Consider the following 1,153,433-nt stretch of genomic DNA (forward strand, 5'->3'; position numbering starts at 1 on the left):
CCCCCTTTCATTGTAGCAGTTCTTTTAATGGGTGACACACAGGAGACCATTCTATTCTTGCATCTTTTCAATGGTTTCTTCCTTGTATTTGCCCTTTTCCTTGCCAACTTGGCGAGACTTTGCTTTGTAAGGCAGGTTCTCCATTCCTCTCATCCTTTCTCTGCACCTGTTCCATGTTTAACAAAGATGAATTCAAACTGGGAGACCAAAATTGCATGCCGTATTCCAGATGAAGTCTCACCAGTGCCTTGAATAAAGGTAATACTTCCCTATCTCTACTAAAAATACCTCACCTAATGAATCCTTTCCTACAGTCATTTCACATGGACCAATACACCTAGATCTTTCTCCTCCTCTGTTGCTTCTAGCTGCTAAGTCCCCAGCCCAGGTTATAGAAAAAATTCTTGTTGTTAGTCGCTAAGTGCATGACCTTGCACTCTGCACTATTAAATTTCATCCCTTTTCTATTACTCCAGTTTTCAAGGCTGCCCAAGTCTTCTATGATATTCCAGTCCCCCTTCATATCAGTAATATCTCCCAACTTTGTGTCACCTGCAGATTTTATTAGCACATTCCCACTTTGTGTGTGCCACGGTCATGAATGAAAATGTTAAATAAGATTGGTCCCAAGATTGATCCTGGAGAACTCCACTACTAACCTTCCTCCAACTAGACAGTACCTGTGGTAGTCTCCCCTTTAGCCAGTTCCCTACCCACCTTCAATTCTCATATTAATCCCCATCTTCTCCAATTTAACTAATAATTTCCCATGTGGAACTAGATCAAATGGTTTACAGAAATCCAGATTAGATCTACTGCTTTTCCTTGGTCTAGAAATTACTCTTCCCCCAGTTTGCAGATCACATGGACAGGTGGTAGGTACCTAGATACCTAGAGTGAGGGAGCAGTGTACATGCCTAGAGGCAAAAACTTAAGTGATGTGAATGTAGGGGCCAACAAAGTTAGGGCAGCAGCTGAGCGGAAGTTTTGCAGTTCTCAGTTGTTGCTAAACCCAGGATTTTGGCACCTCAGTTTAGGTGTTAGGCACCTAAGCACCTTTGTGGATCTAGGCCTAAAATACACTACCATCAATGCGGTCATAGATAACTAAAGCCTCTCTGGCTTGAGGTTTCTGTACATCTCACTGTTACACAACTCAGGCCTACTGCACTGCAGGGATCAGTAGGCCTGGTTACAGATCTGAGGTGCACAGAGTTGCAGAGTAATTTCTGCCAGTGCAGATTAATTTATGGCTCCTCCATATTAAACTTGTTAACAGCTCTGGGCTTGAGTCACTGCCCACGCACCAGCCATGGAAACCAAGCACCAGACTTGTGTGTCCTCCAATGGGTGTGATAGTTATACTTGGAGTCTCCCAAGATTGCACCCATTCCTGCAGTCCAACTGGAGTCTCGTGGACCCAACGAGAACACAGAGCCTAAACAGCTTTTCCTTGAAGCTATTCCTCCAGAGTCCAGTACCAGGGGCTGCTGGATGTGGAAGCAGTCAGGATGCTTCTGTGCCTCCTATCTAACGGTCTGCTCCTTTGGCTGGACATGTGCTAGCACAGAGCCTTTAGCAGCCAGGGGAAGGTAGTGATCAGAAACATCAGTGCTCAGCTGAGAGAGGGTTAGGGAGAAATGGTGAATGGCGAGAACAGAGCTAATGGGGAATAGGGCTATTGTGGGATGGAATGAGGGTCAGACGCTAATGAAGTGGTCAGACTGAAGAGTGGGACAGAATAAAGTCAGAGGCTGAACTGGATGGGCACAGTATGGCTAGCTAAATGGGATAGGATTCCCAAGTCATCCAATATGCTCAAGTTCTCTCCTATTCAAAAACCCCCCACCCTTGTCAACCTGCTGCAGGCTCCTTCTCCCAACAATGCTCAGGTCCTTCCCGCCACATAGCAGGTCCACAAGCTCTCCCACCCAGCAGCCCCCTTACCCAATGTCTCCTCTACTTATTCCTGACTCCTCCCCAATCTGCATCAGCTCTCCCCAACCCATCCTGTCACCAGTTCCAAAGGCTACTGAGCATGCCAACTCCATGGGTGCTCTGGGGCGCAAGCACCCACTGGGAAAAAAAAAAACCTGATGGGGGTGCTTAGTACCCCCAGGGCCAGATTAATCTTTAGTAGGCCCCAGCGCCCAGACTGTGGTCTCTGCTCCCTGCTATGCCCACACTCTGCCCTAAGGTCCTGCCCCAACTTGGCCTCTTCCCCCAGAGGCCCCACCCCTGCTCGGTCTCATCCCCACCACCTGCGGCCCCACTTGTCACTCACACAGCGGGGAGGGGATGGAGAGGAGCAAGCACCCACCAGCAAAAACAAAAGTCACCGCATATGCTACTGAGAATAAGGTTCATGTCTCCCCATTCTATCTGCTCCCATTATTCAGTAAGAGACTTGGTAATTTATCACCAGTGAGAAATGCCATACATGGGTGGGAATAACCGAGACACCAGGCTGCTGATAATCAGAGTGTAGGCTCACATTAAACATTACTTCCGCAGCTTTAAGCGGAGAAGTGAGTGCACATTAAAGAGAAGCCAACAGTTTGAAATTTTGGAAACGGGTTAGTTTTTGAAATATCCAGTTTCTGACTGAGCACCCTTGTCATAAATATAAAGGGAAGGGTAACCACCTTTCTGTATACAGAACTATAAAATCCCTCCTGGCCAGAGGCAAAACCCTTTCACCTGTAAAGGGTTAAGAAGCTAAGATAACCTCGCTGGCACCTGACCAAAATGACCAATGAAGAGACAAGGTACTTTCAAAGCTGGGGGTGGGAAACAAAGGGTCTGTCTGTCTGCTGTTTTTGCCGGGAACAGAACAGGAATGGAGTATTAGAACTTGTTAGTAAGCAATCTAGCTAGAAATGCGTTAGATTTCCTTTTGTTTAAACGGCTGGTAAATAAGCTGTGCTGAATGGAATGTATATTCCTGTTTTTGTGTCTTTTTGTAACTTAAGGTTTTGCCTAGAGGGATTCTCTGTGTTTTGAATTGGATTACCCTGTAAGGTATTTACCATCCTGATTTTACAGAGGTGATTCTTTTACTTTTTCTTTAATTAAAATTCTTCTTTTAAGAACCTGATTACTTTTTCATTGTTCTTAAGATCCAAGGGTTTGGGTCTGTGTTCACCTATGCAAATTGGTGAGGATTTTTATCAAGCCTTCCCCAGGAAAGGGGGTATAGGGCTTGGGGGGATTTTTAGGGGGGGTGGGTGGGGGGGGAGACATCTCCAAGTGGGCTCTTTCCCTGTTCTTTGTTTAACACGCTTGGTGGTGGCAGCATAGGGTTCAAGGACAAGGCAAAGTTTGTACCTTGAGGAAGTTTTTAACCTAAGCTGGTAAGAATAAGCTTAGGGGGTCTTTCATGCAGGTCCCCACATCTGTACTCTAGAATTCAGAGTGGGGAAGGAACCTTGACAACCCTTTAAAACAGTCTGACCAAAACTTTATACATGGATAAAGTATTTTTGTTTCTGTTAAAGGTCTTTACAAAAAGGTGGGGGGGGGGGGGGGAGAATTGGATTACAGTATGCAGAAGAAACAATGAAAATACAGTCTTTACAAAGAAAGGTTTGCTGAACCTGGACTTATATTTAAAGTGACAGTATGCTTTTGTTTCACCTACACAGTCCCTTAGTGTCTGTCTCAAGACTCTAGAAGTGTCCCAGTTTATCAGTCAAAATCTTTTTAACAACAAATGTTTGCTCAAGACATTTCTATGCTAAGTAGAATTTGTTCTGTCTTTACAGAGGACCAAACTCATGGCACACCAATGGAACAAATATTCAGTGTGGCAAACAGTGTTTGGACTGAAGGGAAAAGTCAAATGAGTACAGACACTATTAAAGTTGTTCAAAATGAACATTAATGACACTTATTCAGTGTTTCATTATAAACTCAAAAAGAAAAGGAGTACTTGTGGCACCTTAGAGACTAATAAATTTATTTGAGCATAAGTGAGCTACAGCTCACTTCAAAGCTTATGCTCAAATAAATTTGTTAGTCTCTAAGGTGCCACAAGTACTCCTTTTCTTTTTGAGAATACAGACTAACATGGCTGCTACTCTGAAACCTGTCATTATAAACTCAGACACTTAGTTACTGGAAATAAATGCTTCACTCTGAGTAACAAGTGAGTCACTGACTCAGAATTGGCAGAAGCAACTCCAGCACAAAAAGTATACCTTTGCCTTCTGTGTGAGTGTTTTGCAATTCAAGTAAGCATTCAAAATCAAAACAGAGACACTTGTGTGTAGTAAAGTGTGGTCACCTTTCATACTAGGCAATGTGATTTTAAAGTTGAACACATCTCTTTAAATGATACAATTCCAGTATTTGGCCATGTGTATTTAATCTCCTGAGCCACAGTTGTTAAGTAATAAAGACACTGGAGATGCCCTTTTTAAGGTAACTCGTGTTATATGTGGGAAACCTGAATTTCCAGAAAAAAGGGATAGATTAATAAAATATTCAGAGGCATTTTGGGAGTCAGGTAAACATTCCTCTCCAACATCCTTCATTTCAGGACATCACTTGTAGTCCAAAGTTCACTTACTTTCCACACAATTTTGTCTCCTTACTTTTATTGTTGAAATGACAATGGAAATCATCTTGAGCTGAGATTATAGAAAGTTATTTACCCTAAAGAAATTAATCCTACAGTATGTTAGGTTTTCTGTCTGAAAAATTCTTGCTTCTCTCTCTCATTTGGGTCTTGGTAGATTATGAATCTATAAAACCTCTCCCAGTTTAAGTCCAGAAGGGACTACTAGATGATCTAGTCTGACTTCCTGCATGAGAGTCCACAGAATTTCACTCAGTTGCCCATGTACTGAGCCCAGTAACTTATGCTTGACCAAAACATCTCACACAGAAAGGCATCCTGTCTTGATTTGAAGCCACTGAGAATACAGCTCTTGAGAGTGTGTTCCAATGGGTAATCACTCACACCGTTAAAAATGTGTACCTTATTTATGTGGGTAAATCATCCTGCCAGGTCACTATGTATAATTTCATTCAGCTATAACTGATATGAAGTCTTTTATATTGCTTTCCAATGTTTTATACAGTTTTTGGAATTACAGCCTGAACTTGGGTTTTACTTGTGTGAATACTTAATTATTTGTATTACCATAGCACCTAGAGGCTCCAACTGGGATTGGGACCATATGTGTGTGGTAAAACATGTCTGCCCTAGCACTAAATAGACAAGGCAAGAGGGAGGGAGAAAAATATATCCTCATTTTACAGATGGGGAACAGAGGGTATGTCTACACTTTAAAACGCTACAGTGGTACAAGTATAGAATTTGTTAGTCTCTAAGGTGCCACAAGTCCTCCTTTTCTTTTTGCGAATACAGACTAACATGGCTGCTACTCAAACTTCAGAGTAGACACTACCTATGCCGATGGCATAAGTAATACACATCCATCTCTTCCATCAACCTAGTACGGTTTACACTCGAGATTAGGTCGGCTTAACTAGGCTGCTCAGGGGCCTGGCTTTTTCACATCCCTGAGCTATGTAGTTAAGGTGACAATTTTCTACCATAGACCAAGCCTGAGGCACTGAAGGTGTGATTTTGATCTCACTTAAGGTAAGTTTGCATCAGTGCAAATCCATTGACTAGAACAGAATTACTCCTGATTTACTGCAGTGTAAGTGAATATCAGAATCAGACCCAGCCCGTTCAAGTGACTTGTCTAAAATGACACAGGAAGTCACTGAACCAAGAACGGAGAACATGTATATAGATAACACATTAAAGCTCCTGGTCTGATTGTGTTTGCAGATACACACGTGCTTACTACCACATATCCTGTCAACTCAGTCCCGAGCGAGGTATGCATCGCCAAACCCACATATCCGGGACCAGACCGATAACATTCTGTCTGTCGCGGTTTGAGTTGGCCAATACCTTTTTGGAAGATGTAAAATCATCAGCTCACTGGATAGTTTCACTGTCTTTAATGGACAGAGACTACAGATTGTTGTGCCTCATGATGTGTTTTCTTGCTTTGTTAGTAAAAGTTTTCCTGGGGCGAGAATCTTGGTGATTAGAGGGTGCACAGAGATGGCCTTCCTCAGTCACTTCACTGGCTTCCTGTTTGGCCACAGATTGACTTTAGAACTTTGGCTGGAAGTTTTAGGGCCATTAATAGACTGGATCACAGATCCTTTTCTGAGCTTCAGGCTTGTTCTACCGTCACTGCCTCTGTCTCAGGGGATTCAGCTGTTGGCTTGTCAGATGGCTGTTGGTTTGTCTAGCTAGATCTATGAAGCTCTGGGGTTATGGACTGTGGAATTAGCCACTTTGAAACCAGGCTTACAATTTTGACACATTATTAGCTGGAAGTGTCAATTTTTCGTATGTTTCATTGTAAAGTGCCCAGGGCATTTCCCTGGAGAGATGCTATTCTGGTCAAGGAATAGGAAGTCTATTATCCTCTTGTTGTGCAGTGGATTTGTATACATAATGCTTATCAACTCTAGTGGAAGTTACATGTGTCAAATCCCTAGCATCGGATTGTGATAAGGCAAATTTGATACACATCACTCAAGTATGAAACCCCTGTAGATAAGGACTCCAAGACTTCAACATTTGTGTTGAAATGCTTCAAGGAAGGAGTGTATGACATTGGTAACAGAACACAGATGGTTTAAACAAATTGGGTTACAAGAAGGGACCAACCTTAGAGCCAGGTAGCCTAGATGCTTCCTGGGAGGAAGGACAGAGATAGGAAGTTGTCAGTTTTTGTTCCTCCTTCCTTCCTTGAGAGTCAGTTCCAGTGGAAGTAGAAAGGGGAAAAACCGAAACAATGCCTAGTTTGAAGATTGGACTTCAGCATAAGTTTGGTTTCCCCCTTCTCCCTCTGCCCTTCAGCTTAGCAGACATATTTGACTATTTGAATAGAGCTGGTCAGGAATTGATTTAAACTTTAAAAAAAAAAAATAAAAAAAAAATAAAAAAATGTTGATGAGCTGAAACTGTTTTTCAGATTCAGGATGGAATTTCTGTAGGGGAGGGGGAAGAGAGAGGAGGCCAAAGACCCACCTCGGAGCAGCCCACTGCCTAATTGGTTAGGGTGCTCAGCTGCGATATGGGAGAACTGGGAACAAGTTTCTTTCTTGCCCAATTCAGAGCAAGCATTTGAACCTGGGTTGCCCACAATCCAAGTGAGTGCCCTATCCACCAGACCGTTGGGTATTCTGGGGTTGGTCTCTCACCCATATCTTTTCACAAAGATGTTGAAAGGTCTTGTTTTCGTTCTGATGGAGAACAAAAAAGTTTCAAGACCTTGAAATTGTTCATGAAACAGTTCTTATTTTTTGGCCAGCCCTATATTTGAGTACATTAAAAAGCTCCCTTTTGCTCACCACAATATGTGCATTTACCTGCAGACTTGGAAAGAAAACCAGCTCCCCCCCCCCCCCCCCCACCCAATGTGAAGGAGACCTTTAACTGAAAGAGAGACAGGACAGAATCTTTTAGTCCCTGCTACAGGGATGCAGGTTTCAGGGCTCTGCACGGAAAGGTAGGCTCTTCTGTTCAGTTAATCTGATGTCAAGAGCTTGACCCCTGCACAGAGGTACAGCATCATCACATAAGTCAAATCAAATGGCTGTTTGTTAGTGCCAATCCAGGATATTTGTAAGGGTCCAAATGGCCCTCTCAGAAGCAGAGGGAAATTGGGGGTGGGATGGACAGGCACCACAAGGAAACCTCTAGGAACAGCCAAGCTTAGGAGAAAGCTTTAGGGTCAGGTTTATCGGCTGTAAAATGACATTGAGGTGGTAAGTGCGGACTGTGTCCAGAGTATGTACCCTAGGGTAGAAACTCCTCCCACTTACAGTCCTCTTCAGTTTTTAAAAGGAGACGGCATCAAATGTCCTACTCCTTTACAAAGACACGGCTGTCTCTCTCCATACACTAAGCTCAGAGACATCCTTTGCAATAGAAGGGTTTCAGCATTTCAGAACCCACAGGCATTTCCTCATATAACTAAAAAAGCAGCACTGTTCAACCGTGCAGACTGAGTGAATTTAGCGAAGTCTCACATAGCTGGAGATGAAATGCACATTTTCTGAATAAAAAAAAATCTGAACACAGAGAAACTGCAGACTAAAAAAACTGAACTCTGAAAAAGTCCCTGAATCTAGCAAGAAACATCCCTGGAGTCATTTTTTATGGAAGTTGGTTTAAAGACCTCCACTGGACATCAAAAAGCCGGGGTAAAGGGACCTAACCTTAGAAGCCATGAATGAAAATTATGGCTAAGAAAAACTGTATGTTAGATCTACAGTATCCAGGTCAAAGATGAAATGTGTTTACAATGACCAGATATCACCATTTTATAGGGACCATCCTGATAATTTGGGACTGTGTGTTATATAGGGGCCTATGACCTCCCACCCCTGTCCCGATTTTTCGCACTTCCTGTCTGGTCACCCTAAATGCGTTAGCTAATGAACTAGGCAGGCAGGTACCATCCCAGTCTATACATTCACTTTGACTCTCATTTAGTCAGCACCTTTCATGTGCAAGTCAGAAGTAAGTCCTCAAACTTCATTTTTGCTTAGCCAAAATCATTTCTCTCCCCACACGCTATCCCAGAATATATTTCTTCCTAATCTGGCTTTATGCACTTCACTTTTTCCCCCCCTCATCCAATTTCTTTTTTTTTCCCCCAGAAGAGGGCAGCAATGTTGCATCATTTGCAACATTTATTTCATATTAAAAATGGCCTCACGGGAAAACCTAGTAAATGAGACATGAACCAAAGCAGCAAATTTCAGAGCTAGAGTTAAACTTCCCCGAAGTTTTAGAGTGTTTAGATCCTGGGTCTAAAGGACACAGGACCGCTTCCAGTGACAAACAAACACGGGCTCTGATAAGCGTTTGTAGTTTACTTAAAGGCACAGAACACTGAAAAACCAAGTGAGACAGATCACACAAACAGAGCACATTGCGAGCTGGAAAAAATCCTGGATCCTGAGCCAAACCACAGAGAGAGTTGAGAAATCCTGGACACAGAATATCTTTACAAAATTAAAACACAGAAGAGAGCTTATGGCCAATTCTTACTGACAAATTGGATAGAGGTGAGTGACAAGCAGCAAAAATAGCCAGGAGGCTGGGGAAATTAATTTATGAGGAAAGATGACAAAGATAGCTCAATGTGTATAGTCTGGCTAAGTGATATCGAAGGGTGGGACACGGTAACATCCTCTGCATATTCACTTACTGTTAATACCAAGGAAGGAAAAGGAGTCACTAAGAGCTTGCCTATGGGAATGCTACTGCAAAAGAGCTTCCACTTTGGAAGTGCACTAAGCTAAACCAGACAGAGGCCTTTTTAGTGCAGCCTAAGAGTGTCCACATGGAGAGCTAGTCTGGAGTGGCTATTTCGCCCAGTAGACAAGCCCTTACTGTGGTATAAGGAGCTATAGCTAGGAATATAGAGAGAATACCGAGAAAGGCAACAATTGAGGCTGAATACCAGGAAAGGCTTTCTGAGTGAGGAGAGGTATTCAGTTTGTGATTCCAGCCAAGTAACGTACCCCTTTAAAGCACTGATGTGATTCCTTACACCTGGGCCAACTGGGCCAGTCCTGCACGCTAAGATATGGCCATTGTCAGCTGGCAGGTTGCTTTAAAGGGACTATTACAGCAACTGGGGATCAGTGGGGTATAATGACGCCCCAGTGATGTGCTTTCCCTGCCCCTATAACTCCCAGCTGGCATCGGATGTGCTTCCACAAGAGCGACTGTGCTGGCTCTGTGCCACTGGAAGATCCCTCTAGGGGCTGATACACCATTTTTAAGGCAGCTTTGGTGCAGCACAAAGTGGCCACAACACAGCCCAGGATCTACACCAGTCTCCCAAGGGATGTGTCAGAAACCTACCTTGCTTGGGGCTGCTAGGGCCAGATTATCAAGTGGCCAGCAACCACAACTGGGGCCCCATTTTCTAAAAACGGCTCTAAAAATGGAGCTCTTTAGGCACCCAAATAAGTGATTAGATTTTTAGAAATGTGCGGCACCCAGCAGCTCCCACTGTGATTTATGGCCAGAATGTCAAAGAACTCCCAACGTACTGCGCTTTTAGGAAAACCCGGCCCCAAATGTGGGCACTGAGCTCTTGTGCCGTTAACTAGACCGAAGACAGAGAACATGAGCTAGCAGCTTCCTTTTAATTATCAATAATTTCCAGAAATGTACAGCAATGTGTATTAGGAGAAAGCCACTTGGACTATCCACATCTACCCAGCTGCACATAATGCCTGGGTACTTTAACGTGAGGTTTAAAGATTTAAATCAATTATACTTGTTTATGTCACAATGACGTTTTTACATTCTGGACAATTACTCATAGCCCTAGAATTTAAGGCCAGAAAGGACCACCTGATTGTCTCATCTGATCCCCCTGTGTAAATCACAGCTCCCCCCCCTCCCTGCCAACACCTGCCCACCAATCCCCAACTGAAATTAGACCAAAGGTAATACAGCCCTCAGGAGACTAGACTGTTATGTGCCACAGGCAGAGAATAGGAGGCACTGAGATGCACCACAGCCTGGGACCCCTGCAGTAGCATTAAGCGAGCTGTACCCAGATGATCCTGGCAAGCAACCTGCACCCATTCTGAAGAGGAAGGTACTAAAAACCCTAGGTCACTACCAATCACTCCTGGGGGAAATTCCTTCCTGATCCCACACAGGGCAATCAGTTAGACTGAGCAAGAACCAGCCAGCCAAGCCCCAGTTATCTGGCATTTCCTTGGTAGTTATGTGAGGACACTGGAAATTATTTAAAAATAGAGATGTCAGGGGCATGGGGAAGGGGAGAAGACTAGTACTGCAACACTAAACCACTTACATGTTACATATGTTAACAGAGTAAATGGTGCAGAAGGAAGATGGTCTAGTGGACTGAACACAAACTCACTGCCAGGAATCCTGGAGTTCTGATCATCGCTCCAGCTGCGTTAGAACTAGATTGACGAGATTATCCCAATAATCACACTTTACTACTAGAAAGCATCTATTAACTAAAACTGCATTTTATAAGTTCTTTCACAATTGATTCATCGTTTTACTACTATTATTTTCTTAATGGCTTGCTAAGCCATAACTCTTAAAACTTAAAGATGTTCAAAACGTAAAAGCCTGTTTCCCAATCTAGAGTTAAAAGCATCGATTCGCAGATTCCAAGGCCAGAAGGGACCATTTATGATCATCTAGTGAGTCTGACGCCCTGTAGAACACAGGCCAGAGAACTTCCTCAAAATAATTCCTAGAGCAGATCTTTTAGAAAAAAACCAGCCAATCTTGATTTAAAAATTGTCAGTGATGGAGAATCCCCCACAACCCGTGGCAACTTGTTCCAATGGTGAATTACTCTCACTGTTAAAATGTTTACTCCTTATTTATCAAGATACCTGGTGTTCAGGGTGGACAAAACACTTAATCCCTTGAATGCAAGTTTTACCTATCTAAGCACATTATACATTACTTTTGAGGATAGAGCTAAAATCCTACCAGGATACAGCATAAAATCTCCCACCTAATCCTAGTAGGAGTTTCCCCTTTTTTGTTTGTCTTGTTATGAAAATGGGATAATATTAGTGAGAGATCACAGATCAAAAGCCCCAAAGTCCACCCTGTTACACTCCAAATACCATGTCAAGAAACATTCCATGCCTCTCCCAGGCATTATTGTTGCCCTCTTGTCTAATAAAATAGCTGAATCCTGCTCCCAACCTCCTCTGTGCTCAGTCACCCCCCTTGAAATTCTCAGGGGCAATGCCCAGCTGTTGACATATGAACCCACAACTGGAATAGGGGAGGTAAAGCAACTAGTTTAACACGTGTAGAGAGCATGAGCAGCCTGGGTGTGATGCTGGTATTCGGTGCCCTCAACTCCCTTTGACTGAGGACCTCACAGAATAAGGCAACATACATTTGAAGCTGAAGCAATGGATAAATGGGAACATTAATATGGGTTAAAGTTAACAAAAAATAAGGAATGCTAAGAAATTATAGGAGCTGCTGAGACATGATAACTCAATATAAGATTGAAGAGGCATAATGAGGAATGATATAGGTGAGAACCAAAGGAATGAGGAAGATAATCAAGATTGATATGGAGTAATGTTAAATGACAAGACGGCAGGCTTGGTAATAAACTTGCTGCTAGAATACTGGCTCATCAGCAGAGATGAAGCTGCCCTGGATGACTTTGTGGAACCACAAGAGAAGGGGAGGTTTAGAATTGTATATTATCTACCCTGTGGTGTTAAGGGCTTGGCAAGGGCCTGCCATCACCTACAGTGGCTCATCAGGGTAGAGGAAGTAGGTGTAGTCAGCCAGCTATGAGCCTGGGATTAGCCCTTTACAGCTCTCGCCTCTGGGTAACCTCCAAATCCCCACTCCTAGGCAAGCTCACTGTTCCCTGCAGGAGCTGAGCTCACTCCCAGGGTCTTTTCTGGGTCTAATTACCTCCAGTCATTGGTGCTGCTCCTCAGGTCCAGCTACAGGGCACCCACAGAAAGCAGCCATCCAGAGCCCCTCTCAGGGCTGCAGTGCCTGTGTCCTAAGCAAAGCAGGGGGAAGGGATGGCTGATGACTGCCTTGGTCTAGGCCCTCCATCAGCCTCTCCCCTAAGGCAAACTTCCCCCCTGCTCTGTGGCTGGCTTCACCTCTTTAAACTACCCTCTCCTTGAAACGCATGCTCTGCAAGTGTGCCTAATTGTCACTGCCTGAGTGCAGGATGTTCGTTAGGCTTGCTGCCAGGGGGATGTGGGCTTGTCCCATCCCGGTAGGATAGAGGAGGACAGCTGAAGAGGTTTTTAAAAGAAAAGTGCTTGACCAGTTTCTCTTTACCTCAGGGAGAACTGCGTTGTTTGACCACTTAGTGAGTAGGAAGGACTGTCTGCAACATGTAGGCCCTGATCTTACCCGTGTGGGGTTCCTAGCAGGACCCTTCATTACCTCTGAGCATGGCAGGGATGTCCTTCCTGTGACAGGGCTGCCAGCTCTCTGAATGTGCTTCCTCCCTTTTAACTCCTGCCTTATCTCTGACTCTCAAGAGCTGATCCGGGGAATGCAGATTTTCTACTGGCCCTATTACCTGGGAGACTGGCTGTGATCTTTAAAGGCAGCCACCACCGACCCCCTAGATATGCTCCTACCTAATGGCAAATGCACTATTGAGAAACCTAACAGAGTTATATTTTGATCAGAGAAAACAACTCTTGCTCCAGTAGATAAAGATTTTCTAAAAACAATAGAATGTGAGGAAAGGGGACTCGTGCATTTCAGAGCAGAGTAAAATTCCACATAGTGAAGTCTCGAGGCAGTCGTTGAACAAGAGCTGGACGTACTACATACTTTATCTTGTAGAAGAAATCAAAACAGGGTGGTACTAAGCTTTTAACTAAAAGACTAAATACGTTATATTCTCTGCCTCCTTCCCATGAAGCTGGAATGCATTAATAGTCCCATTTAGAAAGGAGGTGACTGTTCTCCTTTCAGAGCCAATCTTCAATCCATCTTCACTTCCTGCCCACGTCAGTTTTTTGAGACATGGCTCTCACCACAGCCAAACAAATTTCCCCAACCCACTCGTGGTTTCGTTTAGCAGTCAATTTGGCATTAGGGCAGGTTTCAGTTCTTTGAGTTGTGGGAATTGCTTGTAGTCTTTTAATTACCCTGTTGGGTAAATTCTGACTCCAGCTATAAACCATGCACTGGGTTCATTCTCAGAGTTAATGGGAAATGATTTTTTAAAGAATATCTTTGGAAGATGGCGCCGGCAATTTTTGCTTTGTGTTCTGGTGTATTTTAAGAAGATATTTTGGAGCTTTTTAAAAACAAATAAAAAAGCTGGAGCCCCTGTAAGTGGCATTGGTCTGAGATGCACTTCCAATTAATATGACACACCCTTGTATTTAGATGCACTGGAATCTCAGAGTTCACAGGCATCACTTCATACCCCTGAATTATGAGCCCTGGGATCAGGGGCTGAGCTGCCACAGCAGGAGCTGAGAGCCAGCCCAGAGGCGAAAAGGGGTGGAAGGTAGCAGAGAGTCCCTGAAAAGGCTATAGTCACCGAAATCATTTCATGGGACTAGAGCCCCATAATTGAGATAGCTGCTTACTCGCTATGGGCTCTGAGTAAGGGGCAGCAGGTTGTTGCCCTGCCCTGAAAGCAGCTCAGTAGGGAGCTTGTGACTTTTATTGTCACAATTTGCCTCCTGGTTCTCCCGCTGCTCTGGAGAGGGAGTAAATTGCACTGGGTCTATCCCTGGGGCAGTGTACTTCACCCAGCACAGCGATGCTGCCCACCATGCCAGAGGGGTGGAGCCACAGCATCACCCATTCCCTGCCCCTTCTCACCCTCCTACATGGCAGGGGAGAAAATGCAGTGGCTCTGCAGAGAGTCTGCTTTCCCTCCTGCACTGAGAGCAGCAATGGGAGTAGCCAGCACCAGGGGAGGAAAGGGGCGTTATTGCAAATATGGTTCAAGTGAAATTCTACGGTTCCTGAAAAGGTGTGAAAGACAGCAAAGGCGACATGGAAAGTGCAACTCATTTCCCACGTGCAGCCTGGCCCCCAAGGCTATGTGTATGCTCATATTTTGGGGAGATCTCCCACCACTGCAATCATATTGTAGACAGAGCACAGAAATGTTTACCACTGGGCTGTCTAACACTGCCCAGAACCGATCCAGACAACAAAGTGGTAAGAATGCCCAGGCCCTGTCTAACTTACACTGTTGCAGCTGAAACAGTGAGAGATCTTCCCCAAAAGCCGTGTTTCCATGCAACACCCTCCCCACCCTGTCACGCACACCTCCCACACGGCAGAGGTCCTCAAAGCCCGGCAGCTGCTGTACAACATGCCAGCTAACTCAGCGCAATCCCTCAGAAATCCCTGCCTCCCTCCATCATGCAAGCTCTGGGATCTTCAGTCGTATAGGCATGACAGTAGCTGGTGCCTCTACAGCCACGACTTAGATGCCATCAGCAGGTGGTTTTTGCAGCTCTGGGCCTCCCTAGATACAGCCAAGTCTTGAGGACTGTAAAACAGGAAGAAGGGAGCTGGGTGACTGCTGGCGATGAAGAGACTACATGAAGGTATGGAGAGTAGTCGAGGAGAGTATGGATCCTGTGGGCTGGCATCTGAGGCCCAGATGTCCAGCAGGCTGATTGTACTGAAAGTGGGATAAATATTTTGTTTCAACATAGCCACTGGGATGGTTGGCCTGCAAAACTGGGACAATACAGGTAAATGTGCACCTCTGATGACCCCACATGCCATTTAAATAATATTTTTCAAATGAAAGCACACAGAGAGATTACAACATTGCAACACGCTGCAACGGGGGGTGGGGGGCAAGATCAGGTCCAAATTACATGAAGGCTTAGGCAGGCACAACAGACTATTGTATTTAAATGTAGATGGGGCCTAACGGACAGCTGTGCTGGAGGGAATATAACCATTTACAGCTATCCCTCGCTCTTCAGAAATAGCAATAGATTGGTACAAACGTGAAAAAAATATCTTAAGAGATTCTTGTTTATTCAGAGATTTCTAAATTGCTGAGAATAATCGCTGAATATAATTGTGTCACGAGTAGACTTCGGGCTGACATCTCATTTCCTCTCCCTTCTTTTGTGGTGAAGGTATAATCAGGGTTTATTACAAAGTCATCCTTCCGGTGGTAACAGATGGAAGTAACAAAAACAGCACAAATAAAGGATTATTAACATCTATGGCAAGCTCTTCAATACTCTGGCCTTTAATTTCGTGCACGGCAAGCTGGAAGTTATTAACACGTCTGAGGGAACCCGGTATTAAATGCAGGCAAAATAAATAATGTGATGAACTGACATATGTTTGGTAGAATATTGATGTAGAAAGAGGCATAAAATATCTGAAAATGTAAATAGCCATAAAAATGTTATTAGAAACAATAAAGTAAAAATAAGACTGACTTAACAATGGTTCATTTGACACACAAGTGCATGATTTTAACTACATTTTGGTTTTAGCTGTAAAAGGAATAGGTTCTAGTTGAACAATGGGTTTTTACATTAACTGCGACCTCCTGCAGATAAAGGCTGAAAGCCTGCTTTAGGATATAAAAGAAGAATTTGGTGATACCGGTCTTGTCCCCCCATTTGTGGAGCTTCTAAAACACACATACAAACAGGCTGTCCCATCTCACAATGAGGCCAGCAGGGTTCCAGATTGAGGTGTATTGGCCTAATTACAAGACAAAGCTTGTGCAGTGCCTACATTTTGTCTCGTTCAAGCCAGAGCAATAAACCATTCACTTTCATGAGTATTAAATGCACTCATGATTAAAATTAAAAAGTGTAAAGTCCATACCATTTTTTCAACTCTCAATTATGAGTAATAAGATTTAATTTTAAGTTTATTTTATCTATTAATTGAGGGTAAAGAGCTGTTATAAATCAGTCAAAGAGGAATGGCTATTGAAGAACTATTACTGAAGAACTGCTGTCGAAGTAAAACTAATTAATATCTGTCACTCAAAATGGTAACTACAGAAGGAGAGTTCCCTGTTCAACTACTAACATTACTAAAGCACCAGCGCTTACATCATCGAAAGGAAGGGTGAAAAAGAACATACTGTCTCTTTTGACAATGGCTTTTGTCAACTCCACTGCTGAGGTTCTGGAGTCTCTTTCATGAAAACTGGCCAGAACCTCTAGTCTGGCTACCCAATTAACCTCCAGCATAACTGACTGCCTGCTTACTGAATCACATCATCAAACAAGCCAGCCTTAACTGACAATGTGACACAGATAGAATAAAGATAAAACCTTTGAAAAGTTGTCACTGTAAATGTCTATGGACTAGATCCTCAGATGTGTCTGGCAGCACAGCTGTGATGGCTGGGGAGAAGGAGAGGGTGGTGGTGGTGGTGGCGACCAATTTGGCTCCAAACCAGCTTTGTGACTCCCTCATCCTGGAACCAGCTGAGTGGCTGCAGGACTGCTTTAAGTTCTGCCCAAATACTCATGACCCCAAGCAGCTGTTTGGGCAGCTCAGGAAGGCTGGAGCCCAGTGGTATTCTAGCCACACTCCTTTTCCCTAGGAATGTCTTCTATGCTGGGAGGGAGCCACAAGCGTTGACAGTGGTATAAAGCAACTATAGACCTTCCATTCCTCTGCCTGGGGGAATCTCCCAGGGGTCAGATCTGCCAGGGTTCTGGCTGCTTTGCACCACCAGAATGGAGTGAAACAGGCAGAATGAGGCCAAGATTCAGGCCATATACCTACCCAGTAATCTCTGTCCCTGCTGATATATGTTTATGCAGATGAAGGCACTTAGGCCTCTCGCTATAGAATAGTGCAGGAACAGCAGCAAGGACTTATGGTCAGTGCCTAGTTACTAATGTGACAGGTGATATTGAAAGGCACACAGAAACATGGTTTAAAACTGGTTTTGTTTGCTGTCTGACGCAGTATTACTGAGTTACTTCCCCAATTTGGGGACAGCTCCTTAAAATCAAGGCTATGAAGACTGGTCAGTGGTGTACACAGACTGTGCACTTGGTTGGTTTCATCTGCACAGAGCACTGATTGTCCTGTCCAAGCATGCACTTGAGTTCATTATAAAACTGGGCTGGATTGTTCAAGGATGGGCTCTTTAGTTGCTCCACCTCAGAGCTCTAGAAGGGATGTTTCGAACCTCATGCATGGACGTCCACTGCATATACATAACACAACATTTCTAATATGTAAAACCAGGATCAGGCCCTAATTATCCATTTACTTTTTAAAAATATAGCTTCCTTCTTCTGAGTGTACCATTCTCATATTAGCCACCCCTCGATATCTTATTTAAAAACTGTTCTTGTGGTTTTACTTGTGTATCATACATTCCAACTAGTTTTCTATCATAAATAATCTATTAACACAATTAAGGCTTCATCTCAGTTCACCACAAGACACTCCAATGGAAATTCTTCATCTCTCTTCCTGTCTCTTGTGCTTGATAACAATCATGTTTTCCATACACAAATTTACTCTAGCGCAGTCCTTCTCTATGTGATACCACTGAGAGAAGCAACCATTATACGACGTTCTGTTCTGGGCACTTTACCGCCAGACAGATGTCAACAAATTGGAGGGAATTCAAAGAACAGCAACAAAACTGATTAATGAGCTGGAGAGATTGATTTATGAGGAGAGATTAAAAGACCTCAGGATGAAAAATTTGGCTAAACAGTGATTAGGGGCAAGGAATGTTTAACCATGTGGGGGATGTTTTTTTAAGGACGTAGGGATGAAAGTAGCAGAGTAAGTAAAGACCCAAGAAAAGGTTCAAAGTGGTCTAAGGGGTTACAACTGGAAGTGAGAAAAAGACAAAAACGGGCAGAGTCTCTACTGGTGTAAATTGGTGTCATTCCATTGACTGTAATGGAGATACACTGCTTTACACCAACTGGGGATCTGGCCCTAGGTACTAATCAGGATAAATGCATAAGCAGGGAGATCTGTTAGAGTGGGTTACCCTGCACTACTCCTCCACTGAGCCTCAAACCCAACTTGGAGGGGTCACCTTTAGAGCGGACAGAGTAGTTCTGTCTCCCTGTCCCTTCACTCTTTGACCTCTCTGCTGAATTGTCTCATGGAGGGCAACAGTTAGGACCATTTGTAGTTGTGATTTTCTGAGAACGGCCAGCTTCTCCAATGGAAACAGGATGGAGGTCACCTAGGTGATTGCCAGGATCAACGCCTTAGCCAGGAGCTCTGTTAGACACTGTGCAATCACCTCCCCAGGGAAGTGGCAAAGGCCCCACCAATTGGACACTGCACTGGAGAATATTTTGTAGGAAACAATGTAGCACTGGCTCCAGACCTAAATTTCATGTATAGTTTCTTTTATTTCCCACATCCCAGCTCAGTGCCACCATCGCTAATCTCCAAATAAAATAATAAAATAATAGTAATAATAATAATAATAATAAAACCCCACTGATGAAAAACATTAAAATCCTTCCACTCTTCTGCCATTTTGCCTGCCTCTCCCTCATATTAAATTCATTTTTCTGCTTTAGCACGCAGGGGCTTAGACACCTGCTTCTGCCTGCTGGGAGCCACATGGTGCTGATTGACTTAGGGCAAGGGAGTGGCAATGACAAACGCAGGATAAATTGCTTGGATTTGTTCTTTTGACAGTTTTGGAGAAAGAAAATTGGCCAGGGAGGCAGGGGCTGGGAGAGACTATTTTTATGGAGCGTAAAGACTGTGAGAAACAACGGAGGGTTTTAAATCGGAGTGAATAGAGACCTTTCTTCTATTAGTGAGTTTAGTGCTGGGGAACGGTGCCAGGCAGACAACCCTGGAGACTAACATTCACTACATATACAAGGAACAGGTACTGTGTGAGCAGCTTCCCCGCACTGCCCCTGCTCTGCACTTCAAACCTGACTTGGAAGGATCACTTTTAGTGATGACAGAGTAGTTCCATCTCCATGTCCATTCACTCTTTGACCTCTCTGCTGAATCCTGCCCGCAAGGGGAACAGTTATTGCCAATTGTAGTAGTACTTTTATAATAGCCAGCTGTCCACTGGAAGGCAGGCTCTGCTGTCTTGTCAAACGGATCATCTCTTCTAGCTCGATTATGTACAAAGCCATGCCCTGTCATAAACCGTATTATAGTTGAATTGCTGCACCGTTTAGTTGGTCCGGTGTTTTGGATGAATGTTCCTAAATCCTTTATAAGAGAAAACAGAATATTTTGTTTTTTGGTTTTTAATAAAGGAAGGGGAAATGCTGTACTGTTAGCGGTAACCATTAGCTATTTATTTTTAAAGGGGGAAATGCTCATGTTCTCCTTCTTTAACTAATTTAGTTTTGTTTTCTTAATTTAAAATCCTATATTACACATAAACACGAACAGAAGACCATTGTAATGGCTAACTCCGTGATTCAAGATGATCTAGCAGCAGGGAGGGGGGAAACCAAAAGCAAAAAAAAGCATGAAAGAGCTACCTATATCTAGTTTAAACAGGAATTATCTTGGGGAAGTTCTATGGCCTGTATTATCCAGGAGGTCTATGATGAGATTACTGGTTCTGTGGATGAAGGGAAAGCAGTGGATGTATTGTTTCTTGACTTTAGCAAAGCTTTTGACACCGTCTCCCATAGTATTCTTGTCAGCAAGTTAAAAAAGTATGGGCTGGATGAATGCACTATAAGGTGGGTAGAAAGTTGGCTAGATTGTCGGGCTCAACGGGTAGTGATCAATGGCTCCATGTCTAGTTGGCAGCCGGTATCAAGTGGAGTGCCCCAAGGGTCGGTCCTGGGGCCGGTTTTGTTCAATATCTTCATAAATGATCTCGAGGATGGTGTGGATTGCGCTCTCAGCAAATTTGCGGATGATACTAAACTAGGAGGAGTGGTAGATACGCTGGAGGGCAGGGATAGGATACAGAGGGACCTAGACAAATTGGAGGATTGGGCCAAAAGAAATCTGATGAGGTTCAACAAGGATAAGTGCAGGGTCCTGCACTCAGGACGGAAGAACCCAATGCACCGCTACAGACTAGGGACCGAATGGCTAGGCAGCAGTTCTGCGGAAAAGGACCTAGGGGTGACAGTGGACGAGAAGCTGGATATGAGTCAACAGTGTGCCCTTGTTGCCAAGAAGGCCAATGGCATTTTGGGATGTATCAGTAGGGGCATAGCCAGCAGATCGAGGGACGTGATTGTTCCCCTCTATTCGACATTGGTGAGGCCTCATCTGGAGTACTGTGTCCAGTTTTGGGCCCCACACTACAAGAAGGATGTGGATAAATTGGAGAGAGTCCAGCGAAGGGCAACAAAAATGATTAGGGGTCTGGAACACATGACTTATGAGGAGAGGCTGAGGGAACTGGGATTGTTTAGTCTGCAGAAGAGAAGAATGAGGGGGGATTTGATAGCTGCTTTCAATTACCTGAGAGGTGGTTCCAAAGAGGATGGTTCTAGACTATTCTCAGTGGTAGAAGAGGACAGGACAAGGAGTAATGGTCTCAAGTTGCAGTAGGGGAGGTTTAGGTTGGATATTAGGAAAAACTTTTTCACTAGGAGGGTGGTGAAACTCTGGAATGCGTTACCTAGGGAGGTGGTAGAATCTCCTTCCTTAGAAGTTTTTAAGGTCAGGCTTGACAAAGCCCTGGCTGGGATGATTTAATTGGGGATTGGTCCTGCTTTGAGCAGGGGGTTGGACTAGATGACCTCCTGAGGTCCCTTCCAACCCTGATATTCTATGATTCTATGATTCTATGAGAGGATTTAGGTGTATTTAGATGTTGCTGTGCTCAGCATTGCAATGCCTAAATGATTTAGGAGTTTAAATCTCATTTTCAAAAGTGAATTAGGCATTTAGGAGCCAAAATCCCATTGATCTTTAAATATTTGGGCCCAGATGTCCCTTATTGTCCCTTCTAGCCTTAAAAAAATCTATGAATCTATGAAGTTGCACCTCAAGAAAATCAGTAGAATATAACATAGATTTACAGATTCTAAGGCCAACGGAGACCACTGTGATAATCTCATCTGACCTCTGAAGTAACACAGGCCATAGAATTTCAACCAGAATACAAGATCCCTCCAATTTTATTACCTTATGTAGTAAAATACCAATCTGTTTTACTATGAGAACATTTGGTAGCCATTAGCAGTGTAAATGGAGTATCAGAGACAGCCAGTGACAACAAGAACATGAGAGGCCACATAGAGAATCAAGACAAAGAAAAGATACAATGTAAAGTCTTAGTTAAAAAAAACCTACCAGGCAAGCATCTTCAAGAGATAATACATGGGAAATAATAGAAACAAGTTCATGAAAGTTCCATAGTTGTTCCTGGAAACCAGACTAAGAATACACAGCCTGGAAATGTACAAAGATAAGAACAATTTGACACTCCAATTCTATTCATAAAAACATTTCTGCTTTAATAAATCAGGCCATTTTAGGAAGTGCTGAGTTTATACATTTGGGCTTTATCAACAGTACTTCAATAATGTCTTGGAAATAAACTTCACAGGAAAACCTCGGGTGTTCAATTTAGTTTGAAATGTTTTAGGGTAGAAATGGAGAAAATGAAATTATAAAGATAATAGTGGCTTAATGTTTTGTGGCTCACAGGAGATTTATGGGCTCCAATATAACCTCAAGCCACACAGATGGCATTTAAAAAAAAACAGAGGGAGAAAATAATAGATTTGTGACTGGAGAAACAGCGTATGAGGGATATGAATGTACAAAAAACTGTATGAGTGCTTTGTCTGGATGGAGTGACTAAGACGTGTTGCTCTTTACAAATGTTATCCCTACCTCTGCGCACCTCTCCAAAACCATGAACGATGTTAAATGACTAGTGTCTAAATAGAGTAGGACTTATTTCATAAGACTCATTTCCTCTCTATGTAAATTATGCTTAGAGGGAATACTGTGCAAACTGCAAGTCTGAAAAAGCCTGTGAAAATGTCTGGCTCCCTCCCAAATTGTATGCACCTTAACAGAGCAGTTTAGTTTTTGTTGTACAAACTCTGGGTGTCAGGGGGAATGGAGGGGTGGGGGGAGAGAATGAGCACATGCTGTGGGGTTTGGAGCTTTGCTGCTCCAGTCTAGCAGCCAACAGTGGCCGTTTGTCCTTCTCGTTCTCCGGCTGGAATTCAGTCATGCACTTTTGCCTTGAGGAACGGGGCTTCTTCTTAGTGCACTCCCAGAATCCCACAGGAATGCTCCTGTGAGACACCCGTGGGCAGACTGGAAAGGCTGACTAAATTGTGATGGAACACTGGAATGGGATGTCTTGCCTAAGCGGGACGCAGAATAGAAAAACCACAGGATGAGAGAGGCAGGAGGTTTCAGGTCTGAATACTTTGTGGCAGGAGGATGGATTCGGAGGAGCCCTGCTGAGCTAACTGGACACATTGGCTTGCTGTTCCCTCTTAACAATGAGTCCAGTTCTGGGCCAGGCAGAATCCACAGTGCGGAGCCCTGGGCAGCAGCCCAGTTCGCCAGAGCCCGCCAGTTTACAAAGGCTTTCAGAGATCACTAGGCAGGAGCCTGCCTGCAGTTCACATGCCCAGCTCAGCTCTGCTGCCTTCCCAGGAGCAGTCTGAGAGGCTGGCAGGCAAACTGCATTCAGGCATTGGGGGTGATGTCAAGGGAGACCCTAAGCACACACAAGTAGATCTTCAAGCTGACAGCTCCAAAATGGACAGAGGATGGAGCCCTGCTGAACTAAAGTAACCTCAAATAGCCATCTGAGGGCAGAGACGCCACCCAGAGACAGCCACTCACCCTTTGCTGCAAAGCAAGTTTTATTGTTTAAATAAAAAGAATGAGACCCAGGGGTGCTGGAATAGAGGGTGGAGGGCAGGAGGCCACGGTCCCATCACTTTTAAAAGTGGGAGGGCTATGCTCTCCCACTTTTTACTAGCTGTAAGGGTGAGCAGAGGGGCGTAGGGGGCAGAGAGGAGCGAGCGGGGGGGGGGGCGGGCCTCAGGGGAAGAGGCGGTGCAGGAGGGTGGCCTTGGGGGAAGGGGCAGCATGAGGGCAGGAGCTCGGGGAGAAGAGGCAGTGTGTGGGGTGGGGCCCTGGTCCCCGCACTTTTAGAGAGCGTCCATCACTCCTGATGAGAACCTCCATCTGACTCTCTCCCTCCTCTCCCTGAAGCTTTACTAGAGCCCTAGAGGAAGCCAGCTAATCCATTAAAGTCAATGGGAACTGGATCAGGCCCCAAGTTATTAACTGGGGAGTGACTGTGCAAGTAAGATGAGATGATGTGATCTTAGTATGTAACGTCAGGATGCTCATACCTGTACTAAGCCTCTGATCATGCCCTTTGTGAACTCAGTGTTTCCACTGAGTAGACTCCGAGCAAGCTGAGTACTCACGCGGTAAATAAAGATTCCTCGCTGTCTCTCCTGACAAACCTGACACCTGCATTCTCATTAATCATCACCCTAATCTATGGCAGAATCCATAGTGTGAGATCCATCAAATTAACAGGGACTATAAAATATTCTCCTTCTCATGAGCTCAGGAGAAGGATGAAGGAGTCTTGCATGGGAAGGCGGCCTGCCTTGTGGCTAAGGTGCTGGAGTGGGTGTCAGGAGATGTAGGTTTCATTCCCAGCTCTGCTGCAGGCTTCTTGTGACACCTTGGGCAAATGACTTCTCTCTGTACGTTTCAGTTGCCCGTCTGTAAGACGGGCATAATACTACTTCCTTTCTCCCGCCCTTCGCATATCCTGTGTATTTACAGGGAAGAGACTCTCTCTTACTATGTATTTGTACAGTGGCCAGCTCAGTAAGCCCCCGATTTTGATTGGGCCTTCTAGACACCAAAATAAAATGAATACTAATACTTTAGCTCATTGGTTCAGATTCAGCCATGTCAGCAGTAAACAGTGACGGATGAACCTCAGAGCTTGTCTACACAGGGACACTCAGGAACGTTAGGCTGAATTAAGTAAAGGTGGAAAGTTAAAGTTTAATTAGTTAAAACCCATTAACCCACTGTGTGGATGCTCCCATTAAGAAGTAAAGTGGCCTCCGCTTGCTTTTGGCTTAAACCCCTTCAAGGAGAATTTTGCCGTTTCTATCGTGGGCCTTGCTAAAACAAAAAAGCACAGATGAGTGAAAAATATTCTAAAGAATTAAACAAACATTTTCAAGCCCAGTGATAAAGAGGTCTTGGTTGTGTTCACTACATTTTAGCTAAAAGATTTGGCTCAGTTCGTATTTTAATCTATGCTAGCTTGACTTTCTTTTGAGCTGGGAATCATTATTATTTGATGGGCTGTTTGATGGCCCATGTGAGATGAACTCTAGTTAAATTCCAAGTGTACCTGTGTTCACATCGACCACCCTAACTAAAATATTTATAAACATCTGTAAAAATTGGCATCCTTTATGGTAATTCTCAGCTGATTTTAACATTATAGGAATGAGCTATACTCCAGGTCGGGAGCAGATTTTAATTCCGATGGTACATGGCTGTTAGAGCCAGTCGGAAAGTGATTGCCTTGTATATTTGAAAATAATAGCATGACCCATACATTTTAATAGCTTTATCCCTTACACATGGAGAGCACTCAGCTGAAAATAATGTTATCCCACAACTAATTTCAGTGCTGATATCACCATTCCTGTCTTTTGAAGCATGCTCGTTGTCTCAGAAATTACAGGGCAGTGACTCCTCTTAAATCCATCTACATTCCTACTAGAGATACTCTACGTTTGGAATAGCAGGTGCAATGGACTAACCCTATTGCTGGTGCATAGGAGCTGTTCACTGGATCAAACCACGGCTACTTGAAGTTTAGGAAATACTTTTGAAGGGCATATTCATTACACTGGAGGCTACTGTACATGGCTGAGTACTAGAGGGGGCCTCCCTGCCCTGACTTAGGGGAATGAGTGATGTATAGGAGAGTCGCAGATTTCATTATATAAAGAGAGTGGCCATAGTGCTGCAAAGGGATCTGTGTAGCCAGATGCTTTTACCTATTCAGAGCCCCAGCGGAATCAATAGGATTCCATTTGAGAAGATTCTGGCATCCACATGGAGGTTATTGCAGCACCAGGGCATAAGCCTGTAGCCTTTTACCCTGTGGTGACAGCTTGGAAAACCAATCTCTAGCTTTGAGAAACTGTCATTGATTTTTCCTTAAAACCGTGGGTTATTTACAGGCTCCTTCCCGAGCCCCATGCTGGATGTGAAATATCCTTTTAGTGTTTTATTACACCCTTTCCCTGTAACTAAACCACTGAGCACAACCACCACCACCAATAATCCTAGTGCGACCAAGTTCAGGCTCCATCCAATGACATTGAATTGAGAGAGAGAGACTGTGAATCTGTGTTCTCTGGTGCATGAGTAATGCTGGGGGAAGGCTAATATTTTTTCAGGCTTATGAGTTAAAAATCAATAAAGTTGGAAAAGCTTGAAATGGTGAAGTTTTAAATGATCTAAACACTGTTTGTTATGAAAAATGCGTGCTTGAGATTTGGCAGAGTCCAACCAGCACTGCCGTGTGGAAGCTGTTAGTAATATTGATATTGTGATGTTCTCCCACTCCAAGATCATTTGAATTTCCAGAGGGTGCCACCGTATTCTTGTGAATTTCATTTTGTGGGTTACAGTATAATTGGTGAGATGCTGGAGCAGGTGCAAGTTTGACAGCCACCATTATGACTGACACAATGGGGACTGAAATGGGGAACCTCCAGAGCTAAAAGTATCTTACAGCTTGAGTTAAAGAGCTGAGTCTGTAACTTGTAACAGACTCACATCCTCTATGGAGCAGGCCTAGTGTAGAGACACACAACACACGCAACCATACCCAGAACCCTCCCAGCAACAATTTATACCCCACTGAAATAAGAACACACTCTTTGTTGTTATTTCAGTCAGTCTGATTCTCCTCTCCATCCACGTAACCCCACTGACGTCAGCAGAAATCCTCCCAATTTATATTGGTATAAGTGATCGAAGAATCATGCCCAAACAATGGAAGAGTCATAAACTGCCTAGGAAGGAGTCGTGTGGAAAGGGATCTGGGGGTCATAGTGGACCATAAGCTAAATACGAGTCAACTGCGTAACACTGTTGCAAAAAAAGCAAACATCATTCTGGGATGTATTAGCAGAAGTGTTGTACGCAAGACATGAGAGGTAACTCTTCCGCTCTACTCTGCACTGATTAGGCCTCAACTGGAGTATTGTGTCCAGTTCTGGGCGCTGCATTTCAAAAAAGATGTGGACAAATTGGAGAAAGTCCAGAGAAGAGCAACAAAAATGATTAACGGTCTAGAAAACATGACCTATGGGGGAAGATTGAAAAAATTGGGTTTTTTTAGTGTGGAAAAGAGGACACTGGGAGGGGACAAGAAACAGTTTTCAAGTACATAAAAGGTTGTTACAAGGAGGAGGGAGAAAAATTGTTCTTCTTAACCTCTGAGGATAGGACAAGAAGCAATGGGTTTAAATTGCAGCAAGGGAGGTTTAGGTTGGCCATTAGGAAAAACGTCCTAACTGTGAGCGTGGTTAAGCACTGGAATAAATTGCCTAGGGAGGTTGTGAAATCTCCATCATTGGCGATTTTTAAGAGCAGGTTAGACAAATACCTGTCAGGGATGGTCTAGATAATACTTAGTCCTGCCCTGAGTGCAGGGGACTGGACTAGATGACCTCTCAAGGTCCCTTCCAGGCCTATGATTCTGTGATTCTATGAAAGAGAGGTCTGATTCCATCCATCATCCAATGTAAATCAGGTGCACTGGTGTAAATCTAGCCTAAAAATGAGAATACAGGTAGGCCCAACATTTTCCCAGTTGTAGAAGTGAAGTGAAAAATCAGTAAATGGACAGAAGGGGCCAAATCCAGCCCTGTTGTAAACAAGTGCAATCCTACTGACTTCAGTGGGGTTGCACCTGTTTGTACCAGGTTTGAATTTGGCCCAAGGAATCAAACAGTGACCAGGAGGAAAGGACTACATATCATTGCAGTCAAGGGAAACATTGTGTAAACAACACACTGTATGAAGACAATGCACTTCAACCCGTAGATACGGGTGGATCTATAATCAACTGTCTTATGAAAAGGGATCCATATATGTAAGGGGATGTGCAAGAAGTCAAAATAGGAACAGATTCCAGACAAGGAAATACTAGGTTCCTCCCATATTATCAAATGCAATTTGCTCAATGTATCAAGGAGGTTCGGCTGGCAGAGTGAGCTATTAATACAGATATAGAGAAAATTAAACCTCTCACAGCAGCTGATGGTCCGGCATTAATTAGACAAGACCCAGCACAGGCTTAGGAATGATCACAGTATGAGAGGTAAGCTAACAATGATACCAGCTGCACGCAAGTGGAGCATACCTGCAGCAATTGTAGAGGCAGGCCTCATTCTTCTGAATTCTTGCATTGTTATGGTTTTGGAAGGTGTCAGATGGAGGCTCAGCAGGCTAATGATGTAGCACGTTCTGATGAATTAATTTCAAGTTCCCCACCCCTTGCAAAATAGTAAAAATAGTGAATGGTAGAACTTAATGGGATCATACTGCTCTTTCCTCACGTTGTCAGCTTCACTTAATTTCCTCCTTGCCATTAACATGCCTAATGCATATGTTGGTGGAAGCCCGACACACTAGTGGCAAACAGAATGTTGTATGAAGGCGGCAATGTGTTAAAGCAATCGAGCAGGCAAGCACTAAAGTTTGCTGCCCTGAGCATATGGTAGAGTGTTCAATTTCCCGTAGTGGAAGAACGTGGCTGTCATAGAAAAAGATGATGAATAAATTTACGGAGGGCAACTTATTATAATGAAGAATGACATTCCAGGGGAAGCAAACAGGGAAATTTAGACTCTGATGAGGAGCATATGGGAGGCATTAAGATACAAGCAACAGGAGCAGGGCTGTGTGCTTTAAAAATGATAGACATTTAATCGATGCTTGTTGCTGGTGTTGACATATGCAAGTGAGAAATGGTTTTGATTTGGAAGACAGGAAGAAGGTTAATAGCAGCAGAGGTGCTTGTGGAGTGATTGATACTTGGAATGACTCGGGCTGAAAGGGAGAGCACCTCTTGCAGTCGGGCAATACACTCAGGAGAACAATGTGAGTTAGACAATAAAGAACATGAAAAGATTGTGGGCAGGTCACTTGGCTACAAGGAGAGCTGACAGGCCAAACAAGCAATGATCAAGTGGTAGCCAAGAGAGAGCATGGGAGAGTGAGGCTGGCAGAGGGGAGGGAGACGCCAGTGTTTCAGGCTCGATCTGACAAAGGGACCTGTGGCTAGAGAATGGCAGAAAGAGATCGGGTGGAGGAAATGGTGTCAAGCAATGAGTCAAAAGCATCTGCCGCCGTTGCTGCTGTGTGTGTGTGGGTTTATAGTGCATGAGTTGGGGGGAAGTGATTGGTATTTTCCGTCTCCTAACATGCAGAACAGACACTGCAACAATGGCTGGAGAGAAGGTTTTCTGCTCATAAAAGTCATGCAGCTCGTGTGTGTTCTATAGAAAATAAACAATAAAGGCAAGATTGTGCCCAGGCCTGTGCAGATGTGAAGCGGTGGGTGGGAGAGAGGATGCCTCCCTTGTTCTTTTGCACATCAGTCTGGCACACTCAGAATCAGTCCTTCTGCTCCCCAAGGGGCTAAAGCCCATGGTGGCGGTAAGCTCCCCAAATGGACTGGGAAAGCAGAGCTGGTCTGTGCACAGAGGTGCCTGCTGCGTCCTGTCAAAGGGTGGGGAAGGAGCCCCACTCAGACACAGGGCCCCCAGGAGTTTCCACCAGGTGGTGGAACTTTGTATCCCCCCGTCCCAGGAGCTGTGCCCGGAAGGCACGTCAGCCTGCAACACTGTGTTTGGGGTTCCTGGAGGTCAGAAGGCACTAATATTTTAGGCTTGATAAAGAGCAGCATTATGCAAGCTGCAACACCTGCAAGAGCTTACCAATTCTTTTCAGCTGTGTCTCCCCCACTAAAGCAGACTGTCAATTGCCGGGAGGTGTGTGCAGAACTCCAAAGGGGGGGATTTAAGTCACATTTCCCACCCCACCCCCCATGGATTTCTATTAAAGCCAGGCTGCCAGAGGTGGAAGGTGAGCTCACGAGCTGCTGTATGATTTAGCATCTCATTCTGTTTCTGTTACTTTCTCTAGATGGCCGTCACCATTCTGACAAGCAGCCATCATTTTTATTTAGCATTTGTTAAGCGCTGGCAAGTTGTTTAGATAATGAACAACAGCTACTAGAAATACATGGCTAACTGCATCAGTGGTCTAGGTCCTAGAACTGGACAGATGATTAAATTAGACCAGCTCAAAGGCTGCTGTGACTTACACCGGAGGCCAGGCGGAGCTCTGAACAGCCCCAGAATATGGGGAATATCAATGTGATTGAGAATCACCTAACATCCTCCATTCTTGCCCCATGCGCAGGAGTAGAGTGATTGAGAATCATGGCCACTGTCTGCACAAAACAACTCCTTATAACAGGAAAAAGAAAGCAGATTCACTCACTGGGTCAACACAGCCTGCAGGCCTCTGGAGACAGAGCATCCATCCAAAGAGGTGCTACAGTGGCAAAGGCTGCCCATGACCCTTACTTCACCTGGGGGTGCAGTGCAGAGACTGCATAGGGCTGGCTATAGGTATGGTGAGACCAGGCCTATGGGGGCCTGATGCAATTCTGAAACTGCCTTGCCCTAGGGCTCTGACTACAGTGTCCCCTACCCCCGGGCACAGTGGTAGGTGTGTTTGTGAGGTTGCACTCCATATGTTTATGGAAATATGCTTATGCGTGTGAATATAATGTAACTGGAATATGCTTTAAGCAAAAGGTCTCTTGTAAGGTATCATTACAAAGCTTATAGTCTACTGAGTGTGTTCATCCTATTTGTATGAATGTATCATTCTTGTATCTGAAGCTAGAAATATGAAGTATTACTCTGAAGTCCTATTGTAATTATGCAAAGTGTGGGCCACTAATGGTGGCTTGGAATCTTGATGGCTCCCATTGACTAGGACAATTGGTTGTGAATGGGTCTATTTACCTGCAAGCTTTCCTGTGTACCCGATGTGCGTAATGAAGAACATGATACTAGAATCCATCTTAAACCTGGTGCTTTTCCATTTAGAAGGAGGGGTGGGGACCCAGAGAGATAAAAGATTCCTGCCTTGGGCCAAAGCTATAAAAGGGGATGGAACAGAACAAAAGAGGCTGCAGTCATGAGAACACCCCTGCTTTCCATCTAAGCTGTTTGCTGGAACTAACAAGGGCTGTACCTGGGGAAGGGATTGGGTCCAGACTAGGAAGGAGTCCAGTCTGTGAAAGAAGATTATTGGAACATCTCTGAGGGTGAGATATTACCTGTATCAGTTTCTTAATGTATTAGGCTTAGACTTGCGTGTTTTTGGTTTATTTTCCTTGGTGACTTACTTTGTTTTGCCTGTTATTACTTGAAACCACTTAAATCCTACTTTTTATACTTAATAAAATCACTTTTTTTATTAATTAACCCAGAGTAAGTGATTAATACTTGGGGGAGCAAACAGTTGTGCATATCTCTCTATCTGTGTTATCGGGGGCGGACAATTTATGAGTTTACACTGATTAAGCTTTATACAGACTAAAACAGATTTATTTGGGGTTTGGATCCCATTGGGAGCTGGGTGTCTGGATGCTGAAGACAGGAGTACTTGCTGAGCTGTTTTCAGTTAAGTCTGAAGCTTTGGGGGTGTTGCAGCAGGCTAGTATGTCTGGCTCAACAAGGCAAGGTTCTGGAGTCCCAAGCCATCAAAGAAAATGGGCTCAGAAGTAGTTTCAGCACATCAGGTGACAGTCCCAAGGGGGTCTCTGTGACCAAACCCATCACAGTGCTATTCACCTTCACCCCCATCATGCCCACAACAATAAAGCTAGGCTTGGAATTAGATTCAATATTTAATGAGCTTAGTAGTCAGAGAGATGAAATATTGTATTTAATTTTGAAATAGTACATTTACTTATTAGACTTTTAAAATACTGATTTGGTGCTAAAAAGATAATATTCCTTTAATTTCTCATGAAAACCAGAACTTTAATTAAAAAAAGCTATTTTAAGACTTGAATGAGAGCACTTACATAAAGGAGCTAAGAAATCACACAAAGCCATCCTCATGCAAGGCCGAAAGAGGTGAAAAGTAGAAGAAATGGAGGGTTTTAACTCTGTCACATTCTGCCTGATGACAGGATAGGGATCGGCCAAGCCGGTTTGGTAAATTCTGGGCTTTGCCAAATACAGGACACTCATGCACGATACCTACTAGTGAATTGTGAAGATATGTGAGGGGTGAACATCATAGTGTTCAAATACGGGCTAAAGAGAGAGACAGTGAGAGAAAAAGAGATGGAGAGAGAGGGCCCGATCCTCAGCTACGATAAAAGGGCTCAGCTCCACTGAACTGAAGTCAATTGAATTTTACAACTCTAATGCGTAAACTGAACTGAAATCAATGGAACCACAAGGACTGACACCAGCAAAGGAACTGGCCAAAGAAATCCAATGAACAGACTGGCTGGCAAACACTCCAGCCTGTGGGCAGGGTGAGCAATGAATACAGAGTGTGTGTGAAAAATAAGCAGAGAAGAGGGAAAAAGAGGAAAAAAGTCACAACAAAACAGAGTGATCCAAATCTTCAGCTGGTGCAAATCCATGTCATGCCTTCAACATAACTGGAGCTTTGCCAATATATTCCAGCTGAGGATCTGGCCCAGTATACAGGGCATCCACTTGCGCCAGCTTGGGGGTGAGTCTTCTATTCTCTGGTATACAGTCAGGGAGACTTGTTTCTAGCTCGAATCATCTTTGAACAAAACTCAAAAGCATGAGGCTAAATCACAGAAAGAGCAGTATGCAGCATTGTTGTAGCTGTGTTTGTCCCAGGATGTTAGAGAGACAAGGTGGTAAGGTACATAAGAAGATAAGAACGGCCCTACTGGGTCAGACCAAGGGTCCATCTAGCCCAGTATCCTGTCTTCCAACGGTGGCCCGTGCCAGGGGCCCCAGAGGGAATGAACAGAACACGTAATCATTGAGTGATCCATCCCCTGTCGCTCATTTCCAGCTTCTTTATTGGACTAACTTCTGTTGGTGAGAGGTTCACAAACTCAGCCTGCTTGTGCAAAGCCAAACAACCTTTCAAGAAGTTCACAAAGCATTGAACTGCATGAGGTTCACACTTTACTAGAAAGGACGGGTAAGTTGCATAGTCTCATGGCTAGGCCACTGGGACTGGGATTCAGAATGGGGTTCAATTGCTGGCTCAAAGATAGACATCTACTGTAACTTTAGATAGGTCATTTAATTTATCTGGTGCCTCAGTTCCCCAGATAATACAGCCTCGGTGAGGATAAAATCCATTAATGATCGTGAGGTGCTCAGATACTGTGGTGACATGGGACACCCGCGTAGATAGATAGAAGTATCTTGGACAGTAAGAAGTATATGATTCATTCACACCTTATCTTGCTACTGATATATTTGGGTGGCTTGGATTAATCATCTAAGTATAAGATCAACACAGCATTCCAAAGGAATTAATTACTGAGTGATCCTTACTGACTTTTGACTAGGGCCAGCTGACTTGTATACCCACACGTACAATGTCCACTATGCTATATCTTTGCCCATCCACCTCAACAATTGCCCATTGGGATGAAGCAATTATGGACCCAGAGCTGTGATCACACCACTCAGAATTGTATTTTCACCTGTATATGTGCTGTTGCTCTGTTGCAATGGCACAGACGGTATGAGAACAAAACCTTAATAGATCTGGAACCAGCCAGTCAGTGCGCTCTTTATAAGGCAGGAGACATACCTGTTACAGTGAATTACTCTGCGAGACAATCATAAGACTGTAGCAAGGCAATGCAAATTGCATTTACATATGTTATGTAACTTAGTGTGGGTAAGAATCAGAAAGGCTTATTATGTGCTCACAGACCCCCTTGCTTTGTAGGTAAATAGCACTCTGGATATGTCTGCACTGCAGTTAAAAACCCATAGCTGGCCTGTGCCAGCTGACTCAGGCTCACAGGGCTTGGGCTGCAGGGCTGTTTAATTGCACGTAGACATCTGGGCTTGGGCTGCAGCCTAGGCTCTAGGACCCTGTGAGGTGGCCCAAGTCAGCTGGCATGAGCCAGCTGCGGGTGTCTAACTGCAATATAGGCATACCCTCAGAGGCTAAAGTCTTCAGTCTAACTAAATGTGTGCAATAAACTTGAAGGAGATTCCCTTTATCCAGATTTCAGATTTGCCTTCAAGTCCCATGGTGCTATCAGCTCCTGATTTTGTACTTTAAAAGCTGGGAAGGGAATATTAATGGTTTGTAGATTCTGACTGTGTATTTTTAAAGCACCATTTTTTGAGGCTTTGAAGAAGGAAAGAGAGATTTGAAAAACTCCGATATATTTTCTAGCCAAAGAATGGACAAGAATTCCACACACACTCTTGGGAAAAGCATCATGCTTCAGTTTCCTTTCCAGATCAGCTACTAAACTCCTGAACAAATTCACTAAAATCTCACTCCTTTCCCTTACTGGATTGAACTGTTGATAACCCTGCAGTAAATTACTTCTCCATGGGCTGATCCAGCTTCCATCTGAAATCAGTGGGAGCTGGATCCAGTACTTCTGGAACAGTTACTAACAACTAATAACTCCAGCTACTAACCCAAAACCATCTTAGCTCACACTGTATATGTGTAGAATCAATGTGAGTGAAATTGACTTGACTGCAGATATGCAATGTAGGACTTTAGTCCCACTTAAAATCTTAACATTAGTTTTGATGTCCAAAACCTGACAGTTTTCACATGACACAATCAGTGATACATGTCTGAGAAGGGCCATTGGCCAGTCAATACAAAAGGATGAGAAGGGAATGTAATTCAGAATATCTTGCCTAGACTTGTATGAGGAGACAGTTGGTTTATCCAGTTCCATGTAGGGGAAGTAGGTAAATATGTGGGAGCTCCAAACTAGGGAGATGAAAACAAACAAACTAGGAAAAGGAATGCAACCTCTGTGCCCATGCACTGCAAAATCCTGGGAAACATTAATATAGAGGTATCAAATATAAGTCACAGGAAATTATTATAGCATTGGGTAAGTACTTGTGAGGCCACATTTGGCAGTCTCAATGCAGTTCTGGTCACTTATAAAAGAGAATACTAGAGACAGAACCAGAGGGCAATAAAAATGACTCAGACACCTGTCAATTTTTAGAAAGGTTAGGTAAACCAAATCTGTATTCTTTACAAAACCAGGAGATTAAGATGTTATTAAGGTACAGTGAAGCTTTTGAGAGAGGAAACGAAGTGGCTGTAACCCACTTGAGCTAGGGCTCATGAATGTTATCAGCAAGGGGCAGACAAACTAAAAGGATTTAGGAAGCATTTCAAGGAATAAATTAGCAGGAGCAGAAGAGAGAGCTGCTAAATAAAAAGTTGAAACAACGTGAAGGTGAGGAAATTATTTAGGGGGAGGGAAAAACACTATGTGACAGGATAAGATAGGCCGGTGCCATTCTTTTAAACTGAGAAATAGAATATTAATCTAGTGGGTTTTTTGTGAGTGGTGGAACAGAGAGACACATCCACCCAAGTGGGTTTTCCCACAGTTTGCGCATGTATGAGTCAGTGACCCAAGTAGCCTTAAACGCTGCATTGCAATAAGTTGACCAAAAGGTGGATCTCTCTCTAAATCATAAGGTCAGATCATGCCTGCAGCAGGAAAATTCTGCAAGAGGGTCTGGAAACTCCATGAATTTCCTATGAATTAGACATTCAGTCCCATGGAGAAGAAGAGGTATTAGCCCTCCATTTCCATGAATATGCCAATATGTGTTGGGGGAATCAGACGGATTTCAGAGCATGAGAGCTGGGGCACTGACTTGGTGGCCTAGTACATCCATACTACCATCCCAGGCACACCCCTGTGGCCTCTCAGGAGTCACACTCCCATTGGTTGCCTGGGGCGACAGGAGTTATGACCTCATAAGATAATACTGCAGGGAAATCCATGCAGGTCTGAAAGGGGACTGTGCCACTAAGAATGTCTCTTCCTAGGTCCATCTGCCTCCCAGCCACCAAAACCACACAGAGATCACATGTCAGGGCTTGCAGGGAGTCAGATGTGGGGGAGAAGGCCCCATTAGCTCCCTTCCAGCAAGAGCTGGTTTCCATGCCCTCCGCAGGACAACATATTGAAGGGAAGATCTGGCCCTCAGTGCCTTGATTAGAATCTGCTGATAGCTGGGACCAGGAACAGAATACATGAGGTACAGGGCCAGCTCCTCAGCTGTGGCCAAGGAACACTGAGTGCAGCTGAGAAATAGGGGATGCAAAGGTGGCTTTAAGTCACGTTAGTGCTTCACTGATCCTGGGGCTGTGTGCATGTCTGTCCCTTTGCCCTGGGCTCAGCAGCGACAGCGGATATACAATTTGAATTTAAAACAGTTACATCTGTTCAAATGAACAACATTTAGTGCAGCCTTGCCAAACCCTTTCTCCAATGACAGCATTTGGAGAGGCCCTTTTGTCCTTACTGGAGGCTAGTGAAATCAGTGGGAGCAGGATGCACCCATCTGAGTGCCAAGACTGGCTTTTTAATGTCCGAGCTATAGTGTGAGGAACTCAGCCGCTTAGATTCATGATGCAGCAATGACTTTACAACACTACAAGGGCAAAGGACCAGGAATATACTCTTTAATGGCAGTGTCTGAGCTGGCAATAATCAATTGGGAAACTTCTGAACTTCTCTTATTACTCTCCCAGGGCTTGTGTTCCTTGACATGCTCAAATATACCATGTGTTCTGCCACACTCTAATAACGTTAGTATGAAGTCCCTTGTTCATTGCAAGGGCCAGTTTCACGATGACATGATCAAAGATGGTGGAAGAACCTAAGGCTAGGAATAGTTATTTACATCATACTGGATAAAGACCCTCAAAGGAGCAATCTCAGAAGCACAGCTTGTGACACGGAAACAAGCAGAAGCCGACAAGCGGCAGGAGGTGTTGAGCTGCTTGGACGGTGTTCATTTTTAATGCAGATCTTGAAAATTGTTACCGCTTTAGGAAGAACATAACTAAAAAATGTCTGGGAGGCAAACATATTTGAGTTTAAACAATATGAATTTAAAATACGAATAACCATCTTGGTGGATTAATCAATTCAGTTTTTTTTTTCCTGTGCAGCTGCATTTCGCTAAGTAACACATTCTATTTCAAGGCTGTTAATGCGGGAGCAGCTGCAACACGCTCTGGGGATTTTTTAAAATCTTGACGAAATTAAAGGCAAAGACATAAAAACAAATTCTTCACAGCTACTCTGGCTGATGCCATTATAACACTAACAGTATTTTCAAGTACATCATATACTCGGGTAGTGCTACTTTTAACTAGTATAGTTCATAACAACACTGTATGTGTTGATAGCACTTTCCCTCTAGCAAGTTAAAGGTCATTTACAAATATGAAGGAATTAAGCCTCATGGCTCCCCTGTGAAACTGGGGAATATTATCTTTATTTTACACATGAGGAAACTGAGTCACAAAGTTTTTTTCCCACGTGCCTGGGGTCCAAAACGGAGCTCACATAGTTGCATAAATACCACAGCTGTGATTGCAAGCACAAATTAAGTGTTTGCATATGAAAATGGACAGTGATGGTGTTAGTGGCCATTTGTTTTTGGAAGCCTGATTGCAGAAACTGAGTCTGTGATTTAGGCACATAACATAAGAACGGCCATACTGGGTCAGACCAATGGTCCATTTAGTCCAGTATCCTGTCTTCCTATAGTGGCCACTGCCAGATGCTTCAAAGGGAATGAACGGAACAGGGCAATTATGATCCATCCCCGTCATCTAGTCCCAGCATCTGGCAGTCAGAGGCTTAGGGACACCAAGAGCATGGGAGTTGCATCCCTGACCATCTTGGCTATTAGTTATTGATGGACCTATCCTCCATGACTGCACGCATGTTTTTGCTCACATGCAATTTTTACCCTGAACGCCCGTGGCATGACTTGGAACAGAACTAAGGTCTCCTAACTCCCAGTACTTTGTCTTCTATATCACAATATTGACCTTCCTCCCTACAACAGCTCTAGCAAACTCCAGAGTTGTAGGGTCGATTGCTTCAAGGGTTCTTTGAGTGTAATTCAAGCCCCTTTCAAAACATATCAAGTCACATCTAGCCAGAGAGCAGAAGGAAAAAAGACAGTATCTTCTCTCCAGTGCCAAAAGCCTCACCTGACTTCCTGGGCACCAAAAGCCCCACCTGTCCCCTCGCCCATTTCCACAACGTCTGGCTCTAGGCTCTCTGCTAGCCTCTGCGCCGTGCAGCGCCTGGGAAGCAGCTGGCATGTCCAGCTCCTAGGCTTAGGGGCGGCCAGGGGGGTCCACGTGCTGCCCTGCCCCCTGCCCGCAGGCGCAGCTCCCATTGGCCGGGTCAGGGCAAAGACGACTTGTGAGCCCTCAGCAGGTAGCTGTGCCTCTCCCGCTGCTGCCGGCCCTCTTCTCCTCCTTGTGCTCCTCCTGTGGCTGGGCTCAAGCTGCGGCGCGTGCTCCTACGGCGACCCCGAGGTCTGCCACCCCATCGCCGGCACCCAGGAATTCGAGGTACGTATCCCTGTCTCCGAGCGCTGGGAATGGGGCTGCTGGAGGGGAGGGGAGGAGAACAAGACGAACCCAGTGCCCGGCCCGGCCACCTCAGGGAGTCGGGGGCAGGCCTGGCCCAGCAGCACCACCCCCCTCCCCGGCCCGGGACAGTTCTCCTGAGTCTGTCGCTGGCCCCAGCAGCCTGGACTCTGGACAACTCCTCCCCTCCCCCTGCCCTGCATCCCTCTCCCTGCATCCCTCCCCGTCCCAACTCCCCCCACACCCCCATCCCCCTCCCTGCATCCATCCCAAGCCCCATCACCATCATTGCATCCCTCCCCATTCCATGCCTCCCTGCACCCCACATGTACCCATCCCAGCCCTGTACCCCTCACAGTGCTCTCCCATCCATCCTCTCCACCTCCCAGAGCCACCACCCCCATATCCCTCACCCCCCACAGCCCTGCACCCCATTCATCTCCATACACTGCTGCATGCCCATTATGTCCCTATACACCCCTGTGCCCCCCACATCCTCATGCACCTGTAGCCTTCTGCCTCCCCCTGCATCCCCACATACCCCTCACATCCTCTCCTCTCTCCTTCACTGCCCCCTCTCACCCCACCCTGCTCTCATCCTTGGCCTCTTTCCCTCCCCATCCTCTCTCCTCCACTCCCCCTTCTTTTCCCCTCCGGCTTACCCTCTTCCCTTCCCGGCAGGGTGATTTAGACAGCCTCTGGAAGAGTGGAGTCCTCCTGGGCACCATCATAATCAGAGAGAGAAAATAAAAAAGCAATAAAACCAGACAATGAAACTCAGCCAGCGGCCCAGGGCCCAGGCAGAGCAGAGCCCCCTCAGTGCCAGGCGGCCAGTCTCTGGCCCCTTCGTTCTGGGGCCCAACCTTCATGCCGGGCACGGCAGCACCTACAGCCTGCGGGCTTGGGAAGTCTCCTGTAGCTATGATGACCAAGCAATGGACGGAGGGGGGACGGAGGGAGCGGGAGGCGGGGCCTCGAGGCAGGGGGCGGGGCAAGGGTGTTCGGTTTTCTGGAATTAGAAAGTTGGCAACCGGCTCTCAACTTTTCAGCTTCAACAGGGAAAATGGAACATCCAGCATTTGGGGGAGCCTAATACATTCAGTTCAACAGCCCATAGCAGCAAAAGGATGCTGCCCTGGACCGGACACACTAGTCATACCACGATGTCCTTTGATTCACTCGAAGGTGCCACAGAATCCGGACACCCTTGTCACACAGTTTAGGCCCAGTTTCCCACAGAGTACACAGGGCCTTGCCCATAGCACCCTGGGTTAAGGCAGAACCATCAACCAAGGTGTGGCCAGAAGCAAAAGGTTTGCTGAGTTAGGGAGAGTTTCCCTGCTCCTAGGGTGAGGGCTGAGAGGGCCTGCTCAGGCTTTCCCCTTAAGTCAGGGGACTATGGTTAGCATAGCACTGACCGAGAGTGCAGCACGACCAGGCAGGCCCAAATTAAAAAATTGTGGGCCCCATGGCCTATGAAAATTCTCTTCCCCCCCCCCCCCGACCTTCCTTGAACTAGACAGAGTATGTGATATACAAGACAAGCTGCCACCCTAGGTACACCGTCAGTGTGCTGCCCTCCTCCTACCACCCAGGGGAGAGGTCCTCAACCAGGGATGAAGAGGGATGTACCCCTTGGGGGGAGCAACAGACTCTTTTTCAGGGGGAGAGCGTGGTGAGCCTTCCGATGGTTCAGTGGTTATGGTAGAAGTGGGGGGGCCAAGCACCAGATCACAGCGCCACACACTCAGGTTTGGCCCGGCTGTCCTGCATCACAACAGAGGGTTGGCCACGCTAACACGTATGAGTGGCGCAGTGACCTGGCGTGCCAGGTTGCAGTGCCACTCATGGTTTTGTTGTTTGTTTGGTTATCTGCTGGTTGGGGGCAGACTCATGAGCTAGGGGCCCTGTGCAAATGCAGGGAGTGCACACTGGTTAATCCAGGCCTGCCAGCAGGCTGACAGGCACTGGTAAATCTCCACCTCCCAGAAGCACACAGGTCTCAGACAGGTTGAGCTCTTTGTCTAATCTCAAATCCACAGTGTGAGCGTACAGGCTAAACCTCTCAACTTGTCTCTACAGTCCATGAAACCATCTTGCTATGCTGGGGACCCTCCCAAACGGCACCCACCTTAGAACGTGCTGGAACCACTAAAAATTGTTCCTAGAGCCTGGAAAGAAATAAAGAGCCTACTAATTTCAAGTATTCATCTCGTCTTTTTTGTGAAATGCATTTTACCTACTTCCCTGCAAACGGTTCAAACCCTCAGGTTCCGATGACACAGGGGGAAAGTGTGCTGACCAAAAAACAGCCCTACCAAAGAATGGTAATGTTCTTGTGGCCTGCCTTTATCACACATCTAAGCTGTGTCAAGCACCTGAGATTTAAGCAAGAGGCAACACTAAAAACAGGCAGAACAATTGCTGCTCATTGGTTTGACTTGTAGGGATTTTTTATTACAAATTAAGTTAGCTTTGTATTTCATATATGTTGGGGAGCTTCTTGGATAGTTGGAAGCATTCAGCCCTTGCCTCGCAAGTGTAACACATCTGAGGCATACATCAGTTGCCTTCTAATGCATACCCTGCTGTAGCTTATGGCTTACCTGCCTTCCACACAGTCCTGCCACTAGATCCATGCGTGTGGATTGCTGCCCTTGTGCAGACTTCAGTACCTGGACAGATCCAAGCTGCAGGTCTGGAACCTTTGAAGTCACATCCGATTGACTCCAAGAGAGAGAAGGGTTCAGGCCCCTAATCTATCAGTGAACTAAATGACTTCTGATCCTGGGTGGTAAACTCCGAACACAACTAGTAACTGGTCAGATCACTCAATTTGCCACCCCGTCTTATGTAAGTGGCGAATGCTGACAGAGCAATGGTAGAATGGGTTAATAATAGGTAAAGGATTTTAAAAAACGGTGCTTGAAAAACATCAGTTGACTCCTTATTTCATCCACTCAGGAGCCCTGACTATATCTACTGTCCAGCTGGGGAGTGCTGAGCAAATGCTAACTTCCTCCATAAGATGTTCCCATGCATATAACAATTCACTGTCCCCAGCTAGCCCTGGTAAGGTTTTGTAACCTGAAAAACATCAGGTAATCCTAAACCTTTGTTCTTCAAGGAAAATCAGTTTTCAAGGGCACTTCCTTTGTTCCACCCAATCCTCCCACCTAATTGCGCCCTACACAGTCTTCTCCTGCTCTCCTTGTTGTGCTATTTCTTATGCCTTATCCCATCTCTGAGTGTGTTCAATGGGCACCTTCCTCATTCAAATCACACATTTCTTCTGTCAAGCCAACACAGAAGCAATAATCCACCATAAAACCAAATCCTAAAATCCCCTGCAGCATCTTCGACCAACTGGCATATTTATGTCTCTGCTGTGCTCTCTGAGTGAGCTCTTTGTAGCAATTGTGCAGAACCAGGCACACACTTGGTGCTCAATAGATACTAAATATTATCTAATAATGCGAACACCTACCTTCTTTCACATCAGTGGAGGGGTTAGCCCATACGTTTTAGGTTTTGTGATGCTGGCCATGTCTCTTCAAGATTATATGACTGAAAACGCCAAAAGTTTCTCCATTTATCTATGACCCCGATATATTTTTTCAGGCAATGCTTGCTTCTCTGTTTCACGCTGCCAAAGACCTCAGCCCTTATTTATTGCTGGTTGACCACTCTAACTTTGATTAATCATTCTCTGTGTTAATATCGAACAGCCCCTGGCTTCCTCAAACAGATTACAGCTTCTGTCAAATTATTCCCCCCCCCCAATACAGAACACGGATAAATGATAGCCACTCAGTCCAATGGGAATGAAACAGACGCATTGTAATTATAGCTTAAAAAACCCCACTAGTGAGTCAGTTTTCAAAATGAACTTGAAATGACTTGTGAAGTAGAGGATCAAGAACAGTAACTGCTAAAGGCAGAGAAAGCCAGAAAATGGTGATTTTTGTTGTTGTTACCTTTATGTTGCTTTAGAAACATGGGGCTGAATTTCTTGAGAAGTAAGGAAGAATGCGAAAGATTTTAACCCATTGTAAGTTTTGAGATGGAAAGAAGATCTGTTTTTATAGAATGAATACAAATTTTATCTTATAAGAAACTTGCTGCAGGAGATTAACTAAACTATTAACACTTTCAACACCCATAAATATCTTTTATTCAAAGGTCTCAAAGCATTGTGTACACATTCAGGAATCAATGAATTCTCATAACTACATGAGAGATGGGTAAGTTTTATTATCCCCACTGCATTGTCTGATCAACTAGGTCCAAATTGTCTCAGGGGCATAATTCTGAACCTCTTACTCTGATTATTCACAAGTAGGCCATTTAATTCAATGGGTCTACTGAAGTGATAGCTGCTCGGCAATAAGAGTATGAAAGACAGAGAGCTGGTAACAGAACCTAGGAGTCCTGCCTGCCAGTTCCTTAATCTACCAGTAACAGCTCCCTCCCTCCAATGATATACCACCTACTTCTGGTCTACTAACTTGTGATATTAAACGAGTTAAGGAAACAGAACACCAACAAAGGTTTTAGTGGGTTTCATAAGTAGCGTTTTAGACTTTCAAATTCTCCTGTTCATGAACCCAGAGCCAGAGGTGTTTGAATTGCACTGGGCAAGCTGGAGTCCTTTGTCTAACAGATTTGCAAGAGTGTGCAGTTATTGCCAAGCTCCTAAATCATTACCTTAGTGCTGCACCTGCTTCTGAGGTAATTGGCTCAGTTCTCCACTGCATCCAATAAGCACTGGGCACAGCTCGGTGGGGTCAGTAGCCACAAAGAGTTGGTTGAGCCTCCTTGATCCTGAGGCCAGTCCTATGCCAGCATTGAGCTCTCGGGCTGGGTGAACATTGTCCTTTTTGTGTGTGTGGAAAGTTGGGTTTTCAATTAAACTAACATTTTTGTGGAAATTGTCGGCTTGTCTCAAAAAAAAAACAACACAAAAAATATCTATTTTTCAATCAGAAAATTCAAAAACCTGAAAACCTAAAAGTTTTGGCCAAATTTCAGCTTGAAGTTTTTGAGAGTTAAATGTTTGGTTTGGGGGGCTTTTGTTTTTCCATGGAGAGGAAAAAATTCTGATCGGCTGGACTGGTCCCAGTGTTGTTGTTTTTTGTTTGCTTTTTAACAGAAGCCTCAGGGTTGCTCTAAACTACACCAGATGTCTGTGGCCCTAAAAGGCTTGTTCGGAGGCTGGGGATGACTGGCATGCAACAGTGCTTTGGCTATACAATGGATACACTCCAGTGCTGGACTTGTTTGTGGCATAGGAGCTGGGTGCCCAGCTCCATACCACATAAAGAATTCCCCTATGCCAGGGAAATCTAAAGTGTCTTGAGAGACATAGTCCATTTAATCTGGGTGCAGTCCAGGGATTTAGGAACTCTGTTATCAAATCTCACTTCTAATACTGACCCCATCCTGCCGCCAATGGCCTCGGTAGATATAACGCTTACCTATCTCACAGCAGTATTGTGAGGATCAAACAGTTACTGTCTGTAAAGTGCTTTGAAGGTGAAAAGTAAGGGCTAAGAATTGGTCAAATATGCAAATATTCCTTGCTTCAGTTTTAAAAGCTATTTGTTACAGTATTGTTGTGTACTACAGTAGCACTGACAAGCCCAAACCAAAGCTGAGCCCCCACTGTTTTAGGCACTGCACACCCACACAGTGACAGAGAGTTCCTGTCCCGAAGAGCTTACAGTCTAAATGGGTAAAAGGTGATGGAAGAAGGGAAGTACAATAAGCCCCATTTTACAGGTGGGAAACTGAGGCACTGAGAGATTAAATGATTCGCCCAAGCTCGTGCAGGGAGTCTTTGGCAGAGCCAGGTACTGGACCCAGATCTTCCAAGTCATAGTCCAGTGAACAACCCTTCCTCAACAGCACAGAACATGAGAAATGTGAAGCAAAGCAGGATATATGGGGTACTCCTTTGGAACCTGAACCTGCTTTCAATGAAGTCTGTGGGACTTTTGCCATTGACTTCAATGGAAACAGGATCAGACCCTGTTATATTAATATTCCACATACTCCTATTTCACAGCAGCCCCGCTGTCTGAACGGTGCATGCAGCTCAAAAGCTGTGGGAATGTTTGTGTGTGCACTGAGTTGTTTCTACAGCATAAAAGACTTTGCCCTCTAGATCTTTTAAGTAATGTACACAGACATGTCCTCCTATAATTTAAATAACTCAGTAAGGCAAACCGAGAAACTTCTTTGCTATGGTTCAGAGTCGGTAAACCCTCCACAAACATTGCACAGAGAGTTGTATATTCAACAAAAGGTTACACAATCAAAAATAATTATAAAGAACTAGTTGTGGTCTCCCCGAGTCGTTTTAAACCTAACCCATGCAAATAACTCGGTTTGAAAAGTAAAGGTTCACAGTGCAGATTGTATCAGTCTGAAATGCTTGCATGAGTTTATTTTGATTTCTGAAAGCACATTGCTTGAAGCTTTGTATAGAATTAGCGAGTCACTGATTGAGGTTTATGATCTGCCCCCAGATGCACAAAGCCATAAGAAACTCCCATTGGCTCCTAGTATTGTCTTGAAATCAATGGAAGCTGCTGGCACACAATAGATGGCAGAATTTGGCCCTTAGCCAGTAGACAAGTGTGAAAGGCAACAAATAACTGTACAAAGAAAAGGACCCAATGCAATCCAGCAGCAACTTATAAAGCACATTGTCATGCAAATATCCCAACATGCCTTATCAAAAAAACAAAAACGGGGGGAGGGAAACCCAGCTGTGGAATACTGCTCTGCTCTTGGCTGAATCTTTAAAAAAACCTGATCTCTAGACTCAGTGACAATAAAATTAGGGAAGGCGCAATGGGCTTGGGTAAAGTAAGAAGCAACCAGAGTCAAAACTTCCTCTGAGATTCGGAAATAGCAAGTACCCACCTTAGAAATCCAGCGAGAAAGCCTGCTCTTGAGAGCGTGCTACCCAGTTTTGCCAGAGCACGGGGGTTGGATCATTTGGATAAAGTTCAGATAAGCATCTGAACTACTGGGTGCTCATGCAACCTGAATCACTCAACCTTTAGGGGTTCAACCATGACTAACTAAAACATCTGTTACAAACCTGTCAACCGAACAGAAAGACGATTGGTGCTCAGGGCCTCATTTATGGACTTTTTTTTTTGAACCATTAAACTACTGTATGCACGACTGTGTGGTGGGTGAGAGAGGGAGAACTGAAGGAGATGGAAGAGAAGAGCAGAGGTTTTCTGTGTGTGAAGCTTCCTTAAAATCTAGAATGCAGGGCAAGGTATCAAGTGTAGATATATGAGTGGAATTTTCAAAAGCATCTAAGTGACTAGTCCCATTGACTTGACACTTGGGCACTTCTGAAAATTCCCCTGTCTCTTTTTTGGCTGGGATTTTCAAATGAGTTTAAGGAAGTTAGGTGCATTGAAATTCAATGGAAGTTGGACACCTAACTCCCTTGGCTGGTTTGACAAATCAAGTATGCACAGGAGCTTTTCCCAGAGCAACAAATCACAAAAGGTAAAAATATTTTAGATGTGTAACTAAACAAAACATTTATATACAGTCATACAGTTATATACAGTAGCCAAATAGATTTTGAATGAGTGGGGTTTTTATAAAAATGTACTGAAACCCAAACCAAAAACCTTATAACCTGAGACATAGATATAGGCTGAGATTTTCAGATGTGGGTGCCTAAACATAAGCTTCTAAATTCATATTTAAACGCCTAAATAATTGGCCTAGTTTTCAAATATGCTGAGGAAGGAGAATCTGCCAGACTTCAAAGTAAACTGTTCTGGGCAGTTTCAAACTCATGCCAGCTGTTTAGGTGCTTAAATATGGACACAGCTCCTAAATTTAAGCACCCTTTTTGTTCACGCAATTTATAAGCAATCCAAAGTGAGCATTCAGCAAACTGCTACAACTCATTCCTCTCTTTGATACCACTGAAAGTTAAATAAAAACACAGGGCAAACAAAAATAGCAAATTTGTTTAAATCAGGAAATGCATGTAAATAATAATACTTTTATGATTTTCATCTCAAAGAACCACTAATTATTGTTGACAACTGTATTTTGTGGCCAAGACTACATTCAGTCTGTTATGAAGCGGGCTTGATTTACTAAAATGTGTGCATGCAGTTGCGCATTTCCACCTCTAAAATGAATGCACGATTGCTGCATTTGTGCTGCACACTGGGAAACTGCACATGCAAATGAGACGTTTGTTGCTGTTTGCATGTACAATCATGGCTGTTAAGGTGAATTAGCCACTCAGTTACATATGTATTTGCATACATGCGATGACACACAGACACCTTAAAAATGTCACCATAGATGACCCAACACTGCAAGGTCCATTCGTTCTTCCTGGCGGCTAAGGCCAGGGAGAATCTGTGTGATCGGGTAGGTAAGGCATTGGACTAGGACTTGAGAGAGTGGGGTTCTGGCGCCTCGATCTGCCCCTTATCTGCTGGGTAGTGTAAGGCAAGTCACTTCCTCTCTGTAATGCTTTGCCCCCTCCCGCTGTGTGTCTTGTCTAGTTACATTATAAATTCCTCAGAGCAGGAATTCTCTTGTAGTAATTACCTAGCACAATGGTAACCCAATATTAGTTAGGTGCTTTTGTAATAAAACTAAATAATACTATGGGTGGGAGAAAATAAAGATTTAAATATGGTTTATGGGGCTGGGTTGTTGGATGACCAATAATTAATGTAAAGAGGATTAACTGGAGCAGTTCGTTTACATAATTGTATTTTTAAAGTGTCCCACAGAAGGGCTACAGCAAAGGAAAGGTGCTTCTTTTTTACCGAATTGGTGTAGAAATAACAACAAACAAAAACAGATTCACGTTAGACCCCGACCTCTCATTTTTCAAAGATGTGCCGTCTTTTTTCGTTACTTCCTACTGGGGCAAAAATATTTGTCCAAAACATTTTTTCTGCAAAAAAGGGCCAGCTTTCCATTGAAAACGTGGACTTCTTGTCCAAAAAGAGAAGCCGAGAAACTTTTCTGCCAAACGACAAAAGACTCGTTTCTCGTTGAAAATGTTCAGTTTTTCAATGGAAAAAAAAGTCAGATTTCTGACCAGTTCCCCTGCTTACCTCTGCCTGTGTTTGTTGGCCAGACTGAATGTGCCAGCAGGATAAGGCCAGGGGTGGGATCAATATTTCCCTCATCTCCCCCTTCCAGAATTCTAGGGAAGCTACTTCCACTGTGAATGAGTAAAATTCAAACACTAACACAGCAGAAAGAGCAGGGAGAAATCCCAGCAGGCAAAACCCATTCTCAGTGTAACTCTGCTGAAGTCAGTGGAGTTACATCAGAGATGGATTTAGCCCCATAGTCCCATCTCTCTCCTCCAGATGTCAGCACAGGACTATATAATATCTTCCCCTCCCCCCAGCACCCATTCGTAAAGTAGAAGCTGATTTGTGGCCTTTCTGTGATCGTGAGGAAGAGCAGGCATCTTTGCTTGTCTCTCTACTGGATTTGTTTTTGTAATTTCTTTTTACTTGAAGGTTTACCAGCTGCTTTATTACCAGACTGAGCTTCCCTCGCAGTCTCTCTCCCTTTCCCTCCTTTTTGTTCCTAGACACAATCAGTGTCTCTGGTCCCAGCTGCCACTGCTGATTTTTCATTACAGTTTAATTTAAAGCTGGGATTGGAATGGAAATGTCTTTTTGCCATTTGGGGTTTGTGAGGCCTGTGGTTTTATTGCCAAAAGCACAAATGTTAGTTACTACTGTTTTTCCAGTGTATAAGTGTTAGGTGCCTGTGGAGAGGGGTGTGTGGGAAAGTGGTGCGGATGCTTGTGAGGAGCAGGGGAAACGAAATAAATCCACCTCGCATAGAGAAGATAACCCAATTCTGTGCCTCATTTGAGTATTGATGCTGGTGTACATGTTGGTGTGTTTGTTGTTTTGAGGGATGGGGGATGTCGAAGAGCCTGGGGGGAGGTTAATATGTTCCAGGGCATCAGGTCTGTGCAGGTCACTCATCAGGTGGATGTAAAGATACACTAAAGGCCTGGTATTTTGCTTCCCCTGGAAAAAAACCGCTTTCATTTAATACCTACAACCGCTCTCGTTCCACACTGCAAATAGAACTTTAATGGGAGCCAAACAGTGCTTCTGAACCCCTGCTTGGTCATAGCGCTTCCGGGCAGATAAACAAATCAACAGCAAAGCTGGTCTCCCAGAGAGAGGAAACTCTGTAATCGGGCCTCCTGTCTCCCTCTTGTGTCTGCCCCAGTGTGCGGGAGGATTAAGAAGAGCCCACCAGGCATGCCTTACAGTGCAATGATGAACCCCCAAGGAGGGCAAATGAGTGAGCTTTCCACAGGCGTTCACTGCTGAATACTCCATATGGGGGGGTGTTGTTCTTCTTGGCCACTCTATATAGAAATGATCAGACGAAGAAGGCAAAATTGTCAATGTCTACATCTCTAATTTCAAAATTAAATTACGCTGAGAGGAAATTCAGGCCTTCCCCTGAGGGATGGACGGAGGAGAGAGGCTGGACAGTTACATTCTTCAATTTAAATATTTAGCATCAGCACAGGAAGCTACTGTTTCTAGCGTGGCAGATTGCAAAAGGGAGGCCTAATCTCTTATCTGTCATGCTAAAAACAATTACTGTCTCCCCTCCCAGCCAGACCCTTATCTTTTCCTGGCTACATCATTTCAGATGTCAGACGGAACTCTCCATTACTTCCTTGGATCATGCTGACTCTTCACACATCCTCCATGTCAACCTCTTCCCCAGCTGGCCTCAGGCTGCTCCGGAACTTGAGCTTGACTGGTACTGATTCATTGTCAGTGTGCCAGCCTGGGAGCACATGGGGCTTTGTTTTGAATAGAGCAGATTTTCTCCATTTCTCAAGCATCTCCACTGGTAAATAGACCCTCGGTTACACACAGGCAACACCACTGGCTTCATGGCGCTGACTGAATGGGGTTTTGTCTGTATTCTTAATTCCTAGCTTGATGCTGAGCACTTTCTTCAAAGCACTGACCTTCCTCAATTTCCATTGCATTGAATGGGAGTTGAGGCTCCTCAGCATCTTGAAGGATTGAGGCTTTTTAAATTAGCTATAATTCTACAGTTCCGAATGTAGGTCACGCTCATGGGAGTTGAAGATGAAATCCACTAATCGGTGTATCCAGGTGTTCATATCATGCTCAACATCATGCTAACTGAGCTGAGATGTAGACTGGGGCAGAGTTGGGTGAAGAGCCTTGAAGAGGAAGAGGAAGATTTTGGATTTGATGCAGAAGGACCCAGTGAAGGCTTTTGAGAAGCAGGAGAGATTGTTAGACTCAGCCAGGATGGAAGATGATACTAACTGTGGCATTTTGGATAGACTAGAAAGGAGAGGCCTTCTGGTAGTACTGAAGTGTAGTACTGAAGGCAAGACATCTACAGATGTGATGGAGGGAGCAATAGGAGAAGGATGAAGGGTAAGTTGACCGAGCCATGAACCAGGGCTTCCGCAGTCAGGATCAGGAAGGAAAGGATGTATTTTAGAGTTACTGTAAATGAGGAGGCAATACATTTGGCAAGAGCATAATGATGTAGTAAAAGCAGAATAAAGAAGGGTCAAAGATAGACAGTTGTACCCTCTCCTTTAGGGGTCTAGATGTCCCAGTTTACTGGCACTATTCTCTTAGAAGTGATGATCCTCGTGTGTTGGCCAATTATTGGGGAGCAGCACGTCTACCCAGTGTGGCTCTGGGCCTGTCCAGTGCCTCAGTTTCCCTCTCTATATCACACCACACTTTCCCTCTCTCCAGTCAGTCATTGGCATCCAGTGGCCTAGGTCACTGAGGTGACTTGGTCCTCTGACCAAGTCAACCTCCCCCCCCTTTAGAGTATAAACCAAATCCAAACAAACACAAGACAAGTTTTCTTTCCCAAGAGTCTGTCTGCTCTTCCACAATACACTCTTCCAAGACTGCCCCTCTTCTGGGCTCTTGTCAGCGCTTTCACCCTCCCCTTCTTCACAGGGGTTCCTGCATCACTTCACTAGCTAGCAGCCTAAACAGTCTCTGTTCTCCCCTTCACAGAAGAGCTGCAGGGTTTGCTGCACCCCCTGACTATGTGGCAATATAGAGGGATCCCACGCCCACCTTCTTCACTGGTTCACAGTCCTTGAAGCCCTGAAGCCCTGCCCTTATTACTCCCAGCCCTCCTGGCTGCCCAGGTCTCCTCTCCCTGAAGTCTCCCACCAGTCTCCCAGGTCTTCTCTTCCTCCTAGAACTCCTCTGTCCCTGTTCAGCTCCCCCTTACTGAATTACAGGCTGCTCTGATTCTTCCAGCAGCCTGCTCTTAGTCACCTGACCCTTTGTCACTCATTTCCTACACCTGGAGAGGTAAGCTAAGTCATTGTCTACACCAGCATTTAGTTCATGGCAGCTGCCGTGTGACTCTACGCCTCACTAGCTGCCTCGGATTAACTGTCTGTGTGGATCCTGCTGACACACTTTAAGATTTCATGAATGCACTTTTAAAGAGGACTCGATCAAAGCACATTGACGAACTGTTAATGTGCATCAGCAGGGTCCATGCAGACAGTCTGCAGCAGGTGTGGGTTAGAGTCACACCTCAGTTTCCTGCGACCTGTTCTGTTCGTGCAGCTAACCCCTTAGTCTGGCACAGACACAGCTGAGCCCCAGCATTCTTAAAGGGACAGCTCACCCTGTGACACAGGGAAACGGAGATTTTGTCCGTTTCAGCATAATTGGCTAGATAAATGGTTTGACAGTGTCATTCTGTTTCCCCACATATGCACCTGCAATGCTTTGTCCTCCCACCTTCCTCTGCTTCTTACCTGATTCCCATCCTCTCTGTTGTCCTTCTCTACCTTAATATTAATGATACTTTGCACTTCTATAGTGCTTCCATCTGAAGATTACCAAGTGCATTATAAACAATGAATTGAGCCTCCCAGTATCCTTGTAAGATAAGGGAAATTGAGTTAGTATGACTAAGTGACAAATTAGCTGTTAGTATTTCCAAAGTACCTATCCCTTATAGTATCTGGGTGCCACAAAAAGCTTAAAGAGGACAGTGGGATCTGTCCCAAAAGGAGAGCAATTATCTGTCCTGCTCTTTGATTTCATTGTTGGGTCCTACACTGGAGCGCACTGCTGGATTTTCTTGAGGAATGTTTTATTGAAGAGGTGAGTTTTGCAATGAGGTCTGAAGGTGGACAGGGCAGGACCCTTCCTAATCTCCTTTAGGACAGAGATCTCATTAGTGGGTATAACACTCTAATGAGACGGCTCTGTACTCCAGCTCCTTTGATTTCCCTTAGTGGTAGCTGCCTCGTGGATTCTGAAAGAGAGGTGGTCCTTCAGAGAGCTTGAGTCTATGCTACTGAATCCTCTATACTGCGTGTCCAGTGACATGAGAGCCAACTCAAATTCTCTAAATACTACCCCCACAAGGATAAGGGCCCCTAATCCTTTCTATCCAAGCTAGAAAAACCTGCCTTCACATCAGCACCCCAGAGAATCCATATGAAATGCATCCTTGGTTGGTTTTTTTTACTCTCTCCAGCAATGCTAACTAACATTCCAGTGGTTTGACCTTTCTCAGAGAAGCAATGCCAGAAAATGAAAATAGTGATGTTTCTTGTCTCTGGTGTTCAGAACACAGTTATAAAGAAAAAAACAGCTCTCTTCACTCTGTGTGTGGTTAGATGGTCAGATATCACATGTATCCACTGCCAGTAACCATTTTGAAATCCTAGTGCAGTGGTGAAACTGGAATGTCTGGTGACTGCATCACCAGTCAAGTTAATTGAGTTGATCTGAACAATTGATGAGCTGGAAACAAGGTATGAGAGATTATTTGAAAGGTACAATGTTTCTGGAATAGACAAATATCTCACCAGACAGTTAACATTTAGACCTCTCTCTAAGATGCACTCAAATTTAAGTAGTATCTAAAGCCATGGCCTAATCTTCCTCAGAGGAAACTGTTTAAATCTTCAAATAGATTATTGCTGAGGGGCACTAAATATCCAAGTTTTTCTCCAGTGTTTACAGACATAAATGCAGGAGAAAATGTGACCTGAATGTTAGTTGTCCTGGAATGTTAGTTGTCCTGTTTGACAGGAAAATGGGTTTTTGATCTCATTTGCTGCTACAGAAATCTTTTCAGAAATCTCTTGGAAAACCTCATAAAACCCAGGTTAGCTGCCACATATGGGACACATTAACTCCTCATTTCTGCTGGTTCTTAGCAAATTTTTGTCTGGTGACAACACATGAACTTTTGTGTGTTTTTGTTTTGCTTCATACTGCAGAGAAACCGGTGGTCTCGGTTTGGTTTTGGAAAGCACTTAATGTAAAGCGCAGCCCTGACATATCCAAAGAATCAGTTAGTTCTGTTAAATCATGTGGAACCACATTCAGGCTCTTTGGCAGGAACTGGAGGTTGGCCTACTTTCCTTTTCTTGAGTTTCTAGAGCAGCAACCATTATTCCAGTGAAGGCGCAGGTAGAGCAATGCAGAGGCACATCTGAGACATGTGCTCACTGGACACAAATCTTATGACATACTCCAGGGGCAAATGAGTTCGGCAAAATGTCATTAACAAATGTTAAAAGCCTCACACAGAACAAGCATCTGAGCATTTCAAACATGGCCTCTGAAATGGGAACATGACATGTGCGTGTTGAAAGGGGAAACTCACTGAGCTGCCTCATTAGAATTAGTAATATACTAGGCCAGATCCTCAGCTGGTGTAAATTGTCATAACTCCACTGACTTTGATCATTCATTGACACCAGCTGAGTAGCTGGCCACTGTCCTGACAAAAAGATACCACCAGATACTGCACGGACTACATCTTTCAGCATCTGAAACCCAGAACTTCTGGGGGCTGAGGCAGATCACACATTTGACTTCAGGCCTGGAGTCACCTTTCCTACTTTCATCTCTAAAAACCTGAGTCCAAACCAGAGCTGAGTTTGTTAGCCTCAACCTAGCAATTTGTGGACAATTGTCCACTTCACAAACCCTTACCTGCCCACCTTATAACACCCACCATACATTGTGTTGCAAGCCTCCGCTCGGGAGAGGACCAGCACTGGAATAGCAGGCCTGTTGTAGAAATGGACGGAGGGGGCTTAACTAAAAAGAATAGAGAAACTTGCACAGCTCTTGGCAGCCGTGAACTTATTTCTAGCTGGTGTTATTAGCACTTCACTTGCTTCATCCATTTTTCAAAAATGTGACTTATAAGAGTTTTGTGCCTTTGGGTGAAGGAAGGGGTTGGTGGATTGAACGTGCTCAGCATGCAGAGATATAACCTTGTATATATGTTTATGGTGCAGGTATGTTCAGCCGTCTACAGTTAGAAAAAGGGTTTGCGTACTAGCCTCACTCCCGAGAAACTGAACAGACAACTAGAAGGCAAGGCAAAACCTGCCAGATATTGAAGGTCTGTCCGTATTAACCCAGGGCTATTTTTAGTTTTCTAATGTAAAAAGTGGGTGAGATGAAGAGTGAAGTGATCCGTTTCCAGCAGAAAAACTAGCTGAATCTTCATTAATAATTCCTTATAGAAAGCTGTGTGCCTTTATCTGACAGCCTGACAAGCCATACTAAACAACAGTTACTGCAGGGATGTAAGAGATATAATCTCAACACCAAGCCTTGTGGAGGTGCCATTGTCATGTTACATTAAGATGAGAAAAGCCTCCCTCTTAGTAGAGAGAGATTGCAAGAGGGTTATTTTATCAGGATACTAGGAAAATGTGTCTGTGACATTCCACTTTGGTATTTTGATTTGGGGATGCATTGGAAATTAGATCTGATAACTGGTGTGATGGGAAGAAAGAAGAAGAAAACAAAAACAAAACAAAAAACCCCAAAACAAAACAAAACCCCCCCTGATCTTGTCCTGGATCTGCCAGTCACTGATAATGAGAAATAGCCCACATCAAAATCCTAGCTGTGAACAGCTCAGAGCTGTGGGAAAAGTAAGGTCCCCAGCTGAATGTCATGGCTGACTTCCCGGAGGCAGCGTGGTCTGGTGGATAGGTCATTGGACTGGGAATTGGGTAGTATGGGTTCCCATTCCTGGCTTTGCTATTGACCTATTGCATAATATGTGGCAAGTCACTTCTCTACTCTGTGCTTCAGTTTGCCCATCTATAGAAATAATGGAGATGCTTTGAAATCCGTGGCTGGAAAGAGCTTGGTATTATTATTTTCCGGACCAAGAACCTGAATCCAAACACCTTTGACAAATTCAGATCTGAATCTGAACTGAAGGGCTTGGGGTCTATGTCCGCTGCTAATGAAAATTATGTGATCCAGTGCCCATTTTGTGGACGTGACAATGGAGGGAAAGGGCAATTTTTAAAGCTGTGTGTCTAGGACAATTTCAAAATGGTCCGTATGCCCGGAGCTACTGGCTTGTTTGCTTTCCTCCCTCTTCCTGATCTTATCTGCATTTCCCAAACCCTGCCTGTCAGGCCGTGCCCTTGTTAATAACCCTCCAGTCCTCTCAGAGCAAAGGTTGCCCCACAGCTTTCTCTTCTTCCTGCCGCCTGTCAGGAGAGGAAATCACAACTGTCAGGAGACTCTGACACAGAGGGAACTGGGTAGCACACCGGGGTCAAGGGTAAGAATGTACGAAGAAGTGAGAAACCGCAGGCGCTGCAGCCGGTGCTGCACAGGAAAGGCCCTGGGCCTGCTTTTCCTTGTTTACTACCTTGGGATGTTCCAGGAAGAAATACAGCCGGTTTTAGATCTGATCCACACAGCAAAGCACAAATAACTGCTGATGAACAATTCACCACTATAGACTGAATTGACACCTAATAAACTTGGCCAATGGAAAAAGCCTTTGAAATGGCTCACTCCTTCCTCTCAGACAGAAACAAAAAAGGTGATATGGACAACCGTGCCTGCATTGACAGGTCAGTTCTCTCCCCTCCTCACTCAAGGTTTATATGGAGATGTTGGAAGCTCTGGTGAGACAGCAAGGGCTGAAGTGCCAGCAGTACGCAGGTGACGTTCAGCTAGACATCTCGTTTTCATCCTGCAATAGAAGTACCATTTCACAGCTTCTCTCATGCCTAGCTGAGATCAGTGCCTGAGGAAGCTGGACCTGGACAAGACTGAAGTGACGCTGGTAGGAAGAGGGAAGTGTTTTGAAGAAATCTCCTCCCTAAAAACCCCGTCTATTGGCAAGACCTGCCCTCAGATTGAGGACCCAAAGGCTTCTGACTAATTTAACAGACTCTGCAGTGCACGCGGACAAGTGTGCTTTAGTGGCAGAAAGAAAATGTCCATTCCCACCTGTGGCTAGCTAGAAGATTGCACTCAAACCTGTTGGACTCAGATCTGATCACAAAGGTCCATGCATTTGTAAAATCTAGGCTTGGCTACTGCAATTCTCTACATATATCTAGAAATGAAGCCCCATGCCCTGAAAAGGCTCCAGATAGTTCAGAATGCAGCAGCCCAGTAACACAGGTCACTAGGAACATGTCACCCCTATTCACTGCTCTCTGTATTATTGAGCACAGGGAGTTCAAGATCTCTGTCCTGATTTTCAAAGACCTGTATGGAATATGACCTGGCTACTGCAGAGAATGACTCTTCTCATGATCATGATCCTCCCCTACCAGCATTATTCCGCCAGAACAATGACAGTGTGGGACGACGGAGGTGGTGAGGATATTGTGGGAGACATAACGTCACAGGGGTTGGAGCCAGACAAAGTAAGAATGACCACTAGCCTTGCTGAAAGTTTTGGGGTTTTGGTTTTCTGAGGAAAAGTCACAAATTTTTGACCAAAGAAGCCACTTTCCTTGAAAACTGTCATTTAGTTGAAAACCCAATTTGTCATGGATAAAGTTTATGGCCCAAAATTTTCAACTAGCCCTACAAAATACAAAACCTTCCAGCTGTCACTAAGAAACAAATTAACAATGTAAAATGGTCTTTCTAGTTTGTGTAAAATTCTCCAATCACTGGATTGTAACCCATTCAGCATAATGATTATAATAAATAATAACACTACCTCACAGCGCTACAATAAGGCTTTTATCAGGAGCTCTCTGAGAGACTTCCAAAGGATGTCATTACCATTGTGCAGCTCAAGAAACTGAGGCACCGATTACTGAAATGATGTGTCACCAACAGGCCAATGGCAGAGCTGGGAATAGAAGCTAAGAGCACCAGATGCTATCAACTAGGCCACACTGCCTGCAAGTCAAATATAGAGCCACCGATCAATGACTATGAAAAAGAGAGTTGGAAGAAGGTGTGGAGTGTGTAAGAGGCAAATTCTGTCTTAAGTAAATTCTAAAAATTTATATGTCGATTTTGGAGTTAAATTAGTGTTGTTGTGGCAAAAACAGGCCTTTGTGGGACAGAGGGAAATTAGAATCCAGAGAAAGGGACCACTGGGAGGTAGCCAAATGCCAAACAGAACCCCTCTGGGATACTGAAAGTAGTGAGAACATTTCCTATTTTCCTGTTAATAGTTTCATATTTGTTTTTCAGATCACACAGAGAAGCCAAGTCAATACCCTGGGCTGTGGCTGGCAGCCATTCACAGATCTGTGTCTGGAATATCAGACAATGTTTTGCACAAGTGTCCTGGAAAAAGAAAAAAGAAGGTTACATAGGGAGAGGTCTATAGAGAAGCAAGCAACAAAAGAAAGAAAAAGAGAACTACGCTGAAAGACATACCAAGCATGTCTTCCAAGAACCATCCAAAAAACCTTTCCTTAACTGTTGAACTTATCTTTCCTATTCAAGGATGACTACTGCTAATAGAAGCCTGGTGGAAAAGCTGCCAGTTACACAAACCAAGACAATGCTATGAACATGCATGAGCAGATATCTACAGATCAAGACAAATATAAACAGTGCTTGAAAACTAATTAGAAATGTACATGGATAATCACAATGGGAAATGCAAGCCAAAAAAGCGATCAAGAGAGAGAAACAAATAAATACAAAATACAAAACCTTCCAGAAGAAGCGAATGCCATGAAAAAAGCAATTGACCGGGGCAGGAGAAAGAATTTCAAAATTATTTCAAATTACAGTGATTTGGGGGAAATACTTTTTCAGAAGGTACGATATTTGGATTAGAAAATTGTATTATGTTATAACTCAAGATGCTGAACTCAAGGAAAGAGTAAAATATTAGCATAATAGCATGTAATTCAGAGATAAAACTGACATGGTAAATAATAAAATACTAAACTGCTAGACTCTGCTGCCACTGAAGTTAACGGCAAAACTCCTGCTGATTGCAATGAGGCAGAATAGGCCCCATGAGAGATTAGTTTAATTCATAATTCCTGAAGGGTTCAATCACAAGTCCTGCTGCATCCTGTGCAGGGGAGCAAGGAGCCGAGAGGGTCTGGGATTGGGACAAGTGCAAAGGTGAGTTGCTTTCCTTGGCAGGGAGCTGAGAATCAGGGCCATAAATCTGCATTTTCCAATGGTGGAGATATTTAAGTGAGCCCAAAATTCCAGCTGATGTGTGGATAAGTGTAGCAGAAGGGCTTCACTGGGGGAGTTATTGGGTTCTCCCGGCAGTGGAGAAGATCACATAGTCTATCCCCAAGCCAAGAACCAGAGGGGAGAGAGAACTGTATCACCTACATCTACATGATAGGAAAGAGCTGCTAGCCTCCCCTGAGAAGAGAAGGGAGAGTTCTTGCAACAGGGTAGAGGGTGGCAGCACATGCTGCAGCAAGGGTATTTTGTGCAAGGATTTAGAAAGGTGATGAGACAAGGGAGCAGCTGTACTTTCTAAGAAGGGTTTGAGACCCTGGATACTTTACTGCATGTATACTACCTAGCAGCAGCAGCCCCAGCCCCTTGTTCTGTCTGCCACATGGAGTCTGGGCAATCACACTCCAAGTGAGTGGCCAGCACAAATTCTTCTTTTGGCTGGTCTCTCTCCAGCACCCTCCAAGGTACATGAAGGTTGACTCTGAACGCAGCTTATTCAAAAGTTTCCTGTACAATACTCCACTTGAAGGTGTTAAGTTAACTGGGTGGGGTGGCAAATCACAGATGCCCTGTTCTAGATGTTACCCACAACTATGAGCATAGATGGTCTTGCACAGGGCAAGGTACAAGCTGCTATAGCCATGTACAACACACACTTTGCTTCTCTACAGAGGAAAAAGGACACAAAACTATCTAAACTCCTACATGCCACAAGAGGCCACAGCAGTGGTTCCCTTAATTCACCCAACAATATTGTTAATCTATCCAGCTATATACTCTTAGCCCGGCAGAAGAGTCTGTCCTATCTCAGGACCTCTCCTTCTGCCCCACCACTCCCATGAACATGCTACAGTTCTGCGGTGACCTAGAATCCTACTTTCGCCATCTCCGACTCAAGGAATATTTTCAACACACAGAAACCTTCCTACCAACGCTACAAAAAGAAGGATTCTGTGTGGACTCCTCCTGAAGGTCGAAACAACAGACTGGACTTCTACATAGAGTGCTTCTGCCGATGTGCACAGGCTGAAATTGTGGAAAAGCAGCATCACTTGCCCCATAACCTCAGCCGTGCAGAACACAATGCCATCCACAGCCTCAGCAAAAACTCTGACATCATAATCAAAAAGGCTGACAAAGGAGGTGCTGTCGTCATCATGAATAGGTTGGAATATGAAGGAGAGGCTGCTAGACAACTCTCTGACTCCACATTCTACAGGCCATTACCCTCTGATCCCACTGAGGGTTACCAAAAGAAAATACATCATCTGCTCAAGAAACTCCCTGAAGAAGCACAGGAACAAATCTACATAGACAAACCCCTAGAGCCCCGACCAGGGGTATTCTATCTGCTACCCAAGATCCATAAACCTGGAAATCCTGGACGCCCCATCATCTGAGGCATTGGCACCCTGACAGCAGGACTGTCTGGCTATGTGGACTCTCTCCTCAGGCCTTACACTTAGGGTGACCGGACAGCAAGTGTGAAAAATTGGGACAGGGGGTGGGGGGTAATAGGAGCCTATATAAGAAAAAGCCCCAAATATCAGGACTGTCCCTATAAAATACAGACATCTGGTCACCCTACTTACACTGCCAGCACTCCCAGCTATCTTTGAGACACCACTGACTTCCTGAGGAAACTACAATTCATTGGTGATCTTCCAGAAAACACCATCCTGGCCACTATGGATGTAGACGCCCTCTACACCAACATTCCACACAAAGATGGACTACAAGCAGTCAGGAACACTATCCCCGATAATGTCACGGCAAACCTGGCGGCTGAACTTTGTGACTTTGTCCTCACCAACAACTATTTCAGATTTGGGGACAATTTATACCTTCAACTCAGCGGCACTGCTATGGATACCCTCATGACCCCACAGTATGCGAACATTTTTATGGCTGACTTAGAACAACGCTTCCTCGGTTCTCGTCCCTAGCACCCCTGCTCTACTTGCACTACATTGATGGCATCTTCATCATCTGGACCCATGGGAAGGAGGCACTTGAGGAATTCCACCATGATTTCAACAATTTCCACCCCACTATCAACCTCAGCCTAGACCAATCCACACAAGAGATCCACTTCCTGGACACTATGGTGCTAATAAGCGATGGTCACATAAACACCACCCTATACCAGAAACCTACTGACCCCTCTACTTACCTACATGCCATACTTACCTCCAGCTTTCATCCAGACCACATCACACGATCCATTGTCTACAGCCAAGCTCTAAGATACAACTGCATTTGCTCCAATCCCTCAGACAGAGACAAACACCTACAGGATCTCTATCAAGCATTCTTACAACTACAATACCCACCTGCTGAAGTGAAGAAACGGATTGACAAAACCAGAAGGGTACCCAGAAGCCACCTACTACAAGACAGGCCCAACAAAGAAAATAACAGTTATCTTTGTTATTAGTTATTGCCACTAGTTATCACCTACAGCCTCCAACTAAAACCTCTCCAGCGCATCATCAAAGATCTACAACCTATCCTGAAGGACGATCCCTCACTCTTACAAACCTTGGGAGACAGGCCAGTCCTCACTTACAGGCAGCCCCCCAACCTGAAGCAAATACTCACCAGAAACTACATACCACACAACAAAAACACTAACCCAGGAACCAATCCCTGCAACCAACCCCGTTGCCAACTCTGTCCGCATATCTATTCAAGGAACACCATCAGAGGACCCAACCACATCAGCCACACCATCAGGGCTGTGATATATGCCATCCAATATACCAATGTGATATATACAATATACCAATGTGATATATGCCATCATGTGCCAGCAATGCCCCTCTGCCATGTACATTGGCCAAACCAGACAGTCTCTACACAAAAGAATAAATGGACACAAATCAGACATCAAGAATTGTAACATTCAAAAACCAGTAGGAGAGCACTTCAATCTTAAAAGTGGCAATTCTTCAACCAAAAAAACTTCAAAAACAGACTTCAACGAGAAACTGCAGAACTGGAATTAATTTGCAAACTGGACACCATCAAATTAGGTCTGAATAAAGACTGGGAGTGGATGGGTCACTACAAAAAGTAATTTTCCCTCTGCTGATACTCACACCTTATTGTCAACTGATGGAAATGGGCAACGTCCATCTTGATTGCATTGGCCTCGTCAGCACTACAAAAGTAATTTTCCCACTCTTGATATTCACCCCTTCTTGTCAACTGTTGAGAATAGGCCACTTCCACCTTAATTGAATTGGCCTCATTAGCACTGACCCCACACTTGGTAAGGCAACTCCCATCTTTTCACATATATACTGCTTACTGTATTTTTCACTCCATGCATCTGATGAAGTGGGGTTTAGCCCATGAAAGCTTATGCCCAAATAAATTTGTTAGTCTCTAAGGTGCCACAAGGACTCCTCGTGGTTTTTGCTGACACAGACTAACACTGCTACCTCTCTGAAACCTGTAGCAATATGGAAGAATCAAAGTAAACTGTGGCTGCAGGGACTCCCCCTCTCCAATGATGGAAATAGCCCACTCTCAGAATGAAAGACAAAAGGGCCTAATTCCTTTCCTTCCTGGGGTCCAAATAAGAGTCCTGCCTTGCTGGGATATAAACAGGTTTCATAATAAAAGTTCTCACTGCTCGGCAGGCCATCAAAGTACCTTCCTGCATTGCATACAGCCTTTCCACCAGAGGCCCATGCCTTTCCTCTTCCTCTTTTTATACATGTCAGCTGGGCCTCATAGGTTAACAAACTCCAGCTGCATCCACTCCCCAGACACTTAACCCCTTGCTGTCTGCTTCCAAACCTGGCAGACCTGACCGGAAAATGGGGTTTTGGCCTTGGCTGGATGCTATGGTGCTAAGGGCTATGTAAATATTTTTACCAAAATAGACTAGAGTGGATCAGTTGTTCTCAGCCTTTCCCATACTGTGACCCCATGTTACCAAAGCTTCAGGACCCCTCTCCTCTCTAACCATAAATAAAGATGGGGGAGGGAGGGGTCAAACCCCCTGAAACCTGGTCACAACCAACCTGGGCAGTAGAATCTCCAGGTTGAGAATTGAAGGATTAGATACATTATTTCGATAGTGTGGCCACAAGCTAGCTGCCCCAAGGCCTCTTGGGACCCAGCAGGTATTATGTCTACATACACCCAAGAGCTTGCCTCTGTGTGTGTGTTTTTGGGGTACACAGATAGACTGTTGAGTTAGGACCGCATTCAGTTTACTCCCCAAGAGGACTCATTGTGGGTGTTAATACACATTTTAGGGGCTGTCATTTTAACAACCCAGGATACCCTTTGGGACTGCCCCTTAGTTAAGCAAAACATGTCCAGGCCGCAGTAGCAAGTATCGTACGATCTCATCATGTGCGCATATACCCAAGCTGCTCAGGAATCGCACTGATTTCTGCTTTCCTCTAAAGTGGTGAATGACAGTTGTGGACAGATGAAAGCAAAGGGAAACATGAAACACTCTGATTTCAAAACACTCTCTCCTCCCCCCCGTCTTGGAAAAAATGCACATCAGTGGGCAGTTTTTGTGATGTCCTCATCAACAGGACTGACAAAATCATTTGTCATTCTTTGGTCTGCTGGAAAACCAGAGTGTAGGGAACATGGCCCCCGCCGACCATGGTTTTCATTCCACCCGAGCTGTCAAGTTGCTTAACTGAAGTCAGCCAGGAGGTACACAGATCAGCACATAACAGTTTCTGCAGAAACCTACAGTAAACTCTCCTGTATGGCTCAGCGCATTGGGAGCAGTTTGGCTGTGTAACTTAGGATGTGTGTCATGTTCCCATGCAGACGGATGCAAATATATCATTTAAAATCTGCAACGAGGATAATGAAAGCTGATAAATATGTAAGTGCGTCTGGGTGGCCCTGTATTGACTCAAAACAAAATGCGTCTCCAGCCTAATCATACTAAATGAATCCCCTGAAAAGGGTGATACAGATTGCAATGGAAGAGAGGCACTGTTTTCACATTTACTAACATGATAGGGGCATTTTACACAGCCATTAGGGATGATTGAAAAAATTTAATTTGCTTCCAGCTTTGCTAAGGTTTCACCCTTTCTCAGCCGCTCGAGAGAGTGTCTCTCTTCTGGTAGCGTGTTTCCCCATGGAAAGGTGGGAACATACCACATTCGAGCAGCACATTGAGCAGTATGTAGCTGTCTGTCGAGCGTGCCTCATACCGTATGTTAATCAGTTAAGGGAGCATGGGCTCAAATCCTGCACCAGGAAAGTCAATAGGAGTTTTACCATTGTCTCCACTGGGAGCAGGACAAGGGCCCAAATAAACTGACCAGGTGCTCAATCTTGCAAACACTTAAAACATATGAGTAACTTTAGTCATGTGAGTAATCCCATAGAATGTTCACATGAGTAAAGTAACTTCAAAGGGTTGCAAGACTGGGACCTATAATGATGCCTGATTTCAGCCTCTTGGTCAGAAAAGAGGCTGGATGGCTCAGAGGTTTGGCAAGGGCTTAAAGAAGAACGACATTGATACGTGAACTCATGTTTGATGAGTCAATGTGAACTAATCTAAAACCTTCACTAAGTTATAAGTCACACTCACAGCTTTCACTAATTAGTGCTATAGAGGTGTAAGGTGCGGTAAATAAATCTCACAGTGATGTACAATGGTTGGGTGATTTTGGACAAACATTACATTTATTATTTTCACTATTTCTGGTGAATTGTCTATGCACAGGGAGTAAAGAGGCTCAGGGAATGGACACTCAATTCTAGAAAGGCAAAGGGTTTTCCTCCCTCCAATGTGAGCCTCCCCCATGAGATTTGCAAAGTACAAAGACAAGGTATGTTATTGTTACGCAAACAATCTCTGTTATTTTATTGCAATCTACTTTTGGCCTCCTGAGACTTCTAAGCAGCCCAACCATGTTCTGAGATTTATAAATACAACAAAGTTAAGGCCTACAACACACTTTTATTCCAAAGGCTAATCACTAGCATCTTGAAGCTTCAATGGGGCCCAATGGGCTCTGCTTCAGTCACTTTTCAGACCATGAGTATCTGTCTCACTTAGACATGGATTTAAGCCACAACATTTGGAAGCAGATGGTGAACCCCGAAGCTCTAGAACTGGAATTTTGGTTTAGCCCATGATAAAGTTAGGGGCCACTTGCAGATTACAGACCCAGTTTTGGAATTATGATGCATCTAATATAGGGATCAGAGTAGCAGCCGTGTCAGTCTGTATTCGCAAAAAGAAAAGGAGGACTTGTGGCACCTTAGAGACTAACAAATTTATTTGAGCATAAGCTTTCGTGAGCTACAGCGGAGATGTTTGAATCTGGAATTCTGCTTCAGGTTCAAACTTAATACTCTCCTTCCTAAGTACAGAGGCAGCTTTCTTTTTTATTTTATGTATGTATGTATGTATGTATTTATTTTTGGCCATTGATTCTCTGAGACTTGTTGGTGAGGTCTCTGCTTTGTCCTGGCTTCCACCTTCCTGGCACTTTCCTTGGGGAAGTTAACCATTATGACAGTCCCTGCTTTTATTCTGAAGGTTAATAGCAATTTTCTTAGGACTGCAGAAACTGTGTTGCCATTTTTTTGTGCTAATCCTAAATGTGATAAAGGGACGAGTTTTCAAACACTAGATTTCCAAAGAACTTTGAAGATTTAACTTCACAGAACAAGTAATTTTAGAGCTTCTGATAGACTGGGTTTATGCGGTCCAAGGAAGAAAGGGCAGACAGAAGGCAGCAAAGGGTATAGTAGATAGATGGATATCCAGCTGTGTTGATGAAATATATAAAGTAAGGGTGGGCCTGGGTACGGGGAGCGGTCTATCGGGGTTAAGGCTGAGAATGGATCAACATTGTGGGCAGAATGCCAAAAGGAACAATAAAGGATATATGTTTGGCTGCAAAATGGAGCTCAGTAAATACATTTTCTGAGCATTATCAAGTAGCTGTTTGTTCATCAAAGGCTGCTGTGTCAAAGGATACTACCTTTTGTCACAGTTTTAAAAGTGGCAGTAACTGGGGAATGTGCAGAGTCAACATTTCGGGGCCTCACCCTGCAGTCACTGCATGCTCAAAACTCTGAGTCCAGTGAGAGGTTTAAAAAATAACAATAATCTCAAGATCAGACCATTGTGGGTAAAATGATGACAAAGTATGGGTGGGACATAGTTTGTGCATTTATAATACATCCTGAACATCTGTTCCTCTATATGACAGACCTGCCTCATGATGTAAATGTAATCCAGATTGTTCAAGCAAGTCTAAAAGACACAGAGCCCTTTGTTATGAGAAAGAGGGTGTGACAACAAAAAGTGAACTGGTTTTCAAAACATAACTCCCAAAGTCCAGGGTGTTGGCGTCTAGAGGTTTGATTCAGCCCATTCTAAAGAAATGGACAAGCCATGAAATCCAGATCTGGGTTTGGACTCCAAGAACACCCCAAGTTCCCTCAGGTTTGGGCCAATATATGAATTGTTATTAAAATGTTTGCTTTGGTTTGGTTTACTGTATTTGTTTGTTACCTAAGCTTTCAGGTTTTTATTCAAATGAAGGGGATTGCCCTCTCCCCCACACCCTCTATCCTGAATTCTCCCTTAATTCAAGCCAGGCTGGATCCCATACACAAAGGACACACACATTGTTAGAGAAGATGCAGTGCTTTCCAGAAACAACACTGGTGCATAAGCCATCACTGAGTCGACTGCTGCTGCTCCTGTTGTTTTATTCCCTAGAATATTGTCTCAGAGAGGCAGCTCTTCTGGGAACAACGTAAGATGATGTGCCTCTCTCCTGCACCAGATGAGGTCATTAGTAAGCCAGGCAGTGGTGCGAGGAAGACCTGCAGACGCCTCAACAAGATCAGAGACACTGTTATTCTTTAAAGGGGGAAAAAAACCATATTGGGCTGCAGGCTTCCTTAGTGTAGTCCCAGTGGCGAGGGGACAATCTGTGCCAGCTGTCAGGAGCATTGAGGTGTCCAAAATCCATGGATGATAACAGTGCACAATGACACAAATATTGCGGTGATCAAGTATTGCATCAGATGATTATATGATGCCTTCCCAAACACAAGACTATATCCAGAATTTTCAGATCTACTGTAGTGGGCATTACCAGTCTCCGATTATAACAGTGCTTCAAACAGTATTTCTGCATTGATTTTTTTTTTTTTTGGTAAAGTTTTCTCACTTTCACCCACTGCCATTTGACTCTCCGCTGGTGGCGAAGGGCAAATGTTTGGTCATTCTGAAAATCCAGCTTCAAATTACAACTGGAAAGCAAAAGGAAAATATTACCTTCTTGGTCACCATAGAAGCATGACTTAAGGATCAAACCAGCAAAGAAGGGTGGAGGGGTGAGGGCTGACGGATGCAGAGAGAACCCTTTTCCCCTTTCAAAAATAAAGTAATTAGTTTAGTAAAAACAGAGCGAGGACGGGGAGGTTCTTTTGTTTGGCATTTATAATGGGATCCTCGCTCCCAGTCAGACTAGTGGCAAGATGGTACCAGATTGTACACACTGTTGAAAGCAGGGAGTTGGGCAACACTAAATTACTTTCAAAGGGCTCCATCTGGGGAATCGTAATTTTTGAAAGCAGGCAATATTTCCATTGTGCGCAGCACGCTTCTGCTAGCACGGTACCACATACTTATCAGGGACCATCAGAGATAATGGACATGAACAGATTCCCCACAGCAAACGTGTTTTTCCTCTGGTTTCAAGTATTGGATGGAAACTTTGGTTATAATGGACAGTTTCCCAGATATTTATGGGCATTGTGACTAGGGAGCGGGAGCTGGGCTGGGCAGCTGGCAAGCATTGGCATGAACTGAAAGAGCTACAGAGATTTCATTTCCTACAAAATAATTCTTTGCAAGCTGGATAATCTTTAGTTAAATAAATCCTCTATGAAAAGAAAGATTTTATATATTCTGTGAAATACTTGGAACAACAATTGCCTATGTTCTTACTGTCCAGGAGCATAAACAAAAAACAAGCAACTGATTTACATTTCCCCATATTACTTTCAGAAGAAACCTTTTCTAAAACTAAATCTCCTAGTCCATGATTGCAGACTGCATTTAAATATATAGGAGAGAGACAGACTATGGGAAAGGAGTTTTGAGTAACTATTTTATAAGCTCCTGTCCTTTGAACCCTGGCTCACACACCATTCACCATCCATATACCCCTACCCTTCTTTGTCTGAATATAATGGGCAGAAGATGGAAGCACAGCTCAGTTCATTGGAAGCAGTGTAAACCTTCAAGATAATTGAAATGATACATATTGCAGGAGTTGTTTGACTAAAACAACACCAGGAAGAGAAGCGCCAGCAGAAAGAAACGACTCTGGTAGCAAGGGTGAGTTTGCCATGATAAAGCCTTGAAATCTGAAAGGGGAAGAGATTCAGCTGGATGGGAAGTTTAAAAACCTTTTGAGAAACTGTCTTACTGGTCCCACACCACAGAGTTGGAGCAGATTGGGACGCCAGACACAAGAACTCATTGATAAGTATAATGTAGATGCACAGCGGCACCAGGAAATGTTTAAGCCAAAGACAGAGATTTTTGCAGTGGGAGGAAGGCCGAGAGGGAAAACAGGGATCAAATAGAAAAGGAGTACTTGTGGCACCTTAGAGACTAACAAATACGACTGCTACTCTGAAACCTCTCAGGGACCAAATAAGTTGTTATTTCTGGAAAGGGGAAGGACAGGGGCACAAGTGACTTCTGGTGATTGGGGGAGGATAGGAGCAATGAGAAGAAAGGGACAGGCTTCTGGGAGACAAGGGCTTCATCTTCCCCTTAGCCTCTTTCCACTCCTACAACTCTCTCCTCCTTCTCCCCTGTCACAGGTGCAGAAGGGACATCTTCTCTCCTCCTCTAACCTCTCCACTTTCCCCAGTGACCCCATCCCATCCTGTCTCTCTGGCACCCACCCTCATCACTTCCTGTAGTCTTCTGCTGAACCTCTCATTCTCCTCTTGCTCTTCCCCATCCGATTACAAACATGGTGTAGTCACTTCCATCCTAACAAAAATCCACCCTTGAACCCACTTGCCTCTCCAAATGCTGCCCCATCTCCCTTCTCCCTCTCATCTCTAAACTCATTACACCCGCTGGTTACAACTGCTGTCTGGAGTTCCACTCCTCCAACTCCATCCTAGACCCTTTCCAAAGCTCAGAAGCAGTACTTCATCCTCATCCTCCTTCACCTGTCAGCTGCTATTGACAGCATCGACCATACTCTTCTTTTTGAAATCTTGGCAACTAGAACTCTGTCCTCTTGTGGTTCTCCTCCTACCTCTCTAAATGCTCCTTCAGTGGGTCCTCTGGCGGATCCTGCTCATTCCCCCCTTCCAACTTTCTGTTGCGGGGGACGGGTTCCCACAGGGCTCTGTCCTTGGCCCCTTTCTCTTCTCCCTCTACACCTTATCTCTGGGCAATCTGATCCTCAAACACTAATTCAACTACCTTTTCTATGTTCGTGACTCACAGATCTACCTCAACAGACCTGCTGCCCAGACTAAAATCTCCGCCTTTCTTTCCGACATCTAGTCACGGATATCTACCCACCAGCTCAAGCTCAATGTGGCTAAAACACAAATCTTAATCTCCCCCTCCAACTGCTATCTCCTTTCTTGATCACTGTGGACTGAACTTCCTGTCAGTCAGGCCTGTAACTTGGGCATCATCTTTGACGCAGAGCTCATTGTGTGTATCCATACACTGCACACCAAGCTCGGGCCCAAGCCCCCCTCCCATGCACATACAAATCTGTCTGATTTGCATCAGTAATCACTCTGGACCCAGGTCCCAGGAGGTGGGTCAGAGCCTAAATCCCACTCTCATTTTGCAGTGTGGACGCAGCCAAAAACCTGCATTCAAACAACCTTGAATTCTGGATTCAAATTTTGCATCTTGTCTAAATGTCATGCATATAGGCTATCCAATGACAAGCAGAATTTCTCTCCATCCTGCACTTTGCTTTCATGAACACGTACCCATGCAATTATGCTCTTTCAGGAGGAAGTTAATGATTTGCCTCTAGGTTAACTTTACATGTTCGATGAACTTTAAATCAATTAAACATTTTCATTTCCCTTTAAAAGCATGGGGAAGGTATTTTTGCCATTTTGATTTTGGAGGTCAGCTGATCACACATTTACTTCATCAAAAATATATTGCATGTCTCCAGGTCAATGGCTCTCACATGATACCAACACATAAAACTCATGCAGTCTTTCTGGGAAATTAATTCAGACAGAGACTTAGGAAATAATAATACACATTTAACTTTAAAAGTACATAAAGTGTTCACGAAAGCTGCTGGGTTGACAGCCCTGGAGACAGATGTCCTCCACCCTCAGCATAGGTGTGGTATCCAAAGTGGCAGTGCAAGTCTCCTTCATGCTTCAATCCTTATACCGCTCGGGGGGCCACGGGTCATTCCATCTCCAACCCTATTCAGGGCTTGATCTTACAACATGCTGAGCATTCTGATCCCAGTCTAGCAATGCACTTAAATGTGTTTAGCTTTATGCAAGTGAGTCATTCCATTGAAGTCGATGGGACGACACACCTGCTTAAGTTTAAGCATGTGCTTAAGTGCTTTTCTGGATCGGGGCCAGCCTCTAGCCCAATCAAGCCCTTAGTCTCTGGCCTCTCTGCTGATGATATTTCGGATGTGGATGTTAGGAAATGGACCAAACCCACCATAAGTCCCCAAACTGCCTTCTTGTGGTAGTAATTACTTGGTTGCAACAAGAGGTGTGATGTTCCCTATTTCTAATTCCTTCAACCACTTGCTGTCTCTCATGCACCCTTTTGTCTTGACAGCCCTCAACATACATGAGTAACTACCCCCAGGCACTCTCCCCTGGTAGGGTAATGGCTAAACATTGTTCCCTACGCTTGGGGTGATTTCTCCAAACTGTTGTCGCCCCATATCCGTGTTGCATCCTTCCCTGTCGCTGCACTCCCCTCCCATGGCTCAGCTCTCAAGTTGTTAATAATGCATTGGCGGGTGCCCTTGTGTCGTTCTGGGAAGCCAAGCACAATGTCTTCAGAGCCTCAGCTAAATATTTTATGGGTTCCACTGCAATCTCTTCTCGAAACATTGCTTCCCAAAGTCCTTTGGACTGCAGCTGAGTCTCCGGTGGTGTTTTTAATGGCAAAACCCTTTAAGATTGCTATTTATGTCACACACTGCTTAAAAATAAATTCGGCTGCTGTGCTGTCTGCTTCGCATAACAGAAGTGACAAGCTTTCCTGTTAGCAGCGAGTAGATAATCACACTTCGTGCATTCGGTTTGAGCTCTAATGATTTCTTAAACATTTTAAAATGATCTAAATGAGAGTATTTGGGCATATTGACAGGCTTGTAATACTGTTTGTTCTCAATACATCACTGCTCCCTGGTATCTACAGGCCTAGCCTCCCAATTGCAATTATAGCCTATATAAGGCTATAATTGTCCAACAAAGGGAATCCATTCAGGTCAAAACAGTATTTGAAAACCATTAAGGCTAGGCTGGTCTGCTCGGGGGTGCTGCAGCAACTCACTGCTGTGTTAATTGGTAGTCACAGATGTGGGCATAGAAAAAGAAGCAACTGGAGGCTGGGTGAAAACCAAGCTAACATAATTAGTGTGAGTTGGTGGAGAGATGGACACAGCCTTCCATGCAAAAGAAGCTGCTTGCTTGCCAGCTAAAAAGCATCGCTGTTTCTGACTGCAGGGGCCGGAGACAGTGTCCCGCTTCCATCTGGTCGGAGGATGTAACTCCGAGGTGGCAGACCAAATCCCCAGACCAGACAAAACATGTCTTCCATAGCACGATAGGGAAGTGCTTAACAATCAGGGGGAGGAAATCACTGTGAAATCAAACCTAACTGAGCACAAACGCTTCATCCAGGAGAACCGTCTTAATTGAGGCACCCCCGTGGACAGCTCGTTAAAGCAACTTTGCTGATTAAGAGAAGAGTTGGTTCACTCTCATCGAGCTAAATCTGTTCCCTGGGAGACATCCCAATAAAGTTCCATCTCTGTAGTCCTTTCAGGCAGCCTGGCAAACTGGGCTTCCCTGCATATTAAACACAGTGGTGACCAGATCAAGTTCTGATGCAGTGTGCCTAGCTCGTGTGGATGGAGCCAAAGCATGAGATGGATCACTCTCTCTCCTGGGAAAATCCACAGCAGGGGGGTTCCTCACAGAGATTCCCACCCATCACTTCACCAGAGGGGGTTAGAGTCTGTCCCACTGCAGACCAGGCTACAGAACCTCCCTAGAACCACCACAGTATCACAGGGAACCCCTCGGAGGCTCTTATTCCTTTGCAGAGGATCTAGCCCCCAGAGACCTCCTTCCAGTGGAACTAAGCTACTTGAGATTCCCCTGGATCAGAGCTTGGCAAACTACGGCCCATGGGCCACATCCGGCCCATGGGACCGTCCTGCATGGCCCCTGAGCAACTCGCCCGGGAGGCTAGTCCCCCCTCCCCTGCAGCCTCAGTGTACTGCGCGACGCAATGCTCTGGGCAGTGGGGCTGCAGAGCCCAGCCTGACCTGGTGCTCCGTGCTGCATGGTAAGGGGGCAGGGGGGCGTTGGATAGTTCGGGGGGTGGTCAGGGGCATGGATGGGGGTCGGGGTGGTCAGAGGGCAGGGAACGGGGGGGTTGAATGGGGGCGGGGTCCCGGGGGGCAGTCAGGAAGGAGAGGAGAGGTTGGATGGGGCGGTGGGGGGCGGTCAGGGAACAGGGAGGGTGGATGGGGCAGGGGTCCCGGGGGGGCAGTCAGGAAGGAGGGAGGGTTGAATGGGGGAAGTGGGGGGCATTTAGGGGCAAGGGGCAGTTAGGGCCGACGGGTCTGGGGGCGGTCAGGGAGAAGGGGTGGTTGGATGGGGCAGGGGTCCCGGGGGGGGCAGTCAGGAAGGAGGGGAGGTTGGATGGGGCAGCAGGGGGCAGTTAGGGGCAGGGGTCTGGAGGCGGTCAGGGAACAGGGGGGTTGGATGGAGCAGGAGTCCCGGGGGGGCTATCAGGGGGGAGAAGCAGGGGGCGTCAGATTGGAGGCGGGGGGACAGGCTATTTCAGAAACCCGTTGCGGCCCTCAGGCCAAAAAGTTTGCCTGCCCCTGCCCTAGATGTTCCTGCGGTTCCCTCCCAAAGAGAACTTTGCAGAAAGGTTATAGACCTAAGCTGGATTCTTTTTTTCTTTGGCAGCTTTGTGGTGCCGTGTTCCCTCCACTCAGCCTGTCCATTTCTCCTCAGCCTGGTGCCTGCCTCACTAAGGTGGATCATCACAGCCAAGGAGAGGCCTTAGCTGGGTTCAGGGTAGTGCTGCAAGTGTAACCCACACACCTCTTGCGTGTGGTGTTCTGTCCCATCTAATGGCACCGAGACCACTTAGAGTTAAATGAGTGTGATAACAGCTAGTTGGCCTTTAGGTCATGCGGTAGAGGTTCATGCACTAAGCTCCAGAGGTCCCCGGTTTGATCCTGCCCACCAGCGTCTGTTGGTGTTACACAAGGGCAACTGACCCCGCTATTTCTGCACAGGACTGAGAGATCCCTGCACCAAAGGGCCTCTCCACGCGTGGAGCCCGGAGGTGCCAAGACACCAAAATGAGAGCTAGGGCTGGGTTGACCTTGTGGTGTTTGAGTGTTTGCGGACCTCTTAGCCTAATAGTCAAGACAAAGAGTTTGCTAAACTAACTGGAGTTTGTCCAATTTTATAATCTGTCATTAAGCAATGTGGTTCTTTTCAGTCAGATTCAATTTAAAAACACCTCCATCTTGTTAGTTAGAAGAAAGCCCTTATAATTCCTCAAGAGCTAAGGTGGCCCAATATAGTGCCCTCTATTCAGCATACACACACCATTTTTCAGTGAGTCTCTCTCTCCCCTTCTCAGAGCTCCATTTTTCACCTATGAATTTTTCTCTCTTCTTTTGCCAGCATCTCCCCTTGGAGAAAAGTAAACCCAATAACAGAGTCTGAGTCAAGCTTTCATACCTAGGAAGTTTGAGTGGGTGCACAATTAGACAAAATAAGGTCTTATTATCTGTATTGCAGAAGAGCCTAAGATCTCTAGTCGTGGACCAGGATCCCATTGTACTCAGAGCTGTACAAACACAGAACAAAAGGATGGTCCTTATCCAAAGAGCTTACAAGCAAAGTAACCATCCCTAGCTGCAACCTTAGTTTTATATGCTATTTTATACATACACACACACACACACACACACACCTATCTTCTTCTATGCTAGAAATCATTAATAGAGATCTGACATAGAATCCCATGGGCGTGCAAACCCTGTTTCCCATGCTGAGTTCCATTTACTTTGAAGGGGCCCCGCCTGCCAAATCAGGATAGAATCTCATTTGGCCCCATTCAGCAAATGTGTCAAACTTAATTAAAGGTCCCAATTAAGTGAAGTATACTCACTCTATACAGTTTGGTCTTTCTGAATGCTGAACTACATAAACTCCTAAACTATTTGGCGTTGAAGGTCACCATGTGATAGGTCATTGGAAAAGTATATTTCCCTTTATTTTACAGTACGGTGAGATCTTGGATTTCATCTGTGACCTAGATATCATAAAGAACTAATGATCTCCATACAGATTACATACAGACAAATAATTTATGTTGTGCATTTGGTAAAATTTTATCAATTTGCCGCAATCAAATTAATTAGCTGAATTAATTAATTCCTGTTAATTTATTTACACTGCATAGAAACATTCCTTGGATGGATAGCTTTGCTAATTGTTTCAAAAATGTGCCAAGGAGGCAGTGTTCAGATGCAGATCATGTTTAGGCCAGGATCTGAGGCCAAATCAGCACTGGCCAGCACAAAAATCCTGGGAGCTGCAATCTCACAAGTGAGTTGCTCTAACGAGATTTCTGCCATCTCAAGCAAATTGCTGTGCTTGAGAAATCTGGCCAAAATCAGATTTGAACAGGAAAACAGACCCCTTCTGTTCTTTGATCCAGCTTGGAACTCAAATGGTAGGAGCATATTCAGACCTGACGATTTTAACCTACCCCTTGAAATTTGAAGGGGGAGATTAAGGGTCCTAATTTTGGCTCTTCTCCGATTCATATATTTATAATTGGCTCCACCTGGTATGGTCCAGCAAAGCAAATACATGAAATAAACACTTTTACCAGCCCCAGACTGACATACTAGTTTTCCTTTTAACTGTAAGGGTCACAGAATGCCTCCTCCAATAAAGGGAAAATGGCTGAACATGCAGTCTTGGCTTTATAAAAGTGCTTCCTTCCCCTCCCTTCCTCTTATTTTCTTTGAGTGCTTCATGGCACCTTTTATAAATAACTGGGCATATTCATTCTAACAAGCATTTGGGCCGTTTAGTTCATTTCTGTATAACCCCTTGCAGTGCTATTCAATAAAACAGGAGTAATTACCATAGCAACTGCAGCATGTGATACACATGATGCCGCTGAGAAACAAAGCTTTTTTTTGTTGTTAAAAAAGCCACATACATTAGTTTGTAATTATGAAATGATCTTTTGCAGCGTTTATAAGAGGAAAAAATGTTTGCAAGTGAAGAGTCATCTCTCTCTCTCTCTCTCTCTCTGTGTTTTGAAGCTTGGACATTCAGTTCTTTCTACAGCAGCATCTCTTCTCTCATTTCCTCCCACCGGTTTGTTTATTATCAAAGTACACATTTCTGTACAATGAAACTTATAGATTTTAGAGGCTTTATTCAGACAGGAAGGTGCTAAGCGACATTGTGCACCCCCCATAGGTCAGCTGATTTTTTCTGCGCTGTTATTATTGGCTCGCAATTAAAAAAATCTACAAAGCAGGGCTTTTCTAGAAAACTGACATTATGGGGTTATTAAGGTATAGCACCAGGATGCAGGTATAATCCACTGGTTTAATGCTTGGGATCAGGTGACCCTCTAGTAGTTGGGCCTTGCAGCTCTAATTGCCAGTTTCTTACAGCCAGTTTTGCAGGTTCAAACCTTGCTGATGACCTATGATTTCTATAGGTAAGTAACCACAAGTTTTCCACTGGTCTGAAGTTCTGCAGGAGTTTTAAATGATGGGGCGTCCAATGGAGATAAGACAAACCAGAGCAATCGTGTGTGCTTACAGCTCAAAAGGTGGAGGTAGAATTGTGTTTTGGGGCTTGGAACTCATGGAAGGAGTGATAGAGTGAAGTTCTAGCATTCATCCATGTGATAGAAGGACAGATGGAGAAGGGGAGAGGGTTAGTGCTCAGTGCTGACATGGTATGGAGAAAATGAAGAGTTAATCTCTTTGCTCAAGCAGTTACTTAGACAAGGGTAAAAATGAAGCCACATTTTCCTAGAATACTAGTGGTTATTATTTCCAATTTATGTACATTGTTTCTTGTTTTCCTATTGAAATAGCGTTCCCAAATTTTAAATTGTTTCCCACTTTTTTTTAGCTTGCATATATAAATTGTTTCACCAGACCCTTGTGACAGGGCACATTTAGTTACAGTGAGATGGCACAGAGGGAACAACCAGCCTAACTTTGATCTCTCCTCAAAATGGTGGGACACTGGAAGGATCCATGAGAGATCGAGGTGTTTCCATTCTGCCCTGAGCAGCTTCACCCCTAGCAGTGTAATCTTCTATGATAGACCTCTGAGGAATCCCCTTGTCACATGCAGAGGGCTAAATTCTGCTCTTCGCTATAAGCATTGTGACCCAATTGACTTCAGTGGGGCTGAAGGACTTCACCCTAGATCGAGGAGATGCTGCAAACCAGATCATCCTCCATGCAGCAAAATCTGGGGGGATCCTCTTGCCCAGATCACAATACACAGTCCCATATGGGGTTGTCTCTTCCCACCCACAAAGAGGCCATGGGGGCAACCCTGAAGCCTGACAGATCCTAGGCGAGTTGCAGGATGCTAGGGCCATCCATGTAAAGGCCTTGTGCTTCTACATCAGCTCTGTCCAACAAAGCTCCTCATTCCCCCCGCCCCCCACACACATTGGTCCTGAAGGGCAGTGTGGCCGGGGAGGGGGGGGGTGAGGGGAGCAGGGGGAAACTCCCTGTACTGCCAGGGACTCACCCCCCTGGCCACACTGCCCTTCAGGACCAATGTGTGAGGAGGGGTTTCCACAGAAAAAGAGAATACATCCCCAGACTCTAGTCAGCCTCTTTGGACTAAGCTCTGTAAAGTGAGAAGGGGGCAATATGTATCCTCCCACCGTAGCTCTGCTCAATCTACTCACTCCTTCCTCCAGCAGGCCAGTTTCCCTCCCCTTGCCTAGCACAGGCCCTGGACCTGAAGTGAGGCCTACACTGGACCAGACACTGGCTGTCACGAACCTGGCTGAGTACTCTTGTTGTGTTGGAGGAGGGAGAACCATGCACAGAGCAGCTCTTCCTCCTCTCACCCACCGGGCTCAGATATTGTCTCATGACATTTACTATTAGATAACCCCAAGGATCAGTATTCAGATAGAGATCCTCATAAATCTGCACTGAACTATGGGCATGTCCATTGACAAATTCTGGCATAGAGGATACATTTGCTTAAATCGATAGGTGTGTGCGTGTGTGTGTGTACATGTTGATACAAACAGAGACATGGACATGTGGTGCTTGAATGTAGAGCGTGTTTACTGGTTTACTCCATGCAGTGTATTACAGTGCTTTGTTTTAGTTCATTATTCAATTTCAGCTGTTAAAGATCCAGTAGGCAACTGGCTACACAAATTAATTCTGCAATCTTCAAAGCATCAAGCCCTGCTGAAGAAAATGGGGCTCTAAAAGAATTGATGCTGCTACATGTTTATTTGAATCACTTGATGCAAGCGGAAGATTAAATGAATGTATCATTACCCCTCAGAAATGGAATTTCTGGCTAGTACTTTATCCCAGCTGGAATACAGCTGAAAACACCACAAACATCAGATCATATTTTAAGGTTAATAATGTATTAAATAAATAGGAGAGCTATTTAGCATGTGAGTCTCCTATTACTTAGATCAGTGTAAATCAGGAGTAACTTCATTGATCTCAATAGTATTACACACAGCTGGATTTAGGGGCAGGCGATCGAGGCAATGGCCTAGGGTACTGGGTTTGGGGGGGCTCTGGACTTGAGGTGCTGTTGTTTTTAGTGATAAAAGGGAAAACAGAAAATCTGAAGTAGCATGTTTCAGGTGTTCCATACGTGGATTCATTTTTCACTAACCTCCTAGAATGTTTTAGTCCTTTGTAGAATCTTGTGGAATCTTCCAGACTTTCTGAGAACTACATTTTGCTTATATATGGCATGAATAAATACAGATTTACAGATTCTAGTGTGTAAATTTATCATCTTATACGACAAGGATAAATCATGCATGCAAATCGTGCATCAAAGTCATGAAATAGGGCGCCGTTTGTTCTAGGGACAGCCCTAGTATAACATCAGTGTAAAACTGATGTGTCAGAAAAGTCAGACCCGGAGTTGTCTTCAGAGCACATGATGTTGCCTTTAACACAATAATAAGTCTAGGACTGAGGTAATATGACCCATCTGAACATGTCTTCCCTTCATAATACCCCACTCCTGTTTACATCTATCCATTTCTAGCTGTTCCTCCCCCACACCCAGCAGTTCTTTTGCAGATCATAGCCACTAGATAGCGCCTTTTCCACAGTGATAATGCCAGGACTGGAAACCTGTTTGTGGGAGAGAACGTTTTTCTGAGAAGCAGGGAAATCAGTGACACAGGGAATTATTATGCACCCTTCATTTCCTTGTAATTTAACTCTCAGTGTAACAAAAGCATAATGTATTGTCTGGTTTACTGGGCTGATTTACAATAGTTTAGACAAAAAGACCATTTCCTTCTCTTCCTTCAGTGCTGACATCAGCAGATAAGAATTGTTCATCTCATCTGATGTGACATCACCGTCAACAGAGCAATGCAGAATAAAATGCTAAGAGGCCTGCTACAAACAGCAGCAACTAGGGAACAGGCAAACTAGAGGAGAGGTGAATGCAGGAGAGTCAGCAGGCCCATGATTTTCATTTCCCACCCTATGCAGCCCCAGTAAAGGAGCAGAATGGCCTTTAACAGCACCTCAGCAGGAGCAATCGGCGAGAGAAGCAGGAAACCCACCCTCTGCTCACATTGTGCAGTTTGGCACCTTCCCACATGGGTGGGCAGCTACAGCTCTGTGGCCAGCATGTGAGAGCAAATCCCAGTTACCTGCTGAAACAACACCTCGGTGTATTTTTCTTGTGATATTTTTCGACCCACTTAGTGCTTGAAAGCTCATGGCAAAGCTCCTTTTCTATTCTGGGCAAGAAAGGGAGAACTGAGAAATACTGCACTTGTTTTGGTAGCAGAGGTCCTGCAACTGGAGGTGCTGGGCTAATCATGGTGCCTCATGCCCCTCCGAGGCCAGCTCTGAACAAAGGAGCAGCCAAAGGACTCCCTGGAGAATTCCCCACACATAGGGGGCCTATGCACAGTTGGCAAAACCAGCTCTTTGCTAACCCTTACAGGAGCACCAGTGCAAGAAGCAAAATTGGGGACATGCCAGGGACAACTCCTGGGTTCTGGAACAGACCAGAGGGGCCATGGACACTCAGGTTCAAGCTGGAGCAACCCAAGGGCTGCTCCAGGTCCAAACTGGCCCCGGCAGCACCTCCAATGCTTGGTGCACCAATGACTTTGGCCCGATCTATGCAAGCGGGAAAGATGAAGCCATAATGCTATTTCTATCTACACTTCAAGACTTGTGTCCTTACCCAACTTAGGGGCATCAGTGGCTTACTGCCATTTTTATTGCCACTGCAGAGAGAGAAACATGGTTATTACAGCCTAATTCAGAGGGGTCTCTTCCCTGCCTGCAAATGGAAAGCTGAAAGGCGCACACAGCTACAAATGGAGCTTGAAAGCTCATGAGAATGAGCTCTCTCTCCAGACTTTTGAGCATCCTTAACGGTTTTGGCCAAGTCAAAAATCCCACAAGGAACATACCAGAAGACCAGCGTTTCCCCCCAGTATTTCAGAGCGAGGCTGGAAACTCTGCTTCATAACTACTGTAAACGTGCACACTGATGACAAAGGAACTGTTCTAATGGAGATACTTTAACCCTGGCCAAAAGCTGTGATCTAGGGCTAGGGTCTGTTCATACTGTAGGTGGGTCGTAGGTGGGAAATAGAGACACTGTCATTTTCATCTGAGAGATATGGGCAGAGTAAGCATGATAAAAGGAGACAGAACACTTTGCTTAAAGGACAGCAGGCAGCAAAGCCTGTGGAAGGGGGAGAAATCACTGCTTATGCCCCAAGGCGGCCAGTTATTTATTAGCAGTAGTTTTTTGTGGGGCATGGGAGCAGGCAGGCAGAACTCCGTTTCTGAGCCAGTTCTGTTCAGAGCAATAAACAGGCTACTACCTGACAAAGATGGGGTGCCTATCGGCATCCAGGTGCCCATTGTCTTGGAGTGAGGGAGTGGAGAGTGACACACTGGTGACACTGTGAAACTCCACCAACTGGCCTGGCAAACAGAAGCAGTGGTAGCACTTGTAGTAGGGACCCTAAGTCACATGGGGAAATTCCCTCAGGTTGTTCTGGAGCAAGCACCCAGTCTCCTTCTACTTGCCTCCTGTGCACACACAAAACCACGCTCCTCCCCTGTCTCCACAGAGCCAGCAGTCTTTCTCTGAAGGAGGCACACTCGTGCCCTGGGATGATCTCTCTCATGTTCACTGCAATACACACACACATCCTGAAGGGAAAGGGGGTAACTCTGGGTAGTGCACAGCTATGAGGAGACACTCACATGATCCAGCCCAAAGTTTGGGGTCTGCTTCTTTACAAGCAATGCAGGCAACCCCGGTGATCAACAGAGGAGTAGCACCAGCGGCTAAGGAAAGAGGGCTGCCTTCGGCTTTGATTCAGGCCGCAACATCTATCTCTGCTATGCCACTGGTATCAGCATGCTGAGCCACGTTATTTCTTCCTTGACAGGAACATGCACTCGTTGGACAGAGACATGGCCCTGCCACTGAGCAGAGGTGGGAGGGGAAGCAATACAATTTAACCATTTCCAAGGTATACTCACTTATTGACTATAGCTAGGCTGTTCCATAAGGCTCAGTTGGATGATGGGGTGGCCATGGGCTTTCAAAATGTCATCCTTCTCTGCTGGGTAACCAGAAAAACTGGGGAAAGAAAGAAGGCAGGAGAAGGCTAGAATGAAGCCAGCTCTGGAGTAGATTTAGCTATGGTGCTGCCCTCTGACTGGCTGCCTGCAAGCCAGCCAATACTTTTACAGGGCTCTGAACAACAGCTGATTAGAGTGCAGGCTAAGCACGCTGAGAAGGACGCTGTTAAAAGAGATCCTAAAGTGAGGGCCAGATATTAAAAGTAACCTCTATCCAGAACCCACGTGGGTCTGCCAGCGGCGCACCAACCCATTTGGTGAACAAAACAGTGTGCTTTAAAGACTTTTAAACCCAGACTCCAGAGCCTGCCACCCCCTCCCTAGCAGAACCCTTGGCTCCATCGTCGCAGCCTTGTGCTTCTCGAACATATCAGCAATGTGCTAAAACAATGCCAAGGAGAAACGTACAAGGCTTCCAGCTGACTTGTGGAGAAGCCACCAACAATGAAACAGTCTCTCTCGAACGGCGCACGGGGCAAGTCTGAAACCGGTGGGAGAGATCGCTTTTTGGCAGAGCTCCTGCACCTGGTTTCAGCATTTGGGGCACCAGGGCCTCAGCAATCAGGCAAAGCTGTGCAAGCAGCGCTTTAGAGAAGATGGCTGCGTTTCAGAGTAACCCATTTACCGTAAATGAACATTATTGCGGCCATTCAAAAGCATCTGGAGCATCTGGCTCATGTTATGATTACCTCATTGGGGCCCCCATGTCGCTTCTTCCTTGCAGAGGAGGGCAGGTACATAACTAACAGACTCAGGGATTCCAGGTTTCCTAGCCTCTGCTGCTAGAGGCATGGGGTCAGATTCAGATCTGGTGAAAGCAGGTATGAACTTCATTGCTGTCGGTATTTTGCATACAAGAGTCAAAAAGGAGCTTCTTCACCGTGTTCTGCTGGTGCTCTCAGTATTGTTCTATTTAGGTTTTTATACTGTGCAAATCACTATGGTGCAGGCACAGCTGTTAGTCTATCTGAACCATGGGAAAATCGGAGTCTTTTTAAAATCCCGCTACCTGGTGGACAATTAATCTCCAGGAGGGCCATGCCAGGATAATTTCAAACTGCTGTGAGCCCACTGGGCTACAATGATGGACTATATGGCTACAGTGAGCAGTGGAATGCGAGTTTTAACACAGTTAGCTCCACAGTTTATGTTGCTGGTGCTCATAACTTCACTGAAGCCTCAGGTAGTATTCTGCTGACACTGAAGAGAGTGTGCAGTTTCTTTGAGAGCTACATTTGAGACTTCATGGAAGTTATAAACTCTTCCAGCACCACTGATGAAATATGCCCTTACTAAAGATACAAGCAAAATAAATTCTGCAATTTTTTAAGAGTTAGGAGCATGAACAAATATTACCACCCTACCAAACAGGAAGTTTAATGAATTCCTATTTGAAAAACATGATAAAGATAGAGCGGAAGTTGAGAATTGTTTTCCTTTGAAACCATTACTGTATGTGGTACTAAAGGGGGAAGGGTAGCTCAGTGGTTTGAGCATTGGCCTGCTAAACCCAGGGTTGTGAGTTCAATCCTTGAGGGGGGGCCATTTAGGGATCTGGGCCAAAAATCAGGGATTGGCCCTGCTTTGAGCAGGGGGTTGGACTAGATGACCTCCTGAGGTCCCTTCCAACCCTGAGATTCTATGATTCTAATGTTTTACCAAAACCGAGGTATGCAAGAAATTCCAGCACCATTTTACATTGTTATTACAAGCATTTATCTGGCAGTCATCATAGCCTCTAGGTATGTTTGGCATAGTTTAAATTGGGTCTTTAACATCCCAGTTAAAATCCACATGATAGCTGTGAGTTACATAAGTCATGGTGTTATATCTCAGATCCCTGACTGGGTGACTTATGAAACTAATATCCACTGCACAAAATGCAATTATTAAAATGGAGCATACAATTCAACTTTTTCATGATGTTGATTAGTTAAGTGTTACTATATCAGTTACTTTACAATGTGCATTGCAGTTGTAATATTCAGAGATCAAACAAGCTGAACTCGACGATTATCCCATGAACTAATTCAAAAGTAATTTTAATAATGAATCAATGTGAGAATTTTGTGATTATTTTTGATGCGAAAAAAGAGCAAAAATTGAATAAAATATTTGTTGAGCTCTATTTACTTTTCTCTCCCCCCAACCAAAAAAAGCATGCTAATGGTATTGTATTCATGAGGGGAGACTGTGAAAAGTGTTTGTAAAAAATGTCACATAGGTTCTGTGTTTGTTTGGTGGTGTTTTTTGTTTTTGTTTTTAAGCAATCAAATCTGTTCAGGTGATAAGTAGAGAGATTATTGTGTTCCTAACTACCAGCCTTGCAAATTTCACCTGAGATCTGTTCAGTATCAAAAGTAATAAAGGTTCTGCAGCCTAAATTATGGTCTCAGTAATGTGGGTGGCTGGATACTGGATTTGTACAAGTGCAAATGACTCAAAATTCACAAAATATTTTGTTGGCAATGCAGAAGCAGCAACAGAATCCAACTCACTCTCCAATAACTGTTCTGGCTCCTCATTGCTAACAGGGATACTTAGCATTAAAATTTGTTTTTGTCACTAAAGACAGCAGATACACACAGGGAACTAATCTACTAAGCAAGGCTTCAGATTCACTAAAACACTTTTCAGAGGAGGACCACATTTTAAGTTTTATGTGACATCTGGTAGGTTTAATCAATTTCATGTTTTAGGGTCTTTTAAATTATACATTTAATTTCATTAAAAGACAAAATATTCTTCACTCAGAAAAGTTTGCCTGTGAATCATTTAAAACACTTCTAGATCAAAGAATTCAAGTTTTACTTTATTTGTGACATACTAAGAATTTCTTCAGTAACTGACAACTTTAATGTCCCCACAGGGTGAAATTTATACCATGCAAATCTGTGGCTAGTAAAATCTATTTACCCAGGTTTTTATTAAAAGGGTAGACTGATTGGGACGAATCTTAGCACTAGCAGGTTTTAGATTCAATTTTGTCATCTGCGTTCAATATTGATTGTTCATGCACCTAAAATTTTATTATAGGTGTATTGTATAAATTGAAAAATAAATAAGTAAATAGGTATGAATAGGTACTGGAGTTAACACAGGGATCAGAAACCTGTGGGTGAACCAGAATTCAATACTAAACTCTTTAGAGGATAAAGAAGTCCTCCCACAGCTCAATTGCATAGTGGGCTTTTCAAAACCCTTACTGTACTGGGTCAAGGGTTTCCTGGTAAGACTGTTTAGAGAAGAAATGGGCAGAGCAGAACAAGCAGACTGGATTATTGTTCCATGTACTATGAGGGGTCTCTCTGTCTATGTTCTTATATTATTTCTATGAGCTTTACTTCAGCTAAAAAGAATTGGGCGGGGGGGGGGGGGGGGGGGGGGGGGGGGGGGAGGGAAGAACTGGAAGAGAAAATTAAAGGAATCCTCCAGAATTCATGAATGGTACTGGTTGTACACATTCCTCTCTTACTATTAGCTTGGAGTAGTTTGGCCACCCAAACCTCTTTGTTCCCACGTTTTTTCCTACTGAATACTTGTGTTTCAACACTTGTGTCTCAGTGTGTGCATCATAGGCACTTGTGTGCAGAGATATTTTCACCATCTTCCATACATTTGCTGGATCAGTGCTAAAAATGGATAAACACACCTGACTTGAGTGCCGGCTAGCTTCATTTGGTGCCATCCCTTTAACTGTTTAGCCAAATGCTGACATGTATGCTTTTCCACCACCTCATTCAGTATAGGTGACAATTTTTACTGGGATTATCCTAAATTACATACACTTATTCCTTTTGGCAGTGGCGGCCACAGAATGAAGAGACACTCAAAACTAGAAACCATTGGAAACATGAAAACACTGCTGAGTTTAGGGCTGAGTGAATTACAGTGCAGATCAAATAAGAGTATCCCCTACTCTAGCCTCACCGCAAATTTTCACCGTGATTTTGGACTCAATCTGAATTGAACTTTTGGAGGTTCACATTTTCTCACTGCGTTTTGTTTGTGAGCATCTCTGTGCTTCTGGTTCTGTCACGTTCTGGAGCAGAAAGTGCTCCTCCCCCACAAAAAAAACATTTCCATGAGGCTTCAGGTGCAGTTTTGCAGATCCCAGAGGTTCAGGCGTGGTTTGGATAAGCACCCAGAGTTTTGCAATGCTTTACTGGAACCAAACCTTTGAGGTTCATCTATCATCATTGTGCTTGGTACTTATACAGTTCTTTACATGTACAACACGTTTTATTATTATCTAATTAATCCTCACAACAGCCCTGTTTTAAACAGGGGGAAACTGAGGCAATGAAGTCATTTGTCTCACTACACAGGGGTCTGACTCTTGCATCCTTTACATCACCTTTGCATTCCCCTGATCCTGGGCCCACAGAAAGACAGACTATGCCTCAGGGCTGCTTTAAATTGTACCTAGCTACGCAAAACGCCAAGATGCTGTTCCAGCACCTGGAAATAGCTGATGTATATTGGGGCTCTGGCTACATCCCCCCTACAGAAGGGGTATGAGGGGTGATAGCACAGGATCTTTGGGAAGCCAATCAAGCCAGCCTCATGTCCCCTTTGTGCCAGTGGAGAGTACAGCACAGTGCCAAAGCCAGAATTGGACAACTGCTCTTCCTGATTTCTCGTCCCAGTCTTATACCACAAGCCCACTAGTCATTTGTTTATCTTTGGTGCAGGTAGCAGTTATACTGCGAATTCGAATCAAATGTGTGCACGCAAAAATGTGAGCAACCTGGTTCTTCTTTGCTTTGTTTTCAGAAGACATGATTTTTCTATCAGCATCCAAAGTTGAAACCTGCTGTTTTGGTTTATACATTCCATGTAATTACATAAGCACATAGCATCTTTACGCACTTGCATTTGGAGCTTTTGCTAATAAACATAACAAATAAATTCAAACCCAACTGTCCCCACCAATGCTCTCATTCCAGTTCCAATCTATCACTATCCTGACACATTCACAGAACACATCAGTGCCTTAGCCCTGTTCCTAAAGGTCACAAAAGCCACCACATAACCAGCACCTTTGTCAGCATATTGTCAATGAGGTCACAGGTTGGAAGGGCAGAATCACGCCTACAGGTAGTCCCTCCAGTCCCGGACAGATGTTACATGGAAAGAAGGATGATGGCCTTGTAGTTCAGACACTGGATTAGGACTTCACAGTAAGCACGTTAGTAGTCTAAAGACTCTGCACATGCTTAAAAGTTACTCAAGTGCTTCAGGAAAGAGGGCCTTAGACTGTCAGCTCTTTGGGGCAGGGACCGTCTCGTTGTGACAATGCAGAATACCTGAGACCAAGGTAGGCGCTACTGTAATAATAAGAGTGTGGAGAAGCTTGGTCCTGATGTATGGATAAACTCTTTCCCATGCTGCTAGTCTGGGAACATTCATGATCACTAAACAATTTAAAAAAAAAAAAAAAAAAACTCAGGCTGAATTCAGCTCAGTAAAACTGGGCTGGACTTATTCCATTGACTTTGGGGAGTAATCCAGTGCTCTACTGGTTGAACCGGGAGGATTTAGCCTGCAACCTTCTGAAAAGTGATCCCTTTCTACTTAAACAAATGAAAACTTTAGGGTTCCCCCCGCCCCAAAAAGTAAGTAAACAAAAAAAGGAGATGAGAACATTCAGGGTAAGAGAGCAGGAAAGGGATGAAAGAAAATGGAGGCTTGTGAAAAGACTTCCAACTGGATTAAAATGATGATAAATGGAGGTGCAGCGCAAGGGTCAGGCTCCTCTCGATAACAGGATCTGAGAGTTCTCAAACAGTTGGTGTCTGTCAGTCATGTGGGAGCCCCTTTGCTCTCTTGTGACTTGGGTTTTTCATCGTGGCTTTCTGACAGGATAAAGCAGAGCGGCTAAACAGGATAATTCCCACGTTCGGCTGGGTGAGTCATTTCCCTCATGCTTTTGAAACCCTTGCAGGCGAAGAGGAGCCGTGCTGACAAAGCAGAGGAAGTGCACATTTTCGAATTTCACAGGGCGCCTGGTTCAAACATGTGTCGTCGTCACGGCGAACACCTGCAGCACAGTTCAGCAGCAGTCTGGCAAACACAGCCGACTGGCTCTGCTGGCCTCTGCACACGTTGGCTATAGGGATTTCTAACCGTCCGGGCAGCGGGATGAAACCTTTGACTGCCTCCCAGCCCGGTGCATTCTTCTCTCTCTCATATTATACAGCAAGAAGTGGTGATTGAATTAATGAAGCTGTTAAATGCAGCAATGGTCGTTTACATGGTAAAAAGCCCCTCAGCGTGAAGGGGCAGAGATACAGAATAATACCGCTGAGCTGAGGCGGTAGCTGAAATGTTAATGCTCCTCAAAGCCAGGCTATCATTACCGCTGTAAAAGGGCTTGCATTAAGAGAGCAACCTGAGTGGCTGGCGAGGATTCTGAGCCTTGTGAGTAAGAGACTTAAACCCCCGCAGGTCACAACTTAATCAAGCATTACGATAGTCATTTACAAGTGTGAGGTCTCATTCTCAGGCACATGATGAGAACAAGACTGGGCTATTTGGCCCTTGGCGGTTCTGGGTGCTCTGCCCCATTGTGGTCCCCCATTTCCAAGGATGAACCTGGGGACCAGGTGAATTAGGGTTGCATTTCAGCAAGGCACAGTCCCTCTGAACTGTTGAGAGGCTGGCCCATAATTAAAGTCCATACAAAAGGCTCCAAACCCTGCTTCCATCTGATCTCGTCTCCTAACAAACACCCTCCCCTGATAGCCCCTCCCAGCCACCAAACCTTCCCACACAGCGCAGGGACAGTGATCCCAAATAGCTCCCCCAGCTGCCAAACTTCCCTGCCCTCATGACAAATGCCCCTTTACTTTGGCTGCCACCCTCCTGATTGCAAAACAGAGATCTGGGACCCAGTGTTCATCACCATATCCTGTAGTGCCAGCCGCCAACAGCAGCTGTATTGGAGTGCTGTATGGTCCTGAGCTCACACACTGCCAAAAGAGAACTCCTGTACATCTGCCCTTCACACGAGCTGCCTGGCATAGGTCCATCTAGGAACACCAAACCCTAAAGAGAAAAAAATGCCAAGTACCCCAACCCTGCCCTTCTTGAACTGACAGCCAATAGTACTGACGGCCAAAATTCCCCAGCAGTCCTCGGCTGTGGTGAAGGGAAGGAGACCATGGCAGGAGACTTATCCCATCTTACCTGTCAACTCATTTTACTGAGCCATAGACTCCCGGGCCCACTTTGTCCAGAATGCCAGCCTTTATCACCCTTTAGTCCAACTTTTCCTCAAAGGCCTGTGTGCGGTTACCCATGCGGCCCCTCTGCTTGGGAAGAGCTCCCTGTAAAAGTCAGCAGAGCCCAGCGTTGTCTTCTTTCAAAGCCCTCCTAAAAACTCACCTCTGCCAGGGTACTGACACACCACTTGACATAGGCGCTGACTCTGTGGGTATTGCAGGGTTAGAGCACCTCTGGGGAAAAAAAAAAGTGGGTGCTCAGCACTCACATTTGATTGGGGATGCCACCAAACAGTGGCTCAGGGAGAGGCTTGGGAGAGGGTTGAGAGCAGCAAATGGGTTGGGGCCTTGGGGGAGGGTTGGGCTGCGGGGGAGGAGCACACCCAGGAAAAAGTAAAAGTAAGAGTGAAAGTCAGTGCCTATGCCACTTGTTAACAGCCAGGCAGTGGGTGTGCTGACACTTCTAGCTGTTAAGTTAATAAGCTATGTTTCACGGTGTACCTTGACATCCCCATTAATTTGTCTTACCCACCTGTTGTCCCATTGTATGCGTGGTCAGTAAGCTCTTTGGGGCAGGGACTGTATTATGTGCACACAGTGCCTAGCAGAATGGGGTCCTGTTCCCGGAATGGGGCACTTCTATAACAATACCTGGTTGCTGCAAAGGGAAGGATGCGGTCTTTTAACTTGTCACCATACCATATTGTTGGTTGCTATGCTAACTTTTTGAATTGCCTGACAAGCTAAAGAGTCAGCCAGTGCAGCGGGAGAGGGAGGCACAGGTATTATGTGCTCACATCACTCCTCCCCATTCAAGACCAACCATTGGCTTTTTCACCAGCTGAAGCTTCCCGGTCTTCTCCAGGTTTACATGATAGTAAGCCGGGCTGGAGAAGACAGAGGGATCACATCTGCTGGTTAATTGTGGACAGAAACAAGCACTATGAGCTGCTGGTACTGTCTGCACGTCTAGAAGAAAGAAAGCATGGAAGAGGATAGGGACTGAAAATCATACTGGGAAAGAATGACTCTGTACCATCTGAAGGTGCAGACATTATTCTGTTCCATTCTTCTTGCTGCCTCTTCCATCTGCCAGTCTGCTGATGCTTGGGGACAAGAGTTATTTCATCTCACTCAACTATTAACGAGTAGTCCAGTGGTTACGTAACACAATTCCTCAATCTGGAATCCCTTGTAGGCCGTCAATCTGTGAGGGTGGATCATCAGAGCAGGTCCATCTCTGCAAAAGGAGTGGGGATAGGTTCTGCTGTCACAGTGGAGTTAATGACCTGCCCAGGGCAATGGTATATTGTTTAGCTCCTCAATCTCTAGACTACTTCCAAAGATAAGATCCAGAGTGTGCCTTTCTGAATGAGCTGAATCTGAAAATCCCTGGGATAATCCCCCGATTGCCATAAGATTCTGAGCCAGTGTATTTTTGGCATAAAGCGTGAAGCTCTTCAGGCCAGTGAGTCTGGAGGAGGCAGCCCATTGCCAAGGCCAACACTATCTCAGATATGTCAGGCAATAATCCTCCAGGAGAAGCAAAGTGATCTGTAAACTACAGAGATTCCCATCTCACTTCTTATCCTAAGATTAAAATATTGGATGATTTCATCTTTGGGAGAGAAATCTTCCTGACCTTGAGGTCCGATGCCAAGTGCACAGCTGGCTCCCTTCAGCTCACGCTTAACAGAACACTGGACAAACGCTGGCCAGAGCCGAACCAGCTGCATCATGCAGGCAGCTCTCAGTGACATGTGTGCTTATGCCTTCTAATCCATAAAACAATGAACGAGAGAGTTCTTCAGCTCTGCACCATGTGTAGCCTTCTACCCTTTTGAAAGTGAGAGCAAAGTGGATGTACAATGTGATCTTTCGAGTGTGCTGGCATTTTACATCCACTTTGCCCAGGTGTAAACAACCACACAAGGCAGGAGAGTCTTCAGTCTTGTATACAGCTTAGCCAGGCATTGAACAGCAAGAGATGAAGGTTGGGGTCATTCCAGAGTTAAAATGACAAAAGCAACATTCAGTTTTGCTTCAGCCACTACTGTTTAGCTCGTGTTTCTCATGAGAGAGGTGTGCACATCTGTACAGCCAAACTGCATTCCCTTTCCCATACGATTGCCTGCATATCCTCTTTTTACATTCTTCTGGTGTAGCTGCGGTTCTAAGTCACTACTGATAGGTACAGGCTAGAAACCTGACCTGCGATGTATGAGAGGATTGCTAAGTGTGACTTACATAGCAGTACACTTGGCTTTTTTCCGGGAGCCATTTCATCTCAAGATGTGATCTTGTCAGATCTTATGAGTAAAGTAGGGTTGAGCTTGGTTACTACTTAGATAGCAGACTTTAAAAGAAAACCCAGAGGTTTCAGGAAGCAGAGCTGGAGACTCAATCAAATTCTCAGCATGGTGACAGAAGCTCAGGTCACTCTGAAACAAAGCCATTTTTCCTCAGAAATATATGGCTGACTAGAGCTGGTTAGAATGATTTCCTGAAAAAAAGTACAGTTTCTGCAAAAAATCAAATATTTCTGTGGTAAAATTGCAATTTTGATTTTCCATTGGGAAAATCTAAAATAAATATTTTGTTTTAGATCTGATTTGGGTTTCATTTTTATTCAGAAGATTTCATTTTGCTTAACTGACCCAAAAAGTTTAGCATCAAATCAGTTCAACAAAACATTAAACAAAACAAACTGCATTCCCCTATCAGCACATTGCTTTATGGGAGTTGTTAGTCTCTTCTCTGGATTGGGCTCCCTGGAGGACTACTCCTATTACGCAATATGGATAACCTGCCTGACCAAGCTGTGTAGTGCATTATGGGAATCATCTCTGAGTGCACCATGGGAGATGCAGTCTTTGCCAGAGAGCCTGGTCCATAGGGTAGAAGGGAGCATCAGGACTGTACTTTCTGTCCCTTTTAAGTTTTATACACTTTGTGACCAATAGTGTATCTTTCAAGGTCAGCCACTATTTGAGCTGTGTGTGTGAGAGGGAGTGAAATAAAGAGAGGCTTCAGAAATGCCACAGGAGCATGCAGAGAAGGCAGCAAAGAAGCCCCACGTAAAAGACATCCAGGGAGGCCTTTGTAGTGTGGACCCTGAGGGGAAAAATGCTAAGAAAGAGCATTTCTTGGTAGAGTACTAGTGGGAAAGAGGCTTGGCAACGTGATCAAAGAAATTGTCTTCTCCTGTTTGATTCCTACTGTGATCAGGGAAACAAAAGCTTTAAATGAACGTGATTGCACCAAAGAAATACCTGACTCCATCAATTTCTCCCCCTAACAGAAACAGTCCACAAGACCCCAAATTTTGGCTAGTTGCTCAGCTCAAAAGAGGTAACAGTAACAAAGATGGAACTCCAGAACAGTCAAGATCCATATGACCTAAGAGTCCAGAAACTAGCAGACAAGTCATTTATATAAACAAGGTAGCCAAAGGCTTCACAAGCAATAGTCACATCATTCAGATCCAGGTTCAGATGGATGGATTTTCCGAATCCCCAACCTTAAGGATTGTTTGGGTTTGAGGTTCCAGTTTGGGCCCTTCTCTTCTTTACAAGCTGATTATTATTATTGCCACGAACCACCACCACAAACAGTACACTTAGAAGGAGCATGCACTTTCTGATGGCTCAATAAAACAGACACAGTCTGAAGCTCTCAAAGCCTAGCACCACAAGTGGATGGAGATAGGTATCAAGCTACTTGTATGGGAGTGACTATGCAAATGGGGCCATGCAGTGTTGCGATGGGATGGCTATGCGAATAACTAGGTTAAGTCCCCCAGTTTTGTCTCTTTGGAACTAGATGTTTTGAAAAGCCTGTGTGGACTCAGGCTGAGCCAAGTGCTTGTGCAGTTACTAAAAGCACCGACAAACCTGGCTCCTGAGTGCTTCTGGAACACTAGAGCTACGCTGCAATACAAGTCATTACAACACAAACAAGTGCCAAATAGGCATTCGCAGAGGGTTATGTGGTCACTGTAGCTGGAATGCTTCCCAGACTAGGTAGGTTTTCAGGAGCTTCTTAAACGAGCAGAGAAAGGGGGCTCCTCAGGTAAAGCTCCGCATTTTATTATTGATGCACTGATGAATTGGGAGTCAGTCCAGGGAATACGGTACAGGCGTCTAATCAATTTAATCCTCGCAGCAGGAAGTCTGGCTGATGCATTTTGGTTCTGCTGATGGGGAGGCAGAGCATTTGTAGAAACAGCACTGCAATAATCAAGCCTGCTTGCGATTACTGCATGAACAAGGGTGGCAGCATCAGCAGCGTGCGAGTGAAGGGAACACCTCATTCTGGCAATATTTTTAAGCTCATAAAAAGCTGGTGGAGTAATAGCTGCGGCATAGTGGGGTATGGGCTCAGGATCACACATAACCCTGAACGACTTTCCAGATGCATCCCACTGTCCTGGAAACTTGTAAAGCTCAACTAACTCATTCGGCACTTAGGATGGGCTCACAAATATATCATTGTCATTATATACTTTGCTGCATTCAGACTAGCCACACAGGGAGGAGGGGAGGGGGTGATGCTTCGCATGGCTGGGAAGGAGGGCCAGCTTCAAGAGCAGGCTGAGCATGCCAGCTGTGGGAGGAGGAGGATTGTGGCACAAAGGTGAAGCACTCAGCCCCCTGACTGGGGTGGCAATGCCAGCTGGACTGCAGCAGCAGCCTTCTAGCCTGCTCATTCTGCCCTCTTATCGAAAAGCAAAGTTGGCCTGGGGAGAAGAAGAGAGGTTAGAAGAAGTGTGTGGAGTGCATAACAACAGAGGCAGAGAAATAGCCAACCCTCCTCCCCCCCATGGGCCTTTGTTCCTGCTGAAGGGGAGACCTGGCCTACTGTTCCCACTGCACAGGATGGAAAGGGAAGGCAAGAAAACCCATGACAGGCTGTAGAGAATACTAATAAAGTTATACAACAGGTGCTCAAAGAAACTTCTCTTTTGCAGCACAGTCTAGAGTTTGCAAAGAGTTAAGTTTCATCACAGCCCATACTTGCCTTGACAGAAGTTATTTATCAAATCAGAATATCTAATCTAAGCCCTGGAGAGAGATTTTTTTTTAAAAGCATGTTGAAGAAGAAATTATTTGAAAGAATCTTGACCGTTTATAGGTCACTTCTCTTTTTCTAGCCAATGAGATTCCATCGTTCCCTGAGGTTCTAATCAATTACCAGCCCATTTATTTCATTTGATGAGGACAGTGCCCAATTAATTCAAAGATGCATTAAAGTTTTACAATTGAAATGAAAGTATTTTACTTTCAGTCATGTCTTGGTCTGGGAAATTAAATTTAAATAAATGTTAACGGAATTGTCAATAACGCATTGCATAAAGGTCAGAATGGTCAGGCTTTAATAAAAGGGATGTTTTTACTTTATTATTAGAATGTATTTTCTTTGTCTGTCTTGTGGAAAGGATCAAAGCAGAGCTCTTTCTCATTTAGCATGTCTGTGGCACTGGCTCAAATGACACATCATGGCATTGTATCACACGTTAATACCTTCGCAACCAGGACTGGGGTTTGATTTTCTGTCCCCAATCTGTGATCATAATTAATGTAAAGTTAAACAGACTCTCCATCTGACATTACATCACATAGGCTGAACTTTGTAGTGGTGGAGTAGCTCCTCAGAATGATTTGACTCTGCAGCACTGAGATTTCTGATCCTTCAACAAAAGTCTTTACCCATGCGAAAGTTGGATTGTGTCTAGGGGGTTATGCCCCATACCCCTAATAATCTTTAAACAGTATGGTATTTTTCCTGGTTTTGAAGCCTCTCTCTAATAGGCAGTTCTCTTGCTGTGCTTTGCACTGACGCAGTCTAGAAGGGATAGCACTCCTGTACATGGAGATCAGACTACAGAAGCATTCTGCATTGGCCTCGCTGTCTTCCCATTGAAGTCGGTGGTAAAACTCCAATATTCAGCGCTTTGGTGAAACCCATCTTGGATTGCAGAATAGCTTTTAAAATAACAACCTGTCCATTGTGCCCACCTTACCTATTGGGAATGTCCCTCAATTTTGTCTTGCATTCTTCACTTCCACCCTGGGCAGGTCGCTGTATGCTCTTGAAAAGTTGCAGTGTTTACACTACTAGTGGACAGATCCTATAGAAGCCCCAGTTCAGCAGCTGGATATGCATGGGGGCCCAAGGCTCTGCCCACGTAGATGGTAAAGCACTTTTTGTTCTCCTGGTGGATATTAAAAATAAATAGCAACGGGCAGTGGACAGCACTCCTACGAAGAGGCCACTTGATCAGGTGCCACTGGTGTTTGCACTGCTACTTACCTGTTTTCTAAGTTTCGGCAAGTCTCCCATCCTACCAGACACTGAGCCCTGCCACATGGCATTGGCCTATGCTATATCTATTTGCTGCACATTGGCCAAGAATGGCTGGAAGGACACCGTGAGAGGCTATATATTTTGGCAGAGCTAACAGATTTAGAAGGGCTTTACTGAGCAGAACCGTACTGTGTTCACACTCTACAGTAACATTCCCTCCTGAACAGCATACAGTCAGAGAAAGCAGAGTTACAAGACAGGGAGGGTTTAAAAAAACCTGGATGGAAATTAGTTCCACGCACAGGCGAGACACATGCTTTTTGTGTGAACTACCCTCCCCAGAAGAGAGCCTGAAAGTTTGTGTATTCAAAAAGTGCGAGTTGAGTCAATAGAAAGCATCATGTTCTCTGCCCTGACAGCTCAGTATAGGCTGACTGTCAAGCAGCATGCCAGCCAATTGCACAGTAAGTGACCTCAGTTTGAATTTTCTTTTCTGGAGTTACATGGTCGTGTTTCACAATGCAGCTGCAGTTATGGACTTCTCATTTTCAGTGCCTAGGATAAGAGTCCTGTCCGGTTTCAAAGAGTATGGGGCATGCAAACACAAGGTTCTGTGTGGTGGGTACAGAAAGGTAAACTGCAGCTTCGTAAGAAAACCTCTGATGCACAATTTAGTTCCCTTCTCTTATTTTAGTAGCAGCATTCTCCAACTATAAAACCCTTTATTGAATACGGGCTGCTGAAGTCAGAGGTCATCACTTTGAAGGGGAAGCAGTAGTGTGTTATCCCATATAAAAGAGGTTCTTAGGGCCTGGCTACACTTGCGAGTTAGAGCGCATTAAAGCAGCCCCGGGCGCCCTAACTCAACACCTGTCCACACTGGCAAGGCACTTAGAGTGCCTGGACTCCGCAGCTGGAGCGCTCCTGGTAATCCACCTCCATGATGCACCGCAGCTGAAACACCCAGGCATCAGTGTGGACGAGGTGCTGCATTACTGCGCTCTGATCGGCCTCCGGAAACATCCCATAATCCGCTTAAGTCAAGTGGTCACTCTTGCCATTGTTTTGAACTCGGCTGTAGGAATGCGGATATCAAAGCTCCGTTTCTGACAGCCGGCTGCTTATCTGCTCCAGGACCAAGCAACCATTAGTGTGGAATGTTGCCTGAGAGGTGGGGGGAGCGGGGTCGGCTGCTGTCTGAATTTACAAGACAGCATGCTGACATGCTCTCAGCCCCCCAAAAACCCACTCTCCCCCCACATACACACAACACACTCCCTGTCACACTCCACCCCACCCCCGCCCCCCCGCATTTGAAAAGCGTGTTGCAGCCACTTGAATGCTGGGATAGCTACCACAATGCACTGCTCTTTGTGGCATTGCAAGAGCTGCTAATGTGGCCACGCCAGTGCGCTTCCAGCTGAAAGTGTAAACACTTGGTAGCGTTTTCTTTGTTACGGTCTCCGAAGGCTGGTTTAACTCCCAGCGCTCGACATCTGCAAGTGTATCCATGCCCTTAATCATGGTCCCACTGAAATCAGAGAGAAAATTCCTATTGACTTCAATGGGAACCAGTAATTGGCTGTAAAACAATAAACCAGCCTTTCCTTAAGTGCGGGGCATGTCTCCTTTGGAGGGGTAGGAAGGATTAACCAGGCCTCTGAAACACTCCCTAGAACATCAGTTTCCATTTTTTAAAGTAAATCTCTAGCTGGTACGTTTGTGGAAAGAACTTTGAAAGCTTGCCCTGAATGTAACAATGCAATGTGAGGCTGAGCTCTGAGGTGTGAGCTGGCCATTCATTTTAATGGAACTCAGATACTTTACAAGCCAAAATTGTTAACCTTTTCAGAGCTCACTGAAGCATGAGGGAGGAGAGGAGGTGTTGTATTATGAAGATCTAAAATACAGATAGGCCTTTAATTGCATACGGCAGGGCTGAAGCAGCAATGTGAAGGATTTTCCTGAATTGGGGGAGGAGCTCAGCTTTCAAAAATTGGGGAAAAGGTGGTGCTGCTATAAGGTGCTGAGTATCTCAGTCCCTTTTGAACGCTGAGTACTCAGGTGATGGAAGCTATTTTGAATCTTGATCTGGCACACTTCTTGAGGCTTAGGCCAAAATACATCGGCCCCCCATTCCAAGCCGCTTCCCACTTCGCAGTACTCTGAAGCTGAATCATCATTTAGAACTAAACCTGCCTCAATCACATCAGCCACACTCTCAGAGGCTCGTTCACCTGCACATCCACCAATGTGATATATGCCATCATGTGCCAGCAATGCCCCTCTGCCATGTACATTGGCCAAACCGGACAGTCTCTACGTAAAAGAATAAATGGACACAAATCAGATGTCAAGAATTATAACATTCATAAACCAGTCGGAGAACACTTCAATCTCTCTGGTCACTCAATTACAGACCTAAAAGTTGCAATTCTTCAACAAAAAACTTCAAAAACAGACTCCAACGAGAGACTGCTGAATTGGAATTAATTTGCAAACTGGAGTGATCACTCTGGTTACAGTGTGTATGATAACACCCATTGTTTCATGTTCTCTATGTATATAAATCTCCCCACTGTATTTTCCACTGAATGCATCCGATGAAATGAGCTGTAGCTCATGAAAGCTTATGCTCACATAAATTTGTTAGTCTCTAAGGTGCCACAAGTACTCCTTTTCTTTTTGCGAATACAGACTAACACGGCTGCTACTCTGAAACCTGCCTCAAGTTTGTAACACCATGGCTAGTATCACACCAGGAACAAGAGCTGTAGGTTTATTAAAATTTATTTAGGAGTCCAGATAAAACTAGATTTGCTAAAGCCATCTGTATGCAAAAAAATCACTCATTACTCTAACTACATTTATTTTAAAATAAAATAAAATTACTGGAAGTTTGGGGAAATATGGTTTCAATCAGCAATCCTTGGCTATTTTTGCCCTGCTTCAGTTATGAAAGGAGATGAGGTGTTTCAATTACTAGCTTTCACATGTGGAAGGAATAAGTCTGAAGGAAACAGCATAGGATTCTTTCCAAGTTTGAATTACATGTTATTCCAGGAGCCAGCAGAAGAGCAGGGTAGAAAACAAGATTTCAGGATATTCTTTGTCAAGTCAGTCTCTCAGTCTTGAAAGGCACCTTGAGATTTCTTCCTTATGTTGCATTCACCAACTGGAGAAAGCTTAAGGACTCTAGTTGGTACCACTCGTGCTGACTGCTGATATGATGTGCTGAAGTATTTATCTGGTAATAATGCATGTTAATGTCAACTTTGTAAGAAGAATGAACTAACAGATGAACCATTTTCCCTGAAGATCTTATTCATTCGCATGAGCCCTGCAGATATACAGTACGTACTACTCACCTACAGGCCCAGAGGGTTTCTTTACAAAGCCTGATACATTTGATGTGTGGCTATTACTGATCAAATATCTAATCTATGGGAATTCACAGCTCTCTTATTTCAATCCTTTTCTGTAAAGGAAGTCTCTCCCTCTTCTTATTCTTCTGGTCTGAATTTTCATCTTTAGCTCGGAAATCAAACACACACACAGACACACACACACACAGATCTCTCAGGTATTTGGATTGCAGAAAACACAAGGCTGCTCATGCTACTGCTGTTAGCAGTGGTCCTACTACTGGCTGTGTTCCAGGAGGTAGCGGCCCTTCTCTGAACACCTACAAAGCAGGAGAGTGATCTCTGCCTGGAGATTACTTTCCCTCTGGCATCAAGATAGTTTCTCTCTGGTGCAATGCAGTTTCCGTGTCAATCCGTGCCAAGAGCAGCCTGCAGAGAAACAGCAGTAAAAGGAAAACTAGTGGCCAAGTTACTGTATCATTTTTTTCTTTTTACTAATTGACCTTGTCAGGATAATTACTGCAGATTGTGAGACACTGTCTCTGGCAGGTTGGATGGAAAATTTCACGGTTCTAGTGAAAAAAGTATTACAAAAGGGTTTGCTGCACACAGTGGAAAGAAAGCTAGGCTGACTTTAAAGGCAAATACTTCCTTTTCTGAGAGGTAAAAATCCAGTGGCATAGAAGCTTGCTTTGTAGAGGCTGCTGGGTGAAATTAACAAGAGTAGACTTTTCTAGGATATTATTGCTCTGTAGCACACCCTTTTATTGACATTGACAAGCATTGGATGATAATGCTCTGTCCTGCATTATTTAGTATACCGTTTGTAGTGTCTTAATCATGGAGGTTTGTTCCAGTTGTCTGGTTTTCTCCAGCTCTCAAGGTGGTTTGTTTACATTCTGCTCCCTTCCCCCCCTCAAATGCTCTTTAGGGACAATGCGGTAATCATTTCTGCAAGGCCTTCAGCAGCGGCCTGTTGCAAATTCAAGCCATTAACAGGACAGCACACCTGATCTCAACAGCACAAAACTGTTGCTGTTCACTGCTACCTCGTTCCCACATAGGAACAACTGCTTTCAACTGGCAACTACCAATGCCCAGCACATACAGATGCAAAAGCTCGGCGCGCCGTGCTCTGTGCAGTGGCTCCTGAAATTTAAACTGCCGCTTCATGAGGAAGATGCTGATGCACTATTTAGCTCCCTTTCTTATTTTAATGGCAGCACTGACCAAACTATAAAATCCTTAATATTGAATATGAGGCGCTGAAGTCACCATTTTACAGGGGAAGCAGCAGTATTTTATCCCATACAAAAGAAGCCCTAAATCATGGTCTCACTAAAATCAATGAGAAAAAACTCTTATTGGTCTCCTAGGATCAGAAATTTGGCTCTAGAACACTAAATCTGCATTTTCCAAATTGTGGGCATATTTGCTGGGGCAGGAGATGAAGAACTAATGGTCGAACGTTCTCCAGTTTCTGCTTCCGTTTTTTTAAAGTAAGCCTCTAGCTGTCCTGATTGTGAAGAGAACTTTGAAGCGTGTCTTGAGCATAACTCGTGCAATATATGCCTGAGCTTAACAGAAAGTCAAACAACAGCTGAGAGATGTGAACTACCCATTCATTTCAATAGGTGCTAACTCAGCTGCCAGTGATGATAGTTACAAGCTTTCAACCGCTCTTTTTCAGGGCTGGGAAAGGTACTCAGAGTGGCACAACGAAATGCAAGGTGGAACCCCTTGTTTAGCATCAGTAGTTAACACATATCCCAAGACACCATTCAAGGTGAAGTGTCTCGTCAACACCTCTCCAGGCCTAGGACCAAAAAGGGGGAGTGGGAGGGGAGGATTAGCGGGTTAGAGATTGTTGCAATGAGTGACAAAAACCAGTTTCTTTATTAAGACCAGTAAATGTATGAATTTAAGTTCCCACTACCCACACCATCAGGGGCTCGTTCATCTGCACAGCTACTAATGTGATATATGCCATCATGTGCCAGCAATGCCCCTCTGCCATGTCCATTGGCCAAACTGGACAGTCTCTACGCAAAAGAATAAATGGACGCAGACATGGAATGGTAACATACAAAAGCCAGCAGGATAACACTTCAATCTCCCTGGACATTCAACAACAGGTTTAAAAGTAGCCATCCTTCAACAAAAAAACTTCAAAACCAGACTTCAAAGAGAAACTGCAGAGCTACATTTGCAAACTTAACACCATTAATTTGGACTTGACTAGGGACTGGGAGTGGCTGGCTCACTAAAAAAGTAATTTTCCCTCTCTTGGTATTGACACCTCCTCATCAATTATTGGGAGTGGACCACATCCACCCTGACTGAATTGGCCCTCTCAACACTGGTTCTCCGCTTGTAAGGTAACTCCCTTCTCTTCATGTGCCAGTATATGCCTTCATCTGTAATTTTCACTCCCTGCATCTGAAGAAGCGGGTTTTTTTTAAACCCACGAAAGTTTATGCCCAAATAAATCTGTTAGTCTTTAAGGTGCCACCGGACTCCTCACTGTTTTTGTGGATACAGACTAACACGGCTACCCCTCTGATACTTCCCAGTCTAGTCTTTGGAAGGTCTTGTGCAGGTTTCCTTTGAGGATGAGGACTGAGAGGTCAGCTATGGGGGTGTTTGCTTCATGAAAAGTGTTTGCGCACAGATGACAGGGTGTTTTGGTCTTTATCATTTTTCTGTGAGACACAATAGTGCAGTTAATGTTGACATTTAAAGCAGTTCACTGCTCAAAATTTGTAAGAAAGGAGAGGAAGCATCATATTGTGAAGATATGCACAATCTACTCTAAATCACCACTTATTTTGGGTAAGCCACTAACATCACATGCTGGGGCTGGAGGGGAGGTCAGGATGTTTTCATTTTTGTGATGTGAGGGTCAACTTTCAAACATTAGGGAAACACTGCCCTAAAACAAACACCACATACATTTACAATGCGGCTGGGAGGTGTAATTTCCAGCTCAGGCAGACAAATGCTAGTTTTGATTGAGCTAGCATGCTAAAAATAGCAGTGTGGTGTGGTCTAGTCACCTGAGTACTTACCTAGGGCCTTGGACGGGAGTGTCCTTCGATGATTAGTCCATGCTGGTGCGGCTATACTGCTACGTTTAGCACATGGACTCTCGTAGAGCTAGGAGCTATATCTCTCTATGAACAGGAAATTACACTCCCAGCTGTATGCAGATGTACCCAAGATTGGCTAGCATTGGACTCATCCTTCCTTAGTTTAATCGCTAGCATAGAGCTGGGTAGGGATGTGCAAGATGGGAAGGATGGAGGGACAAATTGTTCCCTACACACGGCATCATCCATGCATTCTCCTAGAAGGTGGCATGCACGGGAGACTAAGACCAGCCTTTGACCGTTCAGAGGTGACCACGCCGGCGCAAGTGTCACATGTGAAATCACTGAGGAAGAAGGAAAATTTTGCCCGTTTGTAATAAAAACGTGTGGTAATAATACCACAGCTCTGCTAGGACTGATTTAGCATGATCAGAGACAAGAAAAGCCCCTTTGTCGTGACCCTGTAGATCACATTAAAGGAGTGAAGAAGAGTTCCGATGCTGGCTTGATTTCAGCTGTTCTCTATGTACTGTGTTCCTTTTGTGCACTGTCCCTTCTAACATCACATCCCAGCTCTTGCTGATACACTGTGCTAGAGGTTACTGGTAGCTGGTAAACTCTCCTGCTGGAGAGTGGTGCTTCACTGGTGCACAGCCCATTGACGCTTTGTCATACCTGTAATAAAGTTCTTCAGAACCCAAATTCCATTGCAGGTGGAATGGGAATTGATCTGTGCCCAGTCTCAATTATAATGTCAGATTTCCAGCACACTGAAAATTGCCGTGAGATGTTCCCAGCAGGAGCTGGTGACCAGAAATGACCAAACAGCAGTGACTGCCTTATTTGAGAAGCTATATAAATACAGAAGCACCACTTAACACTGGAAAAAATTGCTTTTCTCTTGCCTTTGCTTTTCACATAACCACTCAACATTAAAAAGGAGGCTCTTTATGAAGCTCTCATTCCTTTCTTTAGGAAGCACTGAATGATCAAGACCAAACATGACTGGAGGAGGCCAGCCTTGGGGACAAGTGCAGATGTTGAACCGGTAGGCAATTTACGCTCAAGAGTGCATTCATTGTTTAGGCAGGAAGACATCTAGGAGGCAAGGAGTGAGGCCAGAGGCTAGAGATACAGTTTCACATTCATTGTCCACAGCTCCTCACTTGGAGGTTTTAGGGATAAAAACCTGGCGACGGCCTTTTATTTCTGCAGGTCTTTTATATTTCACGTGCACAAAGGTTTATCTGGGTCTTTTGTATTGGAAGGTGAGGGATGGCGTGGGGGGTGTGGGGTTCAGAGGGAAGTTTCCACCTGCTGTCTGCTCAGGATTTGTTTCCCTGTTAAAATAAAACACTTAGACTGTAAACTGTTCAGGGCCGGGGCCATGGCTTCCTGTATATTTGTGCAGTGCCTAGCACAATCATTAATCATTATTAAGGCTTTTGGGCACTACCATGATACAATAACTTACATTGAGGCGCCAAGAATATTCATGTGCTTTAAAGTGAGTTAATTTCAGCCCCGTTGGAGATAGAGAAGTGTCCTCGCTCCTACAGTACGGGACAGGAAACGCAGGCAGGCAAAAGTTAAATGAGCTTGCCTGAAGTCACACAGCAAGACTGGAGCAGAAGTGAGAATAGAATCTGGTCTCCCGCCTTGTTCCTTTACCACATGACCAGCATTCCTTCCTCGAAATGTACTGAAGAGAACGTGATGTCACCAGAACTCTTGGATTGGCTGTCTATTTATGGGCAACAGATTACTGGAAGAATCAGTCTGAGGGCTGACTGGCTAAACTGGCAGCTAATTTAAAAATCAGACTTTCACCTGGGAAAGGAACGAGATGCCATCAGCTCCGTTACTCAGAACTTAAGAGGCCAGCTGATGTCATATCTTTCCCAGTTGCGCTATGACTTGGGTGCAGCAGAAGTCCCCCTTGTTACACCAATATGTCCCTACTGACAGATTCATTCCAGTGCGGGATGCTCCCTGCACTGGATTGCTTGGTAACAAAATTGGAATTCCAGTAGCAAAAAAAGCACCAGGCCTGCTGCTCTAACAAAAACGAGCCAGCCAGCTACATTAGTAAGCATGGGAGACCCATAAGTGCCATTTTATTGTGAATCATAGATGATGAAATAATATATTTGATGTGGAGAGGATGTTCCCCCCTTATTACCTTTGATTTATTTCTCCAGTCTCTGCTGTTTCATCGATAGTAAACATCTTCCTTGAGAGGCAAGCAGGTTCAGCTGTAGCCCCAGGCAGCCTGATGCGGGTTTTCCTTCTCTCCTAGAAAGCATCCAGCCCTCCTTATCTCTAAGGACAGGGTAATCCCCCATAAGAGCAGAGAGCTGGAAGCCTGCCATGGATGACTGGCGCATCAGTTTAATTTTACTGGTAACATTAAAGAGGGTCAGCTCCTAATTCTAGAGACAGCGGCACGCATGCTGAAACTGCTAATTTTCCCATCCCCCCATCTTCTAGTAGAGAGCTGAAGCAGTGCAGCCCTCTGCAATACATTTGCAGTCAGCTGTTTGCCAGAGAACCAAAGAGCAGACAAGCTCCTACAGCTTCTGGCTGGTTAGACTTGGGATGGGAAACCAGACTAAGCAGCACCCAGAATCGGATATTCAAGGTGTTGTTAAGTGCAGGAACCCTACATAACATTTAAATCCCCAGTGGATCTCCTTTGCCATAGGTGAAAATCAGAAGAAAGGTACTTTAAAAAAAAAACCCACACATATACCACTCCTATTTATGTAGAGACATGGGCGGTGTGTAATGGACGCTGGGGGAGGCTAAGCCTCCCATAACATCATGCCGCCAGGGGGCAGGGCGCAGTGGCAGATTACTGGCCCATGCCAAGGGGCCCCGGCCAATTTGGGGCCCCTAGAAAAATCTCCTCCTGCCACAGCCCCAGGGCTGGAGGAACAGAATGGGTGAAGGACTCCGGCCAGGGCCCAGAGGTCTGCTGTGTTCCTGGCTGGGGCCAAGCTCTCAACCCCCTTCCACCTACGTGGCCCCAACTGAGCTCTCAGGTCCGTCCTGCCCCCCCTCCCCGCGCACACACACACCCTGGCCAGAGCCACAGTGGGGCAGAGAGCAGTGAGAGGATGTGGGGCCTCAGTTGGAAGAGGCGGGGCAGGGAACTAGCCTCCCCAAGGGAAGCTTCACCCCCAGCCTATGTGTAGAGCGCACCTGTTTCTTTAGTAGTATATTTACCATGTTCCCATTCAATTTCCTGTCCCAAAGACTCTCCTAGTCCCATGTGTTTCAATTGAGTTAAAAGATGGATCTCTATTTTTCTCCCCAAACATCCCTGGTTAGTTTTGCAAGCACCCACAGGTCTACTGAAAACCAGGGGGGAAGACTTCACAGCAAATGTTCTCATTTACATAACCCCCTGGGTGTGCTTATGTCACACTCTGCATCCAAAGCCCCCCCATCAGACCCTTCAGAATCCTGCCAACACTCCAACAATGGCATAGATCTGTGCACTAACTGGGAGCTGATAGGGTATTCTGGGGATCATCAACATGCAAATGAGCACAAGTGTAAATAACTTCTCAACCACCAGGTTTTTTGCAAACATCACACAATTTTAGACATGTTATCTTCTTACCAGCCCCCAAAGAGCACTGCTTCTTCTAAGGTTTACTCCAACCCAGCCCTACAGGGGGAAAACTCAGCTTGAGTCCAGAACAGAAACGTGTATTTGTACCCGCTCATTCACTCCCCATCACCTCTCTGCTCTCTTTACTTGACTTTATTGGGGGGGCGGGGAGCCATGGTGATGGCATGTACATATCCCACACTAGCCCAACAACCCAAGGGTTAATAATAGGCACTGCCAGCTGGGAGGATAGAAGGACTGGAAAGCAGAAGGGCAGGATGGCTAACACAGGAGCGAGCAGGCCGCAGAAAGTCCTGTCAGCAGACTGCTCGAGGGCTGCCCAGAGACAACACCCAAGAAAGGGGCAAACAGGCCAGCAGACTGAAGAGCCTAAAGTGGAGCTCAGGGCAAGGTCAGAATCAACAAACCCTGACTCTCCTTGTCTAGCTTGAGGGCCCTGAACTGGAACCCAGTGGAGGAGGCAGGCAGGCCTGGGTTCCCCTATCAACCCCCTGACAGACCTGAGAACATAGGGTTTCCAGACTCCTGGATGCCAGGAGTGGACTGACAGCCCCACTGAGCTGAGCGAGCCGGAGCCAAACACACACCTTTGGCTTTGCACTGATGCTCCACCTCACGGGGGGTGGGGTGGGGGGGTGTTCAATAAGTCTGGTTTGTTATGAACACCCAAAACGGTATTTCTGAAGGCCCATTTCAGCTGAAAACGTGGATAGGCTTCTAAAGATGCACATGCCTTGAAAGGCAACAGATGCCACCTGCTTGACCTAGGCTGACAGATCCACGTGTAAGCATGGCCTACCAGAATAGCCAAGAAATCCCAATCTCTGTCTATTGGAGTAGAAGAGCTGCTGGAAAGAGAAGGACTCATTTATAGGAGCCTTGCCATCTGCTCTGCTTCTCCCATCATACTTTTCATGATGGCGATTTCCCTTTCTTGGGTCAAGCAACCCACAGGAGTTACAAATACCTTAGGGCTGGAGGAGTAATTCCCTTTGCATGGTCCCAAACAGAGGAGATAAACTGGCTTTAGCCCTGGTCTCCGATCAGCCAAGTTAACCTTATTTTTAATACGTTCATTACACAATGGAAGGAATCATTTGAACTACTCATACACATTTTGATCATCACATTTGGGTTTTGGCAGCTAGATTAACTATAACCGACAAGGGAAAGACAGTCATCCTTGAGGAGATCTCACTGGAAAACATCTAGTCAAAGAAGCAAACACAATTAATAGATGATGGCTAGGATAGAAAATATTGAAAATGTTAGTGTCCCCATGTAAATCACTGGCATGTTCCCATTCAGAACACTGTTCACTTCTCACTACCCCACCGCAAAGAGAGATCACATAAATAGAGGGTTCCAGTCCTGGGACATACACACACCTTCCCATGAGCATTCCCTTGTGTTTGACAGCACTGACATTCATCTGCCGTCATACGGTTCTTTTACCTGCCTTAAACACATATGACGTCTCATGAAGCCCTTCCCTAACTCTTTAGGGTCTTTTTGTCTAGTTTTCTCATTTCATGGCAGTCCTCCTTTCTAAAATGTAATGTCACTGTGCTAGTTTTTGGTACCCCTGGGACCTGAATGGAAATTATATTGAGATACTATTACAGAATGGCTTAAGTATCATTATATTTGAACCAACTCCTGTTGCAGCTCCTTAGGATTCATTTGAGTTACTTCACCACCTGGGTGCTCCAGAACTCAGTGGAGCTGGAACACTTTTAATAGTGGGGGTGCTGAAAGCCAGTCCCCTTACCCCTGTCTGCGTCTCGCCCCACCCCCCAGAGCTGGGGCCAGGAGCAGGGCCGTGTCTTCAGCAGTGGGGGACCCAGACAGGGGTAAGGGGGGCCAGCAGCTGGGGCCCTGGGCCAGCAGCCAGGACCCCACGTAAAACCTGGGGGTGCTGCAGCACCCCCTGCACCGCTAGTTCCCACACCTCTGCTAGAACCAGCTGTTCCAAGAAGCATTGTTTAATGTGTTGAGAAATTGCTGCTCTAGACCATGTTCCTTTGCAATACCTGAAATCCCCCATTATTATTACTATTTTATTGGACTTACAGTAGAACCTCAGAGTTATGAACACCAGAGTTACAAACTGACCAGTTAACACCCCCCCCCCCCCCACACCGACACCCCTCCCACCTCATTTGGAACCGAAAGTACACAATCAGGTAGCAGCAGTACAGTACTGTGTTAAAATACTAAAAAAAAAAGGGGGGGGTGGAGGGGGAGAAGCAGCATTTGTTTCTGCACAGTAAAGTTTCAAAGCTGCATTAAGTCAATGTTCAGTTGTGAACTTTTGAAAGAACAACCATGACATTTTGTTCAGAGCTATGAACATTACAGAGTTACAAACAACCTCCATTCCCGAGGTGTTCATATCGCAGGTTCTTCTGTAGTTCCCTGTGACCTCCCTTAATGTGCATACTGTATCCTTTTTCTGAACAGAAAGCTGTTACCATAATCCTGCGAGTATATTTATGATTTAGGATTTGTATCCATATAAAGACTTCGTTGTGTGAGCCTCTCTACTTAAATTTTACCTTATTAGAGTCTATGGAGTCTAACAGGTGTATTGCTACTTTCCCACCTCTGTGACCTAAGTTGTCTTATGGGCATAGTTTGTAGCCAAGAATTATAGTATCTTATTGATTTTTGTCATTCTACCATGTTTCAGTAATGCCTATTATACCAAGGTCCTCTCCCCCTACTAGGTAGGAGTTGCTAGGGCTGTCAATCTGACTGCCATTCACGAGCACTAAAGCCACACAAAAAATATTGGAACAAAAGGAATCTGACACTGAAAAGCTCTAATTTGAAGATATTAAAGACGGGTGCTTTCATCAAACGTGACTCATCTGGAATGTGTCGTATAACATGACCCAAACTGTTTGACAAGAACAAATTACCACCACCACATACCCCCCCCCCCATCAGAATAAACCAAGCCCTTTTAAAGGTACACAAATAAATCCCAGCTGAAGAAGAGGAACGGTGCACTGTATTACAGGAAATAATGTTCAATGGATAACAGTGGTGAATTACAAAAAGAGATGGAGCGAATCAGCTAATCAATAATTTATCAACTGCTCTTTATTTTTTCATAAAGGAGGAATTTTTTAAAGCCTTGATTTAAAAATCAGCCTGTATGGTAGATTCTGTAATTCCACAGGGCTAGTACCATAGATAACAAACCAGAGGCAGAACAGCGCAAAAACTCTGGCACAAACAAAGTGTAGATCAACTGAAGGAACAGACAAAAGGCCGCAGTAGCTGATCAAAGAGAGCAGCTTGGCTGAGTATGATGGAGCATTACCATAATGAATGTTGTGAGCAAGCAACATACTTTAAAATCATTCTTTCTGATCTCTTAAGAAGGCATTTGCTATAATCAAAAAAGAGTTTACTTAGCCAAAAATAAAATTAGACTATTTTTGGATTAATTTTAACCCATTTTCACCACCTCCCCAACAATTTTCATGGATTTTAAGCCCAGAAGAGACCATTATGAGCCTCTGGTATAACCTCCTGCATAACAGACCATGGACCCTCAACCAGCAATTCCAGCATCGTACCTTCCAACAGTAATTTCTGCTGTTTCTTAGTCCCCTTGGACACAACTAGGCAACGTCCTGTTCAACTAGATGCTCAGCTGAAATACCAGAACCATCATTTACAGAATAATTATATACCAATCCAGGCAAAAATCAAGTGGAGTCATGGATGTCCTGAGATCTAATGCAATGAAGATTTTGGGTGGGGTGCTGGTGTGATTATTTGGTGTGGGAATCCCTTGTTTTCAGAAGCTTTCAGGGCTCTGCTTATACACTAGGAAATTAAGCCAAAGGGTACATCTACGCTGCAATTAGAAACCCAGGTCTGGCCCGTGCCAGCTGACTTAGGCTCACAGCGCTTGGGCTAAGGAGCTGTTTAATTGCAGTGTAGACATTTGGTCTCGGGCTGGAGCCCAAATGCTAGGACCCTGTGTGATGGGAGGGTCCCAGAACTCTGGCTGCACCCCAAGCCCAGACATCTACACCACAATTAGACAGCCCCTTAGCCCAAGCCAGCTGGCACAGTCCAGCCACGGATGTCTAATTGTAATTAAAGATGCCCTGAGATGCCCAGGACTGCTAACAATTATTCTCTGTACTATTCTAGCCGCCTTTTCTCCCACTCTGCCCACCCCTGATTCTGCATCTGATTAGGCGACGCATGGCTAGTGGAGTGATCTGTGGAGTGAGAAGCCATTACACCCTATTACATTTGAGCGACTAAACCTTTTGTGTGTTAGCTGAACATAATTAAAGCACACTTTCACTGCAAGGCTCTTCAGAGACAGGTAGGGGAAAAAACCCAACATGACCAGAGCTGCTAAAAGTAGCAAGTTTGGGGAGGTGAAATTGATCCAGTAATTGGCAGTTGTCCACAAATGGCATCGAACAATGACTGCACGTTATTTAATGCAACTAGGCATCCCATGCAAGAGACAGGATGCATGGAAGGAGCGGAGCAAAGTGGCTCTCTTCTCACAAAAAGAGCAGACTTGCTTGATGCGTGGAGGCAGCCGTGCAGACAAGCTCTTTCACATGTAAGGCAGCTGTTGACTCTGAACGACTCCATGTTTGAGCCCTGCCCTGAGCTTCAGAAACTACCTGAGTCATCCCAAATTGTTTAAAAGAATCTGCAACAAGCTGGAAATCCCTTCCACCCTTGGGGGAATTCCTGCAAGGAATTGAGCAGACTGAAATAAGCCAAAAAACTAATGTTTGGCATGTGCAAGTGATTGGGACTGCTGCTGCAGCAGCAGTAATTTCGGACAGGCAGCAGCTGGGAAAGGCAGTTTCTCATGGTAACCTTTTCCATGTGTCTCCCCCAACCAGATGCAAAGTCAAAGACCCTCTTCTCAAAGGAGCTCCTTTGAAGTTCTTAAGTGATATTTAACCCCTAGAACTCAGCCCCTTTTCTTGTTATACAGCAACCAGTAAAACAAAACACCCGGTAGTCTCCAAGACTTTGAAGAGGAAAGTTAAAGGAAAGGAAAGAGATGCAACCTTGCCTTGCTCAGGAATCTTAAGAATTTTGCTCTGTTTTAATAGCATTGTTTGAAGTCAGAAAATGCAAAGCCACTTAATGAGATTGTTCTCTGTTAAATAAAAAAAAAAAACAAAAAACAAAAAACCCAGGAGTAATACAGCTCTGCTTCATGAGCCAGCCTGTGACCTGAGTTTTGGCTGCTGCTCTGAGATACAGTTTGGATTCATATGCTTTTAATTTTGAAAGAAAGTGTGTTTGGGAAAGGAAGCAGGTATGAAAAAAATCTCTCAGTATCCTGGGAGCTATACTTAAGAGAAGGGCACTGAATGGTTTTTACTCAGCTGATGGAGAAGTCTAGTCATAGGTCAGACTTAAGAACTTTCAGGTTGCAGCGCAAAAGGCAGCTCCCATGGGCTCATTTTAGGGCTTTCGTCAACTACAGATTGTCACTACATGGCATTCTTTAGCGAAAACTAGTCTGACAGACAGCAGAATGCTTTTGCTATGAGTGTCGGGTTTAATATTTACTTTAACTACATGAACATCGTATTTGGCAAGTATCACAATTTCCAACGTCTTGTACTCTTTAGTTGTGCATGCTGTGTCCCTGTACTTCATAAGTAGATTTGGGCCATGAAAAGAGATTTGCGCCAACAAAATCTGAGGAGCAACTAGCCAAAACACTCAAACTAACCACAAAAAATTTTAAGTACATCAGAAGCAGGAAGCCTACCAAACAATCAGTGGGACCACTAGACGATCAAGGTGCTAAAGGAGCACTCAAGGAAGATAAGGCCATCACGGAGAAACTAAATGAATTCTTTGCATCAGTCTTCACTGCAAAGGATGTGAAGGAGATTCCCACACAAGCCATTCTTTTTAGGTGACAAATCTGAGGAACTGTCCCAGACTAATGTGTCAATAGAGGAGGTTTTGAAACTAATTGATAAATTGAATAGTAATAAGTCACTAGGACCAGATGATATTCACCCAAGAGTTGTGCAATTTCATATTTAAGTTTCTTCAACACTACTAATTATGATATGTAACCTACCATTTATATCAGCTTCTGTACCAGATGACTGGAGGATAGCTAAATGTGACAAGTCTCCAGAGGTGATCCTGGCAATTACAGGCCAGTAAGCCTAACTTCAGTACCAGGCAAATTGATTAAAACTACAGTAAAGAACAGAATGATCGGACACAGATGAACACAATATGTTGGGTAGCAACAGAGTAGCAGCCATGTTAGTCTGTATTCGCAAAAATAAAAGGAGTACTTGTGGCACCTTAGAGACTAACCAATTTATTTGAGCATAAGCTTTCGTGAGCTACAGCTCACTTCATCAGATGCATTCAGTGGAAAATACAGTGGGGAGATTTATATACATAGAGAACATGAAACAATGGGTGTTACCATGCACACTGTAACCAGAGTGATCACTTAAGGTGAGTTATTACCAGCAAGAGAGCCAGGGGGGAGGGGTGTGAAAACCTTTTGTAGTGATAATCAAGGTGGGCCATTGCCAGCAGTTGACAAGAACGTCTGAGGAACAGTGGGGGGTAGGGGTGGGAGGGAATAAACATGGGGAAATAGTTTTACTTTGTGTAATGATCAATCCACTCCCAGTCTTTATTCAAGCCTAAATTAATTGTATCCAGTTTGCAAATTAAATTCCAATTCAGCAATCTCTCGTTGGAGTCTGTTTTTGAAGTTTTTTTGTTGAAGAATTGCAACTTTTAGGTCTGTAATCGAGTGACCAAAGAGATTGAAGTGTTCTCCAACTGGTTTTTGAATGTTATAATTCTTGACATCTGATTTGTGTCCATTTATTCTTTTACATAGCGACTGTCCAGTCTGACCAATGTACATGGCAGAGGGGCATTGCTGGCACATAATGGCATATATCACATTGGTAGATGTGCAGGTGAACGAGCCTCTGATAGTGTGGCTGATGTGATTAGGCCATATGATGGTCTCCCCTGAATAGAAATGTGGACACAGTTGGCAACGGGCTTTGTTGCAAGGATAGGTTCCTGGGTTAGTGGTTCTGTTGTGTGGTGTGTGGTTGCTGGTGATATTTGCTTCAGGTTGGGGGGCTGTCTGTAAGCAAGGACTGGCCTGTCTCCCAAGATCTGTGAGAGTGATGGGTCGTCCTTCAGGATAGGTTGTAGATCCTTGATGATGCGTTGGAGAGGTTTTAGTTGGGGGCTGAAGGTGATGGCTAGTGGCGTTCTGTTATTTCCTTTGTTGGGCCTGTCCTGTAGTAGGTGACTTCTGGGTACTCTTCTGGCTCTGTCAATCTGTTTCTTCACTTCAGCAGGTGGGTATTGTAGTTGTAAGAATGCTTGATAGAGATCTTGTAGGTGTTTGTCTCTGTCTGAGGGGTTGGAGTAAATGTGGTTTTATTGTAGAGCTTGGCTGTAGACAATGGATCGTGTGGTGTGGTCTGGATGAAAGCTGGAGGCATGTAGGTAGGAATAGCGGTCAGTAGGTTTCTGGTATAGGGTGGTGTTTATGTGACCATCGCTTATTAGCACCGTAGTGTCCAGGAAGTGGATCTCTTGTGTGGACTGGTCCAGGCTGAGGTTGATGGTGGGATGGAAATTGTTGAAACCATGGTGGAATTCCTCAAGGGCTTCTTTTCCATGGGTCCAGATGATGAAGATGTCATCAATGTAGCACAAGTAGAGTAGGGGCATTAGGGGATGAGAGCTGAGGAAGCGTTGTTCTAAAAGTCAGCCATAAAAATGTTGGCATACTGTGGGGCCATGCGGGTACCCATAGCAGTGCCGCTGATTTGAAGGCATACATTGTCCCCAAATGTGAAATAGTTATTGGTGAGGACAAAGTCACAAAGTTCAGCCACCAGGTTTGCCGTGACATTATCGGGGATACTGTTCCTGACGGCTTGTAGTCCATCTTTGTGTGGAATGTTGGTGTAGAGGGCTTCTACATCCATAGTGGCCAGGATAGTGTTTTCAGGAAGATCACCGATGGATTGTAGTTTCCTCAGGAAGCCAGTGGTGTCTCAAAGATAGCTGGGAGTGCTGGTAGCGTAGGGCCTGAGGAGGGAGTCTACATAGCCAGACAATCCTGCTGTCAGGGTGCCAATGCCTGAGATGATGGGGCGTCCAGGATTTCCAGGTTTATGGATCTTGGGTAGCGGACAGAATACCCCAGGTTGGGGTTCCAGGGGGGTGTCTGTGCGGATTTGTTCTTGTGTGTTGATATGTTGGGGAAGATATGTTACTCTGCTTTTGTAAAGGGAAATCATGTCTCAATCTATTAGAATTCTTTGAGGGGGTCAACAAGCATGTGGACAAGGGCGATCCAGTGGATAAAGTGTACTTGGACTTTCAGAAAGCCTTTTCAGCTTGGAAAACAGACAACTAAGAGGGGATATGATAAAGGTCTATACAATTTTGACTGGTGTGGAGAAAGTGAATAAGGAAGTGCTGTTTATTCCTTCTCATAACACAAGAACTAGGGGTCACCCAATGAAATTAATAGGCTGCAGCTTTAAAAACAAATCAAAGGAGATACTTTTTCCACACAATGCAGTCAACCCGTGGAACTTGTTGCCAGAGGATGTTCTGAAGGCCAAAACTATAACAGGGTTCATAAAAGAACTAGATAATAGCCACTGATGGACCTATACCGCATGAAATTAACTAAGATGGTCAGGGATGCAACCCCATGCTCTGAATGTTCCTAGCCATTGTTGCTTCAAGCTGGGAGTGGCCAACAGAGGATGGATCACTTCATGATTGCCTATTCTGTTCATTTCCTTCTGAAGCACATTGGCCACTGCTGGAAGACAGGCTATTGGGCTAGACGGACCATTGGCCTGATGCGGTATGGCTGTTCTTCTGTTCTAAGAATGGATTTGTTTTGTTAGTGGATGGTTGCTCTCTTTCAGTCACTTTATGCAAATACTCATAATTCATTTTTTAGCATGAGAGAAAAAGTTGCAAATACTCATGCAAATATTGAGCCACATGAGTATTTTTGTAGAAGTGTTCATGCTGCCATCTTGGAATTAATCCATTCAGGGTTCAGCAATGTGACTCAGGTGATCAATCACAGCACAAATAGCAAATTAAAACAGTGAATATTCAAAGTAGAAAGTAGCAGCTAATAATTAATGAGAAATCCATAGACTGATTAAATTAGTCAGTGACTAATTTCAAATATATTTGTTAAAATCTATGTAGGGTCAAGGACAGTTCGCAAAAAGAAAATGGGGCTCAGTTGGTGAAACAAATGGATTCCTTTCAATAATTTACCCACTTCTCATAAATCATGCTATGAAACGTCATCCCTAACTTCAGACATACTTCTCATATCACACCATCACCCGAGTTTTTTCATTTACTATATATTGAACATTCTATTTCAGGTAAATTGCAACAGCGCCAACACTTAATGGTCTCTTCTCTCAACAATTTCTGAAGGATTTACAACAACATTAAAAAGGGAGCCTTCCATCTGAATCCCCAGAAAAATCAATGAGCAAAAAGACACTCCCGTCTCTTGACACAGTTTATGTAAAAGATGTTATTTCTTTAAACCAGCTTTCTCCCCCTCTTCAAAACAAAAATGTATGTGTGTGAATTTAGGACTCATGAAAGATGCCAGACTGACTGCCCTGTAGAGTGAAGCTTTTTCTTTATATAGTCCACGCTCTGCTATTCCATAGTGCAACAGTCACCGTGACACCGCTTAGTTGGCCTTTCTAATCTCCTTTCTGCATTCAGTGTTTCCAGAGGCTACTTGCCTGTAAAAAGCAGCACTGTACATCCCATGGAGTTCATTTTATGTCCTGTTTTCCCAGTGATCAACTTCTTTAGCAGCAAATACATTCTGCATCAGTCACTAGAATGTTTTCCTATGCCTGGTGACCTTCCTATGAGCATGCTGCCAGATGGTCTGAGGCCAACATACAGACACCGGTGGCCATCTGGGGAGATGAGGAGGTCCAAGCACGGGTGTAGTTTGGGGAAAGGTCAGGGGGCATTGCCCCCAAACTGCAAGCCTCAGGCAGGTGCATAATTTGTTTCCCCCTCCCCCCTTACACAGAGCCCCATTGGCCTGACTGGAGCTGTCCCCACAAATATAAAAGTCAAACTATGTCTATGGGTCCAAGGCCAGCTGAAAGGAATCATAAAGAACATTGCTATTTATCACCATGTGTCCCTGCAACATGGGGTACCAGTGGGAGCAGTAAGCAGGGTTAGGAAGAGAAAGTGGCATAAGGTCCTATGAAGCAAGGCCTGAGATAATAGGTAGATCTGATTCAAGATGGAAACTTGCCCATTCTACAACGTGCTGAGTTAAATCTTCAATATCAGTCCTTACCCATCCATGCAGTTAAGTGTGATGTGGGATGACAAGGAGACTTCTGGTAATGCAGCAGTTGGACTAGCATGTTGGATAGTGAGAGGGATAACAACGAGTACTTCTGGCACCTTATAGACTGACAAATTTATTTGTTGTCTGTAAGGTCCACAAGGACTCCTTGTTGTTTTTGCTGATACAGGCTAACATGGCTACCACTCTGAAACCAGTGAGAGGAATGCCACTTTCATGAGCTGGGACCAGAGGGATGAGGAGCTGCACTGGGAGACACTGGCAGCAGCTCTACATCTGTACAGAAAAGATCCACAGAAGGCAGCAGAGATTATAGATGGTGGCATATTAAAAGCGGTATTAAAACGATCCCCCAGTCTCACTTGCAGGCCAGGAGACTCTGTAGGGACTTGTGTGATCTGGATCTTCAGTCAGTCTGCAAAGAGCCAGCCTAGAGAAAGGTGGGTTGAGCGTTCCCCTCGGCCTTAGGGAACAACCTGCTTTGTCTCACTTTGCTTTAGGGTTCTAGATTCTAAGAAAGAAAGCAGCATTGCATTGCAACTTTGCAGAAAGTATTTTATTTAGGTTTTTAATCCAACTTCTACTTGTGTATGTTGTGAACATAACACAGACAAGCAGATTCGTTGGGAAGAGGAGGAGGAATCAGGTCCCATGAGGACTTCTGTGTGAAGCGTTGATAGTGTAAGATATACCTATGGGAAATGGCTGTAGAGGCTTGGTAGTTGGGAGGGAGAGTTTCCTGGGTTATGAAGATCACCACCATTATTGTCTGCAAAAGGAAAAATGTAGCTTGATACAATTGCAGAAGTGTCCACCTTTCCCCTGCCCACCACATGACTAATAATGGGCTCCACAGAAAACCCAAAGCTGGACAGAAAGTCTCGGGGCTACGCCAATACATAAGGAATAGCTTCAGGTGCAATGGCATGTCTGTGTCCAGGCATGGGTTGTTGCAAGCCCTGATGCCTCCTCATTACACTCAGGGCACTGGAGAGATTACCTTTGCTTTTTCATGTATTAGGCGGGACACAGCAGACAGATATGATAATAGCTACCTCAGTCATTGATCTGCCATGGCAGGGGGGCAGAGAGAGGCCAGGGCCATTCAGCAACTTTGTATGCAGAGAAGTTCTGGCTCCAGTCTCTGGACCCTGTGCAGTGGGAGGCAGCTAATGTTGGAGGGTGGAATTTACAATACGGGGGATTCTGCAGGATAGATATTGCAGCCAGGCTGCATCACCCTTCCTTGGCAATCTCCAGAGAATGCAGGGAGGTGGACAGTGTGTTTCTGCCAATCTCTCTCTGGCCCTCACCTCCACCCCAATCTCTCAACTGGTGGTGAGGCCTCTACCAAGTCCAGGAGACAGGACACGATACCACAGAGGTTAGCTGAGCCCATCTTCCACGCAGGAGTGGAGAGCTCCTAGTGCAGAGGGAGCTCTTACAGCATGGATCTGCGAGGGGCATGATTTAGTATGTCTAATACTAAGGTAGAGCTGTGAGAAGTCCCATTAAAGAATGGTTATTGCTACTTGCAGTAGTAAGCACTATACACAGCAGCGTTTGCAGGAGCGGACCCTATGCCTTCGCCTTATTACACTAGACTGAGTTCCAGACAGAGGGCAGACTGCAACACCTGCAATAGCAGAACTGAAAGTCCCTGGCGTCTGCCAGCTCAAGCCAAACACTGATTATCTTTTCAGTGTATTACTTTAAAAATATAAAACCGATGTGTAATATTAAAGACCAGAAGCATTTGGCAAGAACATTGTGCTTAAGTTATCATAAAAACTATTCCTCTTTAGTTAATAAACTATTAAAGGCAAATCAAGCAATAAGTTTATATATGTGCACACACCCACACACCCTGGCCTCAGAGCTTGATGTTTATTATATTGAAGAGCTGCATGAGAAAAGAAAGTTAAAAGGATGAAAGCTATAGACAAGTCTATGCTGTTAGTTACCCTGGTGAAAAAGCAGGAGAGACTCCATTGATTTCACTGAATTTCAAGTTCCTTTGGATTTACATCAATGTAATGGAGGACAGAATTTGGCCTATTGGTTTTTGTTTTTTTTTAAATAGCCCTGCTGCTATAAATACCTTACAGTAAGATTACTAAAAGAAAGAATTGTAAACATCTAGTTTACTTTCACTATTTGTGCTGTTCATAGAATCATAGAATATCAGGGTTGGAAGGGACCTCAGGAGGTCGACTTTTCTGCATTTCATGCATCTTGGACTATGAAATGATCTCAGCTAGTTTTCATTATTAAATAAAAGTCAATTGTACTTTCCTGTTCTCATTCACTAACAGCAATGTTGCATTCAAGTTTCCACATTTTGGGGGAATATTTAAATTTTAATAAGAACCATCTTCACTGACATTAAAAATAAACCATGCAAATATTCTGTTCATGTTAGGATTTGAATTCTCCCTTCCCCCATTCTTTTTTGTTCTTTGAATCCCGCTCGCCCCCAAACTCCGGATTTGACACTGTCCTTTTTAATAACTACTCAGACTTGTGTTCAAGGTGAATATTTGCTGAATTCATGAGCTAATGGGAAATAGTTTAACTCAAAAATTATTTCTGGTGATGTGTGTTTGATCGCTGCTGTGTGCTGTCCATTGTGCTTTCCTATGCCATATAATCTCTGGGCTTCACAACCAATAAAAGATTGTGATAAAGTTATGATTCTCCTTCATGACCAATCAGGGTAAAAAGTTCTACTTTTTTAAAAATCGCCTCTAGATTTTACAGTAACTATTAGATACAAGGTATGGAACTTAATTTTTATATGTTCGAGAACTTTAAAAGCTATCATGAGGAACTTTGTAGTCAAGGGAACACATAGCAACTATAAGGAAGGGCATGATAAAACAGGCCTCAGGGTATCAATCATCAGTCACTACCTGTGAAATGTGACATGTGTCTTAGGACTGTTTTGTGCACTGTGTTTAGAGAGATTTGCTTTCTGCATTTGTCATTCATTTGCTTAATTTATCACTTTGTTCTCACTGTTAGGCGAAATCTACACAGACTGTACCGCTGTAGCTGCACCACTGTAAGGTCTCCTGCATAGCCACTCTATGTGGATGGGAGAGAGCTCTCCTGTTGACATAATTAAACCACCCCCAGTGAGCGGTGGGGACTATGTTGGCGGGAGACGCTCTCCTGCCAACATCGCCCTGTCCACACTGATACTTTTGTCAGTGAAACCCTTTGCTCAGGGGGTGTTTTTTGCTCCATACCCCTGACTGACAAAAGTGCTAGTGTAGAGACAGCCTTAGATAAAGCGACTTCACTACAAAGTGCTCCATGCTGTCCAGAAGTGCTTCTGAAATACTTAAAACATTGCTGTGCCAAAAGTAGCAAACAGCTAACAGATTTAGTTTCTTACCGTGTCTCTAGAGCAGAATTGTGACCTGAAAAGGAAGGGGAGGGGTGGGGTGTTTGTCTTTGCTTCATATGAGTATAAAGAGTTCCCGAAAGAGGGTGTCTTATTGTTTTTTAAAGGGTTGGGTGTTCTGCTGTCTGTAATATCAGGCACATCAACCTTTGTCATATTTGGTTTTGTGGGGAGGACCCTCCTCTAAAGACAAGAGAACACAGAAAGAGAAAAAATGGGGATTTGTCCTTCTCTTGGGATGTATAAACATGACCTGAAGTAGTGGTGGTTTTGTGTTTGGTTTTTTTACATTAGAATTTCAGGTCCTGTCTTTCCTGGAAAAAAATATGTAACGGGAGAACTAGTGAAATGGTGTTGTCACAAGAGTCAAGAGGGTGAAATTTCAATTGATGGGGGATGGGACTTGTTGTTAGGCTATTCGAAACTATTGGGGGTTTGTTTTTGTTAACACGCTTAACGTTAGTGATCAGTTAACACATTGGAGAAGGGAGGCTTTGGTCAAATTTGACTATACCTTCAATTAGCTATAAACATGCGCCAAGACCCCCAATAAGTCCATCGCTAAAACCAGAGAAGACCAGACTGCCCTTCCTGATATTCCTAAGGTTAAAAAAAAAAAAAAAAAAAGATAGAAAAATATCCCGCTCTTAAAACACAACCAACCTTTCAGGCCTTTTTATACATCAAAGAAGAACTCAAGTCCAGTCTTTTTAAAATCCTCTGTAGAGCTCCTTTCAAGTGTCTGACTAAACATCCTTCCCAGTGGGTTAAAGTTTTAGTCTGGTCGGTTGTGATGTCACAGTCCCACTACCGTAATTATTTAGACAAGCCTCCCAGCAAGAGACCTGATGCTTCTAATGTACATAACTGAACGACAACTTGTACAGAACCAGGCATTCCTTACAGACCATAAAGTGGAGGGGCAGGTTTACAACTTCTGCTGTTGTAGGTCACCGTTAAAATAGATGAATGAGTATTCCTTTATCATTCTCCCCGGTATCTGTCCCTTCTCTTCCAACTGAGAATGTGTGTAGTGGACTCCCCCAGTGATGAGTGGGAAGTTCCTACCCTCAGTGGTTATCAAGGCGAGGTTTGATTCTGGGCAAGCTGACCAAAATATACCATGGCAGCAGCATCTTCAAATTACAAAATCCTGTACTGTTTATCAACGTCAGTTTTGCCCGACTGCTACACTCTGAAAGCTTTAAAGAGCTGTACTCACAACTCAGTGCGTCAACATGAGTAAATCTTGTGCATCGCTGCACCAGGGATAGCAACATTTATATTTTATGTATAATATTTATATGCATGCTTGCTAGTGTAGACCAAGCCCAGGCCTTTGAAAGCCTGATGAGGTGCTGGAAATGCCTAAGCCAGTCCACGTGAATGCCAACACCACTCCTAGCACTGGTGGGGCTACACCACTGCTGGACAACAGGCACAAAATAGCCTAGATGGAAAAAATTAGGATAAGAGTAAAGTGATGAGCAATAGCTGGTGCCCAACGTGAGAAACCTTTAAGCAGCCTGATTTTTCAACTGAGCACCTGCTACAGCGTACAAGCAAACGGTAGTATCTCTTTAAGGAGTTTGGGAGCCCTCTAGGGGTGCACACTGAGTTCTAGAATTTCGAAGCCACTAGATCAGAGTGGGCAAACTACGGCCTGCGGGCCACATCTGGTCTGCGGGACCGTCCTGCCCGGCCCTTGAGCTCCCAGCTAGGGAGGCTAGCCCCTGGCCCCTCCCCTGCTGTCTCCCCTCCCCCGCAGCCACGCTGCCGGGCAGGGAGCGCCGCTTGCGCCCGCCCACCTCCCAGGCTTTCCAATAAGCCAGTCCTGCTGCTCTGAGCGGCATGGTAAGGTGGTGGGGAGCAGGGGTTGGTTAAGGGGCAGGATGTCCCAGGGGGCAGTCAGGGGATGGGGAGCAGAGGGGTTGGGTAGGGGGTAGGGTCCCGGGGGACAGTTAGGGGTGGGGGTCCTGGGAGGGGACAGTCAGGGGACGGGGAGCAGGGGGCGTTGGATGGGTCAGGGCTTTTCGGGGGGCGAGGGGCGATCAGGGCATGGGGAACAGGGGACGTTGGATAGCATGAGAGTCCTGGGGGGCATGTCAGGGGGTGGGGGATGTGGATAGGGGTCGGGGCAGTCAGGGGCAGAGAGAGGGGGGGTTGGATAAGGGGTGGGGTCCCCAGGGGGCGATTAGGGGCAGGACATCCAGGGAGGGGGAGGTCAGGGGACAAGGAGCGGGGGCGGGGGGGTTTGGATAGGTCAGGTGTTCTGAGGGGGGCAGTCAGGGGACGGAGAGTGGGGAGGGGGTGGATAGGGGGCGGGAGCCAGGCTGTTTGGGGAGGCACAGCCTTCCCTACCCCGCCCTCCATACATTTTTGCACTCCGATGCGGCCCTTGGGCCAAAACGTTTGCCCACCCCTGCACTAGATACTGCTGCTCTGGCTAGTATGTATGCAGCTAGGCCTTGCATTTTTGTACATAGTTAGTAAACAGTTATTTCAGACCCAACTGTACTGGTGTTGTTTCTTCATATTATTTTTGTTATGACAAGAGCAAAATTCACAACAGCCACCATCTCAAAAATCAGGCCCTTTTAAGGGGTCTCAGGTTGGCAACCCAAAAATAGACACACTGGGGTAAAAAAAGTCACTTTTGAAAATCTTGGACTAATTTGTTAATCTTTCACATCTCCAATCATGTCCCTCTCTTCTGAGCTCTCCCTAAAGCTGTTAGCCTTGTGGCATTGAGGTGATAAGACCAGAACCCTAAGCACTAAAAATGGATCCCTGGAAGAGCAGGAGGGCTATTTTGCATTGTATTGATCACCTGTGGTTGGTTGATAAATACAAAGTAATGCATGCTGGAAAACAATCCAACTATCCATACAAAATAATGGGGTTTAATTTAGCTGTTACCACTCAAGGAAGATCTCGGAGTCATCGTGGATAGTTCTCTGAAAACATCTGCTCAGTGTGCAGCTGCAGTCAAAAACAGCTAACAGAATGTGAGGAACCATTAGGAAAGAGATAGAAAATAAGACAGTAAATATCTTAAAGCCACTGTATAAATCCATGGTATGCCCACACCTTGAATACTCCATGCAGTTCTGGTCACCACATCTCAAAGATATATTAGAATTTGAAAAGGTACAGAGAAGGGTAACAAAAATGATCAAGGATATGAAAAGCTTCCATATGAGGAGAGATTAAAAAAAACTGACTGTTCATCTTGAAAATAAGACACAACTAAGGGGGGATATGATAGAGGTCTATGAAATCATGAATGGTGTGGAGAAAGTGAATAGGAAAGCATTATTTACCTCTTCACATAGCACAATAACAAAGGATCACCCCATGAAATTAATAGGCTGTAGGTTTAAAAAACAAAACAAGAGAAAGTACTTCTTCACAAAAACACACAGTCAACCATGAAACTTGTTGCCATGGGATGTTGCCAAGGCCAACAGTATAACTGGGTTCAAAAAAGAATTAGATAAGTTGATGGAGGATAGGTCCATCAATGGCTTTAGCCCCATGCTCTGGATGTCCCTAAGCTTCTGACTGCCAGGTGTTGAGACTGGACAACAGGGGATGGATCACTCAGTAATCGCCATGTTCTGTTCATTTCTCTCCAAAGCATCTGGCATTGACCACTGTCAGAAGAGAGACTACTGGGTTAGATGGACCATTGGTTTCATCCAATATGGCCATTCTTAAATGTCATGAGCACTACAGAAACAAGAAGTTTTAAGAGAGACACTTAGTTGAATTCTGCTGCAAGCTGCAGGGTTTATCTATCATTTTTCATTCTTATTTCTTTCAAACCTATTTGTAATAAAGCTACTGCCCTGGAGTGAAGAGCTCACCTGCACTGCAAAGCTTCATTGCAAGGCAGCAAATTGCACAGTATCAGAATACCAAACTTATCTAAGATTCATGGAATGGATTATACATATTGCATTGCTTTAAAAATGAAAGCTGGTGAAGAATTACTGTAATTTAAAACTCTAAGTGGGTTTGTACAGTGGAGAAGATTTAAAATTTAAACCTGTTTAAATATTGAACTGATTGGAGGGAAAAAATGCTTTTAGGAAATGGAATTCAATAGAAAAAAAAATCTCCATTCAAAGTAAAAATGCTCCTCCAAACAAATTTTGCCTTAGGAACAAACCATAAAGGAAGGTATTTGCTAGTTTAACACCAGCAGGGGAAACATTAAAATCATGGTCACCTGAATGTGTTAATGCCCCACAGCGGGGATTAGCTCTGAATTAGGAATTCAAGGCTATTTCTCCTGTAGGGCAATAGCTGAGTCATTGCAGGCCCTATGGACTGTGGTAACTACTTGTTCTGTATGTCTACTATGGGCATGTATCAGGTACCAGATGAGTTGCTTTTGTTGTTGTTGTTGAAACACAGAACTAAATCACCACTTAGCACTCGGCCTCAGATTCTGATACTTGTCCTCAGCAGGAGCAGGATCTTAGTCTGCAACCTTACCTATTGAAATTTCTAATGACTAATTGCAGAGGAAGGTACTACATCAGCGTATCAGGGTCTGTCCTTGAGCTGCGAATTAGCTGGCCCAATCTGGGACCATACCTGTGAGGTATTTGATCTCATTTACCACATTACCACGGGACTCATTTCACCTCCTTCACCATGTGTGAACATTATGGGGTTTTATTGGCACCATTTCCCTGCTTGATAGTGATGGAGAACACTCTTGCTATCCAAATACCCAGCTCCCTTGGCTCTTAGATAAACATTCCAGCAGGATGCATTTACTGACGGAACTGGAATATTTGCCTGACCCTGTGCACAGACATTCATATATTGGTGAGGTCTGTTTGAAATCTATCAGAGCTCAGCCATTGGTTTTTGTCTCAGCGTTACACAACGGGTTTTCTACACCGCGTGCGTTGAAAACAAATATGTAATAAAACAGTCTGGTAAAATTAGCCAGACAGATGGCGGAAATCATACATGTGAGATGTATTGGTAAATGGATAGGTAAGGAGATAGGCATTTCAAAAGGCAGAGGAAAGAATAGTTGATTACAAGGATAGATAGAAAATGGAAGGTATTTCTTTTTATAATATGGGATAATATAAACAAACCCCCTAATCCAGTTGACTGTAAATCCCGTTTCCTTAATTGGTTTAGAAACTGTGGGCTGTAATGTGAGACAGAGGGCTCTCAGCTGCTTTTCTTCTTGCTGCCTCGAATTACATTAAGTAGAAAACAATAGCAGAGCTGACAGCTCCCTGTCTGCAGGGGCACTTAAAACTAATCTGCTATTGAGACTAATAAAATTATATGGGATTATAGGATTGCCACTGATACATAGATTAGGGAACTCCCAGAGGAGGAGAGGGCAGGTTGGGGTCTTGCCAAGGCAGCGGGGAGGGGAAGTATACAAGGGTCCAGTTATTAAAAAACTGGAAACAAACCCCACAACATTCAAGTTGTGTGCATCTCAGTGTAAAACCCCAACTCCAAACCCAGCCTCCTTACTGCCCCCTGCCTTCCTAAGCCCACATTCAGGTAGCACTGAGGGAGTAAGGGGAGATTCTTGCAGTGACTACTTTGCCTATTCCATGCACAAAGTTCTGGTCGAACGGAGGTCACAAAGCGAGATGCTCATTTCAAGTTGTTCTCCCAAGGGGCTCCTATTTTGGTGCACTACTTTGAGATTGAGGTGAAACCTAGATCCATATTTCATACAGGAGCTAACTGGCCTTACTTTTCCCTAGTATTTGCACACACCTCACACAAGTGTACCAAGCCTTTAATAAACAGGGGGGAGGGGAATTCTCTTGGGTGAGTTTTGAATGCCCATATATACCACAGTTGCAAACACTGATCTTTTTTATAACATGCATATGAGCGTGTGTGTGTGCGCGCACACACACACACACACACACGTACGTGACTGGCTCTATACTCCAAGAAAAACAAACACAAAATTACATTAACAAAGCTGAACATTAGTTCTCACTGTGGACCTATCTATCCTGGGTACCAGTACGCCCCCAATTACCACAGTAGCTGAGCACCTCATGTATTTATCCTCTCAACACCCCTGTGATACAAGGAAGTGCATTTTACAGATTACTAAGCGACTTGACCAAGTTCATACAGGAAGTCTGTGGCCGAGCAAGGAATTGAACTCATCTCTCCTAAATCCCAGACTAGCACTATATAGGGTGACCATATTTCCCAATCCGAAAACAAGACGCTAAGTGGGGCTAGCCCGAGCCCTGCTCCCCATGCCCGGGGCTGGCCTGAGCCACTCACCCAAGCCCTGCCTGCTCCCAGCATGAGGCTGCCCTTGCCACTCACTCCCTGCCCCCCAAAAGTGGGCATTTGTCCCATTTACTGATTTTTCAAAAAAAAAAAAAAAAACAGAAACAAAAAAAAAACCCAACCAAACAAAAAAAAATTGGAACGGCCGGGATACAGGAAAAAAAGGACTGTCCCAGCCCAAAATGGGACGTAAGGTCACCCTAACTATAACTAATGGACCAACCTCTCTCTCCGCATTAGAACATACTGCCCTTCTACCTAAAATATTTCACTTTTTTTCCAATTGATAGTACAGTGGAGGTATTGTATTCCCATCCATTCTATTCCCAACCCCAGTTCAAACACTAGAAATGTTTATTGATAACATACTACTTATAATTAGTATTATAGCAGTGACTAGAGGCCCCAGGGTGCTGGGCACTGCATATACACCTAGTCGGAGACAGGTCATGCCCTACAGGCAAAGGGTGGAAGTGGAACCAGAAGCACAGAGAAAATGTGCCTTGCCCAAGGGCACAGCAGAGCTAGGACTAGAAGCCAGGTATCTGGACTCATAGTTCAACAGCCTAACCACTGGGCCATGCGGCCACTGTTCAGAGCTGCCATTATAATGAGTGGTGCTGGTTTCCTTCTTTAAACCTGAAATGATTTTCTAACCAAGTGATCATTGGCAGGGCCTCTGAACTGAGTACTAGACCTCATCATAGCAGCCAGTGAATTTTTCTCTTCTGATTCAGATGGTGTTTATTATAATGGAGAGTCAGTTAGCTGTAATATAACGTGTTCAAACCCAGAGTTGCATAACAGAGCCAATGATTTCAATAGGGCTAGTTGTGCGAATAAGAATTACTTATGGAGTCAGAGTTCATAAGATCTGCCTCTCTCATTCTCACCTTGAGACTGAGGTGAAACTTGGCCTACATTTCATAGAGTAGTAAATGAATTCCAGCTAGGGTATAAATTAGAGTAGCCATCAGTCTGCTCTAACTTGCAGCAGGCTTCATGCCAGTCCCCAGCTGGCCAAAAGATCAGGGAAGCATGAAGTTTGCTTAAAGCCACCTTTGGCCCCCAGCAGTACGCCAGTCTTACAGAAACCCGGCTTGGCTGGACTAGGGGATCCGGTCCTATGAAACCAGCTACAGCTTGACAGGTTTCTAGAGGGTGGCCTCCCTTTGGCTAGTGCAATACACTCACAACTAGGGAGAAGCTGGGCTGGCTGACAGTATATCCCTTAGAGCACATAAAACATGAAAGGAGCGCTGGAGACCAGGTGGCCTGGGCTTTAGAAACATTAAACACACTTGGCCCAGTTCGACTGTCATTTATACCCAGGCTATACCCCAAGTGAAGTCAACGGGGCTAACAAAAGTGTAACTGAGCAGAGCTTTGTCCTGTGCCCTCATCTCTCTCTACCAGCTTACTGCAAAACTGAATGTGTGTTCAGTGACCTGAAACCCCTACAACACCGAGCACAAGTTAACTGAGTGACAGATTTGAATTTCCTTTGTTCTTAGAACATTTTGTTCCACAAACTTAACAGTATTCTGAGAAACAACCCAGCTACAATAAGCATCCAGGAATTAAGGTAGGAGAGTGCAAAGCAGGGACTATGCCAGGCCACCCCCACAGAAAAGGTTACACTGGAGAGAGTGCGGAAGGCTGTCCAAGGAGGATCCTGAGAAGGAGCTTCATTAGGGGAAGGAGTGCAAGACACATTCTGTGCAGCAGCTTGAATTCCATTTCTAATTATGGTCCCTGGGTCGGCGTAGAAATTCAAGACTGTCCACTCCCCCAGAACTCACCCTGGATCTCCCACTGATGTCAAAGGGAGGTTTGCACCACAGTCAAGAGTAGAATCTGGCCTTGCTGTAAAAACCAAGCATTGTTATTTATCAGTAAGTCAGTATCTTATTGTTGCATTCAACCTCCCTCATTCGGAAAATAATCCTTTAGGACCATTGCCCTGTGGTCTGACCCTGTTCTGACCGGTGCTTCTCCTCCCTCCCCATCCTCCTTTCTCGGTTTCTTTCCCTCTTGCCCATTTTGTATGGGCTTTTTCACCCTGCACTTCCTTCCTTGCAGCAGGTCCCAATTCCCAGCCATTTCATCCTTTAGAGTGATCAGCAACTAAAGCAGTTGGGCCAGGATATTAAAAAGGTATATAGGCATTGCTATGCTCAGCATTGTAACACCTAACTGATTTAGGTGCCCCAATCTCATTTTCAAAAGGGATTTAAGTGCATAGGAACCTAAATCCAAATGGGGCTAGAGGAAGTGGAGATGAACATCTCTTCATACTCGACTTTGAGAATTTTCTCTTTTTAAATACTGAATTAAAAGAGGTGAGAAATGGAGAGCATCAGGCTGGAACAGCTTGCTGGGGGTCTAATTCTATTGCAGATAAACGAAGATGGGCATAATGGAACTGACCGATGGTGTGCTCAGAATCTAGCGTGTCTGTGTGTCATGGAGATCGTTCACCATCTGGTGAGGGTGAGGTGCAGGTGTGACGCAGCTTGCCAGAGGCAGTAAACAGACAGAATGGAGTAGTGCTGAGAGTGCAGTGGAATACATTTGAAAGTGGGACAAGTGATAAAGTGACTCCTTTTAATAAGCGGAAAGTATTGTATTAGGGATGAAGTAGGTAATGAGAGAGCTTTGCGGACTGAAGAATTCAGTGAGTGAGATGAAAGTTGCAGTCTAGAGAAAGGACAGGATTTGGGGGGAGTGTGGGCAAGAAGAAATCCAAAGAAACCAAGGTACATATTGAGAAAACAGGACTATAAATGGGGAAGGAGTATGGCAGCAGACCCTGGGAAGGGCATGGCCCAGCAATAGAGGATGGACTATCCCATCCCTTTATCCCATGGTCATACCCAAGGCAAGATGCTGCATCAGTTACAGCCAATGGCAAAGCCCCAGTGACTGGAGAGAGAAGAGGATCAGACCTTACGTGGGTAATTTGTCAGTGCCACAAGCATACTAACCTAACGCTCCACAATCTGCACAAGCTCCCTGGAGATTTCGAGGTGAAGTTTAAGGTGTTGGCATTGGCCTTTAAAGCCCTATAGATGTTAGAGCCTACCTGACACACCATCTTTCCCCCAGGGCCGAGTCTGAGGTCAGCAGAGGTGCTCAGGCTGGAGCCCCACTGGCATAAATGAGAGGGGAATTCTGGCCGGCAGAGTGTTCTCTAGGAGGGCCCCATGGCACTGGAATTCACTCCTCTTCCTTAGTCTGAAATAGCTCAAATTCAATGACCTGTGGGTACAGCTAGTCAAAATTGTTTCCACAGACTAGTTTTCCATCGGAAAAATGCGGTTTTGTCAAAACCGACACATTTCACGATAGGGCATAGATGTCAACAGGAAAAAACCCTCCAAATAATTTTGACTCATTTCAGTATCAAAACGTTTCATTTCAACTTTATTGAAATAAAATTTGCTTATTTTGATTAATATACAAGTCAGAACTAAATTAAAATTACATTGTATCAATTATATAAATAGTAATACCATACATTATTAAATACCATTTTATATGATCAAAATGGTTTGATAATTCCAAAGATAAATTTTTCAGACTTTCCATTTCGTGGCTATTTCAAAATTTTGGCTTTTCGTTTGGATTTGAAATGTTGGGAATTCCTACCTAATGGAAATTCTGGTTTCTTGCCAGCTCTACCGTCTGGGCTTATTGCACAGCAGAACCTTTCCCCCTCAGATATTTGAAAACATGGTAGGGAGAAAATCGCAATTGCAGAGATGGGATTTTATTCAACAGGGATGGGGATTTGTGGTGGGTTTTCATCCATTCTTGCATGCGTATTTTTGTCATGCCAAGGGTGACCAGAGCACTTGGGTGGACATCCATTGGCACATTTATGCATCACATGAATAAATATATAACTAAAAATATCCAGGTACCAGTACAGAGCAGCAGGATTCACAGTGGAATAGAATACAACTATATGTGTGGGATCCAGAAAATAAGTGACAAGTTATAAGTAGCATTGGACCGTCTGGATTAATTATATAGCTAAGCAAGAGACCACAAAAGAGGGAAGGTAGCTTGTTGGCAAAGTGATATATTATAGAATTGCTAATACCACAATATTAAAGGTAAATGTGTTTCCCATGCATTGGAAGGAAGCAGCAGCTAAATTTGTTGACAGATACTATCTAGCTTTCTGGTTTTAAGTATGATTAATAGAAAAGGATTGGTTATGGGTTTGTTTTGTGTATGTATATGTGGGAGATTCAAAAATCTGTGGGGATCTAAAAAGTAAAAATGATGAATTATTGTTGTTCAGTAATTAGTAAGGAAATGCATTTAAAATCCAATAATAGGAAAAAACACAGTATTGGAGCCCGATTTATATACATAGCTTTAGTCTTGGTTCTATACAGAGTGGCTGAGTATGTTTGTGGTTATGAAACCAAGGGACTATCAACTGGAAGAGCAGAGGAGAATATGTATGAAGAGAATGTAATTCAAATGGATATGGAGGGACAGAATTAGGGAAGGAGGAGGACAAATTGATTTAATTTAGGCAATATTATGGGCTAGATATTACATGTCCAATGCATGACTAAACACTGGGTTTTAGACATGCAAGATTGTTTTCCAGCTATCACAGAATGAAGATATGCACAGAACAACACTGTTAATATACGAAGGACAAGATTTTCAAGCGTGCATAGTCATTTTGAGGTGCCCCAGTTTTTGGGTGCTCCACTTGACATGCCCTCAAGGGCCCTGATTTTCAGAAAGTGCTGAGCACCTGCCCTCTGAAAATCAGGCCCTTGTTAAGTGTCTCAAAAGTTGGACATTCAAAAACTGAGGCACTCAGAATGGCTAGTTGTGTCTGAAAGTCTCGTCCTGTAACTCTATTGCATTTATCACTTTGTAAAATTCTGTGGGATCACTTTTCATCCTCAAAGATCCCATAGCATTTTACAAAATGCTCCATTTGCATGGAATTGCAAATGCAGTTTTGAAGGTAGAACTCATCAGCTGCATCGATGTGTACAGCAACGCTACACATTAGGGTAAGACAGGAAGTGAAGAATATTGTAACCAAGCCAACATGCCGGGGAAATTGGGGACACAGAATATAGATTTCCCAAAGTGGAAATTTACTCGAACAAACTCTGGTTACTTGCAAAAAGTGCAACAGGATTTTTAATGACCATAAATGGACTTCTGGACTTGTGTTGTACGACTTACATCTCCAGCAGCCCAGCCCCTGCTTAACACCACATTGAGGCATATGGGAGTGTTCACAGTGTGTCATCTGTATGAACAGTCAGGTTGGTATCTTGTCAAAGAGGTGTAAACTGGAGAGTGGGTGGAACTACAATTCTAGGCAAAACAAACAAACATTTATCCTAGCCTGAGCCATTGCAGGAAGGCACTTTGGCATAAACTCGTGTAGCAGATAACATTAGCTGGAACAACCGGATTCACTGATGTAACACCTCTACTGGGTTGGACTGGAAGATGGAATAGCTGAAGAACTCAGGAGGGCAGATCCCAAAGGGGGAGACTGGACCACAGGCATACAGTGGTTTTGGACACTACAGAGAAATAAGTGAATGATGCAGCATTCATGTTGGATCTCAGAAAGCAGAATTCAAAACACATGGGAGCCAAACTTTCCATACTGGAAAAAATAAATCCACACCAACTCTACTTTCCAGGCAAAAGGCTTATTGAATGCAAACACATATCAAACACCTTCCACTATATTTTAGTCTTGGAATCAACTAATTAACTGTTCTCCTGAGTTGGTTAGCTGAATGGGGCAGCATACTCTTAAATGCATCTCTGTTCCTAGGTGAGGCCAGATGGATTAGTTTCATTAAAGTGAGACTGTCCTCAAATTCGCCCCAATCCCAAAATGAAATTTGTTGATGTTTCAACCATGTTCCTTTAAGGATACTGCCTCATCACCCAGAAAGAAGGTGATGGAGCAGTCCTAGCATGTCCCTCCTTCCTTTCCACCATCCAATAACCTGTGAATAGGGCCCACTCTCCTCTCTCTTCTCTGTCAACTTGTCCTCCCACTTTAACTTAGGAAGTTTCCAGGTTAGACTCTGAGCCTCTGATCACCTCGCGGTTGATGTTCTGCACTTCTGGAGACCAACAAGTCCCACTGAAGTGAATGGAAGCTGCAGGTGCTCAGCACCTCTGAAAGTTAGGCCGCAAGCACAATTTGACTCACATCTTGTATGCTCAGGATGTACAATATTTAGGGCCTAGCAGTATGGATACCAGAGATACTGGGCCTCATTGTTGCTACAACAACGGGGAGTAGAAAAGTCTTGAGACTCTAGCAAAAGAAAATTTCACATCCAAAATAAGGGGTGACGTTTCTACTGGAAAGTTATACTCTGGGCCCTGGCTATGTCATGGGCAGCCTGTGTCTTGCTGATCATCTTCCCTGACCATAGCAGTCATGGACCTGACAGTCCAAGAGTAAGACTTATTGAAGCGAAGGAGTAAGCTCTCAATGGCTCAGCAGCTGTGGACCCCCCGCCATCATCAGACATCAGAATGAGGACACATCTCACTGTGTTCCAAGTGAGAAGCAAGACCATTTCTTTTACAACACCTTGCGTGCACACACACACACACACACACACTGGTCTGAAGAGAGAAGAAAAGACAAGAAGGATCAAAAAAGTTTTCTTAGCACACCCTACAGAGGATGCAAGGATGGTGCGGACAATATTCTCTCTGAATGGTTGTTTGATGTATAATATTTTCTAGTACTGAGATAGCTTTCTATTATGCACTCGTTATCGTGGTATCAAAGCCATCTAGTCCAATAACAAAGCACATCAATACCTCCTCCCTCTTACACACACACACACTTTTAAGTAATATTAAAGCTGTTAAGTAATATTAAATCAGTCATTACAGTGTGCATCATGTAAAACAGTATTTCAAAACTTTTACAATCACACGGTGAGCTGTAATTGTTCTGTTAAATTATAGTTTTGCAAGCTAATAGAATAGATTTTAAGGTCAGAGGGGACCATTATGACCACTAATCTGACCTCCTGCATAACAAAGGTCATAGAATTTTATCCAGTGATTCCTGCATCTCTTCCAACAAGTTACAGTGAGCTAGAGCGCATCTTTTAGAATGACATCCAATCCTGATTTAAAGACTCCAGCTGATGAGTTTACCACACCCCTTTGGCTACATCTACACCATGAGCTGGGGTGCGATTCCCTTGCTTGTCTATACAGATTCTTGTTAACTCTCATTAAGCTAGCTGTAACACGCTGCCGGGAATACCCAGAATTATTAGCCATTGTTGCCTCTCTGCCTCAGTAAGAGCGAGCTCTGCTGGCCACTAGACTGCATCAGCTCATTACCACACCAGCAAACTCCTCAAGGTTCCCCCGATCCATACCTTGCCTAATGTGAACTTCAGCCCCCAAGCTACTCAGAGAGGTTTCTCTGCCATGCACTGCCCCTACCAGAGTGCATCTACAGAAGATATTATGTTCACTGCTCTGTTAAAGAGTCAGTACATCACATCTTCTGCACCTGGGGTAAATACACCCTTCCCATCAAACACAGAACTGAGTTACCTTTACAGTAAAAACAAAACAAAGTTTATTAACAAAAGAGCCTCGATTAAGTGATACCTAGGGAAAGGTGATAAAGGCAGTGATGGTTAAAAGCAAATAAAAGTGAAAAAAAAACCACACACAGAAGTCTAAAATTTAATCCAGCAAGATACAGTCTTTGTTCAAGATGGTTCATTTCATCCCCAGTTCCTTTCCCAGGTCTTTATTGGCCAGGACCCATCACAGAGATCAAATCACTTGGTTTCCTTGTCTCCATAAGGTAAAGGATCAAGATGGGGTCTTTTTGTTCTGCATATCCCCCAAAGGGATGTCTTTGTCTTACAAGTCCAGAAGGTCTCCCAGGATTCAGTCTCCTTTCTAAGGTGCAGGCGTCATGTTAATTCGCTGTCTCTCAAGTTCAAGCTCAAGATAACCCGTGCTGGTTTAGCTTGATAGCTTTGTTTAGGGCTAATACGTCAATTGAGGTAAACCTACATTCTCTTGTCTAGCACAGACCTGTTCATCACCTTTACCTAGGCTAGGCTGTCTTTGTCTTGAAGATGTTCTAGTGACATTAGACAGAGAAAGAGTTCCTCACTTCACATCTAATGTTAACACATGCACTTGCCAATGATTAATAATCCGTGTTTTATTAGCTTTCATATACCCTCCCACGAGGCATATTTTGTGCCAATATTATTGCAGTAATGTGTGGGGTGTGGCTATAAGGGCTCCTAGGGTCACACTACCTCACTATAAATAGCAGTGTGGATTCAGTAGTCGCAGCAGTGGAGGCATGGCTCAGCCACGCCAAGCGTGGGTTTCTAATCAGCACAGCCGTACTTCCGCTGCCACGACCCATGCTACTGCAGCTACACTGTTATGAATACTCCTGCTCGCTTGATGAGCGCTAGCATGAGTATGCGAATGCAAGCAGGGGAAATCACACCCACAGGACGCAGCCTTGGTAATAAGTTCCCATGGTTTATTACCCTCACTTAAAAAATTGCCTCTGATTTCCATTTTGAACTTTGTGGACTTCAGGTTCCAGCCATCAATGCTGCTTACATGCATGAACACTACATCACGTATTCCCCCACAGAAAGCTACTCGCAGACATGATGTATCACAATAGATTTATATTCCTTCTACATTAAATCTGGAACGCTATTGACTGGGGGTTTTGTGTGTGAGAGCGTGCTTGTTACAACCTTAGTACGAAGACTTAAAGCATTGGCACAACACAGTATAATGTTTCATTTGGAGCAATTTCAAATGACTCAATGTAAATGGCATATAGTATTCCAGATTTTGAGGAGTAAAAATATTATGTGCACTTCATCTGTTTGTTTAAAGAGGTTTTCTAATGAAGGCTGCACTCTGCTGAAGTGTGAAGAGGGAGCCTGATCTAGGGGTGAGCGGAGTGTATTAATTGTTTGCTCCCAATCCCGGCTCTGCCATTGCAACTTGCTGTGTAACTGGGTGGCAGACATTTAACCCGTCTGTAAATGGCTATGTATTAAAAAGGGCTTTGAGACTCTGTGTTCTGACTGCATCTCTCCTCAGAGTGTTAGGATTCTCTCACTAGATTGACCAATGAGAAGCCAGCAACTCCTAGCAACAAAAGTGGGCGCCATGCACATTTGCTGGGTGCCATGCACATTTGAAAATCTGGCAACTTCCTTTTGGTGCTGAGTTCTTTTTCAACCCAGATTTTAAATTACGTAGGGCAGGGAGTGTCCTACTTGCCTGTAAATCACCAGGCCCACATATGGTGTAATATATAAAAATATACATAATGTATTTGTGCTCTGTACAGGCCACGTACAGACCTACAACCTAATTTGTGTTTGTATAATTTACACCCAGTGTTTACCATATCCCATTTATTACTTGCATTCCACTGTATTTCAATAACCCCGATTTGGCCTCAGGCCTCTTCCACTATCAGCTAGCCTATTTTTGCTCTTAAGCATTCTGCTATTGCAATATAGACATGTAGAGTTTTCATTATTGGCAGGGTGCCTATTTGAAGTTACTCTATTATCTGAAATCTTGCTGACTTTTTGGATTGAACCTTGATGACTTAGCCAGTCTTTCCTCCAATGCAGAATTCCCCTAACAGTTATTTTGCTCTGTCATGTTGCTGTAGGGTGACCAGATGTCCCAATTTTATAGGGACAGTCTCGATTTTTGGGTCTTTTTCTTATATAGGCTCCTATTACCCCCCACCGCCGTCCCGATTTTTCACACTTGCTGTGTGGTCACCCTACGTTACTGACACTTCTAGCAGATATCACTGTCTCAGGAGATGGCTCCTCAGACCCTGCTGAATTTTCTTTACCTTCCATTTTAAAATAGTCCTCCGCACCACCACAAAAAAAAGAATTCTTCTTTACCAGTGGTCAGGTTCTACTTTGGTCAAGGAGGAAACCATCCCTTTGGAATATGCCGTGTTCTCCAGTAGGTTTCTTAGGGCTAGTCTATACTAGACTCACTACAGTGGCACAGCTGTACCACTGTAGCGCTGCTAGTGTGGACGCTCTATGCTGCCAAGAGAGAGGTCTCCTGTCAGCATAACTGCTCCAGCTCCCCAAGCCGTGGCACATTTGTCAGCGGGAGAGCTTCTCCTGCAGATATAGCACTGTCCAGACTGGCGCTTAGGCCGGTGTAACTTATGTCGCTGGGGGAGGGGGGAAATAGGGCTTTTCCACATCCTTGAGCGACTTAAGTTATAATGAAGTAAGTGCTAGTGTGTACAAGCCCTTAGTGCCAAAAACATTTAAACACCACCTCTCTGCTCCATTTTCTCAACCATATATTGGAACCCAGTAGTTTCCTTAACAGGCCTCTGTGAGGAAGAAAATCTAGAGTTCCTTCACTAAAAACTTCTTCCTACATTCATTTAAATGTAGCTTCCACAACATCTCAAATTTCTTTACCTCATTGGTGTGGATCACAAGAGCAGGCTCCTCCCTGCACGGATTAGATTTTGTCCAGATGGCTCATGAGGGATGGTTCATGAGCATCTGGAATTCAATCCGCCAGATGAGCTCTCATGCTGGTCCCACACCCAGCCATCAACATGTACAGCGACAGAACCCTTTGGTACCACAGTTTAGCTGCATCTCACAACTGTGGCCCAATCACCGGAAGGGACCTCCGCAGTAAACAGGCAATGATCAGCCTCGGTCTGCTTCTGTCAGCAGGCAGTTCGGACAAATGCCCTCAATCGACCTCCCACCCCTAAGATATTTATGAGTGGATTCTGGCATGGCACAGAGGCCCACACAAAAACCAGCGTTCAGGGAATTAATGCCTTGCTAATCTTCTTTCCTTCAACACTTGAGTATGTGGGAGTGCTTACAGATCTCCTTCAAGCAGGAGCCCTAATTAAGCAAGCCCAGGCAAGGACCCTTCTAAGTCCTAACAACCTGAGCCCAATCAGGTAGCTATATAAATACACTCCCAACCAGCCAGCCAGCCAAAGTTCACTGACGGCAAGAATGCTTCAAATCAAAAGGCCAAATTCTTACAACAGTGTAAATCCAGAAGGTGAGCGCCCAGTGGAGTCCATGGGGTAACTGAATTTACACCACTTCAATAGAGAGCACAATTTAGTCTCCACTTTGTGACATTGTTGTCATTTAGCCTACCTGAGCCCCTCAAACTCAGTGATTGGGGAGAGGTGGAGCCAAGCAGTAAGGAGGGGAGGCATTTGGGGGGTGACAGCCCTGTTAGAATAAATCAAGGCTGCACAGTCAGATGTAACATTTTATGTATCATCAGTGTGGCAGACTTGTTTAATTCATAAGTGATACAACTGAATATTTTCCTGTCCCCCTTTCCTTTGATTCTTTATGGATAATGTGCTCCCAAGATACTCTAGATATTGTGACCCTCAGCAATATTTCTGCTTACAGACAAAAAACCAACGGTGAAAAAAAAGTCTTGTTTGCCCCGATGTCTAAAGACCATCACAGGAAAGCTCTCCTCCTGAAAGACCTGGTTACTCATCTGAGACTGGCAAATCCTAACGTGAATGCACTGGAGAGTACTAGATGCATAAGGAGAGGAGAGCACATTGAGAGTCTGAAGAGGGGTAATGTTCCCAAGCAGGATTTTCTTTAGGCAGAAATGAATCAAGAACAAAGCGCTTCTGTAATAGCAAACTATACACACCGAGCAGTGCCAGGCTGTTCATTAAAGGGTCAGTCCTGCAGGACACTGAGCACTCGGGCTTCATCCAGCAAGTACTTAGTTTTAAGCACATAAGGCCCTGTTGAATAATCTACATATGGCACTTATAGAGCCACTATTATCTAAAGCCCTTCAAAGTCTTAATGTATTTATCTTCACCACACCCCTGAGAGATCAAGTACCACACTACGGAGGGGGAACGCAAGGCACAGAGGGACTATAGTGACTTACCAAGGAGTCTGTAGCAGAATAGAGAAAGTCTCCCAGTTCCCAGGCTAGCACTCAAACCATCATACCTCTGTAGCTCCTGATGCACCCTGACAGCAGAACTGACCTGTAAGCTGCATTGCAATATGTTGGGGTAGCAGCCCAGCAATGACAGCCCCAGTACCGAAGGAGGGCAAAACTGCACCAGGCACCCAAAGGCCAGAACAGGCTACCTTGCCCTATATATTGCATTAAAAAAAAAAGAAAGTATTTCCTTTGACCTGATTTAAGTCTGTGCCTTCCTGTTTCATCAAGAACTACCTTTCACTTTAGGACAGGATGAAATTCGTTATCTCCTGTCTTCCCTATTAGTTTGCTGCTTTCAGTCCAAGTCATCCTAGTCCTTGGAATCCTATCCAGTATGGAATCTCTCCCTTCCCCCCCTCCCTCTATGCTTTTAATAATTTTGTTTGCTCCTCTCTGGATCTCTCTCTGCGATGGCCATTTAGAAATGAAGCAATCAGAAATGAACTCAGTACTTAAGCTGTGACATCAGTTGATGTAATCCCATTTTAATATATGCCACATTCTTCTCTCTCCCACTCTTTAATACAGACTAACATTTTAGTTGCCTTTTTTTTTTAAACAAACACACCAGTGCTTCACACTGAGTTGACATCTTCATTGGAAACTTTTTTCCAGGGAAGTTACAACTCCATCAAAACCCATCAGCGTATGAGAGTCATTTAAGCTGTTCCTTCCAAAGTGCATTTCTCAACACTGAATTTCATCTGCCATCATGTTGCCCAATTTGTTTGCTTTGGGAGGTCCTTTGAGTCCCTTGCCATCTTTTTTGTCTGGCTTTTTTGCTGTTGTTGTTGCAGTTCTTGACTTCACTGGATGTCTCTATACTAGTTTTTTTCTCCTAAAGTTTCCCAGCAGTGTACATCAGGGACCACAGGGCTTGTACCCTGGTCCACAGGGCTCTTAAGAGCTAGGCAGTCCCAAGCTGCCAACCACTGATGTGCTAACAGCTGTTAGACTAGCAGCTGAAGGCTAACAGAAGACTCTAGTCCTGGGCTATGACTGGTGGAGCCCTGGGGGTCCTGCCTAGTCCTCAGCCTCTACTTAACAAAGCACAGGAACAGGAAATTGTCCATGCAACAGGGTTCTCCCTGTTCAGGGCTGCTTCCCCTGCAATACCTGCTCCTACTGCCTGCCGCTGATCTCCTGGGAACCTGACCCTGCCTGCCTCCCGACTCTCGGTTTACCTTTTAGCTTGTCTTGGACTCTGACCTCCCGATATCTGACCCAGCTGGACTCCCAACTCCTGCTCTGAACACTAGGTCAGACTGCCCACGTCCTGGTCGTGACACAGGGATAGGTGCTGTAGTGTAGATAGGGCTCCAGGAGGTTTAGGTGCTGTGTCATCTAACCGTGCTCAGAGTAGATCTGGATGATACAGTGCTTAAAATGCCATTCCTTGTCTGAAGACCTGTCTGCACTAGGACTTCGACTACTGCGGAAGCAAACCAGTGGCAGCAACTATGGGAAATATTAAGGGAAAAAAATCCTAATATAGATACGTCCTCTGTGTCTAATCATTAGCCACAGGGAGACACGCTTAATAAACGATGGGAAAGGAAACATTCTTGTAGAAAGCCAGTGTTAGTCTAAAACTACAGCAAAGGGCTGCATGAGCCAGTGGATAGGACAGTGAGTTCTATTTCTGACTCTACTGGGTGACCTCAGGCCACTCACTTCCCTCCCCTGTGCTTGTTTCCTCCTCCCACACCCTTTGTCCATCTGTCTGTCTAAACTGTAAACTCTTCAGGGCCTAGCATAATAAGACCTCAATCTTGGCTTGGCCCTCTAGGTGCTACTGTAACACAATTCATAGATAATATAAAGTATTAACACTGAATTCATAGATACCAACAGAATAGGAACCCAGGAGACATTCGTGTTTGTGTAGTAATTCTTAATTAAAATGGAAGAGCTACACTGTCTTTGAACTACAGCAATAAAGCCGTTGTATACCTTCCCTACCACAAAGTGGCTCGTGCTTTAGGGAACATTCATTGCTAGTTTTTCAACTGGGTACCCCCCAAAAATGTCCAAGCCCACACACTAGAGGAAAAGTTGCATCAGTGAACCAGATAGAGAGAGGCTAGAATTAATGGTTTGGTCCTTGGATATCAGCAATAACCCCAAACCAAAGCCTAGAAACCAGACTTTCCTGAACTCCTACCCTATTTAATACAACCATGTCTCTAATTCTAATGAAGGCCCTGTTCCCCCAGTAGCAGGTTAATATCAGGAGAGACATTCAACTAGTAGGGATATTGTAGCAGAGGAAAAACCTCCCTCAAAACTGCTAACACCAGACTAAGCCTGTATCCACCACCAATACCTCTGATGTGCATGGATGCTGTGCCAAGCAGGCTAGTATGAAAAGCAGCAGAAAAGTTGTTAATGAAAAAAAGCATCTAAGCTCAAAAGCTTTCTAAGATCCATTATACCTCTGAACTGTTAATAAAAGGATTGTAGATCCTGATTACAGTCCCCACTTATGGACCCAGCCATAGCTTCTTGCTGAAAGGTGAGAAAACAGATTTAATGGAACAAAGGAAGTGTGCAATCCCCCATGCAAAGATTCTGTTCTAATAATTCAAGTCTACTGCATAGCCCTAACAAAATCCCATTAATTCTGAGTCTGGAGGTGCTGGCTGTAATATACTCAAACAAGAAAGATAAAACTACTTACACAGTGTGTTTCAGGGGTTAGTGGATTAGGATGTGTGTATGTTCTTTTTCCCCCTAACAAACTGCAAACTGGCAAAACTGCCCCACAATACAAGATTTTGCTTCATGTCCCACCAAAGGTGTCACACTCGGGGATGTGAAGCAACTCCTGGATTGCTGGATGCAATAAAAAACAAACATGGCTTTTGCAGTGTGAAAGCCCTCCCCCAGTATATGGATTTCAGGGCTTCCCTGGTGGACAAACCACATACATTTTATATAGTATGTAGCCTGTCACTCAGCTTTGCTATTTTGCTCATAATGGAGGCCACCTTATGGTTATTCAAAGTGGCTCTGCAATATACTCTTTGATCTATGAGGACCTACTCGATGGAAGGAGGGCAGTTTCCATATAGGATAACTAGGTCAGTTATGACCTTGAAAGTTACACTTTAGTGCTTAATCCACCCAGACTGGCTATGAGACCCTGGGAAACTGGACACCGCTTACAAAAAGATTCACTTCAAAAGCAGCGGCCCTCAACCTGGCAGAGCTAGGAGCTGCTTCATCAGGGAACTAGACTCCCAGAGAGACAGTCTCACACATTGAGGCAACACCAAAACCCAAATATTGTATTGCTTGTTTTAAGGTGCTGAGGATCCACAAACCACATTCTCTCCCAGAAGGAATGAGAGGGCGGATGTTTCTCCTCTCTTCTCAGCTACTTGGACAAATAAGAGCTGTAAACCAGCATTACACTGCACAGCAGCGACATTTGCTGCCTGCAAGAGCCACTATTATTTTTAGAATATTTGTATTGCAGTAGAACCCAGAGGTCCCAGATGAGACTGGGGCCTTCTGCGCCATGTACAGTACAAGCATACGTTCAGACAGAGTCCTTGCCCCCAGTGGCCTGAGGCTGCTGACAGCAGTTGCTTGCACATGCTATCGAGATAATGAATTTCCCCTCCAGCACTCCTGTGAGATAGGGAAGCATTAGCTCCATTTTACAGATGGAAAAACTGAGGAAGGAAGTTTTCAGAGGGTCTGAGTACCGAAGTTCAGAAGGATTGCAGCTGAAACTCTGGGTATTTATCCCTTCTTAAGCATTCAATCCTTAAGTGGATTTGCCCCAGGTCACCCTAGACGACGGAGGCAAGGCTGGGAACTGAACTCTGGTTTCCTGTATTCCATTCTAGGGCCTTAACCACAAGATCATCCTTCTTCTCTAAGGAAGAGATTGATATGAATAAGTGGTAATGATTTGTGCATGCAAACCCACCACTCAACCTCACCAGTCTGAAAAATTGCTTGGTAGCAGATCTAAAGTGATAGTGTGAGAATCAGTAATTCAGCCGCAGGATTGCTGGAGCTGTAATGATAAAGGCTTCTTGCTTGACATGATATACCACCCTTTCACAGAGGGTCAACTAAATACCAGCTTACATTATAGACCTCACGAAGCATCTCAACTCCACTAGGAGCAACCAACTCCCCACCTACAAAGGGGTTAGAGGTCACAGTATTAAAGTGAACAAGGTCAGTGTTAATTAACAATTTAACTAATCACAGGGTAAGTGCTTCCAGCCTCAGACACTGTACAACACCATCTTAATTGGCCAAAGATACAGCTCACAGTTATTGTGACAGTAATTAACAATTATATATATGTGAACCAAAGGCTGAACTTCCAGAAAAGCCAAAGTTTTCACAAGTGGCATCTGATTTTGGCATCTGATTCAGTTTAACTTGATTTAAACAGATTTGGGTCTGATTGTTACCGGAGATGAGTCTCTGCAGCTCTGATTGACGTCAGCTGCTTTTTTAAGTGCATGGCCCCTGTGAAAGTCTGGCTCAAGCTGGGCATCTAGAAATCAGTGACCGCCTGCGAAAGTATTTGGCACACAGTGTCTAGTGTATGCTCTACCCAAATGCCCATTCTTATCCTTCCAGCGCTCTGACACACAGCTGGCAGGACCAGCACAGATCTAGGAGTTGTAGAAACTCCTTGTTGGGCTAAAAACCTAAGGAGAACCCAAAACCTTGTGGGGGGAAAAGAAAATGTAGGTCTTCAACCTCCCAACAGCAAGTAGCTCCTTTGATCTCTGCATCTCCTGCTTCTGATCTGACAAGTATTAAAAATGCCAAGCCCACACCCCCTCCATCAGTGATTAATGTGCTATGGTCTTTCTGAAAGCTTATAGAGCTCTCCCTCCAGGCCACAACATTTGATAAAGAAATGAATCTTTGCGATTAATAATTCCCTGGGCTGAGTTTTTGTTTAATAACTATTCTGTCAGTGATCGATCTGAAGGGCTAGGGCGTGTGTATGCGTGTACATATGGGGAGGAGGGAGGGTAGTAATTTGATTGTGGCCAGGAGATTTGGCAGGCTGGCATTACAAAGCAGCTCTTTAGCAGTGGCTGGAAAACCAGCGTGACAAATCGCTCCCTTCTTTACTTCCCGCATCCCCTCTTCACAACTGAGCTATCTGATTAGGCTCAAACCAGCCAATCAGAGAATATGATTTGGAAAATATTTCCTCCTTGACATTCAAGAGAACAATTCCTTACCCGGGGAAAATTACATTTAAAAATAAATGGAAAAGCATCAATCAGCTAGGAAAATATATTCTGGTTTTTGGATCTCTTGAGGCAAAGTGATTTTTTTTATTATTTTTATTTAAATAAGATTGAAGGCTGTGGCTTGATTTTTTTTTCCTGAGATACTAAAAGATAGCACTGTAACATTTGCATATAAACCATTACCTTTCCTCTCTATAGATACAGTATTTTTCATTAAAGCCAAACCTTGAATATTTACAGACACATTGAGATGCACTGGCAGATATCTGTTAGTGGAGACAGATACACCAGATAGTAACAGAAATTACAAGGTCTATTCTGGGGTGATTTGTATGTGTGTGTGTATGTATATATATATATATATATATATAAAAATACAGTCAGTTTCATTTTCAGCTGAAATTTTTTAAAGCTGAGAAGCTTCCTCAAATGTTAAGAAAGCTACACATTAAACTATCTTTTTTAAAAAGTTCTCTCTCTCGCACTGCATCAGATTCACTCCTCTGCTTGCTTGGGCCAGATTTATAAGGAGAATTAGCAGCCACAGGGTAATTTTCTCCCACAAAATAGTTGTAAACATGCCCGTATGTAGAGGTGGTGCTAGCTCATTGGTGACTCTTTACAGGGATATTTTGGCCCCCCTTCTGTACCCCTCACCCACCCCCTAAAATAATAGTTGCATTATTTCCACAAACCAAAACATACACCAACACAACACATACTTATTCCCTTGTTAAAAAGCCCATGTTAAATATGGTTGTTAGTAGTTGGGAGGTATTACTAAAGTGGGCCCCCCCCCCCGAGCCTCTTGGGGCCATAAGCAATTGCTTTGTCTTATGCCTAGGACCATCAGCCCGATAAGACTGGTTTGCAAACTGCTGAACAACATGCAGAGAGATCAGGAAGTGACTGCATTAGAGACAGTTGTGTTACTGTAGCATCTACAGGCCACCACTAAGACCAGGACCCCATTTTTCCGGGTTCTGTACGTGTATAGTTAGAGACAATCCCTGCCCCAAAGAACTTAGACAAGGGTTGGGGAAGAAAGACTTGCTCAGCCTCACACAGCAGAACCAGGTTTTCTGACTCCTAGTCCTGCACTCTGTCCACTAAAGCGCGCTGCCTTTGCCAATCTGAAATACTGGGACAAAGACACATTCAGCAAAACATTTAAATGAGATCCCACAAATGGATGTCAAAGATGCTTTCATATTCTTCAGCAGACCATGAATCTAAAGCACGGGTAAATAACCTACTGAATGAAACGTGCCATTTCTAGACTATCACAGAATTCCTTATAGCACTTTTTCCTAATGGGACATCATAGCCCATAGTGTTTTATTTCTGCACAAAGCTGCTGTAGTCCTACAAGCACTACCCTGCCCCATAATTCACTGCAGAGTGCTGGAATACAGGCTTTGCCATATCATTATATGAAGATAAAGTACAGGAGCTGCTCTGAATTACATTTCCTTTTACTGATTTTTTTTTTTAAAGTATTTGCTTCCCATACATAAATTGTTGCTATCGTATAAAAGATTCACTAAAGCACCTCGCTGACAATTTTCCCTTTTTTCCCTCATTTCTCTGAATTAATAACAAAATGCAAATCAGCTGCAGTGTTTCTTCCTCCACTTAACACAATACTTGACTAGCAGAACATTTAAAGATATGCAGAACGTATTAATGGAACTTAAGCGAATAGGTTTTTGTTTTCCTGCTACCCTCACCCTAGATGGGTCACGTTGGAACCGTGCAGGAAAGTGCTACCTCACACTTTAAAGGCGGCCATCTGATCACGATATTTCCCTTCCCCCACCCCCTTTCCTTCATCTTTGGCAGGCAAGAACAAAACCTATTCCACAACATGAAGAAAAATGACCAGCCATCTCTTTCCCTACCCACTTGTTAAAGATCCACAGTTCAATATATCTGATTGCCTAGATAAATCCAGGTGCTATTGTCAAGGCTGAATGTCAAGCCTCTCAGTAACAAAGGCTACGGGGCTATTAAATTCTCCAGCCAACAAGACACTTGTGCAGCAGCTTTAGCCCATGTGCACTACCAACTAGTGACCATTGCTTATTAAGTCAGGACTTAATGTGATTTTCAAGAGCATGCTAATTTTTCCTAGTTTGCCTAATTAAAATGATCATCTACAACTGGATTTCTAGTTTGTCTGTTGAACTGCTCAATTAGCCCATTTTATCTTTCGTTAGATGACAGTTAAGTTGTGTTTGAAAAAACCCAAAGTTCTCTTTGGCACTTTTAATCTTGTCGCAGGGAAGGTGGTTTTGTGGAAATGGAAGCTCTGGGGTCCTGGGAAGAAAAGTGATTATCTGAGCCATTGAAACATTCCTGCTGCTCCCAGGGATGTCTGAAACCCACAGGCACACTACTCCAAAAGTTGCTTTCCCAAGCAAAATGCTCCTACTTGCCCCTCAGCTTTTGGATCCAAGCATATTTGTGATAACTGGTAGCCACAAAGGGGAGGAGGGGAAGAGCTCTGAAATCGCTCCATTGATATCTTCCTGCTCCTGGGGAAGACTGATATTTTCTCCCAAACATGTTGTCTGAGGTTTATCATCATCCCTGCCTAGCCTCCGAAGCATCTCTCATTGGAGGACATTCAGATCCTCTAGTTCTTTCATTTGAGAACTGTGGCCAATTTCAGCAGCACTTTGTGACTGTCCTTGATTTGAATCCATTGCTAAGTTCCTCCAGCTGCAAAACTGGGGATGGTCTGATTGTTGCTGGGGTGTCCCAGCAAGACCAGACAAGTAGTAATAGCTTTCCTTGCTTGCTCAGGATGTGCAAAAACTAGAAGCCAGTGCAGAATCTTCAGTACTGACTACTCAATAGCTGGTTTCCTGTTGGAGTCCAAAGTGCCCAACAAGAAAGAAATAGCAAAGAAAGAGCGAGACATTCTTCCCCAGTACACCCCATTTTAAAACATGTTTACTTTGGGCAGGGTCTGAATCCTTTTTCCCGTAATTAGGGAAGGAATATTGCAACAAGCTCCAGGAAATTCAGCATTGCCAAGTAGTAGCTGCCAAGATACATCATATTAGCACCTGCGAGTGCCAAAAGCCATCACTGGGTGGCAGGAGAGTACAGTTCAAGAAGTGGCTTGCATCCCAGGCTCCTAACTTGCTCCTGCCTCAACTCACAATTGTCCATTTACTAGCAAGCAAACACCATGGAAACTTTAGACTTTCCCCCTGATTTGGTGGGGCAGAAGGGCAAGCTGAAAGATGCCATTGGGTGTCACTTTGCAGCCTCAAGGGAACATTAAAAAAAAAAAATTTATGCATGGTCTTGTCCGCAGCAGCACACAGGAGAGGTGCCAGGTCACTTTTAATTTGGGGGGGGGTTAAAATTAAAGTAAAAACAAAAAAAGTCTGAATGGACTATTTCCAGGCAGCTAATCTTGTGTGTAATTTTAGAACAGAACAGACGGTTATGCACACACATTGGCAGGCACATCTTGCGCAGAGTCTCCCTACCGCAACACAAAAACAACCGTGGAGTTAGGAGTCCTTCTACCCTTCAAGAAACAACAGCAAAGCTCCCGTTAGGGATCAGCCCACAGCCCTAAGGGCAGAGCACCCCCCAGCCAGCCATCCTCCGTCCCCAGGGAAAAAAGTTAGTCTTTCCATCCTATATGTAAATGTTTGTGACACAAAGGAGGCAGATGGGGAAGGGGCTGTCCTTCTCCTCGGAGTCTGCTAATACTCCTGCACAGCAGAGCAGGTCTGCCCTTCTTTGCCCAGGTGAGGTGCTGCAGTCTGGTCACCTCATTCCCTTCCCAGCCCACATCAATTCAGACCAAGTGCCAGCAGACCATTCAAAGGCCTGTCTGAATGCATGAAATCCTAATTTCATTAGATTTCTCATTTGCAGGGTAACACTGTCACACTGCTATGCACCACTGCCACAGATTAGCAGGTTTGCCAGAACGCTGCTCCACTAATGAGTTAATCCAAATAACGCTCAAATCCCAAATCAGATTTAAAGCAATCCAGACAGAGGACCCACTGAGGATGAGGGCAGAGGGGACTGGGACTGTTCTGACTAAAGTAGCTGTCAATTCAGTGTGGGGGCTGGGGGTATTAAGAAGGCTCAAGCATACAATTCCTTTGTTTCTCAACAAGATAGGCTCAGTTGAACTCAGAGTTTTTCCTGTTTCCATGTGTGGCCCATCTCTCTCACGGGCACATTTGGGAATAATATGAAACAACATATACATCTGTATATAGTGTCAGCCTTTTCCTTATGAGAAAACCATTTCTGTAGCTATAATCAGCAGCTATTACTGCTTCTGTCTCCATCATTTAATCTTCAGTACTCAGAGAGTCTCAGCACTTCGGAGCTGAGAACTGGATTCCACTGAGGAAGCTGGAGATGATGGGATGATTGTGGTTTGTTAGTTTGCCACTGATCCAACATGCTAAAAAAAAAAAAAAAAAAGAGGTGTGAATGCTTGATATACTGGGGTAGGGGGTGAAGGAGAGCCATGGGTTTATGATTAAGTCTACAGAGCCAGCATCCCAGCAGAGTGAGCTGTATTTTATTCCACCTCATGCATAGTCAACAAATTTGCCAGTCAGCTAAGTTTTAATTCCTAACTATTTCCTTTTGCTGTTGATGGATGCAGCAGAAAGAACAGTTTGATTTTCAGATACTGGATTCACCTAAGCAGCACTGTTGCCAAACTCTGATTGCGACTTGCGCAGAGAGCCAATCTGATACAGAAGTCATCCTGGGGGGAAGTGTCTATGGAGTAAGAAGGGTCCTGTTTACAGAAGGATTTCTGATATTCTTTCTTGGCTTCTCATTCACTCCTTGGCCTTCCAACTGTGACCAAATGTGGTATCGGCTGAATATCTCATCCTGTAGGTCTACCAGGGGACTAAAGGCCTGAGCCAAAGCTGAGCAAAGTCGCGAGGGTGGTCTTGCTATAGATTTGAATCAGGACCTAAATATCATCCCTGCACAGAGATGGATTAGGTCTTTCTCCAGCTCCACGGTCCAAAGCAAACCTCTTAACTAACAGTAATAAGCAAAACGCAGAATGTCAGAAGCTTCACATTTGTTTACTGCATATTTGACTCAGTTAACTTGTCTTGCTGCAATTTTTCTTTAAAGGAAACTAATATGCTGTCACTTTTTGCACACCGAATAAGCCTTCCAGGGCACTCCCTCTTTTCTACAGATTACAAATGGATCCCAACCGAGGAAGAGCGAAACATTAAACTTCCCTCCTTACCAACTTTCTAAATCGGTGTTTGCCAGTCAGCCTGCAATGTATTTTTGTACAACCCCCCCACCCTCTCTCGGAGACAGCCACCAGCAGTCCTCTCCCTCCTCCGTGCTAACAAGGTACTAATAACAATAGTAATCACAGTCTGCCGGCTCAGCCCACTCCAGGAGCATGGCAGCAAAGGGATGATCATTTCTCATTGTGAATTATGACAGAGGCACATCACCTCACCCCTGGAATAAAGCAGCACCTGCCAATCCTGCTAAAATGGCAAGGAGAGAAATGAAAGCCCTGCCGGAGCTGATCCAATTCCCCGCTGACTCTAATTACCCAGACAGGGAATTTTACAATTGCTCCCCCCCTCCCCAACTCCTCTGTCTAACGACTGCTCCTGCAGGCTGCAGACTTTGGCTGGTTCTTTCTTTGTGTGCCTACTGCCACTGAGTGGATTGGCTTCCTAATGAGTCCTGACACTAATGGTACAGTGAGACAGTGCAATTACATATCCCCTCCCATTCGGAACAAACCTGGCAGGAAGTGACCCCAGACCTCACACCCTTCCACCCCCAAAGAATTCAGTTATAGTGCTGCAGCAGCAGGGCCAGCTGGTGCACGCTTCCCCCGGCACCCCCGCTTCACTTCCTCTTCCCATTGCACAGGTGGCTGGAAATAAAGCTTTCTGGCCTCACCCATGGCTGGTTGGTGAGGATATTCCCATTCCTCTTGAATCCAGAGGAGCCTGGGCACGCCCTGCAGGTTTGGAAACGTGCACTGGCAGCCATCAAAAAAAGGCATTTTAATTCCTGCGTTTGAGGGTTCTAACGTGCAGTTGTTTTCTATTAGGTGCTTAACAATGTGTGTAACTGAAGCCGCTTTCAGGGGGGAGAAGCATGCACTTCTGTAATTTCCACATTGATTGTAGTACAGGTGTAAGAAACTGGAGCTATCTATTGAACTGTGAGCTAATTATAGTAAGAAACAGATGTAGCCTGTTAATGAGGAGGCAGCATCTATGAGAAACAGTTAGTGAGGAGTAATTGGGCCCTTTATTTCCTGAGATAGATGGCTTACAAAAGATGTGCTCACAGCCAGGACCCCCACTGCTACAACATCTGAGCATTCGTCAATTTGCCTTTACAAGACCCCTGTGAAATAGGGACGTATTAGTCCCATTTTAGAGATAGGAAATGGAGGCACAGGCAGATGAAGTGACCTGCCCAAGGGAATTGGTAGCAGAGCTGGGAAATTGACCTAGATCCCCTGATTGCCAGTCCAGTGCCTCAACCACAAGGCTATTCTGCAGCCCATGCAAGTGGCTCAGAACCCAGCCTCTCATGTATCATTTAATGTCTCACTCCTATACTATAGCACAACAGGTAGAATCTCCTGGTTCTATTAACCTTACTGTTCCTTCGGTTTCCCTGCAGGAGTCTTTGAATCTCCTGCTTCACAGCTGTTTGTCATCAGGCCAGCAGTTTCCTCCCCTTCCCTTCCCTCTCTCCAGATAATAAGAAATCCCTGCTGCTCTCAGCTGTTTATCAGGTAGAGTACCCCCTGCCTCCTCTGCCCACATTCTGCGATTCTCTCCAGGACAGCATTGTCCGTATGCTACTCTGGGGGTGCCGGGTGCATGAGTGAGCTCTCTAATTGGAATGTTTATGAATTATAAAGCTACAAGGGCTGTTCACAATAAAAAAAAAAAAAAGAAGAAGAAGATTAAGTTTCTCCCAGGTGTCACCAACTGGTGTGAGTAGTCGTGTTACAGTAGAGGTCATTTCAGTCCAGTATGTCCTATTTTCCTGCTAAATATGGTTAAAAAACCCACAAAGGGTTTAAAATGAAAACAAGGGTTTTTTTTTAAACGAAATGAGTCGTTCTTTTACTTGTTTACCAAAGAGCTCAGATGCACATTACACGTCTTGTGGCATTTTTAGAGACAAAGCAGCATCATAACAAAATAAACAGGTGTTCCCATTCTATGCCCAACAGCACAAAATGTACAATTCTGGCAAAAAAAAAAATATAGTAATTTAAAGTGGCTCAGGGCACTTCTAGCCGGTGTTCTAGCCCACTCCCCCCTCCCCCCAAGCTTATAAAGTATTATTTACTGTGGCATTCAATTAAGAACAAGAGCTTGCTATAGCAACCATAGCAATAAGAGGTACCATTCAAACACTGCTTCTGAGACACAGGCTTTTAAGCACCTGTTCAAAAACACTTGTTGATAAGCCTGTGGCACGTGAGCATTTTATCTGGATTATAAAAGAGGAAGTTGTGCACTAAATGAATTCCATATCACTTGATTGCTTGGTGTCTTTCCCCTGGCTTTAATTTTTCAAAATTAGCACATTTTTATTGGAAAGCACAAAAACCAAGGCAATTTCTTTGGCCAAGGACGACAAGGGAGAACATAAAATTTGCAAGTTCTCCTTTCTGCCACCATGTGGCAGCAAAAGTTCCTTTCTTCACTGCATCAATGTCTTCATCGAGATTCCAGCTGTGACTTAGTGATTAGTCATTCTGGGGACCCTCTCTCATTCTACATCTGCCAGCTGTCAATAAGGAACTCCAGGGAGAATTACAGATGATTTCTGTAAAATTACAAGGGGCAGCAGAAGGGAGGATTTGATTTGTTTTTCTTTTCCTTTTTCTAGAAGAGTTATGGGTGCCTACTATTTGCCTGCTCCCCAACTGTTCTTTCTCCAATCTCCTTTGGCCTCCCAAAAATCACTAGTCCCCTTGTCTTCATACTTACTCTTACACTCCCTTCCCTTTCTCCTGCACCGCTCGTCATAGCTACCGAACCATGTCATTTTTCAAAAGGAAGAGTTTTTCTTCTTGTTCTTGTTCCAGAGCCAGAACTCTCTTGAGCCTGCTTCACAGACATGGGCAAGAGGAAGAACGTAAAGAAAATCATTTCCATCTTGAGGCAGACGGGTGTTATCAGGCCCCCTGTGGGAGAGTCTCCTGCATCTTTTCATTACAAGCCAACAGTTTTCCTCCACATGTTCCAACTTCTCTTCCCTATGCAACTCCCACAGGTATGTTACAATAATCTCATGGTGGAGAGAATCTTCTAGGACTCTGTGCCGCTCTGAATGGATGTTTCCAAACTAGGAACACCCTGGAACTAGCAGCTGTGATTAACCACAACCAGCTAACACAGATTTAAACTAGTGCTGTCAAGCGATTAAAAAAAATTAATTGTGATTAATCACACTGTTAAACAATAATAGAATCCCATTTATGTAAATATTTTGGATGTTTTCTACATTTTCAAATATATTGATTTCAATTACAACACAGAATACAAAGTGTACAGTGTTCACTTTATATTTATTACAAATATTTGCACTGTAAAAAGAGAAATAGTATTTTTCAATTCACCTAATACAAGTACTGTAGTGCAATCGCTTTATCATGAAAGTTGAACTTACAAATGTAGAATTATGTACAAAAAAATAACTGCATTCAAAAATAAAACAATGTAAAACTTTAGAGCCTACACGTCCACTCAGTCCTACTTCAGCCAATCACTCAAACAAGTGTCACGATCAATATATTTACGTGCCAGATGCACTAAAGATTCATATGTCCCTTTATGCTTCAACCACCATTCCAGAGGACATGCTTCCATGCTGATGATAGGTTCTGCTCAATAATAATCCAAAGCAAAGCGGACTGACGCATGTTCATTTTCATCATCTGAGTCAGATACCACAAGTAGAAGGTTGATTTTATTTTTTGGTGGTTCCGGTTCTGTAGTTTCTGCATTTGAGTGTTGCTCTTTTAAGACTTCTGAAAGCATGCTCCACACCTCGTCCCTCTCAGATTTTGGACAGCACTTCAGATTCTTAAACCTTGGGTCGAGTGCTGTAGCTATTTTTAGAAATCTCACACTGGTACCTTCTTTGCGTTTTGTCAAATCTGCGGTGGAAGTGGTCTTAAAATGAACAAGATGTGCAGAGTCATCATCCAAAACTGCTATAACATGAAAGATATGGCAGAATGCAGGTAAAACAGAACAGGAGACGTACAATTCTCTCCCAAGGGGTTCAGTCACAAATTTAATTAATGCATTTTTTTGTAAACGAGCATCATCATGGAAGCATGTCCTCTGGAATGGTGGCTGAAGCATGAGATGGGGCATACGAATGTTTAGTATATCTGGCACATAAATACCTTGCAACGCTAGCTACAAAAATGCCATGTGAATGCCTGTTCTCACTTTCAGGTGACATTGTAAATAAGAAGCAGGCAGCAGTATCTCCTGTAAATGTAAACAAACTTGTTTGTCTTAGGAATTGGCTGAACAAGAAGTAGGACTGAGTGGACTTGTAGACTCTAAAATTTTACACTGTTTTATTACTTTCACGATAAAGAAATTGCACTTCAGTACTTGTATGAGGTGAATTGAAAAAATTGTATTTCTGTTTATCATTTTACAGTGCAAATATTTGTAATAAAAATAATATAAAGTGAGCACTGTACACTTTGTATTCTGTGTTGTAATAGAAATCAATATATTTGAAAATGTAGAAAAACATCCAAAAATATTTAATAAATTTCAATTGGTATTCTATTGTTTAACAGCACAATTAATCATGATTAATTTTTTTGAGTTAGTCACATGAGTTAACTGCGATTAATCGACAGCCCTAATTTAAACATTCTTGTCTTTGGTTAGACTAGATGCTAAATGATGCTAAAACGTGTATTAAAACATTTTACCGAGCATTTTCAAATGCTCATTTTAGACAAACCCACTAGAAGGTTTATGAGTCGTCATTTCCCCACCTACTTCCCCTAGTGGTTGAGTGTATCGCCTCAGTTGTATATTTGGCCCCTGCTAATCCAATATTCAAGTTCCTCAGTATTCAAGTTCCTCAGTCTTTCATCTACTGCGTAGTCACTGAATTCAGGTTGGCAGAGTTCAACGAAGGATTAGAAATGGTGGTCATTGCATCCTAATTACTTATATCCTTCGCTTGCAATGTTCTTCATTTCCTGTGTCAAATTGTGTTGATGTCAGAAAACTGCAGCATTGCCCTGCAGAGGTGGCTGCATTTCAATCATAGAAGATTAGGGTTGGAAGAGACCTCAGGCGGTCACCTAGTCCAACCCCCTGCTCAAAGCAGGACCAACCCCAACTAAATCATCCCAGCCAAGGCTTTGTCAAGCTGGGCCTTAAAACCTTCTAAGGACGGAGATTCCACCACCTCCCTAGGTGACCCATTCCAGTGCTGGGTGTCCTTTGTATAGGCCATTTGTATAGCAGCATTAATTCCAAAGCGATTTACAAGCCTATGACATCATTCTTGTCTTCTTAAGGCTGCCAGCAGACAAACTAAATTCCACGTATGTTTAGTAAGGTGGACTCAATGCAATGCTTTAGTTTTAGCTCTGTGAAAGATCATAGAATATCAGGGTTGGAAGGGACCTCAGGAGGTCATCTAGTCCAACCCCCTGCTCAAAAAGCAGATATGCTTTTTGCTAGGAGATCTAGTTCTTATCAACACCTTCTGCAGTCATGGCCCATGACACTTTTAACAACAAGAGAGTTTCTGCTCTTGGGATGTTGTCGTTTTGAGGTATTGTTTAGGAAACACCAGCAGACCCACCCACCGCCCTCTCTAAAGGAGATACAGTAGACTGGCCAATCTCACCCCTGGCCAGCCATTGACTTCAGCAACCAGTAGAAATACCTACAAAAAGCAAATTTCGGGCCCTCACCCCCACTTAGTGCTCCCACTAACCCCAGACTTCTCTCATTCTGCCTGGAGAGCTCAAACGACAGTCCTGCTTGGACTGATTTCAATCTTCTTTAAAAAGCCCTGGATGACTAAGTAAAATGATGTTGCACCAATTGTTTTAATTAAAAGAACCCCATTTTCTCCTCAAATAGAATTACACCCCAGGTAGCCACAACACCAGCTCTCAGTGCTGACAAGTAAACCAACAGGTAGCCTGTTTGCCAATTACCCAAGTATTACATCCAGCTTCTTCAGCACATTTTCAGCTGGAGTCCTTGCATTCACCCAGGCGTTTGTAGCCCAATTTATTAATGATTCTCTTAATGCAACAGCTACAAATGTCACTATATCACTTCAAAAGATGTGAAGCTTATACATTTTGGCAGAACATACCCCCCCCCACCCCCCCCAATGCAGCACAGGGCTCATCAATAAGCAGGAAAAGCAGTTTCGCTCAGCTCCAAGATGTGCGTTGGTTTTCTAGGAGGGTGACTCCTGCAGCTTTGCACTGCATATTTTAAAGCTTACGTTTTAAAAAGTCCCACATTGCTACATATTTTAAATACTTTGTCCCAACATGGTCTGATTATTGTTAAGTAGGGAGTTGTTGCCAATAAAGTTTCTACACGCTGTACTTCATAAAGGTCTGGAGAATGAACAGGGGAAAAGCCTCTTGCTGTTCCAACTCACAGCTAAGAAACCACAAAGCCACAAGCAAGGCCCAGTGTCAGCATAGATGCTGGAGGTGCTGCAGCACCCCCTGGCTTGAAGTGGTTTCCATTAGATACAGGGTTTACAGTTTGGGTCAATGCCTCTCAGCACCCCCACTATAAAAATGGTTCCAGCGCCCCTGAGTGTCAGTGCACTAAGCTCCCTTCTGGTCATCTGTCTAAAAGGGCCCTATTTAGCAGAGATTTAGGGCCTTATTTCTGAGCCAGAGAACCTGCAGCTCCCATTGACTTCAATGACTAGTGAGTTCTCAGTCCCCGTGAAAGATAAGCCCTGAATTTCCGCAGGAGTTGGCCATTAAAGTCTGCAGGATTCTCCAAGCTAGGAACCGATGGTGAGAAACACTAAATTCCCTTTTGCTCCTCAGTCAGATCTTTTTCTGTACCGTGAAGTGCTATGGCTTATGAAGACACTTCCCACCCACATGCTCAAGCCTGGAAGGTAGCTCTGGTAGGGGGTGTGCTAATATCTGGGCTGCGTATTCCTGGATATATGTAGACTCTCAAAAGCTGACTGACAACTGCCCATCCTGACTCCTCTGCTTGTCAGTTCTCAGCTGTCTGAGCACGGAAAACAAAAAATCCCCGTCTCCTCATAATATTCTCACACTGACTGAGCTGAAACACAAACATGCCTTGGTCAGGGGTCTGAACTTTCCTCATCTCCATTATCTGTTCCCACCCTTACCTACCCTACTAACACTGCTCACATCAGCTCTCTAGGGCCAAGAGCAAGGTAGAGGGAAAAACCTATAAATACAACAACAGGGCCAACAGAGATGTGACACTGAAGGCTACCTATAAGGAAAGTGAATTGGAGTGGCTACTCTGGACACCAAAATGAGTGGGGAAGGCCACAAGCTTTAGACTCCTGAGCACTTTTGCTCAATATTTTAATCTTTATCAGAAGCCCACAGCAGACTCTGCAGCAAGCCAAGCGTGAATGAAACGAGAAGTTCAAGACTGATTTTGGAGGCTAGCTGTGTAAGTGTCAGAGATGGGCACTATCTAGCCAGAGGCAGCAGCAAGCAGAGCCAAGTGGCCCCGCTTTAAAGCTCAGACCAGAGCAGCCCCACCACAGGAAGTAACTATTGGGTGGCTGGAGGAAACTTAAGGAACACAAGCTACTCCCTCAAAGTAGTTCTGTTTGAAATTTTATACCAGGCTCAGCCTGGGTTTGTTAGAGGCAGCATGTCCCACCCAGTGATCCTCTGGCTTTGGGAAGAAGTGTGTGTTAAAGTGTCTGGATAAGAGGCAAGATATCAGTTTCACCAGTTTAACTTTGCCCATCTCTAACTATGATGCTGTCACAAGCATTCATTTTTGGGGTGCAAAGGTCAGTCCAGTAATTCTGATGCTTATTCCCCCCCACCACCATAGTTTCTCCTCTTGGAAGTCTTCCTGGGGAAAGCCAGCTCTAATGCTGGATTTAGAGATAATGCTATGCCTCTATGGATTGTCATGTTCTGCAGCAAACTTTGCCTTCAAACAGCCACAACAAAACAACAAATCCACCCCTTAATTTTCTACACTCTATTTTTCTAATTAGGTGGGTGGGAGAACAAATGTCCACATGCATAAAGTAGGTGGGCACATGCTAGATAAATCCCATACTCCAATACTTGGCATGGAAACATGCAGCCATTATGCCTTCTAAATGTCAGGGAACTAGCTCCAACTCTGAGAGGTGCCAGACACCTGCTCCCATTACTCCCAGCTTTGCCTTCTGCTGTTGTATCTTTCACTCACAGGCCTTGCTGTAATTCCACTCTGCACAATCTGAGCCTTAAAATTAGGGTTCTGAGTGGTGTTCAGAACCCTGCCTCCTATCTTCTGTACATTATGAAAAAACACAAACCTGGAGTGGCAGAACCCAAAGTAGGAATCACACCCACTGGTATGTTTGTGCCATCGTGGGCACTAACACCCCTCAGTACTGACTCTGCATACCAGGAAGCCGCATGGTTTAAGATCTGGAGCCATCTGAAAAGCCTTAGCTGTAGCACACGGAGTAAGCAACTAACGCTTAAATGGAAGTGTGACACTGGTAAACCAAGTGCCAGCTCTGGCCAAGGTGGAAGGCATTAGTTAAGAACTGACAAACTCATAGCGTAAACCAAACCAGCTCACATACATGTTACCTATTTTGAACAAAACTGTAAGTCTTGTAAGAATGTATGTAGTGTTTAGACTCTATGGAATGCTTGTAAGTTGATGCATGCATTAATCTCGCTTGTAATGTCTGTATTCTGTGCTACACATTTCCTTATAAGTTTTACTTTATAACTTTGAAAATATGTTTGCTCTGAACTTGTGAACCCAGACACGGGAATTGTCTCCCCCTTGCCCAGGAGGACTATCAAAAATGAAGTGGGCCATCATAAGGCAAAAGCTTTGTTAATTGCCCCATCCACCCAGGGATAAATACAGGCAGAAGACCTCATCCCATTGGTTTGAATGCTAGAGAGGGAAATAAAAATAGTGGACATGAATATTTATCATCTGTTTGCTGTTTAAACTCTCCCATGGCAAGAAACACTAAACTAAAGCAGAGATCCTCGGGGTCAACCAGGTTTGCCCTGAAAGACATTTTGAATGGCCAGATCATGACAACTCTTATCACTTTTAGGATTTAGATTGTAGCTCATTTGTATGTACATGCTTGCTTGAACATATAAATAACTCTTATTTATTTTCTCTAGTTAAAGCAACTTAATAGTTGATTACAGGATTGGCTACAGGCACTCTGTTTGGTGTAAGATCTAGGGTACCAACTGACCTGGGATAAGTGACAAGTCTCTTAGGACAGGAAGCAACCTGAATATTGTGTGATTTTTGGTGTAAGTGACCATTTATCAAAGTCCAGCTTGCCTAGGAGCCAAGGTAGACTGGAGAGTCTATGGGGACTGTGTGTAACTCCATGGTAAGACTGTTATAATGATTCAGGAGTTCACATTTGCTAATGAGTTGGTGAAATCTAATTATAGAACATACCAGTTTGGGGTCTCCGCCTTGTTTCCGACAGTCTGCCCTGAGATAGGTACTCATGGTCAGGAGCCACTCTAGACTGCATGACAGGAAGCTTCTCTAGAACACATCTAGAGATTTTTGTCAACTGCAAGACTATATCAGAGAGGTAGAGGCACCCAAATCATCCTTTGAATACAGGGGATGAAATCTCCCCTCTGACATGTCAACACATCAGGGATGAGCAAAGAATCAGGGCTGTCAAGGGGAAAGAGGGACCTGATGGAAGACCATAGGCTGGCTCCGCACAAGTGAGCAAATCCTGTCCCAGCTGCCTGAGTGCTGTGGTCCCCAGCTAAGGCAGGTGCCGGATGGTTTCCTGCACAGGAGAGGCGTGCTTTCTCCTGCCCACCATGAAGGGGTCTCTGCACACATTGCCACACAGACCATGTGACAAGGCAGAGCCAGAAGATCTACCAGTCATTGCTCCCCTTCAAATGGGGCAGCAGGAGCCACTGCTGCAGTTCACACATGCTCCGGTGAGCCCACCAGACTGATTATCTCAATACAACCCTGTTACAGAGCCACTATTTCCACAATGGCTGCTTTTCCGCATCAGTGTCCTTTGGCTCAGACCATAACCATGCCATCTCAATGCAGAGTTTTAGTGCTTGTGTTAGAAGAAAATCTGCCATTGTGTGAACCTTGGGCACTGGTGCACCTTGGTCCCTGCTATTCTCTGACTGTGGCACATAACAGTCCAGTCTCCTGTGGGCTGTAATAACTTGATCTCATTTCATTTACTGGGTTTAGCGTGCACTGCTGCGTGGTGTTGATGGGCTGTGATATCCAGGAAGTCAGACTACGTGATCTGGTGGTCCCTTCTGGCCTCAAATTTTACGGCTCCATGCCTTACCTTCACGCTGTTTCAAAACTCACAATATTTCTTCCAGGCTGCCTGTAAGTTTCAGGTCCCTTGGCAACCTCAGCTGTCACTTTTCTGTGGGCTGGTCTCTCAAACATCTGATTCTGTCACTTAACTTAATAACAACTTAAAAGTAAGTTATTATGTTGTTAAGTTGTTAAGTTTCCTCCGGGAACCACACAAATTGATCAAACCACCCACTGTTTCTTTATTTCTTATTTGCATCACAGCTAGCACACCCACCAGAATCCCAGGGTGCTAGGGACTGTACAAACATAGCAAAGACCTGATCCCTGCCCTCTTGGCTTTATAAGACGAGAGACAACAGGTGGACAGCGACAGGCAGACAAGAGGGCAGAAGGACCCAGTGAGACACCACCAGTCATATTGAGAACCATGCTATGTTGATGTAAATAGTCATTTTATATAGAAAGAGGATAGATTATTATCCGCTTCAGAGCATATCCCAGCCACATCTTCTTCTAACTGATTTCCCTTGTACAACCCTTCAGCACATGCTGCAGCTGGTATGGGCTAGTGTCACTGAAAGAAACTCTTTCATACATTCACTACCAAGTACATTATGGTTTTTATTCAGTATATAGAAACACATATAAACATTAAGTAATAATAGATGGAAAAGAGAGAAGAGGGAGACCTTAGTAGTCAGATGTGTATAGGCCAGATTTAATCTCTGCTACCAGTATAAATCAGGAATAAATTGATTACATGCCGACAAACACCAAATGGTTTTCAGAATCTTTTAGTCTGGCAGCGAGGAAGCTCAGACCCTTGTATTCTCAGGAGCCATGTGGATTTCCACTTCTGGAGTATTAGCTTCTTTTCAACCAGTGCAGTCCACAGGGTCTGTTTGTCTTGGAACCAGAAAAAGCTGGCTGTCTATTTCACCCCGTGTGAATAAGGGCAGATTTATACTTTCAAACAGAACTGTAAAGAATACCTGTTGCCTGATGCCAGAAACAACCATGCCTCCCCTTGATATCGCCAGGCAGTCTACAGATTTACTTTCCTTTGAAGATACCAGCAGTCTAAAACTTGACGGCCCTTTAGAGATGACCTGTCACAAAGGAAGCGAAAGGGATTCTGGTAGGGACTTTCAAAAAGATTCAAGATTATGACTGCGTAACGTATGGTCTTGGAGAGCTGCCCGACCTCAGCTTATACAGGAAACATTAGCACAGCCAATTGTGCTATAAGCCACAGAAACAAAACAGGATCCTTCCTGAGTCTGTTGAACAACATCTAGTTTCAGGGGGAGGGAAAGAAAAGGGAAGTCAGTATAATGGAGAAGGAAGGGGCAGATCCAGTGAGTAATAATGGAAGGAAAGGAGATGAGTACTTAGGATTCCAGGGATGATGTAAAACTGAAATGAGAGCGTCTAGATTCCACTCATCTTATCTATTTCCTCTTCCACAGCTGCAGCCAGTCCAGCACCCTGAAATTCACGTGACTAGCAGGCCCATCTCACTTGGAGCGTAAGCACAAAAACAACACCTGCTTTTGTTGTAGCAGAAGAAAAATAAATATATGATGGCAGGGGAGGAAGAATGCAGCGTATTTTAGATGGTTTTACCTTGTGCCTGAATGCAATCCAAAGCTTCATGAGAATGGCAGCATAGGTTCGCTGTCCCTAATACATCTAGAATACAGACAGGCCAACAGCACAGCCACAAATCCCAACCCCTTTAAATGTCACGAAGGGAGAAAAGATTAAGGGGGGGTGGGTGGGAATGTGTTTGGATTTGAGCCCCTGGATATGAATACAATTTTGGATCTGGGTTGGATACACAACTGGAATGGATCTAGTTTTCTGGTCCCAACACAGAGAGCCAGAATCTTTTAACAGACTTTCATGGGAGATTTCAGATAAAGATTTCCACCATTCAGGATGGCAGAAGTCTCATGAAATTAGCAGATCATGAAATTTCCATGAAATCTTCATGTGACTTTGGTGCTGTCAGATGCAAACCCACACCACAGCCCTGATTTGGCTTTGAACCCACACCACAGAAAATATGGATCCACACCCAAATACAAATGCTACTTCCTTGTCTCACTCTATGGATGGGCTGCTGAGGAGTCCCTGTAGATGAGGAGACTCCATATTTTCAAAGGACTCAAACTAGTCTTACTATCTAACAGGTGTCATAATTTTTTCATTCCCTTTGATATATGTGTAGCATTTCTGTAATATTTTCTTTTTTGTTTAGCTTAATTTCACGGTCAAAGATGCTGTCTCTCTTCATTATCAGCTTTTTATAGAATAGCTTCTCTTCTCTCTAACGTCTGTATCTTAATACTTTACTCAACCAGCATGTACTCACTCATTTTCCTTTCAAACTGTAGCGCAGCCATGCACGGGTAATTCACCAGATGAGACAGCTACAAAAAACAGCTTAATTGTGAATTTAGGTGGTCCAACTATGCCAGAAGTTTTTCACTACGAGTCAGCTCTACTTTGTCTATAGTATGTTGTGCATAGCATTTAGTCTGTACTCTTTGGGGAGTATTTTCTCATAGGAAAGCTGGTTGAAATCATTCAAGTTTCAAAATTGCAGCAAAATTTAAAGTTTACAAAATAAAATAGGAAAAATCTTGACAAAGTTTTCATGAATTTTCAGGATGCCATTCATGTGTCTTACACGTCTATGGGGAAAACTGGTTATATTTTTATTGGGATATTTGAGAAAGCATGTAGTCTATGGGGTTATCATAAGGCAGGTCTCTGGCAGATAACTTAACTCTCACATGTGAGACATCTCATCCTACTTGACAATGCTGATTAAAGAGGTGCTAAAGAGAGTACAGAAAGGCAACCCTTTCATATGGCAGCACCATTCCTTCCTCATCCTCTACTACAAAAAACAACCCATGTATTCTGAAAGAAAACAAACAAGTTCATTGAACGCCAATGCTGGAAAGACAGGTGCAATCAGAGGTCCACAGATACAGTGGGCCCCAGATCCTATCCACCAGCTTGGGGGGAAACAGTCAGCCATACAGAACTCAGTTTGAGCCTTCTACATAGGCTCTTTCAGCTTTCTGCTGCACAAAAACCAAAACATATGGAAAAGTAATAGTCCTGACCTGACACTCCATGGTCATAGTGCACACTTGCTTGCTCTCCCCACCCCCTCTGTGGGATTACAGGGCCAGCCAGGGCTGAGGGAAGCATTTGTCTTTATACAGCTCCTATCTCACAGAGCTGGGGCCTCTTCTGTTTTCCAGCTGTAGCTCAGAGCCAGTCACTAGCTGCTGTTTAGCTGGATCAGCTGGCTCCCAACACCTGCCTGATGGACTTCTCCTTGGGCTGGGGCTTGCTCCTCCCTGGCGCCACAGGCCCTTAAAGGGGCAGACTGCCCTGCTACAGGCCCAGTTCTGTCCCACTACAAGTCTATTATATCTATGTTATGCTGAAGTCAATGGAGTTATATCTGCTTACACCAAGACTAAATTTGGCTCTGTAGGTATGATATTTTAGCTCCTGAGCCTTCATCTAAACTAGTGGACATCATCATGTGCATAAGAAAGGTCCCTGACAGCTATATTGCCTGGAATGACACTGCAGTGTTGGACAATGTTGGTAATTCCAGAAAGACCAAACCATAGAGATGACATATGTTCAGGAACAATATAACCAGGGCGGTTTGGAGGGCAGGGGTCTGTACTTGGAGGACAACCAATATTCACCTGAGACAGGGATGCAAGGTTGTGAAATGAGGGAGAAGAACTTCAAAAGCAAGGAGAGACATGGTTGTGGGGATATTCTGTGTGGACCTAACTTTTCCTTTTCCTTGGCAGCATGGAAGAAGATTGAAAAAGAGATGGACTAAAACCATGCCATAGACATGACACACAAAGTTCTGAAGCATTGAAGGGGAGCCTCTCAGCTCAGGTACCCTTTATTAGAAGGGCTTATTTGCAGTGTTGGTGAAGCCGGGTTGTTCCCAGGATATCAGAGCAACCAGAGGGGTGAGGGAGTACTTTTTATTAGACCAGCTTCTGTTGGTGAAAGGTACATGCCTTCAAGCTACACAGAGCTCCTCTTCAGGTCTGGGAAAGGTACTCAGAGCGTCACAGTTAAATACAAGGGTGAACAGAAAACAATTTGGTCCCCCTTGTATTTAGCTGAAACAGTTTGAGTCCCTTTCCCAGGCCAGAAGAAGAGCTCTGTGTAGCTTGAAAACTCATCTCTCTCCCCATCAGAAGTTGGTTCAATAAAAGATATTCCCTCACCCAACTTGTCTCTTTAGAAGAGTGATTTCTCCCCTTAAATCCTTTTACTTGACATGTGAAAAGCTTTAGGCACACCAATCTCTGGTAATAGAGCATGTGGTCTAATCTGGCACTTTGTCCACCAGCAGGAAGCTCTGCTGCCGGCTATTCTCAATCCAATTTAGGTTGGCATCTATGCTGGGTTGCAATTGACATACTGTGCCACATTATGAGTGGGAACAGTACCACCCTAACAGATTAGCAGGAAAGATGGCATGCCGGAATACCAATATCTGGATAAAGCTTAAGTGTTATGCGTGGGATCCCTGTCCAAAAATGTTGAAATGACAGCCTGGCTCCAGCTTGCCCATCTACAGAAATTACGTCATACATGCGCCAGCTGGGCTTTGTAAACCCCGAAGTCGCTTCCAGAGTCATATGGAAGTGGAGTTTTGCTCCAGTGAATCAGGTTCCACAAAGAATAGGAGAAGTATAAGCAGATCTCCATGGGAAACCCTCATGAACCTCAGCTAATTGGGTTTGTGTCTCTTCTGTTTTTCTTGCTGAATGCCTCGTTTAGGTGGGAAACCAAATCTGAGCCCTTCTATGGCTTCTATGCCACAGAAAATGTTGACTGCTTACTGTATGGGGAATTTTGTAATGGAAAAAGGTTAGGATCTGATTGTGACTGACCCTGTGCAGAGGCACAAAGGGATGGGAGAAGAGGCCCCCACCCCAATTCCACATCAGCTACTGGAGTTGGGCTGGCTTGGGAGGATAATGCATGGCATGGTGCACACTGCATTGTGTTAAAGGGTGTGCCAGGCACCCCACACAGACACTATTGCTGGGTCACCAGAATGCCTTCATGGATTCCAGAGGCTGCAGAGCTCCTCTGCTCACATATCCTCAACAAAGCCTGGAACTTGGCCACCACAGTATAGACCTGACCATCCCAAAGACCATGTGTCTAGTCCTGAGAGATGCTGAGTGCCCTCCGCTCTCACAGAATAGGGCTCTCTGGTTCCAGCGCAGAGGCTCCTGCATCTTTTGCACGATGCTCATTGCACCCAATAAAGCGCTATTATTTGTCATGCAGCAGGGGTCACACTTTGTGATCAGCGCCGGAGCAATTTGATTGGCATCCCATTTAGATCTAATTCTCACTAAATTAGGCTTTTCTTCTTAATTGAAAGATATACCTGACATCTGGCTTGTGCAAATGACTTGTGATAAAGGAGTATATTTTTAGCATCCTTTCAAATACTGTTAGTATCCCTAATGAATGAATACTTCTTTGGAAGGGGGGGGGGGAGGTTTAGTCTAAATTTGCAGAGTCCATCTGAAGTGTTTTGAGAAATTCTTCAAAGGTACATGGTACACTTTAAAACTTGGAAATATTTTCAAGACAAGATAATATCTCAAGGAAACGTTTAATGGGCCTTTGAAAAAAATGTAAATTAAATCCGCAAAAAGTGTGTCAGTCATTTTCGTTACCGTTAATGTATTTGATCCAAAAGAGAAAGCAAGCACAGATCTGCAAGAGTTTGTATTTCTGCAGTTTGCGTTCATTTCTATGTGTATACTTATATATTTATAGTGTTTGGGGGATGACAGATGCAACTTGCTGAATTCCAAGTGTCCTTCAGTAGCTGGAACATTGCACTCTAATGCATTCTGATTAGTCAAGATTACTTATTTGTCACATATGTTGGTAATGCAAGGAAATGTATTCAGTCCAAAATGTATCCAGGCAGCCAGCCATGGACAGATGAATGAAAGTGACCAAAAGCAGACTGGAACAGAAAGCAATGGGAGGGAAGGACCTTTAAGGCGGTTTAGGCTCCAAATATATCAGATAAAAGGCTTAAGGGGGCAAAAATCAACATTTCCCAATAACGAATGCAGAAATCCTTCTCCTTCTGGTCTTGTGCAGCGATCCTGGCTTGAGAGACCACTGCGTAATTTCCCTTTCTCTATGTTCGTACGTTTCACTTCCGTGACCCATCTATCTACCACTGACCCAAGGATGGAGGAGAAAAAGCAGCTAGAGTGCTGGCAAGCTGTTCACCAGAGATATGGACTCTCTGGCACAGCCTGTTGAGGATGCTTGTTTTGGGAGGAACAGGAAGGCTGAAAGCATTGCCAACTTTGTGCTGAGCGGCCACTCTCTGGAGCTCAGCAAGGTTGGGAATGCAGAGAACTACACCTGGGCTGCTGACACCAGCTAAAATCAAGTCCAGAATGAGATCACTGGATCATAATCTCATTCTCAGCCAAATCTTCTGGGGAGAATCAGGACAGCGTGTGAACTGCACCTTGCCAGTTTAGCTGTGCTGAACCATCTTCACAGCTCTTCGAAGGAAAGGATAAAATTCTACAGTGAAAGTGCAAAATACTGTGAGCCAGAATCCTGACCTTAACCAAAGGTCAGGACTCCATGTGGCCATGTAAACTGGCTCTGTGCCAGCGTGACCAGGCCCAACACCATGAGTGGCGCATGGACCGCCGGCTGAGGGAGGCTAGCCACCAGCCCCACCCATTCCATGCCCCTCCCACCCTGCCGCAGCCCAGAGCCCGCCCACTGCGGCCACTGGCACCCACCCCAACCCCAGAGTGCCAGGCAGGCAGGTGACGCAGTCCCAGCCCCGGAGTGCCGGGAGGGCTGGCGGCATGCACGGCCCCAGTGCAATCCCCAGTCTGAGCCTGAGCCGGGGCCACTGCACAGGGGAACTGGGAAGAGTGGGCCAGAGCAGGAAGCAGCATGCCCAAGGCACGGCCTTCCCCAGCCTATGATACCCACCATCCGTGTCCAACACTATCTGGACCAACGTGCAAAGTGAAAGGAGGGGGTGCCGTGTTTGTTCCACTGTCTGGTAGTGGTGGGTGGTGGCGTTAAACTGCTTGGGAGGGGGTGGTTCTTCAGTTCAATAGGGGAGGGTTCAGAGCTGTCAATCAGACGCTATTTTTAGCATAGGCCGCTGGTTCAGCCTGTCCTCATCCAGAGAAGACATTCACCTGCTGGGACATCGGGGAAGCTGCAGAATCCCCGGCACAGCTCCAGTAGAGGCAAATAAGCAGGACTGGGCCCTTTAGATACATGTGTCCTTAGGAGCAAACTTTTCCCAAGCCATCCCCATCCTGGCTGGGTGTGGATATCTCGCTGTAACCTGGGAGATGCCTTCAGGCCACACAGCTGACTCAGACTCTCCCTTTTCTGGGATTTAGCCAGGGAGGTGAGGCCTCACCATGTTGGGATAGCTGGCAGGTACTGGGCATGCTCATGATGTCATTCCCAGAGCTCAGCTTCCCTGCAGGATAGTCAGGCAGGGTGGAGGTGCAGAGGGGGGATGGACTCTGCATTAAGTTTTATTGTTTTGCCTCAAGGAAATGGTGTATTCCTCCTCAGAATCAACTTAGCCATCCCTAGCTGTGCAACACGCCACAGCTGGGGCCTAGACTGGCTCTTGTAAGGTGTATTTGGGGCCATTACTATAGAGTGTGGTGGTGTTTTTTAAATAAGGGAAATCAAATATTTCATTATTGGATCACTTTTGTTGATTTTATTTCTTTCCTCTGAGAAGGGAAGCTGAAATCCCTGAGGCCAGGAAGGCGTCAAAGGAATTTCAAATCCTAGGCTAATACATTTTGGTCTTACTTGTACCGTAGTAAATCCAAAATAACTCCATTGACTTCATAGGATTTACTCTTACGTTTACACTGGTGTTTCAAAGCTCAGAATTGGAACATAATACTGTATTGTCTTAGACCTCCAGCTATTCTTGTAGAAAGGGTTTTATGTAATACAGTCTTTCCTCTCTCTCCTCTTATGGCCTCACATACACTTTGAATAAAAAGGGTAACAGAATAGAATCCCATATGAGAGGTCCCTCACAATCCCAAGAGATTTCATTGTCCCAGCTTGCTTTCTAACCCTTCGTTACAAGACTTGAGTAAAAAAAATATATATATTCCTCTCCCCCATTCCTTGCTACAGTAATACTGTCAGCGCCTAAGAGTCCTCTGAGCTGAAATATTGTAAGTTTAACTTAGGGACTCTAGTAAAACTCATTTGTATTAATTTAAGTGACTCCTAGACAATGTTGCTTTTCACGTCCCAGGGCTTTAACAAGGCAGCTTGGTGATTCCCCTACTTTACACCTACTCCATCGAAGCCTTTCATCACATCCACGCCCCTTTCGAAGGACGGGATAGAACCCATTTCAGAGTGCATCAATCCCCTTCCTTGATTGCTCAGATAGGATTGTTCTGAGGATGTGTGTCACTCTACTGTTTGCCACATTTCCACAGCTCTCCCAGACCCTGCTGACCCAGGGACCACAACCCAGATCCAGAATCACAACCTCCTTTCACACAGACCCATGCACACCACTACTGCAACCCCGCCAGGGGTTCTCACTTACTTTTATGAGTGATCATTTATCTGCAGACCCCACAAACCACCTGTACCCCAGAAAATCGGTTTGTATAAATTCAACACACAGGCTTGTCTCCCAGATCTTTGTGTTGTCATAGCAACCTGTTCCACAGGCAGTCACGTTGGACTTCTCTCCACCTACCATTCCATAGAGTTACAAGCAGACGACACAAAGCTGGGAAAGGGTTAGTCCAACTAGCTTTGTCTTCGGTCTGACATAGAACTCCAGGCTAAGGGAGTTTTACACAAACACACACATTTTAAAGGGACAGGCAGTTACTTTAGAAATACCTTTCATAATCTCCAGCCAGTCCTTCCTGATACCTACTCCACTTCTCGATGGTAGCCTCTCCCTGAGGCACACTTCACCCAGGAGACAGCCTCTGGAAAGCTGTGTGCACTTTAGAGGGTTTCCATCTTCTAGACTCTTAGGTCTTCTGACACTGGAAAGGATCAGCCAAGGACTCCAACCTTGGATTAAGCTGTTTAGGCGCCTTCAAATTTTGTCTCTTCTTACCAGCCACCACACAAATGGGCCAATTTTGCTATTGGCCTAAGCAGGCTCAGCTGTACGGTCTTCAGTGGATTTGCAATCACTCCTGCCAGCAGAGACTGGTTTGATATGTCTTAGCAACCACAACCCTTTCAATGTGGCTCCCAACTCTAGACTTCCAACTAAATTACCCACTTTTCTTTTGTGATTTCCAGCTCCAGAATTCTCTCCAAGCCATTCAGCTCCAGACAAAGAGACCTACCACATGTATTCCTAGGGTGCCTTAGAGATAGACAGCCAAATTCAGCTCTGGCTGCAGCCACCAACTCCCTAGCAAGTCAACAGGAATTTCTTCTGCTTAAACCAGAGCTGAGTTTGGTTCCCCATGATAGAGATCTCTTCCCGTTTCGGTGCAACTGGCAGAACATTCTTACATTCCAGCCTCATTCTGCCCATTTATTTCAAAGTTCAAAAACTAATATTCCCCATTTGTAAGTATTTCACAATGAGTTATTTGTTTAGTGGCAAAAGAAAATGATTAAAATACATAACACAGCTAAAATCATATTCTCATCTTCAGCACTTCTATATAATTCACCATGAAGAACAATGAGATTACAGTTCTGGGACTGCATCCAGAGTAAGTTACATTTGTCCTCTTTCCCATTCTTGTTATGCTCTTAGTCAAGACAGTTGAATGATATGTCCCATTTGCAGCCCCTCTCACAACATTTGTCAGGTTGGTGCATTAATAGAGTTGCCTGACACCATATACATGATATGAATTATTTTTTAATGTTAGGGGAGGTTGTTTGCATAGAAAGCATTCTGTTTGACTAATTCAGCTCTTCCCATTAAAGCTGTAAGCAGGTACAGGTCACCATTATTCCTTTTTACTGCCGTTAAGATCACATTTTCTGTTCAGAGTCTTTTCTTTAGCAGGGGCAAGGGGTGGAATGACAGATGCAGTGTATCATTTTGCTAATTGCAAAGAGAGATGCAGGTGTTAATGAAAACCAGAAAGACTAATATAATATCACCACCCCTGAAGGACAAATAATTACAGCACATAAACAGCACAGTGTTCAATAAACTTGCCATTAAAACAGCCGCCTATCCCCAAGCAAACAGCTTTGAGAAAACTTATCTTCTTATGCAAGCACTTGTGTAGGATTGATAATCAACTAACAGCATTTATTTAAGCTTACTTCAAAAGTGGATAAGCTCTAGTAGCTCCTAAGTAAATGCAAATAGAGAAAGCAATGGAAAAAAATGAAAAATGCTGGCGAGGCTTCCAAATATATTGTAAAGTCGGGGGGATAGTTATTTACCTACCTTGCTCTCACCAAGAGGAATCTCTTACATAAATATTGAGATGGTCAAGTTATTACTAGTAGTGGACCAGTTTGGCTGGTCATACCACTGAGTCTTCTTTTGAGAATCCCTTATTACATGTCATCCGCATATCGTAGAGTCTCACCTTTTCCCATTGAGATCTTCCCCGTGACACAGGCTATCAACATGATAAACAGCTGCAGACTTAGGGCTAACATTGGTGCAGTCTAACTTTCACTTCAAAGGGACTTGTCCCAAAACATGTTCAGATCACTGTTGTGGGTGATCTCTGTAGGGCAGTACCACAGTTATTAAATCCTCAGACACTTATTTCCACAGCGGTTATGTTTGTGCAAAAACAAAAAAGAAAGAACCCCAAGAACCAGGGGGTTTCCCAATGTACCACACCTTGCTTCAGGAACGCTAACAGCCGGTATAATTATTCCAGCATGACATGTGTGTGCATAAAAGTAGGCCGCTCTAAATACGGGCAGTCAATAAACCCTGTAAGTCAATAAAAGAGCTGTTCAGAACACATTCAATTTTACCTATCGGTATGATGTCCAATAACTTGGGAAAGGGGCAAGGACTTTAATGCCACATTCAGACATGACCTTTAAGTACTGGCAAATGCCAAGCAGTTACTGGCGGTGCGAAATCTGACCATGTGTGTTTTCCTTTGTTCACCATTTTAGCTTTTTATGCAAATCATGAAGAATTTTTTAAAATGTCCATTATCTCACCTCTTGGTGACTGGGAGGAAATTTGAGACCACCAGGGAGTCCTAACCTTCACTCCTGCCCTCAGCACCATGCAGTGTTTGTTCCTTCAGCAGGGACCAGAGACATCAGCTCCCTGCCCCTGGATGTAACACACACAAGCATTCAACAGGTTTCAGTGTGGTAGCCATGTTAGTCTGTATCAGCAAAAACAACGAGGAGTCCTTGTGGCACCTTAGAGACTAAAAAATTTATTTACTCAAAGAATAAGTCACCCATCACCAAGCCCCACGTTAAAGAAAATTTCAGTGACTAATTTCAGAAACTTGCCAAAACTCTCTCCTCACCCCCCATCTGCTAGCAGGGTGCGCTCTCAACAGAACAGCTCTCACTGAAACACCTCTCCCCATCTCTTTGGGAAGAGGAGAGAACTGCTCTGCTGCTCATGTGTGTCTGGCAGGGGCAGAGCCAGGAGAAGGTTGTTTGCCAGGGTCTTCCCACCTCTCTCCTCTCCCAAGTCTTTTGGTCACATAAATTCTGAATAATAAGAGGGGAGATGCAAGAGCCGCCAGTCACCCAGCCTGCAGGAACCTGGCAAGAGGGAAGAAGGGCTGCAGCAGCTCCAGGGTAAGGAAACCCTCCTCTGCTGCTCACCCAGAAACCCTAGCTTACTGCCAGCCCCAGTGACAGGAGGAGAGGACCCAATAAGGGAGCCAAACCTGCTGGGGGTGAGGTGGGGGAGGGAAGTGGAGACCTGAAGCAATGGAAGTTATTGATGAGGGTTAACCAATGTAATTATGAGTGGACCTTCAGAGCTTCCATTTTGAGAGGCAGTATGTGGGGGAGAGAGCTTTCTTCTGAACTAGTGCAAACTGTCAAAGAGAAGGAAACCTTTTAACTGTGGTTTACCAAATAGAGAAAGTACTGCAGGCACGTAGGTAACCTGATCTAAGGCAAAACTAAAAGATTTTAAAAAGTGTGACCACTGTGTTGTGGGGGAGGACATATATGGGTATAAGGGATGTTTAAAATGCTCCATAGCCTTAAAAAATAAAACTGCCATACCACTCAATTTAAAGCAGGGGTGGGCAAACTTTTTGGCCTGAGGGTCGCATCGGGTTTCAGAAATTGTATGGAGGGCAGGTTAGGGGAGGCTGTGCCTCTCCAAACAGCCAGGCGTGGGCTGGCTCCCACCCTATAACCCACCGCCCCAAACACACACATGCTTCTCACCCCCTGACGGCCCCCTCCCCGGGACTCCTGCCCCATCCAACCCCCCCTTCCCTGACAGCCCCCCCAGGACCCCTGCCCCATCCATCCCCTCCCCTGCTCTCTGTCCCCTGACTGCCCCTGGAACTTCCACCCCCTCCTCTCCTTCCTGACTGCCCCCCTCAGGACCCCTGCCCCATCCAACCACCCCTTCTCCCTGACTGCCCCCAGAACCCCTGCCCCTGACTGCCCCCCCCCCCGCTGCCCCATCCAACCCCCCGCCCTTCCTGACTGCTCCCCCAGGACCCCTGCCCCCATTCAACCCCCCTGTTCCCCACCCTCTGACCGCCCCGACCCCTATCAACACCCCCTCGAACTTCCCTGCCTTTTATCCAACCTCCCCACTCCCTGCCCCTTGCCCTCTTACCATGCTGCCTGGAGCACCGGTGGCTGGTGGTGCTACAACCGCGCCGCCCAGCTGGAGCCAACCACGCACCGCTCAGCACAGAGCGCCGGGTCAGGCCGGGCTCTGCAGCTGCCCCAGGAGCTCACAGCCCTGCCGCCCAGAGCATTGCACCGGTGGCACGGTGCACTGAGGCTGCGAGGGGGGGGCGGGGGCTAGCCTGCTGGGCCAGGAGCTCAGGGGCTGGGCCGGAGGGTCCTGCGGGCCATAGTTTGCCCACCTCTGATCTAAAGAGAAGTGGGGCCTAATCATAGAACCAAAAAATGTTTTATGTATTTAAAAAGTTGCCTTCACATAAATCATTGATCTGCTTAGCGAAATAAGATACTGTTACTTTTCCTCTGTTCAACTTGTGCAGTCGGCAGGTCGGGCTTCTTATACCTGGGAAGCTGTTGTGACCCTTGACTGGAACCCTATGCCTCTTGGGAAATGTAGTTTAATAACTGTGTGGCCATTTTGTTTTGTGAAAACAGGTCATTGTTACTTATATTTCAATGATCTGATTTTGCTATTGGTTCTTTGTTATTGGAGTGTGTGGTGATGAGTTAGGTGGTCTGTTCACAGTATGCGTGATTTAGCTGGAAGGTTTGGGGTTTTTTTTTTAAAGCAACAGGAAGATTTTAATTAATTCAGTGATGGAATCATAAGCAATTTACTGGTAGCAGGATTTTCCTGAAAACCTTACCTTGTTAGCAGATTATAATTAATCTGGAAAGCATTACACAGGTTTTGCTAACTCACTGGCATAGCTGGCTCATTACCCCACCTGGCTATAAGGGAAGGGGGAGCAGTGTTCACACAGAGAGTGAGTGGGGATTTAGAGAGCCCCAGTTCTGAGAGATGATAAAATTCAGCCACACTGGGGGAGCAACTTTAGGCCGAGATACAGGAACTCCAGGGACAGACTAGCCTGGCGAAGCCCAGGCTGGGTTTTCACATGGTGTTGTTTTAGAAGTGCCTTTTCATTAATAAATCATAACCCAGACAGATGACTCTAGAAGGGCATAGTTCTGTTAGGAGCAGGATGTATACACTGACAGGCCCCTATAAGAGCCTGTGCGGTCCGTGGACAAGTGGTTGGGAATTGGAGCATTTTGGTTCAGTTCCCAGCTCTCTACTGCTAATTTACAATGTGGTGTTGGACAAATTACTTCGCTTCTTATTGCCTCCTTTTTCCCCATCTGTAAAATGGGCAGAAAGATACCCCACCCACCTTTGTGAAATGCTGTGAGACCTGGGAATCAGACATGTTTATACAATATACTGTGAGGGGAAGCTTCTCTTAGTAGAGATTTAGGATCTGCTAGAGGCAACATTGGAAGAGGCAAGAAACAGGGCTTGGGCGGACAGGCGTTGAGTTAAAATGCTTCTATGTGCTGCTAATTATCAAACTTGGGTAGTAACAGTGTTTGTATATGGGCTGTCTTGTACTTTTTAAAACAAAAGAAACTTTCATGTAATCCTTCCCTGATTCTTTCATGAAATTTCCCTGCCTAGCACAGTCAAAAGAGATGCATCAGAACTTGATCTGCAGGCTGAATTTCGGGGGGGGGGGGGGGGGGGGGGAGAGTCCATTTTAACCCTCAGATTGATACCTGGCCCCATGTGTTTTGGTTCCAGGTTAACTCTAAAACCAGAAGGGGCGTATTTTTTGTTTGTGAATTTGAGTGGGGCTTAAATTGCCTGGGACCAGCTGTTCTCTTGGCCCAAAAGAATGAAAATATCAGAGCAACAGCTAATCTGGTGAGGTTTCCATTTTCCTAACTTTGATTTTCAGAGAGGAATCTTGTGGCAATAAGGAGTGGGAAGCTGAATCCCTACTGTATCCTTTACAGAGCAAAACGGGTCCTGACTTAGGACCTGCTCCAGTTCAAGTCATTAGGAGCTGGATCAGGACCTCAGTGTCCAAAACTCAGCTCCATCTTGAGACATGGTTTTGTTGGTGATGCAGAATCAATAACACAGCATGAACCACCGCCTTAGCTTCCTGGCTGAGTTTGGGTGATGTTAGGCTTTCTCTCCAGAACCACATGTGTCCTAATTTTCTCTGGCCCAAAGAAACAATCCCATCCCCTTTATTTACATCCTGATTGGAACTAATGATCCAGCAGCAATTTCTCTAAATCTTAATGGAGGATTTTCACACCTAAAACTAAGTAGTCTTAGGAGAAGAACTAGAATGCAGCATTCATTGGCCATGTCCCATTACCTGTGCCAAGTATTAAGAGTCTGCCACCCTGGGGCAAACAGTGTGAGATTTCAATACCATCAAATCTGCACCCAAACCTTAGCCCTGATCAGCCTTGAACCTAAACCCCAAATTTGGGATTAACTTAATCCATATAAAACACTGCCTCCTTGGCCTAAATCTAGTCCTATTTTGAAAGAGAGGCTCTTCTTCTATTGATGATAGTTGTGTGAGAGAAATAAAAATTCAAGAAGTCTAATGGCCCGTCCCTGTCCTCAGCCTCTGTAACCAATAGCCATTGGTGGTGAAAAGATTCTTCATGGACATTACAAGCTGGATCCTCTCATTTAGCCAAGCTACACTGTGGCTCAAGACCAGGGATGAGGCAAAGACAAAAAGTAGCTGAGTCACATTAGTGATCACCAATCCTGAGTCAATTCAGCATCTGGTGCAAATCATAGCAGCCTAGGGGGTTGTTGCAGCACTGGGGACACATTGGACTGCAGCATTCTTTGGTCATGTCCCATTTCCCTGACTATGCCCTTTACATCAAGGCTCTCTGGTATCCTACATGCGGGGGGGGGGGGGGGGGGTCCTTCAGGTAGCCAGTCAAAATGAGTCTCTAGCCCTAGGGGTGAACCAGCTTTCATGAAAAATTAAGGCAGTGTCAACATTCACCCCCATCATCTCTTCAGTCCTGCTACAGGAAACTGGTGGACATTTGGGCTGAGATTTTTCAGAGGTCTGAGGGAGTCAAACCAGTGGGAACTGAGTCGCTAATGCCCTTAGGCAGCTTTGAAAATCCCTGCCTAGATCATTTTAGTAGCACACTTTCGTCAGTGCGTACGTATGCTGTAAGTTCCCTTTTTGAGGCTCATCCTTGTGTCATCTAAACAGTGAAGAATTAAAAAGTAAGAGGATCCTTTTCTTAACCATTGGCAATATTTCTTCCTCTGTTTGGGTTTGGAAGGAAGTGTCTTTGAATCAGCTGGATTTTCATCGCTCTGACTCACCAAAGCTGAATTCATCAGTGATCACCAACCTGGGACGGAGAGGGTGCTTGATCGTCTGGTCTCTGTTTTCAAGCATAAATTGTTAGCGCTTTGAGGCCTGGTCTGTCTCTTCTCTCTATTTCTACAATGCTTAGTACAGTGGGAATCCTAACTGGGGTCTGTGGGCACCACAACAATATCAATAATGAATCAATTAAGATGATTAATTGTTGTGATTGCCTTAATAAGAAGTACAACTCTTCCACTTGGACATTCATGTTGGCAGCTAAATACATACAACGGCATGTACCATATGTGTAAATACGTGATCTGATCACCCAAACAGAGCATTTAGGTCTCCTGATAAGAGGCCTAGGTTTGAAAATTCAGCCCTACTGGCATCTAGCTGAGAGGTTCAGCATCTGATGAATGTGGATTTTAGGTCCTAAAGCATGGAGAGCTCTCACACCAATGGCAGGGACTGACCGCTTTTGACTAGGAATGGCCTGAAAAAAAATTGTTCAGCCAGCACCTGCAATTTTTCAGCAAACAGACACCTGACTTGCTGAGCTGCTGTCATATGACAGCTGTAAAATGAGGGTGGAAGAGGGAGAACGACTCAACCACTCACGGTTTTTATCATCAGGAGAACTGGATTTGGGGAAAGGATGTGCAGGTCACTGTTCATTGAACCTTAACCTGATGTGGGCTTGGTGAATGGAAGGGAGAGAATGGAAAGACTCCATTGTGTACTGTAACTGGAATATCCCTCTATGACACTCTGCACCCTGGAGGAGCTCCCTGTAACCCCCATAGTCATCATTTGTATATAGTTCTGATAATTCATATAAAGTGGGCCATGTGAGGTATCCTGGGAAAGGCTATGATCTGCTGAAACCCACTGTTCCATCTAAATATGTATATCATTAATGCATATGAAGTTATGAGATTGTGTTGTATGGTTGTCACTAAAATATGCTGTCAGTTAGGGAATCGCCCAGATATTAGATCCCCAGAGACAAGTGTAACTCCAACAGACCCCAGTCATTGGTGGGCAGGATCAAACCTGGGACCTTTAGAGCTAAATATATGAGCCTCTACTGCATGAGCTAAAAGCCACATGCCTCTTAGCTAAGGCTATAACAGACTCATTAATCTCTAAGTGGTCTCGGTGCCACTACGTGGTACAGAGCACCACACCCAGGTGGTGTGTGGGTTACACAAGGACAAGGGAGCTAACCAATGCCTGGGTGGGTGTCAAACAACAATCAACAGCCATTGTCCAGCAAGGGAGTTACAATTCAATGACTCACTTGCACAAAGCCACACCAGGGGAATTGTTCAATCTTGCCTGGTGACTCAACAATGCCCACAAGACATGCCTGGATTTATGTTCTCCAACCACATGGATTATGGGTATAAAACAGAACATCATGGCCCCATGCTTTGCCTTTTCTCCTCCCCCACCTACACTGCAAGCAACAAGGATGCTCAGAAAACTCCAACAGAGGAGAGTTGCCCAGGTTTCAAGGGTGAAACCTGTGTATTATGAACTGCAGCATCCAGTGGGGTGAGAAAATTGTGCCTAGTATTTTACAGATTTAAGATTTAGATTGTGCTCTTATTTTGTTTTCTTTGGTAACAGTCTCTGACCTTTTGCCAATCACTTAAAACGAACTTTTATAATCAATAAACTTGTTTTAACTGTTTATCTTTACCAGTGAGTTTCCCTGAAGTGCTTGGTAAATCTGCTAAGGTTTACAATGGCTGGTGTATATCCACTTTCCATTGACAAAGTGGTGAACCAATTAATAAACTTGCATTGCTCAAGAAAGGGTCTTGAGCAGTGCAAGACAGTATATTCCTAGGGTACAAGGCTGGGAGCTGGGGGAGATTTGGCTGGTGCCTTTCTCCGTGATTCGTGAGTGGCTCTGGGAGCATTCATGCACTCTAGCTGGGTGTGGGGCTCCACATGTGGCTGTACAGAGTGGTAACAGCACCTGGAGGGGTTTGCTGCTTGCCACTGGTAAGGCATTGTGAGAAACCACCCAAAATAGTGAGTAAAGGGGGCACAGCAGTCCAATAGTCCCAGGTTGCACCCCGGGGATCCTGTCACACCTTCTTTGTTCTATAATGAGGCTGAAGAGTGCCTTAGACTAGGCATGATTCATGTTTACAGTGTTAGACAACTGGGAGGTTTCATGCTAAAATTATTTGCATTTGTTACTGTAAATCTTATGCTGAGTTTTTGTTTTTTTTTATTTCTCACTAGCACAAGAGCTGGGCAAATCCACCCAGACCGCCCTCTGAAGAACAGCTTTCTTGATTTCTTCCTCCTTAAAATGAAACAAACAAACTAGCAAATCCCCCAATGTTTTGCATTGCCCCTCACCCAAGGCCCACTCTCTCCTATAATCACCACAATGGTAGTGCCCAACCGATGAATATTATCACCCTGACTACTTACATTTTTCTAAGCACTCAAACTTGTGCCACAACATTACATTTAAAAAGCCAAACCAACAAGCAAGGCAACTACAGGCGGTCTTTGTTCTATCGCTGCATCATGGCGTCAGTCCAGAGTCAATTATGTAAAACAACAGCACCTCAACACCATTACCAACAGTCTCGTCAAGGGAAGAGTTGCACCTAGTCAGAGCTGGAAACATCTTGAAGAAATTTAATTATTTTTTTTTAGTTTATTGCTTTGGGCGTTCTTCTTACCTTATTTCACTCTAAAGTGCCTGGGGGTATTATTCATGTAGAACATATGGAGTGCTATATAAATCCAAGTTGTTGCTGATTTTACTTAAAAGTCAGTTTTTATTTTCTTTTTTACTCTTGCCTGTTTACGCTTCCTTGAAACATCTTTTGCATTGCCACAGATGTCGCCTTCTCAGAGTGCTTTATCTTTTGTACACATTAATCTTGCTTCCTAAGTATATGTGACTTTGCCTTGCACAGTGATGGAGAGAAATGCAATGCCAAAAACTAATTTTCAAAGAAAATGGCAAAATGATTTAAGTTCCTTTCTTTTAATTCAGTATCAATTAAGTTTAACGGTCAAAATTCCTTCATCGATTTATGGAACTAAGTAGATCATGATTTTTAAAGGAAGGAGTAACTCCAGGACAGCTCTTTTTAATTGAGAAAAGATTTTTTAAGAGCCTCATTTCTTAACTTTACTATACTATAGAGATAATTTGTAGCCTTTTGTTCTTGTGTGGGGCTTTCAGTGATCCTGGTCCAGGATTCCAAGCAGACACCAGGTTTCTGCAGGTTCCTATAGCAGCTGCAGACAAAGTATTTTCCCTGTACAGCAGTTGGCTATAAGAGAAACCAGTTTGAGAAAGGTTTACTCTCAGACCCTCCATATAGCATATCTTAAGGTAGCTAGTCATGGGCTTTATGTCCTGGGGGCATAGCAAGTCACCAAATAATGACCAAAGCTGTAGCGCTCTCCTGTACTGAGACTACAGTGGTTCCTGATTTCTTACCTGGCACCCACACAGAAGGAATATCTTGCAGCTTGTGGCCACCTCTGGAAGGAGGTCCTGTGATCACCTTTTGGTGTGGCCTTTCTGGGATCTCAGCTTCTCCTGATTGCAAATGAACGGAGGGCCAGTTAGATCAGATCATAGCTTCTCACTTTAAATTGAGTCGTCAGCCCTTCAACTGTAGGGCTTGCAATCCCCTTCTGTCTCTTGGTTGCTTTCTCAGAGGCAGCCTCATACGGGGCTGTAGCCCCTTTACTATCTCTGGCCTTTCTGTTTCCCTCTCCCACACTGTTCTCTCCCCTCTGTAAGGGGTCTTGTTTTCTCTGTTGGTCACAGCTGTGGGCAGCTGTCTACACGGGAATAAACAGGGTCGGCAGGTTTGTATAATTTGTGGTGGTGCCCAGAGTGGGTCCAAGTCCCACCGCCACCCCCCACACCTGCCTAAGGCTCTGGGAGGGAGTTTGGGTGTGGGAGGGGGTTTGGGGTGCAGGATCTGGGAGGAAGTTTGGGTGTCGAAGGGGGGCAGGCTCTGGGATTGAGTTTGGGTGCTGGGTGCAGGCTCTGGGTTGGGACAGGGGGTTCGGGTGCAGGCTCTGGGAGAGAATTTGCGTAGGGGAGGGCTGCGGGCTTTGGGACGGAGTTTAGGTGCTGGGTGCGGGCTCTGGGCTGGGATGGGGGTTGGGGTGCAGGAGGGGGTTTGGGGTACTGGGTGCAGGAGGGGGTTTGGGTGCTGGGTAAGGGCTCTGGGCTGCGACAGAGGGTTGGGGTGCGCGGGGGGGTGCAGGCTCTGGGAAGGAGTTTGGGTGCAGGAGGGGTTTTGGGGTGCAGGCTCTGGGAGAGAATTTGGGTGCTGGGTGCGGGCTCTGGGTCAGAGTTTAGGTGCTGGGTGCAGGCTCTGGGCTGGGACAGAGAGTTGGGGTGCAGGAGGGGGTTTGGCTGCTGGGTGTGGGCTCTGGGCTGGGACAGAGGGTTGGGGTGTAGGAGGGGTGTGGGGCTGGGCCGGGGATGAGGAGTTTGGGGTGCAACAGGCAGGCTGCCTCGGGGCTGGGACAGGGGGCCAGAGAAGAGGACTCCCCCAAGCCCTCTCCCCATCGGCAGCAGCGAGCTCCAGGGGAGGAGGGGCCCAAGCCCATCCCCCCTGAGGCTGCTGCTCAGGATGTCCAGCCAGGATCCCCCCCCCCCGCCGCCACCCCTCTTGGAGTCGACTCGGAGTTGCCTGACGGGGGCGGAGGGCCGCCATGTGCCTCCTCCCCTCCTCAGGTGCAGCAGCTGCCTCAGCCTGCCCCCAACGCTGCTCCCTTGTAGCCGGCAGCAGCCGGCGAGGGAGCGCCGCACAGAGCTGCAGGGGGCAGCCACCCACTGCCCAGGGCAGGCAGGGACGCTCAGGGGAGGCGCGCGGGGGCAGCAGGCGGGGCCGGGGGATGCTCCGCGGGAGGCGCACGGGGTGGCAGATGGGGCTGAGGGAGAGACCCAGCCCCTAACATTGGTGGAGCCAGGCCCCCCGGGCCCTGAATTTGCTGGAGCCCGGGCACCACAGGCCCATACAACCCACTGCCCCTGGGCATAAAAACCCAGCCGCTGGCTTGGGTCAGCTGACTGGGGCTCAGGCTCTGGGGCTAAAAAGTTGCTGTGTGGACATTCGGGCTCGGGCTCCAGCCTGAACCCAAATGTCTACACAACCATTTTTAGCCCCACAGCCTGAGCCAGCTGCGGCCCTGCTGCAGGCTTTCATCTCCGTGTAGACATACCCCACGATTGGCAGTTCTAGCAGCTCTGTGGGGGTGTGATCAAGCAGTTTGCCTTTAAGCCAGAGCAGCTTTCCTCTCCCTTCTGCCTGGGCTCGGTAAGAGGTTTGTAAGCCCTATTTCAAGGCCCTTTTTGTGGAAATAGTCTTGACTGACAGAGGGTTGTCTCTGTTTATCGCTGTATAATAGTTCACTGCCCAAAAAAAGCAACATGTTTCTTTGTGTAACTATTAGTGTTGCATTTTTGATGCATATGTGGCTTGCTTATACTTCCTAAATAAACAGTTCCAAAAAAGGAAAGGGACGGATCATTGTATCACCATTGTAAAAGGATAATACAGTGTTAAAGGTCTTCACAGCCCATGGTTCATGGTATGAAATGACTACATGCAAGGGTGAGAGGAAATATTTTTCCTTCATGCACAGCACTAGACAACTGGCCAGGTTGATGCATTACCAGCCTCTTCTCCACCTGGTTCTCAATTGTCTTGGATATTGGGCATTCCTGGAAGCAGGATACCAAGCTGTTTGGTGTTGATCCAACATGCAAATCTTATTACTTTAGGTTTTTAAGACAGTGGCTACAGGTCATCGTATTCCAACTAACATTATTTTATGCACAGCCCGCCTCTGATATGAACTGGTAACCTGGATCCTGAGAATAAAAGCCCCCGTTTGAATATAGTCTGGATATGCTCAGTTACTCATGCGACCATATAGCCATAAAGCCTGTCATTTCAAATGTACATGGCCCGCCTAGGGGAAACTAGATTGCATGCCCAGTGAACCTAAAAGTAGAGGTAGCACATATGCACAATTGATATACAGTACCAGCCAACAGCCAGGGTGTCTCTTGGTATTGTAGAAGAGGAAGAATTAATAGAAGTATGAAAAATTGGAAGAAGGAAATGTGGATTCCATAATTAGATACATACATTTCCGGGACCATTATCTAACTTTTTTAGGGGGGGTAAATAGGAGGGGTCTTACATGGCAGACTTTCATCTTGGTCCTCACTGGAAGACTCCACCCTCAGCCAGCCATGGTGGCCCTGCATCTCTGAAACCTTCCTTGGTCATTAAAGGCCTTCTTCTGCTTCCACTTAAGTCAGTGGGAACACTGACTTAATTTCTTACACAATCAGGCCATACAAAGCCTATCTGCACTGGGCCGGATCCTCAGCTGGCCTCAGTCTGCATAGACATCAATAGAGCCGTGCCGATTCATACCAGCTGAGGATCAGGCCCATAGTCTGTAGGTCAGGCGCAGGGGTTGCTGCAAGGGATTTCTAGCCCCTGTTCGCCTGGAGAACAAGAGATTGGGCCTGGGAACTGACGGGTTTCTCACACAGCGGCGGGACGCTAACAATTGCACCACAGCCAGCCCTCTTGCTATTTCACTTTCGGTAATGAAGAAGTGTGGTGTGACTCTGGCAGGGAACCACTGCAGGCTTCCTCACTCCATTATTAAGTCCAGTGTTCCTAGGTACTGCCGCTGATATATTGTTCCCTCCCCGTCCCCATTTCGAGATCTACTGTTCACACTGTTATAAGGGGGCCCCGGAGAGCGCCATCAAAGGAAGGAGTTGTTTAACGGCTCAGTGAATGGGTTTCCTGAAGCCAGCAAATTGCACTAACAGACATTAAGAAAGTTGTGTTGGTTCTGCACAACTGCAGAAGCGTTTCACTGGGATCCCTGGAGCTCAGCAAGCACAAGCTGGAGCCTGCCGAAGGATGTGCTTTTCAAACAGCTAGGGGAGGCATGGCTTTCACTAACTTAAACAAATAATCAGCCTGTTTCCCGGAGTAACAGTGTATTGGACACCCGAAGTCAGATTGTCCCACCCGAAGTCAGTTTGTCCCACTGATTGGGCTACTGCCTGCATTTGCGGCCGTCCAGAGAGGCACCACCCGGCACGGAACTGCGGGAGGCACAATGTCTCTAGGCGATCCCCTGTATGCAGCGCGTTCTTCGCCGACAATCTGGCCAGCGCACACGGCATCTCCTCCCCACGCTCATTGGGGTGTTGTTTGCACCACAGGGGATGCTAGCAGAGAGTAGTCCCTGCACGCAGGCGAATGAAGGGACCGCACAGAGGGAGAGGGAAGCACACAGGCAGGGAAAGTTTCTTGTACTTTCCCTCCAATGCCATCTCGAACACATACCCCCAGAGGGGCCAGGTGCAGTCTGACCACATATGGGTAAGCTATACTGATGTTACTCTCCTGTTTTTCCACTGACAAATCCAAGCTGTTCTGTCTGATGTTTTAAATGGCCTGAATTTAGATGCCTAGTTCCAAACTACTAATGCACTCTGTACCAGGACTCCTGAATACAGGGATTATAATCCTCTGCACTAACAGAAATCCAGAAGGCATTCCAGCATTGGGACCCGATCCAGCCCCATCTAACAACAGTGGAACGATTCCCATTGACTTAATCTGGGGTGAAATCCTGGCCCCATTGAAGTCCATGGGAAAACTCCCATTGATTTCAATGGGACCAGGATTTCACCCTTGATCCAGCTCTTTGGGCTTGTATTCTGCATAAGTCCATTGGGCACTACAGAGATAGAGCCTGCATTTTGCATAATCTAGAGTTTTTATTTTAAAAAAATAGTGTCTAACATCTGTAAGCGAAGCCAGCATTGAAAACCCAAACCACTGCATGCCTCTCTTGTTAAGTCTCCAGCCAGGCAAGAGTGAAGCAACAGTGTCAAGAACATTATAAACTTCCCCGTTCACTTTAAAGCAATGGTGGGCAACCTGCGGCTCGCGGGCCGCACGCAGCCCATCAGGGTAATCCACCTGCGGGCCACGAGACAGTTTGTTTACATTGACCGTCCACAGGCACGGCCGCCCACAGCTCCCAGTGGCCGCAGTTCGCCGTTCCCGGCCAGTGGAAGCTGTGGGAAGCGGCGCAGGCTAAAGTAGTCTAAAGTAGTCATCGTGAGAAAAGCCTGCAGAAAATGAAGGGAACTGGACAGTGTCAAGCAAGAGTCTACTGTTAAATTAACCGACCTGCCCTCCCCCCCAATCTTTTATTAAAAGATAACATATAATAGAACTTACCTAACAATAACTTAGAAAATCTGATTTCCCATCCTTTCCACTAGCGAGAGCCATTTCCTTTGTCTCAATCTACTTCTCAGCAGGAGAGCCATGCTGATGAAGTATCATCAAATTGTCAGCTCCCACTGAGACAGACCCAAGCACCGCTCACTGATTGGAGAGATGGAAGCAGTGACAGGTGTTGCTAAAACCTGTTGGGTTTTAAAATTAACAAACAACTTTTTTTTCCTCTCTCAAAGGATATTTCTGAAACAGAAAAGGTCCCCCAGAAGGGCAAAGTAAATGATATCAGAAGAGATTAAAGCAAAAACAGGACTATTTAGCAAAGCAAGGAGCTGAATGGCAAGGGACATGATGGAAGTATACGGGAATAATAATTGTTATAGAGAAAGTCCATGAGGTGCTGCTACTCATTATACTACTGATAATGCTGGAACGAGAGGGTCACACAATAAAATGGAGAGGTTTCAGATTTAAAGGTATAGGACTGACCGAACACTCCACACGTTCCTAGTGTAACAACACAAGGCATTATTAACTGGTAGAATCCACTGCCACAAGATACTATTGAGTCAATGAAGATAGTGGGATTTTAAGAAGAGTTAGACATGAATAACATAGGTGTCTATATTTTTGAGCATTTTGACACAAAAGCATATTATTGGAGGGACTAGTAGCACAACTTATCATTAAGGTCACCTGACACTTCTCATTCGAAGACCCTGTTTTCAGTTGCTTATTACTTTGCCAGCTGTTAACTATTTGGGCTGAAATTTTTCATGCTAGGTGTCTGCCTCGGGCTGATTATTATTATTAATTATTATTTCAGCCAATATGGTTCAGCTGTTTCCAAGAACAAGGATAGAGAAAAATACGTTGTATTGTGTGAGTTACAATAATATGTTGACCTTTGCTTTGAACTGCCCTAGTGCTCCCATGCTTTAAAGCAGGGACTTGAAATTTGGCGGGAAAGTCTCTGTATGTGGGATGCACCTTTCTCTGTCCCTGTGAAAATCTGCTGATATTTTTCCACGTTATAAGCCTCTGAAAAATTGCAGTTTGCACATGCTTAGTAGAGACTTGGTTGAACGCAGCTTAATTCACCAGAGACTCTAGCCACATTGAGCATGCTCCAGCCCAGGGGTTGAGCAGGACTTCCCTGCATTTGCAGGCCATGCTGAGTCCAAGTCCTGGCACCAGTGCTGAAAGCAGGGGGGTGTCTCTCCTTTGCTCTCAATTTCCCATCCCCTGGCTTGATCGATGGGGGAGGAAGCCACTGGAATCAAATACAGAGGGGACAAGAGCTGGACCTGGGGGGCCAGGAATAGTAGACTGGGAAAAGAAGCCTGTGACCCAACTGGCAGAGGGCACCCCAGACCATAATGCTCATCAGGCCTGGCACACTCATTGCCCCAACTCACTGTTGTCCTAGTCTGTATCTAAAAGGTGTTGTGTTAGGTGTCCTAGGCAAACTGGGAACACGCTGGTTGTTACTATTATTGCATGGTGTATGTATGGGTGATGTATGTAAAACTATAGGTGTGTGCTGGAAATATATTTCTAGAATGTGTTTGGCAGGCAGTGTCTGAGCCCAGCCAGTCGTAGACAAAGAAATCTAGTTTTCGTGGCTTGACTGTGTCTCCCGTGTAAATAAAGCAAGGTGAGACCAAAGACAATGAAAAGCACGTTTACAAATAAGGTAGTCAAAGCCATCAGGTGAGCAAGCAGGGGACAATGACCACTTAACTATCTCAATAGGGGAGGGAGGCTGCAAACTTTCTGCCTCTGGAAACAGAGTCAATGAAGTCTGGGAAGATATAAGCAGAGGCAAAAAGCCATTTTTGTCATCCATCACTTAATGGATACAAGAGACTAGAGCTCTTGTATTCAGAGAAAGTTGGATCCTTCAACAAAGGGGTTTGAAGCTCTGGGAATTGACCGTAGGTCAGAAACCTGCTTAGACAAAGATTGTAACTTGCTGAGGTTAGTTTTATTCATTAGAAAGTGTGTTTTGTTTTCCACATAACCATATCTGTGTCTTCTGTTCTTACTTATTATCACTTCACTCTCTGATCTTTGTTAATAAACTTATTCTTGTTTGATTACAAACCATCTCAGTACTACGTGTTAGGACAGTAAAATCTTCAGCCAAACTAACAGGCTGGTGTGTGTTCTCTCTCTTTGGGGGCAGCAAACCTGATAACTTCTGTGAGGGTCTAGTGAGAGGGAGTGGATGCTGCAGTGGAGATGGTTTGGGGGAGACTCAGAGCTGTTGGCATCACCCTGCAAGGAGTAACCAAGCCGGTGGAAGCCAGGGTCAGGGCCATTGTGCTGTGAGCCGGCTGCTGGTGGCAGGGCTCTGAGACAAAGCTGCCCATCACAGAAGTACCTGGGTTTACAGTGCAGGCGGTGACACAACCCCTTACTGGTCTGGGTTACAAGGCATTACAGAGCCTCAGTGGGGAAGACGAGGAGTGGAGGCTGGTGGAGGCGGGGGGGCAGATTAGATGAGGAGGCAGGACGGGACTGGGACTGGCTGCTGGGCAAGGACTAGAACTGAGATGAGAAACTGGAAGAGTGGACACAGGGACTGGCTAGGTAAGAATGAGGTGGAGATGAAGAGATGGGTGGAAGAGACAGGACTGGGACAGAATGGAGGGGATGGGGCAGAAAGGCTCAAGCTTGAGGGACAACAGGCAGAAGGGCCTGTGTCCACTACAGTGGATTCCTCTCCAGAGCCTGGATGGAATCTAAGATTCCTTAGTCTCACCATGCCAAGGTATCAGCAAATATCTGTGAAACCTTCTGGCAAAGTGTCCAATCCCCCTCTGGGGCTGGGCCGCAGAAGATTACAACCTCCTCCTGCTATCGTTTACTCTGTTATCTCAAGCGACAGAGGTCTCTGAGGTGGAGCTAAAGATTCCAACCCTGCAGATGAGCCATGCGGATGCCAATATGATGCCACCTCTTGGGATTTTTGGTCAATTTTTCATTTTAGTTTTTTAAAAATTAGGAAATTACATAAACACAAAAACTACATTGCATTACATTACACATATGCATTATGCTACAGTCTTTAATTTCTTGATGACATATTGTTTTCCACAGGGCCCCTGCCTCATTCAGTGCACAGGATGGATTTTTTTGGGATGACCCAGGATTGTGTAGTGAAGGAGGTGGTGGTCTCTAGGACCCCTTCCTTCATTTGTTGCAAAAGTTGGAAGGTGGGTAATGAATGAGGCTCCCCCGCTGAGCCCCAACCTCCTTCATCTGGAACTCCCTGCAGAGTCACATCACAGTTACACCCAGAACCCCCCAACAAGCCCCTGTTGCTCCCAGATCCCCCACACCTGGATCTTCCACTGAGCCACCCACACTCAGATTGCTCCACACAGAATCCTCTCAACCTACACCTGGATCCCCCCACACTAAGCCCCTCCACTCTTGGATCCTGCCTTGCTGAACCTGCCTGCCCACACCTGGTGCACCTGGCATGGAGGGGAAGGGCCCTGGGGTGTTTCTGGGGCAGGCCCAGTCCTTGCTCTATGTCAGGGTTGGGTGCAGCCTCACCGCTGAGTCCGTGTCCCAGGTGGGAGCTGCCCAGTGATCTCCCACCTCTGTGCAGCCAGTGGCCTGTGCTCCCCAATGCCATGCTGGAGCCTCTACATTTATTTGACAAATAAAATTTGCAGAATTTTTAATGTTTTGGTGCAGAATTTTTTTGGGGGGGCACAGAATGCCCTCAGGAGTATTGTTAAGTGAGCACCATGTAAGGGTGCATATCCTGGCCACTCTCCTGCTCCACCCCTGTCTTTGCCCCCTGCCAACCTTCTTCTGCACTGATGTTGATAGATGCACCTCCCCCCCACTCACTTGCACCCCTGTATAATGGAGCTGCAGTGGTCTCACTATACTCAGGGTTCTCAGAAAAGGGGACTGCAGTTGGGGCTAAATTCAGGTCAGAAATGATTTTCCCTCTTTAATGTGATTTTTTCCTCATGCCCCCCCGCCCCTTTTCTCTTCACATATCCAGCCCCTTCTTATGAGGAAAGTCTAATGGCATTTAATAGGGATGGAACTGGTAGGTTCTATACAAAGTAACCGAGTTCTATAGAAATCACACTTGAATTTAAATAGAGAATAGTATCCTTTCTATTGTCTTTCTGAACCATTCCACAGGATTCTGTTCTACAGCGGAGATTTTAATTCTCTCATTTCTATAGGTTGTTTCAAAAAATGTATAGAAAGGTTATTATTTCCTATTAAATCCTCTGGAGCTTTATAATAGGAGACAACATCACAGAGCATGTAAAGCAGGCTCCACATGAAGTATGTCATTGTCTCTTTTGTTAGATGTTTTTTATTTTTGTATGAATTATTTTTTAATCATTAATACTATTATATACAAGGGGGGGAGGAGTAAATTGTGCTCATGAATGTGACCAATAGGTGACAGAGGCCATGCGGTGATAATTACTGGAGTTTATGAGCTCTCTAAAGCCTGTACAAGTTAAAAAAACATGCCTTTGTCCTAGGAGAGGGGAAAACATAAGATTGTCTGGAATATTTAATATTTAATTTTGTAAGATGCTCAGATACCGTGGTAATGAATGCAATATACCTAGAAAAAACAGATGTAATCCATTTATTCACCTGTAATTCTCATCCCAGACACTCCTCAAAGTGAAAGACAATACTAAAACACAGTACCAACAACACGCTGCACTTATATAGAGGTTCCACCCACCCACCCACGCACCCCCGCCACCATTGAGCTTAAAGCACTTTACAAAGGTGGAAAAAGAGAATCAATTGCTTTTACAAATGGGGAAACCGAGGCACAGAGACATGACAAGCTCATGGCCGCTCAGTAACTCTGCTACAGAGTCAGGAACAGAACTCGGCTATGACCAGAACATTTTGCTGCTTCCTCTGAATAACTGAGCATCATTCTTATGTTATATAGAGCCACATATTCGCTTCCATTGTTATGGTCTTCACAGTGTTTCTATCTCATCTGTTTTAATATGTCTAAGCCACTACTAGAATACCTTCGATATAACTGATCCGGAGACCCCCTGGCATGAACACATAAGGGATACAGTACAATCACTACACCCCTCATAATTGCATTTTGATCTTCTCAGGCAAGTTACCCCGGTGGCTGATCACCAATGCATTTAGCTGTAGACTCTCCTGCTCACACAGAGCCTTGTGCCTTGGTTCCCCTTGTGAAAGCTGCTTTACATTTTTGGCCCACTCCCTGCATGGCTGTTAGATAATTAGTTGCTAAAATAAGTACTTAATATAAATGCAGGAGCAAAAACACAGCTCTACAAAATAGGTGCATTTTATGGAGCTGTCATTTAGGGCAGTATTTGGCTGATGATTTGAGCGATGCTTGCATACAGATGTTATTGGGGCTGGGGGGGGGGGGGGTCCATAGTCAAAGACCAAATGTACTCTCTGCCTAGGTGGCTTAGTTTAGACTAAATGAAACAGAGAAACTTAACTATAAAAAGACTTTAATCCTACAACCAGATCTCAGAAGGTGCACATGCACAGAGAGCCCCACTGACTTCATTGGAGCTACAGACAGGGGTCCTCGCATGTGGATTGTGTTGTCTGTTTGGGGACATGGAGAGCAAGATTTGTCAATGGAAATATACCAGCGTAAAACTGGAGTAATGTGTATTACTTGCTCTGTGACAGCACCAACCTTGGGACTCAGCTCACAGGGAGCACCCCCTGTAGACAGGCTACAGGGATCACCTCAGCCTTAAAGGTACAGTACAGAGAAAATAACCTTACAGTCACATAGCTGCATAGAATCAGAGAATATTAGGGTTGGAAGAGACCTCAGGAGGTCATCCAGTCCAACCCCCTGCTCAAAGCAGGACCAACACCAACTAAAACATCCCAGCCAGGGTTTGTCAAGCTGGGCCTTAAAAACCTCTAAGGATGGAGATTCTACCACCTCTCTAGGTAACCCATTCCAGTGCTTCACTACCCTCCTCGTGAAATAGTGTTTCCTAATATCCAACCTAGACCTCCCCCACTGCAACTTGAGACCATTGCTTCTTGTTCTGTCATCTGCCACCACTGAGAACAGCCGAGCTCCATCCTCTTTGGAACCCCCCTTCAGGTAGTTGAAGGCTGCTATCAACTCCCCCCTCACTCTTCTCTTCTGCAGACTAAACAAGCCCAGTTCCCTCAGCCTCTCCTCATAAGTCATGTGCCCCAGCCCCCTAATCATTTTCGTTGCCCTCCGCTGGACTCTCTCCCATTTGTCCACATCCCTTCTGTAGTGGGGGGACCAAAACTGGACGCAGTATTCCAGATGTGGCCTCACCAGTGCTGAATAAAGGGGAATAATCACTTTCCTCGATCTGCTGGCAATGCTCCTACTAATACAGCCCAATATGCCAGTGGCCTTCTTGGCAACAAGGGCACACTGCTGACTCATATCCAGCTTCTCGTCCACTGTCCTTTTCTGCAGGTCCTTTTCTGCAGAACTGCTGCTAAGCCAGTTGGTCCCCAGCCTGTAGCAGTTCATGGGATTCTTCCGTCCTAAGCGCAGGACTCTGCACTTGTCTTTGTTGAACCTCATCAGATTTCTTTTGGCCCAATCCTCCAATTTGTCTAGGTCACTCTGGACCCTCTCCCTACCCTCCAGCGTATCTACCTCTCCCCCAAGCTTAGTGTCATCTGCGAACTTGCTGAGGGTGCAATTCATCCCATCATCCAGATCATTAATAAAGATGTGGAACAAAGCCAGCCCCAGGACAGACCCCATGCATATGCCATGAGAAGCTATTTTCTTGTGCCAGTAATCATGGCTTCCTTCCTTTTAGAAGAGGGGGACTGACTGGGCTATAAACCGCCAAAGAAGTTATAGTCAAACAGTACAAAGATCTTGCTCCTCAACCCCCTGTTCAGCCCCAAGCCCACTGGGGGTTGACCAATCTCCTTGATTTATTTTTAGCTTCTCATTTTATTTAATGTGTAAGCACATTATCAGATTTGATTATGTAGTTTTATTTGGTGACCAATTCCCAGCAGCCTCAGCAAAAAAACAAATTAACATTGTATATATTTTCTACAGATCAGCAAACCAATTCAGAAAAAAAATCAAGTACAATAAATTCTCTGAACCGCTGGTAAATACTGCAACCTCTCTGGGGTTTAAAAAAATCTGGTTGATACTTTTCATTTCTGGACTCCTTTCACAGTCCATCCAGCATTCACGGATTCATAGAGTCTAAGGCCAGAAGGGATCATTGTAATCTAGTCTGACCTCCTGCGTAGCACAGGCCAAAAACCTTTCCCAAAATAATTCCTAGAGCAAATCTTTCAGTAAAACATCCAACCTTGACTCAAGATTTGCCAGTGATGGAGAATCTACCACGACTCTTGGTAAATTGTTCCAATAGTTAATTACTATCACCATTAAAAATGTATGCTTTATTGCCAGTCTGTATTTGTCTCACTTCAACTTCCAGCCATTGAATTGTGTTGTACCTTTCTCTGCTAGATTGAAGAGCCCATTATTAAATATTTGTTCCCCAGATAGGGACTTATAGACTGTAATCAAGTTACCCCTTAACCTTCTCTTTGTTAAGCTCCTGGAGTCTATCGCTGCAAGGCAGGTTTTCTAATCCTTTAATTATTCTCAGGGCTCTTCTCTGAACCCTCTCCAATTTATCCACATCCTTATTGAATCGTGGACCCCAGAACTGGACACAGTATTCCAGCAGCGGTTGCACCAGAGCCAAATACAAAGATGAAATAACCTCTCTACTTCTACTTGAGAGTCCCCTGTTTATGCATCTCAAGAGCAAATTAGCCATTTTGGCCACAGCATTGCACTGAGAACTCATGTTCAAATGATTATCTTCCATGACCTCCAAATTTTTTCAGAGTCACTGCTTCCCAGTATAAAGTCCCCCATCCAGTAAGCATGGCCTGCGTTCTTTGTTCCCAGAAAAGCAGAAAGCAGAAGGGTAGTTATACCATTTTTGTTGCCCATAAGCCAGTAAAGCATCCCTATTCAGGAAACTGCTAGAACATGTGCTTAACTTCAAGCATGTACATATGTCACAATGGTCCTTACAAACATGCTTACATTAAAGTATGTGCTTAAGTATTTTAGGCATGGGCTTAAGTATTTCCCTGAACAGGAATGGACTTAAAAGCCTGTTCTTAAGTGCTTTCCTGAATTGTGTCCTTGGTACGTTAGCCCAGCTGGAAGCAGGAAACATTAGGAAGTCTCACAAGAAAGCTTACTCTTATATCAGCTGCAATCTAATTCTTCAGACACAAGAAGACTGAAAAGTTTTTTTGAGAGCTTAGCTCAACCCAAACTACAAACATCACCAGCACTACCAACCCTAAACATTCAAAAATCATTAGTCAGGCCACAACAAATAATGAGATTTCAAAAAAAAAAAATCTTGATTTTTAAGCCAAAAATACAAATTTAAGGTTCCTTTTATTTTCCTTCTGGGTTTCTTAAGCCTTTTGGGTTCAGGTTTTCAAGCTTTTCTCCACAATCTCTAGGGACAGAATTTTTTTTTTCTTTTTTTTTTTTTGTTAAATGAAAAGCTGAGATTCTCACAGCTCCAGGACCTGGGGATTTAAGAAAATAATTCACCAAATATGACAAGACTCATGATAAAGTCATGATTAGGCAACCCTGCAATCAATACAATCATGTACTCCCATCACAGTTTTCCCTACGGGCTTCGTATCAAACAAAGAACACAGGGAATGTTCTCACCTACAGGAGTGTGACTCCGTGCCTTACAGTCTGGCTTCATTTTCAGAGGTTTAACACTCACAGCTCCGCTGATGTCATTGGAAGATGCAGGTGCTCAGCACCTCTGAAAATCAGACACTGTGTGCAAATCTTTTTTCATTCCATTCTTACTGCTGACCAGACAGTTTTTGCTTTTCTGATGGACACATTCTATGAGCTTGTCTGTGCAATGAGCAGAAAAATGGCTAAGTGGTGAGGGTGCTGGCCAGGGTGGCATGAGTTCAATTCCCTCCTCTGCAAACAAAGAGTGAGGTGAACAAAACCTCTCTCTTTTCAAAAGCCACCCTCCTAATATGTATTCAGTACTTTCATAAGTTGCAAACACCTGGGAACTAGCATAAGCTGGAGGGAAACATGGATTTCTCTCCCTGCTGGTTCCGCGTTGATTACAATTAAAAAGGAGGAATTGAAAGGAAAGCGTATTTGAGTGCATATCCCCCCACCAAGATGAGCTCTTGTTATTTGACTCTTTTCTGTATTTTTTTCTGTTCATTAAAAGTGCGAATTCTATAACTTTGCACAATGATGTGATAGCACCGTTCACACATGGTAACAAATGTTACAATTCATTGGGATACACAGCTTTTAATTTCAAGTTAATAAAGTATAGAGGTTTTTATGTCCAACATTTCAAATGCCACAGCATGTTGATGAAAAGAAATTACACTGATGAAACGGTCTGGCAGTGACTAATATCATCCATAACTCATAGTGATGTAACAGCTTCAGTATACTCTCTTTCACAGAGTGATGTCCAATTACTTGCTATTGATCAGATATTGCATTGCACCAAATGGAATGCCAGCATCAATTCATTCCGTCCTATTGAATTTCAGCCAATATCAATGGATAGTTGGCACATGTTTCCCTGAAACATTTGTCTGCCATCAGGGAGTTGATTAACAGGTTGGCAGATTTTGTTTGTGAAAGGGGTGAGGGGAAGAAAAGGAATGTGCAAATTCTGTTTGTGAATTTGTTCTTATAATTGTCACAGAGAGAATGGGAATGTTTTTCCCTACGTCTAAATTTGTTTTATGCAAGCAGCTGTGTGTGCCTTGCAGACATGTTAACGTTCTATGCTGCTCTTCACTTCTTTTTTATTGATAATCAGGTGAAAAATTAAAGTCCAATAGCTACATGAAAACCACACAAATCATCTTCCGTATCCAGTCACATGGTCAGACGTAACTCACATTAGAAATGAAACCCTAGAAATCCATGATTCATACAAACGTGTATCACTTCCTCACGCAAAGCTCATCAGAGCAAGCTTGTGTGCCAGTCAAAGCTCATTCCCACAAAAGGAAATGGAGACGAAGTGCATGGGTTGTCTTAGGACACCAGTTTTGACTCCCCACCGCATAAAACGGTGCTTTGGGCTTTACATCTCTTCAGCTCAGCTGTTAATGTGTTATGTGTCACTGATGTGTCACTAACTCTCATATTGCCCTCCCTTCATTTTTATGGATTTATTTATTTTTTTCATCCTGCTGTTATTGGTACACTTGTAACATTATTTTCATACTCGCTTGACAAAAAAAAATCCCAACAAGTAACGTCCGTGCCCATTAACCTCCCTTGGGAATGTCATCAGCCATGTGACTGACACAGGAGAGGATTACTAGACAAAATGTAACAACATCTGCCATGCATGCTACAACTTCCCTTAGATTCCTCGCACCTTATTTTCACTTTCAGCTCTGAACAGGAGTGAGATTTGTTCTGCTGTCTCTCAGCTGCCAGGGTGCTGGTAGTATGCCAATCTTCTACAGCGAACTGAGAAGATTAAGAAAACAGCCTCATTAAAACTGGGCATTAAAATAAGAGTTGTCATGAGCTGTCCACAATGCTTTGCTGCTGATCCCTGAGGGCCTGTGCTTGGCACATGTTACCAAAGAGCATGCTTGCACTTCCTTGAACAATAAATATTGCAGCTGAGAAATTACAAATTTAGGAGCCCCAGTCCTGCAAATACGTACACACGCTTACCTTTGTGCACTTGAGTCATCCCAGAGGGGTGCAAAATTAAACACATGTGCAAGTCTTTGTGGAATCAGGCACTGTACCTTAGAGATCAGATGGTATGTCTTGGAAAGCTTTGCAAAATATTTTATTAAGAAACAATTCTGCTTATTATTCTAATTGTGCATTTATTTAGTGATCAACAAAGGTGTCCTTGGCACAATGCACACACTGAGAAACAGTCCCTTCCCCGAGGAGCTTGCAATGTAACTAAATATAACCACATGGATAGAAGGTGACTCATTACCTGATCTTTGTTTCTTAAGAGTTCATCTGTCTCCATCTGAAGCCATAATTTTCTGTATGTGACAGCCTAATCATTTCTACAATAGCCAACTGCAATGTCTCAAACAGGAGTAGGATTTATGGTGAGGAAGATGGTGAGTTTCGTAGGGCAGGACCAGCTTGCTTGTATGATTGAGTGCACAACTCTGCTATGAGCAAAGTGCAATATAGCACTAGTTTGGAAGGACAAATGTTCTCCTTTCCTAGTATGGTAGAGAGAAGATTTAAGAAATAATCCCAACGGCATTGGCTTGTTTTTCTATGGACAACAATCTGAGTATGATGAATTAATCTGGTCCTCACTCTTGCATTACATCAACCATGTTCCCTTAAGGAACAATATCCCACGCTCTAGATCAGATCTTCTAATGTAGCAGGCCCTACATTTTCAAAAGTGACTAGTGATTTGGGGTACCCAATTTGAGAAGTCCTAAACCGGCCTGATTTTCAGAGAGCAAGTGCTCAGCACTTCCTGAAAATCAACCCCTTTAAAGGTGTTTCAAATTGAGTACTCTAGTATTGAGGCGCTCAGAATCAGTAGTGACATTTGAAAATGTAAGCCCATATACCTGCACAATGGAACGAATTCCCTTCTTTTTGAATTAACAGTATTCCCAATGCTCATGATTTTGTCACGAATCTTGCAATGGCTGATGGTTTTGTTCTGAAGACGCCCATTTCTCGAGTCATGCGATGAGGTGAGATTCTCCACTTTCAGTTTGTTTTTCAAAAAAGGTAATTTCAAGACTTCACGGTTGTGCAGAAAAGTTTGAAAACATGAATCCTAATGGCTCAAAAACTGGATGGCAAATAAATAGAACCCCAACATTATTTTTTAAATCTCATGATTTTTGGACATGTGGGATTGGCAATACTGTGGGGGGGGGGAAAATGATCAAATACAATTACGTGGGATTTAATAATTCTAAGACATTTTATGTGAACCTGTGTTTTCTATAACAAGAGATAATATTTCTTCTTACTCCCTTTTCTGATTATAAGAATAATACATTGCACTTATGGATGGACTTCCACTCAGGGATCTCAAAGAGTTTTACAAACCTTAATGAATTTAGTCTTACAACATCCTGTGTGGCAGGAAAATACTATTAACCCCATTTCACAGCTAAGGACATTGATACAAAGGCAGAAATTCAGCGTAGTGTGCAATGCTTTTTGTACCGCCTATACCCCTTGGGACTTGAATGGTGCAGGGGGGCATGAATTCCTCCCAGAAGGATGAAATAATTTGCACCCAGATCTCCTGATTCTCAGTCTTGTAGTTTAACCATAAGACCACCCTGTTTACGCACTTTTCTCAACAAAACTTGTTTGGAATATGCAATGGGAGATGGATGGTGTCTTTGTCTAGTTTGTTTTTGTCCTCTGACATGTTTGTCAAGAAGCCAGGGGAAGACAGCTTTAGTTTTTGTGCAACGTTTGCATTTATTATGATATTGATTAATATGTATGCTATGCTATGGACATTTTTATACAAGCTCTGTTTGCTGCAAACTTCACTAGAAGTAGAGAATAAAGGAAGAGAAAATACAGAGACTGATTTCTATCAGCAGACTTTTTTTTTTCCAAATGGAAAGTGTTTAAAACAGAGATGAGCCTCAGCCAAACGCCTCGATTCAAATGTCCATCAAACTTTTCACAAATTCAGATCCAGTTTGTGGCGGGTTTTGTACCTCATCAACCCCTTTGATTTGGGGGGAGCAAGGGGTAACCCCACCCCTCTGCATCTACGCTGGTTCTACTACCCCTCCGATAGTCAGTATTGTGTGGCCTAATGGCCAGAGTCCATATACCTCCTCTTCCCCTAGTGGGATAGCACGGCCTAGCAGCCAGAGTCCATATACTCTGCACCTACAGCAGTGTGGCCCAATGGCCAGAGTCCCTCTGTCTCCTTTGGGATAAGAGAGGGGTCGAGTGACTATGTCATCGAAAAGGGGCGGGGGGGAGTAGTGACCGTCGGTGAGGGAGCCTGGGGCCCACCTGCTTTCACCAGGCTCCAACCCGGGGCCCTGCCAGTGAGGGGGTGATCCGCCACGGGGTCAGTGGGGAAACCTACCAAAACACACTGACCTCACAGTGGCATGAGGTACCACTCCCTTACTTTCCCTGGGTCACTTCCCACCAGTTTTCCAACAGCAGTAATACCTGTGGCATCAGGGCCTCCAGGTTCCTCAGCACCCGACAGTCCCTGGGGTTCCAATAGCTGCGAGCCATTGGCCCCAGTTCCTGGTTCCTCAACTCTCCCTGGTAAGGGTTGTAACTGATCCTGGGCTGGAGCCTCCACTGAGCATCCTTCCTCCTCGGCCACCAGCCCTGACTAAGCAGCTCTGCAGGCATTTATACCTGACTTCTGGTTGGAGCATGCCCAGCAGAGCCTCAGGGGCGTGGCTTTCTCTGCTAGAAGGGAAGGGTTAACCCTCTCAGTCCCAGTGCGGGGCCGGTCCGCCCCGTCACACAGTTCTAGAACCAAAACACTCTGCAGTTCTGGTCTATCTCCAGCTTAATTTTTCGGAAACACATCAGTGGCTCTTTAAATGGTCAAAAAAAACAAGAACAGAGAAAGAGAAATATTCACACTTTGTATATTGTAGTATATATATTAACCTCACCCTGAGTTTGCTAAACTTCAGCTCAGATCATGCCCCCTCCAGCCTCACACATGGCTTTCCTCCACTCTGTACAGAAGGAAGGGAACAGTTCTGTCTCAGACACTCCTCCAGGCCCTGCAGAGGACTCTCGGTGCACCTCAGTGCCCAATCAGGAGGAAGGGGTAGAGATTCTGTAGGTCCAGAGAACCCATCACAGTACTGGCAACCCCAACCCTTTAAAAGTCATGAGTCAGGTCCCAGAAAAATCACAAATTGCTAAAACAAATAAGATTTTCTAAGAAAATAATAATTTGGGGGTTCTTTTAATTTTTAGGGTTTTCTCCATTCATATTTTCGAGCTTTTGTCTGCAGCCATGAGGCCTAGATAGAAATGTACTCTTGTTCCCCCCGGCCTTTTTAAGTGAGCGGAGATCTCGTCATCTCCAGGGCTGGGGATTTGAGAAAAAACAGAATATCACAAGACTTGTGATAACATCATGAGCGTTGTCACCGCTGACATGGCCTTAGGTTGCATTAAGTCTTCCATGGAGACCTTACTGAGATTTCTGGGAAGCTGCATCCCAAATACCTTGGGGCCTAGTATATCTCCTTCCCAGTCTGCACTCCAAGCTCTCCATCATACCAGAGGAAATCCAGAGTTACTTCCTTGGATGTTCTGGTATTTAACTCCATTGCAGTTACTCTAGACTTACACTGGGGGATCTGAGAAGAGATTCTGGTCTTAAATTGTAAGGGGAGGAAAGGGAGGGTAGACTTCTCATTCCCACTGAGATCATACACATTCTGCAAAATTAGGGTTCAGATACAGTATTACTGCAGTATTCAGGTGAATAAAGAGAGGTGAGGTGGGGGAGAGAATTGAGGAGATAACATGATTTAGCCAACATTCCATCCATGGCAAGAAGCGTCACAATTCCAGAAGGCCCTCAAATATTTAATAAAAATACAGCAATAGGCTTAAGTGAAGAAGGCAGTGGGATAGGCATCATCTGATGCCTATGATAAGAGAGCCCTGTAATTGAGCTGGAGTGAAGGAGCAGTCTCTCCCCTCACATATGGTGATATTACATTTTTTTCCACTTGGATGCTCTCTCCAAGCCCACTAATCTATGGGTCTCAGAAGGGATAATCCACTGACATCCAATTTTCTGGGAGGGTTTTTTTTTTTTTCACTCCTGAATGAAGCAATATGTTCACTGAGTGGTGAACGTGTTAACTCTTCCCCAGCTAAACGGTCTTCACAAAGCAAAGATTAGCATGTTCACAGGAGATTAGCGAACCAGTGCATCCAGTTGCCTCTCTGATGTCCTGAATGTGATGGGCAGCCACATCTTTCGTCTGAAAGTACATCCAAAGGGAAAACTCTGGATCACCCACCTGCGAGTAAAGTACAGGCAAAGCCACCAGCCCAATTTAAGGATCTCAAAAATTACAGACACCTAGATTAAGAGATGGGTTCAGACGGCACAGTTTGGGATCCATGTTCAGATTTAGATCCCTCCATAGTTTTCTGGTGGTTGGATATGGGAGCTGAGTCAAGCCCATTTCTAAGATTGATATTCCTCTTTATTACAGCACTAATGTGTCTCTCTTCCCAATCATGACAGCCTTGAAGATGGGAGAAAGACGCTATTGAATCAGGATAGCACTTGATTCTTCTCCTGTTGAGGAAACTCCCCTTGACTTCACTGGAAGAACGATAAGAAGGAACCAGTATAGAGCACTTCCAGACCAGGGTGCGATAGATACTAGCCAAACACTATGAAAGGGCATTGGATCAAGACACGGCCCTGTGAGATAACTGGGACATCATACACAGCAACTGGGCAACTGAAAAGATATCCACAATTAAAATACTTTGATCATGCTCTAGCTAGTGGAGGATGAATGTGGTTAATGCATCCGTACACACACTGTGCCCAGAGGGAAACACTCTGGGACTCTTTCCTTTGAGGTAAAAGTACTGTTAGAAGACCTCACAATCTATTTATTGGAGGGCTCGCACACGCAGGCACAAACCATAATGTCAAATGAGAGCCTGGCGTTCTCTTTGATGAGAGGTCACTTGGATGCAAATAACCTGTCCTCCAGCCAAAAGATCTGTGCTGTTCATAGGCGCAGCTAGGGGCATAAAACAGGAAGCATCCCCACTGCTCTGCCCAGTTTGAGGAACGATTTCTCAGACTCAAAATGCGGAAGCCTGGGGTGTTTCACATGACATCAGTCTACTTACCTCCATCGGATGACTCAAATCCTGGCTGCAAGGATGTGCAAGTGTGTGTGTGAGATTGGGGGTGGGGAAGACAGTTCCTAATGCTATCAATTAATCCCTTCACAGGAAGAAAGCAAGTAAAAAAAAAAAGGCAGAGGAAGTGGGAAAAAAATAGCTGTCAGAGACTTTCACTACCAATCCAGAGGGCGTCGTTCTGGAAAAAGCTGACCTGCAGTGCTCCAGCCTCAGGAAATCCTGAGCAAAACTGCATGCCGCAGTCTGCTCCCTGCACGGTATAAATTCCTTCCTCAGTGGAGCAGGCCCCTTGTGGGGATGAGCTCTAGGCTGACCTCGGTGGCTCTCAAGGGTTAATGGCAAGAAGAGCTACAGTCTCCCACAACCTATTGCTAATTAGAGTCTTAGCTAATAACTAATAAATAATGGGCTCCCTGAGGGATACGTAGCATTTTACAACTAAGTCTCCCTCTTTCTTTTACAAACACCCCTCATGTTTCATTAACTTCTCCCAGGGCCTGTTACCCCCAGACCCTGACACTGGCCAGTAGCTGGCAGATTAGATGGCCAGGACTTCTCGGCACCTAGCTGTTCCTTGGCTGCGAATTCAGCACCCCTCCCCAAGTTGCACTGTACTCTCCTCAGCCAGAGCTGGGGATCTGGGCCAACATTATTTAGTAGCCCCTAAGCTGTTAGATCCTATCTTTCAGGCTATGATTTGCTGGTATCGTTGCTTTCCCAGCAGCGAGATCTCCCATTTTTCTTCATGCTACTTCTACCCATTGGCTTCACCCTACGCCACCTTCTGGCATGAGGAGTTTGCAGCAATGCTCCTGAATTGGCAAGAGGGAGGCTGCAGTGGGAACAGCCCCCTCCGTCCCCTCTGTCTACACTTACTCCCAGAGCAGAGCTGGGCAGATATGCATGGAAATGTTTCTGCACTATTAATTCACATTTTCACATTATTCACAGAAATTATTTGGCCAATAATTTGGGATGAGTAACAGATTCAAGAGAACTGGGGCCAGAAAAGGGGGGGCGGGAAATGGTTGAATAATTTAAGCACTGCAAATTATGGCCTCAGATCCACTTATTCTACAGCACTCCCAGTCTCTGCTGGCATGAGAGCAAAAGGCCAAGCTGGGATCTCAGAGTCTATCACGTGACTTAATGTTACACTAGTTCTAGACAGATGAGCAGCTCACAATTCTTTCAAATCCAGGCGCTCCTCTGTGCTCCTAGCTCTTCTCTCTGTAAATTAAATGACTCAGTTCCCTATGTGTTTACATGATGGCTTTGCCTCTCATACCATTTCCTGCTCACTCCCCACTTGGAAATGTGCACATTGGTTTGTTTAATGTAAAGCCTTAGCCAGGGAAATTGCCAAATAAGACAGACATACGGGGGAAAGTTTTTTCTTGTCCTCAATTACTCTCTCTCTGTCTGTCTGTTACTGCTTCTAGCTGGTGAGGTCTGAGACAGCTGGCTGATGAAGACAATGAGACGGGGAAGGAGGGGTTATATTCCATCGGGGCAAGAGACAGAGACTAGCTTGACATGAGATCACCTCCCTTGGGGTGACCGAGGTCTGGCTGGGCTGTCATTGTCTTACATTCTGTGAGGATGCCCATCGTTTTGCAGAGGCAGAGTCCCCAGTGAGCAGCAAAGCAGAGTAGTAATGGGCTTGTTGGTTGTTATAGCAGTTGATGAAGTAATAGCGTTAGCCTGCTGTTTCCTTTCTCATCATTTCCATACTCATTTGTTACAGAGGATGGCAACGTGTCAATTCGACTCAAGTCGACATGGGAGTTCTTGTATTCCAACCGTGGTGATGTCCAGCGGCACCTGGAAATCTGTTGCAGTTCTAGCTGTGATTCTTAAATCTTTACATGACAGCGTTTTCAGGACACAAACCTAAGGCAAGATTCTCACATCAGCTACACCACTGTAAACACGGTGTACCTCTGTTGAAATCAGTAGTGTTACCTCATATTTACACTGGTGTTTCTGAGATCAGAATATGGGCCCTCTGAAGTACAGAATAGACCCTATTCTAATAAACCACCCAGATGGTCAAAATGGCATGAACACATTGTAATCAAAGTATATTGTAATAGCTTTGATTTTTCCAGTGGTCATGGCAGGATGTCACCTCTAAGGGGCAGTATGCGTGTGTGTTACAAGAAAGGTAGCAGAGCTCACATTCAGTTGAGATAAAGCTGCAACTTGTTTTCCTGGCTGGGAAATAAGACACAATATATAAAGTTGCTTTAAGGACAAGTATAATAAACATGGCCCATAAATAATGTACGGCATGAGGAAAGTCCAGCACTGTTTAGAATATTTTATGAGAAATGTATTGCAGTTAATTGAAGGGGAGAGATTGATCACCGAGAGATCTAGCTCATTACTTTACAAAACCTGGATAAATGGCATGTCACTTCTCCGTCTGCTTAGCGTTCTCCCTTTAAAACCTCTCTCTTTAAAAAAAATGTATTACAAACCACATCCAGAATGACGTCCCAAACCAGCGTTTCTCCTTCCCCCACCACTTAAATACGCAGGAAAATAAAAGGAGACAGGCAGTATCATAATTCCAGTTCATTTCCTTTTTCTCTTCCCCGACATTTTGAAATGTCTTTTAATCCGAGCAGTGTTATAAGAGGGGAGGCCAGGAAAAATGCTCCTTCATCTTGCCCCTTCTTCCCCTCCCTCTGTGGTTCCTTCGGTTGAGCTCACACAGTGAACTAGTGAGGTCGAGTAGTGGCCTAGCTAACAGTAGTGGCCTGCAATGCTGCTATAAGCGTCTTTGCAGTGGAGCCCTGCCAGTCATTGATCCAAGCGTGGGAGTCCTCTCAGCAGTGCAACTGCACTGAGGGCCTGATTCTAGCTTGTGGAATATTTCTGATAATACAAGTGCCTAAATGAAGCATCCTTTAAAAGGTCTTCACTGTCAATTTGGCAGAGGGGAAAAGCCAGTACATTATGCTCGATTTTTCCAACCACTTTGGCTGTACACACCAGCCTCTGAATAGATGCCTGAAATTAGAGGGCTCAAAACAGAACTATTACCTGATGTAGAATTAGACTAGGCTAACTAGACGTGTGTCGGGATGCTGATTAGACCCAATTCTCTGCTACCACCCTCGCTGACTGTGTGAGTATTATTCACTTCACAATTATAAGTCACGGGAAGGGAAATTGAAGGGTACTAGAAAGCTCTTAGAGTAGAACCCGGCTATTTCATACTAAAGAGTGAGAATTACGGAACCTTGCAGATTGGTGAGTGAGTGGTAAGAAAGCACGGGTACTCCATCACAAAATGGACTGTCCCTACTGCTCACCTTAATAACTCACCTTAATTGATCACTCTCATTATAGTGTGTATGGCAACACCCATTTTTTCATGTTCTCTGTGTGTATATATCTTCCTACTGTATTTTCCACTGCATGCATCCAATGAAGTGGGTTTTAGCCCATGAAAGCTTATGCTCAAATAAATTTGTTAGTCTCTAAGGTGCCACAAGTACTCCTCATTCTTTTTGTCCCTACTTGGTTTGTCTGTAAACCTGGGCCATAGCAGCTGTGAAGGAGCCACCCACCTAGTGCACAAGGGGCTGAGGGCTGGAGAAGCAGCACCTGATAGAGGCTCTGGGGGATAGCTTTGCCCGTGTGGCAACATCACAGCTCTAGACTGCAGGGATATCGGAGGGTACGTTCCCATGAGTAATCAATGACGTCTCTCATCTCCTACACCTGACAGTAGCACAGAAAACCTCCGAGGAGCCTGTAGACCTTTAGGCAGGTACCCCAGCGGAATGGGTCCACGGTCCACCACTTAGTGATTGTGGGGATGATCTCTATGCAGTTCTTGGTGGTCACTGGGCCAAGTGGGTGCAGTAGGAGGGGTTGGGGAACCAGGGCTCATCCGGTCCACCAAGTTCCAAACCCAGGGCCCATCCTGCATCTTCCACCTGGGCACCTCAAGTAAGCCTTCCAGGTCACTTCCTATCCCCTCTTTCCTACAGCATGCTGCAGTTTGTCCCTGTAAGTGCTATCTCGCGGGCTGCCTACCGGGCTCTGGCCCACAAGGACTGCTGCTCACTGACTTTCCTTCTCCCACTCTAGATCCGGCTAAGTCCTTCTCCTTGTCCTGTCCACCCCCAACTGAGCCAGCTGGCTCCCTTTTAAACCACACCTCCAACTGGAGCATGCTCAGCAAGGGCAGAGAGGTGGGACCTCCTCAACCCAGACCTGCTCTTTAACCCTTTGCTGTCCAGTGAGTGGTTTGTACACCCTGTCACAAGTCTAGCAATATGGCCCTTTTTTATTCTCTTACAATTGCATACAGTGACATGAAGCAAAGACATTCCCTTCATCCACATGGTGAACACTGAAAACATACATAGTGGTTTCCAGCTGGGAACTGGGAGTCAGATTATGTTGTGTTTCGTGAGCAATAGACGACACACTCACGTGTACTCACACACACACACACTGAGTATCACTCTCAAGGATTTATCAGGGACACTATATCAAACAATAAGTAGAATTGTTCTGTACTTGCTGTGAGCATGGGAGGTAACTGGGGTGTAGGTCCCTGGAGTAACAGCGGGAGACAGACACTTGTGCACAGAGAGAAAATGGAGCTTATAAAAAGTGCTCTTACTTTGCTGACCCCCTCCACTCAGATGTTAGACCAAAGCGTAGCCAGTACTTGGTCTAGGTCAGTGAATAGTCTCAGCGTACCATGTACTGTGGTCCTATACTGCATGTAGTTGCTCCTTCCGTATAAATGGAGGGCCTGATTCTCCAGGACTTACTCACTATAAATAGCAGTTATAGGGGCAAGTAGTCTTGCTGAAACCAAATCTCCTATATTGCCTTGTTGTCCTGAACTGCCATTGATCGAAGGGTACATGATGGGGGCTGAAAGGAAAACACAGATGGTCACTAATGCACTTGCCCGGAAGGAAGGTCAGAGATGTAAAAGATGTTCGGATTTCTTTTTTAAAACTGCTGCCCTCAGGGCCTTAGGCCTGGCCTAGACCTGCTACCTGGAAGTTCTTCCAGAACAACGTATGCCTGGTCTACACTGGTTGGGGGGAGCGGGGGGGGGGGGGGGGGAAATCGATCTAAGATACACAACTTCAGCTATGAGAATAGCGTAGCTGAAGTCAACATATCTTAGATCAACTTAGAATCACCTACTTCGTGTCCTCGCGGCGCGGGATCGACGGCCGCCGTTTCCCCATCGACTCCGCTTCCGCCTCTCACTGTGGTGGAGTTCCGGAGTCAACGGCAGAGTGACCGGGGATCGATTTATCGCGTCTATACTCGACGAGATAAACCGATCCCCAACAGATCGATCACTCCCCGCCGATCCGGCGGGTAGTGTAGATGTGGCCGTAGGGTGTGACTTTAAAGCGGATTAACTCAACTCCATGTGCAGACAAGCACTTAGGTTTTGTCTTTCTATGCTATGAACCCTTTGCCAGTAGACCTAGCCCAGCACAGCCCCCCAGTGTGGGTGCGGCGTACTCCGACACAAGACATCCTGCTGGTGCAGGAACACCATGCCTCCTAATGAGGTTCGCTAGGCTTGCAAAAGGGCTCTTCTGTCGCCACAGCTGCATCTACACTGGGGCTTTTGCCTGCGTTGCTATGTCAGCCGGGGGGCGGGGGCGGGGGGGAGGTTTTTTTTTCACACTCCGACCGACATAGTTGTGCCAACATAGCTTTGTAGTGTACACCTGGCCTTATTCTCATTGACACGAAAGCCCTTTTGCACAATTCTGGCAGTGTAAAGGAGCCTCAAAGGGTCATTTACCAGCCCAGTGTAAAGGAGAAGCATTGCCTCAGTAGCTATTGGCTGGGAACCTGATCCTGTTGACCCTTACTCATGCGAGTAGCCCATTGACTGTAACGGGGTTGCTTCCATCTGTGGGAGAACCTGTGTCATCGCGCTACTTGCATGAGTATTAATCACAGGAGCGAGGGTTTTCAGGAACAGCCCTTGCTTTTGAGGAGCTGGTTACTAGCCCATCATTTTTCAAGTGCACTGGCCCTCTCCTGCCTTTCCCTGTTATTTTTATTCTTGGGCATTATCTGATTTGGTAGCGTTATTGTGCAAAGGGTAACTAGCTCTCATGCAGCGGGCTGTAAACCAGTCATTCCCAACCATTGTTGGCCACACAACCCTAGGGAACATTTAGCCCTTGGACACCATCCCCTGCACTCTGTCTTCCGTGCTATGCCCTGCATCGCCATCCATTTCCCCCTTTGCCTCGACCCTGTTTATTCCCCTGAGGTGAGAGGCCAGCCGCTAGCTGGCTGGTGATTAGCCCCACCCATAGGTGCCGACTCCGTGGGTGCTCCAGGGCTCAAGCACCCACAGGAAAAAAATAGGGGGTGTTTGGAGTTGTTTGGCAGAGCTGCCGCTCAGCTGTTTGGGCGGAGGGTGGAGAGCGGTGAGCAGTGGGGGGCCTTAGGGGGAGGGGGCGGAGCAGGGGTGGGAAGAGGCAGAGTCATGGCGGGGCCTCGGGCGAAGGGCGGAGTGAGGGAGGGGCGTCAGGGCACAGCAGGGGTGGAGCCCCCACAGGGAAAAATAAAAGTCAGCACCTGTGGCCCCACTTGCTGCACCTGGCAAAAGGACCTGCAACTTAATTGGCTGATCCTCGTTAAAGAAAGTAGTTGGAAATGGAGGGGAGGCCCGCAATACCAGCCAGAGAGCTGAGGGGCCAGTGGCTCTGTGCCTGATGGACTGCAGCTGGAGCAGCTGCAGAAGGGTCCTGCTCCCAAGCCACAAATGGCCAGAAGGGAGTCTGTGGGAAGTTCTGTTATCACTAAGGCTCTGAGGTAAGAGCCGGGAAAGCCTCGGCTGATGGATTTAGGGGAAGGGACTACGTCACTTGTACAAACTCGGAGGGCAGAGTGTGTGAAACTTTTGATCTGGCTTTGTTAAGGAGGCTTGAAATAAAAGAGAACAACCCACAGTGACTAATCCTGCTGGAAACTGCATTCCCCGGGGTCTGTGAGAGGGCTCCAGGCAGAATTGCCCTGGCTGGGAGGTGGCTCAGCACGAGGTAGAAGGTACGCCCCAATCCTTTAACACTCTCCTTTAGTTTCTTCCCGTATTTCATTGCTCCTCCTCCCCTAGGGGCTCTCCTTTGGAGCTGGGCAAATGCTGGCAAAAAGTGCAGTTTTGGGACGACTGAAACTTTGCCACTTTGGGTGCAATTCGGTGAATAGTTTGGAATGAATAAAAACAAGGAGGGGAGAATTGAAAAGAGTCAAAACAGTTCATTTCAACATCAATTAAAAGTGAACTGCTTTGACATTTTGCTTCGAGCGGATCAGTTTCATTTTGAAATACCACTTCAAAATGACACTCAAAACATGTAATTGGACCCCACATGAAATTGTCTCAGTTGTTTCAGCAAGAAAAATAGGCAAAAAAATCAGTTTGGGTTTGAAACAAACCAATTTTTTTCCTTCAGATTACAGGTTTGGCCACCAACCTGAAAAATCAATTATTCACCCAGCTGCACATTCCCTCTTGAACCCACCACTCACTATTATTGGGAGCATGGGAAGCTTGCCTATTCTTCTGGCTACTTTGGTGGGGGGCACCTCTGCTGGCAGCTCCATGGGGCAGGCTGCAGGTGCTCCAGTGACAGAGCTGACTGCAGTGGGAACAGAAACAGCTTTGCCTGAGACTCCCTACGGGTGAGCGGCTTTCACAGCCAGGCCCTCGTGAAGAAAGACAGGGAATGCTGACAAGGAGCCACCTGCTACCTCACCTGGAGCCATGGGAATATGCTCACAGAGTGGGAATATGGGGTGATTGTTCCAGGGATGCTTCCCACTTAAGCCCTATTCCAACTCTCACTGAAGTTGATGAAAAAAGTCACCTGTGGACCTGGGAGTTGGATTAGGCCCTTGCATCTTTATTTATTTATGCGGGCCCTGTTTTAGGGCATGCTGAATCAGGGGCCTTGCCTAGTGCACTATAAGGGAGCTGCACCTTCTGAAGCATCAGGTATTGGCTCTGCTGGAGGAAACAAGGGACTTGCTGGAACGGTGACATGGTTTAGCATATCCTCCATCTCACGTCCCACTTGTCATTTCAAATTGTTGATGGCATCTGTTTACGAGTCTCAAATGAAATCTATATGTTAATTTACCGATCTTCTGTTGTCTCGTTATGCCCAGGAGAGGCACATCTGTGTTGCCTCCAGCACTCAGTGAAGTTTGGTTCCTGATGCTCAGTCAGGAACATCTGGAACGTCATGATGTTGACTCGTCCTTTCCAGAGTCCTTTTTATTTCCAACGTTTACCCACTTAACCATGAACAATAATATTTATGGAGAGAGCTGTCCTTTCATACATAAATATTGTTGGTCATGCTGTCCGTGACAATCACTACCTAGGCAGCCAGCTATTTCTCTGACAACGTAGACAATGGATTAAAGCCCACCCAAGGTAATTCATCTCCTGACTGTCCTGCTAACCCTGCAACAGATATTGCCACTCTCATTAGCACTGACTCAGTGCTGAGTGACTATTTGAGGAGTCTCCTCAATCCGAGCAAGGATGGCAGAATGGGAGACGAAGGGGGGCAACAACAAGCAGATATGAGAGTCAAGACATTATGGACTGCGATTCAATGGTGCTGGACCCAATCTTGCACCCAATACTGCCAGGACTGATTGGGATTTGGACAAAACACTGGTGCATGGGAGTAAAAGCCCCATCACACGTCTGCATTCAGACCTTGGGTCCAGGTACATGCTGTATGTTGGCTTACTCACCCCTCCTAGAGCATGTGGGCCGGGAAGGGTGAGAAATGATCAGAGTCTTAGCTCCATCCTCCTCCACTCTCCATCCAATGCATCTGAACCACTGTGCGTTGGTTGTCATCTGGGACAGCAGAAAATCACAAACCAAAACAAGGGGGAAAGAATTGTAACTCAGAGGGGTGTGTCTGTGAGTCACAAGGCCTCTCAGTGACATTTACACACTAGGAGTTGTTCCAGCTTGTGGGCCGTGCTTAGAGTCAGAATCCAGCTTCTGTTGACTGTCCAAAGAGTTTTGGGTGAATAATCAAAAATGCTGACAAAAATAAAAAAATTTAATGACACTTTTTCACAGGAGAAAATTACTTCCCATCCAGATCTCATTCCTTAGAACAGAACAATACATGGGAAAAGAAAAAACAGAGAGCTTAGATTATAAGATCTTTGGGGGCGGGAACTGTCTTTTTGTTCTGTTTGTACAGTGCCCAGCACAACGGGGTCCTGGTCCATGACTAGAGCTCCTAGGCACTACAGTAATACAAATAATGAATCATCATAACAAATGAAAGCAAGTGATTGTATTGGATGGTCTACCTTTCAGCTTATAATTTTATAAGGCCCCTTATCAGCGAGGTATCTAGCAACTGTGCTGTGATAAGAAAATATGTAAATATCTGATATCAAATCTCTTCTTTTAAAAGGGCGATTGCATGGTATTACATGAAGCCTAATTTAAATTCATCTCACAGCACTGTATTTATTGACTGTTGTACTGTTCCATGTTATTAATAGGTTGGAGACAAATGTTTTATATTAATTCTAAGTTCCCTTAAATTGCCTTACTTCATGCTTTATAACAAATTAAGACAAGGGCACATTTTTTGTTGGGTAGCTTGTCTTGTTCATAGTTCATCATAAGAAATGAAAATGCTTCATGGTTCTCTCATGCATGCTTTCTGGACACACCCTGTAAGTACGGAGAGATTTTTCATTAGGGCATCATAGACAGTAATGTTGGGATTCGAGACGGTCAGAAAAATTCAGACAAAAATATTGTTTTGTCAACATTTGCTGATTTGGCAAAATTGAAGTGTTCATGGAGACAATTCAATGTTGCTGATGTTGCAACAGAATCCAGGGTCCACAGCTTCTGGGGTCTGTGACTCTGGGGCAGCCAGCCACGTGGACTGCCCTGGAGATGGGAACCCAAGAATTCCAGGAGCCGTGGCCCTGAGATAGTCCACCAGAATTGGGGAGCCCAGGGCTTCTGAAGCCAGTGGCTCCAGAACACCATTCCCTTTTCTGGAGAGTTTTGAGCTGTTTGGTTTTCATTCCTAAGCAGAACAAAGCCAAGTTTCACCATATTAAAACCCTCCATGAAACAGAATTAGCTGCTCCAGCCAGCACTAGCTGGGCTGCCCAGAAGCCCTCATCAGTGGCCTAACTGCTCCCGTTGAAACTTGGAAGCAGAGTAAGGCCCGTTGTTGATATCCCAGCCTACATTTCTAATACTCAAAGGCTGCCTAGAATAATGTGAACTGCAAAAAAGGTGGAATCAAAGAATTATAATTCTGTATTACAGACGCTTCTAGAAACCAGGCCCTTTTGGTGCTATGCACTGTCCAGACATAGGATGTAATTCTTAGTTCCCCCGAGCTACCTCCCACCCCAGTGTAACTTCAAATGTCTTCTCCCAGCACACGTGCTCAGGAGATAGGTACAATTCCCACCTCACATCACCTCAGGTGACCGGCTGTTGTGCCGTAGAGGGAGTGCACCACAAGGCGCAAGAGGAAATGTAGCGTAGCCAGCTGCGGGGAGAGCATGAGCAGCCCTCCCCCTGCATTCCTGTGGAGCAGCTGGCTCTGGAAAAAGAGCACACGGCTCCACTCTAAGGTTGGCGTAAGGAGCATTCAGCAACACGCATTCATGAGTGCTCCATGGGGCAGGATATTCCAGAGCACTCCCACTGGGTGCGGCAGCCGCACAGAGTCACTCCAGAGAGGAAGGTGGCAAGCAGCGGGCCCCCAGATGTCTAGTATGAAAGCTCCGTTTTGCTACTGGTGAGGGAAGTGCCAACCTGTAGTGAAAGTGTGTGCTGGGACTGAATGGGAAGGGAGTTCTTTCTCTCTGAGACAGCTTAAGTTAATCCCCGATACTGCTCCTGGCGCTAAGGGCATCTTCCTAGACCTAATTTAATTTCTCACATTTTCTAACTAGTGCAGGGGTTGCTTTTGTACCATTTTAGACTCTCTGATTCTGCTCATTCAAAATGTGTTTATTCAACAGAAAATAAAACACCCCCCAGAGCTATCTCATACCAGCCCTCACTTCCTTGGAAAGAGAGACTTTCAGAGGCACAAGATAAATAGCATGTCAGACATGGTTTGGAGGGGCGGCAGCTGAGTAATTCCTGGCTTCCTATGACTGTCTCCAGCTGTTGTGTCCCACTGTAATTTGGCAGCTGTGCATGGCCTCAGCCTAGCTGCTATTTAGTCAGATCAGATCAATACTTCTAAGCACTTGTCTGGTGTAATAATCTCCGGCTAGTCCAGGAATTCGCACTTCTACTCACACGGATTGGACAGACTGGCTGATAATGATCTGTCCATCCACCCATGATCAATCACTTACTAATCTGTAATTAGAAGATCCCTTAGCAAGGAAACACAGAAAAAGAAATGATATGCTGGGAAAGAAATAGGCCCCAATTCAGCAAAGCCCTTAAGCACTGAAGTCCCACACTAGATGAGAGCATGTCCATTCCCTACGTACAGGATCATATGCTTCCATGGATAGTGCTCCACAGAGGGAAGAAAATAGATCAATTTACTACCAGTCCAATCTCTAAAGCTCAAGAATTCTGGTTTATTATGATGATTTATATTGTGGTAGCACGTAAGGGTCTCAACCAGGCCAGGACCCCATTGTGGTAGGCATTGCACAAACATATAGTGTGCAGCGGAGGGTCCCTCCTCGAAGAACTCAGAGTCTAAAAGAATTGGTCAAGATCTCCTGCCTGATATGATGATTGGTAGGGCTGGTCAAAATTTTTCCATGCACGCTGGTTTTTGTCAGAAATCAGGGTTTTAATAAACAATATTTTTTTTTGAAACACATCTGCTTTCCATGTCAAATTTTGATTCTTCATCAAAAAATGAATGAAAAAACAAAACATATAGGTGTTGGAGTCTATGAGTTTCAGACTGCCGTCCTCTTCTGAGGCCCAGGATTCCCAGCCAAATGGCATCTTCCATGGTGCACTATGGCCACGGGACTATCACGACATATCGCCTCTCCTCTCCAAAGGAGGGAGACTGTGGTGCATCAGAGGCTATGCAGTCCAACCAAGGAGTCCAAGGTAGAAAGAAGAATGGGAGTATGAGGCACCTGAACTGTATGTCCCATGAGGCCCTGCGGAGCATTTCAGAATTGAAATATTTTGTTTTACTCAAACATCCGGATAAAAACAGGAAGGTCGTTGTTGGTTTTGAAACTAGTTTCTTCAGGAAAAGAACCCCATTTTACAACCAGCTTTAATGACTATATTGAATGACCAAAGCCCCGAGTAAGATACCCTGTCAACTAAAGACAGTGACTACAGACAATGGCTTGCAAGTTCTCCTCAGTTGCTGTACTGTTTGCCCCTCGACAGTGAAATGTGAAAACATGGCAGCAGATTTCCAAACAAACATCCTCCAACAACAGCAAGTGGGGGTATGTATCTGGTGCTGTGCATCTTCCCGGGCGGCTAGACACAGATTTCAGCTCTGTATAATAATGGTCTGTGGCTGTTTTCCCTAGTTTGATACATGTTTTTCCCCACAACTCCAATAACGAAAGATTTTGCTGTTGATATTTTTGAAAGAGCAGCACGGGAGATGTGGCTATTACCTAAGCTCCGTGACCACAGTAAATAATAGGTTGGCAAGTAAATGTTCAGCACGGAGGGCAAAATTCTCCTCTGAGAGCCACACAGCTGATCTCATCAAGTTGACTGTAATATTCTGCTCTCCATACAGGCAGGGAACCTCCCATTAACTTCAACCGAATATTGCACAAGTAGGGAAAGCAAAATACCGAAGCTAAGTTCTGCCATAGGGAGAGGAGAATGTTGCCAAAAGTTGGGAAATCTGTTCCCATGCCGCAGCGAATGAAATATCGGTTTGAGTGGGAGAGCTAAAATGGACAATTACAACAATTCAAATCGTGAAACACAAACAAGCATCTAAAAGGGAAGATTTTTTTAAAAAAAAAACAAAACATATAAACTAAATGAAAAGCTGCTGCTCTCTGGCTGGCAACTCCGGTTTTTTAAAAAAAAGCCGGAGATTGAATTAAAAGCTTAATTTGTGAAGCAGCGCTTGAAGTGGAACCACTTGTGCTCAGAGAAGACTCCATTTCATTACAACAAAAAAACACTCCCTTCCACAATTGGTTTATGGATCGAGTACAATATCTCTAGAGAGGAAAATAGATTCGTTGATCCATATCTGTGAATGACTGTGCTTATACATTCTCACACACACACACACACACACACACTATATGTGCATTTGTCATTGTAATGATGATTATCAATTTGTTTATTGTATGAACAGTTTGCTGGACGCTTTACAGATAAGGTACCTTCCCCCAAAGAACTTCCAGTCTAACAGGGCCAGGCACAAATGGGGGCTGGGGAATGGCATAAATTGAGAAGCAGTATGCCTGAATGGGGAAGTTTTGCATGCACCTTGCTAGCAAGAATTTTTTTAAAAAACACCGATTTTCAGTCATGTGACTTACCACTTCTCGGCAGGACAAACTAGCTGCCTTAGGAAAGAAATGAATGTTTGACCTTGAGGACAAAGGAGTTGAAGCATGAACTAGGAAGGGGGCCAGGAGAAAGTGGGGGAAGTCACGGAAGAAGATTTGGAGGCAAAAGAGAAAGGAAAATCATGACTGGCTGAAGGAGGGAACGTTGCTGTTAAAGTTTGCAAATGACTCAAATTGATGGAGTGGTAAATAATAATGACCGATCAATTCTGCAGAGTGATCTGGATTGCTGGGTAAGCTGGGTTCTTCTGAAAAACATGTGCTTTTAATACATCTACAAACCAAGAATGGTCACACTTTCCAGACAGAGGCTGAATTCTAGAAGGCAATGATTATGAAAAGGACTTGGAGGGTCATGGTGGATAACCAACTGAACATGAGCTCCCAGCATGATGCTGTGACTAACAAAGCTAATACAATCCTTGGATGTATAAGAGGAATATAGTAGGAATAGTGAGGGCATATTATCTCTGTATACTGTATTAGTGAGACTCTTACTGGAATACTGCATCCAGACTTCAAAAGGGATGCTGAAAACTTTGAGGGACTCAGAAAAAATCTCAAAGAATGATTCAGGTTCTGGAAAACCTGCCTTGCAGTGAGAGACTTAAAAAGCTCAGTCCATTTAGCTTATCCAAAAGAAAGTTGAGTTGATCGTGATATGTAAGTACTGATGTGGGGAGAAGATTTCTGACGATAGGGAGCTTGTTAATCTAGCAAAGAAAAGCATAGTGAGGGCCAAAGGCTGGAAGCTGGAGCTAAGCAAATTCAGAATAGAAATAAGACGCAATTTTTTTTTTAAGAGTGAAGGTAATTAACCGTTGGGTCAAGGTAGATTCTCTGTCACTTGACGTCTTTAAATCAGGACTGGATGTCTTTGTAAAAGAAATGTTACAGCTCAAACAGAAGTTATGGGCTTTATGCAGAAATTCCTGGGAGAAATTCTATGGTCTGTTTTATGCGGAGGTCAGACTAGACGATCCAAGTGGTCCCTTCTGGCCTTAAACTCTACGAATCTGTGAAAACTGAAGAGAGAAGTGAGACATAAAGAGAAGCTGGATAGAGCAGGGCCTGGAAAGCAAGGACAAGATGCTGAAATTAGATGCAGAAGGTGAGAGGAAGCTAGTGAAAGGGATTTGAAGAGGAGCTGGATGGAGCAAGGGACACTGTTTTTGTTGCAGCATGTGGGACAGATTGAAGGGGACAAGGTGAGAGTCGAGGAGGTCCAGAAAGAAGGAGGATGCTGTAGCTGAGGCAAAGGAATAACCAATGCCTGTACAAGTGCTCTTTGCAGTAGGAGCAGAGAGAAATGTACAGATCCTGGGAGAGAAAAATACATCCCCATGATGAGGACATGTCGCCACCTGTTTAAGGGACAGGGAAGATAGCGGGATTGCCACTGATGACAAAGAAGGGAGGAAGAGTGGAAGTTCTTGCCATGTTAATTTTGTCCTGGGGCTGGGATATCCAGGAAGAGATGGCACAGAGGGTACGTCTACACTTCAAGGTGGCAGTGTGATTTCCAGCTCGAGAAGATATACTCCTGCTAGCCCTGATCAAGCTAGCATGCATAGCATGGCATGGAAGATGGGACCCATTGGCAGCATGAGCTAGCTACCTGCATGTACATGTCTGATACCCTAGGAACATATCTGAGGCAGCTAGGCCCTCCCTCTGCTCACGCAGTCATGGCTATGCTTTACTTTTAGGGTGCTACCTTGATCAGAGCTAGTACAGGTATTTCCTCTCAAGCTGGGAATCACATCCGCAGCTCAAAGTGTCGGCACACCAGAGACAGAGGGCTGGATCAGGCCTGCAGAGTGATCTGAGCGTCATTTGCGGTCAAGCGACAGTAGAACCATAGCAGCATGAGATCTGATTCTGAGCTACACCGATGTAACTAGGTTATCTTCAGTGGAGCTACCTGTGGCTTACATTAGTGTCAGCAAGATTAGAACCGGGCCCCCAAGGTAGAAACGCAACACATTACATTTCCGCTACTCCATGCCCAAAAATAAATGTAGTCATTCCTTTCCAAAATACCAGATTGATGGCAAAATAGTTGGAACTCAGTAAGTTAGGTAATATTGCACTGAATATAAATGAGAGTGATAAGATAAATGACATTTAGTGACATTAATTAACTGATTAAATTAAACCTGATATTTTAATCAGAATTTGTTTATGCAAAGCTCTGGATAAAAAGTATAGTTTAACTTAGTTACTTTTAAAATTCTGGTTACCATAACAACTTCTTGTGATATCAATTAAAAGTGGTCTTTTCTTTGCATTATTTTTAGAACTTTAGTTACCATGACAACAGGATGCCAGCTCATTTGCAAAGAGTTAAAATATGTTGTTGTTCTTTGAGAGACAATCAAAATATGATAAGTGGGATGCCAGGAATGAACACCCCAAAATGGCTGCATGAACACATTTTTCAAACTCCTCACGTGTGGAATAAGAGACTTGAGAGATTTCTTGGTGGCTGAAATAAAAAAGGAGGTTATGTATCAGTTGGGAAGGAGTGGGGCCGTCAGACACCAGGGGTATCATGGACTATCAGAACTGCAAGGAGGAACGACGCAAATGACCAATCTGTTCACGCTACGTCTCTAGCACTATCAAAGGCGAGAGTAAAAAGAAAAGGAGGACTAGTGGCACCTTAGAGACTAACCAATTTATTTGAGCATAAGCTTTCGTGAGCTACAGCTCACTTCATCGGATGCAGTCATGCTCAAATAAATTGGTTAGTCTCTAAGGTGCCACAAGTCCTCCTTTTCTTTTTGCGAATACAGACTAACACGGCTGCTACTCTGAAAGGGGAGAGTGAATCCCAGCAGTGAGACAATGACCGGGATCGGCCCCTCCTACAGCAGTTCCCTGCAGCAGAAGGGAAACTCTGAAAGGAGCCCCTCATGATGTTCCCCAGCCCAGATCATTCTGGTCCCTCGTCTAGGAATACAGTCCTGGCAGCACAGTCCTGGCAGCCAGCCCTGCTGAGCAAGCAGGTCACATCAGCTGAAGCTTCCAGATACTCCTTGGAGGAAGGTAGGGTGTAGGTGCGTTAAAGTAACCCAATCCGAACATCACGGTGGCTTGGGTGATCAAGGCAAGATCCACAAATGAGAGAAAAACACAGTCAGTGCACCAACCACATACAGAAAGGCACTGTTAGCTACTGGTACCACCTGGCATTGAAGGCCCAAGGCCCTACCTGAATTCCATACCTGGCTCACAAAGGATGGGCAAGTTGTGGGAGCCAACACTCTCCTTGCCCCATTCTCCCAGTGTTACCTCCAGCATCGCTTGCCTCCTATTGGGACTGAGCCTCAGCAAGGTCATTCTCAGACAAGTCCTTATCACAGCCAGATACCTAGGAAGAGGGGGTCATCACAATGCCCTAGGGTGAAGAAGAGACACACTGATCTAAACGTCCTTCACTTGCCCAGGGCACGACAGCCAACACTGCCTCACTAGACTGGACTGCACAGAATAGTGGAGTGGATGGAGCCCATCACAGGAGAGAGTATTCTGGGTGGATGAGCCATTGTCCAATATAGGGACCTCTTGGAAAGGAAGGAATAAAGTTACATAAATGTGATCCCATTCTTCTCTGTTACGGTTCCCAGTAGTGTCAACAAATCCTTGTGGTTGATGGTATCAAGGGCTGCCGTCAAATCTGAAAGCAAATCAGGCTGGGTGTCTGAATGGATAAACTGCTATGAGATGCACGTGTCGATCCTAAGGAAAGAACAAACAGCAGCTTTCACTCCTGCCTAGCGAATGCAGCAAAAAGGAAGATCCATATTAGATTTCTGTTACTGCCCTTTGACCGCAGAATGAGAAGACGGTGTGATCCAGATTGCATTACGCTGTGCTGTCCTTGGTCCATACAAAGAAATGCAGGCAACAGCCTGAAAGTAGAAGGGCCAATCCTGGATTCCCGGTTTAATGGGGATCCCCTCTCTTCATGAGGAAGAGGAGGCGGTGGCGGGGGGGGGGGGGGGGGGGGAGGTTGTGTGTGCTCGAGTGGCTGGGGGTTATTTAATTAAAAAACACAATAAAAATGTCAGCTGCTGCCAGTTAACAAGCTGGATTCCCCCCTCCCTTCCTTGGTTCTTCCTTGAAAGCAAACAAATACAAGCGAGGGGAGGGGAGGAAGCTGTTGTAAAATGCCAGCTTGCATAGCTTCCTCCTGTGCTTTCTGGTAGATCTCTGAAGCCAAACACCCCCTTTCCCCACCAGAAAGTCAGTGCTGGTTGTTCTGCTGTAGCAAATGTCACTAAAAGGCAGGATCGGATGTGTCAGACATTCCCCTCCCCCCGACAGCCTTATTCTCCTCCCAGGGACGGACAAATAGGCTGCCTTGAATCTGATCTAGGAATTAGTGCTGATGAAATAATATTCTCCTTCCCCACCCCACCCCAGCCCCAAGAGGAGACCTTGCCTCGCCTGGGTGAGCCAGCATTGTGGGTATTGCTGATCAGCTACCTTGGGGCAGAATAGATTTACCATGGGCAGGCCAGCGGATAAAGCTTGTCAGTGTTCCAGATTCTTAACTACACGCCTTCCCTCACGCTGAGATAAGACTCGTTTTGAGACCCAGCAACATCTCTCTTTCACCACTTTTCTGTTATGTTCTGCAGGAGTCTCCGAATGCAGCAGCCTTTGTCTGAAGTGCCCCCCGCCCCAGCAATGCCAGTGCACGCATCTGGTGGCAATTTGAATACGCTTTGCCTATGTGTTGGATAGGTGTGGCTGGCCGGGACACTCCTTGGTTAATCAGTCAAGGAGGGTCAATACTGAGCAACCTCCGGCATTCTCTCCTAAGCACTGGACGTGCAGCTTCAGCAATGCTCCCATGCAGCGGATACACGGGGCCTGATTTTCAAATATGCAGAGCAACCACAACGCTGGATCAAGCCAGTGGGATTTTCAAAGGCTCAAAGCCTCTGAAAATCAGACTCTAAATGTACTCAATGAATGCTAAATATCTAATTATTTATCATAACCGCTGGAAGAAAGCTACAGTACTGATGATGTTACAGAGGTCCCATATGTTTTATAGCCAGTCACCGGGGTAGCCACTTGCTTGGAAGGTAGGATGGTTTTACTACTAAAAAAAGGAGGAGAGAGAAATAAATGTATTGACAAGTGAGAAGAATCAGTGCTCTGCAGCCTGCATCCTATAGATGTGTCTGACATACCAAATTATGATATATCTGGAGAAGCGACGGCTGCAGCTGTTGCCCCTGTAAAGTGATCTACAATACCACATGATAATAAGACAACATGTCTAAGTCACTTTATACAATACCAGCAGACTAATCCCATGCCACACACACACGATGCCAAGAGTGGTCATAACACAGCAGTAGGATCAGTCCTGGAATAATCACATCCTTAGGAAAAAATCCTCTGTGTAATACAGTGAAATCCCACTTAAACAAGTCAACCTTGTGAATCTATTAGAGCAGCATCCCCAGAGAACTGCTACCACAGCTTCCCTATAACACAAAATGGAACATTCATGTGTCAAAATGAGTACAGGAGTAGAATATTTACTAGTGTGAAAACAGGCTTTTAGTGGGAATAACAATGAGTAAGCTGATATGATTTCCATGAAGAGGATGGTGAAACTTACAAGCATATGGCTAAAACTAGCTTAGCTACAGCCCTGCTCTGCACTCCTCACTTGTGGAAAATTCCCATTGCCTTCAGTCGGAGTTTTTTGTTTGAGTAAAACATGCAGGATCACCCTCTTAATCGAAATAAATGGAGACTTTGGTTGAGATCTTTTATTATAAATTTGAAGAATAGCTTGGTGTCCCCGTTCCGGCAGCAGTTTTGAAAATCTCATCCTTCATACCTATAAAAGCTGAATTGATTTTTTCATTTATTTTTTTTTAATTCCAACACCCCCTTTGGGGAAAAAAAGAAGTGAGAACTGCTTACTCATAGGGTAATGAACCCAGCCTGGCTAATTCAGCTGTGCGGCATGGACCAACCTGATTTGCCTAACACCGGAGGGTTACCACCTAAGTTACTCACAGCTCTTTCCTTCTGTGCCACGGAAGTGGACAGGAACACATGGTCCTTAAACAAGCAAAGCGATGCAAAGCACCTAAAGAAACAATCACTTTTATGAAGGATTAGCCATAACACTGATGAGGCCACAACCAGTTATAATATCCTCTGTCTTCATCTTATCATCACTCCAACATTGTTGAATGAAAAAGGAAAGAAGGGCCCTTAGACAGAGGCAACTAATTTGCTCACTGACTCCCTTCATCCTTTTCACCCAAGCAACTCTTAAAACTATCACTACAGCTGCACGAAGGGTCTGGTGGAGCTCTCAAAGCTGTTCCTACACAAAGAAATTCTGCTGTGTATGTGATACTGCATGTTCCGGGAGTTCCCCAAAACAGCTGGCCTCTCCAGACCAGAAGTCCTCTAAATGTATCGTAAGTACTTTGATCAGTTTCCCATGCAGTCAATAACATTTACTCAGGATGGAAGGTTTTGTGGCTTAGTCACTGAAAGCAGCTTGAAATTATTTACTGAAGAAGAATGTTGTTTGGGGGCAAGAACATTTTCTGAAAAAGATCAGATAATTTTCAAAGTGTAAATAAAACAACTCTGCTCTTTAGCATTTTCTTTTCTCCTTTCTTCCTCTACCCCTTTCCCTCATTACTTATTTTCCTGTCAGTTTGGCAGGGTGCTCAATGATTTACAATGGTGCTCTCTTAGAAAATTTGCTTTGGGAATGTCAGCTAATTAATTATTGTTTCAACATCATTTTTATTCTCGACCTTTGACCTCTTGGCAGCTTTGCAAAGCACTCTGACGCATTCCACATTTGCTCGGTAAATATTTCTTTCAAACCATTAATTGAGATACCAGGGAAAGAATGCATTGTCTTGAAAGAGAGCGAGGGAGAAAAAAAAAACAAAAAAGAGGGAGAGAAAACACAGATTTAGCTTACTGATCAGACACTAAACACAGATCAATGCAGATGACATTAGGCCCTGTGAAAAACGTAGTAGCTGACTGTGTATTTATTTCATGGTGGAAATGAATTTGCCAAGTACTATTACTCTTCTACAATTTTTTATAATCCACTTTCTCTCACTGTTTTGATTCCTCGATTCCCTACATAAATACACACGCTCTCTCTTGAATGGCACCATTTATCTTTACTCTGGCGGGGAGGTGATCGTTCTTTTCAGAGGCTGACACCGATGCCACAATGTGAATTAGTGGCACCTGTTGTTCTCCAAGTGATCCATCTGACACTTTCCCTCTCAGCCCTTAGCAGTATTTATTCCACCTTCATCCCCCTCTGCCAGCCTCCAAGACCTGTCCAGAGAACATGAACTGTCTAAGGGCTGCATTCTCTTCCTACAGGTATAAACCAGCAATCATTCTACTTAAGTCAGCAGAATACCACCACTGTAAAATGGGTGCAAATGAGAAGAGATTCTGCTCCCAAGGCTTCTCTGCTCCCTCCTCTGTTACCAGATGGTACCTCCATCCCCATCCCTGTTCCTCTCTTAGATTCTGATCCTGCAAGGAGCTCAGCGCAGGCTGACCCTGTGTTTTACTTAAGTCAGTGGAGTTCCATGCAAGTACAAGGATCAGTCCATGCTGAGCTCTTTGCAGGATCAAGGCCTAAGGAGGGACATGGAAGTGACAAAATGTTCAGTCTAGTCTGGATCTCCGTCATGGCCAAACCTTTACATTTACGATAGGCACCATCATTAAAACAACAGCAAATCAATAGGACATGATGAGACCCAGTTTAGCTCGGCTTTTTTTTTCTTTTCTTTTCTTTATTTCAAACATTTATTTCTAAAAATCAGTACTTTTTCAATACAGTTAAAACTAGAGATGGCCCAAAGCTGGGTCCTGATTTCAGATCAGAATTTCTTCACACTCCGGTGAGATCTGGATCCCTGCCCATTTCTGGCTGAAATAGGTACTTTGTTCAAATTAATCTGCTAAAATGCATTCAGCCCTTTTTTTGATAAATTGGAGGCTCTTATTTGTTACTGGAGGAAAAAATCATCACAAAAATGCAAACAAGTTAACAAACTGGGGCCTCAGTAGAGTGGTCTTTTGGTTAAAGCACAAGACTCAGAGTTTTGCCAACTCTGTTACACTCTGCCTATGTGACTTTGGGCAAGTTATTTAAGCCCATTTAGGTGTCTGCATCCATAAGAGCATGGAAATAATGTGCATGATTTTCAAAGATGTTGAGAACCCACAGCTCCCATAAAATTAAAAAAAGTTTGGTATTTAAATGTGGATTTAGGTGCTTAACTTTAAGGTACACAACTTGGAAAATTTTGGCATTTGGCTTTAATCGCTCTGTGTCTCAACTTTCACATCTGTATAATAGGTAAAGTAATAGTTCACTACCTTGTAGGGGCATTGAGAAGGTTAATTCCGTAATGTTTGCGAAGTGTTCTGAGACCTCAGATGGAAGGCATTATATAGATGCAAAGTATTATTTAATAAAGATCGGCTCATAGTACTTCATCATTTCAAATGGCACCAATTATACAAAATGTACGTTGATATATACTCTCTATTTCCGTAAAGTTGCTGCTGCATTTGGTTCAGACTTATTTGCAGTCTGATAACTATACCGATATGAATCATGCCAGGAAGAAGATTGTTTTACATAGTTTATCATTCATAAAACTATCTTTCCAAGAATTATTTTGTATGCACTATGGGCCAGACTCACGTGCTCCGGCTGTTCAAACGGCTCCGGTAATGCAAAGCAGCCATAAACCTTGAGTCTGTTTGTGTCACCAGAGTGGTGCGAAGCAGCTGAAATAAATCGACCAGTGAAGTTCACCCTGTTTCACATACTGACTTATGGTAGGTGCAGAATTTGTGATGGCCTTTAAAATAGACTATATTTTACTCCTTAAAAAACTACTAAAGATGTTCTGTAGATACATCAAATTAAGGTCATACTTGTAATTCCAAATTCCTTTTCAACACACAAAAGCATTACTCCTTCTCCAATGTCAAATTTCCAGGGGTCCCATAAAAACGACTTATTTCTGGAGGTCTGTGAGCACTATCTTATCTGGGCCAGACACACAGCATTTTATTAAAAAGTTACCACATCATACTTTTCAAGGTTTAGAAAATTGGAGAACTCATGCAAATGAAATAGTGCCCTAATCTGCATGTTCCGTACATATACATGAACTCATTAACGTAACCCTGTCCTTGAATTCTTTGCTCCCTCTCCGTCACACTTTTCATTTCCCCCCTCAGGTTTTCTCTCTCTTTCCAACCCAGTTACTTGGCTCCTTACTCGAATTTCCCCTCCATCCTACCTGGCCTTGTTCTCCAAGCTGCCAACTCTTGTGATTTTATTGAGAACCTTGCGATATTTAGTGTTTTTCTTAAACCCAAGCTCCGGGAGTGGAGCAATTTGATGAGGATCTCAGCTTTCATTATATGTGTTTCTAGCCTTCCAGCCACCATGGGCGATGGAGAAAAAGCTTGAAAACACAAGACTTAAAGGCTCAAAAACCAGAAGCTGAATAAAAATAACCCCACGTTTATTATTGTTATGTCTCCTATTTTTTAAGCCAAGATTTTGGGGGGCCTCACTCACGATTTTTGGATGGTTGAAATTAGCAGCCCAGGGCTTCCCCACTTCTTTCTCTAGCTTCCCACATTCCTTACTTTCATGTTTATCTTCTGGCTTCCCCCTCATCTCAAGTGTGGCCTCCAACATACCCACAACCCTTAATAATGTTTACACTAGCACCCCGTGGGACAACCACCTTTGCATTGCATTCAGGATCAGCAGCATTCCAGTTGCCTCTTATGGGGTTGTGCTAAGGCAGTAGGGAAGGGGCACCAGAACCCAATTCATCCACACAGGGACTGCTGCAATTCAGCACAGCGTGTTCATGGCAGTAGGGTGAGTAATGGTAAGATTATTTTCACGGACATATCTCCACTGGAAGTCCTTCACTCTGTGTTCATAAGGACACAGACAGGTAGGCCAAAGGGCAGAACAAGGCGCTTGTGTTTTGAATTTGTTGTTCACTTCAACTCTGTTTTTGAAAAGCCTTTCATCTGAATACATAACATATTAGCTCCCCAACTACTTCCCATGTAATTTGAAAAAAAAAAAAAAAAAAATCATTCAGAGCTCAGTAACCTCTCCCAGTGGTCCAGACAGTCTGGGGGTGAAAAAAATCCAGCAACTACACAGAAATTATATTTTCAAATGAATATATTTTCATCAAGTCTTCTGACAGCTGCCCTGTTATTGAGTTTGAGCTATTTGAAGACAGCTGCATAATTTTAGTTATTGATGAAAATACCTGTAAGATAAAGATTTGCCCATTTTTTTAACAATATCTTATTTCCTTCATGTCCACCCCAGCAGAGTGGGTTTAAATCACGGATGTCAAATGATTAAAAAAATGAATCGTGATTAATCGTGTGATTAATCGCACTGTTAAACAATAATAGAATACCAATTATTTACATTTTTTGGGTGTTTTCTACATTTTCAAATATATTTATTTCCATTACAACACAGAATACAAAGTGTACAGTGCTCACTTTATATTATTATTTTTATTACAAATATTTGCACAGTAAAAAACAAAACAAATAGTATTTTTCAATTCCCCCATTACAAGTACTGTAGTGCAATCTCTTTATCATGAAAGTTGAAGTTACAAATGTAGAATTATGTACAAAAAATAACTGCATTCGCAAAAAGAAAAGGAGTACTTGTGGGACCTTAGAGACTAACCAATTTATTTGAGCATAAGCTTTCGTGAGCTACAGCTCACTTCATCGGATGCATCCGATGAAGTGAGCTGTAGTTCACGAAAGCTTATGCTCAAATAAATTGGTTAGTCTCTAAGGTGCCACAAGTACTCCTTTTCTTTTTGCAAATACAGACTAACACGGCTGTTACTCTGAAACCTGCATTCAAAAATAAAACAATGTAAAATTTTAGTGCCTACAAGTCCACTCAGTCCTATTTCTTGTTCAACCAATCACTCAGACAAACAAGTTTGTTTACATTTGAAAGCGATAATGCTGCTTCTTGTTCACAATGTTACCTGAAACTGAGAACAGGTGTTCACATGGCACTGTTGCAGCCATCATCGCAAGATATTTACATGCCAGATGCACTAAAGATTCATATGTCTCTTCATGCTTCATCCACCGTTCCAGAGGACATGTGTCCAGACTGATGACAGGTTCTGCTCGATAACAATCCAAAGCAGTGTGGACTGACGCATGTTCAATTTCATCAGCTGAGTCAGATGCCACCGGTAGAAGGTTGATTTTCTTTATTGGTGGTTCAGGTTCCGTAGTTTCTGCATCTGAGTGTTGCTCTTTTAAGACTTCTGAAAGCATGCTCCACACCTTATCCCTCTCAGATTTTGAACAGCACTTCAGATTCTTAACCCTTGGGTCGAGTGCTGTAGCTATCTTTAGAAATCTCACATTAGTATCTTCTTTGCGTTTTGTCAAATCTGCAGCAAAAGTGTTCTAAAATGAACAACATGTGTTGAGTTATCATCCGAAACGGCTATAACATGAAAGATATGGCAGAATGCAGGTAAAACAGAGCAGGAGACATACAATTCTCCCCCCAAGAATTCTCTCACAAACTTATTTAACGCATTCTTTTTTTAATGAGTGTCATCAACATGGAAGCATGTCCTCTGGAAAGGCGGTTGAAGCATGAAGGGGAATATGAATGTTGAGCACATCTGGCACGTAAATACCTTGCAATGCTGGCTACAAAAGTGCCATGCGAATGCCTGTTCTCACTTTCTGGTGACATTGTAAATAAGAAGCAGGCAGCGGTATCTTCTGTAAATGTAAACAAACTTGTTTTTCTTAGCGATTGGCTGAACAAGAAGTAGGACGGAGTGGACTTGTAGGCTCTAAAGTTTTGCATTGTTTTGTTTTTGAGTGCACTAATGTAACAAACAAAAACAAAATCTACATTTGTAAATTGCATTTTCACAATAAAGAGATTGCCCTACAGTACTTGTATGAAATGAACTGAAAAATACTATTTCTTTTGTTTATCATTTTTACAGTGCAGATATTTGTAATAAAAATAACAATATAAAGTGAGCAGTATACACTTTGTATTCCGTGTTGTAATTGAAATCAATATATTTGAAAATGTATAAAACATCCAAAAATATTTAAATAAATGGTATTCTATTATTGTTTAACATCCAAAAATATATAATAAATTTCAATTAGTATTCTATTGCAATTAAAACTGTGATTAATAGCGATTAATTTTTTAATCACAATTAATTTTTTTGAGTTAATCCCGTGAGTTAACTGCGATTAACTGAGAGCCCAAGTTTAAATATTTTATGGTAAGAACATGTTTCTGTTGAGCTTACAGGTGATATGAAGAATTTTCTGGGACTTTAGCTACAAATATAATCTCAGTGAAGGATTCAGAGCAGAAATAACCTTCAGAATGTGGATTGCACATTCAAGCAAAAGGTTTGCACCTTAAGGCCAAAATTTTCAAACCTGAGTGCCTAAAATCAGACTCTTAAATTCATACTTGGGCATCTTAAATAGAATGGCCTGATTTCAAAGGTGCTGAGTGACTTCAGTGGATTTTGCAGATGCACAGCGCTTCTAAAAATCAGACCATTGCTATTTAGGTTTCTAGCTATGCAAATAGGATGCTAACTTTAAGCACTCAGCTGTGGCCTGAAATCCTTTCAATTCCCATGTACAGAGGTATCTTTGGCGACAAAGTTCCTCCTTTGCCTTGGTTGGTCCTGCGCTTTTTGGTGGATTTGCTCTCCTCAGAGGTTCACGGCAGCCTTCAGTTTGTCCTCTTCTGCTAGAGGCTCAAACCTGCCGTTCAGTCAGCTAACCTCATCACTGGCCAACATGGGAGAAATGGAGAACAATCTCTACAGTCTCTGTTGTCCCACTAGTGGGTTGGGGACAGGCCAGTTCCCTTTCCAAATTAGACCTTTCCTTCTGGTGTTGCTCACAGACCAAGTCAACTCCTCCTGTGTCCGATCAGGAGTTGGAGGGATGGGGGGAACCTGGGCCCACCCTCTACACCAGGTTCCAGCCCAGGGCCTTGTGGATAGCAGCTGTCTACGTCTCCTGTATCAGCTGCATGACAGCTACAACTCCCTGGGCTACTTCCCCATGGCCTTCCCAGCACCTTCTTTATCCTCACCACAGGATCTTCCTCCTGAAGCCTGATCACGCTTGCACTCCTCAGTCCTCCGGCAGCGCACCCTCTCAGTCTCTGCTCCTTGCACACCCCCCACTAACTGATGGGAGGTCCTTTTTAAACCAGGTGTCTTGATTAGTCTGCCTGCCATAATTGGTTCTAGCAGGTTCTTGATTGCTCTAGGGCAGCCCCTGCTCTGGTCATGCAGGGAACAGAAAACTATTCATCCAGTGGCCAGTATATTTGCCTTCGACCAGATTCCTGTACCCCACTGGCCTGGGTCTGTCACACTTTCTATCTAAGGTTTTCTATAGGGTTCGTCACTACCATGTCTTCTAAACACTGCAACCCCACTGCAGCTGAATAAAAACATTCTTATAAGGGCAGAGTACTATAGAGCGTTCCCACCCCAGACTTTCACCCTTGGTGACCTGAGATGGAACTCTGGGTAGATAACAAAGGAGAACTCATCTTAGATTCTAGGGGGCATTTTTCCACGAACGACAAAACAAATCTTCTCCACAGCTGCCTCTCCAGGAAACACTCATGTGTGAACTATCAGGAATATTACAATGAATAAGTAGAGCTCTGTAACAAAGCTTAACTCAGTGCTTGCTTATCCTATGGCAGGGGCTCCCAAATTTTTTTGCCAGCATGACCCCATTTTAATGAAGTATTTCCTGCTGGGACCCCAGACAGCCTGGAAGGCACCATATTGAAGAGCAAAATGGCATCCTCCACACAGGTGAGGTCATGCTGCACAGGAGGTCAGGCTGTGAGGAGCGAAATGGTGTCCTCCACACAAGAGAGATCACCGTGACCCCATCTGCTGATGGCATGACCCCATTTGGGGGCCTGACCCACAGTTTGGGAACCATTGTCCGATGTTTTGATCAAGCCAATCCTATTTGTCCATCTCCCTTCTTTTAGTGCAATACAGGGTAGCTGCATTTGTACAGTGTTCCAAATCAAGAGAAAAGTTAGTATTATGTTCTCTGAGGAGTCATTGATATTTACCAACATTTTAAGAAATTGACTTATTTAGCGGGGTAGCACTCAGAAGGTTTTGTTACAAGAATTTAAGGCAATAATCCCCACAGGAAATGTAGCAGCCATTAGTTATAAAATCCCTCTCCCTGTTGTCATCCCAGGACTGGCTGGTATAATTAAGGAAATACAACAGGAGCCGGAATCTTTCTGGCTCATCAGACTTTGATGGATAGAAGATGAAGAATGTAAATGCAGTCTTTCCCAAACCTAACCTCAGAGTGGGCAAGTATGGCAGCATAGTTAAAATAACTGGGGTTGGACTACACACAATGAGGAACACCTCAAATGGGTTGATGTACTTAATGAAGGAAATGCCAAAGAACTTATCAGATAACTGGACCAGGAAGCCAGAATCATCAAATACTGACCACTGATGAAGCCAGGTTACCAGACAAGATGGGCTGGGCTGGCATGGCAAATCCTACATTCCGATGACTAGCATATGCAGTATCTTTATCAACAATACGCCCAACCCAACCAATGATCTTGACTCCTCAACTCAAACTGAAGCTCCTCCTTGCCAAACTTGATGACTGTGACAACAGAAGGCAGAGGGAACAACGGGATGAATCCTGGAACAGGCCTGGGATTTGATGGACTCAAATGAACCAGGTTATGAACATGACCAAGTATTTTAGGTTTTTACTTCTTTTGATAATCATACCTCTTGTGGTTTCATTTTATTTGAACTCAGGTTTTAAGATGTATTTGGATTAGTTGTATTGTGGAAAAACACAGAGATATTCTTGGCGTTCGGATATAAATATGGGGTTCTCATCGGTGTTTTCAGTTGAATTTTAATGGCAAAGCTGACATAGGTTCTTATATAAAGGCCAAATGTCCAGGCTAACTTTTATCCATAGTTGTGCAAAATCCCTTGGATTGACTAATCCTAGCCCTGTCATGCTAAATAAAATGAAAGACAGATCTGGAATGTAAAGACAAGCCCACACGTTGCTGTCAGTCCAGTTATGATAGCAATAACTAGCTTAACCAACACAACATGGGGAAATTGCATGGGTAATGGGCGTGGATTGAACAATCTCCCAGAAAACTACTTGATAAATAATGCCATTTGAAGATAGCTAATAAAGTGCAATTTGGGTCTAGACTGTCTGAACTTTTGGATGAAATGGAGTTTTCGTGCTCTCCTCGCTCATATCAGAGCCCAGGGACAGGCTCAATACACCAATTACTGCAGGAGATGATGCAGCAGCTATCAAATTAATGAAATTAAACTTATCCCCAGAGCCAGCTGGCATACTCCAGGATTTTGCTGCTTAATTAGTGGGCTTTGTTCTGATCCTGCTTCAGTGGTTCCATGGGATTCTGAACTCAAGAGAGGAGCTGTGCGCCATGAATCTTGTTTCCACATTTTTTAGTCCATAAGAAAGCTAAGGGGGTCCCAGGAAGTGGTGTGGACATTAACATTTTGGCAAAGGTACTGAAGGGGTCAGGCCAAGAATTCTATGACCAAATCCTCTGCAGCTGATCAGTCAGGATACTAGACTTGATCCTGCACAGTGTTGTGTATATAAATCCAAATTATAAGGTGATGAGCAGGGCAGGGAATGCAGGGAACCAAGCTCCTATGCTAATGAAACCACTGCTGTGCAGATGTCAAGTAACTCTTCCTTAGCAGCAGGAGGAAAGCCAGAGATGAAAATACACAGCTAAGGAACTCACTTGCATGCTGGTGTCTCTTCAGACGTGTGCATTTTTGACTCACACCCTACTACTTTATTAGCAGGTGTTCCTGCGTGTAAAGGAGGGGGATGAAATTTACCCTGGGCAGAGGGCCAGCACAAGGTCTGCTTGCCACGGGAGTCCCTGAGGGCTGACATAGGACTCCAGTGATTTTAACACACCTTGTTGTGTAGGCCCTCTGTAAAGAGACGTATTTCACCCTGGGCGCACAGGGATATGGAGACTTACTGCATTTCAGTGTTTGGCTATGCCCATTGCGTAACGATACCGGCACCCATAGCTGGGTTCTGTTCACACAGTTGTCTCTGTACTCGGGTATGTATGTAGGTCACCAAGTCTGGGCAGTAGTGGAACACAGTGGGGGACGGGATGCATGAATTCCAAAGTCAAGGACTACCAAGAACACCCTGCCACCAGCCTCCTCCCGTTTAACCGGCGAGCATAGCTCCAACGCTTCCAATGACACATCAAAACCGCCATGGTAACGAACGGAGACAGAGGCATCGCTCCAATAGTCAGGAGCCAAGCCACTTTAGGACTTTATAGGACAAAAACCAACCCCTTAAACTTCATCTTGGAGTCAATTTAGAGTCAATATTGCCAGGTGGATAGGGCCCTGGATTAGCAGTCACCTGCTGTGGCACATCACTGCCACTCTTTATGCCTTTTTTCCCCTCCCACCTTTCCTTTATATTGTCTATTTACATTGCAAGGTTCTTAGGACAAGGACTCTCTCTTGCTAAGTGTGTGCACTGTGTCTAGAGCAGTGGTCACCGACTGGAGACTCTCCCAGTTGATGGCGATCTTGGGCCGCTAAAGGTCTGGCAGTGCAGCGGGACTGCCATGAAGACAGGCTCCCTTCCCTGCCTGCCCCGGCCCCATGCCACTCCCGGAAGCGTCCAGTGCAGCCTCGCGGCCCCAAGGGAGAGGGGAAGCAGAGGTCTCTGTGCGCTGCTCCTGCCTGCAACACCGCCCCTGCAGCTCCCATTGGCCAGGAATGGGGAACTGTGGCCAATGGGAGCTGCGGGGGCAGTGCCTGTAGAGAGGGGCAGCGCACAGAGCCATATCCACCCCCCAGGGGCCGCAGCACTTTGGTCCCTTCTGGGAGCAGCGTGGGGCAAAGGCAGGCCTGCCTTAGTCCTGCTGTGCTGCCTGAGGCATATGCCACCTGGAAGAGCCTGCACCCGAACCACCAGCCCTGAGCCCCCTCCCGGAGCCAGCACCCCTCACCCCCTCCTGCACCCCAACTCCCTGCCCCAGGCTCAGCCCAGAGCCCCCTCCCACACTCCAAACCCCTCGGCCCCAGCCCAGAGCCCACATCCCCTCCCAAACCCCAACCCCAGCATGGTGAGAGTGAGTGAGGGTGAGGGACAGCGAGTGACGGAGGGCGGGGGGGATGAAGCAAGCAAGGCGGGGCTTTGGGGTAGGGGTAGATCCTGGGTTGCACTTAAATTCAAAAAGTGATTGTGTGTGTAAAAAGGTTGGAGACCACTGGTCTAGAAGAATGTGGCCCTGATCTCAGTTCAGTCCTCCAGGTGTTACCATAATATTAATAATAATCAGTGAAATGTGGACAAGAGTGATCCAGCGGATATAGTGTACTTGGACTTTCAGAAAGCCTTTGACAAGGTCCCTCACCAAAGGCTCTTAAGCAAAGTAAGCAGTCATGGGATAAGAGGGAAGGTTCTCTCATGGATCAGTAACTGGTAAAAAGACAGGAAACAAAGGGTAGGAATAAATGGTCAGTTTTCACAGTGGAGAGAGGTAAATAGAGCATCCCCCAAGGATCTGTAGTAGGACCAGTGCTGTTCAACATATTCATAAATGACCTGGAAAGAGGGGTAAACAGTGAGGTACCAACATTTGCAGACACAAAATTAGTCAAGATAGTAAAGGCCAAAGCTGACTGCAAAAAGATACAAAGGGATCTCACAAAACTGGGCAACAAAACGATGGATGAAATTCAATGCTGATAAATGCAAAGTAATACACATTGGGAAACATAATTAAGGCTATGTTTTAGTCACAGATATTTTTAGTAAAAGTCATGTACAGATCATGGACAGTAAACAAAAATTCATGGCCCATGATCTGTCCATGACTTGTATTATATACCCCAGACTAAATCTTGGGGAAGGGGTGCCGGGGGGTGGGGTGGGGGGTTCAGCCCAGGACCCCTGCTGCTCCTGTGGGGGGAAGAGAGGGTTGGCAGGCTCCCTACCACATACAAAATGATGGGTTCTAAATTAGCTGTTACCCATCAAGAAAGAGATATTGGAGTCACTGTGGATAGTTCTCTGAAAACATCTTTTCAATGTGCAGCAGCAGCAGCTACCAAAAAAATAAACCTAACAGAATGTTAGGAAACATTAGGAACTAGATAGCTAATAAGACAAAAAGTATCATAATGCCACTATATAAATCCCCCTGGTCGCCAGGGGAAGTTGTGAAGGCCAAAAGTACAATTAAGTTAAAAAAAGAATTAGATGAGTTCATGGAGGATAGTTCATGGTCAGGGACACAACCCCATGCGCTGGGTGTCCCTAAACTCCTGACTGCCAGAAGCTGGGACTGGATGACAGGGGACGGATCACCCAATAAATTGCCCTGTTCTGTTCATTCCCTCTAAAGCATCTGGGACCAGCCACTGCTGGATGACAGCATACAGAGCTAGATGGATCTTTGGTCTGACCACGTATGGCCGTTCTTGTGTTTAAAACGGGTAGCCAGTGCAGAGCACAGGTGTAACATGCTCTCTACACAAAACTTTATTTAATAAACAGGCTGCCTCATTCTGTCCTGCGTAAAGTGATCTGAAAGCATAGCCCTATGTAGAATGCCTTGCAGTAATTCTCTCTGAAGGTGACAAAGACACAGACAAATGTGGTGAAAATCTACATTCAACAGGAAAAGACCCAACTTTTTTGCCCGGTGTAAATGGTTAAAAGCACTCTTGGCTGCTGTTGCTACCTGGGTACCCACAAGCAGCTGGGGACATAGCAAGATGCACAAGGTGCATACCTTAGCTACAAATAGCAGACAAACTCCCCCACCAGAGGCACTGCTATAATTGTCACCCGTTCTTCTCGTTGGCTCCCGCAGTCAACAGCATTTCCATCCTAGCTGGGTAGAGTCCCACAACAGCAGGAGTGAAAGGGGTGGAAATAGTAAGACCCAGTCCTGGTGCCATGAAGGTATCCTGAGTCCAAGTCCAACACCTCAACCACAAGACCATCCTTCCTCTCTGCCAGCTTCTTTCTCACATAGACACAAGTCATTAGCTCCTTACCTCCGCCATGCTGATCAAAAAGGATACTCACCCTACCTTGAGTTGAATTGGGCTATCCCAAGGTGACTATTATTAACATGCAGATACTGGTGTGTTACTCTTGCAATGGCATTCTCTCAAAAGAATGATCAAAATTTTAACCAATAAAGCTGCAGAGGGATTTAATTCACAGCCGTGGTTCCTTATTGCTCCAGATGATAGGGTGTGCTATAGGACAATGAAAATGCTCTGATGCCTACTACCCAAAATATACATGGTTATTGGAAAATGCACTGGGTTGGCATGATGAAGGCACTTTGGGGTATAAGCCATGGATCTCTCGAGCCATAAAAACAGCTTGGGCTGTCTCTTTCCAAACACATTTTTGAAAGGCACTTCCATTCCTCTGTATCCTATTTCACTGGCCAGAGGAGAGTCATCTCTGCACTCATCTGCTGTCAGAAAAGATTTGTTACACTGCGGATTATTCATTGCCCAGCAAGTCATTCTAAGGAACTGGAGGAGAAATAATCCACCCAAAAGTGCTGTTGACTGTTGAAACTGGCAGAACTGAAACAAAGGCCCCTTGCTCAAAACTACTGCTTCGGGATCATGGGGAAGTCTGGGGCTTTTCAAAGACACTGCTGTTTGATGGGACTATGACCTTGTGGGAAGGGAGGCTGGGAATTTCAAAGGATGTTAAGGAAGTTAGGAGTCCAACAACCACTGGACTGGGAAATGGGTGCCTAACTCTGTTAGACCCTTTGTAAAGCCCAGCCGGCGTCTGTGCTTATGTGACTTGTCAGAATTGAATAGTTTATTTGTTGCTGTTCTTGACAAGGCTTAGGTGTAGCCTGTAGGCTAAATCTCCCATCATCTAAACTCCATCCAGCCCCACTGAAGCCAATGAACACATGGATCAAGATGGGTGAAAGATAGCACCCGACAGTCAAAAAGTAATACAGCCTACGCTTCCTGCATCTGGACATCACTAGGTAAAAAATAAACATCTTGCTTTGTGGAACGGTTTGGCTTCATTCTGCAGGTTTAAAGTAAAGTATTCTGTAGAATAATCAGTTGAATGAAATGGGACCAGGATGACACTCTAATGGGGTGGTCGGAGGGCTGTAATAGAAACGTTCTTTCTTCGCACTGTATAGTGCTTTTATCATTTTGTTTTTAACATAAGACATGAGAGCTCTTTCAAAGCCCACTCCAAGGAGGGCAAGCACCAGGGAAATCTGAAAGGCGACAGCAAGCAGTCAATCTCTGACCCAAAGGCTGCCAAAGTGGGTGGGTTTGCATTCCCAGGACACATAGCAGAAAGAACATCAAACACAATTACATGTGGGGCAACTGGAAGAGCAACTAACCCCAGGCGGTGTATAATATTGAAGACTCTTGCATACGCTACAGCATAAACATCTTCTTTAAAGCTGTCCTCATTTCCTCTGGTGTCCCTAGATGTTCTAAATTTGATTTGGAAGTTAGTAGAACAGACATGGACCTTATATGTTTATTTTGGTATCACACTAATGGGGTCAATTTTTTGCACAGAGTGTGTGCTTACATATATATATGGCTTGATTTTTTCCAGAGATGTTACAAACCAAGAACTCTCACTGACTTCAAGTGATGATATAGGCACTCAGCCCTTCTAAAATCAGGCCCAGCCTGTGTGTGTAATAAATCTATCTTTTTTATTTACCTCAAAATTAAAAAGAGGTTTTCGTATGAAGTCAGCTTTACATCTATTTCATACAGATAACATGTAGAATGTCCTCTAGGGTTTTGAATACATTTACATACTTTCACAATTAACCCTAATGAAACAAATGTAGCATTTTTCCAAGCAGATATACTCAAAGCTGGAAAATACACAGCGCTTAAATAGATCTCATTATATCAGCTACCCCAAATCTCTCCTCTTTATATATGGAGGATTAGGCTTCTTTTCACTGTCATGCAACATTAAAATAGGAAGGCATACACAAGGCTGACACGGATTTGACAAAAAATTAATGATTTGTACATCACTTTAATGCTTTAAATCTGCAATTCATGTATGCTAATTAGGTCATAATGGGGCTGTCTGAGAACAGAACTGTCATAAGGCTTCTCTGTAGGTTTCTGGAAACAGAGATACAGCACTGCCGGCCCCTGGTTGGCTCCTGGAATCTGCGCTGTAACCTGGCAGATCTATGATACCATTTTTTTCTTACACAATTGTTTCCTGGCTGTGGTGCTTTAATCTATCAGAAGGATGATGGCATATCTCAAATAGCTAGCTCCTGGATTCTGTGATACATCCTACTGGAAACTGTGTATAGTCACTATATCTCAGTGATTGATTCTTGGATTTTAAGCTGTCACACTGTATCTCTGAGGGCAGCTGTCAGGTTCCTGGATGCATGAGGATGTATTTATGCAGCATGGTATGAAAAAAAATACATATAACTCTTTTATTTACAGATAAGTAAGGTTGTAAAACTTAGAGAAAAAAACAAAGGGGAATTCAAAGCAGGGCTGTATTTTATGCTCCTGTTGAAAAGCCTTGCATATCTTTCTGTTACAGGAAAATAAAACTACTCCCTTATTCAGAGATCTCTTTCTTAGTCTTGCACTAGTGGTGCAAAGACACAGGCTGTCACAGCAGAAAGAGAAAGCCACTTCACCAATCAAACAACAGGAAGCAGCGTGTCTTGCTAAATGGTAACATCGCAGAATATCTTGCTCTATGATAGCACAAGGTTTCTGTTGACTCTTTTTTTTTAAATGAGTTGTAGCAAAACACCAAGTTTATTGACAGCCTGCATGAGGGCATAAAGCAATAGAGAAGGAAGTTTTGCTTTCCCAGGGGACTGCTGACCAGGAATAATCCCATACAGATATCATAGACCTCCCTGGTCCAAACCCCATTTAAGTCAGTGAGATCCTTCAATGGACCTTTGATCAGGCCCTAAATGAGCAGTTTAGGCAGGGGACATAGGATACTGCCATGTGGAGAAGGACAGGGAGAGGCTAATTAACATTACAGACAAACATGTAAGTGATGTTGGTTTTAATAATGACTGGGAAGAGGCATGCGGAGATGGTGTGTCTAGAAAATTTTTTTTTAAAAAAAGCAATATGGAACCAACAAGACCACATGGCGTTGGTCAACAAGATGACCAGTTTTGTTCAACATCTTTATCAATGATCTGGATGATGGGATGAATTGCACCCTCAGCAAGTTTGTGGATGACACTAAGCTGCAGGGAGAGGTAGATACCCTGGAGGGTAGGGATAGGGTCCAGAGTGACCTAGACAAATTGGAGGATTGGGCCAAAAGAAATCTGATGAGGTTCAACAAGGACAAGTGCAGAGTCCTGGACTTAGGACGAAAGAATCCCATGCACTGCTACAGGCTGGGGACCGACTGGCTAAGCAGCAGTTCTGCAGAAAAGGACCTGGGGATTACAGGGGATGAGAAGCTGGATATGAGTCAGCAGTGTGCCCTTGTTGCCAAGCAGGCTAACAGCATACTGGGTTGCATTAGTAGGAGCATTGCCAGTAGATCGAGGGAAGTGATTATTCCCCTCTATTCGGCACTGGTGAGGCCACATCTGGAGTAACATATCCAGTTTTGGTCCCCCCCACTACAGAAGGGATGTGGACAAATGGGAGAGAGTCCAGTGGAGGACAATGAAAATTATTAGGGGGCTGGGGCACATGAATTACGGGGAGAGGCTGAGGGAACTGGGGTTATTTAATCTGCAGAAGAGAAGAGTGAGGGGGGATTTGAGAGCAGCCTTCAACTACCTGAAGGGGGGTTCCAAAAAGGCTGGAGCTAGGCTGTTCTCAGTGGTGGCAGATGACAGAACAAGGAGCAATGGTCTCAAGTTGCAGTGGGGGAGGTCTAGGTTGGATATTAGGAAACTCTATTTCACTAGGAGGGTGGTGAAGCACTGGAATGGGTTGTGACGGTGCCCCCCATAAGGCTTTAGGGAGATATGCTTATGAATGTACAAATGACATAACTAGAATATATTTTATGCTACATATGCCGTGTAACATCTCTCTGTAGAGGTTATGATCTACTGAATCTATTAATCCTATTTGTATGCATCATTTTTGTATTTAAAGTTATGAATATTGGCTGTGTACTGGCTTGATTTTTAAGTAACCTTTGTAAAGCATTTGGTCAGCTTCTTGAGAAAGGAATGTGCAAATCAAGAAGTACTTAAAGTACAATGGATCTTGGAATGCTCCAATCCACATAAGAAGTCTACTTGAGGACGTTTAAGGTAGCATGTGACCCATGGCTGCTACCTGGTAAGAAACTGTGAGTCATGCATGGACATGTGACTTGCCCAGGTGACTCCAGATCTTCATCTTGGAGCTGGACTTCGCATGGGAGAGAGGAGGGGGTCTCCACCCACAAGAGAAAGTCTATTTAAGCCCATGGGAGACCCCTCCATTTGGTCTTCAGCTGGCTAAGGAGATAGCCTCTCCACCCCCAAGGATACTTGAAAGAAACTGGAACAAAAGACAGTAACTACAGAGGGAGACCTGGACTGGACTAAAAGGAGATTAGTCTGTAAAAGGAAGCTTATTGGAACTGAAAAGGAGTACTTGTGGCACCTTAGAGACTAACCAATTTATTTGTTGGTTTGTCTCTAAGGTGCCACAAGTACTCCTTTTCTTTTTGCGAATACAGACTAACACAGCTGTTACTCTGAAACCTGTCATTATTGGAACTGGTGAGGTTTTGTCTGTATTCAGTTTTATTAGACATAGACTTGCAGGTTTTATTTTACTTTGCTTGGTAATTCACTTTGTTCTGTCTGTTACTACTTGGAACTACTTAAATCCTATTTTCTGTATTTAATAAAATCACTTTTTACTTATTAATTAACCCAGAGTATGTATTAATACTGGGGGAGGGGGCAAACAGCTGAGCATCTCTCTCTATCAGTGTTATAGGGGGCGCACAATTTATGAGTTTACCCTATATAAGCTTTATACAGGGTAAAACGGATTTATTTAGGGTTTGGACCCCACTGGCAGTTGGGCATCTGAGTGTTGAAGACTGGAACACTTCTGTAAGCTGCTTTCAGTTAAGCCTACAGCTGTTAGGGGATGTGGTTCAGACCTGGATCTGGGTTTGCAGCAGGCTAGCGGGTCTGGCTCAAACCAGGCAGGGCACTGAAGTCCTAAACTGACAAGGCAGGAAAGTAGGAGCAGAAGTTGTCTTGGCACATCAGGTGGCAGCTCCCAAGGGGGTTTCAGTGATCCAACCCATCACATGGGTTACCTAGGGAGGTGGTGGAATCTCCATCCTTAGAAGTTTTTAAGGCCCAGCTTCACAAAGCCTTGGCTGGGATAATTTAGTTGGCGTTGGTCCTGCTTTGAGCAGGGGGTCGGACTAGATGACCTCCTGAGATCTCTTCCAACCCTAATCTTCTATGATTCTATGACTTTAGTTGTTGAATCTCTTCCCCATCAGCTTCTCTTTTAGGACACTAAGCTCTTTAGCACAGGGACTATATAAGGTCAGAACTTGAGAACTGTAAATCATTGTGAAATCCAGCCATGTCAATGGTTCTAAGCCTCATTACACCAGGGGAGGATCTGGACCTAGATCATCCTACGTGTCTGTACATCACCTTGCACATTTTGGGCACTATCACAGTATAAATAATAACATCCACCAGCAGGCCTTTGTGAGGGTGCAATCATCACAGGTTGTTCTCTTTTCTTCATGCCATGGTTATTCCTATGAAAGGTTTCAGAGTAACAGCCGTGTTAGTCTGTATTCTCAAAAATAAAAGGAGTACTTGTGGCACCTTAGTCTCTCAGTGAGCCTTCTTATAATGCCACATGTTTACAGTGCAATGCAGATATATTCAAGGACTGAGCAAAGTGGTCTCCCATGTATCCTTTTGGGCATAGCCCCATGTAAAGCGGCATTGTATTCCACATAAGTGATCGCTATTAATTGTATTACAGGGGTGCCTGGAAGTCCCAGCGGAGAGCAGGGCTCCATTGTGCTGGGCACTGTACATACACAAGGTGAGAGACAGTCCCAATCCTAAAGAGGTGAAGTAGACAGGACAGGTGGTGGGGGTGGGAAACTGAGGCACAGAGAGGGAAAGGGACTTGCCCTAAGTCACACAGCAGGTCAGTGTCAGAGCCAGGAGCACAGCCCAGGTTTTCTGAGTTCCAATATAGCATCCTTTCAACTAGGCTGTACATCCTCTCATACAATTAACGTCTCTCCAATCTAGCGTCCTCTGCCTAAAGCCAGTGCACAAGCTTTATTTTTAAATCTTACGTGTTTTCAGAGCCACTAGCTGCAGAGATGTTGCTTTAACATAGAATGCCTGCAGGAGCTACTCCTGTTACACACACCACATGGGAGTGGTCATCGTGGGGTTTGAAGGTATGAGCTGCAGTATAATCAGTTTTCAGAGTAGCAGCCATGTTAGTCTGTATCCGCAAAAAGAAAAGGAGGACTTGTGGCACCTTAGAGACTAACAAATTTATTTGAGCATAAGCTTTCGTGAGCTACAGCTCACTTCATTGGATGCATTCAGTGGAATGCATCCAATGAAGTGAGCTGTAGCTCACGAAAGCTTATGCTCAAATAAATTTGTTAGTATAATCAGTGAGAGCCTCTATGAATGCCCCGGCTTTGGCCTTTTGCTGTTCAGATATTCTTGTTCCAGTATTGAGCAGGATGTGTAGACAGGTAAACAACACTGGCCTTCACACAGAAGGGGGCCTTGCTACAGAACAGATCTTATTTGAAGCATTAGAGTCATCTAAATTAAACACTCAGCCTTTGCCACCAATTGCTACACAGAGATATCCTTTTTCTCTAGACTCCAAGGACGGTAGAATAGCCGTAGTCCCTGAGTGTTATTGGTTGGTAGACGTTGGTCTAATGACTGTATACTTATTCATTATGCACAGGCTGTAGCTCCTTTAAGCGTAGGTAGGCTAGAGACCACATATGAGCATGAAATATGCTTGTTTAGAGCAATATTTCCAGCACCTTTGTAAGGTGTTATGCCGTCGCTAATCCAGCTCTAAGCTGGCTTCCGGCTGAATACAAACTGATGCTTCTGCAGCCCTGGAAGATCATACAAAGGCAGAGACAACTATTCTTATGAACTTTCCACCTTCCGTTTGCTTTTCGGCTAAGGCCCATATATAGCAAGCCAACCCGCACTTTTGTGGCTGGGCCAAGTGAAGCAAGAGGAAGTCCAGATACAAAGCACTTGTTATAAAAAGAGGGTCCCTATGCCTTTCAAGTGCTTGGCTAATATTCAGGGGTGCGAGTGTGCATGCGTGGGAGTGAGAGAATGAATTGATTTAGGGCCCAGTCCCACGAGTCCTTACATACAGGTAGCCCAAGGGTACGGTGCTCCAGTTCAGAGCAAAAGTGGGTGGAAGCTACCGGTAAGTTTAAGCACTCGGTGTAAGGGTGTGCCTACACAAAAGCACCACAGCAGCTGTGCTTTTGTGCTGTTGTGGCACTATAGTTTAGCTGCTTCCAACGATGGACAGGAGGAGTAGTTCCCCATCACTGCTGTTAATCCATCTCTCCGAGAGGTGGGAGCCGGGTGACAGAAGTATTCTTCCACCTCCCTCGCTGCATCTACAGAGGGGTTAGGCTGATTTAACTACAGCACTCCGGGTGCAAAATTTTTCACCGCCCAAAGCAACATAGAAAGGCCAATCTAATTTGTAGACCAAGCCTAAGCCTCCACACTGAGCAGAACTAAATCTTAAACCTCCTGCACACCCACTCCCCTTGCTTTCAGCAGGGCAGAACGTAGGTGAAGAAGAGTCATGTCTGAAGGGACATGGGTATAAATGCAATTTCCAATATGCCAATGAGGCGCTTAGCTAGGAATTCCCTTCTTTGACCTCTCTTGCTATTACTCAGGAGGAACTTATGAACCAAACCGCAATGTGTTAATGTAACACTGAATTGCACTGTACTCTGTCCAATCCGCTGTTCTTCATGTTGTGATGCTTCCCAGTGGTACCCAGGGTTGAGAGGCACCTCACGACCATCTGCCCTTAGCAGGAAGAAGCCTTTTCTGTGCCTGCTGTGGGTCTGCTCCCCAGCTGCTCTGGCCATGGGGATGCTTGTGTCGCCCAAGACCTCACAGATCCCCTGTCACTCTACAGGTTAGCAATAGCCTCACCCCAACCTGCAAGCCCTCTGAGAATCTCCCTGGAGCTGCCAACCCCTGGTACACTGGACACTTGCAGTAGTCACAGATTTGCTGCTTCCACAGAAAACGGTACATCCCAGCTTACCAGTTCCACCTCAGGACACCACTCCACCTCACGCAGCACTGGTTATAGTGAAATTCAGTATATGTTTATTTAACAAAGCGTGGGGATTCAAGGAGTAGCAAATAGAAGTAGTGGAAACAAATGGTCAGATATAAAACATCATCATAACATACATTCTAGAGCTTAGACTTCATTCAGAAGACACTTGGGTCTTGTAGACCATGGCTCACCTAAATCCTTGCAGCGCTTTACAGCCTCCTTTCATGACAAGTACGCAGTGCCATCTTGCCCCTCAGTGTGTTTCTTGCCCCCACACCTTCCCCAAGATATACCAGTCCCATCCTTTGTCATTATTCATGACCAGGACACTCCCTGCTTTTAGTTTCATCTTGTAGATTTCGCCACTAGCTTAGGATGCACATTGGTGGAAGCCAGGATGAGCCTTTTATGCTTGTGGGGTGGCTACTGGTGTCAGGGATCCAACAGTAGCATAAGATTAACCCCAGGTTACAGGGCAGGCAGCGACTGAGCTCCTGACTGGTTTGGGTAGTCCCCAGAACATCACAGGGAGGCACTCCGTGTTAGTCAATGGATTCACCTGGCAGGGCAGGAAATTCCTCACAGAAAAGGAGGCATATTAAGGCTCTGGGACATTATCTGTATAAACACTCCTCTAAGTCACCAATATTACCCAACTTGAGACACCAGGGACCTGATTTTCGTAGGTGCTGAGTTCCCAGAACCAAATTATTGGAAGCTGTGGGTACTTGGACGAAGGTATAGTCAAGCTGGACACACAACAATTCAGCCACCCTGAATCAGAAGCCAGCTTTATAAAACACTGACCTAAATCCCTGAAATATCTACGGACCAGCTTTGATACCCTTATCATTGCACCTTACTGCTTGAGTGATCCTACTTATTTTTCAAGTTCCCTTATCACTTTTCTTTCTCCTTCATTTTAGCTGCTTCCCCATTTCTGCACCTCTGCCAGCCAGCCTCCTCCATATGCATGTTGCTTGTCATTTTACTTGGAAAATACAACGGTAAAGCATAATTAGTATTAATGATGAGAGAGATTGAGTTTCTTATTTGTATTAATTGCTGATTAATGCTTTAAATATCTCTAGCACTTACAAGTATTTGGAATTAGATGTATTCCTTTCTGTAGTGTCTTCTCTGAGGGGAGGCTCTTACTCGACTGGAGCGCGCAGTGAAGTTGTTTATATGCTCAGGGTCTGTTACTACAAAAACAGGGAAAACACTGAAGGAGCTTCCTTTAGGGGGAAGAATTATTTCACAGCTAGTGCTGAACAAAGATGTATTTAAAATCTAAACACACAATTGTCACTGTTGAGCTGGAGGGGCCTTGCAGGGCTCATGTCAGAGAGCTCCTTGTTAGCACTGAGAAACCTGGGGCCCGGTGGGGGAGGATCTAAGCTTTCAGCTAAAAAACACACACACACACACACACACACACGGAAGTCTCTAGCCCTTTTCTTTAGTCTGGGAAATAGATGCAAACTGATTGCTAGGGCTCAAAGGAATAAGCATAGGGCTCCACTCCTTCAGGGGAGGCCTGGACGATCCCCTAGACACAATTTTGAGGTAGCAGGAGTCAAATCCTCAGTCCGGCCCTATACATATCAGTGCCATTACAGTGGACAGGAGTCTGACATGCTGGGGCAGGGGAAGGGAAGGAGAAATTGCTACACAGGATGTCTCAAAAAGGCCAGCTCCGCTTGTTAAAAAGCATTTAAGTCTTCTGAGGCCTTGTCCATACACCCAAGTTGTGGGATGGGGAAATAAGCTACACCAGTATCAGGCACCTGTACAGGGACACAACTGTGTTCATGCTTGGGGTTGTACTGGTGTAACTATTATATTTAAAATAAATCATCCCCTCAAATCCTGTTTGTAGAGCAGGTCTGAGGTTCAGAACACAGTTCAAATCCCCCATGAAGTGTGTCCATTGTTTTATATAGTGCTGCTTTAAATACTTTTTAAAAGTATTAATCAGTTCCGGTATTCTGGTATTAGTTTGAGGGGGCCATGTTAGGAGAGAGGAGAGGAAAGGAAGTTACAGTGGAAAGGCATGATTGGAAGAAGTTAGCCTGGAGAAGGGTTGTAAATCAAGAGAATTTTCTTGGGGTTTAGGATACAGTGAAAGTCTCCTCCCATCCACATAGTGCCAAACACAAGAATTACTGTTTACCAAATGCATCCCAAAGGAATGGTTAGAGCTTGCAGTAGGGAGCAACTATTGTCTCTTTCCAATCTGAGCAGGCGACTGAGGCCTGGTGGAGAATAGACCCCAGTGCATGGGGCTGCTGAATGTAGGGTGCCCACTAAGGGGGCTGACAAGACAGGTACTCTGCAGGTTTCACCTTTCCCCATGAACAGAGGGGCTTACAAGGGCTCAGTGGCCTTCCCAATCTCTATACAGGGGGCAACAGGCCCTACTGCAGCCCTGTTGCTGGAGTTGCTGGTGTGAAGGTGCTAAGCTCCTACCCTGAGCTCTTTCTGAAAGCTGGGGGAAGGCAGAGGAATCTCTTACTGTCAGTCCATGCATAGTTCCCCTGCATAAATCCTATTTACTCAGCCTCAGAGGTGGGTGAATTGCACTCCAGAGATGTTCAAATGATAATCTAGTATCATGGCAGCATCACCTGTTTGCTGTCTAGAAGAGTTACCCACCCTCGCTGGCAGCAAGAGGTCGCATGAGCTTTCACCTTAAGAGACTACATTTAAAATATCTACCCCCAGGGTTTTAGTTTTAAGTATGAAATGGTCATTGACCCAACCCCTGGGGATGTCTCAGCCTCCATATCAGAGACATGGCTTTCAGGGAAGGTATCAAACTTTGGATTCAATTTATCTAAAGAGGAACCCATTCTCTTCTGTCCGATTGATGCTGCTCATGCTCCTGGAGGTACCCTTACTACTGGAGAGGGCTGCGAAGCTGATTGCAGGGACCCAGATCTGGAAAGGTCTAATTTTGGTTGGGCCACAAGTCATCTTTGTCCTGAACTTGTTCTTGGAATTCAGTTCATCCCACCTCTTTGCTGGTGCTGTCCAGAATCACTTGATGGGCTACCTGGTACCAAAGTGACCTGTGCCTCCTGCAGCTGTCCAATCCACACTCCTTTGACATGTGACTGTCCTCATGATATTTTCAAGTTATGACATTCCCACCTCCTTCTTGGTGTTGCAACTCTTAGCCAGGAATTAAGAGATACATTTTCCAGCCCATTTAACTTTCCTGCTTGATTGAATTTTTCTACGTTTGTATGAGCCTCACAAGTTTCAAACACAAATATATATTTTTCTTTTTTTAAAATGCTTTTTGGTCACCCTGAACAGAGGCTGATGAACAGGCCAGAACCAGGTAATACAAACGGGCATAAAACCCTGCATGGGCATGACATTCACTACAGAATAATAAACAGGGTTTTAAAGCAAAACTAAGAGCCAAGGTTTCCTTATCTCAGGTCAAAGAGATGTGCTAGTGCATTGTGGGAAAATCTGGGTATAAGTTAGTCTCCTCCTCCCTGATTTACAGCAATGGTGGTACAGAATAGCTATTGGATTCTGCACCAAAGATGGCTACATTTAAGTGGTAGAAGAGTAAGGAGAGTCCATAAAACATGAAAACTTTCAGGATGACAAGATTATATTCTATCTATATTATGGTGTCTTCTATAAACATGCCATAGTTTCTTTTTGCTAGCCTTGAGGCACAGAATCCTGGATACCTCTCTTCTCAATTTAAACCACTTTGTGTACTTAAACCACAGCCCCATGTAAGAGGGTCCAGTATGAATGATCAGTCCAGCTGGCCAGCTCCACTGGAGGGGTGGGTTATGGTCTCACTTCCTCCCCTTCATTTTTGAAGAGTTTAGCACGAGTGGGGCACTAGCCCTACACAGATTTCACACTTAGAGACATGCAAATTCTGTAATTATGGCCTCCCACAAGGGGGTAGACAACTACTTCTGTGCACACCTGGCTGCCATCTCATCTTTAATCTTTGACAGACCCTTTCCATCCTTGGTTTAAAAATCCTATTTTCTCTTTCATTTCTCTTCACTACTTAACTCCATTCTCTTTGCACCTAACTGCACTAGTCTTCTCCCTGCTTAAATTGACACTTAATTACTCAGCAGACTGGAATGTGGTCTAGTCCCCACTTCTTCCTACACTTTCGCCCATTAAGATATTATTAGAGATAATTCCAGAGTACTATAAATGTACCCAGCAGCCAGGATATGATAGGAGGCTAGTTCTAGCCCCAAATATGATACTTGTCCAGAAGGTCCATCTATGCCCATTAGCCTGCTAGCTTTTTATTTTTTCCCTGCTAACTTTTAGTCCCTTCTCTGGCTTAGGCTGTTCCAATCTAAGGCTGGTTCAAAGAGACACTTACCTTTCTGGTCTGACTACCTTGTCTCCTCTCCCTTGCCTCCTTCTTGATAGGTGAGAGTTCAGGTTTCTTAGGCCTACTTCTGGAGACAAACAGGGGAAATGAGATTAAGGGCTTGTCTATAATTGGAAATTAAGTCAAATTAAGTTGTGTTAATTTAAATTCATTAAACTCCTGTGTGGAAGTTCCAATGGAGAAGTAAAGGAGCCTTAAGGTTTGTCTACATAAACAATTAGACCACCCCAAGGTGAGGGGTGAATCTACCCATACTAGCCTGCCCTGGTCTAACTGTCTGCATAGACCTTGCTGATGTGTATTACATTTGTTAAAACACTCTTGGTCTAGTCTCTTTTGAAACTGGACTATCTCAAAGTGCAGTAACAAACTATTAACACACGTCAGCAGGGTCCTCATAGGCAGTGAGACCAAGGCAGGCTAGTGTGTGGTAGATTCACCCTTCACCTTGCTGTGGTCTAATTGCTTAAGTAGACAAGCCCCCAGTTAATTGAGTCACTTAGTGAATTCACTAATGCTAATTAAGATAACCAAACTGAGGCCATTTTACTTTTGAAGAGACCATCTACACAGGGATTTAATGTACTTTAGCTAATACCCTTTAAATTTGCACCTTTAGTTAACTGAGCTAGTTTTCCTCAGTCACCTCTCTCTCCTTACTCCTCCTCCCCCAGAACAAAAGAAAAGTCACACATTCCCCTCTCCTTCTCTCCACAGGCAGGAGTGACTTCACACACAATGCTTCAGTTGCTGCCAGTCTGGATGGGCCTTCTCTGGTTGCCTGAGGAAATTTCCCTGTATGTATCTAACCCCTGCAGTTAGAGGTATGCATTGTTCTGAGATTCTACTGCTGTGATCCCATTCCCCCACAGTAGCCATTAAAATGCCTACATTCCATGACCCAAAGAAGATCTCTGTGTAAGCTCAAAAGCTTCTCTCTCTCTCACCAACAGAAGATGGTCCAATAAAAGATATATTCTCACCCATCTTGGCTCTCTGGGACCAACAACACTGCATATGTTCCAGGCTGTGAGCCCTTAACAATAGCCTGTTTCATAAGGGATCAACAGCATATATCAGTTTAGATTCCCTCTAAATGCATCTCTGTACACAACATTCGGAGGGCGAGAGGATTGTAGTGTTGTGGCAAAGGTGAGGAAGAAATTCCCATAGCTATAGGGACGTTAAGTAAATGGAGTTGGGACATGAAAGGGATAGCAACTGCAGCCACACCTATCCCAGCATCATTAGCAAGTGATCCTCAGGGTGTTCCCAAGCAGCCCTTGAAATTGTTGTCATTATTGTCATTAAGAACGGGTGCTTTCTTTCTTGCCAGATCCAGGGATTCCTTAACTGAGTTGGTTTTGGGTGGTGCTAGGCCACATGATCAAGGTGATTTGAATTGTAAACGCAAAGGATTCTTCCTGTGCTTTCTGGAAGATTTGAAAGAAAGACTCAGTCGCATAGTCTGGGGGAGACAGTACAGGTTCTTCAGAGAAGTACAGACCATGGCCGGCTGAAGCGGTTCAAGTACAGCAGCTTTTGCCAAAATTCTCAAAGCAGAGCTGGGCCTGTGACAATGTGACCTGGGCTGATCCTTTTACTATCACATTCCCTGGGGAAGGGAAAGAAAACCAGTGAACAAAATACAGGCACGCAGTATTGTGTGTCCACTCGTCCAGTGAGTGAGTAGCCTGGTCCTGGAGCTCAACTGCGGCTGCTGAGAAACCATGACAGAAGTCTTCAAGGTAAGGTGACTATTTTCCAGTATCAAAAGCCAGGATGTTTTTGTGGAAACATTTTTAGGGCTGTGTAATTCAAGATTTGAGATGCAGTGTGATTTTTTTTTAATTCATTATTGCATATGGTTTCAGATCTTTATGAAATCTCACCGTGGAACCATGCACGGTTTGCACAAAAGTCCGCATGGCTCTGGTACCCCTACGGAAAAAGGAAGTGAGGGTCAAAGGTAGCAGCACCCACTCCCTCTATCACCCCACTTCAATGGCCAGAGCAGTTTTGCCCTGTCTAGACTGATTTTGATTGAGCTTAAAAAAAAAAAAGTGAGGGGGAATGTTTCTGGCATCCCAGAAGTTCTTGGGATACCAGGACACTGTATAATAAGTTTGACTACACTAGTGCAACCAAGATGTTTACTTAAAGATACACTACAAGGCTTACTATAAATCAGCTGTTCAGGATCCTCAAAATGTAACCCAATGCATATACAGGGCCAGATTGCGCCTGTTAAGTACAGGTAATGTAGAACCTTGTTCCCTCACAATGAGGGGCTACCAGCAGGGGCTACACATTAGTGTGCAACTCATTAGTGTCCTTGTGCAACACATTAGTGTCCTTTAGAAATCATGTCTCTGTACATTGCCCCACCATGTACACAAACCCAGCTTAGGAAGGGGAGTGCAAGCAGAGCTGCCTTCAAAATTTATTTAACAAACCTGGGGTGGAGGTGGGGGAGGCGTTAAGTGTAGGCAGATATTTTGTAGTTTGAACATAGTTTGGATTTTTGGCTCTTCATTTTTGCTGTTTTAGTAAAACCTTGCGATTCACCTGTAGCATAGTAATGAGAGGGGTTTTAGATGGTACCCATTCTCAGTCTTCTCATACCTTGCCATAAGAATTTTAATGATGCAATAAATTCTGTGAAAGATGGGAAGGACTGTACCATGGTGACCTTTTCACTATTCTGCATTCTCTTTGGCTGCCCATTCCAGCCCTTCCAACAGGTTCAGTGTGGTGGTTCCAGGTAGGGGAGGAGTGGAAATGCCAGCCAATCAAAATACTGAATATCGAAAAGGTCAACATAGTAGAGCATGTTGCTATAATTCACAGAGACATTAAAAGTCTAATATTTAATCTGATGACAAAGATTGTAATGAGAGTCGAAAATGGCACAACGTTAATTTGTCTTTTTGACAAACACTGTAATGAGAATGGAAGTGTACAAGCTTCTCATATCCTTGTTACAGATTTTAGATTGTGATCTGTGCTCCTTCTACTGTAATGGGGACACAATCCTCTGTCGCTTCGGAAAGGTACAAATCCCAAACCAGCCTGGTCAGCCGTGTTATCATATGTTCACATTCTAAAACAGACAAATGGGTAGTGACATGGCTATTTTAAAAAAACCTGGGAGGAATGTATAATCATGACCGCTGGATGGTATGCATGGCACTTGCATTTTAGCTGTGTGTGCATGTGGTTGTGTGATTGACTAGTGGACAATTTGAATTAGTCTCCTATCTGTGATGCTTTCACTTGGGAAGTCAGTACCAGTACCGGTTTGAGTTGGGTTGTTTTGTTTGTTTGGAGTGCAGGATGCAAGGGAAATAACTGGTTTGCAGATGTCCTAGGCATTAGCAGTAGGTCTTTGAGGCATCCTTTATTTTCTGGGCACATTTACTCTTAATGCAAATGATGTGTGTGTTTGTATTGGTCAGATGTTGTAGATAAGGCTTTTTCACCTACTTTATCATTAATCCCCTGGCAATGCTACTAAAGGATGCATTGCAGAGTCAAATATTTGTTTTTGTGAGAGCCACTGCACGTTCTAGGGGATGTGCAGTGATGCTTCCAAGAAGTGGCACCTGGAAATTCTGGGATTTGTGCAATAAACAGAGAATGTAAAGTTAACAATGTTCTAAAACTTCCGCTTCTCCTCTGTGCATTGTTGTACCTTTTGGCTCCAGTCCAGCAAGGCAATCCTCACAAATGAACCTTTAACCTGCATGAAGTCCCACAGACATTTCTAATATTTTCAAAAGTGACTGATGATTTGGGCATCCCAAAAGGTATTCCCCCCACCCCCACCCCCAAAAAAGGTTACTCTTGAAAATCTTGGCTCAGCTAGTGCGATTGGCATCTTTATTAGGGCTTATTATTTGAGACACTTCATCTAACCAGGAATGCTGGAGAAGATTTAGAAGTGTTCTGAAAGTGTAATGTCTTTCTGTCTCTTTAGCATCTTATTTCAAGGATTCTCAAGCTTTTTCAGAGAATGGACCACATCTTAGTAGAGAGAGAGTCTTGTTGATCAGCCCCCTCCTGCTTGCAATTGCAGAACATCCCTGAGGCAATGAAAGCCATTTACTTAGGAAAGTGATATTAGGAAGTTATTTAATGTATATTTAACAGTGTCATAATACAATTTAGCAGCTGGAGACGAGGAGCAGAGCCTGCACCATGTGACCTGCCAGCTTTCAGTGAGCCACCCCAAAGTGCCGCGTGGAGCACACTTTAAAAGCTGTCGTCTTACTTCATTTCTTTTTAAAACCCTTTATATTAATAGAGTATCTTTCAGACTCCTCCCCCCGTGACATTACCAGCTACAGATACCAAAGTCATATCATCCAACACCGAAGTGCAGCTCTGGGAAGGACTACAGCGGATGTTTGAGAGCACACAGTTACCCTACATGCCATGTTAGGCTAGGAAGTGAATTACACTATTGTACTCTAGGGGGTTGTAACTCCAGGGGGAAGTTAGGTAAATAAGAATGAGATGAGCACCGAAAGTGGAGCTTGATCAGAGCACCTCTGCCAACGCCCTCCTACAAAAATAGTGTCATGGGATCATTAGTGAGCATGAGTGGTCCCATTATTACTGTACATTGTGCTTGGCACTATACCAACACACAAGAAGCTATGATCCCTGTCCCGCACGGTCTACAATCTGAGTCCCCAGTGCTGCAAACACTTCATTTTTAAAGTACCAGGCGTTATCCCATTCAATGAGACCTACCCACAGTGCACAAAGTTAAGCCTGTGCATAAGTTTTTGCAGGATCAGGGCTTAGTTTAAGAAAAGACTCGACAAATCATGTGAGACCAGCAGTAGAAGAGAAGGGGTGGGAGGCGGACAAAGGTAAGTGTAGTTAGGTAAATAGATATAGGTAGTTATATAGATTTGGTACTGTGCAACTTCATGGTTCCTAGTATTTTGAAAAGGTGTTCTCCTTTTATAAATAAATGAATACATATATAGCAGCTGTCCACAACCGCCAAGAATAGCTTTGATTTGATTCATTCATAACTCGGTTTTCCATTTCATTTTAAAGGCAGCACCTCCAGCGTGTTACACTGAATAGCTAATGCAGCCTGAGGTTTTCTCCTTGGAGGTCTGCTAACAAAGTCCTGGACAAGCCTGACCCTCCCCTGCTTAGCTTGTGAGATATGATGATGATATAGGTTGGTGTGGTATTGTTTCAAAACACTTGGGTGGAATCCTGGCCTTATTGAAGTCAAGGGCAAAACTCCAGTTGGGCCAGGATTTTCCCCCTTGATACTTCCATGCAGCGGGGAGGGAGAGTTAGAAATTCCATTACATTTTAACTGATTATAGCAGTGTTCTGAGCGCTCCTCTCATGCTGGAATGTCACTTTAATTGGTTCTTAATAGAGCCTGTCCTTCCAATTTTCTAAATCCAAAAAGAGTCTAAAACTGGAGAAGTCTCTGCTTGTAAAGCTTATTGGCAGAGATACAGTATCTAAGGCTTAACTTTTCACAGAAGGAGGAAGCTGTAGCTTTTGCTAAGCTCGACTGAAGGGGGATATTTCTTGAGTTGACTTTTTTTTCCCCAAAGACAATTCTTTAACTCTGGTTGTTTTCAGTGCATTTGATCCTAAGGGATAAGAAAACGATTGGACTTCGTGGTTACTTGAATTCTGCATAGAGTATTTGGCTACCTGAATATAGTGGCAGGACTATTCCAGGGCAAAAGAAGGACCATAATATGTGAGGAATGAATGTCCTGATAACAATCTGGACTATGGCCATACTGATTAAGAATATTCAAGCTACTACTGGAAGGGAAATCTTTAAACTGTAAGTCTTATTTTCTCATTTCAAATTGTTTAGTGTAAAACTATCAGGCTTACTTAAATCAATACTGTCTTTCCCGTCTGTTGCTTCAGAACTGTAACAATCCGTAGATAGACTTTACTTCTTTTTCTGGGTAAATAATACTCTGAACATTTCTAGCAGTATGAATTTATAGAGTTTGAAAGAAAGACTAAGCTCATGGCTTCTTTGTGTCAGTAATAAAGAGAAAAAATTGCTGTTCATACTTCCATTTGGCACTTATTTTGTATTTTCTGCAATTAAAGTAGGGTTATAGTCTAAGTGGCTCTAAAAATGACACATTTATCCTCTCTCAGTGACTTCTGTATCAAATTTGCTAAGATGATAAATCAAGAGTAGATTTTTCTACTGTCAACACTGCAAATTCATACTGGGATCTCAAACTCTAAGCTGTATTCTTTATGTTTATTACAATATCACTTGTAACAAAGATCTAGCAATCATAACTTAGTTGACTATGCATGATTCGGAATAGAATCCAGCTCACTTTTCCATAGCTTTACTGAGGGCTTATCTACATGGAGACATTGACCAACATAGCTGTAAGCAGAATGTCACTTTTATTCCAGAATAGGAAATCCACACTGGGGAGTTATATTAGAATAGGTATAGTGGAATAGTTATTGTCACTCAGTTTCTCTGTGCTAGAAATCCCTGATTCTTCAGTACCAAAACTCGTTTTATTACGAAAATAAGCCATAACGACCCAGACACGTATGCAGCAAATATGTTGATTTGTGTTTTAACAGAGAAAAGCTTAACCTACTAAATACAAGATCTGGAGCCAACTCCTCAGAAACTGGGTGTGTTCAGGTCCATATCCTTCATTTGAATCCATCTCTAACCTTTACATACATCAAAAAAGTGACTATTCCTATGTTTTAAATGTCTAATGCTTATTTTTATGCATACATCTCTTTTAGAGGAAATCCCTTTAAGCTGTCTTTAAGTCTGACGGTCACTGTGCAGCTAGGGGGTGGTTAGCCAATGTTTTTTCTGGAAATACTGTCATCACCAAAAAAAGAAAAGGAGTACTTGTGGCACCTTAGAGACTAACAAATTTATTAGAGCATAAGCATACCAGCAGGAGAGCAGGGGGATGGGGGGGACGGGACCTTTTATAGTGATAATCAAGGTGGGCCATTTCCAGCAGTTTACAAGAACAGTAGGAGGGGAAATAAACAAGGGGAAATAGTTTTACTTTGAGTAATGACAAATCCACTCCCAGATGATGACATCTTCATCATCTGGACCCATGGAAAAAAATCCCTTGAGGAATTCCACCATGATTTCAACAATTTCCACCCCACCATCAATCTCAGCCTGGACCAGTCAACACAAGAGATCCACTTCCTGGACACTACGGTGCTAATAAGCAATGGTCACATAAACATCACCCTATACCGGAAACCTACTGACCACTATTCCTACCTACATGCCTCCAGCTTTCATCCAGACTACATCACACGATCCATTGTCTACAGCCAAGCTCTACGATACAACTGCATTTGCTCCAACCCCTCAGACTGAGACAAACACCTACAAGATCTCTATAAAGCGTTCTTACAACTACAGTACCCACCTGCTGAAGTGAAGAAACAGATTGACAGAGCCAGAAAATAACAACAAAGAAAATAACAGAACGCCACTAGCCATCACCTTCAGCCCCCAATGAACACCTCTCCAACGCATCATCAAGGATCTACAACCTATCCTGAAGGATGACCCATCACTCTCACAGATCTTGGGAGACAGACCAGTCCTTGCTTACAGACAGCCCCCCAACCTGAAGCAAATACTCACCAGCAACCACACACCACACAACAGAACCACTAACCCAGGAACCTATCCTTGCAACAAAGCCCGTTGCCAACTGTGTCCACATATCTATTCGGGGACACCATCATAGGGCCTAATCACATCAGCCACACTTTCAGAGGCTCGTTCACCTGCGCATCTACCAATGTGATATATGCCATCATGTGCCAGCAATGCCCCTCTGCCATGTACATTGGCCAAACTGGACAGTCTCTACGTAAAAGAATAAATAGACACAAATCAGACGTCAAGAATTATAACATTCAAAAACCAGTTGGAGAACACTTCAGTCTCTCTGGTTACTCAATTACAGACCTAAAAGTCACAATATTACAACAAAAAGACTTCAAAAACAGACTCCAATGAGAGACTGCTGAATTGGAATTAATTTGCAAACTGGACACCATTACTTTAGGCTTGAATAAAGACTGGGAGTAGATGTGTCATTACACAAAGTAAAACTATTTCCCCATGTTTATTTCCCCTCCTACTGTTTTTGTAAACTGCTGGAAATGGCCCACCTTGATTATCACTATAAAAGGTCCCCCCACCCCCGCTCTCCTGCTGGGAATAGCTCACCTTACCTGATCACTCTTGTTATAGTGTGTATGGTAACACCCATTGTTTCATGTTCTCTGTGTATATAAAATCTCCCCACTATATTTTCCACTTTTATGCATCCAATGAAGTGAGCTGTAGCTCACGAAAGCTTATGCTCTAATAAATTTGTTAGTCTCTAAAGTGCCACAAGTACTCCTTTTCTTTTTACTGATACAGACTAACATGGCTGCTACTCTGAAACCTGTCATCACCAAGGTGAAGTTCAAACAAAAATGTTCTAAGAGACCAACAATCACCTTGCTTCAGGCTTATTTATCACCAGCCCCAGGTGTGGGAGTCCTTTGACAGCAAATCCTACATAACAATTAAGTATACTGCCACCACATCTTCAAGCTAATTACACTCATTCTCTAAGTATCTATCCCTCTTCCTAGAATAAAAATAGTGCAAGGCTAGCTAGGGAACAAAATACAGAAGAAGAGATTGCATCAGTGTGGTGCTGGCAGAGAAGAGAGATGTTAGCCTCCGTACAGACTCAAAAATAAATGAAACATTTGAGAGACGAATGTATTGGCAGATTCTTCCATCTTTCTAAGAAACTGACACTCTATTCTACAGCCAGGGGGTCCATACAATAACAGCTACAAAGAGGTTTTGTGAACAAACTAATATGTCAGCCTGCCATTAATTTCTATATTCCCTTTTCTGGACAGTCTATAAAAAGAAAAAAATCCAACCAATAATAGGGCATTTTTCAAAATGATATGGAAATAGTAAATCTAATTGTGCTTTCTAAAAGTTATAAATTGAAAATACAATACAAGGTGAGAGCTGCATATCTGTCTCTCCAACTGGCTCCTGCAGGAATTTGGGGCGCAGGAAAATATCTTTCTTTGCTTCTCGTGAACACAGATTCTCCCCTGGATGTCATATCCCCATGGGAAATCTGACTATCCAATTCCATTCCTCTGGAAACTCCAGATTCATTCCCTGCCCCCCAGCTCCCAAATAGCTTAAAGACCATCTGAAAATAAATAGTTCTCAGATTGTCTCTATTATGTGGCAAGCTCTGGGCATCTTCAGAGGGGCTGGTTCATCCTTAAGCTGCCTCTTGCACCTTCCCCGGTCGTTGTATTTGTATACATAATCATGTAGTGCCATAAAGGAATGCAGAATTAGACAGCAATTACCCAGAAGAGCTTACGCTCTAACTCAGACAAAAGTAAAAAGAGGACAATACTTTAAATGTAGGACTGGGTGCAGAAAGGACAGCAGTCTGCTCTTTGATGTCCGAAGGCTTTATGAAACAAGCATCCTATTAAAAAGGGAGCTGAAGTGGAGAGAAGATGCCTGTTGGAGCTGGGAGACTGTTCCAAACATGGGTCCTGATTCAAGAAAGCATCCCTGTTAAGATTAGCAATTAAGCATGTGCTTAAGACCCATGGAAGTCAATGGGACTTGGTGAATCAGGGTCATAGATTGTAGGTAGAAGCACAGAAAAAGACGTGAAGATGAGTATGGGTAAAGAAGAAAAAAAGTGAGGAGAGGATTGGTAGGCATACGGGGAAAGAACAAGAGGAAAGGGACCAGACTTTAAACGTGGAATCAGAGACGTATCCCAATGAAGTGATACAAAGATGCGGTTAAACATGGTTGGACTAAAACTCCATGAGAGGAAGGTTTCAGAGTAGCAGCTGTGTTAGTCTGTATCCGCAAAAAGAAAAGGAGTACTTGTGGCACCTTAGAGACTAATTTATTTGAACATAAGCTGATGAAGTGAGCTGTAGCTCATGAAAGCTTATGCTCAAATAAATTTGTTAGTCTCTAAGGTGCCACAAGTACTCCTTTTCTTCTTGAAAGGAAGATTACTTAGTGACACTTGGAGTCCTTGCCTAGATGAGAAACAAGAAATGCTTTTCTTTACTACTTGTATGTATCTATTTTTTTCTCTCTTAAATAAGGTGGGGGTGTCTCGTTTAATTTCATCTGTGATTTGGATTTGACTGTTAGTATTCAGGGGAACAATGCTGACTAACTTTCCCTGGAGTCCGTATTTTTGGGGGGTGAAATGGCTCACAAGATCATAAAAAGGAAGATCAGTAGTAGTTTCTACCTATCGCAGATCCACAAACAGCTGAACAGGGCTGTGGGCTGGTGCACAGTTAGCCTTCATATGATAGAGGAATACAGGCTATTGTGACACACTGTTACCAAGAACAGAGGGCAGAGAAGAGAGAATAACCTATAAAAGAGGAGGAATTCAGCATGGAACTTTCTCCAAAGTACTCCGCTCAGCAGCTGCAGAAACAGAAGGAAAGACTTGGAGGATGGAGGGGAGAACCAAGACGGGGTGTTCAGGTGGAAAGGGCCCTGAGAGTAGGAGCAAAGGGGTCAAGGACAGAAGAGATCATCTGATTTGCATACAGCCAGTTTCAGAAAAAGGAGTTAAGAGCAGTTTCTCTCCTTCAGTATCACAGTTCAACTGGTTTTATTGAATCATCAACATCTGTTGTACCAGGATTAGCTATTATATTTTGACCTTATTTTTTCTTATCCTTGGGGTGTTAGTGTAGGAAAACACTAGTGTGAGTGGTACACTGAAGAGATGTAAGTGCCCTCCTCAAGGGGATGTAGTCTAAAAATCAAGTTTAGCTCTCTGGGAAATTTTTCTTTACGCAAGAACACCTTTTAAAGAATTTCTCCTGAAAAATGGAAGTTGACCCAGCAACAGTGGGAGGCAAAACACAATGCAACAAAAAGAAAAATCCAAAACGTTAGAGATGGGAGTTATCATGTCTTTGCCTGCACTATTTGAAGCATTCAGCTTGCTACGGATAAGATGTCTATTTATTTCAGGCTGAAGCTTAGAGCTACCTTAGCTGTCAGAAGTCATACATAAAAATATCCTTTCTTCCAGGAGCCATTCATCATTCAACCAGTAATATTACTCACTCCATTGATTATCCTATGATTAAATTTTCTCTTTAAATGGCTGTTAGAATTGGGTAAAAAAGACCCATTTTATTCTAGATTAAGTAGTCTCTAAGACTTTAAATACTTCATCGTTTGAATTAGTTAGTGCAGCGGCAATGCAAAGTGGGACATCTTTCTTGGTGAAGCCCTGGTGTTATATCCATCAGCCTTTCTCGTCCTCCTTTTTACAGCCTATAACTGAGTTTCCACATTCGCTAAACATGCATAACTGTCTCTAGTCATAGCACCTGTTTGCCTCAAGAGGCAGCACTGCACCTCTATCATCCCCTTTGGCTGCTTCTTCTGCACTGCAGGATAGTCCTACCTCCTTCATAGTCTTTTTCTTACTGAGCTCCCTCAGCCTGGTTATAAGGACCTAGTGTCTAATGGAGCACCACCTACCTCTGCCCTGGAGGCCCTTTGTCACCCTGCAGGTGTGAAGCATGTCTCAAATGGAGGTTTTTGAGTTGATTTCCCCCCCAACTTCTCTAGCAGACGATGGGGGAACCCCACCCAACATGTTTATGATACCTCCTTTTTTTTATTCCCCAGATATGCTGATTGAGCTTCCAAGTGCATCCGAAGCTGCCCACAAACTCTCAAATAATACAAAATACTACTGCTGAAAAACATGATCTAGCAATTCGAGCAAGGGACCGAGAGTAAGGAGACAAGTTCTGAACCCAACTCTCTGCCCTTGCCCAGTATGTGGCAGTGGGCACAGCACTTCTCACTGCCTGTTTCCCTGTCAGTACTTTGAGGATAATGATGCCCTGTGAAGTGTTTTGAAATCTTTAGTGAACACTGCTATAAGAGCACACGTAGGCTCACTATATTTCACTAATGAGTACCCACATATTGATGGTATATAATAAGAATACTTCCTGCTTTCAGAGAGTAGTGCAATACACTACATATGCTGGATGTAGCAAAAATATATATTGGACAAGCAAACACAGGTAATATGAAACGTTTAGTTCTGTGGTCATCACCGTTCTTTCATGATTCCTTCATCCTGTTCCCTGCAGCCCACCACTGCAGCTGTCATAATCCAATACAATCTCCTTTGAGGCTACTGTCAAGCTGTGAACAGGCCAGCAGGTGATTCTCTGAGTGCCACTCACCCATCACAAGAGCTGCGTGCAATACCCACAGAACATCAAGTCCCCACATACTCACCTTAGATTTGAGGAGTTTAAGAACCTATAAAAGCCCAGTCTACATGGAAGGAGGTTATTCACACCACAGGAGAGCTGGAAAATCTCCCTTCCTGCTGCCCAGCCTCTCTTTCCCTCCCTCCAACATTTCCTTCTCTCCTGAGGTCCCCGGGAAGATGGGTAAGGCGGAGAAGGAAGTTGCGGTGTGAAAGGACAGCTGTAGGGGACCTTGAACCTGAATGGTTCTGGCCCCCGCAGCCTGAATGGCAGGGTTCCCCCATGCTTCACTGTAAACTTTCCCGCTACCATCTCTGCGAGTAAGTAGTAGTCCCAAGGCCACTCCAGCAATGCAATACTTTCCACCTTTGCCAATGAGGCGCTCTAAACTAGTGGTTTTTAATTGTTTTTCATTGTGGAAAATAATCTGCAACATTAAGTAAAACTAATGTCCAGTAGAGTCTGTGGTAGAAATGCTAAATTTTGTAGCCCTTATGAGAAAAGCAAAGCTAGCTTTACAAAAAAAAAAAAAAAAAGTCAAGGGTACAAGCAAGATAATCTCACTGCGTTATATCAAGATCCATCTATCCATTAGCTTCAAAGTAGGAACCACCTGCTCTTCATCACTGTCTGTGTGTATGAATGAGGAACGCGGAGTTTAATTAAACAGCACGTGTGGGTGGAACAGGCTTTCCAGCAGCCGTGAGGTTATTAGTGGACGTCTATATTGAAGTTCTTCACATTTCTGAAAGGCTAATTACAATGTAAATTTAGTTTTTAAATTATTGCTTTGCTGTGGGATGGGAGTTGTCATTTATTATTAAGTATTTTTTAGATCCCAGAGAAAACATTGGTTTGGCTGAATAAACATTCTATATTCCCTTATTTTGCTCTAATTTGAACTGCTCATTCATGGCTCGATGAATTATAAAATATGCCTACATCTTTTACCTTCATTATTTTTACAGCTCTTCCTGGATTGTTTCAGGGCAGAAACAAACCCCACATTCTGAATGAACTGAGGCCAAGGTTTTAAAAAATGGCCCTAAACGTGTGACCTGACCTTCAAGCGCAGCTCCCATCGACTTCCCAAGTGAGGGGGTGACTGTTATTATATTATAACTGCTAGTTAAAACATTATATGTGGTAAATCATTTTAGCACTATCAGCACAATGCACTGGATATTAAATCTTACACTGTAATATTAACCTGGAATAATCAAAATAATGGTCCCTCAAATCTTCCAGTCCTTGTTAGTCCACACCTAGTCAGGCAACACTCCCATTAAGGACTAGAGGAGTGTGATGGGGTGCACAAACTCCACATTGGGCCTGAAGGGGTTGAAGGACAGTACTGGACCCAGGGATACCCGCCCCTTCAACCTTGCAGAGCATGCTTCAGCTGGAGATAGGGTTGAAAAGGGAGCAATTCAGCGCAGTCTATAATTACTTATAAATGGAAAAGCAATAACAATGAAATGGAGGCAGGGGTAAAGTATGGCATTTGTAAACAAAGGGGCAAATGCTACCTTCCTTTAGTTCTCACCAAAGGAAAACTCTCTGTGAAAAGTGTGGGAGGGGACATCTCGGAGAGAAGGCAGGCTGTATACTAGGCAGAGGCTGGGTCTGCCTTATCTTGCTCTAGAAAAACCCTCTCTGGCTGGCACTGAGAGTAGGGCATGCGGGGAAATGATTTTCCCAGCCCATTAAATTTTTCAAGATTTCAAGCATTTTCTCATGTCACAGTGGGATGAAACTGGGGCCTTTAGAAATTTTTTGTGGAGAGAGACCCCACCCCAGAATAGCCAGTAGCCCAGTGATTAGAGCATTCACCTGTATGTTAAAGACCCAGGTTTAAGAGAGTCTTTGTGTGTGTTTCTCTCTCCCTCTCTCTCTCCCTCACACACACACAGTCAGGGGGAGGGGATATGTTTCTACACTCCTACTTCACCCAAATCCCTGCTGGTTTTGAACAGACATTCCATCCTGGACCTGATGAATCTTCCTGATGAAAGTTTCCTTGAAACCAAACTTTTCCCATATAAAGTTTTATGAAAAAACATTTTGTTGACAATTTCTCGGGCAGCTCTAACGGAGAGCTGTGTTGCTGGGCTTCGGAGAGAGATACAACCAGCCCGCCTTGGCTCGAGGAAGGGTTGCCACAAACCATACCTCAAAGGTGAGGGAAGAGGAGTAAAGGAGATCTCTCCAGTTGTTCCACCTCCCCTCCCAACTGAAAATCAATAGTTGATGGATTGGTTAATTGATAGTTGTACAAGTCATTTCATCTCCTCTCCAATGCCATCACACCTTTAATGCAGTAGAGATTCTTTATGGTATTATTATATTCTATTTAAAAACTGGTTCCTATCATGGATTTTTTTTAATCCTATGTTTGAAGCATGAAGTAGAATGAATGTATCGTTCTAGAACTCAGAGGCCAGTAATAGTTGCTTTGGTGGCTTCTTTTGGCTTGTCATTTAAGTCATGGGCTGAAAAGAAAGGATAGGTCTTGGGTGGAACAGACCTGCTTAGGCATGGAGAAAAAGCAGAACTTAAATGGAATTTTGTCATCTTAGTGTATTGAGAAATGTACTGGGACTCAGAAGACCTAGGTTCTATTCCCAGTTCTGCTACTAGCCTGTTGGGTGACCTGGGGCAAGTTATTTCACCTCTGTGCTTTGAGATCTACTGGTAAAAATCATTATGTCAGCATCCGATGAAGTGAGCTGTAGCTCACGAAAGCTTATGCTCAAATAAATTTGTTAGTCTCTAAGGTGCTACAAGTACTCCTTTTCTTTATGTTAGCGCTAGGTACTGTTATTATTAATAACCAAAATTGTGGCACCAAAAGCCCAACCATTGACACAAATATCTCCAACCCCAACTTTTTTATTTTCATTGAACATGTGGATTTCACAAATTTCACAAAACTGCTGACCAGGAGAGAAGAAGGTTCATTTGAAGTTGAGGCACTGGATTAAGAGGATGGGAGCTGCATTTTATTGCCGGCCCTGCCCCAGGCTCCCTGTATGACTTTGGCCAAGTCTCCTCATCTCTCTGTGCCTCCTGTGGATAGTAACACTTCCCAATCTCACAGTGTGACCAATTAACTGTCTCCAGAGCACTTTGACTTCCTCAGATGAAAGCTGCTATAAAAATACAAAATATGATTTTCTGTTTCATTACTCCTTAGTCCAGCTGTGAAGTGTCACAACACTGTGTTAGCTTTTCATTTGGACCGTTCCTCTTTTCAGCCACCCCCACCTTTAAGGATTTCCTTCTATTTTTTATGTACTATAAAGTTTCACTCCTTTCTTCGTGGCCACACAGTCATTCGCTTTTATGTTATTAACTCTAGGAAGAATGCCTCAGGTGGAAGGAGACTAATAAGTCTGTTAGATCTTTAATTTCAGGAATGGAGCCTGATTTATGTGTTACAATTTGGGAATAATATTAACACAAATTTCCTTGATAAAATGAGAAAATACATGTACGTTATAGAAAAATGGCTAGGCTTTTTAAAAAATCCTTCTGCTTTATTTTACCTACACTCTCTTTAAAAGTGAAATGGCAGTAATATTATTAAAATATTCCCAACCCATAAATTAATCATTCTTTCCAAATCCTAGGAGAGTGGAGTCTGTATATCTTCCTCTAATCCTACACCAATGATGCAGTGGGTTCATTCTCCACATGCTTACATTAGTGTCCTGCTGGTGTAACTAGTCTGATTTCAGTGGCACTGCTGCTCAGGAGCAACTCGATAGTTAAGTTTGCGAGTTCTGTTTCTAACTGTGTCAGCTACACTGATGCTTGCTGCAGTCAAGAACTCTGTATGTAATAACCCTGTGTGTCCTGAACCTGGGTCCACAGAGTTCCCCATTGACAGCACCACCCACCTCCCAACCAACAGCTAACCAACTGAATGGCGAGACCGTGAAACCTGAAGCTATATCAGGGAGGGCTTCCCTAGGTCCTGATCTGAGGAATACCTGGAACTCTGGTCAGGGCTTTCTTTTTAAACCCAAAGAGAGGCACAGGAAGTAGTCTGCACAACTGGGCTCCGCTTCTATGCTACTTTGGACTCTGTTTCCCTGCCTTGCTCCTGCTTTCCTGGCTGTTCCTGGTTCCTGCCTTGTTTCTGTTCCTTGCCTCTGGTCTCTAACTCCAGTTCCAACCCTTGGCTCAACTCCTGACTCTGACTCCAGCTCCATCCCTTGGCTTGACTCCTGCTGGAACCACTACACCTGGCCCTGACAATATAACATTATTTCAGAGTAAAAGTTGTAATATCACCCTTCACAACATTCTACAGACCCCTCTCAGTCTTTGTATACAGGATTTTCTCCAGGTAGCTGATGGGGGCAGGGGGAAAATGTTTTGTAACAATTAATTAAACGAAGCATCAGTAAGGATTTTAATAGCCCTGCATATATGGATAAAAGGAACTCATTGGATTATGGATTCAAAATTTCCCAAGTCCTGATTGTGGCTTCACATTAGTTCCAACGTTCTGGATATTGCATTTGCATCTCTGTTTGCTGAATAGCATATAGGAAAATGGCTTCCTGTTGAATATGTATCCAAAGAGGCTGTGTATGTGCATGGCTTATTCCTACAGGTCAACATTTTCAACCGTGAGTTCCTGAAGTTAGGCACTTAAATCCATATTCAGGCACCAAAATATGTGACCCAAAATTTTAGAAGACGTTGTCGGTGCTCGGTGACTCTGTAGCCAAGGTGAAAATCAGGGCACTTATTTAGGTGCCTAAATTTGCACATCCTTGTTTGAAAATTTTAGCCTTTGGAGACAGCCTGTGGATTACACTGTGCTCAGAAAATGTGTTCAACATGTAATTCTTTCGTCCCAACCTGCCCATGGCTAATACATGTTGCTTTTTAATCAAAACACACCCGTTTTCTCAACTATCATTTGGATTTATATACAATTATTTCTCTTGAAGCACCTTTGGGAAGATGAGCAACAACTGCAACAACATTGTGATACTGAGGCTGCTCTTAATAGCTCGCATCACACACACACACGTTGTTTCACTTTTGGACATCTATTGAAGATCAGCATCAAGCCTTAAAATACTAACATGACAATTGGCACAGGGCCATAAAGGAAGTGTAAGTGAGATGTAATCAGATGGGGAAGAATTAGAATCCAGTGATATCATGAATAATATAATGCACCCTTCTAAAGTTGACGGCTGTCAGAAATAAGAGGCAGAAAATAAGAATCAGAGCAATTTAGCTGAAAGAGTAAATAGAATGCAAAATGTACAGACTTGATTTTGCATTTATCGTAAGTGACATGGTTAATATTGGGTTTTCCACTTGTTTGTATCTGATGCTTAGTTTAGACAACCCTTTACTATGCTGTGATTGCAGAAAAGGGATATATGGATCTGAGAACTTCATGACTGTAAGGAGTACATAGGCATGAAAGGAGAAAACATGCTGTCACTCCATTATGCAGGTGTTGAGGTGCATGATAATCGTGTGACATTCTCTGAGAATGTGACTGAAGATTCTGAAGGATGACAGCCTGCTCTTGCTGAGAGTTTTAATCTGAAAGAAAACATTGAATATGTAAATTTCAGATGGCTAAACAGCCACCAAAAAAAATCCATAGATGCACTCACAACTTGCTGACCAAAAATATGTGGCATGCACAAATACCTAATAAATGCAAAGAAAATAAAACCTAGATTTTCATGATGTCATTTGTCCTCATTCAGAAAAGTAGCTCTTAAATGTGGCCATAACTCGAGAAAGCACTTAAGCCCAGACTTAACTTTAAGTATGAGCTTAAGGCCCTTTGACGTCAGTGGGCCTTAAGCATCTGCTTAAACTTCAGCATCCTGATTAGGGATGTTTTACTGACTCTCGGTCCATTCCAGGAATGGGTTGAACTGGAGCTATCGAATACGGCACAGAAGGCAACATTTTAAAATACAGGAGCCCAAATTTAGAATGCGAAATAATGAGCCAAGATGCTGAGTGTTCTGTCCTTTTGAAAATCTGGCCAATTATGTAGGCACCTACATCCATACTTAAGCTACTAACTTTAGGTTCCCATTTCAAAACAAAAACAAACCTTGGCCCGAGTATTCCGTTGTGAAACCTTCAAGGAAAGAGAAAAAGCCCACTGTGAGAAATGCGCTAATACAAGTATGGCTAGGCATGTCTTCCTCACAGAGATAGGTGACCTTTTATAGGGCAACCATCATATAAGTGGTCCAACCCAGTCACTTTGTGCTGCTCTTTGTGCTAACTCATTTCACTCAGATATTTTCTCCTTGAATAAGCCGGATGAAAAAGAATGTGATGGGCTGAAGCATTTAGAAAAAAATCATCATGTAAAGAGAGCTATCATCAGTTAAACCAAGGCTTCAGAGATCAAAAGTTCAGCCACTGACACACGTATGCTGAATACCAATGTTCTTATTATACTGGTGATGCGAAGCCCACGCTGAATGTTAGCCACATTAAAGAAAACATGAAATCAAAGTTACATCAAAAGTGGAATTTACCCAAATGATTCCACATCACCCTTGAAAGTGCCAGGTGTCCAGGACAGTCTGACTCCTTAATAGGGAGACACAAAAAAACCACTCTGCAACTTTCTTTGTAATTGAAGGCAATGGAGGATGCAGGCTGGGTCACTCAGCTGCTAAAATGTTAACACACACAAACATTGGATGTGAGAAATCAAAACCTCCTATAGCAATGCTCACTCTGGCATGTGAGACTAGCAAATTTATTTGAGCATAAACTTTCGTGAGCTACAGCTCACTTCATCAGATGCATGCATGAAGTGAGCTGTAGCTCACGAAAGCTTATGCTCAAATAAATTTGTTAGTCTCTAAGGTGCCACAAGTCCTCCTTTTCTTTTTGTGGATACAGACTAACACGGCTGCTACTCTGAAATCTGGCATGTGAGAGGCAGTAGATAGATGCTCCACAGGTGGGAGTCATTCTTTCACGAGTGCTATCCATTTATCTGACATGCCCCTTCTCCCCTTGGTTCACCCTCCTCGCTTCAAATATCACCTTGTTCACTTTAGCCTAAGATTGATTCTAAACATTACCTGGTATTAGAGAATTACTAAGGAGGCAATGTCTGCATAAAGATTAGGTTCAGAGTTTGGATAAGTGGATGAAACTGCACTAGGGTTCAGGTATGAATCCGATGCTGTCAAAATCTTATGAGACATTCTCATGAGATTTTATCCCACCAGTGCCACCACAGTGCTGCTTTCACAAGAGTTCTTCACAGGCCAACTGCTCTCAATAGATTTTTGTGCCAAAGTCTCAAGTCAACCCATTTGGATCCTGAATTGTAACAGTCTAGAAGAATTTGGATCCAGGGATATGAAACTGACAGGAGAAATGTGAAGGAGTTTGGATATGAGGTTCTAGTTTGTGCCCCTGGCCCTACCCAAATTTAAAAAAAATGGAAAGATTTAGATTTAGTGGGGACTGGTCCTGCTTTGAGCAGGGGGTTGGACTAGATGACCTCCTGAGGTCCCTTCCAACCCTGATTATTCTGTGATTCTATGAAAGTGCTTTAACATTCTATTCCTCCGTGATTGCATCTATGCCCCTACGCGCCCTGCTTCTATCCCTGTTGCTCTTACCTATCAGGGGCTTTTTGTAAAGAGTTATTCCTCTCTTCTGCCTTTCTCGGTCAAGCATTTTTATGATCGTTCATGTGAAAGTTGCTATGTAAAAAGGTGCTGTAGTTTGGAACCTTCAGATGTGTTAACATGCAGCCTAATTAGAGTATCCCATTGCACAGCCATACAAGAGAAATGTCACCTCAGAAAACAAGGGGACGATGAACATTGAGCTCTGAAGAATAAGGATCCTGTATTCAAGTTGTGCTCCGCTTCGCATGGTTGTGGAAGAAGCTCTATGACGCTCCGATGGGACGAAGTGGGGATTTCCCCTTGTTATGTTGTATGTGAGTCTTCCTGTTGAGCCTATGGGGGTTTTACTGTTTTGCATGAATACAGTGTGTGCCTCAGTTTCCCTGTGTGCTGCACCAATACCTCAGTGGTGGGAATAGGGGTGTGTGACTTTGGGTGAGACCTCTGGGGCAGGTGAGGCTGCTCCAGCTGCCTGCACATATGCTATGACTGGTGCTCTTCGTAACCTGAGACCCAGGAGGGGGATGCAACCAGCTGATGACCAGATGACTCTTTGCCCAGGAAGTGAGACAAAGACAAGGAGGAGGAGCAACAGGGTGTCTGAGGTTGAATCTCTGGGAGCTGGCAGTCTGCTTGGGGGCACTGGAAGAGGGAGAGTCCAGGGCATCTGGCCCAGGGCTCCCCAAAATGGACTTGGCAGAAAGTCACTGATTTCTGTGCTAACAAATTCTGTTCTATGCTGTGTTCCTGTCGAATAATAAACCTTCTGTTTTACCGGCTGGCTGAGAGTCACGTCTGACTGCGGAGCTGGGGCACAGGGCCCTCTGGGCAGACTCACTGCGGGAAGCGCACGGTGTGGAAGGGTTTCAGAGTAGCAGCCGTGTTAGTCTGTATTCGCAAAAAGAAAGGGAGTACTTGTGGCACCTTAGAGACTAACAAATTTATTTGAGCATAAGCTTTCATGAGCTACAGCTCACTTCATCGGACGTGTGGAAGGGGATGCTGAATACTCCAAGGTCAGACCCAGGAAGGTCAAAGCTCTGTAAGCTTCTTGCCCTGGCAACAGTCTGCTCAGAGAGAGGAGCCTCCCCTAGAGTCCTGCCTGGCCTCATATGGAGTAGTTCCAGAGCATTGCCCGGGGACACCGTGACAACTGGGAGGTATTGCCTATTTAGAGAAGGACCAGGATATCATACAGGAGGATCTGGATGACCTTGTAAACTGGAGTAATAGTAATAGGATGAAATTTAATAGTGAGAAGTGTAAGGTCATGCATTTAGGGATTAATAACAGGAATTTTAGTTATAAACTGGGGACGCATCAATTAGAAGTAATGGAAGAGGAGAAGGACCTTGGAGTATTCGTTGATCATAGGATGACTATGAGCCGCCAATGCGATATGGCTGTGAAAAAAGCTAATGCGGTCTTGGGATGCATCAGGAGAGATATTCCCAGTAGGGATAAGGAGGTTTTAGTACCGTTATACAAGGCACTGGTGAGACCTCACCTGGAATACTGTGTGCAGTTCTGGTCTCCCGTGTTTAAGAAGGATGAATTCAAACTGGAACAGGTACAGAGAAGGGCTACTAGGATGATCCGAGGAATGGAAAACTTGTCTTATGAAAGGAGACTCAAGGAGCTTGGCTTGTTTAGCCTAACTAAAAGAAGGTTGAGGGGAGATATGATTGCTCTCTATAAATATATCAGAGGGATAAATACTGGAGAGGGAGAGGAATTATTTAAGCTCAGTATCAATGTGGACACAAGAACAAATGGATATTAACTCGCCACCAGGAAGTTTAGACTTGAAATTAGACGAAGGTTTCTAACCATCAGAGGAGTGAAGTTTTGGAATAGCCTTCCAAAGGAAGCAGTGAGAGCAAAAGATCTATCTGGCTTTAAGATTAAACTCGATAAGTTTACGGAGGAGATGGTATGATGGGATAACATGGTTTTGGTAATTAATTGATCTTTAAATATTCATGGTAAATAGGCCGAATGGCCTGTGATGGGATGTTAGATGGGGTGGGAGCTGAGTTACCCAGGGAAGAATTTTCTGTAGTATCTGGCTGGTGAATCTTGCCCATATGCTCAGGGTTTAGCTGATCTCCGTATTTGGGGTCAGGAAGGAATTTTCCTCCAGGCAGATTGGAAGAGGCCCTGGAGGTTTTTTGCCTTCCTCTGTAGCATGGGGCACGGGTCACTTGCTGGAGGATTCTCTGCTCCTTGAAGTCTTTAAACCATGATTTGAGGACTTCAATAGCTCAGACATAGGTGAGAGGTTTTTCGCAGGAGCGGGTGGGTGAGATTCTGTGGCCTGCGTTGTGCAGGAGGTCGGACTAGATGATCATAATGGTCCCTTCTGACCTTAGTATCTATGAAAAACACTCCCTTCCTCTTTTGCACCAGCTCCCTGGATCATGGGTAGCAGCACTTAGGGAGAGCAGCCTCAGTGGAACTGCTGTGTTCCCTTCCCCCTGGGAGAGTAGGCAGGGACCAAGCCAGCTAACATAGCCGGGCCACTCTGTACACATAGCCCAGGGTATGTCCCCCTTGGAGTACGGGGAACGTGGAGGCTAGCCTGTGACTCTCAAAATCACAATCTGCCTTCCTGTCCGCTCCGTGGGAAGCACATTGCTCAGAACTCATGGCAATACCACGACTGAGTCCTCAGTTAAAAATTCTATTGCCTGCAACAGGAGTTTTAATAGGGTATAGACAAAGGACTGCAAGATGCATCTCACTATTGTAAAGGGTGCCATTGAACCAGTGGGTAAACTAACTATCTCTGACAAGCTAGATTTTATTTTTATTTTTTAAAGTGACCCTCTGAATTTGTACCAACATTTTATTTGAAAAAGCATTTTCTGCCCGCATTGTCTCGAGACAGCACAAAAAATGAATTTATGGAATATTCTCAGCTGTTGAAAATTTTCAAGATAATATGAAAAACGTAATTCAACATGTTCCCAACACACTTAACCACAGTGACGAAATTCTAATCTCTGGCAAAATTCAGGAAGTACAATTGTCACCCTTTCAGAGTAATCTGAGCATCTAGCAGCTTAGAATGGGAACCCAGGAAAGCATCACCTACGTTCTGTGGCCATGTTTTGCACGCAGAAGAGGGAAACCAGGCTGGGCGCTGAGGAAGTCTGGCCTTGTGGTTAAGGCACTACACTGTGATTTTTAAGGCTGGGGTTTGTTTCTGGCTCTGCCACAGACTTCCTGTGTGATCTTGGGCAAGTCAGTTCTGTTCCCACATCTGTAAAACCAGGAAATATTGATATTTCCTTTGTATGTCGTGGGTATTTAGACTGTAACCTCTTCAGAGCAATCTCTTACCATGTGTGTGTGTACAGTATCTAGTACAATGGGGCCCTAATCTCAGCTGGGGCCTCTAGGCACTGCTGTAAAACAAATAATAATGGACTGAAAAAAGAGAATCAAGCAAACAGACAACACTACTTAAAGGACTTGTTTATACTGCCCTGCAGTTCGGACAACAGGGATGTGAATAGCAAGTACGCACCAAAATACTGCGCTGTAACTCCTGTGAGTGGATACTGTGGGTGAAAACTAAAAGGCTCCTAGTTTGGAAACTAGGAACCTTTAGTTTGTGCCCCCAGCATCCACAAGGAGGAGTTACAGTGCAGCACTTGGGTGGGCACTGCTGTTCATGCTCCTGTCGTCCAAAATGCGGGACAGTGTAGACATAGTATGTTTCTTTGTAGGTGTAACCCATGCCTGCTCAGTGTGGTACTCTGTCCCCCTCTAGTGGTGGCTAGGCCAGCTAGAGATTGGTGAGCCTGCTACCGCCATGGCTAAGAGGAAGGTGTCTTTTAGCTCAGGCGGTTGAGGCTAACGTATTTAGCTCAAGAAGTTCCTGGTTTGATCCCCGATGACAAGAACTGGTGTCTGTTGGCATTACGTAGGAAAGGCATGTTGCATATCAGCTTCTTCAAACTGGGAGTGCACTACGGGGAGGAAATATCGAATTTCACTGATGAGCTTCACACCAACTTCTATGTAGTGACCCCAGTTGAAGAGCCAGAAAAGAATTATGACATATCAGACCTAACAAAGGTGCATGCTGATCCCAAATATTGATGTAGCAAAGCCAGGTGAAAGTACATTGGTGGGATGTATACACTGGAAGCAGATCTAACAAAGTACTTTGCAACCTAGCAGCCATCTAGGCATGAAAATGATATCACATCTATTTATGAACCTCCATTTACAATCGTATAGATCGCCGGGCATCTCTGACAATTTTATGTACTACCAGCTCCAAATATTAAAAATCACGAGTCAGGCCCGCAGAGATCGTGATATTTCTTAAAATTGCCTTCTGGGTTTTGAGCATTTATGCATTTGTGTCACAATTTCAAGCTTTTCTCAGCAAGTCTAAGGGCCAGAAACTGCTTTTTTTAAAAAAAATGAAAGCTGCGATTTTCTTGTAGTCTCTTGACTCCAAGACCTGGAATTTTAAGTAAAACACCAAATACACGAGACTGTCAATAAAATTGTGAGCGCTGGCAAGACTGCGCGGTGCATACTGAAATGTAGGATTTGCAATAGCTATAAGTTATGATTATAAAATTGTATGGTCCAGGGAAAGAAAATAACCCAACAGACTATATTTCAAGGTACCCATTACTGCAATAACACTATATACGCTGCTGGTAGCAGAACAATACTTCATCTTCATAGCTACCCCTGCAGTTTTATAAGCTTTAACTTTACCAGAAATGCAAGAAGTAATAAAAGAAGACAAGACTCTAATGCTGTAATAGACCTAATGGGAGCAGAGATATGGCAGAAGATTACAGCACTGAATTCCCAGATATGGAAATTGATGTGTCAGAATGGAAATTTTCCTCAAAGTTTGAAATGAGGTTACTGTTCTTGATATGGTTTAATGTTAATAGATACTAGAATCCTGGTATGGTTCTCCTTAAGAAATAAAATATAATAATAATTTTGCATGTGTATTCCAGTGGTTTTCATCTGAGGCTCTCTGAGCACTTATGCCTGATTTTCAAAAGCTTATCCAAGTGCAAGTGACCGCTTTGCATGCTTCAGATTGATCTCAGCCCATGTATTCCAAGGCAGCTTCTTAGTTGCACTCATTTTCCCTGGACGCTGAGCTCTCCAAGGGGAAAAGTTTGGGGCTTTGTTAATAGGCTCTTCACTCTTAAAGTGTTCCAGCTGTCATATTGGGAATACTATACAAACAAGACCAATCCAATTCACAATCTATAAATAGTTTGTTTTAATAAATATTTCAAAAGTTGTCATTATGCTCTCAAACCCACAATGGGAACGTAAGGATTGGTTAACTGAAGATTGATATGTAAACAAAAATGAATCCCACTGGATATATTTTGTAGGCATCATAATTACTGCAAGAACCTTAATGGCAAAAAAAGGCGGAGGGGGATCTAGATTAAATGATCTCAAAGTGGAAAAAAAATAAACATGAAAGGAAAAAAAGCCCCTAGGTGTTTCATTTTCTGTAGCAAGCATTCAAAACTAAAATAAATACCACAGAGGAACTTTCATCTCTGGCATTTTCCAGCTCCCTAAATGTAAAATATCACTTGTTTTTTTTATAGCATTTCTAAATCTCTAATCACTATATTTTCCCCACTTGTGTGTTTAATCACTGCTCATCAACACTCTTCTTTATAATCTTGCTAAATATGTCTGTTTGCAATAGACCCTCCTGTTCTGTACTGTTCAGTTTCTCATGCATAACTACCTATGCAGAGTATTAATACCCTATTCAGGTAATACAGAGAACACTGTGATACATCAGCATAATTAAATAATGTCATCAGGCTCTGAAGTATACTCCCTACTGTGGTGCACTGCCTGAGACACCTCCCATTACAACACCTCGGGATCTCTCACACAAAACTGACTTAACTGTAATGTACTCCATTAGCAGAGCTGAAGTTTAATAGAGAAATCATTATTTTATTATACTGGGTAATGCTGCATAATGCTTCCAGCCACAGCTCTTGTTATGCCTTTTTTTGCTAAGGAACTGTCTACTTCAGAAATCTTGTCCCCATGTAGGTACTAATAGGTCATGATCAAGTCACCTGTTAACGTTCTCTTGGATAAACTAAAGAGATCAGACTTCTTTAGTCTCTTGCTATAAGGCATGTTTTAGGCATAATTCTTGTAGCTCGTTTCTAAACCCTTTACAATCTTTCAACATCCTTTTTGAAATCTTGACACCAGAAGTGAACACAGTATTCCAGTAGTGGTCTCTCTGAACGTTAAATGTAACCCCGCTCTGCTAGAACCATGTCTGCAGTAGCACATTCCGAGAAAATCTGAGCAGCTACCCTATTCTTTCCTGGCTCCTGCCTTCTCTGTTTCTCATCTTAGCCCCTCCCACTTTTATATTCACTTTTTCACTGGTACCATTTACTGTCATTTTCGCTCTGCTCTGTCTTTTCAACACCCTCCTATTTCTGGCCTCTTCTTTACTATCTGTCTTTTTATACTATGCTCAAGACTATGGTATTGGAGCACAAAACTACTTAAAAAACTATCTACATTCTTGGCTCAATCTGTTTGTGTTTATGTTGGTTGCCTGGTAGCAACTGCTATAATCAAAGTTGCAAAACTGTTTCCGTTCAAGCCCCCTGTTTTCAAACAGGCATAACTTTAAAAATAAAATCACCAACTGGGTTGAAGTTTTCTATATTTCAGCTCTGTCCAAAGGTGATTTTTATTTAGTTAGTTAGTTATTTAATACAGAGAGTACAAGCATCCTTTTTAAAGTTCTTCAGGGGTGAATAAAGAAAAAAACACACTTTTGTCCAATATGGCTTCTTAAAATCTTAACACTGCATTCTTAATGTTGCATTAACATGACTGCAAACCCCGCCCCCCCAGATAAACTGTATTTATTGTACAGCATCTTGTTGGAAGGTGGTGGATTGACTGAATGGTGCTTCAAGTGTCTGTGAAAATGGCAACATAGGAATTTCATGTTTATTCTCTCTCAGTGATTTACACCCTAAGGTGATCAGTTTTGAAGCCAAAAAGATGTTGTTTCCAGCTGCCAGCCCTGCAGACTCTGCCTAGGAGCTGACAGTCAAGCTGAGCTCTTTCCATCTCACTTATTATCACTGGGCCTTGGGAGGTGGGAAGAGAGGAAGCCATGCATGCAACAGTGTAGCCCCATTATCATCAAATTATGCCTTCAGGGACACCTGTGCAATCTTAGAGCCATGAATGAGATTTGCACAGATTTGACTTAGCACACAATTCGGGTAATGATAAACAAGAAGAAACAGAATCCAGCTCACTTCATCGTAGCTATGTTGGAGCTGCCAGGCTAACAGGAATAGATGGCAGCAAAAATGCATTTTGGCCCCTAAAATAAGCAGATGTAATTCCGAAGTACATCCTTTTGTCAGAAGCACTCCCACAACAAGAGAAGTTTGTAGAAAGTGTGGAGGTGTAGGGAAGAGGAGTGCAAAAAGCATGTCAGTTTCTAATGAAAACCAACCCTGTAGTCTCCTGTTGACACTACTTTGCTTCTATTTAGGGTTAGAATTAAATAGATCTAAACACATCCACACATATTGTACAAAAACTTTAAACACCCATGAAGGCCTGGTCCTCCTGCAAAGTACTGAGTCAGTAGGCATTGATGGTGCTCAGCACCTTGTAGAAAGCATTCCGTGCCATGCAGCAATGCACCCTTAAGTGACCATAAGATTAACTTCAGTTCAGTCTATAAATTACAGCTTCTGCACTCCATAACACCACAATAATTTGTGTGGAAACAGATGAAAAACTAATTATTCACCTTACAATGGAAAATCCATACTGTGTAAATCATGGGGAAAGAGAGAGAGATTTCATGGGTTAGTTATCATAAAAAGGGCAAATTTCACACTTCATCAAATTAATTGAAAAGCATCTAAAACACCAATACAATTACTTCATAATATTTTTAAAAAATAGTTATTTAATGCTCAAAGTTATTTAATAATGAATCCAAATAAAAACAAAATTAGCATGACAGAATGAAATTCTGTATTTTAAAATAAGGAAAGTGACATGAAACAACCGCAAAACAAGTCAAAAAAATGTTTTTTCTCATGTAGTCAGCAGGTGCTTTTTACTCTGTAAGGCTGACGGAGAGAGAAAGGAGCATTCTAAAATCCATTTAATGCAGGTTCTGGACAGGTTGGCAATCTGTTCTTGCAATCAACATGAAAACTTCCTTTTTGTGATACAAAAGAAGTCTAGTGATTTGAGCAGAGGACAGGAAATGTGAACTTCTGGGTTCTGTTCATGGCTTTATTTCTGACGTGCTGTATGACTGTGGACAAATCACTTTGGGCCACATTTCCAAGAGTCTACAACAATTTGGGGTGCTTCCCTTTAGGGAGAGGCTAACTTTAGATACCTGTAGGCTGGTTTTCAGAGGTGTTGAGCATCAAAACTTCATTTAGAGTTGCTAGGGCTCAGCACTTCTGAAAATCAGGCCCTTAACGTCTGACATTGAGCATCCAGAAATTAAGGCACTTGATATTGGTGGATAACTTCTAAAAATGTTGGCTTTAACCTGTGTGTGCCTTAATTTACCAATTTCTAAAATGGGAATAATACTGATCTACCACCTTGGGATGTTGTAAGACTAACTCTGTTAATTGCTGCAGTATGTTTTAGCATCTTGGGATAAGAGACTCTCAACTACAATTACAAAATATTACTATTATATATTGTGGAATTCACGTTTGGTCTTACTTACAAACTAAAGATTACGACCATGTGCACTTTTTGCTCTTAACAGAGTGCACTTGGTACTCTAGCAACTGCTTAACATTTCCGTTTATACAGATAGTCTTGACTTATTTTATGCAAATCCCTTTAGTTTTTCTTTTAGAGAAGCATGACCTATACTTTTCCCCCCCAATTCTAGATTTCACCTTCTCATCCTGTCTGTTTCAATGATATCAGATATTACATTCACCTTTGCCTTGACCCTAATGTCCAGTAAAATAGCCAGTGTTTTTTTGCGGAGGGTGAAGGTGAAGGGGTGTTTTGGTTTTGTTTTTTTCCCAGTTGTCCCTCCTCTCAATATCGCGTGAAGGACCCTTAAATTGTCTAGTGTTCTAAGGCCATAGGTTTTAGAAGCTAAGGGCACTGACGCTAAATTGCTCTAGGAGGGACTGACAGTGAGTCAGCAATGTCACAATGGTCTGAAGAGAAGATTTTGGAAGAGTCTATGACATCCCTTAGGGCCCTGTTCAACACCTAGTGTTGTCAATGACTTCACTGGGAAAGTGTTCGGGCCCCTTGTGAAGGCAAAAGGAACTGGCCATTGGAGCAGATTGAGACGTGAGGGAAGCTATTGTCAGAAACTCTTTGGTGTGTTCACTGCACACAGAAGAAAGCAAGGACATGAGGGATGTCCTTTAACCAGCCCACAACTTTATTGGTCAATTTACACCCAAGTTTCCTATCAGGGGACTGCCCAGTGCAGTCACTCGCACTGATACTCTGACAATTTTGGGGTTGCTCCCACCACAGGGGGAACCAATTATCCCAGCACCTCCACCTGCCCTTTCAGGGGTTGACATGAGAAGGGATCACCATTAAGTGTATTGGCGGGATGGTCTGGCCAGAGTAGCATCCTGACCCATGGTTTGCATTTGCTTCCAGGGGGTTAGATGTGTTTTGTCCATCTTATAAGGAGATGCCCTCTGTATGCCCACAATTGTTATCTTTTTGGATCTGGAGCCTATATCAGTGAGTTCCTGCACTGGGCATCCACCACAAGGAGGTGTCAGCATCGGCTGCCTCCAACCCACCCCTGCCAGGCTACCGAGGAGTTTGGCCAACTGTGATGGGGTATACAAACCCCACACTGGGCAAGAAGGGATTAAGGAGCTGCTCTGGGTTCATCCAGCCCTTCCCTGCAACACCTGCAGGAGATGCACCAACTGGAGGAGGAGTTAAAAGAGAGCAGAACAGCTCACTTGTGGCCAGGATCAGGATCTTGGAAAGGCAGGATCTCTCCCATCAACAGTTGCCTGAAGGTCCCTCCCTGATGGAAGGGAGGACCTGCTTCTGATAGACCCTGAGTGGGAGGCATTTCCCCCTCTCACATACTAACCCAGTTTATTTGTGTTGATTCTCTGTGTTTTGTTTATGGACTATCCCTGAAGGAGAGAGAGACTTGGGACTGACTTGGCCAGAGGGCCAAGGCACAAGAGGAGGCAGCTGCCGCCCCAGGAGGGAGAGAGCTGCTACGCCAGGCCTAGCTGTGAAGGGCTGCCAAGCAGTGAGCTACCCCCCTTCACACTTTCCTGTTACAGACTGAGAACTGCGGACAATAACGGAGTGATAGGAAGTGGCCCAGGGATGGCAGCTTTAAGGCGCTCCTGAGCATCAGGCCCTTTTGTCACCTTCACAGGACCCTGGCTGGAAGCCACTGGAGTGGGAAGGCCTGGGTTCCCCTACCAAACCCCTTCTCTACATGTTGAAGGGCCTAAGCCCCTGACCACTAGGCAATGCTCCCCACGAGCAAAAAACATTACACCAACCCAACAATGAGCTCATTCAGGAACAAATCAGCACCTGTTTCAGAGTAGTGCAATCCATCCTCTTAATAAAGCTCAGCCGCCCTTGGCTATGTGGCCATGTTGGACAACCAAGTCACCGTGGGACTCCAGCCATTTCAATACTTGCTGGTTGGTCTTCCTCTCGGTCCTATCCACCTTTTGTGGGTGGACTGCAGTCCATCAAAGCCTGCAGGTTAGTATCTCCAACCATACTATCCCCATGCTAGGAAATGTGCTCACCAGCAGTCCAATCAGCCTTCCAAATCAGCTGGGAGCCCAAAACACATTCCAAGGTCATTCCCCCCCCTAGATGTATAACAATGACGTCCCCCCTACCCCATACCTGCAGACACTTGGTGTGTTCTGTGACCCCCTTATTCATGTTGCCCTTGTGCTCCCCCGCAGGCCTGACCCTGACCAGAGCCCCACCCATCGCTGCCCACCTGAGACCATGCAGCCCACTAGCGGGAGTGTGCTGGACCGCGGCCGCACCTACCAAGGAGTCTGGACTACCGCGTCTTGCCCTGGGCCCTGGCTGTTTCTGAACTCACCCTGTAGGGACTGAGGTGACTCCTGTTGCATTTGACACATGTTTTCCAGGGCTCCAGGCCAATCTGAAATGGACTGCATCATCTCTATGAGTTCCCTATCCCTGGCAACTTAGGACACAGTTCCCTTCCTCACCGCTTGCTCTTTTCTCTCCTTCCTGACCTTTCTGGTTGCCTTCTGGTCTGGAATAGGTAACACATGGCCTCTTTCATCAAGTGGCTGCAACAGATCTGTTACCCCATCCTGCTGCCCCACCAGATCTTGGGCCCACCCCTGCAGCCAGCCAACCGCTTACCCTACATAATCAAGTAGGCTTTGGTCATTGCCAGACTGCTGCCTACGATCCACAGGCTCTGGTCTTCATTGACTTCTGGAAACCAGCAAACAGGAAATGGCCATGAGCACAGGGCTCTTATCATGGCTCCAAATCTCATGCCAAGTCCCACAAGACCCCTAGCCCAGCCTGAAAATCCCATGGGGGTTGAAATTCTCATGGGGCCTGACCTGTCCTGTTCTTTTTGCGCTTTCCCATCATGGGAGCCTCCAAACTCAGCCCTCGCTAGGCTTAGGGCCCTCAATGTTTTGGACAGAATTACTTACAGCTGTGGGGTATGTAGTTTGCGTAGGATGTACTTTGCTAGTTCTGGTGCTCTCATTGCCCAAGGAGGCCCTGGAGTGTTCAGGGGCGGATGTCAGTCTCCAAGGTCCTAGGGAGCTGGCTCAACACTTTTGAAAATCAGGCCCCTTATTTAGGTGCCTAAATACGGCTTCAGAAACCTAATTTTACTCCCTGATTTTTCAAAATGTTTTGGCTGGGGTGTTTAGCTATGCAGTCTCCTCTGAGGCCTCAGTTCAGAAAAGAACATGATTCAGTCCACACCTTTTCAGCAAAGCAGTTAAGCACATGCTTTAATTTAAGTCAATGGAACTGAAGCACATGCCTAAGCGCTGTGCTGAGTCGCTAAAAACGGATGGTTTTTTGAAGCAGGGTTTTAAGCCAAACTCCTATTACTAAGCAGGAGCAAGTTGGTGGCTGCACAGCAGCAGTGTATTGATGAAGGAGTGAGTTCCCCTGTGCAGGTCAGAACTTTTTACTTTGCATTTTTACATGCAATATTTTGTAAACCAGTCAATAGTTTCCCTGCATCCAGGCTGCATGTCGGGATCGAGCCCAGTGTTGCACACGGCCTGTTAAATATCCCACTGACAATGGGAGATCCCTGATTTTCGTTGCAATCTCTCATGTACCTCACTTCAAGAATTCCGTGATTGTTTTTGGTGCTGCTGAGCAGCCTGGCTATTTGTATTTCTTCGCATGTTGGACCAGCTTTTGAGACTGTCTCACTGTGAGACAGGAAGAGTCGGAAGACGACATGAATGAAGAGAGAGTCTGCCTCTCATCTGCACAGCGATCTGCGGTGAAGAAAGCCCATACCAGCTGTTAGCATTGTATGAATGTGGGAGGAGAGCTCACAGGATGGGAGAATAAAGGTGCAGAAGTAATGGGAAAGAGAGGGTAGAGGGTGGGAGTGACAAGTTACACCGACCAAAGCGCTAGCGAGCACAGTGCTCCGTTGGCAGGAGAGCTTTTCCCACCAACATAGCTTCTGCCCTTCGTGAGGGTGGTTTTTAGGCCGATCGGAGAGCTCTCTCCTGTCAGTCTTCACCAGATGCGCTGCAGCGCTGTCTGCGTCATGCAAAGGGCCATAAGCTTCCTCGTCCTCCAGTTATTGCTGCCTTTTCTCCCTTTTATTATTGCAAACACTCGAAACCTCACTCCCACCCTCTGCCCTCTCTTTCCCATTACTTCTGCACCTTTATTCTCCCATCCTGTGATCTCTCCTCCCACATTAACAGTGAACACGGAGAGATGCCAAATTAGCAAGGATGTGATAAAATGACTGAGCGGACATATATAGCCCAAAGGCTGGTTAGGTGTGACCAGAAAGCATATGTGAATGAGAAACAAGCCAAATTCTCCTCTCACTTGCACCTATGAAACCCCATTGAAGTAAAGAAAGGGAGCGCCTGAGTGACAGCAATATCTGCAAAACTCTTGTAGCTTGTTAATTGTTGTCAGAAAGCTTCCAAAAGATTTCAGGGTACGTGATGGGATACCCAGCATGAATAAATATCATCAGATATAAAATCAGAGTAAAATCCTGATAGAAGTCCATGAAAATAAACCAAGGTGGTAAAGGGAGTAAAACTCTATTAAGGTCTGATGTATTTTTTCACTGCAGGGCAAATGTGAAGCGTTTAGCTATTGTTAAAAAAGAACCTCCATCCCTGAGGGCTGCAATAGAAAAGACACTTAAAACAAAGAAAACTCTTGTACATTTTGATGTCTGTTGATGCAAGATGCTATTCATTCTGTTACCAAAGAGAAAAGATCTGAAAGCCTGTGCAATTACTAGCAACTCACTTGCAATAATGTGAGATTACTAACAATACAATCACAAGAGAGCGCAATAACTAAACAATTACACACTTATTAGTAAAGTGTTGCTACTGGCCACCTTTGAGTGAATTAAGAAAAAAGGAGAATTAGATGTGGTGCCACAAGGTAAAAACAAAGTCAAATACCTTTTCTCACAGTCATTACAGAAATGGCAAGACAATCATTCAGCAACCAGAATTCATGTTTATGTGACCGAGACCAAATAATGGCCACAGTAAGGATAATGGAAGTTTATCATTGTCTTTAATGGGATGAGGATTTTGCCTTCTAAGACTTAATTTGTCATTCAAAGCCCTGGACATCTCTGTTGGAAATGGCCTTTCCGGCATATTTGTTAAATGACTGTACTGTTTCAACTGTGTCTAGAAACAGCACTCAGAATACCAAATATTTCCACGCTATGATTGTATTTTTCACAGTGATACCAAGAGGGTTCCCATTTAGATCAGTGGCCCTGTTGTGTTCTCACTGTGCTCAAAGACTGGTACATCATCAAGAAATTCAATCTGTACTGAAACAGTAATGCATGCCACTGCTGGTGACAGTGGTGATGTTTGAATTGGCAAGAGCAAATTCCATGAATCCATTATACTAATATCCTTGTTATTGAATCTGAGCAAGATTTTCAATATTCAGTAATGACAGGATCTGAAGTGGGGTGTGGAATATGAGTTTCATGTTGTTATGCTGAGGGTGGGGCAATCACACCACTTCACTGAGGCTGTCACCACCTTCCCTTCAGGCTGACTGAAGGGACAATTCAGTGATCAGATGTTTAGTGTCCCAGAAACAATGGAAAACCATTGCCTGAGGACTAGACCTCATGCAAGCCCGAGCAATGGCTTGGCCATGCAGTCCAAGGAGTTTCCAGTGTTATACCAATAAAATAAAAACCAGCAGGATCTTATTAAAGAGGAAAAGGCAAAATACCACATTTATTGTGAATACAGAAGGAATCACAGTAAGCAGTTAGTTATAGTTATAACATTCCATTCAATCTCATATTTATTCACACACACACACACACACACACACACACACACAGAGGTTCTGCAAGGTTGTTATCATAGTTACCAGCCTTAGAGTTGCTCATGCCAAGCCACTGGCCAGGTGGCCTGGACATGAGGAGGGAGCAGGGCCTTGTCAGATGCTCATCTGATGCTCCTGGAAGTTGGTTCGTAGAATCAGACCCCCTTCCCCTCCCCCCCCCCCCCAAAGTTCTCACTTTCTAGAGTCCATTTTTATAGGAATTTCTTCCTATGCCAGTCTATGGGAATTGCTTCATCATGCTGTTGCTGAATCAATCAGCAGATAGCACATTCCTGATGGCTCCGTGCTGCCAGATGTTATCTTGTTCTTTGGTTCTCCCATTCTTGAGGCTGTTGGGTGGATTCCAGTCTGCCCTCTGGGGGTCCTCTGGTTATTTCCACTTGACGCCTTCTTCAGCCGATGGACACTGGATTCTTAGGCTGGCACCTCCCTGATCATTCAGTTATTATCCACACCAAGCATCCATCCACATACATCCTCTATCTCTATTTTAAATACAATTGTTAATACAACAAAAGGGCTGTTTCTGTTGTTACAGAGTATTGCTTTGAGTCTCTTTCTGTGTGAATTGCTTTGAGAACAGACTCTGTCTTAGAATGTACTAACGCAATTAGCAGCTTGCAAGTTTCACACATAGAGGGAGAGAAACAGTACCAAAAACCAAGAGACCTCTTAATTAGTAATACTCTGGAATTTAAACTATGGGGAATCAAACTCATTTGTGATTTTAATACAGAACTTCTTTAATATGATTCAACACCAGGGGGTCTGACAATAAACACAGGGGTGGAGGACTGATTTGATTGCAGCTGTTTGTGTGTGTGTGTGAGAGAGAAGCAGCAGAAATACCACAGAATCAGTGAAGGCAGGGGGAAAGTCCAGCAGCATTTAAAGGAGGACTTGTAGTGTAACCCTGAGGAAAAAGCTCAGAGAGAGAAAGCTTTTTGGGTAGAGTGCTGGTTGGAAAGAGGCTTGACACTCTGAGTACAGAAACTTCCCTGTTTGATTCCTACCATCTTCAGTGAAACAGAATATTGTGTACATTCTTTGTAAATAAACAGGTTTGCATTGAAAAAATACCTGACCGTTATAATCAGTTTCTCCTAACAACCTGAAAGACCCCCCAAAATTGTCTAATCACTCTGGTTAAAAGGAATAACAATATGGACATAAAAAAGGCAAAGGTGCGGAGCTCATGAGAAGTCATAGATTTCACCAATACAAACTGGTTATGAAACTGCTGAGACAATGTATTTCTGTTGTTCAGGTTCCACACTATATGAATTTGTGGATTATTCCAGAAAAATGTTCAGTGTTCGTGCGAATGACTATCTCTTCAAAGGAAAAGCGTGCATTGGTTACTCTAAAAGTCAGACTGATACACCATTGGCTACCAAGGTACAGCGTTCTGCACAGGTGTCAAACCTGGATGCTGATGGCAGTATATGGAAAAGAAGGAAGCTTTTGAAATGTTATTAGGAAATACTGAGAATGTCATGGAAACAGAACAATATGTACTGTATACACTATGTCAGTGGTTTTCAACCTGTGGTCCACGGACCCCTTGGGGTCCACAGACTGTGTCTTCTAAGATTTCCAAAGGGGTCTGCACCTCCATTTGAAATTTTGTAGGGGTCCGCAAATGAAAAAAGTTTGAAAATCACTGCACTATGTTATGCACACTATCGGCGGTGGATTATGGTTTTGTGGGGCCCTGGACCAGAGCAAGTGGGGGCCCCTCTGCACTCCTTCCACCTGCAGTCCCCCCACAGCACTCTTGCCAGGGAGTGAGGTCTGGGCATGGGGGCTTGCCCCGCTCCCCAGTAGGAGCACCGGACGGGTGGAGGGGGGCAAGCCCCTGCGCCCTGATCCCCCTTCCTGGCAGGAACGGTGGGTGGGTGGGTAGAGCAGGTTGGGGCACAGGAGTGCCCATTCTTCCAGGACCCCCCTGAACACAGGCCCCAATGGCCCAGTGGCTAATCTGCCACTGCACACTATTGTAATAATTTTTGTGCAAGGTATGACTTGTGAGGTATCTTTTGAAAACTCGTAAATTGCTGAATGGTAATATCATGATAAAGTGCATATAGCAACATTATATGTAAAGTTATGAAAATAATCTGAAAGCATGACTGACTTTTCCCAGATAAGTCTGGGGAGTGATTAAACCAGTTTCTCAATAACAAATGGCAAGCTGATGCTCCAGCCAGGTATCAACAAAGCTAACAGGCCATCACCTATCAAGTGGGGAGTCTTTGGCAAGGAAGGGGGACAGGGACAAAGGGATCAGCATTTTAGCAAGAAACAGCATGGTATTTCCCCCAACAGACTGCATGTCTCCTGGTTCTCAGCTGTAAATGTTTTTTAAAGGACTAAAAACCTATAAAAAGGAGGGGCAAACACCCCAAGAAAACCCTTCTCTCTCTCTGCTTATCTCATTCTCTGCACCTGAGAAGACAAAAAAACAAACAAACAAACCAACACCCATTGGACTCTGAGGAAGAGGTCCTGACTTGAAGAGTTTGGTCAGGAATGCTGCTGGAAGCATTTGGTGGGAAACTTTGCTTGAATCTAATATAGATTAAGTTAGGCACTGGAGAGCATTTTATCTTTATTTTTCTTGTACCCATTTCTGATTTTTATGCCTCATTATTTGTACTCACTTAAAATCTGTCTCTTTTTATAGTTAATAAACTTGTTTTATTTAATCCAGTGTGTTTAAATTACAGTGCCTGGGTAGCTCTATTTAAGGTAATAAACTGTAGTATATATTATTCCCTTAAAAGAATAACTGATTTAATATATTTGTACTGTCCAGGAGAGGGCTGGGCAGTACCAGACATATATTTCTGGGGGGAAATCCGGGACTGGGAGTATGTTGGGATCTCCCTGCAGTGCAATCCAGGTTGGTGAGAGCCAGGTGTGACTGGCAGGCTGCAGTTACACACAGACACATCTGGGAGTGACCTGCATGCTGGCAAACTGTTTGTAAGAGGTCCATGTTGGGAGCTACAACAATAGGCATTGCAAGGAACCCAGGTTACAGGACAGGTCTAGATTGTTTGTCACAGGAGGTCAAGAAATTATAGCTGGAATATTTTGGATATGTACAAGAAATGGAGACCATGTGGGAAAAGGATAATGCTTGGGAGTGTACCTGGTAAAAGGATGAAGGAAAGGCAGAATGTTTAGCTGGCCTGTCCCAGATGGCTTTGTTAATAGGCAGTGCTGCTCCTCAGAATGCTTTAAATCCCAATTTCATTTTTAGTGTATGTATGAATTCTGGAATGAGCTGAACTTGTGTGATGTTACAAAACTTCCCTTCCTGGCGGCTGCATTTAAACCCCCCATTTAACTATATTTTTTAAAGGTGTAGTTGATTGGGTTTGGTTTCTTAAATGGCTGGAGTGGGATTGGGCCAGATTTATCAGGGTAAGAAGCAGATTATAGAATTGTAGAATTGTAGCAGATTCTGTCTTAAACTGCAAAGGACAGTGTAATGTTTGTCTGAAATTCTAGAGGGAAAAATCAATACAAATGAAACACAAGAAAACATTTTAAGGGAAGGCAAAAGAGAGCTGAGCTAGACAACCTTTGGGAATGGCTGAGCAACAGGGTAGAGCAAGCGAAATGAACAAATAATCAGGGGCCTTATGCTCTTTTCCATTGGGAGCCATGGGGGTGAGCAAACCACTATAAAAAAGAGGGGAGTGGAGGCAATGCAGCATGCTAACTCTTTTCCTTTCAGAAGCCCCCTTTAACCAACCCTTTATAGCCAGGATTCTGTGGGTCAGGGGATGGGAATCATCGCTATATTCCACGTTGCTCCTTTGAGACACCGATGGTATTCCCATCTGAAAAAGCAGGAGCAACTTTCATTTCTACTGTGCACTTTCCACTCCCTGCAGAGACTGAAGTAGTTTGCATTCAGGCGATGCTGATAGATGAGGGGTGGGTCTGTGTCTTCAGTACTAGAACCTCCTCTCTCTTTAGCCCCTGCACTAACATTAGTTTTGGAGCCTACATTTCTTCCACACTCCATACAAATCCTTCCCCCTTGAGAAATGCATCTGGATGAAACTCTGTTTTATCATCTCTAGATTTTATCATCAGATAGTATCATATAGCCACGAGAAAAAGGGACAAAGGCAAATAAACAATTATTTATAAAGAAATAAGACTAGATAAAAACAGCCTATTCAAAAAGTGCACCTTCAGTGATGGTGTTTGGCAGCTCTTTCACTTTAAAAATAAATATTATTCATTTAAACAAGTACACGGATATACACTGGCCAAGTTACAGCAAATATAAGTGTTGATGGTACCAGCCAAAAATATGTCTGTAAACTGAACAATTAATGAAACATGTAATGTATAAAATAACAAAGGAAAACACTGTTAGAAAACTGTTAGTGAGTAAATATAATCTGGAAATGACATATAGCCAGTAGGCACAATACAGGGGTGGCCTTTTAAAAACTAGCACTTTCCTTCATTTAAAAGGCCAGAGTGTGCTTTTAGGCACAGCTTTGAGCAAGAGGGTGAGGGGGGTGCATAAATCGCACCACCACAGCAATAGCCCCAGGCTGTAAAGAGCAGAGGGTGGGTGTGACATCGCAGTTGCTCACATCAGTGAACAAATATACAGCTCTATTCTGCACCAGCTGCAAGCTCTGCTGAGAGCACTACTGAGGGAGAATTACATTTGTCCAGCCTCATGGTCAGGAAGGCATATGACTGTTGCAAAGCTATCATGTGACATAGAGGCATCCTTGTGGAAATTTTGCAGCTGAAACCCTTCTCCTCCATGCATGGACTTTTTAACTCTACATTCAACAGATTCCTTTCAATATCAAGCACGGAGATGAGAGACACACCAAGATAGATCCTAACCTGACTCCCTACCTCTTCATTAAGCTCCTCGCTAAATGGGAATGGAAAAGAGCAGCACCGGCAATCCCTATTCTGAAACAAGGTTTCTGGGCTCAGAATAGGATACTTTCAACATAACCTGCTGACATTTTTGGCCAAACATTCCCACAGGGCACAGATTGAATTTGTGCTGTTGGCAGTACAGCATATATACTGCTGTATATCATCAGTTTACTCTATACCTTGTTTGGAAATAATCCCTCCTGCTGGCCTCTGTTACACTGAATCATAGAATCATAGAATATCAGGGTTGGAAGGGACCTCAGGAGGTCATCTAGTCCAACCCCTGCTCAAAGCAGGACCAATCCCCAACTAAATCATCCCAGCCAGGGCTTTGTCAAGCCTGACCTTAAAAACTTCTAAGGAAGGAGATTCCACCACCTCCCTAGGTAATGCATTTCAGTGTTTCACCACCCTCCTAGTGAAAAAGTTTTTCCAAATATCCACCTAAACCTCCCCCACTGCAACTTGAGACCATTACTCCCCGTTCTGTCATCTGCTACCACTGAGAACAGTCTAGATCCATCCTCTTTGGAACCCCCTTTCAGGTAGTTGAAAGCAGCTATCAAATCCCCCCTCATTCTTCTCTTCCGTAGACTAAACAATCCCAGTTCCCTCAGCCTCTCCTCATAAGTCATGTGTTCCAGTCCCCTAATAATTTTTGTTGCCCTCCGCTGGATGTTTTCCAATTTTTCCACTTCCTTCTTGTAGTGTGGGGCCCAAAACTGGACACAGTACTCCAGATGAGGCCTCACCAACGTCGTATAGAGGGGAACGATCACGTCCCTCGATCTGCTGGCAGTGCCCCTACTTCTACATCCCAAAATGCCATTGGTCTTCTTGGCAACAACAGCACACTGTTGACTCCTATCCAGCTTCTCATCCACTGTAATCCCTAGGTCCTTTTCTGCAGAACTGCTGCCTATCTATTCGGTCCCTAGTCTGTAGCGGTGCATGGGATTCTTCCGTCCTAAGTGCAGGACTCTGCATTTGTCCTTGTTGAACCTCATCAGATTCCTTTTGGCTCAGTCCTCCAATTTGTCTAGGTCCCTCTGTATCCTAGCCCTACCCTCCAGCCTATCTACCTCTCCTCCCAGTTTAGTGTCATCTGCAAACTTGCTGAGGGTGCAATCCATGCTATCCTCCAGATCATTAATGAAGATAATGAACAAAACCGACCCGAGGACCAACCCTTGGGGCACTCCACTCGAACTACATGGAGATGAGAGAGATCCCCGAGGGACTGCTCATATCAAATCCCCTGGGATGACACATAGTTGCCATTATTACAAAATGTTGGAAATTTATATTTTATTCCTTATCGTTTGAATGTCTGTGTTGAATAAGATTAAAACACTGACAAAAAAAGACAAAAAATGGGGCAAATTTTAATTTACAACCAGGGCTGAATTAAGACATAGGCCTGTGCCCAAGGGCCCAGGTTCTGAGGTCATGTGATTATAATAGAATCTCAATGTTTATTTAAGAAACAAAAACAAAACACCCCCACCGCCCCGCCCAATGGCTGGGGGAGAAAAACTTCCAAATGAGAAAAACTTCCAAATCAAGGACTTGGATATAACTGATGCAGTGATATCTGCCTGAGTCTGCAGAGAGCCTGAAATAACAGCTCTGAGAAGTCTGAACTGCCTCATGCACCTCACTGAGGTGTTAACTCAAATACTCACTGCTTTGGGAGGCTCTGCCAACACAACTCCAGCATGTGTGGTAGGAGAAGAGCGATGTGAGCTTAGCCCACTCACCTAAGCAGACAAACCTTGGATGCTGGCGAAAATATTGGGGGCCACCTGGCTGCCACCTTGAGGGAAAGGGGTGCTGCTTCTGATAGGTGAGGGAAGGCAAAAGAAGGGAACTCTGTTCCTTTGCTTTTGTCTCACTGAAGTGGGACAGGGCCCCCTTCCACTACCATCTGGAGCAGGAGGTAGGGCCATGGAGGAGCCCTGTGTTACATAGAGCCTGGGGTCCTGAATTACCTTAGTCTGGCTCAGACTATTCTGCCTTGGTATTGCCACGTATAGTACTATATGTTTCAATTACAGACATTTTTCAGGTTCTTGAACTATCTAGATATAAAAGGCTAGATTCTCTACTGGCCTAATTCCATTGACATCAGTGGAATTAGATCAGCAGAGAATTTGGTCCCGACTGTTATAAGGATTGTATCACAACTATTAACTTGCTTTTTGCCAGTACATAGCAAATTATTATTTTAGAGGGACCCTGTCCACTTTGTTCCAAGTTTAAATTTTGTAAAACATTAGCCTTATAAAATGTAGCAACAACAGAAATGTTTCCCCAATTATTTTTGAATTCCTCTGAAACACTTTTGCAAAAACAAAAAACACCACAGAAGAATGTTTACTTGTTAAAATGCAGACATTGCGGCACTGGGAACCTGCAAGTGAAACTGACTTCATTGACTTTTATCGTCCAAGCTAAGAGAAACCATTCCAGTCTAATGATTTAGGCCTTGTCTATGCTGGCAAGTTTCTGCACAGTAAAGCAGCTTTCTGCGGTGTAACTCCCGAGGTGTACACACTGCCAAGCCACTTAGTGCGCAGAAACTGCTCAGTTGCAGCGCTGTAAAAAAACCACACTGATGAGAGGTGTACAGCTTTCTGTTCTGGGGCTACAGCACTGCGGTGCCAGTGTAGACACCCTGGTCGATTACAGAGCTGTGATTGGTCTCCGGGAGGTGCTCCACAATGCCTGTTCTTGCCTCTCTGGTCATCGGTTTGAACTCTACTGCACTGCCCTCAGGTGACCAACCGTGAGCCCCACCCCTTAAATTCCTTGGGAGATTTGCAAGTCCCCTTCCTGTTTGCTCGGCGATGCGTGCAGTGGTGTCAGCACATCTTTCCAGCTGACCATGCCTGCTCCACGCACCAGGCGATCCCCCGCTTGGAGCAATGCCAAGCTGCTGGACCTCATCAGCATTTGGGGAGAGGAGGCTGTCCAGTCCCAGCTGCGCTCCAGCCGTAGGAATTGTGATACCTATGGACAGATTTCACTATGCATGACAGAAAGGAGCCATGACTGGGACACACTGCAGTGCAGGGTCAAAGTGAAGGAGCTGCAGAATGTCTACCACAAGGCGCGGGAGGCAAACTGCTACTCCGGTGCTGCGCCCAGGAGCTGCCGGTTCTACAAAGAGCTGGACACGATACTCAGTGGTGACCCCACCTCCACTGCAAAGGCCACTGTGGATACTTCGATGGCTCGTGTGCCAGTCAAGGGCTGACCGAGCCAGGAAAAGGAAATCTTGGATGAGGCTATGGAGGGGGACCCAGAGGCAGAGGACGACATGGAGGTCAGAAATGCATGCTGCCAGGAGCTCGTCTGTACCCCAGAGGGGGCTTGCCAGTCACAGCAGTCGTAGCTTGGTGAAGCACAAACAGGAGAGGAGGCCCCTGGTAAGTGGCTTTGATTTTGGGAATTGCTGAAGCGAGTTGTTGGGGGCGGGAGGGTTGCAGAAAGCAGGCTTGTGTCTGTATGATGCGCGTACCACCACATGCCTAGTCTGAGCGGCAGAACAGGGTGTTGATGAACTCCCTCACTTCACGAGAATCTGCCTCAAAGATCTCAATGAAACGCTCATGGAGATACTGGGCAAACCGCTGCCGCAGGTTCTTTGGCAGATCTTTGTTTCTTGCCCCATTAAGGGTAACTTTCCCGTGCCACTCTGCTGTCATGCGGGTGAGTGGGGGGGAGCCATTGCTGACACAGGTGAGCCGCATACAGGCCAGGGCAGAAACCACAGTCTTGGAGAAGACCCTCCCTTGATTCCCTGCTCACCCTCAGCAGCAAGATATCTTCCATAATGAACACAGTCAGTGGAAAAGCTTTCCTGTGTATGGCTTCTTCAGCCATGGCATTAAAGGGTAAGCAGGGTCTCCCAGGATCACAATGGGCATTTTGACTTCCCCTACGGTGATCTGCTGGTCCGGGAAGAAGATCCCTGTTTGCAGCTTCCTGAACAGGCCAGTGTTTTGAAAGATGCGTGCGTCATGCACCTTTCCGGACTGCCTGTGTTAATGTCCATGAAATGTCCACGGTGATCCACAAGTGCCTGGAGAACCAGTGAGAAATACCCCTTCCAATTAACGTACTCTGTGGCTAGGTGGTCTGGTGCCAGCACTGGAATATGTATGCCATCTTTTGCCCCTCCAGAGTTAGACAAGCCCATGTGTGCAAAGCCATCCACAGTATCACACACATTGCCCAGAGTCATGGTCTTTCAGACCAGGATGCGAATAATGTACCGGCACACTTCCGTCAACACGAGTCCAATGGTCGACTTTCCCACTCCGAACTGGATAGCGACGGATTGGTAGCAGTCTGGAGTGGCCAGCTTCCACAGTGCAATCACCACGCACTTCTCCAGGGACAGGGCAGCTCTCATTCTCATGTCCTTGCGCCACAGGGCTGGGGCGAGCTCATGACACAGTCTCATGAATGTGACTTTCCTCATCCAAAAGTTCTGCAGTCACTGCTCGTCCTCAGACGTGCATCACGATGTGATCCCGCCACTCAGTACGTGTTTCCTGAGCCCAAAAGCAGCGTTCCACTGTGGTCAGCACCTCCGTGAATGCCACAAGCAATCTCGTGTCATAGCTACTATGCGTGGCGAGATCATTGTCAAACTCCTCTTGCCTTTGTAGTTTAAGGAATAACTCCACTGCCATTAGTGACGTGTTAGTGAGAGTGAGCAGCATATTGGTCAACGGTGCGGGATCCATTCCTGCAGACTGAAGAGGCAGAGCGTGCGGTACACAAACCGTTGAAAGATGGTGTCAAATGTGGACAGAAGCACAGGGATTGCTGGGATGCAAAGCAATGCATCATGGGGCATTGGGACAGGACTCAGAATGCTCCACGACCCCCTCCGCCTTCCCACAACTCATAGCAGCAGAAGAGGAAGAGATGCTTTGTGGGATAGCTGCCCAGAGTGCACCACTCTGAATACTGCTGCAAGTGTCACAAGTGTGAACACGCTATTCCGCAGGCAGCTGACAGTGTGAACACACAACAGTGGTTTCCCTTCAGCGCTCTCTGAGCGACGTGGTAACTCTGCCAGTGTAAACATACCGTAAATGAAAACTTCATCTAGTTCAGCTTTTTAAAAAACCTAAACAAACGGCAAAAGGTTAACACTGACTCCCTGTCCCATAATTACCACCCACTCCCCTTCTACAGATTTTTAAGCTGTGGGTGTCAAATGTGTATCTCATCCATAGGTGCTGGATGGTTTGGAATCCTTAAGCGCAGCTTGGATGAATAACTTTTTCCAGGGAATCAATTTCCCCAGTGAGAGGACTTTGATCATTCCTATAACAATTATCATTCCTGTAAATATTGGGCCTGATTGATCATACGCACACATTTACAAAGCTTGCAGTACTTCTATTTTTTCAGTGGTGGTTTTAAATGATTTGTCTTTGTTTTCAAGTTCTAAAATGCCCCTGTCTTGTGGTAGACACTCCAGATTTAATAGACAGTTGTGCAAAACCTGGTAGTTTCAGTTCACAAGGAATTTGTGTGACTCTTTTTTTTGTTATATGCAGTGTTGTAATCGTGTTGGTCCCAGGATATTAGAGGGACAAGGTGGGTGAGGTACTTTATTTTATTGGACCAACTTCTGTTGGTGTAAAGAGACAAAAGCTGGTCCAATAAAAGATATTACCTCACCCACTTTGTCTGTCCTTGCTCTGTGTTTGTTGCCTGAGTTCATGTGGCTTTACCACCATCACCTCATCCCAAAGTTTCACTTTGAGTTTCTTTGAACCTCAAAATCAAATAGTTTTGGCCTGGTTTCATTGTGATTTCCACCTGATACTGTAATTTGGTTCAGGATAGATGAAGCAATCTGAGAACATGGACTGCATTGTGAGACTGTAATTTGAGTTGATTGGGGTTTAATTTTGCATAGCTGTGCTTATAGTTCCCTTGTGTTGTATTGTGTGTTTAATGTGTATGATTCATATTTTGGTGCTGTGGTATGTACAATGTTTTATGTGTTGTGTTGTGGTGTTTTCTGGTATCTTTGTTATGGTTTGCTCAGCTATGTGGCGTGTTATGGTATGCTGTAAGTAGTATGATGTTTCTGGTGTATGCTGTGTAGTTAGACTGGCAGAATTCATTTTTGCAAAAAATGTCAGTTGAGAATATCTGTTTATTTTTAAGGATTTATTGTTTTACATTTTCACAGTTATGCAACATTATGGGTTTTAAACATTTTAATTTTTTTAGAGAGCTAAATTTTCATAGTTATGAAAATGTTGGGGGGGGGTGGATCATTATTTAATGACAGTAGACATTAAGATTCAAAAAGTTAAATATTTATAACCATTAAAACAATAATGCCTGGTCTACAGTACCCAGTCAGGTCAACATAAGCTGCCTTAAGTCAACCTAACTCTGTCAGTTTCTCCACTGCAATGGTGCTCCCGCCGATGTAAGTCACCCACTCTCTTGACTTAAGCTATGTCTACAACTGAACGACAAAACTTTTGTCTTTCAGAGGTGTTACAAAAACACACCCCTGGAAAGACAAAAGTTTTGCCAAGGGCAAGCGCCGGTGTGAACAGCTCTTTGTCGGCAGGAGTGCTTCCCTGCCAACAATGCTAACACCGCTCGTTGGGGGTGGAAGTTTTTTCTCTGTATGAGAGCAGAAAAACAGCAGTTACACTGCATGCCTTTTAGTGATCTGTAGGAACACAGCCCTGTTGCTAAAAGCTTCGTAGTGTAGACATATCCTAAATAACTCCACCTCTATGAGAGGCATAGTGTTTAGGTCGATGTAGTTAGTGCGATGCAGTGTCCTTGCAGAAGTGGGTATTCACCCACGAAAGCTTATGCTCCAATACGTTTGTTAGCCTATAAGGTGCCACAGGACTCTTTGCCACTTTTACAGATCCAGACTAACATGGCTACCCCTCTGATACTTTACATCACCTCTGGCTGTCAGATGGGCACTGGGCTCACAGCTGGAGGCCCCCCGCCACCCCTTGGCACCAACAGCCCAAGCTGTTATCCTGGCACGTGGCTCACAGTGGGAGCACCCCCCTGCCCTGGGGCTGACAGCCTGAACTGTGAGCCTGGTCTGGGGCTCAATTTTACAGCAGGGAGGCTACCAGCAGTGAAATTGACATTCTTGTCAGTTTTATGGCTGCTATTATTTCACAATTCATCTCGGGCTGTCATCCCTGGGGAGGGGGGCTCCAGCTGTGAGCACCATGCGGGGCTGACAGACAGAGACAAAATGTGCTGTATGTGGCTTGTGGTGTATTATGGTGTGTGATATGCTGCTGGATGATGTGTGATGGTGTGTAAGATGCGGCATATGGTTTGTTACACTGTGGTATGGTATGTATATACATTCTTTGCTGAATAGTGTGTGTGGAATGGAGTGTAGTGTGTGCAATATGCTATGGTGAATAGCATGGTGTCTTCTGTGCTGTGGTGAACTCTGTGTGTGTGGTGTATACTATGTTGTGTGGTGAGATGCCGTGTGGTGTATGCTGTGGCGCATGTGGTGTGAGATGCTGCATGGAGTATGCTATGGTGTGTGCGCTAAAGCGTGAGATGCTGATTTGTGTGTTTTGTATGCTGTGGCATGTGTTGTGTGAGATGCTGCGGTGTATGTGGTCTATGCTGTGATGTGTAGCTGTGTGGGATGTGTGACCTATGCTGTAGGGTGTAGTACTGTGGTGTGTGGTGTGTAGCAGTGTGGTGTGTGGTGGGTATAGTGGTGCTGTGTGTGGGATCTGTGCTGTGAGGTGTAGCCTTGTGGGGTGTAGCTGTGTGTGATCTGTGCTGTGGGTTGTAGCTGTGTGTGATCTTTATGGTGGGGTGCAGCTGTGCGGGGTGTGAAGTGTAGGTTTGATGTGTAGCTGTGTGTGATCTGTGCGGTAGGGTGTAGCTGTGTGTGATCTGTCCGGTGGGGTGTAGCTGTGTAGGGTGTGAGGTGTAGCTGTGCGTGATCTGTGCGGTAGGATGTAGCTGTGTGGTGAGGTGTAGCTGTGTGTGATCTATGTGGGGTGTGAGGTGTAGCTGTGTGTGATCTGTGCAGCAGGGTGTAGCTGTACAGGGTGCGAGGTGTAGCTGTGTGTGATCTGTTTGGCGGGGTGTGAGGTGGAGCTGTGTGTGAACTGTTTGGCGGGGTGTAGCTGTGCGATGGGGTGTGAGGTGAAGCTGTGTGTGATCTGTGCAGCAGGGTGTAGCTGTGTGGGGTGTGAGGTGGAGCTGTGTGTGATCTGTGTGTCGTGTGAAGTGTAGCTGTGCGGGGAGTGAGGGGTAGCTGTGTGTGATCTGTGCGGGGTGTAGCTGTGTGTGATCTGTGCAGGGGTGTGTGAGGTGTAGCTGTGAGGGTGTGTGTGAGGTGTACTGTGTGTGATCTGTGCTGGGTGTAGCTGTGTGCGATCTGTGCAGTGGGGTGTGAGGTGTAGCTGTGTGTGATCTTTGCGGGGTGTGTGTGAGGTGTAGCTATGCAGGGGTGTGTGAGGTGTACTGTGTGTGATCTGTGCAGGGGTGTGTGAGGTGTAGCTGTGTGGCGGGGTGTGAGGTGTAGCTGTGTGTGATCTGTGCGGTGGGGTGTGTGAGGTGTAGCTGTGCAGGGGTGTGCGAGGTGTACTGTGTGTGATCTGTGCAGGGGTGTGTGAGGTGTAGCTGTGTGACGGGGTGTCAGGTGTACCTGTGTGTGATCTGTGTGGTGGGGTGTGAGGTGTAGCTGTGTGTGATCTGTGCAGGGGTGTGTGTGAGGTGTACTGTGTGTGATCTGTACAGGATGTAGCTGTGTGTGATCTGTGTGGGGTGTGAGGTGTAGCTGTGCTGGGGTGTGTGAGGTGTACTGTGTGTGATCTGTGCGGGGTGTAGCTGTGCGTGATCTGTGTGGGGTGTGAGGTGTAGCTGTGTGGGGGTGTGTGAGGTGTACTGTGTGTGATCTGTGTGGGGTGTAGCTGTGTGTGATCTGTGTGAGATATAGCTGTGTGTGATCTGTGCAGGGTGTGAGGTGTAGCTGTGCGGGGGTGTGTGTGAGATGTACTGTGTGTGATTGACAGAGCCAGAAGAGTACCCAGAAGTCACCTACTACATGACAGGCCCAACAAAGAAAATAACAGAACGCCACTAGCCATCACCTTCAGCCCCCAACTAAAACCTCTCCAACGCATCATCAAGGATCTACAACCTATCCTGAAGAATGATCCATCACTCTCACAAATCTTGAGAGACAGACCAGTCCTTGCTTACAGACAGCCGCCCAACCTGAAGCAAATACTTACCAGCAACCACACACCACACAACAAAATCACTAACCCAGGAACCTATCCTTGCAACAAAGCCCGTTGCCAACTATGTCCACATATCTATTCAGGGGACACCATCATAGGGCCTCATCACATCAGCCACACTATCAGAGGCTCGTTCACCTGCACATCCACCGATGTGATATATGCCATCATGTGCCAGCAATGCCCCTCTGCCATGTACATTGGTCAAACTGGACAGTCTCTACGTAAAAGAATAAATGGACACAAATCAGACATCAAGAATTATAACATTCAAAAACCGGTTGGAGAACACTTCAATCTCTCTGGTTACTCGATTACAGTCCTAAAAGTGGCAATTCTTCAACAAAAAAAACTTCAAAACCAGATGCGAACGAGAGACTGCTGAATTGGAATTAATTTGCAAACTGGATACAATTAACTTAGGCTTGAATAGAGACTGGGAGTGGATGGGTCATTACACAAAACTATTTCCCCATGTTTATTTCCCCCACTGTTTCCCCCAAAATAGTTTCCCCCAAAACTATTTCCCCCACTGTTCCTCAGATGTTCTTGTCAACTGCTGGCAATGGCCCACCTTGATTATCACTACAAAAAGTCTCCCCCTCCGCCCCCCCCCCCCCGCCGTCTCCTGCTGGTAATAGCTCACCTTAAGTGATCACTCTGGTTACAATGTGTATGGTAACACCCATTGTTTCATGTTCTCTGTGTATATAAATCTCCCCACTGTATTTTAAACTGCATGCATCCGATGAAGTGAGCTGTAGCTCTCGAAAGCTTATGTTCAAATAAATTGGTTAGTCTCTAAGGTGCCACAAGTACTCCTTTTCTTTTTACAAATTTGTTAGTCTCTACGGTGCCACAAGGCCTCTTTTTCTTTTTGCGAATACAGACTAACACCACTGCTACTCTGAAACCTGTGTGTGATCTGTGCGGGGGGGCGGTGTGTGAGGTGTAGCTGTGCGGGGTGTGTGAGGTGTAGCTGTGTGTGATCTATGCAGGGGTGTGTGAGGTGTAGCTGTGCGGGGGTGTGTGAGGTGTAGCTGTGTGTGATCTGTGTGTGATCTGTGCGGGAAGGGGGTGAGGTGTAGCTGTGCGGGGGTGTGTGAGGTGTACTGTGTGTGATCTGTGCGGGGGTGTGTGAGGTGTAGCTGTGCGGGGGTGTGTGAGGTGTACCTGTGTGTGATCTGTGCGGGGGTGTGTGTGTGAGGTGTAGCTGTGTGTGATCTGTGTGTGATCTGTGCGGGGGTGTGGGAGGTGTCGCTGTGTGTGATCTGTGCGGGGGTGTGTGAGGTGTAGCTGTGTGTGATCTGTGTGTGATCTGTGCGGGGTGTGTGTGAGGTGTAGCTGTGTGTGATATGTGCTGGGGGTGTGTGAGGTGTAGCTGTGTGTGATCTGTGCGGGGGGTGTGAGGTGTCGCTGTGTGTGATCTGTGCGGGGGTGTGTGAGGTGTAGCTGTGCGGGGGTGTGTGACGTGTACCTGTGTGTGATCTGTGCAGGGTGTAGCTGTGTGTGATCTGTGTGGGGTGTGCGTGTGAGGTGTAGCTGTGTGTGATCTGTGTGTGATCTGTGTGGGGTGTGTGTGTGAGGTGTAGCTGTGTGTGATCTGTGCGGGGGTGTGTGAGGTGTACCTGTGTGTGATCTGTGCAGGGTGTAGCTGTGTGTGATCTGTGCGGGGGTGTGTGAGGTGTCGCTGTGTGTGATCTGTGCGGGGGTGTGTGAGGTGTCGCTGTGTGTAATCTGTGCGGGGCTGTGTGAGGTGTAGCTGTGTGGGGGTGTGTGAGGTGTACCTGTGTGTGATCTGTGCAGGGTGTAGCTGTGTGTGATCTGTGTGGGGTGTGTGTGTGAGGTGTAGCTGTGTGTGATCTGTGTGTGATCTGTGCGGGGTGTGTGTGAGGTGTAGCTGTGTGTGATCTGTGCTGGGGGTGTGTGAGGTGTCGCTGTGTGTGATCTGTGCGGGGGTGTGTGAGGTGTACCTGTGTGTGATCTGTGCAGGGTGTAGCTGTGTGTGATCTGTGCGGGGGTGTGTGAGGTGTCGCTGTGTGTGATCTGTGCGGGGGGGTGTGAGGTGTCGCTGTGCGGGGGGGGTGAGGTGTCGCTGTGTGTGATCTGTGCGGGGGGGTGTGAGGTGTAGCTGTGTGTGATCTGTGCGGGGGGGTGTGAGGTGTCGCTGTGCGGGGGGGGTGAGGTGTCGCTGTGTGTGATCTGTGCGGGGGGGTGTGAGGTGTCGCTGTGCGGGGAGGGGTGAGGTGTACTGTGTGTGACCCCCGCCGGGGACCCGGTTGCCGTGGCGCCGCAGGCCCTGCAGCCAGTCGCTGCGGCCCCTTTAAGAGCCGGAGCCGGGCGCGCAGGCCAGGCCCGGCTGCGAGCGCAGGAGCCGGCACAAAGTTTTCCCCTCACGGCTCCGGGGCGCAGCGGCCCGGGCGGCGGCGGCGGCACCGAGCGCGCGCGGGGGGCAGCCAGGGCCCGCGGTGGCCGCAGGTAGGAGCCGCCCGGCATGCGGAAGAGCCGCGGCCGCCGCATCCCCGAGCTCGGCCCGGGCTTCCCTTGAGAGCCAAGCGGGGGCCGCGCCGCAGCCGCTTCCCCTGGCCCCGCGGAGAGAGCCGCCGGCCAGGGCCCTTCCCAGCCCCCGGCAAGAGACTCCGCGCCTGGGGCCGGCCCCCGTTCGCGCCTGGGGCCTCCGGCTGGGTTCCCCGGTGCCCGCTGTGCCCTTGTCCGGAGCGCCCCAGGGAGGCCGGGGCGGTGGCTAGTGGCCCTCTCCTCGCCCTGCCCCCGGGGCCGCCGTGGGGCCCTCACCCCCCAGAGCCGGGGCCAGGCACCTGCTCCTGACAGCGGGACTCGCGCCCTCGCCCGGGGGGCTGGGTTTGTCTGGAGGTGTCTTGTGACTTCCTGCCCCACGGTTTCAGGGACGCACTTCCCACCTCCTGCTCCTCGGCCTGCTCTTTGTCACCCTTGTTTGAATGAGTGGCTGAGATGAAAGTGACTGTGTCGTTTGGGAAGACGGGGATTGTGGTCCCCTGTAAGGATGGGCGGCTCCGTGTCAGAGACTTGACCCAGCAGGCTCTTCAGAGATTCCTCAAAACCAAAGAAAAGGTAAGGAAGATAAAAACTCACCATATCCACTTCACACCAAGATCACTTAACAACAGGGCACCTTTAAACCAGACGGTCTGTTTATAGAGGAGCCTCTATGTACCTGTAATGTATATATCTTATTAGTACCCCAAGTATAAGGCTGTTTTTTTTTTAAGGTGTAAATTTTGCAATTGGTGACTTCACAGCTGAAATAGTAGGTGGATGCGAGTGGGATGCTGAATCTGCAGGTCCAGAATGAGATGCAGCACAGTCACTGAAGAACAGAACTATTCTGTTTTGAAATAGAAGTTGGGGTTCAGTAGTTATTGTAATAAATAAGGGCTAGAAGTCAGAGCTTGGTGGACTAGTGTTGTGAACAACACTGCCAAAAAGTTGCATGAACAGTTGATATAGACAAGCTAAAAATGTGTTCCCTTTTGTTACAGTGGCTTCGTCAAAATGTGTAAAGTTTCTTGTATTTTAGGTTGTATGCTGTGCTACAGACGCTGTGCCACAAACATAACTTATTTATCTACAATAAAGTCGACATAGTATGGTCGGACTTTGGTTCAGACCTTAGGATCCTAGGGACACCGCATGAATAGAGGTGCCTCTTTTCAGACGAATGTTGATCAAGGCTTCTTTTACTTGGGTCTGGTTGAGATTAAAAATAGTAGGACTGGCCAGTGAATCAGTTCAGTAGTGTACTGATCAATAGTTTCTGTTCAAAGACCTGATTTTGCAAACACTTATTCAGATGAATAGTTTGTTACTTCATTGAGACTGCTCACATGAGAAGGGCTTGCAGGATTGGATCTTCAGAGAGTGAGGGAGATCTGAGTGCTAAAGGGCAACCCATGAGACTTGATTATCTCTGTTGCTGACTCATTCTGTGACTTTGGGCAAATCATATGACTTCTCTGCCTTTGTTTTTCTCATGTGTAAAAATGGGCTTATAATATTTACCATCCCTTCACAAGAGTGTTTTGAATATTAATGTATGAAAACGTCTGCTGAAGTGCTAACTTTATTATTGTACAAATCTGTATTAACTGTGGTAGTTACAGTGACTTCCATGTTTTCCTACACAAGCGCCTGTAGTGCTTTGCCTATCATGTAAAATACTTTCCTAAGTGAGATACTGTATAAAACAGTACTATATTCTTTCTCTCCATACTGGTACGCTGTCTCTCTCTGTGTGTATATCACTACTGTAAACTGAATCAGTTGAGGATTAAATATTGTCATAATAGTGTTATGGAAATTAGCAAATATTATTTAGGCTGTGGGCCATCAGGATGCTTCAAACTGTCCAAATATGCATATGCTTTGCTGAGGTTTTATAAGAAGCAAAAGGACTTTTGGCCTAGGTAAACTTTTTAAAAAAAAAAAAAAATACTGAATTCAGCTCTCTCCTTATGGCAGTGAAGTTTGGACTAAAGTGCTGAGCCATCTGAACAACTAATGAGGAAAGCTGTAAGGTGACCTGCGAAATTTGGCTTGTGCTCTCTCTGTGGTGTGTAAAGAAGGACCAAAAGAAACAAGCGGGGAAAAAACCTTATTCTAGAACTGCATATCCTGGCTAGTCTAGAAGTCTTGCTGTGGTGGCTGGAGAATTAATGAAATGATTAACAAGTGTTCAGAATGAAGGCTGAACAACTGAGTGGAAAGGAATTTTTAGCCAGACTGTCACATTGTTTTGTTTGTTAATACCTAACTAGTTAATCAAGTGAGACAAGGTGGATGAGGTGATATCTTTTATTGGACCAGCTTCTGTTGGGGTGAGAGAGACAAGCTTTCGAGCTTACACAGAACTCTATCTCTCTAGTATCCTGGGACCAGCATGGCTATAACAACACTGTATATAGTTAAGTAATGTTTCAAGAAAAGGAATTTTTTTGTTAACGTTTCAACACCTCTACCCCCTTAAATTAAGGTGTGAGAACTGACACTATATACCTCTGAAACATCCAGTAGGTTCTTCAGCTAATCTTGGGGAAAACCAGACATTCTTGATATTTCTAAGAGAAAACGAAGCAGAATCCGTTCTCACACTTCTCATCTCTTCTCAGACTTTTCAGGCTCTCTTTATACATCATAAGGAAACCAAAAAGGGCATAAGCCCAGTTTGTTTTAAAACTCTGGTGAGTTTTAATGTTGGTAATTTGAAACTACAGTTAATACACATAATGGAAAAATCAAAAGAAAACAACATAAGAGGCTCAAACAGTAAGTACTGAGCAGATTTGGATTTAAATCTCGAATTCAGTGGCTGAGATTTTGGTGTGTGCCTTTTCTAGTTCACCTTGAGTTACACAGTAAAATTTCTATGCGCTTCTTTGAATAGCTGGTTTCTGGCAAATCTTATTGGCTATCTTAGACCTTAATGCAAAATATTAGGTAACTTCAGTTTATTTAGCTAACTGTCATTAGAGGTTGTACTATTAGAAGAATTCTAAAGAATCGTTACTGTTGTATTTTGGCTTGTTTAATTATACAGTATCTTGAATTCACTAACAATTCTAGTGGCCCTGTGCTTTTGTTTGTTCATTGTCTAACATGGGTGGATTAGGCCTGTTATCACTTTGTTCCCAATTTAAAAAAAGTAATTAATACACTTACAGATATTAACATTAGTAAAAACTGGATACATACTGGGACTCTGTACCACTAGTCACTACCTGAAATCTGCTGTAAAGTATGGGTATATTATACATATGAATTTCTAATAGGTTTGTTATTAAAGATGTTTACTGACTTAAGTTTAAAAAATATGTATTTAGAATGTCTAGATCACTTTATTTGGACTGAAGTTAGAGTACAGAATAATAGTGATAATACTTGAAAACTGCTTCTCATATGATTACTGGGTGTAAATAGTTTAAAATTTATAATGTCAAGTCGGGAAATTGGGATGAGAAAAGGGCCGGATGTAGCAATGGGATAGGGGAGGAGGAAAGTGGACCCAGGAAGGGAATGTACCAAAGTTTCAGAATGAGAGGTTTGGGAAGGAAGAGAGTTGGATAGGACAGACTTAGAGAAGAATTTTTATTTCTATTTTATTTATATAAATGTACTGTGGTGCCATAGTTACAATACTCATAATGTGTACATAAGGTTTTAATTCCATCTTGGGGGTTCTACTGATCTAAACGGAGAACTTGAACTTTGCATTTGTTTCTTATCTTGCCATATTCAGTTGATGGAATTCTAGCCTTAGATAAAGCTGAGGGTGTGGGAGTAGTATTTGTTTTATTTTGTATAATATTAGTCAAATTCATAATGGTCTCAAGAATGCAGCTCCTTGTTAAACTATGGTTTTATAATATTTGTGATAGGGCCAAAATTGTACAGTAAATGGATAGCTATTCCACTTCAAAATGATTTTACAAATAAAATAGCTGAAAATCTTGGAAGTACTTTGCTTGCTGCGTTTTATAACAAACTTGGAGTAATCACATGGCAGACTCATAGCAAGATTTGACCATAAAGGCTCATTAACAGTTACTGTTGTTAAGTCAGAATTATTTTATTTATCAGCTGAAAAGTCATGCAATAAGACAATTTTTCATTGTTGTGCATGAAGGTCAACTATTGGGACCGAATTCCCAATAAATCGGTGCGATTTTAAATGGTCAAACTTCTTGCTCTACATCCCGATTGACTCATCAGAGGTTAAAAAGAACTTTTCTGGACGTTAAATTCTGCATCAAACATAGAGTAAAATTCTCTCCATGAAAATATCAGTTAACATTCCTAAGTATAATAGCCTTTTTTATGTTCATGAAGGAGAGAATTCCAGATATTTTTGAAAAAAAAAGTGTGTGTGTGAGATGGGGGGGGGGGGGGGGAAGAGGGAGAGAATTATAAGAATTCTAGTACTCGTTTTCTTGAGAATCAAGATTTATTGTTCTGAGAAGGCAATGTCTATCTTTGCTTCATCTCAGTCAATATTTACCTCTCAAGTAAACAAATCTTCAGTATAAGTCAATATCTGCTTTTGTTATTGTTTTGTAGTGTGTAAATTAAGATTTCCTATGTGTAGTTATACCCAGTAGGACTAATAGTTCCACATAATCTTTCTGGCTGCCTTCATACCATCTCTTACTTAACTACTCTCTTTGTTTAGATATTTCTACGATCTTAGGATATGTCTTCATTGCACAGCTAACTTGAGTTACCTCTCTTGAGTTAGTCAAGCTGCAGTGAGAGAGGCCACACTGCAAAATAACGCTTGAGTTGCTGTGACATGCTGGTGCTGTTTGCGCTTGTGTGCAGTGCTAAGACTTCTAAGGGTAGATATCATGGTAAGTAAAACTGAATGAAATTCTTTTGGACTTTTTTTTCATGCCAAAGCATGTATCTGACTGAAACATTTTGCAAATCTGTGACAAATTTGCTGAAGTGTTTTAGTTTATAACAAAAAACAAACAAAAAAAAAAACCCAGACAAAAAACAGCACCTTAAAAAAAAATCTAAATGTGTTTTGGCGCTTTTTTAAAATAAAATGTTTTTAATTCTGATGCAAAGTGAATTTTTTGTTTCAGGATATTCACGTTTCAGATAAAGTTACTCTAACACTTAAAATGGTCAAAATCTAAATGAAATGTTTAGTTTGACCCTAAATGATTCTCTTCCCCCCCGCCCCACCCCCGAATTGCCAGCAAATGGAAAATCTGTTATTTGCCTAGCTCTAACAGTAACCCAAGTCAGTTTCTGAATTCTTTCCCAATGAATTGGCGGAGAATTTGTCTATCTTTTCAGGGCACAGGGGGAATTCTAGGAAGGTACCGTAAGCACTCCAAACGTTTGAGTGCTGTTAGCCTGTGTCTGGACTGCAGAGTGTTGTGTTAGCAGCTGATGCGCTGTGCTCACTTGAGTTTTAGCCAGTTCTCACTTTGGTGCCAGCCTACTTGAGTTAAAAACCCAGTGCACTTGAATTAGAGGGAAGGAAGGAATTGAAGTTAGGGGCAATACTTGAATTATGACTTGAGTTAATTTTGCAGTGAAGGCAATCCCTTAGTTAAGGCTGGACATTGAAACTTTAACTATAAATTGGTTTTGTCTTGTTAACTTTAAGTCAGACTTTCAATGGTGTTTTAAAAACTTAAAAAATGATGGGTTTTTGTTCTCATGGATGTTCAGTAGAAGGGAACAGCAGTGAGCCTGGAGAATGCAATGTACAACAGCCCTTCTTCTAGATAAAGTGACATTTACTTTATCTCCCTTTTGAAACAAAATTTACAGCATTCCTTTAAACTTTCTCACTTTCATAAAAGAACAGGCAAGTATGCAATAGGGAAGAGCCTTGCATGTAGTTATGATCATATTCTGTTTGAATGCATATCAGTCCTCCAAGATAGAAACATTTATGTTCTGTCATCAAAACAAAGATGGACTGTGTCCATAATCCGCTTCTCAAATCTGGGATCAGTTTTTAACCATTGGATGGTTCACTTTGCGGGACCGCTTCAGAGGGTGACTAAATTGCTGTGCCAACTGAATGCTTGGCTTCCGTCCTTGGAAAGCCTACTAGAGTGTCAGTTATGGTTTTGTGATATAGGTAGCCACTGATTAGAAACTATACCGAAAACACTAATTTGTTCCACAGTAGTAGTGGTAAACTCCTTGACTACCAAACTGGGTATCAGTGACACTATGTGAAGGCAATACAATGGGCACACATCTCTGATTGGACAGGAAATAGTGTTTATTAACTTATTTGTGTATCGTCAGCATTGTGCTCAAAGGTATTTAGAGGGTTAATGTTATAGGCTGACTATCTATGTCACCTTCAATTTTTTGCTAATAAAATATTTCTCTCTGTTGTAACTTCATAAACCTCTGTTCTCATGCCTGCCCCATAACATGACAATCACAGCTTTTGGAACAGTATGTGGCTGCTGCTAAGCAGCCAGCAGAAGGAGTACTAAATGTTCTTTTGCAGTTTCTTTAAAAACAGAAGCTTTAAAAAAAATATTTTGACCCAAAACTCAGTATCTGACTTGCAAAAACAGTCCAAGTTTCCACAGATACTGAGGAAGATGTCAAAACGTAGAAAATAAACGGTGTTCTGCCCACTCTTCTGTTTGTTCAAGTTTTTGTGTTTTTAATTTATGGGCAAAGTAGAAGGCGGTTATGTGACATGTATAATAGAGACAGAATATTAATGGTAGTATTTGTACTGCTTGTTTCCTCTTCCAGAAATAGGTTTTAGCTTTTGTGGGCTCTTCCATGACCAGGTAGATTATGTGCCCTAAAATTGTTCATTCTTTTTACATTTTAATGCCATTTGTATTTATCCACAATCTGCTTTCTACATCAGGAATAATTTACATATTTCCAAGCTCTGGTTTTAAACACTCAGATTTTTTTTTTTTAAATTTTTCATCCCCATATCTATATTAACATTCTCTTGTCCTCTTATTAACTGCAGTTCATTATCAAGTTTCTAATTTGTCTTTGGGACTTTGATATATATTTTTGTATGTGGAAAATCATAATTAAGCTGTTCAGCACTCAAATTTGCTCATTATGATAGCGCACTAATAAACTGGAGTATAATTTGGTATATTAGATTTCCCACGTTATTATGGGTGACTGCTTGACAAGTATAGGATGAGAATTCCTCTTCCAGATAAGTAAGGGGAGAAAAAACCATATTATTTCACTAACCTCAGTATTAAACAGGAGTTCATACAGGGGTAACTTGACAATGGTATTACTATTGCCAGTAATAGTGGGGAATATAACCTTCTGTGGCCTCTTTTTTGAATCTGTTTAACACGCATATACGATTGGTTGAACTGAGGCACAAATTAGCCATTTGGAAGATTATTTCATGTTGACATTAGCTTTTTCTGTGACCAATGGTTTTATTCTTCCATTTTTTTGTTTGAGTGCTGGTAAAGACGAACCCATTGATAAGCACAATAGCTGGAACTTCTTCAATGCTTTGTATTTAGACTAGCATCATAGTTAAGATAGTAAATCTTTCTTGGCTGTTTAAAAACACTGGCTTTGGTATTTAAATGACACATTTGTGTGGGAATTTCTTTAGATGATAGTTTCATAGGAACAAAGATGCTTTTGATCTAGGGCTAACAGTATATTTTTAATACAATTTTAAAATTGCTTCCATATCCTAGTGTATTCCTTTAATTTCCTCATAATTTAATTTGTTGTCTCTTTGATAAGATGCTACCAGAACTATTTTTCTAATTGCTCTAGGACATCATTCCAATGCATAATTTTTTGTGGGCTGGGGGGAGGCGGAGGAGACATTTTAGCCATTTAATATCAAAGGTATTCTGTCCTCAGTTTTGCATAGTCTTCATTTTGATTAGTCTGATAACTGTCAATTTGCAAAGTTATAGCTAAAACTTAAACATTTTTTCTGTGCAACATAGTTTATGGAATAGCAATAATGGTTCCTGAGGCCCTTTGTCACTCCCATTAATGCTGATATACAGTTAAGGCTTTTTTCCTGTTCCTTATCTGCCTATCATAGGTGTTTATAAGTTGGCTAGAAAAACTGCCTTTGTGCTGAAAATCAAACTTGTCATACAAGATGTTGTTCTGTGGGGTTTTCTTTATTTTAACTTAAAAAATAAAATCTTGCCACTTTTCAGGTTTGATCAGTAAACAGAGAGAACAGGTTATTGGCTTAACTTAATATTGAGTGCCTTGCTTAAAACATACAGGCATCAGGTAATCTATCAAATAAGTAGAGATGGATGAAATTGATGAAAATGCAGTATGTCCATTCAGAATGACCCACCCTGGAAATACTATAAATGTGTATGCTACATACATGATAATTCTAGGATCTATACATTAAATCTTTGATCTTGTTTATCAAATTCAAAGTGTTAAGAGTTGTCTGAAGTGTTTGAGAGCTCGACTAGAATACTTCATTTTCAATATCTATTAGAGGGCTTCATAAAGTAGTACATACTGATAGGTTGCAATTCACCCTTCATTTGGGTAAACAGCAGTAGAAACCAGTCTAGTCTCAATTGATTTACAGAAGATACAGAGAGACAATTAGCGGGCAAAATTTCTATTATCCATTCACTTCTTCCAAATCAATGTGCACGCACTCTCCTTCACTGATTACTTGCTTTATCATCTTCGAAAAAGCTTCTGGCAAAGAATGGAATTGAAATAAATTGATCGAAACACTTATTTCCCACAAAGGGGGAATATTTTTGCTTGTATAGAATATCAGTTTAACATGATTTCTAACATGCAGTTGACAATGACAGGCAGTATGTATCCTATTGATATTGCATAAAATGCCAAACAACTCTTGAAAAAGTGGCTAAAGTTACTTGCCAATAATAGTTTGTACTTTCTGTGAAATATGCTTTCCCCCATATTTGTTCTGTATGGTGCATCAATTGAATTGCACCATACTGTGCTGGGCCTTGTATCCTGCTGTTGAACGAACAGACGTCCTCCCACATGGAGCACAGCATTCTACAGGCTTTCCTAATCAGTCAGATGCCGTAAGAACTGCAGGTTTTGTTATAAACACCTGTCTTATCTAAAATATCCTCCAGTATTAATTAAAATGTCTGTCTTTTACTCTTAAAATAATGGTGCCAAAGGGCTATAGCAATGGATACAATGCAAAAGCTGTTTTCAGCTGTTTTCATACTTACACTCCTGCCTTTATAAATAACATTTTCCTATTTCAAGACAGCTTTTTAAAATCAAGTATGGTTAGACTTGAACATCTTGATGATGAGAAACAAATTTTTGAATGCTAGTGAACACTCAAATCCATAAATTCACTAAAGGAAGGAAATTCCTTCAGGGAGCAAGTCTTTGAAAGTCAGTCTGTACAGTACTACTTATCCAGGTATCATGTCCATGTATCATTCTTTCCTCTTCTTGGGCATGCACACTTTTCTGGTTGCTCTCTGTGGAACCTTTTGCCACTGGTGCTGGCACAGTTTGCATGTGGGGTGTGTGCTAAGAGCCACTGAACTGAACTGTAAACCCTCTATATGATAGAAATAACGTCAAGCCAGTGTGTGCAGGAGCACCCCTAGTTCCAGCACCTAGGCCGGTGGCTAACTTTTCATACAAAGTTACTTTAACTGTGAGGAAAGGAGAATTTACAATAGTAAAAACCAGTGTTTGGATTCGAAGGGACTTCTGCATTATGCATCCTTCTTTAGGGTCCCCCCTTCCCCCAAAAAGTAAGACTTTTTTTTCCATAAATGTATATAATTTTTCCTTAGATACCTCTGGTGATTGTGCCTTAGACAGGTAAACTACTGTAAAGTCTGATCTTATCAGTCTTTGCTCTTATCTAAGATAAAACTATCACTTCTGCACCATCATCAGTACTTGCATTAGAAGTGATGTCTGTTCATGCGGTGGCACTACCATACAAAACCCTCACTTAATATTGCACCCTGTGATACTCCTGTGCTTTGAAGTCTAAAGCAGTTGTTCTTTGGCTTCCCAAGGATAATGGTAGCAGCTGTTGCTGAGTAGACCTTTATTTTTAATTAATAAAGCAAAATGTCATCAAATTTTTAAGACCAAAAAAAGCAGTCTGCTTGACTGCAAATCATATTTACAAGCAACAGCAGACTCGCACCTAGGTTTCTCCTTCCTTTGCCCCTTTATGAAAGGTTGTCTTTACAGGTTACTATGATTTTAAATGGCTGATTGTGGTTGTCTGCAGGTGAGTCAGAACTTCAGTGGTGGAATACTTGCTCCAAGTCTGTTGGATTGCAGCCTAAAGGACTTTGTTTTTGAGTAGCTATGCCACTGCTGTTTATGGAGGAAAATAAATCATTTGTTTTTCTATGTGAGGTGTTGACTAATGGAACCCTTCAGAGAGGTGGGTGTACTGACCAATTCAGAATGTCTACTATTTGTAAACTGAAAATAATGACTTAATGAAGTACGTGCCGGTGTGACATATTTGTAAAGGTTGAGTTGACCTTAGAAGTTAGATGTTTTTCTCCCTGATTCTGGTTTTTTTTTTTTTTTTTTTTTTTAATTACAAAGGATTAGGACCCTTTAACTTACTGAAATTTGAGGAGGACTCATTGATGAGGCCAGTTTTTTTCATTTACCTAAACAGTTTTACATATTACAGTAAGTTTAGGTATTCATTTCAAATTTAATTCCTCTAGCTCAGTGCTTCTCAAATTTATGACAAACATTTATTTTTAAAAAAAGTATTTTAAATAAAAATGTTTTTTTTTTTTTTTTTTTTTTTAAATCCACCCACCAAATAACACTTTACATTTTGCCTTGAGGACTCATGACCTGTGGTAACCTTTTCTTTTAGGTTAGTCACCCAACTGAGCATGACCACAAAAGTGGTGGTAATTTTGGTAGTTTTTTGGGATAGATATAGCAATATTCTGATATCTGGTTGACATGCTCATCAGCATGTTTTTCAAAAGGCAGATACTTCGTATGTCCATCTGGTATTCTAATCTTTTTCCCCCTCAATAATTGTCTCTTGAAAGCAAGAGGACCTTATCACTGACTATTGTAAAACATTCGGCGATGTTCTTAAACATCAGCCTAAATAACTTTTTACCCCTACTGTCCTACCCAAAACACAAAAAATCGGAAACCAATTAAGCTACTTTCAGGAAATGGTCCCTTTCTGAAAGGTTACTTCCCATTGGTCTCCTTGTATCTCGTGTGAAGGTAGAAAGAATGGCTGGGATTTCTTGAAGTAGCCTAAAGGAGAGAGATGTGCAACTCCCATTTAATTATGGCCTTTTGAGAAGTCCAAGTTGCTGCCAATTTAATTTTTTTTTTTCTTGGTCCTAATAAGTTTCTGGAGAATGTGCTCAAATCTCTGACATACAAAAGGAAAATTTCCTAAGAGTTGCAGGCTTTATGAAACTAGAATAGAAAAGTCGCAAGCCATCAATACACGTGACAGGCAGCTCACGGTTTTCAGTACGCAAGCTGAATTCTCTTCCCAGCCTGGGACTGAACTCCCTAGTTCAAAGTCTTTGTCTTCCAGATCTTCCAGGTATTGAGATGGAGGAGGAGAGAGGCCAAGTGACGATGTCGCTGTCCCTCTTTTATACTTTCTACCAACTGCTAGAAAGATTCTTGCTGTGACATGGGGTCCTAAGCAGCTCTCATTGCGTACGTGCCCTCTCCAAGGAGTCTCTGAGATATTGGATTCTTCTTGATGAGCCATCAAAGCCTGTCTGGCCAGTGATAGTTGCTCCTTTGTCGCTATTGAAAGGCCAGCTGTGGGCATCTCCCAATCTCACAACATATTTTAGTAACACGTATAGCAAAAGAATTCATAACTTCACATACAAAGATAGTGCATAGAATTCAAGAGGCTATTAAGTTTCAACTGATAAAGACTTTTGAAATAACTCACAAGGCATGGATAGTAAAAAGCATATCATATGACAGTGGTGAATATGGGGGTTTCAGGGTGCTACTTTGAGGTACAGAATGTTCATCTGCATCAGTGGTTTTCAACCTTTTTTCATTTGTGGACTCCTAAAAAAAAATTTAAACTGGAGGTGCCAGACCCATTTTAGAAATCTTAGACATAGAGCAGTGGTTTTCAGCCTGTGGTCCGCAGGCTAACAGTTGTGTTAGACACAGACAGAAACCAACCTTTGCATAAATATCCCAGAAATAAAATCAGTCACATTTGAAAATTTTATCCCCAGTTTTGAATTAAAATTGGCTTTTCTTATCAGGACTGTCCACTCTGTCCAACATTAACTTTGCTAAATAGGCAACAAGAGATGAGAGCAGAACCTGTGCTTGTAAGCTCTAGAAGAATTTGAACTCTGCTGGAAATATCCTATTGATAGACAGGGGAAATTATTCCATAATAGGTACACAAAGCTGGCAAAAGGCTTATTTGATTGCAATCCACTTTAAAGTTTTTCTCCTATGTAATTTTTGGGACAACATCCTTCAACTTCAGGGATCTCTCATTTACTGATTTTTCTCCGTTAAAACAAGCAAGTCCCTTAGAATTCAAAGAAGGTGGAAGAATCTGATAGCTTATTATCCTTTTTATTGCAGGTTTGACAATGTTTATTAATGACAATGGATTTGAAATGAGCATCTTACTAAATGCGAGTCTTGGGCCAGCCTCTGTCCCTTTGTCTTAAAGGTTTGAGAACAGATAATGCGAAAGAATACATTTGTTTCCAGATGGCTGCATGCTTGATGCTCCTTTATGTTTAGCTGTCATTCAGATGTGAATGCTGTGGTGATTATAAGTGTCTTCCATTTTTCTGGGTTGAAATGAAACCTTTTATGCATTGTGTATTAAGAGATTAACTGTTTGGCTGATCAATAGGGAAACTAGAACAATAGGAAGCAACTAGACGATGTTGTTGTTGTAGCAGAAGAATATTCTGCTAGCTGAGAGGTTGGGGTTCGTGAGGAAACTTAGGAGCTCTCTTCTCAGGTTTGGGAAGTTAGTTCTATTGGAGAAATGAGATTGGTTTGTATCATTGTTTTTCTTAAACTGTCTGTTATAGTGTGTCTCTGCCATCCTGTAAAATTTTGCCATATTCAGTCATGATGTTGTTAACTCATGCTTAACAACAAATTATACTAGTGCCCTGTCTGGGTGAAAATGTGATTGATTCTAGTTAACGGTGCGTGGGAAAAGAGAGTATAGAAGGTTTGATGTTAGAATGAAGCTGGAGATTCTTTTATGCGTGTGTGTGAAACTTTAGGTTTATACTGACTTCACTAGTGCTTTTTATATAGTCTGTTGTAAAACTAGGCATATATTTAGATGAGTTGATGTAATCCCTGGAAGACCACTGTGTACTACCAAGAAAAGGAGTACTTGTGGCACCTTAGAGACTAACCAGTTTATTTGAGCATGAGCTTTCGTGAGCTACAGCTCACTTCATCGGATGCATAGCATATCGTGGAAACTGCAGAAGGTCTTCTGCAGTTTCCACGATATGCTATGCATCCGATGAAGTGAGCTGTAGCTCACGAAAGCTCATGCTCAAATAAACTGGTTAGTCTCTAAGGTGCCACAAGTACTCCTTTTCTTTTTGCGAATACAGACTAACATGGCTGTTACTCTGAAACCTGTGTACTACCAGGGGCACTTGTACCCTTGGATGAGAACCACTACTCTAGCAAGTGTGGTGCTCTTGGTAAAATCAGTGCAAGGAGATTAAAGCAAAGGAACATGTATAGCCACGTGAAACGGGGTGACAAACTAAGGCCTTCTCTACACTTGTTGCCCTCTGTTTCAGTCATCAGTGTATCTGTACCAGTGCAAACCACTAGCTTAAACAAGAAAAGCTGTTTGTGGAGTTTACCTGTCAGAGGGAGAATGACTGGGGCCGTAGGGGAAGTGCTCTGCCAGGAAACTGAATTTCATCTGAGGCAGCAGTCATCTTGAAAGACAAGCTTCTTAAGACTCACTTTACACCCATTTTTCACAAATTATTTGATATATGTGGGTGTTCATGCAGATGACATTTTTTACATCACTATAAATGTCATCACAATATTGATTGCCTCTCATCTTGTATTCTGTCTGTAGTGACGAGTTCTTAGTATTTTTATATGTATGTATGTTTTGGAAAGGTTTATGTGGTCAAAAACTTGTTGTCTTAATGACTGTCCCAATTATAACCTATCCAAGTAGACTTAAAGAAGTGAAGCAGCAACCTAGGTGGAAATTTTGTTCAAATATAGAAACCCAACTTGTGAATTAGATTATTATTGCTGCATCTTGTACTTAAAAAAAAATAATTAAAAACCTAGTTCTCCAAAGTAGTGTTTAGCTTTTTGGTTAATTTGAAATACTTGGTATCTGATGTTAATATTGTGTTTCCAAAGGTTAGTGATGATTCTGTTTGCTGTTAGTGTAATATTGCTCAACAATAACCTTACTGTTGAGAGATCCCTTCTGGCTCGGCTTTTATATGTACATGATTACAGGGTTATCCATGGAAAAAGCCAGTGAATGCAAATATTTCACATACCTCTTCCATAATTGCTTCTCATTTTTCTTATTAAACTTTCAGGGCCAGATCTTGACCTTCAAAACATCATCATAGGATCAGAAAGTAGAATTTTGTGTTTTGAGCATATAGCAGCTTTTGTCAGAGGGTCATCTTGAAATCCTGATTTCCTGTTTGGTTTTGTTTTGTTTTTTTTGTTTTTTAAAAAGTACATGAAAATAGCCTCATGTCTGTATTAAAAGGTCCCTAAAGTTGTTGTCCACGGTTTTTCCCGAAGTAGAAATCTTTATATCCTGCCATGCAAATATAACCCTTCTGCCTGTGAGAGTTGGCAGCAACAAGGGCCGGGTTCAGTATCTAGTTCCATTCCAATATACAATGCAAAACCGGCTCGAGCCCCCACCCAGTGACCTGGGACAAATATATACCACCCCCACTGGGCGCCTCCAAGAGGCAATACTTCCCTGCTCGCAAGCACAGAGTCGGAATGTAGCAAAAAGCCTTTTAATAACAGAGAGAAACAATGTGGCATTATGTTGGGGAAACACCACCAACAGGATTCATAACACAACCCATGAGCAAAAAACCCACCCCAAGCAAATTGGGGCGTGTCCTTTCCCTTTGGTTCTTGAGTCCAGCAACCCAAAGTCCCAAAAGTCCAACGACCCAAAAGTCTCTGTCCCTGGTCAGGGCAGCCCCAGAGTTTGAAAGTTTATCTGCAGAGTTTGTCCAACCTGGGTGGAGATGGGGGGTGGTGGTGGTTAAGGGGCACCTTATGTGGTCCAGAGCTGATTGCCCCACCTCTGCATGGGGCTTCGCTCTGCCAGCTGCCCCAATGAGCTGCTCCAGCCATCCTGCAAACTGCTCTGCTCCAAGAGCCGCTCTGCTCTGCTCTGCCAGCCGTCCCACAAACTGCTCCGCCATATATCTTCAGGCTCCCCCACTACTTAACACAACACTCAGTGATTTCAGCTCTTAGTAAGTTTAGCTCTTTTGTGATTTCAGCTTGTAGTAGGGGAGCCTCAGTGCTGGTGCACCATTAGCCCAAAGTGAATTCAGCTCAGCAGCCGGTAACTAGACTGCTAAAGGAATCAAAATTAGCTCTGATATTCCACAGTGGAGAGAGGAGGAAGTGCAACTAGCATGTAAGGCCCTCACCAGGGGGCCTATGCCACCAAGTATGCCTCTCTCCATTCACTGGGTTTTGGAACCCATGATCCTTGCCTAGCGAGTGCTGCTTAGTTGATGGTGAGTCCCTCCATCATGACAAAAGGCCAAGTACAGTTCCACTGTCCTTGATTCACATAATCAGGTTAATAACAGTTTATTCTTGCCCCAATAACAGAGAAACTGGGGCTCCTACAGCAGCCAAAGTGACCATCTAGGCAGGGTGGGTGTGCCTATGCAAATGAGATCAGCCCCTGAAGTTCTTTTCCACAACCCACCATGACTCGCCACCAGATGTCAGGGTAGAGCTCATCCTGACTCTGCTTACACAAACATCCATGTCGGAATACACTTCACTTTATTTCATGAACCAGTTCATAAATGTTCTCTGGTTCAGTGGTGGCTTCTTCAAAACTTTTAATGTCACTAGGAGGCTGTCAGTTTTCATACAACTTTTTTCCTCCATATACCCATACTCTACCTCTTCCCTTACCCCACCTCCAGAGATTTAAATGCAAAAATCCAGCTCTTGGTTGACATGGATTTTTGTTCTTCTCTTTGGGAATGTAAAGCATTAAATATTAACTTATTTTCAGACTTATTTTTCTGTCAGACTGCTTTATACAGATGAGGTGTATAAATGGCAATGCATAAGTTAAAGTTAAAATTAAAGTTTTCTATGAAAATACCACATGTAGAACACTGGAGATGACTTCCACAAATGTGAGTGGGGAAAGGTCCAGCATGGAGATGAAAGGTATTTATCTTCTTTGACATTCATGTTACATGTGTCTCACTACTATAGTTTAGGATAGGCTTGAGCATATAGGGGAATACTTCTGTAACCCCCAAGGAGATTACATAAGTTCCTGGGACTCTGTCTGCTGGCAGCTCAGGGAGAGGCACACTGTCCCTGGTAGGGAGGGGGAGCCAAGGCAGACTCAGAGTCCACTCAGCAACCAATAGGGATTGAGAGGCCTTTCCTCTGTGGCGGGATTTACTAGCTTCTCCCACTTGTGAGTCCTTTGGGCTGTACTGAACCCAGTCAGCCACACTGCTAAACCACTGCAGAGAAGAATTTTGTGGTTATAGGTCATCAAGGGCGCCAGCAAAGTACGCATACCAATGAGACAGTAATTTTACATTTGCTACATCAAGTCACGGGTATTTGCAGTGTGTGCTGAATACACTCACCTCAGAATCTGGAATAAATCAAAAAATTCCTGAGTCTCTGCTGTCAATCCCACTTGTAAACGGTGTCCTCACCTCCTTCTTGTGACTGACTGACATTGTGGATGGGCCCATCTACTACTGCTATCGGTCACTCTGATAGCTGAAGTGACGGAGTTATGTACTCTGGATCTGAAGGTTCCAGTCCTGCTCATTAATCATGTGAGAGCTGATATAATTCCATATGAAAAAAACAAGTGTCATCTTGATTTTATAAAAATATTCCCTTCGTATGTATGTCTTATGGTTAGGTTTGGAAAGATTAGATTTTTATTGGTCGATGTCGTGTGTGTGTGTGTGTATGTATGTGTGTGTGTGTGTGTGTGTGTATATATATATATATATATATATATATGTATAGGCATGCAAGTGGTGAAGTCAAAGTTTACTGACATCTACAATAAAATATATATATATATGCATATGCATATGCACAGGCACAAAGTGATGAAAAAATATTTCCATCGATAAGAATCTAAACTTAAAAGTAAGAAAAATGCTGTTTGAGAAATTAATTTATTTTAATAGTTGTTGTACATTTTGGTGTGGTATTGACAATTTGTGTTTTAACAATTATAAAGTTTTAACTTTTTGAATCTCTGTGTCTACTGTTATTAAATAATTGTTTGCCCTTCTTGTAACTTCCTGCAACTGTGAAAATTTAACTTGATAAAAATTGAAAAACTTCTAAAGCCCCATAATTTTGCACAACTCTGAAAATTTATAAAGTAAAAATCCATTTTTAAATGAAAAATGCTTAAAAAGCATTGATATCTGTTGAAATAATCAAATTAAAAGATCTAATTCTGCCAAACCTGATTATAGTATAGTCAACCTTAATTCTGGACCTTCCTAAGCTTTGAGTGCTTGACTTTGTAACTTTATTTTTATGTTATGTATAAAAGAGGGTGGGGAGAACCCCAAAAGCCTAAAGTGGGCTTTGTCCAGACTGTAGGTGTTGCTCTCTTTTGATTTCCCCTTGACAGCAATGGAGAATGTGGGTATTGGCGGTGTAAAATATTAATTCCAAAAGTGATGACTAAATTGTTACCGTGGTTCAGGGTTAAAATGTGAAAAAAATTGCCCAGGATTTCTTGAGGGATTCACGAGAGAATGATTTATGCTGCTCAAGAAATGACTGCTGGCATTATCGGGCATTATCGTGCATCGGATAAAGAACAGAATGTTGAGAGGACTCAGTGAAGCAAACATGATGTAAGGCTTGCTTGACTGTTGGAAGACCTTGCACATGGCTTTTGTGAATCCAGTTGAGATCTGGATTCCACAATTGCTAGAACTAGATCAGACAATAGATCCTGTGCATGTGAATGGGAGTTCCCAATATTTTTGTCTTGCTGAAAGCAGCATTTGTCATTTAATGAACGCAGTGCAGCCTGCTCTCTCCCCACCCCCTCCAAGTTTATCTGGCCAAAGTGAAGGCAATAACTTTGAGTATTGTAACTAAAATGCTTTGGGACTCCTCATTCTGTTGAGAACCTGCTGGGAGACTGGAACAAATGTTTGTTCTCCGTGAGGGAAAAATAGTGCGTCATTGTTTTTGATTGTTGAAATGTTCAGAACAGGTGTAGGAAGAGGATATGACAATCTGCGGCATAAAACGAAGAGCTTTAGTAGGTGCGTTGTACATGGGGTAGGGAACATATAGTTAGAGAGTAGAAATATGTGGAGAACCTTGACCACGTTGAGCCCTGATGGACAACAGTGGACTGGAAAGAAGTTCTCTGCCCGCAATAGCTGTATTAAGGAAAATAGTGAAGCTAATATTCCATATAAGCTTTTTATCCATACATACTGAGTCACTTTTCAAATGAAGGTAAGTATCGTTATCCTAAAGAGCTTTAGATCATCCGAGTTTTGATTTGTTTTTTTAATTGGCCCAGTGGCATCTGAATTGTATCTTAAAGGAGGATGGAATCAGCTACTGCAGTTGCATTTTTGAAAATCCAGTTGTGCTGATTGACTGAAGGCAAGCCCAAAGAGTTGTAAATTAGATAACCTCAAACTGCTTCTGAATACAGGAGTGAGGCGTTGAGAACATGACTTTTCTTTGTTTCAGAACTGTAAACTTGAAGCCCTGTGTCCTTTTTCAGTATCTCAGTTGTTGTAAATCAGCATGGCTTTATTACTTGAGTAGAGCTGTACAGATTCACTCCAGCTGAGATAATACTAGCCCTCCATTCTGATTAAGTGTAGTGGGATTAGACAGTCTGGGTGCACAGTATTTTTAAAATTGGCTGGTGATATTACTGTACACTTGCTGATCATATTTAATTTCAGCTGACTCATAAAACCTTCCCAATAGAGTTTAGGAAGTGGTAACTTTCTTAATTACTATACTGTGAAGTGATGAAGTATTGGCAGATTTAAGGAACAGATCAAGTTTACAGTCCCATATGATATTGTCATTATATTAACTTGGAATTTTGGAACTATGTCCTAACTGTTTTCCAGTAGAATTGCCTGATTTAAATTTTTTTATTCTTGTAAACACTAATAAATAAATATTTTTTCCAAGGTATTTTCAGCTGCTTCAGAAGTTGGCCAATTTAGTGTTCGCAGTACCATTAGTGAACATAAAAAACAAAAACAAAACCCAAACTCATTTGGCATACAAATCTTAGAATGCAAAAGCAACAAAATATTTGAAATGTTTTGGAAACGTGCAGAAGGAGTTTTCTTGGAGTTGTGGCTACGTTAATGTTTATTTTTCCAGTTACGTAAGATGTGTGTATCTTTGGAATATTTGCCTTTATGTTAATGATACAGTAATGTAGTTCAGCTTAAATACTAGATATGTATTTTGGTCATCTGGTCTGATTTTTTTTTTTTTTTTTTCTGAAATACGGCAAGGTGGGGGTTTTTTGTTGTTAGCATCTTGTAAATTTCTCTCTGTAAAATGAATACCAAAAACTGGTATGCAGCTCAACCTTTTAAAAAAAATTGTTAAAAGGGAGTTGGTGTTCACAAGGTGAGAATTGCATGCCCATGTCTATCTGAACCTGTGTTTGAATAGCCAGTCTCTCTCAAATATTTGATTTTATTTTAAAACCTCATGTGTTTGGAAAAGAGCAGAAAGACTGGCTATATGATTACTTGGAGTAGGATACTGTTTGTCAGTTACTCTCAGGAAAGTGTGTTTCTCCATTGCTTATCCTCTACAGAGGATTACATTTTATTCCTCAATGTCAAGATATATGCTTATTTATTGTATGATTTAGTAGAGCATCTGTCTTTCTTTCTGAAAGATCTCAAAGCTGCAGATTGAATAGCGGTTCGTATTGCAAGCGGTTCGTATTGGATCCACAAATCCATAGTTTGGCCACTTACCTCTTTTTAAAAACCCTGTGTTGGGGAGTTACCTGGCGACCTAATTCTTTTTACCCCAGCCAAGTGGTCAGTTCCTTGTGAGTCACTGCAGACTGTGCTTGCCCAGTCTTTTTACATGGGGCTTGCCAAAGGAGTACACTGTCTCTTTTCCAAAGAGCTCCCCATGTATTGAGTGGAGACACATAAGGAAGGCTTTATAGTGAGAGGTAAGGAACAGCAGAGGAGAAAGGGGAGGAGAAAAAGAATTGTTCTCAGCTGAAATACTGTGTAGGTAGTCTTTTTTTTTTTTTTGTTTTGTTTTGTTTTGTTTGTTTGGGATCTTTTAAGCAAAGGTGTGGATATCATACAATGGTGTGGGGAAAGGCAGGAATAATTATTAATCCCTGTTGTTTTGCCCTGTTGTTCATTTCCTTCTGATGTTGCTACTATGTGTCCTGCTTCTGTCTTTTCCTTCTTGTCTCTATCTCCTTTTAAAGGTAATGGAGTTATGGCTTTTGGCACTAGGCGGAAAACTTGGCCAGATCTGCCTGACCACGTATAAATACAAAGTATGTTAAATGGTCAAGAAATCATTAGATATGAGGCCTGATTAGAATGAACCATAATGTGCTGTGTTTATTGAAGTGCAAAGATTATCAAAGAGAACATTGAGATGTAGTGTTCGAGGTTTGTAAAAACGGCAGAGTCCTGTGGCACCTTATAGACTAACAGACTTATTGGAGCATAAGCTTTCCTGGGTGAATTGGGTATTCACGAAAGCTTATGTTCCAATACGTCTGTTAGTCTATAAGGTGCCACAGGACTCTTTGCCGCTTTTACAGATCCAGACTAACACGGCTACCCCTCTGATACTTGTTCCAGGTTTGTGTCTAGCGACTTTCTTATACATTTAGAATATCTAGCAAGGTGTTGGGTTATCCCTTCTCTTTGCAGACATTGAGAGCAGGTCAGACCTGTTAATTGGTGATTGTTGCTTAGTCCCTCCTCTGCTGACCAACTGCTGAATTGCTCTGCTTTCTCAAGAGGTACAATTTCCTTGATCTCTTCTAGAGCATGAGAAGATAGGACTATCCTTCCACTTCCTTTTAAACCGGTTAAAAATTAATCATTTGAATTGGATTGACATTGTAAAAGTATTAAACTTTTCCCTTTAATCTCTGGGTGAGTTACATAAATAGGAGCCTTTTGACACCCCTTGGAAAGCACCACAGACATAGCTCCTTTCACTGACTGAGTCCATCTTTAATGCTCCTGACAGAAGTAAGGAAATTTAAGCAATGCTCTGCATAGTGTATTACTTATTTCACTTTCCTCCTGCTGTGCATCAGTAGCCAATTCTGCCTTTCTGTCTAGGTACTTGTATGCTCTTTATCTTCATCATCTGTCTCTCAATCATTGAATGAATTTTTCCTCGAACATCTATTTGAGGTTAGGACATAGTGCTATCCTCATTTTCACACATAAGCCAATGCAACTGGAGATACAGCCCTGGTCTACAGTACAGAATTACTTCAGTATAACTACGTTGCTCAGAGCATGAATAATTCGTGCCCTAGAGTGACATAGTTATACCGACAAAGTGCTATCTCTGCGAGAGAGCTTCTCCTGCCAACATAGCTACCGCCTCTTGCAGAGGTGGAGTTATTAATCTGATGGGTTTAGAGCATCTTCACCATAAGGGTTACAGCAGCCCAGCTGCATCAGTGTAAGTTTCTAGTGTAGACAAGACTCCGGTCCAGCAAACATTTAGGTGTGTACTTGACTTTATTCACCGAAGTAGTCCCATTGATTTCAGAGGGAAAACCTGGAAGCATTAGTGAAGAAATATGGTCTTGTGGTTAAGGGCATGTCTTGACTAGCAACGTTAAAGCGCTGCCGCTGTGTAGTCGCGGCATAGCGCTGGGGAAGAGCTGTCCCAGCGCTATTTTTAAAACAAACAACCCCCCCCCCCCCCAAAAAAAAAAAAAAAAAAAACAACAAAAAAACGGCCCACCACCACCTCCACAAGGGGAATAGCTACCAGGGCCGGGAGCTGCGGTGTCTACACTGGCACTTTACAGCGCTGAAACTTGCAGTGCTCAGGGGAGGGTTTTTTCACACTCCTGAGTGAGAAAGTTGCAGCGCTGTAAAAGGGCTTGTCTACACTGGCACAAGTCACTAAACTGGGGCTCAGGAGACGTGAGTATAGTCAGCCATGATCTTCCTGTGTGACCTTGGACAAACTGTAGGTTATGATTCCGCAGACATCTTTTGCTCTTTCCGATTTGACCCCTGCAGCTAACAAGACAAAAGGGAGGTGCAGAGCTCAGGCGCTTTAGAGCCCCAGTGTGTTGGAACCAAGTTTGTCAACCCTAAATCACAGCAAACTAAGATGAATGAGCAGATTTTAAAAATATTATCAGTGTCTTCTTTGAAGACTCATTTTGGCATATCCATTAGGAAGAGTGTTCTATGGTTGGAACTTTCAAGAGGACTGCTGTTCCTTTTACTCCTTCATTTTGACTTTTGAGTTTGCTGACAACTATAGTGTAAAGGCCTTTTTGTATTTAAAAAAAAATAAAAATGTGACTCACTGGTATTCTTAAGAGATCAATGCAGTCAATCTTGTATGAATTCCTAGAGCGCCCATTGCTAGTTTGTGTTCTGTTGAGCTTGAGAATGAGTTCTGCTGCGTTAACTCAATGGCTATGTTAAAGTGGCCTTGTAAAAATTCTACTCTCCCAGGCCTGCTTTATTTATTTTTGATAAATGAGGGATTTTTTCCCTCCATTCCCTCTCCTCTGTCTTTTTATCATGGTAAAAATCAGGTGGATAGAATGTTTTGGGGTGATAATTTTTCATGACAATTTTGTAGTCATGGTAAAGCCTGTGATTCTATAAAAGTTTGGCTTATATGAAGTACATGGTGTAGAAAAACTGGCTTTCAGATGTATTTTGCTTGCTTCAAATGTCTCGAGTATATTATGAAAACCAATCTTCTAAAATGTAGAAAAAAACGGATGCTCGTCCTTCTGTTGCATTGTACCATTTTACTTTTGCTTCAAATCATATTTGTTTATGTAGTTTCTCTACTAGATATTGTGGGGATTTCTATCTTCTGATTGTCATCTTGCTGAATGAATGAAGCCATTTAATTGTTTCTCTAACAATCAGTAGCCATATTTCGGCAGCAAACCAAGTAGCACGCACACATTATCTTGAGAGGTCTTCTATCCCATGACTTTGCGTATTTCCTAGATTTGATTCCAGACCTAGCTTATGTATTGTAGGCATGAGCAGATCACGTTTTCCAAAGTAATCTTTGTAGCTACAAACACCCCAGCAAAAATGGCTTTGTGACGGGGTTTCCAGGGCCACACTGAAATTGCCCAATCAGGGCAAACTGCAAAAAACGGGGAAGATGATCCCCAAAATTGGAGGTTCTTTCTAATAATTAGATTCACCAGTCCAGCAACATAACAGCTTTTACAACACCTTACTGGTTACCCAGAAGCCAAAAATAGTTTCTTTAAAACAATCCAGCCTTGGGCTCCCACCCAGACAGCCAAGTCATATACAATGAGGATTACTGAAAATCTTGTTAATCGTATATAAGGTCTACCAATCCAAAAGGATCGGACACATTACCCACCAGCTCAGATCTTACCCAAATACATGCTTACAGCAAATTCTTGTTAACTAAAGTAAGATTTGTTAAAAAAGAAAAGAGAGTATTGGTTAAAAGATCATTATACATAGAGATATGAATAAAGGTATTAGGTTGGTTTCCTAGTAGAGATGGTGAGTTTTAGAGTTGCAAAAAGTTCTTTCAGAATAGGTTCCGTAGGTTATAGTCCAGTGTCCAATATCAGGAGGATCCAGACTGGTGCTGGAGATCTCAGTCTTGCGACTCAAACCTCCCCTGACAAAGTATAAGTAGATCTGAGAATAGGGCCCAAGAGTTCTTTGTATAGTTCTCTGGCAGTCTGTTGACAGCATGCACTCCTTGGGTGAAGCTGTTAGAGTTCCCTCCCCACTCTGAACTCTAGGATACAGATGTGGGGACCCGCATGAAAGACCCCCTAAGCTTATTTCTACCAGCTTAGGGTAAAACTTCCCCAAGGCACAAACACTTTGCCCTTGGAGGGTACGCTGCCACCACCAAGTGATTTTAACAAAGAATCAGGGAAAGGACCACTTGGAGTTCCTATTCCCCCCCCAAATATCCCCCCCAAGCCCTTATACCCCCTTTCCTGGAGAGGCTTGAGAATAATGTCCTAACCAATTGGTTACAAAGTGATCACAGACCCAAACCCCTGGGTCTTAGGACCATAGAGAAATCAGTCAGGCTCTTAAAAGAAACAGAACTTTATTAGAAAGAAAAAAAAGGTAAAAGAAGCATTTCTCTAAAATTAGAAGGGAAGCTAATCTCACAGGGCAATCAGATTTAAAACACAGAGGATTTCCCTCGGGGCAAAACTTTAAAGTTACAAAAAGAAAACCAGGACCACACCTTCCTCTCAGCACAGAGAAAATCGCAAGCTAAAACAAAAGTAAACTAATGCATTTCCTTGTTAGTACTTACTAATTCTAATGGAGTTGGATTGCTTGCTTTCTTGATTTCTCTCTGGCAAGCACACAGAACAGACAAAAGCCTCTCTCCCCTCCCCCCACCCCGTTTTGAAAGTATCTTGTCCCCTTATTGGTGCTTTTGGTCAGGTGCCAGCCAGGTTACCTGAGCTTCTTAACCCTTTACAGGTAAAAGGATATTGTGCCTCTGGCCAGGAGGGATTTTATAGTACTGCATACAGGAAGGTTGTTACCCTTCCCTTTATATTTATGACAGAAGCATTGTGGCTTTGAAGTAGAATCTCCTATTTATACACAGGTAACTAGTTTAATTCATCAGCATAAGGTAAATTATCCATTAAGCAATTCATAGATGGTTTACTACAAACTTCAAAGAAATATAGACAGTGAAATTTTTACACCCAATTTTCATCTAAATGTTAGTATTCCCTTTTGATCTCTGAATCAATAGATATAGTAACAGATAGGAACCCTCCATTTATCTGATTAACATCTAAGAAGGTAAAAGTAAACACAGAGGACTACAATCACTATCTTCTTCCAGTTCTTTAACAATACAAGTCTACATTTCAATGGTCTAGTCTATTTAACATGGCTTTGCTATATATAGCCCTAATTACCATTTACATACTTTTCTAATATGTCTTTAAAGGTAGAATTTGGGTCATTTAGCTTGCAAGTTGCTTAACCCTTTCTGGTTCATGTCACAGGTGGATTTTTCCCTCCCTCTGTTTTGGAGATCAATGGGCTTGTAGTTTGTGGACGGTGTAATGGTTGAATCAGAATGCTATCGTGTGTGTGTGTGTGTGTGAAAAAAAAAATGCAGTTGTTTTGTTACTTCTATTCACAATTCACCTCCCTGGTTTTTTTTTTTTTTTTTCCTCCTACTATTTGAGTGTAGGGTTTCTTCCACATTACTTTAGGCTGTCTATATATGTATCCTTTGAACATCGCCTGTATGCGTGTTACTTCTAAAATGTACTTCCTTTTTCACTTGATATTATATGATCAGGTATGATTTTCACTCAAATTCTCTTTAATGCCATTAAACTAACCACTGTGAATAGAACAATAGGTGATTGGTGAACTTGAGTGTCTGGTATTGAATGAGGATATTGAGATAATAAGCATCACAGAAACTTGATGGAATAGTGATTATTAAGGCTACGATTTAGGTATATTTAGTAAAAGTCATGGGCAAGAAACAAAAAATCATGGCCCATGACCTGTTCATGACTTACCATAAATATCCCTGATTGAATCTTGAGGTGTGGGGGGAAGCCTGCAGGCCTAGCTCTGTGTGTGGGGGGGGGGGGGGGGGGGAGAGGGGCACAAGGGGAGCCTGCAGCATCAGCTGCAGGGGAGCCAGAGCAGCGGCTGATGTGGCTGGCTGCAGAGCTGCTCAAGCAGCGGTTGGTGTCGCTGTCCCCAGGGCTGCCTGTGTATCTAGGGTCAGCCACACTGGGCACTGAGGTTGCAGAAAGTCATGGAATCCGTAATTCACATTGGAAAACATAATCTCAACTATGCATACAAAATTATGGGGTCTAAATTAGCTGTTACCACTCAAGAAAGAGATCTTGGCGTTATCATGGATAGTTCGCTGGAAACATCTGCTCAATGTGCAGTGACAGTCAAAAAAGCTAACAATGTTAGGAACCATTAGGACAGAGAGAGATAGAAAATATCATAATTCCACTATATAAATTCATGGTATGCCCATATCTTGAATACTGCAAGCAGTTCTGGTCACCTCATCTCAAAAAAGATCTATTCTGTACTTTCTCCAATTCTAAAAGGACAACAAAAATGATTAGGGGCATGGAATAGCTTCTGTATGAGGAGAGAGTAAGAAGGCTGGGACTGTTTAGCTTGGAAAAGAGACAACTAAGGGGAGGGGGGCGGGATATGATAGAGGCCCACAAAATCATGAAGGGCATGGAGAAGGTGAATAAGGAAATGTTATTTACTCCTTCACATAATGCAAGATCCAGGGGTCATGATATTGTATAAGAGGACTGGTTTTTTCAAACGTATTTAACATTTAGTAAGGTTCTCCGTACTCATAATGTTAAACTTAATAGTCCTTACTACATAGCTCACTTTTGGGTGATGTTATAGGTGGCAGTGTAGCCAGGTATTTAAAAAACGTGATAAGCTACTTCTGTCTGAATATATTATGCAAGTTTGGAAGAAATGAGGATTGGGGGTGTGGCATGATTTTTCTCTCTTTATTTGGTTCAAAACAGTGTATATGAATAGGTCCCAGGCATTTCAAGCTGTGGAACTCCTACAATGAATGAGTAAACTAACTTGGTACACACAATGCAACTTTAATTAAAAAGACAAACCATGTACTCTTACGCTACATCCAGGCACTTTAAACGTTTGCTTTTGACCAAAATAAATGAAATGTAACAATCTAGTACAAGATTATGTGCAACATCTTTGCTGTTGAAGTTGGCTGTTGCCATATAGGAATATTTTAATTTTAGCAAAAGCCTAAATTTATTGGCTGAGTGAAGCAAGGTCTTATACTCAATCCAAGGATATTTCTGTGCCTCCTTGTTGTTTGTGCATTCATGTGACCTGGCTCTAATTCATCATTTGGAAAATATTTGCATAGTAATTCCTAAAATGCTCTCCCTCGCATAAAGGAATAGACAATAAACAGCTGTTTGATGTTAAACATAAACATGGCTTGCAGCCCTAAGGCAGAATGAATATTGAACAGTTGTATTAATGTGCATGTGTATTTGAGAAATGCTGAGGTGAATTAGACCAGGTAATGTCTCAATATTTTTTTTCTTTAAATTTAGGATAATGCCTTGAGTAAAGGTATAGACAGACTGTATAACACATGTAGTGTTCCAGGGGATATACACCCCCATTCATGTAATTAGGATTTCAGGAGCTATTCAGAAGAGGCGGCTACAAATGTTTTTCTTAAATGACCCCATTAACACAGGAGTGCACTGAGTGACACAAGCATACTGTATGCATTCTTCAGCCCTTGGAAACAGTTTCTCTGTAGCTATTAATGTTTTTTATGTTTTCAGGATACTCGTTTTCTTGCTCCACTTAAAAAGGAAACTATATTTGGACTTGCAAACTTCCTGTCAGGAGGGCTTAGAAGGAATCATTCTAGCAGTAGATCTTCCTTAGAAGATAGTTACCAACAAGAGCTGTGAGAAGTAAACAACAACAAAAAACCCTCCACATTTCACCCCCGCCCCCATCATGGTTTTTATGTTTCTGAGTAGCCTTAGCAGTGGTCAAGTAACTTTTTCCTCCATTTTAACTTAGTGGAAAAACTTTTATCCTTTTGTCAGTGTTAGAACAGTTGAAATTTTCCAACTAGCTCTATCAATCTAGATAAATTCATAACAAATTTATAATTATTATAGTTGATTCAGTATCCAATAAACAAGTTGACCTCATTTGACTTGTTTTCAACGAAACTCATTGAAGTGATGCTGGTATGTGCACTGAATACTGGAAATCATACCATTTAACAATTACAACCCGTACGCAATTGAAAGTATGCAGCTCTGATAAATCTTGAGTTTGGCTTTGGTGTGGTGTTTTGATGATTTCCAGACTGTATTTAAGCTCCTGAAGGTGTTCCTGGCTTTATTGATTTTGTTCCAGATGTCCTGGCTTGTTCCTATAACCTTTTCACAAACAATCACTCTCTATATATGCTTTCCGTCCTCATCCTCAAAGGAAACCTGTACAACCCCTTCAGAAGACGAGCCTCAAAGCTTAAATTCATAATTTTGCTAGACACTAAAAATCATGGACTGAACAGACACTGGATTTATGGATAATTACAACAATCAATATCCCCCTCCCCAGGACTGACAGGAAGGGTGTTAACGGGCCACTTCACCTTGAATGGTCCCTTAAAATATGTTTAGCTACTTAGGCTAAACAGTCTGTTCCACCTTGTATTTAGCTGTGGCACTCTGATTGGTACATTTACCAGACCTGAAGAAGAGTTCTGTGTAAGTTCAAAAGCTTGTCTCTCTCACCAACAAAAGTTGGTCCAAGAAAAGATATTTGTAAATATGGTAAAAGGACTTGATCTGGCATGGGGATATATTATTTAGGGTGTGTTCAGGGGGAATGCACTGTCATTTTCCTATGGTGAGGAGGTGGTCCTTCCACCCAAATGGAGGGGAAGCGACAGTTGGAGAAGGGGAAGATGGTTGAGGGACTGAGGCAGCCAGGAGGGAGCCCAAGGCCAGGTCTACAATATAAACTTATATCAGTATAATTGTGTTGCTTAGGGGTGTGAAAAATCCACACCCCTAAGTGACATAACTACACTGACCTAACCCCCAGTGTAAACAGCACTACGTTGACAGGAGAGCTATTCTTTTGATTTAGCTACTGCCCTTCACAGAGGTGAAGTGCTACAGCAGCGTAGCTGCACCAGTGCACCATTTTAAGTGTAGACCTGCTCTGTGTGTGTGGTGTGAGAGAGAGAGAAATAGTCTATGAGTAAACAGATACGGGGGAAATCCGTTCTTTGTTCTTGATCATTGGTTCTGGTCGTCTGCTGTAATTGATCCATGTGATCCTGGAGATGTGGAACAGGAGAACCAAAGGTACTTTAGATCCTGTGGGTCTGGTCTAATGTCCTCCCCCACAGGCGAGGACCACTGGAGTCGAGTCCGTGCAGGGCCGGCTCTAGGTTTTTTGCTGCCCCAGCACCAAAAAAAAAAAAAAAAAGCCAGAGTGCTGCTGAAGCAAAAAAAAAAAAAAAAAGGAGGGGGGGCCATAGTGCCGCCCCAAGCACATGCTTGGTTTGCTGGTGCCTAGAGCCAGCCCTGAGTCCGTGACTTCAGGAAGTCACAAGAGGCAAGTAAAGCTCAAAGACTGCCTTGAGCATTTGATAGTACCCAGCAAGATATCTGGGGAAAAGAGAATACAATTATAATGATCTATAATATAATAGCCTGTGCATACAGAGGTATAGATATAGTTCTTTATTTAGAGGATTATATTTAAGTAAGTACCCTTCAGTAAGTTATTGTGTGTGTGTATTTGAATTATTCTAAATTTTTATTATAAATATTCTTCTTCAATTTAATGCATCCAGGTGGAATCCAGTTCCATTTGTTCCAATTTAAATGAAATCTTTTTTTGTTTTTGTGGGTTTTTTTGGACACCAGTTGTTGTATCTTGGCTACCATTAAATAACCTTTTATCGTGGTGAAACTTCTGTTCTACCACCTCTCCCCCTGCCAAGTAAATTATATCACCACTGGGACAGACCATTACTAAATCTTAGTGAGTGGTTTTGGAATGGGGTGACCCACGGCTGTATTTCGAATTAACACAATAACTCTACTCTGAGAGGTCTGTTTACATATTACCTCACCCACCTGGTCTCTCATCTCCTCAGACCAGTGCAGCTACAACACTGCATATAAAAAATGGTAATATTCAGAACCTTTGGATCCCCATGTGAAGTTTCACTTTCAAACCACAACAACCTCTTCTGTAAACTCCAATTTGGTACATTTAAAAAAAAACAAACAAAAACCCCAAAAAACCAAACAAGGCAATTGTGCTGGACATGCAGCCAGAAATACAAGAGGCAAGGGATGTGGATTAACTAGGCCACAACTGCATCGACTTGTTTGGAACGATCTGTCAGTAACTCAAACAATGAAAAGGTCCTGTTTCATTTACTGACCTGTTCAACCTTGTAGAAGGGCTGCTTAGCAGCTCATTGTGGTGTGGGTGAAAGGGTTGGGGAAAAGGGGGCTGTGTCCTTGCTGTAGCCTGAGCCCCATCCACCAGCTTCTTTAGGGAATGGCTTCACCTAATTCAGCTTCTGTCATAAATATAAAGGGAAGGGTAACCACCTTTCTGTATACAGTGCTATAAAATCCTTCCTGGCCAGAGGCAACATCCTGTTACCTGTAAAGGGTTAAGAAGCTCAGCTAAACTGGCTAGCATCTGACCCAAAGGACCAATAAGGGGAGAAGATACTTTCAAATCTTTCTGGGGGGAGTGGTAAAGGCTTTTGTTTTGTGCTCTTTGTTTACATGGTTGTTCTCTCTTGGGACTGAGAGAGGCCTGACAGAAATCACTCTTCTCCAACCCATCCTAATCCAAGTCTCCAATATTGCAACCAGTATAGGTAAGCCAGGCAAGGCGGATTAGTTTCTTTTGTTTTATGTGAATTTTCCCTGTGTTAAGAGGGAGGTTTATTCCTGTTTTCTGTAACTTTAAGATTTTGCCCAGAGGGGGATCCTCTGTGTTTGAATATGAATACCCTGTAAAGTATTTTCCATCCTGATTTTACAGAGATGGATTTTTACCTTTTTTTTTTTTTTTTTTTTTTAAATAAAATCCTTCTTTTAAGAACCTGACTGATTTTTCCATTGTTCCAAGATCCAGGGGTTTGGGTCTTTGATGATTTTTGTAACCAGTTGGTTAGGATATTATTCTCAAGCATCCCCAGGAAAGGGGGTGTGTAGGACTTGGGGGGATATTTTGGGGGAAGATGTCTCCAAGTGGTCTCTTTCCCTGTTCTTTGTTTAAAACGCTTGGTGCTGGCAGCATACTCTTCAAGGACAAGGCAAAGTTTGTACCTTGGGGCAGTTTCTAACCTAAGCTGGTAAGAATAAGCTTAAGGGGTCTTTCATGCAGGTCCCCACATCTGTACCCTAGAGTTCAGAGTGGGGAAGGAACCCTGACAGCTTCTAATTCTGGTTTACCAAGGAATGGGAGCCCCACTGCCTTGTACACCTGCCAACAGAAGGTGTCAGCAATTAGCTTGTCTGCCTGCCCTTCACCTCCTGCTGAGTTTGCAAATAGTTAACTCCATTTCTGATATCAGCCAACATATATATCCACTCCCTGATCAAAGAAGTGTTCCCCATCTTCTCTGCAAACTTGGGCACCAAATATTTTTGCTGGGTAATCACCAAACCTCCCTGCTTGCATATGAATGTAGCCACCTCCGAATTCACACATACTATGGCTTGCTCAACTTGTAAAGGCCTGCCAGGTCCCTTACATATCATCTGCTACAGCATTTCACTCCTGTTTACAGTTACCTCTGGGAAAAGGTCTTGTATCTACACCTACCCTAAATCTCTTTGCTCTAATGATTAAGGCTATGTCTATATTACCTTACAGTTTGGGCCATAGGAGTGTGAATAGCAGTTTGTACCAAACTGCCATGCTGTAACCTCCCCTGTGTGGACACTGTAGGCTGGAATTAAAAGGTTCCTAGTTTGCATTAATATAGTCCTGCTGGAAGAGGACTATGTTAATCAGGGTGCTGGAACAATTTGTATAGTGGGAGTGCTGAGAGCCATTGAACCAAATATGGGTGTCAGGTTTGTGTAACTTTTGGTGGTGCCCAGAACGGGTCCAAGCAGAGCCATCCTGTCCATGGGATGGACTGGGGAAACCGCCCTGGGCCCTATGATTTGCGGGGGCCCTGTGCTTCAGGGGGAACATTGTTATACCAATAAAATAAAAACCAGCAGGATCTTATTAAAGGAGAAAAGGCAAAATGCCACATTTATTGTGAATACAGAAAGAATCCTAGTAAGCAGTTAGTTATAGCTATAACATTCCATTCAATTTCATATTTATACACACACACACACACACACACACACACACACGTTCTGCAAGATTGTTATCATAGTTACCAGCCTTAGAGTTGCTCATGCCAAGCCACTGGCCAGGTGGCTGGACATGAGGAGGGAGCAGGGCCTTGTCAGATGCTCATCTGATGCTCCTGGGAGTTGGTTTGCAGAATCAGACCCCAAAGTTCTCACTTTCTAGAGTCCATTTTTATAGGAATTTCTTCCTATGCCAGTCTATGGGAATTGCTTCATCATGCTGTTGCTGAATCAGTCAGCAGATGGCACCTTCCTGATGGCTCTGTGCTGCCAGATGTTACCTTGTTTTTGGTTCTCCCATTCTTGAGGCTGTTGGGTGGATTCCAGTCTGCCCTCCGGGGGTCCTCTGGTTATTTCCACTTGACGCCTTCTTCAGCCGATGGACACTGGATTCTTAGGCTGGCGCCTCCCTTATCATTCAGTTGTTATTCACACCAAGCATCCATCCACATACATCCTCTATCTCTATTTTAATCACAATTGTTAACAAAGCGAGATGAATACAACAAAAGGGCGGGGAGTCTCTGGGTGCTGTTTCTGTTGTTACAGAGTATTGCTTTGAGTCTCTCTCTGTGTGAGTAGTTGTTGTTACAAAGAATTGCTTTGAGAACAGACTCTGTCTTAGAATGTACTAACACAATTAGCAGCTTGCAAGTTTCACACATAGAGGGAGAGAAACTGTACCAAAAAGCAAGAGACCTCTTAGTTTAAATTCCAGGGTATTACTAATTATGGGGAATCAAACTCATTTGTGATTTTAATACAGAACTACTTTAATATGATCCAACAACATGGGGTCCAAGGTGGCCTGGGAGGTTAGCAGGGGGCCTGGTGCTGGCAGCAGTGTTGCTCGGCGACCGGAAACTGGAAAGAGGCGGGGTGGAGGCTTGGGGGAAGGGGTGGAATAGGGTTGGGGAGGGGGTGGAGCAGGAGAGGGCTGGGGTTGCTACTGCTGGCACCAGGCCCCCCGCTAACCTCCCAGGACATCCAGGACCCCGTGTCCCCCTGAAGCGTGGGGCTCCCCAAAGTGTAATAAGCCCGAACAGTGGTGGAGCTGGGCCCACGTTCCTAAATATTGGTGGAGCACGGGCACCACGGGCCCATGTAACTCGTTGCTTATGGAATCAAACTGTAAACCCTGTATATAATGGAAACCACTTCAAGACAGGTGGTGCTGCAGCACCCTCCACACCGTTAGTTCCGGCACCTACGATGTTAATGCAAACAAGGAATCTTTTAGTTCGTGTTTTGCAGTGTTCACACGAGGGTTACAGTGCAGCAGTTTAGTACAAATCTCTTGGTCCAGACTGGAGGGCAGTGTAGACGAGCCATTACTCAACCCCTTTACAAAATCCAAAACTGTTTTCATGCAGGTGTACAATGATTTCAGATAGCTGCTTAATGGCTGCTGAGGAGGGGCATCTGCTGGTTCCATAGCATGTGCCTCTTCTTCCATGCCAACTCAGAATGACCTTACCACTGAGACCTAGTTGTGAACCTTCGGGGAACTGGCTTTCGGCCTGTGGGCCCAATGCACAAATCTGTCATTGGCTGTTGTACCCCATTTCCTTGCTCCTGAAAATAAGGTAAATAGCAAAAAGTTAACACATTCGTCTTCATATGTTGTTTTCATTAAGGATATGGTCGTTGCCTTTGAAGAAGACATGGTTACTGATTTTGGGTACAAACCTCATTTGAGTCTATCAATAAATATTTTGTATATTAATTCATCCCTATCCTGAGCAAAAATGGAGTGATGTATGTACCCTGTTTTTCATTTTATATCAAAATTAAAAAATTATTTGTTGATAGACGATAGTGTTTGTTTTTGAGTGTGTGGGAAGCAAGGTGCTACTTCAGCTAATAAACTCTACAAATTGTTACAGTCAGCCCTTCCTTATGTATATAAACTGTATTCCTTTGGTACAGTCTGTAACTTTACTACTTAAACTCTAACTTCCCTACTGCAGTCAGGGAACTGTGCCTATTAAGTCTGAATGAAAATACTTCTTCTAGTTCTAGTGCACCCTTAAAAAATGGTCTGCAGCTCAAACGGTGGTACTCTTCAAAAAATTATCCCATGACATCAGAAAGACCAAGACCTTTAAAGTCCAGCACGACCCAAAGTATTCTTGACTCTCATAATAGAGAAGATCATATGGAACCTGTCTAATCAAAAAGTTTAAATAAAATAAATTTTCTAGATCTTATGGTTTATATTTTCCTTTACGGAAAGTTTAGATTCTTCAGCTGTTGATGGTACTATCATAGAAGTGCTGGAACTGCTTTCAGGCCTGTTCCTACTCACTTTGAACTCTGGCTGTGAATTTTTTTGTTTGTTGATTGCACTAATAGTCCTTCTCTTTCCTTAAAATAAAGGTGATGTTTTGGCTTCTTTAATGTGAAGGGATGGGCAGGAGGGTAGGGGTGGGTGTGTAGGATAGTTGTTCTCATGGCATTTGACTTCACAGCCACTGGTGGTGAATGGCTTGTGCCTAATTTGCAACTCTAGAGGTTGGAGTGGGGGAGGGTATTATATTTATTGCAACTATTTAGACTTTGGGTGGAAACAGTTTTTTCCTTCTTGTGCCATAAGAATGTTTGGAGTTTGCTGAGAGAGTAAAATATTCTTCAGACTTGAGATGTATGTGGAATGGATGGGTGATTTTGCAAATCTGACTGATTTATTTGCGCTTTTGGAGGTGAACCAAAAGAATTTTCTGCAATTAGAATTGTCCATAACAAGTTGATATTGTTGTTTAGAAAACATCAAGTATGAACAACATCTTCTCTTCTCTTATAGCTAGGCTTAAAAGTCTTTACAAGGCTTAAGTCATTAGAAACATCAATATGAAATTTGATCTCTTAAAACCAAATGTTTAATGCAGCTGTCAAGGTTCCTTCCCCACTCTGAACTCTAGGGTACAGATGTGGGGACTTGCATGAAAAACCCCCTAAGCTTATTTTTACCAGTTTAGGTTAAAACTTCCCCAAGGTACAAACTATTTTACCTTTTGTCCCTGGACTTTATTGCTGCCACCACCAAGCGTCTAACAAATATATAACAGGGAAAGAGCCCGCTTGGAAATGTCTTTCCCCCCAAAATCCTCCCAAACCTGGGGAAGGCTTGATAAAAATCCTCACCAATTTGCATAGGTGAACACAGACCCAAACCCTTGGATCTTAAGAACAATGAAAAAGCAATCAGGTTCTTAAAAGAAGAATTTTAATTGAAGAAAAAGTAAAAGAACCACCTCTGTAAAATCAGGATGGTAAATACCGTACAGGGTAATCAGATTCAAAACATAGAGAATCCCTCTAGGCAAAACCTTAAGTTACAAAAAGACACATAACAGGAATATACATTGCATTCAGCACAGCTTATTTTCTCAGCCATTTAAACAAAACAGAATCTAATGCATATCTAACTAGGTTGCTTATTAGCCCTTTACAGGAGTTCTGACCTGCATTCCTGATCTGGTCCTGGAAAAAGCAACACGCAGACAGAGAGAACCTTTGTTTCTCCCCCCCTCCAGCTTTGAAAGTGTCTTGTCTCCTCATTGGTCATTTTGGTCAGGTGCTAGCGAGGTTATCCTAGCTTCTTAACCCTTTACATGTGAAAGCATTTTTTCCTCTGGCCAGGAGGGATTTAAAGGTGGTTAGCCTTCCCTTTATATTTATGACAGCAGCCTTCTTTGGAGGTTACTTTCTTAAGATCATGATGCTTCACCAAGTGCTGGTCTTCTACTACAGTGGTCTCCAAACTGGGGTGCACGAGATGATCCCAGGCGGTGTGCGGCGGTAATAGCGCCGCCAGACGGCACTCCGCCATTTTTTTCTTTGGCGGCAGCTCTGCACGTCCACGGCTGGTGTTCCCCTCTGGCGGTGCGCCCCTCCGGCCGCGTGCCTGCGGCTAGTCTTCTGGTCTTCTTCCGTTAGCGGCGTGCCTGCGGCAGGTCACCCTGGGGATGCGTGAGCCAAAAAGTTTGGAGACCACTGTTCTACTATATGGAAATGGCCAGAAGTGCTAGGCAAAGGAGGAAAGTAGCTCCTGCGCGCATCAAAAAATTATTATTTTTTCTGCTAATGTTGTTTAGTTGCTCATCTTTTTATTTTCGTGTAAATCTTAACAATTCCTTATGCTCACACATGTGAATACGGAAGAGTCTGTTAAAGTTACTCTTGAATGTCTTTATTTTTTTTTTTGGTATATCTTGTTTATGAGAATGAGAAGCTAAATTTTATATTGGCAGTGTTTTGTCTTAGGATGCTTGTGGGGAAAATTAAACTCTGCTGCATCAGACTCGTGCAGGAATTTGCTTTCTCTTACTTATGGCCACCCACACAAGTGTTCTGTTACTGGGTTCTTTTTGTGATCCCAGGTTACAGAAAAGTTATACTTTATTATGGATGTGGGGGTGGCTTTTAGTTGAGCTTTTTGGTCTTGTATTTTGGGCAGCATGTTGCATTCTTTAGGACCACACAGCTTTTCTTCCTAAAACATTGGCATCTTGGATTATAGAAGCTATAAAATGTCAAGTAGACACAATCAGTGAAAAACACAAATATTTTCACCAGCTGTTTTTTCTTTAAAAGCATCTTAAAACCATGTACAGCAGACTTACGAAATAGCATAAAATTTATAACTTGTTTTAATATAGGTTGATATAAACACACTACCTCCAGAAATTTGTGTAATTTGCAAGTGTAATATTTAAATCAGAGGTCCCAGTTTTACTAGCTATGAATACATTTATGTGACCATTGAAAGGTAGGGGATAACCTGCTAATGATGTAGATTGAGTCATATTTTATATGTTTATTATAAGGGTCAAGTTATTATTTTTACGAGGTTTCTGCATTAAACAAATTGTTTTGTCCATGAGATCACATATTTGTTTGTGATGGATACGTTTCTGCTTTGACTTTTTTTTTTAACATCTCAGAATCTGGAAGGCACATTGAAAATGCTCAAAACAGTTGAATTCTTGGCTTTAAAAAGTAATGTTTTGAGGTGTAATAGTGGTCTGAAATTCAGACTAAGGTAATTAATAGACTGAATTTCATCATTATGCAAAGACAAAACCAGTATTTATATTTTTGAGTAGATTTTTGTCATTCAAGCGTTTTGATATTTAAGATGAACAATTTTGGAGGGTGGTTTCAATGCAAGAGTGGAGGATGAAAACTCTGCCAAATTCCCAGAATATACAGGAGTTTTGCAAATAAAGATATTTTTATTGAATTATTAGCTTGTTAAGCCACACTGCACCTTACAAACACCTAATCAAGGAAGAACAAGACATAATATTGAGTATATGGCTAGTGGTCAACATGTGGGAGTCACTGGACTGAGAGAGAGGATACCTTGACCGTAGTGAACATGCTAATGTATTGTATCATATTACCCTGCAGCTGAAGATGGGAGATTGACTGCGCTAACCTGGAACTAAGATTGGGCCAAATATACGTGAAAATTGTAATGTTTATAATTAAAAAGATATAGATTGAGGTTTAAGTACAGAAAAAAGGTGAAATGAATTTTTGCTCAGGCAATCGGATATTAACATATGTGAAAATTCTCTTTGAGAGCTGTACCAAATACTCAATTTCATTTAAAATGGCATGTGGTAGTAAAGATGCTGTTAATTAGCTATTGAAACTATATAATGGGAAGTAAACTTGCCTATTAAGTGTTCTTATGGAAATCCTTTTTACTGGTTTGTAAACTTCCTTTTATTAGTATAAAATTAGTTCAGTGTACAACTTGTAGGTAAAGAGAAGATAGACAAGGTTGCTAGGGAAAAATGACTTGTTTAAACGTTACCTATGGCAGGGTGGAATTGGCTGGCTTCCCAGTAGATGTTTGGGTTTTATCAGAGTTTCTGTGGAGGATTATGTGCCAAAGCTCTGAAGAGTGTGTGTGTGTGTGTGAGAGAGAGAGAGAGTGAGTCAGGATTGGGACTTCTTTTCACTTTTATGACTGTTTTGAAACTTACGGGTTTAATTTTACCTCTTCTCCCCTTTTGGGCATTGGGTCATGTTGTACCCAGTTTATATTTTGGCATGCAAATTTCAGACTAAATTGGGTCCCCATGTGCAAATTATATTGCAGTGATAATTTTGGTGTGACATCCTGTGTGCAGGATGGGTTTTGGGAATTGAGATGCTTGCTGCGTGAGAGAACACGGACTCACTTGGAAACTTCACAGTGCAGACAAGGTGGTAGTATGTAATGGACGGATACCCTACCCCCCTTCTGATTTTTTTTGAGGCACTTAGCACTTCTTGGCTTTGGTACAGATGATAAAAACAGGCCTCGTCAAAATTGGTCCATAATGTCCATATATAGTCAACCAACCTGTCATTAAGGTATATTGCTCATCTGCTGTAGGGTTTCTTCAGGTGGCCAGAATACGTAGGTTTTTATGAAAACTGTGACAAAATATCACTTTATATAAATATGGTGAGGGACAGTCTTAATTTTCAGGGTGTTATTTTGTTGCTAGTATCATAAGAGCACCCCAGTCAAAATTGAGTTTTCATTGTGCTAGATATTATACAAACTTATGGAGATGTTCCCTGCTTCAAAGAACTTAAAATCTAAATAGACGTAATAGAGACAAGAGGGTGGGAGAAGTGGTTACATTGCAGAAGAATCAGAATGGTGGGTGACAAACCTCTGGTTAGTTCAGTGCGGTTCTTTTTTCCCTCCTGTAGCTTTTGTCAGTTTTGTGATTAGTGTGTGTGTGTGTGTGTGGTGGGGAGTGGGGTAGATTTAAAGAGTATAGGAAATGGGATGGAGAGGGAAGGCTGGAGGGGAAGAATTAATAGAAGCAAAAAAGGAGGGGAAAATGAAAGGAGTAGAGAGGGTAGGAAGAATGGTGATGCGTGTGGAAGGCAAGAAGAGTCAGGTTGGGCACATAGGTCCTGAGAGGGTGGGAGGAAGTTGGAACAATCAGCTGATGACCAGAGTTGGGAAGTCAGGCCATGTCTACACTACAGGAACTAAACCACGATAGTTAGAGCACCATAGCTATGCTGGCATAACCCAGAAGGGGGTTTTACTTCAGTGTAGGGATACTACCTCCCTGAGCTATGGTAACCATGACAACAGAAGCATTCTTCTGTCCACCTATCTGCAGCTATACTGGGAGTTAGGTTGGTATTGCTACGGCACTTGCGCATGCTTGCATTTCCCCCCACAATATTTCAAAATTTTCACTGTAGATCAGGCCTCAGTCTGACGTTACCAACATCCAAGAGGTTACAGAGGTACAAGGGAAGCCCTGGCTGGACTGCTTCTTTCTCAGCCTGTGATTTTGCTGTTTAGCACCTTATTGATAGGTGGTAGCTCTCAGTGATGGTTCCACCCTTAAAGGAGCTGCTTTTGCTTTTAACTTCCCCACGGATTTAAAATTGCCCAGTCTTCTAAGATGTGGATTTAATTATGAACTACTTTATTCAAATTCAGTGGGGTAACTTAAGGGTAGAATGGCATATTTTAACTAAGCAGGTTTGTCCTTTTTTTAGCCTGCTACAGAGAGGAGTTCCAGGCCCGCACTATGTCTGCCAACATTATTGATGATTAACTCTGGTTCAGTGCTTAACCTCAGGAATGACACTTGGAATTCTTTAGTAAGCAATTCCAAACCTTCTTCCATTGAAGTTCATAGAATCTCAGGGTTGGAAGGGACCTCAGGAGATCATCTAGTCCAACCCCCTGCTCAAAGCAGGACCAATCCCCAATTTTTGCCCCAGATCCCTAAATGGCACCCTCAAGGATTGAGCTCACAACCCTGGGTTTAGCAGGCCAATGCTCAAACCACTAAGCTATCCCTCCCCCCAAGTTGATAATTGTGCCATTGGCTTCAGGGGAAGCATTGTGTAGTGTTCTGTTAAAGTTGTGGAGGGGAAGGTGCTGTCTTCAGAGGACTGAAACTTGGTTCCTGTTGCACCATGTCAAATTACATGAGTAAGCTTGCTCATTCACAGACATTGTCTTCTCAATTTTGCCTCAGTGAATCCCATTATTAGTTGTCTCTGAGGGAGAGTCTTTTGTAAGCAGAAAATTCTTGGTGGATGGTGTAGGTGAGATGGGGTACGGTATGTGTGTGTGTGTTGCAAAACTATATAAATTTTTCCCAAGTTGTCAGGCAGCACATTTTCTTTAAATTACAGTGGTTTACAGTGATATATCATGGTTTCTTTACATTTCTTTCTTGTAATGTATAAAAATCTATCTAACCTCATTTACATTTGGTAAAGAATTAAAATGTACAGTAAATTAATGCAGATATACATATTGGATGTTATTCCACTGGTAGTAAACTGACATACAAATAGTGTGAATTTTTATCAGTAGATGTTTCTTTGAACTCTTCAACCAGAACTAGTCTGTGTAAAATGGAATATTTAGTAAAGATGTTTACTAAAGGAGAGAGACGTAAAAATGGAATACAAAAATCTTATTGACTTGATAGAGCTAAAAAGCTGAAGTTTGGTTTGACAAAATACCTTGTTTTTTTGTTGTTCCGCAGGACCCTGCTTACTGGGTGAACATTCACCACCTCGAGTACACAGATGGGGGGATCCTGGACCCAGATGATGTGCTGGCAGATGTTGTTGAGGACAAAGATAAGGTAGATTAAAAAGGGAGAGGTGGTGGTGGTGGTGGTGGTTGCAGAGTTTGAATTACAATATTGTACTTGCGTTTCCTGTGTACCTTCAATAACCATATGCCTGGTACTTGAGTACCAAGAGTGTGGTGCAGTATTCAGTAACCTTAAATCAAACACATCTGCCTAGACATGTTGCAGCTATGCTCTTCATTCAGCGCTACTGCAAAAGGAAAATGTATGATCAAAACAGCTGATATATTCACATAAGATCAGTATTTGATTTACAATTTAATCTTTTAATTCAGGACATTTTATGGTTCTCTTGTAGTTTTATGAAACAAGGGTGGTTTTTGATGAGGAGAGGATGTGGAGTTGGATGGGATATTGAATTTTATGCCAGTAATATTTCTAACTTTTTTTAAAAATCTCTCTAGAGGAAAGTTTGAGAACCACTCATGATAGGTCATGGATTAATGTGAAGAACTGCAGCAATTCTATCTTGTAAATCACATAGAATCAATTTGCTTCAGAACAGAACTGAAAGTCTGGGCAGGCCACACCCACTCCAGTTCACTCTAGTGTGTGTTTTTATATGTATTCCCAAAGACCATGGGTGTCCAGCTTGGGAATTCCTTACCCAAGGTATCCTATATCTACATAGAAATAGCTCACCTAAAAATACCTAGTATTGCTGCTTAATTACCCTGGCAGACTAGTGTAGTTTAAGTGAATTCATCAATAAATTACTTGCCATATATAGTCTGAAGAGTGTAGTTCAGATCTGATTAACATTTCGTTATTGTATTTGAATTAAAATCTAAACCATAAGAGTATTGATGCCAAGAAAAAAATATTAAAGCAAAAAACTTTTCTGTTTACATACTTTTGAAAATGTGAAATTTTGTTTTCCTATCCTGCAGAAAAAGCCTTTTCAATGTAGGATTCGTGTTCTCATAGGGTCATCTTTTCCCTGACATCAGAAGCACCAATAATAATGACAGATTGATTCATAGATTGCTAAGATAATTTATATCGTGTGTGTGAGTAGTGCTTATTGAAAGAAAACTGCTTGACGGTTACAGATGACTTGCTGCTTGGAATAATTCTGACTTCAAAACAGTAGGTTGCTGTGTAACACTACAAAACATACTTTAACATAGGAAGACTAGAACTACATAATTTTAAAGCTCAGTGTATACAGAGTGGCAGCAGCAAGGTCTTCCAAGCATTTCATGTCACATTAGCTGTATTTCACTAAATTAACAAATGCAAGAAAACAGTTCCACTGTTGACATTTTGTTATAAAGTTGACATTTGTAATACATTAGATAATTTAGCAGTGGTCTCCCTTGAATTGTGCCTTGTTGTGAGATCTCATGAGGTTGCCACTGAGATCATGATGGGCCATCTTACCATGAAACCTTGTTTTAAAACAAAACAAAACAAAACAAAAAAATAGCTCACATTCAAAAGCGTTTCATTTTGATATAATGGTGGGAGTTTGGATAACTCAAGAAATGGTTTTGGAATTTAGACCCTTCACCTTTGTCACTTTGTTCTTTCTGTATCTGTGGTAGAAATAAGATTCAGAACAGAAAATGTTCCAGGACTTTTTAAGACACTTCAAAGAATGACAGGAGAATTATTGTATTATATGCTCAAATAATTGTTTCCAAGCATTTGTGTATCATACTTGTCCTGGTTTTATACTCACACAAATCCAAAGAACAATGCAGCACCTAAATCCTTCAGTTTGTCTTTCTGAATAATCATTGGAAACTTATTTTTACATCTGATATTGCTCAGAAGCAACCAGCAGTGCTATTGAGCCCTGCTTCACAAAATTCCCAGGAACGTTTTTGTATCAAAACAGGAACAACAACTGGATGATGGTGGCATACATAAATTGCCAAGGAAGGATACAGCAATAATCTGAAGCACAGGGCCACTGGAATCCTTTTATACTTAGAGAAACAGAACCTCTCTACCACAGCTTACATGGATGCCAGGCAAAACAAGAGTCAAGGTCAAATGGCTTAATTTTCAAATGCTACCAGCAGGGAAGTGGAAAGCTAAAATAGGACATGTTTGATCTTTTGTCTCTTTGTGGCTTTCTTGCTCATCTAGACTCATTTGTAACTTAAAACAGCAGGCTAGTATTTTGCTCTCAATTAGTGGAATACATGAACATAGAAGATGGACATCTTCACTTTTTTTATGTATGTACTGGTATATACATTCTCTGAAATGACTTGGAAAAAAAGACTAAAGTATGTGTAATTCTAATTACAGCATATTGGCTTCACAGACTAATATTCACTAGGCTCTTAAAGATGGAAACTGCAAAACCAGGAAGCATCCAGTTTTTCAAAAGCTAGCTTTTTATCAGTACCCCCTTATTCACCTTAAACGTCATAACATTTGAGTGTTACATGGATGCTCCTGTTAACTAACTAACTATCCTATTTCAAAATCTCAGAGATTTCCTACAGTTGGAGCATACAAGGATTTGCAGGGTGGGGGTCTTTGTCACCTAGTACGTAGACTGAGGCCTGTCACAGATTCAGTTTCTTATGTGAGGCCTAAGGGATTAAACCTCAGTTCTTCATTGAGTAATGGTTCCTTTTGTATCCCACTGTGGGTTTATGCATGTGCCCAGAGCAATTTGAAAGTAGAGTTTGTTGGTCTGCGCCTTTGCCCTGGCTCTCCTCATACTTTTGGCTGAGGGGATAAAGGGCAGGGTGAACTGACAATTTCTCCAGTTACTTCTCACTGCTGCATGTTCTAGGTTGGAACCTACAGTGTCAGTAGCTTTGTCTTCATCCTACAAGATAAGGTTTAGATTTTGCTTTGTAAATAGTTTTAACAGCTTATGTAGTTTAGTGCAGGGGTAGGCAACCTATGGCACGCGTGCCAAAGGCGGCATGCAAGCTGATTTTCAGTGGCACTCACACTGCCCGAGTCCTGGCCACCAGTCCGGGGGGCTCTATATTTTAATTTAATTTTAAATGAAGCTGCTTAAACATTTTAAAAACCTTATTTACTTTTACATACAACAATAGTTTAGTTATATATTATAGACTTGTAGAAAGAGACCTTCTAAAAACGTTAATGTATTACTGGCACACGAAACCTTAAATTAGAGTGAATAAATGAAGACTCGGCACACCACTTCTGAAAGGTTGTTGACCCCTGGTTTAGCGTTTGGATTGTCTCTTTGGGAGACACCCTCCACCCATCCCCTTGTATCGCGTTCAGGTACCTGACTATGCCCAGGACTCCAGGCTTCAAACTCTGTGCTTCTTGCCCACAATCCTTCTTAGTCAGCGATGACCACCAGTGCTGCCTGTATTGGCTTGGGGAAGCCCACATGGTGATGAGGTGCAATATCTGCTGATCGTTCTCCGGCTGTACCTGAAAAGAGACGGAACTTTGTCTCTGGAAACACCTCATGGAAAAGGCCATGAAGCCTCAATCAGACCTAGGCCAGGGAACCCTCCCTCTACATCTGCCTGATTCAGCAAGGAGAATGCCTCCTGCTGCGAAGTTGAACTCTGGTGTGGGAGTGTCTACTCTCACAGGCCCACCAGTAGAATTTTTGTTTTCTCACCTGCTCCCAACTCTACTGCTGGTTCAGGCCACTTTTGAAAGGGCTGGACAGCAACATCCCCAGTCTACTCCTATGGATAAGGAGGGCAAATGTCTGGACCTGTTGGGGAGAAAGTTTTGTCATTTAGCCTCCAGTTCAGGGTAGCCAATTACCAGGCACTACAGCTAAATACAACTTCCTGAACTATGCCAAGTTTGCTAAGATTACTGACCGGCATCTGCAACAGGACACAGCTCCTTTCTAAGCTCTGATAGATCAAGGCAAAGGGATAACCAAGACCATGCTCCAGTCTGCGGTTGACAACTCTATTACCTCCTCTAGAGCTATGGTTACTGCCGTCGTTATGTGCACGGAGTCATGGCTCCATGCATCAGGGTTCCCTAGGGAGACCCAGAATACCATTGAGGTCCTCTCTTCTGGTGAATTGCAGCAATTCAGCCAAAAGATGGATGAGTCCCTCCATACCCTAAAGGGGACCAATTGATCCTACTTCCAAATTTTCCAGCTCTGGGTGTATAGTGCGCATGCATGTAGCCCACAGTGGAATACAAATAGGGACTACACATCTCGAAGAATCTTCAGTTGCAGATCAGTAACTTCCTCTTATCTAAAGATTCAATTTTTCTACCCTCTGGTTTATTATTCAAGATTTTTTTGTACTCTTCCCACATCTTTTTTTCAGAGCTATTACATAGTTGAGACTTCCAGTGGGACTCCTGCACTTCATCCTGGTTCTGCAGATCTTCAAAATACCTCTGTGTAATCTTCAAGAGGGTGCTTTGTCATATTTTTGTTCCCTTCCCTTCCTTATAGAAATGATGTCACAAGGGGAGAGTGTTGGGAGTTCTGTCTGTTAAGGAAGCCTATACTGAGTTTTTCCTTGGGAAGTTTGTTCCAGGTTCTAACTGGTATACAACCAACATACAGTTTCACACTTTGGATTTGGAATCAGCTTGTAATGTCTTTCTACACTTGAGTGGAGAGAATTGGATATCTTCTTGTTTGTTCATGGGGATCTTAAATGCTTGAAGGGCTCAGTCTCTCTGAATGGACTAATTCATATATATCAAGCATGTAGAACATCTAGTAAGGCTTATGGATACATCAAAGTGCATTTCAGAAGGTGCTTCTCAAAGGCTTGGGCTGTGAAATCTAGAGCTTCGTACAAGGAGACTTGCCATTTGACAACTGGAAGTTTGCAATTACTTCACCAAATGGTACAATAATGACATTCTATCCTTGGGTTGTGCAGCATTTGGTCATTCCATCTTCTTCCCTCAATTTAAATTAAGGAAGGAAGGAAATTAGCATTAATTCTAATTTCCATTTTTATATTTCCTATGGGGTTTTGTGGCTTAGGATGTGAAGTTTTTTCCCTTTCTAGGAATTGTTTGGAAGCTACTTCCTATCTGTAATATCCAGACAAATGTACAAGAGGGAGAAAACTAGTTCCCTGGACTGTACTTTCTCAAAATGAAGGGCATTCATTGATCTGGGAAGACTCTCTCTGTAAAGTAAATGCTGCGAACCAGCTGAGCAGCAAACAGCAGAGTGGCTAACAGAGGGAGTTTGCCTGGGAGCTCGCCTGGGGAGAGCCTGCTGAGGCTTACATCTGGCCGGCTTCTCTGAGGAGTAACTACAACTCCTGAGTGAGCTTGTAGAAGGAAGGTAATATGGAATGGGTGGTGTTCAGCTGTTGTGACCTGCATTGGATGTGCCATGTTTGTCTTTCTTCCAGAGGACAGAAGCGACTTTGTCTGTACAAAGTGCAAGCTAGTCTCCATATTGGAAGAGAAGGTTCAAGGTCTGGAGCAACAGGTATCAACCCTGCGTTGCATAAGAGAAACTGAAGATTTCCTGGACAGACGTCAGGATATGCTTCTACGGGCACAAAGTTTGAAGATGTAGAGCAGGCTGTGCAGCAGGGATAGGAGGACGGTGAAGAAATTTGGCAGCATGTGACCTCCAGAAGAACAAAGGGGAGCGTCCATGTACCAGCAACGCAGATACAGGTAAGTAACTGTTTTCATGTTCTCTCCACAGGTACTAATGCGGAGAGTGGACTGGATGATACATCTGAGGGAAGGAACAGAAGGAGACTCTGCCGATTGGAAGGCATGAGATGCACTGTCCTAGGGTTGGGGGTTCCACGACCACCGCTCCCAATAGAAGGAGGCGGGTGGTGGTGGTCGGGGACTCTCTCCTCAGGGGGACTGAGTCATCTATCTGCCACCCCAACCGGGAAAACGGAGAAGTCTGCTGCTTGCCAGGAGCTAGGAGTCACGATGTGACGGAGAGACTGCCGAGACTCATCAAACCCTCGGATCGCTACCCCTTCCTGCTTCTCCACGTGGGCACCAATGATGCTGCCAAGAATGACCTTGAGCGGATCACTGTGGACTACGAGGCTCTGGGAAGAAGGATAAAGGAGTTTGAGGCGCAAGTGGTCTTCCCGTGGAAGGAAAAGGCCTGGGTAGAGACCGTCGAATCGTGGAAGTTAACGAATGGCTACGCAGGTGGTGTCGGAGAGAAGGCTTTGGATTCTTTGATCATGGGATGGTGTTCCAAGAAGGAGGAGTGCTAGGCAGAGATGGGCTCCACCTAACGAAGAGCGGGAAAAGCATCTTCGCAAGCAGGCTGGCTAACCTAGTGAGGAGGGCTTTAAACTAGGTTCACCGGGGGTAGGAGACCAAAGCCCTCAGGTAAGTGGGGAAGTGGGATACTGGGAGGAATCAGGAGCGCGCGAGAGGGCAGGGCTCCTGCCTCATACTGAGAAAGAGGGACAATCAGCGAGTTATCTCAAGTGCCTATACAGAAATGCAAGAAGCCTGGGAAACAAGCAGGGAGAACTGGAAGTCCTGGCACAGTCAAGGAATTATGATGTGATTGGAATAACAGAGACTTGGTGGGATAACTCACATGACTGGAGGACTGTCATGGATGGATATAAACTGTTCAGGAAGGACAGGCAGGGCAGAAAAGGTGGGGGAGTTGCACGGTATGTAAGGGAGCAGTATGATTGCTCAGAGCTCAAGTATGAAACTGCAGAAAAACTTGAGTGTCTCTGGATTAAGTTTAGAAGTGTGAGCAACAAGGGTGATGTTGTGGTGGGAGTCTGCTATAGACCACCGGACCAGGAGGATGAAGTGGATGAGGCTTTCTTCTGGCAACTCACAGAAGTTACTAGATTGCAGGCCCTGGTTCTCATGGGAGACTTCAATCACTCTGATATCTCCTGGGAGAGCAATACAGCGGTGCAAAGACAATCCAAGAAGTTTTTGGAAAGTGTAGGGGACAATTTCCTGGTGCAAGTGTTGGAGGAACCAACTAGGGGCAGAGCTCTTCTTGACCTGCTGCTCACAAACCAGGAAGAATTAGTAGGGGGAAGCAAAAGTGGATGGGAACCTGGGAGGCAGTGACCATGAGATGGTCGAGTTCAGGATCCTGACACAGGGAAGAAAGGCGAGCAGCAGAATACGGACCCTGGACTTCAGAAAAGCAGACTTTGACTCCCTCAGGGAACTGATGGGCAGGATCCCCTGGGAGAAAAACATGAGGGGGAAAGGTGTCCAGGAGAGCTGGCTGTATTTTAAAGAATCTTTATTGAGGTTACAGGGACAAACCATCCTGATGTGTAGAAAGAATAGTAAATATGGCAGGCGACCAGCTTGGCTTAACAGTGAAATCCTTGCTGATCTTGAACACAAAAAAGAAACTTACAAGAAGTGGAAGATTGGACAAATGACCAGGGAAGAGTATAAAAGTATTGCTCGGGGACGCAGGAGTGAAATCAGGAAGGCCAAATCCCATCTGGAGTTGCAGCTAGCAAGAGATGTTAAGAGTAACAAGAAGGGTTTCTTCAGGTATGTTTAGCAACAAGAAGAAAGTCAAGGAAAGTGTTGGCCCCTTACTGAATGAGGGAGGCAACCTAGTGACAGAGGATGTGGAAAAAGCTAATGTACTCAATGCTTTTTTTGCCTCTGTCTTCATGAACAAGGTCAGCTCCCAGACTACTGCACCGGGCAGCAGAGCATGGGGAGGAGGTGACCAGCCCTCTGTGGAGAAAGAAGTGGTTCGGGACTATTTAGAAAAGCTGGATGAGCACAAGTCCATGGGGCCGGATGCGCTGCATCCGAGAGTGCTAAAGGAGTTGGCGGATGTGATCGCAGAGCCATTGGCCATTATCTTTGAAAACTCATGGTGATCCGGGGAAGTCCCGGACAACTGGAAAAAGGCTAATGTCTTTAAAAAAGAGAAGAAGGAGGATCCTGGGAACTACAGGCCAGTCAGCCTCACCTCAGTCCCTGGAAAAATCATGGAGCAGGTCCTCAAGGAATCAATTCTGAAGCACTTAGAGGAGAGGAAAGTGATCAGGAACAGTCAGCATGGATTCACCAAGGGCAAGTCATGCTTGACTAATCTAATTGCCTTCTATGACGAGATAACTGGCTCTCTGTGGATGAGGGGAAAGCAGTGGACGTGTTGTTCCTTGACTTTAGCAAAGCTTTTGACACGGTCTCCCACAGTATTCTTGCCAGCAAGTTAAAGTAGTATGGGCTGGATGAATGGACTATAAGGTGGATAGCAAGTTGGCTAGATTGTCAGGCTCAACGGGTAGTGATCAATGGCTCCATGTCTAGTTGGCAGCCGGTATCAAGTGGAGTGCCCCAAGGGTCGGTCCTGGGGCTGGTTTTGTTCAATATCTTCATAAATGATCTGGAGGATGGTATGGATTGCACCCTCAGCAGGTTTGCAGATGACACTAAACTGGGAGGAGAGGTAGATACGCTGGAGGGTAGGGATAGGATACAGAGGGACCTAGACAAATTGGAGGACTGGGCCAAAAGAAATCTGATGAGGTTCAACAAGGACAAGTGCAGAGTCCTGCACTTAGGACAGAAGAATCCAATGCACCGCTAGAGACTAGGGACCGAATGGCTCGGCAGCAGTTCTGCAGAAAAGGACCTAGGGGTTACAATGGACGAGAAGCTGGATATGAGTCAACAGTGTGCCGTTGTTGCCAAGAAGGCCAATGGCATTTTGGGATGTATACGTAGGGGCACTGCCAGCAGATCGAGGGACGTGATCGTTCCCCTCTATTCGACATTGGTGAGGCCTCATCTGGAGTACTGTGTCCAGTTTTGGGCCCCACACTACAAGAAGGATGTGGAAAAATTGGAAAGAGTCCAGTGGAGGGCAACAAAAATGATTAGGGGACTGGAACGCATGACTTATGAGGAGAGGCTGAGGGAACTGGGATTCTTTCGTCTGCGGAAGAGAAGAATGAGGGGGGATTTGATAGCTGCTTTCGTCTACCTGAAAGGGGGTTCCAAAGAAGATGGATCTGGACTGTTCTCAGCGGTAGCAGATGACAGGACAGGGAGTAATGGTCTCAAGTTGCAGTGGGGGAGGTTTAGGTTGGATATTAGGAAAAACTTTTTCACTAGGAGGGTGGTGAAACACTGGAATGCGTTACCTAAGGAGGTGGTGGAATCTCCTTCCTTAGATATTTTTAAGGTCAGGCTTGAGAAAGCCCTGGCTGGGATGATTTAGTTGGGGATTGGCCCTGTTTTGAGCAGGGGGTTGGACGAGATGACCTCCTGAGGTCCCTTCCAACCCTGATATTCTATGATTCTATGAATTGTTAGTTTATTAAGTTTTCTAGTAGTTGATGTAATTTCAACTTTGGAAGTCATGTTTTGGGATCGGGGTGCAGTGCTTCAGAAGTTCAGCAAGTGAAGATCTGAACGGTGGCAGGAAGAGTGAAGGAATATGGAGCAACCTAAGTGGCACTGATTTGTGGTTGCATGAGCAAGTCTTGAGTAATAACTAGGGCAGGGAATATCCTCAATGATAGAAAATCAGAAATATTTATCTGAGAAAAGTATGTAAGGAAACTCTCTCCAATGAGAAGTTCAGATATAGCCGCCACCACAGAGATTTCCTAATACAAGATGCAATAACTGTACTAAAGGATGAAATAACAATCAGTAGAGGGAAAGCTGGTGTGAATTAAGTAGTGTTCCTGTGTATGTAAGACGACAATGGTGGTAAAATGTATACAAAATATAAGGTGGCTTCTATGCTGGAGGAGAATATGGAGGGCTTGAATGGTAATTGAAGTCTTGCAAACAAGCCAGAGAGAGACCAAAGGGAACAATTATCACGAGAGAGAAAGCAGATTGAGACCTTCAAAAGGGAGAATATATGGGGGAAAAAATGAAGGCATGTTGAATCAAGAAAACCAGCATGTTACGTGTTGGAAGAGCAGGGGGAAAATGTGTGTGCAGCTAATTAATCTTCATATCTATAGTAGGAGTGCTGACTCTGACAGAATTGTGGCTTGGCAGAGAGTCCAAGTGAGTTCAGTAGCCCAACCAATGATCAAAAATGCAATAAAAGGCAGCAATCAGAAAGAAAGGGAAAACTGTCCTAATTGGTGATGCTGTGTAGAGGAATGTCACCTGTGACAAAGGAAAACGGCTGGCATGTGTTTCTGCCCCTCCCTCCTGGATGCTGCCACAAAAGGTGATCAGGGTGCTGGTTGTGCAGCAGAATGATGGGCAGGGTGGGGGGGGGGGACACTACTTATAAATTAGGTTAGACTATAAATTTATTTATTTATTGTACTACTGTAGCTGCAAGGAGCTCCACTCATGGGCCAGGACCCCATTGTGCTAGACACTAGCACACTAGACACTAGCACAATGGGGTCCTGGCCCATGAGTGGAGCTCCTTGGAGCTACAGTAGTACAATAAATAAGCAGAGAACAACTTCAGGGCTCTCTAGGATTTAAAAAAACAAAACAAAACAAAAAATACCCCAGGATTGATGCATGTGACTTTTGCTGACAACTCTCTGGTGAGAGGAGTGAATAAAAAAAGAAGACTGATACTAGAGACCAGTTTATGGGATCTGTTAATGACCAAAAAAAGTTTCCTCTTTATAACTTGTGTAGTCATTCTTCACCCACTACACTTGTCTTTTTTATTTATGTATTTATTTTGAGGTAGGGAATGAAAAATTATTTGTCTGGATGAGCTTAATGATCAACTAACAAATGGTGTTTGACTTATTTGAGCTGTGAGGAATGGTAAGAGTAACATCCTTTTGTGATAAACTTAACATAGCCCTTCTCTTAGTACCAACTCACTGGTAGAACTGCTGCCTTTGGATCCCAGGTTCCCAGCCATAATTCTGATTTGCAGTAATAGGCAGTACATGTATGCAGGCATGTCCCAGAACTTTTGGTTTGTCTAATTCAGTTTTAGTGTCTGGCAATTACCAGTGTCATAGCTGGCTATCTAATGTGTTTCTGAGAGGAGAAATCACTTTTTTTAATTGGATAAGAAACATAGTTCTAAAATGTTCTTGAAGTCTGTCTTGCACTATGTCTATTCATTTTTTATTTGTTCACCTCGCTTCCTAAGATTCATAGGTCTTTAAGGTCAGAAGGGACCATTAGATCTAGTCTGACCTCCTGTATAACAGAGGCCAAAAAATTTCACCCAGTTACTACTTTACTGAGCTTGATAATTAAGTGCTTGTATAGGAGAGAAAATGTATTTTAGTTCAAAAACGAAGACCTAAATGTAGGTTATAAATGTAAATTCAGACCAAATAATTTCTGTCTACAAGCAAAATCATGTATTCAGGTAATAATTTTATAAAAAGGAAAATTTGCTATATTGCATGGAGTAATGCCAGGTTTTCCATGCTGAAGAGCACAGAGTGATTTTAATATAGCTATTAAATGGAAAGTGGTTTACAAAGTTAAAACTCTAGTTGCAAAGAAAAGGCTTCTCTATCCCAGTGCACCAACAATGAATGTTTACAAAAAAAGCGTACTCTGTGTACCTCTAATGGGATCCATATGGACGTGCTTAAAGACAAGGAGACTGTGCTTAGCATGGATTCATTTGCTTTCTGACACGTTTCTTTACTTACTGCAGAATATTTTTAGGCTGTTTAAAACTCATTTAATTAGAATCTAGGGAGACTTAGCACTGGAATCCGAAAATGAATGTTTACATGTATTAAGCATGTAGACATTTTTTTTTTTTTTTGAGAGCAAGTTCTATTGTGGTATGTTAAATAATCAAAGCAAAGGAAGCTCTTTTTTCATAGTATCCCCTGAAAAAAGGAAAATCAGCTTGTAACCAATTTAAAAGATGCCTAAAAGTCCCGATACAGGAGCTCTTCAACTTACAACAATCATTTGGTTAACAAGTCATATTTCACATTTTTCAAACTTAATATAAGGGAGAATTATTGTGGGTTTTTAAAAGTGTAGAATAAAAGTTTTAAAAATAGCAAGCATTAAAAATTAACCCTCTTTAAAACTTGGAAAAAAAATTTCAGCCACTTCTAATGTGAAAGTAGAAGATATTGCTGAACTTCAAGATTCAGACAGGGTTTTTTGGGGGGCATGCTCATACATTATAATTCTTGTTTCGTTTTTTTTTTAAACCAGAAGTTGCTAATCTATACCAAAATGGACTGAATCCTGAAATACAAGCTCTTATTTCCCAAGGTTGGAAGTTTTACTTACTAAGCGATAGCACTTTCTTTCAAATGTTAAGTGCTTGACAGCCTTCTGGAACTGCCAGGAGTTTGGGTTCAGTGTCCCCTCCTCCTCCATGAACTACCAAGGGATCTGGGATAGGGCCCAGAGATTGAGGAGGCTCAGCTGCCTTTGGCAGCTAACAGGGAAAGATAGAGGGAGGAGATGGATTTGGGAAAATAGAAACATAGAGGGGGGGCTAAGTGAAGTCTGGAGCTGGGCTCTGGCCTGTGGGTAGACCCATCAAGTCAGGAGCCTATCCTAGCTGCTCCTTGAAAAACTGCTGTCCCAGTAAAGAGAGCTTTAATACTCTTTTCAAACTTTCTGTGGGGAGCATCCTTTTATGGGAGCTGGGATGCTGTTCCTCTTGGTTTGTGTTCAGGCATCTCTATCCCCACCTGTTGCCAAGTAATTTGCTCCTAATGTAGCCTTTGCTTTACACAGCTCAGTCCCTCTCCAGCTACCTAGTGGCTGTCTGAGGAGCTCCTGGTGAAATGGATCACTTAATGGTGGTAGCATTGCTTTCCTAGCAGGTGCTTCAGGAGCTGGCCTCCCCAATCTTTTTTTGGAGGACCTTTTCAGCCTGCTGTTTGGGACCATCACCATTCGCTGTGATGCAGGAGAGGCTAGAATAGACATGAACATTCCCCTTCCCTGATTAGGTATTGGGCAGGTGGTTGTTCCGGTGAGGAAGATGCTGAGACAGAGACCTTAAGAAAGGCACAGTCAATGAGGACGACAGGAAGACCCCAATATTTACTTAGGTTGATCTTTTAAGTCAACACTTGTAGAGCCCTTAGGGGCGGAGGGGAAGGTCTGCTTCTTACAGGACTGAGGGGTTGAGCTGTAAGAATTACAAGGTGCAATTATATTTCCTCCAGAAGATATTCTACAAGTAGAGTAGGCCCCATTCTTTCTCTCTAGCCTTGTGCAGAGTCCCAGTCAGGATGGGACCTTCCCACAAGGAAAAGGGTATTGTGGTCTCGTCTCGGTTCCTTGACTCCTATCTTTCCCTCCTGTGTCTTCCAAGACTGAAGTCTCTCCTCCCACACGCCCAGTGGGAGAGCAAGCCAGAGGTAGGGTTGCCAACTTCCTAATCCCACAAAACCGAACACCCTAGACCCGCCCCTTCCATGGGGTCCTGCCCCCCTGCTCACTACATTCCCCCTTCCTTGGTGACTCGCTCTCCCCCACCCTCACTCACTTTCACTGGGCTGGGTCAGGGGATTGGGATGCGGGAGGGGGTGAGGGCTCTGGGGTAGGGCCAGAAATAAGGGGTTCAGGATGTGGGAGGGGGCTGCAGGTTGGGGCAAGGGGTTGGGGTGTGGGAGAGGGTGAGGGCTCTAGGGTGGGGCCAAGGATGAGGGGTTTGGGGTTCAGGTGGGAGCTCCAGGCTGGAGGGTGGGGCAGAGGGGTTCAGGGTGTGGGAGGGAGCTATGGGCTGGGGCAGAGGGGTGAGGTGTGCAGGCTCTGGGGTGGGGCCGGGGATGATGGGTTTGGGGTGCAGGAGGGGGCTCCAGGTTGGGGGGGGGGCTCAAGCTGGGGCAGGGGTTTGGGGCTCGGGGTTGGGGCACAGGCTTATCTCTTGCGGCTCCCGGTCAGTGGCGTGCAGGGGGGGCGCAAGGCAGGCTTCCTGTCTGTCCTGGCACTGTGCACCGTGCTGCATCCCGGAAGCAGCCAGCAGGTCCAGCTTCTAGGCAGAGGCGTGGCAGGCGGCTCTGCGCGCTGCTCTCACCAGCAGGCATCTCCCCTGCAGCTCCTATTGGCTGTGGTTCCTAGCCAGTGGGAGTGCGGGGCTGCTGCTTGGGGCGGGGCACCTGGTCATCTTAGCCAGAACACTGGCAACTGAAGGCCTCAAATACTTTGTGGAAGCAGTGTCCAAAGTTCATGATTTGTCTGAGGAAGATTCCCACAACAGAGAGTCATGATGCAGGGGTCTTTCATGACTCAGGAGTTACACCAGATCTGATCTTTTCTGGTTATAAATATGAGGAGATGCTGGAACAAATTGCCAGATTTAAAGAACAGGTGGACCGCCAGAGCTTTATGGTATTCATTTAAGTGTTCTCAAGAATTTAAGAATGCGGTGGCTGGGGAACAGATTTTTAAATCAATGGCAGTTAGGCATGTAAATACCTTTTTAAAATCTGGCCCTTAGCTCCTAGCAAAATAATGCAGTCTCATTAAAATCCTTACACTCCAGTCCTTTTATAGAGTATCAGAGATTGTCTTTTAGAAAAGACATTATGGTTATTCTTGGAATTACCAACCAGTAAATTTTGCTTCAGTACAGGTAGCCTAGTTGAAGTGATGATTTTAAAAAAATAAATGCCCCTAGATCATCGTATGATAGCAATAAATGAGCACAGCTTCTGAAAAAGAAAACATGATCACTGACCTATTAAGTCTTGTAGTGTGTGAACAAAATAGCAAATAAGAGAATCAGCAGATATAACTTATTTGGACTTTCAAAAATCCTTGATCAAAGTCCTCCACAATAGATTATTAAGGAGACAAAGTACTCTTGGAGGTGAGAGGCAAAGTACTGTCATAGATTAGAAATTGGTTTAGAGACAGAAAACAAAAAGAAATTTGTTTAGAGATGGGATTAAATGGTCAATTTTCAGAATTGCAGACTGTTGACTGTGGGACTCCTAATGTGTATAATGGTGGTGGTTAGTATATTTAAGAATGCTTTGAGTAATGAAGTGACACACAATTATTTGGGTTGTGTTAAGATTGTAGAATGCTATAGGGGTGTTGAGGTACGTAAAAAAGCTAGCTGAATGAATGAGCAGCACAATGTAAGATGGAAATTAATTTTTGAGAGCTATTAGGTTGTTCACATTGGAAGCGATAACTTGAACTACTCAGATACATTGCAAGACCCTAAATTAACCAGATGCACATGTGGATGGCTCAATGAAACATTTTCTCAATGTGAATTTTTCTGTTCAGTGTCTGTAGCGATGAATTTGTTGTCAAGACTGGAGTCAATTGTTTAAAAGCTATTGGAATCTCAAGCTAGTTTATATAGTATCTGATGGGGTTTTGTGTGACTGTTTTAATGGTAAGGTCTTTCTGGTTTTGAATTTTACATAACTTTAATAGACCATAACAAAGGTTTTTATTTTGTCTTTGGAAATATTCTGATATCTCTATCACATGCTAATTTTGCAAAATCTCACTTGTCACTGGTCCTTTTACTTGTGGGGAAATAGCTTAAAAATAACTTAGTTTCCTTACTGAGGGCCACATTCAAGGGTAGAAAATTTGTCTGCAGTAAAAACGTGGGGGAAAATGCATTTTTTCCCCATAGGGCTGTGTATATTTTGACTGTGTAGACATTTGCATGTACTGTCCAGATTTCCATCACGTTTTAAAAAAATGTAAATCTGTGTAAATACTGAAGATACAATCCTGCTCCCATTTATCGCAATTGCAAAACTCATATTAACTTAAATGGAAATAGGAATGGGTATTTAATGTCCATAATATGTCATCATTCTATTTGGAATTTTGAAGTTACGTTATTTGTTAACATTGCAGGAATAAGAATAAGGAACACAAGAGCCTATCTTCATGATGTTCTGTTTTGTAAATTTAGAATTGCTTAAATGCTTGCAGATTTTAAAAATGGCCCCGCTCACACACTTAAATCGAGGAACAAACATTTAATTCCCCCTATGAACTGTCTCCGATTTAATAGGGTTTTTCTTTGAGGGTTATTTTTTGTTGAATACTTGAACATTTAATTATTCACTTTATTTAGAAGTCTAAAGTTCCAAAGATGGAACAAAGGGCTGCACCAGAAAAATGAGCATTCATCTGATGGCTCCACAAAGTGATCATTTCCATGAGCAACTGGCACTCAAGATGCAGTGACGAGTTTTTAAAATGCAAATGACTGTCATGCACAAATTTTTTTAAATTTTTTTTTAGTTGCAGTTTCCACCTTTTAAATGTTTTTAACTTACTGTTAAACCTGTTTAATCTTATGAAGATATCCCCCTCCCCCTGGTGTCTGAATGTTATTTAGAGTGTTTCTGTTGTATACATGGCTTGGTTTTCCTCTGTGCGGGTAGAGTGAGTAGTTTAAAATGAAAAATTACATTAGGGTTTCCTGATAAGAAAATATAAATATAATCTCAATTTATACACTTACAAGTGGTGATTTTGCAGTCACTGAAAATTTAAAATGGCATCTCCTTATTCAGTAGATCTGGTTTCTGTGTTTGTTTAAAACCATATCGTCATGCCTCAAAGAGAGGTTTTTTTAATCCTCCCCGTCATCTCCCGTTTTCATTGCAGTCTCATGCAATTGAGAGAGTGAGCAAAATCACGGTCTGTCTTGTATACGAGCAGAATTGGTTTTTAATTTTCAGGTATGACCAAATTAGAATGGTTAAGAGTGCACAGGTGAAACTGGTAGACAGAATTTGGGTTGTGGTCATTACTACTGATAATGCACAAGTCAGAAAGAACATGGCTTGACTTGAAGATTCCAAGGTGGGCTTGCAGGCTGGTAGTTAGAAAAATTATCTTGTAAACTAAGCATATTTCAACTTAAAGTTTTAATGTAATTAATATAGATCCCCAGTACTATTTTTTGTCTGTTTCAGAGCAGAATTTCACTTTGAGAAAAAGCTTATAGTATTAATGATTTAACATTAACAAACATTAGTGTAAATTCTTGTCAAACTGTAACAAACTGCTTTTTAAATTAAATATAATTGTGTTGAGCACCTAAGAATATTTTTCTATAAGCATTATACCTATCCCTTCTTATACAGTAATGATGTACATTTTTGCTATCGAACTTGACCAACATTTTTAAAAAGTGCCAATATCTATAACTTACTTTGCCCCACACTTTTCTGTCGTCATGGAGCTTGTTTCTCACTCCCACTTGCCTCCTAATATGTATGTGTTTTTTCTCTCTCCCCATCCACCTACCTTTTATTGTAGTCATATCTCTGCATGTGAGAGAGGTATAATAATTTTTTAAAATTGTCTTGGGTGAGTGTGAGCCAAAGCCTTTGCAAAAGATTATGTACATACCTGTTAGCCACATGTAATATTTGCACTGGAGAAAGAAGTTGGTGTAACAGTCTCCCAGTTTTTATGGAGGTGAGAAAAGGAGTATGACTGGCTGATGAGCTCTCCCGGCAGAACTGCCATGGGCAAGCTTTCATATTACGGGGTGTGAAGGAGTGTTAGTGTATGTGAGTTTGACAAGACAGTATTTGGATTTGCACAGGATCTCCTTAGGAGGTGGCATGGAAGGTGGCGATTGGGATTTGTCCATAGATGGCAAAGGATTTTTGGTAGCTGCTAGGATGGGGCGTGGGAGAAAGCAGTTGCAGAAGGGGTGCAGTCTTCCCCTGTGAATGAGAAGAAGAATGTTGGGGAAGAAGTTAAGCATGTTGAGTTGAAATGAAAAGAGTGTAAACGTACAGACTTGCAATATCTTAGCAATATTCATGTCTATTTAATAACATTACTTGATTGTACATTCACTTTGCTGAAGATATACCAACAGTGCAACTGCATTACATGTAGTTCTTTAAGAAGTAGAAAGAAAAGGGTGCATGATTATAATTGTCACCATACTGAGTCACAAGAACCAAGATCTTAATACTGTCTTAGCTTTTTATTTTGTTTACATTTAAGTTGACATTTGACTTAAAATTTCACTTTTTAAGTTCTAATTTTAATAGCAACATGTTTTCAAATTTGAGTCACAGAAAAGAGACAGCATACAATTTATAGAGTTACCCTTAAAGAATCTCATAAGAGCAGTAGCTATTAAGATGGTTACTCTGAGTAGATCAGATGAATGCAATAAACAGGGCGTGGTACAAAGGATGTCAAATAGATGAATGTTTTAACTGCTTATATATTAATCGTTAAATATATGAAACAGAGAAACCCAAAACCTCTATTAGGGTGATGTAAGGTTCTTGTATTCTGGAAGCAGTCTTCAACTCTTAGGGCTTGTCTACACCACAGTATTGCTCCTAACTCAGTTCCTGTCCACACAAAACTCTAGCTCACCTAAGTGGTGGTTAAAATTCAAGTTAGCTGGCCCGTCAAGGGATATGGGTTGAAGCTTGAGTTTTGAACTAGTAACGCAGTTAGGGGTGCAACTACTTTGGGCTGCTGATCCATTCGCTTGCGTAGTTGGAGTGCACGTTTGTTTTACGGTGTGACCTCTCGAATTTGAGCTAGGGTAATGTGAGAGTAAGTAAGTTCAGTGTTAACTCCAAGTTGTCTACATTCAAGTGAAGATAAGCCATAAGAGATCTCTGTGACATAAAAACCTTAATAACCGTATGTGCCATCTGAGGGGTTGCATTCTTATCAGCCTTTAAGTGTACTATGGGCTTATACCTGGAGAACACACAACTGCTGCTGTGCAGCTTATTCTCATGAGATTGCTCAGATCTCTAACAACCCAAATGAAAAAGGGTCTTTTTAAGAGGTTCCAGAGCACTATTCAGCCCAACTCAGCAATGAGAAAAGCCCACCATAAAAGACTGAGTGCATCTGACCTGATGCTGAGCCCCTGTGTCCATGTCAAACGTACAGTTTGACAGGCAGACAAGGTCAGCAGCAGTTTTCTCTTACTGTTCACTTTGAAGGATAAAACTATTAACTACGTAGTTTCACGGGCTCCCTGACATGGAATATAAACAAAGACGTGGTGCCCTCTGAGAAACTCAGGTTGATGGACCATAATCCGGGTATGGTAATCGGACTAGGGTTCTCTTTAGTCCCATCTGCAACTCCTGATGCAGAGAAAGCTGAAGTTCTGAATAGTTAGAGAACTATGAGGACCAGGCCAATAGTAAAAGAAGCTCTGTTGTCTGGCTCTTTATTAAAAAAAGGTCTTTGCTATCCAGTATACGTTGTCTTTGAATAGCCCCTTAGCCCAGTATGGCTCAGGCTGAACACTGTGTATTCTGCTTAGCTGATTAGACTCTTTACTCATCACAGGGACATTTCTCTTCAAATAGCCTTGAGGCATGCCTATTATTTTAGCAGATGCCCTAATCTTTCCATTACTCACAGTTAGGAGTAGTCATTGGGAATGATTGGGAAGATGTTGTGCTGGTATTGTACAGTGGTTCTCTACAACTCTATTTCCTTTTTTCTTTTCTGAGTTGAGTACCTCTGCCATAGATAAAAGTGACAAGCACAATTGTCTGTGCATTGTAGTGCCACATTTATTAATATAGACTGTCTAGTAATGCCCAGTTTTTCCCCATTGTTCTTCCTTGTATTCAGTTGTGCATTAGGGAGATTAGAGAGGCTATCAAAATAAAAAACCAAATAATAGTGGGGGATTTCAATTATCCCCATATTGACTGGGTACATGTCACCTCAGGACGAAATGCAGAGACAAAATTTCTCAATACTTTAAATGACTGCTTCTTGGAGCAGCTGGTACAGGAACCCACAAGGGGAGAGGCAACTCTCGATCTAGTCCTGAGTGGATCGCAGGATCTGGTCCAAGAGGTAACTATAACAGGATCGCTTGGAAATAGTGACCATAATATAATATTTAACATTCCTGTGGTGGGAAGAACACCTCAACAGCCCAACACTCTGGCATTTAATTTCAGAAAGGGGAACTATGTAAAAATGAGGAGATTAGTTAAACAGAAATTAAAAGGTACAGTGACTAGAGTGAAATCCCTGCAAGCTGCATGGACACTTTTCAAAGACACCATAATAGAGGCTCAACTTAAATGTATACCCCAAATTAAAAAACACAGTAAAAGAACTAAAAAAGAGCCACCGTTGCTTAACAACGATGTAAAAGAAGCAGTGAGAGATAAAAAAGCATCTTTTAAACAGTGGAAGTCAAATCCTAGTGAGGTGAATAGTAAGGAGCATAAACACTGCCAAATTAAATATAAAAATGTAATAAGAAAAGCCAAAAAGGAGTTTGAAGAACAGCTAGCCAAAAACTCAAACGGTAATAACAAAAGGTTGTTTAAGTACATCAGAAGCAGGAAGCCTGCTAAACAACCGGTGGGGCCCCTGGACGATCGAGATACAAAAGGAGCACTTAAAGACGATAGTCATTGCAGAGAAACTAAATGAATTCTTTGCTTCAGTCTTCATGGCTGAGGATGTTAGGGAGATTCCCAAACCTGAGCTGTCTTTTGTAGGTGACAAATCTGAGGAATTGACGTGTCATGAGAGGAGGTTTTGGAATTAATTGAGAAACTTAACAGTAACACCGGGACGAGATGGCATTCACCCAAGAGTTCTGAAAGAACTCAAATGTGAAATTGCGGAACCATTAACTATGGTTTGTAACCTGTCCTTTTAAATCAGCTACTGTACCCAATGAGTGGAAGATAGCTAATGTAACGCCAATATTTAAGAAGGGCTCTAGAGGTGATCCTGGCAATTACAGACTGGTAAGTCTATTGTCAGTACCAGGCAAATTAGTTGAAACAATAGTAAAGAATAAAATTGTCAGGCACATAGAAGAACATAAATTGTTGTGCAAAGGTCAACATGGTTTCTGTAAAGGGAGATTTTGTCTTTCTAATCTGTTAGAGTTCTGTGAAGGGGTCAACAAACATGTGGATAAGGGGGATCCAGTGGACATAGTGTACTTAAATTTCCAAAAAGCCTTTGACAAGGTCCTCACCAAAAGCTCTTACGTAAATTAAGTTGCCATGGGATAAGAGGGAAGATCCTTTCATGGATTGAGAACTGGTTAAAAGACAGGGAACAAAGGGTAGGAATAAATGATAAATTTTCAGAATGGAGAGGGGTAACTAGTGGTGTTTCCCAAGGGTCAGTCCTCGGACCAATCCTATTCAACTTACTCATAAATGATCTGGAGAAAGGGGTAAACAGTGCGGTGGCAAAATTTGCAGATGATACCAAACTGCTCAAGATAGTTAAGACCAAAGCAGACTGTGAAGAACTCCAAAAAGATCTCACAAAACTAAGTGATTGGGCAACAAAATGGCAAATAAAATTTAATGTGGATAAATGTAAAGTAACGCACATTGGAAAAAATAACCCCAACTATACATACAGTATGATGGGGCTAATTTAGCTACAACTAATCAGGAGAAATATCTTGGAGTCATCGTGGATAGTTCTCTGAAGACGTCCACCCAGTGTGCAGCGGCAGTCAAAAAAGCAAACGGGATGTTAGGAATCATTAAAAATGGAATAGAGAATAAGAGAGAGACTTATTGCCCTTATATAAATCCATGGTACGCCCACATCTTGAATACTGCGTATAGATGTGGTCCCCTCATCTCAAAAAAGATATACTGGCATAAGAAAAGGTTCAAAAAAGGACAACTAAAATGACTAGGGGTTTGGAACGGGTCCCATTTGAGGAGAGATTAAAGAGGCTAGGACTTTTCATCTTGGAAAAGAGGAGACTAAGGGGGGGATATGATAGAGGTATATAAAATTATGAGTGGTGTGCAGAAAGTGAATAAGGAAAAGTTATTTACTTGTTCCCATAATATAAGAACTAAGGGCCACCAAATGAAATTAATGGGTAACAGGTTTAAAACAAAGAAAAGGAAGTTCTTCACTCAGCGCACAGTCAGCCTGTGGAACTCCTTGCCTGAGCAGGTTGTGAAAGGCTAGGACTATAACAGGGTTTAAAAGAGAACTGGACAAATTCATGGAGGTTAAGTCCGTTAATGGATATTAACCAAGATGGGTAAGGATGGTGTCCCTAGCCTCTGTTTGTCAGAGGGTGCAGATGGATGGCAGGGGAGAGATTACTTGGTCATTACCAGTTAGGTTCACTCCCTCTGGGGCTCCTGGCATTGGCTGCTATCGGTAGACAGGATACTGGGCTGGATGGACCTTTGGTCTGACCCAGTATGGCCATTCATATGTTCCCCCTGACCTCAAAATGTTTCTTGTGAGAGAGGGAATGTAGCTAAAGGCTTTCTGAGGCCATGGATGGTGAAGAAATAGATAACCTGCATGTTAGTGTTGGACCAGTTGAAGTGTGGCAAGGATCTACTTTAATACTATCAGTATAACAAGACAAATAGAGAAGAGTAATCTGAACAATAAAAATGATGTGGGAAAGGTATGATGAAATTGAGGAAACTTTTTTCTTAATATGAAATGAAATATTAACTTTGCTATTTTAGAACAATTTTACTCAATGATTCACTTGGGGAGACATAGATATTTAGACTGTTCAGGCTTTCTCTCTTTCTCAAACGGAAACTTCCATTTAAAGAAGGTAAGCGTTTAACAACATTCACTGAACATAATGGTGTTACAGTTTATACTTGGCAGAAATTTTTGCCTGAAATGAACCTTATGCTCATATATAATACATCCAAGTGTATAAAACCTTTCCACTTGGGATTTAAAGTCTAGTTTTTTGTGAGTGTGGGCTGGGTTCCTTGTAAACCCTTCTAATAACTAAGTCAGGTAGAAATTTATTTATTTATTTAGTTATATTGTGCTAATCATATGCATTTTGAAAGTTCTATTAAAATATTAAAGTTAGATATTTAGAGATTTTTTTGTGATCCTATGAATTTTTTTTCAACAATGGAGGTGTAAACTAGACTTTCTATTTATTCTGTTTTATCAGATTTTTTTCAAGTTACCCAAATCTTTCCTTTGGAAGGTACAACATTTTTCTTTCTCTCTCTGAAAGGCGCTGATGGGATGGTGTAAAGCAGTGGTTCTCAAAGCCGGTCCACCGCTTGTTCAGGGAAAGCCCCTGGCGGGCTGGACCGGTTTGTTTACCTGCCTCGTCCGCAGGTTCAGCCGATCGTGGCTCCCACTGGCCGCGGTTCGCCGCTCTAGGCCAATGGGGGCTGCGGGAAGGAGTATGGGCCAAGGGACATGCTGGCTGCCCTTCCCGCAGCCCCCATTGGCCTGGAGCAGCTTATGCTTAAATAAATTTGTTAGTCTCTAAGGTGCCACGAGTACTCCTTTTCTTTTGTTACCCAAAGAACTAGTAACTCACCTCAGGTCAATTGCACTTCAGATCTTACACCAAAGTCAATGCTTCTAGCCAATGCTACAGTAAACTAACTAAAGATTTATTAGCTGAGAAAAAGAAATTAGTTAACTTACAAGGTTAAAGCAGGTGTACGCATGCTCTCAGAAATGAGTTAGTCTTAGGTTCCAAAAGGTGGTAGAAGCTTCTGTAATATGCAAGCTCTGTATGCCCTTTAGGGCTAAGCAGCTGGAGGGGTGTGTTGCTTACTCTTGGAAATCGTGCTCTCTCAAAGTCCAAGCAGCATAGAGGTCCTCCAGTTTCTTCCTGTTGGGGATTTCTATTCCAGTCTTCCCAGAGTTCAGGCTGATGGGATGAGTTCACACACAGGTCTCCTCTTCATGGGGGGTGGGGACAAATGCAGTTAACAAAGTCTTTGTTCTTTGATGTTTCACAATGGCTCATTTGTTTTCAGCGGGCCTTCTTGGTGGGCAAGACCTACCACTTTCTGTAGGAAGCCAGCATTTTACATTGGTTAATTCTTCTGTCCTGTTACTGAGTTACAGAGTTTACAATGCAAACATTCATAACTTTGTATCATTGACAGGTTTCAGAGTAGCAGCCGTGTTAGTCTGTATTTGCAAAAAGAAAAGGAGTACTTGTGGCACCTAGTGAGCTGTAGCTCACAAAAGCTTATGCTCAAATTTGTTAGTCTCTAAGGTGCCACAAGTCCTCCTTGTCTTTTTGTAACATTGAGTTATAGATGTTATAAGTGAGATTAATGCATGCAGCATCCTACAAGCATTTGATAAAGTCTACACACATTTTTACATTTATAACCTCTATTTTAACACTGCTAACACATCGTTGAGCCACACTGGTTTCCAGCTGTTCATCGGTCAGTGTTTAGTTGACATGTAGGGGCGTTGGCCTGAGCTGGCATCGGGTCTGCCAGCATCACAACACAGATAAAATAATTTTATTATTATTATTAATATTTATGTATGATATGTATGATTATGATAATACAGGCCAGTGTATTGTAAAGCAAACTTTTGACTTTAATGAAACTTACACCAAACAAGACTTTTTTAAAAATTGTTTTTAATTTTTTATAAAGAAAATGAGTGCTTTTCCTTATAAGGTGTGGAATCCTGTTCTGGACTGAATTTTTGACACACAATCTCTGATTATGACTTACAGTTAATTAATACCATAGCAAAAACATTGTTTTAACATATCTGCTTTCCCTGGACATTAAATCTGTTGCTGCAGGCATGCATAGAAAACTGATATGTGCGTCAAATTTTTTCAGTTTACTTTGGGCTTCTGCCAGTATCCTAGTTGTAGTCTTGAAAGTTTGAATGCCTTGTTTCAGAAAACTATTCTTCCAAGGGCAGTCATTTCTTCTATTTTAAGTTTCTTGGTGCTAAAGAGATGATACAGGGATTGCCAGTTCTAAAGTCAGGGATTTTCACGATGGAAAAGGGAGAATGTAATAGATATGTAAAAAGAACCCATAAAAATCTTTCAAACCAGTTTTAAGTGTCATTTTGAGGCAACAGTTAATATCCCTGCCAAAATATGCTTAGATATCAGCCAAAATGACACCCTGCTGCTCAGTTCTTCGGAGTTTGCACTCCTATTTTGTGTTGCTTCAGTAACGATCTAATGAATGTTTTCCCCCTACATACGTGTAGCAGAGATTGGTAACTAAAAATGTCATTTTTTTCAGCTTGTCTTTAAAATCAAAAGTCTACATAAAAAACAGTGTGTGATTATTCCTAGTAATATGACTGTAGCTTCTAAAAGCTATCATTCAGTATATTTGTCTGTGGTTCTCCATTCTGTATCTATATAGTGTATGTGAGGATATGCTTAAGTTAACACCAATAATATAAGATGTATTAATAATGTAACATATGTAAGATGACGTTGTAATGTTGTTTGCCCATGAGTTTAAATACTCCCTCATGTTTTGCCATTATTTAAATTTCTTGGGTTGAAAATCTTTTACCCATATTAGGAAAGTGTTGATAAATTGTATTTACATGTTCTTAACTAATTCTCAGCAATCAAAATGTAAAAATAAAAATGTTTTTCAGAATCATTTGCATATTTTAAAAAGTAGCAGTTATGTTCAAAATATCCTTCAGTAGGAATAAATATTATACAGTATGTAGTTACTAACTATGTAGCTGCCACTTGGGGATATCTTTCACTTAGAAGGAAGAGAATTGGAAGGAAGAAAATAATTTTAAAATAAAAAAATTAACCCTCACTACTCTTGTTTTAAAGCAGAAATACATTTGCAAGAGCTGTTCTAATAGCTCTTCCCAATATTTCATCAGTGACTTTAAATTTGATCTGGAAAAAGATTCTGACTTCTTGGAAAAAAAAATAGAGCTGTGTGAATCTCCACACTCTTGGCTTGCGGGGACTCTGAGGACCTTTTTTCTCTCATCTTGATTTGTGTTGGATTAGACATTCTGAGTTTGTCTCTAAGTTTTTGGATTTGTTTTAAAAACACAAAGCAAAACTCTGCTAAAACTAGTGATTTTTTTTTCCACTGGATTTTGTATTGAAACCACTGAATGCATCCGATGAAGTGAGCTGTAGCTCACAAAAGCTTATGCTCAAATAAATTTATTAGTCTCTAAGGTGCCACAAGTACTCCTTTTCTTTTTTCATGTAAAAACTGTGAGTTCTGCATGATTTTGTGAAAAAATCATTAGGTCCTGGTTTGTTACCTTTTTGATGAACTAAGACAGAAGGTGGTTGTTTTTTAAAATTATATAACACTATGCCTTGAAAAACTCCTCTAGTTCCTGTTTTATATTTAAACCCCCCCCCCCCCCACCAAACCACACCATTTTTAAGTGGGGAGGAGGGAAGAGGTGATGCTATGGGGTCAATTCTGCACATTTAGAGAACAGAATGTCTAGTTTAGCCTCTCTGTGGAAGGGTTGTGCCATGAACATAACTATATTTCAAATGTAGTTAGTCAGTTCGCCTGAGATGGGATCTGACCGATGGGTGCTAGAGGGGAAAAATTCAGCGACATTGAGTACTTACTGGACTAAATGTTGCTCAGTGGCTCATTGTTTGATGCAGAATATAGATTATGAATTACTGCATTTTTATGAAATTTGTTTTAATTTCTTGCAGCAGAGGTGCCATGCATTATTCAAGGTTATAAAATGATTTGGATTTCAGGAGCAGTTGGATTTGCTGATGAGGATTTCAAGCTGTGTAATTATGAAACTGTATCCACATAGGCTGGAAGTTCAGAACTCATTAGCCTAATCATTAAAATAAGTGTAGTATTAAATTCCAAGGTATGCAATTACAGTATTATATACTTCTTGGATACTGGAGGCACTCTTGTGATCAACTTCATGTTTCATAATGTGCTTCATAGTATTTGTGGCCATTTAACTGTACAACTGGTCATATATTACTGCTTAGCATGTTAAAGAAAAATCACTTTTATAAATTTTAAAGCCATATTACAATTGCTGTTTGAGTAAATTAACCTCTTCTTCATCCATTGAAGCTTTAAACTTCTTTAGGTTTAATGCTGTACGTTCAGGTGACATGGTATTTTGTTAAAATAGATATTCTTGGGGCATGCTGCAAAGAATAATTGGTTATTTCAACTAAACTATCGGAAGCAAGCGTGATAGAAAGGACACTTATGAATGCCAACATTTTTAATTTTTTTCTAAAGTTAATGTAATATTTTTGTACCATAAAAATCTTTTATCCCAAATTTTCTGTGAATTTTTTTTAAAGGATCAGTTCAGACTGAGAAGGATCAAACATGTATCTTGAATAAATAGCAGCAAATATTTCAAAGCTCATAAATAGCAATTTGTACAATTAAAAACTTTGATCAGTAAATATGTCTGGTAAAAATGGGACTACCATGGATCTTTGACTGTCACTAACCATCTAATATCAGCCTGTTTTATTAGTTAACATAATTGGAATTTCATTGCCTGTTTTAAATGTGAAGAACAGGATTTTACATCTAGCATCCTTTCCATTTAAAATTACACACAAACCTTAATGGACTCTGAGAAGATAAAAATATTTTCCTCAAATAATGCTTTACTAAGTTTATTTTTAAAACAAATAAACAAAAAAAGTACTGATAGATGACACAAAGATATTTTTTTTAATTTATTTTTTTTAAATTTTTTTAGTAGGGAGAAGGTTGTGGGGCCAAGTCATTTCATTCTTGGAAAAATTCTAAATGTCAAAACATGATAAAATCCTCAGCCTAAAGACAGGAACACCAAGAACTGCAGAGAGCTTGAGAAAGTCTTCATGTATTAGTGTTTATTAGCATTTCCCAGTTTTAATGTTTTTTCAACTATTTATGTATTAAAGTGGGTGAGGAAAGGGGGGGAGGGGAAGGGAGGAGAAAAATGCATCATGAACACAACAGTGTTGAGCCCCAGTAGTGGGATCAATTGAAAAGTAATGTACCATAGAAACAGAACCTAAAATTTTGCTTGTGGAGTATGTAACACTTCATTTGTAAACATTATGCTTAAAGTCAAATAATATACACATTTGATAGTAAGCATTTTCCAAACATTTAAATAGGGGTGTGGTTTGTGACAATATATACATTCATTCTGAGGGAAGAGACTTTTGAAAGATTAGATTTTAAATTCTCACTTTTAAATAAATTCAATAGTAAAACACACATTTTTGCAAATATGTAATAAATTCTTTCTTATATGCATTTTGAATATTTATAATATGTACTACTACAGTATATTTCTTTTTGGGAGTGGATTTCAGTGGTGATCTAAGTGGGAATACTCGTGTGTTAAGTTATGTCTGTGCTTAAGTGTTTGCAATGGTACTTAATATAACAAGACTAATATACTTTGGCATAGCAACTGCTGCAGTATTCTTAATTAGATATAAGGAGGTATTCTGTGTTTTAAGCAATTAAAACATAATTATGTGATTTGGGCAGCTGTTTCACTGCCTACACTATTTTGTATTAGTTTTGACATTCATATGGCTAAAAATGTATAGAACATTTGCTCTATTAATTTCCACGGGCCTTTTTGTAGTAAGCAAATATGGTGCTAATGAATCTTATGTGGCATTTGAAGTGGGAATACAAATCACTTTTACACTGCGGCAGGCATGAAGAGTTAGGGACATTTGCTTTGTGACTTTCCTCCTTTTAATGGAAGTATGCTACGAATGGGCTCGTGTAAGCATTATTACAAGGCAGATGCTTCATAAGAGAAAGCAAAGAACATCAGTGCTTGAGTTCAGGCTGAGACTACTTAAACTTAAAGAATAATGGACTTAAACTGTGTCAAGTTGTGAAGTAGATTAAGGCAGCATCGCTTCTCTCTCATAATATTTGCATAATCTTTTTCATAGTAACTCCCATATCTTATGTGACACTGATTCTTACAGATCGCTCCCTTCAACTTAAATTGGTGAGTACAAATGAGGGGGCAGTATTTCTACTCTTAAATAGCTGACGATTGTCCCACAGAGGCCAAGTGAAAAGCATTTGGAGCAGAGTGAGCAGTTCTCTCACCATGTACATTACTCCTAACCTGGTGGAATTCCATAAGGAAAGTTCCATAGCCCTCTTGGGAATGGAATGGAGATAGGAAGTTGTGGAGACATGGCAAGACACCTGTTGACAGTGTGGTTCCTGCCAAGGCAGAAGGCTTGGCCACTGTGCAGAAGGGACAGCTGAGGACACTATTGCCTCTTGAGCTGTGGAAAGGCAGGGGATGCTAGCCATGCTTATCCATTGTGAGTTTAGAAACCCTTTCTCCTGCAGGGGAGATGTAATTTCTCCTCATCCTCTAACTTCAGTCTCCTGCAATAGGTTTTTTTCTTCCCTCTTGTAACAAACTCTTTCAATGTTGGTATTCACTAATGGTTAAGAGACCAATGTAGGTAAAGCCTGGGATATTCCTCAAAGTTTGAGTTGCAAATGGAAATATAAAATTAGAAATTCAATATTAAACTTATTGATTGAAGCAAAATAGTTTATTAACTAGAATATTACTAGTATTTTATGCTGTCTACATATTCAAAATGTACAGAAGAAAGCAAGTGGTTGTCTATAGCACTTGCTCTCCCTTCCCACCATGGCTCTCCCCTCGCACCATGTCGCTCTCTGATACCATTAAATTTGTTAAATGATTAACTTGCGCTATGGCAAAAAAAAATTTTGTTTTGGCCTGCAGTGTACTGAGATTGAACAGCTATAGCTTGTTGAGACCATAGTTTTGCATTGGTTTCACTCTTCAAATCCTAAATTGAATAATGAGCCTTGTTCGTTTGTTTTTTGTTTTGTTTTTGAAAATATGCAAGACAACATAAATTGTGTTGCTTTTAATGGCTGAAATGTGCTGAAAATTAGATTTTTAACAATCCATAATGGCATATTGCAGAAGATAAAGAACATTTTATATACAGTGTAGCCTGAATGAGAATAAGCTGAAGGGCCTGGTTTACACAAAAATAAGGTAATTCATAGTTAACCTATACTTTTAAATTGTTTTTGTGTCGTATGATCTTTGTGCCAGACACTGAGTTATAGTATCCAGGCACAGTGGATGGGTCAAAAATGGCTAGAAAGCCTCAGCCTTTTTTTCTTGCTTTTCTGTCGTAAAAGACAGGGCCTTAATTTTAATGTAAATCTTTTTGCCTTGGTTGAAGTGGTTAACTTTGTGCGAATTCTGCGGCATATTAAAAAAGAAATTACTTTTTTTTTTCTTGAACTGAAACAAGTTTTAGGTTGCTGGACTGGTTTTCCTTTCAATCCTCCATTTCTAGAAAGTTGTGCTGAAGTCTTGATTTTACCTGTGTTTCACGTCACATGTTTTCTGAAGCAGATGCTGTTTTCTTACCCTTGCCACTGTTGAGGAACAAAAAATATTGGTATTGCCACTGTTGACAGCACTTGATCAATTAAGTGACTAAGCTTGTACCCTAAACTTTCTTGTTGTGTAGCTTATACTTTCAACACATGACCTCTTTGCAGTATAAACACTTTATTTCGCGTTTTAATTTTTAACTTTCTGCTAAAAAGGCATTAGGAAAAAAAATTAACTTGAGATAATTTGAAAATTCAGGTCTTTCTCCATTTTGATTCCCTTCTGCTCCCCCCACTTGCTGTACAACTGCAACAGTAGCTCCACAATATGGCTATAGTTTCCCATTAACAAACAAATGAACATAATTGCTGTTTTGAGGACCAGTGTTTAATGCTTCTTTTCTCTTGTCAAAGTTCAACTAATTATCTATAAAAAGTGAAATAAAAATCTCTATTACGTTTAAAATGTTATATCTCTCTTCATACAAGTAATCTTATATCCAGGAATAAAACACTTCAGCTGCAAACCAAAATCGAAAAGGTTAAAACATTCATAACTCCATGGCATCATAATAGCATAACACATGCATTACAATTCAAGAAACCTTGATTAGGCCTGTTCCTATCTTTTCTGTTTTGTTTCTCTGATGTAGCTCTGTACTTGGGGTGTAATCTCAGTGTAATATAGCTAGCACTCTCGGATTCATTTTTTTTTTTTTAAATAAAAAAGATATCCCCTTCAGACAGTTGAATTAGAATCTGGTTTAAAGGAAGCTATTATTCCCCTCTCAGACGAAATTCAGATAATCAAGAGGCTATCCAAAAGGTAGGGGTTGCAGCCAAGGCAAAATAATAGACCATGTAAACAAGATGATGAGTGGAACAGCTGTGATAGGAACATAGGAATGGTTGCATCAGACCACTGGTTGGTTGATTTAGTCTGTTATCCAGTCTCTGACAACAGTCCCTGATCCTTGAGAGGAAGGTGTGTGGTTGGTTTGTTTATTTATTTATTTTTTAAAAAAATCTATTTTATCACGTTGTTTTCTTAATCCCATCAGTTTTTTTTAACCGATATACTGTGTAACTATGGATGTTCTCATTTACTCACTGTAAGGTGGCTTCATGTTACCACACACCTGTGTCTTTCTCTGTGGAATCTAATACCAACACTTATGTCTGTGTCTCTGTACAAAGTTTCACTTTCCCTGAGTGTTGGCGTATGTCAGAAAGGTTGATTCCAGGCCAGAACTCTCACCTTGATCAGCCTGGAAGCAACACTGGCAGGAGCTAAAGCACAAGCATGCTCTAGCCTCTTTCCCTGTGCTCCCATTGGTCCAGGGCTGAACTGCACCTGGGGCACTGCAGACGCCCCTCTACTCATGTGGAGCCTCCCTCACTTGGCCAAGGACTGTTTCAAAGTAGTTCTCAATGGCTTGTGACCCTCCCAGGAATGTTTTAGAGCCCCTTTTCAGCAGGCAGCCAGAATGGGTGACACTGTGGCACTGAGTGCTGTTATCTAAGGTGCGGGTTGGGATGGGAAAGCTGATTCATAGGAGGGGAGGTAGAGGGTTTTCCTTGATTGGGATGGGGCCTGTGTCTGGCAAATAGGGCTCGGGGGAGCCTGATTGCAGTTATTTTCTGCATCTCAGATGAAAAGATAGATAAATATAATTCTCTCAAATTTAAAAGGAGGAGTGGATGGGAGGAGGGAGACCAGAGCCTGGAGATTAAATGTTGAGACTACAGCGCCTGAGGCCACATGGAAAGAGAGGAAGGGGAAATGTTGAAGGGTCTGAAGAGGCCATGGGCTAGGTGAGGGGAAAATCCTTGGCCTGAATGGAAGGTGTGGGGGTCTGTACTAGGGACAGAAACAACCTGCCACGGTAGCTGTCTGGGTGGATTGATGGTCTGGGCACTTTTTCCTGGTAGCAGAAGCCTTTCAATTACTTGTTTGGTTTGGGAGGTGGTGGTATTGGAATGTACATTGAAAGTAGAATTCTAAATGGAACTGCTGTCTGAGTAACGTTTGCAGGGAATGTGGATAAAGGTGAGCTGGCAGATTGCACACAGGTGTTGTGTAATAGGCCGTTGCTGGAGCAGGGAAAAGACCGCTATTTCTGAGCTGCTATCCTGTTGCTGCCATCCAATATGGAGGAGTGCTAGGCTTGGAGACTATCTCCATGTTGTTCAGTTGAACCTTTGTCTAAACTACAAACTTATGTCAGTATAACTACATCACTTGAGTGTGGAAAATCCTCACCGTTGGGTGACGCAGTTATATCAACCCAACTTCCCGTGTAGACAGCACTACGTCGATAGGAGGACTTCTGTCGGCATAGGTAGCATCTTCACTAAGTGCTACAGCGGTGCAGCACAACTGGGGCAGCTGTACCACTGCAGTGTTGTAAGGATAGACAAGCCCCAAGCTGGAAGACACCTGGATGCCTTCCTCACCACCCATAATTTTGATTTTCTGTCCCAAGGGAAAAGTTAGGGCAAAAAGTATGAAAAGTTTCTTATAACAGGTATAGGTAGGAGACAGTGACACTCTAGGAAGATCAGAGAGAGGAAAAGAGACTTCACTGGAGCATGCTCCATGTGTCAGACAAGAAGCATGTTTTTTAAACGTGTTACTGCTAAATGTGTTCCATTACATGTATTAGCAGTTTGGCAGTGGGGTAGGCTGCCTTTTCTGGTTATCGTGTGTGTGTGTGTGTGTGTGTGTGTGTGGTGGGGTGAGGGGGACTAAAGGGAGGAGGATGCAACACGGTGTGCCAATCAACTTCTGTTGCAGCAGTTGGGTAGCTAATACATAACATCACTATATATATGTATACCTGTTTGTAACAAATATACCATATTCAACATGAACAATTAAAGTATCTACGTGGGGAACAGAAATTTGAGAGAGGGCTATTCAAGCTATCAGACAAAGACAACAAGATACAGTGTCTGAAAATTGAAGCTAGACAAATTCAGAATAGAAACAAGGTACACATTTTTAACTATGAAATAAATTGGTTAGTCTCCAAGGTGCCACTAGTACTCCTTTTCTTTTTGCGAATACAGACTAACACGGCTGCTACTCTGAAACTTAACTATGAAGGTAATTAATCATTGGAACAACCTACCAAGGACTGGGGTGGATTCTCCATTACTGGAAAGTTTTTAATCAAGAGTGGATATTTTTCTAAAAGACATACTAGTTCAGAGAGACAAGGTGCAGGAGGTACTGTCTTTTATTGGACCTGCTTATGTGGGTGAGAGACACGCTTTCGAGCCCCACAGAGCTCTTCCTCAGGTCTGGGATCCCCAAAGAGTAAAAGAGTACCTCCCGCACCATGTCTCTCTAATAACCTGGGGCTGACATAGCTACAACTACATTGCACACAACATGTGCGAGTTCAGGCACAGCTTGTTGGACTTGAAGCAGAAATTAATACAGGATGGTCCTATGGCTGTGTTAAGGCCGGAAGGGACCACCGTAATCCTAAAATCAGTGAATCTACAAACCTCTTACAGTCATTCACAAGACTTTAACTTGTGAGCAGTGCAGAGTAGTTCAAGTATATGGTAAAGTTGTTGCTGTTGATAACACTTCTCCGCATTAATTTTCACTAAATTTTAAAGTTCTAATTTTACAAGTTCCTGTTATTCTAAGTTTTATTGTCAAATCTTCTAGCATTTTATTAGGAGTTGTCATTTATGGGTGTTTTGTAGAATATAGTTTTTCTTCACACAATTGGAATTTACATTAGTTTCATGTCCATGCTTAAGTCTGTATTGGAAAGATATACATAGTAAATGGTGTCTACCTTTATAGTTTAAGGGAACCCAATGTTGGTAAAACAAAGAACAGAAAAATGCTGCTTTAGAGAATTTATAATAAAGAGTAGTTTCTAAACTAAAATTACATATTTCATTTATTATTGTATGGCCTAAAAGCCCCAACTAGGTTTTGAAGCTTCATTGTGCTGGTGCTGTTACTGCCCCAAAGAGTTTATAGTCGAACTTAAGACAAAATAGCAAAGTTTATTTTAGTCAGTCAGGAGATATGATTTGTAAATGCACAGATGGATTCAGCTGAGAAGGAAGGTGTCATTTTATACAATCTCTTCTTCTCCAATAGAGTACTGAAGTAAAGCCAGCTAACTTCCATGCATCACTTTGCAAACGCAAATAATTTTTCCTATTGTTGCTTGCTTGACTTCATGCTGCTTTGTTAGAAAATAGTTTATTTTTGCTTGTGTTGATAAAATAAAAGAATCAGTATTCTAAAATGAGATGGCCCGCATAAAAAGGGACATGAAAGAGGAAATTACCTGCTGAACTAAAGCTCTTCTCTACATAAAACTATTTCAATAGGTTACATTACTTATTTTTCTTTTAAAACACTAATTACTATTTTTTTTCTAGTACATTAATTATACCTTGCATCACTAAGTTATAACTGCAAGTGGATAATAAAGCTCTTTCAGGTAGACCATTGGTGCAATCCAGTTGATACTCCCTTTCTTGGAAGACATTTCATTACAGAAGGTGAAGACTTGATCATCTTTTGCAGAAGCAATTGTCCTCATTTGCTACTGATTTGAGGTCCCCGGTGCTTTTTTTTTTTTTTTTAAAGGAATGAAAAGTGGTTTATTTTACACATAGATCTTTATTAAAAAGTAAGGCTGGTAGTGGAACTTTTTATTTTGATGCATAAACTTGATAAAAGTTGAATGTTACAGAAACGGTGTACAATGCTGAACAAACTTAAGAAACTGCTGGGATTAGTAGGTTATGGGCAGTCCTCCTTTAAAGTTATGAATGCTTGGCCTCCTGGGACTACACGGTGATTAGTGATTGTCAAGGAATCAAAAAACAGTATTTCACAGTCCTGAGATTTTCTTGATCTCAGTGTTTTACATGTTAAAATCTATGGAGTCTTTTGTTTGATGCAAATGTATTTTGTATTAAACTTTTTGAAAGTGTTCTTTAGATTGGTATGTGTTTTCTTTTTTTTTTTTTTTTTTTTTTTTGAATTTACATTCAGCCTTTAAAGAATGTTTCCAGAATTTCCATTTATATCTAATATTATTCCATGGCAACCACTGTAAGTATGGAAAGGCTTGTATGGCCAGGAAGTCCCTGTAGCCTAATATAGCATTATGATGATTGGATCAACAAACAGTGAGGCAGCAGGGACCAGGTGTCTTAAGATATATTGCTGTGCCTTTTATGAAATTTAAGTTAACCTGTTGGAATAGGTAGAAAATACAGTATGTGAGCAGTTTTGATCACCATGTATAGGGCACTGAGTTTCAAGATATCAGATCTATATGAAATTAAAATGGCCTTTTGATTTTACTCGTAACCCTTATGTAAATTTATGTAGTTCGGTCTTTCAAAACTGACTACAGTCATTGCGATAGTAGTGAGTAGATCTAAGCAATCCTTTTTTTAGATGAGTGCCATGCTTCTGTTTTACCTTTCTTGTCCTAGAGACCCTGCAACTTATTTCTCAAAATCTGTTTTGTTTTGATTGACACAAGTAATATAGAAGGTACCTTTCTCGGCTAAAGTGATCTAAGATGAAAACCTATCTTGGTATAATTTTAATTTTGGTAAGAGTGATTATTATTTGGAGACAGTGTATAGACCTTTTGCCACCATTGCCCGTACCTCTGGCCCAGGAACGTACTGTAGCTTTAATACTATTTTTCTCAGCTGTGTAGCATTATGTATTTACCAATGGTACAAAGTTGAGCTATCTTGTGACCAAGTTTTTTGTTTTGTTTTTCTTTAAACAGATATTTATTAGTTGAAGAACTTATACTATTGAAGACATGACAAATGTTTTATGGGGGGGACAACAAGGGGAGCTTTCCAGTCCAAAAATATCAAATTGTTTGGTCCTAGTCCTGGTCCTGATATCTGCAGTATGATTTACTCAAACTAGTTTTATCACCGAATGCAGCATATTGTGAGCAATGCTAGTGACAAACTGACATACATCATGCAAATTATCCTATTGGTATAGCACATTTATGCCACTGTGTTTTATCAGTAAGCAGAGGAAAACATAAAACATTTCCTTTTGATTTTCATAAGTATTTATCTTTGGTACTTTTAAAAAATTGTGCTCGAGAGCAGTTGGAGTCTCTCTTCATATGGTATAGTAGATTAGCCAGTGCCTTTACATATCAAACCTGCGTCGTTTGAAAAATCTTAACACTTAAGTCTTTCTTGTAATATAAGATGATCATACTGGGCAAACTGGTTGAAACTATAGTAAAGAACAAAATTGTCAGGCACATAGATGAACATAACTTGCAGGGGAAGAGTCAACATGGCTTTTGTAAAGGGAAATCATGCCTCATCAATCTGCTAGAATTCTTTGAGGTGGTCAACAAGCATGTGGACAAGGGGGATCCAGTGGATACAGTGTACTTAAATTTTCAGAAAGCCTCTGGCAAAGTCCCTCACCAAAGGCTCTTAAGCAAAGAAAGCTGTCATGGGATAAGAGGGAAGGTCCTCTCGTGGATTGGTAACTGGTTAAAAGATAGAAAACAAAGGGTAGGAATAAATGGTCAGTTTTCAGAATGAAGAGTGGTTAATTGTGGTGTCCCCCGGGATATGTGCTGGGCCCAGTCCTATTCAACATATTCATAAATGATCTGGAAAAATGGGTAAACAGTGAGATAGCAAAATTTGTAGATAATACAAAACTACTCAAGATAGTTAAGTCCCAAGCAGACTGCAAAAAACTACAAAAGGATCTCACAAAACTGGGTGACTGGTCAACAAAGTGGCAGATGAAATTCAGTGTTGATAAATGAAAAGTAATGCACATGGGAAAACATAATCCCAACTATACATATAAAATGATGGGGGTCTAAAATAAGCTGTTACCATTCAAGAAAGAGATCTTGGAGTCATTGTGGATAGTTCTCTGAAAACATCCACTCAATGTGCAGCAGCAGTCAAAAAAGCTAACAATGTTGGGAATCCTTAAAAAAGGAATAGATAATAAGACAGAAAATTATGATATTGCTTCTATATAAATCCACGGTACGCCCACATCTAGAATACTGCCTGCAGATGTGGTCATACCATCTCAAAAAAGATGTACTGGAATTGGAAAAGGTTCAGAAAAGGGCAACAAAAATGATTAGGGGTATGGAACGGCTTCTGTATGAGAAGCGGTTTATAAGACTGGGGCTTTTCAGCTTGGAAAAGAGACAACTAAGTGGGGATATGATAGAGGTTTATAAAATCATGACTGGTGTAGAGAAAGTAAATAAGGAAGTGTTAGTTACTCCTCATAAACACCAGAACTAGGGGCCACCAAATGAAATTAACAGGCAGCAGGTTTAAAACAAAAGGAAGTATTTTTTCACACAATGCACAGTCAACCTGTGGAAGTCATTGACCGAGGATGTTGTGAAGGCCAAGGGTATAGCAGGCTTAAAAAAAGAACTAGATAAATTCCTGGAGGATATAGCCATCAATGGCTATTAGCCAGGATGGGTAGGGATGGTGTCCCTAACCTCTGTTTGCCAGAAGTTGAGAATGGGTGACACGGGATGGGTCACTTGATGATTATCTGCTCTGTTCATTCCCTCTGAGGCACCTGGCATTGGCCACTGTCAGAAGATGGGATACTGGGTTAGATGGACCTTCGGTCTGACCCAGTATGGCTGTTCTTATGTTTTTAAACCAATACTTTCATAATGAGAGCTTTACTCCAGTAATATATCTTGTAGTTGACATAGTTGTATTCACAGTGGTTTCTTATGGTTGAAGGTAACACCATCAATCTCGTGGTTTCCCTAGTAGAAAGGTGAGCGTTATAAAGGGATTATTTATCACTTCAGACAGTGGCTTAAAATGGGTGCCCTCTCTCTCCTTTATATTTTGTGTTCTTAAAAGATACCACTTGGAATATTTTAAATCTGATGTGTTAGCTTTGTACCATGTTACTTAACAATAGCAGGAACAATCTCACTTTTTCTTAATGAGTTAGCACTGAAGCATGCAATATAACTTGTGGATAATTTCAAATACTTGACCAGTTTTTATGATGTAAGAAGGTGTCACTATTACACGTTGGCCAAAGAATTTTTAAGCAAACAGTCCTGTTACAAATGGGAACTTTTAGTTCCTATTCAGCAAGGAGTTTAAGCAGACTGATTGATTTAAATGGGATTACTCATATGCCTGAAATTCGGCACATACTTGATCCTGATGCAGCAAGATATTTAGTGCCAAAAGTCTACATTGGAGTTGTTTCTATGATATCTGGTGGCCTTGAGTCTGTTACCAGTTAGGCCAGGTCCTTGTGTGGTGTAGTTCGGCCTTGCTCTGTGGACATTAGCAGAACTGTGCAAATGTGTACCAAATGGGGATCTGGTCTGCTATATTGCTAATATATTGGCCAGTAATTACAAAAGGGAAGACTTTGGTCTTCAATTATCCACATGCCATTTCCACTGGAATCTATTAGAGTTGCTTGCGTTTAAGGACCGAATTTGGCCCTTCGATTTTTGGTTCAGTAGCAGCATGGATTGATGTTTTTTTTTTTTTTAATTTTTTTTTTTAAATTTCTAGATCACTTACATCCTTTCTCTATCTAGTGAAACCTTTACTTGGGATACACTGAAATCAGACAGAAGGATAACCCGTCCTGTCAGTGTAGGTACTGTCTACATTGAAGCATTACAACAGCATACCAGGATCACTTCAGCTGTTCTGCTGTGACATTATATACCTCAAAGTAGCACCCTGGAACCCCCATATCCACCCTGGTTATATTATTATGATATGTATCTTGTGAGGTATCTTTTTAAAAGTCTTGATCTGTTGAACATTAATAATCTATTGGATTGTATGTACTATCATTGTATTTTAAATTATGAAGTATTGCTGTATGTGTTACTGAAATAGTTTGTTTGCACCCACAACCAGCCTTTCGGTTCCAACAAAGAAGTAGCCATCGATAGCCAGATGGTGTTAATGGCTCATCAACACACAGTCCACTATCCTCGAGACTTCTCGGAGGAGGCATGTTCGCCATGCGGGTGGACTAACATACATCACAGTAAATATCTTTTCAGCAAGCTGAAAGAAAATATTGGAGAGAGAGAGAGAGAGACATCATCACTTGGCCTCTATCATCCCCCAACTCAGCACCTGGAAGAACATCTGGAGGACAAAGACTTTGAACTAGGGAATGGTGGTACCAGGCTGGAAAGTAGTCCCAGCCTGTGTATGGAGGAACTGTAACCTACTTGTACCATCTGTCAGGGTGAGACACTGCTTGATTCAAATCCTGCTCAGTTTATAAAATGTAGACTGTAAATTTATGTTTATTTGTTAACTAACCAACTTTGATATTTTGTGCTTGCTACTTATAATCACTTAAAATCTATCTTTCTGTGGTTAATAAACCAGTGTGTTTTGGTTGAAGTGCTTGGAAAATGTCAGCTCAGGTTAACAAGAGCTGTTGCCTGTCCAATACGCTTTTGTCAGAGTGGTGAGCTAGCTAATGAACTTACACTGGCCAGGCTTCTGACCGGTGCAAAACGGTACAGTTCTGGGGTGCAAGGAATTTGCTGGAGCCTCCCCATTGATGGTTCATGAGTGGCTGGGAGATTATTCATGTAACAGTTGGGCATGTCCCTGCCTGTGGATGTCTGTAAGTGCAGTGCCTATCAGAGGCTTCTAGTCTGACATCAGTGTGGAGGATACCCCTGGCTTGTAGATTTTGGAGGGCTCTGTGGTCCCACGGTCTAGGTTGCACCTTGGGACCCTGTCACAGCTGCTGTGGCATTTTAAGTGTAGACACTTCCTCTATTTCAGGATTAATGCACTCTCTTTATAGTACCGCTGACGAGAGGAGTAAAAGCTTAATTTCAGATATTTTAATGTCAGTTTTAGTAGACATATTTTATTATTGAAAAGGTGACCTGAAAGGGGTGGGAATGGGGAATTGAGCTTGCACATATTATATGATGTAGAATGGAAAACAACAAGATTAAGTGTATTGTTCCCCTCCTGCCCTACTTTTTTTTTTTTTTTTTAATTCTACTCTTGAGGGAGCTTGTCTGAGACATCAAATGCTGGTCATATATGCCCTGCTCATTGCTTTACTTAACCACTCCCCTTTCCTCCTATCCCTTAACATCTATGCATATCTGTATTTGAACAATGACAAGGAGAGGAGATTACCTTGACTAGGGGTTAGAAACACAAATATCTACACAGAAATATGCTGATAGAATCTGCCTTAATCTCTAAAGGAGGGGCCCTCACTTTAACCTATTATGTTCTGATTCAAAGGTGGTCTTGGAAGTGGACATGATATGTCTATCTCTGATTCAGTTTAGTTGCTAAGAAGTTAGGTCACCTACTCATTTTCCCCATGGGACCCAAGCAAGAATATAATTGAATCAGACAATAATAAGATAATGTGGCTAAATGAGGTCAGAATTCCCCTTTAGAGATTAGGGCAGATTCTGTCAGGGTACTGCTAAGGAGAAATGTGTGCCTTGATCAATAACTGTGTGTGATGTTAGATTGGATGTGGCAGTGTCCTTGGCTGCAGTTTGGATGGCAGGTATCCCAGGATCCCATTTTGTGGTGACCTCACCTGTAATTCTTTCTTTGTATTGCTTTAGGAGTTCCACTGTCAGAGCTGGCAAGGAAAATGGTAGAGAAGAGTAGTTATTATTTGTAAATGAGGTTTCTGTGAGTCATTCTACACCACACCAGATATCTACCTAAAGGTTTTATACTGCTGACTCTCACCATAGTATCCGAGCACCAATTGTTGGCTTAATTTCCTCCCCTCCACTTTCCGGATTCCACCAACCTACTTTCTAGTCAGGTTTGTTACAGTCTGCTATGAGATTTTCTGATAAGTGAAGCAGCAATAAAAACCCTAAGTGGAACCTGTTAGCCAGCAAACCCTTCTCTACATGGGGCAGTGATATTGCAAAAAAAGTTCATGTCTCTACGGCTGGAAAGAAGAAAGTTTTATACTCTTGTCTGGTATAGCATAAAGGGACTCACCGAAAACTAATGAGCCATTCCACTGCAGAGTTTAGGAAATTGAACAGTTGGTTATGTACAGAAAATTTGCGCCTAAAGTCAAACCGTCTAGAACCCTGGCATTCTTACTTGAAAACAACTGATGGGAGCAGAAATGATTCCACAATATTTATTATAAAGTAAAACCTATTAAAAATATAAGAGATACCTGGGGGTAGAGACTATAGGATCTGGATGGAAAGAAAACAATCAGATTCTGAAAATCCTCTTGCCTGCTTGATCGTAACTAATATCTGAGCATCTAAAAAGGAAGAGAATCCCAGAATGAGGAAAGTTCATGTGAGTTTGAAACCAGTATCTTTCCCCCATCCGCTCCCATATTTGTGCAATATTGTGGCTCTAGATGTCTGCTGTGATAGAGATCTCTTGAAAATTTCAAACAAATCCTTCTTCTGTCTATTTTCTTCTACTTTTTTCCTCAAATGGAATTCAGTTTTTGTTTTTTGTTTTTTTAACTGTTCCAACTGTCTGTATAACACGTGAATAAACACTTCCCACTGTTCCCAGTTTACAAGCCATTTGATTAGTAACAGTGGCCGCTCAGTGGAGGATGGCTGAGAATATAAACAAACTTTACATCTGTTCTAGTTATAAAAGGTAACGTTATTGAAAATATCACAAAAATAGAATATGAAATTTTATTTGTAGTACAGTCAGATCTTAGGAATTTAAACAGTAGGTGTTACTGTGAATTATAATACTTGGAATTTTCCCCAGTGTGCTCCTTGCTTCAATTTTTAAAAAAAAAACAACAACTGTAAAGAAATTCTGAACATTGACTTGATTGTATTAGGAGAATGCTATGTTAAAGTTACCAAGTCATAGTCACTTGGTAAACCTCTTATACAGTACAATTTCAAATAGTGTAAAATAAGTATCCATTCTCTGGAATGTAGAAATTGTTTACTACATTCTACTATAGAGAAAATGAAAATATTTATTAAAGATAATGAACTATTGATTTCCAATCTGTTTTGAATGTTCAGGAGGAGGAGGGTAAAATAAAAATATTTCACTATGGAAAACTAACAAATGCCTCTAATAGTCCTTTGCCATCTTTATTTGGGACAGAGGCATGCCTCCTTGTAGTGGTCCACTAATTTTCAGAAGGGCATGGTTTTTGTGTCACCCTATTCCATGTAACCTAACCATCATTTATTATTCTTTCAAAGCCTTTTCTTTTGTGCATTAACTTTAACTAAGATATTCTTGGTGTGTGCCCATTTTTTCCCCAACACTAACCATCTTCCCAAGAGAAGATCTTTCCCACACAATTATAATACTTAGCAGTTTTTATATCTTTTTACACCTTCAGAGCACTATTAACATTAACTAATCCTCAGTGTACAGATTACAATAATGATGCAGTCAGGTTTTTAGGACTTGGCTGTAGAATATTCCAAAGTATATTTTCACCTTATTAACATTAGATTCTTAATATGTGTGTGTGTGTGTGTGTGTGTGTGTGTATGTATATATATATATATATATATATATATATATATATATATATATATATATATATATATATATATATATAAAAATAAAACCTAAACATTCCCTCAGGGTGAGTAAATGCAGCACTTTAAACAAAGTTACAAGATACTGGTGTGCTGATGAAGAACTTTTTAACAACTGAATTACTAAACTCAAAATTTTTTGGTTGCCTGATACATTATCTTTGAAATTACATTAGTCCCCCAAATAGTTTATTATTGTTAAACAAAGTATAAGTGTGTAGATTTGTATTATGCACAAAAAGTCATATAAGTGCTTGGTGTTTGTGGCTGCATCTGTACTGGTTATTGTGTCTGGTGATTAAGAACTTTGAAAAATAAAAAGGAGAAAGTGAATGTAAAAAAACCCTATTTCAGTGTACAACTACAATGTCTGAATTCCTTTTTAGTAATTGAAAAGAATATTTAAAACTGTATTAGCTAATCAGTGTTGCCTCAGTCCCAAACTCGTCATCCATTCCCACTGGCACGTTAAAATATAGTGCCTATAAAAATGTGTTTTTTATGGAATTCATTGTTTCCTTTTTGGTTAGTTTCCATGTTTATAGCCAGAGATACGGACTAAGTTAAGTGCCTAGCACATCGCTGGTTATATGCACATATTTAAAACATTAAAGTTTTCTTTAGGAGTTCTGATAAACTAAGTCTAGTCACATTGAGGCCTACAGGAATGTCTCAAGCTAGTGTAGTATGAGTACTTGTTAGTATTTATTTCAATAAATGTTAAATGTGTTAATTTTAAGGCCGAACACTGGTCCGGTTTTATAATATTTACTTTAAGGATTCCATCAGTGCAATACATTTTAAAACAGTTATCACTTAACCTAACTCTTTCCATCGCCAGTTTAATTACAGTACATTGTAAGTAAACTGTTTACATGTGTAATGTATTATGTCACAGCCCACATATACCAGTCTGTCCACCCTAGTCCAGGAGCACCACTTCTATGGACTCACTGAAAACAAAATACATTTCACATCTGTTAATAAACAAGTCAATAATGACTGACCAACAGTTAATACGAAGTCTGAGGTACATTTAACTCTTCTCCTTTATAACTTGGCAATTTGAGAGTGTAATTAAGGAAGGAGACTGTACCGTTCATGTACTGAGACGATAACTATTTTTGATTTTAAGTTAACAAGTACTTAGTGTGCAAATATATACAGGGAATTATAATCCATTTGTAAAACCTGGGAAATGTCAAGAAAACAAAGACTGGAACACTTTTCAAACTGTTACACTAGTGATTTTGCTGCATTTTAAAATAGACATCAATTTGAATAACTCAGTTTTTTAAACTTTAAGAAAATTACAGCATAATTTAAACATGGCAGTTTTCGCGTTTGCAGTGTTGCACTGCTAATTAACTGACTAACAGCTGTTTGAAATAATAAGTGGAAAGTATGTTTTAGGTGATTGAGGTGTGTGTGTGTGTGAGAGAGAGAAAATAAGTGGAAGACTAAATGAAGTTTTGTAAAATTAAACTCTTCAAATGTTTGCCCCCATAGTACAAAGAAACTATCCTTTTACAAAAAGAAAAGGAGTACTTGTGGCACCTTAGAGACTAACCAATTTATTTGAGCATAAGCTTTCGTGAGCTACAGCTCACTTTAGCTCACGAAAGCTTATGTTCAAATAAATTGGTTAGTCTCTAAGGTGCCACAAGTACTCCTTTTCTTTTTGCAAATACAGACTAACACGGCTGCTACTCTGAAACCTATCCTTTTACAGAGAGCTGTATGTCTTAATCTGCCACAAAGATGTGAAAAACTGTCAGTGATGGCTCATGTAACTAGTAATTTGTTTATTTAGTTGGTCTTAGTGAGGAATGGTATAAATCATTTTTTTTTTTTTTTTTTTTTTTTTAAAGCATGGTGGGAGAGAGAGAAAGGGACTGAATTATGTACGTGGCTTTGCCTTTCTTGGGTGGCCATTGTATTTTGTACTTCTGTATTAACTTTCATCAAATAATCACACAATGCTTTACCAAGTTGTAACTGACTTCCAGCCTTTCTGTGATGTAGCAAATTTTATCACTCCTGATTTGCATATGGGGTGGGGAAGTGAGTCTCAATGAGGTTGACTTGTCCAAGGCCGTGCAACATGGGAGCATCAGACCTAGGGTTAGCACCCAGGTCACTTAGTCCTGTATGTAACTAACTGTGAAGAAATACACTGTTTTCATGCATGTCACTTAACACCCTGGGGCCTCTTTCTCCGTCTTCAACATGCATACGTAATACGCACACACAATAGGAGTTTGTTTCTGTAGAAATTTGAAAATGTGTACTTAAATGTTGTTTGAAATATTCTGTATATGTTGAAAAAAGTGAGAACAGCACTGCATCCAAGAGAGCAAACCTCTCGCTTGTGTATCCTGGTTCTGCTGTCTTCAAAAGACTGAGATCTAGGACCCAGGGGCTAGAGATGTTAGGGGCATATTTTACTTCAGTTTTTGCCTGTCATCACTGTGCACCCTCCTTACAGAGTTTGATGCATGGCTGACCAGTATCACAGCTAGTTGACATGCTAAGTCCATGTATAGTGATTTCACGTTAAACTCAGGGGTTGAGAAAAATACATAATGTTATATCAGTATTTGCTGCATATTAATGAAGCAAAATTCCTTTTGTGTTTTCTATAGTAAGCATAGGAAATTACAGGGCAGTAAATCCCAAACTACTTCTCTGCTAAAATATAGTCCAAACTAAGAGGTGTGAGAACCTATGTTCAAGGAAATGCTATGAACAAACTACTTATCTAATGCAAAACACTGACAAATTTAAGGGTGACATATGTATCCTGGTAGTTTAGCCAGTTACTAAGGTGCCTTGGGGCATCTTAAATGTCGGATGTTTTGGCACTTCACATACAACTGTGGATTTACTAAACCACATCAATTGCTGTTTATGCAGTAGACTATATATGTGGTGAATTGCAAGGAGTAGACAATGTTTGAAAATGTCACAACCAAACTAGCATAGGCAGTTGAGGATTGAAAATGGTAAAATGTCCAATGCTTAGAGCAAGGAGAATATATTTGGAAGGTGGGTTCTTTCCTTTTTTTCCTCACTTTTCTTTCTTTTCCTTATTCCAGTTTTCTTCAATGTTCTATGTCTTTTTCAGTGTTGCTCACACCCTCTCTTCTCCTTTTGTCTATCTTGAGTTCTTTATCATAAAATCTCTCCTCTCTTCTGGTATGTCTACACTGCCCACGTTACAGCGTGGCTGCTGTAGTCACGCTTTATCGCCGGGGAGAGGTCTCCCAGCGATTTAAAAAAAAATAAAATAAAATAACCACCCCGAGTGAGGGGTGGTAGCTTTGCACTGTCTATACTGGCGCTTTTCAGCACTAAAACTTTTGTCATTCAGGGATGTGAAAAAAAGTTTTAATGTTGAAAGTGGCAGTGTAGACACAGCCTTCCCTTTTCCCTTCAGTGCCCTCCCTTGCCTTCAGCTCCCAGTTTTGCAGCATTCCTGAGGTTCAGCTTTTTCAGCCCCATGATTGTATAATTGTGGCCAACAGTTTCCTTGTCTTTAAGAACAGAGGCTGAGCCATGGTTCTGTCACCTTCTGCTCCAACTTCACTCCACACTTCTCAATCTGATCTTGATTTGTAGTGTTGCTCCTTCCCTGCTCCCTCATCACAGAGAGTTTAGAACCAGATGTGTTGGCTCCTCAAGTCTGTGCTTACACAAATGTGGCAATAGTGCTGTGGCTGACTATTAAGTGAACGTTTTACTGCTACAAATAGTGACCACTTCAGTGTGCGCTGACACTGCTGATTTTGTCAACATGATCTTACAGTGTTTGACAGCTGCTGCAGAACACTCATTTGTTAAAAGAAAAGGAGTACTTGTGGCACCTTAGAGACTAACCAGTTTATTTGAGCATGAGCTTTCGTGAGCTACAGCTCACTTCATCGGATGCATAGCATATCGTGGAAACTGCAGAAGACATTATATACACACAGAGACCATGAAACAAAACTTCCTCCCACCCCACTCCCCCGCTGGCAACAGCTTATCTAAAGTGATCATCAAGTAGAGCCATTTCCAGCACAAATCCAGGTTTTCTCACCCTTCCCCCCCCCCCCCACACACACACATACAAACTCACTCTCCTGCTGGCAACAGCCCATCCCCCTTTGAAACCCCTCTTTATAATGTGCATGATAATCAAGGTGGGTCACCTCCAGCACTAATCCAGGTTTTCTCACCCCCCCCCCCGCGCACACCCCCCCCTCCAAAAACCACACACACAAACTCATTCTCCTGCTGGCAACAGCTCATCTTACAATGTGCACAGCAATAATCCAAGTTTAACCAGAACGTCTTGGGGGGGGGTTTGCAGGAAAAAAACAAGGGGAGACAGGCTACCTTGCATAATGACTTAGCCACTCCCAGTCTCTATTCAAGCCCAAATTAATAGTATCCAATTTGCAAATGAATTCCAATTCAGCAGTTTCTCGCTGGAGTCTGGATTTGAAGTTTTTTTGCTTTAAAATAGCGACCCTCATGTCTGTGATTGCGTGACCAGAGAGATTGAAGTGTTCTCCGACTGGTTTATGAATGTTATAATTCTTGACATCTGATTTGTGTCCATTTATTCTTTTACGTAGAGACTGTCCAGTTTGACCAATGTACATGGCAGAGGGGCATTGCTGGCACATGATGGCATATATTGTTGTGGACTTCGCCAGCTCCTGCTCCCCAAAATTATTGTTCGATTTCTTGGTTAGTGTGCTTTTATGTTTCTAATCTTAGAAGGCCGACAATTAATTATCTTTAAAATGTATCAGTTTGACCAGAAAATAACCAACAGCAAATTTTAACTTCAGAAGTTAGTACACTGTACCAAGGAGCCTGCTTTATGAATGCCTCTTAGTAATAATCAGAAGAAATAGTGCACTATATTTTTCAGTGGCATGCTGAAGGAAAACATTCCAGACAAAACAGACCTGGAATTTGAATTTTGCATTAGTAAGGGAAGCAATAAAGCAATGGATACACTAAATTTATTTTCTCATGTTGAAAATATAAATTTTATGTTAGTTTACAACATAATTTTTGCATGTGTGAGGGCTGCTTTTATTTGATTTACACTGGTGTTGATAAACCCATGTTAGTGAGTGTCTGCCTGTGCTGAGACCTTTTTGTGTAGAGGAGAAATTTGGGAAGAACAAGGCATTTGCAACTGGTCTGTGAGACACCTTCATTTAATTTAGTAGAAAAAGCAGTTTTTATACAATTAGATTTTAATCTGCTCTTCCAAATTCTTAATTTGTACTTATTTTAGCTTCGTTTTATTGCTACGCTTGCTCAGTTTCAAAGAGACGGAATTTAGATAAATGTCCAAATAAATAACATAGAGCATGCTTGTATGATGTGTGTGTTTGGGTTTTTTTTTTTTTTTTTTTTAAATGTAGTACAGCTCTGGAAAAATATTCTGTAACAGATGATACTCTATTTCTTTGCTTATCTACCTGGAAAAGTTTGATAGCATTTTAAAAGTAGACCTTTAATTCCTGGTGGATTACAGTAGAATTCTTATTCAATTCTGTTCACATACTGTATCTTCCAAAATAATGTATCCAGTTTAAATATTTTCTACAACAATTATGAATGGAACTAATAATAAACAACAGCAAGGGATGTTTTAAATTTTCAAATAAACGGATCATTGAAAGTATTTTAAATGGAAATAAAAACTCTTTCCTTCAAATACTCTTTACTCTAATTTGTCTTTTTCTTTTTAAAAGAGGGTGTTTAGAGGGATTAAAACTTCTGGTCCCTAGACATGATACCGTTTAAACAGTGTAAAACAGTGCATCATAAACACTGCCTGATATCGGACATCGTTACCAGACCTAGTCTTGACCCATCTCTGGATTATTTAGTTTTGAAGAATTAGTTCTGCTGTGCAGTGTGCATTGTGTACACTTTTTTTGGTTTGTTTTTTTGCACAGACTTTTTTTTGGATGTAGCTATTTTTGAAAGACCATTTTCAGTCTTAAGACCTACTAGTATAACAATCAGAAATGGATATTGTACTCTGATGTCCAGAATGCTGTTGAAAGAAATAGTGCAAAATCTGTTGGTTTTAAAGTATATGATAGATATCTTTTGTTTTATAACTGAATAGTGTGGTGGTTTTTTTGGGGTGGGCGGGGGGGGAGGGTCTGGGAGGCATTGGTACAAGAATGATGTGCTTTCAACTATCTTGACCTTGAATGGCTGACTAGCAGAAATCCAAAAATGTGTTTACTAGTGGTACTGCTAATATATCAAATTTAGGAGTTTGAAACAAATGTTTCACAGTTTTGTTTTATTTAATTGGAAAATAAGTACCGTTCTATTGGACCAATTTCAAAGAGCCTTCCAAACTGTGCCTGCAAACATTGTTCATGCATCTGGTTGCTTATGAAAAATGGTTAATTGTGCAGATTGTGCCCGTAACTGTATGCACAAATTTGGCTCCTCTGAGAAATTTGGACTTCTGTTCTAAAACAGTAACCTAATAGCCTGGAGGGTTGTACCTTTTTTAAAGAGTTAATTTTTTTTCAGGCTTTTTGTTCTGCATTATCTTTTCTTTAAAAAAAAAAAAATAAAAAATTGAGCTTTGTACCTGATCACAGTACATGATGAGGGCTTCTAGGTGCTATGGTAATACAAATAATCAATAATAAATGTATCTTATATTGGTTGCTGTAAGTGTCCCTTACCTACTTATCATATATTTTGTAAATGTGAATTAACTGTACATCCTAGAGTTGGATGTTGTCAAAAGATTATAGAGAGAAAAGCAGACTAAAACAAAAAGTCTGAACATTTTAACAATGTGATACTACTTGGCTTGTTTTATGCCCACTTAGATTTATATGCTGGAGTGGGAGGAGGGACCAGGCCTAAAAATCTCTTCCCCCCCCCCCCCTTCACCTTTTTATGGCTTATCCCCACCCTTCACACCTGCCTTCATGCTCCTTCTGTCACCTTCTTCCATGCCTAAAGAACTGAATGGAAATGGAGTGGAACCCCCTTCCCCATTCTGGTATGTGAAGCTTCTATCCACTCCAAGCAAGCTGTGAACTGCTGATAACTTGAAGTTTTTTCTTTTTGTTGGTGGTTCTTAATGTTCTTTCCCCGTACCTTGTATCTTCTCTATCTATTCCGTTCTGAATTTTTTGTGCGGTGGGGAAACTCTTTATTTTGTGTCTTATACAGTGCCCAACACACTCTTTTTGGCTAAAAATAAGTAAGAGACCATTCAGGACTTAACTATGTTTGTGAAATAAAACCACGTGAACTAACAATGTTGAGAATCCTGTGATTTTTGTAGTTGCCTTTACAAACTGATGAAAGTTGGAATAAAAGTGGATTAGAAGTGAACTGTTAATTTGATTTCCAGTTGATAGCTCTACACTGGACTGCTGCTGTCTCTGATTTCACTTTTTTAAACACTGTTTTACAGCCAAGTTAAAAATAATTCTTTTACACGTGGGAAATATTGAAGTAATTAAACACATTTGGGTTTTATGCATAATTTTTCTAAAATTAACTGTCTTTTTCACACTAATCTTTCTTGTCTCTAATTGGGTTGAAATGTGTGAAAGGGAAAAAAACTTTGATAGGGAACTATTTTTCAAAGAGTAGCTTAATGACTGTATACATACAGGTGTTATTAGCTATGGTTTTGAAAAAACTTCTCTGTTAACAGGAACAGTAGCTTTTGTATTAATATCTGTTGCATAAGTTTGAGTAAAAACCTGTTATTTCCAGATTGCTGTAGCTTTCATTCATGTGAAAAACTTAGACATGTCTCATTTGAGGATCAAATACTGCATCATTTCAGGAATGAAGGGAAAAATTCAGGTTCTGTAATCAGCATGTCAATCACAGTAGATTTTCCTTCCCATATCTTCAGAAAGTTACATCACATTGTTAGATACATTTATATTGGATTTGGTTAGTTTTTGCTATTTTTTTGATTGCATAGCAAAGAGCAGTCTATAGCAGTATTCCCTAGCCTTTTCAGTCCTTTAACCTGTCTCTAACAAATATAACCAACAAATGCCCCATTTACATGATAAACCATACTATAACATGTCTAATATTAGGAATAGATACAAAATAATCAATGTATCACAATATTGTTGTAGTTGAGTTATTGCAGTATAATGAAACCAGTGGTTGAAATCTTTAGACCAGTGAGTCTCAGCCATGGGTCTGGGGCTCCCTGAGGGGCCCAGAGCAGGTTTCAGGGAGTCCGTCAAGCATGCCGGCCCTGGCTTTTATATACAGAAAAACAGCTGTTATGGAATTTTTATAACATGTTGGTGGCAGGGGGCAGGTTAAAAAGAAAAAAGCCCTGCTTTAGACTATATCATCAGTTCTTCTGATTACCATGTTATTTAAGAACAACGAGGAGTCCTTGTTAAATTTGTTAAAAATTAACAAATTTATTTGGGCATACGCTTTCGTGCGATATAATCCACTTCATCAGATGCATGGAGTGGAAAATACAGTAGCAGGTATAAATATACAGCACATGAAAAGATGGGAGTTGCCTTTCCAAGTGCGGGGTCAGTGCTAACGAGGCCAATTCAGTTAGGGTGGAAGTGGCCCATTCCCAACAGTTGACAGGAAGGGGTGAATATCAACAGAAGGAATAACGAGGAGTCCTTGTGGCACCTTAGAGACTAACAAATTTGTTAGTCTCTAAGGTGCCACAAGGACTCCTCGTTGTTTTTGCTGATACAGACTCACATGGCTACCACTCTGAAACACAGGGAAAATTACTTTTCGTGATGCTAACTACGCCAATTCAATCAAAGTGGATGTGGCCCATTCCCAGCAGTTGACAAGAAGGTGTGAGTATCAACAGAGGGAAAATTATTTTTGTAGAGACCTATCCACTCCCAGTCGTTATTCAGGCCTAATTTGATGGTGTCCAGTTTGCAAATTAATTCCAGTTCTGCAGTTTCTCGTTGAAGTCTGTTTTTGAAGTTTTTTTGGTTGAAGAATGGCGACTTCTAAGTCTGTTATTGAGTGTCCAGGGAGATTGAAGTGCTCTCCTACTGGTTTTTGAATGTTACAATTCTTGATGCCTGATTTGTGTCCATTTATTCTTTTATGTAGAGACTGTCCGGTTTGGCCAATGTGCATGGCAGAGGGGCATTGCTGGGACACGATGGCATATATCACATTGGCAGATGTGCAGGTGGACGAGCCCTTGATGGTGTGGCTGATGTGGTTAGGTCCTATGATGGTGTCCCTATGCGGACAGAGTTTGCAATGGGGTTTGTTGCAGGGGTTGGTTCCTGGGTCAGTGTTTCTATTGTGTGGTGTGTAGTTGCTGGTGAGTATTTGCTTCAGGTTGTGGGGCTGTCTGTAAGCGAGGACTCGCCTGTCTCCCAAGATCTGTGAGAGTGAGGGATCATCCTTCAGGATAGGTTGTAGATCCTTGGTGATGGGCTGGAGAGGTTTTAGTTGGGGGCTGTAGATGATGGTTAGTGGCGTTCTGTTACTTTCTTTGTTGGGCCTGTCCTGTAGTAGGTGACTTCTGGGTACTCTTCTGGCTCTGTCAATCTGTTTCTTCACTTCAGCAGGTGGGTACTGTAGTTTTAAGAATGCTTGATAGAGATCCTGTAGCTGTTTGTCTCTGTCTGAGGGATTGGAGCAAATGTGGTTGTATCTGAGGGCTTGGCTGTAGACAATGGATCGTGTGATGTGGTCTGGACGAAAGCTGGAGGCATGTAGGTAAGTAGAGCGGTCAGTAGGTTTCTGGGGTGGCCCCACAGTATGCTAACATTTTTATGGCTGACTTAGAATAACGCTTCCTCAGCTCTCATCCTCTAGCGCACCTACTCTACTTGCGCTACATTGATGACATCTTCATTATCTGGACCCATGGGAAGGAGGCCCTTGAGGAATTGCACCTGGATTTCAACAATTTCCACCCCACCATCAACATGAGCCTGGATCAGTCCACACAAGAGATCAACTTCCTGGACAATACAGTTCAAGTAAGCGATGGTCACATAAACACCACCCTATACCAGAAACCTGCTGACCCAGGAACCAACCCTCTGTTGATACTCACACCTTCTTGTCAACTGCTGGGAATGGACCACATCCACTTTGATTGGATTGTCCTCGTTAGCACTGACCCCCACCCACGTGGTAGGGCAACTCCCATCTTTTCATGTGCGGTATAGTTATACCTGCTTACTGTATTTCCCACTACATGCATCTGATGAAATGGGTTATATCCCACGAAAGCTTATGCCCAAATAAAATTGTTAGCCTCTAAGGTTTCACAAGGACTCCTCGTAGTTTTTACTGATACAGACTAACATGGCTACCCCTTTGAAACATGTTCTTTAAGTGGTGCACACGTTTGTTCATGGCAGAAACCCTAAGCATTTCCCTACGTAAGTCAATAGGAACAACTTTTCTCTAACAGTAAATGTAAGAGACTTCTTGCATTTTTAAATTCTGGGTTGCACAGAGTAGGAAGCTTCATTGTGTTTCCACAAACAGTTTGCACAGTTTTCCTGGTTAACTTTTATAATATGGGACTAACTAGAAGTGACTTTTCTAGTCTCAAGTCTCAGAGAAAATTCCTGACCCTGGTTGGTATTTTGGCCCAAAATGTAATTATGCTGGAAGCTGCTTGAAATTTATTTCCCCATCCTCTGCAGTGGAGCCAAAGGTATTTCATAAAAACCTAAAAGAGAATAAGCCAGATGATTCCAACTGTGCAAATGCTAACTGATAACATTTGATCTGCACATAACTAATTTCATCCTTCCAGCCAATTCATCTAATCTTTAGAAGTTACTGATTGAAAAGAGAAGGTCTGTGAATTACTGCTCCTAATAGAGATTTGATTTTATCTGTAGATCTGTGATAGAGGTCAATACCACATCTTCAGATACTTTGGATCAAACAGCTGGGTAGCTCTTTAAAGGAATTATATGAGTTCTTAGTCTTGCGTGGTATTGTCTACCTACTATGTCTCGCTATTACTTTTATTGAATGAATTGCTGTGCTCCTCTCTCTTCCGCACAAGTGTCCCCATGAGGCAAGAAGTTCTCTGGCTTACTATACATGGTATCCAAACACATGCTTTCTGAGACACTCATAAGTCAAAAAAGAACAAACTTTAGCTTATTTAGCATATATTGACTTATATTATAAACAAATTAGCTTTCAACCTCAAAATTTTTGCCTAATGATGGATAAAAGCTCGATGAGATCCTATTTCATTTTGCTTTTTTATTTTTACAGTTTAATTTGATTCGTGTGTCAATAGTAAAATATAAAGAACAGTAAGTTATAAATCACCAGTTTGTACTATAATGATTTACAGTTCACAGAAGCAGTTTGTAAGTATTCTGTATTTACTTTTGTGAGCTTAAGAAAATCCACAACGAATATCAAATAGTTTAGGAGAGTACTGTTTTAAATAGCAAAGCAGAAAGAATTTGGAAAAATCTTGTTTTGTTGTTTTCTCATTAAACCTTCTTCTGGTCTCAAGTCCGTGTCTTAGCACTTTGTGCAAAATTATTTTGGGGTTTTAGCTGTCTTTGAAGTGTGTCTTTCATATATCTTTAGGAAAGTCCTCTTTTCCTTCTCTCCCTGAAGTAGTTGGCCTATGAATTGCTCTTTGTGTGTGCCCCATATGTTTCTCTCCCTTCCCAGGCTGCACAGTACCTTGACTATACTGTGGCATCCTCAGCAAAAGACAGGCTACCAATGCCGGCTTCTTTGCCTTCTCTTCAGAGACAACACACTGTGTAATTGCCCCAAGTGTGAGTTACCACACGGATCATTCTAAGAAAGACCATTTTATTCTCAAGGAAAAAGCATTACAGAAAAAATATTAAAATCAATAAAAGAACATAAACACATGCTAATAAGTTTTCCAGAGATTTCTCCAACTCCAAGATGGGCGCTGGCAGGTGAAGAGCAGTCCTTCAAAACCCCTCCCAGGGTTTTCTTGTAGTTTCAAGTTCATAACACCCTTTGCTCAGAAGAACGACGCCAGTGACTGAGGACTTGTCTACACTACCAAGTTTTGTCGCCAAAACTGCCATTTGTTGACCCAAATAATGAGTGCATACACACTGCGAGGTGACCTTTGTTGGGGAAAATGCCCAGATTTGGCGACAAAATACATCCACCATGAGAGATTTCTTTTTTTCCTCTACGTTTTTATCGACAAAGTGGCAAGTGTAGAAACCATGCTTCATTTCGTCGCTTTAATTGGCTTCCAGGAGGTTTCCCCACAATGCCCATCCTGACTGCTCTGGTCAGCAGTTTGACCTCCACTGTCCTGCAGCCAGCTAAACAACCATCCATTCCTCCCCCTTAAAAGCCTCGGGAATTTTTGAAATTCCATTTCCTGTTTGCTGGGCGCAGAGAGGTCTCATCGCATCTTTCCAGGTGACCATGGTGGGTTATTGCAGCAAACACTCTCCCGCTTGGACCACTGCAGAGTTGTTGGATCTGCTCAATATAAGGGGAGAGGAAGCTGTGCAGTCCCAGCTGTGCTTGGGCCATAGGAATTAGGATACTTATGGGCAGATTTCTCGAGGTTTGTGCGAAAAGGACTATGATCGGGACATACTGCTGTGCAGAGTGTAGATTAAGGAGCTGAGGCAGGCGTACCATAAGGGGAGGGAGGCAAACCGTCGCTCAGGTGCTTCACCTAAGATCTGCTGGTTCTATAAGGAGCTGGATGCTATCCTTGGTGGCGACTCCATCTCCAAGAGCCCCGTGGATACTTCAGAGGGCATGGAGGCAGTGGAAAGAGGACCTAACCCGGAGGACAAAGTTATTGATGAAGAGATGGAGTTCGATGAGGATGTGCAGCTCCCAGCGAGGTCACCTGGTGGGGCAGGCAGCCAGGAACTTTTCTTCACTCCAGAGGTGTCTAGCCAGTCTCAGCGGTTGCTCTCCGGTGAGCAAAAAGCAAGAGATCTGAGACTCCTGGTAAGTGACTGTGGCTTGTGTAGTGCGGAGGTGGGTTCAGGGCAAAGAAATGTGGGAGGCTGGCTGTGTTTCTGTGAGCTGGACGTTTTCTTGTGCAGCTAATCAATATGGCGGAACAGGGTGTTGATGCCTGCTGAGATCTCAGGGGAATCCTTCAGAGAGATCTCCAGGAAAGCTTCCTGGGAGTACTCAGCAATCCTCTGGAGAAGGCTCTGTGGCAGAGCAGCTTTGTTCCTTCCCCCATTGTAAGAAACTTTCCTGCGCCATTCTGCAATCACTTGTGCTGGGACCAAAGCGGCACACAGGCGAGCAGCATAGGGAGGAGGGGGGAAGCCACAAGCATGGAGTAGATGTACCCTTGTTTCCCTGCTTACCCTTAGCAGTGAGATGTCTGCCAGAATTACCCCTGCCTGTGGACAAGTGTGGGAGAATTTTAGAATTTGTTCCCTAGAATGCTGCCCCACTACCCTTGCAAAGAGTGTACTCTTTTCCCTCTCCCCTCCCCCTCACAAACACTCACCATGCTTTGGGTGTTCGCAGAGATGTGTGCCTGGCTAGGGTCAGTGAGAAAGTGATGGCAGTGTTGTGAAAGGTGTATTTAACTGAAATGTTTCAATGCTGTGGGTGAATTTAGCAATCCTGTTTCTGTGCATTGTCCCCTGTACTTCACCAGATGTGGCCTTCAGGAACACCCCAGGCACCCCGGCCAAGTGTCTCCATCAGATAAAAAAGTGCCCAAGATGCAGCGAAGAAGACATGTTCCGGGAGGTCCTGCAGTGCTCCAGTGCAGAAAAAAAGGAAGGAGTGCTGGGAAGCCGAATGGCAGTACACAAAAGAGAATCTCACGTTTAAGGATGCTACTCAGTGGATGATTAAAGTAATGGAGGAGCGAACGTAGATGCTGACGACTTTAATAATGCTGCAGACTGAGCAGATCAGTGCTTGACCTCCACTGCAGCACATTCAGAATTTCTTTTCCATGCCCCTCCTCCACAACTCCGCCTGCACATTCCTTTCCACTTTTCGGGACTTCTTGGCTTCCCCTTCACTCCACCTCCTTGGACAACTTTCACAATGATAGCTGGACCTACACACAGCTGTGAAAGTCTGCCCTTCCCTGGTTCCTCCTTTCCCGCCAAGCATGTGTGTGTTTGTGTGCGCTGTTTCTTGTGCAATAAAAGCAAACTTTTATAATGGTAAATCATCTTTTATTTTTTTTCTACAGGGTGAGATTTCAGGCACTGCCAATACATGCAGAGGCATTTTTATCACTTTATTACAGGAATATAAGGCCACAAATGTCACCATTGCCTCCTAGGAAAAGTACATGTAATGTAAAATTAAAGCAGACAGACAGAGATGTGTGTTACTGGTGGTCACTGTCAAAGTGCTGCCTCAAAGCCTCCCTGATTCGAATAGCCCCCCTCTGGGCTCTGACAGCTTCACAGAAATTAAGTAATGTACAATACGTGACTATGACCATAGGAATATTATCCCCAGTGCGGTCCAACCTGCCATAAAGGCATCACCAGCGCGCCTTTAATCTGCCAAAGGCACAGTCAACTGTCATCTGGCACCTACTGAGCTTGTGGTTGAACTGCTCCTTACTGCTGTCCAGGTGTTCAGTGTAAGGTTTCATGAGCCGTGGCTGTAAGGGGTACGCTGGGTCCCTCAGGATCACTATGGGCATTTCAACACCCCCCACTGTAAACTTCTGGTTAGGAAAGAAAGTCCCCGCTTGCAGCTTTCTGAAGATGTGTGGGTCATTCACGGATATCAACGTGGGGTGGTCTGGGAAGGTGCAACACCCATGGTGATCCACAAGTACCTGCAACACCATGGAGAAGTACCCCTTCCTATTGATGTACTCTGTCGCAAGGTGTTCTGGTGCCAAAATTGGAATATGTGTGCCATCTATTGCCCCTCTACAGTTAGGGAAACCCATTTCTGCAAAGCCGTCCACTAATTCATGCACATTTCCCAGAGTCACTGTCCTTTGTAGCAGGATGCGAATTATTGCCCTGCACACTTGAATTAATGCAGCCTCAACGGTCGACTTCCCCACTCCCAATTGATTTGTGATCAACTGGTAGCAGTCTGGAGTTGCCAACTTCCATACAGCAATTTCCACACGCTTCTTTACCAGGAGGGCAGCTCTCATTCTGGTGTCCTTGAGCCGCAGGTCTGGGGCGTGATCTGCGCACGATTCCGGGAAGGTGGCTTTCCAAAAGTTCTGTAGCCACTGCTCGTCATCCCACACCTGCATGACAATACGATCCCACCATTCAGTGCTTGTTTCACGAGCCCCAAAACAACAGTCTACCCTATGCACCTGCTCTGTGAATGCCAAAAGCAATCTAAAGTTGCTCCTATCCATATCACTCAGAATGTCGGGCACCTGCAAGTCTTCCTCAGTTAAGAATTTCACGATTAACTGCACTGCCAGCTGCGATGTCTTCATGACTGTTAACAGAGCACAGGAGAGGAGTGCGGTACCCATCCCTTTTCACAAAGATGCCGGGGTGCACAGCAAAGAAGGGCTATTGAAAAAATGCCGCGAATGAAAGCCAGAAGCCTATGGAGTGTTGGGACAGAAAGCAATGAATCACGGGACATTTAGCACTTTCCCAAGATGCGCCGCCATCTGCTCCGTCGTCCCACAATACCTAAAAAGAAAAGGAGTACTAGTGGCACCTTAGAGACTAACCAATTTATTTGAGCATAAGCTTTCGTGAGCTACAGCTCACTTCATCGGATACATTCAGTGGAAAATACAGTGAGAAGATTTATATACGCACAGAACATGAAAAAATGGGTGTTCTCATACACACTGTAAGGAGAGTGATCACTTAAGATGAGCTATTACCAGCAGGAGAGCGGGGGGAGGAGAGGGAGAAAAACTTTTGTAGTGATAATCAAGATGGGCCATTTCCAGCAGTTAACAGGAATGTCCGAGGAGCAGTGGGGAACATGGGGAAATAGTTTTACTTTGTGTAATGACCCATCCACTCCCAGTCTCTATTCAAGCCTAAGTTAATTGTATCCAGTTTGCAAATTAATTCCAATTCAGCAGTCTCTCTTTGGAGTCTGTTTTTGAAGTTTTTTTGTTTTAATATTGCGACCTTTAGGTCTGAGATCGAGTGACCAGAGAGATTGAAGTGTTCTCCGACTGGTTTATGAATGTTATAATTCTTGACATCTGATTTTGTGTCCATTTATTCTTTTACGTAGAGACTGTCCAGTTTGACCAATGTACACGGCAGAGGGGCATTGCACATCACATCAGCCACACTATCAGAGGCTCGTTTACCTGCACATCTACCAATGTGATATAAGCCATCATGTGCCAGCGATGCCCCTCTGCTGTGTGCGTGGTTTTCTTCCCCTCTCGCCCCCCGCTCTCCTGCTAGTAATAGCTCATCTTAAGTGATCACTCTCCTTACAGTGTGTATGAGAACACCCATTTTTTCATGTTCTGTGTGTATATAAATCTCCTCACTGTATTTTCCACTGAATGCATCCGATGAAGTGAGCTGTAGCTCACGAAAGCTTATGCTCAAATAAATTGGTTAGTCTCTAAGGTGCCACTAGTACTCCTTTTCGTTTTGCGAATACAGACTAACACGGCTGCTACTCTGAAACCACAATACCTAGTGACCGAATGACTGACTGTGGGATAGGTACTCACAGTGCATTGCTCACACTGTTGTTGATGGTGCCCCCACTGTGGACGTGATCTGTTGACAGAGGGAGCAAGTGTGAACACAAAATTGCGATTTTTATTTTGTTGATTTTTGGGTCCGCATCATTGTTGTTGACACAAATTGGTAGTGTAGACATGGCCTGAAAGTCATTTGTCCTATTTGGTCTGTTGAAGAGACCTTGAATAGGTAATCATCCAGACAATGGTTTTCTGCTCAAGAGGCATCTTCAAAAGGATGGATTTGGAGGTGTCATTTGCATTCCCTCACCAGTGATTTTCTAGGGAAATCCACTTCACATGTATTGTCCCAAAAGGTCTGCTGAAGTTCCTAATACTAATACAGAGATTGCATTAATCCTGTCTTCCACCTGAAAAATAGTCGATGCAATTCCACAAGAGTACATAGCCATTTGTATTTTTAACACAGTCCACTTCTAAAATACTTAATTTAGTAAGGTGTCACTAAATTCCGTAAGATTTGTCCAGTATATTGCAGGATATTCTCATCTGTCACATCTACTTCTAAAGGAAAAACAGAGTATGAACTTGTTCCGTACCAATCCTCTTGCGGTGTTCTTAACTAGAAAGAATTTCCATAACCCGCGTTTATAAATATTTTATTTCAATAGGTTCATTTGTTTAGTTTTATAGCACTATTCATAATATTGTATATGCCTTCCATCTTCTAATGGGATTGCTTTGTTGTTGGTTTAAAAATCCATTGAGCTTGCTCAAAGAAGCAAAGCTTCCTGGCTCTGAAGCCTGGAAATATTTTCCATATTTGCACCAATTTTAGGAATTCTTAAACCAGGAAAAAGGCTTGCCTTGTACCTAAATATCATCAAACTCTTTGATGTATTTAGACTGAGTTCACTGGCAGTCTGTGTAGTGGGCTGATTTGTGGGGGTGGGTGTATATATATACTCACTCACTCACTCTCTTGCTCTCGGTCTCCTAAAACTTTCCATATAACTGGGGAATAATTTTATATATATATATATATATATATATATATATATATATATATATTATTCCCCAGTTATATAGAAAGTGAAAATAGATGTATTTTTTTTGTCCAGTGATATTTCAACTTTCGCTTGGAAAACTTGTGCTAGTGTTGTATATTTAGTAGGGGGTTGGAGTACAATATCTGTACAAAGGAAAAATAGGGGAGGGGGAGACTTTATATGTCCCCCCCTCCTGGTTCCCCATCTCAAGTGAATCTTTTCTATCAGTGAGAAGTCAGGAGGCCAAGCTGCAAGCAATCTTTTCTCTTCTCCCCGCTTCCTCTGAGCTGTTGGGCTGCAAAACACTGGTAATTTCAAAATTACAGCAATGACAACTGATCTTTTCCTTTTTGCCTCCCATTGCTGTTGAAAATAAAAGAAATAGTCCTGAAGAAACAATGTGTAGTATTTACTTGTCCAAGAGGGAGTGGGAGGTGGAAGGAACAGTGTTGGCAGTCATTCTTGGGCAGTAAACTAATAATGGAAGACATAGCTCTGTCTCTATAAAAACCTGGTCAAGGATGAATACCTCTCTGTGGCTGCAGAATAGGCATTTTAGTTAGACTGTGTTTCACCAGGCCATTGTGGTATCTGTTTTGCGAGACCTATGAAATCAGTGGTAATTTAAACAATTTAGAGATGACTGAACGGTGCTACTATAGTTATAGTTTGTGTCGGCAACAAATGATGAATTAGGAAGATGTGATTATTTGCATACCTGTGAACTTGTATCTAAAATACAAAAAATAGACAGGTACATAATGTATAGAATACTGTATTGTAGATATACCTAGAGCTTTGTAAAACGCTTCAGGATTTAAAGTCTCTGTTCAGAAGGATTTTTAGTATAGCCCGGACAAATTTAAAAGACCAACAGTTCGGATATAAGATTGGAGAGACAAAGATGGTGAGAATAAACATTACTGGAATCTTAGAATTTTTTCCATATTACTTTAGGTAGTAATTGTAGATTTTATATCTTCTTCTAGACTCGCAAAATAGAAATACTATATTGAACAGCATTTGAATACTTAATATTTGCTTTATATATTTCTGTAGACAATAAGAAAGGAACAGGCAGGCTTATCTACAAAATGAGCAACTTAACATTAGAAACAGAGTACTATCTAGATCTGTGTATGTGTGTAATGTGTTCTTAATATAATCAGACAATAAAATGTCGTCTCAGTGTCTAGGATTCAGAGCCTCTATGTTTCATGTTTCATAATTTATACTTCATTGTCATTGCCTTATTTTGCTTTGCAAACTAACAAAGACTAATGATACTGATACATTTCTGTGGCCAAATTCCAGCCTTCGCAGGCTTTGAGATGCTGTTAGGTATATGTTAATTATACAAACCCAACATTGATATGGGCAAGGTGGGTAAGGTAACAGCTCTTGGTGAGAAAGAGAGAAGTTTTCGAACCACACAGAGCTCGTTTTCAGGTCTCGGAAAGGAACTCTCAGCTGTGTCACAGCAAAACGCAAGGTGGAACTGATTGTTTAGCCCAAGTTGTTAGTACATACTATAAGGGACAGAGTGGCCCATTAACACCTCTGCTGTCAGAAGAGAAAAAGAGCGGGTTAGTGCATTACAGATTGTTTATAATAAACCGTAAATCCAGTATCGCTACTTCAATCTATGATTTTTGGTGTCTAGCAGAGTAATGAATTTAAGCTCCTATGCTCATCTTTTGAAAGTGTTGTGCAAGTTTCTTTGAGGATAAGGACAGATAGGTCAGATACAGAGTGATTGCTTTGCACAGTGGGCATACATTTGTTCCATGTGCAGATTATTTTTATAAAGGGCAAGAAGAAATCTGGGTGAGAGATTGGTTTCGGGTTTGAACTAAAGCTGCCCCTCTGCTGTGCCCAGAATGCACTCTGCAGATCTAGCCACAGAAGACCAAAGAGGCAAACAGTGGGGAAATCCAGAGAGGGGTTGCAACAGCTATGTCCCACTTGGCTGCCTCTCTTTATGTATACATGGAAGAGCAGCTTATATATAAAGAAAAACTAGTGGCTAAATTTAAAATATGAATTCTCTGAAACCTAGTTTAAATTCAACTCTTCGTTTTTCTGTTGGGAAGTTTATTTTAATATCCATAAAATATTAATGTAACTTCTAGTAAGATGCCCCAGAATTTTAGAAAATGGTAGGTAAATTTGTGGTGGCAAAGCACAGTATTTAAAAAAAAAAAAAAAAAATTTTACAGCGCTCCTGCTGAGCAGCGCTCCTGCTGAGGTGTGGTGTGGCTTTTGTGTCTCTTTCTTACACGAATCTGTATGATGGTTTTGTCTCCTATTAACACACTTAATCTGCTATTGAAAAGCATCAGTAATGATTTTCCACTTTTTGCACAAGGCTATTTTTAAAAACAGTTCCTTTAAAAAAAAAAAAAAAAATCGGCTGTACAATTTTGGCAAACAGCATGAGCCCTGCATTTGATAACAAAAGTCACAGATTGTAATGTTTTTGTTGGGGGAAGAAAAAAGTGCAATCAAAAAAAGAATTGAAATGATATAAATTAGCTTTATTGTTCAGCAAATTGCAAGAGTTAGGTAGGAATTGTAGATAAGAATAGCCCTTAGCCCTCTTAAGGATCACCAGAGACGTATGTGCATGCATGAGAAAACCAAGCCTTTGTTAGTGTCCTTTCTGAAATGGCTATTAAAATAATTACAGTAATTTATAGATTTTTTTTTCCCCCCCAATTTAAAATGAGTTCCATTTTTTTCTCATTCTTTGTCTTGATTTCCTGTTTTTTGTGGTAGCAGTTGGGTAGCCTTTGAATTATCTATACCCATTGTGAATTAGGTGTGGTATGTAAAGAACTATAATGTTTTGTGGAGATTGGAGAGGTAGTTTTGTCAGCTTTACTGTCAGGAAGACTTGGTAATAATTTTAATGTACAGTACTGTGGTTTAATGGTTAATTATAGTTTGTCATGGGACCATTTAAAATTGCTGTTTTGATTTTAAGACCTATTTTAAGATGCCTTTTAAAAAAAACCCAAACCTGTTCACAGCGATGGATTTTGCTATTATCCTTTGTTGCTTTTTATCATTTAATGTTGTATGGATATCAGAAGCAGCATTACTTAATGTGCGAGGTTTTTAAGTGGTCTTTCTTTCTGTCTTTTAATATAACTTTCATATAATTTTCTAATATATAAAATGGTCTTAAGGCAAGTTTCTGTTAATATAATTAACAGAAACCTGCCTTAAGACCATTTTATATAATTATAATTTTTTATATAATATTTTTTAACTAGCATGCTAATCTGAGAACATTCTGATTTTTTTTTTCATTAGGCAAACTTAAATCTTTTACATGGACTCTTTTAAAGCTATTTTTGTTAAATGGACAGCTTACCAAGCATTTGGACTAGGGAGAAAAATACTTTTTTCAAACATAATATAAAACATCTTAAAAGAGAGATGATAGCATATAGTGAGTGAAGTCAGGGTGTGTGGTGGTTGATCAGCCGTTTGCATTACTGTTTAGTATGTTTAATGTATTGGAGGTGGAGCACCCACGGGGGAAAATTGTGGGTGCCGAGCACCCACCGGCAGCCCCCCATCAGCACCTTTTTCTCCTGCCCGCTGACAGGCCCTGCCAATCAGTGCTTCCCCCTCCCTCCCCGCACCTCCCGCCTGCCACAATCCGCTATTTTGTGGCATGCAGGAGGTTGAGTGGGGGAGAAAGGGTGCAGCATGCTCAGGGGAGGGGGCAGGAAGAGGTGGGGTGGGGTGGAGTGGGAGTGTGGCCTTGAGGGAAGGGGTGGAGTCGGGGCAGAAGTTGAGCACCCCCCAGCACAATGGAAAGTCGGCACCTGTGACTGCAAAGCTCTCCAGGCAGGGAAGCCTTGAAAAGACCTTGCTCCCTAAGCGGGGGAAGAGGAAGAGAAAGAGAAAACTTGTTGTGTGGAATTAGGAATGGATTTTTTGGGGGGATTTTGAGTTTTATTTACAGTTTATTTTATATTAATAAACCTAGTCACAAAGGCGGGTTATTTTTGACCAAGAAAATGCTTGAAGGAATAGTTTTTATTTGAACAGTCCAAGAGGGGAAACTGAGGCAGACTGCCTGACGCATAACCCCAGGCCACAAGGAGGCGTACAGGAGACAGCTAGCCCTGTTACAGTGAGCATAGTTGGCAGGATCCTGCAGATCTCCTCCCATCAAGGAGGAAAATTGAAAGTGTGGGACTTGTCAGATGCAGAGAATGGAGGAAGCTGGTCATTTGTTGGCTGACCAGCAGCAACAGACATAGGCAGTTCTTCTGTGGAATGGAAGGTGCAGCAAAAAGTACAGACAGCAGGGTTAAAGGGCCCTGAAGAGGGGAGAAATTGGTAGCAGGGCACTGCACAGGGACTTCTGACCATAAGGGAGTGCTCAGGAGTTGGCCACCCCAGTTACACGCAGTAACCATGTTCACTGTTTTTTCCACTTAGTCCTAGCAGATAAGCATAATTATTGGTTAGAGTAATTCATAGAAGCCAACTTGCTTTTTGATCCCAAAGGGTTAAGAAATTAATTATATTTAACTATTTTGGGTTCAAAGTTAGTACAGTGTTAACACTGAAATTTGTTTCCAGTGGCTTCAATTTCTTGATTGACTCCCAAGTTTTTGATAGGAAGCAAATGGAATATCGGGCTTGAGGTCAAGTGAGGTTAATTCAAAATCTCCCATTGACTTCAATATGCTTTTGGATCAAGTGCATAGTCCTCTCCACTTGTCAGATATAGAATGTAAGGAAATTAGAGTATATATTAAGAAGTGGGGTAGCAGATAATACGCAGGAATAGTTTCGCACAGTTCAGCACAATTAGTGTAAACTACTTTTAAAAGTTTTTAGTAAATGATATTGCACTACATACATATAACAATAGAAACATCATGCATCTCTTCAGTTGTTTCTGACAAGTTATTCAACATATACTATGAACCTTTAAAGCAGAAATTTTAAAAGCATGGCTTTAATTTTGTGTCTAAAATATTCTTACATCTATTCTAATTTCACTTCAGTTTATAAAAATTGCCTTTTTGAAGCTTCTTGCTGTATGTTCTGAAAAAAAATGGACTCATTCAGTGTTAATACTTTTGTCAAGCAGATTACCAAGCTTTGCTCTCACTATCCTTCTTTGTGGCATTATAGCGAGCATTGTGATACTGTACTTAATATATTTAATTTGAGATTAGGATGGGGTTACATGAAATGTTTTCTTTAACTCCTACTTGAGCATGGATTTTTGTTCCCTCTCTCCAAACACTAAATATAATTTGGAGGAAGCTTTGCTGGATAGAAATCCTTAAACTGTATAGGGGTTGTCTTTAAAATATATTCTAGATTAAGGGTTCTTAACCTTTTTCTTTCTGAGCCCCCTCCCCCCCCCCAAACATGCTACAAAAACTCCCTGGTCCACCTGTGTCACAACAACTGGTTTTCTGCATATAAAAGCCAGGGATGGTGTTAGGGGGTAGCAAGCAGGGCAATTGCCTGGTGCCTTTGCCACAGGGCCCACGAAAGTATGTTGCTCAGGGCCCTGGGCTTCAGCCCCATGTGGTGGGGCTTCAGCTTTTTGCCCTGGACCCTAGCAAGTCTAACACTGGCCCTGCTTGACAGACCCCCTGAAACCTGCTTGTGGGCCCCCAGTTGAAAACCACTGTTCCAGATTATCTGGATGGGTCAAGTGGTTGGTAATGCAATGCAATATAGGGAGTCTTTCATCTCTAAAAGAAAAGGCATACTTGTGGCACCTTAGAGACTAACGAATTTATTTGAGCATAAGCTTTCGTGAGCTACCGTATGGTAACACCCATTGTTTCATGTTCTCTGTGTATATAAAATCTCCCCACTGTATTTTCCACTGCATGCATCCGATGAAGTGAGCTGTAGCTCACGAAAGCTTATGCTCAAATAAATTTGTTAGTCTCTAAGGTGCCACAAGTACACCTTTTCTTTTTGCGGATACAGACTAACATGGCTGCTACTGTGAAACCTTTCATCTCTAAGTCATCAGTTCACATCCAAACCTGGTCTGTAGTGACCAAAAGTATTGTAATTACCATTTGATGTCTGTTGGTGCCATTGTGTGAAATAGGTTCCTTGTAGACAGGGTTCCATACAACAAATATTTGGCATATTTTTTTCTTGTAAAGTTTTTTTTGGTTTTGGTAGATTTGTAGAGGAGGCAAGGGTGGACTGACATGCATCCAGGCCAATCCACTGTCCCACTTAAGGGTGAGGCACATTAGTGAGCAGCTGGGTAAGCTTCCGGGGAGGAGGGGAGGGCACACTGGGGTTGCTCAATTAGGAAAAACTGCGAAGAATGGGGCAGACAATCCCCAAAGCTGGTGGTTATTCTAATACTTAGATCGCCAGACTAGCTTCTACAGTTACAGGTTACACAGAAGCCATCATACTTGACTTGGGTGTCTGACTGGAAGCCAAAGGGTGGATTGCTTTGCTACACCTGTCTTATGGGTAAATGGCAGGGTAGGGGGTATCACTTTTAAAAGTGAAAAAAAGTGCTGAAGTCAAAGTAGTTTAAATATAATGAAAATGATACATTTTCAACCAAACATTTTTTCATTGAAAGTCTTATTTTCCCCTTCTGTTTGCCTCTCCCCGCCCCCATACTTGTCATGGACTTTGAAGAGTTTCTTCCAGAGGCTGTGTGCATTGTGAAGCACTTTTAGAACCCCCTGAGAAAGAGATGTCTCTTCTGTCCCTTTTGAGCATCCACCTAGAGGTGCATTGATAGCCTCAGAAAAGAGCTCTCTTTGCTGGTAAGAACCTCTGGCTGAACCCAGAGCCTTTGATTGTAGCATTAGGGTAGGAAGGTTACGAGTAATTTAAGGCATTTGGGGGTGCCCTAGGAAGGTGCAGATCGTGTGCCTATGTAAGACGTGTTTGGGCAGATCGAGGCAGTCAGATATTTCTGAAATGTGTTCCGCAACTCTTAAGAATCCCAGCCCATTTTTTTTCCTTTTTGCCAGCGCTTCATTGCTTACTTTTCACTTCACGTGTTGTTGGGTTTTTTTCCCCTCCTTGGCGAATATCTGGCACAGCTGATGTAGGAATGTAGTAATATTAATCATTTTCAAGTGTTGTGCTTCCTTCTGTGACATTATATGCATGTGTGCAAAATGGAGTATATTTTGTTGAAAATATTGAATGTAGACTATAAAAATAATAAGACATTGAATTAAATAGCATGTGGTATAAAATGCAACAATCAGTGCTAAAAAATTAATATATCCTATGTGGATAAAACACTATCATTTACCCCCAAAATCTTTGATTCATGTTCACATCGGGGGTATATCTGATCTTACATTTTATATTTTCCATTAGTCAGGTGGTTTTGGTTAGAAAGTGCTGTGTGTTGAGCACATTTGCTATTTGCTGTTTGGAAGTTCCTTGAAGAGATGGCTTGGCATAGAGATGAAAACATCCTTGTATGCTATGTTTTGAGGGTGGGGGAGTGGTGCAAAGGGACAGAGGACAGGACTGAGGTGCCTTTCGAGAACAGGATTATGGTAATCAGTTGGGCTGTGTTTGGGGGGGAAAAGGATGTACTTGGGCATACTCTAGTTGGCTTCTGCATAAGCAGAGACTTTCAATTCCCTGTGTTGCCAGAAGCCAAATATACACTTTTATATTTGTATTTGGCTAGCTTATTTGAGGACCTGTGCTTAAAAATTTAGTTCTATTTGTGTTCTCTGCCACTCCAACAAGTGTTCTGTGCAGTGGGGGATTCAGTGCTTTACCTCCTGCTAAGAATTTGAGGTCTTTGCCCAATTAATCATTAAATGTTGTCAGTCTATCATGATGTGGTTAATTATGAGCGAGACTGTATGCATTTCAGATAGTCATGACCCTTTCATGAGTAACTATAGAAACCTAAGCAACAGTAGTTATTAGCTAAAATTATGGAATTTAAAAGCATTTCAGCCTGTGAGTGTCTATGGCTAAAAATTTGCAAGTCTGAAATAACAAAGAAAAGCTTTCTAAAAACTATATAATTCTGGCTCATTTCTTTTTTAAACAGTGAAGTTATCAAGAGATACATTTCTGTTGTAGTTTATAGATTTAGCTTTATAAGGTCTCCCCTTCTTGTCTTTCTGAGGAGTTACAAAGTACTTGAGTGAACTGTTGCGGGGTACCAAACAGCACAAGCTTCAGGCTCAGCAGCAGATTCACAGTTCCTGGAATTACCCAAATAGTAACTGAAAGTCTTTTATAAGTTCCTAAAACTTATAGGATAGGAGGAAGAATACCTTTTAAAAATATGTATAAAAAATGTAGTAAATACGGTGGCTGGAACCTTGTAAAAAGCTGCAAGCAACTGTCTTCTCCTAGTGAATATAAAGGTGTCTCGCCAGAATAAATCGGAAGCTGTGGGAGAAGCTGGCCTGGCCTCTTGAAACTGCATCCCTCTGAAGAGGAGAACAGGATCTGTGGGGCCTAATTGTCAGTTTTCTCCCTATGAAGCACTGTCATCAGATTCTCTGGAGAAGAGTTTCTTTACTAGCAGGCCTGCTTGCCAACAAAAGCTCTAAGGAAGAACCTAGTCCACGACAGGTGAGGGGCAAGAAGAAAGGAGCTATAGAGTAACCTTAGTTTACATAGAGCATAAATATTTCAGAAAATAGGTGCTTACAGTATTGGTGTTCCCTCAGCAGTGATTGGTGGTGTTGGGTTTCAGGAATTTATTTTTGCAGTAATTGAGTCTCTCTAGTTCTTTATATGCCAGACACTGTCCTATTTGATGTGCAACTTAAGCCAAATATTTTCTTTACTTTTTCTTTCCTTTTGCAAGTCCGTTTACATTCAGGTGAAACATGAAGTGAGGAGAAGTGGAGCATTCTTCTATGTTCTAGGTGCAATAGCATAATACTAGATTATGGATGGCTGTTAATTCTAATCCCATGGCTTTTAATTCCAATTGCTTGTAATGAAACCATAGTAACATACTTACTATAGGGGTACGATAAAGAAAAGAGAACTGATGTAATTTTTATTTTAAGGTATTGTTATAGTCCAAATGATTGGAAATAACAATGTGGAACTGTCTGTAAATTACAGTTATTCTTTTCCAGTGATCTTGATATATAAACTTTTTGTTCAGATGATAACCAAAACTTTTTTTTTTCCCAACTGACAGTGCCAGGCTTTGATATTAAGCCATGTTCTTTCTGCCTATTGCATCATCACTAGTCATAAAGATTCTGGAATCAGAATCCCACTGACAATTCGATTGAGGCAGAATGGAAATTTGCTCCCTTTAATAATAATAATAATAATAATAATAATAATAATAAAAAAAAATCTAGTGTAGTTCTGCAGTACTAATAGCAATGCAAATATGTTGAGTACTAGGTTTCTATATGAAGTTATTTCCTGTGTGTAAATGTACATTTACAAAAAAAAAAAAAGGTAATTTGCTTAGGTAAGAGGAATGTCTGTGAACTGAAACTCACTAGTCACCATGCTAAAAACACTGAGTATATTTGTTTTCTAAAATCAAGCTTTTGTTTAACAAGTCAAAATTTTTGTGATTGTGGACATCAGAAACTGGTATTTTTAGGAATATCTATACACTATGCAATAAAAGTTTTTTGGGGGGCTTTTTGTTACTTACATGCAATAACTCTATTTTCATTACATTATACAGTAACTTGCTTTGTAATTCTTTTAATTCTTCAGTAATTGATATTTAAGATAACTAGATGTATGGTAACTTTTTAAAATTCACTTAGATCACAAATATTACAAATATACAGTGCTTGTGTTTAAATTTTAATTTGTAGAATGTAATGTGATGCTGGAATGGTGATCAGCCTAACTATCTGACAATCTTGTTGTGTAGCATGCTGTAGCTGTAACGCTTTCTTTGTGCCATATTCTGAATTTCATTTACGTTGTTATAAACCTAATATAACACCATTGAGGTCAATGAAATTCCCCCTTTTAAAGTGAGTGCAGCAGTGAATTTACACATTGCTTATGAACTTGAGAACATTTTATCTGATCACTAAATTACTTATGAGTTTAATTAATGGATGAATTGATGGATAATTAAAGCATTTTTTTTCTCTACATGATGACTGTCATACCTGTAATGCAGGTTATGGAGTAGCTTTAACCTAAAAATGGTTTCCTTATAGGGGAAAGAGGGAGACATTTCAGGATTTGGACATGGCCTATAAATATATAATTAAACGGTGGAAATCATTGCCACAGGATGTTGGTAAAATTGAACACAACTGGGGGGAAAAAGGGGGATTGGACGTTGATATGGAAAGCAAGTTACAATAATTAATGATTTTGGAAGAAATATTAAACATCATACTTCATGTTTTACATGAATCTCTAATTGTTTAGGGATTAGGAGGAACCTTAATGCGGGGGGACAAACATTATCTCTCTGTTGCATGTGGTACTGACCACTGTTGGAGACAAGATACTGGACTAGATGGACCACAGTTCTGATACAGTATGGTAATTCCTGAATGATGCTATTGCAGTTAAAAGCTTTAAACTAGGGTCATTCTAACCCAGATTTGTGTACAGTGGTGTGGGTTAGGAAATGGGAATATATTGTAGCTGCTTTCTTCAGAGAACAAGAATTACACATTATTTTGAATATTGGCTCTTTAAGTAGTTTTAATCTGGTCACTATGGATATTTTGAGATCAGGTTTAATTCCTGAGATGAGGCTCGGGGGGTTCCAGGTTTAGGGGCAATGAGACTCTGCAGGGGATCCAGGTGATGGTGGATGGGCTCAGTGGGGGGGGGGTCTGGGTGTGGGGAGACGGGGCTTGGTGGGGAGGTGTGGGGGCTTCAGGGGTCCGGGTGCTGGGGGAGTAGGGCTTGATTGGGTGAGGGTCCAGGTGCAGCTGGTTGGGGCTCAGTGGGGTGGGGGTCTGTGTGTGGGAGACTCGTTGGAGGGGTCCAGTTTAGGGGGGCAGGGCTTGTCAGGGTGAGGATTCGATAGGCTCCCCCCGACGGTGATCATGAAGGCACGCATGTCCAGCCCCTGTCTCTGAGGTTGTTCCAGGCATGCTGGAACAGACACGCTGCCTAAGCTGCTGGGGAAAAGGCACGTGTCCCCCCGGCAGATTTTTTTTTAATGCATTTTTCTGCTCAGGGAGCAGAAAAATGCAGGCGCAGAACTCCCCCAGGAGTAGATAATGATAGTTGACCTCCTTTGTAAAGCACTTTGAGATCTACTGATGAAAAATGCTGTGTAAGAACAAGATATTGTTATTTATTGATGTGCCCCAGGAGATGACTTTTTGCACCAATATATGGAATCTAATTTAACAGAAACCATTATTCTGAAGGGAAATCCTGTTACAGGACAGACCTGTGGAGTTGAGAGAGAACATTATCTGCAGTGGGATAGGACCGAATTGGCTGCCTACTGAGTCCGAGGGTTAGTTGCAAGATGCCGAGCATGAATAATTGGCATGAAAGGAACAAGCTAGCAGACATGAGTGCAACGTTTCATAGGCAGTCAGCATCTATCACTGCAGTGGGGAATATGGAGATTAAAAGATGCTGTTAAAGGATCAAATTCATAGAACCAGCATGTGTTTGAGGTGCATCCAAATATTTAAGTTCCAGTAAAACTACTTATATCTTCTTCTAGTTAATTATCACTCTGAGCCCTTTGACTCAATCAGTTCGGGCCAGATTGTGACTCCTTTCGCCACACTGGAGACCTGTTACGCATGTAGTTCCATTGAAGTCAGTGGTACTATTTGTGTGAGTAAGGGTTCTCAGTCTGGCCGTGAGAGAAGCATTGATTAAGTAGATCATAAGTAGGAGTGCACTATACTGCATTACATGTTCATCAGAGAGAAACAGTTGTCTATACTATTGTGCAGGGGAGGGCTGGTTTTCTTTTGTTTCTTTTCGTTTTGTTTATTTCTATTTTTCCTAACAATATAGTTTATTATTATAGCATGGGCTGTTCTATGCACAGGGAAATGGACCGCTTGATGATTACCTTCTCTGTTCATTCCCTCTGGGGCCCGTGGCATTGGCCGCTGTTGGAAGACAGGATACTGGGCTAGATTGACCTTTGATCTGACCCAGTGTGGCTGTTCTTATGTTAACAGGAGCTTTTCTGGCAGAATGCCATTGGCTCACAGAAGAAGAGCTGCCCTCTAACATAAAAAATTACATCTCTCTAGGTGAAAAAGTCTCTCTGAATAACATACAATACTTTTCTAGGGTAGGAACAGTTCACAACCAACACCTAGTTTAATAATGACTCTTTTGCCCTCTGTCACTAGTGGTGAGAGAACCTAACTTCATTCTTGTGTGTCCAATCAAAAACAGTGTGTGTATGTATGCATGTAATATAATTATGTATTTAAAAATATATAACCGGTGTGTGTGCATATTCTGTATTTGCAGGTGTTATCCAGGTGGGTGTGTGTGTATTTCTGATGCACCTTTGAATGCGTCACTTTTCTTCCCCAGAATAATCTATCCACCTTCTTCCCTGGAATTTATTTCACCATTCCAAACAACTGAGAATTGTCAAATAGCCACCAGTTTTTTGTAAGCACCATTTCAGAGAAGCATTTCTTACTTTCCCCTTCATAAATATACCTGCCTGCGGTCCAAGTTAATTACAATTCAAGGTCTGATATTTTGTGACCCTTATATTGGATTTTATGCCTTTGGAATGGAGTAGATCTTCCCTTTTTTTAAAAAATAAAAACGAGCCCCTGCCTTTAGCACCACTAGTATTTTGATTTTTAGGTTTGAAAATGAAAAAGGATGTTTATATACATAAAAGCCATATTAGGTAATTCTTAAGAGGCTTTTATGGCTATCCCTATGCAGTTGGCTTTTTAGGTTGAGGTATACAGATTATAAAATTTCTGTGCAACATGTGCAATATTCAAAAATATATTATTGGCATGATGTTCATCACTTATGGCTTTGCTGCTTATGAAGAATGAGACCATGCCAAGTGCATGCAGATAAAACCTTTATATACAACGTGTATTTAGCATGTGTGCTTACACACAGACATACATAAAATTTAAGATTCTCTGACCTTATATGTTTGTGTGATTTAGCTTGGAAGGATTAGATTTTTATCAGTAAACCTAGATAAACAATTTCACTGTACATACACAAACTGACCCCAAAAATAATTTTGATAACTTATTAGAGTTTGGTTTAAGGATATTTACTTTATGTATTTTGATGTGGTGATGATAATTTTGTGATTAACTTTTTTAATCTCAATGTCGAGTCATTACATAATTGTGTGACCCTTCATAATTTCCTGCAACTGTAAAAAATTAAAGGGAAAAAAATCAATATTATCCATCAAAATTAGAAAAAATTAATTTTAGCAAGTCTATATATTGCATTGACTCAAATGTCTTGCATAGAAACATATTTTCTAAGATGTGGGTAATTTAACACTTATTAAAACTGCATAGGTTTTCTAAAGCTGAGGCCCAGCCTGGACACCTGTAATAAAATAAATGGACTTGGCAGCATTCAATTTTTATTTTATTTTTATTTTGATGGATAATATGGATGTTTGTTTTTAAGCATCTTTTCATTTTTTATCTATTTAAATTTCCACAGTTATGAGAAATGGGGTGGTGATGGTGGGGAAATCAGACAATTATTTAATGACAGTAGACGTTCAGATGCAAAAAGTTAAAGCTTTAGAACATTAAAACACAAGCTGTCAACATCACATGTCAAAATACACAAAGTAAATATCCTTAAATCAAACTCTTAAGTGTTCAAGCAGCATTTTTTTTTAATTTTGCTTTTGTGTAAATTTTGATTATTCTCAATGGAAATATTTTTTCATCGGTTTGTGCATATACCAATAAAAAATCTAATCCTCTCAAGTCTAAAAAATCAGCCAGCCAGCAATCAAATAATGGTATGTAGAAATACTAAAGATCTGTAACTGGTAATTTCTTAGTCTCCTCATGTTGTATTTTACAGATACTTTAGTATGTTTGGACACTGTTCTAGGAGGTTTTTTTTGGGCAGGGGGGAGGGGGTTTTCTTATTGGAGAGATTCCTGATGATTTCTTCCAGTTCAGGTAGAGTTGTGGGAGATGGATCCTATTTCTCATTTATACTCAGAACTACTTTGTTGTTCTTTTACAAATGATTCCTTTTGGTAATTTGGTAGAAAATATTCAGTTCCTTTAGATTTTCCGACTTGTATTTTGCAGCGTCTAATAATTGTTTCTTGTTACTATTCCCTTTACCATTTTTGGGGCTGAGGGTTGCACTGGAGTTCACAATGGTATTTGTTTTCCTGATTCTTTGTGTATGTTAAATTTGGTCATTGCTCTAACCCTAGTGTCTAATTTTCTGTAGCACTCTTTCCATATATTTTATAAATTGAGCAATTTTGGCTGTCTGATCACCTATTTTTCAGTGACTGTGTGTCTGGTAAAGCTTGCTTCATTTCACATTCACAAGTTTAGTTTTTCTTTGAAGTTATTTCATACAATATGTTTTTATTATATGATCAGATCCTAGGCTCAAATATCACTGTAAGTCATCTAGTTTACTGATATGAAGTGGTAATGTCCTTGCTCTTTCTAACAAAATTGAAACAAAGGTATATTTAATGTAGAACATGAAAATGTTTAATTGCAAATTGATTTTCCCCTCAATCAAAATAGAAACAAAAGGAGTACAAAATAAGGCAGATTCCGTTGATTAAGGTGTTTAAAGTTAAAGTATCTTGGAGAGCCAAATTTAAGTATAAATTTATATTTCTATATAGTATATTTGGGGGTTTCTGTAGCTTTTGCGTGGATGCAATACAGAAATGGGAGGTAGTTGTGTAGTTGAAGTGGCTCATGTTTCTGGTTACTGCTAATATTTGAAATTTCATCATTGATTAGGTTTTGGCAGTGATGGCGGAATTTATGTCCTAAAAAGTAAAGGAGGTGATGATTTAAAAAAAAAAAACATTTAATTTTATTTTAAAGTAAAAAGGTAGAAAATGGCGGGGGTGTTTAAGTTCAATAAAAATCAGTCTCTTGAGATTTGTTTTTACATACTATTTAAAGAGAAGTTCGAGAGTAATTACTGTATTATGTGATATTCTTGAAAATAATTTTACCAGTGCATACGTTAATCCTGTTTAAAATACAGTGCTGAGGGGGAAAAAATGAGAATATTACTAAAGAATAATTAGCAGAATGACATTGAGTTAATAGGTGCGACATCCAATTATTTTCTGCCCTGGAGATAAATATCAAGTGAAGGTTGAATATTACAACCTTAGTTTGGCACTCCTGCTTGTTCAAAGTCAGACTGAATGGATAGTAGCCATATTGTGTAAGGAAAGCGATTCACTGTCTCCTACCATTACTGCTATTGTGTGATTTAGACTGCTGCTTTTATGAGGAGTTCTTGCTTTTATTTGTTTTGAAGCTGGCATCATGGCAAGTTAATTTAAGTGTTTCTATGCTATGCAAGAAAACTATTCCAGGGACAATACTTTTGCAAAATGGTTAAAAGTCTTCCTTATCTGAGTAACAGTTTAGTACATTTGCACAGCAGATGTGCTTTTGACAGAATTGGTGAATCCTCGTGCATCATCTGTTGCAACTGAGGTTGTATCCCTGCATTCCTGATACACACAGTCCATAATTCCTACCATTATTATTAGGAGTGCTGGCTTTTGGCAATTGCTAAATACAATTGCACTGCATTATGTAGTGGAGTTTGGAGGATGGGACTAAGCCAATGCAGCTGCAATACGTTGGCTTCCTGATCCATATTGAGGGGGAAAACACTATGGCTTGAAACAGGTTAGGCAGAACTGAGTTATAGGCCTCGCCTTCATTACAACCAAATTGTACAACCATTGCTTGTAAACTACCATAGATAGCTGTGTGAAATTTATTTCAAGTTCCTCTGAAACATTAAACAGACCTTGACTCTCGAAAGTGAGATACATTGAATTTTATACATTTTGCATTTGCTGTTGGTGTGTTTGTATATTTTTGTCAGTTTGCTAGTATTGATCCAAGAGTTGGTGTATGTGGACCTCAGTTCTGACTTCTGATATACTGCTAATGCAGTCTTTCACCTCCTCATCATAGACCAGTGGTTCTCAAACTTTTGCATTAGTGAGCCCTTTCAGACAGCAAGCCTCTGAGTGCGACCCCCTTATAAATTAAAAACAATTTTTTTATATTTAACCCTACTATAAATGCTGGAGGCAAAGAGGGGTTTGGGGGCAGAGGCTAACAGCTCACGACCTCGTGACCACTTGAGGGGTCACGACCCCCAGTTTGAGAACCCCTGGACTGTCAGATGTCAGACTGTGCCATGTTTTATGGAAGCTTTATAATGCAGACATGTGTTCACTGGGGACTAGATTTGAGAACTTCAAACTCATTTGATTTGAGTGTAACACAGGAATACAGATGTGAAGAATAAGTTTATGAACTTAACATATAATTTCTAACACCAAACGATTTAAAATCTTACATGAATGGAAGATGCACTGAGTGAGACATTAGTAAGGAGACTGACATCCATCACTCAAATGGAAAAAAAAGTTTCAGGAATAATGGAAGGAATAACCTTGTCTTTCAAGTGCTACTTGGAAAATATGTAAATACTTCTGTAAAAATTAACAGAGTTAATTTCATTTTCACTTTGCTTGGATGAAACTTCAATTCCCATACCTTTCAATTTTTCCTGTTGTATTTGTGTGGATCATTAACTTTTCTAGTAACTGGAAGTAAGTGTTTGTTTGTTTCCTAGGAATAAACACAAGCAAAAAAAATCTGTGGTACTTTGTATAGAAATTTGAATAAAGCAATGATCCATACTCACTGTTGTTGAAATATTATTGTGTGTAGAACTAATGTAAGCAATCCAACATTAGCTGTGTCTTGCTGCATTTTTTTCAGATTTTGTCACATTGATTGAATAGGCAGAAAACCCCAGAGTATTCTAGGGGAATTTACTAAATGTATCCTCTGTTGCACAGGAAACAGGAATGGTGGTGAAGACCTGTTCATTTGTGGTAATGAAATTCTAATTCCAGTGCTTTCAGAATCAGTTCAAAAATGTATACAGAGTTCCATATAGAATAAACAAGCTGGGGAGAATTGACTATTGAGTTGTAATTTTTGGGAAACAAACCATTCCCTACGTTATAGGGTTGCCAGGTGTCCAGTTTTCGACCGGAATGCCTGGTCGAAAAGGGACCCCAGCGACTCCGGTCAGCACTGCTGACGGGGCCGTTAAAAGTTTGGTTAGCGGGGCTCCCTATCTGGCTCCATGTAGCTCCCCAGAAGCAGTGACATGTCCCTCAGCTCCTAGGCAGAGGTGCAGCTAAGAGAGCTCCATGTAGTGCCCTCGCCCTAGCACTGGCTCCACAACTCCCATTGGCCGGGAACTGCAGCCAATGGGAGCTGCCAGGGCGGCGCCTGCAGGCAGAGGCAGCATGCACAGCACAGAGCCACCTGGCTGCGCCTCCGCCTAGGAACACGTTGCTGCTTCTGGCGAGCTCCTCGAGGTAAGTGCCACTTGGAGCCTGTACCCCTTAGCCCCTCCCGCACCCAAACTCCGTCCCAGAACCTGCACCCCCTCCTGAGCCCTCTCCCACACCCAAACACTCTCTCCTGGAGCCCCCTCCTTCACCCTGAACGCCTCTTTTCTGGCACCACCTGAGAGCTCGTAACACCCAGCCCAGTACCCGTACTCTCTCCCACACCCCAACCCCCTGCTATCAGCCTGGAGCCCCTTCCCACACTCCATACTCCTCGGCTCCACCCCCCAACCCGGAGCCTCCTCCTGCACCAAGGCCCTCATCCCTGGCCCCACCCCAGTGCCCGCACCTCGCCCTTTAGCTCAGCCTGGAGGCCCCCTCCCGCCCCCTGCACCCATAACTCCTCATTTCCGGAGCCCACCCTGCCAGCCAGAGCCCTCACCCCCTCCTACACTCCAACCCCAGCCCAGTGAAAATGAACGAGTGAGGGTGGGGGAGATCGAGCGACAGAGGAAGGGGGGATGGAGTGGGTGGGACAGGGCTTCGGGGCAGAGCGTTGTGGAAGGGCCAAGGAAGGGGGCGGGGCAATCCTACCTACCTAATGTAAAGCTTTACAACTAATGTCTCTCTTGTGAAGTCCATATGTATCCCTGAGCTCTTCTTAATAGCAGTACATACTGTAATGGTAAACACCTTAATTATATAGTCATACCTCTCGGAACTGAAGAACGAAACTCAAAGTTTAATCAGAATGGAGGGTGAGTTAATATAAAACCCCAAGACAATTTGACATTTGTTCAAAATAGATTTCAGTTTTATTCAATAAGTAGTGAACTAAGAATTTGTTTTCTTGGAATTTCTGGCAACTGTTAATGCGCCATTGATTTGAGAATGTATAGCTTCCCCCCACCTTGAAAAAAACTGTCTCACCCACACACACTCTCTCTTTCATATTATGGGTAGATATCTACCAGAATTATGAAATGTGAGACCATTTTTTAAAAATAGCCCAGAAACAAAACAAATCACATATTCTCTCCATGTCAGAAGCAGAGGCTCAGATGAAAGGAACCCAGCTATATTTATGGCTCATCCTGAAATCCTTACTTAGGAAACTCCCCAATGATCAGAGTTTTGTCTAAGAAAATCTCAGTAAGAACTTCAGAAAAGCCCTAATTATGAACAGTCCAAGGGCTTGTCTACACAGTGCTGCAATGTGCACTAGAGGGGTGTGATTTCTAAAGCGCACCAATGTGTTGCACACTAACTGGCCCATGGGGTCCCTGCTGGCATGCACTAAAAGTTCCCTAGTGTCGTTTACAGGATTATGTTAACATGCACTAGGGAACTTTTAGTGCCCACCAGCAGGGTCCCCAAAGGCCAGTTAGTGCACAATATACTGGTGCACTTTAGAAATCACACCTTCAGCTTATGGGGCTTCTTGCCCTCCCTCTGCACAAACCAGGTGTCCCTTTACCTAGGGTCTTGGTCAGCTTAGCCCACTGCAGCACTTCTCCAGACTCTTCTTTGCTTCCCTCCAAACTGCTCTCTGCTCCAACACCAATCCACTTTTTTTCAACTCCTCCTCTTGTCTGATGGAAGCAGGGGTTTTTTATCATGTGACTGGCTTCAGGTGCTTTAATTAATGTATAGCAAACCTTCTTCCCTCTAAAGGGAATAAGGCTCCCTTCTAACACTCTCCTGCTGCTCTCTGGCCATGCTGTATCACAACAGGTATGCAAGGAGAGATTGAAAACTAGCATCTTGAGTCTTGTTTTGGTAATATTTTTGTCAATCAACTCTACTAGGAGTGGATGAATACTGTTTCATCTCCCTTTCTATTAAAGTTGCCAGTTACTCTGTATAATGTGTTCATATATAGTTTTAAATATTTACAAGGAGATGGGTGGATGTCCTCAAGATCTAGAGAACCTTTGCTAAACAAAGGGGACTTCTTTCTTAGTTTGCGTTGATTCTGAAATCTGGGAGTGTTAACATTTTTTTAAACCACAAAACAACTTGTCACTTTGTAAAACTAACCCTAATTAACAAGCATTCAGGATAAGAGAAAAAGAAAATTCAAGGTTTCTTATAAGATTTGTTGGAACCTCCTAATTTGAGTCATCGTTAATGATTTCTCAGGTTCTTCCTTGGCAGCCATTTCCATGTGCTGTAACACTTCGTATATAGGGGGAAAAACGTGTCTTCCTAAAGGGGAGGAACTTCCTTTTTTATGAAAAGTTTTATAAAACTTAATTGCTAAATGTTCCATGGTGGTGGTCCTCACTATATTTTGAAAACTTGGGATTTCCAGTAAAGTCTTTAAAAAATTTCCTTTTTAATCAATACTTACATTGTCAGTGTGTCTCAGTCATTTTTAAGAAGGTTCCGAAAAAATTGTCTGTGGGGACATCACAAAGTTCTGATGCTGGCAAATTCAAAGGCAACTGATTCCCCCTTTGCTTTCTCCACCTTGCTATCTTGCTCCCACCTAGCACTGCGGGTAAAGTCTGTTAACCAATATTTCTTTCTGAGAGGAAGGAAGTAAAATACCACACTACTATAAAAGAGCTAAAAACACAATTTAGAGGAGTTGAGCAACACAGTTGTTCAGGTATTTGTTGACATTTTAAAAGTGTATTTATTCTTGCTTTGCTTGAATTTACTAAATTGACATCTGAAGTTGTTAATGGGATACTTCAAGCAGGCAGAGATTAAGACAAATATGTATATATTTTTAATTCTTGAAGCAGTATAGCTTCACATCAGTATGTTCATATACACCATATATAACATATAGAGTTATATATATCTCTCATATATATAAAACATTCTCATTTGCCCTTTTTAATTAACTCAGAGCAATAATAAAATGCACATAAATATTTTAAAAGTGCATTACGTTTGAGATAATGAAATGATAACCAGCTTACAACTTAACTGGAAAATCCAAAATGGTACAGGATTGCAAGAAGAAGAATACTTGAAGCTCCTGTTCATCAGAGATTTGTTTGTTAAATTATGTTTTCACTCATCTTTAGAGGGGAACTTTAAAGAACTGTGTTGATTGCCAATTTGTACGTAAGTCTACATTACCATGGCTTCTCACTCCACTGGATTCATTATTTTAACATGCACAGCTATTAAGATAGATCTGAGAGATATCTTGTCTTTTGTGGATGAAGGGACCCTTCTGTTCTCTGGGGAATTAGTATATCAAGTCAGTTTTTAAAAATCTTTTGTTTGCGGATCTCTTTTCAAAATATTTTCTTTTGTGTGTTATCAGTCATCAGGCTCACCTGGCTCATGTCGAAAATGCTATGGGTTCTCTAATGCAGGCATGCTTGATAATAGGCTCAGTCGGTAGTTGGGTTTACAGACACCGTTTACAGTATCTTAGTTCACAGAAATGGTTTGTTCTTGTGCAGCTTTCTTTTTTTTACTGAGGTCACCATTAAAAAATCAAGTTACCCCACATCTGAAATAAGTTATTTCCAATCCTTAGTTTCCAACTCTTAGTTTCTCAGGTACAAAGGTGTGGTAACTTTTCATTTCAGCCTTCATTAACATAAACAATCCTTATGGAAAAGTCCTATAGAACTTTTCACATAGCTTTTCAGTAAGATATTTTTACCATTTATTTAGTGTAGTAATTAACATTTGCTATTAAATAGTATTGACTTTAAGCTCTCTGGGCAGGGACCATCTTCTTTACATGCCTGTGCACTGCCTAGCACAGGGGTGGCCAACCTGTGGCTCTGGAGCCACATGTGGCTCTTCAGAAGTTAATATGTGGCTCCTTGTATAGAGACAGACTCCAGGGCTGGAGCTACAGGTGCCAATTTTCCAGTGTGCCGGGGGGGTGCTCACTACTCAACCCCTAGCTCTGCCCCCTACTCCACCCCTTCCCGCCCCCTCCCCTGAGCCTGCTATGCCCTCCCCCCTCCCCACCGAGCCTCCTGCATGCCGCAAAACAGCTTATCGGGAGGTGCTGATTGGTGGGTCTGCCGGTGGATGGGAGGTGCTGGGAGCAGGGTGCGGGGGGAACTGATGGGGGGGCTGCTGACGTATTACTGTGGCTCTTTGGCAATGTACACTGGTAAATTCTGGCTCCTTCTCAGGCTCAGGTTGGCCACCTCTGGCCTAGCATGATCCTGATCCTTGTATGAGGCTCCTAGTCTGTCCCATAATACAAACAATAATATTAGTTTGTAGAGTCATTTCCACAGATTTTCTGACTTTATCCCTGTTAAATTCTATAATATTTTTACATATGGGTACAATTTCAGCTCCAGCTATTCAATGCAAATTTGCATGCACCTTGAGACTGGAGGATTTGGTATCTTCACTGAGTGTTGCTGTGTGGCTGCAAATGTAACTGATTGTTTGTGAAAGGACACTGTAAGATGGTGCTGTTTTGGCAGCTAGGAGCATCACTTAAGATTTGTACCAGCTTCAGAAGAGTCCTCAGACTTCTCATCAACCTGCATCTTCCGTAGGACAGTGCATAACACTGCCACTTAAGGACAATCAGAACCACTTATGGCTTTGGGAAAAGTGGAGGAGGGTGCAAGGAGTCCTGTCATGTGGTGCTTGCACACCCAGAACTGTGAGCCATTGTGTTATGGCTCTGCCTTAGCAAGAATGAGAGCTTTGCTGCTGCTGCCAAGTTGTCAGTTCCCTGATGTACCAGTCTACCGGCCTTGCCAAGGCTCTGCCAGTCTAAATCTTGCCTTGCAGATAACAGTCACTGAATCCAAGTTCTTGAGTTCCCCAGAGGTGTTTACGTGCAGTATCCAGGCCCTATCGTTGCCCACTCAGAAATTAAGTTCGCTGCCTCCAAAGAGACATAGCACACGCCAGCCTGCTAGGTTAGCTGAAAATTCACCTTTCTTTTTAATGCACAGCACTGAAATGGCTTTGTAATAAAACAAGAATCAGTTTATTAACAAAGACTAAAGATTTGTGATGCTAAGCAAGAATAAAAGAGGTGGGTATGATTACAAGCAAAACAAAATATGCCCTCTAATGACTAAAATTTTATTTCAGCAACTTACAATCTTTATCTAAGTAGGTCTCTCACTTACATCACGTTTCCAGAAGCACTTGGCTTTCAGACCTACAATTCTGGCTTTCATAGGTGCAAAGAGTGCTGTACTCTGTTGTCCCCTCAGTGATAGATAACTGTCTTTTTGCTCCCCTTACTTTACTCAAAATTCATTTTCTCTGCCTCAACAGCCAGGAATGATTTCTGGGGTGCAAACTCTGTCTCTCGGTGTGCTCACAAAGCTGCCATTTGTTAGCTTGCTTGATTTGTTTGTTATATGTAAATATACTTTCATTGTCTGCACCCCGATTGTCACAAGTCTACACTCTTTGTACTCCTCATGCAGGGGCCACCTGGAGGAAAGAACTGCACGGGACTAGACCTACTGTTGGCAGTAATGATCCTAATAGGGTATCACCGCCCATTCTGCCTTTGACTAGTGAACAGATTTGCCCATTTATCCATGATTCCCCTCAGCACCTGGAAACTCGAGGAGACAAGCCTCCCTGAAACACAGTGACTTACAGGCATAAGAGTTCTCAACCACTTGACCCTGGAATATTTTCCTCACTGGTATTAAAAATAGAATGTAGTCAGTTCAGAGCTAATTGACAGCTCCTGTGGTTTATGCAGTTGATGGCTACTTAACAATATTAGATTTATATATAGCTGCGTGCTGAGAATATGCTACAGAACTAAATTGTTCATTATTTTAATGATAATATATCACAATCACAGCTATATGCATCACCTGTACAGCCATAACATTTGCTGTGCTAGCCATTGTTGGAAATAGGACACAAACGAAGAAATCACAAATTCGGGTGTCAATGGGTTGATGACACTTTTTAAAATTAATAGATATTAAATATTTTAATAGGTTTTTATTTCAAAATTCATAATGTTTGAGGCAACTGGATTTGCCCTGTTTCCAACTACTGTTGCTTTATTTATGTTTTCTGAAGATCAAAACGTCAAAGGTCCTTACTAGTTGATATCACATAGATATTTATGATTTAGCAAGAGTATGAGCTCTTTTATTTAGCCAAGATTTGCCAGAACAATAGCTGGAAAATGCATCTAACAACCCGTCCACCTGCTTCCAAATGGATTATCATTTTTTGCTTATTAGCTGTTAAGCATTGTTTTTTCTTTCCTAAAACTGACAAGTCATTAAAAGAAAGTTAACAAGAAATATTTGATTAATAATGATATCATTTTATATTTATGAATGTCTTGTCTCCTGACCTTTAATGTCATGTGTGTCTGGTAGCATCCAAAGTAAACTAACACTTTCCACTAACAACTTTCCCAAACTTGAAGACCCGATAGTAAGTTATCTATTGCCAACAGTATGGCTCAGCAGTCAAAGCTCATTCTTTTCTAATGTCAGTATCTGTGTACACAGTTGCCAGATTTTGTGTGTCTGACAAATTTATTCAATAAATGAAGAATTAGTGTCTTTTTAAAAGGCTCCTCTCAAGAAATCCTACTACTAATTCTTCAAGAATTCCAGATAGCATACTTTATATTTGATTTTAATATTTATATTAAATTGATTTTAATATTTATATTTTGATTTTAATGCAGTGCTGCATTAAAATTATCCTGGATATTAATTGTTGAGTACAGTTTCTCTACTGTGCATATTTTGTATATTGTCATCTCAGATGAAGTTCCCCGTGATGACATTGACTCAAAAATAGGTTTTATAAGATTAACTGAAAAATGAACCTGATAAGGAAAAAAATTGTAAAGTAACAGTCAATTTGGTATTGAAGGAAGCTGTGCAGTTCAACTAGATCTATCTACAAACCTGTCTAGTTTGTAGTGTTCATGGTGTGTGTGTAACTGCATGTTGATGAAAACACCTTTGCAGAATATTAGTAAACATTCTCTGGTACTGTAAACAAATGGCTTCTCTATGTGTTGTTTTTAATAATAAATAATTTTGACATTTCACCACTGATACTATTTCTTTTTTCCTTTTAGATCAGAGTTAGCACTTGCATTGAATTAACTGCCTCAGTGCAAAAGCAGGAGTCTAAGACTCAATCAGTGATGAAATTGATTTAGAAAGCAGTACAGTGGTGCTGCAGATAACTAAGGCAATTGGATTGGAGTGCTAGGGGGTAAGTCCTTTAGTGTTATGTGAAGGGAGTAAATAAAATTTAATCACAGACAAACTGGTTTGATTCCTGCTTTAGGTCTGTGCTGTGCTCATCGGCTGAACAGAGTACGGCGTTTTCTTGCAATATAAAAAAGAACAGACGATTGTATTTGGTATCATTTGGTTAGAACTCATTTCACATCTGTTAAGTTTAGGGAGGGGAAAAAAAAAAAGAAAAGAAAACCAGACTGAAAATGTTGTGATTGTGTATTAAACAAGAATTACAAAGGCAGAAAGCCATTTCTCTCAATCAATACGAGCTGCCTGATGGTAGGAGCCTTTCAGAATGTGCCTTGAGTACTGCAACCTGCTCCTCTCAGTCTTGACTGCAGCAGTATTGTTCTTTTTTAGGTTAATTCAGAATGCTGCAGCTAGAGATTAAATACTTAATAAAAAAAATAGAGCAAAGCTAAATTGTGAACCTCTTTAAGGGTAAGAGCAAGAAACCTGTATTGATTATAACTAAGTTAGCAACTCCAGACACTTCATTCTTAAGGCCTGAACCAGGAAAGCACTTGCATAAGTGAAATCAACTAAGCATGTGAGTAGCCACACTGACTTCATTGAGACTACTGAGGACAAAATTCTGATGGCTCTTTAATTTATAACCTTCTTCCAACATTTCCTCCTTTGACACCTCAGTCGCTGACAGCGCTTCACCCTTTGTTACTTGGAAAAAGTAGTATTAGAGAAGAAAATAGATATTTTTAGTATTGATAACTCTGAAAGTTGGTGTCACTACTATTTTCCAGAAAATGAAGATTACATATTACTATACCTCTTATGGTAGTACAATATTTAGAAGTACTATCATGGTTCAACTGCACATGTGCCTGAACACTCAACCATAGTATCAGCTCTGAGTTTTGGTAACGCAGAGCCACAGTGCTGTAGATACCAAGATTACAGCTCAAATCATGCATCAAGGCACCTCATCTGTCCAACTAACTTTGTGCACAAGGGGTGTGAATTTCTTGCTCTTCCTCTAATCACAGGAGGCCAACTGTGATATTCACATGTATGGACTTGCAGGGCATTTAAGGTCTGCTGTTCAGAGATACTGAGCCCTCACAATGTTAGCTGATATCTATGAGATCTGCAAGTGTTCTGCACCTCAGAAAACCAGGCCCTTAATTATTGTGCTGTTTCATTGTAGCTAATGTGGACAAAGAGGCTGGGATACTAGTGTAACCCACGCAGCACCTCGGTGTGGTGCTCTGTCCCCTTCTAGTGGCACTGAGAGCACTTTAGAGATTAATGAGTCTGCCACAGCTGTAGCTAAGAGCCATGTGGCTTTTAGTTCATGCAGTAGAGGCTCATGCATTAAGCTTCTGAGGTCCCAGGTTCAATCCCACCTGCTGACGACCGGGTCCGTTGGTGTTACACTAGCACTACTGCTAGTGTCTGTAGAGGGGTTTCTCAAACTTGATTGCACCGTGACCCCCTTCTGACGACAAAAATTACTACATGACACCAGGAGTGGGGACTGAAGCTTGAGCCCACCTGAGCCTTTCCACCGGGGGGAGGGCGCAAAGTCAAAGCCCAAGGGCTTCAGCTCCAAGTAGGGGGCCTGTAACTTGAACCCTGCCGCCCAGGGCTGAAGTAGAAGCCTGAGCGCCGCTGCCAGGGGCTGAAGCTGTTGAGCTTTGGTCCCAGGCAGTGAGGCTTCGGCCGTGGGCGATGGATCTTGGATTTCAGCTTCGGCCCAACACCCCAGCAAGTCTAATGCCAGCCCTGGTGACCCCATTAAAACAGGGTTGCAACCTAACTTTCCTCTAAGCTGCACGACTATGCAGCTGCGCAGCTCCCAGTAAGTTCTGCGCAGGGGCTCAGGACTGCAGTGGGGGGGGGGATGCCTTTCCCCCAGTGCAGACCTGCTGCAGCAGCTGGGGGAGGCGCCCATTGGCCCCAGAGCCCACACTCGCTACACCTCAGCCCTGAGCCCCCTCCCCCACCCCTCAACCCTGACTCCACCCCAGAGCCTTCACCCTTAGCCAGAGCCTTCACTCCTTGCACCCAACCCTCTGCCCCAGCCTTGAACCTGCCTCTCAAACCCCTCGGCCCCACCACACGGCACATAACAAAATTCATTCTGCACATGGATGTAAAAAATTAGAGGGAACACTGGTTGTGACCCACTTTGGGGTCCTGACCCATAGTTTGAGAACCACTGCTTTGGAGAATAGTCCCTGACTGCTGTATTGCAATCATGTAGAGATGTTATCTGCACTCGCCTCTCAGACTCATGCCCAGTAGCACTCGGATACTGATTCTTACTTTCAAGTAGTTACGATGATGTTATTTGTATTAAAAGGACCAAACTTAATGTGACCCTGTAAATACTGAGTTGGGATGTTGCAGAAAGAAACTTCTTTTCACTTAAATGTGTTTGGTTTCAGTGGAGAACTGTTAATAATACAATTGGGTAATCTTAGAAATTAATTTCCTAACATTGTAAAAAGTTGTAGGGATAATGTATGAAGCATAATGGTGTATGTGGAATTCAAATAAGAGAGGTAATAAAACTTAAATTGGTATTTTTTTCAGTGGTCTTGTTAACTTCATAGACAATTTACTATCAGAATAATTTACTGTTGAAGACTGAAAATAACTTGAAATATTATGTTTTCATGGTTTCTAAGGGATTCTTTGGCATCATGAAAATTCAGAAATGTAAATATTGCATTTATTTTTCTCATGTTCTTTTTAATCAAGCCAGTCTCTGGTGTCATAAAGTAGGAGGCATAGAACACCCAGGCGGGTACTAAATTTTAAATCTGTTAGCAATGTCAGAAGGTAAAAGATGACTGAAGGATCAAATTGGGTTTATGTGCTGTGGAATTAAAAGTAAGACCAGGTTGTTTACTTGTTTGTAAAAAAAGGAAGTAAATCTTCTCCCAAATGTACAGAAAGAAATAAGAGATGTGAGTAGTTTACTCACATTTGTGTGGAGAGTGGTAAATCATACTATGGATTAACAATAGAGGAAAATTTAAAAGCAAACCCAAAACCCAGCGAACAAAAAAACACACAAACAAGTTTTGGAAAATGAATACTTATGATGAGTAGGGGAGTGGAATATGTTAAATTGTCTTCTGTTCATTAGGTTCCTAAATCATTATTTTCTGTATTTAACTGTTTTTATTGTTGTGTATTGGATGATGATGTGAACATATGTTGGTGGAATTTATAAAGGTTACTTATGAGTATAATAAATAAATCACTCTTGGTTTAGTATTGAATTTAGTAGGTATGTCGTTCAATTTTAGAATTATAAAAAGAATATAAGCTACTAAAAGTAGCCTAAGTAGTTCTGGAGTTAGGAAAAAAACACATCCTGACAACCATAATGTCAGAAAATAAAATAATTAAAACACAGAGCACCTTTCATCTGAAGCTTTCAAAGCACTTCATAGTGGTGAATAAATGTTATTCCTGTTGTTTTACAGGTGGGGAAAATGAGGCCGGGAGGTTGAATGACGTGCGTAAGGCCAAACAATGGAGACAGTGGGTGAAGTGCAGTTAGAACCCATTTGTTCCTGGCTTCCATTGCTGTATTTAGGCTGCTAGATAACGCTGTCTTTCTAGTTTGGCTTGCTTTTTAGAACAGTATAAATAGACTGATGCCTTCATATTGTAAGTGTGAAGAAATGCATACATTTGATACATGTAAAACTCATACTTCAAATTAAATTTATGATCAAGTGAAGCCTGGTTATCTAGAAGTCTTTTTATAACAGATCGTAGACCAATATAATTGATGCTCATATACCCAGGAGGTTAAGTCAGTGTTAACATACTTAATTTGACAGACACATCTCAAAGACAACAAGTAGGAATAACCTGCTTCTGAATGGAATTTTAAAATCAAGTCAGAATCTGCTTAGTATTTTAAGATTTAACTGGTCTCCTTAATATTTTATTTATTTATTATATGTATATAAATATATATAAAATAAATAAATAATTTGGAATACAAGGAGACTTTTGTATTCCTAGGCACCTTCTGAAATGGTATCTGTTAAACATTAATGATAGAGTTGGGCAGAGAAAGGTATCCTGTTTCAAGGAGAAAATTGAGCCATCTCAGTGAAACTTTGATTTTGAGAAATCCAGCCATTTTTAATGAAGAAGTGTTTTGTTAGAATTTTTCCTATCAGCTTTAAGTACTTTTAGTCTTTTAGAGATGGTATATTCACCATGCAAGACCTAAAATATGTTTTTAACATGAGGTAAATTCACACCTACATAACTAGAAAATACGAAAGAAACCTTAAATTTGAAAACGTTTGTCAAATTTTTGTTTGTAAGTGGTGTTAAAATACTTTAAAGAAGTTACTAAAAGCCCTTTATTTTAAGATTCACAGTGTTCCTTTTAATTTGTTCAAAATTCTTTTAATTACAAAAGGAAAGGCTGTGACCAAATCGCCCCCTCAAATATATTAAATAGTAAATTTTAGTCTATATATTTATCTTAACATAAAATGTACATGTCTGCTGTTTCAACTCAAAACATGAAACATGTCTGTTGTTTCAACTCAAAAGTTTCTTCTGCCAGTTGAAACCATTTATTACCTTGAGGACGGAAAAACCTTATTTATGCAAAAGCTTCAGGTCATGAAGAAAAAATCTCCACATATTTACTAATACCAGTTAAGGTCAATCACTGATCAAATACAAATGGTTCCTATAAACAGCACAATTACCCAATAAGTCATTTGAAGTCATGGTGTTTCTAAAAGACCAAACAGTAAAATGCACAATTTAATTAAAGCACAATTTGAATCAATTAATCTTGAATTCAGTATGTATTTATGAAATGTGTTTAGTAATTTCAGTTCACTTACACTTATACAAATATTTACATGTTGATTCTCCTCTTCTATTATATTGGACAGCCCTGGCAGAGAGACGTACCGAATTTAGACATGAAGCCTGAATTATTTTTCCTTATCCTGAGATGTGGTCCCTTTGATGTCCATTCATGGGGCAGTCTGGTTATGAAGTTAATATACCTAATGGTAAATAAGGCCAGAGAGTAGAAAACAGCAAAACTCTTTTACAGATTTTTGAACTCAACTGTGTTCTGTTGAAATGGCTTCTTTCAGTTAACATCATTGCAGCTAAAGTTTTGTATCTACAGTTGCTCTCTTCTTAAATTTCACTAAAATTGGGTGATTACATTTTATTATTTGATTTCTTGGTTCCAAGCAGTTCACCTACTATACCATGGAAAGTACTACTAACGATTTTTAATATAAAATTGCTGGTACTGTAGCAAATTTCTGTAGTACTTGCTTCATGTTCATTGTGTGTGTGTGTGTGTGTGTGTGTGTGTGTGTAAATATATGAGAGAATTAGCTTGTCATTCCCCCCCTTCGCCCTGATGCTGTAATACAAGGATGGCAGAAGCATATGTGCAGGTGTAGTTAAACAAAAAAGTACTTTTCAAGCATAAGAGATTCAAGAATAAGGGCAGTTGACTTGACCTAAGCAGAGAATTTCTGTGGATTATTGTATTTCCCAAGAGGCTAAGTAAATTTGCCTTTGGCTTGTGCCTTAATATACCAGACTAGACAAGTAGTAAATCTGCAGAAATGCAGTGCCCTAGAGTGTCTTATGTCTTAATTGTATAAGAGTTCTAATTATTCCACTCTAAGTGCTGACTTATTTAAATTTCTGCATGTAACTTAATTGGAATGTGAACATCCTGTATGAGTCCAGGTAAATCAAACGAGGCTCACAAAAGATGATTCTAGAAAATAGACTTAAAGGTATTTTAGGAAGTAGTAGTAGTACTTTATGTAATGAAAGGAACCCTCATTGATTGTATTAAGGATATTATTTAGAGAATCTAAGACTTTTAAATTATCAAAATCTGTACCACTTGTTTCTATTATGCCACCAACTCTCCCTAGTTAAGCAGAGTCTGACCAAACTTCTATTTAGGACTGGAAAATTGCAAGGAACTGCTAGAGCTAGATGCATGCATTAGGAAGCAGTTATGTTGAGTCAGTAAGTATGCAGCATAGCTGTATCTGTGATAGTCCCAGGAGAGACAAGGTAGATGAGCAAAACAACGAGGAGTCCTTGTGGCACCTTAGAGACTAACAAATTTATCTGGGCATAAGCTTTCATGGGCTAGAACCCACTTCATCAGATGCATGGAGTGGAAAATACAGTAGCAGGTATAAATACACAGCACATGAAAGGGTGGGAGTTGCCTTACTAAGTGGGAGGTCAGTCTAACGAGACAATTCAATTAACCGTAGGATACCAAGGGAGGAAAAATAACTTTTGTAAAGGTAATGAGAGTGGCCCATTTCAAACAGTTGATAAGAAGGTGTGAGTAACAGTAGGGGGAAATTAGTATGGGGGAAATTAGGTTTAGGTTTTGTAATGACCCAACCACTCCCAGTCTTTATTCAGGCCTAATTTGATAATGTCCAGTTTGCAGATTAATTCCAATACTGCAGTTTCTCGTTGGAGTCTGTTTTTGAAGTTTTTTTAATTGAAGAATTGCCACTTTTAGGTCTGTTATTGAGTGACCAGGGAGACTGAAGCGTTCTCCTACTGGTTTTTGAATGTTATAATTCCTGATGTCAGATTTGTGTCCATTTATTCTTTTGCATAGAGATTGCCCAGTTTGGCCAATGTGCACGGCAGAGGGGCATTGCTGGCACATGATGGCATATATCACATTGGTGGATGTGCAGGTGAACGAGCCCCTGATGGTGTGGATGATGTGGTTAGGTCCCATGATGGTGTCCCTTGAATAGATATGTGGAAAGGTGCCACAAGGACTCCTTGTTTGTTTTTGCTGATACAAACTAACACAGCTACCACTTTGAAAGGTAGATGAGGTAATATCTAGAGAGAGAGAGACAGAGAAGCTTTTGAGCCACACAGAGCTCTTCTTCAGGTCTGGGAAAGGTATTCCCAGGGTCACAGTAAAATGCAAGTTGGAACAGATTGCTTAGAATAAGTAGTTAGCATGTACTGTAAGGGACCATTGAAGGCACTTTTCCTTTGAAAACAATGCTCTAGCATGGTGTTTGGGGACATTACACTGCTGGAGTTGACATAGTTTAGATGAAACCTATAATCATTTTTACTGATTGTGATGATTGAAGAGTCAAAGGCCTGTTTTTGTAACAGGGTTGCTACTTTGATGATCAACTTCAGTAGCTTCTCATTCTCATTGGGTACAGTAAGTCCTCTCTTAAAGTCATCCTGGTTAACGTTGTTACATTGCTGATCAATTAGAACATTCTTGTTTAAAGTCTCTTATAATGTCGTTTGGCAGCCGCCTATTTTGTCCACTGCTTGCAGGAAGAGCAGCCCGTTGGAGCTAGCTGGTGGGGGCTTGGCAGCCGCCCAGCAGGCTATCAGTTGCCAGCAGTTCAGCTGTCCCTCTCCCCGCTACCCTGTGCTGCTCCTGCCCTCTGCTTGGAGCTGCTCCCCAGAGCCTCCTGCTTGCCGTGCAGGGGTTGGGGAGAGGAGGAAAGAATGGGCCTAATGTCAGGGTGCTGCTCCTGGCCCCCGCTTACCCCGGGGGTGCGGGGGATGGGGGACATGACAGGGCTCAGAATGGAGGGAGCTTCCTGGCAGCAGTTTCTGTCTCAACTTGCTGATCTACTTAAAAAGGCAATGTACATAGAGTGGTGTCAGTATACTTAAAGGGGCAATGCACATTCTCATTCTCTCTCTCTCTCTCTCTCTCATGCTGTCTCTCCTCCCTCCACTTGTGCTGTCTTGTAGCATGTGAGGCTACATTAACAACAATGGGTTAACCCTTGAGGGCTCAGCTGATTGCTACTTCATCATTTAGCAGTAAGGCATTCCCTGGGAAATATCCCACCCTCTGACTTCACCACCTCAACCAAGCTTCACAATCATCATCGTTGTGTACCAGTATTAAATTGTGTGTTTAAAACTTAGTGTGTGTGTAGTCTTTTGTCTGAAAATAATTTCCCTGGAACCTAACCCCCTCTATTTACATTAATTCTTATGGGTAAATTGGATTCGCTTAACATCATTTTGCTTAAAGTCGCATTTTTCACGAACATAACTACAATATTAAGCAAGGAGTTACTGTACATGTTATTTTCATTTCTTCTTCTGTAGTATTGCTGTGTGCAGTTAAAGCTACTTTGTGTTCTGTTCTAGTGGTAGCTGTGTTTATGGTGGCAGGTGAAGTGAGCCTGATTATGCCACTAACAGGTTGCCAGGAAATTACATAGGGTCCAGGACTCACTTTTAAATGTCAGGTCAGATGGTGAGATGTGTTATCCCAAATCCGAGAAGTAGAAGAGGAGTTGGAGCCTGTCAAGGTTCCTCCACCACTCTAAACTCTAGGGTACAGATGTGGGGACCTGCATGAAAACCTCTTAAGCTTACTTTTACCAGCTTAGATTAAAACTTCTCCAAGGTACAAACTATTTTACCCTTTGCCCTTAGACTTCCACTGCCACCACCAAATGTTTATCTGGGTTTATTGGGAAAACGTTGTTTGGAAACATCTTCCCCCCCAAAATCCTCCCATCCCTTGAACCCCACTTCTTGGGGAAGGTTTGGTAAAAATCCTCACCAATTTGCATAGGTGACCACAGACCCAAACCCTTGGATCTTAGAACAATGAAAAAAGCATTCAGTTCTTGAAACATTTTAATAGAAGAAACAGTAAAAAGAATCACCTCTGTAAAATCAGGATGGTAAATACCTTACAGGGTAATCAGATTCAAAACATAGAGAATCCCTCTAGGCAAAACCTTAAGTTACAAAAAAGACACACAGACAGGAATATCCATTCTATTCAGCACAGCTTATTTTCTCAGCCATTTAAAGAAATCATAATCTAATGCATATCTAGCTAGATTACTTACTAAGTTCTAAGACTCCATTCCTGTTCTGTCCCCGGCAAAAGCATCACACAGACAGAGACAGACCCTTTGTTTTTCTCCCTCCTCACAGCTTTTGAAAGTATCTTGTCTCCTCATTGGTCATTTTGGTCAGGTGCCAGCGAGGTTATCCTAGCTCCTTAACCCTTTACAGGTGAAAGGAAATTTCCTCTGGCCAGGAGGGATTTTAAAGGTGTTTACCCTTCCCTTTATATTTGTGACAGAGCCTCTCCGAGGTAGAGGGAAACTAGGTGCACAGACAGAGAGGGATCCCATGAGGCAAACCCTAGGAACAGCCAACCTGAGGAGAAAACCTCTGCCGAGGATGGGTTTTTGTTAACAATAAATTCAAATCCCGGGAAAGGTGCTAAGTTCAGCACATTTTTTAGTGTGTACGTACTCTTTGTGGAGCAGGGTATGAATTCCACTTAATTACAATGCTTTACCTACAGAACCTCAGAAAGGATGGCAGGATACTTAATTAACTAATGTTTGTAAAACAGTTTGAAATCCTCCAACAAAAGGTTCCATTTATAATATACTTTGTATTATTTTATTGCTATGCTTTATAAGAAATAAGCTACCTCGTGATGATCTCGTGGTATTTTGTTTACTCCATCTACCCTTAAGTAACTCAATGAACAGAAAGGCAATTAAAAATAATAAGGGCAGAGATTTTGGGCCATCATGTTCTATTGCATGAGGGTGCAGTTCCATGAAAAAAAAAAACTGTTTGGTAGAGAGAATAATAATAATAATTTATTAAGCTTTGTTGTTGCTATGCAAGTTAATTGTTTCTGCAATGCTGGTCTAGGATTTCTCACTTGGAAAGTATCCATTGTTTTACATTCTTCAAAACAATGTCCTGAGATTGTGTAATGCAGCATAGCATCAAGGCAGTGTGTGCATTCATGAGAGAGCTCTCAGCGGAATTATTTTAAGACAGTCATTTCAAGTCCATAATTTTTGGTTCCCTAACCATTTAAATCACAGAACTAGCTTTCCCTAGCTCTATGGAATGCTTTTTTGATTTTAAGAAAGGTAGTATCAGTGCATATTCATGTCTGCTCACTTTCTCAGTGCCTCTAACTCTGTCTGTGGCTAATGATCGTAAGTTTTCAGAAATCAAAATATCTCTGCACCACAGGCGCCGACTTTCCAAAGTGCTGGGGTTGCTTAACCCAGGCTCTTCCCACCCAGTTCTGTCCCCTCCCCCGAAGCATGTTGCATCCTCACTCCTCCCAGATTGTGAAATCTGGTCTCCGCCATGAAATCTGGCTATTGTAGGGCGGCTGTGGTATTGCCACCCTTACTTCTGCACCGCTTTCAGAGTTGGGTGGATGGAGAGCAGTGGCTGCTGGCAAGGCACCCACCCCTCCCTGCAATAACCTTGTGACCCCTTTACCACTGTGATCGTCAGTTTGGGTTGGGGCCCCCATGGTTACAGCATCGTGAAATTTAAGGGTTAAATATCTGAAACCATGAATTTCAAGCTTTTTAAAAATGCTATGACCGTGAAATTTACCAAAATAAACCGTGAATTTGGTAGAGCTATAATGACTAGACCTTTGTTCTATATTAAATCTTTTGGGGGGGAGGGGGGATCAAAACAATGCATTTTGGTAGGCACTTTATTGGAACAGAACACTTCCATTTTTTCATTTCAGAATGACTTTTTGTTTAGAAACTGACATTGCATTGTATATTCATGAAATAAAATACTATAAAAACAATAATATAATAATAAAAATATACAACTAATGTATACAAAGTCTAAATTGAAACAAAACTAGATCCAATGAGTTTTTTAGAAGTTTTATTTTATGGGAAACAGAAATTACATTTTCCTCAGATTCAGAATGAATTTTTTTAACGTCAGCATTTCCTATGGAACGGAAATGCCAACTTTCGACCACCTTGAGTAATGAGTCTGTTTGTTTTGCCCTCAGCAGGGTAATCTATCTAGTTTTAGTGTGTTTAAGAGTATTTTAAAATTTTGAATTTTTTTTTTGTTGTAATTATTCAGTTTTCAACAGACTGAGACTCAATAGTTTCCCTGTGAAAGTGTGATTCTGGAAGGCAAATTTACATGTAGAACAGCCTGTTCAGACCAAAATTGCTTGGACAGATGTTAAGAAATGTAACCTCCCACCTGACTGGTACTTCATTCTTTAGGGTTCTGTACATAGACAATTAAGGAAGTAATCACCCAATAAAATGTCAGGAAGTCCTCTTCTTTCATAAGGAAGTAAATCTGAATATTGCCTTAATTCAGGAAACACCTCTAAATAACTGAATATAACAAATTAGGTGGAACAAGTAGTGGCTGCATTCTGTCCTACCTAGGAAGGAGGGTAGCTATATTAATACAAAAGACCTTAAGTTTTGTAATTACTTCAGTCATTGCAGATGAGAGAGGATGTTATCTTTTGTTTTCTAGTATACTGGCAATAATGTCTGATGAGGGTATAGATCTCCTGATGAATCTCTCAATTTTCTACCAGATTTATGTACCAGTTATTCCTGTCTAACAAGTGAGTTCTTATTGGGAAAGACTTTAGTGCTGTGAAAACACAAATTCTATACTAGCCCCCTCCCCTCCAATTTCTAGACAAACAGAAAATCAAACCCTCAGTTCTGTCTTTGTGGAACAAGACTACTTCTATATCTGAAGGCTGCTATATCCAAGTGGTAAAGACTTCATTTTTTTATGCCAAAGTACATGATTCCTCAAATAGAATACAATTTTTCAGTAAAAGTGAAAAAGCTTTAAAATATTTAGTTTCTAAGGTAAGCGTGGTACCTGTTTCAGATAATGCACCAATATATGCAGGAGCAGATTCAGAAATATTTTAAAACAAATTATTTATCTTGGGGGTTTATACTGCTGCCTGTCATCACTGTATCTGAGCACCTGCCATATAAAATCAATAGCAATAGTGAAGTCGTTTCGGGATTTCATGGAGTCTCTGGCACCTCTCCATTTTCAGGGTAAAAACTCTATCTAGGGTAGGGTTTATTAATAAATTTTTATCAAATTTATTTGACTGGTTTTGGTTGATTTTTTGTTTCCAATTTTTTTTAACTGGTTGGTGTGTTTTTTGGTAGAATGGGGTGTCAGTGTTGTCATTCTGTTGTGACTGTCATCGTGTTGAAAGGGCCGTTTCAGAGAGGAAGGTTTTGCACTTGATGTTCTCATGCTGGTTTAGACCATGGAAGAGATGAGCGACTTTCTGTACCAGCCGGAGCCTGCACATTATTTTCATATTAAGGGCTTGTTTCCACTACTGGGGAGATCAACGCTGCTGCAGTTGATGTAGCAGGGATAGATTTAGCGGGTATAGTGAAGACCCACTGAATCAACGGCAGAGTACTCTAGCTATCCAAGAAGAGTAAAGGAAGTTGACTGGAGAGTGTCCCCCATCGTTGCAGCGCAGTAGAGACACCGGGGTAAGTCTACTTAAGTTATGTTGTTCACATAGATGGGGTAGCATAACTTAGGTCGACTTACCCCAGTAGTGAAGACCTAAGCTTCAGATACAGTGAATTACAGCTCTCCAGCCTAGAGATCACAAATTCGGGGATCACCATGGCCAAATTCTCATCTGGGAAGAAGGGACAAAGTTTCCTAGTGAGCTAGAGGTGAAAGGCAGAATTTTTAGAAATGGATGCTACCTTTTATCCAAGCTTTGTGAGGAGTCAGACAGCTTCTCAACACTTTGAATGGAAGCTATATGCCTTCATTGGAAGGTAGAGACACTGTCACTGCTAGCATCACTTTGTTCCTGCCCAGGTTGATTTTGATCCAGTTGCTCTTCATCCAGTACCTGATTTCTTGTGGATCTTTTTGACATCTTTGTTGGCAGTGTTGTTGTGGCCATGTTGGTCCCAGAGCAGGGGTGGGCAAACTTTTTCGCTCGAGGGCCACATCTGGGTGAGGAAATTGCATGCAGGGCCAGGGCAGGGGGTTAGGCTGCGGGAGGGGGTGCGGTGAGCAGGAAGGGGCTCAGGCAAGAGGTTGGGGCAGAGGAGGGGTGTATGAGGGGGCTCAGGGAAGGGGGTTGGGGTGCGGCGGGGGCTCGGGTGCAGGGTGTGGCAGGGGGTGCGGGGTGCAGCAGGGAGTTCGGGTGCAGGAGGGGTTCAGGCTCCGGCCCGGTGCCGCTTACCTGGAGCGGGTCCGGGGTGGCAGCGGCATGCACCGGGGCCAGGGCAGGCTCCCTGCCTGCCCTGGTCCTGGTCCCACACTGCTCCAGGAAGCGGCTGGCACCATGTCCCTGTGGCCCCTGGGGGAGAGTGGGGGCAGAGAGCGCCGCATGCTGCTCTTGCCTGTGGGTACCTCCCCTGAACTCCCATTGGCCACTGTTCCCCGTTCGTGGCCAATGGGACAAACACACCATGAAACCAATTATATACCTGAGATACATCAATGATATATTTTTATCCTCTGAAGAGAGGGTTAAACTCCCTCATAGATTGTCCACAACTTCAGCAACCACCATTAAACTCTCTCTGGAACACTCCCACGCTAGCATCAACTTTCTGGGCACCATGATCAGTTTCACCAATACAACCCTAGAGACAACTATATACAGGAAATCCATGGATCACCACACCTACCTTCATCAATCCAGTAACCACCCCAAATGCACCAGGAAATCTGTTATCTACAGCCAGGCACTCAGTACCACAGAATATGCTCTGAGTAGAAAGTACAGGATACACTTGTTAACCCACTTTTTTCACCAAACAAGGACACTCCACCAGATAAGTAGATCACATCATGGAACGGGCCACCTGAATATTGTGAAAGAACCTGCTTCAATTTAGAAATAAAACCCCCTGCGACTGCACACTCCTAGTTGTTACCTACCACTCCACACTGGAACCCCTATGGGGTATCATTAAACAACTACAACCCACACTTGATGGGACCCCATTTTGAAATAAATCTTTCCTGATCATCCTCTTCTGGCCTTCAGTCAAAAACTGGAACTACCGTGTGCTGGGCTATCTACTAAATTACAGTCATTCTGTAGGTTTTGTGGAGAGATTTAAGGAAATACATTATAGGAATAACAATTATATATGATGCGAATCATAACACCCCTTTACTAGAGCAGTTGATCTTGGAAAGGAAATTGTAACTTAACATTGCTGCTTCCTAAGGAAAAATCAAGGCAAAGAAATTCAGTTACAATTTTAAACTCTCTTGCATGGCCCATAAGAGATTGGAAATACTGTATGGTTTAATATTATGTTAATGACCCAAATGTCTAACCCACAGTTGTAATGGAAGAAAACAAAAAATGATTTAAAAAAATTAAGCACTACAAATTTTTTCATTCATTCTTGGAACCTCTTACTGCAACACCAAGATGGGTGTGGGTTGTCTGTATATTTGGGTGATGTGTGTGGCGGGGGAGAGTTGAACCTAAAAATAACAGGTTACCAAATAGCAAAATACTATTAATTACTGAAAAACAAAAAGTACAATTTTGAACCAGATGTAGTAGATGTAGAGGAAGTTCTCAATTCGGCATAGGACCTTCCAAAAAGTTAATGTGCAGGGCCGTAGGTCATTAGCAGGAAGGTTTATAAATCCTTACAGAAATTTAATACTTCAAATATTTTAAAGATTTTATCACTTCTTTTGAACAAGGAAAATTGCCCCAAATCCAGTTTAGAGTGCCAGTGTAACTGTACTTCTAAAAAAAGGCTGAAAATGCCTTTATAAAAAGACACATCAGATTAATCCATATAATTAATTTAGACAATAAAATGTATCAGAAGTCTTAATAAATGTGCTGTCACTTGCCCTACTGTTATAATTCACACAGACCCATCTTGTTTTATTCCATGGGAAGCCACAAATCCTAATATTCAACAAGCACTGAACCGTTCATCACATTAAACGAGTAGATTAAAACGGTCTTCTGCCATCATTAGATGCAGAGAAAACATTCAATCGGATTTTTTTAAGGACTATCATTCTGTAGTAGTGAAGAAATTTAATTTTAAACATCCAATTTATGTCCTCCATCATACTGTTCTAGAATTTTCCATGTCCATTCTTTAATTTGAGCTGCTTCCAGACAGACTTTCTCTTTGGAGAGCAGCACCAGGCCAGGCCATTTTTTATCACCATTCCTCTTTTGCTCCATTAGTTGAAACTTGCAATAGCTATCAAAATGCCCACTACAATGTCTCTACAGTCCAGTGCTGGCTGAGATGACACCTTAAACAAAGATTTGTAGCTATTTGTCTTATTTTCAAGCTACGCAGGCATTTCTTGAGTTATTCCTAACATTGCCAGTAACTCTAATGGAAGATGTAATTTTCCATGGTGACCTTCTACAGTAAATTTCAGAAGTTCAAAATGTGACCTCTAACAATTCAATGAAATCTACATAGCCTTAATAAAAATAGCCCTGTGGACTAGTTTGTGAAGCAGATTTGATTCTAGATCAAGTCACTTTGGATTTATGCTTTTATAAACATTTTCTAAAAAACAAACTTTTTTTGCAAGATCAAGTCCCTTGTTTTTTTGATTAACCTCAAACTTTAAAGAGCTTTGACCCTATAAAAGAAATTTTGGGAAATAAGGAAAGAAAGGTCAGTGATTATGGGTACAAAGGGGAAAGGCTGTGGTTTTTTAAAAAGCAAAACAAAAAAAAAAACCCCACAAAACCACCTTTTGCCCCCTTTCCGACAATTGGGAAACTGAGTCATTATCTTAATTGTGGACCCTAAATTATGGATCATTGTGATAGACTATAGCTTGTTTTAAAGGCTTGAGTTCTGCTTCCCAATACAGTATCTGAAAGGTAGATATGGAACTGCATCATTTCTCACAAATGAGCCTGATAATGAGTTGAAACTTTATATCTGTGACAGGGAGAGCCAATTTTGCAATTTTCCAGATTTTACTGTTGCTGTGTTATTCTGGGACTTCTGATGAGCATCTCAGAAAACAATCCCTGAAACGATCCCCACTGATGTAGACATTAGATAAACTCATTGTAGTAACAGACCTAGAAAGAAATACCCCGGGGTATAATCCACAGCAAAACCTAAAACTCTCTTGCTTTAAGGAATTTCCTAGTAGCCTTAGGGAAGATATTAATGGAACTCCTAAGGTTTAACCTTGTTTTAAGACTATTGTGCAGCCCTTGCTGTTCATGCTTTAAAGTGAGGTATTTTAAATAGATTAACATGACGAACAACATGGTACAGCATAAAGTTAGCACAACAATGTTGTTAATGTCCAGCTGCCTTATTAATTATAAGCATACTTGCTCCTTTAAAATCATGAAGATCGGTTCCTGAAGTTTTATTCTTTTTGGTTTAAGGGAAATATTTGACCATCACTTAAAGGATGTTTCTTAAAGAAAAATAAAGCAGTATGTATTTATGATAAATTGTTTGGCATTTTCACTTTAATGATTTTAAGTATGAAAGAGGGAGATCAAAATATGTGTAACTTACTCTAAAAGCATAATGTATTTGATTCTAATAGTAAATTAATAATTTACACAGAACATTTCAAAGTACTGTTTAAAATTTACCAGGAAGTGCATCAAACCTTTCTTTGATACCTACGAATTGGGCAGCTAATTTCTTGGGGATACTATATTAAAACCGTTAAACATACAAGTGGGATAGTTCACAAGCACTCTGTCTTTCGCTGGGATTTTCAAAGGAGTCCAGGGGAGTTACGTGTTCAGTACCATTACAAGTCAATGACAGTTGAGTGCCTAATTCCTTTAGGCTTCTTTGAAAATCCCAGTCCAAATCCAGAAATGCATATTTTATTTGTATTGGTGAAATAAAGAATAAGAAAAATACTAGTACCAGTAAATCATGCTATTGTGGTTTAAATCTTTCCACACGTCATTAGTTCTTGGTTTTTTTGTTCTCCCTCATAGTGGGTGGCTAACATGTAGTCATAACTAGTTACTTAAAAATTTGCTTCTAACCCTTCTAAACCCTTAATCTTTTTCACTAAGGAGTGCATTTGTACATACTTTACATCTCATTCTTTTTACTTACTGAAAGTATATGGTGACTTAAAGATTTCATTAAGTACTAATTTATGAGTAATTGTGATGTCTACACATCTGTATGAGTATTCAAATTCAAAACTGTTTTGTATCAACTGAATGCTTTGCTGGGTGGATCTAATTTAATAAAAGGAACTAGCGGAAGGTCTTTTTTATGCCTATCAATTGATCTATTCTGTACTTCTAGTATATATAGCAAGACAAGATAGAAGGTGTGTTGAAACAAAACAGGAAGAATTAGAGCACAATTTCGCTACTCAAACACGAGGAGCATTGGGGTCAAGCAAGAAGAATTGGAAGTGAAGCGACACAAAATGATGAAGGATCTAGAGAACATAACAGAAATTTGGTTGGGAGGATTCTCATAACAAGTATGTCACTATAGAGTAAGTAATATGAGCTATAAAGAAGAGATTAAGTGATGAAAAGGAAGGATATCAAAATTATGTACAGTGCTATTGAGCTGCAATCTGCCAGTGAGTAAATTATTTCAGGAAAAATTTAAAGAATGAAAATAAGGAAGTGACTGAGCATCTGCTACAGACTACCAGGACAGAAAGGAAAAAAAAAGGGAAGAATTCGCAGACCTACAGTCAATGTACTCTAAGTTACAGAGCACCATTTTATTGGGAATTTCAACAATTGGACATGTGGTAGAGAACAAACAGTCTGACGGTTTTCATCAAAGAAGTTTCTAAATTACAACGAAGGGAAGTTTGATTTGGAAAAATAAAGATTCCAACTAGGGAAGAAGTCATTCTGTATCATCTACTTACTGATAGGGAGTTTAGGACTTGGTGGCCATGAGTTTCTTGAATTCAGCATATTAAGGAATGAGTTCATAGTACTTTGCTATTATAGTTCAAGGAAACAAATTTTGAGGAATTAAGAAAGCTATTGAATAAGGTGGAGTAATAGGGAGAAAGCATTCAAATAATCAGTGCTGAAGAAGACTGGAGAATCCCAAAAGACCTTTGACCTTGGGCCCTGTAGACAACACTTCTTTGTTGCGGGAGATGGGGTGGGGAGTCTGGCCAGTCTGGCTTCAATGGATTGCTCTTTAATATGTATCAGTGGTTGTTGGGGTGTGTGTGTGTGTGTGTGTGTGTGTGTGTGTGTGTGTGTTTTTTAGTGTACTAAAATTTGAAAAAGGGGTTAAACAACAAAACAGGAATATCAAGTTAGTTCAGGCTTGCAAGTTAAAAGTGAGGGCAAAAAACACTGAGTTTATGCTAGCTAAAGTTAAGGGAAATTAAAACATGAACTTGTGACAATTTTGAAAAACCCTCAACTAACTGAAGAATTAGTGGAAGTTTAGAAGAAAAGCAGATACACAGATTACTAATGTGAGAGAGTAACTCACAGGATTGTTCTCTCTTTTATCTCCTATTACAAGTGGAAAAAATGGAACGATTATTAAGAGGAAAAAATAGGCACCAGAAATGTATAAAGAATATGTTTGGCTAGACAAATTTACCTTTTATTGGCGGATCTTTGTAATTAGATCATAATTTAGTTGGAGGGTGGCAGTCTGAAAGTGTCCAAATAGGAATTAAAGGATGTAAACCAAAGATTAGATTCTCTTTTTATCCAATAAAGGCATAGACTAGACCAGTTGGACAGGTAGGTATCTACTACCTGACCTGAGTGATCCATAGTAATAAAAACCTATTTCCATATAGACAACCCATACCATTCCTGATAGGGATTGGTAAATTCAACGTGGAATAAGTCACCCTCTTGACTTTCTAGAGCCCCTGCAACTGACTGTAGGGATTTCCACTGGAGTGAGAATGGAGTTTTTTATGTATTTACTTAATTTTTTTATCATGCTGAAGAAAACTTTATATAAACTGCAGTGGATTTGGTTTTCTTTTGGCATTTCTATGGTTAGATACATGAATTTGTGTTTGTAAAGATATACCACAGAGCCTCCCAAATTCTCACTTTGCTAATCTCTAAATAACCACAGTCATTATCACAAAGAGCATAGTTTCTGTCCTCTAACTGGTGCAGTCAGATCTTATCTTACTAAAACTGACTTATGCAAAATATACACAGCATGCTATGATTTAAAAATACTGTAAATGACAAGTGTCAAAATAAAGTAATGTAGTAAATTTTGTACTACAGTGCAAAACCCTAGGGTTTTTAATAGTTTGTTTGCTTATTGGATAGTTTGCAAAAGTCTGTACCCGACAAAGCATCTCCTAGTTGTACATACAAATCAGTGAAATACTACTCTGTTGTTCATAGTGAGCTCATCCTGTCTCACTATTTTATCTGAAATTATATCAGGAATCTGAATCTATAACAGTTCAATCATTTCTTTTGTAAGAAAATATGATGTAAAAACGCATGATTTTGACTAACTGAAGAATCTATCAGACAAAACTCTCCTGAGTCCATCTTACACTTCTAATTAAATGAGTATCATCAAAAATAGAAATTGAGGAAAATACTGATAAAGAATATTTTTTAAATGTTCTCTTTAACTGCTTAAGTTTTGCATACATTTTTACTGACACTTCCACTTTCAGATACAACATAGAAGTAGTGGATGAGTCTGGCAGCAGAATGGCTAATCTAGTAAGATAGATGTTTCATTTTAAAAGTTAATAACTAATGACAGAGTCTATATCTTAGCTGATGATGTTTAACCCTTACGATAAACTTGCGTGCTAAATATTGGAAAATGTGTCCTTGAAATAACATGTTCAACTGGAAACTAACTCATGTATTTGGGAGAACTTGGAGTCTTTTCATAGTGTTTTGCAGGCTGCATATTTCTCTGAGGCCTCAATTGACAGGTTGAGCAGTGCTCATCCTGTAGCTCAGTGCATCTAAAGCTGCTAGGTCACTGAGAATTAACTTTGGAAAGGGTTTGATGCTTTGTTTTCTTGTAGGCACAATGCATGTGAAACCAAGTGTGGTATTGGAGAGCATTTATAGGTTAAAAGCAGGAGAGACCTAATTCGCTCCCTTTGTTTTGGCAAATGAAGGATGAATTTTTGTATATCAAGACTGCTACCTAAATGGAAAAAGATCAGAATGGAGAATAGTCATATACATAAAAGAAATGGTTAGAACCAATTGTTTCATTTAAAAAAAGTAAATTCACACCTATGCCAGTTATACAGTCAGTATTTATATTACATTATTATGTGCAAATGATGCTGAAATTTCCTGCTTCTGTATTTAGTTACTGCATTGAGTTCCGTTGTACAGAGCTAGATGGAGCTATAAGATCTTTTGTGGATAGATACAAGGCTAGGGACTTTTCTTCAAGTTCTTTTGTATCACCTACCAAAATTCCCATTTTAAGAGGTTTCGTGCCATCTTTCTCCTAAAAAGGGTGTCAGAAAGTGATTCTTGAGAGTTGCAGGTGCATCGTTCAAGTAGGAATATGATTCTGAATTTCATTATGGATCATTTGTCTGTGAGAAGCTTCTGAAAAGTAAAAACATGCACTAGCCAATAAAGGTTCTCTAACTGAAGAGAGATTGTCTAACTCGCATTTTTTTAATCTGAAAAATGTGCTCCATTGAGGAATGCAGACATTATTGAAACTGACAGGAGAGTGAATGTGATGGTAGCATATATAGGGCCTGTCTGAAAAGTATGAGAGTGGAGGATGCTGGAAGTGCAGACAACTTGGAGAAGCTGATAAACAGCTTTTTCTTTTCTAAAAGCATTTGGTTGGTATAGATAATTAACTGCTCCATTCTTCATAAGTGTAGGGGCATGATGAGTAGTAGCAGAATGTCATTTGTCAGAACTGTTCTAGTAAACAAGTGCTTTCAGGCTCATCCTCTTCCCTACATTGAGAGAGCCATAATTTTGCCTTGTGCCTCGGAAAGCACCTGAGGCATGTGAGCGTTTAGCATGATGCAATGACTTTGTCTTATTACTTAAATAGGATTCCTGTATATTTGTTAAGATGTTAGTTTATTAAAGGTCACCTTCTTCCTCTGATAAATTGTAACAAATTACTGTGGTGGATGCTGTAACTGGATTAGTTATGTCCTTACACTATTTATGTATTTGGATAGTCATGCTAGTGAGTTACTGCAGTTTTTTAATTTTTCAAGCACTATTGGAATAAATTATCTCTTATTGTGTGCTTTAGCTCTTTAAATGTTGGTACAGGTGAACAATACCAGGCTATAGATCGGGGTGGGCAAACAAAGGCCCACGGGCCGCATCCGCCCCGCCAGCTGTTTTAATCCAGTCCTTGAGCACCCGCTAGGGAGCAGGGTCTGGGGCTTGCCTCGCTCCAGCTGGGCAGCAAGGTTAGAGGCTGCTCCATGTGGCTCCTGGAAGTAGCAACATGTCCCCAATCTGGCTTCTACACATAGGGGCAGCCAGGGGGCTCAACTGCCCCTTCCCAAGTGCTACCCCCAGAGCTCCCATTGGTCGAGAACTGTGGCCAATAGGAGCTGCAGGGGTGGCGCCTGCAGGTGGGGCAGTGCACAGTAGAGCCACCTAGTGAGGCCTCCGCGTAGGAACCAGAGGGGGGATGTGCCGCTGCTTCCGGGAGCTGCTTGAGTTAAGTGCTGCCTGTAGCCTGCACCCCTGATCCCCTTCTGTGCCCCTGCCCCAGGCCTGATCCCCTCCCACTGTCCAAACCCCTCGGTCCCAGCTTGGAGCACTCTCCTGCACCCCAAACCCCTCATCCCCAGCCCCACCCCAGAGCCTTCACCCCCAGCTGGAGCACTCACCCCCTCCGGCATCCCAACCCCCTGCCCTAGCCCGGAGCCTCGTCCCGCATCCTGAACACCTCATTTCTGGCCCCACCCTGGAGTCCACACCCCCAGCCAGCACCTTCACCCGTCCTACATCCCAACCCCAATTTTGTGAGCATTCATGGCCCGCCATACAATTTACATACCCAGATGTGGCCCTTGGGCCAAAAAGTTTGCCCATCCCACTATAGATTCTTTGCAAGGTAGCAGGGAAAAGGGCATAGAATTTTTACAGAAATATTATTGTGGTGGTTTGGATGTTGTAATGTACTTAATTCTGATGTTGCTATGCTGATAGCCATGGTGACTAAAGTCCTCTATGTACAGAACATACAGTGACTGTGCAAAGTTCCCTAGATAAAAGATATGCCGTTGTGCCTCAACCCTGGAAGGGCCACTTCTGAGTGTGAGTGTGTAGTCCAGTCTCCAATTCTCTGCTGGATTGCCAACAAGTGTTTCAATATTGGTGTTTGTTTTCTGATGTGCACACGTCCACTGGGTATTTGACTGAGGCTTCTCTTTATGTAGGAACATAATTGCCACTGTGGATCAGATCCTTTTTATTTTTGTATTTTTAATTTGCTTATAGGGTTTTTGATGGCACTTACAATCTTAGTATGTGATTACCGTATGTGTTTCAAGTGGATTTGTTCCCACAAGTCTCCCCATGAGCGAGGGAAGTATTATTTATGTTTTACAGATGGGGTACTTGGGCACTTGCTTAATGTTACACACACAGTCTGGAACAAAACATAACTTTCCTGAATTCCAGCCTCATGCCTTAACCATAAGAGCATTCTCCTTTTTCAGCAATGGGTCAGTGGTCCAACTAGTCTGATAGCCTGTCTCTGACTATGGCTACTATGAAAGGTATAAAATCCATATAATAACAAATATGAAATAGCTTGCCCATGGTTAAAATTTCTTTCTAATCCCCTGCAGTTAGTGACTAGCTTGTGCCTTGAAGTATATGGGTTTATATCTTTATCCATTTTGATCCTTTCTAATGTTGTTGTGGATGTTCTCATTATCCATATAGACAGCTAATCCTTTTTAAAAATTCTATGAAGCTGTTGGTTTCGGTATTTTATGGTAGTGAATTTCATAGGGTCATTATGTATTGTGTTTTAAAAAATGTTTTATTTGATCATTTTTATTTTAACAGGTTAATTTCATTGATTGTCCTTTTTTGCTTTATGGTCCTAAATGAACCTTTCTGTGCTACTCATAATTTTTCATAGCGTAGGCCATCAGCTGACCATTAGATGGTGACAAGTTTTGGTCACTCTGATTTCGGGCTGTATTTGAACTGATAACCTAGAAAAAGATTTCAAATCCCATTACCCATCTCCTGATCCATCTAATTCCCTTGTTTGCGTAACTGTTATACAGATATTACTGTATTACATAGTATAGGAACAGAATAGTGCTCAGAACTTTACTGTTGCTTCACTTTGTTTTAATTGCAGTTGTCAAGGTTCCTTCCTCACTCTGAACTCTAGGGTACAGATGTGGGGACCTGCATGAAAACCTCCTAAGCTTACTTTTACCAGCTGAGGTTAAAACTTCCCCAAGGTACAAACTGTTTTACCTTTTGGCCTTGGACTTTATCGCTGCCACCACCAAACGTCTAACAAGTATATAATTGGGAAAGAGCCTGTTTGGAAACGTCTTCCCCCCCAAAATCCTCCCAACCGTTACACCCCCTTTCCTGGGGAAGGCTTGATAAAAAAAATCCTCACCAATTTGCATAGGTGAACACAGACCCAAACCCTTGGATCTTAAGAACAATGAAAAAGCAATCAGGTTCTTAGAAGAATAATTTTAATAGAAGAAAAAGTAAAAAGAATTACTTCTGTAAAATCAGGATGGTAAATACCATACAGAGTAATCAGATTCAAAACATAGAGAATCCCTCTAGGCAAAACCTTAAGTTACAAAAAGACACAAAAACAGGAATATCCATTCCATTCAGCACAGCTTATTTTCTCAGCCATTTAAAGGAATCAGAATCTAACGCATATCTAGCTAGATTACTTACTAAGTTCTAAGACTCCATTCCTGTTCTGTCCCCGGCAAAAGCATCACACAGACAGAAAGAGAGAGCTTTGTTTCTCCCTCCCCCCAGCTTTTGAAAGTATCTTGTCTCCTCATTGGTCATTTTGGTCAGGTGCCAGCGAGATTATGCTAGCTTTTTAACCCTTCACAGGTGAAAGGGTTTTTCCTCTGGCCAGGAGGGATTTTAAAGGTGTTTACCCTTCCCTTTATATTTTTGACAGCAGTAGAATACTGCAGTATTTTAAGTGGTGGTGTAGCCCTCTTGGTTCTAGGATATGAGACAGACAAGGTGGGTTCTATTGGACCAGTATCTACTGGTGAAAGAGACAAGCTTTCAAGCTACACAATGCTCTTCTTCAGTTCTATAAAGCTTTTGAGCTACATAGATGTGAAGAAGAGCATTGTGTAGCTTGAAAGCTTGTCTCTTTCACCAACAGAAATTGGTCTAGTAAAAGAGATTATCTCACACATCTTGTTTCTCACAGTACTGTAAGACAGTAATCCTGTAACATTTTCGTAAACTTAAGTCTCCTCTTGCTTATTAGTTCATAAATACTTGTTACTGGTCTACCACCCAACTACAAATTAATAAATACACTAAATTTTCAACAAACACATGTAAAACCTTTTTGGGTTTTTGATAGTATGTTAACATATGATAAAGGCTATTTAGCTGTAAAATATTTGAATGTGACACAGTGTGTTTGTTTTGGAATATCCTATTTATGTGATAACTAAATATGCAGACATAGCTAAAATTGGCTGAAGCATCTCCATTTAAGTATTTGTCATAATTCTGTTGCTGGACAAAATTACTATGATGCCTACCTTGAACTGATTCCGCTTTCTCTTATTTATAGACTATACGTTTGTCAGAATACGTTTACAATGGTTCTCACAGGAACAAAAGATTGAACACACATTGTAGCAGGAGAGTTGTAGGCAAGACATGAGAGAGAATTCTTCCGCTCTACTCCACGCTGATTAGGCCTCAGCTGGAGTACTGTGTCCTGTTCTGGGTGCCACATTTCAGGAAAGATGTGGACAAATTGGAGAAAGTCTAGAGAAGAACAACAACAATGATTAAAGGTCTGGAAAACATGACCAATGAGGAAAGATTTTTTTAAAAATTGGGTTTGTTTGATCTGGAGAAGAGAAGACTGAGAGGGGACATTATAACAGCTTTCAATTACATAAAAGGCTGTGACAAGAAGAAGGGAGAAAAATTGTTCCCCTAAACCTCAGAGGATAGGACAAGAAGCAATGGGCTTAAATTGCAGCAAGGGCGGTTTAGGTTGGACATTAGGAAAAACTTCCTAAGTGTCAGAGTGATTAAGCATGGAATAAATTGCCTTGGGAGGTTGTGGAATCTCCATCATTGGAGATTTTTAAGAGTAGGTTAGACAAACACCTGTCAGGGTGGTCTAGATAATGCTTCATCCTGCCATGTGTGCAGGGGACTGGACTAGATGACCTCTTGAGGTCCGTTACAGTCTTGTGATTCTATGATTTATCAGGAAAATTCTGATTTTGTTACCCCATTTTATTTATAACTGAAGGCATGTTAATATCTAGCTTCTGTGTGGTTTAGCTCACAATATTTTAAATGGTTTTTGGTTTTGAAGTACTCAGAAAAGTGGCTCCACTTTACAAAAGTAGGTACTTTGCCAAAACTTTCAAACCTGGTTTCCTAGAATTTGGGCACCTGAATCTATATTTAAGCAGCTAAATAAATAGCCTGACTTTTCAAAGATGATAAGCACCCACAGGTCCCATTTTCTGGCATCTCCATCTCCATGGGATAAATCAGGTCTCTCGCATAGGTGTTTACATGCACACTTAAGTAGCTACCGTTAGCCACTCAGGTTTGAAAATGTTGACTGTTGTCCTTAAATAGGGCAACTGATTGATAGTTTGCATCGTGTTTTCTTTCTTCTTGGGTGGAGTCCTATAACATGATGTAATGGTGTTCTGTTTGTAGGATTGTTGCTGGGGGAGGGGGGGAAAGAAGGGGACCTTGACAAACTGAACTAATTAGTCTTTTGCTTTAAAAAAAAAAAAAAAAAAAAAGTGAAAATTATAGCAATACCAATAATACACGCACAGTACATCTGCAGTACTTGTTTAGGATTACAAGAATAACTTTTTAAAAAGAAGATTCTGCATTCTAAGCTAACCTGGAGGTTGTAATTGTTGGGTGCTGTAGCTGCCCTCTGTTATTTGTGCCACATCTACATCAGCCTACAAGAGTGCTGCTATAAATGTTCTACTCCTATAATTTTCATTGCTGCAGAACATTTCATTTTCAGCTAGTTGCCAGGAAAAGCGGTAAGCAAATGGTATATGGTAGCCTAATAAAATGATGGCCTTTCAATTTAAAAAACTGCAAAAATTAGCACATTTCTATATGGCGTGATCATTATGTTGTTAAAAGAAAGTAAGGTATAGTACAGATACTTTCAGTTTTAGAGTTTTTCATTAGAGTGGGCAGCAATGAAACTACTGTGTAGAAGTTGTGACACGCTTATTGCTCAATGGGGTAGTGGGTGTCTGTCTGGTCATTTAAAAATTTTTTCTTAGAATCACAATTGTAATCTTTTTATTGTTTAAAGGTTTTTATATGAAGGACAGGGGAAGGAAAATGGCAGTTTGATAAAATTGATGCAATTTGCCATTCTCTCCCCCGATCTTCTTTCCTCCGTTACTTCTCTTCATTTCCTGCGCTGAGCAGGAAGCGGGACCCACAAGATTCATGGGGGATTCATGGAGCACCCACAAGATTCATGGAGGATAGATCCTTCAGTGGCTGTCAGGGACCCAACCCCATGCTCTGTGTGTCCCTAAACCTCCAACTGCCAGAAGCATCTGGCAATGGCCACTGTCAGAGACAGGATACCGGGCTAGATGGACCATTGGTCTGACCCACTATGGCCATTCTTATGTTCTGAAATTAAAATTGCTGTTCCAACTCAGGCAGAAGGGAGATTTGAACCCCGGTCTCGTGCTCTAATCTCTGTGTGTGGATTTAGCTGTACTCTCAGCATGCCTCTGGATCAGACCCCAAAGACATTATAGGCAGGGAAATGCCTAGTTTATGGGTCCTGATGGAGCGTAGATGTGTTCAGTGCTGAGCTGCTGGGCTGCTACTTAAGTGGCTGTGTGCATGCCCTGCCCCTGGAATTTGGGCACCTCAGGGACTTTAAGTGTGGAAACTTAAGTGCATAGGGACTTTAGGCACCTGCAGGGATAGTGGCGGCTGAGGAGAGGTTTTTGAATGCTAGTGGCTCCTAAATGTTGAACTTTGGCAACTAAGTCCCCCTTATGAATCTTACTTTTTTCATCACCTCGTACGATTTCAGCATAGGCACGGCTTCCATGGGTGCTTCTGGGCTGGAGTACCCCCAGGGAAAAAATTGTTGGTGCTGAGCACCCACCGGCAGCCCCCCAGCGGGCCCCGTGGATCAGTACCTCCCCCTTCCTCCCCTCACCTCCTGCTCGCTACAATCAGCTGTTTTGCGGCATGCAGGCAGGAGGCTCAGGAGGGAGGGGGAAGGAGCGAGGACGCAGTGTGCACGGGGGAGGGGGCGGAACAGGGCAAGAAGAGGTGGGGTGGGGGTGGGGCCTTGGGGGAAAGGGTGGAGTGTGCGCTGGGCCTGGGGCAGAGCCAGGGGTCGAGCACACCCCAGCACTTTGGAAAGTCGGCACCTGTGGCCTCCAGTGTCTAGGACTTTAAGAAAAGCATCAAATATCATGAGATTTGTGTTAAAATGTTGAGAATTGTCAGAATGAACTGCATCTTGGGCTGTTGCGTGTGTGCGCGCGCACACTAGAAGGATTCCATCTTTGGTGGCAACAGCTCTTCAGTATACTATGGCTTCTTTCGCTATAGTCTTCTGAATCCAGTGAGCCCTTTAGGTTTCTGTGCTTTGACACCACGTGCCTTTTAATAGATTTGTGGTTATTCCCTAAATTGGTATGCGACTAAACTTTTTGCACCTCAATCCGTCATAACCTGCTTATTCAAATTATTTGAACATTTAACTATTGTCTCTAGCTTTTAGATTTATTTAAATATATTTTAATTGTACTGTGTGTGTTTGGGGAGGTGTCTCTTCCAGAATATTTCCAGAAAATGCCTTCTGCTTGAGTGGGGATGTGGGTTGTCCTCCAGGAGGTCTTGTTAGAGAATGCAGATGGGCATGGGGAAGGGCAGAGAAAGATGGGGTGGGGGGAAGAAAGGTGGGAGGGAAGGGGATTCTGGATCTGTGAACAGGAAGGAGAGAATTTGTATGGGGAATGCGAATGCCAGTGCTGTGTTGGTGCCAGATTTATTTAAGGTTAGGTAGACTTCACATGTTTAAACCTTTGTATGCCTAAGAAGTTCCGAGCAATCTGAGGTTTAACCAGTACAGTTTTAAAAAGATTAAATAGAAATTTGTATCTGATGATTCTGCCAGTAGAGTGCTATGCATGTTGTGATTTTGGAACTCAGACTGCTGATCATCTTGCTGGAACTCTTGTTGCTAGTACCAGATTAATTTTGGATGGGAGTTTGCCAACTATATATCCAGGGGCCAGGCACTATAGAGGCTTAACTGGACATGTACTGATGTCTTTCAGGAATGTTAGTTTGGAGAAGAGAGACATCGTGCCTATGTGTTTGAAATAATTGGTGAGATTGTGGAATGTTTTCTTAGCCTTAAAAGGAAAAAATATTGTGATCGTATTGCTGTTGGATGAGTTTCATTTCTTATGTACAACTGAAATTCCCAGCTGGAGATAAATTGTATTCCTGGAAAGAGAGAGGGTGTGGACCATTACCTCTCTTTACCAAACCGCTAGCTGCTAACTGGCTTTTTCTGCTCTGAATCACTCATTTCTAGACAAGAGTTTGCCTGGTTTTAATATTTCTTGCTATTTAATACAGGGTATGGGAGACTGAAAGCATGTAAATGAAAGCTGGTGGTGACATCCCAAAGGAAAGAGCCTAGAGGAGGAGCTAAAGATTTAATGTAACTGTATGCCTTCAAAGTCATCAGCTCCTCTATATCTCCATCTCCTTTGGCTAGTTGCCTGAATGTTCCACGCAGCATTTTGAAAATACTGGGGAGTGTGTAAAAAGCCTCGTTATCTCACAGAAACTTACAGCTGATGTGTAGCTGCACACAAATTACTTTCCCATGGACAGGATAACTAGTTTTTTTTTTTTTTTTTTTAAATTTGCATAACCCTATAGGGAACAGGGGCTAACTAATGCAATAATTACTTAGGAGCAGAGCCAGCATCCTGCAATTATTTTAGAGAAAATATGCTGCAGTGTTTCTGTTTATTGATGTACTTCTCTTGACTTCTTGAATCAATGTTTTATAATCTTTCCTAAGGAAAATATCCAGTGATAGAGACTGGGGAGTGAAGTGGGCAGTTACCATATGTAGCAAGGATGGGAAATGATTCTTTGAGCCAAATCTGAGACATCTTTGCATAAATGAATTTTACTCCATATATCATTTAAAACACTTGATACATACATTTGTGTGCTGAGCTGAGACCAAACAGGTTCTATCAGGTCTGTGAATGAGGACAGAATAGAATTGGATGGAAATTTTGCTTAGAATTGTGATGGGTTACACCCCACTCTGGCGTGCCACATGATGTACTGGGGTACCACTAAGCCCACCTATTCCACCAGCCTGGACTCCCTTACACTGTCCTACTGAGCCAGGCCTTTCAAGCCTCTTCCAGCACATACACAGGTAGGGACACACCCAGCTGCAGAAAGACACAGACACTGAAATCAGCTCTGCATGGGAAGACTCAGCTAGAGAATTGCCCAGGACTCAAGTGCACACCCCCTCTGGGGTGCAAACCCAAAATTGCATTGTCTTGCGCTGCACAGAGAACTGTACAGCATAAGCTCATGAAATTCTCCCCCTACCTCAATGTGGCGGAAGATATGCTCAGCTTTTTGCCCCAGTTGTGAATTTCACAAACTAGTTTTATAGAAAACAAAAACGAGTTAGGTTTTAAGTGATTATAAGGGATAGCAAACAGATCAAAGCAGATTACTGAACAAATAAAACACACACAAACTAAGCTTAATATACTAAAGAAACTGGTTACAAGTAGGAATTTCTTACCCTCAATGTTTTAGGCATTTCTTTCATAGGCCAGACCCCTTTTCAGCTGGGGCTCAGCTCTTCTCCCCCACTTTTGTTTTTGTTTCTTAGATGTTTCCAGCAGCCATCCTGGCGATTCAGTGAAGAGTGACCCTTGATTAAGTCACTGCTGGGCCTTAAATAGGTTTTACATACGGTGGGAACCCTTTGTTTTCTAGTGTGGTTCTCCTCCGCTCCCTGACCCCCACAGGAAAAGTACTGGTATTCTATCATGGAGTCCAGTACCAGGTGACATGATCACATGACCCTGCAGTGTCAAAACAGCCATAAGTCAAGGGCCATTCGTTGAATCCCAGGAAGGTGGGAGATTAACATCTTCAAAGACCTATTGTTCTCCCTAATGACCCATCCAGACTGATTACATTCTGTCTGCTGGGCATTTCCCAGGTATAAACCCACTTGTAATTGATACATAGTCAATATTCCTAACTTCAGATACAGAAATGATACATGCATACAAATAAGATAATCATATTCAGCAAATCACAACCTTTCCATGATATCTCACAAGACCCATCTTGCATAAAAACCCATTTTAGTTATGCCATATTCATATCCTAACAATATCTCTATGAAGAATATGAGGTGTAGTGTCACATGACTGTTTCAAGGTTAGGGTCTGATCCTACAAACTCTTGAGCATTTACTCTGCCATGCTGGGTTTTCCCCAGTTTCCATTAAAATGGTAGAAATTCCTATGGATGCCTTTTGAAGTCATTGTGAGTTGAAGACGTCTGAACCTTGCAGGATAATGCACAAGTTTTTTATTCACCATTTACATTTTTCAAAGAGTGGGATTTATTGTCTGATGTATTGCATCTGTATATAATGTCTAATTTACTGTATGCTGTATTAATATAATATATATAAAATGAATTAGTTTCTCATCTGTATTCTTGTCCCTTTGCACAACTCTCTCATGAAGTGGCTGGAAAGGCCACTACATTTTCCAGAGTGGGGATTCCCCCGATTCTGGGGAGTCCCCAGCTGGCGTGGAGCCAGCACCTCCAGCTCCTCCTGCAGCCCACAATGCTGGGGGTGGGGCGTGACTGGAATACTACTGTTCCAACTATTTTTAGGTGGTATACTGGCCCTTCAAGTCTATAGCTAGAGGGCATGGCTAGTTTCAGTGTAGAAATGATCTCAGGAGCCACAGCCAGCTCCTTCGCATGCAAAAACCTTCCCTATGCCTGTACCCAGCAGGGAACTCTCTATCTCTCTCCGTGTGTATGTGTTTATATCTATATAATCTATCTATATCTATATACAAGAGAGATGCACTGAGAATATATACAACTACAGATAACCCGTGATGATGATGCTTGTTAGGTCATGGTGTGTATGTCTATATGTAGTAAGTGTTCATTATTTGTTTAGAACTTTTTTGACTTGTTAGACAAAGAGGAGTCTATAATGAGAGTATGATGACAACTTCAGTACTGTGTAGTAGTAGTAATTAATATTTAGTGTGGTATATGGTAATTTTCAGCTTCAGTGCACTTCACAAACATTAATTAATAGTCACAACACCCCTGTGCAGTAGGTAAATGTCTCTTTTCCTGCCATTTTATACAGTAGGCCAGCAGCCCTGAGATTTACAAATTTGCTGGGTTTGACTTAATGAGCTGCTTTTTTGGAGATTTTTTTTTTTTAAGAAAAATTCTTCTGTTAAATTAGGATAATTTTTTATTGACACTGGGTAAGATCAAAGTGATTGTTGTATTATCATAGCATCAGATTCTGTAGTATTGTCTTTCTGTGTTAGAGCCAACAGATTACCAAAAGAAAGCAAAATGTTTTAAAGATCATGATTGTTTTGTTTGTGTTTAGATGTCTTGTGGATGCTGAGTCACCCCTTCCTGAGCTTTTCTTTGTTTATTTGAAAAATATCAACTGCACACTGCTGAAACTGATATCTTTATTATGATTTTCAGTGGCATTTATACCCTTGCGTGTGGGTATCCCAAAAGTATTCCTTATCTCTTTTAAGAACATAAGAACAGCTATACCAGGTCAGACTAATGGTCCATCTAGCCCAGTATTTTGTCTTCCGACAGTAGCCAGTGCCAGGTGCCCCAGCGGGAATGAATAGAACAGGCAGTCGTCAACTGATGCATCCCCTGTTGTCCACTGCCAGCTTCTGGCAAACAGAGGGTAGGGACACTCAGAGGATGGTTTTGCATCCCTGCCCATCCTGGTTAATAGCCATTGATGGACCTACCCTCCAGGAGGTTATCTACTACTTTTTTGAACCTTGTTATAGTTTTGGCCTTCACAAAATCCCCTGGCAAGGAGTTCTACATGTTGACTGTGCATTCTGTGAGTATGCAAATGCGTCTTTTGTTTCGTTTAACCTGTTGCCTATTAATTTCATTGGGTGACCCTGACTACTTGTGTTCTGTGAAGGAGTCAATAACATTTCCTTATTCATTTTCTCTGCATCAGTCAAGATTTTTGTAGACTTTTATCATATCCCCCCTTAGTCGTCTCTTTTCCAAACTGAAAAGTCGCAGTCTTTTTAATGTCTCCTCATATGGAAGCAGTTCCATACCACTAATCATTTTTATTGCCCTTCTCTGTACCTTTTCCAGTTCCAGTATCTTTTTTGAGATGGGGTGACCAGATGTGCGCACACTATTTAAGATGTGGGCGTACTGTGGATTTATATGGAGCCATTATGGTATTTTCTGTCTTATTATATTTCCCTGTCCTAATGGTTCCCAACATTCTGTTAGCTTTCTTGACTGCTGCTGCACATTGAGTGGATGTTTCCAAAGAACTATCCACAATGACTCCAAGATCTTTTTCTTGAGTGGTAACAGCTAATTTACATACAAAACGATGGGGTCTATAGTGGGATTATGTTTTCCAATGTGCATTACTTTGCAATTATCAACACTGAAATTCGTCAGTCGTACTCCTGTTCTTTTTGCGGCTACAGACTAACTCGGCTGCTACTCTAAACCTATCAGTCGTTTTGTTGCCCACTCAGCCAGTTTTGTGAGATCCCTTTGAAACTCTTTGCAGTCTGCTTTGGATTTAACTATCTTGAGTAATTTTGTATCGTCTGCAAATTTTGCCACCTCACTGTTTATCCATTTTTCCAGATCATTTGTGAATATGTTGAACAGCACTGGTCCTAGTTCAGACCCTTGGGGGACACCACTATTTACCTCTCTCCATTCTGAAAACAGACCATGTATTCCTACCCTTTGTTTCCTATCTTTTAATCACTTACTGATCCATCAGAGGACCTTCTCTCTTATCCCATGACTGTTTGCTTTGTTTAAGAGCCTTTGGTGAGGGACCTCTTCAAAGGCTTTCTGAAAATCTAAATACACTCTATCCATCGGATCACCCATGTCCACATGTTGTTGACACCCCCCCCCCCCCCATTCTAATAGATGGTTGAGGTATTTCCGTTTACAAAAGCCATGTTGACTGTTTCCCAACAAATCGTGTTCATCTGTGTTTGATAATTCTGTTCTTTACTATAGGTTCAACCAATTTGTTTGGTACTGAAATTAGGCTTGTAATTGCTGGGATCGTAATTCTGGGGCCTTTTAAAAAAATTGGCATCACATTAGCTATCCTCTAGTCATTTGGTACAGAAGCTGATTTAAATGATAGGTTACAGTTAGTAGTCAGTTAGTAGTTCTGCAATTTCATATTTGCTCTCCTTCAGAACACTTGGGTGAATACCATCTGGTCCTGGTGACTTTTTACTGTTTAATGTGTCAATTTGTTCCAAAAACTTCTCTAATGATGCCTCAATCTAGGGGAATTCCTCAGATTTGTCACTTAAAAAGAATGGGTCAGGTGTGGGAATCTGCAGCGAAGACTGATGTAAAGAATTCATGTAGTTTCTCCACAATGGCGGAATGTTCCTTTAGCACCTCAACCGTGCAGTGGCCTGGCCCCACTGATTGTTTAGCAGGCTTCCTGCTTCTGATGTACTCAAATTTTTGTTTCCTGTTTTCATGCTCTTTTATTGGTTTTCGAGATGCTCTTGCCTATATTTATGAGTATATTGCTCCTCATTGAGTCCTGGAACTCTTGAGGTATACAGTGGAGTGTCCCTTTCTGGCCACTGTAATTGAGAAACAGGCTACTAGAATTCTGCTAATAAAACAATATTGAACATATACTTTTGGTGGTAAAAATCCAGCCACACACAAGTGACATCTCAGAGTCCTGAATTATATAAATCATGGCATGAAGTCCTTTGTACATATGTGCCTGGCTATTGTCCGCAGTCTTCTGTTGTTCACCTCTGTATAAATCTCAAGCATAACAGCTCTGACTGAAGACTTCCTGCTACTGTATTGCTTCACTCTACAATCCAGTTCTAATTAGAGCTGCTGACACCTTATGAAAGCATTTGAAAAACATTTTGCTTACAGGAACAATTCTACTGACATTTTCTTTCCTATCTTTTCATTACAAGTAGCATTTGCATGAAAACAGGGTCTCTGTTTATTGAGAGTTCACAGTCCTCAGTTTGACAACATAATCAGATCAGTGTTCAACTTTCATAATGGAACTAGATGAAACTCCCCTGATTTTTCTCACTAACCTGAAACTCAGGCCCAATTCAATGAGTTTGAAGCAAGTATGGCTCAAGTCATAGTTCGAAGTGGAAACCAGGCAAAAATGAAAAAGAAACTTGAGGGGTTCACAGGAAAACCCCCTGCTATAATTCCATTTCTGATCTGTGTGATCCATCTCCACAGCAGCTAATTGTGATGTCTTTGTAGGCTAGGATTTTAGGTGAGGAATAAGCAGCAGAAGCAGATGAACTTCAGAGCAGCAAGTAGCCTGTTATGCAGATGTAACTCATATAGTTTTAAAAAAGGTGGTGGGCTGGATGTGAAAAGTCAGGGAAGGATTTACACAAAATGTGATCAAGGTAAACAAAATTGTCTGTAAATAGAATTTCCATGTAAAAAGTGGGTCTTTAATAGTGAACAAAACAGCTGCCTTGACAGTGCCTAAATCTGTTGCCTCTGCTTCCCCTTAACACAAAAATCCCTAGTTGTTCGTGCAGAACACAGATGCATAGATATGCAGGGTTCTGTATTTTATGGTGAATTTTTTTAGGAATTGTCCAGTCCACCCATGACAAAGATGTTTGATAGTGTGCAAATGTTTCTTCATTGCTCTTTACTAAAACTATTTGTTTATTAATTCACAAATGCATATTTTCCTCTCCTTCCCCTTTTCCAAACTGTATCTGGTGTTAGGTTTCAGAGTAACAGCCGTGTTAGTCTGTATTCGCAAAAAGAAAAGGAGTACTTGTGGCACCTTAGAGACTAACCAATTTATTTGAGCATAAGCTTTCGTGAGCTACAGCTCACTTCATCCGATGAAGTGAGCTGTAGCTCACGAAAGCTTATGCTCAAATAAATTGGTTAGTCTCTAAGGTGCCACAAGTACTCCTTTTCTATCTGGTGTTAGTACTTTCAGAGGACTGGAGTGTTCAGTGCAGATTTTTGCACTCCTCTGGTTCAGATTAATACCCGCTGGGTTCTACTGCTTCCACAGTTTGGAGGGTTTTTTATTTTTATGTTTATTTTTTATTATTGTTTGGAGTACCATCTGTTATTTCTTCCAGGTAACTTTTAAAAAGAAACACAGATTAGTTACTGTAGTTTCGTAATCTTTTCCCATGATTATTTTTAAGGTGTGCAGTAGCAGAAAATAGCAAAGATGGGGGTGGTGGGTTTAATGGCGCTCTGCTTAGAGAGCTTTCTGGAAAGTAGATTTTTGGATGGGGGCGAAGGTACATACTCTGAAGGCTACAGTGATAGTATTGGAATGGCAGCAATATATATTTTTAGAAGCTCATGTTCTTCCATTTTTTCAGAAGTGAACAGTATAGTTAAAAGATTGCAAAACACTTTCAGTACTTATCACTTCCTATGTCTATTTTTGAAATTGTAGAGTAGTGTCATATTTTTTGCTTGTTCTAGAATGTTCTACCAGTGTGCTTCCATTTTTTTTCTACATTTTTTTCATTTCAAGGAACAGCTATCTGACTGTAAACAGATCTGCTGCCTTGTTACATAGCCTTGCAGTAAATTGTCTTCAGTCAAGTTATGGACTTGATCCTCTTGACTCTTACTCATGTGAGTAATGGTTTGCAGGATTGGACCCTATGACAGTAGCAAAAATGTAAACTCTAACCCCTTGTCATCTCTTTTATCTTAATGAAGTGTAAATTTCTTCTAAATGTAATTGAGACCCCTGATTTATGTTGTGTCAAAGTCCCAGGCCCCAGGCCATCTGCGGCCTGGGAACATCCCCACTGCGGCCCGCGGAGGAGAGACGCATGCAGCCACCCTGCCGGCTCTGTCTGCTGCAGGCGCTACTCCCCTCCCCCCCCCCCCGCAGCTCCCATTGGCTGGGGGAGAGGGACAGAGCTACCATCACTAGTTGCTGGGCAGAGTCAGCATCATTTTTTTCCACAAATGAATATAAAATACCAAACACAACTATCTCATGCACACCTTGCTGCGATCCTGAAGGTTTCAACTACTCAGTCACTGAGGCCAAACATCAACAAACTGACAGAACTGAAGCGTTGCCAGGTGTCTGGCAAACACTAAAAACCCTCTGGCAGGCGAAGAATTGTATAAAGTTGTATGACAGTTTTATTATTTCTAAGAAATTCGAAATAAAAAATACAATATAAACGTTTTCTTTTCTGAACACCATCTTCAGTGACATTATTGGCCCACCGGGAGGATTTGAGGACTGGCACTGGCCCTAAGGTAAATTGAGTTTGAGACCCCTGACATAAATGCTAATTTTAATAAATATTAACATTTTCTAGCATTTCCCTTTCTTTAAAAATAAACAGGGAGAACGATTTGCAAAGAGCAGTTCTTTTTGGCCATTAAAAGGTTTCACTGTAATATTTTGTGAAGTACTCTGCGATGTTGAGATGAAATGTGCCGTATAAGAATAAAGTATTAGTATAAATTCATCCTATAATTAACGTAAAATCTTAATTCTTTTAACAGATGTACCACATGATTTTTCGTGAATCTAAATGAATTGTCTAAAAGTAGTTTTAAAACAATTCTATCTGTTAATTTTTACATTTTCCTGTGTTGTAATAGGCCATTTTGGAACTATTGAAAATAAATTGCTCTAATAGTTTTGTTAGCTTATATTAAGACAAGATACATTTTTGCTTATTTTCTATTATTTTTTAAATGGCGCTATAAATGCATGGGAATTATTTTAAAAGCTTTATTTTGTATGCATACACTAAAATGTTTTTGTTGTTTTCATTATATACCAGCAGATATGAGATTGAGAGCTCTTGAAATGGTTTAGTTGCTGCTACAGATCAGAGGAAACTCAAAGATAGTGACTACTTAATGTTAAATTTCTTAACAATGGAGTGGTACAATAGATAATTAATAGTGTGTGTGTGGGGGAACTCTGGTCTATACAAATTTGAATATTCAGTGTTTACATAAAACTTTGCAATTATCAATGTTGTTTATCCTTTTGATGCATAGTTTAAAAAATAATGGGTCACTGCAGGAAGTATTATCCAGGGTCAAGCCATCCCCCTGTAATTGCTTTGGGATATTCTCAGGTACTATATTCTAACTGCCTCTTGCAAGTGAAGCAGAATGAATAACCACATTTCCTTTTCATGTCTGTCTTATCACACCAAATGGGATTATATTCCTACTTGGTGGCTGCTGACAAAATTGCTGCAGCACCACTTGTAACATCCATGACTTGCTGGCAGCTCTGTTAATTCCTGTGATACAGCTGCACCGTGGCTTTTTTTTTTGGGAACAGTATGCTATTAAATACCTATATATCCGATTCATCTTCCTGCAGCTCCATTTGTTTGATTAGTATTACGATGGCATGACAAGGCAATGTATCAGAAGTAATCGATCTGATTAGTATGGAGATGATATAAACACAGATTGTATGGATGTTTAATAGCACAGGCACCCAGGTGCTGTCAATATTAGACATTTTATATGCTGCACGAAAGGGCTCTATAATGAAGAAGCAACCACAGCAGATTTTTGAGCCAGATGTTTTTCTGCCAAACTCCGCAGTAGGTCTTGAATAGTATATGACTCAGCTGTGTTGGATATGGTGGCCAGATAAGCTTGCACTAAATGTTTTTAATTGGTTCTCAGAATATGCACACATTTTCACAATGCAGATAGTAATCTTTACTACTTAAATTTATTTACATTATTAACAGTTTATCGCAACTCCGTATTCAATATTGCACACAGATTTACATGAAAACAAATGCCCTTTTTCATTATTTGTTATCTTCATATTATATTTCGATTTCCTATTTCCACTTCTAAATCTTGATCTGTAGAACATTTTTCACATGAGGGGAAACATTCTTGCCCCCCTCCTGCCCCACCTTCTTATTCTGTTCCTCTCCCTGCCCCCACCCCGGGGGAAAAAAAAAACTAGTAAGAAAATGAACTATTGAAGATAAGATGTAGATAAATAGGATGAGGTCCAATAATAGTATAAAATATATATGGTAGCCTATTTTACAATGATCTCAATGAATAAATAGAAATTAACAAGAGGTGTGGAAATAGAACTATATGGTAAAATTATGGAATGAAGCAGATATATTTATTTACTTTGAAGAGGAGGAGGATTAATTCAATATTTAGTTACGAGTACTTCATTGGAGTAATTATTTTAAAAGATAGGTTTCAGAGTAGCTGCTGTGTTAGTCTGTATTTGCAAAAAGAAAAGGAGTACTCGTGGCACCTTAGAGACTAACCAATTTATTTGAGCATAAGCTTTCGTGAGCTACAGCTCACTTCCTGTAGCTCACGAAAGCTTATGCTCAAATAAATTCGTTGGTCTCTAAGATGCCACAAGTACTCCTTTACTTAAATTGTATCTCAGTTTTCTTTTTTAAAATAAGAAATCTAGAGTAGTCCAATTGCATTACAGAAACAGCATCCTTAACTATTGTGTACTGGCATCCGCTAATAGCACATTATAATTCTTATGGTTCAAAGTGAGGGGGTGGGGAAATCAGTGGTACTCTTCCAAGCTTCTCTCTCACACCAATCTCTAACCACCTGAGACACAGTATGAGATGCCTCTCACAGTGCAGGTGTAAAGATTATGTTAATATATGTCCCGCTGGGCTCCTCAAAGTTTGCACTTTTTAGGAGAGCTAATATGCCCAGCTGGGCTACTCAGGCTTCATTCTGCGTTGGTGGAGAATCACTCAGATGCTGTCCTTGAACTTGGCTCAGTGGAGGTGCCCTGCTGGTCTCTGTTGGGATGCTTGATCTTGGCTCTGCTTTGGTGGGCTCAGATGCCCTTCTGTGCTGTGCCAATCCCTTCTGGCTTGTCTCCTTCATGAGTCAGAGTGGGGAAAGTGCATGTGGGCTGGGTTTCTTTGTAACCATTAGGGCTAGAGACTTGCAAACTCTTTGAACTTCAGAATTTCATCTTTCATTTAAAAGTGGCATCCTTAAAAAAAAGAAAAAAGAAAAAGTCCACAGAGCTGCCACAAGCTGGCTCAATTTGAGCCCTGAGCATGCTGCAACTGACATACTCCAAAAAGCCATCTTCCTCTTGTAGTTCAGCCCTCCCCCACCCCCATTATATGACAGAAAGACACACAAATAATGTATCCATGCTGCCATTTGTATTTTCTGCACTTGAAATCTTTTCTAATTTTTTTCTATCAAGCTGGGTCTTTGAGAGGAATTGCAAGAGGTGATTTTCCCCTTAGTTCTGACAGTGTCTTGGCATGGTTCCTCAAAACTCTAAACTAAAAAATCCAGATGAAAATATTATTCTTAAAATGTTACTGCAGTTCAAATCTTCCTGCTAGCAGGGGAGAAGGGAGCAGGTCCCAAGCTGCAGACTCCAGAAAAAGGATTGGTTTGTAAAATGGGAAGTTGTGTGGGAGGTGGAAGTGGAAATGAAAACAACGCTTCAGGTCCAACTTTTATTAAGGTCTACATCTATGTAAAATTGTTTGAAGTTTAATATTTTTTCTTACTAATGATCAGTATTGTTCCTTTTACATTCAAGGGCCATAGCCAGTGCTGCCTAGTAGTTACTTCAACCCCTGTAAAATCTCTTATTTTTAATAAACAAAGAATGTGCAAATAGTGGAAGAAAAAATGCTTACATTTCAAAGGTGTTGCTTGCAGAGCCTATATTACCATGTTTAGCTTGACCATTTTAAATGGAAAGCCTTTTTCTTACTTGTCTATTTTTATAGCTATTTCTTATTTATATAACTGAACTGTTCTCTTGCTAACTTTGCTTTTAAAAAAAAAAAAAGTGAAATTTTTTGGATCAGATAATACCTAATCTGAACCAGCCGTCTGGTTACAAATTCAGTTGAGGGGGGAAAAAGAAGGTTGATTTACCCAATTGCCTTAATATCATTGAATATATGTCATAATCTGTATTCAGCTACAGAATTGTTTGGAAACAGCTGCAGTTCAGTGTATGTTTTCTATTTGTATAATTACAAACAAAAATAGTGACTGAGGTTTTCAGCCATTGATAGGAACTGACAATTTTTTGGGTAGAGCTTTCGTGAATTCCTTAGCAAAAGGAATTTAAGGATAGATGGAATACAAATACTTGTGTGGCTAAGAAGGGAGTAAATCCATGTATATTAATGTAAAGTTTTGGCCTATAAAATGTAGGAGAGACTTGTTTAGGAAAACGATTCTTTTAAATAGCTGTTTTCCAGTGGCTTTTTTCCTAGATGAAAGGAATAATATAATCCAAGATATTTTGGGGTCTGAGTGGTTACGTTTTTTTAAAAAAATTATTGGATACAATTCCTAATACTGGATTCAGCTTCCAATGTTGTACCTTTGCCATTTAAGGAAGACAAACATATCACTGTATTTGAGGGGAAAAGAGTACACTTCAGGTTCTTATAGCCATCCTTGGCATGACATTTTTGGGTCCCTTCTTCAACTCGTAGAAAACTGTGCACAGTAAATCTTTTAAATATTAATTTTGGTGGAGGGATAGCAATGCTATAGTTAAGGACATGGCAGTATTCATTTGGCAGTGTTCATTTTAATGGGATAGTTTAAGCCTTCATTTTTAAATGTTTTTTAAAAAGAGGTGATAAATAAAACACAGAAATTACAATGTACATTATATTTGAATTTTCAGTGTTGCTTTCATGTGGTTCAGGTTCATACACAAAGAATAACAAGACTTCAGAAATTGTCACTTTACAGATTTTTTAGTGGGGTGCCTCACATTTTTGTATCCTTCCTGCAAAACATCTATAGAACTCACTTTCACATTATATTCTTTCTGTTTATGTAGAATATTAGAGAGAAAGAGAGAGAGAACGAACACGAGTGCTAGCTAGAACAAGAACAATTAGAAGTAATATTTTTTTAATTTTAAAAATTACTGTTAAATATCTTGATTTCACCTTATTAGAGTGATGATGATATTTTCAGCAGTTCCTACAACAAAGTGTTTTCAGCATCGATTTTAAGTTAACATTAGACGATACTATGGCAGTCATTTACTTAAAATTTACGTATCGGAGATGATTTCTCTCCACCACCTGATCTCAAGGATTTCAGGTATTAGCGTCCCTTAATGGGGGTAGGGATGCAACAAGGAACCCCTCTGCTCCCCTATTCTGAAAAGCAAGGAATGTTGGAAACTCACTGTGACTCAGGTGCTTACTTGGCTGTTGGTCTCATGCACAGGAGTCCCTCATCCATGTGCATCTGTGGCCTGCTGACCCTCAAACCCTGATTTTTGACTCCTTTCTCCATGATTCTTGCTGCTCTGGCAGATTGACCAGCCTTATTTAGGCTGATCAAACTGAAATGTCTTCACTGTGCGCGCGCATGTGTTTGTCTCAAGGATAAATGCCGTTTAATCCGCAAACAGTCGTGTGGGAAAATGTTTTAATACACACATTTTGCTCCCTTCTCACACACTTAGAATGCTAGTCATGTACTGGCAGATTTGAAAGCTTTAGAGATGCATTTCACACTGGTAAAGATGGTGGACCCAGAAGGAGAGGAAGGAGAGCTCTCTGTTGCTGCAGTCACTCTTGTCCCATTTCCAGACGTGCATGAGAGTCGGCAGTATGTTCTGGGAAGTGAGTGATGATGCAGGTTCCTTCACAGAGGTTCTCTTTGGCTCTCATTGCTGCTAAGTATGGTGGGTTGTTCCTGGTGTACATACTTTCAATAACTTTAAGTAGTTATTTTAAACAAGGATAAAATGTTATAGATACAAAGACCTTCCTGACGCACATTTCAGGCTTTCATGTCTTCAGAAGGATTAATATATTCAGGAGCAACTTCAGAAGTACAGTTTATCCCTCCAATTCCCAGGCAGGTGCAGATAGCTGATGCAATCCGGAACATGAATTAGCCAGATCTAAATTGGCTGCACAGTAATGGTCAGCATCATATCCTATAACTCAGCGTTTCACGCCTATCTTCAAATGTCTCTCGTCACCCATCTTGAGTAACATTGCTAGGAACTTTTATCATGTGCTAAATGATGATACTGTTAATGAGTAAATTTATCAAAAATTGTTTTGTATAGAAATAGATATTTATAGAAAACAAGTGCTTTAGTGGATCATGTCACAATTTGGTATTTATGGTGTTACATTTTACTCAAAGTATAGAAAATTAAAAGTTGACATTGGAACTTCTTGTTTAAAATGTAGCTGTAGAAAAATGATTGGGAATGTCATTGTTATTAATATTATGCAATTGAAGAGTACCTATCTTCAGTTTTTTCATAAATCAATCCCATTATGGTAACATTTTCCCAAAGAATTCATTTCAAAATGCAGTTGCAGTAAAGAAAGCAAATATACTGTGGGGATATATTGTTGGAAGGCTGAAGTGTGAATAAAAGGTAATTCTATGAATCAAAAATAACTGCCTGCCATTCAGCTCATGACTTCAGGTCAGTAACTCCCAAAGCTACTTCATTCTCAGCATGCTGCTTCTTTCCATTTAACAGTATTCTCCATGTTTATTCTTTCTTTTAAAACTTTTTCTAAATTTAGCTGCATCTTTTCAGAGTGAAAATACCTATTGACTGCGCCGTTCTCACAAATCTTTTCAGTTGCCTAATTTGCAAACATGAAAAGTCCCTCTTCTGCCCTGAGATGCATGTACACAATCCTCATTGTCTTCACTGAGTGTTCCATAAGTTCATATGAGAGCAAAAGTCTCAATATCTTTCTCTAATTCTCATGCATAATTGAATGTGGAGGTCCATCATTAATTCTTTTTATTAGTAATCATTTTCTAAGTTGGGAAGGTTCCATATATGCTTAAACCTTTGTTTCCTTACCTCAGTAATGTTTGGTATCTGCTTGTTTCAAGATTTCCTCCCCCATGTGGAATTCCGTCAACCATTTTGTTGCAAATCTATATCTAGAATTTTTCTGATTTATTCTGGCAGTAGTGTCCTCAAATAATTCCAACATTAGTGAGGCATGATCTTTTCATAAAATTGTCAGCGATCTTAAATTAAGTTTAAATGTGCCCATGACCGGTATAATGAAGTAGTTCTTAAGATTGTCTACAACAACTGAAGTCCATAGAACAGGCCCATTATAAGCTGCATCCTGCAATGGGGCTGCTGTTCTGTCCTCAGAACAGTAAAGTACTTAAGCAAGTGCTTAACTTCAAGAATATGCGTAGACCCACTGACTTCAGTGGGATTGTTCATGTGTTTAAAATTGAGCATGCATGTAAGTGCTATGTTGGAATGGGGGCAGAGTGCTCAGCACCGTGGAGGATGGAGTCCCCTATTTCTTGGTTTATTTTTAATCATTTTTAATAATGTTGCATGGGGCTGGAAGTTTATTTAAGGTGAAATAATTGGCTATATGAGGTTGAATTTTAATTAAATATTTGTATGTGAAATTTCCCTCTAAATGAAGAAAAGCATTTTGGTGACACATCTTTGTCCCCCTGCAGTGCAGTGTTTCAGCTGTAGAGATTAAGGCAAATTTTTGCACCACAGCCGTTTTTACCCTGTTCAGAGAAATAGTCAGAAACACCAAAGTTTAAATACAGTTCATTATTTGGTGCAGATTACAGATCTCACAATGGAGACATGTCCCTTCCAGTCTGTCTTGATACTTGACTGATTGGGTGATTTAGACCCAGCCTGTTGGAGAACAGTGTCTGATATATCGGATCTCAAAAGTGGAAACCTGGATAATTTTCCCTTCCCCCTCCGTAACTGTAATTACCAGCTTTCTGCATATCTCCATCTTGTCTCTTACTGAAGCATATACCTGTGGCAAAGACTTCCTGATTAAAAATTTAAAATGCTGTCTGTATGCTATGCTCACTTGGGAGAATGGGTACAACACATTGTATGGTTCTGAAGCAACAGTGGGACTCCACTTTAGCCTGGTTAGGCTATTAAGCAGAAGTTATTAAATTACATTAAATTTCAAAGTAGATAAATTGTTTTAAAATTTTATGGGTTGCCTTAAATAGAGGTGGTTATGATTCAAGCATGTTTGGTGTGTGATGGAATGTTGTTTAATGAATTCTCTCCTAAGGGTATGTCTGCACTACGAAATTAGGTCGAATTTATAGAAGTCGGTTTTTTAGAAATTGGTTTTATATATTCAAGTATGTGTCCCCCCACAGAAAATGCTCTAAGTGCATTAACTCGGTGGAGTGCTTCCACAGTACCGAGGCTAGAGTCGACTTCCGGAGCATTGCGCTGTGGGTAGCTATCCCACAGTTCCCGCAGTCTCCGCTGCCCATTGGAATTCTGGGTTGAGATCCCAGTGCCTGATGAGGCTAAAACATTGTCGCAGGTGGTTCTGGGTACATATCGTCAGGCCCCCGTTCCCTCCCTCCCTCCGTGAAAGCAAGGGCAGACAATCGTTTTGCGCCTTTTTTCCTGAGTTACCTGTGCAGATGCCATATCACGGCAAGCATGGAGCCCGCTCAGGTAACCGTCACCGTATGTCTCCTGGGTGCTGGCAGACGTGGTACTGCATTGCTACACAGCAGCATCAACCCATTGCCTTGTGGCAGCAGACGGTGCAATAAGACTGGTAGCCGTCATCGTCATGTCCGAGGTGCTCCTGGTCGCCTCTGTGAGGTCGATCAGGAGCGCCTGGGCAGACATGGGTGCAGGGACTAAATTTGGAGTGACTTGATCAAGTCATTCTCCTTAGTCCTGCAGTCAGTCCTATTGAGGAGGCAACGTCAGGGCGGTCACGTGAGTGATCAGGACATGGACACAGATTTCTCTCAAAGCATGGGCCCTGCCAATGCATGCATCACGGTGCTAATGGGGCAGGTTCATGCTGTGGAACGCCGATTCTGGGCTCGGGAAACAAGCACAGACTGGTGGGACTGCGTAGTGTTGTGGGTTTGGGACGATTCCCAGTGGCTTTGAAACTTTCATATGCGTAAGGGCACTTTCATGGAACTTTGTGACTTGCTTTCCCCTGCCCTGAAGCGCATGAATACCAAGATGAGAGCAGCCCTCACAGTTGAGAAGCGAGTGGCGATAGCCCTGTGGAAGCTTGCAACTCCAGACAGCTACCGGTCAGTTGGGAATCAATTTGGAGTGGGCAAATCTACTGTGGGGGCTGCTGTGATGCAAGTAGCCCATGCAATCAAAGATCTGCTGATATCAAGGGTAGTGACCCTAGGAAATATGCAGGTCATAGTGGATGGCTTTGCTGCAATGGGATTCCCTAACTGTGGTGGGGCGATAGACGGAACCCATATCCCTATCTTGGCACCGGAGCACCAAGCCGGCGAGTACGTAAACCACAAGGGGTACTTTTCAATAGCGCTGCAAGCTCTGGTGGATCACAAGGGACGTTTCACCAACATCAACGTGGGATGGCCGGGAAAGGTACATGACGCTCGCATCTTCAGGAACCCTGGTCTGTTTCAAAAGCTGCAGGAAGGGATTTACTTCCCAGACCAGAAAATAACTGTTGGGGATGTTGAAATGCCTATAGTTATCCTTGGGGACCCAGCCTACCCCTTAATGCCATGGCTCATGAAGCCGTACACAGGCAGCCTGGACAGTAGTCAGGAGCTGTTCAACTACAGGCTGAGCAAGTGCAGAATGGTGGTAGAATGTGCATTTGGACGTTTAAAGGCGCGCTGGCGCAGTTTACTGACTCGCTTAGACCTCAGCGAAACCAATATTCCCACTGTTATTACTGCTTGCTGTGCGCGCCACAATCTCTGTGAGAGTAAGGGGGAGACGTTTATGGCGGGGTGGGAGGTTGAGGCAAATGGCCTGGCTGCTGGTTACGCGCAGCCAGACACCAGGGCGGTTAGAAGAGCACAGGAGGGCGCGGTACGCATCACAGAAGCTTTGAAAACCAGTTTCATGACTGGCCAGGCTACTGTGTGAAAGTTCTGTTTGTTTCTCCTTGATGAAACCCCCCGCCCCTTGATTCACTTACTTCCCTGTAAGCTAACCACCTTGCCCTCCTCCCTTCGATCACCGCTTGCAGAGGCAATAAAGTCGTTGTTGCTTCACATTCATGCATTCTTTATTCATTCATCACACAAATAGGGGGATGACTACCAAGGTAGCCCAGGAGGGGTGGTGGAGGAGGGAAGGAAAATGCCACACAGCACTTGAAAAGTTTACAACTTTAAAATTTATTGAATGCCAGCCTTCTGTTTTTTGGGCAATCCTCTGTGGTAGAGTGGCTGGTTGGCCGGAGGCCCCCCACCGCATTCTTGGGCGTCTGGGTGTGGAGGCTATGGAACTTGGGGAGGAGGGCGGTTGGTTACACAGGGGCTGTAGTGGCAGTCTGTGCTCCAGCTGCCTTTGCTGCAGCTCAACCATACACTGGAGCATACTGGTTTGATCCTCCAGCAGCCTCAGTGTTGAATCCTGCCTCCTCTCATCACGCTGCCGCCACATTTGAGCTTCAGCCCTCTCTTCAGCCCGCCACCTCTCCTCCCGGTCATTTTGTGCTTTCCTGCACTCTGACATTATTTGCCTCCACACATTCGTCTGTGCTCTGTCAGTGCGGGAGGACAGCATGAGCTGAGAGAACATTTCATCACGAGTGCTTTTTTTTTTCTTTCTAATCTTCACTAGCCTCTGGGAAGGATAAGATCCTGTGATCATTGAAACACATGCAGCTGGTGGAGGAAAAAAAAAAGGGACAGCGGTATTTATAAAGACACATTTTATAAAACAGTGGCTACACTCTCAGGGTAAACCTTGCTGTTAACATTACATACATAGCACATGTGCTTTCGTTACAAGGTCTCATTTTGCCTCCCCCCTCCCCGTGGCTAACAGCGGGGAACGTTTCTGTTCAGCCATAGGCAAACAGCCCAGCAGGAATGGGCTCCTCTGAGTGTCCCCTGAAGAAAAGCACCGTATTTCAACCAGGTGACCATGAATGATATCTCACTCTCCTGAGGATAACACAGAGAGATAAAGAACAGATGTTGTTTGAACGCCAGCAAACATACACTTCAATGCTTTGTTGTACAATGATTCCCGAGTACGTGTTACTGGCCTGGAGTGGTAAAGTGTCCTACCATGGAGGACGCAATAAGGCTGCCCTCCCCAGAAACCTTTTGCAAAGGCTTTGGGAGTACATCCAGGAGAGCCGCGAATGCCAGGGCAAATTAATCCTTTCACATGCTTGCTTTTAAACCATGTATAGTATTTTAAAAGGTACACTCAATGGAGGTCCCTTCTCCGCCTGCCGGGTCCAGGAGGCAGCCTTGGGTGGGTTCGGGAGGTATTGGCTCCAGGTCCAGGGTGAGAAACAGTTCCTGGCTGTCGGGAAAAGCGGTTTCTCCTCTTGCTTGCTGTGAGCTATCTACAACCTCATCATCATCATCATCTTCTTCGTCCCCAAAACCTGCTTCCGTGTTGCCTCCATCTCCATTGAAGGAGTCAAACAACATGGCTGGGGTAGTGGTGGCTGAACCCCCTAAAATAGCATGCAGCTCGTCATAGAAGCGGCATGTTTGGGGCTCTGACCCGGAGTGGCCATTCGCCTCTCTGATTTTCCGGTAGGCTTGCCTCAGCTCCTTAAGTTTCACGCGGCACTGCTTTGGGTCCCTGTTATGCCCTCTGTCCTTCATGCCCTGGGAGATTTTGACAAAGGTTTTGGCATTTCGAAAACTGGAATGGAGTTCTGATGGCACGGATTCCTCTCCCCATACAGCGATCAGATCCCGTACCTCCCGTTCAGTCCATGCTGGAGCTCTTTTGCGATTCTGGGACTCCATCATGGTCACCTCTGCTGATGAGCTCTGCATGGTCACCTGCAGCTTGCCACGCTGGCCAAACAGGAAATGAGATTCAAAAGTTCGCGGTTCTTTTCCTGTCTACCTGGCCAGTGCATCTGAGTTGAGAGTGCTGTCCAGAGCGGTCACAATGGAGCACTCTGGGATAGCTCCCAGAGGCCAATACCGTCGAATTGTGTCCACAGTACCCCAAATTCGACCCGGCAACGCCAATTTAAGCGCTAATCCACTTGTCAGGGGTGGAGTAAGGAAATCGATTTTAAGAGCCTTTTAAGTCTAAATAAAGGGCTTCATCGTGTGGACGGGTGCAGGTTTACATCGATTTAACACGGCTAAATTCGACCTAAAGTCCTAGTGTAGACCAGGGCTAACAGTTCTAGTGTTTGGTCATATGCTGATTCATGAAGAGCTGTACAAACATAAGCTCTTAACCAGGGAAAGTGTGAGGGTGGATTGTTTTCCATAATTTCCTTCTCGGGCTTGTTGTAGTTTACATTTTGGAATATAAAGTTGTGATGGATTTTATTCATTTTATTCATTATAATTTTGCTTTGTAATCAGAAGTGATTCATGTTCGATTGTGATCTTCCAAGATGCCTCCTGTGAAGTGCAGATCACAGTTAACTCCCATTGCTGTTACTGGGAATTAAGAACAATTAACACTTCATTGGATCACACCCGGAAATTGGGCTCCAGTTATTGCTCTTTTTGAAAAATCTAGGCCAGATGTGTATCTAGTATAATAGTTCACCAAGATATTGTTACTCAAATAAAATTTGTTATATTTTTAAATTGTTGATTTTTAAAAAAAAAAAAAATGCTTCAGTGTAAGGAGACATAAAATAAAATGAAAATATATACTATTTTATCATCAGTTTAACATTTGAAACACTATAGTCTTTTGGAGCCTGCTTTTTTACTTAGGAAGCTCAAGTGGTACCCTCAGCTCAAACCTACAGGAACTTGTAACAGTTTTGCTATTGGTGGCCACATTCTTTCTGCTCGCGATTCCATGGCAACTGACCTCAGATTGGCAGAACCAGAATGACTAACTTAAAATAATCACCTGAAAGGGTAAATGTTTTAAGGACTCTTGCCTCATTTTTGCAGATACCACATTTGTTTCTGTGAAAACAGCAGTCGGCATCCAGAACTGTTAACTCTTCCACATTTCCTCTGGGGTTCCCCAGTGAACTCTGAGAGTACTATATTTCAGACATCCACCTACAAATGTTAAGATCCAGTAGACTGCTAAAGAATGCGGATTTGAACTTTAGAAAAAGAAAGAGAACTGACTCGAGGGATGGTTAATTAGCTGACTAGGAAGTTATACTGGGGGAGGAGCATGGACTAGAGCTGGAACTGGCCTGCGGGTGGAGAGGGAATGAGAACACAGCTGGGTTGAGGATGGAGCAGGAGGCGGAGTGGAGCTGTGTCTGGTGCTGGAGCTGGACTTGGGGTGGAGTGGAGCTGCGGTTGGGGTCATTGCTGGGCTGGGGGAAGAGCAAGGCTGGGTGGTGCTTCCTTCCTCCCCCTTGTGAGGGCTGGCCCATTTCCTGCTGCACCCCTCCAAATGTTCCTCTGTTCCCCCCATAGAGGTGTGGGGACCGCTGCATTAGAAGGTGTTGGAGGTTTTTGTATTTTTCAAACCTGGAGAAGAGACCAGCAGCTGCAGAGGACAGAGAGAACAAAATAAGAAAAAGACAAGCTTGGGGCTTCTTCATGTCTTATGATCTCTGTTTGAACCACCATCCGCTCCTCCTTTCATGGCTACAGGGAAGTCTTTGTAGAACTGGGTACAACCAATTGCAGATTAAAGCCACATCTACGTATCTGGGACCTTGTGCTGCAAAAAATTCCCTGGAGGAATTCACATAATCAGTCCCAGCTCATTCATGAATATATCTCTGGTTACTACTGGCCAAGGTAACTGTTGATTCCTCTTCTTCTTTGTTGAATAATAATTTTTTTTTGGGGGGTGGGAGTGGGTTCTGTGCATTAAGGAAAGAGGCATTTTTAGTGCAACTGCCCCTGCTTGTGAATTTACTATTGTGTGGTGCTAAGTGTTTCATGCTACGTTGTGATATCTATATAAAGTGCTTTTAAAAAATATGTACTGTTCAGTGCTGTGGCCATTTTTAAAAGTTGAGTTTTATCAACTGAATATTTTGTGGAAAATATTAATATATTTTTTATTTATGCTGATGAAATTGTTGGTAAATAAATACTTGAGATTAGATTGATATGATTTATGGGAAGGCGTACACACTTTGTCCACTTTTTTCCTCTCTTCCTATGTGCTCAATTCCTCCAAGCAGATGTTGAAACAATGATTAGTTCTGCTCTCTCTAAAAGTTTGGGATTGTTCATTTTTTGGTTTTTTGTTTTCTGGAAAATACGGTAATATTGTTTGTTTAATGCTGATTTTGGAGTACTAAAAACGTATAGCTTTTTAATAATGGGGATGGTTTAACTAACATTGCTCCCTTCACCCCTCTATTGAAGAAGGTTATTTTCAGTCCTTTTAATTGCTTCTCAGGAGACAGAAATTTTCTTCTTGACTCATGAAGAAACCAAGGGAAGGTGCTCTCCCATGATATAATGAGATTGGAAAGCACAAACGTAGCCAATTAACACACACAAAATATGTTTAAGTAACATTGAGGTTTTGACACAACATGACAGATGCAAGGAAATTAAAAAGTATGGCTGACACTTGGTTCTTAATTCAACACATTTTGTCTAGATTCCTAGCATATATGATACACAGCAACATCATTTATTGCTTGAAGTTCCATGCAGTACCTCATGAATGGTGCCCATAATGGGACAGGTAGCCTTAACTTGGAATTTCCTTGCTTTTGTCTGTTTACAGCATATCTTCATTAAATATTCCCAAGTAAAATTTTTGTTTGTAAAGCTTTCAATGAAAAAAAAATCCTAAAACTATGAGAGTCTTTGTATTAAACCAGATCAACTTAATACCATTTATTGTCTAAGAAGATTAGAATTTAAGAAAATGTTTACAAAATAGATAAAGATGGAGGAAGCTATTTGTACTGAATTCTGTTACAATGAAGCTCCAATAAAAGAGAAACTGTTAAATTGACTTATTTAACTAATTTCAAAAAATTCCAGTTTCCATTTAAATAGTTGATACTGCACCCCATAGTTGTCATAGTAATATTAATGGCATAATTATGATGCATTTTGTATAAGATGGGTCATGTAAGGTGTCATTGGAAAAGTTATGATTTGCTGAGTATGATTATCCTATTTGTATGCATGTATCATTTTTGTATCTTAAATTATGACTATTGACTATGGATCTGTATTTCAAATGGGCTTACTCTGGGCCCTGGTCTATACTGGGTGTGGGGGGGGCCGTTGATCTAAGTTACGCAACTTCAGCTACGTGAATAACATAGCTGAAGTTGACGTACTTATACCGACTTACTGTGGTACCTTCACCCTGGTGAGTCGACTGCTGATGCTCCCCCGTTGACTCTGCCTGCGCCTCTCATGGTGCTGGAGTACAGGAGTCGACGGGAGAGCACTCAGGGATCGATTTATTGCATCTAGATTAGATGTGATAAATTGATCCCTGTTGGATCGATCGCTGCCCGCTGATCTGGAGAACACCCATCACCAGCCTTTCGGGTACAACAATGAAGAAGCCAGACAGTGCTAATGGCTCATCAACAAAGACCATGGGGTGTGGAATAGCTTAGCCTTGCTGGGAAAGCTCCAGACAACCTGTAAGTAACGGCTGCTATGACTCTGCAAGGGCATGTGACCGGATCATTTTGGGTACCTGTATTTTTCCACAAACTCCATCCCGTCGTATGGTAAAGCTATATAAGGCAGGGAATGACATTATCTGTTCTTCATTTCCCCACAACTGAGCACCTTCTCATGCATCCGATGAAGTGAGCTGTAGCTCACGAAAGCTTATGCTCAATAAATTGGTTAGTCTCTAAGGTGCCACAAGTCCTCCTTTTCTTTTTGCGAATACAGACTAACACGGCTGCTACTCTGAAACTTCTCTGAAAGAGAAGGACTTGGAACAGGGGTGGGGATCCCAAGCTGCAAAACAAGTGCAGCTTGTGCCTTGAAAATCTGCAAGCCTGCTTGTATCATCAGCGAGGGTGAGAAATTGCTAATTCATATCCAGTCGTTCTAGTACCTTAGACTTAATTTGGGATTTTGTTTATTAACTAGGTAATCTGCTTGGATCTGTTTATTGTCACTTAAAATCTATCTTTTTGTAGTTTATAAACTTTTTGTTTTAATCTAAACCAGCGTGCCCTTGACTGAAGTGTCTGAGGAAAATCTCAGCTTTGTTTAACACAAGCGTATTGTGCAAATTCTTCTCCACATTGAGGGAGAGGCAGACTGGGTAATAAATTCATACTGGTTGGGGTTTCGATCAGGGCAGGATGGTACAGCTCTGGGGTCCTAGGCTATGGGACTGGGGGTCATTTTGGCTGTAGCCTCTCTATTGTTTCATGCAATGGCAGGTCTGCCTGCATGTAACTGCAGCTGGGCGTGTCCCTGCCTGTGTGAATGCTGGAGGAAGTGCAGAACTGGGAGTGGTTTACAGCTTTTCAAAGCAGCACAGTGCTGAGAGGGAGCCCAGGCTGGTGGGTCAGACGTCTCAGTGGTACCCCAGTTCCAAGTGGCACCTGGGGGGGAACCCGTCACAATAGTAAGGGCTTTCTGTTCCCCTGTAGATGTTGTTAAGGGCCTTTTCAATAAGGGACAAATTGACTGACTGTTTATACTGGGGAAACACTAAAAACGAGCCCAGTGGTGGCGGATGCACAAAGTTAACAGACAGGAAAAAAGTAATTGGTGGTGGTGAGACAAGGGGCTCATTTTAAAACAGCTTTCTGTCTCCTCAGTGACCAACTTTCTGCACAGCCTATCTGTCCCTCTCTTCTTGTAAAGGATTTACTGCAGTCATCCTGGTGTAGTTTTGGGGGAAGGTAGAAGGAATAGGGCCTGCTGTGTGAAAAAATATGTATAATACAGCTTTGGAAAAGCTGAGGTGATTTGGGATGGGGCAGCTTTGCCTTCAGCCCATTCAAAACCCATCTTTCATCCGTAAATTACAGCTCTGTCTTGAATTCTAGGGACATTCTGTAAATTATTGGATCTGGTCATTCTTCTCTGCTCTCATTCTGCTGAGGAAAAACAGCCTCCTTACCCCAATGGTACTGTGGATGTGCTGTCTACTTTGATCCTCAGCTGTCATGGACTGTGTTTCTGGGGAGGGAGGATGGATTGATGACCATGCTTGTGCGATTGTTCTCTACACATAATTCAGTTTTGTCTATGTGGAGCATAGGCAGACTGCCTTCTCTGAGAGCTATACCATGGAGGAGCCACTCCTTCAGATTCATGAAGTTTCCATTTGCTATTCTTATTAGAAGCAGCAGGTCCCACTGTACTAATTTCCATGGAATTCAGCGATGATCACATGCCAGATAGGTGTCAGAGTGATTCTACTCTGAAAAGTCTCTTTGTAAAAATTATATTCAGTTTCATAGTCATTGTATTCCACTGATTCCACGTGAAATTGGCTCAGGTTTAAAATAAATAAGTGGTTACTATCCTGCAAACTTGCCTTATGCTCTGACGCTGAAGCTGGATTCTTTTAATCTCTTGTCATCATCCCCAATAATGCAGGTTCTGCAGACAAAATTGGCAGCTTTTCAATTTCATTGGGCCTTGAATCATTGAAGGAAGGATTAAAAGACAACAGGGTTGTTAAAGGTGTAGATGAGGGCCTATTTTGCCGTGGCTTCCTAAGGCTGTACTGGTGGTGCATGAGGTTGGAAAAAACCCAGGATGAATTTGCAGGTCTATCAAAATATATATCACTGATATAATATTGAAATTGCAGAGTTTGCAAATTTGTGTGTGTGTCAGTATAATTTCTTGCAAACTTCATAATTTTAATATAAAATCAGTGAGATACCATCTACTGTGTATCAGTGTTTTTCAACCCACAGCCCGCGGGGCCACTTGCGGCCCAATCAGCACATAGCCGCAGCCCATATCACATCCTCAGGGCCATACAGGTAGTGTATATGTATTGTATGGATGCAGGCCACATAACACAGAGAGAGCTGCCTATGCGGCTCACAATGGTAAATAGGTTGAGAACCACTCATCTATATAGAACACTATAGTACTATTTTCTTTTAGACTGTCACATTTTTAAGGTGTTCCTACATTAAATGCTGCATTTGAAGGTGATTGTCACCTTCTGTTTATCTTCAGCTATAGTAGAAGAGGAGAGAGATAGAAAAGAAGTGCATTTATCACATGAGTTCCTGACTCCTGGTCTTGATCCTGCTATTTTCAGCCATTGGTGAAGACAGGCTGATCTGGTCTTGCAGTGGGTGTGTTTGTTTGGGTGAGTTAACGATAAGGGCTTCCATAGCATCCTCGCATCTGTTGCTGCCACAGGTCCCTGTAGCTGTAGGGAATTAAGTGACCTTGCCACTGTTTCCTGAGTGAAGGGTAGTGAGGAAATCTTTCGTTAGGCAGGCCCATATTGAGGAAATCCAGAGCCTTAGGAGCATTAATGGGGCTACCTGTGGCTCCTCTCTTAACTCCATCTCTGTGCCATATCCCTGACCTCACTTGGGAGTGTTGGTGGCAGAGGTGCAAGAGCATTGGCATATGCTCCCCCCTTTCCTTCCTGGAGTAGCAAAAGGGTTCTGTTCTCCTTTCTAGACAGAGATGTGTGACTGCAGAAGGGGCCCCTGGTATTTGCTTTAGCAGGTAAGGTGGTGTAGCTGTTTGGATGAATGGGCCAGGCTTGCTGCCATGCACAGACTCTTTTCCTGGGGTGGTGTTGGGGAAAATGAAAACACATGCACACGCTATTTTTCTTTCATGCTCTTTGCTGTTTCAGATATCCCGACATCTCCCACACTGTTTTCAACCTTTTGTTCACAACCATGATGCCTAAAACCTAATTTTTCTTTTAAATGAAAGTTGAGATTCTGGTCTAACCACATGATTCCAGGAGCTGTGGCCCGAACCACAGACATGCAGTGCCTATGCCTTAATCTACTTTTGCTGACCCTTTTCTTGTTACGGTGACACTTCACCTGTAGTGAAGTGTGTTTTTGATTTTTAAATGTTTGGACTCACTTACTGTAGCAACTGTTTTAGTGTAGAAATCAATGCTGAAAATGAGCAGGCTCTTCCCCAAACAGAGCTTCAACCCTTGTTTTGCAGCAGATCTGTATACCAGTGCCACTCTTGAAAATTTAAGAGAATAAAAAGTTTTTTTTTTTGTTTTTTTTTTAACAAGAAACCTACCGGAATTAAGTAGAAGATTAAAGGAGTAAAGAATGGTTAATTCAGGTCTTGTCTTATCTGTTAAGTGCTTGCTCCAGCATTACCACATTGCCTATGATCTACTCCTCAGCTCAGCCCTGTGCTGTAACGTTACAGGACTTTCTCTCATGCAGTAGTGGAGATGAAAAGGTATTATGAAAATGTTTTAAAATGTAGAATTTTTAAATGAGTATCACGTCTTCAAATAAGCCGGTACCAACTGGTCATGTTTTTGTATCCAGACCAATTGTGAAATGCTAATTGGGCTATCTGTATAATAATAATTAACCTTTTCAAAAGTGTAACCACAACCCTCGTAAATATATATTTTATTCACAATATATAAAACCTATGAGTTGCAATAGCAGTTCTCAGATCAGTGTTCTGTTTTCTTTAATACCATAATAATAAGTGTAGTTAAAAAAATATAACCAAAATTGTGCTGTTAAGATATTGTAGAGCATGTTCGATCCTAGAGCAAATTTTGATGGTGCAGTTGTGAGGAATAATATAATTTTAACTTTAACATTGCTGGTAGTATAAAAATAAACTCTTATACCACAGTATATGCTCCTAATGTGTTTTTAAATGACTGTTTAGCTATGTGAGGTAGGGTATCATTAATAGGAGCTGTATAGCTAAATCTCTGTACCAAGACATTAAGAATTTGCCTCTAACTCTTACTGGCCACATTTTCAGTGAGTTCTATTTTGTGCTTCTGGTATGTTTCCATACGAACAAATACCAGTTTGTGCATATAAATGATTGTGTGCACAAATATTGCATTCATGCAAGGGAGTGGTCAGATGAAAATTTGGTACTAACTGTTAAGATTTTTGGTAGATGTCATCTTTTAAAGATTCTGATATATTCTGTGATTTTGTTGTCACTGATGCATATTAACATAGTCAGACAAATGAAGTGCCTTTCATAATTGCCCATTTCAAAGCATTGTAAAAATCCAATATGAAATAATTAAAAAATCATTTGAAGTTTATGGTTGTTATTTTGACTGATTAAAGGTTGAGAGATCAGTTCATAAATGTTCTTCGGTAGACTGAATTGTTGCTTCCCAAGGATATCACTTCTTCCCTCTGTTGGTCATTTACTGTTGATATTAAAGTGTCATATGAAGATGTGCCCTTTTCTCGTTATCCAAAAAAGTTAAACAAAATATTGAGATACATTCAGTGAGATGGAGTTCAAAAAACGAAACTGGTCCAGACTTGATTGCCAATCTGGGGTACAGCCCAGGTAATATCTACCACTAACACTTTATTCTTTGTACTTTTGGACAGACCTGTTACACTCCAACAAAAGAGATTAAGACGACATTTAATACAGACTGTATAGCATATGCCGTCGGAGAAGGGTTCTCCTCTGTATAGAAATATTTCAGGATTTTTGCTTATTAATGTATGTATTTAGAAGAAGCAAAATACAGTTATTCGTGAAAAGTAAGTCACCTGTGCAGTATATTTTGGCAAGTTGTAACATATCCTCATCATCCAGTTGGTTCCTAGGCTACACTGCCACTGGGAAGCAAGGGAGAAGGAGGTCATCCAGTATTTCTATTGTTTCCCTCAAAGGAACTCCCTTGTACATATCTGGCTGCTGGTGCTGTACTTGGGCTAGGATTTGGACCTTGGGCAGTTCCCTTCCCTTGGTTTCTAGCTAGCTGTTTGCAGGATCTATTCTTTCATATTAGGAAGGTTATCTTCATAACTGTAAGGGCTAGAAGCTTAACCTGGGGAGATGGAAAATTTAGGTTCTACAGAAACTCCTGGGTAAAACCCCTGCTAGCCTTTCTCCATGGGCAAGTGGATTTGTCAAGCCCTATTTTTATTTGTCAATATATTTGATAGCCTGGTTAGATAATGAATAATTAAACTATGTGACAGGATAAAAATGGCTGGATTAAAAGAGAGTTCATGGTTTATGGCCTCAATCCTGCATTGTGACACAAGCAGTCACCTTACCGTGCCCACATGGAAACCTAGTAAAGTCTATCTCCCAAATCATGATGTATTCAGTGGGTCTCCGTATGCGTACTGCAGCGCACTTGCATGCTGTCAGTTGCAGAACTGTAGCATAAATAGCAGCTATAAATGTTACAATCCAAGGTACTTTGTTTCTGGAGTTGCACAAAACTTTAATTTAGGAGCAGTGAATTGGTAAGGCTGGACCAAGTTAGCCATAGTTGTTTAACTAATTTGGCCAACATTTATTATTTTTGCACACCTATAAGTGTGCATATAGATATAGCCATGTAAAGATATTATATTTTAACTTAGTATGTTTTTATTTGTGAAATGTTTAGCATCATGCATAAATTACTTTTTTTAGTTAATCTGTATCAAGAAGATTCATTTCACATTAATTTTTTATTTTTAAATGTATTTAGGGTGCTTTAAATTGACAGTGACATTCTTGTAGTCCAGTTCTGCTAGAAATTTTAAGGTGTAAAGAGATAACAGCCAATTAGTTTTTTCCACTATGGTTATCTTTTTTCTTTAAAAGTGTAGGTGTTTCTCAAGATTTTCTCAGACGAAAGCTGATCTTTTTAGGATTGAATTAAATTTTAATATTTAATTTAATAGAATATTAAAGTTCACTATCGTATATAATATTTTAATGTTAGATAATGTTGGTGACTTGAAACAATGTAGTCCTGTAACAGAAGTACAGAACTGTATATGTCAGGTGAAATACTAACAAATGTTTCACTGTCTTTTCTCCTTTTAGAGAAGGCAGAAGGTATTATAATTATCAAAAATCCTGAGTAAAGATGAGCGCAGTAATACTTTTTAGGCAACTTTTTAACAATAATTTTTTCTACTTTGGCCTTTTTTCATGGTTGTCTGTTTGTGAAGAACAGTGGTTTCTTATGCACAGATGCATCAACTGTTAAATTAGCTCAAAGTGCTGGCAGACTCACCATTGCTAGCTGTCTAGATCTGGAGAAGAATGGTTTTGTAGTTAATGCACTGGCTGAGACTCGGGACCTCTGGTTTAGTGACTGGCTTTGCCAAAGACTTCCTGTACAGCTTTGAGCACGTCACTTAATCTGCCTGTACCTCAGTTCCTTTTCTATGTAATGGGGATAATAATAATCCTTTTCTCCATCCTTTGTCTGTCCTGTGAGACTTAAACGGAATGGGCAGGGATGGTGTCCCTAGCCTCTGTTTGCCAGAAGCTGGGAATGAGCAACAGGGGATGGATCACGTGATGATTACCTGTTCTGTTCATTCCTTATGCAGCACCTGGTTTTGGTCACTGTCGGAAGACAGGATACTGGGCTAGATGGAGCTGAGGTCTGACCCAGTATGGCTGTTCTTATGTTTTTATGGAAGGTCTTTGGGTCAGCATCTGTCTCTTAGTATGTGTTTGTGTTTATAAAGTACCTAGCACGGTTGGTCCCGAATCTTGGCTGGCGCTTCTAGGGCTTACTCTAATACAAATATCTAATAATAATAGTAATAAGGACCCAATATTCTGCCAGATTTTAAGTGTGGGGACCATTCTTTCAGTGTCTCTGAACCATATGTGAAAGAAGTGAACTCCAAATGTTTATGGCCCACAAGATATCTAGGAAGGGAGGACCATGGTGGATGTGATGTCACTGAACCACGTGAAATACCAAAGCCTGAAAACCAAGTCTTTCTGATCTTTACAGCCTTTCACAAAGGAACTTCTTTGCTTCCATTGTGTGTCTCTGCATCCTGATTGTGTAGTCCCATCAGATTCCTTAGGTATGTGTCAGGTTATATTTTATCTTTCAGCAAGTACAGGTTCTTCTTCTTTGATTTGGCTTCATCTCTTGCCCCCCATACACAGTTACCAGACTTGTTAGTCATTGCAGAATCCCTCTAAAAGGACAGAGTCTGCGTGATCCCATGCTCAAACAACACTGTCATTTGGGCAAAATCACGTAGAGAAGCAAACAGTGCAGTTGCCACATAAATCCTGATGTTCCGGGCCATGGTCTCCTAGTGGCCAAGAATAGAGTTCTTTGGAAGCTTCAAAAACTGACATCTCTGGGCAGAGGATGCAGGAAAACTTTTCCCTCCCAGAAGGGGATTTCCATGCTCAAGTCCATTATCAGGCACACTTAGGACAGCCACTTCATCAGCATGTCCTTGATGCAGATCCTGCTCTTGTGTCAGGATTTAATCCTATGGACACAGTTCCATTCTTGTCCTCTCCAATAAACTCCCTTTGGCACCCCTTAGATAGACATTTTAATAGCATCTACTGTTTTCTTTATTTGGCTTTTGAGTTCTTCATCTCACAACCTTAATGTTGCTCGAATACTAAAACAGAGTGTGTCTAGTGATCACAAGAACAGTTATAATGCATCCTTACATTAGCCACTCCTACTAAAGGCTCAATCCAGTGTGGTTTAAAGCAAGACATTATTTGATTTGATTAAATGCAAAAATATTTTTTTCTCCTCTTATGAGCTTGCTTGCTTTTTTCCAGTGTGTGTATTGTATAGGCTTTATATTTACACAGCCAGATTGACAAGATTATAAATGAGAGTTGTGTGTGGAAGCCTCTAATTTTTCATAAGTAAATGAATTAATTTATCATAGCTGTTGTGTTTTATTGCTGTCTCCATGCCAGGCTGGCAAGCTCCTTTATTCCCCCTTTTACCTTCTAAATACTGAATCCATGTCATTGTGTTTGACAGCTTTCTGATTTCCCTGTCAGATGCAATTTGGCACTAATCACATTTCCTTTGCTTAGTGTCAATGCTACAGGCCATGCATAATATTCCTGTATGTCCACTTACTTACTTGCCACAAAGCTGAAATGTCTTGGGCATTAATCTGATAGAGCTGCTACATTGAAATGCAAAATGATGCTTGAGTAGTAAGATAATGTGGAATGGCAGATGTGCAATAGATAAGTGAGGCTAAACTGGTGATCTTCACCAAGCTCTGTTGCATTTTATTTATCAGTTTTGAATACCTTTCTGCAAAATGGAGACTCTAATCAGTACTGGTTCAATAGATTCACAAAATTTATAACAGACTTTCTTCTGTGTGGTCAATGTCTGAAATAATTAATTTTTATTCCTCCCCCTTTAAGCAGGCTATAGAATTTTTAAAATGTAGGGCAAAATGTTATAGATTGCTAACTAGTCACTACTAGCTATTTGCTTTTTGGGGTTGAAAATGAATTTTGACTTTAAAATTCAGTATCCTGCATTTAAAATTATTTCTTTCAAGTTTTAAGCTTAGTTCTTGCATTTTTTTACAGTTTTCTCTTCACAGCTGTTGTATTTAAGTGACTGCTATACTTTAAATATTTAAGTTTTGTAAATATTAGTAGCATGCAATAGCTGGTGGCGGAGGTAGGTACTGTGGGTGCTCTTAGTCTGTTGAATTCCTGTCAAAGTTAGTTTGCAGCACATAGCCAAAGCTATGTTTTATATATTTTCTCCAGTATACTATTTACATTTTTGCTTTATCGGTAATTTTTTAATGTCTTTAACCCTTCAAAAGGAAATGGACATTCCTATGGGATGTGAAGCAATAGAATCCTTTGAAACTTGGTTCCCTGTGGGGTATATAAAAATTTAGATAACTACTAATGAAAGTGTAAAATTATTTTAATTATGCAATTTCTTTAGTTTCAGCATAATTTACATCTGCCCTGAAATACTGGTGCCTAATATGATATTTCCTTTTAACAGCAGTGACCCCAAATGATGGAGCAACTCAATAAGGTTATAGCTGCTTTGTGTGGTTACTGAAGATTTTCTCTTCTTTCTAAAAATGCATTCTTAATGGTAAAATTGGAGAAAGAGGATTTTTTTGGTGTGCTTGTGGCTCTGTCACCTAAATTGACTTTTTAAAGATATGTATATTTTTAGAATGTTTTGCACTTGTCATCTGTGCAGTTAGTTGCTTATTTAAGAAGTTTTCCTCTAACATTTGGTCTGTTTTCGTCTTCCATCCTATGACGAGCTTCAGTGAGAGGATTTATTTCTTTGAGGATCTATACTGATGCCAAAGTGAGTACTTCATTATACAACAGTATAGTTCATCACATTTAAATCTCCTGTGCATGTTGACTCCTTGCTCAGAAATTCCAGGCTGAAATAGTGCCGGATGGAGAACAACCCAGTCATCCAAGAAGAGTAATATGAACTAAATCTCAAGTTCCAAGTATTTTAATGAAGTGGTAAGGGGATTATACAGCTAGAAGTTCCACAACAGTTCAGTCCCATGCAAAAATTCCCTGAAAGTCTCATAGCAACTCAGGAGCAATATTCATGAAAACTGGTGGTTCACCAGTTGGAAATATTCAATTAATCCCATTTGATGTTTCTTCAGTCTGTGCAGAAATTGCCATTCAAAACCTGGAACAAAAATGCTTGGATCCTAGACCAGTAAAGTTACACTTAAAGAATGTGGATTAAAATGTCTAATCATGATCTGTAGCAGTAGTGTTTATATCCACTTTGCTGACGTCTAGCCACTGAGGGTGCGTGACCATTGCAGTTTGTTGCTAACATAGTTAATATGAGCTGCTGTACGTTTTTAATCTGCTACAAGTCTAAGACCTGCATATCTATTCCCAGCAGCTCACAAATTTTAGGAAGCACACTATTGTGTCTCAGATTGGCAGGTGAGCAAGCCTTTTCTGTAGTGGGCACTTGTCTGGATATCACTCCCGTGTGACTTCTGCCTAAGTCTGTTTCTGCCTACTTATAAGAGACCCCTTTTAAAACTATGTATTTCTTAGTATAATCCTTTGTTTGTTTTTGGCATGGGAGTGTGTTCCAAACTGAGACTGTAAAATCTGAAAGGGAGTGTTGGTATCTAGGTGAATAAGATAGACAAAAACTGAGGTGTGGAAAGACTAATTGGTGCCCATAATGTTAAGTGTATTGGTGAAGTGTGGGTCAGTTGAAAAGCTCGGTCCAGCTTCAGGAAGATAAAATGCTCACATTCATGTGCAGTATTGTCATGGTGTTTCGTATTTGCCCTTTGCAACACTTAAGTCCTGCTTTTTTGCTAATAGAAATTAGTTGCAAAATGTCATGGATCATTAGATTAGCTGAAGCCCCAATTCCAGTGGGAGGAAGGTCAAAGCACTCCAGGCAGTAAGAGCTTTTTAAGAGTTCTCCATCTCAAATCTTACATTTCTGGTGTGAAGACACGCTTTCTTTGAAATTTCAGTAAGTAATGTACTTGCAATCATTTTCTAACAATAACTGTTCTCATCATTAGAATTAATAAAAAACATAGGGCTCTGTGCACATATCTGCTTTGGGTAAAATTATCCCTAGCTGTAGATAAATAAAACCTACAAAGAAACTAGTGCAGATGAGTGAAGTACTAGATTGCATAGTTACACGAGCCGCAATTAATGTACAGTGGATTTTAATTGATGGGACCCTGTGTTATCGGAGCGTTTTTAAATTAAAGGAACTAGAATGTAGGTGTTTTGAAATACTGGTAAATGGAAATAGAGGAGGTTTAACTAATGAAGTGTGGGTTTATTAAACATTTGATCTATTAAGGGAAAAATCTGAGGAATTTCTGTAGATTGTCTTCTCTTTGCAGGCTTAAAAAAGTAAAGTATATAGATGACTTTGCGGGTAGACTATTTTTGTTATAGTTTGTATAAAAATTTACACTATTTGTTCTACTAGAAACCTACATTCAGTGGAAAATCGGGAATATTTTTATTTCTATTAATTTAATATTTAGTTATTTATTTGATTTATATTTACTTTTTTTAGACTATTATCAGTAGTGTAGATACTTAGGTACAAACACACTCATACTTCAGTAGTAGAAAGACTTAAGCTCAATTGTGAATTGCATTATTAGAACCAAAAATACTTTTTGTAGAGTTTAATAAAGTGAGCTCAGATTTATAGGACAATACATAGAGCTACAAAATTTGAGTGCTAACACTCTGTCCCCTTCATTGTTTAAGGTAACCATAATCCTGATATCTATGTGGTGTGTTTTATATATTTGGAGTAAATTTAATAATCCTGAAAGTGTAAGATTGACATCCCTGTAGACCAGTCTTCTGTTTGGGAACCCTTTTTAGAGATAAAAAGATGCTTCAGTATCCATTCAGTACTTGTTCTTTCTGCTGAGACTCCCAGTAGTAGTGGTACATTTTGTAATGTGGATACTTGTCCATGAGAAATTGGACTGAGACTCCCAAATTTTTCATTTTGGCGATCAGCAGTCAAAGAGATTTCACATCCTTGCTAATGTGGATCAGATTTGGACAAGTGACTTAGATAAGGCTCCTTAGCTACTAACAAATTCATGAGCCAGTTATACCCCTGGCCCTACTCGTGGTCCTGCTGCTCAAAGATAATGTATATTTGTGTTATTTAATGTCAGAAAATTATTAGTAGAAGGGTGATCAGCAGGGTACTGTGCTACAAACTGTTGTTCAGATACATATGCATACACTTCAGGAAATGCTAATTTATATTCAGTTTCATTTAATAATATCTGGGGGAGTCCAGTTTTAAGGAATGTTGTAGACTAAGCAAGATGATCTCTACAGATCAAAGATGCAATGATGTTTCTCTAGAACCCTGGAGAGAGAATATGAGACTGGCATACACATATAAACTGTGAAGGTAGGTGAATTCAGTGTATGCAGTGCTGATTAGGGAATCTTGGACTTGCAGGATTGTGTGTGAGAGAGAACATGTAATGAATACTGAAAGGGGTTCAGATACCAGGAAAGAGCCACTCATCATCTACTAAAAGTTCAACCTTCCTCTAAAAGTAAAGTTTAGTTCTCCCCCACAATTTCCTATTTGTCCATTCTAAAGAGTGGAATTTTAGATGGAATCTTCCATGTTGTGAGTACTGGTGAAATTGTTTGATGGTAACTGGTTGATTTAGCCTCTTTTTTTCAACAGAAGATAAGTCTTTAGAATGTCATGTTTAGTCTTTTAAAGGAAAACTAGAAAGTCCATTTTGTGCTGAAGGATATTTGGTATAACAACCCAATGTTTTGGAAGAATATCATGATCAGGTTTAAAAAGAACTTAAAGAAAACTTTCTAGAGGTATGGTCATGAAAGCCTCTTTGGAGGGAAAATACAAACAGGGATGCTGAAGAAACTGTTTGTACAACTGAGTTGGTGCCTTCATTAGCAAATTCTTGTATATCACATTCATGATAATGAGTTCATCCTGTTTTTGCTGGTGCTTTTGTAAGGGAAAACTTTCTGAGACAGTTAGCTGCATAATCAAAATGGCAAAGGTCACCTGTTTGCTTAGCCATAGTGTCTGCAATATCTTCTTCATTTTTTGCAAACACGAGTTAATATTAGAATTAATGTCTGATGATGGGCCTGAAGAATGGCTTTGAATGTTAATGCTATTATGCATGCTTTATCTACCCCTTTCTGCTTGCATTCTAAAAGGGTTGGCAAGAATTTTTTAGTTTTAATGGCATTTGAGAAGTTCTGTCTAGATTAAATGTGTGGGTATCCCATCAGTGATGCACAGTTTTGTGAGAAGCCCAGGTCCCCTCCGTTCTCACCTTGCATGCACACACATACACACACCTGATGCTCTTATTTACTGCAAAGATGGAAGATGCTAAGATTTGTTAGGATTCTGTCCCAGGACTGTGGTTGGTGACAGCAGCTTTTGTAAATGGCTAGTAGGATGTGTGATAAATTTGAACTTACACTTTCCTCTGCCTCTTTGCTGCTCCAGGAGCGGATGAGTTTCCATTCTAGCATTTCCCTCGTCTGTAAGGAGGGGAGAGAAAAGTGATCTGTTTCTCCACCATTCCTGTAGCCTTTATTTCTGTGCCCTCCTCACTGAGTAACACCTGTGTCTGCCTCTGCTAATATCCTATCCATATCCATATCCTATGTTTACAGTTCATTTAAAAGTTAAGATGTCCCTTTGATCTCGGAATTAACAGAATACAGCATAGACTGGGACTGTTTGATTACATTGTTGACCTCTACCAATAGATATGTAAATACACAAAAACACAAACATTATCTACCATGTCTTTAAGGGTTGAATATGAGTCATTTATCCTGCAGGATGCTTAACCCTTTCTGGCTATGCATCACAGTCAGGTTCTTAGGCCTGGTCTACGCTACAAAGTTAGATCAATGTAAGCAGTTTTGCATCAACTGAGTTGTGCATGTGTCTACATTTAAATTTGTCTCCCACTGATGTAAGCACTCCAATATGCCGACATAGTCATACCACCTCCATAAGCAACAATGAGCCATGGTTGATGCAATGGGAATGTAGACACTGTTACCTATGTCAGCCCTTCCAGCAGCTGTCCCACGATTCCCGACACTGACTGCTCTGGTCACAGTTGTGAACTCCACTGCCCAGGAATTATGGCGACTGGAAGGCCTCCTCACCCTTTAATATCCTGAGAATTTTTGAAGTGCCTTTATTCTAATTGTCCCACTTGGCAAGCACACCTACGAGGTCTCCAATGTTGTGCGCAACTGCCCAGCTGACCATTCTGTCTACACACTCCCTTCGTGCTCCGGCTTGGAGTAGACAGGAGATATTGTATCTCCTGGGCCTGTAGGGAGAAGAGGCTGTGCAAGCACAGCTATGGACCGACTGTAGAAACATGGACATCTTCAAGCAGATTGCATGGAGGATGCAGGAGAAGATGAGAGGGATCAGCAGCACTGCCACGTGAAAGCAAAGGAACTGCTGCAGGCATACCAGAAGGCCAGGGAGTCCAGTAGTCTATCCAGTGCCGAGCCACAGACCTCTGGTTTTACAAAGAGATGTATGCCATACTTGGTGGGGACGCCACCACCACCACCCCATACACCACCGTGGATACCTCGGAGAAGCCCAAGTCACTGACTCCTGGTGTGAACAGCAAGGAAGCATGAGGAACATGTGACCGGGGAGAAGGGGGGTGCAGCAGTGCGATGAGCCAGGACCCATTTGAGACTCCGCTGCAGTCCAGTCAGTCTTGGCAGGTGAGCATAGGCAAACTTGATTCAGGAACAGGAACCTCAGGTGAGTGTGTAAATTTATTTCTCATTCCGGTGGTGGCACCCACAATGTAGCAGGACACAGCTATCGACTTTTCATTGATTTACTCTTAGTAGAAGAGAGAGCAGTACAACAAAGAGAGGCAGAGTTATCTGTTTTTCATTCCTGTATTCAGTGAGGTGGGGAGGGCATGCAGAGTAGTTTATGTACACAGGGATATCTCTTGAATCCTCCTGAGAGATCTCAGTGAAACTTTCATGGAGGTACTCTGCAATCCTCTCCTGAAGGTTTCTAGGGATGGCAGCCTTATTTCTTCCTCCATGGGAGGACGCTTTCCTACACCAGTTTGTGAAAACTTGGGCAGGCACCATTGCAGTAACAGCAACGTACGGGCCTGGGATGCCTTAGGGACTCCTGCAGTAGCTGTGCTCTCTCTGCCTTTGTTACCCTCAGGATTGCGATATCATCTAAAATCACCACCACCTGTTGAAAATGGTGCCAGTATTCACTGCCGTTGCCCTCTACTCATAGTTTCATGCAACTGAGCAATTCCCTCCTCATCCTGGTGGGCTATATTCACCATGGCTGGAGCCATGAGTGGCTTTGTGCACTAGCACTCTGGAGCAGAAGTGTCAACATGTCACCTGTGAAACTTCAGGGAAGCAAGAGAAGGGAGTTCTCAATCTTAACTTTTGCTTTCTTTTGTGACTGTACTGACAATGGTACCTCTGTATGTTCGTTATCTGTAGCTGCTGCTGTTGTGGCCTTGAGGGGTTTCTCCTCCCCTCCCCTTTCCTTCTTCTCCCCCCCACCCCCCCCATGGAACACCTGAGCCAGATAAGAATGAGAATGGAGATGACTCGGAATGACATGTTCAGTGAGATCCTGCAAGCCTGTGCGGCATCAGAATGTGAATAGAGGGCCTGGAGGATGAAAATTACAGATTTTATGGAGAAGGAAAGGGCAGACAGGAGAGAGGCCAAGGAGTTGGAGAAGATGTACCAGGACATAATGGGGCTTCTGTGGCAGCAAAAACAGATGCTGCAGACTTGTGTACCTACAGGTTCAAAAATCAGACTCACCTCCCTATGCAGTCCCTGCAGAATTACAGTATAGCACGTCCCTATGCCCCTCCCCCCAACAAGTGGCATCAGGGACTGTGTCCCTACCACTCCACCACAGCTTCACATACACTGACCTGTGAGAGCCATAGCTGCTGTAGGTGTAGCTAAAATGCACATGAATGTTCCTTCCTCTTCTTTAAGCTCTGTTCCATATATTTATTAGAAAGAAAAACAAATGCACTCGTGATGAAATGTTCTCTGAGCTCATGCTGTCCTCCCACACTGACAGAGCACAGACGAATGCGTGGAGGCAAATAATGTCAGAGTGCAGGAAAGCACAAAATGACCGGGAGGAGAGGTGGCGGGCTGAAGAGAGGGCTGAAGCTCAAATGTGGCTGCAGCGTGATGAGAGGAGGCAGGATTCAACGCTGAGGCTGCTGGAAGATCAAACCAGTATGCTCCAGTGTATGGTTGAGCTGCAGCAAAGGCAGCTGGAGCACAGACTGCCACTACAGCCCCTGTGTAACCAACCGCCCTCCTCCCCAAGTTCCATAGCCTCCACACCCAGACGCCCAAGAATGCGGTGGGGGGCCTCCGGCCAACCAGCCACTCTACCACAGAGGATTGCCCAAAAAACAGAAGGCTGGCATTCAATAAATTTTAAAGTTGTAAACTTTTCAAGTGCTGTGTGGCATTTTCCTTCCCTCCTCCACCACCCCTCCTGGGCTACCTTGGTAGTCATCCCCCTATTTGTGTGATGAATGAATAAAGAATGCATGAATGTGAAGCAACAATGACTTTATTGCCCCTGCAAGCGGTGATCGAAGGGAGGAGGGGAAGGTGGTTAGCTTACAGGGAAGTAGAGTGAACCAAGGGGCGGGGGGTTTCATCAAGGAGAAACAAACAGAACTTTCACACCGTAGCCTGGCCAGTCATGAAACTGGTTTTCAAAGCTTCTGTGATGCGTACCGCGCCCTCCTGTGCTCTTCTAACCGCCCTGGTGTCTGGCTGCGCGTAACCAGCAGCCAGGTGATTTGCCTCAACCTCCCACCCCGCCATAAACGTCTCCCCCTTCCTCTCACAGATATTGTGGCGCGCACAGCAAGCAGTAATAACAGTGGGAATATTGGTTTTGCTGAGATCTAAGCGAGTCAGTAAACTGCGCCAGCGCGCCTTTAAACGTCCAAATGCACATTCTACCACCATTCTGCCCTTGCTCAGCCTGTAGTTGAACAGCCTGGACAGTAGTCAGGAGCTGTTGTGTATGGCTTCATGAGCCATGGCATTAAGGGGTAGGTCCCCAAGGATAACTATAGGCATTTCAACATCCCCAACAGTTATTTTCTGGTCTGGGAATAAAGTCCCTTCCTGCAGCTTTTGAAACAGACCAGAGTTCCTGAAGTACCCCTTGCGGTTTATGTACTCGCCGGCTTGGTGCTCCGGTGCCAAGATAGGGATATGGGTTCCGTCTATGGCCCCACCACAGTTAGGGAATCCCATTGCAGCAAAGCCATCCACTATGACCTGCACATTTCCCAGGGTCACTACCCTTGATATCAGCAGATCTTTGATTGTGTGGGCTACTTGCATCACAGCAGCCCCCACAGTAGATTTGCCCACTCCAAATTGATTCCCAACTGACCGGTAGCTGTCTGGAGTTGCAAGCTTCCACAGGGCTATCGCCACTCGCTTCTCAACTGTGAGGGCTGCTCTCATCTTGGTATTCATGCGCTTCAGGACAGGGGAAAGCAAGTCACAAAGTTCCATGAAAGTGCCCTTACGCATACGAAAGTTTCAAAGCCACTGGGAATCGTTCCAAACCCACAACACTACGCGGTCCCACCAGTCTGTGCTTGTTTCCCGAGCCCAGAATCGGTGTTCCACAGCATGAACCTGCCCCATTAGCACCGTGATGCATGCATTGGCAGGGCCCATGCTTTGAGAGAAATCTGTGTCCATGTCCTGATCACTCACGCGACCGCGCTGACGTCACCTACTCGCCCGGTATCGCTCTGCCAGGTTCTGGTGCTGCATATACTGCTGGATAATGCGTGTGGTGTTTAATGTGCTCCTAATTGTCAAAGTGCGCTGAGCGGCCTCCATGCTTGCCTTGGTATGGCGTCCGCTCAGAAAAAAGGCGCGGAACAATTGTCTGCCGTTGCTCTGACGGAGGGAGGGGCGACTGACGACATGGCTTACAGGGTTGGCTTACAGGGAATAAAAATCTACAAAGGGGTGGCTTTACATCAATGAGTATTTCAGGCCGGACTTCACGGAGGGTTGCAATAAGAAATGGTGCACCTAAGTAATTGTTCTTATTGGAACAAGCAGGTTGGTCTGGCCTCTGATTGATACATGGCTAGATTTACCTCGCTGCACCTTCTCTGTGAGTGACTGCAGTGTGACCTAGAGCAATGAGTCCCCTAGACTGGGGAGGGGAGGGAAGCAAATGAGTACAAAACAAATCTGGTCTATTTCTTGTTTTGATCCACTCCATCTATCTTTTACATCTTTGGCTGGCAGCAGACGATGCAGACGGACTGCATGCCATCCACATCTCATGGCTGCTCGGCAGAAGATGGTGCAGTAGGACTGCTAGCCATCCTCATCTCTTGCCTGCCTGGCAGAAGATGGTACAGTAGGACTGCTAGCAATCCCTATCGCCTGCCTGCTCACCATAAGATGGTTCAATAGGACTGACTGCAGGACTAAAGAGAATGACCTGGTCAAGTCACTCCGAATTTAGTCCCTGCGCCCATGTCTACCCAGGCGCTCCTGGCCGACGTGGCCAGGAGCACCTCGGACATGACGATGACGGCTACCAGTCCTACTGTACCGTCTGCTGCCACAAGGCAATGGGTTGATGCTGCTGTGTAGCAATGCAGTACCACGTCTGCCAGCACCCAGGAGACATACGGTGACGGTTACCTGAGCGGGCTCCATGCTTGCCGTGGTATGGCGTCTGCACAGGTAACTCAAGAAAAAAGGCGCGAAATGATTGTCTGCTGCTGCTTTCACGGAGGGAGGGAGGGAAAGGGGGCCTGACGATATGTACCCAGAACCACCCGTGACAATGTTTTAGCCTCATCAGGCATTGGGATCTCAACCCAGAATTCCAATGGGCAGCGGAGACTGCGGGAACTGTGGGATAGCTACCCACAGTGCAACGCTCCGGAAGTCGACGCTTACCTCGGTACTGTGGAAGCACTCCGCCGAGTTAATGCACTTAGAGCATTTTCTGTGGGGACACACACACTCGAATATATAAAACCGATTTCTAAAAAACCGACTTCTATAAATTCGACCTAATTTCGTAGTGTAGACAGACCCACAGTCCTGTGCTTCAGGAGACGATTGAAGGCCCTGCACACTTGTACGACAGTGGCTCTCACTGTGGAATTTCAAGCTCCAGAATGATTTCTTTCTGACCGGTAGCAATCTGGCTTTGCAAGTTTCCACAATACGATCGCCACTCGCTTCTCTGCTGTCAGAGCAGTCCTCATTTTGGTGTCCACGCAGTGGAGGGCTGGAGTGAACTCGTCACACTGATCCAGGAATGTGACCTAGCACATCCGAAAGTTCTGCAGGTACTGGTCATCATCCCGAACCTGCATTATGATGAAATCTTAACAGTCAGTGCTCATTTCTCAGTCCCAGGAGAGGCGCTTCATCAGTTGCAGCTGCTTCATAAACGACAACAACAACTTTGAATTGGTTTTCACTGTGTCCCATGGCAATCTGTCCTCTACAAAATCATGATTTTCCCCGCAGCTCTTCTTGTGGCTCTGCAAATACTGGAGTATCATATGTCCTGTGCTTTCAATACTTCTGATGACAGTGCAGAATTGTGCAGGGTCCATGCTTCTGTCACAGATGGCAAATAGTGACAAGTTCTGTGCAGGTTCATGGGATTTTCCAAATAGGCACACAAATTATAGAGATGGCATTGTGGGGTGGAGAAAGTTGCATGATGGGAATTTGAGCCCTTGTTCCCAGTCACCTCTGTGTGACTTGTTTCTGCCCCACCATGCCTTGCCAAAATTTCCAAAAAAGACACTGTGCCTGGATGGTGATGAGTTGCACACTGGGATACCTACCATGGTGCATCATACTGTGCATGGGAACAAGCGTTCCTGATGAATATGCGCATTGCTGATGCAAGACACCAAGTATGCATATGCATGAGCCTAACTGTGGTGACTTTATGCTGATGTAACTTGTGTCGTCCAAAGTTTGTATTGTAGACGTGCCCTTAATACACTATTTTGTTAACCATAGACTATATTTCATAATTTGAAGCCTTTCTACATAATGTGCTGGAATATCATTTTTAAGATATGTTCTTTTATCCTTTAAAAACGTCATTAGTTTTATTGCTGAATCTCTACCACTGTAATATTTCGATCCACTAGAAGTGTTGTATTGCTGACAGAACTATAGTAGGTGAACGTACCACTCTAGGTATCTCCAGTAACTTCCTATACTTAGAATAGGAGGTAATTTAGTACAATGCACTGTGAAGTAGCAGATCAGTTTTTATTGGTGCCCTCTTGTACTATAATTAAGGCTACGATTTAGTCACAAGTATTTTTAGTAAAAGTCATGGAGAGGTCACGGGCAATAAACAAAAAGTCATGGCCAGTGACCTGTCCATGACTTTTACTAAAAATACCCCTAACTAAATCTTAGGTGCTGGGGGAGGCAGACGCTGCTGCTCTGGGCGGTGGGGGGTGGCCTGGGGCAGCACCCAGGATCAGTTGCCTGGGGCATCCCGAGCAGTGGCTGGTACAGCTGGCCCCAGAGCTGCCAGAGCAGCAGCTGGCCCCAGGGCCGCCCCCAGCTGCTCAGGCAGCCCTGGGGTCAGCTGCTGCAGCTGTGGAAGTCACAGAGGTCTCGGAAAGTCACGGAATCTGTGACTTCCATGACCTCCATGAAACACTCGCAAGTTTAACTATAATGAATACATCTGCAACCACTGAAATCTCTTGTCTTGTCTATTATTAATATTTATTTTGGGGAGTATGATATCTGTTGTCTTAAATGAAATAGATTTTGTAACATGTTGAAGTAATTAGGGATCTGATTGTGCAACCACTACTCACCTTGAGTGGCACTTACATGAGAAGACCCGTTGACTTGAATGGTTTACAGTAGAGCTATTTACATGCGTAAATGCTTCTCAACATGAAGAATATAGACAGACTAGAAAGTGGGAGCACTACTCTTAAGTTTATAGTGACAATTTACAAAAAGAAAAGGAGTACTTGTGGCACCTTAGAGACTAACCAATTTATTTGAGCATGAGCTGAAGTGAGCTGTAGCTCACGAAAGCTCATGCTCAAATAAATTGGTTAGTCTCTAAGGTGCCACAAGTACTCCTTTTCTTTTTGCGAATACAGACTAACACGGCTGTTACTCTGAAAAGTGACAATTTAAAATATTATCAAATACATACAATTTCAGGAACCGGAAAATTCTTCTTTGGCCAAAAATGTTTATCGCCCTCGAGGAACATGGTAGAGTTTGCTTAACTTTGGAACCATAGAATATTGGAGTCTAGTTCATAATTCGTTTTTGTGCATGGGAGTGCTAAAAGTTCTGTCCATGTTTTATGAATAAGTTCTTAAAACAAATCGCCAGCAATTATCCTTTGAAGAAAACTCCATTTTAAATTTATTATGTGTGCACTGACCAGTGAAATGCGATTGTTCCCAAGGTGTGTCCTTGTTTTGCAGAGAATTTGAGCTAATTTGATGAAAAGTAAACTATTTCCTAAACATGCAAAAGTGTTACAATGATATGAGGTCTTACTGATCAGTGAGACTGATATTTTATCAAATAATAATCTGGAATTTGGATTACAGTTTTTTGCCAAGTGTACTTTTGAACAATGTTCTTGCCTAAATATTAGGCATTTTAGCTTGATTTAATTAGCAGATGTTCCGTATGTTGAGTTCATTGGTAAAAGTGTGAATCCAACAGGATTGTTTCCCTTTGTTTTGTTGCCTTCCTAGTTTTAACTGAGGAAGATGTTCTCTAACTTTTTTATGTAGATTTACAGTAAGAATAGTTTAAACCATTGTTCATACTGGAGATATACAGTATTACAATGCCCTACTTTTTATAACTAAGTCAAAGAAAAAAGGGGTACAAGTCTGAAGAATTCAACAAAACACTTGAAGTAAAGGTACTGTGAAACAGCCTGGCATTTAGGAGCAATTAAGAATCTAGGGGAGAAGGGCAATTACAGCACAATTTAAGAAAGAAATTCTATAGTGTTATGTTTTGAATGCTGCATTTCATTTGGGCTAAAGGTATTCCTAATACTGCTGTCTTCTGAATATTCATTATTCATCATACGTATTCTGTTTGGAAAGGAGATGTGCATGCTCTGAATATGAAATGCAAGTGCTATATCACTTGCAGTAAACAGAGGAAGTGGTGCATTCTCGAAGCCCTGCTCATTCACAAATATCTAACAGCATGTATGTATGCATATGCACATACAATATGTATGCACACGCACACCTCTCTCTAACTTTACATAGAGTACTCCATCAGCAGTAGTATTCTGAATTCACGGTGATTTACATCAGTTTAAAATATCGTATTTAATATTGTTATGAGTTTTGGATGTGATGTCGACTTTCTAGTTGTTTACTAAGAAATTGTGAAATTTAACTATGAAATTATACTGTAGGAAGCTAATGCCAGGGAAGAAAACTGACTGAAATTTGCAGCATGTAGACCATTCTTTTAAGGACAATAATAAGCAAAGCAGCAGTAGGATGTCTGCTACGAATTGATTGCTGAAGTGAGTAATTGTCACTGAAGGGTTGTGGTGGGTATTTTTTGTTTTGTTTTGTTTTGGTTTTTTTTTGTTTTTTTTTTTGGTTATTGCTAGAGCTGTGACTTTATCTCTGGAAATGTTACTTTTAGTTTCATTGTTTTCACAGTAATGCTGCATTAAGATGTTGAGTCAGAATAGTTTTTCAAGTCCCTCCTTTTGATAGTTTGTTTGAGAATTAATATTTCTAAAAATATAGTGTTTAGGATCACAATTCTTCTAAATAAAGTTTCTAAATGTCACATGATTTTGCATTTTATTGATCTTCTCCTAAGAGGAGCATAGCTTGACAGAAATTTTCTTTTTTGCCCATTCTAGACATATGGATATCTTTTTTTTTTTTTTTTAAATCTTTGCATTTAGAAAGAAAATAGATTATATATAAACACAGGTCAGCTGTGTGGGTCTGTAATTGAATATGCAGTCAATTACTAATTTATGTGGTAATATGAACCTTATGAACAGGCCAATTATTTAAACCAGATCTGAAGATTTCTGTGCAATTCCTGTTCACTCTTTTCCTCTTATGACTTTTATCTTTCATGAAGAATGTATTCAAGGAATTATTAGATGGTTTCTTTAGGGTCATAGCTGCCTGAGACAAGGTCACTTTTAGTGCACTCATAAGGGATAAGACTTTAGGGTTATTCCTGGTATGAGACTAGGTCACTCACAGTGCACATAAGACAAGAGGAAGTGTTTTTCTTGTTTCCAAAGTGTTTATAGTTTTTATAATAGACCAGGAGCCCCCCAGAATATCTTCTGGTGTTGGAGGGCCCTCAAAGATTCCTAGCATCATCTTACTATTGGATACAGCCTTGTCCACATCATAATGAGTCTCAGTTCTGTATAAACTGTCGGAGGCTGGGCAAATGGTACAGACTTTGGAGGTCGGGGGGAAGGATAGCTCAAGGGTTTGAGCATTAGCTTGCTAAACCCAGGGTTGTGAGTTCAATCCTTGAGGGGGCCATTTAGGGATCTGGGGCAAAAAATGGGGATTGGTCCTGCTTTGAGCAGGGGATTGGACTAGATGACCTCCTGAGGTCCCTTCCAACCCTGATATTCTATGATTCTATGACTTGCTAAACCAAACATCAGTAAGACTAATAGTTGTGGCCGCTGTAAATAACAAATGTTTCTCTGCATGGACAGGGATAGTGTTGGAGCTCTGTGATGTGTTGGCAGCATCCCAAGATTTATCACGTCTGCATGTACTAATGAAAGTTGTCATGTGTGTTGTGCTTTACAGATGATTTTATATTTTCTCCTAGGCTTGGCCAGTTTAAGTATTCTTTGCATTTCTTTTCCTTTTCCTTCTGTCCCTCAAGCTTCCTTATCTCCATTTCCTCTCCTCACTAAACCCTGGCACCAGCTGACAAAAAAACACCGCCACCAAAATCTTAATTTTATTTTCAAGGTTGATAGATGTTATTTCAATCTTACATACCAAGGATGACAAATGTGGCTTAAGGACAGACCATATTGTCACACCTGGTGTATACTTGAAGATTCATATATGTGTGTGGGGGGAGAATAGACTGTTAGAAGTTCCCCCAGGCCACTTCCGTCCCTCTTTATTTTAATAGCATCTAGCTTCTATTTAAAGAGATTTTTGCTCTGGTTTTATGAAGATAACCAGCAAAATCATTTGATGATTTTTACAAAAATGGGATTGAAATCTGTAAAGAAAATAAAACAGTAAAATTATAAAAGCTTAATTGATTAGTTTACAGAGAAGCATGGCAATTTTTTGCTGTTTTATGTAATAAATATTTTATTAACTAGGAAGGCCAAGTAAATAGCTGTGCAAAACCTGCAGAGGCTTGGAGGAGGCAAATAACTGAAGTTTATACTAACTGAAAAATTATATAGTGTCCTTCTATTATCGCTCTTAATGTATACTAATGAAAAATTCTCACGTGTCTTAGTTGGAACAATCCTTATTTCCAAGGCTATGCTTTCTTTAATTTTGTGTCCATAATGGAGAGAGGGTCATATGTTGATGAAAAACAGAACAAACAGGTATTTCAGTTACAGAAAAATAACTAGCACTGTACATAAGGCCAAATTTGGATTTGTTATGCAGATTTACAACCAGGTGCTTACACTTAGCTTGCTGTGGTTTGAAAAATTAGAACACATACTGTAAAAGGTACATACAGTTCATATTCTCTCTCTCTCATATGTATTAAATGGAATTATGCTCTCTCCAAATACCTTTCAGTCCACTTCGTTTAGAATGTGCACTTTTGTGTTTCTACTACTTTTGAAATTCTTTAGTGCATTCCTTTGGAGGATCTCCTGACACTGGACTTGCATTTAATTTAGCATCAGAACAATTCTGTGAGATTAATAAGGCTCTACGGTGACCTACTTTTAAGAAGTTAATATTTGCCAACAGTTAACCCAGACCACAGCGTTTGAGGATATCTCTGTACTTTTCTATGTTTTCATGGTTACCAATTTTGGTTGGACGTATTCCTGGAGGTTTAATCACATGACATAATTTTTAATTAAAGATTAATCTTTAAATCTTGAAGACTCCAGGACAATCCTGGAGAGTTGGCAATCCTAATAAAGATATAGTGATGTATCTCAGACATCATAATGCAATAAAAATTGCATGTTTATGGCAACCATTTGACAATCATACGTATTATAGCTAATATAGTCCTTACAGTCTGATTTTTATGGTGTATCTCAGTGTGACTTTAAAAGGTGTTCTCCAAAACCAGCCAGTCTTCTATAAAGTCCTTATAGGTGACAGTAATCAGTTTGAAGGTAAATCAGAAAGCAAACAATCCATCTTGAATTTAATAGTGTTTCCTCTGTTTTGTTTTTACTGGGACAGATGAAAAATGAAAACAAAGGGCATTTCTTATCGAGCAAAACTCAGAAGCAGTATCACATGAAAACATAATGAGTATGACAGCCTACAAATAATACTGAATGTGAATTTTCTTACACAAAAAAGGAGAAAGGTTCTTTGGGATATTTACTTCAATCAACACTAATAAGTCTTGCTTTATGTATTTTATGCATCTGCCATCATAATTATAAATCCTTGACATTTTAGCATGAGCATTTATATATGTCAGGAAAGCAGCCTACAGTCAGCCTTAAAGGAATGGCTATATTGTTACTATAGATCTGCGTAACTGTATTAAAATACTTGCTAAGTGGTTTAAGAAAATTATAACTCAGTCACAGCTGAAGAGTTCATCAGCTAAATTTTGCCCCAAATCTCAGTTTTAACTACTTAATCTACTGTCAACCATGCTAACCAAAGCCAAAATTGGACTGAAATGAATAAATGCAGTCTCATCAATCAGTTAGATATGCACACCTGGCACATAAATACGATGGGTCAGAAGGTGCCAACTTTGGCCAGTTTTGAAAGGCAGTGTCTCAGATGATTTGAGAGATGAGGATTAGAAACATTGAGTATTTTGTCTGTTTTGCAAATTAACATTTTATCACATTGTGACACACTTTTTAATTTGGTTTGTTGAGAAGATTTGAAGATTCCGCAACACACTGTCTTTGCCATTTTCAAAAAAAAGGTGGAATGTATTTAGGAAGTTAATGGGGTGAATTATAAATGTCCGAGTTCACTGTCAATACATGAAGCCCACCAATGATTCACAGATCTGTATGTAACCAGAATGTCAACAAACATGAGGACAACGGTGACCCAGTGGATATACTGTAATTCGACTTTCAGAAAGCCATTGACAAGATTCCTCACCAAAGGCTCTTAAGCAAAGTAGGCAGTCGTGGGATAAGAGAGAAGGTCCTCTCATGGATCAGTGACTGACTGAAATATAGGAAACAAAGTGTAGCCATTTTCACAGTGTAGAGGTAGGTGTGTGTGTGTGTGTGTGGGGGGGGGGGGTCCTCCCAAGGATTTGTACTGGGACCGGTGCTGTTCAACATATTCATAAATGATCTGGAAAGAGGGGTAAACAGTGAGGTGGCAAAGTTTGCTGATGATACAAAATTAGTCAAGATATTTTAAATCCAAAGCAGACAGCAAAGAGTCGTAAAGGAATTTCACAAAACTGGGTGACTGGGCAACAAAATGACAGATGAAATTCAGTTTTGGTGAATGCAAAGTGGAAAAAATAATCCACACTATATATACAAAATGATGGGGTCTAAATTAGCTGTTACTATTCGAGAAAGGGATCTTCAAGTCATTGTGGATAGTTCTCTGAAAACATCTGCTCAATGTGTAGCGACAGTCAAAAAAGCTAGCAGAATGTTGAGAACCATTAGGAAAGTGATAAGACAGAAAATATCATAATGCCACTGTATACATTCATGGTATGCCCACATAGACTCATAGACTTTAAGGTCAGAAGGGACCATTATGATCATCTAGTCTGACCTCCTGCACAAAGCAGGCCACAGAATCTCACCCACCCACTCCTTTAATAAACCTCTCACCTATGTCTGAGCTATTGAAGTCCTCAAATCATGTTTTAAAGACTTCAAGGTGCAGAGAATCCTCCAGCAAGTGACCCGTGCCCCACGCTGCAGAGGAAGGCGGAAAAACCCCCAGGGTCTCTGCCAATCTACCCTGGAGGAAAATTCCTTCCTGACCCCAAATATGGCGATCAGCTGAACCTTCACTCCTCTGATGGTTAGAAACCTTCGTCTAATTTCAAGTCTAAACTTCCTGATGGCTGATTTATATCCGTTTGTTCTTGTATCCACATTGGTACTGAGTTTAAATCTTGAATACTGTGTTGCAGTTCTGGTTGTCCCATCTCAAAAAAGATATATTAGAACTGGAAAAAGTACAGAGAAGGCGAACAAAAATAATTAGAGGTATGGAACAGCTTCCACGTGAGGAGAGATTTAAAAAAACTGGGACTGTCCAGCTTGGACAAGAGACGACAAAAAAAGGATATGGGAGAAATCTTGAAAATCATGAATGGTATGGAAAAAATGAATAAGGAGGTGTTATTCACCCCTTCAAATAACACCTGAATCAGGAATCACTAAATGAAATTAATAGGTTTAAAACAAACATAAAGAAGTCCTTCACACAATGCACAGTCAACCTGCGGAACCTGTTGCCAGAGGATGTAATGAAGGCCAAAAGTATAACTGGGTAAAAAATAGAATTAGCCATTGATGGAGCTATCCTCCATTAACTTATCTATTTGTCAAAATGATCAGGGATGCAGTCCTGTGTTCCTGAACTTCTGAGCGCCAGAAGCTAGAACTGGATGACAGGTGATGGATCACTCAATAAATCTCTCTGTTCTCTTCACTTCCTCTGAAGTATCTGGTATTGGCCACTGTTGAAAGACAGGATGCTGGATTAGGTAGACCATTTGTCTGACCCAGTGTGGCCATTCTTACGTTATGTTCAAACTTGCAAAGATCTGATGGATTGGCAACTTGGCCAAACAAATGCATATCAGACTTCAGCAGAACTGCTAAGCCTCACAAAGGTATAGCAGGCATTGGAAACCATAAATTCACTACATGGAGCATCCTAATCGCTACAGAACTCTTGAGGCCTTTAGAGTCAGATACAGAGGTTCTGCATGGAATTCAGAATTTAAGAAATTTTGAGGTGCCCCTTGGAAAATACTTTGGTGCAGCTGTAACAAGAAGGCAAAGAAATTATGATGATTAACATGGCTTTCACCTAAAGGAGGGTGTAAATCTGTTTACATATTTGGATGTGACTGAGTGCTTCCATATGGCATGCATTTTTGTATTTTTCCTAGGCAGCTTTCACAAAAAGCTAAAGAAATTCCAAAACAAAACATCATTAAATAAGATTTAACATTCAAATACATGTCAATAACTTAGGGAAAAATACCTTCACTCTGAAGAAAGACATTAAAAATCCAGGAAAGTTGAAAATTAAATAAAAATGATGTGTGGTCACTGAAGCCATGATATATTCTAGATCTGCAAACTTTCTTGCAGTGGACAGATTTCTTACTGGTGCAGTTACATGTTAGCTTGACTTTCAGGCTGTGTCTAAGGTCTCAGCAGAGCCATTTATGACTCTATCACCTTTTCTTGACACTAGGCACACCTGAGCCACAATGTCTCAGTACTTCCCAGATGCATTATTTCATAAGATGGGGAAGAACATGTCCTCTAGGGAGTTTCCTTTTCATCTTCCTGCCATCTGCACTAGTAGTTCTAGAAGGTAGAAAGGGTTCTTCTCCATCCATTCCCAGTTTTGTGATCTTGGTAGGAGATGTGGCTGCCCTGTAAAAGTACTGGAGCTAAGTGCTATTTATCTAACCAGCAAGGCTTTCTCCTCTTCATAAAATCCAAATCTGTGTAAATTGTGAAGGAATGCACTACACAGACTACCAAAGGGGTTCGTTTTAGCCAGCTGAGTCGAGAAATTTCTTATTAATAAATTCAGTATCCTCACTGATCAGGTTAAGATTTTGCCATCGTTATTTTCAGTAAAAGTCGTGGACAGGTCACGGACAATAAACAAAAATTCATGGAAGCCCGTGATCTGTCTGTAAATTTTACTAAAAATAATGGGGGGACGGGTTTGACGGGGGGGCTGATGAAGCTGGAGGCCTGCCGGGGGTGGGGAGAGGGTGGAGTGGTGAGGAGAAAGAGCCCGAGCCTTGTTGTGGGGGAGGGAGGCATCTAGCACCCGTTGCAGCCCCAGCAGCTCAGAGCTCTGGCACCCCTGCCACAGCTCCAGGGTCTCAGAAGTCAGGCCTCCACGATCTGCAGCGGCTGACTGCTCCAGGGTCCTTGCGGTGCCTCAGACCTCCAGCATCCCTGCCGACCGCGGTGGCTGACGGCTCCATGGCCTCTGCCACCTGCGCTGCCTTGGAGCTCTGAGGCCTACTACTATCTGTGGTGGCTGACAGCTCCAGGTCCCCCTGCTGCACCAGGGCTGAAGCAGAAAATATCACATATGTCACAGAATCCATGACTTCCATGACCTCAGTGACATAATCGTATCCTTAATTATAACAAAGTTCTCTGACTATGAAAAATATGACACCTGCCTCCTTAAATGTAAATGAGGCTAAGGGACAAACAGACGTTGTAGTGGTCTGAAAGAGATGGAGGTACCAGGTATCTTATATAGTTAGGAAGGAGATGCAGGCAGGATCACCTGTTTAGTAAGAATGCAACTTGTATTGCAATTTCGCTCTTAAAAAGTCAAGAATGGCTTTATAGAAATATAGTACAGAGAACAATCTGACCACTGTTTAAATGGAAGACTATTAGTTATATAAGCAATAAAATTACAATACCAGAGTTTATGCTAGAAGGGGACGACACCCTGAGGATGAGACAAATGAACCTATTCTTCAGTATTTGCAATACATCCCAAGAATAACAATGCCAAGTTTAGTCCACATTTCTGCAGTTCTCACAGCAAAGTACTACCCCAAGCAGCTTTAGGTATATACTGAGAAACTCTGTCATAGATAAGGTTATTTCAAAATGAGGAAAGATTGTCTGTCTACACCAGTGGTTGTAACAGAAAAATAACTAAATGTCTCTTGGCAGAAATCCAAAAAGGTAGGTTTTTTGGTCGCTTTTGAGTGGGTTTGTTTGTTTGTTTGTTCGTTTTTTTAAACTATCCGAAGTATAATAATCTAGAACAGTCAAGGAGGACCTTATCAGATCCACTCACTCAGATGCTGCATAGATGAAGAATCTGTTTCAACTCACAGTATACGTTTGACTGATCAAAGACACCTCCTTTTTAATGAACTCTTTTAGACCTCAGAATAACACTCAGAATCAAGAACCCCAGAAATCTGGAATTGAGATGCCAAATGTAGTCTGTTGGGTCTCCTGCCCCTGAAATAAGCCTCCATGATCATTTCAAAGGCAGGAGACCCAGCAGTTTGGAAAGCAAAAATTTATGGAAGTTAATCTCTTACTCAGGATATTGAATGACAGAATCACCAATCTTTAATGATGTCTAAGGAGAAGATTGCGTCACGGAGGTCACAGAATCTGTTACTTTCAGAGACCTCCATGACATTTTCTGCTTCAGCACAGGGGAAGAACTATCAGTTGGAGGGCCCCAGAGCTCCAAGCTGCTGCGGGCGGCGGGGGGAACCAGGAGCTCTGAGCCGCGGCGGGAGGGACCCCACAGCCGTCAGCTGCCAAGGGTGGTGGGGGAGGTCTGGAGCTCTCAGCTGCTGCGGGCAGTGGTGGGTCCTGGAGCTCCGAGGCACCATGGGCAGTGAGGGCCACAGAGCAGTCAGCCACTGAGCCACTGGATGCCCACCCTCCCGCTGCAGGGCTTGGGCTTCAGACCCTTCCCCCTACTCTCCCCCTCCCCCCCCACCCCGTTATATCCTTGGAATACTTCGTGATGTAAGGGGGAGGGAGGGGCAAGTGGCTCCAATGGACACTGCGTTTCAGAATGTTCGGAAGCTCACAGTGCAGGTGCCCTGATCTCACAAGTAGTAATATGCAGAGCATCATCTTGAAAAAGTCCGGTTACAGTTAAGTAACCTTCATTTATTTTTGTGAAATAGGAAAGTGACAAAGTTGTATGAGACTGTACTGAACCTCAGCTTTTACTTCCATCATTTCTGTGTAGGTCACAGAGTTCAATGGCAAGCCCATTGAACCATTCATTTACTATGTACCCACGATTTTTTGTTGAAACATGAGTGATTCTTGATTGAAAATTCTTTGGTGAATTAGGAAATGTGTTTATTATCAGGCGTAAGATGTTGAGAAATAGTGTTCCTGCTTGACAGTGCTCCTTCAGGACTTGAACATTTATACTTTGTTTAAAAATGAAGGTTTTTTTAAAAACTTTTTTCCCTGCAGTGTTTGCAGTCACAAGCATGTATCATCAGAACTGAAACAAAACTGATCGTAAACAAAGCAGGACCCTCTCTAGTATGCATTCATAGTCCAAACTGAGTGAAGGGCATTTAAAAAACTCCAACCAAATATGACTGGTGAAAACTAATTGGAGGGAGATCAGGTTATCATCAAAGGCACAAAGGACAGTTAGTCACTGATCTCCAAATGAAAGTTAGTGGAAGTTGGGCACCTAACTCCTATTTGTGTCTTTGAAAAGTATTCCCCTGCTTCTTAAAAAATCCTTCCTTTTTAATCTTCTAATGTGCTATTAACATAGGTAAAAACATTTACTTTTTAAATGATTTTTAACCTGTCAGTACTTGAAAGCTGATGAATTTAATTGCGTGCAAGTTTTATTATTTTCCTTTGAGGTTTACACCAGAGTGGCGCTATGTATATGAAGAATGTTTTGGGTTGGAGAGGAAATAGAAGTATCTCTTTAGTTCCACTTATGTTGGTTGAAATTAGTGAAGTCATATGTTTATGCCTGTTCTTGTACCACGAAGACTCTTATTAAAAAAAAAAAAAAAAAAAAAAGATTAACAACACTAATCAAGTTGTCAAAAGCATTTTTTTAAAAAGAGAAGTCATGATGAAGTCTTTGTTTAAAAGGGTATATAAAAAAGCCAGTTGCTGTTGAGGTGCAGATAGACAAATGTTTTCAAATAAGTCTGCAATGTTCCACCATTCATTCAAAGGTGATAATTTGTTTTTCTCTCCTTGTGAAATTGTGAAACTTCACAGCATTATTTAGATTTAATTGTGCTTGGTTAAAACTTGTAACTAATCAGATTTTTCTTTGGAACATATTATGTAGTTTACTACTTTTTATATTGTTGCATGCTAATAAATACAGTGTATATGATTAAAGAATTTGCATACTGTAGGTGTAGCAGTATATGTATGTATATGTTTATATACGCAAGCACACTCTGGAAGTGGGGGGAACATGCAGTTGCTGAAGGTTATTAGGGTAGAATGTAACCAGTTTTGGAAAGACTGATAGCCCTTGGGAAACATGCCATTTCTTATGGGGAGCAGGGATGAGGGAACATTTTATCTTTGGATGACTCTTAAATGAAACAGTCCATCAATTTTCTGCATCCTAGTGGGCCACTGATTCCCTTAGGTGCAACACTTTGCTGCTTTGTATTCAGTCCTTCTCATTCAATAGCATTATTTTCCTTCTATTGTTGTTTACCCTTCTTCTTGTACATGAGATTATATCGGTATTTGTTGAGTGCATGTTTGTAGCTCTGTGTTTCGGTATATATTCTCTAAACTTGTACACAAATTTTGTATTTTTCTGTAAATCATGTAATTGGAATAATTATAAAATGTTGATAGTTTTAGTACCTCTATCGTACGCCTTTATCATAGGACACCCTTACAAAATCAAAATTTGACTTTACTAATTTGCTTTACAATAAGCTTGCCACACTTCCTGGCAACTGTAGTGGTAATAAAATATCACTGTTCAGTGTTGCTACCTTATGGTGGGTTTTTGCTTACTTAAAATCCTTTATGTATAAAATAACAAGTAAGTGCCACAGGTTCGAAAATCTATTTGTCTTGGTGACTGATAGATTATTAAAAGGTGCTAGATTTAAACAAATTACAATGATGTGTGGAGTTGAAGTCCTAATTATACAAAAATGCCTTTTAAAGCTACTCAGTGATGACAAATACTTTTATATTTTTTTCCTCAAGTCACTTTTTAAAAATGGAATTTTTTTAATGAATATACCAAGTGGACAATTTTTATCAATAGAATAATGGGATCACATTTCGCAGATTATTTTTACATATTGATGGAATAATCTTTTGATACACTGATGTATTTAAAAGAATTAGTATGCTGATCCACATAATGGCTTATTTTTTTTAATATACTGAACTATTTAAAGAGCAACTTGACAGAGTGACCAATTGAAAACATGAGGATATTTGGTAATGTATGTTAATGTAGGATTTTTTTTTTTTAATCTTGCTTGGAGACCATCATTTCTTTCCTGATGTGAGAGGATAGTAGTCTTCTCCAATTAAAGAATTTTCCATACTGGAAATGAGCAGTCAATTACTAAAATTATTTTTGAATAGCTAATTTGCATATCCTTAATTGTATTCATTCCTTTTTGAAAGGCTGAAGTTGATATTTATAATGTTTTGATTGATTAGTAATGCATTTGTAATGTTAATATGGTTACGAGCTAGGTGCTGTTGTAAATGGAGTCCTGAGTAGCTCTTCTGAATAAATGTTTTTAATAAATAAATTAGTTTTTGTTTCATTGGTGAAGGAAGATCTTAAATTTTTTACCTATTAGTATCCTCAGTACATGAAATATCACCTCTTTTACATGGTGTAAAAGGTGGGAGTTTAAGTCTAGATCAAATAACTTAATTGGTGGTGACTGTTATACAAGTGCCTATAAATAATTACTGTAATATAACAAGAATCTGACAAAAAGATGCACAGCTAAGAGGACTTCTAGACTCTTCATTGTTACTGGTTTCTCAAATAATGACAGCAGTAGAAAATACTTTTACTAATTTGGGCTGGGTAGGGGACTACAGTCCACTTTTGCATATAGATTTGGTCAAAATTATCTGCTCATCTGTAATCTCCACATCTGATTAGTGAGTTAAAACCTGGCTCCCCCTTACAGCTTTTCCATTGACTAAGGCCATGTCTATACTAGGAAAGTACTCCGATTTTACAGAAGTCAATTTTTGGGAACAGATTGTATAAAGTCGAGTGCATGCGTCCATACGAAGCACATTAATTCGGCGGCGGTGTGCGTCCACTGTACCGTGGCAAGCGTCAACGTTCCGAGTGGTGCAGTGTGGGTAGCTATCCCACAGTTCCCGCAGTCCCTGCTGCCCATTGGAATTCTGGGCTTAGCTCCCAGTGCCTGTTGGGGCCAAAAATTTGTCACGGGTGGTTATGGGTAAATGTTGTCAGTCAACCCTCCCTCCCTCCATGAAAGCAACAGCAGAAAATCATTTCGTGCCCGTTTCTTTGGATTGCCCGAGCAGATGCCATAGCATGGCAAGCACGGAGCCCGTTCAGCTCACCGCAGCAGTTATGACCATTGTAAACACCTTGCACATTATCGTGCAGTTTATGCAGAACCAGCACCTGAAAAACCAGGCGAGGAGGCGACGGCAGCACGGTGATGAGGTCATGAACACAGATTTTTCTAAAACCGCGGTCCCCGGAGATTTGGAGATCATGGTGTTATTGGGGCAGGCTCCTGCCGTGGAACGCTGATTCTGGGCCCGGGAAACAAGCACAGAGTGGTGGGACTGCATAGTGTTGCAGGTTTGGGATGATTCCCAGTGGCTCCGAAACTTTCGCATGCGTAAGGGTACTTCCATGGAACTTCGTGACTTGCTTTCCCCTGCCCTGAAGTGCAAGAATACCAAGATGAGAGCAGCCCTCACAGTTCACAAGCGAGTGGCAATAGCCCTGTGGAAGTCTGCAACGCCAGACAGCTACCAGTCAGTCGGTGATCAAATTGGAGTGGGCAAATCTACTGTGGGGGTTACTGTGATGCAAGTAGCCAACGCAATCGTTGAGCTGCTGCTATCAAAGGTAGCGACTCTGGGAAACGTGCACGTCATACTAGATGGCTTTGCTGCAGTGGGATTCCCTAACTGCGGTGGGGCTATAGACAGAATGCATATCCCTATCTTGGGACCGGACCACAAGGGCAGCCAGTACATAAACTGCAAGCGGTACTTTTCAATGGTGCTACAAGCACTGGTGGATCACAAGGGATGTTTCACCAACATCAACGTGGGATGGCCGGGAAAGGTTCATGACGCTTGCCTCTTCAGGAACTCTGGTCTGTTTGAGCAGCTGCAGGAAGGGATTTACTTCCCAGACCAGAAAATAACTGTTGTGGATGTTGAAATGCCTATAGTTATCCTTGGGGACCCAGCCTACCCCTTAATGCCCTGGCTCATGAAGCCGTACACAGGCACCCTGGACAGTAGTAAGGAGCTGTTCAACTATAGGCTGAGCAAGTGCAGAATGGTGGTAGAGTGTGCATTTGGACGTTTAAAGGGTTGCTGGCGAAGTTTACTGACTAGCTTAGACCTCAGCGAAACCAATATTCCCATTGTTATTGCTGCTTGCTGTGTGCTCCACAATCTCTGTGAGAGTAAGGGGGAGATGTTTATGGCGGGGTGGGAGGTTGAGGCAAATGGCCTGGCCGCTGGATACGCGTAGCCAGACACCAGGACTGTTAGAAGAGCACAGCAAGGAAGCGCTGCGCATCAGAGAAGCTTTGAAAATCAGTGTCATGATTGGCCAGGGTACTGTGTGACACTTCTGTTTGTTTCTCCTTGATGAAAACCTGCCCCCTTGGTAGCTTCTAAATTCCCTGTAAGCCCTCCCTCCTTTGATCACAGCTTGCTTGCAAAGGAAATAGTCACTATCGTTTAAAAAACATGTATTCTTTATTAGTTGATTATAAAAATAGGGAGATAACTCACGTGGTAGCCCTGATGGGCAGTGGGAGGAGGGCAGGAGGGAAGGAAAAAGCCACTTCAAAACTTGTTGAATGACAGCCTTCTGTTGCTTGGGCTGTCCACTGGGGTGGAGTGGTTGGGTGCCTGGAGCCCCCCTGGCGTTCTTGGGCGTCTGGGTGAGGAGGCTGTGGAACTTGGGGAGGAGGGAAGACGGTTAAACAGGGGCTGCAGTGGCAGTCTGTGATCCTGCTGCCGTTCATGAACCTCCACCAGACGCCGGAGCATGTCCGTTTGATCCCGCAGTAGCCCCAGTGTTGCCTCATGCCTCCTGATCTTCCTGCCGCCACCTCTCCTCACGTTCATTGGCCACTGTCCTGTACTCTGCTGTTGTCTTTCCACACATTCTGCTGAGCTCTGTCAGTGCCGGACGACTGCATGAGCTCAGAGAACATTTAATTGCTCGTGCATGTTTTTTTGCCGCCTTTTCTGAGATAGCCTTTGGGATGGAGGAGGGAGGCTTGAAATGTTTGCAGCTGCTGGAGGAAATAAAAGGGAGTGAAGTATTTTAAGAGATACATTTTACAGAACAATGGCTATACTCTTTCACGGTGAACAACACTATTCACGTTACATAGCACATGTGATTTTTGGTACAAGGTCACATTTTGCATCTTATATTGAGCGCCTGCGGCTCTGGTGTGAGAGATCACACATGCAGTGCCGGGCAACAGAATTCAGCTTGCAGGAGGCCATGGTAAGCCATAGTCTTTCAGCTTCTGCAACCACAGTAACCCTAATTCGAAACAGCTATGTCGATTTCAGCACTTATCCCCTCCTTTGGGGAGGAGTACAGAAATTGGTTTTAAGAGCCCTTTATGTCGAAAAAATGGCTTCGTTGTGTGGACGGGTGCAGGGTTAATTTGAGTTAACGCTGCTAAATCTGACACAAACTCATAGTGTAGACCAGGCCTAACTGTGTGACTGTATCTGGGAAGAGGCCGTTTCAAAGACATCCAGGGCCTGGCTTGTAGATAACTTCAACAATCAAGATTAGTATCTTTAAATGATTTGATAATTGTTGGGTAGCCAGTGAGGTGAATGGAGCATGGGAGTGATGTGTTTTTGTCACCCTGTGTTGGTCAGCGGGTGATGTATTGCATGTTATACATGTGGAATTTCTTCACTACCTGTGGTTTTATTTCTCAGTACATGGCAATAATATACTATTATGATTACAGCTAATGTTTCATATAATTTGTCTCTCACTTTATGGATGTGTAAACTGGGGATGATAATGCTTTACTCACCTCCTGTAAAATGCTTCAGAATCTACAGATGAAAAGTGCTGTACCATTACATAGTAGTAGTATTATAAAAATCTATTGTAATATGTGTGCTGTTGTATTGAAATATATTATACTATTGTCATGCACCGGGGAATGAAACCACAGAGAAACTCCACCTGATGCAACACAGAACAGTGTGCCTGTTGATCATCACATCACACTCATGCTCCATTCACTTCACTATTTACCTATCAAATACCAAAATGAGTTTCAAATCCTGGTGTTGATCTTCAAAGCTTTCAGTGAGTTGGACCTGTGCTATCTTGCTCACCTTCTCCCTCAGTAACAGCTGCAATCCTCAGGAATGAAGGAAAGTTATCATGGGAAAGGTGAGACTTGTAAGAGCTGAAGACTAAGCCTTCTGGGAAGCTAATTCACAACCGTGAATTTTCTTGAACTTGAATGATAGTCTTTACAACATTCATGAAAAAATGTGACACATTTTTGTCAGAGCCTTCCCATGACATTAATGTTAATAATTATTTAACAAACAAGAAAAGCAACCGTACTCTTGGTCTTGATGTGCATGTTTCGCTTTAGTTCCCCCATTTGGATTTATCTATTTGGTAAGGTGCACAGATACTATGATGGTGAGTTTCCTTGTACTTTACTATGATTTACATTGCAAAAAAAGTCGTCTGTTACTAGAATAATATTTTCTAATAAGTTTAGGTTAAATACAAAACAAATTATGTGTAGTAAGAATATGTGCGTGGTTATGGAAAGAAAACAGTGTTTGTCTAAAAAAGAAAGCAAGTTTTCTTCCTAATTATTCAGGGTTTTTTGTGTGTTGTTGGAATACGTATTGGTAAACATGAACTGACACATTTCTAGCAACCAAATTATAAATGAGTGGGAGACCTAAAAATGTCAGTTTCTTCCTTAGAAGCACTTCAGCTTTTTCTCCTCTTATTCCCTCCTTTATTTCGTGTCTCATTCCTTTATCTTGTGTACTTCTTTATTCCCTTAGGCAAATGAGTGTCTTTAAATGTTTGTCTCTTTGCTTCAATATTTTACTTCTCTGTATATCTTTTTGACACAAATCTTCAAGGTATATCTATGTACACGCGCGCACACACACGCACTGTACATGTAATATTTATAAAAATTAAAAAATAACCCCAACCTTAATGCTTGGTTTTTGGAATGATCTAGAAAGTGATTTGTGCCCTTTACAAATTTATTCATAGACTAAATGAATCTCTTAATAAATCCTAAGTATTAACGGAAAAATTCGTACACCCTAAACTGCAGAAACCATTTCAGATGATATTCAGTGGATAACATATGTCAGTTTAAAGCATAGGATGAAATAACTGCCTCAGTGAAATACACTGATTATGAAGTTGTTAATACTGTTGCAGTCTCATCCTCTACCCTTGATGCCAGTGGATACTCTGAGAATGGATCAAAAGACACATGTGCCTTAAATTTAATCCCCAAAAGTTCTCTGATGTAAATGACACTGGGATTTTAAAACTGGAAAAACAAAAGAGGTTATTCAATGATATTTTGTATTCTTGAACATGCTGTCTTTTACAATAACCTAAGGTATTTATGAACACAATATTCGTCTATTGTCCTTTTTTAATTACCAGAAGATAAACCGAAAACAATAAAAAGTCATGTATACCTCACTTATATGTACTTGCGTTGTACTCTGGGATCCTTTTTTTTTTTTTTTTTTTAGTGTTTAATTTTGGCCAACTGGATTTTTTCCCCTAATTTTAGTCTCTGAAAGTTAGCCTAGAAGAGCATGGAAGCAGTGCTTCAGTTAAGAGTTATTTTTTATGGCTGAAATAGGGATTTCTCTAAGTGGAGGTTTGTAATGAAAATCCGAAGAGAAATTTTCCGCTACACTAAGCTGCTAGCTAATGATGACATCATATTGTGGTCCTGATTCAGAAAAGCATCTCTTTTCAGGTCGCCGCTTAAGTCCCATTGAAGTTAGTGTATTTAAGCACATGTTTAAGTAGTTTCCTGAATCTGTGCCTCTATCATCTGTCATTTTCAAATCTGTTCGATATTTTTATCCTACCGTCAAGGCAATATTTGTACTGGAAATCAGTGTCAGCCATATTTTAAGTATCAACTGTAATATCTTTTGTTTTACAGCTGATTGCTGTGTATGATGAACAAGAATTGCACAATAAGATTGACAGCACCAGTGGCGGTTTGACAGACACACACAGCCCAGACCCTTTTGAGATGGAGGTGGCTGCCCAGCTGGCTGCCTTTCAGCCAATTGGTGGTGAGATTGAGGTGACTCCTACTGCACTGAAATTGGGTATGTGCGCATTGTCTTCCAATTTTGAAAATGATTACTGATCATCATCTAGGAGGGGATATGTGCCATAGCCTCTCTATATTGCCGGTGTCTTGCCTCTTTATTTTCATCCTTCCTGTTGGTGTTTTTGTTGCATGTCTTCACTGGTGATAATGCTGTGGTGAGGTCACACAGAATCTTTCAGAAACAGGTGACTCCCTGACTTTCCGGTGTGCTCTCAAAGCAGCAGCACTGCCTGACAGGTATCCAGAAAATTAATGAGAGTAAGGGATGTTTTCCTGTTTTCTCCTAGAGATCACTAGTAACATTTTGAATAGAGAGGTCTCCTGAATAAACCAAGTATGAGGCTTAGAACACAAAAAGTAAGAAGTAAGGCTACTACCCTGCCTTACTTTACCCTAATGTGACTATGTATTGTAGGGGTCTCAGAACAGTGTGTGATTAAAATTCCTGAGCACAAGTGGGTGGGTTAAGGATGGAATTTAAGTCTTGGATCTGAAATGTTTGTGCCTTTGTTGGTTTAAAGTTAGACCACTTATGACTTTTGAAATTGCATGTTTTGCATTCTATTTGCTTTGGTTTAATTTTGTTTTTAAAAAAGGAAAAGACTGATAAATAAACATTCCACCAACATTTTATTGAAAAGAAAGTTAATGCTGTGAACAGAACTTAGTGTTCTAGTTTGTGCCTGTCAGGGAAAGCATTCAATTTTACTGAAGTCAATGAAACCTTCGAGACTAAGGTTTACATTATAATAGGTCATTTAGAATGTTTGTAATTTCAACCTTCTGCAGGATTTCTTCCGGCCTGTAGTCTTGGGAAATGATGTGTTCTTGCTGTAACTTCCATATATTTAAGAATGTTATGAACTGTATTCTTGATATGTATGGAAAGGATTCATCTGTCTGAAGGACCTCTAATTGAATGAGTTAACATTCTATGTTACACACACAAGATCTAGCATGAAATGTAAAAGATATCTTAACATGTTTTGAAAAATAAGATAATCACCCTGATGCATATTTTAATGGACCAGTAAACATGCCTCGTCTTAGCTCAATACTGTATTCACATCTTGGGAGAAGGACAGAATTATATTTCATATTTTAGCCTTATGCAAACTTATGTAAAACAACTAAATTGAATTTTTGTTCATAATGGCAATGCCAGTAGACCTTTAATTTTAGCAGTGCTGGAGGTCACCACTATGTCATTTACCAGACAGTTTCATTTTCATAACGGAAATGATGCTAGGATGTTCTGGAGTATTAAGGAAATGAAGATAGTGTAAAAAGATCATCCAATTATGGTCCCAGTTAATTTCCAATCTATACACATGTTTCTCTGGAAATAAAAGTGAATATCTCCTCTAAAAATGGAATATGTAAAAATGAGGATGTTGGGATTCCATATTTGTCTCAATGATTGCATTTCAAATTGGTTTCATTTAAATGAAGGGTTTTCTAACTGTCTGCCCTAAAAACTCAATATGAGTTCTGAAAGTCCACCTGTTTTCTTTCTGGCTATTGTATCTCATTGATGACAAAAATTCTGCAAAGCTAATTTTGCCCTTATTGTCATCTCTGCTAGTCTATTGTTTTCTGTCCTCCGTTACACTAAATCCAAATCCAAAGACAAATTGAATTAAAAATGCAAACAAAACATAGTTATCAATACTATTGATGTATGAGCCAGGTTAGAATATGGTGCATCCTCTTGATTCTGCATTGGCTACCAGCAGCAAAAAGTAGTAAAGTGTTTTCACTGAAGAAAGATATGACTCTGAATATACATAGTGAGCAAATTCCTGGAGTAAATCACTTTTCAGGGTAGGAGTGTACTTTAAGTATGTGCCAGAGTTCTCAGACTTTTAAAGAGTCTCTGAATGTACAAAAGATCTCTGAATTTACTTAAATAGGGATTATATCTATGTGGTTCAAATGGACAAAATATATAGCTGTGTGCTTTAAAAATTCATTGAAGAATCTATACTTTAGAAGTCTGGGTCCACCATATTGTCCATATGATGGATGTGTTTTTAATGATGTCCCCAGAAGAATACCTAGCATATGGGGCTGAATAAACAGAAGATACTAAATTATTTCTTTTACAAACATAAGGGAATCCATATAAAATTTAAGAAACTATATCGTAAGTGTTGGCTGATCAGTCTTTATTTATACTAGATATGTTACAAGATATATCTCTTTTGTTATTTTTCCTCTTTATCTTAAAATTACTTATTTCATATCCTTTGTGATCGATGCATTCCAGATATTAACCAGTCCTACTAATACTACGATTTTAGTTTTCCCGTTACCAAGTTAGTTATTCTTGGTTTTCTGTTAGCAAGTCACTTGAACTTTTGAAAATGATCCAATACTTATTTCAAAAACAACCCTATATTTGACTTTAAAGCTAAAAGTACCTCAACCCCTATATTCTTTCCATATGTGCGTTATCAAAAAAATCCAAAATAGTATTTGGACCTTGGTTTTTATCTAATTGTTTTCATAATATTTAGCACTTATCTCTTTTCAGCAGTTTACAGATAATTATATAACTTGATTATTGTCAAATTTAATATCTTTTTCTGTTAAATCAAAATTATTGCATAGAGAAACACATGGAAGTATTTGCATGCACTGTTATAAAAAGCTAAACCTCTCTTCTGGTGTTGCCTTTAAGAAAATGAAGGGGAATGTGATGCCTTTAATTAGGCCACAGCGTCTAAGTATCTGACATGCCCAAAATATGAGGTTAACTATTGGCATCTGATCCTAGACAAACATACTTGCACCACACGCACAGCAGAACTGAAGCAGGGTATCTGGTACTGCTGCTGACGGTGTCTGAATTCAGACTACAAAGCAAGTAAGTTTGTAATGGTTTCTTATTGCTAGAAGGGCTTTGCTGAAGTCTTTGGAATTTAGGACTGAAATTTATTGAGGGAACTGGAGTCATTTGCTTCAGTTAGATCCGTAAGTCATAATTTGGTCCTGGGCTTTAATCTTATTGGTTTCTTTTTAGGCCTGATTACCAAACAATTAACACTGAGGACGAGGCCTTTTTCTTAGTCTAATGTCTTATCCATGCAATAGAGGAATGATCTAGTAATTAGCTATGGCAACTTTGTACTTTTCTTTCATTCAGGTACAGATACATATGTATCTATATCTATATACAGATGTATGAAGATCTGACATATTTTCACATGACCAATTTCCTTGTTTCTTCAAGAAGAGTAGCAATGTTATTTTCATTCTGTTGGGCGGGGATAGGACTGTAACAGGAAAATTGTGGTGGGACTGAGTTCATTCTCCCCGTTTCTTGCCTCTCTTTGTTTTGTGAAATGGAAAGCACTCCAGTATACTGCAGGGCGCTTGCCCCTTCAATTCATAACTCAAATATACTTCATAAGAATATCAGGGCTGCTGAGAATCACTGGCTACACTGAGTTGCCCTAAAACAAAACCTGCCTTTTAAAACTCATATTGAAAATATTAATTGCAAATGTACTGTCAAAAGTTAAGTAAATTTAAATCAAACTTTCAGAAATAAGTTTCATACCCATTTTCCAGTTATTATTCAGGAGGTGGGAGTGGGAGAGTGAAGAATTTTATCTCCTCCTCTTCCTCCTCCCTCCCCCCACAAACCCACTTCCTGACCCCTCTTCAGGGACCACTGTCATGAGGAAATCCTCCATCAGGAGGTGGACTCTTCCCTCTAGTGAGGGCTATAGAGCAGAGTTCCCCAAACTGTTGGGCACAGAGGAACATTTTGAGGGAGGGAAGTTGTTGCCCAGTCCAGCCCCACCTGGGGGTGGGGAAGATGCGCCATCCAGCTCCACTCCTGGACCTGACCCCAGCTGTCCACCCTGCCCCTCATCCCAGGTGTGGCCCCAACCTCGGCCTCCCTTACTCCTGTCCACGTCTCCCAGCTCCAGCTGAGGGGGGGCTGCGGACAGGAGTAAAGGGGGGGGCGTGACCCCAGAACATTTGGGGACTACTGCTCTAGAGCAAGTGCAACCTCAGCATCAAGGGAAAAGGGTTTTTTCTCCCCATATTTCATAGTTTCAAAGAGAAGAGGAGGGTGGAGACCCATTCTTCATCTACACCAGTTGAATCTTTATTTGCAAATCTAAATTTCACTTGCTAACATGGGCATCAATAATTTCTTCCCTGGAGAAGGACAGATGGTTCGTGACTCTTGACATGAAAGATACTTACTTTCATGTGCATATTCATCTATCCCGCAGAATGTTCATCAGATTCATAGTGGGACAAGACCACTACTAGTATACTTCTAGCGTACTTCTTGTTCAAGCTGGCAACAGCACCCAGGGCCTTCTCGAAGGTTCTTTCCGTGACGATGGCCCAGATGAGACAAAAAGGCTAGACTGTCTTCCCATAACTTGGATGATTGTCTCCTAATGGGCAGATCCAACCAAGAAGTTCAGTCAGCAACATTATCCTTTATCCATCTTCTAGCATCATTGGAAATCTGTGTAAACAGAAAAAAAGCCTCCTTTGACTCCCACAAATACTGTAGACTGTATAGAAGCAGCCCTAGACTCAACCTCAGCAAAAGTCTACCTCCCATGAACAGATTCCAGGCCATGAGCAGCCTGATAAAACAAGTAATCCTCTGACCTCCAACCACAGTCAAGATCTGCTTCTCCCATTTTAGGTCACGTGTCCTCGTGTACCTGCATAACACTGTTCAGCAGGCTTCACCTCCATTGCTTACAGGCCTGGCTCTAGTCTGTTTACTCTACAGGTAGAGACAACATGAATACCAAGGTAACAACTCCTGCCAAGGTCATGGCTTCTCTCGTATGGTGGATGAACCCAGAACAAGTGCGTGCAGGAGTCCCTTTCTTTCCACCCACACCTGACACAACCATAATCAGAGGTGTATCCCTTGTAGTCTGGGGAGCACACATGGGTAGTCATGCTGTGCAAGACACATGTTCTCTTGTCAATCTCCTAGAGTTAAGGGCAGTCTGCATAGTCTGCAATGCATTCCTCCCACTTAGAGTCCTGTCGCATCCAGATAATGTCAGACAACATGGCAACTGTCTTCTATATAAACAAACACGGTGGGGCCAAATTTCTTCCTCTCTCTATATATAGAGGCAGTCAATTTATGGAACTGGTGCATCAGAAACCACAACACACTTTTGGAAGCATAGCTACCAGGTATTCAGAGCTCTCTAGCAGACAGTCTCAGCAGTCACTTCCTCACAGGCCAGTGGGAGATACACAGATCCACTATAAACACAAATCAGCCCCTCCCTCCCTCCCCTCCCCACACACAGTGGGAAACACCACCTGGGACCTTTTCAATTCCCAGATGAACAAGAAGTTCAGTTTATACTGCCACAGAGCAGCACTGGGTTGGGGCTCCAGGGGCAATGCCCTTCTGTTATCCTGGACAGAGCACTTGAGATGCACCTTTTCTCCAATGGCACTGCTACCACAGATCCGGAAAATTATTCATCACAACAAAGCTTAGGCCATTCTCATTGCACCAGTTGGCCCAGACAGTTTTGGTTTTCTGACGTTTTACGAATGTCAACCTGTTCTCCAATCAAAATTCGTCCCTTCCTGGATCTATTAATTTCAGAGATTGACAAGATCAAGCATCTCAACCCAGACCCTCGCCACCTACAGTCTAGTATTTGGAGGGGCATGAGACCTAGAACGTTCAGAGTCAGACACCATTCAATCTATTTTCAATCAAAGCAGAGAATACTCCACTGGAAAATGCTGTCTCATTAAATGGAGGCATTTGTCTACCTGGACGCAATAGAACCAGTTATCCCCAGAAACAGTGGGTGCTCCTGCTATTTTAGATTACTGCGTCATCCTCAATGTATCAGGGCTTTCCATTTTTTATTTTTAAATACCCCACAACAGTCACATTCCTGAAAGGTCATCTTTGGACCTTTCCACCATGATGAAATGAACATTGCAATTGGACCTCATTCTTGTACTCTATTTACCAGCCCGCACTTTGAACCACTGGCCAATTTCCCACCTATCCATGAAGGTTGCCTTCCTAGTTGCCATCATGTCAGCCAGAAAGGTGAGCAAATTGGGAGCATTCATGGTTGCCTTCCATTTACCATATTTCATAAGAAGGTTATGCTATTTCATTCATTGAATGCAGAATGTCTTTAACAAAATAATACTGGTAAAACCGTGGACAAATTCAACAGGTTTAACAAATTTATTCCACTAAAATTAGTACCATTTTCATTTTGAAAGGGCACTTCATTTCCTGTAGAAACTATCTTTCTCTTCAAAACTAAGAAAAAATATTGATGCAGAACTACGAAAATGTCTGTGAAACTCCCCCCCACACACACACTTTCCCCAGAGATGAACATTTTCTCACAGATCTTTACTAAAGACTGCTGAAAGTTTGTAAAGCACTCTCAAAATGCTTGTCTAAAGAAGTCCTTTTAAAATGAAGTTACTACCATATAACAGCTCTATGTAGCCAGGTGCAGGAGAAGCACAATTTGAAAACTCTCATACAAAGGCAACAAAGATTTAAAAGAAAAAAAGATTGTTTGAAACCTGTGATTATTATTATTTTATACTTCAGCCAAGTTTTTTTTTTTTTTTTTTGCCAGTCAGTCACAGGGGGAAAAATGTGTTGATTGGTTCTGAAGCTAGAATATATTTATAATAAATGTATGCACTTGTGCACACTATGTCTCCAACATTTAGATGAAATGACACATTTTTCAATAGTGTGGGTGTCAGTTACAGGGCGAGCTGTGCTTTCGACCCCTTTTAGTCCCCCTCGAGTGCATCCATCGGGTAACAGGCTTAGCTTCTTTAACCTCTCTCAAAGGGTAGAACCCCATGAACCAATTACTGTTGGACTAGATCTGGTTTCTTAACCATGTTAACACAACAGGCCTAACTGTGTCTGGCAACTGTAAGCCCTTTCACTCCAGGGACCAGCAAGCTGATTAAAGTGACTCAAAAGCAACTTCTTCAAAACATTCTTTATTTTTCCACTCACAGGTATATAGCATTCAGAGGGAATGGTTAAAACAATAAAAACCATATTTCCTGTACTTGATCCCTGATCTTTCCTTGCAAATTTTGGTAAGTTCCAGTCAGCTCAGTTACCTCCATCTCTGGATTTAGAGAAGCAGATTGCTGCTGTAGAATGCTGTTTCTCTCAGAGACTAACCTCAAGTTGATGGCTGATCATCCTCCTTCCTGCCTAGTCTAGGATCTTTTTTTGTATCCCCTTGGATCCTAAATTCTGCATGGGAAGAATAAACCTTGCCAGATTAGTTGGAGCCAAGTTGTAGCTACCCTGTTGTTTCCCCACGGCCCCTAAAATAGTACCTCATCTTTGCCATTGCTGTTGGTTTCCCTCTCACAGCCTCCTTTAATGTTAAAAGGTAAACTGAGGTACACACATTTACAAAACATAATACAGATATTACCCTCATTTTCCGCAACAGGTATTCATTTTGGTGTCCTGGCCAAATTTCTATTTGGCTGATTAAAAATAACAGTAGTTAGGTATAATGGTGTGTGTGTGTGTGTGTGTGTGTGTGTGTGTGTTTCCTTCCCAGGTATCCAACATACTAACAAACGTTCAGAATTGATAAACCCAGCGGGAATCAGAAACAACCTGTACAAAGCATTGTAAATGAGCTGTGGAATTAGTTGTGAGTTTTATCAGCTCTCTGAATTTTTACATAATTCTTTTTCTATTTATTGAGTTAGTGTTTGATTTTTCAGTTTTCCATTTAGTGATGCTTCTTTTTGGCTAGCGGTGGTTTTCCAAAGACTTTATAGAAAAGGAACTAAATTCCTTTTGTAGGTTTAATTGTCTGGTACTCTTCAATCCTTGTTCTAAGCTATTGTTGTAGTGGTATTAGACACTTAGTGTTGTCATGTTTCACCTTAGAGGTAGGTTCCCTTAGCAAACTATATACCTGCAGTTCATCCATTACTTAAATGCTTTTCTATAGCTCAAGATGAAAGGGGTTATATAAATGTAAAAGATACTAAAAATAAATAATCTACAGTACTATCGGAGTATTTTTATGCTAATAGATTGAGATGTTAAAGTAGATAAGCACTTAATCTCAGGACTATTAAAAAAATGAACCACTGACACAGGAGGGGGAAGATGTGCTTTCATTAGTAAAGAGGGGTCTAATGTCTTATATATCAATTGATTCCAGTACCACAAAAATATTGTCAACTCTTTTTCTTTGAGCTGCTTACTAGTATTGGACCCATATTGAGTCACTCTCTACAAATCTCTTCCAAAAGAAAGGCCAATCACATACAATACTGTGCTCATAATAGTACAGAGTGTTCATGAATTTTTTAAATCTCTATTGCATGTTGCTGCTAATCTAATATCTAGTGAAAATATGCTTACTAAACACTCAGCTATAAGTATGGGAATACTTTCAGTGTGATCATCAGCTTCATCCACCAGGTGAAGCTTCCTGCTGTTCACAGGAAACTGATAGTGTTACCAGAAACCCCTCAGCACCTAACATTTCACTATATTTGCAATTGTCCTCTGCTTTCTAAATATTGTTACGTATTACTTAGAGTATAGTAAGGTTTAGCATTTCTATTTCTAAATGTAGCCACTCTTAAACAGAGGAATACCATATATGTCTGAGAATCTAACATTTGTAATTTATTCTGATCCCATAACCTTGCCTTGTAATTAGACATGTACCCACAAATGAAGTCATCATGAGCACCCTCCCAGTTTCCTCTTGTAGTTTTTATTTAAGTATTCTCAGCTAGTATTTTCTTCTGCAGAGTGAATATTGGAACTGAAAAGGTGAGTTAAAAAGTTTAGCTTTTTGTTTTTTTCTGATGTCAATTGGTTATTTTCCCTTTCAGTCCAGTTGGGCAGAAAAGAGATCCATAAATAATTATTTATGGAAGATCCATCTTATGCATATGTCACTTTGAGTCAGACATGCCTTCGTGATTTGCTCAGGGTTTTCTCATTTGCTTTATCTAATAGATGATGGTCCACTGTGCACGAATGTAGTTGTTTCCTTTCTCCTTTGCTTCTCCTTTGCATTAAGAATCATGATTTTGCCCAAATTGAGAGAGAACTAGCTAATACTTGACATGCCTGCATTCTGAGGTGGGAAGATAAAGTAATGTGTGCTTAGGTGCCATCATGAGAATTTCTACAAATGGGCCTTTCCCATCTTCTTTCCTCTTCCTCCCTTTTTTTTCTAATCAAACCCAAACAGGTGCCACAAACAATTAATCGCATGCTATCTGATTTGCTGTAAAACAAATAAAGTTGCGTTTTCTCTTACAATAAGTTCTTAGTATATTGTTAAATGTACACATTTATAAGTAATATTAGTATTTGGCAAAATAGAGTCCAGACAAAGATGAATCATAGGACAGGAAGGCACCTCGAGAGGTAATCTTGTCCAGTCCCCTGCACTCATGGCAGGACTAAGTATTATCTAGACTATGAAGCAGCCACACTAATCTTTTATGAGGCATCAGCAGCTCTTGATCCCATGAAGTTTTGTTGACTTATTTGTATCAGTGTGCATTCTCCTGCGAGGTCCTACAGAGATTTGTTTTATCAACTAATTCTGTATGTGAGATAGATGGGGGAAATAGTGAGACTGCTGATTGCACTCTTTTACTCTTAGGCCTGTTCTACACTACACAGCTAGACTGATGTAAGGCATTTTACGTAGACCTAATTATGTCAGTAGACACACTACAGCCTTGTCCTGCCAATGCAAGTGCCCTCCTATACTGACATAAGTCCTATACCTCTTGTGGAGGTGGAGTCATTATGTCAGTGTAGTTAGGGTGATGCTGTGTCCCTGTAGACACTGTGTTACTTACATTGGCTATTGGTTGTCTTGTCAATTTCAGGCCTTCATGCTGGAGCCCTGAAATTGAGAAGAAAGCCAGGCAGCTAGAGCTCAGCTGCCCCTGGTTCCCCGCTCCCAGCCAGGCTTCACCCACCAGGCTCCTCACTCCCCGCTCAGGGAGGTGGGAAGCCCGGCTGGGAGTGGGGAGCCAAGAGCCCAGGGTTCAGCTGGATCTCAGCCCCTCACATTGCCCAGTTTACTGTACAGCTTGAACATTGTTTCAGAGAGAGTAAGAAATATCTTGCATGTAGGGAAAACTGTTGTATTCACCTTTTACTTTGGAACAATCTTTTTCTGCAATTTTTACTTGCTGCCTGAGTACTGTCTCTTATATGCACGTAGTAATGACTCCTCTTCTGATTCAAGGAAATGTGCACATGCAAATCTTTTCTTAGAAGCTAGTTGGTTTTAATACAAATGTATTACAAAAGCATGAAACATTGTTTACTCTTTAAGAAAATATTACTTCCATCACTTTCTCTGCCTCTGGAAGCTTCTTAGTAGTGGTATCATTCCTGTGCATTGTTTGTTTAGAGGATTTATGTGGATGACAGCATGCTTGATAGCTCTTCTCCTCTGCAGCATTGTTTAATTTGGTTTTAAATAATTGTGATGATCAATTAAAGCCTACTAGTGCTTTTTAAAACAAATGGTGCCTGTTTCTGGAAATCTGAAGGTTTGACGATAAGTTCTCTTTTCAGTCATTGTGTAGGCATGATGTACTTTGAGTTTGTGACTTAAGGTTGAGCTTGAATCATGGAGTTAAAGTTTGTACTAGCACAGGTGAAGTTTACCCTCTCGATAGAACTGGAATAGTATTGCAGTGCTTTTATAAAGAAACATGGGAACAAGTAATATGTATGTCTTCTGGAACATTAAGTAAAGAGTATATGACTTTCTGTCCTGACTTCTATCTCCTATCCAAAAGTGGCGCCATATCTGAAATGTCCAGGCTTTCAGAGCTTATAGGGTTTTTTTAAAGATATGATTATTTTTCTGTGGAAACTACAATGCATTTTCTGGGTATTAGGCTCCTTTTAAACGTACGTTTTCTGTGCGGATTTTAACCTCACACAGATTGTGTTTCTTGATTCTCTCTTTTAGTGAGTATTATTGCATCTCTTGCTATGAAAATTGACAACTGTTTTTTTTAAATACGAAGAAAAGCTATATTTTAGATTAATAATCGTAGAATTATTGTTATATTGATTAATAATTTTTCTGCTGTTCTAGTCAAATTAAGACTGTCTTAGCAAAATAAAAACCCCTAAATAAGGCCAAAAAAAAAAGAATCCTGGCCTCATGGTAGCAACCCCCTTTTTTTCTTTTTTAAATCTGAGTCCAGATTCATAAATTTTCATGTATATATTTAATTTGTATTAAGCTATGTCTGTTTGCTATAGACATCAACATACCCATTGTACAGTTTGACCAAAATAAAATACAGTTAAGGGATTCAGACAGTTTGCCCACTGCCATATAATCCTTACTCACTTTCTATCACCCACTGTAACTTTAGTACTTTCAGACCCTCACATGTTTAATTTTTGTTAGCCATTGTCTTTGGGAGAAGCATCCCTTCGTATCTTGTTGGTTTTCAGGACAGACATTTAGCGTCTTACCCAGAACTGGAGAAAGAATCATTAGTTTATTCTATTTTGGAGTACTTGGTTTTCCTTTTCCTTGATTCAGTCCACGGTTTCCCCTAGATGCACTGTGAGCTGAACTTTATTTTGTTTTCTTCATAACTCTGTTACCCTAGTACCGAGAACTCTATTTTCAGTAGACATTAAGCAAATGAAGAATGCAACTGCAGGCAAAGATGTCTCTCTTTCATGCCAAGGAGCTCTCTGCATATGCTTAATGAGATCTGTGACAAGATGAAACCACACAGAATATTTGGATGGAAAGCATAAGGGCTCTTATTACCCTTTGAGACTTGTTTGAAAGGGAGTAACGAATCCCTTCCCACGCACTCCTTCACAAAGCCCATTGGTATTGCCAGGAGGAGTTCTGAAGCTATTGGGTCTGTTATCATTGCCGTACTACATCCATGCCTAAAGCCAGTCCATAAGGTCCAAGTATGCCTATGAGATTGTGAATTGATTAGAGCAGCTCCAATACCAATTTAACCTTCCCTGAGAAATGGGAGATTAGACAAAGTGTAGCAACAGGTGAGGTTAAAAATGAGATTGGTTCAGGCAGGTGTTTGACCTGATTAAGGATAACTGGTACCCTGCCTTCACAAAGGGAAGTGGTTATTCTTGTCAATAATGGGCCCAGAACCTCCTTAGCCACGAGGAGGCAAGGGTCTCATTCAAGCTATGTGGAGCAAAACAGGATGAAACCCATCTGGAGACAACAGTTTGTTTGATCTGACATTCATGGTTTCATCCAAATAATCTTGGATACAATCTGTGTTTTCAGAAAAATCCATGGAAAATTTCTTATAGTAAGAAGCTTGATATTCTAATAAAGTTAAGGCAACTTGTTGGTGACATAAATGCAGACAAAAAATTATTTCCGTTCTCTCACCATCACACAGAAATGTGTAAATTTTCTATACCCAATTGATAGCACTTGGAGTGAGGTTTTTCACAACTAGCACTCTAGCCTCTTTCCTTGCCACTTCATTAACCATCGGTGTTCTATAACTGCTTGCCTACACGTGAAATTTGTTGCAGGATAACTTGAATTATGTAATGTTTAAGTGCCTTATTTCCACAACCACATTTTTTTGTTACAAATCATCTGGCTTTTTAATATGGGTTATTAAAGTGGGGTTATGAGATGTGGGATGAGTTTATCTGCAGCAGAGTAGAGGTGGATGTACCCCTACCCTGGAACAACTGTTGCACATCTGCCAAGACCTCCCACTGTTGTTCCACACAGTGTTTCTGGCTACCTGGGTTGGCCTGTCTGTTTACCTATGTGGGCTATACTGTTCCAGGGTCATCCTGACCAGATGTCACCACTCCGTTTAAATGCTTATGTGTAGCCAAGTGTTGCTCTTTGCAATTCCTGAAAGTGGAGAGTTTAGATACCTGTGTTATACTCCTATTTATTGATCAGGCATGCCTCATGCTTCATCATGGTCTGATGCAGAGGTCCTGGACTTCATTGCCCTTTGCAAGAGGAGCATGTACAGGCCCATCTAAATTATAGCCACTGGAATGCACAACTATAAAGCAGCAGTCTGAGTAAATGAAGGAAAGGGGATATAACTGGGACCCAAACCAGTGGCTCAGTGTGACAGCCTGTATTCCTATCATCACCTTTTTTAACAAAATGGTAGTGTATTTTGAAACAAAATATGCCTTGTAAGGTATTATTTGAAAACTCCTAATTCGCTGATCATTATTGTCCTGGTACAATATGTGTGGCAACATTGTATGTAAAGTTATAAGATTCTACTGTATGACATTAGTGAAAGATGATATAAGTCTGCAAAAATAGCAACAAACCAGAAACAAAAGGCAAACTGACACCTCAGCCAAGTGTCAGCAAGATCAAATAGATTATCACCTGGTCAACTGACCTCAGGTGGAGATGATTTTCAAAGAAAGCGAACTATAAGAATGGGGAACAGACACCCCAAAATATCTCTCCCTTCATCTCTACTCTTGGCATCGACAACACTTGAAGGACAAAGGAAGCATCATGGGACTGGGGAGGGATCCTGTCTGAAAGATTCAGCTAGTAACGCTGCTAGAATATGAGGTGAGAGAGACCTTTTGCTTTGAATTCATTTAGCTTGTTACATTAGATATTAATTGCGTTTTACCTTTGATTTTCTTGTAACCAATTCTGACCTTTATGCATCATTTTCTGTAGTCACTTAAAATCTATCTTTCTGTAGATAATAAACTTGTTTTATTGTTTTATCAAAACCAGTGTGCTTGGATTAAAGCGTTTGGGAAACTTCATTTGTGATAACAAGATCTGTGCATATCATTTCCTAATTATAAAATGACAGACTTCATATGAGCTTGTATTGTCCAGGAGGATGCTGGCGAGTACAAGATGTACATTTCTGGGGGAAAGTCTGGGGCTGGGAGTTTTCTGGTGTTGCCCTGCAGTGTAATTAATGAGTGGCTGGTTATAGCACTCATGCAGTATAGCTGTGAGCAATTTACATGCTGGAGGCTGTGTGTGGGCAGACCAGGAGTGGTTGCTCTCACAGCGAAGCAGTGTAAAAAGTCAGCCCTTGCTGGAGAATTGAGGGGGGACAGCTGTTTCACAGTCCAGATTGTACCCTGGGTAATGTGTCACTCAGTAAGGGAAAGAAGCTCAGTCTGGATTATAAGAATGTGAAGGATAATGATAGGGAGAGCTGTAAATTATATATATATATATTTATATATATAAAAAAGAGAAGTTCAAGGGTTGAAATTTTTATGAACTCTTGTGTGCATCCCAGGGGAGGGATAGAAAGACAGAGGAGTGGAGGCAGGGGTTCCTGGAACAAGACAAAGAGAAAAGGACAGGAAAATGGCTAGATCCTCACAGGCGCATCTGCTGAGGATGGTATTGACGCAGACGCTCCTCTGGGCTGTTTTCTGATCAAGGGCTGCACCGCAGCTCAGGCATCCCATGTAGCCTTCTACTTCTGAAATCTCCACATTCTAGGACACACCATTCACTGCAACAGTGCCCAGGAAAAGGGCCTTTTGGAGGCATTCTACACCACAGAACAACAAAGGAAAACAGGAGACAATGGACGTTCTCACCTACAAGAGAGAAGCTCTTCTATTGCCATTCCAGGATGCAGAGAGCAGTTTTAAGTGCCCTGTGTGCACACATTTGTGACCTCAGAAGTGCAAAATTGTTTTCACGCTACCCTTTACGACTTCTTAAGGTTTTGTTTTTTTCAATTTGCACATTATGTATGTGTAATAATATTTTTGTAGTGCTCTTAGAATGACTAGGGGAATGGCAAAGCCATGAATGTCTATAGAGACCATGGGAGAAGAAGTCCGACTTGTAATGACAGCAAACAGTCCAGAGTTTGTAAAGGTCCTGGTATCCTGTATCTTTCCAGACCACCGTGCATTAATAGTTCTGAACCTTCTGCAGTGATCAACCAGGTCTTGCTGCATCATGGAGAAATAGCCGTTTCTGATTCTGAACTCTGAGGCCTAGTGGGGGGGGGCGGGGCAGGCAAAGAATAGCCGTGTGTCCCCCCCTCAGTGACCCCAATGCAACTTGGGGACCCCAACAATGCCAAACCATTAATAAACTCCTGTGCATTGTCCAGCCTTATGGCCTTTATGGGACAGCACCTTGTAGACAAGAGTTCACTCTTCCTGGACAACAGCCTTGATGGTTGATTTGCTAACACCGAACTGGTTAGCTACTGACTGGTAGTGTTCAGCTGTGGCAAGCTTCCAGATGACGATGGACATTTGCTTCTCCGTGTTGAGGAGAGCTCTCTCATAGGTGTTCTGCTGCCGCAGCTCCCGGACAAACGCTGCATAGATTTCTGGGAAAGTGTCTTTTGATACCTTGCAGAACTGCCATCACTGCTGGTCATCCCAGGCTTTCATCATTATCCCATCCCACTAGTCAAGCCCCAAAACAGCAGTCCATCAAGTGAAACCGCTTCAGGAAAAGATGTAGGAAAAGTGTCATCTGCTCAACTTCAGCCTCCTCCTCAGGTGCCTTCATTGCCCTGGTTCTGACGTCATTGCACAACTTTAGATATGCTTGCAACAGCCTGTTGATATTTGATCACCATGAGGCTTGCAGCTCTTGCCAATGTTTCCTCCAGGCTGCCTGACAGTGCTTTAAAAATGGTGCTGGCTCGCAAACTCCGGATGGATGATGGGAGGAAAGGAGAGTAATCAGGGGAATTATTTAGTTTGAGCTGAAGCCACTGAGTTCCATTGCCTTCTGGGAGGAATACCACAATGCGCAGTGAGAAAAGTCCCAGCATTTATGAAGCACAATGACAGAGCAATGCACTATGGGATGTCTGACCAGAATGCTAAGTGTTGATTTTGAACCATCGCTGTGCTTTGTGGCTGCAATCATATGAGACAAATATATTTTACTTGCGAAATGATGTGATGTGTATGCATTGCTTGTGCAACAGGTGTTGCAGATCACATGACATAACATGGGTACACCAAACAAGAAGTTTCAAGTTTAGACAACTGCCTATGATCAGCAGTGATTCAAGGAAGAAGAATTGTCCCTCAGAGGCACCTGGAATTCAATTCAATCTATACACTTCCTCGGAGGAGCATTAAAAACAGCTGCTCCACAATAACAGAGGTGATCGTAGGCCTTGATATCAATCTGCATCTGGCAAATGTAGTGATTTAAACCAGGATCTATTCAAACTCCAAATTTTGGTCCTGAAGATAAGATCTCTTTTAAGCATGATACATTAGAGAGAAAAAAATTGTCTACAAGCAGCACAGTTATTGGTAATTCTTCTGTAAATGTGTAATGCCGTAAGATAAGGAGGCATTAACTTCTTTACATGCTGATATTTCAGTTCTGAAGTTTAAGGGTCTGGATTAACTGTACTACGGAAAATTTAACATCCAAGATTCTTGTACTAGTAGGTAAATGTGTGAACCCAAGATGATATATTTTAAAACTTTCAATCCCTTAATAGTTCTATGATGTGCCACTCTAAACAGTGAGAACCCCAAAGCAGTTTGGCTGTGGACATATAAAGCATAGGTGCAATTACTGTGTTTTAAAAAAAGGAATAAACGAAAATAAGTAGGTGTTTTATAATGTATGCGACAGGAAAAGATCATGCTGTTGAAGCTTCTTTGGGCATCCTTAAAACAATATATAAATAAAAGGCAGCATTTGTTAAAGCCTCTTTAAGATTTTACTTGCACTTGCTTTTTCCTAATATGAACCCCCCCCCCCCCACTTCACTTGATGGGGGTAGGGTTGCTTTATGAATTAATCCAAACTGGAGCATACAAAAGGGTTCATACTACAGAAAAGGATTTACTTCCATTTGGAGGATTGGATTGAGTCAATTGCCTGATTGTTTGTTTGCCTAGTTCCAGTCTGTTAATCTAATTCTTGTACCCATGAGAATTTAAACATCACGGTGATAGGCACTCTAAAAATACCTAGGACAGATAGTCAAACATCTTAAATTATATAGATAGCTGCTATTATTAGTAATTAAAATTGGCTTTAACTTAAAAAGTAGAGGCGCATTACATAAGAGAAAATGGCATAGCTTTGTAATGAGGCTAGCATGGACTGCCTACTGAGAGTTACATTTTAAGTACATGTTAGGACAAATGCACATTGCCTCAGGTGATACTAAGTAATGAGACTGAAGGCTGAGTGAATTTAACCATCCTAGTTAATATGTGCTGTCTTAAAATGCACTGACTGGCTGGAGTATCTCTTTGATTGTAACATGAAATTTCTGTAGAAAACTAAGGAAAATAGACCTATTTACTGGCTACTAACGGTATAATATGTCACAGACAATCAAACTGGAGTTCTAATTGTATCTCGGGTTCTTAGGATATTATATAAGTTGTAGTAATGTGCTTTCCTGGATTAAAAGAAAATCTTATTTTGTAATGCTTGCTTTGTTTACAGTGGCTAGGTTGATTCATTATAAAACCAGTTTAAAAAGCCAGTGTGAGCCCCGGTTTGAATGGTTGTTATTGTCTGTTTAGTACGCCAGATATTTTTCAGCCAATAATTATCCAACTACACTGAGGCTGCAATTTCAGACTTATACGGTGTTTTGTATTTTTGTATACATTCAACACTGGATAAAAGTTTTGAGATTTGAGCAAAGGCAGTTGTAAAATTTCTAGGGTTGTGTGTGAGAGAATTTTTGTTGCCTGCTGGAGAATATGTAATGCAGAGCGAGTCAAAAGAGTAGTTGTCATTGGAATGACCTCTCCAATTGACAATTTGATACACACTTGATGGGCAGCTTTTTCCCATCACAGTCAGCCTTTTAGTGTGCAGGAACAAAATTTGAAATTATGACTTTAATTTTGTAGATGGTTTATTACAAATCTCCTTTCATCCAGTTTATGGTACTCAATCCAAGCATGTATGCTTACTTCTATAGTCATTTTTCCTTTTTATTTGAACAAACCAAGGCATAGGCGCCGACTCCATGGGTGCTCTGGGGCTCAAGCCAGCACCAAAAACAAGTAGGGGGGGCTCAGCACTCACCAGCCACAGCTGTTTGGCAGGGCTGCTGATCAGCTGCTTGTGGGAGGGCGGAGAGCTGTGCGGGGGCAGGGGGCTAAGAGGGTGCGCGCTTCGGGGCAGGGGGTAGAGCGGGATGGGAAGAGGCGAAACAAGGGCAGGGATATTGGGCGGGGGGAAGAGGTGGGGGGAGGACGGGATCTGGGGGAAAGGGAGCAGTGGGGGTGGAGCACCCACTGGGAAAAATAAAAGTCTGCGCCTATGAACCAAGACACAATGTATTAGAGAGTTAAGACCTGCTAACATGATTTAACCATAGTATTGGTATTTTGTACATTTAACATTACTTCTCTGGGCTGTTTCATCCCAAACTAGTTGTGTAGCCACTTGGTTGTATTCACAATAACCAACAACGATAAAACTCACTTTCAAATTCACCATATGTGATTTGATATTCACCTATCCAGCACTGTGTTTATGTGGTGGAGGTGGACAAATGCCACAGTGGACCAATACAGGAACTGGCTAATGATCTCTTCTGGGGACAAGGCCACACAACACCTACCTGCAACACCAAGCCTAGAGGAAATAAAAAGGGAGGAATCGGATTTCAGAGTTGATGCAGAGTGAAACTAGACATTCTGCTGAGTAGTCGAGAGCAAAGAACTCTAAGGGTATGTCTACACTGGCAGAGTTACCGCACTGCTCGGAGAGCGCTGAAGGGAAACCGCTATTGTGTGTTCACACTGTCAGCTGCCTGCGCAACAGCGTGTTCACACTTGCGGCACTTGCAGCGGTATTCAGAGCGGTGCACTCTGGGCAGCTAGCCCACCGAGCACCTCTTCCTCTTCTGCCGCTAAGAGTTGTGAGAAGACGGAGGGGGTCGCGGGGCATCCTGGGTCCTGTCCCAATGCCCCATGATGCATTGCTTTGTATCCCAGCAATTGCTGTACTTTCGTCCACATTTGGCGCCATCTTTCAACGGTTTGTGTACTGCGCGCTCTGCCTCTTCAGGCTGCAGGAATGGATCCCGCACTGGTGACCAGTATTCTGCTCGCTCTCACTAACGCGCCACGAGTGGCAGAGGGGTTATTCCTTAAACTACGAAGGCAAGAGGAGTTCGACATTAATCTCGCCACGCGTAGTAGCTACGACACAAGATTGCTTGTGGCGTTCACGGAGGTGCTGACCACAATGGAATGCCACTTTTGGGCTCAGGAAACAAGCACTGAGTGGTGGGATCACATCGTGATGCACGTCTGGGATGACAAGCAGTGGCTGCAGAACTTTTGGATGAGGAAAGCCACATTCCTGGGACTGTGCGATGAGCTCGCCCCAGCCCTGCAGCTCAAGGACACGAGAATGAGAGCTGCCCTGCCATTGGAGAAGCGCGTGGCGATTTCACAGTGGAAGCTGGCCACTCCAGACTGCTACCAATTGGTCGCTAACCAGTTTGGAGTGGGAAAGTCGACCATTGGACTTGTGTTGGCAGAAGTGTGCAGGGCCTTAATCGCATCCTGCTCTGAAAGACTGAGACTCTGGGCAACGTACGTGACATTGTGGATCGCTTTGCACAAATGGGCTTCCCTAACTGCAGAGGGTGATAGATGGCACCCATATTCCAATTCTGGCACCAGACCACCTAGCCACTGAGTACATTAATCAGAAGGGCATTTCTCAATGGTTCTGCAGGCGCTTGTGGATCACCATGGGTGTTTCACGGACATTAACCCAGGTTGGTCCGGAAAGGTGCATGACGCACGCATCTTTCTGAACACTGGCCTGGTCAGGAAGCTTCAAGCAGGGACTTTCTTCCTGGACCAGAAGATCACCATAGGGGAATTCAAAATGCATTGTGATCCTGGAAGACCCTGCCAACCCGTTAATGCCGTGGCTTATGAAGCCATACATGGGGCAACTTGACAGCAGCAAGGAGCAGCTCAACAACAGGCTGAGCAAGTGCAGAATGACTGTTTGTGCTTTTGGCCATTTAAAGGCCCAATGGCACTCCAGGGCTTTGTTCTGGGGTGCCATGTTCTCCTTTCGGTCCCTCTTCTCGCTGTCCCTCCACTCCTTCAATTCTTATTTTTTGGCCACGGAATGCATCATGATCTCACGCAGAAAGTCCTCTCTAGTTCTTCGTGGCTGCTTTCTAATTCTGTGCAGCTGTTCAGCCAGCAATAACAAAGCGGGAGGCTGGGCTCCCATGGTCATATCTGGGAAGCCAAAATGCAACATTTTACGGAAGCAGTATTGTTTGTAACACACAGACCACTGATTCAGTGATTTGAAACACAGCCGCTATTCACATACATGTCACTAACTGGCTGACCCCAGGCAAACACACATGAGCCACAAGACCCCCAAAATGGTGAGTAACCGCAGGGGCAGGGGAAATCAGTGTTCCAGGACCATACTGTACACTGGGCACGTGGCTCTTGGGGAAAGCCAGCATTGTAGGGGGTGCTTTATAATCATTACTGTCCCCACATCTTCCACAGGCCGTGTTCATTATGGAAGATATCTTGCTGCTGAGGGTGAGCAGAGAATCAAGGGAGGGTCTTCTCCAAGCCTGTGCATTCCGCCCTGGCCCTTATGTGGCTCACCTGTGTACAACAATGTTGAAGGAGAAGGCTTGGAATAGACTGTTGTTTTATTGCTCACTTATGTTCTCTAAAGTCAGACACCAAGAAAAGTGTTGAGTTTGAGCCTACACAGAGCATGTGAGTTGTGTCTTAGAGCAGAGGGGAAAGTAACCTGTTTAGTGTATGCATTCATATCTCATAAAAACATTTAATGAACTTTTTTCTGAAATAAAAATAAAGTAGTGCTTCAATGTATTCTGTATGGAGATGTTTCCTCTGACGTATTTATCCAAATGTTTCAGTTATGAATTGGGCTCAAATAGCAGAACTACTCTCCTCTATTTTCCATAATGTAATTAATTTAAAATCTACATGTAAAAAGGGCTGTGGTTTATAACATATGCTTGTTTCAACTATTATTTCAGTTTAAAAAAAATTCTTTCCAAAACATAAGGGTTAGTGGAAAATGTATTGTTAACAGTGAATCTCTGTAGATACTAATCCTTTGGCAATGTGGTGCTAGATAAATTGAATATGATGGATCTACATTAGTTGAAACTAGATAATACACAGTTTACTTTAAGGGAGAAAGATTGCAGGGTGTTTTCTTATCAGCTTTGTCAAAGTTTAAATATATAATAATAATGTTGACACAGCCAAGTGTACATTAGAGCATTTAACATCCAATAGGATGCTGAATTTTTGGTTCTACATTAAAACTATAGAGTAAGCGGAAAATCCCTGCATTAATTGAGGTTATAAAATATGGTCACACGGGGGCATTTGCAATTTTAGAGGTACATTTGAATTTGTCATCTGGAATTTGTGAATCTCACAGAAGATGAGATAATACTTTCAGTTCTTGAACATAAGTTTGGGGGGTTTACAATACCACCAAATACTTTACCTGCAAACAATAGTGTATCAAGATAATCTGATTACTTGACCTGCCCAGAAAAGGATGTTGTGTTTTGGCATTCAAAGAAAGAACTGCATTGTGTATCTGATCTTACATGGATTGTTATAATAAATATTCAAAGCCAACGCCACAGCATAAGTAGAATAATATAGAAACATAAGGTATAAAAGGAGAGTAAGGAGGGGGAATTCTCCACCCCCTTAAATAAGACTCAATAAACCAACAAGATCACTTTGTTCCTTAATTGAGGTAAGGCAAAAGATGATAGAACTGCCTGTCTTTATTTAAAAAAAAAAAGTGTCCAATTATCTAAACTAGTTCTGCACTGTATGGAAAAAGAATGATGGTGCTCAGTATGTATTATCCGTGTTCTCAGGGGGGATAGTAGTGAATACATTCAAGATAGGTATGTGTAATGGGCACACGCCATGCTTTTACTGAATGTATTATCAAGGTACCATTATCTATGTGTACTGTACAGTTAGGTTTGGAAGGATTCAGTTTTTATTGGTAACTGTTGGTAAACATCGATTTCATCACACAAACACACCTACCTATGAAAACATATTTCCATCAGTAATAATCAAAATTTACAGATAGGCAAAGTAAGAAAAATGCTGCTTGAGAATTTATAAAAATTTTATGTAAAGATATTTACTTTGTATATGTTAAAAATTTGTTGTAACAGTTATAAAGCTTTAACTTTTTGAATCTCAGCATTTACCGTCATTAAATAATTGTCTAACCTTTACCCCATAAGTTTGGGGAACTGTGAAAATTTAAATAGATGAAAATCTAAAAACAGCTTTAAAATAAACATGGATCTTATCCATCAAAATTATAAAAAAAAACATTGAATTCTTCCAAGCCTATGTACATCCTTATTACAGTTCTTTAATTCTTGTTAGCTTTCTCAAACGGATTTTTAAGTGTATCATGTAAAGTGACAGTAGACCCTTGATTTCCACACTATTTGTCTCTTTCACAGGGTAGTAGCCAGTGACTTAGTAGGAAAGTATTTTTATGAAATACCTGAAACAGTAAATGACATACCAAAATAGTATCTGGTTTTCCCATGGCTGGCCATTTAATTGCAGAAAACAAATGGCCATGGCTTTATTTATTGCAATAAGATAAGCTTAAATAAATGCCACTCACTGGGTTCTGATTACTTTCTGTGGCTTTGTTCGCATGCTACTTAGCTGGGAAATAGTTTTTCAGATACAACTGATCCTAGCATATGATCGAGGTCCCCAAACTGTGGGGCGCGCTCCCCTTGGGAGGTGCAGAGGAATGTCCAGGGGGTGCAGTGGGGCCTGGGCCAGCCCCCACGGGAGGTGGGATGGGAGCACCACCCAGCCCCTCCCCACCCCCAGCTCTGCTCTGCCCTGGCCCTGCCCCCAGCCACGTCCCCAGCCCTGCACCTGTCCCCATCCCCAGCCTCGGTGCAGCTCGTTCCTGCCCCCAGCTTGTTCCTGGCCCAGGGCCAAGGCTGGGGGTGGGGCTGGGAGCAGACCACACCTGGCCCCGGGCCCAGTTTCCAGCCCCGGGCCCAGCTTCCAGCCCCGGGCCCACCCGCAGCTGCAGCCCCTCCCAGCCCCTGCTCCAGAGGGGTGCGGGGGCATGGACAGGGTAAGGAGAGGTGCAACCCACAAAAGATTGGGGACCACTGGCATATGATGCATGGACAGTGTGTGGCACTGAACTGTTAGGACTATAGTTATCACACACGCACACACACACGCGCGCTTCAGATTCTTTACCACTTACGTGTACTGTAGCTTTGCTTGATCTTTAACCTTTTATTCCGTGAAATGAAGAAGAAAATGGAACACAGCCAGTACAGCAATCAGGTTTTGACTGTTTTTTCTTAGGTTCATAATCAAGGCTAAAACTGTAAACTTTTATGGGAGCTATTCTTATTACTGGACCAAATGATCCAGGCCATAGAGGCAGCAAAAGTATAAATGATGTATCTTCCTCTAGTTTAAGTATGGTTTGTGAACCATGAGAAAATGCAGTTTGAGAGAGTGGGAACCACAGAATTGACTGGGTTTATTTCTCTGTTGCAAGTTTCCTTTCTCATTTTGTTGGATTCAGTTTGAGATTGATGATGTTCACCAATCTTTATAATGTTGGGACTGGTTGATGAGAGTTCAGTGGGAAATTTGCCCAAGTAAGTAGAAATATAAGCTAAATGTTGAGTTGATACAAATTGGTGATATGCTTAGTGTATGAAAGGAAGAAAACAAAGTAGTAACTGCAATAGTAATGGAGTAGTCGTAGAGCTGGGTGGGAATGTTCTGCCAAAAAACTCTATAGAGTTGGAAAATGCTGATTCGTCAAACTGAAACTATTTGCAGGAAATGGTTGGCTTTAACAAATCTCCCAATTTGACATAAAAAAAAAAATCATTTAAATGTCCCGTTGTGATATTTTCGAAGCCAAGTGTTGTTTTTTGGTTCAAAAGACTTTTTTTTTGTTTTGGAATTTCATGCCAAGAAAGGTAAACATTTTTAAAAGGTCAAAATTAAATGAAATGTTTCAGAATTATCAAAACAAAAATGTTTTAATTCACACAATCCAAATTTTTTTTGGATTATCGGTTTGTGAAAAATTTTGAGATTTTTTTTGACTCTTTGTCCCAATTCAGGACTGGAAAAATGTTTGATATCTTGAAAATTTTTGCAGAATGGGAAAACCATTTCCCTCCCAGTTCTTAAGCAATGGGCCTATTAGACTGTTATGACATGAGTCATGAGCCAGATGGCACTGTTACAAAGTGTTTTTATTTAAGATGGGAGCACATATGAGAGCACCACTCAACCATTGAAGGAATCCTTTGTATTGTTAGTTTTTTTGATGGAGTTTCTTTTTGGGGGTAGCTGTTGCAAGCAGCAGGAAAGTTTGCCTTCTGCCTTAATATCACCAATTCTTGAGGGCAGAGCTGTTCCTGGAGAACCTAGCACTGGTGTCTGAGCTGAGATTTCTGAAGTATTTTAATGGGAAGAGGTCTCAAAAACAGAAGCTGTGGCTTGAGTAGAGTAGGGGAGACCACCTCGCAGCAGCTGAAAAGTTAAGGGAAAGGTAGAATAACAAACACACATTGATTCATCCTATTAGCCAAGAAGCTCTTGGATGAAAGAGAGAATGCCCCTTCTCCCAGCAGTCTTGGGAGAGTAGAAACTTCAAATATGTAAGTTACTATCCAGAGACTGATATGGAAGATGGAGCCCCTGAGCAAGGGTCCAGCTACAGCAACTTGGTAGGGACACTAGCACCTTCTACTTTCACAGCACTTAGGTTTAAAGGGGGTGGTGTTGGCTCCTTTATGTGTGCATTGTTTTTGGACAGTAGGCCAGCCCATCTTTTGTGCATGTCTTTTGACTGATAGGTCATCTAGCTATTAATTTTCAGATAAACTTTCTAAGGCTTGTATGTGATTAGATAAGTGGGAGGGGTGGCTGAAATCCAACAGAAAAGCGAGAGACAGAAGTAATAACAGAAAACAGCCAGTTAAAATATGGGGGTAGGAAAGCGCGTACAATATAGGAAAAGATATGAGAAGATGATGGGATGACAAGGAAAAGACGAAGCAGTCACAGAAACCAATACAAAAAAGGGAAACGTTTTTAAATTGCAGGAGGTGTGGTTTTGGAAGGGGGCGTGACCTAGGGGGCTGGGGCTGATGTTTTTCTCCCCTACTAATAGGTGTTGGGTAAATTCTTCCCTCCCTGCAAATCTTGATTTGTGACCCTGAGAGGAGGGAGTCATGAGGTTGGGATAGTGGCCTTTAAAGTATAATTGTGTTTTTAGCTTTCCTTTTAAAAAGTGTTTTGGGTGGAGTTAGAGTAAGAATCACTGAGTTTTGGAAGATACGAACAAAAATACCAATCTGACACTAGCCTTGGTAGTTTAGAGATTATAGATCTTTCTTCTATGGTGTTTGCATTACATGAAAAGGGAATGGGCAATTATAAGACACCAACTGATTCAATTTTAATGTCTCAAGAGTTGTTTTGAAATCATTACGGAAGAGAAGAGAAAAAAGAAATTGTAGATAGCTCTTTCGAAACTGCCTGTTCCTACAAGGAAAAATTTTCTTTTAAAGAATAGGTAGCATATCTGAGCAATCAAGAAGTTGCTTGTTTGTTCAAGTCTGAGTGCTTTGAAGCTGTTGGCTTGTCTATAAAATAAATGTTTCACACATAATTTTATCAAGACCATTAGTTAATCTACAGTTAGGTTTCAGCTGGCATTTCCATTATGAATCCCAAGTTTCAGGTGTAATATTTCACTGTCATCTAACAAACTATCAATATACAAATGATCAACCACCATATTTTTATCATTCAGATAATTATCTAGTTAACTACTGTTGTGGTTCTTGAGGTTTAATATATTTTTGAATCCAGATCCGCTATTTTACTGAGTGAGAGTTAATGCCCCAATGAGTGACTAGATGAGTGACCTTATGTCCTGCAGGATTCCAGATTGTTGACTGGCGGGGCTTGCTAACAATAGTTTCACTTTGAATAGCCTGACAACAAAGTTACCGCTACACAGCCAAATAATACTTGTAGAGAGAGTAAGAGAGAAAATGAGACATAGGCAAAGGAGGAAGATAATTTCAGCTGAGATTTGAAACAAATTGAGTCAGTGGGGCAAAGTGACATAGTAAGGTTAGTCCCGACATCCAAAGCTTTTGAGGAGAGCGCGGTATGCTCACGATGGTGAGACTGAATGAAGGGACAAAGAGGTTAATGCTGGGTCACCAAGAAAGGGTATGAAGAGAGACTGGGTCAATGAGAGAAGCTGAAGTATATATATGGAGGGCTTTTTAAAAAAAGAGAGCTAGTTTGACTTGGCAGTGAAGTTGTCTGAAGATGGGAGGGATGTGGACATTCATACTTCTCTGCACATGGGAGGAGGCAGGCAATTGCATTTGGCACATGATACAGGTTAGCTGTCATTTGGAGAGGCCACAGAAAAGGTACTGCAGTAGTTGAAGTGAGAGGAAATTAAGACATGAGAGATGTGGGAGATTGAGAGACTATCAGAGTCCAGGATGATGCCAGGGTTACGGACCGTGCCGTTAAATGGAAGGTTAAAATCAGGGGAGATGAGAGTTTTTATGTAAGATTGAGGATGTTTCTTATGCCCACTACAAGCTCTTTTATTTTGAGATGTCTAGCTAAAGGAAGTTGAGATGAAGATGTAGTTTGATTTAGTTTGTAGAAGATGTAGTTTGTAGTTTGAAGGCAGGCAGAGAAAGTGGATGGATTAGAGTTGGAGGTCAAAATTTGTACACGTAATATCGTTGGTATTAAAATATGAGTTAAGGGGAAAAATAAAGACAGGATGACCAAAAAGGTAAATGTGCCTGTGGATAAAATAGAGCAGTGTTCTGAAATTTATGCAGTGCAATAGAAGAGGGGTCTTGAAACATACGTGGACTTGTCATTGAAGGTAGGTAGGAATTAAACGTTCACAGGAAAGAAACAAACATAGAGTCTGTCCAAAAGGACTGAATTGGCCAATTGCAGTAACTATGCTTAGGTCAAGGTTAGATGAGGAAGGAAAAGTAACTTTCATAAGCAGAAAGGTGTGTGACTAATTTTGTGGAATCAAGCAGATTCTGTGCTATTGATAGACCTGAAATTGATCCAGAATGTTACTGTCAAAGGTGTCTAGAGAGAGGAGGAAAGCCTACTGTCTCAAGCACTAGGTATCTGGCTGGTGAATCTTGCCCATATGCTCAGGGTTTAGCTGATCGCCATATTTGGGGTCGGGAAGGAGTTTTCCTCCAGGGCAGATTGGAAGAGGCCCTGGAGGTTTTTCACCTTCCTCGGTAGCATGGGGCATGGGTCACTTGCTGGAGAATTCTCTGCTCCTTGAAGTCTTTAAACCACGATTTGAGGACTTCAATAGCTCAGACATAGTGAGAGGTTTTTCGCAGGAGTGGGCGGGTGAGATTCTGTGGCCTGCATTGTGCAGGAGGTCGGACTAGATGATCATAATGGTTCCTTCTAACCTTAGATTTATGAATCTATTTGAGATATGACAGGTTAATGAAAAGTGGTAAAGTTACAGGACAGATGTGAACAGGATGTTTGGAATAAACATCCGTTCAGATGGAATTTAATGTCACAAAAATATGTGTACTGATATCACCTTGGTCTTCCAGGGTAACCCCAGATAGAGTGCACTGGCAGTCATAAAGGCGTGAATAACTTTGGTGAGATCCAAATCAGAGAGAAGTGGCTGCAATAGGTGAGCCAAGTGCGTGCATAGATAGATAAACTGCATTTGACCACAGATGCTACCTTAGAATCCAGGCACAAGTCAGGGATCAAGAAGAACTGCCAAGGCTGTGAAACTTGTTGACAGAGGGACTAGGCATGCTCAGTAATGTGGAACAGATACTGCTACTACTACAATAGATGTAGATGTTTGCTTCTGCCTAACACCACCACCTCTGTTTTGTCTGGACTGTGTGAGCCTCAGGCCCCTCCTGAGTCAGGCATTGGGAAAGCAGAAAGATTTAAGACTTGTGGAAAAGAGACTTAGAAAAGTAAATTATTTCTCTGCTTGTGGCATTGCAGCCCAAATGGCCTCACATGCATGTTGAATAGGGGACTATAATCTTTCAGAGCATTGCATAAAAGGCTTGAGACAGATGAGTAATTGCCCATACTGCTTTGGGATACCTTTGATGAGAGGAGAGAACTACTGGAATGTGATCCTGAGATCCCATTTTACTAAGCTAGTGTCTGTAGTAAAACAATAAAATAAAAGCTGGCCTGAGACATGAAAGGCTGTTGGTACATCTGAAAATGTCAGCCTGGACACCTAACCACTATTTATCACTAGAAACTAACAAAACTAGCAGAGTCTTTGTACCCTACGGGATTATTCCTTAAAGTGGGCATATGGTTTGCATATTGGAATGTGGTTATACATATGGCCATAAAGCCCTGCAGTGGTTATTTTATTGGTTTTGAAAGAATGTCACTTACCCCTGTTTTCCAGCATTTTTTTATTTTAGCGTATGTTTGGTCAATTTAGCGTTGCCATTGTGGAGGATTGTGCAGCTGGGTCTACGGCTTTTGTCATGTCTACATGTCAGTGGATAATAAATGACAGAATGCTATCAGATCTAATAATTTACAGGCACCTATTGAAAAAATTAGATTATGTGAAAAAGTAAGCTGTACGTCTTCTGAATTAGATTGCACAGAGCTTTACCCTGAAGCTCTTTTGACTCTTGACCTTTTATTTTGTCTTTTAGGCACACCGCTGCTAGTGAGGAGGAGCAGTGACCCAGCGCTGGGCCCACCTGTTGGCTTCCACCCAGGTGCTGCACACCCGACCGACAATAGTCTGAAATCCGTTGTGGCTGTAAGTATCATGTCATTTATGTTTTTAAGAAGGGTGAAATTGTTTTTACTGGCCTATATATATATATATATATATATATATATATAGCTTTGCTTTGTGAACTAAATTAATTTGTCCTTGAAAAAGGGGTGTCCAGCTCATTCTGTGGAGAGGGCTGAATTCTATTTACGCTCTGTTAGATAGAGTATAATTTTTGGATTATATAATATCCTTAATTCACAGTGAATCTCTTCTCTTATTAGTGGGAGATTTAAGTAAAGAGTGTGACTAGACTGACTTCTGTGCAGTAGCTGAACTTTTAGTAATTATCCTCATTCATTATTTGTTCAATACCATATAGTCCAATTCAGCGTCACTCAGTGGCAAAATTCTCTTTTTTAGGACCATCGCTGTTTGTATCCTTTGTTTATTTTTCTTCATCCTCCTTTCTTTCTTTCCTCCTGCAGCATCCAGTCACCATTCTCCGAGGCCTTCACTTCCACCCACGTCCTGATTTTACAGACTATTTAATTGCTGATCACTTTAATGTTGATATAGCTGTTCTCATTAGGCATTAGTGCTAACATACAAATAAGATGGCAAGGGAGTTTATACCTCACAGGACCATTGTTTCAGGCTGTGTGCAGTTTCATGAAAGCACCACAGTTCAGTTACAGTTGGGTCACGTTTGGAAGGTTTTATTTGCAAATGTAAGGTAAAAAACTAAGACTAGATTCTGCAGAATTTGAATGTCAGATGGGTCATATAAACATATCATGCAGGAGAGAGAGAGAGTCTGTGGGCTTGGTTTTTGCTCAAAAAGCTCAATGCGCCTGATTCGGCACTCCTTTACTTTCTTTATATGCTGGTGTAACTAATGAGTTACAGTTATATAACTGAAATGACGGAGTAGAGAGTCAGAATACAGATGTAGTAATGCTATGTATACTAGTCTTAATTTGGCAAATGCTGCAGAATAACACTGTATTATCTCTTTTACTGGATATTATTTAGCTGTCCATCGATCCTGTTCATGACTCACTCTTTTTACATCCTATTTTCTCATATGCATCCTAGTTTATAGAATTGTTGTGTTGATTATTTGCAAAGTAGTATGGTTAGTGTGTGCCAGAGATCCTCATGTGTATAACATCTTATTCAACACTCTACAAGGTCAATGTCCTAATTCAGTTTTCAGTTCTGTTTAAGCTGAGAGTTAGATTTTCCTTGTCAGATGCCCATTGCCAACAACAGTGAATTAAAAAGGGTCAACTTTAGGTGACACACAAGAATTCTCAGTGCTTTAAAACACCTGGTTTTGTTTGAGTCCTTGAGTGGCCTGCAAAATATGTACAGTGATACATAGTACCATCTGCACTATAGATAGTTGTCAGGGGCAAGCTGGTAGTTCTGGCAGCTGAGTAGGGGCAGTCATCGCTTTTGGCACATGCGGAGCCGTGGGAGACCATTTTAGATTGTGAGGTAAGCACATTTTTGAATATTTCTGTTAAAATGACCATCAATGAAATATTTGAAAATGTTAGGATTCAAATGATCATCTTTTGGGTTGAAGATTTAACACCCAGTTGAGGTGAATGGAGCAGCTCACACCCCTCAACTATTCTGTAGACTCAGAAAGGGTTTAACTCTACCGTACCTCGCTATATCGCTCAGGGCTGTGAAAAATCTCTGGTACGTACTTAGGTTGATCTAACTCCCACTGTAGATGTAGCTAGTCAATGGAAGTATTCTTCTGCTTCTCGGTGAATTTACTGGAGTGACAGAACCCCCCCCCCCCCCCAGTGGTATAGCTGGAGCTGTGCTGCTGTGGCGCTTGTAATGTAGCCATACCTCTGTCCGTTCATATTGTCAGGGTTTTCTTTGCAACCATGAGGGCTAGAAAGATATATTTTTTTAAAAACTTAAAGGTGAGATTCAGGGGTAAAGCTTTGCAGCAAATGTGAATTTCATGGCATTAAAGAATACATGGGACTCCTACTTCCCCTCTTTCTATGGATGGGAGAGGCAGAATGGTAAAGTGACTTGAATCAGGTCACACAAGATGCCTCTGTGCCTCAAACACAGGACAATCACTCCCATTGTGCAATGAGAAAAACCAAACACCTAAGAATAGTGGGGAAGGGCATCAGATTTTTGAATATCATCTAATTATTGCTTAAAATCTCTTCTGGTGTCAAGAAGACAGAGAGGATAAAGGTAACTGTTTTGTGATATAAAAAATGTTCTGGTATAGTACTTAGTGCAGCCTCTTTTTGTTGCAGCAGCACGAACAAACCCCATTCCTAGCATTTGCATAGTTAATAGTGCTGATGCACAGGAGATGCTTTGTCAAAAAAGTTATTGAATTAAAAATAGTTATTAGCTAAAGATTGTTTTAGAACACAGGGAGAAAAAAACCAATCTATGGCAAACTAAAAAATGCAGTATCAAAAACTTACTTTGAACATCTATAAGATCTTTCAAATGTATGCTTAAAATTATTTTAACAAAAATTACATTGTTCTGTCTTCTGCTGTTGGAAATCCAAATGATCTCTTCCCCCCCCCCCCCCCCATGTAACATTAATTTAATTTAAATTACCTTCATGAATGCAGAGTCAAAGGTAAGTTACATCTGGTTATCCCTAACAGATGATGCCAAATTAGAACACCTGTGTGTAATGCAAATAAGTATACATGTTCATGGCGCAGCTGACTTTCCTTAAAGCTTTACATTTATAATTGTGGTTGACTTTTATAATTAGCTTGGTTTATGCTGACATTTGGACTAAGAGTAGAGAGAAATAAAAGTTAGTGTAGAATATATAGTTCAAAAAGTTGTATTCATTTGTTATATGGATATGTATTTCCTAACACAACATTCTGTCTGTTAGTACTGTTATATTGGCATACAAATATATTTCCAGAACTTGAGAGGTGTATTATCATCTGAGTCCCAATGGAAGTGAACACTGATTTGGCTTACAAAGGATACAAACAGATGTGAGAGGATATTAAAGAAAATAAAATAACTAAGGTTGTCAAGTTTCAGAGTAACAGCCGTGTTAGTCTGTATTCGCAAAAAGAAAAGGAGTACTTGTGGCACCTTAGAGACTAACCAATTTATTTGAGCATCAAATAAATTGGTTAGTCTCTAAGGTGCCACAAGTACTCCTTTTTTTTAAGGTTGTCAATTAATCTCAGTTAACTCACACGAGTAACTCAAATAAATTAATTGCGATTAATTGCAGTTTTAATCACATAGTTAAACAATAGAATACTAATTGGAATTTATTAAATATTTTGATGTTTTTGTATTCTTTCAAAGATATTGATTTAAATTACAATACAGAATACAAAGTATACAGTGCTCACTTTATATTATTTTTATTACAAATATTTGCAGTGTAAAAATGATAAACAAAATTAGTATTTTTCCGTTCACTTCATACAAGTACTGTAATGCAATCTCTTTACTGTGAACCTGCAACTTACAAATGTAGGGGTTTTTTTGTTACATACTGCACTCAAAAACAAAATAATGTAAAACTTTAGAGCCTACAAGTCCACTCTGTCCTACTTCTTGTTCAGCCAATCCCTAAGACAAACAAGTTTGTTTACATTTACAGGAGATAATGCTGCCTGCTTCTTATTTACAATGTCATCAGAAAGTGAGAACAGGCATTTGCATGGCACTTTTATAGCAGGCATTGCAAGGTATATACCTGCCGATATGCTAAACATTCATATGCCCCTTTGTGCTTCAGCCACCATTCCAGAGGACTTGTATTAGGTGAATTGAAAAATACTATTTCTTTTGTTTTTTGTAGTGCAAATATTTGTAATAAAAAATAAATATAAAGTGAGCACTGTACACTTTGTATAGTGTTTTGTAATTGAAAACAATATATTTGAAAATGTAGAAATCATCCAAAAATGTTTACAGGTATTCTACAGTATTATTGTTGAACATTGTGATTAATCGCGATTAATTTTTTTAATCGCTGGACAGCCCTAAAACTAATACACATTCAGTAATTTAATAAAAGGAAGTTCTATCTTGGAGTTCTGGTGACAAATCACATGACAAGCTCCATGTTTGCTGTTTATATTGCCCGCAGGACCTAAATGGAAGTATTTGTATTACATGGTTGTTTGTCTGTAACACATATATAGAAATGAGTAAATCACAATATGTGATAACTGAAAGACTATTACAACTAATATTTAAGCAAGAAGTAATCACATAGGTTACAACAACTTAATCTAAAATATATTTTTCTTGAAATTCACAAGCTGCAGGTCAGAAGCTTCTATGTGATATCACATAAATATCACTGATGTTAAGTGTCCTAACTTTCAAAGAGATGCCAACAGATATGTTAATATAAATTGTTGGAAGTGGTAGTAAAGGAATACTGAATATGTGTGAGTTTGCAATAGAATGCCTCAATGTGGGTATGGATTACATTTGGTGTAGCCAGTAGGCTTTACAGCGGTGGTGGCCAACCTGCGGCCCACGGTCCACACGCAGCCTGTCAGGGTAATCTGCTGGCAGGCTGCCAGACAGTTTGTTTACATTTGCACAATTGCCCACAGCTCCCAGTGGCTAGGGTTTGCTGTTCTGGCTAATCTGAAATCATTCTAAAAATATTGATGGATGAAATGTTCCAACCAAAGTCTGAATCCAAAATCATAACCCCATGGTATCTGGCATAAGATATCATAGTTTGATAAACCCACAAACAAGGTTCACTTTGAGAAATCCTGGCCCCAGTGAAATTAATGGGAGTTTTTCCATTGACTTGAGTGACACCAGGATTCCACCCACAGTGAACTCTCTGGCCTGATCTGGGGGCACATTATGACTTCCTTTATGTTGTCTTGGTCCCTGAGAAGACGTTTAGCTGACCTCTGAGTTAATCAATGGGCTGCTTGAATTGCATTTAATCCATATTTTAAAGATTAAGGAGTCAGATCAATTTAAGAGCTGCTCCCGTGGCTCAACCTAGTCTCAATTTTTTGCTAAACATGTCAAAACTGGTTTCATTTTATATATTGTGGACATGTAATTTGCCATTTTGGATAAGGTTCATATTTAATCGGAACCTTTTCATGTTTCAAGCCCTTGTTAAAAAGGGTCAAAACCTCCTCCAGTTCTTCCACCGTTAACTGTGATTTTATCAGCCTTTGTGATCAAGTGTCTGAAGATTAGCATAAAGCCTGTGTGTATGTGTGTGTGTGTGTGTGCACCAGCCCAACTCAATTATTTGTTCCCTTTACATATACTTCTATATAGATGTGTAAACACAGATATAAATTAATGCTGCAATTCAAAGCTTTTATTTGAGGTAAAGATTTATCAATAGTTTTTTCCAAAATAAAAAGACATAAATATGGTAAGAAAAAATGGGCAAATACTATGTTGTTTAATCTCATTATTTAAAAGCACTGCAGGACAGGAAAGGTCTTTTTGACGCAATGATTTTAATAATAGCTGTAGACTTTGTAAATCCAGCAGTTCAAGCTGGATTCTGATAAGACTAGAGCTAGGAGCCTGCATTGCAATGAGGCTTTTTCATATAGCTTTGTTTTTAAAAGATGAAACCTCTGTCCAATATGTTTAGCGGGGCCAAACATTTACTCATGCTGGTCAGTTCAGGCAGTTTTAATTTCTGGTGTCTTTGTACATGATAGAATTTAAAGCTGAAATTCTTCCACGACTCCAGGAACTGTGGCTTTAGGAAAGACACTAAATATCATGAGTCTTGTAATAAAATTGCAAGAGTTGGCAACACTGGCAGGGTCGTACGCTTGATTTATTTCATGAAAGAAGGGAGAGGGAGGATCATATTTTGAGGATTTGTGCAATCAACTGTGAGTGACACCTCACTTTACGATTACAAATGGGACAAGGACATAATGCCTTCCACTTCCCTGTTCTTCCCGGGTCAAGAAGGAGCCTAGAAGGGCCCAATGGGGTATCTGAGGTTCCCTTTGCCTTGCACCCCCAATAGGGAAACCAAGGTTAAAAAGGACAGTGGGGCATATGAGCCTCAGAGGGGGAAAGCCAAGCACAGGCAGCCCAGTAGAGCCTGGGTGTCCATGGACCCCACTGAGTGCCAAACCCAAGGAGTTCAGAGACCATGTGTAATTGTATTTTCAACTGCTACAAATTCTGCTGTAAGTGGCATCTCCTGTAGGCTGAGCCTATTGCATGGACAGAGTTTGAAAGCATATCACTAAGTTTTTTCACCTGCAATCTGCCTTCTGATCAGATATGACAGTATTAGAGACATAGATGGAAAGTAAGCAAAAGTGGGGGATATCTTTTTTGTGTAAACTGTGTTTTGAATGCCAGTCTGTTTTCTGCCAGGAAATCTAGTGGGGTGCTTATACTTATGTATGAAAGAAATGCAGCCAGGAACATTTCTTATTTCTTAGATCCCACCTTCCCTGGTACAACAACAAACAAAAAACTAAGTGGAACAATTGAATTGGGACAATCTGACACACAAAGCCTGGATCTGTGTGACCTGGGTCTGCAAACTGGTGTTTCCAACCCCGTGCTTGAGCGTCCATTAGTGTCATAAATACTAATTTCATTTCATAAAGCACCCTTTCACGTTATTGTACAGGTCTGTTAAAAAAGAGTACCAATTGTAGCAGCTAAAATAACACTGCACAAACATTTTACGAAATCCTAATACCCACTGATTGTGTGACACCTCCCGCTCTTCCCAATTCGCATGGGCTCCAGGATGAAGAGAACAGGGCTCATGGGTGCTGGGTTCACAGGAAGGGAGCAGGACCTCTCACGTGCAGGCGGAGCCCCCAGGCAGGCAGCAGACCAGAGGGTTCAGAGTGAGGCACTCACGAGTCCACCAGCACTTTGAGGTCTGTGTCAGTCTGGTGCAGCAGGAAGTTGATGACAATGCTCTGCAGCCTCCTCCAGGGTTGGGGGAGGCCAGGTCGAGGCAAGGTCACCCCCAGCTGGGACCAGCTGCTTTACTTAGACTCCAGCTGTACATTATGCTATGGGGGAAGCAGCACATCACTTGGGCAGGAACCATGTGAGGCCCAGCTCCTTGCCCCAGGAGCAGCTCTGATTCCCTCTGCCCCAACCCCATGCTGAGTGGAGCTCTGGTTATGCTCCAGCATCACTATGTCCCTGGCCAAAAGACAGGCTACTGAAACTTCCCGGTGCATTCCCATGCCTCATAGTTTGAGAACCCCTGCTGTATTGTAATCCTCCAAGAGAAACCCTCCGAGGTACCCAAGAAACATGGTAGAACACTTTCTTAGGCAGGACAGTAAGGTTGGTATGAGTATAGAGGAGGCAAGATTCTGGTACACTGAAGTACTGCAGCACCCAGTCCTCTCCACAGAGAATGGCAAGGTTATTAGAAGTTTATAAGACATGAAAAAATTTCAGTATCAAGTTCTCCTATTTAACTGCTACTCTTGAAACATTTGCCATTGCAGTGTACAGAATATTTTGGGGAGGTTTAAAAGATTTTTCTGTCACTCAGAAGGTAGAGAATTTCTTCTCTGAACTGCTCATGTGTTTTAAAATAGAGTTCTGATTTAGATGAATCCCATTTTTAAAGTAGCAACACTGTGTGTGCATGTGTGTGTGTTTATGCTGTGGAAACATATATAGAATACTTATAATCAGTGTGAGAGCTTGTCAGTGTACTGTGTTTGATGTCTGATTAGATGATCATAGGGACATCTGGAGTGAGTTAGTTTTGAAGTTGTTGGCGTGAGGCACTGCAGAAGCCAAAGCTGTCTGGCAGTTTTAAACCACAAAAAATGCTACTTTTAAAAGAATCTTTGATAAAGCATAGCATGCAACTAGCTGAGGACTGTCAAGTTAACAAAAGCTGCTCTTTCTTCCTGATTTTTCTCTTGTTTCCCAATCCTGTACTAGTTTTCCTTCTACCTTTATTGTGCAGTGTGCTATGGTATATGTACTAAAAGGAAACCATATGTACTTCAGAAGAAAGGCCAGGAGATTTTAAAAATTATGTTCAAATATTCAACAAGATTTCAGTACAACGAATTGATTAATTGAAAAAGGAGGTGAAAGTGTCCTGTGCTAGGGATGGGGGGTAGGCGGAGCCATGCTTTTAGTTCTTTGTGATTGCTTGCACTATTTGAACATCAGATTTTACTGTTTTTTCTATGCTTTTGAGTACCAACTAGGGATTAGTGGAGATAAAAAGGCAAAAATAAATACATTTACATATGTTTCCTATTTGGAATGGGCAGCTAGACCTTTTTGTGATATTTAATAAAAGCTAGTAATTAACGGTTGCTATTTTAGTAAAATTATTAAAGTAATGTATATGTTTACTCACACTTTAAATGTATACATCCAGTAGAAGCAACAGGCATTATCCATCATGAACATGCTACTTTCCATACTTTGAGAGTTCCCAATGCGAGAAACATAGTTGGTTTTTATGAACATGTATGAACAAAAATATGTAATACATAAAAGCTTTCAAAGATGGATGTTTGCTTGGTGCTGGAGCTGTACTTATTGTTAGTTTTTTTTGGGTTTTTTTTCTGGTTGTAAAATACTCACTGGATCTTCGCTCTTCCTTCCGAGTCCTAGGACCTGATTTATTACCACCTTCTACCTTGTGCAGTTGATTGATTGTACAAATAGAAGACAGTGGAGAATCAGGCTCTGTGCAAAAAAGGAGAGAGCATGTTTTGGAGAGAAAAGAATAAAAAAGCAGGTGAGGGAGGTGAGACCTGGCTGACCAAAAGCATGACTGTTTTTCGATGCTGTTTACACATTCCATCTCTCCCCACATCTTAGAGGTCCTACCAGATATTATTCCATCTGGCAAAGGTTTTTATAGGCAGCTTAGTTAATCGTGAGTTTCATAAACTGCACCATCACTGGCTTATTGCACAGATGTTAAAGTAAAACTTTAGTAAGTTACTTCACTGACAAGCTTGACAGTGAAATTTAAAAACTGAAGTGGAGAACAGTCAACATGTCTCATGCAGTTCTCTCGCCTACAAGCTCTAGAAACATTTTGTTAAAATAAAGTGGAATCTTACATGAGTCTGACCTAATAAAATGTATATTTGTCCATCTGCTAGTCCACTCTGAGAGTAGTGGCAGAGGTCTTACTGAGTGATGCATTGGTAACCTCTAAGAAATATATGGAATTTAAGAAAAACAGCTCAAACGTTTTAATATAACATAACTTAGTGTACTGAAATATGATGCTTATCTCTCAGATTCTAGGTCATTTCTGTATGCCATTGCAAATGGTTTCAGTGGCTTTTTTCATTCTCTAATTGACAAGTGTACAGATACTCAGTGCTTAATTTGGCTCAATTAGCTGCGTGTGTTTGGGAGAGTGAGAATGGATTCATAATGACCTGTCCTTAGAGATTTTTCTAGTCTGAGGTTCAGTCATCATAGGTACCCAATGTCTCCCCTAACCTGTAGTTACATCTCTTGAAATTATCATGTTGGCCTGCCACTGTTCAGCACATACATGAGCACTGGAAAAATCCTGATTCTTGGCAGTCATAACTTACTGTAAGTTCATAGAGCAATTTAGTAAAAACTGAAATTGGAATATTCCTCTGAAGATTCCAGTTTTTACATACCGTTTATACTTTTGATGTCACTTGCATTTGTATTTATACTAGTGACATACCAAAGCTGGAACGAATAATCTTAGACACCTTTAAATTTGGAAGGCAGGTGGTGAAAAAGAATCAACAATCAGGATTTAGAGCCAAATGTATGGCTTTGCTTGCATGTCAGATCCAAAACAAGGAGGGGCCTATTTTCCAATTCCAGTTTAACTGCAGTTAAAATGTCACAGGAGAATACAAATTTTGGCCCAAAATAGGAGAATCTTGCCATAACAGCTGATATAATCAGGAGATTTCTGCAACTTTGGTTGAAAAATCAACTGGGAATAGCTATGAGATGTTGGTGGTACCAACATCGCGTTGACTCAGCCCATAAACCTCAACTTAATCTAGATCTGAATCCAAACACCTCGATCCCCATCTCTGATTTTTATTAGTAAAACATACAGATATGTAGGATCTTTTTCCTACTTGAATTAGTCATTGATCATACAATCATTTGTGAGTAATATTTTAAATGCATAAATTGCAAAACATAAGGGAATTTGAAAGAGTCTCGGGAGACGTAAAATAGTTCCATATTACTCTCCCGGCTAGTCAATAATTGTTGGCATCCAAACTATTGTCTATTAAGCAATTGGCTGAGACAGGGTAACATGACCCTGTAACCAACAATAAAAGAGCCTCTGCACAAGGTAGGTCTGCTACAGCTCATCGAAGGCTAAATAACCCCATATTTGAGGCAATCACCCTAATTCTACATTTAATACTCTTAGAGGCAAATTGGGCTCTCTTCCTTCCTCTTCTGCTGCTTTTTAGTATTATTACTAAAAAATTAAATAAAAATGGCATGAAAATAACATACATGTTAGCTTTTCTGAAAGAAAGGTAGGTCCTCCATTTCTGCTGGCCTAATGTAAATCTAGGAAATATGATGACTGCTCTTCCAGTTTGGAGTTGGGGGTTGGAGGGGAAGACTGTGCAAGATCTGCTGTTCTTCAGACAACAGAATAGACATCAAATGGAAAATGCTGCCTTTGGGTGAGTGCGGTTCTGTGATCAGCAATGCTGAGCAAGGGCCAGCTGTTCTCCATCTTCCTCATCTTTTGACATTTTCCACAGGAGCCAACATTTAATTATTTGCTTCTGACCCAGGAGAGGCATATTCCAAGGGGGATTTTATGAAACACTTTTTAGAAAAGTTGCAAGGACATTGGGGGAAGAGGAAGGTCAAGGAACAAGACAAAGATTAAGTAGTTTCTAAAATCATGAAGGAGAAATATTTCCATTTACCAGTAAAAGAAATGATGTTACTCCCTTCTACTTGGTCTGAAAGTCGACCCAAAACTTGAATGTGCCAGCAAGAAAGATGCCAAACAGCCAGTATTCTTAGTAACAAATGTAATTATAGTGGTCGGTCAAAAATTCATATTCCCCTTTGTGGCGGATTGGGTCACAGAGGCTCCCTTGAGACTGCCACCTGATGTGCTGAGACTACCTCTGAGCCTGTTTTCCCTGCCAGCTTGGGACTTCAGTACCCTGTCTTGTTGAGCCAGAGATGCTAGCCTGCTGCAACACAGACCCAGGTCTGAACCACATCCCCCACAAGCTTCAGACGTAACTGAAAACAGCTTAAGAAGTACACCTGTCTCCAGCACCCAGCTCCCAATGGGATCCAAACCTCAAATAAATCTGTTTTACTCTGTATAAAGCTTACACAGGGTAAACTCATAAATTGTCCGTTCTCTATAACACTGATAGAGAGAGATGCACAGCTGTTTGCTCCTCCAGGTATTAGTTACTAACTCTGGGTTCAATAGTAAGTAAAAATGATTTTATTAAATATAAAAAGTAGGATTTAAGTGGTTCCAAGTAATAACAGACAGAACAAAGTAAGTTACCAAGCAAAATAAAACAAAAACATGCAAGTCTAAGCCTAATACATTAAGAAACTGATTACAGATGAAATCTCACCCCCAGAGACCTCTTAAGCCAGCTGAAGACAAAATGGAGAGGCTTCCAGGGCCTTTTATATTTTCTCTCTTGTGGGTGGAAACCCCTTTGTTCTTCTGTACAAAGTCACAGCAATAAGATGGAGTTTGTAGCCACCTGGGCAAGTCACATGTCTATGAATGATTCAGCTTTTTGCAGGTCAACACTGTTGTTTACATGTGAGTTTGAACGTTCCCAGGAAAGCTCAGATGTGGATTGGCATCTCCCAAAGTCCATTGTCAATTAAGTGTTTCTTGATTGGGCACTTATTGAGAATAGTCCTTTCTCAAGAATCGCCGTTTAAAAAACCAATAGTTTGAAAGACAGATTACTGCAGTATTCCACTAGATAAACCAAACAGGCATTTGTTATTGACAAGTAAAGTAAGAGACATTTCTAATACTAATAAACCTTTGCAAACAAAAACCGTTGTACTCTTGCTTAATGCTCCCTTTGGTTTTTACTGAGGTGCCATGTACATAGATTACTCAAATTTTTGAGCTTTTACTCTGACTATAATATGTACTTAAAAATACGATGGTAAATATACAAAATATCAAATTATAGGTCTCTGGCCTGCTAACACTTATTACTCTATATAGTACTTACTGCCGCAAGTGGTCTCATTTACCTATTTTTATGAGTTTCCCAAATATAAGTTTCACACACAGGGTTTTATCTGTAAATGGTTAGTTTTATTAATACCTTGTTGGTGGCATCATTATACCCCGACCATGGAAACACTTTTTGGTTATTTCTTTAATGTATTAATTATTCATACTGAGTTTGAATCTGATTGTTCTTGCTATGAGCTCAGCCAGAAGGCTCCATATTTGGGGCTAGTTTGCAACTTGGAGGAAGTGTAGGGATAATACCCAAAGACACATGGTTAGTAAGTGAAAATTAAACCTCAGAAACTATATTTGTTGTTTTGATGATTTATTTTGCATTTTGAATAAGATTAAATAGTTTTGGCTTTTGGCTGGTGTGTATTAACTATCTCAAACATTGTTTGCAAGAGGAACATTTTTAAGTGGTATAATATAGATTAACCAGGAATACAAGTCCTAGCACTTATTGGATTCTGGAAACAAATCAGAGTCTAATAAAAATTAAAAGAAGACACTAAGAGCTCTGTTTATTGGTGAAGACATGCTACATCATTGGAAAACAATTCTAAGCAGTGCTGTCCTGTGACTTGTATCTATCAAGTGTGTATTCACCTGATACATTGTATTACCAAGATATATCGTAAATTCAGTTATTTTCTTATCTCAGATATTTTGTTTGACAAGAGTGGACTAAATGTATGTGTTTAGTTAAATTTAAAAATATTAGAAGATAGTAACCAACGCTGTAGGCATCCCAGTGCCTTCATTAGTTATAAAATATAATTGTATTCTAGCAGCATTGAAATGATCATCCCAGCAGGAAATCAGACAGCCAGACACTAACCAAAACTCTTTCCCACCCCTTCTTCATCTAGGAAGCATTTCCTCAGCCCTCTCCAAACACTGTTTCAAACTGGGGCCATTTGCAGTGTGCCTGAAGATCACCAAACATGGGCTATTTGCGGACAAGGGTGGGGGGGACAAGTTCCAGGGTCCCGGAGCCCTCACAGAGATCAATTGAACAGCCCCCCTCTCTCTTATAGTGAGGAGGATCCAGCTCAGGTGTCCCTGCTGACCTGCAGGTGTGTCATGGTGCGAGAGGCAGTCCCTCAGGCAGACCTGTCCCAGGCCATATAGGACTTTTTATGTTCTAGTCAACACTTTGAACTCCACCCAGACACCATCAAAGACCTTTTAAAAACTGTAAAGGCTTTTTGTGATGTGGAATCACTTTGGCCCTGATGCAGCGAGGTATTTTTGCATATGCCTAACTTTGAGCATGTTAGTGGTCTAACTGGCACATGCTTACGTAACTTGCTGAATTGAGACCTTAATCATTTTTGTGGGGGGTTTTCAGTTAATTCCAGTAAATAAGGGGGACTAAAATTTGGGACTAATCTTTGAGCTCTCCCTGTTGGTAATTCTAACCAGAATGAGAGTGTGAAAAGCTTGCTGTATTCTACATATAACTGGCATAGGAGAACAGAAGACTCCTGCAAAATAAGACAAATGGTACTGAAAGTGTTTAGCTTCTACTCTAATATGTTTTTCCCACTGCAAATGGCACTCCTGGGTTCATTATAGTGTGTACTCTCGTAAATAGTCTTTTCTTACTCAAGGCTGTTGTGCCTTGCAATTTAAAGCAGATAGAAGAAGCTGGCACATTTTTTCTGTTTTAATTTTACAAAGATGTCAGATACTGAAACTGTTCCTCCTACTGGAAGTGCTTTGAAGTGGGGAGATAAACAAAGAGCTAAAATAAAATTAAAAGGAACACAAACAACTTTTCATCTTAGTGCTTTTTGAATTAATCTGAATGGATGTAGTAGCCTTGTGCCACTGTAGTAAGTCTGCAGACGTTATCCGATCAATCTAAATTGAGTTAGTGTATATGCAGTAAGCAGAAACAGGTGGAAATTAGTTTATCTGTGCCAGACTCTTTCTATTTACTTTGAACAGTGCAACATAAACTAGTTTTTAGACCTGATTAGTTTTGTTTATTTTCAGAGATGGGTGGAGGCAGAGCATGTGCTAGATCTATACTAGCTATTAGGACAGGAAACCATTATAAAGTCATAGCTGCAAGTGCGACATCTGTAGATAAGAGGAAGGTCTTTCTATAGCTAAGTTTGAAATGAAGCCATGACCCTGGTCTTCCCAAGTCTCATTTTTATAAACAACTGGATTTCTCTACTCCTTTCTTCATGGTATGCTAACAAGGGGAAGAGAACACCACCACCACCACCCCGGGATCTGGAAACATTAAGCAACTGTAGCCTGGAAAAAGGTAAAAATCACCTATGCCAGTTCTGCAGGTTTGCTTTTCTCCTCCATCCTCCACAGCAACCAACACAGGAAAGAACATGTTTAGCATAAGCAAATGGTGTTTGAGCATCAACTCTTATGTATATTTGTATACATATGTATATTTGTATGTATAACACTAATTTTTCAGCTTAATGGGATTTAGGGATCCAAATCCCTTAGACATCTTAGAAAATCTTAGCTATCCATATATAACCTCTCTCCAGCAATGAGAAGTACTCACCAGACTGAGCATCACAGACCTCCCAGAAAAAGTGGAGTGGGTCACCTCCATGCTACCAGGAACTAATTTCACTTCCTGGGTCTGATAGAGTCATTGAAATTAGTAATTCGCATTTCTCCCTCACAGCAGGCAGCAGAGCACCTTCTCCTGCTCAGGCAAGAATCAGCACCACCATGGGACATAGGTTAAGTCTCCTACTACTCTGAACCTAAGGTGTGAAAAAACACCCCCAGAGCAACAAAAGTTTTGGTGCTGAAAAGAGCCACTAGAGACCGTGCTTTATTGCTGGGAGAGGTTTATCATTCGAGGTGGTTATTTTTTATCACCGGGAGAGCTATCCACCTAAAATCTCCAAACTATCCACCTTAGGTTGCTCAGAGGTAAACTTCAGACTCTCATGCATTGCCATCTATACCCCAGCCTGTATGTGTTCATAAGAAACTCAAGAATTGTGTCTCCTTCTCCCCCTCCCCCCCCTTTCGGATTAGACCAATTCCTCCTTCAGGTGGAAATAGGAATTCCTCCCATTGCAAGACAAGAAGAAATCACCACCGTGTTCTTCCCCTGAAATGTCTTGGGCTATGTCTACAGACTATGTGAGTATGAATTGCAGAGTGCACCAGAGTGGCTCTGACTGCCCCATGTTGGCACTGCTGGCACAAACTAAAAGATACCTAACTTGCATTAATGTAGTCCTGTTTTATTTCGCATCAGTGGTGTTCACGCAGGGCAGTTTGAGCACAGCAATTTAATGCGCTCTGCAGTTCACACCCATGTAGTCTACACTGTGGTGCAGTGTAGACAAGCCCTAGGACTCCTAAATTACAAAACTTTGCCCATTCTAGAGGCGGAGGAATGAGCAAGCAGTACAATTTCTGGACTGCCTCCACTCAGCCCCTGAACTCCACATTTCTTAGAGTGAAGAATTATTTTATTCTGCACAGATTAGATCTGTCAGATCCAGGATGGCTTCATGGGCCACCCAAGAACAACAAGCTGAACATAGGACAAGAAGCACCATGTCCTTCTTTCAAGAATTCAGCTCACTCTCACAAATAGTAGTCTTGAAGCATTGATGGCATTTGGGTTCTCCACTGATGACTTTGACACCTGTTTATCTTGGATAGCAAAAGCAAATAATCTTACTAGCTGAGAGAATCAATGCTTCCTTTGGCAAAGGTGATCTATCACCACCCTAAAATGTGCAATAGACTGAAAAGTATTAATTGCTTGGCACTAATTACTTCCCAAACTACTACTTGCTACCAGCCTCCATTTTAGAAGCAAGCTAATTGCAGACTGGTTTTTGCTAGCTTCTCAACACCAGCAGTCAAGATACAGACTCCTGTTTAATCAGGCTTCCAACAAGACTATGGTACAGATACAGTCCGTGTTGTTCTTGTGGATGACCACCTCCTGTCTACAGAGGAGGGAGGGACATTCATGCTCATTGTGTTAGTTCTCTGGCATTTGATACCATTGATTATCAAATACTCCTGCCCTGCCTTCAAGTGGTTGGGAAGGTGAACAGGAAATAACTTGAAGTGGCTCAGGTCTTTCCCATCAGACTGAACCTAGAGGTGTATTATGGGCAACTGTTCCTCCACCTCTAAAGCCCTCACCTGCAGAGTCCCACAAGGCTGTGTTCTTTCCTCCTTTATATTATTCATCATCTGTATGAAGCCAATGGAAGGGCTGGTGAGGCCTTTGGAAGTGGAGGAACAGTTGTCCATAATGCACCTCTAGGTTCAGTTTGATGGGAAAGACCTCTGCCACTTCGGGTTATTGGGCTGAAGTTGCAGGTGACACAGGGGTCAACATCTTTAGTCCAATGTAAGCAACATTATCTCCCAACTATCTCATTACCTAGACAAAATCAGGCAAGATTGAGGTGTTTTTACAAGCAGAGAGAAGAACTTAAAGAATTTGGCTGCCTCTTTATTATCCCTCACTTTCAACAGCATCTGTGTTCAGGCTTTTAAGTTGGTCCGCTGTATTGGGGTCTTATTGGACTGCTTGTTGCTGTTGATGTATGAATAGCCATGATGACACAAAGATCCACTTAAGTCTGATTTGCTAGAAGATTGTGCCCCTTGATATGGGGCTCAGACATAGCCATGCGTTCATGACCTTCAGGCTTGTTTATTGCAATTTATATCTAGGAGTGAAACCACATACCCTCAAAAAGATCCAGTTGGTACAAAATGCAGCAGTCTGTCTACTTAGCCACACAGTTCAGCATGATCACATTGCCTTAGTTCTCTGTATTAGCTATTCCCTATTGAATACAGAGTCCCATACTAGGTTTCTGAGCTGAATTTCAAAGCATTCAGTGGGATTATACCCAACTACTTGAGATTAGTGCCTTTCCCTCCGTGACTGTGACTTCCACTGGATGTTACATTGCCCTAGAAATATGAAACTCCTGCACTCTCGAACCTTGATTGAGAGAGAGAGAGAGAGAGAACTTTGACAGGATCTTAGACTAGGGACCTGGACTGTGGAGTGAGTGACTACTATCCCTTGCCCATTCAGAAGTAAAAATGCAAAACTAAATCCTTTGTCTTGGCTTTTGTTAAATAAGGGGTGTGTGTGTTAAATACACACATACGAAGTATTTAAGTTGTTTCTCCTACACACTGGGAAGAAAGCATGAGAGATAATATTTTTACTTATAGTTTTTAAATACATGGAAGGCATTCACATACTACAGTGACTTTTGTAGGCTATTATTTATGCAGATAAATAGAAACTATAGTGTTCACTATAAGCAAAACTGCAAGCAAAGTACAATAGCCCGAAATCAATTGTTCATACTATTAAAAAGATCTGTGGGAAATGCCTTACAATTCCATGAGGCAAAGTGGGGAAGCTTTAATGTGTGACCTCAGTGCACAAAACATTCTACTAGCTAATTTATTTTTACCAGGTGTTTGTTTCAATTAGTTTAGCATAGATATTCTTGTTTTCCAATAGGTGTATAGACATGTTGTTGTTCTTTCAGCAGTTCTGCCTGTGAAGTATTTCTAATTATAATCAGACCTGGATAATTCATGTTTGGTTTATCTGTAAGTAATAATATTTGAAATAATCAAGTGATAAACAAAACTGCACTATGTGCTGTGTATAAGCTTATTAATCTGAAGTTTTAAAACCTAAATAATTCACACACACACAAACTTTAACTTAAGCAACCTTAAATATAAGTTAATTTCCTATCAACATAGTCATTACAAATCAAGGAAATCACCAGTTATGGCAACTTTAATAGTTAAGATGAACTTCAATCCACATTCTAAGCATCATAAGTACTCAGTCTCAGACTCCTTGTCACTTCCAACATCCACCCATCATATTCCTCAGTCACAGGCAAAACTTAAACTCTGACTGTGAAAACTTTTTAAGGTGGTACTAGATTACAGGCTTCTGAAGTAAAAGTTTAGCAGTAAGATTTTGAGGAAGTGGAAGGGTGTGCATTACATTTGGGTTGCATGTTGAAAGTGAGGAGTGTGGGTTTTTTTTGGATGGATTTTAATTTCTGTATGAAGATGTGCTCGTTATATCATGTCATTACTCATTACTTCCTCTGTGCAAAACAAATCTTTCAATCAACCCTACCTTTCCCTGGCACACCTGCACTAAGTGACCATACTTAGGTTCTAGGAGCTACTTTGAACTTTAAGCTGCCATGCTTTCTTTTCTCTTCTGCTATTGCCAGGAATGAACTGATTTTAAAAATATAAACAAGCAGACAAAAAGTATAAAAAAAACCACTTCAGACCAAGGTAGTTTGCAAACTAGTGGATATTAATGGCATACTCTTCTTCCATTTACTTCAGTAACACTTCGACTTTCGTCTGCAGCAGGGAAAGGAAATTGTCACTGGACTAGGGTTGCCAACTTTCTAATTGCACAAAACCGAACACCCCTGACCCGCCCCCTGCTTCGCCCCTTCTCTGAGGCCTCGCCCCTGCTCACTCCAGCCCACCTCCCTCCCCCCGTCACTTGTTCTCCCTCACCTTCACTCATTTTTACTGGGCTGGGGCAGGCGGTGGGGGTGTAGGCTCTGGGGTGGGGCCAGAAATGAGGGGTTCAGGGTGTAGGAGGGGGGTTCTGACCCGGAGCAGGGGGTGTTTGGGGTGCAGGCTCCAGTTGGGCGGTGCTTACCTCAGGCGTCTCCCAGTCGGTGGCGCAGCAGGGCTGAGGCAGGCTTCCTGCCTGTCCTGACTCTGCGCTGCTCCCAAAAGCGGCCGGCATTGCTGGCCCCTAGGCGGAGGGACCAGGTAGCTCTGTGCGATGCATGCTGCCCGCGCCCGTAGCTTCCATTGGTCACTGTTCCCATGCAATGGGAGCTGCGAAGGTGGTACTCGGGGTGGGGGCAGTGTGCAGAGCTTCCCTGATTGCCCCTGTGCCTAGGGGCCGGACATGCCAGCTGCTTCCGGGAGCTGCACAGAGCCAGGGCAGGCAGGGAGCTTGCCTTAGCCCCGCTGTGCCACTGACCGGACTTTTAACAACCCGGTCAGCAGTGGTGACCAGAGCTGTCAGGGTCCCTTTTCGACTGTGTGTTCTGGTCGAAAACCAGATGCCTGCCAACCCTACACTGGACTACAGCATTCGTTATGCTGAACACAGCCCAACGTCTTAGGTACATTTAGCAGTCAGTGGAATTTCTCAGATGTGGCCTAAGAAGCTGACCAAAATATAGCTACCTGCATCTAGTTAAAAAAATGTCATAGCACTTCATGGAACCTGAACAGAAAATCACAAACATGTTAACACGAGCAGCAGTCTTATATGCTACTCAGATATAAGGCTTTTTATTATTATACAGTCAGTGCATTAGTTAAGGTGATCCTCACATGGAGTTTGACTGACTGTCATGAAGTGATTTGTTTCGACTGAGATTTAAGTGTGGAAAGACCAAGTTGATAGAATGACAATTTAGTCAACACCTACTAACAACAGATTAGGAATTTGGTTTGATGATGTTATATGGAGCCAGAATGTTGGTAATGGAGGCTGTACTATGAAGTTCATTGCGTCTCTGAGATATGACTATCCCTTATTTGAAGGAAGCAAAGAAAAGAGGGTTACTCTGTCACAGTGGATGTGTTTCCATTGAAATTGAAACCAGCTTGAAGATCTCCTACAGAAGCGTGGGGAGATGATGGAACGAGTTAATGGCGCTAGCGGAGATAGATTAGATGTTGCCTTTCACTTTGTATCACAGACGTCTGTACTAAACATGCTTCTGGGGATATCTTCTTTACAGGAAACCACCACTATAAGTGGTAACATTTACTTAAAAAACAGATACTGCTGCTGGAAGCCCATTTTATTACTAACTATCCTGACAGCTCTCTTATTTCCCTGTCTGACCAATGGGAGACCAGTGGGCCATAGAACTTTGCATGTTTGTGTAGGGAGGTACATAAGAAATAGGAGATCTAATAACCTGTTCTATTGTCTCTCATATCGAATAGTACTCATTTGCTCATGTCACTTGTCATGCTTACCTAAGCAGCAACAATCTACTCCCTGACCCTTGCTCTTGCAATTAAGGATGCAGCTCTATTAGTTTAGAGCTATAGTGCAATTAAACCCTTCTATAATCCCAAAGAAGTGATTTCAGTCAAACATACCTGTATGATATGAAAATGAAGTTAGCGATGGGGATCATGTTGTTATTTTCCCAAAATTAATTAGAAATCAGGCGCATTAGTACCAGGTCTTGCAGTACTTGTGATTGGTCCCTTTGTATTTATAATGTTTACCAGTAGGAGATATTATGCAAGACTCTGCTTGTTATAGTATTTCAACCCTAATTAATCTATGTGGCTTTATTATTGCTGTGCTGGTTTGTTCCCAGTGAATTTCCATCTGATGATCTGTCTTTGCTTAAAAAATTTCAATGCACCTTAGCTTCTCTCAATCATTTTTTTCATAAAATAATTATTTTGCTTTTTCCATTGCAATTTATACCACCATGCTGTCAAATTATTTACTCACCCAGGTTATTACTTCAAAAAGCAGTTAATAATTAACATAAAACCAAAGGTATTTTACAAAAGGTTATTTTCTAGTGTATTTTTAAATCCTGAGAGAGGTTGAAAATACCTTCATGGATTCAAAAGGATTTGTTAGAAATTTTCTCTCAGGTGATTGCTCTTTGTGTTTTAAATTACCTTGTGGATTTAAGATAAGCCAGTAGTATTAATGTCTTAGTCATGTGAGTCAATTCCTATGGATTTATTATAAATATCCACTCATAAATGTAGTGTAACACCACAGCTGCAATTTCAGATCTTAAAATGAGGTTTAGAATATTGCACATTTGTATACAGAATTGTACAAAATTAAAATGCTAAAATTGAATTGTACAGAATTAAAATGATACAGAGTTGCCTTCGTTCCCATTGAGGATTAGGATCAAGATCAAGATCTCTATCTAGGGCAGTATGTTTTCTTACGTTTAAATGGCAATCCTTAATTCTTCGAAGGGATTCAGGCTTTCATTTAACCCTTATTATACCTGTATTGTGTTGGCTGTCTTAAACTCCCCTCCTTCCTCCACTCTAACCAAGGAGAATGTTTGATTGGACTTGCAGGGGGGAGAGACCCACAGGAGTCTTGAAAAGAGGGGCATGACTGTCTACTCTAGGGCTTCTCCCTCTCCCTGAGTAGCTATAGATGGATATCTTGCCTAAGTGGTGGTAAGCGGTGAGTATTCTCTACCTCTCCCCACTGCCATTGTTTAGGCTGGGGGTAGCTGATTGTCTCCCATACCTTTCCCTTTCCTGTATATGAAGTCCATAAGGTGTGCAGCGTGCAATCTGCTGCGGTTGCTTGTTGCTGCCCCACCCTCACACTTTTATGATGGAGGAGTAGCTTGAACTGGTGCTGCGGATCTGACTGCCAGCTTTTGGGATCAGGAAGGAAGTTTTCTCTCAGTGCAGGATTGGCAAGATGTCCGTCCAGTGGACTTTTTTGCCTTCCTCGCCACATTTTGGAGGCCCAGATTTAGGTTAATAAAGAGTAAGAATAGGATTTAAATGTTGTAAGTTTGTAAGTGAGTTAATAATTAAAACACGGCTTATAGCTGGGGTCCTATGTGGGTGAGAGGCTCAAACCTCCCAGCGCTAAATGTGAGACCCAGGAGATCAACTGGTGGACACTATTAGACTGGAGGAAGAGCATAAGTTTTTGCAGACTGATGTACCCTCATTCCACCTCGTAAAATGGGCTGAATGCTATGGGTTAGGTTGACAAGGGCTAACCTTGAATTTGTGATTTGATATGGAGGCTATTTAACACTGCTCTGGACTTAAATAAATGTTTTATTGGTTGTTTTCTTTATTTAGCCCCAGTAAGGCTAAAAGTGAATTGTGTCCTTCCACTTCAAAAATTTATCCCTATGTTTATGTCCTGTTCTCCTGCAAGTTTTGCTCAATACCCAGTTATCCGTGTGCACACTAGGCCAGGAAGATCACATTTGGTGAATTTCTTTTTTGAGGAATTCATGTGTCTTTGAGGATAGATTCTGCAAATATGAATGTGTTCAATATATTAGCGTTTAACGGGAAATACTTTTTTTTCACAAGCAATGTACATCCACAAAGTTAACGGAGGTATTGGCTGGCTTTACATTTCCCATATCCTGGTGCAGAATAAAGAAAAGCTTGGGACCCTGGGGATTTGTGTACTGTACTGGGAAATGTTGTGAAGCTTTTTATTGTCCTTATGTCCAGATATAACTTTGGGGGGCTTTTTTAGCTCTAGTTTTTTTAATTTCTTGTGAGACTGAAGCCTCTTCTATAATTGGGAGGTAAGGGCTAAACTGTAAATGTCTATGGGGATCATGCTTAATGTGTTACAGATAAGCTACTTGCGTTGAAGTGAGCTGATAAATCTTTCATTAACTCAGTGCCTGAATCTACTGAAGAGCAAATAAGTTTGCAGTCTACCCCCCCACCCCCAAGTGAATACTTATGAGGTAGGCATGAGAGGAAGGATGATCCAGTGGTTGGGACCTTGGATTCAATTCCCTGCTCCATGACAGACTTCCTGTGTGGCACTGAGCAATTCACTTAGGCCCGGGTCCACAAAACTCTTCCTTTAGTAATGTTTTCAATATTGCTTCCCTAAAGTGAGAGTGGGTGCCATACACTAGCTCAGAGAAATGTTGAGTGACTGACATTAATTGGGGGACAGTCAGACCAATGGTTTGAGCCTCAAGTGTTCTGAAAAGAAGTTATGAAAACCTGTTGATTTTCGTTGCTCCAATGACTCAAAATTTTCCCCACTAACACTACGAAGTACCCCCAGGAGGCACAGGAAATTTCAAGACAATCCAAGTAAGCATGCAAATTTTAGAGACTTAGAAAACCTGACCTTTAAATAGAAAGCCGTTCTCAACCTTAACCCGAGAGGCTGATACTGCAGACAGGGGTCAGTGGTGTAGAGGGACACCTTGGCTGTGCCTTGTTCCGTAGGCCACAATTCCTACATTGGTGACGGGGAAGAACAGATGGTATAGGAGCTATGGCATCAGCGTTAGATAAACCTATACACTGAGTTTATCCTTCCATGGCCAGGTATAGGACCATAATCTGCTAGCGATATAATGTAAAATAGCCTCTCTATACTGGAAGGTCAGGGCCATGCTGTCTGCTTCTTATCATTTCCAAGTTTTATCTGCTGAGTTTATTGACAATTGGCCACGTCACTTCCTTACCAACTGAACCTAAATCAATATAAGGGACTTTTAAAACAAAGTAAAGGCATCCCCAACCAGGGGATTGAGCTGATATAACTAAGGGTACGTCTTCACTACCCGCTGGATCGGCGGGTAGTGATGGATCTATCGGGGATCGATTTATCGCATCTCATCTAGACGCGATAAATCGATCCCCGAATCGACGCCGGTACTCCACCTTGGCAGGAGGAGTAAGCAGAGTCAACGGGGAAGCCGCCGCAGTCGACTCTCCCCCGTGCGGATGGCCAGGTAAGTCTAGCTAAGATACTTCAACTTCAGCTACGCGAATAGCATAGCTGAAGTTGCATATCTTAGTTCGGGACCCCACCCCCACGCCCCGTGTAGCCCAGGCCTGACTTAGCTTCTAAACCAATTTAGCTAAATCAGCACAATTTTCTCATGTAGTCAGGGCCTAACTTTTGCCCTCCTTCGCTATAGGATATTAGGTGTTGAAGACATGATGTGCCTGAAAGACGAGATATTCTTCTTCTCAGCAATGCAGAACTAACAGAACAGTAGAAAAGCAGGCCACGCTATTTTGTGCGTCACAAGTGTTAAGCTGTGTCTGATTTTAGAATTGAAATCATTGGTGTGAAGTGCAAACAAAAAAAAAATACATACCTTGAAATTTTAATAATGGGCAAAACTGGTGCTGGTTTGGATTTTGACATTTGAAAACCAAGCTCACTGCAGTTTATGGTGAGGGGGTGGTTTCAGATAAATGCTTTTAGCACCATCACTATTGATTTTCAGATACCAGAATAAGCTTGTGAGTGTGTTTAAAAAAAAAAAAAAAAAAAAAAAGGAATTTGTTTGACTGTGAAATTCAGCTAAATTTGACAATGGGTTAACGGAAGGGAATAAAGATATAACGCTAAGCTGTCATTTGTACAATCAGTTTTCAGAATATAAGTGTACTTTGAGGCATTTCAGATTGCACTGAATGCACATTGGTTGCTGTTAAAGGGTTTAGATTTTAATTTGTCACTACTAACTAAATTTGTAAAGATTTTTCCATGTAACTGTATGTAATTTTGAAAATATTCCTTCTTTAGTCTCGTATGGTAGTACTAAAATTTGGACTCAATTTTTCAGTGATTGGAGATGTGCAATAGCATGCATGATTGCACAGATGCAATTTAGAACATTAACTAGATTAAATAAAATTTTGATAAAGAAATAATCCTGATTTGATTTGTATAGTGCTTTTAGTGATTATTTTTAAAAGGGATGTGACCTATTACTCTTTGCACAACTGACAAAGAAACCAAACTGTAGACTTGTAGTTTTCAAATCTTGTCTATACATAATGGCGCTGCAGCGGCGCAGCTGCACGGTGTATGGTAAAGATGTTTCATGCCGACGGGAGAGAGCTCTCCTGTTAACATAATAAAACCACCTCTGTGAGTGGCAGTAGCTTCTCCTGCCAACATAACACTGTCTACACCGGTGCTTATATTGGTGTAACTCATATCCCTGAGCGACATAAATTATACTGACATAAGCAGTAATGTAGACATAGCCCAGGAATCAACTTTCCCCCACCCTCCAAATACTATCGAGCCAAAGAAAAGTACCGTTCCCAAATAGTGCCATTTAGTGGTGTTTTCTGCTGCTTGTGGCAGAAATACAAAGAAAAAAGTACAGTAACTCCTCACTTAAAGCCGTCCTGGTTAATGTTGTTTTGTTATTACGTTGCTGATCAATTAAGGAACATGCTCGTTTAAAGTTGTGGAATGCTCCCTTATAACGTCGTTTGGCAGCCGTCTGCTTTGTCCACTGCTTGCAGGAAGAGCAGCCCATTGCAGCTAGCTGGTGGGGGCTTGGAACCAGGGTGGACCGGCAGCCCCCCGTCAGCTCCCCATTCCCCTAAGTTCCCTGTGTGGCAGCCGCCCAGCAGGCTATCAATTGCCAGCAATTCAGCTGTCCCTCCCCCCACTGCCATGTGCTGCTCCTGCCCTCTGCCTTGGAGCTGCTCCCATGAGCCTCCTGCTTGCTGTGCAGGACAGGGGGGGAGAGGAGGGGGAAGAGGGAGGCTAATGTCAGGGTGTCCCCCTCCCCCCTGCTTCTGCACCCCACTTACCCCATTTCCATAGAGCAGATGGGGACAGGACAGGGCTCAGGACAGAGGGAGCTTCCTGGCAGCAGCTTCTGTCTCAACTTGCTGATTTACTTAAAAAGGCAATGCACTTAGAGTGGGGTTAGCGTACTTAAAGGGGCAATGCGCATTTCTCTCTCACACACATGGAGTGGGTCTCTGTCTGCCATGCTGGCTCCCCTTCCTCCATTCGTGCTACCTTGTAGAGTGTGAGGCTACATTAACAACAATGGGTTAACCCTTGAGGGCTCAGCCCAGTGCTAGTTCATCATTTAGCAGTAAGGCATCCCCTGGGAAATATCCCACCCTCTGACTCCACCACCTCAACCAAACTTCACAATCATCATTGCTGTGTACCAGTATTAAATTGTTTGTTTAAAACTTACTGTGTGTATATATATATATATATATACATACACACACATATATACATATATAGTCTCTTGTCTAGTGAAAAAAGTTTCCCTGGAACCTTTCCCCCGCCCCCCCTTATTTACATTTAATTCTTATTGGGAAATTGGATTCACTTAACATCGTTTTGCTTAAAGTTCCATTTTTCAGGAACATAAATACCACAAGGAGTTACTGTATATCTGAAGTGCAGGAAATAAAATAAACTTATTGTTTTTTGGTAAGTCATGTTATATGCATACATATTGTTAATGTAAACCATTCAATTGCAAATATACTAGTTGTAAATATACTAGATAGATAAAATATAGATTTCCAGTGTGAATATTCTGAGCACCCTTCCACTAATTTTCATTGCTAAAGTCTTACAAGCAAATTTATTTGCAGTTTGTGCAAATGCTGAAAATGAACTAAGGTTGTCTTAGTGCCAAGATGCAAATAATAATAAACAAAAGTGGAGGATAAAAACTACCAAGTTTAGTTCTGTTGTTTAATGGACAGATGTCACAAACTGGAAATAGACTATCCACCCTCTCTAACTGATATGTCTCTAGATGTATTATACATATGTTTTTTCTCAAATAACATGCTCCATTCTATGCCTTTAAATTCAAAGACACTGCTTTATATTACAGTGGGGAGCAAAGGAAAATGAGCACAAAGTACCCAAAACTAATACAAGTGCAGAGTGGGCAACATGACAGAATAATTTCCTGTTTCTCCTCCCCCATGCACTCAGCGGGAAAGTCCTTCATGTAAACAGTGTTTGGGGCTCTGGATTTTGAGGGGCTGGAGGTAGCATGTCAGGCTGGAAGGCGATGACATTAAGTTTTGTTCATTTGCTCTGAGACCAATTGGTGGATTTCCTGGCAGAAATATGTGAGTTTTAATGCTAATTTTTGCACTTATTTATTGCCCCAAGGGAATTCCCATCCAGCTGGGAAAGAGGTAAGTGTTTATGGAGCCAACGTAGTTTCGGAGTGATCTTTGTTCCCATGTGAATGCTCCAAAACAACTCTGGTGGGAACTCAAATGTCCAAAGGTTATGCACCATACTTGAATACAAACCTCTCATGTCCAAAAGCGGGAAGCAGTGGGAACAGTAAATTTAAACTCATAATACCTGGTTCTTCACTGTCTTGCACTGTTTAGTGTTGGTACATATTTTCCATAAATAAATTAAGTCATGGATTTGCAGGGCTGTTAATCTAGCACATTTCTACTAAATCCACTTCAAATTAATTAAAAGACCAAAAGGTAAATAAGGTATTAAAATTAAAAAAGTACATTTGCACAGCTGGAACCATCCACAGTGCCTGCCCATGTGATATCTGGCTCTTAGCAGTGCTTTCAGTGCTTTATTTACACAAGCTCAAAAATCTACAAAGTAAAATCTATGTTGCTCAAAGATAGAGCAGTTTTTATTATCCATAAGACTTCTGCCTTAGGTCTTATTTTTATTTTTTCTTGAAGCACTTAGGGTGAGTGATTGATTATAGATTTATACATTTTGAATAATTACTTAATTTTTCTTCTGCTTTCTCCGTTAGCATGCATCCCATTTAAAAAAAACAAAACAATTCTTTCTGCAGTTAGTTTGCTGATCTAGTATGTGATATAGTGCAGGCTTCTAACTGTGGAAAGATAGTCTTATTTAAAAAAATTCTGTAGGTCTAATTACACACCTCTGCTTATTAGCCCTGGTCTACACTAGGACTTTAGGTCGAATTTAGCAGCATTAAATCAATGTAAACCTGCACCTGTCCACACAATGAAGCCCTTTTTTTCCGACTTAAAGGGCTCTTAAAATCGATTTCCTTACACCACCCCTGACAAGTGGATTAGCGCTTAAATCAGCCTTGCCGGTTCGAATTTGGGGTACTGTGGACACAATTCGATGGTATTGGCCTCCGGAAGCTATCCCAGAGTGCTCCATAGTGACTGCTCTGGACAGCACTCTCAACTCAGATGCACTGGCCAGGTAGACAGGAAAAGAACCGCAAACTTTTGAATCTCATTTCTGGAGATTGCGGGAACTGTGGGATAGCTATCCACAGTGCAACACTCCGGAAGTCGACGCTTACCTCGGTACTGTGGAAGCACTCCACCGAGTTAATGCACTTAATGCACTTAGAGCATTTTCTGTAGGGACACACACACTCGAATATATAAAACCGATTTCTAAAAAACCTACTTCTATAAATTCGACCTAATTTCGTAGTGTAGACATACCCTTAGATCCATATAATCACACGACTGGCCCATTCTATCTTCCTGAGATTTATTTTAATCTTCCAAATCCCTGAGCAACTTCGAACAGCTGCTATGTTTTTTTCTTTCCACAAATGTTTCCTTTTCTTCATCCCAGGCTGGGGCGGGGGAGGGTTGGGGTGTGGGGTGGGGGTATGGGCTCTGGGCTGGGGATGCAGATTCCAGGTGGGGCCAGAAATGAGAGGTTCAGGGTGTGGAAGAGGGCTTCGGGATGGGGCATGGGGTTGGGGTGCAGGGGGGGATCAGGGCTCTGGGGCAGAGGATGAGGGATTTGGGGTGCAGGAGAGGACAGAGTATTGGGGTGGGAGTGTGGGCTCTGGGAGGACGTTTGGATGCAGGGGGGACTTGAAGCTGGGAGCAGGTGTGGGGTCCCGGAGGCGCTTACCATAGTACCTGGAAGCGGCCGCCAGGTCCCTGCAGCCCCTAGATGCATGGGCTGCCAGGGAGGTGCCACGAGCTGCCCTCACGCCTGCATCTAGGGGCTGCAGGGACCTGGCCGCCGCTTCCGGCAGCCATGAGGAGATAGGGCAGGCAGGGAGCCTGTCTTAGCGCCAGGCCCCCGCTGTGCTGCTAACCGGACAGTTAATGGTTCGGTTGGCAGTGCCAGCTGGAGCCACCAGGGTTTCTTTTCGACCAGGCGTTCTGGTCAAAAACCAGAAGCCTGGCAACCCTAAATTATGCTGACCTAATTTTCTAGTGTAGACCTGGCCTTAAACCAGTAATGGCTTCAAATCCCAATATCTTGTATCCTTTGCAAGGCTTATAAAAGGCAGCTTTTATACCACCCTGGAGACTGCTCATGTGTAGCCCTGGAAGCTCTCAAGTCTCAAGCCCTGGACTTAAGTCATGACATGTTTTATGTACAGAGGAGTGATGTGACATCATTTCTGAAGATGTTCACCAATATTAGTATTGATTTTTCTCTTCCTTTGAGCCCTGCGCTTAATTACACTAGAATTTGCTCTGTCTGTTCTTCCTCGCCTCCCTCAGAAAGCAACTGACTAAAAAAGGTGTGAACCCTAATACTATTACAGCTAATGGAGAATGTCCTTTACCTTAAGTGTTAAGAGGCCTTTGATTTTGGTGCTGAGGCCTTGTGTTTCATTGCCCTGGCAGCTTTTATACAGTTTGATGGCAGACCAATGCTGTGTGTACTAGTTACAATTCTCCAGGCCTGAAATGATCCCTGCTCTACTTAAATCTGTTTAAATGCATAATTTACTCTTCACTTGCATCATAATCCCTTTCCTTTGAAGGAGCTCAAATATTATTATTTCTACACCATCTCAGATTTTGTATAGTTCTGTACAAAGATCTTTAAGATACACATTGTTATACTACATTCAAATGTACACAGAACAGTATTTCTCTGGCCTTCAGTATTTTAGGGTGAGATATAAAGCAGCCTCTATCCAGCTTTTCATGTTATGATTATTTCTGCAAGTGTCATGATGCAATGCCTGAATTTTCAAATATTTACATTGGCCCTTGTGCAGTATAGCTGTGTAGAGTTTTTACTGTAGCAGAAACTTTCCAATGACAGCATGGTTTAATTTTAAAAGATATCTAACATACTGTATATTGTGACAAAGCTCTGTCCTTGTGTCTATGGGTCCCACATTTCTTGGCAGATTTCACTAGCCTCAGAGGCTCGCTGTGACCCTCCACGTAATTCTTCTCTCTCTAGAGACAAGGGTCACAGTCTACTGAGCCATTTTCATCATAAACCAGCAAGGGAGGTGAGGAGAAGCTATCCTTCCTTGCACAGTCTCTGTTGTATCCCAGTCTCCGTGATTAATTGGGGGAGGGGGGGTGGACAGGGGAGCCCAGGCCCACCCTCTGCTCCAGGCCCCAGCCCAGGGACCCTAATAGTATCAGCTATGGTAGCTGACCTTTTAGAAACATGACATGTACAATTCCCTGGGCTACTTCCCCACAGCAGCCCCCCCTTCCTCAGGCTCCACTTCACCCTTACCTCAGGGCTTCCTTCCTTGTGCCTGATATGGTGTGTACTGCTCAGTCTCTCCAACAGCACAACTTCCTCCCACAGCTCCTGACATCCACACCCACCTGACTAACTGGGAGGCTTTTAACTAGTTTCAGCCAGTCCCTGATTGGCTTCAGGTGTCCCAGTCAACCTAGCCTTCTCCCTGCCTTCTGGAAAGTTCTTAATTGGCGCCAGGTGTCTTAACTGACCTGGAGCAGCTGCCATTTAATTTATCCTGGTACCAGGGATTTGTTTAGCCTGGAGATAATATATCTATCTCCTGCTACTTTTCTATAGCCATCTGGCCTTGCCCTGTCACAATATGTATAATTTTATTAATTTAGAATTTAAAATTACTGACCATAGTGATTAATACTTATAATAGAGAAAACTCACAAAGAACGTGTGCAAACCCAAACTGATAACTAAACCCAGATTAAGATATTTTAAAATAAATAAGGGCAGGATTTTTTTCCGTTTTTTTTTTTTTTTGCATCCAATAAGTTTTTTTCATTTGAATTTTTGTTTCCTCTCCCCTTGCCCCCTTTTGTCAAGTTTTCCAGTGTTATTTTGATGATGGTACCATAACAGGTGTTCCTAACCATTACCTCTTTCCTTCCCTTTCCCAGTTCTTATCCTGGCACCAATTCAGCAAGGTACTTAAGCACATGCTTAACTTTAAGCACATGAGTAGTCCCACTGATTACCTAAGCAGATGCTTAGGAACTGTCTTATTGAATTGGAGCCTCTAGTGGCACTTGCAGACATTCAGGAAATCCCTGTGTAGTCGTGGGGGGGAAATGTTGCTGTCACCATTTCTCGACTTACCACATGTTGCTGGAAGTCAAAATATATATGGCCTAAACATAGTTACTAAACATCAGATCACTTCTGTTAAGAACACCTGAAGAAGTACATTTTTTCTACTTTTTTAAAATGAGCCCTTTGCTTAATCAATCTACCAACTGGCCTCATTCTACTTTCCCAAATCATATCAAGTAGTCCAGTGGAATACATTTCAATTGACAAAAGTGAAAGAAGCTTTAAGATTCATGTTTTCATATTTGTTGCCTATGCCTGCCCTAAAATCATCTTCATCAAGTGATTAATTGCATTTGTAGACACTGCACAATTCCATCAGTTATCCATTTCAAATTAATTTTATTCTGAATGGTTAAGAGGATGATATAGTTTAATCAGTAAGTGAAATGGAAGTATTGCGGGCTGTTTAAAAATAAGTATCACGTTTTATGGTGGCAGAATCATCTACATTAAGCACTTCTGGAAAGATTGGAAAAGTCCAGTAGAAAATATTGCCATCTTTTCCTTCGGTTTAGCAGTATTTTATTGACTGGCATGTACATTAGTTTGACTAATTTAAAAAAGAGTCTGGTTGATGTTTTGATGGTAGTTATGATATGGGGCTCCTAGACGAATAGATGTTGTACAATTAGGAATGTTTCATTCTTTTAAAAATATATATTTACAGTTCTAAAAATATTAGTTAAAATATGGCAGATTAGATGTCCATCAGTCAACATCTTCATCTTTAAGATGGACTTTGCAATTAAGAGCATGCTCAGAAATACATTTTTCTCTGACTGTCTGTTTTTCAAGAGACTAGTTTCATGTTTGAATTTAGTGGAAGAAATAAATAGCAAGGTGTTAAAATGAAGCCAGAATTCTCTTGAAGCCTCTTTTAGCTCTACATATGCAGTACTAAACATTCTGCTTGCAAACATCTATTTCAGACAGCTTTTTTCTCCTTTTATTTGTTACTGTGTGGGTAGAGACAGACAGGGTTGTGGTAGCCTCATGTTGAAAGATTTGCTGAACAGATGAAATGCTGATCTTGACTTGAGTAGTTTTTGTTTCTGGTACCTAAATGAGTTTAATCTTTTGTGTAGTCCACCAAAAGTATTTAATACACAGCAGGCTTGTGTTTTTTCTTTGCTGTTTAAAAATGTCTTCTTTTTTTAGTTGATGCATCCTTTCTTCTACAGAGATGGCAAAGAACAGATTGCTGATAACTGACTGCTTATTTTGTAAAATACATCATCAGTCAATATATTGTCTAGCTTTAAAATATCCTTACTCTGTAGAAGAAGAAATAGCTAATGGTTAATTTAATTTAAAGTAAATGTCTGTTTAATGTTCATAGATATTAGCTTTCCCTGTGGTGCTTTCTTAATAACCAGTTAAAATTTACTCGGAGTTAGGCAACTGGTAATATTTAACTGTAAGCTACTTCATACAGACTTTTATGTTGTTAAACTATTTGCCTAAATGCTACTGGATTAGGGCTGGACCTATAAACCTAAAATACCAGTAGAAGTTTTGTAGTAATAATGCTGCAGTAGTTAGAAATGAGCCTGAGATCAGTTATTTAGATTGGAGTCCTGAGTTTGAATACCTCCTCCCAATTATCTTTTCCACCCTAAAACTGAGAAGTGTTGGCATCCAAGGTTTAGATTAGGCCCATTGTAGAATTAGGGACACTAAATGTGCAGCAGGACAACACAGACAAGGTTTGGATTCTGAACCCTTTCCAATATTTTTAGGGTTTTTGGATCTGATACCTGTAGTAGTAATGTAATAATAAAAGACACTGGTTATTGTAATTCAACAAGGAGTGCTTCCTTTGATTTTTACACACACACACACACACACACACACACGGTGAAAAAATGTTACGTTTTTCTGAGGAAATGCATTAAGACGTGGAATCATACTATCAAAATCTTAAAAGCTGTACAACAGGTGTTTTTGAACAGTTCTCAGTGGCACGTGTGTCTCTGTGGTTCAACTGATTTACATTAAGGTTAAGTTAAAATATTTTAAAATTAAAAAGGGAAAATTTGTATTCACCCCTTGATAGTAGATTGGGCTTGTGCTCTTTTGTTTCTTATGTGCAGTCTGTAAATTGTTGGGTCTAGTCCTAACTAAATGTAAACACCTTTACTTTCTGGCTGTTGCTAATTGGTTTGGGAATATTTATGAAAGTGTTTATTTTTAAAGCTAAAAATAGTGCTGCGGTGTTTAAACTCATTCTGGCTGTCAGAAATGCTCTCCTGATCCTGAAAGTGTTGCTAAAAATGTTCACTTTTTAAATGTGGTAATTAAACTTGTCTGTGAGAGCAACAGATGATACATTTCCTGCATTTGTAAACTAAGTATCCCTTTAAGCCCACAAATTTCCTTGCATGTTTCTGTTTGTTAGGTTGGTAAGATCTGAACTCCTGCTGAACTTTCTTGAAAGGAGGGCTGTTATTGGCCAAATAAGGAAATAAAGAGCTATAACCTGCTGCTGCTGCTTTGTGACCTTTTACTTTTAGGATTAGGATTTTCTGGTACTGCGTTTCCTTTGTTAATAAAAGCCTGTGTCCTCAAGGGATGCAGCACTGTAAGCTTGAACTTCAAATAACTATTTTCATTTTTAACTCTTTCAATTAAAATTACGTTCCAAATCAAGATATTTCACTTTGGGCTTTGTCTATATGTACATAAACTCCCCTAGTTGATGCATATATTCATTTGGATTCTTCAGATTGATAAAAGATAGTGTTAAATGCACACCTTATGCTTTAGGTGCAAGGTGTTCCTGCTGCAGGGCTGCCACCTGGGGTTTTCTTCAGACATTTATACAGCACTACTCTCTCAACTCAGCATCTGATTCTGAGACTTGTTTTGGGAACCATCATCATCATGGCAAATCCCAACGGAATGTGGCCGCCTAGCAGACTGAGCAGCTCCCAGATTGACCTCTAGATAGGTTCTTACGGTAGTCTGGCTGGATATTCAGTTTGTCCATCCCTGGAAATCTTATCGCACCTCTGAAGCTTTTGGTGACCACCTGATCTCCAGCTGTGTAGCGGCATTCTTTGGTAAAGACGCTTCAGAATTAGTTGGACTTCCATTCTAATAACATGTCCATACCAAGAAAGCTGCCTAAGCCGAACCAGTGCTGATGATGGAGGCAATTGCCGTGTTTGGCTTAGAATATCCTCATTTCTGATCTCGTCCTGACACTTAATGTGGAGCAGTTGGCAAACACAACAAGAATTGAAAATGTCAGTCCAATGCTCTTCAGACTTCGTCAGTGCTGTGTTTTGCTGCTATGCAACAAAGTTGGTATAACCAAGGTTCTATTGATCTGCAACTTTGTAGCAAGCTTTGATGTTGTGGCATTGCCACAGAGGTTGCCGAAGGGCCAAAAATATGGTGGCAGCTGCTGCTATACAGGTGTCTACATCTCTTGAGCATCCTCCACTACTGTCTATGATGCTGCCCAAGTCCTCAACAGTTACCACTTTCCCGATGTCCTGTCCGGACAGGTTAATACTGAGCTGGTTATAATCTGGAGCTGGAGGCTGCATGACAGTGATGGTCAGGGTCTTTGTTTTATCCTGATAAATAACCAGACCTATGCGTACTGCTTCTTGCCCGTCAAGATTGACCTGTCCGTGCAGCAATTCACCAAACTGAGCCAACAAGAAATGTCATTGGCTTATTCAAGATCTCAAAACAGAATAGTGCTCAGCTCAGCAGCATCGACAGCTGCCTCCTCAAGCTTATCCATCACCCACTCAATGCTAATATTGAAAACAATGGTGGCAGAACTCCTGTGGAGGTAGGAAACCACGCTGTGTCTCTGCCATTGACTGGAACACAAGAAGAAAATTATGGTTACTTGTCATAACTGTAGCTTTTCAAGAGTGATGTATGAGCATTTTCACACTGTCTGCCCATCTTCCCCATTGCCTGTAACTACTAATCTTACAGCATTCTTGGTTTACCAGGAGGAATTGAGGTAGTTGGGGGTCCTTTTATAACCTGAGCTCTGAATATTTCTGAAGTTGAGCATTGCTGGGTTGGGGACGCATTCCTCTCTAGTGTGACTATGCAGACACAATGCTGTTGAAGAATCACAATAAAAGGTAAGTAGTCATTTTATCATGCTAGCGCTGTAATGGAACATTTTTACACCTGTTTGCCTGGTTATCTCTAACATCTTTTCAATATTGTGTGTAATGTACAACAAGTCTAAACATGGTATTTTTTGTTGAGAAGGAAAGATAAGAATTTCTGATATATCTCAGTCAATGGTTTACACGCGCTCTCTCTCTCTCTCTCTCTCAGGCACATGTAGGCGTGCACAATTTGAGAGCTGTAGATAAAGGAATACAAGAAATTTTCAAGCACTTGGGTTATATGTGTTTGTACAGGACTGGCCAAGAGGATAGGTTTCAAAGCTGACTATATTACAGAAGGCTTGTTTTCTCCCTTCTGGTTCTAATTTGAAAGACATGGTTTTTAACAGCACTTTCTTTAAATTTCTTAAATTGAAAGTAAAAATATTTTCCCTATTTTTAGATATGTGCAATTTCATGACTTTCCTTTCACCACGTGATTTAGCATGTTATACTCCTTATTTGCAAAATAAAACCTGTAGTGCTTTTGTATTATGCTGTCAGTTGACTCTGAGTAAATTATGTGGTGACACAGTTATTACTTCTGCTGCTGTTCAAAAATCTAAAATCAGCTATGGAGCATTATTGTGGGATTATTTATTATTTTTTTAATGGTTCTCATGTTGCCATAAGCTTATGCGCTAGCATTCTCTCATTTGGGCCAGAAGGCGATGGGCTTAAATCTAGTACAGTTCTACAGGTTAGCTGAGGTATTATGTGGAATTCCCTTCTGTCCATTTCTGATGATTATCGCCCTGAAACAAGAGATTCCATGCCACTTCTCAGATTGTAAACTCAGTGTTCTGGTCCACCTTCCCTCTGTCAATAAGAGATTTGAATATGTAAGGCTGCGTTTGTACTATTTTTCAGCTCCTAATGATGACTGTTGTGATTGAGTGCCTTATGTCTTTGAGTTGAGAGTACAGCTCAAACAGAAGTACTGGGTTTGATGCAGAAATTACAGGGTGAGGTTCTAAGGTCTTTGTTATGCTGGAGATCAGGTGATCCAAAAGGTCCTTTATGTCTTAAAATCTAGGAATACTTGTGAGTAAAAGGTGCAGTATGAGATCAAATTCTGATATTTCTATTTGTGTTACTATTGCCAACCCTATACAAAGGCAAGAGCGTCTTCAGCACCAGTATTACCATGGTGTTATAGGGTTTGCTTTACTAGTGAGTTGCTAGATCTCGTACATTCCTGTTAATTAAGTCTGTGTGCTTGTGGACCTTATTGCCGTCAAGGCTGGATTTGCTAGGAAGTAGAAGTCATCGCTTGGAGACTGTGCGTCAGATTTGCATCACTTACCCTTTGTTTGAGATTGCTTTATTGATTTATGAGATAATACAGAGTAGGGAATTCTCAGAGTTTATCAGAGAATTGTCCCTTGAAGAGTGGTTCCACTATGAAAATGACTGCAAAATATCTGCCTCCTCTGTGTACTCAGTGTTATTTACTTACTTTAATTACAAAAAATAGCTTTTATTCTTATTAGCTGTATTGGTTTTGCTATTCTACATTGGAGTGAGCTGACTTCTATTCAGATTAGGCAACAATTCTGTCGCTATGTTAGATTCCACTTACAGAATAGTTCATGAACAAGATAAAACCCAGCTTGATTTACCAATTCCAAGCTTAGCTTGCAAGAAAAATCCATCTTTTTTTCCCTTGTTACTTATAAACTGAACAACTTGGCATAGAAATCATCGAGACACTATATATATATATATATTGACCTCAATAATACCAGTCTTACAAAATCATATTTCTGAGAGAAATGGGAAGTTATAACATAGTTTCTTCTTAGGCCGTAAGCTCTTATTATTGAGAAATAGAATAACCAGTCCAGCTGCTATTGTTTTTAGATTTGGCATACAACCTTGCCACTCTGGTTATCTGAAGACAACTTGGTAACAGTAAGAATATACACTGGAAGAATGTGTTCCATTGGGGAAAAAAATTAACTTTAGTTTTTATCTGGTTAAGATCAAACAATGAATTGAATTCTCTTTGTGTGCTGACATCTGAAGATTTATATCTTCCAGCTATATTCCTGTTACAAGAGCTGGCAGAAGTGACCTCTCCAAGGAAGGTCTTTGTTATGGATTTTGCTCTGTTTACATTATTGCCATGAGGGTCACAGTGAAGTACAGTACATTAAAGCTAATACATCACAAGCTGACAGTGGTCTTATCTCTTTGGTACCTCTTCCCCTTCCCAATAAAGAAAAAAGCAAACACAAAGAAGATGAGGTTCTGGAACAGAAAGTTAAATGATAGTTTCCAAAGTGCTTTGGCGTTAATGCCAGGTCCCTGTGTGCAACATATTTTGTGTCTGGTCAAATGGCTGCGTAACATTCTTTTCTGTGAGGTTGTTGCAAAAAACTGCTTTTACCACGTAAATATTCTCCTTGCTGTAGCACTATTGCAAAAGCAGATACTGAAGAGCCAAAGCTATTGGGTTTCTTCAAAGCCAGCCAGTTGATCATTGGCTGAGGAGGTGGCTCTGGATCAGAAAAAGTGAGAGTTTCAGGCCAGATCTGTACCTCTATGGAGCTCAGAAGCACCAGAAAAATTCAGCTTCAAGTACTTTCTTTCTTCCAGAGTTTTGGTGATTCTTCACAACCCTTTCCCTCCAGCCATTCCCCCTCATCCTCTGGCAAATAGCATTGGGGAAGCCAGAAGGCTTTTTCTGTTCCCAAGGAGCTTTTTGGGTATGCAAGCTCTAGTCTGCAGCTTCTGCACTGTCTCTTTAACTTGGAGAGCGCTGTGGGGGCCACATGAGTATGTTATGCCTCTGTCCGACTAATGAGGGTAGAGGAAATCTAGACTTGTGGGGCAAGATGGCCAAGTGAGCTGGGCACCAACAGAATCAGTTTTCCTCCTCTCTGATCCCCTTCCGTTCTGACCTGGCAGGCACTGAGCATATCTGAGTCACCAATGGACCATGTAAATTTGGGGAGGAAATGAGCCACTCAGGGAAGGGGAAGAAAATGAGGAATTAGGGCACAACCACAAGATGAAAGGGGAGGCGCCTCACCAAATCCCTCAGCAAGCCAAATAAGTTTGGGCAGGGGAGATTGCCGCTCTATAATATAGACCTAATGTACTGTAGAATACATGTGGCCTTGATTACTGTACAGTATGTTAGCATTTGAGTTCTGAAAGCAAATAACGATGATGGACTTCCCAGAGTATTAAACCAGAAAGTCATTGTAAGCACGAAGGACTCTGTTCGGTAAGGAAAACACCTCAGATACAAAGTGCTCAGAGAAACAGCAGAGTGCCTTACATTCTATATATAGAACAGAACCTCTCATTTCCACTGCCAACTGGAATGCTGAGATACTTCTGCTTGTTCTTGTTTTCCATTTCAAGCGGAGATTCAAATATCATACAACTATTGTTTCAAACCCATCAAAATATATTTTATTTCAAAATGTGACTCTCTCAATAGGGTGCAACACAGTTATCTTTTGAAGATGGAGAAATGGATCTCACTGGGCACACTGAACAGCTGACATCTCAGAAGGCCAAGTTCACTTTCAGGTATGAGTATTAAACCTTCTATTTAATATTGATTCATGAATATGTTTCCCAGCATACAGGACAAGAAGACTATGTCATTTTTATTTTAAGTACATGTGCTCATCATCATAGTGCCTTCCTCCTTTTTTCCTTTCCACCCTGAAAATTCACTCCACTGTATCTTTTACCTTGGATGATGAATGTTAGTGACTTTGACCTGTATTGTATGTTCTGACTGATTGTGGGTTATGGGGGAAGGAAGAAATATGCTGCTCTTTTATATGTTTGTGTTTTGCTTTTTTAATCAATTTCACAAGCAGCTTAAAGACTAAGATAGGTGGAGTGCATGTATCTAAACAAATAAGGACTCCTCTGATCCTTAATGTCCCACAAAAAGTAAATAATTTTCTTGGTTAAAATGTCATCTCTGTTTTTATTATTAAGGTTATTTCTTCAGTTGCTTTTTAGACTTTTATTATATTTGTAGATGCACTTTTATAACCGGTAAAATGCTATATCTAGATCATCCATTGTGCAGGATAGGCAAATTTGCAGAGGCACCTTTTGTGAGACCTGTTCTTCTAGGACAATCAGATGAGTAACTCCTCTTTCTTTCAGTTATACTAGGCAGGAGATAGCTGGTGCAGAAGTCTAACACGGTTGTTGTGATCTAAGTTGTCTGTTAGTTTTTCTGACTGCTTGAGAAAGACTGCTGAAAGGGTAAACTTAGGCCAAGTTTTGAGTGAAATAAAGATGATTTACAATTTGGGTTGGAAACCATGCAAGATTTGGTATGAAACGTGGGGAAACTAGGTGGTGTTTCACTTTGAGTTTTTGGGTTTCTTCCAATCTGAAATTCTAAGCAAAACTCAGAATGTGAACCAAAACAAAAAATAACCTTTGTGTAAACCCACTGAACCAAAGTCATCAAGTTTCAAGGTGGATCAGATCATCCACTAATATAACTGATGGCAGGCTGAACTTCATTAAGGACTTAGCCTAGTGAGTTCAGAGCAAAATGATTCCATGCTAGTGTTCACCTGTCCTTATGCCAGGTTAAATCTTAATCTTGAGAAGTTATTTGTATGAATCACAGTACTGTGAAGTCACTTTTTAGAATGTGAAATAATCTGGTGTCCATTAATATTCTTTGTTGTATAAAACTAGTTATGACAGTACATTGCCTAACTGTGAACTAAAAGATGTACTTTGGAAAACTAAACATGACTGCTAAGGTATCATAATAAAACTAACAGCTCAATTTTGGTGAAGGCAAATAATCCTTTACTATAATTTTGCATTTTCTAGTCAGTTGTCAAAACTGTATGAACTAAAAGCCCTGAGCAGTATGTGTAAACCTCCATCCCCACATACATTTTTGCTTTCATTTTGTTCTTCTCTCTTTTGCTCATTCCACTCCGTGCCATCTCATTCATCTTTGCCTTCCTTCAGTCTGCTCCTATGCTTGGAATCACCTACTATTTCTGTGTACTAAGCACCTTCCATTTTCTACTTTTAAATACCTCCTTAAAATCTACTTCTTTCATGTAAGCTTATTACACTGATTCACTCTGAAATTGTCTCCGACTTCTTGTGACTAAATTGTTGTCCTGTGTTTCACACTTTAGCAGAGTTGGATAATAAGCTATTAGAAGCAGTAAACTTGTTTTTCTCCACGTTTGTTTTGTACATCTTCTGTACCATCGTATGGTGCTCTAAATCTAAATAAAGATTTCCCCATCCCTATCCTCCTTACAGAGTAGATGTATATTCATGTAAATGACACAGGATGCCACATGGATATTTAACCACTGTTTCACACTCTTTTTAGGACCCTTCTGGACATATGACAGCCTGTTCATGGAATACTTTTTCCTCCTTATTGAGTAGTCTTTGTTTTGAAATCTGTTTTCTAATCACAGTATTGCCAACTTCTCTGATTTTTATCATGTCTAGCAATTTCGGGGTATGGTTTAACCTGTCTCATGAAAACGTGATGAAAGGCTGCCAATTCACAAATTTTCTCTTATTCAGAATGGCCACCATCTTCTATGACTGTCAATGGGGCTGAAGCTAGTAAGATAGCCACCAATCTCTCATGATTTCTGAGAGTCTGACTCATGATTTCTGAGCTCTTGAAATTTGCCTTACTGTAATCAGCATTGTCATGAAGATTTCTTATCTAATTTATCTGTCATGCTTATATGGTCCCCATCACTCTAGTACCTGAGCCTATCGCAATGTTTAATGTGTTGTTCTTACAACTCCCATGTGAAGTAGGGAAGCACTATTATCCCCATTTTACAGGTGGGGAACTGAGACAAATCACACAGTAAGGACTTGCCCAGATCACACAGGAAGTCTGTTGCCTGGCAGGGAATTGAACCCAGGTCTCACAAGCCCCAGGCTACCAGGTCATCTTTCCTTTTAGGGCACATCACCAATTTCTTTTTCCCTATCAATACAGATGCTTCTCTGTCTTTGTCATTTCATGTTGTGTCTGGCTTTCTCCTCTTTTAAGGAACATTGGGGAAGGCCATGGTCTTCAACCCATCTGTCTGATTTGTTTTGTTTGTTTGTTTAGCCACCCTCTCTGGGGCCCTGGTCATCACCTGGATGGTATGGCAATTTCCAGTTTCTTTTTAAATCCTTTCTGGCATCAGTCTATTTGTAGAATGGTAACGTTGTTGTGAAGCGGTATCAAAGTTTTTTTCCAGCTTGCTATGCACCTGCCAGGTCTCCAAGCTATATGCTTGCTGTTTAGCGTTCATCAGACATGTATTGAACCTAGTCAGCTTGGTTGCCAATGTTTTTTATAAAATTTAGTGAAAGGCTGCTACAGCCTGTTTCACCTGCTGTAATTATTATGCATCGCCAAATCTGTGCATTCATTTGTTTCTTTAATGTCTCTTTAATCCCAATTACAAATTAATGGGATCATCATGCCCTGCTCACAATATATTCATGATTATTGTTGTCCTTACGCTGGTACCCAGTGTGTTTTTGATAATGTCACTTCTTCCCTGAGTCATATTGTTCTTATTTGACAACATGTTGCTTATCAAGATAACCAAGACCCTGCCTCTACTCAGGGTTCTTCATAATTGTCTGCATCTCCAGCTATCAATCACTTGTCTTTTTGCATTATTGAGGTGCTTCCCGAGTAAATTAGACTTACAAGGTGAGGTCTCTAGTTCATGGAGTCTTCTCCAGTTCTCTTTCCCCCTAGTAAAGGAGGCTATATTGTTTGTTTTCATTTAATCTCTGTATCCTGCACCTCATTCTGGTTGTGGTGTGAAGACTTTCACACATAGCAGGGTCTTATAGCATGCCCATAAACTGGTCAAACTCTGAATTAGTCTGACTTTTTCTGGAAGCTCATTTCATAGCCATTGAATGAGAATAGTTGATCTCCAGATCTTATATGATTCATCTTGAGTTTTGTAAACTCTCTGGCAGTTCATGGATGGAGAGATGCAATAGGAGTTGGGTCTTGATCCATTGAGGACTTTGAACATTGAAATCAAAGCTTGAACAGGCAGGGGAAGCAGATTAGGAGCCAATGGAGGGGCCAGAACAAAGGGATGATCTGTTTGTAACAAACTCTTTCTGTGTTGCTTCTACCTGCAGTCACACATACAGTGAGCTACCATATCCAGTCTGGGACTGATGAATTCAAGGATCATGGTGGCCAGATTTGAAAGCGGGGAGTAGGAAAGGGATCCTAATCAGATAAAAAGTTGCAGTAAATTAATCTTCTGGCAGAAAATACCTTGTTCATGCATATCACAATTTTAAACTTGTTTAAATGCAAGAGATTTGATGTATTTAAAAACAATACTTTCCCCCTTCCCCAAAATATTAAAATGAGGAGTCTCAAACTCTTCTCCCCATAGTTTGGAAATATGTACTGGGGTAATTTCTTGAGTTTTAGTGGATTTAAAGTAAATTCAAGACAAAGATTTAATTCTGAAAAAACAAAGGTGCCCTGCAATTTCTGTGGAATTCAGCCAGATGTGGGTTATAATCTATTAAAAACGCCGAGCAAAATTTCAGTTCTTAAATTTAAAGGGCTTTCCTTTGTTTTCATACATGCTTTACCTTAGTAAAGAAGAGGAAGACTACCTGAAAAAAATTAAGTCTTTGCTCTCTAAACAACTGACTTCTAAAGAAAATAGTGAGAAGAGTACTGAAGATAAACTATCCACCTCAAATTGACTGGCTGAATATATTAAAAATATTAGCAATATTTGTAATAATAACAATTCTTGCAGAAATTAGCAAAATAGTTTTGTCTTGTATTAAGTTTCAGATTAGATCATTTTACTATGTTATTTCTGGAACAATTATTTTCCTGTATATGCAAGTATTATTTCTTTTTATGTTTTGCTGTCTTCTGTTTTTTTCTCTTTAATTGTCTAAATGTATCTCATGTTTTTCTTGAGGACTTTCTAAATGTTCAAGATTCTAAATTGTTCCTGTCAGATGAGAATGATGTATCTGGAAATAACATGTTCAAAACAAACCCACAAACAGTTGCCAAAGCTACCAGAACCCAAACCTTGTTGAATGCTGTTCACCATATTCGCAAACTGCTTTTTTTTTTTTCCAACTGTGGCAAAATTGTTTGATTTTGAGTAATGCAAATGTAAAAATAAATAAATCAAAGTCTTTATGCATATGTTATGATTGAAATTTTATGACTTTGTAACTCAATCAGGTTAAAAGCTTCAGACAACTTGTTTTATACTCTTCATTGAGGTAGGAAAAACTATTCCCATTTGAGGAAAAGCAGTTCGTTTACTGAAAGCTATGAACATTTATGTGGCATCTCATGAAAATAGAAATAGAAGGTGCTGAGCACTTTCAGGTGGTGCTAAGAACCATATAGGATGAGGCATTATCTGCCTAGACTGTCCAAGCACTTTCCCTGTAAAGGTGCTTTGATACCCTGTGGACCTTATCCTGTAGGGTTCTGAAACTTTTGAGAATTGAAAGTGTTCGGCACCTTGCAGGAGGAGAACCTGTGTTCTATCACTGACACTTGCTAGGTTTTCTGTTTGTTTGGGTGGCAGTGAGGTGTTTGTGTTTTTTTTAACTTACAGTATGAAGGGTAGAGTTTGTTACAATTCACTGTAGGTCTATTTTTTTTGCAGTTTTTGAAGGTGTCATTTTTATTTTGGATCTGCTACCAGGGTAAGAAGGGGGTGTTTTGTTTGTATACAAGGTGGGGAAAATAATGGTCAAAGGGGAAGGAACAAATTGCATTGTTCAGTAATAAATGCTCAAATAAACATGTATAAAATAAAAAAAAACTTATTAAAATCAAATCCAAATTTTTCTACTTAGAATGCAGATCACAATTTTATGGATTGTTATACAAGAACAATAATACATTTGTGCAGAAGAAATATGGTATTTCTCCTCACTACCATTCCTCTTTCCTGGCTGGATCTACTTGAGTGAAGTGGTTTACAGCTAACAGTAGGATCTCTGGACTCTACAGTAGTTCAGTAGGAATTTATCGCCAGCCCTGAAATTCCACCCGCTTGGCACACCATGTGGAAACAGAAGTGTTGTTTTTGCAGACCTCATTTAAAAAAGTTTTTCCACAGTAAAAATAACCCTGTTAACAAAAAATAAACCTAATCTATTTGAAAGTAGATATTTAGTTTATTAACATTGGATTACTTGGAATTCAGAGAATATTTCATACATGGATAATTCATTAAGTGTTTAATTACACTTGTTCCCTCTGGCCTTCCATTTCTTTTCAGCAGAGGCGAGGGTCACAGTTCCTTGACCCACTTGATTTAAACGCAGTGAATATGTAAATAAAGCATATCTGTAGCACCTTCCTTCTCCTCCTCTGTTCACTTTGCTTATGTTCTTCTTTGTCTTGCTGTATCCTGACAGCCTGGAAAGCAGAGGTGGAGCATGTTGTTAAAACCTGGTGCCTTCAAGCTGTATGATACATGTCTGCATTTTTAGGTAGTTGATCTAATGTGAATTAAGCAAAAAACAGGTTTTTAGTGGACAGATTCTTGATTTTGGTGCTCAGTATTTTGAGTGTCTCCTAGATAAATACATTTAAGTTACATAAATGAGGTGGGGAAGCTGAGGGTTCTTTTTAAAACTGATTTTGGAGGTTTCTTAAATTCTTTCACATTTAATCTATTTATTTTTCCTTTTTTTGGAGGCAATTAATTTGTAGGGTGGGGTGACTGGAGCACTTCTCTCCTCTTTTGTAGGGGAGAGTCTGTGGTCCTCTCTCTGGCTGCAACTCCCACACCATCCTCTGAATGTTCAGCTGCCTTCCTCATCTCACGACAATGTATTCTCCACTACCTTTTACTGTTGTTAAGATCTTTCCCTTTACCTTCCACAGCACTCATCCCACCTAGCATCACCATCTACAGTCTCTCCTTTTGGGTCCTACGTCATTTTGGTTTGATTCTGACCATTCTTGCTTTAAAAAAAAAAAAAATCAATTTGTCTTCTGACTGAGTCTGTTGGAACAACTACTAGAAGCAGATGCTGACATCCTGGGGGCAGTATACTCTCTCACCCAGTGAGTCTCAGCTGGCAGCTTTTAAAAATTCCAGGATTGGTGTAGAAATTGAATTAGCATATGCAAATACATTGGTATAATATGTAAATAAAATATTGGGTCAGAACCATGTACATTCCCTATATGGATAAAATATTTATGCTTCCTCTGAAATTCCCATTAGTAACTGGGCACAGAGCATTTTTTTTTGCCCGTGAAAAAGCACAACCCAGCACATGCCAAACAAACAGCACAGCCAGTGTTTGTGGGTGCTTTACCTTGTGGATGTTTTCCCTTATGGAATGCTCATAGCAGCTGATGTGGCTGGATATGCTTGGGTAATGCAAACAAGGGATGAAAAGCACAGTTCCATAAGTACGTTTAACCTCCCTGTCTTTAGGAGTAAACATTTCCTTTGCTTCTCATTTGTCTATGGTCACTGTAGACCCCACCGGGTATGCTCAGGATTGCAGCTCTGCATTCCTACTTGTTCTGGAGCATTCCATTCCAGAGGCAGCAATTTCATAATCTGCATTTTTTTCCTCTTACAAATTTTCATGGAATTTACAGTTATCAGCCCAAGAAATGCTGCCTCACCTAGTTCGGCCTGTGCTAAGGATTACTTGGCACACAGCCTGGACAAGGCTGTAACAGTACTCAAGCCGAAGGAATAAGTAAATAGCATGGTGGGTATTTGACTTTTACCTTATTTATTCGGTTTGTTGCTGCTTGTTGGGTTACATGCAATCTCAGGTACGGTTGAATGAGAGAGGTTTTCTCCTGTCCTCAGTCTGGAGGGGAGCTTCTTCCAGCTGAGATTGGGGATACTTCCCCAGCATGTCCTGAGGCAAACAGTCATATGGGTCCAATCCATCATACTCCCCAGGAGAAATGGAATTCTATCACGGCACGGTTCCTCACATTAACTTTATGAAAGTCAAAAAGAACAGGCTTCATTAGTTGTCTCCGAACAAATCCCATACAGCATTCCAGATCAGTTCTCTGTGTTCTTCTGAAAAGTTTGTGTAGAATGCCTTAGCTTAAGAACACATCAGATTAATTTTCCCATTTTAAATTTCACAAAACATTAATTCCTAATATAGTATTTTGGGGGGTGGGGGTAGGGGGACGGAAAGGTTCAGGTATCTGGCTACAAAGGCACTGAAGGTGCACAGCAACTCTGAAGATCAGGCTATGTACTTAGGCACCTAACATTAGGCCTTAACTTTGAAAATTTTGCCCTCGGTGTTTCAAATGAACTATTGGGCATGCATGCTACTACATTTTTTTTTAAATAATACTCATCAGCACTTTTAACAATGTGCCTGGAAGCCCATCCTTGTGATAGACTGTAAAGGATCTGGCAGAGATCAATAAATATAAAGCAATGAAGAATTTAAATAGTAAATGATAATAGCACCTTTGGTCCATGGTATGTCAGACTGTGGTCTCAGCTACCACAATATGGTAGCATCAGGGAGATATTCTCTTTTTAATATAGACCACCATAGTAGATTTAGCACAATAGACTTAGAGACACACAAGCACGTACTTAAATTATCCTAAATATGATTTTAATAGTGAGGGGCGAACCTTGAAAGGCTGGCAACTTTGATTCAAATAAACATCTAAAAAAGTGCTTGTTTATTTTGCATCGTATGAGAATTTCTGTCCTTTTTTGTGTAGAAATTATTTTGAAAGTCTGATAAGGACTGTAATAGGCCCAACTGGTGCTATGGAACCTAGAAAGAACCTTCCATGCATCATTTGTGTAGGGCCTAAATGCTCCAAAGTTCCCATTTGTAGCTGGAAGGCAGACTCCGTGTCTTGCTGTTCTGACTTACTGCGCCAGACCTGCTCTTTCAATTACAAATATATTAAAATGCTCAAGATATGTAGGATGGGTTTAAAACATGGTTAAGGCAAAACAATCAAACATCACAAAGTGAGGGTGTGTTTCCCGTGGCTCCACTGAGATGGAAGTGCTTGCTTACCCGTTTTCCGAGCCTTCACCCTTCTGTATACACTGGGTGGCACAGAGTCTATAAAGAGCCTCTCCTGTAGGTCCCACTCCTGGGTTCTTGTTTTGTGGGAAAACTTTTTCTCTCTCTGAATTTTTAAACTTCAGCTGTCAAGAATTTATAAGGCCTGTGAGCACATTGTCAGCAGAGCTTGTAATTGCTGTGAGCCCCACAGTCTACTATATGTAACTGTGCCTGTGGAATTCATTAATTTCTGAGGCCTGAAATTTGGGGCTTATTCATGTGATCATAAGCTCCAAAAGCTATTTCAGCAAAATTTCTAACTATTGCTTTCTACCTTCCCTCAGGTTATTCACCAAGTGATATGACCTAATCTGCAGGGGCAGAGATACACAGAGATACAGAGATATTTCATCTTTTTTTTCCCTCCTCAGTATCAGCTTGTGTACTGCTTGTTGACAAAACTGTGATCCCTTTTCAATCAAGGGCCTGAATGTGAAGGCTGTAAGCACCCTTCTTTAAAGTACCCAAAGATCCCTTCTATCCAGCGTGGGCTGACTGGACGTGTGGAAGTGTAAACTGTTGTAATTCATATACTCTAAGGCAGTGGTTTTCAAACCTTTTTTCTGGGGACCCTGTTGTAGAAAATTGTTGATCCCATAACCCAACAGAGCTGGGGATGAGGGGCTTGGGGTATGGGAGGGGCTCAGGGCTGGGGCAGAGTGTTGGGGTGAGGGCTGCAGGGTGGGACTGGAATGAGGGGTTCAGGGTGTTGGAGGGGGTCAGGGCTCTGGGGTGGCGGTGCAGGCTCTGGGTGGGGCCAGGGATGAGTGGTTTGGTGTGCAGGAAGGGGTTCCAGGTTTGGGGGGTGGGGCTCAGGGCTGGGACAGGGGATTGGAGTGTGGGATTGGGGTGCAGACTTACGTCTGGTGGCTCCTGGTCAGCAGCACAACGGGGTGCAGAGCCAGGCTTCCTGCCCGTCTTGGCACAGTGGCCCGCGCTGTGCCCCGGAAACGGCCAGCAACAGGGCCGGCTCCTAGGCAGAGAAGTGTAAGCGGTTTCGCGTGACAGTCGCCCGCAGGCACCGCCCCCACCCCCCCACAGCTCCCACTGGCCGGTGCTTGGGGCAGGGGCAGCGCGCGGAGCCCCGTGGCCCCTCTGTCTAGAAGTCTGATCGACTGCTGGCCGCTTCCAGGGTGCAGCGCAGTGTCAGAACGGGTAGGCACTAGCCTGCATTAGCTGGGTAGCACTGCCCATGGGACTTCCAATGTCCCGGTCGGCGGTGCTGACCAGAGCAAGGCGACCCAGTGCCTTACATGCCGCGACCCAGTAGTGGGTCGCGACCCATAGTTTAAAAAACACTGCTCTAAGGGACAGACTAAAGTGACAGCTAGCTACTCCAGACTGTGCGTACAGGATGCACACTTATATAGGGAAGATGTTGGAAGTTTAACTACAAATTTCTTGAGTGTCTGCTCTTCAGGATTTTTAAATCCATAAAGAACTATTTTCTGTTCTTGCACTGTAGCATTTTCATAGGTTGAATGAAAAGTAGAATTTGGTACTAATAGTCTATTAATGTTGTTCTAAAGGGCAATATCTTCTCATCTTTAACTTTCTCTTAACCAAACTGTATATCTGGGAGTAAAAATTGATTTAGATAAGGACTAGTGATCATTTTTTGGATTAAAATAGGTTTAAAGTATTTTTTCCTAGTGCATATATGAAATGTGCTCTTCCTGGTTTAGGCCTCAATATTGCAAATACTCAGCACATGGGTAACTGTTAAGCACATGCTTAAGTGTTTGCAGAATGGTGACATTAATATATTAGTTGTCCATCTCCTGTTTTAAAAATCTTGTATTTCTGTTAATTTGTTTTTATGTTCGACTTAAAAATAAACTTGTATGTTTTCATTGGCCTTGAGCCTAAGTTTTTAACGGTAAATATATTAATTTAAGGTGACAGAGAACCTATTTATCATGATTACCCTCACAGTGTTCCTCTATAATACATAGAAGGAACGGGAAGACAACACCTAGCCCACAGAACTTAAACAAAATAGGAGTTACTTGGAGAAAGCTGTAATTCTTGCTAATTTTCCCTCTACAAATCAAACACCAAAGTCACTTCTTGTGGTTGTCTTTTTTGGGTCTGTAGGAGTCAGCAGCTTAATTTCTTGGTATTCTTTGGTTCTGAACAAGTCTAGAATATCAGAAAAGTAGTCGTCTTGTATTCCACTTCTATCTGAAAGCAGGAATTGGAGGAAAGTCTGAATGGAACTGAAAAAAAATTAACCAAACTTTTTCACACACAAGATTTTTATCTGAGTTTTTGACAATAGTTCTGATCAGACCTTAATTTTTCTGAACAATTTAATCAGTTAAATTCAGTCTATTAATTACCTAGAAATCCTACGTGAATTTATACTAATACTTTACCAGTCCACCCCTCCCCCTCTAAATCTTGAAGGTGAGGTAAAGAAAAAGAGAGAAAATATGTAGCAAAATAAAGCAGACATTTTGAAAGTGTATTGCTTGTGACTGCTATAGGAATAAAATTCCACATAAGATAAAAGTATTTCATAGAAGACATTTATTTTTGGGACTGATTTTTTTAAGTGCTCTCCATTCTATTTTTAGAGAGTATACATTTTTTAAATAGAAATATTTTAGCAGTAGCTATATTGAAAAACAAAGTTGCAAAAGATTATGTGACAAGGCTACATTAATTAGCTTTTCATTTCCACATTATCTTTAGCAAACCAGCCTAATTTCTAAATCAAGTTGCTTCCAAGTCATCATTATGCAATTGAATAAAGAATCTTAACCAGGAAATTTACTTCATTAAGGGAAAAGAAATGCCTAAATCTGTCAACGCTCACTTGCAATCATTGTCCTCTTCCTGGTCAAAGAGGGTGGATGACTCACTCTTGGCAATATGTGAAGTGGCCCCCTTGGTTTAGCTTCACACTTTCTCTAAACAGTGGATTAACATCCATTGGTTTATGTAACTTCTTGTAGTGTGATTAAATTTGGATCTGCTTAAGGTTGAAGAAACATCCAGCAGACTTTTGTTAGATGGCGAGCCTTCCCTTCTGCTCTTTTCAACACTGTTTTTGGAGGTTCCAACACCCTAAATGACATAAGGAAATGGAAATCAGACTGGCAAAGAGAGTGGGAATTTTTTTCAACCTGATTATTTTTCTTGAGATTTTACGTCAATCCAGATGCCTTCTTTTTTCAGATTAGCAACTGCTGATGTATAGTTTACATTTTAATGCCTACTGAGAAGCCATGTGTTTCAAGATATTCTGTAAGCAGGTTTCATGCGACCCTCATTGAGCCAGCAAGCAGCAAAAAAATATTAGCATCATCTCCAGCAGCTAGCAGGGAGGTACTATATTCCACATCTGAACCATCATAGAGGATCTCAAAAATTTTCAGGAAGGAAATATTTCCCATTTCAGTGGGCCAAATTGTGTCTTCAGAGGTGCTCACTGTGCCTTTCTAACTCCGTAGGGTTGCATGCATCTAATTGGTGGCACAGTGTATGGACCACTTTGTTGTAATTATATGTTGACTGTTCTTCATATTGGTTTGATATCCTTAAAATATGGTGTGCATAGGGAAATTGACTGAAATAGCTATTGCAGTCAAAGCTATTCCACAGTAGTTCCCTGTGTGGATATCCTGTTCTGAAACAAGTCACTTTATTCTGAAACAACAATTATTCTGCACTAAAACAACTTTTATTCCAGAATAGAGTGTTCACATGGGGAGGCATAGCACATTCTACAATAGCTGCTCCAGTCAGCTTCCCCATGTAGACAAGCTCTTGGGTAAATGACTACTAATGTAATGTCTTCCTTTTTCATTCAAAACATATAAATTCTCATCCAAAGATATGTCAGCCATTTCCAGTTGCAACATCTCTTATGTACATTTTTGAGTTCTCCACTTAAATTCCTTTGACTGCCTTTCTTGTCTGTCTTAATGTGTTTTTTATAGATATTCCTCATGTATTCCTTAGTACAGGTTCATGTGTGTTTTTGCTCCCTCTTTCTTAGTGATATGACAAGAACAGTAGAGATTTCTGGGGAAGGTGGCCCTCTGGGGATACATGTAGTACCCTTCTTTTCATCTCTGAGTGGAAGGTAAGATGTTTTCCATATTTTAGAGAAGCATGTTAATGAAAAAGGCGTCAGATGTGTTTGTTTATCTTAAAATATCTCTACTGTGAAAACATAAGGGGGAACTAAAACTGTTTTTTTAACGGCGGATAACCAAGCCCAGTATACTGTATTCCTTCACTGACATCTATGTTATGTGTGTATATTCAGAGAACAAAACCCATTTCTGCTATATGTTCATAATATTTGTACTTTCAAGGATCTCTGAATTTTTTTCTGAATGAAAACATGGTAACATGGTCTTTAGTTAAGATTATTGTACTTCTTGAAAGGTGGTTTTTTTTGTCCAGATGGATTTTTCTCCCCTACCCCTTATTGCCAAATAGCAGAGTAGACATAGAAAAGTCAAAATGACTTGCTTGCTTAATTTTTTTTTTCAAGTCACCTTTCAAATTAGGTTCTTTAGCATTTATAAAATGTGCACTATACTGTGGACTTTTCTTTTGCATGGTAAGATTATTTTAATTGTAAATTATTTAACATAGTTTATTGAGATCACAAAAGACTACCATAGTGGAAAGTTCATATTGATGTACTGTAGTCGAGTATATGTCAGCATTTTCATTATAACTCCCTATTTTCCAAGTTATGTAACTCGGATGTAAAAATTTTCTCTAGACTGAAATTTGACAGATGAGGTCTCTGCCAAAGAACTAATTTGTAGTGCTGGCAGTATAAGAGCCCTGTGACAGGGATGGAAAATTGCTAGTGTCATAAATGGCATCACTTTATAGTAAAATGGCTGCTTCTAGTATAAGACCAATTATAATTACAAACTTTAAAAAAGGTCACAGTCTAATCATGAAGAGAAATGTTTCTTAACTTACCAATTTTCAGACTGTTGAAGTGAGGAGGAAAAGTGTTTTGTGTTTTTTTCTTTTTTCTTTTTCTTTTCAGGTAGTATATTGTTTGTGAATATTTTCTCAGCGGGATCTGAGACTTCAGATGGACTCAAATTAAACTGGGGTATTTTAGTTGCCAGATCAAAAAGCAGGTTGACCATCTGCTGCTGCTTGAAAAAATGCCATCACCTTATTTCAGGAGCAAGGGTTGGAAGTCAGGAGTTCTGAGTTCCATCATTGGCTCTGTCTCAGACTTCCTGTTTTACCTGGGCAAGCCACTCTGTTCCCCCATCTCTAAAATATAGGCAATACTTCCTTATGTTATAGGGGCATCGTGAGTCTTAATGTGCTAATTCTTCTTAAGTACTTTGAGACCCTGAGGTGGAAGGCACCATAAAATTGCAAAATATTATCAGTAATTTAATATTGCTGCAATACATGTGATGCTGGATTCTAACGGCTTAGGGTTCATCTTTAAAAGAATTCACTGAATAACCAGCAGAGCTCCTTGGCCTACTTTCTGTGCATGTTAATATTCTTGTTTACAAATGCTGTGGAGCATGGCTTACAGCAAGCTATTTTTTGACAGACAGGCTGAGTGTTTACCCAGTTGTCTCGAGAAATTCTAATGACACTTGGCGGAATTATACTGGTGTCTTTATAAAATATCAGAATGGTTTAACCACTTGTTCCTGTTATTTAATCAAACAGAGACTAGTGCATACATTTCATAATTCATCAAAACACAAGAAAGAACAGAAGAAGCGTTTTCCATTTCTGTTGATGACAAGGCAGGTTTTATCAAGCATATTGGCCATCCACCGTGACTGGTATTTTTGTTGTAACAGTTTGTAGAAAACTGGTATTTTCTAATAAGAATAGTATTGATATTACACTAATACAGGTATCCATCTTGAGTGAATAACGTTTAGGCATTTTCACTGTAATCCTATTCTGTTTGTTTTTTCAGAAACAGTTTAAGCAAAATGCTTGGTGCTTAGGCTTTAGTATACAAGTGAACAACAATAACTAGTGGAAATAATTTCTTTCATTTTCTTTGCACTTTAGACTTACCATAAAAGAAAGGAAATTAAATTTAAAAATCACATTAACGTAATGTTAAAGTTGAGACTGCATACAATAAAAGTAATGACAGGTTTCAGAGTAGCAGCCATGTTAGTGTGTATTCGCAAAAAGAAAAGGAGTACTTGTGGCACCTTAGAGACTAACAAATTTATTTGAGCATAAGCTTTAGTGAGCTCATGAAAGCTTATGCTCAAATAAATTTGTTAGTCTCTAAAGTGCCACAAGTACTCCTTTTCTTTATTTAATAAAAGTAATGAGGTTAGGCTGTCACACCATATTTAACTCAACCCACGTGTCCAGATAATGCAGCACATATGGGGAATATCAGGCCAGTCGGTGATCATATAGTTCGATGTGGCTGCAGAGTCTGGGCACAGTGGGATTAGTTAAGATCAGAGCAACAGACTTAATTTTCAATTTCTTTAATTTCATTATTTTTACTAGATTGAATCTTAATGTAATTATTTGAAATTAAATTGTAACATTTAACTCCTTGGCTGCAGCTAATTGGCTGTTTCTATTGGTATTCATGGAAATTGTCAATTTTTGCCTGCCCCCAAATAAAAAGCTTTCTTTATCACAGTACAATGTTATAAGGGGATCTTCTACATGACAAATTTATTACAATGCAAAATTCCAATCTAGTAATGCTCATTAATGGAAAATGCACCCTTTAAAAAAAAAATAGGTTTGTAGATAAACAAAACTCACATCTTTTTGCCGAACTGTGAAGTTGAAAATTACATATTGGTGGTTTACTGAGTGAAACCAAACTTGATTGTCGAAAGGAAGCGAAAGTTGTTCCATGGGATTGTGGGATGCATTTAGTGATCTCCCAGTGCACAAGTCTACTAAGGCTGCGTATATACTGCAGAGCAATAGGGCTTGGACCCTGGGTCTGACTTGACTCAGGTTTGGACCCACCACCCCTGTGGGGTCCTATGACCTGAGTCCAGGCCCTGGATTAGCACAGTTTTGTGTGTAGATGGAGGACAAAGGTAGGCTTGAGCCTGGTTTGAACCCTGATCTTACATTGAAGTGAAGACATATCCTAAATGTCATCTATGTTTTATGCTCATATGGCAGGTGTAGGTTAATGCATAAAAACCGGATTATAAGGGGTTTGTGTATACACAAAGTCTTCAGTTATATGGAATGTTAGACTAGTCTTGGTGACACCCCAGGTTTTTAATCCAGTCTCGTGCAAGTACAGTTTTCTATCTGAAATCCTTCCCATTTGCTGATTTAATTCTTAGCATGCTATGAGAAGGACATCAGCTTCTCTAAGGCAGAAGTCTGACTCTTTATATAATTTACTTTGCACTTCTACAACACTTTCTGTTTGAGCTTCTGAAAGCACTTTACAGATATTAATGTAGTAAACCTCACAATACCCCTGTGAGGTAGGAAATTAATATTGATCTCATTTGTCAGGGAAATGAGGAAACTGTGGGTCAGTGGGGATTTAATTAACTCAAGAAACGATGTATAGGAAGTCCACAGGAATATAACCCAGATCTCCTGACTAGGGCTTTTCAAAATTTCAAAAATGCACACTGCCCCTCCACCTGGATCACTGTGGTTTGCAGAGGTTCAAGGAACCCTAGGCCGCAATAGAGGCAAGGTTAGCCTAATTTCTTGGTTTCTTTGGACTTGACTACAAAGAGATTGTTCCTTGCGCACGTCATCCTTTCCTCAGCAGAAATGGGCTTCCAATTTCTTGTAGCAATGCCTCTGTGTTTTGATTTAGTATAAATAGAACCACTGTTTTGCACTTAACTTTAACCTTTTCCTTGTAATTGATTCCATCTTATTTGTTAACATGTACCAATCCTGCATAAATTCTATCCTAACATTTTGTCTGAAAGGATGGGGCTGGTTTCCCCCTCCCTTTCTCCAACCCCTGATTAATATGGTTAGCACTTTCTGAAGTGTTAGGAAGGGTTACCAACAGTGTCAGCAGACTAAAATTATACTGGCTAGTTTCATATTCTTTTTGGAGTCCTTGTTCATTAATGGAAAATAGATTTTGGAAATCTGTCCTTTAGACTAATGACTTAAAATGGTGTGATTGGTAGACAATAAGAAGAACTTTGTTCCTTCCTCAGTAGAGACCAATATCTATTTGTAATTATTATAAATGTCTTGTGTACAAATCTAATACAGAATAATCATCAGCTTTATTATTGCTTTTCAGGATTCTAGGACTCTTTATCCGTGGTATTGAGGAGAACAGCAGATCTAGGCGTGATGGTCTTCTCCATGAAAATGAGTGTATTGTGAAAATTAACAATTTGGACCTCGTAGATAAAACTTTTGCACAGTGAGTGCTACTTAATTACTTAATTGATTCTGTTAACCACCAGAATTTTATATAATGTTGTACTTATTGAGGTGATTAATGTAGCATGTTGCGAGTAAAATACCATAAAATATGTATATAACTAAAGAATCATAATTCTCTTTCTGAAACTTCCAAATGCAGTAATATATAGTTCCCATCGTAGACGCAAATCATGGAAATTATAATATTGGAAAAACCTTCACCTGCCAGTGAAGTAGAACTTCCTACAATATATTCTAAATTGTTTTGTCCACTCCAGTTTTAAAGAAGTCCAACAATGGAACACTACTTCCTATGAGATACTATTCAGTGTTAGGAAATTTTTCCTTACATCAGTGCTATTGTATTTCATTACTCCTTATTGCATGCCTTTGGAACTTCCTAAATAAATCCTCTCCCTCCTTTGCGTTTACACTTCATAAAGTTATTGGCTTTACATTATTACCTACTAGTAATTGTTTAGCCAAACAATACTGTGCAGATTTAGTTTGCCTAACTTTTAAAAATAAGTCAGTCCCTTTACTCCCACTTACTTTTTTTCACGTCTTTATTTCCTTCCAATTTTTTGAGATATTTCTAGTATTAAGGTATCCAAAACTGAACATATAGTAGTTTTGGTGGTTCCCACAACTTCTGAGTGTGATGTTTCTGTAAATATTTAAGAAGAAAGAGAGAATCTCTTGCGCTACAACTTTTCAGGTGTCTAAAAATGGTTAAAAATTAATGTTTTCTAACACAAAGTGTAAAGCAGTTGAACTAAGTTGCAAGGCTAACTTTGGGTTAAAAGCATAAGGTAATACATTTTGTAGTTTTGACTTAAAATCTGTTGAAGTTATTATTCGTCCCTAATTGGCTTATGTAACAGAGAATACTTTGGATAATCTGTGCATTCAAGAAGACTTTGTTGCTGGAATGAATAGTCACAAATATTTGCTTAAAAATTAAACAGTAATTTATTTTTATTTTTAATCCCTATATTAAAAGACATGAGTGATATTCATCAGACAGTGAAATCTATTGAGGGCTCAGGGGAGTTGATGCTTAACATTTTAAACCAGAAGCCAAATGCTCAGTGTTTATGCTCAATGCAAAATTTCAGTGTTACATATGAATATGTGAAGATCTACAGTACAGTAACTCTGCGCTTAACGTTGTAGTTATGTTCCTGAAAAATGCTACTTTAAGCAAAACGATGTTAAGTGAATCCAATTTCCCCATAAGTATTAATGTAAATAGGGGGGGTTAGGTTCCAGGGAAATTTTTTTTTGTGAGGCAAAAGACTATACACACACACACACGCACACAAAGTTTTAAACAATTTAATACTGTACATAGCAATGATGATTGTGAAGTTTGGTTGAGGTGGTGAAATCAGAGGGTGGAAGAGGGTGGGATGTTTCCCAGGGAATGCCTTACTGCTAAATGATGAACTAGCACTCAGCTGAGCCCTCAGGGGTTAACATGTTGTTAATGTAGCCTCACACTCTACAAGGCAGCATGAATGGAGGGAGGGGAGACAGCATAGCAGAGAGAGACAGAGAGACACACCGTGGAGAGAGATGCACATTGCCCCTTCAAGTACACTGACCGCACTCCAAGTACATTGCCTTTTTAAGTAGATCAGTAAGCTGGGACAGCAGCTGCTGCCAGCAAGCTCCATCCTGAGCCCTGTTGTATCCTCCCCCAGCTCTATAGAAATGGCGTAAAGTAGCGTGGGGGGGGACGGGGACACGCTGACATTAGCACTCCTCTTCCCCCTCCCCCCCACTCCTTGCACAGCAAGCAGGAGGCTCATGGGAGCAGCTCCAAGGCAGAGGGCAGGAGCTGCACATGGCAGTGGGGAGAGGGACAGCTGAACTGCCGGCAATTGATAGCCTGCTGGGCTGCTGCCGCACAGGGAGCTGATAGGGCGGCTGCCGGTCCACCCTGGTTCCAAGGCCCCACCAGCTAGCTTCAACGGGCTGCTCTTCCTGCAAGCAGTGGACAAAGCAGGCAGCTGCCAAACAACGTTATAAGGGAGCATTGCGTAACTTTAAACGAGCATGTTCCCTAATTGATCAGCAGTGTAACAACGAAAAAACGTTAAGTGGGACGACTTTAAGTGAGGAGTTACTGTAGTTTGCTGAAAATAGTGCTGATCTTATGCTTTAGTGGTTAAGGTGTTTGTGGGGGGGGGTCCCCCTTTTTCCCTGGTTGTACTTCGAACATGTTCAAAATATCTGAAGATAAACCTATTCCATGGTAAAAAGGTTCATTTTCATTTTGGTGATTGATAAGTGTCAGAACCTAAACAATCTTTTCTCCCCTGCAATGGAAAATAGTTTCCACATCATAACAGAGATCACTAGGGAGTTCCCTCGCCCCATGCATCCCCTGCTCCCACCTGCCAAATGTTCACAGATGACGCTAGGAGAACCTGGTCACTTCAGCTTCACATCAGCAAAGTGTATGCTTAAGAAAAATCCTTATTCAACATGTTTAAGCACATGCTTAGCTAGAAGTATGTACTCACGTGCTACTGTAGTTAATGGGATTTGGCATGTGCTTAATTTTAAGGACCTTCTTAAGCGCTTTGCTGAATAGCTATGGGCTGCTAAATCAAGGCATTGTCCCATAAAACTGAAATGCCGAAAAAGGTTTTAATGCTACATTTGAATGCCTTCTGCATTTCTAGTCCATGCCAGAAAAATGAAATTTTGAGAAACATGAAATTTAGGCAAGAAAAACAATAGATTTAAATATGATGTGTAAGTTTAAACATAAAACCCCATCAACCTATATTGTTTGTATTTTCATATGGATATTTTTAGCCTACTACATAGGTAGATATGTTTGGTGTGGTATTAAACAGGTAAGAATGCAAGTATACAGACGTGTTGCAGTATGAATGTAGATGTGGTCCAGCATTGTTGTACACAGGTAAACATATTGGGATTTGGTGCAGTATTGTTATACGCTAGTAATAAGTCAATAAGTAATTGATGTAAAGCTTTTATATATAAATAACGTAGGTATTTGTTGCAGATTAGTTTTTGCAAAATCAATCCCTTTTACTTATTTAGTTATCAATTATACCACAAAATAATTTGATCCCTTGTCAAATGAATTTTAAGTTATGGGGTTGTAACCTGAAGGCCAATGGTTTCACCTAGCAGCTAGTGTTTTGTTAAGAAAATAAAATACATCTTTCTCAAGTGATTATCAAATTATTTTTTGAAATTTTGAATGACTGTGTAGAAGTTTGTAGTCCCCTTCCTGTCTCCTCTGGAACATACTGTAGATTTTGAATGCCTCTGGGCCTGTAGCAATGTGGAGAATTTCACCCTCTGATTTCTCTGCAATACTGCTTGCTTTCTGGAATACTTGGAAGCACTGCAGTAACTGCCAGTTCTCTGTCAGTTTCCCTTTTAAACTGAAAGATTCAGGAGAGTTCACTTGCTCGGTTTTTGCCAAAGATTTAATTTTCTTCTGACACTGTGTAACCTACAAGAGTAAGATAATAGTCTTTACTTCCTGGCCCCATCACCTGAAATGAATCGGGGGTACAAAAGTTTGATGCCTCTGTCAAATGACAGGGGTTTATAGCCACATGTTCCAATGGCTACTGATACAGAAAGAGTAATCAGTTTGACTGTATTAGTGGTAAGGTCATGGTTCCTCCTGCTGATTGCAAAGGGTCCTTTAATAGTTAGCAAGACTGTAGTGATTACATGTTTTTTCAGTTTGTCTGTTTCAGATGGAAGTTTTTGAATACTGCTCTGAAAGGTTGCTTTTCCTCAGCTGGAACACTAGAAGGCAATTTGTTGTTGTTTCATGTTCATAATGCTTTTATACATCTCTACTGTGAGTTTCCTTTTTCATTTAGTGTTAATAAATTCAGTTATATTCTGCTGTGTTTTGGAGATTGGAGCACTTCTTTTGGTTGAGCCTTTGTCTTTTATTTCTTTAAGTATACATTTGGGGGCTCAAAGAATTTGACTTTCACTGCCCGTTACATTTTTCTTTTATTAAAAAAGTTGTCCTGGCAGTTATTTCCCCCTCAGGTACTGCTTTTAGGTTTCCTACAGATTTACTGGTGTTCTCACCATTATTTTTAGTTTGTGAGAGATCTCCTATTTCCATCTCTCTGATATGTTTAAAATATGCATCTCCTAAAAATGAGCTTTTAAGCCGCCATATAGTGTATTGTCAAGTGGCTGCTTGCAATTATATGAGAATGGGGAGTGATCTGAGATAAATTAAGTGAGGATTTTACATTCTTAAATATCTATTAGCTGGTGGTTTAGGGATGAGAAAGAAGTTTGTTTTGAAATAAACAATGTACGATACAGAAGCAGACATAAGCTACAACGCTGATGTCTGTGGAGAATATGGACTGAGGGGCATAGTTCTTTCACTACTGTACTTAAAGCATTTTTGAGCTTTATCTTGTGTGTATAATAGAGTTGGGGCACTTTTAAACTCTTCTGCCCAGATTAATCTAGAGATAATTTGGTTCAGAGATCCAATTCAACATGTCTTTGAAAAATTGTGAAGGGATTTTTCTTAGTGAATATGTAAAGTATACAGTGGTTGTGCTTAAAAACTTTCCAAATTTTCCTTAAATAACTTGACTTTAAAAGCAGCAAAGAGTCCTATGGCACCTTATAGACTAATAGACGTAGTGGAGCATAAGGTTTCGTGAGTGAATACCCACTTCTTCAGATGCATGAAGTGGAATTTTCCAGAGGCAGGTATAAATATGCAAGCAAGAATCAGGCTAGGGATAACGGGGTTAGTTCAATCAGAGAGGGTGAGGCCCTCTTCTAGCAGTTGAGGTGTGAACGCCATGGGAGGAGAAACTGCTTTTGTAGTTGGCTAGCCATTCACAGTCTATAAGGTGCCACAGGACTCTTTGCCTCTTTTACAGATCGAGACTAACATGGCTACCCCTCTGAAACTTGACTTCAGTGTTTTTTTTATTTCCTTATTGTTATAGGATATATTGTCAATACTGAAATAAGATTATCTAAGGAAATTGATAAGTTTCTAATTGTGGCCAGGCTGTTTAAAATCGGCAACTGTCTATCATTAGTTTTTCCTCATACTAGGATTGTTATCTAATTGCAAGCATTGCTTGGAGTAGTAGGTTTTTGTTAATGAGATAGTCTGCTCTTCTTTTCCTGCTTTTACATTTAGCAAGAGTAGGACATTTCTTCTACTCAGGGCCCATCTGAGTTTTTCTTGCATGCCCATGCCCTGATTTGTGCTGCTGCTACAGGGTTCTGCTCTTCAATATTTGTTTTGGAAGCAGCTATGCACTTTCCTCTTCCAGTCCTCTGGAGAACCCTGCGGGAGAAATGCTAGGCCCCACCATCTTTCCCACTACAGTTCCTCTCTGGTTATGAGATAACTGTTTTAGTCAGTGTTCTCCTTTAGAGCCTTGCTTCCTACTCCTCCTCACCCATGTTTATGTCAACTGTTTTCCCTGCATTGACTCAAACTTAGGAGTTTGCAAGTGGGCATCATTCATAGCAGCCCAGAGATCTTGCCAGCTTCACAAATCCCAGTTCCTATTCAAAGCATAGGAAAATATTGTGATGTAGCAAATCTTATTGCATGTTTACTGTTGACTTTTGAAAGAGCGTCACTTTACTTTGAAATGTATAGTTATTTCTGTAGGTAGAATAAATACATAGCTGTAAACAATTTCTAAGTATGCAGCAAGACGTGTAGAAATATTGCACGGTGTGACCCTAAGCACCCCTGTATTCAGACCTTAAACACTATTGTAGTAATCTTTGTACAAAATATGACTTATGAGGTACCATTTGAAAACTAATAACTCTCTAATCATTAATATTCTTGTGTGGTGTATGCACGTAGTGTGTATTAAGAGTTTTGAATATACACTGCAATTAAAGTGTGTTTAAACTGGGCAACACAAGTATGTAGGGACAGAATTAGAAAGGCCAGGGCACAAAACAAGATTAAACTAGCTAGAGACATAAAAGGTAAAAAGAAAACATTCTACAAATACATTAGCAGCAAGAGGGAGGACCAAGGACAGGGTATGCCCATTACTCAGTGAAAAGGACGGGGGGAGGCGTGGAAACAATAACAGAAAATGTGGAAATGGCAGAAGTGCTAAATGATATTTTTGTGTCAGGTTTCACCAAAAGGTTTATTAGCAATTGGACATCTACCTTAATGAATGCCAGTGAAAATGAGGTAGTATCCTAAACTAAAATAAAGAAAGAACAAGTTAAAAATTACTTAGACAAGTTAGATGTTTTCAAGTCACTGGTGCCTGATGAAATATATTCTAGAATATTCAAGGAGCTGACTGAGGAGATATCTGAACCATTAGTGATTATCTTCTAAAAGTCATGGAAGATGGGTGAGATTCCAGAGGACTGGAAAAGGGCAAATATAGTGCCAATCTATAAAAAGGGGAATAAGGACAACCAGGGAAATTACAGACCAGTCAGTTTAAGTTCAGTACCAGGAAAGATAATGGAGCAAATAATTAAGCAATCAGTTTGCAGAAGTGTAGAAGATAATAAGGTGATAAGTAACAACATTGATTTGTCAAGAACAAATTGTGTCAAACCACCCTAATAGCTTTCTTTGACAGAGTAACAAGCCTCATGGATGGGGGGGAAGCAGTAGACGTGGTATATCTTGACTTTAGTAAGACTTTTGATACTCTCTTACATGACCGTCTGATAAACAAATTAGGGAAATACAACCTAGATGGAACTACTATAAGGTGGATGCATAACTGATTGGAAAACCATTCCTAGAGGGTAGTTATCAGTGGTTCACAATTGAGCTGGAAGGGCATATCAAGTGGGGTCCCACAGGGATCAGTTCTGGGTCCGGTTCTGTTCAGTGTCTTCATCAATGATTTAGATAATGGCATAGAGGATAATACCAAGCTGGGAGGAGTTGCAAGTGCTTTGGAGGATAAGATTAAAATTCAGAAAGACCTGGACAAACTGGAGAAATAGTTTGAAGTAAATAGGATGAAATTCAATAAAGACAAATGCAATATATTCCACTTAGGAAGGAACAGTCAGTTGCACACACAAAATGGGAAATGACTGTGTGTAGGAAGGAGTACTGGAGAAAGGGATCTGAACGTCATAGTGGTTCATAAGCTAAACACGAGTTAACAGTGTAACATTGTTGCAAAAAAAGCAAACATCATTCTGGGATGTATTAGCAATGTTGTAAGCAAGACACAAGAATTAATTCTTCTGCTCTACTCTGCGCTGATTAGGCCTCAACTGGAGTACTGTGTCCTGTTCCGGGTGCCACATTTCAGGAAAGATGTGGACAAATTGGAGAAAGTCCACCAATGAGCAACAAAAATTATTAAAGGTCTAGAAAACATGACCTATGAGGGAAGATGGAAAATTTGGGTTTAAGTCTGGAGAAGAGAAGACTAAGAGGGGACATAACTGTTTCCTCGTACATAAAAGGTTGCTACAAGGAGGCGGGAGAGAAATTATTCTCTTTAACCTCTGAGGATAGGACAAGAAGCAATGGTCTTAAATTGCAGCAAGGGTGATTGAGTTTGGACATTAGCAAAAACTTCCTAACTGTCAGGGTGGTTAAGCACTGGAATAAATTGCCTTGGGAGGTTGTGGAATCTGCATCATTGGAGATTTTTAAGAGCAGGTTAGACAAACACCTGTCAGGGATGGTCTAGATAATGCTTAGCCCTGCCTTGAGTGCAGGGGACTGAACTAGATGACCTCTTGAGGCCTCTTCTAGTCCTGCAATTCTATGATCTATTTCAGCGGGACTGGGTAAACAGGTCTGCTTTAGACAAAGGAATGTATATTTGATTTTCTGACCAGCCTGGGTTTCAGGCAAAGACAATGAAATATCAATTTTTACACATTAGGTAAACCGAGTTATTAAGATAACAAATAGGGGGAAAAGAGTATAGAGCTTCCTTCACCACCAGACTCCATGTCACCTTACTCACAGCTTGAATAAACTTTACATTGTAGGTAACGTTTAGAAGAACCCATTTTAAAGTTTTATTGGTCTGTGAGGACTGGGGAGGAGGGACTGAACATAAGGTGACAAGCAACTGAATCAACTGATTTATACAATACTACTGTATTATAAAAATGTACAGAGTGAAGTCTTTTCTGAAGTAACACACTGGGGGTTAATATTATTGTGAAATGTATGGATTAATACTATATGAGGAAATATGGATACTTAATGATATTATGCTTTAAAGTCTGTGGCCAAACAGGGAGAAACTGGTTCCCTCTCAGACAGGAGAGAAGGCAGCTATTTACCTGTCTCCTATGTATATTAAGCATGGTGACATGAAAACAGTGGAAGCCCCATTAATGTACAGGGGGATGGGAAATCCAGAGGAAGGGAAAAACAGAATGAGGTCATCATGCCTCTTGAAATAAAGGCACTGAACTTTGGAAGATGTAAGCAAAAATAGAAGCCATCTTTGTCATCCCTCACTAGACGGACACTGGAGGCCAGAGCTCTTGCAAGCTGAGAAATATGAGTCCTTCAACTATGGAGGGGTTGAAATCTCTGGAAACTGAATATAGTTGAGACACTTAGGAAGAAAACGGAAGCCAGTGCCTTGTCTTCTGTGGCTGTTCCTGACTGAGAGAAAGTCAACCATGGTTGGAAAGAAGGAAGACTGATGAGGGAAACCATCTAGAACAAAATGTATACCTTGCTATATTAAGTTTTAGACTTTTAGTTTTGTGTTTTTTTTGTATGTAGCCCTGTCTAGCTTTATTCCTTTAAATTGGTATCACTTAACCTATGTCCAATTGTTAATAAATTTGTTTCATTTTCATTATAAACCAGCTCAGTTCTGTGTTTGTAGAGAAGAGTGTATTTACCCCAGTTAAGTTAATAAGCTGCGATGTGCTTTTGTCTTTAGAGGAACAACAAACCTATTGTTTCTCTGAACTGTCCTGGAGAGGGCTGGACATTGCAGAACACATGGTTTTGGGAAAATTCAGTACTGGGAGTGCGTTGGGGTCACCCTGCAAGTAGTAACTAATTCCGGTAGAAGTCGATGTGGGGCTGCAGACAGGCAGCTAAGGTCAGAGCTGCAGAACTAGGGTGTGATTTGCATGCTGGTAGGCTGGCTGTGAGTGGCCCAGGCTGGAAGCTGCAGCAGCAAAGCATGGTAAGGCGCTCAGGCTTGCAGGCAGGCTGTGACTCAACCCCTTACTGGTCTGCATTGCACCCTGAACCCCATAACGCGTAGATTTTCTGGTTTTGATGTATTTGTTTTCATGCTTTTTCTTTAAAGGGCTCAGGATATCTTCCGTCAGGCAATGAAATCTCCAAGTGTCTTCTTGGAAGTGGTTCCTCCATATAATCGTGAACAATATGAAAAGTCTGCCATTGCTCCCCTTTGTTTGCTCGATAATGATGATGGAGTTCCAAAAACAAAGGTTCCACCTCCTGTTCTTATGAAACCAGCTGTGAAAACAGTAGATCTCTCTGGAATGAACAGCCTGGAGACAGATCTGCAGGCAACGCTACAACACACTAAGAGCCCCAATCTCCCAAGGTTGGGTAAGAAACCATCTTCACCATCCCTGTCTCCTCTGATGGGCTTCGGCAACAAGAAAAATGCAAAGAGAATAAAGATAGACCTTAAGAAAGGTAAAGGTTCAACAATCAGCAGTGATGTACTGTAACAACTACATGTTCTCTGTATTGGTACCTTAACTTTTAACTGCACTGGTGACATGGGGCCAGCTGAGTGTTTAAACAGCTTAGTTATTGATACTTTACTAAAAGATAAACAAAATGTTCTGAATATGTCACTGGCGACTATTGCCAAATTTTTCCTGCCCTGTTTTGTTTTTACATGTTGGTGTGACATCATTGTGAGAGGAAGTTCATATGAAGTGATGCTGTTGCATTCGGCACTTAGGAAAAAATGAGCAGAACAGGAAAAACAAATCCAAAATTTCCACGGCTTTGTCGTTAGAAGATCCAGAGGCAACCTAATCTGAAGTGAAGAAGAAGCTGTGTAGAGTGTGCAAGGGGGATAGTTTAAAAGAATGATAAAATAGAGCAAGTACATGGGATGCAGCAATTAAATTTGAGAATGTGCAGTGCAGCCCCACAGATTAATTGGAGTGGAGCTTTCAGGAACTTCCCTGTAATTCATGGATTTTGAAGCCAGAAAGGACCATTATGATCATTTGGTCTGACCTGAGAAGTGATTCATGATATGTAACACAGGCCAGAGGAGTTCCTGTTATGAATGCATGCATCAAGACCAGTAGTTAGAGCACATCTTTTATAAAAACATCCGGTCTAGATTTTAAAATTTCTGGTGATCGAGAATCTCCCACAACCCTTGATAAATTGTTTCAATGTTTAATTACTCTCACTGTTACTATCAGCCCCTTATTTCTAGTCTGAATTTGTCTAGCTCCATCTCCCAACCATTGGCTCTTGTTATACCTTTGTTTGTTTAACTCAATAATTCCTTATTCTCCCTGTGTAGATACTTATGGGCTGTGATCAGGTTACCCCTTAACTTTCTCTTTGATAAGCTTGTGTCTCTCGCTTTAAGGCATGTTTTCCAGTCCCTTAATCATTCTTTTGACTTTTCTCTGAATTTCCTCCAGTGTAACATCCTTCTTGAAATGTGAATACCGGAACTGGACAGAGTGTTCCAGTAATGGTTGCACTAATGCCCAATATAGAGATAATATTACTTCCCTATTCTTGCTTGATATTCCTCGGTTTATATATCATGACCCCCTAAGTCCTTTTCAGAGTCACTGCTTCGCAGGATAGTGTCCCACATCCTGTAAGTATGGCCTCCGTTCTTTGTTCCTAGATGGTATGACCTTATATTCGGCTATATTGAAATCTGCCTGCACTCTCCTTGCTAAGCAATCCAGGTCTATCACCTTCATTATTTACCACTCCCACAATCTCTGTGTCCTCTGCAAACTTTATCAGTAGTGATTTTATGTTTTCTTCCAGAGCACTGACAAAAATAGTAAATAGCTTAGAGACAAGAACCAATCCCTGCAGGACCTTGCTGGAAACACACCCTTTTGATGATGGTTCCCTATTTACAATTATATTTTGCTATCAGTATGCTAGTTTTTAATCCATTTAATATGTGCCATGTTATTTTTTGTAGTATTCTAGTTTTTTAATCAAAATGTCATGTGATACCAAGCCAAATGCCTTCCAGAAGTCTAAGTGTATTCATCAACCAAACCTATTATCTCATCAAAAAATGATGCTAACTTAGTTTGACAAGATTTATTTTCCATAAACCCATGTTAATTGTCATTATAAAACATTAATTCTTTATTAATTAAGGCTCACATCAGCAATTCTATTATTTTACCTGGGATTACTGTCAGACTGGCAGGCCTATAGTTACTCAGGTCATCCTATTTACTCTTTTTAAATATTGGTAAAAAGTTATCTTTTTCTGGTCCTCTAGAATATCCCCAGTGTTCCAAGTCTTACTGAACAGAAGCAGTTAACGCTCAAGAGAGTTCCTCAGTCAACTCTTTTAAAACTCTGCTGATTTAAAGATGTGTGACTTTAGCTGCTATTTAACATTCTGTGTAGTTATTGTTGGAATGGAAAGAATTCCATCATCGTGTGATGGGAATACATCATCTGACTTTTCCCTGAGTACAGAACAGAAATATCTGTTGAACACTTCTGTCTTTTCGTTATTATTACTGACAATTCTACCATTTCCATCGAGTAAAGGACCCTGATAGTTGACATCATTGGTAAGGTTTCTTTTATTTGGGACGTTTTCAAAAAAACACAAAACGCTTTTTTTTATTGTGCGGTCTCTGCTGGCCATATATTTCTGCTTGTGTTCTTTTGCGTCCCTTATCAATTTTCCACAATTCCTAGCATCTGACTTCTATTTATTGTTATTAGTGTCTCTTTTTCCATTTATTATATATGGGGTTGTTTTTGTTCTGTTGCTGCTTTTTTGCTTCTCTTTGAACCAGGCTGAGGTTATTTTTTGTTTTTAAACTATCATAGCCTGCTTTCTCAATTTGTGGCTTTGTGGGCATTGAGTAAAATGTTCTTAAACAGTTCCCAATTATCATTTATATTTTTATTTAAATTTTTTCTCCAAGCTGATTTGGTTCATAATTGTTTTCAGCTTTGAAATATTGACTCTTTTAAATTCTGTTTACACATAACAAATGTAAGAAAGTCATGATCACTTGTACTAAACAACCGCTAATTTTTAGTTCTGTGATATATTCTTCTTTAGCTGTCAAGCTGAGGTTCAATATAGAATTCCCCTGTTGTAGCTGCCACACTTTTTGTGTTAGGAAATAGTCATATATGGCTTTTAGAAATTACAAGGATGTTGTAGTACTGGCAGCATGAGAACTCTAGTATATGTCACCCAAATTGAAATCGCTCGTGAGTTTTCGCTATACATTACAGATGGGTGCTTAAGGAGACAGTCGTCGTCTTCTCTCTTGATTTGGTGGTCTAGAGCAGACATGCATTAGCAGCTATCTTGTGCTTTAGCTGTTAAAACATTGATCCGTAAGCATTCAAGATTGTTTGCTTCCAACGTTGTCACTGACTTGGAAATAGGCAATGCCATCATGACACACAGTGCTACTCCTCATCCCCTTTTGCCCACTTGATCCTTCCTTAAATAGGTTATAACCAGTGATGTTGACATTCCAATCATGCACATTTTTCCACCATGTTCAGTAATATCACAAGGTTGAATTTATGCTCAATAAATGAGCAATTCTAATCGCTCGTTTATTACCCACACTCTTAGCACTGGTGTACAGGCAATTAAAAATTTTCTTCTCTTGGTGCCTTGATTAATTTGGTTCATGGCATCTCGATTTTGCGCTAAATAAATGCTCATTTATACATCCTCCCCTCGCTTCACTCGTTCCTTTTGTTTAACATCCTGCTGTCCCCTAGAAGCTTGGTTCCCCTTCTGCTAAAATGGAGACTATCCAATCTATACAACCATTCTCCCCATAAGAGGTAGGTCAATGTTCCTCACAGTTAAAACCTGCTACCTTACGCTACTTAGTCAGCAGTTCTCTACCAGAATCTCCTTCTTTCCGTCTTCCTTCACTTTTGGGGCAGAAAGGATGTCAAGAAAAGTCACTTGGACATAGCTCCTTCACCACTCTTCCAAGTTCTCTGAAGTTGTCTGTAACTTGTGAGATATCATGTGAAGCAATGTCTTTAATGCCAATGTGCATGGCTGGCTTTGATAACCTCAATCTGCCAGACCCTTGCCAGACAGATGAAAACCTGTGTGTGCATAGATTTCTGCTTAAGATAATATTGAGTCATTCCACATTACTAAGACTTAAGTAGAGTTTTCCGTACGCTTTGAATGGTATAAAGTTTCTGTGCTCTTCATCACTGTCACCATATTTCTTCCTTTAACTTTATTTTGAGCATATTTTGGGTAACAATCATGCCATTGATTATAGGCACACAATATGGTGTCAGTCAGTCCCCCTTCCTGTATCTGTGCTGCTTTGCCTAATTTTTTTACCATAATTTTCTTTGCTTTACACCACTATACGCAAATATTTTATGAGATGATTTGACTCTAAAGGATTAATATCTAAAGCAGTCCCAAAACTACCTGGGAAAAAGGCATTATATTTAGAGTGAGCCCTTCATTTAGTTTCTGATTGGAGCATGGGTAATTCAAAACTATTTTAGTTCATGCATATTAACAGCAGGGTCTGAACCTGTCTCTTCTGACAGTGTCATAATACTTACTCTTCTGGTCCTCCATGAAATCATGCTCAATGGCTGAAGCAGCTCTCATTGAGAGCTAATCTAAATGCTTGCTCTTGATACTTATGTTTTTAAATTTTACTGTTCCATTATTTTAATTAATATCATTTTCTTGTTGAAATTTACAATAAACTTCTCTGTCTGCACTCTAGGTCCTGAAGGACTTGGTTTCACTGTGGTTACCAGAGACTCTTCGGTTCATGGCCCTGGTCCTATTTTTGTGAAGAATATTTTGCCAAAGGGGGCAGCAGTCAAAGATGGTCGTTTGCAATCAGGCGACCGAATACTGGAGGTTAGCAGAACTGGGAATATCAAACATCCTTTCCTTTCTCACCACTAAATATTGTTTATCGACTTTTCAAATTTATATTTTATATTTATTTGTATTTTCTGTAATTACTAATGACCAAAATAGCATAGCATGTTTCTAATTTAAACCCCATATTGTAGGTTGTTGGGGTTTTGTTTTTTTTAAACACAGTGCTTTCATACTGCTTGTTGACTTAAATACACAGTTCAGAATCAGGTGCCTGTGAAAACAGTCTTGCAAGGCATTCAAACAAGGGAGAGTTGATAAAATGGCTGCCCGATTTTGAAAGTAGATACATCAATTGAAAAAAACAGTCTCTGAAATAATATCCAAGGATCTGTGTTTTCACTGTGAATGTTTTTCTAATGCACATTTTAAATCAGTTGCATTGTATTTTCTCGGTTTTAAATGTTCATATTTGTCTGACTTATGAACTCATTATCTATGGGGCTATTTTTACTTGCTAACCTCAAAGAGCTCTAATGTAAACAATATTAATGCTTAACTCTTGTTTAGTGGTTTTCACTTTCAAAGTACTTTACAAACTGATTAATCTTCACAAAACCCCTGCCAGGTAGGTGTTATAAACCCCCATTAACAGATGGTGAAAAGTAACAAAGAGGATAAGTGATTTGTGCAAGCCTGAGAGAAAACTCACTGTAGCAACCAAATTAAGGGCTTGGGTGCATGGCTCTGCAGCGCAGATTATGGGGGTGTGAATTCCAGCACACACTGAGGTGTTGCTCTGTAACTGCCCCATGTAAACCTTGCTAACATGAACTAGCAGGTATCTAATTTGTAGTAACATAGTCCCAGAAGACTACGTCAATGCAAGCTAGGTACTTTGTGGTTCCAGCTAGTAGGGTCTGGGCGGCAGTCACAGCTTAACACTTCAGTGTGTGCTGCAACTCACAGTCCCGTGGTCTGTGCTACAGGACCATGTAGACCGCCCTTAAAACTCAGCCTTTCTTGGTTCTCAGACCTCTGAACCACACCTCTCCCAGTTTAGAAAATCAAAGACCGCACTTGTTAGTCAGAGTTATTTTGTTTGTTTCCTAATTACATCCATTAGGTGAATGGCAGAGATGTCACTGGCAGGACCCAAGAAGAACTAGTGGCTATGCTGAGAAGCACTAAGCAAGGGGAGACTGTCTCTCTGATCGTGGCTCGGCAGGAGGAAGCCTTTCTGCCTCGAGAGCTGGTAATGTTTTTTCCGCTATGCCGAATCAGACTAGTTCTCTGTTTAAAAATTGACCTAAGAAATACAAGTAAACTGTCGCTGAATGAGAAGCCAGTGAAGGGCAATTATTTAAAGCTGGTCTTGGAGAAGTATTTATATTTAATTTTGCCCATTATTTAATACAATTCTTTGACATTTGATTTTCATCCCAGAAGTGACATCATAGACATAATTCACAAGGGAATACTGTAAATGAATTATGTAATGATGAGATTGAGCATGCCTGAAAATAAAGTACTCTTTTTTTAGGCTTAGGGTTTTGTTTTAAGTGTACATGGTGAATTTCATTGCTTGTGAAAGTAATGGACTAATGACACTGGTTGCAGACAGGCTCTGAAGCTTCCCTACACAATTCTGACAATGCCTCCAAAACAGGCATTGTTCAGTACTGGGCATCTCCTAAACCGGGAATACCAATTGTGGCACATTATGTGGCGGTTATATGAGCTGAAGGGAAAATGCCATAGTCGTTCTCAGGGCTGATAGGGGAGAACCTTGCTTTCTTGGCAGCCATTCTTTGATTTTAACAGGAAAAGTTCTAATATGTGCGAACTCTTCTTAAACTGTTTAACAGATTTCACATTCATTTAATAATAAAGCCGTGCTTTGGAAAACCTTGAATGTGAAATCATATTCCTTCCCACCCTAAATATACATAGGAGGAGTCCATTAATGTAGAGATACATACTTGTTTCCTCTCAAAGAAGACCATCTCTTTTCCCTTATCTTGACTGATGCATATATTTGTCTTTTCAGTGAGAGCTCTGCAGGATAAAGGAAGGACAGCACTTCCTGCCTTTGTCTCATTCTATTTTTTTTAAAGAAAACAAATGGCATTTCTTGTTTTCTTACTTGAAGAATGAGCCTTCTCCCTTTTGTCAGGACTTCGCTTTTCCTTTTGCTTTACCCCCTGTTAGCACCATCTCCTTCTGCAATCCACTTTGGTATGTTTTCTCATACTTTTCCTCTTGTTTCCTTGTTATCACTTAGTCCTTGTTGAGCAAAGTGTGTGTGTTGCCTGCACTCCTATCGGAAGCCCTGGAATAGGTTAGTTGCTGTGATATGACCCTCTGTCTTTCTGCAGTTGCTAGCCACTGCTTCCTGTACATGTACTACTGATCCAGAGCCAAAATGAAGTGTGCTGAGCTAATCTATTTTTGTTTTAATTTTCCTTTTTGCTTGAGCAATTATGTAAGGGGGAAAATTAGTGATGGAATGCTATCAAACCCATCCCAGGTTTATTAAAGAGATAATAACATTGCTAATTAGTGGTTCCCAGAGCTGCCAACCATGCTGACCTTGGTGAGGCCCTATTTAGAAAGATCCTGAGCTCTAAATTCACTGTGTGTATGGGCACGAAGGAGAGAGTTTCTACATAAATGTACAAACCTGTCCATCATATTTAGGATCAGAACTCAAACGTAATTCTCCTTCCTCTCCCCAATTTTTTGAAACAATAAATGGGAAAAAAGCAAACAGTTTTGTTATGTAAGTTAGAAAGTACCATTGCTTGAAAAGCGTATGGTTTTTTTTAAGTGTGCCATACTTTTTTTTTTTTTAACCATTTCTGTGTCAATGTCTTTCCCACCTAGCGTTACGTTTTCTGCTTTGCTGTTGTATGCCAGATTATCCTGGAAATTACAGCAACCCCTTGTGGGTAAAAGAGGCTGTCGAAATTTTTAATGTATTTATAATTTCTATCTGCCAAGCTTGCTTGCTATTCAATTCTAGACCCTATAGCAAGGATTAGCTATATTTCACGTGTTACTCCTGACTGGCAAGATTGAGACCTAGAAGGTAGCCACATTTATCCTTCTGGTTTGGCCTTCACTTAAATTGCTTTCTCTGTGAAAGAGTGATGCTCAGATGGCCCTCAGAGCAATAGTGATGACATGTGAATTCTAATACGGTAGTGTAGGCCTTGTAAACCCATTGACCTACCATATAACATATTTTAGTAGCTGAAATTTGTGTTGGATGCTTTTAAGGAACATGTCCTTCTAATTTAGAAGCCTTTCAGTAATATCTACTTGGTAGCTTGCTATAGAAATATGGCTTACAATACTGCCAGGCTACCAGATGTTCAGATTAATGTGATGTTTGACGGAAGTCATGTGGCATCTGAAAATAGTCTCAGCAGAGATTTGAGAGGAATCAAAAACTAGCTGATGTGCCTTTGTTGTTGTTTTTAATTTTAAGATTGAATTACAGTAATCCTCTGCCACCAACAATACATATTTGATAGAGGAGAAGAAAACACAAACCAACAAAATAAGTTAGAATGTTTGTTTTTAGGAGGAAAATAGATGGTTAATCCAATATTTTCTAAGGATGATGTTAGCTACAGGCTGAGACCCTATGTACTGCATGTAGAATATGACCCAAAATTTTGTTGTGGTGGTGATTTTAACAGTAGGGTAGGGTAAATGCTGCTACAACAAACCTGTTCTTCGTTTGAGCAGTGCTCTGAATATATGAGTTCAGTTCAAGATGTTGTTGGTGATCTCAAAAGATCTGAAGGGTTTGGCAACCTTGCTGTTGAAAAGTCCAATTCAAACACTCCGTGTCCTTGTGGCAGACTGTCTTTCACAGTCTCCAAGGCATGGTGCAAAACACCTTTATTTTGTTTATCATTCCATTGTTAAATAACATATCGGCTGCTTCAGCACTAATCCCAATAGAAATGAGTTAAATAACACAGGGTGACATTCTGTTAAGTGCCTGCCCCCTAACAGTAGGAGAGTTTGTTATAAGGTAAGGTAATAGGGAGGGTAAAACAAAGCCTCTTTTTATGAAAGCTTGCCTTCAGTAACATTTCAACTGTATTAGATTGCACAGGAGCACTGTTTGAGGGTTTTGCCATTCTGATCTTATGCTGATAATTTGCTATCAAATATAAAAGTTAGATATTGAGAGTAGTAAACCTTTATCCTGAGTGTCTCTTGCTGCTGGTATACGTAAGGGGATGTTGTGAAAAGGGGATATTATTGGATTGCAGAGGACTGGGATTTAGTTATACTAACCCTGTCAAAGTTAACATCTGAGAGCTGCATGGTTACACTGTTTGTACGTTAGAAACATTAAATAAAACCGAAAGCACGCTCTTTGAGTTATTGTCATTACTCAAAAAGAGAATAAGAGGCTCTTATGAGATTTTCTTATTGAAGCAGATGAGGAGAGTAGAATTTGGACCAACCACAGACTGTCCAGTTAGCCAAAAGGTACTAGGAATTCCTGCCAGTTGTTAACAATGTAATAGCTGAGTAAGGAGCTGGTTACAAACTCAGGATGAACTTGAATTGCTTAATTACCCCCGACTACAGACTAGCCTGTGATTAGTGCATACTGCGGGTGCAGTTTGGATTTAAGCTATGCAGTAGTGTGTATATTTTCTAAAGCATGTTTAAAGATTAGAGAAAAAATGACTTACTGATCAGGGTTGGATTTTCCAGCTATTATCAAAATAAATAAAACATACATCAAATGAAGGCTACTGTTCCATCCTATTCTGAAAATATACACACAATTTTGATCATGTATTTATCTGTGTCTCTCTCTTCTCTTATTTTCTCCAGGAAAAAATGTGTGATCTTAAGGTGGCACTCTCTTTTTTTAAATGATTTAAAGATCGTTTTCCTTTTTCTCGAAGTTGGTAAAATACAAAGCCACTTAAATTAGAATCAGCTAAAACTTAACCCTTCTATAGCATGGCGCTGTTCATTCCCGGGGCAGTGGCTTTTACAAATGTTCTTGTTATTTTTAATGAGTGTTGAAGCTACAGGATGTGTATGCACAGAGGCAGAGAAGTGCCCTTCCACCAAACTTGTCACAAATAATAAAGCATTGAAAAGGTTAATATGTATTTTTATGTATTTTAAGCCTCGGCATGCACATTACTGTAAGCTTTGCATCTATGTCATTTTAAAGATGGTTTTGAACAATCAGGTCTAGTTGTGATCATTATTTGTCTTGTTACTACACACATTACTTCATCCCTTGGGGGGAAAAACAAAGCACAACAAAAACAGTCGCACTGGTGTTTTTATAACAAATACTATTGGAGAAGAACCTGTGTAATTTAACTGTTGATCTTTAAATCTAGAATTCTCTCTTTTTACATATTTACTACACAGTGTGGAAGGAAGCACAGTTAGAGGCAAGTTCAGTTATGCTTTTTCTTTCTCTTGCTCTGTTGTGATTAACTTTTACGTTTTAGCTTTTTCCTAATTAATTCTTTGCACTACCCTGGAATTCTTCACCTAAAGGAAGATTTCTTGCTTGTGTGAAATGTTGTCCTTTTTAATTTAGGTATTCTAAGCTTGATTTCTTTATTGTTTCTTACCTGTTAATCTGCAGGAATGACAGCACCAAATTTCAATGCAGCCTTAACCATTATTCGCAAAAAGAAAAGGAGTGCAAATACAGACTAACACGGCTGCTACTCTGAAACTTAACCATTATTGTGTCTCCAGTTGGTTGTACTTACAATTTCAATAATTTATATGTTTAAAATTCCTGATTAGTAGATTAAATTAGGAACTCCTCTCATATACAAGTATCCTAAATTATGGTTCAAATAAATTAGTCACCTCAGCAATTAACTGTTCTCTCTCAAAAATGAAATCTAGTTTTTGAAAATCTGGCCCATGATACACATCAAATTTTAATGCTTTTAAAGAATATATAATACAATTTCTTTACCAACATTTTTGTACCTTATATAAATACAGGGGAGAAAAATCTTAAATGTATATATAACCTTTCATTCCAAGGTGCTTTATAAACTATATACATACCAAAATCACATCTCCCTCAAGAATTTCTTGTGCAGAGAGTCTCCCCTAGGCTGGAACAATCTAAAAAGTATTGACAGAGGGGACCATGCACATGCATCTTTGTACATTAGAACGTTTTGCACAAGGGTATAGTAGTCAACCTTTAAACTGTAGAGTTTACATGAACTAAATTTATACACTTACCTCAGTATTTGCAGTATTAGCTATCCTTACTATAGGTAACAGCTAGAGTACTAGAAATATTGTACTGAGGCAAAGTTATGTAGTTATCTTGTTCATTATCTAAAATGACTATCCCGTTTTTATGCAGGGGATCATAGCATGAAGTATGGAGAGTAGGTCTTGGTATCATCTACCTGTTTATTTCTGCTGCCTCTGTTTTGTTTTGTTTTCCTCCTTAGCTTAGAATAATTTGTTTGAGTTGTTGAGTTTTTTTGTTAAGACATTTTTTTTTGTCGAGCAGGTGGGTTTTTTGCACCATTTTGCAGTAGCAGAGTGAGGTTTTGGCAATGCTGTTGTGTATCAGTCTAGCTCCTATGAAAACAAAGAATTTCAGTTTGCTCCCAACCTTTCTCAAGGAGGGTCAGCAACATCTCTGTTGAGAGCTGCAGGGGAACTGACTTCATTTGGAAACTGGCATTGCTTTGGACCCAAATCCTTTAAAGATGTTTTAGGGTGGCTGTCTTGAACTTTGAATCAGGATAGTCTGTCTGTTTCCAAACACTTATGGAAAAAACCCTTGAAGATCTGCAGATAAGATCAGTGTATTTGGCATCATATACACTGCAGAGCTCAGAAGTCTTAGTTGGCATCACGCTTGAATCCATGAAATTAGAAACCAGAAAGACTTAAGAATAGGAGTGGAGACACTATAACATGTGGTTCTCAACAGAAACTTAGTCTTTGTGTGCCTCAACTCCCAGCTATCTGGGCTACAATATTTATTTGCTGTAAAATCAAGATTTGCTTTGACCATTACTTAAATCCACTTGGCAGCTATAGGAGGTTACCATCTGAAAGCATCATCAGATCTGATTCATCTGCCCATCAGAAATAATGATAATGGTCCCTTCTGGCCCAAAGATCTATGAACGTATCTATGAAAAAGTTCTTCTAGCGCAGCGGTTTTCCAACGTTTTTTCTGGCTATCCAGGTGAAGAAAATTATTGATGCCTGTGACCCAGTGGAGCTGGGGATGAGGGATTTGGGGTGTGGGAGGGGATCAGGGCTGGGGCAGAGGGTTGGGCTGTGGGGGGTGAGGGCTGCGGGGTGGGGCCAGGAATGAGGGGTTCAGGGTATGGGAGGGGGGGCTTTGGGCTGGGGCAGGGGATTGAGGTGTGGGGCGGGGCTCAGGGCTGGAGGGGGGGTTGGGGCACAGGGTTGGGGCTCTGCGCAGCTCTCACCCGCAGGCACTGCTCTGCCCCCACGAGCTCCCATTGGTCGGTTCCTGGCAAATGGGAGTGTGGAGCCGGGCCTCGGGGTGGGGGCAGCACGTGGAGTCCTGTGGCCCCCCCGCCTAGGAGCCAGACCTACTGCTGGCCGCTTCCGGGGCGCAGCACGGTGTCAGAACAGGTAGGAACTAGCCTGCCTTAGCCGGGCAGCACTGCCAACGGGACTTTTAATGGCCCGGTCGGCAGTGCTGACCAGAGCCGCCGCGGCCCACTGCCTTACATTCCGTGACCCAGTACTGGCTTGTGACCAACAGTTTTGAAAAACACTGTTCTAGGATATGACTTCTTATTGTGAACCTCTCTGGGATTTGAAGTGGGTAGACAAAACTATCTCTTTACCATCCCTACTTTAAAACTATAGCTATTAAGTCCGTTAGAAAAATTAATAAGATTTGTATGTGGCTGACCATCTAATAACAGTATTCCCATAGAGCCTGGATAATATCTCAGCACTGTGCTAAACTCTTCTTGAAGGTAGTGTGCAGATTTAGGCCCTGATTCAACAAGGTCTTCAACCACATGCTTGCCTTCAAGTATGTTAGATGTTAGTGGGATTACTTGCATGATCAAATGCCTGGCCTAAATGGGGCTTTAGTCTTAACTAGTTAATGTGCCTCCCAGTCTACTTCCCAGAGTCTCATCAAAAGGAAGTGAGGCTGGATAGTTAGGTGTTAAGAGTGCAGTTAGGCACTGAGCTATTACTTATGACAAAACTCTTTCACAAAGGGAGACCATTTTCTCTCATAACAATCACCGTGAGGTTTTGAATAAGTACACAAAGGAGGTTGAAGGATCTTGTTTTTGAAGTCTCCTCTGACGGAGTCTCACATGGTAAAATGTGAAATGCAATTCATCATCCTTGGAGGATTGAAGTGCTGAATCTGATTTGGTCAGTATTCAAAGCTGTGGTTCCAAGGCGACTAGGTATTTCAAACTAAAGCCTTTCTATCCAACATGACATGAACTTGCAGTGCACTACATTAATGTGCAAAATATCCAAGCACAATATAACATTCACCTCTGGCCTTTTAACAGGAGGTACCATTAGTGACTATTTTTATCACAATATGGTAGGTAGATAAATGTAGATAAAAAGCTTCTGTAAAAGTGTGGTAAGGGATACATGCAACAGTGACTTCAGTTATTTACCACATTGTGACATTACATCAGACCATTACCTTGCAGCATTGTTTTCAGAAGCATTACAGTATATCTGCCACAACATATAGTGTTGGTTTTTATGGTTTCAGAGTAACAGCCGTGTTAGTCTGTATTCGCAAAAAGAAAAGGAGTACTTGTGGCACCTTAGAGACTAACCAATTTATTTGAGCATATGGTAACTTGCTAAATAATCAGCCACCAAAAGTGTGTGTACGTGTTTTTAAACTGCATCTAAGTTCTTATTGGAAGGAAGGTAAAGAATGGTGTAAACAATACGGCATGTTTTTTTCAAACCTTTCTGTCAAATAATAGTCAATGTTCAGAGAGTGCTCTTTAACCTGTAAGGTTTCTTGCAGAAAATAGTAGTGAAAGCATGTAAATGTCTTATTTCCTTCATAAGCCTTTTAAAATAATCCTCATTGTTTTTTTTTTTTTTTTTTTTTGTGTTTTTAATCCTCATGGGTACATTGCCTCTCACTCTGAGCTCTGAATGGCACTCAAGGGAGTTGGCATCTCTTATCAGAACTGAGCAGCCAGGCAAGGGGCAGCCAGCACATTGAGAGGCCATGATAGTGTGCTGGTCAAGGGCATCAGTCAGGTAGTGAAAGGCCTCTTGTTGTGTTAAACAAATGCTGTTTCCTTCCTGGCTTCAGTGAGAACTAGGGTTTGGTTTTTTTTGTAAGCTTCTCTTGGCAAAAGAACAATAGAGATAAATAAGGCAGCCCTTCCAGTCAGGGAGATGTGCATTAGATTATCATAAATCCCACAGATAAAAAGTGCAGTGGTCAATGAGAACAGGCGTTCTTAGATTAAATAAGAGGTTAATTGAAAAGTGGTATCTCGGGAGATGGGGGATTGAGCATAATGTTTAGTAGATACCATGGACCATATTGAGAAGAAATAACAGAATGAACAGTGCTTATTTTAAAACCTTCCTGTTCTGTTTCTGTTGTAGATAAAAGACAGTTTCTAGTGTAGACAGTGGAGAAGACTGAAGGTGCATTTTGACTGTGCCCTGTAGGTGTGGAAAGATATTAGACGTATATAAGTAGATATTACACTGTTTGAAGGATTACATATAGCTTTTAATTAACAATGCAGAGATCTGTAACACAGATGCACTCGTTAAACCTAAGTAAAAACCAATGGTAACACTTAGTTAGCTAGCAGTGTTCTCAAGTAAGTCTCCTGAAACTCTCAATTGAAGATTTTCCGTCTACTGCATTGATCATTGGTTTGCTATAGTTATAAGTTTTTCTGCTATTATGTCTAACAAGTTTACACAGTTCTCTCACCTGTTTTTGAAGTGCAGTCCTTTATGAACTTTGCTGGCATTTTCTGACTAATTTGACTATTAAGTAAGAGTTTGCAGGAGAGAGGGCTTTGGGGTGTTTCTGTTTGCTGTGTTATCAAACTCCTGTCTTCAATCCCAGGTTTGGGAGCAAAACTTCTCAACAAGAGCCTTGGTTTTATTGATATAACAGTGAAGTCATTTGCATTTTGAGACTATTGATTCTATTGTTCAGTCATATCAGACAAATTATAAAATTGCTGCAGATTGCCCATATCCAATATATATTGAATTTTCAGAGGTCTGCGATAAGATTTAAGAGATTTGATTACAGCAAGTGTTAATTTTTGGAAATTACTGTTTTCACTTTTTTCAAATCCTGTAGTTGCCAAGTAATACCAGCTGTCGTAACAATCTATGTATGAATATCAGTGAATGCCTACCCCCACTGGAAAACTTTTGAAAAGGATGCTGCAATCAGATCTTACTGGAGATCCCAGGGACACTTGTCAGTTCTTCGTTTACATGGCCCAAAAATTAAAAATTGATGAATTTATAGATGGAGAGACATGCATTAAGGATGTCTGTCATTTTCCATGATACGCCCCTCTTTTCAGATGCTTATGTCCCCACACCCCCAACTTTTTTCTTATTGGGAAGTCTTTAACCAGATGAGCTCAGACCAGTGAGTCCTGGAAATAGTGAACAAAGGTTGTTTATCCAATTCCAACCCCCTCTCTACTCTTTTTCTTTCCTCTTCTGGGGACTGCCTCACAAGATATTGCTCAGAAACAAAGTGGACTCCCTTCCGCAACTCAGAGCCATGGAACGAATGCCATGAAGTCCTGGGCAGGGGGTTGTTCTCATTATTTGCTAGCCCTAAATAAGAAAAGAGATTGAAATCACATTTCGGATCTCTGACAACTCAACAAATTAATCCATTGTTTCAAATTCATGGATGATAAATTCAAATTCCTACCTGAGATCCTGAAGACTGTTCACAGCTCCTGACTTGCAAGATGCCTAGTTCCATATTGTAATTCATATCACTCACAGGAACTATTTCTAGTTTCTTGTGGGAAAGTCTCATTACTAATTCACAGTGGTTCCCTTTGGCATCTCCACAGCCCTAAGAGACTTCACCAAATGCTAGCAGTCTTGGCTGCACATCCAAGAAGGCAATGGAATCAAGTACCATAGTGATGACTGGCTCACAGAGGGTCAATCATCACATGAGCAGCTCAGCCAGGCAGTCCTGGATCTTTTTGCTGCTCTTGGCCTCAAAGTCAAGATAGCAGAGTCCACTCTCACCTCTACTGAATTGATTGACCTACCAGTTTTTCCCCCCAAATCTGATACCACTCGGAGGTGGGGGGGCCAGACTTCACACCTTAGATGTTATCAGATCTGTCTCAGTAATTCTGCCATACCATTTCTAGTGTTCACCAACAGAATGAAGGGTCAACCAGTCTTCACCCAAAGAGTGTTGAAATGAACTGTATCAGAACATGTTATACAGTAGCGCAGTGGACCCACCTCAGTAGCTTAGGACCTGTTTCATCAGGGCTCAGTTTGCCTCTATAAATTATCCCAATCTCAGAGATTTATATAGCATCTACCTGTAGTTCAACTCATACCTTTACTCAGCATTACTCCTTGGTAAAGGGCTCCATATCCAATGCCTGCTCTGGCAAAGTTGCCCTACAGTCATTGTTTCAGTAGGTTCTAAGTACCCATCTCCAGGACGTGAGTTACTGCTTCAGCCACCAGAAGTGGAATACATGGGGACAATCATTCAAAGAAAGGCCGGTTAATTTACCGTACAGTAACTTTGTCTTCAAGATGTCAGAGTGTAGTCCATAATCTCCGTTCCTTCTCTGCTACTATGGAGTCATTGGCAATCTGGATTCTGTTTTAGTTAAGAAACTGGAGAGCGGTTGTGGTTGCCCTTTCCTTTGTACCCTCAGCTACAGGGTGCTAGAGAGCCCCACAGATACTACTATTGAAAAGATTCCAGTTTCATAATCATGGAGCACATGTGCACCGGAAGAGGAATATCTATGAACAACACATCTCGAAGAACCACAATTACTGTAGGCTAAGTAACCATTCTTTACTCAAGCACATCCCTGAAGTTTGTTTGTTTCCTTTAGGTTCATGAATTTATCTAAGCAGAATTAAAATTCAGCACCTTTTGATTCCCCATACTTGTAATTTAATATATATATATATATATAAAGGGATACTAGGGATCATCTTGTGACAGATGCATGATGTCGGGAGCCTGAAAACTTCAAAAGATTATTATATTGAAATGTGCCAAATACCGTAGGCCTTGGGAGTAGTAATACATTTTTGTATCTATAAATGTTATATATATCCTTGTGAACTAAGGATTGTATACTAACTCTATTGGGGAGGGTTACTGAGTTCCCCCAAGAAGTAAAATCAGTGGGGGATAATTACTGCAGACCCTAGGACTGCAAAACAACTCCAGAGAAGTACCACCTCTTGAGGTGACTTACATTTACTGGTTCAGACTGTGTTCAAGAGGTCCACAGACAAAGAGCTTGTGGTATAAAGGGCCAGACTGAACTGGCTGAGAAGGGCCCTCATTTTGATCCAAAAATGACATAGGATTGTAACCAAGAAGGAAAAACCCTGCTGGAAGGGTTTGAGGGACTGGAAACCTACCAGCGTCTCCATGTGGAAGATGAGTGACCCTTAGTAAGCTTACCATTCATATAGACTGTTTTTTCTTTGTAATACTTTTGTCCTAAAATAGACTGTATTTTGAGAAAGCTGGCTGGCCACTGGTAACTCAGGCATTGTTTCTGAGAGAACAATCTGCAGATGTTGGACTGATGTCAAACCTGCTGGGATAGTCGCAGTGAATCGCAGGGGACTGCACCTAAATCCCAGATCTGGAGGGAGACACGCAGGTCCTTTCCCATAGAGGGGTGAGGCCTAAGACCTAAAGAGCACCCTTGAGGATACTGTGGAGGGAGCAGAGGTGCAGTTAAACACAGAACTGACACCCCCCGTGCCACTGAATTGCTTACGTGGCTCTGTGGTGGAATGCAAATTCAACACGACACTACACTTTAAGAGATGTGGATGTATATTATATATATTGTGGAGGAAATGTCACCTTAATTACTGCCTGGAGTAATTCTAAAATATTGGTTGTGTTGAGAGAAACCGTAAGGTGATCCAGCAGAAACTCACATTTGTATCATTTTGGACACTCACTGTACTCTTTCTGGAACAGAAACTTGTTAGTGTGGCAGCTCATTTCATTCACACCATCCTCAAGTCAACTAGGATTATAGGATGATACCAATTTTGAAGTAAAGAACTGAGAGCAAAGGTATTTCTAATAGAATTGAAGACTTAGTGCATCAGAGTGGAGTTGCTTTACCAGACCGTAAGTCTTTCAGTCAAGGATTACTGCTCTGCTGTAAAATATTGATGCGCTGGGATAGCATTCTAGCAATGTAAGGGAAATTTAGGATTTGGGAAAGTTGTTAGTAGCAATGAATAGTCATGATGTATGAGACTGGTTTCCCAAAAAAGGCAGTTAGCTGGACAAATTCCCTTACTTTTAGGAAGGTTGCAGCTGTTTATGGTCACCAGTGAAGGGACATCTATTATGAAGAACAGAAGGAGTATGAGAATTTAAAGTTACTGGTATATTGAAAGGTTTCAGAGTAGCAGCCGTGTTAGTCTGTATTCGCGAAAAGAAAAAGAGGACTTGTGGCACCTTAGAGACTAACCAATTTATTTGAGCATAAGCTTTTGTGAGCTACAGCTCACTTCATTGGATGCATCCGATGAAGTGAGCTGTAGCTCACGAAAGCTTATGCTCAAATAAATCGGTTAGTCTCTAAGGTGCCACTAGTACTCCTTTTCTTTTTGGTATATTGAAGGAAACCAAACTTTTAGGAAATGTATTTGTATTTCTTCCTCTGCCAACAGAAATTTTCAGTAGGTTTTTCATTGCTGTAGTTGTCTGTGATGAATTAATTGCTACTTGCTATGTTGAGCATCCAAGCATTTGTGGTTAGATTCCATGGAATAGGTAAGGAATGGTATGTCTTAAGTGAAGAAATAAGGACAGGGCTACCGTAGTTTCATGGTGAGCTGTGGAATTGACTTTTACATCTGATGCAGCTTTCCTTTCACCTATCCTGTAAAGAGTTCTGGTCAGTGGGGTTTCACTTCATGGCTAGCTAGTGTGTGACATTACAGTTAAAACAAACCAGACTTAGTTTGGTTTTAAGTCACATTTAGCTGGATCTTAGTGTAAACGTCACTTCATTTTTTGACTTCTTTTCCAATTTACAGTGGATCAGAGGTGCCCAAAATTCTTTGCCACTCCTTCCAGTCCATGGCATGGGTTCGTAGGTCTTGGAGTTCAATTCCTTTTCTCTTCAAACTTCTCTTAACAGAGTCTTTCCACCGTATCCTTGGACTTCCATGTCCTTTTTTGCTGTCGTCTTCCTCTCATGCTTTCTTTGCTGGTCATTATCACATGTGCCACCCACCTCATACATGTGCTCCCCAGGCTTTCCATCACTAAGGGTATGTCTACGCTGCAGTTAGACATACCCTGTCTGGCTGGCTGGCCTGTGTCAACTGACTTGGACTCGTGGGGCTTGGGCTAAGGAGCTGTTTGATTGTGGTGTAGACATTTGGACTTGGGCTCCAGACCCTCCCCCCTCGTGAGGTCCCAGAGCTCACTCTCCAGCCCAAGCCCAAGCCGAAACATCTACACTGCAATTAAACAGCCCCGTAGCACAAGTCAGCTGACATGGGCCAGCTGCGGGTTTTTAATTGCAGTGTAGACATACCCGAAGAGTTCCAAGTTAATCTCCCCACTGATTTCTTCCATGTGCCCTCTAACCTCTGCTTGTCTTCCATTCTCCTCAGTATATTGTTTTCCACTACCTGTATGTTTTTTTTTCTTCCCTTTCTATCAGATCCACCCTTTCCAAACCGTAGAGCAGGCAGGGACAAACACATGCGTTGTACATTTTTCCTTTCAATTTGTTACTTAATTGCTGGTCCCACAGTACTCCTGCCACCTTTTTCACTGCTGCCCGTGCATGCTGGGTTCTTCTTTTCAATTCTCCAGATTTCTCTCCGATGGCAGTAAGTGTATTTCCCAATACAAAATTCTTTCTTCTGATTCAGCTTCTCTCCTGAAACTCCTATCAACAGCTCTTTGTCCACCTTCGTTACTTGCATAACTTCAGTTGGCTTTGCATCTACCTTCAAACACAGATGCCCACTCTGATACCATATTTACCACTTCCTTTTAGCTATCAGCCAAAAGGGCCAGATTGTCAACATTCATTGGCTGGATCTTAGGGTAAAGCTGAATGTAAATATGCACCCAAGAAGGGGCAGTTTTTCAACCAATTTAGTTCTACTGGATAAGGAGCAGTTGTGAAAGGTATTAGGGGGGATTGTCTGGAGAGTTCCTTGAGTAATAGGTACAAGCAGCTGTTGTTTACATTGAACTTTAATTTACTGAGGTTTTCTTATAATAAAATTACTCGATTCTTAGAGTGCTGCAGTGAAAGGGTTGTGAAACTATAAGGATTCCAAACTGGGTATTGAAGGAGAGCTGAAAGAAACCTAATACTGAAAAAAATTAGTATTTATATCTCAATGAACATATTTTTAAGATCTCATTTGATACAGATAGCATGTCTAGGCACTCAGACGATAACCCAATGGATTGGTGAAAAGCACTAATGCACAGAATACGTTTATTAAATAAACGTAAAAATGTTACACAAAACTTGAAGAGTTTGGTTAGCTTTTCACATGTTTTTAGCAGTCTACTTGTATGGGAATCTAGTGTAAAACTGAACTCACTTATATTTAGAAACAATGATATAAAGCACGTGTTTGTAGTTATTATTTATAGTATATAAATGTACAGTAATTGTCTAGTTATTGTTGTCCACTAGAATTAACATCATTTTGTAGCTTCTGTTATAAAATATTCTATCATTTGTAGGGACATGGCAAAAAAAGAAAAAACACTTGACAGAGCAGTTCAGGAGTGAACAGTCTGTTTTATCCATGCTTTCTCTCCTGTCATCATTTGAGGACACGAGCAATTTTCCAACTTCTTCACTATAAAGATCTGTCTTACAGCCAGACTTTCTTGCACTGTGCTGAGGGGGCACAAAGGTTTCAGTTGTACTGGCTTGGTATGATGATAGGGAGTTGTTTTATGTTTTGTGGTATTTCAGCAACCATTTATTTTGTGATCCAAAAGGATATTGACAGAAAATCCCAGAGCATATATAAGTGAATGATGTCAGCAAGTGCACCCAATATTCATGATGCGAAATGATGTGATTATATGAGGTGGTATGGATATTACCTGTCCATTTCCTATGCTGTTAGTTGAAAATAAAGCTCCTATTTGGTGCAGCAAGCAAGTAGCAGGCAGAAATGTAGGTGATATTTATTTATTTATTTAGTGCCCCTATCTCCATAATATCTGAGTATTTATGCTAAAACTCATCCTCCCTCACACTGATCCTGCGATTGTCAGATTTGGGCTGCAGTTCATTCCATATCTAAGATTTCTTATGGCTAGGTAAGATACATCTTAGATGAAGGATTCCCTCTTTTGAGCCACGTTGTGGGATGCATACCTTAGCAGTAGATTCCTAGCAGCCCCATTGTGGTAATATATTTCATAACTACAAATCATTAATCAGTAAAATCAAGTCTAATGAACTTCAGCTAGAGGGGAGGCTGTGGTGCTGCTCGTGGGCCATGTGATTAAGTGACTTGACTGAACTCCTATGATGAGTCATTGTCACAGGCGACAATACAAATCCAGACATCCAACCATATTCTCTAACCACTCTAGCTCAGTTTCCCTTATTTATTTTAATTCATTGGCTTTGGGAACTTTTACAGGACTGTTGCCTCCATATGTTATAATTTTGTTAATTACTTATGTAAGGAAAAAATGTGACAGAAAGTTGTGTACTTCAGGTGAAAAAAGGCAAGCGCAAGAAATGGAGCAAAAGTAGTGGAGATAAGCTAATGACATCAAGACAGTAATTATCAGTGTCAACACCGTGCCATTTTTGTATTTTCCAATTAAATGAAATGAATTGACTTCCATGCAATTAATTTTTAATAAATATTTGTATTTGGTACATATTAGAATCAAGGTTTATGCTTCTAGCTCACTGAATAGTGTGACCCCTCCCTCAGACAGCAGTTACTTTCCATCAGCAATAGTGGCGTCTTAGATAAATGTAAGTGAATCATGTATTCAATTGACACTATTTCAATGATTGACATTCACTTACATTTAGTTTTTACCCTTATTGTTTTTGATCACACCTCTTGCTGCCCATGTAGGGTGTTAAATGTATTGTATAGTGGTCTCAGTCCACTGCCAGTTGGACAGAATAATAAACTTTAAGGTCATAAAGGAACCATTATGATTATCCAGAAACCAGCCCCACAACTGGCACACGTTGATGCTGTGTGGACAATCTCAGCAGAGACGGCAAGGATGTGGGGCGTGAACTTCCTTGTACCCATGGAGGTGGTACAGGAGAACCTCAGAGTTACAAACCCCTCGGGAATGGTTCGTAACTCTGAACAAAACATTATGGTTGTTCATTCAAAAGTTTACAGTTGAACATTGACTTAATACAACTTTGAAACTGTACTGTGCAGAAGAAAAATGCTGCTTTTATGCCATCTTAATTGAAATGAAACAAGCACAGAAACAGTTTCCTTACTTTGCCAAATATATTTTTTAAACTTTCCCTTTATTTTTTTAGTACTGTGCTGTATTTGTTTTTTTGGTCTCTGCTGCTGCCCAATTGTGTACTTCCGGTTCCAAATGGTTGATTGGTCAGTTCCTAATTTTGGTGTTTGTAACTCTGAGGTTCCACTATACCTCCAAGTTAGGTTTGAGGAATGTTGGCAGGACAGTGTTGAGAAGTTTCCACTCCCACTTCCTGTGTGGTGCCCATTCTGTAGATTAACAGAGGATTTCAGTCCAGCACCTTTGAGAAATGCTAACTTCACATTCTGCTTTTTAAAATGGTATTTTTCTGCATATACCATTTTTCTATTAATTTTGTTTCTTACACTGCTGCTCCAAACTTTAAAAGAGATCCAAAGCATGCACCAATTCATCCACTAAGGGTGCAATAATTTTTTAAGGATTTAGCTTAGAATGGTGTGGAATTGAACCACACAACTCTATTAAAATCAGTGAGCGTACATGTAAAGGCAGTATGAATTATGAGAGTACGTTTTTAATGTAGCTGTTTGTATAAGTTTGAAATGCAGTCTCCTTCGCCTCAAATGTCCTGTAGTATCAGACTTGTAGTACCTTGTGCTAAAGTGTTTCCATATTCCATGTAATCATATTTATAAATATTTTTAATAATATATATTAGGTCACAGAATCATGTGACCAAATCATAGGCAATAGCCCAAAAGCTGTTGACTAGATAAAGGAACTATGGTGCAAAACTATTTTTAGTTAAATGAACCTGTCCAAAGAATTAGATCTGGGAAACCTAGAATGTACTGTGTGTGTAATATTCTCTTTTTTTTCCTCCACTGTTTTCATCTTTCAATTTCTCTAACAGAAAGGAGAGCCCAACTGCAGTATTCTTTCACTGGAGACCACAGAACAGCTGACCTTTGAGATACCTCTGAATGATTCAGGTTCTGCTGGACTTGGTGTCAGCTTGAAAGGCAACAAATCTCGGGAGACCGGGGCTGACCTTGGGATTTTCATCAAATCTATTATCCATGGAGGTGCAGCTTTTAAGGTATGGAAGAACTGTATTAGCTCTTGTCTGGTAGCATTCAGATGTTTACATGCTCTTCTAGGAGTTTTTTGTGAGAGAGTTCTTGTCTTCTAACTTCCAGAAAATTACTGAAAAAAGAAAAGGAGTACTTGTGGCACCTTAGAGACTAACCAATTTATTTGATCATGAGCTTTCGTGAGCTACAGCTCACTTCATCGGATGCATACTGTGGAAATTGCAGAAGACATTATTATATACACAGACACCATGAAACAATACTTTCATGGTGTCTGTGTATATAATAATGTCTTCTGCAATTTCCACAGTATGCATCCGATGAAGTGAGCTGTAGCTCACGAAAGCTCATGCTCAAATAAATTGGTTAGTCTCTAAGGTGCCACAAGTACTCCTTTTCTTTTTGCGAATACAGACTAACACGGCTGTTACTCTGAAACCTGTCATCAGAAAATTACTGGAATGCTCTTCTAAACCGTGCTAATTCCAACACATCACATAATAATATCCTATGTACATTAACATATATAAATATATATATTTAGCTCACACAGCAATATTTACCTCATAGTTAAGATTGCTCAAGTGTTTCTTTATTCTATAAAGAGATCTTACAAAGATGCATACTTGTACTGAAAAAAATGTATACTTTTTTCCTTTTTTTTAAAGTGATGTCAGAGTTAAGGCTGTGCATTTGAGTGAACTTTTGCAGAATTGACTGTGAGCTTTGTGGTTTAGTGTATTTTGGAGTGAAATAGGCTTTGGGTAGAATTTCCAAAAATGCCTAAGTGAAGGGGACTTAGGCCTCCTTCTTCATATAGGCATTTTTTAAAAGTCTACCCTATGTCTTAGAGTTGAGGAGTCTGTGATTGTATTTGGTGGGGGTAAGAGATGTGAATTGAGGTTGGTTTGGATGTTAATGTTTGTCTAAACTGGTGATTTCCTTGATTTTTAATTTGTGCTGATAGGAACTACACTTGAGCAACTTTAACTGTACGTTAATGGCATCTTTGGTGTGAGAATTTCCTTGGTGTGGTGGTGGGGTTTTTTTTAACAACAAAAGTATTAAGTAGGCTTGGTGTGTAAGGACTGAAGGAGGAAAACTAAGCTCTGGTAGATGCCATGAGGTACACCACAGCAATGGTGGTTACTGCAGTGGGACTCTTCTGCTTGTAGATTTTTATATACGGAGTGTGTGTATTGGGGGCGGGATTTATAGTTTTGTGGAATGTGAAGGAAGGAAGATAATAAGGGCAAGCCTTTTTTCCAAGTTGAAAGTGCTAAACTTTACATGGTTAAAATGTCTAACATGGAGAAAGGTGTTTCTCTGTCCCTGTGCCTCCTATGCCTTCTTTTCATTCCATGTCTGTCCCTGACCCCTACAGGTGCCCTCTGTACCCTCTGAAGCTGAGGCTTCCTTGTTATCTGTCATCCTCTAAATCACCCATTCCCCTTAGTTTTCTGTAGACTTGCTAGAGTTTGTGACAGAAAGCCCTGAACTCTCATACCTAGCAAGGTCTGTCAGAATGAATGCCACTCTGGAAGGTGTTGAGACTCCACAGTGCAGTGGTGCAGTGTAAGAACCTGGATAGCGTTGTCAGATGGGGAGGTGGCCTTCCTCGTGACCTGGGAAGCAACCAAAGCTGGCTGTGAACATTCAGTGCTCTGCCATCCTCCATGGTGCAAGAAAACCAACCAAAACAAAAGTTATAACAGAAAAGCCAAATCACATTTTTATTTTTATTTTTCCTCACAAATAGCTCCATGCTGGGCTTTAATGTAAGGTGAAACCCTTGTGAAATTGTACATTTGTAACTTGAGATTGTGATGTTATGTGACCCTGGAAAAAAAAATCGGTGAAACCAGAAAAAAGCATTTTTTAAACCTTCTTGAATTGTACCACAAAGGCACTTAAAAGTGTGAAGTGCCACAGAAGATTACAGTTCTTGCAAAAGCCCATTTTTTGAGAATGATTTCTGTGAATGTTCCTGTTTTAATTAAGGGATTCATACCTTGCTTTAAGTGGAGAACTCAAAACAGCCTTAACTACTGAACCATTAGGGCAGTGATGCCCAAACTGTGGTGCATGCCCCACTAGGGGGGCGCGGACAAACGTTTTTTGGGGGGTCGGGGGAGTGGCGAGGCCTAGGCCAGCCCCTGTGGGAAGTAGGGATCACTGCCATCAAGCCCCGCTCTGCCCCTGTCCACTGCCAGGCCATCTCCGCCTCGAGCCCCAGCTGCTCCCCCATTTCCAGTTCAGCCCCCAGCGTATTGCATGTAGCATTCTCTCTGGGCTGCTTTTAGTCTGTCCACAGTTCCAAGGGTGACACAGCTGGACCCATAAAGCAGTGTAAAGACAATGAAATTACAAACTCATTTAGCGTTTACAAGAATAAAAATTCAGCAAGCCTGTGAGATGGAGAATAATGTATTCAATCTGAACTGTCAATGGAAACCTAGTTTGTCATATTCTTTTTACTTGCCAATCAAAATATTGTTAGTATTATGGACAAAGCATGCCTTAGTTGAGGTTAACAACAGTTGCATAGAACTGATGTCTGAGCTGAACACAAACTGATAAATCACAACATTATGACTTGTTCATCTCTCTCATGGAAGTAAGGACTCTTGTTCACTTTTTTGATTAAAAAGCACTTGAATAACTTGCTAATGTTTACGAAATTTATTGGCAGCAAGTTCACCAAATAAAATTTGAATAGAGATAGCTTTAGTGAAATTAAAAACAAGAGTCTTAATCATCTTGTCATGTAATACATTTAGCTGTTTTGGATCTATAATGTAATATTTTCTTTTGTGTTATCTCAGCAGATCCTAACAATTCTGTTTTCTGTAGAAACACCTTTAATTCAGTCTGTGTAATTTCCTCTGCTGACACTAATGTACTGAGTAAGACAATTCACAACATTAAAAACTACACAACCACATATTTACAGATGGTGTTAAATGCCAGATGGCATCAATCAAGGCTTTAGCCTTTATATGACTGTTTAATACTTAGTTGTCTTTATTTACCTTTCTAAAAAAGGAAGGGGGTTGTTTTTGTGACAGCAGGAAAATTGGTTAACCAAGAAACAAAGTTTATTTCACTGTTGTTTTTTAGTTTGCTGGGGTTTTAAGCATCAGAATTTTACCCACATGACCTACTCCCATTTTACCAACCATGGGATGAGCATTTTCCCCTATTCTCCAATTCTAGAATTGTGTGAGGGTTTTAAACTCTGTTTATTGTAGTACTGAGAATCTATGTATAGTTAGAAACATACATAACAGATTTAAACTCAAATATTAACAATTAACATGTCCGCCAAATTCCTCCAACTATCTCCCCAACTCTTTCCATTGCTGTTGTTTATCACAGTACATTTCCCTTTGTAGAGGGTGAAATTATAAAGAACATAAGGGAAAGAATACATATAATTTCTTTCATTCTAGGGTCACTGTTTCTTTCTTTTTCCATCTGTATAGTTGCTAGTGCAATACTTCGGGATAGATAGCTATATCAGAAATGTATCTATGGAGGTGGTACTAAATTGTATGTTAAAGATTTTTCATAGATTTTAATCTATGATAGTGCAGCCTGACCATGGTGCTATTTTTCTCATTTTATAGATGGGTCACTGAGAGACACAGTAACTTGGCCACGATCACAAAGGGTAGGGAATCCAGGTTTCCCAAGTCCTAGGCTAATCACTGGACCATCCTTCCTCTCACTGTACTTATATATGCGTGCACTATTAACTACTGAGAAAAATCTGCTTACATTGCTCTAGGAATGAACCACCCAAATGACCTGTTAACAAAAGTTCCATTTCACAAGTTGCTACGTTAGGGCCAGTACAGCCCTTAAAAAGAGGCCAGATACAAAATGTCCTTTCACAAGGAGGCATAACATGCCGCAATGGAAGGGGGCAGTCCAAAAAGAGGTTGCTCATTGTCCACACCTGCTTGGAATGGAATGATAGATGAGTTTGACAAAGCAAACGTGGTAAGATAATGTAAAGGATATCGGAACTTATAGAGCTGTTGATATAAGGAACATAACTGTTGGAGGAACAAAGAAGCCAGGTTTTCCTATAAAGCCTAGGGACTTCCTCAGACAGACACACACACGCTGCTGCTGGACATACAACCCAAGCTCTCTGGCTACCAAGGGGACAGCTCCTCTTTCCTGTGTAAAGCAAAGACTGTGGGAACTTTCTAGGTACTATGAAAACAGCCTTCTACTGGCACGGATAGCAAGTCCCACAGTCATTCCCAAGTCTGGATCTTCTTCGAAGTAGCCCAGTACAATACAGCCAAGTCACCACACCAATCTGAATTGTGTTATGTAAATAAAGCCTACTCTTTCTGGGTTTCCAATTCTCTGTATTCCTGTGGTTGGCTATCTTGCACAGCACAGTCGTCACCCAACTGTGAACAACTATAAAATTCCTTGCATCAATTTAAAGTGTGTGTGTGTGTGTGTGTGTGTGTGTAAATCAGGACTTCTAACATTTATGTTAAAAGCCTTGTGTATTGGGAATTTTAAATTCAAAGCTTTTATTTGCACTTATTCTGAGCATTTGCCCCTGCAGTTTATTGTACTAAATTCTAGAACCAAAAACAGTTGGATTTAAGCACATGTATTGCTTTTCAGTGAACCTAGGTTCTTTTGTGATATCGTGAAAAATCAAGAAGTTTATAACCCTTTAGGCATGAGGATGATCTCACAGTATCTCACTTTTGTGGCTGGAATGTAAAAATGAATCTGGTCTTTGTTATATTGTTAGATGTTACAGTTTTGAAAAACAACCTCCTCCCACACAATCACAATTTGTCTTCAGAAGAGCATGAATACAAGATTTGCAGATCAGCTTGAAGTCATCAGATTATTTCTTACCCTTTTACAGATCACATATACCAGCAAGAGACCAACGAATTTGTCTCAGCATTGCAATAGATGTAGTGCTACAAATTGGATATTTATTCACGGAAAGTGCCTTTTTATGCTGTCCAAATGTCTTTAATGTGTCAGAGTTTGAAAGACTTCTTTCACCGATGTCTCTTTTCCAGAATGAAAAGAATGCATTAGGTTATGTACAAAATGCAAACAATTTTGGTTGGTTAGTATTATCTCTTATCAGTCTGGACAGAAGGTCTGAAGACAGGCCAACATTTTTCAGTGACTTCCGAAATTTTAACACAGTGATTTAGCTCACTTGTTTTAGCAGGCAGTGAAGAAACCCAGTAAAGAAGTTGTGAAAAATGTAGGGGGAAATTGAAATCTTTAGGCTAATTTATATATAGAAAATTGAAGTGTATGTTATAGATTTTAGAGAATCGCAACTCATCCAGTTTACCCACAAAAACCAGCAGAATACCTATTGATCATTGGATAACTTAACTCCTTCGGCAGTTAATGTCTTACATTTTTCCATTGCACTATTTATTTATTTTTTAAGAATCCTAATAAGAATACTAATGAATTTAAAGAACTGTACAAGATTAAACCACTATTATACTTGATGATTGCTCCTTGAAGACCCACATCAACATCCTTTTGTGATTTTTGCAAAGAATGTACTCTTTGGCTTCAATAGCTATAAGTGAGGTATTACTAATATTCATGACATTTGCAGTTATATAGCACCTTTCATCTGAGGACAAGATGCTAAAGTGCCCATTGGGATGAATGTGTTTAGATGCATCCTCTTACTCTTTAATTGTATTGTTTTCAATTTCACATGTCTTGTAGCATGTTGGCAGTGCACTTGGGATGAAATCCCACTCCTACACACATCCTCCTCTGTAGCTAAAATGCAGTAGAACGACTACTGTAAGCTTTTTCAGGGCAGAGATTGTTTCTTCCTATATGTTTGTACCACACCCAGCACAATGGAGTCCAAGTCTCTTTGGAGGCTCTAGATACAATCGTAATGTAAATATTAGTAGTTAATTGTATGGGGTGGGTCAGGGAACAGAATGGCTGCGCTGAATGCCAGGAAGCAGTTTGCTCAGAGGGAAGGAGGTCAAAGGTGGTCCCAGGTAGTGGCCAGAGTGTGATTTTGAGAGGGCAAACTCCATGTAGGAGAATACAGTGCCATAGCCACTATTATAGTCAAAATGCTAAGTGTCCTGTGGCCTGCCTACAAATAGAGGTGGCCACAAATTTACCTTTTACTTTGATTCCCCACATAAATCACATTTACTCAGACTATGCCAGGGGACAATAATTTCATTCTTAATGATTGTGGACACTTGCAGGTTCAAAGATAGAATGAAAAAATACCGAATTTGTTCATACTCTAAAAGTTGTTTTCCTAATCAAAAGGCAGAAAGAAACCTTTTAAAGATAAAAGGAAAAGTACAAATATGTAGCCTGTCTTGAGCCAAGCGGATTATCTTGCAGTACAGTAATGTGAAAATCTGAGTTTGAGGGTTGTTCAAACATTTTCCCCACTCTTCAAAATCACAGAAAGTCTCTGTGCTAAATAACTTTCTCCTGATCCCCTGCAAAAACAGTATTCATCTGCCTTCCAACTGTTTGTCTTTGGTGGGATGGTTCTGTAGTTATAAATGTACTGCGTTGTAAAGCATGTAGGACTACTTTGCTTTTGTTCAGTCCATCAGATATGTCATGAGCTTTGCATTTAAGCCTCATTTAAAGAGGTCAAAAAAGCTTTTAAGAACTGAGTTTATAAAAGACAACCAACATTTACAGAAATACTAAATCTCACATGAAAGGATTTCAAAGCAAAACCAAGAAAGTACTGGAGTTTCTAAGACTATACTGATTAATTTAAAATAATTTATTGGTATATTCCTGTATGTAGGCTAAAATTTGAAAATGTCTGTTGTATACTTGTAAATATTTGTACAAGCATCTTCGACAGATTTTTATTCAGAGATATATCCACAGAACAGGAAAGAGACTATGGGATTGTATGAGAAGAATATGAATCTGTTTTTTTTTTTTTTTTAAAAAATCAAAATCATTAGAGACTTACAGATAGAAGGCTTTTTTCCCTCATGCTCCCGTTGAAATCAATGGAATCATTCATTTTAGTGAATTTTATTAGGACACAAAGGAATTAAAACTGATGTGCAAGTAACAAAATGGGCCTGTCCAAAAGTGTTAACTCTTTTCTCTCCCTTCACCTTGACATATTCTCGGGCACCATTTTTTGTATGTGGTGGAAGGGTGGGGCTATATGTAAATTTATGTTGGCATAAAACACAAACAATGGAGTGTTTTCCACTATATTCCTCCCAAATGGCGCTACTGCTTCCTGTGCTCCTTTCCTGGCCCCTCTCTACGAAGGTCATAATCCACCTTATTTTCTTCTGTCCTTTCACCCTCCCTCATTGTTTCACTCATCTTCCAGTCCTCTCCTTCCTCCTTTTCCCTCCCTGTTTATTTTCCTTTTCTGGCCTCTGTTGTTCCTTTTAGTACTATGTCACTGCTTTCTAATTGTACCCTGCTCTGGTAACAAGGATTGATTCCCTGTTCCAGCAAAAATAATACTTAAGAAAACTGGGTTTAACATGGCTACTGTCACTCACACAAAAATCATTTAGTTAGACTTGGCAGCAATGCTACAAGAGTTAATTGAACAACAGTGTGATAGAAAAATAAAAAGAGAAAAGTATATACATTTTGGATTACACAGCTATGAGATGTATAAACAGTTCTGACGAGGACATTATGAAGAACACATGAGCTCATGATTGAACTGAATTCATGTAAAGCCAGCTAATGTTTTTTGATCCCACGTCCTTTCCTGCTATTCTTTCAGCCCTTCTTCCCATTCATGCTAGATTTCTTCAGTCTCAGCCCCTTTCTCTTCCTTCTTTCAGAGTTCTGACACCAACTTGATAGTTGTGAACTCTGTGGGTATGTCTTCACTACCAATGTTAAAGCGCTGCTGTGGCAGCTCTTTAATGTGGCTGTGTAGTCGCGGGACCAGTGCTGGGAGAGAGCTCTCCCAGCGCTGTAAAAAAACCCACCTCCGCGAGGGGAGTAGCCACCAGCACTGGGAGCATGGCTACCAGCGCTGGCGCACTGTCTACGCTGCCACTTTACAGCTCTGAAACCTGCATCGCTCAGGGGGGTGTTTTTTCACCCCCCTGAGCGAGAAAATTTCAGCGCTCTAAAGTGAGTGTAGACAAGGCCTAAGAGAAACCTTCAATTCTTGATCAGCGGAATTTCTGTGTTTTTATTTTTCTGTATTCTCTGCGTACAGAAACGAAAAAATCATTCACAGATATTAATAAAAACAACAGTATGCCTACTAAAGGCAGAAAATAAGTGTCCATACGTTTATTATGCCTACAGCTGTCAGCAAACTCTGGCAATGAAAGTGAATGGATTTCTTCAAAAACACAAACCGCTCTAGATGGCACAACTTCAATTTTGTTATTGGCAGCAGGGTTAGCTGTTAAAATACATGAAGAGCTTTTCGTTATGATATGGATGCTTTCGTCTTAGTGACCTTTCTGTATGAGAATATTTCCTTATATGGTGGCATATTCACTATGGCATGATGAGCACTGTAGGACAGAGTCATTTGTGGAGCTGTATCGTTTCTTAGCAGATTCTGACAACAGAAGCACAGAATTTTAAAATGCGCTGCAATGTTCATTCTTGGTTGTACAACGGATCTTGACAGATGTGGTGGATACTCTCTAACCCAGAGTCCATATTCCCATTTTCTCCTCTTTAGGACTCGTACAAAGTACAGTGTGGACGAAGAGGTGCCTGTTTTTGTAAATGTCTTGTGAACCATATTTCTCAAATACTGGGAATTGGCCAGCTTGAGCGATCTAGACTTTTTATGTAGACTTGGTGATATTTACAACTGGATTGTATGTAGCTTCTAAGAAAGAAACACATGACTGTATCTTGCTCTCCTATGTATGTTGCCCCTACATGGTATTACTTTAATATTTTTGGTTGCCTTCTAGGATGGCCGCCTGCGAATAAATGACCAGCTGATTGCAGTGAATGGAGAGTCTCTTCTGGCGAAATCCAACCATGAAGCCATGGAGACACTGAGGCGTTCCATGTCTATGGAAGGGAACATTCGCGGGATGATTCAGTTAGTGGTTCTCAGGAGACTGGATAGACAAATGCAGGTAATGCAAAAAACTTGTTCAAGAGTTAGGCCTCCTTGTGGTAAGCAAAGAATTGTATTCACAGTTTCATTAAGAATAGTTATTGGGGCAATTCTCCATCCACCATTTTGAAAATATCTTCCTATTTCTAAGTGTGTGTTAAAGATATTGGGTGAAATCCTGGCCTCATTGCAGTCAATGGCAAAACCCCTAATTGATTTCAGTGGGGTTACAATTTCACTCATGGTATGGCTTTAACTAACACTTAAAAAAAACTCATTAAAATTATAGTTCTGACTCCATAAACATGGCACATCCCTGCACTGATTCAAAAGAGCACATTAGTACTTGCATTAAGCAAAGCCACTTTTTAAAAAATTTACTACAGTTTTGAGTTCTTGAATTTTTTGAACTCAGCTCTAGGAAATGAGGTAAGCAATCTGTCTGTGTGACTCTACTATGCTTATAAAGAAGTGTGCTGTCTGCCCTTGGCTTCTGGAGGTGCGTATCCACCCGTCACACTAATTTTTACTTTCACTTTTAAATAACTATTTTTTACTGGATTTTCAATATATATACTGTTCACAAGAAACAGCTACAACTGTGATTAAGAATAAAAAGAAAAAAGGGCCTTTAGAAATCACATGATAGTACTCTGGGTGAATGTTTGAGAATAATATTTTGTGTGTGTGTTTATATGTAAAAGATAAGAGAGAATGGTTGTTCTAGGGAAGGGAAGCTGTCTTCCCTTAAGCTGTGGATAGTTAACTCTCTATGGTAGATTCCACTTCACTAGTTATATTTAAACTTGCTTTACCTCCCACCTGGATTGACATTAAAAAAAAAAACAAAAAACCCCAAACTTGCTAAATTTTATACTGTAACTGCACTGGGAAGTTGCTTTTCACAAAGGCTTTACACTCTGACATAGCAGAGAGGGAGACATGGAAAGCCAGTGTGTAGTTTCCCTGGGGCATTTTCTAAGATTATTGGCTAACATTTTCAAATCTTTTCCTGTAGGAGACAGACCCTTTATAGTCTTATTACCACAATTAGACAATCAATGGTGATACCACTCTAGACAGGTTGAAAGCATGTTCTAGGGTTATTATTCTTAAATTTAAGAAAGCAATTTGATTCAACTGCTGTTATCTTTCATGGTCTGTACCTTATGTAAAACTAGTATTACGCATTTATATTTATTCTGTGCTCTGATGAGGTATGAATGATAACCCACCTACAGCGAAAACTAGAAAGAAAGCTTATCATTGCTAGCTTCTATTTTTAAAAAGTCAACTTTGGCAAAAATACTGCAACTGAATTATTGATGTAATAAAAATACAAGAAGCTGCTTTTCATCGTCAAAGTATATAGTTTTATACATTATCCAGATGTATGAAACACATAAACAATTCTGACACATGCCCTGTGAAGAATACATAATGAGCTCTTGATTGAATCAAATTCATTTTAAACAGAAATTAATTTTTATAGAATGTGCTCGAGGTTCAATTGTAATTCCATTTGGGGCTGGAGACTATAGGAAAATGGGCCATGACCCATTCTTTCCCTTCCCCAAAATCGTTTCCTACCTGCTACGTTCCAGCTTGGTATAAGCAGAATATGTTTTAAAATCCATTATTTGTTTTATTGGTCAGGACACTAATGGAGGCCTTCCATGACAGCTCTGTTTTACAAGCTGAATACTCTAATTAAGCTGGTTACTGATCAGTTGTTGGGATATCGATTGTGTCATTTATCAAAGAGCTGGAAAAGCAGATTTTTTTTGGTTGTTGTTGTTAATTTAAGGCTGCCTCTCCCAGTGGGTCCCCATCTTTAATTTAGTAGTAGTAGTTTGTATCAGTGCAGGGCTTGATTTAGCCGACAATATACTTCCAAAAGGTAATAGACGTGGATCACTTGGCATAAGGAATAAGTGGTAAATCTTCCCAATGTAACTTGAAGAATTCTGGTACACCAGAGGCACATACAATTGTTAACAATGGGTCTTCCCCATAATAAAGAGCCTCTGAATATACTATTTAACTGGCTGTGAATAAAGCATTGAAATGAGGAGGAGGGGAAAACAGTCAACATGTTATTTGGCCAGTGGCTACTGAAAGAAAAGAAGAAGCTTATGAGACTAGGTCTGTAGCTGTCTCTGTGTTGTCATCAGTAGGCTCTCAACATTGATGAAGTGGTCTTAGTTAATCTGGCCTTATGGCCAGCCTGTCTTTCTCTGGGAAATCACTAGTCTTATAAGGCAAAAGAAGAACCATATAATGATCAATGGCAAATGGCGATGCTCACTTACAGGTGTGAAAGTGAGAAGGGGTGCAGATGTTGGCAGCGACCACAACCTTGTGACAGCCTCAATCAAGCTAAAACTGAGAGGTGTGGGTCCACCAAACAAGGGACATGGACATTATGATATTGACAGGCTAAAGTCCCTTGAAATACAGACCGCCTTCATTCTGCAGTTAAAAAACAGGTTTCAAGCGCTTGCAGACCTTGATGAAGAGGAGGGGAATGCAGATGACGAGATCAACAAGGAGTCGGACAAAGTAACAGCAATTTATAAACAGAGCAGTAAAGCCTGTCTAGGCCACAGGCAGAAGAGAAGGAAGGGAGTGGATTACACGCAGCACATGGAATGCCATAGAAACCAGACCAGTCCTGAAGAAGAAAGTTTTAGACACAAAATCCCAGAAACTAAAGGACAAATACCACAAGCATATTGCAGGGCACACCGGGAGGTCAAATGCCTTGTGAGAGCGAACAAATGGCATTATATTGATAATCTGGCAACACAAGCAGAGGATGCAGCTGCTTGTGGTGAACAAGGAACTGTCTACAAAATGATGCGGCTTATCAGTGGTAAAAGGCAGACACCAACAAACACTCTCATCAGGAACAAACAAGGACACTTACTAACAACCGAAAAAGAACAAGAAATGCGCTGGACAGAGCACTTCAAATAATTGCTGAACAGGGAGCCACCTAAAGAGGAAGCAAACATCCAGGAGGCAGAAGAAGATCTTGAGATCAACACAGACACCCCAACTAAGGAAGAGATCATTCAAGCTATCAAATCCTTAAAAAATGGGAAATCTCCTGGCAAGGACAACTTGAATGCAGAATTGTTCGAGGTAAATCCTAAAGTAGCAACATCTATCCTGACCCCTCTATTTACATCAGTCTGGGAAAGGGAAAAAGTGCCAGATGAATGGGGTTATAGTGAAGATACCAAAGAAAGAAACTCTCAGTAATTGTAATAACTGGTGTAGTATCACACTTTTATCTGTGCCAAGCAAAGTGTTGTGTAAGATCTTAGTCCATCGTATATCAGAGGCAATTGATTGCATTCTGAGACAAGGGCAAGCTGGTTTTCGGAAAGGGCGTGGATGCACAGACCAGATCTTCACTATATGAAACATAATAGAACAGTGCTTAGAACGGCAACTCTACATAAATTTCATAGACTTTGTGAAGGCTTTTGATAGCATTCACAGGGCCAGCCTCTGGCACATTCTGCAAGCATATGGAATTCCTTTCTGTATAATGAACGTTATCAAAAACTTCTATTTCAACTTTACATGCAGTGTTAATCACGGTGAGCTCAGTTTTGAAGTCAAAACAGGAGTATGTCAGGGGTGTGTCATGTCTGCAGTCCTCTTCAACATTACCCATCGACTGGGTAATGCGGCGTACAACAGAAGATATGCCAAGAGGCATTAAATGGACACTCTTCTCATCCCTTGAAGACCTGGACTTCGCAGATGATGTTGCTCTCCTATCACATACCCAACACCATATACAAGAAAAAACAACTCGACTCAATACTTTCAGCCAGCAAATTGGACTGAAAATCAACTGCGATAAGACAGATATCATGACCTTTAATATTGCCTCACCATCACCAGTATGGATAGAGGATTATGTTCTCACCAATGTCGAAACATTCACATACTTGGGCAGCACCATCAGCCAGGAAGGTGGAACAAGCCAGGACATCCAGAACAAAATCAATAAAGTCAGGAACATCTTCAGGAGCTTAAATACAGTCTGGAAATCATCAAAATACAACACCAAAACCAAACTCAAGATTTATCAGAGCTGTGTACTTTCAACACTGCTTTATAGTGCAGAATGCTGGGGAATGAGGAAGTCTGACATGTTCAAACTGTCTTCATTCCATACAACCTGTCTCAGAAAAATCCTCCATATCTTTTGGTCCAGAACAATCTCAAACCAAGATCTATTGGCGCAGTGCAGCGAAGAGGATCTGAGCACCATCATTGCCAGGAGGTGTTGGAAATGGATCGGTCATGTGCTTCGGGTGGAAACTGATTCCGTCACCAGAGTAGCAATAAGATGGAAACCTGAAGGCAAGCGAAAATGAGGCCACCCAAAAACAACAGACAGGAGTGGAAGAGCTTCATCACTGCCCTAAACACCAAAGGTGTAATAGGAACATAATGATGATGATGAAACGTTTCAAAGGCAATTTAACCCAGTCTCTATTGCTTTGAGCATAACTTCGTAGGCATGCTCACATGCGTGCAATTTTCAGTACTATCAGTTGTGCGCATAGAAGATAAAAGTTATAAACACATCATCTGTGTGCACAAGTGATAGTACCTAAAAAGGGATGCATAAGTGTTGGTGCCTGTGTTACACACTCAGGACCAGACATACTGTTTAAAACTGAAACATTTTATTAAAACTGTAATCAGAATCAGGCAAACACAGAGCTTGCAAAAGTCCACTGCAATAGTCTTCCAGGAGTGCTAGACTCTTCTGTCACCACACCCTGCTCCCTTTGACCTTTTCAGCACAGTTCCTTACCTTAAAGGGACAGGGTATAGGGAAATATAGCCTTGGCATTCCATCCACTTCTTACAAAAACTTACAGTGACACTAAAAGATTCTAACATACCTGTTCTAAAATTTATAAGTGCTACACCTGTTATATGAAATCCACTGGCCCAGGTGAAGGCAGCTTTGTAAAATGGAGGCCAAGTGGAGGCTTCTTTCTGGTTATGTATTGGCTTTTCAAAGAAACTACAATGTTGAGAATATCATTCTACCTTTTAATAATTAGCCAAAGCATTTTACTGTCTATATTAATAATTTCCCCTGTACGACGATGACAGACGTGCCTTTTGGGGTTTGTCCCAGTTTGATAAATTGTGCATTTTTTAACAGCAACTGTCAGGAGAATAAATTAGGAGCTGCAATATGGATATGGGGGGAGGGGAAAATATCTCAAAAGAAAAACAGACTAGAGGTGTGGCAAAAGTTTGTTCAGCTGCCAGCCAGAAGACCTGGGTTTAGAGGTTACAAGTCTGCTTTAGTGTGTGATCATCAGAGCATACGCACTCAGTCTCTGAGCGAAGGGAACCAGCTGGCTGGCAAAGAAATATCACGGGCATTGCCTGTGCCCTTATGTTGACAATGCCACAAGCTGCCCTCACAGATGGAGGAATAACATGAAGCCAGTTGTGGGTCAGAAAAAAGAAGTCCTTTTCTCTGTTTATCATCCTTAATGATCATTTCTAATGTAAGGGTACTCTCTTGTTTCATGGTCAGCAGTGGTCTGAAGACATCTTTCATGTTTCTCATTGCAGAGTTAATAATGTGCAATAAAAGCCTGACAAATAATGCACAAACCCCAGTGTGATTTAGTGATTACTGTTCCTTGGCTCTGTTGGACATTTATTTTTTCAATTAAAACATGATTCTGTTTCTTCTTAGGAACGCTCAGATCATGGGTTTTTTCAAAAATCAGCACTTGAGGGCAGTCAGACCTTTACCACTATCTCCAGGCGCAATGATGCTATCCTGCAGCAATTTGTAACTTACAGTCCTCAGGAAAGACTAAAAGGTATGTACTGTACATCCTTCTTCATGCCTCTCCCCCCCCCCCCACCTCCCACCCCCCAAAAAGTGCTCTTTTTGTTTTCAGAAATCCACATCAACTAGAAAAACAGTTAATTAGAGTAAGTGCAGGCTCTGTTACTTTGAAGCTTGAAGATCCAGGGAGGGTGGGAGAGCTGACTCAGAAGTTGTGAATTAAATTCCTGGCACACGTTCCAGTTTAAGTAACAGTTTCTAGCTCACTGCCCAACACGTAAGTTTGGATAAAAAACAAATGATGGTTGGAAAATATATATTGTCAAAATGTTTATTTTCTATACATCCTTGATGGGTACAGTAATTATTTTAAAAAGCAAATTGTCTAGTTTGTGTCCTGTTTTATAATCCAGTAGGAATTTACACTATACCCTAATATTCATAAGATTTGCTATTTTATTTTACTGAGACTTAAAATATTTTAAGGTTAGAAACAGACCCTTAGTGTAAAATAGCATTAGGACATCATATTTACATTCCCCATTCCAGACTTTGAAACTTTTTTAGTAACTATAATATTCTTAGTCTGTAAATAGCTGACTAAACACCCAGCTTTAACGCTGACACTTTATCTTCCTACCTCCTCCCCTTACCAGCAGAAAAATCCCACTGGCTGCTATGTATGGCCCTGATTCCACCAGGTATTTAAGCATATGCCTAATTTTAAGCATTTGAGAAGTCTCATTAAATGTTGTCACCCATTCAGTGGGACTGCTCATGTTCCTAATCAGGCACTTTTTAAAGTACTTAGGTAAGAATCAGAATAAGGCCTGTTTGGAAGAGCTGTACTTTCTGAGGGATCCTAGCAGCAGAGGTTGCTAGTGTGTCTCTTTTTGTTTTGCTCATTCTTTGTTTTACATTTTTGAGGGGCAAAAGGAAGGAGACAACCCACCACAGTGTGAGGGGTGAATGGATGTTAGATGTTGAGAAGACACCACAGACATAGGGCAGAGAGAGAGAGAGAGACCCCTTTATGAGGGAAGAAAGAGAGAGACAAAAACCAAGGCCTGGGAAGATATGGGTGGTGTCAGTCAAAGGGCTAAGGAAAGAGATTTTTAAATTTTACTGAGAAACTAAGTGAAGTATCTTTGTATTGTGACTTATGTTTAAAAAAAGACTTGTTTAGTGAAATCAAATAGAATGCCAGCTGTGTGGGGCAGGCGGAAGAATGGGACATGTATTTGCCCAGCAAAAGACCTAGTAGAGGGCTCTGTATAGCAAAGCTGAAATCGTTCAGGTACATGTGAGCAGAGAATATGTCCCTAAAATAATACAGTGCACATACATGTAGCATGTATTTTGCTGTAAAAATATTTGTTTAGTTCTGAACATTTAACCTACTTTAACCCACATTCCTATCAGCATTACCCTTTTCTCCACCCCCACCCCCATATCATTTGTTACAAACACTTTTTGCATTTTCTTTTATAATAGGCTGCGATCCTACAATGGTATCTGCACACGTGAAACCATGCACCCCCACAGGGCCCCAGTGAACCCAAAAGTGCTTTTGTGTCTTCCCACAACGAACAAGTTGCAGGATTACAGTCTTATATCAGATACAGGGATTGTCTCTTGATATATGTTTTCATGGTGCCTTGCCCGTTGGGGTTCCAGTCCTGATCTGAAGCTTTGGGTGCTACCATAATGTAAACAGTAATAAAAGACAGCAGAGATGTCAATACAATACTGTGCCCAATGCAAAAAATTAGTGGTAGAAGTTGAATTATGTTTAATAAAATGTCATACTCTCAGTTAATGTTTTCAAATAAGTTACTCCTAATGCTAGTCACTGCTCTACACATAAGACTGTTCTAGAAGCCCAACAAAAATAGATTGAAAAAAATAATTGGCTTATTAATACTATATTTTTTTAAAAGGGATCTTTTTTATTATACATGAGCAAGACCAAATGTAATGTCTGGGGAAAAGCTGTTATAGCCAAAACATTACATTTTGTCTTGCCTGTGGATATTTCAATAAAGGAGGGTTTTTAAGCCAATATTGAAATGCCAATGTTCAGTCTATTTTTTGCATGAATAATGCTTGCCACCCACAGGTTCCTGCTTTTTTTTCTTGCCAAGCTGTTGTGCAGAAATAGCAGTTTTAGAACAACCTCTTCGAGAAGCAATACTTCAGTGCCAGCAACTTCACATTTCTGGTGCTGAAAGATTACTGGAATCTGCCTCATCAGAAGCTCTTTTACATCCAAAAAATGATCAGGGTTGTAAGGGAATTGCTGTCATCTCTCTGGTTAAGAAATATTGCAAAGATAAAGTATCTACTCTACAATAGCGTGGCATGCTGAATCTCCATGGATGTACAAGTATCTACATTTAGAAGTGTAGCATGTGCTCATGAAAAGATTAGTTGATATAGAAAATGACTATAGATGAATACATTAATTCAGGAAAGTCTAATAGCCCAATATACTGTAACTTCACCTCATTGACCAGTTCAAATGTATCATCATTTTATGAATATTATATCAGTATTAATAGATTATTCCATGGCAGCTCAGCATCAGCCACACCAACCCTCAGATGTACTGAGTACGCACCATTCCCATTGAATTTCAGTGGAGTAAAGTCAGTGGGAATTGAAGGGCACTCACTATATTGCAAAATGCACTTGGTAACTCACAGGATCAGGGCCTTTAGGGAGGGAACCAAAGTTGTGGATTAGCTAGGAAGGAAAAAAGGGCAAGTTGGAAGGATGAGGGAGTGAGAACATGCAGTGGAAGAAGTCAGTATAGTCACTAGTTTTTCTCCAGAGATGCTCAGTTGTGTGAGACCGGAATGGAGGGAGCACAGAATGGGAAGGTCACGGGTGGGGTTTATGGGAGCATTCAGAATGGCGTGAGAGGGAATGAGGAATTATGGGTGGAGGGACAGAGTTGAAAGTGGCAATCGTGATGCTGATGGCAGTTAGTGATGACAAGGAGAAAAGGTGAAGGCCAGGAGAAAGAAAAGTCAGAGATGTTCATAGACTGGTGATCACAAAGGGAGTAAGTGATAGGAAAGTACAGAGCACAAGGAAGAAATGATGGTGAAGAGGAGCTTGTCCATGTTCATGGTCATAGACAGGGACTTTAGGAGAGAGGGAAGAACAGTGTTTTTTTGACAAGTCAGGATGGTGACTGAAGTTATGAGTTGGGTTTCATGGTTCAGGACAAGCCGCACCTTTCAGCCCTCTCAAATCTCTGAGTGCACCCCTTCAGGTGACCGTCCTCTTGCCTACAACTATTTTGTGTTGGAACCCTCTGAATTATCCCACTCTTAGACCAGGTCCCCAGGGTGTAGCACCATGTATACCAACCATGATTACTCAGCAGATCGAACTGAATTTGGCTACCTGCAAGACTTATCTTTGGTAGTTGACTGGTGTGTGAATTGGCATAGAACAGCCTTTCCAAACAAAGTATTGTTTAATCTCAAGGAACAAAGAGCAGAGAGGTTGTAACACAGCAAACAGTCTGCACATGTATCTGATCTGTCTAACCTGAAAGCTAGACAGGCCTGGCTTATGCAAAAGACCCCAGCCTCGGGGAGCTCAGGGAAGAAGGGCAGAATTGGTCAGCACCCCAGCAATCCCTGTGTCTCTCCCTCCATCTTCAGGAGCAGACATTTTATCAGTCCCCTCGTCTGTGTTGCCTGTATCTATTGAAGCTGGTCAAACTAGTTTATGCAGCGCACTTGGGTGGGTCAGGGATAGACTTCCAAGCAATTCGTTGTCCTATAATTATCAGTAAACAGGTCATTATCAGAAGTTTGCCCACTTTTCTATCTAGATGCAAATTAACCCACATAGCAAAAAACACAATAACAATCAAACACATAGATGTACGTGCAATATTAATAAAATATCATGAGCATCTTCCTCCTCTGTCATATTGGGTCAAATTGAAGCTTGGAAAGAATGAGGAAGTTAATGAGATAATCCAGAAACAGTAGAATTAGAGGTGCTGGCAGTGTGGAAACTGAAGAAACATGGTATGAATATAGAGTGAAGAGCTGAGAGTAGTTGGAGGCTGATATCAGATGAAGAAAGTGAGCCTCTCTGGGGGAGATGAAAAGGACCTCAGAAGAGGCAAAGGGGTAGAAAGTTGAAGGGATGGAATTGAGAGGTGGAGGGTGAAAGGTTGGAGCTTACTGCAGTCATGAGATTGGGGCTGCAGTAGGAGGAGATGCAGCAATACATGGTGAGCTGCAGGGAGAAAGCTAGGTTTCAATGAGTGTGAGGAGGTGCAAGGGCCTGGGGGATAGTCACAGATCTCGGCAAGCATGAAACATGGAGGGGAGACTAGAAGGAAGTAGAAGGAGAGAAGATGGGGACTTAGATGAAGAGAGTTTTTGGCTGGCAGGGTTAGAGCTTTATGAGTGAGGGAGAACGTATAGGAGGAAGAGTGTGAAGAATGGAAGGAAGAGGTAAAGACACTGAGGTGAAGATGAGAAGAGGATATTTGTTAGTAGCAAAGAATGTGCGAGATGGAGAGGAAGTGGTGATAGGAAAGAGGAAAAGAACCAGAACAAAACTTGTGAGTAATTGTGAAAGTGTGAATGTTGAGATGGCAGGGGTGAAGTGGAGGTGTACCATTTCCATGGACACAATGAAATGAAGTTGCTGGCAACTGGGAGAAGGCAGTATGTTTGAGAGAGGTGATGGCCCACTGAAGAGTAGAATGGGGAGAAGAAAAAACATGATTTGACCTTAGAATCTGAAGGTACCACTCTGGCTTCCACTCTTTGCTGCTGTTGAGTATACTGTGCAGTACTTCTTCCTAAATGAAGGAGACATTGACTCAGCCTCAATTATCATGTACTCTAACATCACAACAATTCTATTAAATATGTATTTGTTGTAATAATGGTTCATTCAAGCATGATGACTACTTTGACACATGTTTCGGGGCCAAACTCATCCTGGTGTAAATTGATTGCCTTGAATGGCATGATAGGAGGAATTTAGACTGTGATCCAGGGCTTCTTGGTTAGCCCTCCTGTCATGGGACAGCAGCAACTTTTCTTTTCTCCTATTAAGAATGGGAAAGGAGGTGACGTCTGCAGGTTAAGGTGCCTTACTCCCTATCTGGGAGGTAATAAATGTTGCAAACCAAAAAAATTAAACCAGTTGAACTTACTATTAGTTATGTTAAAACTATATGAGGGAAGTCAATATCCATTCAAATGCATTAAAGCGATTCAGGACTTGCACTGCATTTCACTATCAGCAGAGTTTCACTAATTATGCATCTTTAAAACAGCAAATCAACTCTTTTGGAATTCCCAAGGCATGTACTTTCTGCTTGTTATGATTTTAATTCTTCTTTAGTTTAGGTATTTGTATAATTTGTGGATCACGTCAGGCCTCCGTGTCCAGGTATTGATCAGTGACCTGGTGTCATGTAATCGCTGCTACTACTTTGTTTAACCCTTTTTAGGTTCAGAGCTGGCTATGTCTGATCGTGGTAGTGCTGAGACTGAAGTTCCACCTCCTCTGCCCCCACACCCCAGTGAGGAGCTGCTTTCTGAAGATTATAATCATAGGTTCGGATGTACTTTTTATTGCAGTTATTTTTGTTATTTATGGCTAGAATGGCTCAGTTCTCACTGATAATTGTGATGTTATTTTCTCATTGATTAAAAGCACTGTTGTTGTGTATGTAAATAGATGTGGAATCTGCACCACAATAGCTATGGTCAAGTTGACATTTCTGCAATATAAATCATGGTTGGTTATTTTTGGAATTTAATATCTTGTCTATTTCAGTAGTTTTCAAATGATGGCACATTTGTCACTGGTGATATGTGAGCTGTCCTCATTGGTACACAGATTTTTAAAAAATAAATTATTTTCATAATCATGTACTAGTTTTCTAAGAAAATGGTATATCATACAATTTTTTCTATAACCTTAAACCAGTGGTAGACATCCCGCGGGCCACACTTGGACCGTCAGGGTAATAAGCTGGCAGGCTGTGAGACCGTTTCTTTACAGTGACTGTCCACAGGCATGGCTGCCCGCAGCTCCCAGTGGCTGCGGTTTGCCATTCTCTTTTTAAATACTTGGGATATGCTTATCTGACATAGTGATTGAGGCTATGAGTAGAGCTGGTCAGAAAAACTTGGAACCATTTTCTGTCAGAAAATGCAGTTGTAACTGAATTGAAATGCTTTGCAAAACTGTGTCTGTCTTGCTGAAATTCCCTTTGGGGAAAAAATGGGCCGGGGGGGAAATCAAATTCTTGAAACATCCTTTTTTAACACTTTTTGAATGAAATTTTCCAATCTTTCATTTTGAAATGACTTTTGTTTAAAATAATCTTAAATTTTGAATGATATGTTTTAATATAAAATCAAAAACCAAAATGAAAACGAAAAGTTCTCATTGAGCCAAAATTACTTTGGGGGTAGGGGGCGGGGGGAGAGAGATTTTCCCTTTATAGAGAATTTTGAAATTTTCAGGTTTCATTCCAATTCTAAACTGAACCAAATTTCAAATCTCAGTCCTTTGTGAAACAGAACTTTGCTCCTCCATGCAGGTTTATTTATGGGGAGCTTCTGTGAAATGGTGATGGGTAGTGGTGGTCTTTTTAAATGCCATCATTCACATAGATTGTTGACATGTCAGGGAGAGTGAACCAGGTGCAGGGGCTGCATTTTGTGCAACCTATTTGGTAAACAATTCAGACAGGAGGTAGTTAAATAGAGCTCAGCAGAAGAGAAAACAAGACTGTTGGCACTGGATATTTCCCCTTCTGTTCTGTTAAATAAAATCATATTTAAATATTAAGCGTGTAAAAACAGCAGTTATCTTCACGAAGAATCTGTATTTAAATATATATAATTAAATACATGTGAGTAGAGGTGCTAAATCTCACAAAAGAAACGTGACAATCAGAGATTGATTTTAGATGCATGATTGCAAACAACTGGAGGGGAAAATACTTTTATATTGTGAAAGTTTTAATTACTTCACTTGGTTTTGCATTAGTGCCTAAATGTTTTGCATGGCTTTTTCCATAGCTCTGTAGTGGATTCAGCAGCATATTTAACAGATCAGAACATCAACTTCAGATCTTTGACACCAGCCAAGCAGCCTGAATCAATTAATCTGAAAGCCTCCAAAAGCATGGATCTTGGTAAGATGGAGGGGGGAAGGGGTCATCAGGTCATCGTTTTAGCCATAGCACATCTGCAGTATCTCCTTATTTTCTGCTTTTGTTATTTAAACAAATACATCAGCGAGCATATTCTTCAGCAGAGCTGCTGTGGTAGGGACTCCTATCACATCTAATCACAATTACCATTTTTACTGAAGTTGAATTAAGGATATTTTCTCCCAAAATATCATTTTGTCTTCCTGCATTGTCTTGAAATCTCAGCTGAAGGAAAGAGAGCTTTTGTGAAAATAAGTTAGAAGAATTGCCAGAGTTATGTCTTTAAAAAATCCATGCATGTCTAAGTCTATAGCAAAACAATAAACATATTATTTTCTGATAGAATGTAGAAGATTGCAAAACTGCATTAGGCAACAGTTGACTTTGTTACGACAAGATCATTGACAATAACAAAGTTGAACAATCAAAACATCACAGTAGATTTTCAGAGATACTTGAAAAGGAGTAAGGTTATGGTCCACTACCCATCAGAGCTGTGCAGAAAACTTTGCAATGTGGGTGAAACTGGGAGAAAATTGTTTTCACAATATTAGCAAACCATTTGTGCAAGGGGTTTTGTTGTTTTTGTTTTGTTTTGACTCAAATACTTTTCTATGGGGAAAACTGAGTTGTATTTTAGCAGTAGCAAGAAGAAAAGTCTCCAAGCCTTTTAAAACTCAAAGAATCAGGAGCCAAGTAAAACCTTTTATATTTCTTCAGTGTGGCACCCCTCACTCTTTTTCTGGGTATTTCATATTTAGGTCCTGATCCAGTAAGTTTGAGTAGTTCCAGTGGTGTGGCGCTAAGCATGTGCTTAGGTGCTCTTCTGGATGAGGGCCTTAAATATACCAGGAATGGTTTATTTATACACACACAGAAACGCACACCCAACATATTAAAACTTCTTAAATGGTGGTCGCACTGTATTTCCTTCTAACAGTGCAGATTTGTCTTAGTATTTTGTGTTCTGATTTTTTTTTAATCCAGAAAATATGTGCATTTTCATAGTAGGCAGCAAGTGAGCAAAGGGGGCAGAGTCTTGGAGCCGGGGGGAGCGTGGGGGGCCCTGAGGGGAAGAGGTAGAGCGGGGATGGGGCCTTTGGGGGAAGGGGTGGGGCACAGGGCAGAGCCTCGGGGGTCTGGTTACCAGCATTTAGAAAGGTGGCAACCTTAATAGAACTGTGGAGTAAGATTAGACATACTGAAGTCTGTGAGGAACCTTTATAAACATGCCTTGTGTGCAGCTTTTTCCATTTTAAACCAGGGGACTCCAATTTGAGTCCCTACATGGATACAATTGCTGCAGTATCGCATGGTAGAGATAACCAGTCTCTTAAGTTGCAAGGTCCAAAACTATTTAAGGCTTTCACTGTCAACATTTAAATTCCATATACAACCAGTACAGAACATGGAGCACTGGTGAAACAGTTTGAAAAGTCGCTAGGTGTAACCAAATGTACAATACGTTACAATAGCCTAATCTCAAGATGACAGAGGCACACAAAACTGCAGCAAGGTCTGCATCAGAAAGATCATCCAGCACAGAGGACATAACTATGTTGGGCACATCCTGCCTGGCATCCAGGAGCAACCCCAAACTGTGAACTTGTCTGACACACTCCCAAAATCCGGGATCCCAATACTATCCTCAACACTTCTTCTAGTTGCTTCTCCCTTCCCACCAACATTGTATATCTGAAGAGACTGGGTTATTTGCTTCATTGCACAAGCCAGGTCAAGCATGGAGAACAGTGAGTTGGATGTTGCCATCGTTCAAACATACCACTGCCCATGTCTCTTCACTGTCCCTCTCAACTAACTTGCATACGTGTTGATGGGGAGGGTGACAAAATATATTTCTGAGGTACCCTGCATGACAGAGCCCTTAGAGCAGGGATGGGCAAACTACGGCCTGGGGGCTGCATCTGGCCCTTCAGATGTTTTAATCCGGCCCTCAAGCTCCAGCTAGGGAGTGGGGTTGGGGGCTTGCCCCGCTCCGTGCATGCCGGGGCTCTGCGCGGCTCGCAAAAGCAGCAGCATGTCCCCCTTCTGGCTCCTACGCGTAGGGGCAGCCAGGGGGCACCACACACACTGCTCCTGCAGCTCCCATTGGCTGGCAACTGCGGCCAATGGGAGCTGCAAGGGCAGCGCCTGTGGACGGGGCAGCATGCAGAGCTGCCTGGCTGAGCCTCTGCGTAGGAGCCAGAGAGGGGAGCTTGTTGCTGCTTCTGGGAGCTGCTTGAGATAAACGCTGCCTGGAGCCTGCACCCCTGACCCCCTCCTGTGCCCCGACCCCCTGCCCCAGCCCTGATCCCCCTCCCGCCCCTAGAGCACCCTCCTGCACCCCCAACCTCTCATCCCCAGCCCCACCCCAGAACCTGCACCCCCAGCCGAAGCCCTCAACCCCTCACGCACCCCAACCCCCAATTTTGTGAGCATTCATGGCCCGCCATACAATTTCCATATGTAGATGTGGCCCTCGGGCCAAAAAGTTTGTCCACTCCTGCCTTAGAGCACAAGACCAGTTGTCCAAAACTATCCATTGGGATATCTCACAAAGACAATAACAGTTCGGCTTGTCCTGTTGGGTACCACAGATGAGCCCATATCTGATGATCAGAGGTATCAAAAACTGCTGACAAACAAAAGAATTGTCATGAATACTTCATCTTCATCCATTGTTAGCAGATCATCAGCCAGGCCATGTTCAGTCTTGTACCCAGGCCTGAAACTTGTGTGACTTGAGGTCAAGGAAACCTGATTGAAAAAGGATCATAGTTTCCCGCCAAAAAGGGAGATTAGATCCAGATGGATAGCTGTCAAGACTGTCCCTGTCAATAATTGGTTTTCTGAATTCGCTGTCTTACAAGAACTACGTTAAAAATAAGTCACACCCTACTCCCTCTTCCATGTTTCCTCATCCCATAGGGAACAATCTTAGCCAGTACTGGGCCCAGTACTTCCCTACTTGCCTTCCTTTGCCACCAAGATGGGTGAGGGTCCAAATTACAGGTTGTAATCTGGAGCACCTCCCAGAATCAAGGTGAGCAACCCTGACTGAAACTGCAGGGGAAACAGTATTTGTAATCTCAAAAAAACCTGCCTCATCTCCATAGAGGCAGACAGCTCAGTTGTGATCTGACTAATTTTATTTACAAAGTATAATGAAAATTTTTCAGTGAAAAATATTCAGCTCTGATAGTGAATATTGTGCAGGCTAGTCACCACTCAAAAAGATCTGTTATCTGAGAGTCTGCAGATGCTATGGGGGTAGAGACAAAGACAATCTTCTTTGCCTCCTGTACAGCAGTGACAAAGACTTCAAAAATGCTTTGTCACTATCAGTCAGGCTCATCATGGGATTTCCACCATTGGTATTCTAGCCATCTTCTCACTCATTTCATTTGTTGCAGATCATTAATAAATCATAGCGGCCTATGGCTACAGATCCAACGAATGGTCATTTAGGATCCACAATATCAAAAGTCAAGGACATATGGTTATTATAATATTTTAGTAGTGGCTAGTGTGGTCTGTCGGCAAAATAGTATTCTTCAAAGCCAACTGGAATATGATATGCTCCATCAGTCTAGCAGGACAGACCCTCAGGTCTGTCACCATGATAGAAGAGGAGTCTTACCATTTATGAAATCATGACCCTCCCAGGGCAGCCTTTTACACAAGTTGGAGTTGAAGTGGGTACTCTGTTTTTATGTCCCAAGAAAATCAGACCTTGGTAAATCACACTCTCTCTCTTGGATATGGGGCATAGTCCAAAGTGGAATCTGTTTCTGTCCTAAGGCTGTGTAAACTGACACCTCCTGTGAAGAGACTCATGTTACAGCAACAAAAGCTCTCAAGACTCATTTTACCAATGTTACGATAGCACAGCTACTGGGAGTTTTGTGCAGTTCTACACATCATTGCTATTTAGCTGCAGAAGTTAGGTCAAATGCTTGCTTGTGGAATATCATTAAGTTTATTTCTCTGTCTCCCTTTGAGAGTTTACACCTCGCTAGTCATCAAGGCTGGACATCTTAGATGCAAATGTTCTGATGCTTTCAAAAGTTTACTAGAAAATGCTTTTAAATGATGCTTTATCTTATCCTCGTTATGTACCAGTGCTCTCTTTGGGCAGTTTACTTACAGCAAAAGCCAGATACTGCTTAATTGAAATACCAAAGAAACTGGGACACCGACATTAGTCATCCACAGAAAGTTACAGACACTTACTAAAATGTGAAAATCAGCAATAATAGTTTGGATTTCTGTGCAGTCATTGTATTAAAGTATGTTGTGTACCCACCGTTAGCTTTTATTGCATACACAGAAGTATCTCTGGAAGATAGGCTACATGTAGAAACCTGCATCTCAGTTGCACAAGGGAGACATCTTCCAGATATCAACAATAGTCTACGTCAGCTGTTTTTTGTTGTTTGTTCACTCGCCCGTTCCAGCTACACAGTCTTCACTGCGGTTGCCCAGGTGTCACTGATTAGACCTGTAATTGGAAATTAGTAAACAGTTCTATTGGTGACACATGAAAGAGCAGAGCCTAGCTCACTACCTCTTATCTGGTTTGCTCTGTGGAGCTAACAAGTTTATGAAATAGTAAAAACCTTTTTGTCTCTAAAATGAGCTGATACATACACCAGGAGCAATTCTGTTGAGTAAGAATATGCTGCTGTTATATACTCACTTTTCCGAGAAGAATCATGCATAAAACTATTGTTATTTTCCCTTCACTTCTACTTTTTTTTTTGTAGGTCTGAAAATCTTTGTGGAAGACCAGTCTGTTTTCCAATTGTGGCAATACAAATTAAGTTAAATCATTACTAATACCTTTAGTGACTGACACTTAATAGCAGGAAATAAGAGGGAGTGATCAAATAATATAGGGGACTTAATATACAGCATCACTTTGTCATTTTCAATCTACTCTGTACAGTTGAGGGAGCTGCAGATATGAAGGTAAAGCTAGAGATTACTTACCAGTAGCTACTCATCTTTTACTGTAGTGCTGTCTCCTCATTTCTGTCTCCATCGCTGATTATACACACGGGCAGGAACTAAGGGGGTTGAGCCCTGGTACCTGTTTTTGTAGATGCAGCCTCTGTAATGCACATGTGATGAATCATGTAGTCTGACACTGAGGTGCATATGGTATAGCATTTGACTTCAAAAATGAGGATCTATGGAGATTTTATATTTGGAGAAGTCCCCAGTTACTTGTAGGATACCTAGTTTTCACTGGAATACACTAGCAGTGATTGAAGTGTTTATTGTTGGAAGTACTAACTAAATTTTACATCCTTGGAGGTCTGAGAAAAATCTACATAACAAGTGAGCTGACACTGTTTTTCAGGGAGGTGAGTGAAAGTGTACCTTTTCTGTATTGGTACACAACATCCGTGTGTCAGGATACTTGTAGATTGTTCTGCTGTGTGTCTGGCTCACAGCCCTGGCCTCCATTATTGTAGGGTAAAAGTCAAGGGATCTCTCAAATCTTTTATTGCCACCACCATAGCGTCAGGATGCAGAATGGTTCTAAGCCACCAGCAGATCCTAGTGACATTTTGCCTGATTCTGTGGTGAAGGAGCCAGAATACCTCCAGGTGCATAGGGGGCGCTCACACAAGAGCAACACTACCATTTGAAAGGTGTGGTATATGTTTCCTTCCCTCCCCGCTCTGATTTGAGTCCAACAGCTGGTGCAGGAGGAGGGTAACAGCGTGACCTTTCCCCCTTTGTGGAGTCTGCCGCTCCTTGTGCTGCAGGTACACACACATTTGGTATGAGTGATGCCCCTTGCTCTGTTGTGCAAAGAGGAGGAGGGCTCCTTACGCCTTGCTTCCAGACACCACTGCAAAGCCAGCCAAAATCCGATCAGGACGCTTGCACAATTAGATTTAGATTACTGGCCAAATTTAGACCTGTGCATTATGTACCTTTATAAACCCCAGCACAACAAATTTGGAACTGTAGAAATGAAAATGTGTTGGATCTTCCACTTCACAAATAAGTCAGACACTTATCTCAAAAGATAATGGCAGATGAGAAAGGAGAGGAGGCAATCAATAATTTCTTTGCAAGTCATTGAAAGAATGATTTTTCCCTCTCCTTTAACCACCTCCTATACATGCACATTTTCCCCACACAGTTGTATAGAAAATAACTACCATAATAACTCAACAACATCCATTTACACTAGCTTTCCCCCCCTCAACTGTATTTTTTTCCAAAAGTAATAATATATGGCAACATGGAGTTTTTTGTTGCTGTTGTTGACCTGGAGGGTGAAAATTAGTGTGCTTTAAAAGAAAAAGGAGTGGTTTATTATTTGCTTATAAACCCCTTTGATTTCCATAAATTGTTACACATAGGAATAACTTAGGCTTTGCATAAATATACTGTAAAAACTACGTCCATGGGAACTGTATGCAAAACACAAAAGTGCTCCTTGCTTTAACCTGCAGTCACATGAAATTGAAGGATATTAGTATATAGTAATTTTGTTGTATATCAGTTCAAGCAAAATACTCTGTAGCCTCGATATTTAAAGATCTCATTTTTATATGCAACGCAACACCCATGACCAGTATCCTATGGTGCTTCTCAGAACACCTTTCTACAACAAGCAACAACCCACAGACCTCAGCTGGTTAGGCTGCATGGCCTGGAAAAACAGAGAGGTTTTTCACCCGTTTTTAAATGTGGGTGAAGAATTAGCTGTTATAGCGTCATTAGGCATACTCATAGAGTTCTTCTTCGAGTGATTGCTCATGTGAATTCCACAATAGGTGTGCGTGCTCGCCATGTGCACCAGTGTCAGAAGTGTTTCCCCTAGCAGTACCCATAGGGGGGAGCGCCCCCTGCGACCCCTAGAGTGGCGCCTGCCTGGCGCGGTATAAGGGGAGCTGCGCACTTTCCCCCCACCCTCGGTTCCTTCTTGCCGCCAGTGAAGGTGCGTCGGAACTGCGTTTTGCTGTAGCTCATCCCCAGAACTGTTCGTTCGTTCAGCGTTAGTACCTGTAGTTAGTTAGCTTTTTAGTTAGTTTAGTTAGTCAGTGAGCCTGGGCCGGGGCATGCCCCGGGGTTTAAGTCGTGCGGCTCTTGTAGGCGTTCTGTGCCAAGAAGTGACCTGCACGCAGACTGTTTGCACTGCTTGGGAGAAACCCATATCAGCGAAAGGTGCAGGATTTGCAAGTCGTTTAAGCCTCGGACCAAAAGAGAAAGGGACATTAGGCTCCGGGCCATCCTGTTGCAGTCAGCACTGGCGCTGACCCCGACCCCAGCATGCCACTCCGAACCAGTACCCGGTACCGTGGCATCAGTATGCGGCGACCCTCCAGTGCCATCGACTAGTCGGCACTGCTCCCCTTCCACAGGGCACACCAAGAGGGCCAGGAAGATTCCCTCTTCGCAGCAACACAGAGGGAAGTCTGGGACAGAGGCTAGGCCCATGTCAGGCAGTCCTCGATCCCCACTGGGCCCCAGGCCTCCGACTCACGTTGAGCGGCGTAGCCTGGCCCCTTCGGGACAGGCCTCTCCAAATGTCCGGATGCTGTCTACACCTGAAGCCCTCCAGTCGGCCTGGGACATTATGTCCATGCTGGTGCCCGGAGCACCGCCGATGTCGGCCCCACATTCCAGGGCAAGCCACCGCTGAGATCTCTGCAGTTGCCTCTGGCCCGGTCTCGGTCGAGGGAATGTTCCCAACGCCAGTCACCGCCCAGCAATCGCTCAGGGCGGAGTCCAGGTGGATCGCCCTCAATGCCGACCAGACTGGCTGGCTGGGTTCCTTCCAGCCGAGACTCGCGGCACTGCTCATCCTCAAGGAGCGAATATTGGTGGGACCGTGACGGGCGTCGCCATCTGTCTCGTCTCGGAGAGGGTACTGTACTTCCCGCTTGGACCCCTGCTCCAAGTCTCCGCCATGACATCGCAGCCCCGGGCATCTATCGCCGGCATTTCGCCATCATGGGTCCACCCATCGAGGCCGTTCGTGGAGCAGCTTTTACCGCCGGTACCGGTCCTCCACGTTGAGATCGCGGTCCCGTGCCCATCGTAGATCCTGGCACTGCCGCTCCTCCCAGTCCAGAGACAGCAGCAGATCTTACGCCAGCCCAGTCTCCATTCGTAGCCGTCCTTCGGTGGGCCGGGCCAGGCCAGCCAACCGAACAGCCGGCCCTGCCGGTGCCACAGCAGGTGCAGTGGCACCAAGCGTCGTGGCCAGCCGAATGGTACCAGTGGGCATCATGGCCTCCGGCGCAGCCCCCAGTGGGAGCTTGCTCGGTGGCCGGAGCGTTGGAGGCACCGTTGGCCTCCCTCTCCAGACCTCCGAAAAAGGAGGCGGTGGGACATGCGTCCTCAGCACTGTGCCCGGAGTCCGACCAGGTGGTGGACCCTCTGGTGCTGGCCGACACCCAGAGCACCACACCGGCCTCTTCACCCCACCCGGAGGAGGCGATTGCGGCCCCTCCCCCCTCCGTCCCGCAGGAGGACTTCAGGGCCCACCAAGAACTCTTAAAGAGGGTGGCAGTAAGCCTCCACCTCCAGGCAGAGGAGATGGAGGAGCCCTCAGACTCCCTGTTTAATGTGTTGTCCCCATTGGTAGGGTAGCCTTGCCTCTCCATGAAGGGGTGGCTAAGATTTCAAATGCCCTGTGGCAAACACTGGCCTCGTTGGCCCCCATCTCTAAAAAGGCGGAATGCAAGTACTTTGTACTCGCTAAGGGACAGGACTAGTTGTATACCCACCCGGTGCCCAACTCCCTGGTGGTCAAGTCGGTCAACCACAGGAAATGGCAGGGTCAACCAGCCCTGACCCCAGAGAACAAAAACTCTCGGAGACTGCACTCTTTTGGAAGAAAAGTTTATTCATCTTTGAGCTTCCAGTTACAAGTGGCAAACCATCAGGCTCTCCTGGGCTGGTACCAATTCAATCTGTGGGGCTCCCTGCCCAAGTTTGAGGACTCCCTCCAGGAGCGCGATAGGAAGGAGTTCAAGGAGCGAGTGGAGGAAGGGGCAGCAGCCGCTAGAGCGTCCCTGCAGGCAGCCTCAGATGCTGCGGACGCGGCCATATGATCAATGGCCTCCGCAGTGTCCATGAGACAGGTGTCCAGTGAGGCGCAGTCTTCCATGCAGGATCTCCCGTTTGACGGGAAAGCTCTGTTTTGGGAGGAAACAGATACAAGGCTGCATGGCTTGAAAGACTCCCGCACGACCCTCCAGACTCTGGGCCTCTATGTCCCGGCTCCGGCAAAACCTAAGTTCAAGCCACAGCAGACTCCTGCCCAGGCCGCCCTCATGAAGTATGAGGCCGCCCTTAAGAAGCAGCGGGACTATAAGAGACGCCCTTGGAGGCAGTCTTGGCCAGCCCCCCAGCCTGGGTCCTCCAAGGGCAAGCAGGTGGGAAAAAGGCGTTTTTGACGGGACGCTCGGGGCACCCCACCAGTCCTCATCAGGGATCCACCCCCAATGAAGTTTCCCTTCTCCAACTGGTTGTGTGCTTTCCTCCCGGAATGGTCACAGCTAACCTCGGACCGATGGTCCTCAACACCACCTCCTAGGGTTACGCCCTCCAGTTTACTTCCTCCCCACCCAACCATGCCCCCGTCCCCCTTGGGGGACCCCTCGCACGAAGTTCTGCTCGAGCAGGAGGTGGGGCGGCTCCTAGGTCTAGGAGCGATAGTGGCGGTGCCCGAGGAGTTCATGGGCAAGGGGTATTACTCCAGTTATTGCCTTATCCCGAAGGCCAAAGCGGGGCTCAGGCCCATCCTGGACCTCCGAGGTCTGAACCAGTACATGGTGAAGCTGAAGTTCCGCATGGTCTCCCTGGCATCCATCATCCTCTCCCTGGATCCTGGGGACTGGTATGCTGCCCTTGATCTACAGGACACATACTTCCACATCCACATATTTGAGGGGCACAGGCTCTTCCTCCATTTCGTGGTGGGACAGAATCATTACCAATTCATGGTCCTCCTGTTTGGTCTGTCCACTGCCCCCAGGGTGTTTACAAAATGCATGTTAGTGTTAGCGGCCTACCTCAGATGGCGAGGAGTCCAAATATTTCCCTATCTGGACAATTGGCTTGTCAAGGGCACCTTCCGGTCGCAGGTGAGGGATCACGTGGTGCTCCTCTTGTCCAGGTGCACCATCTTGGGTCTGTTGGTAAACAACACCAAGTCTACATTAGTCCTGGTCCAACGCATAGAGTTTATCGGGGCGCTCCTGGACGCAGTGTCGGCCAGGGCCTCTCTCCCGCCAAACAGATTCAAGACTCTAAAAGGTCTCATCAACTCTGTCACAAGGTTCCCGGTGACAACAGCCAGGGTTTGCCTACAACTCTTGGGTCATGTGTCGGTGTGCACGTACATGGTCCATTACGCCAGACTCAAGATGAGGCCCCTCCAGCTCTGGTTGGCCTCAAAGTTCTCCCAGGCCATGGACAGGATGGACAAGGTCCTCATCGTGCCGGACTCTGTGATCACCTCCCTACGATGGAGCATGTTGTTTGGGGCGGACCACCAAGGGGGCTCAAGACCTGACCTTACATATAAACGTCAAGGAGCTCAGAGCAGTGTGGCTGGCCTGTATGGCCTTCCGCTCGCACCTGGAGGGCAAGGTGGTCAGGGTCCTCACGGACAACACGACCTCAATGTTCTATATCAACAGGCAGGGAGGGGCCCAATCCTCTGCTGCAAAGCCCTCAGGCTGTGGGACTTCTGTATAGCCCATGACATCCACCTGAAGGCCTTCCACATACCGGGCGCCCAGAACGAGAGGGTGGATCGCTTGAGCCAGGACTTTTCCTCGCAACATGAGTGGTCCCTCCATCCGGAAGTGGCCCACTGGCTCTTCTGAAGGTTGGGAACTCCCCAGGTGGACCTGTTTGTGACTTGGCAGAACCGGCGATGCCCCCGGTTCTGCTCCAAGGGGGCCTGGGGAGGGGTGCTATCTCCGATGCCTTTCTCCTGTCCTGGTCAGGCCGGCTTCTCTATGCTTTTCCCCCGTTCCCTCTAATCAGCAGGGTCCTGGAGAAGAGAAAGACAGACAAGGCCTGGGCCCTCCTGACTGCTCTGGCGTGGAGCAGGCAGCATTGGTACGAGACCCTCTCGGACCTGGCGGTAGCTCCGCCCATTGCCCTTGCTGCTCTGCCCAGACCTGCTCTCTCAGGACCAGGGCCGCCGCCTCCTCCATCCCAGCCTGGTGGCTCTTCACCTCGCGGCATGGCTGCTCAGTGGTTAGGTGGAGAGGAAAGGATGTGCTCAGAGCAGGTTCAGCACATCCTCCTCGAAAGTAGACGGTCCTCCATTCACTCCACTTATTTGGCGAAGTGTTCCCGGTTTTCTAGGTGGGCGGTGGACCAGGGTGTCTCCCCAGTGACTGTCCTGATCCAGCTTATCCTTGGTTACTTTCTCCACCTGAGGGCCCAGGGCCTGGCGCCCTCGTCAGTCAAGGTGCACCTGGCAGCCATGTCGGCCTTCCGTCCACCGGTGCAAGGGCACATGGTATTTTCCCATGCTATGACTGGCCGGTTCCTTAAGGGTTTGGACCGTCTTTTTCCGTATTCTAGACCCCTGGTCCTGCAGTGGTACCTAAACCTGGTTTTGGCTCATCTCACGGGGCCCCTGTTTGAACCACTGTCCACGTACTCCTGGTCTCACCTCTCGTGGAAGGTGGCCTTCCTGGTTGCAATCGCGTTGGCCAGGCGAGTCTCAGAGCTCAGGGTCCTGACCTCCGAGCCGCCGTACACGGTCTTTCATAAAGAAAAGGTCCAGTTCAGCCCACACCCTGCATGTCTACCACATCAGTCAGGACATTTTTCTACTGATCCTCTGCCCCAAGCCTCACGCATCCAGTGAGGAGCGCCGTCTCCACACACTCGATGTGAGGTGGGCTCTGGCTTTCTACCTTGAGCGGACCTAGCCATTCAGAAAGTCCTCGCAACTGTTCGTCGCCTTGGCTGAGTGCGTGAGGGGCCAGCCGATTTCCACTCAGCGAATTTCCAATTGGATCACTTTGTGCATCGGTTCCTGTTATGAGCTGGCGGGTGTCCCCCCGCCGCCCATTGTGAGGGCACACTCGAATTGGGCGCAGGCCTCGTCGGCTGTCTTCGTGGCCCACGTCCCCATCCAGGACATTTGTAGGGCCGCCACATGGTCTTCAGTTCACACGTTCACCTCGCACTATGCGATCATCCCCCAAACCAGGGATGCCGGGTTCGGCAGGGCCATACTCCGTCCTGGGAACTTGTGAACTCCTACCCACCTCCAACAGATATAGCTTGGAATCACCTATTGTGGAATACGCATGAGCAATTACTTGAAGAAGAAAAGACAGTTACCTTTTCCATAAGTGGTATTCTTCAAGATCTGTTGCTCATGTCTATTCCACATCCTGCCCTCCTTCCCCTCTGTCAGAGTTGTCTTGCAAAAAGGAACTGAGGGTGGGGGGAGTGCGCAGCTCCCCTTATACCACGCCAGGCAGGTGCCACTCCAGGGGTCGCGGGAGGGCGCTCCCCCCTACGGGTACTGCTAGGGGAAAAACTTCCAGCACCGGTGCACGTGGCGAGCACGCACACCTGTTGAACAGACATGAGCAACACATCTCGAAGAACACTAGTTACGGAAAAGGTAACTGTCTTTTTCTTAACCTTGTGGCATGATTAGTAGAGACACTAGCCAACTCCATTTATGTATTTAGGGGTAATTATTAAATGATGTGCTAAAACACAGGGTCTGGCATGTTCTGCAAGGAGGCAAACATTTACCTAATTTAGCATTGTTCTGGAACCTTCCCTGTTACCTTCCCCAGGGAAAAGGGACCTACTTAACCTGGGGCTAATATATTTGCCTTCTGTTACTCTCCTGTAGCCATCTGGCCCGACCCTGTCACAGTATGTATTGATGTTGTGAACATGAAGGGACTGGTGGTAATGAAGTTTAAATTTTAGATCAGTTTCAAGATAATTGCATTATAAACCTTATTCCCCACCCAGTGGCTCTAACTTATAAATGACAGACTTGATTATGAACTTTTGGATTAACTCTGGGAGCCTAGGAGAAGTGATAATGACATAGTGTAGGTTTATCGTCAAGCTAGATCAGTATTAATGTTGTACTGTGTTTCATTAGAAAGAGATTCATCTGCTTTGGTAGAGGTTAGAGAGATTTAGAAAAGGCAGCTGTAGCCTTTATAATGTTGATGGGTTGATATTGCCAATGGTATGTCAAACTGTAGTAGCCTGTGCCAAAGGTTTAAGCTCCCTAAGAGCTGCAATATCTGAATTAGCGGGTGACAACTGTTAATAGAAATATCACTAGGTTTGGAGACTGTAGGAGCACACGGGGAGCAATAGCAGTGACCACAAAAACATTCACAAGTTATCAATCTTCCCTTTATTAAAAACCCTAATACACAGATAATCAATGTTTTATATACATAAATGAAGATGGAGGATTACCATAAAATGTCCAGCATCATTGTTTTCAGACTCACATCTGCAATGGTACCACTGAGATGGGTGGATCTCTCATCAGATGGTCATCTGTGGCAGGTCTCCTGATGGATTTTTCCTCCCTGTTGATGCTGAGGGAACCCTTTTATTCTATGTTACACTCACACCCATAATCATTATGCAGATGCAGGATAGTTATAACCCCCTTTCCCTTATCAGGACTTTGACACTCCATAAATGTTGGGGAGCCCCCACTTTCCATAGCCTATATTCTGAGTTCCCTGTATCATGATTAACATTTACATCAATAAGTTCCCATGGTAACTTGCAGTCACTGCAGAATTTTCCATGATGTTACTATCGCGCAGCTTGCGGTAATGACCAGCACGTGGTCGCATATTTTCCTGAACATCACCCATTAACACATCTTTTATGATAATCTTGCAACTTTACTGGTACAGGGTTACCCTTGGGTCAGCTAGTCATGTCAACTTCTTTCAGGCCTAAGGCCTGATATGGCTAAGCTGAAATTTGACACATCTCACTTTACAGTCTTACCGTACTTGTATACCTAACACACTCTTACCAATAATATATGCTTATCAATCCTATACCCCTATAATATTATCCTACATATTCCTACACTATTACCTACAACATAAATTTGTTCATCTCACGTTGATTATATATGAATTAACCCCAACAATAGAAAACAATTAAATGATTATATAAGGTATTTAGCTGCATAACAAAGGTGTGAAATAAGGGGGATGGCCTCAACTGGCAGTTTTCAGAGTAACAGCCATGTTAGCCCTGGTCTACACTAGGACTTTAGGTCGAATTTAGCAGCATTAAATCGATGTAAACCTGCACCCGTCCACACGATGAAGCCCTTTATTTCGACTTAAAGGGCTCTTAAAATCGATTTCCTTACTCCACCCCTGACAAGTGGATTAGCGCTTAAATCGGCCTTGCCGGGTCGAATTTGAGGTACTGTGGACACAATTTGACGGTATTGGCCTCCGGGAGCTATCCCAGAGTGCTCCATTGTGACAGCTCTGGACAGCACTCTCAACTCAGATGCACGATTGTTTGCCGTTGCTCTGACACAGGGAGGGGCGACTGATGACACGGCTTACAGGGTTGGCTTACAGGGAGTTAAAATCAACAAAGGGGGTGGCTTTACATCAAGGAGTATTTCAGGCAGGACTTCACAGAGGGTTCCAATAAGAAATGGTGCACCTAAGTTATTGTTCTTATTGGAACAAGGAGGTTAGTCTGGCCTCTGATTGATACATGGCTAGATTTACCTCGCTGCACCTTCTCTGTGAGTGACTGCAGTGTGACCTAGAGGAATGAGTCCCCTAGACCAGGGGCGGGGATGGGGGGGGGTTGCAAATGAGTACAAAACAAATCTGGTCTATTTCTTGTTTTGATACACTCCATCTATCTTTTACATCTTTGGCTGGCAGCAGACGATGCAGAAGGACTGCATGCCATTCACATCTCATGGCTGCTCGGCAGAAGATGGTACAGTAGGACTGCTAGCCATTCTCATCTCTTGCCTGCCCGGCAGAAGATAATGCAATAGGACTGCTAGCAATCCGTATCACCTGCCTGCTCACCATAAGATGGTTCAATAGGACTGACTGCAGGACTAAAGAGAATGACCTGATCAAGTCACTCCAAATTTAGTCCCTGCGCCCATGTCTGCCCAGGCGCTCCTGATCGACCTCACACAGGCGACCAGGAGCACCTCGGACATGATGATGACGGCTACCAGTCCTATTGCACCGTCTGCTGCCACAAGGCAATGGGTTGCTGCTGCTGTGTAGCAGTGCAGTACCGCGTCTGCCAGCACCCAGGAGACATACGGTGACAGTGAGCTGAGCAGGCTCCATGCTTGCCGTGGTATGGCGTCTGCACAGGTAACTCAGGAAAAAAGGCGCGAAACGATTGTCTGCCCTTGCTTTCACGGAGGGAGGGAGGGAATGGGGGCCTGACGATATGTACCCAGAACCACCCGTGACAATGTTTTAGCCCCATCAGGCATTGGGATCTCAACCCAAAATTCCAATGGGCAGCGGAGACTGCGGGAACTGTGGGATAGCTACCCACAGTGCAACGCTCCGGAAGTCGACGCTTGCCTCGGTACTGTGGAAGCACTCCACCGAGTTAATGCACTTAGAGCATTTTCTGTGGGGACACACACACTTGAATATATAAAACCGATTTCTAAAAAAACAACTTCTATAAATTCGACCTAATTTTGTAGTGTAGACATACCCTTAGTCTGTATTCACAAAAAGAAAAGGAGTACTTGTGGCAACTTAGAGACTAACCAATTTATTTGAGCATAAGCTTTCGTGAGCTACAGCTCACTTCATCGGATGCATACTGTGGAAAATACAGAAGATGTTTTTATACACACAAACCATGAAAAAATGGGTGTTTAGCACTACAAAAGGTTTTCTCTCCCCCCACCCTACTCTCCTGCTGGTAATAGCTTATCTAAAGTGATCACTCTCCTTACAATGTGTATGATAATCAAGGTGGGCCATTTCCAGCACAAATCCAGAGTTTAACAAGAATGTCTGAGGAACAGTGGGAGGGGGGGAAAGGAACAAACAAGGGGAAAATAGGTTACTTTTTATAATAAATCAACCATTCCCAGTCTCTATTCAAGCCTAAGTTAATTGTATCCAATTTGCAAATTAATTCCAATTCAGCAGTCTCTCGTTGGAGTCTGTTTTTGAAGTTTTTTTGTTGAAGGATAATCACTTTGAGATCAGAAATCGAGTGACCAGAGAGATTGAAGTGTTCAACTGGCAGTGTAACACTGAAGAATGAAGGGTTGATGTGCCACTAAAAGAAAGGGAAGAATTTGGCGACTGTGATGGTACAATGATGCTGCCAAATAAAAAGCTTTCATTTAAAAATAGAAATGTGATCCTTGTGTACGGTTCAGCACTTCAGTGTATATAGTTGGTTCTTTAGTAGTAATGGTTGGTGCAAGCAGAGGCTTGTGCCAAAGTATAGGATGTATTGCATCTACAATGTAAGGGAAGCTCTTCGAACATAACTGAATTAAGCTGTCAAGTTAATTACAGTCTTTCTTAAAAGAACAGTTTAGAGCAAAGCAGTACAGCTGTGAAAAAGAATCTGAGAAGTCTTTCAGATCCTTGGTGCTTCAGGCTCTAAGTAGCTCAGGTTGGGCACCCAAATATTAAGGCACTTTGGAAAACGTTGCCCTTTGTTATTACTTAAAGGCCTTAGTTTATCCTGAGTCTTTGTGCAAACCTTTCATTATTCTTCATGCTGAGGGGTGTTGGGTGTCTGTAACTCCCATTAAAGTGAGCAGAGCTAGCCAGTGCTCAGCATCTCTCAGGATCAGGCCACTGTTATCAGTAGGGGAAAGTGGTTATGAACTGTGGATAATTTATGTCTCTCACTTTGTAGACCTGGCCCAAGATCACAATTAAAATGTAATATGGCCCTTGCCTGCTTTAGAGCATCACTAGAAACTGTAAATTCTAGAGGAAAAGAGGTATGAAATACGACCAATTAGGGAACTGATCTGAGTTTTCAGCTTGTATCCTCACCATTACAGAGGGGATAAAAGTCCACAGCACTTCTAAAATGTAGTAGGGAGATTCCAGATAAATGGAACAGCTAGCAAAACATTCAAAGGGATGGTTGGGAGCCAAAATTTGACACAATCCCTGTGAGTAATTTACGCTCACGTCTAGATTGGGAGCCACTGCACCAAAAAAATAAAAGCTGCAAGAGAGTCATGTCATTGGCACTATCATTGACTAAAATTAATTGATAGTGCTATGTCTTTATTATGCTGAAAGGGCTGTGTAAGGATAACATCCATCTGGAAAGTCAGTGACCGATTTGTTGCCTTGTTTTACTGTAATATGTTTAGATCAGAAAAAGTGATTTATTTAGATTGTAAAAAGCTTGTAAGCAGCGTTAGCGTATGTAGCTAGGGAGTAAGGTCCATGCTAATGAATTTGCTTACTATAAAAAGTTTTATGGTAGGCTTTCTCAAACAGAGAACGTTGTTTGAGGAATTAGTTTTCCAGGAAATTCCTTGATGTTTTATTGGTTTAGGTTTGCTTTTTTTATTTTTGTAATCAGAAATGCAGAACTGGTCTTCAAAGCATGTGTAATTTTGTTCACAAGAAGTATGGCACTATAGCCTTCACACATTTTGAAAGTTTTTTTTAAATAGATATCAGTCAGTATGCAAAAACCATGATGTAAATTAAAGAGGCACTGTAAGTTAAAATAGTAATACTCTGCCTTTGGTAAAGAAGAGCAACTTGATTTTTTTGTACAGAACAGATTTATATTAGTTTGAGAAAAGAAAGGTATGGTGCTGAAACTGATCTGCAAAAAAGGAGGAACATTGATTATCACTATTGGCAGATACATTGATTTTGATTTTCTAAATAACTGTTTGAAATTAATTTACTGACCATTAAGGAAAGTGTTATTGTATCCAGAGAAGCAAAACTCTTATGACCCTATTTAGAATATGCACTGCATGCTACTCCATTGAAAAGAAAGAAATTGATGTAAAACACATAACTTGGTTGCCTTGAGCATGGCATGGAGATGCCAGTCAAAGGCTGAGTAGAAGGCAGTACACAAACATTTTTACCATCATGGCTACTTCTACTGATACTAAGCATTACATCATATTCTAGAGTGCTGCTTTACTTCAAGCATTTCAACATGAAATATTGGAAATCATACCATAATTGCATATTCATGTTATAGAGTTTTTCCACCTCTTGACACAGTGTTGGCATTGTAAAAAGAGTAATGCTAGCTGTGAGTGTTTAACTGGAGAGATTTCTGCTTATTAGCAATATGCCATCTTCTGTCATCAGAGGATGATCATGTGGGTCTTGCTAACTCCCCAAATCTGTACATTTTTATTAAGTGGTTGTAGTCCTTACTCGTCACTTACATTTCAATGAGCATTGCAGGTGCTGGCTGCAAACAAGTGGCTGGTTTCACCAACTATAGTTAGGGCTACGATTTTTTCACGGAATCCGTGACTTCCAGAGACCTCTGTGACTTGAGCCCATAGTGTCTGGAAGCTGCAGGGTTCCCCCACCGCCCATGGTGGCTAGGAACTGTGGGGGCCCCAAGCTCCCAGCCACCGCAGGCGGCACGGGTGCCCTGGAGCTTGGAGCCACCGCAGGTGGCCAGGGTACCCTGCAGTTCCCAGCTGCTGCGAGTGGTGGGGGTTCCCTGGGAGCTCCCAGCCCCCATCGGCAGAAAGGACCCTGGCAGCTCCCAGCCGCTCCAGGCGGCAGGAGTGCCTCAGAGCTCAAGGGCAGCTGGGGTGCCCCAGAGCTTGAAATCACAGGCAGTGGGGAGATCCTGCAGCTCCAAGCTGGGGCCCTGGAATGGTGTGGGGACCCCGTAGCTTCCCAGTTCGTCATGCATCATGGGCTTCTGTAAATTTTTCTTTATTGCCCGTGACCTGTCTGTGACTTTTACTAAAAATATGTGTGACAAAATCTTAGCCTTAGTTTATAATGTATTTCTTGAGCTGTGCAAATAACTGTCAGACAAATAAAGCATATTATGAAAATAATCATTACATTATATAGATGTATTCTACAGTGATCCAAATGTATGTCTCTTTTTTTTTTTTTTTTTTAATTCAGCAACAGAAAGTATCATCTTTAATGTGCATACATTTACTCCTGGATTCTGCACCAAAAAATAAAAACTCTGCTCACAATATTTTAAAATTCTGCAAATTTTAATTGTCAAAATAACACTGCATAATCACACCAGTTTCAATTATTTTGATAATTTATTTCAAAATACGTGTCAGCAAATATGTCTGTAACAATACAGACACACACAAAAAAACCCCTATGACAACCTGGCCCCTGTTTCTCTGCTCCCCTCCCTGCCCTCCAGAGCCCAGCTGGGGGGGTGGGGCAGACACCCACAATCCCTCCCCCCAAAGATCCCAGCTATGGTCCCTCCCCGCCCCAGTCAATACACCCAAACCCCCTACCCCTCAGAGCCCAGACGCGGCACCCCCCTTGCCCAGATACCCACATCCCCTCCCCCCGAGCCCAGACACCTGCCCCCCCTTCCCCACCCAGAGCCCACGGATCTAGAGGGAGAAAAAGCCTGATTCTGGGTCCCAGGCTTGTGTGGAATTTCCAGTGCGCTCCCATCTCCTTCCCTCAGGGCAATACTTGGAACTGCAGCTGCCGGGAACCCTCTACTTCCCTCTCCCTCCCTCTGGCAGTGTCTTCTAAGTGTGAGCTGGGCTCTCCCAGGTCCAGAGGCCCCTAGTGGCTGCCAGCAGAACTGCAGCCCATTTTGGTAGGGAAAAGGAAATTCTGCACACACACAACGTTAATTTCTGCAAAATTCTGCATTGCGCAGTGGCGCAGAATTCCCCCAGAAGTAATACATCTTTATACTGCTCATTTCCATTTGTTTGTTTGCTCCCCATTCCTTACTTCCTGGTCCCAGAGATAAATAGATTTTTTGTAGTTTATCACATTTAACTTTCTTACATTAAAAACATACATATGTCTATATAGCATTCTCATTAGGGAACGTTATAGTTGAATTTTTGTACTGTGTGACGTTTTCTGTATCCACTGCTGTCTTGAGATGCTCAGAACGTTTTCAAGCATTTTCCTCTTGGGCTGAAACTTTCCATGGTTAGCCTTTGTTATGATTTCAGAGGTAATTTCTTCTCTAAATGTTTCTTCAAAAATAATCCAGCCGTTATTAAGTTAGTAGTGATGTGGAGAGAGGGGTTTCCCTCCCCCAACTTTAAAAAAAAAAATCTGATGCCTTTCTGCAGAGATATTCCAACAGTGGCTGAAGCTAAGAAGTAAAACTTTCCATGTGGCTAGGCCTAGCTGAGGAAAAAAGAACACAAGTGAAAAATGAATGTTGCCATTATTGTGCAATACTCAGTGGATTAATGTTTTTTTATATTACTTAGGTGTGAGGCATTATGATGGAATACACCCCTTTATTCACACCCTGCACACTATTGTAATAATCTTTGTGCAGTCTGTGTCTTGTGAGACATCATTTGAAAAGTCATAACTTGCTGATTAGTAATATCATGGTAAAGTGCTTGTTTACAACATTATATGTAAGGTATGAACAAAAGCTGAAATTATGACTGAAGTGTGTTTCCCAGTTAAGTCTGGAGAATGTTTAAACCAGTTTCTCAAAGACAAAGGGCAAGCTGACCGTATATTTTTGTAAGATTTTTCAGTTTATAATCATTTCACTCTTCCTTTTCCCCTCCAATATTAAAATCTAATTTTTATGTGTGAAGACAGTATGTAAGGTATGCTTCAGTTATATGGGTTTGTGCCTTTTAATAATATAAACCTGTCTCCAGCAAATCCAATCATCAACAGAGTTTTAAAAAAATCTATGAATCTTGGTATCTTGTTTTTTTTTATAGTTACCATGTACTGTAATACAGCCTGCTTCAGGTAATTACCATATATTATAGCGGTTGCCATTAGTGACTGCTATAATTAAGGTTGCAAATCAGTTTCCATTATAATCCCTTGTTTTCACACAATCATAACTTGTCAAAACATTAACCTTTGGGACTGAAGTTTTCCATGCTTACTTTCAGCTTGAAGGTATATATTTTGGGGGGCAAAGTTTGAAATATCATGCAAGAAACTCATTTCCAGTCTTTTTGAGTTCTGAGGGCTGTTTAACTGGGTAATGAAATGTGTGTCTGACTCTCATCTCCTCCAGAGACCATGTGCCCTAAAAGAATGAGCATAGGCCCTGGAACCCAGACCTCTTTTTGTGTTCCATTCCCACTTCGACCTGGCCTCAACAATACTTTGCACTTATACAGAAATTTACAAAGATTACTTGGCCCTGGCTACACTACCACTTATTTCAGCAAAACTTATGTTGCTCAGTCAGGGGTGTGAAAAAACACACCCTTGAGCAACCTCAGTTACACTGACAAAAGCGCTGGTGTGTACAGCACTTTGTTGGTGGGAGAGCTTGTCCCGCTGACATGGCTAGTGCTGCTCATTGGGGTGGTTAAATTATGTCGACGGGAGAGCTCTCGCCTGTCCACATAAAGGAGTTACATCATGAGCGATCTTACAGCTGCATTGGTACAGATGTGCCGCTGTAAGCTCTGTTGTGAAAAACGACTGGGAGTATATCTACACTAGAGTCTCTCCCCATAAAGTAGTCCAAATTAAATTGTTGTTTTACTGATGAGGAATGCGGGCGGTGTGTGTTGAGAGTGTGGGGGACATAGTGGTCTAGTGACTTGATCATGGCCCTGTGCATCAGGCGACCTGGATTCTAATGCTGAATCTGACACTGACTTTCAGGTTGACTTTGGGCAAGAGACTTTACCAGTCTGTTCCTCTGTTTCCCATTTATAAAACTGGGATGATATTTACCTTCCTTTTAGATCTCCATTGAGACTTAAACGTCAAGCCAGATCTGACGGCTACCTACGATACTACAGCTTATTGTACAGCAGTTGCTATTCAGTTTAGTCATTTACCACGCAGTGGTGTCTAAGATGCTACAGTTGTTCTGCATAGAGAGAACAGGAAGTTGCTCTTGTATTACAGGTCTTACTGTGGTCTTTCCTGCAACTGTGGATAAACACTGAGTTTTTAATGGTGGTCGCAACAGGGAAGGTTGTATAATAAATACCAGTTTGTATTATATTTTGTATGACTTGACAATCTATTATGCTGTAAAGGGAGACCAGGCATAAGTCCAAAGAGGTGGCTAGGCAGGTAGAGTTAAGGATAAGCTATCAGCCTTAATGCTCATTTCTCTGCTTGATTCAAGAGCCTTAACATTACATTAGCACTTGTTCTTTTGCATAAAATTATTTTTAAGAAAAGGTGATTGGTTTTTCCACACAGGCTTCTGGGAGAATGTTTTAATTAGTTTCATGAGATATAGGATAATAAACTGAAGTATACTTACTATGCAAAATTGCAGTTTTTGTTAAGTTTAGAAATAGTTTTCCACTATTTATTCTGTATGCAGACTGACATGACTATATAGATCCATTCTTTGCAAGATGATGTAGACTGTAAAGATATGAGTTATAAACCAGTTTTTTTTTTCATAACATAAAAAAGCACAGATCCTACAAAGGGATCTGCTTCCAGGAGACCTGATGCCTGCACAGAGTCCATTGACTTCAGTGGGACTTCCTGCAGAAATGAGAATCCCCACTTGTGGATTCTTTTCCAGGATTTTGGCCTCTGACCTGAAAATGCTACAATTCCCTAAAGTCCTATGATTTTTCTGGCAAAATACGGTATTTACAAAATCAGTTGCCCTGCCCACAACTGAACTTCGAATGTAGAAATGCTATGGGCCTGATCCATGGCTCACTAAACCCCGAAGAAGTCATTCCATTGAATTCAACAGGCTTTGGATCAGGTGCTAGGTCTCTGAGGTATCCCAGGTGGATCAGAGAAAAAAAAGCCTTTATGAAAACCATTACAAACTCAAAAATTAGTATATCATGTGTGAAATTATTTCAAAGACTACTGGTTTTAAAGGAATTTCTGATCTCTGTCTCTCTCTCACTCTCTCTCTTTGTCTCCTCCAGTGGCAGATGAAAGCCAGGTTAGTTCATTGGCTGGACACAAACAAGGTAAGAACTTTCTTGCACCTTACTTCACCTGCCCTTCCCTGAAAAAACAGCCAATTTTTGAGCAACAGATAGATCTTGCTTATAGCAACTGTGGTGGCTGAAAGGTTTGCAAATTAATGCATAACTTCACTTCCACAGTGATAAATTAAGGCTTACTTATTGCTTGGCAGTATATGTAGTTGCATACATAGGCTGCGATCACTTGCAGGAAAAGTAATAACGGTTTCTTTAAAAATATATCTATTGAACACTGAGTAGAGTGTAAGTTAAAATAAGTAAAGGACAAAACCTGTAATCTTTTCACGTGCCAATGTAGGCACTTAAACAGTGTAAATTGTGAACAATATAAATGTCTCATTCTCTTTGTCCTCCTGGAAGAATTTCAGTTTTCCACTCTCACAGTCTGAAATATTGAAGATAGACAGCCCTACTGAAGCTTTGACTATTGTTTTTTCATTCCCATTTATTCATCTGCCGAAGTTGTCCTTTCAGTATGACTATACTAATGAAAGGATCCACTTTTTCTTAAACTGCTTAAGATCTATATTCGTTAGCAATGAAGGTTTATATCCAGCCGTGTTACCATAAAGTCTTGTAATGACAATTCTGTGAAACAAGTTGCAATACTGTACAAGATGCAGTTGCTTTATTACAGTAACAAGCCTTGTGGATAGGGGGGAAGCAGTAGACGTGGTATATCTTGACTTTAGTACTGTCTCGCATGACCTTCTCATAAACAAACTAGGGAAATGCAACCTAGATGGAACTATTATAAGGTGGGTGCAACACTGGTTGGAAAACCATTCCCAGAGAGTAGTTATCAGTGGTTCATAGTCAAGCTGGAAGGGCATATCAAGTGAGGCTCCGCAGGGATCAGTTCTGGGTCCAGTTCTCTTCAGTATCTTCATCAGTGATTTAGATAATGGCATAGATAGTACACTTATAAAGTTTGCGGATGATACCAAGCTGGGAGGGGTTGCAAGTGCTTTGGAGGATAGGATTAAAATTCAAAATGATCTGGACAAACTGGAGAAACAGTCTGGAAGTAAATAGATGACATTCAATAAGGACAAATGCAGTGTACTCCACTTAAGAAGGAACCGTCAGCTGCACACACAAAATGGGAAATGACTGCCTAGGAAGGAGTACTGTGGAAAGGGATCTGAGGGGTCATAGTGAATCACAAGCTAAATATGAGTCAACAGTATAACTCTGTTGCAAAAAAAAGCAAACATTCTGGGGTGTATTAACAGGAACATAGTAAGCAAGACACAAGAAGTAAATCTTCCGCTCTACTCCGTGCTGATTAGGCCTCAACTGGAGTATTGTGTCTAGTTCTGGGTGCCACATTTCAGAAAAGATGTGAACAAATTGGAGAAAGTCCAGAGAAGAACAACAACAATGAGTAAAGGCCTAGAAAACATGATCTGTGAGGAAAGATTGAAAAAATTGGGTTTGTTTAGTCTGGAGAAGAGAAGACTGAGAGGAGACATGATAACAGTTTTCAAGTACATAAAATGTCGTTACAAAGAGGAGGGAGAAAAATTGTTTTTCACCTCTGAGGATAGGACAAGAAGCAATGGGCTTAAATTGCAGCAAGGGCAGCTTAGGCTGGACATTAGGAAAAACTTCCTAACTGTCAGAGTGATTAAGTACTGGAATAAATTGCCTAGGGAGGCTGTGGAATTTCCATCATTGGGGATTTTTAAGAGCAGGTTGGACAAACACCTGTCAGGGATGGTATAGAAAGGATAATACTTAGTCCTTCCATGAGTGCAGGGGACTGCGCTAGAAGACCTCTCAAGAAATTCAGTGCTGTTCCTTATTACATGTTTTGATGCTGTATTTTTACATCAGTTTGTCAGATCTGAAACAAGTTCACCTTTTTACTTAATTTGACAAAGTTTAATTTTTCATAAGACTGTTGTTTTCCTAGTGCAAGTGTATATCTAATCATTTTTTGACCATTAGAGCAGTGGTTCTAGTAAAAAAAAAAAAAAAAAAAAATTTTTTTTAATCAGAATTTCTTCAGTGTCAATAAAATTCTTTCAACGTCTAACTCTGAGAAAAGTAGCAAATGAAAATTCAAGGCTCGGGCGGGGGGGGAATGTCTTTATGAAATGTCCATCACAGACCAGCATTTGCTCTACTTATTAGGTACAGTGGCAGTCCCTATGGAGTCATGAGCCTGGTTTGTCACTGATTGTCTCTCTCTGATCTGGCACAAGAAATGTCTGTGCCCATGTTCTGTATCTTCTCACATGGGTGGAGAGCTCCAGCTTTGCTTTCTGATAGTTGTTTTCTCTATTTAGGTCTTCTGGTTTTCTCATGAGATGCTTTTCTCTGTCTGGAACATCCACTGGTGTCCTGATTCAGTGCTCAAAGAGTTACTGTGCAGCTTTCCTTACAGCCACGTTTGTCTCCAAAAAATGGATTTAAAGGCCAGTTAATAATGAGATTTCTACATGTTTATGGTGTACCTGGCCTATACAGTCTTACATGTCTGCTGTAGCTTTGTTATTATACAGCTCTCTGATTTAGGCATTCCATACTTGAAGACCATTTCCTTAATTTAGGGTAAGCTCCCTTTAAATTCTTCCTCTGTCTTCCTCCTCTCGTCTGTGTACCTCAAATATTCTTTCTGAAACTGGAGGATCAGCTCATATGTCCTGGTCCTACAGCTGAGGGGGGGACATTTTCTTTCAGCTGCTTCTCCTTTGGGTATGAAAAAGCTTCTAAAAATGACTCATCGGATTCAAAGGTCTTTGGGTGTGAACCTTTTCTCCAGTCAGGAGAAGGTCCACAAATATTGCAACATCATTCAGTTTGCCAAGGATAAACAGAGGGTCTTCCTATCACCGAACACTGGAACAGAGCCTGTTGAGATCATCACTTGTTGGCAGTCAGTTGCTAAAAGGTGCTAATAACCTAGAATATCAGGTTCCTAAGCAGCACTTCCAGTTTTCTTTACACACCCTTCTCCAGATTCTCTATAGATGACCTAATGAAAGATGCAGCAGTCCCAAATCTTTTATAGTTTGCGGGGGCGGGGAGGGGGTGTGTTAGACATTTCGGCCAATTTTAGGGAGACAAGAGCAACTGCTATCTTTTGGATTTATCTGACCTCAACATGGAAAGCAACTCTGTCAGCAGAGGATTGAAAAGCACTTTTTCCCATGGATACCAGCGTCTAGTATTGCCTAAACCACTCTTCAAAAAACCAACCAAACAAAAAGCACCAAACTCCTCCTTTCAGATTCTTAAGCACCTTCCTGCATTGTCCCATGCAAATAATCATATTTGAAATTTGCTCAAGATCATGGAGTTATTTTCATACTGTTTCTGTTTGCCTGACACATTCTGTCACTTCAGACTATTGGGTCTTAAAGGTTGAAAGACCAGGGCTATACTTTCCTGTTTCATCTTCCATCACATACCCTTCCTAGGTTTCCCTTTTATGAGGAACTGTTAAGAAACTGTAGCCATTTCTGCTGCAGGGAGCAAACAGCCTGTTATTTTCTCATTGCGAAAAGCAGAGATTCCACCTCATCCTAGACTTCAGGAAATTAAACATATTTCTCTAGTGAATTAATTATCACATACTGACAATCAGTGCAATTATCCCTTCTCTTTTTCAGCATGACTAGTTCTATCAGATGTGTGGTTCAATAACTCTCTCGAAGGAAAAAGCCTTCTGGTATCTAGTGGATGGAAAACGCTTCCATCCTTTAGTCTTGCCCTTTGGTCTAGTTACAGTATGGATGATATTTACTCGTTACTGGGTAGAAGTGATAGCACATTTTGGTTTCCTAGGTCTACCTCCATCTAGGCAACTGGTTTCTCAGAGCTACGTCCCAAGGCAAGGCATTAGAAGCATGCGTGGCTATAGCCTCCTATTTCTATTTCCTGGTATATTTCACCCACAAAGAATAGTCTTTTTTTATTCTCTCATGAAAATATGTACTTTTAGATACATCCCTGGATTTCCCCAGGACTGAAGCATTCCTATCGGAAGATATGTCCCTGCAGGTGCCTCTATTTCACTCACATGCACCACAAACAAGAAGAGTATGACTATACATTCTGGTTATTGTGGCATTGTGCACCTTCACTGTGCGCGTTGGCCTGTCTGAGAATGAAGCTACTGCAAAACCTATCTAAGTTCTTAGAATTGCAGATGTTTTCTGCAGAAACTTCTGCTCGTTGCAGTGGAAAGAGAAGAATCCCTGAACTAGTGTGTTGACATGTCCATTTAGTTTGCCCTGGAAAGAACCTGGATCTACAAAGTGTGTGCATTGGGGTGTCCTCAAAATTCCTTCAGGAAGGCAGGAGTGTTTCCTTATCTCCACCTCCCCTTGTGCTTAACATAGTAAACTTTTTCCTTCTCTAAATCTCAGTGATAACAAAGTTGAGAGGGAGAGTGACACAAGCAGTGCCTCTTTAAAAATGTGAAAGACCCAAAAATATCCAAAAGGTCAAAATCCAGAGAATATTAGTTCAGTTTTGTATGAACTCTTCCTTAAACTTGTCTTTTTCATTTTCTTTCACTAGAAGAACAATAACAGGAGGAGGAGGAAGATATTATTTACAAGATCCTGTTGATGCAGAAAAAATACTGCCCTTCCTTGATTTTATAAAAAGACCCAAATTATGTACTGGTAGCTTACAGCTATTTGTGTTTTATTTTCCTTTTTTCCCCACTTTCTTTTTCTATTTTGATTTACTGCTTGAAATTCTTTTAATATGTATTGACTGTGTGCTGAAGTCCTTGCTGACACAGCTCTTTAAGATGATGCAGTACTGGAGAAAAGCTGATGAGTTCTTCTTTATGAGCTTTGACATATTAATTAGTAAAATGGGCTAAAAAAGCTTTCCTATTTCTGTTTTAATGTCTCATTTTCCAAAACACCCGTCTGTATAGATGTAAAACGGAAAGGCACCATAAAAGCACCAGCGAGTGAAAGGGTAAAGCTACTTGTTAGCAAGTTTATGATCTATGTTTTGCTTTCAATAGTCTAGATCAAAAGATCGGGTTGAATGGGTGGATGGGGAAGCTGCAGTGTCGTCTTCTCATAAAGGGTCTTGCTGTTCTACAAGGCAAGTGATATCTGTGACACAGTTATCATTGTGGCTGGAATTTTCAAAAGGGCCTACGGGCACCAGGCACTCAGCTACCATGGAATTTCAATGGGAGATAGATACCAAAATGCCAGCCAAAGAAAATAGTTTAAATCACTGCTGACCCACTTGACACTTGCAGTTGGAAGCCCTGCTCTAAAGAGGACCTCACCACCATGTGACTGGAGGGGGGCAGTGTATAAAGTCCTGCCATTTTCTTTTAGTTGTGGGGGCTTTCTTTCTTTCTTTCGTTCGTTCGATGATGTTGCCCAGGTGGGGGTCTCATTCTTGTTTGTGTGATTGGCTCTCTCAAGGTTTGAATCTTTGGACTGTGGGGTAATGTTGGATGACTTATTATTGTGCAGATTTTGGCAGATAATCTTGATGTTTTTTTCTTTACTCATGATGGATTTGTCTCTTTGATCCATTTTTTAAGTTCTGTTAAAGTTGGCTTCTCTAGGTATATTGGCACAAAGAAGAAGTTGTCACCTGAAAATTCACACCATCACATGCAACTGGGAAACCTGAAATAAGGGTAGCAGGGCATGAGTGAGGCCTCTCTTTCAGAAGTTTGCTTTATGGTTTTTTACCTCCCAGTCATGTAGATTGTGTCTCCCGTGGGATTAGAATCAATAGGTAGGTTGAGAAATAATCTGCTCAATCTGCAGCAAGTGAGATTTAGTTTAGATATTAGGAAAATTTTCTAACTAGAAGGATAATGAACATCTGGAGGATAGGGATAATTTCTTCTTGACAGGTATTTTGAGTCCCTTCCTCCAGAGCTCGAGCTGTGCTGGGATGAATCTTTGTGCAAGTCTCCTTTTCATAGGTATGGGGGAAGCAATCAACAAAGTCTTGTCCACTGATGTTCCATATTGACTTATCTGGTGTCTATGGGCCTTCTTTTGTTGGAGAGGAGATGACACCTCTTGTGGTAAACTAGTATTTCACACTTGGTAATGCTTCTCTCCTGACTGTGAGGGTTTACAGTAGTAGAGAACACTTTTATAGTCACGAAGCACACACTTAAATATTACCCTATAGCATGGCATACAGACATTATAAGTGAGATTAATGCATAAAATCTGAACACTCAACACATGTTTATAAATCTAATACCTGTGTTAACAATGCGAACACACAGGTGAGCCGGACTGGTTTCCGGTTCTATGCATTTGTCAGTGTTCAGTGAGGCCTACGGGCCTTGGCATGAGCTGGGACTTGTTCTGCCTGCCTCATAGTATAACTACACTGATACTACACACAAAAAAAAATCACACCCCTAACCCACATAGTTACACTAGTACACTGTATGTACACCAAGGCCTAAGGGACAGGAACAGAGCAATACTGAACTCCTGAACTGTAAGAATCTTTATGGTATCTTAATACAGGCTAATGTTACATTTCATCAGAGATTGGAGGCTCGAGCGGCCTCTAACTTTCATTAGGTCTTAAGAAAGAATATGGATGAGATGATCCTTTACTTGCCCTAGTACTACAGGTACTGACTATCAAGTCTGAAACTTTTGTTATAGAAAAAACATGTCTTCCTACTCAAATTTTACTGATGCAATAAGCTGTTAATGAGTAAGCAGATTGTATATTGTTTGGACGGTGTTTAGCTCTGTTAGAGACCAGGAAAGTGTATAGAAGGATGCTAGGAAACAAAAAGACTAAACTTATCAAGTTCTAATGTTTCCTGATTTAGCAAGGGAAACTCAGACTGGGTATTCCAGATGTTGATTGTTATAATGCTATACAAAAATTGGGACTGATACATCAATATTTCCCCCCTACTAAACTGTGTATTCTTACATGCTGACTTAAATTTTTCACTGACTCAAGAGGTGACAGGCTAGACACTTACTAGTTCTTGTGCCTCAAATTGTTAGACAAGAACTTTGAGTTAACAATATCTGCTGTATCATTTAATTTGAGTAAATAGCAACTTCTTCTTTAGAATCTTTTCTGAATGCATGGCTGGCAGTCTTCACTGATGAGCCTCACTGCCAGAGACTGGACTCAGGCTACTAGGAGATCCATTGACCTGCCCTGTTCACAGCACTCCTGGGTTGCTTGGCGGGGTGATCTTCCACCATGGAAGAGAACAGGCAGTCACTTCAATCCTTAGAAGGACATTTTTTTTTAACCTAAAAACACCTTCCCACCTCTAGCTTTTCTTGTCAAGAGTGCAAAGTTGTTTCTTGCCAGATGGTAATCAGTTTAGCCCCTTTTACGTTTTGGCATTTAGATGGAGAGAGAACTCTTGGTGAAATGTTTGCCCATTGAGGTCAGTAGCACAACAGGCCAGTATTTCACCCTCTGTAAGCAACCTTCCCAGAGGAAGGGAAAGGGGGTGACAAAATGATGGACAAGCCTCAGCAAGAAAAATATGTTTCCTCATTTTTTGGTTTGCTAGAGCAAGGTGCCTGAAAAGATTTTATGTGTCAAGAGTCCCACTAACAGTGCTCTTCTCCTGCCCCTATGAATCAACTGGTATAGGGAGCATTGCAGGACAATAAGGATAGTCCAGCCTCAGCAGAATAAACCCTGATCTTGGGCTGTGTTTGAACTGTGCTCAGCATAACTAGAGAATGGAGACAAAGGGAGCTTTACAACACCTTTATTTACCTTTCTTCCTTCTACAGATTAGTCTCTGATGTAGATTGGAGAAGCTTCAGGTCTGCTCCAATTTATATAAATCTGCAAAGGGGTTGTTCTGGCATCCAGGGATTACTGGGGCAATGTCCCCTTTCTCCAGATACATCCCTCTTCTGGGCGCTTGTAAGAGGTGTTTTAGCCACTAGAGCAGTATTACACTACTCAGGGAATCCTCCACCAGTCAGTTAATCCAACTTTATAGCTTCCATGTGTTCCTGGAGCAGAAAGAGCAGCTGAAGACCTTACTGTCTCCTGCCCCATGCTTCCTCTTCCTGTTTGGCCCCCTCTATTCCTGTGTTTTTCTTTATTTAAACCCCTTCTGCTCACCTGGTGTCTCTTGTTCTACTCCTGGTAAGTTTCCATTGCTCCTATTTTCCCTGTTCGAGGAATCAGCTAAAGTGGTTTTCTAAGGAGGCAGCTCACCCACTTTTCCAGATGTTTGCATTTTCTGTTGTATCTGTCTGATGTGCACTTTCTACAGGGCTTGTCAGCGATGGTGGATCCACGCATGTATAGGCACTGATAATACAGCAGTGTTTCAAAATACAACTTCACAATATCAATCACAATTCATAAGTTGTACAGACATAGCCCCGGTTCATCACAGCGTTTTTCTTTTATCTTCCCATTACATAAACTTTGCTAACCATATTTTATGTTGCTGGAATTTCTTCCTGTTGCTAGGCATTACTAGATGTTGTTCTGTATGTAATTCAGTGAAGCCAATCCAACTGGGGAGTGGCAAAATACCACAGGAGCATTAAAACAGAAAAATGTTTTATTAGTGTAACATTCAATAAAACCATTCAGATTTTTAAGAGCTGTAATTAATATTTCTGTTTCGCATATGATCTGTTAGTGTTTAAAATGAACACCCCCCTCTTTTGAGACTGAATGTGTTGGCTGTCAGATTACAGTAGACGAAAAGGAGGCACACACATAGAGGTCTCAATCTGTTGCAGGCTGAAATACTCATCCTGGGAATGGTGCAATGTCAGTATGAGTGATTGTAGGGTGCTCACTGCTTGCATGTTCCCGCTGAAAATCACAGCCCTTTTTCTTATTGCCTACCTGCACTTGTTCCTAGCCTGCCACATTTCATGTCCCCACTGCAGAGTTCTGCTTTGAGTCCGAGCTTTCTGCTGCAGGTGCTCGTCTATCATGTTCAGGCTTGAGGGCAGGACAACTCTTAAACACTGTCTCTCTGATTCTCCCTTATTTGTCTTGCACCTTGTTGTTGCAATTTATACTTGTGCCGTGTGGATGCAAAATGCTGCCATTCTGATTTGGTAGCATTTATACCCACTTTGCACTGACATATATGAGAACCGAGTCTGACCTGCCTGCCACCCAGTCTGCTGGCAATGTGAAGAGGTCAGAGATTTCTCAGAGAGAGCTGTTCATCAAAACTGTCATGGGGATGTAATATTCCACCTACCTCTGCAAAGTGAAAGGGACAGGGAACTTTCTGATCTGCCTTCAAAGCTTCCTGAATGCTGTGAAGACTGTGGGGAGGTCTGCACTACTATGCCACCCATACACACCTCACTAGAGCCTACTGGTTGATTGGGGGAGAGGAGAGAGAGAACACCTCAATTTTGGGATCTTCCTTCTCCATGAATATCTCCAGGCCCACCACTTGCTGCTACCCCTAGCTTTATCAAGCTGCTGCTTGATTCTTGTCAGTTTCACCTCTGCCCTAGAGGTTCTGAGTAGCAACCATTATGACTAGAAACAATTATTTTTAAATTAAACTTTTAACTTCTGCAGAAATTAATACTTTATGGCCCCTATAGCCTGCCAGAGACAGTGTCCCACATGCTGTGAATTAGGTTTTGGGCACACTCAAGGCTCAGTTTGTTGAATATAAGTCATAAACTGATATGTTTTCATGTGCATAGTATGTGCAACTAAGGCATTGGTTGGAACTACATGAAATGAAAATAAATATAGATTAGATTGCTGACATTGCATGCACAGTTACAGGAATACACGCATACACACACACAACCAAATTCTAAAATGATTTACGCCTGGTGCAATCACACTAGAAAGGGGATATAATGGGATCTAAGTCAGCATAGAATACATAAGTACTTAATACAGCTCTTTATGATGCTCCAAACCATTCAATCTCTACTCCTAGCAGCAATGCTGTGAGTGAATGTGTGAAATTTACTCCATATACTTTCTGAAAATATATGATGTGAATATGACATAACTGACATATACTTTATGCAAGATGGCTCATGTGAGATATCATTGGAAAGGTTACGATTTAATGAATGTGATTATCCAATTTGTATGCCTGTATCATTTCTGTATCTGAAGTTAGGAATATTAATTATATATCTGTATTTCAAATGTGTTACTTTGGGTGTCACCCGCAACCAGCCCTTCAGGTACAACAATGGAAAAGCCAGACAGGGCTAATGGGCCATTGGCAGAGACAATGGACTGTGAAAGGGTTTAGTCTTCCTGTGAACACTGGAGACAGCTTACGAGCAATGGCTGCCACAGCCATGCAAAGACATGATACACCTGGTACTGGATACCCTTTATCCTCTTTCGGAATGCCAGTAATGTTCCAGGAGAAGACAAAGAGTTCCCGCCTCACACAAGAGCTATATAAGGCAGGGGAGTGACATCATCATGGTTCTCCTCTGCCTCCCCATCCAAAGAGACACTGAAAAACACCTGGAAGCAAAAAACTGAACTGAGGGGAGAAGGGTTGAGCCCAATCTGGGAGGGCGTCTAGCTTGTGAGTAATAACACCTGAGGTCTCAAGAGGGAGACCAGTGCAGCTAACTGCCTTTCAAGACTTTCTGTAATCTGCTTGCAACAATATCTAGGGTGACAAATACTATTTGTAACCAATTTCTTTAGTGAAACTAGCTTAGTTTCCATGTTTGGTTTCATTTGCTTAGTAATATGCTTTGTTCTGTTTGCTACCCCTTCACGTTGAGGGAGGAGGCAGATTTCATAATATATCTGTGGGTCTGCACTCCAAGGAAGGTGGACACCTGTGTGCTGGGGCAAGTCCCTTAAGCTGAGCCTTCCCAGAACTGATCTCAGTGTCTATTTTGTTCTGCAGTTGGGTGTGGCCCTGCCTGTGTGTGTGTTGGAAGAGGCTTAATAGCCTAGCTCAGCAAGACAGGTAAAAAGGTTGCCCAAACTGGCACAACAGGCAGGCTCAATGGTATCTCAGCACATCGGGTGGCATCCTAAGGGGGGCAACCTGTCACAATAAGATTAAAAAATAGTACCTAGAGTTTTTCTGAATGAGCAGTGATGGTAAAATCTTAAATATAACTGAGTCTGCATTAGCTGTAGCCAGAAGAAAAGGCCTGATATTTAGAAGTATTGAGGTCTTCCAGCTCCCATTCACTTCTGTTGGAACTGTGGATGCTCGGGACCCTTTAAAGTTAAGCGTCACCTTGGGAGCAGTCAATAAGGCGAATTTAACATTTAGAATCTTGGGGATTTTGACGTTATGTTAATCTCTAAATCAAGGATCGCTTAACTGCTCGTTGCATCGTTTCATCTGAGCAAAATGCTCCAAGGACCTGTATTTGGCTGATAAAACTTCAGTTTCTACATGGAAATCCTCTGATCTAAAGAAAACTGATCTAAAGAAAACTGTTGAATCCTACAACTGGGTCAGGCAGTTTCCATGCATTTATAGGGCCTTCTAAGCAAGGGACTCTTCAAGAAGTGATGTTGATCAGATGAGGTGACTGATTACAGCAGGCAGACGGAGTCCATTGCGGAAAGCACAGGGAGTGGCTTGAGAGCCTGTGCCAGCCATTAGTGAGAAGAAACTGTTCACGTGATTCTAAAAACCATTGGGCTATATATTTACAAATGTACAAATTCAGATCTTACTGATGTACCCTCATCACCAGTCTTTCTGATCTGCCTCCCACTGCTACGTTTAGTCCCCCAGCTAGTGTGTGTACATTTCTCAAGCCCTGTTCATGACAACGGTCTGCAGATGTTGGGAAAACTCTTGAGTGTATTAGGGACTGAAAAGCATTGGCATTTACTATCGTTCTTTTAGTTGTTCATTGTGACTGAAGAAACCTGCAGCCGCTGTTGAGTGCCTCATTTCTTAATCCTTTCCCTCCAGGAGTTAGGTTTTTATGGGCATAACCGCCAGTGCTGGCAATGGGCATACTGAAATCACTGGCGCCAAGGAGTTAATGAATTTGGAAAACTTCCCAGATGATACATCTGCCCCTCTAATTTACAGTTCAGCGGATGAGGCAGTGAAGGAGGATTAGTGCACAACTGTATACCCCCTTTTTCTAACTATGCAACAAACTTGGGGGGAAGCAAGAATGGGTTATTGGTGACTCGCTGGAAAATACAAAATGAAATAACTCATAGATTTACCTGTTTTTTTCTGCTCTAACTCCATTGCTTACCGTATGCATCTTGCTCTACTTTCTGGGGTTTGGGTCTGTGGAGGAGGAGGGATCTATAATCCCCAGCAGAGTTGAGAATGTTTTATTATTATTATTTAAATCCTCTCATCTTTCTTTGCTAAGATGGAGGTTTTTAAGGGTAGCAGCGGGTAATTGATATTCCAACTCCAGCTCATTTCTCAAACGTTGTCTTATGTAGTATTTACTTTTCATAACATTTTAAATAAGGTTTTATTGTAAGAAATAGGTTGCCAGTACTATTAATATGTGTCTTTGCATAGTAAAAACTGTACACAGTAATATTATGCAGGGGAAAAAAACTTTGAAGAAAGAATTGTGTAGTTGCTCATGGAACAGCATCAATCATTTTTAGCAGTTCTTGCAATAATAATAATACCTAGCACTTTTCATACAAATGGCTTCCAAAAGGTTACTAAAATACTTTTTACTGTCTATAGACAGCATGCAAAGGACAGTCAGTCTTAATTGTATTCCTGTTTCTGCTTTGCATTTGTTTGATCTTTACCGTTAATTATGAAGGGTGGCACTGACTGGATTAAGCAGTAATCCCTTAAATTTAGTTATCACCAGCAGTTCAGTTGTTAGTTAACCAGAAGAATTGAAGATGAAGCCAATGGCAGTTACTGCAGTTAACAATCAATTCTGGTTTCACTATAATAGTGAACAGTCTGTGTGTGCATGCAATATGCTGTTAAGGAGAAAGCCAGTTGTAGGTTGTTTTGATGATATCTGATTCCGTTAGAGACCAAGAAATAGGCTAGAAACAAATTAGAAAACACCAGCCAGGGAAGGTGAAATCACACTCTGAAGGCACAGCTCCAATTCTCTTTTCAGGGTTTTTCATTATTAACAAAAGGTTCAAAACAAACCCATGCATCCCAAAGCAGCCTCACAGCCCTGCAGGGTCTTACCTTTGCTCACATCTACAGGGCTTCCCAGCCCTTCCCAATAGCCAGTGCCTGTTCCCTGCAAGTATCTCCTTTTTATGCCCTTTGCCTTACAGATGTGGAATCAACCTCTCTAGTCTTTCCCTGACCTGGATATCCCCCTACCTGCTCTTATGTCTCAGAGCAGGAACCTTACTAAGCGCAAGCAAGTGACCTACAATGGCAACGCTCAGTTTTAAAGGGCTATAAAAGGTGTATTAGGATGTAACAGGCCCAGTGCCCTGTTACAATGAGTCTGTGTGCATATGTCTGTATGTATACAGATAAAAACATCATACGGTAATGCATGCATAATTGTAAAATAGATCATTGGAGCCAGATTCTTTGGTTGGGCCTAAAGGATAAGGGGTGAAAAGGCAGCTTTAAGCCACCTTTGCTTTGAATTTAGCCACTCTGTAGCCATTCTAGTACTAGTCCACTCCCTGATGCTACTTCAATGCAGCTCCGGTATAGGCTGCCCACAGCCCCAAGGGGCCATCAGCTAGGCCCAGGGATTATTGACTATGGTCTGATGCTTGCAGAGAATTCTCATTGACACTGTTAATACTGTATTGACTTCCTGTGCATGATCTCATGCGTTCTCGTTCGTACTAAAGGCATAAAGTGTGTTACTTTAAGTTTGAAAACTCAACAGAGAATATGAGGGAGATATATTGTGTTCATTTTTGAAGGGCTCATTAGGATCAAAGCACCTTGAGAGGAGAAGTTATTACAGAGACATAGAACCTAATCCTGCAAAGTACTGAATTTCCTCATCACCCACTGACTTCATGGGGGTTGAGGTTGCTCAGTGTCTTGTAGGCACAAGGCCAAAATTGTGATGCCACAATGAAGGTTTTCTTCATGAGGGCCAGTTCCTTCATTTCAGCCAGGCTACACTCTTATAGCAACCCTTTAGGGGCCATTACACGAGTGAGGATTGCAAAAGGAAATCCCCAGGTAACCTGCTAGGGCAGTTTTCCTGCTCCTTTGCACTGTGGGAGTAGTGCATAGGGCCAGAAAAGGAACTGAACATCTAGCATGGATTTGTTTCGGATTTTGATGTAATTACAGTATTTGTAATTATATGTGATTATATGCTAGATATCAAGCAACAAATATCAAAAGAAGATAAAAAAGATTTGGAAAAGGTGGCACGTTTGGCACTGACAAAAAACATGAATCTTTAATACCGTCATCATGTCTGTCCTCCTTTCTGGAGCAGAGTCAAGGAAACCTACACAAGAAATTGATAAGATCAATTCATTCCAAAATAAATGCCTGCAGATCTTCTGAGTCCATTGGAAAGAGTTTCTTGCAACTTCAGAAATTCTAAGTAAAGCAAACCAATCTAAAGTGTCAAATAGGGATAAGAATACAATGATGGACATGTTTAGGACATACTTTAAGGAGCCACCAACACAAGTTCTACGGCAAGTATATAGACCCCACCTGGAAAGAGAAAAAGAGGATGTCCTAGAGATGCAATGTACAGAACAATAGAGAAAGAATCCATCAATGTGATCATGAAATGGTAGAGCTCATGATTCTAAGGAATGGTAGGAGGGCGAACAGCACAATAAAGACAATGGATTTTAAGAAGGCAGACTTCAGCAAACTCAGGGAGTTGGTAGGTAAAATCCCATGGGAAGCAAGTCTAAGTGGAAAAATAATTGAAGACAGTTGGCAGGTTTTTCAGAGAGACATTATTAAGGGCAGAAGAGCAAACTATGCCACTGCGTAGGAAGGATAGGCAGTATGGCCAGAGACCACCCTGGCTTAACCAGGAGATCTTCAGTGACCTAAAACTCAAAAAAAAAAAAAAAAAAAAAAAGTCCTACAAAAAATGGAAACTCGGTCAAATTACAAAGGATGAATATAAACAAATAACACAAATATGTCAGGACAAAATTAAAAAAGCCAAGGCACAAAATGAGATCAGGGACATAAAAGGAAACAAGAAAACATTCTACAAATACATTAGAAGCAAGAGGAAGACTAAGGACAGAGAAGGCCCGTTACTCAATGGTGGGGGGGAGACAATAACAGAAAACGTGAAAATGGCAGAGGTGCTTAATGACTTCTTTGTTTCGGTTTTCAACAAGAAGGTTGGTGGCGATTGGACCTCTAACATAGTGAATGCCAGTGAGAATGAGGTAGGATCAGAGCCTAAAATAGGGAAAGAACAAATCAAAAATTACTTAGACAAGTTAGATGTCTTCACCAGGGCCTGATTAAATGCATCCTAGAATACTCAAGGAGCTGACTGAGGAGATATCTGATCCATTAGCAATTATCTTTGAAAAGTCCTGAAAGATGGGAGACATTCCAGAAGACTGGAAAAGGACAAATATAGTGCCCATCTATAAAAAGGAAAATAAGGACATGCCAGGGAATTACAGACCAGTCAGCTTAACTTCTGTACCCAGAAAGATAATGGAGCAAATAATTAAGCAATCAATTTGCAAACACCTAGAAGATAATAAGGTGATAAATAACAATCAGCATGGATTTGTCAAGAACAAATCATGTCAAACCAACCTGACAACTTCCTTTGACAGGCTAACAAGCCTTATACATGGGGGGAAGTGGTAGATGTGGTATATCTTGACTTTAGTAAGACTTCAGATACTGTCTCACATAATCTTCTCATAAACAGACTAGGGAAGTACAGCCTAGATGGAGCTACTAATAAGGTGGGTGCATAACTGGTTGGAAAATCGTTTGCAGAGAGCAGTTGTCAGTGGTTCGAAGTCATGCTGGAAGAGCATAACAAGTGGGGTCCCGCAGGGATCTGTTCTGCGTCCGGTTCTGTTCAATATCTTCATCAATGATTTAGATAATGACAGAGAGAGTACATTTATAAAGTTTGCAGACGATACCAAGCTGGGAGGGGTTGCAAATGCTTTGGAGGATAGGATTAAAATTCAAAATGATCTGGATAAACTGGAGAAACGGTCTGACGTAAATAGGATGAAATTCAATACAGACAAATGCAGTGTACTCCACTTAAGAAGGAACCGTCAGCTGCACACACAAAATGGGAAATGACTGCCTAGGAAGGAGTACTGCGGAAAGGGATCTGGGGGTCATCATGCATCACAAGCTAAATATGAGTCAACAGTGTAACCCTGTTGCAAAAAAAGCAAAAATCCATTGTGGGATGTATTAGCAGGAGTATTGTAAGCAAGACGCAAGAAGTAATTCTTCCGCTCTACTCCGAGCTGATTAGGACTCAACTGGAGTATTGTGTCCAGTTCTGGGAACCACATTTCAGGAAAGATGTGGACAAATTGGAGAAAGTCCAGAGAAAAGCAACAAAAATTATTAAAGGTATAGAAAATATGACCTATGAGGGAAGAATGAAAAAATTTGGTTTGTTTAGTCTGGAGGAGAGATGACTGAGAGGGTACATGATGCCAGTTTTCAGGTACATAAAAGGTTGTTACAAGGAGGAGGGAGAAAAATTGTTGTTCTTCACCTCTGAGGATAGGACAAGAAGCAATTAACTTAAATTACAACAAGGACAGTTTAGGCTGGACATTAGGAAAAACTTCCTAACTGTCAGAGTGATTAAGTACTGGAATAAATTGCCTAAGGAGGCTGTGGAATTTCCATCATTGGCGATTTTTAAGAGCAGGTTGGACAAACACCTGTCAGGGATGGTCTAGATAATACTTAGTCCTGCCTTGAGTGCAGGGGACTGGACTAGGTGACCTCTCGAGGTCCCTTCCAGTTTGTGATTCTATGATTCTAATGTGACACTCAGAAGCCTGAACAGACATGACTGAAATAAATGGTGGAAACTGGTGGATGCTGAATATATGGTGCAGGAGGATAAAGAAAAAAATTAATATTTGTTGCCTGTGTGCAGTTGGCATGATTCCTATGTTCACAAAAGGCTTATTTTTTAGTTTTATATAAAAGAGAAATTAAGTAAAATATGGCTATTCAGATGCCTCTATTTTCATTGCTTTATTATCTGTTCAAATGTTTAAATTCTGAAAACAGAATAGCAAAATTGTTTGACTGAAGCCCTCTGGAACTGATACGTTATTTTAAAACAAAACACTTCCTATTTGTTGTACAAATACAGAAAATAGTAAAAAATTACATGTAGAGCTAAGTGTTTTCATTTATTATATAAAATAACTTGCTGCTTATTTTTGAAACCTACAACACAATAAAAATAAATGCAAATAGTAGTCAAAATATCATCTTAATCCTTCAAATTATATTAAATATTGACTACACCAATAATAGATCACGCATAAGGCTATTTATTAGAGTATTTCTTGTCTTTCTGTCTACCCTTGAGACAATAAAGACAAACAACTAAATTTATTAAATACTAGTTAATCACTGTTCTCAAACCTATCATAACTAAAAAAAAGTATTAGTACAGGGTGTCTAATATACATATTAGTGTATTCTTTTTAACTACTCATTAAAATTTCATGAGCCCTTTTAGCAAATGAGTGAGAAAATACAAATAAATTATACATTTTATTTTTTATATGGTAGATATTGTATTATAAGGTTGGTAAACAAATTAGAATGTAGAAAGATCCTAGTGCAGTCTATAAACAATATCTAGTTTAAAAAAATATTCCCTGCTACTGAAATGAACGGTAGCTAACAATGAGGGTAAATGCATCAGCTTTCGAACAGTGTAGAGCAACAGAAGATAATTATAGAGTACCTCTTGCCATTGAAATAAATTTGTGAGATCATTACAAAATCAAGGGCCATGGTTTTCAGACGTGACTAGTGATTTTTGATGTACAACTTGACACATTAAAGTGCATGTTTTTGAAAGGGCAGTTTCACAGTTAACTGCACCTCTGCTCTCTCTGTGGTCTCCTCAAGGGTTCTCCTTTAGGTCTCAGACCTCCAGCTGTCACCTCTCTGTGATTGGGACCCATGTTCCTCTCCCTTCAGACCGGGGATTTAGGTTTGCAGTCTCCCTGCAATTCACTGTGACTATCCCAGCAGGTCTGACCTTAGTCCAGTACCTGTGGTTCTGCTTTTTCTCAGGTATGATGACAGGGTTACCAGTGACTCTCTCACAAAGGGCCATACATTGATTTTAGGATAAAAATGCTATGAAGAAACAACAGTCTACATGCATGCTAAGCTTACCTAAGCAACCCATCTTCCACATGGAGACCCTAGTAGGTTTCCCATCCTTCAAACAATTCCAGCTGGGTTTACTTTTCTTGGTTACAATCTCATGTCAGTTTCTCCAACCAAGGTTGGAGAAATTTTGACAGAACCATATTCCATTGTTATATGTGGTTCCATTGAAATTGGGTTGATTTTCACAGAATTTTGTTTTGGAAGAAACAAGTTCTGCCAGTGTCGAAGAATCCTGTTATGACATTTTTGGAATAAAACATTTTGATTTTTATTTTGAAATGACTTTTTTTTTTTTTAGAATTTGTTAAAATTTTAATGTGTAATGTAATACAAAATAGTCAAAATCTAAATGAAACTTATTGATCAACCCGAACAAAACAATATGGGGATTTTCAGTCAGAGTATTTTTCAGTTTTATTGCAGTTCAGAATGAAGCAATTTCAAAATTTCACGTCCTCTGTGAAACAGAACTTCCATCCTCTTCACACATCTATTGAGCACTCTGAAAATCCTGTCCATTTAAGGGGTTTAAAGTTGGGCACCCAACAAATTAAAGCACCCAAAATCATGAGCCACTTTTAAAAAATCCTGACCAGGGCATTTATCTACTGAAGAAGTTAAACACACCAGAGGAAAATACTGCTTTGTTTTATGCCTCTATTTTTCCAAAGGCACCTGTGGAATGGAGGAAATTTAGATAGGCGCAGTGCATTTACCCACACATTTAAGAGCTCAGTGCCCAAACAAAATAATAAAAGAACTCTTAAGTGACTCCTATTCTTCAGAGTCATGAAACAACTTTCCTAGTAGCATGTATGCAGACTCCCAAAAGATTAATACCTTCTTCTGACTGGAATTTCAAGATAAAGCCAGATTCTGACATCCTTTCACACATTTAGTATCTTATTTTCACTAGGGGAATAAGGAACTCCTAGTATCTAACATCAGTGGTAAAATTGCCAGATATGTAGAAGCAGGATTTCCCTTTACACTTACAATATACAGAGTGACTCCACTTACACTCTAATTTACATAAGTAGGAAAGAAACTCCCATTTTGTGGGTTTTTTAGAAAATGGAAACCATGAGTGGATTCTTGAGTAAATAGAATCAGTAAACACTGAAATTAAGAACATTACTAGAATCACTAATGTTGAGCTGTGCTTTAACAATTTTGAATGTGTGTCCCAAGTGTGTGTTCTCTTTGATAGGGAATTATTTTTAATTTCAAATAGAATTTCTCAGTGTCTTTATATAAATGAATAGCCTGAACTTTTCAAGATAACCAGTTTAATTTCTAAACCAGAATAAGAAAATCTAGTGATTGAAATGCAGCAGTCATACATTATATAGCAACATCAATGTTGGTTATTAATCAAACTAGCTGTTTTCGATTAAACTGCCGAAATACTATCCTTCCAATTTCTTCAGTGCGCTCCACTGAATTTGAACATCATTCAAACCTACTACAGCAGGCAAGAATGCTGACATTGAAGAGTTATATAGTTAACTATACGAATGTATTAATGCTGTGCCAAAATGTGAGCTACTGATGACTAGGCTGTCAGTGCTAAAGTAGATTACAGGCTTTTGATTAGAATGTACAGTATTAGGAAATTTACCCATTTTTGTAAAAGTGGAAGGGCAGAGCTATTAACACTGACTCAGAATAATTGATTCTCCAAAATTATATTAAATATATAAAACTCCAAAACAGTTTACATACCAACAGCAGAAAATTCTGTGCTTGACTTCAGGAGCCAAGCTGATTGTATTATTTTTCAGAAGAGATGAACCACTTGTGAAGTTGACACTGACTCAATTACAGGCTGACACTCACAACATTCATCTGAAATACTATACTTAACAACAATTCAGGTTCAATCTCAACATAAATCTGAGAGAATTAATTTTACATCAAAATAGTTGCTTATTTTCACCTTAAAGTGGAAAATATCTGAGTGGGCTGGAGAGAGAGAGACACAGGGGCATGTAGAGGTGACGTGCTCATAAAGAGGAGGAAGGTACTGTATACTACACTTTTGCAGCTCATACAATGCTGAACAATCATCTGCAAGGAAAGTATAACCCTGCAAAGACAAGGAGTCTATAGCCTAGCCATTCAAAAGGAATACTGTGCATTGAAATTAGCCAGGGCTGCAAAAGGGCAATGAAACACTCTAGGCTGTAAATGCTTTGGGGAAGTACCGTCTTTTTTGTTCTGTGTTTTCACAGCACCTAGCCCAAGGTGTTACTGCAATACAAATCATAATAATATAATCGAATGAAAAGTGTGAAGGGATGTTAGAAACAGCAGCCCCCTTTGTTGGTTGATTTTAGTCAGAAATTTCACAGAAGACGTTAAAGCAAGAAACTATTCCACCAAGCCAAGAAGCAAGAAAATCATAATAGAAGGCAACGAGATTGAGAAAAAATTAATGAATAATTGGTTATTTTTACGAATATCCTTGATTGCTGGTTTTCCCCCTTGTTGAGAAATCAGTCTGCTCTATAGAATCTCTCGCACTGGGAAATTGTGTTATTCACTGAAATTTCTATTTCAAGCGGGAATTATCCAGGCAATACTGGATTTACTGTGCCAGCACTTCTAGGGGAAAATATCAGGCCCTACAATTGGAGCAAAAATATTCAGTGTTACTACTGAGTGGAATGTCCACTGTTCCATCATATTTGGGTTGCATCTCCCTCCTTTGGAGATGCAGGAAACTAGAGCTCTCAAAGTGAGTGAATTAAGGGTTCCCTACAACCAACTTCCAGTCAAAAGTCTTTGTCTCTGCGAAGCTGCAGCCAGCTGTAGTGGCTCCAATTCACTCATCTTACCAACCTGCAGGAAGACCTCAGTGACTGACTTTCTGCTGCTTTATTGTCTGAACTATTGCTTCATATTTTTTCTTTTTTCACTTGCTCTCCCCTACAGCATAGACTTTGGGGAACTCGGGCAGCCAGCATGTTAAAGACGGTAGATTTCCAAGAGACTTTCTGTTTTTCCCAGCGTGGGGAGTACATCCAGACATAGTTCCAACTGTCTCCACTTGCTCACAGGCACCTGAGGCTGACCTGGAATTCCTCAATTTGAAGAAAGTGAGTCTAGGAGTGGCCTGGTGCTTCCCTGTCAAGGTCCATGTGCATAAAGACTTCAGCTCTACCCTGATCTATAACTACATTAAATAAGCCTAGAGAGCTAATGGGATGGTAGCTTTGAAGGGGCTTAGAGCTTACTCGACCAAATCCTTTGGGACTTATTGGACAGAGAAGTCCTGTTCATCATTCGAAGAAATCTGTGAACCTGGTCCGTCTTACACACATTCATATACAATTATATACTGGATCTCCAAACTTCAGCCAATGCATCATTTGGCTTCTTTATGCTTTGGTATCTCTGTAATCTTCTTGTGCCAGTATTTTTAACTTGCCTCAGTTTTGTTTCACATCCCATTTGTGATGGATCAATGGGCATGTAACTTGGAAGAGAGACTACTTTTGTCTTGCCTGTTAAGTTCTTTTATTTTAGAGAGACATGCCCTGCCTCTTATCCCGTGTCCACCATGCATTCACACATGCTTTCTTGACGGGGATATGATTCCGCGTGCTATAGTACAGTTGTTCTATTATTGGCGTCACACAAAATTAATCTTTATGTTCCAAATATTTGAGTTTAGCTTCCTGGTCTGAGGTAAACTCCTTAATATGCATACATATCAGTTGTGAGTTACCGGAATACTTGTTGAAACGGATCTTTAATGGCCCACAGTGGGGCAGATTGTTACCGGTGCCATTGAAACTTTGGATTCAATTTGCTCAGTGCACAGCAATTTATTTGAGAGAGAATCACACAAGCAGTAAAAGGTTATATAAGACGTCTCCCTAATAAGCTTCAATTCCCCAAGCATAAACCCTCAGTAACTATGTTGGCCTTACACAGTATCCTGATTGGCAAACAAAGCAGGTATTGCTACCAGTCCTAGATGAAGACTTCTTTTTCTCTCTTCTCTTACCCTCTCAAGTACTTGGTCTGTCAAATGTCCCCCGAAGCAGGGTCTTGGTTATCCTGAGGCTCTCTGTCTTACAGCATCACAGACCTCTTCAGATGTTAATTGGGGAACTACTAACTAACTTACTCTGCTTAGCATTTATACCTCTTGTTCTCAAAGGAGTCACATGTCCCAGAAATGTGCCCTGTGGGCATTTCATTACTGGTTTTTCTAATTAATATTTTAAAGGAGACTGCAAAACAGAGACCAAAGATCAGTTGACGTTTACCCTCTCATCAATCATTCACTTGAGCTCCTCATGCAGTGTCACCAAAAGGGGTTATTTTGACCTGGGTCAACCTGTACCAAGCCCACTGATCATGTGTTTTTGTGTTTTCTTTTCTTTGTGAGCTGGTCAAAGTCTCATGTTGAAACATGCACAGATAGAGCCTCAATTAACCATTAAGTGCAATTCAGCACTCTCAGTAAATTTCCACACCACCTGTCCGATGCTAAGAGAATCCTTCTCCCATAATCCTCTAGCAAATGGAGACATACCAAGCCATACGAAATTCGTGTTCACCACATTCATTCAAAACAATCACAGTAGTTCATAATAATAATTTGTTAAGCATAAGGAGAAAAAGCTATTGATTAATAGTAGTTAGCCATGCCATCGTAAAGTTTTGGAAACTTTATAAATATTGAAGTAATTGATCATGAGTTAGTCCCCAATCATAGTCCAGGTTGCTATTCTTTACCTTTCCAAAGAATTAGAACAGAATGACTTCTATAGATTAGCAAAAAAAAATCCTCTTATTTCTAGTGCAAATGATATATTTTATTGGTCTATAGAGAGAGATTGCAGGTAAAGAAAGAAAAATAGGATGCACGCCAAATAATGGAATACAGGTTCAGGTATTCAGTCTTCAGATACTTACAGAAGAGACAAAGGCATAAAATAAAAGAGTTGATATAATTGTATGGGTTACAAAAGGTTTGATTAAGCTCATCATGGAACGCTCTAGAGAAGCTATTTTCCTCCACATTTGGTCAACTTAAAGTGCAATTTAAATTGTAGCAGTAGTCACAGTAACAAAAGGTACAATAAGATGTTCTGACATTGGAAAAGAAGTGTAGCAGAGCTGTTTAATATCTTTGCAATTGTTCAAAATGCTAATGTACGTTGTTCTTAATGGTTATGAGGGAGGTGTTAACTTTAGTGGAAGCAGAAGCTATAATCTCTGGTATGTTAGCGATATTGTCATTATTTAGTCTTAAGACTCTATTAAAGAGCTAGTAACACAAGTAATGATATCTAATGTGTATTTCAGACTCTTCTAACATTTAGAAATAAAATTGATGCATCCAAGAGGCAGCATATTACCACAAGAAGTGAAAGTTTGTACTTTTAGGTTGTAAATAAAAGTGATGATGGAGATAATTCAGATAAACAAAGCAGAAAATATTTTAGCAAAGGCCTGTTAAGAGTTTGGAAAGGAAAGGCTTTATCAGGGGAAAGGAACATGTTGAGGAGCTTGAAGATATGGAGAAAGCAGTGGATGTGATATATCTTGACTTTAGCAAAGCTTTTGATATGGTCTCCCACAGTAGTCTTGCCAGCAAGTTAAAGTAGTATGGAGTGGATGAATGGACTATAAGGTGGATAGAAAGCTGGCTAGATTGTCGAGCTCAACGGGTAGTGATCAACGTCTCAATGTCTAGCTGTCAGCCAGTATCAATCGGAGTACCACAGGGGATCAGTCCTGGGGCTGGTTTTGTTCAACATCTTTATCAATTATCTGGATGATGGGGTTAATTGCACCCTCAGCAAGTTTGCAGATGACACTAAACTTGGGGAAGAGGTAGATACACTGGAGGATTGGGATAGGGTCCAGAGTGACCTGCACAAATTGAAGGATTGGGCCAAAAGAAATCTGATGAGGTTCAACAAGGACAAGCGCAGAGTCCTGCACTTAGGAAGGAAGAATCCCATGCACTGCTACAGGCTGGGGACCGGCTGGCTAAGCAGCAGTTCTGCAGAAAAGGACCTGCAGAAAAGGACAGTGGACAAGAAGCTGGATATGAGTCTGCAGTGTGCCCTTGTTGCCAAGAAGGCCAATGGCATATTGGGCTGTATTCGTAGGAGCATTGCCAGCAGATCGAGGGAAGTGATTATTCCCCCCTATTCAGCACTGGTGAGGCCACACCTGGAGTATTGCGTCCAGTTTTGGTTCCCCCACTACAGAGAATCCAGCGGAGGTCAAAGAAAATTATTAGGGGGCTGGGGCACATGACTTACGAGGAGAGGCTGAGGGAACTGGGGTTATTTAGTCTGCAGAAGAAAAGAGAGAGGGGGGATTTGATAGCAGCCTTCAACTATCTGAAGGGGGATTCCAAAGAGGCTGGAGCTAGGCTGTTCTCAGTGGTGATAAATGACAGAACAAGAAGCAATGGTCCCAAGTTGCAGTGGGGGAGGTCTAGGTTGGATATTAGGAAACACTATTTCACTAGGAGGGTGGTGAAGCACTGGAATAGGTTACCTAGGGAGGTGGTGGAATCTCCATCCTTAGCCGACGCCACTTCCCCCTGCGGCCAGTGGAGCTGCGATCGGCCGAACCTGCAGACGTGGCAGGTAAACAAACCAGCCCGGCCTGCCAGGGGCTTATCCTGGCGGGCCGCGTATCAAAGGTTGCCAGTCCCTGCCTTAATCTATCTCTCTCTGCCTCAGCTCCCCACCTGTAAAATAGTGATAATATCACCTTCTCATTTCAAGGGTGTTATGAAGATAAATTAATTGTTTGTAAGCCACTGGGATACTATAGTGATGAGCACCATAGAAAAGCTCAGGAGGAAATTATTCTGTCTTGAAAACAGGGTTTGAACAGTGTGCACTAAATAAGGCCGTGGGTCACAAATTGAACGAAGAGAAAACAAAATATTGACCACCTTCTCACACATTGTGTGTGCGTGTGTGTAGAGAGGGTGGGTGAGTGGGAGGGCAGCAGTTAGGGTCAGACCTGGAAGCCAACTGATAGAGAATGTTGTGCTGTCATGCGAGCACTAAGGAATCAGAATGTAACAACGAGAGATTACTGGAAGGGGGAGCATTTATTTCTGAGAATGCTTGAGGATCTTATAAAGGACATTGTAAACTAAAATATCACACTTGTATCTCAAAATTTTATATCTACACCGAAATTTATATAACACCGAAAATTACCAGAACAGAAAGAGATAGGAGAAAAATATTTTTCCTCCCTTAATTCCTGCCATCAGTATTAGAAAAATAACTTTGTTGCCATAAAAGTGTTGTGGTGAGAGATCATGTCCACAACTTTTCCTCAGGCTCAGCAAGAGGGTGGTCACTGGGAACGGCAGCAGGGAAACTGAAGAGGCTACAAATAGGCATTTGCACTGAGAATGGGTGACCCAAAATACGTTGGAAGATGTTATCAGGCCAAAAAAAGCCATCTGGACATCAGCTGAAGAGTAGGGAACCCATATATACTGTTTAAAAGGTGCTCTTATCAAAAACATATTTCCCCAAAATAGACATTTTAAAAAAAATTCAAAATGACTGTTGTTTTTATACATATTGGAAATATCTTTATAGCTAAAAGAAAATGAAAACTAGAAGAAGAAAAGAATATGCAGAGAAGAACTTGCTGCAAATAGACTCAAAGAAATGAGTAGTTTGGCAAAGTCAGATAGCTAGACCTCACGAGAGTAGAGGAAGCAGTAATCAAGCTTACTCTCATGGAGTGTAGTTTGCAGGAGTGCCCTCACAGATGATGGTTGCACATGGTTATGTACTTTGAGGTATAGGATAATAATATTTCATGAACCACTGATAATCTGAGAAGGGGTAATTTTACACAGTTTTTAAAAATCTTTATGCTCTTATTTCTTTCCTCATGGTGTGAATTTCTTGAATAAATGAAAACAGAATTTACAGAACAGTAAAAATATTTTTGTGGTACTGGAAAAAGAAAAGCCTTGATTTCATGGTTATGGGGATTACCATAGCTTGACTAAAAATATTTTTTCTGGGGAACTAATATAGATGGCTTAGTGGATTGTTAAAGCAATGAAAAGCTTTTCACATATATAGTAGAACCTCGGAGTTACGAATACCAGACTTACTAACTGACAGTCAACCGTACACCTGATTTGGTACTGGAGATACGCAATCAGGCAGCAGCGGGGCAGGAGAGCAAATACAGTACAGTACTGTTAAACATAAACTACTAAAAATATAAATGGAAAGGTTAAAAAAAAGATTTGGTAAGGAAACTGTTTCTGTGCTTGTTTCATTTAAATTCAGGCGGTTAAAAGCAGCATTTTTCTTCTGCATAGTAAACTTTCAAAGCTGTATTAAGTCAGTGTTCATTTGTAAACTTTTGAAAGAACAACCATAACATTTGTTCAGAGTTATGAACATTTCAGAGTTATGAACAACCGCCATTCCCGAGGTGTTCGTAACTCTCAGGTTCTACTCATATGAATTCAACGCAGGCTATAGTTGTTAACATCTGACCTTTGTGGTCTAATTTATATGAAATGGGAAATGCTTTCTACTCTGTCTGACTTCTTTTGGGCAGGTGTCTCCTGACAAAAAGTAACACCAAAATTTGGTGCCTGTATTCCAAATGTAAGCAGAGAGACCAAGGGTAAGATTCTCAGCTGGTGTAAATTGGTGTCACTTCATTGCAGGATGTGGATATCTGATGATTTACACCAACTGAGGATCTGGCCCTTGGTCTCCAGCCCTAAATATGGTCCCTGGTGGTCTGGATGAAGGTCTATTAGGATAATATTTGTAGAACGGCCATCATCCACCCTTAGGTACATGAACTAAACAACCGTTTCAGTGTTCTCTGCTATTTATCTTTCATATGAATCATCTCACTTTAATGCGAGCAACAAACATTTCTGTGAACTGATTTTTTTTTTTAAGACCAGAAGGGATCATTATGATCATTTAGATTTGCTTTCTGTATTGCACTGACCTTAAAATTGCATCCAGTGATTCCCCCATCTTTGCATCCCAACAACTTGTGGCTAAACTATAGCATACCTTTCAGAAAGATATCCAACCTTAATTAACGATTTCAACTGAAGGAGAATTTATCACATCCCTGGATTAGTTGTAACTGTGACCTGTCCTCAAGGTTATTAATCATCCCACCAATATTAGTGTCACCTGCAAACTTTTTCCCTGAGTCAGGAAAACACTTTAAGTGCCTGGTTCAGTCCATTCCTTTTCAGTATTTAAGCACGTTTTACCAAATGAGGATGCTTTCCTAAATTTGGGGCCTTTAACTGTGCAGATGGATGGAAACATAGCACTCTCATACACACACAGAACTAAATGTTCTAAACTTTGCACAGGTGAAGTGCAGTGGAAGATCATGGTGAGTGACTACATATATTCCATGAAGACATTCGTTTGCTTGAAGTAGTAGTCTTGCCCGCTGTATTTAAACCATGTACATAGGTGTGAACTATGCAAAAAGGGAGGGGACGGAGAAGGAGATTCACTCTTTTGGAGCAACAGTCCTACCCACATAGTTATAATTTGCAGTTAAAACAAGTCTTAGCAGTACAGAACTGTGTATGTATTTGTCAGCTGTTTAAACACACAAGTAATTAGTAGTATGGTAAGGCTTATTTAACGGTTTTAAAAGGCAAACATAAAAATCCTCTGAATAATAATATTGGGAAAAGGCTGTAATGGTAATGGAGACAGAGGAGACTAACAAGAAGAGATTTAGGAAGGCTTAGCCTTTCAAGATGATATTTAGGGTTAGAGCATATTTTGTAAATGTGTCAGAGTGGAGTGGGTTTTACAAAAATACAGATCTGAGGAAACTAGCTTTATTTGGTCTCTCATTCTCTCTTGCCAATTTCTTTTTAAAAATAACTTTTTTATTGAAGGAACACATCATGACATAATACAGGCTATGGGGGAGCTACAAAACTCTTTTAAGAAGGATAGTACCATGTACCCAAACAGATGTAAAACACAAAGTAATACATCATAGCATTAAGCCTCAACCTTAATCAACATAAGGTAGCTAAGGAGGTATTTTTGTTTTATTTTTAGCTGAGGCTTGGTTTGTAAGCAAGTTGTGGATGCCAGCTAATCCCAATAAGGCTGCCAAATGTCATATTAGTCCATGTCTTTGCATATTGTATAATACTTTGTAAGACCTTCTGTTGTAGCTGCTTAGAAGAACTTTTTTTCTTTTTCTTTTTTTTTTTGGCCACTTTCTGCCTGATTTGGACATTTTTTTATAACAATTCACTTTCATGGAAAAAGCCACAAAATGTTTTTCATATTTTAAGGACGTATTAGATCAGTCTGCTCAGTACTAAAGTTTTTCTTAATTGACTTATTTTTCCCCCACACCCCTTTTGCCTTCCAGAGTTTACCCTTGTATCTTATCAAATTTGTCGGTTGAGGAGCATTTGAGAGTATCCCTTTATAGCTGTGGGTGGGCGGATGGACAGATAATTGCTTATTAATTGCTCATCTAAGTATTGCTAACAATGAATCTGAAATATGTCTGCATATTCTCTTGCCTGTGGAAAATGTTGTATAGGTGCAAGATTATTGCCAAAATTACACAGATCCAAATAAAGTTAGAGGAAATAAACCAGACATGGAAATTAAATTTCCCTTCTCCCCAAATCCTAGAAAGGAATCTAGTTCTCAGGCTATTTACATGCAAAGTTTGGAAGACTTTCTTCAGTCATTTCTGGTTATTGGTGAACGGGGAAAGAGTATTACGCTTCTGGAAAAATGTTCTTTTTCCACTCCTCAGTAACTCAAACATAGTTGAAGGGAGTTTTATTTATTTTTCCTCCGATTTCCTCCCCCCCCCCCGCCCCCCCCCAAAAAAACCCCTACCAAAAACAAAACAAAAAAACCAACAAGACTTCATCTCTGGGCTGGGACCATGCATGGAAAGTTTCAGGATAATTTCAAGAAATTGTCGAGCATTTAAAAAAAGAAAGAAAAAAAAAAAAGGAATTATAAAGAAAGTCCTAATGTAACTTCAGCTGTAGCTTCCAGGTATTAAGAAAGCTATAATAAAAATGCTTTTATCAAACTTTTTAAAAATTCAGATAATCTTTGTAGAACACAGAAGGGGATAAAAAGGACCTTCTTTTGATGAGGGCACTTTTGTTGAAAACCTACATAATCCTTTCCCAAATCTTTTGGACTTTTTGAGAGAGAGAAGTACCAGAGAGCCCCTTTTCTTGATTAATAATAGGTCTGATAAAATTCTGTATTTGCCAGTTTAAGAGCTGTATTTTTGCTTTAGTTTAGGTACACTGGCTTTTTTAACACTTTTCCAAGAAAAAATTATTTAATCTTATAAACTGTAATTTCAAATGCATCAATGTTTTTGTGAAGTAACCTGTGTATATGGGCCTCAAATGTAGCATCTTTTATGTCGGGAATTTAAAGGCATCTTCTGGCAAAAAGTGTGATAATTTCCCAGGCTGAAACTTAACCAGCACATTTCCTCATAAACACATGTAGATAAGTACAGAAAAATGGGTTTGCATGATTACTCTTGAAAATCTAGCCACAAATTGAGCCAAATTTAGATTTAGGATTAAGGGAGTTGAAATCAGTTATGTTCTTTGATTCTGTTTTGTTTTAAAGTGCAATGAAGATTAATTTGTCAAGGTTTCTGTACTACTGGACATACTAATTATTGCTATCGGTGATTTTGTTTACACTCTGGGATTACAGTTAAGGGGGTAGGTGGCTGAAATGTACTAGGTTCAACTGTGAGTAAGCGCTTAAGTCTGAAAATCTCAATGTCCACTGGAGCTTTTGTGCATAAGTGTTGCAGGGTCTTCACAGACAGAGGTGCATTTGTGTTTGTAGTCTACTAATCTAGAAGTGGTTTTCTGATAAGGTTAATGCCCACATAATTCCTCAGGGCCTTGACATAGGGTTTAATTGCCACTTGGCCAACAAATTTTTGTTTTTTTTTTCCTGTGTGGAATTCGAGGGGACCCAGCAATGCAAACTATTGACTGATGGAGGACAAACAAAGTAAATACAGTATTTTATGTTCTTTTAATTCAGGTCCAAGTGGATTTGGATTAAGTGTTTATTCAGTTTGCTGGCTGCTTCAGATGCTGTGGCATATTGATTCCTTTTATTACTAGCAGCCATTTAACCTGACCTCTCCCAGATCCAGTATTTTAAAAGCCATAAATTTTAACTTTACTTCTGAGCAAAGGCTGAAATGCTGTGAAAGCCTTTTTATTAGCCAAGCTTTCCCTTGCTCCGTGTTCATGTGTCACCCATGGCAACAATATTTAGAGCTTCTTAAATGAGAGTGGCTGTTGGGCAGTTACAGGAGAAGGGGGGAGCTGCAATAAAATGAACTCATAAACATCTCCAGTGTGTGGGATTCACTGATCAAGGAGCGGGCAGGTGTACATAAGAAACAGTTTATAAGCAAAGGCTTTCCCCCATTTATTTTGTTAGAGATTTCGTTTTCTGCTAGTCTTCTAATTCCTGCAGAAGAAGGGGGGAAAAAGGGATTATTTTATGCAATGATTTTTTTTTAATTGCAGGTTAAATCATCAGTAACATTGGAAAGTTTTTCTTCCCTCTCCTAACCCTGGCTTTTCTTTTATAATAATAATAATAATAATCTTCCCATGTTGCTATAATACCCTTGATTAATCCCCAAAATGATTCTTGAAAATTTTTAGCTGCAGAGCCCCATATCGGTATGTGTGTTTTTAAAAATGTGTCCAGACTAAAACTTACTGTACAAAATTGGCTTGGCACTTCTTAATTTAACCAATTGTAAATAAGACGACTGATTTAAAAGGATTTTTTTTGCATTCACATGCAAATAACTCAGAAACAGCTTCAATTAGAAAACACTGAAAAGCTAGAAGTTCATAATCAGATTTTTTTTTATTTTCTGTTTTTAATTTCAATATAGATATTTTATAAGGTATGTTTTAAAAAAATCTGATTGCAAGATCGGAGCCTAAGATGGTTAAGTGGTTACTCTGGCCCTGATTCAACAAACAGTTTAAATACATGCTTAAATCCCACTGAAGTCAGTGGAATTTAAGAATAGGCTTAACTTAAAGCATATGCTTAATTACTTGGCTAAATATAGATGGATTTAAATATGTGTCTAAAGTTAAGCATTTGCTGGAGTGCTTTACCAAATCAAAGCTATAAATATAATTTCCATGGACTTGAAGTCAATGGGATTTTTACCTTTGATTCTAATGAAATAACATCAGGCTCCATATTTCCAGTCCCTGGGGCAACCGTGCTTTGTGTCACTCACCAGATCTCTGTCTTGTTCTACACTGAAATATCCCCATTTGTGGACCTACTGTGCTCTACCATGATTAACATTTTGAAAAGATGTTCCACTTTCTTTCTTTCTTTGGCATTAATCCACATCTAATACAGAAAATTAGGGCAAGCTTTTCACATTGAAGTCATTGCAAAAGGGGCAGTGTTCCCCAATGTATAGATAGCCTAAATTTAAAGGAACAAGGAAATGTCACACTGGGGAAAATATGCCTGTCTTAAAACAAATCCATGTACCTTGTATTTTTCTTTTTTTTTCTTTTCTTTTTTAAGAAAAACTGCCTATTTTGCTCATTATCAGAGCTATGATTGTTTGAACAAGCGATTTCTTCCTTAGCCTATCAGCCCTTATTGTGTTTCACATGGGTAGTTCCCTGTGCCCACACGGAGCCATGTTGAAGCAGATGCAGGGGTCCTCCTGTGCATAATGCATTGCAGAATCAGGGTCTGAATTTGTTTCTGAGACAAGTCATTATTGTGGATTTGAGATATCTGTCATTTCCTTAGCAACAGACTGATATAATAAAAACAAGGTTATTACTTCACTGCAGTATCAAGCAAGAACAGAAGCTGAGTGAAAAGGCTCAAATGAAAATATTTGCACCTAAAGACAGGGAAACTGAAACTAGCAAAGTAAATGGCATTTTGTATAAATGTCCACTTTTTTCATATTTCTCAGTAAAAAGAAGTCTCTCTCAAAGAAATGTGTCATCTAACTGATTTGCCTTATTTTCCCCCGTAGCATCCTTCCTCCTACAGTCTATGAAGAAGCATCCTGCTGTGCTCAGAAGTAAAATTTAACATTCTAGATAGCCCCATGTTCTCACATACTTACAGAAGTGAAGTTTCGTGAGCATTGGGCCCCTCATTTATTGTGCAGCTTTGGTTTGGGATCAAAAAGGTTGTTTTAAAATGTCTGTGCCTTTGTAATCTAGATCGATTTATCGAAAGCATCACCTTCTCTGCTTATCTGTAGCATGGAACAGATCTGTGATTTTATCAGAGAGAGGGGAGAATTTAAGTAAACAGGACACTGGAATTCTTACTTCTCTTCAGTTTTGGACTGATCAATTTACAAAGAGCCTGAACTCGGAATCATATTTTTTGAAACCTGGAGATTTTCCAGTCTGTTCGGCCTTTCCCATATGCATTCTCCACTCGTAGGTTGTAACAGCTAAATCCTAGAAAGCATTTAATAGACATAAATCATCCTTAGGAGAAATCTCCTGTTTTGAAGACGGTAAAGTAGCTTAATTTATTCCTAGGGTCACACTGACGCAGGCCCCTAAATTTGCACCAAATGGGAAAAAAACACAAGTTATCTTGGGGTAGAGACTCAAATTCCTATGAAAACATTTTGCCGCTTGTAGTGCTGTGGTATAAAGTAAAAGGTTGTGTCAGAGGTTAAACTGTGCAATCAAATAAAGAAAGCTAATTATTCTAATAGGTGGCATCAAATTTTGTGATGAGACTAACTTAGTTTGTATTTTGTCTAAAATGTTCATCACAAAACTAAATATGTATTTGCTTTAAACTAAATTTCTTCTTAATTCATACTCTTATTTCTGTGACTGTGTGAAGCTCATTAACGTTTTGCAGAGATGTATAGAAAAACTCATATTTAGTGACTGGCAGTTTTTCTTCTTGAAATATTAACACATTGCCTCACAACTGCAGTATCTGTTAGTGGTAGACTGTCAAAAATGGCTACACCAGTGTTCGTTCCCAACATAGTATCGTCCTGCATTTCTGACTTATATCTAGTGACTTCATTAGTCTGTGCATTTCCTCCTCAGCTAATGAACAGCATCCTTTCCTGGCCTCCAAGATGTAAACCGCCATTATTCATGGTTGAAATTGTAGATCTTACAAGTATGAACTAATTTGCAATCATCATATACAGTAAAGTAGATTGAAATGTCAGTAAATCTAAGTCTGTAGCAAACTTTTTCAATCAGAGAATTTGTTAAATTCCCCGATGTGTTGATTTTTCTTTCTTAGATGTATCTGTCAGGTGTAACATTATTCAGCACTTGGTATTTCTGCTTCTAATTTAGGATACTTGGCTTGAAGTATAAACCAACTAGAAGATGCATGTTATCTCTTATTTGTGAGTGCAGGAAATTTAGCACATTTTCCTTGCTTTTATCAAGTCTTTCATAATGTCTTCCATGCTTACTAAATGAACCAGTGTTGAAAGGGCCATAGCATCATTAAGGTCTCTCTACAGAAATAGTCTCTGATAGCTACTCGCTTGAAAAGCACAAACTAAACAGTGCAATGACTTTGAAATCCCTCCTTTCCAAATCATTCTGAGCATCTGAGCAGTTGATGTTTCAGGAAGTTTGAGAGAGAGAGAAAGTCCTTTTCAACTGTATACATTGTGACGCCTACCAGAAATATATGTAATCATGTTAAACTAAGACTGTTAGCAAAAAAGTGAACATGAATTAACTGAGTCACTGTATAATCTTATGTGACCCTTGTGGACAGGGATCATAACTATCTTTCTGCTTTCTGAAGTGCCTAGCGCACCAGGTTGTTGTTAATGACAGCTACTTTTTCTTGTGACCTAGTGCTTGTTAAGAGGGAAACTTACACTTTTTTTCTTTTATACATCAATTTATTTAGAGGAGGATTTTCACTGGTTGCCTACCTCCACTTTTGCCTTTGGAGATCCTCCCCCTGACCTTAAGTTGACCAAGTCTGTTGTTCTTGTATACTTTACTATAGTTTGAATACTTCTCTGTGTGATTTTTGGGAAGCCTGAAGGCACTGTTTTATGAGCTTGATACCAATACCTTAAGATTCTGTACAGTTGTAAGCCTGCCTTACTCTCCTTGACTGAAAACTACGGTGCTTCTGTAATTCTGTTTTCCTTTCTGTATGCCAGCCTCAACTCTGCTGTATCAAGTTAAGAATAGAAATACATTGTCTGCTTATTGACTAGTGTAAATTAATCAGTTGACCAAACACATTTTTAGTTTAACATCAGCACACACATGGGTATCAGCAGCACAGTCATACAAAATTCAACCTATTCCATCAGTTCCTTTGCATGTAAGCAAAAGATCGAGGTCATATGCCCAAGTCCAGTCATGGCAAGTCAAGTTTGGGTCAGGTTATTCTCTGCCCAATGGCTCTGTAGTTGAGTAGTCTAGCTGCTGGGAGTGGTTTTGTTAACAATCTTCACATTGTCCCAGTTTCCAGAGGCGTAAATGGTAGGATATCCACTCTCCTTTGGTAAAAATTCTTTTTTGCCTGTTCAGCTATAAAAAAAACATCCTCACCATACACCATGCAGCAGAAAGTAGTAATACATATTCAGGGTTTCAGTAAATCTAATTCCTGACCATTCATAATCTAATACAATATTGTATTTAATAATTATTCCATTCCCTTTTCCCTTCCGTTTTTCCTCAAAAATGGTCATAACCACATTATAGCTCTAAATAGTCTCTCTTAAGCATGTTGTTATCATTTTTGTTATTATGAGGAATCACTATATAAAATTAATGATAAATACAAGTTCAGGCTGTTTTAGGGGCTTTTTTTATTAACATGGCCAATACAGGTTGATACCTCTTCCTATTTCCCCTCTTTCTTCAACCCTCTTCCCCCCACTTTTCTGGATGGCCACTTCTCCCCATAATAGTTGCATTATTTATCTATTTACCAGTCTTTTAGGTGGCTGGACAAGGGGAAGCATGCTTGAACCTGGTCTGTTCCCATCCAGCATAAGAGATTAAGGGGTAGGTTTGTTTGCATGTTGGAGAGAGAGAGATGGGATGTGAATGGAAATGTGTGACCCATACAAAGATGGAAAGGTAGTAACAGGAAAAAAACTTGTCATCTACTTGTATATCAAAGAAGAACAGAGTCAGTAATGGTATTGGTGTCAAAGAATGAATCAGGCAAACAATAAAGCTACACCTGACACCATTTCCCTGTTAAAGATAATCGCTTTGACCAGGGTCAGTAAGAGGGAAATTGCCCACCTAACATATGGTCCAGAATAAATGTTGGTCTCCAAGGAAAGAAATCACTGAGATCAGAAAGACATGACCTCCGATACTTTGGAAGTTAGCCTAGGAGGTAATTATTCGAGCCATCATGGAAAGAAAGAAAGATCTGTATAGCCTAAGCTAAATTTAGATCTTGGAATATTGCACATAAACACTGTCAGAATTATTCATTTTGAATTGGTCCTGTTTATAAGCTATTCCTGATTTTATTAATGTATTTTGTTCATACGTATTCACTGCATCATCTAGACTAGCAGTTTTCAACCTATGACTTTACACAAATGATTCACCTACACCATTCATTATTTGCTGTTTGTGATGTTTAAGTGGTCACCTAAGTCCCAGGGTATTGTTTCTGGAAGAATAATGAATGAAGAACCCACTTATTTGAACACAAATATCCTGGTCTACATGTGAGTTCAGGTATTCATAAGAAGAACAACCAGTACCCAAAGAACATTGTGGGAAAAAAACTGCTTATGAATACTGTATAAATAGCATGGACATTGTCAAACCAAACAGCCATTCATAACTCAGAGGATTTTTCACATATGCTGCTTATGCCATTTCAAACAGCTCTACTAACAGACGTTTTTTAAACTTAGTGTATTAGGAGCAAAACAGATTTATCAAGGGATATAAGAGAACCGATTCATCAGTAAGAAAAATCTAATAATAGACTATGACAATCTGAGTAAAGATGATCTACAAAGGATAATAGAGAAGGGTTCACCCACTTTTTGGACACTGCAGTTAAGTTCAGATCAGTCTATCACAAAAGGGTTGTGGCATCAACAGAAAGGGACCCGAGAAAGGTCAAAAATTGTCAGAAGAAAGGAAATATGTCCATAGGAGAGGAGATTTTAAAAATTAGGAATATGTATGTATGTATCTTAGATATGTATGTGTCTTAAGAAGTAAAGGGTTATAAAATAATGAACAGTTTACAGAAAGTAAATCAGGTGCTCCTATTTACCCTTTATCATACAACCAGAACAGGGGAACATCCAATAAAATGAAAACACAACAAATTTAAAACTGATGATAGCTAATATTTAGTACACAATGATTTAACCTGTGAAACTCATTGCTTCACTATTTGTGACCCAAATCTTAATAGGAATCAGAAAAGAAATAAGAAAAGGCGTACTTGTGGCACCTTAGAGACTAACAAATTTATTTGAGCATAAGCTTTCGTGAGCTACAGCTCACTTCATCGGATGCTGCATCCGATGAAGTGAGCTGTAGCTCACGAAAGCTTATGCTCAAATAAATTTGTTAGTCTCTAAGGTGCCACAAGTACTCCTTTTCTTTTTGCGAATACAGACTAACACGGCTGCTACTCAGAAAAGAAATAGGTATTTACATGAACAATAAGAATATCTACAGTTATTGCATAGGATGGATTTTGTACAAGGGATATAAATTCTCATGCTGCATCATATAAGCCAATCATAAATTGCTGGGGGGGAGCAGGTAAAAGGAAAACTTCCACAAAGAGCAGTCTATTCCATAATTGTTCATTATGGGTTTTTGTGCATCTTAAAGCATCTGGTAATGGCCACTCTCTGTGAAAGGATACTAAAGTAGAGGGGTCATTGGTCTGCCTATTTGTGGCAGTTCCTACATCTCTTAACAAGTAGATTGACTAGCATGATTGTCACAGCCTCACAAAGAAAGATGAAGGAAATAAAAACTGAAATGGAAAAGGTGTTAACTGTAAAACTGTCTGAGAGTTAGACCTAACTCTTCTCTTAAAGTAAACACCTTCACTAAATATTCCCATTTTAATAAGGGAATAATTTAATAATTGATAGCACCATCATCAATAATGAAAAATTTAATCAATGTTCATCTGGATTCAGATATTCTTTCATTGGCAGATTTTAGTCCTAGAGTGGGAAGTTCCAATGTTGCCAATGAAATCTCAGACAAAATGATTATAGCCCGAGGAAAAGGGCAACTAAATGCTCAACTATTAATCTGTTCGAGAAGGGCCTTGATAAGCTTTTGAATAAATGAAGATACCTTTTAAAATGACAGAATATGGGGAGCTCACAGATGAAATTTCACTTTCATTTCTAGTGAGTGGGAAGTCTAGTTAATCTTTAGTATTTCACCACATCTTTTGAAGGTAACACAATATTTTATAATATTAGGCCATGAAATGAGCACAAGCTATTGAACTTTTGCTTTAATTTTAGGGATATTAGCAACGATTTCAATTATTTAATGAAGCATTTGACTGACTTTACTAGATAAATAAATAGTGTTCTGGCTTTTTTTCTTTTTGAACAGCAAACCTAAATCACTGCATGAAAGTGACTAAGTGTTCTCCTTGGGAAAAAAAACAGGAAGTTCCTAGTTATTGCTAAAATTAATTCCTCAGAGGGACTTTCACGGTAGGACAAGCTGGCAAAATATAGAATGCTTATACAAAAAGTTGCATACTTTGCCAATAACTTTGTGTTTCCCATGCAATTGTTGAAGATTAAAGAGTCTTCTCTCACAACCCAGATTGTACTGGATAACATGGAATCATGTAAGAAAGACTGCATCTTAATATGTGCACACAAACTGTCTGAGGGGGGTGGTGGGATGGGCAAGAGGTGTTGGGTAGAGTGATGGGCAGGAGTTCCATAAGGTGGGGTATAGAAACATGAGCAGATGAGGGGACAGGGTTAAAAGCTTGGGGACGGGACAAATTAAGGTTGTACAAGTAACTTTAATTCTGGCATTTTCTAACTTCTGAGTGCTTGACTTTGCAACATGAACAATGCTCTCTCTCTACGTAAGTGACTGCATTTAAAAAAAAAAAACTTAAAATTTAAAAAATAACCGTCGTTTCTTTATATGGAATTATATTGACACACACACACACCCCCCCCCGCACATGGGTCATCTGTAGAGCTGCAATGTTATATCCATAGAACAGTCTTCTATCACTTGAGCTAATGGAGCAACTGGTAGCAGTAGAAGGCTGTTACCTTCTGTGTGGACAGGGGTGGAGACATACACTTTGCCGGTTGGCTTCACAGCTGTTTGCTACACAGTAAAGGAGTATAGAGATTCCAGAATAGTGGGTTCAATTCCAAATTCTGTAACGGATTGCTCTCAAGGGGTTACAGAGTCATCTTCTTGTGTCCCCTTCTGCTTCCATCCCAGCCCTTCCTACCTCTTTCCCCTCCTCTGTTGTGCATCCCCTTTGCCCTATTCTTGTTCCTATCCTCCTCCCAGGTTCCTACCCTATCTTTCTCCAGCTTCTGCCTCTATCATTTCTCTTGTTCCTGTCCCCCATCTGCTCCTGTTTTTTAACACACTGCCCTACTGAGTTCCTGCCTGTCATCCCACCCTCTACTTTTCCCCCTCCCAGATCCCATTCCCTACCCCTCTGCATTTGAATCAGACTGTTTCTTCATCATCATCATTAGTGCCTAGGCACTGTGCTGTAGGGTAAGTCCTCCAGGGAGTGTAGAGATGTCACACTTGTACCTTCTTCATGCAGTCTTTGATTCCTTGGCACACTTCCTGCTGGTGCAGAAACTAGGCAGCCCAAGTTGGAGCAGTTGCAGGTTGCAGCTACACAGACCAGTAAGGAGTTCGTTACCTCTCTGCTGTTCATAGTTCCTGTTCATAATAAAGAGTGTATCTTGATGCCACTCTGCTCAGCAGTGAGATACAATGTGGTGCCAGGAATGGGGCACAGCGTGCTGGAAGACCTAGTGAGAGATAACATTGAACTGGCTATTACAGAGCATGTGCAGCTGCAAGTGACTCCTCCACCAGCCATGAGAATCAGTGGAAAAGCTGAATATGCCTTGAAACAATTCAAACAGCAGTATGAGCTGTGTATGAAAGCCACTGGGGCAAATAAACTGGAGGATGAGCAAAAGATTGATCTGCTCTTAACAGTGGCAGGCACAGAAGCCTTAGATGTATACACTGTGTTCCATACAGATGGTGGTGGGGAAGGAGAGAAAAGCTTTGCAGAAAAAATGAAAATGTTTAAGGATCATTTTGTTCGTAGAAAAAATGTACTGATGAAAGAGATGTCCAGGATGAGACCACAGAATGAAGGGGAAACAACAGAGGAGTTTGTCAGACTTAAAACTAAAAAGTCAGTCCTGTGAATATGGAATATTAAAAGACTCTCTTTAAAGACCACATTGTTCTGGGGTGTAACAAAAACAAAGGCTATGAACAGTTACTAAGGGAGATGGATTTGACACTAGAAAGAGCAATATGTGTATGCCAAGCATTTTAACAAACAACAACAAAGCCTAGAGAAAGACACACACCACATAACTGAGAGTACCAGAACTTAACCAGCAAGGGAAAGTTCACAAAAAATAAATTGGCCAAGGACGGGCACATGGAAACCAAGAAGCAATGCCAGCGATGAGGCAACCAGCATATGTATAGGAAATGCCCAGCATTCAGGCAAATATGTAGAAACTGTAATAAACCCAACCATTGTGCTAAAATGTGCAGAGAAAGTGCACGTATTGGGTGCAGAAAGGAATTCCTTAAGTGAAGAGAGAAAGCTGTTCTTAAGCACAATATTGGAGGAGGCTGAAAACTCAAAAGATTGGCTAATTAAAATGTGCACAAATGGTGCTAATGTGAGATACAAGGTAGACACTTTTCAGAGTAGCAGCCGTGTTAGTCTGTATTTGCAAAAAGAAAAGGAGGACTTGTGGCACCTTAGAGACTAACAAATTTATTTGAGCATAAGTTTTCATGAGCTACAGCTCACTTCACTGGGGCACCAGTAAATGTGATAACAGAAAATGAAATTGAGATGCAAGGAGCACAAGAACGTGGGATTTTGAAAAGTGTCCATGAAAGACTACAATGGAGGAACAATTCCAGTGCTGGGAGAAAAGGAGTACTTGTGGCACCTTAGAGACTACCAAATTTATTTGAGCATAAGCTTTCGTGAGCTAGTACAGACTGATGCTTCAATACAAAGGGAAAACATAAAACAAGAGTTTGTGATAATGCACAGAGACAAGCAACCGGACTTTTGCCTACACACAAGAGATGTTTAGTATACGTCCTCTTAACAAGACCATAGTCAGAAAGAAAACATAGAACTGGATATTCAAGTATTGCTATATAAAGCTGTATTCCCAGGAAATGGACGTCTCCCAGTAATATACAAGATACGGTTAAGAGAAGATGCAGGACCTGTGGTTCATGCTACATGAAAAGCTCACCAACCTTAAAAGGGAGGCTAGAAGAGGAGTTGCAAAACATGACATCAAATACTATCATTTGGAGAAAAGAAGAGTCAACAGGTTGGATTCGCTCTTTAATAATTGTAGAGAAAAAATGGCTGTGTTCAGACCCTAAGGAGCTGAACAGAAACATAAAAAGAGAATACTCCCAGTTGCCCACAAGGATGTGAACTGTTGTCTGAAACGGCAGGAGCCAAATTCTTCAGCAAGTTAGATGTATCGAGGGGATTTTGGCAAATCATCTTTTGAACACTGAGAGCTCCAAGATCTGCACTTTCAAAACAGAACTTGGCAGATACTGCTTCCTAAGACTGCTTGTTGGTGTATGTTTGGCTCAAGAAGTATTTCACCCTACAATGAGCCATTTGCTAGAGGGTCTGGCAGGCATAAAAATGTAATTGATGATGTAATAATTTGGGCCAATTCTGTCATTGAGCATCAGGAATGAGGAGAGTACAGTAAATTGTCAGAGCTAATAACCAATTGAATAAGACCAAACGTCAATTTCAAACAACAGAAATTACATACTTGGGAGAGATTGACTTCCGAGGGGAGCTTTCCGATCAATCAAAGATTCACGTAAACCTGAACACGACTTTTATGACTTTCCGTATAGTCGGAGTGTCAAAGCAAAAACTCTCACAAACCACTGACTGCACTACACAAAAAGATGCTTGGAGAAGCACCACCTATGGTACAGTAACTGTTTTTGAAAACGAAAAGTATGATGTAACTCTGGAGTGCCAGTTGTTTGCCAACACAGGTGTCAGCTTTTTCCTTTCCCTGGGGGTGCCCAACCCCGCTCAGCCCCAGGCCCCACCTGCACTCCACCCCTTCCCCCTAGACGCCGACCCAGGCCCTAGTCCCACCCACCCCTTCCCCCAAGATGCTGCCCCGCCTCTTCCTTTCCTGCCCAGTTCCTCCCCCTCCCCCGTTCCTCCCCTTCCCTGCTAGTGCCTCCTGCATTCCGCGGAACAGCTGATCGTGGCGGGCGAGAGGCACTGGGTGGGGAGAGGAAGGAGTTGATCAGTGGGGCCACCAGTGGGCAGGAGGCGCTGAGGAGGGGGCGGGGAGGGGCTGGCTGCCAGTGAGTGCTAAGCACCGACTAATTTTTTTCCATGTGTGCTGGAACCCTGGAGCACCCATGGAGTTGGCGCCTATGGATGCCACATTAGTAAAGCCAGGCACTCTCCCAAGAGCACAAGCTCCATCTGACAATACATAGCCTGGAACAGACAGTAAACACGCACGTGAACGTGACAAGTGGCAGGTATATGGGAAGAATTGTATACAGAAACAGTTAAAGATCAAATGCTGCAAGGAGTGATACAAGCAATAACCAAAGGAGTCAAAAATCAACCCTTCCCTCCTGCATACCCCTACTGTAAAAAGGAGGTTTCAGTGATCTCCGGAGTGCTCTTGAAGGGAACACAGATCGTGGTTCTCCAAGGGATGAGAAGGAAAATATTGGAATGAATACATGGAAGCATACCTGGGAATAACCAAATCAAAAAGGAGAGCTAGCGAAGTTGTTTTCTGGCCGCAGATGAATAGTGACATTGATGGCAAGCAGCTGTGGCACATGTCAGAAGTACAGAACTCCTCTACAACCGATGTACAAATACTCCATTGCCAGATAAAAACAAAGGATGACCAAGGCTATGGCTACATTACAGCATAAGTCGACATAAGTTATGTCACTCGGCATGAATTAGCCACCCCCTTCCCCCCCGAGCAATATAACTTATGCCAGCTTAAGCACCGGTGTTGACAGATGATGTCAGCGGGAGAGCTTGATTTCGCCACTCGTTGGGGTGGATTAAGTAAGCGTCAGAGGTCTCTCCCATTGGCTTAGAGCAGCTCCACTAGAGAGCTCTCTAGCGTAGCCATAGCTGAAGAAGTCTGTCGATAGTGAGGAAAGGACTGGGAAAGCACGATCAGACAGAATTTTACAATGAAAGAGCAAGACCTTCCACAGTTAAGAAAACAAAGAGTCAGTGAGAAATGGGCAAGAAGGGCACTGGCCAGTCAAAGTTAAAGTATGGGTGAGGTGACTCTTCCATCACTCAGTGATCAGAGATGAAGGCAAAATCTTACTAAGGAATCATAAGTGTCTGATCAAAGATACCTTACAACTTGGCACAGATGTGTGTCTGCTCTCACTTCACTTAAGATTAAAGCAATTCATAAACTGACCCTGTTATTGACCATGAGACTGACCAGTCTGTTACAAACAAGGATTTGACAGAAGAGGGTTTGCAATACAGCAGATTGGGAAGACTGCTGAAATGCCCTAAGAGATTGAATGAGACACATTAGGGTTGTGTTTAAGTGACCTGAACAGTTGAGTCAGAGTTACTGTATTTGTAATAATTTGATAGTGTTTTGAAGTAAATCTTCCAGAAAGTGTACAGATGCCACACTTCCTGTACACTCTAGATACAGTCTTTGTTTTCTTAGACACACTGCACGGCTCGGGGCACAAACAAAGAACACCAGCACAAGGCTGCAACTACACAGAATAGTAGGAAGTTTCTTGCCTCTTTGTGTACATAGTTCTATTCATAATAAAAAGTTTACCTTGAAACGGGACTGCCCATCAGTGAAATAGAACAGGCACTAGCAATAGGGGTCATTCACAGCATAGGATACATGGTTACTCTGCTCTCAGTTCCAGCACTGACAGCCCTGTGTAACGGGAGGACCAACTGCAGAAAAAGTCCTGATTCATCTCTGAAGATCTGAGATGTATCGTGCTCTGTGGAGATGGCATATGTGTCGTCCACTCAATATGTAGGAGTTGTGAGAGGCTAGAACGTGCCCAATACAATTGGAATCTTCAAAGAATTTAGCTGCCAGACTTTAACAAGTCTTTATTGAGCATGGGCTAACCAAGATTTTTCAGAGGCTTGTAACTTGACCAAATTAGATCAAATTTTCATGAACATGGTAAAACACAAGTCTGACAGCAGAGCTATTCCCCTGCCAAATTTCAAGTCCCTGCTCCAAAGCATGGAGGCACTAGAGCATCTCAGCTAAACAGCTGTAAGAATATTTTTAACATGGACAAAAAAACGACGGTTCCCTAACCTTGTTCTCAAAAAAAGCTGAACCATTTTAGCTGAAACTTTCCAAAAATAAAACCAGCATGAGGCAGATACACAATGTAGGAAAATTCACCCTGAATGGTTATATTTAGTGTGATATAGTTTTAAATTCTCCATTTTCTCTAACCTCTCTCACAGTGCCTCAGTATAAGTGCAAATGCTGTGTAAAATTTCCTGCTTATTTGGAGATTGATATGGACTTCACTGATCAGTTAAGGATAGTCTTCCAGCCTGAATTGCTTGCTTATTTCTATTTAAGACAATCTCTTAAGAGTATTTAAACCTAGTTTTTTATGTATTACTTCTTTCTTATGGAGGTGGGAACTCTGTGCATAACCTTCTCCAAACCCGCTGTTAATGGTGTTCTGTTAATTATTTGCTAGTGATGCAGGCAGTAGCTGCTCCCCATGGAAATCAAAGGCATCACCTCTGTAATAATCTTGCCTACATTTGTCCAGACAGAAGTCCTAACCCTAGGTCTGCTTCATGGCCTTGTCCAGTTCCAGGGTTGTATTCAGTTTAGCTGATGCAGCGTACCATGCTCTAAGTTATTGAGAGCTGTGTAGTGGCTTCCTGTCCAAACCTAGCAATCAGAGCTGTTTTCTGACTGAAAAGCTCTTTCTGTGCTGATCAGAGAGGTTTTCACTTTGCCCTTTCTTTTGCAGTGATTATGCTTCCCTTGTCTCTTGTTCCTCACTCTCCGCCTGAGACAGACACCACCGTGCCTTTTACTGTTGCACAGGTTTTGAGTGATTTTAAGCACCTTTATGTTGTATGCAAGTCAATGCTCTAAATCCATTTTAGCACTCACTAATTTGGCAATAATGGCAGTCTCCAGAATGGCAATTAATGAACAAAAGAAGGTTGCATTTCGTGACCTAGCAACCAGGTTTCCCTCAAACTGGGTTTCTGTCTTTTCATTTTTTTTAACCTCATGTCAAAGTCCCTAGGGAATGGCAGTGTAAATTGCTTTGTGTAGACTCTTATGATGATTCGACATTTGGTGCCAATGCTTAGCTTTTCCTGTTTCTTTTAAGATTTCACTAATTTATTTTTTTATTTCTCAGCCCTTACTTTTCACACAGAAAAATGGATATTTAAAATGACTGAGACTTATTCCAGAATTGCTGAAATAACAGCATAATATCAATATTTCTGTTTTTCTTGTGATCCTAGACTCTCTTCAGTAGTGACAGTGAAATTGTAGGTGAAAGTCTCTTGTTCTGATGTCATCCAGGTACTTGTGGTGGTAACACCTATCGACACTGTTTTATCTGTTGTGCTTTTTAGTATGGCTTAGAGTACATAAGCTGCTTTTATTTTCTACCTTTATTGGTTCCATTTCCTGGCTTGTCATATACAAGTTAAGTGAAAACCAAAATACTATTTCAAATCGAGTCAGATCTATGCATTTCCTACATTTCCCTCCTGATTCGTGTATCTCAGAACTCTCACTTTCTTTTTAGCTTTCCCGCCTCTTGAAATCCATTTTTGTAAGTGAAAAATCTTGGTAAATTGCAGTGCGGCACAGCTATTATATTAGCAGTAACCTCCCCAAAAAATTCTGTCAGCCAGGAGCTGGATGTGTTCATAGACAGAAGACGTCTCCTAGGAATCTGGTTGATTTCTCCTGATAAGGAAAGAGGCCGCATCTCTGGGCAAATAAGTTTGTATTTTGTTTGTTTTGCTAGAAATTTTTATGCTTTGTTCCTGAAAAACATACCGAGTGAATTGATAGCACAGCATAGCCTTCAGCTTACGTGACTTGAAGTGAAGGTTTTGGATAAAGACCTTGTAGGAGATCTGGGGAGATATTCTCACAAGAAATTTGTTTGCAAATATCTACCGTTCATGCAATCTGAGCCATTCCAAAAGCCAAAAATTTGTTTTTCATAAGTATTTTTGTGAGCTCTAAGGATACGTCATCTCTAACAGGGACCTTTCAGCAGTGTCCTGAGACACTGTCAAAGGTACAGGAATCATTGCAAGCCTTATGTTTGGTCAGAGGGGAGCTCCAGAAAACCACTGGTAAAATGTCTCTTCCCCAAATCTTAGCTGGAATCTCTATAGAACTTTGTTTATCTTGATAGGTTTCAGAGTAGCAGCCGTGTTAGTCTGTATTTGCAAAAAGAAAAGGAGTACTTGTGGCACCTTAGAGACTAATAAATTTATTTGAGCATAAGCTTTCATGAGCTATAGCTCACTTCATCGGATGCATTCAGTGGAAAATACTGTGGGGAGATTTATATACATAGAGAACATGAAACAATGGGTGTTACCATACACACTGTAAGCAGAGTGATCACTTAAGGTGAGCTATTACCAGCGGGGCGGGGGGGAGGGAACCTTTTGTAGTGATAATCAAGGTGGGCCATTGCCAACAGTTGACAAGAACGTCTGAGGAACAGTGGGGGGGGGGTGGAATAAACATGGGGAAATAGTTTTACTTTGTGTTATGACCCATCCACTCCCAGTCTCTATTCAAGCCTGAGTTAATTGTATCCAGTTTGCAAATTAATTCCAATTCAGCAGTCTCTCGTTGGAGTCTGTTTTTGAAGTTTTTTTGTTGAAGAATTGCAACTTTTAGGTCTGTAATCGAGTGACCAAAGAGATTGAAGTGTTCTCTGACTGGTTTTTAAATGTTATAATTCTTGATGTCTGATTTGTGTCCATTTATTCTTTTACGTAGAGACTGTCCAGTTTGACCAATGTACATGGCAGAGGGGCATTGCTGGCACATGATGGCATATATCACATTGGTAGATGTGCAGATGAATGAGCCTCTGATAGTGTGGCTGATGTGATTAGGCCCTATGATGGTGTCCCCTGAATAGATATGTGGACACCAATATGTGGCAATGGGCTTTGTTGCAAGGATATGTTCCTGGGTTAGTGGTTCTGTTGTGTGGTGTGTGGTTGCTGGTGAGAATTTGCTTCGGGTTGAGGGGCTGTCTGTAAGCAAGGACTGCCTGTCTCCCAAGATCTGTGAGAGTGATGGGTTGTCCTTCAGGATGGGTTGTAGATCCTTGATGATTCATTGGAGGGGTTTTAGTTGGGGGCTGAAGGTGATGGCTAGTGGCGTTCTGTTATTTTCTTTGTTGGGCCTGTCCTGTAGTAGGTGACTTCTGGGTACTCTTCTGGCTCTGTCAATCCGTTTCTTCACTTCAGCAGGTGGGTATTGTAGTTGTAAGAATGCTTGATAGAGATATTGTAGGTGTTTGTCTCTGTCTGAGGGGTTGGAGCAAATGCGGTTGTATCGTAGAGCTTGGCTGTAGACAATGGATCGTGTGGTGTGGTCTGGATGAAAGCTGGAGGCATGTAGGTAAGAATAGCGGTCAGTAGGTTTCCGGTATAGGGTGGTGTTTATGTGACCATTGCTTATTAGCAAAATAGTGTCAAGGAAGTGGATCTCTTGTGTGGACTGGTCCAGGCTGAGGTTGATGGTGGGATGGAAATTGTTGAAATCATGGTGGAATTCCTCAAGGGCTTCTTTTCCATGTGTCCAGATGATGAAGATCACCAATGTGAAATGTGATATATGCCATCATGTGCCAGCAGTGCCCCTCTGCCATGTACATTGGTCAAACTGGACAGTCTCTACGTAAAAGAATGAATGGACACAAATCAGACATCAAGAATTATAACATTCAAAAAACCAGTCAGAGAACACGTCAATCTCTCTGGTCACTTGATTACAGACCTAAAAGTTGCAATTCTTCAACAAAAAACCTTCAAAAACAGACTCCAACAAGAGACTGCGGAATTGGAATTAATTTGCAAACTGGATACAATTAACTTAGGCTTGAATAGAGACTGGGAGTGGATGGATCATTACGCAAAGTAGAACTATTTCCCCATGTTTATTCCACCCCCCACCGTTCCTCAGACGTTCTTATCAACTGCTGGAAATGGCCCACCTAGATTATCACTACAAAAGGTTCCTCCACCCCCCACCCCCCCGCTCTCCTGCTGGTAATATCTCACCTTAAGTGATCACTCTGGTTACACCCATTGTTTCATGTTCTCTATGTATATAAATCTCCCCACTGTATTTTCCACTGAATGCATCCGATGAAGTGAGCTGTAGCTCACAAAAGCTTATGCTCAAATAAATGTATTAGTCTCTAAGGTGCCACAAGTACTCCCTCTGTTTTTGTTTATCTTGATGTTGTTGTTAAAATTAATTACATTGGTTACATTGTATTTTAAAGCCACTGAGTGTAATGGATATGTACAGTTAAACATATATCATTGTTAGGGCTGTCGATTAATTGCAGTTAACTCACGCGATTCACTCAAAAAAAATTAATCACGATTAATCGTAGTTTTAATCACACTGTTAGACAATAGAATCCCAATTGAAATTTATTAAATATTTTGGATGTTTTTCTACATTTTCAAATATATGGACTTCAATTACAGCACAGAATACAAAGTGTTCAGTGCTCACTTTATATTATTATTTGTTATTACAAATATTTGCACTGTAAAAATGATAGACAAAAGAAATAGTATTTTTCAATTCATCTCATACAAATACCGTAGTGCAATCTCTTTATAATGAAAGTGTAACTTACAAATGTAGATTTTTTTTCTGTTACATACCTGCACTCAAAAGCAAAACAGTGTAAAACTTTAGAGCCTACAAGTCCACTCAGTCGTACTTCTTGTTCAGCCAGTCGCTAAGACAAACAAGTTTGTTTACATTTACAGGCGATAATGCTGCCTTCTTCTTACATGTCACCTGCCCTCTTTCGAATGTCACCTGAAAGTGAGAACAAGTGTTCGCATGGCACTTTTGTAGCCGGCATTGGAAGGTATTTACATGCCAGATATGCTAAACATTCGTATGCCCCTTCATGCTTTGGCCACCTTTCCAGAGGACATGCTTCCATGCTGATGATGCTCGTTAAAAAAAGAATGCTTTAATTCAGTTTGCAACTGAACTTCTTGTGGGAGAATTGTATGCCTCCTCTGTTTTACCTGCATTCTGCCATATATTTCATGTTATAGCAGTCTCGGCTGATGATCCAGCACATGTTGTTCATTTTAAGAACACTTTCACTGCAGATTTGACAAAACGCAGAGAAGGTACCAATGTGAGATTTCTAAGGATAGGTACAGCACTTGACCCAAAGTTTAAGAATCTGAAGTGCCTTCCAAAATCTGAGGGACAAGATGTGGAGCATGCTTTCAGATGTCTTAAAAGAGCAACACTCAGATGCAGAAACTACGGAACGTGAACCACCAAAAAGGAAAATCAAACTCTGCTGGTGACATCTGACTCAGATGATGAAAATAAAAATGCATTGGTCTGCACTGACCAATTTTGTATAGTTATCGAGCAGAACCTGTCATCAGCATGGAGTCATGTCCTCTAGAATGGTGGCTGAAGCACGAAGGGACTTATGAATCTTTAGCGCATATGGCACGTAAATATCTTGCGACACCGGTTACGACAGTGCCATGCGAATGCCTATTCTCACTTTCAGGTGACATTGTAAACAAGAAGAAGGCAGCATTATCTCCTGAAAATGTAAACAACTTCTTTGTCTGAGCAATTGGCTGAACAAGAAGTAGGACTGAGTGGACTTGTAGGCTCTCAAGTTTTACAGTGTTTTATTTTTGAATGAAGGCTTTTTTGTACATAATTCTACATTTATAAGTTCAACTTTCATGATAAAGAGATTGCACTACAGTACTTGTAATGGGGGAATTGAAAAATACTATTTCTTTTGTTTTCAAAAATAAATATAAAGTGAGCACTGTACATTTTGTATTCTGTGTAGTAATTAAAATCAATATATTTAAAAATGTAGAAAACATCAAAAAACATTTTAATAAATGGTATTCTATTATTAACAGCGGGATGAATCGCTAATTGCGATTAATTTTTTTAATCGCTTGACAGCCCTAATTGTATTATTTTTATCTCTATGTACTTTAAATATAAACATTAACTTTTTCTTCCCCAGAATCTCCTGGCAAAGATTTTGGTCCCACTCTGGGCTTAAAAAAGTCCAGCTCCCTGGAGAGCTTACAGACAGCTGTGGCTGAAGTCAGGAAGAATGAGCTTCCTTTCCACAGACCCAGGCCTCACATGGTCCGTGGTCGGGGCTGTAATGAGAGCTTCAGAGCTGCCATTGACAAATCTTATGATGGACCTGAAGATGCAGAACAGGGTATGCTGTTTCATGTACTTATTTGTGAAACTTCCACCTCTTAGTACAGACTAAAGCTCCATTAAGCAAAACATTAAAGGAGGTGCTGAAATCCAGTTGAAGGCATTAGAATTTAAGCATGTTCATAAATGTTCTGCTGAATTAGGGCCAAATTACTCTGTATGCTGTCCTAGGGCCTGAGCCAACTTCCACTGAAGTCTTGGATTGACTTCAGTGGTGGGGTGGATCACGCCCTGAATCCACAAAGTTTTGTGGAACTATTTTGTTTTCAATTTATTTTAAGTAGCATCGGTCTTAATAACTTCTGCTGCTGTTTTCTTTGTTTTATGGCAGTGAGTCTCATCTTTTTCCTTTGCAGCTCCCTTTTCCATATTGAGACCACATCGGAACCCCCTTCCATCTAGCAGGAGCCCTGTTTAGCAATACAGGAAGGACAGAGTGGCCACAACACCTTGACCCCACTTGTTCATGACACCTATGGGGGTCACAATTCCCAGACAGAGAACCCCCTGCTTTACAGCATGAACTGCATCCTTACGTTCAGTTCTTGAGTTCCTAAAGTGAAACTCCACTCGCTCTCCCCTAAGCAGTCAGAGTAATTGTCTTGCGGTTCCTTTTAGAGACACCAGAAATAGCCTGAGAGCAAGGAGTGACTGCATTAGTTTTGTATAGTAGTTAGGATATGCAGGTTCTTAGAACCTCTTGTTGAAATAAGCTCTCGCTGTTTGTGTCCCAGCTTGTGGGCTTTCTTGACTTGATGGAGGTTAACAAGCCAGATTTCAAAAAGAAGAATGTTTTACTACATGTCAAGATTTTCATTCCAGAAATAATAACTAGAAAATAAGTAGCGATAATAATTCTGTGCTTAATTTACAATAGAGCCCTGCTTGAATTAACTAGATATGTTTAGTCTGCTTTTTAAATGATATGATTAAATGAACGTGCATTGTGAACTATTGCAGCACTTTATTCTACATTGATTCCATATTGCACGTTTGCATTTTCCTGATCATAAATGGCCCCTAACTCTTTTTACTGATTCTCTTTCTGTCTCTGCAGATGGTCTGTCTGATAAGAGCTCTCTCTCTGCTCAAGAAACTCAGAACTTTGAATTAGTCCCGCAAGGGAATCCTGAACTAGAAGATGTAGAAACCAAGGCAAAGAAAGACAAAAAAAATAAAGAGAAGGAGAAGAAAAAAGGAAAGAGCAAAGCTAAAGTCAAAGAGAAGAAGAGGAAGGAAGAAAATGAAGATCCAGAGAAGAAAACTAAGAAGAAGGGTTTTGGTGCCATGTTGAGGTATGGTTCTTGTGCTTAAAACGTATGCGCACACGCGCATACAGACACACACACAGATTTTCCTGAAGAAGCTCATGAAAATATTCTGTGAAATCACTTATGATCTCATGAAGCAGCCAGAAATGTTTGTCAGCCAAAAATGTTTTTCAGTTAAAAAGAAAGCACTATCTATTTTTATGGCAAACCATTAGCTAAGGCAAAAGAACTTTAGCAGGCAAAAAAATTTGTGCCCCTGAAATTCATGTGCATTTGGCAGGAAAACTGTATGAGGTTTGAGGATAAAGAAAATGCAAGGGAAAATGTTTGCTGTTTCCAGGTATTACATTAAACTTTTGGAGGCTACTGGTATATTCTGGCCTGTAGGCCAACCTAGTACGGAAGAAAACCCTGGTGCAGAGTTTAAATGGAAGAAGTGTTTTGCTGTTACCTCAGAAATTCTACTTCAAAAATGCCTACAGATCATGCTTTTCAAAATATAGAGATTGGGACATTCAAACTTTTGTTTCCTCTTGATGTCCTAGACACACAGCATAAGGAGTTTGTTTCTGAAGTGTTATGTGCAAGGACTTAGCTCTTTTTCTTCCCCATAATGTCAATACAAACCTACTAAATCTGTGCACACCATTTAGACATTTTCCAGGTGTTTACGGACTGCCAGGGTATGATTGTCCAAACTATACGTGCACAAGTGTATGCTTAATTTGCACATACAGTTACCACAATGATTAATGAGAACAAGATAACTGTCCATAAATGCACAGATATACATACTATTTGAATAATTATACATGCTAACTAAGTGTGCAGTTTGCACACACATTTGTATTCATCCAGTTTAAAGAAACCTGGCTTAAAATAACGAAGCTGTCATTTTTTTTTAAATTAATTAGAATGGTGAGTTCTTCAACAGCTCTTCTCTTTGTGTATCTTTAGTCTCATATCTGCTTTTGTTAACCCTGTAGAGCTAATAAAGCTGTGAGAATGGAAATTGGATTGCACGCTAATTTGGCAAAACTGTAATTATTCTGGCTCACGCATCACCAACAGATCTATTGACTAAGATCTACATTCCAAATCTTTATTACTGGTGAAGATGTATGCTTGATTTCAGATCCAAGATCGAGTTTGTTCAGTTGGCAGTGTTATTGATTAACAAGAAACATGGAACCACAGGACTCTAGTACTACTGATTCACTTTTTAGAGTATAACTTCACTTCAAGCAAAAGAAATACTGTTTTTCTAGAGAGAGAAAACAGCATGAAATCTGCATGTTTCATATTTTGACTACATGCATATATTATTCATCTGAACTTTTCCCACAGTTAGATTGAATTTTGATAGGGAGTCTTATTGACTGATATTTTTCATTATTACTGTTGTTATTATTTATCCATCAAGCACCACAAAAGGACAGGACAAAGATGGAATTCCTGCCCCAAATTGTTTACAGTCTAAATTAAGACACATGGAAAATGGAGGAGACAAGATTAGGTGGAAAAGAAGGGAAGTTTGCAGGCAAGGACAGTATAATTGTGTACTCACTTGGGAAGTTTGTAGATGCTTCTAAAGAGTAACTAAGGGTTTTCTTTTTGTTTTTCTTTTGTTTTGTGTTTTTTAAAACATGATTATAATTTATATCTGTTTTAATGTTAGGGGACTATCACTTTAAAGCTTTCTTGAAGAGTGGATTTTGAGAAGGGAAGTGGAGGAGGAGCAGGTAGATGCATGATGGGTGGGGTCAGGAAGGTTGTCCCAGCCATAAAGGGGAGCATGAAACAAGGAATGGAGATGAGCACTTTGGTCTGAGCAAAGAGGGCATTTGAGGAAATAAGAGTAGGACTTAGCAAAGAACCCAAGTGACTCAGAACACGTCTTACTGACTCTCAAATCAAACCTAAATGGGGGAGGCCAAATGCAGACTAGTATCGGGGGGGACAGGAGCCAATTTGGATAGCCTTAGAAGCATGAACAAGGAGCTTTTGCGGCACAAGTGAAGGAATTTTAGAAAGAGACTGAGTATTGTGATCGCATTAGGTATCAGAGGTGATATTCACAGCAAAGTTTTGGATTGATTAGAATGAGGAGAGTGTCAGGAGGGTCAGAAGAAGGGGATTGAAGTAATAAAGGTACAAGATGATCAAGGATTTTAGCAGCAGGAATGTAAAGAAAGAGGCAGATTTTTAAGACGTTACAGAGGTGAAGCTGGCATGATTTAGTGGTAAAATATCTGTAGGGGGAGAGAGAGAAGCTGAAGATGACACAAAGGTTGTGAGTCTCTGATACATGGAGGATGGCTGATAATGGTTAATATTTATAGAGAAAGAAGTGGTGGGAAGTTTGGGTTTTTTTATAAAGAAAGTTGAAGTCAGTTTTTGACATGTTGAATTCCAGCTGGCAGCAGCACATGTCATAGGAGCTATCGGAAATACGAGTGCAAACAAGAAAGAGAAAGTTTGGATGGAGAAGGAAACCTGAGAGTCTGTTCTAGTTCTAGTTACGAGGTTGCCCAGAAAAAATGTAGAGTGAGAGGAGGGTGAGGGCAAAGGACATAACCCTGTGGTAGACTGACAGAGGAAGGGAGGAGGCGCCAACAGAGGAGACACTGAAGGAGCAAGTGGAAGAGGTAGTAAGAGAACTGGAAAAGCAGAGTTGTTGAAACCAAGGAAGGAATAGGCTTTAAGAAGGAAGGTTCTGCCATATTGAAGGTCCCAGATCTAGGAAAATAACAATGGAGAAGCAGCCTTGAGATTTGGTCAGGAAGAGATCATTGTTAACCACGTGTCACACAGGTAGTTTCAGTGGAATGGGAGGAAGCTAGACTGTAAAGAGAGAGTTAATGAAGAGTTGTTCAAGGCGCAAATTAATCCACTACCTACTAGGAAAGTTACACTAGACTGTGGAGGATATTTGTATGCACTACAGGTATACTTACTACGCTGTATATAGCGATTACATATTTTTCATATCTGTAATATGTCCATGTGAGTTTGCTTGTTTCTCTTGTCACCAGCAGTGCAGCTTAATGTATTAAAACCACCCCTAACCTTTGTCTTTAGTACGAAAAAAGTAACTGCTGCTATAGCCTTTCTCAGCTGAGATTTCTGAACATACTGAAATCGCTCCGGAACACTGCCTCCCCCCCTTTAACAACAGAAAATATCAAAGCTGTTACCAGTTGCTAACAGATTTCATTTAGTTCCTCATCTGTTGCTCAGCTGCTATTTACTTGTGGATTGTGAAGGTTTTTTTTAATTAAAAAAAAATTGCTTTCCTGTTAAATTTCTCATGGATTGAAGTTTTATTTAGGTGGATATGATTCAGGGAGACCATCAAGCAAGCATGTTTTTATTGTTCTAATCACAGTTTAAAAATTAGTGTTGTGTTTTACACAGTTAAACAGGAATTGTCAGCTTCCACATTTTCTTGTGATTACCCCTTTTGGCCAGGTGTGAGATTTTTAAACATAGCTGAAGCGGGTTCTCAGTTTGTCTGTTTTTTAAAATCCATAATAGCGTTTGACAGTGTTTAGTTGCAGGACACTTTATTGTACGATGTTTGGTGTTCTACCTCTTGGTAGTAAGGGCTAGGTATTGTGGGTAGTGATGTATTTATGACCTCCCTCAGTATTAGCCCATATATGCACTATCCAAAGAACAACAGAAATCTATTTGAGTACAATGTTTGCATTTAGCATTAGCTCACATAGCATCATTTTGTATTTTACCATACTCTGTTACATTGCCTCATAATGACTTATAAAGTGACCCAACATAGGACAACGTAATGAAAGTCATTTGATGTTATATATCAGGTAATAATTACTGTATATTAAATATTGTTATTAATGGAGCTGTGATTGAATTTATGCCATAACATCAGGAAAAGCCAATGTCTAGCACTAAGCAGTTACTCTTTTTGACTATACCAAAATATTCTCATTCGGTTACACTCTAAACTTTTATATATTCCATAGAGACCCGTAACAGCAGCGAGACTAGACAGTATCCCATTAAGTGCTCAGTTCAGCCCTTTCTTCCTGCACTAATCATTGTTTCAGGCCAAGGCAAGGTTTGGGAGGCGTGCTCTTCCTCAAGTCAACTCTCTTCATCTTGAAGGATTCTTCATTTGCATGAGAAACTGTATGCTGTAATGACATACTTTATGCTTTAAATAAGGCCATTGTGTCATTCATTGTTTCAGAATTGCATCTGAGCCCTTTCTAAATTACTCTTTTGGCTATTTTGAAGGGTTAATTAACTCCTTGGTGCAGGGCATTGGAATTTCCTGATGTTGAACATTAATGTAAAATGCATTAGCACTTAGCATTGGGAGCTCTGGACAGATCTAACCGAGAAGTTAATCTGAGGAAAATATCTTTTTCCAGAGTTTGCTAGGTGATGGACTCTAGATTCTTAATTTGTGGTCTATAGTTATTTAATTGTCCTGCCTGTCATTATAGACTTTCCCCACAAAGCTGGGCTTTAACTCATTTTTTAAATTAAGTTAAAGACTGAACCTTTAAATCACCAAGGGAATGTGACATCTGTCCTACTCTGACCCTGATCCCACCTCAGCTGCTACGGGCCTAGTATATAATAAATGTAACATGTCTATGGCCCTGTTATTACCTTTTCCACATAGTGGTTGTAAAATTTCTGGGTAGCCATTCAGCTTTATGGGTAAGAAGGTAAGTTAGCTAATGGACTGCAGCCGTGCCAGTGAAATTTTAATAGCTAGTTCCTTATAGGCAAAGGCCAACAGGCTGCAGTCATGATGTTTTGCTGTAGTACCAGGCCAACTATGTACTTGATGATGATTCAGAAGCAAAAAGACAGCCAAACTGGCACGCACAGGGAAGAAGCTTCTCATTCTCTTTTCAGTCTGGGTTCAGAAGCCCACTGAAAAGAAGAACTCTTGTCTTAATGTAACACAGCTCCATTTATACGATTAGCTTTACTGGATTGGTATCAGTAAAAAAACACTAGATTTGCATGTCAGTGGCCACTGCCATTCACATAAGTGGTTCTGTGTGCATGCCCATCTCTGAGTGCTGAGAACAAGAAATAGAAAAGAGAATATTAGTTACAGTCACTTTTTTCCTCTTTGGAAATGCTACTTTTCCTCACATAACAATTCATCTTAAATTATTTACTTTCCTTTTCACAATATGAGCCATGAATATTTTATTTTTTGTACTCTTAATTTACCAATTTTCCTTTGAGCTAAGTGCCCTGGTGATTTTAAATTTTCATTTTAGTTGGAAGAGAGAAATGACCCTCCTTCCCTCTATTCCCTCCCCCCGTTATTACCATTAAAAGGCCTTGTGCTCAGAATGATACTTTTTATGACCAGTGGTGTTGATCCTGTAATGGTATTGCAGAGTAGACAGCATAATATTCAGATATGGACTTTCATTAAGTGTAGTGGTGTGATATCTTATATTATAATTTTTTTCTAGCCTGTGTTGCTCTGCAAAGTTAAGCATTTGTGAGAAAAGTTAGCAATATAATGTAGACAGATAGGGCAAATAATAGCTATATGCTGTATAGAGAGAGATTTAATATGTATGGAGAGAGTGATGGAAATAAATAAGTAGACATGGGTAAACAAAAAAGAGACAACTAGATTAAATTACAATCAGATTAATTTAAGGTGATATTAGTCATTTGTATCTCAACTAACAGAGAAATCGGAGACAGATTGTGTCCTTTTGCATTTGGTGGAGAGGACCAGCTGAGGTGGCCAGTGTTCTGGGAAGCTGTTAAGCTACTCTGAGACCTTAATTTCCTTTCGTCTGTTAAGCACATCTACTGTACAAATATGTCAGTAAAATTAAACTGTTTGTTTTAGTGTGTACAGAAGGAGGAGGGGGTGGCTACAGCTAATGAATTTAAAAATGTATTTGTGGTTTGTTAAATCATTTTTAAAAAAAAACCTGAATGATGTATGACATGTACTTCCTCCTCCTCCATACTATTGATGACTACTTAGTTATGTTTATAGTTTGTCCAAAGCAGACACAAGTGGATTTTTCTGTACTAAAAATGATCATGCAGACTGCCTACTAAAGACTTATTTGTTTAATTAGGGGTCTGTTCTCCTCTTAATATGCATGCATAAATCTCATTAATGTTAATGAGACTTATACAAGTGCACTGAAGAAGAATAGACCCCTTATTCTCATTACTTCACTTGGATAATGAGATATTTGCTTAACAGATCAGAGCACAAAGTCCGGCTTGATTACTTTTAAAGACTAGAAATCATAAACTTATATTTTGAAAAGCAAAATATACTTCTATATAATAGCTGCATCTCTACTTCAAGTTAAAATACCATTATGTAAGCTGTAATTAAATGAATACAATTGAGAGCTGTATCTTTAAAGGTCAATTTGCATACTCATTTCCATGAGATATCTACTTAAATATACACACACACGCTTAATTTTTATGTCTGTGTATGTAGTGTTTGTTAAAACAAATGGAAACACCAGTGCTGCTTAAAATATGTGCTCTAATTTAACAAGCAAGACTTTCCTGGGGATGACGAGCTTCTCACAGGCTTCTCTGGGCTTGTATGTTCGAGTTAGTGCATGACTGAGTCTACAGGGCACTAGCTTGCTGTGCACTAACTCGCCGTGTTGCTCCTGCTGCTGCATTCGTTATGGAACTAGTGTGCAGTAGCAAGGTCCACACAATATGTTAATGCAGTGGTGCCCAAACTTTCCTGTCAAGCCCGTCCCCTTCACAGTAATGCATCTGTCTGCGTTTCCCCTCCATTACTGCACAGTTGGCTCAGCAGAGAAGCTTGGGCTGAACTGGTGATGGGAGGAGCTGAGGCTAGAGACGGAGCTGGCCTGTGGATGAAGAGGGAATGAGGGCAGAGCTAGGCTGGGGGCAGAGCAGGGGGCAGAGTGGAGCTGGGGCTAGGGCTGGAGCTGGACAGGTAGCGGAGCAGGGTGCGTAGTGGAGTTGCGGCTGAGGACAGAGGCGGGCTGGGTGGCACTCCCTCCCCACTCCCCGTGGGGGCTAGGCCAGGTGCCACCACATTCCCCCCCATCCTCCACGCTTCCCTTGTTGGGCATGCCCCACAGTTTGGGGACCACTGTGTTAATGCATGGCAGGCTAGTATGCTGCACATTCACACCCTGGTTTGAAGCGTATAAACCCACCATATAGACCAGACCTCAGGCTCCAATTTCCTTGTTTCCCAGAGTACTCCTCTGCGGAAGTGGCCTAATACAAACGGCAAGATGAGTCCTTGAAAGTGTTTCCTCATTGGGTACACTTTAGTGTTGTATTTATTCTTCATTCAATATACTTTTCCATTACTCATTTTAACAACCTTTATCAACAAGAAATAAATACGGTACCAAGTACCAGACATTAATTCTACTTTTAAAGAACAAATTCAAGTATTTTTTCTTTGGCTCATGTACTTCAATCATTCTTGCTACATAAATAAAGAAAAAATGCTTAACAGCAAATTTATAGAAATAAGGACATATAATGAGAATGCTAAGAGACTCCTTAAATACAAAGTTCTGGCAGGTGCCAGTTTAACAGGTATTGCCATTAACAGCCATCTGTACAGAAAGTGAAATGTACTTATCTCATTGAATTATGATTTATGCCAGACAAAGCAGTCAAACTAAAGTAATATTTATTTTATAATACAGAGACCTTGATTAAATGCACATGGCATCTCAAATCCAATTGACATTTTAAGTCGCAATGATTATAGGCATGCAGCCATTTATTTAACTATTGCTTTAAAAAATATGTCTCACTGTTAATAGAAGAAAGTCAGGCCTTGCCAGTATTTTAGTAGGCTGACCTTTTGTTTTGCTGACATGTAAAAGGGAGCAAAGCTGACTTTTGGGTAATCATAATTTTAGAGCATGTGGAGTTACAGTGGCTTAAGAATACCAGACCCCTTTGAGCCACTCTTCCCCACACTCCTGCTCCTTTTTCTCAGTGCAGGATTTTAGAACAGGATAGTCCAGAGAGGAAGAATAATCCAGTGGATACAATATTAGCATGGGACTTGAGAACCCTAGATTCAGTTCCCTGACTATCTGTGGCACCTTGGGAAAGTCACGTAGGACCAGATTTTTAAAGGTATTTAGACACCTAACTCCCATTGATTTTGATGCCTCAGTTCTCCACTTGTACAGTGGGGATAATATCACTTCCCTACCTCACAAGGTAGCTGTGAGGATAAATACATTAAAGATTGTGAGGTGCTCAGATATAACATTAATAGATGTCATATAAGTACTTAAGATCGTTTTCTTTCTTAAGAATATAAAATGATCTGGCATGACTGCCCGCAGCCCTTTTTCCTCCAGCTCCCTAGTATACTCTCCTCCTCTTCTCCTGTCTCTGAGACTTTCTGCCTGCTTTCTTCCAGACTTTCATCTCTTTACCTCCATCGTCTCTACTCTCACCTCCCCTCTCAATTCTCTCCTCAACTTCTCATTCTCAGTAGGTTCTTTTCTCTCCAGGTATTAGCACGCTTTCAACTCCCCTATTTTAAAAAATGACCCACCCTCAAGCCATTACCCTATCTTTCTCCTCCTCTTTGTCTCCACCTCCTTGAACATACTGTCTACAACCATTGTCTGAATCTCCTTTCTTGCAGTTTCTTGACCCTACCTAATCTGGCTTCAACCCTCTACGGTCCACTGAAAATGTTCTTGCCAGAGTCTCTAATGACTTCTTCTTAGCCAGTCTCTTGGCCTGTGTTCTTTTATCCTCCTTGACATGTCAGAAGCTTTTGGCACTGTTAAGTTCTGTCCTTCATTAGCTTCTACTCTCTCTTCCCTCAGGTTCTCCTATTGCTCTGATTGCTCCAGCAGAGTCTTGTTTCTTAATTGTCCTCTTCACTTTTTTCCCTTTCTCTGGGTATCTAGCCAGGCTCCATTTGTGGTCCCTTCCTCTCCCTCTACACCGTATCTGTACATGCTCTGATCTGCAAAAGCATGTATTTGATTACTGTTATGCCAGTGGTACCCACAAGTCTCCCTCTCTGCTGGTGAGTGCTCCCTCTATACCAATCCAGCATTGCAGCCTGGCTGTCTGACTTCTTTTCATGGACATTCAATTGTCATCTAGAACTCAACATGGCCAAAATTTAGCTGTTCATCTGCCCCAACAACAAGCCTTCCCAGCTCCCTCTCTCTTTGTTTGTCATTGTGAACAGTGGCACCATCCTCTCACTCACTCAGGCCCATAACCTGAGCATCATCTTTGACTCAGCCCTTCTTGTAGACAGACACATTCAGGCAGTGGCTTAAATCTTGCCAATTCTTCCTACACAACATCTCTAAGACGTGGCCTTTCCTCTCTGACCACAGTGCTAAAACTCTTGTCCAAGATCTTATCATTTCACATATTGACTATTGCAACCTTTTCCTTTCTGGCCTTGACTTCTGCAGCCTAGCACCCCTCAAGACCATTTGAATATCTGTTGTTAAAATCATTGTCTTGGCTCATCATTCTGACTACAAAGAATCCCTCTGCTGCCCCTTTCCCCTCATAAATTTCCTCCACCTCAAACACAAGTTTCTTGCATTTACCTTTTAAGGCCCTTCTCCATTTAGCCCCACCCCACCATGCTAATCTACTAACTTTCTTCTCCACCAGTATTCCCAGTCTTTACCACCCAACAGTCATCTTGTCTGTTAAACAGCTTTGCACTTTCTAACCCAGCATGCATGGGGAAAACAGCTTGATACCACATCATTATCTTTATCCTCAGTCTCACCCTTTCTTCAGCTTCACCTCTGCTGTTATTCTTCCAAAGCCCTTATGCCTGCTGATCATAGCTAGGCAGATTGCGAGCTGTTATTCCTTCACTCCCAACTTCCCCATTCCTTCTTCCTGTCTCTACTCCTCATTAATAACAACAATATGTTTAATTGGCATATGTAACTAACAAAGCTGCGCAGTTTATCACCGTGTTCATTTGTTATATCCCCATCCTCTCCTGTTCATCTCTTTCATATCTTTTCAGATTGCAAACTGGGCAGGGATTGTCTCTATGTATGATTGTAGAGCACCTCGCACAATGGGAGTGCAATACTGATTGCAATACTGGGCACTCTCCGAATATAAACATTTACTAATATGCTACAACATACAAATAATAGGAATGCCCTCCACTTTGGTAGCATATTCAATCTCATCACTCCAAAGCACTTTACAAATGTTCATTTAGCAATGATAATGTAAGGAAGATAAGTAGGCATTTATAATGAGGAAACTGAGGCACAGAGAAATTAAGGCGAGGTCACATAGGACATCTGGCAGCCATCGCTATGTGGAACTCTAGGTAAATGATGAGTTTGCTGTATAATTTGTGGTGAGATATATATTGCTGCCTACTGGCAGTTGTCTAGGAACTTTAAAAAATGTGTTTTGAGTCTTGAAAGTTGACTCACAAGTTGAATGGTAGCCTGTCGATCTATAGTATCTGCTATACAAAGTTCTGAGGCTGTACTCTAGCTCTTCACTGTTTAACTTCAGTGTTAGGTTTAAGTAATGTACTGTAGTTTTGTGCCCTTTATTGTTCTGTATTTGAAGGTAGTGGACACCTGGCCTTGCACTAACCCCGGATTACCAGATTTATAGGTAATAAAGTGAAAATAGAGTTGTAAAAATTATTTTCCAGTGACAGGTGGACAGTAGAGTTGTATAGAGATGTATTTTTTCTGGTAAGAAAATAACAAGGTAAAAGGCAAGCTGTACTTTGTATTCTTTCATCTCCCCAACCACGTTTTGTTGTTTTTTGTTTTGTTTTTCCTTGTCTCGAAACCTGGATGCTTTTGCTGTTGGAGTTGTTTAATATAACTGACATACTAATGTTCTGCATTGAATTAAAAACTAGGTTGATGAAGTAAACTATTCAAAGAAATCCACTTTCCTTTCTTGTTGTGGAGGGGTGTGTCCCTTAAAGTGCCGCTCAGCCTCCCAGACAACCAACAAAAGGTGACTGTGAGAGTTCACTGTGTTAAAATGTATTTAGTCTTGTTAGTGATACATGTTAACACTACTCATTTTTTTTAATGTGATGACACTATAAAATAACAATCCAAATGTGAGCGCTTTGTGACAAAAGGTGGAGATTTTGCAGTACAGTACTTCCCATTGCATTTCTGTAAAGCAATAATTCATGCTCCATAAAAGGAGATCATTTTTACTAGAACCAGGAAATGTGATATTTCCTTGAGGCGGGAAGTAACCTGTTTGACCTAAATTACTCTAAAATAAATTAGTAATTATTTCTTTCCCGTAAAAAGTTAAGAGCAAGAGATTAATTCACTAGCCTTTCTCCTCTGGACACAATTTTTCTTAGAGTCTACCTGTTTAGTCTTTTCCTGCTTCCTACTGGATATTTGTCTCTTCATAAAGCCACCCTTCACCTGGAACACTTGAGGCTTCTTAAGAAAGGGTTGGGACGGAAATGGTTTGAAAAGTTACAAGAGAAATTTTCAAGCATGGTACTCTGTGTCTGCCTATAGCCACTAGTGTTAACCACTTTCATTTTGTATAGTAAATATTCGCTGAATTCATTTAAAATCCTTCAAACCATAGATGAAATTGTATCTGTGGCATCCTTAATATGAACACCTGTGGTGTTTTGTGAAATCTCCCCATTACGAATTTTGTAATGCTTGCAGACTGGTTCTCTGTGAAACTGCCTAATTTGTTGATTTGCATGTGACGTATGTTGTACCCAGTGACTGGTGAAAACCGATTTGGCATGCCGCTTCCTAGTTCTGAATGGATAACTGGCTTTAGTCCCTGCTAAAGTCCCGTACTTCAGTGTTCTAGAAGGACCTTTCTGGATTTTTGGCAGGGAGAGAGAGGAAGCCGTGCTATGATGTAATATGTGATCTATCATCCCAGTTAGAAGTGTATCACATTTTAGACAGTCTGAAATACACTAAAAATATTCCAATGGATCTGTGTGTGTGTGTGTGTGTGTGTTTGTATAATCCTTAACATTTATTTTAGTTGAAATACTGGCTTCCTCTTACCTTGTGAAAGTACTCAAACTGGAGGGAATGGGTTTTAATCTCCTCTGGGTTTAGCGCAGAGTTAAAAAAAAATTGTAAGTGGATGATCCTGTCATAGTGAAAAAATCACTACAGACTAGGGCCTACTGTGGAAAATTTATGTCAAACCATAAACTGCTGTCCACACACTTGCTCCATTTTCAGTTGGGTACACAGACAAGTTAATCTTTCACTGGAGGAAGATTTTTTTTTTTTAAACTACCAAAAGTAAAAAATAAAATCTCAGTGGGGTGAGGTTTGGATAGTTAAATAGTTCGGGACTTACCTCTGCAGTTTATTAACTTACAGATATCTCAGTCCAACACTGAGCAAAGGAATATGCAATAAATACAACTGTACTATCAATACATTATCTTTTTTTGGTCTAGATTTTTATTAAAACACTGTACACACACATAGTAAAAGTCTACAGCAAAGCTAAAATTGGAGCATTTAGCCATCTCTTCTGAGATGTGTGTAAGTATATAATGTATAATTTATAGTGAAGGTCCATAACATTGTTTTAAATTCCTAGCTATATTCACACAGAGACCTTGTGGATCAATATGAGTCACCTGAAATGTCATTAATTTAGTTTTCAGAAGAACACTACACATCTTTTTCTGAAAAATTAGGTATTATTATTCTGTCTCTTAACTCTTATATAATGCTTTGCATCAATTGATCTCAAAATGCCTAACAACCATTCATGTGTCTATTCTCACCATACCCTTGTGAGAAAGGGAAATGTTATTATCTCCATTTTACAGATATGTAACTGAGGCACAGAGAAGCTAAGTGACTTGCCCAAGATCCCACACAAAGTCTTTTGAAGAGCAGGGAATTGAACCAGGATCTCCCAAGTCCTAGGTAGCGCCCTAACTATCAGCCGTCCTTCATATCAGTGTTTGTTAGCAAGTATAGCACATTTGAGTTGTGGGATGTCAGTATTTTTTGTGGGGTTTTTTTGGTGTGGGAAGAATGCCTATCACAGAGAGAGAAAATTAAGGAATAAAGAAACCAAGAATAATCTTGTGGAGAAGACTCATTATGAAGTGTTTCATTGGTCTGCCCACAGGAACTGACGGACCCAAATCTTGTAAGACATCTCTAAGGGAAGACACTGTATGGCTAGTGGATCTTTGTATTAGTGGCCTTGGGGGATATTGTAGCTGTTATTACAGTGATTCTTAATTGTCCTTCTCAGATATTTATTTATTGTAAATTGTCATCTCATCAGTCACCTTGGTGACCGCATGACCTTTCAGAATTTATTGGGAAAAGATTAGATCACTCATGATGGTTCTGTCACTGTGAGGCTCTTTGTGGCAGCAGTGTTTTGGGTTTTTTGACATCTGCAGAGCACTTATCATAGTAGTATCCAAGCATACAGGAATTAAAATACAGTGCAGCTGTTCCAGGTGGTGGGCAGCTTGGTGAATTTGGGCTCTCATCATTTGAAAACAGTCAAAAAAATTCATTGTGAAGAGTTTTCTATCTTCTTTTTGCAGATCAGATTTAGACTGGATCACTCACTTCTATAAAGGTGGGTCCATGCCTAGAAGGGGCAAACATTCCATCATCTCTGGTTGAGCTGAGATCAGTTTCATTCATAAGTTTCCATAAAATTAAATGGGAAAATAACTTAAACAGTTCAAAGGTTTAAACTTAATGAAGCAGGGAGGCAGAATATAGACAGAAAACAAGCCTTTCAAATATAAAGGTGTAGCAGAGATCTGTGCCTTAAATATCAGAGAGAATTCTAAACCTTAATCTTTAAAATCTAGAAGCGACCAGTGCCTGAAATGAGTAGTTTAAAAGAAAAAGGGAACAATGAAAATGCAATGGGCTGTGTAATGCTATACCAATTTATAAACCAAAAGAAGAATGTTCGTGAAGACTAGCAAGAAGATCATGCTTGTGATAAAGCAGAGATACACTCAAGAGCTTAGTAACAGAATCTATCAGTCAGTCTCCAGTTTTGGAAATATTTAGCGAATGCAATCTGAAGTTTCCAATTATTTATTCGAAATTTGAGTTTAAAAAGTCAGAGTTTAAAAAATACTCCCAAATGTCACAGTCTACAAACCAGTTAAACAGAAGGAAGTGTTTTTCTCAAAACAAAAAGACTAAAAGTAGAAAACTGGAAAACTTGTATAGCCTCCGTTACCTCATATTCTTGCTCAAATAAGAAGCTCATGCACTCGGTTGCAAAGATCAGCCAAAGAGAGAAACATTCTAAGGTAGAAGCCTTCAGAAAAAGACCCACAGGAGGAAACAAACAAACACCCAACACCTAGAAAGAAATGTCAATTGACACATTATCTACATACAGATAAATGAAGCAATGAGATTTAATTAACCGCACCAAGTGACTATTGCTATTACAAATAAAGCAGTGGGCCCAGAAAAGAATCCCACTGAATATCCACAGGAAATTTAAAACCGCAAGATAAGAAGAATAATAAATTTACCACAAACTACACAGAAAAAGACATTACATGAGGAGGGACTCAAACCATAAGAGTGCAAAACCACTGGATATCAAATTTAGATGACAATGTATAAACCTCTTATGATCAATTGTATTGAATGGTGCAGACAAGTTACATAGAATCAACACAGATGACAATCCACATAACTAAGCAATAGTAAGATCATTATAGACCTGTAATAAGGCAGTGTCAGTTCAGTATCTATTCAGTCTTAAAATCCAGTTTTTAAATAATCATGTTGGTCTTTTGAAGAAACAGCAAAATTTGATTCTGGTCAATACACTTGTGCAATTTTGAGATACAGAACAAAGAAGTTGGGCAAAAATTACTGACAACATTCAGTTTTATATTAGACTTCTTTAGAACCGAGGCTAACAATACACAGTTAGATGCTGATGGAAAAATCCCAGAAACAAGGAACAAATTAATATCACCAGTGATGGGGCTGACAATAAAGTAAGTTAATTGCGTCGGGGAAAAAATAGAAAGAATAGGGCTAAGCTGAAAAATACCCATATTCAGCTTGACTACAGAACTCAAAACAGCAGTGTCAACTGCAGCTGAGTAAAATGGTCAGAATGAAGCAAAAGGTGCTAAAGGAAGCCATTGGGAAGCTGGATGCTAAATAATACCCCTAATCTAGCAGAGGGCATCCTGATGTTGTTAGAGAAGAAATTAGCAAACTTGTCAAGCTAATATGTATTGGTGTGAAACCATAAAACCAAGAAGACATTGCCTTAAACAGTGTCAAAGTCATTAAGGGCCAGGTTCAAAGCTCATTGAAGTCAATGGGTATCTCAGTTCACTTCAGTGGGCATTGGATCAGGCCCCCAACATTGCCATTGGTTATGCCTTTGTGATTCAAATGAACCAATATAAAACTGTTGTTTAGGACTAATGCATTTTCTTTTGGGTTACAAGGTTACAGTGGAATTTACTTGGAGTTCTACCAAGACTTCAGAGTGAAACTTTTCTCAAACTTCTTAGAAAGAGCTTAGCTTGAGATAGGACTCTCTACGTGCACTTCTTCCCTGAATAGTGACTCTAAAAGTGGCACGGTCAAGTTCTGTGTTTCTCTCATTAACTCCATATCAGATTTTCTCAGTTCACAAGTAAGTTTTAACTGCTAGCCCTGCGAACTCTCCCTAGGACGTGAAAGTCAAGACATTTCTTCCTGCACAGTCATTATCACCCAAATACAAAGGTTTTTGAGGCCAGGTGGTTATTCACTTTGTTAAATCTGTGCAATCCCATTTTCTTTAGTGGCATTTCACATTTGTAATTCAGAGCAGAATTTAGCCTGTTAATTGGAATGGAGTTTGCAATTCTGTTGATAATTCACAAATGGGAATAAAATCCTGCTCTCCCTCTTTTAGCTGTGTTGGATCTGCTAGGTTAACCGAATAAAAAGTAGTAAAAACTTGTTTTATTTCTAAAGTAAACTGATATAACTGAATTTGGGGAAAGCAGTCGGTTATGTAAGAAGGTAACGTTTCTCTTTTGTAGAGCTGGGCAAGAAACAGTTTTCACTCCCCACAAGAGTTTGAGATAGATTTCAAAAATTTTCCCATCTTGAAATGGGACAAAAAGTCAGTCTCGAAAATTTTCACAAACCAGTACTCGGGAGGGTTCCAGATTGGGTAAATTTAAATATTTTTGTTTTTGATAATTCAGAATGTTTTTTTTCCATTTTGACCTTTTAAAAATTTTTTACCCTTTTTTAAGGATAAGTAAAGTAACATTTCAAAACAAAAAGGCATTTTTAATTGAAAATGAAACTCTTTGTTTTGAAAATGTCCAAACAAGGCATTTCAGTAATTTTTTTTTGGGGGGGGGGGGAATAAAAAAAAATTCAAATTGGGAGCATCTTAGAAACCACACTTTTCTCTCAAACAGTTTCTGTTTTGACAACTTGACATTTCCCATCAAAAACATTTCATTTGAAAATGCCCACCCAGCTCTACTCTTGTGTTACTTTTCAGAGTAAAATTTACTAGCTGGGAAAGCAGAGGATTATTAATATGTTAGGAAATAGCTGTTTTAATGTTGAACCCAAGAGTTAAAATGTGTGCAAGATGTGGGGGGAGCAGACAAAGTATACAGGGGGAAAGTGAAGGATGGTGAATAACAGCTGTTCTCGGAGTATGGAGAGACTACTAAGCTTGAAACTCAAATTCATCTATTTTTCTTTTTTGCTTCCTCTCACTTTATTAAAAGATTAACTCAGGAAGAGCGTAATCTTGATCTTATTTTTCCCCTTCCTCCCGAAAAGGAAAAAAAAATGATGATTTTAGGGCTTCCCAGTAACGCGTCTCATCTTTCTGTCACTTAGAGAAGGTCCAATGAGCAAACCCCCTGCATAGGGTGAGCTTTGCTGCAGGGAGGACACAGAGCTCTGCCATTCCCCTTCTCTGTGGCACCAAACACAGTGGGCTTGGTTCCTGCACACGTGTGTCAGGGGATTAAATCTCCTTGCATCTGCTTTCTTTTTGCTGCCTCCTTCCCATGCTATGGACACAAGTCCCAAGATTGGACTTGCATAACTGATCCCTCGCTGTATGAAGGGAAAACAAGCTTAGAGTTGGCTGTATTAGCCAATGTAAAGTGCCCATGTTAGTCTTCTAAAAATATTTAAACATTTAGCTAGAGAAAAGGTGTAAGTCATCTTCACTGCCTTTTTCACTTTACATAAGGGACAGCAAGATAATACGTTGGGGGGTGGACGGGCGGGAATGGCAAAGTCCTCTTAACATAACCATGGCTAGTCAATACAAAAGTCTTCAAGAAAACACCAATATAATACATATGAATAAGTGAAATAAATATAATTGAAGACAAAATTCTAGGTAAATTAAGGACAGAATAGTCATTAAAAATGTGATTGCCCTTCATTACTTAACACTCATTTTTTTCTTAATTTTAACTTTCTGGCATGCTTTTCTCTTAGTCCAGGAAAGTACTCTCTTTATACTGTACCTCCCAGAATCCTCGATATGGGATTTTCCGTTGTGTTACTCACTCATGGATTTGTGTCCAGATCTCCTCCTCAGCTTGTTTCTAAAATGAAAGTAGGCATTATGCTTGTTGTTGTTCAGTTAGACACAAAGTGAAGCAGACTTTGAAAAATCATTTACAGAAGAATTGCTATGACTGTTGATGGTTTTTGACAGTCTAATTTCTTCCTACAGGCCTTCTTGCTATCCCTGTCACTGAACAGCAGAAATATATGTGGGGCAGGGGAAAGGATATGAATCCAACTTTTAAGTATTCTTTAACTGACCTTAGGTAGACACTTAGATGGAGCTGAGTTTGCAGATGGTCCATATTAACAAGTCTGTTTATATTAGATGATGATGTGCTCCGAGCCTGGTGATGGAGTAGTCTTTTGTGGAAATGAGCATTTACATACAATGCATAAGGAACAGGCTCAGTCCCATTCATTCTTAAAAGAATATGGTGTAGGTTTCTCTTAACATAACCTAGTCCTTTTGATGAGGGGGAAGTTTGTTGGTGGTTTAACAGAAGATAGCTTTTCGGGGAAATGATGCTTAAAATCATAGGTTCTGAAGCAGAACCTATCTTTGTCGTTTAGGATACTGATATAAATGCCTTATGCTTTCAGAAAGAAAAGAGCAAGAAAGTCTGGTGAGTCATGTAAAAAGTGGATGTTTGTGGCTTTTGAAGTAGACAATATAACATAGGATTGTGATTCAAGCTAACTTTAAACGTTAATCTGAGAATTTAGCCACAAACTAGCCCATATAATGTAGCAGGATATCAGTAATACCATGAGCTTTATTGCTCACATTATGTCAACACATGATCATTTACCTCCAAAAACCTTCATTTTTACTGGGGTAATCTTTTAATCTTGAGTAGCTGAATTGTCTATGTAATTCATTACCCCTGAGCTGTAGTATGAATGGGATATGTTATGGGTTGTCATTATTCTCCATGGTGGCATGGAGAATAGACTGGGGATTTAAATTGCCTTCCACTGCATGAGCTAGATACATTCTGATGACTTGCTGTGAAATTGCATTTAGTTTTGGGATCTCTGATGCTTCAGAATATAGTACAGTCAGTTGTACTGATGAACAAAGGTATGTGATTTATATAGGTAGACGAGGTAAAATGAAAGAGGACTAGGGGAAAATAAAATTAAAATGTTAGTTGATATTATTTTTAAAAGGGACTTGTTGAATACATGGAATGAGTAAAAAATTGATATCGAGAGGAACATAAGTGTAACAGCAGAAATATTATATAACTATGGATATCTCTATATATGTAAAGATATAAAATGTGAGACATAGTATAATCTTAACATTGACATTGTACTCTTATGACTGCACTGGCTCATTACCCATTGCATCAAGGATCCTAAAGTGTTTATTATGCCATTTACCAAATGATCGTTATTTCCAGAACAACTGGCCTCTACTGAATGTACTTGTATTCTGTCCATCTTTAATAATGAGGCCTACACTTTTCAGCAGAGAAATGATCTGCAGGAAATAAGAGAGAAATTGGTAATCTCTTTAGCTCTGCTGTTTTACATTTTCATTTGCTTCTCCAAGCGTCCATTTAGGGAACTTGGGTGTTATGGATCGGGCAGATGGATCTCTTAGTGGATATTTGAAAGCAGGCTAGAAAACAAATAATTCTCAAGTCAATTCTCAATCATATCTAAGATTTACCCTGTCCATCTTGGTCTTGTTATAATAATAATAATAATTAATAAACTACAACTGTATAGCACTTTATAAGCATTAATTAATCATTACAAGATCCCAGCCAGTAAATAGTTATTCTTATCACCGTTTGATAAATAAGTTAGGCAGGGCCAGTAGAGGTCAAGTGAGTTGTCAAAAGTTCAGGCAGTGGCTTAAGAGCACAACCAATTTAAGAACTCAAAAAGTTCCTGGCTATATGCTGAGTCATAGATTATATTAATCCAGTGGTCATGGTGCTGTTGTAATAAGCAAATTTCAGAAATTAGATGGAGAATGTTAAACAGTTTTTTATTGTCATATCTCTTAAAAGTAGCACTGATGTTTAAAAAAATAGGTTTTAAAAAATAAATATATGTATCTTGGTTTCTAAACATACCTTAGATTAACACTGAAAGAACTTGAAAAATCCTGTCCGCTGTTTACCTTTTATGATGTGTGTTTCGTTTTTTCCATTTCGCTCATCTGGGACATTGAGAATAGATGAGTCAATTTCACTTCCTATTCCTTATGCTTTAGGACAATGCCACAATATCTAAGCCTCTGGAAGGCTGTTTAGATCTAATTATAAAAACAGTTTTTATTTTATTTTAACATTCAGAAATATGTTTCTCATAAGTTTTGAGAAAATGCTCTAAATAAAACCTTTACTTTGGAACAATGTCATTTAAATTATATATATAAAACAGCTGCAAAATACCTTCAGTTGATGGGGAGTGCATTACAGTGTGATAAATGAATATTTTGATTTTAATTTAGGATCTTTCTTTCTTTTTTTTTCAGGGAAACAAAAGGAGAAATGTGATTAAATTACCCAGTGAGAATTCTGGATAAATGTAGTATACCAAATTGCTGTGCGTGACGTTTTGCAAATAATTCCAAATTAAATGCTGCTTACGTTATGGTTTAGTCAGGAAAAAACGTGGTTTTTTTCTTTTTAAAAGAAAAGGTAAAAGGACTGCTTTTCTTCATAAAGAGTTAAACACGGTGCCTTTTGAGTCCTTTAAAACATACTGAGTAATTACACAAAACTAGTATTCTCAAGGTACCAGCAGTCAACTCTGAAAGTTGGTTGTTTCTGTGTAGGTGGAATACAGCTGGATCCTCTTCAGGTTCTGAATGTTTTTTCTCTTCTCAAACTGTGTACTCATTGCTGTTGTAGTAGAGAGCAGTGGTCTGGTTTGGTTTATTAAAAACTTGGGTTTAAGTTAAAAGTACATCAGAGACAGACATGTGTTGAACATTATTCTGTGTCTGGACTTTAAGAGCACTCAGGTATATTTAGGATTTTGTATGATGAGAAGCTGAATTAGGTTTTAAGGTACTTGAATCCACCCTAATTTTATTGCCAATCTTTTGCTTTACAAGAGATGTTCTCCAGCCCCTAAGTCTATGCATCTGCATTTGATAAGGCTGACAAATGTCTTTGATTAGACTTTTTGGAATAGCCATTCAGAAGCAATCTTCTCCTGTATTCTGTTGCTCATAAAGAAAGATTTTTCACATTATTAAAGCACTTGATTACACTGAAGCAACATAGTTCTGTGTTATAAACTTGTTTGGATTTAAAAAACAAAACAAGTGTTGCCATATTTTGTTCTGATTTGATTTTCTTTAGTTCCTTCTGTGTTGTTTCATCCATTCTGTCCTCTTAGAAGTTTTATCATGATACTTAAAGCACCTAGTAACCTCAAGGCAAGAGATCAACTTTTTCCCAGGCAAGATTCCACACTTGTACTGTGAATTTAGAATTGCTACAAAGGTTAGCTAGAGCTCTAACAGCACTTTTTTCCCCTGAAAAGAGAACTTAACACAGCTATCATGTCTGGAAATTTCTGTCTTCATAGAGGAAAACGTGTCACTACTGTGCATGTATTCTGACCTGGCTGTCCTGGAGATTTGTATTCCTTTTATCTCCTACACTCGTATATAACGAAGGAAGTCCTCGTAGGCATGATCAGCCACAGTGAGTGAGTGATACATAATGGTTTCAATCAAGGTTTCTGCTAACTCAAGTTAGTTGTTACTCCTTTAGTCAAAGGTGCTGGCATTCACCTTGGAAACTGAAGATAACGATTCTATTCTCTGACATGTTCCTCGGATATTTTACTAGTGTGTACTATGGAGCCACTGATCACATCCTTACATTTAAACTTGCAAGATATTTTTCATTCTGAATCCTGTTTTTTTCCCTTCCTAAAAAATAACCTACTTGTGCTCTAAATTTGTTCTTCGTTTCGGGAATTTCGTGATGGCTTCCACTGTGCATACATAGCTAGATAGGAAAGATTTCCAAATGCTTTGTGTCGATCTGCCTGCATTCCAGATGTGTATGTGGTTGTTCGGGAGGCACAATTGTAGTTAACTGAGAGAAAACAGACTTTATACAGCAGATATCTTTCTACAACACTGAAATAGCTGAAGAAAGATTTACAGTGAAAAGTCTTAAAGCTGCTGCATGCAACACTGTTTATCATTACCAAGTCATCCCTAAGATCCTTGGTTTGGTGTGTGTGTTATAAAAAGATGGTATTTGTAATTAAACTCGCTGTTCTGTGTAGTGGAGCTGGGTGGAAAAAAATAATTCCATTTTGCAGAGGATTTTGATATTTCAGAATTTGGTTTGGTTCTGATTAGGAACAAACCTCCACAGTTTTAAATCGTTGGCAAAAGGAAATAGAGCTACAGCTCCAGGGCAGTCCACGTGGTGAGCTGCCCCTGAAAGCCCATGTGGACTACTGCAGACCAGGCAGGCTGCTGAGGGGGTGAGCTGGCCAGAAACCAGGCAGTGTTTCGTCTGTCTGGGTTCCATTGGAACACTGGCAAAATCAGGCTATCTCCAGGAAAGGTTTTCATGCTGCCAAATCAGCAAATTCAGACGAAACTGTGTTTCATCAAAAATTTTCTGACCAGCTCTACTTTGTAGTGGCTGCAAATCATAGATTCCCTTATAATGATAGCAGAATGCAACAGCAAGCAGAAACCAAGGACTGAATATTTAAACTTTGTGTGTGTAACAGAAAATCACAGCAAAGCTTTTCTTTGCATTGTACAGTTATGGATTATCTTTTGTGCTGGAAATTCATTGCAGACCTTTGTGATTTCTTGTGTCCTGGATTACAGGGAGTTCTGTAAATAGGTTTCATATGGTTAATGCATGGCTCTAGAAGTTTCTCTTTAAAGGTAATTATTTTCGTAGTTTTAGTTTGATCCTTTCTACCCAGAGAATGACTTATCTGAGCATTTGTTAGTGGCCTAAAAGTTTAACTTAAAATAAAATAGATTCTTTTGAATACTTTTCCCCTGGTTTTGGTGTTAATTATTTGACTATTAGAACGGCGATCCAGAAGCTGAAAATAGTGTGAGTGAAATGGCCCTTATTTCTCTTTTGATTGAGTTTGCAAGAGCAAAGTCCAGCTTTTGCAGTTTGGAACACCATTGCAGTAAGCTATGCATGTGTGTGTGTATATAGATATTCACTAAAGGTATTAGCATTGATATAATATACTTCTGGCAAGACATTTGACTTGATACCACACAACATTTTGATTGAGAAATTAGAAGGACACAAAATCAACATGGCACACATTAAATGGATTAAAAATTAACTGATGGATCTCAAAACGTAATTGTAACTGGGGAGTTGTCATTGATGGGGTGTGTTTTTTAGTGGCGTCCTGAAGGGATTGGTTCTTGGCCCTATGCTGTTTTAACATTTTAGCAATGATCTGGAAGAAAACATACATTTATTACTAATAAACTTTGCAGATTATACAAAAATGGGGGAGTGGGAAATAATGATTATACTCCACTGATACAGAGTGAGCTGAATTGTTTGTTAAGCTGAATGCTGGCAAAAAATGTGTGTTTTAACATGGTCAGATATAAAGCCATACTTCTAGGAATAAAGAATATAGGCCATACTCTCCGGTTGTGAGACTCTATCCTGGGAAGCAGTGAATCTGTAAAGGATAGTGTAATGTTGTGGCCAAATGGGCTAAAGCTAGCCTGGAGTGTAAAAACGGGAATATTCAGTAGGAGTAGGGATGTTATATTACTTTTGTATTTGGCACTGGTGCAACCACTGTTGGAATGCTGTGTCCACATTGGTGTTCACAATTCAAGTAGAATGTTGATAAATTGAAGAGAGTTCAGAGAAGGGCTACAAGAATGATTCAAGGAATGGAAAACCTGCCTTATAGTAAGAGATTCAAGGAGCTCAGTCTGTTTAGTTCCATAAAGAGAAGGGTAAGGAGAGACTTGATCAGTCTATAAGTACCTACTTGGGAAACATACATTTGATAATAAAGGGCTCTTCAGCCTAGTAGGCAAAGGTACACCAAGATCCAATGGCTGGAAGTTGAAGCTAGACAAATTCAGACTGGAAATAAGGCACAAACTTTTAGCAGTGAGGATAATTCACTATTGGAACCATTTTTGTGATGCATTCTCCATCAATGAAACTTTCTAAATTAAAATTAGATATTTTTCTAAAAAATATGCTCTAGTTCAAATGGGAAGTAATTCAGGAAAATCTGATGATCTGTATTATACAGGACTTCGAATTCGATGATCACAGTGGTCCCTTCTGGTTTATAATCTATGAATCATCAATTGTTGTTAGACCCATTTTAGCCCTAATGATATATGATACATGGATGTTATTCTTACATAAGAAAGTGAGTAGTGTTCCCTTACTGCTTTTTAAAAAGGATGCACTTTGAAACTTGAATCTTTTCCATGAAGTTAGAAACTCCTTTCACATCTCCATGGGCCACTGAACTTGCAAAAATCCTTCTTTCTTGGATGAAGACTCTTAATTTCTTTTCTCCTTCTCTGATGAAAAAAAGAACTTGAAGTTAAACAGTGTCACTTAGGTTAAAAAAATATTCAGTGTAGAGAGGTTATTACATTAGAAGGGAAAAGATGTTTGGATGAGTGGGCAAAATTGGTAGTAATAATAAGTTACATTTATGTACTTAAGAAAAAAAGTTTAAATCCTAAACTTTAACTTTTAATATGAAAATATCAGCAAATGAATAATGAAAGTGCCAGTATGTGCTGGATACCAATAAGACTCAGTATCCATATCAATTGTCTAGAAATGGACTGCAAACCTTTCTAACCTTTGATACTTCAAACACAGTTTTGTGCCCTTATGCATAGGTATTACAGTACTTTTCTGAAATGAGCTTTTGATGTGACTCTAGCTCATTCCCCCTGGTTCAGAGAGCGTTGGAAGGTAGTGACATCTTGGAATAAATTGGAGATAACTTTTTGTTTTAGGAAGTGGAGCAAGTAACCAGGGGGACAGCCATTTTAGACTTGATACTGACTAACAAGAAGAAAATGGTTGTTAATATGAAGGTTGAAGGCAATTTGGGTGAAAGTGATCATGAAACAATAATGTTTATGATTTTAAGGACAGGAAGGAGTGAGAACAGCAGAATAAGGATAGTGGATTTAAAAAAAAACACCCCAGACTTTAACAAATGCAGAGAACTGGTAGGCAAGGTCTCATGAGAAGAAAGGATAAAGGAGTTCAGGAGCGCTAGTAGTGTCTCAAGGAGACAGTATTTAAGGCACAACTGCCAACTATCCCAATGCAAAGGAAAGATCGGAAAAATAGTAAGAGGCCAATATGGCTCCATCCGGAGTTTCTTTAATGCCCTGAAACCCAAAAAGGGACCCTACAAAAGGTGGAAACAGGTGAATTTCTAAGGAGATGTGCAAAAGAGTAACACGAGTATGTCGGGACAAAATCAGAAAAGCTAAGGCACAAAATGAGTTACACTTAGCAAGGTACATAAAAGGCATAGAAGAGGTTCATTAAATACATTAGGAGCAAGAGAAAGACAGAGTAAAGTGTAGGACCTGTATCTAGTGGGGATGGAGAGCTAGTAACTAATGACATCAAGAAGGCTGAGGTGTTAAATGCCTGTTTTGCTTCAGGTCTTCACTAAAAAGTTTAATGGTGACCAGATATTCAAAACAATTAATATTAACAACAAAGGAGAAGGAATGCAAGCCAAAATTGGGAAAGAATAGGTTAAAGAATATTTAGATAAGTTAGATGAATTCAAGGCTTGATGAAATTTATCCTAGAATACTTAAGAGACTTGCTGAAGCAATCTCAGAATCATTAAGTTATCATCAAGAAATCATGAAGGATAAGTGAGGTCCCCAAGGACTGGAGATGGGCAAACATAGTACCTATTTTTAAAAAGGGGAGCAGAGAGGACCCAGAGAATTGTAGACCTGTCAGTCTACCTTGGATTCCTGTAAAGATACTGGAAGAAATTGTTAAACAGTCAATTTGCAAGCACCGAGAGGGCAATCAGGTTATAAGGTACAGCTTGCATGGATTTGTCAAGAACAACTCATGCCAAACCAACCTAATTTCCTTCTTTGACAGACCTAGAGGATGGGGGAAGCAGTAGATGTGATATATCCTGATTTTAGTAAGGCTTTTGACACAGTCCCACAATACATTCTTGTAAGCAAACTGGGAAATGTGGTCTAGATAAAATTACTGTAAGATGGGTGGTTTGCTATCAAACTGGGAGCACACATTTAGTGCAGTCACGCAGGGGTCTTTCTTGGTTCCAGTACTAGTCAATATTTTCGTTTATGACTCCAAACTGGGAGAGGTTTCAAGTACATTTGAGGACAGGATTAGAATTCAAAATGACCTTGACAAATTAGAGAATTGGTCTGAAGTCAACAAAATGAAATTCAATAAAGATAAATGTAAAGTACTACAATTAGGAAGGAAAAATCAAATGCACAACAAGATGGGGAATAAGTGGCTAGGTAGTAGTACTGCTGAAAAGGATCTGGGAGTTATAGTGGATTACAAATTGAATACCAGTCAACAATGTGATGCAGTTATGAAAAAGGCTAATATAATCCTGGGGTGGATTAACAGGAGTGTTGTATGTGAGACATGAGAGGTAATTGTCCCACTCTACTTGGCACTGGTGAGGCTTCAGCTGAAATATTGTGTCCAATTCTGGGCACCACGCTTTAGGAAATATGTGGATAAATTGGAGAGAGTCCAGAAGAGAGCAACAACTATGATAAAAGGTTTAGAAAACCTGACCTCTGAGGAAAGGTTAACAAAAACAGGTATGTTTAATCTTGACCAAAGAAAACTGAGTGGGGACCTGATAAGAGCCTTCAAATATGTTTAGGGCTGTTTTAAAGAAGATGGTGATCAATTGTTCTCCGTGTCCAGTAAAGGTAGGACAAGAAGTAATAGGCTAAATCTGCAGCAAGGGAATTCAGGTTATATGTTAGGAAACATTTTCTAACTATAAGGGTAGTAAGTTCTGGAATAGACTTCCAAGGACTGTTGTGGAATCTCCATCCTTGCAGGATTTTAAGAACAGGTTGGAAAAACACGTGTCGGAAATGGTCTAGGTATCTCTGATCGTGTTAAGATGGCAAACTGGGTGATGAATATATAGGTTGAGAATATACGTGCAATTTGTAGGCTTAATTGGTAACACTTAAACATCTAACTGCTGATAAGCAGCCCAAACAGTTAATTAGTGCTACCAATTGTGTCTCTAAAATTAGAAGCCATTGCTGACAATTAGGACCACTGGAGAAATACATCTGTAACCTAGACTAACCAACTGCATAATGAATTGTTATGGTTTTTTTGTATTTATCTAATCTAGAAATATGTGTGTGCTTAAAGAGGGTGGGGGAGATCCCCACAGACACCTGCACATTTTAAGCCCCAGATCTCCCTTTTCGCAGCTGTACAAGGCCTCAATGTCCCTACGATCCTCATCCAAGTGTCATAAACTGTGTCTTGTAATGTGTGACCCAGGAAGGAAGAGTTGAGTTTTGGGAGGATTTTGGCAGTGGCGGGGAGTGGCATTGTGGGTTTAGAGGGCCCGATCTAACACCCTTTGAGGTCAATTGGCAACTTTCTACTCATTTCAGTGAGAACTGGATCAAGCCTGTATTGAGGCTAGAGAGAGGGAAATTAGTCTCCTGCTTGGGATTCCTATTTAAATATGCACATATTTAAATAAGGGAGGATTCAAAATGTGGCTGTGTACATATGAATATAATTATGTGTATATTCAAATATGTTCATAGCAAAGACAACAAATATTTACGTACATACCCAAGCAGTGTGCCACCTCCATCCCTGCCTGGGGGATATGGTCCTAAGTGGTTATCTTGTCTCCACCACTGCAATGGAATCTTGCCTGAAGTGGGTGGGGAGAAGTGTTCTGTGCCTTTTCAGAGCCAGTGGGTGAGTTGCACTCATGGAGAGTGCCATTATTCATCTCCAAGTACCTGCTGCTTCTGCTGCCTGTTGTTTTCTGCATCTGCTACTGTCATTGGAGGTTGTAATTTCTGTTGGCACTAACTGACTCAGAACCTGGCAGTTAAGATTTCAAAAGTGAATAACTCTTTAATATATAAATCCAGCCTCTTCCACTGTGTACTTGAATGTATGGAGGGCTAAGTACGTGAGATATAAAGCAGATGAGTTAAAAGGTACCCATTATGTTTGCTTCTTTGTGTGATATACGCTACAACTTTCTGTACATTTTCCGAAAACCACATTTTTACACTTTTAAAAAAAAAAAACTGAAAGGAGATTTATTTTTAAGTGACTATATTCACAACAGGTACTGTAGGGTCATCACTGGCCTTAGGATGCCTACATAGGCTCCATGGTTGATCCCCTACCTACTGCTAATACTAGTGGTAATAGTTCACCGAGTCTGCACACATGCTTACTTGCCCTCCGATAAGCTCACATGGAGGGTGGATTGATTTAAATCACCAATTTGAATTGTGTTTTCCATTTGTACTATGCTACTTGCTAATTTGGTGCTTCTTTTTGCTAACCAGGAGGACACGCTATATCTATACACATTTATTTAAGCAATTATGTAGCTTTATTTATATTTATTCAGATTCTTAATTTTTCCATTTTTTACTATCTTAGAAAATGGTGATGCATTTCTTACTTGATGATTAAATTTTTACTTATGATTTGTGTCAAGCTCTACTTGGATGGAAATTCAAAATCAATTAAAAATGCACTGAAAGAGCATTTTTTATGAACTAAAAGTTCCTTACATGTGCTGGATACATTAGAAAAACATCAAAACATGTTTTGCATTTAAAACTAACTGCTTTATTAAACAAAGGAAGTATTATCTGTAGTTAGTGAATTGAACTGATTTATTTGGTCACTCTGTCCTTCAGAAATTTAAAACTAGTAGATCTCATCCTCTCAACCTGCTTTTTATTTATGGATTGGAAGAGGAAAACAAGCTTTCCTGCTTTTCCAACTCCCAATTGTTTACTTTGAATGAACTCGTCATTGAACTGAACTAATTGAATAAACTGAAATGAAGAAAATATTCTCTCTGCATCTGCAGAAGAGGCTACTGCTGTCAAAAGCCAGTGTGGCACTTCAGCAAATTCTGCTTGCAGATGCTTAGCCAGTTCTTTAAAACTTGGCAGCAAATGTTTACTGCTTAATAGTATTTTTGTATTTAATTTAAATTATTTGAATATATTATAATAAGTTTAGTACTTAGCCCTGCTTGTCTACTTCAAATAGTTTTTTTTAAATGTATCTAATTTAAATAATAACAAAGAAATCCTTTTTTCCTGCCCAAATGTATCCATCTTAATACAAGCACTGGTGCTTTCAGTATTCCTCTTGCTCCTCCATTAGCTCTGTATTAGCAGGAGCTCTGCAGGAGTAGATTTAAATATTTGTCATTCAACTGGTTTACCTAGATCCATAGGTGCTGGAATTAGGGCTGCTGCAGCACTCCCTGGCTTGAAGTGGTTTCCATTATATACAGGGTTTACAATTTGGTTCAGTGGCTCTCAGCACCCCCTGTATAAAAATCGTTCCATCACGCCTGCCTAGATCATTTGGGATGTCAGTTTCTGCTTAAGGCAAACTTCACGCACTTGCTCTTACTTAACCAGCTGTTGACGTTGTCCCACTGCCAGGATATGAAATGTGAGATGTTGGGGATTGTGGCAAAGGAGAATCTGAGTGCTGGGACCCTCCTGTGAATAGTGGTTCTTGGGAAGCTCTGTGAAACCAAGGCAACAAAGATGACTGAGTCCTGAGGGCAGGGCTTGGGCAAGGACTCCCAATAATGGCCACTCTTACTTTACATTTGTCTGATTGCTGCTCGTTCTATGGAGCACCTGATAATTCTACCCCTCCAACAGAGTTAACATGGAGGGGCAGGAAGAGCACTGTGATAGTTCCATTAGTAGGGAAGCATGTGAGGGTGTTCTGGATATGTTTGCCCAGCTCCATTGTCCAAGCATACTGTCATGGCTGACTGTCAGGCTCTTGGGCAAGGACAGTCATTCTAGCATTAAGCAATGCCTGATTGCACCTACCATGGTAACATGGAAACCAAAGAGAGAGACAGTAGAAGTCAACAGGTGGTGCTGTTGCATCTACGTAAATCTGCAGGTAGCTCTCTTGCTATCTACAGGAATCAGCTAAACTACAGACTGGGTCCGGTGTGCATTATTTTATAGAAAAGTTCAGCTGAAAAGTCCCCAGGATTTATGACCATACAGGTAGCTGGCAGTGTAAAAGCAGTAATTGGAGATTTAAATATTTTCATGGTTTCAACCTTGGCATGCACAATTTGCTCACAGTGTGAAACAGAAGCCCTACTATACAATTAAAGGCAGAACAAAATAGCCTAGTTTTATTCTGATTTTGTTTTCCATTGTTCCAGTTGATATTTATTCTTGGTGGTACAGCTTCTTGTTCAATACGTTATGCAGCACAGCTGATAGCTTGTTAAATAACTGTATATAGTCTCTTGAAATCGTATGTAAAATTTTGTAAATAAGTGAAAGGCTTGCGGTGAAGTTCACCTACTCAAATTACGCCAAGTATGTGTTCATGTTTGCCAGGTTTAGGACAGGATATTGCAAAGATTTTGCAAGTGCCTTGAGGATCTAGGGTCCATCTTCCTTTTCCTCTTTGGCTTTACTAGTGAATTTCACTTCAGTGCAGCTGAATTGGTTAATATATGCTAACAAATCAAAAGTGTCATTGCCTTATGAGGCAAAGTGCAGGCTTTTTTAGGATGCTAAGAGATCTATGAAATTTTGTCACCCTTTGCCCGGGAGGGGCAAATTCTCTCATCAGTTTGTAAAGCTTAAAGAGGATGAATTCCAAGGGCAAAAAGAGGAAATGAACCCTCAACTTCCACCAATTCAGGGAGACCAAACTCCTTTTTGGGCCTCTGAATATCACACTATTAAAGCCAAATTTAGCATTGGGCAGGATGGGTGGAGCATGTTCCATGCCTATGTGCAAAAAGTTTTTAAGTTTCATTTTTTAATTTGTTTAACTTAAAGTCTTTAAAGCTGTAAAAGGTAAAAAAAAAAAAAAAAAAAAAAAAGTAAAAACAGTGTCTTAGAGGAATTGAAAATGAGAGTCACAAGATGGTGTGTGGAGAAATCATGCTCTTTCCCAGGATGGGAATTCTATGGCAGCTGTAGGTCCAATACATTCAAAGTGGTGGCATTGTAGTAAAAGTTCAGTCTGCATCACTCTCTGTCAGTCTTTGATGACTGGCTTTGCAGCTGAGGAGGCTGCTTGCACTTATTTATTTAGTAATGCTTAAAAGCATTTACTATGGTATGTACTTGCTTTCATAAAAAATTAGAAACCTATAAAATATAAAACTGCCCATAATCATTAGCATAAGCACTGCTACTGTAATGATAAGGCACATTCTCTTGCTTTTCCCTCACCTCCCTTTAAAAAAAGAAAGACATCCTTATATTGTGCTCTGAAGGTCACCTAACTCTTGACCTGGCAAAGAGCAACAGATTCCAGAGATGTGGGTCCTCAAGCGAGAAAGTCAGTCTCAGAAACAGAGCCGGCTCTACAGTTTTGGCCGCTCCAAGCAGTGAAAAAAACTGCTGCCGAGGATGGCAAAGGGGGAGAAGCTGTGGCCGATTTGCCACCGCGGATGCAAAGGGGAGAAGCTGCCGCCGAATTGTCGCTGTGGCCGGAGGAACTGCCGCCCCAAGCACCTGTTTGGAACGCTGGGGCCTGGAGCCAGCCCTGCACCAAAAGTAGAGCAGCCCAGCTGGTTTTAATTGCTGTGGTGAGATCTAAGGTGAAAAGCAGTTTCTTGGGTAGCCATGGCCCCGATCTGTCTAGTACTGTTAACACCACTTGAATGGCACCCAGAAGTGAACAGTGAGTCATTGCAGGGCCTGGAGCAGATTTGCTATGTGCTCATAGCAGACCCCACCCAAACCCCTGCAGTCTATGCCAGCTGACTTCTTAGGGTACGTCTACACTGAGATGAAAAAATCTGTGGCACAGAGCATCAAAGCCTGAGTCAGCTGGAGCCTGAATGTCTATACTGGAATTTCATAGCCCTGCAAGCCCGAGTCAGCTGACTCAGGTCAGGTGCGACCATGCCATGGGTCTTTTATTGCAGTGTAGACGTAACTTATCCTCTTCAAGGATCCTAAAGCAAACTAGCCTGGAGATGACAAAGGTGTGAATGAGTTATGAGGCCTGTATTAGGCTTTGTCTACGCTGCTCTTTTGTCGGTAAAACTTTTGTAGTCCAGGGGCTTGAAAAAACGCGCACACACCCGAACAGCAAAAGTTTTGCCAACAAAAAGCCCTAGTGCGAGCAGCACTTTGTTGGCAGGACAGTTCTCCCAGCGACAAAGCTACCGCCTCTTGTTGTGGGTGGATTAGTTTTGTTGGCGGGAGAGCTCTCTCCTTCCGACAAAGAGTGGCTACACTGTGCGCCTTTTAGCGGCACAGCGGTAGCAGCAGAGCTGTGTCGCTAAAAGGTGTATAGTGTAGACATAGCCTTGGAGAGGAGAGATTTCAGTCTCTTGGCTAGTCACCTATGTACAATGGCGCTGTGGGCCACCAATGTGCCTTAGCGATCAGAGAGTGGTAATGGATACATTAGTGCTATAAGGCTGTGAACCATCTTGACAAAATGCAGACAACCCCTCACTGCAGAGAAACAAACACTGCCTTTCCCCATTCATCTCAACACTTTCCTTGGCAGACAATCATCACTTTTGACTTGTTGAGATTAAATTGCAGCCAGTTTCTTTCAACCAGATCCCTATCTTGGCCAGATACTGGGAAAGTAATGTGGCTGTGTGGTAAATCTAAGTTCGATGACCGGAGAGACAGAATGAGTATTGCTGATATAATCACTTGATAACTGCAGGACAAGCATAATATTTGAATTAGTTCTGAGCAGCTGTTTTGTAAAATGGTAAATTCTAGCTGTACTAGGGAAAAAAGATGCACTAGAGTGAGAGACTTTTTTGTGTCATTTGTCTCTGCCTCGGGGAAATGGAATTCCTCTGAACACACCATGGCTGGAGCCAAATAGACAGGAAAAGGCTTAAATGCCTACTCGCTAACCCAGACACACATGTGCGCATGCTCACACACACAAAACAATGCAACTACTAGAACTAGAGGATGGGGAAGGGAATTCCCAGCAAATTTATTGTTCAGACTTCATTACTCATTTCTTTCTATTTAATTGTATTGATAAAAATAAATTAGTATAGACTACCTAGAAAATAACAAAATTTAAAGTTGATGGTCAAATATAAATAAATCTGACTTCACTCTGAGAGTCACTATTCTGGGGGTCAGGGGTTGGTGATTCCTGCGTCAGCTTCCTTGAGAATAGTTCAATTTAAGTATTTTCTCCTCTTGTATTTTGTTTAAATTGAAGTGACATAAATAAGAGACTTGTTCCTCCCTGGTGTACTATTTTCTTTGTCCGTTATTGTTTAAGCCTAGAAATTACATCTGAGTCCTTTTGTGTTCAGGTGACAAAAAGCATATTTTGCATTTCAATGCAGTTAAATCCTTAGGTTACTTCCTTTCTTAAATTGTCCAGGCATTTAAACTCTCAAACTTTCCATTCTGCCTCCTTGGTATTTCTGAGGAAGAGAAGAGCATTCAACTATCTCCACTGCAGAGGCTTCTGAGTGTCAATCTGTTTCTAAATAATACTGATCATATTACACGAAGGATGATTTTTCATTGTCATGTATTTCATATGAAGGTACAATGCTTAAAGTGAGGTTCTATCTGCCAGAAGTCAAGCAGAGCTGATTTTTCAAAGGAAATTAAACTAATCGTGGAAGGTTCTTTAGCCATATAATTAAAAAGAAAGTAAGGAAAGAATAAGTGGGACCACTGAAGCACCAAGGATGGGGTGGTGTTTAAAGATAATCTAGATATGGCCCAACAGCTAAATGAATATTTTGCCTAAATTTTTAATGAGAGTAATGAGGAGCTTGGAGACAGTGGCAGGGTGGGTACTGGGAACAAAGATATGGAAGTAGAAATTACCACATCCAAGATGGAAGCCAAACTCAAACAGCTTAATGGGACCAAACCAGGCGGCCCAGATAATTTCCACCCAAGAATATTAAAGGAACTGGTACGTGAAATTGCAAGCCCAATAGCAAGGATTTTTTATGAATCCTAAACTCAGGGGTGGTACCCTCTGACTAGAGAATTGCAAAATCAGTACCTATACTGAAAGAAGTGATCCGGGAAAGTACAGGCCCATTAGTTTGACCTCAGTTGTATGCAAGTTCTTAGAACAAATTTTGAAAGAGAGAGTAGCTAAGGACATATAGAGGTAAACAATAATGGGGATAAAATAAAATCTGGTTTTACAAAAGGTAGATCTTGCCAGACCAACCTGATTTCTTTCTTTGAGACAAAAGAAATGCAGTAGATCTAGTCTACCTGGATTTCAGAAAAGCATTTGATACAGTTCCACATGGGAAATTATTAGCAAATGGAGAAGATGGGGATTAATACAAGAATTGAAAGGTGGATAAAGAACCGGTTAAAGAAGAGGCTACAACAGGTCGTGCTGAAAGGTGAACTGTCCAGCGGGAGGGCGGTTACTAGTGCAGTTCCTCAGGGATTGGTCTTGGGACCAATCTTATTTAACATTTTCATTAGTGACCTTGGCACCAAAAGTGGGTGGATTTGTGGATGACACACATGAAGGAGGGCTGGAATACCATAAAAGAATATTTGTACAACCTTGAGAACTGGAGTAATAGAAATGGGATAAAATTTAATAATGAAGAGTGAAAGGTCATGCACTTAGGGACTAACAGCAAGAATTTTTGATATAAGCTGAGGACTTACCAGTTGAAAATGACAGACGAAGAGAAAGACCGGGGTGTATTGATTGATGGCGGGATGACTGTGAGTCACCAATGTGACGCGGCTGTGAAAAAGGCTAATGCAGTCCTAAAATGCATCAGGTGAGGTATTGCCAGTAGAGAGAGTGAAGTGTGATTACCATTGTACACTGGTGAGACCTCTTCTGGAATACTGTGTGCAATTTTGTTTAAGAAAGATAAATTCAAACTGGAACAGGTGCAGAGGAGGACTACTAGGATGATCAGAGAAATGGAGAACCTACCTTAAAGGAGGAAACTTAAGGAGTTGGACTGGTTTAGCCTACCAAACTGAAGGCTGTGAGGGGAGACAGATTGCTCTGTAGATAGATAGATAGATAGATCACAGAGATAAACAACAAAGGAGGAGAGGAGTTGTTTAAGATAAGGGCCAATGTTGGCACAAGAACAAATGGATATAAAGTGGCCATCAACAAGTTTAGGCTTGAAATTAGATTAAAGTTTCTAACGATCAGAAGAGTGGAGTTGTGGAACAGCCTTCCCAGGAGAACAGTGGGGGCAAAAAACCTAACTTGTTTCAAGACTGGGCTTGATAAGTTTATGGAGGGGATGGTATGATGAGGTTGCCTACATTGGGACATAGTTCATCTACAGCTGCTATTAGCAAATATCTCCAATGACCAGAAATGGGACACTAGATGAGTAGGACTCTGAGTTACTACGGAGAATTCTTTCCCAAGTGCCTCACTGTTGGTTCTCACCCACATGCTCAGGGTCTAACTGATCTCCATATTTGGGGTCTGGAAGGAATTTCCACCCAGGTCAGACTGGCAGAGATCCTGAGGTTTTTTGCATTCCTCTGCAGCATGGAGCATGGGCCACTTGCTACTTAGAACGAGAATAAATGGTAGATTCTCTGTAACTTGAAGTCTTTAAATCAAGATTTGAGGACTTCAGTAACTTAGCCAGAGGTTTTGAGTCTATTAGTAGGTGGACAAGGTTCTGTGGCCTGCAATGAGCCAAAGGTCAGACTAGATGATTATGATGGTCTCTTCTGGCCATAAAGTCTGTGAGTCTGTCTTTCCATAAAATTCAGAGAGGCTCCAACTGACCTGGTAAATAAAGTGTTCGTTATCGGCTTTGGCTAAAGATTTCTAGAAATTGGCTGAAGATTGGAAATAACCCTAATACTGATGGAGAAGTTATTCAATTTTAATATTATCTTTATTTTAGAGAAATAGGCAAGATATCTGTTGTTGTAAGAATATCTGGCAGCGCAAAAGAGGCATTTGTTGAATTCAGCTGTTGTAACTGAACTCAGCAGATTTTATTTTCCAGGTATACAACTTTCCGGATACTGTAGTTCAAGACCTTGGATTTGACCATGATTTTTTGCTTCACACTCCTGTGTGCTGTTACTCTTCTCCTCCAAAGACTATTAGGCTATGTGTTTCTAAGGATAATCTCCCACCCAAAAGCAGCTGGGAAAGAGACACAGTGGTATACTTCAGCAGCTACTTTTGAAAGAGTGGAGCAGAAAGTGACAGGAAATTGTGTGACTGCAGAGAAAAGAATAGCAGTGACTTCATTCCCAACCCCTGGACCCAAGCAAGGGGCGGGGAAAACTGAGACCAGAGCGCTTTGGTTATATAATACTATTATATAAACCAGTAGTACCCCCTCACCTGGAATTCATGTCTGGACAGATTAACTCAAAGGATATAGCAAAAATATAGGGGGTCAATAGGATGAAGGAAATTATTAGTAATGGGAAAACTGCCAGATGAAGAAAGTTTGAAAAGGCTGAACTGTTAAGTTTAGTGTAGAAAAAGAGGAGGGGACATTATAGAGAGAGATCAAATAATGAATGAATGATATAGAGAAGGTAAATCAGGAACTGCTTTTACCCTTTTCATAATACGAAATCAAGGAGACATCCAGTGAAAATGAAAGCAAGTGTTTAAGTCTTTTCAGGATCAGGGCTCTAGTTTGTTCTCCAGGCCAGACAGTTTCAGTGAGATATAATTAATCAACTGTGAATGGATGCATTACAGCTGGTCAAATAGTGTAAAAGCCTGTTCACAAACATTTGCATGGTTGAACCTTTGTTCATACAGTTGTTCTCATGCAGCAAATTTTGGGCCTATAACCAAAATATATTCAATCAAGAAATGAAGTGTTTAGGGAAATAGTTTCTAAATATTAGATCACCCAGTCAGGGAGCAGAAACAATACTATGTGACCAATCACAGACAACAAATATCCAAAATGTTCAGTATGATGAATAACCTTAATGTGCAATTCATGGATAATCCGTTAACTAAAATGTGTTCATACAAATGATTTGATGAACAAACACTGATAACTAACAAATTTAGGAGAACCATGATTGATTTGGGACAGTTTGGGACAAAAAAATTGTTAAATGAATTGACTACATTATTTACAAATAGTTTGCACAGCTTTGGTAGTTATCAATACAATTTCCTTGTCATTCTTACAGTAATAATGGTTTTTGACATACCATGTAACTCATTAAAAAATTTGTCTGAACTCCTCTGTCCTGTGTGTTGCAATCTCTGTTTTTAGAGATCTCACCCCTTTTTTGCGGAGGGTAATTGTGTGCATAATTGGGAGGTTTTTATGTGCTCATACTGGCTGGTTTCTAAATAAAGATTAACACCACTGTATGGAGAAAAGGAGTACTTGTGGCACCTTGGAGACTAACAAATTTATTTGAGCATAAGCTTTTGTGAGCTACAGCTCACTTCACGGCTGCTTCTCTGACCGCTGTATGAGTATCACAGAGAGTAAAATGGAATGAATGAATAAAATCTCAGATAATGCAAGGGGGAAAGTTGTGAACAGAAATCAAAGGGAAACCCTGGTAGCAAGCATGATGTCACTATATGTAAATAAGAAAGTAGCACAGAGAAATTAGAGTTTTTAGTATATTGTTTCATGGAAAATAATGGCAGGATGTCACTGTAAACTTGCTAATAAATGCAATAAAATGAGTTAAAACAGATCTGTGTCAAGTAACCAAAGCATGATGGACAGGATAGTGCAGGGAGAGAAAAGATTCTGGGAGCCAGCAAAGCCTAGCCAAAATTAGAATGTTCATATTGTTTTAAGCTACCTTGTTAGTATGTAGTTGGCAATACATAAGTACTTAATGTTTTTAAGATCTGTTCTACAAATTCTCCATGCCCTTGTCTATCAAAATGGATGTATCTGACTGTTAGCTCAAAAAGCAGGGCTTCTTTGATATTAAAGCAATAGAAATGATCAAGTTTTTATTGAAACCATATGTATTTGGTAAGCAATACCTGAAATATAATATTGAAATTATTGTGTCTACTGTATAGCAGTACTGGGTAGTTCATATAATAGTGGTCATAAAGTTTTCAGCTGTGACTGCAGCTTCCCATTGTTCTGAGATTTATTTTTGTACATAAAGCAGGCACTAAGAAAAGTGTTTAGTATGTGTGGCCTACTTTCTTCAGAGTTTGATGAGAGAATGTATTGTGTATCACAGATGGACAAGTCCTCCTGTGTCTTGAGCTCTATCACTTAGATGCCAGAGACGTCTTGTGATTATGATATAGTCCTCAGCTTTTACCTTTATTGATTGGTCACTCTACTGTCATGAAATTAGGAGCAGAGTGACCAAAGGGTTATAAGTTGTACTGACTTGTTTTTATACACACAGTTTTAGATTATCCACAAGAGGAAATAACTAGTATCCAAAGCTACCATGAACTGAGTCCCTCCGTTGAAGGCACTTTGTCATTCTTTCCAAAACTTAAACAGCTGTAACTAACTAATTTGATTTCTAATAACTACTTTCAAAGTCCACATAAATTCAGTAGCAAAGGGTTAGGGCAAAGAGACATTGAAATTTATCTGCTGTGCTTTTCCCTTAATGTCATCCTCTCAACAGGGAGCTCTCACCATTCTTGACATTTGACAATTGGCTTTGTGTCAACCATGGCAAGAGCTCCCTCTTGAGATTGACAATAGAGGTTCTTGTTTAATTAACTAGCAGAGATGCTGCCTGAGAATGACAGACCGTACCTCCCTCAGTCCCCAAAATGAGGTGCAGTTAATCTCCTGCAATATACAGTACATGGGAGCATGTTCTCCTCAATATGTTTGTATAACTCTTAGTAATACTAATGAGATGTACGTGCTTGGATCAAAGGGCAAATAGCTAACTCTGCTCCAGAGTTCTGTCCTAAATTAGGTTCTTCTAGTGAACAGTGTAATTGCAGCCTTCAGCTAGCTGTTTTTTATGTATTATATTTTTCAACCATTCCATTATTTCCTCTCCTATTTAGTAACACTGTAACTGTCTAAATGTTTTGCTAAGAAGTCAGCTACAGAAATGAGCCAGAGCCATATTTGTCAAGTTGTCCCATTTAAACTCCTTAAAACAGGAAGCTGTGTGTAAGGCTTTCTGGGGAAAATATCTCAAAGGGAGTTTGAGAAGACTAGACACTGATTCTCCTGGACTCTAGGTTGAAAAATCATAGTGCATTTGTGTCATGTGGGCAGATGTTTCTCCCACGGCCCCTCTAGCTCAATAGAAAATCACTCAGACCCATGCATCACTTGAAATCTCTACTACCACCAAGATATTTAAAGGAATTGTATTTATAGTTATAATTGATAGCCATTGCTTTGACAGGCAGATAGATTTCTCCTCCAAGTGGCTTCTTGTGATTGGCCTCCAGTGGACCTTAACATTAACAGAATTCTCCTGAAAAGAGTCTACAAACGAACAATAAATCTCTAGGAAATGATGTTAACCGCATTCTGCTATGTCTAATTAGAAATGTACAATAGCTACATGGTTATGGCCACGGAGGGAAGGTATTTTTTTACCATGCAGCCGATTTTGACAGTTAAAAATGCAAAAACATCTATTATTTATTATACTGAAACACATCTTTCAAATGATAACACAACAAATCTTTTTTTGTTGTTGTTGTTTTTTGCTTTGTTCTGCATTAAAACTAAAAAAGTCACATATACAAGAGACTGTGGGGTTGGAATTCGTAATGGCTAAACCATAAAAGTTCACTGTGGATCCTGCTGTGAATCTTTTAACGTCTTCTCTTTGCCTATACTCCCTCCCTTTCCTGCTCTTCCTATCTGTCTTTCCCTCTCTTACAGACCAGTCACTGGAAGGAGACCCAGGAGCTCTGTTTTTCCTGCTTTCTAAGAATGATCCCTTTTTGTGGTGTCTCCAGCAGAAATTTCCAAATGTCAAGAACTTGTATTTCAATAGCATCCTTCACAGCCACATTTCAGGGCACTGTAGAATAAACCATGAAAGGGGAATGGAGGAAGTGGAACATGGGGAGAGAGAGAGGAGGGAAAGGGGAAATGAAAGGCAGAAGAGATTTAGAAAATGGAAAAAATAATAGTAGGGGAAAGAAGCACTTAAACTGATAGAAATGAGGAAGGCAGCGATGCAAACTAAACACAGCCATATCTATTGGATGGAACATGGAGTGGGAGCCCAGTATCTCTTCAGTTCTTTTCCTGGCTATACAATTAAATCTCTGTGTGACCTTAGCCAAGTCACTTAACCTCTCCATCTCAATTTCTTCATTTGTAAAATGGGTATAATAAAATCTGCCTAATGGATGTTGTGAGGATTGATTGTTTCTGAAGCTTTTTGAAAGGTTTGAAGTGCTATGGACATTAGGATGAACGTGTCTCCCTGAGAACACAGGGGAATGTCCTTAGTGTCCATGTCAGTTTTACGAAAAAAAATATCACTGTTTTGTCCTGTTTTTGTTATAACCCTGCAGGCCCTGGGGGCTTCCAGTGAGCAGCCCCATTCTACAGAATCCCCCAAGCCGGCTCATCCCGAGTCAAATCCACAAGGTGGCAGAGAAGGAGAGAAAAGCATATGGCTTGGCTGAGGAGGGCAGTATTGCCAACCCCAAGAATTGGAAAAATCGTAAATCTGGAACCTCAAAAAATGATGAGATTAGCTTTAAAACTAAGATTTTTTAAAATAAATGTTGGGGTCTTTTAATTTGTCTTCTGGTTTCTGAACCTTTAAGGTACACCCACTTCACATTTTCAGGCTGTTCTCCACAACCATGAAGGCTAGAAACTAACTTTCCTTTCAAATCAGAGTGGCGATTCTTGTGCAGTCTCTTGATTCTAGCAGCTGGAGCTTTAAGAAATACCATGAGACTTGTCAACACTGGGAGAGGAAATGTCTCCCTTAGCTGCAAATCCCCTCCTGTGTACATCTCGCTGATTCCCACCAAAACTATCCACAGTGTACCTGCTGTGACCTGTATCCCTGCTTTCTACTTAGAAATTCTGGTCAGCCCATATGTTAAGTAGAAGCAGCATTACTAATAGTAGAAAGAAAATGAAGGGGGGAGGGGGGAAACAAGGGAGACGTGGTAGATTTTTTAATTGTTTTATAGTTTGGATCTCTAATGGCTGTCTTATTGCAGCTTTCATATGACAACTGATTCTTTTCCTTTCCACACCCTCCAAACTTCTCTGACCTGTACTGTTAGGGGGTGGAGGCGTGAAGCAGAGCACATCAGGGAACAGTGTCCTGGTGTAGCCTGTGTAAAGTAGAAATTCGGCTTTCTCCTAAATTAGCCTAAGCGTAGAGAAGTATGGAAAATTGAGTTCTAGTGTGCGTAGAAGTTAGAGATAAGTTGGAGACAGTAAAATGGGGAAAATGGAAGTTAGCAAGGTTATGTTGCTGCAAAGTTTCAGTTACAACTGGTTTGAGCAAGGTTTTTAATGCGTGCTTTGGAGAATTGTGAAATGTATTGAAATGGTATCTATATTGATAGTATTGGAAGGGCATTGGTGCAGGTGTTAAATTAAAGAACGTGTAATTTAAAGAGCCAGTAAGGAGGTAGCAGAAATGTGAATATGGTAATGGGAGGTTTAATGTTAATTAGCGTTATAATGGATTATAAAAGGGGTAGTTTTTGTTAATTTGGGGAGAGCGCCCGTTAACCTCAGAATGGTACTGTTAGGTTCCAGGGCTCTGAGGCTGTGCTTCACTCCGTTGTCAGTGGACTGATCTCCCACTGATAAGCTATTTCATCTTTGAGTGTAAGTGTAATTGGACTATTGTGTAAGTGGTGATTGCATACCTGTTTGCTTAACTAATGATTTTTCTTCTGAGTAAAGTTTGGTGTTATCATTCAAAGTGTCACCCAGTGGTCGTCTACTAAATACATTTTCTGTAACTGACCCAGAGGCTTGAACCTGAAAAATAAGTTGGGTTTTATTTCACCCTTATCTTTAACAACTTAATATTAACTGGGAACATTTCAACATAAAGATTACAAAGCATGACACCAACTCAGCAGAATCCCCAGCCCCACCCAGAGGGAGCAGCAGATTTAGCAGGGAGTGACAGAGAGACACCTCAACTTGAAGCACCAATTGATTGCTCTGTGAGTCTCTCTCTTCACCCTCTAGGTTCAGCCTTGCCTCCCTCAAAAGCTAACACTAGGAAGGACAGGCTCCAGTCAGAACCTTCATTTGTTTCCCCCGCCCCCGCATGAAACAGGGCCCCAGACTCCACAGAATGGAGAAAGGTAGGAGGCCATCCTGGCTACCAGCTCGTCCTGTCAGGATTGGGAATCCATTGTGCTGGGTGCTGTACAAATAGAATGGAAGGGCTGGGCCCCACTCCTAAGATCTGTTTAAAATTGGACTCAATCCAAAACTTGTTTAATTTGTGAATTGAGCTATTACTGTTTTGCAGTTGCCTCTATGACACAGTGCATTAGTGTATTTAGCTGTTAACTGAAGGACTGGTGGTTCGAGCTCACACAAAGACAGTTTTCTTTATGGACCTGATAACAGTCTTCACATATGTGAAGGGCTCTTATAAAGAGGACGGAGATCAGTTATTTTCCTTGTCCACTGAAGATAGGACAAGAAGTAATGGACTTAATCTGCAACAGGGGAGATTTTGGTTAGATTTTAGGAAAAACTTTCCAACTAGAAGGATAGTTAAGTTCTGCAATAGTCTTCCAGTGAAGGTTGTGGAATCCCCATTATTAGAATTTTTAAGAAGAGGTTGGACAAACACCTGTCAGGGATGGTTAGGTTTACTTTGTCCTGCCCCAGTGCAGGGAGCTGGACTTATGACCTCTCAAGGTCCTTTCCAGCCCTACATTTCTATAATGCTATTATTCTATTTTGATCAGAACTAACTTAACCATCTGTACTTTGAAAGAGCCTTCCCCCTTCCTCTGTGACTTTCTCTCCCCCACCCTCACTCACTTTCACTGGGCAGGAGGTTGAATGCAGGGAGGGGTGAGGGCCCTAACTGGGGATGCAGGCTCCAGGGTGGGGCCAGAAATGGGGGGTTCAGGGTACAGGAGGGGGCTCCAGGCTGGGGCAGGGAGTTGAGTTAGGGTCTGGGCTCTGGGGTGGGGCTGGGGATGAGGGGTTTGGGGTACAGAAGGGGACTCCAGGTGGGAGGGTGGGGCTGAGGGATTCGGAATGTGGGAGCGGGTCTGCGGGTTGAGGCAGGGGGTTGGGGTGCAGGAGGGGATGAGGGCTCTGGGGTGGGGTTCCCGGCCAGTGGGAGTGCAGAGCTGGTGCTCGGGGCAGGGGCAGCATGCGGAGCCCCATGGCCCCTTTTCACCCCCTTTCCCAGCCCCAGGAGCCAGATCTGTTAGGTGCCAGGACAGGTAGGGACTAGCCTGCCTTAGCCCTGCAGCACCCCCAACTGGACTTTTAACAGCCCGGTAGGCAGTGCTGACTGGTGCCACCAGGGTCCCTTTTCTAATGGGTGTTCCGGTCGAAAACTGGACAGCCGGTCACCCTAGCAAGCACCGGTTCCTGCCGCCTGTAATCCCTGGCCACAGGCCCACCCCATCCCCAGCCTGGGCTCCGGCCACGGCGGAAGAGCGGCAGAGCGCCAGTGGGAAGCAGGAGAGGCCTCGAGGGTGGCGCGTGGGCAGGATCACACAGGGCTGTTTGGGGAGGCACAGCCTCCACCGGTCTTCGATGCCCACCACTGATGTGCAGCATCATTTACTGGACCATCCCACTGACTAAGAATAAATTAATTCAAGTTCTATTACTTTACTACAAAATTAGATATAAATATTTTAGTAGAAATAAATACAGTTGTTATGGGGAATGGAGGTTAGTGCACATAAAAATAAGGGAATGACAGCAGTGAATGAGGCCAAGTACATATTACTTGAGCAGATGCAGATGCTTTGCAAGCCTTATGCCCCTTACTCTGCTGGCATGTTTCAGTCCTGACCCACAAGAAGTTTGTGATTCCATCTCTGAGTGTTCTGAGCAGAGGTCACCAGTGGCGTTTAAATGTATCAGATTATGTTAACGTTGATGTATAAGTAAATGTTCAGTGAGATTTAAAACCTCCAACCTAATTCCTGTTTGTGACTTAATCCAGATTTACCCTAGGTGTCCAAAAAGGGGAGCTGGGGGGAATAAACACAACAGCATATTAACTCACTTTGTCACTCAGCCACTGACCCAATATTAGGCATCAGCAAGGTAAGCAGCTCCTAGAGTGCCAAAATATTAGGGAGGGCTTCCTGTGAAATCTGCCTAGCTTTGTAGTGGCCTGGCACCAAAATCTCTCAGGAAGCTCTTGCTATTGGCCTTCTGATGCGAATAAGTAGGGGGCTTTAGTGATGCCTGTTATGCAACGTAGTTGTCAGCTGTATCTATTCTGACTCTGCCTACCCCCATGAACATGCCCACAGTCTTGCTAAAATGTACTAGGTATCACAGCTGATATGTTTTTCTGACCACAGATTTCAAATTCATTATATGATGCTTTTTAGGAGTTGACACTTAAATTTAATACCAAAACAGTTTAAAAACAATAAGGAGCATTTTCAAAGTAACATAAGTGACTGAGGAGCCTAAATCCCTTTTCAAAAATGACTTTTAGGCATTTAAGAGCCCAAGAGTTATTGAAAGTCAGTGGAAATTAGGCTCCTAAGTGCCTAAGTCATTTTTTACTATGGGACTTAGGTGCCTTTGAAAATGGTATTCCTGGGCTACCACAGGGATTACATTTGCGAACTCCATGTAGGCTAATATCTAGAACAGTATTTGCTTTCGCTTTCGATGTAATTACTTGCCTGTGTTATTGAACCAAGGGGGAAAAAATCAGCCACTGGTATGGGAAAGGAAGAAAATATAAGAATATATGGGAGAATGGTAGTTACACAGTCTAGTGGACAAGCAAATAGAACTTGGTGGATTGGACAGACTATAAATCAATTTCTGATTCCTCTGGTCAAGCTGTAAATCATAGCTGTGCCACAGTACTGTAGGCTTTTACTTGTTGATATGCTTGATGTGGGGGTATACACTGCTTGGAATGGGTGCCCCTTGCAAGAAAGAGAAAAAAACTTGAATTCGGAGATCTGAGCACTAGCGTATGCTGAACATGGAAATAGAAGCAAAGCCACCATTTGATGTCACAGATTTCCTATAGTTAGTTAATATCACAGGAAAACACCACTTATTAAAGGCACAATTCCCACTCCCCCCCCCCCCCCATACAATGTGAATTCATTATCACTTGCCAGTTGCTCCAAAAATAAATATCTTAAACTGTTGTTATCCTTAATAACCACCCTTTGTCCCTAGTATAACATAGCTAGAGAGGCTAATGAGAGTTATTCCATGCAACTGATTCAGTAGATTGGCACAGTGCTTTTGCAGATGGCCTCTTCTAACACAGAAGACCTGAGTATGAGAGCGCTTTCAGATGTCTCTTCCTTTCTGGCTCTGGTGGAACTACTGTATTGCAGAGGTGTTGCTCGGCTTTCGGTGATGGGGGATAGAGCTGCCTTACTAGATGTGCATTTCCTACAGCCAATTCACAGAATGTGGTATGGGGCTCGCTGCTATCTAAGTTGAGGGCAAAGTCAACATTTAAAAGGAGGGATTTGAGGCATATAGAGATAAGGATAATGATGATTCTGGAGAAAAAATTGTAGGGATCTGTCTAGACCACCTTTAGTCTGCAACATCCATGGAAAAGAGCTGACTCTCAGAAGACTAGATGGGGTGTATTTGTTTATCTGATATTGGAGCTTGTATTCTGTCCAAAACACCAAAATCAGGAGACATTTAATCCTAGATGACCATTTTTTATTGTTTTTCACATGGATGCTACAGTATTAAGCTTCACTGTGTAATGTAGGTCTTGCATTTGGCATTTAGCTTCTGAATTTGATCCTCTGCGTTTAATATAGATATTTATTTGTCAAGTACTACAGCAAAGAGACTTCTCAGAAGATTTGATACTAGGAGTTTCTTGACTGACCCTTAAAGGTAGTAACAATTTTGGGAGCCAAGCATTTATATAAATGCTATTAAATATCCTCTCTGAACTCTGTTTGCTTCATTCTATTGATGCCTCTGAATTTACGTAATCAGCAGTATGTAAAAATAAACACTTCAAGATTTGCATGTTCCAATGGAAAAGTTCTCTGCTGTGGCAACTTTTGAGGCAAGAGTCTTTTTCTTTCTAGAAGAACTTCAGTAGGAAAAATATTTCCCTATTGGTTTATTTTGTCAGGGAATTCAGAAGGCGGGTAGTATGGGATGTAGAAATTTACATGGAATATGGAGGGTTAATGCTCTATGTTCCTAATTTTAAATTCCAGTAAATATGATTTCAGCTTTGATCCTATCAGGACTAATTCCTTTGTCACTCTACTAATTAATTCAGCATGCTGGAGAAAAGATGCTAATTTGGGCATCAAAGAAGTAGAGGGTGGGGTTTTTTTCGTTTTTGTTTTTAATCAGAGTTGTTAAAACGATAAGTTTTACTCCCATTAGACTGAATCTGAAAGCTGAAAGTCATTTTAGTCTTGTTCCCAACAGTTGAATATAATAAAAAATATGTCCTTGTTTCTCTCAAAATTGGCATAAAAAACCAGCAGCAACCAATATTGGTGTTAATAATGTAGGCTTCTTTAATGAGACTGCTTCATCCTCAATAAAGAAAGAAATCTTCTGAATATCAACTTTTTCTGCTTAACCTTTCCTTTTCCTGTTGCCTGTTATCAGCTAAACCCCATTGTTTTATTGCTGCAATTGAACTCTCTTCAAAATGGATTTGAAGATGGTTAGCATGAGCATACTTTGATTTACCAAAATGTAGCTGAATTTAGAGCTTAATTTAAAAAATTCACATCAGATTTATAGTTACAGAAAATCTAATAAATCGACCTGGACCGCACATGACTAAATTCATTAGCCTGTGGCCAGATCAGTTTTCTCTTTCCACAGATAGTCTCAGCAGCCCTATGAATGCAGAGTTCGATTGTGTTTATTGCTTAGAACTACAGTACAGTACTTCCATCTGAAAATAATTCTATGCTCAGTGCAGCTTTTGAAGTGATCCAAAGCAGGTTAAATGGGTGTGAGAATCCCAAGATGTCTATGTAACCACTCCCTTCTGGCAAAAGAAACCAAATCTGCCTACAGATCCTATTGCTCCCTCATAGCAACATTTTCTTAGTTTGTGGCAAGGGTGGTGCCAGTCATGAAAGAAAAGGAAGGCGGGTACCTGCCTTTGCTGAACAGGGGCAATTATTCTCATAGTGCTTTATTTTAAACTATGACTGACTTGCACTGTATAGTTGTGTCATGTGCACTTGTTCTCCAATCATGGGCTGCTTCTACTGAGACCTGCTACGTATTCTCTGTAGTACAGGAGCTTCTGTAAAACCTTTTCTCCCAATAATACTATACGGCTTGCTTTTAGGTATTTAGAAAAACACTAAAAATATAAAACAAATATTTAATTAACATTTCTGTTAAAAAAAATATAAAATGAGTCCGGAGCAGTAATCACAAGCAGTTAATCTGACTCACTAAAGATCTTTACAGCAATGTCTAATATCCTGTATAAGTGTATGTATGAAAGTAATTAATCAAAGCACAGCATTGCTTCTAGAGAGTATTTCTTTTGCTGTAAAGCTGAGTGATAAAATAACTTAAAACTCATGGCAGTAGCGGCAGTTAATAAGCTTTTTATAGTCCCTGTGTGGACCTGAAAATCATACCTTATTAGTATCTTTATCTTTCTTGCTCACCCATCTTACTTGCATTCAGATTTAATTTTGAGGGTTATTTTTATATTTCTAGTCTTTCATAGTGGAGCTGCTTTAATAATCTCAGCATGGGTTTTTGGCTGTGAAATGGGTGTTTCTGTTATATACACTTTACAAATCACTCTAGGTTTTTTCCCAAATCGTTTCTGGCGATACCATGGCATTGTTGGGATATGTGCATGTTTGTTTTTTTCATGTCTTGGACTAGTTGAATTATTTTTCTTTCACCACAGATGTTTGCAGTTCCGTTCTTTATTAGCTGCAGTGACACCTACCGATAGGGGGAACCTAATTAACTAAAGAATTCCCAATTGCTGAATTTAGCTAGCAAGCTGCTTGGGACTCTACCCAGCAGATGTTTCTCCTGCTTAGAAGTGTGGGGACTTTATAGACCTCCCTGCTTGTTAATCCATGAAGCAAATATCAACACATTTGAGATCTGGAAATTCACTGTTTAACACAGAAATGAAATGTTGCCATGACCACAGTTTTAGGTCTTGCATTTAAGACATTTTTCCCAGGAACAACAGGGCAGGACCATAGAACAGGAGGTTTGCTTTTGTCCTTGAAATCTTGAAATGTAAAAAGGGATGAAGACTGACAGAATGAACAGTCCGGGAGCCTTTTTTCTCTATCTCTTGACATTCACTGTAGAAATATAAACATTCCCTCTTTATATACCAGAACCAATAATATAGTCATAAATATACCAGTAAGAAATCACACATTTGGTATTCAAGGAGTTGATTCACTCAGTGTTTCTAATGGAAAATACCTTAATTATTCTGAGGACGTTGGTGATTTCTTTCAATGGGTAAAGCTAATACTAGCAAAGGGAAATCCATCTGAGTAGAACAACGTGTTTTCAAGAATAGTACATGGGTTTTCACATGAGGATGACTCACTCATTTTCATCTTTCTGAGGGCAGATCACATAAAGAAAATCCCTCTCTACTTCTGCATGCAGGAGTAGTGCGCTCAGAGCATTTGGAATATTGTCCTTGTATAGTGAAAAGCATACTAATGATTCTATGGCTACAACTTCCTTCATAGGCATTACACCAGGTAATCACTATATTGCGTAGGACACATAAACGCATAACTTTGCTACGTGTTTTTTTCCCCTCTATTATTATTTTAAGTGGTTTCATTCCACACAAAACAATCTAAGCAGATGCACACACTCTATTCATTTTTCAGGTCTTCTAATTATATTCCTCCCTTTGCTATGTAAGTTTTTGAATAAATAACAATTGTGTCAGATAGTACCTTAAGAGAATTTCCCTACATACAGTGTAGTAGAAAGAGCTTTTAAAGATTGGTGTGCAATAAATTTATTCACTAATGGTTTTAGTCTTATATCAATCATTTTAATATAAAAGGCAGGTTTTACTGTAATCCAGTTATTTGTTGTCTGCAGATTTTGTAAGCCTTGAGGCCAAAAGCCATTCACTTTTCACAAAATTTTCATCTTAACTTGATTAATACCATAACTCAGTTGTTCCAACAGCCTTGTTCCCATACATTAAGCTCAGTGGGAGCTTAGAATCAGGCCCAATGTGAGGTTAGCAAGGAAAGAATTTGGTCCCCTAAACGTTAGAGAAATATTAAGCCTGGAATGCACAAAATTATGCAAAATTACAATAAGTAGAAGTTAATTTCATCAGCATATGTCTGTGGTAATTTAGAACACATCAGAGAACGCAGACCTTTGCAAATACCATAAATTTCAGGGCATGGTGTATTCATGCAGTCAGAGAAGATGCTGGATATTTTGTGGTTTTATGCAGTACATATGTTTTTTTAAATTGGTGTTGGATTTTTGCAAATATATATTTTACACACACACACTCTGTGTGTGTGTGTGTCTCTCTCTCTCTCTCTCTCTCTCTCTGTCCCTTAATGTCCATGCTGGATTTTTGCTGTTCTGCAAAACATCATGATAATAATAAACAGTAATAAGGAATAGGTTTTTAAGAGTTTAGTAATGAACGGAAGAGGCCAAAATCAGAACATTTTCCCAGCCTTAGGCAACATACTGTGTATTTAGTGTGGAAGGTAAATATTGTAAGCCCACACAGCTCTAGGGTGAAGTCAAAAATAGCAGAAAAACTTGTTTTCATCAAGACCAATCCACCATTGCTAGTTTATAATTAAATTTGACCTTACCAATTTGTGGCAACAGCCGCTATACTAGCAAACAGCAGTGTTTGTGCAGAGATTTAAAACTGGCACTTATTACAAACAAAATTGTCATTTTATTTAAAAAATACTTCCTTTTGTAAGCAACAAATAATACCCAGACTTGAAACTCAAAGGGGTTCAATTTTTTTTAAAAAAACATTTTTGTATGCTACATATCTAACTTTACCTCCCTACAGCAACACAAAATGCCCAAGAATAATGTTTTCAACATCTATAAATACTCAAGACAAATACTAGACTCCACAAAGCCGTAATTGATACTATGGGGGAACTGTAGGCAGGAAGAATATAAACAAACTGCCAGAGTCAGATCAGGGCCAGGACTCAAGAGCTAATACATTATCTCTTGAGGATACTGCCAAGCGAGATCCTCAGTGAATATGCAGGGGCTGGAAAACAGATTATTTTCCCATCCATCCTGCAGGTGTTGGACTAAGGTGTGTGCGTGGGTTTAGTTTGGTTTTTCCTTGCATTCCTATATGAAATAACATCTGCAAGGTCCCATCTAGCTCTTCTTTTCACCAGTCTCTGTGTCCATCCCTCTTTCTCTTTCTCACACACATGCTCTCTCAATCACTCTCTCACCTGTACATATACACACCCACACGCCTACCCTTAACCGTCTCTTCCTAGCTGCTACGTTCTCCTCTCAGATTGTGGAAAACTCCCCATCACATGTATGCGGCTCCACAGTCTCTGGAGACCACAGGTGATAATGGAGCCAGAGTGTAGACTTTCCACTCCTGAAGAGCGCAGTTATGAAATGTAATGATTCCGCTGGCCCCGCAGTGAGATAGGACTCTAGAAGGAGAACCAAGTATGGCTGGTATGTTTGAAAAAGTGGTATGTATTTTCTGGAGTAGCAGGCTATTACTGCTTTAAATAGGACTTGGGGCTGTGGCTGCTACTGCAGAGATGTGGGGAAGAGTAAGATGAGGTTTGTACAGACACACCCACCATACCACCAGTATGTCCAGTCTCCCTCCTCATTCCATTGCAAAGAGCCACCCTGGAGCTCTTCTGTACCCTGTGCAAGGGAGGATCCAGTCCTCTTGCCTGGCACCTCTGCTGCTTCCCCCCTCCTCCTCCACCCTCACCATGTCTTTTTCTCTCATTCACTCACCCACTAACATGCAGTGGTGCTGGAGCATTTTTAGTAGTGGGGGGTGCTGAAAGCTAGCCCCCTGACCCCTGTCCATGCCCCTCCCCCGAGCTGAGGCTGGGAGCAGGGCTGTGTCACTGTGAGGGGGGACCCGGAGAGGGGTAAGGGGGCTGAGGCTGTGGCCATAGCTGGGAGCAGGCGTAGGGCCAGGAGCAGAACCCCAGGCAGGGTCCAGCAGCCAGAACCCCACGTGAGGGGCCAGGAGTGGAGCCCTGGGAGTGGGCGGGGGGGGCCTGGGTGTGGAAACCCGGGCATAAGGCCAGGGAGCAGAGTCCTGGCCATGGAGCCAACAGATGGGGAGTGGGGCACAGGGCCGGCCCCCAAGACCTGAACCTGGGGAGTTGAGTCCCGGGCACAGGGCCAGCAGTCCCACATAAAACCTGGGGGTGCTGCATCACCCGCCGCACCCGTACTTCCCGCGCCTGTGTAAATATGGCTGCTGTCATAACGGAAATGCTTTTTTTATCTGCAAGATTTGTCCTTTAGTGTACTAGTGACTTCATTTTTCTGTAGGCTCAGGCCCATTGATTAAATTCACGAGCAATCTGGATCATTACTTTGGGAGTCAGAGGGTACGTTTACACTTGGAGCCAGGGGTGTGATTCCCAGCTCACGCGGACATACTCTCACTAACTCTCATCAAGTGAGCGCGGCAAAAATAGCAATGTAGCTGCAGCAGCACATCCTAGTCACTCCAAGTACAAACCCCCTGGACCTTGTGGTAGCTAGTCTGTGCCGCCACTCCCCACTGCCTCTGACACCAGGGCTATGCTACTGTTTTTAGTCCACTAGCTCGATGAGAGCTAGTGTGAGCATGTCTGCTTGAGCTGGGCCTCACACCTCTAGCTCCAAGTGTGGACGTCGTCCGACTGAACAGACACAGTAATTCCGCTTTGGTCAAAGGAGTTATGTGATTTACAACTGAAGTCTGTGTAGTGTACTTCAGCTATCGTACTGAAGGCAGTTTGGACTGAAATGAAAAATAGAAAAGAGTAAAGGAAAGATCTCCAAGGAAATGTTACTGACTTCCATAGAACTATTCAAAAAGTTGTGAGGCGTATTAATGAAGTTAAAATACAGCAAGCTCCGTGAAGAAATAATTTTTCTAAATCGTTAGCCTTAATTTGCATGTAAAGGCACTTGAAAGGTTGCAATATGATAAAAATGACTGATCATTTGTGACCTATAAAATTCAGGATTTCAAATTTGAGGGGTGGGGGGAGGGGTTAGCCCATAATGCTTTGTGTATCCAACCTCAAGATCTAACTCAATGAGAAATGAAATCTAGCTCTGCCACTTAATAACCTCTTGCAAGCGCTGCGAAGAAAGGAATATAATTTTGCATGTCTTTGCACAGTGCCTAATACAATGGAACCCCAGGAGTGACTGGGATCTCTGGAGCACTCTCATAATATAAATATTAAATAATACTATATTATTAGATAGAAAGTAAAGCATTTAAGAGGGGACTTTTGTGAAGTAGCTCTCTCTCTCATCTTGCAATAGGGCAAGATTTATTTTTCATCCTGATTGCACCTTCCTGTAATTTTAAACAAAAATCAACTCTATACCTTTAAATTAAAGCCATATGCGAACGAGTGACAATTTTTACCAATAGGAGTAGAACATATGGCCAACTCTGTATGTTGGCACATAAGATTGTTCTGAAGATTGTTTTCAGAGAGCCTATTCTCTGGTAAGAAGAACCTTCAGCTACTTCGAAATGTATGCTAATAATAGCTTAGCATCGCAGCTGCTTTTGTTTCAGGTCTTGCGAGGTGGTAATTTCTACAATGCACTCAAGGTTCAAATACAATTGTGATCAAATACTGTGTAAATGGTTCTTAGTCAGAATTATTGGTAATTTATTTTATTATTGCAATAGGTCCCTTACTCTAGGCAATCGCTCATTACGTTGTGATTGTGTAAATCTCCAGCTTTGTTGTGTACTCAGTAAATATTGCATTTTTCCTCTACTAATTCTCTCCTCTTCCCCTGACTCTTCCCTAATGTCTTAATCAGATTTGGAAAGAGGAAAGAGGAGAAAGGTGGGAAAGTTGACCAGAAGGGAAATCCAAAACACGGCACACTGAGAGAAGAAGAACTAGAAAAAATGAAAGATGAGCGTGAAAGGTGAGTAAATCATGTAAACATCTATGTTGATTAGAAGAACAGAAGGCAAGGACCTCCTATGTAGGAAGGAAAGCCAGGACAGTTGTTCCAGGCCTGGACCAGTGATATGCCATCCCAGCCCTCCGCCTATCGGTCTCTGCAGTGCAACATTGTTAAGCCAGTCTTCTGGCTTTCCCTTTATGAGGCTGCTGCCATGCTGGGCTACTGCATAACAACATCTATTCTGCTTCCTTTACTTCTGTGATAGTGCTTAATGCATTCTCTGCACAGCCTGGTGCAGCAGCTCTTCTTCAGGGCCCACACTACCCAATGCCAGTAAGGGGACCTTCTCCTGAGGCCTGGCCTCATTTCTCCTCCCCTCCCTCCCTCCCTCCCTCCCAATGCTACGTGAGCTGCTGCTTCTGGAGCTCTGTGCACTGATCTTCCCCTCTCCTCCATAAGGCAGTAGGAGCAGCTTCTTATGGGTCTCCAGACTCCCTTTCTTCCTGCAACCCTCATAGTGGTTTCCAGCACTCCAGGCCTCTGCTGACTATGGTGCCAATCCATAGGTTTTCTGCTTTAAGTGCAGCTTTGGTATATTAATCTTTATGTTGTTTCCTCCTTTTTTGTGTTTTGTTCACTCAAGGTTATAGAAGAAATTAACCTCTTAGATTCGTGTTGTAATAATATAAAGTACACAAACGCTGAATATGCCTAAGGACAATGGGAATAAAGTAGTACCCAAAGATTAGGGAATGTCCTGAGAGACTGAAGAACCATTGTAAACCAAGGGGGTTTTATTTTACTTCTGTTGGTTTTTTTCCTCTCTCATAAAATATGCCTGTCCCATCCATAATCTCAACAACCTCGCTGCCTTTCCAGCCCAATAGAACTAATAGCTTTTACTCCTCCTGCCTCCCACCCTCCTGAGTTCCTACTCTTGAAAAGCCTGGAAAAATAGGTAATCCTTGCAGTGCTGCCCTGAAGGTGAGAAAATTCTTCTCCTGCTCCTCCCCAGTAAAGACTAGCCTTCTGGGTGCAACCATATTCCCACATGGTGGGTCTTTGTTCCCCTCCAGTAGATGGTGCATGTAAGAGGTTAATGAGTCTGCTAAGGCTATCCAGTTACTGCAGTACTGATATTGGATATAGTTACCCAATGTTTTAATAGGTAGTTTATCTAAATTAAATAATATCAGGGTAGGATTTATACCATTTGCTTTAAAATTTCTGTAGCATGTCCCTGGTTTTGCCAGGCAGTGGAGTGCCGCCTTTATTTTAAACTGCTGATTCCCAATTTGGATGCTGGCAATTTGAGAGGTATTTGTCCTTCATTTTAAAGAAGCCAGTGTCTTTTATTAGGATACTGGCAAGCAAAGAAGTATGTATCCCATCTGTTAAAGGGCCAGTGTCATTTACTAAAATGTTGGCAGACTGAAAGGAATGAGCCCTTCTGTCTAAAGGGCTAATGTTCCAATTGGACATGAGATAATTGTTCTTAACATTTCTTAAGTGTTAACTGCTTTTTAAAAATCCATAGTCACTAACTGATGGTAAATTGGTAAGGATGTATTAGAAACAAGCAGCCTAATGTCTTCATCATTTTGTTTTCTCTTCTCTAATAATGATTTAACTTTCTGCCCTGGAAGTGTTTGAACTGAAATGGAGAACAGCAGGTGTGTTGAGAAGTTGATGAACTTAGCTGATATTTTTAACTCACTTATTTGATTCTTCTTCCACATTGCAAATGAATAGAAATATCACCCTCTCTCCTTCAGGTAATTCTGCTTACATAAAAAAATTCCTCGTATTATCCCAAAAGTGGTATAACATATATTGTATATACAAGCAGGTCATGACGCTTCTCTAACTAAAACAAGAACATAGTTCTCTATGTTTGGTAGTTCAAGACTATCTACTAGTTGACTTGAAACCTGTCTTGTATTGCTAGTCACAGGGGGGCAAAGATTGTAGCAATGATAAAGGGAAAGTGCATACTGTAGCTGGTTTTCTCACAACACATTTCTGTGCAAGAATGATATGAGGGCTTGATTAAGATCAGCCTCAAGATAAGTAACCCAGTTTAAATGAAATTGAGTACTTTATATTGTTGTTGACTATTCACCGAATGATGATGCTTATGAAGACAGTATAGATGAGTTTTATAACTGTGTCCCAAGATTCAGTAATCCTATAATGTATAATGTAATTCAAGCCTAAGATTTTAATGCACATATTGGCAAAGAAAACCATGCGGAGAGCCTACACCATAGATCTCACTGCTACTATGACTTCACTAACTGCAATTCTGCATACGTTGTCTCATCTTTAACAAACCAAGCTTCAGTAAAGATTTACTAGAATGTAGGCATCATATTTTCAACTGCACTCTTGTTTGGAGTGAAATGTATTTATGACAAAACTAACAAGTACTTGACTGTAGCGTGATAGACTACAGAACTGTAAACAAAACAATCTCCTAACTAACCTTGAGCAAAGTATTAATTACTTTTCTAATTTTGACTTTCATAAGTGATATTAATTACCTATCTAATTTTACCTTTCCATGAATAGTTACATAGTAATTTTTATTCTGAAGTCTCAATTCCAACCCCTAGAATAACAAACTTAGTTTGGCTGCTTGAGGTTGTATGTCAGTTAAATGCTGACTGCCTGGGTTTTTCAAAGGTCTACCACACTAACCAATACCCCTTCACCACATGTGTGTATACATCGATCTGACACATTTTTTTAAGACCCTGAGCTATCTATATCAGGTGTTAGTGGCAGACATCCGAGTTGTTGATTTTTGGGGTGGGTGGGATAGGATTAATGATCAAGGGCATTTCAGCATCCTAGCAGCTGTGTGGACCTTGCATGATGTTGGGAGGTTGGTTTTGCATGCACTGCACGTTTGGCATGCCTCCAAAGGCACAAGATCTCTGTGGGGTGTGTTTTCCAGTAGGAAGTGCATTCGCAACTTGGAAGAGTAGGATTTCTTTTGCAGTTTTTCAAAGTGCGAATATCCCCCCCACCCAATAACATGATATTTCATAAAATCCAGTGGGCATCAGGCTGCACATATGACCCTTACTTACAAGGTGAAATGTTGTTGCTGTACTCATGTAAATCTTATTTCCATTCCACATCTTTCTTTTTTAGTCCTTTCTTTTCTGTGTTTCCTTTCCTTGCTGCTCTGTACCAGTTTTGTACCACCAACACATCCTACACTAAAATGTGAAGGTAAAACATCATTATTATTTATAGTGCTGGCTGGAAAGCAAGAATTCCATTCCGCAAAAAGAATTTGAGGTTTTGAAATTTGTTTTCATTCCACATCAGAACAAAAATAAGAGCTTTCAAAATTGTTCATGAAAAAACATGAGAGAGAACTAATTAAATGTTCACTGGGCTAGAGAGAGACTGACTCCATAGCCTAGTCATTGGGGCATTTACCAGCAATGTAGGGGAACCAGGTTCAAGTCCCTGCTCCAGGTTCAAGTCCCTGCTCCAATTCAGGCTGAGCGGGGACTTAAAACCTGGATCTTCCATAGCCCAGCCCTAACCACCAGGCTATTGGCTATTTTGGGGTGGGTTTCTCTGTGCTTTTGCTAGAAATTGCTTCCTGGACCTGAAAAACCTTCCCAACGAAGATGATAAATTTCTGCAAAAAGTTTGTTTCGATAAACTGGCATGTTCCGAAAAACTCTCGACCAGCTCTAATTATTTATTGTTTATATTAGAAGTAGTCATTAGAGGTCCCAACCAAGATCAGGTCTTCGTTGTGTTAGATGCTGTAAAAACACATACCAAGTCTCAGACCTTGCCCCAAGAGCTTACAGGGTAGATATAAAAGACAAAGGGTGCAAGAAAGAAAATAGCATCATTATTCTCATTTTACAGATGCCAGTTCAGTAATTTGTCCCGGTTCACAAAAGGAAGTTTCTATCAGAGCTGGGATCTGCTCCCACATTTCCTGATTCACCGTCTATCGCCAACCAAAACCACTACTACCCTTTCTTTCTGAAACCGGGATTACATTCAATGATTGATGCTACTATGGGCTTGAAATGGTTCATGGGAATTTAGGATGTGAGTTTTACTTTCTCAGTAATAGCCATATCTGTATCTAATTGCATATGAAATCAGCACCTCCTGTAAATTTCACAGTTTATTCCTTTTTTCCACTCTCCTTCAGTCTTTCATTGCTCATAGTAGCACATATGACTAAAGCCTCACAGAAGAATGTCAGAACTTCATGGCTGTATTGTACTGGGGGGTTTTCCTTACCCTGCTATTTGATTCTCTGAGCTGGTAGTTTGGCCTTTCTAATGCAAGTCAATGGTTCATTGGACTGAGGCCCTATTTTAAATAAACTCATCATTTTGTTCGTGCTTCGGAGGCTTTGGCCATAATAAAACATCAGCTCCAAAGGTCTAGAATCTGCCCATAAAAGGAATAAAAGCAAATACTATGTCTAAGGCTGATTTATTTATTTTTTAATCTGAGTCAAATTTATATTTTTAGTGTGTTCAGAGTCAGTTACTACCAAATTGTCATTTTTTACATTTTAAAAATAAGCTGTTGTTTTAGTAAATTATCAAGTACCAGAAGAGGTGGTCATTTTATTTATTTAATTTTTTCAACCCAGGCTTTTCCCCTTCCCTTCCTGTCTAGCTCATGTTTGGATGCCTTTTAATTTTTTAACATTTGAAAACTATTGTAAAACAAACGAGAAAAAGATATTAGGTACTTGAGTTTTACGTGTAGTAATTTATTCTCTTTTCAAATGCAAATAAAGTGAGTATCAGTTGAAAGAGAGCTATTTTTCCCTGTTTGTTTAGGATGATTTTACTGGAGCATCCCTGCTGAGACCAAAGTCTCCTTTCTAGCAGTCGAACATCTTACAGACGTTAGAATAAAATTTCCCTAAATGAAGCTCCTCATTGACACTGGGGTGATTTTAATAAATAACATATGACTTAGTGAGTATAAAGACACACTGGGTACAGACCAATGCTCTGCACTGGGTTCCTTGTAGGAGGCACTAGTTTATTTTGTTAATTAAACCTTAGTTTTGTGTTTCTCACTGGAATTAATTGAGGAGATTTCAAAAGTAGCATTTAAGTTTTTGTGCAGAAAGGAAGAAAAGCAAAGGGAATGGCCCTTATTTTCAAAAACTGGCCTGAACTGAAGGTAGGTAAGAGCAAATCTCAAATTTGGAGAAAGTTAATTGGATTCAATCTCTACATTCAGGATTCTAAATTTTCCTTCCAAAAGCTGTGCGACCTTCTCCCTTGTCTTATCGGCTGCTGCATTTGTTGCCCATTCTCATAGTTTAAATCAATACATGTGTTTTTGATATTTGGCAAACTGAAATTTAATTTTGCAGCTGCGCGATCCCTTTAGAAACTAAATGCGTCTTACAGAAATAAAAACATTCAGAGAGAAAACATTTTGAGAGAATACTAGTGAGTGAAAATCTATTCCTGTTCTATCAGCATTTATTTCATTTTATTTAATTACAGAGGATTTGTGTGTTACTGGAAATGAAAATGAAAACCGGAATAGCCACATGAGCTGCAATCTGATAAAACAGCCAGCTATTGTTTGGAATGAGAAGTGCATGCTTGTGGTGTTCAAAACCAGTACATTTTAAAACCTACACACACAGATAGCTAACAAACCCATGTGGCTTTTGTGCTATAGTCTGCTAAGTCTTGGAGTATTATTATTATTATAAAAATAAAAACCTGGAGATGGTCATATTGATTCTCTGATAAAATCTTGGTAATTTATTTCTATCACAGCTCAATTCTGGGAAGACCATACCTGTTTGGGACTCCCATGTTTTTTGCATCACTATTTATTAAGGGTTAATCCAACCTGGCATTACTGTTCATTGAATATTCCTGACTTTGCAGCACAGCTAGGTCCTGTGGTTTAGACAAAATAAAGTGTTGGATGGGATCCCAGTTTTAATAGTCCCAATTTATTATAACCATTGAACCCTGATCAGATCACAGATTGGATTAGATCCCAGTTTTTTAAATGTCCCAATTTATTGCTGCCTTGGAACCCTGATAAGAATATATATTTGATTAAGGCTTCGGTTTTAAAAAAATTCCAGTTAATTACTTGTAGATTCTTATTAGATCATAGCAGTGTAGCATGGTATGTAGGAGTTATGAAAAAATTACTGGATGAAGTTACACAGGTCAAGGTCAGCGCCTCATTTTGTGCTGACAGTATGAAGTTATCAGATTTCTGTTTATTACAGTGGCAGCACTTGCACTGGACAAGAGGACAGACGAATCCCATCCCATTGATTCTAAGTGATTCTCATTTTAGATCTGCTGCTGCTATACATACCAGAAAGTGTAATAAAAGCCTACCATTGAGCAGTGAGGGTCTGATATGTGACTATGACTGATTGATGTCAGGAATCCTCTCCCACCTTTCATAGGGCATGACATTGCATTTAAACCAAGTGGTGGTTTTTGAGCTTCTGTTTCCAATTTATGTTGTTGCTAAAACAGAATTTGCTCTGACAGACTCAGCAAGCTACATACTGCTAGTCCACAGAGAAGGACACCTCCAGTACAGTACTGGTCTGTGGCTTGAACCCAGAATGTTCTGGCTTAGAGCTGAGTACTGTATTGGATGTGGGAGCCAGACTGATGCATGGTGTGGATTATTTGACAGATGATCCTTTTGTCCAGTCACCAGGTTTCTTTCCCAGATGTCACAGTCCAGTTGGTACTTTCCAATACGTCATAGCCTGGCCCTCTAAAGAACCCCAGTGTTTCATTCCCGTAGCATAGTCTCACTGGCTTCCCCTTCATTGAGACAATAATTTCACTATGATCCGGATGCTCTTCTTCAAGGACTATGCTCTCTGGCCACCTAAAGAGTCAGAACATTTTGTTGGTAATGGCCTGGCTCTCTCTGGAGTAATATGCCAAGCTGTGACACTTTTTTTTTTTTTTTTGAAGATACATCTCTAAAGTGATGCTGTAAAAGAGAATTATAACTGATTGCATTACTGACTGTTTACAAGCCAAAGGAATACTTCATAGGAAACATGGGATTAAAATGGAACTTGGAAAAGTAACATTTATTAAGAGCTATCAAGTTCTTTTGTTATTGCTGCTGGAAAGCTTAGTTGCAGAGACAGAGATTGGGAGAGATCCTCCACTAAGGGTAATTCTCTTTGGTACTGCTCAAGCAATGCAAAGGGCACTTCAAGTTGTCTTGATGTAGAGCTGTAAAGTGCTGTAAAGCTGGATCTACGCATTCTGCTGCACGCAGGGGACATTCAAAGATGGATCTCACACATGTCACTGCTCTAGTGATTCTGGACTCACAGAATGGTTCCTAGGAGACTGTTTCATCTGGCATAAGCTAGAGAAGTCTGCTGGCTGCTCTAATTTACCATTAGAGCTAGTTCAGCTTCTTGCCAATGCCAGGATCAGAGGAGGCAGAAAAATGGCTCGGAAAGCCCACTCCTGCTTTCCCCCTCAGTAGATAGAAATCTATATGACATCAGCACTTTGCGTGAGCATGTGCTTGGGGCAGTACCATAACTACAGACTTCCTCGTCTCTCTCCCCCTCTCTGCCAGAGAGTTTAAGGCACATGTTTGTAGGCATGGGCAGTTAGCGAGGGAGTTTTTCATAGGATCGTTGGACTGGAAGGGAACTCGAGTGGTCGTCTAGTCCAGTCCCCTGCGTTCACGGCAGGACTCAGTATTCTCTAGACCATCCCTGACAGGTATCTGTCTAACCTGCTCTTAAAAAGCTCCAATGATGCAGATTCCACAACCACCCTGGGCAATTTATTCCAGTGTTTAACATGACAGGAAGTTTTTCGTAATGTCCAACCTAAACTGCCTTTGCTGCAATTTAAGCCCATTGCTTCTTGTCCTATCCTCAGAGAATAAAGAGAACAATTTTTCTCCCTCCTCCTTGTAACAACCTTTTATGTATTTGAAAACTGTTATCATGTCCCCTCTCAGTCTTCTCTTCTCCAGACAAAACAAACCCAATTTTTTCAATCTTCCCTCATAGGTCATGTTTTCTAGACCTTTCATCATTTTTGTTGTTCTTCTCTGAACTTTCTCCAATATGTCCACATCTTTCCTGAAATGTGGCACGCAGAACTAGACACAATACTCCAGCTGAGGCTGAATTAGCACAGAGTAGAGTGGAAGAATTACTTCTTGTGTCTTGCTTACAATGCTTCTGCTAATACATCGCAGAATGATGTTTGCTTTTTTTGCAACAGTGTTACACTGTTGAGTCTTGTGATCCACTATGATCCCCAGATCCCTTTCTGCAGTACTCCTTCCTAGGGAGTATGTGTCCAGCTGATTGTTCCTTCCTAAGTGGAGTACTTTGCATTTGTCCTTGTTAAATTTCATCTATTTACTTCAGACCATTTCTCCGGTTTGTCCAGATCATTTTGAATTTTAATCCTATCTTCCAAAGCACTTGCGACTTCTCCTAGCTTGGTTATCATCCACAAACTTTATAAGTTTACCCTCTATGCCATTATCTAAATCATTGATGAAGATACTGAACAAAACCAGATCCAGAAATGATACCTGCGAGACTCTACTTGATATGCTTTTCCAGCTTGACTGTGAACCACTGATAACTACTCTCTGGGAACGGCTTTTCAACCAGTTTTGCACCCACCTTATAGTAGCTCCATCTAGGTTGTATTTCCCTAGTTTATTTCTGAGAAGTTCATGCGAGACAGTATCAAAAGCTTTACTAAAGTCAAGCTGTACCACATCTGCCGCTTCCTCCCCATCCACAAGGCATGTTACTCTGTCAAAGAAAGCTATTAGGTTGGTTTAACATGATTTGTTCTTGACAAATCCATGCTGACTGTTACTTATCACCTTATTATCTTCTAGATGGTTGCAATTTTTGTTTGTGTGTACAGTGCACACATTTAGTTCTCCACAACAGATTTAGTACTGGAAAACTAAAAAGTCCTGTGTTCAGCTTAGTTTTAAATTAGGGACTATTAATTAAAAAGTCAACCTTCCATTCCCAAACTCAGGTGAATTTGTCTCTCTTTCTTGTAGGTAGACTCTGTAGATGTGTCTATAAACATGAATTGAATATAATGTATAATGAAGAAATTTTTAGGGGAAAATCATATCACAGGAATATCGTTTTGAATCTTCCACTCTTAGAATTTCTTTCAGATGGAGAAAAATAACCTAATATATGCACTCCAGTACTTTGTGCTGTGAGCTCATAAGATCTCACTAGCCTAAGAAAAGTTGTGACAGGTTAGCGTTTGGGCAGGAGACTTTCCAAGAACACTTAGCGCTACAGGAAATGGTGTTGGTTATTGAGTAAATGTCAGTCTTCCCTCTGAGTTGGTCCTGAACCAATGTTGCAGCATGAAGTTTCAGGCTCTGTCTTTTGAATGCAGTGTAAAATCAAAATCTTTGCATCCTGGGATCAGTACTGATCACATGGTATTTTTCTTTAGAACAGTGGTATTAACCTCAGTGTTTTTGCCAGATTCCAACTCTGATACTCACTAGAGCTGAGCAAATAATGTGCAAGTATATTACAGTTTCCTCACATTGAGTCATCATTCAACTTATCTGGTTGTTTACTTATGAAATGTTTACTTTATGGAAAGATCATAGATATTCAAACCTTGAGCTGTGTTGTAGAGCTGTGATTGTTCTGTTTCTTTTTCTTGATTGGTTAAATTGCAAGGACTTTGGAGAGAATATTTGCATCTGCAAATACTTGCCTTTTGCAATTCTCTTTCTATGGCTGTTTGCTCCAGTAAAAGTTGATCACTTTTAAATTGACAGAAACACACAAACACGCACGGGATAAAACCATGATCAAAACAAATTCACTGAAAAAAATTGAAATTACGTTAATGGAAAACCTTATATAGCCTTCACACTGCTGTTCAAAAAGTAGCAAATGTTCTAGTAAGTATGTTTTGCCTACCTAAATTTTTCCTGTAATTTCAATTCGACAGTGTTGCTGTACACTGTTAAACAGCCATGTTTCACCCCAGAGGTGGTTGCGCTTCAGTAGTGGACAAAGTAATCTCTCTAGTATGTATCTCCTAGCTACCTTACAGGAATGATGAAACTTACTAAATTAATGTTTGATCCTACATAGCACAGGTTTGGGAGTGATGAGCAGGAGAGGAGGTGCAGGGAATATGAATCTGCATTAAGGAGAGCGCTGCAAGCATTTCCATGCATCTTATTACAGTTACCTATAGTTATGCAAACTGGGTGTAATATACTCTACCAGCTTAGAATAGTAGAGTTTTATACTTGTGCAAGGCAATTGAAAAGAAGCCCTAGTAGTCAAGCTGGTTTCTTTCCTTTTTATGCTTGATATCTAGTAATAACAATACTGCAGGAATACTTACACTGATCCAACCCAGTTGCCTTCAGATGTTACCTTCAGTTACCCATCGTTTTGGCAGGTTGAAGACTAAAGCACTGAATTATGAGAAATACTTAACTTTCCACTTTAAAATATTGGGCCTGACCAGAGAATTAAAGATTGGCAAAACACAAATGAGACTTTTAAGGGTAACACATTCAAGTTATGAATAAGATTTGTTAATACTTGTATGAAAAGTTCATGCATGTTAATAATGATAAAATAAAAAGTTTAAAGCATTTCGGCAGATGCTGTCCTCAGATAATCACATGAAATACTCAATTCACTTTAGTGAGTGTTGCATATGAAGGTCTAAAGGCAGAATTTCTTTGGTCCGCTTTTATGTAGATGAATGAAAATATGATGTTTTAACCACTGAAATATATTGTGCTACCAGATAGAAAAAAGTATTAAAACCTTAAACCCAACTGAAATCCGAATGACCTCCTGGGGCAATAGGGTACTTTCTCCTAGACAACACTTTTCTCAATCTATGTGTGAATTAGGGAAATGAGAGACAAAGGCAGAAATGTTATGTAAAATCACAGCTGAGATATTAAGACTCTAAATCAGATGTAAATTAAGTAATCATTGCAGTTTGGAGATCTCAGGCTGCATCACGTGAGTGGAAAAATGCAGTGGCTTTTATTCGGCTGCACACAAGGAAAGACCGAATGAATGGAAGAATGTGTATTACACCAATTAACCAGATTAAAAGACTCACAGGATTGGGCCTTTTTGTGAAATTCGAGCGACATCTCAAGCCGCTTTCACAGCCACTCCCTTTTCACTATATTAATTGCAAATCGAATACTAATTATCATAAATGACCTATGCCTCCTGCCTATCTATTCCTATTGTATACTTCACCTTTGCTAGTTATTGTTCCTTCTCCTATTCTGCCTTTGGGAATTTCATTCACTTATGCACTGATGCTTGGTCAAATCGCTGCTTAAAACACACATTTTCTGCAAAGCCTATCAATTTTTAATCCTTTGTATCAAAATGTTTTGCTGTACTCTATTAAAAATGAAACAACCCCTCCCCACCACCATTGTTTGGTCACCAGGTGTATTTTCTGTTTGACTGTATTGTCTCCTTAGCTTGGCACGTTGGAGCGTAGATCATGGCATTCCATGTGCTCTACGCGGCATTGGGCACACAATCTGTACTTGACATATAATAAAACAGATTGTTGTACTACTTGTTGTACATTTTCAGCAGAAAGTTTGTTCATGCTGGCTAGAAGAAAATAGTACATTCTCTGCCTTTTGGGATCCCTCAAGCAATTTCCGTGCTGTCAGTAGGAGCCTTTGAGCTGTGTCTACATAACCGCAACTTTAACTGTAGCCTTTCTGCAGTAGCTAGCAATTTTTGTTCGTGTTTTCATTACAGATGGTAACTGGCAACATTTGGTTTGCATGCTGCACACTGTGCTAACCAGTTGTTCATCTCACCTGAGATACACAACAGAGAAGAACTTGAAGGCTGGAATGTTCTGTTCCTTCCCACTAAGAAAAGATGTGGTTATTGAATAGAAGTTCCTTAGAGAGTTCATACTGGTGGTACACAAAAAAGGGGCCAGCTATGGAATTTGTGTTAATGGATCATATTTAGGGCGCTACCAAATTCACAGCCATGAAAAACATGTCACAGACCGTGAAATCTGGTCTCCCACCGAGAAATCTGGTCTTTTGTGTGCCTTTACCCTCTACTATAACCGATTACATGGGTGAGACCAGCATTTCTCAAATTGGGGGTCCTGATCCAAAAGGGAGTTGGTGGAGGGGTTGCAAGGTTATTTTAGGGGTGTCGCGATATTGCTACCCTTACTTCTGCGCTGCCTTCAGAGCTGGGTGGCTAGAGAGTAGTGGCTGCTGACTGAGGCCCAGCTCTGCAGGCAGCAGCCTAGAAGTAAGAGTGGCAATCCCGTACCATGCCATCCTTACTTATGCACTGTTGCTGGCGGCGGCTCTGCCTTCAGAACTGGGCTCCTGGCCAGCAGCCGTCGCTCTCCAGCTGTCCAGCTCTGAAGGCGGCAGCACAGAAGTAAGGATATCATGGTATGATATTGCCACCCTTACTTCTGCGCTGCTGCTCCTGGCAGGGTGCTACCTTCAGAGCTGGGGCCCAGCCAACAGCTGCCGCTCTCTGGCCGCCCAGCTCTGAAGGCAGCACAGAAGTAAGGGTAGCAGTACTGCAACCCCCCTACAGTAGCCTTGCCCCCTCTGGCAACTCCCTTTTGGATCAGGACCCCTACAATTACAACACTTTGAAATTTCAGATTTAAATAGCTGAAATCACTGACATTTATGATTTTTAAAATCCTATGACCATGAAATTGACCAAAATGGACCATGACTTTGGTAGGGCCCTAGTCATGTTGGAAGGAGGTCTGAGGAATAAATGAACTTGTATACCATAAATTATTATTTTTGTGCTGAGCAGCCCCACGGTACTTTAGATATGGGGTAAAAGTTTCAAAAGCACGTACATTCCATTTTTCAGAACTGACCTAGGCATTTAGAAGCCTAAGGCCCATTGACTTTCAGTGAGATTTAGACTCCTTCAGTGTCTTAAGCAACTTTTGAAAATGGTACTTAAGTTACTTTGAAAACTTTACCCATATTCTTATCAGGGTTATATAAAAAAGGACTATCTTTTCCTTGATCTGCAATGTGAGCGTTTGGCCTTTGCAGCCCAAAATTATTGGCTTATTTGTGGCTAGGAGAAGTTACGCATGATAGATTCTGGGCCATGGGACGCTACGGAAAATCTTTAGGCAGGAACTACATGTTTGGCTTTGGATGACAATTAAAAGAGAGAGGGATCACAGGAAGCTAAGAGGGCAGGACATGCTACAGCATTTCTAAGATGCCTGTGCTCTAGCTACCTAGGTGAGAGGGCTGTGTTTGCACAGATGCACAGCTAACGGAAGTTGATATATTTGTCAGGCAGTGATTTAACTGGATGCTTGGTTTCAGGTGGCAGAACAGAGTGAGCAGAATTGATATGGGATACAGAAGGGAAATGTCACTGGCTTCCTTCCATCCTATGTGGTTTATTTCCCATTCCCTCATCAGGAAGTTTATATAAACTTAGTATTAGGCTAAACTGTTCAGATTGTGACCTGTGCCTCTCCTCTTTAGTTTCACTGCTGGTGTCAGGGTGGTGAGTGACATGTAATCTCTTGCTTCCACTTGTTTAACCAGACCCATCCTGTGTTACATGTTGGGCTCTTCTGTAATTGTAGTACTCTCATTGTAGTTTCAAGGCTGTTTGCTGTGACAATTCTGTTGATCGGGCAGATTTTTGTGATGAGGGTAAGAGATGGAACTGGTCTAAATTACAAGAAAAAGCAACAAAGAGAAGTAAGAGAAGGGGAACAGGGTGAAACACTACAAATGTGCAACAGCTAGCAGGCTTGGAAGGCAAGACAGAATGTGATATGGGAGAGGAAGGTAATAGGGTGAAGCAGGATAAAAGATTATTAGGCACTCATTTGGTATGTTTTGTAGAAAACAAATGTTCTTAAGGATTGGGTCAGAACATGGTGATGTTATGCAATCAGGATATTTAAAACTTTAGAAAATGGAAAATGGAAAAACTTTAGAAAATAGAAATGACAAGGGTAAGAGGAATAAAGGAAGGTTTAGTAAAATAGGTAGATACAAAACTGAAATTGTACAGCCGTGTAGTTCAATACTCACATCGGGTAGAGCTTGGATTGAAATGAAAAACAGAAAGAGTAAAAGAGAGATCATTGAGCAGAAGTTATAGATTTCCATGGAAGAGTGAGAAAGAAACAAGAAATATTAATACAATTATAATAGCCCTCTTGAAAAGATGAGACATTGATCAGCAAGAAATTCACATAAACTGGCATTGACTGGTCAGCATAATATAGAAAGGGAGTAATTGTTCTTGAGCAGGTACAGATCATAGCAGTGAAAGTGATTGTAGGCTGCATTCATAAGGAAAATTTGAAGACGCTAGGCTTATTCACAGTAACAAAAGAAAATTGTGCTAACCTAATTCCAGCTTTTGTTGTGCAGAAGGTACCAGTACTGATGGCAGAACAAATTACTTTCACTGTCCAACATGAAAGCAAGTTACACATGATGCCACTGTGTCATGCTACTCTGTTACCTTCAAGTCTGCGATCTCTAAGGGGTATGGTATGTATCAGTTCAGAGTCCATTTCAGTTCACCATTGCAATTCCGATGAGTTGCTCCAAGTCTTCTCCTCTGGAGAATGTTATGTGCTGCTGCTTTTGCCCTCCCTCCCTCATCCAAGGAGATACAACATCCCATCCTTAAGGCTAGTAGAAAACCTGTATGTTATCCCACCCGTAGAAATTCCCTGTTGTGCAACATAAAGGTATTGGGCTAGATGTTCAGCTGGTGTCAATAGGCGCACCCCCACTGAAGTCAATGGAGTTATGTCATTTTCGACCAGTTGAGGATCTGGTCTACTGTCTTCAGTTTCCTGGATATATTTGCAAATGCTCAGCATCTCTCAGGGTTTGGCCCAATAGCAGAAATAGTCTTAAATTGCTATAAAAGCATTTAATGGTCAAAAGGCAGAACTTTCAGAGACAGGAACTATAGAACTGATAAATGTATTGGGTCCAATAGCTATAAGCTATTTTGGGGGCGGCGGGTAAACAAATAGAGTGCTTTCACCTTTACATTTCTAAACGTAACGCCATGTGGGGCATGTAAAATATTAATCTTTCTATAAGATGATTTCTTGTGAAGGCACTTTATGGATAAAAGACAGAAACCAGTGATACAAACTCCCTGCTGTATTGATGTCCATAGCTGAATTGCAAATGGAAATCCATCCCTGTCATCATAGTACAGTAAGCACTCCCTGACAATAGGATCCATACTGCACTCACCCTGGAAAGATTGTTTTGATGCAAGAATTGATCAGGGTAGAACTTTTTCCAAAATTACTTAACATAAAATTTGGTGAGTTTGTTCTGGCGACGCTGACACGGGCAGGCTGGGTCCCTCCTGCTGTGCAGTCGTTCTTTTATCGTTATTCAGGAACCCGCAGAGGATGAAGCCTTTTGCATATTTTCATCTACTCACTAATTCTTCGTGCTAGGGCTGTTCTGAGGTTTGACGCTACAGTATAGAAAGGAACACCAATCACTGCTTATTATTGTTTGTTTTCATCTGTAGTAATTTCAGCATAGACTTTAGTTGTATATCCATGCTTGCCTTTTTCTCCACCCCAGAGTACCCATGTGTCCCTGAATAAAGCAATGTTCCTTTTCCTCAATATCTGTCCCAGTGTCCCTGTCTGTTTTACAAAAACAGTCTTCTCCCCCACTTTATGTAAACTCCATCAAACTCTGACCCTCTGAAGGAGCCATAAGCCAGCTGAGCCAATGAAATGGACAACACACTAGCTGGGAGCATGTGTGCCTCACTGACCAGCTCTGTTATATGTCAACACCATGATATACCCTCCATGAGACCTCCCAGTGAAATCTCCCATTCACATAGTAGCAGATCCATGGGGAATCAAAGACTCACTCTGAATCCTGGCATTGCTATGAGTGGTGAGCCTACAGGCTGGTCAGCCTCCACCATCTACACAAGGCTACTGACCTGGCTGGGCCAGCATGTGAATGAGAGGCAAAGAATGTTTGTGGTGTAATGAGAGAATGAGGGGGGTAGAAAAGCAGAGAAGGCTGAAGGGTACAGAGAGAACAGGACTGGATAGAGGAGAGAAACAGGAAAAGGCCAAAAGAAAAAACAAACCATAGAAGGTATCGGAACAGAAAGCCCAAGTGGTTTGAGGAACATAGTAGGATCAAAGAAATAAAAAAGGAAACATGAAATATGGTAAGAGTCAGAATAAATAAATAAATAAATGTAGCCTTATCTGCAGATAAATTACAGAAAATGCAGTAAATGGATCGGGGCTAGAGGACTTGGAGAAAACAGTAGAGAGGACACAGAAAACTACGGTTCTTTCATCCACCTGTTGCTGACTGTATATGTTAGGTTTTACTCTGAAAGAGGGAGGGTGACCTAGGAGAGGAGTGTTACATGACTGAGGAAGGGGGAGAGAAAAAATTGAACACACTTTCCTCTTTTCCATCCCTCCCTCCTTCCAGCTGCCAAAACCGCAGTGTGAGCATCTCAGTGACACCCATCAGAGCTGTCTGCTGCATCATCCCACCCCATGACGAGATGCGTCTTGGTTTTTCCTAATGAGATATATTTTCTAATGACTAAAATAAAAATCCTCAGGTACATATTCCAGTTGGTGGCACATATCTGGAAAGAATGGATCAACTGGATGTACAGCAATGCATTAATATCCCAATTTGGTTTAGTCGTCTTATTTCCGGGGCTCCGTATCTCTCAGGGCCCTTCCAAATTTTCTCCAAAACCTCTTCTTTTCTCATCTCCAGGCTTTTGACTATTTGTCCTGCACACGGTGTTTGTGTGTTTTTGGCCACAGTCATCACCAGTGTTTAACCACATTGAGTATTTTCCTACCTCCTATTCTTTCTATAGACTGAGTCACTGTATTTATCAAGTAGGGGGAAATACTACTATACTTCAGATACAGTGACAGTGGGCAAATGTTGACTTTTTAATGGCAGCCAGTGCAGGTGTGATGCATGCTTTTGCCTTGCATCTTTTCCTGCATCACACACTTCCATAAGTACAGTACCATTTACTCCACGGTATTCTTCATACTATGGTCAGCATGCTGCTATCATTCTTCTCTTTGTGTTTAATTATGCCATCTTAAAGAGGAACTGAACATTTAACAGAAGTTGCACATTCATGGAACTTTATTGTATTTTTTTGATTCAGGAGTAAATGTTGAATCATTGAAGTTTGGGTTTGAAATTTACCTGAATCTGTTTTACCATTCCGATTCCCCACAGATTACATAATGGCACTGATTAGCAGAAGCGTTTTGTAATACCACTTAAGGCTTTATCACAGTGGAGCACTGCCAGTAATAGTCTTTAATTCACTTATATGTACCAATCCATCTCTGTCAGGTTTCTATTAATTTCTTCCCTGTTTTACTCTGTTCCTAGCCCCTATATAATGAGGCATGAGGTCTTCCATTTATGGAACAAATATATACATATATATTTATTTAAATCTCAAGCAAATTACTTTTGCTACTGCTTTTCAAACAACTGTGCCATCTTCACATTTATTTCACGTTTAATCCGCTTTTCGCAAGTTAATTTATTTAGAAGAATATGTGTGGGTCAAGAGGCCAAAGAGGCAATAATATTTTTCTTGGCTAATTTAGATGAAAAGTTTGAAGATTAGGTTAGATATTTAAGCCTGTGTTGTGGTTTTAACACAAACCTTTAGTAGAGATGTATTTCTAAAATATTAGATCTGTGTATGATTAAAGCGGTGTTTGTGCACGCATACACAAACAACACTTATCAGGAATACTTGTGAAAAATTGCACCCTACTCTGCAATAATCTGTTGTCAGAGTGCAGAATGACAACATGCCTTGTTTACAAAGCTGCATGCCAAAGGAATAGAACCTAGAGATTTCTGCTTGCATTGGAGTTCTACTGTCCTGAATTATACAGCTAGTTTACATTTATAACAGCTGAGAGATGTTTTTAAAATTTTGCTTGATGCATCACTGGTTTGCTGTCATTGCCGGAGTAAATCCAAACGTGTTGTTTGTTTCTTTGTTTCTTTCTAACGATTAGGATCGGTGCAAAACATCAGGAGTTACGGCAAAAGCAGGCAAGAGGGCTTGCTGATTACTCCACTAGTCCTGTAGGTCCACCACCTGATGATGATGATGATGATGAGATGGACCCAAATTATGCCAGAGTGAATCACTTCAGAGAGGCTTACCCAGCAGCAAATGTCTACAGGCCATCGTCTCCACCTGTAGCAGAAACCTTTGGATACCCACGGGATATCCCTTCAATACCAGGAGAGAGGGAGCATTTGGAAGGACTGTATGCAAAGATAAACAAGCAGCACCATTCACAGACTTCTGCTGACAGGTAATACTACCCAATGGCTGCAGATCACCTGATTTTTCAATTTCACGTGCACTTGTATTTACTGAGTAGAAAAAAATGGTTTTACTCTTGATTTCCATCATTTTAACCAAGAACAGCCTTTGCCCCAACAGTACCCCTGAAGGGTCTACATAAAGCAGCAGTCAAAGAGAAATCATTATAGAAAGGTCCATATTTCACAAACAGAATGAATGAACCGCCTCCAATCCAATTCCTATGCTGCTGAGAAAGTGTGTTTTTCTCTTTTAGTCGGGAAAAGTTCTTATTTTTCAGCAAAACTCTGTTTTTCAATCCCTTTTGGTCCTGATGATCACCCAGTGCCCATTCGTAACAGGGTTTTGTGTGATAGTGTGATATATTGCATATGTTTACAGTTTACATTTCCCCAGCTGTGCAATATTATGCACTTTCAATTAGGTTGGGGAGAGAACTGGGAATCATGGCATTTTATGCAGACTGTAAAGTGTAGCTTCACAAGACTGATTACCTTTCACAGCCTTTCCAATAACCAAGTGAGAAAGAAGGAGCAATCTTTAATCCTTACTGTCAAGCTTACGGGTTGATAGCATTAAAGAAAGATGGTGAAGTTTTTCTTTGAATTAAAAAGAAAACCCTGTGATGCAGCCACCACTATGAGGTTTCTAAAGCTGGTTACTTCTGGAGTTCGGGGGTATAAGAACTATATGATTTCATTAATGGTCATGGTGTTAATAAATGTACATGGGATTTTTCTGTCCAGTATGTGACTGTGCAAGGAAGATGGGTGAATGGCCATTAGAGGAATTGGGAATATGAGGTGGGGAAGCAGTTTAAATATTAGTGAATGAATCTTGTACTGGGGCTTGTAATGTGGTTCCTCACTGCCTCATTCTATGCTGGATGTGTGTGAGAGGCTGTGTGAGCACAGACATGGGAGAGTTTTGAGTTTGTAGAGATACAATACTTTGGATATGTCTTAGGTCATTCAGATACAGCTCATCAGAAGTTTGTGACATGAACAGAAATGTAAGTGTTTAGCAGGGAATATGCCAAATTCTCTTTCTCATTCATCTGAATACAGTATTGGAGAAAGCTCTCAATCAGATAGTCGAGAAGAAGATAGCTGCCATACAAAGGGGAGACAACTAACTGGCATCTTTCCTTCCATACCATCAACACCCCATGCATAGGAGCCAGTTATGTCAACTCTATGCTAAATGTAGAGGATTCGAAATCCAGATCCAAATCTGAAATTTCTCACATTGAAACATACTTAGATTAGACCCATTATTAGGTGTGGTGCTAGCTGCACTAGACCTAATTAGGGTTAGAGTTCTGTTACAGAGTTCCATTTTAACAGGACCATTTTGTACCATTCACATCGAAACGAACGTTGTGGTATGTATTGCTTTTTTGTGAAGGTGAAAAGGAATGTACAGGTCTCTCCCATGAACATCTAGGATTTGGCTGGAGAGAGAGTGTCTTGCCACTAAATGAGACTTTGTTTGCTATTGTGATAAGATTGAGCTGCAAACTCTGATCCAAATCCAGGTCTGGTTGCAGTGTTTGGAGCTGGGATTTTAGCATGAACTCATGTCTAATTCCGAGCCACGCAAGCAACATTTACTGGAAAACTAAAACCAAAACTTAAACAGGAAAACCCCAACTTAAAAAAAAAAAAAGAAGTTGATGATAAGATGAGGCACGAGGAAGAGGTAGCCCTGGGTGAGCCTGTTCTCCCTGGGCTGGTCCATTACCAACCTACTAGCAGGAAAATCTTAGTTGAATTTCTGGGGCTTGTAGAGCCTGCTTGACTATATTGGAGAAATTGGAATTCCTGTTAGGCTGCCTTTGCCAGTATTAAATCTATCTTTCCTCTCTCTCAAAGACAAAAGTTTGTATTCACCATTAGAGTTGTGCCAAACCTGAATAAACGGATATGAATTTGTAGAATGGCTTATGACATCTAAACCAACAGTTACTGAAAATTCTGACAAGTGCAGGCAAGGAAATCCTGCCAGTGTGGGCTATTGAGAGTAGATGTAGTTTTTCTTTCCACATCTCCATTAATTACCAAACAAATCTACCTTAGGTCAGGTGTGAAAACAACCTTGTCTGCCTCAGAACAATGGGGAAGTGGAAAATGGATGCTTACTAGCCAAACAAAAGTTATTTTGCTTTTATGAGGGTGAACATTTATCAGCAGGTTGGTCATGGAATACTTCATGTTTTGCTAGGTTTCCCTCTCTGTGTGTGTCATGATTTTTTGCTGTTAATTTTTCTCCAGAATACTGTGGGGTTTTTTCCCTCCCACTTCTGAATCACAGCTAATGATATAGTGTGTGGGGGCTTGAGTAGTGACTAAAGTAAATGAGTTTAAAAAAAAAATCTTTCTTTTTTGGTTTCAACAGCGCATAGATGATCTCATTTTAGTCTGGGAATTCCAGTTATGTGTCATTGCCAGAGAGAATTAAAACTCATCAGTTGAATCAAGCAATCAGATTTTTAAAAAAAAGTGTTATCATTTTTATGACTTTTATAAAATTATAAGGCCACTTATAATGAGAGAATCTCTGTGGCCAGATAAGTGCTACTAATAGCTGATATATAATTAACCGCCTTTCCCTTCACCCACTAAAAAAAACATAACGATCTCAATGTATTCTTTTACTGTAGTGGCCCACTCATGGGTTGTCCCATACCAACCTGGGAACCCTCTACAGCAGTGTTTCCCAAATTTGAGATGCCGCTTGTGCAGGGAAAGCCCCTGGCAGGCCGGGCTGGGCCGGGCCAGTTTGTTTACCTGGCACGTCCGCAGGTTCGGCCGATCGCGGCTCCCGCTGGCCGCGGTTCACTGCTGGAGGCCAATGGGGGCTGCGGGAAGCGGCGCGGGCCGAGGGATGTACCGGCCGCCGGCCGAGGGACGTACCAGCCGCCACTTCCCACAGCCCCCATTGGCCTGGAGCAGCAAACCGCAGCCAGTGGGAGCCGCGATCGGCCAAACCTGCGGACACGGCAGGTAAACAAACCGGTCCGGCCCACCAGGGGCTTTCCCTGAACAAGCAGCCTCCCAAGTTTGGGAAACACTGCTCTAAAGTGCACAATGCAGCCAGCAGTGCTCTACACATGTGCTGAAATTATTACTCAGGTGATTAGGAAGTATATGATTAACCCCTGCTATGTAAATGCACACATCCAGGGCAGGTTCCTCTTGTACTTATTGAAAAGTTAACAATCGTGTCATGGCCAAATTCCAACATGCATACTTACATCCCTTCTACCTCAAACTCCATCTGTAATTTCAGTTTTGCATCGTTTTCTTTTCTTCTTGTTTTAAACTGCGAGGTAGCATTCCTGTGCACTGTTAAACAGTTGGTGCATTTCTTCTCAGTGATGGCTGCATTGCAGTGAAGGTGAAGTAATCCTACGTATATTTTGCCAAGATCTTTGGGACACGAGGTGCTATAGAAATTTAAGTGGTTCTTCTTCATGAATGTAGCCAAAGCATTAGTATGATCAGTGTACTGTGTGAATCCTAAGAACTGACATAAGTTAAAAATAGGAACACATTAACTTGAAAAAAATCACACTTATTTCTTTGTCAATCAACATTTTTCTGTTTATTTATAATCACCCTCAATTTTCGGTAATGCAACCTCTTGTATGTATCCGGGGCGATGCCTTTTAATAGTGCAAACTTTCTATGAGAAGGTAGAGGAGGGTAGGACCTCAGTATCAAAAAGCCATATAGTTGTCTCTTCAGAGGACACAGTCCATTCACAACCATGTAGTGTAAAATTTTCAGAAGTGTTGAAGGGTTTGTCTCCATAGGAAAAATCACCAGAAACCAGGAGGCAAACCCTTAAGTTATCCTTTACGTGATCAGAAAATGTCTTAGCCATTAGAAAGTTCACTCCTCCTTATAGTCCAGTAAACCTTTGCAATGTATTCTTCTGAAATGTATCCCCACAGAAAGCTCCTTTTCCCTGCTGGGTGTGGATGCCATGCTGTCTGGTTGTGATGGGGTGCTCAGCTCACCACTAGGCTGGCACCTCCTCCTGGTCACTCTGGAAAATAGCTCATGAGGTCGATGCTCCTTTCCGCAGTGGCATGCTGTCTCTCTGCCTCTCTCTCTCTGGGTCTGCAACCCCTCTCTCGCTCCATGAGCGGCTGCTCCCTCTTCATGACTCAGCCCTCTGGCCAGGTCCCTATAATTGTTTTCCTCTTCTGGGATATCAAAATCTCCCTTCAGCAGTCCTAGGAAGTTGTCCCATTCAGTGCCTCGGTGCCATTCCCTCAGTGGCTGGCAGGGGAACCCGGGCCTACCCTCTACTCTGGGTTCCAGCTCAGGCAGCCTCTAGACAGCAGTCAAGGTCTATTTCCTTTTAGTCCTTTCCCTGAGCCCCTTTCCTTACCGTCTGGCACTCTGCCATCTCTGGGTTTGCTGGATTCACCACTCCCTCCTCCCAGGGAGTAGCTGTAGGCTATATGTCTCTGCAGCCTCCAAACACTCCTCCCTTCTACCAGGGAGTGACTGCAGCATACTTCCCTACTGCCCCTTTCAGCAACTAATTTCCTGGCTTTATAAATCCAGCACAGCTCATTCCTCCTAAGCTGGGCTCCCTCCTTCAGTCAAGGGATTACTCAAGCCACCTGATTCCTATCAGCTGTGGCCTGTCTGGTTAATTGCCCCCTTCCAGGCAAGTGTGGGGTGAACACCCCTTCACACTGGTACAGACTCCATGCTGTCTTTTCTGCTGTTGGTAATTTTTACAATACAAATTATCTCTTCCTGCAACTTCTGATACAAATGAATAGCCCATTAACCAGGTATGGCTAAATTCAGAGGAGTTAGTCTCTTTCCTTTGTCTGAAGAGAGCCTGTTTATCCACACCCCCTGACATACCTGGGGGGAATTTAAACATTTTTAGTCACAGACTGTGAAGCATAATATCAGTGAGTATCCATAAATCCACACACAACATTGTCATACACATTTCACAATGATATTATTGACCATAGTGGTGGTAGTTTTCAGATGTACCTCACAAGGCATATTTTGTACAAATATCATTGCAGTAGTGTGTAGGGTGTGAGTACAGAGATGCCTCAGGTCACTCTCGCTCACTGATTTTCAGTGAGACTTAGGCTGTCAAGACCAAGTCACTTAAGCATTTTAGAAAATTTTGCCCATTGTACTTTTAGAAGTACACTACAGCTAGGCAACTAGCACCGCATGTTCCCCTCCTCCTAAACCAAGTTTGATGATGTGTGATGTAGCTGATCTGCAGTTCTATGAAGAAAAGGAAGAAATTCTCTTTGCTTAAAAACCATGTCTTCACCATAACAAAACAAAATGTTTCTTCTGATAGACCACCCAATCTGAGAGAGAGGTCAACAATAGATTATCCCTGACAGTACTGATGAAAATGCCACTTATCACAGATGTGGGTCAACAGTATATACAAAAATGAAAGGAAGCCTCTTTCCTGTCAATACCATGGGATAGCTTGTATGGACCATATATAGGTTGGCATGGAGAGTGAGCAGAGAACTTCCCTCAGTCCCTCTGGTATGCCCTATATAAGGACCAGCCACAGTTATGTTTATTGCATTGGGAGGAGCACAAGGTCTTTTCATATACTGTGTCCATATGCCACTCATATCACCCTACCAGCCTGTGGAATACCCTTAGCCTACCAAGAGAAAGCTATATCATAGCAAAGGGTGGTGCAGCCTGTTCCACCACCGGGTGCAGCTGGGGAACTCAGGAGGGGCTGTGCCTGAGAGAAATGCATATTGTCTCAATATGCAATAGTGGCTGTAGTATTTTGTGGTACATATGTTACTGAAAGGAATAGTGAGTCACACATCTCTTTACAGTGCTTAGTCATCTAGGCTGTGTCATAATATTGCTAACTTCTGCCATAGCACAACCTAGGTGTCACCATGCCTCAGTGAGGATTCCAGATTCAGGACAAATTGCTGAGAAATAGGGCAGACTCACCCTAAATTAGTGGTTATTCTTCCATAAGATATACCAACCAGTAACAAAAGTAAACTTCTGTCTCACCACACTGGGTAACAAGAAGTCAGATATGCAGTATCCTTAGGTATCCTAGCCTTTGTTTCACTGTCCAGACACTACACTTAATGATGAGTGGTTATTTAAAACCAATTTCATCAACCAAAGGGTTCTTCTGATCCCAAAGGACCATCCACATACCAGGTCAATATATAATTTAGATTTTACTCAATAATCACGCTGTTGCCAATCCTTTAGTATCTAATATCCAAAGGTTTGTTTATAAGAGAAAAGGAGGAGGAGAGAGTTAAAATGGTCAAAGGAATCGAATACATACAATCATGGCAAAGTTCTTGGATCAGGTTTGTAGCAGTGATGGAATAAACTGCTGGCTTATGATGTCTCAGGTAACATCCAAAAGATTAGACGGTCCTCAGTCCATTGGTTGTAATACTCCTGTTAGTGTAAATCCATAATCCAGAGATCTGAGCCAGAAAGAGGCAAAATGGAGATGCTTCCAGGGCCTTCTGTACTTTCTCCCATGTGGAGAGAAAACTCTCAGTCTTAGTTTGTGGAAAAGTACATGCACAAGATGGAGTTCACGGTCACATGAGCAAGTCACCTGTCCTTGCATGCTTCAAGGAGTCGGGAGCAGCCATTACCCATGTTCTGTCTGAAGTATTCCCATATTCAGGAAGGCTCATCGAGTGGGGATAAGCTTCTTCCTTGGCCCATTGTGTTTGTTGATGGGCCATCACAATGTGCTGGCTAGACTAGATGTAAACTAACTACCTTGTGGGTGTTACCACAGGCACAAACACATTTGAGACACAGGTATATCATCAATATTCATAACTTTAAATACAAAAATGATATACACATACAATAGTCATCAAACCATAATTTTCCATTGACACCTTACGACACGCTTTGTACAAGTTTTGTTCCAACTGTATAACAGTGGTAGCAACAATGATATACATGGTCATACTTTAATCAGGTGTCACACCATAGTCAAAAAGTGATATATACGACATTCCTATCCCTTACATGACATGCATGGTGCATGCTGCAACCCTATTTCACACTTTAAAAAAGCAATTTCCTCTTTTTCCTTTAAAACATAGTGATGTAAAAGATTTATGAAACACTTGATGTATCTCAGGAGCGGTGCTAAAGAAGAACAAATCGCTCAATGTGTTTGCTCAGCCCAGTAGTATGCATTTTAAAGTATGCCAAATTCATTGCCAAATGTAGTTCTTTATTTATGCTACTTATCTTTGGAAATTTCAAAGTGCTAGTCTGAGGAAAATGAGTACAGTTTTCCTTTACATAACATGAATAACTTTGAAGCTGCATCTGCTGCAGATTAAAATTAACTATTTTATTTATATAGCAGTAAAGTCTAAAGCCATAGTCAGAACCAGTGTTCCTCTGTGGTAGGTACTAAGATGGTCACTGCCTGGAAGAGCTTACAATAATACATAAATTCTTACTGTAAGCCATCCTACTGGTTAGCAGACCTAATATCTCCTGGGGCTGGTCACAAATCCGGCCAGGGACATCCTGAGTGCTAGGTTTGCATTTGGATCATCTTACTTATCGACAGATGTGTAAAATCTTATATACTGTAATCCAGCAACTCCCTAGGAACTGCCCTGCTGTAGATGCTGATGAGCCTCAGTTATTGCAGATATGATGAGCATTCATGTATATCAGATTTTTTTTTCCTCCAGATCCACCTTTTCTTATGTGATAATACTGCCTGGTATCATTCTGTGATAACTCTGCCTATTTACTGTTAACCCCACGTCCTTTTGTTGCAGTCATTGGACACGCATGCAAAACACATGTATGTGTCTGAGCATCTGCCCTCGCTTATATTGGAGGATGGTGTTTCCAGCTTCTTAAATGTATAAATAAAAACAAAACTTGAGATCTTCCATACAGCTTGAATGGTATTATATGGCCCTGCATGTCTCTCTTCCATTGCTGATTTTTCTGGCTGTGGGCAAAAGGCCCCAATTTCTGTGTTGTACAGGAGGTTGTTTGACCAAAAGCTGGTTTTTGTACCTTTAACAAGCAGCAGAATAATCTGAGTATTAACTTTTCTCTGCACATTAAGTCTCTTTAAAAAAACTGCCATTTAATTTTAAATGCTAATATGTATGTGGTTAATTAAGAAGCCAAAATTGACTATAAGGTTGGTAAGCTCTAAGAAAGAGAGAGGGAGATCATTACGCTACTGCTTATGGATAGCTATTTGTGAACCAGCTGATAATGTGCAAAATTAAGATTTCGTAAGTGGCATTTTAAATGAATGGTTAATGGCTGAAGATTAATTAAACAGTCAGAGCTGTTCAAAAGAGAAGCTGTTAAAATCTTGTTTATAGGCCAGTCACTTGCATATTGAAAGTGCAAGCCTCTAATAGCCTGTGGTATTTCCATTTAGCAGGCTAGCTATTTAACTAAACAGTTCTTCTTGAACAGGAAAATCTACCTTAGTAGATGTGCAGCAAGGAAGTACAGTTTTTTTTCTACATTTTTTTTTCATAATTAATAGCTGCACAATGGGAACATGAACAGAGAAATACATAATCTCTGGGATATTGGTAAACCTAAATAAAAATACCAAATCTAATTCTAATTAAAAAGTGGAGAAAATGATTAAAACTCTCATGTAATTTTATTTTCCCGCTAGTTTCCAGTGGTCTGTAGCTCTCAGCTAGAGTTGGGCAGAAAATGGTTTTCCTGTCCCAGAAGACATTTTGAGATTTCAGAAATGTTCCTGTTCCACATCAGGACAAAATCGAGACCTTTTGAAGTTTTTTGTGAAAAATAAGAGAAAATGAGATACACCCCAGACAAGCTCGGTAGTTCAGGCACTCACTTGGGATGTTCAAGACCAAGGTTCAGCTCCAGGCTGATTTGGAGCAAGAACTTTAATGGGGTTTCCTACAGCCCAGGGGAGTGCCTTAGCCACCAGGCTATTGGCTAGTCTAGTATGGGTCTCTTTCAGTTTCTCTCCTGCTGGGGCTGTTCCACTTTGTATAAAAAATTGAATATTCATTGGGCCAGAGAAAGAGAGTGGGGCTGATTCTATAGCCCAGTGGTCTGCGTACTCACCTGGGATGTTGGAGACTGAGATTTAAGTCCCTGTTCCAATGTATATTTAATTATTTATTTTGTAAAAATTGAACCGCTCCAACAGGAATGTTATCCACCCAGAATAGCCAGTAGTCTGATGGGTAGGGCGCTCTCTTGGGATGTGGGAGATCAAGATTCAAATCCTTGGTCTGAATCAGGCAGAGTCGGGAGCTGAGCCTGGCTCTTCCACATTATATGAGTTCCTGAACCACTGGACTGTTGGCTGTTCTGGGGAGGAGGGGTGTCTCTCTCTCTCACTCTTGTTTTGTCCAGAAATTGCATCCTTAACCTACGAAACCTTTTCTGATGAAAGTTTAATCAAAACTTAGGCACTCCTGCAAAAATGTTGATTTTAGTGAATTGAAAATTCACAGTCATCTCTATTCTCAACTAATACTGGGAAGGATTCTCACCCCTTTCCTCCTCTTGGAGTCAATGGGAATTGTTGCCTCATTGGCCCAACGGGCTAGCCAATTTGCAGGACTTACAGGATTGTTTCCAATAGGGAGAGAAATGGATGATAAAAGTTATGTATATTCTTTGGTACAATCCTGTTTGTTTACAAAGACTGTTCACAAAGTCCTGTTTCCCTGAACACAGTAGGGAATGCCTTACTCAAAATTTCCACATCTGTCCCTCCAGTCAGTTATGTGCCTAAGCAGCTCTGGTTCTCTGCTCCCTCTAAAGGCCGGGCCCACAATTGTTACTCTCGCTGCCTGATGCGTTTTTTCGGTGGTGTGGAGGAGAGGGGGAAGTAGACACAAAATTGTTTTGCTGGCCCACCCCAAAATTCTAGCTGTGCTTAAGACAGCACAGAAATCAAGGCCAATAAATAGGAAGAACTGGTTCCTAGACTTGGCAAGGAAGAGTGACATCAGTGGACATGGATTGAATGGATTTGAATGAGAGAAAGTTGAGGTACCAGGAAAAGAGAACACAATAATCAAACTACATCTTGAATGCAAAACAAACAAACAAAAAAAGTTTTACCTCCATGCAGTTCTGGATGGGACATTGACTGCCAATAATATTTTCACTTTCAGAGTTGACTCAGACTCTTACTTGGGTCTCACTCCTTTCTCTTCTCCTGTCCACACACAAAATCTCTGATCCATGTTTAGTGGTGCTTTCAATCTGAGCTAGCTAGCTTGACCGGGGGTATAGGCTTAAGCTTGAGTGAGGACACCCACTTTGTAGTGAGGACACATGCTAAATAACTCGAGTGATGATAGTACTCCAGTGTTGTCCCACAGTTCCCCCCTATGTGCCCAGAATAACAGACAAGTTCTCCCACGATTCATTGGGAAAGAATTATTGAGCAGCTCACCTTACTGCAGCACAAAGAACGAAGGAATCTACATTCAAATGAGCAAAGCACCAGTGTGGAACACAGTGATGGCTTTGCAGTGTGGCTGCTAACCTGGGTGCGCAGACCTGGATGCCAATCACCTGAGTTAACTCTGAAGTGGAGGCATATCCCTAGGTGTCTATAAGTAGGTAGAGTTCTTGCTCTATTCTGAGCAGAATAGACAGATACTGGATTTACAGTAGTACAAACTTATCCCCTTCTTGGGGCGTGCATTTATTGTTAACTTAAATAATAGCAAAACATAAACTTCAGCCTAAGTTTTCTCCCCAGCTTGGCTGTTCTCTAGGATTTTCCCTGCAGGACCAATGAGTTTCCTCTGTCTCAGAGAATCAGTCAAATACTTTTATATCCTGGGCTAGAACTAATAGGATCCACCTGATCAGAATCCAGAGTGAGTCAACAAAAATAACACTGCATCTTTATGCAGGGTCAAGTGTGTGACATTAGGAGAGATCAATGGAAAAAGCCTTATTATTCCTAAACAGAGTCCAGGACCCTGATAGTGTCAAGATGTCATTGATGGAAAGACAAGCAAAGACGGAGTAACACTGCAGTAGTATTGATGGCAAATACAGACAGCAACAAAAAAAATGGATCCTGTAGTCATTACAAAAAACAAGAATCTATCTTGTTTTAAAAATGTAGTCATTACTATATGTTACTAAGAAAAATATTTGGATGACTGAAGAGATATGGAAGAACTGGGTAGAGGAAAGATTCACTATAAAAAGAGAGAAATTGTGATACTGCCTGGCAGTTGTGCAGTGCATGCAGTTGACAATCGACTCAGAAACGTTATTTTTCTACCAGTGATCATGATGTCATTTATACAGCCAGTGGTCCAAAGGGTCACAGCAAACTTTGAGAGGCAATGTGGTATCATTCTCTTATTTCTTCATCAGCTTAGGCACACTATTGATGTTAGAAGTGATAAATGAGCAGCTACTCTGGTAAAGACTCTGAACTGTTTGACTGCTTACATCTACAAAGGGAAGCCTGGCACCATATGGCAACCAAAGTAAGTGCTGCTGAGGGGCTCGACTCACTAAGAGATTCTCTACCAGGTGTGACATTCTGCAGCAGATTTGTTGTTGACATTGGTAGTCCAATAGAATTTTGACCATTGTACAGAGACTGACACTGGGACTGCTACAGAAAGAAAAATAACTTGTTTGTAACCATACTCTGGATTGTATCCCAGAGAAAGCAAAGTTCCTTGTGAGGACCCAGGGACATGGGAAAGTCCTATTCCTTCAGCTACCCAGTGGCAAGTATCTTTATATCACTACACATCCTAGATATCTGGAGTCCATTTTTAGAGACCAACAGAGAACACTTACATGAAACATTTCGTGCTGTCCAGTTACCTACAAAACCGGTAGCTGCCTCTGTTTGTCACTCCTTCAAGCTGAAGGAGAAAAACTCTCAAATTAATATGAAAAAAAAATAATTTTTTTAAAAAAGCAAAGCGAACCAACTTTAGAAACTTCTGGAATGGTTTGAATGCAACTGTGAAAAAACAAGCTTATCCAGTCTTGGCTCATTTCCTTCTTACCTCCCATCTCTTCCCTGATCATCTCTTCTTTTTCCCGCAGGGCAGCAAGGCTCTTCTCCACAGAATAGCAGTCAGACGTTGTGTTCACGTTGTTTGTTTGCATTGGAAGAATCCATGCTCTTCCCTCCCAGTTCAGTGTGGAGGGTGCACGTCTCTTCTTGACTTGTAGGGAAGGTGTGGAGTGGGAGCAAGAGAATAATGAGAAGAGGAGGGCTAAGGAAGCAAGGAAGGGCCAAACAAATGTTTTAACTTTTTAAACACTCATTTGACAGCCCATTTTTATGGTTGATGTTCTTTGTTCATTTAAAATTTCAATTTTAAATTAAAATGTTCAGTGTCGTCATAACTTGAGGGTGTTTCCTATCAATGTGGTATTAACTAAAGTACATCCTTCAGCCTCAGAGTTTATCTACCATAAACACGTCTGCCTTGGGCCTTAGAGTTGTATTCAGCCCATTATTGCCTCATAAATGGGAATCAGCCTCGGATAATCATTATGGTATCTACATAAAGTCCATGGAAAACAAATAATGAGTCTGAGGACAGTCTAGAAGTTTACTAGTCTAGAACACAAGTATAGTGTGAGTGTGTAAATAAACTTTAGGGGTTTAAAGAAAATCTTGAAAACAGAATAACCTGGTGATTCTCGTGCAGCTTTGTTATTGCCCAGCTAGAAAATGTACAGCTTTGATGGAGGGGTGAAAGCACATTCTATTTTTGAGGGCTATTTTCTATGTCTGAGTTGCTGTAATGCTCAATAATGGTCTGAAAGGGCTGCTTTAATTGAGCACTTGTATGCAGTAAGTGTGCTGCTAACCAGGGAACCTGAAGTGCTTCTGCTCTGTTCTCAGGTAATGATAGAGGAAGCTTGTTGCAATGCAAGTCCTTGCTTTACAAATCAGCAGCTACTTCCTTAATAATATGACAGGGGTATGGGTTAGTGTAGGAAGGCTTGGGGAACAGCATTAAATCAGCAAAGCGCCTGTTCCTAATTGTTATTGATTGTTAAGTACACAAATTACAGGCAGATGGTCTGCAGTCCCTCACCTGAAGAAAGTGTTGTTTTCTTTCTTTGAAATTTTCAGTTACTGCTATCCCTGGTTTGAAAAAATACAAGAGACAGTTGCTTTATGTTATATACAGTGTTTATGCAGCTGCTTCAGAAAAGGGAGAATAAAGAGGGTGGGTTGATCTTTTCCTTCTTTTCTCTGTAAATGCCACTGTCTATATTCGTGCTGATGCTCTGACCTCCTTGCTGCATAGCTTGAAAAGGCTTGTGCGCCTTACCGGCACATTCTGATTCCACCACTAAACAGGCAGACATCTAATGATCATTCCGGAGCCCCACTGCCACCTTGCCCGCTCTTTACCAGTGAGGCCCAGTATCTCAACCTATTGCCACCAAACCCAGTTCATCGAGACTAAATATTCCCATTTATTCCACGTGTCCATGTGACAAGCAATATTTATTTTGTGTCTTTGATCATCTGACCTGCACTCTGCCCGCTAATTCATCTCTGCTAGGACTACTTCTTATATGGCAAACCTCTGTACAGCTTCTAACAGCTGTATTTTTTTTAAAAAATAACTTCACACAAACATGTATTTTCCTTTCTCCCTAGATGTGAAAATCTATCCCCTCCCATGGATCCAGACTAACAGGATTCAATTCTTGGCTAGTGAAAGGATTGAGGATATCTTCTGAATGCTTTCTCCCACTGGAGAGTGTTTGCAGTGACAACGCATTTTAATCTAGTCCTGTTTTTTCCCATAATGTATTATAGCACATGGCAACACCACTGTAGTTAAGGTTGTGTCAAGTTCTGTTTAAAGGTTGACCTTTCTAAGTCCTCTCAAATCAACATGCTTAGTTGGATTACTTTGAAATTTGGTGTACCTCAGGAGAGTGCAGAGTAGGATTTGTGACCCAAATTTTGGGTCATTTGAGGTATAGGTTGCAAAGATATATGCCATGGAAAAAATAGCCATTTTTCAGAATATTTGGAGCTGGGTTTTTGGGGTTTTTTTTTCTCAGAGCTAGGGATCAAATTATTGATGTTATGCAGGAAAAAATTGTCTCAGTCTGTTGAGTTTTCCCCTACATAGTGCATGTCACCTACTAAATCTTTGGGGCACCCAAATTGAGAACGGCATTTAAGAAGATGTTCACTACTACGCTTACATAGATGTGTAATCTGGAAGGATTCCAGTGTGCATGCACCAATAAAGAGAAAACAGAGAGGGTTTCTAGGCAGCCCCTTTATGCGTGCCTGGGTAGTTCAAGGGAATGTGCTGATGCCATTACCCCGGTGAACACCCTGCCACTGATGTTTCTAGTCTGAACCTCTGCACACCTGTCTACTAAAGATTTATTATGTCATGTTGCTTGCTACAAATTGTCTCAGTTATAATATAGAGGCTCAGACTAAATATATACCCCAAATCAAAAAGACAGTAGGAGGAGCAAAAGAATACCACCGTGGCTAAACAGCACAGTAATGGAGGTCATTAGAAGCAAAAAGGCAGCCTTTAAAATATGGAAATCAGATAATACTGAGGAAAATAGGAAGGAGCGCAGACCTGGCAAGTAAATTGAAAAGAAAGAGTTAGGGCTTGTCTACACTGGCAATTCACAGCGCTGCAACTTTCTGGCTCAGGGATGTGAAAAAACACCCGCTTCAGCGCAGCAAGTTTCAGCGCTGTAGCTCCCAGCGCTGGGAGCCGTTCCCCTCGTGGAGGTGGGTTTTTTAGAGCCGCGACCACACAAGGCACATTAAAGCGCTGCCGCGTTGCCAGTGTAGGTTAGCCCCCAGAGAAGCAACTTGCCAAAGACTCAAAAACTAACAATAACTTTTTTTAAGTACATCAGAAGCAGGAAGTCTGCCAATCAGACAGTGGGGCCAGTAGACGACAAAGGTGTTAAAGGAGCACTCAAGGAAGACAAGGTCATTGCAGAGAAGCTAAATGAATTGTTTTGCATTAGTCTTCGCTGCAGAGGATGTGGGGAAGATATCCCCATCAGAGCTATTCTTTTTGGGTGACAAATCTGAAGTTCTGTCCCAAATTGATGTGTCAGTAGAAGAAGTTTTAGAACAAATTGATAAATTAAACAGTAATCAGCCACCAGAAGCAGATGGTATTCACCCAAGAGTTCAGATGAAACTCAAATATGAAATTGCAAAGCTGCAACCTGTAGTATGTAACCTATCACTGAAATCAGCATTTGGGTGAGTAGGCAGCAAAATGGCAGATGAAATGCAACATTGATACGTGCAAAGTAATGCACGCTGGAAAAAATAATCCTGACTATCCAGATACAATGATAGGTTCTAAATAAGCTTGTTAGCACCCAAGAAAGAGATCTGGGAATCACTAAGTTCTCTGAAAAATTCTGCTCAGCGCACAGCAGCAGTCAAAAAGGCTAACCGAATATTAGCAGCTATTAGGAAAGGGATAGAAAATAAGACAGAAAATATCATAATGGCACTATACAAATCTGTGGTGTGCCCACATAGATGAACATGATTTGTTGGGGAACAGTCAACATGGTTTTTGTAAAGGGAAACCATGCCTCGCCAATTTATTAGAATTCTTTGAGGAGGTCAACAAACATGTGTATAAGGGTGATCCAGAGGATATAGTGTTAGACTTTCAGAGAGCTCTTGACAAGATCCCTCACGGAAGGCTCTTAAGCAAAATAAGAGGGAAGGTGCGGTCATGAATCAATGACTGGTTAAAAGATAGGAAACAAAGGGTAGGAATAAATGGTCAGTTTTCAGAGTGGAAAGAGGTAAATAGTGGTGTCCCTTAGGACCAGTGCCATTCATAATGTTCATAAATGATCTCGAAAAAGGGATCAACTGTGAGGTGGCAAAATTTGAAGACAATACAAAATTAGTCAAGATAGTTAAGTCCAAAGCAGACTGCAAAAAATTGCAGAGGTCTCACAAAACTGGGTGAGTGGGCAACAAAATGGCAGATGAAATTCAGTATTGATAAATGCAGACTAAAGCATACTGGAAAACAAAATCCCAGCTATACATACAAAATTATGTAAATAGTGCCAAGAAAAAATGCTTCTATTCAAAATATTTCCGAATACATTTTCGGAATGTAAAGTGTGACATGACATAAAATACATAACATAAGGTTTCTTGGCACTTGTTTGGGATGACCTAACTCATTGTTTCACCATTTGTTTGATAATAATACTTAGTGTTTATGTAGCACTTCACATCTTGAAAGCAATGTACAAAACGTTAATTCCCACACCAACTCTGCCTGATAAGTGAGAATACAATAGTGAGCCTGATTGAGCAATATGCACTGGTATAAAACTGGAGTAATGCAGTTGTGAATCTGCACTGGTATGATTTGCTTTAATAGAATAGTTTTTTTAAATGGACAGAAAATCAACCTGTTGATTTAAATTTAATATGTATGAATACACGTATACTGGGAAGAAATGTGATAATCCAGTGTCAGAATGCAGGTAGGCATCTTTATAAATTTAGTTAATAAATACTATAGACAGTAAACAAGTAATCACAGCGGTATGAGGTATGGTAAAAGGAATTACCACACTACATAACCGCATACAGTAACATGTGAAATCATTATTGATTTCATTCTCTATTCTCTTATTTCGGCTAATATAGCATGCTGGTGCTTAAGGATGTGTATCTTTGAACATCAGCAGGTGTGATTTTCCAGAATACACAGAAATTTGTATCCAGTATCAGAGGCAAAAATGATCCATTAGATCTGACATTTGAAAAAATTGCAAATTATGTCCTTGTTACTTTTATCTAGTCCAGATGTTGTAGGTTTCCTTTGTGCAACCTGAAATGAAAATAATTGTTGCCTGTGGACTCATATTGTTTGTTATGAAGGCTGAATCCTAAAATATAATCCTGACCTCATTGAAGTAAATGACAAAACTCCTGTTGATTACGATGGAAGGATCAGGCTTTCACCCCTAGTCCCTGGGATCTCCCTGTAAAGAATGATGAAGTGATGTTTTCTTTTCCATTTTATACTCATTAGTTTCACAGCCAGATTACTGTAACCTGAGCATTTTTTGCCATATTCCTGCAGGGCTGTTTTTTGTTAACTGTATTTTTTTACCTTTTGACCTGTTCTTTTAAAGTCATGCTATTGGGGGAAAATGAGTTTTACATTGTTTTTAAAGTTTAGAACTAGTAATGCAGAGAAAATTCATAAGAAATTGTCTGCAACATTAATTGGACTAGACTACAGAATTTAAAGTAACCTGTTCTATCGTCCATTTACCTCCTATGTGAAATGAAAACTCTATTTTGATCTGAACTGTCACAGATAATTTCTGCACATAAAACACATCCAGGGACAGCTTTCAAATGGAGTTGTCACTTCTTGTTTAGCAGGCAGGGGACTCTCTATTGTTGTCAAACCCTCTTTGCAAAAGCATCACTAACACACTGATATGCACAGTTACGTGTAAGAGGGGAAATGATTGCACAGTCCTGTGAAACAAAAACCTGTGTGTATTGGATTCTCCTTCACTGTTGTAGATGCTAGTATCCTCCGGTCTCGCACGCATCGACTCTTTAGGGACAAATGCTTTTCAAAGTGTTTTACAAAAGTGATGGAGAGTAGGAAAATCTAGTTAAGTGTAAATAGATTAGTAGGTCTTTATTCATTAAAATATTTTTCCTTGGCAGTGATTTACAGTATGAACATTATATGCATTGTATAGTATGCATTGGAGGATGTCAGCTTGAGGAATGCACTAATCAAAAATAAGAAAGTCAAACAAAACCCTCCTTGAGCAGAGTATGTTTGATTTCGTATGCATCCCTCTTTGTCAATTGTTTTCTTTTCATTAGATGTAATAATAATGAATAGTGCTTTGTGCTTCTGTAAAGAGAGTCTGCCATTTTAGGATCTGAACACAATTAGCAAATGTTACAATAGTCTCTCAACTCGCTTTTGAGGTAGGTAAATATAATGTTTCTGTCTCCTGATTTCTGTTCCAATCCATCATTCATGGGCTTTGCCTTCTCTAAACTGATCTCTGAGGCAATTCATAGTCTAGGTGAAAATGCTCAGTTTCATAGGAGTAAGAGTGTAGTCTGTGCACAGCATTAATCTGGATTTGAGGGATTGTGATGGTGTATCACGGGCTTTAGACAACAGCCTAGTGAAGGAAGCACATCTGACTGATTCACTGTGTCTTACACTGGCTATCCATACATTTCTGGATCTTTTTCAAAGTGTGAGTCCTGATCTTTAAATCTCTTGAGGGGCTAGGTCCATATTGCTCAGAGACCACCTGTGTGCGTGTCTCTCTCCGTCTGCCTCTGTCCCTCTGTGTGCCCCATCATGGCAGCTATGATTAAACAAGACTGTGCAGCTGACAGTCTCCAAGCAAGTTATCCAATCAGGTAGTAGAACATTCTAGATGAAAGGCCCTCCTTCGCTATGGAAGTACCCACAACTGGAGATCAGGATGAGTCTGCATATTAAGCATGCTATGAAATTCATCTCTTCATGTAAGCTTCCCTGCAATAGCAGATTGAGAACTTGTTGCTGATCTTTTGGAAAATGACCTACAGCATAAGAAACAAGGGAAGAGTTGAACTGGGTTTGTTCTATTTCAGACACACAGTTCATTGTGAATCTTAGGGCTTGTCTTCACTGCAGTGTTAGCTTGAAGTATATCTCAAGAGTTGCCCATAACCTGACTCCTGTACACGCATAAAAATCTCTCGCACAAGTGGTGCTTTAAACTCGAGCTAGCTGACCCATCAGGGAGTCGGGGTTGAAGCTCAAGGGCTGCTGATGCTCAAGCTAGAAATGCTGTTAGAGCTCAGCTACTCTGTCATTGTCATTGACTTCCACAGGACCAGTATGTCACCCATAATCTTGTTTCAGATTTTTAAGAATTCCTAAGAAAGCACATTGAGCGCATATCTGAATTATAAAATCTACCATCCAAGCATATATTCCAGCCAAGAAGCAATGAAGAGATGCAGATAAGAACTCGAGGAAGCTAGTTTCAAAACTGCTATTCTGATGCAGACCACCATCCTCTGGAACATCACAGCTATGAAATACCTGAGTAAGCTAATACATTCTTTGGGATATTATTTCTCTTTTAATTAAATGAAAAGTTGAAATACCATTCTGCAAGGATTCTATTTTTATACCACTTGCAAAGCACTGGAATATGATCTGTTTTCTTAAAGGAAATTTGCCCACGGGTCCATATTGCACCCACATGAGTATATGCTGTTGGAATGCTCAGCTGAACTGCAGTAATATAGCACCTTTTACTTTATTTTTCTCTGCAGGACAAAGAATTGGCTGATTCTGCCCTAGGATTTAGGGATGGAGGATTTAGTTAGCATGATGAGTGAGCCATAGGCACTTCATCATTGTCTCCATGACTACCATAGGCAGTACTGAACTATTCGTAATGTTCTGTTCAGAGTGGTAAACTTGTAATTGGCACAATTCTCATAGGGCCTGATGTCAATGGAACCTTTGCCATTGTCTTTAGTGGGCACAGGATCAGGTCAATATTTTACAGGTGGTCACAATATTGCAATGCAAATGTGGACATATTGTCCTGTGTTTTCTTCATGGGTGTGAATTCTGTGACTGTCTCCTTCATGTCAGTTGTTTTGTTTTGTTTCCTATATCCATAAAAAAGATACAGCAGAAATCTGGAATAGAAAACAAAAATGACAGTGCAAAGCAGCCTGAGGGATTAGGGAGAGCACATTTTGCAGCTAAACAGGAAACCCAGGACCAAGATCAGACTCTGATTTCCAAACTGAGTGCCTGAAGATTCAGGGCATATTCAAGAAGCATATATTCAATATGTCACAGGGTCTCCATTGGAGAGGGGTAAGATGGTAAGGATGTATCTCTGTTCTTGCTTTTGCCTGTAAATGGAGCTAATTCATGGAACAGCCTTAATGACTATTCCATAGGGAGCAGTGTATCAGATGGAAAGAGAAGGAAGGGTAATTTTGCATATTAATAAGATCAGAAATCCATTTGATTATCGAAAAATGGGTTTCAAGGGAAATGAGAAATTTTAAGGTGATTGTGCTTTAGACAGTAATAATCTACCTCCTTTGGGTCTTAAAACCACTGGTCATTACAAAATGCATCAGATGGAAACTTGATATCCAGGGTTTTTTTTCAGTCTGGATGTACAGTTTTTTATGACCCAGCTTTATTTCTTCCCTACAATTAGTGCTTGTGAAGGATGCTGGATAGACAGCACTAAATAATGACATTCTCTGTCCACTGAATAGATACAGTCCGGTCAGCAGTGCAAATTCCCTCAATCCAATCTGCCAAAGTGCATCCTGCAGGAGCATCCTTGATGGGTGATTCTCTGGCGTAGGAAGCTCTGATCTATTTGTATGCTTATTTGGTCCTTGATTTTTCTGCTGTGATTGCCAATTGTGATATGGGCATCTGTCCATCATTACTACCTACGCTGGGAAACTGAAATGCCTGAGACTTTACTGTTGGCTGACCCTTACACACTTCCCTTCCACCAAAGTTGATTTTTCCAGTTTGCCAAGAAAATATATCAAGTTATTTAAAAAAAAAAAAAATCAGGAAAATAATATATGGTAGACTTTAAAGAGAATCCAGACAACAGTGGGTCTCAGGCTCATGAACTGTCTTCTTTGTGCCCTGCCTACGCAAGACTCATCTCTCTTTCTCTTCTAATATATTCAGCATCACTGTCACACACATTGCTCACCAGTATTCATTGCTACCTTGTGCCGCCACCCCGCCCCATCTGCCTGTTGTATCCGTCTGCACCCGCATCTGCTGTTGTATGCTTCTTGTGTCATACTTAGATTGTAAACTCTTTGGGGCAGGGATGGCCTTTTTTGTTCTGTGTTTGTACAGCACATGCCGCAATGGGGCTTTGTCCGTGACTGGTGCTCTTAGGCGCAACTGCAATACAAATAATAATAGTCTCTTTTATGTTTTGTACTACTGAAAACCCTAAGATTTTGTAAGCAGCTTCATGGGCCAGAGAAATTTCCAAAAGCCTGTGGTTAGGCAAGTATGCTGTCCATTAGAAACTGGAGTAAGACCAGCAATGCATTTCACATAAATGACACTGAAAAACCATCTGATGGTAATGAATTTTGGTCACAATTGATCAAAGCCAGATTCAGATTTGTGTCCAAGAGGCGAAAGGTTATGTATATCTTATTATCTTTGAACTATACATTTCCCAACATAAACAAGGGCTAGTTTTAGTTGATCAAACCAAATAGAACCAGAGGAGAAAAGAGAAGCTAGGGCTGGAGAGAATGGGTGTGAAGGAAGGGAGGAAGAGAATGGAAGGGGGCAGTGAAGTTTATGAGAGAAATTGTAGAAAAATAGGAGCAAAGATAGAAAACAGGAGAAAAATTGAGAAGAAAGAGGAATGAAATGATTGAGAAAATGTGTGTGGTGCACTTCTTGTCATTGACAGACAGGGAGTTTAGCCTAAAGAAAAGTTAATTCAGGTATTGAAAATTGCAGGAGCAGTCTGGGAGACCTGAATTACATGATTAAAGTGAATTCTTGGAACAGAAACAAAGGTAAAATACTATGAGGGAAAGAGAGAAAAAGTGGGTGTATATCTCTTGCACTTCCAGAATTATTACTCCTCCCTGTCAGAGCCCTTTAATAACATTGTAGCTACCTCAGACATGGTTAAATATTGTTTTTTAAACGTTCATGGATATTAATGTTAAATTGGATCACTCTGTTGGCATCTGAAAATATATTTTTAAGTTATAATTATATTTCAGCCTCTGCATTTTCACAGCAACTTCTGTGCTTATCGAACACTGCCAATATCCATCACTGCAGTAAGAAATGTACCATTCAGTAGACATGCGTGAGAATCCTCTGGTTAAGACCTGTTAAAGGTGTCTTCCAGTAACAAGAAATCCCATTCAAATGGAAGCGGCTGCAGCATCATTCATTTCTACGTGTTAGGGCAGAGGTGGGCAAACTATGGCCCGTGGGCCACATCCGGCCCACAGGACCCTCCTGCCCGGCCCCTGAGCTCCCGACCGGGGAGGCTAGCCCCCGGCCCCGCCCCTGCTGTCCCCCCTTCCCCTCAACGCTCTCGGCGGCCGGGCTGCGAGCTCCTGGGGTAGCTGCAGAGCCCGGCCTGGCCCAGTGCTCTGTGCTGCATGATGCTTGGCTGGCTCCAGCTGGGCTACAGCCACTGGTGCTCCAGGCAGCGCGGTAAGGGGGCAGGGAGCGAGGGGGTTGGACAGAGAGCAGGGAAGTTCGGGGGGGGGGGGGGGGAGTGACAGGGGTCAGGATGGTCACAAGGCGGGGAACAGGGGGGTTGAATGGGGGTAGGGGGCCCAGCGGGGGCAGTCGGGAAGGGGGGGGTTGGATGGGGCGGCGGGGGGGTTGGATGGAGCAGGGGTTCTGGGGGAGGACAGGTAGAAGGGGTGGTTGGATGAGGCAGGGGTCCCGGGGGGGCTGTCAGGAAGCAGGGGGGGCTGGATGGTGCGCCGGGGGGCAGTCAGGGGCAGGGGTTCCGGGGGCGGTCAGGGAGAAGGGGTAGTTGCATGGGGCAGGGGTCCCGGGGGGGCAGTCAGGAATGAGAAGAGGGGTTGGATGGGGCAGCGGGGGGCAGTCGGGGGACAGGGAGCGTGGGGGGTGGACGGGGCAGGGGTCCCGGGGGGGCCATCAGGGAATGGGTTGGATGGGGCAGGAGTCGGGGAGGGGGGGCGTCAGGAGGCGAGAAGCGGGGGCGGGAGCCGGGCCATGCCTGGCTGTTTAGGGAGGCGCAGTCTCCCCTAACAGGCCCTCCACACAATTTCCGAAACCTGATGCGGCCCTCAGGCCAAAAAGTTTGCCCGCCACTGTGTTAGGATATCACCTATTGCATTTCAATATACTGTGTTTCATATTATTATTATTTATTGTTTGTATCGCTGTAACCCCAGGAGCCCTAGTCATAGACCTGAACCCCATTGTGCTGGGTGCTGTACAAACAGAATGAAAAGACAGTCCTTTCCCCAATACCAAGTTACTTTCACTAAAAACTTAGTACTGAAACAAATATAAATGTAAATACAAAACTTCATACTGAGGGCCATATACGATGATAAAATAAAGGACATTCTCAACAATAAGGCAGCATGGCATCCTTAACCCAACCCAAAGTGTGTCTAAATGTTTAAGGACTGCATTCTGCCCTGATCTACACTCCGTGCAACCCAACTGCAGTCAATTGCATCACAGTAAAATGGAGGCACAATTTGGCCCTTAACCCTTTATTAAGCTCTATAAGTAGGGCCTTACCAAATTCACGGCCATGAAAAACATGTCACGGACCATGAAATCTGGTCTTCCCCACTCTGCCCCCGGGTGTGCTTTTACCCTATACTATACCAATTTCACGGGGGAGACCAGCATTTCTCAAACTGGGGGTCCTGACCCAAAAGGGAGTTGCTGGGGGAGTGCAAGTTTATTTTAGGAAGGTTGTGGAATTGCCGCCCTTACTTCTGCATTGCCTTCAGAGCTGGGTGGTCAGAGAATGGCGGCTGCTGACTGAGGGCCCAGCTCTGCAGGCAGCAGCGCAGAAGAAAGGGTGGCAATCCCGTACCAGGCTGTCCTTGCTTCTGCACTGCTGCTGGCAGCGGCTCTGCCTTCAGAGCTGGGCTCCCGGCCAGCCGCCGCCGCTCTCCAGCTGCCCAGCTCTGGAGGCATCGCCGCCGCCAGCAACGCCACAAACCCTCCTACAATAACCACCCCCTTTCCTCCCCCACACAACTCCTTTTGGGGGGTCAGGACCCCTTACAATTACAACACTGTGAAATTTCAGATTTAAATAGCTGAAATCATGAAATTTACAATTTTAAAAATCCTGTGACCGTTAAATTGACTAAAATGGACCATGAACTTGGTAGGGCTCTCTAAGGGGACTTCACAATGCTGGGGGATGATACGGCTCTGTATAGGCTACATTGCCTGCGAACACTGGAGAAGTGATTGCCCAGTGCCATTGTGGCATATCCCATTACTGACCATAAATGCTTGCATATGTATACCTGCTTCTGGAAATTTCCACTACGTGCCTCCGACGAAGAGGGTATTCACCCACGAAAGCTTATGCGCCAATGTGTCTGTTAGTCTATAAGGTGCCACAGGACTCTCTGCCGCTTTTTCATAAATGAGTAATATCAGCTGTTTGTTTTAAGTGCTTATTTCAGAAATTACCTTGGAGTGGGTGTCCCCAATAACCTTTAACATTATCCAAATTTAGTTATCAGTATTTAATTTTATGTATGTTAGCTCAGCAACAAGAGAAGAAGAGATTTCTTTGTTTTCCGATTCTTTGCCTGGAATAAATGTTACTTCAACACTGTGTAACTCCTCTTTAACATTCACTATTCAGCTTCAGCTATGCTCCCAAAGGCTAGCATTTCCATCATGGTATAATAAACAATGAGACTCATAGGCTTTGTGTTGCCACCAACATTTCAGATTGAGCTGAGCATCAAAGATCATGGTAATGTGTGATGATAATCCTGCATAAGAATTAATCTAGACTTTTTTTTTCTCTATTCCACTTGGATTCTTATATCATCCCCATCATCGTAGTATCTGATTGACCAAGCAACTCTGGGATGTAGATAGCGAGAACCCCTCCAAATGTAAATTCATAAAGCAAATCACAGTGACCCATCGCTTGTTAAACTCTTAATGTGATATTTCCTTTAGCAGTATTATCGGTATTATGAATGGAGGGATTTTAGGAAGAATAATACTCTTATCAGTTAATGAAAAAAGGAATGTTAAACTCAAGTGTGGATATTCTTATGACAACACAACATCAATCTGTCATGATCACCATCAAACCTTTTTGCATTTTTAAGAACTGTTTCTGTTAAAAAGGTGTGTATATATGCATACACACACATAAGTAGATATACACACAATTATATATATAAACACTTTGAAAGCCCACACCTTACTTGCTAGTCTCACGTTCAGTTGATAGACAGCTAACTCAGCCTCTTTTTATAGTCCATTTCTAAAATGAAACCATAAATTTTAAAGCTGGGCTTCATCATTGCAGAGAAAAAAGCTTTTCCAGCCTATTGATGAAATATAACATTTGATAGGATTTATGAGGCCCAGATTCAGGAAGATCATTTGCAGAGCACTTAAAACTGATTTTCCTGCCCTTTGCCTTCCCTCCTCTCAAATGCACATACCAAAAAGAAGCCATTAGTAATGAAAAATTATGAGGAAGATTTTGCTTGATTCCACACAAATGTCAGTTTAAGAGAGAGAGAAAAAAAGTCACAGGGATTTACAGTAAGGGGTCTGTCTAAACCCAGGCTGACTCTTTGTGAGAGGAATACTAACTTTGCTGCAGAAACAAGCACCTGGTATGTTTGTTTGTTCTAATAAATTCATATATACAGCATAGTGCAGGGTTATGAATTTATATTGTGCTCCCACCAACAGACATTTGCAGAGTAGCTTCCTAAAGTTAAAAATAAAATAAAATGATACCCTGCTTCTGTACCTTGATAATGTTTCCTTCTGGCTAGTTTTACTGGAACGATAATTTCACAGAGGAAAATACATTCTCTGTAACTTGTGATCACAGTATCTGTCAAATGGTAGGAAATGAAGAAAACTGCCAGACAGTGTCAGATTTATTAGCAGCTCTAAGAAGTCCAAAATTAATGCATTTTCTTGTCTTTGATGGGTGAGAGATCCATGTGCTGTACTTATCCTAATGGCCACGTGAAGGAAGTAGCACTCGTCAATTAGCTATCTCATTAAGCTGACTGCAGCTTCAAATGGAACACATGCAGCAGTGCTACCTGCTCACCTAGCCAGCCCGCCAACTTGTTGTTGTTGTGTAATATTTAAATTGTGGTTGTGCTCAAAGGTCAGAATCAGGTCTCCACGGGGCTAGATGTTGTACAAAAACGTAGGATGATGCTGTTTCTGGTCCAAGAAGCTTACAGTCTCCAAAGACAGCTCACATGTGGAGAGTGGAAGAAGTATCAGTCAAATATATACCACTGTTGTTATAAGCAGAGCTGGTAGTGGCACTTTCCATTATCCGACTCTATTCTCACTTGCTTATGACTTGGCTGAACTTTAACCATTCAGATTAAACTTTCCCATGTTCGGTGTCTGCCTCAGGCTGAATTTTTTTGGAAAGCTAAAATAGTTTATCTGTTTTCACTGATTCCAAGGCCAAAAGGAATCATCGTGATCATAATATAGTCTGACCTCCTCTATAACACAGGCCGTAGAAGTTCCCCAAAATAATTCCTAAAATGTATCTTTTTAGAAAAGCATCCAATCTTGATTTAAAAATGGTCAGTGATGGAGAATCCACCACGATCCTTGGTAAATTGTTCCAATGGTTAATTACCCTTACTGCCAAAAATTTCTATCTCATTTCCGGTTTAAATTTGCCTAGCTTCAACTTCCAGCTATTGAATCTGCCAGATTGAAGAGTCCATTATTAAATATTTGTTTCCCATGTAGATACTTATAGACTGTAATCAAGTCACCCCTTAACCTTCTCTTTGTTAAACTAAACAGATTGAGCTTTTTGTCACTATTTTGACAATGAGATTAGGGGAAAATATATTGTTTTGCCCATATTAAAAAAAAAAAAATCTTGTTTCATTGAGTAAACTGTAGTGCCTCTGTGCTTTGGAATAGGGGCTTGGAATTTGGAAGGGAAGTCAGTTTAGTCTCAGTGATGTGCCTTTTGCCCAGGAAAATCCACCCCAGTTTGGCCAAATTATAAGCCTTAGAAAGTTTGCAGTTCTCTCATACTCGATAGAGAGACAAGGGCAAAGGGGGAGAATTTCTCTTTTATTGGACCAATTTTTGTTGGTGAAAGAGAAAAACTTCACACAGAGCTCGTCTTCAGATCTTGAAGAACTTTTTCTAACTTTTAAGTGTTTGACTTGACAGTATTAATATTTTAATGAAGTTGTTGTTACTGAACTATGCACTATAGCCATTAGCATTTTAAAATTGTTGAGAAAGATAAAGGATGTGTCTACTATCCCCATCTGCCCCACAATCTAGCCATTATTAACCGACTGACTGCTTTATGAGTATCTCTGGAGAGGTGGGTCTCCTGGGTGGATTTGAAGGCAGAGAGGTAGTCACTTCACACACTAGAGAAGGCTTTATGCGTAAGGCCAGCCTAGGGGAAGGGGAAGAGTTGGTGGGAGAAGCTAAAAAATGGGTGGATGAGGCTGGCATCGTAGCCTGCAAGGCATCCAGGAGGAGATGTCAGAAAGACAGGCAGAGGTGCAAGAAGGAGGGGAGAACGACAAGTCAGGTATGGAAAGATAGATTTGTAAGTCATATCCCAAAGGATGGTCGCTGAAACAGTGTGATCAGATGTAACTGGAGAAGAGAGAGGGTTAAGGACAAAGCTCTGTGGGTGGGGGGAGGAAGACCCATTGAAAGATACTCATTAGAGATAGCCCTGAAGCAGAACACTGGATCCAACCCTTTGGAGCAGTGGTGGGCAACCTGCAGCCCACAGGCGGCATGCAGCCCATCAGGGTAATCTGATTGCGGGCTGCAGGACATTTTACTGATGTTGACCGACCACAGGCATGGCCCCCCGCAGCTCCCAGTGGCCGCGGTTCGCCGTTCTCAGCCAATGGGAGCTGCGGGAAGCAGCGGGCCACAGGGACGTGCTGGCTGCCGCTTCCCACAGCTCCCATTGGCCGGAAACAGTGAACCACAGCCACTGGGAGTTGCAGGGGGCCATGCCTGCGGATGGTCAATGTAAACAAAATTTCTCGCAGCCTTCATTCAGATTACCCTGATGGGCCACATGCAGCCAACGGGCCGCAGGTTGCCCACCGCTGCTTTGGAGTAAGTTCCAACTCAAAGCCAAAATGTTTGGCTTGTTCCTTTCTCTACAGTGGGTCATATCAATGCAAACACCTTTAACTTTGGGGAAATTTGGAATGGGGTCTGAATCCAGAGTTAAACTCTGTGGTTGGGTCCAGTTGTAGTTTACACATTTTTGACTGCCTGGTTTAATTTAACATTGTCATAATAACTATATATAAGAATGAAGCCAGAACATATGCCAGGGCAGATGTGCCATTGGGCAGGTAGAGGAACACGTAAAAGGGGCCAACCGAAAGATTCCTTCCATCAAACAGTACTTAGAGAGGGAAAACTTTTGGGACTTAACAACATAGAGGAAATGGAAAGAGTAGCCCAGACAGGAATGCCCAGGAATGGCAAAGCCTTGTTAAATTTCAAAATTTACCATAAAGTGCATTTTATACCTTGAGATATGTCAGTCTTGTTGATGTGAACTAAGATGCTTCTAGAAAACGTGCATGTGCAACTTTGCACACTAGCTTTTGGGCACACAAGAGACAATGTTTAGATCTTACATGTGTAAAATCTATCTGTGCCTCAGTTGCAGACATAGCCCTTTGTCTATCATGTGCACACCTCTGAGAATGCATACATGTGATCCATAGCTTGAAAATGTGACCGTATCATTTTGACAGCTAAAATGAATTTGTCTTGCTGCACCATCCATGGCAGAGCTAATGTACTGCGATAGAGATTTTAGTCCCTTGAACTGCTGCTTCCCCAGGGAAGTAACTCTTTTAAGCCCACCTTATGTATTAAGTGTAATTTTGAACATCCATGTTGCATCTATATTAAAACGCTCTTGTATCATTTCAGTGATATATTTAAGATGAGTGAATTTTGGATCATTATATTAGACCTGGGATGTTCCAAAGATTTCCTGTAAATGATATGCATCTCCAATAAGAAGCCCCATGTTTCGTAAGGGGTATTCTAGCATGCTTGGATACTACATAGTATGGTTTTATCTTGCCACACATTGCACTGACAGCTAATGAAATACATTAAAAGCTATTTCATTTGCTATTTACACTATTCCTCTTTGTTTTGTACTTAGAATATTATATTCTTCCTTGTAAGGTTTACACTTTTCACCTTACACATGCTGGTGGCTTATTGTCTTTCTATAGAAAATGTGATTTTCTCTTTTCACATGTGTTTGGTTGTACAGAAAAGTAGAATCTAGACAAAATTAGATGTATGTGAAGATGTACATCAAATTGGAAAGAGTAACAAGTAATATCAGCTCTTCTGTATTTCAGATTGTCAGGGTTCTGAATTGAAAACAAGGCCATGAATTCTCCAAATAACATCTTTATTTACGCAGCAAGGTGTATCCGAGTACATCGTAACCTAGTTAGGTCTCTGATGTTCTTAGGAATGAGCTGTATATCCACTACTGTCTCAATAGTCCAGATTTGTTCTTTCATTATATCGGGCTTGTTATACAGTGAAGCGTAGGAGAGCATTACTCCAGATGTCTTTATTTGTTGGCTCCCTTGACCATTTTTGTTGCTGTCAGCAGCAAAATTCAGTTACAGCTCAACAGTGCAAATTCCCTGTAAATCTTTGGATGCCCTAACCAGTTCAGTGTTGGTCTATGTGTAAATGTCTGCACAGTATGGCAATTGGAGTGGCTGATGTAAGAGAAGCTAGAAAATGGCTCCAGCTGGGGAACATTCTTGAGGGAAGCATAAAATTCTTTCCAAATTGTCAGCATGCCGCTCAGTAAAAACATGAGAACTAGATAATTCTTAGCCTGCTTTGCTTTCTTTAATGCACATACAGATGTCACCAAAGGAGGCAACTTTAGTTTTCAACAGTTTTTATATAAAATAGTCCTTAGCTTTTACTTCCATTTTTCAGTGTTTATGAATATATTTTTTCCATCTGGTCATGTGTGTAGTCTTAGTGTAGGTATATTTGTATAGATATTTAACACCATATGTGTTTTAATAAGTACTGTGTATTTGTCCATTAATAATATTTATATGGAACTGAGAGCTTTGGTTCTTGTGATTTTTAATAAACATTGATGGTGTTACTAGTTTGTACTAAGCATTCAGTATGCTCCATCAAAATGGCAGCTCTAATTAGGTTCCTTGAATTAGCTAATGGATTTTGAGAAAGATAGCTTACGAAGCTCTTACAGCTGTCCAAGATATTCCTGCTATGGCAGAAAGACAAAAGGCCCCTGGAAGCTACAGACTTTAAAGCTCTAGAAATGCAGCTGACAGTTAAAGAGATAAATTACATTTGTATTTTTTTTTCCCGTAAAAGTCCTAATACTAGATTAATGTTATCCCAGTAGTGATCATCCATTAAAAAACCCACTTTATAATAACGATGCATTTTGACCATATGATCTATCTTCCGCCCTCCCCGCCCCCCGACGTTTTGGGCAGGGTATAAATACTTTTTTTTTTTTTTTTTAAAGAAGAGAGGAGTACCTTATTTCTTCGATGGGGTTACAAACTCAGTGAATTGTAATTTTAAGTTTAGGGAACTTCACTGGTGACGTTTTAAATGTACAATATTTTCTACTTAGGCCAGGTATTGTAGAAAGAATCCACACAGTGAATTAGTTCCTGCTACTCTGCAAGTACTATGGGTTTGCATGTGTGTAACAGAGCAGAGTGTAGTCCCTTGTGAATAACTTGGAGAGGTGCTTTCTTTGACATAATAGATAAAGTCAGCCCTGGGTTTGCCGTTTTCATCAAAATATATTTTAGGATGTGGATTGCATTGCTCACTATGCTTGAGCTCTCTGATCCTCAATCTCTTACTTCACATGGGAGCTCAGAAATTAATGCTTCAGTGTATTGTCACCCAGTATCCCTCCTGCTTTTGTTTTTTGTAGTAAGTGGCCTCCGAGGGGGCCTCTTCCTAGAAGTCTTCAAGGTATTTTATTGAATTTTTCTGCCTTTTTAAAAAAAGGTTAATAAACTCGAGTGCAGAAAAGCAGTAGTGTGCAAATAAAAAAAAACTAGTTGCCAATTGCATACAGGTGTGATAACCATTAAGAAATGTAACTGTATTTCCTTGCAATGATTTAATATTCAGCATTTGCTTTGTTGAATTGTTAAAGCTGCTGTAAATGGGGTGGGAGGGTTGAAAATGTGCACTCTGTGTTGGTGTGACCTATACATTGCAAATATGCCAGCTGCTTTTCTTCAGTAAAATAAAAGAATAAAACCAGCTTGTAATACAAAGTGCCAAAAAAGGCAATTTAAGTACTTTGCCTTATAAATCCAAAAGAAATTACCTCAGAGAGAAGGCCCTCAATTATGCCTAGCACGTGACTTTATCATGATGGATAAAACGCATAATTGATATCATCTTTACTGAAGAAACCAGAAACTTTTGCATTGTCTAGAGGCTACTGACAATACCAGGAAAGTCTGGTTTTCATTATTTTCACTGGGTATTGTTTATGGAGAGTTCAGTTGTTGTCAGCACCCGAGTCCCTAATCTTTCTGCTCTTCCTAACCCTTCTGAGACACATTCACATCTCAGACCAACAAGACAGAAGTAAACTGTTCACATGCCAGAAACTCAGGCATTACCGTTAGCTAGACTGAGCTATAAGCCACCTTTTTTTTTTTTAATTAATTAAAATCTGGTGATTGCTTTCCCTTAACAGGCATATTCAGCTGAGCAGAACAAAACAATCACTTTCCATCACAAAGAATACATGCTTGTTATGCACAAGAAATGTTGAAAAATTGTCTTTCCCTCCCATTTGATCACAAATAACCTGTTTTAATTGGAATTACATATGTCTCTCTCTTTTATACCTGCCCATGATGAGGTTAACCCTACGGTATGCCAGCTTTGTTTTTCTAAGGCAAAAGGAGGCTGACTTCCCATTCTCATGTGACACGGTGAGAGCCAGCTACAGGTTGTAAAAGGAACAGGAATGGAGACAAAATGTGGCCCTGAATGAAGAGATGGTCCTCACCTGAGTGGCTGGGCCATCAGCCACCACAAATAGGAAGAGGTGCTGCATGTCACGAGAAAGGAGGGGACAATAAATAGATGCTTCATGTCCAGTCACAGAGAGAGATTTTATAAACAGTTTTGATAGAACTTATCTATCAGTCTTAGTCTTCAAATAATTCTGCGAGATTCCTGTGAACACATTGTCAGCTGGTTTGAGCAGGAAAGGCTTAATTCTACAGCTAATTGCCCTGGTAAGAATAGGAAAGAAAGAGAACTTTAAAAAAAAAATTAATCCACAGGAGCCTAAGAATATTATCTGCCTTCTATCCACTAAGCTTCTAATGTCAAAGGGTCAGCAATAATGTTATAAGGTCAGCAGGGCTCAATTTACATCCTGACACATGATGGTCATGTGCTGCTTGAGGAGTCTTTGACCTTTTGGACAGAAGTGGTTGTAGTGCTTTTATGTTACCCTGCCGAGTTGAAAGGTGACCACGTATGTGCAGCTGAGGAACTTTTATGACTTTTTCTTTCGGTATTGTAGAGCAAATTATGATGCTCGTCAGAAATTTTAGTATGTAGACTTAAACTTATAAATGAAGGTTTCAGAGTAGCAGCCGTGTTAGTCTGTATTCGCAAAAAGAAAAGGAGGACTTGTGGCACCTTAGAGACTAACCAATTTATTTGAGCATAAGCTTTCGTGAGCTACAGCTCACTTCATCGAGTGAGCTATAGCTCACGAAAGCTGATGCTCAAATAAATTGGTTAGTCTCTAAGGTGCCACAAGTCCTCCTTTTCTTTTTATAAATGAAGTTCTCTCTAATTTGGTTTTTCTCTAATTATCTGTGTATGCATGCAGCTTGGGATGTATTTGTGCACGTTTCTAGGTATAGAGAGATATATGTACTTCCCTGTATCTATCTGCTATTTGTCTATCAACCGGTCTATACACAGACCTCTTAATATATCCCCATTCAAATGGTTAGGCAGAATCACAGACTTTGTTCCCAGGATCTGACAAGCATTTCACAGTTGCCAAATGAAGCATCCTGCGTGGCCCCTTTTCCACTGATGAAGTTTGTAAGTACATACACACAAGGTACCTTCCTGCTCAGACCAGAAAAGTAAGTGCTGACGAGTCCATCAAGCTCATGGAATTTCCATAAAGATTTATATTTCCCAGATTTGGTTGTCAGTGCCTGACGTATATTCCTAAAATTTGAGTTGTCTCCCTATGAACCTTGAAGATATTCTGTTATCTTGCAGGTTCTGGAATTGTCAATGAGAATTTTTCTGACAAGCTTTTTATTGGAATATCATTCATTTACTCAAGTGCAGATGTCGATAACAAAAGCTCGTTGCTTCCTAAACTCTGTTTCTCTTGGCTGACAAAGATGGACGTTGAAATATTGTAGAATTATGTTCTGACTATGGATTTTCTTTTTGTCATTTTTTCAACTATTTTTTCTCTTCCCTCCTCTTATTGAGGTTGCTAAAACACCTTGATAAACAACTTAACATTTCAGCATAGGGAAATAAATGCTGGCACCATATTGTATCCTTTGAAATGCTTTGGTCTTGACTTCTTAAATGAGAGGTACCATAGATGAACAGTACTAATCTACAGTGTGGTGTATTGTGTTTCTTTGTATTCTATATGTATGCTCAAGGCAGTAAATTCTTTTTAGTAGCTATGATATAATTAGTTTTGTGTTATAATAGGTAGTGAATGGAAGATTCAGCCCATTCTTTTGAATCAACATGAGATTAGTTTTGTATTTTATTCATTTGTGAATGAAAGCTTCAGCAAGTATTCATTTTTCATAATTGTTGAAAAAAAAATTTAAATGTAACCACAAGTTGCTTATAGGCTGCCAGTCAACTGGGTAAAATTACATCCTGAGGTAAGTGGCTGAAAAGAAAAGCTTTGCAATATTAATGCATTTAGGAAACCCACTGGAAACAAAATGTTCATTGCCTTTCAGAAATATATGTATATGTCTTTAAGTGATTCAGCGGAGTCCTTACATGCTACATTTGTTTGTAATTTTGCAGTGTGTTTAAAGAAGTGCGGAGACATAAATCTAGTGGAGCGCCCCCTCTTGGCCGCTCAGACATCTGTGAGGGGATCCAGCCACTAAATCCCCAGGTGTCTTAGGCCTCTGGAATCTGAACAGAGTCCATGCACTGTCCATCTCTTAAGGGCCCTAGACACACTTTTGAGGTGCAGATTCTCTGTCTAGCACCCTCCCTTAAGAGCTTCAGCCAGGATTTACTGACTCTCCCAGGGTGTCATGTGGGTCAACCCTCCAGCTGTGTGACTGTCACAGTCCTCTTCCAGGGCAACAAAAGTCCAAATAACCCAAGTACTAGGAGAGGAAAGCCACATGCACAACTACAACATGGGGAATAACAGGCTAGGTGGTCGTACTGCTGACAAGGATCTGGGGGTTAGAGTGGATCAGAAATTGAATGAGAGGCAGCAATGTGATGCAGTTGTGAAAAAGGCTAATATCATCCTGGGATGTGTGTGTAAGACACCGGAGGTGATTGTCCTGCTCTCCTCAACACTGGGAAGGCTTCATCTGGAGTAGCGTGTTCAATTTGGGCATCATACTTCACAAAAGATGTGGGCAAATTGGAGAGAGTCCAGAGGAGACCAATACAAATGTTCAAAGTTTTAGAAAACCTGACCTACGAGGAAAGGTTTAAACTGGGAATGTTTAGTCTTAAGAACAGAAGACTGTGGGGGGGAGCTAATAGGAGTCTTCAAAATTTTAAGAATTGTTATAAAGAGGACGGAGATCAATTGTTCTCCATTTCCACTGAAAGTAGGACAAGAAGTAATGGGCTTAATCTGTGGCAAGGGAGATCTAGGTTAGATATTAGGAAAAACTTTCAAACTGTGGGACCAGTTAAGTCTGGAATAAGCTTCCAAGAGAGGTTGTGGAAGCCCCATCAATGGAGGTATTTAAGAACAGGCTGGACAAACACCTGTCAGGGGTGGCCTAAGCTTAGTTGGTTCTGCCTCAGTGTAGGGGACTCCTTCTAGGCCTACATTTCAGTGATTCTGTGATTCACGCCAGCCTCAGCCACTTCTGATTCAGTTGCATTAAATTAATGAAAATCATTCTGAAATCTGCTACAAAGTCTTCTGGCTTTGTATGGAGTAGGCAGTTCACTTGAAATCTTTTCTTGACAGGTGACAACTCCACAGCCTTCTTAAATTTTTTGTGTGAATGTGTGTGATCAGATGTATTGTATAACTCTAAGTGTGAAGAGCTTATTGGGTGAGAAGCTAAGTCAATGAAATTAACTATGCACTAAATTGTGTAAGCAGTGAAGTCTCTGGTCATTTCGAGCTCTTTCAGGAGGTGACCATCAAAATGTAGATTGGACTCCTGCAATAGTTCAGTCTCCTTCACTCACAAGCCTAAATGAGCAGTTCCAGTGGGTTTATTTAATATAAATTGACTTTGATGGGGATATTGTTTTTATATTTTTTCTGTAAGGTCAGGCTTCTTTTCAGCATAAGCAGACATGCATCCTAAGCATTTGAATTGGTATTCTTCCACTGTTCTCCTACTTGAGAACTGCTATCTGATCAAACCCATATTTTTTAATTATGTATTTATAGGCAGATGGGAGAATAGTTTACAGGCAACATATGATCTTCCCCACAAATGTCGGAAAATTGTGGATTTTTTTTAATATTGCCTTATCAGTTTCTTTTTTTTATTACTGATGACTTCATTCTGTCTGAATTCAATGCTTCAGTTTCTTTGGGGTAAACTAATAGATTATGTATGCGATATTTGCACAGCACTGATTGAATTCATCTGGTGAGTTTGAATGTGGTTCATATATTCACATAATTGTCAGGAGCCAAGTTGAAATTCGGAACTGTTGCATGAGCATTGGAGAAGGCATCATATTCATCTCCCATTACTCCAGAGTCAGTGAGACTGTGTTATGTTACACTAGCACAGCTCTAAGTTCTCTCCCAATAGAAAGGGGGGGACTTAGGCCTTAAAAAGCAAGGATCTTTTTAAATGTGTTGATAGAAAAATCAGGATTTTTTTCCCCTCAAAAGCTATGCTTATTGTTTATATGTTATGGATAAAATAGGGCACATTGCTGAGGTCTGCCTTTATTAAATGAGTAACTTTCCTTTCTAAAAAAGGAGTACTTGTGGCACCTTAGAGACTAACCAATTTATTTGAGCATAAGCCTTAGCAGATAAGAGCATAAGCAGATAAATTGGTTAGTCTCTAAGGTGCCACAAGTACTCCTTTTCTTTTTGTGAATACAGACTAACACGGCTGTTACTCTGAAACTTTTCTTTCTAAAGCATCTTTAGCTTATATTTGCCTGTTGAATCTTATCGCTGCAAACTGCAGGTGAATTTGGTTTGACTCTTTGGTTTGCTAAAGAAAAAGTGCCAAATACAGTATTTAACATATATCGGGGTGAAGATTCCCTGCACTGTGCCCTGGCACACCTATGCATGGTTCATGTGCTTATGTGATTAGCATCTGTATTGTTTTGCATACACACAAAATGGAAGAGTTAAGGTTGCAGGATAAGAGAATATATGATTATGTGCCTCAATATTACGGTTTTGTTCCTATGAGCTGGAGTTTGGGGTGTCCACCATACTGCAGAGCCATTAGGCACATGTCTCAAATAAATGCCAATAAAATCTTTATTCTGCCATGTAGTCTGCATTTTCCATATACAAAATGTTACAGAAAAACTATTTTAGAAGAGTTCCATAGACTCGGACTAGCGGGGCTTGCGCTAGTGCTCTAAAAATAGGTATGTAGACAGTGCTTCTAGTGTACCAACCCTGGGAAATAGAGGGGGGGGGGGAGTCAAGCTGTAAAATAGTGACATTATTATATATGGGAAAGTAGTAGCGGATCATTTTAAATGTTTGTCAAATGTATTCAGCCCTAATCCTACAAATACTTGTGCGTGTGCTGAACTCACGCGTTGTCAGTCGCTCCATTGACTTGATTGCGACTATTCTCAGTACATAAAGTTCAGCACATGTGTAAGTCTTTGCAGTATTAGGGTCGAATACATTTTACAAACATTTAAAAGTACCAGATGCTACTCTTCTGTATGTAATAATATCACCATTTTATAGTTGGACTCTCTCTCTCTCGTGTCCCCCCGTACCCTCCATTTCTCAAGGCTGGAACCCTAGTTCTTTTTGTAATAGAGAGTGGGATTCCTGTCTTTTTTTATGGTATAGAACTTTTTTGTTCCTAGCCCTGATAGCTCATGAAATGTCAGACCAGAAAGCTTATACTGCTCCAGGTCTGAATGCTACTTACCTCAGCCAAAGGCTATTTCAGGGAAAATTCCATATTTAGAGTAAAAAGTAAATATTTCTGTGGTAGATTATTATTATTATTGTTGTTGTTTATTTAAATATGGGAGCCATTTGTCATTGTTCACAGGAATGAATGTGCAGAGGGTCAGAGTTGCATGGTACGTTTATCACATTGATATCAGCATTATGTGGAGGGTGGGGATTGTACATATGTAATTTATAATTTTATTTTCCAGTGGCTGTCCAGCTGGTGGGAATGCAGACCGTATCCAGAAGTTACGAAAGGAATACCATCAAGCCAGGCGAGACGGTTTACCTTTCTACGAGGATGATGAGATGAGAACATGGCCATCTGATTATGATCAGCACTGGGTAGGTTCATAGCAAAATACTAGCCATCAAAGGAAAAGCTTGCAGAAGACACAGCCTGGTTTGTTTTTGTTTTCGTTTTCCAGATACTTTGTCTCTGTATCAGTTTAACATGAATATTTAGGTAACTTCCAGCCCATCAAACAAATCATTTATATAATTTAAACTCTACTAAAGTGAGTCATTTCCAGTGCTGTCATGTCCACCCACTGTTAAACGTAAGCACCGGCCCCAGATTTGCACCATCCCCGGAGCAACTCGCTGCACGTGGTCCCAGCCAGCCTCCCAAAACATTCAGGCACACAAGGTGACACTAGGTCTCTTAGCAGGATGCAGTACGGTCCCTCTGCTCATCCTGCTGTTTCTCTTTGGGGGTGACGAGGGGGTTAGGAGAACACAGACTCAAATTGTGCCTGGTTGCTGCATGGGAATGAGGAGACACAAGTGTGGGGGGGCAAGGTTACATACACCCTCCACTTGCACACCCAAGCCAGGGCCATTAACAGTCCGGGCCAAACGCTTCCACTGCCTCTCCTAGTTTCATGTTTTAAGTGAAAAAATTAATATCTTGCCCTTTTATAGAGCCTTCACTCAGTGGATCTCTAAGTGCTTTACCAATAGGATTGAATTCAGTCTAATAACACAACTGTCTAGTAGGAAAATTCCGTTTTCCCCATATTACAGCTAGGGATGCTGGGAAACAAAGTGCTATGACTGTCCCAAGGGCATACCGTGCCAGTGTGGGACAGAGCCAGCAATAGACTCCGGTGCTTCTGACTCCTCTGATGCCTTAAATACATAGAATGTCTTAATATCATAGGAGACCATTATGGGGTCCTGCAGCTCTCTGAGTTCTGCCTGGAGAAGAATTTCAGGGTTGCACTCGGTCTCTAAAAATAAATAAGGCCAATCAATGTTCAGACATGCAGGTCTCTGGCATGCTGCACTACGTGGTGCAATTTAAACTAAACTCAAACTTCATTTTAAAAAACAAACGTAACAATTTAAAAATTGTTAAAACCCAGGTATAACTGAATTTTTATACATTTTTATACATCATCAATGTCTGCAGTATTCCCCAGACTTGCCAGACTATCAGTTTGAATGAAAAATTGAAATCTTCAGTTACTGTGCTTTGTGTTCCTAAAAAACAAAACATGGCTGTATCGCAATCACAATTGTACATTACGCATGCGTGAAATTATTTTTCTAAGTTAATTTCAGAAATATCATCCCCAGCAAGATCCCTTAGAGCAATTAACTTTATTCTGTGGGCTTGAAGGTTGTGAACCAAATTTGGGAATCTGTTAAATTTCCATTCTTGGTTTTAAAAAAATCTTTTTACAAATTTATAATCTAAATAAAATATATCTATCTATCCAAGACAGAGGCTAAAGAAATAATCAGCGTCTTGGCAGATACTCCAGACCTGGCCAATGATGCGCCTAAAGCAGACTGAGGATTTCCACTTCTTATCTGAAACTGATAAGGCTTTATTACCCCTCGGAAGAGGTTCAGATTTATGGTTCAATATAATTTCCAAAGATTCACGAAGGTCCCTTGTAGGTAATCCCTTTTAAGCCTTTTCTATTAAATGTAATGCCCAAAGATTACCGATTTTCCAAAGCTTCGTTTTTCCTGTGAGGCAAGATGTCCTTAATCAAAGCACCCGAGAGAGCTTTAAAGCTCTCAGTCTTAGATTGATTAATATTAGAGGCATCAAGATAGTTTCTGTTCCTCTTTCTAAGTCATGAATTTTTAACTGTTTTTGTTGAGAGGAAGACCTGCTATATAGTGTCTGCTCTAAACTCTAACTTTACCTTCATGGCTGAAGTTTGTTGCAATACCTAAATAGTTCCACCAGTCGAAGTCGCTTGTAAAGTTTCAAAGGCCTTGAGTGCCTGACCTTCTCTAAAAGGTACCAACAGCTGGGAGGATACGAGAGCGAAATCTCCTGCCTGCCACAATCTCTCCATCCCCAGTTTGGTATTGCGCCATATTCTGGTCCAGGAAAAATGGTGGCCATTTCTCCTCACACTTGTTGGTAGTTCAAGAGCAGCCCTCTGATTTAGGGCCCTTACACTGCTGGTTTTAACACTGACCCCTGGCAGCATTATGGTAACACAGATTGAGCCACAACTGATTGTCTCTTTGCTGGTGAACAGAGGTTGAGGAAATCTGATGACTAATTCCATCACTTTAAATAAATAAAAACTTACTTTAGTCTCCACTTTGTCAGATCTCTCCCCTAAAGAGGTAGTAGGCAGCTGAGCAGGAGGAAATCCTGCTGTTATGGGCTTTATGGGCTTTTCTTCTCACAGCTGGAGAAGAGGAGAGGCCTCCTGATGTATTTTTAATACTAGATAAGTTTAATACTATGCTTTTGTCAGTCAGCATGATACCTAAGCCAGCTTTCCTTTAAGATGTCTTGCTAATGTACAGCAGCTGCTGTAATCACTGTACACCATCTAATGAAACATTCAGATAAATTGAAAAATAACATAAGATAATTTAAGAAGACACTATCCACAGCCAAGCAGGAGGTTCAGAGATGGACGTCAGGGCTTGTTCTCCAAAAAATAAGCCTGAGAGCTCACACCACGCATTTCTATCTTATAAAGCTGACATTGACAAGTGGCCTTTAGCTGACACTATAATGGGACAGAATTTCTGGTGGAAAGGGTATTTCTAACAATCTACTTTTTAAAAAATGGGATAAATCAAGTTAAAGTGCAGAGCCAGCTGAAAAGCCAGCATTGTAAGGGAACATAATCTCATGACAGGCAATTGGGATCCATAAATGTTTTAAAAATAAGGTCAAAAATTCATTTTAAATAAGCTTGCTAGTCTCTCTTCATTCCTCCCCCAACCTCCAGGTTTTTTTCAATTCTCCTCTGTTCTTCTCATTTGTTGTTGTATATATTTTTGCTCTGTCGCTCCCTCGCTCTTTTTTCTGCTCTCCCTCTTTCTCAGACTGGTTTTTGTTTTTCTAAGGAACAGCTGAATAATTCAGTTTAGTATGTCTAAGAGATACATTTATATGGCACGGTTTGTTCTATCTAGCATAAAACTTCAAAATTATTTCCAGTTACTCTGTTTTTTGGGGTTGTTGTTTGGTTTTGCACTCTTTAGTGTCTCTCTCTCTCTGTCCAGCTTCATAATTCTGGGGGAAAATGATAAGCCAGATTCACAAGGGGTAGATGGCTTAAAGTGAAACATCTTTGTTTCTCTCGGCCCAGCTAAGGAAAGAGAGATGTTGACTATAAAGTATAAATATTTTCCAAGGAAAAAATGGCGGCTGTTTTATTTTCATTGAAAGAACTGAAATCCACTGGAAACAGTGTGGATGTATAATTGGAGTGTACTGGCTCTCCTGTCAGTGAGTGCGTGCATGCACGTATGTATAAGTCTTAATAGCCCACCAGTTAAATAATGCATGTTTTCATGAAAATATTGCTTTAAGAGCCTGATCAAAGCCCGTTAGAGAGTCCCATTGACTTAAAGTGAGCTATTGATCAAATCCTAAGAAAACTTTGTTAGAGATGGGCCATAGGAACTTAGGACAGTTACTTTAGGAATTGGAGGGAGTTACAGCAGGCACATTTTATGGGTGCTGTCTTTCCCATTGCTTCACTGAAACAAGAAAACAAAAACAAAAATGTGAGGGGGGGAAATGAATGTTCAATCAAAGCAATGAAGTGTGGGGGGGGGGGAGAGAGAGAGTTTAAAAAACTAAGAATAAAAAACCTATTTGTGGATTTACTTGGATTGTTTCACAGATTTCATACCAATCCTGTTATTTAAAACCTCAGTCCTGTCTTCACTATGACATTAAATTCTTCCTGCAGCCTTATTTTGTTCATGTTCTTCCAGGGACTGCGTATAATTCATTACAAATTGAGCGTGGTTCTTCATCTGTAGGTAACTGCAGCAGCCTGACAATATCCTATACGATACCTTATATACAGCAGATCTTACAATTTTTTATTCCTCATTTGCAAATTAGATTTGTACGTTGACAAAAATGAAAGGAAAAAAATCCTTTCTTCAACTATCTGATCTCCACTCAGATCTGTGCACTAGGCCTTAATATATTATCTGTCAACAGGTTTTGATTGAAGCAAATTTGTAATGTAGTGAGTTTTGTCAGTTCCCAATTAAGGTAACGAAAAGAAGAATCATACCCTTTTGTGTTAAAGGCCAAGCAGTTTATTGTGCATCTGGCAAAGGTCCAAACCTAAAAACCAAACAGAGAAAAGGAAGGTTGAGAACTGCATTATTTTTCCATAATGTGTCAAAAGGTTCTATACTTACTTTGGAGTGAAAAGGGAGCTCTTTGTGTTTTAATGAGCAATTAATTCCAGCTTCAGGATGTTGAGTTTAGAGCAGGTTAGGTTCCCAAAAACCACAAACGTTTGTGTTGGATCATGGTTAAAAACCAAAATTCCAGCTTCTAGAATAATAACATTCTTGTCTTCTAGTGCAATGGGAGAAATGACAATTTTATGTACTATGGGAAACCATAAGAGAGCTCCTATGAATTCCAGATTTTCTGAAAGGCTGCTGACTACTACTCAGTTGAATACATTTAATTCTTTTTAGGGGAAAAGAAAACTCATTTAGACTAGAGCAACTTTGAAAACTAACATTCAGAAACATTTGTGCTGTTACGAAAGCATCATATGACTAATGAAGATTAAAACCTCCTATTAAAATGTGTTTTTACCAATCAAGAACTCTCCTTTGGCCAATGCTTCTATTCTGTCGGACCTGTGAAGAGTTTGGATTGGGATAATTCTGAAACGATGTCATCTGCTCTGACTAAGCAATGAGATTCTGATTTTTTGGGGATGCGGGAGGATTGTTGTGGTGAAATCTTAACCAAACCTCATGTGAAAAATAAACTGTTCCCCAGAAAGGACACACAAAGAGACCCAAATCTACCCGTTATTAGTGGTAAGCGTGGGTGATTCCATAAACTTCTTTGGAGTCACTCCTAGTTACGCCAAGGTTGAATTAGGCACAAAATATCTAAACCAGAGCTGAATCTGAAATACTGATGTCTCTGAGCTAACGTTGTCAAAGTTCTCTTTACCAAGGGAAGCAATACTTTTACATAGCATCTTAATCAACTCCACTGGGTAGCCGACATGCCTTAAAAATTATGTTGAGTTCCAATAATACGTAGTGTCGCTTATTCTGAAAATCAAGATGTTGCTTTTCACAATATTTAAATGTAGAAGTTGGCGTCTGAGGGGAGCAAATATTAAAGCTTCTCTGTTACATCGCCAAGTAAATGATTTAAATAGAAGCAAATAATATCCTGTTTCTTTCCTCTGCTTACTGCTGTAAAAGACTACTACTTTGATACATCAGCAGTGCCTCTCGTATATATGGATGAAGTCATCTTTAAAGAGCTCCCAGCACACTCAGGAGAACTTTATATATTAACACATGCTGCAGTGGTCACGTCTCTTGCAGTTAGTGAATGATCATCTCGTCTCTCTCAAACTGAGAATTTGAGCACAGTATCACAAAAAACATGACAGCTGCTGCCGCATGTGTTGATGTATTATAAAGAAACCCAGAGGTTTTATTTTATAATTTTTAAGTACAAACTAACCCACTTAGCTGAAATGTTTAAGGGACATCAGAAACAAACATCTAATTGGTGATTTAGATGATCAGTGGAGTTACTGAATAAGTGATTATGCCATGGGATGTGTGAGCAATTACTGCCAGTTGTGTGCTCAAACAGGCATTTGCATGTAATTTGGTGCATAGTTTTCTGCATACAAAAGTGGCCCTTTAAAAGCTTGAACCTACGTGTATTTATTTGTGGGTTTGTATTTGCTAGTGGGGCAATGTGGTTTACCTGAGTGGTAAGGTAGCTGGCTCTTTGAGAATTATTTCCTTTATTTTGGCAAACCATCTCTAGTCCAGCTTTTCCAATTTTCTAGCCACCTGCTGGCTTTTCTAAGAATCACTCCACACATGAGCGTGTGTGCACACACTCATAAATATGCCAGCTCTCAGGCTGGCCTCATATGTGAGAGAGCGTGAATCATGGGGAAAGTGAACGAGGATTAGGGTTTTAACACTGAGCATTCATGAGAAGTTGTCAGAGCTAGTATTTCTCTCTTTGAACCTTCCCTTTCCCTTGCAGAAATGTATTCCTGGATGACAGCTCAATTCCTGACCTCCAGCAAGTCAATGCCCCATATACCATAGGATCAAATATAGCTGCTCACAACTCTGACTACAGTGGGGACAAAAAGTAGACTTCATTTTAAAACTGATCTCCCTCTTCCTCAGGCCACTATTAAGGGACTTTTTCTTACTTCTGGAATGGGGACTTGTCAGCAGAGCACTTAACTTTAAGCACCTGAAATCAGTGGGACTATGCAGGTACTTAAGTACTTTGTTGGGCTGGGGTCTGAAAGACCTAAATCAAGGCTCAGTCAGATCCCCGTATGGTCGGGAGTTGCAAAAGGTTTTACTTTTAATATTAAATATCTATTGTATTTTAAAAATAAATTGACATTTTTGGCTTCTAACTCTTGCAGTGTTGTATACAAATCTCTCTATATTGTATGTCTTCATTTTTATGTGATACTGATCTGTCAAGTTCCCTAAAATACCTTACAGAAGGTCCAGAAAATTACCTAGCTACTTTGAATGAGAAGGTAAATGTTGTTCCATATCCCTGCAGTCCTTACGTAGGAAAACTTCCTGAAATCAATAGGCGTTTTGAGTAAGGACTTTCAAAACTTTGTCCATTTAAGGTAATTGAAGGCAGCTTTCAGAATAACTTCAGTGCAGCAGCCCACAGTGGTTTATGCCTAGCTCATGGAATAAAGCAGAGGCCAAAAACAAGATGGGTCATGCAGAGCAACAATTTCATTGAGAGTGTGCCAAAGTACAGCTCTCTCATTTGTAAAATAACATAGCTATAGTTAAATATGTGACTACTGAAGATATTTTAAAATATATTTTCAAAACATTAATTTTTTGGACTGAACTTTTTATGATATATCTATATAGTTGGGAGGTTGTGGGGTTTTTTTGTTTTGTTTTTTGTGGTGTGGTTTGGGATTTTGGGGGGGGGGGGGGGTTTATGTTACAGCGTAAGCTATAAGATGTATTTCCTTAAAGTTTCTCTGAAGGAAATGCTCACTGCAAAATGCATTAGCAGAACTGCTTGTTTAAATTACATCATAGCCACAAGTCCAGTAGCACTGAGCTTTGAAAGTAGCGTGGGTATGTTGTTGTCAGGCAGTTGAGAACACTAGAGAGTTCAAGATTTCTTCACAGCAAAGATGTGAAAAGTAATTAGAATGTATCGCTGGATGTTGTGTATAAGCAATTATCTATGAATATATAGAGGCTTGATTTTTCTCAACAAACAGGCGACATTGTTATAATTATTTAGAATGAAAAATAAAGTCAGTGACTCAGACACCGAGAGATTGGGTGGATAACTTTATTAGTTCCTAGTGTAAGGTCTGAAGTGCAGATGCTAATCTAATAACAAGACAGCATTGAAATACAGTACAAAAAATGGGAGAAGAAAACTCCATTTACCAGGTCAGGCTGATGCATTTCATGACTTTGGTTCTTTTGTCCAAGACCTATTCTCTTTTTCAATTTTCAGTCCACATGTTTGTGACCAACTCTAGTTGTCAATGGGAGCTTCGAAAAAGGAGCACTGACCCCTTAATGCTAAAAATGTGATGTAATGAAAAGAGTGAGAAGGTGGGTGAAGTAAGATCTTTTATTGGACCAACTTCTGTTGATGAAAGGGACAAACTTTCAAGCTCCACAGAGCTCTGTGAAGCTCAAAAGTTTGTCTCTTTCACCAGCAGAAGTTAGTCCAATAAAAGGTATTACCTGACCCACTTTGTCTCTCCTAGCCTGAGTCCAGCATAACAACCACAACACTGCAAACATCTAATTAAAAATCATTCCCTCATCTAGTGAATGTGCTGCGTTAAGGAGCTCTGCAAAGAGTCTTAGTTAATTCTTTTTGTGTTTGCATTTCTAATTTTAAAATCTTTTTTTTTATGTGCATGTATACTTTAGTAAATTGGATTTTTTTGTAGTGTCTCTGTGCTTAGGAATTTACCAGTACAAAGAAGGACTCTGTCTGAGTCATGATAACAGACACTTGTTCAAAGTAACCTGATCTGAGGGATCAACTTTGATGTTAAGCTGGTTTTTGTGTTTATGGTACTTGCTGATCAGCCATTTATTTATTGGGCAATTAGTGTGGCAAATGCCACAGTTTATGTTTTGTTACCTTTCTCTATTGTTGTGATGTAAATAATGGTCTAACTAATGTGTATATGTGTCACGGCCACTACATTGCTGCTGAATTTCATGTCCTTTGTCCCACACTGGCAATAGCTAATGAAATTCTCCTTTAACTCAAGTGGTAGAGGATTGAATGCTTTTTGGGGCAGAAGGTTATGGGTTCCATAACCTCCTCCATTAAGGCCCAGGTGATCGTGGTGTATAATCTGTTAACCCTGAAGTGCTAGGTCACCACAAATGTGTTACCAATAGTATATTAAATTCTGTATTAATACCACCAGTATCTGCTAGTTTTGTGTGTGACTGTGTAAAAGAGAGGATATTCCAGGATTTCTGCTGACATTCTGTTTAGTCCAGTTTTGATCATGAGAACGTTGATCTACTCTTAAACATTTCAGCATTATATTTGCTGTGCCAAAAGTAGTGATTGTCATAATTATTATACATCGTATTATTGTGAACAATATAATCATATATTCAGCAGGCTATTAGATGTGCCCCCTTGTAGGTTATTGAAAGTATCTGTAATTAATGTGAGCGTAGTTACTTTGGGACATGGAGGCCTTTGGTATCTGAGAACAGAGTGAGTAAGTTTTACACATGAAGCTATTCCCAAGAACAAATCACAGCAGCAGCGGATGAAGATCAGGATGAAATCTTGACCCCGGTGAAGTCAATGTCGGAAGTCCCATGTCACCCAAGGTCATTCAAAACACGCTAAGCGGAGCCTGACCCCTGCAGACACTATTGCTTCTATTCAATGTGGATACCTCTACTTGAATTACATTTAAGGCACAGTAATTTTACAACATATTTTCCAAAAAAAGTCGTACACATGTATCATCCAAAGTACATGACCGTGCCCTACGTCTCTGTCCTGCCGTCAGCAAAACAGAAATTTTGACAATCTAAATTCCGCCTTTCCTGAAGAATGATTTCACAGGAATTAATAAAGTACTTTTTGGTGGCTACCAACTAGCAGATCCATATTAACATTTCTATTTGCATTAGAAGCTAATTTTCAAAGTATTTTTCCGTTAATTTGCCAGGGAGATACCTGTCAAGTTAGCAATTAAACTGTAATTGGTCACGCAGGTGCTTGCAGGGATTAATAGATCTCCCCTTCAACATATGTTCCCAAGTTTGAAATAATAGCTATACTGTATGGGAGCATGACCCCACTTGAGTCTAACAAAAAAAAAAATCAAATTCCATCATATTTTAATGCAAATTTTACCTTTGTAAATGATGGCCTGAAAAGAAAGAGTTTCCATGGTAACCTTAGGGAACACATAACCTGTTTATCATAACTTCTCTATGAAGCAAATTGGGGGGTGGGGAATATGCTTTGATGTGCTGATTTTCTATATTTTCTGATATGCTATATTTTCCATCAGACATCATTCTAGTGCTGAGTGTATAGATAATTTAACTAAGCGCGCCTGTATTTTCTTAAGTAAACTTAGAAAAAAATCTTACAAAATGGCATTGGAAGTAACTGTGGTATGCAGCATTCAGAACCACTGACTGACCTTTTTACTTCTGTCTCCAGTTTGATAATCAGGTCAACATCTTGAAAGACCCAAATCAAAAATTAATACTTATAACAGATCTCCTCCACTGCTTTCTCTCTTTTTTTCTTCTCTCTCCATGCTTTGTGCTCAGTATTAAGGTATCCCTGATACTGTTCAGAGGCACTTAAAAGTTGTTGTTTTCTTGTTATTCCATTTTGCCACTAAAAATACTGTTTGAAAGCTGCCCTACTGTATCTCTGAACTTCTGTGTTGTGGCACTATCACAGAAAAGGAATATATTGATTATACTTCACATTCAGTCCTGACCGTAGTAGTTGAGGTGGTAGCTTCTGGAGCTGCCATTAGCCAGGAGTGAGTTTGATGTCTGCAAGCTGCTGGAAGGTTGTATTTTCCTGCAGATGTATTGTAACTCCTTGGGTAAAGGAAAGTATGACTATAACATTTTTTTAAGGTCATTAGGAGTAAGGAACAGATGTTGAGATTTTTCAGAGTTCTGCTTTGAAGTGCCATTTAGGAGTCCACTAACTGACAAGACTGACCCTCTCGGCAGTGATTTTGGGACTGGAACACAGGGAAGGCATTGCCCACAATACCCCATCTGGTATCCATCTGGTACCAGCAAACAACAGACAGTACCAGATCACAGAGAAACTATACCAACTGCTCAACTGGTATCAGCACGCAAGGAAGGTCGCCACCCAACAGCAGTTGCAAGCATGAGAAACAATGTCTGTAGCATTTGCAGACTGGTACCACAGGATCCAAAAGAACCTGATGCCAGAGCATATGGAAAGCAACTGCTCTTGAAACCTGCTCGTGCTGATGCAGTTTGCTCAGTATTAATCCAGGGATTTTTTTTTTTAGACAGATTGAATTGGCAGTGTGGAGAGCTTTTGTCATAATGCCATTGCAAGAGAGAGAGACTCTTTAGTCATATCGGTGTTTAACAGGATTAAGGTGGATTTAATACCCGGTGATGCAGACTAACCATTGAAATTCTAAGAAGGTTGTTCCAGTGTGCTGTTAAATCACAATAGAAGGGAATTGGGGTTAAATTTTAACAACTTGATGATAACTGTTTGCTGTTTTCTTTAACATGAGCTGTTTGAGGGGCGGGGTTGTGGAGGGGGTTTGTTTTCCACTTTTATCTGCTAGCTTGCTTGCTTTTTTTCTTTGTTCTGTTTTTCCCCCTCTACCTCCTTTTTCTTCCCTGAGGTAGTGCACTGGTTGGTATAGTAGCTAAGTGTTTAGAATGTAATAATACAAGTGAGAGATTTACTGCCTCTAGGCTACCCCTTCTACTCTTGAGGACCTCCAGCAAGGCAAGATTTTATAGACAATGAAAGGCTTTCTCTCCCCTGTGAGTCTGCCTAACTGTAGGAAGCTTTTCACTGTCTATTTCCACCACTTGCTCTGCAATTTCGTTCCATGCCCTGCTATTTCCCTCCCTCTCCAACACACATACACCACCCCCGCATCCAGCATCAACACCAGATGCAGGCAGATATGGCAGTATATCAGAGTCAGATTCTGATCGTTAAATACTACAAAAGCTGGACTGGAGACTTTAGTCTGCCATCACCATAATGAATATAAATCTTGAGATGCTCTCCTGTTTGCTCCCGAGGTTCTGACATTACAATCCCATTTTCCCTCGTAAAGCATGTGCTGCAAAGAGTAGCCATTGCATATTGGTATTGGGTGCTGAGAACTCTGCTGACTTAGCTGAAGAAAGATGCTGCAAGCCCCTGACTTTGAGAAAAAAAATTCAATTCAATTTACTCCATACAGTGTGTCTCATATAAAGTACTGTATTTCAAAATGCTTTATATGAAGAGATAACATAATGAGAAAATGCCTGATAGAACTGGGTACACAGATAGCCAGTCAAAATGATGCAAGATGATGAACTGGAGTAAAAGAAAAGAAGACTGTAATTTAAAAGCGGTAATCATGTGGATAAGTAGTCTTGTAAACTAATTACAGTGAGGGAAAAAGCAAAGAATGCGAGACTGGGGAGGAGCCAAAAAGGGCTTCCTCTCAATCCTAGGCTAACACAAAGAGTTGGATTTAAGGTAGATTTCTGAAAAGATGGAAAGAACTGGCTCACAGCATTTTGAAACATACTTAAAAGGGAGATGGCCTGTGCTGCTTCCCCCCAGTCCTCCCTACAAAAAAGTTAATCATAAGTTAAATGGCTCCTCTTCTCAGAGGTTTGGGCTGAGACTATGTGAATTGATCTGTTTCCATTTTAAGGTAACTGAAATGCACCTACTGGCTGAGGAAGAAACAATGTGAATATGATATCCGCCTCTCTACTGAGGTTGGGGGTGGGGAGGGAAGGGTTAAAGTTCTTCTGTTACTAGTTGAAGGGTCTCTGCTTCTCTGTTTTAACCGTGAGTAGTAAGTATTGTGAGTGAGGATGCCACCAATCTGGTGTTCATTAAAGACAATTAAGAGGTGGAATTATCAAAAACACATTATAGGATTAATGGAAAGAAAAGCCACCCAGGGAGAAAGTCACGGGCCAGGAAATGATCTAATTTAGCATGGGCAGAGGAAACTGATAGCTCTCAAGGATCTGGGACCAGGGGATCGTTGAGCAGAGGTTCAGAAAACAGCATATCCACTCAGAGTGGCTACGCTCAAAACCTTTTTTAGTTTTGCCTTAGATAACTTCATCTCCCCCTTTGCTGAATTCTCTGTACTTAGTTATAGGGGATACGGCAAATGATGAGATCAGGTTTTCTAGTTAGCTACGGCAGTTGCCATGTTTTTAAACACAACCACCGTATAGGATCAGCCTGTTTCCCTTTTAAAGTTCACTCTGCGTTTGTAGTCCCTCAGTCTATTGTCTTTATAAGGAATTTTTCTCTGTATCTAAATCACAAGTTCACCTCAATGAGTAAGAACTAGGGCCTTACTGAGGAGAAAAAACAAATACTAAGTTAATCAGCCCTACTAGTTTCAAGTTTGATGCACAGTTGTCATTGACGTTTCATGATGGTTTTGGGATAAGGAAGAGGGATAGTGACAAACAAAATTATAGTATATCAGCAACACTACTATCTAAGCCCTATTGTTTATATCTCTTTTTGTTTGTTTGTTTTTACAAAAGAAGAAGGCTCATGAGATTAAGAAACACTTAATTGTCTAGCAAGCTGATTGTCAAATTAATATTCTGACTGCTTTGGCTGATCTTTTAAGCAAAACTGTTCGAAACCACTAACCAGGGAAACCAAGATCATCAGTAACTCTGATGTGCCTGTCTCTGTGCATTTTTTTTGTGGGAAAGAGGAAGGATGGTGTGATTATTATCTTTTCTTCTTTATACAAGAATGTTTTCTTCACCCAAGGGAAATGCATTCTAGCAGCATGAACATAACTATTAATCAACGCTTATAGCGATAATCAGTGAATGAAAAATGATGACCAGAAACTGAAAATGTGCTAGCATCACTGCCTTGAAGTTCTTCCTTTGAGATCATGCCCTTGCATTTTAACATGGATAATTCTTTAAAATGGATAATTCTCACAAAATTAATGTTGATGTATTCTGAAATGCAGTGATTTAGAAAACTAGCGCTTATTTTTCACTCTGTGTGAAAAATGTATGCACAGTAAGGGTGGGTGATAGATTAAGATCGTGAGAGGTAATGTTTTAAAGACATTCCAGTATATTACTTGCTGTCCTAAAAATGTTTGAGACAGATCATCAACAGGGGTAATCCGCATAGCCCCTGTGGATTAATTTGGACATAGGGACACAGGGTTCTCCACTGTTAGAATGGTGGTTAAGTGTGTGTGGAAACATCTATGGTTCCTGCTTTAATTATATATTTTCACTGAAAAAAGGAAGTGGAGCCTGAGGAGAGCTGCAGGTGTATCTCAGTTCTGAGGATTCTGCCAAGAGGAATTTGATGCTATTAAAATGATGACAAACATTGTCAAAAAATAATAGGCAAAGAAGGTATTACTGTGCTTTTGGTAGGCGCTCGTAGTCTTTGATCCTGCAAAGTGCTAAGTACTCTGGCCTGGATTCGACATATAAACGCACACCTAATTCTTTAAGCATGTGAGTAGTCCCCTTGAAATCAATGGGACTACAAATGTGCTTAAAGTTAAGCATGTGCTTAAGTACTTTGCTGGATCAGGTCCAGAATGTTCAGCACCTTATAAGCCTGAGCCCACAGAGCATTAATTTAAAAATAAGTGAGGCCTTGACCCTGCACCTGGGGCTCTGTGCAGACACAGAGGTCAGCGCGCACGCGGCCATTTGTTGGATCATTATTTTGAGCTCTCAAGGAGATGCTAAGGATAAGAATTAGTTGCCTCCCCACCCAACATAAGATATTCAGGGCATCATATAATAATTTAAGACACATATATAAAATTACACCCCCAAAATTTAATCTAAAATAGAAACAAATGCAAGAAATTCTTCAGAAACCATAGTGCGGTTCCATGAGCACATGGAAAACATTGATTCCTTTTTCATTCTCCATATCGATCCTGTATGTAGGTTTAGCACATACTAGGGAAGTCAAAGTGATCTCAGTCAAATAGAGGCAATTCTGAGGTTTTCCACTGAACCTCATTTGGGTTTGTCATCACAGCCACTTGGAAAAGAAAAGAGTATACAACGGAGAAGTGTTGAAGGTGCTATCCTATGTCCAAACAATGGCAGAGCGGTATTGATAGGATCATATAACACTCGCCCCTTCTTTGAGGACTGCTTCTGTCATTAAAATCAATGCAACTTAATTAAAGCAAATTATAGATAGATACATCTATAAATAAGATATTAAAGTGTGCTGCTGAATATGATAATTGCCGCATATTTAGCAATCAGCGTGTGTGTTCTGCTTTTGCCAGGAGGGATTTCTTTCAGTGAAATCAATGGAGCTTTATTAAAAACCATCCAAATTAGAGGGAGAAATGATGAGTGTTATAATAACGCAAAATCACTGTTTCAACTTTCATTGCAAAACCAGGAAACCAAAATACATCCCTTTTTCTGTATGTAAGGAAAACATCAGAAATATTCTTTTGAACTAGGGACACAGTTAGAATTTTTAAATTTAAATGTTTGCCTTTTGATTTAAAAATTAAACAGAGCTGGATGAAGGTCTTGAAAGACATAGTAATGAGGGTATCATAGAATTCGGGGGTGGAAAAGACCTGTTAGACCACCCAGGCCAACTCCCTCAGTTCAGCAAATCCATCTCCCTGTATAACACCCTTTCTTCCACTTTGACTAGAAAAGAAAAATGTATCAAGTCAAATGGCTGTTTTTCAAAATGTCCAGTCACTAGAGCTGTGTGAATGGTTAAAATGCTGAAGGTAAAAGCGGTGAGTTTTGAATTTTGACCTGTGCACAAAACATCAAGAGGGAGATGGGGACAAATTCATTTTTACCTCCTTCAGTTTTTCTCAATTTTCATCTAATAGAAAACAAAAACCAAGTGTGTCTCAGCAGAGGGGAGACCTGCAGGTCAAAGAGCAAATTCCTCTTACCCTGGCTCCTTTTTGCATGCTGAATGGCAACCCTATGTGATTAGAAGTGCTCACAGACAAAAGCAGAGCTTTGAGAAGGGAGCTCAGACAAGCATCTGGAGCAAGCTCTTAAACAGATAATCACAAGAAATGTACTAAGCAGCAAAGCATATAGCACACTATGCTTATTTTCAGCCTTCTGTCCAAAGATCTCAGGGTGCTGAGTAGATATTGGATGGGCTTTTCAAAACACACCAACTGACTTAGGATCACAAGTCTCATTGAAAGTCTAAGGACTCATGCACTGGGTCCCACCCATTAAGTCTTACATCACCCTTGTAGCGAGGTGAGTATAATTATTATTATGTCCTGTGTGTCCTACATGTGCCTGTCCTACCCCACCCCAGGTAGTGGCTTTGTATCATTGCCCTCCCTGGTGTAGTTCAGTGGAAGCTGCAGTTTTCAGTCAGCATGAAAGCTGTGTTACACTAGATTATAACTCCATTCTAACAAACCACAAGCTGAAAGGACATAGCAGGGAACTCCAGTAGCTCACCAGGGAATTCATGACCTATCAAATAGGCAAGGTAGAACCCAACAGAGAAGTAGAATGCCATCCAGAATGCAGTCTCCCCAAAAAAGGAGCATGGGAGTTATGGGAAGAGAATTATTATTATTTATATTGTGGTAGCGCCTTGGGACCTCAATCATAGCCCAGGACCCCTTCATGTTTGGCCGTGTACAAACACATAGACAGTCCCTGCACCGAGAAGTTTAATGGATTCCCTATGTTTGTTTACAAAAAATACCCAACCAATGCCAGAAGTGCTCACTGCCCCCCACATTGAACGGCATAGCCCAAATAGTTCCTGGTTAAGTAGATTTCTTAGCCCTAAACTTATGTTGGATTCAGAGAACAGACCGTAAGTCAAGTCAAGTGCGTACAAGGAGGAATGAAATGAAACCCTTCCTGAGCAAAAGAAGTGAGACTACTGTTTGCAAAGTAGTCTCATTCTCAGCATGAAAGAAACCACTTGTCTACTTGTGGCCATACTCTTTTTTAGTACCGCCACTTATTTGTATGTAAATCCGAGAAAGTATTTCCAAATACCCAATTAACAGTCAGTTCATGATAACACTTGCTGGCACATGACAACTCAGGCCTTGTCATTCCAGCACAAGACCCTCTGCTGCTCTAAGATATTTGTTCACCAGGTTTAATCTATGTGTGCATATTCTCATAATTTTTGGTTTGGGGGCAGTTTTCTTCAGAAGAATTGGCAGGTTTGGGAAATTATTTGCAACCAGCCTATCATTTTTTCTTCTTAGACGTCTCCAGTAAAGTACCATACAGCTATCATAGTTGACAGAGCCATAGCTTACTGTGATTTTATCTGATTAAAATATGACCATGTAGATCATTGTTGCAACCACTATTATATATTTGCAGCAAATATTGTACAAAGGTATAGAGTAAGATGTCTATGAAAAGATTATGATTTTCTAGTTATGATTATGCTATCTGTATGCATATATCATTTTTGTATGTAAAAAGAAAAGGAGTACTTGTGGCACCTTAGAGACTAACCAATTTATTTGAGCATAAGCTTTCGTGAGCTACAGCTCACTTCATCGGATGCATGTAGCTCACAAAAGCTTATGCTCAAATAAATTGGTTAGTCTCTAAGGTGCCACAAGTACTCCTTTTCTTTTTGCGAATACAGACTAACACGGCTGCTACTCTGAAACCTTTGAATTTAAAGTTATACGTATTGGCTCTATACCTGCATTTCAAATGTTGGCTCCTGGGGTAACGCCCATGAAGTAATCATAGAATCCTAGAATATCAGGGTTGGAAGGGACCTCAGGAGGTCATCTAGTCCAACCCCCTGCTCAAAGCAGGACCGATCCCCAATTAAATCATCCCAGCCAGGGCTTTGTCAAGCCTGACCTTAAAAACTTCTAAGGAAGGAGATTCCACCACCTCTCTAGGTAACGCATTCCAGTGTTTCACCACCCTTCTAGTGAAAAAGTTTTTCCTAATATCCAACCTAAATCTCCCCCACTGCAACTTGAGACCATTACTCCTTGTTCTGTCATCTGCTACCACTGAGAACAGTCTAGAGCCATCCTCTTTGGAACCCCCTTTCAGGTAGTTGAAAGCAGCTATCAAATCCCCCCTCATTCTTCTCTTCTGCAGACTAAACAATCCCAGTTCCCTCAGCCTCTCCTCATAACTCATGTGTTCCAGTCCCTTAATCATTTTTGTTGCCCTCCGTTGGACTCTTTCCAATTTTTCCACATCCTCCTTGTAGTGTGGGACCCAAAACTGGACACAGTACTCCAGATGAGGCCTCGCCAGTGTCGAATAGAGGGGAACGATCATGTCCCTCGATCTGCTGGCAATGCCCCTACGTATACATCCCAAAATGCCATTGGCCGCCTTGGCAACAAGGGCCCACTGTTGACTCCTATCCAGCTTCTCGTCCACTGTAACCCCTAGGTCCTTTTCTGCAGAACTGCTGCCGAGCCATTCGGTCCCTAGTCTCTAGCGGTGCACTGGATTCTTCTGTCCTAAGTGCAGGACTCTGCACTTGTCCTTGTTGAACCTCATCAGATTTCTTTTGACCCAATCCTCCAATTTGTCTAGGGCCCTCTGTATCCTATCCCTACCCTCCAGCGTATCTACCTCTCCTCCCAGTTTAGTGTCATCTGCAAACTTGTTGAGGGTGCAATCCACACCATCCTCCAGATCATTTATGAAGATATTGAACAAAACCGGCCCCAGGACTGACCCTTGGGGCACTCCACTTGATACCGGCTGCCAACTGGACATGGAGCCATTGATCACTACCCGTTGAGCCCGACAATCTAGCCAGCTTTCTATCCACCTTATAATGAACCAGATATGCCATGTAAGATATCTGCAAAGATGTCATAATTTGCCAGATATGATAATCTGTTTATATGATTGTATCACCCTTGTATTATAAGTTATAGATATGTATGTATGTCTGTATTTCAAACTTGTGCCATGCTTCTGGGTGACACCCCTAGACAGTTTGGCATCAGCACTGCCTACCCTGTTTGCTGGCCCATTAAGAACCATCAGCTGCACAACTGACCCATTGAGAGAAGGCAGATACACCTTGTGACTCAGCAAGGCATGCAGGGAAATGCCTCTGAAGAGAACTCTAAGGCTTCCAAGCCATGTGCTGGGCAGTTTGTGTTTGAAACAAAGGAAGCACAGGCCGCATGGCAAGAGACTATAAAAGGCAGCTGCATCTTCTCCATTTTGTCTTCAGTCCTGCTTCTTACCTCTGGAGGAACTTTGCTGCAAACTGAAGCTGTGAACAATGGACTGAATGACCCATCCAAGCCGTGGATGTACTCCAGAGACTTGACCTAAGCCAGGAGTTTATTCTATCACTAAGCCAAGAACTTTGCCATTTCTGTATGTAATTGAGTCCTTTAGCCAATTTTAACTCTCACCTTTCCTTCTTTCTTTCTTTTCTTTTCTTTTCTTTTTATAAATAAACCTTTAGATTTTAGTTAATAAGAATTGGCTGTAGCATGTATTTGGGTAAGATCTGAACCATTCGTTAACCTGGGAGGTAATGTGTCCGATCCTTTGGGATTGGTAGAACCTTTTCTTTTATATGATGAAATAAGTTTTACAGAAATTTTCATCATACTCGACATGGGTACCTGGATGGAGGCCTGAGGCTGGATCACTTTAAGGGAACTATGTTGTTTGGACTTCTGAGTAACCAGCAAGGTAATAAAGAAGCTGTTTTATGCTAGCTTGGTGAATCTAAGTATTGGAATAGCCACCAGCTTTTTGGGGTTTAGCTGCCCCATTCTTTGCAGTTCACCCTAATTGAGTGACCACAGCTGGCTCCCCACTAGGACCCCGGTCACAGTGGCATAGTCGGCAGGATACACATTACCACAGGTTAATTGGGTTTTTGGATCAGAACCACATGCTTGTCAAAATTTAATTTTGATATTGGAGGGTTTAAGGATTAAAAATCAGTTACAGTGAGTGACCCATGGTCAAGATCCTGACAGAAAAAGCCTGGAAGAATTGTGTTTACAGAGACAGTTGTATTTTAAGCAAAAGACCCCAGAGCAGGAACTGAAAAATCTGCTAATTGCCAGTGATAAGGAAGCAGACCCATCGAAAATGCTTGCCATAAGAGACCAGCACCTAGAACTTGAACAAAGCAAAAAATAGCTGATATGGAAAGAGAAGCTGCTGAAAGAGAACCCCTGTGTTTTGAACATGAACCAAAAATGGCATATATTCGATTTCAGGAACTAGAAGCTAAGGCAAAAGTGGACAGACTTAAGTTCCAACTCAAGAGAATAAAGGAATAACAGGAACTGTATCATACTGAAAAACCAGTTTCTCTCAACAACAAAGACTGGGGTAGAATCTATCCAGTTTGTAACAAAGTTGGTATGTTGTTTGACTCTAAGCAGTTGTCTGTGTGTAACCAAATTTACCCCAACACTGCCACCTTTTATGTAAATGCTTTTACTGTGAGCTCAGGTGAAGGTAACCCCATAACTTGTGCAGAGAATGTAAAAGTCAATGGTAAAAGCTGTTTAGGGCAAATTACAGCTTGTAACATCACTCTTGTTAAAGCAGATCTTGTCAAAGAGGAAGATTATTTACCAAATCAGAGTGTGGATATTGTAATCCTCTATGAGTTTACTTTAAGTGTACCTTTAGCCATAATCCATCTTGAATGGAATGGTGTTAAACATGAAGTTATAGCTGGTGTAAGGAAGTTATTGCCTCAGGATCTTTTGATTGGGCATGATATTAAAGCTTTGTTCAGTCAGGTTGACATAAACCAGTCACAGGAAAGAAATAATCCTGAATCTGTGTCTATTAGGGGCAAGGATTTGCCTATGGAGGGTTTCTCCAAATGTTTGTCTGAGGAAGATAACTGTTTATCTGTGCAAAGAAGCAGTGCGTATGTGGAAAAAATTTCTGTGTCTCTGTCTGGTATCTCAGAAGTGAATCTGGCATTAGATAAGGCTCAGGAAGATGTTTCTCTAGAGCAAATTAAAATTGGTGATCAGGTTAAAGCCCTAACTGAGGAAGGAAAGGGTGCGTTCTTGGTGAGTGATACATTGTTGGCTAGTAAAGCTTGGGAAGGTAAGCCTGACCCAGGTAAAAGTGATGTGCTTAAAGTAGCTCAGTGTAATAAGACAGGTTTCAGAGTAGCAGCCGTGTTAGTCTGTATTCGCAAAAAGAAAAGGAGTACTTGTGGCACCTTAGAGACTAACCAATTTATTTGAGCATAAGCTTTCGTGAGCTACAGCTCACTTCATCGGATGCATCCGATGAAGTGAGCTGTAGCTCACGAAAGCTTATGCTCAAATAAATTGGTTAGTCTCTAAGGTGCCACAAGTACTCCTTTTCTTTTTGTAATAAGACAGTATTTGTGGAAAACAGCAGTTTATCTGGTAAGGGAGGGGAAGGCAAAGAACGTTTAGATGAGCCTAGGCTGCCTTCTGAGCTGATGGCTTTATCTAATCAGCAGTTTGGGAAGGCAAGGTTAGTAGAACATGAGTATCCCTATACCTTACCTGTTACCAGTGTGGAGAATTGTGACAGTGAAGGAAATGTTCCTATGTCTGTTAGGGGTAATGACTTGCCTGCACCTGCTGCTCACTGTAATTTATTTTAAGTTATTATTAATACTGGATCAGGGACAAGAGAGAGGGAAGAGCTGGGGGGCTCTGCAGCCCCTGTTCCCAGGGGTGGCTCTGGCTGGGGTGTGCCCCCCGGGTCCTACGCTGTCCCTGTTTAACAATGACTGTAAGGTGGGGGAGGCTTGACCAGGCAATAAAGTTATTTAGTCTTTAAAAAAAAAAGGAGGGGGGGGGGGAGCTACCCAATCTCCAAGCAATTGTCCGTGAACAGCCCTGTGTGCTGAGAGAAAGGAAAGGATATCCCAAGCTGTTTGTCTGTTAAAGGGGAATGTTTCTCCAGCTCTTTTCTGTTTGCAGAGCAGACAGAAGAAGCCTGTCAGCCTATGATGGTTGAAAATTTATCAGCTGACCCAAAGCTGGTCCTGGATACAAGTTAAGCCCAGGAAGGAAGTGTTCCTAAATTTGTGTCTGCTAGGGATGGTGACATTGTAACTAGGTTGCGTCCAGTTAAGGTCATAAATAGCTCCCAGAGACCAAGCAATTCTGGTGCTTCTATTTTGCCTGTTGCTAGTGTGTTGCTGAGTAAAGGTATGACAACTCTGTTTAACCAGGTTGATATCATAGCCAGGGCACAAGGAGAGCATGAAGGTGATTTACTAACAGTGTAGAAACTTGTAACAAGGAGGGAACGATTCCTATGCTTGTGTGTGGCAGAGGGAGGGAAAGAAAGTGCTTCTGACTTTTTGTCCAGTGAGTCTATCAGCTTGCCTCGTGATGGGCCAGAGGTGATTCTGGATTTAAGCAAAACCCAGAAAGTGTCTGTTGTTGCTCAGGAAAATGTTCCTTTCGAGCAAGCCCTAGGTGAAAAGGGTAAGGGCTGAATTTCTGTGAAAAATGGGTTGTTGCTTAGAAAGATTCCTGAAAAGAAAAATCTTCAGGGTAGTTTTTGCAAGCAGTTTGCTGCAACTGATGGGTGTGGAAGTGATTTGATTAATTCAGGGTGAATCACTGTACTGTATAAAGAAACTAGAATGCATCCAGTGAAGTGGGCTGTGGTTCACGAAAGCTTATGCTCAAACAAATTTGTTAGTCTCTAAGGTGCCACAAGTCCTCCTTTTCTTTTTTTAGAAAGCAACAGTTTGTTTGAGAGGCTTGTTTCAGTTCCTAACTGCCAGACTCTTTCTGAGGTGTATAGATCCACTGACTTTGCTTTGGAAAGACCCAGGGCTTGTCTACACTGGCAATTTACAGCGCTGCAACTTTCTCACTCAGGGGTGTGAAAAAAACACACCCCTGAGCGCAGCAAGTTTCAGCGCTTTAAAGCGCCAGTGTAGACAGTGCCCCAGCACTGGTAGCTACGCCCCTCGTGGAGGTGGGTTTTTTTAGAGTGCTGGGAGAGTTCTCTCCCTCTGTTGCGCAGCGACCACACAAGCCCCAGCAGCGCTTTAGTGTTGCAAGTGTAGACTAGCCCCAGTGTGGATAGCTTTGAGGAGATTTCAGATGGAATAAAAATTGTTAGGGAGTTTAAACAGCCCTGTAAGCTTAACCAGCTTGTTGGGAAGACAGTAGTGTTGGAACAGGACTGTCTCCATGTTGATTCTTGAGTAAACAGTCTGTATCTCAGGTTCAGAGGGAAGACTGGACAGCTGAATCTGCAGAGCAGGAGGACAGTTGTGCAGTTAATCTCTCGAGAATACAGGGGATAGCAAGTAAACTCTCATCTCTAGACACTTGGGATATGTCTTGTAGTCTCTTTATGGACTTGACATCTGATTCCATGTGGAAGCAGAGGTTGGTCATAGAAGGACAAAAGAACCTTGAGCCTAACATGCTAGTGAAAATGGATGGTATCTCTTTAAGACAGAGTCCAGCCTTGGAATTGGTAACAGATAAGGATCTGAAAACTAGTAACCAAACTAGTTTCAGAGTAACAGCCGTGTTAGTCTGTATTCGCAAAAAGAAAAGGAGTACTTGTGGCACCTTAGAGACTAACCAATTTATTTGAGCATGAGCTTTCGTGAGCTACAGCTCACTTCATCGGATGCATACTGTGGAAACTGCAGAAGACATTATGTACACAGTACTATATATATATATATATATATACCCAAACTAGTGCCTGCGTTGATGCAAATGACCTGACTGACTGAGGGGAGAAAGACCTGCCTGTAGCTGTTAGCAAAAAGGACACACCCAGCTGGCCAATGAATTCTGTTAAGCAAAAGAGCTCAGATTCTGATGCTGCAGAACAGGAAGAAAGGGAAAAAGTTTATCATGCTAATGAAAGCCACAGGTTAACCCTAAAATGCCAGAACCACAATGGTATGGCCAAAGGCGTGGCATGACAAAAATAAATGTAAATGTACCCCTGCAATTAATTTAATGTTAATATTAATGCTAATGTTAACTTTTTTGACTAATATGTTGCTAATACCAAGAACTGTAAAAATGTTCAATGTGCCTAATCTTTTGGAAAAACCCTTGAACATGTTGAGAGTAATACATAAAAGCACACTTTATGTTAAAAGACCTTGTGATACTTAACATTTTACAGTTAGTGCCTGTAACTAATCTGGAACTGTACGCAGAAGAAAAGATGTGGCAAACCTAATGTGCTATATGAGAAGGGAAACTGAGGCACACTACCATATTGCTTTCATGGCTAAATACCAAGATTCCTGCACTATGAAGAATGTTAATACCTCCATTGAGTTGTTGCTAATTGGGTTCCAAACATTTGCCAAAGCTTGTATAAAAAAATTAGCTATTTTCTTCAGCTCTTGGCAAGATCACATGAAACATACAAGAATTGTGCTTCATGAGTAGATCCAATCCACTATTGGTCTAACCAGGTTTTACCTTGGGTTTGTAAAGGGATTCAACAATATAGTTAAACATGATTTTAATACACCATTTTGGTTATATACTGATACTTCTAATGTTTGGTTAGAAGCTGTAGCAATACAGAACCAAGAGTGGGCAATTGCTGTGATGCATTCAGCAGTGTCTGAACCACCACTTCCTGCACCAATTTTGCGTTGGGGGTGTGACGATATCTGATTAAAATATGACCATATGGATCATTGTTGCAACCACTGTTATATATTTGCAGCAAACATTGTTCAAAGGTTGTAGAGTAAGATGTCTATGAAAAGATTATGATTTGCTGGTTATGATTATGCTATCTGTATGCATGTATCATTTTTGTATTTAAAGTTATACGTATTGGCTTTACATCTGGATTTCAAATGTTTGCTCCTGGGGTAACGCCCATGAAGTAATGAACCAGATATGTCATGTAAGATATCTGCAAAGATGTCATAATTTGCCAGATATGATAATCTGTTTTTATGTTTGTATCACCCTTGTGTTATGAGTTATAGATATGTACGTATGTATGTCCGTATTTCAAACTTGTGCCATGCTTCTGAGTGACACCCCCAGACAGTTTGGCATCAGCACTGCCTACCCTGTTTGCTGGCCCATTAAGGACCATCAGCTACACAACTGACCCATCGAGAGAAGGCAGATACACCTTATGACTCAGCAAGGCATGCAGGGAAATGCCTCTGAAGAGAACTCTAAGGCTTCCAAGCCATGTGCTGGGCAGTTTGTGTTTGAAACAAAGTAAGGACAGGCCGCATGGCAAGAGACTATAAAAGGCAGCTGCCTCTTCTCCATTTTGTCTTCAGTCCTGCTTCTTACCTCTGGAGGAATTTTACTACATACTGAAGCTGTGAACAATGGAGTCAATGACCCATCCAAGCTGTGGATGTACTCCAGAGACTTGACCTAAGCCAGCAGTTTATTCCATCATTGCTACAAGCCTGAGCCAAGAACTTTGCCATTACTATATGTAATTGATTCCTTTAACCAATTTTAACTTTTCTTTTTCTTTCTATAAATAAACCTTTAGATTTTAGTTAATAAGAATTGGCTGTTGCGTGTATTTGGGTAAGATCTGAACCATTCGTTAACCTGGGAGGTAATGTGTCCGATCCTTTGGGATTGGTAGAATCTTTTCTTTTATATGATGAAATAAGATTTACAGAAATTTTCATCATATTCGATGTGGGTACCTGGATGGAGGCCTGAGGCAGGATCACTTTAGGGGAACTGTGTTGTTTGGACTTCTGAGTAACCAGCAAGGTAATAAAGAAGCTGTTTTATGCTGGCTTGGTGAATCTAAGTATTGGAATAGCCACCAGCTTTTTGGGGTTTGGCTGCCCCATTGTTTACAGTTTACCCTAATTGAGTGACCACAGCTGGCTGCCCACTAGGACCTCGGTCACACTTACATTTACACATCTTTTTCTTTCATTACACTCACTTCCTCATTGTGGATTGAATTATAGCACATGTAATATGGATCTCTTCACAGTTTTCTTCCTCAGATCAAATTCAGATTCCACCTGCCCATGGAAATTAGGAAAATTCTGTGCTCTACTAAAGCAGTATCTAATGTCTATCTGTATTCATCTCATGCTAAAGTATGTGAATTTAAAACCGTGAAAAGTCTAAGTATCTCCATCTTGTGTTTTAATCTCTTCCTCTAGTATGTTGGCTTTTTTTTTTTTTCTATTAAAAGGTACAGAGGAATCACTATGCCTTTTCTGCAAGTGAGTTGTTTTTACAGCAAAACCCTTGTTTGCTACTGGAAATTATTAATGGAGGAAAATAATGCTTGAACAGCAAGATTAATACTAATTATGCAGCAAAGAAGTCTATCTGGCACATGGCAGAGAAATGTAGAGATGCTATACAGGATCGGAGGAGTGGTCTATATAATCTGTTTTCTTGTCTCCAACAGTGGCAATTATCATATGCTTAAGAAAAACAAGTATAAGAAATTCTGAAGTGGGAAATTATGGTATAACCTACTAATATGGGAAGTTTCTTCCTAGTCCCTTCAGAGATTGATTGATGCCCGGAAGCATGAAGGTTTATATCCTTTCCCGACTTTTAGAGATTTTATTATCTTTACTGTTGTAACTCTAGATGTTTTCATTATCCATACAAATTCCAATCCTTTTTTTAAAAAATCTACTAAATTATTGGCTTCAATTAAACCTTTGTGGCAATGAGTACCTCTGGTTAATTGCTCATTGTTTTAAAAAAGTATTTCCTTTATCAGTTTTAAATGTGCTACTCTGTCAGTGTGATTGAGTGCCCCTTCTTGGATTTTGAGAGAATAAATAAATGCTTAATCTGTCTATTGTATACAATTAGGGCTGTCGATTAATCGCAGTTAACTCATTCAATTAACTCAAATATTAATCATGATTAAAAACATTAATAGCGATTAATCACAGTTTTAATTACACTGTTAAACAATAGAATACCAATTGAAATGTATTAAATATTTTGGATGTTTTTCTACATTTTCATATATATTGTATTCTGTGTTGTAATTGAAATCAAAGTGTATATTATTTTTCATTATAAATATTTGCACAGTAACAATGATAAAATAAGTAGTTTTTTTCAATTCACTTCATACAAGTACTGTAGTGCAACCTCTTTGTCGTGAAAGTATAACTTACAAATGTAGAAATTTTTTTGTTACATAACTGTGGTCAAAAACAAAACAATGTAAAACTTCAAAGCCTACAAGTCCACTCAGTCCTACTTTTTGTTCAGCCAATCACTAAGACAAACAAGTTTGTTTACATTTACAGGAGATAACACTGCCCTCTTCTTATTTAGAATGTCACCAGAAAGTGAGAATGGGCATTTGCATGGCACTTTTGTAGCAGGGATTGCAGGGTATTTACGTGCCAGATATGCTAAACATTCGTATGCCCCTTCATGCTTCAGCCGCCATTCCAGAGGATATGCTTCCATGCTGATGATGCTCGTGTTAAAAAAAAAAATGCATTCATTAAATTTGTGACTGAACTCCTTTGGGGAGAATTGTATGTCCCCTGCTCTGTTTTACCCTCATTCTGCCATATATTTCATGTTATAGCAGTCTCGGATGATGACCCAGCACATGTTGTTCATTTTAACAACACTTTCACTGCAGATTTGACAAACGCAAAGAAGGTACCAATGTGAGATTTCTAAAGATAGCTACAGCACTCGACCCAAGATTTAAGAATCTGAAGTGCCTTCCAAAATCTGAGAGGGACGAGGTGTGGAGCATGCTTTCAGAAGTCTTAAAAGAGCAACACTCAGATGCAGAAACTACAGAACCCAAACCACCAAAAAAGAAAATCAACCTTCTGCTGGTGGCATCTGACTCAGATAATGAAAATGAACGTGTGTTGGTCCACACTGCTTTGGATTGTTATCGAGCAGAACCCATCATCAGCATGGACACCCGTCCCCTGGAATAGTGGCTGAAGCATGAAGGGACATATGAATCTTTAGCACATCTGGCATGTGAATATCTTGCAACACCGGCTACAACAATGCCATGCAAATGCCTTTTCTCACTTTCAGATGACATTGTAAACAAGAAGCGGGCAGCATTATCGCCTTCAAATGTAAACAAACTTGTTTGTCTGAGTGATTGGCTGAATAAAAAGTAGGACTGAGTGGACATGCAGGCGCTAAAATTTTACATTGTTTTATTTTTAATGCAGTTTTTTTGTACATAATTCTACATTTGTAAGTTCAACTTTCATGATAAAGAGATTGCACTACAGTACTTGTATTAGGTGAATTGAAAAATACAATTTCTTTTGTTTTTTTTACAATGCAAATACTTGTAATAAAAAATAAATATAAAGTGAGCACTGTACACTTTGTATTCTGTGTTGTAATTGAAATCAATATATTTGAAAATGTAGAAAACATCCAAAAATATTTAAATAAATGGTATTCTATTATTAACAGTGTGATTAATCATGATTAATTTTTTAATCACTTGACAGCCCTATATACAATTCATTGTTTATCCTGTCCTCTCAAATGTTCATCTTCTCTCTAAATTTAAACAGTCCTGATCTTTTCAATTCTTCTTCATAGGCTGTATTTTAAAGAAGCCTTATTGAGGGCGCAGGAACAAACCATCCCGATGTGCAGAAAGAATAGCAAATATGGCAGGCAACCAGCTTGGCTTAACAGTGAAATCTTCAGTGAGCTTAAACACAGAAAGGAAGCTTCCAAGAAGTGGAAACTTGGTCAGATGACTAGGGAGGAGTATAAAAATATTGCTCGAGCATGCAGGGGTGTAATCAGGAAGGCCAAAGCACAATTGGAGTTGCAGCTAGCAAGGGATGTGAATGGTAACAAGAAGGGTTTCTACAGGTACGTTAGCAACAAGAAAAAGGTCAGGGAAAGTGTGGGACCCTGAATGAATCAGGGAGGCAACCTAGTGACAGATGATGTGTAAAAAGCTGAAGTACTCAATGCTTTTTTTTGCCTCAGTCTTCACAGACAAGGTCAGCTCCCACGCTGCTGTCCTGGGCAGCACAGTATGGGGAGGAGGTGAACAGCCCTCAGTGGTGAAAGAACAGGTTAAGGACTATTTAGAAAAGCTGGACATGCACAAATCCATGGGTCCAGATCTAATGCATCCGAGGGTGCTGAGGGAATTGGCTGATGTGATTGCAGAGCCACTGGCCATTATCTTTGAAAACTCGTGGCAATCAGGGGAGGTCCTGGATGATTGGAAAAAGGCAAATATAGTGCCCATCTTTAAAAAAGGGAAGAAGGAGAGCCCGGAGAACTACAGCCTCACCTCAGTCCCTGGGAAAAACATGGAGCAGGTCCTCAAGGAAACCATTTTGAAGCACTTGGAGGAGAGGAAGGTGATCAGGAACAGGCAACATGGATTCACCAAACGAAAGTCATACCTGACTAACCTGATTGCCTTCTATGATGAGATAACTGGCTCTGTGGATATGGGGAAAGCAGTGGACGATCTTGACTTTAGCAAAGCTTTTGATTCGGTCTCCAACAGTAGTCTTGCCAGCAAATTAAAGAAGTAGGGATTGGATGAATGGACTATAAGGTGGATAGAAAGCTGGCTAGATTGTTGGGCTCAACGGGTAGTGATCAACCGTGATCTAGTTGGCAGCCGGTATCAAGTGGAGTGCCCCAGGGGTCGGTCCTGGGGCCTTTTTTTTCCAACATCTTCATTAATGATCTGGATGATGGGATGGATTGCACCCTCAGCAAGTTCGCAGATGACACTAAGCTGCAGGGAGAGGTAGATACACTGGAGGGTAGGGATAGAGTCCCGAGTGACCTAGACAAATTGGAGGATTGGGCCAAAAGAAATCTGATGAGGTTCAACAAGGACAAGTGCAGAGTCCTGGACTTAGGACAGAAGAATCCCATGCACTGCTACAGGCTGGGGACCGACTGGCTAAGCAGCACTTCTGCAGAAAAGGACCTGGGGATTACAGTGGATGAGAAGCTGGATATGAGTCAACAGTGTGCCCTTGTTGCCAAGAAGGCTAACGGCATATTAGGCTGCATTAGTAGGAGCATTGCCAGCAGATCGAGGAAAGTGATTATTCCCCTCTATTTGACATTGGTGAGGCCACATCTGGAGTATTGTGTCCAATTTTGGGGCCCCCACTACAGAAAGGATGTGGACAGATTGGAGAGAGTCCAGTAGAGGGCAGAGAAAAATGATTAGGGGACTAGGGCACATGAGTTATGAGGAGAGGCTGAGGGAACTGGGATTGTTTAGTCTGCAGAAGAGAAGAGTGAGGGGGGATTTGATAGCAGCCTTCAACTACCTGAAGGGGGGTTCCAAAGAGGATGGAGCTCGGCTGTTCTCAGTGGTGGCAGATGACAGAACAAGAAGCAATGGTCTCAAGTTGCAGTGGGGAGGTCTGGGTTGGATATTAGAAAACACTATTTCGCTAGGAGGGTGGTGAAGCACTGGAATGGGTTACTTAGGGATGTGGTGGAATCTCCATCCTTAGAGGTTTTTAAGACCCAGCTTGACAAAGCCCTGGCTGGGAAGATTTAGTTGGTGTTGGTCCTGCTTTGAGCAGGGGGTTGGACTAGATGACCTCCTGAGGTCTCTTCCAACCCTAATCTTCTATGATTCTATGCTTCCAGTAATTTTTCACCATTTCTACTATATTCTATAGGATAATTGAAAGTGAGCACAGTATTCCAGCTAAAGCCTTAGCGTTGATTTATTTAATTGTACTATAAAAGTTTCTGCATAATTCTCTATCCTATTCCTTTTGCATTCTAATATTTTGCTTGCTTTTTTTGACCATTTCTATAAATTGAACAGAGGTCTATAGTGAACTCTCCACAGTGATGGCTAGGTCTTTTTTCTGAGTTAATACAGTTAATTATTTATAGTTAATACTAAGGCAAGCAAATACTGTGTTTAAAACTTATTGTGTACCAATGCTTGGACTTGAAGATCAACTTTGTTCTTACTAGTTTGTGCTTGATCTGATAAATTAGTCCTTCTAAAACAAATTTTTAGCCTAACTAATCCCAAAGAGCATAGAGACTGATACAGAACCATGGTTACTATTCCCAGAACATAGCTAACAATTTAAAGAGGCAGACATTTCCAGTGCAATAACTTTTTCCTTTGTCTTTTCATCAGGTCAATATCTTCTTTCAGAAACCATTTTACTTTTGATTCAGTAATATATCATCTTTACTGATGTGTAGACAAATGGGAAAAAGGAAATGAGAAGGGATGGCTGAGTCTTTAATTAAAGACACGGAGTTTGCTCTTTGAGCTTATTGGACAGTTCTACCTGGGGTGCAGAGAATCATCATAGAGCCCCATGTTTTTCACAAATGTGAAAGAACATGAAATAAAACAAAAAACTAACCTCACAGCAGCAGCTCCTGTGTGGTGGGGCTGGGCTCTGCTCCAGGTGTTGTGACCTGGTGCACGGGGTCACACTGCCACTCTGGGTTGCACCAGCCACCCACCAGGATGGAAGAGTTGCCAGGCCAAACCTGAGCACAACAGTGATCCCATGCACCAGGTCACACCCCCCAGAGCGGGGAGGCAGGCCTAGCACCACTGCACAGGAGCCACCACTGCACAGTGAGTGTCAGGCAGGCTCATTCTGCAACTGCAGGGCCTCCCGACCACCCCACCTGGGCCTCCCATGATAAAACGAAGTCAAACAAAATTCCACCCTAATGAAATGAAAAACTATAAAATGAAAAAGGGTTTCACAGGGGTCTACTCATCCGCTACGTGGGGCCAAATTTGTGCAATTGTATCCACAATTAGTTTCTATGGTAACTGTATCTCAGAGCACAAACACAAACAGAACTGGCAGGAGGCACCTGATTTCATTTTCTCTGTTCAGAAACAATCAGAAGATTGATGTTTCAGGCTGTTCCAATGCACACATCTCATGTAAGTACTTCTTACTTAGATAGTGACTACATAAGTTCTTCTTGGTAAACACCCAGTAAATTTCATCATTTCTTCTTGCTGTACATTGACTGCTGTTACACTCTAAGGCCGTGTCGACACTACGAAATTAGATCGAATTTATAGAAGTTGGTTTTGTAGAAAGCGTTTTTATACAGTCGATTGTGTGTCCCCACACAAATGCTCACAGTGGAACCGTCAACTTCTGGAGCGTTGCACTATGGGTAGCTATCCCACAGGTCCCACAGTCTCCGCCCGCCCATTTGAATTCTGGGTAGAAATCCCAATGCCTGATGGGGCAAAAACATTGTCATGGGTTGTTCTGGGTACATATCATCAGGCCCCCCCCCCTTTCTCTCCCTCGCTCCATGAAAGCAACGGCAGACAATCGTTTCATTCCTTTTTTCCTGGGTTACTCGTGCAGATGCCATACCATGGCGAGCATGGAGCCCGCTCAGTTCACCGTCACTGTATGTCTCGTGGTTGCTGGCAGACGCAGTACTGCATTGCTACACAGCATCAGCTCATTGCCTTTTGGCAGCAGACAGTGCAGTATGACTGGTAGCCGTCGTCGCCGTACTCCAGGGTGCTCTTTTAGCCGACCTCGGTGACATCGGTCAGGGGCACCTGGGCAAACATGGGAGTGACTCAGCCAGGTCATTTCCCTTTTAAGTTTCGTCTCATGGAGATTCAGTCCTGCCGGCAGTCCTACTGCACCGTCTTCTGCCGAGCACCCAGGAGATGATGATGGCCAGCAGTCGTACTGCATCATCTGCTGCCAGCAAGATGTATAAAGATAGATGAAGTGGATCAAAACAAGAAGTAGACCAGATTTGTTTTGTATTCATTTTCTCCTCCCTTCTTCCCTCCCTCTGTGAAATCAACAGCCTGCTAAACCCAGGGTTCTGAGTTCTATCCTTGAGGATTCTCTTTCTCCTTCATGCAAAGCCACCCCCTTTGTTGATTTAAAATCCCTGTAAGCCAACCCTGTAAGCCGTGTTGTCAGTCGCCCCTCCCTCCATCAGAGCAATGGCAGACAATCATTTTGCACCCTTTTCCCTGGATTGCCCGAGCAGACGCCATAGCACAGCAAGCTTGGAGCCCATTCAGCTCACCGCAGCAGTTATGACCATTGTAAACCCCTAGCGCATTATCATGCAGTTTATGCAGAACCAGCACCTGAAAAACCAGGCAAGGAGGCAACGGAAGTGCGGTGATGAGGACATGAACACAGATTTCTCTAAAACCGCAAGGGGTACTTTTCAATGGTGGTGCAAGCACTGGTGGATCACAAGGGACGTTTCACCAACAACAACATGGGATGGCTGGGAAAGGTTCATGATGCTCACGTCTTCAGGAACTCTGGTCTGTTTAAACGGCTGCAGGAAGGGATTTACTTCCCAGATCAGAAAATAACTTGGGGATGTTGAAATGCCTATAGTTATCCTTGGGGACCCATTTGCTACCCCTTGCTCCCATGGCTCATGAAGCCCTACACAGGCACCCTGGACAGTAGTAAGGAGCTGTTCAACTATAGGCTGAGCATGTGCAGAATGGTGGTAGAGTGTGCATGTGGACCTTTAAAGGGTCGCTGGTGCACTTTACTGACTCGCTCAGACCTCAACGAAACCAATATTCCCATCGTTATTGCTGCTTGCTGTTTGCTCCACAATCTCTGTGAGAGTAAGGGGGAGATGTTTATGGCGGGGTGGGAGGATGAAGCAAATTGCCTGGCCGCTGAATACATGCAGCCAGGCACGAGGGCTGTTAGCAGAGCACAGCAGGAAGCACTGCACATCAGAGAACCTTTGAAAACCAGTTTCATGACTGGCCAGGGTACTGTGTGACACTTCTGCCATAGTCTTTCAGCTTCTGCAACCTTCATAACAGCAGCGCTGTTCTCTCCCATACCAAGCAAAGCACGTTGAGTTGGCCATTTAGTGCTGCGGTTTTCCTGTTAACGTGCCGCAGCAGAAACCAAACTAACCCCCCCCCATCCAATTCTCTGGGATGATCACTTTACCCCTCTCCCCACCACATGGCTGGTATCAGGGAAGATCCCTGCTAGCCAAATGCGAACAGCTCAGCGCCATTGCCCCCCCTCCACCCCACCGCGTGGCTAACTGCGGGGAGGATTTCTTTTCAGCCACAGGCAAACAGCCCAGTAGGAACGGCCACCTCTGAATGTCCCCTTAATTAAATTCCCCTATTTCAACCAGGTTACCATGAACGATATCACTCTCCTGAGGATAACACAGAGAGATAAAGAACGGATGTTGCTTGAATGCCAGCAAACACCGGGACCATACGCTGCTAGGTTTTGTCATGCAATGATACCAGATTACTTGCTGCTAGCATGGCATGGTAAAGTGTCCTACCATGGAGGACGGAATAAGGCTTTCTCCCCAGAAACCTTCTGCAAAGGCTTTTAGAGTACCTCCAGGAGAGCTTCATGGAGATGCCCCTGGAGGATTTCCGCTACAGACTTTTCCAGTAGCTGTACTGGCCACGAATGCATCCCAAGTGCTCAGGGCTACTTAATCATTAAAATACGCTTGCTTTTATAACATGTATTGTATTTAAAAAGGTACACTCACCAGGGGTCCTTTCTCCGGCTTCATTGGATTGGGAGGGTATTTCAGTCAGGGTGATAAAACGATCCTGGCTGTCGGGGAGAATGGTGTGCTGTGTGCTCTCAAGCTCATCCTCTTCCTCCTCATCTTCCCCGTCCGCAAAATCCTCAGCCATGGCAGAGAGTACCCCATCATCGGAGTCCACGGACACGGGTGTGGTAGTGGTGGCAGCCCCCCCTAGAATTGCATGCAGCTCAGTGTAGAAGCAGCATGTCTGGGGCTCTGTCCCGGAGCGTCGGTTTGATTCTTTGGTTTTCTGGTATGCTTGTCTGAGCTCCTTAAGTTTCATGCGGCACTGTGTCGCGTCCCTGATGTAGCCTCTGTCCCTCATGGCTTTGGAGATTTTTTGAAATGTTTTGGCATTTCGTCTTTTGGAACGTAGTTCTGATAGCATGGATTCCTCTCCCCATACAACAGTCAGATCCTGTACCTCCAGTTCGGTCCATGCTGGAGCTCTTTTTCGATTCTGGGACTGCATGGTCACCTGTGCTGATGAGCTTGGCTGGCCAAACAGGCAATGTGATTCAAAAGTTCCCGGGGCTTTTCCTGTACACCTGGCCAGTGCATCTGAGTTCAGAGTGCTGTCCAGAGCGGTCACAGTGGTGCACTGTGGAATAGCTCCCGGAGGCCAATACCTTCGAATTGCATCCACATTAACCCTAATTCGAAATGGCGATGTCGATATCAGCGCTAATCCCCTCGTTGCGGAGGAGTACAGAATTCAGTTTTAAGAGCCCTTTATGTCGAAAAAAATGGCTCCGTTGTGTGGATGGGTGCAGGGTTAATTCGATTTAACACTGCTAAATCTGACATAAACTCGTAGTGTAGATCAGGCCTTAGTAGGCTTAAAAGTAATCACCAGGAAATTTGCATTTTGGCTTAGAATTTGGAATTAACTACCTGTGTGTATCATTTATCCTGTATTCTCTATCATGCATCACGCAGGTAGACCGTGTTTTACATGATTTTTATGCTCAGTAAACAAAAGCTTAAATCTGTTTTCTTTGCTTTGCTTTTCCGCAAAAAATAGCAAAAAGTTCTGGGATTGTCTATCACCTGAGTACCCATCTATTTAAGGAAAATTACCAAACTGCTCAAATTAGAAGTGTGAGAACAGCTGAAGTGACTGTGAATTTTTGTACTTACTTTCTATATAAAGCGTGTGTCACTTTTACTGGTGGAAAAATGAACAAAATAATCTGTTCGGCCTTCTACTCTCCTTATGAAATCTAGGACAGTGATATTTTTTTTTCCCTAAGTGAGGCACTATTAAAGTAGGTTTATTTCAAATCAGAGATGATTATTTTCTCGTATTCATCAACCCCTTAAGGTCCCCTTACCATTTTGATTCAAATCAAGAGGCATTAGCCATGGGCCCCTCCAGAATAGTTGTTCGCTTAGCAAAAGACTGGATTATTACTAATATTCGCTCCAGAATATTAGGAGGCAGACTTGGCATAATGCTACTAGTCTACAATAATTCCTGAAACTCTCTCTGCCTAGCAACTTAATCTGATAATACATCTGTTTACCCTGGACTTGTTTTTTGTTATGGATCTTTCTAGGAGATATTGTACATGAAAACATTATATACAGGGGAATAAGCCTAATTACAACTCACTGCACAAACTTTCCATCACGACAGGTTTTAAATCTCTTTAGTGAAACTGACGTATTGTGCATAAATGACAAGATTGACAGAAGGGTGCTCTCTAACCTGTAGAATGTGAAAAACATGTTACTTTTAGTTTGTGTTTCCTCTTTTTATAATCAGACATTTACAGAAAGCCGAGTGTGATTTATTCTTTTCTTCTTAATGAATTGTTAAGAAGTGTTCGAAAAGGCATTAAATCTTCCTTTCTGCCATTAATCTGTGAAGGGGATTTTTAATGGCCTCACGGTATATTGCTTTATAAAACTGCTGATTCTAGCAGTGCCAGAATAGGACTACATACTAATGTAGGAAACACTGAATGCAGTCAGTGAGCCTTCTGCATTTATGGAGGAAAAGACTAATAGCTCCATTTTAACAAGGCTCTTAACACTTGGGCCATCAGCAGGCATTGAGTGAGTGAAATTGAGAGAACTCCTATAAGCTAAAAGCGTCTAAGTTCAGCATTCTTACCTCAGTTTGAGTCTTCCTGATAGGATTTCACATCCAGCCAACTACAGCTGCCATCTTGAAAACAAACCAAGTAGCGAGCTGATGTTTTCCCTGAGCGCATTAATGCTTCACTTCTGAAACGACACTAGAGCATGATAAATGCACTGACCTCCCTGTTGGATATTCAGCTTTACAACAGTGTTAGGGAAAGCTTCTGGATTTGTGTTATGAATGAAAGCAAAGGTTGTTTATATCGCATTTTTTACTGTAGAAAAATTGACAACAGATGATAAACAGATCTGGAACTAGTATGTAAACTCATTCTTTCCTTTGAATAATGTGTGCATTACTCAGCAATATTAAAATGCTTTTATTTAATCAGGTTTATCTCCTGATTTTGCTGAATTACAGGTGGGAGACTAACCTAAAAAGTTTACAGTATCCCTGCTGGCCTGCTGCCAAGGGAACCACACTGAGGACCTGTTCTAAACAGTCCTTTGATATGGAACCCTTTCTTGTTAGCAGTGATAAGATTAAGTATGGGATTTGTGGATTCTCTGAGCCCTTGCCTTTCTTTTGTTGATTTTGGCACCCTGCAGCATCATTTGTTCTCTGATTATCATTTTGAGATGCATTGTCAGTAACTGGTGTGTATAATTGATCTTCATCTCTAATTACTCTTCTCTCCACAGGTGTCTGGAAAAGGTCCAGATGGGAGTTCACACAATCTCCACTTTGAAGGGATGGAAAGGCAATATGCATCCTTACCCAGGTACATCACTGAGGCTTCCTTGTGCACTGATTCTATCTGCATAGAACAGCCGTCTGGCTCTGAAATGAGAGATTATGTTGCAGTTTTGTCTCACTGCCTTCTGCTGATGATTTAGTGCCATCTTTATAACTGTATTAATAATTTAGACAGTTGATTTTTAAAAAAATAAAGTCGTTCTCATTGAACATGTCAGCAAGAGTCATGATCCACAGGGAAAGAACATGACAATGAGGAAGCTTAGTGTGCTAGAGTTATAGCAGGTCTTAGCAGGGCATAACTGTGACAAAGTTTATAGTGCTAAAATCATAACTGGCAATGACAGAGCATTGCTGTGAGGCATCTGCACTGCAGCCGTGACAGCTCCTACAGTACCACCATTGCTGGAAGGAAAATTTGACTAACAATCCTGTTCCAATATGGTAACTATATACTGTAACTCAACTCCATTGGAAATGAGAAAGAATTCTTGGAGGTTTTGGGGTTTTTTTATGAATAACTTTAGTCTGGAATCAGCAGGGCGTGACAAAGAGGAAACCTTTCAAAGATTACAATCCAGGTTCTGTGAGAGTTCTAATAGCAGAGTGTGAGAATTAGCAAGCTAGAAAAAGAAATAAAGAAAGGTTAGAGCAGTGGGGAGAAAATGAAAATAGAGAATATTTACCCTCCAAGCATGCTAAGCAAGAAAGTGGATCTTAGGTAGAGATGTGGAGGAGCAAGTTTTCCTAAATGAGGGTGAGACAATCAACTAGTGCCACGTTTCCTGAGGACCCCAAAGGGCAGGCATATCAGTGCTGGTATCTGTGGGAAATAAATGAGCGTGCATTGTAGCTACATCTTTTCTTCTATTTTTTCCATTTGACTGTTTCTAAATGTGTTGTTGCAAAGGCTGATTGACCTTAATGTAATAAGACATACCACTGTGAACTAGAATATAGAGGTTTCAGAGTAGCAGCCGTGTTAGTCTGTATTCGCAAAAAGAAGAGGAGTGCTTGTGGCACCTTAGAGACTAACCAATTTATTTGAGCATAAGCTTTCGTGAGCTACAGCTCACTTCATCGGATGCACACTGCATCGTATGCATCCGATGAAGTGAGCTGTAGCTCACGAAAGCTTATGCTCAAGTAAATTTGTTAGTCTAGAATATAGAGAATTTCTCAATGCTTGAAAATAATTAGATCTCTTTTCGAAAAGCTGTTTCACAAACTTCAGCATTGTTGGACTTAAGTAAGTACTTTTTAATGTGTGCTGTGTTGTTTAAACCACAGAATGCACCTGTGGTTCAATGGCTGCCTATTATTGATTCGTGTTGGTGGTTGTTTGCAGTGGTGGTCTAGTGACATTGGTCCCGGGATATTAGCGAGATAAGGTGGGTGAGGTAATATCTTTTATTGGACCAACTTCTGTTCGTGGAGGAACATGCTTTCAAGTTCCACAAAGCCTCAAAGGACCTGAAGAAAAGTTCTTTGAAGCTTGAAAGTGTCTCTCTTTCGTCAACAGAAGCTGGTCTAATAGAAGTCTCACCCACTTATCTCTCATATACTGGGACCAACACCGTGGCAGCAACACTGCTTAATAGCCTGCTGTTTGATTCTTAGCAATGGTTTTTATATTTTTTTCTGTTCTCATCCATATATATGTCCAATCCTTTTTTCTGAATCCTACTAAGTTCTTGTCCTCAGTTATACCTTTTAGCAGCAAGTTCCACAGGTTAAGTATATGTAGAGTATTAAAAAAAAATTCACCTTTTTATCAGTTTTAAATCTTACTGCCTTTCATTTTATTGATCAGCCACTTGTTCTTGAATCACAAGAAAAACTTGAACAGCAATGCCCAATATACCTTCTCTGCCCCATTCATTGTTTTGCCTTCCTCTTTCATGTCCTCTCTTATTCATCTGCTCTCCAAACTAAACAATCCTGTTCTTTTCAATCTCTGTAAATATGGTATTCTTCCTATGCCTCTAATCACTTTAATTACCTGTCTCTGAATTCCCTCTTATTTCAGCTCTATCTTTTTTTGAGCTAGGATGACCAGAACTGATCACAGTGTTCCAGATATGAGCATACCATTCTTTTATATGACATTAGAATGTTTTCACTGCTATTTTCCATCCTGTTCTTTTTGTATCCTGTGTCTTGTTTGCTTTTGTGAGGGCTGCTACATCCTTAGTAGGCAATTCCTGTGAGCTATTCACAATGACACCCAATTGTTTTTTCCTGAGTACTTGCATCTGACTCAACCCATTAATCTCCCCATGTTCTTCTCAAAACCTCAATTTCAGCTAGTGGAAACTGGACTCCATACCCTAAATCTCGACAGGGCTTTGAGGGTTTAGCTGGATAGGACGGGGAATTTAGGAAGTTATCACGACTTTCTATGGCCTTTGGGGATCAGTGAAAAGAGGGGGTCACTTCTGCTCAGTGCCTGTCTAAGAAAATTAGGCTGTACCATGAGTCACACTGTACTTTAGTTGGGGTGTCAGTACCTCATGGTCTTAGCACCCACACTGCCAGGGTTCATGCAATATCAGTAGTTTGCCTCCATAATGCTTCCATCACGGAGAGAGCAGAGCATTGGAGTGATGTGCTCTCGACCACATGTGTTGTTCAACAGACGGGCTGCTGTGTTCTGAACCAATTGTAAAGAGCTCTTGTAAGTTTACTTCTCTGAAAGCACCATAGTAATCAAGGCCAGAGATCATAAATGAGTGGGTCACTGGGCAAAGTCTGAGTCCAGCAGAAGAGGCTGCAGTCTTCCTGGCAGCCACTAATGGAAATGAGGATTATTTTGCAGAGCTGGCCGTTTGAATATCCGGAAGTACAGAGGAGTCCAGGTGAAAACCAAGGCCGAGAACTCTGGAAATCTGCCTTCAGATCGTTAATAACCTATTTTATATGGAAAGCACTCAGCTACGAGGAGGAATGGGCAGCAGTACAAAACCTTAAGATAGATCGATGTCCTTATCGAGGTGGCATGTTCTTCAATGTATTTCCCTCTCCCCACCAGTATCCCCTCCTTTTTTCCAGGGCTCAGCTTTATTCACCTGCTGCTCATCCAGTTGTTAATTCAGTCAAGCCATTGGACACCTGTGGGAGGGTGCTGTTTCCGTCTGATCTGGATGTGATGTATAGCTGAATGTCATCTGCACACTGCTGGCATTTTATTCTATGCTGTTCTTATTCTCTATTAGAGATCTCGCTCAGCTGCCCATCACTGACTGCAGCCTGATTGGCCTGTCCCCAGCATTATGCAATCGTCTTGAGTTTTCCCAAAGCTCGTCGTGGGAAAATGTATCCGATGAAGTGAGTTGTAGCTCACGAAAGCTTATGCTCAAATAAATTGGTTAGTCTCTAAGGTGCCACAAGTCCTCCTTTTCTTTTTGCGGATACAGACTAACACGGCTGCTACTCTGAAACCTGTCATGGGCAGTGTGATCAAACTGGGCATCTTGAACATTGTGGAAAATTTGTAAAAAATGTGGGCAGTCTGATCTAACGGTAAATTATCAAAATCCTTCTCACCTTCCTTTTATCAGCCAATCAGTGTAAAAAAGGTGTAATTGCATGTAAACAGCTGGCTTTTAGGGCTAGAAAGGGGTGGCGGAATGGGGTTGCAGAGACCATTTCCTAACAAATTAAGCACATTTCTAATCTTACATCGTTTTATAAAAATAAGTCTCTGTCACCAGCATGTGGGACTTACCTAAATTCACCAAGCAGACAAGTAAAGCTTCAAAAGTTCCAGGGAAGAGGGGAGAACACTTCTGCAAGAGGAAGGAAAGCATCCGGGCTTGGGCTGTGGCTGATTTCTCTTGGGAAAAAAATCAGCACAATAGCTGGAATAATTAGATGCCCTTGCAATAAAACTGTTACTGCTACCTGGCAACAAGCAGGAGCCATGTTGGAGGGCATGAGAGATTGGAATGAACGAATGAATAGAGAGCTTTGGCATCCCTCTGAAATGGGCACGAGAGAACTAGGGTTACCATCACATTATTTTGAAAAATATGCCGTACGTTCCCAGGGCACCCATTCAACTCTGAAGGTGTGCAAGGCTACCTACAAAGAAGGCATGATTGTCATTGGTAGCATACCCAAGCTTTCCTGCTATATCTTTCATTAAAGTTCAAATCCCAGTTTTAAAACACCCGTGGCGCTTTGCCCTGTGGCCTTATGTTTTCATCTCCCTTCCCTCTGGGTGCTGAGAAGTTTAACCAAAGCACAATGGATCAGATTCTTAGCTGGTGTAAATCAATGTAGCTTCACTGGCTCATGACCTCTATTTTAGAGCAGAATTAGAGAAAATGCGGTTCTGTAAGTGTGTTTGCCTTTTCAACAAAAGAAGCAAAGAATTTAAAATATATGGAGGTAATCCTGTTCCTGTTGAGCTCAGTGACAAAAACCCTGCTGACTTTGATGGGAACAGGATCTGTTGTATGTAAGGTTATTTTTTAATTAAAAGTTGAAATACTTCTGTCTGTTAAGAAAAGTAGGCAACAGCCTTAAAAGAAGCTTTAATATGTGGCTAGCTTAATCAGTAGCCAACTGAGTTATGTGGTCAAGTTTTTATCGAAGCTAATATCAGATTATAGGCTTTATTTGAAAACATCTGGAGAGACGCAAATGTTATCTACTGAGTTATTGGTGTGTTACTATGGCAGGCTAGTGGCAGGTCCCCATCTCATACTGCACTGTGCTATATCATCTCCGGATGGAAGCAAAATGGTAAAGGCAGAACATAAAGCTTTGCAAGAAAGATACAGTTCTTGGCACTCAGCAGCTATGCGATGCCCCAGGGCTAAGCTGAGTAGTGCTGAATGGTATTATTAAGCAATGTTAAATCTTCAAGGACTTGATTCTTAGGCTCCGCGGGGGACTATTTGGGAAATAGGAGCATGGTTATAGTATGAGGAGAGCTAGAAAAATATTTTTGTTTGTTTGTCTTCAGTAACCCACCTCTCTCTCTTTCACATTTGAAGTATTTATTTGGTTAAACCAGTGGACAGATATGCACCTGAAGCTGGTTTAATTGCTCACAGGGTTTTTTTTTGCACTTCAGTTTCATTGCGGTCTGTCATAATGTAAGCTATAATTTTGCTCATGGCAGCCCCAATTGGAGAAATATTATGTCCTAAGCATGAAGAGTTATTCCTTTCTCCTAATGGATTCGGAAGTAGGCTCTGACTAGTAACTAAGCTGTCAGTCACTAAAACAGACTCAGGGATTGGTGATGCTGTGATATATACCACAAATCTCAGCCCCCTTGCTAGTAAGAAATGCTGATGTCACAAAAAGTCAATGTTTCAGTTCCTCAAGGTTCTTCATATGATCCAAAAACAAGCATTTGAGGCAAAAAGAACATTAAAAAATAACCGTAAAGACTACAAAATAAATTCAGATTGTATCGATCATTTCCGTGGCCAAGGAGAAGAGGGCTGAGCAGAATGGCACTTTCACAAGTGTGTTTATGTTCAATATAATATGTACCCCAAAGATGGGAAATCTATTAATGTAGTCATTAAAGAAGTGGCAGCGCAATGCATTGCCTTTGCCAGGAGACTCATGTTCAGGATCCGCTATGCAACTTGCACTTTAGGTCAGTAAATAAAAAGGGTATCATAGATTCCAAGGCCAGACAGGACCATTGTGATCATCTAGTCTGAGCTGCTTAATAACACAGGCCCCTAGAGCCTTACCCAGTAGTTTCTGCATCAAGCTCATAACTTCTGTTTGAGCTGTGCATGGGTGGCCAAACTGTGGATCATGAGTCATGTGCGGCTCTTTACCGTTATGGTGCGGCTCGCTGAGCCACCCCATTGTCCACCTACCAGACTTGGGGTGGGGGGAGCTCAGAACCTCAGCCTTGCAGTGGGGTGGTAGGGTAGGAACTTCTGTCCAGTGGGGAGGGGGGCCTTGGGGCTTGAGCCCCACAACGCACCAGCCAGGCCTTGGGGCTTCAGTAGGAGTGGGGCTAAAGCCCCGAGCTCCGGCAGGCATCTCTTGTGGGGCTGAAGCCCGAAGCTCCAGCAGGTGTGCCCCAGCTCTGGAACTTCTGAAGATTGTCGTATGCAGCTCAGAGGGTCAGTAAGTTTGGCCACCCCTGAGCTATGGAATGTCTTATACAAAGATATTTAGTCTTGATTTTAAGACTTCACTGATGGAGAATCTACCACTTCTCTAGGTAAGTTGTTACACAGGTTATTCACCCTCAGCATTAAAAAATTGTGCCTTGTTTCTAGTCCAAATTTATCTAGCTTCAGCTTCCAGTCATTGGATCTTGTGCCTTCTTTTGGTTAGATTAAAGAGCTGCCTATTGTCAGAAATCTCTGCTCAGGTAGGTGCTTGTGCACTGTGATCACCTCATCTTTTAACCTTCTCGTGGATAAATTAAAGAGGCTGAGCTGCTTCCGTTTCTCACTAAAGGCATGAAGACAGCATCGCCAAAGGGGTTGGAGCCTTCCCTGCTGGGACAGTTTGTGAGGCAGCATTGAGAGTCATGTAGGCAAAAGCCATTTCCCACCATTCTGGGCAAAAGAAGAATTTCCGTAACAGCTGCCCTCATAAAGGAGGCCCTCACAGAGACAGACAAGAAGCGTAGGTTCCTCACCCAGCTCTACTGGCTTCCTCATCAAGTTCACACTAGTTGCCATTATTTCGAGATGGTGAAGTCTGTTTTTGCTGACAAGTCTGCTCTCATTTTACAGGTCCACTGCTTTTCTCTTGGGTACTGCAAATAACTCCCCACCTCGCTTGTCCCTTCATAACCTTCAACTCTCATCTCATCTGCACTTCCGTGCTGCCTTCATCTTCTGGAATTGCCTCTCACTCCCATTGTACAAGGCAACGACCCTCTTTCCATGCGAATAATTCCTTAAAATTCCTTTTTTGAAACCTGCTTCAGTAAAAAGGTCACCTGCTAATTAAAAATGGCTATCTTCTTGGTTAGAACGGCCATGTGGCTCATCCAGTGCATTGTTTGTTTGATTTTTATTGTCTGTCCCATTTAAACTGTAAACTGCTCTCCTTTGGTATACAGCTAACCAAAAAAACATCACTGTCTCCTATGATATCATTCCTGTGATATTCTACCTAGTTATCTTCTGACACCTTTCCTAGTGCTTAAAACTTATCTGCTCTTCTGTTTTCCTTTGTTTGTCTCTTCAATTAATATCTGCATTATACACTGCCTTGGAATTTCCATTTGCTTACTGCAGCATTGTTTTTAGCACATGCAGGAGGATGGCAATGATATTACATTCAACAGATGTGTACTCCAAGTAATGCCAGTACTGGTCATGGGCGCCACTGCAACTTTAGTAGCAATAACCTGGGACAAAGGAGAGTGCACAGAATAACCCATATGTTGTATGTTTATAAATGTGTCGCTCTCGCCAAACTTTTACTAGCAATGAAATAATTTATTAATCCAAGTCCAGACAGATCTTGAGAATTATCAAAGGTCTGTTCCGTCATGGAGGCTGTGTTACTGAGTATATCTTACGCATTTGTACAAAGCTAATCTCTCAACTTCTGATGTTCAGTAGAATATACTTGCCTGTTGCAGTCATCATAGAATTTGAAATGTTCACATGGAGGCTGAAACAACTCCTTTTTAGCTGCATTTATTTTTTCCCACAAAATTCTGTAGAGAGGTAGGCAACTTTCTCATCTTGGGATAAGCAACAATTAATCTGTATCCCTCCCTCTTCCACTCCCTCTTCCATTACTGACCACTCTATCCTTTATCTAGTTTAGTGATATAGTACTAATGTATTTTGATGTCCATTCTTGTCCTTAAGTCACTGCACTGTAAACTGTTGATTGTCACACAGATTATGTGGTCACACACGTATCTAAACTCGTTAACTTGCCTCAAATCTTAACTTCTACTACCACACATGACAAATCTTGAAAAATCAATAAAGTTCATGAACAGTGGAGGATTAAACTCCCTCATCCTTTCAATCAGTTTTCCCAGATAGAAAATACAGTCCCAAGCGCCTCTCCCTATTGTGTCTCCTGCCTATCTGAATGACATCTCTGACTCCACCTCACTCCTCAGGACTACCTACACTACAGAAACATCTATAGCTCAGTGGTTTGTGCATTGGCCTGCTAAACCCAGGGCTGTGAGTTCAATCCTTGAGGGGGCCATTTAGGGATCTGGGCCAAATAATTGGGGATTGGTCCTGCTGTGAGCAGGAGGTTGGACTAGCTGACCTCCTGAGGTCCCTTCCAACTCTGATGTGCTATGATTCTAAGATGGTGGGACAATCCCATAGCCTGTTCTACAATAGGGTAACTGCCATCTACTAAAGAACAGTGTGGGAGAATATCACTGACTTTTGGGGGAAGGGATAGCTCAGTGGTTTGAGCATTGGCCCGCTAAACCCAGGGTTGTGAGTTCAATCCTTGAGGGGGCCATTTGGGGCAAAAATTGGCAATTGGTCCTGCTTTGAGCAGGGGGTTGGACTAGATGACCTCCTGAGGTCCCTTCCAATCCTGATATTCTATGAAATGTCAGAGGACTGGTTACAACATGATTGTCCATCAATCGGTTAAAGTTTGTAGTGTGCACTGGGACCTAATAATGGTATAACTGGGCAAAGGTGTGGGATGTATATGCTACAATCACGCAGGGAAATAAGTTTGAGAAGGTCAAGTCCAATATTCTCAGTTGGGGCCAAGATGTGGGGCTGCAGCTCCTCCATGCCACGTGTGCAATCTAGCTACTGAAACCATGTAAACCTTGATCCTCTGGCCCCTTTCTTGGTCCCCTCTCCACATTAACCTGTACTGGTCCCGCAGATCTCCCTTATTTCTTATATTATTCTCCGAGCTCTCAATGTTTTTCTTTTTTATTGTCACTCTTCCATCTGCCTCCTATTGCTTTTTGGTGGGGGAATCATTGTTCTGCTGAGTTTCTTGACTGTGCTGAAATGTTTTGCTCAATGTGCCACTCTCATTCTGCATACTTCTCTCTTCTGTCCTCATCTTGGCACCATTGTTTCTCAATCAGGGAGCTTGTATTCTATTTGGTGGTCTCATGAAGTCATCCTAACGTGATACTTATCTGATCTCCATTCTGCCTACCTCCTTCTCTGTTACTTTTCTTTTCTGCTGCATCAAATAGCTGTTTTACAATACAAAAGGGAAAAAAAGATTATGATGATGATGGAACTTCTTGTAAGAATTAAAAAGCTTTCCAAGTCAAGGAAAGGATACTTAACTGTGCTAATTAAATGTGAGTTTACAAAAATAACACTTAATTTTAGATTTTAAAATGTCAATCTGCCTTTGGTAAAAAAAAGTACCCAATGTTTAGTGGTTCATGGTAATTACAAAACTTAGCCACCCATTGTCTTGAAAAGCCAGGAAAAGAAAACAAACCAGCATCTGCAGAACAAAGGCTGCAACAAGGACTGTAAGGTGCAATGCTGACCCGCTGTTAACTTAATTCAGGCGCAGAATTTAGATCTTGTTACAAAAAATAAAGTGTAAAAGGGGTGAATGGAGAGGAGGAGATTCCAAAACTTCTTATGAATAGAAATTTTATTTTACGTGTTTTAATTTCAGTGTTGCAAACCCAAACACAAGAGTGTGTAACATCGGAAATTGAATGTAACGGGGACTAACTAAAAACAAAAGTGAATAGCCTAACTTAATATCAGAAATAAACAAGGAGCATTTATAATGGACCATTTGATTTTGTTTATTTTCATTTTTAATCATCTAAAGTAATGTTAGTAACTTGAGTAGGGATAATTTTAAATATTATTTTTATCTCAACAGTGGCCCTTCTATTGAAAATACAGCAAAATCCTAAAATCTGATATCTTCCCATGCAATGATCTCATTATAAGTGAAATATGTGTAGGGTTTTAGTTGGTTTTAACGTCCTGACAGGTGCGTTCTGAATCAGTTTTAATGGGAATATTGGACTACTCAAGGACCTCCAGGAAAAAAGTTGCAATAAAACAGCCAAGAGGGAATACATGCAGAGAAAAAAGAGATTGGTCCTCCCTGATAGAGCACTAGCTTGGGAACTGAGCTGATGTGCTCATTTAAAGATTAGCTTAAATCCAAAATCACAGTGGAGTCTAACTATCTAACTTACTGTACTTACCACTGCCAGTAATAAAACTGATTACTACAAAAACTGCCTAAAAGCCAGAGCTATCAAGAAGGTCATTATGCTTCGAGGAGGACAGAGTCTAAATCCTGAATGGAATTTCTCATACCAGTGATAGTTCCATACAGGCCAACCATACAAAGCAGAAAAGTGAAGATTCTCTCATTTCTGCATATTGGTACATGAATCATTTTATGGTGAAATCGTGACCCAGTATCACACTGATGGCTTCAGTCTTATTTTGAAACACAGAATCAAAATCCAATCCCGAAAAAGTGCATAGAGATCATAAACAAGTGTATTTATTATCTTAAATAATGAGTGTCTTCAAATCAGGCATAGACAATCAGGCAGCAAAGTGGGAAGCTTGGTGTTTATTTTAAACATATCTCACAAAATGGGTTTGCAGCTAAGCAGACATGACTTCTCCAGAACTCTCGTGTAAAAGGAGGCTTTAAAGATTGCAAACAGGATCATAGTTACAAAAATCTTATCGTAGAATTTGAAAGTGAAGAGAGTTTGTTTTTAGGAGTAATTTCAGCTTCCTTAAAAATAGAGTGGAACATTAGTTGAAATTAACAAGATGCTTCCTATCTAAGCCAAATTAGGTCTTTAATGCTGAAAGGCATTCTTTAAGAAGTCAAGAAGGTCAAGGGTCAAGACATCAAGTCACGAAGTGCAGCTGTCAGGCCACCTCTGCAATTTCCATGGGAGTAACTAAAGAAAATTTAGCAAAGAAAATATCTACAGCAGCAGGGATATTTCTTACTAAAAACCAAAAACTAAAAAACAGATCTCCCAGAAGAATACTTTGGAAGTGGACAGGGGGGCTGACAGAGGTGGGTTTTGTCAGTTTTTCTAATAAAGCCTCTCAACTCCTCACAGCGAAGAGCCAGTTGATGCAATATGGAATGGTTTAAAAGTCAATTAATTTTTTGAAACTAAACAGCTGGCCTAGGTTGTAAGTAGATATTAGTTGGGATAAATAAATATTCTTTAAAGTGTCACATGTACAAAAAGCATGAGTCTTGTAGAGAATTTAGTGTATGTCAAGGCATAAGGGCTTCCCACTAAATATAAAGGTACTAAATTCTGCTTAAAAATAAAACTAGAGATCTAGGAAAAGGCTGTCTCCAAAGAGAAGCATTTGAGTTAATATTACATTACACATTGTGAAATTATGGAGACATGGCCTCATTAACAGAAAAAGAAGCAGTATTAGCCAGCCCTCCAATGAGTACAAGAACAAAACAAATTTTCATCAACAAAACATTAATGAAAGAAATAAGTGTCAGTAAAAACGTTTTAGGTTGAGATGAAGGATCTGTGGAAAAAAGATAAGTGAATGCAAATTAAAAAGAGTGAGCTCAAATTAAAAAACAAAGAGTATGTCCCACAGAATACATCAACAGAGTGACATACTGAGTGAAACCTGGGGAATGAGATGTGCTACGAAATGCAAATGTATCCTCTGCATTATCAACATTGATGTTGAAATCGCCCAGGAGACCAACAGATCGGGAAACTCAACTGGCTGGTTTCTAAATAGAAGATCTTTATATATAGGGTGAAAACATAGCTGCTTAAGATGTATTATAAATTAAATCTGAAAAAGTGTAGACCTTGGATTTTTAAAGTGAGGAAATGGCACTTTATTTTGTCTTGAGGTTCACTTAAAATAAGTTGAGGAAAAGACAACTCTTCCAGCCCAAGCTCTTGAGATTCACTTTCTCTAGATAAATAGACCTGGAGGTGAGGTTGAGAGACAGGCCTTCGCCAATTAAAAGTGGCACTAATACCCGATAGATCCCACCAGCAAAGAAGGAAGGAAAGAGTCCATCAATACATACCTTGGACACACAGAATGTAGTAGGTCCAACTTCGTAGCTTGCTCCATCAATATTCTTCAGCAAGCTTCTAACAGCATAATCCATGAAAGTCTCACCCAGTCTATCAAGATTCAGCTAGACTCCAATAAACGAATAGCTGTTCAACCATTGTACTGTTGGTGTCCACTAGTAAGGCTGGCTGCTGTTGGTCTTTATAACCTCAGCCCGTCACCTACCCTTTATCCAATCTTTACAGGACAGATGTGGTAGTTTAATTACAGCAAAGAAGGTGTTATCAGAGAGTTATGCTGTCATAGTAGCAAGATGCTGCCTCTCATAACAAACATATAAAGCGCCCTTAGGAACTATGCTATTATGGAACAGGAAAGAAGAAAATATGATGAGAAAATAGAAAGGTACTTTTTTTGTGGGCCATCTTAATTGGACATCTTACGAAAATTACAGGCCATGTAAACCTCAGCAACTGAAGTATCGTTCTGGTTCATGAGCAAATATGCAGCGCACATACCACAAGCACAAATGATACCACGCACTAAGAAAGCAAAATAAAATGGATGCCAGGAGGGATAAACTGAGCCAAACAGAAGCCGAAGGGCCAGACTTCTTAACAAAACTGAAGTCAGTGGTCACTAGTGTTCTCAGTGAAGCCCTGGCCACCTTGTGGGGCGAGAGTTTAACAATATTAGTGATTAAAAGGTACCTAATTTGGGATTGAGAGAGATCACTAAAGAAGTTAATAGTAAAAGCAGTTGGTAGTACAGCTGTTACCACACACCTCATGCAGGTGGCAGCCAGACTGCTTCCATTGCGTGAGTGAGGGGTGTATTTCTCTGAACAGTTTAGATATCGGCCTACTAAAAACATGTCAAGACAGTTTTCTAAATTTAATTTTTCATCCATCTTTCTCTTCTTCCATTTATCCATCCAAGGGTCTTTTATTGCACCCATCAGTGTAGTATCCAAGTGTGGAATTTTCTGAGGACCTGATTCTGTCACACATTGAGTAATAGCAAGAAGTGACATTCAAGTCAACGTGGGCATGAACCAGTGGCAGTTGAAATCACTGGAAATATTCTCATTGACTTCAGGAGGTGTTGGGTCAGACCTAAACGCAATCATGGAACTCATGGAATAAATTCCTTCATTTCTTCAACTACCTGGTAAATTCCAGAACAATGTGATAAACTCTGGAGCTATGTAACACACAGGATTTACACATTTGGTTTTCTCATCTGTTCTCTGCCCACCAACCCAGGAGTACTCCTAGCATTCCAACCTTTCAGATAGCAACTGTTTTGTTTTGTTTTTTAAACAAAAGAAACTTCCACAGCATTCTATTTATCTTCTCCCCAAATATGAATCAAGTAAAACCTGGACTGGAAAATTATTGTGGTCCAAGCTCCTATCCAGGATTGGTAATGTTCAGAGCAGTAACAGTATTGGTTAAGGCTAACATTAAGGTCCCGTATCTCCTGGCAGCTAGGGGCTAGTAAACCTGTTGTGTCCCATTATACCATTAGAAAAATTGACATCCCTGATTACCTGTAACATGCAACATTCATTTCTAGACCTGGAAAAAATTTGATTGTTTCTTGAGTTTTTAAAATATATATATATGTGTGTGTGTGTGTGTATATATATATATATATATATATGTGTGTGTGTGTATATATATATATATTCAGATTAATTCTTCTATCATTTGATGCCTGTACAAAATGTTCTACTGTAGGTTTTCTTCAAAATGTGGGACAAATAAAATTCAAGATGGTGTAAAATGGCATAAAGGTTTTATTGACCCTAATTTGGGAGGATTTGCATAACTGATTTCTGGCTGCACCACAAGTAATATTAATAAGTTACGTGACAAGGCCAATAAAAACTTTATTCATGTGTCCATGTGAGTATATATGTGAGCATATATAATACGTATACCATTAGACTGGAGTTTTAAATAACTTTGCATTTCGGAAACAGTAAAGATATTAAAAGCTTAACTGAGTCTTTAAGCAGCGTTAGTATCTTGTTGCACTTAACATCTTTATGTGCCACAGAGCAAGGTTTAAAATACAACTGTATCTGATTAAGTAGGTGTTAACAAAATTCATACTTGCTGCTGATTTTAATCTATATTAATGTGGGCCTCACTTTGCTAGCATAGTGCTCCTTTTTGGTTTTTTAAAAGCTGAGCAGGAAGTATCCCATTTTAGTAAATACTACTTTTTAAAGGGTTGATCCACTCTGAGGAGCCATTTAATGGAAAAAGGGAGAGAGAGCTCTGCTTCAGGAAGACTCCAATAGGCATTCATTTAGATGTTACAGCAATTGATAGAGAGGTGAGAAGTAACGTGAGCTAGGAGCTGTTCCTCTGGTCAGCATCCTCTGAGCACAAAGTAATTGATATCCCATACTCTTGCAACAGCTGAAAAAACAAAGCAGAACATGGAAACATGTCCACTACATAACAGCCATAGGGAGTGAGAAAGGCGGGTGTTACACTTTAATAGAAAGTGAATTACCAACCATTTTGGTTCCACTTCAGATGTAATTCGACAAAGAGAATGTGAACTGTGTGTTAGATTCTGTCAGACTGAGCTCTGGAAATTGGCAGCCATGCCTAGTGGAAGAGAGAAGAACTAGCAGTCGCAAGCCTGTGTAAAAAGCCCCCGTGAAAAAGTGGGAGGTCCTCACATATTTAATAGTAGAAGCTTTTTTTCATTTAAAGAAAAAAAATAGCCTTTGTTGTTGAGGTCAAAAAAGGTACTTTGCAGTGCAATCTACTGTAGGACGCAACAAAATCTGGCAAGCAAAAACAATCTCAGCGGGATTTCACATCTAAAAATCCATGAGAATGACTTTTTGCATGGATCAAGGTATCAGCACACTGTGTTCATATGACAGTATTTCACCCCTTTTGTTGAGATGGATTTGGCATTTTCATTATGAATTTTGACTCCATGTATTGAAAAACAGAGAAGCGATATATACAAAAAGAATGGTGTGTGCGCACTCACTTTTACAGGTCTGAGGCTCAGTTAAGAAAACAAGACCCACAGCCAATCAGGAGCGAATGTACTGTTACGCGGTACAACCACAGCAAGTAATAATTCATGCTGCAGATACAGCGCAAAACCAAAATAAAACTGTACAGAAGTAACACCAGAACGTTCTAACGTAAGAAAAATTGACATTTACGCAGTGCCTTTCACCTAACGATCCCAAAACAGTCAACACACTTTACAACTGCATGTAAAGAGAGTAAAATGTTCAGCGTGGCTTCTTTGTGCTAGTGTGGTAGCCGTGTTGGTCCGAGATATTAGAGAGACAAGACCTGAAGAAGAGCTCTATGTAAGCTCGAAAGCTTGTCTCTTTCATCAACAGAAGTTGGTCCAATAGAAGATAGTACTTAGCGCACCTTCCCTCTCCATCATCACTTATGTTACTAAGACATTTCTGAAAATTGTATCCAGAGATCACTTTACCTGTGACTATAATGCAGTCACCTATGGAGTGGAATGTGAAAGTTTAACAGTACATACTAATTCTACCCAACAGTTTGTGGCAGAAACTGAAGAACAGTGGAGCTTATCCAATTGAAACTACAGGGAATTTTCAGTAGGTAGAATGTAATTACAATTAGAATTAAGCAAGGGCTAATAACCAGGATTTTTAGGCCCAGCAAAGTAATTAAGCATGTGCTTAACTTTGATATTTGGTAGGAATTGGGTGCCTACCTCTCTTAGGCTCCTTTGAAAATCCCAGCCTAAATGCACGCTTAGGGCCCTTCGTTTTCAGTTTTTACTGAAAAATTGCTGGGTTCTGCAACACTATTATTTGCTTTTTACTGATTTTCACCCAAAATTTGGCACACTCAAATACATGAAAATATTAATTTTGTTAAGAAAATCCAAGACATTACATTAGGTAGATGTGTTCATGTTAATACTAAGTTAGTCTAAGTGCAAATGTGAGGCTATCTGTTAAAGTAAGGCAACGTAGAGGAAGACACGTGTACACGTGCATATTTTTATGTATTGTTAATGCACTGTTCATGAAATAAACCACAGTACTGAACTTCTTTTACTTTCAATACTCTTATTTTTTTATTTGTTGCTTTTTTTTCTATCCCCCCCCCCCTCCAATATTAACACAGTAAACTGTGATGTTAATTTTCTGCCTTTTTTTGGCCCATTTTTTAATTTTTGTAAGAAACACTGATACATTCCCAGGAAATGTTAAAATAAAAACTGAAAAAAGGAGGGCCTGTGTCCATACTATAAAACACACAGGAGGTGCAAAGTGGCTGAATCAATGTTACTTGCAGAAACTTAACTTTTTGCATCTCCTAGTTTTTTTGCAATTTGAACTGTGCGTCCTTAACATTGCATGAATGCAGTATTTTCCACTTAACATTGTAAACAATAATGAAACAAATTATTTGCTGAATTCTACGACTGTTTTTTGCAGCCACTTGTTAGCACTCTTAACGCAGAATTTCTTTGATATTATTGGAGTGAGTATCAACCCTAATGTCATTTTAACGTAATTCTTTTGTGTGACGAGCTGGCTGCTCTCCCTTCTCTTTTGTTATCGAACATCTAAGGAAAGCTCTGTTAGTGAGAGATTACTCCAGTGGTTCCTTGGTCTTACAGAGATTTCATCAGAAATGTTTCTTCTTTTTTAATGGACAATGGAAAATGTTCGACTGTCCGTTATTACACTTCTTTGTACACAGTCTACAAATATAAATGGAAATTATAATTACATCTAGTGTTGGGTCACAATGGAAATCACTTTAATCCCAATGTGGAGGTGGGAGGGGGAGAATCAATAAAAAACCCTTAACCCTGATCTTTTCTTCTTAGACATTTCATTTTGAGTTGCATCAGCTTGCACCAGAAGTGTTAAAAGTTTAAAAGGACTATTTCTTCGGTACGCAGAGAGCCATTTTGCATCCTTAGAAAAGGAACGCTGTCTTGCACCATTCCCATGTAGAAAACAGCAAGAAGATCCTTTTTAAGCGTTTATCAAGTGTTTCATATTATGTGGAATGCTCCACGTGTTCATCCTTTGCTTAATTCAAAAAAAAAAAAAAAGAGGGACCATCAAACATTTAAACTTTTCTACTGGAAATAGCACTTACTATGTTTGTACTATAGATGGGTGTGAGCCAAAACCGCAGATCAGAACAGTCCTGAACTTTGGAAAAGTACAGACCTGGGTGTAAACATCACAGCTGGCACTTACTTCTGTGATGAGCTTTGCCAGTTCCCAAAACTCAGACCTTTGAACTTCGGGTATGGATGCTCAATTCGAGATCTGAATTTTATCTTGTTGGCTCATCTCAAGATCTTACATTTAAAATCTGTAAAATCTGGGTTTTGATAACTTCCAATAGCACAGACTCTGCCGTTGAGGCGTGGCACCAAGTGTTCTGTTGTTCTGCAGCTTTGGAGCTACTTCTTACTGCAGAATTGTGTCCTGGAACCTGTGGTTTCATTTTTTACAATTGTTTGGGTTTTTAAAAATATTTCCTTTATGCTTTGGAGCATAAGCCAACAACTAACTGATGAGGCTGGGAAGAAGCTTCCTTATTTGGTGGGTTATGCCATAATTGTCCACAATGGAATTTTGTGAAACTTTCTCAGAAAGGTTTGATTCTGGCCACTGTCAGAGATAACATATTGAAATAGATAGCCCACTGGTCTGATGATAACATCCATGAAATGTAATTGTTAAGATCCATTCAGTGCAATATCCTGTTCCTTCATGAGTCCATGCAAAATTCAGAGTTCTCTCTGGACAATGAACAATTATTTGAAAGTATGAAAATCATTTTACTCCAGTCTTTCTTTTCTTAAAAGAAAATAATGTAACAGAACTTCTCAATGTGTAGAAGGGGTTTTCTTAGCAATCCAAATCTAGTACTTTAAGGGGTTCACTTTCTCCATTAGGTCGTTGATTTTGAACCTTAACTACAGTACTTGCTGGGGACTCCCTGGTTACAGCTATTTCATGAATTTATTTGGTTCTTCTATTCTTAATATAATTTCCCTTTATAAAGCCCTAATCCAAAATGTATTGAAGTCTTTGGATCAAACCGCAATTAATTTATGCCACCATGTTCCACATTTCATTGCATTATTCTCCTTCCGGCCTCTGTTATATTCAGCCATGGCAAAGCATTCTTTCTACTCTACCTCCCTCTGGGAAGCATCCTGGTGCTTTTTACGAACATCCTGCGCAAAGATACATTGCACTATATGGTCTAAAAATACATTGCACTGTGTTGTATCGAAGTGACCTTTGTTATTCATTAGTGAATCAGCAGCCTGGGGAACCGTGGCTTTCAATGAGCTATTTTAATAGGTCTTTATTGTCAGTGATGATTTCCTTGATTTAAATATACTGGAGCAAGGATAATTCTTTGATTGATTCATTATGTAAAATATTTGTTTCAGTGTTAGAATTTAATTCTTTACATAGTAGTTGGCCAAATTGAGAGATTCCTTCTTTAAACCACTCTGAAATATCTTCCAGATTCTTAACAGGCTCCACTAAGGAGGTGCTGTTTCTTCTATTTCCCTCACTTCTGGGCAAATCCTACCACTCCTCTTGGCATGGAGATTCCCTTATGCAGTGGTTCAGGGGGTGCACATCTTATACATGAAATATAGATCTGTGAGGCTATCCAAGGTGGGCAGGGACTGGAGGATGTGTCTGGGACCAGTGCATTCACTTCTACACATATTCACTGGCTATTGCACTACGTGGACATGGTGCTCTGCATTCTGTAGGGGAAGATTCCCCGACACACACACATACACACCCACCCTGTGAAAATCCCCCGCACGCAGCCTAATACCTAGGAACATGCACTAAATTGTTTGTGTGCATCTGACTCTTTTAAACAAGGAAATTAAATGCAACAAAATGAAAAAAAATACTTCCAGAACATTAATGTGGAGATTTTTAAGCACATAAAAGTCAGCAATTATGGTTTCCACATCTGTGAACAGGCCACATTGCTCATATATATCTAAAAGCATTAAAGTTAATGCCATGTATAGTAATAAAAATGCTACATATGCACAAAGGGCTGAGTTACAGTTGCTTGTGGGAACTATATCTTGCATTTCCTGAATTTTGTGCAGTTAAAGTCTCTAACATTGCATTGATGTTTCTCTCTCTCTCTCTCACACACACACCCACCCACCCTATTACATTGTATGTGTTGAGGTGGCATTTGAAGAATTAAATGGATTCACAGCTGTTTCTCACTTTTCACTACAGTATGCTTTCTGCTACTAGAATTAGGTTCATTAAATGTTCTTAATCTAATCAAATAAGCAGACCATCCCAGGCTGCCATTTTGGAGAATAGCAAGGACTTTGTAAACAATGAAAACAAGGAAAACAATTGAATGGTAAGTTCACACTTCATCACACTGCATAACAACCTGATAACAGTTAATTACATACAGTATCTATAAAATGAATGCAAGAGGCTGAGAATTCAGTCAGAGATGGGACACAAACACTCATTGCACAGATCCACGGGTTAACCTCTTAATAGCCATATAATCACTAAAACAGGATTACAGCCTTCTAGTTCTGAATCCTGTCCGTATTATACATTTACTCTTAGCTAACATTTTACAATGCCTGCGGCCATATTTGAAAACTGCAGTTTTCAGAGTAGCAGCCATGTTAGTCTGTATCCGCGAAAAGAACAGGAATACTTGTGGCACCTTAGAGACTAACAAATTTATTAGAGCAAAAGCTTTTGTGGGCTACAGCCCACTTCATCGGATGCATAGAACGGAACATATAGTAAGAAGATATATATACATATAGAGAAGCTGGAAGTTGCCATACAAACTGTAAGAGGCTAATTAATTAAGATGAGCTATTATCAGAAGGAGAAAAAAACTTTTGTAGTGATAATCAAGATTTAGACCATTTAGACAGTTGACAAGAAGGTGTGAGGATACTTAACATGGGGAAATAGATTCAATATGTGTAGTGACCCAGCCGCTCCCAGTCTCTATTCAAACCCAAGTTAATGGTATCTAGTTTACATATTAATTCAAGCTCAGCAGTTTCTCCTTGGAGTCTGTTTTTGAAGCTTTTCTGTTGCAAATTTGCCACCCTTAAATCTTTTACTGAGTGGCCAGAGAGGTCGAAGTGTTCTCCTACCGGTTTTTGAATGTTATGATTCCTGATGTCAGATTTGTGTCCATTTATTCTTTTGCATAGAGACGGTCTGGTTTGGCCAATGTACATGGCAGAGGGGCATTGCTGGCACATGATGGCATATCACATTGGTAGATGTGCAGGTGAACAAGCCCCTGGTGGAGTGGCTAATGTGATTAGGTCCTATGATGGTGTCACTTGAATAAATATGTGGACAGAGTTGGCATTGGGCTTTGTTGCAAGGATATGTTCCTGGGTTAGTGTTTTTGTTGTGTGGTGTGTGGTTGCTGGAGAGTATTTGCTTCAGGTTGGGGGGCTGTCTGTAAGCGAGGACTGGTCTAGCTCCCAAGAGCTGTGAGAGTGAGGGATCATTTTTCAGGATAGGTTGTAAATCTTTGATGATGCACTGGAGAGGTTTTAGTTGGGGGCTGAAGGTGACAGCTAGTGGCGTTCTGTTATTTTCATTGTTGGGCCTGTCCTGAAGTAGTGACTTCTCTTCTGGCTCTGTCAATCTGTTTTTTCACTTCAGCAGGTGGGTATTGTAGTTTTAGGAATGCTTGATAGAGATCTTGTAGGTGTTTGTCTCTGTCTGAGGGATTGGAGCAAATGTGGTTGTATCTTAGAGCTTGGCTGTAGACAATGGATCGTGTGGTGTGTCCTGGATGGAAGCTGGAGGCATGTAGGTGAGTATAGCAATCAGTAGGTTTCCGGTATAGGGTGGTGTTTATGTGACCATCGCTTATTAGCACAGTAGTGTCCAGGAAATGGACCGCTTGTGTGGATTGGTCTAGACTGAGGTTGATGGTGGGATGGAAATTGTTGAAATTATGGTAGAATTCCTCAAGGGCTTCTTTTCCATAGGTCCAGATGATGGTGTCATCAATGTAGCGCAAGTAGAGTAGGGGTGTTAGGGGACGAGAGCTAAGGAAGCGTTGTTCTCAGTCAGCCATTACACATATTGAATCTGTTTCCCTATGTTAAGTATCCTCACACATTCTTGTCAACTGTCTAAATGGGCCATCTTGATTATCACTACAAAAGTTTTTTTTCTCCTGCTGATAATAGCTCATCTTAATTAATTAGCCTCTTACAGTTTGTATGGCAACTTCCAGCTTCTCTGTATGTAGATATGTATCTTCTTGCTATATGTTCCATTCTATGCATCCGATGAAGTGGGCTGTAGCCCACAAAAGCTTATGCTCTACTAAATTTGTTAGTCTCTAAGGTGCCGCAAGTACTCCTGTTCTTTCAACTGCAGTCGTGCTGTGGAAAGGAATGGGGCAGGACTGGGGAGACTGCTCAAGTAGTCTACATCCTCAGTGATCTTCCTAGCTCTGCTCTGTGGAGGCTTCCTGTTTCCCTAAAGGCATGGGGAAGGGTTGAGATGTGGAAGAGCTTGGATTGATCCATGACTAGGCAGATCCACTGACCATTTCCCTTCCACAGAAGGTGGTGGTGTTTACACTGTAATTTTTCTTTAACTCATCTTGCATACTGCACTGTCTCTAGTGTAAAAAGTGGGCTACACCTGGTCTGATCTGTATTAGGCTAAATGGTGGTAAAACCCCCATGCCCTGCTCCTCAGTTTTGAGCCAGAAAGCGAACAAATGGCAGAGACTCCCTGAAGTCCACTGGGGACTTTGCTATTGACTTTACGTGGAAGATGCTCAGATACTACGGTGTTGGGCAGCAATATAAAAAATGGTAATTCTGTAGGCAGTGTAAAACCTTTAATTAGTGTGTCTAATCTACAGTTGTTCCCCAGATTCAGCTGCACTTATGCTAGTATAACAGTGGGAGATCTTAGGAATAAAGCCGGCATAAACACTACAGCTACTGTATGCATTGTGCGGAGGATTCCTGTCCTCTTTGCCTGGGAGATTCCCAGTTCACAGGTGTGCACTGGTTCCAGGATTTGGCCCCTGTTATTCAGGGCCAAACTTGAGGAGCCTCACAAAGATTGTAACCTTGCTTGTGGCTGCAAATTGAGTAGTCGTCAGGTATAATTACCTGATTTGCCTTCAAAAATATGGAGATTTACACACCTTGTAAGTTCCTTAACTGCAGCTGTAAAATTATATGTTCAGTCACTTATCCTGTTATAAACCTTTAGATTTAAATTATTGCAGCTGATGTTTCCTGACTGGCTGAAGAGGGGGTAGTTAGTCAAGTGTTAATGGAGCGCAGTATGTTGAGAAATCTATAGTCTACACCAGCAGTTCTCAAACTGTGGGTCAGGACCCCAAAGTGGGTCGCTACCTTGTTATATTGGGGTCACCAGGGCTGGTGTTAGACTTGCTGGGGTCCAGGGCTAAAGCCTGAGCCCCACTGCCCGGGGCCGAAACCCAAGGGCTTCAGCCCGGATGGCGGGGCTCAGGTTACAGGATCCCTGCCTGGAGCTGAAGCCCTTGGGCTTCGGCTTTGGCCACGCCACCCAGGGCAGTGGGGCTCAAGTGGGCGCAGGCTTTGGTCCTCCCTTCTGGGGTCGTGTAGAAATTTTTGTTATCAGAAGAGGGTCATGACGCAAGGAAGATTGAGAACTGCTTATCTATACACATTTACATATGCTGGTAGAAGTAAATGTCTAGATTCAAACAAAATACAAATAGGGAATAAAGGATGAATTTACAGTTTCTTTGAGTTGTTTAGGAACAAATCAATAAATCAACAATATGGGTTGAAATAGCATCTAAAGAAAGACAACAAAAGCTTTTATGCAAAAGCAACTGTCAGCTTCCTTAGGACTTTTAGCTTTGGTTTTACTGCAAGGAAGAAAAAACAAAACAGGACGTCTCAGTGAGTTTAACTGAATCCAGAAACAAAAAGAAATGAAGGGGAAAATAACCAGCTACCATTAATTCTAACTGTATATCTCCTTTATGTATTGAAGCATGATTTTACCACCCAGTTTGTACCATGGGAGGTATAGCTGACAGCCGTGCTCCATCATGGCAGTGGGGGGAAAACTGCTAGGAATGCTTTAATTTAGATGAAGGATGATTTAAAAAAAAAAAAAAAAAAGCTTGGTAATAATATTAATAACCCATTCGTACAGGTTTTTACTAGCCTGCTGAAGATCAGACAGTTTGTTCAGATCCCAATGGCTGAATAGTGAAGACCTCAGCTTGGGGGGTTGTTCCTTCGAAAGACTCTTTTAATGACTTTGATTATTTGTTGAAAATCATTTTAACAACACAGCTGAATAATCACTGTGCTTTAAATTCATTTCATGTGACGAATGGAATGGGATTTGGTTTTAGTGTCTTTCAAAGCGCTGTGCGAAATGAGTTGGATACTGGTAGTTCAGCGAGTGTACAGGCAAAAGGAGGAACTATTATATGTTCAGCAATAGCTCTCATGCGGCCCTGGACATTACATACAACCTGTGTGCTTTTTTTAAGAGAAGAAATTTTGGATGGGGCACTGGGATTACCTTTTTAAAAACACCATGGGACCTTTAATTTCCACCTTGGCAGCACCCAGAAAAGCAGCAGTACTAGGTAGGACACTGGACTAACCTGCGTTCTACTCTTGGTTCTTCCACTGACTTGCTGGGTGACCTTGGTCAAGTCACCTTACCCCCTCTCTGCTTCTCTTTCCCTGTTACCCTTTGCCTGATTTGTGTAGTTAAACTGTAATCTTTTGGGGGCAGGGACTCTCTCTTACAGTGTCTAGTACAATGGGGTCCCAATATTAACTGGAAGCCTTTAGGGGCTCATGTAATACAAATAACATCCAGAGAGACTTCAGTGTAACCTGGCTCACGGTAGTGGCACTGTTGCACCTGTTCAGTATTTGTCATCCTTGGGTATGAGTCTAAATCTACATGGAGTATTCAGTGGGGTCCTGAGCTTTCTTTTCTTTTGCCAGCTTCAGATGTGTGAGCTTGATTTTTTTTTTCTTCTAAATACTGAGTGACTTTTAGTGAATTGAGCTGATAATACTGAAAATAACCCTCTTACATAGGCTTCATTTGTTTAAGGTTTGAAAATACAAGATTACTCATGTAAACATTGATTTAATAGATTTTTCTACACTCAGAATGTAACTTGATTCCCCCTCACCCCCACCCCGGGCACAAAATCTCCCCTTGGTTCACACCTGCCCACAGATCATAAGACCCCCGAGTTACAATAGTCAAGACAAGTGGGATAGGATTCCCATTAGTGTATAACTCCCTTGATTGGTCAGAGAAGTTATTGCAGTATGATGCAAGACAGTCTTGCAAAAGGCTGAGAACTTTTGTCTCTATAGTGAGCTTTCAGCGCTTGCTGATCTAGGAAACAAAAGGCCAAGGGGACGTGAAAATCTAATCCAGGCCTTTCACATGATAGCACATGGAGGTTCTTAGTGCAAGAGACACGACTGCCTAGTATTGAGTCTGGGTTGCTGATGCCAAGAGGTTAATGACTCACAAGGCATTATGCAGTGTCTAATAATGAGTAACATTCGAAATGACATATGTGGTAACGGCTCACCACTTAAGTTACCGATCTCTTTAAGACCCCTGTAAGCTTGAAAAGATCACAGAACAGAAATGTCTGGCTCAATAGCCAATTGTTTATTCCATATACCCCACCAGAGGAGATGTACCACGCTTGAGAGCAGATGAACAAAATGAGAGGGAGTGAGCTAGGGAAGATTACCAGAGCAGTTGTCTTGTATCCGTATCAGGTACTTATAAAATACCAACCACTGTGCTTGGAGGTTTTTTTTTAGTTTTTAACCTAATTACTTAATTATCATGGCTCCTGGTATTTGTAGGCTGGGTTTTATGGGTGGGATTTTCAAAAGTTGGCCTAATTCCTTCCACTGAAATAAATTGGAGTTTCACACTTACTTTCAGTAGGAGCAGAGTTTAGTCAGTGCTGAGTGTTTTGTGAAAATCCCTCCCTAAATTCTGATGCTGGCCAGAGTAGAGCACAGTTTATTCCTATTTTCTAGAAGAGGCTCGGTACAGTTGCCGTTACGGTGGTGCTCATAGGTACAAAAGGAATCATTAAGCTCCCTAGGGAAAGCCTCACATCATGTGTTGTTGTAATCTCGTGGTAGAAGTTTAAAACATTCTTTCAGGTTACTAAATTGCTTTTTTTTTTTTTTTTTTAATTATTATTCCTATACCTCTTTTGGCCTATGTGGAGAATTGTCATCAGTAGCTAAATTCTCTGTTTTGGTCCCAATTTTGAGAGGCACTGAGAACCTGATAAATATCTTCAACTCCTAATAAGTTCAGTGGGAGCTCTGGGTGCCCAGCACCTCTCAAAATGAGTCCCGATGCTGCTGCTTCTGTGGCGTCACCATTACAGAAAGTTTGCAACCAGGGCAGTCCATTCCCTGTGGTCCTCTGCTCATCTCTTTATGGATGAATACTCCTTTTAATCCACCCAGGATACCACATTGTCCATCCAAGACCTTATTTTTCTGCCTTATGTTCTTCTGCCATCAAGTTTCCTTTCCAGTGCCCATAAACAAGCATCACCCGCTGAACCCCTTAAAATGTGCCCTGCAAACATAAGCTATGTTTTCATAAGATCTCTGACTGGCATTTGTTGGAGTTCCAGTCATCTCCAATACTTTTTATTGGTTAGAGGCTATCCGTGATATGCTTTCAAATAGAAAAAGGCCTGATTTTCCAGTCACTTAAGGCTGGTCCACACAGAGTTTTTGTCCTGCTATAACTATACCAATATAAGCACCCTTATATGGTCTAACTGCACACACATGTGGGAATTTACTACTTTATACTGGTTTCTAAACTATATTCAAAACTTTACCTCTGTTGTTACAGCAGCACAAAACCGGTGCAGACAAGCTCTTACACTAGGGTCAGTCGGGGTACCTGTTGAAGTTAGAGGAGTTTCAACAGTGTAAAACTGCTGTGACCGGAGGATCAGGCCCTAGGTATCTGCTTTGTGTCTGTAATTTATCCCTGCCTGAATTCCCAGCAAACTGTGAGGGACCTCTCCTCCTTGCAATCCAAAGCAAACACAAGTAGCAAAAGTCGATGTTTTTCCATTCCCCCCCCCCCATTAATATAGCTCATGAAATGATCATTATTTTTATGGGTCTGCAAAGCCTATAGAAATCAAAGCTATGTAATATGCATTGCAGAGTGTTCTGCTAATCCTGTCCAACCGCATTCGTGCCTTCACCAGCGATGAGGGGTCTGGTAACTGGAAACCTGACACTGAAGGAATTCCAAACAACAGTCCTCCAACTAAAAACAGCTCTCTCTGCATGGCATGTGCTACATGAGACACTAGGATTGTATTAGTTTACATTATCTGATTTTTCAGTCGTGCATTGTTGATAAAAGAACAGGAGGAGAAGGCACCTCCACCAGCTCAGCCCATAAATAATCTGTGTGTGGTGTGTCTGAGGTTAGTATGACATTGCTAGACATCTGCCTTCTGCTGAGAGGTACAGCCATCTCACTGACAGCAGCAACAGAGCAATGCCTTGTGCTGCAGTTTCCTCCTCCTGCTAGGATACAAAATTTGGTTTCATTCATTTAAATGCAAAAAACAAGATCTTAACTGATAAATGTTGGTTTGAAATGACACAGAAAATTTGTTTTAGGAGTAACCAGCCTGCAAATGAGAGACTTCAGTGACTTTTTTTAAAACCTGCATTGACTTTTTAGGTATTGCACACCGACTATTAAGCTACTGAAGTTCTTGGTGCTCAGATTGAACCAGCACTGCTTTCTCTATTATGTGCTGTGACTTTAAATATCAGAGAGCGAGACTACATAGCCATTGAGCCAGGATATTTAAAAATATAAGTCGGAAACAGTTTTATGAGGTCCGCTCTCAGAAGAAACACTTCATATGTTTGTTGTAAGATTGTTTGCCTCATTTAGTTCCTAGATCTGTTCTTGGTTTTTGTCTTCTTCTTTAAGCCTTTATATGTAGTTAGGGCCTTTATCACAGAGAACAGGCAGCATTCCATTGTGATGCATATATAGAGAGTGCTTTGCTGACATCCTGGGACACAGACAGGACTCTGTTCTCTTTGGCACTCTAATCACCACCTTTGGTGCCTCATGCCATCACCCAGGATCTCTCTTGCACAGTCTTGCACAGACTAAACAGTCATGGAAGAGGATGCAAAAGAGGCTGCAGCCAAGTATGGGTTTCCTTTGGGTACAAAGTACGTGACTTCTTGAGGTATATGTCAATTAGTACTTCCCACCAGAGTAGGAGAAATTTTTTTTTTCTTTGATAGCTGGAGAATTACTGAAATGGGGACATCACAAGACCCAAGAGAGCAGAAGTTGAGCAAGCGGGAGGGGAAATGATTTGTAGTGCATTTGAAACTTTTTTTATTGACAGCCATTTAACGTCAATCACTAATTAACATTTTGGAAAGAGGAAGATCTTCCTTAAAGAATCTGCTCCTTTCAGTTAGGTTGTAAACAACCCTGAAAGCTCTCTGAGATTCATAGCAAAACCAGGGAATATCAGACTTGACATACTTGATATTTCTAAGGTAAAAACAAGCAGGAAAAGAAAAAATTTTCAAGCCTTCTTTATCCATCAGCAAGAACTAAAAAAGGGCACAAGCACAATATTTTAATCCTCCTTTGCAGGTCACCTTTAAAACAAGGGTTATATTGTTCTCCTAATTACAGAAATGGATCTGGATCAGAGTTCCTAACTAATCAGTGTTTTGAAGATCAACCAGCACAGCTCCGAACGAGTAGGTTAAGGTTGAAACAAGTTGGCAGGAAGTGTGGGGAAGTTTGCATTACTTCTGTCTGTGCCATACCTTCTCTGTGGGGGTGGGGAATCGTATTTCCCATCATCACAATTCAATAAACAAGCTTTTGAAAGGCACTTTGCCTACATCATGTCACTGTTAGGGGAGAGAGTTTTCATGCGGCTCTAATGGCTTTGATTCCTTCCTTGAAGTCAGTGCTCCTGCCTTCTCTCTTCCCAGAACTTCCTTAACAAGAAGTGTATTAACGTAGCTGGTCCTGCATCTTCTGCTCCCAACTCCTTCACTGGGAAAAGGAACAAGTGAGCCAGTCAGTAAAAGGCTGAGCTACAAGATCAGCACATCCCTGTGTGTAAGTTCCCCATCTGCAGCCAGCCATTAAGCCCGCTGGCCCTCTAGGTCAAACAACTGACCAGAAAGCAAACAGCTGAGGGTGAGAGCAGCTCATGCTCAGCAAGTCCTCTTAAAGGGCACACTCCTATCAAGCCCTTTGGAGTGGCTGGACCTGCTTGACCCAATTTGTGGGGTTTGGATGGGTCCCAGGGGTCAGTGATTTTCCACTTCTAGTTGTTGGTCTGACCCACAAACTGTGGGTCACTGGGGAGGTGTGAACCAGCCTTCTGAACTCTGAACCCACCAGGAGCTAACAAAAACAGAGCGGGAGGGGGAGAGAATTTCATTAGGGCCTCTGCCGAGAGAAAATGCAGAGTTGTTTTCTTCTACTCAGAAGTGAACACCATGGCCAAGGGGCTGCAATTGAAAAGGTGTTTGGTTTGGCTTATGGGTTTGTTTGTGTTTTTAAAGGAAAGTAATAACATACACAAGCAGGCTGTATGAGGTCAGATGAAAATGGAGGTGCTTCAAAGTAGCTCTCTGGAATCACCATTATTAGAAATTGCCCCCGAATCTCCCTTTATTCGTGTGAGTGCAGCTTTTCCTGGGGACGACATTTCTGCTGCTGCAGGTTGGCATCTGTGCGGGGGGGGGAATGCCTTAAAAATACTGACTTTCTGTTCACTTTAAAAAATAATAAAACGGACGTTCAGGGTTGGTCAGGCGCCAGCTCTCTCTCCTTTTCTTAGTCTTACAAATTCTTAGCTGCTGGTTAATGTGATGTAGGGAGTGGGGGCTCCAAAAAGTGCTTCGAGCTGCTCTCTAACTCCCTTTTAAAGTCACTAATGCCAGCAGGCCTGGAGTTGGGAGGAAATCACCCATACTAAACCAACAAGCATGAAGACGGGGGAAGGGAGGGGAGCGAGTAATAGAAACATAGAGCTTGAGGCCAGAAGGGATCATGAGATGATCTAGAATGAATCATCAGGGAATAGTTCAGTTTCAACATTCAGGGCTTATTATAAATAGGAACAATGGCCTGGGTCATCCCCTCCCCTCCTTTCAGAAATACCCTGGGGAAGTGAGCTGGGTAAAGGGGCCTGACACATACACAAGGACCCTTTGTTGAGTTGTCCTCAGATCGTTCCCCTCCTGGGGTCGCCGGCGGAGCAGAATTGCCAGGGCTCCCCCACCCTTCCCTGCCCACAGAGACTCCCTTGAAGTGTTCGGATCATGGCTTTTTATCCGAAGGGTGCAGAAGTATTAACACACTGGCTTTTCCGAAGCGTCTGTGTGAAGTGGATCCATGTGCCTGGCTCTACCCACGCCTTCCCCAGCCTGACCATCCTCCAGCTGCCAATCCTGACCCCACAGGCATAGCCGAGCCATTTGTACTCCACCCCCAGAAGAGGGGCCTGGAGAGGGAACACCCTGCATGGGTAAAATTGGCCATCAAACCTAATTCCAATGCTCTGACGGTGGAACCTGGTTTCTTCCTTTCCAAATGTTACTCTGGACCGGGGGTGAGCAAGCTTTTTGGCCCAAGGGCCACATCGGGGTTGCGAAATGGTATTGAGGGCTGGGTAGAGAAGGCTGTGCCTCCCCAAACAGCCAGGCCCCTACCCCCTAGCCACCCCCTCCCACTTCCCACCCCCTGACTGCCCCCCTCAGAACCCCCCCCATCCAACACACCCACTCCTTGTCCCCTGATTGCCCCCTCCCTAGACCCCGCACCCTTAACCGGTCTCCCGGGACCCTACTCCCTATCCTCCTCCCCCCGTCCCCTGACTGCCCCAACCCCTATCCACCTCCCTGACCCCCAACAGGCCCCCCAGGACTCCCATGCCTATCCAACCCTCCTGTCCCCTGACTGCCCCCCCCCGACCCATCCAACCCCCCCTGCTCCTTGTCCCCGACCACCCAGGGACTCCACCCCCTATCTAAGCCCCCCTGCTCCTTGTCCCCTAACTGCCCCCTCCGTGGACCCCGCACCCTTAACCGCTCCCCCGGGACCCAACCCCCTATCCTACTCCCCCATCCTCTGACTGCCCTGACCCCTGTCCACCTTCCTGCCCCCCGACAGGCCCCTGCTCCCTGTCTCCTGACCACCCCCCTCCCCAAACCTCCGCCCCATCCGACCGCCCCCTGTCCCCTGACTGCCCCCTGGGACCTCCTGCCCCTCCCTCCCCCCACCCCCTTACCATGCTGCTCTGAGCGGCAGGACAGGCTTGTTGGAAAGCCTGGGAGGTGAGCAGGCGCAAGCCATGCTGCTTGCGTGGCGGCGTGGCTGCCGGGGAGGGGCCGGGGGCGAGCCTCCCCGGCTGGGAGCTCAGGGGCCAGGCAGGATGGTCCCGCAGGCCGTAGTTTGCCCACCTCTGCTCTGGAGGGTTCTACGCCCCCGGCACACTCAACTCTCCTGAAAAGAAGCCATTCCCTGTACGCTACAGCATAGGCGCCGACTCCGTGGGTGCTCCGGAACTGCCAGTCAGCTGCTACCCCTCCCTCCCAGTGCCTCCTGCCCGCCTTGATCAGCTATTCAGCGGGGTGCAGGAGGCACTGGGGGGGGGGGAGGAGTAGGGGCAAGGGTGGAACGAGGCGGGGGTGGAGCAGAGGCAGGGGCTTGGGGGAAGGGGTGGAGTGGGGGCAGAGCACCCCCTGGAAACAGAGGAAGTCAGCACCCATGCTCTACAGCTGCCCCTCCTCCAAGCTGTGTGGACACGTAATGCTACTTCTTTGCCACACCCAGACCCTTGAACAGTGAAGGTGTGTGGAGGGTGCAACTGGTGATGCATGGCAGCTTGTTCCAACAGCAACTCTAATTGCAGCTTTAACAGAATCTGTTTTCCACCAATTACATTTGAAATACTTTAAAACCATAAGTTCAGCTTTGCATTAAGGGCCCAATTCAAAGCTGCCCAGACTCCCACTGGGCTTTGCATCTGTCCTAAGCATGTTTGCATTATTTTGATTTTTTTAAAAACACGATTAGCAAAAGTTCTGTCTAATGATAACAGCTAAGAAAAATTACATGAAAACATATGACCATTATCTTGACAAAGATCCTTTTAAGCATTGCTCGTCTGTCTCTTGAGTCTTGAAAAAGGAAACTAATGCCAAGTATGACACACTAACATTTGTTCCCTTTTTTTTATTCCTTGACACACAACTGCTTCCGCTTTTAATTTCTCTTGCACATAAACACAAGCTTCCAGTTGCAAGATATGGTGTGGATGGCTCGTCAACCAGTCTTGTCGTCATTCCTACCACCTCTGATAGAAACACACGGAGCAACCCTTTGGTTTGCTGCGGAAGTTAGACTTTGTTGCAAGGCCTACGTGTGAGGGTAGAGATACCAGTTGTCTGAACACATGGGGGGTTAAGAGTCCTTTTAGTGTCTCAGAGGGTGGCTTCAACCCCTTCAGCACTTTGCCTGGACTGTCTCATGAAAAAAAACAGGAGGGCCTGTCTTTTATAATGTTCTGTTTTTAAAGCAAAACGTCTCTGGGGACCGTAGGGTCCTAAAAGTCCAAGGCCTGGAATTCTTCCTTTCTCTCTTTCCATTTTAAACAGGAAACATTTGCACTAAGCGATTCCAGGGGGAGTGTTGTAGGTTCATTTCAAGGCAGATAATGTTTGTTCATTGCCTATGTCTGTGATTTACCCCATGGGCTTAAACGAGTGCAGCAGAAAACCACATGTTGTGTTTCACTTCATGCAAAACAATTTTCGATGGCATCTGGGAGGGGAGCCCGGGTTAAGAAATGAGAAGCATGCTTTTAAAATCCCTGTGTGAACAAAAGAGAGAGTTTGGTGGAGGAAGTGAAAGTCATCAGCAAATTTGACACCTGATACCTTTTACAATAGAGATTTTTTTAATAAATCCACAAACATTTATTTCAACAACAGCTGATGAGTTTAGTCCTGTGCCCCTAGGGCAGGTGTATCTAATTTACATTTTCCGTCTTCTCTTTGGGTCAAAATCCTGCAGTTCCTTCAGCTTGTCTTCAGGCAAAAAATTCCTCTGAAGTCAAGGGGAGGTTTTGCCCGAGTGAAGTAGAAGGACATTTGCAGTCCCAGCAGTAAAACTCTGAAACCTGCTGAACTGTTGTGGGTGCTGCAGTGGCTGATCTATGCAGAGCAATTATTTTTGCCATTTAGAAGTATCACGTTAAACTATTCTAGGGAGAAATATCAATCCCTCATTAGTGTAAATCATGGAATTTAAGACACAGAAAGGTACAGAGGGGACTTTATAGCCCATCCTCTGGGATTACATGTTCACATGTTGCTTTTCACATGCACCAGAGCTTGCCAAGCCCTTATGGATACAGACAAGTTACAGAACAGACCTAACATCAGGCTCTCCAGCTCACGGAGTGGGGGGGGGGGGGGGTTTGAAACCTCACTGGCGGCTAGCCCATTAAACACACATTAAACACAGACACTGTATCCTAACATCCCTTTTGTTTCTTCCAGGAGTTCCAAGATTTCCAACTATGGTGTTTCGGGAGTTTTACAGTCTGACATGTTAGAAGAAAAAAGTGGGCCAAGGCTGGGAGGTGTGATTATTTGTGCACATAAGGCTTATGGGATTTGCAAAGCTGTAGCCCAAACTCATCTGTTTATCCTCAGGCTAGATAAGACACAGTCAAACACCCATTGTTTGAAGGATCTTTGTTTCCATTATGGCAAATGGATCAAGGGAGGCTGGCTTTGTGAGCTGCAGAGCTCTTCTTCCTTTGTCAGTGGGCTGTGACGTGCGCAGGACCCTTGTGCCCAGTGTCCTGCGTATTAGAAATATTGCACCAAGTTCTGTTTTGACTCACCAGGTCGAGTTACTGCTGAGATGGCATTTCCTGTCCCACATTACATGTAGAACTTTAACGACAGTGTGTTGCTGGCTTGGAATACTGCTTTATTTATCTAGATGTATTTTCTTCCTTCCCAGGTGTGGACCAGCAGAACCAATGGAGTATTTAACAGGGCCACGAGTACTATACAAAGAGAGAGATCTTCCATACTACCAAGGAGGGCAGCCTGCTGTCCACCCCTCTAAAGGAAACTACTCTCGTGCACAAGACATGAGGGCAGCAGAATTGCGGTACCCCCAGTATTACCCAGCCCAGCAACTAACCACCCAGCACAAGGGACCCCTCCGCCAGGATGTCCCGCCTTCACCTCCCCAACCACACAGAGTGCCAGCTTATAATGAAATGAGCCGAACAGGACAGCGTGGGAGCAGCCCGGATCAATACCAATATAGACATCAGGATTCCAGGCAGAAGAATCCCATGACTGCAGCTGTATAGCCTGAAACTGGACTTTGTCAACATGGGCTGGGATGAAGGATTCCTGACATTCCCTTTTTTACAGTTGGTCCTAACAAGCTTAACTGCATGTAGGAATGGCACCTTAACTGGAATCATTCTTACTGAGCCTGCCTCAGGATTGGTTCGTTTTCCTAGGAATCTTGGGCCATATCAAATTAAGATAGTGTCTTTTAGGTACGTGCATTACCAGGCATTCAAATGTTTTTAACGCCAGTTAAAAATAGAAAGTGATGGCTGAAAAGTAAGTGTAACTGTTAGTACAGCTCAGGGCTATTTACCACATCTGGTTACACACACAGACACACAGCGCGTCACAAGAGTCCATTTTGGATCCACACCACAGGAGTATTATATCACAGAAGCCTTCTAGTGACGTGACACATGTATTCAGTGCAGTGCTCCCTTGCTACAAGGCTCTTCGTGGGAGCAGAGAGTCTTGTGTAATCTAGTGGCACGTGCAGTGGTGAGTTCACAAATGACTTCCGTCCTGTTCCATTCCCACTCGAACCAGCAGTTTTATATTTTGAGAATGCCGTAGTCATTGATTTTTAATCTTGCCTATATCTTCCTCTTTCTGCTTTCTTTGCTGGAGCATGCATCTGGTAGCCCCCCTTTTTTGTAGTTCTGCATCAAGTTTATCCTCTTTTCATATTGCAAATAATACAGTTGGACTAAAATGAACTAAACTTCCTCAGCCATACTTGGGCAGTTTGGACAGTATTCATAGAACTGTCCTACAGGATCATTAGGGGACGAGGCAACCATCTGAAGAATGTCTGTCTGTCTGTCTGTTCCCATGTGTATGTATATTATGCAGAGCACAGCTCTTAAATGTAACGCCTAGGGGCCAGATGCTCATCAGCTGTCAATGAGTGTAACTTCCTTGACTTCAGTGGAGCTAATCCTATTTATACCTGCTGAGGATCTGGCCCTAGGCGTGAAGTACAGTAAGTGCTATTAAAGTTGTTACTTCATCAGGTATTCAGATGGATCAGGGAGGGCAGAGCCCGTACTTGCCCCCACGCTAGTCAGGTTTGCATAAAGGCATCTGCTGGCATATCAGTTAATGAATTCTGAGCCTGCAGTTGTAAGCTTCTATCCTATCCTTCTGCTGTCACTGTGCATGGCTCCTGCCGTTCGAATTGTCACCTGTTAATGCAGGGCCCGCTGCTGATCATTGCAAGGAAGGTCAGGCTCTGGCAGGGCCGGTTCTGTGTGAAGTGCCAAACAATGCCAATTCGCCCAGCAGTCCTCCACAAGGCAACTGGAAAAGGGGAGGGGGAAGGAGCCTTGAGGCTTTTAAAAGCAACAGGGGATGGGGAAGAGAATGAGGATAACAGAGGAGAGATTGCTTTAGAAACGTTGGGGGCAAAGAGAAAAAGAACCAGGAGAATGGCTTAAACGATTAAGGCTTTTTAAAACAATTAGGTGAGGAGAGAAGCTGAGGTTGATGGAGAAAGAGAAGACGAGGGGAAGGACATGTGGGGAGGGCGGGAGAGAAGGTAGGAGAAGGACCTAGCTTCATTCCCCGAGCTCACTGCAGACATTAGCTCAGGGCTGCTCTGCAGTCTCCAGGACTGGGGGGGTGGCCTTAAGGAGGTAAAAGATGCTCTGCGGCGGTTTGAAATGTGCCTCCCAGCCATGCGACTTCTCAACTCCACAGACATTTGCTACGCAATCTAACCAGGCTTCAGATGCTTGGATGCTTTGCTCAATGAATTTGTCATGCTGAGCATTGCTTAGGGAACCACAGAGCCTGTAACTAGGAACACATTTTAAGTAGCTTCTGAGTGTCCGTAATTCTTCAAGCTCTGCCTTTGGAAGTAACAGAAGCTAGTTTGGGCCCCTCTCCTCTAAGGGAGAGGCCTCGGTCCTGGCCTGGCTAACGCCCTTTGGTGTGCAACAAATGCGTCAGGATTCATTGCACAGGTCACCTCCCAGTTATAGATCACACGAAGGGTCCATTCATCTGGTGCGTATCCCTTTATCAGGACTGGTAAGGATTCATTCGATCTCTAGAGACTGGGGCACGGTGTATCTGAGTCTCACACAGGTTTGCACAGCTGCATTCCAAGGGGCTCTTCCAACCATTAGATGCATTCCCATTCTACTGTAAACACTGTGTAGAGTACATGCCACACACAGCCTTGTACTTCTTTGAACAAGCTTTCTGTACTGGGTGGTATACTCGGTTAATAAAGATTTGGCAGCCACAGGGTAGCTGCTAGTGACATGAACATCCACCTAAAGTGAAGTGAAAACAAATTAAAATACTTTCCTTTCCTTTTTTGAAATACAGCCCCAGATACATTTGATCCAGCTGTAAAGAAACTAATATGTTTGTGACAGTGGCTTGATCAAGCCAGACCACAATTAAGAACAGCTCTGAATATAAGCTACTGCCTTATCATTCATTACCTACTAACCCTTCAAATGCTCCGCAGCACAGCTTACAGAACTCATTTCCAGTGTTTCATGAGCCAGGGCCAAATAAAAACAGGATGGAAACAGCTTCTGGGTTATTTATGGCCTTTGAAGGGCTTGCTCAATTGTCTCTCTATAACCTGAAACCTCCTGTGAAAGCTCACATTGACTGCAATGGCACCTCTTGGTTAGGGCAGACAGATCAAACGAGCACCTTCCGAGTTGTTAATCTTACCCAACAGGTTACACAGAGGAGACTAAAAAAAAAAAAAACGTAGGCAATACTAGTATAATCTATGGACACATCGTACACGGCTGGAAGCTATGAAGGAGAAAACTTCTGACCTTGCTGGGGGACAGGAGCAAAAGGTATCACAGACCATCTCGGTAATCTGTGGTGCTGGTCCAGGAGAAAACAGCAACTTGCTGGTTGAATATCTTGTAGAGGTACGGTATTTGCAAAGCATGGTATATAACTACTGTATATATAGTTTGCTTCTGTGCAATGTATGATTTTAGCACCATATTGTGGAAAATATGTACCGTGCAAATTTCACGAGGTGCTACAACTGACAGTTGAAAATACACCACTTGCAAAATCCAAAAGAGCCGTTCAGTAACAGGTTGCTCTTTTCCCCATATGTCCATATGTTTTGGAGTGTTACGTGTCTGAAATGCTCTTGACACATAGTTGCCTCACACTCCTTCATCAAAAATGTGCCAATCCAGCAAAAACCTTCCTGCCGTGATCTGGGTTTGCAACGATAGCCCAGGTTGCTGCAGGAGCCAGAACACTGTACGTTTGCACAGTGGCATGAGTCAAGATTAAACAAGAGCAACCTGCTTGCATGCCAGGAGGGCTGCTGTGACTCCTCAAGCCGCTGAGTTGCAGCACTGGTTTCTGTTTCTTGTAAAGGGGCAGTTGGACTGTGAAGGATTTAGAGACACAAATAGAAACCGGTGATTTGCTGAGTGACCAAGCACTCGTGATCCACTGACATTGTCCTGTGAGGAAACATTACCACTGTGATAACTACTATTCTAAGGAGGCTCTGTGGGCACTCCTGCAAAGATGTCTTTGTGACAAAGGGAGGGGACCCAAGAATAAAAGCAACCCCGTCCCTAAATAATGCCTGTAGCCCTGGACACCAGCTCACACAAACGTCCTAAACTAGAAATAGCTTCACATGCTGCCTAATTTTTGTACAGAGTGAAAGTGCTACCTCCTCCTCCTCCTCCTCCTCCTAAGCATCATCAAAGATTTTGTTTTCAGAGAGAGAGTTCTGAGTGAATCCCATCTCATTACTCTTCTGGGGCCTGATCCTGAGGCTTCCCACTGAATTGAAGTTGTTCGCCTCCTCCCAGGATGAGGCTCTACCCGGCAGTCTTGATTGCCGTTGTTTGCGAGAGTATTCTAACCTTGCGTGCACACTCTGGAGAGTGCCGGTTGCTATCAATATATAATAAACCAGGACGTTTTGTTTATAAGTCACTTTTCTATTATTTCTTGGCTTTTTTATGATACCTGACTATGGTTGTGTGTGTTGAATAAAAAATACAGTGAAATCATCGTGGGGGGAGGATTCAACACCAAATTTGAGAAAAAATTTTGGTACCACAAATGATTTTGCATTTTTTTGTTATATATAACTATATACATTTTACCTGTTTTATTTTGCATTAAAATAAAGGCTTTAAGACTACAGACTACCATCTATTTGTATATTGATTCTATCACTTCTTTGCACTTCTGAAGGCATCATCTTCTTGGGTTGTGATCTGGCGTGGTCAGGATTAGTGGGAGAACTTCAAGGGAAACCCGGCATTGCTGCAGAAAATGGTGATAATAACTCATTACACTTAACTTTGATTCCCTCAGAGCCAGCTTTGAATCAGTGCCCCAGCATTGTGGTAGGGGATGCTCTGCTATTGGTCGTTCCATGTTCCAGATGAGTTGTAAAACCAAGGTCCTGGCACTTTTTAGAGAGATGTTAGCTTCTGTCACCTGCTGACTGACCCCTTTCAGAGGGAACAGCGTCCAGTGCACCCGTGACTGATTACCTGCTGCCTGGTTGGGCTTAAGGGAAGGCACCTGAACCTTGTAAAGGAAGCTGTAGCAGAGGCTGCGGAAGAGTTGCAGCAACCAGGAGGTGCCTGCAGGAGACCCTTGACCCTTGGTTTTGAGGCTGGAAGCCAGACCTAGAAAGCTGAGCTCCAGCTAGGAAAGGCTAGGAGTGGCTTCATGAACATGGCTGGGACAGGACAAGAGCTCTGGATGTGGTAGAAGACTCCAGAGCAGAGAATGAACTTTGCAGATGTGGAGACAGACTGTGTTTTGGAACCTTGAGTCTTGTTTTTGAACTGTTCCTGTTAGGCAGCCAGCCCCAAGCAGGGATGATGTCAGCCATAAAAAAGTCTGTGTGGAGTTCTTAAGGGCCCTGAAGAAGGGAAACTGAGGCAGGGGTCTACAGGGTCCCCGGCCACAAGGGGGTTCATAAGAGGTGGTCAACTCTGTAACAGCTGTGACCAAATTCCAGCAGCTACATTTGGCCCACCTAAATTCCCTCCACAATTTCAATTCAAAGCAGAATTCATCATTTCCTGTTCTCACCTGAAGCGTAGTGTTGCTGTGTGTTATGTAACAGCCACCCCATTCCACCCCAGCTGAGGTTGCATTTCAATGAGATGGGTGCAGTGCTTCCTTTACGTGCATTTCAGAACCCTTGAAACTCTGATGCAGGTGCTTAACTTGAAGTATGAGAGTCGTCCGATTAAAGTCAATGGCAAACTACTTACATGCTCAAACGTGGCAGCATCAGGGCCATAATTCGTATAGTACATTGGCACCTGTTCAGATGTAATGATGAAATTCTCAAAACCAAATATAAAGATGTTCAGTGTTTGGAAGAAAGTCACTAGGCCATGGAGCCGCTAAAGATGTAGCACTTCTATGAATAATGTTCTCTGTGTTGCTTCTAAGAAGCATAGTAAATGGAGAAAGAGGACAATGAGACAGAAGGGAAACGAAGGGCTTACAAAATGGGGTATATCAAAAGTCGTGACCATTTATTAAAAACGTGCAACGCTCAAGAAAATTCAGTACAAGTAAATGCAGATGTTGTCATGTATATCCAAGTGGATGGAGTAAACACCCTACACAGGCCCTGAATGGGTTAATACAGGCCAGAGGGGCCAGTTATGTCATCTGGCTGCACCTGGAGAGAGCGTCAGGCTTAACCATCCTGAAGCCCAGCTGGGCAGGAGCAGGCTAGTGAAAAGTGAGGAGGCTTGTAGCAGGACGGGTGCTGCAAGGAGAGTGTCTGCAGTCACCCTCTGGTGATAGAGATGTGGTGAGAGGGAAGCCCAGGGAGAGAATAAGCCCTGGGATCCTAGCCTAACTCACAAACAGCTGAGAAGGTGTAAAGAAGCCCCTGGGATGGAGCAGGCCCTGGTGGTGAGCCCTGAAAGAAGGGCAGAATTTGGACTGCTTGGGAGAGAGAGTCCTGGGAGATGTTCTGTGGAGGGACAGAATAAGGGGATCTGACCAGGCTGAGTAGGAAGGAGCCCAGGGAAACAGCAGCAAGGAATGGGAGTGTGCAGACCTTGGCTGCTGGTTATAGGATCCCTGGGTTTGAACCCAGTATAGTGGGAGGGCCTGGGTTCCTCTTCCTCTGTGGCAACATGGCGTGAGTTCGGATAAGGGAACAAGGACATTGGAAAGCCCTGAGGCCGGAGTTTGAGGACCAGGGGCCTGGATTTGGGGCCAAAGACCCTCTTGTAAAGACATTGGACTGTTTTATATTGGACTTTCTGTTATCCTGGAAGTGACTGACTAAATTGTGAGCTGGTGAGAGGGCTGAGTTTCAGGAAGAGACACAGACCACCAGAGTGACCATCAGCAGGGGGAGAGAGCTGCTATGCCACACCTGGGCACAAGGAGACCCTCCTGTGGTGAGTGAACCCCTTTACGCCAGCATAGTCGTCAAGTCACACTGAGTCAGTTTTAGCACATATTCAATTCTAATCCATGCAGACACCAGTTTTGAAAGGGATCCGGCCAAAGAAGCAGGACCTTTCGCTAAAGCTGGACGGGGAGATAAAGTTTCGATGTCTTAATTCCTCCTTTGCTGATGATAACCAGAGAGCTAGCTAGAGATAGTTAGAAGGCATAGTAAGAGCCGAAAACTCAGGAATCATGATTTCAAAATAGTTATCTGGCTTCCCTGGCTAATTGTTTTCCAAGGCTTCCCAACTGCAGCACTCTCCTCACCTGGGAACTGTGCTCCCAGGGTGTGTCAAGCCGAGTGTCTGTCTTCCAGTCACTGCTGCCCTTTGCAATAAGAGCTAGGTGGTGTTTTAGCCAGGTGAGTCCCATCCATTTTAATAAGCCATGCAGCTAGAACCTAGCACAGATCTTTATTCTAATCCTAATAACATTATTTTCTGTCATGCCTTTCTGTGTAGAGGATCTCAAGGTTGTGTGTGTGTGTGTGTGTGTGTGTGTGTGTAAAATGACATGGGGACTACTCATGCAGCACTGAAATGCAGTCACCTCCAGGGTGGAATGTGACAACAGGCTAACAGTGTGGTGCAACACTGCATTACATAGTTCAGCATAGGAAGGACAACTTCAGGTGAAACTTGGGAGACTTTCAGGAAGCAAAGTGTAATTAGTTAAGCTGGAATTTAGCGAGGGACCCTGGGGTTCCTACCATGAATGATTACAAATGGCCAGGAGTTCTCCTTTCTGTCTCATCCAGCAGGCAGCAGCTCCAGAGCCCTTGCACTGAGGTTGCACGTGCTTTACGCTCCTTTGCAATGCTGTGATATAATGGAAGAGAGAATTCTGGGGCAGGAAGAATGTATTGGACTGTGCTGGGGGGAGGGGAAAGTTGCTAGAGAGGGCAAATGTGGTGGAATGGATTTATCCGAACACAAATTGCTTGTGGGAAGACAAGAAGTAAGGTGGGGGCTCCCGGGTAATCTGATGGCGCTGCCCAGGTAATTGTTGCTTTTGCCTCAGAAGTTGCCTAGTGCCCCCTGGAGCCATTCAGGTTAGGTACCTTTTTAAAGTACATAATAATCCTTGCAACAAAGCCTGTTGCCAACTGTGTCCACATATCTATTCAGGGGACACCATCACAGGACCTAATCACATCAGCCACACTATCAGAGGCTCGTTCATATGCACATCTACCAAAGTGATATATGCCATAATGTGCCAGCAATGCCCCTCTGCCATGTACATTGGTCAAACCGGACAGTCTCTACATAAAAGAATAAATGGATGAAATCAGACGTCAAGAATTATAACGTTAAAAACCAGTCGGAGAACACGTCAATCTCTCTGGTCACTTGATTACAGACCTAAAAGTGGCAATATTACAATAAAAAAACTTCAAAAACAGGCTGCAACGAGAGACTGCTGAATTGGAATTAATTTGCAAACCGGACACCATTAAATTAGGCTTGAATAAGGACTGGGAGTGGATGTGTCATTACACGAAGTAAAACTATTTCCGCATGTTTATTTTTCCCCCCCACTGTTCCTCACACGTTCTTGTCAACTGCTGGAAATGGCCCACCTTGATTATCACTACAAAAGGGTTTTTTTTCCTCTCCTGCTGGTAATAGCTCACCTTACCTGATCACTCTCGTTACAGTGTGTACGGTAACACCCATTGTTTCATGTTCTCTGTATATAAAAAATCCCCGCACTGTATTTTCCACTGAATGCATCCGATGAAGTGAGCTGTAGCTCACGAAAGCTTATACTCAAATAAATTTGTTAGTCTCTAAGGTGCCACAAGTCCTCCTGTTCTTTTTGAAAATAACCATTGTCACTTTAAAAGGTGGAGGGGGGATAAAATGGAGTGGCAGAGCCAAGCTAACTACCAGTTAGCGCTAAGCAATTGGTCATAAAGGAATGTGGCTGGGAGGGATAGTTCCTCTTACCAAAACTAAGTGCTTCTCTTCACCACATAATTATGCTGAGTCAGGATACGTGCTCGAGGAATGGTATTAACTAACACTACCTGGACAGTCACGTAGTAGTCACTTTTCAGAGTAGCAGCCGTGTTAGTCTGTATCCGCAAAAAGAAAAGGAGGACTTGTGGCACCTTAGAGACTAACCAATTTATTGGAGCATAAGCTTTCGTGAAGTGGGCTGTAGCTCACGGAAGCTCATGCTCAAATAAATTTGTTCATTTCTCAGGTGCCACAAGTCCTCCTTTTCTTTTTAGTAGTCACTGTAGACAGAGACAATGCTGATTATAACTTGTATCAGCTGGTTGTGGGTCAAATTGGAACCAAGCGGCTGATTGGTATCCCATAAGATCCTTCTCTCTTACAGATGAGTCCGTATGATTTAAGGTGAGACAAAGCTTCATCATGTCCGACCTGTCTGAATATCCCCAAGCAGCTCCTGGGAACAATGGTGTGATCACAGTGTTTAAGAGGGAAACAACTTTTGAATGGGCCTGAAAAGGTACTTGACAAGCCATCCACCCAAAAAGCCAAGGCTGGCAGTGCTCACAGCAGAAAACCTAGCCCAGAGGGGCTCTAAGTGGAAATTGCCTTGCATCACTTTTCCAGAAGAACATCTGCGTCTTGGGAAAATAAAATAATATCTTGGGAACCATGTACAGTGGAGTAAAACTGCAAAATAAGACATTCAATTGAGAATTCTATATAAAACCCATGCCCTTTGCCTCCAGCAGGTAATGAATAAAAATGCTCTAAAGAAGCAATGAACAGTCACTGTTTTATATTTAAAATATGTTTTGTGAGGAAAACAATGCGCCATAGAAATGGGACTGAAAGGTTCTCAGAGATAATGCCAGAAACTGCAAGATGTTAACTGCATTGTCATATAAGTTTCAAGGTAGGATTTTAATTTTCTCTTATGAATAATAGAAGCAGTAGTGAAAGCTGCCATTAAAATTCATTAGAAGAAACGTAAACTTACATTAAAATCTACCCCATTCTTCTCTGAAGTCTTGGTCCTATTAGTATGAGCTGTCTTCTAGTCTGCCAAACCTTACCTACGTCGTGTGATTTAATCTAAGAGAGGCTCTGCTAAATTGAAGGTTTTCATGCATCACATCCTTGCATCCAGGGTAAAACAGAACACACAAAATACCCCACAAAACACTGCTCGAAATTGCAGCCTATATTTTAAAACCAGCAAGCTCATGTTTTAAGAGACTGGGTATGCCCGTGTTTTTCTGTGCAGACAAAAGAACAGCAGGTTTGAAAAGGTGGCTTGAAAATAAAAGGGGAAATATGTGTCTCTGCATATTTGCCCGCAAATCTAGTTTCTTGTCCCAGCGATTTTCTCCAAGACACAATGACCCCAGTTCAGGGATGTAAGATGCATGTCTGGGGATCTGGCAAAATGGTGCACAGTGCACAGATTTGGTATCGAGCGGTGTGCAAACGAGTGTGATTACACACCCAGTGCATGGTGGTGGGGGGGGGGGATGTTTAGCAGCAAAAGCCAACCGGAAGATGTAAAGATGAAGCAGACTTTCCCCGTGCTGTGCGGTCCCCTGCACTTCCACTGAGCACCAAATGGAGGTAAGGGACACGCATGTCCTATAAGAAGGGCCTGATTCTCTCTTGTGGGGTGGCTCGTGTACATTGCTTGAGTCACGTCGATGGGCCTCACAGGCAACAGATCTCACCACCATCCCTGCTTGGGGACCTTGCCCAGGTAGCATAGGGCAGCTGCCAGTATGGCTCTGTGCTTGCCTCTCTTGCCAGGCGCAGCATGGATGAGGAGGAGGAGAGCAAGGCTGGACGGCAGTGCACTCCAGCTAGTCTCACCTGGCAGATAGCCCCTGTGGGGCTATTATAGTCAGTGCAGCCCTGAGGCTGCTCTACTATACAGCAGGGGGGGCTAAACAGTTCCCTGCCTGCCCTGGATAGGGCATATAAAGGTGGCTTTATACCTGTGTCAGGCCTTTAAATGGAGGCACAGATCACCATGACCCCACTCCATGCTAATCCAGCTGCCGTTTTGTATCTAAGGTGCAGAATATTAGAGAATGGGTCGCAGTGAGCTTGCGCCCTCTCGTTCTGTCGGTTGCTGTGCGCTTGTGCGCTCTCGCTCTGCGGGTCACTGCTAGATCTGAAGATGAAGCCGTAATCGCTGAGATCACAGCCGATTTGATTACACAAGATGATGAGGGGGAAGTCAGTCACCTGCTGCATTTTTTTTTAACTAGTTATTTAGGAAGTTTTAGCAAGTTTACAAATCCTTCCCACGTAAATATCAGAAACGAAACAATCATTACAACAGTGAGCTTTTGTTTTAAGAGACATTACACAAGAATACAGTCAGAGAATCTTTCTCCTTAACAGGGTGTCACCATATTACAGAGTGAGCATCATTACAACACCTATAATACGTCGTTTCTAGTGATTTTATTAAATTGACTGAAATCTCTGTAGGCACATACTTAACAGCCCAGGTATGTCTATCAAATATTAATATTCAAAACAATTGGACAGGTGGGCTGGCTTTCTTGCAGGTGAATATACTTTGTGTGAGTACTGACTAAAAGGTAACCAAATATCTAAGTATTTATCTGTCCTCTATCTGTTTTGCTGGGTATATAACGGGTGTGTTAATTTTTCCATAACCACAACCTCCCCTATTTCTGTGAACCATTCCTCAATGGTTGGGCTATTTTTCTTTTTCCACTGGGAGGCCACCAAAAGTCAAGTGGCTACTAGCAGATGAGAGATGAATTCTTCATTCCCTTTTGTGTGATCATTTCCACTAGGAAGTGCCAGGAAGATTACTAAAGGCTCATTTGGTAATAAAGATCCAACAATTTGTGATGTTTGGTTACAAATTGTATCCCCAAACTCTTGAATGGCTGGACATGTCCACCATATGTGCATGTTTCTTTCACACGATTTTTGCAATGTTTTTACCCATTCAATCTCTCTATATTTTTCAACCTGACAGTTGTGAGGTACCATTAAACGGTATCTAAAAGACTTTTTTTTTTTTATTGTGCCACAAACTGAGGTTGCTGGTCCTCTTTTCCAGATCAAATCCCATTCCTCTGAGGTAATTTGTTTATCCAGCATGTCATAGATGGTCACGTTTTTGGTAGAAAAGCTGTCTGCAAAGATTGATAGAAATTAGTTATAATTGTTTTTTTTTTCTAGTTGACCAAACGCCATTGCTTCTATTCAGTTAGGTTTCTGTATAAAACAGGTTTTCTAGAAAGTCAAGAAACATAATGTCTAACTTGAATGTACTTGTACTAGGGGAGAGTGGGCCAGTTAAAGTCAGCTAGAAAAGTTTCTTTTGAGAATAGCTGGCCAACTGTGTGTATTGCATGGCTCTCGCAATTTTTGAAGCTCTCTGGTTTGCAGTTTGGAGTAAGAGCTGGAGTATTTGCAATGGGTGACATTGGCAAGGGAAAAGAACTGATTTTATCTCTAGTTCTATCCCAGACTCATAGAGGAGGCTTTGCTAAAGGATTTGTGTAAATTTCTGTGGTGACGTGATTTTTTTTAAATTAATCCATGGTAGCCTAGTGATGCCGCAATTTTCTTGTTCAATGAAGACCTGGCGTTTGGCTGGATAATAGGGCCCCCAATCTGTTACTGCTTTGAGCTGGCCGGCTTGATAGACATGCTGTATTTTTAATTAGTATAATTAGGAAGGCCTCTGAATAATGGACAGCTTGACATGGAGCCAGATCCTACAGGCCAGTTAACTTGTGTGCTTTTCAGGTTGACTCCTGTCTATACCCATAACTCATGGGCCAGAATCCCCCTTGCCGTGCATCTCATGCTGTCACTGACGTCCATGTGCAGTGGGTGTGAAATTCCACCACTCTGATTTGGTACCATTTTACACCCAGTGGCACTGGAATAAATAACAATGCAAGGTGCAGGGCAATGGAGTATCCAGCCCTATGCCTTCCAAGGAGGAATGATTGCAAGGTGCCAAGCTCCTTGGTTAATAAACCTGCCTTTTGTTCGCAGCGCTCCTGTACTTCTCTGTTGTTGTTTGTAAATCAGACCTGCTAAGTCCACATAGAAAATGAAGGATTTGCGTTTTCACTGCACCTTTAGTTCTGGGATCTGAGTGGCTTTACAGTGCTGATGAATTAGGCCCTGATCCAAAGCCCATGGAAGACAATGGGAGTCTTTCCACTGACTCCAGTGGGCTTTGTGTGACTCGCTGGCCAGTGTGTTACACGATGTCCCCACTCTGTGCCCGGTCCCCAGGGATGCCCCCAGCTTCCGTAGAAACTCGTGTTTAGCTCTAGAAATTCCCGGTGTCGGCCAAAATGGCAGCCATCACCTCAATGGGGATCGAGCTTTTAAGCCTCAGAACACCCCTGTGAGAAGGGAGATGCCGTGTCCAGTTTTCAGACAGGGAAATTGGTGGTGCTGAGAGATTAATACCAAGATTTCCCAAAGTGGACTCTGATATGGAGTGCCTCCGTTCTGGGGGCCCTACTCTGAAACAACTTGGGCCTGATTTATCAGAGGTGCTGAGCCCCCGCAGACTTCACCCAGAGTTGTGGGTACTCAGCACTGCTGCAAAACCAGGCCCAGAGTGTCTCAGGCTGAGCATTCAGCATCAGAGACTCCCTTTGAAAGCTGGAGAGACTTGCCCGTCGGCACCAAGCCTGGTCAGTGGCAAAGCCAACAATAGAGCTGAGGATCCCTTTGGTGTGAGGCCACGAGGATCCTGGCTTCTGCCTCAGAACAGAGCCACGTCTATTAAAAATCAAGCACGTCTATTTAAAGGAGACCAACCTCTGTCATGCAGCAGCGTTGCGGACCTTTAATTGTTAGTATTCATTTCGTGCCAACAATGTGCCCTGCGCTGAGCCGGCAGCAGGGAGAGAATGGGAAATCCTGCTGTATTTGGCTGGGGTGTTTATCCCTGACTCATAATGACACTGCTCTGACAGGGATGGATGTGGGCTTTGCAGAGAGATGGGGGAGGGAGGCAGGGACTGAGGATGTGAGTAGGGGACTCTCCAAGTCCTGCTGGATATTATTCCACAGTTGGAAACACTTTGTGTAACCAGGACATTCAGGTTAATCCTCTCGCTGCCAAGGAACCTACTTGGCCACGTTAATTTCTTAACCCTTTTGTTTAAAAATACATCCAAAGCAACCTCACCGACGAGCAGTGCTTTGCTTGACCTATAGCTCACCCTTCCCCTGCATCTCCCATTGCCAAGTGCTACAAGGTCTGGGCTCACAAAATGGAAAGCATTGCCGGGTGAAAACATGACATAGCCCCAGTACAAGCCAAGCACAGACGGTCACATTTTTAGGATCCGTTTGGAGGCAGACAGATTCCTGACATGTTAATTAAGCTACAGGCTACCAAATGTTAAATCCTCTACTGAGTGTAAAACCGTCTGTGCACTAAGGCCCTCCTGCATTCTCCTGGCTGGCGATTCTGATCCTGGGGGGTATGTATGGAGTGAGTCAAGCATACGTAAAGTGGGTGTGCCTTTGTCTCAGTGCACATGAGTCTTGCACGTGTTTTGTGTCATGCACGTTTGTGACTGGATTTGAGAGGACGGTGCTATCTGATGGCCATGCCGGGTGTGGGCTCTGTTCACATCTGCCCCTTCAGGGAGCGCTCGCCAAGGAAGATGTTTCAGCTTGTCCTCATCATCGGATTACTAGTGTTGCACGGCGGGAGTGTAAACACAGGAAAAGAACAAGACAAAAAGACACCCACAAAATTTCAGGCTGGTGTTGTGCAGCCAGGATATTTCTCTTCCAAGCAGGATACGGGATCTCAAGAAAATATATGTGCTTGTTCTGTGATCTTTTTTTTTTTGAAAGATTAGCTGGAAAATAAAACTCCAGAAAACTGGAGTTCCGAGAAATGAAACTAGACCATGAGGCATCAGATCCTTGCATCTGTAGGTCTGTGGCTGACCCAACCCAGATAAGTAAACATTTCTGGGGCTAAACAGCAATGCATGTCTAAGGTTTCTGACCATCTCCCATCCTCGCCCACGCTGTTGGCACTCAGAGCCACTATGGGGCAGCGCTGATTGTGCACAGCTACTTGTGGTGATGGGTTCTTACCATGTTAGCTGACACAGTGAGTATGTCAACAGCCTGGCCAGCGCTCTTACCATTGCTATCCCTCGCAGAGCTGCACCAGGTGATGGTGGGAGACTTCTGCAAGTTTGCCAGTGTAGAGTGGGTCCTTGTCCGTAATCTCAGATTGTCCCAGACCAAAAGAAAAAACTATCCCATCCCTCACCCCAGTGACCTGTTAAATCCCAGTAGGTAGGATAAGGGAAAATAAGGAAGAGGTGTTTGCAGAAAGGGTGTTTATTAAAATCAGAGCCAGTAATTCTGGCAAGGTACAAGAGGTACAAAAAGCCAGTGTAGTGGGGGAGGTCCAGGTATGTATGGGAGACACAGCTGAAGGAGTGGTGGGTTCTGAGGACTGGAACTCAACAAACATCCTGCCCTCCAGAGGGAGATGAGCAAGAGGTGGCAGGAAGAGCCTCGCACCCTGCCACTGGGTTATGAATACTGAATGGACCTACAGAGAGGCCGTGCTGGCGGAGGGGGAGAGAAGCCAAACTCACGGTATTTCTGCCCTGGTTGGAAGGAAGGAGCCCTGGGACTCAGTTCCCAGGGAGGTTCCAGCCCAGTATTGATTTTGCAAAGAGGCTAAGGTAGTATGAGTGAGCTCTGGATAAACCCCAAGTGTCTGATTCCTCCCTGCTGGGTTGCATTGGAGTCTCACCAGTGTGGCACTTTGGGGAATCATGCCCCCAGACCCTCGGCTTATTAACCAAACACCTGAGCTGCAGCCACCACCAGTCTGTCACTGGACAGGTTTGTGGATCATCAGTCGGGCCTCCGTTGAATGGGAGGTGCTGGAGAACTAACAGTGCTAGGGACTCTTTTGAGTGAGTTTGTCCTTTTCCTTCATCTGGTATCAATTCCAGAGGCACATCACTTCCACCTAACACTAAACACTGCTAGGGCTCTGCAGTTTGTCCTTCTCATGGAAGATGGTGATATATGGACCTTGCTACTGATGAACCTTCTTTCAACCAGCCTTGATCCCCAGTGAAATCCTCCCTGCATGTGCTAAAGCAAAGCACATCTGCTGATCGAGAATGACTGATGCCAGGTTCCCCGATCTTGTCTAGAGGTACAAAAAGCCAGTGTGGTGGTGGGGAGGTCCAGGTATGTGTGGGAGGCACAGCTGAAGGAGTGGTGGGTTCCAGTCAGCTGAACCCAGACAAAGCCAGGAAGCTGATCCCACTCAGCCAGTTCAGGGAGAGCAAGATTTCCACAACAATAAACACATCTGATTACCAGGAAAACATGGTCTTAGAGCAGGGCCTTGCACACAAAGGGAGACTCGCTCCTGCGCCCTCTGAATGGGAAGTGGCCGCTGTGACAGAGCAGGAAAGAGAAGTGCACTGTCTCTTAGAAACTTTGATCAGCCACTCTGAATTATGCAGGCTCCGAAAACTGATGGCAACAACAAGATTCCCACTGGGGAGAGTTGGAATGTGTCTCTCTCCCACCTACCAGCCTCTCCGCTCTCCTTCTTTGAAATCCCTCACTGCCACCGGCATGGGGTTCCAGCAGCTGGCCATTCAGCCTCCCTGCGAAGTTCCTTCCTTCCAGCCCCCTTGCCAGTCTCCCTTCTAATCTGCTGCTGCAGGCAAACGCCATCAGGGTGGGACTCTGTTCTTTGCCTCCCCCCCCACCCCCCCGCGCGCACAAGGCATCACAGAGTGCCTTGTGTTTCTGAAGTGTACTCATCTGGGTCTCCCTGCAAACAAGCCCGAGCAAAAGAGGCCCTTTCATCCCCTCATTATCCTTAGACCAGACCGTCAAACAGAGAGACTTAGTGCCTGGCGAAGTTTGATTCTAATCTGGTAACAGATTGCGGATGAGCAAAGGCGGCAAAGGGCAAGTAATGAGAGCATCTTCCAGTTCCACCTCTCGTGGCGCTTCAGTCGTCTGTTCACAGTGACAGGCAGTCTGGTGTTTTCCTTCTTTTTTGGATCTCTCTGTTATTGTGTCTATTAGAAAAACAAGAGTCCCAGAGAAGGGGTCCCCGCAGTGCTATAATATCGGCTCAGTCTGGTGAGAATCATTTATTTAGCGGGACATTTTGAACGGCTCCTTCACCTCACATGGTGGACTTGCCAATAGTTATGGAGAGGCCTCTGCTGCAGTGCCTGCATTTTGATGGATTAGTATCACCCTCCTCTCCATTTAGAGAAGGGTATAATTATCATGCGTGAGCACTTCACTGGGAAAGGATATCATTTGGCTGTTGTTGATAGCATTTTGCATCTTTCAGTGGTCTGCAGCAGCTAACAACCAAAGCCTTCCTGCTGTAAACACCTATGCATGAGTAACTTTACACATGGGAGTAGTCCCATCTTGCGCCAAGGGATTACTTGTGTGCGTAAAGGTTTGCAGGATTAGGGCTCACATATCTATTCCATTGGACTGCACTACAATAAACTGCAAAGGCAACCCTTCGTGTAACTGTATTTGGTCCATGGCATCATAGTATATGAAGGTAATAACAATGCTTGACACTTAAAGTGCTGCTCATCTGAGGATCTCAAAGCACTTTACAAATGTAAATTAATGAATTAAACCTCTCACAGTCTTGTACGAGAAGTAAACATTAGTGCAAGTGGAATACAAGTGGGCAAACTACATGGAAAAATGCACTGACACTCCAAGGCAAAGTCAGCTAAACCAAAAAAAGTCACTGTTCTTCTGAATAAGAGGGTTCACATGGGGAGTTATAGTGGTATAATTATACTGAGCTATTAATGCCAGTAAATTTTCCCATGTAGACAAACCTGAAGGTCTTGTCTAGGTTATGTCTAACAGTTCAGATAACTAAATCTGAAAACATACATTAAAAATCAACTCCAGGCTTCACTTCTTATTCTGGGTGTTTGCTTTCTGAAGAACTCTCAGCTTGGATAAATTGCAGAACAGATGCAGTAGCTACAGGTTAACCGAAATGCAGCTTTTTGCTCTTGGCTTAGATGAGATGCAGAATAAGCCATTACAATGTCATTTTTGTTTGCAATTGTTTTTTTGTCAGTTTCATTTCCTGGTGTCTGATAGGAGCACAGGAGCCGGTGAATGTTTGCAGCCATTGCTACTTACACTATCCTGCTGACGCACATGCAGGGAAGAGAACAGGTAGACGTATTCGGTCTCCCGTCCGGCTGTCAGAAATAATCTGAACCGTTCAGGTGCTGGGGAATGATGATGCTGCATGTGCTGACAAATGGACAACAGAGCCTCACATCAGGTAGGAAGGTAATCCACCTCCCCAAGAGGTGGTAGCAAGGTCAGTGGAAGAAAACTTCCATCAACCTAGCACTGTCTACACAGAAACTTAGGTTGGCTTAACTATGTCATTCAGGGAGGTGAATTTTTCATGCCCCTGAGTGACATAGTTAAGCTGACCTAATTTTCTAGTGTAGACCAAGCCCTAGCGGCCATTTTCAGAGTACAGCAGACCCTCAGAGTTACGCACACCTCAGGAATGGAGATTGTTCATAACTCTGAAATGTTTGTAACTCTGAACAAGACATTATGGTGGTTCTTTCAAATGTTTACAACTGAGCATTGACATAATACAGCTTTGAAACTTTACTGTGCAGAAGAAAAATGCTGCTTTCCCTTTATTTTTTTAGTAGTTTACGTTTAACACAGTCCTGTGCTGTATTTGTTTGTCGTTGTTGTGTCTGCTGCTGCCTGGTTACATACTGCCGGTTTCAGATGTGGTCTGTGGTTTACTGCTCAGTTTGTAACTCTGGTGTTCATAACTCATACGGTACTTGGCACTGTGCAGTGCATAAAGAGTGTCCCTGCCCCAAGGACTTCACACCCTAAAATTCTCTTTGGTGTGTCTCCAGACTTTTCAAGATATTTCTTAACCGAGGGAGAGGGTGCCCCAGGAGGTAGGTGATGGAACAGGGGATCTGGTGAAAACAGGTTTCCTGGGTAAAGATTGAATGATAGGTAGGGCCCTACCAAACTCATGGTCCATTTTGGTCAATTTCACGGTCATAGGATTTGAAAAATTGCAAATTTCATGATTTCATCTATTTAAATCTGAAATGTCATGGTGGGGTAGTCGTAGGGGTCCTGACCCAAAAAAAGGAGTTGAAGGGAGTTCACAAGGTTATTGTAGGGGGGGGTTGCGGTGCTGCTCCCTTACGTCTGCGCTGCTGCTGGGCGGTGGCGCTGCCTTCAGAGCTGGGTGACGGGAGAGCGGCGGCTGCTGGCTGGGAACCCAGCTCTGAAGGCAGAGCCACCGCCAGCAGCAGCGCAGAAGTAAGGGTGGCCTGGTACGGTATCGCCACCCTTCACGTCTGCGCTGCTGCTGGCAGGGTGCTGCCGGCCAAGAGCCACCACTCTCCAGCCACACAGCTCTGAAGGCAGAGCAAAAGTAAGGGTGTCAATACTGTAACCCCCCTAAAGTAACCTTGTGACCCCCTGCAACTCCCTTTTGGGTCAGGACCCCCAATTTGAGAAACACCGGTCTCCCCCATGAAATCTGTTATAATATAGGGTAAAAGCACACAAAAGACCAGATTTCATGGTGGGACACCAGATTTCACGGTCCGTGACGCATTCTTCACGGCTGTGAATTTGGTAGGGCCCTAATGATAGGGGAACAGAGGGATTTGGTGCTCTCCTGTCTAGGCTTTGAGATGTTAAATCAGACAAAGATCTAAAGGTCTGTGGTTAATAGTGTGACTGAAAATCATTTCTCTAGCCTGATCCTAGTTAGAGGATACTCTGAACCTTGGACAATCCCAGAGGAACCCCCAGCTGGGGAGCTGCGTCTAGCCACAAAAGGAAAAAGAGAGAGAAGACTTCTAGGTACAGCCTGTCCCTGCTCAATGTCATCTCTGTACATAAAAAAGTGGTGGGGGAAGCCTACAGCAATGCCCATTTGGCCTAGACCAGCCCACTGCATTGCTTTCCTAGGTTACATGCAAGGAATTATATACTTTCAGTAGGGTTAGTCAGTCAGAATTGTCTAGCAATAGCAACATCAGCAGCCATTAATCCTTAACCATTCTCAGCAGTGACTGCTGCACAGAGGCAGACCAGGCACTAAGACCATGGTTTCTGCCCCAATTACAATATTTCTAATAGATCAGGGGGGGAATTGCTTCCACTTCACATGGCCCTTGTACGCCTGTGTTGGTTGTTTACTGTTTATAATAGTGTAACTCCAACAACCAGCCCTGGGAAATCTGCACTCTGAATTCTCCAAGAACCAGAAAAAATGGAAGAGGGAGTTAAAAAGAAAGAGAGTGTTGTGTCACCTCCTCAGCAACTGTAAGCTCTGAAAAGAGGAAATACAGAATGAATGGTTGTTGATCCCCAGGAGTAGAGGGCCCAATTCCCATCTGCCCTGCATCTCTACTATCATTTATATGAGTGCAAAGCAGGCAAAAAAAACACCCACCACATCCAAATTCTCCCCTCCCCCCAGCAGTAGCACTTTACATCCACTTGGCACAGTCTAACTGATTTCACTCGATACAAGGCAGTGGGGAGCCAGGCAAATAATGTGGAAGCAGGAAGGGGATTTAGATTTGCCAAAGGAAACTCTGATAGCTCAGATATTATAAGAAGTTTGTGCCTCAAAGCAGCAAAATATATCCCCAATTTGAGTCCTGAAAAACTGTGGCAGCAAAATCAGAATAGCAGCATCTTACATTTATACAGTCAGTGCATTTCATCTCAAAGTACTTAACAACACTAACAAAACTCTACCGAAGGATTGCTTACTCCATTGCTTTACTTAAATTGTAAGATCTTCGGGGGCATGGACTGTCTCTTTGTTAGATGTTTACACAGTGCCTAGCACACTAGGGCTCTGAGCCTGGATCGGAACCCCCAGGTACTTCCACAATACAAATAATAAATGATAATAAGGTGCAGCGGCCTCTGGGGTGAAACATGGCAGATATTTAACAGTGCACAGCAACGCAATACAACAGTTCATGACAAGAAGTGAAAAAGCAAAGAGTCCACTTAAAACTGGTAGACAGAATGTAACGTGACCCAAGCTGGAATATGGCTAGCACACTGGAACTAACGTCTCTGCTCTTATGAAAAGTGCCCTGGGAACACACTAGAACCACAAATAGTCAGGAGCTTAATTGTGTGTCTCATTGGACAGATGACACTTTCGGTAGCAAGAGCTCCCTAACATAATGCATTCATTCAGTACAACACCCCGTGAGGGGCATAAGCATTATCCCCTTTTTTCCAGCTAAAGAAAGCTGAGAGGCTTGCTTAAAGTCACACAGAGGCAATCTGGCCAGAGAGTATGGGACTAAGTTAATGTCTCTTTAAATAATTTGTGAGCCATCTAGTGGCACTCATTGTGTTCTAGGTTTTAGAAGCCACCAGAAACTGGTCCCAGCTGTATGTAGGTAGGCCTTGTATGTTTGTACATATTTTGTAAACATGGTTATTTGGGAACCTGCTGTTTCTGTGTTGGGTCTTCATGTTGTTTTTGTTGAATAACGAGCAAAAGACATCAGTGACTCACAAGCTTGTGCCTTTGGCTGCTCCTTTCCTCAGAGTAGGGGGATGTGGACATGGAATTAACAGAGTGACAACGGACGAGTCTTTCCTTCTCCTTTTTCTCTCTGGAAATTGCAATGGATGGATTTGTATGCAGTTAGTTCCAGGACTCACGATTCTATAGAGAGAAAGGCATGAGAGGAGCAGAATAAGGACTTCAAAAAAAAGCAGAGACTTGAACCAACTCAGAAAAGTGGTTGGTAGGATCCCATGGGAAGAACATCTAAGGGATAATGGAGCTCAGGAGAGCTGGCAGTTTCTCACGGAGACAATATTTAAGGCACATCTGTAAATTATTCAGATATGAAGGAAAGAGAGGAAGAATAGTAAAGGCCAATATGGCTGTATCAGGAGTTCTTTAATGATCTGAAAACCAAAAAAGAATCCTACAAAAAGGGGAAATATGGAGGAGTACAAAAACTAGCACAAGCATATAGGACAAAATAAGAATAAGGCACCGAATTAGTTAAAAGGCAGTAAGAAGGGGTTGTATAAATACATTAGGAGCTAAAGAAAGATGGTGGAAAGCATGTCTGTTAACTACTTGGTGGGGAAGAAGAGCTAATAACAGAGGTGGTTTTTAATGCAAATTTTGCTTCAGTCTTCACTGAAAAGAGAAACTGTGACCAAACGCTTAACACAATTAATATAAACAACAAGGGGAAAGGAACACAAGCCAGAGTAGGGAAGGAACAGGTTAAATAATATTTAGATAAGTTGATGTATTCAAGTTGGCAGGGTCTGACAAAACTCACCCTAGGGTACTTAAGGAACTAGCTGAAGCAATCTCAGAACCATTAGTGATTATCTTTGAGAACTCATGGAGGATGGGTGAGGTCCCAGAGGACTGGAGAAGGGCATATGTAGTACTTTGTCTTTAAAAAGGGGAACAAAGAGTACCTGTGGAATTATAGACCTGTCAGCCTAACTTCAATACCTGGAAAGATACAGGAACAAATGATTAAATAATAATCTGAAAGCACCTAGAGGATAATAGGGTGATAAGTAATAGCCAATATGGATTTGTCAAGAACAAATCATGCCAGACCAACCTAATTTCTTTCTTTAGCAGGGTTACTGGCCTAGTGGATGGGGGGAAGCAATAGACATGATATATCTTGATTTTATTAAGACTTTTGACACAGTTCCACATGGCATTCTCATGAGCAAACTAGGGAAATGGAGTCTAGATGAAATTACTAAAAGGTGGCTGCACAACTGGTTAAAAGACCGGACTCAAAGAGTAGTTATCAATGGTTTGCTGTCAAAATGGGAGGGTATACCTAGTGGGGTCCCTCAGCAGTCAGTCAGCAGCAGTCCCGGGTCCAATACTAGCCACCATTTTCGTTAATGACTTGGGTCATGGAGTGGAGAACATGCTTATAAAATTTTCTGTGAGGGGTGACAAGCATTTAAGAGGACTAGAATTCAAAACAACCTGGACAAACTGGAGAATTGGTCTGAAATCAACAAGATGAAATTCAATAAAGACAAGTGCAAAGTACTACACTTAGGAAGAAAAATCAAATACAATTATAAAATGGGGAATAACTGGCTAGGTGCTAGTATTGTCGAAAAAGAGCTGAAGGTTATAGTGGATCACAAATTGAACATGAGTCAATGATGTGCTGCAGTTGCTAAAAAGGCTAATATCATCCTAGGATGTGTTTAACAGGGGTGTCGTACCTAAATTGCAGAAGGTAATTGACCTGAGCTACTAAACACTGGGGAGGCCTCAGGTGGAGTATTGTGTCAGTTCTGGGTGCCATGCTTTATGACAGATGACAAACTGGAGACAGTCCAGAGGAGAGCAACAAGAATGATAAAAGGTTTAGAAAACCCGACCTATGAGAAGAGTTTAAAAAACTGGGCATGTTTAGTTTTGAGAAAAGAAGACTGAGGGGGGACCTGATAGGAGTCTTCAAATATGTTAAGGGCTGCTATAAAGAGGATCGTGATCAATAGTTTTCCATGTCTGCAGAAGGTAGGACAAGAAGTAATCAGCTTAATCTGCAGTAAGGGAGATTTAGGTTAGATATTAAGAAAAACGTTTTACATCTAAGGATAGTTAAGTACCAGAATAGGTTACCAAGGGAGGTTGTAGAAACTCCATCCTTGTAGGTGTTTACAAACAAGTTAGACAAATAGGGATGGCCTAGGTTTATTTGGTCCTGCCTCAGCATGGGCTGATGGACTAGATCAGAGGTTCTCAAACTGTGGTCCGCAGACCACCAGTGGTCCACGAGCTCCATTCAGGTGGTCCGTGGATAGTTCCTTTTACACTGCACACCTGGGTGGCCGCACATGAGAGAATGAAGGGGTGCCCACCTAATTAGTGGAGCCGCACAGGCATGGCTCCACTAATTAGGTGCCTGGACCCTGGAGAAGATGCACATGTAAGTTGAGGTGGTGGCTTGGGGGGAAGAGGGGATAGGTGGGAGGGGGTGGTGAGGTGGGGGAAATAGAAAGTAGGTGGGGGGGCAGTGAGGTGATAAGAGGGGGTAGGCGGAATTTGGGACATTCAGGGCTGCAGCTGCCAGAGAAAGAGGCAACTTTCTCCAGGGCTGCAGCTGCCAGAGAAAGAGGCAACTTTCTCCAGGGCTGCAGCTGCCAGAGAAAGAGGCGACTTTCTCCAGGGCTGCAGCTGCCAGAGAAAGAGGCGACTTTCTCCAGGGCTGCAGCTGCCAGAGAAAGAGGCGACTTTCTCCAGGGCTGCAGCAGCCAGAGAAAGAGGCGACTTTCTCCAGGGCTGCAGCTGCCAGAGAAAGAGGCGACTTTCTCCAGGGCTGCAGCTGCCAGAGAAAGAGGCGACTTTCTCCAGGGCTGCAGCAGCCAGAGAAAGAGGCGACTTTCTCCAGGGCTGCGGCAGCCAGAGAAAGAGGCGACTTTCTCCGGGGCTGCGGCGGCCAGAGAAAGAGGCGACTTTCTCCGGGGCTGCGGCGGCCAGAGAAAGAGGCGACTTTCTCCGGGGCTGCGGTGGCCAGAGAAAGAGGCGACTTTCTCCGGGGCTGCGGCTGCTGGGGAGAGAACCCACTCCTTCCCAGCCCAACTCGGTGGCTGCCATGGTGGGGGAGAGACTACTGATATTAAAATATGAGTTGTGTGATTTTATTTGTAGAACAAAAACACATTAATTATTATTTAGTTTTTTTTATATAGCCCTTTTATCCAAAGTGCTTTACAATAGTTAGCTAACAGTACAAAAAACATTTGGAAAGGTCATTAAGTGGTCCGCCAAGACCCTTATCAATTTTCAAGGGGTACACGGAAAAAAAAGTCTGAGAACCACTGGACTAGATCATAGAATCATAGTCTCGTAGAAGATTAGGATTTGAAGAGACCTCAGAAGGTCATCTAGTCCAACCCCCTGCTCAAAGCAGGACCAACACCAACTAAATCATCCCAGCCAGGGCTTTGTTAAGCCGGGCATTAAAAACCTATAAGAATGGAGATTCCACCACCTTCCTAGGTAACCCATTCCAGTGCTTCGCCACACTCCTGGTGAAAGTGTTTCCTAATATCCAACCTAGACCTCTCCCACTGCAACTTGAGACCATTGCTCCTCGTTCCGTCATCTGCCACCACTGAGAACAGCCGAGCTCCATCCTCTTTGGAACCCCCCTTCAGGTAATTGAAGGCTGCTATCAAATCCCCCCTCACTCTTCTCTTCTACAGACTAAACAAGCCCAGTTCCCTCAGCCTCTCCTCATAAGTCACGTGCCCCAACCCCCTGATCATTTTCATTGCCCTCCGCTGGACTCTCGCCAACTTGTCCACATCCTTTCTGTAGATGATCTTTTGCGGTCTCTTCCAGCCCTACATTTAAAAGATTCTATTATCTCAGAAGTTCTCTGGAGTCATGAGTCAGCAGCTAGGCATACTGAAGCATTTCTATGCCTTTGAGGAGCCATTTTTCTTTTCAGGATCCTACTGGATTCCAAATAACAGACTCCTCCATCTCCTCTCCTAGCTCCACTCCCCCTACCTTCCCCCTCTCACTCCCTGTACCCCGATTTGGATCAAATACACAATACCCTGAAATTCTGACTTCTATTTACATGTTGCACAGAAGTTCCTCCTTCCTGGAATCTCATTTCAAAATGACTGATAGAGGAGGCGTCTAAAATATACATGTAACAAAGCAGAGATACAGGAAGCAACTGGTTACACTGATTTTAAAGTGAAAGTCCAGGTGCAATCTCTCCAGTGTGGATACTGTCTGCCTTTCAACCAGATGTCTTCATGCAAAGCTCCCGCTGGCATCCCATTCCTTTTGTGTATCGGTGTACAGAGAACTAGAATGAGAGACAATATAAATTAATATCCATTGGAATGACAGCTGCTTGTGCCTCGCACAGCTCAGAACACGTGCCCTAGAAGTAGAGTGATTAGTTGTAAAACTGTAGAGTTGGATATTCGTGCTTGATCAATTACAGAAAAACAGCAGATTGTTTTTCCCCTACTGGGGCAGGGAGGGCAGGGGTAACAGCATTTTCAATAGCCACAAACAATCTGGGACCTGTCTTGCAGAGGGGCTGAGATCCAGTGGCTCCCAACGAAGTCAGTGATTGCTGGGAATCCACAGGACCTCTGAAAATTCGTCCTGCGTTTGTTCTGCAAGCTCCCTCATGCAGTCGAGCTGTAGATGCTAATGCCCAAGGCTAGGCTTAGCTGATGCCTCGTACTATCCAAGTAGGTAACAATGCAAAACATTATGCACTGGTACCTGTAGCCATAAGGAGTTGTTTAATTTTCCTTTGTCCCTAATTGTCTTTTTTTCCCCAGTTAAGCAATAAGGTGCTTGTCAGATGAGTGTCCAATTAGTAGCTGTAATGAGTTACAGTAATATGACGATGACTTCAATTCCCATTCCTTAGCAACTGTAATTGCAGAAACAGATTGTGTTCCCCTTCCCCAAAGAAGCTGAGTTACATTTAGCAATATTTTTAATGGAAATACCAATGGGGTAAACAGTAATATTCAGCCAGTCAATGACCAAGCAATTGCATTTGTGCTGGCAACAGAGGACCATCTAAACATTGCTCAGGTAATTCTTCCTCTCATTAGGAGCACAATAATTCATAGGCACAAATCTATAGGCATTTGCTTTATTGTTAAAACATCCATGGAAATAAAAAAAACACATAAGCTTTCAAGTGGTACAGCATGTGCTAGTCATAAATCAATCCACAAGGGGCCTGGTTCTGCTCCCTCTGAAGCCAGTGGGGATTTTGCCATTGACTTCAGTGGAAGCAGGCTGGGGTCTTAAGTCATTTTTTGGACTTATTTTAAACTGGGACTTTGTTGCTGTGGGAAGCATTCAGTCCACAGATATATTTCAGTCCAAGGCTTGAACTCCAGTCTGTTCACCTTTCATGTGCTTACAATATGGGGCTTCTCACCGCTCCCCTCCTGTTTAACTCCACACAGTGCAGCTATCGGGCTATAGGTGTGACGGCGCCGTTGTACCTATCCCATCACAGATGAAGAACGGGGGCTGCACTGTGGAACCAAGCAGAGGAGAATAAATAAGAACATGGCATCTTTACGCAATGCCTTCCACCTGAGAATGCCAAAGACCTCTGAAGGGAGAAAGCCCCTCGTTCAAACTCAAAGGGACCACATGAAAAAAAATGCTTTTAACTTGAACAGGGATTAGTGTGGTCTACTAAAGGGAGGTCAGGAGATCTATGTTCTGACCAGACAGTGCTAATAACTGTCTGCGTGGTGCATATAAGGATTCTGTGCCTCAGTTTCCCCATCTCTAAAATGGCAGTATTACTATGACTGGCCCACCCTCCCAAACCACTCTGAGCCCTGCAGATGAAAGGTGCAATGGACCTTCCCACTATTATTAATTAATGTCCTTGTACTGGTATTGGTTTTTGTTTGCCCCAGGGTGAAGGTCCCCCTCCCCCACCCTTAGCCACTTTTTCTCCTCAGAGCCAGTACTCCCAGTCAGCTCCTTTCCACTGGAGCTCCTTCATCCCGCCCCCTCCCCGCCTCCCCGCCTTCCTCTCCTTGCTCTTCCTGCTCCGGCCTCCCAACCTCTGCCCTGCTACTCCGGCTGCCCACTCCGGCCGTAACCCTTGTGCTGCAGCTCCCTGCTATACCTCCTTCCCCTTGGGCCTGGCTGGCTAACTAATGTGTCATCTAAGTCCCCTCTTTCATTATTCACTCACGACACCCTGCTCTTCTCTCGCTACACCCCCCTCCCCGGCGCCCCTCCCAGCTGCTGCTGCTTTACAATCCACCCCTCAACACACTTCCTAAATATTCCACCACAACAAAAACCTCAGGAATGAGGCAATTAAAATGCATTATTTCAATAGGAGAGTTAAAAACAAAGAGCTTTTGCAACAACTTCCCAGTCAGAACTGCAGAGACTATTGTGAGGCAGAAAACCTATGAAATGGCCGCTGTAAAAAACATTTAAAAGCCTTTATTCGCTGCTATTGCAATGTGGCAAAAGAGACCAAATACCGCTTTTCATTTGTTTAACTAAAAGCTGCCATTCCTCAGTCTCTCTGATGATAATGATCCCCACGGTTACCATCACACTCGCACACACTCACAAGACACTCATACTAACTTTGCTCGGTATCTCCTTGATCGCGAGGTTCACAGAACCGCCCGCTCCAGATGTGGTCAGAGCGACCGAGTTCTGAATGCATTACAGCTGTGGCTGATGCATGGAACATCTCACAGTGAGAGATGAGGCACGAAGAAGACACTACAATTGCTATTATCTGTCTTATGGTAGCACCCGTGCTAGGCGCTGTATAGGCAATAGAGTAAAAGACAGTCCCTGACATTAGGAGCTGCCCGTCTAATAAAGACAGACAACAGGTGAGAGAGGAAGTATTATTACCCCTAGTGTACAGATGGGGAACTGAGAGACTCAGGGTCCAATCCAGAGCTGATTGATTTCAATTGGACTGGGCCCCCGGTGACATGCCCAAGTCCCTCATGGAGTCTTGGCCATTAAACGCAGCTCTCCTGGTTCCCAGCCCAGTGCCTTAGCTTCCTTCCTCTCAGTGTGCCCTTTCTTCCTTAGTTGTAATTTTATTTTATTTTTGTTTACAAGTTCCAAGCACTTACGGGCAACATTTTAAAGCGTGAGTACCAAAAACTGGGCCCCTAAATCCACATTAAGACACTTATTTAAGTGGCCTGAATTTCAGATGGGCCGAATGCCTGCAGTTCCCATTGGAGTCAGCTTTAGGCACTTGGGTTGGAAAATATTGGGCCTATGATAAAATAACATTCAAGGGGCAGCCTGCTTGTTCTGTGCTATAAAGATAGACAGGTGTGGTTCCCAATCCCAGTGCCCCAGGGAACTGTGCATTGAGTCCAATATGACATAGCTCTCGGTGCCTCGGAGCCATATCACGCCATTGAGAGTTAAGCAGGCTTCACCATTAACCTCAATGAGAAGTTCTGCTGAAAAATCAATGGCATAACATGGGCCGGGGTTCGGCATGTTAAGAGACGGTGCACATTCACCTCTGGGGGTGAAGGAACCACTCAGCAGTGATTAAAGAGCAGCAGTGACTGGGAGCCACATAACGTCCACCTTGACCAAAGGGGGGTGAGGTCTCAGGGCCTCCGAGATGGAGAGCAGGAAAGCAGGCAAAATGTGGGGCTGGTCAGGGATGAAGTCTCTTTGCGTGGGTGGGGCATAATATTTGGGGCCTGACTGAAGGGGCTTGCACTTGTCAGAGAAACTCTTACGAGGGCAACCTTTACTCTGATACATCAGAGCTGTCTCATGTCAGACCACAGCATGGAGTTGATGTAACATGCAATTACCGGTGTAATATGCAGGTTCAGGCTGCTGAGGTCAGCCCCAAATGTAGGACCAAACTTTCCCAACACCTGCTGGGGGGAAGGAAGAAGGTTGGAGCTCAGGTTTTGGTTCAGGCCCATGCTAGCTATAACTTGAAACCTGGCTGATTTGCCCTCTTCCCCATCACTACCCCTCCTTTACCAATGGTGTGAAGGGCCTTTCTTTGGTTTGCTGGTTTATGTCAGCTGGCATATGGACAGCTTCCTTTGGGAGTCACTGCTTTCCTTGTTCCTTTTCCACCTGTGGCAGCACTAAGGATGAAAACTTGTCTCCAGACAGCACGGCATTCAGTCCAGTGGATGGAAAGCTCTTAAATCTGATATTTGCAGGCTGGATGCGGCACATAGACAGAGGGGAAAGGGTTAGTTTAGAGAAATTAAAAAGCATGGCTGGAAGGAAAGCAAATCCGTTTGCACCTTGGGGCCTCCTGTTCTCTGCCTGTGGCACACAGTAGCTGACTCGACTGAGGGCAGTAATGCTTGGCTCTGACTCTGGTTGTTGGGTTTGCTCTGGGGGTGGCTGGGGGGTGTTTAGTGGCCTGTGATATACAGGAGGTCAGATTAGATAATCTGATCATCCTGTGACTCTAAACTAACCGGTTCTTAGATTGTGAGGTTCTCAGGGCATGGGCCATCCCTCCTTGAGTAGCTGGAAAGTGCCTAGTACGTCTACACAGGGATAAAAGACCCACAGCATAGCTGCATTGGGCCCAGATCAGCTGACTCGCGCTTGCAGGGCTCAGGTTCCGGGGTGGAAAAATCTCTGTGTAGAGGTTCAGGCTCGGACTTCTCGACACAGCAATTTTTTTCAGCCCTGGAGCCTGACCTCTGCGAGCCCGAGTCAGCTGACCCAGGCCAGCCCCAGGTTTTTTATCCCCTGTGTAGCCGTACCCTGTGACATAATAAATAAATAAAATTCTATACATTTCCCCTGTTGTTCTTGTTGTTTGTATTGTGGCCTCAGCTGAGATTAAGGCCCCATATATGCTCGGCACTGCACACACATAACAGAAAGACAGCCCCTGCCCCAGGAGTTTGCAATCTACGTAAACGTTGCAAGTATAATTGATGCACGTGTCATATATGTTTTGGCTGGCTATTAGTTTCTATCTGGTCTATTTAGACGGTAAACTCTTTGGGATTGTCTTTTATTTGGTGTTGGTACAGTGCCTAGCACAATGAAATCCCAATCTTTATTGAGGCGCTACTGTCATACAAATAATAATATAGGGAGCAAATGAAATATTTTTTCAAAAATCATATAAAGAAACCCAAAGCTAAAAGATCCCTTATCCTAATGGTCCAGAAGAGGGCATTATCTTCTAGAGGGGTGTATATGAATCCCATTTGTGGCTGTGAGAGCTATGTGGCTGCATCTCAAAGAGAATACACTGCAGAATGGGCATGAATATTAGAGGAGAGGAGAGGTCAAAAGCTAAAACATGATAAGAAAAAAAAAACATCTTTAAATATACACATGCATTTTCTTGCCAGGATCTATCAAACCAAGTGCCAAAATAATGGTAATGACATTTTGTTTATAAGAAAGAAGAAATTGCTTCTGGCTGAGAATTTGTTTGCCAAGTTTCAGGCAGGAGGGAGTTGAAGTGACCCTGTGATAATGTGGTTTAGGAATGCATGTGTTTTAAAAAGGTGTGAGAATGGGATTGCTAGCAAGCCCCCCTGTAACACTGTGCAGTTAGGAACCAGTTCTGCACCAGCACTTACTACCCATGTATGGTGCTTATACCCGTGAACAGCCCCACTGAAGTCAATGGCGTGGCTTATAATTAGGATTTATTTATTATTTCTATTATTGTAGCACCTAGAGGCCCCAGTCATGGACCCAGACCCCATTGTGCTAGGCTCTATACAAACAAGGAACAAAAAGACAGTCCCAGCCCCAAGGGATTTACAGTCTAAGTACAAGACAAGAGATGACAGATGGAGACAGGCAGATGAGGGAACACAAGGAACAACGAGACAATATTGGTCAGCATGATAGCACTGGACTCTGCACACCAGCAGCTGAACTATTATCAAGTTTTGAGTAGGCATCAGAGCAAGGGAGAGTTTTGAGGAGGGATTTGGAGGTGATTAAAGAGGTAGCTTTGCTTACAGTGATCAGCTCTATGCTTCGTAGTGTTTGCAGGTCTAACCCCTTTGAGTCTGACCCAAATCTCAGTGATGTCAATGGATGGCACCCCCCACCCCCTTGACTTCAATGGGCTTTGGATCAGGCCCTTAGTTTGTGACTGTAGCTGACTGAGTGCCCAATCCGACTCCTGTTCAATTCACTACGTGGAAGTTTTGCCATTGACACTACTGGGAGCAGAGTCAGTCTCTGGTTGTTCACAGGCAGAAGGGGATAAGGTGAGGCCCATCAAACACTGCAACATGGCTAGTGAACTTCATCATCATGTTCCTATTACTCCTCTGGTGTTTAGGGCAGCGATGAAGCTCCTCCACTCCTGTCTGTTTCTGGCAAGTCTTTCAATGGTTCCCCAGCTGTGCCCCAGGTTTTTCAGCTCGGCTTCCACAGCTCTTCGCCATGTTGTTTTCAGGTGGCCTCATTTTCGCTTGCCATCAGGTGTCCATCTTATTGCTATTCTGGTGATGGAATCAATTTCCATCCAAAGCACATGACCGATCCATCTCCAGCGCCTCCTGGTAATGACGGTGCTCAGATCCTCTTGGATGCACCGTGTCAATAGATCTTGGTTTGAGATTGTTCTGGGCCAAAACATACTGTGGATTTTTCCGAGGCAGGTTGTATGTCGTGACCTTACTCATTGTTAAAACAGAGATGCTGTCTGTGGAGACCACAGGTCCCAGCAGGCAATGCGCCATCTTGGATCCACTTAAAGGCTGGATATGTGGGTCCCAATTCTCCTCTGTCATGCTGGGGTAATTCTGACTTCAAGGGAGTTAGTTAGCTGCACCTGAGTTAAAGTGGTGGAAGAAAGTCAAGGCCACGTCAAGGCCGCCAACACTGGGCAATGGAACTACTTGGGTGTGAGTCAGAGACGAAACAGTAGTCGAGTCTCTGCAAGTCACCCTTCCCCATTACTGAGGAAAATCTCTGCTACATACACCATTTCCTGCAAATGAGGGCCCAATCCAAAGTCTGGTGACATTACTGGGAGCCTTGCCAGTGACCTCAGTAGGCTTTGGATTAGGCCCTTAATGTGGTCCTTGGGCTCCTGGCAAGTTGCCTCTGCAGCCCTTGGTTGGGCAAACTCAGATGTCCCCTCTTTAAGGGAATTGGGGAATTCAGAATCCAGAAGGGAAACCCCAGTCCCATTATCTGCAGAAAACAGTCCCCGGGGGATAAGCATCACTTCCTGGCACCAGCTGCTATACAGAGAAAGGGGAACTAAAGAAAGGCTGTAACCACTTTGACTGTTCATCACAAAGAGATTGGGGGCAGCAGGAAAGTTCAGATCCAGCCCCAAACTTCCCTTTGGGGTTTTGGTTCCGTGACCGCTCTAACCATCAGTGTAGCGCCAGGTCCTTGCTCGCTATTACGGTAGCGGAGGAGCCAGCCCCTACATCTGCGTTCCCTCTTCATTCCACTTCCCCTGCAAACCATCAACTTACAATCATCCCACTGGGGGTTGTTGCTGCCTAATGCACCCACCCAGTGGGGACCCCATCAAACATGAAAGCAGTGGATGGAGCCTTTAATGAAGTTAACCTGCTGAAACCAGGAGAGTGCATTTGGCTGAAGTACACCCGAAAGCCCTGGATTATACTGCAGCTGCTTCAAAAGAAATCCATTCCCTCCTTTCACAGTGCTGCCGTATTGAGAAATAATATGGCACCTTTCTATTCACAGCCTAATGTAGTCAGCTTGCCGAAGTCTGAAAGCTTTTTTATTAACTCTGAAGACGCAGCTTTTTTCCTCTAGTATCACAAACCCTTGCCATGCACACCAGTTCAGAGCAGGCTTTGAACAGCCGGGCTCAGAGTAGAACCTCGGGGTTTAAAGTCCTCTCAGAGAGAGAGATACATCTCCTAGAGCAAGGATGAATCATTTCCTCTGCTAATCCGATTATGTATTTTAACTCTATTAGTGCATTTTCTTTATTCTCTTTCACATTTCTTTTTATTGGTTCATTTTCCCATTCCCTTGTTGGGGTTTCTCCTTTTCTTCATCTCCCTTTTCTGTTTTCTTCATTTTTTGCTCTCCTTATATTTTCTTTCCTTATTTTCCTCTTTCATGTCTTTCCTGATTTGCCTCAGTATTTCCTTAATTTCCTCCTTAGTCTCTTCTTTTCCTTTTCCCTTTGTTTTCTCCGGCTGTGTTCTTTTTTGGTCACAGCTGCCCCCTGATGGTTCCCAGGTACATTACAGCTCAATGCTAGAAGGAAAAACAGAGCAATGCCTAATATGGGTAATGATGATGAATGTGAATAGGGGTGGGAAATGCATGCATTCGATTTTAGTTTAAACACAATAAAGGCAGGGAAGCAAAAAGTAAGACTATCCTCTCCAGACAAGTAACTTTGTTAATTACAAAGTAAGCAGGGGAGGAGGAGACTCAACCCCAGCCACACAGTCTGAAGTTTGACTGGCATCTTAGTAAACTGTGTAGGAGTAAATATTGGAAGGAAGACTGAGAACTAATGACTAAAGTGGGTGCGAGTTGACCCCCCCGAAGCATCTTCAGTAGCAAAAGGTCAACGTCCCCAGCCCTACCCTTTCAATCACTATTTTCAGACTCAAATTAGCAGCGAATTGCGCTGGCAATGAAACAATAGCCAGATTGCTAACTTAGAAAAACTAGTTCACAAATTGTATTGGAGTTGGTCTCTATATATCTAGGAGTACAACATCCCAAATGAGATTTTGACCCTATTTAAGTTCATACTCATAGGTCACTTGGTTAATTATTATTTGTGGCCATAAATTGAGACATAGTCATAGATCGGATAGACTAATAGTAGTACTTAATATTTTGCACTTGTATAGCGCTTTTCATCTGTGGACCTCAAAGTGCTTTACAAAGGTAGGGAAGCATTATGTTCGAGAGAGAGAATTGAGGCACAGACAGCTGAAGTTCCAGGCCTAACGTCACAGTGAGTCAGCAAGAGAACGCAGGCCTGCTGACCTCGTCATGTGCTCTAACTGCTAGGCTATGTGGCCCCAGAACCTTTGAATCGTCTCTCCCTTGCTATTGGCACAATCTCTGTTTATATTCTCATGCAGGCCCAGGTATCAGTCTTTATTCTCAATTCTAACACTGTTTCAGCCCTGCCATTTTGTTTGTTTGCTTTGCAATATTGTCAAGTGTCTGATGGAAATACGTCCTGGTAGAACAGTGGAAAGAACCTGTTTTGTCCCACTGCTCTGAGGCCCTGAGAGTGGTATAAAAATACGTGACACACCTTTGATTAATTTTTTTAATAAGTGTGAAGAGAGGTGTTAAGGTAAGGCTGAAGATTTCCTATCTTACTAGCACCTCCTGTTGGCCGGTTCATGGAGTGACATGGCATCAGTCAAGGAGAAAGCTGCGGCACCAATCAAAAAAAAAAAAAGTGATTGGATGGCTGCTATTGAAAAGATGGGCTAATTAGGGGAAAGGGCAAAGCTAACGAGTGCCAGGGAAATCCTGCCTATATTAGCCCGTAGGCCAGGAGCAGAAAAAATGAGGAAGAGTCAATATTTGAGGGAGCCAATGTTCTCAGCTGCAGAGGAGTGGGAGGGAGAGAATTCCATTACATCTAAACTGTAACCAACACTTCGTCTGTGAAATTCTTTCAACCAAATCTAATGCAGATGGTACAATAAATGATATATTAAAGTACAATTAAATTACATATTGTCTCATTTTCAGTGAGGTTTTGTGGATGTTTCTTATAGACAAATATGGGGAAAATGTTGCTATGCCCACTGCGTCTGGTGAATACTTGCTGAGCCTTAAAACTCCAGGGAAATGGCATAATGAGCCTGATGCTAAGAGCCTTCTATGAGCAGAGCTGCCGTTGAAGTAAAGGGGGTTCTACGTTTTGGAGAGCTTGCAAAATCCAGCCCTAAATTTTCCACGGAGTCATGCTCATTGTTGTGAATAACTATTGGCAAGTGATACACAGGAAGGCAGACTAGATGGTCTGTGGGCCCTTCTAATCTTTAAATCCATGTTAGGACTATACAGCTTCATCTCAAAGTAGGTACCTTCAAAGGGTTTGGTCCCGTATTGTGCGGGAATCAATGGCAAAGCTCCCAGTGGTTTTGATCCAAAGCTAATGTTTAACCCACCCCTGCCCTAACTCCAAACTGGTAGATGCCACCAACTTGGTTGTCTTCATCTCCTGAAGTCACATAAGAACATAAGAATGGCCACAATGGGTCAGACAAAAGGTCCATCCAGCCCAGTATCCTGTCTTCCGACAGTGGCCAATGGCAGGTGCCTCAGAGGGAATGAACAGAACAGGTAATCATCAAGTGATCCATCCCCTGTTGCCCATTCTCAGCTTCTGGCAAACAGAGGCTGGGGACACCATCCCTGCCCAACCTGGCTAATAGCCATTGATGGACCTATCCTCCATGAATTTATCTAGTTCTTTTTTGAACCTTGTTATAGTCTTGGCCTTCACAACATCCTCTGGCAAGGAGTTCCACAGTTTGACTGTGCATTGTGTGAAAAAATACTTCCTTTTGTTTGTTTTAAACCTGCTACCTATTAATTTCATTTGGTGACCCCCTAGTTCTTGTGTTATGAGAAGGAGTAAACAACACTTCCTTATTTACTTTCTCCACACCAGTCATGATTTTATAGACCTTTAGCATAGTCATCTTTTTTCCAAGCTGAAAAGCCCCCATCTTATTCATCTCTCCTCATCTGGAAGCCGTTCCTTACCCCTAATCATTTTTGTTGTCTTTTTCTGAACCTTTTCCAATTCCAATTTTTTGAGATGAGGCAACCACATCTGCACGCAGTATTCCACATAGTGGAAAGTGGAGTTTAAAGGAATTACTACATTGGACAATGCTGATTGGTATTCTAATTCTGCCTTTAGTGGAAATAGCACATTCTGGAGAGGATACTTCCAGGGATGATATTAAACCCTTGACAGCCCCCACTGGTGTGTAGTGTCCATGGAGAGGTGCTGAAAAGTGGTTGGGAGAAATCTCTAAGGAGCAGCAGGTAACTTCAGATTTGATGGTTGATGTTTTCTTACTTACGTTTATCATCTTCTCTTACTCAGTGGCAGAAGAGTGCTACTACAGTGAAAACTCATTTACAAATGTAGCTTTCCCTTAGACTGTAAAGAACCCAATCAGACAACAAACCCTCGCCAGATAAAACACCCAATGAAATCAATGGGAATTTTGCTCACATACTGTAACTCTGCAAGATCAGGGCCAAAGCAAAGTCAGCTTTCTCTCTGATGAAAGCTTGGTAACCTTTCCTTTTTCTATGCTCTTTTGATACACATCTCAAGAGAGGAATGATTCATTCTGTGGATATTTGTAACACTCTGATATCTTTCTTGTGGTTTGTGAGAACTATTTATAACTAAAATCACACTTTGCTAGTTTGCTAGTCATCTAACCATTAGCAAGTAGTAAATAATAGTCACATATTTTCAAACTGGAAATAGAAAAAGGATGGGAACTAGTTCTGCTCCCGCTAAAGTAAATGGGAATCTTTTCATTGGCTTCAATGGGAATTTGATCAGGCCTCAGATGAAGACTCAAAATGAGGTATCAAAACACACAGAAGAAACAAGCACTGAATAACACTCATTACAGATGCTGTACCAACTGGGCCCAGTCCAACACCCATTGGTGTCAATGGAAAGACTCTCATGCCTAGACCCACAAAGGGACTTAGGTATCTCTCTCAGGCCCAATAACTATTTAAGTATTTATCCAAAGAGGAGCAGTCATTGGGCCAGAGAGAAAGCAAGAGAATGGCAATATAGGCCTGTGGTTAGGGCACCCTCCCCCCCCCCGCCGGGAGGTAGGAGACTGTGAGTCCAGTCCCCCTGCTTCAATCACTCTTCCATTATTTATCCACAGTAGAACAGCTTCAACAGGAGCAATTGAGGGAGCCCCACATCAGACTATCCTCTAGCTCATTGGTTAGAGCAGCCTCCTGAGAGGTGGGAGACCCCCTCTTCAAATTGCTTCTCCCGAACAGGCAGAGGGGGGGCATTGAATGTGAGTCTCCTACATCCCACTGGGTGGTGACAGCAGCTCCTCCTCTAGCTGGATTTCCAAGAGGACCCAACGGAGGGCAAGTCTACACTACAATGCTACATTGGTGCAACTGCACCGATGCAGCTGCACCACTGTGGGAGAGCATCTCCTGCCAACATAGTGCCGGTGTGGACAGCACTTAAGCCAACGTAACTTACGTCGCTCAGGGAGTCTTTTTCACACCCCTGAGCGCCATAAGTTGCATCAACTTAAGCAGTAGAGTAGACCAGCCCTGAGTGGGTGGTCTTTGAGCATGTCTCCCAGATTGGGCCCCACAAGACAGGTGGGTGAACACCTATCTTCCCTGGGTTTGTGAATCGCTCTGGGGCTTAGGTGGCAGATAGGTGTCCAAACATCTAGTGAAAGGCAGCAGTGCACATGCCCAGAAACAGAAACTTAGGCTCTGAGAGAACTTTCACTGCAGGAAGATAGGCACTGAGTCAGTTTAGGTATGTATAGGGTTTGGCAGGAGTCTTGTGCATGGCAATGGAGCCTATAAGTGGGACTTTGGTGCCGAAACCTGAGAGTTAGGCACCTGGCGTTTAGGATCAGGGCCTCATTGATTTCCATGATAATGGAACCAGTCCCTATTTGTGTATGTGCGTGCACATTGTGTTGTAAAGATTCTATTGGCATGAATTGATAAAATTACACATAAATTATAAATGGTGGAACTCAAGTAAATTATGCCCATCACCCCAAACAAATTCCGATGAAACTTTTATACCCACTCCCCCCTCCATTGTGTATTTGTTTCTACTGCCTTTTAGTGACCAACTTTTTTTATAATTGGAGCGTTTTGCTATTTTTCAGTCCATCTGCCTCAGGTAAACTGAGGTTACCTTAAATTACCATATACAAACCTCTGAGTGTTAGCAAATATAGCCTAGACTGTTTAAACGACTCTACAAATAGCTTTTCTGCATATCAGGGGGTCATGACTTTTGGGTTCACTCTACCTTTGTACTCTTCGCCTGAAATTCCAGCTCTCAGGGCTCGTCTACACTTTCAGCACTGCAACGGCACCCGTGCAGCTGCGCCGCTGTAGCACTTAATGAAGACACTACCTATGCCAACAGCAGACCTGCTTCTGTAGGCGGAGGTACCCCACCTCCTCAAGAGGCAGTAGTGAAATTGACTTTTGTGGCATCCTTTTTTTTTTTTCTTTTTAAAGATGACTTTAAAAGTTGCTCTGAAGTTTGGAATATTAAAGTCCTGCTGGAGATCAGGGAGCAGAATGCAGGTGAAGCAGTCACAGGTGTGAAATAACAGCAGTTGAATGATTGTAGAATACAGACTAAGGCGGCTGCTACTCTGAAACCTGTAGAATGAATGGGATTCTTCATGTAGCTATCATTGCCACCTATGTGATATAATGTATATGGGATGAGGAAGAGAGTTTGTATTTTCTCAGTGTTATTTAATTTGTATTATGTATGGCTGGCCTTAAGCATAGGCAAAGGAAGCAGTCACTTGGTTTCTTATGTTATGGAAGCACTGGATTTCCCCCTCCAGCAGCAGATGTAGAGAGGAAGCAATTTGCCCTCAGAATTGCCCAGGGGCATAAGAAATTCTTGTCCTGATGCTTCCCCATCTGACATTTTTTCTGTGTCCTACTTTTGCATGGAGTCACACTAAAAGCAAGGCTATCCCCAGTGTTGTGTCATTATTTTATTCATTTTGGCTATTTACAGCCTTTGTGATAATGCAATAATGAATATTTATTGAAGTAAGACAACTTGGAACCCACAAGCTCATCCTAAAATACAAAGGTGCAGCTGAAGTGTTTCAAAAACCGTTAGCCGGGGGCTCTGTTTAAACATTTTTTTTTTTTTTTTGCATCTTGCTTTAAAAATAGTTAGTTGGCATAAATTTTCTGCTTCTTGGAACATGTGTGACTCTGCTATCATCAGGATAAAAGTTTCTTCAGGTCTTCATTTGTCCTCTTTTCCAACTGACTTCTTTCTGGTTTTTTGTTTTTGTTTCCCCTTGCACGAACAGTACCATTTTATACCTAGCTGAACTCCCACAAAAATGTTTAATTCCAAAATAACATTTACACATCAGCATGCATAGTTATTAAAAAAAAAATCTAACCATCAATTAATGCTTTCCTGATCATTATGAAAAATAAGTATTTTAATTTTGTGATTATTTAGCAGCCAACGCAACGTTGTTTTTCTTTCATGGCATAAGGAAAAGTATAATGAACTTTTGAGTGTTTTGGCTTGATTTGAATCAGAATGTCCGATGAATTCAAGGCTGCTGACAGTTCTCTTTCTTTGGACGTTGACCTGGTCATCTGCGGCAGGATTGTATTGGTGCCTGCTAACCTTGGGTATAGCTGAGGTTACATCAAAGCAGCCACTACATCTGCCCATATCTTTGTGAAGAATTCTCCTTTGGGGGGCTAAAATGTGCCACGCTCGGTCTCAGCCTGGAGGTTCTGTAGCTATTGATTTTGCTGGCAAGGCTGAAGAGTGGCGGACAGGTCCATCAATGGCTATTAGCCCTGATGGTCAGGGATGCAACCCCATGCTCTGGCTGTCCCCAAGCCTCTGAGGGCCAGGGGCTGGGACTGGAGGGCAGGGGGTGGATCGCTTGATAACTGCCCTGTTGGAGTCCTTCCCTCTGAAGCACCTGGCATTGGCCACTGGCGGGAGCCAGGATGCTGGGCTGGATGGACCTTTGGTCTGACCCAGGGCTCTCATCTTCTAGCGAGTATGGCCCCAGCCTGGCGCTGCCAGTGGGCGGGAGGGGCGCATGGGGAGCCCAGGGGGTTGGATTAGGTGTCTGGAGGAAGCTGTGATGTCCACTAGGGGCCAGGTCCTGGTTAGCTGTCGGCAGCACACGCGCACCCCCTGCTTGAGTGGGGCGTGGGGGCCGAGAGGGGGACCCAGCTGGTGTGGCCCCGGGGCGGGGCGGCTGGAGCCGGGCTGGGAGCTGGGTGCCAGCCGGGTGGCCGCTTTCCGGGGGGGGGGCACCCAGAAGGGGCGGGCCCTGGGCGAGCGTGTAATCGGATAGCTCTGCCTCCCCGCTCTGACATGCGGGCGCGGCGGCCTGAAAAGGCTGCGAGGAGCCGGGAGGGAGGCACAGGCAGGCTCCCCGCGCTGCGCGCCGGAACCTCTCCAGAGAGAGACGCGGAGGGGGGGGGTGTGTGTCCGCGTGTGTGTCCGCGTGTGCAGGGGGGGGACACGCGCGCCCACGACTCGCGGCGGCCCGGCCAGTCGCGCGTGAACCATCCCGTCCGGCGTGTCCGCCAGCCTCTGCCCCTGCCCGGCGCCCCGGCCACCGCCACGCCGCGGCGGGAGCCGCCAGCCCCGGGGCGGTGCGATGCCCCCGGCGAGTCGTTCCTGCCGCGGGCTCTCGGGAAGCGTGGGGGGTGATGGCACCTTCACGGGAATGACACGCTGAGGGACTGTGGAGAGCAGACACGCGCGCACACACACACACACACACGCGCACACGCGTGTTGCAGGCACGCGCGGTTTGTAGACTGGATTTTGGGGGGCGGAGGGGAAGCAGCGGCCGGCTTCCCTCGCGCCGGCCCTGAAGGAGTTCCCGGGCTTCTGCTCCTGCGAGTGGGTCTGTGCAAGGCAGGACGCCAAGGCACGGAGGAGAAGGAGGAGGAGGAGAAGCGAAAGACAACCCGAGACATTTGCCGAGGGAATTCTTAGGTGCGGGGTGAAGACCAGCGGGACTTCCAGTTCCCGAGGAAAGCCCCTAGCAAAGCCAGCGGGGGAGAAACACCCCCCCACCACCACCACCCACCCCGCTAAAAATGGATACATTGCCTCTCGTTTGGGGATTTTTAGCTCTGTGCTTGGCTGGATCCGGAGTGCTAGGCGAAGCAGGTAAGACACATGAAAGTTAATTTCCTCAGCTGCGCGCGTTACTCATTTGCCTTGGAAAGCCTGCCGACGAGGCGCCCGCTCTTCCCGTTGTTACACAATTCAACGGCAGGTTTGCTTCGCGAGAGCCGGGACTCTCTCCCCTTGCGGGAAACACAACTTTCCCCTCCCGGGATGCAGCGTGGTGAGGTCTGGGTGTCTATGTTTTGAAACACACTCACACGGAGACAGGCTTTGGCTGTGTTCAGATGTCACATATGGAATAAATCAAAAGGTTTTTTTTTAAAAACAAACAAACAAACAAAGCCTTTGCATTACAGTTTTCGGGAGAGATTTTTTTTTTTTAATGTTTTGAAGCAGAACATATCTCCCTGGTGGTTTTTGTTCCCTTCCGCCCCCCCCCCCAACCCAGCCAGAAAGGCATAAATAATTTATAGCCACTCGGTTGGAGATACATTTACCAAGTCTAATTAAATAAGGTTTGAATGGGCAAGGCAGGAAAGCAAAGTTTGTGTGTTTTTAAGCCGGGGTGGCGGTTTCAAAAAAAGAAAAAAACCAACCCCACCCACATGGCTGTTAGCAGGTCATTTTGTGCCTACTGTCTAATAAAATGTCCCGCTCTGTAGCAACTGGGGATGTTTCTCTCCCCCCACCCCCTTTCAGTGTCTGTGTTTCCAGGGAAAGAGGAGCTAGTCCATATACATTTTTATTAAGAAAACAAACAGTGCGGACCTCAGGGGTCTAAGGAGCCCTCTGAAGTGGTTAGAAACTTTTCTTGATGGAATTCGCTCCTAAGCAGTTGCCAAAAGAGAGAAATAATTGGGGGCGGGGGGAGGAGTGGAGGGATGAGGACAAACTGTGTTGAGATAAGGGAAACGAAGAGACTCCGATCAAATTCCAATCCACTGTTTAATTCTGACAATCGGTAAATACATTTTGGGCTGCGCAAAACAGCCTTGGAGAGACTGGAGTGTGGCTGGCGAAATCCCTCCTCCCTGGTGAAGGGCACACTAGAGCCGCTCGGCTTCATGACTCCGCCGGAGATCTGACAGAGCCCTTTCCAGCTCATTAACCGCTGGGCTGGGAGTGAAACCCTGATAAGACAGACCAGGCGGGGAGGGAGGGAGGGGAGGGACCACCGCAAAAATAAATATACAAACCTCACATGCCCTACTGTTTATCGTGGTTATTAAAATATGTGCAACTCCTGGAAGCCACTAGCTAACAGCCGGGAGGCGGGGTGAGCCGAGGCTAAGCTAGCATCACCCCCCCCCCCCCGGTATATGTCAGTGAACATCATTATTTCATTCGTGCCACCCCAGCCTGCGGGTCCTGTCACTGCGGATCCCCCCGGGCGGGCGCCGAGGAGGAAGGGTCTCTCTCATTCAGAACAAGTGCCTGGCGTTGGGAAGCCCGGAAACACCCTGGCACCTTCTGTGGGGGTGCCAAAGTCCGGCTAAGGTAAAAATGGTGCCAGGGTTTTGGATTTGGAATTGCAGCCGGGCTCGGGCTGCATGCTGGGGGGCGGCGGGGTGCCCCGAAGCGCTCCGCCCTGCCCCTGGGCTGTCACGGGGCTCAGCCCGGCAGAAATGCAGCGCGCAATGTGCCCTGGGCGGTGCACGTCTTGCAAACGCACCGAGGGCAGCTCGGAGACCCTTCTGCGCCTTCCCCCGGCCGGGGGGCCGTGCACCGAAAGCCGTGCGGGCCCGGGGGCCTCTCCCTCCGCTGGGGCCGGATCCTGCTGCCAGCCAATCCACCGCGAAGCAGGATCGGGGCCGCAGCGGAGGGCGCCTGCCTCCTGTAGACCTGTTGGTGCTGACACCTCCTGCGCCCAGGGTCCGCCTGCTGCCATGTCCCTCCTTCACCTCTCCCTGCCGGCTCCGGGCCCAGCGGCGTGGCAGGAAAAGACCCAGCGCGCTAGGCAGCGGGGGAGAAACTTTCACGTGAAACCCTTGTAATGGGGTTTACACTCAAACCAGCTCCGAGGGGTGGGGGATCCGGCTAAAGCCTGTCCCCCCCCCCCCAGCCTCTCCAATGCCTCCTCGGTTGTGCAGAGCACGGGGGTGGGGGCTATAGGGACTGACAAGTGTTGGAGTGGAGGGGGGACGGCTTAGCAATGGAGCAGCACCCCCCGTCCCCATTCCTCTAGCGAGGCAGGACTTTCTGGTCCCTGGTGCTAGCGTCTCCCTCCCCCTACTGCTGCCGCTGCCGCGGCTCTCGTGTGCACGGGCAGCCTCGGCACCGATCTGCCTGGGCCAGTGGAGCAGAGAGAAAGGCGGGGCCGGCAGTGCCAGCCCTGGCCGCGGAGCCGTTCCCCCGCCCAAGCCGGAGGCGAGACCGCGCAGCCAGAGACGCCCATTGACTGGAGGGGGCCTCTGCCGGCTTCCGCCGCGCCCTGCCACCAGCCCGTTCTGGTCCGGGCTCTCTGGAGGGGCTGCCTGCATCGGGGGGGGGGGTTTGCATATGTCTCCCCTCCCCCCAGTGTCAGAGAGTGAGAATTCGCTCCGCCACAGGTGATTTTAGTTGCAAATGAGCCAGGGGAGGTTGCTGCTTTTCCCAGGTGAGGAGGAAATTCTGGCTAATGCTTCATTTCAGCGGCCGGATTCCTCCCTAAAACCAGCGTCAGGTAATAGGGGACATCAGAGCTGTGAGTAAGCTCCCGTTGGCCGGAGCTGGGCTGAACTGCCGTTCTTCACCGGCACCAAAGAGCCAGAGCCTAGTTTGGGGGCAGCACAGCAGCGGCTGGTCTGTGGGTGCACTAGGTCCTGCTCCCTTAAGGGGAAGTGCCCTGGTAGAGGAAACTAGATCATTTATACCAAAGGGATTGGACGAGAACAGTCCTGTTGGGGTTTGTTTTGCTATTATTTAAGAATCTTTTTTCCCTGTGAATTTAGTGCTCCTGAAAGGTAGGCACCGGCCTTCACAGCCCTGGCCTGACCCAGACAGAACACGGGTGTGTGGGAGTTCACGGTCCCTGCCCCTTAAGCCCTTGGCCTTTCTGAAGGGCCTGCCCGTTAGCGGGGGTGATGATGTGGGCATCTGTTCACTTAGGAACTAGGCTGAGTGTAAAGAGTGTATGCGGTGCAGGGAGCGGGCACAAGTACCGACACACACACTTGCAGCGGTGGGACCTGTTGAACACTGCCCTTCAGCTCCAAAACGACTGGCTTGTCCGCTGAAAGGAAGCCATAGCTGATTATAAGTAGTAGGTTCTTTCCCCCGTCTCAGGACAAGCCATTAGAGGGAAAAACCACACCCACTCTCTACTAGAGACCAAATGTACACTTACACCCTCCCTATTAGAGGGCCCCCCTTCCTCCAACTATAGGACCATCTAACTAACTCAGGGCTCTCAAACTTCATTGCATCGCGACCCCCTTCTGACAACAAAAATTACTACATGACCCTGGGGGCGGGGAGGGGACTGAACCTGAGCCCACCCAAACCCACCACCCCAGGTGGGGGGGTCCAAAGCCAAAGCTTGAGCCCCACTGCCCCTGATGGTGGTGGTGGGGTCAAAGCCAAAGCCAGAAGGCTTCAGCCCCAAGCAGAGGGCCTGCAGCCTGAGCCCCACGGCCCAGGACTTGGGCTTCGGTCCCAGGTGTTTGGGCTTGGGCTTTAGCTCCTGGCCCCAGCAAGTCTAAGCCAACCCTGGTGACCCAATTAAAATGGGGTCGCAACCTACTTTTGGGTCCCAGCCCACAGTTTGAGAACCTCAATTTAACTCATACCATATATGCCACAAAGAAGCTCAAATGATGCCCTGGTGGGGATTTTAGAGGTCTGCCCCTGACTGAGTTCATCCCTTTCCTGGATATCTCTGTCAGACCAGATTTATCCCTGGAGTTTCATAACAATGCTCCTGAAGAAGACATTTATTGCCTTTGTTATGGACCAGATGGCACTAAATGACAGTTGTTTTTCTTAAAAAAGGTCTTGTGAAGAAATCCACAGGTCTCTCCTGCAAGTTAGGATCATAGAATACCAGGGTTGGAAGGGACCTCAGGAGGTCATCTAGTCCAACCCCCTGCTCAAAGCAGGACCAATCCCCAATTTTTGCCCCAGATCTCTAAAGGGCCCCCCTCAAGGACTGAACTCACAATCCTGGATTTAGCAGGCCAATACTCAAACCACTGAGCTATCCCTCCCACCCTGGGAGCTTATCAGTTGAACGCCCTGACCCATTGTGCCACAGAGACACATAGGTACAAGCCTGTAAGTTCTCCTGCTTCACCCCACCCTCTGCCCCACAAGCCTTGCACTTCAAATTACAAAATGGGAAGACTTTGCTCTCTGGGAGATTCAGTCAATGTTACTGGAACTACACCTACTTTACTCTCCCATGTCAGCGCAGGCACCTGTGGGAAAAGGGTTTTGTCAAAGTCTGAAAGGGGACATTGTGGGGGATGGCTTTGTTCGATGAAACAATTGAAATCAGAGGGGTGTTTGAATTTACAGGGACGTTGGAAAACAGCTGAATTGGCAACACACACAACTCTGATTCTGTTAGGTGCTGTGTGCCCTCATGTCCTTGAGTAGATACAGAATCAGGTTCCTAGAGGTGAAGGGCTCTGTATCCCATTACCATTCCCTAGTGCCATGCAGTTCAATAAAAATATTTGGGTGAGTGCCTTCCTCCTCCCCGCAATCCAGCCTCCGGTGCTGTTTGCATTTGCAATGAAGTTCTCATCCTGTTTGACATCAGACTTTTTGTTGTCAAGGAAATGGTTGTGATATCACAAATACTGGAATATGACATCATTGTGTAATCCAATAAGAGAAAATAAACTGTGACAGGGCACACACGCTGATTTATATACAAGTAGTTTTAGTAATTAGCAAACATGGTAAGAAAAACATGTCAGAGGTGGATGGATTTATATTGGAAGTCTGGTGTATTTGAAAGCTTACCCCCATTATGAAAGTCCCTCTTTAAGTTCCCCCAAGGGATGTAAATAGAGAGGGGAGAGATTTTTTAATAGACAATAATATGATAATCCACACAGAAAAAAACCTCTTGCAGTCATTTTTACTGTAAGAGATAAACAGTGCAGCTGCCAATTTGTTTGTAGTAAAGCAAAGACTAAGATAACTATGTAGGGAGTGGGTTGGAGACCCTGGAAAGATAAATCTGATGGTTGGACGTCTGTGTGTTTTTCATCTCCCCTCAGCTAGTTACAAAAGCAATCAAAAAAGAAAGTAAAGGTTTTGAGTGACCCAAGAACAGAGTGATTCAGATGATGTTTATGGAACTCTGAGCAATGCTCACTTGTAAAGACTTTCAAATATTTTCCTAAAAGCTGGTATTTTTAGAAATGACTTCTGTAATCTAGCAGAACCAACAACCCACTTGCATGCACACATGCGTGGGCGGCACACAAACACTCATTGCTTTGCCTTTTAAAATCCTGTTATGCTGTTAACAGAAAACTTACTGGGAGAGAAAGGATTTTTAGACTAGGAATCCGGCAATTGCCAGGAGCTTCATTAAAACATATGAGTATGTGCTCAGTGAGGGACTATAACCCATGTCAAGGGAGTATTTGTTTTTCTAACTTTTTTTCTGGCACAGAATTATCATTGTTTGTGGCGTCTGCTGTAGCAGGCAGACATGCTTTTCCCCAGAGGGCTCTAGGAGACACTTTCCATCTCCATCTCCTGGCTTTCCCTCCTCCGATTATTTACTCTATGCTTTAGGTACATTGTGCCAGGCTAAAGGGGCTGAGATCAGAAAGCAAACTAGTTCCGTTCTGGGAAGCTGTGCTGAAGAAGGTGGATTTCCCCCACTTCAACAATATGTCACTTTGCACGGGCCATTGGATTGGCTTCCTAACCGGATCTAGTGCAGTTGGGTTCCAGGACACAGTGGCCTTGTATCACGGATAGCCTTAGAGGAGAAAGCATCCTTCACAGGGTTTAGGAAGCTGTCAGGTTCAGATAAGGCTGGGATCCTATCCTGTGGGACCCCCAGTTGTATTAATAAGGAAAAATTAATTTTTAAGCGCTGGGATGGCTGCCAAATTATGTGACCTCTGACAGACCAGCTGTGCTGTATAAATACATCGTATATATCTGAACACCGTGATCCGATCTGAAGTTGAAATATTGGAGCAAGCATTTAGCAGGGATGGTGGGGGCCATTTGCAGCAGTGTGAGAGAAAACTGCAAGCTGCTAAACTCTCTTCCATTGTGATGTGAAGTCGCAGAAGCAAGTCTCACATCTTAGGATCTCCCGCTTGGGGTCTCTAATCCAGAAAGCAGGGAAAGATGACAGAATGTACACACTGGGGAGTGAGAGGGAGGCGTGAACAGCTCTAGTTTTACCCTCATCATACAAGAGCCCTTTGACCCATTTCTAATTGTAACAAAGGGATAACTAGGTTATTTTCAAAATCCTTCTTCACACACACTGGCTGAAACTGTGGTAGCGGCATCCACACAGATCAGGGTTGTTGCTAGCACAGTTTTGCAGTGGTTTGGGCTACAGTGGCATGGTTTTAATCACAGTCAGAATCAAAGGGTCATCTCCCAGAAGTCAAGGTCACATCAAAGTCTCAAAGGGCCAAGATGTTCTCCATACTTTATCCCTGTGCAGTGATAGACACAAGAACTGACTTCAGTGGGAGATTTGTCTGAAGGAGGACTTCAGGAATTGGTCCAGATTGTTCAGCCTGTTCGTCTCCCCTCAAAATAAGGACTCATCCCAGTAAGCCTTTATTCACACAAGTAGTCCAGCTGAATTCAATGGGACTGCTTACTTAAGGGCTTGTAGGACTGGGCCCCAATCCTGGTTGTTAAACAAAGACTTGGTGTTTAAAAAAAAATTTGCAGGTGACCTGCTGTCATTTTGACTTCATCTACAAATTTTGTTTGGGGGAAAGGATTTTCTTTTGTGCCTTTAGGTTTTTTTTTTAAAAGGTCTCTTAGAGTGGTTCCTTTTCCTTAGAGAGATGTAGAGGAAGTGATCCAAGTGTCGTGAGGAGGGATCGTGATGAAGATTGCATTAGCTGGCATGCAAAGTGAACTCACATATTAATAGAAGAGGGTGGACAGCACTGGAACCTTTATCTGAATTACCCCTTTCCCCTCCAGACTTGATGATTCAAGAAAAATAGGACCCAAAGCTTGAACCACCCCTGTTTTGGGTCTTTTCTGATTTGCCCATTATGTAGGTAAGACAAAAGTGATAGCTTGTATACAGGTTTCAGAGTAGCAGCCGTGTTAGTCTGTATCCGCAAAAAGAAAAGGAGGACTTGTGGCATCTTAGAGACTAACCAATTTATTTGAGCATAAGTTTTCGTGAGCTACAGCTCCGATGAAGTGAGCTGTAGCTCACGAAAGCTTATGCTCAAATAAATTGGTTAGTCTCTAAGGTGCCACAAGTCCTCCTTTTCTTTTAGCTTGTATACAGACACCCTGAGCTCTGGTGATTCAGAACCTGGCTCTGAACCACACTTGGTTTGGGTTTTGAAAACCTGGCCTTCTCTGGCCACCTCCAAATGATAGGGCTAATAAGCCAATAGGCTTCCATGCCAATAACATTCATTTTCACTTCGCTTGTGTTTCTTAGAGGGATCCCTCAGAACCTAGTCCTGCCCTGGAATTCTCTCTTCCAGAGTGGGGAGAGGGAGAGAGAGCTGTAAAGAAACATGTTCATTTGCAAGCCACACCCACACTTCCTTTCCTCTGTGACCACTGAATGTTTGCTCAGCAGGAAACAATGTATTTAAGGCATTTCCCAGAATGTGTAATAACTTCTCCTCTGGTATTAAGGTTTAGCAGTAGCTGCATTTGAGAGAGCCATCAAAAAGACAAAATAGCTTTTGCCCAGCAAGGCTCTTAAATAATACCATCTCCTCCTGTGTCTCCATAAAAGAACTATTATCTAATCCAGAAGAATGGGGGAAGATGACAGCAGGGGGATTGTGTCCAGTGTGGCGGTGCATATTAGCATGCTACTGACACACATGTTGGACAGCATAGTGCTGAATGCTCAGTGTAAAGCCGTTTAATTTGCTCAGTAGTTTCAACAGGACCTCTGATAAGGATCCTTCTCCTTGGAGAGCCTGGCCCCGTGAAGGGGAGGAAGGGAATGGTAGTTGACTGGATGGGGATTGCAACAATAGGCGTTGGATACAGAAGGAAATAAGACATGATCCTGGAAGGTGTTATGGAGTTGGGGGTGGTGGTGGTGGTGGTGGAGGGGTAAGATGCAGAATCTCCTTCTTGGCATTGTAGTAATAACAATAATATTAATTTCAGCTTTATATAACACCTGTCATCAGAAGAGATCAAAGCTCTTTACACGTGTATCCTAGGTGAATGCATGGTCCCTTCTTTAATTCATGGAAGTCAATTGCCTCTTAATCTTCTTCCACCATCCCCACACCAGCCTTTTTGCAGGGGGAAGATGATCACAGTATTTTTCTTATTATGTTCTGTGGCCTAGTTCTACTCCCAGTGCTGCGGTGTGACCTTGGGCAAGTCATTTCACTACTCTGTGCCTCAGTTTCCCCATCTGTAAAACAGAGGTTATGATACCTTGTGTGCAAAGTGCTTTGAGATCTACAGATGAAAAGCACTCTGCAAGCCCTAGATATCGCTATGAAACAGTAGTAGTCTTTTATGCAATTTCAGTTGCTCGGAATTATAATACAAAAGCAAGTGGAAACAGACGCTGTTCCTTGTTGACCTGAAAGTTTTAATGTTGTTTGTTCCTCCACTCCAATGACTATTGGAGTAGCCATGAATTGTAATTCCAGACCTATCACCAATGGTTCCAGAATTGCATTTGCAGTAAGGCCTGCAGAAGAGTGGACATAAATATAAACTAACACTATTAGATCAGTTGCCCTATTGGAATTGCATTTGTTTATGATATCAGATGACAAATAATGAGGTTAGTGCAGGTGGCATTATGTGAAATGGCTATGATGTGAAATCTCATCAAAGTAACATTTTTTTAAAATGAAATGAGAGTTTTTAAAGGCTAGGGGTCAGATCCTCAGCTACTGTAAATCAATCTAGCTGCATTGATTTACACCAGCTGAGGTTCTGGCCCTGTGATTTTCAGGGAAGAGTTTCTAGTTGTCCTAGCATTAGGTTTCTATTTCAAGTTCCTCCCTGGATTAAGGTAGCAAAGAAGGGTACAAAGATTGGAAATCTTTTAATTTGTCACTTTTAAAAAAAATTACTATGATTTTTCCTTGTAAAAGTTCACAGGGAACAGTTCCATTTGATCCGTTACCAGGAGGTCACCGTTCACTGCTGTCCAGTGCTAGGAAGTAAATATTTTGTATCCCTTCCCAGTTGCCTTAGGAAGTGGTCAAACGGCTGCATTCCTAGCCGGATGGATTGGCTCGTTTCTTTTTTGCTTAAGCCCAGACAGAGTTTTTATGAGGCTGTCTCGTGACAGGCTGAAGTCACTCTGAATAAAACAAAATCCTAGTTCAGATCACGGACATGCCCTTACAATCGGCTTAGCTGTGGCTCTAGCATGAAATTTAGTTAAACTCTGAGTGCAGCTTGTAGGGACCCAGATGAGATGGGGTGGCATCTGGGGAACTTCCCGTTTTATAAAGTCCTGAACAGTTTGTGCGTGTGCTTAATTACTTTGTGATCATCTTACAGAAGGCGCTGTATAGCTAAATAAGTGCATTTACATGTGTGTGTATATCTGTATCTATTAAGTTGTTCAGGAAGCCTTTGAAACTTTATCCCACAACAGAAATCAAACCAATGTGACACCTCAGTTAAATATGACCTCCACTTTTGGGCTAAAATAGCTAACCTTATTAGCTTTCCCCTGTGCTGCGTGTCTTTCCTTGACCGATCATTAAGCAATGTTTAAATCAGAGATATCACATTTGTGGTGTTTGATCCCTGTTCATGTTCCTAGATTGGAAGCTCCCTGGGACAAGGATCTTATCATATGGTAGGGGCTCAGATAGCACTGTGATGTGGAAGTCCATACAAACCTATACAGATACTTCTAAAGCACTGTGGATGGTGTTAATAATAATGAATCCACCAAGGTGTTAGAACACTAGTTTTTCCTACCTAGGCAAAGGACTTAAGCACGTGCTTAAGTGCTTTACTGAATGGGTGTGGTTTGCTGAATTGGTGCTCAGAGTCTGATCCTGGGAGGCACTGAGCACCCTCAACTCTCATTCACGTCACTGGGAGCTGAGGGCGCTCAGTGGCAGGATCCCTTTGTTACCGAGCTATAAGTGGATACGTGCTGGCATGAAAAGGAGTCTTTAGGGCAGGGGTTCTCACAACAAAGTTTTTTGTTGCCACACTGACATTTTTTCCTAAAATACATAATTAACTTTAGGAAAAACAAATAAATATACACGGATACACATCTAAATCATTGTAATTTATTTATGTGGGGTTTGTTGTAGCCTCAATAATAAAAATAATTCTGTGAAGTGATATTTGTATGTTCATTAATGTCACTTTTCACAGCACACTTTTTCTCAACAAGCCCCAGGACAAATTAAGCCCTAAATCGGGGGTTTGAGGGGGAGGCAGCAGGGACCAGGAGCATTGGGGGAATGGCTGTGGGGCCAGGAAGGCAGCGGAGGTCCACGGTAATGGGGGATGGATGGGGGGGCTGGGGAGGCAGCGAGGGCCTGGGGCAATAGTGGGGAGCCTGCATGGCTGGAGCTGGGGTCAGCACCTGCCGCTGCATGGTCAGAGCCAGGGACCACACAGTTGAAGCTGGGGGTTGGAGCCTGCTGCCTCGTGGCTGGAGAGAGGGGTCAGCACCCAGGGCTGACTCCTGCTGCCACACGACTGGAGCCTGGGACCTGAGCCGGGGCCAGCGTCCAGAGCCAGGGGCTGGAGCCCAAAACTGAGGCCACATGGCCAGAAAAGCCCTGCAGCCAGGCTCCCAAAGTCCCACAGCTGGAGCCTGCCGCCTAACCACCGAACGCCACCAAGGTGGGTCGAGAATTCACCTTGCTCCAGCAGCGTTGTGCCCCACATGTCTCCAGAGGTGGTGCAGGGCAGTGCATCCAGGAGCAATAGGAAGGGAGGGACGGGTCCCCGGTCACCACCCAGGAGGCTGTCATGGCTGCAGGGTGGACGCATTTGAGAAACACTGCTTTAGGGCATCTCTCCTTTGTGCTGAATTCCGAGGAGCAGAGATCTTTGGGCCTGTGAGGGAGGAGGGAGTGGAGCGCGGGCAGTGTTCATGGCATTTAAAAAAAAAAAGTACATAAAGAATGCAGCTTGAGGGGATGGAGTCCTGACCGCCAATAAGCAACAACTGCTCGTCCTCCCCTCCTGTCTCTTTGCCCTCAGACAGAGATCTCACAGCCCACTTCTCGCATCCTTCTTTCTTCCTGGCTGTGGTTTCGGGGAACACTGGCTCTTTGGTCTCATTTATTCCTAACTCCGATGTACTTGAGCGATACTCCTGACCCAGATAAAGCTTATTTGTTTTCTGTGGGCCAGATGACAGGCACAGTTTGTAGGGGCGGGCAGCACGGAAACTGAGCCTACGGCTCCGTGCCTGGGTAACCCTGCTGTTTTGCAGATGCTCCCAATTTGGCATCAAGGAGCTTTGACTCTCACTCTCCTAGGACTCTGGCATACAACAAACAGACTCAAAGGGCCTGCATGTCGCCCAGCTATTGGGAGCTCCTTAAATCAAGGCACTGGGACTTGGTAGGGAAGTACATAAACTTCATAGATCATTCATGTCTGCTCAGTGTGTGTGTTCACATGGCTCTGGTTATGCCCCCAAAGTCCTGTCCCAGCATGCACTGGGCTCAGCCAAAGGCTTCTCTGGGCAGAAGCCTCCTCTTTGGTGGTTCTAAAGTCCTGGTTGTGACTCTCCACAAAATGTTACCTAGCCTGATCCTCACTCTTCGTGCAGGCAGAACTCCCACTGACTACCTGGTGCTGGAATGTCTCAGCTCTGTCACCTTCCTTGAATGGGTATAAGAGCAAGAGCTGCTCCTATGTCATGTGCTATTTTTGCATGAATGCATCTGTCAGGCTTCCTTCCCCACTCTGAACTCTAGGGTACAGATGTGGGGACCCTCATGAAAGACCCCCTAAGCTTATTTCTACCAGTTTAGGGTAAAACTTCCCCAAGGCACAAACTTTTTGCCCTTGGAGGGTATGCTGCCACCACCAAGTGATTTAACAAGGAATCAGGGAAAGGACCACTTGGAGTTCCTATTCCCCCAAAATATTCCCCCAAGCCTTACACCCCCTTTCCTGGGGAGGCTTGAGAATAATATCCTAACCAATTGGTTACAAAATGATCACAGACCCAAACCCCTGGGTCTTAGGATCATAGAGAAATCAGTCAGGCTTTTAAAAGAAACAGAACTTTATTAGAAAGAAAAAAGGTAAAAAAAAAGCACCTCTGTGAAATTATGGAATGGAAGATAATCTCACAAGCAGTCAGGTTCAAAACATAGAGAATCCCTCTAGACAAAACCTTAAGTTACAAAAAGACACAAAAACAGGAATACACATTCCCTCCAGCACAACGAATTTCACAAGCCAAAAACGAAAGAAAATCTTATGCATTTTCTTGCTAGACTACTTACTAACTCTATAGGAATTGGATTGCTTGCTTTCTTGATCTGTCCCTGGGCAGAGGCATCACACAGACAGACAAAGCCTTCCCCCCACCCCAGATTTTAAGGTATCTTGTCCCCTTATTGGTCATTTTGGTCAGGTGCCACCAGGTTACTTGAGCTTCTTAACCCTTTACAGGTAAGAGGATTTAATAGTACTGTATCAGAGCTTCTTAACCCCTTCCCTTTATATTTATGACACGCCCCCCAAATCACAGATAGTGTGAAACACTGGCTTGATTTCTTCCTGGAGCTCTAGGAAAAAACAGAATTACTAAGACACATGCATCTGTAGATATACTACTAACTGTATAAAGACTAACAATATTTTTTATATTTCAAGGACGATTTTAACCAGTTGATTTTGGAAACTTTCACGGGAGAGTGCATCAGCCACTTTGATCTGCTCCTGAGAAACATTGTCCTGACCAATGAGTTCTTTTTGCTCTTTATCTAATTCCAGATTCACTTCTGAGACATTAGACAGACATTCAGAAACTTGATTCACAGACAAACTGCTTTTTTGCACAGACAAACATTTGGAGAAACCCTCCACAGGCAAATCATTGCCCATAATAGACACAGGTTTAAGATCATTTCTTTCCCGTGACTGGTTACCTGGACTGAACAAAGCTTTAACATCTTCCCCAATCCTTAGATCCTTAGGCAATAACTTCCTTACACCAGCTATAACTTCATGCTCAGTACCATTCCATTCAAGGTGAATTCTGGCTAAAGGCGCTCTTACAGTAAACTCATAGAGGACTACAACATTCACACTCTGATTTGGGAAGTAATCTTCCTCTTTGACTAGATCTGCTTTAACAAGAGTGATGTTAGAAGCCATAATTTGCCCTAAACAGCTTTTATGATTGTATAGTACTGTATCAAAGCTTCTTAACCCCTTCCCTTTATATTTATAACAGCATCGTAACCAAATATGACCCTAGTGAATCAAAAAGATTTATTGGTGGTTTCTTGTTGGAAGCCACCAACTCTGAGTGGCTGCAGCATATGTGTTTATTTTGAAATGCACCTCTTTGGCTAGGGTAAGTTTAAGTTACACATGGAGTTGGCCTTTGCTTTTTGCATCCAAGATCAGAGGATGCACTGAACCCTGCTCTTCTGATGTCAGCAAACTCTGGTGGGATTTAATTGGCAGAAAATTCACTCAGTGGGAGAACACCCTCTCGCTCAAGATTTCATAGCATTCAAAGGCGTCAGGGCACTCTCATATAATCTCTTAGGCAGATCCCTGGGCCCAACCATCTGCTTTGATCCACATGTGTAATGCTTGCCATGCCAACTTCAAAGGGAGTGGTGTGCACATGCATGTGAGGGGCTGATTTTGGCCAGTGAATTTCAGCAAGGAGAGCTAATTTTCCCATGGGGAGATGAGGGGAAATATGTTCTGCACCACGGAGTGGGCAAGGATCTCAGCTCTCCAAACCCAGCTGTGTAGGGAAACCTTGCAGTTCTCAGGACACCTTTGGAGGGCTGGAGCCTTTGTGCTGTCTCCAATGTCTTTATATGATGCCTCAGGCCTTTGGTTCCCCACCATTACATTGCACAGTATTCAGGGAGCTGTATTACCATGGCCTTCCCATCAACCTTCCAGGGGTCATTCCCAGTGTGGCAGGGGAAGCAGTGTGAGGTCATGGGGAATGATCTGAGGGAGGATGATGCCCAAGAGAGCAGCTGTCCCTGCCCCTACCAGAGCCATGGCAGCACTGTAGAGTTGGTTTAGAGAAGTTTCCCTGTGATTGAGGGCAGGGGAGGAGCAAGCCAGAGATCTGCTGCTTCCCCTGCTTCCCCACAACCCTAGATCTAGCTCCACTCCTCCAGCAAGCCTGGGAGGGAGCAGGGGAGAGCGGTTTCCAAACAGCGCATTTAGCTATTGAGTGGCGGAACATACTGGGCCCTTAGCAGACCTGGCTAATATTTAACATTTCATTTTAATTTTATTAAGTGAATTCAAGGCTGGTGAAAGCTGCCAGGGCACGCTGAATACTGACGTCTTCTGTTTAATCCACACAACACACACAGCTTGCACAGCAGCAGTGCCCGCTTCCTTTACCCTGCCCAGCCTACGTGCCTCAAGTCCTGACCTGGGCTGGAAGGGTGGCTCAGGTCTTGTCCACACACAAACTTGCACCCGTTTAGTTAAACCAGCTTGAGTGGATTCTGTGATTTCGGTTTAAGCGTGTCTTATTTCTGTTTAGCTTAAGCCTGTCTAGCCCAGTGGGCTAGCTTGCCTTTATTATATTCATTGCTTTGCATTATATTCAGCAGTAATATAAGAAACCTACAGGCCTGTATCCTGTAAGACATTAGCTTCAGCAAGTTAGCATAAGTCTTGAAGCCTCTGAACGTTGAACAGATAAACTTTGCACACATAAACGGCCCAACAGAAAACCCAAAGTATTTGGGGAGCTGAAAATAGGGTTTAAGGGGAAGTTCTGACCCCAGGTACATGAGTCAACCACAGAAGTTTCCTGGCAATGAACTGATGTACATAACAGGTACATGAGAGAGATACATCTAAGGTTAGCCTGCTTGCTTGCCTATATATCTTTTCTTATAAGTTTCTTATTTTCTTATGGGTTTGATTGTTTGTTTTATTATAGGTTTATATTATATCCTGCTTCTTCCCACCCCCGCTCCAACCCCGCCCCACCTCTTCCCCGCCTCTTTCTGTATCCTCCCCCGAGCGCACCCCCTCCCTGCTCCTCCCCCTCCCTCCCAGTGCCTCTTGCATGCCGCGAAACGGCTGATCTGCAGCGTTCAGGAGGCGCTGGGAGAGAGGGAGAGGAGTTGATCGGCAGAGGCCACTGGTGGGTGAGAGTGGGAGGGAGAGAGGGGAGCTGGCTGCCAATGGGTGCTATGCACCGGCTAATTTTTCTCTGTGGGTGCTCCAGCAGTTGGTGCCTATGCATAGGGGGCTTTCTAAGTTCATGGTGCATCACAGCCTGGAACTTGGAAAGAACCGAAAAAAACAGTTAGGACAGAAATAACAAATGTGATACCTACTCACAAAAGAGCCATGGTAATGAATTGACATGTATGATAATAAGTTGAGATCATTGCTATGCTAACTTCTAGGAAAAAGACACTGCACCATTAGTGAGGTGAGGAAATACAAATAAGGAAAAGGGGAAAAATCCCCTACTGAATATGCATCAAACATAACGGCAGTGTAACATACTATAAAAGTGGCATCGCAGCCTAGGGGCAGTAGAAGGAGGAGATGTAGTCCTGGGGAGGTGCCAGAATGATGGCCGTTGGTGATGAGGGGGAAGGTGATGGTGATGAGGAAGATGATGGCTAACACTTCAGGTTGTTCTACAAGGGATGATGTGAGTATATGGGTGTGCAGATGTAGATTCTGTAGTATCTCTATCTACCTTACTGAGTTGGGGTGTTTGTGACTGTGCTAAATGTATTAATAAACTATATTTGTAAATATAAAAGAGTTCCTATACTGTGAGTGTTGCAACTGTGCACATCAGGGTTCCCAACTATAAAATCATTTGAATAATACTGGGCCTGATCTTGGGGCAAGAACCTGTCAACCCGCAAAGTGATAGCTGTGGATTCTTAAGTAATCAATATAATTAATACATAATCTAAGGATCAGGCAACTTAACTGACTTAAGCTAAATTGAAACAAGCTTGATTTTTGCTGAAATGCGAACACCCACACAGCCTTTTGCACCAGTTAAGCTGAACTGGCTTAAAATGACACCGTTGTTTCAATGCAGTATGTAAACTAGCCTTCAGTTTTCACGCACATCAGTGCTTGGCCTCTCCGCTGGGGCTGCCAACAAGGGGTGACCATTCTGATGGTGCATTTTTGTAGTGAGGGCATTTGTCCACTGGAAGCTGGACTGGCACCAGCGCCAAGTTGTCTAGCCGCCCCCAAGGAGCCATTAGATCATTTGGTCAGGCAGGGTTGCTTTATGAGGCCTCATCTAGCTGATGTAATATCCACCGTCATAGTATCTAAGTGCTGATTACGGACCAGCTGCTGCTGTGGTGGATACCCTTTGCAACCCTGTTTATTTCAATGGGGCTGCTAAGGGAGGAATGCCACAGCAGCCTCTGGCCCTGTTAGAGTAGCAGGTGACATGTTCCTGCAGGTGTGGTGTTCTAACAGTAACAAAGAGAAACACAGTTGTCGATCTCCCTAGTATCTATGTGTCTGAGAAATGCAGCCCCCCACCCATCTGTTTGTTTCATTCAGTTCAATTACATTTTGTCTTTTAGACTGTAATCATAAATGGAATTTGGGTGTAAAACAGTCGGGCCTGATTCTGATCTCACCTACCCGGTATAAATCAGGAGTATCTCCACTGAAGTCAGTGAAAATACTCAGGGTTTAAACTTGTGGAAGATAAGAATCAAGCCCATGGGATCGGTCAGTCCTGCCCTGTCTACCTGGTATGGGTTTACACAGCAATGTGTGAACCCAAGATTTGGGGTGAAAGTAGGATTTCTGCACCTCATTTTATCAGCCAAGAATGAAAGACGAAAGGTCAGATTCTGATACCCACGTTCACATGGTGGATCTCCTTAATGCATGAGTCGTCTTATTGACTTTATTGGGACTTCCTCTGGAATATTCATTCTGTTATTCAGCGTGAGTAAGGGTGCTAGAATCCTGTGACTAGTTGGTGGCACCAGTCTAGTGGGTAAGCATGTTGAAAAAGCTGGAGAGAGGATGATGAGGAATGGAAGGATTGAATTTGTTTTCATTGCTTCAAGACTTCACCCTTTCCAAGAAAAACAGTCTGCAGCTTCAATATTTATCTTCGTTAGAAGGGTGTACGTGTGTGCAAATGATGTGTGAATTTTTATGGGAGGGTGTGGAAGTGTGTACATGAGTGAAGTGTGAATCACACATAAATATCTCGGCATCAACAGATAGGTGAATTCTCTCAGTCGTGCGCGCGCGCGCCGATCTGTCTGCCTATCTGTCTAAAATCCACATAGCCACATGTAGGTGCATGTGCTTCAGAAGAGAGGGAAAGAGATCTGCGCAAGAATGTGCGTTTGTAAATATTTTTGTGTTGAGCAAGCTCTCTGTGGAACAAAACCAGATGTTTCTATGAGTCCTCAGCTCTTATCTGTTTTCTCGTGCTTTTTTTAGGATTTTATTTTATTTGGGGAAAGGGAAAGTCGCAGCGATGCCCTTGGAGGTGCGAGGAGAAAGCTATTTTTAAGGAGGAATATGGTTTAGAAAATCAACAACTAGGAGGGGATAAAATAGTCCTGTTTTGTGGCAAAGGAAGTGATTACTCCCTTGTGGGGAGGACAGAGCACCCCTCCTCCTTTGAGGAGGCTTCCTGTCGCTATTGTTCACCGCTGGGTCTGTATGTAGCACGTGCCCTTTCTTTTTCCAGGGAATTTGCAGGGAGGAAGCAGCAGGTTAAGTTGAAGTGATGTCTTAAGAACCGTCCCACCTGGCTGCATGGTTCTCATTGCAGAAAGACTGGCACGGGGCAAGTTGATTGCCGGGCTGTGGTTTTCCTGCCAAGAGCTGGCAGAGGAGCATACAAACTGGAAAATTACACCCTCTGCAGCCTATAGGGCAGCTGCTGCTCTACATTCAGACACCTTTAAGGCCAGATCCTCAGCTGGCGTAAGTCGGAGTAGTTCATAGAATCTCAGGGTTGGAAGGGACCTCAGGAGGTCATCTAGTCCAACCCCCTGCTCAAAGCAGGACCGATCCCCAATTTTTGCCCCATATCCCTAAATGGCCCCCTCAAGGATTGAACTCACTGGGTTTAGCAGGCCAAAGCTCAAACCACTGAGCTATCCCTCCCCCCAAAAACAACTGTCACACAGAATGGCCCCCTCAAGGATCGAACTCAAAACCCTGGGTTTAGCAGGCCAATGCTCAACCCACTAAGCTATCCCTCCCTCTATCTAACTCCCTGGCATCAGTGGAGTTAGGCCGGTTGGCACCAGCTAAGGATCTTGGCCTTAAATCTTCCCAAAGGATAAGCCTAAATTTCCAGTCGCAAGCTGTTACAAACCCTGTATGAGTGCTGTCCTGCGGTGTATGCAGTACACAGAGCACCCAGAGGGAATGTCATTTAGTCTGCCTAAAAAGGCACAGGAGTAACTTTCAGAAGTGGGCTCATTTGTGATGGGCTAATTATCTCTGCCTTTGTGTCAGACCTGGTGTAATTGTTCATCTGTGCTAGAGATCACGCTCCCTCCTGTGCTTTGTCAGTGAGTACAAGATTGTGCATCCCCCTTAAAGAAAACGGCCTGGCTCTGTTTTGTGATCTAATGCAGATTAGCACAGCAGAGCTGGAACAAGGGGAGGCGGCCTGGCTTTAAAGCCTCACTGTCCGGCTTTAGTGCAGTGCTACCCGCGTGCCCTTTCTTTCCCCTCTGCATTTGCACTCTTGACAAGCTGTTCGTTTGTCTAAGGTGGAAATGGCGCAGACAATAATATTGCCAGGCTGGGGAATGGCTGAACTGCACCTGTAGCGAAGAAGATCCAGTCCTGTTGGTGGCTGCTGAGAGGTAATCTATAATTCACAAGGCCTTGCTGCTTCATGCAGATGGTGATACTGAAGCATGACTGATGCCAGCGGCGCAAAATCTCAGAGGCATTTCCTCTCCCCCTCGCCCCCCCGTCTTATTCTTTCCTCCTGGTTTGCTGTGGCTCTTAAATTAAAACCTTCCCAAGGCTAAGCGCTCCTGGTGCTGAGGAATTTCAGCCTTTACTCACAAACATCCCACATTTTCAGTGGCGGGTGGTACACTTCCCAAATATGGCTTCAGTGACAATTGAGGTCACTCAGTCCCTTAACAAGAGTGGACTTGGGCTGGTTTATAGCTTGGGAATGAGTGGATACACACATGCACTTGCTTCCACTGTGTCTATTTCATTGTTCTAGTCTGGGCTGGGTGTGGTAGGGAGGAGGAAGCCTGTCTTTGAACCAGGGGTCAGGCTACAGGAGTGACTTAACTCTTTGTTGTCTGAATAGTGTCTGCATCCGGGAAGGTGACTCAAGCACTTTCCGTAGCCACTTGATGCTGTTGGCTTAGCATCATCTGGTTGGCAGCCCCCATTGGATTGCCATGGAGCAGCACCATCGGCTGAATGGAGCCAGCTATGGCACGCAGTGGTGGCAAGGATGGCTGCTCTGCTGGGATTGTGGGAATCAAGGAACGTAAAATATAGATGCCTATTGGAGAAAGAGACCTTGTTCGGAATCTTAGTATGTTATCAATTGACTCTATGATGCAGATTTTCCTCCCAGCGAGTAATGAAATAATAAATCAGATTTGTGGTGTTCATAAGATTAAATGTTTTTTTGAAGATGAAATCGCCCTCTAGGGCCTGTTATAACCCAAAGCTGACAGTGCTTCCTTTGCTCAACATGTAATTGTTACCAGGCCATTTCTGGGCCACAAAACCACCATTGTTGATTATCAGAGTCTGTAATTCTAACTGCTCCGCTGGCTTGAAGTGTTTCAAGAGGAGAGAGACAAAACTGAGAGGAGAGGTACTTAGAAGAGGGGCAGGAAGAAGGGAGTGGAAAGACTGTCTTGTGGTTTAAAGCACGGGACAGGGAGCCAGGCAAGTAGGGATCTGTTCCTGGCTCTGTCACATACTTTCTGTATGAACTTGGACAAGTCACTTAACCCTCTGTGCCTCAGTTTCCTTACCTGCAACATGAGGATGATGCACAATATATCCCTGCAACTTAGGGAAGTAGCATTTTCATCCAGCAATGTTTGTACAGGGCCTTTGTGGTTTCTATGGAAGAGTGCCATAGAAAGCTTGTAAAAGAGCCAGTAGAGGGGAGAAAATAAATGCAGCTCCAAATGATCTGATATCTCACTGCCTCTTCTTTAATACATCTGTAATTGCATAGGCAGGAGCGTTTATGGCCTTTTCTGGTCTGCCTAAAATGTGGTATGTGTGTGTGTAGAAGGGGGTGGAGGATTGCGGTATATAATAATCACCTTCACTGTAAGCACCCAGTGATTAGCTTGATAGTTGTAGACCGCGCTGCCATAAAGGCCCGTTAAACATTCTTTATCAGACAACCAAAGGCATAAATGTTAACGTTTTGAAGTTCATAAGCCAGTTTCAGCCACTTGTTCTCTTGGTTATTTTTGCAGTTCAGTCGTGCGGGGGTCGTTTGAATTCAAAGGATGCTGGTTACATCACTTCACCTGGATACCCACAGGACTACCCCTCCCACCAGAACTGCGAGTGGCTCATTTATGCCCCGGAAGCAAATCAGAAGATTATCCTCAACTTCAACCCTCATTTTGAAATTGAGAAACATGACTGCAAGTAAGAGCCTTCCTCTTCTTCTTTACGAGATAATCTGCTCCTCCTCCTCTTCTTCTCTTAACTAGAAAGGCAAGGACCAAGCACTCCCAGAAACAGGAAACTGGGTGGTGGCCCCAGTCTCCAGAGCATCCCTCGCTATGTCACCCTCCTTCAGAGTCTGGCTTACCTTGTAGCAGGCTGTCGTGTGACTCCATTGCACTCAAAGGGAAAGGGTCTGAATCCCAGCCTCGGATAGTGATCCTTGGCACATAGAAGGTGTTGGTTCTGTTCCCTGCACCGGTGCTGATCTGCTACACTTGGTGAATTCTGATTTTGAAGGAGAGACCAGGAAGCGGGTTATCCAGGAAAATCAATTAGCAGCTAGTAAATAATTAACAGCATCAATAGGCACCATTAAAGACTGAATTAATGATGTGGTCTCTGTGGATTTATAATCCAGTATGTACCCTCCGGAGTCTGTGACCAACTATTGGGATGTCTGAAATGTGGAAAAGTTTAGAGTCTCCTAAAATGGGGCTGATTCTGCAGTCTTTCCACACATAGTATTCCCTTTGATTTATGATAGCATCCACATATCAGACTCTAGGATCAGGTCCACTGACACAAAACAATCAGCACAATCTTAGGTGAATTTTTTGAAGATTGAAAATTATGGTGCCAGATCCTCAGCAGGTGTAAATCAGCATAGCGTCAATGGTTTCAACTGCTTTACACCAGTTGAGGATGTGGCCCATTCTGATCACATAGGCCCTGATCCAACCAGTGCTGAAGTCGGTGAGTGTTGAAGGAATTCAGTACTTTGCAGGATCAGGCCCATGTACCGTAGCGGGCGGGGGGGAGCAGGAACTCTGACCATGGAGATAAATGAACACAGGTGATCTAGGCAAAATAGTGAGGGACGTGATCATGGTTTTATTGTTGTGCGTTTAGGCAGAGCTGCATAACTTACTGGTGGCTAAATGCAGTCACTCAAAACCCATGGTAATAAAAATGTTACAGTTCACTGGACTGTGACCCAGGAGACTCGGATTCTATTTCTGCCTCAGCAACTGGCCTATTGGGTGACCTTGGGCAAGTCATTTCCCCTCTCTGGGTGACAGTTTGCCCTTTTGTAAAATGGGTACTGATCTCCCTTGCAAAGCACTTTGAGATCTACTGATGAAAACCCTATTGAGAGCTTGGTAATATTAGCTTTTAGTATATAGAGGGGAGTGTGATATGGCAGTAGGAGTTAAGAGTCCTGGTTCTGACACTGACTCATTCTGTTGCCTTAGCCAAGTCAGGGCCAGCATTGCAAAAGTGCTTAACACCCACAGGCAGCCCCAGCTTTCAGAAGAACTGAGCATGTTGGAAGCTGAATGCTTTTGGAGATCTGGCTCTTTAGCAGTATATGTGGGAGCTGAGTTCTTTTTGAAAAGCTGTCCCCAGCTGCAGGAGTTAAGCACTTGAAAATCTGACCCCGAAACTGTTGCCCCACATTTTGCCTGTTTTCCCATCTATAAAATGGGGATAAGAATGCAGTTGTGGCAAGCGCCACCAGCTGTCACTATTACAGCTAGTTTTCCAAGTTCTTTTTCTTAGTGTGTGAGCAATTTTATAGTCTTAGAAGAAAGGTTGGTGTTGGTACTTTTGGTTGCATAAGGCTCTAGGTGGAGGGAGCTCTGTGAGCAGCACGAGAATTCGCTGTCTGCAGTGGTCTCTAGTTAGAAACAATTCTTGAGGCAGAGTTGCTCCCTAGGAACTAGGTATCAGTGCTGGGCTGAGAATGCTGAAGTTGGGGATTGCCTGCATCTCTGTTTTAGGACTGGTGCATGCGTGTAAATAATGTAAATTACACTTTTGGAATATATCCACGCCACTGATTCCTCCTTCACCTTCTCTGAGCTGCAAGGGCCTGGATGCCTGCTCCTGCTCCACAGGAGTGCAAGGCTGGTGTCAGAATGGGATATTGGTGTCAGAAGGGACACTAAATATGTGTTAATTCCTGGGTAAGGCTCAGTCAGTGAGCTTTCTGAGATCACTGCAAAGAAGTTTCTCCCACAGTGCTGATTATTTTAATTGTTTTCTCTTTTGCCCTTTTTTTTTTTTTTTTTGGAGGCACATCTGTTCAGTCCCATATTTCTTTTTCTTTTTTTAAGCTGTGTCCAGCCACATTAGGAAGTAACTGGGCCTTCTCCCTCCCCCATCATGAAAGGAATAATTTGGTGTAATTGAAGCCCTCGAAGGCCTTTCTCTTTCTCTGCTTCATCCCTGCTCCAAAGAAGCTCCTTAGTTTGGAAAGCACTTCAAAACAAGGAAAATTGGCCGTCTTCTGTTATTTTCTTCTCCTGTGTGTTAGTCACAGCCAGGATCTTAATGCTTGTAGGGTGGGCGCTTTCTAAAATAAAGCCTGGGAAAAACAGGCCATTGTCTGTGCTGCCCTTCCGACGCAGTAATGCAGCAGTAAAGCCGGGAGCAAAAGGAGAAAGAGAAAGAGAGAAGCTCTGGTTAAGACCGGCCAAACTATTCGGAAATAATTGTAATAGCCCGTCTTCTCCCCATTTCTTCCTCTCAGCACTGCGAGTGCAGCTGCCGTTTTCCTCCTGCTTCAGTCCCATGCAGTGGGATTGGGTATCTGCTATCTGAACCGGGAAGCGGTGTCCAGTTTGAAAAGAGCAGGCTGCTTTGGTGAAAGGTTGCCATTCTGTCACATTGCATTGCGTGCACATGCCAAGTTTTATTTTTGATCTCAGGAGAGACTTGAACCAGCCTCCTGTAGATGAGAAATGAAGATTATTCCCAGTCACGTGGCTGTTTTACCCAATCCTTCGTAATTGCCATTTCTCTGTTCAGTCTGTGCTGTTTGCTTGGAAAATCCAACTCAGAAGCTTCAGTGTTGCGTGAATCACTGCATTCTATAGCCACCTTTTCCAGTCACGAGTCCCTTCCCCAGCTACGTTTCTCTCTGGACTGTTAAAAGCCCCTTCCAGAGATTCTCTCCTGAAATCTACCATCAGCTGCTCTGCTGAACTAATGGTGCTGAAGGATTAGACTGGGCAGAGCTGCCTTTGAATTCCAAGTCTTTTCTGTATAAACAGGGTGGAAGCAGACTCATTTCACATCATAGTGGAACAGTCTTCCTCCCAAGACAGACAAAAGAACCTCTCATTTGAGTCATGATGGCTTAACCAGGAAAGCATTATCTAAAAATATACATACATAAAAAACAGCCCAGCGTGTTTTTTCTGTCAACTTTTTCTGAACATGAAATGCAGTTGAATTATGAATAACCCAGTGGACATGCTGTCTCTGGCTGTGATGATTTCACATACAGTATTGGCTTCAACAAGAGTACTTGTAGCCCCCTCTGGTGGTATCATGCCAAACAAGACAAGACAGTTTTGGTCCTTGTGAGAGAGAGGTGGCTGTTCAGAGAGCTGGCAGAATGAAAACCAAAGATGAGCCTGAGCCACCGAGTTTGGACCTTCCCCAGAATTTGGATCCAAAGGAGTGGCCTCATCTCGAATGAAAACTGGTTTTAGAAGAAGGGTACGGTAGAAAGTACTATGGGGAATTCATGCACATTTACCCTGATATGAGGAGAACAGAACTTAAAGGAACAGTGCTCCCAGTCTGGTGCTGACCTGCCCATAATTTAACTCACCTTACACATGTCTCATATTTTGTTTTAAAGCTGCTCTGCTGGTCTTGGAAAATATCAGTTACCCCAAAGGAGGGTAAGCAGCATTGACTGATAGCCAAATTCTCTGCTGCTGATTAATTATTTGTATTACAGTAGCACCTAGTGTTCCCAACCAAGATCGGGACACGATTGTGCTAGACTGTGCCAACACAGAAGGGGAAACAGTCCCACCCCCAAAGAGTGGATGCTGTAAATAGACAAGACACACAAAGGGTGGGAGGGGAAAGAGGGGTGAAGTGTCTTGCCCACGGTCATATAGGTCGTCAGTCAGGGAGCCAAGAGTACAACCCAGGGCTCATGACTCCTAGATCAATCAAAACACATCTCCCTTGCTACTAGACACCAGTGATAACAACCATGCTGCCGTGTGTTGCATTGAAGCCATGGGTGTTATGATGTGGGATGGGATCCCATTAGACACATCAAGCCAGAGTCTAGTTAGCCTGCAAGGTCTTGTTGTGGTTGCATGAGCCTCTCTCAAGCTGGGCACTGAAATAAGCAAACACAAATATTCTGCTCTCTTAGCAAGTAGTCTGAGTCCTGTAGATTTTAATATCCTGCATACTAACAAGAAGAGAGCAGGGCAGAAAGTCAATGCAAAGTGGGTGTGAGTGCCCACATACCAAACCACAGCTGGCAACTATAATTTTAGGCTCAGCACCCTTGACCAGATCCCTTCACACAAGAACATAACACTGCAGGAAGTCTTCCTTCCATCAGCAGGGGTTAAAGAGCAGACAAGACAGCAATTATAGGTGACTAATTAGTAAATGTTTTGAAAAATAAGCAAAATTAGCTCATTAGTAAACATTTTAGAAACAATGCCATTTCTTTCTGAATTGGGAAAATCCTAGAAAATAGAAATATATGAATAATGTTAGAGAGAGATGTGTTTTGAGGGGACGTAGTAAGCGACCACACTGGATCTTCTGTGAATGAAACAATGAGAAGGGTTCAGCTTTAACCATGAAGGGAAGGGAAATCATAGAGGAAACATTCATGAAGGCATTTGGTTGCTTGTAGGTTTATGGGCTGGACAGGCAGAAACAGTGTTTTGAGCTGGAGCTGTTCAGACATCAGCACTGTCTGCAATGGAATCTGTGGTTAAACTGGGGCATACTGTAACCTAACTCTGTCACCATCCCAATCCCCAGTCATAATCCTTGGATAGGTGGTGCATTTTCCAGAACAATCAACAGCAAATGAGTCAACCATGTTGACATCTAAACATTCCATTAGTCTTCAGAGTTAACACCCACTGAATTGAATGGAACAGCTCACCTGACTCTTTGAGTTATTGTGGCCTGTTGACTGTCTACAGAAGCATGCAGCCAGCTCTGAATCTGTTTGTGCTTGTGTTCTTAAAGGGTAGTTTGAATTCTTCAGACACTGATGAGGCAGAAGAAGTGTTGCTATGGTTTATCCCACCACACTGTTTTACCGAGCCTGCTGGGCACAAAAAGGTCAGGATTTGGTTCTGTATGTTGTATCCCTGTTGGAATTGTTAGAAATTAAGGGCCAGATTGTGGCTTTAGACACTGCCCCTATGGGCCTCACAGCCATACTTCTGAGTCACCGCTCGTCTCCTGTGTCATCCTGGCACCTGGGGGTAGTGATTTATTGCTAGCCTATCTCCTCAATAAATTACTACTCACCCTGCACTGGCTCAGAGGAAGGGGACAGAGCCAAGGCCCTGTTCACCTCTTGCAGAGAGGGAGTAGGCAAATGAATAGCCCTGCTTACTCCTGTGCACCTGGACCCAAGATCCAGACAGCCCAATGGAGCGATAAGGGGGATTCCTGCTGCCCGACCCAGGCATGTGCTTCAAGTCACACTAGCTCTAGCCCGACGGTATTTCTTCTGTATTTCCTCTTGTATCCTGTATTGACCACACTTAATGAAAATCCAATGTAAAAGTAATGAAGCAATCTCATTAAAACAAATGGACAATAACCACAAGAAGTGAAATACTAGTGACTGTGAGTCAGCGTGCCTGGGTTCTGTCGATGGCAATGCTCCAGACTTGCCGTGTAGCCTTGAGAATGTCACTTGTCTCTTCTTTTTCTATCAGTTCCTCCTTTTCCAAAATGGGGATAATAATGCTGACACATGTCAGAGGATTGTTATGAGGATTAGTGAATTATTACTTGTAGAGAACTTTGAGGCTGTATGAAAGGTGCCATTTGTTTAAAAATTTATTCTTTAAGGGCCTGATACAAAGCCTCCAGCTATCAGTATAAGCCTTTCCACTGACTTTTAAAGGATCTGTCCTTTAATGAGATTCCAACGACCTTTGCTGCATGTAGTTTCTTAATTCATGTTATCCAGACATTTATTTATGTATGGGAGAAAGGAGGGGCCTGCAGTTAACATCCAGAACTGGGAGTTAGGAGATCTGGATTCTATTCCTGCCTGCTGCCTCCATCTTTGGCTTACTGTGTGACCTGGGGCAAATTATGTAGGGTGCTTCAGTTTCCTCACCTGTAAAATAGGAGACAATATTTAACTCATAGCCTGCTCCAAGCATAAGGAGAGGTGGAATTCCTGCAGATGAGGGAATTCTGTACAAAGGATACCATGTCATAATAACACACAGCATCAGGTCAGAATGCTAAGCACCAGGCACACTGCTCATCTAAGAACAGAGGCCAAGAAGTCCTCTTCTGACCAGACAGGAGTTTCACCATCAAGTGTGAAATCTGCAATAAACAGAGGCAGCAGAATGCAAAAGCGTCACTGGAACCACAGGAGATTTTTTTATTCTCCAAGGTTGGCACTGATCTATTTGAATTAAATGAGAGAGATTATCTCTTACTAGGAGACTAGCACTCAAAATTTATTTGAAATGCAGCTGTTGCACAACACATCAAGTAGCAATGTAATAACACACTGAGTGTAAATCAGTTTGTTTGCTATGCAATTTCAGATGGGCTAATAACAGGTATGGCCTACAGTTCATAACTAGCTCATTTTAGCCACACTGACATATCAGTGCGAGCACTCTGTGTCAGACCCTCACTATGCTGGTTAGGAGAAAAATCATTACAAATAGCAAAGAACTTGATTTTTTTTCTTTAAAGAGAGAAGCCGTGGGAGATTCATGGGATCCACACAGAGCGTTGTTAGACTATTGCAACTCGGGTCTTTTATTTTTTAATAGAAAAAACAATTCAGAGATGAAGGTTGCCAGTATCTAATAAGCTTCTTGAGCCAAAGCCAATTAATCTTGAAGTAGTGGGGAAACTATCAGAACAAGATCCTGTATCAAGGATGCTAGAGAGTGACCCCTCTTGCAAGTGGGACAGGATTACATGCTACAGTTGCCACTGAGGGTCAGTCCTACAGGAGGAACAGAAGATCCCAAAATAAAACCAAGGAAGAGAGTGACTCTTTCTTGAGGACATTCAGAATTCTCCTTTGCTAACACAAGGAGCACAGGCATTGATAGTGAGAAACATCACCCGCAGCAAACACAGATGGTTGTTCGCAGACCGTCCTTAGTGCTCACACAGGACATTGTAGGAGGAACTTCCATGAGAACAAGAAGTGGCCAATGCACCAGAAATTCAGTGGGATTCAGAGCAAGTAGTTATTGACAGACATCCAATGAGAGCTAAAATGTCAGGGAGTTCAGGGCATCTGCCCTGACTTCTTTCCTAGGACTGCTGTTTGATTTGTGCATGCTAATGCAATGTTTTATTTCCATTTTTAGTAAAATAAAAGGGGAAGATATAACAGTAGCCCCAGGAGTTGGGATACTGGCCCTGAGATTTGACAAGGGTGTTAATCTTTGGTAATCTTGACCTGTGGCAGGTGGCTATCAGCAGGAAATAAATACTGGTCCCTTATCAGCACGCCTCTGTGTCACATGATTATTACAGGGACAAGAACCCACCAGTATCCTGTGTTTGCTGTAGCTTGCTTAAAGTTATTTTGCTCCATTTGATTTCTTAAGATTTCCTTTGTGATCATTGTTTTCTCTGATTTTCCTGCCATGCGCCTTCTGGTTTCGGGCAGGTAGTCAAGGAGTGAGACATCTTTCTGTCTCTTAAGTATGGCAGCTTGGGATACCCGGGACCTCCGATGCCCCCTCCTTCTTCTCCCTTTTCATCTGGAATCTGTAGATGTGAGCGCTATCATAATAGAGTGTCAGAGGAAGTAATTGATTCCTCACACACACACAGAGAATTCTCTTGCCTTTAGTGTCAATGGAGCTGAACCAAAGCCTTGGAGGGTGAGAAAGGCGTGTAACTCTCCCTGGCTGAGTTGTCAGGGCAAAACAGACACGCTGGGGGAGACTGAGTGAGAGAGTGAAACAAAGGATTGTTTTAATAGTAAAGGAAATAAATATCTCCGAACAAAGAAGTAGCAGGGCATTGTTTGTGTGGGGAACAGGGAGATTTCGGTTGCCTGGATTGATAGATTATAGTCACCCTACCTCCAAATCATCCCTCAATAAGAGGAAATATATCGATCCACTTCACATTCTCACCCACTGCTCCTTCTGCTTTTCCCCAAGTCTCGGGCCTTGCTTCCATTAGACTGTTTTATCACTCATCGTGCTTCACGATGCTAGCAGCAGATGCTGTATTCATGTGGTATGTGACCCGGCAGTATAAATGCTTGTCTCTAGTCTGCACTCGTTCTTGGCCTGGTGCTAGTGTCTGTGGAGCACTGACCATTGGGAATAATGGGCGAGAACATTTCCAGTGCAGACACAACCTTTGAGGAAGCTGCAGTTTCGGCCATTCGGCTAAGGATGGATTTCAACAGGCACAGGAGATGTACTTTCTACTGTAGGACTTTTGAGAAGGGACACGCTTTCTCCCCACTGCAGATCCTATCCACATCCAACCTCTTCTCTAGTGATACAGATCCCCAGTGTTCTTACCTGCTTTCTGGTGAATGGCCTGTATTTCTAGCTGGTGTGCAGAATTAACATTTGAAAATTGTATTCTAGCCAGGCCAAACTGCAGGCTATTTACCAGACAAGTCAGGATGCTTTTAGCATCCGAGTCACCCGTCCCTGCATTGCACTGTACCTAAGTGGCTGGGATGTTCAGGTTTATATGCAAATTATCAGATACATGATGGTGCTTTAGGGTATGGTGGAATACAGTAAGTGGCTTTCCTAATGTATAGACATGGTCAATTGCACAACCGGTCCAGCCCCTAAGAAGGAGGAAGAAAGAGTAGATCTTACTGTGACAGGGTTGCCTTTAAACTGAGCAATGTCTTCATAATTCATCTGACAGAAAAGGAGCCAGAATGTAAACTAGAGGAGAGTGAGAAACTGCTGAGCAAAAGAAGTTGGGTTAGCAGACCAGCCATTGGAAGACCTTCCCATACCATCATTAAGGACAGGACTATTACGGGGAAGGTGGGAAACAAACTGCTAGGAGGATTAGGGTGGGCTGATCATTTTTGGGTTCCCATAGTTTTAGGTTAATGTGGCTGGTGCTATATTTATTCCAAGAGTGAAACAAACAAAAGCCCATGCAGTAAGCAGCACAGTGTGAATGGGTTCTAGGTAGTAGTGGGCCGGAGCTACAAACTTCCCACCTGACTCTGACTGTGAACGATTCCATCGGTCCTAGGTGAGGAATCTGGCCCAGGTCTGTGGATGTGATATGACACCAACTTGGTCTGTCACTGAGTTTCTGCCTTGTACTTTTCTTCGGTGAACCTTCTGCTACTTATTATTATCTCTTATTTATTATATTTCTTCTGCTAGTGAGCAAGCGCCAGTGAGTGGTGACAGTAAAATGAAATAGAAAACAAAGTCCAATTTTCTCCACAAATGGATTATAGCAGAAGCAGGGAGGTGCAAATGGAGTTTCTCAAGTGTCTGTGTGACAGGATGGGCTTTGAGTTGTTTCAATTCTATTACAGTATTAACAAAGTAGAACAGTGTGGAAGCTGGGGGTGATCCTTGAAGTATTTAATCCGTTTTATTCCTGTTTTCATTCTGATTTTCTTTTTTTTTTTTTTTTTTTGGAATACTAAAGACTTCTTGCAACAAAAGGGCCCCGAAGCTAAAGATAGCAAGGTGAGGAATTTATAGAGATGGCTTTAGAGACAGAAATAAAATTAAACAGCCACGTGTAACTCCTGAATAACAGCCTGCAGAAAACCCCTAACGTGCACATTAGCACATCTTATTTTCTTCTATAATGAACAGTTTTCCAGATATGTCCCAGATGCGAGCTCTTCTCTCCTCCAACACTTCTCTCGGCTGAGATCTGCCACAGGAATGTAGCCTGAAGAAGGGATGGTAACAAATGTGGGGGAAGTAATCAGAGTTCATTTTGGCGAGGGGCAGTGAATGGGAGGCAGGAACTAAATTCTCATCTGAGGCTAAACTTGCCAAAGAAGCAGTTTTAAAAATCTTTGATTCTCCTTTCTGCAAGATATATTTGGTTGGTTTTCACGTAATGTACAGTAACTGCTGGTAGAATCTCTACATTGGCACTGCTATCATGGCAGCGAAAAAGACAAAGATGATAAATAGATGTTATTTGTGGCTTCCATTTATTTATTTATTTATTTATTTATTTTTGTCTTTGAGGCATTTTGGAAGCAGTCTTCCAGTCTGTTTTGGGTTATTCTTTCTCTTCCTACTGCCTGAACTGGATGGTAGTTTTTCTCTCTTCTCAGAAGTTCTGGTCATTTAGGTTAGGAAGAGCTGAAAGAATAACCCAAAACAGAGTGGAAGAATTGTTTGTTCATAAAGCCCCATAAGACCACATACATGCCACACAACGCGAGGCCTGATTCTCCTCTTACTTACACCAGTTTTAAACCACTGTAACTTCACTGACTCCAGTGAAGTCACTTCTGATTTGCACATGAGATGAGGATCTGGCCCTTTGGGCTTTGCTACTCCGCTGCCCTGCAATGAGAGCAAAGTGGGCACAAAACACTACCATTCTGAATTAGTAGCATTCTGTGCCCATTTTGCACTGCATGAATGAGTATACAAGCCGCAGACTAGAATCACACCTTTTATGTCTACACACCCATTTATAGATACAAATACCGATACACATCAGGCCTGGTTCTGCTCTCAGACCCATGTAAATTAGGAGTGACTCCACATAAATTGATGAATTACACCCATGTTAAACCAATGTAAGCCAAATCCATCTGCCCTATTTATAATTAATGGCTACAGATAAAATGCCACCGGCAGCAAATATAAGTTCTTTGCTATGATGCCATCAGAAAGATTGCTTTCATGCCTCTGACATCATGACCATAAAATATGCCATTTAAAAATCTCCTGCACTTTTTGCAACAGTTTGACTTGTGTTATTTGTATGCTACTATTGCTTAAGATTCTATAAAAGTCACTGGGGACTTTTCTCACGCTTCCAAAATGCTCTGTTTGATTTGAAGGCGGTTTATGGAAAAGTACAATCAGAGCAACTGACAGAGCATGCAGTTGACATTAATTGTGTCTGCCACAAAACATCAGTGTTAGACTGAGCTGGTGGTTCACTTACCTCTTTCCCCACCTAATGCTGAGCTGTTCCGTAATCATCTTTAATAAAACTATTGATTCTCAGCTGTGACATCATCACCATGAAATAGGATATTCTTAAAGCACCTTTAAAAACCACCCACAACTTTCAGAGGATTTTATAAAAGGGATATTGTGAAAGAGACAATTAGATTGGTTGGCAAAAGTTCTGGCTAAGCAGTCTTCCAATATACCTGCACTAGCTGGCAGTATATTAGCCCTTTCAGGTGAGAATTTGCAATATAATAGTGATTCACACACACACACCCTCCAATTTCTTCCTATTATGAGCAGTTACAGTAGGACATGCTGTGCTAAACAGGACAAAGGAGTGAGTGCCGGGCTGGGAGGCCCAAATCAGCATTGACCATTCCCAAATTTGGGAATGTTTGGATTTAATTTAAGTATCTATTTGTCTGTCTTTCTGTTGGTCTGTCTGTGTATCCTAGACTAGTCTAATATAATATAATCTGTTTAATCAAGTCTGGATCCTATTCCTGGCTCCACTGCAAACTTCCTGTGTGACCTTGGGCAAGTCACCAATCCTCTCAACTTTCCTACCTCCCAGGGTCTTCTGAGGATACATTCATTAATGTTTGCCAGGTGCTGAGATATTGCAGTCACGAGCACCATGGAAATGCTTCTACTATAAATAAAACTAATAATAAAATGTGAGGAAAGTTGAGATTATAACTTCACAGCTAGTTCCCATCTCTAGATCACAAACGTGGCTTCATGAGATAGACTGCAAATAGGGTCGGTTTTATCTAATATCTCTCCATTTTAAAAAGGTGAAAGTAAAAAATGTAGGGAAAATACCATCCGAGCTAAAGTTTTGCATGTGACCATTGCAGTTGGGAAACTAGCTAATTTTCAGGTTTTCATGGTAGGCACTGGGGTTATGCTGGGAAGTCGTGAAGGTTTTTCTCTGTCCTGCTTTAAGCTCTGCCTTCCATTCCCACCGACTGCATCCCCTCCTCCTCCTCCTGCTACCACTTGCTTACATGTCCCTGCAGTGTTATTTTATCACGGTTTGGATGACGGCTGGCCTCCGCAGCTAGGAGGATGTGGTTAACAGTAGGTTTGTTGATCCCTAATCTTGCACTGAGCAACATGAATTTGGGCTCTGCACTTTTGGCTGTGTTGCTCAGCAGGGTAGCTGCAGAGTGAGTCTGGTGGAGAGCCCAGAGGTATCCGGTTACATTCTTGCTAGGTGTATATTGATGTTTCTGGACTTTGTATCTTCCTGGGACCAGGCAAGGGTGGAGGTGTATGTTGGCTCAGATCGACTGTGAGGAGGAAGCACTGGTGTAGCTACGTCCCGAGGAGAAGCATAGCTCTTCGCCTGTCTGGGTGCCATTTGGGGGCCAAGCTGCAAGAAAGAACTGAGGTGCAAACTGCGGCAGCAGGACCTTGGTTGGTTTGTGATAGTCACACGCTGATTCCACTGAGACTCCTCTTGTGAGCGAGGCAAGCTGGATTCACTCCAACGTATGAACTGGTTGCCAGTGTAACCTTACAATACTACAGTACTAATGCCTGCAAAAACAGACCTGGCTTTCAGCATTCTAAGGGCTAACACCAAAGCTGCTTGCAAACTGGAGAAGACCCAGAGCAGCAAGATACTGAGCAATAGACAGGGCTGGCAATAGGAAAAAAGAAAGAAGGAGAGTGAGTAGCAGAGACATTAAAAGGCCTTATACTGAATTATAAAAACTCTCTTAACACTGGTAAAGCAAGGTCACTTTCTGTTAAGAAAGAATCTTTAATAAATTGCAACACCATAAGTGATAGATGTTTTCTGGCTCACTTTGTTAAACAATTTCAAGAAGAGTAGCTAAGAGTGTATTCCCCCCTCTCTCTGCTCTCTCCCACCATTGCCTACGTAGGCAGAAGCACTTCGACTTTCACTCCCTGCTTCACAAAACACCCAGTGATGTGTGTACAATGCTGAGAATAAACACAACCCTGTGTTTGAAACTGTTTCAAGTCCAATAACCCCCCTTCCTCCTGAAGCTGCTGTTGCCAGTATTTGTTCCATTGGTGTAGACTGTGGTCTGCATCCATGTAAGAAAACATATGTAATCCCTTGACCACGTTTTATTCTAATGGGTGTTGACTGCTGGGCCAACCGTTTGCATCGCTGTCTTGTTGGGGCTTGGAATAGGAATTGGCTATGGTATTTGACAGTAGTGTCCTCTGTTCAGATATGACTTAGGAGTTCAGCTAACCAGTAAAACTGTGCCTTGTGTTGGGCTATGTTTACTTAACCAATGGAATTATAGTATTGCCTATGAATGAAAACCAGCTGACTTGTGATTGGCTGGGATAGTTCAGATGCCATCATGCCATTTCGCTGCTCCACCCAGCAATGAGCTGTTCCATAACCGTCTGGAAATGAAACTGTAAGTGCAGAAAACATCCAAAGGGTTCCCCCCGCCCCCAACACACTGGAAAAGGAACCAAGTCTGGAAATTGTGTTTAAACTCAACATAAACAAAGTTCTAACAAAACCAGATTTTAACATGGTTTGGCCAGTGACCCCACCATAACAGAACTACATTTAACAACATGCTTGAGCTTGGGCGAGTGTGTGGGCAGAGCCTAAGTGTGAAAGAAAATGAGCAGTCTCCACTGCGGAAGTTAGCCTGGAGTCTCAATTTAGGATGTGAATTCTTGGAATGAACATATTTGCTCTTTTACTTTTAAGGAATCAAGCATGAAGTTTAACTAGTAAAGAAAGCAAATGCTCTTATAGTGCATTCTGGCAGAAGTAATATCCTGGTGTGAATACTCTCCCACTTTGCAGATCTGTTTATCAGTACTGTAAAAACATAATGAGAATTTTGCCTGAGTAAGGACTGCAGGGTTTGGGCCAAGATTTTTAACAACAACAACAAAAATCCCTTATGTGTTTGTATTAATTCCACATTTGGCAAAAACGATCTCTCGACCTCCTGCAGACTTATTTAGTTGGTTGTAAGATTTGATTTATTAAGGATTAGTTTCATGAGGAGAAAACTCCTCTTTAGGTGCTTGGATGAGGCCAAATGTTTTAATGTAGAGAGGAGCAATTATTTCCCAATGAATAACGCATTAGATGAATTTAGCCTTTTTTTCCTATTTGCAAATTGTCTTTGAGCAGATTGCAAAATTCACAAGTTTTATTTGTTTTTTGAAATTATTCACTAATTCTTGGGCTACAGGATGTTATAGATCTTGTCATTTCATAATGTGTTGGTTGATTTTGTAAGTCATGTATCTTTTCTTCTGGATACTGATTGGTTGATTTATGTCATGGAGACAGCATGAACTCAAAATCCCTGCTGTGCTGTTGAGTTATGTAAACAAGAGGACGGAAACAATGTGATTTGACTTTCGGGTATGTAAACTAAACTATTCAGCACCAACGGCAAATTTTACAATCAAATGTACAATTTGAAATCCACTTTTTATGAATATTCAAGAATTCATGCTCGTTAACTCGGGAGCACACAGATGTTCACTGAATGTGAAAGGGCTGCAAAGGTGGTTAGAAAAAAAAGGTTTCAGAGTAACAGCCGTGTTAGTCGGTATTCGCAAAAAGAAAAGAAGTACTTGTGGCACCTTAGAAGCGAGCTGTAGCTCACGAAAGCTTATGCTCAAATAAATTGGTTAGTCTCTAAGTTGCCACAAGTACTCCTGTTCTTTTTAGAAAAAAAAAAAGTCTTTTGAATTCGAGTAGATATTCACTAGAAAAAAAAAAGGTCTCCTCTGTTTGTTGAGCTCTGGGTGAAACAAACAGAGAAACAAAACCCTACCAAAACAAAGCACTGCTCTGCCCACACAATTTTTCCCCTGAGGAGAGGATGAGAGAGAGAACAAACCGCATGTGACAGATGTTAATCATGTTGCTTAATGCACTAATGGAAGCTGCTTTAGATATCCCATGTGAGGCCAGATCCTCAGCTGGTGTAAATCAGTGTGGCTCCATACACCAGCTGAGGATCTAGCCCCATGAATGCTCTTCCTTTGGTAGATCACTCTTTTAAAAGGAGGCTTTAAATGTGATTTGGTTTCTTTCATGCTGGGCAGCCAAATTGTGTTTGTCACCAAATTATAGGCTGGCTAGTTACTGCTAACTCAGTGCCTGGCCCAGTATAGATAGCACTTTAGCTTCAGGCATTTTTCAGTTGGAGTCCAGCCTGATTAACTCCTTGAAAGGAGTGAGACCTGGCCTATTCGGACTGCCGTCCTTTCTGAGCAGCACATTTAGTTCTGGGGTTGTGGCTTAATGATGTATGTGTGTCTTGCAGGACAGGAATGAGTCACATGAGAATCCTTCTGTGTCCAACAAGCTGCTACTTCTTTCAACCCTCAGTTTCCAAATAGAGGATCTTGTGACGAAGTGGAAAGTAAGAAGCGTGGCAGCGTGTAACATTTCTGCACTCTCCTGTCCCCTTGGAGGAGGAGATGCCTAGCATGTTGTTTTAACAGGTTGATGCTAAGCAAATAAACAGAGAAAGAAAGATGGGTAGTTTTCTGTAAATAATGGTAGGCTGGTCAGAGACTAAACACAGAAAGGAGAGAGAAAGTGTGTAAAGATTGCATGATGTTCATGTAAAAACTATTTATCTGCCATACAGAGATACCAGTACTACCCTGCCACTAGACATGCGGCAAGATGAACACGCCAAAGGGTTCACTGGGAGTTTTAGATTCAGATCAGAATTTCACAGTGGGCTTTTATCTCTCTAATGGGCCAAACTAAAACCAGAATTATTATTTATTTGTAGTGCCTAAGAGCCCTAGTCATGGACCAGGACTCCATTGTGCCAGGCTGTGTACAAACACTGAACAGAGATACAGTCCCTGCCCCCAAAAGCTTACAATGTAAGTGTAAGACAGGAAAGACAGGTGGATACAGACAGCGGAATGCAAAGAAACAATAAGATTATATTGGTCAGCATAATAGACAGAGTGGTCTTGGCACGCTGGTAAGGATCCAACACCATTAAGCTTCGGATGATTTGAAATCTGTCGGTAGATCTGAATTCTGTGACTTGGGCCCATCTCTAATAGCCTTGGGGGTTTCATTTCTCTCTCTTTCTATATATATAGAGAGAGATACTTTGCATGGTGTCTGCTCAAGTGCTGATCACAGCAAGGTTCTGTATGTGATTAATTAGACCTTGTTATCAGCAGTCACTTTTATGTCACTTCTCTCAGCAGTGTGTGCGCCTGATAATGATTATGTGAATTACAGAGTGCGGTTTCCAAACTTTGGCACCCACACTGAGCGTCCAAATGCCTCATCTGGGATTACAAATGTCCAGTTAGGCATGTCAAATGGAATTTGGGCATCTGTAGCCAAACAGCACCAAAATATAGGCTGCAGGTGCTTAATTTAGGCATAAAATTGCAATTGGTTCCCCAGTATTTGCATTTAGGGTTTCACCGAGTGCTTTAGGAGGAGTTGGTAGAGAAATAATAATAATACCCAGCCCTTATCTAGCACTTTTCATCCATAGTTCTCAAAGCGCTTTACAAAGATAATTATCCTGGATTTACAGACGGGGAAACTGAGGCACAGGGCAGTGACATCACCTGGCAGGCCAGAGGCAGAGCCATGAATAGAACCTGAGTCCTAGGGCAGAGCTCTGTTCACTAGGCCACCCTGCCTCTATTTGTTATAATGTCACATTTGGTATGATATATATGTTGAACTAAATGGTTACACGGCCATGTTGTTTGATCAATTACTGCTTGTCTAACTTTTCTACATGCACAGCCACATGCTATTTGATGGGTGTGTAGTAAATCAACATATATATATATATATATATATATATATATATTTCCTTCCAGTTACTTCAATCAATCACTGGTTAATTAGAGCTTCTATTTAATTTGATCAAAATCTAAAGAAAGAAATAATCTGTGGTAAAAATAACCCAAATTCCACCCTTTATTTGGATCAATTTAAAGAGGTAGCATATTATTCAATCAGTGGCCTTGGGACATTCTGTTTCATTAATACAGGGAGGTAAACATTCTGAATGAAATCAAACAGAGAGCACTAGGAAGTCCCTTCTGATGATAAAAGATGAATACAATGACAAGATGTGTTGTTCAGCCATTGTTATCTATGTTGTTATAGATGGCCTTCGACTACTAAATTTAGGGGGTCAGATCCTAAGCTGGTGTAAACGGACATAGATCTGTTGACGTCAGTTGAGGATCTGCTTCTGGATATGGACCCGAATTGCCCAAGTTCTGAGGGTGTTTGGATCTGGAGTTTTGTCTTGGGCCCATCTCTGCCTTCCGTGGACTGAGCTGATGGGGTGTGTGTGTGTTAACTAATCTTTATATTGTTACATGAACTTCCTTGGAAGCCAATAGGGGATGCGTGTTAAGACTTCAGGGTTAGGCACAAGATATGATACCTCCACCCCTACTTGATGATCATATGGATAATGAGATAATCCACTTAAGTCAATCGAAGTGAGAGGTATGGAAAACTGTGTATAGAGAGTGTTAGAATGGAAACTCTTACCAAGTAGTCTAGAGGAATGAGCATGGGTCTGGGGGGTTAAGAGTGTTTTATTCCCGTCTCTGCCACTGCCCTCCTGTGTGCCCTTGGGCAAGTCATCTAGGGAGGGATTGTTAAATCCCTTGGGATTTGTGCTCCTAAATCACTTAGGTGCATTTGAAAATCCCATCTTTACCTCTTTGGCAAGTGTGAAATGGGGATAATGATAGTATCGTACCTATTGTGCAGGAGTGCTTGGAGAGTGAATGATCCTTTGGACAGAGAGCAATATCTGAGAGCTGAATATAAATAACAAATAATACAACTTACCAGAGAGATCAAGGGAAGGAACTGAGGGAAAGGAAACACACAAGCTAGTTATGGAATGGGAGGTAGGTCTAGGAGCAAAGTTTCAGTAGAGGGAGGTGTTTGTTATAATTAATATTGTTTATTATTTGTATTGTGGGTAGCACCTAGAGGCCGCAGCCCCATTGTGCCAGGGCCTGTACAGACTATAACAAAGAGATGACCCATGCCGCAACATTTAAGATGAAAGACAACAGGTGGATACCGCAAACTGATGGGAGAGCACAAGGAAGCAGTGAGGCCATTATGAACAGTGGAATAAGCAGTGATCACAGCACACCAGCTGTCTAAGAACTGTCAAGTGTTTTTTAGGCATCGTGGGACAGTGCCTTTTAAGAAGAGATGTAAAGGAGGATAGTGGCCTGGAAGATTTTTATAGGGAGCTTCTCCTTTGCATAGGTGGTAGCATGGGAGACTGCATGATGACCGCTTGTCTGAAAATTTGGCAAATTGGCAATCAAGGGTGACGTAGGCAGAGTGGAGGTAAGAGTTTACATCTGTCTAGTGGATTAGAGATCCTAGGTAGGACAGGCGTAAGCCATACAGGGTCTGAAAGGTGAAGACAAGTAGCTTGTGCTTACTGCAGTGGAAATGGAGAGATGCAAACAAGGGGGTGACATGGTCAAAGCAAACAGCCAGGCAGATGCTTCTGTGAAGAATGTAGGCACATATAAGGTGGGAAGAAGGACTCATTGTGTTTGTGCCATACATTCTGTAACATCAACCTGTTTGTCATATGTCTCTTCTGTCTCCCTTCCCACTCCCTCGGACAGATATGACTTTATCGAGATACGGGACGGCGACAGCGAGTCGGCAGACCTGCTGGGCAAACACTGTGGGAACATCGCTCCTCCAACCATCATCTCCTCAGGCTCCTCTCTCTACATTAAGTTCACCTCTGATTATGCACGGCAAGGCGCTGGCTTTTCTTTGCGCTATGAGATCTACAAGACAGGTCAGTGTCAAAGGCAGACTTTGGATTGGCAGTCCTACAGCACCTATCTTCCCAGCAGTTGACATTGGGATCATCACAGAGCAAATCCTGTGGGCCACTTTTTCAGTAGGGTTTTTAGCATGTGCTCAGTACAAAGGGTTTTATTTTTTTGGCAAGTCTGTTTCATCATATTTCCAAGAAGGTAAAGATTTTAGTGGTGCGTTATAGTGCTTTTTGATTCGTATCTTGGCATGAAAAGCAGGTTTCCTCATTAAATTCTCTTGCATTCCAGAACTACAAACACTCTATCTTTTCTTCATGGCATGTAAGCGCTTGTTAAGTCAACGCTAAGGTGAAGATTGTCCCTCCTTTAGAACTCTGTAAAGCTCCTGTGGATATACAACTTAAGCACTGATCAATGACTCTGTTTCCTCTTTCTGGAAGGCAAGGGTTTTTGTAACGGGTGGACTGCTCGTTTAAAGGGGCTGCTGCCTGCAGTGTCAGTAAGGGAGTCAGACAGGCAGCTGTTGAGTTCAGTATAACAGGAACTATTCATAATTCTGCTTTATACAAAACTATTCTGGAAGAAAGTAAAAGCTACTCAAAAGGCCTTTTTATATCATCTCTGTCTAAATATTTGTCAGAACTGTATGCATGAGAACACGTAGTCTCAAGAAAATATGAAACTCTGTGTTTGTGTGCGTGCACGCGTGTGTGTGTGAGAGAGAGGAGAGATTGAGGGGTTGTACATACTTCCTCTTATGTCGGTATAACATATGTCACTCAGGAGTGTGAATAACATCTCCCCCCCACCTTCCCCCAAGCGATGGAAGTTACACTGACCTAAGCGCCTGTGTGGACAGCACTAAGTTGGCGGGAGAGCTTCTCCCATGGACATAGCTACCGCCTCTCATGGAGATGGCTTTATTACGTCGACGGGAGAGCGCTCTCCCATCGGCATAAAGCATTGGTGCAGCTGCACCGCTTCTAGTGTACAGTAGCCTTGAGAGAGAGCGAGAGAGCTTGTGTGCACATGAGGGGCATAAGTATGTTTTGCACAAGGATACCCGAAGCTATCTGTCATAGGACCAGGCCCCATGCCCACATTCCATTGCTAGAGTACTGGAAGAAAACACACGACTGTCACGTCATCGGCAGAATATGAAACGAATACATGAATATACTGGAGAATCAAAAATAGGCACAGCTTTGTTTGTTTCTTTTCCAGAATCTTCATACAACCACATAAGTATTTAGTGGTTTTGAGCACAGTTATATATTATTTAGAGACAGATGCTTGTAAATACACAGAGACATACCCACATACAGACTCGGGTGCTGATGACTGGCTGACCGGGGATGGGAATACAAATGAAACAGGACTTCCTAACTTTAATTTAGAAGGGGAGGGGGGGTGGATTAAAAAAATCCATCAGTGTATCTATCTGTTCCTGGGGTGACTTGTTAAAATGGAGAATTGTTATGAGGTGGTGGCCATGTAAAGCCTCTGGCACACAGTTGAGCAGTTCTTTTTCCATCCAGTGGAGGGCAGTGGTGCACATACACACCAGCCAGGTCATGACATTATTGTTTCACTTAATGGTTAGAACATTGACTAATCCTGAAGGGGTTAGTTAACCTATCAGGACTGGCTGTTTTCGTGGGATTTGCTGAGGGAATAGTGGACGCTGAGGCAGGGATCAGGATGAGTCTTTGTTCAGGAGGGAAGATAGTTGACTCAAACAGGGCTGTCTTGCCTCTTCCTACCCGTAACCCTTGGTCCTATCCCAGTCCTTCCTGTGTGCCTTGTCCCACTTGCCCTTGCGGTCAGTCCCATACCCTGACTTTTATGTCATGAAGCAGTAGGACCGGGAGTAGTCCAGTATGCAGCAGTGGCCAGGATGAGGCTGAGCTGACAGAACCAGGCAGTGGTGCTGTGCCGAGAGGCCGCTGGCAGGGAGTGAGAAGCGCTCTGTCCATTGAGTATGAACCAGGAAGGGGCTAACGTCATGGGAAAAGACCATCAGAGGGAGAGGAAGTAGGGGCTGCGTCAGAGAGGCAGAAGGAGCAGGAGGAAGGCAGGAGCTGAGTCTTCTCATTTCCTGTCCCTTAGCTTGGATTCCCTAGACAAATATACTTCCCTTCAGGTAGAAGGCCTTGGGCTGGGACTTCATCAAGTACAGGCCTCCTTGTTGGTACTGAGTGGTGTTAAAATGCTCACTGTCCTCCCTGAAGAGGGCTCTTGGCTTGAAACCACTCTAGACAAAATTCAAAACATAAGCAAGGTTTCAGTTCCTGGAGAGTGGGAGGCACTGAAGCCAGTTGTTTACGCAATCTCAGAGTGCACAAAGCCCACCTAGAGAGAACAGTGTCCCCTGAAACCATCTTCAGGGGTAGGAGGGTCTCTGGCCTCAGATCTGTGGGGTAAACAAATCCTGCCTTTTGTTAGTAGACAAACAGATAGGGCATGGATCAGTGCTAAGGGTCAGTCAGAACTGGTGCTTATCCGGTGAAGTTTCACTGGCTTTAAAGGGCATCCAATTAAGATACTCCATGTCAGTGACACACACACACACACACAATTAAGAGAGGCACTGGGCATATAAACAGCTGCTTCCTAATGGTTAAGTCCCCTGGTGTTGTATTGGTCAGTTTTGCTGCGGCACCCCAAAAGATGACATCCAGGTCACAATTTTCAAACATGCCTAATGAGTTTGAGCACGCAATGCAAGCGATGCAGCGTAACAGGGCCTGCATTTCAGAAAATACTGAGCAGACCTATCCTGTGAAAATCAGGCCTCATTAAGGGTGTCTCAAGTTTGGCCCCCAGAATCATTACGCTTTTGAAAAGTTTGGCCCCATGACACCCCCTCATACCAAGGAAACTCTGCTGCCAGGTACATCCCATGTTTACTACCTGGTAAAGTTTTCAAAGCTCCTTTTTATTATTAAAAATGGAAGAAGAATACATTAAGCACACTTTGAAAACCATTCCAAGAAAAGAAAAACGACCCACTCCCCTTTATGCAGGAGTTCATGTATAGCCATGATATTGATGCCTTCCAGGAGAGATGGGTCCAAACCAACACCCTCTCACCAAATACTTTGGGAGAGATCAGATCTGAACTTTATGGCCCCGGCCATCCCTGCCTCTGGGGCGTGACAGTGAGAGCAGTTTGACTCAAACTGTTTTTAAGGGTATGTCCACACTGCCCGTATTACAGCACGGCAGCGCAGCCACGCTGTGACATGGGCAGTGTAGTCACGCTTTATCGCCAGGGGAGAGCTCTCCCGGCTATGAAAAAACAACCACCCCAAAGGAGGGGTGGTAGCTTTATTACCGGGAGCGCGGCTCCTGGCAATAATGCGCTGTCTATACTGGCGCTTTTCAGCACTAAAACTTTTGTCGCTCCAGGGTGTGTTTTTTCACACCCCAGACCGAGAAAGTTGCAGCGCTGCAAAGTGCCAGTGTAGACAAGCCCTAAGTGGTTGCCTTTTCGTTGTTTATGTGCTGAATTGTTCTCTCAGCCTGGTGAGTGGGAGCATTTAGCACATATTGCTGAAGTAAACATGATTTCCATTTATTATTTGCAGGTTACCTTTAAAGCCAGTCATTGTTTGCTGGTTATAGTCAAGCTATTGACAAAGATACTAACCGCTGCAAGCAACCTAAATGAGGAAATCGTTGCTATCTAACAGTATCACAGTTACATTTCTGTACAGTCCCTAGAGGACATTTCCTGACAGTCAACATCTGGTTTATTGAATATTTCTGTGCTTTCCTCCTCGGCTTGGAGTGTGTATTAGTCTCTTCATAAATCTGGCTGCCTTTTTATTTGATCAGGAGTAAATACGTTCTTATTCTTGTTCTTTGTGTTGTCTTGCAATTTGTGCTTGGCCTCTTGTATTTCCCTCTGTATTATCACACCAGAGAAGCTGGCCGCTCTCCTATAGTCCGTTAAGAAGTTCCTCTCAATGTTCCTCCACCTAGGGGTACTACAGTAACAGTGGTCCAGCTGTTATCTCAAGTTGCTCTCCTAACTTGCGTAGGCTAGTGCAGATCTTAATAACAAGGCTCCAATTAGTCCCAAGAAGACTTGCACCAACTGGGTGAGTGGGAGCAGTGAGTTTATAGAGGAGAAGCGCAACATCCCTAGAAAACAAAAGTCAAAGCCTTAGTGAATGTTAATCCTGTGTTACAGACATGGTGATAAAGGCCTCTGGAACACCCTCTTTGCCCCTCCGATGGCCCACAGGCTGGAGATTTCTATTGTCAATTGTCCAGCCTCTAAAAAGCAGTGGTTTTAAAGCAGCCATGGTATGAATAGGACACAACCTCCTCTTCTCCCCCACCACCCTGAGGCACCTTGAGCTGGCTGTGGTACAAGGGAGGCCAGCGTCAAGGTCAGCAATAAATAAGTGGCAACATTGTCTGCCCTGTTGGCAATCAGAAAATCTTCCTCGAGAATAGAAATAACTAACATTTCTGGTGCAGACAGCTGAATAAGAGAGAAAGAGCGCTCTGTTCCTCCTGTCAACAGAATCTCTCTCACACACACGCGCGTGTGCGCGCACACACACACCAGTCCTCCCCGTCCCCGAAATCTTTCAACAGCCACAGTCTGGAGACATAGGCTGGACCAGCCATTTGCACACTCTACAGCTAGGGTGCTAGGCTTTGGATGATGCTGCAGAGAGGTTGCTCTACTAATTGCCGCTCCGATGGAAAATAAAATACATAATAGCGATAATGAATCATTGATAATTTACACTTCGCTAGCAATTGCCCATGGGAGGGTTTTGAAATGCTTTACATGCAGGACTGAAGTAAGCCTCACGACAGCATTGTTTCTAGGTAAGCATTAGTATCCCTATTTTGCTGATGGGGAAACTGAGGCACAGAAAGGTTATGTGACTTGCTCGAGACCTTGCAGGAAGTCTGTGCCACAGCTGGGAAAATAACCCAGATCTCATGACTCTCAAGAAGAAATTTTAGTTCAGATACTGCAGTGGTGGGTGCTAGTGTTAAGTTCTAAGATAGATAGGCAGATAGACATAAAATCAGTAGGTCAGGGAGATCTCTTTTAAAAATTAGACAATTCCTTGGCCCTGCCAGATTCCATACCTTTCTCTTCCCCACCTAGGTCAGTCACCCTCCCTGACTGTGGATCATGATTCCCTCAATTAGTTCCCCAAATATAGCCCAAGAGAGCTAGGTCTTTAATCTGGCCATATATGTGTTTTACCCCTTAGGCCCATTTCTCCCCCCGCCTCCCCACACTATGTTGGGGGAACCGGTATATTATTTACATTAGCCCAGTTGCAGTCTGCTGAGCTGACCCCAAACATGGTGAGTCCAGGTCCGTTGTTGGTGATGGTATGTCACAAGAATGGGTGCATCTTGGAGTCTTCATGTCACAATGCCAGCTAAGAAGACCCTGTGTGCCAAGAGCCCATCTGTAGACTGTAGGAATGGGGTGAAAAAGAACAGCAAACTCTTCCTCATGCCTGACTCACTACTGCTGACCATGCCCCGGAGCATAACCTCTGTACTGCTGGCATGCTGACATTATGACATTGTGTTGTGATAGGTGCTGGCACGTTGCTTTGCAGTGCAGCTTGGGCTTCTAACCTTTTGGGCTTTCCCATTCCCTTAATACCATTTTCAGAGTATTTGCAGCGGGATTAGCTATCGATTCTCGGTGAGGTTTTCAAAGCAGTTTAGACACACGTCTACAGTGAACGTGAGATGTTCAGTCCAAAGCCTGTCGGAATTATTTCACGATCTCACCCTCTGTCTTTATGAAATTTGCAAAGCTCTTGTGCCCCAAGAAGTTTCCAGCAAAAATCCTGACAACACTCTGGATACAGAGCAAACACTGCCAAGAACGCAAGGAGGCGAGAGCTGTCAATGTCAGCCATGTTGTTGTTGTTGTTAGTTACGTCCGCTTGTTCTACCCCTGCAGGCTCTGAAGACTGTTCTAGAAACTTCACCAGCTCCAATGGCACTATTGAGTCCCCCGGATTCCCTGATAAGTATCCCCACAACTTGGACTGCACTTTCACCATCATGGCCAAGCCAAAGATGGAAATCATCCTTCAGTTTCTGACCTTTGACCTAGAGCATGACCCCTTGCAGGTTGGAGAGGGAGATTGCAAGTATGATTGGCTGGACATCTGGGATGGCATTCCTCAAGGTAAGCACCGGGGTGACGTATCACCAAGGCTTTTCTCTATGCCTGGCTATTCTCCCATTAACCAGCAGTAATAGGGAGTCTGAAAAATTCCATAGAGGGCATGACTCGTTGGTATTCTGCAGCACTAACAAATGCAAAATATTGTTGGCCTTTTCTCAGGTGTTAAATATGGTGATGTTGCAAATCCTATCTGTTCCCAATACTGGGTTTGTCCTCATGGAGTGTCAGCGTAGACTTCATATTACTGATGAACCTACACCTTTAATTTTCTAATTGTATCATTGGATCATTTGCGTTAGAGATGAAAAAGATCTATTGATCACTGAGTCCATCTCCCTGCAAGTACAGAATAACGTCTGTCCCACAGAGGCTGTATCAGATGTGTTATATAGTACGTGCATTAGAAATGCAGGTAGATGGACACACAGATGTGCACTAGAAATGCGGAGAGGTGGACAAACTGATACTACACTTGATCTACCTCTGTTCTTGTAAAAAATATAAGTGATAGAAACGAAACAATCAAAAATGCCTTCATTTCATCCTGATTGGTTCTGTAGGGTGGATTATTACTCGCTATCCACTACCAGTGTATTCTTGCAAAGTAGTGCTGACTTGTCAGGTTAGATAAAGACTAAAGAGTCCAACCAAAAGGCTGGAGCTACTTTGCTGCTCTTTCTTTTGCAGTTGGCCCTTTGATAGGCAGGTACTGCGGCACAAAGACACCTTCTGAGATCCGCTCAGCTACTGGTATTCTCTCGCTTACCTTCCATACTGATCTGGCAGTGGCTAAAGATGGCTTCTCTGCCCGCTACTACTTGGTCGAGCAGGAGATCCCGGAAAGTAAGTTGGAAATTTTACCGTCAGGCCTGTTTGTGGGACTCATGCAGTCATGTGGGCTTTTTATTGAATTTCTGGGAGTGTTTCCGTCATTCAGTATGTCTGTGTATGCAAGCATTTGGGTGAGTGAGCCAGGATGAGTGTTTTCAAGAGTGTTTCAGACAGCTGTACAGAGAGAAATGAAACTATGTATATTTTAGCTTCTGCGTGGAAACTATAGTTACTGATTGTGATGAGTTGGACCCTTCCTTCTGGGATGCCACCTGATGTACTGGGATTTCACTGAGCCTTCCCTGCTCAATCAGTTCCCTCTCCCTGCTTTGCTGAATTAGGCTCTCCGGCCTCTTGCAGCACACACACAAAGGTAGGGCGACACCACACTGTAGACACAGACTGAAGTCAGCTCTGCATATTTTCATAAAGAATATGGAGTGAAACGTCACATGAATTGCAGTTTCCATCTTAGTCTCACCTTTTCACTTGTTCCTAATGTTCTCATATTCCTTCTGTACTGAAACTCTCCATGTCTGGTCTTGATCCAAAGGATTTTTGGAAAATTTGGGCAAAATTGGTGCAACCATATTATTGATAGAGTGGGAAAAAATACAGTTTTCCCATAATACACTTTCCCAAATTGCCAATTGGAATTTTGCACTTGTCTAATTCAAAAATGCCTGACGCTAGAAAGTTCAAACTTAGTCTTGTTTTGATAGCCCCTGTTAAGGAAGGGGAAAGAATTTGGTTTGATAAAAATAAGTTCTGTTCTTTCAAAATTATGAACATTTAAACTCAGCAAGTTAACACATACATGTTAGAAATTTTTATTTTATTTTTCTTTGTGACATCCTTCACCTAAGATGATGGTCAAAACCTTTCTGTACTGTGATGCCATGTTACAACAGAAGATAGTTTCAGGACACCTCTCTTAGAAGTTTCAAGCCTTCCCCCCTTTCCCCTCCCCCCCCAAGAAAGAAAGAAAGGGAGGGTGGCTATTGTCCCCAAGTTGAAAACCCATGGCCTAGAGCAGTTTAGAATATTGGACATGCACAGTCAGGGGCTGCTGTACTAAGGATATTTGCATTACGGCTGCCTCTGTGCAGTAGTCTTGCATTGCTATGTCTCAGTTGGGAATGCCTCAGCTAGGGTTGCATGAGTTAAGGATGCCTCAGTTAAAGGCACTTCAGTTTTTCAAATTTATCCCACCCCCCCATTTTTGTCCCCTTTTAATTCTCTTCTTTAAAAAACAAGGACATTAAATGTACACGCTAATGGTCAAGTTTGAAAAATCAAGGGGACTGAAGTCAGAAAATGAAAAATGTTTGCATCAAATCCTGCTCTCACTCACACTGGTGTAAACTGAGACTTTAATGGCACCGCTTAGAGCATAATTTGGCCCAGTTTCTAGTACAGTGTTAACTCAGCCGTGTTCAACATATGGGACGTTAGTAGAGCTATATCAGTTTACACCAGCTTAGGGTCTGGCCCATGTAGTATTTGCTACTGATGTTTTCTTTGTGAAATGTATCTTACTGTTTGTTAGGAAACATATGCTGTAAAATATACATGACGTGACACATGGCTGAGTTAATGTGGATTTAAAAGCCTTAAAAGTGAGGAAATTCAAAAAGTTGAGTTCTAGATTTCTCAGTGTTAATGGTAGTGACCTTTTAAGCCAGTCTACCCCATGCAGACACCTATGGACCCACACTTTCCCAAAGGGCAACACATACCCACACATAGACATCTTTCAAATCTGAGTGCCATTCTTGATCACTCATGTATGTTCCCATCTGTTTCTGGCAACTGTGGGATATGGCAGAGAGTGCATTCCTCAGTGATTCCTTTCCTGCCTTTCCCAGCTTTGGCTAGAATTCACCTCTTGGCTTCAAGAGGTTATAAGTTGCCAAGGAGCTTCACAATCAGGTGCGGGGGCTTGGCACATCTTGAAAAGGGATTGGGGGAGTTGTAAACAGGGTATGGCCAGGGGGAGGGTTGTGGGTGCGCAAAGGTGGAAGAACCTTATTATAGAGGGGAAAGGATCTGGACTGAGCCCCCCACATGTGTTAATTTACAGAGGGTCTTGCAAACGTAAGGCCAGTCCTGTACTTAATGCTGAATAGTTTTTTGCATTGCATGTGTATGCAGATATTTCTATGTAAATCCAATCATTGTGACAGACATATGGGTTTGATCTAGGATGCTGGGGAGTAGTTCATGGCTTACTTCCAGTTGGGAGTGAAAGATACAGAATTTGTAAAGTTGTCTCTGTGTGTGTGTGTGCGCGTGTCTGCTCCAGACTTCCAGTGCAACATTCCTTTGGGGATGGAATCTGGCAGAATCTCCAATGAACAGATCAGTGCCTCCTCCACCTACTCGGACGGAAGGTGGACCCCGCAGCAGAGCCGGCTCAACAGTGATGACAACGGATGGACCCCCAACCTGGATTCCAACAAGGAGTTCCTCCAGGTTCGTACAGGTCCCCGTGACAGGAAGAGGAAATAGAGTGCTAAATTATCGAGGATGAATATTAAATCTTGATTTTATTAAGGCATTTGACACAGTCCCACATGACAAACTAAGCAAACTAGGGAAATGTGGACTAAATGAAAATACCATAAGGTGGGCACAAGTGCTTGAAGAATTGTATTCAAAGAGTAATTATCAATGGTTTGCTCTCAAACTGGGAGGATGTATCTACTGGGGATGCACAAGGGTCTGTCCTGCGTCCGGAACTAGTCAACATTTTCATTAATGACTTGGATCATGGAGTGGAGAGTATGCTTATAAAATTTTCTGGGAGGGATAGCAAGTGTTTTGGAGGACAGGATTAGAATTTAAAACTACCTGATAAATTGGAGAATTGGTCTGAAATCAACGAGATGAAATTCGATAAAGACAAGTGCAAAGTACTACACTTAGGAAGGCAAAATCAAATGCACAACTACAAAATGGGGAATAACTAGATAGGCAGTGGTATTGCTTAAAAGGATCTGGGGTTTATAGTGGATCATCAGTTGAATATGAGCCAACAATGTGATACGGTTGTGAAAAAGTCTATCATCTTTCTGTGGCGTATTAACTGGAGTGTTGTATGGAGGATATGGGAGGTAATAGTCCTGCTCCACTCAGCACTGGTGAGGACTCAACTGCAGTACTGTGTCCAGTTTTGGGCTCCACACTTTAAGAAAGATGTGGACAAACTGGAGAGAGTCCAGAGGAGAGCAACAAAAACAATAAAAGGTTTAGAAAACCTGACCTATGAGGAAAAGTTTAAAAAAATGGATTTGTTTAGTCTTCAGAAAAGAAGACTGAGAGGGGACCCTGGTAAGAGTCTTCAAATATGTTAAGGGCTGCTATAAAGAGGATTGTCATCAATAGTTTTCCATGTCTGCAGAAGGTAGGACAAGAAGTAATCAGCTTAATCTGCAGTAAGTGAGATTTAGGTTAGATATTAGGAAAAACATTTTACCTCTAAGGATCGTTAAGTACCAGAATAGGTTACCAAACGAGGTTGTAAAATCTCCACCCTTGGAGGTTTTTAAGAACAGGTTAGACAAACATCTTGCTGGGATGGTCTAGGTTTACTTGGTTTTACCTGGTCCTGCTGCGTCATGGGGGGGGCTGGACTAGATGACCTCTCAAGGTCCCTTTCAGCCCTACATGTCTATGATTCTATGATTAATGTGCTGTAGAGATGGGGAATTGCGGCTATAATACTGGGCTTAGCAACAGTTTTGTGTTGCCAGGCAGCTGCTGCAGTGTGCAATATTGAACTGACCTCTAGATCACTTTTGTCAAAAGCATGGTCTGCTAGAGGCCAAGCCAGCATTGTCCTCTGAGCAAGTGCTGAAAGGGCACACTGGCACTGGCAGGCACCGCTGTGCGGGCCTGGTAGCCAGCACTGGCAGAGCGACACTGTGAGAAAGCCTCTCTGCTGGACGCAAAGCCAGCGTTGGCAAAGCCCCACCATTGCACTCCAAAACTTCAGCTTTCTTCCCTCCCCCGCTTTGAGCCACATTGACTGTCCTGCTGTTAAACTGACCCTGGAACATAATAAGGCTCGTGGAATATTTTATTGCCTTTGTGACATGCAGAGAGTCCATGGTGGGTGAGCGACTGTTTAGGGAAGTCAGGACGACTCTGCCTTTGTGAAAGGAGCCAGCCCTGCTGCTGGCCCATTAACATTCCTGCACAAGTCCTGACTTGACCTTATGCCCCCTGAACCTCCATGGACTTTCTAGAGAGCTGAGAGAGAGAGCAGTCTCCGGCTACTTACAAGGACCATTGACTCTGCAGCCACCCTGATGGCCGGAGTCTTAACTAAATGTTGGGAATGTGCAGCCAGAATAATACTGATTGTGCTGGAGATGTAGTGAGCATGGTCAGTGTGAAATTCAGGTCGGGATTTCAGAGCAAAGTCTTTCTTTAGGCCCTTCGTTAGAAACACATTGTCTCTCCACAAAGTGTTTCTGAGTGGCTCTATCGCTGTGAGATGGTGCGTGCTAATGGGCATTAAGAACTGAAGGTACTGAAATGTCATTGCCTGAAGCAGATGTCCAAGGGCTTGTCTACACTACCGCGTGGGGTCGATCTAAGATACGCAACTTCAGCTACGGGAATAGCATAGCTGAAGTCGACGTACTGAGGTCTACTTACTGCAGTGTCTTCACTGCAGTAAGTTGGCAGCTGACGTTCTCCTGTCGACTCCGCTTGCGCTCCTCGTTCTGGTGGAGTACCGGAGTTGACGGGAGAGTGCTCAGCGGTTGATTTATCACATCTATCTAGACACGATAAATCGACCCCCGCTGGACGATCACTGCCTGTCAATCCGGTGGGTAGTGTAGACAAGCCCTAAATCTTCATTCATGGCAGTGCTACCAAGCCAGATTGTGTGACCTTTTTTAACCCACATAACTAAAATAAACATTAAAAACATTGAAAACTGCTGTTCTTGCTAATTGGCCATCATGACTTTATTTTACATGGAAAAGCTTTGTCCCCTGGCTTCTGTCCCATTTAAAAGGAAGCAAGCGTTTAATTTTAGTGACAATCCTGTTGTCTGGTCTGAGGGGAGACTTTGTACTTTCATTTACGGCCAAACTTCAAAGTCCTTAATCAGTTTCACCCAGTCCTCACACTAGCTGAATTCCTGCTGAGGTCAAACCCTGCTTTTTTCCCATTGAAATCAATGGGAGTTTACTTAAAGACTGAGTACAAACTGAGAAAGGGCATCAAGATTTTGCCCCTTGTGATCAATCACACTTTCGTACACAGTCACTTAGCCTGCTTCATACTTAAACAGAGACAGAGACACCTGCAACGTACTTTCCCCTCTCTTTCCCCTGAAAGTATAAAATTGCATGAAAACGGCAGAGCATGAAACATTTGTTCTCTGTGGCATGTTCAGTTAAGTGGTCTGAAAATCAGCCCTGGAACAGTACTGCTGAGTTTCCAAACCAGTGTGACCCTTGTTGCACAGAACACTCAAGCAATGGCAGTGGCAAAAGCCACAGCTGTGTCTACATGCTCTGATGAAAGCAAATGGGATATTAGATCCTCCGCTGGTATAAATCCACAAAGCTCCAGTTGCGCTGCGCCAGCTGGAGCTATGCTGGTTTGCACCTTCTGAGCAGTTGGCTTTTAGTTTTTAAAGATGAGGGGAAGGTCCAGTCCACCTTGGGACTGATGGTAATCACCATTTTCTTCCTCGTCCTCCTTTCCCTTCTCTCCTCACTGCCCCCCACCCCCCCGATCAGGTGGACCTTCGTTTCCTGACCATGTTGACGGCCATTGCTACCCAGGGTGCCATCTCCAAAGAAACGCAGAATGGCTACTATGTCCGCTCCTACAAGCTGGAAGTCAGCACCAACGGTGAGGACTGGATGATGTACCGGCATGGTAAAAACCATAAGGTAAATGCATTGTCCCTTAACAGCTGCACCCGTGGGAGCCTTGCCAGCAGTGGAGGAGTGGGAGGGGAAAGGCGAGAATACATTTTATGGATTTAGGGATTTATTTTGTAAGGCCTGTTTTGCTGACGCTGCTGGTCAGGGCTGACAGGCTGCGTGGGGAGGCCTTCCCCAGAAATGATCTTTCTCATCGATAGAGCGATCACTGTTCCTTAGAAAACCTGGCTGCTGTTGCGTCTTGCTCAGTGGAGAGAGCCTGCAGTATGTTCTTTGACTGCAAATGAAGGAGAAAATGCTTTTCACAGCCCGTATTTTGCCATACAAGATTCATTGAGCATTTATGGCTGGAGCCCCATCCCCATGCTGGGTTAACAATCACAAAACCACATGAAACTGCAATTCAGGAGTTATTGAGGCCTGGAAATGAAAGGGCACAAATCCTAAGAGGGGATCGCTGTGTCCCGGAGAACAAAACAAACAATAAATAACGAGGAGCAATTCAGTTTGTCAGGCATACGGGATCTGCAGTAGCAATCACAGTTGGCAGTGCTGTTTGTGCCTGCTGTAGCCGCAGCTCCTGGAGGTGTGTAGTGGGTTGGGGAGGTGGGTTGTGTGTAATATGGATGTTTGACCCTTGGAGATCTTTGAGCCTCCGATGCACCCTGAATGCACAATGAAGGGAACGCTCGTGAGGCGCTGTGTTTTTGAGGGTGGGTAGGGGAACAGCTGGCTGCACAGAGTGCAGATGTATATAAAACAGAAGTGGTTTCAGGTAGGTGCGGCACTGTAATTCGCCTGGGCTGTACAGGTGCCCTTTAATTAAAGGAACTTCTGAAATGCCCCTGAGAGCTCGGTTGTGGTTGGCTGCGGTGTTGGCGTCCCCTAGTGGATCGTGTACATAGGCACTGTACAGTGTGGGGAACAGCAGCTGTTGTCCCCCAAACAAGAATTTCATCCACACAATCTGTTCTGTACATTAACTGCTGAGGGTTGGGGCACAAAACGGAGATGAAGGTGAAGTGATTTTGCTATGACTTTATTTATTTCTTTTTCATTTTCCTGAGTGAGGCTCTCAGCCCTCCATTGGCAAAGGGCATGAAACCCTCTGGCTCAACTTCACAGCCATTCGTCCAAACATTTTCTTTCCTCTGTGTCCGCATGGTTTCACCTACCCCACAAGTGTCTTTCAGCGTGTGTCTCAGGTTCAGACTAACTAAGGTGCTTATTTGGTCCCCACTGCCATTGTATTAGAGCACCTCACACTGACCTATTTATCCCCAGAACACCCCTGGTGAGGTACGGAGGGGGAACTGAGGCAGAGAGAGGCTAAGTGACTTGCCCAGGTCACACAGAAAGTCTGTGGCAGAGCAGGCAACTGAATGCAGGGCTCCTGAGTCCTATGATAATGCCCTAACCATTGACCCACACTTCATCTCAAAGCTTACTGCAAATCAACTAGCACCCCTTGGATTCACACTCAAATCATGAAACTCCACATTTCCTGAAGATTGGCCTGACCCAAACTCCCAAATCCAAACACCTTTGGGCAGATTGGATCTGGAGCTGCATGTGGCGGGTAGGGCCCATATCTAAAATGTCACATCATTCCAGTACAAAACTATCTGGAGTCTGTGGCTGCCTCCCAGCTGGGCCCAGGTTGTCTCAGAAAGCTCCTAGGCCTTAGCAGACCTCTTGATGAACGTTGGCTGAGTTTCCAGACTGCAACAAAACATGTAATCAGGGGAGTTTGAAGTTTCATTAGGACCATTTTTGCAAAGCATACAGGGAATGGGCAAAACTAAGGTTAGAAAGATGTGCTCTGAAAAACCAAGTTGGTCAGGCTGGTGTTTAAATTGCCCTTTGCAGGAAATTTGCAAGTCAGTGTCAGTTTCAGCGTGATGCAGATTTTTGTCACCTCTGACTTTATCCTTCCCTGCCAGGGGACTCTGTAGACACGAAACCAGATCCTCGGCTGGTGTCAGTCAGGGCAGCTGGGTTGACTTCAATGGAGATAAGCTGTTCTACACCAGCTGGAGATCTAGTCCACAAAGCATGAGACCCTTCGGCCCAGATCCTCAGCTGGTGTCACTCAGTGTAGCTGCTCAGCAGTCAGTGGAGCTGTGCTCCTTGACACCAGCTGAGGATCTGGCCCCTTTGTATGTGGAAAGACATCTCAGCTACACAACCTCCTTCAATATAAATCTCTCCCTCTTTACTCCTTTATGTTCATCCCAGTCTCTCTCCCTCTCCCTTTTGCTGGACTCAATTTAGCAGACACCTCCTGAGGCTGGTGGAGAAGTAATTGCTTTTTGGTGACCTGCCTAGCCCGAAATCAGGGTGACTGGTTTGTTCCCCTCCCCTTTAAATGTTCAGCCTTCAGCAGCTGAGCAGCAGCAGAATGAGTGCAGAACCTTCTGATTCTACTGTACATCCCTCAGCCCCGGAGCGCGGCTCAGCGCATGGAGCACCAGCGAGCTGGCCGCGCTTCCCGTTTAACGTTAATCACTGCTGTTCTTTCATTAGGAAACCTCCCAGATGTCTGTATTTAATGTGCAGATTCCACACTATTCCTGGTGCGTCAGTGCAGCTCTCCGCACGGTTCACAGTGAAATAGTTGAGTGAACCGTGCCAAACAGATTTGTCAAGTCTGCCGCAGTTTGATTTGATGCCACGAGGAGTGGGGAGGGGCGGGGGACTCAGTATTCCTGCGTATACACGTATAGATGGATCAGCCCATCTCCCTCTTGCCTGTGTAAGGTGGGCAGGGAGCCAAGCTTAACTGGCGCTTCCCGCGAGTCGGCTAACATCTACATCTTCATCAGAGAGAGAGAGAGAGAGAGAGGGATACAAAAGAGGAGAAGGACTGAGCATAGGAGGGGTGGATGGCAGATAATATTCCCTCCAGAAAGTGGAGGGCAGGTATGACCTCCCCTCCAGTGCTTCTGGTGCCAAGGAAGAGGAAAGGGTGGGTAGATGTGGTGTTTACTGCAGAATTTGAAGGCTCGACTTCAATTCCCTGGCTGCTCTCAGCGTTGATACAGTGTACCAAAGGCAAGGGAACAGGAAAAAGGAGAATAAAGTGGAGGAAAACAAGATTAATGAGAGCTCAAGGCAGCGGGGGACGACCGTTGTTGTCTTGCAGAGTGCTAATATATTTGGGGGAGAGGGAAGGGAGGGTAGCCAAATTGCAGACATGCTGCCTGAATGAGATCAGGACTAATCAGAGTCTTTCTGTTTCCACTCCTGTCCACCAACCTGCCTCCTCAGCCCAGCTGCTCCCAGTCAACAGGTGAGGGAGGCTATGCTGTGCTGAGGAAAGCGATTATAGCTTCATCTGGGGCATTGCAGGCATGCTTCTCTCCAGATTTAGCCTAGAAAATTGTACACATAGGCAATACGTCCACATTCATTTACATGAATGTTGAACAGACGTGCCTGTTATACATTAGTCCATTAGTCTCTCTCTCTCATACACACACACACGTATGAGACATGGGCCCAGGGTGCAAAATATGGATGCAAATTTCCAACGCCTCCAAATACATGGTTTATCTCTGTAACAGAGATAAGGAGCAGAGTTGGGGGCTTCCTCTCTGCCATGCACACACACTGTTTATAACTACACCACAAACCAGAGAATCAGTGGACCCAATGGGTCATATTTCCAAGCACAGTATAGTGCCCATTTATATCAGTCCGTTGTCAGGCATTTTTGTAAGCTGTAACAAAAAGTACTTGAACTCTCACTTTGGACATCTATGTTCAATGCTCTGGGTGAAAGCTCAGTCCTGTGGCTTCTTTATCTAGAGAGCTGCAGGGAAGATCTAGCCCTCAGCCCACACTCTCCTCTGCACTAAGGTACCGCACTGCAGATGTTTAACCCATCTCCCAAATCCTGACTTGCTTTCACTGTTTGTGTAGATGAAACGAGGATCACTTCGGATTTGTCCATATTTGGAAAATTAGGACCTAAAATTCACCCCTGGAGCTGCACCTGTGGACAACTACAGGTCCCAGTTTTCCTAGCATAGCTGCAATCCTATGTTTATGGGGCCCAATTCATCCCTTGTAGCATACCAGTAGATCACATTGCTCTTGGATACCAGCTGACTCCCTGATCTAGGATTTGTCTAGGTATATAGGATCCGATATTATATCTTTAATGGGATTAACTTTTGATCCAGTAAAGGGCACTCTCAGATGCAGAGATTCCGCCCCAGTGATGGTTCTCTGCCCAGTGTACACAGGGCCCAGTCTTGCATGCATTCCTCAGGAAATACTCCCAGGGCAGGCAAGGGGAGTGAGGTGTAGAGGCTGAGGTGCACTGCTTTCTGTCTGGCTGCAGGATCATTTCTCTTTTACACCCCCAGTCTGCTATTCCTGGATTTAATAAATGCAGAACTATCCATCTCCTCTTCTCCAGGATCCTCACGCCACCAAGCTGCCCTGCTCCCCATTTCAAGTCTGGCAAGAAAAATAATCTCCCTGACTTTTCTCCTTCATGCTTCTCTGTCTCAAATCCTGAAACCCTAATCCTGTTAACGCGCTCTGTTCCAGGCCTCTGTCTCCATGGGGTAACCTAATCCTGCAGTAAATCTAGTCCATGCAGAGACAGACACACACACAGCTGGGGGAGGAGCGGCTGCTATCCACGCCCCCACCCTAGAAAACACAAAACCTCTCCCTGGAATGTCCCAAGAAATTGCATGATGACAAAAACAGCACTAAAAATAAATAAGGCAAGAGACTGTCCCCAACCATAAACTGCTTTTTGGATTTAATGGTGCTTTTCTCGCCTTTGCTTCACTTCTGACTTGGCAGCTGGTAGGATTCCCACACCCGGTGGAACTAATGCAGCTTTAAAAAATCCCCTAGCCAACAAGGGGAAGTTTTAAAGTGAAGAGTGTCCTGGGTATGATTTACAAGTGGAGGCAGGAGGTGGAAAAACCCACCCTGGCATCCTCCAGCCCCGGCATCCTCCCCCTTCCCTGTGTTTCTGCAGCAAATTAATTAAGCGAGTCAGCTCTCATTGATTATCAATTTAATTTTACGTGTAGACCTGTTGGCTGGACTAAAACGGAAGTAAAAATAAAAGTGTAGGGAGGGGACAGGCAGGTCTTTGATGCTGCAGTGAAAGTGGGTTGCCTTGGCCGCTGCTTAGAAGATGCTTTTAATTTGTTAATGGTTTTTACATTTGTCTTCCAACTCTGCCACCCTTGTGTGTGTATTTTCATCTATCACAGCCAGATCCTCAGATTGTGTAAATCATTGCAGATCCATATAAGTCAATGGATCTACCTTGATATACACCAGCTATGGATCTGGTGCATCATGTGTGTTGAGTGGCTTGCAATGTACAGAGGTAGGGAGACAATGTGATGTTCTCATTGTGAAACAAAACATTACTGCTTCGTTGGGGCTCTGGGTTTCACAAGTGCTCCTGCTGGTTCTTGCTGTGCTATGAAAGTTAACTCAGGGCATGATTCAAAGCCTACTGAAATCAATGGGAATCTTTCCCTGGATCTCAAGGGGCTTTGGATCAGACTTTTAGTTAAAACAAATTCGACCAACAATAGGTTTCTCTCACCAACAGGTCAGCGTCCAGCATCTCTAAAGAAGGAAGGGGGCCAAGGTTTCCAGAAGTGATCAGGGATGGTGGGTGTCTCACTTTGGGGAGGGAGGCGTTCAACCTGAGACAACTTAAGGGGCCTGATTTTCTTAAAGTGCTCAGAAAATCTGGCCCCGTAAAGGTGTGCCATGCTGGATGCCAAACCACCCCAAATCAGTCATTGCTTTTCATGCGCAGGCCATGCGCAGGTCTGAGGCTGATCCTGTCAATGCCAATGACAGGAAGATTAGAGGTAATGTGCAGCAATACAACGAGCTTCAAAAGGGGTTGAGTGTTTAGGAGACTGGCAAAAAACATCTACTGGAGTAATGCAAAGTAAGTAATCTTGGAGCAAGTAGCCAAAGTTAAAGGATCAGATCAGGGCAAGGATTTGGGAAAAACCTATTGTGGAAAAACCATTAAACCTGCCAACCCAGAGCAGAGGTGCAGGAATAAAGGCGCAGGAGATGCTAGGGCCAGGTCTACACTACAGAGACTATAGCAACGTAGCTCTGGTGCGGTCACTGTGCCGGCATAACCCCTTAACACAGACTCAGCCTACACCGACAGAAGGGATTTTTCCATCACTGTAGGGACACCACCTCCCTAAGCAATGAGAGTGAGGTTAACCAAGCTGCCTCTACACCCAGGGGTCGGTCTCCCCCGAGTGCCATAGCTATGTTGACCTCGGTGTTAAGTGTAGACCAGGCCTCGGTCCTATAGTGTATCAGAGGTGGTATTGTTACTGATTAAAGCACTTAAAAGACATACCACAAGTGCTTCCTCCTGTCTGCTCTGTTTAGTATTAATCTCTGCGCAGTACCAAAGGGAGGATGCAGCAAAGGCATCAAAGATGCCAGCTGGCCTTAAAAAATTGGGGTCATTTCAGGCCTACGCATCCTTACCAGCCGCTCCTATTGACGGGAGTTGCACATAACTCATAACCAAGGCCCGGATCCAGCACAGTTCTGACGTGCGTGCCTAACTGGAAGCACATTCTGAAGTGCTTTACTGAATCAGGTTCTGTCTGGGGAAGGAACGTGGTCCTAAGTTCTGAAGCAAAATGTAAGGTCAAAGGACTCATCTCCTTAGAAACAGGAGGAGGATTTCAGGCAACCTAAGAAATGTTTTCAGCATTACAGAAGAGATGGATAAAGTTGTAAGGCCCAACCCTGGAATTTATTTCACGGGTGTAAATCCAGAGTCACTCGGCTGAAGTCAATGGCACCCTATACCGCAGTCAATTCAGAATTAGGCCCACGTTTTTCATACTGCAAAGGGAGTTCAAAAATTAGGTAACATAAACTAGGAAACAAGCCAGAATGGGAGTAATCAGCAAACGGGCCAGAATGGGGGTAATCCTCATATGGAATAAATTATCAGGAAAGGTGCCTGAAACGAGGAGGATATATACATCTAAAAGAGAGATGTAGACATGTGTTTGGAGAAGGAAGGGATTGATGCACAGGGTGAAAAAGCAGGAAACTGGGATTATATTAAACCAAATAAAAGGTGGTTACATTAGAGCCGGATAAACATTTCCTGTTCTCCTGTCTTATGTTCTTAGGTGATTTGCTGCACATCAGCTTTTCAGGTGACATAAAGCTGGAGCCTTTGGTCTAGGGTGGAAATATATCCTCTCACCCAGAGTGTGGGCCTTCTCCCTCTCTCCCTCTCCCTCTCTCACACACTCACTCACAGCAGCCACCATTTGTCTAGCCCTCCCGCTGGAAAAAGGGTGTTTGGTGACTGCTGAGCAAGGCAAGGATGGGAAGTGGGGGTCGGACAGGAATAAAATAGGATATTAAAAACCCATAAACCATGCTGTGTTGCTAAACAGTACCAGCATGATCTATAGTCTCTGGATTAGCATTTCTGTTGAAGTTCAAATCTACTCCAAATCCCAATTATCAACCAGATTTGCAGACAGAGCCTTGCACAGCCCCCCCTCTCCTCACCACCCCATAACTAATCCCGTAATGCCCGAGGGGCAGGATCCCAGCACTTTGCCTGGAGAGCAGAGTTCAGGTTGTGGTGCTGTGAACACTGACAGGAGCCGTCACGGGTTTGGTGCTGAATTACTCTCTCCCTGCTGTAACAATCTCCATGCCCCAATGTGCTGGATTCCAGGAGAGCTGCATTAATGTGTCCTGTCTGCAGGCTTTAAAAAAAAATCTCAGTGGGAGCCTTGCTCCTGTTCAAGGCAATGGGCCAGGTTACAGCCTCACTTGCTTTTCTCCAAATCGCAGGAATCTATGGTTGAATTATTTAACTGTTGCCTCTGACAGAGGTGAGCCAGTGCCAGGCATTTTCTTTCTCTACCCTCCTGTTTTACTCTCAGATAAACTTCACGGAAGCTCTTGTGCTTAGCAAAGCATATGCAGGGTAGGAGAGAGCATAAAGCATAGCCAACGTTGCAGTGTCTATGCAGTTCCTGGCTTGCAACAGGTGATGCACTAACCCTGAAAGCCTGGCATACTCAGAGAGGAGAGCATCCAGCTTCTCTCTGGAAGTAATGACTTCAGCGCCCCAGGGTGGGCAGTTGTACGGCACAGAGAACCATTTAAAACTCCACTCAAGTTGGATGTTTCCTTTTTCACTTGTTCCCCCCTGATGGCACTGAAAACTGAGACAGAACCACAAGTATACCGTATAATAGAAGAGTGAGCGAAAGAGAAAAAACTCCACATGGTAGTTATTGATTATGGCCATCTGGTAAGACAGATGCTTGTTTGTACCATGCTGGATCACAAACTGCCCCTGAAAGCTTTCTTTTATGTGAGAGGCACGGGCGGTCATTGATTATAAAGAGGCAGCCACAAGGTCGTCCTAAATAATGATGCTTCAAATTTACACACCGATGTTCTCTGTAGATCTCCATACACGTCACAAAGATGGGAAAGGGCTATTATCCCCACTTTATAAATGAGGAAACTCAGGCACAGAAAAGTTAAGGTCAAAATTGGCCTTTTATTTTATTTATTCAGATTTTTAGGGCCAAACATCCACTGTTCCAGATGAAGCCAGTGGGAAATGAGGCCCAACTGGGCACCCAAAATCAGAGGCCATTTTTGGCCTAAGCGACTTCCCCACAGTCACACAATGAATCAGTGGCCGCGCACCCTGCCCACTCCAGCCAGTCCAACTCCCTTTGCACTGCTCCTCAGTGCTTCCTGCTGCTAGGGCACTAGCCCATCTTAGAAAGCCCCTGCCTGTCCTTTTGCTTTGGGTGACTATTTTGCTTAGACAAGGACATCCTGATATTTTCTCCCCATTGCAGGTATTTCAAGCTAACACTGATGTCACCGAAGTGGTCCTGAACAAGATCCACACCCCAGTGCTGACTCGGTTTGTCCGGATCCGTCCCCAAGTCTGGCACAATGGGATTGCTCTCAGACTTGAGCTCTATGGCTGCCGCATCACAGGTTAGGAGATTTCCAGTTCTTTCCCTTCTTCCTCCCCACTCCTGTTCCTCTTGGTCTGTGTGAGCCTCTCCTATGTAAAGCGGAGCAAAGGACATTAATTCTGAAGTCCTCCTTAAGATCAGGTCACACATACACACCCTGCCCCTAATTCTGCCTGCCTTAGCCTCCTCAGCAGCTGGCAGTGCAGATGGCGTGACCCTGCAGAGGGAGGACACATCCAGGCTTTTTGATAGGACACACTTTTTGTAAAGGAAGGTGTGACCATATGATCAGCAGCCAGGACTCTGCTATGAAAGAGATGTTTTTAACAGACTCAGAAGTGGATGTGGGTGAGAAACCAGCAACTGGAGTTAGGGGATGATTTGCACAGAACGAGGATGTTCTGAACGTCGGGTTGAGAGGTTCCTGCAGCCTTTGAGGGCTGCAATAAAGGGAATTACAGCTGGTGTAAGTGTTTTGACATTTCAGTACCTAGCAGTTAAGTGCAGTGGGACATTGCCCTGTTAGCATAACGCTGACACACTTCAACATGTTATTGTACGGTTTCCCTCTCTCCCCTGCTCCTTTTCTCTCCGTGCAGATTCACCCTGCTCCAACATGCTGGGGATGCTTTCCGGCCTTATCTTAGACTCCCAGATCTCTGCCTCCTCAATCAGAGGGTACGACTGGTCCCCTAGCATGGCCCGGCTGGTCAGCAGCCGCTCTGGATGGTTCCCACGAATCCCCCAAGCCCAGCCAGGGGAAGAGTGGCTGCAGGTGGATCTGGGAGTCCCTAAGAATGTGAAAGGAGTGGTCATCCAAGGGGCCCGAGGAGGAGACAGCATCACCATGGTAGAGGCTCGATCCTTCGTGAAGAAGTTTAAAGTGGCCTACAGCATGAATGGAAAGGACTGGGAGTATATACAGGACACCAAAACCATGCAACCCAAGGTAGGGTCTGTCTATCGGAATAGGACCTTTGAGGACAATGATATTGGGTTGGATAGCTCCACATCCAGCCTGTGCCCCACTCACTGTCCCCGCTTGCCTGTCTTTCTTCACAGTGGGGTTGGTTAGTCCTCAGAAAGAGCACAGCATGTAGGGGCTGTGGTGGTGTGCGGATTGGGCCATCAGCCCCAGGCTTTCATGACTTTATCCCCATCTTATTCCACGCCATACCTGCCCTGCCTGGGGGAGGTCTGATTCCCTTCATCTCCTGCACCAGCCACTGAGACTGGAGCTCCCATCCAGTGCCTGGTAGAAGCAGGCAGAGTTGCTGGTACATCAGGAGGAACCTTCCCCTCCAGGAGTCGTGACCATTACCCCAGCAATCCTTCCAGCTCCTACAAGTCGGAGGATGAAGGAACCCATCGGACAGGGCGTGGTGTTCCTGCAGAGAGGCTAAATACACCTTTTAAAGGAAGATGCCTTCTAAGTGTTACTTCCTCCCTGAGACAAGAGGGTGATGTAGGACACATGATGTTCTCCACCTTTTCTGTACCACAAACCTCTTTTTGCCTATGGGGACAATCCTGGAACCTCCCTTTCCCATCTATGTGGGACAACCACTGCCCCCATATGTAGCACATACGGGACAGGCAGGATGATTGTGACCCCCTCCCCCCGCTCTAAGGAATTAAGTCATTGGATTCTAATGAACTTCTTCGTGCACATGTGTGTGGATGTTTCTCCTCCTGAAGGCTTGAAAGAGTCGAACTTTTTGCAACATGGTAACAATCCCAATCCCACAAATGAGTTTTGAGGGACTAGCTACGACAATAAATTTAAATTTGTTCCCAGTACACAGGCAACCGAAAGGGGAGATGTCTGCAATGCTTGGCCCGTAACCACTGGGGAAAAATGAGAATTCAAATGATCCCAGACAATAGCCTCTCTATAAAGCCAGGGACAAAATGTGATGTCGTGTGCTGGAAGTCAGTGGAGTAACGCCAGCCTTGCACCAGTGTGTAGCTTGGATGGGAATCTGGCATGGGCGTTATAAAGTTTGGGCCGAGGCATGTTGTATGGTTTCGTTAGAAACAGACTCTGTGGTGCTCGTGAGACTGAGTTGGGGACAGCATATGTTCACTCACAGAGCTACAAATTGGAAATAAGACCGAGAGTTGTACAACCAAAACTGTCTGTTTCAGGTACTACAGGAGATTGCCAGATCTGCGCTATCTAGGCTGTACCTGAGCTGCCTTCCAATACAAGTTTGTTTTAGCGTAGCCTCTTGTTTTCCTGCACTTCCTTCCCCATTTTCACACTTTTGTCCCTTATCTGTTGTACATGCATGGACTGTAGGATAGCGCCAAGTCTGGAAATCCTCCTCATGCTTCTGAATCTTACTGCTAAAGATACCTTGTTGTATCTACTGTACTTCAAGTTCTTTTGCTTTATGACAATAGACAGTGATTTTGGACTGTGGAACACAAGGTTCTAACGAACATGAACTAGTAATTGGTTTGTCAGAATGCTTCATGTTCCAGGTTTGTTGATGGATAATATACATGATGCATAGATTAGCTTCTCTCTCTTTGCAGCTTTTTGAAGGCAACATGCATTATGACATCCCTGAAGTCCGAAGGTTTGACCCTGTTCCTGCACAGTACATCCGGGTTCACCCAGAACGGTGGTCTCCAGCAGGGATTGGGATGCGTTTGGAGGTGTTGGGCTGTGATTGGACAGGTATGAACCTTGCTTTCATTTCTATACTTGGTCAGTAAGACATGGTGATATTTCTTGAAATAGTAAAGTAGGTGGGATATAGTTATTTCTCTCTCCCTACATTCCCACAGGAGGTGGTGTTCTAATTCTGCAACCTCTGCAGAGGTAAACCTGAGCTATGAAGCTACAGTTTAAGCATGAGCCAAATCCAAACTTTTCCATACTAAAATATGGTCAGATTTGGTGCTCTGCTTGAGACCAGACCTCGCTGCAAAGTTTGGACCCTGATCCAAGCTTTCCCAAAGTTCTGCAGGATTCCAATGTGGGGTTTAGGGGCAGGTCCGTCTCTGATTCTCATTTACTATCTAAAGGGGGACCATTTCCCATTTTTAATGTTACTAATTATACTACACAGGTGTTTAGAGGCCCTAACCAAGATCAAGACTTTGTGCTAGTCATTGTACAAACATGTAGAAAGAAACAGTCTCTCTCCTGAAGAGACAAGATAAAGGGTAGGAGGGGGAATCAGAGGCACAGCAAGGTGCAGAAGTGACTATACAAGGTCACAGAGCAGGTCATTGCCAGAGGCAGGAATAGAACCATGGTGACTTGATTCCCAGCCCAGCGTCCTGTCTGCTAGATCTCTGCTAAGGAATTTTTTCTCTGCCGTGGAGTACCACAGAAATCCTGATGCTGATGCGTCTTGAGACGGTACTAGAACTTCTAGGACCAGGGAACCAAAAGTTTGTCCACCTTGTTTTCATAACTGGAACAGCTGCTCTTGCCTTGAATACAGAGGTATGACCCATGAAAACTGCAGAACAAATTCACTGAGGTCATGGGGAGTTGTGCCCATTTACACCAGAGCTAAATTTGGTCCTCTGAGTCGCAGTGTGAAATGGTCCATCTTGGTTCGTATCTGAATATACAAAACAAAACAAAACAAAACAAAAAAACCAAAACAAACAAACAAAAACAAAAATGAATTCAGCTTGATGCTGTCCCTTTGGCCTAGAGGAATATTCCTGTGTTTTTTGGGTTTTTCTAAATAGTACAATGATCTATTTAAATCTGGATCTGGTCTCCAGATGTCAGTGATAAAGAGGTATGGTTTCTATGTAAAACAACATCTGTAAAAGGCATTTTCTTGTAAGAATTCCTGCTCCAAGAACCTTAAATTATGTATAGCCCACTGCTAGCCTTTCACTGGGTTTTTACTACTCCTTTCTTCTATTATGTATGCAAAATATGTTACAATCATTTACCAGCAAATTATAAAACAAAAAATAGTAAGGGTGAAATCTTGCCTCCATAGAAATCAATGGCAAAAGTTCCCATTGAGTTCAGCGGGACCAGGATCTCACTCTACATTATTTAACTTTAAATAAAGACTGGATGTCTTTCTAAAAGATACGTTATAGGACAAACTGAAATTCCAGGCTTGATGCAGATACCTCATGCTGAAGTTTTATGGCCTGTGATATGCAGCGGTCAAACCACATGATTATAATGGTCTCTTCTGGCCTTAAGAGCTATGATATTTTGAAAACAGTGATTCGCAGCCTGGGGCAGGTTTTCAGCGGAGTGCCCTCCCTTTTGGCAGGTGTAAATTGCACCCTCAGTTGAATTTTGGAGGCAGATCTGAGTACTTTTGTCTTTGTCTGTTATGTAGTTAGACATCCACATACTCAGATGTGCTCTGGCGATGCATTTTGTGTGTGCAAATTTTTTAGGTATAACCCCCAGGTCAGCATGTGTTGCGTGTCCCCCTCTTTGCCTGATCCACAGTAGATGTGAGTCTGTTACAGCACCCAGTTAGAGCCTGGCTCTTTGAGGCAAGCTGTAGAGACTCTTGCTTTTAACTAGGGAGATCCCTGCTCCAATCCCTAGTGTGTCTGCCAAGATAGCAGGCTCAGACAGCCACAATTTACACCTAGAAAAGAGAGAACAGGCCTTAGACTAGCTGAAGATTTACTCATTCTGGGCCAGATTTTCTCCTCTGCTCCATCACTTGTGTGCTGCTCTGACCATGCCAAGGGAACAGGAACTGGTGCTATCCCCCTTGAGACCTTCTCTGGCATGGAGGAGTCACCAACGGGTGTAGAGTCAGTAGAGCAAGCTCCTATGCCTCCTTCCCTCTGCAGCTTTCTGCTATCCCCAGATGACAGACAGTCCCTTGGGGACCATTGCCAGCTGGTGTAGCTTAGAGCAGCCCCCAGGCTACTCTTACTTGTGCTAACCCAGGCAGAGAATTGACTCCATGATGCCTCTCCCGCCTCCCACCACAGCTTACTCTGTTGCAGCAAAGAATCCAGGCCATACTCTACAGTGCAGCTGTCTCAATCCTTTATGCTTTTTGTGTAAGTTCACCTGTATGGCTCTGTCCACAGCGAGCTTTGAACTTGTGCTAGCAACAACCATGTTAAAAAGGGATCGTCAAGCACAGTTTTTCCAAGTAGTGTCCTTGACCATCATTTCCCAACATGACTGTCTAGTCATTTGTAGTTTGCAACTTTTAAAAGGAAAACCTGCTGGCCATAAATGTGCTTAACTTAATTTATTTACAAGAATTCATCCCTGTAACTGTAGCATGGTTTGTAATTCTGGAAGTGAGGGGGAAAATCTTGTTACAACTGTGTTAACAAGCAATCTGGGGAGCGGAGAGTAACTGTGGTTTCATGTAAACTACAAAACCCAATGGGTTACAATGTAGCAATCCCTTGGTGTGACTAACGGCTAGTCTACACAAACAATTACAGTGTGAGAAGCTGGGGTGTGACTCCACCCTGCGCTACCCTGCCTCGGTCTGGCTATCCATGTGCATGCCGCTGATCCTTGGAGCTCGTCCTGTTTCAAAGAGGACTAGATCAAAGGGCTCTAACAGCTGTCAGCAGGGTGCACATAGTTAGTCTGCAACAAGGTAGCGTGGGGTAGATTCACCCCCCAGCGTGCTGCAGTCTTACTCATTTGTGTAGCCGAGCCTTAAGACATGGCTCTGTTCTGTAGGTGAGACCCAAACATATTACCAAACTGTGCTTAAGCCTGGCTGTGAAGCCCAAGGCTGTAGCACTTGCTTGGGAACAAGGTCAGGAGCGTGGTTAAAACACGACGATTTAAAATGTTTTCAAATAGGGTTATAAGTTGTAGCGTGGACCCTGCCCAACTGCCACTGTTTCTATCAATGGCTAGTGACTTTTATCAATTCAAACAGGTAACTAATAGCAACTAGGCTCAAAAACAGGTTGTTGGCAGGTATCTAGAAAAAAGTTGAAGTGACCGGTCAGCAGCTGGCTCATATCAAAGACCTGCTAACATTTTTCCTCTGAAGATTGAAGATTGATGAACATTAGCTTGTGACTTCTCTTCTCTCCTTTGAAGTTCCACACATCTGGTTTCAATTGCCCAACAACTCTGCAGCATGATCAGCAGGTACCTCTCGCCGCACGGACACTGCCGGGTGGAAGAGAGACCTTCTCCTTCTCACTTTCCAGTCACACCCCACTTTGGCCCTGCGATTTTCGTTATCTCGTCTCACCATCTTGTCATGCTTGCATAGTCATTGCTACGTGCTGTGCTGGGCAGTGGAACGATACGAATTTACACCAGCCGAGCATCTGGACTGCATATGGTACTTTGCCTTTCAAGGTCCTTTCCCATTGTCACATTCCTACTATAAATCTCAAAGCCCAAGAACAGCAACAACAAAAACACATATCGAGTGGAAGTAACTTGCGGCTTTTGACGTGTTGCCTTCAGCTGATGTTTTTTGAGGGTTTTTTTTAATGACTGTTTTTGGGCCTTGCTGCTTGCAATTTGCTTCTCGGTAACATTTGGAGTTTTATGGGGTAGTAACAAATTTGGACTTTAATATTAGGAGGCTTTGAGGTTGTTCAGTATTTTACTGTGAATAAAAGGCAGCTGAAAGGAAAAAAGGAACCCAAGAGTTTATGTGCAATATGTTCAATCACAGAAGCTGGGAAGCAGTGTATGGAAAATATTCAATGTATTTAGCCATTTCTTTCAGCTTCTGGCTTTATTAAGTAATATCCTGAAGGGTGCCGATAAAGAATCCTAATCACAGGTAATAGAGCAAAGAAACCTTTTTAAAACTGGGAAGAACAGTGGACTCTGCTGACTGCTGTGTTCCCCATGTAAATGGAGAGGAAGATGGAGCTTAATGTCATGTCATGTTGATCTTAATATCTTCTTGCTTAAATTTCCTTGCCACCTGCTTTTAGCTAGGTTCCCAGAGTCTATATGGAGGAGAAGGAAATGGTACAGAGCCACTTTAAATTGTCAGGAAGGTGGAGCATGAAACCAGACACTTTCTGCTTTGAGCCAGAGCATGCTAGGGATTCTCTGGGTCCATTTGTGGTTACATCATTTGTGGTGTTGAGTGACTTGTTTTTATAAGACTGGCACAACTGGTGGGAATATGTTTTTATGTTTTTATGAAAGAAAATAATGTGCTGTCTGGGATCTCTGTTATCCAGCGTAACAACAAACCTGCTAGCTAGTATAAAAAACAGCCTGTCGATTTAAAGGAGATCCTTATCCTGCAGGGTCCACAGCTCAGAGAACTCCCTATTTCCACTTTTGGAGGAAAAGAAGGCTCACAAGTGATTCAAGCCATGCTGACATTCGTCGCATGCTGGAAATTATTACTGCTTTCTTGCCCTCTCGTTATAAGATTCAGAAAGAAAGAGTTCTGTGTGGTTTCCTCTGTTGGGCTCTCTGAGAATGAGGCTCATTATCACCTGTTCTCCTTCATTTTCTTTATGCAGCTGTAAAACCCACTTCAGAGACACTGAAGCCCACCTTGAAGAGTGAGGAGACCACCTCTCCATACCCTACTGATGAGGAGACGACAGAGTGTGGTGATGGCTGTGGAGAAGGTGATGGTACGTACCAGACGCAGGCACCCTTAGCACAGTAAATGATAGGTTAACAGTTAAGTGAACACTCTTGTCTTTCCATTGGCTCCTGCTCAGTGGGACTGAGTCCTGGAAACCTGTAGAATGATAGTACTAGTAAGAATCAGGGTCAAAGTCTGATCTGTTATACCAGGGAAGGATAGTACAGTGAGGGAGAAAGGAAGGACAATACAGTGGTAAGAAAACTAGCCTGGGATTTGGGAGACCTGGGTTCAATTCCCTGCTCTACCACAGATTCCCTGTGGTCTCTCCATGTCTCAGTTTCCCATCTGCAACATGGAGATAGTAGCCCTGCCCTACCTCAAACACGTGTTGAGAGGATAAAAGCATTAAAGGTTGTGGGATGCTCATATACTATATTAAAGGGACCACATAAGTACCATAAATATGTAGGGGATTGACTCCTCTGAATTCAGTGAGTTTACTCCATTGTAATTGGAAGCAGAGTTTGACCCTCAGAGTTGAGGGTTTGGATAAGTACCCAACAGCATGGACATTTATTCAGACCTCATGGATCGGTAAACTTTGACTAGAAATTGCATTAGAAGAGGCTTCCAGGTGAGATTTCTGTCAGTGTTTTGGCCCATCAGCTTTAAGGCCTGATGGAAACATAAAAGGGGAACCTAATGAGATCTTGAAAACAAGTTAACTCTTTCACACCGTTCATAATGTTTCAGTTCTAGAAATGTGAGTCACAGACACAGCACAAAGGGCCTGATCCTTGGTGCACCAGTGTTACACCTGTTGAACTCCTCTGACGTCAGTGGAGTAACTTTGGAATTCAGGATGCCGTTTTTCATTAAAGGCACAGAAATCAGGAGTGCCGTGCAGTGCAGCGTGAGACGTACTTTCTACCTGGTGATACATTTTAACATGTAGAGCCAGTATCCAGGATGTTCCCTTCATATTTAGCTGTGATTTTCATTCTTCGACTTCACAAGCAATGAGGCATATTTCTCTGGACCATCAGATTCAGGAGACTTTAACAGAAAGAGTCTTTCTCCCTGGGGAGCTAGATTAGGTTGGAATAAAAGGAGCCATGTCCACACTGCTTTATTCCGAGCTGGGACTCGGTAGGGAAGGGTTCTTTCCACTGTACAGTAGTGTTCACCTGACGGCTATTGCGTGGGTCACGGAGCTCTTGCTGACTGTCATTAACTTTGGGGGCGTGGCGATGTAAAACTTTCTCTTTGTTCAGGAAAGCTACAAACAAGCCTTTGTTATATTTGGCCCCTCCCCCGGTGCTTCGCAGTCAGGAGTCTATCCTCTGACATTCTCAGAGTGCTGCTTTAGAAGCAGACCCTCAGAGTAGGTCCCTTCTCTAGCCTTCATGCAGTGACTTCCCTGCTCAGATGGCATTGCAGCCTCCTCTCGCCGAGACTAAGCCTCCTCCAGGACTTTCATTGCCCTGTAGCAGTGTCCATACGGATGTTACTGCACAGCAAGCTGGCATGCGGTAGACTCACACATTAGCTTGCCGCGCAGTAACTCACCGTGTAGACATGGCCTGAGCTTCAAGCCTCCTGTGACGCCCGCTCCTGTGGCCCAAGAGCTATCCCTGTCCAAAGTTCTGCTACCGAGGGCTCTGTTCACTTCATATAATGATGCTTTGAGCTGAGAATGAAATCTGTCCAGAGATTTCAAAGCACTGTGCAAAGGTAGGCAAGCATTGTCCTCATTTTATAGATGGGAAAACTGAGATACAGAGAGGTTAAGTGACTTGCTCAAGGTCACAGAGTGAGTCAGTGGTGGAGCTGGGAATAGAACCTAGCTCTCTTGACTCTCATCCCTTGGATTATTCCACTAGACCACTGCTGCCCCATAGCTGCATAGGTAACATTTTCATTAGTGGATGCTGACCCAGGGGTGACCATTCATAATTCCAGACATCCTGTTCTCTTCTGGCACGAATGCTTAGATCTGTCACTCGATAGCTGGGCTTTTGAGGCACTCGAGATTCTTCTTTTTTTGGAGCCAGGGTGGAACTACACTGCACCACAAGGGCACTTGGGAAACATTCGTCTCTGACATTTAAGAAGGAATTTAATATTTGGCCACTCCAGGGGATGAAGAGAAGGTGCTGATTAGAGCCTGGAAGCATTTGGTGCCTGCATTTATATTTGCTTAGTTTGGTGGATTAGCTGAAGGACTTGATGTGAGCATTTTGATGATGCAGAACTTAAGGCCGATCCTCAGAGCTGACGAAACATGAGATAGGTTGAAAGCATCCGTGGGAGAGAGATTTCATGCTTTCTTCAGTATTTATGACTTGCCAGCTATTTTAGTTTTTAAATAGCATCCCTCTATTGCAGGTTGTTCTCTAATCAAGTTTTATTTTGTTATGTTCCTTTTATAAGATGCCCAGCTTCCTGTAGGATTCAATTGCAACTTTGACCTCCCTGAAGACCTATGTGGTTGGTCTAATGACCCTGCAACAGATTATATGTGGTCTTTCCATTCTAGAAGCACCTGGTTCAGCAATTCAGGACCAAGCACTGGGTCCTTACCTGGTAAGCCAATTCATACATTGCAAGGGGAAGGGGGGAACGACTATGGCATTTTCTCCATGGAAAAGATTATTGCAACGCTGCTTAACAGTGGCAGAGATTCTGCAGAAGTGGATGTTTTCCTTTGTTAATTCTTTGGATATTCTGCTTTGTTGGCTCTTTTCTTATTTACAGGTCCGATAACCATGTCACTGAATTGCACTAACTCTCCACTAGAGATGGGCTTGAACCAAGCAGCCTGGTGCTGAATCTTGCCCCCCCTGCCCGCCCAATATAGGGATGTTTGGACTTGCATCAAAATCCTGATCCAGATTTCCTCGCGTGGGCCCATCAATACTCCCCACAGTGTGCGTCCCCTCTTGCTATGTGCACACACATTGTAATAATTCCATGGCTGGACAGAGCTTGACTTCAGCTATTCTGCACCCTGTGGTTGCATGGGATAGACTTAAATCATTTGTTGGGATAGAACTCACCAGGACCTAAGGATACAAAAAATTCTGCTTAAGTTTTACTCTTTATCTGTTCCGGCATAGGCCTGTGTTGTGGGAACAGAGGATTTGGTGTTCTAACTAGGGCTGAGTGAGCCTTGCAGGGCTTAGCTGAAGAAGGGTTTTGCTAAGATTTGTTTGCAGAGATAGGAAGTGAGACAACCCCTGCAAGTTTTCTTGGAGGCAGAAGTTCCTTATCCCTGTACCTTGGAACCAGCCCTGGGACCTGTGCCATCTTCTTACCTGAGATGACGTTGGAGGAGTGTTGTTGGGGGTACAAAGCAGGTTCACCAGCTTCCAAATAACTTCAACCTATGTTCACTTAATTTTGATGAACGTGGACTGAGTTTTGTGCAGGAAATTCAAGGGTCCCATTGAGTCAACTTGAGGTACAGATGAATATTTCACCCAGCATTATCTCCGTTCCAGATGCCACATGGAGGCACAAGGATTTTAATGCCTGTATTTAAAGAGCATGAGGATTTGATGGATCAGGTTGACCTCTCCCATTGGCTCTTACCAATAGATTTGAGTGTTGAAACCAAAGCATTCAACCTGTCAGCCACATAACAGAGGCACTGGCCAGACTGACAGTTCTAACAGCCAATTGGAAGGCAGCATAGGCAGCACCTGGCAGGCAAAGCCAAAGAGGAATGCATATATATATGAAATACATTGAATGATGAGAGTCCTCTACATCTCTACACACACCTCCCTCTTAAACACACATATGCGTACACACACACTCTTACTTATACACACACACACTTTTTCCCATTGACCGATGAGGCACCCAGATCTCTTACAACCCCCGTCAGTGCTGTATTAAGCATAGGCTCTCTGGACATCTGACAGATTCTTTGGCTTGACACAGGTCACAGTGTGAAAAACGGAGAAACATATTTTCATATTTTGAGTGTTTATCTCTTCAGCCTTTGAGTGCTTGAGAAGATTAATATCTGAAGATCACTGGGGCCTCAGGCAACAGGAGAGAACACTTACTGCCAGTCCCAGGCTTAATAACCCTCCCCATCTCATTCGCTGTAATAATGTTTAATTAATGTAATAAGCCTCCTGCAAGTAGGAAAAAAAATTACTTATTTTTATAACTCAGACTCAATTTTTCATTTCATTTCCTCTCCCACGAGTCTTCCTACAATTAATTGACCTTTTTTTCTTAAAAGACTCGTGTGTGTTTGTTTAGGGACAATCTGGGATGAGTGATGCTCCTGCAGAGGATACAGCCTTCCCTGTGTGTCTGCAACATTAGTGGAGTTTTCTTCCTCTGTCCTTCAGTTTCTTACCCTGCCTCTCTTTCTCTCTGCTACTTCTGAATTGCAGGTCCCTTTAGCCCTTAGTGCCTGTTCCCCAGCCCATTGGAGCCAGTGGGAGTCTTTTCCTTGATTTAGTGAGCTTTGCAGCTGGCCACCACAGAGCGATTTCTCTAAGTAGTTGTTGTTTGCATTACAGTGGCAGCTAGAGTGTAGCTGTAGCCGTGTTGGTCCCAGGATATTAGAGAGACAAGGTGGGTGATGTCTCTTTAGTAGTGCCTAGAGTCCCCCATGGAGTTTGGAGCCCCATTGTACTAGATCCTGTACAGACACATAGGACGAGAGTCCGTGTCCTGAAGAGTTACAGTCTGAACAGACAGAGAGGAAACAGAGGCATCGAGGGAGGAAGTGATTTGCCCAAGGTCACACAGAAGATCAGTGGCAGAACTGCGAATAGAGCCTAGGTCTCTTTTTGAGCCTGGAATGCTTCATGACAACAAAGGCTACTGAAAGGCGAGCTGGCTCCCCAAAGTGGTGCTGGCCCCTTCTCCTCCCTCTGCCCACACTCTCACCTGAAGCGCTGAGTCCGTGAGAAGAGCTAGTGGCTTTAGAATCACAGCTGGCCCTGCCACGTTGATCAGTTACACCCTGTTGTTTTGAGAAGAATGTCAGACACGAGCATATATGAGCCACCTGGCTGTGAGCATGTCTGGCTTTTCACTGCATTGAAGAAATATAAAGGGATTTATACAAAAAAGGACCATGGGGTCTAACTTTGTTCCCGCTTTAAAAAATTAGGAAGGAAAACACAGCACAAAGGGAAACAACTATTTGCTTTTTCCAGCTTTAAAAAGAGACCTGTAATGTTAAAAAGAGCCTCTTGTAGCCTGCTGACTGGGAGCAGAATACCTATATTGTTAGTTCACACTCCTTCATTCCTCTGATGGTTTTCTAGTCACCCCCTCCGGCATTTTGCTTCTACTTATAAAACTCATCATCAGACACCAGGCAAGAAAGGATAAAAAGTCCTTTCTGTTCAGGGTGGTCTTTCCTTCTGAACCCCTGCTCCTACAAAGGGTGAGGAGTTGGGTGAAGGAGAGCAGCTGTGCTTAGTTTAGGGGCAGGGCACATGCTAATGGGGGGTTCAGAGTTGTTGGAGATCCTTAAATTTTTAATGTGCTAACCTAGAACTCTTGAGAGAAAGAAATGCACTGTGCCTTTAAGAGGTATGTGGAATGTGTTTCTATTTCTTCATCAGATGGCAAAATAAAAAAATTAAATTAAAAGGAGGGGCCCTGGCTGAGTGAGCATGGGAAGGAGGAAGTGGCTGTGCCGAAATATCATCTGAAAGGCATTTGATTAGAAAAGTCTGTCGAAAGACGAGCTCAGATTCCTTAGATATCTTCCCATTGCATTTTGTGTGTGTGCTCACAATTATTTCTCTTCTTTGGCATGGGTAATGGCTCCTTGAGACTGCCAAGACACCCTCTGCTTTCATTCCACTAGTTTTATTTCCAAGATACTCTCGCAGGCACCTTGGCGTTTCTTTTATCAGCACCATGTTCCTAGTGCTTTTAGCGACATGGATGGTCTCCGTGTCATCCCTTAAAACCTCCCGTGACAAATTCAGCTACCCCTATTGGCGAAAGTGGAGCCAAGCTGCTCAACTCAGCAGAAGCCCGTTCTTACTCCAGCTGCAATTTGCCTTTTTGTGCGGCAAAGGAACCCAGTTTCTTCCACTGTCGTGCCCCGAAAAGGGATTGCAGTTTTTTCTCTATGGATTTTCACATGCTTCCCAGATTTCCCCTGTTAGCTGCCTTGATGGAATTTACCACAATTTGCAACATGATCAGGTTTCAATGAGGTTCTGATCCTGCTCCCCCGGAAGTCAATGGCAAAACTCCCATTGTTGTCAGTGGGGTAGGATCCAGGCCTTGAGGGACCTAACGATAAACCCACTTATTCCAGTTGTTAAGCTGGGTGTCTTGAGACGGGTAGGTGCTGACGAGCCCTGCCAAAGTCATCATCTTCACTGACTGCCAGGAGTCTAAAAGATACCGGGCATCATATTTCCAGCTCGTATAAATCGGTCTTGTTCCATTGCCATCAGCGGAATACACCAGCTGAGAATCTGGACCACGGATGTTTGGACATTTTTACGGTTGTTAAGGAAATGATTAGAAGATGTTACAAGAACACTGTCAGTTTAGAAATCCTAGGGCTCCATCGTCCCTCCCTTATATGTGCACTCCTATCTATCCAAGTGAGCAAAGGCTGTTCAGACCTACGTATGGGAAATAAGCACCTGTATGAATCCACCATTGCTAACCACACCTGTGACTCTACAAAACTAATGGGTAGGATTTTTACAATGTATCTTTTCCCCATTGTTGTACTTTCTCTGAGATTGAGCCATGAAAATCAATGGAGAGAATTTCACTGTGGTTTTTGGTCTGTAGCCTACTTCACTTTGGGGGGCAGAAGTGCTGCCATATTTTGGTTGCAGACCCAGCAGGGGAAGGTTTATTTGTTTAAAAATGTTTCCAATGGGGAAACGTTTGCGTTGCTCTGAGGTTTTGCAAGAGCTCATTTTGTAAAAAAAAAAAACCACAAATATTGGGCCATAGTTAAGCTGCCAGTGATCCTTTTACCCTCCTTGTGTTATTCCCCTGGGGTTTTCAAGGGCTAAATTTTTATTGCAATCCATGAGAATTTAGGCACTCTGACTTCAGTCCTGCTCCACTGAATCAATAAAAGCTTTGCTGTTAATTTCCATGGAGTAGGATTGGGCCAGTCCTGCACATAGGGCCAGACTGTAATACCCTTACTTGTGCTGAATAGAGCCTGATGCCTTGACGGGTCCCAGTGAGGTTTGGGGGATTATTTGCAGTGTTATGTCCTGCTCAGTGTTAGTAAGGGTGACACAGTTTGACCCTTTGAGGCCAAGCCCAATCACTTTGAAGACAGTGGGAGTTTTGCCATTGATTGAGTTGGAGCCAAGTTAGTCGTCCAGTCCTAACTTGCGTGAATGGACCCTGATCCTTGCGAGCTTTGCCAACACCCCAACTAAGGGGGAGGCGAGTAGCTGCACTGCCCCAAGAACAGACCCCGAACCACATAGTGAATTACAGTGTGATTGCTGATTCTTCCCTTGCTTCCAGCCCTATGCCTGGTGCTGATCCCTTCACTTGGTGCATCAGCTAAGCTGCTCAAGCCACTCCCCATGCCCATGCACAAGAGGGAGAGCAGCAGCCCTGCAATGGGTGTTCTTCGTCCCCTCCCTTGCCCCTGCGATGCCGGTAGCCTGAGCTAGGGAGAAAGGGAGTTCTTATGTCCCTTGCCCTCCTGCACTGCAGCACAGCCAGGGTCACAATCTGTCCCTGAAGGACTGGCAAAACTCCCATTAACTTCAGTGAAAGCAGTACTTGGCCTTAGCCTTATACACAGAGGCCAGTCTTCCTTTCGTGGCTTATACATGGATGTTTGCATTCCTTTGCTGGTGTTTGGCGCCACGTACAAACGCCCACATATTGCCTGTAAAACTGGGTGGGAGTATTCTTTGGAAAGCAAAGCAGATTTTTTAAAATGTTAGGTAGTGGACTGGCTCGTCCCATGGATTCATGAAAATGGCTCACTGGCTGGTGACTCCCAGGGGCAGGTTTTGAAAAGTGTGTGCGCCCAACATGTGTAAACAAAAACTGATGCCCAGATTGTGCATGTAATACCTTTATTTGTGGGCTGATGCCTTTCGTTGTGCATGCATAAAAGTGTGGAGACACACAGATCAGTGTGTGGGAGCCTGGGTACACACACATCCGATTCATACAAAAGTGCGCCATTTCCATTGGTTTGTAAGTGGTCCTCATGCAAATATTGAGCAGAACATTTATCATAAACATCTGGCTCTAACTACTACTTGAGCATCTGAAGCACTGAGCATCCACAACCAGAATTCGTATGGCCCTCATCACCATATTGGAGAACCCCACAGTCAGTATGAATTTTTAGCTTACCAACACCCCTGCGGAATGAAGAGCTAGGTACAGGGTCACACAGCAGGTCAGTAGCGTAGCTGGGAATTAAACCTCCGATCAGTGCCCCCTCCACTGGACCATTTACCGCAAGCTTGGAAGAGCAGGAGCTAGATATAGATGCGTGGATGCAGATGGAAGTGGTAGTTGTGAATATGACGTAGTGATGGAAATCACAGACATCAAAGCTGTGCACGCAGCAGCAGGACATGATGACCTGAAGGAGCGGGAGAATGTATTCACGTTAGCCAATAGGAGGCCGGTGTTGGTGTGGTGTGGTTCTTTCACTGAAAGTCCCAGAGGAATTAGCTTTGCAATAATGGTCAGTGCAGTGACTTGTGAAAGAGGTCTAGGTGAATGCAAAGATCCTGCATAAGAGTAGCAACTGTAAGTCAACAATGTCCAGTGAAGAGGAAACTCTATGGCCTTTGACTGAGAATTGTGGTAATTGAATGTCTATATCCGAGCCAACGTGTTCTGTTGGAACACCTCCAGATGTGCTGCTGTGACCTGTCATTGTATCTGTTTTTCTTGGGAGCCAATTGTTGTGTATTCAGGAACCAAGTACAGATAGATTGACCTTGTGAGATAAGCTGCTGTACCAACTCATGATTTAAGCATGACCTGAACTGTGAGACTTCATCCCCTGCTGCACCTAATACTCTCTCAGATGGCTGGCTAGTAGGAGGGAAAGGTGCTAACCAAAAGAAGTGCGTGTTGGGCAGATGGTTTGTTTGGATTTCCAGATGGTTTGTTTGGAGGATCAGTCTTGTGATTGATCTGGGGCTCGCTAAGGTACACATATAATTGATTATGCTGTGGTCTGGTCGGTGATGGTTGCATGTTCACGCTGCTCTTGCTCTACTAAATCCAGATGCATCCATAAATCTCCATGGAAAGTGACAGAAGCACCATTTGCAGAAACAGCAGCAGGCTAAGATGCCTGAACGTATTTGTCCTGTGAGCTGGCCTCTTGAACCTCCGATGCCAGTTCTGTGGGAGCCTTATCGACTGTGTCATTAGCAAGAACAGATGCTTTGAAGCAAAGATCCAGGAGAGTGGCTGAAATGCATTTTTTGATCCTGAAAGGATTGATCAAATCTCCTGTACAGTCTTTCTTCACATGTTTTAGCCACACAAGAGATTTTCTTTCAGGTGTCTTCTCTGCGCTGCAAGACTTCCATTAACTGTCAGAAATATCAACGACTGGAACAGCGAGGCTCAGACATGCTGAGTCAGCAATTAGCTCGGCGGTGGCCTTGTTTAGTTGGTCTCAGCATGTTCACAAGGCTTTTCATTAAGGTCCCTCCAGCCATTAGAATGACCCACTAGCTTCATGTTCAAATGGCATAGCAAGTAATGTCTGCCTTTGCTCAACTAGTCTCTCTCTAAACTGCCTTATAAAGCACAAAACCACATCCCAACAAAACCCGCTGTCAGCTGCAGGGAAGCAGTTGGTGGAATTGCCCAAAGAATGAGCACACCTGTGGCTCATACTACTTGGTATTGTTCAAATAGGTCAAGACAGCACTTTATCGCTCCAAAAAGAGACCAGCTGAAAGTCCTTATAAACACAGGGAACATAGAGTTTCAGCAGGCTACTACGCCTCTGAAAGAGGTTGTGTTGAAGCGATATTGGATTGTTTTTGGCAGCATTTCAGAAGATTCTTTGATTACACAAACTGATGGAAATGGGAAGAGTTAACAGGTCAGATCAGCCCTGCTATATAAGTAGACACAACTCCACTGAAGTCAACGTATTCTCACCAGGCTGTTTAGCTCAGGCTGTTTTCCTGGCCCAGCGGTGGCATGATGCAGAGCCAGATCAATGTGTGCGTGTGCACAAAGCAAGGTGCAACTATGTAATTTGTGCAACCTCCTGGTTTTTCAGAGCCTTTGACCATCTTCAAGACCTTCAGTGGGAGCTAGGGTTGCTCAGCACCTCACTCGATGAGGCCACTTTTATTTAGATGTCTAAATGAGGGTTGACTCTAGCTTTGGGAAGCTTGGTATGCAGAGGCCACATTTAGGATTGAGGCCCCATTGTGCTAGATGCTGTACAAACACACTGGAAGACATCCCTACCCCGAACAGCTTACAGTTCAAGGCACCAGTTCTGCAATTGGATCCACTCAGACAGCCCCCTGATACCAGACAGAGCCCCGTTGACTTGACTGGGTCTCTCCAGGGACACGAGGATCTCATGGCAGGACAAAGTCTAAGAAGACAAGCAATACATGGAGGATGAGGATACAGTCAAATATACTCCATTTTCAGAAAGTGCTAAAAACTCAGAAATCCAAGTGGTGTTTTTATTCATGACTGGGTGACTTGCCTTGGAAGCAGTTTTAGCTTCAAGATAATTATACTGTTGCTGTTTGTTTTTTTCTTTTGAGGGTATTTTTTTGGGGGTTGATTGTTTTTGTTTTTCCTTTGAAAAGGCTGGTGGTGAATTATAGAAAGAGAATTTGAATTCAGGAGACCTTGGCCACTGATTATATCTTATCACTGCTTATGCGTGAAGTACAGCTTGTTCTTTTTGCTTCCTCCACTTGTTTATCTCTTGCATCTTCTCCTCCTCCACTACCACTCTGTAGTGAATCACTAGACCCCTCCTCCACTAGAAAACAGCATGGTACTTTTTTCAAATGATATTCATTCAGCTGGGATTTGGCAAACACTCTTTGATCTTTTCTCTGCTGATGTTTGCCTTAAAGTGGACAAAGTGGACAAATTCATGTGAAGTCAGTGGAATTTCTCAAGGAATGAACGTGTCTCTGTTACTTTTTGATCATATGTACAGGGAGTACACAAAAGTTTAGTATTTTGTTCAGACAAAATTTGACTTTAACTTCATTTAGCTGATGCAGCAGCAGCACAAAATTGATTGTATGGGGGTTTTTTTTTTTTGCAGGTGGGGGAAGGAAGGGATCTGCCTTCTGGTGTTTTGAAACCTGAGCTCAGTCAATCTACAGGTCTCTGTTTGAAGTTCTGGAGATGCATTTGGCGTGATTTTCAAATTGCTCAGTGTTGAGCTAATTCTTCTGTTGATGTTGGTGGTAAAACTTCAATGGGAGCAGACTTAGGCCAATTAAGAGCTTTTCAAAATCCCACCCATCAAGGTCAAAGGAGCTAAGACAGCAGGAGTGCAGTAGGGAGAGGAAACTACACATCTCTAAGTCGTGGTATCTGTGTCAGAGTGAAGGAAAAGAGAAAAGGGCTGTCACATGCTTTGCTAATGACACATACCAGCCATAGAGTAGCTGTGTTCATTTTTGTATTGGATAGGCAGAAGAACTGGCACATAAAGTACAGTAAATATCAGCAGTAGCATTTTCCTTCTAAATTCAATATATTTCAGAATTCCAGGGCTTCCACTTATTCTATTACAGGAGTAGCGCTTAGAGTGGAATTTATTTTGTGGAATTTATTTTAATGCCATGGGTTAGATAAAGATATCGAGTAGTCTAGATAAACCCAGCCAAGTGCTATGCTGAAGGCCTTTTGCTGCTACATGCATTTCCGAGTCCAGTTACATCTGTGGACTTCGCCTGTGTGATCAGATGTGGTTGGCCTTTATACGTACCGCTATCTGTTCCCCCTCCCTAGGGACTGATATATGGTTATAGTCTGAAAAGTGACTTGTGCATTTTAAAAAAGCATTACTGTACTCAACACACCTGCTCCTGGAGTTTAATACTGTCTGAGTCATATTTGCTTATTTTTCTTACAAAAACAAGTTTGATCCCTTATTTGCACTTCAGGGCCAATCCAGCTACAGCATGGAAAAACTGAGAGCTGGGTTTATTCTGCCTCACGTATCATCAACAAAATTGTCAGCTCAGTTTTGATTGCAAAGTACTTACCACTGGTGATGAAAAGAATCACAAAGAACACAGCTTGATAAGCTTGATATCCAGATAGTAGGATGCGTTTGCAATGCTGGCGGTTAGAAAAATCAACTTCAAGCTTGTAAGCTAAGCAAATTTCAGGCAGAATAAATATAACTCCCCCCCCACCCCCCACAATGTCATTCTTGTAGAGTCATTTTTTCGGACTATAACTGCACTGAAACGTGTCCTAACTATGTCAATCTTTGCCTTATGCTTTCCAGTGTCATTATTGGTATCCTACCACACTATGGCTGCTGGTGAAAAAGACATCTCCCTTACTGCTCAGGCTTTGTATTTATACAGTGGGTATTTCTCTTCCAGACACTAAAGTCCACAGAAGTACAGACTTTACGCTTGATACAGCACAGGGTTTCTAACTCCCAGTAGTAGCTCTTGATTTATCTGCATTGTTTGCGATGTAGACATTCTTGGCAGGGCTAGTTTTGTCTCAGTCCCTGTAAAATCCTGATCTTTTCACAGAATTCTTCTCTCTAGAATTTTTCTGTCACTATTGGTTTTCACTTCACAGACATATGTCTCAGTTTTCCCAGCAGCAGGAACAAAGTTTTCAGTTTATTTGTTATTCCAATCTCTCCCTCCCAACAGCTACCACCCTATGTATCTCCCCGCCATGAAATGGTGCTGAATGAATGTGCAGCAGTGTTTTTGTTTGTTTTTAAAATGAGAAACACCTCAGGATTGCGCTACTCATGGTATTTTGGTGGAATCCGTGTTGTGAATCCTCTGAGACTATGTTCTGGGCTAGTTCATGCTGGATGTACAGCAAGAACTGACTCACTCATTCTTTCTTCCCATTTCAGTATCAGTAGAAATTAAGCCCAGTATTCATGTTCCGAATAGAAAGGAAATCCCAGTTCGGGGATCTGTTTGAAGCTGAACATGAAGTTCACCTGGCTGTATACAGCAAACGACTCACTAAACAATTGTGTGTGAGTTTCAATCACTATATGATACTCAAAAAGGGTGCCCCTTAATGTCCACAGTGTAGGTTCTAAGGACCAGCATACCCCATGAAGCAAAATATGAGCTGACGTCCTTTAGAAGAACCAAGAGATGAAGCATCACACAAAGAATATATTGTGGGCTTCATTTTCAAACCTAAGTTAGAGCACCCAACTTTGCCCGTGGGTACTCAAATCAACATGGGCACTCAAAGACCCATTTAGGGCTCTTGTTCCCATTTGAGCATCCAGGTATAGATCCAAGTGCCCTAACTTAACTACCTGGGTTTGAAAATTGGTCCAATTAACAGGTGGAAATGTAATCAACCCTGTGGGACAACTTCGGGTTCCTATGGGAGAACTTCTCCTTTGGATGAGAACTATGAAGTGTCATCAGCTGTGCTTGCTAGCATCTCCAGCTGAGAACTGGAAGGTGTAACATTCATTACAGATGCTAACAGGTGACTGGATCAGGTTCTACTTCTTTTCTCCTTGAACAGAGAGTAAAAGCTACTTGCGGCTGCAGAGCAGTGGGAGGAGAGCGGATCAGCGCACCCGACTTATCAGCCCTGTGATCTACTTGCCCAGGAGTGCTGTCTGCATGGTGTTCCAGTACCACGCATCTGGCAGGAATGGGATAATGCTGCAGGTGTGGCGGGAAGCAAACCAGGAGAATAAGCTGTTGTGGATCATCTCGGAAGACCAAGGGGATGAGTGGAAAGAGGGACGGATCATTCTGCCAAGCTACGATATGGACTATCAAGTAAGATGATAAAGGGCCATTTGTTCTGAGCTTCGAGTGGATTTTAGTGATACATATGTCAATATTTCAAAGGGCTGTGCCCATTCATCATTAGGGAACCTCCTCGAGCAGAGCTGTTTTCAATGTATTTCTTATGTTGCTATAGTAACTAAATAACACTCTATTTGTTATTCAGAATGTGGCTGTCTTTATAAACAGACTTAGGTCTTTGTTCATCCTGTTGCCTTTTATATTTCTGAAATCTCCCCTTTTACAAATATTTTCCTCCCTTTTCTTTTGGATGATTATCAGGTAATCTAAGAGACACAAAGCCCTAAAGAGCAAACACAAACAAATCCTGCCAGCAGAAAGGTGGGGAGGTGGGAGAGAGGGAGCCCACTTTGAAAGAGAGAATGAAAACAAAGCAAACACCACTTTCCTGACCTTGGCTCCAAGTCTGGGTGTTGGGGATAGGGGAGGGTGAAATCAGGTCTGTGTGACACCTTGAGACCAGAAGGCATTCAAGGCAAGCAGATAATATGGACTTAAGGGCCCGATCCTGCCTCCGTTGTGTCAGTGGGAAGAGGATTGGGCCCACATAGACACGACCCACGTGCCCAGTCCTGCAAAACCTTTCCAACGCCGCCAGCACCCCATTGTGAAGTTAATGAAAGGGTTTGCAGAACAGTGTATCAATCTCTTCTCCAGCCAAAGAGCAGCTACGGCTGGCTGGTAAGGCAAGCCAAAACTCAGCCAGCTAGCCAGGGAACATGTGCTGCCTATTCTTACTTATTAATGAGTCACTGTGCTCAGCACTGTCCAAAACAGAATGGAAAACATGGTCCCCACCCCGTGGAACTTGGGGTCTGACCCTGCAGTCTCGACTCCTGCAAAACTCCCAGTTGAGGTCAGGGAGAGGTTTCCTTGTGTGAGGACTGCGGGATTGGGCTTCAAGTTATCAGTGGAAAGGAAGCAATGGCTACAAACATGAAGCAAAGGTCTTTGTACCAGTATCCCTGGAGATGTATTGCTGGTATGTGTGCGTTCGTTTGGCTTTTTAATAAAATACCAGTGCACACAATGTGCGTACAGATAAGGGTACTTGGCGTTTAGGTAGTACTTTGCATGTTAAAATGATGTACAGCCATTAAGTAACTAACTGAATATTACTTAAATAACGCAGGTATTTTCACTCAGCATTTTTCACAGCTAACTATTATCACTTTAAACTTACTCCACGTAGTAAACCTCTTTTTTATTATGTCCTGTGTCCAGTATTCACTCAATGGGGCAGCTCCTCAGCTGGTATAAATCCATGTTGCTCCGTTGACTTCACTGGAACTACGCCGATTAACTCCTGCTGAGCCCATGATAACCAGTGAAACCCCACGTCAGTTGTCCTGGTTTGTAGTCCCTGAAAAATGCATTTTATTCAAACAAACTGCGAGTTGGGAATCCAGCTGTCAATTGATGGGCCAAATGATGAACTCCCTGAGTTTTTACTCAGTCCCTACTCAGACAGAACTCTCACTGCCAGTGGAAGTTTTTCCACAGTGAGGACTGGTAAAACTGGGTAAGGACACCAGCATTTGGCCCCTTGCCATTAGCTTTTCAAGTGTGACTGAAAAGTGGGGAGCACATTTTCGGCTTTTTCTCCCAGGGGAACAAGGACTGCTTGCACTGCTTGGGAGTGGAAGCCTAACGGTGACATTTCTGCTCTGATTTGCTTGTAGATTGTGTTCGAGGGTGTTATACGCAAAGGACATTCGGGAGAAATTGCCATCGATGACATCCGGATTGGCTCCGATATCTCCCTAGAGAATTGCATGGGTACGTAAACATCTGTCTCGCGGACTTATAGATTTTTAGGGCTAGAATGGATCTTTGTGACATCTAGTCTGACCTCCAGCATAACGCAGCTCATGGAATTACACCCGGTGATTCTGGTATCCTCTCGGCTGCACAAAATTAGACAAGGAATCACTGTTGCATGCAGCAGTAGTCCAGTTCATGAGGGCCTTTGTTTCTAGGATTCTGCCAAGGGACCGGAACTCTTCTCCTGCCTGAGCTATAGTGATTTTCTGGATTTCAATAAAGCTACTCTGCGTCTGAAGGAAATCAGGAAAAATAGGTCCCTAGGGAACATAGGTACTGGTGTCAAAGGCATCAAGGGGAATATATATGTCTACAGAGGAAGGCTGAAACAATAGGTGGGGTTATTAAAGAATACTCTGTATAAAAAGGACATGCACAAAATTTAAAAGGAAAGTGCTAGACACAGGAAACCAGCTGCCAGTCAGCATTACATGCTTGGAGGGGCTGATGGGTTCAACGGGAGCCTTTTCTAATAAGAAATAAATAGCAGAGGGGCTTTACAGCAGTGTTAACACAATAACGAAAGAGAAGGTTGTGCTAGAATTCATCATTTCCCAATCCAGGGCAAAAGTCAGGTAGACAGGTTCATTAAACATGAAAGCTACATAAGCTTTAAAAATGTTTATTAGGGGTTTACCACTGGAATGGTAATTCAACCGTTCATCCATCTAGCCTACCCATCCCTCTTTTGTATTTAGATAACGGCAGTCCCCAGATAATGAACATGGGATAGAGTCTGACATGATGTTCATTTCCATTGATTTCAATGTCATGTAGGGTCTGGCCCTAGAGGAGTGGTGGGTGGAGTTGGACTACGTAAAATATCTAATTAGTAAGGTCTGCGTTGGCAGATGTCCATGGGCCTCCCATTCCGTACAGCGGCAGGAGAAGTGCTTCGCTGTTACACACCTCCTAAGGGGCCACACCCAACCGGCCTGAAATCAGTCTTTCCATTGGAGCTGGCCATGGCCCAAGGTGGACTTAAAAAGGTTCACATCAGCAAGACATCTCTGCACAGGTTGCCAGGGGCCTCCTAAATTCAGCAAGATAGGTCACTAGGATGAGCGAGAAAATGAACCACACATGACAGTTGTTAGTCACCTTGCTTAATGCACCACTGGAAGGCTCAGATACTGCGGTGATAAGGGCAGTACAAGAACCTGAATAGAATAGAATAGAATAGAATAGAATAGAGGTCAACGGCTTGTCCTGGAGTGGTTCTGAGCTCCTTGAGTCCCAGTTTCTTTGAAGCTTTTAACTCTACTGACCGTTTGCCCTTGTGCCCAAAGTGCTAATTTTGCATGTGAAAAATTCTGTGTTGGCATTTGACAAACATGGCATGGCGTCCATAGCATAAAAAAGAAACACGAATGATGAATAATGTTAATAACTTCTTTCTTTTCTATCTTTTTTAAAATACTCAAACGTGCTTGATTAGCCAATATTTTGTTTTTATCTACATGTAAGTAAAACTTTAAGTGTTAAAACAAAGCCCTTTGTAAGTCATAAAGGTCCAAAAAATGTTAGACTAGCTCTAAAAATTGCTTCAAATTGCTACATAGATTTACTTGTATCTTTTCAGGAACTTAAATCTGGACCTATGAACCTAATAGTAAATGGTGATATTTTGGTTTTGATCATGCCTGACAAAGGGATTTTTAAATAGTTTTAACTGAAAAATGTAATGCTATCTCGGCTGTAAGGTCACTTCCAAAGCCACCATAGCAATATGAAACAATATGCGCATACCACATTCCCTCTTTGTCAGCACCATAAAAGTAACTGACAAGGGTAACAGGCTACTGTTTTTAAAATGTAATCCTGGGAAGTAATCTGATTCCTTTTCAGCCTGAAAAGAACTCTAATAACTCTCAATAATTTTTTCCTTTGGAAAACCTGTCGCTCGTGTTCTGAACTTGAGCGATGATTTCACAATGCTCTATACAGCCACAGCCTGGTTATATGACTCACAGGCGTAATGCAAAAGTAATCTAAAAATACTCAGAAGTCTATTACTTTTGAGAACAAATAATCACTAATAAGCACTGATTATTGCTTTTCAGATCCAGTAATTTGTAACAGATCACTTCTTCAAAGTAACTTCAAAAATCACGCTCCTTTGTTTATTGGAACTGTAAGACAGAGGGATGCATGGCTAGCCAGAAGTGACATGGCCTGTGAAAATTGAAACTAGAGATGGGCTGGAACCCAGACCCCAGATCCAAACACCACCTTTTAGGGTGTTTTGGAATCTGAACACTGATTCAGATCGGAATTTGGTAGCAGGCTCCTATTTCTATGATGACTGAATCCCTGAATTCAAACACTTCTGAACTTGGGGCATATTGTACCCTGAAGTCTGGATCTAAATCCAACTTTTTAGTTCAGACCAATCTCAGACTGCCTATGATGGCATGTGGCTCATTGGTAACTGCCAGTAGCAAATATTACCAACGGCTGGAGATGGGACACTAGATGGAGAGTTACTACAGATAATTCTCTCCCAGGTATCAGCCTTGTGGGTCTTGCCCACATGCTCAGGGTCTAATTGATCACCATATTTGGGGTTGGGAAGGAATTTTCCTCGAGGTCAGATTGTCAGAGACCCTGGGGGTTTTTTTTGCCTTCCTCTGCAACATGAGGCACGAGACATTTGCTGGTTTAAACTAGTGTAAATGGTGAATTCTCTGTAACTTGAAGTCTTTAAACCATGATTGGAGGACTTCAGTAACTCAGCCAGAAGGGAGGGGTCATTACAGGAGTGAGTGGCTGAGGTTCTGTGGCCAGCAACATGAAGGAGGTCAGACTAGATGATCATGATAGTCCCTTCTGACCTTAAAGTCTGTAAGTCTATGAAAGAGGGGCTTCTGCAATATTGTGAAATCCACACCCCTGCTTCCATTGAGGGGCTCCTGTGAGCAGTGTTTCCTAGATATGGTTACCATCTTTTAAATTAAAAAAACAAAACAAAAAAAAACCAGCACCCTCCCGGGCCCCCAAGGCAAGCCAACCACAACCCCAACAACAAGGTAACTCCACAACACCCCCTTCAACAGCCACTTATAGTATCTAGAGAGGTAATGATTAATAACTTCATTGATAACAAATGGGCATTTGTTTTATCAGCATATTTTGCAAGCCAGTCTTTGTAGTCTGTTTCGTTTAGCCCATTGTCACTGAATGTGCAGTTTCTGATTCAAACTTGTTTTTTTCCGGGCATGTAGTAGGATCACTCGCACCATTTCCCTGATCGTCTATTATTTCATGCCTCGCACATGTCCTGACTTTCGCGTGACTCAAACCCCCACTCATATACACGGGCAGACAGTTGCTGTATTTTCAACAAGTTTGATCTGTTATTGCTTAAACTGCAGAAGTGGGAACACTGCAGCATCTTTAGCTGGACACAGAAACTTTTAACATCAGCTGTCGCAGTGTATTGTGATAATCATGCAAATCTTTAGACCCACACTAAAGAAACCCCGGCAGATTACATTATTTTTCTGGCAACTGGCAAATCCATAAAAAAAAACTGTCCAGTCCGATTAAATTCTGGCCACTTGGTAACCCTGTTCCCAGACAGTGGCTTGTGGGCCCAGTGTGGAGGGGGCCTGGGTGAGCAGGTTTGGAGAACAAGCCCACCCCGCACTCACCCCACAGCATCAGCTCCTGTCCTGCTCCAGCAACCAGGCCAAAACTGAGTGGCACTGCAGCCCAACAGGCCAGGTCACAACATCCAGTATGGGGAGCTGGGCCCGACCCCGGGAGACAAGAGCTGCTACTGCCAGTGGGTGTAGGGCGGGCTTGCTCTCCAAACCTTCCTCCTCCACCCCACCCTGGGCCTCTCCTCGACCCCAGGCCAGGATTAGGATTGCAGTGCCAGGGCTGAGGGTGTTGTTGCAGGTGGTGAGTGCTTCCTCACAAGGTCAGGAGAATGCAGTGGAGGAGGAGAAGGACGCTGGTGTATGATTTTGGGCCCCACCCAGGAACTTATATACAATAGGTGGGTCGCCTTACTAAAAAGTTTGGGAACCACTGGATTAAGGCTCCCCATTTAGTCCCAGGGGTCACAGATGCTGATGTTGGGCCTGAAGAGATGTCACTGATAAGTAACTAGGGACACATCCGACGTGATCTTCTGTTTGTTTTAAACATTCTCCTCTCTAAAACCAGAATATTTTTTTTCCCTTTGCAGAACCCATCACAGCTTTCCCAGGTGAGAACTTCTACATTCCAGGTAAAACGGCACTTATTAGAATAACTTCTCTGATGGCATGATTTCATTTTTGGTTTTTATTTTTTTAATCAGTGTGCGTGCATATGAAAATAATGTGCACTGTTACGAGACAAGAGAAACGGTAAATGTGCAATATGCCTTCCCAACAGCACATGGCACTAGCCTATGCACTCCTCCTGGAAGCAGGGACGGGGGTAGCAGAGCAGGCTTTGCTACCTCATGTCTAATTAAAGTTCGGAAACCCATAATGGAGACAAATAAGACCAGATAAAGTGCTCTGCTTTGCAATGCCCAGTGAGGTGCAATAAAGCTTAAATGTAGGACCCAGGAGCAAAGAGAAACCACCGACAGATTTAACCAGAAAGATTGGTAGTGAGTTAAGAGTAAAAGGGGTGGCAGAGATTTATTTGAGCATGAAGATGGGTGCTTTCCAGCGGACAGATGCCAAAGCTATTAGTGAGGTACAGAGGCTGCAGACCTGCCTGCAAGGAGAAGGAAATTAGGAGGTAGAATTGGAAGAACAACTGCCACCAGGAGTTTGGAAGTTGACATTCAATAAAAGGGAAACAAGGTGAAATGGTGCATTTAATAGCGTAATGCTAGTCTAAAGAATAGCAAATGGGATTCTTCTCTTTGATAAAACCTACAGAGTAAAACAAAAGGAAAAGGAATTCAGAGATAGTGCCTGCTCATTAAACATGTTTCTGGTTCAGCGGGGATGCTGTTTTCTACCCTGAAAAAATGTGAGCTGTCCTCTTCTCGGGAAGGTTTTTCATCTCTTTCCCAGTGTCTGATGCTGGCTACCTCTCCGGGAGCGAATGCGTAGGTTGTCAAACTCCAAAAAAGGAAAAGCAGGAATCCTTAGTTTTAAAAAGTTCTGCCTATTTAGAAATGGCCCCTTTATTTTCAGCATATAATATCCCTCCTGACCATCTCTCCTAAACTGTTGTGTTGAACTGTTAAAAGGTGTTGGGTTTCACTCCAGAAGTAGCTGCTTTTCAGTGATTGGTGAAGCCGTTCCTTTGTCAATAGTTTGCAAAGTGCTTTGGGATCTATGGTTCCAGATGAAAATTATCCAAAGCCCACTGACGTTGCCAGAGAATCTCCCATTGACTTCAGTGGGGTTTGGACCAGCCTGTAAGTTATTAGCATTAGAAGAGGCACACTCAGAGTTAACAGTGAGCTAATGTTATAGTTATGGTAATATTCTTAATGTAAGCGTTCTAGGTATTTGGCTTGTTTATATATCCTTCCACTGAGACCCACAGCCTTGGTGAGAAGCTGGTACAGTATTTTAGCCCAATGATCTAAAGCCTTGTAACCATTTCACAGACCATTCCTATATGCTGCTATATAATGTACTTTCTTTTCCTAAAGGCGCTAACCAGCCTGTGCTCTTGGGCTCTTTCCTATTACAAACTGCCTTTGAGACTGTGTCATACTGGCATAGCGTCTCAGGGCACCCAGGCACCACTGGGCTCTCTGTTCCCTTTGCGGAGAACCTCTGCAGAGCATTCAGAGAGACTGGGACATGAACTAAAAATAATGAGTGAAATCCTGGCCCTGTTGAAATCAGTGGCCAAACTTCCATTGACTTCAATAGTGCTGCGATTTCATTCAACACACACAACCCCCAGCCCATGTGCAGGCACAAGTAGGAGGTGGGTGGCACTGGCTGGAGACCCTCATCCACGAACAGCCTTCCCAGTAGCTGAAACTCAGGGAGGAGGTTATCACCAGCTAAATACATCCCACCTGTGAGCTCTCCCAGGGCCTGGCTGGCGAGGGGGAAAGGAGAGGCAGATGGGCCAGGCCGGCAGTAGGAGGGAGTGGGAACAAGAGCTTTCTGTGTTGCAGGGAGGAGAGTAGCCATTTTCTGGCTGATTGTTGTGTCCCAGAGGTGATAGAAATACCAGCAGTTCTCCCCTCCCACCACCCTGTGTTCACGTGCACTGGTTTGTTCACGGTGACTTAACAGCAAATCCCAGTGTTTGGTTTCTAGATGGTGAAAGTGGTCAAGGAAGGCTGAGTCTCAGGCTAAACCAGAGGTGTCTAAAGAGCACTTTCTAATCTGAAGGCTGCCAAGAGAGTTCTATCGCTACGACTGTTATTACTCCATACGTGTGCTCTGGGCCACCATCTCCTTTACTGCTGAGGTACTGCTACAGGTCCCATCATGCACTGCTCCATCTCAATGCAGAGACTGGGCACACCGATCAAGATGGAGTGTTACATGGTAGGACCTGTGGTCTCCACGGCTCTCATCTCTATTTCAAGGAGGAGGATGGCTGGAATCAACCTGTCCTTATGCTAATTAGGTGCATCCCTTTGGCTCCTGGCAGGACAAAGTTCATGCTCCCCTAGATTAATGTCCTTTTAATATCCAGCAAAATTGCTTGCTCAAGGGGCAGATTAAAAAACCCAGATGGTTTAACAATGACCTGGTGTGTGTGCATGGGCTGTGGTAGGTCTAATGTACATCTCAGCAAGTGGGTCAGGCTTTGATAAGACCAGTCAAGTGTGCATAAACTATGACCCCATTTGAGATATGGAACATCTGACCCTGACAAAAAAGGCATTACAAGATCCAGTGTCTAGAAGCTGAATGAAGCTAGAGAAATTCAGGAGCAAGTTTTTAACCATTACCACAACTTTCCTGGGGACGTGGTAGATTCTCCATCACCTGATGGTGTTAGATGGTGTAGTTATTCTACATCATTAAAAATGGATGTCTGTCTAGCTCTAGCTCAACCAGCAGGTATGGGCTTGGTGCAGGAGTCATTTGGTTGAAATACTATGGCCTGTGTTATACAGGAAGTCAGACTAGATAGTCATAATGGCCCTTTCTGGCCTTGGAATCTACGAAAAACCCTGCCATGTTAATAGTCCATATTGGCATATTTTTCAGTGATTTCTAAGTGGACCGTGTATCTGTGACATGGTTGTGGCACAGGGCCACAGACCACATTTTAGGGGTTCTAGACATATTCTTTTCTACTTTTGTCCTTTATGATTTTTATTCTTACCTAACTAAATCTTTGGTTTTAATGTTAAATGCTGTAATTGCTGTGTGGCTGGGAGGGTGGGGTGGTAGCGGGTAGACAGCACAAGGGTGAACATCAGCACACGCTGCACACACACAAAACGTCCCAGAGCCTGTGGTCTGAATCAGACTTACAATGATATGCATCCCAAGTCATGCATAAAACAAAGTGCACACAAACCTGATGGAAACAGAAATGCAGGGGTCTTTTAGATCTAGGGCTCTAATGAATGAAAGAAAGGAGAGAGCGTGGGATGTGTGGGAGAACATAAGGGAGACCAGAAAAATGATGTAGTTAAGAGGATGGGTTTTTTTCATCTTAGCAGAGTACTTATCTATATATAAAATAAACTTTCAGAAAACAAAGGGCCAATAAAAACAGAGCTGATAACATCAGTGTACTCTATGCATGTACTGAATGACTGGCAGCTATTTTTAGCAGTCGACAGCATAAGGAAGAACTACTGTTAATGCTACAAGCTGGTTTTGTTAACGCTTGGAGACAAATGAGTGGGATTCCTTAACTAGTTGAGTTCCTAAATTGACTTCCCAGGCCTCTGCTATCTCCTCAGCCTACTTTGGGCCAGTGTGATGTAGTAATTAAAGCACGAGATCTGGGGCTAGATCCTTGGGCCTGGGCTGAGCTGCACTCAGTACTGGACCTGAGTGGGGTGGAGCAGAGGTGGCCTGAAGCCATCTTTATGTCCTGCCAGTTCTGAGCTGGCCATGGCCTGGCTCAGTTTCTGGAGCAAGTTAGAGTAGCATAAGGGTTGGTCTAAGTTGCACTGGGGCTTAGCCTCAAAGGAGCTGGGTATCTTTGGAGTCCAATGGTGCTCTAGTCCCACTCTCTCTCCCCCCAGCCATGCCAGCTGCACCAGTGGGGCTGGGAAGGGGTGGTATAGAATTGACTGCACAGGCCCTATACCATCTTCTGGGGTTAGGACTTCTAGTTTCTCTTCACATTTCTGGCACCACCTGATGTACAGCCCTGGGTGTTAACCTCTCTGTGCCTCAGTGTGCTTCTCTAATGAATTCATGTCTGGTAGTCAGGGCCTCCTGGACTCCATGGCACAAAGAGACCAAACTCTGCAGCCACAACCCCTAAAATCCACTGTGACATTAACTGATCACCCTTCTGTTCCCCTCTCCTCAATCCCCACACGTGCGATGGCTCAGACCTGAAGGTGCTCAAGGATGTGAAATTCATGGGCAGTAGTTTTCAAGGATGGGTTCTTTCTCTGTACTTTCCTGAGAGGTTTAGCTCCCACGGTGTTCTTCAGGCAGCCAGGCTCAGAACCTCCTTTCCCCCTCATGCGTGCCAGGGAAGGGGGAGCTTATACCTATCTTCAGCAGCTCATTACCCTGGCTCCCAAGGTCCTGGCGGCTGTACTGTTTGTTCTCCAGGCCACCTGGCTTGCCAGCCTACACCTCTGGTTCCCCTTTGCCTGGCTGTAAGCTGGCCTCCAGCTCTGGCTTCCCACCTGCTGCCCAGTTACATGGTACAGTGCAGAGCATGAATTCCAATCAATGCCCTCTTGTGGAGAAATCTGGAGAGCAAGAGGCAGGTTCCAGAAGGGTGGGGAGAGAGACTCAAAATCAGGTGCTTGGCTGCAACAAAATGGCAAATTCTCCAGCAAAAATGCTGAACTTCAAGGGATCTTAGGAAAATGCCAGATTCCACAGATACTGAATTGCAGAGTCCACTGGGCCCTGACTGAGGTGAATGGTTCAGTTCACACCTCTCAACGCTGTTGTTTCAGACTCTCTGCAGACTCAGGCAGGCATTGCCGTCTTGGTTTACACTATTCGCATTTTAAGATTATGTCTGCAAGCATAAAGGGACAAAACCTTTTTTTGAATGAACGTTGAGATTCTGGGCATGATTTCTGAGGCCAGGAGCAAATTCGGTGTTAAATTCCATTATGTACCTGGGGTCATAGCTCAGAGTAGCTATGTGAGGTGAAGTTAATTGTTTGTAACACTCTCTTCAATGGAAAGTGTTATGTAAGCACACCATATTGTTATCCAGGATATGTACTACTGGCCTTTGCACCCAGAATTGAGCCTTCAGTGTCTGAGAGGCAGCTGCTACGTTGCTACTTCTCAAGACCCATCTAGCTGTCAGATTAAGAGTAGGTGTTTCTGAGCAAGCAAAGATGGTGATTAGACATATGTAAATTTGTTAGGACTCAGCTAAGTGGATTTGCTTTTGGAAACAGTGACTGGTTATCTGTGAGACTCGCTGGTATATTATACACCCTCACAGAGCTCTGGCAGAGCCCCCATCATTTAAAATTAAACAACTGCTCGGGTCCATTTGCCAGAGGGAAGGCAATTTTCTTTCACATGCTTCTGCATCCTTCACCTAAAGAAAGTGCAATCCTTGATTTTAAGGAGAAGACAGCAGCAAGGCTTTGGGAACGGAGAAGAGACCACTACTCTCTTTTCCAGCATGAATTTAAGGTATTTGGGGCCAGATCCTTAGGCCTCACTCCTCCCACTTCGATAGTGCTATGCTGGTATACACCAGCTGAGAATCTGGGCCTCAAAGTGCCAGTTAGCGCTAAACAGCCATAATTAAAACATCTGTATGTTTCCATTTCTGTGCTGCCTGGGTGGCAAGCAGAGATCTCGTGGAGATATTTGCATCATTTGTCATTTTGCAGGACAGTTTGTACTTTTACACCCACCCCAAAGAGATCAGCAGTTTATTACTTGGGTATTGTTTTATGACCACTTTGTAAACTCTCTTTCTCAGTGCACCAGCCAGCTTGAAATGAGGCAGTTTTTCCACAAGAACATTAAATAAACATTCTCATTTGGAATTTTTTTCCATAGGCACGAGTGTGCACTTCCTTTTAGCTCCGTGTAGTCAGTAATCTCCCCCTACCCTGCCCCTCACACTTCGCACACTGCCTATCAACGACAGCCCATTGCCATCGGATAGCCACATGTGCCCGCATGGGGCGCAGAACTGTACTAGCTTCCGTTGTGTGCAGAGCATCTGTGCCCCTACCTTTGTGTGTCAGGAATATCCCAATATGGGTCTATTTAAAGAAAAAAAACTGGTGGGGGGGATTTTAGGACCCCTCCTCCAAATATTTGATAGGGAGCAAACCGGGCTCCCCCATGGTAGCAACTATGGGGAGGAGCAAGGAGCCACGGCAGTGGTGTGAGGTGACAACAGTGCCCAGGGCCCCTTACGTCCAGGTATGTGGGGAGGAGGGGGCAGATTGGCCAACCCCATCCAAGAGTCTTGGAGCGTCAAGACTGGCACCAACACCACCCCTCGCCCCTCAGGAAGTGGCTCAGGGAGAGTGGACAGGAGGATGATAGTCAAATGGTATTTATTATTTAGCATGGGTATTATTGTAGCTCCTAGCCATGTTGTGCTTTTCTTTCCTTGTCTTTCATGGCCCCACTACCATAGCCTCTGAGCACCTCACAATCTGTGATGTATTTATTCTCACCTGGGAGCTAGGTCCATGCTGTTATCCCCATTGTACAGATGGGGAACTGAGGCACAGAGAGACTCAATGACTTGCCCAACTTCATGTAGGTCAGACCTTCTTGGCATCTCTGCTTATGCCCAGAACAGGCGCACCACGGGCAGCCACAGTACAGGCTTCGCCCATGCTGCCCCGCCCATGTCCCTCCACTCTGTTCTGGAGCGACTGCCTCTGGGGGAGTATGAAAGGAGAGTTTTACCATACAGTAAATGGCCTCTCTGCTGAGACAGAGGCTCAGTTAATGATGGTTTGACAGTGTGTGTGTATCAGGAGGGGAACATACATTTCTTCTGAGAAAGGAGACTCTTTCTTGCCTGGAATTACAAACGTGTGGGTCGTTTCCAATCTCCTGCACCAAAGAAGCAGGATGTTCCCTATCAGTCTTTACCAAGCGCTCTGGATGTAGTTTTGATCCCTGTTTTTCACTCCCATCACTTTTTGTGACTAAGTAGCAACTGATCTCCTATGTAGGCTAGAGCAGAACAAAATTCTGCAGACCTACCACATAGATCACCACCTCCGTCTTGTAGGACACCTGGGGGAGGGGGGACTGTTATGGGAAACATCCTTGCTGTGTGCATAGCAGGACTCATCCTTCAGTATTTCGTTTTCCCCTTGGAATCTTCTGCGCATGCACTGAAAACAGACACAGAGCTGGTTGCCAAGCAGCAGTTATTATCAGTGAGCTGAATAATAAGTTGACACCAATTCACAGAAGCCCACAAACTATCCACTTTAAGATGCTCCTGGCAGCTCCGTCTGTGTGGGAAGAGTCCCTCTATTGCAAAAACGATAGCAAAAAGAGACGAGCGTCAGGCTGCCTCCAGAGAAATACTAAAATGTCTTTGTTCAACAACAGAACAAGTGAGCTGGAAAGTTTCCTCAGAGACTCTCGCCCGTGGACCAGCCAATCAATAAATTCCAAAAGTGCATCCCCAGTTAGATATGACTTGTCTCCAAAAGCAACATTTGAGCGGTCTGAGTAAGAGTTACGAGAGCATTAGTGCCGCCCTGCTTTAGTGAGATACGTGGGTTTTAGCCTAAACATACCACTTAGCATCTTCTGAGTCTCTTGGAGGACGTATGTGTGCATGTGTGCGTGGGCTGGCAATAAAACAGTATTCGTATGTATGCTGTATTATCCAGACATGACCTTTAAAACAAATAGCTCGGCCACAAAACGATACATGCCTCCCCCACCCCTTCCTTTTTTTGTGTGAGATTTGTGCAGGCACCAAAAGGCTTAAACATGGAGGAACAGTGAGTGCCCCAGACTGAATTCAGCAACACAGGTGGCTGACAGTAGTTTAGTTTTCAGCAGCATGGATTGTGCATCCCTGGCTTGCTAAAAGTTTGAAGATCGTGATCTTGGTGCAGGAATGGCTGGGTGACAGTCCACAGCCTGTACTATGCAGGAAGTCGAACTAGATGACTGTAATGGTCCCATCTCTGTATAGATGTCTAGGGCGCCCTGGGTGAGAGATCTTTTTCACTGTTTTTCCCTTAAGAATGAAGAATATTTCTCCCTCTGATTTCTTTCCTAGCATTCTATTGCGACTTCCTTATTGCTTTGCTATGAAACTCTATCTCCAGTTAAAACTGTAACGTTTTGTCTTCGCCTGACAGAAATTGTCATGTGGAGACAAGACCTAGCTGATTTGGGGAAGGCCGCCCTCCAAAAAAACCAAAAAAAAACCCTGGATATCAAAAAAAGCTGGAATTTGTGTTTAAATCCAGGTTGGCTAATTAATAAGCCGCTTTAATATGTCTGCTCATCAAACACCCAAATTGTGTTTCTCCCAAAGAGGAAGTTTCGTATCTGGAGCTGGGTCACATAACCTCACTTAATGCTGCGCTGTACTCTTGAAAGCATGTGTGTTTCTTTTTATTAGTCTGCATGCATCCCACCTAGCAACACTCTTCTATGTCTCTCCACCAGGGGGCACCCTTCTGCCAGGGAGCGAGCCCACAGTGGACACGGTGTCAGTGCAGCCCATCCCAGCCTACTGGTATTACGTTATGGCCGCCGGAGGTGCTGTTCTGGTGCTGGTCTCCGTCGCGCTGGCCCTTGTGCTCCACTACCACCGGTTCCGCTATGCGGCCAAGAAGAGTGATCACGCCATCACCTACAAAACCTCCCACTATACCAACGGGGCCCCTTTGGCAGTGGAGCCCACCTTAACAATAAAACTAGAGCAAGACCACAGCTCGCACTGCTGAGAGCCGAACAGGAGCAAGAACAAAACACAAAAACAAAATTTAAGACTTCAAATACGTTGCCTCGATTTTTGCACTTTTCTCCTCACCTAGCGTCTGTGTGAACTCTAGACATCTCTGTCCCTGTCCCCTACCTTTCCCAGCCTTTCCTGTTCTTTTACAACCTCTAAACTAATGCTGCAGCTTGGATCGCCAGAAGAGAGTGCCCGCCCATGTCACTTTGAAAGGGAATGCTCCTCTTTATTATTTTCAAAGACTGATTCTCCCAGTAGGCAACCTGCAAGGAAACTTGATGGCAAGTCAAGAAGCTGGTGTGCGTGCGTGCATATGTGCGTGTCTATATAAATATATGTATGTAAGTGTGCATGGGAGTGTGTGAGGCTGACTGACTGAATGTATATTTAAAAGAGGCCCCTTTTTAACTTGCTTGTATTGCTTCTGCTTACACAGGGAATGTGTTATCCCCTGTGGAAGGCCTGGGATACCATTTGCGATAAATATACTGATTTGTTTACTTGGGGAAGAGAACAATGCTTTTTGTTGCCTTATCTAGCTTTGGCTGGGTTTATATTTCATATCGTAACGTCAGCGGGTGCATAATGAGAAGAACAGGCCATGCTGGACAGTCCAAAAGACCCCCTTGGATGGTGGGAAGGATCCAGAGAGGTTCATCGCCATTCAAAATTAAGACCTGTCTTATTATTTCTTCAGCCAGCATAACACAGCCATTGTTTGGTAGCGGAAACCACCTCCCACCCCACCCCTGTCCAGAAGTGAATCTATTTCAAGTTGCCTTATAACAGAGAAGCTCATAAAGAATGTTTAGTTTATATCTGTTAAACCCAGCCTTGGAGTAATGTGTAGACTTAAAGCAGATCTAAGGTGGATGTTAAATACTGTAGTTTCTTGAATCTGAGGTTTATTTATTTTTTAAGGAACCTCACTCCGGATGCTGATGTTTTTATGTTTATCTTTTTGCAGGGGAAGTGGGAATCCTCTTCCTTGTCATTTTACTAGAAATTTACAAAAGACGAGTCTAATTTACCTTCTGTTTTCTCTGCCCAAGTTCGTAGCTGCTGGATCATAAAATGGCTAATTGACTTTCTAGAATGTCAATTAGTTTTGCATTTGCTAATGTTCTGCTTCTTAGAGCATCAGTAACATCTAGCAAACAAAACACTAGCAGATAGGCCTGGTGAAATCCAGATATTGCTGCATCTTTAACTTAGGAGAAATAATGGAAACCAAGATACGCCTCCACCTATTGATTGGCTCTGAAGTAATGCAATGAAAATGCCTTATATAAATTACCAAGCGATGACACGCAAAGGTGGTTTGAATCATTAAGTCTGATCTATTTGTGCAGAATGCGCCTCCATGGAACACAGTTCAGGCTTTTTCATGTTCGGTTGTGGCAAGTGATCAGATTCCCCCCATTAAGACATCCAGCCACCCTTTCTGCTCTCTGCCCCCAGAAACAAAGATAACAGTTCTGCTAACTGTCTGCAGTCTTGCTCATTCTGTCAGATCATGAAAGTGTGTCCTGCGCACGCAGGGTTGGCACATATCATGACAGAGATCAGGGCTGCTTGAGTCTTAGCCAATCCCCAATGGCGCACGTTCTTGGGATTGTCACTCTTGTTCTCTCTTTCCCAGCCTTAGTCAGTAGCATGCTTCAGTGCATGCGGCAGTTTACTCTGCCGATTTTGGAGATGCCCGCTTAGTTGGTAACATCACACAGTGCTGCTTTGGTAGGGAGATAGTTTTTAAAGTGCACAACATCTAAAACTGATTCTCCGCGTTGAGCATGTGTGGTAGTGGATGCATCTAGAAAGAGAGAGATGTGCAGAGTTAACACACATCTGGGATTGCAAGCCTGGGGGCCAGGGGACTAAGTGCCTTCCACTCCCATTGCAGTCAGGAGGCACTCAGGGGCATCCATCACCTCTCAGGATGCGTTCAGTACCACGTGAGCCCTAGGAGAGCTTCTTCCAGCATGGAAGTCATTTATTAGTGAGCATCTTCATTATGTAGCACTGGCAGGATCGAACATATCACTTCTGCTATGATATCCCCAACGCTAAGTTATCATAGATAACAATGGACATAAAACATTGAAAGACTGTTGCTGAGTTTTCAGATCAAACCTACAGTTTTCAATAGGGTAGGGAAGCCTCTAGTAATATTTCTGAAGTTGGTACGACATCCCTGTGTAAAATTCTCCTCTTGGCTACACCAAGGCAAGCCTGCCGTGAGGGAGGGTGCTTTGGTGTATCTGAGAGGAGCATTTGAGGGCCAGTGTTAAAAATAAAAATCACCAAAGATGATGACAACAAAAATCACTTAAAGATTTTTACTCCCAATTCTCCCCTTCCTAGAACTGTGACATCCCCAGCATCGCGCAGTTGCCTGTGTGTGAAAATATCTTGTGGAAATTTGAAACTCTTTAAAGATGTATTGTGTGGAATGTAATAAAAGGATGATATTTTTATACAAACATCTGGGGAGGGTTTCTTTGTTTGTTTATGAAAACGACATTGGGCAAACTGACGTTTCATTACACGTTCCCTTCCGAGTGGTAGGGCTCTTTCCTTTAGCAACTAAAAGCTTGATTATGCTTCCATTCAAGTCACTAACAAAAACCTCATGGCAAGCTCCCCAGCTGGTGTACATGAAGTCAGTGTAGGTGTGCCAAGATTATAATCAGCTGAAAATCTGACCCCCCTATGCTCAGGATCAGGTCCTTAACAGTGGCTTTTAGACTCTCTTGTACCATTCCTAGTTAGGAGTTTGGGGCAGCTGAGCCAACACATGATTGTTTAGGGATTTTGCTAAAGTTACTTAAGTGCTAAATAAGCCTGGGACCTATAATTTCATAGTGCCCCAGGGGAAGCTGGCTAAATTGCACTTAATCCCTACACGAGATACACACACTATACCATTAAAAGAAAATCGCAACAGGTTTTTAAAAAACCTTTCTGCTCCTCTGAATGTCAGCTGTACAGAAAAGTGGCAGCGGTTTGTTCACCATTGCCAGGAGTTTGTCACGTGGACTGGCACAGTGTTTAGAATTAAATGGTCAAGGCAGCGTGGGCCAGACCCTTGCTGGGGTCTGTGGGCACCACTCCATTAACACCAGTTGAATTGCGCCGGTTTACACCAGCCGAGGACCTTGACCACCCCCCCACCCCCCTCTGCATTTTGTGCTCAAAAGCACCCAAAGAGGCTGATGGCTACTGTAGAGATTGCTCTGGTCGTGAGGGGTAACGTTTTGTAGTTAAAGGACTCCATCATGTAACGATTTTAAACCAAAGCTAAAATACGTAGTGAGGGCCAGAGCGTCAGCTAGTGTCAGTCAACACAGCGCAGTTGCCTTCAGTGCAGCTGACTGGAGCCCCAGGAAGGTGGGGGGTGATTCTCAGCTCACAGAGATGTACCTCTGCTTGAGCTAGCTTGCTAAAAATAGCAGTGTTGCCGGCGTAGTAGGGTGATGGCTCAGGAGAGCCACCCCAGTACAAAAGAAGAGGCGCTCAGCAGCCCTGGGGTTTAGGGTACATCCATGCCGCAGCTGGGAGGCGGAATTTCCAGCTCAGGTAGACGTAGATACTCTCACTCTGATTAAGCTAGCAGCTAAAAAATAGCAGCGAGACCAGGGCAGCTTGGGCTAGCTACCCAAGCCTGGAGACCCTCGGTACGTATGTGGGTGACTAGCCTGAGCCACTGCAGCCACTCTGCTGTTGTTAGCGCTCTAGCTCCAGCAGAGCGACCGCGTGTCTGTCTACCCACATTGGGAAGCAGGGGCCCAGCTGCACTGTAGAAAGCCCGAGGATTAATACAGATGACTCTGGTGTAGTATTTCTCCTTTCCCTGGCCTTTATGTTGGCCTGTGCGTCTTACACTGTCTCAGAAGAGCCAGCAGCTAGGCCTCTGATTTAAAATCTATTTTGAAGCCAGTTCTATTTTTTTCTAAAGAGAACATTTATGTATATATTTATTTTCCTTCGGCATTAAGCTTCAGTCTGACATTCATGTAGCTTTGCAATGGCACTTCCTGGATTTACTTGGATTTCAGGCCAAAATCAAAGAATTCAGAGTTCAAATTTTGTCCTCTTGCTGTGGCTGTACAAATATAAGCATAGCTGAAGAGCTGTAGACCTTTTTTTTTTTTTTGCTTTAATTGTGCAGATCACTGGCACGCCAACACTCATAATTTGCATTTCGTACACTTCAGTGACCATCCAAGCAAAATGCAAAACAAACATGCACAAAAAAGAGAGCGGGAGAGAAAATGTTGACGGTCTCACTATGAGCAAAAATCTTTAAGTAAGCAAATGAAAAGGGAGGGGTAGTTCGGGGGTTAATTACGCCTTATATACTTCACACACAAGTTGACCAAGCTTGAAACAGGAGCACATACAGGCTGGATGGGGAGCATGTCATGCACAAACAGCCAAAATTAGCACGATTGCAAAAAACAAAGCGTACGTGCAATTCCAGTAAGCTCTCTTCAGCAGTAAATATGAAGCACTGAGTTCATCCCTAAAAAGCAATCTCAAAAGGGTAGTGCAGGGGTGGTCAACAGGCAAACTGCGGGCCAAATCCAGACCACCAGATGCTTTTGAATGGACTCTGCAATCTTTTTATTTACTTATCGTTATTATTGGAGGGTTTTTTAATTATTTTCTCTGGAATCTAGACATTGCCCGTACCTTGACCAAGAAATTTGGCCCTTGACAAAAAATAATTGACTACCTCTGCGGTAGAGCTTTCCTGGGAAGGGCCAGCTGAACAGTGAAGGATCAGCGTTCCAATATGCAGCATTCCCTTCTTTTAGAGCAAAGAATGGAAGCAGCTCATGTCTATTGTGCAATAGGCAGAAGGCCCAGAGGCAGCCTCCGCAGTTATATACACAAAGTGATTGTGAGTATCTTTGTCATCATAACCACACCTTTGTGGATGTAACCTGGAGCTGTACTCCTGGAGACATACCCTGAGCGTGCTGACAGATAACGAAATACAATCAGTCGTTGCATGATTGAAGGAAGACTTGAGGGGCTTGTGTTAGTGACGCAGGGCTTTGCCTACACTTTAAACACTATAGTAGTGCTTCAGTGTAGACACTACCTATGCCAAGGGGCGACTCCCATCAGCGCAGATAATCCACCTCCCCCAGAGGAGGTAGCTAGGTCACCAGACTAATTCTTCCATCAACCTAGCGCTGTCCACTTAAATACGCCACTCAAGGGGGTGGATTTTTTAAACTCCAAACAACATAGTTAAACCAACCTAGTTCTCTAGTGTAGACCTGGCCTTAGGAGAATAACTGCAATAGGTTCATGGAGTTCAGTTCTCAGCTTCAGTATCAGTCCTGTAGTATGAGTAATATAGCAGCTGGTCACACAAGGCACCCATATATATGCTTGAGGAAAAGCAACTCACTCTTCTGTAGCATCAAAGAACACAGGTGATTTAAGGCAAGTGGTTAAGTTCCAATACATAAAGCTATCTTAGCTACAAAACAACTAGGTAGTTAACTTAGGGACCAGGGTCTGATTGGTTGTTGGCTAGGCCAGTTTATACCAGCTGAAGATCTGGTCCTTAAAATCCCACTGGTCCTTCAGGACAGGAGGGAGGTTTTTTTGGTTTGCTTGCTTTTACAGGAACTCAAGGTTATTCAATGGAATTCAACCTGCAGGACAATTAGAATTTTGAAGTGCTAGGCTTCCATGTTGGTCTAAATCTAAGCTAAGTGGAGTTGACAAGTGTAAGTGGATCAGAAGCAAAACCACTGTCTGTACACGTCACTCAAAACTATGGCCAGAAAGGTTCATTTAAATGCTCGTATACTGGTGGGACTGTTTCTGTGTATACAATATGTAAGTACTTACTTAGTTTTTCCTCTAATTTAAAATAGTTCCATTTGTAGGGACAAGGTGGGTGAGTTTCTTTGGTGCATTTGTTGCCTGTGAAACAGACCAGATTAACTATCTTGGAGGCTGAAACGGCCTGTTTAGCCACCAATGAATCACTGCATGGGTGTTTTCTGTGCTTGGCCTCTTTGCTGAGAGTGCCATTGTATGGCAATTCTGACAATAGCTTTTGATTGCTCTGTGATTAATTGTGAAGGATCATATTTATGCCAGAAAAGTATGTTCACAGTAATCAGCCTTTACGGGTGACTCTGGACACCAAAGTGAAGCCAAGGTATTTGATGATTGTATTTGTATGATGGAAGCACCTGTAGGCTGAAGCTCCATTGTGCTAAGGACAATAGGTACAGACACCATGCATAGTAAGTGTGCATCTGCCTGAATATTCTACTCATTGTAGGACAGGACAAAAGAAGCAGCAACAAATCACAGCATTAAAGAAGAAAAAAATCGTGGGCTGTGCTGTTGAAAGTTCTGGGCTGCTTCCTTCTTGGGCTACCCCTTCACATTGAGGGTGTGACTTAGATGAAGACTTGCACAAGATCCAGAAGGTGCAATAATTAGTCAGTCAGCAACATGACTGGACACACACTGGGCCAAATGTCTTGCTGGGAGAACACCACTGATTTCTGGGCAGCTCCCCCAGGAGTGCATATAGCAGAGAGCATCAATAATTGGATTTTGTTTCTCGTGTGATAGGATACATGTGCTTTTCCTGAGCTGTGAACTGAGGAGGTGAGAGTCTGCTCTCCTTGACACTGGTTTTGCACTGCCAGGCTTACAAGACTTCAGCACAGCTTTTCCTGATTTACACCAGAATAAGTGGCAGCAGAATCAGGCTCAAAGACTCCAGGCAGGGACCAGAAGCTAGACAGCATCCTGGCTCTTGGCCACAGCACTTCCGTCAGTGTCTTCGGTGACGCTGATAGCAATCCCAGAAGTGACTGCCAGTTTGAGGGATAGCGTCAATACCCATTATCCAAAACAACGGCAAGAAGGAGGGAGATAAAAAGATCAAGAGGAAGCAGAGCAGCTCCTTTCTTTTCTCCTCACCCTTTTTAGTGTTCATGAAAGGTGGTGGCTTGGCAGCTCTAGCCACCAAACGTGGCCGAGCTATCTTCAGTCTGCCCTGCCAATGCGGCTCGGCCCTGTTCTGCAGGGAGCACCTGTCAGTGTGAGATGATAGGTCGGTCTCCACACACATTCAACATTCGGCCGGAAATGACAACCGGCAGCACCAACGTAAAGAGTTGTGTTTTGTCACGTGGGCAACTAACTGCACAACGGACATCAGATTGGAAACAACTTTCCCTGATCACCGCCCTGGGATGGCGTTGAACCAGTGACCTGCACGGGAAGGGCTCCATTAGGAATCACTTCGCTCAGCCAGCTGCCTAGATAGCTAAGCACAGCGGCACCAGGGGCACAACAGCAGCATAGTCTGTTGCTTACTCTGTACATTAGAAGGAGTGAGAGCAAAATATCTGTTAGCCATCTGGTCGTGTCGCCTCAGGAGACCAGGCAGTTTCTGATTATACGATTTGTGCGTGTGCACACCAGGGCAGGAGACAGTCAAGCGATATTCCAACACTGGGTAGCATAGCACAGATGTTGGTACGTCTGCTCATCATTAGACACATCTGCAATCTGCATCATTTCACCGCAGCTTTCATTGGTGATATGCAAAAATCAGAAGCCTTCCAGGAGCTTATGTGGAACCACTTAAGACTCTAATGATGGGGAGGGGGGGCCCTTCGTTTGCCACATAACTGCTAAAGTCAGCCCTGGCATGACATCATTGCTGAATCTCTCACATCCACTTTGTTCTTATTGCTTCCCATGCCAATCTGTTAGGGACCAAAATGTATGACCAACCCCCTGTCTGGAGGCCTGATCCCATACCATTGAAATGGTCGGGACTCTTGAGATTAACTTCAATGGGAGCAGGCTGAGGCCGTAGGGAGGAAGCTTTCTGAAGAAAGAGGGATATGACTCTACTTCCTCCGTGCTCTTGTCCCCTCCTGTTTATCCTTGCACCTTTCTTTCTGAATCACCATTCTTTAGTTTTTCTTTTTTAGCGAAAATCCCTCTATCTATATTTAACTGAAAACGCAAACTGACCCTGAGGTTCACATGGATTCAGAACGTAGCACACAGCAAGAGCAGGAGAATGTGCCTCTCGATCCATCTGCACAGCAGCTGACGGGTGTAATTCCCAGCCTGGGTGACATACCGAAGCTAGCTCTGCTCGAGCTACCGTGCAAACAACAGCAGCGTGGTTGCAGCAGCACAGGTGGTGGGGAGGGCTAGCCACCCAAGTACCACCCCATCCGACATCCTATGTACATACTTGGGCAGCAAGCCCAAGCTCCCCCCTGTGCCACCATGGCCACATGGCTATTTTTAACATGCTAACTGGGGCAGAGCTAGTGCGTGCACGTCTAGCCAAGCCGGGAAATACTCCTCCAGCTGCTGTATAGGTGTGTCCATAGTGACATACACTGTCATGCGCCCCATCCAACAAGGACAAGTGCAGAGTCCTGCACTTAGGACGGAAGAATCCAATGCAGCGCTACAGACTAGGGACCGAATGGCTAGGCAGCAGTTCTGCAGAGAAGGACCTAGGGGTGACAGTGGACGAGAAGCTGGATATGAGTCAACAGTGTGCCCTTGTTGCCAAGAAGGCCAATGGCATTTTGGGGTGTATAAGTAGGGGCATAGCCAGCAGATTGAGGGACGTGATCGTTCCCTTCTATTCGACATTGGTGAGGCCTCATCTGGAGTACTGTGTCCAGTTTTGGGCCCCACACTACAAGAAGGATGTGGAGAAATTGGAGAGAATCCAGCGAAGGGCAACAAAAATGATTAGGGGACTGGAACACATGAGTTATGAGGAGATGCTGAGGGAACTGGGATTGTTTAGTCTACGGAAGAGAAGAATGAGGGGGGATTTGATAGCTGCTTTTAACTACCTGAAAGGTGGTTCCAAAGAGGATGGATCTAGGCTATTCTCAGTGATAGCAGATGACAGGACAAGGAGTAATGGTCTCAAGTTGCAGTGGGGGAGGTTTAGGTTGGATATTAGGAAAAACTTTTTCACTAGGAGGGTGGTGAAACACTGGAATGCGTTACCTAGGGAGATGGTGGAATCCCCTTCCTTAGAAGTTTTTAAGGTCAGGCTTGACAAAGACCTAACTGGGATGATTTAGTTGGGATTGGTCCTGCTCTGGGCAGGGGGCTGGACCAGATGGCCTCCAGAGGTCCCTTCCAACTCTGTTATTCTATGATTCTATGATCCCTTTCTGAGCTCTGAGCTTAGTCCCAAACCAGGGCTTCCTGGGAGGTGCTTTAAATACAAAGTACAGGAGTTACAATACCAAGCAAGACGGTCAAGCTGATACTAGGGGCTTTTTTCCTTTTATGTTAAGCTCTATCCAAAACACAGCTCTCCTTTAAAATTGGGCAGGGATTTAGTCTGTGTGTAAATTAAGTGTGTTTAGTGTTTGGGGGGAAAATTGTTTGGAAATGGTGCGGATACATCATTTTGAAAAACAGCTACTAAGCATATGAGATAGTAACCCTTCATGCGGTGCGTGTGTTTGTGAAGTGTTTTTCCATTCGCTCACATTGGGACCTATCCACCTCACAAGCATCTGGTGATCACATCTATAGAGACAACACTGCAGTGGGGAAGCGAAATGAAGCAATGGCAAGGTGGGCTGCTTCACGACAACAAAACAAAACGACGTACATTTGAGTTGTTATTCTGCTATTTAAAAAAAAGAGCTAGAAATAAACAATTGAAGGAAGTAAAAGGCTCGTTAAAAGGATGTTAAAAGTTGAGCCCTTATTCCTTATGGACAGAGAAGTTCTAGTTTTCTCGACAGCATTTTTGATATGGCATGCAAATACTGGTGCCCTGCTTTATATGGAATCTAGACCACCCAACATTACACAATGTTACAGGCCTTTGGGGGACATATTTCTGCAGTGTGGTCTTGTGTGCCTCGTTCTAGTATTGCACTCTATGTGTAAAGAACCATAGAGATTATATGATATCACCCAGTAATGTGCGACATTCATAGCAGAGGACCAAAGGCGTTGCAATGCGTAGATACAGTGGCGCTGAGCTTATGGGTTCATGGAAATGACAGATAGAAGAGTGCTGGTAGTGATGACCTTTAAAAGCTTCTATGTTAGCTTCCCTCCTGCTGACCTGAGTCAGGAAGATACTTAAGCACACATTCTACCCCAACTCTAGTCAGCAAAACACATAAGGGTGTATTTAACTTTAAGCTTTGCTGACCTGGGCTGCTTTTCCTGAATCAGGCCCTTAATCGATACCACTACTACTAATGCCTAGCTTATACATAGCACTGGGCATCCATAGACCCCACGGTGCTTACAAAGGAAGTCAGTATCATTATCTCCATTTCCAGGGAGGGAGGTGACTTGCATCCCTCATAGGATGGTGGCAGAGCTGGGACTAAGACAGAGGTCTCCTGAGTTCCAGGCCACTACTCTGTCCACTAGGCAACACTACCTCCTTAGTAAATGTAACGCAGACCTAGCAAACACCAAAAACACAAAGGCAACTGACATTCCAAAGATAGTTGTTGTAGGTCAGTTAGTCCATTTCCTGCCAATGCAAGGATTATTCTCTGCAGTACATTTCCAGCCTTTCCTTTATGAAAATATTACAGTAGCCTATGATAGTCCATTTTTCTGCTAGCACAAGGCTGGTCCCCACATTATATTGCCCAGCTCTCCCTTTTTTAAAATACTGGCATGATCCACATTCCTACTAAGGCAAGAGAGTATTGGCCCAAAACACTTGTAAACTGTAGGGCTTCAGATCATTCCTCTAAATATTTTTAAAAGAAATGGCTCTGTTTTAAATGGCTGAGGCAATAAAAGTTCCCAGGTGGGCAGGACAACTTTAACCCTGAGTGTCCATGCATGTACGAGTTTAATATATCAAGCTGTACTGTGCATTATTGTTTGGTCACATGGTGGTACTCAGTCTCTCTGGTCACCAACACTGCATTATAATCACTCATTTACAATTGCTCTCAGGCTCTGCTGCCCACTCAACATGTTGTCTCTCCAGCGGATGGGGTAGTGATAAGTGTGTAAGTGGACGTGATGCGTATGTAGGTGGATTTCTTTCTTTGGGGAAATTCCCAGTGCACTGTGTCAGCAAATCGTGTGCTGTTATCTTAGGCGATCACTTTGGGATTCGATCAGATTTCAAAGTACACCAAGAATGCAAAATAAACTAGAGTAATTCAGATACTTTCTTAAAAAAAAAGAAAAGAAATAGACCTTTGCATACATCACTGATGAGTGAAATGCAATGAAAAACTGGAGTTATATATGAATCACCGTCACAGAGCTCGGGCAGCTCACCTCAGTCTGATGTCTACAAAATCCCTACAAGGTTCTTCTAAGTAAAGTGTGTCATGTACATGGCAGCTGTAGTATTTGGGAGCAGACAAACCCAAAGCAGCTCAGGTTCTGACGACGTGCAAAGGTCAGTGAACCTGGAAGCTTTCCTGCCTTGCGAAATAGTAGTGTTTGCATCATGACACTGCTACATTGTGAGCCCATGTTCTGGGAACCCATCCTCAGAGCACCAGTAGGGTTCCACAGGGAAAGCAGCCTGTCAAGTTGAGGTCTAACTGATTGTGAGCTCCCAAGGCAATGTTGTAGCTAAGAAAGGAAATGCAAACATTGGATCCATGAGCAGAGGAATATCAAATGAGAGGAGGTAGGTAATATTAACTCTGTATAGGGCATTAGTGAGACCATTACTGGAACACTGTGTCCAGTTCTGGCGTCCACACTTCAAAAAGGATGTTGACAAATTGGAAAGAGTTCAGAAAATAGCTAGAAGAATGATTTGAGGTCTGGAAAACTGGCCTTCTAGACATAGAAACAGGCCCCCTAGAGAGAAATGTATGGGTGTGATGCAAAATTTACTGAGCGTGGTTCTGTTGTGGCCTATGTTGTAGGTAGGCATGCTGGTTTTGAGATGTCAGGTGTTGTGAACAAGTGTCATTCCCTCAACAATGCCACTGCACTGAAACCGAACTTCATAGACCAAAGCGGGGCTGGTTGGGTGGGCTTAAAGCCATTTACCCAGCACACTGACTGAGACATACACATGCATATTGGCTCCAGACTACACTGACATCTCTATGCTGTTTTCACATACAACGTAAGCCCAATCTGAGCAAAAGCAGCAAAAAAGGTCAGCACATTACCTCCTATGTCACATCCCCTGCAATCATTATGGTCAGTCACTTTTTTAAAGCAATGTACATTTAGCCTCCTAATGTCTCTGAAAATACCAACCTCTGTCCTGCTAGCCCCATGTCTTGAGCTGGTATGTTCATTCTATTTAAGATGTTTCAACTACATTGATTAAAACCTCCTCATCTTCCTTTTTCAGGATTCATAAATTAGCCTTTTAGCTTGCTGGCAGTGATCTCAGATACAATAGATAACCGTCTCTGCTAGGCATCCGGCCATTTCGAAAGCCATCACTTACGTTGGCTTCATCTTTACTGCTTTTCAGCGTGAATAGCTGGAGGTTCGTAGCCATAATTTAACACATTTTTCTTAAAAAGGGCCTTTCACACCGGGCAAAGCTTTCAAATGCATCATACTTAAATAGAGTTTCACTTAACTTTCTTGCATAACTTTCCTTAATGATTTTTTCATTTAAAATTTTCAAGTAAATTGAGTACATGTGAAAGCTAGCAGATGGACAGCCCTTGAAGAATGAAAGCCTTCTGTTTATGCACAGGAGAGGTGAATTAAATCCTGTTTATGCACATGACGGGCGTGGCACAACACTTGGGCAGGTCATGGTTCTGACAACGTGCCTTGAACCTGACAGAGGGAGTACGTCCAAGGGGTCAGTTTTTATGGCCCACCCAGGTCTTCACATCTGTGCTGAGACTTGTCAACAAAGGTGCTAATTTATGCCAAATGCAGGGCTGTTTTCTGCGATGGGAGCGCATAGCTGCTAGGAACTGGATGTGAGTCTAGTGGTCTCAGCGCCACGGGCCACCAAACAGCCAAGGCTGATTTTGCTAATTACTTGGTATGGAAAAAAGAAGGGTTTTTTTGGTTTCGTCCATAGACAGTGCATTGGAGCAGATACATGACATCACAAACAAGTTGATGGCAATAGAATGCTGTGTGATAAATAGAGGATCCTGGCTCTGCTACAGGACTATGCTGAAAGAGGAAATGGATTGTGTGGGAGAAAGCTCTTCAAACACAAATATCAGCAATATTAGCAAAGGGAATAGAGACAATTGCTAGCAGAGTAAATAGCTTTTTGTATAAACGTTCTCTTTATTCAAGTTTTCCCCAGTGCTCAGTTCTCCCTTTAAGGCTTGGAAAATTGATGTTCTTTCAAAAGTGTTGATTACCCGATACACTTTTAGTTCCGTCCTGCTCACCAAAGCTAGTTGAGAAGAAACTAAAACAGAGTTCTTGTGGCACCTTAGAGACTAACCAATTTATTTGAGCATAAGCTTTCGTGAGCTACAGCTCACTTCATCGGATGAAGTGAGTTGTAGCTCACGAAAGCTTATGCTCAAATAAATTGGTTAGTCTCTAAGGTGCCACAAGTACTCCTTTTCTTTTTGCGAATACAGACTAACACGGCTGTTACTCTAAAACAGAGTTGAGTTTCTAATGCGTTTTTGGACAAAATGAATAGCCTTTGGAAGAGCCTGAGGCAGGCATCTACTCTGCTGCCTCAGTGGAGTCCAGCGATTCCCTTTCCAGGCCGTGGGCCAAATGCTAGCTTAATTTATGCTCATGCTATCTATGTTTTCAAAATGGTTGCATGGGTGAAACTGACAGCAGAATTTGACCTCTTGTTTCCTGCTTGATGATTAGCTTGAAGTACTTTCTGAGTGATTTTTGTACATGAACAATTCCAAATACTTGCACGAGGCCCTCAGGCAGTTCTTCAGATCCTAAAAGGTTTCCATCTGGGTGGGTCAAGTCCCAGAAGTGCTCAGAAATCAGGTGAACTTGCTCCTTCTTTTTTGAAAAGCTACTGATAGCAGGGCCTCAGCTCAATTTATTGGGTCTCTCTCTCTCTCTACATTCATCACTGATCATTATGAGGGACAGAAGCGGTCCCTTCTGTGTTCGTATTCCCATCTTCACTTGAAAATTAAAAGAAACATTTTTAACTACTTGAATAATGAGGGTGAAGGGAAATGCTATGCTAATGACTATGTGGGAAAATAATAGCATTAACACCAGTGTTAAGGACACTGCAATCAGTCTCCAATCTTTCCTTGGGAGCTGAAGTACTGCTGAGCCACCACCTCAAAGATCTAAGTTCAGCCTAGTCTGAGCATATAGAGCTCAAATCTGCATCAACTCCAGCTGCAAAACATTAGATCTGATCTCCTCCAAAGTTTAGGTGATTTGGACCTGAGGTTTTATATTGGGCTTATCTCTAGGTCTGGAGTGAGAGACCTGTAAATAGGTGAACCATTCCATTCTATATCCTTATGCTATGAAAGTTAAATCCCAAACTCACAGGCTTTTCAGTCTGTGTTATTGTTTCCTGCTAATAAGGTGCCTGATCCAAAGCCCGGTGAAGTCAATGAAAAACTCCCATTGACTTTAGTAGGTTCTGGGATCAGGCCCAAAGGCTGGGGAACGTAGATACTTCTGTTCCATCCAGGTCTCTCACCCTCCCTTTATGCCTGATTCAAACAGAGCATCTGAATTACCGTCTAGAAGTGCCTCTCTGCATTCTGACAGGTTTCAGAGTCACAGCCGTGTTAGTCTGTATTCGCAAAAAGAAAAGGCGTACTTGTGGCATGCTCAAATAAATTGGTTAGTCTCTAAGGTGCCACAAGTACTCCTTCTCTCTGCATTCTGTGACCTCTCCAGGCAGGAGCTTTCTATTTAAAGCCATGGTGCCCAATAAATGACACCATTTCGATGTGGAGCTCATTGCACTGACGATAATGATGGTGGTACTGAACATTCTTGGCAGGATTGCCACAGTGGCCTAGTAGTGGTGGTGCTTTCCCATGTAAACACCCACTGTTAAGTTCCCAGTTCTGGATTCATTTCTCCTGAAGAGGCCAGGAACTATGAGGAGAGACAGTGGAACAAACTACTTACACCTGCAGTGAATTTGGCCCACCAGGCCCTTGAAGGAAGGCATGCCTCATGCTGCTTAATGGCCCAGTGAGCTCCCTTTTCTCATATTGCCTTTAAAGAAGCCTGTTTTACATAGGGTGAGTGCTCAGTAATTCTGGCCTCTTTAAGGCACCCCAACATTGAGCATCTCAACACTTACTCATTTGGCCCTGTAGGAGCAACATTGATGTGTTCGGAAGGAGAATTGCACCCAGTCTCTCCTTAACCAGAACGATGGTGGGGCTTTGATGGCGTGGTGGGAATCTAGGGGTCGGTTTGGGACAGAGAGGAGGAGCTCTTGAGGGGGACAGTGCTGCTGATATACACCCAGGCTTCTAGGCTAATGCACATGGAGGCAGTGATGGATAGACTATTGATTGTGTTTTCTAAGGCACTGAAGTTCTTTCCCTCTTGATAAGTGTTGATGGGGTAACAGTTCAAACTACTCAATGGATGTGTGTATGTCTTTTTCCCCTTCTTGTCAAGCGTAGTCATGCTGCGATATAAATTGCCCTAACTCACTAAATGAATAGTATTAAGCTGGAGTTCTTGAAAACAGTAGACCCCGATACAAATTTCTGAACAGAGGCACCTGTGTAACAGTCTCATGGCAAACACATTAATTTAGGTTTAATCAGGAGCCTGCAATTTTTGGAAAGGCCCTTAGACGTTGCTTTTTAGGCACACTACACTTCTTTGGCCTTGTCATTTTAGGTGATTTTTTAAAATTACATTGATCTCTTTCTTCTTTTGCAACTCGTGTGAGATACACAACAGTAGCTTATATTCTCAAAAGTGTCTCTTTTTGGAGTGTGCAACTTGAGACACTTTGTAGGAGTCTGATTTTCAGAAAGCTGGGCCCTCAGCAAGCTTGATCTTCTTTAAGTGTCTCCAGGTGGGCATCCAAAAATCAGAGCTAGTTTTGAAAAATGTAGGCAAGTTTAAATACAAAGGCATTTATCCTGGAATAGAGCTAATACTGGAAAGATTGCACGGCAAAGTAACTTAGCTCTACTCCGACTGTGGCAAGCACATTTGGTTAGTAGGGTTTGATCTATGCTGAACAATAAAAAGAAATATCACCACTAAAAGGCGTTTGGATCAGAGATATGTTAGCATAAATGCCTGAATATGGACACCCAGTTACAAATCTCCCTGTCTCACTCTGTCTCAACCAGCTTTTACATTAAAACTTGTAATGATGATACATGACTTCCTTAAATTACTGCGAATTTATTGGAAACCAAAGAGAAAGTGGGTCATTGGGGCTTTGTGTCCACTAAGATGTATGTGGGATGATGAAATGTAGAGTGTGTTAAATGGATCTACTATTAATGGCAACTAATGATGGGCACTAAGATATTATTGAAAGTTATAAGTAGAATACCCATGACCATGTTAATAATGAGTTATGGCCATTATGAAGACAGTAATGACAATATTTCAATGGTATTCAGATTATCTGGCTTCTTTCTTTTTCCTCTGTTTCGTTTTCTTAAAAGCTGGTCATTTAGTGGGGAAAAAATGTGATGTGATGTACCATGAAGCACCTGTTCTGTTGTACACGCAAGATTATTCACTGGCTTTGGCCATAGCTGTGGAAACTTTTGCAATAGTTCAAACCTGGCAGGTCTCATGACAAAGTGACTGTTTTCAATACTCCAAAACCGTGTCTTGTCATTCTAGTGGACTTCCCAAGGTTAGAGGATGGCTTTGCAATCCCCGGGCAAGACATTGGCGATGACAATGAAGACGGTGAGTATAAAATGTCATGCAGACAATTTAGGGGGAAGCTTATGTTGTATTATCACAGTCTACTATTACTAGAGAAGGGTACAATCCACAATTTTTGCATGTGGAGCTGAACTTTCCTCAAGAACAGGAGTATTTGAATCCAATACTTTGGACCTCTACAGAGATAAGGGCAAGCTGCAAAACTCAATTAAAGATCCCAGAGATAGGGAACGTTTGGAATCTGGGATTCTGGTTCATGCCTATCTCTAATTATTACGTCTTCCAATCCCCAAGGGACCCATTCATCTCAGCTCCCCCTTCCTGATCCTAACAGCCCTTAAGAAAACATCTTACCCCTCAACTCCCTTTCCCCAGTCCCAAACTGACTCTCTATATTTGGTAATAAACCATCATTGGGAGGATAGACTGTCAGGCGTGACACTGTCTCTCACAGTGATTCTCAACCAAGGGTACATGTACCCCTGGGGGTACACAGAGGTCTTCCAGGGGGCACATCAACTCATCTAGATATTTGCCTAGTTTTACAACAGGCTACATAAAAAGCATTAATGAAGTCAGTACAAACTAAAATTTATTACAATGATTTGTTTTTAACTGCTCTATATACTATACACTGAAATGTAAGTATAATATTTATATTCCAATTGATTTATTTTATAATTATACGGTTAAAAATGAGAAAGTAAACAATTTTTCAGTAATAGTGTGCTTTTGTGAAACTTGCGGGTACACAAGACAAATCAGACTCCCGAAAGGGATACAGTCATCTGGAAAGATTGAGAGCCACTGGTATATCGGGTGGGTTCTGAATGGCTGGTCTGTTAAAATCTCACATGCTCCAGCTCTTCCCCCAGATCACAGCTTGTTTAGAATGCATTACCTCTGCTCTGAACTAGGAGCAGTGTACATTGCTTACAAAATTTGAAGCAGCGGTGTGGTGTAGTGGTCACAGCAAAGGACTGGGCATCAGGAGAGCTGAGTTTTAGTTCAACTCTGCTACTGGCTCTTTGTGTGGCCTTGGGCCAGTCATCAATCTCTCTGTATTTCGGTTCCCCCCTCTCCAAAGTAGGGGGTAATAATATTCTTCTCTCCTTAGTAAAATACTTTGAGATCTGCAGAGTATTACAATTAAGACAGCAGCCGGCCCAGTTTAAGAGACACTGGCAGAATTGCTGAGAGGTTGTTGGTGGATTTCAGCAAAGGAAGGAGACGCCCCTTCAGGCAGGGAGAGCTCGGTCTTAAATATAATTGAACTTTACAAATTTTCAAAAATTATTAGGGATTCGTTTCAGGATTTGGGATGAGGTTTGGCCATTTTCCCCCCAAACCAGTCCACCCTCCCCTGTTTCCAGAGTTTATAATGTAGGGAAGATTATCAAAATAACGGGCCAGATCTTCAACCGGTGAATCAGCATAGTTCCACTGAAGCCAGCTCACGGCCCCTGAGAATCTGCCCCTTATGGCTTTGTGGAGCCTATGACTAAAGTTCACCTGAGCACAGGGTTTGAAGTCTGGAAGGCCTCCTTGGGCAGCCTTGGGATAATAATACTTATCCCCCGGCATCACAGGGAATGTTGTGTGAATTAACAAATGTGTGTCCATACAGGGTTTTGAACACAAAGTGCTCTGTAAGTATTGTTGTCTCAGTCACTGATAGAAATGTACCGCAATTGTTGTTACAAGTGACAGTCTTGCCTTCAGTGAAACCCAACAGTGACATTGCATAGGACGTATGGGCCTGATCCTGTGCCCATTGACAAATAATAAAGCTCCTGTTGACACCAGTGGTGCAGGATAAGGCCCTGTGGGAAGAGTGCTTTCTATAGATGAAGAGTCCTTTCAGTCAAGTCAGATGTACTTAGTATGGGAAAGTTTATAGTGATGCTGCTTAACACCTTCTCTGTTTATTTCTCAAGGACTTAAAATGTGGTATGGTTAAAAAAAAAGTGGTTATATAAAAACAGGCCCCTTGTTACTAAATGTATGCTGTCCTATTACTGTATATGTGCCATTCAAGTTGCATCTAAGTTCCTAAAAAATACAATTTTTTTTTTTTTTTTTTTACTGCTATCAGCATGGCAAACGGTTTTTGTGGTGGCGTCAACAGAACTGAACGTTCAAACATTAATTGGTGCTCACATTGCATCTTGACTTGTAAATGGTGCAAATTTGGTATGGGAGCTTCGACAGGCCACAGAGACCCTGAGAGGTGATTCCCAGAGAACCTGATTTCTGACTACAACTGCACTTGAAAAGTCAGATTCTCAGCTGGTGTAAATTGTTATAGCTCCATTGACTTAAAGCTCTGCTGATTTACGCCAGCTGAGGATCTAACGCTGACCATCACAAATGTTGTTATTTACAAATAAGTTTAAGGTGAATAAAGATCTCCGGCTAATAACTGTCAATTATATTGCAGATTATTTTGGTCTGGATAACAACACCACACTGTTCTCTACTAACTCTCCAGTAACCCCAAAGCTGGACAAAGACAAGAGCTGGCTCTACACTCTGGATCCAATCCTAGTTACCATCATAGCTATGAGTTCGCTTGGAGTTCTCCTAGGGGCCATTTGTGCTGGGTTATTGCTCTACTGTACATGCTCCTATACTGGTCTGTCCTCTCGAAGCTCCACTACTCTGGAGAACTACAACTTTGAGCTGTATGATGGCATCAAGCACAAAGTCAAAATGAACCACCAGAAGTGCTGTTCTGAGGCATGACTGATTGCACCGGAATCACATGTGACATTTCATTCCAGCGAGAGTAGCTGGTGAAGATTACTTGTTTTCTATGGGAATGGATTGCCATAATCTCAAACCAATCTGGAATACAGAAGGGGGCATGGGCATGAGGTCCCTGTCGTAAACCACAGTTGTAGACTCCAGTAAATGGATTACAATCTGCAAGGACTACAGTATCTGAATAATTATTGTAATTATGAGAACTGTGCTGGAACAAGGAAAGGAGCTCAGATGCTCCCTTGCCCCTTTATGTGAATGATTGAGATGTGTCCAAGGAAATGATGGTTTACCTTTTGGATGTGAGAAATAAAATGTTGATCATTATTTCCCACTTCCTTTCTCGAATACATGGCTGAAAATTCCTTAGCCATTCTGTCTTTAGAAATAACACACACACAAAAGCCCATCCCGCTTCTCTCCCCATTCAGATATTCTTTTGAGTTAAGGGATTTGTTCTTGGTGCACGTTATACAAACCTGGCGAGCTGCAGTTTCTACGCCTAAAATGAAAGCAGGTTGTTGCCTTTAACTTTCCATATCCAGGTGGCGTAGGGGGTGGAAAGAATTACACCAATTTTAGGGTCCAAGGGAAACAGCCGTGCTTTCTTAAGAGATTAAAAAGCAAAATAGAAAAGAAACCTTACATGTAGACGCACCCCTCAGAGAGAAGCTGAAGAGCCTTAAAGTGATTTATGAATAAGAGCCATTTATTAAATCCAGAACTTGGATTGAAACAGCAGTGACCTTCCTCAGAAGGGCTCTTTTTATTTCTTTTATCCTTTTTTAAAGTATATATATATAGAAAATTGCAGCAAACAAAAGACACACAATTGTAAGGTTCCCAAGATTCTGGAGATGGCTTTTTTGAGAGAATGGCTTGCTATATATATAGCTATATATTTAAATTCTTTGCTACTATGATGGCCACTCAGAATAAGAAGGAAAAAATTAACTTTTATCATGCACCATCCCGTGGAGTGGGATGCAGTGTGGGGTGAGACCCAACACGCTTAGATTAATTGACTGCCCTACTAAGGCGGTAACCATTCTTTCTCCTTTGGGTTATGGTAATTCTTCTGCTTTCCCTGGAGTCAGGTATGAGCTGCAAGACTCCAGTTTGAATATCAAGTAAACAGTTTAAACCAAAATGCGGTCATCTTCTCATCCCTTCAGAGCGAAGCTGCTCTGCTTCTGACCTGTTGCCAACACCAACAACAAAATTATGTGGTGTTTTGTTTTAATCAAGTGCCTTAGAAAAACATATTGTTTCTATGTCTAGAGATCAGTGATGTATCAAACTACAGATAAGGCATTCATCCTTCCCCTCTTCTTCCTCTCTGTAATATATTCTTCATTGGCACTCTACTGGGTAGAGCCTAGTGGAAGAGTCTTGACTCTGTACTTGCAAGTGGTCTGGCTATATTTTCTCTCTGTGTCTGTGTGATCATGCCACACAAGAGATGTGTTATGACCGTAATGTAGTGAATGAAAAGGTTTAAAATCCCTGGTTTCACATCAATGATGTTATTTCAGTTTTAATACAGCTGGGTTATCTATATGAATGTTTCCATAGTATTGCACATGGATTATCCATGTGAAAGCAAGAACCCAATAACCACGCCAGCAATTTTATTCTTAAAGTGCCCATATACCCTGTTGTTTTCATATAGTCTTCCAGGATCTTCCTGTGAGACACCTGACATGGCTTCGCTTTTCATTTCAGATATCAAAATGTTATATATATAATATCTCAAAGTTTTCTGGGCATGACGCTACATTGAGTAGCATTTGCTCTGTGTACTAGGAACAAGCCAGCCACTAGGACAAGTGCTCAGTGTGATGAGCAGCATTTGGAGTGAAGAGAAAAGAAGTAGCATGCATGAATGTTAATGGCTCTTGTTGAGAGTTTCATGAAGAGCTCACTTGGAAAAATCCTCCTGAAAAATAAGCATGGACCCTTGTTGAGTTGGAAGCTGGCAGGCGTGACACTTAACACACACACTTTGAAAAGTGCAGTCTTATCTAGTATGTGACTATTTCATGTCCCTTAAAAAAAAAACGAAACAAAACAAAAAAATACATTGACACAAAACCATCCCGGTTTTTTTATTTTCAAAAATTGGTCTCCTTAACTTAGTCGTTCTCCACACACAAACTACCTGTTACTCTACCAAAAAAACAAACAAAAACCAACCCTTCACACAGTGATAGTAAAATGTATCAGACCATTTCAGAGATGGATTGCTGCTACTCATCAACTTTATCCCTCTTCTAAATCACACAAAAGGGGAAGAGTGAATGGGAAATGACCATAGCCACCTACCTATAAAAGTCAACTTATAGAAACAATAGTCACTAATATATAGTAATGGTAATGTTACAGTGTCTAGTAGGCAGCTAGAGGGGGAGAGATCGTATATACATAGAGTCAGCTCGATGTGTGTTTTCGCACACATGAATTCTCTGTATGTATTGTGTACGTGAATGATTACGTGGGACTGAACGGTATTACTGTAGCTCTGGTCTGGGGCAGGAGAGTACTGCTGATTGTGGCACTAATTTGGGTTGGACCTAGCCAAGCTGTGCGTAATGGAAAAGCACACCCCATAAGAGTCCTGCATTTCTAGTCCATGTGGGTTGGTACAGGGACCTGAATGTGCACACTTGCTGAGCAGAAACAGGCCAATAATGCTGCATAGCTGATACCTCACTTACTGCTGCTGTGTGCTTTACTGTTCTAATACAGATAACTGTGTTTGCTTGTAACTTTAACAGGGAAAATAAAATTGGTGCAGTCTAATCTGCAAATATGAACTATTTGTTAATCCATGTTCTCAAGCAATGCTCTTTCCAAACTACACTACTAACACAGTGTTAATAATGCCTTTGCTGAAGTGTGTTACCTCCACACCCTCCCAGTGTCAAGTAATCATTACTAACAGGCGTGTTTGTCATGTTGCTGATTTCATTTTGCAGGGAGGTGAGCATGGGAATTAACCTTAAGAAACTGTATGCAAAAGCTGAACTTTTCCAAGGTTTGCAGTGCAAGGTAGTCAACCATTCACTGGCTGAGCCAGGACATAGGAGCTTCAGCTCTTTTACTGTGATTCTTCAGTGTAAAAAGACAAATTAAACTGTGTTTATATGATTTGTATAAAAACCCTTTAAAAATGCCTATTTAATAAACATTACAGTAGAGAGGCTGTTCCACTTTGTTTTGTAAAAGGAAAATTTAAAAGTAAGGGGTGGGGAGTGTGCTGAGGCCTTTATGTGGGTGTGTTGTGAGCCCCCAGTTGTTGGTGGCTTGGCCTGTTAAGGCAAAGGAACCCAGAGAAATGTAGTTTTGAGGCAGGGCTGAGGAGTGATGTAATCCCAGATGGAAATCACATGCTTTTGGGAATGTATACAAGGCAAGGCTATGGATCACTCTAGTGAAATTTGGGTAGCAGTAAGACCAAGATCTCCATCAGGGCCAGATAGCTGGCCTGAGGCATGGGGCTTGGGAGGGTCCTTAGAGCAGGAAGGAGAAAGACTTTAAGGAGGGGGTCGAAGGAAAAGTCCTGAGGCAGTACAGTACAGCTGGGCTAGAGGCCCACTGATGGAACTAGCATTCATTTACAGGCATGAGGCTTCCCAAGGAGGAAGGACATCCTGCTTTCCTGCCCTCTCAAATCCAGTCCTGCAGGAATCTTTTAGGCCTGGTAAGGACAAACAACTGTTGATTGAGTTCACAGAAGTCTGATCGTTACTAATGTGCTCTGGGGAGGGTGAAGCTGCTCTGTAAGGCTGAGAGGGTTCACCAGAGTGAAGCATTCCTCAGGCTGAGGTGGGCTGAACATCCAGCTTGTGTTTCCATTGGACTCTCCCTTAAATTCTGGAAAGAGGCGGGGGGTGGGAGTGGAACTTCTTGGGTCTTCAACAGAGGGTCCAAAGTTTCCCATTGACCTACATGCCTGGGGCAAACTGTCTGCAGCAGGGAAACAAAGGCAAAGCTGCAGGACTCATGCTGGAGTGGTAAATCACTTGTCTAAAGGGAGACTGGAGATTAGCTCTTCTGCCTCGATATTGCTAGTTTAATTTGCCCCAGGTCAGTAGTAACCAAAACTTCCTAGTATGGTGTGATTTGAAGTGAGCTGTTGAGCTCAGTTAACAGCTGTAGATGGCACCAATGATCTTCACAGCTGGCACTAATCCCACTCTAATTGTCACACCCAGTCCTAAATGGCCAGGAGGGTTTGACTGCCTTCTCAGCCCTCTAGCTCAGGGAGGAGGGATGGTGGGGAGGCATTGTAGGACAGCATCCAATGCAGTTGCCCTAACTGCCCATTCCATGGATAGACCTGCGAAGCCTGATTTCCTTGGTGATCCTGTTATAGACACAACCCCTGTGCCACTGTGAGCCTGCAGTCACCTTTTACACGATTCCACATGCCTGGAAGCTGTTTGACTGTTGGCCTAATTGCTAATCTTGAGGACAAAAATAAGGTTCAGAGGAAGAAAACACGTTACAATTCTTGCATTTTTCTTTGCAGCTCGGTGTCCTTGGGGCAGGATCTTTGACATTTCCACTGAATTTTAAGAATGCCTGCTGGCATGCCGCACTCCATTGTTTACAGAGAACATTTCCTTCTTATCTGCGTCCTGCTGAAGATGTTGACACAGGCGGAGTGTGGAAGGCTGAGCCAGCTTCAGGAATGGCAGAGGTCTGAAACTGGACCCAGTGCAGACATGATTAGGCCAAAACATGGTCCAGCTGGATTCTGGGGCCAGTCTGGGCACTGGTGGCGGGGATGGTGATGAAGTGATCAAAGTGACACTTTGCCTTTCCATTCCCACATATTTCATGCAGTTATCTCAGCTGGTGCCAGAACAAATGCCTAGTTCTTGGGGTGGAATGCTCAGCTATGCTGTTCCCATCTGTGTGTTTGACAGAGGTTGTTACAACCAGCCCCTTGCCAGGGAGGCCTACACTAATCCTCCTCCCCCCTTTCATTAGAAATCCTCCTCCGCCTCCCCCAACCACATACACTGTGGGTCTTTGGTGTGGCTGAAAGATGGATCAAAACAAAAACGGTAGGACCATTTTACAGCTGCCGCCCCCCCCCCCCCAAAAGAGGGTAGACAAACTCTGCTTATCAGCACAGAAGGAACAACACTCTTGAAGGGGGTAAGCTCAAGTCTTCCTCCATGCTCACCTCTGCTCAGAGCAATTATTCCCTGAGCCCGTTTTTTGTGGTTCGGATTGGGATCAGGGCCGGATTAACCTTTTGTGGACCCGGCGCCAAATATCTGTTGGCCCCCCTGGAGGCAATGGATCATGGCACGGGGGGTGTCGGTCAGGGGCATGGCATGGCATGGCAGGGGAGGCCCTGCTCCGCCCAGCCCAGTGCGATGACACTATTTACAAACTGGCAGTTGCCAGACGCACAGTGGCCTGTCCGGCCCTGTGCTACCAGCATGCCCCTTCCCCTCGGGGGGTGGGTCCATGCCACGCCACACAGCCCTCCCCTGCTCAATACTGGAACACCCCCTCCCCAATTCTCTATGGCCAGAGCCCTCCCAGACCCGCTGTGCCCAGCACCCCCAACAAGACCCTGCCACAAATGAACAGTGCCCTGCCCAGCGCCCCCCTGCCCACAGCCCCACCACAACTGCCCAGAACCCCACACAGAACCCACACTCCCTGGTACCCCAACACACAGTTCTTCCCGCCCCCTCACAGCCCAGCACCCCCCCGCCAAGCCCCCATGCCCTGCCACCCAGCCACACTCACTGGCCCTGCTGGGAGGCCACTGTGTCTGCCGGGCTGAGCTGGCAATGCAGCCAGGGCTTGTCCCGGGGCGGGGAATAGCTCCAGCCCCTCAGGAGTGGCGCGATCAGTGAGCCCAGGGCCTGTCCCAGCCAGGCTCCCTGAGGACCCACTTGCCTGGAGGGGCTCAGCCAAGCCCCCAGCCCTGCCCCCAAACTGACCGAGACTAGCCAGGCTTCTGCACCTCCTCCTTACACAATGGGGCAGCCTGCTGTGTAAGCAAAAACTGGTCAGATGGATGTCTGGACTACATTTGCACCTGGGATAGATGGGGTGAGGGGAGTTTCAATATAGCACAGTGAAGGATTTTTAGCTACCTAATCAACCATGCTATGGTTAAAAAAATTAATTGTTGCCCCTTCTTCTGACACTAATGTACCTTTGCCAAGTGGTAGCAGGCGCTAGGGCCCTTGCAGGTTGGCTTCCCAGCAGCAGAGAAATTAGTGATGTAAAAGTTGCATACATTCAAAGTAACTTACATGCACCCCAGTTCTGAAGCAGAGGCCGTCACAGACACAGGCAGTCCCCTCTTCCAGGAATACCAGCCCACACGCCAATACCTGCTTCCGGGGACATTCCCTGTCCCCAACGTGCTGCCAAATATAAAGAAGAAGGAGATTAAACTATCTGCCACAGCATCTCTCAAGGATTTCTGTTTAACACCACAACAAGACAACACGTCTTTACAAGACTAAGAATTTGCTGGCGTGCTAAGACTACCACAGCACCATCTGGTGACACCTGGCAGAACATCTTGAGTTACCTGTTGACGCCAGCTCGGAATGTAACACATTACTCCCATGCTTACACCCTATCAGAGCACCTGCCTAGACCTGGCAAGTTGATGCCATAGTTTTTAATGTCAAAGCTCCCATTATGTTAATAGTACAAATATTAGATTCCACTCATTAATATTCCCCACTGACTATTGCTTCCCATATTAAAGGCTCATTTGCCTTATGTGGAAGGTCACCAAAGAGTCAGTCAACAATCTGCAGCTGGATAGAGCAAGCGTCATTCCTTAAAAGGGATTTCTCCCCTTCTCTGCTTCCCTAAATGTCATTCGTGTGTACATGGGCTGACAGCTAAACCTGGTGTCAAAGTCAAACGCAGAGGCAACCTTTGTTTTGTCAGAGCATGAGACAGATGAACTTTTACTGGTACATTCTCCAAGACTCTTGGTACGTGTCGCTGATTCTGCTAACCGCCATGCTGTCTCTCGCCTTTGCAAAGCAGCCCCTAGAGTCTTCCTGTTCCAGACTTCAGCCTAAGGTGGGGCTGAACAGAAGGGGTTACTAGAACTACTTGCCTTATAGTATTACCAAAGTCCAACCAACAGCGAGGGATCCAGGCCCCTTTTTCACCAGATGCTGGGCAAAACGCATTCCCATGCCACAAGGAACTTACAGTCTAAATAGACAGGCATGACAAAGGAATTATTCCTTTCCCATTTTAGAGTGGACCCTGAAATCCTGGCTTCCCCAGAGTCTGTGGCAGCTCAAGAAACTGAATCCCAAAGTGACTGTGTCCCAGTCTTGGGCTTTAATCACACCCACATAATACAGGAGGGGCCCACATGTGCTAGGACGTGGCTTGGTCTAACCTGTGTGGATAATACTACATCATATTCTTGTTTGGTCACTACACTGGTCCCTAAAACTAAACACTGCAGCCCAGACTAGCTCTTACACACAGTCCAGTGATGTGCTATCAAACCACCCAGCAAAATGCCCGTGCCGGACCTGAGCATGCCATCATGCAATGTTCCTTGGTGGGAAGGCGATTGTAGCTCTTGAAGGATAACGCCCCAGAGCCTTGCACTGCCTTTTCAGTGCTATGGAAGCTCCTTCAATATGCAGATTGTCTAGAGCCTATCCAGGGTTAGTGTCAGCTTGTTCATTTACCAGTACAGTGAAAGGAAAACGTCATTGCAGTTGGGACTGAGCTGAAAGCCAGGCTCATGTAGAGAGCGGATTCTTCCTTCCCCTCCCTTTACAGTGGGAGAACGTCCTGGCCGCTGCCTACTGGCATTTTAAATTGTCTTGCTGGCTCTGTTTGTTCCAAGACATTTGCATGTCTAGCCTATCTTCAGCATCTCACGGCAGTAATGACATCACAATTGTTTCAGCTGCATCAGCCTGTCAATGACCGAGTTGGCTGCAATCTAAGCCCTATTACGATGACAGGGAAAAGCAGGGCTGAGGGGGGGAGGAAAATTCCTGTTTACTTATGGATGGCTTCACAAATTAAAGCCAATCAGGCCCAGCCACCTCCAAAGCAAATGAAATTTTGCAGAAGTTTCGACTTTTGCCATGTTCAAAGCCTTGGCCCTTTGGGCGTAAAAAGACACTCTTTAAGCAATGAAGGGCAGCTGGCAGTTTAGATGAAGATGACAGTCAGAATGCAACCCTGACAGCTCTTCCCTCACCTAGGCATAAAGAACTGATGTGCTGATTGATACCTGAGGGAGAGGCTGTCATCTAGCGGGACACAGACGGGAGATAAGCAACTCCATCAGTGTCAGACCTGTCCTGCCATAACACAGCCTGTAAATCACTGCTGTTCCAGAGGCTCCGCTGCTAAAGTGGAGAGCAAAAAACAGGTAGGAGAAAAATGGAAGGCAAAGCAGTTGCATGTAAAGTATAATAGCTGGGGATACAGCTCTGCCAAACCTCCAGGGAGCATTAAACATCCACTCCATAAAACCAAAATCCTCTCATTTTCACCAGGAGCTAGGCTCAGCCTTTTGTAGTTGTTGCTACGGTTTTGTTTTTTCCCATGGAGATTTGAAACCGGGCGATGCCCCTTTTCTGTGGCGTTTGCGCTCCGGAGAACAAAGATGATACGCCACTGCCTGATCCTGACACTAGCTGCAAATGACAGGAAAGGGCGTGGGGGGGGGCGGCTTTTATTGTGATACAAGAGATATCACAAGCCTAACAATCTAATGCAATAGATTTCCCCTTTTCAGATTGCTCAGAGACTGGGCTCCAGCCACTCCAGAACGTATGCAAGAGCTGATGGCAATCTACCATGCTTTTTTGTTTTTTTTTTAAAAAAAAATGCTTGGAGTTTTGTTTCAATGAGGAATTGTTAAATAAAAGACGTTCTCTAAGGAATGAGGGGGACAGGGAGGAGACGGGGACCCAACTCCAGGTCTGAACAAATGAATGGAGAATTAATTAATCACTTGCAGGAGCAGGTCGCACAGCCTGTGGCTCTCCCCTGCTTATTCACTTTCTCTCCCCTAACATCTTGTCTTTCTGATTTTTAATTAGTTTCTTGTCATCCGGGCACTTCGTCTCTCAAATATTCAAATGAATTAACAAATACATTATGGCTATACTGGCTTTTATGCCAAAAAATACCTACCATTAACACCACTGGTGAAGTCACAGTCCTGCCTATGAGACCAACAACAGGAACACCAGAGGAGGTGGACGGAGCTTTTTTTTACCCCACTATAATCTAAGGGTTTATCTGCAATCAAGTTCCTTAACTCCAGTTAAGTGATTGCTAATGAACTGAGTTAGCTAATATGTGGTTAGTCTGGACAGCCTAACTGGACAGTTTATTCTTGGGCACATACGTCTGTGGCTGACCCTAGGCAAAGCCCCGGATAATAGCCGCTAGCTGCCTACATTGTGCTCTAGTAAACCACAAACGTGAAGCTTGAGGTAACTGGCACTCCATTAATTGGAGTTAAACTCAAGTGTAGACAGACTCTTGTAAGAAGGGGGTTAGAACGTCACAGAGGGCTTGGAAGACATCCAAGGCTCTCCACCAATTAGCCATGGCCTACCTTTGAGATCATGGGTCTTATAGCCACAGTAATACCCACCTTCACTCTGCTGCCCACGATTCCCAGCTATCCCACACACTCACAGCTTGTGCTCTCACGCCATCCCTGTGTTTGGGAAGGACTCCTTGAAGTGAGCTGTAGCTCACGAAAGCTTATGCTCTAATAAATCTGTTAGTCTCTAAGGTGCCACAAGTCCTCCTTTTCTTTTTGCGAATACAGACTAACACGGCTGCTACTCTGAAACCTTCTCAAAATGGTGACTCGGACCACTGTAACTGCTAACTTATGCCTTCACCTGGCTCTGCTGTTACCGTGTCTGTAACAATTTAGAACTACAGTATCTTGAATGGATCATTGTGATCTCTGTATGCATAGTGTGTGTTCATTCACTAGCTGATGTGCCAGGATTTGCGCCCAGAAACTGAGGATGGGTCCCGATATTCACATCCCTTCCTGGCAAACTTTTCAAGAGATAAGACACAATGCAGAGCCCTCGGCTTTGGAGTGTATCTCGATCACTCAACTGGTATCAGCAGGCACAGGAGAGAACCAAGACCATTGGCTGGTTTAAAAAGGGCGTCCCTGAGGCACAGGAGGGAAGACTGAGGCAGAGACGGTTGAGAAGCAGACTAGCAGCACCCAGACCCCAAGGTCGGGTAGTAAGATAGACATGCAGATTTTTTTTTTTTTTTTTTTTTTTTTAAAACAAAGCTCTTCACTTATGCTTTGCCTTGTTCCTATTGTTAAGAATAAAGAATACTTTGTTTTAAGAAGGCTGTTTTGGTCCCTGAATTCATTACTGGTTACAGCTTCCAAGGGGAAGAACCATAAGTAGCGGATCCAGGAGGACCTGCTGTGGGCAAGGTCTTTAGAGGCTACCACGAGAATAATAACTACTGTTGATGACTGGGACTCCTGTTCACACTAGCACACCCACCATAGTTGCCCTGCAGCAGTTGTAGCTACCAGGGAAGTTTTACTGTTCCCTCCCTGTAGACCAGGCCTTAGGGCATAGCAAAACCAAGTGACTTGCTATGATATTTAATTGGAATTTCAACCACTTTTTTTTCCCCCTTTTTTTTAAGCAGGCATGAATCCCTGGGTTTGCTGAAGCTTTCAGGTCTATCCTTGGCGTTTTCTTTTACCACCTGGCTAATCACTCCCATATGCATCAAGGAGTGGGATTTTTCTTTAGGCTGCCTGGTTGGGATAAGTCTCTGATCTTGTTGATTGCTTAACAGGCTGTGTAAGAAAACAAGCCTTGTACAACATCCAAGAACAATGCAGCCTCCTTTACCCCCAGCAGCCTCTCGTCCTATCACTCCTCACTGTAATTGATACTCCTCTCCCCCACAATGTTCTGGCTTCTTTATAGGCTGCCCACTTGGGTGCAACCATCCCTTGATCTGCCAGGTTTTTTGTTTCTATTTTCCTTGATCTCTGTAATAACCATTTTAGCCCCTACATTAGTACAGCCAAGCAGCAGCGGCAATGAAAAAGGAAGCAGACATTCAAAGAGGAGGAGATACACAGGAGATGTGTTTTCTTAGGCCAAATCTAAACATCACTGCAGAATGCATTTTAGCCAAAAGGTTCACATTTAGCTGCCTAAAACTGCCACTGAAAGCCACATTTAAGCCCCTAAATAACCCATCACGGGTGCTGCAACAAACCGTTCCCATTGATTTCATTGGTGCTTGTGATGCCTCGCCTTTAAAAAACAAAACAAACAAACAAGCCACTTACATAAGTGCTTAACATTTGGGCACCTACATCATTTCGGCCTTTAATGTGCTGAGACACAAATATTGTCCTCTGTTTTCTTTCCTACGGAACCTGCGGCAAGTGAAAGGCACCTGGAAAAGGTGAACACCCATCGCAAGACACAAGCTGTTCACATCAAGCTCTTGTCAGGGCTTGTCTACACGGAGACTTAGCGCTGGTGTGAGTGCAGCATGCTAGCCGGCCACGCACTAAGTGGCCATGCAGCCCCTGCTACCATTCACTAAATGTTCGGTAGCGTGCACAGATGTATGGGCATTTCAAACAGCAGTAGGTCTTCCATGGGAAGCTCGATTTCATTTTTAATAATGTCATAAAAATACCAAGGAACTAGATCATAAAAAATACTGAGCGTCTGACCTTGACAGTGCTTTGCTGAAAACTCTGAGCTGTTGCTTCATTATTAACTTACCCGGTTGTAGGTAGGTATCATGATGCAGACAATAAATTAGCCAGGCCAAATTCACCAGCAAAAGGGGTCGAGTCTCAACCATTTCCTCCAGAGGTGAATTGAGCCCATTAGGTAACACCACATAGGCACAGAGATGAAATTCACCCCTGTGCAGAGGGCCAGCAGGAGATCTGTGCATCATGTCCGTCCATCTTAAGCCCTATTTTGATGTGTAAGTGGGATATAAGTGGTGCATAGGCCTAGTGTCCCTCTTCACCAAGGTGAATTTCCCCCGCTGTCACTTAAGGACACTCAGGCCAGGCCTACACTTGGAAGGCTTTGCTGGTATAACTCTACTGGGATACTCTGCCAGCGAAGTGCACCTAGTGTGGATGCAGCTTATACTGGCCCAAACTTGTGTTTTTTGCTGGTATAGCTTATTACAGCCAGCCTCCTCCGCCTCTCCACCCCCACCCCAAAGTGAAATAAACTGGGCTGGTAAAAGTGCACTTTGGCCAGTATAACTGCATCTATACTTGGGGCTTTTGTGGGCACAGCTGTATCAGTCACAGATCACATCTCTTCACACCGCAGGCTGGCAAAGGTTTGTAGTGTAGAGTTGGCTTTGGGCCAGAGAACTACATTCTGCCTATAGGTCATCCCGTGTCGGCCTCCAAGCACTCTCCTGTTCCCAGTGAAAACAATAGTTAAATGTTCATAGGTTAGGACACAAGCGTTCTATTCCTGGTGCTACCACTTACCCGATGGGTGACTTGGAACAAGTCACGTGAGTTCTCTGTGCCTAAGGTCCCCCATCTGTAGAGACCTACTTTATACAGCACTGTGGTGTCTACAGATGCAGAGTGCCACTTAAGTACATTGTACCATGCACTCTTACTTACAGATTCTGCTTACAGACTTCAGTGGTGTTATAACAGTGTAACTGAGGGAAGAAACTTTATTACTACATTTATGATCCAGACCACTACAACTCACAATAGTGATGTTACAGTGTCTTGGAACAGTCCTACAGATGATTGAGAAAAGTTACATTTGTCCTGTTCTTGCAAGAGCACATGGAACACGTCACGTGCTGGCTATGTTTGTCATCTCCCCTGCCCGCCTCGTGTCTAGCAAATAAAGGACAAGAGCTTACTACTACTATGATCAGTTAGTGGGGGTCTTTGTTTAGAGCCAGTGGCCTGTGCTTTTGTCCACTGCCCCAATGGCTGGAGATACTCCTTTAACTCTAGTGGTAACAGCCAGCACTCCAGGACCCAGGTTCAGTTCCGGTTGACTACCCATGCTGGGGCTCATTATTCTGATTTCAGTCCCATCTCCTTCTTGTTCCCCTAGACTCCGGGAGAGCATTCAGGAGATGGCCCACTGCAATCATTGAGCAATAAGGGACAGAGGTGTTGAGCCCTTTAGCACCCTTCAAGGACAGCGATTGCCAAATGAATTTCAAAACCATGTTTTAGGAAGACATCCAATGTGCTTAACGGAGCTGGGGAGCCCTTTATACCTTGGCAATAATCCAGCATTCTTCCACGAAATCCCAAGCACAGTGTCACTTCTATCCTTTTCAATGGGGAAGCTTTATTAACTTCTGGTGTGGCAAGTTTCTAAAAGCCAAAGTCTCGCTACCTCAGAGAGAAATCAGGATGACTTAAGCAGATGTATATCGGAGGTGGAGAAAGAGTCCCCCGGCTGCTAACACATCGGGGGAGGGGGGAATAATGTAAGCCTAAAATGCATTTATTAAAGAAAGAAGTTAGGGATCTGCAAAGCCAACCGTTTTAAGCACTCACTGCTAGTACGTTAATAAAAAACACAACAATTCCACAGCAAATCATGGCTTTGAAGGGGAAAACGTCAATCCCTGTCAAGTTTTGAAGAATTGTCTGAACCTATGGAAAACTAAATTCATCAGTAATGCTTTGTTCCCCCCCCCCCCCCCCCCCCACTCTCTCTTTCTCTCCCAGTCATATGCAATGAACAAATCCACTGCAAAACAGTTTATGAGAACAGCTGCAGATCACAGTGTATGTTGGGGCTGGGGGGAAATATTATCAAATACCTGAAAGTTCTACAGAAGGACCAAATCTGAAAGGAAATAAAAGCTATAATCTCAGCATGACAATGTTAAAGGACCCGAAGAACAGCAATGACTCTGATTGGGGGGGGGGGGGGGGGGATCTGTCAGCAGTCAGACACATATGGCAGGAGATCTTGACAACTCATAAATCTGGCACAGGAGAAGAAATACAGCCCAATCAGACCCCAAATCAGAAGGAGGTGATAAAAAGAATTTAAGACATTAGGGGGGGGAAATAAGAGGGAAAAGGAGAGAGAGCAAAAGAAGCTAGAGAGGTGAATGCAGAGATTAGATAAAAATAGGAGCAGCTATGGAAGGCGTGTGTGTAAAATTGTCAAGAGTGCCTAAATGTTTTCAGCACCTAAATCGCATTAGAAATCAATGAGAATTAGGCTCCTATTACATAGGCACTTTTCACAAATTTTCCCAATATGGCTTATTTATTATTTTTGTTACACTAGTGCCTAGAGGCCCCAAATGAATTAGGCACTGGATAGACACAGTCCCTGCCACAAAGAGGTTGCAATTTAAATAGACCAGACAGTCAGTTAAAATATTAACTCCATTTTACAGATGAGGAAACGAGGCATGAGAAATTAAGTGACTTGTTCAAGGTCACACAGAGCGACTGCGGCAGATCTGGGAATTGAACTTCGTTTTCCTGAGTTGTGCTTAACCACAGGACGATCACATGGCAGGAGGACAACTTGAATTTGCTACAGGGATGGGAGAAGAAAAAAAAAGACCTGAGGCTACTGTACATCTTAGAGAGACCCAGAATCAAATAGAATCAGCAGGGAGCGAATACAGAGAGACTAAACCTACCTAGTATTCCTTGTTAATCACCGAATACTCACAGTTTACTGGGGTTTTCACCTTGGGAAGCAGCATTCCGACACACGGAAATACACTAATACATAATTCATAGATAGTGCTTTCCATTGATAAATCCCAAGGGCATAGACTAGACTATGCACCCAAGTAAGAAGGGATAAGAGCTCCCTTTATATCCTTCCATGAACTACCTGGCTCTTGGTTCTGCACACATAGGGTTAAGTGGGGCAACTTACCCACCTACTCCCTCCCTGAAACCAGAGTCTTGGTTCCCTCCTTCTGCTCACAGGCCAGGGTGAGCCAGAGCAAGGAAGAGAACAATCTACTGGGATGGCCAGCAGTAAAACACCACCTCCTGGGGACAAGGCAAAAGAAGGGGAGGGATTGTGACAAGGATGCGGATGTCTGTAGGCTGAATGCCTCCTGGGGCTGTTCCTGGGGTAACTGTACTTACACACAACCCCTTGCTCAAGGCTATGCCTAGAGTCAGAGTCCAGCCCAAAGTGCTTCACAAAGATGGGTAAATACTATCCCCATTGGACTGATGGGAAAATTGAACTGAATCCTGCACCATGCTGAGCACCCTCAACTCCCACTGAGCCCAGGGCAAAACCTGTATTGTGCAAACTAGCACCCACATGTGCAAATCTAGTAACTGAATGTGCAAAATGGTGCTCAAAAGTGCAATACTTAATGTGGGTACTAAGATGCTAGGGGCATGCATGCCTTTTGCCTCATCTGTTGTATTAGGCTTTGAAAATAAATTGGCCCTTAGTACATTACAAAAGATTTCACAAGGCCATTCGGCTAATTGCACAGCTTATTAGCTCTGCTGGATACAAGGATTTTGCAGCAGTCCAGGCTCAATGTGCATGCCAACTCCTGCTGTAATTTTATGGCTTTCTCCCCTCATTGTCAGTGCTAGACACAAAATTAATGACTTTCAAGGAAGTTTCCTCATTGGCCAACGCCTGGCCGAAGTGCCTGAGAACGAAGCTGTCAAGTCAGCTCTGTCTTTCTGCCCTTACCCTTTCAGATGGAATGACTGATTCGGAATGAAAACTAAAGCTGGACACATGAGCAGAATTAAATGGGCCTGCTTTTGCAGGGGGCTCATTTACATGAGGATGAGGAGAGATTTCAAATCTAGATGGGAACTGCAGCCAAAACTATTAGTAAGTTGGGAAACAGGGTGCAGGGCAGGCCAGATTTATGAAACATTGTCTTTTAGCCAAACCCTCTGAAACACTAAACAAAAACAACATTCAGATATATTTCAGGGGAAAACAAGAAGCATCTGGTTCCCTTCACTGGTGTACATAGCAAGGGAAGAGTTGGCAGTACATCTGATTACCATAAAAGAGAGAGCTATGCAGAAAAAGCCACATTAGAGTAGCGTCAACCAAAACAAAGTCAAATGTCTGAATTGTTGTGAATACATTTATGGTAGACATTTGAATAAAGGTCAGCCCAAATTAACGAGAACTGCAAATGAATTTGCTCGGTGGAAGTTGGTTCCTTGCCATGACATTTCACCCTGTGATTTTTGTTGTTGTTGGGAGATTAAATGACCTACAACATGCAGAAATACTTTAGGGCGGTTTCCTATCAGCAATCTTAGCAGCTTCTGAAGAGGGGATGAGGAATCACTTGTTCGCATATCTTCACCTATGGCCTGTGTTATACAGGAGATCAGACTAGATGATCATGATGGTCCCCTTCTGGCCTTGAAATCTCTGCCTCCTCTCCCTCTTTTCTCCTCCCAAGGAAGCACCATTTCCAGGGCAACTGCTTCTGCCAAACTGGTCCATGGCTAACGGCAGTAGACATTCATCTGGCGGGGATTTCATTCAGGCAGGGAAGCAGCACATGTAGGGGACTAAGAGACAAGGAGAACTGGACTCTTCCTGATTCTGCCACAGACTCATTGCGTGAGGTTGAGCAAGTCACCCGACTGCCCTGTGCCTCAGTTTCCTCATCTGTAAAATGTGCTTCATGAAATTCACCCATCATTGGAAAGCGCCAGATGAAAAAGCATGATAGCTACAGAGTCTGTAGCAGCACGGTCTGGGGGATAGGGCACTCAGCTGGCACCCAAGGACCTGGGGGACCATTCCTTAATCTGCCACTGAGCTGCAGTGTGACTTGGAGCAAATCACTTCACCTCTGTCCATCCCACACCCTTTTTCTGTCTTCTCTACTGAGAAAGTTAGGATAGGAACTGTCTCCTACTATGTGTCTGTACAGCACCTCGCACTGGGATCTCTAGGTGCTACTATCATACGAATAAAAATCATTATCACAGAAATAAACCACTGGATTTGACACCTCTTCTAAAGAAGTAGAACAGGCTCATCACTTTCAGAATAACACAGCCATTTTTAAGCCACTTGTCCAGCTCACTCTATACCATAACGGGTTTTCCTACCTTTATTTCTGATCCCCTAGCAGGGATTGACAGTGAAAACATTCTTTTAAAGAAACCAACCCTTGACAGCTGAGCCTCCTGCAAAGGAAATGCTGGCAAGTCAAACCTTGATTTTTCTGAACTTCAAATATACAAACACCTCCTCTGTCCAAACAGCTCCTTCCAACTTTGCATAGCAACACATGCTAAAAAGAGCTGAGTAAACAAGCCAAGGAGAAAATGATTAAAAGTCCAAAGAGAAAGGAGAAGGAGAGGAAAAGGTCTACTATTCTATTAACCCTTCTCGAACTGCAAATGGCACCAGTCTGTATGTTAATGTACCTTGGGATCTTCACAGGAGGGTGAGGAACTTAATAAATATCGTGGTTTTATATCATTATTGTTAGGCAATAAAGGGGATCATTCTGTCACTGAAGGCCAGCCAGTGATTCCTTTTACCTCCATCAGAAGGAGACTATTTTATGCACCCTTTACCCAACAGGAGGGAAGGTCTTGGGGTTAAGGCACTGGGACCTGGGAAGTCTGGCTCTGCCACAGGCTGCTTGTGTGACTTTGGGTAAGTCACTTAGCGGTGGCAGGATCTTTATTTAGAAGTGCCTAGGTAGGGGAGATGTATTCAGCCACTCATCCGGAGTCTCCAAGAACAGGGTTGTAAAGAGAACTGGAATGATAAAAACAGCAAGAGCAGAATGACACGGCGACAGATTTGCTGAAGAACTAAAAATGGAATGAACCGCCTACAAGTCACGCCAATATCAATCTGGAGTGACTCCGTTCAGGAGAATCCAGCCCTGTGCTGTCCAGCTCAAAGGGGCTGCAGAGAGGCAGTTACGACACCCGGGGGGAATATCCCTGGTGCCCGAGACCTGCTGCAGGAGCTGGAGCGGGCACTGACACAAGGGGCTTGTCTAGATGAGAAAATGACCAGTTAAAATGTAAATCACTTTGACCCCACACAAAGAGTTACACTGAGTCGGTTATAGCCTTTTCTAAACAGTTGTAATATAACTGGCACAAAAACAACCCCTAGTGTTTAGACCAGCCCTAAATCATTACAAAAAAAACCCGTACAGCAATTGTTAAATGACTGCAACATTGTGTATCAATCAGGCTATGGAACCCCAGAGCAGGGGCCACTGCACAGCAAGACGGACCAGTCCTGGGCCAGGGCAGCGGAGGAACCGGGGGGGCTTGCCCTAGTCTGTTCCAGAGGCTGAATGAGCTCCCTGCAACCCAGAGCACGCAAGGTGCAAGCTGCCAGCTTTCTGTTCCTCATGCTGTCCCCACTGCAAATAGAGATCGAAGGGTATGTCTCCACCACAGCTGCTACCGCAACACAGCTACGCCGTTGTGGACACTTCTTACATTAGTGGAAGGGGTTTTCCCATCAACGTAGTTAATCCATCTCTCCAAGAGGCGGTAACCAGGTCGACAGGCGAAGTCTTCTGTTGACCTAGCTGCATCAACACCAGGGGTATGGAATTACAGCACTCGGGGCACTAAATTTTTCACAGCCCTGAACGGCGTGGCTAGGGCAATCTAATTCCAGTGTAGACCGGGCATAAGTCTTCATCCATTTTTTTCCCTCTCCTGGAATCCACAGCTTTCCTGCTTGCTCAGAAGCCATGACAAATATCTATCTGAGCCACACACGAGACCTCGCTGCCGCACAAGGGGGCCCTGATCTCAGCTGAGACCGAAAGGCAGTACGGCTCAGCTTCTTCACAGGTATTCAGACTTGCCGAATTCCCATTTTAGGTGCCTAAATGCCTTTGAGGATCTGACCCCACCATGTTACTGCTGCTAATAACGCCACACACTTTCTGCCATTTATATCACAGCCAGGCATAGTTCGAGTATTAATTTGTCGTGCTTTGCAGAAAGAAACACCTAGATGGATACAAAAGGGCACAAGAGATACGGAGAAAGAAAAATGAAATGAAGACCATTCATTGCATTAGTTGCCATCTTAGGCCCATTAAACCCTGAGATTTGAAATTGTGTTAGCACATAGCTAAAGAACCATGTTTAAACAGGTATTGACACTGTTGCCCATCTCTGTGCATCCAAGGGCTACCTGTGTTATAAACTGGATTTTTACAGACCCTCGCTATGGGTTCCCATCCCCTCTAACATAGGTTCATAAACAAGCTTTTTAAAAGCTAGGCCGTGTGGACTTTGAGATCTCAAGCTGCCGCAGTACCATTATAGAAGGAGCCACATTTCAGGGAAAGAGTCACACTCCTCTAACATCATTTCAAATCTTGGCTGTAGCCAAAAAGTGCTATCAGTGATAATCCAGCAGGGGCACCAAACATCCAATACACTCTGTACACACAACAGATTAATTAGCCTCACTGACCGCTTTAAAAAAAACCAATTCCACATCATTGATCTAATCTACAAAGCTCATTAAAACATGCCAATGTCATACCCAGCAAAGATCTGCCTTAAAGCTTTTGGGTGCCGTGTTAAAAACATTAAAACAGCGAGCCCTAATGCATAAAGGATGCTGCCTTCTACATATGCTGGAGCATGTGGTGGAAAGGATATAAAGCAACAGATATGATAATAATGCTGCCCAAATGGCAGAGAGTTCTGCGGATGGTTCTAAGGGAGAAAAAGCTTGGAATGTGTGTGTGGTATTTTTGGAGGTGAACAGTACGATAAACAGGACATTGCTCAATGACTTAAGAAATGAACAACTCTGCCTCAGGTTATCATCTCCTGGATAATGACAAGGAGAAATTGATGTTGCCGAAATTGAACAGATTCAGTATTCTGACTCTGGAATAAGTTCTGATGATTCCCCCAGATACTCAGGGCGAAGTGGAGATAATGCTGATAAAATGCATGGCGTGGAGTGAGCAGTGTGAAAACAGTGACTCAACTGCAGCTGCCTCTGCCACTTGGCAGCCTATAAAATATTTTAACCCACTTAAACGAGCCTCCATCCATGTTTTCCTGATGCCTACAGGATACCCCTGTGAGGGCTGCTCTGACCTGGACAGGAACAAGAGAAAACCGGGGTTTCCCTGACTGTAAGGCCTGTTCGGGACTTTTGATAATTTTTTGCAGCATTCAATCCTTCATAGAGACAGAAGGTGATCTGAGGTTAAGGCGCTGGATTGGGCTTCAGGAGACGTGGGTTCAGTTCTCGCTCTGCCACTGTCCCGCTGTGCGACTTTCACCAAGTCATTTAATCTCTGTGCCTCAGTTCTCTCCCTGTAGAAAGGGCTAATCATAATCTTGTCCCTTACTATGTGTCTGTACAACACCTGCCGCGGTGGGGCCCAAGTTCCCTAGGCCTGGCTGTACTACATGTAATAAATACTATCATTTCTAGCACTTTCCAAAGATAACCAACACAGTTCATGCTGTAAACCATGACACTCCTGCCCCCTGTCAAACTCAGGCCTGCCCCGAAACTACGTCCGGACAAAGAGCAGCACAGCTGTGAATTACTTCTCCCTTCCTGTTCACTTCAGGTAGGCGCTAGCATTTCCAATTAGGCTTTGAAATTAACATTATTGAGCAGGACAGACTAATCACCAACACTCTGCATAGACTGCAAGCAAGTTACCTGCATGGCCCTAGTTCCTTCCATGACAGCTGCACTCTCCGGGAACCAGGCTTGTGAGAGCTGGAAACTGAGCGGTTTCTCAGAGATTGGCGTGCAGTAGTGAAGCTATCTTGGGAGGCTGATCTGACCATTGACCTATCAGATCCCAGTGCAGGCCTCACCTCTGTGTTCCAGCTTTCCCTACTAATGAGCCAGATCCTCAGCTGGTACAAATCAGCATAAATGACTGCAATGGAGTGACACTGATTTACACCAACTGAGGATCTGACCCACTATATTTAACGTCTCCCCAAACCTTGGACCTCAGGTATGAAGTACACTCTTTACTTTTGGAAGCCAGTTGCTTTTAAATTAACTCAAGGGATTGGGCCAGACCTTCAGCTGCTGTGACTGGAAACACTCCACTGTAAAGTGTTGTTACTCCATTGACTACATCAGCTGCGTACCTGGCCCAGTCTCTTTAAATAAAACATTCCACCTTTGACTCACAAAACACAGGCTGACCTAACAAAGTGACGTCCTGCTTCCATTATGGGCCCGTGATCATTTAATTAATGAACATAATCACTGAGCCTCCTGTAACCCTTACAGTTTCTACTTTGTGTACTCTAAATCCAGTTATAATAACCACCCTTGGATCAAGCTATCAAACAGAAACAAAGGATTGGCATTAGTCAGTGACCATTGTCCAAGGAAATAGGGGGTTCTCACCCTTCTGAACTGGAAACCCCTGTAACTATGCATCATGACTACTGGCAACACTTCAAATCTAGCATCAAATGATTCAACAGGATACGATTTCTTCTGTTAGAATGAGTTCTTTAGCCTCCTTTCGAAAATCAGAATGACCTAATACAGCTAAAACACAATCTTATTAGAACTGTATCCTCCCCCCGCCCCCCCCCCCCCAAAAAAAAAAAAAAAAGTGAAGAGGCTCCTAAATATAAAATACCATTTGATGACTACCACACTTACTATAAGACTTATCAGCCTGGAAATGAAAACAACATTCCAAGCACTATTGTCATGCTAAATTAATGACTTCCCCGCACCCCCACCCTGCCAGAATATATTCTGACCTTCTTCAGCCCACTATAGAAACAAACAAGTTCCCATGTCTGTACAATTAAAGGACTGTATAACCAAGCGGATCCAGCTCACTACTGGTATTTCATGCAACAGACATAGAGGAGACACCTTCACTGTACTCCAGCTCTGTGCTTGTTGGGTGTCAGCACCGAGGACAATGTCCGTGAGCGTGAAACTGATGTTATCAACACGTTTCCACTGACAGCTGATCTCAACTGCAGATGTCTAAAGCAAAACCCGTGTTTGACAACTGGAAATTTGAAATAATTAATTATCTTAAGCATACATACTATCTACGAGGACAACACAGCAAATCTGCTGGCATATGCTTCACTGATTCAGAGCATGCAAGCTTTGGCTAGATCAGGACTCAGAGCCAGGTTTCTCCCACGCTTTACTGTACATGTGAATATGAAAACTATCCCAAGTTGGGACAAGCTCTCCAGATCTACAGTAGACTAATTCACAGTGTGAGTTTGGCACCTAAATATCTTTGAAAATGTCGCCCTCAGTCTCAAATATCCCACTAGGTGTGAGTATGGAACTTGGCATGTAATGGGTTAATTATTTCATAAATACTTACCCTGTCTTCCTGATTCTTAAATAGTCTGTATTCCCTTCAAGGATAGTAAATTCTAATTAGTGCAAGTGGAAATTAAGGACCCCCCTCCCCAATTCAGCATAGCATTTAGGTAGGTGCTTTGCTGAATCAGTGCCAAAATTGTTAAACCTAAGCATTCATATTTTATCTTTGTTTAATTTACTTCTTCTTTATTTTTGTCTTTGTTGTTTTGTACAATAATTAGCATTCACACCCAGGAGTGCTTGTGCACTCAGTTAGTCAGGAAACAGTAACAATACCATGTAACAGACCTGGCCAATCACAACTAGCTCAAAATAAATTCAAGGTCAATCTAGACAGCTTAAAATATGTGACAATTGGGGCCTTTCCAAATCAGAAATATTGGAACCAGTGCACTGACATACTTTCACCAGTGCAAACCCCTAATGCTGATGTGCTGGACTGGGGCTAAAATGGGGTTTATACTGATGCAGCTTAATCCAGTAACTTTCTGGAGTAAACCACACAGAATAAACCCTGCCGGGCATTGATGTGGGCACATCTATGTGAGGGGTTTTCACTGCACCATTATCGTTACACCAATGCAACCACTTTGTCTAATGTGGACTGAGCCTTAATTTCCAATGCAGACTACATCTGAGGGAACTGCAATCTGGTCATGGATATTCTGCGAGCAGGAAAAGATGCTAAATTCATTTGATAAATTATTCACTGTGAATTGTTCGCTCGTCTCTAAACGTGAGCCCCGCACAAGTCTGGCTGACTGATCTGCTGGGAGAGGTTGCCTGCAACAGAGTTTGATCCTTGAAAAGATCTAGAGCCAGCTCAGAAGAAAGAGACTAACAGCAACATCTGTGAGAGGAAAGCTCTGTGCCAAAGGGCGGCAGGGTTTTTTAGCTTCCATTTTACGCTTCTTTAAAGCATAGTCGAGAATAGCCCTCGGCTGTTTAGACTGAACTCTTCAAGCCTTTTCAACTGAATTTAGCACCAGAGAGAAGGGCTCATTTGACAGCTGTGAGTCAGAAGTTCTCTACACGGCGGTAGTGATGTGCTAGCCAGCACCAAACTATACTAACCAATACCCCAAAAAGGAATAAAATGGACCCCTAACTAGAATAAGATACATTGGAGCAGATCTTCAGCTGGTGTAAATTGGCTGATTTCAGTGGAGCTAAGCTGATGTCCACCAGCTGAGGGAGGATCTGGCCCACCATGCAGGAGCATATACTGACCATTTGCAGACAGGTTTGCTTCCAGGCATATTGGGAACCAGACAAAGGGGACCACAATCCAGCACTGGAGTGAGTGTAGCCAGACACCATCCTCGTGGGAGCCTGCCTAGGGGTGCTGCAGATGGCCTTCCTCCTGGGCATCCCTCACTATAGCTCCGCCCTGTGGTGGTCTGTCCCTTGCTTGTGACTCAGCCCTCTGGCCAGGTCAAATGTTCCAGTCCACCCCTTTTGGGGTACCTACACACACACACACACACACAAGTCCAATAATGGGAAAATCTTCAGCTGCCTGCAAGGGCTTCTTCCTTAGGTCAGGGACTTGGGGCCTGGACCTTTGCGTATTCAGAGCCTTCCCCAGCTGGGTTCCCTGCTGAGGAAACTGGCTCCTGTCATTGTCCCCTCTTTCAGGTTTGGTAGGGGAGCCTGGGCCCCCCTTCTCCACCGGGTGCCAAGCTAGGGCCCAATGGTGGGCAACTAAGTCCTGCACCTTGGGGCACTAAACAGCTGCCCTCCTGGATCACGTCCTAGCAGAGTCCCCTTTTTCCCATGGGGAAAATTAGAGCACGGAACATGAAATGAAGTTTCTGACCTTCAAAAGTCATCACCGGTCCCTCCTTCACAGGCTTGCTTCAGTATTGCCAGGTCTCAGGCAACAACCGCGCCTCCTTCCCAAGCGCACAGATCTGCTCCCTTCCACTGGCTGTCTGCCTCTGAGCTGCATCTGCTGCCCTTGGTCAGCTCCCCCTCCAGCGTGCGCAGACACTGCTGGACGGGACCACCTGGGTGGGGCCAGAGCGCCTCATTAACCCCACAGCCTCCAGTGTGGGGTTTGTATGCCCCACCCCAGAGCCCCAAGAGGAGCTCTGCCTCAGGCAGCCCGGCAGGAGACATGGCGTTTGCAGGAGGCCCCGGGGAGCACTCCTGTTGGACCACCCTCGAGGGGAGTGCGACCCAAGATCCTCTGCGCACGGAGAGTCAGCGCCACTGGAGGAGGGGTGACGGCCTCACTCTGGAGAAGCTAGTGCTGCCAGAGATGTAGTGCTGAGCTCAAGGACTGAAGCTGTGCTCCCGGGTGGGGAAGGGCACACACAAGTATTAGGCTGCTGGGGAGCAGGGGGATGAGAGTGAAGGCACAAAAGTGAGGCTTCTAGGGCAGCAAGGTGGGGGGCACAAGGGCTACTCGATTCCTGGGGAGAAGGAGGGAGCCCAAAGGTTAGTCTCCTTCTACCCTCTCCCCGCTCACACACCAGGAGAGAGAACAAGACCGGTCTGGCTCGAAGTCAGCAAGCAATTCTTGTCTGTGCTTTCAGTGACTGAGAAAATGTTCCTGAAGGCACTAACGTAGGGGTGGAAGCGTGGAAACAATGGCCGCCAAAATCTAGTTACGTATGTCACGAGAACTGAACCGTCTCGAACGGGCTCATTGTCCCCAGTGGATAGGCCGGGTTTCCAACACCACCCAGCACTCTGTTCCCCACGGCTTTGTGACTAGGGGTGAGCAGGAAACTGTAGTTTTCCCATCTCACAAAAATCTCATAAATTGTGGGGGGGGAGGGGAATCCTGCCCAAATCAGGATGGAAAGCTGAAATTCTAAAAATTTTCATGAAGTGACAACTGAAAAAAAAAGTGGTCGCACTCCATCAAAGCATTTCATTTCTAGCTTTCCTTTTCAGGGGTTTGGAGGGGGCGGGGGTTAGTCTAGAGATTTACTAAAATTTCAAAACAAAAAGTCATTTCAACTCGAAAACCCAAAAGCTCTCATTTAGAAAAATGTCAAACCTCAATGTTCGAACAAATTTCAACACTCCCCTGCCCCCTCGCCCCCAAAAAAGTGTTTTTGAATTCGGAGAGTCATCAAAACCAACACTGCTTTGCAAACAGGTTCCGTTTCAACAAGTTGGCATTTTTCAGCCAAAAAAAAAAAAAAACAGTTTGTCAAAAAATTCGTCACCGGCTCTGTTTCTGAGCAACGTGCACAGGGCTTGACCGCTTGCTTTCCTTAATGGGAGGAGATGGCTTCTGGGCCTTGATCCAATGTCCGTTGAAGTCAATGTGGAGGCTTAACAAAATAATAAGAGTTATTAAAAGCTTTTAAAAGCAAAATCCCTGTTTATGTTTCTTAGAAGAAGAAAACACACCCACGAATAAAAATACATGGAAACAAATATATTAATTAATGAAATTCAATGCAAGAGTGGATAGGAACCGGACGAGTCATGATGCTGATGCTCTTCTGAGTCACGTTGCCTTTACTACTATTGGGACACATCCTGATGACAGCATAAAGGAGATTGAGATATTTACCTTCCTTTGCAAAATGCTTTGCGATCTGCAGGTGAAAAGCTTTATATAAGGGCCATCGTCACAGGCAAACTTGCCACTGAAGTCTATGGGAAGGCTTGTCTGTGCTAGAAATGCTTTGCTCGTATGGCTGCACTGCCAGAGCCCTCGAGCAGAGACGCAGTGGGAGCTGACAGGAGGGAGAGCTCCAGTGGCATGGTTAAAAACCACCTGCTCGAATGACACTAGCTAAAAGTTCCAGCTACAGAGGGGGTGTTGCCAGCCCAGCTATGTCTGCTAGCGGGCGCGGTTTCTTCACACTCCTTGGCGACTATGCCAGCCGAACTCTGTAGTGGAGACTAAGCTAGAGTTTTGCGTAGGGATTTGTTAGCATAATCAAGAGATGGCATTTTTGGTGACATTGAGAGGAAAAGCATTCGTACAAGAAGAGTTGTGAGCCACGGACCCGTGCCAAAGTCTCTCCCTTTGTACAGTATGTAAAGCAACATGGGGCACTCTGCCAGCTGTGCCTTCTTTCTAACCAGGGAGGTTTTGCATAATTAATAATGAAAACACATTCTGTGACCTGAACAAAAAATCTGGCCTCTTCCCAGGTGCCATATGTACAGTCTGTGACACTGTACAAAATCCAGGACTCTGCCAGCAAAGCGATCAAAGTGGGTGTGAGCCATCGCAGGGACTCTGCCAGTTTGTTGCACAGACCAATTGGAATGCGCATTCGGGAATCATGAAAACACATCAGCAAGTGTTGAAAAGGATTCGGGACCCTGCTGGTTGTGCAGCGCCAGCCAATCAGAACATGCATAACCCATCAGGAAAACACATCCCGTGATCTGAGCAAACCTCTGGGCCCCTCCACCATGTTAACACGTCAGCCAGCTACAGCGTGCAAGACAAATCCTGAAACACATTCTGTGACGGGGTATGAAAGGCTGGACGCTGCCAGTGCCCCATGCGTACCATGCACGGCGAACATGACTAATCGTGAAGCAGATGTGACATTTCTGGGCTCTGCCAGAGTTCCGTGCAAGCCAACTGGGATGTGCCAGTGAATAATGAATCAAGGGGCTGCATTTGGTGAGTATCTTGCACTCTGCCAGCAGGCTGTGCCAGTCAATCAAAGGGGCATGACAAATCGTGAGGCACGGTCCATGACACGTTTTTAAAATATCCTGGAGTCACAATTCGGCGGTTTTGCTTGTTCTTGTTCTTTTTTTTTAAACTTGTCATGGAATGTGCTTTTTGATTTGTCACGCTCACTTTGCTACCCCATCTGCTACCAAACTGAAAACCCGCTGCTGGACAGCGATACAGGACAACAATATTCTCGTCCTATTCTCATCGGTTACCTTTCCCAAGTAATCTCAGCACTAACATCATAGACTTTAAGGCCAGAAGGGACCATCATGATCATCTAATCTCACCTCCTGCACATTGCAGGCCACAGAACCTCGTCCACCCATTCCTGAAATAGACCCCTAACCTCTAGGGTGACCAGACAGCAAGTGTGAAAAATTGGGACAGGGGGTAGGGGGTAATAGGAGCCTATATAAGAAAAAGACCCAAAAATCGGGACTGTCCCTATAATATTGGGACATCTGGTCACCCTACTAACCTCTGGCTGAGTTACTGAAGTCCTCAAATTATGATTTAAAGACTTCAAGTTACAGAGAATCCACCATTTACACTCATTTAAATCTGTGAATGACCCAGGCCCCATGCTGCAGAGGAAAGTGAAAAACCCCAGGGTCTCTGCCAATCTGACCCAGGGGAAAATATCTTCCTGACCCCAAATGTGTTGATCAGTTAGACCCTGAGCATGTGAGCAAGACCCACCAGCCAGAAATCTGGGAATAGGGTGACCAGATAATAAGTGTGAAAAATCAGGGTGGGGGTGGGGAGGTAATTGGCATCTATGTAAGAAAAAGCCCCAAATATTGGGACTGTCCCTATAAAATCGAGACGTCTGGTCACCCTATCTGGGAAAGAATTCTCTGTAGTAACTCAGAGCCCTCCCCATCTAGTGTCCCATCACCAGCCGTTGGAGATATTAGCTGCTAGCAGTCGCAGATCGGGTATATACCATGGTAGGCGGTCTCATCAGACCATCCCCTCCATAAATTTAGCGAGCTCAGATTTCAAGCCAGTCAGGTATTTGCCCCCCACTGCTCCCCTTGGAAGACTGTTCCAGAACTTCACTCTTCTGATGGTCAGAAACCATGCTGCTATAAGGGGCCAAATCTGGAGGTCCACACTCACGGTTTCGTCAATCCTTCCTCAACTCAACTTCCTTTGAAGTCAAGGTCTGTTGGGTTTGGGCTGATATTTTCAAAGCTGGGTTCCCAAAACTAGGAACCTAAAGAGGCCCTAAATTAAAGAGGCCCCATTTTCAGACGCACTAAGGGGAGAGTTTTGAAGGCACAAAGCAGACTTTCAATAGGAGTTGAGGGCCAGATTTTTAAAGGTATTTAGGAACCTAACTCTCACTGATTTCAATGGGAGTTCAGCACCTCAATACCTTGAAAAATCTGGCCCTGGGTGGCTTTGAAAAATCATCCCAAACCCATTTGTCCGCTCTCTCTTTTACAGGACCAGCCTTTAAAGAAGCTATAAGCAGCACAGCTGGGGTACGTCTTAATTCCTAGTGCCTGCATTAACCCCTTCCTTACTTCTCAGGTGCATTCTCAGAATGTCACAAAAGTCATTAATGGGGGTCACTGCCCATGAGAAGAGAGAATAGATCCCTTCATAGAGTGCAACTGCAGACCCAGCACGACCTAGGCAATGGTGAAGAGAAGTTGGGAGGATGGTCTGAGGCAGGCAGGAAGCGGGAGAGAGAGGGAGGCTGTGGGTTATAGGTGGAGCAGGACACCTTGGATTAGATAAGCAGGACCAGATTCTCTGTGCATCCAATTTATGCTGGGTGGAGAGGGGGGTCTGTCACGGGGCCAGTTACAGCCCTCGTTTGCTGCCTGGCCCCTGGTCCTGAGTGCAGTTTAGAGCAGCCGTGGGAGCTGCACCAGTTGGCAATGACTTGTGAAGGACCAGCCACTGGCTGGAGATTGTCAGAGCACATTGCCCTCCAGCCCCTGATGCATGCATTCCCCAGCGCCTGGAGAATCTCCACCTCCGCTCCCTTTGTGCTGCCTGAGTGGAGCAGGGCAGGGCATGTGCCACAATAGGGTTCGAAACCGCAGCCCTTTAAACGCACTCAGCTAAGAAGGAGAAAAAGTAAGTGCATCCTGAGCAGTGCTCAGCGGTTACAGCAAAAACGATCACCTGCTAACAGCAGCTAACAGCGTGCGGATGGGGAAGCCGCAGGGGCCCGCGGCCACCGGCGTGGCACATTGTGCTTTGTTTGCAAGGGAGCAGATTTCGGTTTCATATTCATCCCCCCGCTCACACACTGCGTATCTACCACACGCCACGCACAGGAGAACAGCGAGTGTGTGACCCCCACGAGACCAGCGGGAGCACACAAGCCTCTGTGGCCTGGCAGACAGCAGAGCTAGTGGACTGGAAGGGCCTGTGTGCCCCATTGTTTTAAGGCAAAACATTCAAATAGAAGAATTTCTCCAGAAGACAGACCTAACCATTCCCAAAGCAGAAGGGAAGTGCAGTGTGGCCCTACACATCCCCTCACACTAGCTGTGTGAGTAGTGTCCCGAAAGATATAACTCATTCTCACTCCACCATCACGTTCTTGTTCTGGGGGAGCCAGTGGATTTTGTGCAACTTCCTTGGAGAGTCCTTCCATGTTTGCATTGCAGCCACACACATTTGGCACTGCCCCAGCCTGTCGTTACCCTTTTAGCACCAAATTAGGCCTTCCTTTCTGCTCCCACACAACGGAGAGGTACAAGTAATTGTGGGTGCAGTCTTCCACTCACATCACAATTCTCTGCGGGCAGCTACCATCCCTTGGACTTCTGCGGACTTGGCTGCACTTGCGAACCAGGTTTTGGGACAATTCCATGCAACCAGTTTGCTAGCACAAATGGAGACCAGCTTTTAAACACTTGGCGGAGGAGCCCAGATCTTCCAAGGTATGTAGGCATCTCACTCCCATCTTTTCTGGAATTGCATTGGTCCCAACTGGTGGCTTTTATAGACTAGAACCTGAGCTGGGCCAAATTTACACTCAGTGCAGCTGAGGTGAGAGAAGTGGGATGGTGACTCTAAACCACCTTTCTGCTCCCCTGATCCTATGCCGACAGATGACCAGAATAGCCTCAGGGAGATTTAAAGCATTTGAGGGGCTGCTTTAAATTGCACCTATTTCAGTGGAGTGCTGTACCAGCTGGGGAATGGGTCAAATGCCATGTGGTCTTTCCCAGCCGCTCCGATCCCTGGCACACCCTTTACCCCACAGTACAGAGAGGCCAGCTGTGTCAGATCTCCAGCATCCGAGAATTTCTGCTCCCAGAGGAACCTTACCGCAAAACTGGTGGTATCAAGGCCGAGCATGGGGCCTAGGTCTGGTCTGCATTGCTGGTTCCTGTGTCATGACACATTAGGCTCCTTTATCTGTGAGTGGGTGCTTGCTTTACGGGAGAGTCACACGCTCAGTTCTTGGCTGGCACTAGGGGAGGTAGGACCTTGCCCTTATTTTGTTCCGCTTTACCATTAAAATGACTTTTGAAAGAGTATTATTAAAAAATCCCACACACCTCTTTTTTTCCGCCAGCAGCAGCGATCCAGGATAATGAACAGCTGAGACTGTCATTCAAAGAGTTCTTAATGACAGTATTCACTGTCTGTGTGTGTGTAGCAACGGCGGCTCTCAAACCTCTCATTACGAATCATTTTCAAGATGTTTTGACTATTATCCTCTACACAGAGAAACTCACTGTTAATTGCCTATTTCCGGAGCTCGAACTGTCCAATACAGGATATAGACTCTAGGTAGATTATGGGAACCAAGACCCAACAATGAGATCCTCAACATTACTCCAGCCCTTTACGGTCACATAAAAGGGCCGGCATGGCGTCAAAGCCCATCCTCCAGCCAGGGGAGGATTCCCTGGGTCAGACACTGCAGAGACAACCATAGGCTGTCTTCCACCGATCTCCTGGCATGGGGCGGGGAGGCGGGAAAGGAGGGGGTGTGTCAGGACAGGGTCATGGCACATAGCCACTGAAGATTGCGGACAGTGTTGTGGACATAGGGCAGCGCCAGGGATGCTGCAGTGATTTAGGCTCCTAGGGATGTCTATGTTACGCCCAGAGCCTTCCCAGCCTCTGAAGCAGCCCAGGATTGGGAGGGTGCAAAGGTGACTTAAAAAGACACCTTCTCCACCCTCTCCCCTGAGCTGCGGATCCTGCGTCACAGAAGCTCACGCCACATTTTCAAACCTGTGTACGTAGAGTTAGGCTCCTGTAGCCATATTTAGTATCTAAATATCGGTGGCCTCATTTTTAGAAGTGCTGAGCACAGATAAATTCTGTTGAAGCCAATGAGAGCTATAGGTGCCAAATACTTGTGAAAACCAGGCTATTTTATGTAATAAATCATGAATAGTAATAAATAAATATATAATATTTTGTTCTTACATAGCACTTTCATCCAAAGATCTCAAAGCACTTGCCAAAGGAAGGTCAGTATCCTTATGCCCATTTTATAGATGGAGGAACTGAGGCACAGTTGACGTGACGTGACTTGACCGAGGTCACCCTGCAAGTCAGTGTTAGAGCCAGGAATAGCATCTTGGCACCCTGACCAATTTTCAAGAGGGCTCAGAAGCGACCTTTTTGACTAGTAAGCGTTACAAATTGTTCCCGCTGAATGCAATGATAAAACGTCCCTGGGGAGCAGAGTTAGATCAACACTGAGCACTTCTGAAAAGCCTCCCTTAATGTGGTTATAGGAACTTAACTATAGGCATCACATTTTGTCCTGTCTTTCTTGTTGTTCTTTTGTGGGGGATCTGTCCTTTGGGCTGTCCTCCCCGACTCATCCATCCTTTTCCTCGCCTTCGGGTCCTTGTTTCAGGATCACAGTCCTTTTGTCTCAATATCAGTAATTTGCAGCCCAATAGTGCATCTTCTGAACCGCCAGCAAGTTCGCCTTCTCCTCTAGGGCCGAGGGAGGAACGATGCCTTTTATTTCATACGGAAGCATGTGACAATGTGATGTGGTGCCGAGTGGTTGGGAAAGTTCAGGATTCCAGTAGAAGATGATTCTCTTGGCAGGGAATAAAGGACTGGGCGGCTCGGCCCTATTGTTGAGTCTGTTTGCAGTATGGCCAGGGTTGACCTTAAATAGCAAAAGCAGCAGGACAGCTTGCCGAGCTCCAGAGAGTAGCCGCTTTCAAACCTCCAGCCAACCAGCAAACGCTGGCCCACACTGCTGTGTCAACCTCTTGCTCTTCCCCATGCACATTCAGATCCTGGGGACCCGAGCTGGCAAGGTTTAAAATCATACACTGTCCCCTCCCAGGGCTTGATCCCGTGGGATGCCAAGGGCTGATGAAGGCGGGGTGGCGAGACAGAGCACTAGCCCTGAACACATGGCTTTGAGACGTGCAGCGTGCGTCACAACGTTCCAGCTCCATATGCACCAGTTAGCAGAGAGGAGGGTGGCTTGCTGGGCTGGAGGGTGAGAAATGGGGGGTAGGAGACAAGGTGTGGACAGGGCTATCCTGGGCACAGGGCCACAGGTGCAAATGGCAGGTGGCAACAGCCAGGTTCATTGTCCCAAGACATACCAGGAAGAGCTGACCTGTGGCCACGAAGCCTTGTTTCTCACCACCGACTGCTCAGTGCTTCCCAGTGCATGCTGGGTGGACACCCAGTGTCCCCCCCAGACGCCAGTTCATCTTCATCATTCTCCCGCACTCACTCGCCTCACCCCCGCTTCACTTCATTGCAGGGATTCTCAATCTGGGGCTTGCAAACAGGTTTTGAGGAATGGGAGGGCGATGACCCTCGATCCTTTATGGTTAGCGGGGAGGCAGGCCCCAAAGCTTTCTTCCTTTGCATTATGGAACTGTGGTATGGAAAAAGTTGAGAACCACGGCCCGGGCTATTTGGATGGCAAGTAACAAACTGTCATGCACAGCAGCCCTACTGATGGGATAGCCTTGTTCTAAAACACTCATCCACATCCCCACTCCATGAGCTGGATGCAGGTTCACATCCCATCCCAGCGATAACATAAATATATGTTCCACATCTTCCTCCCTTTTGAGCGCCGGTGTCTCTTGGCCACTCTGCCATCCCAGCTGTTAGTATCATGCTCTGAGCTGCTAAAAGTCTTCCAGAGGAGGAGAGTGTGTTCATGATTTGCACTGGTTCTGGTCCAACTACCAGCTACAGAGTAAGTGACACCACCTAGCCACGGTTGTTTTCTTCCCCAGCCCCTGAGGACAGAGCCAGAAGCAAGCCACCATGTCATCTACCGATTTTACTCAGAAAGTCACAGGGTGCAGCTTCTGACCCCAAAAGGTCCATACAGACTTATTTGTTGTGTTTTGGCTCCTGTGTCTAATGAACACTGTCAGGCATGTTAATGAGTCAGGAAGAGAGTCTGCCTCGAGGCCTGCTCATTTGGAAGTCACCACAGATGGCTATTAAAAATTAGCAGCAGAGGTTACAAGGTATCTGTGACGGGTTTCAAGACAGAGCAGGAGGCCAGATGCTGATATATTCTTTTTTTCCGCTTATTTGCTGAATTTTGGATTTGCCTCCACACAGCTGTTGTACCAGCCTCAGATTACCCAGGAGAAAGCTCCCATACAGCGGAACAGATTTTACACGCAAGACTGAACAACCATCCCCGAATATTTATCCCCACCACCTTCGATGGCTGGAGGTACCAGGGGCCACACGACGGCATTTGTGAGTGTAGAACCTGTGACTGTTGCGTGACTGTTGCGTGAGCAAGTGAGCTTTCATTCTCGGGAGCTGTGTAGCAATGCAAACGTGACAGAATTATTAATTAACGGGCAATTGTAGCAGCAGCCATTTTGGGGCAGTGGGCGCAGATATATTTCATAGACCAACTGGTCAGAAGGAGCAACAGTAGGGTCCCAGCTCCTCCGCTAGTAGCAATGATTGGAGGAGTAGGGGTTATGCCCCTTCCAAGTATAACTGTGGTGTATTAATTTCTCTCCTAGTACCAAGAGATATCTAGCACTGGTGGCCCACCAGGTTACTATCTTTACTTTGCATTCTTTGGTTACCATTAGAGCTATGGAAATGTATTGACTTTCTCAACCTTTTCAACGGAAAATGATCCAAAGGATGAGTTTAAATAAAGCTATTTCATTTTGACTATCGAAACGTTGCATTTCCACATTGTCTTTTTGACTTTTATGTCACATTATGTTTTATCGTAGAACAGTCAAAATATTTCAACTTTTATATCATAAATGATATTATCATGTAAAAGTAGAGTCAAAACCAAATGTCATTTTGATGTTTCTGAAACAATTTTGGAATTTTCATTCTGCAAGAAATTTTGAATTTTCATTTAGAGTCAGAATGGGGGGAGGAAATTAAAGTATCAGAATTTCCTATAGAACAAGAATTCTGGGTTCCAACCAGCTCTACCTATTATTTTCCTTTAACTGTTGCCTTGTTGTTCCTTCTCAAAACAGCCCTGCAGTCTTGAAAAGATCATGCATATGTCACCCAGCTGGGGTTATTTTCTTTCCAGTTTGTATTTCCCCAGGCTACCTCTTCACTGAGAGCACAAAACACAGCAAGAACACCCATTTACAATTCTACCACAATCCATTAAAATCAATAGCTCGGCTACAACTCCAATCAGCTTTCCAATGGACTACGAGAGACAACTCACATCTCTCTCACCACCAGTGGCATCATTGGTAGCGTAGCAAAGAGAGCAGATGGCTCTACTCAGAGTTTGTGTTGTACCTATTGCACCACTCAAATACAGTGGGCCAGAGCCTCAGCAGTTTGGCCTAGCACAGTGATAACTTTTTAAGCACAAGATAACTTTTTGAATTTAAGTGCAACCCAGGATCTACTCCACCCCTTCCCTGAGGCCCTGCCCCCACCCTAAGGCCCCACCCTACTCCCTCTATCCCCCCTCCCTCCATCGCTCACTCTCCCCACCCTCACTCACTTTCACCAGGCTGGGGCAGGGGATTGGGGTGTGGGAGGGGGCTAGGGGTGCAAGCTCTGGCAGGGAGTTTGGGTGCAGGAGAGTGTTCAGAGTCCAGGAGGGGGTATGGGGTGGGGCAGGGGGTTGGGGTGCAGGAGGGTGTTCAGGGTGCAGGAGGGGGTATGGGGTGCTGGCTCCAGGAGGGGCTCCGGGCTGGGGAAGGGAGTTGGGGTGCAGGAGGGTGTTCAGGGTGCAGGAGGGGGTATGGGGTGCTGGTTCCAGGACGGGGCTCAGGGCTGGGGCAGGGGGTTGGGGTGCAGAGGGGGATTGGGGTGCAGGAGGGGGCATGGGGTGCTGGCTCCAGGAGGGGGCTCTGGGCTGGGGCAGGGGGTTGGGATGCAAGAGGGGGATCGGGGTGCAGGAGGGGGATCAGGGTGCTGGCTCCGGGCTGGGGCTCAGGGCTGGGGCAGGGGTAGGGGTGTGGGGTGGGGGTGAGGGGTGCAGTCTCCCGCTGGGCAGCACTTACATTGGTCAGCAGCACAGCAGGACTTAGGCAGGTTCCCTGCCTGCCCCAGCCCTACACTGCTCCCAGAAGCAACCAGCAGCACATAACTGTGGTCCCTGGGCGGGGTGCACATGGCTCCACGTGCTACCCCTCCCTGCAGGCACCACCCCTGGAGCTCCCATTGGCTGCAGTTCCCCATTGCCGGCCAATGGGAGCTGCAGGGGTGGTACCTGAAAGCAGGAGCAGGGCACGGAAATCCCCTACCACCCTCCCCACCCAAGGGCCGTAGGGACGTGCTGCTGGCCGCTTCCAGGAGCGGCTCGGAGCCAGGGCAGGTAGGGAGCCTGCCTTAGCCCCGCTGCATTGCCAGACTTTTAGCGGCTGGAGACTGCAATCAACTGGCAGAGGTGCCACAATCGACCAGTCGATCACGATCTACCGGTTGGTGACTACTGGCCTAGCAGATAGAACATTGGACTCAGACTTAGGGGACCTGCGTTCTATTCCTGGCACTACAGCTGGCCTGTTGGTTGACCATAGGTTAATCACTTCCCCAATTTGTGCCTTGATTTCCCCATCTGTGGCATGGGGATTATGATACTGATCTCCTTTGTAAAGCATTGCGAGATCTACTGATGAAAGGCAGTGTATAAGAGCTGGGTGTTACCATTAGCTTTTGTGAATTGGCATATCTCTATTGAAGCCAGTGGAGTGGTACCAGTTCAGACCAGCTGAGGATCTGGCTCATTATTCCTGCAATTCCACTGTCTCTGTTTTCGAGTGCCACCTTCCAGCTTGCAGTACCACTGTTGTCCCTACACGCCCTGTTGTCCCTACACCTGGTTGTTTCCCGCCCACTGGCAGGTTACCAGCAATAGTGTTAACACCCTGCAGAAAGGTTCCGTTCATGTACAGGGCAACTGGGAACGGCACTCAAAGCATTCTGCAGCCTGTCACCCCTGCTGACTGCAGGTGGGCCGGTGATGCAGAGGGCATGAGAAAATGAAGAGACTCCAGCTAGGAGAACTGGAGATGAGAGCCAGTGCTGCCTGCTCCTCCTCCACACACCAAACCAACCAAGTTCGACAATGGCTATTTAGCCGGATTGTGGCTGAATTGGGTTATAAACCAGTTTGCCCAGTCAGTGTGAATGGGGCAAGCCTAAGTCCCTACCAGGCTGTCTCCCTGGCTTGGCTACTTTGGCTGCGTCTACACTCATCTTTTTTGGGCAGTCTCCTATCAGTGCAGACCCACCAGCAACGGCAATGTAGTGCTAGGGGAGACAGGTACTGCTACCTTCACCACCTTGTCCTCTAACCCTTCTTGGAGCAGCTGTAGATGACACAATAGTCACAACACAAGTGGCCTACTGAGCCTTGTCTACACAAGCACCTTCACTGTTGTTACTGGTGGAGCTGCACTCATGGGAGATTCCCCCCCAAAATCTAGTGTGAACAAAGCCAACCACACACCACGCAGCTGGACCAAACCATGTTATACTCCAATTCAGCCACAGTCAAACATCACCTGTTTTCATGGTGTAAATAAAACCACGGCGAGAGGTGGGTTGATACCTAGATGGGAAGGGCAGAGACATTGCTAAGAAAGGGAGGTGAGGAGCATCATCTCAGGACTGAGCTAATCATTCCAGCTACTGGGACACTGAGACACTGTGTGTAGCCCGGCAGCTTCCGTTCTCATAATATTATCTGCATTACCATAGTGTCCAGGAGCCTCAGGGCGGGACCAGGAGCCCATTGTGCCAGGCACTGTGCACACGCAGAGCAAGGAGCCGGTGCCTGCCCCAAAGAGCTTACAATCTCCGTAATCACGTCTTTGGTGTTTATACTGGAGAGCAGTTCTGAGCACTATTGCCCTCTGGCAGCATCATCATCTTCCTCGTGGGCATGTCCCCACCCCACCCCCCACCTCTACCTTTCCACCCCGACAATCTATTACCCCCTCCACAGAAGCCACGACCAACACACAAAGCTGCGTGGGCGCCAAAAAGCACCTCACAGCCATGTTCCCTGACTAGGACAAGGGGGCCCCGTAGATTCGCTTCCAGACAGGCACGAAGTCTGTCATCCAAAATCAAATATTCCCCATCGTCTGGTCCTAACGTGCTTCTCTCCTGGAAGTGCCACTGCACAGTGCACTGAAAGAGTTAACAGAGAAAAGCGAGGGGAAAAAACCCAAAAGCTCCTTGTCAGCCTGTCAGAGCACTTCACAGGGATAATGTAAAGTCTGGCATTTCCTTTAGATAGCAGAGTCTAAGGTAACAATTATAGAGACAGTCTGAAGGAAAAAAATACAGCTGGTGTTATCGCCACGTCGCCTACCACACAGCCCGTCGCACGCCTGCCTGAATAACCATGCCAGGGATTCTTAGCAATCAGCTCCATCGCGCAGGGTGAGGTTATGCACCCCAGCAGGCCCCGAAGCCCCCCCGCTGTGTGTCATGGCCCTGCCCCTGGTTGGGGAGGCAATGGAGGGGCCACTCACACAAGAGCAATTTATCAGCACTCCTCTTCGGGCAGGCTGGCGCCTCGACACTCCTCCAACCCCTACTCTCCGTCTTCAAGGCTCCTTTCCCAAGGAAGGAGAACTCACCCTCACCCTGACAAGTGCCAGCACCACCCCATCAGGGCCATGACTGTGGTGACAGCAAGAGTCCCACACACACACACGGGGTTGTGTCAGAGCAGCAGGGTACAGAGCTAGCAACCCATGGGGCTCTTCCGTAGTACAGAGAGCAATGCTACTGAATTTCCCCACCCTTTCCTAACCGCCTTGCCATGAGAGGTGAGCATATTGCCAAGGTGGCAGTTCAAATCACTTCTTGGAGACTGATCAGTTCCAGGTTTTGCTGTGCTCCGTGTCAGAGGCTGGTTTGTTCTTTGTTGTTGGGCAGCAAACATGTTTCGTGACCTCCTTTTTGAAAACGCTGCTTTAAAAAAAGGAAAAGAAACAGATGTCAGCTTCCAACATCCGGGGGGGGAGGATCAAAACGACAACGACGGGGCGTAAATCATTATTTAAATATTATGAAAAACACCTTGAACAGCATCTTTTGACTAAGAGCCCTTTGAACACTTGTTGCTTTGCTGAACAAGACCATATCTAAGGCTGCTATTCACACAACTCCATAGAAACGCCATGGGATAGTGTGTGGTTCATTTTGGCAACTTGCTCAATATTCATGCTGTTTTCTTCATGTTTTATAAACCAAGTACAAAGGAATGTTGTTTGAATGAGAAAAATCCTCTGCTTTCTCTCCTTGTTCTCCACTCAGTGGGTTCCCTTTCCAGCCAGGTGAGAAAACAGTGTCATTTGAACATAGAGGCCTCTTTGAACGCCACACAGGAGGTATAACGAACATGCCTAGCTCAGACCTGGAACAGTTCCCAGACCCAAAACGAATGAACACCGTGGTGTCTAAACAGAAGTCTGGCTTTCTTTCAGTCCAGGGACTTATTAGGTTTGATGCTTCCCTACGACGCTTTGTTCTGCCTCTCTAAATCCTCTTTCTGAAGTATGATGTAGCAAATACTGAGGAGCATCGTCCCTCTGTCGCCATAGTAACCTGAGTGCACTCCAGCAAGCACTATGCTCCAGATGAAATGTGCAAACAATCCACAGTACCCCCAGCCAATGCACAGACCCTCACCCCCTGAGCCACGGAACAGGGTCATTCTATGAAGCAAGAGTTGGCAAGAGCTGAAGAGTCTGCACCCGACTTAGGAAAATACCCGGCATCAAGATTAACCTTATGGTCCATCTTCAGTGTTGTATAGCCCTGTTTCTCTGCACCTCACTTATCAGAACCCCGCCCTGCTACTCACATCAGGGTCAGTCTTTAGCTTTAGGCCGGGACCCTGTGTCAGAGAACAGAGGGATTTCAGAGAAGTGATGCCTGGTTAATCAGGAAAGCCAAGAGTCAGGATTGTGAGGGAAGCATTTAATTAAATCAATCTCACTCAAAATGCTGTGTTGAAAACCCTCTGCTAAACCATTTTTGTGTTGGAGTTCGGCTAAGCACTGCACATCAGTTTGCACATGCTCTTCTTCGTCACATTTGGTCCTTAAACTGCCCACTGTTCCCTAGTTTCCTCTTCTTGAGCGTCTCCTGCCAGATAATCAGGAACACCTGGGTTTCCTATCATCGCGTGTGCCCTTCACTTTGGGACAGATCCGCAGCTGGTGTTAATTGGCCTAGGCCCATGGAAGTCGAAGGAGTTGTGCTGGTTTTTGAGGGTCTGGCCCGTATGCTTTAATCTTTAGGTTCAGATAGCGATCATCAGGAAGATACTCCACCCACTAAAATTTACACAGAGACGATCTTGTGACTGGGGAGGTGAATGGGGACATAGGTACTTTCCATCGAAATAACGTTTCGTTTTGATTACATTAAACAACAAGGAGGTCAAGGCTCAGTGAGACAGCATAGCATCTCCTCTCTGACAAGCTGCACTAACTGTGAAGACAAAATGGCTGCTGAACTCTGACCACCAGGAAAGTTTTTAGACACAGAGTACACACAGGAAAACCCCCACAAGACATCACAGTTTCATAGCTACAGACACCTCATGTACCTCTAGAACAGCCCATAAAACCGGAAAACAAAGCTTATGAACATTTCAGCATGTCCTAGTTGTTTACATGTCTGAAATAGACCCATTTGTCCTGACATTTTTAAGACACCCTTTTTGAAATCATGATCAACATTTTGCCAAAACCACGTACTCATAGCATTAGGACCCTGAGGATCCAAATACAAATCTGCAGTTTTCAGAAGGCTTTCGAACAGTTTCAGATGAAGTTCACAATCTCTCTAGGTCCTTTTATGTCCCCCATCACCACAGAATCTGAGTACCTCAAAATCCTGAAGTGACTTTACCCTCCCGACACCTCTGTGGTGTAGGGATGTATGATCTCCATTTGACACAGCTTGACATATTCTTTGTAGTTGTAAATGGTGTCAGCTCATCCAAACACCCCACTTCTAGTGTCAATGAATGCTGGTCATAGAATAATAAACAGACACTGAATTCTGCTGGAGTCAACACCTAGATTTATTGACTGAGACAAACTTAATCGACTGAGGTTTCACCTCGCTCAATATGTATCTGGAGAGACAATAAATCTTGACGCTGACCAAAACTGAAAGTTCATATATGTGCACTGTAACAGTCTTCCCACTGGCACAAGTGATATGGATTTCAATATAGTTTAATTCTGAATTATCACATGGGCACAGCTTCCTAATGCGTGTGGGAAATGCAGAGCTGGGAACACGGTGGCTGTTTTTCCTCACTGTAATCCCATTGTCAGTGCGGGGTAGCTATGTTTTGCATTTTGCATTTTTACAGACAGCCATCTATCAGGAATTGGGCTGCAGCAGGCCCATTTCACATGCAATGATGTCGTTCTTGTTGGGAGAGTTCGTTGAGTCCCTTGCGAATACCCACTGGGTATCTGTCCTGCATGAGAATCAATTACAGAAATGACAAATGGTGCATTATAAATGGTCACTTGGCATACATTTCAGTTGGGAGCTATGCTGTTCTGCTAAGCAACAATTGAAAGAAACCTCCTGGAGGTCACATTCCACTGGCAATTTTTTTTTATTATGTGGGCAGTGACCATCCTGACAATGGTAACAACTACTTTGGCAGAAAATTGTAAACACTGTTTTTCCAAAGGGGCCAGACCTACACGGGTTGCTTGCTCTCAGTTTCATTCCTATGATACCTTGGTATGTTCCCAAGAACAGTCATTATAGCCAGGTGATAAAAAGACCGGTATTTGTGAAAAATGATTGCCTTCATAAAAGCTCCCAGCAGAAGTTTCATTCTGCACAGGGGAGAATAACTGTCTTGGGCTTGATTCCCAAAGCAGATGCATTTTCCAAGGCTACAAAAGTGACGAAGATCCCTGGTGCCATATTTTTCGAGAGTCACTCGCTGGCAGTCACAAAGCTTCAGAATGTTGAAGCTCAGGCTCCTAGACGATCGTAGGTTATGAATATCATCAGATTTTTCTACTTCCACAGCCCACTTTTTCTGGACTTCCTCCGGGCTCCTTCTGGCATCTTGGCAATGGGGAGAGGTAGTTGCATGACCTTAAACAAGAGACTACTTTAGGCACCTAAGCTTTTTTATATGTATATCTTTTTCTTTTCCCAGTTGCAACTAGGAGAGAGAACCTTTAAAGCCCGCTTCTCTGAGACAAAACCATCCTGTCATGACTAGCTGTTTGCACTATGACATCATGCGATACATCACCACATCATGAGGCATATATTGTCGCCACCTCACTGCTACATGACATCACCACGTGAGACCACATCACAGGGCCCAGCAACATTTTACAGTTTTACCATGTCCTGCAATCATTGTCAATGCTTGGACTGTTGACAGGCTGACAGCCACAACTGTGTTCCTTCCTTACCTTGACTTGATCATTTCTGAGGTCAAGGATAGGTTATGCCGAGCTATCTTCTCTGACCTTCCTGTATTTACTGGCAGAAAAAGCACTTTTAAGGGCCTGTTCCCAACCAAGGACTGATACAAATCACAAAGAAGTCAATGGGAATCTTTCCACTGACTTCAGTGGGCCTCGGAGGTATTGCAGTACTCCCATTGACTTCAGTAGGAACAGGAGCCGGCCCACATTGACTTTGTGATTAATGAAAAATCCCTTCTACACCAGTCTCCTGGAAATGAGACGTCAGCACGAATGTCTGGCCATGTCACAATGTGCTGGCAATCTGGACATCGTTGTTTTGGGAGTGTGACTGTTTTCGCTCTTTAAAATTCTGTTAAAGATTTCTGGAAGAAGCTGTTACATTTCTCCATCTTGAGTGACTTCAGGCCTCAGAACACAGGGGTCAACATTTTAGAAAAACATCTCAGTGTTGGGAGTACTGGGTTAGAGATTCCCAACCCCCCGAGAGTCAGTCTGGGCTTTCAATTCATGTGAATTGCATAAGTAAAGAGTGATCCAGGGACAGCTCGGTGACAGAAAATGTATGAAATGTGTGTCCCTGCATCATCCTTCTCTTCTATTTCCTTTTTCGTCCTTGCGTGCGCTAGGCCTGATCCAAACCCTACTGAAATCAAGAGGAGTCTTTCCCTAGACTTCAATGGGCTCTGGACCAGGCCCTAACAACAGCATGTCAGTGGTAGAGCAGAACACTTGAAAAAAGGAGATTATATTCAATTTCACTGACATTGCTGCTAAACTGCAGTGAAATTCTCTCCTCTGCAAGAACCTGCTCAAGGGGCCACCAATTAAATCCCATGTAAACCCTTAAAATAGGATTTAAGTGGTGCCCTGGATGCAGAGGTGGTTCTTACCCATGCAGAGAGACAGGATAGAAAAAGTGGGGTAGGAGGGAGCAAGGGTACTGTGTGTGTGTGTGTGTGTGTGTGTGTGTATGAGTGAGAGAGAGATGGGACCAATGGAAGGAGAGAGAGATTCACGAGAGTAACCGTAGGTTGGGGGGAGAGAGAGCCAACAAGAAAATGGAAATGGGGGAGTGGAGGAGACACAATCAGTGTTGCCGTCTCTTGCAATCTCACTGAGAGTCTTGTGATATTTGGAGTTTTTTCTTAAAGTCCCAGCTCCTGGAGTCTGGTGATTATGTAAGAATCTCAGCTTTCATATATTTTTTTTAAAGGAAGTCTCTAGCCCTCCTGTCTGCAGAGAAAACTTCAAAGATGTGACCCCCCCCTCAGGGCTCAGAAACTAGAAGACAAACAAAAACACCCCAAATTTATTATTTTTTTAAAAATCTCATGATTTTTAAGCCAATTTCATGACTTTTGGAGACCTGACTCTTGATTTTTGAACACTTGGGATCAGCAGCAATGGACAACACATTTCTTTCCCTCTGTAACTGTGTAGTCATCCTTCTCCTGCACTCCTTCCCCTCCCAGCACTTGTTCCTGGCCCCTGCTCCTGCCCAGACCTCCTGATCCTCTCTCCTAGATCCCCGCAACCACTGTTCCCTCTAAGCTGTGCACGTGTGCGCACGCACACAGATTCTAAACCCGGCGCACATGGGGAAACACCACACGCACATTTGTCTCGCGTCCTGACTGCACATCCGTCAGGATGCCGCTCACCATCACCGCCAAAGTCCTGGGGCTGGTGTGGCAGCGCTTCCTGGGGCAGCTCCCGGTGGCGCGCCCGCCCGCCGGCAGGAGCCTGTGGGTGGCTCCCTCCTGCCCAATCAGAGCTGCAGGGCCGGGGCTTGCAGGTGCCCCCCCCTTCCCCCTGACCCAACCAGATCCTACCCTAAGAGCCAGAGGGACCTGCTGGCTCTTAGGCTCTCTGCATGCCACCCACGCCTGCAAGCCCCACTCCGCGGCTCCGGCAGCTCCCATTGGCGCTTTTCCCGGCCAATGGGAGCCACGGAGCTCGCGCTTGTGGTGGGCTCAGCACATGGAAAGTGGAGGACCCCCCCACCCCCTCGCCGCTCTGACCCTAGGAGCCAGAGACCTCCCAGAAGGGCTGGTGAGTGCAGCCAGAGAATGGGGCAAGGTGTGGTGGAGTAAGTGTCTGGGAGGTGTGTGGGGGGTGCTGGGCTGTGAAGGTGTGGAGGGCACTGGGCAGTGGGGGAGGTTTGTGTGTTTTGGGGTGCTAGGCAGTGGGGGCCTGTTGGGGGGTGCTGGGCAGTGGGGAGATCTGTGTGTGTCAGGGCACTGGGCAGTGGGGATCTGTGTGGGGCATTGTTTAGTAGTGGTGGTGGGGCTGTGGGGAAGGGCACTGGGAGGGAGGGAGGAGAAATCTGTGTGTATTGGGAAACTAGCGAGTGGGGGGTTCTGTTTGGGGTGCTGGGCAGCTGTGGTGGGGCTGTGGGTGGGGGGGCGCTGGGCAGGGGTGGCAGTGTGCACAGCACTGTGCATTTGTGTCAAATGTAGGGAGTTGTGGGGGGTCTCTGGGCATAGTGGGTTCAGGGGTTGCAGGCCAGGGGAGCTTTATGGCTCTCTTCTCCCACCCACCCCACCCCCCACTCGCCCAATGTGTCCTGATATTTCACTCTTGCAATCTGGTCACCCTATTTACGGGTGACTTTTGACATTGTTCACCCACCATCTATCAACACAGCCAGATTCTACTAGCTGGCAAGAGGGGGAAAGGGAAAGGAGGGCAATTAATCATACCCCTCCCCGCCATCATTTCTAAAGTGGAACATTGATCACATCGGGACAGTCGGGAGCGGGGGACCCACACATCTCCTTGTAGTCTGTTCATTTGGCTGTGTACAAACTCAAGAACGTGCGAATAAGTCAAAATGCCTGGCCGTAGTTGCTAAGGAACTGCACAGATTTCCCAGAAATGAACAAAGGTAAGTGTTGTTTTCGTGATTGAAATCTTTCAAAGGCTTTGGACTTCATACATTTACTCTTGATGTTTTACCATTTTCCCGTGTTTTTTTGCCGCAGATACATGGGCGTGATTGGAGCTATGCACAAACTTCCGGTATCCTGATCTGAATGATCTCCCGTTTGCCCTTTTGTTGAGTCACGCTGTTAAGCACATTGAAATAGTAGCCATATAATAAAAGTATTAATTTTAAATAAACCAATCTGGTAAAAAATCAATCCCACTGTCACTGTCTAGAAGTCTAAAGCATAAAAGAACAGTGACTTCATTTAAATCTGGATGGCTGGATGAGACAATAGAGAAGGTTACACCCAAGTCAGATAGTGTAATACCTGTTAAACTTCGTGAAATATTCACATATTCACATATGATGAAGACAAAAGAGTGGTTTGTGTATATTGTCGAGATGCCAGAGTTCCAGGAGAATTTTCAACAGGAAGAATGTGGAACGATGTATGGAAGTTGGATTTCTTAAAGCATCATCTGTCAAATAAGTCTCATATAGATGGTGTAACAAGACTTAGAAACAAAAACCCTTCCTTACGGAGCGGATTGCTTAGCATGATACTTGAAATTCCAGCTGAAAAGCAAAGTAGGCAAATTAATCTTGAACGCAAGCGCTCAAACCCAGAAGAAATCAAGGTACTTATTGACAATGTGTTGTTGGCTATTAAAATGAACAGCTCAATGCTTTCTGTTCAGGATATTAATGACCATATGGAAAAGTATGTGCGCATACCAGCAAGCTGGAGAAATAAAAATTATGCTTTTGAATTTCTTGAAATTATCAACTGCATTGTCCAAAATGACCTCATGCGTGAAATAGCATCGGCAATGTTTCATACTCTAGCTGTTGATGAAAGCACTGATATATCCATTAACAGATACTTGATACTCTACTTTAAATATAGATCCATAAATTCTGCAGACTATAAAACTTCATTTGGTGGACTATTACGATTGCAAGAATGTAATGCTGTTTCAATAGTGTCTGCAATCAAAGAGTTTTATAAAAAAACACCAACTTGATCTAATGAAAATGGTGATGTTCACATCTGATGGTGCTTCCACGATGTTGGGCAAACTCAATGGCACGGTGGCTCAGCTAAAACGTGATATTCCACACTTAGTCCAGCAACATTGCGTTGCACACTGGGAAGACTTGGGGATTTCAGATGCATGGAAAGAGGTCCAGCTGATAAGAGACATCAAAACCTTAATGAGAACTGTCTACACAGTGTTCTGTCGGTCATCCAGGAGAAAATGCAAATTGCAGGAAATAGTGGATGCTTCTGAATGTGAGTCAGTGGCTTTCAGGCCACTCAATGAAGTGCGCTGGTTATCTAGGCACTTTGCACTTAGAGCAATTATTCGTATCTATAATCCTCTTCTGGAATATTCTGAGCAAGACAAAGATACTGATCCAGTTTCTAAATAGTGCCACAAAAAGCTGAATACCATGGAATACCGAATAACATTAGAAGTTTTGAATGATGTTTTGTCGGAGCTGGCTTCACTATCCACGCTGCTCCAGAAACGGGGCCTTACACCTCTTGAAGTATTTCACCTTGCCCGAGATAAACTGAACAAGATCAGAAGACAGTACCTTGGCGATTCAGTCTTATGGAGTGATAAAGCTAAGGCTCTCTTAGATATGAGCTCTCAAGAAAATAATGAAATTGATACCAGTTCCATAATAACTTTCATAAACATCTTGTGTGCACATTTGGCAGACAGGTTTCCAGAGGATGAAGTCCAGGAGTGGTCCACTTTTGATTGTGCAGCAATAGTTAAGTGTGACTTCAATTTTGGAATGCATCAGGTCAAATCCCTATGTTCAAAATACAAAGACTTTCTTGCTGAAGAGATTGTTACAGTCAGTCAGTACAATGACTTCAAGTTTGCAGTAGCCGAAAGAATCAAAAGCCAATTGCTTTTAAGTTTCCCGGATATGGTGACATTTGCGCACCAGAACGAACAGTTTCAGGATCTTGCAGAGTTGATGGATATTGGAGGAACATTCCTAGCATCAAGTGCAGACTGTGAGCGTGGCGTTAGCTTAATGAACACTCTAAAAAACAAACTACTGAATCGTTTACAAGTAGATCATTTGGACATGCTGATGTCTGTTAAGAGTTACCAGCTGGATGGAGGACTGATAGATCTGGACAGAGTTTATATTGAATGGGCAAATGAAAAAGATCGCAGGGAAAAGCAGTAGGGTTAGTTTAGCAGTCTTTGACATTTCGACCAATAAGGAAATTAAAATGCATTTGTAATTACATATCTTATTCTTGGCGGATAATCATTTATTCATACTTTTTAGGAAAATTTTAAATTTAAAACACAAACTTTTGTTTTTCTTTTTTTACTTATGATGTCTCTATCTGAAAACCCATATAAATTGACACAAATTGCAAATTAAAACTTTTTAAATATATAAGCATTTTACTCGCTTAGGCGCATTTGCCTCATGGCGCACAAATTTGAACTCTGCTTCAAAAATTTGCACAGAAGAAATTTTTTGCACACTCGGCCTGTCAAAAATTAGAGGGAACATTGCCCCCAACCCATGTATCCATCCCAGTCCCCTTTCCTGGCTGTAAACTCTTACTATTGGTTCTGGCGACAGTAACAGTAGCCTTGCACCATGCTCAATTCAGAGTTGGGGTTTCTCAAGTATTAGCCACTCAAGACAATAACTTGTAGTACTTGCACTGCTCTATGCAGATGGGCGGTATTTGCATTTGTCATTAGCACCCGCTGCATGTCTCGTAATTCATTTCAGGGAATGTACTTTGGCAGTGCAGAGCCAGAATGATACAGTACAGCACTGGAAGGGCACTGTGAATGTATTTTTCCTACATGATGGATAGGGATCTTATAGGTTTCAACTTATTGTTTATCATGTAAAGCCCTTATACCAGTGTCATTTCCACTCAGCCCTTACATCTATTCACCCAATCCAAGCACTTTACCAAGCTGTACATTTCTGCCTTTTTTTCCCCTGGTGCTAGGATTTTCTGAATATAGCAGCCTTTGCTTGCTTCCCTTTTTAACCTTTTGAAATTCCTCATTGAATGAAGTTCTCATCATCTCCTACATATTCAGATAACAGTCTCAGCAGCTTGATGATTGTGAAGATCTGGAGGGGGGGCGGGGTTAGGAAGGTGAGCTTTTTTTAAAAAAAAGATGGGCTTTGATGCTATTTACATTTTTAAAACTTCATTTGGTCTTAAATTCATCTCAGTATGAAAGTTGCATTCGTAGAGAACACACTTAATATCCCAGAAAAAATGCTCTCTAGCAATGAGGCCAAGGTCAGAACACTGGGGCTGGTGCCTTCCAAAGGGCCAGAGGTAGGTAGGCGCCCACCTCCCCCAGAATTTCAATGCACTTTAGGCTCTGTCGAAACTCCCAGCCAGGGCCAAAGTCATCCCTTACTGAAGTTCACGGTGTTGCATCAGTGGTGAATCTGAATCGGTATCTATTGAATGAAGCCAGGTCTGCTTCTACTTGTAGTACAATAGGTCTGGGTCCCCTGAACAGAGTTATCGCACCGGACCAGATGACCGCTCCAGCCTGTCCTTTAGCAGTGACTAGTATCCTCCACTTCAGATACAGGAAAAAATCCTCCTTTTCTTATAGCTCAACTGGTGCCACATTTCCCACACGCTGCTTCCAGCGCACTCCTGTACATCTTCGGCTTGGAATTCACTTTCTGCAGAGCACAGGAACTGACAGTCTCTCACCCTATTCCCGGGCCTCTAAATATTGTTTTTCAAGCAGTTGAGGGTCACCGTTCTCAGAGGAACTACCATTTACCCCCTTGCTGTTGGGATTTGGGATCTCAGGACAGTAAGCCCCGACGTTAAATGCCTGAGTGCTTAGTTGCAGAAGCTTCTGGCTGCTGGTGTCAAAAGAGGTTAAATAAGCATATTAACTAGATCCAGTCTGACATATCATGTTTACGGATAGGATGTTTGCCATGCTCTTTGATGACTTCAATAAGAGATTCTTTAAAGCTGAAGCCTCCACTTGGGAAATATATTTTCCAGCAGTTGCTCCAAACCGAAGAGTGCTTCATAGGCCTTTTGTCAATATGATTTTATGGTTTGTTTACAAATGGTTAAATGGCTATTGAATTTCTCTCACTGCCTTATCAAATCCCTCTGCAGCACCCACCCCTGCCACCAACTAAAAGTAATGACAAGGTAGGCGGCTAGGCGGCACTTCTGCTGTTTCTCGGATGTGTTTACTTATAGCTCATCGTTGATAAAGAAAAAAAATTGGGTTGTTCTTTTTTTAAAGTAAAATGTAACGGCTTCAAACCCATGTGGACAATCCCAGAGGTGTGTTTGGCACTTTGCACTCCAGCCTGAGCACGGGGCTGCCTGGCACTGTCCTGGCGAAGGAGCCTGGCAAGGACCAGATGGTGGTTTAGGGGGTGTCTGCTCTACAAGCAGAGGGGTGGCTGCAGCACACGTAGCCACGCCGCGCGAGCTTGGAGCTGGCTAGCTCAGTTATCAATAGCAGTGAAGCCTTGGCCGCACGGATGGCAGCTCAGGCCCACCCAGGACCCTGGGTGTGCGCTCAAGCAGCTGCTGCACCTCCATTGCTATTGAGAGATCAAAGCCAGCTCCAGTAAGTCTACGTCTGCCACCATCGTACCCCTGACGGCAGCGCAGACTGACCCTTAGGGTCACTGTTCCCTCTAAGCTGGGTGCGTGTGCGTGTGCACACAGACCCTAAACCCGGCACACACAGCGAAACACCGCGTGCACAAACATTTGAACACAACAGTTTGCACACAAGAAATTTTTTGCACACACGGCCTGTCAAAAATTAGAGGGAACATTGCCTAGGACATGTCTATACTGCAATTAAAAACCTGCAGCCGGCCCGGACCAGCTGACTTGGGTCGGCGGGGCTCGGGCTAAGGGATTATTGCAGTGCAGTGCAGATGCTCAGGCTTGGTCTGGAGCCCGGGCTCTAAGACCCTGTGAGGTGGGAGGGTCCCAGAGCTCAGGCTCCCGCTCAAGCCCCAGTTAAACAGCCCCCTAGTCCAAACCCTGCGAGCTGAGTCAACTGGCACCGGCCAACTGCGGGTGTCTAACTGCAATGTAGACATACCCCCAGACTCCAGATTCAGCCTCTGCATCCCCCTTGCTCCTTGAGGGGAGTAAGCAGAGTCATTTCTATTGCTGGCACAAGTTACTTCCCCCTCTGCACTGGAGCAGCGGGTGAGGGTCTGGGCGGAGCCAATGGGAATGGAAGCTACCCTCTCCTTGTGCAGGAGCTGGAAGATGGAAGTAGCTCGTACAGGGGGATAAGGGAATCCTTACTCCCGTGTGTGGGCAAGCAGGGTGAGCCCATAGCTGGCCTACATACACACATGTTCTGATTACTGTTTCCCTCACTTTCCCGCCCCCATTGCCCCCAGTTGTTTGTTACACCCACCTGTTGTCTCTGGCCTCGCAAGTTCTCCGAGGCAGGGACTGTCTTTTGTGCAACATCCAGCACAATGGGCCTCCAATCCCAACTAGGGCATTCAAGCACTTCTGAAATACATATAATGAATCATAACCACCTAGGTACCCTTAGACCCACACCGCAACCAGGTTATTTTGCTGCAGAGAGAAACAACTATTGTTCATCATCCATGCTGATGCTGAATATCCATTGCCTGCAATGTCCAAGGAGTTTAACTCGGCCTTACAAGCGTTTTCTCTGCACTGAATTACAGAACATAGCAACGGTGTGGAAATTCTCTCCTGCAAGGTGCTCACGTACAGATCGTTTTGCCTGGTAATCCCATCCACATTCCAATCTATTTTATGTTGTGTTAGCAATAAATTGGGCAGCAGAGTTGTTAACCAAGTTTATTAGGACTTTCCCTTTCAGCTAAACCTATAGTTAAGGCTCGGTGAGACTTCAATTACTTCCTCTTTTCACACGGTCGTAACTTGCTGAAAAATTGCTTCTGGCACAAATGTTCCCTGCTTGACTCCAAGTCCAAACATGGTGGTTGTTTTTTTAATGTTTGAGAAAATCTATTTCCGAGTTGTGGGGAAGTGAATAATATGGGCTCTTCTGGGCTCGGAAAGGGTTACGATTTTTTTGTTAGTGTTCACGCATAACTCAAAACCAGCTGAAGTGACCCTGATGGGCTCAAAGCCTCACTGAGAACCTGCCTGCAGGCCAAGCTAAGAGATCAAACTTTTCAAACTGGCCATTTTGAAGCAGTTGGCTAGCCCATTCTGCACATGGGCTGTGAGAGAAATCACAGTAGTGCTGTGAATGTCTAGGAACTTGCTGGTCCGGAGCCCAGGCTGCAGCCAAAGAGGCTCCAAAGCACCTCAGAAGGAAAACTATTGTAAGCTCTTTGGGGCAAGGACTGTCTTTTTGTTCTGTGTTTGTCCAGCACACAGAACAATGGGGTCCTGGTCCGTGTTTGGGGCTTCTAGATGCGGCCACAGTGCAAATAGTAAATAAATAAACAACAAGCACCATGATGCAGAAGTTCAGGAGGAGGGATGCTATCCTGAAACCTGGGTCTTCTGTGCATCAATCCAGTCCCTCAGTGTCATTTAGAGCAGCCTGAAGGCTGCCCTAGATTATAATGGCTGCAAGTGGCCTCAAAGGACATTCAGGAATTACTGGGGTACAGGGAAGACCTGGCCACACCCCCTACGGTAGCTGTAGGGAGGAAAGATAGCATAGGAGCCATTACACCAGCTCTACACCATGAGACGGTGCCCCTTCCCTGGGGTAGATCTCCCATGGTCAGCTATACCAGCTTTAGGGGCATTTTATCCCTGTATCCTAGTAGAAAGTAGCCTTAGTCCAGAGAGAATTTGGGCCATATTATGCATAATAATATCAGTACTAATGTTAATAGTTATAGAGGTTGATTTTCGGCTTCTGTTTCATTATCGAATCCTGGATTGGCGCATGCGTTTGATTGTAACAGAATATGTGCAGTAACATTAATTGCAGTTTGGTTATAGTGGATGTGGGCATTTAACATTAGGTGTATGTTATATGGCTCCTCTGAGCCCTAATTCATCAAAGCACGTAAGCGTGGTATTGGGGACTCTGTCTTTAAGGGCTAAACTTCCCAGACTGATACTCTGAGTGGGGCACTGTGAAACCCTTGTTGCTCCGCACAGGCAGCTGGAATCAGACACAAAATAAAGGAGGTCACTTGCAAACCCCTTAAGCACTGTGGGATCACTCAACACCCCGTTAAGCACCCACTTACATCCCACTGACTGCAATGGAATTTAAGCACATGCTTAATTCTATGCCAGACTGGGACCATAAAGCATTTTGGTTTGGAAGAGAAGATGAATCACTGGCCAGGTCCACTATGGCAATCCCTCAGTTCTTATTTCACAGAGATGTTTCTGTAATACATGGGCTTAGCGTGTATGGTCATGTGTCCCTCGGTAGCTGGTTCAAATCAGCTTGCTACATCTTTGTAGCTCAAATGGTAGAGACCTAGGACAAACTCCTGGCCGCTTTAAAGTCCATGGGGATTTTGCCATTGACTTCAATTTGCCATTGCCTTCAGTGGGGCCAGGATTTCTCCTCGCAGGTTTTGATGTCTGAGTGTATGTGCCCAGTTTCTGTTCTATTTAATTAATACTTTGTTACATTTTCAGAGTAAGACACTTGTAATTTCTGATCTTTGCAATTTTTCCCATTTATAGATATCCATGCAATTATACATAGCTGTTCATAAAACAACACTGCTCAGAGCAAACAAAGCAGAAACCTGGTTTTACTAATTTAACTGCTTTTCCTATTGACTAAGGAATTAACTAGGGAAAAAACCCCTGATTTTCAAAAAAGCATCCCTTTAAGCAAACAGATCTGTTAAAGGCTTTTCCACTTTTTCTCAGCAGCACTTCTTACAGTTCATCAGCAATTTAATTTAAAGGTGACTGTGATCTGAAGTTGAAGTTTCACAGTTTATTTGGAAGATAATCTACTTTTCTTTCAAAAACCATCATTCTTACAAATCTCTCCAGTCTGAGAAAGCAAAGCACCGACTCCCCATCCGAAAACATTTGCTCGTGATAGTAAATATTTTGTATCATGCTGATCTAATTTGCATGTCCTGGCGAGGCGCAGTCTGCGTGCAAGCAGTTGAGGGAGTCAATTTGCACACAACACTAAATGAAGCCATATATGCTGTGAGAATTCAACTCTCTTCCCGAGTCAGCACTTTCCTGGTCATTTACCTTCTGCCATTTTGGACTGCGGCCATCACCTCACCTTTGCCACTTTGGTATGGTGGAGTGGATTTTGTAACAGGGTAAAATGGAGTACCTCCATTTACCTCAATGGAGTTATGCCAGTTTCCACCAGCTCAGGATCTGGCCCTTCATATTGTCTTTTACCACTTAGGAACATTTTCTAAGCAGCTGGGAATATCACCCTCCAGTAACACAGTATCCATTCCCAGCCCCTTGGCACCTCCTTCTTCCCAGCATGGTCTGATATTACATAGAGCAAATGCCATTTCGGCATCGATCCCTGTGGACCAACTCCAGATCCCAACAACATCAAGGGAAGTTTTGGTCACTGACTTCAACAGAAGGAAGAAATGATCCTTTGTTCTTGGGGCCAGAGTGTCAGATGGTGTAAAGGAGACACTCCAATTTACATCAGCTGAGGATCTGGCTCTTCAAATTTAGTTTTTTCTTAATTAGCTCTAGTGCCTAGAGATGGGATCATACAAGATGTATTCCAAGATCTGCAGTACATGGGCAAATGGAGTAAGTGGAAGACCTAGTGGCATTCTTACCCATTACTGGGGTTCATTTGACCTTCAATTGCTTCTTCATGTTTGCCCCAGAGTCCCTCTAAATCACTCATCATCCCACTTTCCCCACTTTAAAAGTCTCTCTACCAAGGCCCAGCCAACACCGTGGCTTCCTTCCTCCTAACAGAGGACAAGTGGACAAGGGTCCCTTTGGAGACCAACTGTGCAGTGCTAGGCCATTTGGAAATGTTGATTTTCATTTGCCTGGCAGCCCAGAAAGAACATCTGCCCATAGAACAGAGACCTCATAAAACCAGGAGAGCTATCAACCCACTACCTGCTGAAATGCTCCTCTTCCAAGTGTTCCTTATCCTGGATTTATAAGTTGGGTGAGTGCAGTGGGAAGGAGTGGGTGTTGATCTTCTGCCAGTGGCTTGTGGAGTCTGCAGTTTTATGGACTTTGGCTCATCAGGCATGTTTACTTTCGACTGGATGAAAGCTGGTGTTTGCATGGTTGCACAGTGTCTTCTTAATATCCTTGGCATCACTCCTGCTTCTTAATCAGCTGTGGGAGTGGCTGGCTTGCTAACTGCTGTACGTGTTTGTGACATTCCCCTCTGGTGTTGTCTGGACCAGTGATCTGCTAGGTCACTCCAACCCTTGACTCTGGGAGCCAGCCTTACCCTGCTCTTCTGTGAGAACCCCCATTCCTGGGCTGTTCACGCACAGCCTCTGGCATGTAAGCTGCTCCCAGCTACTTGCAACCGAATGACACTAGCCAAAATCTCTGGTTCCAGACACAACCCAAAGAACTTGCAGTGTCTTGCAGTATCCAGGCTCTCCCCTTTGATCAGCACTTCAGTCGTTTGGCATGGTGTCTGTAAGTGTAGGTGGAAGAGAGAGGACGAGCATGGCAAATGTCTCTTCCTTTTATCATGTCCTTTCCTTCCTCTTGGCTTCCCCCCGCCCCCACTTCAGAGTCAGGTGAGCACTACTGAGTCTCTCCAAGCAAGGTTGAGCAATTCCCCTACTGTGGCCTCATGCAGGTGAGTCCTTGCACTGTAGCTCCCTTGCTGGACAATGGCTGTTGATGCATTGTTTGACCCCTTGCCCGGGTGTTGGTTACTTTTCTTGCCGTTGCCTCTGGGGAGCTAATATCTGGCTGATTTCCCCAACTTACAGCATGTTTTAGTGGCAACCATAACACACAATCTGACTTTCAGCAGATCATAACCTTTCCCCGGATACCTTACAAGGCATGCTTTATATGTAAGATCACGATTATGTGAAAATGAGGAATATGAGGGTCACAGCACGTTTTCCCAAGGTATAGAATGTCACAGTGTTGCAGTCACAGAGCCCCCTACCCCTATCCTCTGTCTGGGGAGTAAGATGCTGGAGATGCAGAAGTCAGATGCTCTACTGCATTATGACAGTTCTATGCTGCTGTTGTTTCATTAAAATCAATGGAGTTTCACCAGTTGAGGACTGGAGTAATGAGCAGTAGAGAACCCGGGTCTTCTGTATAGCACTGTTGAATGCTATGACTAAGCCAGTGACCAACCTCTTAACTTGATTTTAATGGCCTGCAAGTGTAGTCCGTGTGAAATAAGGCAGATTAGGGTATTTCAGCAAGGTTTGCAGTCAAAAGCAAAGTAGGTAGATATCAGAGCAAGGCACAGACCTCTGCCGTAAGGAAAAATTTAAAATTGGGAGCAGATACAGGGTCTGATTTGGAAAGAAAACTACCCTGATGTAAAGACACAAAGAATTATAGCTACATTCCATGGTCATTGTTAGACAAAGAGAGATCTCACTCATTTAAATTCATTTGGCAGTACAATTGATAAGCATGCACTTACCTTCATGGGAAGTGGTTGAAACGTCTTGTGTTTATTCATTAGATCGAAATAACTCTCTTAGCGCAACAGAAGATGCAATGGACAGAATTCAGTACATAATGTCACTGGCAATGTGACTAAATGAAATCCCATCTCAAGCAGCAAAGCAGTAATCAGCCAGATGTAGCGTTCTTTCATGTAATTTCTCCCTCCACATTTTCCTCCCAGACCACTTTATTTATAAGTGACTTCATTCTCAACTAGTTGTGACCAGCTCAGTTGTACCATACAATAACAGAACCAGCATCTATTACCATTTAAGTCGGGATCTCAATCAGTACCAATGGATCACCAACTCCTCACCAATTTTGGATCCAGACTACCCTTTGCAAAACCAAAAAGCCACCAAGAAAGTCTTGCTAAGCCAGAACAGCCAGCTAGTCCCGCCTATCTCCACTCATCTCCTGAGGGTGCATCGCAAACTAATATGCTCAACTTTCCTTTACTGGTGATTTGGGGTTAACAGGCTTTTTCGTAGCATTGGACATTCCCACAGCCTGTCCCAGGCTTTGCCACATTGATTAAGCACTCAACAAGGGCTGATGAGGTGTTCAATAAAATCAGCCCCTTGAACCTCACAGATTTCAAAGAAGTGCCGCACCAGTAAAGAATCTTTTCTTCCGTCATTGGAAATACAGTGAGCCCTTCATTAAAAAATTGTTTGTAAATATTTCTTCCCTTAGGTGAGGCTGCCACACCATGGCAAACCCTTCTGCCCATCAACAGAGTGTAATCTACTGGCCTGATAAAGACTGCATCAATCCCTTGCACATTAGCCTGAGTAAATCTTTATCACTTCCTGTGCCTTTGCTTTGGACCACATTAACCACCAATATTGCAGCACTCTGCATATCCCATAATGCAGCAAATCATTTGTTTGGAGGATTAAACCAGTATAAATGGCAATTTAGCCATTTCCAGCATCAGACTATTAGTATCATTATGTTTATTACAGTAACACACACCAAGATCAGGGCCCCATTATCCTAGGCACCATGCAAAGACTGAAAGATAATCCCTGTCCCAAAGAGTCTAAATCGACAAGAGAGTGATTTATTTGCCCAGCTCTGTAGCAGAAATGGGACTAGAACGAATGTCTAGGTCAGGTCTCTAGCTCTGGACCACACTGCCTCCCAATGCAAATTGTAAAATATATAGCTATATTGAGGAGAGGGTTTTTCTCTGTCTACTGTAGCCTAATCTCTAGATATCAAAGAGTATCATTCATCACATGATAAAAAACAAGCAGTTGACTCCATTTGCAGCCATCCAAATTTCAGCAGGCTCAGAAAACTCATTGTGCCTTGAGATTTGCACAAGTTCAGTTATTTTTATTTTTAGTGTTCTGGCCCGTCATAAAAAAAATTACTGAGTGCAAATCCTTGTGTTTCTTTTCTTCCGGCATCATAACTTTCATATGTATTATTGCTGAGAGATTCCACTCTCTCTCCCAACAAGTCCCTGGAGAGACACACTAGCAGAAAAAATGAACTTTGTACAGCTTCTTCATAAGAGAAAGTCAGCAATCCACTGGACCTAATCAGGTTTTCCTAGACATGACGGGGTGTGATCCTCAGCTGGTGTAAATTAGTGTAACCTCATTTAAGTCAACGGCGTTCTGCCAATTTACAGCTGAGAATCTGGCCCTTGATCTCATAAGAGAAGCACAGAAGAAGGTTCCAGCTGTGTTCTTCCCCTTTGTTTTCTTTCTCCGTAGAAATTTCTTACTTCTCTCACTGCAAACTGTGATGGGCAATAGTGATGGATTGATATTGCAGCCTAGGAAGCACTAATAGAAAAAGAGTAGTGTGTAAGTAAAAACACTTACCAGGACTATAGATCTACTTAACAGGTCAGCCTGATAATGTAACAGCACAGCTGGAAGATGTGTAAAAAAGAACCCACGGTTGATTTAGGATAACGGTCTGGTAGCTTTTAGACTGCTCTTCTTGCTCAATAGCAGAGCACTAGTGCTAGAAATTTCAGATCTAGTCCCATTAGTGACTGATCTCTGCCTTTAGGAGCTGTGTGATGTACCGGAGCAGAGTTCCATTTAGAAAGTGCACCATGGCCTCCAGGGTCATTTCACTTACTTTTAGAGCTAAAGGCATCCGTGGATGTGGTTACAACTTAGAATGTCAAAAATCATTTGAGAAGGTTTCTCATCATTTGGAAATTGTTGGCCTATGTATATTCAATTTCACTGGTAGGCTAAAAACGGCCAGCGTACTAAGAGTTAATAATAGACAGAGTCACCGAATATGGTATAAAGCCAAGCTATTAGATAGAAAACTGATGTCACCCTTGTAAAACAAACACTGGTGCAGGCTGTAGAAATCACTAAAAAACTGCAAAAGCTCTATCGTAATACGTTCATTTTGATTCACCCCAGGGCTGCAGGCTGGATGGGGGTGCAATTTTGCACTCCCTGCTCCTGCCAGGGACAGTGAGTGAACCCAAACAAGGATTCCCCTCCAGGGAGGGGGTCAGCAGTGGTACAGCACCACACTCCACCACAGGGGATAACTTTAAATTGGGTTCTGTTCCCACTCTACCACTGCCCTGCTGGGCAACCTTGGGCAAGTCACTTCACCTCTGTTCCCCAGTTTTGCCATCTATAAAACAGGGACACTGATATTGATCTTCCTTTGTCAAGCACATTGAGATCTATGGACAAAGAGTGCTACAAGGGCATGATCCAATGCTCAGTGATTTCACTGAAAGCTGGATCACGACTTCAGGAACTGAGTATTATCCTCAAACTGGAGCTGGGGCCCTGGACAGTGTGCAGGAGACGGACTGAATCAACACCTCTTACCAGCCACTTGATGGGTACCACGGGCCAGCTGCAGTGGAGCAAGGCTTGGGGCAGCTTGCACCATTTTGCACCTCCCACAGCAGGACGTTCCCCTGCCAGGCCCAGTTGTAGATCTGGCATATAGCGTGTTGGTTAAGATGGGTTATGTAGCTCTCTCTCCTTTCTTGTGTGATGCCTACATCTTGATCACTGCTAGTGGACAGGGTGAGGGGCATGTGGGTATAGCTGATGTGTATTTATTTAGTATGAAAGCTCCCAAAACCGCCACAAAAATGGATGGCTTCCCTCACCCTATATTTGGCTGGCAGTCTGTGTGCTGGATGGTCATGTATTATGCTTGTCTTCTTAGGGACACAGTGTGGTACAATTACTAACACCAAATGGCATCTTTCGCCCTGAGCAGTCCCACTGACGTCAGTTGGGTCACCTGCACAGGAAGGCATTATTCAGGATGAGTAAGGGTATCACCATCTGGCCTGTGGGCCGTAAAACACGTTGGGGGCAGGGAATTGGTCTTCCTGGATGTAGCTCATTATAATGTGCAGGAATTAGGACTCCAGAATGTGACAAATGGAACCCCGGAGAGCTAGGGAAAGCAAAGGCTAAACATACAGGGCAAGATCTCAGTTGGAGTAAACCAACAGCGCTCTGTTGACATCCATCTCCAAATTCCTCTCACCCAAACAGATGCCTTTGGTGGCAGACATTGTCCATGCTTGGCGTCTGTCCAAAGGTGACTTTTGTGTCTGTATGGAAAGGGAACCTGATGGAAAACAATGTCAATGGAGCTACCCCAATTTACAGTAGCTGAGGAGTTAGCCCAGAGCATGAATAACTGAGCAGAGTTATTCAAGGAAGGCATCTCAAATGCAAAAGTGAGTGTTAATACAACATTAAGGTTGTGAAATCAAGGACTCAGCAAGCTGAGGGTTTCCAGTGCACCTAGAGGAGATCCGAAAATGGGGAGATTTTGCCACATAAACTTGGATTTTGAGTCTGAGAAACAAAAGTCAAATTTGTACTTCATCAACCAAATTCCTCCCCCTCTCCCCCGCTCCCCAAAAAATTCAGTGGAAAACTGCATCTTTTTGTCTTTCTGACACAAAGATTGAACATTTTCTAGGAATGCAGACACTTGCCATGAAAACTTTCATTTAATCTAAACCCCAATTTTCTAACAAAAAAGTTTTGAAAGGAAAATTTTGACCAGCCCTAAATGCACCATTAGCTCAAGCCATATTGTAGGACCTGTTTAGCTTCTGGCATTTAATTAACAGTCCTGACCCATGACAGCTGCATCCCTCATGACCTATGTGGTCTGTTCAAGCTCCATGACTCAAACTTTTCACATACAAAAAATTCATCTCTGGGTAAAAACCAAACATGGAGAATTTCTTCTACAAAGGAATCTGTCCGTGAAAGTATGAGCCACTGAAAAATGAGGGTTCGAATGGAAACTACCCGTGTACAGTGTAACAAATGACATGACATACAGGATTGGTTTCCAGAGAAAGAAAGAATTGTGGCGTGTGGGGAAAAAAACAGAATCTGGGATTATCATCATCAGAAACTGCCAGCCAAATTGAGCAGTTCTGCAGCTACAGTTCACTACCAAGAATAAATCAAGAGTAGATGCATAGATGTCACGTCCAGAAGGGACTATTACACTGACTGCCTGTGTAACAGGCCACAGCATCTCAAGCCCAGAGCATGTCTTTTCGGAAGACGTCCAATCTTGATTTCAAGTCTTCAGGGAATGGAGAATCCATCGTGTTCCTAGATAAATTGTTCTAATGTTCACGGTTAAAAATTTGTACCTTAGTTCTAGTCTGAATTTGTCTAGCTTCAGCTTCCAACCACTGGATCATGTTATGCCTTTATCAGCTAGATTAAAGAGCCCTCTGCTATCAGAAATATCTTCCCCAGGTATCATGGGTGGCGTGTGAGCTGCGCCTTCAGAGTGGCCCCGCTCCTTGCACCCAAGGCCCCAACCCTACCCCCCTGTCTGCAGGAGCCCCTAGCGCCCTCCCCCCACCGTTCACCAAAGCCCTGAGCAACCCCCACCCGAAGGCCAGAGGAGCCCTGGCCAAACTGTCCAGTGCCCCCAACCAGCACCAGCACTGAGCCATTGGGCTGTCCCAGCACCGGCCCTCAGCACCAGGCCACCGGCCGGTATCAGCACGAGGTGGTCCCCAGTGCCAACCCGCTAGTCTCTGGCCAGCAGTGGAGCTGAGCTCCTGCCAGCTTGGGCACCGGACTGGGGGAGAGGGCAGAGAATAGGTGGAGCCAAGGCTTGGCTTAAGAGAGGCTTAGCCTCCCCTGGCCTATTATACCCACTGCCCATGCCAGGTAGTTACTTTTAGGGTCTAGCTCAGGGGTGGGCAAACTACAGCCTGCAGGCCGCATCCAGACCCTCGGACCTTTTAATCTGGCCCTTGAGCTTCTGCCAGGGAGCGGGGTTGGGAGCTTTCCTTGCTCTGGTGCTCTAGCCGGGGAGCAAGGTCAGGGGCTTGCCTTGCTCAGCTCTGCAAGGCTCCCGGAAACAGGAGCAGCCAGGGGGCTCCGCACGCAGCCCCCGCCCCAAGCGCCATTTCTGCAGCTCCCATTGGCCAGGAACTATGGCCAATGGGAGCTGCGGGGGCGGTGCCTGCAGTGGCCCTGCCTCCGGACAGGCCGCTGTTTCCAGTAGCCACTTCAGATAAGCGCCTCCCAGATCCTGCACCCCTAAGCCCCCCACCCCCCGCGCCTCAACCCCCTGCCCCAGCCCTGATCGCCCTCCAAACCCTTTGATCCTAGCCTGAAGCACCCTCCTGCACCCCAAACCCCTCATCCCCAGCCCCACCCCAGAGTCTGCACCCCAGCTGGAGCCCTCATCCCCCCCCCCCCGTGTGCCCCAAACCCCTGCCCCAGCTGGCCCTCCATACAATTTCCATACTGAGATGTGGCCCTCAGGCCAAAAAGTTTGCCCACCCCTGGTCTAGCTACACTGAGATAAGAGACCCACAGCACAGCCTGAGTCAGCTGACTTGGGTTCACAGGGGTCGGGCTGCGGGACTATACAATTGCAGTGCAGATGTTCAGGCTCTGCCTGGAGCCCAGGCTTTGAGACCCCGTGAAGGGGGGAGGGCCTCAGAGCCTGGACCCAAACATCTACACTATAATATCTAGCCCTGCAGCCCAAGCCCAAGTCAGCTGACCCAGGGTCTCAGACTCAGTGCCATGGGCTTTTTATTGCAGTGTAGACATACCCAGAGAAGGTGATCAAGCCACTTTTTCAGCTTCTCTTTCTTCTGCTAAAATTAACTTTAGCTTCCTCGCCGTAAGGCAGGTTTTCAAAACCTCAAAACATTCACCCAGCTCTTTTCTGAGCCCTTTTCAATTTGTCAATATCCTTTGAACAGTGTGGGCCTGGGAACTGGACCCAGCGATGCAGTAATGGTCTCACTAATGCCATAAAGTGGTAATAATGGTATCAAAGATGTTGCGATTAAACAGGAAGTTGAGACTATAATTATCTGGTAGGCAAGTAAGGACATGTTCTTATCCTGTTCCCAAGGCTTTCCCCAAAGCTATTTACAAGAATATATTGGCTTCCAACCTGGATGTACTAAGCGATCCATCTGAAAGAGGGGCAATGGAAAGGAAATGTCATTCGTTCTCTACTTAACAAACATTGCATTTCTAATGCTGGAGGCACCAGCATGAGCAGCTGATCTTGGTCTTATTCTCTGCCTGAGCACCCTCGTCTCCCCAAGGATGCCTGACAGCAGGTTGACAGCTCAAGCACTAATATCGGTTAGTTAACAGCAGGGAGAGCTCATGGACGGTTTTTATATGTGGTTCACCAAAATTCTGAATGTTGGTTTCGTTTGTTCACTGCTTCCTTGGCAACCAACTGATGGATTTCAATAAAAATCTCCTGTTGCCGACTAGATAATACTTTTGGGGCCAAAGAAAGTAGATAAGAGTCCCTTTATCCTTGCTTTGAAGAAAAGGTTCCAGCAAAAATCTTTGTGCTTTCTCCTATGCCTCCGCTTATGCATGGAAGGAGCTCCCATAAATATTCACAAAGCACCTCACCGTCCTCCTTCACACTCTCCTCTGTGGTGACTACAAAGCACTCAGCATTGGTCAGGCAGCTGACGCACTGCTTTTTCATATTGACTAATATCATCTCGTGGTTTCCTTGTGCTGCGTCATCTCTCGCAGCTACCTGTTGTCTATTAGATTGTGGGCTCTTCAGGGCAAGGAGACTGTCTTTTTGTGTGTACAGTGCCTAGCACAATGGGTGTTGCCTGTTGGCCCTACTGTAATACATATATTAGATACTGTAAACAAGGCAGAATAAGGAAGGCAGAAGTAGACAGAAAACATCACTTACAATAAAGTTTCTCCCATTTAGCCAGAGGTTCCTATATTTTTATATCTCCTCCTCGGAAAAATGTCATCATGACAACAGTTTGCACCAGATAATGCATTTTTTTTATCAGCATCACCATACCCTGCTCCATGGCTGCTGACACAAGCTGGTCAATATGCCCCATGGGCAAGTCAGTCTGCAGAAACTGGGGAAGGTGGCAAGGAAGATAATCTTAGCCTTTAAACTCATTTGTAGTGTTGTCATAGCCATGTCGGGCCCGGGATATTAGCGAGACAAGGTGGGTGAGGTAACATCTTTTATTGGACCAGCTTCTGCTGGTGAGAGACAAGCTCTCAGGCTATACAGAGCTCTTCTTCCGGGCTGGGAACAGAGCGTCACCGTGAAATACTAAGTGGAACAGATTGTTTAGCATGAGTAGATGTAACCCTTCTGCCCGTCAGAGTTGGCAGCAACAAGGGCCGGGTTCAGTATCTAGGGGTTCCATTCCAATACACGATGCAAAACCGGCTCGAGCCCCCACCCAGTGACTTGGGACAAATCTATACCACCCCCGCTGGGCGCCTCCAAGAGGCAATACTTCCCCTCTCGCAAGCACAGAGTCTGAGTGTAGCCAAAAGCCTTTTAATAACAGAGAGAAACAATGTGGCATTATGTTGGGGAAACACCACCAACAGGATTCATAACACAACCCGTGAGCAAAAAACCCACCCCAAGCAAATTGGGGCGTGTCCTTTCCCTTTGGTTCTTGAGTCCAGCAACCCAAAATCACCCAAAGTCCCAAAAGTCCAACAACCCAAAAGTCTCTGTCCCTAGTCAGTGCAGCACCAGAGCTCGAAAGTTTATCTGCAGAGTTTTACCTCCCAACCTGGGTGGAGATGGGGGTTAAGAGGCATCTTACGTGGTCCAAAGCCGATTGCCCCACCTCTCCATGGGGCTCTGCTCCACTCCACCAGCCATCCCATGAATCGCTCCTCTCTGCCAGCCACGCCCCATGAGCTGCTCCAGCCATCCCACAAACTGCTCCGCTCCACCAGCCGCTCTGCTCTGCCAGCCGTCCCACGAACCACTCTGCTCTGCCAGCTGTCCCACACACTGCTCCACAATATATCTTCAGGCTTCCTCACTACTTAACAGAACACTCAGTGATTTCAGCTCTTAGTACATTTAGCTCTTTTGTGATTTCAGCCTGTAGTAGGGGAGCCTCAGTGCTGGTACACAATGGGCCCAAAATGAATTCAGCTCAGCAGACTGTAACTAGACTCCTAATAGAATCAAAATTAGCTCTGATATTCCACAGTAGAAAGAGGAGGAAGTGCAATTAGCATGGAAGGCACACACCACCAGGTACCAATTCCTATCCCCAGCCTCTCTCAATTCACTGAGATTTGGAACCCATGTCCCTTGCCTAGTGAGTGCTACTTAGTTGATGGCGAGTCCCTCCATCATAACAAAAGACCAAGTACAGTTCCACTGTCCTTGAATCACATAATCAGGATAATTACAATTTATTCTTCCTGCCCCAATAACAGAAAAACTGGGGATCCCACAGCAGCCAAAGTGACCATTTGGGCAGCTATGGGCTCACGCTAAGTGGGGTGGGTGTGCCTATGCAAATGAGATCAGCCCCTGAAGTTCTTTTCCACAACTTGCCACAACTCACCACCAGATGTCAGGGTTGAGCTCATCCTGACTCTGCTTACATCAATAACACTTATTCTAAGGGACCTTATTCTAAGGTGAAGTTGCCTGTTAACACCTCTGCAATCATATGACCAAAACAACCCCGTGATGACTATGTCAATGAGGCCAACCAACAATTCCCCTATACCACCTGCTTTAAAGAACTCAAAGAAGACCTCGCAGGAATAATTTATGCAGGAATTTAAGGATATCGTCAAATCCTTTCCCAAACAACTCCAAGAGAAACTCTACAACCTGATCCCTCACAAACCCACTCCAGGGTTCCCAAGATACACAAACAAGGGAACCCAGGCAGAGACCCATCATATCTGGCCACGACACTCTGACTGAAGGAATATCAGGACTCATAGAAACAATCCTCAAACCACTCACCACACAAAGGACCTGTTTCCTCCAGGACACAACTGACTTCCTCCATAAACTCCGCAACATTAACAACCTCCCTCGGAACACCATCCTTGCCACCATGGATGTCACTTCCCTGTACACCAACATCCCTCACAATGACGGCATTGCTGCCTGCCTCAAATATTTACAAGATAATGGACAGTCCTCAGATATCCACCCCAAACACAGCGCCAAACTCATCCATTTCATCTTCACCCATAGCATTTTTACATTCAACAACAAACACTTTGTCCAAGCCATGGGTATAGCCATGGGAACTAGGATGGCTCCTCAATAGGCCAACCTCTTCATGGGCCACCTTGAGGGAGAGTTTCTGGACAATTACACCTTGAATGACTCCCTTAGAGTATGTTTGAACTACTTATGCTAAATAATCTGTTCCACCTTGTATTTAGTTGTGACGCTACACAGCAATTAAACATCCGCGGCTGGCCATGTCAGCTAACGCAGGCTCGCAGAGGTGTAAAATTGCAGTGTAGACATTCAGGCTTGGGCTGGAGCCCGAGTTCTGGGACCCCGTGGGGTGGCGTGGGGTCTCTTTCACCAAATGCAGTTGGTTCAATTAAAAATATTATCTATTATCTCACCCACCTTTTCTCTTTAAACTCGTGACGTTTCTCCAAAAGGTGAAGGAGAGCATGTTGTGTGAAAACCTACCTGCTGCAGACAGCCCTAGTGAGGTCAGTAGCACGGTTCTTTCACCCCGGCCAAACCACCTGGGAGGAACGGTTAGGCCCTGCCTTTGCAGCTAGTCACAGCTTTACTGTGGCTTCTCTTCACTGCAAGAGTTGACTCAAATTAGTACCAACTCCGCTAGCTGGAGCGAGAGCAACCACTCTGCGAGACAGGACTCTGCACAGAGCGATTAGCAGCACAGCGTGACTGGATGAGCACGTGCATGAGTTGTTGTAGTAATTCAAGCTGCTGCATCCCCACTCCATTGCTAGCTCAAGCAGCAGCAGCCGCAGATGAGTTACACACACAGCCCCATGCACACCTCTGATAGGCCATCTAACTTTCGTTTAAAGCACTATTTAACTCAAGCTAGAGATTTCTGATGTGTGAGCTAACACTGCAGGAAAGACAAGCCCTATGGCTTTTAGGTACATGATCATCTCTGCATACTTCCCAACACTTCAAGTGGCTAAGCCCCACTCCAGTTTGGCTTGTTTACCCCTCCGTAGACAGAAGCTGGGACAGGCCAAATTTGACTGGCATCATGACCTAACGCACACTCAAATGCTAATCAAATTTGGCCTGATTGCCCATCTGTAAATGGAGATGGGTCAAATGGGCCAAACCTGAGTGGCTATGCAACCCTGTGCACCAGGTCGCAATGCCCCTCAATTTGGGGTCCCTATCATACGGTGGGCCACGGGAAATTACCCTTTTTCCTTCCCCCTCCTCTGGGCAGCCGTGAACGTGGGAAATGTTTTGCTTCAAGTGGGACAGGAGTCTTGGGGGTGGAAAACAAGACAATTGGGAGATCTGGCCTCTGGATGCAGATTAGCTGCCGTAATAAGCTGCTGGGAAATGTTCTTTGTTCACTGTTAAACCTCCTGCCTAATGAAGTGATCAGGAGATCACTGCTTCTCTGGGATTTGGAATTAACACTAATACCTGTTAAAGAGACACGGTGGGGGAGGCAATATCTTTTACTGGATCAACTTCTGTGGGTGAGAGAAGAGACCAGCTTTCGAGTCACACAGAGCATTTCTCCAGGTCACCAACACCTGCTGCAACGCTTCACTCCAGCTTCCGCCAGTGCTCATTCACTCCAGGCTCTCAGGACTAGCTGACAGTCAGTGAAAAACAATGACGACCAGTTCCCCCTCACCCAGCGTGTATCAAAAGGCATGAGCATGACTGGGGGAGTAGTCAGTCAGGGGACGGAAGCACCATCACCTGCTCTTTGGAGGCTGTGCTTCCCTTCAGGTCAATGGCAAGGGAAACAAGAGAAGCAGCTGGCCAGTGGACTCAGCCTTCACCTGTTCATGAACTCAGAGCTCCATCTAGTGGAACGTTTGAAGAACAACAAGAATATTAATTTTTTTCATTATTGTTAGGCGCTGGATTAAAGTTGCTGTGTCCTGATGTGTTCCCTTTTGCAAGATGCTTCTGAGTCCTGGCAAAACTCTTCCTAAAATGTGAAGCCAAACTCAGAGACTTTCCAGGGGCATGGTTCCTACCCTGTTCAACGAGGCTGACGTATTATGTGAATTTCTAGCAAGAAAATGGATGTGACAGAGCATGTGTTGCAGATTATTACAAATGCCAACCCCTAAACATTTCTGCTCAAAGCTGGAGATGCCATGATAAATGGGTCCTGATATACCGTATATCAGCAGTCTGCAGAAAACACAATCGAAGCTAGAAAGGAGTTCAGCTCCACAATTCCCATCTGCTCCAGGCATGTGCATGAGCATCTCATGTAGTAATGCCAGAAGGTTCTGGCAATAGAAGCAATTGGACCGGATCCAGATCTTCCTGACACAGGTGTAAATCATAGAAATGGCATGGAGTCAATGAGTTAGAGTGGTGTGAAGCGAATCAGAATGAGATCAGAATCAGGCCAAGAGTTTGTGTTTTCCTCTTTAAAAAGACACCATAAAAATAGATCTCGCAGTATGGACTAGCACAAAGTGAAATGAAAAAAAAGCTTGATTGGGGAGATTCACTTGAGTTGGCAATGATGGAATGTTCCTACACATCAAATTTAATCACTTCTGAAATGTACCAGAGATGACAACAAACAAAACAGTATCTTCCACAGTCCTCATCTTTCGTGCCAAGTGTCCCAAAGAGTCCTTATAGAACAGAATTGAACCAAGTGCTGAAATGAGAATGCATGCACCCTGGAAAAGAACATTGTGCAGAGAAGCACTCAAGCCAAGATGGTTCATGCAGTCAGAGATGTGTAAGTCCCATTAGGTGAATGAGGTAAGAGCTCAGGGCGGGGGCAGCTACCGAGCGGTGACGAATGAATGGATTTCCCCTCCTTTCTAAATCCCAATGCTTTTAGCAGGTGTCATTGTTGTTGGATTTATACTATGGCTCTTGTAAATTGCACTTTGCCTCTTCCTCTCCACCTACCCCTAATGCCACCTCCCTCAACATTTTCTCTCAATAAAACATGGATGGAACTATTTGGTGGTTGCTTTTCATGTGTGTGGCGGTTCAATGATGAGACAGAACACAGATTTATTCAAGCAAGCAAGCTGGTCAGCTGAAATGGGCTGCTGCCTGTCAGCTTTCCACCTTCTCCTTTATTCTATTTCTCCCCCCTGCACATTACCTACTTTCACCGCAAAGGAATGCATGACATTGATTAATATTCTTGTTTTTCAGCCTCTATCTACTACAATCCTAATTCTCAGGCCTTAAGGCCAAGCCAAGGAAGCTTCCCACGATTACTGTCCTTTAATCAACTTCCCAGGGTTCATATCTGGTCCTCGTCCTTGGACGGAGCAATGTGTTGCTCCTCACAACGGTCAGGGTGTGCCCTGACTGTTTGCAGGTGGATGGACCAAACATGGGCCCTTCATCTCCCCCTTTTTGTTTAATTATACTCGGCCCTCTCATGGGAGCCGTCAATTTGCTTTTGCGAGCAATTTAACTCCCAAACAGACAAGGACATAACTCGGGGAGCTTGCCAGGGCGTATCTCTACAAAGCCTTAGCAAAGAGGGAATACATTGTACACAGCAGCAGCAAAAAATAAGCCCAATAATTATAAACACAGCATAACCAAAAAATTGTCGCAGCCAGCCTAGAGATGGCAGCCAACCTGTAAGCCAATTCCAAAAGCCCTCAAACCCCACATCTTGACGTATGTGTGCCGTAAGATTGGCCAGTTCGGCCAGTCTAGTCTCTATGGAACGACTATTATCAGTTAAATTAAAACAACACATATGCCGAAACGTGGAACAGCCTAGGTGATGTTTCAAGAGTAGAAAATCAATGGCTGCTCTGTTATCTAAAATTGCATCCCTTAATTCGTGTTGCTCTGCATTAAGTAGGGCAATTGCCTTGGATGTTGTATTAATTGCCTTCGCTGCAAAGCACGCCAGGGCATTTAGGGTTCTGGCTGTATAAGTGGCAAGCCCGGGGACCCCAACAATAGAGGCCGCTAAGGCGGTGTACTCAGAGCGGCTGAGAAGATTGACATCTGCAACACAATCTTCGGAAAGGGGTATATTTCTTTTACTGCGTTTTTGGCTGGCAAAAGGCAATATAAGTGTCATTCTACTAAGACAGCAAAGGGTGCCATCACTTAAATTTGCAGGAATATAACTAAAGGTGCGCGAACCACAGGTAAAAAACCACCCTAATGGTAGGATAATATGGCCATAATTGTATGAAACATTTACAACATGAGAACAATTTAGAAAGGGTTGAGGAATTTGCCGACAGCCCAAGGGCACCTTTGTACTAGTGCAGTTAACCACACGCGCACAGGTGACATTGGTGGCCCCGGCCGGGTACGGTGTATGGAGGGATATAGCTGTGTGAGGCAAGGTATAGTAGGCCGGGCCCCAATTAGCCATGCCAGAGTACTGGGAAGAGAGATTCGCGTAAGCAGCGAGCATCGTCTCATTCCCTATCTCCTCAGGGTGATGACATACTGGAATAAGGCATGTACCTAACAATTCTCCGGCTTCTACAGAATTAGACAAACAAAAGTGGGTAACATTTGCTATTGAAGCCAACCTTTCCCATATGTTATACGTCATTCGGGCCCGTAACGGGGGAAGCGCTTCCGAGCCAACCCCCACAGGAAACAGCAGGCACAAAAGGCATACAATCAGTACAGAGTTAGCAGTGATTTGGGCGAGAATCGCCACAAACAAAGTCTCAGGAGTCTCTGGCTGTTGGTTTGCTGCCAGTCTTCGTTGAGCCGCCGCGACCAATGCTTTTACTGCTCCCCATGTCACGGGCTGGCTTGGGGCGCTACGCCTCTTCCGTTTCCGTCCCGCCGTTGTCGACCCGGGAGGCACCGCGTTCTCCTCCAAGGTCAGCTGAAACTCCGGTATGGGGTTCGGCAGCCCCTGGCGCCATGCCATGCTGTTTCAGTGCCGGTCGCACACACCGGGCTGGAACCCACAACGGTCCTGCAGGGAGAGACACCGCAGCATATCCCCGACCCCAAGTGATTAGAGGTACTGGGCCCAGCCACTGCGGATCAGGCAGCTGACGGTAAAAGACACGCGGTCTTTCCAGTACCTCAGATTTGTGAAAATGCCGATCCGCGGGGGTCTGCTGATCTGCGTTCAGCGTTAAGTTATTTAAAGTAAACAAAAGGATATGCATTTGTTGTTGAATGTCTCCTAAGGTTCGGAGACGCAGCTCCCCTTGTTTTAATTGTTTATCAAGCAAGGTTTTGAGCGTGCGATTGGCACGTTCAACAATGGCTTGGCCCGTGGAATTATAAGGGATCCCGTGTTTAAGACGGACGTCCCATCGGGCACAAAAGGTGGAGAGAGCTGTGGAGCAGTAGGCTGGGGCATTATCTGTTTTAATCTGGCTTGGGCGACCCATAACAGAAAAACAGGCTAGCAAATGGTGAATCACTTTGGCAGTGGCTTCCCCACGCTGTGGGGTTGCCCAGAGAAATCCTGAATAAGTGTCAACAGAAACATGTAAAAAGGAATAGGGGCGGAATTGTGGCACGTGAGTGACATCCATTTGCCACAACTGATTCGCTGCGGTACCTCTGGGGTTAACGGCATAAGAAAAGGTAGGGGCAGCAGTGGCACAGTGGGGGCAGGAACGAACAATGGAACGTGCATGATCAGTAGGAATGTGAAACTGCCGGGCCAAAACTGAGGCAGACTGATGAAAAAAGGCATGGCTTTCAATGGGGTCAGAAAAAAGAGAATTTACCTGACCACGTAGCGCGCGATCGGCGCGCGCATTGCCCTCAGTGAGTGACCCAGGCAAAGGGGTATGACTGCGAATGTGAGCAACAAAATAAGGAAAATTACGAGTGGAGATAAGATATTGCAAAGACAAAAATAGGCGAAGGAGGTCCGCATCGACCTGAGGGGTAATGAGGGCAAGGGGTAAATGATCAATCACTTGATAAACATAATGGGTGTCCACAATTAAATTAAAGGGACAATCAGCAAAAAGTTGAAAGGCCAAAATAACAGCAGCCAGTTCCGAGCGCTGCGCGGAACGCTGAGGCAGTGTAAAACGAGAATGCCAACAAGGGGGGTCACCGGATTGATAGGTGACAACACCTCGATGTGAAGAGCCATCAGTAAAAAGAGTAACAGCAGAAACAATGGGTTGAGAGTGGCTAAGACGATGAACAATTAGAGGCACCTTTTGGGTAATTACCAACCGAGGATCTTTTGGGGGGTTATAAGAAATTTCTCCCACATAATCACAAAGAGCAACCTGCCAAGCCAAAGAGGTGTGGCACAAGGAATCAAATTCACTACGGGACAAGGGGAACACAATATCAACTAAATCAGTGCCAGTGAGTTGCACTGCACGGTGGCGGGCTTTACGAACAAGATCAGACAGGGCATCTAGATAGGGGTAAATATTCCGAGGAGGAGTGGAGGAGAGGTACAGCCACTCTATGATAGAGACGGCTGTATTCGTACGGGGTACAAACAGAGCCGCAGTGGGCGTATGAGGGGTGGCAAGAAGAATCAACCGTAGGGGACGGACCTCAGGGGGTCTGTCCACAAACTGCTGACTCAATGCTGCATTAATTTGTCGAATGCAGGCAATGTGCTCTTCAGTGATGGCAATAACTGCACCCGGTGCTCGGGCTCCACGTAGGAGCTCGAACAACGGCTGCAGCATTGAGGTGGGGAGACGAAAATAGGGCCGAATCCAATTTAAATGACCCAAAATCTGTTGTAATTTAACAAGGGTTAGGGGTTGAGGTAGAGTTAGTGCCGGACGAACCGGAGCAGCATAGGTTTGTAAAACCTTATGGCCGAGGTAGTGGTAGGGATAAGAGCGTTGGATTTTTTCTGGTGCCACCAACAGGCCATTTTGGCCGAGAATTTGAGACAAAGATTCAATCTGTTGTTCCGTGACCTGGGGACCACTAAGCAAAATGTCATCCATATAATGGTAGACGTTTAGCGTAGGGTACCGGGCACGAAAAGGGGTGAGGGCCCGATCCACAAAAAGCTGACACAAGGTTGGACTATTTTGCATTCCCTGGGGTAAGACCTTCCACTGATATCTTTGAGAGGGTTGCTGATTATTATATTGTGGCACCGTAAACGCGAATTTTTCGCGATCTTGCGGGCAAAGGGGGATGGTGAAAAAACAATCTTTTAAATCTAACACACAGAGCTGATCGGTTTGAGGAATTAAATTTGGATTTGGTAAGCCAAACTGCAAGGGGCCCATAGGTTGGATGCGTTTATTTATTTCCCTTAAATCATGTAACAGCCGCCAAGCACCAGATTTTTTCTTAATAACGAACACCGGGGTGTTCCAGGGACTAGTAGAGCACTCCAAGCGCTGTGCCTGCAAATGCTGCTGCACAAGGGAATGAAGTGCTTTCAGCTTTTCTAGAGGAAGGGGCCACTGGTCAATCCAAACAGGTTCTAAGGATTGCCATACCAAGGGTAATGCGGAGGGCAATGTGGGTGAGGGAGGGTTTTGAGCCATCAGATATTAATATCGAGGGTGGTGTCCAGCTTTGTAAGTAAATCACGGCCCCAAATATTGAGGTGGACAGGGAGCACAAAAGGGCGGATAGTAGCAAGGGCACGGCCTCCCGGTTTAGAGACCGTGACCCAAGACAAACTCTGTCGCCCGGGTTTACTACCCCCGATCCCCCACAACTCTTTAGAAGGAACCGTAGGCCAACTAACCGGCCACTCCGGATCACGAATCACCGTAACGTCAGCTCCAGTGTCCACCAGCCCTGTGAAGGGAACATCATTTAAGAGAAGTGTTAACTGAGGTTTCGAGGGGCGGACTGACATTGTCAGAGCAACAAGTGGAGAGGACGTGCTGTGAGACGGCGAGTGAGACAACGTTGATCCAAAGCCGCCTCCGCCCCGAGTTCGATCCTCGGCAGCTGGCACCTGATAGGGGACTAAAATCAATTGTGCAATTGACCGTCCACGCGGGAGCGACTGTGGAAGATGAGTCCACACCTGAACCTTAATAATGCCGGTGTAGTCGGCATCAATGACTCCGGGGATGACAAAAAAGCCCTGTTTCCCAGCATGAGAGCGAGGGAGAACGAGACCCACAAAGCCGGCAGGGAGAGGTCCCGTCACCTGAGTAGGTATGGCGCAGACCTCCCCTGGCAGCCGAAAATCAGTGTCCTCCTGCATGATCAAATCAAGCCCTGCACTTCCAGCAGTCGCCGCCCTCATAGAGTCTATGGATTTAAAGGCAGAGGAACGGTTGTCTGAGTGGGAAACACCCCCGTTTGGCCCTGGGTTCGGGGGGTACCCGCTGCGCGGTTTCCCGACCCGCTACGACACTGATTAGCCCAGTGATAGCCCTTCCCACACTTGGGGCACTTCTTTGAGGGTCGAGCGGGTGCCTTTGATGAGCGGCACTCCCGCTGAAAGTGACCCTCCTTACCACAGCGGTAACAACGCTTCCCCTCCCTCCCGGTCTTTCTCAGGGCGGCAGCCAGAACTCCAGCCTTATGGGCTTGTGTGCCGATGTTCTGGCACGCCCGTAGCATGTCTGAAAGCTCTAAAATGCCAGAGACTTGCGCCGTCTGGAGAGCACGGCGGCAATCCTCATTCGCATTCTCAACCGCCAATTTTAACAGGATCTCCTGAGCGGCCACAGCATTATCCACCTGTCGGAGGATAGCCTCCTGCAATCTGTTGGTAAAATCCAGAAAGGACTCTGATGCACCCTGACGGATACTGACAAAGCTTTTTGTAGGCTTGCCTGAATCCGGGACCCTCCGGAAAGCATGCTGGGCGCAGGTGGAAATGATAGGGAAGAAGACCTGAGGGAGTTGGGTCTGGTGCTCAACGGTAGCAAACTGTCCCTCCCCTGCCAATTGCTCATAAATAACATTAACACCTGCTGCTCTATGAATCTGGGCCTGACGGTCCGCCTCCTGCCGATACTCACTGACCCAAATAACATACTGACTGGGTGACAACATCATGCGCAACAGCGCCTTCCAATCTTCAGGGATCAAGGAGTACCCACTACCTAGCCCTTCAATGAGACCACGCACAAACGTGCTAGTCAGACCGAACTCGCGAATCGCCTTCTTTACCTCTCTAACCACCGAGTAAGGCAATGAAACCCAGGTTCCCACCGGGTTGCCCTGGTCGTCATTCTGCCAGGTCACCGGACAAACTGAGACCAGCTCAGCCAGCTCCTCTGCTGTAAGATCTGAGCGAGTCTTCGCTGCGTGAACCATTTGTTGCACCAGCGAAAGCCTCTGAGCAGATGCAGACGACCCCGTGGGGGGCCCCGAAGCAAGGGGTCCTAGGGGGGGAGGGTAATCACACACCGGCTCCGGCGGGGAAGGTAAGGGAGGCGGTGGTAAAAAAGGCACTGGGGGCGAAGCAGGGAGAGGGATGGCTGCAGGAGCCGACGGCGGTGGCGGAATTGGCAGCCCCTCTATTGGCGCGAGAGAAGGTTCTTCCGAGGCGACACACTGTGTTGCATCGGTAGGAGGGGGGGTGACTGCAGGAGCCGACGGGCGTGGCGAGATCACCAGCCTCGCGACGGAGGGCCTGTCCGAGGCGACACGCTGTATCGCATCGCGGCAGAGGTGCCAGGCATGTAGAGCCTGCACGGGCGCCCGAGGCTCTTCATGCAACGTCTGGCCCAACCGCTCCCAGTCCGCTAGCTTAAGGGTTCCGGCTTCAGGGTACCACGGGCACTGGGCACTCACCTCCTGTAACAGGAGAGTGAGTTCTCGAGTGGGGCAGACATGCTGAGCCTTACGCAGCAAATACTGTAGCTCAGTGCGATGTTGCACTTGCAAAGCAGAGAGGGAACTTCCCATACTTACCACAACGAAAAATACTCACCGGGATCCACGAAGTGGATGAGTGACGCGTCTGAAACCCTTGCCGGGCGAGGTGAGTGCTGAGGGCCCCACGTTTGGGCGCCAGTTGTGGCGGTTCAATGATGAGACAGAACACAGATTTATTCAAGCAAGCAAGCTGGTCAGCTGAAATGGGCTGCTGCCTGTCAGCTTTCCACCTTCTCCTTTATTCTATTTCTCCCCCCTGCACATTACCTACTTTCACCGCAAAGGAATGCATGACATTGATTAATATTCTTGTTTTTCAGCCTCTATCTACTACAATCCTAATTCTCAGGCCTTAAGGCCAAGCCAAGGAAGCTTCCCACGATTACTGTCCTTTAATCAACTTCCCAGGGTTCATATCTGGTCCTCGTCCTTGGACGGAGCAATGTGTTGCTCCTCACAACGGTCAGGGTGTGCCCTGACTGTTTGCAGGTGGATGGACCAAACATGGGCCCTTCACATGTGTTTATAGGTTACTTATGATCTGCTGCCCATGCAGGTACAGTTCCTTGAACAGTGCTCATCCCTGGAAAGTGCACAGCTCTTGTTCTGCAGTTGAATCCCTGTGTGGAATTACAAAGGCATGTCCCTACCACCAGAATCGAGTGGTTAACCGGGGTAATAATTACCTAGGGGAATGTCCATTGCCTGAGGAACACAGTGTTGATGTGTTTTTTTGAGAGATAAACCCAATTCAGGAGTAGGGGCTGGAGTCCAAGGTTTGCATTCAAGAGCCCAGGGTCCTTTACCCTGATGTCTACAAAAAACTTGTCAATGATTAGTCTGTGGTGTGTTGAGAGCATAACCTGTCATGCTGACCAATATTGTCTCATTGTTTCCTTGTGCTTCCCCGTCTGTCTGTATCCACCTGTTGTCTGTTGTCTTATGCTTAGATTGTTAAGCTTTTGGGGCAGGGCCTGTCTTTCTGTTCTGTGTTTGTCCAGCACCAATGGTCCTGGTCCATGACTAGGGCTCCTAGGTCTGACAATACTACAAATAATAAAATAATGATGAAATCTGCCATCACTGGCTCTTCTCCAATAGGCCTCATAAAAAGCCATTTGTAAGGAACTAAACGTTAGCAGATTCTGCGGGGAGGGAGCACTGATTTCAAAATGTTGTCTACATTGTCCAGCAATTCCCGACGGCTGTACAGCTACCACGTGACGTGTATTTTAGAGCTGATTGGCTAACTCACTGTCTGTCCCTGAAACTGAAACAAATGTAGCTGACGTTTCAGCTAACTGGAGGGAATTGCTATTTCGGTTTCCCAACACCCCATCTTCACACACGCATTTCAGGATTCTAGCCAACTCCCACCTGCTCCTCCCACTTGTGAAACCAGTTTAAATTGCCTCTTGCTATTTCTGACAGATTACATATATTTACCTAGCATATATGTATATGCCAGGAGTGATGCAGCTATCCCAATGAGTATCCGTAAAACCTTTTGCCACACTACCACTCGATATATCCACAGACAAACTCTTTTAATAATATTTTAGTGAGTGTACATTTTTTATTGGTGCTATATTATGTATCCTTCCACCTATAGTGCCCAGGTATTTTGAGCTTGATCCAGTTTTGCTGAAGTCAACAGGAAACTTTCCATTGTTTTTCATGGATGCTAGATCAGAAAATTAGTTACCATGGATAGGATTTCGAAAGGGGCTGAAGGAAATCAGGTCTCTAACTCCCAGTGAATTTCAGTGGGATTTGGCTACCTAACTTCTTTAAGCTCCTTTGAAAATCCTAGCTCCTGAATCCAACTGAGTAGGGTTCTGAGGAAGCCAAATGACCTACAACAGCTGCTCTAGACCTAAATATGTCACAATTTTGAAGTCCTTTATCCAGCATCGTATTTAGGGGCAGGTGACCCAGGCAACCACCTGGGGTGCTGGGCCCAGGGGCCGCTGGGCTCCGGGTGCCGTTTTTGTTGTTAGCAACAAAAGGGAAAATACAATGTTTGAAGTAACATGTTTCAGGAGTTCCGTATGCGGATTCATTTTTCACTAACCTCCTAGAATGTTCTGGACCTTTGTGGAACCTCATGGAACCTTCCAGACTTTCTGAGAACTACATTTTCCTCAAACCTCCTAGAATGTTATCAGCCATGCCCTTACGGATATATAAGGGACAGGGTGTCACCAGTCAGTCAGTGAGTTGTAAGAATGAAGTGAATTGAAGTAAGAGCCAAGCTGCGATCCTGTGAACCTTGTTTTATTGTGTAATTGTGAAAGTATATTTGTGTTTTAAGACTTGAAGAGAGTAAGCAGTGACTAATAAAGGACATGTTTGGTGAGACGCCAGATATATCTATCAAACCCCTGTCTATGCAACAATATAAAGGAAATAGTGACTTCTTCTGTCATGTTTAATACATAATGTTTGATGACTTTCTAAGATTGCAGAACATACTTTTGCTCTCCGTAATGTGGCCTGTTTTTCCCTGTAGACAATAAAAGATAGCCCCGAAGAAGCCTTCAGGTGCTCAATATAGGAAGTGAAAAGCGCAGTTGCAATCTAATTTGCAGCAAGGGCAAATCTGATGGGAAAATATCTGAAACAGAACAACACAGCCTGGACTTCAGGCAGTAGCGATTGTCCCAGTGCAGAAGAAATTGAGGAGTAAAGCTTAAATGATGAAAGTCCTAACACCAAGGAATTAGCAGATTTAGCTGAAGATAAGGAATGGAAATGTGAGAAAAGTGATGTAGAATCATCCAGTTTTCCTGGTGGCATAGAGGAGAGTGATGATAAAGAAGAATAGGGCTCACATGAAAAGGAGAGAAATGGTAAAGAAGAATCAGCCTTGCATGATGACAGAAAGAGCCGTGAGAAAAATTGCACACCACAAATTGATACATCAGATCCTGCTTTATGGCTGGTGATCCTAAACTCTGCCGATATTGATCGGGCCAGGCAAAATCAAGGATATGACGTTTCCAGTAAACGAGCAGAAGGGACACTTCTCAAACTGCAGATGAGTGCTCGAGAATGGTGAGAAACAGAATTGGGGCATTATTAACGTAGAAACCCAGCATTGAAGGAACGGGATCGAAAGTCTGATCTCAATTACCCTTTTCCTTGGAAAGAATAATTTGGTTTTCCAGGGCTCATTGGATAAATTGTTCACTGAACATAAAGGTAATTTCCTCAGTTTGGTAGAGCTGCTTGGGAAATACAGCAGTGTCATGCATGAGTACCTATATCGAGTAGTTCCTAAAGAAGCTATGGACCATTACTGCAGCAAAACAATTCAAAACTAATTGATTGACCTTATGGCAAGGAAGGTGCTTGATAACATATTGACGCGACTTGGCAAATCGAAGTACTACGCTGTAACAATGGACTGTACTCCCAACATTAGTCACAGTGAAAAGATGCCATTTACAGTAAGGTTTGTTGATGACAAGGATGGCTGTATCCAAACAGAGGAACACTTTCTCTGTTTCCGATCTGTGGAGGACTCTACTGGAAAAGGCCGAGCAGAACTGTTCATGAACATTTTGAATGAGAAGAAAATAAAGCATCGGGAGTGCTGCGGCCACGGCTCCGACAACGGCATGAACGTGAAGGGAAGAAACAATGGTATCTGAGTCAAGGATCCTTGCACTGAAACCAACAGCTTTCTTTGTGCCTTGTGGCTGCCATTCACTCAACCTGGTTGTGTCAGATGCAGTGTCATCTTCTTTAGATTCAATATCTCTCTTCAGAGTACTGCAAAGGATACACATCCTGTTTTCAGCATCAGCTATCAGGTGGAAGATCCTCATGGACAATGTTATAAATCTGATCATGAAGCCACTAAGTGACACTCGCTGGGAGAGCTGCATTGACAGCATAAGGCCAGTGAGGTGCCAAGTGACTGAGGTTTACAATGCCCTGATGAAACCGGCGGAGTCGGACATGAGGCTGGACTCAGACATGAGGCACAAAGCCTGGCAAACCAGATCACTGACTTAAAATTTCTGGTCTCAATTGTGGTTTGGCACGATATCAAGTTCCAACTTAAATGTATACCCCAAATTAAAAAACATAGTAAGAGATCCAAAAAAAGCCACCGTGGCTAAACAAAGTAAAAGAAGCAGTGAGAGGCAAAAAGGCATTCTTTAAAAAGTGGAAGTTAAATCCTAGTGAGGAAAATAGAAAGGAGCATAAACTCTGGCAAATTAAGTGCAAAAATATAATTAGGAAGGCCAAAACAGAATTTGAAGAACGCCTAGCCAAAGACTCAAAAAGTAATAGCAAAAAAAATTTTAAATACATCAGAAGCAGGAAGCCTGCTAAATAACCAATGGGGCCACTGGACGATCCAGATGCTCAAGGAGCATTCAAGGACAATAAGGCCACTGCAGAGAAACTAAATGAATTATTTGCATCTGTCTTCACGGCTGAGGATGTGAGGGAGATTCCCAAACCTGAGCCAGTCTTTTTAGGTGACAAAAAGGAATCTGAGGAATTGTCCCAGATTGAGGTGACATTAGAGGAGGTTTTGGAACAAATTGATAAACTGAACAGTAATAAGTCACCAGAACCTGATGGTATTCACCCAAGAGTTCTGAAGGTACTCAAATGTGAAATTTCAGAACTACTAACTGTCATCTGTAACCTATCATTTAAATCAGCTTCTGTACCAAATGACTGGAGGATAGCTAATGTGACACCAATTTTTAAAAAGGGCCTCAGAGGTGATCCCGGCAATTACAGGTCAGTAAGCCTGACTTCAGTACTGGGCAAACTGGTTGAAACTATAGTCAAGAACAAAATTGTCAGACACATAGATGAACATAATTTATTGGGGAAGACTCAACACGGTTTTTGTAAAGGGAAATCATGCCTCACCAATCTGCTAGAATTCTTTGAGGTGGTCAACAAGCATGTGGACAAGGGGGATCCAGTGGATATAGTGTACTTAGATTTTCAGAAATCCTTTGGCAAGGTCCCTCACCAAAGGCTCTTAAGCAAAGTAAGCTGTCATGGGATAAGAGGGAAGGTCCTCTCATGGATCGGTAACTGGTTAAAAGATAAGAAACAAAGGGTTGGAATAAATGGCCAGTTTTCAGAAAGGAGAGAGGTAAATAGTGGTGTCCCCTAGGGTCTGCACTGGGACCAGTCCTATTTAACATGTTCATAAATGATCTGGAAAAAGTGGTTAACAGTGAGATGGCAAAATTTGCAGATGATACAAAATTACTCAAGATAATTAAGTCCCAGGCAGACTGCGAAGAGCTACAAAAGGATCTCTCAAAACTGGGCAACAAAATGGCGGATGAAATTCAATGTTGATAAATGCAAAGTAATGCACATTGGAAAACATAATCCCAACCACACATATAAAATGATGGAGTCTAAATTAGCTGTTACCACTCAAGAAAGAGATCTTGGAGTCACTGTGGATAGTTCTCTGAGAACATCCACTCAACGTGCAACGACATTCAACAAAGCGAACAGAATGTTGGGAATCATTAAGAAAGAGATAGATAATAAGACAGAAAATATCATATTGCCTCTATATAAATCCATGGTATGCCTACATATTGAATACTGCATGCAGATGTGGTCACGCCATCTCAAAAAAGATATATTGGAATTGGAAAACGTTCCTAAAAGGGCAACAAAAATTATTAGGAGTGTGGAACGGCTTCTGTATGAGGAGAGATTAGTAAGACTGAGACTTTTCAGCTTGGAAAAGAGACGACTAAGGGAGGATATGCTTGAGGTCTATAAAATCATGACTGGCGTAGAGAAAGTAAATAAGGAAGTGTAATTTACTCCTCATAACACGAGAACTAGGGGTCACCAAATGAAATTAATAGACAGCAGTTGTTAAAACAAACAAAAGGAAGTATTTCTTCACAAAATGCACAGTCAACCTGTGGAACTCTTTGCTAAAGGATGCTGTGAAGGCCAAGACTATAACAGGGCTCAAAAAAGAACTAGATAAATTCATGGACGATAGATCCATAAATGGCTATTAGCCAGGATGGGCAGGGATGGTGTCCCTAACCTCTGTTTGCCAGAAGCTGGAAATGGATTTGATGATTTGATGATTACTTGTTCATTCCCTTTGGGGCACCTGGCATTGGCCACTGTCGGAAGACAGGATCCTGGGCTAGATGGACCTTCAGTCTGACCCAGTATGGTCGTTCTTATGTTCTTAAGTAAACATTGTAAGCAAAGCATTATAAATTCAGTCAGTGGACATCACAACCGCTCCTACTTTGATAAGAAGCTGACTTGATTTTGTTGTGGCCGACAGAGACAACGGATTTGAAGATGCCTTCACTGCTGCCAAAGAAATGGCGGAAAACTTAGGAGTTGAGCCTGTCTTCAAGGAAACTTGTATTCATTGAAAGAAGAGACAGTTTGGTCAAGAGGACAAAGACGAGGTGATGGGACGCTCAGAAGAAAAATTCAAGACGGAGCTTTTTTGCTCGTTCATTGACACTGCTCGAGTGTCCGTTGAAGAAAGGTTTGGACAAATGAGGCATTACAAAAAGGCCTGGGGGGGATTGTATGAGCTTAGTAAGCTGCTGGTGGACAGGAACACACACTTGAACAATTCGCCAGACACTGACACATGTGGAATGTTCAGATGTCAATGATACAGACTTCTGTGTTTAACTGGACAATATCCATCACATTTGGCAACACGGGAAGCATTCTCCACTTCAAGTTCTCCAGTTCATTCATGATGCAGAGCTGAAGGACACTTTTCCTAATGTGTGGATAGCTTTGAGGATTCTGCTCACACTGCCGGTCATAGTCTCGAGCGGTGAGTGCAGCGTTTCAAAGCTCAGGCTCATTAAAACGTATCTTCAGTCAATGATGGCCGATGAGAGACTGACATCGCTATTTTGAAAATGCCATTGGCCAGCCTTTCGTAGAATCATAGAATATCAGGGTTGGAAGGGACCTCAGGAGGTCATCTAGTCCAGCCCCCTGCTCAAAGCTTTGGATATCTCTGACACTGTGCTTCAGTTTGTGAGGGCATAAGCTTAGAGGAAACACATTTTTTTTATTTGCTTATATATGGCATGAATAAATACAGACTTACAGATCCTAGCGTGCAAATTTATTATCTTATGTGACAGGGAAAAATCATGCATGCAAATCATGCATCAAAGTTGTGAAATGGGCTACAAATGCAATAAAATATAAGGTATTCAAAAGCTTAACAAATGGAGTGGGGGTGCCGAAGATGCTCCTCACCTAGGGCACCATTTGCTCTAGGGCCGGCCATGCCTTTATCTCAGACCTTTCAATGTTAGAGGCAAGTGGGGGGTTCTATTGGGAATCTGAAACTCCCCTTTCCAAGAACATAAAATTGCCCTTTCTACCCCTGTGAGGTCACAAGATTTTGTACTTTAAAGTCACACCATTGTTATGTGAAGAAAAATCTAGCATTGTCCTTGGACTGAATTTTGCCCGTTCTGGCCCTGGGTAGGTGCAATCTAGAAAGGAAAGTCCATATTTGAGAGGAGGAGGAGGAAACATTTCTGTGACAGGCTGCTTTTTGAGAAGTGGCAGCTGTTTATTACTAGTATTGTCATACTACCTTCCCAGATGCTGCAGATTTACATTGACACGCCTGTGCACACACCTAACCGAATTCATCCCTGGTGTGATGCCATTGGCTTTCACATCTATGTCATCAAATTTAAACGTTACATATGCCCACTAGACTACAATTTGCTCAGTTACATTTGAGCAGTCCCTCTGAAGTCAACATGGGCACCGCCACGTAACTGAGCATCTGAGTGTGTGTATGTCTTGTCTAGGTAACCCACGCCAACTTCAGTGTGGTGCTCTGTTGCCCTCTAGTGGTAGCTGGGATACAGAGGGTGATGAACTTGGGTCTTTTAGTTTAGGTAACAGAGGCTCATGTTGGTAGATGACCCACCCAGGGGTATGGCATTACATGTAGTTATTAGAAGCCATTGCTCTTTCAGATAGAATTACACCTCCCACCCCCTTTGTTATCATAACTCGTGCTGCCAAAGCTGTGAATGGATGACAGGCACGGAAAGCATAGCTATTCTATGTCCCAGATGCGCTCTCAAGTGTTTTTCTTGATTAGCCATTCCCTGCTGCCTGCTAGTTCAATGCAAATTGTCACTGCATGGAATCTTCACTTTCATTTCTTCTGCTTCATACTTTAAAGCATCTACATTCCAGATGCCTGGGATCCAAAGGCTGAGAGTAAATGTGCCTATTTACCGGCTTGGTCATTGTGTGAAATTCAGCTAAACTTGGCAGGAATTAGGGTTCTGGTCTCTCTGGAGAGTCTGAAGTAGCTCTTTCCTCTCAAATAAAACCTGTACACAGCTAAATCAACGAAAACTACCTCCAGAATATCCCTGTCAATAGATCCCTGTTCTAGGGGCAGAAATGGCACAATATCAAACAGTTGCTTATCTGGGGTAAGCTGATGAACTAGGACTGGTGCCCTCATCCCCTTCCCCACACCAGCAACAAAATATTCCTCCAGCAGTGAACAAATCATTCATTTCACAGTCACAAAAAAATCAAAAGCTCAAGCCAGTTATTAATATCTTAGCGCTTCTTCCCCAGAGAAGGCTAATGTTAAGCTCTTTATCTCCTCTGTGTTCCCGCTTTCCCCGAGACTCTTTGATTTTTCTCAGTTACAGGTAATTCCGCTCTGTTTGATCAGGGCTCACTCAGGTGTCTAATGATTTCAAATTATCTATTTATTTAGCTAGCCAACCAGATTTCACTGCACCAATTTGACTAAGGACTCCCAGATGCCTGGCCTAGTCTCTTGTCAGCAATTTAGCCAGAGATACTTTCTGCCACTGGAGAGAATGGAAAAAAGAATGAATTCAAAAGCTGGGAAAGGCTTAATTAATTGTGCATCCCAAGTATCTTTCTGTCTAGTCATTTCTAAGAGTGTTTCCATAACTGCTACTTTCACCGACCCTGATCTTCAGCTGTAACAGCCTCCTGAATGGTGCAGTGGGACAGATTCCTAACACAGACACACCAGTCTAGGTCCCACATCATCCCATTGAACCAAGTCCACTGAAGTTACATTGGACTAAAATCAATGTAAGTCAGATCAGAATCCAGTCTGCAGGGCCCTCTCCAGTCCCCAGTGAAACCAATCAAACGGCTCCAACTTTGTATTTCTGAGGATCTGAGTAGCAGCACTGGCTGGAGCCTGCAGACAACATGCAAGTTTCTTTCCACAGCTTTGCGAACACAAATATCCTGGCTAGTCCTGTCTTGAGCTTTCACAACTAATAGTTACCAAGTGGGCCTGCCCATGCAATAATTTGGTGATGTGCACATAAATTAATAATAATGCCTACCTCTTAGATAGCATTTTCCTCAGTAGCTCTCAAAGAGCTTTACAAAGGAGGTCAGTATCATCACCATTAAACAGATGGGGCAACTGAGGCCCAGACAGGGGAAGTGACTTGCACATGGTCAGCCAGCAAAGCAGTAGCAAAGCCAGGCATAGTAACCAGTCTCCTGAGTCCCAGTCCATGAACTCCTAGGCCATACTGCCTCTCTAAAGGAGCTAGGATGAGACCTCCAACCTGTTTCACTACAAACCACAGGCACGATTTCAATTCAAGTCTCCAGGGATGAAAGGCTAGTGGCGCTACCTACGGCACCATCATATACTTGTTAAGAAAGTAATTGTTACTGTTGTTAGTGATATTTAGGACTCGGGCACATATTGCTTTACATGTTCAAAATACTGAGCAAACAACAGTGACTCAATCCCCACCACACCCCTGTGCAGGGCTCTCAGTGAAGTCAATTGGAGTGGTGGATACCCAGCACCTGCAAAAATCAAGCCCAATGCCTCCATTTTACGTATGGGGAAACTGAGGCAGGCTAGTAGGTTGGACACAATACAGATCTATCGTAAGCATTTTTGGCACTGACCACCATGGCTCTCTAAGGACACCAATCAAACCTGGACAGATCACCTGTAGCTGTGAGGGTATCTGAGTCTTCAGAATCAGGCCGATTCAGTCTTGTCTCCCAAGTGGGGTGCCAGCTATTATTGGTGATTGTGACACCCATGTGACACTGCACCCCATATTCTTCATAGAGATATTATTATATGAATAGGACAATCATAATGTAGCTTATGCAAGCTAGGTCATGTGAGATGGCATTGGAAAGGTTATGATTTACTGAATATGATTACCTTATTTGTGTACATGTATTATCTTTGTATCTGAAGTTAGGAATATTGACTATAGATCTTTATTACAAAAGTGTTTACACCTGGTGAATGCCCACTAGGCAAAAGACTGTCAGTATAGATGGCTGGTTGGGAAGGGCTCATTCAAGTTAATGAACCATTAGGGAGAACAAAAGGCCTTGGAAGAAGCTTATTGATGACCTGGGAGGGAGAGGGTGGTTCCTGAGGACACTACAAACAACCACTGACTCATGACTGCTATGACACTACCAAGTCACCTGGTACTGGACTCCATCTTGGAATACCAGTGTTTTTCCACTGACCGGGGCATGGGAACCCAGCTTTGAGACAAAGGGTTCCTGCCATATGCAAAAGCTATTTAACGCAAGGGAGTGACATCATCATGGCTCTTCACTGACTCCCCAACCAAAGAGATTCCTGGAAACACCTGAGGAACAGAGACTGAACTTCAGGGAAGTGCTGGACCCAGACTGAAGGGATTTTGAGCCTGTGAAAGGAATACCTGGGGTTTTTAAGTGGTAAACAAGTGCAGCTGGCCCCTTAAGATTCTCTTCAGCCTGCTTGAATCATCATTTAGGGTGAGAGCTTCCTACACACATCCAATCTCTTTAGTATATTAAGCTTAGTTTGTGTGGGGTTTTTTTTGGCGAGGTAATCTGATTTGATCTGTTTGCTATCCCTTATAATCATTTAAAAATCTATCTTTTGTAGTTAATAATTTGTTTTTGCTTTGTCTAAAACCAGCGTGTGAGGGAGTCATAACTTGGGGCAGAACGCTGTGTATATTCCTCTCCACATTGAGGGAGAGGTGAATTTCATGAGCTTTGGCAGATAACCTAGCAATTAGCTGACAGGAGCCCTGTATCTAATTCCTTTATAAAAGAAAGAAAATTAAATAAATATTAGACACACTCAGCTCTAACAACATGATGTTCTGACATTTTGTGGCAAGTCGCTTAAGGGACACTAGTTAGGTTTAATGTATATTCTTACTTTATTACTAACTCTATGGAGAGAGAGAGAGACCATCAGGACTCCTTGGTTCTATCCCAGCTCTGGGAGGAGAATGGGGTCTAGTGGGTTACAGTGGGGAGCAGATACATCTGGGTTTTATATAAGGACATCAGAATGGCCATACTGGGTAACACCAATGGTCCATCTAGCCCAGTATCCTGTCTTCCGACAGTGGCCAATGCCAGGTGCCCCAGGGGGAATGAACAGAACAGGTAATCATTAAGTTGCCCTGTTGCCCACTCCCAGCTTCTGGCAAACAGAGGAGAGGGACATGCAGAACATGATGTTGGATCCCTGCCCACACTGGCTAATAGCCATTGCTGGACCTATCCTCCATTAACTTATCTATTGGAACCCTGTTATAGTTTTGGCCTTCACACCATCCCCTGGCAAAGAGTTCCACATGTTGACTGTGAAGAAATACTTTTAGTTTGTTTGTTTTAAATCTGCTGCCTATTAATTTCATTTGGTGACCCCTAGTTCTTATGTTATGTGACGGAATAAAAAACATTTCCTTATTCAATTTTCCACACCATTCATGGTTTTATAGACCTCTAACATATCCCCCCTTAGTCATCTCTTTTCTAAGCTGAAAAGTCCCAGAATTTTTAATGTCTCCTCACACAGAAGGTGTTCTATACCTCTGATGATTTCTGTTGCCCTTCTCTGTACCTTTTCCAAATCCAATATATCTTTTTTGAGATGGGGCGACCAAATCTGCAGGCAGTATTGAATACTGGTGTACCGTGGGTATACCGTGGGTTGTACCGTTGGTGTACCGTGGGTATATATAGAAGCAATATGAGATATTTCTCTTATTATCTATCTCTGTTCTAATGATTCCCAACATTCTGTTAGCTTTTTTAATTGTCACTGCACATTGAGCAGATGTTTGCAGAGGACTGTCCACAAATGACTCCAAGATCTCTTTATTGACGGGTTCAGCTAATTTAGACCCCATCATTTTGTATGTATAGTTGAGAATATATTTAGCTAAGTGCATTACTTTGCATTTATCAACATTGAATTTCTTCTGCCATTGTGTTGCCCAGTCACCCAGTTTTGTGAGATCCCTTTGTAATTCCTCGCCGTCTGCTTTGGACTTAACTATCTTGAGTAATTTTGTCAGGTTTCAGAGTAGCAGCCGTGTTGGTCCGTATCCGCAAAAAGAAAAGGAGGACTTGTGGCACCTTAGAGACTAACAAATTTATTTGAGCATAAGTTTTTGTGAGCTACAGCTCACTTCATCAGATGCATGCAGTGGAAAATACAGTGGGGAGATTTTATATACAGATTTTATATACAGAGAACATGAAACAAGGGGTGTTGCCATACATAACAAGAGTGATCAGGTAAGGTGAGCTATTACCAGCAGGTGAGGAAAAAAAAAAAAACCTATTGTAGTGATAATCAAGGTGGGCCATTTCCAGCAGTTGACAAGAACGTGTGAGGAACAGTACTGGGGGAAAATAAACATGGGGAAATAGTTTTACTTTGTGTAATGACACATCCACTCCCAGTCTTTATTCAAGCCTATTTTAATGATGTCCAGTTTGCAAATTAATTCCAATTCAGCAGTCTCTCTTTGGAGTCTGTTTTTGAAGTTTTTTTTATTGAAGAATTGCCACTTTTAGGTCTCTAATCGAGTGACCAGAGAGATTGAAGTGTTCTCCGACTGGTTTTTGAATGTTAAAATTCTTGACCTCTGATTTGTGTCCATTTATTCTTTTATGTAGAACCCACAACCTCTTAAGTCCGATTCCAGATCCTGAACCATCAGGCCTTTCTTTGTCTCCAGAGAACAAACATCAAATCCTGACATCAGAGAGAAAACAGAGTCTCTCTCTAGATCCTCCATCTTGGACTAACCAATAGGGGGAAGAGTCTCCCAGAGTCACTCTAGGGGGCTTAACACATGCTGAGAGGTGCAGTACAGAGAAAGACCAGCTTTACATCCTTCCCCACAGTCTAGCCAATGCTAAGAGCTCGAGCTCAATCCTGCATTTCTTGAGTCAGCTGTTTTTTAGCTGTGCAATGACCCCTTACTCCCAAGAGCACTTTTCACCGTGCCTTATGCTGACAATCAGTTTTCTGATGATGGTGCAAATTGACTTATTTCCTATTCCATAAAATATTTTGGGGAAAAATTGAGTGGTGAATAAGACGGAGAGTAAATAGTCTCTGCCAAAAGTCCTCAGCAGGTAGCTCTTGGTTCTCTGTATGGAATCCAGCTGGGGAAAGACTACGATTAGGCCAGTAGCAAGTTTTTCTTGTCTTGGCCTGTTTTGTTTTTGTTTTTAAACTAAGCAAATTTAAGATTGAACA

The 1,153,433-nt window shown here is 42.6% G+C and overlaps 2 protein-coding genes and 5 long non-coding RNA genes across 15 annotated transcripts; 3 read left to right on the top strand and 4 right to left on the bottom strand.

Annotated features, from left to right (window-relative positions):
• Nucleotides 1-5: 5 nt before the first annotated feature.
• LOC122462408 lies at nt 6-6,758 on the bottom strand. Its single transcript, XR_006284936.1, has 3 exons — nt 6,748-6,758; nt 2,074-2,076; nt 6-138 (listed from the first exon to the last, which is right to left on the bottom strand). It is a non-coding gene; the product is annotated as an uncharacterized LOC122462408 (long non-coding RNA).
• A 168,752-nt stretch (nt 6,759-175,510) lies between these two features.
• Nucleotides 175,511-242,882, bottom strand: LOC122462473. 2 transcript variants are annotated; one of them, XR_006285020.1, is made up of 4 exons: nt 242,691-242,882; nt 239,402-239,508; nt 176,284-176,385; nt 175,511-176,113 (listed from the first exon to the last, which is right to left on the bottom strand). It is a non-coding gene; the product is annotated as an uncharacterized LOC122462473 (long non-coding RNA). The 2 variants fall into 2 exon arrangements; XR_006285019.1 differs by lacking the exons at nt 175,511-176,113; nt 176,284-176,385 and adding an exon at nt 238,346-239,294 and having other exon boundaries at nt 242,691-242,871.
• Nucleotides 242,883-243,305: 423 nt separating this feature from the next.
• On the top strand, nt 243,306-255,875 carry LOC122462383. Its single transcript, XR_006284893.1, has 4 exons — nt 243,306-243,526; nt 244,039-244,450; nt 248,328-248,541; nt 254,482-255,875. It is a non-coding gene; the product is annotated as an uncharacterized LOC122462383 (long non-coding RNA).
• A 38,119-nt stretch (nt 255,876-293,994) lies between these two features.
• Nucleotides 293,995-910,256, top strand: PARD3B (par-3 family cell polarity regulator beta). Of its 4 annotated transcripts, XM_037913130.2 has the most exons (24): nt 293,995-294,132; nt 294,558-294,744; nt 335,215-335,316; nt 511,716-511,887; nt 540,771-540,880; nt 579,589-579,680; nt 592,261-592,347; nt 596,509-596,634; nt 605,954-606,312; nt 610,614-610,753; nt 611,844-611,972; nt 629,368-629,553; nt 638,512-638,682; nt 644,419-644,548; nt 650,018-650,123; nt 651,603-651,718; nt 674,850-674,894; nt 724,907-725,113; nt 726,173-726,410; nt 779,450-779,560; nt 797,716-798,021; nt 835,576-835,711; nt 872,482-872,561; nt 905,738-910,256. In XM_037913130.2, the coding sequence occupies exons 2-24, from the start codon at nt 294,625-294,627 to the stop codon at nt 906,096-906,098; spliced, it is 3,630 nt and encodes a 1,209-aa protein (XP_037769058.1). In that variant the 5' UTR covers nt 293,995-294,132; nt 294,558-294,624; the 3' UTR covers nt 906,099-910,256. The 4 variants fall into 4 exon arrangements, with proteins under 4 accessions (XP_037769058.1, XP_037769059.1, XP_037769060.1 ...); XM_037913131.2 differs by lacking the exon at nt 905,738-910,256 and adding an exon at nt 875,355-875,715 and having other exon boundaries at nt 293,996-294,744; XM_037913132.2 differs by lacking the exons at nt 872,482-872,561; nt 905,738-910,256 and adding an exon at nt 841,875-844,297 and having other exon boundaries at nt 293,998-294,744.
• On the bottom strand, nt 671,971-697,338 carry LOC122462258. The gene is made up of 2 exons (XR_006284712.1): nt 697,205-697,338; nt 671,971-672,123 (listed from the first exon to the last, which is right to left on the bottom strand). It is a non-coding gene; the product is annotated as an uncharacterized LOC122462258 (long non-coding RNA).
• A 36,000-nt stretch (nt 910,257-946,256) lies between the features above and the next one.
• On the top strand, nt 946,257-1,068,194 carry NRP2 (neuropilin 2). Of its 5 annotated transcripts, none has more exons than XM_037912001.2 (17): nt 946,257-947,098; nt 967,846-968,023; nt 986,878-987,059; nt 993,005-993,235; nt 993,923-994,078; nt 996,372-996,541; nt 999,832-999,987; nt 1,008,873-1,009,017; nt 1,009,598-1,009,947; nt 1,011,540-1,011,684; nt 1,016,448-1,016,564; nt 1,018,955-1,019,107; nt 1,030,253-1,030,515; nt 1,032,228-1,032,324; nt 1,036,565-1,036,585; nt 1,062,184-1,062,252; nt 1,064,672-1,068,194. In XM_037912001.2, exons 1-17 carry the CDS (start codon nt 947,026-947,028, stop codon nt 1,064,974-1,064,976), a joined length of 2,811 nt encoding a protein of 936 aa, XP_037767929.1. In that variant the 5' UTR covers nt 946,257-947,025; the 3' UTR covers nt 1,064,977-1,068,194. The 5 variants fall into 5 exon arrangements, with proteins under 5 accessions (XP_037767929.1, XP_037767928.1, XP_037767930.1 ...); XM_037912000.2 differs by having other exon boundaries at nt 946,286-947,098; nt 1,036,565-1,036,606; XM_043524955.1 differs by lacking the exon at nt 946,257-947,098 and adding an exon at nt 948,448-948,556 and having other exon boundaries at nt 1,036,565-1,036,606.
• Nucleotides 1,068,195-1,068,227: 33 nt separating this feature from the next.
• Nucleotides 1,068,228-1,085,872, bottom strand: LOC122462289. The gene is made up of 3 exons (XR_006284759.1): nt 1,085,724-1,085,872; nt 1,071,285-1,071,398; nt 1,068,228-1,069,913 (listed from the first exon to the last, which is right to left on the bottom strand). It is a non-coding gene; the product is annotated as an uncharacterized LOC122462289 (long non-coding RNA).
• Between the last annotated feature and the right edge of the window lie 67,561 nt (nt 1,085,873-1,153,433).

The sequence above is a fragment of the Chelonia mydas genome, chromosome 11 (genome assembly GCF_015237465.2).
Source record: "Chelonia mydas isolate rCheMyd1 chromosome 11, rCheMyd1.pri.v2, whole genome shotgun sequence".
Lineage (NCBI taxonomy): Eukaryota > Metazoa > Chordata > Testudines > Cheloniidae > Chelonia > Chelonia mydas.

Excerpts from the sequence above, each read along its gene's own strand:
- PARD3B (XM_037913130.2), top strand. The coding sequence starts at position 294,625 with ATGAAAGTGACTGTGTCGTTTGGGAAGACGGGGATTGTGGTCCCCTGT. Across the intron at positions 610,754-611,843 it reads CAGGCGACCGAATACTGGAG|GTGAATGGCAGAGATGTCAC; the intron begins GTTAGCAGAACT and ends TACATCCATTAG. Across the intron at positions 638,683-644,418 it reads GACTGGATAGACAAATGCAG|GAACGCTCAGATCATGGGTT; the intron begins GTAATGCAAAAA and ends GTTTCTTCTTAG.
- NRP2 (XM_037912000.2), top strand. The coding sequence starts at position 947,026 with ATGGATACATTGCCTCTCGTTTGGGGATTTTTAGCTCTGTGCTTGGCT. Across the intron at positions 994,079-996,371 it reads CGAGCAGGAGATCCCGGAAA|ACTTCCAGTGCAACATTCCT; the intron begins GTAAGTTGGAAA and ends TGTCTGCTCCAG. Across the intron at positions 1,032,325-1,036,564 it reads CTCCCTAGAGAATTGCATGG|AACCCATCACAGCTTTCCCA; the intron begins GTACGTAAACAT and ends TTCCCTTTGCAG.